We start from the raw sequence: 939,554 nt of genomic DNA, 5'->3' as shown, positions 1-939,554 counted from the left end.
AAAACTCACATTCACATAGCGTGTTAACATTGTTTTTATTTTGGCTTCCGGGGGCCATCTGCAGTATCATTTTAACACGTTCGAAATGAGTGTAAGACTTGCATTTATTACCTATTATGCTGCGCTTTTCTTTTCTAATCTACATCCACAATTTCAGCTTGAAACTTTGCTTAAGGCTTCATCTTGATGTTGACTTCTGTTCATGAGAACTGGCAGCTCACAGAGCCACACACATGCCACAAATTTAAGCACGTAGCTACCATTTAGTTGAATGATCTAAGGCAATTGACATTTTTTTTTAATTTTAAATTCCACAAAAAATGATAAAAAAGACAGTTTTCTGTTATTCGTGGGAAAAACAAAGCTTATATTTTATATCGATTGCCCCAATAGGCTCTTTTATATTCTGGTAAATGTGAAATTCTGAAATAGTCAATATTCTGGTTAATATAAGAAGAGAGTTTCCTATCTTACTAGTGATTTATAGTGATTTAACAAAAAGGCAAATAAATTTCTTTGTAAATACCAATGATTATCATTTCTTAACTATAAATGAAATCCTAAATCATTCTCTATTTTTTTGAAAAAGTATTACAAAACTTTCAAAAAGCTGGAAAAAGAATACTTGATGTTTTTAAATAATTTTCAAGCATACTTTTCTCAAAACAAACCTTGACATCTGAGCTGCATTACAGTTGGTATCTTTTTGAACTTCATTTATTGGCATTGGTGGGGTGACTTTGGGAACCCCATTTAAAGCCGAGTGCAATGACATCCCGCACAGCTGCATTTTTCCTTTTTTTTCTTCTGTATTTTTGCGGCTTTACTTATCGAGTGAGCGCCCAACCGCCAACGCATTTGACAACAACATTTGTTTCCTCATTACGAACCCCAAACGGCACTGCAACTGGCAAACTGGCAGTCGAGTCGAGAGCTGAATGTTAATTACGCGATGCTGCGAGGAAGCATCTCTCGGCGGCATCGCGTTGTGCAAAAGAAAGTGAAATGGAAATGAAAATGGAAATGGAAATGGGAAGCGTGGAAAGTCGACAAGAGGTGAAGATGTCTGCCCGACAACCGCAGAGTTCACGATCGGTCAGCTGGTGCTGAATATTTTTTTTTTTTGGTTTTCCAGCTCTTCGGCTTTTCACGTTTTCAATAGGAGGTGCAAGCGATTCCCCCCAAAGGGGTCATGCGAATAATTTCAATGGTCAACGAGAGTTGAACGATCGTTATGTGATGCTGATGCTGATGCTGATGCTGACGACACTAATGATGAGCAGGAAGAGGCGACAAGTAATGCAGGAAATCAGCGATGACATATGGCTGTGAGAGCAAGGCTTCCTGGACTTAACTTGCTTGTGTGTGTTTTTTTAAAACAAATTATTCAATATTTTTTCCAATTTACATAGTCTATAGAGAGTTCCAATGAGGCTGAGAAGAATCTTCCAGCTACTCTCACCTCTAAAAGCTAATAAAATAGTTCATAAATTGAGGCAAGCTCACATTAGACATCAAAACTAAAAATATAAAGTATAGAAATTAATAATTTATTCAAAATTTAATTTCTTAAAAGACTTTTTGATTTTTAAAATACATTTCAGAGTCAGTTTGTTGCTAAGTGTTCATTAAAATTTTCAACCTCAAAACGAAAGGTGAAAAATTTGGCCCGTGTGTTGTGGTGTGGGTTTCGTGGGTTTTTTCGAATTTAGTGCTAATGCGTACAAGAAAGAGGCGTAACAACCACAGAAAACAAAATAATAAAGTGCTAATAATTTTTGTGCAAAATTATGTTGCCCCAACGACTCGGAATAAACGTTCCCCTGGGCGTAGCGGCATTTGCTAGCTTAAACCCTCCAGACCTCAAACCATAAATAAACAGACAGGAAACCTGATCGCAGGGGATTTGAATCTTAAGTCCTCAGTTTAAATTTTGAATATTTTATACTTTTTATTAAACACTTTGATTCATTACAGTATAATATTTAAAATAGCAAAGCTCTAGTTTCGTATCCTAGAAAAGATACATTAAAAGCCAAATTGCTTGGCATAATTACTTCAATCTTTTCGGTTTTGTCTTTTGTTTTACCAACTTTTTTTGGCCTCAGGTTTTTTCATTGTAAAAAGATTGGCTTGGTCATCTGACAGAAACACGCGCGTAATTAAGTTTTGGATACATTTGGAAACATTAAAAAACAAAAATAAAGTACTCCCACCCAGAGTTTGTGTTGTGGCACGAAGGTTGGCCAAATTCATCGGGCAAACAAGACCGGACCAGCAATTAAATCAAAGCAAAGTTTATGATTTTGTAAATATTTGTGGGCTGTTTGATTTACTGCCAGAGGGGGGATATACGTCCATTTAGCCACCTTCGATAATTACGCATAAATGTTATGCATGTATCTATGGGATTTCTCTTCTCGGTACGAATTTTGTGTCAAGGATGAGCGGAACTACTACTACATACTACTGACATAAATTGGTGTTTTGGGGGATGCGCTTTGATTGACTGATTGATTGATTGATTGATTGATTGATTGATACGACTGCGGGGCCAAAACAAAATATGATAATAAAACTTACCAATTATGTCTTAATCGGTTTAAAGTTTGAATCTGATGATGAGTTTCCAATCTATAGTTAAAATTGAGGAAATCGTCTGTATAAATCGTGTGTATTCTTCTTAAATGTTCTATTTAATCAATCAAAGACTTTTTAATGCAGGAAGCTATAGTTAAGGCCAATTTCGCTTATCCCTTTTGAGTTCTTGCAATTGCAGGGTAATTTGCAAACGCACTAAAGCCCAAGCCCAAGACTAAGCTGCGACCTTAATTATCGGGCAGAAGACGAATCAAAGCCAAGAACTTCAGAACAAGTAATAGGCAAAATCCACTGGAAAGTGCGGGGTGAGGACGGGAAAAGAATGGTTACTGGAAGGGTTAGTGTAGTGCGAACAGGTAAACGAAGCTATCATCGGAGAAGAAGGGTCCACGACGAATTCTACGAAACCAATTAAGGCACCCCAGTGTAGATACATTGGGTTTTGAATCGCAGAAAATCGAATCAACTCAATAACCAGTCAATCAAGACTTTAAAATGTGGTATTTAATTGTTAGGAACAATTACAATCAAGTAAAAATCACATCAAAGTATCCCAACTCAGTGTTAGTTTTTTATTCCCAAAATAAGGGTATAACTGAAGCTTAGCTTAAGCTTTCACCTAGCAGTTTTCAAATATTTTTAGCTTTCTTATAGAACACAAGAAACAATGGTGGCTTTTGGGAGATAATGCACACGCTCCTTGGAAAAGAATATGTACATTTGTACATAAATACATTTACTATCTGTTAATTTTTATCGGTCAATGGCTTTTGTTAGCGTTAGCATCATTTTTTCCCAGTCGTAGCAGCAAGTTTCACTTGTTTTTGTCTTTATTCTTGATTTTTGAACCCTGGCAAGGGTATTATTATTTTAGTCCGAAGTTTGTAACGCTGTGAGGGAGTCATTTCCGACCCCATAAATCATATATATTCTTGATCAGTATCAAAAACAGAGTTTATCTAGCCATGCCAATACTATAATCATTTTTTGGGATTTTTTTTCAAAAATTTTATAAGAGGTTAAATCGTGAAAACTGTCAAAATTTGATTCTAATTTTAATACTTTTTAATTGTGTATGCATACACAATAAAAACTGGCACAGAAAGGCTTTTCGAATTAAATTTAATACGATTCTGGATAAACTGTGAGTTCTTTGAAACTTTGATTTGTAAAAAAATTGGTATCCTTATAAAAATATCGATTTAAATAAAACGAACTTAGTTAAGATCCATTTCCGATACGACCCTGTACTTCGATTGCAAACTGTAAGGGTATATAAACTTCGGCTTTCCGAAATTAGTTGCCTCTCTTGTTTTTTATTTTACTTTTTATAATATTGTATTATTTTGAAACTCATCCAGAGCCAAAAGTTTCTTCACCTTCAATGCGCACGAGTGTCGCATTTGAGATAAGAATTTAAATAATATAGTGACCAATATTATAAAACCATTGTGTTATCTCATTTATTTATTTTCTATGTTTTTATGTTTCTATGTTTAACTTATTTGATGTACAAATTTATTTTTAATTTGAAAAGTATTATTATTTCTAAGTTTATTATTTCTAAGTTTATTATTTCTGCTTTAAATCAATGATGGGATATCGGGATTTAGAATTTTCGCCTCCAATGCCAACATTCTTCTCAGGCTCTGATTTATAGTAATTTTGTTGTACAATTTTTATTGCAGCTTGATAATATTCTTGTAGTACACTTTTTGATTCCTGGAAAACGGCATCGCTAAAACCAAAAATATCTGAACAAAAATAAGGAGTGGTAACTTGAATGCCAATAAAGACAACAATTAGAAATGTCTGCAATTACAAAATGTAAAATAAATAAGGTTATATGTACAATACATAAAGAAAATTAAATGTACTAACCAGCCACTTCATTGTGATTGCGATCTTTAAATGGACGTATTTTCTTGATTTACTCGTATTTATAGATGAAGATGAAGCTTTTTATTAGTGAAAAGAAATAATACACGAATCAAGAATACCCGCAATTATATATGAACAATTAGTTATATTTTCTGTTCATGTATCACACTATGTTCTTTAAAAAAGTAAATAAAAGTCATTTTATTTTTATGGTGTTTGTATATTCATGGAATTAATTAGTATATAGTCAAATATTTCGTGTATTCCTGAATAACATCTGTTTTATTTAAAATTAAAATAAGTTTTTTTTTTATAATTTCAGTCATTATGATTGATAGTTTTAAGAAAATCAAAACATTTAGAACAATATTTCTTTCTTTAAATTGGTTATTAGTGTTTAAAGTTGCATAATTAATATTCTAAAGCAGTTTGAAATGTTATCAAAGTTATTTTCCATTATACTGACGTCTATTATATTGTCCATAATATTGTCGATTATATGGTTGATTATATGGTTGATTATATGGTTGATTATAGCCACTGTATTGTCGGGAATTATATGCTCTGGAATTGTATCGTCGAGCACTCATGTCAATGATGGGGTATTTACCACTTTGGCTGCCCTCATTTTGGCCGCCATTATTTTGTCCTCCGCTATAGGGTCCTTCATTATATGATCCCCCACCATTTGGTCCTCCGCCATAGGGTCCCTCATTATATGATCCCCCACCATTTGGTCCTCCGACATAGGGTCCCTCATTATATGGCCTGCCACCATTTGGTCCTCCATAATATGGTCCTCCATTATACTGTCCATTTTCGTATTGCTGTTGTTGTTTTCTACGTTGCCCAAGCTTAATACTTTCATCAACGATGTTGGCTATAGATCCAAAGAGTCCACCGAAGCCACCACCCTGGCCACCTCCGAAGCCACCTCCTCCTCCTCCGAAGGCTCCACCTTGGCCATATCCACCCCCATTGGGAGTAGGTGTTACCAGATGAAAGCCAGCAAGGGCCAGAACAATCGCAAATACCTGTCAATTAAAAGGAATATAAATATTTTTTCGGTACTCTTGAAATATGTGTGTTCCTCACCAGTCGATTCATGAGATTTGCACTTCTGAAATAAATATATTTTCACAGATGCTTTCTGCTTATATAGATGCTGCAAAATAAAAAATTGTTATCAGCAATTCTTTGGTGTGAGTTAATGAGGAATCGCATTGCTCTATGCTCAAGCAGATGAGGAGAAAAGCCGAAGAGGTTTATTTAGTTGTTATTATTATTTAAAAAATATATTAAAAATTTTAAATAAAACCAAAATTAAATAAGAAAATTGTAACTGGAAAAGCAGAGTTTTAAGTTGCTAGACTTTTAAAATTGATCAAAAAAAGAACATCAAGACTTCTTAATAAAAAAAAATGCAACTTTATTAATTGCACTGATAGCACTGTATCAATGAACACCTACATACAAATAACTTTACTGATAACAATACATATACATTTTCATATTCAGAATTCCAAGAACTCTTTTAAATACGTTTCTAAGAAATACTTAATTATTTTAATAAGGTTCAATTTGCGAAACCAATCAAGTTTCGAATCAACAAGAGTGCAAATGCCGATAAGAGCGTTGACTATTTATTTTTATTTAATCGCAAGACTATATACCATGGCAGAAATACATAAATATAAATTCCAGATAGATCTCTTGTATATTTTCTAATGTCCCATGATTATTCTTTGCCCCACTGTGCCCTGTAGCTCGATGGCGATGGAGCCCTCTCATCAATTGAGATATTATAAAATATCAGCCCGGTTTTCCCCCTCTTTTCCACCTGAAAGTGCGTGCGGTCTGCGTTTGCTAGTTTAGAGCCCATCCACCTAAACATACAAACATCCTTGGGCCATCTCCTTGTGGTCTTTGCCTGAGGAAAGTGAACCAAGAACGCATCCAGAACAGAACGGAGGTAAGGTAAGAAAAAGGCTCTACGGTATGGCATTTGCCTTGTTAATGATGTGCCATGGCGCATTTAAATAAAGTGCCGCCCATTATAATGAGCCAAGAGCACTGGCACATTCTCCGCCTGCCATTACGCTGCGACAAACTATGTTTATAAATACCATTTATTAAATAATTGTGAGGACCTTTAGCCAGTTGATCGCTTACAAGAAATTACAAAGTAAAGTAAAGTTTGAAATTAAGCATCTTCATCTTTATCACATTTTCTCACAGTGTTCTTGTTTCAACCTCACCATTGTTGTCGACATCTTAACGTCATAAAGGCGCGGCAGCGGCTAGGAGTCTTGATGCCAACATCCCAGCAATTGCTGGCATACGCAGCATGTCCGTCTCCTGGCCATGTTCGCGTTCTAATGAGCGGCTCATAAAACGCGCTAAGATTTGCACATAAAAAGGGCTGACTGTGGCCGGGGCTCCATATGAAACGCATAATTAAGGTTGAATTGATCGGGGCAGCTGCGAAACTCGCTCAAAACTGCTGACAGCCATTAAACAGGGGAGTCTGCACTAACTAACGATGGTTAAAAATGCCTTTTAATAGCCAAATTGTTAGCAAACAATCGGTTTCAATGCTTAAAAAAAATACAGCTCGCCCTTAGAAAAGATGGGAACAACAATTTCAAACTTTTCACTTGCCATTTAAGCAGCTAAATTCATTTTTAAGATCTTCTTAGGCTTAAATTTTAATTGGTAAACTAATACCACATTAAATTAAGGAACAAATTAAAATGTTGGTTTCTTCATCTCTTCATTCCATCACAAAAATAGTTAAAAGTAACTGAAAGATTTGTAATCTAGTAACTGTGACAAGTCACCATATGAAAATTCCCATTTGTAATTAGGCGGAAGAAAAATATTATTTGCTGTCGCCAGTCACATCTTTTATACAAAAAAGAAAAGCACAACATTTATCGCGAAGCATTTTTCAAGCAATTTTCAGTCCACAAAAACTGAGAAAAAACGAAGGAAAATTAAATATTTTTTCCCTGTGAAAATGTGCAAATAGAAAGTTTGCCTCTCTCACCCGCTGAAAATGCAATAAAACAATTAAGGCGGCAGGGCATGCAGATGGTAAGGGAAACTGTGGCAAGACTGCAAGCTCAGCGAAAAGAAAGCAAAGTGGCAAAGACGAAGACTGACGACAGACTGAGTTGCAACCTTAATGACGGAGGGCAGTGCACAGTTTGCAAGGCACTGGGCGAGCACCTCCTCCTCCTCACCAGCCTCACCTGGCCGGGAATCTGGGGATCTTGGCTTGTGTGGTCGGCAATTGACATAACATAAACATTTGCCTTTGCCTTTGCATTTGCCCACAAAACGCACACAATCGTACACAATCACAAATCGCCTAATTATAGCCCTGCGCGGTCCTTCTTTTTACCTGCCAGCCCATTCAATCGATTCAAATGCCCGACAATCTTTTCAATTATTTCTTATCACCTATGGGGGACCAAGGCAAATGCAATTACACTTGAAGAAAAATTGTATTTGGAGCTACAGAAGCTTAACGAGGATTTCTCCTTAATTGGTTAGTGCATTTCTTTAAAGCTAACTTTTAATATACATACATCCTCCTGAATTCCTTTAAATATACAGCATAGGATTGAAAATAAATATATAAAATAGAATTGTAATACATTATTATTTATTTATCATTTATTATTTATATTTTTTTAACCACCAGCTATTTTTTTACTAATAGGAACCAGATATGTAAAAAATAAACTTGAATTAATGATTTTTATTCTTTTTAAAATATAATTCACTCAAAAATCTATATGTTTAATAACGTTGATTTGAACATAATTATTTGTTATCTTACACTCTATTTAATAACAAGAACGAAAGCTAACTTTGGAATCCCGACTTATCTATACCCTGGCAGTGAAAATAATTCATAACTCAGTCAAAAACGCATAAATTTCCAATCGGAAAACGTTTCTGTGCTAGTTTTTATAAGATTAACAAATCTGTATACTAAATTTAAACATTTGAAAAAATCCATTCTCTTTTCTAAAATTTTTATAATTTTAACGATGTAACTCCTTATAAAATGTTTTAAATTAAAAAAAATTAAATTTTTGTCGGACATAGCTAGATTGATTTGGCTGTTGATGCTGATTCAGAATATATATGATTTATAGGGTCGGAAACGATTCCTTTCCGAAATATAAGACCTTGTCAAGATATAATAATCAATATATCCCACGTTCATTTCTATTTATATTTTTAATAAACGCTTACAAAATATAAGCAAAACTATATAGGAAGCTAAATTATACTCTGAATATCTTAATAATCTTATATGTTTTCTTTACGCTCCCTTTTAAATTTCTCTAAAAATCAGTTTTCAAGTGTAATTGCCACATCTCGCTGGCAACATTGTTGCAAGTTTCCGAACATGTTGCTAATGGAATCCTATTCTCGCTGGCGAGCTTAGCATATTTGAGGAGGACACCGATCGTTGCGAACCAGTATCTCTCTCTCTACTAGTCCACCCTAACCAAGCTGAGACGATTAATATAAATTTTAGCGAAATTTGCACCTATGCGATACAATTCACTTTGGCTTTTTGATTTGCTCGATTGGGGAGACACCGACTTCGCGTTTATCCCCATCGTTTTACACGATTTGTTTTTTATTTTTCGGCGGATGACAGTTGTTTGATTAATTACCATGGCCAATGCGAAGGAAAATCAAGTTTTGTTTGCCACCGAGACTTGGCCAAATTGTCCACTAGTTCCGGCCAAAAGAAAATTCACAAAAAATGTGGAAAACTATGGAGTTTTCTATTTAATATCATTAGGAAGTACTTCCAAAAATATGATAAAATTATTTGGGATAAAGTTAAAACTCATTTCCTCTGATTTTTTAGTACAATTTTGTATCATTTCTATGTAGAGTGAGATCAAATGCACCTTAGTTAATAGGCTTAAAAAAGTGAGTCCACTCTCGCTACCTGGATTGACACACACACACACATACACACAATGCACCACGATCTTATGGCTTCCATGGCCCGTAACCATCTTACATCGATCGTTCGATATGCCAAGCCACTTGCACTTTCAGCATCGTCATTCTACTCGCGGACAACTTTCATCTTTCATCCGTATCTTGGTTGCCTGCACTTTCGTTCAATCGGTCAACGCAACTTGGCTGGATGGGAGAGTATCTATAGCTGTGTGCATGCACTGAAAGAAACATTTATTTTATTTTAGAAATTAATTTTACAAGTTTCTTTAGCTTACAACTGGTTTAGTAAAAGGGTTAATGTGTATGCCTGAGTGCGCAATATCCTCGTAAGCCGCATCGATCTATCCTATAGGATAAAGCTAAGAATAATAATCTCAGTCAACTTTCAGAATTCTCTATTATCCCGCCAAATTTAAAATAATTTTTTCCTATTAATTATACAATATAGTTTTATAATATCCTTCAGCATTTAAGCACCCATAAAGTAGAGAATTCTTTCTTATTTTTCTTTTCAAAACTATTTTAAAACGAGACGTTTTTCTTATGCGTATATTATATTGTAACTAGAAAATCATTTATTATTTTTTTCGTGTGTGCAACTATGTTGCGTTGCATCGCCCAAGGGGGCACGTCGATGTCGATGGTAATTTGCATATTTTCCGCATGCGCAGACGACTCGCGACGGCCAGTTTATTAAACAAAAATATTGACATGAAAATCGGCTTTCGATTTCCATGGGACAAATTGTGCGGCATCAGTTGCACCACCGGCAGCACCCTCCTGCCATCTCCTGCCTGCCGCCGCTTCCCCCCGGCACCCCGGCGAATCGAGATTAAATGGAAAGTGAAGTTGCGCATGCGTCGCGTCGCCAATCAAGCAAGCTCCTTTACTATAAAGCCTGAAAAGTCTGAAGTCTGAAAACAGAAAACTGAAGCTTAAGCGAACTGTTAGCTGCTCGGTTTGTCGTCTGTGTAATTAGGACAAAATGTCTAATGCTGACGATGGTGACCAATGCCGAAAATAGTAAATACAACTTGGTCTGCCTGTCGGTCGGTCCAGTTTTGGTGTCGCTTTACGCACCTTAATGATCATTTAGCGGACGCTCGGTGTTTGTTAGCCATTTACTTGGAGCGGCTTAAAGCCGATCAATCGGTCTGCAACTTTTACCTCAGCCGGGAAAGTTCTTCCATCACTTTTGACCGAAGATGTCTTTGCTTTTCGCTCTTTGTGGAATGTAAACAAAAATGGAATGCAGTTTTCTTATATGTATTTTTTTTTTTGTGTTTATTTTGCTTTTCTTTTCGGGAAGTTCAATTTCACTTGAAGCGAAACTGAAAGTTTTCTTTTCTATTTGAGGATTACGTGTGGGGATTATTTTCTCCGAACATGATATGGGATTATGTGTGGTCAGAATAGATAGGAAATGAAACGAGATTTAAAAAATGAAATCAAAATCAAAAGTTTCTTTTCTTTAATTTTATATTGAAATTAATTAACAATTGCAAATGTGAGAGATAATTAAGCATAATAATAATGTGTGTGTGTATGTTTGTATTCTCATAATAATATAATATTGTTATGGCAGTGAAGAGCTTACCCTCTCTCTTTCTCTGCTTCTCTCTTTTATACTCAACTCTCTACTCTTAGTATCTCTAGAGATAGCTCTTTCGCTCTAACTCTCTCGCTCACACTTTCTCTGTTCTCTTTGCTCGGGGACTATAAATAGAGGCAGCGACAGCCGCTCCGGGTTTAGTCTGTCCGTGGCCCTACCAGTGTTAACATCTATAGTGATAGTGGGAGTGATAGTGATTACCCTACGACCTACATAATATGACGTGGCCAATGCAATATGACTGGACAAGCAGGACTTAATTTTGATTTAATATATTGTAGATATTGCAAACGTATACTCACAGTAAACTAACTAACTTAATTAATTGATTTGGTTTCCAAGTTAATCCTTGTATTTTAGCTATTGCAAATCTAATGAAATACAAAGCCTCAAACTAGTAATTACCTTTATTCTTTTCTATTTAACTCCTTATCCCTAACTTAACTTAATTACTTAATAGTAATGTATATTTCTGATTCTAAATAAATAAGGAAGTAATGTGTGCTACCTTTGACAGCTCTTGAAATTCGGGTCAACCTTGATTTAATGCCAAATGTGGTAAGCGTAGAATAAAATGCCGTTAACAAAGAGTTTGCGGGTTCATTAGCACAGCCCAAAGCCTCGACAATGTATTTTTCTCTATTGCAATGAGCAAAACTGAATTAAAGCAACAATTATTTATTTAATCATATTTCATTGAGATTGAGCAATCAGCGGGATGAGACGGACGCTCAGAATTCCCGGCTACCTGACACTGTGCAACAACAACAAATGCCACATCAGAAGCATCTTCTGCAATTATTTGTGCATTAGAGGAAGCCCAGCGCTACCTCGGAGCTGTCGGCTAATGTCAGTTTAAGTGTTGCAGCGAATAGAAAACATACCGAGGAAGTGCATCGGGAACGGGGAAAAGCGCAGCCGGTGGGAAAATACTCGAGCAAGTTGCAACTTGCACTGCAACGGCAGTGGCATCTGGCAATTGGCAACCGGTTGGTTGCTGGGCCTAAAATAATAATATTCGCATTAAGAATGCCTGAAATGTGCCCCAAGTCCTTAAATGCATCCGCTATACGGACCGCCGTCGACCGAAAGCCAAATCGGATTAATGCATTTGACTTACCCCAAAAATGGCAGCCCACGCAGTGTTTGCTGTGGCAAGTTGCCTGTTGCCTGTGGCAGGTTGCTCAATGGACTCCAGTGCCCATAATTGCCTCAAAGGGGGAAAACATAAGAACGATTCTTTTTGGCATCCATAATAAAATGCACATTTAAACGTCACCATTTAGTTTTTGGGGCAAGCAGGAGTCGCACTGCTGACCCACATAAGACTTGGCTTTGGTCTTCATTATAAAATTGCATTGCCAAGCAATTTGCTCACATTAAAAGTTGATTTATTGACAAGCAATTAGGTATTACTATATCTATTTAACCCACAAAGGGAACAAATTCCATCCCAAAAAGAAAAACCATTCAAGTTCAAAACGAAACACTTTTAGTTGAATTTAATAATAAATTCGTAAGTACAATATTTGTCATAAAACAATATATGTATGTTGCTTGAAAATAAATATAGTTTAGGGATGAGAGAATATGAAACGTGGTGGGAAGGTGGTTTATAAGGCACACAATGGATCGATCAGTCATCGGTAATCTCTGTTATCTTGGCACTTTCGGCAAACACATCCGGTATCTCTGCTTCATCGGATCTCTCAATGATGCGATACCTCTCCGCCGCCGCCAGACACTGGATGGCCACTTCACGGGCCTTGGCACGCGACTCATCGGGCAGCTGTCCCAGTCCACTCAGAAGCTCCATAATATCCGTCTCGAATAGCTTCTTGGCGATCTCCTCGCCCGAGTTAATCATGTTAAGGATTACAACAATGCCCCGATGCTGCACGGCTGGACTGGGATTGGCAATCAGCGTATGCAAGATATCCAGGCAGCTGGCAATGCCAAGAATCTTTTCGCAGCACTTAACGGACACCGATGTGAGCATGGCCAAAGCTCCGGCACAGGCCATTGCCGTCTCCTCGTCCTCATCCTCGCAGAGCAGGGCCAAGAACTTCACGCGATCGTTGTCGCCTTCGAACATTTTTACGACATCTTCGCTCATCACCAGATTGCACAGACATTGGGCAGCCGCACGAGTGAGATACAGATGATCCTCCATTAGATAAAATTCGATCTTGGACACGCCCTGCTCCTTGATGATCCTCTGGCGGACGCTTTCGTTCATGCTGGCCAGATTGGTGAGCGCCATCAACGCTTCGAAGTTCTCCAGGGCGGTGCAATCCTGCTGCAGGAGGTTCAATAGCGGACGAATCACATCCAAAGAACGCTGGCCGCTGAAAGATACCTCTGGATTGATGGTTATACCAATCCGAGCCAGTGCCTGACAAGCATGACGTTTGCCCTTTTCGGTACCCTCAAGGGCCATGCGAAGAAGTGCTTTAACACCACCATCCTGCACCACTTTGCCCCTCAACTCCCTAAGTCCACAAACGGCATTCAGGACTCGGGCAATCAGCTCTTGAGAATTATGACTCTCCGTTTTGGCCAGGGTACAGAGGGCAGTCGTTATTCCCTCGTTTGCCAGCACTGTGATCCGCTTATTAATGAAATCCACATCATCCAGCTCGTGCTCCTCGGGTATGTGATGCTTGGCAAACTTGGCCAGCTCCACCATCTCGGGCACTAGTTCCTGCTTCTCATACGCATTGCACAGGTTCACAAAAGTGGTGACAACACCATAAATACATGACTGATCTCCAGCTCGAGCCAGATCCATGAGAGCGTGTATCGAAGCCTTATCCTCAATCAGTTTTTCCTTGCATTCGGCATCTAGGGTTAGATAAGCAAGACCATCGGCTGCCCAGCGACGGATGTCCCGATCCTTGCCAGGTTTAATGAGGAAACGACGACATGCCTCCGCCAACTTTAGAGCAGCACCATCGCCAAATGGCCGAATAGCTGCGTCCTGTCCACCGTAACTGCCCAGCTTGCAAAGACCCACCAGGGCGCGCACACGAATCGCATCATTCTTGGAGTGGTACAAACGCTTTAGGATATCCACACCCTGCTCACAGAGAGCCTTGGCCTTATCCTTTTTGGATGAGGCGGATATCAAGCACTCGCAGGCCACCCGCTGCTGCAGCTCATCGTCGGTGGTGGCCATGGCCAAAATCATCTGCAGGATGCCTGAGAAAGTAAAGCAAAGGTTTAGTTAAAGATTCCAGATTTTTCTCTTGATTGTTGCTTACCCTCCCTGGCAATGACTTGATTCCCCACATCCAGGGGCCCACTAAGTAGAGACGAAATTGCCACAGTTACTCGCACCTTCGACTCCATATCAGGCGCCAGCAGCTTATCCTTGATGAACTCATCGATTTGATCCGTGAACTTCTGCTTGGCTTCGTCATAGTACATGTTCTCGTATATGCGGGCCAGACAAACCGAAGCAATCGTTGACGATGAGCCGGTGATATCCATGGCACTCTCGTACTTGTAATCCGGCAGTTCGGAGCACACCTCCAGCAGGCGGCACAGGCCCCGGATCTCCACCAGACGCTCAGCCCACTCCAAAGCCGAGTAGTGAACATTTCTGGTGATCAGCTCCATGACCGCATCTCGAGCAGCTCCAGAAATTGTACGATCCGTTATGCTATACACGAGACATGTGAGCAGTGTGTCAATCTCCCGGTTATTCTTAGCGCACAGCTCTTTGTTTGGCTTGGCGTCCGCCTTGTTCTTCAATCCCGACAAGGCATTAATGATGGTTTGCAGGCAATACTGGGCAGTGGCCACGCAGTCCTCGTGTTTCTGGTCAAAGACTCGCATAAACCAAGGGACTCCCAGCTCCGTGAGTACGCCCTTCGTACGCTCAACGCTATTTTCGCACAGAGCGGCCACCACACGCACCATGTTCACATAGATGTCCTGATCCTTTTCCAGCTTGGCCAGCGTAGCCACCTTCTGGATACAGTGTTCTTTGTACATGAGCTCCGCTCCAGCCTGCTCCTTGGCCAAAACGACCAGGTTATTGGCTGCAGAGCGGCGCTTATCGATCGGGGCGGCAAAGTCAAAGGTTAGATCCATCATCTGCTTCACCTTCGTCGAGGTTTTGGCATTGCGTGCCACTCGTTCCTCCACGATGACATGGAGCCTTTGGAGCATGGGCTGCACGGTTTTGTTACCCGGATCCGCCTTGAACAATGCAGTGGCATCTTTATAGGCCTCCTCAAACCTTTCCAGAGCCTCATACGCCTGCGCCCGCCGGAACAGGGCCTTGGGATCCCCGGGAGCCGTCTTCAACGACTCCGTGCAGTCCTCCAAGGCGTTCTCGTACTGCTCCAGCTTCAGATAGGCGGCAGCACGGTTCTTGTAGAATACGGGCAGCTCCTTGTGTTTGGAACCCATTTTAATGGCATTGCTGTAGTGCTGCACTGCCTCCTCCCAGCGGGAGGCCTTAAAGGCCTCATTTCCCTTATCTTTATAGGTACCGGCATCGGTTACCTCCTCTGTGCTGATCGCGTTCGTCATGGTTACACAATTCTCCTCTTCTGTACGACCAGAAACAGGCTTTAAATGGAACTCCTATGAGTGCGACGAGACAAATGACTCACGATTTTGGTGGCCGATTGGTTTTGTGGCCTAAAATTCGACTGCCAGAAACTTCTCGATCGATCTCGTACAGCAGCACACACACACAGGTTTAGGTCGGCAGATGGCCAGCGGGAAAATCAAGCACGCTGTGTCGGAAAACTCAACAAAACCGAAATCCGTCTGCCCCCTAGAACTAACTATTTTTATTTTTATTTATAGACGGCCGTGCTGCCAGACGTGTGAAAGAACCGGCGCGAGGGCTGCCACCTGGCGCGATGACTTTAAATCTAGCGCTTTCAAATCGATAACAAAATCTACCCCCTTGGTGGGTAGTGAAATCACTAGTCCTCAGTATATAGCAAGCTTTTAAAGAAAGTTAAAATATGAAGTTAAATCATAGTCAGGTACATAGTTTTTCCTCTTTATTTATTTATTAAGTAGCCCAATAAAAATAATAGGAGAAAGAATTAATACAATTTCCTCAAATCAAGCAATATGATATCGCTGTAGTTCCATCTCTAGGCCAGGTGAACAACTTCAAGTTCAAACAGCTGATCCGTTTTGTTTTGGCTTTCATGTGATATAACTTAAAGAAAACAACCCAAACAGCGCCAGGGAAAGCGCCGAAGGAAGGCAATGATGTTCCAGCACGGCTTCCTGGTCTGGCGGCAGCTCGTCCTGTCCCGAAACCTACACCTGAGCGTGGCCCAGCAGATGAGCCACTACGACGCCCTTGGCATTGGAAAGAGGTCCACACAGAACGAAATCAAGGCAGCCTACTATAAACTGTCGATGCTATATCATCCGGATAAGAACAAGGGCAGTGAGAGTGCCGCCAAGAAATTCCGCGAGATCACCCAAGCGTACGAGATCCTGGGAAACTACAGGTTACGTCGCCTGTACGACAAGGGCATCGTCCACACAGCCGGCTCGCAGTATGCGCAGGATATCCACGACATGGCTGAACCCGTGGTGGAGGATGATCCGGAGACCAAGTTCTACAAGTCACGTTTCCAGAAATCCCGAGTCGCCGACTCAGAGGGACGGACGCCCATTTATGACTTTGACGAGTGGTCGCGTAGTCACTATGGCAAGTCCTTTGACCGGAGACAGGCTGCCCAGGCCAAATACGATCGAATTAAAGTGCAAAAGGAGTCAAACAAGATATCCAGCCAGACGGATATGGTTCTACTCTCCCTCCTCTTCGCCGGCGTGGCTATATACCTGATGTTCCTTGCCGAGAGCTCGTACGACACGCCCAAACAGCGGGCGGAGCAGCGGCACCGAAGGGAGCGCGAGGAGCTGGAACGAGAAGAACAACTGACCGCTCGTAAGCAATCATAGGGGTTCTCTAGTCCAATGTGTACATAGAGTTTAGCTTTAAATGTTTAAATGAATGAAAATGGCTATTTTTGTTGATAAAGATTAACTATAATCAGAACTTTCCGCTACGCTTGCGCGCTGTATATTTAGTATCCGGACGTGTTTCTAATCCTTGGCGACGGCGCCGCTCCTTCTTGGCCAGAATCCAATCGCGGGATTTCTTGGGCGCCTTGCCCCGTGCGTCCCGGCATGCATCACGTTTCTTAATGTAGTTGACCCGCCGCTCCTCCTCGGGAGAACCTGCAAAAAGGGAAGGTTATTCGTTGATTCTTTTGATGGGAAAGTCAAAAATCTCTTACCCAAGGCTTTGGGCAACTCCGCCGTTCCACCAGTCATCAGCACTAGGTAGTACTTCTTGGCCTTGGCCGAATTGGGATAGTCCACTACTAATCCACCATAGAATCCCGCCTTCATGGCCTGCGAGGTAACCATTTCGATTTGGTCAGAGTTCTCCGGATAAAATTGGAAGACAGCGCGGGCGGTGCGCGTGAGACATGAGAACAGGGTGGTGAAGAACTTGAGCAGGCGCTTGTGCGGATTGTGATACGACTTGTCGGCATTGCAGAGCCACTGGAGGGCAGAGATCGAGATGGCTCCGTCAAAGGTGCCCGGTTTAAAGGGCATGCCCTCGCCCATATCACCCAAGATGACATCCCCAGCCACCTCGCGCTCCACAGCAATGTCTAGCATGGCCTTAGATATATCAATGCCTATCCACATGTGTTCGCTCTCCTCCAGGACGCTCCCCGACAGCCCGGAACCACAGCCAATGTCCAGAATCAAGCGAGATTCGTCGTCATCTGGAAGGGCGAGCAGTTCCAGAGCCCGTTCTGCCATTTCAATTTGGATGTCAATGATGCGGGTGCTACATATACAAAGATGTTTAATTATAGATAGTGCTTTTTAAGAAATTTACTTACTTTGTGGAGTATTTCTTCGCCTCATCATCGTTGTAGAACTAGAAATGTAATTTGATATACATAGTTTAATTATTAACGTAATTTCTTTGTTTTTCACTCACAATTTCCGGCGGTGCTGAGTGCTCGGGTCTTCTGGCCATTTTTACTGTATTTTATGTAATTTTCAAAGCTCTAAATTCGAAGTTCTGCAATGTTTCCAAATAAACAAAAAAAGAACTCAACTACACGTGCAACAAACAGCTGATTGTCATTCGCCACGAAACATCTAGAGTTTTGCGGCTGATATCAACAATGTTATCGCTTATTTGTCATCACTAACAACCCAACACACACAAGTGTATTTTTAAATCATTCGTTACTTTTTCAACTTGCGTGTAATCTTTGGAAGCTCTTTTAAACATTTTTTTTAATCAATTTCGCAGCATTATTCCGGAAAACTGCGAAAATTATCATATGAAAGAGTAAAGCCGGCTATTTTCGGTGAGCGGTATGGCAATCCTACCGTTAAGTGTTACCGTTTGTTGAAAACGCTAAATTGTCAAATGTTTTCCATTTCCTTCGGTATTTTCAGTCGAGTAAAGTGGCACCTAGCAAGCAGTGAAAAGTCGTGAAAAATGCAATAATTTGATTAAATTAAAAGCAATAAACATGTGAAAAGTGATATTCCAAGTGAAGACGTGTCAGTGCATCAAGTGAATCGGTGAGTGCACCTCAAATAACCCCATAAAACCCCCAACAAAGCAACACTTGCATGGGACCGCTGTAGGTGTGGGTGTGGGGGGAATTGGGGAATTAATAGGCTGTGCATGAGTGTGTGACAGTTCTGACGCGTCAACGTCAACAAATACACAGTCTAGGTGCTAATTAGCATTCGTAAACGGAAATGCAAAAGGCCTGTCTGTTGTGCCAAATGTTTGTGTGTTGTGTTTATGTGGGCGTAAGCGTTCCTAAAAACTAGTGACACAATTCGCGGTGGAAACCTGTTATGCTGACCCGTTTACCTTGCTCCGATTCTCTGAAAAAGCGAAATCTATCCTAGCCTGAAAAAAAAAACAATAACAACAGGTTAAAGTATTGCTCTCTCGCTCTCTCTCTCACTTGCTGCCTGTCCAGCTGTTTTTGCCGGAACCGCCCTCTGTCTCTTTCTTTCCTTGCTGATCTGTAAGTTGCATCAGTGACTGTAAAACTGAAGGCGAGTGCATTTCAAACCGCATTAAAACTTGCATTTCTTTTAACGCAAGCTTACGTTGTTTTTTGTATACTTTTTGATAAATAAATGAAGCTACCGAATTCAGGTTTATAAGCGGCGGCACCTCGGCTGTGTTTGTGTACATTTTGCATATTTATGAGTCGCCATTTGGGGGGACAAAACAGGTTCTTCTTTTTGGCAACGGAACATCTTTCACTCTTTCCAAGAACAAGATTCCCCCTGCTCATCGCTGGTTACAAAATTTACGCAACAAGCCACCGATCTTGCGGTCGCTGGCCTCTCCACTCAACGAGTTTGCCAAAAACCCCAAACAAGAAAGTAGCAGGGGAACACCGACAAGCAAAGGTTTAAATACTCTTAGGAGTCAATAATTCTTTTAATTCTGGGTATTATGTTTAATATATTATTGAATTGAGAGCTTTGGAAATGAGATATTCTTCTATAACATGAAACATTCTATTAGTATTGTAATTATTCTAATGGAGGGAGGCTTAAAGGTAGACTTTGCTTGGCTTATTACGCACTTGGTCAATTTCTTTAGAACCTTGAAGCATTTTTCGCAAGACCCCTTGATAGAGTATAAACTACAAACCGAACCCGACGTTGTCATCCATTTTGGAAACCAGATACCGATACGGGGACAAAGACAAAGACACCAATGCAGAGGCACCCAACTACAGATGCTCGCTGGCTGCTGGGAAGAGTCAGACAGAGCTTCAGTTGAGTGGCTCCAGTTAGCCAGAGCAAACCGTTCCCGCCGGAAGAAAGTAAGAAAAAAATAAACGTGAAATGCGCAGTGGGTTAAGCCTTGGTCCACTGCTAGTGGCGTTGCTAGTGGGTCATCTGGCGGCTCCAGTGGCACCTGCTAACCTGCTGACCAGCTATCTGCCCGCCTCCATGCAGGCCTTGGCCTACTACATCGATCTGCTGCAGTACGAACCTTTATCGAGCACCACCGTGGAGCCCCCCTTCAATGCCGATGATGGAGGGGTCATGGAGTCTACGACAGGGATTCCGCAAAGGTCTACAGCAGCACCAACGAAAATAAGGACTACCACGCGAAAACCTAGTGGGGGAGCAGGAGGATCCGGATGGTGGCAGCCGCCCAGTTGGTGGGAGACACCACAGAGAACCTCAACCACCCGGAAACCCACATCACCACCTACACGGCCACACCGGCCGGCAATTTTCTCTCCAGCTCGTAAAGCGGAAACGGAAAGAGTGCTGGAGGGTTATGCTCTCTTCGAGGAGATTGGAGATGATGTGGACTTTGATAAGCTGCCCTTGTCACTAATCCGTGACATACAAAGCGAACACGATGACTTTACCAACGATGTCGAATCGCTGGATAACTTTCTGCGACTCTACGACGATAACTACGGAAGGGCCGCCTTTGACTTTGAGTCCGCCATGGATCGATGGAGCACTGCTTCTATAGCGGGCAAGAAGAGGGTGCCACCCACCAAGCCCTACGTTGACTTTCTGCTGGTCTATGATCTGCTCAAGCGAGACGCCAAAGCGGCAAATCTCAGCAAGTACGAGGGTTACTCCGAGGATCTACTGGAGCAGCTCCATGAACTGTCGCAGGCTTCTTCGGCCAGACAATTGCACACACTCTTCCAAAGAATGCTGGACCGTGGCGATGTCCAGCGAAGTGATGTGGTGGCTCGTGTCCAGGGTATCGTCAAGGATCTGGGCAATCCCAAAAGCGCAACAGCCAAGGCTTTGGCCTTTATACCCAGCATGCAATTTCTACCCTAAGTGCCTAGAGATACGATCAACATAAACTCGAGGAACCCACCAGTTGACCTCATCTCTGTGTGATTGGATTTAATACTTTCATTTAATAAAAATATTACGACTTTTTGATTCGTTTAGGCTAAATGCATTTAAATTCCAGGCATTTTTCATTCGATTTTAAAAACTAGACTGACTTATTTGCCACTCCTGTATAGAAATATGCCTCATTTTGAAGTTTTTGCACTTACTATTTTCAAATTATAATACCATTTCAGAATATATTTTATATTTAACAATATTAGTCAAAACTTTGAAACGTAGTAAAAGAGCTATTTCCGACCCTTTAAATCATATATATTATTGATCAGCATCAACAGCCGAGTCGATCTAGACTTCTCCGAAAGAAAAACAAAATTTAAAAATTTTTTCAAAAGTTTATAAGGGGTTACGTCGTTAAAGTTTTTAAAATTTTACAAAAAATTGAATTTTTGAATTGAATTTTTACAATTTGAAAACCTAATATGCTGATTTGTAAAGCCTTAATAGGGTTTACCAGCACAGAAAAGTTATCCGCATTAGTTATTAGTTATCATATTTAAAAAACTTTGACTTAACAAAAAATTTAAATATAAATATGCCCTAACACAATTGCAAACTTAAGCTTCCCATAGTTTACTTCTATTCTTGGTTTTAGTACTATAAATTTTCCAACCGGAAGCCCGTTCGCCACCATTTTGTGGCACAATGGCTTAACTGACACATTGGCATAGTTTAGTGGGTGTTAATGTGTTATCGATAACGGGTCAACCGGCTGCTGATGGCCGCTTTTGTTGCTGCACTTTGCATCAGCTGTGTTGATGACGTCGCGACTACATCTCTCACCCTCTCTCTTACACATGGTGGCGCTCTCTTTTACCCTCTTAGCCTTCACCCTCTCCCTCTTGTTTGCCTGCCGCCCACTTGTGCTCTTACGCTCTGGCTGTCTCTTTGGCTGCACTGTGGGTCTTGTAAAGCAAACATCCCAACTAAAATAATGTATTAAATAGGAATTATATGTTATTATGTGTTAAAAAGATTAAATTAAATTAAAACAAAGATGAGAAAATATTTAAATCAAACCAGTCGGAATGAATTTTATTGATATATTTTTTTATTGCACTACTAATATTCCCTTTTATAGAAAACCAGTTTAAATATTTATTTTTCCATATCAAAAACCCTTTTTTCACTAAATAATTTAATCTAATCTTGCCTTTTTCTATTACTTTTAACAAAATACAGCGCTCAAATTAATGCGCTGGTTTGACTCTTTCGTCCCACTGTGCGTTGGCTTTCTGCCACACTTGGTGGCTGGGCTTTTTTGCCAGCGTTGAACGCTCTTTGATTTCATTTTGTTTTTGTATTTGGTGCGCGTAGCAAGCGGCTCTTGCTCTGCTCGTTTTTCAAAGTTCCGCCCGTGTAATCTCATTCAATTCGAATCATGTTTTTTGCTTATTTCCAATTTATTAAGTGATAGTTATTGATATTTAAATGACATAATTTATTTCTAAAGTTGAACTTGAAATAAAAATACAACAACTTACAACTCTTGTTGAGGCAGTGAAAAAATTCGGTTTCTTAGTTGGTGGAAAAGTTATCGATTTGTGTGAAAGTTGCAGGCTGCTGCAGATTGGCGAAAGAAAGTTTTCTGGAAATGTGAAGGAAAGAAAGCAATCATAACAATGGAAAACTTAAACTTTGCACGCACACCGCAATTTCTGCGCAAAGTTATCTACGAAGCGCGCAGGTAAATGCAAAAAGGAAAAACACACACAAAAACAATGCAATGGGGTGGGTGCAGGGCGCACAGGGTGGCAGGGGTGAAAAAAGGGAAAAGTCAACCCTCCAGTGTTGAAGAAGTAACACCACCCGCCGGCGACCGGGTCACCCTGTACCCGCTAAGGTACTCCGTCTAGCCGGGAATCAAGTTGAATTTGTGGCTGGTTCTTAATTCTTAGCCTTCTTCTTGATTCTCGTTTCTTGCACCTCACAGGTTTTACTTGTTTTCCTTTTTCAAGTGGAGGCGGCGAAGTCGAAGTCGGAAAAGAGGCGCTGCAGCAGCCGGGGTTAGCGTCTTATGTAACATAACTCGAACGCCTGCAGACGTCAGTGGTTGAGTGTCCTCCTCATGCCTCCAGATTTCTTGTCCTTCTTCGAGTTTGAACAGCTAAGGGTACAAAAATAGGCATACCCCAGAGAATAAGTTTAATTCAGTATTCAGTATGGTCTTCTTATTAAATCTAAGGCATTACAGCGAATATATTTCTATTAACATCGTTTTAAACCACGAGGCAATTTCAAAGATATGTCTTTTAATGGTAAAAAAATAATATATTTTAACTAAAACGTATACAGTTAGTCTTCCAAAAATGATTTCTGAGACTTGTTTTAAACAAAAAAGATTTTAACCAAAATTTAGCAGTATAAAGATCCGTAAACTATGTTACTTTGATTAGTTTAATGTATAACTGAGACAGGAAGGTGTCAAAATCGGCATGCCTTTTGATTATATCTAAGAAAATTGCTATATATTTCCTTCAATTTCATCACCGGCATGTTCTACTTATACTCACAGATAGTTTTTCCCTAAAAACATTTATAATTTACGACAAAACATCTGGAATTTTGACCACAGCTGTACTTTTGCAAATATGTAAGAGGGGTTTGTGCATGTGCAACACGCGTCACTTGAGGCATAAAACCGCATACAAAGCCAAAAGACAACAAAACAACCGAGAGAAGGAGCTGCAACGATTTGGAAACCCTTTAAGGCCTAGAACCCCCAAGCCGGGGATACCCTTAAAGAGCTCAGCAGTTAGTCATAGGAAAATGCATATATGTATATTTGTATACATTCATATACATGCAATTCTGAAAAAGTCATCACAAAAAAAGTATGAAGTCATCTTGCACGGATTTCGAACCTACAGGAAGTTTAAATACCCTTCTATTTTATCCATTTTATTTTTAAATTGCTTAGGTATTTATTCTTCTTAATGGTTTAGATAAAAAATCTGATAAGATTATCGAAAGTATCTCACTGAATTATCCTCGAAACATTTAGATGTACAATTTGCATTATAGATTTTAAAATTTTAGAGTATTCTCCTTGAGACCAGAAGCGTTGGCTTGCATGCCAATGCCATGCCCCATTGTGCACCTCTTTCCCCATCTCCCCAATCGTCCTTACTCCTCGATGCCTTTGTTTTCGGCCACGCTACCCCATTACCCAAAGCCGGCGGCCATCATTTCGTGTTTCCTATACAAGGGCCTCTTCTTCTTCTCCTCCCTTTGATTCTCACTAGGAACAGCCTTTGTTTCGGATTAATAATTTGGCTCCTCGTCCGCCATCTGTGTCAATGGGTGTTGCTATCGAGCCCAAGGCAACAGCAGCTTTTCTCGCACTTATCAAATCCGAATGTGTGTGTGAGGAAAACAAAAGAAAATGGGGTAGTGGGTGGGTTCTTTTAGAATGGTAAATGATGCAGCTTCCGTTTGAAACAAGTCGAACCTTGATGGGTTCCAAGTGATGTATTTAAATATGTTTTTTCGGCCTGTCATCAGCATTACCATCGTCATAGTCATCTTATATACATATATAAAAAAAGAGTGTGATGCATGCTTTTCCACACAATTCATTCGTCATGATTTCCCCACTTTCCTCTGCCTTTTTTAACTAAAAGTTTTTGTGCTTTGTTCATAGTGTTCTTTACAAAATAGTTGGGTTTTTATCATACATAGTTCCATCCGGGTTTAGAATGCCTTAATAGATGTAACACAAAACCTAATTTTCATTTATTTTTATACATTTTTTGTGATGACCTAATTCCCAATTCGATATCTATATTTAAATAAAAGAAATGTATCTGAAAATATGACGTTAATCGATAATGCAGCTGTAATTTTAGTAAACGGATTCTTTAGTATCAAATGACAAGGTCAAAGCCTCTTCTCAAGCAACCCAACAAAACCGACACATCGTCGTCAGCCATATGTTGATTTTAATTAATGAAACATTCCGCAATTTATTTTGTTATTTATTTCTCACTCTCCCTCTCTCTCGGTGGCACTCTCTTTGCAGATCGTTTATACACAGCGATCCCGCCGCTACCTCAACCGCCGGTTCCCACCCAGACAGAGAGGAGGAGGAGGAGGCGTCATCCGAAATGGAACTCGCCCACACTTTGACCCTCAATGAGGAGGCCCTCAAGCAGCTGCCGGAGCACAAGCGACCGGTATTTGAGTTGGAGTGGCTGCGTTACCTGGAGAAGGCCCTGCCCACTGTGGCCAAGCATGAGATTAAGGCCAGCCAGAAGAAGCTGGTGCAGCAGCTGTCAGAGCGAATCCAGGGTGCCCCTGGTCCGCCCATGCGAAAGCTCATTGCCAGTGCCCTGGCCACTCTGTTCTCCGTCGGCGACACTTTTATGCTCTTCGACACTGTCAATGCCTGCAATGATATTCTTAAGAATAAGGATGACTCGCCCAGCTACCTACCCACCAAGCTGTAAGTAAACTACACTTAGTAAAATATATTCTACCATTTAATTCAATGTTTTATCTTGCAGTGCTGCCATCTGCGTGCTTGGATCGATGTACGAGAAGCTGGGACGGATGATGGGACGAACCTATGAAGACACTGTGCAGATACTCATCCGCACTCTGCGAAATGCCGAATCCCAGGCGAGAATTGAGATTATGCACACCTTGGAGAAGGTGAGCGCTGGCATGGGAACAGCCATAGCCAATGTCCACAAGGATATCTACAAAGCAGCCAAACACTGTCTTCTGGATCGAGTAATGGCCGTTCGAGTGGCCGCCGCCCGTTGCATTCTCAAAATGATCTATAGCGCATCATTTCTTTACCAAACTGAGCTCGAGAGCCTGGGAACTCTTTGTTTCCGTGCCTTCGATGGAAGCAACTACGAGGTTCGGTGTGCTGTGGCTCAGCTTCTGGGCACACTTTTGGCCTACACGCAGCAACTGGCTGAAGCAGCAACGGGAAATAAGAAGCAGGCTCAGGCAGTGGCTATGCAGGCGGCTAAAGGAGCCACTCAGCGTTTGGTCTCCCTGGATGAGGCACTTGGCATCCTGATGTCCGGATTCCTGCGCGGAGGAGCCTCATTTCTTAAAGGAACCGGGGAGATAATCAAAGGAAGTTCGGGAGTCAACAGAGAAGTACGAGTGGGTGTAACGCATGCCTATGTCGTCTTTGTCCAGTTCATGGGCAGCGTTTGGTTAGAGCGACAATTGAGCACGTTCCTGGCACATGTTCTGGATCTGGTGGCGAATCCAAAGGCAGCCTGTTCTCACGTGGATGCGGTGTACTCCCGCAAGTGCATCAACTTCATACTTCGTTCCACAATTGGCAAGATGCTGGGCGAGAAGGCACAAAGTGCCGCCTGCAAGGAACTCGTCCATTTGGTGGCCAAGCAGATGAACTCCATAGACTTTAATCCGGAAAACGCCAAGGACTCCAACCAGGAGACACTCTTTAGCCAGCACCTGCTGGTGTGTGCTCTGCAAGAATTGAGCTCTCTACTGATTGGACTGGGTACCACGGCGCAGAACCTTTTAGGAGATCAATCATTGCAAGCAATCGACGCCACTTGTGCTGTTCTAGTGCATCCTTGTGCCGCAGCCCGCTTGGCAGCCGCCTGGTGCTTGCGGTGCGCCTGTGTTGCGGTTCCGGGTCAGATTACTCCCTTGATTGACCGCTTTGTGGAGGCCATTGAGCAAATGAGATCATCGCCAGAGGCCATCGCGGGCTATAGCTGCGCTTTGGCGGCCATTTTGGGTAGCGTTCGATACTCGCCCCTGGGCATTCCCCACACCAAGGGCAAGGTCGTCTTCAATTGTGCAGAGGAATTGTTGCGATCAGCTTCCCAGAATAGTCGCATGTCGCTGCATCGCACTCAGGCCGGATGGCTGCTGATTGGTGCAATTATGACATTGGGATCACCTGTGGTCAAGGGTCTGTTGCCTCGGATGTTGCTCCTTTGGCGAAACTCATTCCCGAGATCTAATAAGGAATTGGAATCGGAAAAGGCACGCGGAGATGCTTTCACCTGGCAGGTGACGCTGGAGGGACGTGCCGGTGCTCTGTCCGTGATGCACAGCTTCTTGCTGAATTGTCCGGATCTGGTTACGGAGGATATAACCCGAAGGCTGCTTACACCTATTGAGAGTGCTCTGGCTATGCTGGTCAAGTGAGTCTATCAAATCATAAATGTATATATTTTGTATTAATTTTATTTTATTCTTTGCAGCTTGGCATCTGTCCTCAAGAGCTACGGCACCCAGCTAAAGGCTCCGGCGGCTATGGTTCGCTTGCGGCTCTTCGAGACTCTCACCTTGCTGCCAGCGAATGCCCTGGAAGCCTCCTATACACATCTCCTTCGCATGCTAGTCTCGGAGTTTACGCTTTCGGATAATGCGGCAAATACCACGAATTCGTTGCTCCGTACACTTTGTCATGGCGATGATTCTATCATTCTTGGAACATGGTTGCAGGAAACAAATCATCGCACCATTGAAGATCAGGTAAAGTTATATTGGACAGGACATATGGGACTGTATATTCGTCTAAGTGTGTTTGTGTGACCTCTTGATCCCAGGGCGTAGGCTAAATATCTCCAAAAATATCACAATTAAATTAATTCCTAAACCCATCTGATAACTTCTGTGATACACCCTTTCTTACTGTACATTCTCTATCCAATCTCTTTCCTCTCTCTCTTGATATAATTGTGCATTGATCCTAAGATGGAGCCCAATCGCAAAGTCGATGGCGAGCATGTAAGTGGAGTGCAATGCAATGGCTAAACGTGCTTTTTTCCTCTTACTCAAATTTAATATATATTATTCGTATGCATGACTATACTATCTTAAGTATTTCGATGTTAATCTTTTCTTTATGTGCATGCATAGGCTTTTTTCTTTTATTTATTATTTTATATATTTAGAACAATGATTACAAGTTAAAAATGGTTTGACTTCTAGACTCGTTTATTGAGTTGCTTTTTGGGCAGCTTCTTGACGAGAGCCCACCTAAAATCCTTAATTATTTGTTGTAGTTTTTATTATTTTCATTTCTTCAAAGATAAGACAAACTCATATACACTATCTAACTCACTCTTGTATCTTTTGTTTAGCTGCAACCGAATAGCGCCGCTGGATCTGGAGCATTGGAGCATGATCCCTGCTGCTTGTACCGTCCCAGTTGGTCCGCCCAGGGCAATGGATCTACCACTGGTGGTACTGCCTCATCAGCATCAGCATCGTCTGGCGTAGGAAGCCCTGGCAGTGGAATGACAAACAGCATTCAGTTGATTAGCAAAGTGCAACAGTGTCCAGGACCCTTGCCCCTAGGAGTGGCTGTGATCGATATGGCTGTCACTCTCTATGGCACCATCTTCCCCAAAGTGGCCAACAAGCATAGGCTGCAGATGCTGGAACACTTTGCAGAGTGCATCCGACAGGCGAAGAGCAGCAGGCAGGAAGCCATACAAATGAACATATTCACGGCATTGCTGTGTGCTCTGAAGAATCTGACGGATAGCAAGACGAGCCTGGGGCAGGAGGATGTGCGAAAGAGTGCCACGGCATTGGTGGTGGCCTCGCTGACCAGTCCCAATTCCACGATTCGCTGTGCAGCTGGTGAAGCTCTGGGCAGATTGGCCCAGGTGGTGGGAGATTCCCACTTCACCGCCGAGTTGGCACAAAATAGCTTCGATAAGCTGAAGTCAGCGAGGGATGTGGTCACAAGGACAGGGCATTCGCATGCCTTGGGCTGCCTTCATCGCTATGTGGGCGGCATGGGCTCGTCACAGCATCTGAGCACAAGTGTGTCCATCCTCCTCGCCTTGGGTCAGGACAGTGCATCACCGGTGGTCCAAGCTTGGTCACTTTATGCATTGGCGCAAATTGCCGATTCCGGCGGTCCCATGTTCCGCGGTTATGTGGAGGCCACCCTGACGCTATGCCTGAAGCTGCTGCTTACTGTTCCCCATGCCCACGTGGATGTTCATCAGTGTGTGGGTCGAGTGGTGAATGCTTTGATCACCACCGTAGGACCAGAGCTGCAAGGTTCAGGTGGAGGAGTGGCCAACTTAAAGGGATCCTTCCTTTGCTCGGCAGCTCTTCTCCAAGCCCACTCGGATTCCCTGGTGCAAGCAGAGGCCATTGGTTGCCTGCAGCAGCTGCATCTCTTCGCCTGTAAATCCCTGCAGCTGGAGGAGTTGGTGCCCACGCTGGTTGGAATGCTGTCCAGTAACTACTTCATCCTGCGCAAGGCCTCAGTGTCGTGTCTGCGCCAATTGGCTCATCGGGAAGCCAAAGAAGTGTGTGATTTGGCCTTAACCATTAACGCCGAACAGCTTCCGGACTTGGTAATCACGGAGTATGGACTGCCAGGATTGCTCTTTTCGCTGCTGGACACCGAAACGGATGTCGAGATGCTGAAGAATATCCACGACACGCTCACTTCCATGCTGCAAATGCTGGCTGCGGACAATCTTAGCTCGTGGTTGAGTCTCTGCAAGAATGTGCTAACCGTGGCGGTGGAAGGTGGACTCAATGATGATCCCGCTGGCGGAGATCCGAACAAGAGCAAGGATGCAGGCGGAGCAGAGCAGGAGGAGGAGGACGAAGAGGAGGAGTACGCCGATGATGTGACCGAATACCGAGCAGAGGAGAATACTTCCACCCATCCCGCAGTGCAACCGAGGTGGCCAACTCGTGTCTTTGCCGCTCAGTGCGTACGGCGGATCATCTCTAGCTGTGAGGCTGCTAGCTCCGTGCACTTTGACCTTCTGCAGGCTAAGGAGCAGCAACTGATACGATCTCGTGGAGATTATCTCATTCTGCATTTAGCGGAGCTCATTCGTATGTCCTTCATGGCCGCCACATCTGACTCGGATCAGCTTCGATTGGAGGGTTTGCGCACGCTGCAGGAGATCATTGATCGCTTTGCCAACGTTCCCGAGCCCGAGTTTCCCGGTCATTTGCTACTGGAGCAGTTTCAAGCTCAAGTTGGGGCCGCCTTGCGTCCTGCTTTTGCTCCCGATACACCATCTCACGTCACGGCCGCCGCCTGTGAAGTTTGCTCCGCTTGGATTGGCTCCGGAGTCGCTCGCGATATTGGAGATTTGAGGAGAGTCCACCAGCTGCTTGTTAGTTCGCTGAGCAAGCTCTCCACGAAAACCAACAGCACGCAGTTGTACAATGAATCCATGGCCACGCTGGAGAAGTTGAGCATCCTGAAGGCCTGGGCAGAGGTGTACATTGTGGCCATGTTGGGAAATGGCAAGGCTCCCGCTTCGCTACTGAGCCTGCAATCCCAACAGTCGGGCGGAATTCAATCTATAACCAGCGGTGTGGAGACCAACGATCAGGATCTTCCTGCGGAGAGCCGAGGAGAGAGTCTTCTTGGCTTGGTCCAACCAGAGCTTCAGAATCTCTCCGCTCACTGGCTGAGTGCCATGAAGGATCATGCCTTGCTCCTGCTCCCAGCGGAATTCCAATCCCAATTGCCGCACGACGGCGGTGCCTTCTACACCACGGACACCATCAACTCCTCGAAACCCCACTACATGACCAGTTGGCCACCAATCCTCTATGCCTCTGCTCTCTGGCTGCGAGATGAGGGTTTCGCTCGTCACCAGGATACAAGGGAAACAACGGCGGAGTCGAATAATAACCAGATAACTCATGGATCACTCTCGGCTGATCGCTTCCACATGATCTTCGGCATCTGCATGGAGGCGCTGTGCAGCATGAGGAGCTCGGAAAGACCCAGGAATATAGTGAGCTGCCTGCGATCGCTCCACAGCATCTTCGATTCGGATTGGGCCAGAAGGCAGTTGGTTAAAGATCGAGCCTTAACCATTGAGCTCTGCCATGTTCTACACCGACAGATCCTGACCAGAGATGAACTGCTCGTGCAACTGCTCTGCATGGAGATCCTAAAGCAAACAATTCGAGCCGCCAAGGAGGATTTGGATAGAAAACGGGATGATAATGCCAATTCGGAGGAAGGAAACGGATCAGAACGAATTGGGGAAGATGATTCAATGCAGCCCGGAAGCTCCCATGTCTATGCCGTCTTGGAGGTGTGCCTCTGCCTCTTTGTCCGCCAAATACCGAGCATGAATCCGACGAGACAGGGAGTTGGTGGCTCTGGAGGTCTTCAGCTTGACTTTGCCTATGCCAAAATGGCAACCGGGTCCTCCTTCTTCTCGGTATTGGGTGATGATAACGGCTTACTAGTGGCCACCGGACTGCAATGCGTAGAACAATTATTGGATTTGTGTACTCCCAAGGGTGCCCTAGGCATCCTGCCCACCGTCCTCTACATGACCACCAGTATCGTTAAGGAGATAGCCAATAAGTCGGCCATAGATAGCACCATTTTGGCAAATACCAGCGCAGTGAAGGCTGCTCTCCAGTGTCTGCGTTCCGTTTGTGTCCACAAGTGGGCCAAGGTGGAGGAAACATCTGAGGAGTGGCAACAGCTGCTCCAAAGCTCCCTGGCCACAATTGTGGATCTTACGAAGACGGCCGGTGATAATGAGGAGAAGCGAGTTGATGAAGTCACCATGTTGCTGGCCATCGCTGTCTTCATCTTGCACACACCCGCCTCCGTGGTGTCCACGCCATCATTGCAATATCCCTGCATCAATCACTTCAGGCAGTGCCTGCAGTCGGATCACCTCTCTGTGAAGCTGCGATGCATCGAAACCACCCGATCAATCTTCGCCAAAGCGGACCTGAAGACAGCCACTCCATACATCCACGCCCTGGCGCCACGAATCATTGAGTCACTGTATGCCGAATCTAGCAAGGTCCCGGCCAGTGAGCTGGAGTTGCAGGTCACCATCGAGAGCATTGTCACCGTGGAGCAGCTGATTGATTTGGCAGAGCCACAGCACCGTGAGTGTGATTGTTATATATTAAATACTATTTGCACAATATCTTGCTCTTGCCCTCCTCTTGCTCTTCGGGGTACTCCTGTGAAACTGTTACTCCTTTTACAACTAATAGAAACTGTGGGCAAATGGGATAAATGTCTAGAATAGAGAATACTTTATAATTATTTTAAGAGTATGTTTTAAGATGGTATATTTATATTATCTGCGAACCTATAGGTATCAACCTTTTCTTAACTTATACAAATTTGATCAGGAGTACCCTGAGTTTAGAACTTAGGTAGTTTAAAAGCGGAACGCTATTTCTCCTCAAGCTTTTCTAGTTAACACTATCCCTAATCCAATCCAACATTCTTTTAACTTATAGTCTTTTGCATTGGCCATTCGGCTTTTCTGTGTCATCTCATTATTGATTTTAAATATTTGTGGTTTAGGGAAAAAATACATAGTACTTTACATTAAGAGCTGCACACACTTTTGAGACAAAAAAAAAAAATACGTTATTATATATATTTGCTCTTTTCTCTGTCTTCCCCCTTAATCAACTCACGAAAATCATATACAAAAACACTAATATAATTATCAAACAAAAATAAACTGTTAGGAAACATGAACTTGCTACAAGGTAAATAGATATATAGATCGATCCAACAAATGCATATGTTTCATGTTGTCAGTACAGTACATTTCAAAAATATAAGACAGTTTTTAATTTAAAAGTAAAGTATATTTGTATTGAATTAATAATTAATTCTGTTACTTAACGTATTAAGGTCTTATATTTTTAGAAAAGTACTGTTTATTGCACTCTCAATGTTTTGAAATGCACCAACAAGCCATAGAATAATGAATATCAAATAGAGATCTAGATGTAGATCTATAAATCACGCTTTAAATGTTGCATGTGTTCGTGAATGTAATATACACCTGGATTTAGCTAGCGGCGTGTGTAAAGAGATGTTCAAAGACTTTCGGCCTAACAAAACTCAACTATTATTAATTATTATTCCCTTTTCACAGACATACAAATGCTGACACTGCTGGTGCCCGTGCTCATTGGATTTTTAGCGGAGCCAAGCAAACTTCGGACGCTGCCCAAATACCAGAAACAACTGCATGACCAGGCGCTGCAGTGGCTATTGAAGATCGGCCCCAAGCATCCGCAGGAGTTTAAGGCTTTGATGGGCCAAACACCGGAGCTGCGACAGAAGCTGGAAGCGGCCATTCGAAGCCAACAGCAATCTATTAATATTGCCCAAAAGGCAACGGAGGCGCAGAGAAACCTCCTGGCAAAGCCACAAAAGCCCACGATCAAGTTAAAGACGGACTTTAGTAACTTCCAATAAGTAGAAAGCGGAGAAAAGTCGGGAATCAGCCCCCTACACGTAGTCTACAATCCGCGAATGCTAACATAAAAATGCTTAACAATAAAGAATGTTCCCACTTTATACAATAGGATGGATTGATCTTGACAATGAATGTTGTTCGGAAGTAGAATTTAATCTTTGGACAATTTTAAGCAGTTTTGCAGGCTCTAAATGTACAGCAAATTTCTTAATATTTAAAAAAAACACCATGACTTTTGTTGTATAATTAAATGTGATTATAAATATTTAATTCTTTTATTTCTTTTGATCGTATACAAAAACGTTTAGAGTGGAAAGCTTAATTGTTTATAATATTATCTAAAGATTACGTTTGCTTGCATCAACAAACTCGAGCCAACCCCGATGCACTTATTGGTGAGGAACTCATGCTGTCCGGCGTATAATTATGCTAAATATATGTGAAACACAATGAAAGTACCTACAAGTTTATAAATTATTTGTTAGCTATTGTAATGAATTATTATACAATAACGCAATAATATACAGTAAAGAATAATAAAACTTATAAAGCTTATTTTAAGTTATACTTTTAAGGAATTATGTAATCTACCTCCACTTCCTGCTTGACAGTGGTGCTCATTATCTCGTCCTCGCTGAGCGGTTCCGATTTGAGGCAGCTCTTCGACTCGCATTCGGTTAAAATGCTTCCCAATTGAATGTAATTTGTAGCTGGACGTGGACATTTCGTCAAGGCGGAGGGCAGATTTGTGAACAGGGTTGACTCCAGTCGGCTAAGCAGAGTCGTTCGGTAGAAGAGAGCCCGCAACCGCATACGGAAAAGCTGGATAGCTGGTGAGGATTCATCATAATCGTCGTACGCCTGCGATTCTGAGTCCGAGTCCTGCTTGCGTCCTTCGCCAGAGAGAATGCAAATGCTACGGAATCCCATCATTGTGGAGAAGCTAGGAGGCAGGAGGGGGCTCTTCGCATCATTAACACCATCATCCGGCAGATTCTTCATCATGATGTTGTAGCTCTTGATCAGTTCCTTCGGCAAGACGCAACTTTGTATTGTTACAGGAAGCTTCGGTGGCTTATAAGCAAGAGCCCTCGCCACATAGACAAAATTTTTGGAGTCTTGTGGTAGCGAAAAGACAGCCGGTTGTGTAATTGCCAGATTGTAAGCGTATTTAAGAAAGTCGCGGAAGTCCAAGTCGATCTTAGCCATCCTAGCATCAATATCTAACTCGACTCTGGGCCTTTTTGATTTTGGCTTCCGCAAGCGTGACAACTTTCTCTTTTCATCAGCAGCAGCTACTAAGGATGCCGGATCCTTTTGCCATTCCTCCAAACGCTGGGCCCAGTTATCAGACGTGACCACCGATACCTTCTTTGACTTTCGACGAGGTAAATCCTCGACCGTTGCCGAGGGGTTCCGTTCGAGAAATTGCTTGATGACCATGAATCGGGTACGACAGCTGGTACGCGAATGGTTGCCCAGAAATGTGGCGCATTTCACCCACTGCGAGGGTCCATGTTCAGTGACAAAGGCCATCAGGCGGGTATCGTCCCGCACTGACCAGGAATCGGTCTTGTTGCGTTGCGCCAGCACGTTGTGGTAGCGCGTCCGCAGTTGTGCCAAGGATCGGTTCGGGAATAAGGTACGCGGGAAACAGTGGAACTTACCATTGTACTCTTCCACGGCGGCAAACAGCATCATGTCCTCTTTGGTGGTAAAGGGTTCTACAAGATCGGAAATGTACAGAAAAAGAAGTGGAAAAAGACGGAAGGAAACGTACCGTGACTGATGCTAGGATGCAAAACATAAAAGTAACGGCCAATAAGCGTCGACTTGGATCTCCCCGGAAAATACTCAGCCACATTCTGCCAATTAATAATGTTATTCGACGTGTTTCGCTCGACCTGCATTCGGAGTCGCTCGTTTTCCTGATCGGTCCAGCGAAGGACTCCCTTCGACTCAACATTATGACGCAGGGCGCTGTGGAAGCGGACGAAGCATTGGTAGTCCGACCGCCGGTCGAGCATATCGGCTATAAGCGCCCAATTCTGCATTCGATTCGCCGTGACCGCCGATATCAGAGACTCATCCTCTTCCGGCGACCAATCGTCGCGTCTGAGATCCGGCCTTAGATAGACGCTCCACATGGCCTCGCAACTGAAGGGGGAATGCCGATACTCAACGTCCAGTGTGCTAATTTGATTCCAATCGATGCTGAAGCTGCTGTCGGCTTGGGTCAAAAGATTTACCAGTGTTATAACGTGTCGCTCAACAGGCTTCCGCTTCCGACTGCTGCTGGGTTGTTCAGCTATCCTGTTGTTACTGTGATCCAACAACTGTAGGATAAAGATTCTATAGTTGCAGTAATTAGGAGAACACCGAAAGCCTTACTTGTTGTTTAATGCCCATGATCACGTTCTTCTTATCCTTTAATGTCCATACATGCCGGGACCGCATATCAAAGTCGCTGGGAAACATTTCCGTGTGGCAGCGCGTCTCATAGTCATCGTTATTCGGACAGCTACGACCGTCAACGTCTCGGAAGTAGAGGTTTCCCTTGAAAAGGAAGGTACCCTTACGCAGGATCGCTCCGCTAGTGTTGAGTGGCTCCGAGCCAAAATGTGAGCGCGACTTCAGGCGCCGCACCAAGATATCCTCATTCCGGGCATATCGTGCCTTTACAATTTGCAGAAGTTCCAAGATCTTTTTCCGGACTTGCTTCAGGCGGCGCTGCATCTCCTGGTTTAGCAGCAGTGCGTTGGCACCACCTGGCTCGGCGGTGCTCTGCAGTAGGTCTGATATTTCGGCCAGCACCTGGTGGTGATTAAGCCTGAAATCCACGTCCTCCTCATCGCCCATCGTGCCGGAATCGAGTTTGTTTATATTGCTTTGCCAAGAATGCAATTCCGTAATAGTGATGTGTTCAAATAGGCAAGAACTATCGATAGTTTGTCTGACAGAAAAAAAACTCTAAAGTCGGCTTTTAACTACCCTGTAATTTCTTGGAAAATATGTTCAGTATATAATTCACAATAACCTGGTACTACATAAAGTATATTAAATATAATTATGTAAATATATTTATGAACATACAAAACCTTTAGCAAAAACCAGAATAAATTTACTAAATCAAATCCCAAGCCCGATAACAGGCTGAAATTAGCGAATCAGCAGCGAGCGATAACGGTCTATCGTCTATCGCTGCTGCTCGGGGAAACAACAAAAGAGAACAGAGAGAAAAACGCGTAGTAGCAGAGTTGGGCAACTTAATTAACAAAATTCGCGGTGAATGCGCTAGCGTAACATGGACGATGTCCCGGTCAAGATAGTGGAGCGCTATAAACCCCCACCAGCCGTCTACCAGCTGCCACAGGCGACCCTGAACCGCCTGGCGCAGTACCGAGATGATTTCTACACGGATCACCCTGACTACCAGTACGATGGCCAGCTGGAGCGGGCAGTAGTGACTCAGGCGAACCGCTGGCGCCAGCTGCGTAGGCAGCAGCGTGAGGAGCGCTCCAGGCGCCAGGAGCGACGCAAGGAGCAAACCCAACGGGCGCTGGAGGCCAAGCAGAAGGAGATGCTCGGAGCAGTCGATTACCCAAGTACTGACGATTTGTCATCGGACGAGGAGGAGACAGAGGCGGAGGCAGAGCGGGTGGGGAAGACGGAGGAGGAGGTGGAGGAGCAAAAGCAACCTCCGCTAACTGAGTCACGCGACTCGCACGAACCAAAGTCAATAAGTGTGTGCAACAACTTCCACAACATCTTGCAGCCCACCATCTTAAGCACGACCCCGGTGGCCAGTCCACAGACGCTGCACAAGCGGAACAGCTCCCTCAACTATGCAGATTTCGAGTACAACATGAACTCTACGCCTTTCGACAACATCGAGCTGAAGACTATCAACGATCTGGATATACTCGCCCAGGTGCTGCACCAGACCCAGATGGAGGAGCAAAGGGAGCTGGGACAGCAACAGGCGCAGAAGGAGTCAGAGCCGCCCAAGCAGGAGATGCCAGCTCCTGTGGAACTAACGATGACGACGCTGGCGGAGACCAAAGCGACGCTCGACAGCGTCAATTTCCATGTTCACTGTGATGACGATGAGGGCAGGAGCGAGCCCAAAAACATTCCACCCACGCCGCCTCTTTATCCAACGCCCATGTACAGCGCTTCCCCGCAGCAGCAACAGCCGGAGCACTTCCAGGTGGGCCATTACTAAGGGTTGAGGGGCGTTTATCCCTAGGTCGTAAATGATTTATTATGAAACTGGCCTTGCCAGATGTTTACTTTTTATTTAAAAACAAAAAAACTGTTATTGTTTGTCTGACTTTACCAAAAACAAACGATTTCTAGCTAATATATTTCGGTATTTGTTGTGTCGCATTAATTTACGTTAATTATTATAATAAACAAGGAAATAAAAGTGTGTGTGTGTGTTCAATGGCACAGAGTGGAGTTTTTATTTATTATTATTTTTTACTCTCGCCGATTGGAGTTCTAGTGTGCAAGCAGATATTTTTAATTTTTAAATGCTTAAGAGACTTTTACAAAATAAATATAAAAAAATTGTTTCTAATTACAGGCTTACCACATGCAAGGCTATAATAGTCACCCAACATTCTACTCTACGCAGCAGCCTCAATTTTACCACCAGCACCAGAACAACTACTATGTCAATGGATTTGGCACACCACCCAATCACTTGATGTCACCTCCAGCGCCTTCCTCTAGCCTGGCATTGGACCAAGCAGAGAACGAGGTAGCCACCAAGTCGAGGAGTGTTCCGGACATACTGCGCGAGCTAAAGACAGAACTGCAGCAGGCAGAGAAGCGCCGAACCCGTCTGCATAGCCACAATGAGGAGGAGCAGCAGCAACAGCAGCACCCAAAGATAGAGATGGTATCGGTGGCGGCAGCGGACAGAAACTCATTTAGGGAGCTGGCTGGACCGGCGCAAAATCTTGCTCATCGCATCAGCACCATGGGCTTTCCCCTGGAGCGGGTGGCCAAGGTTGTTGGCCTGTGTGGCATCGACGATAAGAAGGTGAGAGTGCTCATTTGTTGTGGTTTAAACAGTTTAAATTAAAGTGTTCCTGCCCGCAGATCATCGAGCACCTTATACCGCTAGGAGAGCTCATGGACCTGGGCTTTGACGAATCAAAAATCTCGGCGGCGCTACTCAAGTTCGACAATAATAAGGACAAGGCGCTAGACTATTTAATTAACTAGTTCAATTCCAAGGCAACCTTTTGATATGGCCATCTTTTACCCCAAGCAGTACACCCACGAATCCCGTTCAAGCAGCTTTCAACCACGGTGGCTCCTCTAAACGTATTTTTTAATTATAATTATAAGTTCTCGTGAGATATTCCTTGCTTATGTTGGGAGTTGAATGCTTCAGAATCCTCAAACGCAGCAGCAGCAGAATAAATATATAAGTCCGTAAAGTAAGCACAGTTCAGTTGGTTAGCTGTTCCCGATCCCAGTCAAGGCTCAGGACCCCTCTTCAGTTCATCCCCAGCATTAGTAGGTTGATGGCGTGCTCAACGTTCCCATCTGCCAAGGTCAGATAGTTGACGTTCTGGGTGTGATTGATGAAGCCCATGGCGGCCATCGTGCGCAGTTGTTCGGTAAAGCGATGGCGGCGATAGCAGCGTGGCAACACATCGCTGTCGTCTCCCCCATCACCATCATCATCGTCATCCACAGCGTCGGAAGGTGTTACTGCAGCGGCGGCTGCTCCTCCACCAGACTCAACCTCCATATTTTCTACCGCTGGTTGCTGTTGCGATAGAGACTGAAACGCACGGGCCAGCTCATTGCGAAACAGCTCCGAGGTGATGGAACTAGTGCCAGTGGCTCCGCTGCTACTTCCGGCCCCGGCTCCTGGAGCAGAACCGACCAGTGGCGCCGAAGAACTGGTCCTTGGTCTCTCATCGCCATGCAGTGCCTCATCAGCATTTCGTTGGGCAATATTAGACAGAGAATTAAACGAGGTCACATTAGCTAAGGCATTCGCCAGCTGTTGGCGGCTAATCTGTCGGATGTTGGCCATCTCATCACGTCGGTTGGCAGCCGCAGCTGCTGCCACAGCGGTACCGCCACTGCCGCCGCTGCTACTGCTTCCGGCCCCGAGCGAGTTTTCCTCCTCCGATGAAGTTGTTGATTCTGAGGCAGCTTGTTCTTGGACTGTTAATCAAAATCAGAGATTATTATTTTAACTATTTCACCCAGGGTCACTTGCGATGGCCTTACACTGCGTGGCTGAGCTGTTCCTGGCCAATTCCTTGCGAATGGTATCTACAATATATGGAGCAGCCTCACAGATGAGCGGATAGTCGCGGACCAGATTCTGGACCACCTCTGGCTCGTGCAGCATATTAAAAAGCACCGAATCCCTGATCAAAGCTTGGGCTCCCAAATTGCGCCTGAATTCCGGATACTCCGCCAGAATCTTCTGTAGGATGTTGAAACGCGAAGTGACGCTAATCTGAAGATGCGACGTCAGCGAGAACAGCTCCTGGATGTGCTTTGTGTTGATTTCGGAACTCACTGGTGGCACATACGGTGTATATCGCTTGGTCTTTCGAAAGCAATGAATCACAGCATTGGGCTGTAGCGAACGGCTGAGGGTGTCCGCATCCTCCAGCACCTTTCCGTGATGAATGATCTCTGCAAGTGCGCAGCAGATGACTTAGCACAATGGGAACAATGGGCGCCGTCGAAGCGGTCGCTTTTGTTGGTTTACTCACCCAATTCATTGGCGTCGAACTGCAATTGCAGCTCCTTGGTCACAAGCTCCTTCAAATACGCCACATCCCTTTCCAGATCGATGTTGTGCAGCGGATGCACATCGCTCAGCTTGTTCTTAAGCAGTGCGTACACGGTATGCATGGTACGATCAAATTGTATATTTTGTTTTGTTTTCCACAAACCCGGGCCACTCTCCAGTATCGTTTTTGTTGCTGTGTGACCAGATCTCGGCAAATTAAAAATCGTTACAAATATACGTCGCTAGGGATGGGTAAAATGTTTATAAACATTTCATGGTGAAAATTGTATTTAAATATTCAGCTTGAAAGCTTATTATTCTGAAAATGAGTCGTATTTTGAAATATTTTATTAGATAGATTTTTCAAATTTTACCGACCGAAGTTTACAGTTGGCCGCTCTACGAAAATCAAAATATTTCGAATATATAAATATAGTTTTATATATCATGTCTTCTGATCGTGCGACTCAGACACCCAAACGAACGATTACAGCATCCCCAACGTCAACATCCAGATCTCGGCCTGAAAACAAGAATATTGCGACTGAGAAATCAAATCACGATGCAACGTCAGCGTTATCCAGCAGTGAATCGGTCTTTAGCTGCCAATTTGAGGTCTTTGGGATAGTGCAAGGTAGGTGAATCCATTCCAAATGGTTTACTTCATTTTAATGGAATACCCCTTTCAGGCGTTTCTTTTCGCATGGTAAGTGATTCCTTATTATATATATGTATCTATAAACCCGATTCATATTTCCGTCTATATACAGTACACCTTGCGAAGAGCTCAGAAGCTTGGAGTTCGCGGCTGGTGCAAAAACTCAAATACGAACACGGTAAAGGGCGAAATTGAGGCACATTATAATCCCTTCGAGGAAATGTTAGTTGCTTCTATAGCTTTCTCGACAAAAATTATAATAATATTTTTATTACAGGCGACTCTGGTTAAAATACACCGGAAGTCCAACCAGCAGAATTGACAAAGTCGTCTTTAGCGATACCATAGAGCGGCCGAACTTTACTTTCCAAACCTTTTCAATTGTAACGGACTAATAGTTAAGCTTTTTATTTATAATTGTCTTTATGTTGTGATAAAATAATATGTGAAATACAGAAGTACCCTAAAGTAAATAATAAAATCTTTGGATTCAAAGGAACATCATACATCGACATATATTAATTAAATAATAATAATAATAATAACATTTTTGAATTTCTAGGTTGATTAGTTTTTCTTTTATAATAAAACAGCCCTTCTGATTTGGTTTTCCTTGTTTGTAGTTATTTTGTAGAATTTTAAAACTAAAAAGTAACCATATATATAATTTAATTAATATAAAAGCTAAGGGCACAGAGCTTTCGACTGAAATGAATATAATATATCGAATAATATGACCGTTTGGTTGTGTTTGAGGGGGCCGGTGAATTGGGTGGAGATTATTTTATTCACAGTCCAGTAGTAGAAGCAACAAGTTCTTTCAAAGTTTCTATATTTAATTTGTGTTTGTGTCTATTTATATAAAACAAATTGTGAGTTAAAATGGCTTGCAACAAGTTCTTAACTTTCAACAATGGCGAGAAGATGCCCGTGATTGGCATCGGCACATGGCAGGTAATTTAATACATATATTTTGTACCTTATATACATATGTATATAACTTGAAATCGTGTAAGCACGATTATTGAAATTCGAAATATAATTTGAATGGTATATCTATCATTATTGTTATAACTAATGACAGACCTCAAAACAAATCTGACACGTCATTTAAGAATCTTGGAGATTCCGTTGCAATCAACAGAATCTGGTTGTTTTTCGGACCACAGACCGGTTTTCAAAAATAAACAATGAACCTTTATTTATTCCTATGTTACATGGCTGGGTTAGTGGGTTGGACTTTCTCTGAGGAGAACATAAAAGTTGCTGGTGTTTAATCCGTTTTGTGCCTGTCTCTCCCAGCAAATACTTGACTAATCTTTAGATTATAGATAATAGAAACCACTAAAACCACATTATTTCATCACATCACTGCAGGCATCGGATGAGGAAATTGAAACCGCCATCGACGCCGCCCTGGAGGCGGGATATCGCCATATAGACACGGCTCCAGTTTACGGCAACGAGCAAGCTATCGGACGTGTCCTCAAGCGGTGGCTGGACGCCGGAAAGGTGAAGCGCGAGGAATTGTTTATTGTGACCAAGGTTCCTCCAGTTTGTAAGTAAAATAAATAAAATTTAAATTTTAAATTTTTTTAGATTTTAAATTGAGTATATTTTATTAACCTAATAGAAATTAACATAAGAAAGCTTTCCGAATTAAAACTCATTCATTTTTGGCTTAGCTATGACATTTTTAAACTTTGATTTGTTGAAAATAATTTCCATATAAAAGTATTAATAAATACCGATTCAAAAATATTTGAACATTAATGATCGATTTCATATACGCAAGGGAATAACAACTTTGGCTTCCAGAAGATAGTTTCCCTTCTGTTCTTTATCTTTGTGTGTTTATTTGCCACAGTGCCGTTTGAAGTGTTATTGGGGGCAATAAAAGAAAATAAATCCCACATTTTATTTATGAGCTGAGTGTTATAATAAAAATCACAGCAGTAATAATACATTTCACACAAAAAATAAATTTCTTTAGGGAAAAAACACATTACCATATACATATATTAGGAAATTTGTATAACAGGACATACTGACACATATTTTCTTTATAGCCAATCGCCCTCATGAGGTGGAGCCCACCATCAGGAAGTCCCTGTCCGATCTGCAGTTGGACTACGTGGATCTGTACTTGGTCCATACCCCATTCACCATCAACATCAATGAGGATGGAAGCTTTAAGCTGGACAAGGATGGTCTCATGGAAGTAGATGTGACCACCAATCATGCCGCCATCTGGGCAGTTATGGAATCACTGGTGGAGAAGGGTCTGACCAAGTCCATTGGTGTGTCGAACTTCAGCAAGGATCAGGTGGCCCGCCTGCTCAAGAACTGCAAGATTAGGCCAGCCAATAATCAGATCGAGCACCATGTCTACCTGCAACAGCGGGACCTGGTGGACTTCTGCAAGTCCGAGAACGTGACAGTCACAGCCTACTCTCCGCTGGGCTCCAAGGGCATTGCCAAGTTCAATGCTGGTGCCGGTATTGTCCGGGATATTCCCGACCTGATGGACATTCCGGAGGTCAAGGAAATAGCCGCCGCTCATAAGAAAACACCAGCCCAAGTGCTGCTCCGCTGGATCATAGATACCGGTGTTTCCGCCATTCCCAAAAGCACGAACCCCGCTCGTCTCAAGCAGAATCTGGATGTCTTTGATTTCGAACTGACCCCAGAGGAGGTGGCCAAGTTGTCCAGCCTGGACAAGAACATACGCGTCTGTGACTTTGCCTTCTTCCACGGGTGAGAAAAGTTGTATATATATCAAATTCTATATTTTAAATGGGTTTTCTTGCAGCGTGGAGAGGCATCCGGAGTTCACCTTTAAGAACCAATATACTAACTAAACAGACAAGACATTAAAATCTTTCACGAATTATACTCCCACAAAAAGAATTTGGAATAACATTTAATCAAATAATAATATTTTATATACTTAAATTATGTTGTTATTTTGCATTTCAATACACATTTCTTTATACTCTTTCAACACGTTATAAAATTATAAAATTCCAATTATTTAATGATTTTCTTTGGCATTCAGCAGGTGAAAGGTTTTTGTTTTTGTCACAATTTTCAACTCAACAGGTTTTCCCCCGGTCATTGACTTTTCTTGGTTCGTTTTTACTGGTTTTTCCTTTGCATCTGTGATGTCGTTAGTTCGTGATTCGTTAACGGGGAGGCTGAAAGAAAACTTGCACATTAAAAAAAGGTTTCAAGACGGCACTATTGACAGTTAGTATTAAAATATATTTGCAACACATTTTTTGTAATCTAATCTTAAACAAATCACAAGGTTTACATTAAGCAATTAGTAGCGAGCGTGAATTTCGGTACTTTACAGCTTCAAAGTGTTTTTTGCAACTACCAACAATTCGAGGTACATATTGAATATAAATATATATTAGAAGATCGATAACTGAGATATTAACGAGACGGAATCTTAAATACCTTGGTAAATTTAGTTCAAAAATAATAAAAATACGAATTAAAAGGCGGTACAAATTAGTAACTGCAAAGCGATCAACACGATAGTCAAACCATTCGCCATCCTAGAACTAGAGTACAATTTTCTGGGCCAATATCAATTTGATTGTCGGGTCTTTTGGCCGCACAGCTTTTGTTAGTTTCTTCGAGTATTAAAAAGGAAATTCGTAGTTGCTGTTCCATGCGAAACTCACGTGGTTCGCGTCTCCTCGTCCGTGCTGTTCCTGAAATGCAGGTAATGTCATCTTAATTATTTTGAGAAGAACAAATTTGGGGAAATCAACATAAAGGAAGCCAACGAAATCGGTTAAACACTCACTTCAATCCTCGGGACGCAAAAGACGGATAGAATACATACTTTGCATGCAAATCAAACAAACTTCGTGGAAATAAACTTCTTAAGACTAAGAGTTACCTAGTTTCTTGATGGCTGCGCATCGCCAAAGTGGCCACCTCAAAGAGACCAATGAAAAAGCAGAGCATCAGTGGTCCGAAAATGGCTCCCTGCCATCCAATCCAGTACATGCCACCGGCGATGGCCAGACCATTCAGGTAGGGATGACCACCACTAATAAAGGTGCGTAATAATTGACAATTTAAAGAAATTAGTTTTCCTCTTTTTCTACTAAACACTCACCCCTTGAGGTCTGCATATATGGCCGTCTCAAAAGATGACGGCACAAAGAATTGCAGCAGGAATAGTATCACTCCGGCATAGAAGCGATCCTGGGCTAACCAGAGCTCCAGGAAAGCAGGAACAGCGCACCAATAGCTTCCCAGGAAAGGAGCCGCTGCCAGCATGGCAGCCACAGCGGACGGCAGGAAAACTATCCGTGCTCCAAAAACCGTATGCACCAGCCAGGTAAATAAGCCCGTAAACGTAGAACACTTAAACATTGAGACTAAGACCACCGTAATGGAGTTCTCTAGGGCATCAGCAATCTTAATGCCCGAACTGGAGTATCCCAGGTATTTGGTAATTTGCAGCGGAGCATACTTCTCCTGACTGCTCGAAAGCAAATAAAAAAGGGCCGTAAAGAAGACAATCTAAGAAGAGAATAAAGATTTACTAGATTTCCTACAGATTAAATAAATAACTTACCATATCCAAGATAAACTCAATGCACGCCTGTCCGCCGGAAAGCAATAGTGACAGAATTTCGCCTGTCACGCCCATGATCATCGACAGATTGGTGCGTATAATGTGCCACAAGGATTCTGCGACCTCGAGGATCGTCTGCGTATTGCTCTGCGCCCATCCAATGATGCCCTGTTTCGCCACTAAAACTAGCTCTTTAAAATGTCCTTGGTTAAATAAACGGCCATTGGTTAGCAGATGCAACACGGAATGAGTTAGATCTTTGACGCAAACGAAGGTTACGGGATGGATGGAAGAAGCGAGCACTAACTCAGGAAAGGCCCAACACCCCTTGCAAACCCCAGAAAACACAACTCAAAATGTTAATAATAAATACGGGACAAATGAAAAAGATAAAAAGAAGACACAGATAGTGAAGGTAAAGCAACATACCTGGATTGTCGACGATCTCGCCAAAGGTGCTCTTCAGTGCGTCCGTTGGAACCCTTGGGCCATAGGAGGTATCTGCCTTGCTGAAATCGATCCAGTACTGAATAAGCCTATCCCAGACATCGAGGATCTGCTCCTTCAGCTTAGTAGCGTGCACTTTGTCCGCGTCCGCCAGCCAGTCGTCGATATATGTCTCGATCTTACGGCGCCCATAATGGTGCGCATTATCTAGCGCATCATCGATGGACGCCTGCATGTTGGCAGGCAAGATATCAATTAGCTCAGGCCGATCTGTGATCGTCTTGTTAATTAGATCCTTGCCCAAGTAGGCCACCTCGATCGTCTCCGAGTATATGTTCACGCAGAAGAACACGCTTAGAAACACTATGATGAGCAGCATGAGAATGATCATGAGAATGGAAGTGACCGACTCCACGGAAGACTTAAGTGAGTCCCGCACGATCGTATTGATCTTATAATTCAGCTCTAGGACACCAGGAAGGCATAGCGGTAAAACGGCGGAATGATGTTCGATCGCCCACGACTGCCACGAAAACAGAGAGCATGAAATACATTAAGAACTTAGACAACGACAAATACTTACCCGCAGTGCCAGGTAAACTTCGTTGATCTTGCTGCAGGCAAACTGGGTGATCCCCGTATAAACGCCTATCGTGTAGATGAGGTGGAGCAAGATGGGAATGGCTGCCAGGATAAACATCCAGACGTTGCGATATAGGAATGTCCCTAGGCAGGCGTAGAACAATAGTTTAAAGAAGGTATCACTCTGGTGGCCCTCAATCTCGGCTCCGTGCTTCGCATCGAAGGTGTCCGTTGAGTCGACTGTGTCACTAAGAGAGATGTCCTCCACCTCCGACTGTGGACTGAGTGGGGGCTCGCTACCTAACCTTCCACAAATGCTAAAATTACTTAAGGAACGTTCGAAATCGTTTCTATCGAACAATTTTTGCAGGCGATCTAGGTAGGATCCAGACTCTTCCCTTGTTTGAAGATGGTATGCCGTAGATGCAGTAACATAGGCCATGACTAGGAGGAAAACAGGCACCTGGAGGGCGCCCAAAAAGCTGCTTAGATATCCAGCTATGGCTATCCACATGGACTGCCCAGCGACAACAAAATGAGCACTATTCTCCGGCTTCCAGAAGAAATGGACGCACGTTAGATAGACCAGTACCAGGGCGATGAGCTATCGGATATTGAAGGTTAATATACAAGATATTCAATTATTAAGGATGCGTCAGAAATCATACCACATAGACGTTGAGGTATCCAATTATCTGGACAAACAGGCCGTGCGAAAAGGTTATCCAGTGCCACAAGGCCAGCAGGAAACCCTTTGGAGCGTATAGTACCAGCAGCTTGATGCATCCAGCCACTCCGCATCCGGCCAGAAGCAGCTGCCAGTGCTCGCAAAGCCATCCTATCAGCAGCCGGCCGCAGTGTTCCGTGGCCTCCAAAGGCGAAAGGCAAATAGAGACCAAAACGTTGCAGTCGCGCTCTTCCAGCCGCTGGAACCAGCTATTTACGCTCTCCGCCAGCCGTCGCTTAAATGGGAAGAGGACCGCGCCCATGAGGAAGGCCCAGAGAAGCGGGCGCACGAAGGGTCCCAGGATGAAGCAGACGGCTACAAACGCTCCCACGCCGGCAGCGATAAGAAAGTTGTACATGGCAGCACGGAAGCTCTCATGGTTCTGGGAACGCATACGCAGCAGCCGGTTGAGCACGCTGTCGAAGGAGCGATCTCGCCGAATGGGAATCGGTTCTGAGCGGTTCATTTTGGGGGCTCAGAAATACGAGGAACTGCCGGCGGAAGCGATAAACTGGATTAGTCCTTTTATGACAACTAGCAGAGCAGCTCCATGCCCATGTGGGGGCACGCCCATATGACGAAACTGCTCCGCTGTAGAGAACTCACTTTTGGTGATTTCGGCCGCGATTTGTGAGATCAGCAACAGATGATTCACATCGGGGCGGAAGGAGGGTATCGGGCTGGCGGCGGAGTTGTCAGTTTCCGGAGCTTGAAGTGGTCATCGGAGGCGCAGCAGTTTCCTTCAGACGAGGGGGCGAAGGGACGGGCACGGGCACACATAAACAAAATATACGTCGTTGCTCGCTAATTACGTCAGGCCAATGTGGGTATTGTGCAACACTACCAGAGAGTCGATAAACAGTATGCATTCAATAAAAGAGATATTTTGGGCGTTCCCTTGGCATTTGAATGGTGTAAACTATTGTCAATTATGACACTTTTCTTTTTTGAAAGTTCAGCTCATAAAAATATTCAACTTTAAAATACTTTAAGCTCCCTTACGGCTGTCGAAGTAAACGGGCTTCCACTGTATTGTTTCAGTACACGCGTTGTTCAACACTACTTCAAAACAAAAAGCGACGCCATGGCAGGTAAGCGGCATAAATTAAAAATTTATTTTATTTACGAAATTAATCAATTAATTTTGATATAAGATTTATCGCTTCAGCAAGTGCTCGAGCTGCGCGACATCCTGCAATCCTTCAACAGTCACAAAGATACCTACATGGACCTGTATCGGAAAATCGTAAAGAAACACTACACAACAGAACTAAACAACTTGGTAGGTTCATCTGACCTACGCTAACAATTAAATATTAAACCAACTTACAATTCTTTTGAAGATCCAAAGCGAATTCAACATTCTAGATGCAGAATTAAACGTTCCCAAAATACCGCCGCTCTCCGTTGACCCAGAAGATTACTCGCCCATGTTTCACGTTAGTTTTGTTTATTCAGCATCAAAAACATCTAGGATTAATTAATACTTTGATCAACAGCTCAGCAAATTGGAGGAAATCTACGAGGCCACCAAGGAAAACTTGTCTTGGTTGTAGGACTGTTCCGATCGATCCTTGGTACTATTCAGCCAGTAACTGTGTAGGACCCGATGAGTGTGCTGGAGGCACTCGAACGAGGGGGATTGGCTCTGGAAGATGAAATATTTATTAGTTTAAATCAAAATATATACGAAAGGAAGGAAATTACATTGAATAATGGAATAACGGGTCGCTTCTTAAACAGACTTCCTTTCGTTCGTAAAATCAACATGTACTTCACATCCAACTGAAAAGAGATGGCACCTTTTTAAAATCCGTATTCATCAAGTTTAGATTATCGTGACTGAACCGTCTACTCACATCTTCTATTACTTCATTCAGCACTATGTCATGGATATGTCCCCGCTGGATGCAGAGCACCGATTGTCTGCCGAATGATCGCACCGTCTCCGTCTGCAACGCCATGTCCCAGCTGTAAAATATCCGCTCGATGTGTACCAGGTTCAGTGTGGAACGGAGCATTAGAATGGCTACCAAAGCCCAGGTAACCAGGGGATAAATAATGCGGGGCTGCCAGAGCCCAATGTTCCGGCTCCAGAAACCGCAAACTCCTACAAAATAGGCGGTGGCCAGGAACACCAGGAGAAGCAACCGGCGCAACTGTCTCCGTAGTTCGGTTCTATGATGCAGGTTCACGAGTTCGATGCGAACCACGTCCCCGCCACAGTGCTTAATGCACAACTCCAAGTCCGCCTGTGCGTAGCCGGCATATTTGGCTTTCCGGCTGTAGTACCTGTGGATCGTCATCTCCTTATGGGCCATGTTATCGTAGGCTTGGTTGTCATTCAAACTACACCAAAATGGTAAAAAAAATTTGGATTAATTGCTTAAAATCGCTATAATTGTCAATGAAGAAGAATCATAACAAACATATTTTAACTCCGATTTATTTAATAAAAATACCAAAGAAAATAAAAAAGGAGGCATTTAAGGGTTTCTCGAAAACGGTCACACCCAATCAATCCCTTTGACTATAGTTGCCAGACTGTGCGTAAGCCATCGATATCGATAGCCACGTATGAGAAATTTACTCGATGTATCTATAAACGTGTAAAATAGTTACCTACACGTGTAAGATGGAAAATTGTATATCAGACAAATGTTTTTAAACATCAATATATCAAAAAATCGATGCTTTGACAACTACATTCAAACATCGGTAGTATCGATAGTGCCAGCACAAGCAAGAAATAGAGGTGCAAAATCATCGATGTATAAAGACATCGATGTTTTTCACCCAAAAACGATGCATCGATGTTTCCATCGAAGTTTTTGCATCACTAGTGGTATTATAGACAAGCGTCGTCCGCGGAAAAAGTGTAAAAATCATAATTATCCGGGAGATTTATTGTTATTAGCGCGTGTCAATAATAAATATGCGCAAGCGTAAATTATACATGAACTAAACGAATGCGAAGCGAATGCTAGCAGCAGCGCCAGAAACTAAACAAGGAATTGCAGCGTGAGTGTATAACTTTTCAGTCAGCATTGCCCCCGCGCTCCCTCTCGCACTCGCCCGCTGTCCCGCTGCTGCTACTGCCGTCCTGCTCTGGCCCTCTTGCGGCTTCTGTGTTGTCTGCGTGCGAGTGTTTGAGTGTGTGTGTGTGTATGGTTCGTCTCACGTACTCCGGCCTTGTGGAATTGGACTATATCCAGCTGAATTAGGTCCTCGATCCGTATCCGGATCATACCCGTATTCCGGAGGGCTCCAACTAGGTGGACACTTTGTTTTTATCGCACTTTATGCAACAACGCAAACGGTCGAAAAGTTGAGTTGAATTTCTCCGCTCTCCGCTGTGTGTAGTGTGTTGGGTTTCTCGCTGCGTGGTGAGTTTGTATTCTGTTTTCCTTTCCCTGCGTTTTGTGTGCGTTTCAATTAAATGCAAAATCGGCTGCGAATATCGAGAAAATGTGGTATACATAAACATTAGTAAGCAAACATCAAAACAAATTCGGATTACAACAACAACACTGGGCCTGTCTCGTATGCTAGTGGGAGTGAGTGTGGGGATACGACGGCATTTTTCTTTACCACACGCCTCGTTCCCGCAATACGATGCAATTTTTGCGATTCTGTTTTGTGCCTGCTATTCGCAATAATTTTATTGAATGAACCGCAAAAGAGACGGCCGAAAAAGCGATGTACTTGCTAGACTGTGAGTGTGAGTGTGTGTGACTGTGCCAGTGTGAGCGTTGTGTGTGTATCGCGTATGAAAATACATCAACTGTTGAAAATCAAACGAACAAAAAAAGGAAATTTGCTGACATTGCAATCGCTGCGGAGAGTGTTTATAATTGTGAAATTGTCGAATTGTCTCCACTCGTCCCGTCACTCCCCAATGCCACCCCAAAACGGTGCATACATGCACACGCACACACGCCTGCCGACTTTTGCGCGTGTATGTATGTCTGTGTATGCGAGCGCGCGTATTCTGCACACATTGTCATGCATGCAAAAACAAGATACGACGCGTTCGTAATCGTCAGACTCCTGCTACTCTCTTCACCCCCTCTTCTCTTCTTTGACCCTTTACTACCAATCGGGAGCGAAGAAAGAAGTCGAAAAGCACAAGAAAAACGGAACAGGAGCAGGCACAGGTCCAATTTAGACTGTTTTCCCCCAACTGAGTCTTGCATCCTTTTTATTTACCCCATCTCACGCCTTTTCGGTCGCTCCTTTTTTCACGGCTTTATTGCCACTTGCAGCGTCCCTGTGGGGAAAAGACAAGAGAGCAGGACTTCAGCATTCACAGTTGGACTCGAGAAGAAGATTAACGAGCAATATTTAGTAATTTGCAATCCAATTTAAAAGTAATATTTTTTATCGCCCTTAAATTGTTTACTTTCTTCTTAAGAAAGCCTTGTTTAAATTTTTAACATTCAAAACCCTATTTTGTATAATTTTTTGAAAAAACTGATTGTAAATATTCGTTACAAAACACTCAAAACATTTCACAATTTAAGAAAATAAAATTCGTACGTCGAATTATAATAATTTAAAAACACTAAGCTTCGTAAAATTCACAGGTGAATAATTATTAGTTGTTGTTCTTAGCGTTTATCAATGCATCGACTCCAGGCGCATTTTAACATTTTAAAATTTGTGGTAATTTTTGGCAACCATTCTGGGCTTGCCTGCCAGCGCTGATATTATTAATAAACATTAATAATAACCAAAATCTGTAGCATTCGCGTGTTTTTTCGCAGCTGATTGCGTAAACCGCTCTCGCCGTTTGTTTTGAATTGCTACTTTTGTTTTGGTATACGATTCTCGGTTCTACAGAGTGTGAAATCTGCAACTCTCTCTCTGTGCCTCTCTGGCTGTCTAGGTTCTCTAGTGGTGTTATCAGTGCGGGATTGGCCTATGGCGCCTCACTGGAACTTGTGTAGTATTTCGTTTCGATTCGTATCTGGGATCGCAATCGCTGTGCAAATAAATCCCAGCGCACACATCATTTCCACACTTGCAGCCTTGGTGGTGCGAGGAAATTGGTTGGTGGTGGGTGGTGGTGGTGCTGGCCTTTCGGGTGGCGATCTGAGGTGGCGTAAATATTTGCGGTGAATACCAAACTTTGACGTTGATGTGGGCGCTCTCTTCAACGATGACGTATTTCATTCGCTTTCCTGCGTTCTGTTTACTCGCGCATTATTTTACGCTTTTCCATTGACTGTCGCCTCGCCAGAATGGATACTGTGAAGCTTTGATAAGTCGAACTCTTTAGGACTTGGTTGTGTTTAGTGGACTTGGCCAGATTCAAATGAATCCTATTGGTTGTCCACCGCATGGTTGGATTTATCTTTTGTGTATTTCCAAAAAGTATAACTATCTATTGCATTTTTTGTCCAAATTTACATGTGTATATCTGTGAAATTTTTCTTTAGGTTTTGTTAAACAAGAATATGCAGTTCCGAGATGGTTTTTGCAATATGTGAACGTTGGTTTAGATTATGATATCCCTAAGCTAAACATTATTTAACCCATTCAAATTCCATGTGCACGCAGGGTTTCTTAAGTTTCCATAAATAACATCAGCTAGTTCGATTTATTTTGTCTTGACTATAACTTGCTGCTTCTCGCTCTCCATGCTCACTCTCAGGTCTCCCATTCTCAGGTCTTCGGCACTCTCTTACCTATTTGTTTTCTACGCGCGCGTGTTTGCACTCTTGGCTATGTAGCTGGCCGTGGGGCGAAAGCGGAGCGATAGTAGTTGCTCATGCAAGCACACACACACACAGGCAGACTGTGGCAGGCCTAGATCTAATGGAAAACGTTTAATGTTTGTAAACAGACCGGTCAAAGCTAAATATTTTTTGGCATTTCGCGTCTTACTACGAATTTGTGGACTCTTCTCTCATTTTCTCTCTGCTGCTATACGTATACATACATATGTATGTATGTGGCTTTCACATCTTCCTTCATTGCAATAAGTCCTCAGCTGCCTATGTAGATGCAGTAAAAGATACAATATCTGTTGATATTTGTACTCTTTCAGATATTAAAGTCGAATGGAATCACAGTATGTCTTGTAATTTTACGAAATCATTAATTTAATGACATGTGCTTGTATTTGCGTAAAATAAATAGTGCTTTCTTGAAGAGAAGATTGGAAAATCGAAAAGGAACGCAAGCGTAATATCAACAAACGTATATCAATAATTTTGTTCACTTTTCAGTGCAGTCTTGTCGTGACCCTACCCGACGCTGGAGTAGCGGCCTAACATGGATGTCAAGCGAGTCAAGCATAGAGAATAGCCGAATCCTTTGAATTCTAAATTCAAGATCCTAATTTAAATTAGCAAAGTAGCATAGCCGTCTAGCTTATAGCACAAAAGCCTAAGGGACCGGTTCCAAGCCGTAAATTCCAAAACTCCAGTCCAGATTCAAACCAAATCGTATCGAAAGGACACTTGGGAGAGCATCCAGAGCGGTAACGTAAGGGCACACAATCATCATGACGACCGACACCCGCCGTCGCGTCAAGTTGTACGCGTTGAATGCGGAGCGTCAATGGGATGATCGTGGCACCGGCCACGTCTCCTCCACCTATGTGGATAGGTTAAAAGGTGAGTTCAAAACTTAGTAAACAAATATAGTAGAGCCTAAAGTCTAAAGTCTGTTCCCCTTCAACTTTGAAGGCATCTCTCTTCTGGTTCGCGCCGAATCTGATGGATCTCTGCTTTTGGAGAGCAAGATTCAACCGGACACTGCCTACCAGAAGCAACAGGATACATTAATCGTATGGTCCGAGGGCGACAACTTCGATCTGGCCTTGAGTTTTCAGGAGAAGGCTGGTTGTGACGAAATATGGGAAAAGATATGCCAGGTAAGTCTTGTTTTCGTGATTGTATGTATTGTATGTATTGGGAGATATATTGAGTTTTGTTACTGTCAATCGTCAAATAATGACCATAAACAGGTTCAAGGCAAGGATCCTTCGGTTGAGATCACACAGGACATTGTGGAGGAGTCGGAGGATGAGCGATTCGAGGACATGTCGGATACGGCGCCACCCATAGAGCTGCCTCCTTGTGAACTCTCCCGGCTGGAGGATATATCCGAGACGATACAGAGTTGTCTCTCTACGCCGCTGCGCAAGGAGAAGCTATCGATGGCCCTAGAATCGGAGAGCTACATCAAGAAGCTGCTGAATCTGTTCCACGTCTGCGAGGATCTGGACAGCACCGAAGGTTTGCATCACCTGTTCGAGATCTTCAAGAACATCTTCTTGCTGAACAAGAATGCTCTGTTCGAGATTATGTTCGCGGATGACACCATCTTCGATGTGGTTGGATGTTTGGAGTACGATCCCAGTGTGGCTCAGCCGAAAAAGCATCGGCAGTATCTGAAGCAGTTGGCCAAGTTCCGGGAGGCGGTACCGATCAAGAACCAGGACCTGCTGGCCAAGATCCACCAGACGTTCCGGGTGCAGTACATCCAGGACATTATCCTGCCCACGCCATCGGTTTTTGTCGAGGACAACATGCTAAACACTTTGTCCAGCTTCATATTCTTCAATAAGGTCGAGATCGTTACAATGATTCAGGACGACGAGCGCTTTTTGGTCGATGTGTTTGCTGTGCTCACGGATCAGGCAACTGGAGATACGAAGCGTCGTGACACAGTTCTCTTCCTTAAGGAGTTCTGTAACTTTGCCCAGAATCTGCAACCCCAAGGCAAGGACTCGTTCTACAAGACGCTCACCTGCCTAGGCATCCTGCAAGCACTTGAACTCACGCTCGTAATGAATGATAAGAAGACTAAGTCCGCCTCCATTGACATTCTCACGGCTATAGTGGAATTCTCGCCTTTGGTGGTGCGCAACTATACGTTGAACCAGGCCAACAGGCCAGAGGGGGTAAGTTTAGTATCCAAATTTAAGAGTTTATAAATTATTGTTCTTATTAATGATGATCCAGGAGGGTATGTTGCTAAACATTGCCATCGAACAAATGCTAAATGACTCGGAACCGGAGCTGGGCATTGCGGTGCAGCTAATGGGCATTGTTAAGATTTTACTGGAGCCGGAAAACATGCTAACCGAGAAGGGCGACTTTCTTAATTTCTTCTATAAATACAGTGTTCAGACGTTAGTGGGTAAGTGTCCTGGCATTTGGGATTTAGAATTTCTCACTGATTATATCTGATGGACATTTGCAGCTCCATTGATGCTTAATACAATGGGTGACCGTCCGCAGAATGAGGACTATCAGACGGCCCAGTTACTGGGTATCGTTCTGGATATTTTGTCGTTTTGCGTTGAGCATCATAGTTACCACATCAAGAACTTTTTGCTGCAAAAGGATCTCCTCAAGCGAATTCTGGTGCTTATGAAGAGCACACATACGTTCCTTGTACTCGGCGCTCTGCGACTGTTGCGCAAGATAATTGCACTGAAGGATGAGTTCTACAATAGGTGAGCACGAGGATCTATAGTAGTAAATCTCGTGACTCTTGCTAACTGGTATTTTTTTTTACTCCCCAGACACATTGTTAAGTGCAATCTGTTTGCGCCAGTGGTAGATGCTTTTATTCGCAACAACGGTCGGTATAATTTGCTAGAGTCGGCCATTTTGGAGCTGTTTGAGTTTATAAAACTCGAGGATATTCGCACACTGTGTGTCTACTTTGTGGAAAACTTCAGCAAGATATTTGATGAAATCGAATATGTGCAGACCTTTAAGTACTTGAAGAACCGTTACGATCAGTATCAGGATCGGCTTAAGGACCGCGACAAGATGGAGAACCGAACGGATGGGTAAGTGAGAGTTTATTTTCCGCCTTGTGCTACTCCAAACACAATGTGAAAATGCCTTGGGTATGTTATTATTATTATTAAAGTGGGCTGCCCATCATCCGTAGCGGTGGCCGGTTTCGTCGGGACCAGCGACAAATGGAGGAAGAGGAGGAGATGTGGTTCAACGAAGAGGACGATTTCACTGAGGAAATCGATACGTACAGCAATGTTATCAAATGTGAGTACATTCAGCTCTCCGCCTCTTGTGAGAATTGGTTTGGATTCTAGTATTGATATCTTACAGCCGTCAGCGAAAAGAATGGCCCGCAATCGCAAAATCAGCAGAAATCGTCTCCGCCGCACAGTACGTCACCGCACAGCGGCGGACTGCTGGGCAACCTGAACACCACCGCGACATCGACTGCCACATCCTCCGCATCGTCGGGCGCCCCGGTGGCCAGCGGCAGCAGTAGCCCCGAGGCGGCCAGCATGGTCGATGAGCAGACCCAGGCTGCGGTTCATTTGGCCGCCGCTGCCAACATCGCACTGCAACACCACCAGCAACAGCAACAACAGCAACAGCACCCATTCCAGCAGCAGACACAGCCCGAAATTGCAGAGCTGCAACAGCAACTAAGTAGCAGCGTGGAGGCGCCGGAGAATCAGGAGTTGGAACTAACGCAGTCAGTTGCCGGCGCCAACAATACTTCACTCTCTTCGGCATCCTCCCCGTTAGAGGCATCCACGTCCTCATCGTCATCGTCATCGGCTTCATCATCGTCCTCGTCATCGTCCTCGCCACCAGGCAGCTCATCGGCTGGCGCATCTCTGTGCGATTCGGCGACGGTGGCCGCCGTGGCAGCCTCACAGTTTCTCACTACAATTGCCACTGCGATGGCGGCATCTGTGACGGCGGCGACATCGGGCACGACCGGCAGCAGTTCACCCAACCTATCGCCAGCTCCGGCTGTTGCCAGTCCGGATATTGAGAGTGGAGATGCCCAGTTGCCTCCCAGCGATGACCTCATTAGTTGCCCGGCCACTGGGGGCGAACAGGAGCAGGATGCGAGCAGCAGCTCAGAAAGCGCCAGTAGTGAAGCTGACAAGGCGACGGCTAAAAAGGTGTGTGAAAGCTTTAAGAAGATTTTGAACTGACAATATTTTATTGATTATTATTTACTATTAACTTCGTTTCAAAACAGGGCCTGGTGGATTACGAAAGCGATTCGGGCGAGGATGACTACGAAGAGGACGAGGACTCTGAGGGGCCACAAGCACAAAAGCGCGCGCGTCTGGCATAGTTGACAGATGTTGTTGAGCATAGCAGCAGCAGCAGCAGCAGCAGCGACGGCATCAATTATAAATTAGTACACACAACATAACAGAACACAACAACCACACACCTATACACATACGGCAAACACAAGACGGACATCAAGAGATCCACACACCAACAAACGTTAGGATTGCATCAGCAACAACATAGACATCGGCAAGAGGCAGGAGATGATAGCACAGCAGTCACAGCGGTACGATGTAAGATCGAACAAGAAAAACAAAAACATACAATTAAATTTTAGCATAAAAATTTATTTAAAAGAGGAGGCAAAAGCAAAAACCTAAAGTAAACAAGAAATTATAAATCTTACTTTACTAAATTAAACAACTACAACATATAAATATATATATACATATATATATATTCGAAAATATATATGCATATGAAAGAAACACAGAGAAAACTACAACCCTGATCGGCAGCATCCACGGCAGAGATGCTGCTTGAGAGAGTTGACAAAAACAAACATTAACGAATCGAAACCAAAACAAAATGTATTTAGTAGTTAAGCCGAAAAACACGTAGACCGCGGAGGAAGATTGGCTTGAGGAGGCCGTGGAGAACCCGTCAGGTGGTGTGTAGGACATTTGTATACAGTCAGAAGCATCATTCAGTTAACAGGTCCTGTCAAGTCGGCTGCTGTGCTGGCCAAGCAAATGTTGCGTGGAAGGGAAGTTAAGAAGAAAACCACATTAGTTGTGCAATATTTCGTTGTAGGTATTTTGAAGACAATTGCAATATTTACCTTATATTAGTTGTAATATCTAGACTTAAATCCTTTATTACTTAATCTCTAAACCATTGAAAACGATTCCCTGCCAAAATCGCACTATCACACACATTTACAGCGTTGTCCTCAAGCACCACGAGGAGTGTGCTGCTTGTAAACAGCGCTGAAATATTTCGCAAACAACGTAAATAATTGTAATTAATATATATAATTTTGAAAATGGCAACCTATTTACACTATTCCCTTTAAGGTTCTATGTACACAATCCTGTTGCAATTGTTTTTTAAATACCAAATAGAGCCACAGGGTGCCGACTTGACAAATTTTGTTAATTCTTTTGATTTAGTCGTGGATATAATTGTATATAATTTAGTCGAGTCTTTATTCTCCCAATAAGTAACTGCCCTAGCACACCCCCCTGGCGATTTTACATTAAGAACATACAATTTGGACAGCCAACAAAGTTAATTTAATGTCAAGGATGTATTGGATTAACTAACTGCGAGTTCCTTAGGGGGAATCTTTTAGGACAGAGCAACGCGTTGTCAGACTGTGTTTTTACAATTATAAACAATTGTTGGCGTTACCTTTGCATTATAAAACACACGCCACATGCCACACAAACATCAATAAATAACTCTAAATATAATGATAACAAATAGAGTATAATGTTAAACTAAAACAGCGGGGCAAACGAACATAAGCAGAAGCAAATAACAAACAATAGAGTAAAGTAATTTAATAGTCTTCATACGGTTTTCCATTGTAAGTTCTTTTTCACACACACACACATAACTAAATATAATGTATAATTTGAATTTAATGAACGAATGTAGTAGGGCTCACTAAGAACCACACACGCACATACACCCACATAAGCTCGCTCAGCCACACACACATACACAACGAGGAGACATCTGCAACAACCACCACAAGTGACGGAGAGTAATAAAGTTATTTGTTAATAATCGTATTTTGCCATGTGCGTATGCGTATCGCTGTACTACATTTATTTATTTTAGTGTTTAAAAGAAATGTGCGAATTAAGCAAGAGCCTGCCTCCTCTCACTGCTAACGGTTTCCCCTTGATCCAATCCTTACTCCCGGCCTCCTACCTTGTCAAGACCACGCCACTTACAATTTAGATGGGGAAAACATACGATATCCTTCCAAGTTGTTGTTTTTGTTTGTTTGATTGAGCAACAATAACGCAGAGTGCATAATAAAAGAGACATAACAAACATGAACGAAAATAAGATGAAAACACAAAAGAAAATGGTAACTAAAGTAAAAGTAAAGGCGACAACACAACACTATATAGTTTATACATAGTATTTATATGAATCGTGTATTGTATATGATAGTATGCTGTCTAATCCCCTAATCCTAACACACAAAAACACACAACATACCCATTACATCTATAATTTGAATATTTTATTTAGTTTAAACATCCGTGCGTAAAATGCGATCTATATATATATAACTCTATATATTATGATTATGAGTAAATTAAATAATAGTTTTTAATAGTTTTTAAACAGAAACAGAATGGCTAAGCTCTCCAAAGTGTTCTTTTATTCCGTATACGTTGTGTCGCGGGTGGTTTTTCAGTGTCATGGCAACCGGCGATTCAAGGACCAAACAAATGATTCCAGCTAAAAGGTTGGACAGAGTTCCTAGTTAGTTACTCACTTGACCAGCAACTGGACGAGAAAATGTCTGTGGAAGACTCTTGGGTGTTTGATTCCTTGGTGTGCTTCCTGCACGGACCCATTTGGAATGCTCCGCTTCAGACATTCATCGAGCAGAAATCCCTAGGTGAGCATGGCCACGTCATCCATCTATCCATCCATGCACCATTTGCAGTGTCTGACTTTTGGTGCTTCTTTAGTCTTCGATCCCAACCAGCAGCTGGATGAGAACAATCCTGATATACTCCAGATCCATGAGGAGTACAAGAATCTAGTTGATTATATGCTGGGCAGCTTCATGGAGGAAATGCATATATCGCCGGAGCAATTCGAAATGGCCTGTCTCGAGGGACGTCAGCAGGGGGTTCAGGGTCAGGGCGAGAATCCCTTTCAGTTCCACCAGGTGCTGTTCCAGCAGGTAAGTGGGGGAAAAAAAAACCTTCATATGCACCAGAGTTTCAGAGATTCATGGGTTTTTTTTTGTAGATATGGGCTGCAAACGATTTAAAGATATTTATTCGCATGATGACGCAACGCAATGTGGAGCTTCAGCTGCAGGCTCTTGATCTAATCGAGAAAAATCAATTGGCCCAAAATGCCAGCGCCGGGGAAGGTGGAGATGATGACCATAGCGCGGAGGTGGGCTCAGATCAGGGGTGGGTTTCCTTGAGTTACATAAAGTTCGGCTTACGCAAGTTTAGTTTGATATTTTTTGAAACATTTAATATTGTTACATAACATCCTTTTAAGCCACTTTTAAATCTAATAGGGATACCGCCTCGGAGGTGGAGCAATTAATAGCCAAGACCGTCGCCGGTGAACTCGAGAGTCCAGAAGCTGCCCTCACTCCCGAACATGATCCCAGCCTGGATTCGGTCAACGATAAGTTCCAGCGCCTGAACTTGTTCTTCGAGCAGGAGGATCAAGTGGATCCCAACGACATGGTGTCGCGGCAGGAGTACCTGCGCCGACAGCGCGACAAGATCGTGGAGATCAAGAAGCAAACTCGTGCTAAACAGTTGCAGGAGACAATGGCCCGGGGTACGTCGCATGCCCCTGAGGGAGCGCGTCCCAGCTCCGCGTTGGTGGCCCAGCAGCTTTTGGAGAACGGAGGACGAACCACGGAACTCTCGATGCCGGCTCCCCTGGAAAGCGAAGAGAACGCTGCCCTCCAATTGAGACGGAATCTGGCCAAGCGCCTGCGCAGCGAAGTTGTGGAGCAGAAGTGAGCTGTTGTCTTAGTACGGTTTATTACAGATTCTCAGCCAGATATATAAAGGGTGTGTCGCTGACTAGTTCAGTTGCTGGATAAGGTACAGGGTGTGTCTTACGTTCAAAGATAACATGCTCGTCGTTCACTCTCGTCCATGTCCAAACCTAGCCGATCCCGTATTCAGGGGTGGGCCAAGTGTGGGCGTGGTCGAGCAAAACTACAACAGATTTCGGCAAGGCTTTCCGACAAAATAAACAAATATTGCTGCTAGTGAAAAGTGTTGCTTAAAAAAAAGGTGTAAAATGTAATTTGCTTTGGCTGCTGGTCTTCTACGTGGGTATGCGATCTCGCAGATATGACATGATGGCGTCGGTGCCCTTCATTAGTATTTGGTGGCGGGGCTGTCGGAACGGATTTCCCACCAGTTCCAAATGACTGAAAGAAGGAAATTGAAGAAAGATATAAACATTTTAGATCTCTGATTTACATAAGTAAATACTAAAGAGCTTACGTTATGTTGGTCAGATTCCCCAGTGTGGGCGGTATTGAATCGATGTCGTTATTGCGTAAATCCAGAGTGCTCAAGCGCGGCATGCTCTTCAATCCGGACACATTCAACATCTTGATGTGATTTTCACTCGCAATAAAAATCTCCAGACCTTGCAGCTCAAACACACTATTGGGAATGAACTGAAAACTGATCCAGAAATTAATTTCGATTTCGTATCATAACCAGTGATCAATACTTACCGATTATTGGCAATGTTTAGTTCACGTAGAGTGTTTAGGACACCGAATTCCATGGGCAGATCACTCAACAGATTATTGGACAGATTCAGGAACGTAATGCGTGTGAACTGCGATATAAACTTTGGCACATAACCGATGAGATTGTGGGATAACACCAGTTCTGTAACCAAATCATGCATATGCTGCAACCTAGAATGAATATATTTACAGATCAATGTACTCCTGAATATCCTGTCCAAAGGAACTTACCCATTGGGCAAAGTGCTCAGCTGATTGCGCGCAAAGTCAACAACATGCACACCTTCATTCCTGGCAATTTGAAAAACCTGTTCGGGAACTTCAGTTAGTTCCTCCAAGTTGACAGCTAACGTACGTGTATGACGTAATTTGTACCTGAAGAAAGAAAGATATTAGGGTATTGAGAAATGAGGCAGGGAGTAAGAAAATAAAAGCAAGAATATGACTATAGATCATGGAACTTGGTGATACACTACACCCAACGTGGATGCACAGCCTGTTCGTAGGTGAACTGCTGCTGGTACTGCTGTTGCTGGTACATAACACCATTTGGATAGCGACACTCTTGACTTTGCTGTTGTTGTAGGTAGGGACCCCTGGCCATGTTAGTGTGATAGCTCTCGGACTTGTACATGTTTCCCTGAGTTTGGCGATTATACTCCTGGCAATGTCTTTGCGGCCCATATAGACAACTGTGAGGCGCTACACGTCCCTGATGTTGCTGGTGGTATATACATGGACATTGATGCTGGTATTGGAACTTCTGTGCCAGCTGCTGATAGCTGCGGCTGCGGCGTTAGGTCTGAAATAGAAGTATGCTCAAGAAAGCTATATAAATACCTATCGGGATAGTTGCTGGGTAGTTCACAATCGTCGGCTTGTCCGCCACTCAGACGAGTTACACTGATTCCTGCTCCTGAATTGGAGACTGCATTATCGGAACCATCTTCCTTTGCCTTGGCCAGGGCTCGCTCGTGGAGCGTCTTTAAAATCCGTGTGGTTCCACACTGTATGATGTCGCGTCGGATCGTCTTTATGGGATTGCCGTCCACCTGAAGACTGATAAGGTGAGCCAGCGAGGACAAGGTGACGGGCAGCATGCTGATCGTATTGTTAGATACATCCAATCGATTCAGGTTGCGCAGCAAGCAAAGCTCATCGGGCAGCTCGGTGATCTTGTTGTCCCGCAGATCGAGGATCTTCAAATGTGGCAAGTTGCTGCACATGGCCTTTGGTACTGTCTGAAAGGGAATTATCTTTAGAAACAGCACAAGTACTAATTATTTTAGTTTTAATCACCATTATAAAATTATTGCTGGCATGCAGCTCGCTCAAGGCCTCATTGCCCTCGAAATTCGGCAGCTCCAATATGTCGTTGTGCTGCAGATATAGACACTCCAGCTTTCTCAACAATCCCATATCCTCTGGTAAGCAGGTCAGATCGTTTTGCATTAAATCCAGCTTTTGCAATGCTAAGGAAATAATAGGTTGAATTGGGATTAGATAGGTTTTATATTAAGGCTTAGCTAACACTTACATCGCATATTAACAAGATCGGGCGGCAGCTCCTTGATGTGGTTATAGGGCAACAGGAGTGCTGTTAGACGTACCAGAAACCCAATGCCACCGGGCAGAGATTGGATATTATTATGACCGGCATCCTTTTATTGTTAAATTTCGGTTAGCAAGCAGTTTGGTTAAGGGGAATTAATAAATTTAAGGACCACATCCAATTATAAATAGGTGACATTGATAAGGTCTGTATACCCCTGCAGTTTGATCCTGATCCAATCGTCATAAATAAGCCATTTTTAAAAGTAATCAGTGTTTTTCAAATATCTTAGTTAAATGAGTTAATTTCAAATCGGAAAGCTTTTCTGTGCTCATTTTTATAGCGCTAACAAATCTGCATACTGCGTTTTAATATTTAAAACATTCAATTTTTTGTCGAATTTTGACAATTTTAATGATGTAACCCCTTATCTTTTTTTCAAATTTTGACAAAAAATGGTCAACTGTATTTTTCCACTTGACATGGCTAGATCGATTAAGGCGTTCATTCTGATCTAGAATATATATGATTTATAGGGTCGGAAATGATTCCTTCATTGTGTTATACGCTTCTGATTAATACTAATACCCCGCAAAAAGGTATAAAAACAGGCAATTTTCTCGAATAATCAAAGTTTTCCAAACCTCATAATTAAGCCAGAAAAGCGTTAATTTCAAATCGGAAAGCTGTTCTGTGTTAGTTCTAATGGCTCTAGCAAATCAGCATACTGCGTTTGTTGATGCTGGTAAAAGATTCTTACTAAAATTATAATAACCTCCAAAAAGGTATAAAAACAGGCCATTTTTTTAACTAATCAGTGTTTTTCAAACATCATAGTTAAGCCAAAAATGGGTTAATTTCAAATCGGAAAGCTTTTCTGTGCTCATTTTTATAGCGCTGACAAATCTGCATACTGCGTTTTAATATTTAAAACATTAAATTTTTTTTCAAATTTTGACAAAAAATGGTCAACTGTATTTTTCCACTTGACATGGATAGATCGATTAAGCCGTTCATTCTGATCTAGAATATATATGATTTATAGGGTCGGAAATGATTCCTTCATTGTGTTATACGCTTCTGATTAATACTAACACCCCGCAAAAAGGTATAAAAACAGGCAATTTTCTCGAATAATCAAAGTTTTCCAAACCTCATAATTAAGCCAGAAATGCGTTAATTTCAAATCGGAAAGCTGTTCTGTGTTAGTTCTAATGGCGCTAACAAATCAGCATACTGCGTTTGTTGATGCTGTTAAAAAATTCTTACTAAAATTATAATAACCTGCAAAAAGGTATAAAAACAGGCAATTTTTTTAACTAATCAGTGTTTTTCAAACATCATAGTTAAGCCAAAAATGGGTTAATTTCAAATCGGAAAGCTTTTCTGTGCTCATTTTTATAGCGCTAACAAATCTGCATACTGCGTTTTAATATTTAAAACATCCAATTTTTTGTCGAATTTTGACAATTTTAATAATGTAACCCCTTATCTTTTTTTCAAATTTTGACAAAAAATGGTCAACTGTATTTTTCCACTTGACATGGATAGATCGATTAAGCCGTTCATTCTGATCTAGAATATATATGATTTATAGGGTCGGAAATGATTCCTTCATTGTGTTATACGCTTCTGATTAATACTAACACCCCGCAAAAAGGTATAAAAACAGGCAATTTTCTCGAATAATCAAAGTTTTCCAAACCTCATAATTAAGCCAGAAATGCGTTAATTTCAAATCGGAAAGCTGTTCTGTGTTAGTTCTAATGGCGCTAACAAATCAGCATACTGCGTTTGTTGATGGTTTTCAAAAGATTCTTACTAAAATTATAATAACCTGCAAAAAGGTATAAAAACAGGCCATTTTTTTAACTAATCAGTGTTTTTCAAACATCATAGTTAAGCCAAAAATGGGTTAATTTCAAATCGGAAAGCTTTTCTGTGCACATTTTTATAGTGCTAACAAATCTGCATACTGCGTTTTAATATTTAAAACATCCAATTTTTTGTCGAATTTTGACAATTTTAATGATGTAACCCCTTATCTTTTTTTCAAATTTTGACAAAAAATGGTCAACTGTATTTTTCCACTTGACATGGCTAGATCGATTAAGCCGTTCATTCTGATCTAGAATATATATGATTTATAGGGTCGGAAATGATTCCTTCATTGTGTTATACGCTTCTGATTAATACTAACACCCCGCAAAAAGGTATAAAAACAGGCAATTTTCTCGAATAATCAAAGTTTTCCAAACCTCATAATTAAGCCAGAAATGCGTTAATTTCAAATCGGAAAGCTGTTCTATGTTAGTTCTAATGGCGCTAACAAATCAGCATACTGCGTTTGTTGATGCTGTTAAAAAATTCTTACTAAAATTATAATAACCTGCAAAAAGGTATAAAAACAGGCCATTTTTTTAACTAATCAGTATTTTTCAAACATCATAGTTAAGCCAAAAATGGGTTAATTTCAAATCGGAAAGCTTTTCTGTGCTTATTTTTATAGTGCTAACAAATCTGCATACTGCGTTTTAATATTTAAAACATTAAATTTTTTTTCAAATTTTGAAAAAATATGGTCAACTGTATTTTTCCACTTGACATGGCTAGATCGATTAAGCCGTTCATTCTGATCTAGAATATATATGATTTATAGGGTCGGAAATGATTCCTTCATTGTGTTATACGCTTCTGATTAATACTAACACCCCGCAAAAAGGTATAAAAACAGGCAATTTTCTCGAATAATCAAAGTTTTCCAAACCTCATAATTAAGCCAAAAATGCGTTAATTTCAAATCGGAAAGCTGTTCTGTGTTAGTTCTAATGGCGCTAACAAATGAGCATACTGCGTTTGTTGATGCTGGTAAAAGATTCTTACTAAAATTATAATAACCTGCAAAAAGGTATAAAAACAGGCCATTTTTTTTAACTAATCAGTGTTTTTCAAACATCATAGTTAAGCCAAAAATGGGTTAATTTCAAATCGGAAAGCTTTTCTGTGCTCATTTTTATAGCGCTAACAAATCTGCATACTGCGTTTTAATATTTAAAACATCCAATTTTTTGTCGAATTTTGACAATTTTAATGATGTAACCCCTTATCTTTTTTTCAAATTTTGACAAAAAATGGTCAACTGTATTTTTCCACTTGACATGGCTAGATCGATTAAGCCGTTCATTCTGATCTAGAATATATATGATTTATAGGGTCGGAAATGATTCCTTCATTGTGTTATACGCTTCTGATTAATACTAACACCCCGCAAAAAGGTATAAAAACAGGCAATTTTCTCGAATAATCAAAGTTTTCCAAACCTCATAATTAAGCCAGAAATCCGTTAATTTCAAATCGGAAAGCTGTTCTGTGTTAGTTCTAATGGCGCTAACAAATCAGCATACTGCGTTTGTTGATGCTTTTAAAAGATTCTTACTAAAATTATAATAACCTCCAAAAAGGTATAAAAACAGGCAATTTTTTTAACTAATCAGTGTTTTTCAAACATCATAGTTAAGCCAAAAATGGGTTAATTTCAAATCGGAAAGCATTTCTGTGCTCATTTTTATAGCGCTAACAAATCTGCATACTGCGTTTTAATATTTAAAACATCCAATTTTTTGTCGAATTTTGACAATTTTAATGATGTAACCCCTTATCTTTTTTTCAAATTTTGACAAAAAATGGTCAACTGTATTTTTCCACTTGACATGGCTAGATCGATTAAGCCGTTCATTCTGATCTAGAATATATATGATTTATAGGGTCGGAAATGATTCCTTCATTGTGTTATACGCTTCTGATTAATACTAACACCCCGCAAAAAGGTATAAAAACAGGCAATTTTCTCGAATAATCAAAGTTTTCCAAACCATATAATTAAGCCAGAAATGCGTTAATTTCAAATCGGAAAGCTGTTCTGTGTTAGTTCTAATGGCGCTAACAAATCAGCATACTGCGTTTGTTGATGGTTTTTAAAAGATTCTTACTAAAATTATAATAACCTCCAAAAAGGTATAAAAACAGGCAATTTTTTTAACTAATCAGTGTTTTTTAAACATCATAGTTAAGCCAAAAATGGGTTAATTTCAAATCGGAAAGCTTTTCTGTGCATATTTTTATAGTGCTAACAAATCTGCATACTGCGTTTTAATATTTAAAACATCCAATTTTTTGTCGAATTTTGACAATTTTAATGATGTAACCCCTTATCTTTTTTTCAAATTTTGACAAAAAATGGTCAACTGTATTTTTCCACTTGACATGGCTAGATCGATTAAGCCGTTCATTCTGATCTAGAATATATATGATTTATAGGGTCGGAAATGATTCCTTCATTGTGTTATACGCTTCTGATTAATACTAACACCCCGCAAAAAGGTATAAAAACAGGCAATTTTCTCGAATAATCAAAGTTTTCCAAACCTCATAATTAAGCCAGAAATGCGTTAATTTCAAATCGGAAAGCTGTTCTGTGTTAGTTCTAATGGCGCTAACAAATCAGCATACTGCGTTTGTTGATGCTGGTAAAAGATTCTTACTAAAATTATAATAACCTGCAAAAAGGTATAAAAACAGGCCATTTTTTTAACTAATCAGTGTTTTTCAAACATCATAGTTAAGCCAAAAATGGGTTAATTTCAAATCGGAAAGCTTTTCTGTGCTCATTTTTATAGCGCTAACAAATCTGCATACTGCGTTTTAATATTTAAAACATCCAATTTTTTGTCGAATTTTGACAATTTTAATGATGTAACCCCTTATCTTTTTTTTTAAAATTTTGACAAAAAATGGTCAACTGTATTTTTCCACTTGACATGGCTAGATCGATTAAGCCGTTCATTCTGATCTAGAATATATATGATTTATAGGGTCGGAAATGATTCCTTCATTGTGTTATACGCTTCTGATTAATACTAACACCCCGCAAAAAGGTATAAAAACAGGCAATTTTCTCGAATAATCAAAGTTTTCCAAACCTCATAATTAAGCCAGAAATGCGTTAATTTCAAATCGGAAAGCTGTTCTATGTTAGTTCTAATGGCGCTAACAAATCAGCATACTGCGTTTGTTGATGCTGTTAAAAAATTCTTACTAAAATTATAATAACCTGCAAAAAGGTATAAAAACAGGCCATTTTTTTAACTAATCAGTATTTTTCAAACATCATAGTTAAGCCAAAAATGGGTTAATTTCAAATCGGAAAGCTTTTCTGTGCTCATTTTTATAGCGCTAACAAATCTGCATACTGCGTTTTAATATTTAAAACATTAAATTTTTTTTCAAATTTTGACAAAAAATGGTCAACTGTATTTTTCCACTTGACATGGCTAGATCGATTAAGCCGTTCATTCTGATCTAGAATATATATGATTTATAGGGTCGGAAATGATTCCTTCATTGTGTTATACGCTTCTGATTAATACTAACACCCCGCAAAAAGGTATAAAAACAGGCAATTTTCTCGAATAATCAAAGTTTTCCAAACCTCATAATTAAGCCAAAAATCGTTAATTTCAAATCGGAAAGCTGTTCTGTGTTAGTTCTAATGGCGCTAACAAATCAGCATACTGCGTTTGTTGATGCTGTTAAAAGATTCTTACTAAAATTATAATAACCTGCAAAAAGGTATAAAAACAGGCCATTTTTTTTAACTAATCAGTGTTTTTCAAACATCATAGTTAAGCCAAAAATGGGTTAATTTCAAATCGGAAAGCTTTTCTGTGCTCATTTTTATAGCGCTAACAAATCTGCATACTGCGTTTTAATATTTAAAACATCCAATTTTTTGTCGAATTTTGACAATTTTAATGATGTAACCCCTTATCTTTTTTTCAAATTTTGACAAAAAATGGTCAACTGTATTTTTCCACTTGACATGGCTAGATCGATTAAGCCGTTCATTCTGATCTAGAATATATATGATTTATAGGGTCGGAAATGATTCCTTCATTGTGTTATACGCTTCTGATTAATACTAACACCCCGCAAAAAGGTATAAAAACAGGCAATTTTCTCGAATAATCAAAGTTTTCCAAACCTCATAATTAAGCCAGAAATCCGTTAATTTCAAATCGGAAAGCTGTTCTGTGTTAGTTCTAATGGCGCTAACAAATCAGCATACTGCGTTTGTTGATGCTTTTAAAAGATTCTTACTAAAATTATAATAACCTCCAAAAAGGTATAAAAACAGGCAATTTTTTTAACTAATCAGTGTTTTTCAAACATCATAGTTAAGCTAAAAATGGGTTAATTTCAAATGGGAAAGCATTTCTGTGCTCATTTTTATAGCGCTAACAAATCTGCATACTGCGTTTTAATATTTAAAACATCCAATTTTTTGTCGAATTTTGACAATTTTAATGATGTAACCCCTTATCTTTTTTTCAAATTTTGACAAAAAATGGTCAACTGTATTTTTCCACTTGACATGGCTAGATCGATTAAGCCGTTCATTCTGATCTAGAATATATATGATTTATAGGGTCGGAAATGATTCCTTCATTGTGTTATACGCTTCTGATTAATACTAACACCCCGCAAAAAGGTATAAAAACAGGCAATTTTCTCGAATAATCAAAGTTTTCCAAACCTCATAATTAAGCCAGAAATCCGTTAATTTCAAATCGGAAAGCTGTTCTGTGTTAGTTCTAATGGCGCTAACAAATCAGCATACTGCGTTTGTTGATGGTTTTTAAAAGATTCTTACTAAAATTATAATAACCTCCAAAAAGGTATAAAAACAGGCAATTTTTTTAACTAATCAGTGTTTTTTAAACATCATAGTTAAGCCAAAAATGGGTTAATTTCAAATCGGAAAGCTTTTCTGTGCATATTTTTATAGTGCTAACAAATCTGAATACTGCGTTTTAATATTTAAAACATCCAATTTTTTGTCGAATTTTGACAATTTTAATGATGTAACCCCTTATCTTTTTTTCAAATTTTGACAAAAAATGGTCAACTGTATTTTTCCACTTGACATGGCTAGATCGATTAAGCCGTTCATTCTGATCTAGAATATATATGATTTATAGGGTCGGAAATGATTCCTTCATTGTGTTATACGCTTCTGATTAATACTAACACCCCGCAAAAAGGTATAAAAACAGGCAATTTTCTCGAATAATCAAAGTTTTCCAAACCTCATAATTAAGCCAGAAATCCGTTAATTTCAAATCGGAAAGCTGTTCTGTGTTAGTTCTAATGGCGCTAACAAATCAGCATACTGCGTTTGTTGATGCTTTTAAAAGATTCTTACTAAAATTATAATAACCTCCAAAAAGGTATAAAAACAGGCAATTTTTTTAACTAATCAGTGTTTTTCAAACATCATAGTTAAGCTAAAAATGGGTTAATTTCAAATGGGAAAGCATTTCTGTGCTCATTTTTATAGCGCTAACAAATCTGCATACTGCGTTTTAATATTTAAAACATCCAATTTTTTGTCGAATTTTGACAATTTTAATGATGTAACCCCTTATCTTTTTTTCAAATTTTGACAAAAAATGGTCAACTGTATTTTTCCACTTGACATGGATAGATCGATTAAGCCGTTCATTCTGATCTAGAATATATATGATTTATAGGGTCGGAAATGATTCCTTCATTGTGTTATACGCTTCTGATTAATACTAACACCCCGCAAAAAGGTATAAAAACAGGCAATTTTCTCGAATAATCAAAGTTTTCCAAACCTCATAATTAAGCCAGAAATGCGTTAATTTCAAATCGGAAAGCTGTTCTGTGTTAGTTCTAATGGCGCTAACAAATCAGCATACTGCGTTTGTTGATGGTTTTTAAAAGATTCTTACTAAAATTATAATAACCTCCAAAAAGGTATAAAAACAGGCAATTTTTTTAACTAATCAGTGTTTTTTAAACATCATAGTTAAGCCAAAAATGGGTTAATTTCAAATGGGAAAGCATTTCTGTGCTCATTTTTATAGCGCTAACAAATCTGCATACTGCGTTTTAATATTTAAAACATCCAATTTTTTGTCGAATTTTGACAATTTTAATGATGTAACCCCTTATCTTTTTTTCAAATTTTGACAAAAAATGGTCAACTGTATTTTTCCACTTGACATGGATAGATCGATTAAGCCGTTCATTCTGATCTAGAATATATATGATTTATAGGGTCGGAAATGATTCCTTCATTGTGTTATACGCTTCTGATTAATACTAACACCCCGCAAAAAGGTATAAAAACAGGCAATTTTCTCGAATAATCAAAGTTTTCCAAACCTCATAATTAAGCCAGAAATGCGTTAATTTCAAATCGGAAAGCTGTTCTGTGTTAGTTCTAATGGCGCTAACAAATCAGCATACTGCGTTTGTTGATGCTGGTAAAAGATTCTTACTAAAATTATAATAACCTGCAAAAAGGTATAAAAACAGGCCCTTTTTTTAACTAATCAGTGTTTTTCAAACATCATAGTTAAGCCAAAAATGGGTTAATTTCAAATCGGAAAGCTTTTCTGTGCTCATTTTTATAGCGCTAACAAATCTGCATACTGCGTTTTAATATTTAAAACATCCAATTTTTTGTCGAATTTTGACAATTTTAATGATGTAACCCCTTATCTTTTTTTCAAATTTTGACAAAAAATGGTCAACTGTATTTTTCCACTTGACATGGCTAGATCGATTAAGCCGTTCATTCTGATCTAGAATATATATGATTTATAGGGTCGGAAATGATTCCTTCATTGTGTTATACGCTTCTGATTAATACTAACACCCCGCAAAAAGGTATAAAAACAGGCAATTTTCTCGAATAATCAACGTTTTCCAAACCTCATAATTAAGCCAGAAATGCGTTAATTTCAAATCGGAAAGCTGTTCTGTGTTAGTTCTAATGGCGCTAACAAATCAGCATACTGCGTTTGTTGATGCTGGTAAAAGATTCTTACTAAAATTATAATAACCTGCAAAAAGGTATAAAAACAGGCCATTTTTTTAACTAATCAGTGTTTTTCAAACATCATAGTTAAGCCAAAAATGGGTTAATTTCAAATCGGAAAGCTTTTCTGTGCTCATTTTTATAGCGCTAACAAATCTGCATACTGCGTTTTAATATTTAAAACATCCAATTTTTTGTCGAATTTTGACAATTTTAATGATGTAACCCCTTATCTTTTTTTCAAATTTTGACAAAAAATGGTCAACTGTATTTTTCCACTTGACATGGCTAGATCGATTAAGCCGTTCATTCTGATCTAGAATATATATGATTTATAGGGTCGGAAATGATTCCTTCATTGTGTTATACGCTTCTGGTTAATACTAACACCCCGCAAAAAGGTATAAAAACAGGCAATTTTCTCGAATAATCAAAGTTTTCCAAACCTCATAATTATGCCAGAAATGCGTTAATTTCAAATCGGAAAGCTGTTCTGTGTTAGTTCTAATGGCGCTAACAAATCAGCATACTGCGTTTGTTGATGCTGGTAAAAGATTCTTACTAAAATTATAATAACCTGCAAAAAGGTATAAAAACAGGCCATTTTTTTAACTAATCAGTATTTTTCAAACATCATAGTTAAGCCAAAAATGGGTTAATTTCAAATCGGAAAGCTTTTCTGTGCTCATTTTTATAGCGCTAACAAATCTGCATACTGCGTTTTAATATTTAAAACATCCAATTTTTTGTCGAATTTTGACAATTTTAATGATGTAACCCCTTATCTTTTTTTCAAATTTTGACAAAAAATGGTCAACTGTATTTTTCCACTTGACATGGCTAGATCGATTAAGCCGTTCATTCTGATCTAGAATATATATGATTTATAGGGTCGGAAATGATTCCTTCATTGTGTTATACGCTTCTGATTAATACTAACACCCCGCAAAAAGGTATAAAAACAGGCAATTTTCTCGAATAATCAAAGTTTTCCAAACCTCATAATTAAGCCAGAAATGCGTTAATTTCAAATCGGAAAGCTGTTCTGTGTTAGTTCTAATGGCGCTAACAAATCAGCATACTGCGTTTGTTGATGCTGGTAAAAGATTCTTACTAAAATTATAATAACCTGCAAAAAGGTATAAAAACAGGCCATTTTTTAAACTAATCAGTGTTTTTCAAACATCATAGTTAAGCCAAAAATGGGTTAGTTTCAAATCGGAAAGCTTTTCTGTGCTCATTTTTATAGCGCTAACAAATCTGCATACTGCGTTTTAATATTTAAAACATCCAATTTTTTGTCGAATTTTGACAATTTTAATGATGTAACCCCTTATCTTTTTTTCAAATTTTGACAAAAAATGGTCAACTGTATTTTTCCACTTGACATGGCTAGATCGATTAAGCCGTTCATTCTGATCTAGAATATATATGATTTATAGGGTCGGAAATGATTCCTTCATTGTGTTATACGCTTCTGATTAATACTAACACCCCGCAAAAAGGTATAAAAACAGGCAATTTTCTCGAATAATCAAAGTTTTCCAAACCTCATAATTAAGCCAGAAATGCGTTAATTTCAAATCGGAAAGCTGTTCTGTGTTAGTTCTAATGGCGCTAACAAATCAGCATACTGCGTTTGTTGATGGTTTTCAAAAGATTCTTACTAAAATTATAATAACCTGCAAAAAGGTATAAAAACAGGCCATTTTTTTAACTAATCAGTGTTTTTCAAACATCATAGTTAAGCCAAAAATGGGTTAATTTCAAATCGGAAAGCTTTTCTGTGCTCATTTTTATAGCGCTAACAAATCTGCATACTGCGTTTTAATATTTAAAACATCCAATTTTTTGTCAGAATTTTAATGATGTAACCCTTATAAATTTTGAAAAAATGGTCAACTGTATTTTTCCACTTGACATGGCTAGATCGATTAAGCCGTTCATTCTGATCTAGAATATATATGATTTATAGGGTCGGAAATGATTCCTTCATTGTGTTATACGCTTCTGATTAATACTAACACCCCGCAAAAAGGTATAAAAACAGGCAATTTTCTCGAATAATCAAAGTTTTCCAAACCTCATAATTAAGCCAGAAAAGCGTTAATTTCAAATCGGAAAGCTGTTCTGTGTTAGTTCTAATGGCGCTAACAAATCAGCATACTGCGTTTGTTGATGCTGGTAAAAGATTCTTACTAAAATTATAATAACCTGCAAAAAGGTATAAAAACAGGCCATTTTTTTAACTAATCAGTGTTTTTCAAACATCATAGTTAAGCCAAAAATGGGTTAATTTCAAATCGGAAAGCTTTTCTGTGCTCATTTTTATAGCGCTAACAAATCTGCATACTGCGTTTTAATATTTAAAACATCCAATTTTTTGTCGAATTTTGACAATTTTAATGATGTAACCCCTTATCTTTTTTTCAAATTTTGACAAAAAATGGTCAACTGTATTTTTCCACTTGACATGGCTAGATCGATTAAGCCGTTCATTCTGATCTAGAATATATATGATTTATAGGGTCGGAAATGATTCCTTCATTGTGTTATACGCTTCTGATTAATACTAACACCCCGCAAAAAGGTATAAAAACAGGCAATTTTCTCGAATAATCAAAGTTTTCCAAACCTCATAATTAAGCCAGAAATGCGTTAATTTCAAATCGGAAAGCTGTTCTGTGTTAGTTCTAATGGCGCTAACAAATCAGCATACTGCGTTTGTTGATGCTGGTAAAAGATTCTTACTAAAATTATAATAACCTGCAAAAAGGTATAAAAACAGGCCATTTTTTTAACTAATCAGTGTTTTTCAAACATCATAGTTAAGCCAAAAATGGGTTAATTTCAAATCGGAAAGCTTTTCTGTGCTCATTTTTATAGCGCTAACAAATCTGCATACTGCGTTTTAATATTTAAAACATCCAATTTTTTGTCGAATTTTGACAATTTTAATGATGTAACCCCTTATCTTTTTTTCAAATTTTGACAAAAAATGGTCAACTGTATTTTTCCACTTGACATGGCTAGATCGATTAAGCCGTTCATTCTGATCTAGAATATATATGATTTATAGGGTCGGAAATGATTCCTTCATTGTGTTATACGCTTCTGATTAATACTAACACCCCGCAAAAAGGTATAAAAACAGGCAATTTTCTCGAATAATCAAAGTTTTCCAAACCTCATAATTATGCCAGAAATGCGTTAATTTCAAATCGGAAAGCTGTTCTGTGTTAGTTCTAATGGCGCTAACAAATCAGCATACTGCGTTTGTTGATGCTGGTAAAAGATTCTTACTAAAATTATAATAACCTGCAAAAAGGTATAAAAACAGGCCATTTTTTTAACTAATCAGTATTTTTCAAACATCATAGTTAAGCCAAAAATGGGTTAATTTCAAATCGGAAAGCTTTTCTGTGCTCATTTTTATAGCGCTAACAAATCTGCATACTGCGTTTTAATATTTAAAACATCCAATTTTTTGTCGAATTTTGACAATTTTAATGATGTAACCCCTTATCTTTTTTTCAAATTTTGACAAAAAATGGTCAACTGTATTTTTCCACTTGACATGGCTAGATCGATTAAGCCGTTCATTCTGATCTAGAATATATATGATTTATAGGGTCGGAAATGATTCCTTCATTGTGTTATACGCTTCTGATTAATACTAACACCCCGCAAAAAGGTATAAAAACAGGCAATTTTCTCGAATAATCAAAGTTTTCCAAACCTCATAATTAAGCCAGAAATGCGTTAATTTCAAATCGGAAAGCTGTTCTGTGTTAGTTCTAATGGCGCTAACAAATCAGCATACTGCGTTTGTTGATGCTGGTAAAAGATTCTTACTAAAATTATAATAACCTGCAAAAAGGTATAAAAACAGGCCATTTTTTTAACTAATCAGTGTTTTTCAAACATCATAGTTAAGCCAAAAATGGGTTAATTTCAAATCGGAAAGCTTTTCTGTGCTCATTTTTATAGCGCTAACAAATCTGCATACTGCGTTTTAATATTTAAAACATCCAATTTTTTGTCGAATTTTGACAATTTTAATGATGTAACCCCTTATCTTTTTTTCAAATTTTGACAAAAAATGGTCAACTGTATTTTTCCACTTGACATGGCTAGATCGATTAAGCCGTTCATTCTGATCTAGAATATATATGATTTATAGGGTCGGAAATGATTCCTTCATTGTGTTATACGCTTCTGATTAATACTAACACCCCGCAAAAAGGTATAAAAACAGGCAATTTTCTCGAATAATCAAAGTTTTCCAAACCTCATAATTAAGCCAGAAATGCGTTAATTTCAAATCGGAAAGCTGTTCTGTGTTAGTTCTAATGGCGCTAACAAATCAGCATACTGCGTTTGTTGATGCTGGTAAAAGATTCTTACTAAAATTATAATAACCTGCAAAAAGGTATAAAAACAGGCCATTTTTTTTAACTAATCAGTGTTTTTCAAACATCATAGTTAAGCCAAAAATGGGTTAATTTCAAATCGGAAAGCTTTTCTGTGCTCATTTTTATAGCGCTAACAAATCTGCATACTGCGTTTTAATATTTAAAACATCCAATTTTTTGTCGAATTTTGACAATTTTAATGATGTAACCCCTTATCTTTTTTTCAAATTTTGAAAAAAAATGGTCAACTGTATTTTTCCACTTGACATGGCTAGATCGATTAAGCCGTTCATTCTGATCTAGAATATATATGATTTATAGGGTCGGAAATGATTCCTTCATTGTGTTATACGCTTCTGATTAATACTAACACCCCGCAAAAAGGTATAAAAACAGGCAATTTTCTCGAATAATCAAAGTTTTCCAAACCTCATAATTAAGCCAGAAATGCGTTAATTTCAAATCGGAAAGCTGTTCTGTGTTAGTTCTAATGGCGCTAACAAATCAGCATACTGCGTTTGTTGATGCTGTTAAAAGATTCTTACTAAAATTATAATAACCTGCAAAAAGGTATAAAAACAGGCCATTTTTTTAACTAATCAGTGTTTTTCAAACATCATAGTTAAGCCAAAAATGGGTTAATTTCAAATCGGAAAGCTTTTCTGTGCTCATTTTTATAGCGCTAACAAATCTGCATACTGCGTTTTAATATTTAAAACATCCAATTTTTTGTCGAATTTTGACAATTTTAATGATGTAACCCCTTATCTTTTTTTCAAATTTTGACAAAAAATGGTCAACTGTATTTTTCCACTTGACATGGCTAGATCGATTAAGCCGTTCATTCTGATCTAGAATATATATGATTTATAGGGTCGGAAATGATTCCTTCATTGTGTTATACGCTTCTGATTAATACTAACACCCCGCAAAAAGGTATAAAAACAGGCAATTTTCTCGAATAATCAAAGTTTTCCAAACCTCATAATTAAGCCAGAAATGCGTTAATTTCAAATCGGAAAGCTGTTCTGTGTTAGTTCTAATGGCGCTAACAAATCAGCATACTGCGTTTGTTGATGCTGGTAAAAGATTCTTACTAAAATTATAATAACCTGCAAAAAGGTATAAAAACAGGCCATTTTTTTAACTAATCAGTGTTTTTCAAACATCATAGTTAAGCCAAAAATGGGTTAATTTCAAATCGGAAAGCTTTTCTGTGCTCATTTTTATAGCGCTAACAAATCTGCATACTGCGTTTTAATATTTAAAACATCAAATTTTTTGTCGAATTTTGACAATTTTAATGATGTAACCCCTTATCTTTTTTTCAAATTTTGACAAAAAATGGTCAACTGTATTTTTCCACTTGACATGGCTAGATCGATTAAGCCGTTCATTCTGATCTAGAATATATATGATTTATAGGGTCGGAAATGATTCCTTCATTGTGTTATACGCTTCTGATTAATACTAACACCCCGCAAAAAGGTATAAAAACAGGCAATTTTCTCGAATAATCAAAGTTTTCCAAACCTCATAATTAAGCCAGAAATGCGTTAATTTCAAATCGGAAAGCTGTTCTGTGTTAGTTCTAATGGCGCTAACAAATCAGCATACTGCGTTTGTTGATGCTGGTAAAAGATTCTTACTAAAATTATAATAACCTGCAAAAAGGTATAAAAACAGGCCATTTTTTTAACTAATCAGTGTTTTTCAAACATCATAGTTAAGCCAAAAATGGGTTAATTTCAAATCGGAAAGCTTTTCTGTGCTCATTTTTATAGCGCTAACAAATCTGCATACTGCGTTTTAATATTTAAAACATCCAATTTTTTGTCGAATTTTGACAATTTTAATGATGTAACCCCTTATCTTTTTTTCAAATTTTGAAAAAAAATGGTCAACTGTATTTTTCCACTTGACATGGCTAGATCGATTAAGCCGTTCATTCTGATCTAGAATATATATGATTTATAGGGTCGGAAATGAATCCTTCATTGTGTTATACGCTTCTGATTAATACTAACACCCCGCAAAAAGGTATAAAAACAGGCAATTTTCTCGAATAATCAAAGTTTTCCAAACCTCATAATTAAGCCAGAAATGCGTTAATTTCAAATCGGAAAGCTGTTCTGTGTTAGTTCTAATGGCGCTAACAAATCAGCATACTGCGTTTGTTGATGCTGGTAAAAGATTCTTACTAAAATTATAATAACCTGCAAAAAGGTATAAAAACAGGCCATTTTTTTAACTAATCAGTGTTTTTCAAACATCATAGTTAAGCCAAAAATGGGTTAATTTCAAATCGGAAAGCTTTTCTGTGCTCATTTTTATAGCGCTAACAAATCTGCATACTGCGTTTTAATATTTAAAACATCCAATTTTTTGTCGAATTTTGACAATTTTAATGATGTAACCCCTTATCTTTTTTTCAAATTTTGAAAAAAAATGGTCAACTGTATTTTTCCACTTGACATGGCTAGATCGATTAAGCCGTTCATTCTGATCTAGAATATATATGATTTATAGGGTCGGAAATGAATCCTTCATTGTGTTATACGCTTCTGATTAATACTAACACCCCGCAAAAAGGTATAAAAACAGGCAATTTTCTCGAATAATCAAAGTTTTCCAAACCTCATAATTAAGCCAGAAATGCGTTAATTTCAAATCGGAAAGCTGTTCTGTGTTAGTTCTAATGGCGCTAACAAATCAGCATACTGCGTTTGTTGATGCTGGTAAAAGATTCTTACTAAAATTATAATAACCTGCAAAAAGGTATAAAAACAGGCCATTTTTTTAACTAATCAGTGTTTTTCAAACATCATAGTTAAGCCAAAAATGGGTTAATTTCAAATCGGAAAGCTTTTCTGTGCTCATTTTTATAGCGCTAACAAATCTGCATACTGCGTTTTAATATTTAAAACATCCAATTTTTTGTCGAATTTTGACAATTTTAATGATGTAACCCCTTATCTTTTTTTCAAATTTTGAAAAAAAATGGTCAACTGTATTTTTCCACTTGACATGGCTAGATCGATTAAGCCGTTCATTCTGATCTAGAATATATATGATTTATAGGGTCGGAAATGAATCCTTCATTGTGTTATACGCTTCTGATTAATACTAACACCCCGCAAAAAGGTATAAAAACAGGCAATTTTCTCGAATAATCAAAGTTTTCCAAACCTCATAATTAAGCCAGAAATGCGTTAATTTCAAATCGGAAAGCTGTTCTGTGTTAGTTCTAATGGCGCTAACAAATCAGCATACTGCGTTTGTTGATGCTGGTAAAAGATTCTTACTAAAATTATAATAACCTGCAAAAAGGTATAAAAACAGGCCATTTTTTTAACTAATCAGTGTTTTTCAAACATCATAGTTAAGCCAAAAATGGGTTAATTTCAAATCGGAAAGCTTTTCTGTGCTCATTTTTATAGCGCTAACAAATCTGCATACTGCGTTTTAATATTTAAAACATCAAATTTTTTGTCGAATTTTGACAATTTTAATGATGTAACCCCTTATCTTTTTTTCAAATTTTGACAAAAAATGGTCAACTGTATTTTTCCACTTGACATGGCTAGATCGATTAAGCCGTTCATTCTGATCTAGAATATATATGATTTATAGGGTCGGAAATGAATCCTTCATTGTGTTATACGCTTCTGATTAATACTAACACCCCGCAAAAAGGTATAAAAACAGGCAATTTTCTCGAATAATCAAAGTTTTCCAAACCTCATAATTAAGCCAGAAATGCGTTAATTTCAAATCGGAAAGCTGTTCTGTGTTAGTTCTAATGGCGCTAACAAATCAGCATACTGCGTTTGTTGATGCTGGTAAAAGATTCTTACTAAAATTATAATAACCTGCAAAAAGGTATAAAAACAGGCCATTTTTTATAACTAATCAGTGTTTTTCAAACATCATAGTTAAGCCAAAAATGGGTTAATTTCAAATCGGAAAGCTTTTCTGTGCTCATTTTTATAGCGCTAACAAATCTGCATACTGCGTTTTAATATTTAAAACATCCAATTTTTTGTCGAATTTTGACAATTTTAATGATGTAACCCCTTATCTTTTTTTCAAATTTTGACAAAAAATGGTCAACTGTATTTTTCCACTTGACATGGCTAGATCGATTAAGCCGTTCATTCTGATCTAGAATATATATGATTTATAGGGTCGGAAATGATTCCTTCATTGTGTTATACGCTTCTGATTAATACTAACACCCCGCAAAAAGGTATAAAAACAGGCAATTTTCTCGAATAATCAAAGTTTTCCAAACCTCATAATTAAGCCAGAAATGCGTTAATTTCAAATCGGAAAGCTGTTCTGTGTTAGTTCTAATGGCGCTAACAAATCAGCATACTGCGTTTGTTGATGCTGGTAAAAGATTCTTACTAAAATTATAATAACCTGCAAAAAGGTATAAAAACAGGCCATTTTTTTAACTAATCAGTGTTTTTCAAACATCATAGTTAAGCCAAAAATGGGTTAATTTCAAATCGGAAAGCTTTTCTGTGCTCATTTTTATAGCGCTAACAAATCTGCATACTGCGTTTTAATATTTAAAACATCCAATTTTTTGTCGAATTTTGACAATTTTAATGATGTAACCCCTTATCTTTTTTTCAAATTTTGACAAAAAATGGTCAACTGTATTTTTCCACTTGACATGGCTAGATCGATTAAGCCGTTCATTCTGATCTAGAATATATATGATTTATAGGGTCGGAAATGATTCCTTCATTGTGTTATACGCTTCTGATTAATACTAACACCCCGCAAAAAGGTATAAAAACAGGCAATTTTCTCGAATAATCAAAGTTTTCCAAACCTCATAATTAAGCCAGAAATGCGTTAATTTCAAATCGGAAAGCTGTTCTGTGTTAGTTCTAATGGCGCTAACAAATCAGCATACTGCGTTTGTTGATGCTGGTAAAAGATTCTTACTAAAATTATAATAACCTGCAAAAAGGTATAAAAACAGGCCATTTTTTTAACTAATCAGTGTTTTTCAAACATCATAGTTAAGCCAAAAATGGGTTAATTTCAAATCGGAAAGCTTTTCTGTGCTCATTTTTATAGCGCTAACAAATCTGCATACTGCGTTTTAATATTTAAAACATCAAATTTTTTGTCGAATTTTGACAATTTTAATGATGTAACCCCTTATCTTTTTTTCAAATTTTGACAAAAAATGGTCAACTGTATTTTTCCACTTGACATGGCTAGATCGATTAAGCCGTTCATTCTGATCTAGAATATATATGATTTATAGGGTCGGAAATGATTCCTTCATTGTGTTATACGCTTCTGATTAATACTAACACCCCGCAAAAAGGTATAAAAACAGGCAATTTTCTCGAATAATCAAAGTTTTCCAAACCTCATAATTAAGCCAGAAATGCGTTAATTTCAAATCGGAAAGCTGTTCTGTGTTAGTTCTAATGGCGCTAACAAATCAGCATACTGCGTTTGTTGATGCTGGTAAAAGATTCTTACTAAAATTATAATAACCTGCAAAAAGGTATAAAAACAGGCCATTTTTTTAACTAATCAGTGTTTTTCAAACATCATAGTTAAGCCAAAAATGGGTTAATTTCAAATCGGAAAGCTTTTCTGTGCTCATTTTTATAGCGCTAACAAATCTGCATACTGCGTTTTAATATTTAAAACATCCAATTTTTTGTCGAATTTTGACAATTTTAATGATGTAACCCCTTATCTTTTTTTCAAATTTTGACAAAAAATGGTCAACTGTATTTTTCCACTTGACATGGCTAGATCGATTAAGCCGTTCATTCTGATCTAGAATATATATGATTTATAGGGTCGGAAATGATTCCTTCATTGTGTTATACGCTTCTGATTAATACTAACACCCCGCAAAAAGGTATAAAAACAGGCAATTTTCTCGAATAATCAAAGTTTTCCAAACCTCATAATTAAGCCAGAAATGCGTTAATTTCAAATCGGAAAGCTGTTCTGTGTTAGTTCTAATGGCGCTAACAAATCAGCATACTGCGTTTGTTGATGCTGGTAAAAGATTCTTACTAAAATTATAATAACCTGCAAAAAGGTATAAAAACAGGCCATTTTTTTAACTAATCAGTGTTTTTCAAACATCATAGTTAAGCCAAAAATGGGTTAATTTCAAATCGGAAAGCTTTTCTGTGCTCATTTTTATAGCGCTAACAAATCTGCATACTGCGTTTTAATATTTAAAACATCCAATTTTTTGTCGAATTTTGACAATTTTAATGATGTAACCCCTTATCTTTTTTTCAAATTTTGACAAAAAATGGTCAACTGTATTTTTCCACTTGACATGGCTAGATCGATTAAGCCGTTCATTCTGATCTAGAATATATATGATTTATAGGGTCGGAAATGATTCCTTCATTGTGTTATACGCTTCTGATTAATACTAACACCCCGCAAAAAGGTATAAAAACAGGCAATTTTCTCGAATAATCAAAGTTTTCCAAACCTCATAATTAAGCCAGAAATGCGTTAATTTCAAATCGGAAAGCTGTTCTGTGTTAGTTCTAATGGCGCTAACAAATCAGCATACTGCGTTTGTTGATGCTGGTAAAAGATTCTTACTAAAATTATAATAACCTGCAAAAAGGTATAAAAACAGGCCATTTTTTTAACTAATCAGTGTTTTTCAAACATCATAGTTAAGCCAAAAATGGGTTAATTTCAAATCGGAAAGCTTTTCTGTGCTCATTTTTATAGCGCTAACAAATCTGCATACTGCGTTTTAATATTTAAAACATCCAATTTTTTGTCGAATTTTGACAATTTTAATGATGTAACCCCTTATCTTTTTTTCAAATTTTGACAAAAAATGGTCAACTGTATTTTTCCACTTGACATGGCTAGATCGATTAAGCCGTTCATTCTGATCTAGAATATATATGATTTATAGGGTCGGAAATGATTCCTTCATTGTGTTATACGCTTCTGATTAATACTAACACCCCGCAAAAAGGTATAAAAACAGGCAATTTTCTCGAATAATCAAAGTTTTCCAAACCTCATAATTAAGCCAGAAATGCGTTAATTTCAAATCGGAAAGCTGTTCTGTGTTAGTTCTAATGGCGCTAACAAATCAGCATACTGCGTTTGTTGATGCTGGTAAAAGATTCTTACTAAAATTATAATAACCTGCAAAAAGGTATAAAAACAGGCCATTTTTTTTAACTAATCAGTGTTTTTCAAACATCATAGTTAAGCCAAAAATGGGTTAATTTCAAATCGGAAAGCTTTTCTGTGCTCATTTTTATAGCGCTAACAAATCTGCATACTGCGTTTTAATATTTAAAACATCAAATTTTTTGTCGAATTTTGACAATTTTAATGATGTAACCCCTTATCTTTTTTTCAAATTTTGACAAAAAATGGTCAACTGTATTTTTCCACTTGACATGGCTAGATCGATTAAGCCGTTCATTCTGATCTAGAATATATATGATTTATAGGGTCGGAAATGATTCCTTCATTGTGTTATACGCTTCTGATTAATACTAACACCCCGCAAAAAGGTATAAAAACAGGCAATTTTCTCGAATAATCAAAGTTTTCCAAACCTCATAATTAAGCCAGAAATGCGTTAATTTCAAATCGGAAAGCTGTTCTGTGTTAGTTCTAATGGCGCTAACAAATCAGCATACTGCGTTTGTTGATGCTGGTAAAAGATTCTTACTAAAATTATAATAACCTGCAAAAAGGTATAAAAACAGGCCATTTTTTTAACTAATCAGTAGTTTTTCAAACATCATAGTTAAGCCAAAAATGGGTTAATTTCAAATCGGAAAGCTTTTCTGTGCTCATTTTTATAGCGCTAACAAATCTGCATACTGCGTTTTAATATTTAAAACATTCAAATTTTTTGTCGAATTTTGACAATTTTAATGATGTAACCCCTTATCTTTTTTTCAAATTTTGACAAAAAATGGTCAACTGTATTTTTCCACTTGACATGGCTAGATCGATTAAGCCGTTCATTCTGATCTAGAATATATATGATTTATAGGGTCGGAAATGATTCCTTCATTGTGTTATACGCTTCTGATTAATACTAACACCCCGCAAAAAGGTATAAAAACAGGCAATTTTCTCGAATAATCAAAGTTTTCCAAACCTCATAATTATGCCAAAATGCGTTAATTTCAAATCGGAAAGCTGTTCTGTGTTAGTTCTTATGGCGCTAACAAATCAGCATACTGCGTTTGTTGATGCTGGTATAAGATTCTTACTTAAATTATAATAACCCGCAAAAAGGTATAAAAACAGGCCAATTTTTTTCAAATAATCAGTAGTTTTTCAAACATCATAATTAAGCCAAAAAATCGGTTAATTTTAATTCGGAAAGCTTTTCTGTGCTCAGTTTTTAGTAGCGCTAACAAAGCTGCATACTGCAGTTTTCAATATTTAAAACATTCAATTTTTTGTCAAATTTTGACAATTTTAATGATGTAACCCCTTATAATATTTTCAAATTTTCGGCAAAAATGGTCAAAAATTTATTTTTTGACCGGACAAGGCTAGAACGATTAAGCTGTTGATGCTGATCAAGAATATATATGGTTTATAGGGTCGGAAATGACTCCTTCATTGTGTTTTAAGCTTCTGACTGATAGCTATAATCTCGCAAAAAGGTATAAAAACAGGCAATTTTCTTGAATAATCAGAGTTTTCCAAACATCATAATTAAGCCAAAATAGCATTAATTTTGAATCGGAAAGCTTTTCTGTGCTAGTTTTTATAGCGCTAACAAATCTGCATACTGCGTTTGTTGATGCTGGTAAAAGATTCTTACTAAAATTATAAAAACCCGCAAAAAGGTATAAAAACAGACAATTTTTCCCAAAAATCAGTAGTTTAAAAAACATCATAACTAAGCCAAAAAATCATTAATTTTAATTCGGAAAGCTGTTCTATGCTCAGTTTTTAGTAGATCTAACAAAGCTGCATACTCAGTTTTCAAATTTAAAAAATTCAATTTGTTGTCAAATTTTGGCAATTTTAATGATGTAACCCCTTATAAAATTTTCAATTTTCGGAAAAATGGTCAAAAATTTATTTTTTGACCGGACAAGGCTAGAACGATTGGGCTGTTGATGCTGATCAAGAATATATATGGTTTATAGGGTCGGAAATGACTCCTTCACTGCGTTTTAATCTTCTGACTGATAGCTATAATCTCGCAAAAAGGTATAAAAACAGGCAATTTTCTTAAATAATCTGAGTTTTCCAAACATCATAATTAAGCCAAAATAGCATTAATTTTGAATCGGAAAGCTTTTCTGTGCCAGTTTTTATAGCACTAACAAATCTGCATACTGCGTTTGTTGATGCTGTTATAAGTTTCTGACTTAAATTATAAAAACCCGCAAAAAGGTATAAAAACAGACAATTTTTCCCAAAAATCATAGTTTAAAAAACTCATAACTAAGCCAAAAAATCATTAATTTTAATTCGGAAAGCTGTTCTATGCTAGTTTTTAGTAGATTAACAAAGCTGCATACTCAGTTTTCAAATTTAAAAAATTCAATTTGTTGTCAAATTTTGGCAATTTTAATGATGTAACCCCTTATAAAATTTTCAATTTTCGGAAAAATGGCAAAAATTTATTTTTTGACCGGACAAGGCTAGAACGATTGGGCTGTTGATGCTGATCAAGAATATATATGGTTTATAGGGTCGGAAATGACTCCTTCACTGCGTTTTAATCTTCTGACTGAAGCTATAATCTGCAAAAAGGTATAAAAACAGGCAATTTTCTTAAATAATCTGAGTTTTCCAAACATCATAATTAAGCCAAAATAGCATTAATTTTGAATCGGAAAGCTTTTCTGTGCCAGTTTTTATAGCACTAACAAATCTGCATACTGCGTTTGTTGATGCTGTTATAAGTTTCTGACTTAAATTATAAAAACCCGCAAAAAGGTATAAAAACAGACAATTTTTCCCAAAAATCATAGTTTAAAAAACTCATAACTAAGCCAAAAAATCATTAATTTTAATTCGGAAAGCTGTTCTATGCTAGTTTTTAGTAGATTAACAAAGCTGCATACTCAGTTTTCAAATTTAAAAAATTCAATTTGTTGTCAAATTTTGGCAATTTTAATGATGTAACCCCTTATAAAATTTTCAATTTTCGGAAAAATGCCAAAAATTTATTTTTTGACCGGACAAGGCTAGAACGATTGGGCTGTTGATGCTGATCAAGAATATATATGGTTTATAGGGTCGGAAATGACTCCTTCACTGCGTTTTAATCTTCTGACTGAAGCTATAATCTGCAAAAAGGTATAAAAACAGGCAATTTTCTTAAATAATCTGAGTTTTCCAAACATCATAATTAAGCCAAAATAGCATTAATTTTGAATCGGAAAGCTTTTCTGTGCCAGTTTTTATAGCACTAACAAATCTGCATACTGCGTTTGTTGATGCTGTTATAAGTTTCTGACTTAAATTATAAAAACCCGCAAAAAGGTATAAAAACAGACAATTTTTCCCAAAAATCATAGTTTAAAAAACTCATAACTAAGCCAAAAAATCATTAATTTTAATTCGGAAAGCTGTTCTATGCTCAGTTTTTAGTAGATTAACAAAGCTGCATACTCAGTTTTCAAATTTAAAAAATTCAATTTGTTGTCAAATTTTGGCAATTTTAATGATGTAACCCCTTATAAAATTTTCAATTTTCGGAAAAATGCCAAAAATTTATTTTTTGACCGGACAAGGCTAGAACGATTGGGCTGTTGATGCTGATCAAGAATATATATGGTTTATAGGGTCGGAAATGACTCCTTCACTGCGTTTTAATCTTCTGACTGAAGCTATAATCTGCAAAAAGGTATAAAAACAGGCAATTTTCTTAAATAATCTGAGTTTTCCAAACATCATAATTAAGCCAAAATAGCATTAATTTTGAATCGGAAAGCTTTTCTGTGCCAGTTTTTATAGCACTAACAAATCTGCATACTGCGTTTGTTGATGCTGTTATAAGTTTCTGACTTAAATTATAAAAACCCGCAAAAAGGTATAAAAACAGACAATTTTTCCCAAAAATCATAGTTTAAAAAACTCATAACTAAGCCAAAAAATCATTAATTTTAATTCGGAAAGCTGTTCTATGCTAGTTTTTAGTAGATTAACAAAGCTGCATACTCAGTTTTCAAATTTAAAAAATTCAATTTGTTGTCAAATTTTGGCAATTTTAATGATGTAACCCCTTATAAAATTTTCAATTTTCGGAAAAATGCCAAAAATTTATTTTTTGACCGGACAAGGCTAGAACGATTGGGCTGTTGATGCTGATCAAGAATATATATGGTTTATAGGGTCGGAAATGACTCCTTCACTGCGTTTTAATCTTCTGACTGAAGCTATAATCTGCAAAAAGGTATAAAAACAGGCAATTTTCTTAAATAATCTGAGTTTTCCAAACATCATAATTAAGCCAAAATAGCATTAATTTTGAATCGGAAAGCTTTTCTGTGCCAGTTTTTATAGCACTAACAAATCTGCATACTGCGTTTGTTGATGCTGTTATAAGTTTCTGACTTAAATTATAAAAACCCGCAAAAAGGTATAAAAACAGACAATTTTTCCCAAAAATCATAGTTTAAAAAACTCATAACTAAGCCAAAAAATCATTAATTTTAATTCGGAAAGCTGTTCTATGCTAGTTTTTAGTAGATTAACAAAGCTGCATACTCAGTTTTCAAATTTAAAAAATTCAATTTGTTGTCAAATTTTGGCAATTTTAATGATGTAACCCCTTATAAAATTTTCAATTTTCGGAAAAATGCCAAAAATTTATTTTTTGACCGGACAAGGCTAGAACGATTGGGCTGTTGATGCTGATCAAGAATATATATGGTTTATAGGGTCGGAAATGACTCCTTCACTGCGTTTTAATCTTCTGACTGAAGCTATAATCTGCAAAAAGGTATAAAAACAGGCAATTTTCTTAAATAATCTGAGTTTTCCAAACATCATAATTAAGCCAAAATAGCATTAATTTTGAATCGGAAAGCTTTTCTGTGCCAGTTTTTATAGCACTAACAAATCTGCATACTGCGTTTGTTGATGCTGTTATAAGTTTCTGACTTAAATTATAAAAACCCGCAAAAAGGTATAAAAACAGACAATTTTTCCCAAAAATCATAGTTTAAAAAACTCATAACTAAGCCAAAAAATCATTAATTTTAATTCGGAAAGCTGTTCTATGCTAGTTTTTAGTAGATTAACAAAGCTGCATACTCAGTTTTCAAATTTAAAAAATTCAATTTGTTGTCAAATTTTGGCAATTTTAATGATGTAACCCCTTATAAAATTTTCAATTTTCGGAAAAATGCCAAAAATTTATTTTTTGACCGGACAAGGCTAGAACGATTGGGCTGTTGATGCTGATCAAGAATATATATGGTTTATAGGGTCGGAAATGACTCCTTCACTGCGTTTTAATCTTCTGACTGAAGCTATAATCTGCAAAAAGGTATAAAAACAGGCAATTTTCTTAAATAATCTGAGTTTTCCAAACATCATAATTAAGCCAAAATAGCATTAATTTTGAATCGGAAAGCTTTTCTGTGCCAGTTTTTATAGCACTAACAAATCTGCATACTGCGTTTGTTGATGCTGTTATAAGTTTCTGACTTAAATTATAAAAACCCGCAAAAAGGTATAAAAACAGACAATTTTTCCCAAAAATCATAGTTTAAAAAACTCATAACTAAGCCAAAAAATCATTAATTTTAATTCGGAAAGCTGTTCTATGCTAGTTTTTAGTAGATTAACAAAGCTGCATACTCAGTTTTCAAATTTAAAAAATTCAATTTGTTGTCAAATTTTGGCAATTTTAATGAAAATTTTCAATTTTCGGAAAAATGGCAAAAATTTATTTTTTGACCGGACAAGGCTAGAACGATTGGGCTGTTGATGCTGATCAAGAATATATATGGTTTATAGGGTCGGAAATGACTCCTTCACTGCGTTTTAATCTTCTGACTGAAGCTATAATCTGAAAAAGGTATAAAAACAGGCAATTTTCTTAAATAATCTGAGTTTTCCAAACATCATAATTAAGCCAAAATAGCATTAATTTTGAATCGGAAAGCTTTTCTGTGCCAGTTTTTATAGCACTAACAAATCTGCATACTGCGTTTGTTGATGCTGTTATAAGTTTCTGACTTAAATTATAAAAACCCGCAAAAAGGTATAAAAACAGACAATTTTTCCCAAAAATCATAGTTTAAAAAACTCATAACTAAGCCAAAAAATCATTAATTTTAATTCGGAAAGCTGTTCTATGCTAGTTTTTAGTAGATTAACAAAGCTGCATACTCAGTTTTCAAATTTAAAAAATTCAATTTGTTGTCAAATTTTGGCAATTTTAATGATGTAACCCCTTATAAAATTTTCAATTTTCGGAAAAATGCCAAAAATTTATTTTTTGACCGGACAAGGCTAGAACGATTGGGCTGTTGATGCTGATCAAGAATATATATGGTTTATAGGGTCGGAAATGACTCCTTCACTGCGTTTTAATCTTCTGACTGAAGCTATAATCTGCAAAAAGGTATAAAAACAGGCAATTTTCTTAAATAATCTGAGTTTTCCAAACATCATAATTAAGCCAAAATAGCATTAATTTTGAATCGGAAAGCTTTTCTGTGCCAGTTTTTATAGCACTAACAAATCTGCATACTGCGTTTGTTGATGCTGTTATAAGTTTCTGACTTAAATTATAAAAACCCGCAAAAAGGTATAAAAACAGACAATTTTTCCCAAAAATCATAGTTTAAAAAACTCATAACTAAGCCAAAAAATCATTAATTTTAATTCGGAAAGCTGTTCTATGCTAGTTTTTAGTAGATTAACAAAGCTGCATACTCAGTTTTCAAATTTAAAAAATTCAATTTGTTGTCAAATTTTGGCAATTTTAATGATGTAACCCCTTATAAAATTTTCAATTTTCGGAAAAATGCCAAAAATTTATTTTTTGACCGGACAAGGCTAGAACGATTGGGCTGTTGATGCTGATCAAGAATATATATGGTTTATAGGGTCGGAAATGACTCCTTCACTGCGTTTTAATCTTCTGACTGAAGCTATAATCTGCAAAAAGGTATAAAAACAGGCAATTTTCTTAAATAATCTGAGTTTTCCAAACATCATAATTAAGCCAAAATAGCATTAATTTTGAATCGGAAAGCTTTTCTGTGCCAGTTTTTATAGCACTAACAAATCTGCATACTGCGTTTGTTGATGCTGTTATAAGTTTCTGACTTAAATTATAAAAACCCGCAAAAAGGTATAAAAACAGACAATTTTTCCCAAAAATCATAGTTTAAAAAACTCATAACTAAGCCAAAAAATCATTAATTTTAATTCGGAAAGCTGTTCTATGCTAGTTTTTAGTAGATTAACAAAGCTGCATACTCAGTTTTCAATATTTAAAAAATTCAATTTGTTGTCAAATTTTGGCAATTTTAATGATGTAACCCCTTATAAAATTTTCAATTTTCGGAAAAATGCCAAAAATTTATTTTTTGACCGGACAAGGCTAGAACGATTGGGCTGTTGATGCTGATCAAGAATATATATGGTTTATAGGGTCGGAAATGACTCCTTCACTGCGTTTTAATCTTCTGACTGAAGCTATAATCTGCAAAAAGGTATAAAAACAGGCAATTTTCTTAAATAATCTGAGTTTTCCAAACATCATAATTAAGCCAAAATAGCATTAATTTTGAATCGGAAAGCTTTTCTGTGCCAGTTTTTATAGCACTAACAAATCTGCATACTGCGTTTGTTGATGCTGTTATAAGTTTCTGACTTAAATTATAAAAACCCGCAAAAAGGTATAAAAACAGACAATTTTTCCCAAAAATCATAGTTTAAAAAACATCATAACTAAGCCAAAAAATCATTAATTTTAATTCGGAAAGCTGTTCTATGCTCAGTTTTTAGTAGATTAACAAAGCTGCATACTCAGTTTTCAAATTTAAAAAATTCAATTTGTTGTCAAATTTTGGCAATTTTAATGATGTAACCCCTTATAAAATTTTCAATTTTCGGAAAAATGCCAAAAATTTATTTTTTGACCGGACAAGGCTAGAACGATTGGGCTGTTGATGCTGATCAAGAATATATATGGTTTATAGGGTCGGAAATGACTCCTTCACTGCGTTTTAATCTTCTGACTGAAGCTATAATCTGCAAAAAGGTATAAAAACAGGCAATTTTCTTAAATAATCTGAGTTTTCCAAACATCATAATTAAGCCAAAATAGCATTAATTTTGAATCGGAAAGCTTTTCTGTGCCAGTTTTTATAGCACTAACAAATCTGCATACTGCGTTTGTTGATGCTGTTATAAGTTTCTGACTTAAATTATAAAAACCCGCAAAAAGGTATAAAAACAGACAATTTTTCCCAAAAATCATAGTTTAAAAAACTCATAACTAAGCCAAAAAATCATTAATTTTAATTCGGAAAGCTGTTCTATGCTAGTTTTTAGTAGATTAACAAAGCTGCATACTCAGTTTTCAAATTTAAAAAATTCAATTTGTTGTCAAATTTTGGCAATTTTAATGATGTAACCCCTTATAAAATTTTCAATTTTCGGAAAAATGCCAAAAATTTATTTTTTGACCGGACAAGGCTAGAACGATTGGGCTGTTGATGCTGATCAAGAATATATATGGTTTATAGGGTCGGAAATGACTCCTTCACTGCGTTTTAATCTTCTGACTGAAGCTATAATCTGCAAAAAGGTATAAAAACAGGCAATTTTCTTAAATAATCTGAGTTTTCCAAACATCATAATTAAGCCAAAATAGCATTAATTTTGAATCGGAAAGCTTTTCTGTGCCAGTTTTTATAGCACTAACAAATCTGCATACTGCGTTTGTTGATGCTGTTATAAGTTTCTGACTTAAATTATAAAAACCCGCAAAAAGGTATAAAAACAGACAATTTTTCCCAAAAATCATAGTTTAAAAAACTCATAACTAAGCCAAAAAATCATTAATTTTAATTCGGAAAGCTGTTCTATGCTAGTTTTTAGTAGATTAACAAAGCTGCATACTCAGTTTTCAAATTTAAAAAATTCAATTTGTTGTCAAATTTTGGCAATTTTAATGATGTAACCCCTTATAAAATTTTCAATTTTCGGAAAAATGCCAAAAATTTATTTTTTGACCGGACAAGGCTAGAACGATTGGGCTGTTGATGCTGATCAAGAATATATATGGTTTATAGGGTCGGAAATGACTCCTTCACTGCGTTTTAATCTTCTGACTGAAGCTATAATCTGCAAAAAGGTATAAAAACAGGCAATTTTCTTAAATAATCTGAGTTTTCCAAACATCATAATTAAGCCAAAATAGCATTAATTTTGAATCGGAAAGCTTTTCTGTGCCAGTTTTTATAGCACTAACAAATCTGCATACTGCGTTTGTTGATGCTGTTATAAGTTTCTGACTTAAATTATAAAAACCCGCAAAAAGGTATAAAAACAGACAATTTTTCCCAAAAATCATAGTTTAAAAAACTCATAACTAAGCCAAAAAATCATTAATTTTAATTCGGAAAGCTGTTCTATGCTAGTTTTTAGTAGATTAACAAAGCTGCATACTCAGTTTTCAAATTTAAAAAATTCAATTTGTTGTCAAATTTTGGCAATTTTAATGATGTAACCCCTTATAAAATTTTCAATTTTCGGAAAAATGCCAAAAATTTATTTTTTGACCGGACAAGGCTAGAACGATTGGGCTGTTGATGCTGATCAAGAATATATATGGTTTATAGGGTCGGAAATGACTCCTTCACTGCGTTTTAATCTTCTGACTGAAGCTATAATCTGCAAAAAGGTATAAAAACAGGCAATTTTCTTAAATAATCTGAGTTTTCCAAACATCATAATTAAGCCAAAATAGCATTAATTTTGAATCGGAAAGCTTTTCTGTGCCAGTTTTTATAGCACTAACAAATCTGCATACTGCGTTTGTTGATGCTGTTATAAGTTTCTGACTTAAATTATAAAAACCCGCAAAAAGGTATAAAAACAGACAATTTTTCCCAAAAATCATAGTTTAAAAAACTCATAACTAAGCCAAAAAATCATTAATTTTAATTCGGAAAGCTGTTCTATGCTAGTTTTTAGTAGTATTAACAAAGCTGCATACTCAGTTTTCAAATTTAAAAAATTCAATTTGTTGTCAAATTTTGGCAATTTTAATGATGTAACCCCTTATAAAATTTTCAATTTTCGGAAAAATGCCAAAAATTTATTTTTTGACCGGACGAGGCTAGAACGATTGGGCTGTTGATGCTGATCAAGAATATATATGGTTTATAGGGTCGGAAATGACTCCTTCACTGCGTTTTAATCTTCTGACTGAAGCTATAATCTGCAAAAAGGAATATAAAAACAGGCAATTTTCTTAAATAATCTGAGTTTTCCAAACATCATAATTAAGCCAAAATAGCATTAATTTTGAATCGGAAAGCTTTTCTGTGCCAGTTTTTATAGCACTAACAAATCTGCATACTGCGTTTGTTGATGCTGTTATAAGTTTCTGACTTAAATTATAAAAACCCGCAAAAAGGTATAAAAACACACAATTTTTCCCAAAAATCATAGTTTAAAAAACTCATAACTAAGCCAAAAAATCATTAATTTTAATTCGGAAAGCTGTTCTATGCTAGTTTTTAGTAGATTAACAAAGCTGCATACTCAGTTTTCAAATTTAAAAAATTCAATTTGTTGTCAAATTTTGGCAATTTTAATGATGTAACCCCTTATAAAATTTTCAATTTTCGGAAAAATGCCAAAAATTTATTTTTTGACCGGACAAGGCTAGAACGATTGGGCTGTTGATGCTGATCAAGAATATATATGGTTTATAGGGTCGGAAATGACTCCTTCACTGCGTTTTAATCTTCTGACTGAAGCTATAATCTGCAAAAAGGTATAAAAACAGGCAATTTTCTTAAATAATCTGAGTTTTCCAAACATCATAATTAAGCCAAAATAGCATTAATTTTGAATCGGAAAGCTTTTCTGTGCCAGTTTTTATAGCACTAACAAATCTGCATACTGCGTTTGTTGATGCTGTTATAAGTTTCTGACTTAAATTATAAAAACCCGCAAAAAGGTATAAAAACAGACAATTTTTCCCAAAAATCATTGTTTTAAAAACTCATAACTAAGCCAAAAAAGCATTAATTTTAATTCGGAAAGCTGTTCTATGCTAGTTTTTATAGATTAACAAAGCTGCATACTGAGTTTTAATATTTAAAAAATTCAATTTTTTGTCAAATTTTGGCAATTTTAATGATGTAACCCCTTATCATTTTTTCAATTTTCGGAAAAATGCTCAAATTTATTTTTCCACTGGACATGGCTAGATCGATTAGGCCGTTGATGCTGATCTAGAATATATATGGTTTATAGGGTCGGAAATGACTCCTTCACTGCGTTTTACGCTTCTGACTAATACTAACACCCCGCAAAAAGGTATAAAAACAGGCAATTTTCTCGAATAATCAAAGTTTTCCAAACCTCATAATTAAGCCAAAATGCGTTAATTTTGAATCGGAAAGCTGTTTCTGTGTTAGTTTTTATAGCGCTAACAAATCAGCATACTGCGTTTGTTGATGCTGGTAAAAGATTCTTACTTAAATTATAATAACCTGCAAAAAGGTATAAAAACAGGCCATTTTTTTAACTAATCAGTGTTTTTCAAACATCATAGTTAAGCCAAAAATGGGTTAATTTCAAATCGGAAAGCTTTTCTGTGCTCATTTTTATAGCGCTAACAAATCTGCATACTGCGTTTTAATATTTAAAACATTAAATTTTTTGTCGAATTTTGACAATTTTAATGATGTAACCCCTTATCTTTTTTTCAAATTTTGGAAAAAATGGTCAACTTTATTTTTTCACTTGACATGGCTAGATCGATTAAGCCGTTCATTCTGATCTAGAATATATATGGTTTATAGGGTCGGAAATGATTCCTTCATTGTGTTATACGCTTCTGACTAATATAACACCCCGCAAAAAGGTATAAAAACAGGCAATTTTCTCGAATAATCAAAGTTTTCCAAACCTCATAATTAAGCCAGAAATAGCGTTAATTTTAAATCGGAAAGCTGTTCTGTGTTAGTTCTAATGGCGCTAACAAATCAGCATACTGCGTTTGTTGATGCTGGTAAAAGATTCTTACTAAAATTATAATAACCTCGCAAAAAGGTATAAAAACAGGCAATTTTTTTAACTAATCAGTGTTTTTCAAACATCATAGTTAAGCCAAAAATGGGTTAATTTCAAATCGGAAAGCTTTTCTGTGCTCATTTTTATAGCGCTAACAAATCTGCATACTGCGTTTTAATATTTAAAACATTCAATTTTTTGTCGAATTTTGACAATTTTAATGATGTAACCCCTTATCTTTTTTTCAATTTTTGAAAAAAATGGTCAAACTGTATTTTTCCACTTGACATGGCTAGATCGATTAAGCCGTTGATTCTGATCTAGAATATATATGATTTATAGGGTCGGAAATGATTCCTTCATTGTGTTATACGCTTCTGATTAATACTAACACCCCGCAAAAAGGTATAAAAACAGGCAATTTTCTCGAATAATCAAAGTTTTCCAAACCTCATAATTATGCCAAAATGCGTTAATTTCAAATCGGAAAGCTGTTCTGTGTTAGTTCTAATCGCGCTAACAAATCAGCATACTGCGTTTGTTGATGCTGGTAAAAGATTCTTACTAAAATTATAATAACCTCGCAAAAAGGTATAAAAACAGACCATTTTTTCCAACTAATCAGTGTTTTTCAAACATCATAGTTAAGCCAAAAATGATTAATTTTAAATCGGAAAGCTTTTCTGTGCTCATTTTTATAGCGCTAACAAATCTGCATACTGCGTTTTAATATTTAAAACATTAAATTTTTTGTCGAATTTTGACAATTTTAATGATGTAACCCCTTATCTTTTTTTCAAATTTTGAAAAAAATGGTCAACTTTATTTTTCCACTTGACATGGCTAGATCGATTAAGCCGTTCATTCTGATCTAGAATATATATGATTTATAGGGTCGGAAATGATTCCTTCATTGTGTTATACGCTTCTGATTAATACTAACACCCCGCAAAAAGGTATAAAAACAGGCAATTTTCTCGAATAATCAAAGTTTTCCAAACTTCATAATTAAGCCAGAAATGCGTTAATTTCAAATCGGAAAGCTGTTCTGTGTTAGTTTTTAATGGCGCTAACAAATCAGCATACTGGGTTTGTTGATGCTGGTAAAAGATTCTTACTAAAATTATAATAACCTGCAAAAAGGTATAAAAACAGGCCATTTTTCTTTAACTAATCAGTGTTTTTCAAACATCATAGTTAAGCCAAAAAATGGGTTAATTTCAAATCGGAAAGCTTTTCTGTGCTCATTTTTAGTAGCGCTAACAAATCTGCATACTCGCGTTTTCAATATTTAAAACATTCAAATTTTGTTGTCGAATTTTGACAATTTTAATGATGTAACCCCTTATCTTTTTTTCAAATTTTCGAAAAAAATGGTCAAACATGTATTTTTCCACTTGACATGGCTAGATCGATTAAGCCGTTCATTCTGATCAAGAATATATATGATTTATAGGGTCGGAAATGATTCCTTCATTGTGTTATACGCTTCTGATTGAATGCTAACACCCCGCAAAAAGGTATAAAAACAGGCAATTTTCTCGAATAATCAAAGTTTTCCAAACCTCATAATTAAGCCAGAAATGCGTTAATTTCAAATCGGAAAGCTGTTCTGTGTTAGTTTCTAATGGCGCTAACAAATCAGCATACTGGGTTTGTTGATGCTGGTAAAAGATTCTTACTAAAATTATAATAACCTGCAAAAAGGTATAAAAACAGGCCATTTTTTTTAACTAATCAGTGTTTTTCAAACATCATAGTTAAGCCAAAAATGGGTTAATTTCAAATCGGAAAGCTTTTCTGTGCTCATTTTTATAGCGCTAACAAATCTGCATACTGCGTTTTAATATTTAAAACATCAAATTTTTTGTCGAATTTTGACAATTTTAATGATGTAACCCCTTATCTTTTTTTCAAATTTTGACAAAAAATGGTCAACTGTATTTTTCCACTTGACATGGCTAGATCGATTAAGCCGTTCATTCTGATCTAGAATATATATGATTTATAGGGTCGGAAATGATTCCTTCATTGTGTTATACGCTTCTGATTAATACTAACACCCCGCAAAAAGGTATAAAAACAGGCAATTTTCTCGAATAATCAAAGTTTTCCAAACTTCATAATTAAGCCAGAAATGCGTTAATTTCAAATCGGAAAGCTGTTCTGTGTTAGTTCTAATGGCGCTAACAAATCAGCATACTGCGTTTGTTGATGCTGGTAAAAGATTCTTACTAAAATTATAATAACCTGCAAAAAGGTATAAAAACAGGCCATTTTTTTTAACTAATCAGTGTTTTTCAAACATCATAGTTAAGCCAAAAATGGGTTAATTTCAAATCGGAAAGCTTTTCTGTGCTCATTTTTATAGCGCTAACAAATCTGCATACTGCGTTTTAATATTTAAAACATCCAATTTTTTGTCGAATTTTGACAATTTTAATGATGTAACCCCTTATCTTTTTTTCAAATTTTGACAAAAAATGGTCAACTGTATTTTTCCACTTGACATGGCTAGATCGATTAAGCCGTTCATTCTGATCTAGAATATATATGATTTATAGGGTCGGAAATGATTCCTTCATTGTGTTATACGCTTCTGATTAATACTAACACCCCGCAAAAAGGTATAAAAACAGGCAATTTTCTCGAATAATCAAAGTTTTCCAAACCTCATAATTAAGCCAGAAATGCGTTAATTTTAAATCGGAAAGCTGTTCTGTGTTAGTTCTAATGGCGCTAACAAATCAGCATACTGGGTTTGTTGATGCTGGTAAAAGATTCTTACTAAAATTATAATAACCTGCAAAAAGGTATAAAAACAGGCCATTTTTTTAACTAATCAGTGTTTTTCAAACATCATAGTTAAGCCAAAAATGGGTTAATTTCAAATCGGAAAGCTTTTCTGTGCTCATTTTTATAGCGCTAACAAATCTGCATACTGCGTTTTAATATTTAAAACATCAAATTTTTTGTCGAATTTTGACAATTTTAATGATGTAACCCCTTATCTTTTTTTCAAATTTTGACAAAAAATGGTCAACTGTATTTTTCCACTTGACATGGCTAGATCGATTAAGCCGTTCATTCTGATCTAGAATATATATGATTTATAGGGTCGGAAATGATTCCTTCATTGTGTTATACGCTTCTGATTAATACTAACACCCCGCAAAAAGGTATAAAAACAGGCAATTTTCTCGAATAATCAAAGTTTTCCAAACTTCATAATTAAGCCAGAAATGCGTTAATTTCAAATCGGAAAGCTGTTCTGTGTTAGTTCTAATGGCGCTAACAAATCAGCATACTGGGTTTGTTGATGCTGGTAAAAGATTCTTACTAAAATTATAATAACCTGCAAAAAGGTATAAAAACAGGCCATTTTTTTTAACTAATCAGTGTTTTTCAAACATCATAGTTAAGCCAAAAATGGGTTAATTTCAAATCGGAAAGCTTTTCTGTGCTCATTTTTATAGCGCTAACAAATCTGCATACCGCGTTTTAATATTTAAAACATCCAATTTTTTGTCGAATTTTGACAATTTTAATGATGTAACCCCTTATCTTTTTTTCAAATTTTGACAAAAAATGGTCAACTGTATTTTTCCACTTGACATGGCTAGATCGATTAAGCCGTTCATTCTGATCTAGAATATATATGATTTATAGGGTCGGAAATGATTCCTTCATTGTGTTATACGCTTCTGATTAATACTAACACCCCGCAAAAAGGTATAAAAACAGGCAATTTTCTCGAATAATCAAAGTTTTCCAAACCTCATAATTAAGCCAGAAATGCGTTAATTTCAAATCGGAAAGCTGTTCTGTGTTAGTTCTAATGGCGCTAACAAATCAGCATACTGGGTTTGTTGATGCTGGTAAAAGATTCTTACTAAAATTATAATAACCTGCAAAAAGGCATAAAAACAGGCCATTTTTTTAACTAATCAGTGTTTTTCAAACATCATAGTTAAGCCAAAAATGGGTTAATTTCAAATCGGAAAGCTTTTCTGTGCTCATTTTTATAGCGCTAACAAATCTGCATACTGCGTTTTAATATTTAAAACATCAAATTTTTTGTCGAATTTTGACAATTTTAATGATGTAACCCCTTATCTTTTTTTCAAATTTTGACAAAAAATGGTCAACTGTATTTTTCCACTTGACATGGCTAGATCGATTAAGCCGTTCATTCTGATCTAGAATATATATGATTTATAGGGTCGGAAATGATTCCTTCATTGTGTTATACGCTTCTGATTAATACTAACACCCCGCAAAAAGGTATAAAAACAGGCAATTTTCTCGAATAATCAAAGTTTTCCAAACCTCATAATTAAGCCAGAAATGCGTTAATTTTAAATCGGAAAGCTGTTCTGTGTTAGTTCTAATGGCGCTAACAAATCAGCATACTGGGTTTGTTGATGCTGGTAAAAGATTCTTACTAAAATTATAATAACCTGCAAAAAGGTATAAAAACAGGCCATTTTTTTAACTAATCAGTGTTTTTCAAACATCATAGTTAAGCCAAAAATGGGTTAATTTCAAATCGGAAAGCTTTTCTGTGCTCATTTTTATAGCGCTAACAAATCTGCATACTGCGTTTTAATATTTAAAACATCAAATTTTTTGTCGAGTTTTGACAATTTTAATGATGTAACCCCTTATCTTTTTTTCAAATTTTGACAAAAAATGGTCAACTGTATTTTTCCACTTGACATGGCTAGATCGATTAAGCCGTTCATTCTGATCTAGAATATATATGATTTATAGGGTCGGAAATGATTCCTTCATTGTGTTATACGCTTCTGATTAATACTAACACCCCGCAAAAAGGTATAAAAACAGGCAATTTTCTCGAATAATCAAAGTTTTCCAAACTTCATAATTAAGCCAGAAATGCGTTAATTTCAAATCGGAAAGCTGTTCTGTGTTAGTTCTAATGGCGCTAACAAATCAGCATACTGCGTTTGTTGATGCTGGTAAAAGAGTCTTACTAAAATTATAATAACCTCCAAAAAGGTATAAAAACAGGCCATTTTTTTTAACTAATCAGTGTTTTTCAAACATCATAGTTAAGCCAAAAATGGGTTAATTTCAAATCGGAAAGCTTTTCTGTGCTCATTTTTATAGCGCTAACAAATCTGCATACTGCGTTTTAATATTTAAAACATCAAATTTTTTGTCGAATTTTGACAATTTTAATGATGTAACCCCTTATCTTTTTTTCAAATTTTGACAAAAAATGGTCAACTGTATTTTTCCACTTGACATGGCTAGATCGATTAAGCCGTTCATTCTGATCTAGAATATATATGATTTATAGGGTCGGAAATGATTCCTCCATTGTGTTATACGCTTCTGATTAATACTAACACCCCGCAAAAAGGTATAAAAATAAAAACAGGCAATTTTCTCGAATAATCAAAGTTTTCCAAACCTCATAATTATGCCAGAAATGCGTTAATTTCAAATCGGAAAGCTGTTCTGTGTTAGTTCTAATGGCGCTAACAAATCAGCATACTGCGTTTGTTGATGCTGGTAAAAGATTCTTACTAAAATTATAATAACCTGCAAAAAGGTATAAAAACAGGCCATTTTTTTTAACTAATCAGTGTTTTTCAAACATCATAGTTAAGCCAAAAATGGGTAAATTTCAAATCGGAAAGCTTTTCTGTGCTCATTTTTATAGCGCTAACAAATCTGCATACTGCGTTTTAATATTTAAAACATCAAATTTTTTGTCGAATTTTGACAATTTTAATGATGTAACCCCTTATCTTTTTTTCAAATTTTGACAAAAAATGGTCAACTGTATTTTTCCATTTGACATGGCTAGATCGATTAAGCCGTTCATTCTGATCTAGAATATATATGATTTATAGGGTCGGAAATGATTCCTTCATTATGTTATACGCTTCTGATTAATACTAACACCCCGCAAAAAGGTATAAAAACAGGCAATTTTCTCGAATAATCAAAGTTTTCCAAACCTCATAATTATGCCAGAAATGCGTTAATTTCAAATCGGAAAGCTGTTCTGTGTTAGTTCTAATGGCGCTAACAAATCAGCATACTGCGTTTGTTGATGCTGGTAAAAGATTCTTACTAAAATTATAATAACCTGCAAAAAGGTATAAAAACAGGCCATTTTTTTAACTAATCAGTGTTTTTCAAACATCATAGTTAAGCCAAAAATGGGTTAATTTCAAATCGGAAAGCTTTTCTGTGCTCATTTTTATAGCGCTAACAAATCTGCATACTGCGTTTTAATATTTAAAACATTAAATTTTTTGTCGAATTTTGACAATTTTAATGATGTAACCCCTTATCTTTTTTTCAAATTTTGACAAAAAATGGTCAACTGTATTTTTCCACTTGACATGGCTAGATCGATTAAGCCGTTCATTCTGATCTAGAATATATATGATTTATAGGGTCGGAAATGATTCCTCCATTGTGTTATACGCTTCTGATTAATACTAACACCCCGCAAATAGGTATAAAAATAAAAACAGGCAATTTTCTCGAATAATCAAAGTTTTCCAAACCTCATAATTATGCCAGAAATGCGTTAATTTCAAATCGGAAAGCTGTTCTGTGTTAGTTCTAATGGCGCTAACAAATCAGCATACTGCGTTTGTTGATGCTGGTAAAAGATTCTTACTAAAATTATAATAACCTGCAAAAAGGTATAAAAACAGGCCATTTTTTTTAACTAATCAGTGTTTTTCAAACATCATAGTTAAGCCAAAAATGGGTAAATTTCAAATCGGAAAGCTTTTCTGTGCTCATTTTTATAGCGCTAACAAATCTGCATACTGCGTTTTAATATTTAAAACATCAAATTTTTTGTCGAATTTTGACAATTTTAATGATGTAACCCCTTATCTTTTTTTCAAATTTTGACAAAAAATGGTCAACTGTATTTTTCCACTTGACATGGCTAGATCGATTAAGCCGTTCATTCTGATCTAGAATATATATGATTTATAGGGTCGGAAATGATTCCTCCATTGTGTTATACGCTTCTGATTAATACTAACACCCCGCAAAAAGGTATAAAAATAAAAACAGGCAATTTTCTCGAATAATCAAAGTTTTCCAAACCTCATAATTATGCCAGAAATGCGTTAATTTCAAATCGGAAAGCTGTTCTGTGTTAGTTCTAATGGCGCTAACAAATCAGCATACTGCGTTTGTTGATGCTGGTAAAAGATTCTTACTAAAATTATAATAACCTGCAAAAAGGTATAAAAACAGGCCATTTTTTTAACTAATCAGTGTTTTTCAAACATCATAGTTAAGCCAAAAATGGGTTAATTTCAAATCGGAAAGCTTTTCTGTGCTCATTTTTATAGCGCTAACAAATCTGCATACTGCGTTTTAATATTTAAAACATTAAATTTTTTGTCGAATTTTGACAATTTTAATGATGTAACCCCTTATCTTTTTTTCAAATTTTGACAAAAAATGGTCAACTGTATTTTTCCACTTGACATGGCTAGATCGATTAAGCCGTTCATTCTGATCTAGAATATATATGATTTATAGGGTCGGAAATGATTCCTTCATTGTGTTATACGCTTCTGATTAATACTAACACCCCGCAAAAAGGTATAAAAACAGGCAATTTTCTCGAATAATCAAAGTCTTCCAAACCTCATAATTAAGCCAGAAATGCGTTAATTTCAAATCGGAAAGCTGTTCTGTGTTAGTTCTAATGGCGCTAACAAATCAGCATACTGCGTTTGTTGATGCTGGTAAAAGATTCTTACTAAAATTATAATAACCTCCAAAAAGGTATAAAAACAGGCAATTTTTTTAACTAATCAGTGTTTTTCAAACATCATAGTTAAGCCAAAAATGGGTTAATTTCAAATCGGAAAGCTTTTCTGTGCTCATTTTTATAGCGCTAACAAATCTGCATACTGCGTTTTAATATTTAAAACATTAAATTTTTTGTCGAATTTTGACAATTTTAATGATGTAACCCCTTATCTTTTTTTCAAATTTTGACAAAAAATGGTCAACTGTATTTTTCCACTTGACATGGCTAGATCGAGTAAGCCGTTCATTCATATCTAGAATATATATGATTTATAGGGTCGGAAATGATTCCATCATTGTGTTATACGCTTCTGATTAATACTAACACCCCGCAAAAAGGTATAAAAACAGGCAATTTTCTCGAATAATCAAAGTTTTCCAAACCTCATAATTATGCCAGAAATGCGTTAATTTCAAATCGGAAAGCTGTTCTGTGTTAGTTCTAATCGCGCTAACAAATCAGCATACTGCGTTTGTTGATGCTGGTAAAAGATTCTTACTAAAATTATAATAACCTCCAAAAAGGTATAAAAACAGGCCATTTTTTTAACTAATCAGTGTTTTTCAAACATCATAGTTAAGCCAAAAATGGGTTAATTTCAAATCGGAAAGCTTTTCTGTGCTCATTTTTATAGCGCTAACAAATCTGCATACTGCGTTTTAATATTTAAAACATTAAATTTTTTGTCGAATTTTGACAATTTTAATGATGTAACCCCTTATCTTTTTTTCAAATTTTGACAAAAAATGGTCAACTGTATTTTTCCACTTGACATGGCTAGATCGATTAAGCCGTTCATTCTGATCTAGAATATATATGATTTATAGGGTCGGAAATGATTCCTTCATTGTGTTATACGCTTCTGATTAATACTAACACCCCGCAAAAAGGTATAAAAACAGGCAATTTTCTCGAATAATCAAAGTTTTCCAAACCTCATAATTAAGCCAGAAATCCGTTAATTTCAAATCGGAAAGCTGTTCTGTGTTAGTTCTAATGGCGCTAACAAATCAGCATACTGCGTTTGTTGATGCTGGTAAAAGATTCTTACTAAAATTATAATAACCTGCAAAAAGGTATAAAAACAGGCCATTTTTTTAACTAATCAGTGTTTTTCAAACATCATAGTTAAGCCAAAAATGGGTTAATTTCAAATCGGAAAGCTTTTCTGTGCTCATTTTTATAGCGCTAACAAATCTGCATACTGCGTTTTAATATTTAGAACATCAAATTTTTTGTCGAATTTTGACAATTTTAATGATGTAACCCCTTATCTTTTTTTCAAATTTTGACAAAAAATGGTCAACTGTATTTTTCCACTTGACATGGCTAGATCGATTAAGCCGTTCATTCTGATCTAGAATATATATGATTTATAGGGTCGGAAATGATTCCTTCATTGTGTTATACGCTTCTGATTAATACTAACACCCCGCAAAAAGGTATAAAAACAGGCAATTTTCTCGAATAATCAAAGTTTTCCAAACCTCATAATTAAGCCAGAAGTGCGTTAATTTCAAATCGGAAAGCTGTTCTGTGTTAGTTCTAATGGCGCTAACAAATCAGCATACTGCGTTTGTTGATGCTGGTAAAAGATTCTTACTAAAATTATAATAACCTGCAAAAAGGTATAAAAACAGGCCATTTTTTTAACTAATCAGTGTTTTTCAAACATCATAGTTAAGCCAAAAATGGGTTAATTTCAAATCGGAAAGCTTTTCTGTGCTCATTTTTATAGCGCTAACAAATCTGCATACTGCGTTTTAATATTTAGAACATCCAATTTTTTGTCGAATTTTGACAATTTTAATGATGTAACCCCTTATCTTTTTTTCAAATTTTGACAAAAAAATGGTGAACTGTGAACTTACTAAAATTATAATAACCTGCAAAAAGGTATAAAAACAGGACATTTTTTTAACTAATCAGTGTTTTTCAAACATCATAGTTAAGCCAAAAATGGGTTAATTTCAAATCGGAAAGCTTTTCTGTGCTCATTTTTATAGCGCTAACAAATCTGCATACTGCGTTTTAATATTTAGAACATCCAATTTTTTGTCGAATTTTGACAATTTTAATGATGTAACCCCTTATCTTTTTTTCAAATTTTGACAAAAAAATGGTGAACTGTGAACTTACTAAAATTATAATAACCTGCAAAAAGGTATAAAAACAGGCAATATTTTTAACTAATCAGCGTTTTTCAAACATCATAGTTAAGCCAAAAATGGGTTAATTTCAAATCGGAAAGCTTTTCTGTGCTCATTTTTATAGCGCTAACAAATCTGCATACTGCGTTTTAATATTTAGAACATCCAATTTTTTGTCGAATTTTGACAATTTTAATGATGTAACCCCTTGTCTTTTTTTCAAATTTTGACAAAAAATGGTCAACTGTATTTTTCCACTTGACATGGCTAGATCGATTAAGCCGTTCATTCTGATCTAGAATATATATGATTTATAGGGTCGGAAATGATTCCTTCATTGTGTTATACGCTTCTGATTAATACTAACACCCCGCAAAAAGGTATAAAAACAGGCAATTTTCTCGAATAATCAAAGTTTTCCAAACCTCATAATTAAGCCAGAAATGCGTTAATTTCAAATCGGAAAGCTGTTCTGTGTTAGTTCTAATGGCGCTAACAATCAGCATACTGCGTTTGTTGATGCTGTTAAAAGATTCTTACTAAAATTATAATAACCTGCAAAAAGGTATAAAAACAGGCCATTCTTTTAACTAATCAGTGTTTTTCAAACATCATAGTTAAGCCAAAAATGGGTTAATTTCAAATCGGAAAGCTTTTCTGTGCTCATTTTTATAGCGCTAACAAATCTGCATACTGCGTTTTAATATTTAACACATTAAATTTTTTGTCGAATTTTGACAATTTTTATGATGTAACCCCTTATCTTTTTTTCAAATTTTGACAAAAAATGGTCAACTGTATTTTTCCACTTGACATGGCTAGATCGATTAAGCCGTTCATTCTGATCTAGAATATATATGATTTATAGGGTCGGAAATGATTCCTTCATTGTGTTATACGCTTCTGATTAATACTAACACCCCGCAAAAAGGTATAAAAACAGGCAATTTTCTCGAATAATCAAAGTTTTCCAAACCTCATAATTAAGCCAGAAATGCGTTAATTTTAAATCGGAAAGCTTTTCTGTGTTAGTTCTAATGGCGCTAACAAATCAGCATACTGCGTTTGTTGATGCTGGTAAAAGATTCTTACTAAAATTATAAAAACCTGCAAAAAGGTATAAAAACAGGCAATTTTTTTAACTAATCAGTGTTTTTCAAACATCATAGTTAAGCCAAAAATGGGTTAATTTCAAATCGGAAAGCTTTTCTGTGCTCATTTTTATAGCGCTAACAAATCTGCATACTGCGTTTTAATATTTAACACATTAAATTTTTTGTCGAATTTTGAAAATTTTTATGATGTAACCCCTTATCTTTTTTTCAAATTTTGACAAAAAAATGGTGAACTGTATTTTTCCACTTGACATGGCTAGATCGACTAAGCCGTTCATTCTGATCTAGAATATATATGATTTATAGGGTCGGAAATGATTCCTTCATTGTGTTATACGCTTCTGATTAATACTAACACCCCGCAAAAAGGTATAAAAACAGGCAATTTTCTCGAATAATCAAAGTTTTCCAAACCTCATAATTAAGCCAGAAATGCGTTAATTTTAAATCGGAAAGCTTTTCTGTGTTAGTTCTAATGGCGCTAACAAATCAGCATACTGCGTTTGTTGATGCTGGTAAAAGATTCTTACTAAAATTATAAAAACCTGCAAAAAGGTATAAAAACAGGCAATTTTTTTAACTAATCAGTGTTTTTCAAACATCATAGTTAAGCCAAAAATGGGTTAATTTCAAATCGGAAAGCTTTTCTGTGCTCATTTTTATAGCGCTAACAAATCTGCATACTGCGTTTTAATATTTAAAACATTAAATTTTTTGTCGAATTTTGACAATTTTTATGATGTAACCCCTTATCTTTTTTTCAAATTTTGACAAAAAATGGTCAACTGTATTTTTCCACTTGACATGGCTAGATCGATTAAGCCGTTCATTCTGATCTAGAATATATATGATTTATAGGGTCGGAAATGATTCCTTCATTGTGTTATACGCTTCTGATTAATACTAACACCCCGCAAAAAGGTATAAAAACAGGCAATTTTCTCGAATAATCAAAGTTTTCCAAACCTCATAATTAAGCCAGAAATGCGTTAATTTCAAATCGGAAAGCTGTTCTGTGTTAGTTCTAATGGCGCTAACAATCAGCATACTGCGTTTGTTGATGCTGTTAAAAGATTCTTACTAAAATTATAATAACCTGCAAAAAGGTATAAAAACAGGCCATTCTTTTAACTAATCAGTGTTTTTCAAACATCATAGTTAAGCCAAAAATGGGTTAATTTCAAATCGGAAAGCTTTTCTGTGCTCATTTTTATAGCGCTAACAAATCTGCATACTGCGTTTTAATATTTAACACATTAAATTTTTTGTCGAATTTTGACAATTTTTATGATGTAACCCCTTATCTTTTTTTCAAATTTTGACAAAAAAATGGTGAACTGTATTTTTCCACTTGACATGGCTAGATCGACTAAGCCGTTCATTCTGATCTAGAATATATATGATTTATAGGGTCGGAAATGATTCCTTCATTGTGTTATACGCTTCTGATTAATACTAACACCCCGCAAAAAGGTATAAAAACAGGCAATTTTCTCGAATAATCAAAGTTTTCCAAACCTCATAATTAAGCCAGAAATGCGTTAATTTCAAATCGGAAAGCTGTTCTGTGTTAGTTCTAATGGCGCTAACAATCAGCATACTGCGTTTGTTGATGCTGTTAAAAGATTCTTACTAAAATTATAATAACCTGCAAAAAGGTATAAAAACAGGCCATTCTTTTAACTAATCAGTGTTTTTCAAACATCATAGTTAAGCCAAAAATGGGTTAATTTCAAATCGGAAAGCTTTTCTGTGCTCATTTTTATAGCGCTAACAAATCTGCATACTGCGTTTTAATATTTAACACATTAAATTTTTTGTCGAATTTTGACAATTTTTATGATGTAACCCCTTATCTTTTTTTCAAATTTTGACAAAAAATGGTCAACTGTATTTTTCCACTTGACATGGCTAGAACGATTAAGCCGTTCATTCTGATCTAGAATATATATGATTTATAGGGTCGGAAATGATTCCTTCATTGTGTTATACGCTTCTGATTAATACTAACACCCCGCAAAAAGGTATAAAAACAGGCAATTTTCTCGAATAATCAAAGTTTTCCAAACCTCATAATTAAGCCAGAAATGCGTTAATTTTAAATCGGAAAGCTTTTCTGTGTTAGTTCTAATGGCGCTAACAAATCAGCATACTGCGTTTGTTGATGCTGTTAAAAGATTCTTACTAAAATTATAATAACCTGCAAAAAGGTATAAAAACAGGCAATATTTTTAACTAATCAGTGTTTTTCAAACATCATAGTTAAGCCAAAAATGGGTTAATTTCAAATCGGAAAGCTTTTCTGTGCTCATTTTTATAGCGCTAACAAATCTGCATACTGCGTTTTAATATTTAAAACATTAAATTTTTTGTCGAATTTTGACAATTTTAATGATGTAACCCCTTATCTTTTTTTCAAATTTTGACAAAAAATGGTCAACTGTATTTTTCCACTTGACATGGCTAGAACGATTAAGCCGTTCATTCTGATCTAGAATATATATGATTTATAGGGTCGGAAATGATTCCTTCATTGTGTTATACGCTTCTGATTAATACTAACACCCCGCAAAAAGGTATAAAAACAGGCAATTTTCTCGAATAATCAAAGTTTTCCAAACCTCATAATTAAGCCAGAAATGCGTTAATTTCAAATCGGAAAGCTGTTCTGTGTTAGTTCTAATGGCGCTAACAATCAGCATACTGCGTTTGTTGATGCTGTTAAAAGATTCTTACTAAAATTATAATAACCTGCAAAAAGGTATAAAAACAGGCCATTCTTTTAACTAATCAGTGTTTTTCAAACATCATAGTTAAGCCAAAAATGGGTTAATTTCAAATCGGAAAGCTTTTCTGTGCTCATTTTTATAGCGCTAACAAATCTGCATACTGCGTTTTAATATTTAACACATTAAATTTTTTGTCGAATTTTGACAATTTTTATGATGTAACCCCTTATCTTTTTTTCAAATTTTGACAAAAAATGGTCAACTGTATTTTTCCACTTGACATGGCTAGAACGATTAAGCCGTTCATTCTGATCTAGAATATATATGATTTATAGGGTCGGAAATGATTCCTTCATTGTGTTATACGCTTCTGATTAATACTAACACCCCGCAAAAAGGTATAAAAACAGGCAATTTTCTCGAATAATCAAAGTTTTCCAAACCTCATAATTAAGCCAGAAATGCGTTAATTTTAAATCGGAAAGCTTTTCTGTGTTAGTTCTAATGGCGCTAACAAATCAGCATACTGCGTTTGTTGATGCTGTTAAAAGATTCTTACTAAAATTATAATAACCTGCAAAAAGGTATAAAAACAGGCAATATTTTTAACTAATCAGTGTTTTTCAAACATCATAGTTAAGCCAAAAATGGGTTAATTTCAAATCGGAAAGCTTTTCTGTGCTCATTTTTATAGCGCTAACAAATCTGCATACTGCGTTTTAATATTTAAAACATTAAATTTTTTGTCGAATTTTGACAATTTTAATGATGTAACCCCTTATCTTTTTTTCAAATTTTGACAAAAAATGGTCAACTGTATTTTTCCACTTGACATGGCTAGAACGATTAAGCCGTTCATTCTGATCTAGAATATATATGATTTATAGGGTCGGAAATGATTCCTTCATTGTGTTATACGCTTCTGATTAATACTAACACCCCGCAAAAAGGTATAAAAACAGGCAATTTTCTCGAATAATCAAAGTTTTCCAAACCTCATAATTAAGCCAGAAATGCGTTAATTTCAAATCGGAAAGCTGTTCTGTGTTAGTTCTAATGGCGCTAACAATCAGCATACTGCGTTTGTTGATGCTGTTAAAAGATTCTTACTAAAATTATAATAACCTGCAAAAAGGTATAAAAACAGGCCATTCTTTTAACTAATCAGTGTTTTTCAAACATCATAGTTAAGCCAAAAATGGGTTAATTTCAAATCGGAAAGCTTTTCTGTGCTCATTTTTATAGCGCTAACAAATCTGCATACTGCGTTTTAATATTTAACACATTAAATTTTTTGTCGAATTTTGACAATTTTTATGATGTAACCCCTTATCTTTTTTTCAAATTTTGACAAAAAATGGTCAACTGTATTTTTCCACTTGACATGGCTAGAACGATTAAGCCGTTCATTCTGATCTAGAATATATATGATTTATAGGGTCGGAAATGATTCCTTCATTGTGTTATACGCTTCTGATTAATACTAACACCCCGCAAAAAGGTATAAAAACAGGCAATTTTCTCGAATAATCAAAGTTTTCCAAACCTCATAATTAAGCCAGAAATGCGTTAATTTTAAATCGGAAAGCTTTTCTGTGTTAGTTCTAATGGCGCTAACAAATCAGCATACTGCGTTTGTTGATGCTGTTAAAAGATTCTTACTAAAATTATAATAACCTGCAAAAAGGTATAAAAACAGGCAATATTTTTAACTAATCAGTGTTTTTCAAACATCATAGTTAAGCCAAAAATGGGTTAATTTCAAATCGGAAAGCTTTTCTGTGCTCATTTTTATAGCGCTAACAAATCTGCATACTGCGTTTTAATATTTAAAACATTAAATTTTTTGTCGAATTTTGACAATTTTAATGATGTAACCCCTTATCTTTTTTTCAAATTTTGACAAAAAATGGTCAACTGTATTTTTCCACTTGACATGGCTAGAACGATTAAGCCGTTCATTCTGATCTAGAATATATATGATTTGTAGGGTCGGAAATGATTCCTTCATTGTGTTATACGCTTCTGATTAATACTAACACCCCGCAAAAAGGTATAAAAACAGGCAATTTTCTCGAATAATCAAAGTTTTCCAAACCTCATAATTAAGCCAGAAATGCGTTAATTTCAAATCGGAAAGCTGTTCTGTGTTAGTTCTAATGGCGCTAACAAATCAGCATACTGCGTTTGTTGATGCTGGTAAAAGATTCTTACTAAAATTATAATAACCTGCAAAAAGGTATAAAAACAGGCCATTCTTTTAACTAATCAGTGTTTTTCAAACATCATAGTTAAGCCAAAAATGGGTTAATTTCAAATCGGAAAGCTTTTCTGTGCTCATTTTTATAGCGCTAACAAATCTGCATACTGCGTTTTAATATTTAAAACATTAAATTTTTTGTCGAATTTTGACAATTTTAATGATGTAACCCCTTATCTTTTTTTCAAATTTTGACAAAAAATGGTCAACTGTATTTTTCCACTTGACATGGCTAGAACGATTAAGCCGTTCATTCTGATCTAGAATATATATGATTTGTAGGGTCGGAAATGATTCCTTCATTGTGTTATACGCTTCTGATTAATACTAACACCCCGCAAAAAGGTATAAAAACAGGCAATTTTCTCGAATAATCAAAGTTTTCCAAACCTCATAATTAAGCCAGAAATGCGTTAATTTCAAATCGGAAAGCTGTTCTGTGTTAGTTCTGATGGCGCTAACAAATCAGCATACTGCGTTTGTTGATGCTGGTAAAAGATTCTTACTAAAATTATAATAACCTGCAAAAAGGTATAAAAACAGGCAATTTTTTTAACTAATCAGTGTTTTTCAAACATCATAGTTAAGCCAAAAATGGGTTAATTTCAAATCGGAAAGCTTTTCTGTGCTCATTTTTATAGCGCTAACAAATCTGCATACTGCGTTTTAATATTTAACACATTAAATTTTTTGTCGAATTTTGACAATTTTAATGATGTAACCCCTTATCTTTTTTTCAAATTTTGACAAAAAATGGTCAACTGTATTTTTCCACTTGACATGGCTAGAACGATTAAGCCGTTCATTCTGATCTAGAATATATATGATTTATAGGGTCGGAAATGATTCCTTCATTGTGTTATACGCTTCTGATTAATACTAACACCCCGCAAAAAGGTATAAAAACAGGCAATTTTTTTGAATAATCAAAGTTTTCCAAACCTCATAATTAAGCCAGAAATGCGTTAATTTTAAATCGGAAAGCTTTTCTGTGTTAGTTCTAATGGCGCTAACAAATCAGCATACTGCGTTTGTTGATGCTGTTAAAAGATTCTTACTAAAATTATAATAACCTGCAAAAAGGTATAAAAACAGGCAATATTTTTAACTAATCAGTGTTTTTCAAACATCATAGTTAAGCCAAAAATGGGTTAATTTCAAATCGGAAAGCTTTTCTGTGCTCATTTTTATAGCGCTAACAAATCTGCATACTGCGTTTTAATATTTAAAACATTAAATTTTTTGTCGAATTTTGACAATTTTAATGATGTAACCCCTTATCTTTTTTTCAAATTTTGACAAAAAATGGTCAACTGTATTTTTCCACTTGACATGGCTAGAACGATTAAGCCGTTCATTCTGATCTAGAATATATATGATTTATAGGGTCGGAAATGATTCCTTCATTGTGTTATACGCTTCTGATTAATACTAACACCCCGCAAAAAGGTATAAAAACAGGCAATTTTCTCGAATAATCAAAGTTTTCCAAACCTCATAATTAAGCCAGAAATGCGTTAATTTCAAATCGGAAAGCTGTTCTGTGTTAGTTCTAATGGCGCTAACAAATCAGCATACTGCGTTTGTTGATGCTGGTAAAAGATTCTTACTAAAATTATAATAACCTGCAAAAAGGTATAAAAACAGGCAATTTTTTTAACTAATCAGTATTTTTCAAACATCATAGTTAAGCCAAAAATGGGTTAATTTCAAATCGGAAAGCTTTTCTGTGCTCATTTTTATAGCGCTAACAAATCTGCATACTGCGTTTTAATATTTAGAACATCCAATTTTTTGTCGAATTTTGACAATTTTAATGATGTAACCCCTTATCTTTTTTTCAAATTTTGACAAAAAATGGTCAACTGTATTTTTCCACTTGACATGGCTAGATCGATTAAGCCGTTCATTCTGATCTAGAATATATATGATTTATAGGGTCGGAAATGATTCCTTCATTGTGTTATACGCTTCTGATTAATACTAACACCCCGCAAAAAGGTATAAAAACAGGCAATTTTCTCGAATAATCAAAGTTTTCCAAACCTCATAATTAAGCCAGAAATGCGTTAATTTCAAATCGGAAAGCTGTTCTGTGTTAGTTCTAATGGCGCTAACAAATCAGCATACTGCGTTTGTTGATGCTGGTAAAAGATTCTTACTAAAATTATAATAACCTGCAAAAAGGTATAAAAACAGGCAATTTTTTTAACTAATCAGTGTTTTTCAAACATCATAGTTAAGCCAAAAATGGGTTAATTTCAAATCGGAAAGCTTTTCTGTGCTCATTTTTATAGCGCTAACAAATCTGCATACTGCGTTTTAATATTTAACACATTAAATTTTTTGTCGAATTTTGACAATTTTAATGATGTAACCCCTTATCTTTTTTTCAAATTTTGACAAAAAATGGTCAACTGTATTTTTCCACTTGACATGGCTAGAACGATTAAGCCGTTCATTCTGATCTAGAATATATATGATTTATAGGGTCGGTAATGATTCCTTCATTGTGTTATACGCTTCTGATTAATACTAACACCCCGCAAAAAGGTATAAAAACAGGCAATTTTCTCGAATAATCAAAGTTTTCCAAACCTCATAATTAAGCCAGAAATGCGTTAATTTCAAATCGGAAAGCTGTTCTGTGTTAGTTCTAATGGCGCTAACAAATCAGCATACTGCGTTTGTTGATGCTGTTAAAAGATTCTTACTAAAATTATAATAACCTGCAAAAAGGTATAAAAACAGGCAATATTTTTAACTAATCAGTGTTTTTCAAACATCATAGTTAAGCCAAAAATGGGTTAATTTCAAATCGGAAAGCTTTTCTGTGCTCATTTTTATAGCGCTAACAAATCTGCATACTGCGTTTTAATATTTAAAACATTAAATTTTTTGTCGAATTTTGACAATTTTAATTATGTAACCCCTTATCTTTTTTTCAAATTTTGACAAAAAATGGTCAACTGTATTTTTCCACTTGACATGGCTAGAACGATTAAGCCGTTCATTCTGATCTAGAATATATATGATTTATAGGGTCGGAAATGATTCCTTCATTGTGTTATACGCTTCTGATTAATACTAACACCCCGCAAAAAGGTATAAAAACAGGCAATTTTCTCGAATAATCAAAGTTTTCCAAACCTCATAATTAAGCCAGAAATGCGTTAATTTCAAATCGGAAAGCTGTTCTGTGTTCGTTCTAATGGCGCTAACAAATCAGCATACTGCGTTTGTTGATGCTGGTAAAAGATTCTTACTAAAATTATAAAAACCTGCAAAAAGGTATAAAAACAGGCAATTTTTTTAACTAATCAGTGTTTTTCAAACATCATAGTTAAGCCAAAAATAGGTTAATTTCAAATCGGAAAGATTTTCTGTGATCATTTTTATAGCGCTAACAAATCTGCATACTGCGTTTTAATATTTAACACATTAATTTTTTTGTCGAATTTTGACAATTTTTATGATGTAACCCCTTATCTTTTTTTCAAATTTTGACAAAAAATGGTCAACTGTATTTTTCCACTTGACATGGCTAGATCGATTAAGCCGTTCATTCTGATCTAGAATATATATGATTTATAGGGTCGCAAATGAATCCTTCATTGTGTTATACGCTTCTGATTAATACTAACACCCCGCAAAAAGGTATAAAAACAGGCAATTTTTTTGAATAATCAAAGTTTTCCAAACCTCATAATTAAGCCAGAAAACCGTTAATTTCAAATCGGAAAGCTGTTCTGTGTTAGTTCTAATGGCGCTAACAAATCAGCATACTGCGTTTGTTGATGCTGGTAAAAGATTCTTACTAAAATTATAATAACCTGCAAAAAGGTATAAAAACAGGCCATTTTTTTAACTAATCAGTGTTTTTCAAACATAATAGTTAAGCCAAAAATGGGTTAATTTCAAATCGGAAAGCTTTTCTGTGCTCATTTTTATAGCGCTAACAAATCTGCATACTGCGTTTTAATATTTAAAACATCCAATTTTTTGTCGAATTTTGACAATTTTAATGATGTAACCCCTTATCATTTTTTCAAATTTTGAAAAAAAAATGGTCAACTGTATTTTTCCACTTGACATGGCTAGAACGATTAAGCCGTTCATTCTGATCTAGAATATATATGATTTATAGGGTCGGAAATGATTCCTTCATTGTGTTATACACTTTTGATTAATACTAACACCCCGCAAAAAGGTATAAAAACTGGCAATTTTCTCGAATAATCAAAGTTTTCCAAACCTCATAATTAAGCCAGAAATGGGTTAATTTCAAATCGGAAAGCTGTTCTGTGTTAGTTCTAATGGCGCTAACAAATCAGCATACTGAGTTTGTTGATGCTGGTAAAAGATTCTTACTAAAATTATAATAACCTGCAAAAAGGTATAAAAACAGGCCATTTTTTAAACTAATCAGTGTTTTTCAAACATCATAGTTAAGCCAAAAATGGGTTAATTTCAAATCGGAAAGCTTTTCTGTGCTCATTTTTATAGCGCTAACAAATCTGCATACTGCGTTTTAATATTTAAAACATTAAATTTTTTGTCGAATTTTGACAATTTTAATGATGTAACCCCTTATCTTTTTTTCAAATTTTGACAAAAAATGGTCAACTGTATTTTTCCACTTGACATGGCTAGAACGATTAAGCCGTTCATTCTGATCTAGAATATATATGATTTGTAGGGTCGGAAATGATTCCTTCATTGTGTTATACGCTTCTGATTAATACTAACACCCCGCAAAAAGGTATAAAAACAGGCAATTTTCTCGAATAATCAAAGTTTTCCAAACCTCATAATTAAGCCAGAAATGCGTTAATTTCAAATCGGAAAGCTGTTCTGTGTTAGTTCTAATGGCGCTAACAAATCAGCATACTGCGTTTGTTGATGCTGGTAAAAGATTCTTACTAAAATTATAATAACCTGCAAAAAGGTATAAAAACAGGCCATTTTTTAAACTAATCAGTGTTTTTCAAACATCATAGTTAAGCCAAAAATGGGCTAATTTCAAATCGGAAAGCTTTTCTGTGCTCATTTTTATAGCGCTAACAAATCTGCATACTGCGTTTTAATATTTAAAACATACAATTTTTTGTCGAATTTTGACAATTTTAATGATGTAACCCCTTATCTTTTTTTCAAATTTTGACAAAAAATGGTCAACTGTATTTTTCCACTTGACATGGCTAGATCGATTAAGCCGTTCATTCTGATCTAGAATATATATGATTTATAGGGTCGGAAATGAATCCTTCATTGTGTTATACGCTTCTGATTAATACTAACACCCCGCAAAAAGGTATAAAAACAGGCAATTTTTTTGAATAATCAAAGTTTTCCAAACCTCATAATTATGCCAGAAATGCGTTAATTTCAAATCGGAAAGCTGTTCTGTGTTAGTTCTAATGGCGCTAACAAATCAGCATACTGCGTTTGTTGATGCTGGTAAAAGATTCTTACTAAAATTATAATAACCTGCAAAAAGGTATAAAAACAGGCCATTTTTTTAACTAATCAGTGTTTTTCAAACATAATAGTTAAGCCAAAAATGGGTTAATTTCAAATCGGAAAGCTTTTCTGTGCTCATTTTTATAGCGCTAACAAATCTGCATACTGCGTTTTAATATTTAAAACATACAATTTTTTGTCGAATTTTGACAATTTTAATGATGTAACCCCTTATCTTTTTTTCAAATTTTGAAAAAAAAATGGTCAACTGTATTTTTCCACTTGACATGGCTAGAACGATTAAGCCGTTCATTCTGATCTAGAATATATATGATTTATAGGGTCGGAAATGATTCCTTCATTGTGTTATACACTTTTGATTAATACTAACACCCCGCAAAAAGGTATAAAAACTGGCAATTTTCTCGAATAATCAAAGTTTTCCAAACCTCATAATTAAGCCAGAAATGGGTTAATTTCAAATCGGAAAGCTGTTCTGTGTTAGTTCTAATGGCGCTAACAAATCAGCATACTGAGTTTGTTGATGCTGGTAAAAGATTCTTACTAAAATTATAATAACCTGCAAAAAGGTATAAAAACAGGCCATTTTTTTAACTAATCAGTGTTTTTCAAACATCATAGTTAAGCCAAAAATGGGTTAATTTCAAATCGGAAAGCTTTTCTGTGCTCATTTTTATAGCGCTAACAAATCTGCATACTGCGTTTTAATATTTAAAACATTAAATTTTTTGTCGAATTTTGACAATTTTAATGATGTAACCCCTTATCTTTTTTTCAAATTTTGACAAAAAATGGTCAACTGTATTTTTCCACTTGACATGGCTAGAACGATTAAGCCGTTCATTCTGATCTAGAATATATATGATTTGTAGGGTCGGAAATGATTCCTTCATTGTGTTATACGCTTCTGATTAATACTAACACCCCGCAAAAAGGTATAAAAACAGGCAATTTTCTCGAATAATCAAAGTTTTCCAAACCTCATAATTAAGCCAGAAATGCGTTAATTTCAAATCGGAAAGCTGTTCTGTGTTAGTTCTAATGGCGCTAACAAATCAGCATACTGCGTTTGTTGATGCTGGTAAAAGATTCTTACTAAAATTATAATAACCTGCAAAAAGGTATAAAAACAGGCAATTTTTTTAACTAATCAGTGTTTTTCAAACATCATAGTTAAGCCAAAAATGGGTTAATTTCAAATCGGAAAGCTTTTCTGTGCTCATTTTTATAGCGCTAACAAATCTGCATACTGCGTTTTAATATTTAAAACATACAATTTTTTGTCGAATTTTGACAATTTTAATGATGTAACCCCTTATCTTTTTTTCAAATTTTGACAAAAAAATGGTCAACTGTATTTTTCCACTTGACATGGCTAGAACGATTAAGCCGTTCATTCTGATCTAGAATATATATGATTTATAGGGTCGGAAATGATTCCTTCATTGTGTTATACGCTTTTGATTAATACTAACACCCCGCAAAAAGGTATAAAAACTGGCAATTTTCTCGAATAATAAAAGTTTTCCAAACCTCATAATTAAGCCAGAAATGGGTTAATTTCAAATCGGAAAGCTGTTCTGTGTTAGTTCTAATGGCGCTAACAAATCAGCATACAGCGTTTGTTGATGCTGGTAAAAGATTCTTACTAAAATTATAATAACCTGCAAAAAGGTATAAAAACAGGCCATTTTTTTAACTAATCAGTGTTTTTCAAACATCATAGTTAAGCCAAAAATGGGTTAATTTCAAATCGGAAAGCTTTTCTGTGCTCATTTTTATAGCGCTAACAAATCTGCATACTGCGTTTTAATATTTAAAACATCCAATTTTTTGTCGAATTTTGACAATTTTAATGATGTAACCCCTTATCTTTTTTTCAAATTTTGACAAAAAAATGGTGAACTGTATTTTTCCACTTGACATGGCTAGATCGACTAAGCCGTTCATTCTGATCTAGAATATATATGATTTATAGGGTCGGAAATGATTCCTTCATTGTGTTATACGCTTCTGATTAATACTAACACCCCGCAAAAAGGTATAAAAACAGGCAATTTTCTCGAATTATCAAAGTTTTCCAAACCTCATAATTAAGCCAGAAATGCGTTAATTTAAAATCGGAAAGCTGTTCTGTGTTAGTTCTAATGGCGCTAACAATCAGCATACTGCGTTTGTTGATGCTGGTAAAAGATTCTTACTAAAATTATAATAACCTGCAAAAAGGTATAAAAACAGGCAATTTTTTTAACTAATCAGTGTTTTTCAAACATAATAGTTAAGCCAAAAATGGGTTAATTTCAAATCGGAAAGCTTTTCTGTGCTCATTTTTATAGCGCTAACAAATCTGCATACTGCGTTTTAATATTTAAAACATTAAATTTTTTGTCGAATTTTGACAATTTTAATGATGTAACCCCTTATCTTTTTTTCAAATTTTGACAAAAAATGGTCAACTGTATTTTTCCACTTGACATGGCTAGAACGATTAAGCCGTTCATTCTGATCTAGAATATATATGATTTGTAGGGTCGGAAATGATTCCTTCATTGTGTTATACGCTTCTGATTAATACTAACACCCCGCAAAAAGGTATAAAAACAGGCAATTTTCTCGAATAATCAAAGTTTTCCAAACCTCATAATTAAGCCAGAAATGCGTTAATTTCAAATCGGAAAGCTGTTCTGTGTTAGTTCTAATGGCGCTAACAAATCAGCATACTGCGTTTGTTGATGCTGGTAAAAGATTCTTACTAAAATTATAATAACCTGCAAAAAGGTATAAAAACAGGCCATTTTTTTAACTAATCAGTGTTTTTCAAACATCATAGTTAAGCCAAAAATGGGTTAATTTCAAATCGGAAAGCTTTTCTGTGCTCATTTTTATAGCGCTAACAAATCTGCATACTGCGTTTTAATATTTAAAACATACAATTTTTTGTCGAATTTTGACAATTTTAATGATGTAACCCCTTATCTTTTTTTCAAATTTTGACAAAAAAATGGTGAACTGTATTTTTCCACTTGACATGGCTAGATCGACTAAGCCGTTCATTCTGATCTAGAATATATATGATTTATAGGGTCGGAAATGATTCCTTCATTGTGTTATACGCTTCTGATTAATACTAACACCCCGCAAAAAGGTATAAAAACAGGCAATTTTCTCGAATTATCAAAGTTTTCCAAACCTCATAATTAAGCCAGAAATGCGTTAATTTCAAATCGGAAAGCTGTTCTGTGTTAGTTCTAATGGCGCTAACAATCAGCATACTGCGTTTGTTGATGCTGGTAAAAGATTCTTACTAAAATTATAATAACCTGCAAAAAGGTATAAAAACAGGCAATTTTTTTAACTAATCAGTGTTTTTCAAACATCATAGTTAAGCCAAAAATGGGTTAATTTCAAATCGGAAAGCTTTTCTGTGCTCATTTTTATAGCGCTAACAAATCTGCATACTGCGTTTTAATATTTAAAACATTAAATTTTTTGTCGAATTTTGGCAATTTTAATGATGTAACCCCTTATCTTTTTTTCAAATTTTGAAAAAAAAATGGTCAACTGTATTTTTCCACTTGACATGGCTAGAACGATTAAGCCGTTCATTCTGATCTAGAATATATATGATTTATAGGGTCGGAAATGATTCCTTCATTGTGTTATACGCTTTTGATTAATACTAACACCTCGCAAAAAGGTATAAAAACAGGCAATTTTCTCGAATAATCAAAGTTTTCCAAACCTCATAATTAAGCCAGAAATGGGTTAATTTCAAATCGGAAAGCTGTTCTGTGTTAGTTCTAATGGCGCTAACAAATCAGCATACTGCGTTTGTTGATGCTGGTAAAAGATTCTTACTAAAATTATAATAACCTGCAAAAAGGTATAAAAACAGGCCATTTTTTAAACTAATCAGTGTTTTTCAAACATCATAGTTAAGCCAAAAATGGGTTGATTTTAAATCGGAAAGCTTTTCTGTGCTCATTTTTATAGCGCTAACAAATCTGCATACTGCGTTTTAATATTTAAAACATACAATTTTTTGTCGAATTTTGACAATTTTAATGATGTAACCCCTTATCTTTTTTTCAAATTTTGACAAAAAAATAGTGAACTGTATTTTTCCACTTGACATGGCTAGATCGACTAAGCCGTTCATTCTGATCTAGAATATATATGATTTATAGGGTCGGAAATGATTCCTTCATTGTGTTATACGCTTCTGATTAATACTAACACCCCGCAAAAAGGTATAAAAACAGGCAATTTTCTCGAATTATCAAAGTTTTCCAAACCTCATAATTAAGCCAAAAATGGGTTAATTTCAAATCGGAAAGCTTTTCTGTGCTCATTTTTATAGCGCTAACAAATCTGCATACTGCGTTTTAATATTTAAAACATACAATTTTTTGTCGAATTTTGACAATTTTAATGATGTAACCCCTTATCTTTTTTTCAAATTTTGACCAAAAATGGTCAACTGTTTTTTTCCACTTGACATGGCTAGATCGATTAAGCCGTTCATTCTGATCTAGAATATATATGATTTATAGGGTCGGAAATGAATCCTTCATTGTGTTATACGCTTCTGATTAATACTAACACCCCGCAAAAAGGTATAAAAACAGGCAATTTTCTCGAATAATCAAAGTTTTCCAAACCTCATAATTAAGCCAGAAATGCGTTAATTTCAAATCGGAAAGCTGTTCTGTGTTAGTTCAAATGGCGCTAACAAATCAGCATACTGCGTTTGTTGATGCTGGTAAAAGATTCTTACTAAAATTATAATAACCTCCAAAAAGGTATAAAAACAGGCCATTTTTTTAACTAATCAGTGTTTTTCAAACATCATAGTTAAGCCAAAAATGGGTTAATTTCAAATCGGAAAGCTTTTCTGTGCTCATTTTTATAGCGCTAACAAATCTGCATACTGCGTTTTAATATTTAAAACATCCAATTTTTTGTCGAATTTTGACAATTTTAATGACCAAATTTTGACCAAAAATGGTCAACTGTATTTTTCCACTTGACATGGCTAGAACGATTAAGCCGTTCATTCTGATCTAGAATATATATGATTTATAGGGTCGGAAATGATTCCTTCATTGTGTTATACGCTTTTGATTAATACTAACACCTCGCAAAAAGGTATAAAAACAGGCAATTTTCTCGAATAATCAAAGTTTTCCAAACCTCATAATTAAGCCAGAAATGGGTTAATTTCAAATCGGAAAGCTGTTCTGTGTTAGTTCTAATGGCGCTAACAAATCAGCATACTGCGTTTGTTGATGCTGGTAAAAGATTCTTACTAAAATTATAATAACCTGCAAAAAGGTATAAAAACAGGCCATTTTTTAAACTAATCAGTGTTTTTCAAACATCATAGTTAAGCCAAAAATGGGTTGATTTTAAATCGGAAAGCTTTTCTGTGCTCATTTTTATAGCGCTAACAAATCTGCATACTGCGTTTTAATATTTAAAACATACAATTTTTTGTCGAATTTTGACAATTTTAATGATGTAACCCCTTATCTTTTTTTCAAATTTTGACAAAAAAATGGTGAACTGTATTTTTCCACTTGACATGGCTAGATCGACTAAGCCGTTCATTCTGATCTAGAATATATATGATTTATAGGGTCGGAAATGATTCCTTCATTGTGTTATACGCTTCTGATTAATACTAACACCCCGCAAAAAGGTATAAAAACAGGCAATTTTCTCGAATTATCAAAGTTTTCCAAACCTCATAATTAAGCCAAAAATGGGTTAATTTCAAATCGGAAAGCTTTTCTGTGCTCATTTTTATAGCGCTAACAAATCTGCATACTGCGTTTTAATATTTAAAACATACAATTTTTTGTCGAATTTTGACAATTTTAATGATGTAACCCCTTATCTTTTTTTCAAATTTTGACCAAAAATGGTCAACTGTTTTTTTCCACTTGACATGGCTAGATCGATTAAGCCGTTCATTCTGATCTAGAATATATATGATTTATAGGGTCGGAAATGAATCCTTCATTGTGTTATACGCTTCTGATTAATACTAACACCCCGCAAAAAGGTATAAAAACAGGCAATTTTCTCGAATAATCAAAGTTTTCCAAACCTCATAATTAAGCCAGAAATGCGTTAATTTCAAATCGGAAAGCTGTTCTGTGTTAGTTCAAATGGCGCTAACAAATCAGCATACTGCGTTTGTTGATGCTGGTAAAAGATTCTTACTAAAATTATAATAACCTCCAAAAAGGTATAAAAACAGGCCATTTTTTTAACTAATCAGTGTTTTTCAAACATCATAGTTAAGCCAAAAATGGGTTAATTTCAAATCGGAAAGCTTTTCTGTGCTCATTTTTATAGCGCTAACAAATCTGCATACTGCGTTTTAATATTTAAAACATCCAATTTTTTGTCGAATTTTGACAATTTTAATGACCAAATTTTGACCAAAAATGGTCAACTGTATTTTTCCACTTGACATGGCTAGAACGATTAAGCCGTTCATTCTGATCTAGAATATATATGATTTATAGGGTCGGAAATGATTCCTTCATTGTGTTATACGCTTTTGATTAATACTAACACCTCGCAAAAAGGTATAAAAACAGGCAATTTTCTCGAATAATCAAAGTTTTCCAAACCTCATAATTAAGCCAGAAATGGGTTAATTTCAAATCGGAAAGCTGTTCTGTGTTAGTTCTAATGGCGCTAACAAATCAGCATACTGCGTTTGTTGATGCTGGTAAAAGATTCTTACTAAAATTATAATAACCTGCAAAAAGGTATAAAAACAGGCCATTTTTTAAACTAATCAGTGTTTTTCAAACATCATAGTTAAGCCAAAAATGGGTTGATTTTAAATCGGAAAGCTTTTCTGTGCTCATTTTTATAGCGCTAACAAATCTGCATACTGCGTTTTAATATTTAAAACATACAATTTTTTGTCGAATTTTGACAATTTTAATGATGTAACCCCTTATCTTTTTTTCAAATTTTGACAAAAAAATGGTGAACTGTATTTTTCCACTTGACATGGCTAGATCGACTAAGCCGTTCATTCTGATCTAGAATATATATGATTTATAGGGTCGGAAATGATTCCTTCATTGTGTTATACGCTTCTGATTAATACTAACACCCCGCAAAAAGGTATAAAAACAGGCAATTTTCTCGAATTATCAAAGTTTTCCAAACCTCATAATTAAGCCAGAAATGGGTTAATTTCAAATCGGAAAGCTTTTCTGTGCTCATTTTTATAGCGCTAACAAATCTGCATACTGCGTTTTAATATTTAAAACATACAATTTTTTGTCGAATTTTGACAATTTTAATGATGTAACCCATTATCTTTTTTTCAAATTTTGACCAAAAATGGTCAACTGTTTTTTTCCACTTGACATGGCTAGATCGATTAAGCCGTTCATTCTGATCTAGAATATATATGATTTATAGGGTCGGAAATGAATCCTTCATTGTGTTATACGCTTCTGATTAATACTAACACCCCGCAAAAAGGTATAAAAACAGGCAATTTTCTCGAATAATCAAAGTTTTCCAAACCTCATAATTAAGCCAGAAATGCGTTAATTTCAAATCGGAAAGCTGTTCTGTGTTAGTTCAAATGGCGCTAACAAATCAGCATACTGCGTTTGTTGATGCTGGTAAAAGATTCTTACTAAAATTATAATAACCTCCAAAAAGGTATAAAAACAGGCCATTTTTTTAACTAATCAGTGTTTTTCAAACATCATAGTTAAGCCAAAAATGGGTTAATTTCAAATCGGAAAGCTTTTCTGTGCTCATTTTTATAGCGCTAACAAATCTGCATACTGCGTTTTAATATTTAAAACATCCAATTTTTTGTCGAATTTTGACAATTTTAATGACCAAATTTTGACCAAAAATGGTTAACTGTTTTTTTCCACTTGACATGGCTAGATCGATTAAGCCATTCTGATCTAGAATATATATGATTTATAGGGTCGGAAATGAATCCTTCATTGTGTTATACGCTTCTGATAAATACTAACACCCCGCAAAAAGGTATAAAAACAGGCAATTTTCTCGAATAATCAAAGTTTTCCAAACCTCATAATTATGCCAGAAATGCGTTAATTTCAAATCGGAAAGCTGTTCTGTGTTAGTTCTAATGGCGCTAACAAATCAGCATACTGCGTTTGTTGATGCTGTTAAAAGATTCTTACTAAAATTATAATAACCTGCAAAAAGGTATAAAAACAGGCCATTTTTTTTAACTAATCAGTATTTTTCAAACATCATAGTTAAGCCAAAAATGGGTTAATTTCAAATCGGAAAGCTTTTCTGTGCTCATTTTTATAGCGCTAACAAATCTGCATACTGCGTTTTAATATTTAAAACATCCAATTTTTTGTCGAATTTTGACAATTTTAATGATAGATATTTTTTATCGAAAGTGTCGATTATCATAAGCTCTGTGTAAAAATTATACAACTCTGTGACCACGTGCTTTTAAGTTACAAATTTTTAAGTAATACAACCTTTGGGTTTTTCTACAATATGAAAAAAAAGAGTTTCGTGTCCTGGATAAGCACTGTTTTTTATAGGAAAAAATACAGGAGAAGCAAAAGCTTGGCTTGATAAACATTATCCAGATTCTTCTTCGGGAAAATCAACCATCAAAGATTGGTACAATGAATTTAAACGTGGTCGTGTGGACACCAAAGACGCTGAACGCAGTGGTCGCCCAAAAACAGCAGTTACGCCAGAAAATGTGGCAAAAATCCGAAAAATGGTATTGGCCGATCGCAAATTGAAATTAAAGGAGATAGCTGATGCCTCAAAGATATCGGAAGGCAGTGTGTTTACGATATTACATGAACATTTGGACATGAGAAAGCTCTGCTCGAAGTGGGTGCCGCGATTGCTAACACCGGAAATGACTCCTTCACTATGTTTCAAGCTTTAGACTAAAATGAAAATACTCTGCAAGGGTATAAAGATAACCTCATGAAGGATCTAGGCTTTGTTTAATATTATATTAAACTTAAATAATAAGTTTACTTATAAAACATATATTCCTAGCATAACTTACCAAAAACTCGAGCATGTGCAGGTCACTAATGTCCGGATCGAGTTCGTTAAACTCATTGTAGGAGATGTTGAGGTGCCGCAGCTCCGGCAAACTATAGGTCTCACGAGGCAGCTGCTTGAGCTTGTTGTGGCTCACATTCAGGCGCATGAGCTTCTCTAGCTTGCCGATCTCTGACGGCAGCTCCACCAGAGCATTATCGTGCAACTAAGAGGGAAAAAATGTTTATATTTTAGGCCTCTAGATTTAAGATCCGAATCATTCTTACCGTAAGCACGGTAAGCGAATGCTGCAGGTTCGCGATCTTGGGCGATAAGTGCGTCAGAGTATTAGAGCTTAGGTCCAAGTTTGTTAATGGCACTTGATTCCACCAGGCATCCTCCTCCTTGATGCTTAGCTGCTCCAGGTTAACTGCTTTGCTATCCGCATCCGCCTCGTTGATGTCATACAGGCGTTCGGGCACTGCAACGAAAAAGGACATGGGATCAATTAGAGAGCGCTGGGGCTGCGGCAATAACTACACTACAGGCTTCCGTCTTGAGCTGTGCCTGCTCGGTATCATCCAGTTCCAGCTCTAGCTCAAGCTCATCGTCCGGATCCTCGCTCTCCAGCTCATCTGCCGAGGAGGCCATCTGGAATTCACGGATCTGGTAGTAGCGTCGCCTTCGCGGATAGGGACCGCACATGCAGAACGAGGTGAGCTGCTTCCTGGAGGACGCAATCTTGACTGGTCGGGACGATGCGACAGCGACCAGCTCACGCGGCGGACTGAACCGAACGATGACTGGGCCTGAGGACGCACCCCGTGTGACGGCACCTTTATGGATCGTCTCAAGCCGCGGATGCTGACCAATCAAGCGGCAAATATGTTCCATGCCTTTTTAGGCTTGGCGACAAGGTCAAGTTTGAGATCGGAATCGCGAGATCGTCGATTGCCGATCGCCTCACATGAACTGGAACCACAAGGCGCTGCTGTCGACAAGGCCGAGCGGGTTCCATAGCTCACACTGACACTTCTGTTGTTGAGACACTTTCGGCTTGGCCATAGACTTCCAGCGACGCAGCTGCTCCTGGGTCACTACTGCTTGCGAGCAAGCTCCTCAATGTAGCTACTGTAAATATCTACATATTTCCCTTTAACTCACCGCTGGCCAATGCCTTGTTGGACAGATTCAGATTGCCCGTCTTTCTTGCGAGCTTCCACAGCTGCTGGGTGAGTATGGAGTCGTCTTCTTCCGTGGTCCTTTCGTGGAACACCGGCCGAAAGGAGGACTTGGGTCTTGGGGAACGGGCCATGGTCGTCGCTGTTTGTCGTTGCCGTTGGGACGGCGCACAGCGGGGAATTCTGCTTGCTGTGCCGCCCTTGGCGCCTGCACGTCCAACACCAGGCAAATCGCTCATCTCGTTGGGACAACCGTAGTGGGTGAAGCAGGGGCTAAGGTCGAAGTCGCCGCCGAAAGCTGAACCACGGTCACATTCCTGGGTGCCAAAGAACGTGCTGAAGTCGGTTTTTGCCTTTTGGCAGGAGCTTGCGGGGATGCCAGGTAAGCGGTGCGTTAGAAGTCACCGGAATTGCAGATAAATTCGGGGTTTGGCAGTTTTTTTGTACGTCGTTGTTTTTTCTGTTTTGTTTACTGTCAGCAATCAGCTGGTCGTTGGTCGTTACCCAACACTAATATCGTTGCTAGTTTATTTGCAACGGTAATTATTTTCAAAAATTTAGAGCAAGTTGGTGATTTAACTTTGTTTTACTAATTACTTTTACATTTAACTTTAATATTTTAAATATGGCTTAGAATTTAAAATGGCTTATAAATTAATAAATTGATCTATACGACACAACACGTTATTGAGGAATAACTAGAATTATATGTATATTATAAATATAATAAAGCCAAACTAATTTGTATTCAAGTTTAATTTTCATTTAAACAAAGACTATGATAAACTAATAAATAAATGGCTTAAAGTTTTTCTATTTCCGTTAAATACCTATTAATAAACCAACGATGTTGTGGAACAATAAATTGATTGCCATAGACCTATTTAATAAATTAATTAAGTACTTCAGTTACAAATAACATATCTATCCACAGCTGCAAGCAGATATAAATTAAAGTAGATTTACAGTCCCTAAATGCGGCAATGTTTGAATATGTTACAATGCACCTGCTCCTCCTTACATAATATATGGAATCTATCTTCTATAGCTATGTATATACTATGTTCATCGGAATAAGCTTAGAACGGCAATTGATTTGGTCGTGAACTTAAGTCTTGGTTGGGTGATGAGCACTGCGTAAGCCTCTATCAGCTTAAAAGGCTTAAGTCGCTACTTACTTCATAATCTCGTGACCAGCTTTCCCCTTCTCCTTCGCCTTCGGGGCTTCTGTGGGGGGTACGGAATACATATACATTAAACATACAAAAGTGTATTACTTTAGAGCAAGGTCAGCCACAAAAGTCAGTCAGTGGGGTGTATTAGATTTCCGCCGACTGACTGACTGCATCCACCAAGCTGGCTGGCTGCTTCCCCACTATATAACTCGTGTGGCTTGGTGGGTGGGTGGAATGGGCGCTTGCCGAAGCGGTAAAAATGCTGAGCCACTTGTCTTCGCGGTGCCCCTTGCAATGGGTCTCCAGTCTGGCAATGGGCCTGGAGCTGGGGCAGTAGTCGTCTACCGGTGTGTAGCTACGTCGGCGACTGTCAATCAAAATTATGAATAACGCTGCCAGCGAACTGCCTAGGGTCAGTTGCCTCCAATTGGCTACCGCCCACCCCAAGACCACCCCCATCCAAATCAGTGGCTCATGGGCCACCCCTCCCAACTAGGCGACGCGGTGAGAGCCCCTCGGAGCATTTGCCAGTTGTCATTTGGTTCCCATTGCAAGCGGACGGGCCACGTGGACTTGGATTTGGTTTGCTTGTCGGAGGAGCCCCCAGTACTCACTTTACTTATTTTCGCAATGGCAGCTGGTGTCTTCAAGAGCTTTATGCGCGATTTCTTTGCGGTGTGTTGCAAGCGTGGTTATTGATTAATAACTAAAAAAATTTACAAATTTTGGCTAATGGCTTCCAAAATAAAATACCCAAAGCTCTGGCTGACAGGATTTGAAATGAAACGTTGAGGTTCATTGTCGGCGGTTAAGTAGAGCTTGAAAAGTGCAGATAAATGTGTTATGTGGTTAACTTAAACTTTAAATTTTTAACTTCCTCAAAAAGTGAACCAATTCTAAGCTTAAGGTTAAGACTGTTCTGATTTCTTATACATTTCCTATATATAAAACTTATTTCATACTGTAACCAAATCGAGACCCATTGAGAGGTCCTTGAAAAAGCGGCTTTCAGCTGATGAAATATTTCGAATGGGTAGAAGCATGGCAGCCGACTGGATAATCCCAGCTAATCCAAACCAAAAATGCAGCCAACTTGGGCGGTCGTTAGTCCAATCGAGGCTACTTCCAACGTTAAAACCTATTCCTCCCCTTTTTGCCAGCAGGTGAAATACGATGACCAACAGAGTGATCCCCAATCGGAGCGTATAGATGGCAATGGCCGCCACTATCCCAACTGCTCCTCGGATGTTTGGTTACGATCCTGCGAGCGTGAGATTGTCGATCCCATTGAAGGCCATGTCAGTGGGCACATACCAAGTTGGATAACCGGCAGTCTTCTCCGGAATGGTCCCGGCAGCTGGAAGGTGGGTGACATGACCTTTGGCCACCTGTTCGATTGCTCGGCGCTGTTGCATCGATTCGCCATTAAGAACGGTCGTGTAACTTACCAGAATCGATTCGTGGACACGGAAACGTTGCGAAAGAATCGCGCTGCCCAGAGGATCGTGGTCACAGAGTTTGGAACGGCGGCCGTACCAGATCCCTGTCACTCCATCTTCGACAGATTTGCAGCCATCTTCCGCCCGGACAGCGGTACTGACAACTCGATGATTTCCATATATCCATTTGGGGACCAGTATTACACGTTCACCGAGACGCCCTTCATGCATCGGTAAGTGGACTCTTTTCTCTTTCAAAAGAGGGAGAGTATCTATAAAGTTCTGTATTACTTAGGATCAATCCTTGTACCCTGGCCACCGAGGCTCGAATCTGCACCACGGACTTTGTGGGGGTGGTGAATCACACCTCGCATCCGCATGTCTTGCCCAGTGGCACCGTCTACAATCTGGGGACTACAATGACAAGATCAGGGCCGGCTTACACGATCCTTTGCTTTCCACATGGACAACATATGTTTGAGGATGCTTATGTGGTGGCCACTCTGCCTTGCCGCTGGAAACTCCATCCTGGTTACATGCACACCTTCGGATTGACGGATCACTACTTTGTGATCGTGGAGCAGCCACTATCCGTATCCCTTACCGAGTATGTCAAGGCCCAGGTCCAAGGACACAATCTCTCCGCTTGTCTTAAATGGTTCGAGGACAGCCCGACACTGTTCCATCTCATAGATAGGAGCTCAGGAAAACTGGTCCAGACCTACGAGTCGGAGGCCTTCTTCTACCTGCACATCATCAACTGCTTTGAGCTGGATGGTCATGTGGTTGTGGATATTTGCAGCTACAGGAATCCCGAGATGATTAACTGCATGTACCTGGAGGCCATTTCCAATATGCAATCGAATCCCAATTATGCCTCACTCTTCCGTGGACGCCCTCTGAGATTTGTGTTGCCTTTGGGTACAGTTCCACCTTCGAGTTCTGGAAAGCGGAAGCTGGTAAGGTCCTTCTCGCTGGCAGGACTAAGTCCTCCCCAGGCTAGCCGGACTATGAGGCACTCGGCTTCTCAGTATGAGGATATCACCTATATGCCCACCAATGGCAGGCAGGAGACTCCGGCAGAGGAAAGCCCAAAAAAATACGAAAAGGCTGACGATAATTCGATAAATCTTGTGACTTTGGAGGGCAGTGAAGCTGAGGCCTACCGGGTCACTAATGGCATATTCCTGCGGCCAGAAATGCTATGCAACTGGGGCTGCGAAACGCCCAGAATATACTACGAGCAATACATGGGAAAGAACTATAGGTACTTTTATGCCATCAGCTCCGATGTGGATGCAGAAAATCCAGGAACTGTAAGTGTTACTCGAATTCCTTCAAATTAAATATTTTAAATTACTTTCTTTGGAAGCTCATCAAGGTGGATGTGTGGAACAAGACCAGCCTGACTTGGTGCGAGGAAAATGTCTATCCCAGTGAACCCATTTTTGTTCCTGCTCCAGAACCGAAATCCGAGGACGATGGCGTTATACTGGCCTCTATGGTGGTAGGTGGCCTCAACGATCGCTATGTGGGTCTGATAGTGCTCTGTGCCAAAACTATGACCGAGCTGGGACGTTGTGACTTCCATACCAACGGACCAGTGCCCAAGTGCCTTCATGGATGGTTTGCACCCAACGCAATTTAGGATCGTGCCTCAGCCCGTCCAGTATTACGCATAGACTAAGACTAGAGTGACCTTTTTATTAACTTAAAACTTTGGATTCAAAATATTTGCAATAAACTCCTGCCACTTGCGCTGGAACACCCTGTTGATCTTCCGTCGCTCGTCTGACGTTAGAATGGCGTACTTGATGGAGTTCAAAGCCAGCTGCTTGAGGAAGCGCAGATCCGCTTCCGCCGGAGCTAGGGCCATGAAGGCGTAGTAGAAGTCGTAGCTAAGTCCCTTGGCACCCCACACGCCTGGATCATCGGATGATATCACAATGGGAAAGTTCTCGGCGATCAGGAAGCTGGCCGGATGATTCCTTAGATCCCACACGAAGCCGAGGACCTGATTTGAGATGGGATTCACTTCGATGGCAATGTTGCGCTTCTTGATGGTGGACCACAGCTGCGGGTGCTTGGGCAGAGCAAAAGCGTGCCCAATACGCTTTGTGTTTAGCAGGATGGCGTCCATCATGTTCCAGTCCGTTCGCCCGTTCCAATCTGAGGGGTTAGTCCAATAATATATGAATAACTTGGGAATCCAAGGAATCCTAGGAATCTTACTTGTCTCGCCGGCGTGGAAGAAGTAGTTGGCTGTGCTGGGAAGATCGGACAACTGATTAATATACTTATTGAGAGGATCGCCGGTGTCCTCCTGGCCAATCATATCGAATCCTATCACAAAGTTTGGCTTGGCATGGCTGCAGAAAAATATTATATGTTATAAGATATAATTTTTATTCATATTCGTAATTAGAAGAAGAAATTCGACCTTATAAGATTGTATCGGAAATCTATCATCCCATGTTAAAATATACTTGATATGACAATTTATTTGGTAAATATAAGTTTTAAAATATCATAACTAAGCCAAAAATACACTAATTTGAATTCGGAAACCATTCACATGCTATATTTTATTAGGTCAAGAAATCTGCATACTCAGATTTAAAATGTAAGAAATTCAAATTTTTGTCAAATTTTGACAATTTTAATGATGACCCCTTATAAAATTTTCAAAATTTAGAAAAATTTTGTAAATATAATTTTTTATTCGGAGATGGCTTAAACGATGCGCTGTTAATGCTGATCAAGAATATATATGATTTATAGGGTCGGAAACGACTCCTTCCCTGATTATAATACCCTTCGAATAGGTATAAAAACTTACTGCAATTGCTTGAATGTAGTTATACGCCTCAACATATCCTCCTCGCTGGCCCGATTCCGCTTGGCATATATCACTTTCAGACCCACAAAGTCATGGTGTTTGGCCTTGAACTCCTCCACAATGCGCTCCAACTCGTTGGCCACCTCCAGGGTACTCAGAGTTCGATTGTTATCGTCGTAAAGCTGCGTTAAGTTAAAGATACTCAAAGGTTTAGATAAAATATAAAGCATAGCATTTTAGGGAATAGCTCTTATAGTTTCTTTAGTTCCAAATAAAGACAATGATCTACCACAAGAAATATATTACCAACCGGCGATAGAGAGGCTCTAATTTCTGCGTAGATAATGTTATCCTCGCACAGCTCCTCCAGCAGACGCTTGTGGTAGGCACAGTATGTGGGTCGATATTTGTAGAGCCGATCAACGGTGGTGAAGACGTTCTCAAAGCGCTCCCATATCTTCTTCCGGTTTGGCAACAGGGCTAGATTAATTTAAGATTTAAAGATAACGTTAGACAGCAGTCAAGTCTTAGTAATTATCATCACCTTCCGGCCTGGGTCCCAGCATATTAATGTGCTTCTCCAGCTGGCGCTCGTACTTGGCCCGATCCTCGGCATTGATCCGCTCCGTGCACACATTCTGGACTTCGCTGTGGCACCCAGCTTGATCGTAGGTAAACACTAGCAGTCCGTCCACGTTGCGGCAGGTGTACAGGTTGTTGGTGGTCGTCAGGTTGCCGATGATCCACCGCGAAGTGACCATACCCGTATTGTGACCGTGCAGGAAGGCGCCCTTTGGCATCTTTTGGATCAGCCGGAAGACCTCGCTCTGGCGCACATATTGCCTGCCCTGGAAGAAGTGCATGGCCGGGGCGTACTTCTCCGGCGTCTTAAGACCTTCAGCTATCTCCGCCCGCTTGGCGTTCATCAGGATGCTGTTGGCCTTCGCTTCGTCGGAGGACAACCAGATGTTTCCTCCCAGCGAGGCTAGACGCTCCGCTTCCATGATCTGCTCTCGTAGGGTTTCATAAGCTGCTAGAAAATAGATTAGAATTTAAAGAAATTCAGAAGTTTTTAACGGTTTCCTTAAAAAGGAAAAATAAACCTAATCAAGCTTATATACAATATTAGCTTTAAAGATATATGCGTATTATTAATGAAACTTTAAGTAATGGTATTTATTGAGCTTTCAAAATTCGTTTTCAAAAATTTATATTGCGATTTTATATGGCGGTAAGTCAGTTTAGTATTTTCTTTAGCTTCCAATGGTAAGCTTTAGCTTTTGAGCAACGGGCACACTATTCGGCAATCAACAAAAACACAAATATAAACAATAAGTTTCTGCATATTTACGCCGTCTAGAAAATATAATCTCAAAGCCCTTGGGCGCACCAAGGAGTTTTAAATCCAATTAAATGGAGGTGTAAGCATGGACTATAAAGAATCCTATCAAAAAACCTTCTTCTGACTTTCCAATTTCAGGAAAAGCTGTCACGATGCGCCAAATGGGTTTGGAATAATTCAATCCTACGATACGCTCTACTATCAGGATGAGGAAGAACTACGAAAAAGGGAAAATCAACTGGAGGGAGATATTTACAACGAAACGGCAACTCAAAGAAGATTCCACCTACTTGAGGAAGTAAAGGCCGAGCCTATTGAAGAGGAGGATCGCCCTCAGCTCTCAAATCTGTCCAGTTATCAAGTGAAAAAAGAGGACCTAACAAATCACATTCAAAGCAGTTATCCTGCCATTTTTAATGTCAAAAATAATAACATGGAGGAGCCACATCCGTTCCAGTGTCCCGATTGCCCAAAGTCCTTTTTACAAAAAACAAAGCTTCAGCGACACGTCAAGACGCACTCAGGGGAAAGACCATACACATGTAGCTACTGCCAGGCGTCCTTTTCACGAAGCGAACACCTTCAGCGACACGTTCGGAAACACACAGGAGAACGACCCTACAGTTGTACCGTATGCCAGTCGGCCTTCACACGAAAGGAGCATCTCCAGCGACATACAAGGACGCACACCGGAGAACGACCGTACAAGTGTACCTATTGCCAGGAGTCTTTTCTCAAAAAGGAACATCTCCAGCGGCATTCCCGGATCCATACAGGAGAACGACCCTACCAGTGTAGCCATTGTCAGGAATCATTTTCGAGGAGCGAGCATCTTCAGCGGCACGTTCAAACCCACAAAGGAGGAGAATGACAGAGTTGGTCCAGAATTGAGTCTGTATCTTTACAATCAGTCGGGGACTGTACAGGATCCTGTCAAATTTGTTGACCAATGTTGTTTTCCTGCCTTTAACATAAGTTTTCGAATAACTAGTTTTAAGGGAAATTGAGCAAAAAACAGTAAAGGAATAAGGTTTATAAGGAAGCGTCTAAAAAACTGAATTATTATTTGAATAATTATTATTAATAATTATTAATCATAGACGATCAAGGCTACAGATTTAAAACTTTTGAAAACACAAACAATATTTAAACAGACTTTATCTGTAAAAAATACTGGAAACTAGCGATACTCATTGTTTTTGTTTTTTTTTTTCATATTCTTCTCAGTCAAAGTGTTGTAGTTCCTTATTATGAATTCAAGAGAACTTTTTACTTATTTGTAATATAATAGTTTACTTCACAGTTTCATTTTGTTCACACACAAAAAAACAATTGGTCAAAAAGATCACAAAACTTCACATAGCCACAATCTGAACAGATAACCCAAAGGAATGTTTCCAAACAATATTAAGGCAATATTTCAAGACTCTTCGGTGTAGTTGAGCATTAAGCATCCTTCGAAACTTACGTATATCCGCTGCCTGCAGGCTGCCTGGCAGCAGGATCACGAATCCCAGCAGCAGCAGCTCCAAGAGTAACATGTCCCCGTGTATTCCCAGTTCCGCTTTAAAATATACGCCGTAATTATTCGATCCGCGTCTCTTGGCGCTCGCCAGCCAACTGATAAAGCCCGCAGTACGTAAAAAACTGACCCGTATACGGCTTGTGCAATTTCCATTCTGATCATGATCTTGGACGCTGTGGAAGCTGCGGCAGGCAGTTGTTGCTGCTGCTGCTGCAGTTCAATGACGGAGATTAGTCCGCTCCCGCATGGGGCGCGCGAAATGTTTGAATGCCCCCGGGTTTGGCACTTTCGTTGACACTGGCCCCTCGGGTAATTTGCAAATAAATTTCATGACGTCGCATGGTCAGTGCCAAAATGCCCTACACAATACCGGTCCTGAGTATGCTTATTTATGGATCTCCAGAGGCAATGATAATCTCACTCGTACTTATAGGTCATCTATGGAATCAACCAGGCCGACGGACACTACGCCTCTATCAGCACAGCTATATTTTTACAAATATGTCAAAACATTGGGTTTGCTGTAAGTATATTTTTGCATATTGTTGACTAACCCAATTTGCTGTGTTTACCCGCCGAAATTATACTTGACATTGAACGTGAAATCGGGGTATCAGGCCATCGATTAGAATAGAAAATATTCTTTTTTAAAGGAAATATTGTTTAAAAAATATTCGCATTCATTGAATCAATAGTTGTATGTGCTAATTTCTGGGTGTATCAAAGCTTTTAAAATATCATTACTAAGCCAAAAATGCATTAATTTCAATTCGGAAAGAACTCTTATGTTAGTTTTTAGTAGTTAATAAACTATCTGTAATTATGAATTTTAAAAAATTAAATTTTTTGGCAAATTTTGCCAAATTTTTTGAACGGGCATAGCTAGTTTGATTCAGCTGTTGATGCTGATCAATAATATAAATGAAAATATAGGGTCGGAATTGACTCCTTCACTGTGTTTCAAGCTTCTGAATAAAATTATAAAACCCTGCAAGTGCATATTGAAAGAACAAGCTTATTACTCTGAATATATGTAACAATTTAATAAATATAATATGTTTTATTTTTTTGATGAAAAACCACCGTGAGTTGAATTAATGTCTCATATTTAAGATAATTCTTATTGAGATTCATTAAAAAAAAAAAACAATAATAAACAAAGAAGCCATAAACAAACATTACTTACATGTCATTCGCTTAACAACAAATTAAGTGCTCACCTTTGCCGGTTTGTAAAGCGAGGATAATTGACAGATCTGCAATTACCTTTAATGTCGGTGGCTTCCAGGCAACTTTTTGGGTATTGGGGGACCCGGAGAACTTGCGATGCCAAAGCCGTACCCGGCGGGCCACTAGAAACCAGCAAGCGTGTCCGCGAACGTCAGTGAAAATTTGCCAAAATAGAAAAATACAAATAGTTAAAAATTAACAAGCAACGGGGAGTGCGCGCGCGCGCGCGCGTTTCGTCATTTTAAATCACTTAATATGCAGGGGATGGCATTCAATCGTAGATACAAAAAACAGATATCCAAACAATCCAATCCAGCCACTAGAATGAAATTATTTCGGAGGAGAGCGTTGTCAACCGTTAAGAGCCGCAGAGGGTGGCGGCTCCCAGCTCCCACCTCTCGTCTAATCTTTTAATGAGCTGGCTTCGCTGAATGATTGTGTCAAAAAAGAAAAAAAATATGATTGCTTCTACTTTTATTTTTGTTTTTCTTGGCTGTCAGAGCTGGGAGCGTACAGCCGGTTTTGGCAATGTGGTATCCACAGTTCTTGTCGGGCTCTTCTAGCGAGCGGTCACAAAAGAGAAAACACTTTCCTCACATTCCCCAACAAATTCTCAGTCAAATAATAACAAGTCAACGTGTCCGGCGTCAAGTCAATATTTGATTAGTGAGCTCATTAGCTGGCCAGGACTAAAACGACAGTTAAGGACCTTTCACACAATGAAACAATTTCTGTTCCTGCTACTTCACCTGATTTCACAGCCGCTGATTCAGTCGCAGACCGCACTAAGTACGTTAAGGAGGATAGGATTTAGAATCATCCTGAGGAGCTTAATATTTTTAAAAAATTTCCTAGGCTATGAGCAAGCACGCCAGGCAGTTCTTACTGCCGAGGAGGAGCTCATGACCGGTGGACACACATACCTGAGCACGCAAGAGGCCAAAGTGGACGATATCTTTATGGAATATAAACTCGGAGAGCTGTCCCAAGGATTCCGGAATGCTGAGCAGAATGCAGCTGCTCTGCATTTCTTTAAGGCCAAGCCGCTGATCGATCGGAGTGGTGTCTTTCGCTTCCTGCAGAAGATGCCCAAGGGAGCGGTCCTGCATCTGCACAATACCGCCTCCGTGAGCTCAAAGTGGGTGGTCCAGGATATATCCTATATGCCCGGTATGCTGCGCTGCACCACGGCCACGGGTCGCAGTGTCCTGTCCTTCCGGCGGACACCCAAGGAGCACCAGTGTCAGTCGCAGTATGTCCGTGTGGCCGACGAGCGACAGAATTCCGTCGACAGGCAGGTCTACGATCAGAATTTCGAGCGCCTAATCAATCTATATACGCCAGTTCCGGAACGTAAGTCTAAGGAGGATCATTTCTAGTCAGTGTCCTTTATAATTACCTTCCATTTCAGTGGAATATCCCACAATCACCCATGTTTGGGATCGCTTTCAGGACATGTTTGATGTTATCGGGGATGCCCTTGCCTACTTGCCTGCCTTTCGAGCCTACCACTGGCAGATGCTCGAGGAGCTCTACAACGACAATGTGATGTATGCGGAGATCCGCACCAGCTGCAAGAAGGTTATTAATTAAGTTTTTGTGGATTTCTAAACCCATTTTCTTTCACTTACCTAGCTTTATCATTTCAGCTTTATGATGCCAGTGGACGCACCTTTCCCCGAGAACGAACTATCCGGGAGCTGTATGCCTTGAACGAGAAGTTCACCAAGTTACATCCGGATTTCCTAGGAATGAAAATCATTTTCGCCGTCTATCGAGGCTACGAAGTGGATCAACTTAAGGAGACCATTGAGGAATTTAAACAAATCCAGTAAGTGAATGAGAATTCCAAACTTCAAGACCTGGATTTCAATTCTCCACAGCGAAATCTTCCCACACTTTGTGGTTGGATTTGATTTGGTGGGTCAGGAGGATAAGGGCAAGCCGCTGTATACTCTGTTGCCTGCCTTGAGGGATTTGCCATCAACAGCTCGCCTATTTCTGCACGGTGGAGAGACAAGTAAGTGGTGTGGTCGTCCTCATATTTAATTCAAAGATATATATGTTTATCCTCTTCAGATTGGTTTGGTGCCTCTACGGACATTAATCTCCTGGACGCTCTACTGCTCAATACTACACGTATTGGTCATGGTTATGCTTTGGCTAAGCATCCCATTCTCATGAATGCCGTCAAGACACGCCATATCGCCGTGGAGGTGAGTCCCATATCGAATCAGGTGCTTCATCTGGTTTGGGACATGCGTAATCATCCGGGTTCCCAGTACTTGGCTTTGGATGTTCCTGTGGTGATTTGCAATGATGATCCTGGATTCTGGAATGCCAAAGGTCTCAGCTATGACTTTTACTATGCCATCATGAGTCTGGCTCCCAACAATGCCGGCCTGCGGGTTCTGAAGACTCTGGTTTGGAACTCTGTGCGCTACTCTACGCTGACGGAGGAGGAGCAGACGCGTGCTTTTAAAATACTGGAGCTAAGCTGGACACATTTCATGGAGAAGGTCCTGCAGGGCAGCGTCTTCTGAATGGGGTTCCTAATAAATAGCTCTGGTGATTACAAATTCAGTAAAGGTTTTATTCATTTAATTTTCTTCATCAGTTTTTAGTTGTCTCAAGAATTTTTCGCAGCTCTCCAGGATTTGTAGGTAGGCCGTATGGAAGCCGCCCATACCTTGACTCTGTAAAATTGAAGATTATTTTAGTTAGTTTTAATACATGGTTATTTTTCGCATTTACAAAATATGGATCCTGGATAATTTCATCTTCCTTGCGTCCTATGTAGCTGCCCAACAGTTGAATCTTACTTTTGGGAGGAGTCGCCAGCCTTGAGGCCATTTGTTGAAGCTCCATCAAGTTGCTGTTGTCCATAGCCAGGATGTAATCAAAGTCCATAAAGTCCTGCGGTGTTATCTAACGAAAAAATTCATAAGATGAGAAGGTGATAAGGGGATTTACTGGAATTTGTTACCAAACGGCCCAAGTGCTTAGTTTTAAGACCATGCTGCTTCAATATATCCAGGGTTCGTGGATTTGGCTCAATGCCCACATTCCAATCCCTGAGACCAGCACTGTCCACAAGCCAGTCCCGATGATTTTGCTTCAAAATCAAATGGCTTAGGATGGCCGCAGCCATAGGAGAGCGACAGGTATTTCCTTTAATTAAAATTATAAACTTTTTAAATATAAGTTAATATTGTTAAACAACTTACCAATGCACACAAAGAGAACCTTCATGTTCAGTGTTAAGAGCTGCAAGTTCCGGATACTGCTGCTGCTGATTCATTTAAGAACATAAAAACAAGTTCACGATTTTGTACCTGACATTTATTAATTTAAATAACAAAGTATAATTCACTACTAGATTTACTTTTGCAACCGCTCTTTCATGAAGGCGGCACAGGCCACCACACACTGCTGATAGGCGGTCTCGAAGCCCTCCGCTCCACGTTCCTGGAATGTCACAGAGAGGTCAAGTTCATATAGATTACATTCTCCTTCAAAAAAAAAGAAGACCCACTTACATAGTAGGGATCCTCTATGATACGGTTCTTCTTGTCCAAACCAAAGTCACCCAGCATAAGGAGTTCCGCCTTGGAGTCCTTGGGCGCCAGGCGTCGCAGCTCGCTCATGTTTTCCTCGTCCATGCCGAAGATGTAGTCGAACTCGTTGAAGTCCTGCTTCCGGATCTGGCGCACTATGTGGGTGCACTTAAGGTCATGTTGCTTCAGAGTGCTGATGGCCCTGGGATCCGCCCGGTTTCCCACATGCCATGAGCCAATGGCGGCGCTGTCCACCTCTACATCCGACATCTTGGCTTTGGCCAGCGTTTCCACCATTACAACTTCCGCAATGGGCGAGCGGCAGATGTTGCCTGAAAAAACAAAAGCCGTTGTGGTTGGTTTTCCAAGGCAAGAGAAGGATTCAATGGACTTTAATTACCCAAACAAATCATAAGTATTTTCTGCACCATCTTTCTAAACGCACTTTACAAGTAATTTTACCGGCTGATAAACGAGGGCTACCTCTACTTCAGCCCTGATTTTGCTGTCAGCTGTTCCGCCTCTTAACCCTTAGGCGGTCGCATGGGATTCGTTTACAAAATCTGCTGCTGGCGCGCTTGCTCCAAGAAATTCTGGCAAGCTATGTGACACTTTTGATAGATATTTTCGAACGGTGCCTCGCCCACAGTCTGTTAAAAATAAAATTAATAATTATTTTATAAGTATGTAAAAAGATTAAATAACCCTGTCATTCTAGACTTCAGGTAAATATTTAAGAGTTTATCCTCTGAATTATTTTATTATTTTTATACATTTGTATAGGAAATACCAAAGCCAGCATAGCATAGCTCATAACCACAGCCCAAGATTATGCTTCTGGAAAAAGCATCTGCCATATTTTATACAAGCTAATAATTAAATATTACAACAAAAATTATTTAGCTAAACTCCTTTAGAAAAATAAAAATAATATAGAAAGTCGATTTTTATATAACCTTGCAGGCAAAAGTTATTAAATTAGAAACAAATTTATATAAATCAGTCTTGAGATAAATTTAATTAAAATTACTTTTAGTAGCTAATTTTCTAGTGATTTTAAGGACTTCCTGAGGAAACTATATATTTATTATTATGTATATTAAGTTGTTTCTTTTAATGACAGGTATATCGGCATATAGAATATCATTCAGATATAGTTATAAACTGACTTGAAAGTACAAATAGAAAGGGCAAACAGACAGATTGTCATTGCCATAACAAATCGGTTATTTATTCCGATTAAGAAGATAAGATATGTAACCAAGTTATATAGAAACTCACATAATATGGATCTTCTATGACACGATCATCTGCCTTGAGGCCAAAATTCCCCAACAATAGTACTTTGGCTGTGGCATTATGCGGTGCCATGCGCTTCAGTGCGGCCAGATTACACCTATCCATGCCGAAGATATAGTCAAACTTCATGAAGTCCTCAGTGGTCAGAACCCTTGCATAGCCAATGTAGCTGATGTTATGCTTGGCCAGGACTCTCAGTGCCCGCTCATCCGGAATGCATCCTGAGTGCCAGCTCTCGATCGCTGCGCTCTCCACGTGCCACTCCTTCTGCAGACCCGCCCTGATGATGACCTCATCCATAACCGCTTCGGCGATGGGGGAGCGGCAAATATTACCTATGGGAGGGGAGCGGCCGGGCCATTTGCATATTAATAAACGAAATTCATGTAGGGATTATCCTAAGTGTATACGCACCCACGCAGACCATCAGCACTCTGGTCTTTTGCGATATCTTTCCCATGGCTCAGCTCAGAGGTTGGGTGTCTTTGGGGTTGATTCTGTAATTCTTGGATGGAACTTTAAAAATTTTGAAGATAATTATAGTATTATACAAATATCTACAAAAAATAATGTGTATATAATAAATATAATGTGAGAAGGAGCGTTTTCTGTGGTAAAATGACTTAAAAACTAAGTTTACTAGGTTCATATATGTAAAATTGGTATTATTTGTTGATTTTATTAAGTATAAGTATATAAATATTAAGAATAACATGACATAATAAGAGAGATTTGATACTATGTCTGGATACATAAAAAATAAAACAATTATATGAAGTGCATGAAAGCAAAACAAGACAGAAATCTAACTTCGGGTATCTAACTTGCAGTTCACAATTAGGCCAAAAATTGGAAACTTAATTTAATCATAACAAAGCCAATAATGCATTTATTTTAATTCGGTAAGCGTTTCTATGCCTGGTTTAATAGGGCTAACAAATCTGCATACTCAGATTTAATATTAAAGAAATTCAATTTATTATCAAATTTTGACAATTTTAATGATGTAACCCCTTATAAAATTTTCAATTTTTCGAAAATTTTGAAAAAATTAAATTTTTACCGGATATAGCTAGATCGACTTGGCAGTTGATGGTGATCAAGAATATATACGATTGATAGGGTCGGAAATAATTCTTTCACTGAGTTTGAAGCTTCTGACTAAAATTATAGTACCCTGCAAGGGTATAAAGGACTTCCTATTAAATAGCCCGGCGAATAGCACAAACTCTGTTTAAATATTCCAATCATATAAACAATTTTAAAATCACACGAAGTCCAAATCATCACTTGAACAGGCAACCTGGAGTTTGGGTTTTTTATAGTTTGTCAAGTGGTTCCTGCCTGCATAGATCACACCTCTGGCACTTCCGGCTGCTGCAGCACCACATCCTGTTTACCCACTATGCGTATTTACCCCGAAACTGACTAAAAACTGCGCTCACAGCAACTTCAACTATTAACATTTAATTAAAGTTCATTTGCCGGGGACAGACGAGGTCACTACCACCGACGCCCAGCCTTGGGATAGGCCACCTGCTGCCTGGTGGAAAAAACTTTTCCGAAGTGGAATGAAGAGGTGATGAGCTCTGGTCTCGGTCTGGGTCGGTACTCCTAGACTACTCCTACTTTTAATTTTTGTTTCGGCTTGTATATGCAAGGATTGCATCTCCAGCAGCTGCTCCATCCACCCAAAGGCAGGACGGGGCGGAAACTAAGAGCAGGTGACCAGCTCTGGCAGAGAAATATAAAGTTGCTTTTAGAATAAATTCGGTTTGTTTTTGAGTTTTATGCAAATTGTATACAACCATCGGAGCAAACGAAAGCCAGACGTTGTATATGTGCATAAGCTTTTGCCGGTTTGCTGTAGTTGTTGTTTTGGGGCGGGGGTGGGCGGCTTTGATGGCATCAAAGTGAGCTTGTCGTTGTGCAGACAAATGTTACGTACTCTCGTCACACTCTTACATATGCAAATGTCCCCAGCCGGCGCTGCTGGTGCTGCTGCTGCTGCAGTGCGTCCTCCACAATTGACAATTGTTGAAAATGCAAATGGAAATGGAAATGGAAATGCCAAGACATGTGCCCAAGAGCAACACCAGCAATTCAGCAATCCAACAATCCATGCATATGCCCCCGCAGAGGAGGGAGTGCAGAGGTGAAGACAAATGCAAAGGCGTTGTCACTGCTATCATCATCCGGCGACGACATCTCCTCAGATAAGATAAACGATGGCAGAGTCAACACTGCAACCACTATGAATCAGGCGATGGCATAAACTCGGAGAAAATGCGTAAATCATCATTAACTGGCCTTAAATCAACTGCCAAAAGGATATCGCATTGAAAAGCAGGTGAAAAGCAGCCCGAAAGTATCTTACGAAAGGCTTTAAATATTGTTATTTTGTTCAGGATTGTAAGAATCCTTTTGATGGTTTCTGTCCGCCTAATAATTTATTAATTTAAAAAGTAAATGTTACCTAGGATATATTTAAAAGAAATTGGCATATCAAAACTTCTTGCAGTGTAGATGGGATAGGTCAGTGTAAATAAGTGAATACCTCATTCGTAGCCGCACCGCAGGCCGAAATAAATGTTCAAGTGCAAATGAGGTAAGTGACAAAAGGGGTTCGTAACAATCATAACCTCTGTGGTACCTCCCTCTGTACCTAGGCCAGGTTCTCCGACCGTCCCTCGGCTGAGCAGTTGTCAGTCGAGAGCAAACATGTCCGAGAAGAACATCCATTTTGCATTTGGCAAATGAAAAGCGGAAAAGCTGACGTACTACTAGCTGGCAGACAGCCTGTCTATGCACTGCGCGCTATCTCTATCCAGCTGTATCCGCCTGTACCTCATTGTATCTTGTATCTGTATCTCTGCCTCTGTCTGCCTTTTGCAGCTTCATCAAATATTTAGCGCCAGGCAGGCGTCGTCTTTCTCTCGGGAGGGAGTGGAGGAGCGGCGGGTCGTACAAATAAGCGCATTCATTGTGCTCGTTCAGTGTAAATACGAAACGGACGTAGCACTGCTTGGAAAATAACAACTTTGAAGACAACTTTGGGGTCTAGTCTAGACTGGGGGATACTGTGAGGGATGTACTTGGTAAAAGATATTTTTACTACGATTTTAAGATCCATTTTATACTGAAAATTACATTTTCAAAAATGTTTAGAATTTCGAACTTAAGCCATAAGCAAGAAAGACACAATATTTGAAATAGATTTTGAATCTATTGTCAAATAATTCAAAAAGTATACAATGTAATATTTTTTAAATAGTTTCTTTGTTTTTAACAATACTTAATTTATTTTACATTAACACAGTTATATAGTAAATATTTCCAAATAGCTTTTTGAAAGCTATAATATCCCGCCATGGATTGTTCACAATATTGCTGAAGCATCCCAGAATTTCCATTGATTTTCTATATTATTATTATTTATGTAAATAATAACCTTTTTATATCTGTACTACATATGCATAATTTCGAAGCTTCGTGTCTAAAGCGTTTCAATTATCGTGCTCAATACTAATAAATAAAACAAACTTTAATGGCATCGCATGGAGTTTTCGTTTATTTGTTAATATTCAACTGTCCTCCCACACACCCGATGCTTGGCGGAATATACCCCTGAAGCAGATGATATTAACTTTATAGAGAGACGGGAAAACTACCCTGCAATATATTGGGCCAACGACCAGAGACAGCAACATCAACAACATCAACAGCCACTGGCACAGCCAAAAAGCCGGCAACAACAAACCGCCGACACACTGGCAACATGTGGCAAACGTGGCAGCGTAAATGTTGCCAGAATGCAGTCGTGTTGGCAATATTTATTGCAGCTACTTGTACACATATGGACAAAATAATAGGTGTGCTAGTTTTTATACACTTGGCTATTTTTTGAATATTTTTATATAAGCTAAAATGTTGGGTAAGTCAGGGTTTTTCAAATATCATAACTAAGCTAAAAAAGCATTAATTTCAATTCGGAAATTAGTTCTATGTTAGTTGTTGTTAGGTTAACAAATCTGCATACCAAGTTTTAAAATTTAAGAAATTCAATTTTTTTTTTTTTTATTTTGACAATTTTAATGATGTAACCCCTTATAAAATTTTCAAAATTTGAAATATTTTGTAAAGTCTGGATATAGCTTGATCGATTCCCCTGTTGATGCTGATCAAGAATATATATGGTTTTTACGGTCGCAAATGACTCCTTCGCTTCGTTTTAGTCTTCTAAATGAAAGTTTATGCTCACCTATTATTTTGTCCATATGTGTATGTGTATACAAGTATAATGTTGCCAGCAACATCGACGCGTTTTGAAAAACTTGTTTTCAACGTAGTTGGGTTTAGTTTATTTTGTGACGGCAACGCAGGTGGACGGGAGCGAAATTGTACCGCAGAGCGCGAATCGAAACGTAAGCGGACCGCGTTATAAAAATATACACCAACAGCAACAAACAGAGGTTCAGTGTTTGTCTTTAGTTTTATGGCGCGCGCGTCGCGTCAGGTAGTTTTCACAGCGATATATATATGTATATATATTTTTTGTATTTCGCCTCACGGGCGATTTTATGGCTGACAAAACCGTCGAGCGTGTAAAGGTTGTTAGCAGCAGCACGCTGTGTACTGTATTCTGCGTGAAAAGTGTCCGTGCCAGTGCCAGAGATTCAGTGTTTACCCGCGCCGGGATTACTCATCGCATCATCCATCTCAATCGAGCGACGAGCAGCGCCAGCAACTCCACTTTGGTGGTTTCTCCGCTGGCATTACAGGCACAACTTTACAAAGTCCCGAAACCAGTATCTCAGCCAATGTATCTGTAAGATACGAGAGAGCCAGGCCACTCCACATATTGGAATTTACTTAACACGTATGCAACGCACCAATACCAGCAGCCAGCACACCGCATCTTGGATCGCCGTCTATTGGATTTTGGACACTACTCACGCACATCCCAGGGTAGGTAGTCTTTCGTAGATCTGTGTCCCTTTCCCAGGAAAACCTTTCGCACACACAGGCAGAGGCACTGGCACTTGTCCAGCTGCATTTGCCTTTCCACCCTCGATGTACGCTGGCTAATGAATCCGACCTGCCTCTCGGCTACCTGTCCCCTCGCACGGACGGTCGGTTTTCCCATTAGCCGCTAGAAGATTTCACTGCACATATCGAAAGCTATGGCTATTTATAAATGCCCTGCTCGGGGAGCCCGGTCCGACCCGGCTTACGCGCCGTGCGTTACGGGCTCCCTGGCCTGGCCCAGGCCCAGGCTCAGAACCGGTTTCAGGAGTATCGTGATACCTTTCCCCGCCTGCCCCATATCCCATATATATGTATAGGTACCATGCCATATCCCATGTCCCATCCGATGTCTGGCGGGGCTCCAACATCAATTCAATTTCTACTGGCTGAGTGAGTTTTTAACTCTCAGCAAATGACACGGTAAAAAATAATGAAGATCACATGGATTCCACTTAAAAGATCAAATATTTAAAGTATAGTGCATTAAACTTAAAATCTGAGTTGATAGGTGTCTATATTATACAAGAAAGGTTTGTAGCCGAAGTTCTTTTTACTAGAAAGCTATCAGCTGGATCCGTGATCATAACTTTGTTTTTGATATAACCCAATATATTATAGAAAGTAGTAGTTTATCAATCAAGTTCTTTATAGTTATTTTTTCTCTGTGCAGAAGAATCTCCAGGTCGAGCATCTTCGCTTCCAACTCTGGAGCTGGTTTCGAGCTGTTTTCTTTTCCCTCGCTTTGTTTTCTTTTCTTGAGCTTCGTTTCGTTTTCGTTTTTTACTATTTGCCAATCGTGTTGATCATGATCATGATCACGTTGCCGCTGAATCTGATGCTGTGGCTTATTGCCGCCAAGATTTTTGTTGTGGAAGAAGGTGCATGGCCTTATTTACCCAGTTTCCAAATCGCTCACCGATTTGTGCTTATTCTTCTCCTACGTCTCCCTCTTGTCCGAGGTATTTGCTGAATCACACACTGCCCCGTGGATCATTTGAATTTGTTAGCCAGGCAGTCACTGGAATTGGAAACGGAATCGGGTTTTTAGTGAAGTCACACCCAGCAGCATGATGGCGGGCTGGGCAAGTATCCCGCTCCGGATTTGACTCACGGCCAAACAATGCGACATGCGGAGAGGGAATTGTTGTGGGTCTGCCGCTGGCACGACAAAAAAAGAGAAAAATCAAAATGCAAAACTTGTTGCTAATAAACAACAATTACAACAACAAAAACAAGTTCAGCTAACCACAAAAATGCTGGCAGCCAGCTCTAGAGAGTGGAGTCGTTGCCCAGGAGCTCCGCGCACCAAAACAAGTCGCAGTAGAAGCCACAGTCGCTGCTGATGTTGCTGCTGCTGCTGCTGCTGCTGTCACACTAGCCAGCAGCAACACCAAGAGCAACAGCACCAATTTGTTGTTGATGCACAGACAAAAACTGTGTACTAACCAGAGTGTTATTTGTCTTATTAACTAGTTAGGATGATAGAACTAATTTCTGCTTTGAAGCTTGAAAGCCCGAATGGACAGCAATGGTTATTGTCAGAGCCCTGCTATGAAATATATTTTAGTTTGTAGTCCGGCTAAAAAAAAGTCCCCAATAACTTTTGCCCCAGTGCATGTATATTTTTTGTGTCCCCATGTAAAGACCATATAGAAAAAGCCACCAAGTGGCCAGCTGCCTTGACTATCTTCTGGTAGAAAGACCAAAGACCAAAGACCAGAGAAAACGATGTAGCTGAGTATCTGCTGCGACAGCCATAACTGTGTCAGTGTGCAACTGGAAGAAGTCCAAGCCTATTAAGCTCACCGGCTTAAGATCGGACCGATGTTAGGAGGTGGTAATGCCTCCCAGGCGATTAAGTGTAATTAATGCCGACAGGTGTCGCAGAATTGGCGCAAGCTCAAAGAGACTGCGCTGTTGCCCTAATTGGCTCCTCCAATTAGGTGAGGAGGCTCTCTGTTCTGACTACACATGCGCCTCAAACAGGCGACATATAAATTAGGCGCTCATTTTATTAACGTGATTAGCATGTAGACCGCTGTCGATCGTTGGCACTGCCATCCCATCCATCTAGAATCCTAGATCTCTTCCTGGCTGCGGCGAACGCAGCGTGTAACCTTACGCTTGAACTCCTTGAAATCCTCGCGCCACTCCTTGGCCGCGTCTACGTTGGCAGCCGACTCATCGTTGGGATCGGTCAGCATCGAGATCACCGAAAGGAGGATCGTCTCTACGGTATGAACCGGCAGCCAGCGCTCCTCTGCCTTCTCGTAGCCCCATTTGTCATCCCCCGGCTCGTGGAGGATCGAGATGCAGACGTCGCCGGATTTGTCAATATTCGGATGCCAGATCTCCGTTATGAACTTCATGCGCGGCGGACGTAACGGGTACTCCTTGGGGAAGATGAGGTGGGCCTTGAAGCACCCGCCCTCGTAGAGGGTGTCGGGTGGGCCGATGATCACCACCTCCCACTTGAAGATGTCAGTGTCGCTGACCAGGCCGGCGGAGAAGCCCTCGACCGGATTGAGTTGCAGCTCGGCGAGCTGTCGATTGAGCAGTAGCGATGCTTGCAGTTCGGACATGTCACTGGGCTGCACAGTCAGATCGATGAAGATTGAGGTGGAGGTTGGATTGGAGGTGGTTCTACTTACTGGAATTTTGTTCACAAATTTTCGAGTCTCTTTCTGGTTTCCTATTACAGCTGCTGAACTACGCCGAATGCTACCTACTACTACTGCCAAAAGGCAGACAGTGAAAGCTCAGGCACTGGATTTCTAATATCGAATCAGGTCCCAATCAAGGGGCTCTAGGTTGGGGGTTTAATATAGAAGTATTTTTTTGAAATTACAATAAATTAACATTACTTATTCAATTTAAAGCTCACACAGAAAGGCTTTCCTTTGAGGAGGAATGTCTGAAGGCCTGAAAAGATCAATCCGCAAATGCCAGATACTGGAATGCAATCTCTTTACAGTAGTGGCAGCATCCCTTTGAACGGCTTTGTATAGAAACTATTCCATAGAAATCCTCTTAAAAGCAACTTGAAAGTTGCCATTATGAGTACTTTTGCTCTTGGTCCGGAATGGGTCCAAGGAAAGTCAGTTTGTCCTCCTGCCTTTCCCTCCATTACGTGCAATTACTTGGCCGTTGCTAATGCCACTGTTACTTCTTTGCCTTTTTCCTATTTTTTTTTGGTTTTTTGCTTTTTGCCAAGCTGAATGGAAATTATGATGGCCGCCACATTGTTGCCGTTGGTTTTGGCTTTCGTAATTGCGCACAAATGTTGGCACAGAGTTTTCTGGCCTGCAACTTCGACCACGACATGTGGCTGCGGTGCCCCTGCTCTTGCATATCTATCGGGTTTTCCCTGGGCTTCTCCGCCCCCTTCGGAAAACTCTGCCAATTGCATTTTGCTGGCATTTTGAAATCCCGCCAGCTCTATAACCCCCCTCGTACTCTCGATGGGGAGATCGGACTATCGCTAACTGAAATTATGTTGCAGCAAATGTGTGAATTGTTAATGTCTCGTTGCCAGCTTGCCTGGGGAATACTGCATATACTGGGCCTCCTATAGTTGACTGACTTTTGATGCACACAAAAAAAAAAAATAATTATGTTCTATATAAGATTTAAAATATAATCCCTTTTAATTTGTATATATATACATAAAGATAACCTGCCAAAATTCTCAGGGAAAAGTATCTATAAACATGTTGAGCAACACCCATGTCATTTCATCTTTATCATCCTCCGATAGAGGGTTCCTTTAAGATATAATCCCTCTTAATTTGTATATATATACATAAAGATAACGTACCAAAATTCTCAGGGAAAAGTATCTAGAAACATGTTGAGCAACACCCATGTCATTTCATCCTTATTATCCTCCGATAGAGGGTTCCTTTCTAAAGAGGTTTAAGTTGTATCTTATGGATTACAGGAATCGAAATTAACCTTTTAGTTTGGGCAGTGTAGTAACGCGCATTTCGGCATTGCCGGTTTTTCAAGTTTTCCGTGCAACGCGTTTTCACGAAAAAAATTCCAAACCGTGTTCACTTGGTTTTTTTATGCATTAGTTGTTGTAATAATATTTACCTAGCATTGCTATTGCTGCAACAGCTAGAGCATGTGTGGAGTTCTTCTAACAGAACCAAGTCGGATTCGAAATTTTGCTAAATTATCCAGCACATGCCGGAGGAAAACATGTTTGGCCAGCAGGCTAGCAGGCACATAAGACTGACAGCTGCTTCTCGGCCGGTTCCCTCATTCTTTCCATATCTCCTCCAACTCCATCGTCATAGTCATCTCTCGGTCTCCGTTGCCCACTCCGCCCTGCCCATTTAAGTGCCACATGTCGGAGACGTTCTGCCAGTTCCCGCAGGGAAAGCGATATGACAGCGGCAGCCGGGAACTCACACGTGCCACAGCGCGGCTTCGTGTTAGAAGCGATTTTACACTGACTTTACAATTGAGTTTCGAAATCACAGCCAGAAGAGTATAATTATTTAAATGATAATGATGAAGTGAGTGTAAATTTTATGATTATGGGTTTAATATACTCTCAGAAAAAAAGTCGATTACAAATTTTGAAATATATAATGAGCATAAAGAGAAAGCAAAATAATATCATTCAATTGTTGTCGTCAACTAGTATTTATCTTGAAATTAATATATTAGTAAATTATGCATAGAAACAGAATAATCTTAAAAAAATGAATAATATTTCAAGATTAAGTTAATGAATTCAAACACAGCCTTGTTCAAATAATTTATTGAGTGTTTATGAAGAAATATATGGCTGTTTAATTAAGATTTAATCAATGCCACATTCTTTTCTTGTTTATTGCTTAATTACGAATATTTTAATGTTGTTCTCCTTGAAATTGTCTATAAATCTGTTGATTTCTTTAAACATTCTTTTGAGAATTGGATTAAGTTTCTTATTGAATTTAAGGAATTATAATAATCAATTTCTTATAAATCCCTATCTATATTTCCCTATTTTCTTTCTATTTTTCTTTGTGTAGGAAAACTGTCGCTTTCGTGCCCATTGCCTGTGATAAAGTGCCGGCATTTCAACTCATTTCGGCTCACTTTGTGGAATTGATTTTCAATATTCATTAAGACGCCCCCACATACATCAGGCATTGCCGCGGGTTCGTTGCCTTGGCAGTGATGTCGATTAATACAGGGGTGGGTGGGCTTGTGGCTGGAGTTCATCTGTTTGTTCGCGGGTTTCCCCTCAGTTTTTGGGTGGGCGTGGCACGGTTGCATGCGACAATTGCACTTCCGGCAACAACACCAGCACTCCACTCTCCACACCCTGACATTGCTCTGCCATTTTCTCTCTTCGCTCAAACGATTCTCTCGGTTTTGGAAAAATTCTCGTTTCATTTATATTTTGTGTTTTTTTTTGGGTTTGGCCTTTGCCTCCAACTGGAGCAGGTGCTCTCTTCCCGGCTGCGTGCCTCAAATTGCTGGCTCATGTTGCGTCCATCAAACAGCTGACGGCGTCGATCAATTGAAATTGTTTTTTTTCGCTTTCCACCATCGATGTTGCATCGCTGCTGCTGCCGTGTTGCTGCGGTTGGTTCTTGTCGCTCTGTGATGACTTCCTGCAACTAATGACTTATGGATCGTCTTGGGAGTCGTTTATAAAATAGAACAATTAATAGCTTCTATTATGAGATGAGGTTCTTTGAAATTTGAGCAGTACAAGAACTTCTTATTGAGCCTATTTCTCAATGAAACTTAAGAGAAGAAAGTGCTTCTTTGCCTTCTATATTTATATCTATGCAGGGTCAGAAGAGAATTCTATGCTTAATTATGATCGATTTACGATTCAATTGCAAACTGTTAGGGTACATAAACAACGACTTCCCAAAGTTAGTTCCTTGTTCTTGTTTATCTCTTTGAAAATGCATAAAAAATTAAACAAATCATGTGAGAAATGGGAGAGCAAGTAGCTCCTCTCCCTCTGCACTTCTCATAAATTCAACTTAAGTGGGTGACCAACTGGATTTTAGTGCTTTATTGGCCCTCTGAGTTATGCTTTGCCCTCCCCCGGGAACACAATTTCCAATTGCATGCAGAAATATGAGCCGGAATCGCTCTGTACTCGGAGCACTGGCCATTATTTCGTTCCGCATAGAGGGAACAAAACAATGCCAAAGAGAGAACTCAATAAATTGCAGAAAAGCGAAAAGTGGAAAGAACTGAAAAATAAACAAGAACGAAACTGCAGTACCGCCAGAAACAAACACCAAACCGAAATAAAAAAAATAGTAGTGAAGAAAAACAAGCTTTCCACTTGCAGTTTTAATGTGTTTTGTGCGTTGCTCCTCGTTTTATAATTGAGTTGGCAGTTGCAGCCAAAGTTGGAGCTGCAGCAATGCACTCTGCCTCCCCTTGCAACCAACCAGCCCGCCCCATTTTCCCGGCCACAGCCCGCTTTTCCCGGGGGAGTCGGAGTTTTGTGCACTCGTGTGCACTGAATGCGAAAAAGTTCCGCACACTTTTCGACTGAAACGCGATATTATTATACGTATATTTCCCATATTTTTTATTATTATTCTCATAACATCTAGCCCCGCCCAGTGCGGCCTTACCTTTACATGCACTCGCCCTAAAATGGAAGCGCAGGCACAAACGCTCGGGGATCTGGTGCACGGTGGCTGCCAGTCAGACAAAAACCACCATCCTTGGTGGGTTCCGTAATGAGCGCTTCCGTCGAAACCCTATTCCCATTTTTTTACACGTTTCTCAAAAATTGGTAGGAAATAAAACATAAATTTAGAAACAATTCAAGCAGCAAATGAGTTTTAAAGTTTTTAAAATAATTTAAGACAATATTATATAGGAAATGTAATAATATATTACATATACTCATCAATCTATCTCTTTTTTGCTTTCAGATTATTCCTGATACTCCGGTAAGTTATCTAAATGTACTTTCTAGAAACATAAAAGAAATCTTGGGTAAAAATAAACCTTTAAAATCACTTCCTTTAGCTTCTAAGCACCCTATTTTTTTGAGTGCACTGGCACTTGTTCCATCTGGGCCGCATTTAAAAGCACATTTTCTTTCTATCACCGCACAGCGGGCTTTTAAAGCTGGATCGACGCTCCATAATCGCTACATTTTTTTGCTTCATTACCGGCCTTTTCCCTGCAATTGGTCTGTAAATTGTCCAAAGCCGATGAAAGATCACCCAGGAAGCCAGAAAGAGCAGCTCTTAATTTGTTCGGGCCATAAACGGCACCACTTTCCTTTCCAATGTGTGTATTTTCCGGCCGAAGTGTTGGGGCATTATGCGTGCGAGTGTATTTCATAACTCACTCTTATGGCTGGGCAAACAAATGAGCAAAAGTGTGCTAGTCTCTTAGTCCAGACTGGGAATGGAGACCAAGTCTGGAGCTGGAGCTGGAGCCCCTTCTGCCAGATGAGCCGTTAGACAGAGCTGATGGCGCCCCCAGAGTTCATTTACTCCGCTTGGCCACCAAGAAAATTCTATGAAAAGAAAAGGCTCAAAAAATGCCCAGCAACATTATTTGTAGTTTTTATTTCGTTTTCTTTTTCTTGGCTCATATTTTGCTAGAATATTTCGGGTTTTTTTTGTGTTCTTTTAAATGCTTGGCTGGGCGAAGAGCTAAGAGGGGTCAGGCGAGGAGGGCTTGAAAAAAAATCCAAGCTTGGCCTGAAAAAAGTGCTTATTAAATTTAATGACAGCACGCTGGCTTACGAAAAGCGATTCGACTTTTTTTACGTCAAGCTTTTTTCCAGCCTTTGGTTATATAGTTTTTTTTAGTAGTTTTTTGTTTTGTTATTTTTTTGTTTTTCGTTTATTGGGGGCTGGGGCTCATTGGGAGCACTGAGGCCATAACAGCACAGTCTTTAAGTTTAATTATGTGGCAGGGCTTTTTGCCCCAACTCTGACTCCATAAAATGGATCGCAATGGACATAATAGTTGTACAGTTTCAATTGAAAAGGTAACAAATTTTATTGTTACGATGGGGAAATGGAAAGTTTACATTTGATTAATTTCACATTTCCTTTTTAACTTGGCAAAGTGGTTTTTCTTAATGCAAGAAATGCGGAAATGTTATTGCTTAAAATATTGGCATTCTATTATAGATATTTTTATAAGAGAAATTTTTTGACAAATCAAGGGATTTTTTTAAATATCATAACTAAGTCAAAAATGCATTAATTTTGCACTTCGAAAAGCGTTCGTATGCTAGTTTTTCTTCGGTTAACAAATCTGCATACTCAGATTTAATAAAATACCCTTCAATGGTATAAAATATGAGTAATTGGTTTTAAGTAAAGAAACACTTTATACCCCTACGAAACTCCTGAAGCTACCTCGAAAGTAAACCTTCTTTTATTATGTTAAGTGAGCCCTGATTGATGCCATTTAATAAGACCAGCAATCAATGTCCACAACCTGGTAGTTTACCAACTTGAAATGCAGTTTCCCTTTCTTCTTCCTCCCGACCTGTCACTGGCTTATACCCCTTTTATCCTTTAGCGATTTCCATCTTGGCCAAGTCTGGCTGCCATGGGATTTCTCACAATTATGAATGACAAACTGGCATAAATTTATGACTAGCATGGACTCTGTTGGAGTTTTTTTTGGCATTTGCAGGCAGCCAGCAGGCGGCAGTGAAAGTATTTTAATTAAATGGGGGGACGGCGCGCTTTAGACCTGCAGGTTATGAGGCGGTAATTTGCAATTTCCCCGCTCAAAGAGACGTGGCTCACTCGGTTGGCTTATTATTCAACTGGTTTCTTGGTATGTTTCCCCCTTGTATGTATCAAAGGGGGGAGCACCATTCGCTGCTCGTTGAACTTCAAATTGTGCGCGAAAAAAGTGAAATTCGCCTGCGACTCTGTTTGCCAAGTTAATGAACTGCGGCGGGAGCAAAATCTGGAAGCAGGGCCAAAAACAGGAAGCAACTTTGTAACATTAGCACAGTTCCCTCTTAGGCAAGACACAAAAACTATGCTAATTTCTTTCTCAGCCCGGGGATTTATGAAATGAATTCATTTTCGTTTTCAAAGAAGACGCAGTCCCAGAAGACTGGGTTGCGTGTCAAGGCATTGGCCACAACCGTTAACTTTTATTCACACAATTACAGGCGGCGAATTTGCATTCACCTCCTCCTCCGCTCACCTGCTCCACCTGTTCGACTCACCTGTCACGCTCGAGTGACTCTTCGGGGGAGACGCTTCCCTTGTTAACAATTAAAGACGAACCCTTGACTTTGACCAGAGAAAGATATATATGAACATGTCTCAATGGAGTAAGTAACTTTACTTGAATTTGGGTAGATATATCTTTATATCTATGTATCTATAAAGTTCACCCACTTGTTCAAGCCTTCTAATTAGCTTTCTTTTGACAGTGCCATGGCTTTATTTCGTGGCCTTTGAATTAGCATTTTTCGAAGCAAACAAAGTGGACACTCACAACTCCTATAAATTATTCAAAACTGACCCCGGAGCGGCTTTCATTTCATTTGAGACGGTTTCGTTTTGTTTTCCTTCGTTTTGCGGGGAAACGATTGTTTTTCATGTGACGCAGCAACAGTTGTCTCTGGTCTCTGGGCCTGTGGGAACGTCTCAAAGAAGTCATAAAACTAACAGTTGAGCGGAAATTAACACAGATACTCTCTGGGCCCGGTTCGAAGAGCCCTTCAGCTTGGTTCGGGCCAAACAACAATCGGGCCTCTATGTTTTGTTATGGCATTGCCTTCCGATTGAGATGTAGATGTAAGATAGCTGGCGGACAGGTGATGAGCCCCTGGAGAGGATTAGGTCTTGGTCTAAATAGCCATTAGATGACGTTGCACAATGCGGGTAATACGAGTATTCATGTATGTTGTGGCCATCATTAGTGGACAGTTAGTCTTTTAGATCGAAGAACTGGGTCTACGGAATGTTTAGCAGCATTAAAGTTGCGGATTGAGCACATACGGTTCATTGTCAAGGCATTCTTGAGGGCTTTCTTTGGAAACGAGATCTTTCAGAGGAAGGGCGATAAAAGAGACCTCTCAATAACAAATTGATACGCTTGAGGCGACTTCCTCCATAGATCTAGGTTGCCCCCAACTGCACTGGCACCAATTAATATAAGACAAATCCCTAGATCTTATCACAGTAACCTGCATTTCCTGTCACACACTGAGGGAAAATTTAAGAAGAGTGTTAATAGAGGGTTATAAATTATGTAGATTATATATGTATTATTATATTGATATGGCTTAAAGCTTCTTTAAGAATATATATTTTGATACATTTCTATAGCTTCTTATCATTTTTCTGCGTGTGCTGCTGCCTCCTTGGTTGCTTGGCATTGTTGGGTGTTGTGCGTTCCATTTCGCTTCTCTGAACTTGTTGAAAGCGAGTAAAATGTGCCAATTTTCTATATATATATATATATATATATATATATATGGTATATATGGTATATAGCATATCTTGATGTGCTTGTAATGCAAGAATCGGAGAGCGAGAGCCACAGGCTCTTCCATACATGGCCACTTCATCACGCAGCGTTGGCCAAGCGTGCTGTTTTTGCCTGCAAAATGCACCAGTAGCTCCTATTGTTCTGGCCGCGCTCGTGCTTGTGCTAGATTTATGCACTGGCTCACCTTTCCTTTCCCTCTAAACGCCGCCGCCAGTCGACAGTCGACAGTCGTCAGCCCCCAGGACAGTTTCGATTTCAATTTAAAGCGGATGCTCTCTCGGTTTAATTGCAGGCCGTGGCCCAGCTATAATTCATAAGTGCATTTTGCAGCTCTGGGACGTTTCGGGTTGCAAATGCGGCCCCCTTGGGTGGCAATGAACTTGCAGATCGAGTCCAGAAATGGGATATGTGCATATATGGGGAGGCAATAAATAGGCAATTGTTTTGAGCTATGAATGAGGTTTGCATGAGTTTTCTTTCCCATTAATTAAAAGTCCCCTGAATACATTTCTTCTTGATTCAGATTCCCTTTGAAAGAGCCAAGTCAAGATGCCATTGGCCAGTCTTGATTTCCACTGCGCGGTTCAGTGGCCTTTGTCCATTCCTCGTTGCACTTGACACAGCTTCTGCTGTCAATGCAACTGAAATGGCAATTGCATTGCTGGCCATTGGCAAATGCAATTGATTGTGGCAGCCAATTGAATGGGGATGAATGGCTTCGGCGACTCACTCACTTTCACTGATCGAAAGCGTGAAGCCAAAGTTTAATTGAATCTGCAGCTGCTGCTATTGCTACTCCGTTGGCATCGGCAATGATTGGTAACATTCAATGGTTTCCCGCTCTTACCAACTTTCAAACTTGGCCATTTGAAAGTTATTGGCCACAAGTGCGCGCACACACATTGCTCCCATTGCAACACACACACACCCGCAGATACATACATACATACGTCAAAGAAACTCGAAGTAAACTTAACGTGTCAGCAAGTCGAGCCGCAGAAAAACTTTTTGGCCTGCCTCTCGGAGTTAAGTTGCGACAAAATCAATAGGAAAACTTTGCTGCCACCGAAAGGGGCAGAGAAGGGCGGGGCGCAGAGACTGCGTTACTTCGAAATGGGGGGCGTGGCCCCAGTGCAGCAATTTGTTATATTCAGGCGGTGTCGCCCCAAAATTGGGTCACCGAAAATGTTCAATTATTCGAGTGAAATGCAGCTCGCAGCCCAATGGAGCAAGTCGTTGCTGGAGAGTTAGGAGGGGGAGGTGTGTGTGTGGGGGGGGGAGAGCCCTGATTTTCGGGCTCACAAAAAACTCGTTTTTTTTGGAGTTGATGTAAGCCAGATTTTGTCTGGCTGCTGCCTCTGATGCTGGCTCGTTTAATACGCTTTATGGGAAAAGTTGATTCCAGAGATTTTGTCACTCACTCAAGGGGGGAAAGTCGAACCACATAAATGACTATATCCTAACTAGAACGTATTATCTTGCAGGCAAACTCATCTTGTTAAGCATCTCCCAGTGGTGTCCTTAAGATTGATAGCTAAGAACAGACCAAAAATAATCAATCAGGGTAGCAGTAGAGTGACGGAAAATGACTTTATTTTAAAGTTCAATTTGGATTTTAATAGTTAAAGCTAACTATGCAAGAATATTTCTTAGTTTTTGCTTGGCTATTCTTTGCCTACTCAAGTTGTATTTGATAAATAATATATATACCTTATTAATAACAATTAAAGGTATTAATACGGATCTCTTAAATCACAGCAAATCTAATTAATAGAGGCTTTACTGCTTACTCGGCCTCTAATTATTTCAATAACCTCCTAAAATATATACCCATTATATCTCTCAACAGATCATATAATATTTAGCATTCAACCAAAGAAAGCCCCTCACTGATCAAAGTGCATTTGGTGTTCGTTGTCATGGCTAATAAATTTTCTTTCATTCCTACACTCTCTCTCCCTTCATATTTTATGAGTTGTACAACAAGTTTATAAGCCCAAAAACCCTTGGACACACATGGGTATGCCATATACTCACTCACACTTTTCCATGTGGGTATGATGCGTGTGTGTTGATGCTGCGACTTTCCATTTGCAGAGATTTCCACATTTCACATTTTCGGATTTGAGAGATTTCAATATGTAAACGCCGTTTATACCAAATGCGCCATGAATAAAATTCGTCTCGTTTCGATGGTCGTTTGGTCAGGGGAGAAAAGTCCAAATGGGATTTTATTTATGAAAGGGGACGCACGGCTGATGATGCAGATGTGCAGCCCGGGGGTTAGGAGGTGAGATGATGGGATGTGAGTTGAGTCAAATTGAGTTGAGGGTGGACCCCATCCCCTTTCAGCCTCTGGCCACTGCGTTGGCCAAACATTGCACAAATCAATGCACTGGCACGAACGCAGCTCAGAAGTTTGATCGATTTAGCACCCGCTGGGTTCATTTACACTGGGAAATATAGTTTGTATTTCTAGCAATTTTATTGCATTATTATTACCCAGAGAATATTCTCAGAGAATGCCCATTATTGATTACAGAAACTCTTAGACATCATTAAGTTAGAGAAGATAGGAGGTTAACTTAGGGAAGCCAAAGTTTATATTTAATTATTCCCTTCTCTGTGCTTGAGGCTTCTGATTGAACTTATAATACATACTCTTGAAGGGTATAGAATAGAGTATTGATGGAGTAATAAATCCGGAATTTAATTTAAACAAAGCTCGCAGATATTGTTTATTGAATGTCATAAAGTAATCTGTAAAAGTGATCTCATAATCTCTACTTATAGTTCTTAAAGTTTTATGGCTTTTCAAAGATGATTAGTGATTGTATTTGATTTTAGTTTGTTAATTTTTGTAGTGCACAACCACACCTCTCCCGGCGGCAACAACAATAGGGAAATCCGGGTGGCTCCAAAGGGGCAACTTTAAGCAAAACTATAACTGTTGTGGTTGTTGGCCACGGAAATGACCGGCCACATATAAGTATATATAGTTTATATAGTATATGGCGTGGCAAAGGGCGCGTCGACTAAATGTTTGCAACACTCTGTGGTTGCTGCCTGTCGTCGTTGTCGTTGTCGTTGGGGCAGGGCTCATTATTAAGTTGTTTGGCCGACATCATTCGGTTGATTTATTTAGTTAAATGGATTCTATTTACTGGCCTATTTGAAATGTATATATTTTTTGGTTCGCTTATCGCGCTTGTCCCACATTTCCCCACTCATTTCGGTTGAACAGCGCCCCCGCCCCCGAAGTGATAAGAGCATCGCACTGTGTTGCACTCTGGAAATGTTGACACAAATGTTGTTGTTCAACCACTAAAGCTGACACGGTCGCAGATGTTGCTGTCGCTGTTGCTGTTGCAGTTGCATTTACCCCGGCAATTCGACGTCAAATTGTCGCAAATTCTTACAAGCGCCGCTCATTAAAATTACCCAAATGCCAGCACCAATTGTAGGAGCAACACAAGATGGGAGACGGAGCCAGAAACGGCATCGCATGACAAATGGCTGCAATGAGAGCTTCAGACAAGTGCCACCTAGGGATGCACTGGCAGAAATTTATCTAAAGTTTACTAAAGTCTGACTTGTACAAATTTAAACTCGGTTTAATATGAGCTATGCTAAAAGAGCAACATAGTTTCGAATAAGACATATACCCTTTCAATGTTTTTAATGCTAGAAAAAGCATTGCATGTTTAGAAATCAATAAGTGAATCTTTGGCAACTCTAGTGATTTTTCTTCGAGTGCATGTCTGCTTTTCTGTACCTTTTTTTCTGCTGCTCAACAAATTTGTCGCTGGCATTTTGCAACGTGATTGTGGTGTCTTGCGGGCAGCCTGATAAGCCGCTGATTTCCGACTGACTGAAGAGCTCTTTTGCTGCTCAGATACATCGCGAAAAGTGCTGATTGTGGGTATTGCTTTTGCTCTGTAATACAAAGCGCAAACAGAAAGTGCTGATCGAGCGGAAAATTGCCAGATGGAGCGTGGCATATAGAAGTAACGGAACTGATTCGCCGACATTAGCCCAGGTGAGGCGCTGAGCTTGGCTGAAACCGAAGATCGAACCCGATGGCCGTCTGCTGAAACGGCACAAAAACTTACAAATAGAAGAAAAAGAGCAGCACGATCACCTCGATTCGATCGATACTTCATTGCAGGTGCCTTGGCAAGTCAGTTGCGCAAGAAGTGAGCCAGCCAGTCGAGGCTTTTGTTCAGATCTCGGCCAGACTGTCAACAGATTGGTCTGGTCCAGTTCTCCTCTGGCCTCGCACCGAGTCTCAATCAGATCATTGAAATGGAAAGCTGGAAAATTAACATTGCATGCGGACACTAAAAAAAACGACAACAAAAAACTACAACAAAAATTCTAAATACGAAAACCAAATTGCAAATGGAAAAACACTGAAGCATGAGATGAAGGTAGACTTTAGTGTTTGGAAGAGTTAAGTACCCCTTTCATTGTTTAGATTTTAGTTTAAATAAACTTTTGAAATTATTTCAAAGGGACTTAAAATATAAATACTTCAATCTTTTAGTTAAGTTTGATTGTCACACAATTCTATTTCAGTAACTTCTTGTGTTTCGAATTTAAAACCCTGCAAATGGAAACGTCTGAAGGAAGGTTTATTTTGTGTATTTTTACTTCCAAATATATTCATTATTTAATTTTATCGATTGCATTACACCCTGTAGTACCCCCTAAATAAGTGATATATACATTTAGATCCATACTAAACGGCTGCTCATTTGGCATTCATTCTATGTACTTGCCCAGTTGCCGGCATTTGGCGAGTGTTACGCGACTTTGAGCGCTCTAATTGTGCGCTTGTTGTTCGGCCAACACACAGCTGAAGTACACACAAAAAGCAGTTGAAATATACACTAAAAGTAGCAGAAAAAATAAAATACAACCAAAAAATACACGGCGACATGCAACGTTGCACAGACATATAACATTTGGCTGCGCTGAAAAGCCAAACAAATATACGAAAAATAAAAGAAACAAACCAGAAACAGACACAAAAACATAAAGAAAAACAATCCAAAATGTACTCAAAGCACGCGACTGCCACTGCAGATAATTTGTTATTAAGTGGAGTGGAAATGCGTAGGAAAATATGATATAATCTGGCAGGGAATGGGCGGGCCTGCTGCATGCATGGCCAGGCATATGGAACCGTTTTGTTTCAAGATCAAGTTCAAGTTTGGAGCGATTATTATGCCTTGTTGAAGTGCACAGATTTTCCGGTAGCCAGTCGCAGTCTTCGTTGATGGGAAACTCGCAATTGGCATTTTCACAAAAACCCAAACACTCCGCGAAACCGCAAAATCTCAGGGAGACACTGCTGGGCAATTTGCCAAACGGCACAAAAAGTGTCTAAGCGCAGCGAAATCACCTTTTGACCCACTTTAAAGATGTCTATGGCTGTGGCTGTTGTGCTGCATAATGATGCAAATGATGTTGCAGCCTCTGATTGATGGGCAAAGGCGAATCACAGCCGTGGCAGCTAGCTGGAAATCAATCCGTAAGCACTTTGTAATGAGGATGCAGTTGGGCACAGAGAAAAACTCTGGTACTCAATGGGCTTATAAATAAAATGAGGTTTTAGTTAAGAGACTTGCATTAGGTACAGATACAACATTAAGAGTGTATCTTTTTAGAGCATAAAAGATAAAACTATACCTAAGTGTACAGAAGAATTCTAGGCCCTGGTTACCCAACGATTTTAGTTCCAGAGATATTCTCACCGTGTAGTTAGTATCTGTTAGATACAAAAACTACAGCTGTAGATACACCCAGCGGCTGTCTTGGGTGAAAACCAACGGAATGAACGGAAGTCGGCAGCAATTTGTGAACGCAAATCAAACCATTTACCGCCGTTGGGCCTGCCTGATGTTGTTATGTCGTTACGTACTGTACATAGTTAGGCTGCCGATGAATGGGTAAAATCGGAAAATGTCAAATGCGAAAAGCAGATGCTAGCGGTCTTTGTTTTTGTTTAGTTGTTGCTGTTTTTTTTTTTTTTTTGTTGCACGAACGTGACTTTTGTATTTACGGTCTTTAAATTAACTGCAGCTGCGGCTGCGACTTAAAGCTGTAGTCTAAGTGTGTCAGTCATTGCACGGAAAAGCCGCCAGCAGCAGCAGCAGCAGCAACAGCAACTGCAACAAGGTGCAGCATTCCACGCACACTTGCACCGCTCTCTCAGGCTCACTTAATTATGCATTAGGCAGCAGCATTGACAGGCACACTTTGCCAGCAAAAGGGAGAAAGTTCAATGAACTTGCCGCCAGCCCGAGGAGTAAAGGAGTAAAGGGTTCTGCGGGGTTAAATGCGATTATGACAGCTGTGAAAGCAGCATGAAAGAGGAGAGAGGGATATCCTCTTAAATAATTAAAAGGCCTAAAAGGTTCCGTGTGCCAAAAGAAGTTTATTATCTGTGGTTTCGTAAAACTAAAGAGTCCTTAGAAATAACTCTAGTGTGAAACAGATGTTTAAGCATTCGGTATGCCCTAACTATTGACACATTGCTTTGCCTAATAGGTAGATAAAGTATTATTGCAGATATTTATCTCTTAATATAGTAATTTACTGCCCAGAAGCTGGCTGGCAGATTGTTATAATTTACTGAGTGCCTGCAACAAACTGCACACAAGGGGAAACGCAAACCAACCGTTTTCCCTAAACCAAACTATTGTAAGGACGGACCCCCTTCCCTCAAGTGCAATAATTTAAATCAGCTTACCGCCTGTCCGAGCAACGCTCTCCATTAAATCAGACCCCATTGTTTACGACAATCAATTGCCACCTTAAGATCCCCAATGCTCCTGGTGCCTGGTTTTGGGCCAACTCATGGCCTAAACTCTTGTCAAAGGTGGTTAGCTGTAATTGGCGAAATACTCGCACGGCGACGCTGCGGCCATTCAATGGACCGTGGAGCGTGGAGCTCCGCTGGTCACAGAGGTAGCTCTGCCACATGGCCACACTCCAGTGCATCCGAATTAGGGGAGAGAACATGGGAAGAGGGAAAGGTGGGTATAAGGGGCAATAGCAATTGACGGCTTAACCCACGCATGTGGCCGTCGTTGTGTAGATTCCAATTGAATCTGCTGGCACGCAGTGGCGCGACCAAATCGATGTTGCTGCCGGTTGTTGCCTCCATGTTGCCCTTGTCCCTTGCTCCTTGTTGTTCTTGCTGCCGCTTTTCCGACCACTGACTAATGGCTTAATGTGTGTGCGTGTGTGCCTGTGTGCGATGCGAGTGTTTTGTGTGGGCGAGATGCATGGCAGCTGTGTGCAAATTTATATTGCCTACTTTTTGGGGCAACAGTGGATGGTCAGAAAAAGGAGAGGACGAGAGATGGGGATTTCCCCGCAAGTGCAATTGATTTTGTTTTGCTTTTAAGCTGCCCGCACATGACCAACAATGTCTCCAACTCCAGGCAGTAACAGCTTAACTACACTTAACAAATAGGGGATAAGGTTATAAAATATAGCTACAATTACCTAACCTTAATTATCGTAGAAATTGTAAGCAGTAAGTAAGTACTTAATTTGGTATAACCAATATAGTGATTTAATAATTAAAACATATGAACAACAAGAAAGAAAACTAAATTAGAAAGGCGGAAGCTATGTACTTTTGCAGAAATCGATCATAACTAGGCTTAAAATTCGCATTCTTTGAATCGATAATTTTATATGCTAATTTTTTGGGTAAATCAAGGTTTTTCAACAATATTGACAATTTTAACGATGTAACCCCAAATAAAATTTTAAAAATTTCGATCAATTTTTAAAAATGTATTTTTGGATCAATTCTGCTATTGATTCTGATCAAGAATATATATGAATTATAGAGTCGGAAATGACTCCTTCACTTAGTTTTAAGCTTCGGACTGAAATTATAAGACCCGGCAAGGGAAACCAAATTTCAAAGAGTCCTTCGATCTTTATACTATTTTGTTTAGTGCATGGAATCCTCACGGCTCGTTGGCCAGGCAATGCGAGTTAGAGAGCGAGGGTTGGCAAGGCGGAAGACACAGTGTGTCCTGGACCGCACGAGCGCCTTGTTTATTGAATTTGGGCGCTTTTGTGTGAGAGTGACAACGACGGAGGTCGGCTCCTGCAATTGAGGATGTAATTTTTGCATGTCTCCGGCATTAAATTCAGCACCACCTCCTCCACCTCCTCCTCCTCCTACCAACTCATGCCGCTGGGACTGTGTGAGCGTGTGTGCTCCTGGGCAATTAGGGCTATGACATTCCGCTCTAAATCTCCTGCACACTTTGCTAATTGTTTCCAATTCCACAAACACTAGTCGTCGCCGGCAGACAGACAGACGGACAGACAGACAGAGAGACACATGCACCCACAGATGGTCGGGGTGAGTCAAGTAACTGCAGCTGAAGTCTGACCCCTAGGGCAAATTGGCTATGAAAGTTCAGAGGGAATATACCTCAATTATAATTGTTAACTGGCATGTCATGGTGGCCAACTGCTTTGATTCCAGCCATTTAATAATTTGCCTTTGACCCAATTTACTTAGCAAAATGCCGATTCAATTGGCCAACTCACTTTCCCACCCGCAATTGATTTACATAACCTTTTGTGACTAAAGACCACATTGTTAGCTCTAAACTCTGCCCATTCAGTTTGATTATTCAGTGCAGTGTCCGAGGCAAACTTCTAAAAAGGTAAATGCATTTTTATAGCCATCGACTCACTGGCTCAATTTTCGTTCAGCACTTTACCGGCCAAACCAATTTGAATATCTACACTGAACAGAATACCTTCGACTAAAATGTCAGACATGAGCTATCGTTAGGTGGTGTTGCTATAACATAATTTCAGTCTCAGTCAGTGATTGGTCCGAGTAACATCTAAATTATAGTAAATTTTCTAGTTCCTGAATTTTTAAATTTTTTGAAGTAAGTAAAACACATTTGAATATCTAAGCAAGAAACCACAGAGTTAAATGTCAGTCATATTATTTAGCTTTGTAGAGCTGCTACAAAATAAATTCAGTTTCAGTCAGTGTTTGGTACAAGTAACACCTAAATTCTAGTAAATTTTTTAATTCCTGAATTTTTCAACTTTTTGATCAAATTTATTTTGGAGTAAGTAATACATTTTTGAATATCTACACTAAACAGAATACCTTTGACTTGAATGTCAGACATGAGCTATCGTTATGTGGTGTTGCTACAAAATCATTTCAGTCTCCGTCAGTGCTCGGTACAAGTAACATCTAAATTCTACTAAATTATTTAGTTCCTGAAATTTTCAACTTTTTGGTCCAGTTTAAATTTGGACCAAGTAATACACTTTTGAATATTTACACTAAATAAGATACCACAGAGTTAAATGTCAAACATAATATTTAACTTTATGGAGCTGCCACAAAATAATTTCAGTATCCGTCAGTGTTCGCTCCGAGAAACATCTAAATTCTAGTAAATTTTTATTTTCGGTCCAGTTTTTTCTTGTGGTGTAAGTAATACAAATCAAACTGAGCTTCGCTTGTTCCCAAGTGCGGCACACTGGGTAGCGCGTGTTTTGTCGTTTTCCGTGCACGTGACCTGTGAGCAAAGCGTCTTTGCCCGGCGGGATTAGGCCCTGTCGACGCCCACTTTTTGCCCACTCGTTACCGCCTGGCCGCTTTTCCCTTTCCCCCACTTTCCTCCTCACGCATCGCTTTGCATTTGCGTGCAGCGATTTGTGTGTTAGTGGGAATCGAACCTGACTTCTGGTGCCTCTCTGGCTCTTGCCAAGGCCCAAAACGAAGCCTCAGCCCTTTGTGATAGGCTTTTAATTGACATACGCGTTTTTTACACGATTTCTCAGTTGTCTGTTGCCGGTACTCCCCTTCGAGCCATATTCCGACTGCATACTAATGACTCCCTCCTGTTTTCGAATTCCATTTGCAGTTCCTCATGATGTCGGTCGCCGCCGGTACACGGAGCAGCGCCTAAATTTATTGGCCAACACACTCGTCTAACCCCCAGAGGTGAGTTATTAGCCAACATGAACGGAAATTACTATGGATCTAGATGTAGTTTAAGCATTGGCTTTAAAGTTCTATATTGGTAATTTGTACACTGATTTAAGGGATTTGGGGTCAAGCTGGTTCTTACTATTTTTTTTTTTCAAATTCATATTCAAGGTCACAAACAAGTAGCCCAAAAATGTACGTCAAATTTGAAACCCATGGACGGGAGGTGTCGGAGAAGAGAGAAGGCCAAGGATTTAGTTGGTCTAGTCTTTAGTCTTTGGCACCAGTGGTGAATGGACAAGCAACGCAGATGAAATCGTCCATTTGCTGCTTTTCCTGGGATTCAAGATAACAAATATCTATCGGCCTGCAGATCCTTCTTCAGCTTAACGGACGACTTGGCTATCAGATCTTCTCGTGTCCAAAAAAAGTTCCTCAATGTAAGAATGAGATCCTGGAGCTCGTTGGCCAACTTGTACGTTCGAGTTCGCTGTACGAATTAACTACGCTTTGAGCCTAAGGAGCAGACTGCCATTGTCTCTGAGGGATTGCGTAGCTCATCCGGAATACGCTTCATTTTTATATCCTCCTCAGGCAGACCCAATCTTTTGCCAGGAACTAAACCATTCTTTGGTAGGTTGGTCTGCCTGGGGATGATATAAAAATGAAGCTTGTCCCAGCTGATCTACGTAATCCTTCAGGGGCCATGGCAGACTACTCACTGGGATCCAAGCGAAGCGAACTGTATCAGTGAACTAAAACGTACCAGTCTACCATCAAGTTTCGCGATCGTAATCAGAAGAGATTCATCTCTGATCTCCTTGGCCATCTGGAAAAGACTCGGCATGAAAATGCTTGGACTTAAATAAATGTTCTGCTTGCTGCTCTTCCTGGAATGCAAGTCCGCCCTCAACAACGTGATCATCACCGATTTCTTTGGGTCCGCCATGCAGCTTCCTCTTCTGCTGGTTGGATGCCTTAGCCAGCAGATCCTCTGATATCCCAAATCGGCGCCTCAATGGATTGGCGGAAGTGTCTTTACAAAGGCCACATGCTAAATGGTAACCTCGTGAGTTGGTTATTCTCCTAAGCAATAAGATCCTGGAGCTCGTTGGCAGACTTGTACGGTCGAGTTCGCTGTACGAATTAACTACGCTTTGAGCCTAAGGAGCAGACTGCCATTGTCTCTGAGGGATTGCGTAGCTCATCCGGAATACGCTTCATTTTTATATCCTCCTCAGGCAGACCCAATCTTTTGCCAGGAACTACACCATTCTTTGGTAGGTTGGTCTGCCTGGGGATGATATAAAAATGAAGCTTGTCCCGGCTGATCTACGTAATCCTTCAGGGGCCATGGCAGACTACTCACTGGAATCCAAGCGAAGCAAACTGTATCAGTGAACTAGAACGTACCAGCTTACCATCCAGTTTCATGATCTTATTCAGAAGAGATTCTGGTCCCTGATCTGCTTGGCCAAACTGAAAAAGTTCCGGAATCTGGTCTTCCTGGCATTCAAGTCTGCCCTCAACTCAAGACAACATTATGGTCCCTCTAGCTTGATAGACGCCTTGGCCAGCAGATCCTGTGATGTCTGAAAGCAGTACCCTCAATAGCTTGGCCGGAGATTATTGAGAGTATCCTCTTTGCCTCTGATCTCCTTGGCCAAACGGAAGAACTACCGGCAGCAGCCCGATGGGAATATCTTGTAAAGCTGCTTCAAATGTCTTATTAAAATATATTTGTAACACTTAATTTCTTCGAGTGCCATGTTGGACTAGGTTCAGTTAATTGGCCTCGCATGCGCTTCGATGATAATTAAAGTCGACAGACCCAGACAAGCACGAGTGTGGCTTGGATTATTGGTATTAACACCGATTTTATGACCTCGCACGCGTTCTCTGACTGAAAAATTGCCCCGTGACTGGCAGATACAGATTCATCAGCAGCTTCCAACTTTGTGTCTGTGGTTCGTAACTCATTTTTATGCTGCCAGAGTTTCTTTTCCGCATTTTTCGACTATAACTGCTTGGGTTAAATTAGAAATAAAAGCTTTACCTTTGCCTTAGCCAAGGCTTTTTGTATAAAAACAAGAAAAATAAGAGGGTTCGGGAATGGTGTGTGGGGGTGCCATGTGAGATTTTATAGAGCTTTCACTCCGAGAGATTTGAGTGGGTTTTCTACATTTTAAATATACAAAGCAGGCTGATTTACTGAAGTCAACTTAGGAACTAAATTAATTTCCTTTAAATTGATTGAAATATAGAAAGCAAAGGCTAGGAAAATTCCCTACTACTAGATTTCAAGTGGATCGTATAGTATCCTAAGTTTAAGGACAACTCTTGGAGCCACCCTCGTAGCTTTCCACAGAGCTTCCACGAGAGCCAGAGCTTTCACTCGCACCTCCTGTCGTCAGCTGTGTGTCCTTTTTTTGCCGAGCACCGAGCGCAAGAGCCGAGCCGAGGCTAGCCTGTGCTTTTCAAGGCGCTTCGTGGCTCGCGCGTCTCAATTCAGTCTCCCGAAGAGCCTTTCCTGGCACAGAACGCGGACGGTGCGCGCTCCTCGCTCCAAGTTGGCAACGCAAAAAACGACAAGCGCGTCGGGAGCGGGCAGGTGGCAGGGGGCGGAGGAGGCGTGGGAGTGGGAGTGGGAGTGCCACGCGCAATCCAAAAAGTAAAATGAATTAGAAAATGTGCGCGCCGTTGTGTTACATAAACGAAGCAATATTTTTCACCCACACACACACACGGCAAGTCGCCACCGAAAATCGCGTCCTGTGAGAGTGAAATTATCCTGGCCAAAGTCGCTGGGCTGTTGTTGTCCCACCGAGTGGTTCACTGTGGTCGTGCTGATGGTGCTCACGTATATTATGTAAATGATTATGTGCCAGAACCGGAGCGCTGCGACTCACGAAGACCAGACCACGTCCTCGTCCACAGTCCTCGTCCTCGTCGTCGTCGTCCTCGTCGTCATTGTGAATGTTTTAGCCGAGATGTGGAGCCGACGAGCCCACAACTGCTAATAGTCCGTAGACCTGAGTTCTGAGTCCTCAGTCCTGAGTCCTGTTTCTGGACTGCTCACTCCAGTGTGGGTGGATTTTTTTGGGGGCTGGCCGCATGTCCACCTTTGCGTTCTTGTTTCCAACACACGTTGTCCACTGGACACCAAAGTTCAGCGAGTGAAAGCCTCTATTTTCATTAGGATCTAGGGCTTTTTGCCATCTGAAACTTCTGCGTCTAAGCCTCTCACTTGGCCTACAAAATACTACGTATTGAAACCCTAAAACTAAGCAAAAGTTGAATTAGAATCTCAACTAGAAACCAGGAACCTGCCTAAAAACTAGCACAAAATATTTGTAGTAATAATTGCAAGTACCTTAAAACCTCTTTACTACCCCTGGAACTCTCTTAACAACATACTTCCCTTGTAATATTTATATTATAAAATCTTATTTGCCTCAGTGTACACCCCCTTTGATTGTATCTGACTGCCTCTGCCTTTGGTAAATCCTTTTTTTTTTTGCGGAGACACATGAGTGGGACTGTTTTCGTGTAGGCACTTGTCGGAAATACAAAGAGTGCCTTGGCACCTGCAGAATGTGGCTACATGGAGGACAAAAGGCAACTAAATTGTTGCCAAGTTGTGCTATCTTTGGCAGCTCGCTTGGCGGCTCCTTTTTAAAGCAATTTATTTTGCCCGACAGCGAATAATATATACAGACATACACACACATGGCCCATCGCTCCACTCCGCGCATATCTAATGAATAAGTTATTCAAAAAATGTATCTACATGTTGGCCGGAGCAGGGAGCAACAACAGAGGCACAAGGACATGGGCTGGGACATGTGAACTGGTGGCCTGGTGGTGGGCAACCGACCGGCTGCTGGTGGTCGAGGGCTTAATACAAATCAAATTTCAGCATTAATTCGACTAATTGGTGCTTGTAAAAGTTGCCGTCGAAAGAGGGGGGCTTCGATGGTAAATTGAATGAAAAGCCCGGCCCGCAATTTGCCAGGGTTTATTCAATTAAACTACGACCCCGTTTCAAGCCCCTTTACAGAGTGCTCCTCCACTCGAGCTGGAACATGTGTGACTCCCCGAATATGGGTACCCTCCTTTTAAATCGGATTTGATCCATGGATGTGGTTGTGTTTTTGGGCTACAGGGAAAACAGTTCAGTGTCCACCTGAGTGGACAAAAATGTTTCCATCTTGGCCTTAACCAAAGGCAACAACACGCAAGTCAAATGCTTCCCAATTACCATAATAGTTAAAGTCAAATGTTCATGTACATTGTTATCGTGCTTTCAGCCAAGGAATTATAATAAAAGGTACCCTTTTTGCGGCCTTTAAATATTTATATTAACAACTTACTTGAGAATCGAGGTTTACTCTAGATTTCATACGAAATAGTCTTTAATTTTCTGTAAATTATGCAAATGTTAATGTAATTGGTAATGAAATTCTAGTTACAATTGCTAAAAATGTAAATAACATTCAGGGTTCAGGGTTACAAGCCTCCGGTCTGTGCAACTTTTGCGGAAAACGAAAGTTCTCTGCGGGTTGCCTCCATCAAAGAATGTTCTACTTTCTGTGTGAGTCTCGGGTATTTCCCGGTAATTCCCAGAAAATTGAATAATATATGAGGGCGAGAGAGTGCGGTTGTGCTTGCGACAGTTTCTGGGAGAAATGAAAAGTTGAATTCTCGCCAGTTAGAGAGTTTGTAGTGTCTGTGTCGCTGCATTTTCACATGGCTTGCCATTTCAATTTTCGTAATTTCATAATTTTCATAATTCCGTAATAGCTTTTGCCTAATTTCCCTGCTGCATTTGGTGTATTTGTCGAAATTGCAATCAGTGGGATGTCTCGGTAGCATCCCTCTTAAAACCAAATTAAGTTGCTGCGTGTTTTGCGAATTTTGCATGCATCAGCAATTAAAACTTGGACAGCCGATTCAGCAGGCAGGTAAATCTTGCCGCGAAAGGGGAGTAATTACAAAAGTCATTATGTTCCTGCGTCACCGGATCCTATTTCCGGAAAAGTGAGGGGGAAAAACTTCTGCTTTTGCTGTTTGGGGCCAAATGTCAGTGGCAAAAAGTTTTCGCTAAACTGTTTGAGTTGTGCAGCCGCAAGCAAACTGTTTGCCAGAAACTCTGTATGCCAGGCCAGGCCCTTAACCATCTCATCCCTACACTGGGAAATCAATAAATCTGCAAGTATTGGAGCCTTAAAGATTATATAATAATAGTGAATATTAAAGCCTAACTAGATGGATATACATGTATTACATTTTTCGCATTTCTATTGCTTATTTTAATAGGGAAAGTCACAAAGATCTATGTATTTATCATTATTACGAACTACTTTCTTAACTTGTAAACTTTACTCCCTGTGTATTATTTTTATAAATCTAGTTGAACTTTCTGCCACGACCTCTTCTTCAAAGCGAAAAGTCAAGCAGTCAAAGTGCATTTCGAAGTGAATTTATGGTCGGCCAACGGGGCGTATGGGTTATATTTCAGTTTACTGCCTAAGTTGGCGTGCAAATGAAAATAGTTTGTCTTGCCCTCACTGGTTTTTCGTTTTTATTGAATTTGCTTTGGAATAAATAACCTCTCCCTCCCCTTGGAAACAAACAAAGGTTCGGCTTGTGGGTCAAAAATTGCAAACGTTCGAATTTATTACGGCTCTGGGAATGTACGTATATATTGCTCATACGCCATGTGGACATCTCTCCCTGCTGCTCGTGACAGAGTGTTCTTCTTATGTCCCTCATAGTTTTATGTGTAGCATAATCAATAACAATTTGCATTTATATACAATGGTCTGAATGGACGACGTTTGGCCGGGGCCATCGGAGGGGTCTCCTCCTCAGACTAAAATAAAAAAATACCCACACTTGAGCGGAGACCCAAAAAATATATATGTGTATTGTGCACAACAACTGAATCGCACAAAAAGGAAAACAAGGAACATTGAAAGCCAAATGGAGGAGAATAAATAAGGAAAAGGAAAGGCTGGCTGCCAGGGTGGCGGTAATAAAAACAAAATTCCACAGTGCAGCGAAGGATATTGCGCGAACTTTTGGGTGGGTTGAAAAATTAAGGATTCTTGCAGAACATTCTTTGAAGTAGTTAAAACGAAGTTTGAATGCTTCTTATTAAATTTATATTTCACCAAATGCATATTACAAAAGGATGCAAAGTTTATTAAGACCAAGAGCTCCTTAAGCTGGCTGGAAAAAACAAAATACAATGCTGGACTCGTTACTTCTATATTATATAGCATTCGATATGTGCCTATGTCCTTATTTTCGGTCAACTTGTGTACTACTCTTCTTTTTATCCCTTTTATTTACTATTTTTTCTCCGACAAGCTGTGCAAGAAAATGCCAAACAAATACACAATAAACAAAGGAGCTCGAACCCAAACACACAGCACAACCAATACACCCACAAGCACAAAGCAAACTTTTGCGACAACTAAAAACGGCAAAATATTTTCGCTTGTCTTTGTTGCCAGCAGGGCAGGGGAAAAGGATATACAGGAGATGGTTATGGATAGAGAAAGGGAGTAGAGCAGGGATTGGGACTTGCCATAAACATGGCATACATCCTGGAGCAAAAAAGGGAGGCTCGAGTGGCTTTTGTGCTGCTGCCGCTGCCGGGAGCGGAAAAGGGGTAACAGCACCACATGTGTGTGTGTTCCTCCTGCACCACTCAACCCAGTGTCTCTCGTTTTTTCACGACTCCTGTGCGTGCCACGTATTTAAATTAGTATGCAACATGAATGACAGCAGAAGCAGCACCCATTGCCATCGCTCATGTACCCTTCCCTACCCCCGCATCGATAAACTCGGAGCCTGCGAGTGTGCGAGCGATATGTCCTTGCCTTGATTTGAATTTTCAACTTGTGCAAGGCGCAAATGAAAGCGAGCATTAGCGAAATGCCAGCGCCGGCTGATGGATGGGAAATTTTCGCTCAATGACTTATTCAGCTTCCCACGCGACATGCTGAACTTTGGCATCGCTTTCGAGGCAGAGACGCAGGATCAGTGTCTAGGCATCCGGCCGTGATAATCACCCTCGGCACTGCCGAGCAGAGAGACTGCTTAATAGTCAGGCCCCATAGCTATGCATAGCTTGTTGCCTAGTTGCCCTCTTGCCATTTTGCCGCCATGGCTCCTCACCTGCTCCGTTCCAAGGACGTGAGTGGGGCCACTGATGATGATACAAAAAGGAAAAAAAAATAGTATTGCACCCACTAGGAGGACAACACGGCAATGACGATGACGATGATGATGATGATGCACGTCTCTTCTGTTGCTTCTGCTCCGTTGCCGCCTGTGCCAATCAAGTCAGGAGGCTCTAAGGACAACAAACACATCCTAGAAAACAACAATGCCGCCCTCTCTGTGACAACGACAAAAGTGAAAGCAACAAAATCTTCATCATCAAGTGTCATTCTGGGCAGAAGTTGATGCATACACAGGGCACACTCAGGGAAAACTACATTAAAAAAACTATTAGGATTCAATTCAGGAGGTTCTTTAAAGACTTGTTTTATAACAAAAATATTTAACATTAATCCCTGGTTTAAATTACATGGAATTGAAGTGACTAAAAAGCCTTATTAAAGGCATGATTTCCTAATTTTTTGTTCAGTGCAAGCTCTATTGGGGCATCTGTCCATGTGCATCTCCATCTATCTCGATGTTGGCCCTCTCGTTCGCTCTTTTTGCACAACTATTGCCATGAATATTTATGCTTTGTTGCAAGGACCTGCCTCCTCGGGCCAGGAATGTTTTCGGGGTTTCCGAGGTGGCGGGTTGGCACAGCTGTTGTTCTTCAAGAGGACACACACACACTCTGTCTGGCAAATCAAGTGTGCAAGTTTGAATTGCTGCTGCTGCTGCTGCTGTTGCTGCTCTCGGGCATAAATGTTGTTTAAACAAAACTTTGGCTTCCTCATAGTTTACCAAGTACGAACTTTGGAACTTTGAACCCGGAATCCAATTTCCGTAAGGCAGGTAAATGCAAATAGAGGCTATGTTAACCCCCCCACAAATCCCTTGGGCCATCCATGGTCCCAGCATCAATTAATAATCCGCATCGATGACCATTGCAGTCCTGATTTATGTTATGCCAGCTAGCAAGCGTTGGCAACAGGATCGTAGCAATTGCAGCTTAATGCATTGCCCGCAAAAACAGATTGCCGTCGAATGCCATTAAGCATTATCCGCTACACATTCACACACACTCGCATCTACACACACTCATGCACACTCAATTTAATGATTGATTTGAGTTTAATTGCTTTCAATTGTTTTGCGGAATGCAAATTTCACAAACGGTTGACTGCCCAGCAGCCGGGGGAGATCAATAAGCAATAAGCAAATAGCACTTTTCATCTTTCCCTTCTCGTACAATGACGTGTGAAGCGGGACGATTTGTTAAATTACCGTCCATTCCAGCCTCGGGCAAATATTATGCAACACTTTTGGCCCAATTTCTCATGCTTCTTATACATACATATCTACCACCACCCCATTGACAAGTCATCAAAGGCGACGACTGACTGGCAAGGTCATGATGTGCCGAATGCCCAGCGGGGCTTTCAAGAAAATGGGAAAAATAAAACTAAAGGAAAGTTGTAGGGAAGTGTGTGCAGAGAGGGAAGAAAAGTCAAGAACTAAACAAGAGAAAAATGCCCTGAATACGGTTCTTTCTTTCCGTGTGTCTCAATACATCAGTGTGTGTATCTATGTATGTGTGGGCCACTTTCCTCGGTTGCTCCCAAGTTTGTCACACTTTCAGCCGAAGCGCCTTCAAATATTTGCCGTCCTCCTCTGTATCTCTCTACTTTTCGCTTTTCTTGTTTATTGATTTTCCCCAAGCTAAAGTTTGGTGTACTTTTCTCGCATTATTTATTGTTCCAGTTTTTTATTTATCAGTCTCTGTAACTACTTGGAATTCTTTTGCTTGATGGGTATTTATAATTGCACTTAGCGTATTACAAGAGTCTGGGGTGGGTGGGTGGTGGGTTGGCCAAGGCAGCCACGGTCTCAATAGTAATTAAGTTGGCCAGTTCGTGGGCCGCTTTGCCGACTATGGCCACTTGAAACTGAACTGGCCCCTGTTAAGTGGGTTTTAGTAGCTGTCTGTCTACCTTTGCACAGCAAAAAAAGGGTAAAGTTGAAAGAACTTCATAGTTCTTCTTGATTTACAAATTATTTTTAGATGTACTACTTTAAAAAATTTAAGATTTTTGCTTACACTTTAAGCTGGTAATTAATATACCCCTTAATTAGGTCCCAGTATCATTTTAATTTTGTATTTCCTTCATTTACCTTTGCCTCACTTTGTGCTCTCTATTGGTTTGAGTGGCACTTATCGTTGCTGGTAATGACGTAATTGCGGACATTTTGCGGGGAGTTGGCCAGCAGGTGTGTCTCCTCCTTTCTTCCCTTCCTCAAATGTGTGTGCGCCAGGCTGTTGCATATGTCACAAACATAAACATTAACAGTCAAGAGACAGGCTAAAAATATACCTAGCCATGGGCCCCAAAAAGTAGGCAATTGTTTTCTTGATTGCCGTCTGACCCACATCAAAATATATTTTCTGACAGCTCTTGGGGAGGGGAGAGGGTGCGGGAGAGGGAGCGGGGGGCGAGGGGTTATCGGCCTGAAATTATAATTATACATATCACGGGTATATCCGTGATAATTGAATTCCAAAGCACAGACCACGGGGCGTATGCGCGATTTTATGGAAATTATTTTCTGTCGGGAAAGAAACTCACATCGCATGCCAATCACATGCCAATCAAGCGAATCGATATTAATAATCGTCAGCGGCATAGTTTCTGTTCCATTATCGTTTCCAAATATTTGAAAGATTCGGAATAAAAAAATGCCATATTCTTTCGGAAGCTTTAGTTAGTTGTAGTTTTGCATTGGTCAAAAGATATATAAACACACATGGCCCGATGACCTCTAATCTGCTCTATTTGCAATTTGTTATATAAATAAGCATAGTTTGCCATGTACCATCATTGTCCTCGTCATCATTTTGGGGCTGGCTTGATGCCAAATTTATATTATCTTTTACCATAATGTTTCACTATATATACTATATAGGTATGGTGCTCGGATGTGGGCCATTTATATGCACATGTAGATATATATGTATGTATTTTTTGGCACATTCTTATGGGTTTCCCTGTGCCCCCGCCCTCATCCATCATCTCGTTGTGTGCATAAAATATTTTTGTGGTAATTTTTCATGCTCACATTAGCGGGGTCTGTCAACCAAAAAATAAAACCGGCAAAACGATAGCTGCGAGCGAGGTTTCGGAAAATTTGTTGCAGCATCAAGGAGCTAGCTGCAAGCCATTTCGCCTCCGCCATCTTCTTTCCAGGGTTTTCCTCTCGCTTTTCCTTGCTCACCACCCACATGAATAAATAAAGCAAAACTCAAAAAGGACCCCACATAGAGCGAAAAGGAGTGGAGAGAGAGAGAGAGAGTCCTGTCTGCTTGTCGTTTAATCGGTATTGATTTTGTATTGTTGTTCCGCTGCCAATATTTTATAGTACGCCTTACTTGGAGCTCCGCCTTTCAGCCATTGCGCTTTTGGCCAACGGTCGGATGGGCGTTGCGTTAATTGAAAGCCATACAAATTGCTGACCGGCTGGCAGGCAATTATAAAATTGTTTGGCCAAAGTTGATTGTGGCGTAAAATGGCAGAGAATTAATGGCTCTAAAGAGGCTTCAGACGAGGACTATAAACATAGTCTGGTTCTCGAATGACCGGTATCAGTTGCTTATTTATGACACCACATTATCACCAGGATAGCGCTTTTCATGCAAAAAGCCTCAAGTTCCAAGTCAAGTTTTATGCACACATATTCTGCTGGACAATGGAAAAAGAACAATTGCAGTGTGAATTTATGAGACTTGCCACAGGCATCGAAGTCGCTACCAACTGCCTCTGCTCTGAATATAATTTATTGATACAATTTTCAAGGATTTCAAATTAATTTCGGACCATGTTTAGTTAGGTTCTCCAAAAGATTCCATTTGTAGCTGTTAGGGATTCCAATAATCCCATACAGACAGGATGGAAAAGAACAGAAGCCCCTCCGGAGACCAAGCATTCACATATTTTTTTGCACTTCCGGGGCAGAATGTGTGTGCCTGGAGCTTCAATAAAGGACAATCCATAATTCATTGGTTGAAATGCATTCAGAATGGACCACATGACCATGTCTCTTGCATCTCACGGTAAATTGCATTAAAATTGTCATTCGATAAAGCATTTATCGAGTGTCCAGTCTTCTCTCTCAAATGTTTGCTGTTTGTGTCATATCAGGAATTTGCTGTTCACTTCACATTAAAACCGAATTCGTGTTTCATATTAATGGAAATATTCGATGCGGAATTATTATTGTTTCCTTGGAGATGATTTATTTTTTGTGTATTGCCTTGAGGGGGGATTCTCCCCTGTTGACTACCTCGTAAATATGCGTTAAATGAATTTATGATGTTTCTGATTCGCATTAAATGAGCAGAACATAAACAAATTCGAATTTAATTCAATTTTCTCCCTTCCCCGAGAACCCTAACCCCCCAAAAATCGATATAGAAAATAAGTTCTCTGCCTGCGCATACTTTCTCTGGGACTTTTGGGTTCTTTCACAATTTTCGCTCTTGCCCCCAGAACGTATAAATCTGCGGTGCTCCTCAATAAAAATAGACACATTCACAGTTTCAATTTCAACTAGACGACGGCTGCAATTTCCTCTATTTTTTGTTCGGATTTTTCTGTTTTTTTTTTTTTGTTGTTTTGTCGGCGAAGAGCAACGCAAAAAAGAGGCCTTGCCACATTTCAATTTGGGGGCACAGCATCAGCAGCGGCAGCTGATTCGCAAAAGTTTTAATTGAGTTTTTGCAACCAATCGAATAATCAAATCAAAACTCATTACAATAAAAGCGAAGCGAAAAGAACGGACCGGCAAAGAAATTAGTGCAATCGAATTAAGGCTGCAATAAGGCCAATCAAGTTATTAATCGAATTAACGCGGCTCACGGCGACAAAGAAAAAGGTGAAAAAATGTTTGGCTGCATTTATCAGCTGTGGGACTGGTGAGTAGCGCAAATCTCGTAGATCCCTCCACGCATATGACCCCTCTATATGACCCATTCCCATTCCCACCCCCACAGTTCCCATTCCCCTTCTCAAACCCGCAAGGTCAGCCTGCGTCTGCGGCCGGGGCGGCAACTGCAGTTAATCAATTACGGTCAATTACGTGCTGAGCCAGTTGCATTCAACGGCCAGTAGGTTCCGTGCCTTCCGCAGCTCGCGAACATGAAAAGTCTGGGAAAATGGAGCTTAACCCTAGGTGTATATAGTGGAATCTTACATGAAATATTTACTATCTTGTTACCTTTAAGTTTTAGTAAGAATTATGAACTTTTAGTGTATAATAATTTAGACAGAAGCATATAACACAGTGAAGAAATCATTTCCGACCCTATAAATCATATATGTACATATATTTATGATCAGCATTAAAAGCAGAGTCGATCTAGCTATGTCAGGTTAAAAAATAAATATTCAAATTTTTTTTTTTGGAAATTTTGAAAATTTTATAATGGGTTACATTTTTAATATTGTCAAAAATTGACAACAAATTTAATTTCTTCAATTTTAAATCTGAGTATGAAGATTTGTAAGCCTTATAAAAAACCAAACTTATTTCCGAATTGAAATTAATGCATTATTGGCCGAGTTATAATATTTGAAAATGTTAGATTTACCCAAAAATTTAACATTTAATAAAAATATTAGTTTTATGACCTTATTTATGCTGCGTTTTCTTGGCAAGGGTAGAAATGCTTTTCCATTTTCTAAAATAATTGAATATTAGTTTAAGCAAAGCTGTGTTCGCTGTGCTTTAGGTTAATACTTTTAGAAAGTGAGAAAGTAAGTTCGTATTTCATTTAAACACTATTATTTTTTATCAGTGCAAAACCTGACATTTCTAGGGTTAATTTTTGTTGTCCACGCAATCAAATTAAATCGAACGACCTCAACTGATTGAATCACAGTTCCGCTTGCCTTGCGAATTTCCACTGATCTTCCGCCATTTGTTCCGTTTTGCAGGTTGGAGGCGCCACCGCTCTTCACCGCCGGCACCATGGATGCCAAGAAGCTGCAGCAACTGCAGGAGGCGGCGATTCTCGCCCAGCAGCAGAAGAAGCTGCCGCTGGCCTACCAGACGAATCTCGTTGACTACCGGACGGCGGCATATAGTCAGGCACTCTACCAGCAGTCACCAACGGCCACGAGTTCCAGTGGCGGAGGAGCACTCTCGCCGATCGAACTGCAGCCGCAGTCCAAGCACCATGGCCTCATGAAGCACGGTCACGGCGGTGGAGGCACTTCGAGCAGTTCGCACAGTTCCCCTTACCATCAGTCTTACTCGAGCAGCGGTGGCGGGACAGCCGCTGGTCAGGAGCAGTTGTATCAATCACCCACAGAGCGCACCTATCTGGCGGCAGCGGGCAGGTTGCAGGCCAGCAATGCCACCGCCGGCCATCATCCCATCTCGGCTCTACAGGCACAGTACCAACAGCTGCAGGCAGCCAAGATGCAGGCTCAGCTTGCCACCCAGAACGAGGCGGCTCAGGCGCAGCAACGGACCTTTGCCATGCGACAGGCCATGAATCCGCCCACCAATCATTATCACATGAGTCAGTCCCCCAGCATGGTGTCCACTCTGACGCAACAGCAGCAGCAGCAGCAACAGCAGCAGGCACAGCAGCAGCAGAGGGCACCTCCCTCATCGCTCAATTTGCAGAATCAGTATCAACCGGCTCAGGGTCCTCTGAAGCTGCAACAGCAGCAGCAGCAACAGCCTGTGATGCCCAAACACTACCAGGAGCAGCTGTATGCCCAGCAGCAACAGATGCAGCAGCAACAACAGCAGTTGCTGCAACAACAGCAGCAACAGCAGCAGCAGCAGCATCGACACAAGACCGACCTTCAAACACCTGGCAGTGAGCACGGTACCGTGTACATTCAACAAAACCATCCCGGACATGTGGTGAACCAGGCCTGCCAGACACAGATATCGGCTGTTAAGCCCAAGGCCACGCCAAGCTCAGAGGAGTCCTCGACCAACTCGGCCAAGAGTCCTTCGCACGCGCCTTTGGACAGAAAGAAGAGCGCGGGATCCATACAGGCTCTTAAGTCACCAATTACCAAGAGACCACCATCCACACCGGTGACCTTATCGGGTTGGTTGCACAAACAGGGTTCCGATGGCCTAAAGGTGTGGCGCAAACGGTGGTTCGTCCTGGCGGAATACTGCCTATACTATTACAAGGGACCCGAGGAGGAGAAGCTTCTGGGATCTGTGCTGCTGCCCTCGTATCGAGTATCCGCCTGCTTGCCGGAGGACAAGATCTACCGCAAGTTTGCCTTCAAGTGCGAGCACCAGAACATGCGAACCTACTGGCTGGCGGCGGACAACTCCGAGGCCATGATGCAGTGGGTCAGAGCCCTGGCGGCGGCCAGCTTAATGCAGGCACCCAGCAGCGGGGAGTCGGAACCCAGTGTGAACTCCTCGTTGAATCACAGCGGTGAGAACTCTGATTCCGGGATTCATACGTTGCAATCGCAACCCAGCAAAGGACAGCCGACGCCATCCTCGGATAATGCGGGAGGAGGAGGTAATGGAGGCAATGGAGGAGGTGGAGCCCAGCCGCTCTACGCCAATGCCCCACCCAAGCCAAGACGTATCAATGATGGAGGCTACTCATCACCCTCACCCGAGCATCACGAGCAGCAGCAGCAGCAACACTCCGGTCGCCGTCTGATGTCGCCCACCCAACAACTCTACCAGCAACAGCAGCAGCAGCAACAGCACCAACGATCTCAACAGCAGCCGCAGCAGCACCATGCCATCTACGACACAAGGACGGGACACGTATCCACCGCCTTGCAGTTGCAACAGGCCCAGCAGCAGTACTCCCTGGACCATCTGGAGGCGCAGTTTCAGCAGCAACAACTGGATATGGAGGCGCAGATAGCCAGGTTGCAGCAGCAGCGGGCCGCTGAGGAGATCTATGGCGAGCGGGAAATGTACATGGCCAAGCTGATGCAGCAGCGGCAGGGAGCAGGCGGTGTCTATCCCACACAACAGCAACTCCTGCAGGCCGAGAGACGCACTCCGGATGCCTATGGGCGATCCAAGCAGCAGCGCCTGTTCGCCGCTGCAGCTGCTGCAGCGGATTACGAGGATATCTACAACATGTCACAACTGGCAGGAGGAGGAGGAGCAGGTGGAGCCATGTCCGCCCAGGAGGCACTGCTTCAAGAGGCTGCTAGCTATCGGCGTCCCCTCAGCCCGCCCAGCTACGATGGCAGCAAACATGTGCCAGCGATGCCGCAACGCTACACACCCAATCACATGGAGGTAAGTTTGGAAGAGAAGGAGAAACTTGACGGAAAGAAGGATGAGGAGGTAACCAAAGTGGAATTTTGAACAAATATCTAGTCGTGTAGCTATTAGCTTTTTAGATTTCAAGAAAAGAGTTCAATTTTAAAAATAATTATAAAGAATAGAAAAGAAATTTCCCTTTAATGCTTAAAAGCTTTGTCAGGATCTTTTCAAAATCCAATAGTTTGGCATTCCAGTAGATGTCTGTGTTAGCCCAAACCAAAAGTGCACTTTACAAAGGCAATCAAAATGACCAACCGCTGCCACAGGCAACAAAGAGCTGCGATTCCAATTGCGATTGCTGATGACCTGCCACTTGACTCGGCATCCATGGCTTTATGGGTACTTGGTAGCTTGAAACTCAGAACTCGGGGGCGTGGCACCCGCGAAGGTCAGCCCAGCAAATCATCTGCGATGCCACTTGATGTTGTCTGATTGCAGCAAACGGAGGAGCTGTGAGCTGTGAGCTCTCAAGAGCTCGGGAGAAAACTCTGGATGGCTGAGAGGTTGCTTTTCAGTTTTTATATGTGTATATTTCCGCACCTCTCCTTTTGACCCAGTTGGCCAAGTCCCCCCGTCTGGTGGTTTCCACCTCAGCACGTATCAGCTTTTCACTTTTATTTGCCCTTGCCGGGCGCCTGTTCTCCGCTGATATAACTCCACAAAAGCCGCGCTGCAACACAAAAGCCGCCTCAGGTGGAGCAGGAGCAGTGAGGGTGTGTGCCGGGCAGAGTGCACCCATTGATGGACGGGTTGGGAGCCAGTCTTTCTCGGAAACTTTCGGTTTCAAGCAGCTGCCTCGAGTCCCGAGTCCGGAGTCCGGAGTCCGCAGCGCACTCTTTAATTGGACTTTAGTGTGTCAGTGGGTTGCTAAATTGCAGACGTTTCTTCAACGAGGGCTCCTCTCCCGTTCCTGGCCGCTGTGCTGCAATTTCCTTCGAATGCAACTTTTTGAGCTCTTCGCCCCTTTGGCCCGGGAGTGGGAGTGGGAGTGGATGAGGGAGTGGCATCCGGAGAGGGCGTCGGGAGCAGCTGCTTAGTGGGTCAGGTCAGGCGCTGCAAGTTAGCCGGGAAATGAGTCGCGTGCATGATTTATGGCCAAAGGCCCTGGGCCCAAGACCAGCTGCGCGCTGAAGTTTGTTCTAGTATCCGCCTGCCAAGTGTCGAACAAGTTACAGGGCACGCCAATCTTCCACACTCAGCAAAGATATTTTTTTTGAGTAATTTGAAATGTAAATCCTAAAATAAGTTTGCTCGCTATGCAAGCTAAACAAAGCGTGACAGAAGTGTTTACGTTATAGTGCAGACAGCTTCTAGCTCTCGAGGTCCTCCAGGTGTAACTGGGAATGTAACTTAAAATCATAATAATAACCGATTTCTTCAAGTGCTAGAACTAGTTAAAAATGGAAAAAACCCTACTCCCCTTGCGGCCATTAAATGCCCCTTACTTATTCTGCTCGTTTTTTTTCCAATCCAATTCCGCAGGCCGGTGCCGCAGATCAACTAATCAATACCATGGACTTGCGTGCCCGCTCCGTGGCGGCCATAGTGCGTCCACACTCCGCGGATTTCCTGGAGTACGAGGCCCGTGCCGAGGCTGCTGCAGCTGCTGCCGCCGCAGCGGTGGCCCAGAGCCAGCAGGAAAGTGGCCGTGCCCCAAGACCCAAGTCCAGCCTGGACATTAACCGTACCCCAGATAGCTTCTACTATTCGGAGGCCAGCTATGCGGACAAGATGCGCAAGAGCGCTTTATATCTACAGAGCGGAGGAGCGGGTGGAGCCCAGCCCCAGCAGGCGGGTAGCTATCGTACCGCCACCGGGGACTTTGGCTCTGGAGTAAACACCATTGGCTATGAGAATCCCTATGAGCGAGCCTACAAGCGGCAGGAGCTACTGGCCGAGGCTCAGGCCCAGGGTGGAGCTGCTAGTAGCATGCCGCGCATGAGCCGCTCTGCGAGCCAAGGCCGTTCGGTCACCTCCCAGCTGCAGTCGCCGCAGCAGGAGGATCTGCCGCCCCTGAACGTGCATCCGGGTTCCATTTTCCCGCCATCGATGTCCACGCAAGAGATCATCAGCAAGAACGAGCAGTTCCTGCGTTCCGCCAGCGCCCGACTGCCCAAGCGGTCGGGTGGCATGGATGACGATTACTCCGCAGGCAACTCGACCACCACCTCGCCCACTGGAGCATCCAATTCGCCGCAGCATAACCAGGATGGAGAGCGGAAGCGAGAGGAGTCCATGAAGCGGCTGCTCGAGTGGAAGCAGCGCATGCTGCAGTCACCATTGACGCGAAAGGGCATCCAGCAGGGCGGCAGCAATATGTCTGCCATGTCCAAGCTGGGCAGCAATCCGAACATCCTGCTGGCATCCACAGCTGTGGCCAGTGGAGCACGCTATGGCCCCCAGGCGGGCAAAACGGGTCTGGTGGGGAATGGCAACGGCAATGGGAATGGTAGCGCCACCGGAGCTGGCAATCCACCAACAGCCACTGGCATCCAGCGATCCCGATCGGAGAGTCAGGCAAATGTGGGTCCTGGCGGAGTGGTGTACAACAGCTACTCCTCGGACGATGAGGGTGAGTGCTAAATCAGCAATGATAGTCCCCAAATACGTATTATCCATATTTTTTGCTTGGCTTCAACTCTGTCCCTATTTAGTACTCTTCTATCTGTATCTGTATCTGTAACTCTCTATTCCGTATCTAAACGTTGATGCGCTACTTTATTTGTAAAACATTTTCATTTACTTTGAAATAATAATGAGAAATTATTTACTGCTTAAAGAGCTTGATTTATAATAATAATCTAGGCTTCTGAATCTCTTCTTGGTTAGATTTCACACCAACCAAAATTAAATCACCTTGATTTCATGCCATAAATATGTTTTTAAATTAATTAATTGTTCAAGCTCATAATATAAAACATTTTTTAACATAAAATATGATCAATTTATGTTTCCTTGACAAATTTGATTTACTTTTTCTAAATGCTCTTTAATTGTTTACTAAATAAATGTAACGTTGACAAATAAGGCGTGCACATAAACGTGACCTATATGTATCTCTGCCTACATCCATAAAGTATTCGTATTCGTATTCGTATTCGTAGATGTATCTATCTGGCTCTGTAGCTGTTGCTAACCGTGATGCATTTTTCCTTGTATTTGCTCTTTGGCCTTGCTTTCAGTTAGTTGCATGTTAGATAACAACAGCTGCATGCCTCTTTGTTTTTGTACTTTCCTGACGGATTGCAAGCTGCTGCAGAGCTGGAAGAAACACTCTTTAAAACAAAAGCACTTTCAGTGGCAGAAGCTTCTGTTTTTGACTGCCATAATCCCCCCATTTAAGCCTTTTCCTACCATTTTAATGCTAATTTATTAGGACCTGGCGGCAGACTAAACAATTAAAAGCTTCATGTAGTTTAATACTTGTGTGTTTTTACCATTTTTTATTGCCTTGTTGCGTTCTTTTATGGCTTAATAAATACGGTTAATTAAATAGAATAGAAAAAAGAGATGTCCATTTTTTGCGAGAGACAAAAGCTAGTTAAGCGAAATCGAAAATAAACAACGAAAACCTTCCTGCCGTGCGCACACCCAAAGACACAACCACACACCATCCATCCATCAACACACGCACCCTTATACACACAGCAATCAGAAGCAAATTTAAATTTCAATGAATCGAGTATTTAAGAGGCGTTGCCGTAAAGTAGGCAACTTCTTAAATTACATTTTAGACTGGTTTGAGTCTAAAATATAAACAAAACAAATAAATACCCTTGCAGTTATTCATAGGATTAGAGGTTTGAATGTGAAATCGATCAAAACTAAGTCAAAGATGTATAAATCTCAGAAATTTCAAGATTTTTTGACAATTTCATTAATGTATGATGGTTTTCAAATGTTTTATTCTTTATTGGTTAGAATTTAGAATGCAAATATAAATATATTTGACTTTTGGCAATCATTGGCTTTTTGGTCTTCGTAGGCCCAGGTAGATATTTCTATATGCCAATTTTTTTTATAAATCCCAGTTTTTCAATTATTATAACTCAGTCAAAATTGCATTAATTTTCATTCGAAAAGCGTTTCTATGCTAGTTTTAATAGGGCTGAATCTGCATACACAGATTTAAAATTTAAGAAATTAAATTTTTTGTCAAATGTTGACAATTTAACTAACAAAATTTTAAAAATTTTGAAAAAATTAAATTTTGTCCGGACTTAGCTAGAAAGATTCTACCGTTAATGCTGATCAAGAATATATATATATAATTTATAGAGTCGGAAATGATCCCTTCACTGTGTTTGAGGCTTCTGACTGAAATGGTATTACCCTGCAAGGGTATAAAAACTATAACTTTTCGATTCTTCGACATATTTTCATCTAATAATCATAATCTGTATTTCAATTTTAATTTTGTGCAAATCGGTTGGATATATCATACATAGAAACGATCGGTAAATGTACAGGAAAATAAAAATATCACAAACTGTTGATATAACATATATAGGTTAGAATAGTATGGCATTGCTTGTCACTTGTGTCACTTTATATTACAATTAAGTTATAAGATTGATGGCAATAGGGGAATGAATCGGGAAATAAGAGGCCAATCCCGCCTATAGCATCTATATAAATAAATATAATTGTCATGCTTAAGACTTACCGCAGTATAGAGACACGTCATCCTTCCGGTGTAGAGTTATATTCTTGGCATCATCGAAGTAAGCTTCGTCATGGTCGTCCAGATGTGTTCCATAGGCCACGTCATATTTTTGAGGCCGTAAGTTTAATCACTATCACTATCACTCCCACTATCACTTTAGGTGTTAACACTGCGAGGACCACGAACAGACTGAAGCCGGAGCGGCGGGCTGAGCCTCTATTTATAGTCCCAGAGCGTCAGAGCAAAGAGAATAACAGAGAGTGTAAGAGCGAGAGCGCGCTAGAGAATGAGTTACCTCTAGAGAAAGTTAGAGAGTGGCAGAGAGTAAGAGTTACCTCTAGAGGTAGCCAGTGGGAGATGGAGAGTTAGGCATACGTTCAACGATCATATTTATGAAAGCTATATGATATAGTCATCCGATTTTGATAAAATTAATACCGAAAATAATAGAAAATACTTTTGCATTTATATAGATGAAAATATTATGAAAACTGGATAAGTTTTAATATGTTTTCTAGACGGACATGGCCAGATCGACTTGACTGCCCATGCTGATCAAGAATATATATATTATATTAATACCCTACAAGGGTATAATGAAACATAAACATTTCGATTTATATAGCATACATATTTTGGTTTGGTTCTATTTGATCGAACAGTGGAGTTGGATATAAACCGAAACCAAAAACAAATAAACATTTCCGTAGTCGATAAATCTATTTATTTCACAAAACCCCTTTCTCTCTCTATCTATCTTTCATGGGTTTAGTAAACATTTTTTTTTTTTTTTTGTTGGCGTAGTCACTCATTCTCGTATACTACATTTTTCCCATCATGAAAACCACCGGGTGCTTGGTATTTCCACTACTAAATGCCGCTGTAAACTTCGCACTAAAACCCAAAACAACCAAAAAAAAAAAAATCAAAATAATAATAAAATACAAAAAAAAAACCAAAACTCAAACTCAATCTGGGATCCATAGCGCAATCGACAACCCACTTTGATTGAATTGAATTTAATTACATGCCAACCAGCTCGATATACAAATATGTTTTATATTTCTTCTTTTCCATACGTACTATATAAAATAATTCGTTGTTGGTTACTTGTAAACCCAATGCCTCATAATTTTGTAAATGCTGTAAATCGATCAAAAAACATACAAAAAAAATACATAAACAAACTCGCTAAAAACATAAACAAAACGCACGATAACGCAGCTGGCACTGTGGATGATGATGATAACTTGTATAAAGCGGCGGCAGGAAGGTCACCATCTAAGGCAGCAGCAACAACAGCAGCAATAGGTACAACAATAGCAGCAACAGCAACCGTAGCAATAGCAACAACATCAGCAATAGAAACCCTTAGAAAAGTAGAGAGTCCCAAGCCCACACCAACCACGACGACAGGCCCAGTCACAGGCACTGCCAAATTCCAACTGAAGCCCATCCTGAAAGTGCACGAGGCCAGCAAGACCCGCATTATTCAGGTGCAGCCCAAACAGCCCGAGGAGGAGAGGCCCAAGCCCAAATTACACCTGCCCCAGACAAAGGAGGTGGCCAAAGGAGCTTTGGAAGCAGAGCTGGGAGAGCATCAGGCGGAGCTGGCAGAGCATCCTCTGCCCATTTTGCCAAAGAAGGCGGCCCCCAAGTCGCCGCAGAATGCCAATTATGTGCCCGTGTACAGCAATAAGCTGGTCAGCAACTACGAGAACATGGAGTTTGGCAAGCCAATCCCCGAAAGCAAGTCCCTAGAGAGCAGTGCAGCGATTACGGATCCCGAGGAGACGCCCATGCTGATGCAGCTCAAGTTGTTCAAAGAGCAGCAGCGGCAGCAGCTCGGGGAGAGTGTGGAGCAACAACAGCTGGAGGAGGACCTGACACCCACGGCGGAAAGTAAGCCAATGCCCGGGGAGGATTTCGATGGAATCAGGGAGAAACATGGTGCAGAGACTGACGGGGAAGAGGAAGAGGAGCAGGACGAGGATGATGATAGCACTGCCTGTGAGGAGTACACAGATGATGATATAGATGAGGCTCTAGCTCAGGATGATGATGACGGAGCTTCAAAAGCAGATGAAATGGAGTTGCAAGAGCAGGAGCAGAAGGAGGAAAAGGAAATTCAACAGATATATGTGAATGAGCCCATCACTCCCACCGAACAGCAGTTCGACGAGAGTCACTATTTGCCCATGACGCCCAAGAAGGCGGAACTGGGCCAGCCAGGAGTCCTTACACTGGTGGCCACACATGAGAGCTATGAGGAGGAGAATCACTATGTGGAGATGACAAAGGGCATCCAGGACGAGGATAACAAGGGCAACTACGAGATCATGTGCCTGGCAAGCACTAGCTCCAGCGCCTTCAAGCCGGCCACCAAATCGGAACCGGTCTATATGGAATTAGCTGGCGTCAAGGGCGGCCCAGCTCTACCGCCAACCGAAGAGGCTCACTGCTCCTCAGGCCGGTCCACCCTCAAAAAGGGCAAAAAGTCGGGAACGGAGTCTATGAAGAAAAAAACGAAAAAACGGCAGGGCAAGGACATGCCCGACATCCTCAAGCCCGCCAAGAGTGCCCTGGCGTTGGCCAGCGATAGCTCTGATGCTGATGACGAGAGCAGCCGGCAGCAACTGGAGGCGAAGAAACTCCGCTCCAGGTCGCGATTCAGTCTTTCGGATACCTTTAGGCCTGCTTCATACTACTTGGGAGCCTCCACGCCCCTCAACAACTATGCAGAGAGCTCGGACAGCGAGATACTGCCACCACCGCCGATTCCAGACTCACCGCCGCCCATGGAGGAGCTCAAAACAGAAGAGATCTTCTCCTCGGAGCACTATGACACAGTAAAGAGACGGGATAGCCAAAGCAAGGTCACGTTGTCATACGAACAGCTGCCCAAGATGCATGCCAGCAATACGTCCCTGAACCTACCAAAGGCAGTCCCTAGTCCCACTCTAAAGAGCAGTCGCCTCTCTTTGCCCGATCACTTTACCAAGGTGAGAGCCACTCCTCCCCAGAGACTACAGGTGGTAGCAACGCCATCGCAGCAGCACCACGCCCGCACCTTGTCGGACTCCAATTACAGCTGTCAGCTGACGGATAACAGTGGATCCCGCACTTCCTCTGACCTGGATTTGTACCGCCGGAGGGGACAGCAGCAACGCTGCACCAGCAACAACTCTCTCCCTCTTAGCAGCGAGAGTGAGTCTGTGGAATTCCGACAGAGATCCGACTCCGAGTTGGATCGCCAACGATCAAGGAGACCACTCTCCCAGGAGTCCATCAGCGAAATAGAGTCACTGAGCGAGCAGTTTGAGGAAACGCTAAGCAGCCACGAACTGGACACCTATCTTAGTCACCTTCACCTGCCCACCGGTCAGGCCACTCCCAACAAGTCACCACCTTCTGAACGATGCCAATGCTGCAGCGGGAGCAGATATCCTGACCAATCTAATCAAGCCACCAAAGACATTCCGCAATGCCGAAGATGAGGAGCAGCACTTTTATGGGAACATACACTTCCTGTCCTCCACGGACTCTATCCAACAGTTGGGCGAGGGAGCAGCAGCCGCTCTGATGGTCATGCATAGTAGAAACAATAGCAACATATCCACGCAATCTGCACCTTACTATTACTCTGAGCTGCCAACAGCGGCAGCCACTTTGAATAATCAGCGGGAGATCCACGCCCATGGGCTGAACATTGCGCACATTCACAATCCCATCAACCGACAGCAACAGTTCGATATGGATGCATTGGTGGACAAGGATCAGGCAATCGATAGCAAGAATCTGTACTGCGTAAAGGACAACAACGAGAAGCTAAGCAACAAGCTGAACAACTTAAAGCTAAAGCTGGATGCGGCAGAGCCACCGGAGAGTGGCGGTAGTGGTGCACTAAACCCATCACATTCATATCTCACAACTACTAAAAACACAAACCTCGCTCGTAAGACGATTGGTGGTAGCATCCCGTTGGATGGTGGAAGTGGCGGAGCCCCTAACAACGATGGTGCTGGTGATGATGCTGGTGCCGAGGCTGGAGGCAAGACCCAGATCCCATCGAATAATGCCAATCAAAACCTTTCAGTTCTAGGTGGCGAGCTGCTCTGGGAGGAGGATGCCCTGTGGCGGGAGAGTTTACGTAGGGTATCCCAGAGGCATGCGCGTTCCCTGGATGACCTGGACAGGATTGCCACAGGTCCGGTGTCCAGCTCCACGCCGAAGGTAAAGCTTACCAGAGAGGTGACCTATGTCAATGACAGCCTGAAGCCACGGCAGCAACAGCAGCAGCAGCAGCAGCAGCTGCAACCACAGTCACAACCTCAAATCAATGACGAGCATGATGTCTATGTTCAGCTCCTGGACAACTCCACCCTCAGCCAGGACCAGACGGATTCGGATGTGTATGAAGTGCTGCGAGAGGAGACTGCCTCTAATTTGTCGCACAAATCCAATGAGCTGGATCGCGAAACCATTCGCCAGTGGGATGCCATGTCCAGTGGACTAATGAAGAGTCACCACAGCAACACAGAGGCCGCAGGGACACCCAGCTCAGGATCAGCCGTTGCCCATCTGCCCCTCACCAGCAATGTGCGCTCCATCATCCAGCAGTTAAATAGCAGCGGTGATGACGCCAATGGCAATCCCATGAACAAGTCAACGAGGAGTAGTAACAACAATCAATGATGCAGTTGGATTCCCGTCTCACCCAAAAATATATGCAATGCTTTGCATGGGTTTTAGTTCAGATTTTAGTTTTCCATTTTCCATTTCCCGTTTCTGTTTGCATTCTGCGAGTTATTTCATTTCATATTGGAGATAGTTCTCTCTATCTATTTGTTTATGTTGATTGATTTGTTACTGTTGCTGTTTGTTGTCGTCATTATTGTTGTGTTGTTTTGTTTAATTAATCAACTGGTAAGCAAACTTATATTTATTTATCAAATACCCACAACTATCCATATATCTCATTAAGTCATTAAAGCGCTTGTATATACGCCACTCATTGCCAACACGACCTCTCTCACACACGATGCACTCTCCCTCCTCCCAGTCACGCCGTAGAGTTGAGAATCCCACAGATAGATAGATAGATACATAGATAGATAGATAGATAAATGGGTACATCTTTTGGGCAGCATCAAGAGATTATGCAACGATTTCCGCTTTATCCCTCACACCCGTAGCCATATCCATGTTTCTTTCCCTCTCGAAATAGATAAAAAATAAACCAAAGAGCCAGCGAAAATAAAAATGAAATTAAATTAAAACTATTTCCGGCATTCGCTAACCGAAAACTGATTGCTTTTCTAAATATTTCGCGCACGCATTGAAACTATTCTAAGCCCGCCGCCTCCCACGACCATCTGACATACCCTAAAGTGCCTAATTTAAATCTCTCCTAACCTTATAGCCTCGATTTCGGTGCGCAATGTGAGCAATCTGCCCATGGGTAATCTGACGGTGAAGCCAGATCCCTCGGATGCCATGCACCAGGAGTCTGCCTTCGCCCCTTACTATGGAGGAGCGGCCGAGACGAAATATGCCAAGAATACAGTGCTCACGGATCGGGGACTCTACGCCGGAAACGGTGTCCAACTGGCCACATCAACGCCGCAGCATCAGCAGCAGCAGTTCCGGATGCGACGCACTGGCAGTCGGGCGGAGATCGATATGCTGGAGCGGGAAACGAGCACTCAGATAAGGGTAAGTCTTTACTTAAAGAGTCTTAAGACTTTAACAGGAAGTCTCAGGGGGAATACGTTTGGGGTACAAGCTGTACCCTTTATTTAGTTAAGTTTTCGAGACCAGGGTTTGTTCCTGCCTCTTGGAAACTGACCCAATCCATACTCACGATTTCACACAACCCACAGAACTTGGATGTGTCGGCAGGGGATTTGCTGAGTCGCACCCACGAGGAGCTGGTCCTGCTCCTGATCCAGCTAAGGCGACAAAGCAGCCAGACTGCCAGGGCCATTGAGCAGTGCTGCAGCGACATACATGATGTTCAGGTGGATAAACAATTGATTAAATCCATGTTTATCGGTGGGGGCTAACCTGGTGCTGGTTCTTTTGCGACTAACTCTTCAAGCTTTTTGTCTGACTAATCCAATTATTTGGTGAGCTTAACTAACTCTTTTTATATTGAATCCCCTAGAATCGCTTGCGCAGTGCCGAGGGATTGACCAGAGCCGAGAGCATCCAGAGATTGGATTACTTGAAGCAGCACCTGCTCGACCTGGAGCGGCACTATGAGAAGAGCAAGCCGCTGGTCAATCTGGTGGATAACATGGTCAAGTTGGGATCCTTGTATCGCAACGATGCCAATGGTCGAGTCCAACCCGTTACCATAGAGCGTTTGGAGTTCAATCAGCGCATGCAGGAGCGGAACATGCTGCAGGAGGAGCAGCAACAGTGGGAGCGTTTGAGTCCCAATCAGGCGGAGTTGCAGGTGAGCTTAAGACAAATTATTGGTCAAACTATGATTAAAATATTTGTAAACTTCCCTCCTGTCATTGACTAACATTTTGTGTCCCATTAGGCCAAGGTACGTGAGCTATACCAACTGGATCAGTTGTTGCAGGAGGAGTCTGGGACTCTGCAGAGTCTCCAGCGGGACAAGGAGGACCTCGAGCGTGCTCTGGGAGGACTCAGAGCTCGTATCCACGATAGCAATGCCACTCCAATGGCCCTGGAGGCCGCCAAGAAGCAGCAGCACATCCTGGAGCGCGAACTGTCGCGGGTCCATCAGCTGCTGGCCGAGAACTCAAAGGTATCCAAGGTGCCTAGTAGAAGTTTTTTGCATTTTTTTACCCACGCGTCCACGTGGGATGCGTGTTATTTGTCTGCTTGAGCTTCGCATGTCGCTTGTGTAACTAACAACTCATTTTTGAATCCCACAAAGCTCTCTTCTTATTGAAGGATTAATCTCCGACCTGTCATAGATGAAACCGGAGTACATGTGTGTGACATTAAGTGTCTTAAAACAATTCAATTACATTAATTAATACATTTTTGTTGAAGAAGATGACATGATTAATGCAAAAGACTTCTCATGTTTGTAGCCTCTGCTGCATGTGCCATAGCAAAAGTCTCAGAATAACCAAAACTAACCAAAATCTTGCCTTACAGAAATTGGAGCAGACAGTGGCGGGAAATGCCCATCTGGAGCAGGAGCTTCTACTCCTTCGCCAGAAGGTGCAGGCCAGCCGTGGAGAGGTCGCCAACGGAATGGTTAATGATGTTGCACACATCAATGGAGATCAGACCGCTGCCGTGTTGCAGTCGGAGTTGGAAAGAGTCCAGTCTCTGGTGGGTGACATGCAGAGGCAGCGTCACGAACTCAGCTCGGCGGTGCGCCAGCTCACAGAAAACTCAACCAGGTTGTACCAGGAGATTGGAAATAAGGAGATGAACGGTGGTGGCTCCACCAATGGCAGTCTGAAGAAGCGCAGCAACTCTACGAGCTGGACAGAAACGGATCTGGATGCCAACATGTTGCGAAGCGGCAGCCGTCAGCAGTTGAATGACTCCTCCTTGAACCTATCCACACCCCTGTATGTGGACACGAACAATGGTTCGACCAAGCTGAGCGACTACAACCGATACAATGGAGGCGGAAGCAGCGATGCCCTGGAGATGAGTGGAGTGGATAGCGATGGCTTCTTGGACAGCAATCCTTTCGCCACCGCCCTGGAGAAGCAGGAGATCAAGACGGTGCGAATTGTAAAGCGGGAATCTGAGCGGAGGCATCGTGATCGCAGCGAAAGGGGACTCAGCAGCTCCACACAGAACCTGGATCAGGTCCTGGAGGAGGAGCAGTATGCCCAGCAACAGCAAATGCAGCATCAGCAACTGTACGCCCAGAGCTTGGAGGAGCAGATGAGCAATGGCCACCACAGCCGCTCCAAGTCCCTGCCCCGGAACTACAGTGAGCCCCCCAAGCCGCGACACAGTCGCCACATGAACGGCAAGCAGAATGGCCACCACTACAATGGTGGCTACGACTACGACCGGAACAGTAACTACGAGCACCAGCCGCCACCACCACCGGCTCCCCAGAGCAATGGACACCATCACTCGCAGCGAGAGCAGCGGGAGCATCTGAATCCACTGGCCAATGCCTACTTTGCCAAGCAACTACAGCAGCAGGCGAATCCCTCCCGGGACAGTGCCCGTGTGGCCCTCAGGACCAAGACCGATTCCCTGCAGAGCCTTAACAAGAGCTTGACGGACATCAGTCCGGAGCCCGTGTTCCAGAGCGTGGCTGCTCGCCAGATTATCAACGAAATGTCCGCTGGTTCGGCATCGGAGGACACCGAGAAGGTGGTGGAGAAGGTGCCCCCTCCGCATAAGCATCGTCGAGCGGTTCCCCGCGAGAAGAGGCGACACTACACGGCTCCCAACAATGTCAACCAAAAGGCCATGGAGAAGGTACAAGCTGAAAACGATATGAATCGAAATGTGAGTGTAAAATAAATTAAATTTATCTTATACTTGATTATTTCATAAATCCTATTTATTTAGAACACAAACTGGCGAGCACGCGATGATCTGGACATGGAAGTGGCTCTGAGGCCAAGGATGAATGCTCCTGATGTGATTCGTTCTGCCCTGGGACAGGGTGAGAAGATCTCGGAGAATACCATTGACAACTTGCTCTTGGCTCCAAACAAAATAGTCATACCCGAGCGTTACATACCAGAAACAGTGAGTAAATACCAAGGCAATCTTTATAATATATATTAAAATATATTAATTATCCAAAACAGACGCCTGAGCTGTCGCCGGAGGAGAAGAAGCGTCGCCAGGAGAAGGTGGAATCCATCAAGAAAATGCTGTCCGAGGCGCCTCTTAGCAGCAATGTGAGTTTTTTATCAATTTACTTAATTAAACATGAGATGTGAAAATGATATGCATTTTCAGGAAAATGAGACCCTGCCGCCGAGCAAAATCAATGCGGAGAAGAAACAGCGCGAACACCTTTTGCAGCTAAATCAAATCCTGGCCCAGCAGGTGATGCAGGTCAGCAAGATTGTGGCCGGTAAGTTCAGAGAACCCAGGATACATTTCCTCAGAGAGAGTTTAGGTTAAGTTCCTATTGAAGCAAGCCCGAAGCAAATTCCCATATCAAACGTATTATGCAATGCCTTGCAAGTTGAGTTTCTGTTCCATGTTCTTCCGTTCTTACTAATATGCTCTTCAATCACCGAATCGAGCCCATAGACCTAAGTGTTATGTGTATATATCCCTAAGCGTTTATTCAGTGTAATCTAACCATGCCAGTGAGCCCCACCATGACCCCACCCATTCATTCTGATCTGTCAACTCTATGCTCTCTTCTAATCTCTATATATGTATCTTCTTTCAACTCTTTCTGATTTCTAGATGATTAATGATAAACCATATCATAAGCATACCATATAATCTAAGCGTTGCTTCCCCTCCGTTCGAATCAAGTTTCTCTCTAAGATCATCATTCCCCCATCACCTTCTCATTGCGAGCGATGTCCCTGATGGCGATGATATTCCTTCATGACCCCTTTTCACACACCCACACACCAGCACCCACAACCACGCCCACTTATACACTTCAGACACTGTCTACAGTCAATCGTACAACTCAAACATGTGTCCTCTCATACAATTCGCATTAGCACCTGGTCAGTTTATGTATAATTAATCATAAATTAAGTAACCAGCGATCAGGGTTCCATGAACTGCATACGTATACATATTACGTATACGCAGCGTTGTCCAAGTTTAAGAAACAAATCAAGCAGAAAGCCATTTCGTATTAATTGCATTTACAAATAAGGGATATTTATTTGAATTAAGTTAAATTAATCGTACCAAAGATCAGGATTCTATAAACTGCATACTCTGCGTATTACGTATACGCAGCGTTGTTCAAAGTCCGCAAACATATCAAAACGAAAAGCTATCTTAGTTAATTAAAAAAAAATCGGGAAATTTTGAAGTCATTTTCATTGACAAAATAAGGGGGATTACATTTATTTGAATAAAATTAAATTCATGGTAAATTAAGAACTGCATACTCTGCATATTACGTATACGCAGGGTTGGCCAGGCCTCAAAACAAATCAAGCCAAAACGCATTTCCTATTTATTTATCAAGATTACTATTATATTCGTTTAAATTAAATTCAATTAATATTAAAGAAAGAAGCCAGAGGACAGGAATCCATTGCCTGCATATTACGTATACGCAGGGTTGGCCAGACCCTAAAACATATCAAGCCGCAAAGCATTTCCTTATTTAGATTTAGGAAATTATTACATCATTTTCATTCGTTTAAATTAAATTGAACTAATCTTAAATAAAGTAACCTGCGAAATGGAATCCATTCCCTGCATATTACGTATACGCAACGTTGGGCGGATCCCGAAACATATCAAGCCGAAAAGGTTTTCTTAGTTATTTCAAAAGATTTTGGAAACCACTTAAACATTTTCATTGACAAAATAAGGGAGATTTCCCTTTATATAAATTAAAATTTAATTGAAGTAAAGGAACTTTAAACTAAGAGGGCTGCATACCAAAGAAAATTGTTAATATTATTTTAAGCCCGGTTAGGGCTATTCCCACTGCGAACTCACATGAAATAAAATTCAGTTACATGTTCGAATAAATTATAATTAATACTAACCCCTTATCAAATTTATTTATATAATTAAATACTTGTTTTTGCATTTGCATTCTGTATAATTTAATAAATGTTTATTTGTTTTGTTTTGTTTTGTTTTCTTTGCATATTTTCTAGGCAACCCCACTAGTCACAACTAATCCGAAAGTAGCTAATCGAGTTGTTTCTGTTCACATTTTGTGTTTTTATTTGCATTGCATTCGATTTTCGTTCACGTTGTGTTTTCTGTTTTTTTTTGCAAATCGATAAGTGAGTGAGAGGGTTCGCGATATATGAATTTGCTGTACTTACACACACACCAAACATATGAGCATACATAGAACAAACATACATATATAGAACGTAACACCTAAGCATACGGTAACTGCAGTTATAACAACAAGAACACACGCGAAGTTTACAGCATGCTAAATTAAAAAAAAAAACTCACTGAAACTCACTTCACAACAAAAAATACTAAAAACAAAAATATATGAAAAACAAACGACAACAAAAGTATAAACAGCAACGCAATAGCAACAAGAACAAGTACAACAACAACAAAATAAGCACAAAGAACAACAACAACAACCAGAACAAGAACAACAACAACAGTAATACGATACCGTAAGTCCAGGTTTGTACACATTACGTTTATACAATAACCATAAATAAACCATAAGCAAATATTGTAGCTTCCATGCCATGCCTATTATAATATATAATTATTATCACTCTGAAATCTCTGCTCTGCTTAGCCTAGAAACTATATTGGCCCAATATCACTTTGCACGCCCTAATTATAACTATAGGTTTTAATAAATATATAAATGAAATTTGCACTCGAAATACTAATCAAACAAATAACACACACACGCAAAGCACACAAAACTTACCAAACATTCTAAAGAACACTAAAACTAGTAACACAATACACTGAGCACAGTATTTACTACAAGCACCAAAAAAGTGCAATTAAATTGGAAATTAATATAGGGAAAACTTTTAAATCAATATTATAAATTTATATTACTTCTTGAGATATATTCAAGAGCTAAGCTCAGTTTTCCGTCAGTGTACTTATCCCGGAGCAACATTCCGTGGAGTTAAGCTTGAGTTAAGTTACTCAGGAACTTGTTATCTCTCGGGATAACTAATTAGCTGCCTAAAAACCTTGTCACTTGAAAGATTATAAAGTCTCGCAAGAAATGTTTGAGAAAGTTTTGAAATTAAATTTCATGCAAATAGCTTAGTTTTCAACTAAATTTCTGCACTGCCTAACCTGCGTGTAAAACTTGTCAAATCGATCCAAGAACCAGAACGAGTAAGTATGAGCTCAAAGCACCAACAACAACAGAAACAGCCAAGACAGGAGTAATAAACAAACAAAACAATACACTCCCCAGAAAAAAAAATACAAACAAATTGTAACCAAAATAATCCACAACAAACAAAACCTACATATATGTATACTTCCGTACGGTTTATATCGGTGTATCTACCTTTTTTATACTCGAAACTTTTTACAGCACGCTTGGGAAGGTTGTGATCAGAAGAAAAGATACTTTTTTTAGATTTTGTCAACTAACTCGATTCCCTTTCTGTTAACCCGCAGAAAAAGCCATGTCCAAGTCGGCCGAAAGAGCAAACCAGGAGGACGAGCATCGATCGGAGTCACCAAGCGACCCACTGCCGATATTCCAGCAACGCGACAATTTTTACAGCTAAATGCGACAACTAAACTGCAACTAAATAACTAACTCCGATTAGCGAATACACTATTTTATTCAGGCACAATATCCGCTGCATTTATCTTGAGAATCAAACTAGGAAATTTGCTAACAATTTTAACCGAAAATCGAATCGAATCAATTCATAGATGTGACGACTGAGTTATATGGAAAGTTATACATGACATACGATATATCCGCGGAAAAGACTATTTGCTAATCGAAATCGAAATCACACAGAGGGGAGGGAATATTAACGAATTTTGTGCGAAAATGATTGTTATTGCGTTAATGATACTATGCATATTATATTATATATACATATATATATACACAACATATACAATATGGAAATCAAAGATTCAACATATCAATGTAAGGGTGTTACAAGTCATTCAAACGATATCAATTAACACACACAATTAGCGATCGTTCTTGAACAGAAGTTGGAAGGATAGAGCAAAAAACAGTGTCAGTAATTAATTCGGAGTTGAGGCGAATCAAATACGTTCCTGAGAGGTGGTAGATCGGTCAAAAAACTCATTCATGGCAACTAAAACAATAACTTTGAAGACTTTTGTAACCGACTTTTCGAGAGTAGCGCATTTTCTCTACAAAGAAGAAAGTAACCAAACCAGCAGGCAGTTACAGCATTTGAACAATTTTTGGAGCCAATATTATTGCATTTGATATGAACCAGTTTTTAAGATCAATCAGTCAGTCAGTCAGTCAGCAAATCAATGGCATCAAATGAACCTACAGCAGACCGCACAGCGCACTCAATGCACTTCTCAGTCCTTTGCAACTTTTCCCCAAAATGTACCTATCGCAATTATTCATAATTAATGGAATAATATATAAATAACTGAGAAAATATAATTAAATTGTATTTAAACAAAGAGAACATATATGAATGGCAACGCTGAACTACAACATGCATATATAAATTTAAAATTATACATATTTAAACGAGCATACTGCTATATACACATATAATTATTTAAATGTAGGTCAATTAGCCGGGCAATTAAGGCGGAACCATGAAGGAAATGATACCGATGATGGATGTTTTTAACAAAAAAAAAAAATAAATAAAAAAATAAATACTATACAATACAAGTCAATGCTATCGCTGGTTGAATTTAATGTCTACATAACTTTAAAAGTTATTGAAATCGCATAGATCTATTCACAATTATACATTAAACAAAAATAATCGTACTAGCCCACAAGAAACAAAAATGGAAACAACGAGACATTGTTAAATAGAGAGCAGAATCTAGATGAAAACGATCCATGCAAAATTGTACAAAAATATATTTTAAGTTGATAGTTTTTAGTTTTGTTATTTACGATTATTATGTTACATCTATTTGCTATGTATGGTTTAAGGTTCATTTAATTACAATTATTATTGCTAAGTTCTTCATAATTCCACAAGTTGTTTGTACATTTCGCGGTGCTATATGGATGTGTATACATATGTAAATTATTTTTGCCCCCGAGTTTTATTCTAAGTTCAAGCACACACTGATCAGAATATATATATATATTGAGACATTGTCGGATATGTCGGCTTAAAATTGCAACTGCACCAAGCTTAGAAGCACGCATATTCCCTAGAGATCGAGAAATCGAGATTAAATACATTAAAAAACACACACACCCACAACAAATATTTATTGCATATATATACATATAAATATACATAAACATATACATACAAACTGTACGTCATAATATGATAAGAGTTGAAGACGATAAACTGCGAACGAGAAATGTTATCAATAAAGATTATAGTTGAAAATTCAAATTCCCCCTTGGTTTTCATTGTAATTGAACGAAGGTTTCACGGAAACAGGAACTTTCTGGACACCTTTATGACGAATCTCAGCCTCAATTGCCGGCAAAATTCAAGATCAATGTTAAGGGGGGACTTTGTCGTCATGAATCACAATGAGTTCGTAAATATTGTGGAATTAATGTTTTGTTTGGAAGACGCTGCCAGCATTTCAAGTAGACCCAGAAATCAACGCAGAAGTTCCCCGTGTAAATGTGTGGGCGTAAAGACTGAATATATCGGGAGAAATGTGGAGCATTCGATAACTTTCTAAACAGACCGAGCCAAGAAGTCTTATCAGAGCTCCGATATCTCATTAACATAATCGTGACTCTCGAGCCTCTCGCCCACAACGAAAGTAAGTGCCAGAGAATGGGTTTGCATATTCATAATACACTTGGAAATATATTTATATGAGTAGAATGGATGTTCTCTTCGTATATTTTTAGTCTTCAAAGAATTCTTTTCAGTATTCTTCTTATGAAATAAAGTTCTTTATTGCAAGGGACATAATCTTTACTTGACCATTTTCCCAAGTGTATTTCCTAACTCATTTTGAGGCAAATACGTTAATCTATAAGGTTTTCGCACTCTCGCACAACCACTGTCAATGGGGTTTCAATACGACAACCACAAAATTAACAACACTTTGTCACATTAACTGGCAATTACAATGCGTTTGTGGCTATTATTCCAGGCCAACAACGACAGACAGGGCCCAATGCAGCAGTCCGGGCTAATTACAATACGCGCTTCGAAAGACAACCAACCGATTTATGGATGGCAGAGTCATGTGTAGATGGGTATGAGTATGAGTATGGGTATGAAAAAAACCTGAATTATCATTAACCAATCAGGTTTGTGGCAACGCGCGGCGATGATGCGAATAAAAACAACTCAAGCCGTGAGTGAGTAGGGGAGCGGGAGATAAAAAAAAACCCCGACATTGTCCAAGTATTAATTGTGCGGAATAAAGTGAGTCGTCGCTTTAGTCGATCTTTCGCGGCTAAACTGTGAGGTTACGAGACCGAGAGGCGTTCACCGAGAATAAAGTGATAACCAGGAACAAGTCCCAGGGATTGGAAGCTGCAGCAGCATCAGTATGTTGGCCTCAGTTCCCGCCCGAGTAAGTCCAGCGGTTGTCTCTGTCGGCAAGCCGTAAATTTCCAGCCTCAAACCCCATTTCAATCGCATATTTCACACAGCTGGCGCTGCTCGCCCTGATAAGCCTCCTGGCTCCTCCCCAGCTTCTGGCTGCTCCGTTTCCCGGTATCGAGAATGCGTTAGTATCCGTGGTGTGCTACACATCCGTAAATTCCATGCTTCACCTGGTTTCTGTTTTTTTTTTTTTGCGCTCTCATTTTAGAGCCATCACCAACCAAGATTTATTGGCCGAGGAATCCTCGCCCGTTTCAAGTTTGAGCCAGGTTCACGTCCAGCACAATCGGCATCGTCGCCATCATGGGGACGGGAATCACGGTTTCGGGCATAGCCACCACAAGCGGCACTGGGATCACCAGTTTCCGGGCCCGGTCCCGGACCGAGCTGCCATCATGGCCATGGCGGATTTGGATATGAGCATCCATACCATGGGCCACCCCACCATAGATTTGAGCCATTTCCATATGGTTTTGAGCCGTTCCCAAACACCTTTGGACCACCGGAACATGGGGAGCACCAGCGGCCATTTAAAGCTGAACTGGCGCCATTTAAAGGTAAGAGTTTATGACACAAAAAGTGCAGTTGGGAAATTAAATTTGGATTTGGGGGTTGGGATAAAGCAGTCTCTTAAGGAAATTCATACATTTTAAAGTCTAAATATTAGGTAGAGAGTTTACTTTTAATTTCCTTGCTTATATATTGCTTATAAACACTGCGGCACTTAGTTAAAAGTGTTGTTATCTTATGATAACAAAGGGTAAATATTGTTAAAAACATAACTATTTGGTTTAAGAGATAATAAACTTTGATATGCAAATATAAATAATGTGATAAAAACATAAAACAAACTTGTATACCCTGATAACAATTACGGTAATAAGATATGATAAATTAATATAAACATGGCAAATATTTACCTATTATAAACTAACTAAGCTTGATAATATATAAATATACATAAAAGTTAGACTGCTTCCGATTTCTAAATCTGCTCAACACTTGGCTAACAATACCTCCTACAATATCTTTTAGATGACAAAGAAAGATCTCCAATGACGCCTCAACAGCCCAGATCAAGCAGCGTGGCTCCTCCCGTAACCTCGCCACCTGCAACCACAACCACCTCATCCTCATCCACTGCAGCACCCACAACTTCCAGCACCACTGAAGATGCCCCCTTGGCCATTGACATACGCATCGGTTTGAGTTAGACTTAGGCCTTGGCTTTGTGTAAATGTGTAACAATAAAGTTGCTCCCCTTTTAACCACAAGTTATCTTTTTCATTACCATTTACCAAGGGCTATCGCCCAGCAAGGCCTGGATGCACACAGCGTAACATTATCCAGGCCATTTGCAGGAATCTGTCTGAAATATGGTAATTCTAGAGCATAAACAACACCAGGGGGTGACAGTGAGACAGATAAAATGCGAATGCAAAACAATCGGAAAGAAAGTGGGCAAAAACAACAAGCTAAACTGATCTGGAAATGAGCACACACTCAGAGTCAGAGCCAGACCCAGAGCCAGAAGAAACACAAAAGCCCGTTCTTCTCCATGCTGCCCCGCAACCCATCCCACACCCATCCCACACCCATTCCCGAGCGGAGAATCGCACACCTCTCACGCACTCTACGCAGGAACAAAGGCGCAATCCAAGAACCGGACTGCAAAAAATAAACTAAGCCGAGGCGACATTTCGCCACCGCCGCCCACTATAAAAGCCAGACTGATCGAGAGTTTGACTGTCATTTGACGCCAAACGAGCGTCGCACGCAGAACGTAGAGATTCCTCGTATCCAAACATAAATATATATATATATTCCCCGATCGCCGTCTCTTGGAGGAGCATTAAGAAATGGGTAAGCCTGGCCGTGCATACAAAGTGCAAGTCGGTGAACGAACTTGAGCGTGCAGCATTATGGACACTCAACCTTAGAGAGCCATAAAGCGGCACTGGATTGTATTCAATTCAATTATATATGCGTGTCGCGTGAATCTGGAAAACAAATCGTAACCAGGAACGAGGGAAACATCTTACGATTACAAAACAATCCAGAGGATTCCTGATAAACAGATAACGTTAGAAAGCTAGTATAACATCTCAAATCTTTAAAGCTAAATGTTTTTAATAGTAATATTAACCTTTTTAGTGCACCGTTTGGCACTTTTGCTGCTGGGCGCGATCTGCTGTGCTCCAGTAGCCATTCTTGGTAGCGATACACCAGCTCGAATTGTGTGCTACTTCAGCAACTGGGCAGTATATCGTCCTGGAATTGGTCGCTATGGTCTAGAGGATGTACCCGCCGATCTGTGCACTCATCTCATCTACTCCTTCATTGGTGTTAACGACAAAAGCTGGGACGTTCTGGTTATCGATCCGGATTTGGATGTGGACCAAGAAGGCTTTAGCAAGTTCACTCAACTGAAGAAAACCCATCCCAATCTGAAGCTGCAGGTGGCTGTTGGTGGTTGGGCCGAAGGTGGCTCCAAGTATTCCCAAATGGTGGCAGTTCGAGAACGACGAACCAGTTTCATACGCAGTGTGGTCCGCTTCATGAGACAGTACAACTTTGATGGCTTCGATCTGGACTGGGAGTACCCGGGAGCCACGGATCGTGGTGGAACCTTCGGGGACAAGGATAGGTTCCTCCACTTTGTGCAAGAGTTGCGACGGGCTTTTGATCGAGAGGGTCGTGGTTGGGAAATCACCATGGCAGTGCCAGTGGCCAAGTTCCGTTTGCAAGAGGGTTACCATGTACCGGAGTTGTGCGAGTAAGTTAAAATCTAGATTTAGTCTCTGGAAAATTTTACTCTAATTCAATCCTTAAAGATTACTGGATGCCATTCATGCCATGACCTACGACCTGCGAGGAAACTGGGCCGGATTTGCTGATGTGCACAGTCCGCTTTACAAACGAAAGCATGACCAATACGCCTACGAACGCCTCAATGTGGTAAGTTAAACTCAAAGGGATTGGGATTTGGTTGCCAAACTCATTTGCATCATCCTTCAAGAACGATGGCCTGGCCCTGTGGGAGGAGATGGGCTGTCCGGCCAACAAGCTAGTGGTGGGCATCCCATTCTATGGCCGCACCTTCACGCTGAGCAACTCGAACAAGAACTACAACATGGGCACTTACATCAACAAGGAGGCGGGTGGCGGAGCTCCAGGTCCCTACACAAATGCCAGCGGTTTCCTGGCCTACTATGAGATCTGTACAGAGGTGATGGACAAGTCCAAGGGTTGGACTGTTGAGTGGGATGATGCTGGAATGGTGCCCTTCACCTACAAGGACACCCAGTGGGTGGGCTACGAGAATGAGGCTTCCGTGCAGATTAAGATGGACTTCATCAAACAGCGTGGCTATGCAGGTGCCATGACCTGGGCCGTGGATATGGACGATTTCCACGGTCTGTGCGGCCGGAAAAACGGTTTGATGCAGATTCTATATGATAATATGCGAAGCTATCGGGTGCCGGAACCAACCAGGGAGACAACACCAAGAGTAAGTATTTCCTGAACTCAGAATAACTGAAAACTTATATTCAATTCCTTAGCCCGAGTGGGCGAAACCACCTGCCACCCCACCAAATCCGGATGAGGGTCCTGTGCTGCAAACTGAAGCCACACCCACCACCACACGGAGACCAAAGCCAAAGCCTCAGCCAACTGTCAGCTCAACATCCGCACCAGTGCCCACCTTGGCCAGCAGCACTCAGAAACCAACCACGAAGGTAAGCTCTGGAAAATGTTTTTAATTTAAGGTGAATGACAACACATTTTCCCTTTTTCCAGAAACCCAAAAAGCCCAAGAAGACAACTACCAGTACGACAACGACAACGACTCCAGCTCCTGAGAAGACAACTGAAGAACCCGAGGAAGTTACAGATCCAGAGCAGCCCAGTGACCCTCAGTTTGATCCCAGTGAAATTGATTGCACCAACCGTGATTTTGTGCCACATCCAAACTGTCGCAAGGTAGAAAACATTCGATAACTTTATAACAATAATTTAAATAATATTTTTCCGATTTTTCCACAGTACTTCCGGTGCGTTCATGGCAAGCCAGTGGAATTCGAGTGTAAAGAGGGCACGGCCTTCCACACTGTCCTCAATGTTTGCGATTGGATTGAGAACAGCGATCGCTACTATTGCACCCACAAGAAGGGGAAACTTCAAGGCAACGAAGCCCACTAAGAGTCCCTCCAAAAGCACTTTTAAATTATTTATGCTAAGAACCCTAGATTAAGTTGGTAAAATCATATGCTGCAAACAGGATTATGCATTTAATTTAATAGTTTCTAAGGGTCATAAACCAGATCGAAGAGATTAACCCCCAGACGAGACGAAAACAATAAAAATAAATATGATTTTCGAAACCAATAAAACACAAGCTAAATGAGCCATTCGATGGAGGTGTGAGCAATCGTTTTTTGAACAAAAAAAGAAAAAAGAAAAGAAAACGATCTGATGAGGCAGAACATGCCTTACATAATGCCACTGGGAATCGCAATTCTGACGGAATTCGCCATTTCTAATTGCGCTAATAAACGCAATGACTTGGGACACATTGGCACTTGTCTGCGGCGAAGTGAGGTGAGCTGAATTTGGGGTACTGAGGAGGGGCAGCGACATTGCCAGCCTTGGAACAACCAGGGAACAGCTGTTCATGCAATCAACCATTGAAACGAGTGAAACAACGATCCTTAACATTTGATTTTCATCATCTCAACCCATCTTCAGAGATGTCCCCAGAGAATGAGAGGGAGGCTGAGAATGAGGGATTGGTGACACCAAACAAATCGGCAAGAGTCTCAAAATCAAGCTGCCTCCCAAAAATTTCAAAACTTTTAAGCTCAAAAAAGTATAAGAAGAAGGTGCTCTGAGTAATTTAGCGGAATGAGCACCGCATTATCTAAAATTAAACATTCCTCCAAATCCAAAACGAAAGTGCCAAGAGAGAGAGAAAGTGATATACGATGGCTAACCAAGTTCCAATCCGTCAAACAATCTATCTTAAGTACATTATTTAAATAACTTACAGAGTACTTTTTTTTAAACACCAAACACCAAAGCCATTTATTATTGGCTCCTTGCCCCCAGACTTCCGCCCCGAAATCCGGGAAAATCCAAATGGAGAGCGCCACCCGGCGAGTGGAAATAGAAAAGAAAATAGGAAAATTAAGAAGAGCGTTTCCCACTCACTCTCTCAACAGTCTCCCAAACGCTTTGTGCTTTTGACAAAATTTCTACGTGCTACGAAAATATCAAAATCGAATAATTTTCGCGGTCACAAGGTAAATTCATGGTATATGCATGTTGAGTTACGAATTGGTTTTGGACCGGGAGAGATCGTCTCGTATACTCGTGTACGCCGCAAAGCAGACAAGTTTCCTCCTTTCAGACCGACTAGAGATAGAAAATAGATGTGTGTTGGGAAAAATTCGAGCTGCCTCTGGTTCAAAAAACGACACGCACACGACGTGCACAGACGACCAAATCGAAGACGACCACGACGGCCAGAAATAAGCAAATTATTTAGCTAACAATCGTCGAAAGGGACACTAAGGATTACCCAGCCGACGATTGTTGGTTAAATTTTGCCCAAAGGCAGCGCGAGAAATACTCGAAACTTTAACTCAATTAATAATAAATAATATTTTAATTAATATAATCGATCTGCAAAGTGAAAGAAGCAAAACGAACAAGTGCAAAATTGGAAAACCCATTAAAACTGTGACAAAATTTGTGCGAGCCTAGTTAAATATATATATATAAACACCAGATTCCCAATACATCTATATCCTTGAAACATATATCCCTATCTTAAAGCAATATATCTAGGCCTAAATAATCGTTGATTTTCAAATTCTTCACTCTTTCATTTAGTGCATTTAAACGAGCGCATATATATAGCGGATGCATATATATGCAGAATACGAGAAAAAGTGTTATTTCTAATTTTCCCTAATTATTTATAATTACGGAAAACTTGCAAGGAGAATTTATGACGTGGCTAAAGTGTTAACCACGCTGGGAACTCGAGGATAATTTCTTTGTTTTGATTATTATGGGGCGGCTAACAATTTGGTTCCTGCTGGGACTAACGTTATTCGCCGTCTCCAATCATGGTGAGTATATCCCTGAAAATGATATCCTTAGTTATTATATAAAGATACAAGATGGTAGCAAAAGGGCTGGCATTTCTTTTTTTTCCACTTAGCCTGGGCAGGCATTATGCAATTTTATAACAAAAAGCCAAGAAAAACAGAAGAAAAACGTCGGGGAAAAAAAGAAATATGTATTAATATACGTTTAAAAATATTTGCCTGAGTTTGTGCGTTCTGTATGTTTTTTTTTTTTAATTTGTTTTTGGGTCGGTGTTGGTGTCTGCAAACGTCAGTGGACGAACATTAGTTCTTGGCCAACCACTAGTAGATACACAGATACAGATACATCTTAGCCTATGCGGATTTTTCTGATTTCTTTTTTCTTTGAGAGAAATTAGATTTCTGCTGCTCCGCGCTTGGTTGCTCTTCGTTGTCATCGTTTGTAATATTTTTAAATTTAGAATTTTTAAGTTATTTTATTTGCGCTCAGCGAGCGCTTTCTGTCCATCTATCTAACATATATTCCCATCCCATTGGTGTGTGCGAAATGCGTCCGTATATATTTTGTTTGGTTTGCTCAAGTTTGCAAAACAGCAAAAGGCTAAAGAAAAATGAGAAATGAGAAATGGCGCAAATGCCATGTACTATAATTCCTTTTTTCTGGGGATGGGCTCGATTGCAGCAACATAAACACAATGTGCAGGCAGCAGGCAGGCCTTCTGAAAACCTGTATAAATAATTCTATCAATGCGGGTGGATAGCAATGTGAAATGCGAAATAGCCCAAATAGCTTCCCACCCACATACGCCCTGAAATAAATCAAATGAATTATCCGTTGACGGATAAACTACACATTGAGTGTCCAATAGACGCACTCATTAATATCTGGCTTAATTAGACCCGGCTTGTTGGCTGATATACGGTCTAATTATCGGAGCTTCCGCCCGATCACACGCTGCGGCATTTGTCCTAATTGTGTGACAACAATAGTAATTAGCTGAGGCGACCTCACTCAGAAGACGACCTTCCATCACCGAAATGCTGAATATCTGAAGATGTAGAATATTCCATTGCAAATGGAAATGGAACGCCCCCGCATTTTTTTATGGGTGCTCTGAGGGGGGTGCAAGCAGGACAGTAAGGTGGCCAAGAGAAACAAAAATATAGAAGTAAAGCCAAAGTGGGCGAGCAGCCAACAAAATGGTACAGCAATTTACTCATCCACAAGCTGGCGAAATGTGTGTTTGAGTTTTCATCTTTTAAAAATAAAATTCATAAATCCGGCGCATATACACATATATTCAAAAGTGTGTATGTTTGTACTGTGCGAGTACCATAAATAATGTCAAGTTTGAACAGATAGAATGACCTCGTCGTTGGCGCTGACATCAAACTGAGAAAGTGCGGCAATTGTTCTTGGTTGACGGACTCTGAAAATAGCATTTAGCATTTAGGGCCCGTCCTTACCTAGGGCTTCCTTGCATTACACTCGGATTACAAATTGATCTGTCATTTTGTTCATTTAACAGTTGGGTTTGTCAATGCCGATGTCGGACCGAGCGAATCAGAATGTCGACCCTACATTGAGAAGGCCATACATAATTTGAAAACTGGTAAGGATCACTTCTAGTATATAAGGAATAGATATCATATATTAATTCCTCTTTTAAACGATTATAGATGGTGTCAAAGATGGCTCTGGAGAACTGCAATCCGATCAGCCACGTGGGGACGACGATGATGATGATGGTGGGATATTCGCAAATGATGAAAAAGAGACGATAGAAATTGAAACTGTCGAATTGGATTCCACAGAGGACGCGAAAAGTGCCAACGATTTAGATGGCGATGGCATACCTGATGACGAGGACGATGATATCGATGGGGATGGCATACCGAACGATAAGGACGATGATATTGATGGAGATGGCATACCAAACGACGAGGATGAGGACATTGATGGCGATGGCATCCCGAATGATGAGGACGACGATATCGATGGTGATGGTGTGCCCAACTCCAAGGACGAGGACATTGATGGCGACGGTGTGCCCAACTCAAGGGATGAAGACATCGATGGCGATGGCAAAGCGAATCACGGTAGGATATAACAAATGCTATATTTAATAGAAGAAACTCTAAGTAAAAATTCATTTGTCTTTCTCATAACAGAGGACGATGATCTAGACGGCGATGGCACTCCGAATCATGGTATTATTCCCTTAAATTAATATTTCTCTTTAAGCTATTTACTTGCTTTCTAGGCTTTTTAACAAAAAGATTTGTTTTCATACGTATTTTATTCCTTATTTTAAAGCTTCTTTAAATTTCAGATAGTTGCCGACTGAAATGATTCTTTTGATTCGCAGCATTTCAATTGCTAAAGACTTATTTAGAATACTCTGAATTTCTCTTAATCACTTTATGCTTTTTCAGAGGACGAAGATTTAGATGGTGATGGTGTTCCAAATGAGGAGGATGATGATCTGGATGGTGATGGCAAAGTCAACCACGGTAAGTTATTCAATTCTGGTATTGAAACGATTTTTAAGAATGATTATTATGTTTCTTATATCTTTAATTTCCTAATTATTGACTCTCTAGAAGATTTCAAAACCTAGAATAAATATCTTTAGTTACCAAAGATTGATTATATATTTTCTTTCACAGAGGATGAGGATCTCGATGGTGATGGAGTGAAGAATGATGAGGATGATGACCTCGACGGTGATGGCACGGTTAATCACGGCAAGTAGAAACATTGAACATCAATTAAAATTATGTTAAACTAATAATCGTTTACAGAGGACGAAGATATTGATGGAGATGGTGTGAAAAACGAAAAGGATGAAGATTTGGATGGTGATGGCACCAACAATTCCCGTAAGCTTATTCAAATTTAACTTTACCGAGCTTACTGATTAATTGTTCCCATCGATGTTACTCCCAAATATTTACAGAGGATGAAGATCTCGATGGCGATGGAGTGCCAAATGAGAAGGATGATGATCTGGATGGAGATGGTATCCTGAACGAGCACGATGGGGATGTGGATGGCGATGGAGTTCCCAACGAACATGATGATGAGGACAGTGCTGAGGATGGAAAGGTCAAGAAGCGCAGCAAACGTGAGGTTGACGCTGCCCCTGTTCCAGACAACGAGGCTCCTCCAAGTCCTGCCGAAGAATTCCCCGTTGAGGAGGAAATCGTAAAGGAAGAATCTGCCGAAATCGAAGAAGAAAAGGAGCAGGAGGAGGAGCAGCAGGCTGAGCCCGAAGTTGAGCAGGTTCAGGAACCGGAAGTAGAGGAAGCCGAACCGGAACCAGTGCAGCAGGAGGAAGAGAAGGCCGAGTCTGAGGAAGAAAAGGAGGAGGAGAAGCCAGCTCCAGTCGAAGAGGCTGAGGAGGAACCTGTAGAGCAGGAAACTGCTCCCGAGGAACCAGAAGTCGTCAAAGAAGACGCCGTTGAATCTGAGGAAACTCAAGATGAACCTCAGGCCGATGCTGCTGATGCTGCCAAGGAAACCGCTGATGATGATGATGACGATGAGGACGACACCAAGCCAGAGGACGAACTCCTTTGGGTAAGTTTCGATTCGTTTGATATAGCCAGAAGGAAATGTTTTAATGTTGTAATTGCATTTGCAGGAGGGACAGATCCCCGAAAACCGTCGCAGTCGTCAGCATATTTCGGAGCTCCTTCAGCTGGATGAGGAATTCAATGCCCGCGAGAAGGCCACCGATAATGTGGCTGAGATCATCCTGCGGGACATTAAGCGCATCTACGAGAATGCCGTCAAGCCCCTGGAGACCCTCTACAAGTACCGCGATTTGAGCAACCGCCACTTCAGCGATCCTGAGATCTTCTCCAAGCCCCTGATCTTGTTCATGGGACCCTGGTCCGGTGGCAAGTCATCCATCTTGAACTACCTCACTGACAATGAGTACACACCCAACTCTCTGCGTACTGGTAAGCATTCATTACTACTTTGAGCTACTTAAAAATAAATAATGCTCTATTATAAGCATTACTAAACTTCAAAATCTATTCCCTAAATATTTCCCCAAATTATTTCCTTAATTTTCAACAGGTGCCGAACCCTCTCCGGCCTACTTCAACATTCTGATGTGGGGCAATGAGACGGAGGTTCTGGATGGCACCCAATTGGCGGCCGACTACACCTTCTCCGGACTGCAAAAGTTCGGCCAGGGACTGGAGGAGCGCCTGCGGGGACTGAAGATGAAGAGCAAGATTCTTGAGAAGGTAAGCAGCCGGCAAATAGCTGCCAGGTCAGACCACATTAACTTGTCGCCCAGGGCAGCAGCTGCCCGTCCGTCGATTGGGAAACTGCACACTGCTGCTGGCCACCTGCCAAAGGGAATTTATAGCTTTTAGCGCACAGCCTGCATTAATTTCGTTATTAATAAATTGATGCGGGATGGCAGAGAGTGGGCCGGCCGACAAGTACAGGCAGTAAAGCAGACAAGGCAAGAGCCAAGAGTTACTAAATTTAAGCACTTGGCGAATTCGAATACATTTTTCAGGTCAACATCGTTGAGATACCCGGCATTCTAGAGGTGCGCAAGCAAGTGTCCCGAGTCTTTCCCTTCAATGACGCCTGCCAGTGGTTCATCGATCGGGCGGACATCATCTTTCTGGTCTACGACCCGGCCAAGTTGGACGTGGGCCCTGAAACGGAGGCAATTCTCGATCAGCTGAAGGGACGCGAGTACCAGACGCGCATCATCCTCAACAAGGCCGACACTGTGAAGCCAGAGGAGCTGTTGCGCGTCCAGGGTGCCCTCATCTGGAACATCTCGCCGCTGATGTCCTCGGCCCAGCCACCGCTTATGTACACCACCTCGCTGTGGACTCATCCCTACCAGGATGGTGCCCCAGCCCGCCTCCTGCTGGCCCAGGAACGCGCCTTCCTGCGGGACCTACGCACGGCCATTGATAAGCGTATCGAGCACAAGATCTCCAGCGCCCGACGCTTTGCGGTAAGTTCTTTTTCGCAAAAAAACCCAAGTCAGTTATCTAAAATATTCTTAGAGTTTCTGTTCAAAACTATTTAACTGCATAATAATAAGTTATAATTCTTTTAATATTTCTTACAGGTGCGCGTGCGCAACCACGCCAAAATGGTGGACTGTTACCTGAACACGTACTACAACCACAAGACGCTGTTTGGTAACAAAAAGCGCATTGCGGACGATATTATTGACCATCCGCAGAATTACCACATCTACGAGGGCCTGTCCACGCTGACGAACATCTCGCGTTATGATCTGCCCGATCCGGAAGTATATCGCGACTTCTTCCGCCTGAATCCATTGTACGAGTTCAAGAAGCTGACGGACACCTGCACTTACTTCCGCGGCTGCCCGATCACCAAACTGGACCTGGCCATTGCCTACGAGCTACCCGAGTTGGCCGGAAAGTACAAGAAGATGTCCGAATCGGCCTTGGCCAGCATCGAGGCGCAACAGGATGAGGCCCAGAACCCGGTTCCGGCCGATCCGAAAAAGACGAGTTGAGATGTTGGCTCCCAATGAGGAGAAAACCTGCCATTTAGTTTGTTTTAATGAGAGATAGAGAGAATGTGACATCGGCACCGGCAACCGTCTATAGAGAATTAATATCGAGGGAGACTTGGAGACGATAAACGGAGGAAGAGAGGGGTTGCACTTACAGGGCATAGGAGAAAGTTATTCTATTCTTCTTATTTTGTTAAAGTACCCCCCAAAATCGGTGGAGAACAACAGCGCAAGACCAAACAGAGCCTATTGTTTGTTTTTTTGAAAGGGAAGAGAGAGAGAGAATGTGAAACCAGAAGGAGATAGAGAGCGATTCAAAGTAGCAACGGTTGCTTTAGCGAAGTTTGAATTTCAACCGCGTTGCAGGATATCTTTATTTTCATTTACCATAATACACATGTAACCGAACTGAGAGCTTTATGAGAGGGAAACTAATGCAATATTGAGAGCAAAATACACACAGAATACACCTGTACTTTTTTCCCCCATTTTAACCGAGTAGAGAGAGGTAGCATTGAGTCCTACTAGGCGAGTAGAACAGCACTTAACCCATTACTGAGAGCAATAACTAATAGACGAACTATCGACGACTTCTAACCCATACACATAGCCCAAACATTCAGAGAACCCCTCTTTGGCAAGCACCCTGTTATAATTCCCAAGTGACATTTATTCTTTCTTTCCTCCAGCAGTAGTAGTGAACAACAGAGGAGCGTTTTTTGATTTTGAGATCTGAGAATTGAGTTTTGAGCAAATGAAATATAGCAAAGTTTTGATTTTTGTTTTTTGGTTTTCAAACCCTGACGATGCCGTAGTTGATAAGACTTTTTGATAAAAGCAAACAGTGAAGACGATAATAAAGAATTTAACTTATGTAATCATGAATGACTTAGACGCATGTGAGATAAAATGAACTTGTTGACGAGAGCGAGAGCAGCTTATACACATAAACTAAACATAATCAATTTTACACACTGAAAGCCTATGTAAAATGAACTGTGAGAGCGGGTGAAATACACAAATAAATAAAAACAACAGAAAACCCCAAGCAATTATGTGTTTTTCTGATTCATATCGATTCAAGGTCTTTTTGAGGCCATAAGTTGTCCAAGAAACCAGCTATTACTTATTCCAATTCGTCACTAAAATCTCAATTAATTAATAATAAATACTGCAAAAGCAAATGTTAAGCATTTTAGGAAATTTTAAAAAATTTCCAAATAAATCTTTACTATTGTTATATCTTAGCTGGGTACCAGATTTAAGTCAAAAGCTTTTTACGGTGTGAAGGAGTAATTTCCACCCTATAAATCATATACATTCTTGATCAGCATCAGCAGGCGAATCTTTCCAGACGTGTCGTAACATAAGAAAATGTTTACTAATTTTTTCGAAATTTTATAATCATTAAATTGTCAAAAATTGTAATTTTTTTAAATTCAAAAATTAAGTATGAATATTTAATAGTATAGTAAAAACTAACATAGACAAGTTAACCAAATTAAAATTAATGCATTTTTGGCTTAGGTATGGTATTCTTAAACTTTGATTTGTCCCAAAACTATAATGTGATAATATTTCTGTAAACATCAATGCATCCCCACCATGCACATACACATGCATTTTTAATTATTTGTCACCACCAGATTCTTATACCTTTTCTATAGAAAATGGGTTTATTTTTTCCCATTAATAAAATATAGGTTTTAAATTTAGTGTCAATTCAAAAATTTAAATTTTTGGTGAATACCGTTGCTATTTATCGAACAGCTGATTTTGGCCGGCACTAGTTATCGTTATCGAAGTCATTACCTAACAGCATTTGACAACACACTTTCGGCACAAAAAATCAGGCATTGGAATAAATAAATAAATACCCGGCGAGAGGAGCAGGAGAAAATGCATACGGATCTGTCCGCCCATTTGCACACACCCGCTTGCAACAAATTAATAGAAGAACTACAGGCCTGCCACGAAAACGTGAGTGTTCTTAATCCACTTACCGGTTTAAAGAGTTGCTAAATGTTGGTATTCCTTTGCAGAACGCGTTCGCCAAGTTCGTGGGCGTGTGTAACTCCATCGACGATAAGGTGGTCAAGTGCCTAAAGGGTGAACGTATCGCCCGATCCGCCGCAAACCGAGCCCGAGCCCGCGAGCGTCAGGCAAAGTATAAGGAAAAGTTGCTGCAAGGAGAAGACAATTAGAGACGACAAGATGACAGCTGCAACGGTGGATCCCCTAGAGCCCTTCTATTTCCAGCACGAGGAACAGATTATCTGCGGACAGGCTGTTAGCCCCATAACCGACGGATTCGATGTGAAATACCCTAGTGTCGTGGACCGCTTCTTCACCAGATACTATTACTTCAAAGGAGATGTGCCCTACCAGGTGCTCTACCACTCTAATCGCATTTGCCTGATTTGCCTGGCTGCCGGTCATCCTGCTCTGGCTCAGGGCATCGCTTCCGTCAGCTTTGATGTCGGAAATGTGGATCGTAGCCAAAATGTGGTCAAGGGCAAGGCCAAAAAGGGCGGAATGATCCTCCAGGCGGAGTCCACTTTAGCCTTAATAAGCACGGAGAAAGGAGAAACCTTCAAGGTTCCGAGCTGTATTCGAGGAAAACTCGTCGAGGTTAACACAGCTTTAGTGGAGGAACCAAAACTTCTGGAACAACTTCCCGAAGGAGCGGCTTACTTTGCCATCCTTCTGCCCAAAATTGAGAACTGCGATTCCATCAAGGCTAGCCTACTGACCCAAGAGCAGTACGAGCAGCGTTTAGAAGCGAAGAAAATGAACCTGGACACGTGACTTCAACTAAAAAAAATTGTATAATAAAGCCTCATTTGTTAAAGAAATGTTAAACGAGATTTTTTTTAAATCCAAATTTTTTTTTAGTTAACAGAGCTTTGCTTTTCGTTTAACAGCTGTTCAGCTTAACAGCTCTGTTAATATACCAAATGGTTGGCAACGCGGCACAACACGTGTGTTTGTCAAAACAGCTGTTGCTGGCGCCGCGTTCTTTTCGTTTGTTTAACAAAAATTGCATTTAAACAAAAATAATGTCAGCAAGCAAGCAAAAGAAGCTGAATAAGATGGAGGTTGATCCAAACGACGAGGATTCCACCTCCAGTGAGGACGACGATGACGAGGTGCACCCAGACGCCTACAGAGGCAACGAGGTAATTGGATGCCGGCCACTAAGTAAATTTGAATGTGTTTAAATACTGAATAACGTTATAGGAGGTACAAATTGACTTCGAGGGCCGTGCCCCGGTGGATCCCGATGCACAGGGAATTTCCCAGCTGCTGCAGCGTTTGTTCTTACGTGCCCACATCAATTGCAATCAAATGGCGGATCTAATCATTGGTGAGTACGGGAAACCAACACGCTCATCTTGTTTACATTTAAAAATTTTTCCCAGCTCAAAACTATGTTGGAAGCGTGATCTGTCAGTGCGATGACGAGGAGCCCGAAAGCGAAACGGACGACGATAATATGGTTGAGGATGGCACCGTGTTTGGCATCACATCCGTGCTGAACTTGACAGCCAAGAAGGATCAGCCAAGCATCGCGCAGTTGAGAACGTACCTACTCGATCGCGCTAAGGCACACGCTTCGGGTGCAGTGCACGAGCAATTAAAGGCAATTCTGGAGAACGACCAGTGCCACACAGGGTTTCTGGTCAACGAGCGGTTCATCAACATACCCGCACAGATCTCTGTGCCACTTCTGCAGAATCTACAACAGGAAATAGAAGCCGCCAAGGCCAAGAAGATGAAGTTTGACTTTGACTCGCTGCTCCTCCTTGTCAAGTTCTACAGAAAGGAGGCAAAGAAGGGAAAGCCAGCCGAGGATAACTACACAAATGCTGAGGATGAGTTACTTTCGGAGCGAGCCAAGTTCTCCTTTGAGTACTCGGTGGCCTCCGAAACGGACTCGGGCATGTCCGGCGACTGGCTAGAAGGCGATGCCGTGATGACACCATACAGAAAACTTCTTGTTCTAGACGCCAAGCAGCTGCCGAAACTGACAAAGGACATTGAAAGCTTTATCAATGGCGAATAAATGTTAACAAATATGTCTATTTTGTTTTTCCTTTTCTGGTTCCGCACAATTAAGGAATTCGAAACAAAAAGTAGCGGTTTCTATGTGCAAAAAAGTTTTAGCCCAATAGCATTTCACCATTAAACCCTTATATATATGTATGTATGTATGTATATATGTATGTCACAGACTTAGACAAGACATAGTACTTACCAAATTTGATTGGCCAGGAAATGCAGCTTCTTGTTCATTGATTGTACTTAAACGGCAATGTAGTCATGATTACACTACTACAGTTAGCACTTAATTGATGTTAATGTCACGTATAACTACCGGAAAATAATTAAATGTTCGAAGACTCCCTGCAACATTGAGGGACACTCGTGCTAATTTTGACTATTAAACATATGATCATTAAGCTTTTAAGATGCAGCCACTCTGAATGCAGCTTATTCCCAAATCTCAAAAAGCACAGAGCTTTTGCTTCCGGCTCCAAAGTTGCTGTGCGGTGCAAAGTAAAAGTCGTGATCCCACATCTTGGCTAAGGTCAGGCGCCTTTTTAATGCTAGACAAAGTGAACGGATGCAATTACTCAACTGCTCTGACTCTAGCTCTGGCTCTGGCCTTTGTTGTAGTTTTATGCTTGCGCCCAAGTCAATCGGTGTTGTTGCCAAACGAGAGCACAGGTGAACGCTCGCGAGTGGGAGCAAAAGGCGGGCCGAAAGCTCGAGAGCGAAAGCTTTAAGAGCGGTTTCTTACCTGCTTAACCTGCTGCTCACGTCTGCCGATAGATGGAGAGAGAGCGGAGCAGCAGCGCGGAGTCCGCGCAAGATACAAGTAAACAGGCGGCAGACCAAACCCGACTCCATCAGTCTGCGAGGCCGCCCCGAGCGATCAACACCTGTGCGGAGCTGGAAACCTGAAAAACCTAAACCCACCGCGCACACCCACCAATTAATCCACCAAAGGCTACGATTGTGCTACCACTTAGCGGCCTCTCCCCATGCAAATGAAGTGAGGGAAAAGCGGCTAAGAAAGTGAAAATTTCGGGCGGAATGCAACTGCAGAAGACGACCCTACCAGATGAGACCAACCCACCGTTCGAATTCAGAGCATACCCATTGAGATTCCAAGCGAAGCACATACCCATGCCGCTGGGACTGTTTTAGCCAAGAGCGAGGAGCAGAGGAGCGGGTAGCAGGTTCGAGAGATCAGTGGAAGCCCAAACAAAACAAACCAACCAAAACAGCAAAGTGAATCCGAAAGCACCAGCCAACATGAATCAAACGCAAGTGAATAATTTTCTCAAGTGCTTCCTGCAAATCGATGAGCCCGCCGGCCGTTGGATATCGCGTCATGACGACGAGGATCACGACCACGACCACGATCATGATCATGATCACGATCATGAGGACGAGGACGATAGCAGCGGTTTGTTGGTGGCCAAGGTCACCGCCATGGTGGTTCTCTTCTGCGCCAGCACCATCTGCGGATCCATTCCCTTTCTGCTGAACCGCTGCTACCGCTGGACAGAGAGCCAGACGAATGCCCGCTCAGCGATTGTGGTCAAGTGTCTGCTCTACTTTGGCGGCGGTGTCCTGCTGGCCACCACCTTCTTGCATCTACTGCCCGAGGTCCAGGAGGTCGTGGAGGAGCTACAGGAATGCGGCATCATTGGAGAACTTACCTTCCCGCTAGCGGAGCTGCTTATGTGCTGCGGCTTCTTCCTTATGTACTTCATAGAGGAGGCCATGCACACATATGTGCATCACCATCAAAAGGACGAGGCGGGAGCAGCCTTTGAGCGTGGCCACAGCATCCGGAACAGTCACCTTCTAAAGCCCACGGAGGCCACAGCGCCGACAGCAAATCAAGTCACGGGTGCCGGCAGTGCCACCTCGGAACTTGGAACGCTATCCGTGCAGAACCTCCTGCAGAATGATCTTGAGCAGCAGAAATTCGCCTCTAAGCCCCAGAGTCAGGCCAATGGTCATGCTCATGGTCACAGCCACGGACACGGACATGGACATAGTCATCTTCCTGTGATAGCAGACGATGCCTCCGCCGGAGACATGCTGGCCTCATCGCTGCGAGGACTCTTTATCGTGTCCGCTTTGTCGCTTCACGAACTCTTCGAGGGTATGGCCATCGGATTGGAGGGCTCCGCCAGCTCCGTGTGGTTCATGTTCGGCGCCGTCTCCGCCCACAAGCTAGTTCTGGCCTTCTGCGTGGGCGTGGAACTGATCGTGGCCCGAACCAGGCTCACGTTGGCTGTGATCTATGTGCTAACCTTTGCCGTGGTCAGCCCCCTCGGCATCGGCATTGGCATCCTTATAAACCATGGCCAGGAGACTACAGGACCCAGTCTAGTTTCGGCCATCTTGCAGGGCTTTGCCTGCGGCACGCTCATCTACGTGGTCTTCTTCGAAATCCTCTCGAAGAACCGGTCGGGTCTGCGCGCCTATCTGGCCCTCTTTGTGGGCTTCCTCGTCATGTTTGGTCTGCAGCAGCTAAGTGAGTACTACTTTTGTTTTAATATTAATTCTGGGAAAATAAAAAATAGAAACAGGGGATATTTTTGGTAGCTAATTATGGGAAAATAAGAAATAAAAGTAAGGGATATTTTCGGTAGCTAATACGAGATATGAATTGGCTTAATAGGAAAAGATTCGAGAACTCTTAGTTAATTAATTCCGAAGGGAAATAAATCGTTTTAGGAGCTTCTCTAATCAATCATATGGATACTTATTATTATTTATATAACTAAATCTTAGAAATTGTTTTCTTCATCTCAAAAACGATAAAATTATTAATTAACTATTTGCATCCAATAATCAAGTTGTTGTTTACTATTTTCCCGTACCATCTATAAGCAGTTTTCTGATTACTAATATTTTTTGTTATTAATTAAAATTTATGACCATGAAAAATGCATGTAAATCAAGCTTATTAAGCTAAGGGCCCATAAACATCCACATATATGAACTTAGAATAATATACTCAATGATGATGTAGGGAATAATAAGGAAAGGCATTAACTGACTAGAATTAGAAAAGTAGTAGGATTAAGTACTCAGCAGTGGGTGTTTGCTTGCCAGATAAAGCAACTATGTATATCTTTCATATTTAGGAGTAATTAGTGCGACCGTCGCCGGGCTGTCGGATGAGATTCTTCAACCGGAATCGATTCGGGTGAATTGGGAACAGGTTCTACAGTGGTTGATCCGCTGGACACTGCGTGGTTGGCCTTGTAACAGACCTTGCTGCGGTTTATTTCGCAAGCGAGTCTGAGTTTTTCTGTCTGTCTGTCTGTCTGTGTACCTAGCAAACAGGTGAAGCAAAAATCCCGTCCCTGCCATGAAGTCATCTCACGTGGAGATCGGGGTAGCCCCCGGTGCGAAAAAGCACCGCCAGATGAGGCATCCAGACCCATCAAAACAGAGGGATGCAACCTCACGAATTTGTGGTTTGTGATTACTCGGAATGTAGAGTTGGAAAAGTGAATATATGGGCTCGATAAGGTGGCACAAAACGATCATAAATCATCGCTTAGATTCGGGGTTATTGAAACACACTCAATGGAAACCATCGAAGGGCTGGGCAATCGAAGCATGAGGAAATTGGGTCTATCAAAGATTACGATTGGCATACTTTTCAGCTTAGGCTCGATTCATTGACAAAGTACCTCCAAGTCTCTAACTAACTCTCATGTCTCCTCTTCTTGTTTACAGCTTCCGGTGGCGGACACGGCCACAGTCACAGTCACAGCAGCTGCTCGGCCCATACCCACGACCACCATGAGACTGAGACCAGGTCTGGCTCGGACCACGTCCACGACCACGAGCATGACCATGATCATGCCCACCCGCCGCCTCATCACAACCATGCTGAAGAGCTGGCCGCCGTCCATAATTACGAGCAGCAGCTGCAGGTCCTGCGGCAGGTGACCCAGAAGCTGTTGGAAGCTCACCCCAAGAAGGACGTCTAGATTTTAAGCTGCTAAGCAGAATATTGATCTAACTTATATTGTAACATATATGTATTTATGTAGAAATAAAGCCTAAGATTAAATAATATAAACAACTTAATTTGTGTCTTTAGGGAATTTTTTGGGTTTTTTTTTATTTTTTACAGGTAATGTTTTCATATCATTGCAGAGCATTACAATTTCAGTCAGAAGCATTAAACACAGTGAAGAACCCATTTCCGACCCTATAATCCATATATATTCTTGATCAGCATCAACAGCCAAGTCAATTAAGCTATGTCCGACAAACATTTAATTTTTTCAAAATTTTTTTATATTTTATAAGGGGTTAAAATTGTCAAAAATTGACAAAAATTTGAATTTTTTACATTTTAAAACTTAATATGCAGATTTATTTACCTTATAAAAACTAGCACAGAACTTCTTTCCAAATGAAAATTAATGAATTTTTAGCTCAGTTGTGATATTTAAAAAAACATTATTTACCCAAAAAATTGATATATATAAAAATATCAATAAAAATCCATTAAAATAATGCAAATATTTAAAGCTTATTTGTGATCGATTTCTGATTCAATCAAATAATTCAATTGCAAACTTTTAGGTTATATAAACTTTAGCCTCCAGAAGTTAATTACCTTTCTTGTTTTCATTGATATTTAAACTATATTTTTACATGTAGTGATATTTCCAAGAACACAGATTCTATGTAAACGAGGTCGAAAAGTTACTTACTGCCAAAACTATTGTATATCCTCGTCCTTGATGAGATCATTGTGTTTTATTCTGCAAGACCTTTGTTTAGTGATATAAAAGCTAATTTTTTTTAGTCAGAGGTAAATATATATGTATATATATGTGAATTATATACGGTTAGCTGCGTAATTGGGGTTTCCCCAGTCGGCACTCGTCTACAAGACTCTTTGTGTGGTTTCTTAACAACCTTACCTTTCGTACACAAAGACGGAAATTGCCCAACGGAGATATCAAATTTGCAGAAAAGCAATATTCTCTAATGAAATTTAACTCTTTTTGGACTGATTTACCTGAATTGACAAAACAATAAACCTATTGTGATAATTTACAATATCTTAGTTATTTTTCTCATTAACATTTCATTATAGCTCTAAATATTTCGTGATTATTAAGAAACAAATAATCGGAAAGACACAAGGTGTCAATATTTTTCTCGAGGGTTCTTTGTGCTAACAAATAAAACAAATAATTCCAAGTAATCCCAATAATAAAATACAATTATGGTTTACGCTTTGATAGCAAATACACATTACTAACTAGGGCATAAAGATGATTGAGGATAGAAACTTAAATTTAATAGAACTTTATTACTTTTAGTTCTTTAGATAAAGTCTAACGTGTTCCCTTTGTGTTTGTCATGATAAAGAAGTAGCAACATTGTATTATATACAATATAGTTTATTATAATAAACAATTTACTAGGTTTTGGTAAAGAATTACATTAATTTATTAACAAATATTATATATGTGTGGAGAACAAAGAAACACGAATTTTCACCTTCGCTTAGAGTTCAACTAAAAATTCTAGAATAAATTAAAATTTATATAGCCTGTAAATAAATACATTACCTTATGGAGCTCTCATTTACCATAAAAGTTAAAATTATTCACAACACTAGAATGATAATTCTGGCTGGTAAATGAAGAAAGTGAAGGGCATTTCAAACTTCGTTTAGTGCCGAAAAAGTAATAATTGTTTTCACGATGTCATGTACATATGCTAGAAATGCCTGCTATAAAGCGAAATACGTGCCTGGGCATAAAGTTCCCCCACATCAGATTATTGCAAGCCAGGCCCCGTTTGCGGCGCAGTGGCGATATTCTCGACATTGTGAAATTTCAGCACGATATCTCTCGTTGGCAGAGTCCGCATCGTAAAGTGGTTGATTGAAATAGATGGTCGAGTAGGCCTTGTTGCCGAGGCTTGTTTAGTGTTCATCATGTGATCGCCTTGTTTTCGATGTCCCAGCCCACAATAAATACAATTTCAAGCTGATAACTTTGTTGCTTGCGTAAATTTTTAACACGATATCTCCGCAAAATGCCCTCAGACCGGTTTTCATATAGACTACTCTTGCTCCGCCGCTCTTGCTCTCCGGACTGCTATCTCTCCGTGTTTTGATAACTGAGATAAGCGCATGTTCTCCACTGGCAGCCATCTGCCCTGGTTCCCGATCCCCAATCCCCAATCCCCATTCCCCGGTCCTCGACTGCACCGGAAATTAGCGCCTTAAGTGCCAAGTGTGAATTGGCAGGCGGCAACCATACCTGACAGCAGATCAAAACAGCTTCGTGGCTTAATTAGCGCACTCCGGTGATCTTATTGACATCTGCTAATGATGATGATGATGCTGCTGAGTGACGACTCTGTTTCCAACGCATGCCGTAGTCGGAACTTCCCTCTTATCGCTGGCACGCTCTCCGAGATGTTATCGCGACTATCTCAGCGAAGTGCACACACCTTAAAATTATTGCAAAATGTATTGCCCAACGAGCTTAACGGCAAGCGGAACAGTTAATCTCTAATATTCTTGCCTGATAGCCATTGCCTATATTATCATTTGAACCCATGCTCTTGAACCAAATACACCCAGAGAGAGTGTTTGCAATAAATCATAAAAAAAAGACTGATTGGTATGCGTTAGTTAAGATCGGGGGTAACAAAGGAATAACTCTGTTATGTTCTAATTGGGTACTCTGATAACCGGTAGTACGTATACGTAATTTCCGAATTTATATTTTTAACTAAATATCAAATAAAACGGGTTGGACTTAGGAGTTTAAAAAACGGAGGGAAGTTTATAAGAAAATGTGTAGTTATCTTAAATGCAATATTCGAATTTTATGGGACACAATTCTTGCAAGATAATAATGAGCCATAAACTGAAAATCTTAATAAATTTGTATGTAAAAAAAGATTTACAAAGAATCAAGAAATAAGCTCAGCCTGAAAGCATGTTATATATTTTTAACAAATGGAATAGATTTTTATTATATTTTTAAATATATGTTTCATTAGAAAAAAAGTAAGTCAAATGAAATAGTAAAGGTAATAATTACTTGCAACTGTCCTAGCTCAGTAGCTCCATAAATCATGTATACTTTTAATTATCTCTCCATTCGTACTCCCTAAAATACATGTAATAAAACGAAACAACTTAATAAATCATGAAGTTGTGATAAAAGTTTATTACTTGCAACAGTTTTTACTTTTTGCTTTTAATACATTTGAGTTTATATATTAATTTTCAGAGTTAATGGTATGACATTATTAACGTGGCCGATACAATATTTTTGTTTATTGCTCGCATAAAAGCAGGTTTGGTACCTAAATGTCTTTGGGAATTTGCGGCATGGGCGGGGCTTAGGGGTCTCTTAACAATTGTTACGTGTCTAGTACGGCATAAATATATATGGTTTAGTTCTCTAATTAATACGCAGTGACAACAAATTTGTTATGTATGCATAGCGTTTTATTCATTTAGCAATGAGAATGGCCAATAAATACAATTTCACTTGGATTCGCTACAATTAATCGAATTCTTTGCTAGGATTTATACTCAACTAATTTAACTTTTAACCAATTTCGCTAAATAATTTATTTAGTTTCTGTAGCATTCGGTACTGGCTGCTTCTGGGTTTTGCTTATCAATTTATGTACAAATTAGGCATCCTACGAGCTAATTAATTAAAATGTGTGGCTGTTACTATAATGTATAAATATTGCAAGCCAAATAGAAGAAACTTCACATACACACACAGTTTGGTTACAAGAGTCTAAACGTAAGTAAGATAATAGATTAAAACACAGTCTTATTTATGTATGAAGAAATCCAATGGGGGGGGGGCCAAACCAAATAGCAGGGATTGGAGCTGGTGCTGGGAGCTGGCAAGCAAGGTACGCATAGGATATGTATGTGGAGTGATCCCATCCTCCGGTCCCATCATCTCTAGGCCACTGCTGCCGGGCTCACTGAGTGTGTGGGCAAGAATCTGGGCGACTGTTGCTGGTGGGGTTGCTGCTTCCACGGACGCCGCTTTAGGTGCGTCTGCTGCGAGCCTGTCAATCTGAAGAAATGTGAAAGCAGTTAGACCCTCGGCTTGGAGTTCAGTTCCAGCTGCACTTACCTGTTGTATTTGGACAGCTTACGTCGCTTCATGGGAGGCAGCCCATCCATGTCCAGTCGTGGTCCCACGAAGGCATAGTTACCCACGGTTCCCGCAAGGGGAGCTGAAACAGTAAAGATAGAACAGGATACAGTTCAAGACACTCTTTAAATGAATGGAGGGTCAGTAGAAGGCCTTACAGTGCTTGCGTTTGTTGTTGCGATGCACCTGATTGATGGCACTGGGCAGCTGTGGGGCACTGGTTCCGCTATCCAACTGGGCTTGATGTCGCCGGATGCTGCAACTGCGGCCCCTACAGCCCTTCAGTTGATCCAGGGCATCATGCATGTGGGCTCTCTCACCGGGTGTCAGGCCTGCAGCACGATTTGTGGTCTCAAAGCGATCTGAGGGCAAGTAAGAATATAAGTTTTCATCATTCTTCAGCTGCTAAACCTCCTCTCTTACCTATGGTCAGGTTGTAGAAGGTTATCAGGCCCGTGGTAAACTCGCAGTAAAGATAGTTGTGGGTAGAGTTAATGGTCCTTAGGCAGGAATAAGTATTATTGTTGGCGTTCATGCAGAAACAGAAGGGACTGTCGTTCCACAGCGGAGCTGTGCGCCAGTGCTGGTTGTCGTGCGAGAAGCAGTTCATCTTCTCCGACAGACACTCCTTCTCCAGCCGGGCCTTCTTGATGCGTTTTCGCTCCTTCTTGCGCTGCCGTTCCTCTTTCAGCTTCCTGCGAGCCTCGCGGGCCATTTCCTTGGAGTCCGCGTAACTGAAACAGAGGAATAGATTTGCCGAATTAGTTATCCAACTCTAAAGGAAGTAGAATCACTCACCTCTCGCCCACATCTGGCTCGCAATAGCACTCTGCTCGAGGAGAAAAGCGAGGTGTCTGTGGCTCCAATGAGTCCAGCAGGCCGGCATTCCCATAGCCCCGGTAAATCTCCTTTTGGCCAACGCTAGCACTCGGCCTAGCCGTGCTGTTACTGATCTCGGTGAAGTAGCTCATGTTGAACTCCGGTCCGGCTCCACCATCCAACACGTTCTCTTCGTTTCGCCGGCGGTTCTCCTGCCTTCGACCAGATGATCCCGCCAACTTGTTGCTCTCCCGCAGCTGCTTCTTCATCTCCTTCAACTTTCCAATCTTATCCTTCAGAACCTTGATCAGCATATCGATCTGCATGCGGGAAGTACGCCACGTCTTCTCATCATCATAGATTACGTTTGAGCAGTTCACCTTGCCCGAGGTTGCATCCACGAAGCAACGATGACCTTCGGTCTTTGGGAACTTCTCGCCCCGACTGTTGGGTTGGGAGCTGGAGTTGGACAGGAGTCCAGGACCGTGCAGCTCGTGCTCATTGAACTTGTGTTCGAGGGTCTCCAGCGTGGTCTGTATCTGCTGGATGACCTGAGCAATCTTTTCGTTGTTGCTCACAGACAATTCCCGCTTGCTGCGATGCGAGTGCTCGGTGAGCATATCAACCGCTTGGTGCAGGTCCAGAAGCTCCTCCATCTCATAGGGCAGCTCTGTGTGGAACAACTCACGCTTGTTCCGCCGCCTGGCATGACCGCCATGATGGGTGCGCTTGTTCACACGATGTGATCCAGCGGATGGGGCTCGAATCTTGGTGTAAACCACGCCATCAGAGGTGAAGCAGGCGCAGTTGCGTTGGTACTGCTTCCGCGGCATCGCAGCCAATTGATGCTCTAACTGGAGCTGAGTTGGATTGGAAATGATTAATGAAGTTCATCAGGGAATAAGTGGTCATGAAACTTACATGGAACTTGCACTTGTGCTTGCGCCAGCGTCCATCCTCATTGACGCACTTCCACTTCTGTCCAGGCAGACAGTTCTTCAACAGAGCTGGATCCGAGCACTCCGAGTTCAAGCGCATCATCTTGGTTATGTAGGGAGCCAGGGGAAGATCATTGTCTTGCGGGTGAGGGAACTCCTGATCGTCCAGCTCTTCGTCACCCTCCTCAATGGCGGCATCCTCGAGATCCTCCTCTTCCAGAGCAGCAGCTGAGCTGTCCATTGCTCCATCCACATCTTCCTCTTCATTGTCGGTGTCCAAATCCTCCTCGCCATCCTCAAATTGCTGAGTGGTAGAGCTCATCAGAGTGGCAGCAGTACTGCTGCTGCTGCTGCTTCTGCTTGAGATGGTGGTTGTGCTCTCCACTCCAGAGTCCAAGAAATCCTCCAGCAGGGAACTGTTGACCAACTTCATATTACGTCTTTCAGCCTGTAATCGTGCCCTTGACTCGGCTATTTGCTCCGAGGTCTCCCTTCTGCCGGAACTCTCGATGAGGAAACTATCGGGCCAGTTATCCCGCACAGCTCGATTTCTGCTCAGCAGCAAGGGCATAATGCTGCGCCCATCCATGTGTTGAGGCGTAGGTACACCACCCATGTCCAGGAAAGTGGGAGCCAGGTCCACGTTCAGCACAATCTCATTGACCCTGAGGGGGATCATTTTATTTAATCAAGAGATTGAGAAAAGCTCAAGCTACTTACACCTTGGAGGCCTGAATGCCGGGACCTCGAATGAGGAACGGCACCCGCACATCGAATTCGAAGGGAAAGCTCTTGCCCTTGATCAGACCGAACTGTCCCAAGTGGTAGCCGTGATCCGAGGTGTACACAATATACGTATTATCCAGCTCCCCTAGTTCCTTTAGCTCATTGTAGACGCGTTCCACGGCCACATCCACGCTCTGGAGTGTCTGCAGACGCTTCGTCATCAGCAGATTGGTGAACCTTTTGTGTACGGGCTGCATGGGTTCGGTGACCCGCAGGATCCACTGCTTGTCTGGATTGGGGGCATGATCATACGATGGAGTGCTGGAGATAAATGTAATAAATTGCAGTTAAAAGTTTCCGATAGAATCCTAGTTATACTCACTGGTGGGTGGTCACATTGAAGAACAAATGACTGTACTGTGGAGCCGAATCCTCTGGACCGTGAGGGGCCGGAAAACTCATGGTGAGCAGGACAGGCTTGCGCTGGTTCTGCTGCTTCGAGGAGCGCAAAAAGGCAATGGAATCATTGGCAATTAGATCCGGATAGTAGTCCTTGGCATAGTCAAAACCATGCTTGATCTTCTGCCCATTGAGGTTGATGCTATAGTTGTAGTACTTGGAGTTCATGATCAGGCCACCCCACTCCCGCCAGCCAGGAGGGATGTAGGAGCCATTGTACTTGTTCAGGTACTTGCCAAAGTAACCGGTACGGTAACCGGCATTCGACAAATACGTGGCATAGGAACGCGTCTCGTGCGTGGCCTGCCACTGGGGACTGGAGCAGTTGTCATTGTTGGTGAACACCTGATGGTTGTGCACATACATCCCGGTGAGCAGTGAGGAGCGCGCGGGACAGCACATGGGCGTGGTGGTGTAGGCATGCCGGAACTCGGCTCCGCCGTCCCTTAGGAGGCGCAGGGTGCGCGGCATAAAGTTTAGAGAGCCCAGCTCCACATCCTGGTCGTCGGTGAGGATCAGGATAATGTTCGGTCTTCGCTCACGGGCTGCGTTGGAGTCCCGGGAAAAGCGCTTAGACGCATGACTACGCTGATGGTGCTGTCGATGGTGTTGTGCTCCTGCTCCGGTTCCCTGTTCCTTGCCGAGTACATGTAGCACAAAGACGAAAAGAATCAGACTGGCAATGGCCAAACGCAAACTGGAGGGCTGCATCATCATCATAGCTTTCGGGGGTAACTAAGGCAGCAAACAGCAAAGTCCAGAGTCACCCTCAAAAATCTCTCGAAACACTCAGAAATTGCATCTTGTTTATTGCTGACCTGAAAACATTGACTTAAAGCGTTAAAGGTGGCTCGTATTTATTTTTAAAGACTGTAAATGATTTCCCCTTAATTTTTACTTGAAACCAACTCAAGCATCTTCTTGGACCTGATTTTAACTGCAGCTGCCTGTTTTGCAGCTGCTGCTTTGCCTGCTACCAAAATTTCATGCACCAGTTGACCTCGACGGTGCCGCGACTCGAGTGCCCTTGCCACCAAATATTTGCCAAGACAGCAGCATGGCCAAAAGCTAAATCAGAGCGATGCATATTTTGTCCACTTATCAGCAAATGCCGGCGACTGTCAGCCCGTCCTCAGACCCCCCGTCAAGTGTATTTGCGTCCTTGCTGAAATTTATGTGCCACTTGCCGTTAAGTGAAAACTGCACAAGCAGTGGCTTTCCCTTATCCTGCGGCGGATCCACGTATATTTCCTTGTGGCATTGAGCTGCCTGCCAGCCAGCCCAATCTGCCACCCACGCAACCTGCATTTCCTGCACCGAGACATACATAGTAATAAAGGTGGCGGAACAAGGAGGTTTACGGTTTACTGCGGCCCGTTTAAGTGTGATTTATGTGGTCGCAGTGCCGCTGTTTGTTGCATTGTAATTGCCAGGTAACAGTCAGTTCTGGCCACTTTTTCGAGAAGTGTGTTCGAGAGTCGAATATAGTGGAAGCTCCACTGGGTGGCGGCGACCTTCTGCTGACGGCAGGGCACTCGACGATTCGACTTGGCCTTGATGTAGTGTGCTCAGCGATTCGGCACGCTGAGAAGAATTATCGCGGCCACCTTGGCTCCACTCACTAATGATGGCTCTTTGCGTAAATCTCACATTTCAAGGCTAAAACTCAAAGATCTCCATGAATTGAGCAGCTCTCTGTGCTTCTCATAAAAACGAACTCCCCAAGTGACCGCTCTCTGCACTTCTCAAAAAGTTTAAGTCTTGTCTAAGCTCTTTTTCAATACAACATGTAACTTTAATCTCTTCAAGTCATTGATTATTTACTCTTAAATCCCGTAGTGGCCCTGGCCATTCTTCATTCCCTCACTTCAGCTGTTGCATAATCAGAAAGAGTACTTACTGCCAAAAGTTTTTTGGAGTGGAGTTGGAGTCCAAATTGTATTTAAATATGCAGCACAAATAATGCAAAAACTGAAAAAATAAAACCGAACCACTGCAGGTTGCAACAACTGAAACATCTGATAGCTGGAGAGGCCCAACATCCGGCGGTGTGCCAAGATGAATAGGTAGGCATCCCACGAGATGGATGGACTGATGGGAGCCAACTCAATGAGCCACTTGAGCTCGGCACAATAGAGAGAATGCCGCCCACCAATGGCAAATGCAATATTTCGCCAGGCATTTTATTTATTTATGCTCAATTATGCTGCATTTCTTTTCCTTTTTCCTCCAATAGCACTCGCAATCGAAATAGAAATGCCAACTTGAGCAGAGCAAAGCCGGCTGAAGTGGCTCCCCTGCTCCATTGGCGGAGCAGCTGGAGGCCCTCAGCCACTTGACTGGCGAAACTTCCTTGTTTCGCCCCAAGGCTGTGTTTTTTTTGTTGCCCGTTTCGATAGATGGACTAACGCAGGGAAAGGCACGGACTGGGAACGGGTTTGGGGCCCAGCATGACCCAACGGCAGCCGAAGGCCCTAAAAGGAAAACATGTTTGTGGCCAAACAAAGCCGGCTAAAAGGAGCCTGGATCCCGGGTGCCTCTTTTTGTTGTGCGGCACCTTCCTGTCGCCTGCTGACAGACGTCACGCATGCGCAGACGGCACTAAGAGCAGAAGGAGCAGGAGGAGGAGGTGGAAGGAGCAGGAGCAGGAACAGGCATCGGCGGCTATCCCGACCTGGACCACAGTGAACGTGTTCCCGACTTGGCAACATCGGGCAAAACTTGTCTCACCAAAACTCAGCTGCGGCAGCCGCACAGAGATTGGCGGCTTGGGGTGAGGATGAAAGCCAACACGATTTCCTGATTCATTCATGAATTTCATGACTTTTGTTTTGTGTCCTTCTCCCTCCTGCATTCCCCAATTCTCTCACCGATTCCCAGGTAATTCCATCTTCTGGCGACCGAAAGTCGTGCTTGTTGCTAGGCGATCGTAAAGTTTTATTACAGAAGTTTTCTTAAAGAATGATGATGCCTTTTGGTTTTTGCAAGGTTTCAAAATTACGTTTTCCCTTTTTGTGAGGGGAAAAGAGATGGGTTTATTTTATATATAAAAATAATTAAGCTTTGATTTGGAATTTACAAATATTTATCCCAAAGAAACCACATCTTTGAGAGAATATTTAAAGATCATTGCTATTTCGATATTTCACAAATCAGTTGGCCATGAAAAATACTTCAAATAAGTGCCAATGGTTAAAGTATTAAACACATTAAGTTGTTAGTTTTTGGGAGTTATTCAGGAACAATTGTCTTATACTTTCACGTAAGAAAAAATTTCATAAAATAGTATAACAACAGTATGAAATTCCTGTATTTCTTTCATTTAGGCGAAAAAAACGTGAAGATGAAAATAAAAAATAATTTTATTGTTCGGAACTTTTTCGTTTTCCATCCCACTAAAAACGAAGAGGAATGCAAGATTTGCCGGAACTCCTTCAAGGGATCCTACACTACAAATATGAAGAGGCATTTGCTGCAGTATCATGAGGCAGCCTATCTTAGCGAAATGGAAAAGAACAAAGTTAATGAACCGGCCGAAGAGAAAAGGAAATTTGAAATAACTATGTCACGACGCGAAATGAAGGAGGTCTTGGAGAAGATCGTCACTAATGTTCCAGCAGAAACTTTGGAATCGGCTCCATTTAAGGCATTGAGTGAGCAAATCTTTGCCGGACTAGAGATGAAACCAGAAGATTTCCTTAATGCACAGGAATAATAAATACAAGATACGATAAAGATTAAAAATCTCCCTATTCGATGGATACTGACTGGGGGCCTTTGTTTAAAAGTATATTTTATATTTTTACTCTGGTATAAAATTATAAAAAATTAAACAAAATATGATGCAATTGGTAAGCTGATCCTCAGTCTTTATTATATGTTATATAGTCAAACTGGGGTTGAATGCACATAGGGTTTATACACTTCTATAGCTTACGACGTGACAATCCAACTGCATATCAAATAAGGCAATCTCCCTTATCCAGTGGACAAAGTGATTACACAGCAAAGAGACATGGACATGGAACAGAAGTCAGGCCAGAAGAAAAACCTGAAAGGGAAAGCTCTGGCCTGACTCTGGGAAAGACTGCTCACCACCAGATAGGACAGATAGAGGCAGACACACTCAATTACATGCAAATATGTATTTCAATTAGTGCAGGCTCCCGAGATTTATGAATATGCAAATAGAGCGATGTCGGCTAATCCGACAGTTGCCAGGCATCCAGATGATAAATTCCGTCTTATCAGCTCTGCATCGCATTGGCAGGAGCAACTCGTTGCTGCAGCGACTCATTAGCGGCCATGTCGACGACTCCAAGTGGATTAGAGCTGCGAAATGTGGAGCTGCTGCAGTCTTGCTTGATCTCTGTGGATCTGGTGCAGCATCTGCGTAGGCCGCCAAGTCCAACTTTGCGCTTAATTATGCAATTAACAAGGCAACCAGCCGGCTAGGGATTGGGTCTGACATGTGACCAGTTGATGGCTTTGCCGAGTCAATTTAACGCTCAACTAACTATTTAAAAGCCATCCCGTGGCGAATGCAACTCCCACTCGCATGAGAGTGCCGCACATCTTCGTTTTGCTGGCTCTGTTGCCTTTCCAGTTCGATTTATGCATATTTAATGGGACCCCAGCTCTAGTCCCAGTTTCAATCCCAAAACCGACACCGAAACCGAAACCGAGACGCGTTCAGTATTTCCAAAACGGGAAAAGCATGTGGCAAGTGTCAAGCGGGCGGGCCTTGACAGGGGTCGACTTGTGGCAAGCCAATTTGCGTTCAGCTCACTCAAACTCACAAAACCCCGAACATGTTGTGACAGCTTGTAATGGACTTGAAATATTTAAGTTCACTTTGGAGCCACAGCCGACACTTGCGAAAGTTTACCAGGTTACCAGAATTATGAAAGATGAATCAACAGGGGGAGAATCGAGGTGTTCTGATTTAACTTCAGCCGCATTAAAGTGCTGCTTAAATCTATCGTAAGCCGACAATTATGAAAAACTCTATAAACACGCAATTGATACATTAAAATCACACTGTCTCGAGGGCGGAATGAGCTATATTTGACAATGTGAACGACTTGACTTGGCGGCACGTTCACGTTCCGAAATCATTCAGACGCGGCGACATGTCCAAAGGAAGCCGCAGAAAATAAACAGAACTCAGGGCAAGGGGAGTGGGTTTTTGGAACAATTTGTTAATGGAAATAAAACGCCAAATGTCGTGAGTGAGTGAATGTGGCATAGCGGAACACATATTCAAAAGTCGCCTCAATAAATTTCAATGGCAACAAATTGTTCGTGAAACGGCTGCCAATAAATCTTGCGGTTTTTTGCGAGTCGCTTGGTTTTTTGTTCTCTTATTTTGTCAGAATTATCACACAGGGGAGAGTGACCAGTGACCAGTGACCATTGGGATTCACGTTTAGCTCAATTTATGACCGATTTCCACGGGGGCCAACGCCCTGGGATCGGTCCGTGACTGTTGGTTTAAAGGCCCCGCGCCGCATTGCCAAATGAATATTTATTCGATTTTAATAAAGCCGAATTCGGTTATGACTGCAGTTATTTTGTAATCACGTCGATGGCAATTTGTTTTACACAGATTTCAGTAATTTATTTTGCAGCTGTTGCTGCTGTTGGCGAACAAGAATTTTTAGCAATTAACTCAATTACAAGTTGTGGCCCGAACAACTCTGTATGGCTTTGGCAAAAGGTTAAAAGTTAGGGTCTAGCGGGTATCCTGCAAATTGCTCTATTAGGTCTGTCACACAAACTGCTATATTATTTATGAAAAAAGCCAGGTCGGAACACAAAGAACTCCCACATTTGCTGTTGTTTGTGGCATAAACAAATCAAATCCAATTGTGACCCACTTAGACAGACGGCAAAAAGTGTCCTCCACTCCTCAGTCGCATAAAAAAAAACCAAAAGGAAAAGGACTTCTGAGTTGTTGCCTGGAATTTGCATATTACATTTGCTGACTATAGAAGTTCTGCTGTTTTACCATAATGTGTATAATTTTTTCTTTCCTGGAAATCGATTCAAATAGCGTTGCTGGGTATATCTGTGCCCAATTGAACTTTCTTATCGTGATATTTATACACTTGAAACACACTTATCAGTTCATAGACCCATGTACAACTAAGACCCCCCCGAAAAAAACTATATCACATTGAGTGCTACTTCTTTGCGATTTCAATTTGGGTGAATTTAACAAGAAATAAAATGTCTTAGGCTTCCCCGTTCCCAGTTCCCATTCAAGGTCTGGCCCCAAGTCGTGCCGCAAAACCAAAATAGAAATTCTATCGAAAATGTTAAACATTCCCTTGACATATCAGAGGAATGCCGTGTTGTCGTCACCGCCACTTTTCGCGATTCTATCTTAAAATCTACAAATCTACAAATCCCCAAATAGTTGCCACAAAGAAATGCCTCCAGGCCAACAATGTGATGACACAGAAATGGCGAATAATTAAAAACAATTCGAGTAATAATAATAGCCAATCCAGAGCAGAGAACAGAGAGACAGAAAAAGCTGATTGCCTTGGACCAAATGTGTGCAGAATTTCGAGGCGATAAATCATAACCATCGGGGGACTGGGACGTGGACATGGAAATGGACATGGGGCGGGGACGTGGGCGTGGACTGGCTCGGATTCGTTTTCAAAGGAATTTCGGTCTGCCACACGATCGCCTTTCGAGAATGTTGAATCATTGAGCACACCGTCCAGGGGATCGGCATTATCATGAGGATGATGATGATGATGAAGAGACTATAAGGCCTGACTCAGTGAAGTTCAACTGCAGGCTCAGCTTTCAGCGCCGGGCGTCAAACGGAAGCCGCATTAGTTGGAAGTTGGAACTGGGAACTGGGAACTGGGAAGGTGCTGTGCTCTAACCCACAATACAGCGTGTATAATGGATCAGATCAGGTTGTCTGGGGCAAGGCAACCGCTTTTCAGGGACACGAGGCATCGGGTAGTGGATTCGATTTCGTCAGAATTCATCAGGTTGCCGAGGAAGGTCTCAACTTGTATATGGGGAAATCAAGTTCTTCTGTATACTCTTCATTGAAACAAACGATCATATTAGTTAATCAAAATAAATTCAGTCCTTAATTAAGACATAAAATTTATGACGTAGGAGAAACATAATAACCTTAATTAGTGTGGGAATAAGAAGAATATTTTTATTCAGTTCCTAAATTCGCAATAAAGTAAGCTTAAAGACATTGACCTTGTCTGATTAGTTTATAGTTTTTAGTTTACTTATACATGTGTAGTAAAACATTTATGATCCTCCCACATTTTTCATTTGAAATTTCGCTAAAGTTCATAGATTTCAAAATGCATTCTGAAAGTTTGCCAAATATGAAAACCAAATTAACGTAACCTTGTCATATGTCAGAGGCAACCCGTTGCCAGGCATTACAGTATAGATTTTATTTATTATTTTACCCGGGCATCGTAAAAATTCATAATTTGTAATTAACCAAATTATTACAAACAATATGGTCAAATTTATTTATTTCTCAGACCTGGCTAGCAAATTTTCTTTTCCTTTATGGCTCTTTTAAATTGCAATTTCCGTCAGCTAAAACGTGCGACTGCAAAGAAGGCGTCTTTGTGAAATTGATGTGGACCTATTAAGACACGCAAATGTCATTAAACATTTTTGCAACTGTCAGGAATTGTGACATACAAAAAGAGGCGAAGCCGAAATGTTTTTATATATAGTAAGCGGTTTAAAAATAGAGGCCACAATTGAACTTTGCGGTGAACTTATATGCGGCTAAGTTTATATATAGACCATCAGTTCGTAATCTCTAATTGGCCGCAAGGAATCCATAAGCCGAAATAGCTCAGTTGGGAGAGCGTTAGACTGAAGATCTAAAGGTCCCCGGTTCAATCCCGGGTTTCGGCAATTATATATTTTGTTTTTTGATTGAAATTCATGTTTAACACATTATTATTTTATTATTTAAGTAGACTTTAATTTTTGGAAGTTTTTGAAGATTGGTTTTCTTCACGAAAGTGTTACTGCAAGCATATAATTTATTTATTATGGGTTTATATTTAAACAAATGTGAAAAGCCTGGTTTTTATCAGCTTCATGCATTTTTGTTTATAATCTATTTATTAATTATTAATATTTTAATAACTTCAACAGCCGAAATAGCTCAGTTGGGAGAGCGTTAGACTGAAGATCTAAAGGTCCCCGGTTCAATCCCGGGTTTCGGCAATTATATATTTTGTTTTTTAATTGAAATTAATTTTTTATAATACATTTTTGAAGTAGACTTAATTTTTTGAAGTTTGAACTGCTCTAGAAAAGATATCATTTTAGTCAGAAGCTTTAAACAATGTGAAGGAGTCATTAACCGACCCTATAAATCATATATGTTCTTGATCATCATCAACAGGCGAGTCAATTTAATTTAATTTTGAAAATTTTAAAAGGGGTTACATTGCCAAAAATTGTCAAAATTAGTCGAAGAAAATTAAATTTTTTTAAATTTAAAATTGAGTATGCAGATTTGTTAACTAAATAAAAACTAACATAGGAAAGCTTTCCGAATTGAATTTAATGAATTTTTGGTCTAGTTATGAGTTTTTTAAACTTTGATTTGTCGAAAGAAGTTTCATATAAAAACATCGATAAATATCGATTCAATGAATGAGAATTTTTTAAGCTTAGTTATGATTAATTTCCAATACTATCCTATAATTAAATTGCAAACTCCAATGGTATATAAACCTCGGCTTCCCAAAATTAATTCCCTTTTTTGTTTATATATAATTTTGCTTTTACTTGAAGAACCCTGAAAGGCTCGTTTTTTATCAGTTTGATGCATTTTTTATTTTATTTAAATAATTAATTAATTAATAATATTTTAATAACTTCAACAGCCGAAATAGCTCAGTTGGGAGAGCGTTAGACTGAAGATCTAAAGGTCCCCGGTTCAATCCCGGGTTTCGGCAGTTATATATTTTCTTTTTTAATTGAAATTAATTTTTTAATAATAATATTTTATTAAGTAGACTTTAATTTTTTGAAGTTTTTGAAATTGGTTTTCTTCACGAAAAACTGAACATATCATTTATTTATTATGATTTAGCTTTAAACAATGTGAAAAGTAGTCTATTACCTTCATGCACCTCTGTTTATAATCTATTTATCAATTATTATATTCTATGACTTCATCATCGACAGGCGAGTCGATCTAACATAGCTATGTTTGGCCAATATTTAATTTTTTTTTTAAATTTACAAAGAAAACTTATTTTTTTTTTTAAATTTTAAATAGAGTATGCAGAGGTATTAACCTGATAAAAAATAACATAGGAAAGCATTCCGAATTTAAATTAATGCATTTTTGGCTTAGCTATGAGTTTTTTAAACTTTGATTTAGCAAAAAAATGTGTAATAAAACATCGATGAATATCGATTAGTTATGATCAATTTTCGATACTATCCTATAATTAAATTGCAAACTGCAATGCTATATAAACCTCGGCTTCCCGAAGTTAGATTCCTTTCATGTTTATATATAATTTGGGTTTTACTTGAAGAAACGTGAAAGGTTCGTTTTTTATCAGTTTAATGCATTTTTTTTTGTATAAAATAATTATTTAATTAATAATATTTTAATAATTTCAACAGCCGAAATAGCTCAGTTGGGAGAGCGTTAGACTGAAGATCTAAAGGTCCCCGGTTCAATCCCGGGTTTCGGCAATTATATATTTTGTTTTTTGATTGAAATTCATGTATTAACACATTATTTAAGTAGACTTTAATTTTTGAAGGTTTTGTAGATTGGTCTGCTTTACGAAAGTGATACTGCAAGCATATAATATAATAATATATATAATGGGGACTTATATTTACTATATTTGGGTTTTATTTAAACAAATGTGAAAAGCCTGGTTTTTATCAGCTTGATGCATTTTTGTTTATAATCTATTTATTAATTATTAATATTTTAATAACTTCAACAGCCGAAATAGCTCAGTTGGGAGAGCGTTAGACTGAAGATCTAAAGGTCCCCGGTTCAATCCCGGGTTTCGGCAATGCATTTTTTAGTGCTCCTTATATTTATTTTGTAGCAATAAAATTTAATTGAAAACATCACTTATATGTAGTTTTCTGCTGCCTTAAGATTTTATCCTCTTTCCCCTTTCTGAAATTATTAAGTGTTTCCGTGGTGTAGTGGTTATCACATCCGCCTAACACGCGGAAGGCCCCCGGTTCAATCCCGGGCGGAAACAAATTGAGTAAAATTAATTATTTATTGTTATTTTTATTTGGTAAAGTATAGGCAAGAAGTGAAGAATTCAAAGTAGTCATATTAAAAACAAGAGAATTAAAGTCTGCTACTTTATGGTATGAACAGAGACCTATAAATATATACAGTCTACTCTCCTCTTTTAGTAGAACATTTTCTATGACTTGCAAGTCTAGTGTCACTTTTCAATTCCCAGTTCTATTAGTTCCCCAAATATTGTGGTATTTCCGAGATTTCACTTAACCAAAAAAGAAGTCGCCAGGATGCCCACTTCCCTGTTGTGGCCACATACCCGGCTCAACTGGAAGCGGGCACTGATGTTCTCGCTGAAGTGCGTCTACCTCCTGATGATGGTGACATTAAGCAGACAGGCCGCTGGGATGGCTGTGAACAGCAGCCTGGCCCAGCAGCATCGAAGGAGTTTCCTGGAGGGGACTGCAGCCGCAGCATACACTTGATTCCTGTATGTCCCATTTGGCGGAAATAAACGACAGTTGGGGAATGTCTCTGCTCTACGCGCGCTGTCTTAATATGCTTTTATTGGCCAAGATATTCGCGCCGGCTGTCGGCCAGAGTAATTAGACTCCATTAGTGGCCTGGCAGACGTCGCCGCATTTCTCCCGAAGGCAGCATCACCACAGAAATCCATGCAAAGTGCCCCATGTACCATGTGCCATGTGCCATTTGCCATTTGCGCCATGTGCCCGTATCCAGATCTATCTCAATCTAGAGTCCATGGCCACATGTTGGCGCTCATAATTTTTACGCCATTAGACAACTTTGTGCATAAACTCATTAAAATGTACTCGAGTCTCTCGAAACGAAATGGAGATGGCATTTGCTGCTGATGTGGCTGGATCTGGAGCTGGAGCAGGGAGCTGGTGCTGGAGCTGGAGTCGTCATGGCACTTGGCTAATTTGTCGAGCGGCGTCAAATGACAAGGAACAGGCAGCAGGCAGAGGCAGTCGCACTCCTCATCCTCCCCAGAATCCATAGACATGTGGCGCGATTTGACAGTTTGAGGCGCAACAAGATAGATTGGCTTGCAAAGATGCTGGGCCTTTGGGATCGGTTGGGATGATGTCGAAGTGGAGTGGTTGGAAATGGCAGTGTCAGTGCAGACATTACGCAATTCGAGACAACTCAAGTAAACACTCGAGTGGTGGCCCGCCGCCGGGATGATTATGATTGCGAGCCCGATGAGTTTGTTGCTGCTGCTAATGCCATACATAATGCAGACGCTAGACAGGCGCTCTGGAGACGTCACACACCACTTGGTTTCATCAAGAGAAGAAGGTTGCTTCATATCCCATTCCCTCAGCCTTTGGCCCTATTCAAGACACTTTCTTTTTGCAGAAAAAGAGGTCGTGGTTAGCCCAAAAGCGTGTCAATACTTAAAGATTTAAATATGCTTTGCTGCCTAGTAAATATAATTAAAGATAACAACAGAAGAAACCTATTTATATGTTGCCCCGCTTGTTTGGTCACCCAAACAAAAAAAGTCCCCAATATGACTGATCATGATTCACAGCCAAGGCCAAGCGGCCAATTGAATCAAATTTATGGGAATCGCGAAGACACTTGTATCTATAAACTGATTAAAGTGTCATTACTTATCAGCTAGATATCACTATCGCCAAATTCGGACCACATTTTTCCAATTTCCTATTTAAATGCGATTGCGGACAATGGCGGAGCCCCAGTAACGAACGAACAACCGAACGAAATTCTAGAAAATGAGTGGATTTCAAGGCACTAACATGAGTGCAGGTCCTCTTCCTGTAAAGGAGACCATCTACATAAGCACTGCACCTCCGCCGGAACCAGCGATACCGCCATCTGTTAATGTGACTGTTACCAACAATGGCTACTGGGCCAGAATGAACAGACAGACGGCAACGTCTAGTGCGGGTGAGAAAATGTCCAATTTTCCCAGGTAGAGATGACTCGTGACTTGACTAATCGATGTATATATATTCTTCACCCTGCAGTTTTCTTTTTCTTTGTCTATGGGGGTATGGACTTTGCCGCCAGCTTGGGCTGGGATCCAACCTTCAGTGTCCTCATGTCCACCGAATTCTCATATAGCTGGTTCATAGGCGTTATAATAGGAGCACTGGCTGCCATGGCCACCATGACATTCATGCCCAAGCAGGTCTACTATGTAAGTGATATGAAGTTATCTCATTTTATAGATTGTTTAAAACTTTTGACTCTCTTTACCCATCCCAGGTCTTTGGAGGCTTAATGCAGCTTACTGGTTCCATTATCTTTACCGCTGCACCCGATGACTACTCTTGCTGCCTGGCCGCTCGCTATGTGGCTGGTGTGGGCATTGGTTTCATCACCGTTCCATTCATCATTCACAATGCCGAGGTGACGGGACCCAATCAGCGGGGCGCAACCGGAGGACTTGAGCAATGTGGCCTGGCCATTGGTGTAGCCGCCCAAGTGGTGTACACTACGGAGTGGCTCACATTTCTTGATGGCAGCCCGAACTTGGTGCACGGCATCCTTGGCATTGTGTTCTCCTTGTTGGGCCTAGGAACTTGCGGTTTGGCCATCGAGTCACCGGTCTTCTTTCTGCAACGCAATCAGGAGCAGAAGGCACGCAGTTGCCAAATGCAACTTGTGGGCAATAACACCGGTGTTGCCAACAAGTACTTCGAGGAGGCACGAATCTATGTGGTGGAGAGCAGCAGCCGCAGTCTTGGCGAGGAGCTGGTCGCCTCCGCGATGCCCTTTGTCAAGCTTCTCCTATTCCGCTGCTGCGTTGCGTTCTCCTTTTCCCTGCCGCTGACCAGCTCCATAATATATAGCAGCCGCTTTGTTGAGGGCTTCTCCCTCACCTGGCAGCTGTATGTGTGGGGATGTCTCCGCCTGATTGGCACCCTGGTGGCCCTTTGCTTTCTGGACACGATTGGTCGCAAGGCGGTGTCCCTCGTTGGTCTACTCTGCATGGCGGGACTGATGCTCGGCATGGCGGGTCTTTGCGAGGACTTGTTGAGCTTCTACACTATGGCACAGGTATGCAACATTGGGATGGCCTTCCAGGCCTTTGCCGGACTCTTCATCTGCAGCTCCTCGGTGTACCTGGGTGAGGCTTTCCCTCTGCGCTTGAAACCCTACCTGGTTGGACTGATTGTGATCGTGGAGCAGGTGATCCATGTCATCGTAATTGCATGCATTGGCCCTGGAGTAGAAGTCAATTTCTTTGCGTACTTCCTGTCCGTGGGGATTATAATGCTCCTGTGTGTGATCTTCTTTGCTGTCTCCATGCCGGAAACGAAGAGAATGACACTGCGGGAGGCTGGCCACCGGTTTCAGAAATGGTACGATGTGACAATATACTAAGCTTGAGAATCTGAATTAGGCACTCACCTACTTGTTAAAATTTATGTTTGCTTTTAATAAATATAATTAGATTTGTAAACAAATGTTTAAAGCTTGAACTGTATTGATTTTTTATTGAAAATTGAACTTGAATAATATGCTATGACTATGTCACCTGTATTGAACTTATGGATGACTAGACCTCCATTAAATAATACGTTTTTATCGAACCTCATTGAGGCTTACTTTCACTGGCGGAACTTCCATAAAGCAAACATTATCTAAAGCTTATTACATACAGCACTAATCCCCCAATAGGTTTATATTACTTAGACCTCAATTGGTTCTTATGGCTCGTACAGTTGTTCCTTGACCATTAAAACGAACGGATCGAACCAAGTTCACTGCAACCATAGAATATGACAATCACTTATGTTACCCGCTGTCCAGAGGACAATCAACAAAATAACTTTAACATTAAGGATTCCGAGGGAGGAAATATTCCTAAAGCTCAGCCAACAATGCAAAATGTGAATGTAACCATGGGAAATACAGGTTCTATGCGTCATTTCAATAAGCAACTCAATGTGGCCTCGGCAGGTGTGTCAAAGAACCTATTTTTACCCAATATCAGGAAAGGATTCCTTATCATTTATCCTTTGTCTCTGTAGTGTTTTTTCTGTTCGTATACGGAGGCATGGATCTGGCTCACAGTACAGGTTGGAATCAAACCCTAAACACAAAGGCCTCCCAACAGTTCAAATGTAGTTGGTTTATCGGAGTTCTTGGAGGATCTGTGCTATCGTCCTTGCTTATGAGCTTTCTGCCCAAGTTGCCTTTCTATGTGAGTCATATGAAATGTATTCAGGAGAGATAAACTAATTTTCTGCATATTCTTCAAAGGTCCTAGGAGGACTCCTGCAGCTGACTGGCGCCATCATCTTCACCTGTGCTCCCTTTAATTACACACTTCTTCTGGCTGCTCGTTACGTCTCAGGCGCTGGAATTGGCCTAATCACTGTCCCATTCCTCATTCACAGTGCCGAAGTATCGACGGATAAATATCGAGGAGTTAGTGGATCCATGGAGCAGTGTGGTCTGGCCCTGGGCATCGCCATTCAAGTGATTTATGACACTCAGTTGGTAGATGACAAGGAGGCATCCGTTAATGAGGTCCACGGAATCATAGGCATTGTTTTGTCCCTGCTGGGTCTGGGCATGACAGCCCTCTCGATCGAGTCACCCGTCTTCCATCTGCGTCGCAACCAGGAGGAGATGGCCCGCGAGTGCCATGAGAAACTCCTGGGAAGCTTCAATCCCTATGTTGACCAGGCTTTTGAGGAGGTCAGTCTATATGTGGCTGAGAGCCAGGAGAGAACCTTCTTCCGGGAACTGCTTGCCTCCGTGTTGCCCTTCATCAAGATGCTTTTCTATCGCGGCTTTGTGGCATTCTCCTTCTCCCTGCCTCTGTCTGCATCCCTAATCTCGAGTGCCAAGCTCACCGAGGGTGAAATTTCCTGCTGGCCAGTCACCGTATGGGGTCTGGTGCGTCTCCTTGGCGCTCTTGTCGCTCAAGGATTCCTGGACAAGGTGGGTCGCAAACTGTTCTCGCTAGTGGGATTGCTATGCATGGCCATCCTGATGCTGTGCATGGCTGTCTCCTACGATGATCCATCCAACATCCTGGTCACCTTTTACATGTATCAGGTGTGGAGGCTGGGCGTTGCCTTTCAGGCTTTTGCCGGAGTCTTTGTCTGCAGTTCCTCGGTGTATCTGGGTGAGGCTTTCCCGCTGCGTGTGAAACCCTTACTTGTGGGTTATATCATAGGATTTGAGCAAACGATTCACATCCTCAATATAGTGGGGTACAACAAGGGTTCCGCTGACTTTTTCTATCGTTACTATCTCACTGTTGGAATTATCCTAATGCTTGGAGTGATATTCTTTGCGGTTTTCATACCAGAGACAAAGAAACTCACACTCCGAGAGGCTGGCAAGAGGTTCCAGCGACTATTAAATATAAGATTTTTCTAAGTAAAATACCTTTTTGGAGGAATAAATTAATTAATTAACTATTTATCTTATGTCATTAATTAAGCTACTTGTGAGTACAGCTACCCTTTAAAGATAACGATTATCTCTAACCTCCAAAATCGTCGTTATCTGTGACATTTGTTAATCGAATTAATTTTTTGGGATTGATAAGCGAGTTCCAGCTATTAGCAGAACGTCATAGGATGGTAGAGAGGCTTTCCCTCAGTCACTGGGGGTATACCCCGATTTAGTGGCAAACGATGGCTCACCCTGAACTTTGTACTCCCGAATTCAATCAATTTCACTAAGTTGGCTAGGACACCTCCTGGGGAGTGAGTGAGTAACTTGGTTGCCCCCATGGCCCTCGAATGTTTCTGTGACTTTATCACGACTTATCGTGGCTTACTCGAAATGAATCACGGCAACAGGCAGCGGGCGTCGGGCCTACTGTAAAACGCGGAACGCGAGTATCTACCAGCTGATAAAACCTATGTGTATATCAATTATCTACTGGCTAGATATCAATTATGTTGATAGCTACCACTTACGCAGCCACATTTTATAAAAGCCCGCCCAGTCCACCCGTAGCTACCAAAACGAACGAATCGGAATTGCACGCGCTCCTTAAAAGTGGAATCGAATTTAGATCGCCTTCAGGTTACATAAGTTGGACAGCGACCATGACAACTACCTATGTGACCACGGGCCAGGTGCCCGTCCAGCAGACCACGTTCATCACAACGGGCCCACAGCAGACTCAAACCACATACATCACCACAGGTCGACCACAGCCACCACCTCCACCGGTAGTGGTGGTCACAGCTCCCACCACTGGACGCTGGGCCACAGCAGCTCAAACCCAATCCGGAACAGCTGGTGAGATTAGCAAAATCTTGAAAGAAATTTGGTTAAATTGCTAATGGGGATCTCCTCTTTCCTAAAATCAATTAAAATACTTTGTTTCAATTGAAATATCTTTAGTAGTAAGAAGGTACTAATATATATATGACACAGAGTCTTTTAAATGTTGACAAACCATTTTCTTGAGAATTCCTAGGCACCTGATAAGAAATAATATCATATTTAAAAGCTTCTTTGTCCAACTATCTATGACAATTGGTATAATATATAAAAGAAGCAATACTACACATGTATTTGGGGAATAAAATAATATATCTTTAAATAACAAAATAAAGGTATATACTGCCAAAGAAGTATATATTACTTCCATTACCTTAAGTACCCAAAAACTCAAAGTCCTCATAGACTTACTGTGAAGTTTTACTTCATTTACTAAATCCTTTATTAACCTAAAAGTAAGAATAACCATTGACATTTAAGTTCTCACTGCCCAAACCTGATCTATTTCTCCTCCAATACTAACTTTTTTTTTATTCCTAACCTAGCTTGTTTCCTCTTTGTTTATGCCGGAATGGACATGGCCCAAAGCCTGGGCTGGAGCTCTCTATTCACCGTCTCAACACTTGAGTTCCAGTATAGTTGGTTCGTTGGTGTCATCATTGGAGCTGTGGTCTCTGCCGTAACATCGTCTTTTCTGCCCAAAATGGTTTTCTATGTGAGTAAACCTATCACACTTCTCTTGCAGATTCCCTTAACTAACTCTATACTCTTTCCCTGCAGGGTCTTGGTGGTGTAATGAATCTGATTGATGCGATTATTTTTGTTAGTGCTCCGTACGAGTATGAATCCATACTGGCTGCTCGCTATGTAGGGGGAGTGGGCATCGGCCTGATCACCGTACCCTTCCTCATCCATAGCGCAGAGATTGCCTCGAGCAGCAATCGTGGTTCCTGCAGTGCCATGGAGCAGTATGGTCTCGCCCTAGGTGTTGCCATCCAGGTGATCTATGACTCCCAGTGGACGCAGAGCTTGGACATGACTGTGAATCGAGTGCACGGCATCTTTGGCATTGTCTTTACGGCTATCGCTCTGGGTAGCTTGGCGGTTTCGACGGAATCACCGATCTTCTACATCCGTCAGAATCAGGAGCAGAAGGCACGAGCCAGTCTGAAGCGACTGATGGGTGGCTATTGGACGCAGGAGAACGGCGAGCGGGCCTACAATGAGGCGAAGCTGTATGTGGTGGAGGGCAGCAGTCAGGGAGTTGGCGAACAGCTGGGCGAATCCCTGATGCCCTTCCTCAAACTGTTGCTTTTCCGTTGCTTTGTGGCCTTCTCCTTCTCGCTGCCACTCTCCTTGTCCATGCTGAGCAGTACCTACGAGGTGGAGAACACCACCATCGCCTGGCCACCGGTTATCTTTGGCATCCTTCGGCTCATTGGAGCTCTGATCACCATTGGCGTGCTGGATCCGGTGGGCAGGAAGTTTGTCTCTCTGCTGGGACTCATGTGCATGGCCGGATTGATGCTGGGCATGGCAGGGGTTTACGGAGACTACTCTAACATCGCCGATCCCTACTTCATGTGGCAAGTGTGCCGCCTGGGCATGGCCTTTCAATTCTTTGCCGGACTCTTCATCTGCAGCAGCTCCGTTTATCTGGGAGAGGCCTTCCCCATGCGTGTTAAACCCTTCTTCATTGGCCTGATTGTGTGTCTGGAGCAGGTTATTCACATAATTGTAATTGTTACATTCAAGCTGGGCGCCAACCACTTCTATAGTTACTTTGTGGCCGTGGGCATTATCCTGGTAGTGGGTCTGGTGGCCTTTGCTGTGGTTATGCCAGAGACCCGAGGCATGACACTGCGCCAGGCGGGTGAGCGATTCCGAAGGGTTCACGATGTGATGGCCTACTAATTGGCTTATATTTAATAATTGTATTCAAAAGAAATACTTGTTTAATAAACTAATGCCCTATACTTATAAATCTGCTATTTTTTAATAAATAAGTATTTAAAATTTAGTCGAAGAAAGTCTGAAAACCCTTCCCGAATATCTAAATCTATATGCAAACTGTCTATTGATTTACGATTCTTATTTTTAAATTTAGCTGCTCTTCTTATGAACCAACTGCGTACATTTACAATTTATCTTCTGGATCAGTTTTATTCTATACAAAAAAATTAAAATAAAATTGCAAAAATCTAAAATACTGTACACAAAGTAGGTAAATGTGGCAAGTGTTTGGTGCATTACTCATTCGCCCCGTTGACTTCCGCGTGAACGAAAAAAGCAGCAGTCAGGCCAGCTGCCTCTACTCGTACGCATATATTTATGTCTTCTCAAAAGAAACTATTTAATGCAGCTAATTCCCCCTCTCTTGGCAAGTCACTGGAGGAGACTATTTTTATAGGGCTGCGGGCTTTGCCCGGTTTATTTTGAACTTTATTACGGACTAATTTATGTCTCCGCTGGCTCTGTTCTACGGTTTCTGAACCTAATCTCTCCCCCGGAACATGTGGATGCAGTGGATAGCTTTATTTTTGACACTTTGATGGCGCTTTTGTGGTGTTTGCATGTTTGTTTAACGTTCCGCCATCGCTTTATGCGTTTTTAATGCACTTTTATGGATCAAATCATTTCCACGACCAATTAAACACATTTTTTCCAAAAAGCAGCAGCTGTTATCTTGTATAGTTTTTAAATGGATCTCTGTCTAATGAAAAGTATACATATCATAGTTAAACTATCATCAATAATTTCATTAACAACCTTATGCCTCGCTAAAATCACTGACTAAGTATAGTTATACACACTGATTTTCCTCCACACTGAAGTGAGGCAACGTGGCATTCTCCAGAAGCGACAACAACAAAGACCCATTGAGGCAACAATAAGGCGAATTATATGAATTACAATTGAAATTATCTTACAAGTGACACATCGACAACAGGGATGCGGGGCTGGTCCATTACAGCGCACAAAAATGCGCATAAAAATTGCATTAAAATGCCATCACAGACACAGGGGCCTAATGAAGGAATGGCAATAAAGGACAATTGCCAGAGGCATCAGCAGCTAAGGAGCTGAGGAGCTGGGGAGCTGGCTGGCAGCAATGCCCTTAAATAGAAATAGAGACGAAGAAGCTGGCCAAGATATGGGAACCCGCCAAATGCGTGCAAAAATGTTTCCACACATCTCTCGAGTGGCTTTTCGCGACTCGGCAATTTCCCAGGCACCAAAGTGAATTAAATGCAGACGCGTGATTTTGCACACTGATTGCGGGGGCACCTGGAACCATCAGGCTCCTCCAGAAAGGGTGAGCGGGTGAGGGTTCAAGCCTCCCAGGGCAGTGCATTTAATTGCCTTGCCACAGGTGAGCGGTGAAGCGACTGCATCCACCAGATCCAATGTGCGAAAATGGGATTTTATGGACCGCAGCTTGGGCTAATTAACAGCTCAAAGGAAAATATTGCAAAGGGCAGGGCACTTGAATGTACGAATTAAGGTACTTTATAGCAATATGTGTATTGTAACTCACCTTTAATTAGAATATATATTAGACTTCCGCTTCGGTCGCAATAAATCTGCAATTCAAACAAGTAGAAATGTGCTATGATTAACATCAGATAAGATAGACAGCTGGAAATCCTTAATCAAGCAGCAAGCATATCATTAATTCATCTCAATTAAAACAGTCCAAGACGGTGACACTTTTCCGTGAACTTTCTGCTCATTTACAACTGACACATTTGCACCTGCCTGAGCGCTGAATGATTGATAGTGGAACACCCGGTGGAGGGAGAGTCCGTCCGTGACCCGGTCCGCACTCCGGAGTTTCCTTTTTAACCCGGGGGTAAAATTTCCATCTGTCAGCTGTCAGTTTTGAATGTTGGCAGGCGCTGAACTTGGCATTTTAATTGAGTGCAAGAAGCAAAAAAAAATATATGTATAAAACTCAGGGAAATGACTGCAGTGCAAATGTGAATTGTGAATGCGAATTAATGGGATTTGCCGGCTGCCACTTGTGAGGCGCTCTTTTCTTCTGGGCACCTGTCAGTTAGGGTATTTCGACTTCGTTAAGACCGTCTTGTTTGGCTTTTATTGAACAAACAGCTGCCGCTTAACTGGCTTTCTGGTAGAGTGAGACGTTGCTTTTATGACTCTGCAGTGCAACGCTGCGTATGCGCAATGTACGATGTGGAAAGTTGCCATTTAACCCAGTTTGGTGTGCAAGTTTGTTACCCTTCGACTTCTGGACTTCTTATCATCACCACCATCACCTCTCGGGAAAGTGTTCACTTGACATGCGAACGTCGGCAACCTTGAACGATTCAACAAACCCGAATTCGAATCGAAACTGCACCCATTGCGTATACGCAGCGTGTGCAAATAGGAAGGCAAACAAGAAGTGAATGGCTGTCGCTGCCCCTCATCCTCCACCTGGTTTGTTTGTCCGCCGATTGTACGGGTGTTCAGTTTATATTTACATACAAGGCAGGCAAACAGAATGAAAAGGAAAAACATAAACTGTTTTGATTGCAGGTAAACAAAACGACTGACTAACTGACTAAGCGACTGGCCGCGAAGGCAGCAGACAACTCTTCGTTATTGATTGCTGTCCATTTATCATGCCGCTTGTTTATCAACAGGCCAGAACTTTTGATAAGCGCCCAGAACCGGTTTCCCGCCTCCCCCCAAACTCCCTTTGTGGAGTCAATGATCTTGGGTCCCCGGCACTCACAACTCTTGGTTACTTGTGACGGACTATTGCGCATTTGCCTATCAAATAGGAGACACTCTAAGAAATCTATAATCATTTTAGGTAATCATATTAATATAATACAGATTACAAGTGAACTAAAGCTTAAACAAACCTAATTAGTTGAAGGTCAATTGGTATAGCTAAAATAATTTACTTTAGTAATCAAGGTATTCTTTTTAAATACAGAATAGTTTTACTATTTGTATATGGTAGCAATATTTTTTCATTGAGTACTCTAGTATACTCTCAGTAATACTATTTTAAAATTATATTAATTTCATTAGATAGTTAGATTATAGATTATTTGGGATCTGCAGGGCTATTTTTTCCAATGTACAGCTACAAATCGAGGGGAAACAGGTAGTTGTTGCCTGGCGATGATTTCATTGGAAACAAAGCCAAACAATTCGAATGGCAATAATGCTTTTGGAAATGCTTCATTGATCACCAGAAGGAAATGTTACGCACCAATTACTGCCAGCTGGGGGGGGGGGAGGAGGAGAGTGTAAAATGGCATTCCACCTGAGCTGGGAAATCTCCCATATACTATCCCATACCCATACTGGTAGTATTAATCTCAAATGAATAGTTATAATCCGCAGTAATTAGTTGGATTTACATGCCGCATTAAAAGTCTGCCCATAAATCTGTCACAAATCGTATAAAAAATCATATTTATGGCATAAATAACTCAAATCGGGCAATAATCAAAGCCACTGACAGGCATTCACATAAAAAAAACCCAAAGAGACAGAAACACACACGCAGAAAATGTAATAAACGCCCTCGGCCAGAGTTGAGATTTTGATTGAGTTGGAAAATGGCGCATGCAAATCACAATTAGGAATGTTATTATTGCCATAGCTATTTTATTTTTATTATTATATGTAGCTGTAATAGCCAGCCATTGGAATCGTAAAACGCTTGTTAATTGATTGCGAACGCGACAGGGCATTGTTGCCGAATTAATTATTCAGCAATTGAACAATTGATTGAACGCTCTGGGCACAGCGATTATTTATGGACATTGTCGCAGGCAGGTCTTGCGAGTGAATTGGTTCGGTTTCCGGTGGTCTCCTTTGTCCTTTTGTCCTGCTCCTGTCAGTTATATTTAATACATTCAATACATGTTCAAGGTGTGAGCCAGGGGCAAGGGCATTCGACCTGTGAAGGCTCATTTCTTACCTCCTTTGACCTGCCACTGACTTTGACAAAATGAAGGCCATATTTACTCAACATTGTCGGAAAACAAAGCGCATTCAGAGTGCGTATGAGATATTTGTGTCGATTTGTCAGTGAGCATGGAATTTGGCTTAAGAATTCGGCCGACTTTGAACGGAAATGCCACAATGGACCAAAATGGATGCCTGGATTCCTTGTATCATCGAACAATTGGTTCAACAGAAATCACTTGCAACGACTTCTACTTCGAAGCAACCCGAAAGGCAGTTGTTTTTTGTAAAAATTAATATCCGTAGCTGGTGTTATGAATGCTCAGAAAACTACCTGATAAATCGCACTCGCATCTGTTGACAGCCAAAACAAATGGCTTTGGCAAGCAAACACACACTTGGGATTCTGGGAAAGATTTTCAATTAGCACTGGGCAAGGCATTATGGGGAATTATTAAACAGCACGCGCTCTCTGAACTCTGCCGTTCAATATGCCAAAGATATTCATAAATGAAATAAACAGCCAATGTATGTGTATGTATACAGAATGCATCATTAATCACAACCTGGCTCTGGCTCTGGCCTTTTCAAGATCATTTAGCACCAGATACTACATTCGGTCCGTCAAAAGTTTTATTGTATTTCGACACCCAACACTGGCGCTAAATTTGCACATTTTTCACTTAATTTTTTCTTCTCTTTTGGCTAGCAACAAAACATTAAAATCATAATTTTAAATGAATTTATAGAATTTGTATTATTGGCTTACGTTTCGATTTTTGAGGGAATTTTCGGTTCAAGTTTTGGGGTTTGAGGGGGGCAAAAAACCACATGATGGTTTTCCATCATTAATTTGTTTTGGCTCATAAACAATCACGAACTTTTATTGATGTTATGAATGTGATTCTGATTGCCCCGTGTTTGTTTATCTGTTTGTAGAGGAAAATGTGCATTGTGGGATAGATTTAGTGCTTAGTTAGCCTTGGGATCAAATATCCAAAATATTTTCTACTTGTTATTGAATGGTTCGAGCGTTTTGAGAATCACATGATCGCATAGATGTTTCTTATTTATTGAAGGTAATTTTAAGACATAAATATATGATTGTTCAGCCGTATATATTGTGTATGTATTGTACTTTAAAAAACTTTGTGAGCACATTTTGATGATTTTGTAAATAAGTTTTATTACGTCTTATATGTATTTCCAAAATCTTATGAAACAATTATTAATATTCAAGAAAGTTTCCAACTCTACATTTGATTTCTATTAGCTTGAGTATTTAGAATTATTTATCTTAGGTACTTATCAAAGATATTAGCACTTATTAAGCCTCATTTAATTATGACATGTAATTAAATATTTACCCCAAGGAATTAAGGGCTTTTGCCTAGCAATATCTAGATATTTTCCTCGTTTTGCTTCCATTTCTTTGTTTGTTTTTCGAATTTTTCATTCTAGCCACACTCGCTTTTCATTTCCCGCTTCATCCTGGCCTGAAACTATGTCTGGAACTGAGACTGGGATTGGGAAGGGGAATGGGAATGGGACTGGGGACTCCGAATGGGACCTGGGAATGGGTAGGTTTGCTCTCATTTTGCCTTTTTTCACGCTTATTATGTTGGTTTGTTGTAGTTGCGGCTGATGTTGGTTTGTTGTGCACATATTTACTATAGGTCTGTGTATATATGTATATATTTTGGTTTAAATGTTGTCAGACAGGATTTTCCACTTTAATGCAGTCGACGTCCCTGCTTTTTGGCGCGTTTTCAGTCGCACAGCTCATCATGGATCAGAACAGCCCAGCTCCCGGGGCGCCTTACCCTCCTCCCATCTCCCATCTCCTGGATTCTCTCCTTCACCCCTTGCTAAACGTTGAGCCTGCGTGTCCGCAATCCTGCAGCTGTGGCAGCAGCATTCAGGTTAATGCAGCCTTTTATTCATACTATTTTTCTAAGCGCATTATGCCTCGAGCTCCGCTCAAAATATTAGCAAAAATTATGTTAATCCTACTTGCCAGCCTGCGCAGCGTATGCCGGCGAGTTGAATTAATTTAATAGCCGCTTACAATAATTACCCAGGGACCAAGCCACCCTTGGACAGGGGGTAATGTTTTTAATGTCTTCAATGTTTGACGCGATTTCAAATTGCGCCTTGCGGCGCAGACACTCCGGACATTAAAATGGGATATTGCCAGTGGTGTGAGGATGCAGTTGCTCCTGCAGGAGAGCAGAGTTAAAAATAAATTCAGTCAAAGACTTTGAGGTGGAGATATAGGGTCCAAGTACAATAAAGAACTTAGGGAATGTAAGAAAAAAAATATATATATAGTATAATTCAAGAGTTTCAAGATTGTATAATTTATATTTTTAAATTTATTGGATCCTTGCTACACTTTGATTTATATTTTTTGTTAAGTATTAATATTAAATCTTTAGTTTATAAGAAAAGTCTGCTGGCGTCTTTGACAAAAATATGAAAAGATCTCGTTCTGAACTTGTAAGACTCTGTTGACTATGATAACCATTATGGTTTATATAAACAAATAAAAAGTAAATAGATTAAAAAAGGCTCTATGACATGGTCATTTAATATTATTTATAAAACAAAACAAGCTATAATTGTTAATAGTTCTTAATATAAGCTAACTTAGAGTTCACTGAATCTGCTTTGAAATCAAATTTACGCAAAACAAAATACAAGCACTGATCGGGTGTCTCTACCAGACGGTGGCTCTATCTGGAATATATGTACATACATATAGTATGTTATATATAAAATAGTTTCCTAAACATTTCAATTAAAAATTCCTTCAATTCCCAATTAACCCGAGATAGTGAGAGGGCGCGGTCCATTGTCCTTATCAATTTCCAGCTTCCAACAGAGACGAGAGACATGTGTTAATTTACACTTGCTGCTAAATGGGGTGCTCCTCCATTGGGCGTTATAGTTCGATCCATTTCCAGATCAGACTTAAGGGGGAGGAAAATGCAAATTGAGGCGTTTAAAAACGCGCACAAATCGCTCGCTGCAATTAAACGGCGCCCCGAAACGCGTGCTTCGGATATAACCCGCCTCCCGGGTGATTTTATGACTGTATTTTATGCGTGCCATGTCTGCCATATAAAAATATATATATTTATACACATACATAGTTTGCGGCTAATGACTCCGCCTGGAGAGCGGGCAGCGGATGCAAATGGAAGTCAGAGACGCCTTGTGTCCACTCATTAAGTGGTGTTAGTTCAACCAGTTCCGAGGACAGCATGATGGATTGCCGGCCAGCTGAATAACTCGAACCCCAATCGCTCATTCAGTTGGCCATTCATTCATTCATTCATTCATTCATTCATCGGACTTTTTGGGCTTCGAGACCGGACCGAAACCTGATTACGGTAAAAGGCCAAAACGGAGTGTGTTCTGGTCGATGCCTTTGGGGCAACAACCAAAGCGTTAGTCATCGTCATTGTCGCCAGCTGCTCCTCCTCCTTTTTGCCCTCTCCTCCAGAGCCCCAACCTGCGGCTGACCGAATTATAGCTCTCGGATTGCGTGGAGCGATCAAACCAGTTTCCAGCTTCAGCTCCTACTCCAACTGCAGCTCCTCGGTAGGCCGAAAAAGGCCAGGAGAAATTGCCACAGTCGAAACAATTAGACAGCCCGACCAGGCGGCTAACGGCTACAACTTGTTGCCGCCGCGGACAGAAGACGCAGAGTCTTGGCGCTGGGAAAAGTAAAAAGTGTCTAATTAAATGCTTGGCCAGTCAGGCCGCGGGACATCTAGAGAGGGAATCCACTAAACGAAGTTGAAATACTCTTTTAGCAAATAAAACTTATTCACAACTAACAGATTCACAAAGTTTTATTTACTATCAAGGTATGTTTGTGTATTAGCAAGGTAAGTAAGTTTATATAAAAGTCATTTGAAAAATTTCCATTCGCATCTCATTTGTCATTTAGCAAATACTAAAAGGTGATTTTATTCAATGTCCATTGACTATTGTTTACTTCCCTTACCCAAGTATTTAATGTACCCGGTTGAGGAGTATAGTGTACATCAGGCAAACAACAATTAACATAAATTGCTTACGCGATGCGGCCCATTGAGTGCGGACAAGGGGTTAAGGGGTCACAGTTGCTGCCCGTCAATCATTCTCGCAAACGAACTGTGACTACTCGGGGAAAGGGTTTTCCATTTCCACGCTTGCCTATTGCCGATTTTCCAGCACCGGTGAAAACTACAAGACAGACAGCCCACCTGTCGCACTCCTGCGATAAGCATCTCATCACAACAAAAGATTAACAACGCCGGTGAGGGACAAAGATCAGAGACCGATGGGCAGATGGACAGGTCTCCGATTAGAGACGAGACCAGGCGGCGGCAGGGTCTCAAAGCAACCTGCACAGAGAAAAATAAGGGAGGATATCGAGGAAATTATACAAATTATAAGGTAAAGGTGTATAAAAAAAGATGATCCTTTTGATTGCTTCAAAACTATACTCTCATGAGCTACATATCGTATCTAAGATATGACAAGACAGGTCTGAGTTATTTGACACTTTCTAGTTACTAGAAATAAATAACAGTGTACCCACAGATCAACCGGAACCACCAGAGGAGACGAAGGCCTTGAAGGCCACCACCAGGTAGGTAGTCAGGTATTGTATGCATTTAGGTAGTAGTTGCCACAAGGGGCAACACCTTTGGGTTGACATATCGAATTACCCGAAGAAGCGGCACCCTAGGAAGCTGCCAAGTGTCGGGACCTCAACGCCAACGATCCAAAGTGGGTCACATTACCAAGAGATCCATCGATCGCCATGCATTCCGTGTTACTTTCCCTGGCGCATGTGGCGGAAGTGCTAATGAATCCGTAGAACCACGATTCAACAGGCATAGTTAATGAGGCTCGTAAACAACACCAATATACCAATGATTCGATTGAATCAGCCTAAAGCAGCCCTCAACAGCTTGTTTCAAGTTATGATCAATAAAAAACCTTTTAAGTTTGGAACGAGAACAATGGCTTCCCCCAGTGGGAGAGATTCGCTGAGATTGCGTTCTATGTTGTTAATTTTTAACGATCACAGCAATTCCGTGGGCATGCAAAAACATCAATAAAAATGCAGTACACTCACCTACCTCTTGTTTTATATTTATTTTTTGTTCCAAGTAATTGTAACTTCAACACATGAGGTTTACTCGAGTAGCTGCCCGCCGGCGTTCAATTTCGACACTTCACCTTCTATTTATAGTTTGTGTCGTGCGAGAAGAGTGCCTCTTGAATTAGATGATAAACCCGGTAATTGGTTGTACAATCGCGATTAACGAGGTGGAGCTGACTAACCGCGGATAGCCCCGGCCGATCCGAGTGAAGTTCGATGGCACTGAAGGGCGGGGGAGCAGCCGCCGCTGATAAGCCGATGGACACCAACGCGCACAGTCTTTAATTAATTTAGGGCCAGCAATCAACTCGTCTGGATCCCACGACCTTAGAAGAGGCGTACTCCGCACTGCCCACGGATTAGCTTGTTGGTTTGTCAATGCACTTCTGTCAAATTATTTATTATTTACGGACACTCCCGACGTGGGCACAGCGATCTCTCCAGCACAGTTTCCCAGACTTTTGGCGCACTTTTCGCCCTCAGGCCCACGGCACATGCGAGTTGTTGTTGGAGCGCGGGAGTCGCCGGCCGGCCACCGATGGGGGAAAATTCACTTTATACACAAGCACAACCGCCTCCGTTGAAAATTTTTTTTCATCTGTTTTGTTTTGAACGTGCGCGCTAGAGATGAATGAAAATCGATGAAAACATCGATGCATCGATAGTTTTCAAATTTTTACAAGTAATCGATGTTTTTGGGCTATCGATGTTGTGGTATTTTTTTGATAGTTTTGCATTTTATTGTTTTGTCCCTCTGAATTCCATAGCTGTTATTAATAGTGGGGTTGTTGTTGAAATATTTCAAAATACCAAGATATCGATATTTTTGTGATTTTTTGATATTTTTCTATTGGTAAGTCGAAATTCCGAAGCTTTTATTTAACATTGTATATTTTACACTCTTACAGATCCGTGTAAAATGCTCAAGTAGAATGTAAAATTAATAACATTCCCACCCTCATGTCATCTAAAATTAGTAATTCACCACGATTAAGAGAGCGGCGAACTAGTTGCTAGTTACTGGTTCAAAACCAAATGAATTGTTGGCGCCAAACCTTTTGCAAAGAATATTAGTTAATTTAATTTAATTTAATTACACCATAAATCACAGGACTCAAAGTTTGTTCTTCGTTACATTTTAAATTTGAAAAGCCAATAGATTTAACATTTACTTAGTGAACAATAATTGATGGTTCCCACCTTCTTAAACAAACACTAAATAGAAACACTCGTTATTTGACTGGTGTATATATATAGATTTATATTTATTGTAAAGGTGGATTATATTTCAAAAATATTTAAGACTATAGATCGATCGATAAGCAATAAGAACTCGTCGTTAATCGGTTCTCAGGTCTAAAATCGTTTCATTTTAATGTTAAATAATTAAATACATTGTATTTGAATAAAAGAAAGATCATGCAAATAATGATGGGAGTATGGGGCTATAGTTTGGGCTTGCGATTTAACGTTTTTTCTAGTCAAAACATGGAAAACCAAAACACACACGACGTATTCGTCACATTTCGGAGGCAACAACACCAATGGAGACGAAAGAGTTGGGTAAAGAGTATCCAGCCGGGTTCCCAATTCCATTTCTTGGACTCTGAATTGATAAATTGTTTACATTTCTTATTTAAAATATGTGCAAATATTGCAAACTTCTGATTCTTTGTTTAATCAATTCAGATTCCATAATGTTTACTTTGATTTGGAATTGGGAACCGGATTGAGATATTATGTAAATAATACAACTTATAAACGCAAATTAAAAGTAAGTTAAAATAGTTGTGGCAATCGAACATACCGCTAAGAGACGAGACAGAGGGAGACCGGACCACACCAGACCAGGGATCACTATCCACTATCCAGCGTTGGGCGCAAGGCAACGTTGGATGATGCACAGCAAATCCGTGAAATGATAACGACTGAAGCGCGAAGGCCTCGAAATTCGCGGTTCCCTGAAGTGTGCGATTACAAGTGTTGGGGGGAGTGCGATCCAAAGATCCAAAAGGCGACAACAATGCGCGTGAGCCTGTTCCAAGTGAATCCTAAATCCCGAGACCGTTAGGGCAGATGCCGAAGAAAAGGCGAGGCTCGAAGAAATGGCGACCGAGTCCGAAACTGTTCGCTATAGTCCTGTCCATGGGCAACTCGACATGGCTTTACCAGCGTCCTCCTCCTCATCCTCCACACATCCGTTACCCATTAAACGACCAAAGGATACAGAAAATCCACGACAGAGCCGAAAATATCCGAAAATCCTGTCTCCTCCTCCTCATCCTCCACTTAATCCTCCGAGGTGCGAGTAAGCCGTGGGGACTCGGCATCCCACGTTGTCCTAGCGAAGGGCTCAGAAAAATCCTACATCCAAATCCAAATCCATTCCTGATCACAATCTCATAAATATACACATATTTATCCAGATCCTGCCTCCACACTAAATTAAATCCAAATTTATCCACTCCATTCCATAACATCCAAAAAATATCCTCATCATCCTCCTCCTCCTCCATTTATCCTCATCCTCCTCATCCACTCTCCAAACATAAACGCGCAAAAGGGGAAGAGAAGAAAATAAAAATGTAAGTATTAATAGTTTGCTGATCATTGTGATTGACATTGCGATTTGTGTTCGGGTATCTTGTTTTTGTATATCATTCATTAAAAACATATTTATTCTGTATCGATGTTTGTTTCTTGCTTCCGTTAAGATAAAAGCTAATAAATTATGCTGCCAAAAGTGAGGTTTCAATTATAATTTGTTGTGTGTGCGGAGCAAAGGCTCAAAATCCAACAAACGCAAGACAGGAAATGCTCAAGCGGTCAATTCCCTGGATTACATTTGTCATTTTCGAACTGTTTTTGTCAAAGGAAAAAAAATAGTATTGTTGAATGATTCCGGTTTCTAGTTTATGGGAACTCTTCTCTGCTTCTCTGAACTTTTGGCTCAGTTGGAAAAGCAAGTGTCTTGAGTTTTGAATTTAGTTTTGCTTCGTTGAGAGCTTGAAAGTTGACTGAACAAACTTGATTGATTGTTTGCCTGGTGTCTTGCTTGGTTAGTCAATTTACAATGTGGCTTGAACAAATATAGAATGTGGTTTCTTAATTTAACTTGCTTTCCCTAAAAATTCCTGCTCGTAAGAAATATTTTATATTAATGGATAATGCTTGGTAGTGTTTAGTAATTAGAGCGAGAGCGAGACCTGGAATAGGATTGACGACGCACTGGCGAGTAGGTGGGTGTTCCACGACGGCGCGGCCTAGACGAGAAAGAGCGCGAGCGCGATCTGTTGAGAGGGAGATACAAACAAACAATAAATCATACTCAATACTCTAAATCTGAAGCCAATGCTTACCTATCGCGGTAGTCACGGCCTCCGCCACCACCACCACCTCCGCCGCCGCCACCGCCTCCTCCACCGCCGCCGCCACTGCGTTCACCATCACCGCTATCTTCGCGCACCCGTATGTAGGCAACTTCGCCCTGCAGAACAAAAGGAAACAAAGTAGGCAGTTAGAAAATAGTTGCTTTAAAATAATGCATGAAATCTATGTTGCCCTGTCTAAATTCCTGTTAAAATTAAAAATATATAAAGATGTATGTCATGCTATAAATATATTCTGCAGCGATAAGCAAGAAGGGAACACGTTGGTCTCAGTTCCAGTGCTAATTGTAGTCATTATTCAAAATGAATAATGTATCTTCCAACAATAAATTAAACATTTGAATTGCCTAGCCAGCGATTGACCCTTTGGAATGAGAAATCAATAATTTGCATACCTCATGCGAACGGAAGCGCGAGTCGTCCAGCTTCTTGATGGCGTACTTCATGTCCTCGTGACGCAGGAACTCTACCACGCCGGAGCCATCCTTGTATGTGTCTGCGAAGCACACATCGCCGGCCTCGCGCATGTGATCCTTAAGATCCTGCCAGGAGCCTGAGGCCGGCAGTCCGGTGACCATGACTCGGTACTGTGAGCGCTTCGCCGGAGGTCCGCGTCCGCCCATGCGTCCGCCGTCACGGCTGCGTCCACCGTCACGGTTGCCGCGATAGCTGCCGGGGCCGCCGCCCCGAGGGAACTCTACGCGCAGGCGGTAGCCATCATAGTCGTAGCCATCGCGAGCCTTAACTGCATCGTCAGCATCGCTGTTTATGGAGCAGCGGCGCAAATGGGGGGCCAAGGTCACAGGGGGAGAGGCCAACAAATTCGGATTAGTTGGGGTTTCTTCGCCCGGCGGACAGCCTGCCGTGCGTGTGTGTATTCCCATTACTCACCGCGCATCTTCGAACTCGACAAAAGCAAATGGCGGCCCACGCCGATTCTTTAGGTCGACGAACGTCACTTTGCCGAACTTGTGGAACAAATCCTGGATGTCCTTGGTGCGAATATCTGGCGGCAGGTTGCCCACGTAGATGCGGCACTCGTTGCGCGAACCCATTTTATCAATTTAATTATTCGTACAATTTGCTTTGCGAGCTGAAATTTGCGAGTTAACTCGTTTGGCTTTTTTTTCTGTCAAGACCAGTGTGACCACTTAATTTTTTCCTGTCAAAAGACCGGTGTGACCAGTTATTGTTTTGGCGTAATATCGTTTGCTTGTGCAATATCGATAGGTAGAGCACAATTGACTGTTTCCCGCGATAGTTTTGAAAATACCAATTTGATTCATGTAAATTTTAACAGAACTGATAAATGAGGTCTAAAAAATAAATTATAATCATTTTTAACTTATAAAATAAACGAAAAGTTTATTTAATTGTTTTGTAATATTTTACAAACCATCGACTTATCGTTTACACTCACCTCTGCGCTTACGTCAATTCAAATATGGGCGACATACCGGGAGTTTTAAGCCTACATCTTTCTAAGAAGTTTCACGAGTTTGTTTCAGTCGAGATGGTTAAGTTCAACATTTACTCAAATATGAAAGATGGTTTAGAGCGCCGCCGCCAAAGATCAGGGCGTGCTCGGAGCGACGTCGTAGCGGCTGCGCGTGCTCGTGCTCTACGTAGGCAAGCTGTAGATAATTTGCTTTGGCGTGATAAAAAGGCAATTCTGCAGGCAGATCAGGGCCAAAATCTAGCGATGCAGGATCAGGAGCAGTCAAGACCAGAGGACCAGCCTATATCAGAGGAGCTGCCAACCCAAGCTCACTCTAGCACTGTCCAGGATTTACATGAGACCATAACGCAGAATCTGCGTGGCTTAATTCTAGATGCAGTTAAGTTGGCTCTGCATCCCGAACAGGGCCAAGACCAGCTGATGGATCAAGAGCAGTCAGGAGAGGAGCCCCCACAGCAGAAGGATTAATCAAAGCAGGCCGAACAGCCAACACCAGAGGAGCAGCCAAATGTATGAAGCGATCCAGAGCTTTCGGCACATACCTTCCTACTTGGGTAAAAGGCATTAACTTATGAGAAATTATAAATATAAATAAAAAAAACAGTTAAATAAACGTACTAACAGCTTGCTTAATTCTGTATATTCGTTCTGTCTGGTGGAGAAATTTAAATTATGTATAATGGGGGTAAAACAGAGAGGACTTGATTTTATTTTTTATTACTATGTATTTCGTTTTAGTATATTATATATTAAAGCTTATATACTCCAGTTATTTTTTTCCAATTAGACGCCATTTACTTGGCGCGCTAAGAGTTAAGTGTGCCCGCTAGGTTTTCCAACTATGATGCGGGCTTATCCCTCCACGTCACCTGGTCACACTGAACCGCCATTGTGAACTGACAATTGACACTTTTCCGCACGAAAGTTTGCATTTGCCAAGGAAATTAAGGTAAAAATAGGATTTATCATGGATTTAAAATACTTCCTGGAGAGTTAATTGACGTCCTGCATGGATTGCTTTTAATATCATCTTCGGGATACTCCAGGAAACACGACAACAACAAATCGTATTACATAACCTTTTTAAGGTTACATATGAAGGAACCCAAAATCCGCAATTCTTATTGTTTTATTCTAAATTCCAGATGCTGTCGCAATCCCTGCTGAATGGCATGCGTGTCCTGCGCACCGAGGCCCGCCGTAACATTGCCCTGATGGCCCCCGCCATGAACAAGGCCTCCGATCCCATCCAGCAGCTGTTCCTGGACAAAGTGCGCGAATACAAGCAGAAGAGCTCGTGAGTTGCCGCCTCCAAGCCATGATTGGTTCCAAGTACTAACCAGTATCTCATCTTCTATAGCGGTGGCAAGCTGGTCGATTCCAATCCCGAGATCGAGCGCGAGATGAAGAACGAGCTGGATCGTGTGGCCAAGCAGTTCGGCAGCGACGGCAAGACCGACATGCTCAAGTTCCCCGAATTCTCGTTCCCCGATGTCAAGGTTGACCCCATCACGCAGGCAGCCTCTTAAATATGTTGCGTATGACTTAGTTTAATTGCTTTAAGTTCTGCTGCTAATTTCCTCTTCGAACGCCCACGAAAATCACGGGATTAACACGTCAAAAATCCAATTAATAAAATCGGAAAACAAGCGAAACGTTTGTGAAACAAGCAAAAGTGTGTGTGTGTGTCGCAGCGAAATCATTATCAAATCATCTCCAATCATCGCGAAAAGAATGTTTTAACGCTTAACATATATATTTAGATAAAACCTACAAACTACGGATTTAACAAGCTCTACCGCGGCGTGTTTAGTGCCTGTTGAACTGTCTGCTGGAGCAACTGCATCTTGTGATTGGTGGCCACCTTGCTAAATGTACTTAGCAGGGTCTGAATATCCTTGCCACTGATGAGTGGCACAAAATTGCCAGCACAGGTGCAAAATTCAGCCAAATTTTCGCGTTTAATCTCACTGCAGCGGGCACAGCGCAAATCCTGCAATACATAGGACATCATCTTGCGCTGCAGGGCATCCAGCATACGCATCTCGATCTCCTCGTTGTCATAGGCCACATAGCACTGGGCACAAAGCCAGACGGGTCTGTAATTAAGGTTTTGGAATATAAATATTTACTTTAAAGTAACTAAAGTCAATGTAGTTGTTACTCACACTCCATCTTTCATGGCTCGATGTTTGTCCTTGCAGAGATCTAGATCCCTGCAATGATTGCAGGCTTTGCAGATGACTTCATTGATGATGTGACTGTCGCAGGGATCTGTCCACTCGGCCATGTCCGAAAATTCGCCAATACCGACCAGCCTCAGCATATTCCGGCGCAATTCGTTAATCTGCTCCGCCAGGGTCTTGTCCACACTGAGCACCTTAATCAGCGTGCGAATGAGCTCCAGGCCAGGACTGGGTTTGCCCTTGCCGTAGTTTTTGTGCAGCTTCAGGATGAAGTCAAAGGCGCAGTGGGATAGGTCACGGATGGACTGCTCGGTGGTCTTTCTCTCAGCCAGAGATTGCATGAAGAGTGTTATGAGCGACTCGAACTTCTCTCGGCACTCGTTTTCATCGGGCAAATGTTCGCCAATGGTCCAGTTGAGCTCCAAGGAGAGCTCCTCCTCCTGATCCTGCTCGGTTTCGATTATCTCCACGGGATCCCTATTTTCCACATCTTCATCATCATCCTCATCCTCATCGTATTCATTTCTTTCCGATTCTGGTCGCATGGTATTGGAAACAATTGAGGAAACTGTCTCGTCGATTCCTTTGGGTAGCTTTCCTCTTATTCCCGAGAAATTGGCCTGATCCATCCAAAGCATAAAGTTCCAGCACTGCTCAAAGCTCAACTGGATGGAGTGGAACATCTCCTTGTTCCTCAGACTCTGTACAATGTAGTCCACATAGCCGAGGGCATCCGACACAGACTTCTTGCCGGAACTAAGGATGATCCTGTTGAAGTCCGCATAAACAATGGTGGCACCCAATCTCTTGAACTCCGCGATGATACGCAGGAACATTTTCCTCATCAGATTGTTGAGGGATCTCCTCAGCGCCGGATCGTACAGCAGGGCGTTGCTGGAGCGCACCCAGCGGTAGAAGTGTACGATCTGGAAGTCGGAGAAGATGTTCCTATTGATGGACACCTCTCTCAGCCAACCATTCACCATGGAGCGCATCACACGAAAGGCGGCGGAGCAGAGGGCCGTTTCATCGTAGCTTGGAAGTGTGGCCGCCGGAACTGTGCCAATCATCTCCTCCAGCGAGACCTGCGGCATCACATCAAAGGTTATTGCCGAGGAGGCGCCCTCCATCTCCTGGATCCTGTTCGATTGGAGGAGTGCACTCACAGCCAGACTGTCCAGGGCCAACTCTACGCAGACATCCGGATAAAATCCTGCCTTGTTCTGCACTACACTGATGCTCTCTTCGAATTCCGCCAGCAACCGACTGTCATCCGCCTCCCGGCCACCCAGATCCGGCCTGGTACTCGCCGACCACCAGAGCACAAAGTTATGACGCTGCAGCAACCGGGCGAAGAAGAGATCCGCTCCAAACAGCACCGTGTCCGGCGGCATGTTCCCAATTGGAACGTGGAAATAACGACACTGATCCAGCATTAAATCCAACACATTATTTAGATTCAGGAAGTGACGGATCACTGCTCTCGAACCCTGTCGCTGCCAATCCAGGCCGGACAGCAAGCTGGCATCATCAGAGATGTGAATCTGGGCCTGGGGGAACTCCAGCAGTATGGGCATGGCCAGGCTTAGCTTTCGGGCCTCCAGTGCAGTTTGCAGGCACAGCATTGTGGGTCCCTGGTGCTCCTGTTTGTAGGTGGTGAGAGCCCTCTGGATGTGCCGGTAAATCTGCTTCACATCCACTTCTATCAGCACCTCAAAGGTGTAATCCTCCACAGGAATCTTCTCCTGCTCAGCGGTGGCTGTCAGATTCTTGAGCAAGGCCAAACGCTCCGCCGTATACATCTGTTTCATGTTGGGCATCTGATTGGCTCGCACCGTGTCCAAGGCGAAGATGTAACCCTTCTTGCTAGGCATCAGGATCAGGGACCAGATCTCCTTCTTGGCCGTGGGTGTGTTGTGTTGGTACAGATAGATCTTCCGCATCCTGTGGTTGGCACTTGCCAGATACTTGACCTGTGACTGAGGACGCTGCTCCAGCTGCTCGATACTGAAGGTTTCCAGATCCTTGGTGGCCAGCTGGGCAAGTCGTCGTGCCTCCTCGCGTTGAACGCCACAAATGCAACCCATGTCCATGAGGGCCCGGAACTCCAGCGTCATCTGTGTCTCATAGATGCCTTCGATATCCGGCGTAGCCAGATCAGCCAGCATTCCCAGTGAGTTGTCCCGGAAGAGCTGCTCGGGAACACTATACCGGTAGAGATTGAAAACAGGTCGGGATCGGGGTAGAACCCTATTGACTTTGCGCCACAATTGACCCTCCTCCGGGGGCGCTGCACTCCGCTGATTCACATAAAAGATCCTGGGCACCGTCAACTTAATCCTGTGCAGCTCTTCGCCTATCAAAGCCCACACGGTAAAGTGGCCAAGATCATCGATGGGCACCAGTTGTAGGATCTGCCAGGGTTGATCCAATAGCGTGCGCTGGGCCCGTCTCAGGAATCCCCCCAAAGTAGCTGTAGATCCCGTGGCTCGCACCACGGGAGCATCCTCGTTGCGAGATCTCTTGCTGACCTGGCGACTTCGCTGGCGCTGATCGTATTGCCATTTCCACTTTTTCTTTTGGAAGCGCACCCATTCCACAATGGTTTTCCTCGTTTCTCCGATTGGAGGCGGTGCTCCTAAAGCTTGTCGCCAAGTCGTAGGCTGCGGTTGCTCTTGTTGCTCCTCTTCTCCATCCTCCAGCTGAACGCGCTTTCTCTTGGTGACAATGGGACGGCCTGAAGCGTCTTCACCTCCATCTCTGCCAGCCAAATCCTCCATATCCGCCAGTTTATCTTCTCCAGTGACCAGGGGCTTTGGCTTGGGTCTACTGGTGAACATCTCGTTGATCCTGCGTTGTTTCAGCACATCGTTCTTCTCCAGCATCTTCTTGTGCAACCAATCTGGATGCTGAACCCTGGGCACCGGATTGGCCAGACCCTGCAGCGCTGCCGGAATGGTGATAATCTTTTGGATGGTGCCACCCAATCTCTCGATGTAGTAGTTCCAATCCAGCACATCCCGTATATCCGCATCACCCATGGTGTTGTCCTTGAGCCAGCGGCGCAAGTGATGTCGCCTTACACTTGGCTCTGATTGGAAAATAGCCAAGGGAATGGCTCTTTCGGTTACAGGTGCTCCTTCCGGTTTCTTGGATATAATGTATTTACAGGCCAAACCGGCATCCTTGACCATCTGCTCGCCCAGAAACTCGGCCAATCGCTTGGCCGTGGATATAGATGTGCTCTTCTGTGCTCCATATTCCTCCAGCTTCTTGGACATGCTCTTGTTCTCGGCAATCAGTTCAAAGAGCTCCGAGTCGGGCAGATTGGATCCTCTGCTATAGAGGACATCTAGCCAATAGTCTGCCACTTTGGCCACGGATGCATAGCATTCTTCCAGGGTGCTGCCAGCCAGGAAGGCCTCGAACACAGAACTCTGGAAATTCTTGATCAACTGCAGCTCGCCACGTCGCTTCACCTCAAATCCCTTGAGTTCAGCCAAGGAACCATCAAAGTTGAAGACAGCATATCGTTTCTTGAGCTTCTTACCCTCCTCCTTGGCAGCTGGCAAGACCATGGCCAGGTAAGGCCCATCCACCTCAAAGAAAATGGAGTTCTCCTCGCGTATATCATACTTGGGTTGATTATCCTCCGGGTCCTTTCTCAACTCATGGTACTGATCGTTGGTGAAATGATCCTTAACCATTGTATTCAGCACGGCGTTCGGATAGGATATATTGATCTTTTTCTTCTTCTCGTGACTGGTCTGGATGGTGAACTCCTGGGGAAATGAGCCGGGTAATATACACCATATACCATCAGTGTCCAACTCCAGAGGACGACCCACTCGCTCGATGATTTCCCTTGCTTTGGTGATGATATTCGAGCCAGTGAGACACACGATGCCCGCCATGGGCATAGAGTGCCAGCGGGCACCTCTTCGCATCACATAGCCGTAGAAGGAGTTGAGGATACACTTGTGGGCCAGCTGCAAAGAATCGTAGAGCACTTCCCTGCCTTTGGCTGCCTTGATCTCAGCCGCATCTCCGGATGCCACAGCCGCATTCACCGATGCCTTGGCCACCTTGGTCAGTCCCTTGTACTCGTAGCGACGATCACGAAAAGCTCGAACGGTGTCCACATAGAAACTGTTCTCCTTCTGGCAGATGGTCGAGTTGCGGGTCTCCAGTTTGGTCAGTTTGGTTTTCTTGTACGCCTTGCGACAGTAATCCGACAGACGCTTCTTCTCATAAGCCGCCTGATCCTCCTTGGAGAGCTCGTGGAAAGCACGCTGCGGTCCACCCGGAAAAAGTGGCGGAAACTTCTCCGTCTCCAGCTGTTGCTGGATGCGCTGAAACTCATTCCGCGAGGCGGGCAACATCTCTCCACGCCACAGCCAATCCATGGAGCGCTTGCAGCGAACTCCCGGCTTATTGAAATCACAAGCGGCGCAATCCAAATCACTGACCATGGCCGAGGGCTGGAGGCGATTGGTGAGGATGATATTGGGGTACATGGCACCCACATCCAAGTGATAGATGACAGGCTGCTCCAACCGATTGGGTATATCATGCAAGCCCTGCAGTCCCTGCACAATCTCCTGCCGCACTTCATCCAGATTCAAGACTTTCTCCAGGGGAATTCCCTCCTCTACTTCAATGGCGTGTCGAAGGACGGCATCTACCTGCTCCTGAAGTTTCTTAATCATTGCAGGATCCAAACGGAATCGGCAGGGTATATCAGCACGAAACACTCCCGATTCCAAGGCCTCCACATGACCACCGACATATGTCTCCGAGTCCAGGACGTGTCCCTCATTCGAAAGCTTATTCAGCTCACTCTGGTGCTTGTTGGGATACACGATATGAGCGTGATAGGCCTCCACCATCAGCAGAGTCTCGCAGAGAGTGCCGGAACCCTTTCGCAGGATCTCATCCGGTTCCATGGGAATAATCGTATTCAAGGCGAAGATAAAAGGATGCACGTACTTCATGTACAGATAGTAAGTGGCCACGGCATCTGACACTGAGTAGTTAGCCAGCACTTGGGGTTGCTCCACAGCCATGCGGCACATGTCCTCTGGATCGAGCTCCACAGGATCGTAGCGTAACTTCGCCTTCGCCACTGCCTTTAAGCCTTGAGATCCGACAGGCAGATAGGAATCACGCTTTACCCAGCAGAGGCAGTCCATGTGGATGGAGGGGCGACTTAGATAGTTTCCATCCCTCACCTTGGAGAAGCCAATCTCCTGCTTCATGTCCAGGTCGTAGACAGCGGCTCGCGTCTCCACAAAGGGCCAATCGAAGAAATCGCCGTTGTAGGTGACCACAATGTGCGGCCGCACCTCCATAATGTGGTCAAAGAAGCGCTGTAGCAGCTGCATCTCATTCTCCTCGTTGAAGACCACAAAGTTTCCCTCGAACTCTGGCTTAGGGGTGTACTCGAAGTCATCCACATTGGAGGAAATGATCTCCCTGTTGGTTATCAGGTAACCCTGTCCATCGATCATGTATGAAATCATCATAATCTGATCAGTCTGGGCATCAGGGAACTTCAATGGCAACTTTGTAGTCTCAATATCAAAGGCCAGCACCACGGGCTCGGGTCTGTCCAGGATGTCCGGCCGACAGGTAATTGTAGGCAACTCCACACCGCTCCTGCAGCGGATGTTGTACCACTGGCCACAGAAGATGCGAAGATCGATGGAGACGCGCACGTGGTAGGGCACATCGTGCTCTCGGATGTCCACTATACAGTCCATGTAGTCTTGCTGCCGCTTGGCCAGCGCAGCATCCTCGGAGCCAGCCGAGGACTGGGCCAGCGAGGTGGCCAGCATCTGCATGTAGTAAGTGTTGGACTTCTGGCGCTCCTGATTTCTGCGCACAGCGGACATCAGTTCTCTGCGCACCTTGGTCATGGCGGTCTGGTTGAGAAAGGACAGCTTGATGTACTGCTGCTGCAGGCCAGACAGGTGATTGGGCAAGTCCAGATCTTCCTTGCTAATGTGCTCCAGGTTGGAGATCTGGCCAGAGTACTTGCGGCCCAGGAAACGGGCCACCTCCAGGTGCATGTTGTCCTCCGGACGGACCAGCAGGTACGGCTGATACGCCACTGTGCATTTGAATCGCGAACCATCCATTTGGATAAAGAACAGATCTAGGGCTGCGATGAGTCGCCTGTCCTCATCGAGCACCTCATTCTACAGAGGGAATCCGTTGATTAAGCGGGGCTTCGTTGGATTTAAATGACAATTCGACTCACCGAATGCATGTTAATGAGGTATCCTGTCCGCTCCTGACTATCCTTGACCCGATCAAAGCCATATTTCGAGTCGATTTTATCATTTTCTCGAGATTGGCGGTAGCCTGCCTCGTTGAAGAAGTCGTCCCTAAAAGATCCGAGAAATGTACTATGACGCTGGAATTTTTAGTAAACTGATAGCTTACCCCTCAGTTCTGTTCTCGCTCACGAATTTCCCTGAGTTTTGAAGCACTTTGGCTTTGCCGAAATCAGCCATTTCGTTGCTGATTTGCGAAAATAAATAAAAATAATGGTAAATAACAATTTGCCGCCAAAAATCAAGTGTGACCAGACGGAAAACATGCAACAAGTACAAATGATATTCTAGCGCACTAACGCGTTGTGGTAAAAACAGGCATTTTGCAGCTGCGCAACACTGAAAGTTATCGATAAGTGGCGGGCTTCTAAATAAAATTATATGCGCATTATTTTTCTTTCGTTATTTTATTCAAAATGCCTTTGTTAATTATATATATAATCACTTTACGTGTATAAATCAGTTATATATAATCATTATAAAGTGTTTGTTAGCAGATACCTATAACTAATACGAATTTGCAATTTTATTTCAGTTTCGAGGTCAAGTTGCCTTTGATTTTCTATTGAATAATAGTGGAGATTTTTGCAAGAGACAACGAAAAAACTTTTCAATTTTAAATATATAATTCCTGAATGATTTTTCTAGGAAAATAATATCATTGCAATGTTTAAAATATAATTATTACGAATATACGTTAAAATAAAGAAATAAAAAATATATATTTCGTGAGTGCTAATGTTTATAATTATGGTTTTATACATTTAAAAATCATTTTTTTTCTTTGTATTATTTACCAATACATATTAATTGGAAAAAATAACTTCGTGTTTTGCATTTATTCTGAGATACCGATGCAAACTTCAATGTTATTATTTCAGAGGTTACCTTCCTATCTCTTTAAGAATAATATTAAGCTTATTATTTTGGTGTACCCGTGCAGGTTTTGTTTTTTCTTTCTTATTTATTTTTTTTTACATTTTTTTTTATGTTGGTCAATTTATTATTGTATTTGTTTGTGTAATGACCCTGTCTATATAATTTCTGTCTGAAGCTTTAAACGTTGTGAAAGAGTAATTTCCTACCCTATAAATAATATACATATATATTTTTTAATTTTAAGTGTAGTATACAGATCTTTTAACCATCTATTAAAAACTAACATAGGAAATCTTAGTTTCCCGTCTCAATATTTTTATAGTAATCCGATTTTTATAACAAATTAAAAGAATACAAAATCTGTTGAAACAAAATGAAACTATATAAATATGTATGTACATACAATATCTTCTGATATTTGCATCAATTTTTTTAATGACAGATATAGGATAAAGTGGTTCGATCAGGGACTACCCAGTATTCCACATGTGGCTTGACCACTTGAGCTGAGTTTTGCCTGTGGAACATGTGTGTGCTGCTCTGCGCTTTTCCAACTTCTGAAATGCTCATTTTCCACCACTTCTCCCTCTCTCTCTCTCTCTCTCTCTCTCTCTCTCTTTTGCTCGTTCGCACACAAGCTCATTCATTCATAAAAATCCGGCTCACCTACACGAGTTGTAAAAATGCAGTGGAATAATCAATGGAGCTGCGCGCATGCGCTCTTTTCGAACTGACTTCCACTTCGCTCTCTAAGCACTTGTCGCCCCCCTCCTTTTATTCTACCTTTGTGGCAGCAATTAAATTGACAATCAGCGGCCATATTTGTTGCACGTGTATCTCTGTGTTTCGTTATGCAAGGCTGCCTCTGGCCAGGAAAATCGGGAATCGCGGTGGTATCCCGAATCTTATTGCCCCTTTTCTGTTATTTTTTTTATTTATTTCTGGGTGCAGCTGGTTGTTGCTGCCGCCCCTGCATAGGCATCCATATGCACATGCACTTATGCTTATGTTATGCCTGTGTGTAATTTATGCGAAATGCGTTGCCAGAATATAAAAACACCATCACTCTCTCCTCTCTCTCTTTTTCTCGCTCGGCACACATAAACCTGTTTTTGTTTTTGGTTTGCAGCAAGGAGAGTCTTTCGAATGCACAGTGGTTGTCATAGTTACCATGGGAAAAGAGCCAATTTTGCATCAAATTAAAAAATTGGAGAATGGTAAATAATGTCAGCTTTTAAAGGGGAAAGATACAAAAGGGTCTACGCGGCATCCCACTTTTTTGTAACAATAAGTACGTTTCAATATTACTTTATTTGTCAACTAGAATGTCATGATAAAAATACAGAGTTTTGCTATGATTTTAATTGTAATATATATTTAAAAAATTTCGTTTATTTATTACCACCACATTTTGTCGTTTTTCGACACTGTGCGAATGCTTGCTAAAACCGATCGCCCGCACTCACACCCACACAACAGCTCATGCACGCACACTATCGCACTGCTACACACTGTTCTGAGCAAGCAAATTTTTTTTTAATTTGTTGCTATTTTTTTGTCGCAGACAACACTTTGTTTTTGCTGCTCAAAATATGTAATTCTGATTTTCTTTTCTTTTTTATCTGTTTATTTTTTGCTCATGATGCACGCTCTTGTGGGTGTGTGTGTGTTTGATGTGGGGAGTTGAGTGGAAAATCGGCACCCACGCTTGCTGCTCTCTCAAGTGGATCGTCAGTGACAAAATAAAATATACATAATAATTATATAGCGCAAAAAAACTCTCGATTTTAATTATTTGCGATATTTTGTATTTGTTATCAGTTGAATTCTCTGCCGCTGCTTCTTCTTCCAGGCACTCTTTTCTCTTTGCGGTGTTCTTCGCTCTCTCGCGCTCTCTGTGCCGCTCACTGGCGACTTTGCGTCGGTCGGTGCTGCCAGTGATGATCGCCCATAATAGCTAGATTCTAAACAACATAAAACTTAAGTTAGATAGAAAATATCATAAAATTACACTAAAAACAAGTTATAACCAAGTAGAGAAAGACATACATTATTTTCTTCTTTAGGTTTTTAATAAAATAAATATTTTATCAATTCATCGATTTCGTAATATGTCTTCATTTCTGGCAAATTACATATAAATCAACAATGGATGTTTGTATACTTTTTACATTGCAATTAAATAAATAATAATTAATATTATATAAATTATAAATATTTGTGTTAAAAATCAACAAAGTAAGTCCTCCTATTACAGTCATCTATACTTAGTTTCCGGTATTCATAATATTAAAACCGAAATTCTAAAATAAGAAAATGTGACTAAAAATGTTATATTTTTTTTCTAAGAACTTTCCGATCATTCCATTATCAGCTATATGATATATCAATTATTAATTTATCGATCGTTCCTATGGCATCTATATAATATAGTACCCTGCTATTCATAAAAATGAATTCAGAAATAATACAAAATGACCGTATATAAAAATTAATGAAAATATGTTGAAAACTGAAAAAGTTATATGTATACATTTTCCGATCATTCCTATGGCAGCTATATACATTTAATCGATGCTGATCCAGAATATAATATAATATATATATTTATATTTATATAGCATTTATAAAATTGGATATGACTCCTTCGCTGCATGGCAAACTTCTGACTTAAATTATAACAACCTGCAGGGGTTTAACAATTATATTTATATAAAAGAAAAAACAATAGGGTTTGTTGAAGTTGTTGCCTTATATTCACAATGCCTTATAATTACATTACCTACGTTTAAGGTTTATATGCTATTGGCATAATTCTAGATATAGCCTGAAATCAACATCACTGACAGCACTGACGTCGTCGTTGGCGTTGCGTCGGCGTCGCTGCCGCCGCCTGTTGCCGCTTCTGTTTTCGGCATTCGTTCGTCAACTCTCTTCCGCAGCGTGCAGACATAACGGCCAGTGTTAGTTTTAATGTTGAATGAAATAATGAATAAATAAATAACAAATACTAAATACTGGCTAGCAAAACAAAAAATATAAAAACCTATTTGCAATAATTGTGCCAGTGTTCGTTCAGTGCCTCTGTGTATTTGTGAATGCAATAGATCGCGTTGTGAGAATTTCATTGCAAAACGGAAAGGAAACCAAATTGCTTGTGCAAAAGTATCATTGAATACGGTTGAAAACCGCCCAAAAACGGAGAGATACTTGTCCAGAAATCATCGTGGAAATGCCTATAAACCCAAACCCTTGAAATCTATATCCAAAATCCATCATAAAACCACAAAAATCTCCTCAAAACATCGCGTGTGTCGGTGCGGTGTTCGTTTTCTGTGCGTGTGTTAGTGTGTGCATGTGATCCGGCCGCCTTTTTTTCGGTCTCTTTCGTTTCGCGTCTTATAAGCCGAGCGGCTAAACCGACATCCCCGTCCCGTTCTGTCGGCGGGAGTTGCTCCTTTCGTTTGCTGCTCTCGTCTTTGTCTCCGGCACGTAATCTCTTCCTCTCTTGCCCTAATCAACCTGCTGATCCCACCGGAGGGTTAAAGCGCACACGCAGAGGAGAGAGTGCGAGGGAGATAGCCATCGCGTTGGACTCCTGGCTCGATCGAGATTGTGCGCCTAATTTGAAGCTGTAATTAATTTGGATACCCTAATAAAAAAAAAAAACCAAGCAACAGAGAACCCGAAAAAGATCAAGACTAAGAAACCTTAAGAATCCCCCGCACCTTCTGTTTCTTTGGAGGGGCGCTACTTTATTGCCCCGCGCACCGGTGAGTAAAACTGAGTTGAAGTGTTGAAAACAGTAGTTCAAGTATCTTTTTTTTTGTTGTTGTTGTTATTTTCCCCCATGTAAACCCTTTTCTCGCGCAAGTGTGTGTGTGTGTGTGTGTTGCCTGTTTTCTTGAATGAATCTAGGAAAAAAAAAACTGGTTTGGCTATCGAGCGATCCAGCGATCCGGCGATCTTGCCTCGATTCAGGATTGTGCTGACTCTATAAACTCGTTGTTGGCCAACACAGAATTTGAATTGGTTTTCTACCTCTTTGCTTAGCCAAGTTAACTAGCTTTCTGTGTGTGTGGACTTCCACAACCCTTGTGGGAACGCATTGGAAATTACTACTGTTCCTTTTACAGCTTCCGGTGCTGCCGCCACAAATGAGCTTGAATGGCCTTTGATCGGGATCCGATGGGAGAATTTGTTGATTCTCTTACCAATTTTGTAATCGAGAATGTGTGAACACCGACCTTTGGGTTCAAATAGAATATAATGTGGACCAACGAACGCATTAGATAATTAAGTATCAATAAAAATGATACGAAACTGCCACTCTTTTTCGTGTTTCGAGCATGGAAAATCGTAGGGGATCAATAGGAGAGATCAAAACCACATAATTGGGGTTTTCCTGCCTAAATCTTAGGTTACCTGACATGGTATTAAAGGATCAACTGAATATCAAATTAAATGCGAGTCTTAATGGGTATATTAAATAATCTTTTGTACGATATTCATAATTTTGAAACTTTAAGAACCTTTTATAAGCAAGTTGGAGGTTCAAAAGTTCAATAGTTTTTGGGAAAATGAAGTAAGATTTGGTCATCTAAGTTAAGGTTCTAAATTTCACTCTATAGTAATAATTGACATTCTTCCAAGTTATTGTAAATTTTCTAATCACTTTTGGTTGCAAGATCAATATCTAAAACTTTTCTCTTTCTCTATAATAATGTTTAATTATATAAATTACATGTTCCCAGCTTTGTTATTAATTCAATAGTTAGCTTAGATCATTTCTGAACAAAGATTGCCCCCATAATTTGTCTAAATCGATAATTTGCTGTGTAACGATCACTGAATTACGATTAAACTCAGGACTTACTGGTTTTTCTTGCCTCGCCAAAGACGTTTAAAATCCTTATGTCCACAACAATCAATTTCAAGCCACAAAAGATACACAAGGGAATGATAAGAAATTATTGCCATAATCGATAATTTGATCTGCGACGATCGTTGGATCATAATTGAGCCGCATACAGCCTCCCTCTGTCCCTTCTCTCTGTATCTTTCTCTGCCTCCCCTGAAAGCAAAGACCAGTTCAAGATCCTTTTCCATAAATACCCACAGACAATTACAGTACAGTGAATATCTTTGGGCTGGTTCGTTGCCCCATGCCACGACGTTAAACTCGGATTCTGCGACGCCGCCGCATCCCCGATGCTAAAAGTATCAACCTGCTGCAGACAGGCTGAGATCGAGATCAAGATCGATCCCATGACAAGACAGATACAGATGCACAAGGGGCACTCACAGACACACACAGATGCAGATAGAGCAGAACACATGTGCGCAGGCAGGCCGAGAGGATCAGAGAAGAAGGTCCCAGGTCCCTTTCTTCGACTTCTCTGCTCTTCTCGCCAAGAAAAAGGGCGACTCTACTAAATGTGTGTATTCTACCGTTACGTACACACCGAAAAATTGCACCCCTATACACGGTTTTGCTGTCTGGTCTGGTCTGGCCAAGAGAGGAGTGTGCACCATATCGAAAGATGATCATATTCGTTTACAATCTGTTCCTCGAGCATCTGCTGTGCCCAGACTCCCGACTAAGACCCTCACGGAGGTGCGCTTGGTCCACTTAGTTACTCCGCCCTCCCAAAAAATTGCTCTTTTTTCCAGGGAAAACATATGCTTCGCTTTTCGATTCGTGTGGTTTTTTGTTGTCGCCTGTATTCTTTTTGTTTTTTTTTTTTTTTTTCGTTTTTGGTTATCTACATGTGTCTGGGCGATAAGGAGGTTCGTTCCAATAGTTTGGCGATTGCGACTTTTTTTTTTTGGCTAACAACCGAATGGTTTTTGGTTCTCTGCCAGCTCTACAAAAGTCGCAATTCGATGGAAAAGTGCTTTTTAAATCACATTTGATCTCAATAATAACTTTCTTCTGGTTCCATTTTTAAATGATTTTCAACTGAACTTTCTTCTCTATCGATCGGTCAATAGGGAATTCGCTTAACGATAACAATGGTTTGTTGAAAAATTCACAATAAATCGTGGAATTCGCCTTATACCGATAAGAACCATTGTTGAGTATGTATATATTGATTTAAAAAGTAAATAAAGGAACACTTAATCGTTGTATATAGTGGCATAAAGGTAATACCCCTGGTTCCAATTCATTCTTAGAGTGTTGATATTAAGAATATATTTTTATACCCTTGCAGGGTATTATAAGTTCAGTCAAAAGATTGTAACGATTTGAAGGAATCATTTCCGACCATTTAAATCATATATATTCTTGATCAGCATCAACAGCCGCGTTGATCTAGCTATCTCAGAAAGAAAAAATAAATGTTTAAATATTTTTTTAAATTCTATAAGCGGTTGCATCTTTAAAATTGTCAAAAAAATGGAGAAACATTTTAATGTTTTAAAATTTTACTACTACTACTACTACTACTACTAAATTTAGATGCTTTTCTGTATATTATAAAATAGTTTCTATTATTTAAAAATGAATGAATGAATCTGCCTGTATGCCATTTTCCTTCCTATTTCCAACTTTCCTATAAGTTTCTGTTCGTAGGTGCAATAACATTTCAAAGACAAATTATGAATATGCCACAGTTTGGCTTCCCTCAGCCACCTAAGAAATCAATTAGACTTGCCAAAAAGTTGCCAATTAGCTTGGCCACTTTTATGCGTCAATAAATTATTTTCGTGTGAAAAGTGCATTTAGTATTTTTTGCCATATTCAAAATCATATGCAGTCTTGCAATCTATATATAACCGTCACCAAAACTACATATAAATATATGTATCTACATATATATTTTGTGCAGATTTAGTAATGTTTATTTTTCTTTGCTGTTATTGCTGTTCTACATTGAATTGATTGCACTGGGGACTTGGGGCGTACGGTGGCCGGGAAAACTAAGAGTAACGAAATAAATCAACTTTTTTGTGGAATTTGTTTGTGGAGCATTTTGGCGGCTGCAGTTGTTGATTTTATTATCCATTTAAATGTTGATTAACTTAAATTCGTTTTTAGTGCACTCACTTGATCCGCACACACCATTTTTGTATGTATATGAATGTATATTGGTTAGTGAGTGTGAATACATAACTGTTCTGGTTGCCTGGGGCGTTTCAATGAACAAAAATCAGCAAATCAAATCGAAATTGATTTCGCAAGAGCAAAAGCTGAAATTTATGCAACGCTTTTTCATTGCTCTGATACCCTCACTTACAGGGTATTTCTCTTTCGATCACAAGCTTAGGTGTTCATTCAGAAGAATTTAATGGAATATTAAGAATGATTTTTAACTAGTTTTTCCAACTAGTTTTAGTATCTTAAACTAACTAATTAAAGAAAAGTAATCAAAGATTCTCTGAAGTACAGAATTTATTTTAGAAAGTAAAACAATATTAAAAGAGTATTCAAATCTTCGTTGTTCCTTCTTTCTTTTCTCTATTTTTTAGTTTATTTTGATTCAGTTAGATCAGCGGGAATAAGGCGGAATTTCTTCAACCCATACTCTTTCTAATACATATATATATATAGGGTGGATTTACATATGTGTCTGTACAAGACTGATAAGGCGGCTAGATAGCTGTTGGCCACACACTCGCCATGTGCCAGAGAGAGAGAGAGAGAGAGAGAGAGAGAGAGAGCAAAACAAAGAGAGAATGAGATAGGAATCGAGCAGAATCGTCACCGATGCGACGACAGTATCCACACATTTGCATAACGTATCTAATTAGGCGGCCAGTGCTTAAAGATACTCCTCAGATTTCTTTCAGATACATATATATAAGATAAAGGTCGAGATGCGGGGGCGTTTACCGCAAGGAATATATGTATATTGATGATAACCCACGACTTAAGTCGAGAATTGCCAATAATATATTTGAGTTTTAACCTTGTCGAATGATAAGGCAGGTAGAAATAATGAATCATAAAAGTAAACTGGTGGTTTTCAATATTAAATGGAAATTTATTGCTTAACAATATAATGTAAAATCTAAATTAAAGACAATCTAACACCCAAATAAGTTAAATTAACTATACAAATTCAAAGAATTTTTTTTAATAACCTCAAACTCTAAGTCTCAGACTATTTCTTAGTGTTCCACTTTTATTTATCAGACTGCTTTTTTTTATCGCTTACACTGAATTTTAAGTAAATATAATATTAAATGCGTAATTTCTGAACTTTATCTCGGGGTTGTGTGTATTTATAGTGGCATCGGGGCAGCTTCAGTAACCGCTTCTTGAACCCTCATGTGTAGGTCTTTAGGATTTCTTAAGCTGCTCTTTTTATTCCTCTCTTTTTAGTTCTCTGGAAAGCCTTATCTTGGCCACTTCCGTTGATAAAATATCCAAAGACCTATTGTTGTAATTGTTATGGATTTGAGGTTGATAGCATTTAAGAGCTTTGAATAAATTGGAATTTAATTGTATGCCAAATCGAGTGCAAGTGTACTGGGAAAATGTATCTTTAAGATACCAACTTTAACTGAAAAGGGTTGTGATATGAAGAATCCTACATGAACTTGCTTAAGTTTCTTTTAAGCTTTACGTTTAATTGTAACTTGTTGCTCTACAAATACTCTAGTTTTCAAAAGACATAATAATATGTTTATTGGATAGTTCGAAAGATACATTTCCTCCCAAACATATCCCCTATTTGGGCAATCTGGGGGAGGCAACCTTACAAAATCCGTGTGATCTTCACATCCGATCTCTTTGTGGCGACACTTCAAAGTAACTTTTCATGTTTCCTTTTTGGAGGCATCGCATAAACCATCGCTGCTTGGCCAGGGCAAATATTTGAGAGCTTGAAAAAGAACGAAACCCATTAGAAATATATATGTACATACATATATTTTTAGAAAATTGAAACCCTTTGACTCGACTCGATCCTCCACATATGATGGAATGGATGCTGAGTAAACAAAATAAAAGCGTGCTCGTGTATGCAAACCGCCTTGTCGGCTCCTTTTGTTGTGGCTGCCTTAAAGGTGGTGGCGGGGACACGTTTGATGTTGCACTGATGGGGAAAAGTGTCATAATTCCCAGAGTCAACAGAGCTGGATTGGGCCAAGAAAGAGGTGCGAAATGTGTGCCCGCTAATGGAGTGGGGGAGGTGCCAACGAGGTCCAATATACCTGGCCCGGAGGTAACAAGCCAATAATTGAGCGATAATTAAAACACACACTTGTAATTGCATTGATTTGTTTATTGAACAGTACGCTAATTATTTCTTTATCTTTCCCCCCGACCAGATGACTGCGCAATATGGAATTGGCGATTTGTAAGACGGATCTGTCTTCTACGAAATTTATGCTGCCTCCTGCTTTACCTGTTGCTGCCGCCATTGGTACCTCATCGGCGGATACCTCGACTGTTGCCCAATTTGATTCCTTCCTCAACGCCATTAACGGGCATCTGTTTAAATCACCACCCAGTCATCATAATCTACATCATCATCATCATCACAATTTGGCCAGCAATTCATCGATCCTGAGCCATCATCACAGCAATAGTAATAACAACAATAGTAATAGCGTTAACAACGCGGGCCAAGTTAGCAACATGAGGATGAAAAAGAATCGGAAAGTCACATTTCTATCCAGTCTAGTTGAGGTGAGTTGAAAGGATTTCAAATTTTAATTAAGATGAGCTTAAGTTATTATTTATATTCATATAAAAATATAAAGAATAAGTATTATAAAAAGATAAGAAGCAAGCTATAAGACTACGAATTTAAAAGGTAATCATTATATGAAACTCTGGAAGTCTTCAAGAAAATATTATAAATTTCTTTTGATTTTATAACTATAAAGATATCTAAAGAAATTAAAAAACGATCTCAGGTCACTTAAGCTTAAATGTAATCTCCTACACTTAGTATATTCAATAATCACCTATAAAAAGTATCTTAAGTTCGTACAAAACCTCTTAGCTACTTCGAAACTAGGTAGCAAAGACTGCACGTCTCTTGATCGACGGCTGCATAAATCTATAATTTCTATATATAACTACATACGAATAAGTGAATTTGCCTGATCAAGTGATCGATAGCCTGTCCATTGGTATCTATGCCAGTTTGACAGCCACTGCAGTTCGATTATTGGTGCCTCAATGACAGGCCGATTGATTTTTTGGTTTGCGAATGCAGGGCACGTAAATCGAATTCTAAATTTGGTAGACGAAACAAAACGCAATTATTATGTATTATGCTTTGTGGCTATAATACTTATTCGCCGTTTTCAACACACTTTATAGGTTGAATTTATAAAAAATATTTATAGAGCTGTCATTTGCAATCTTTGAATTGATTTTGAAAGTGAGGGTGTAGCTCATTCGTTTGCATTCCCTGAGAATCTATTGTATAAACAATCTTTTGTTTATTTTGCTATAAAAGCCATAAGCGTGCCACTTGGCTTTATGACACATCCACTGCTAAGTAGACAAAAGGCATGATCAAAATTTGGAATATATATATAGTTACATCTTGGGAAATGGGTAACCAGTAACAGATCCAAAAAAAAAGACAGGTTGCCCAACAATGGAGGAACCCAATGATCGTAAGGCTTCATCCAAGCCAGTTCCCTTTCTAGCCTTTTCTTTACATTCTTTCATTTAATATCCTTTCTCTTGGGTATAAATACTATTTAATGTTTTTGTAACAGCCTTAAAATGAAAACTTTCTTGACCTTAATATAGATAAAGAAAATTACCTGTTAACTTGGAAATACTTTTATAGTAGAAATCTTTTTATATTAAAAAGAGTTCTATGTCCAAAAGTTAACTAGGTCAGGCCATGATTTTAGAAATCTTTAGCTTTATTTGTAAATATTTTTTGAACTATTTAAATGTATATAATCTCAGATAAAGAGTATTCATTTTTCGTCTTTAAAATCAATTCTTCCTTAATTCCTTCACTCTCTCTTTGTGGATTTTTTTTTGTGTGTGTTCCACCTGAACTTGACCAGATCGGCTGTCAGCGGTCCCCGAGTGATGGCATTTGACACATCGCCTGCGGTAAGCATATCCGCTGGCCCGCCAAGCCGTTGACCACTTTCATCCGGTTGCTTCGGGGCCAACGGCCAACAGGCTGATCCTTTCCCCCCCCCCCTTCCTTGCACAATCCCCAAAAAAGGACATGCGCATGCTCAGTCGCTTGGAAAATGCAGCCAGGTAATCCGATCGTCAGTGTCTGGCCAGGTCTAGAATTTCCACTCCAGTCAAGTAACTGAAGCTCAAGCTGGGAGTGAAAGAGAGTGTGTGTATGTGTGTGTGTGTTGTGCCCAAAATTGGGTTCAAAATTCGAGTCGAATCTTTGCTCTACGAATTGATTACGATATTTACGGAGCATTTCGTTTGACTACAGTGACCTCCATTATCATTAAGCGACAGCCTCCTCTGCTCTGATCTGCTCTGTGTTTGCAAGTCAAACGTACAATTCAATTTATTAGATCGTCTCCAGCACGATGATGGGACACATCGCCATCACATCGCATTGGGGCAGTCCACTGTCACAATTGCCGGCAATCTATGTCACACTCACTCTCTGCTCTCGGCTATGGCTCTGATTATGCCTCAGTTTTACGTTATGCATACATATGAACATATATATATATATCGTATTCTGTAATTGGGTAAAAGTGGCTTGTTTATAAATATGTACAATACAATCATGAAATGCCTTGTTGACTCTGCCGATCATTATAGTAAAGATGGGGAATAGAATCAAACAGAAAGAGGGGATTAACAATAAGATTTATAAGGGGAGCACTAGGTGAAATATAATTAATGTTTATACTAATATGTATTATAAATTTTATATTAGATCAATAATGATTTTCTGGTAAATAAACCTATTTTAAATAAGTTAGTCTTCTAAAGATCGGTACTTCTTTACTCAAGTCACACATTTATTGATGATTCAATTGGTTAAATCAATAAATAAAGAAATTCCAGCGTAGTTTAATTGTAAACAAGAATTTAATCTGATTTTATTATCAAGAATGAGTAATAAAAAATAAATATAATAAGAACTATATATAAAAAACTTACAGCTTTTGATGTCTTATCTTTAAGTATACCTTTTACTCTTACTTTTCAATTGTAATTGCAAATTAATAATATCAGTAACATGGTACAGACTTAGATAAAATCTTTTAATATTTTCTCCATAAATAATTCCAATTACAACTTATATTCCCTTACAGTCCAAAAACATCTTCATCAAGGATGAACCAATAAGTGGCTGCAAGGATTTACCCATCTGCAGTATATCGGATATTTCAGATCATGAGGCGTCATTGGGTGAGTATACCAATAAAAAACTTATCATAATCATGACAAAACATTGTGTGCGGATTGTTTACTTTGGCCAAGTGCCTAACCCATTTGCTATATCGGTTTCATATTCTTTTATACGATTTTTTTCTCCCATCACTTTATTTTTGTTGGTTAAATGGCATTTGGAGGTCTGGCGAGGCTTTTGATAACAATTTTCCAAGAAATGGAAATAATTGAAGAGCAAAATGTTGTTGAAGAGCAAAATGTTCCAACCATTATATAGTTTGCGGCCCTATCTTGACTCATATGTATATACGTGGCTATATATCTAACCAGAATACTGGGAAAGATTACTTTTGTTTATATATGTTTATATCTATATATGTACACCAATGAGGTGTGATTCCCTTTTGGGGTAGATTAGTATTTGGTTATATTTATAGGTATTACTTGGTTTTAATTAAATTATTAGAGTAAGCAGTTTCTTAGAAATCTATCATTTAGATACTTTCTAGAATTCTGTAAATATTTGTAAATATATAAAAGTATATCTACTGAACTTTGGTAAAATGTATTCAGAAGGACATATCCCTGTCGTCGCAACCGAACATAATTTTGCTAGTTGTTTTTGCGACTTTATTATTGTTTTTTTGTGCCTTTTGAACTGAGCGATAAAAAGGCAACAAAAAAATAGCTATAGTCAGAGGCAGGGGGCTGGAGCGAACCAAATAATTTGGCGATAAGATAAGCCAACAAAAAGCGTGTTGCTAAAAAAGAGAACCCACGACGAAAAAAAAGCTAAAGCACAAAAAAAGATACAATGCCAAAGAAAGATATTTTTGCCGCACAGAATGGGTGTGTGTGTTAAAGCAGCATATCGTGTGCATTTATTTATTATAATATAGTCATTGGAATATACATAATTCCCTCGCATAGTTGGGTTCATATTTCAGGGAAAAGTCACGTCGTTTGCTTCCGGTGGGCCCAGCCCCCTCGACATCAAGCCTTTAGGCTCCTCCTCGGCGTAGGCAAAGTGCCAAGCGAACTTACACAGATTCATTCAGTCACTCAGCCACTCACTCATTCATTCATTCATTCATTCATTGGCTTCTTTGGATTCTTCTCAAAAAAAAAAGAGAAGAGAACAGAAGAGAAATGAAAAGAAAAACGAACGAGATCTTTGCTGCTGAATACATTTGCATGGGAAATACACGAAATAAATATATGAAAATGTGCAGTGCTACCTAAAATGTCGCCCCCTTTCAGCTGCTACTGTTGTTGCTGTCAATCAGGCAATACGTCAGTCATTCACTCACTCACTCACTCACTCTGTCAACTGTTCGTATACGTAATGTGACAAACATTGCTGCCGTTTTTGTTGCCTTTTCCCCAACATACATACATATATCTAGTACACTTTAGCTATTATTTACACGCACACTCTGAAACGGCTTCATTTGTACTTTTGTTTTTTGTTTTTTTTTTTTTTTTGAATCGGACAACGTTTTATGGTAATTTGTTATGCATCTTTTGCTCTGTTGTTCACCAACGGAGAACAATGTATGGAAAAATGTGTTAATAATGGGAAATTCTGGTTGTTTGTTTTTGTGTGAATAGCATTTAGGATTTGGGTATGCAGATATCGTAAATACGGGGCTTGATGTCGAAATTAAACCAATAATATGATATCACAAAGGAATTATTTTATGACAAATATGTTTTGCTTTTTTAAGTTATTAAGATTAAAACTCTACAAAGTATATACAACAAAATGTATATAATTTTATATAGCTTAAACTTATTATCAAGAAAGAAATAGGAAATCATTTGGTCCTGACTTTACATAAATATCTTCTTTGCATCTTTGTATCTGTATCTGTCTTTTACATTTGTATCTTTAACCGTGCCACACATCGTACCCAAATGCACTGCCCCAGCTGTCCAAGTCACTGACAGAGAAACAATCTTAAAGCTGTTTAATGTTTATAAAAACAAATAATACAAATCTCGCTGGGGATTCAGTTTTAATACCCTTGAAGGGTATTATAATTTTAGTCAGAAGCTTGTAACAATGTAAGAAGGAAGCATTTCCGACCCCATAAATCATATATAATAATCTTGATCAGCATCAACAGCCGAGTTTATATAGCTATCTTGGAAGGGAATTTTTTTTTTAAATTTAAATTTAATTTAATAATGGGTTACATCGTTAAAATTGATAAAAAAAAACAAGTTAACCAAAATTTTAATTTTTTACAATTTTAAATTGAGTATGCAGATTTATTAATATTGCAAAAACTAACATAGGAGAGCATTCCGACTCGTAATAAATGCTTTCTTGGCTTAGTTAGAAGTTTTTTTAAACTTTGATTTGTCAAAAAAAATTGTCATATAAAAATCTACATAAATAATGATTAAAAGAATGCGATTATTTTTAGCAACGGTATACCATCTTCGGTATGCCTTAGTAGCTTTCATTCTTGTTTTGTTTTTTGTGCTGCGTCCCAAAACGTCGAGGCAGCCGAATGAAAAGGAACCCGAAAAAAACGTAAAAAAGTATTTATGTATTTATGTCTTATCGCTGCGTAGAGATCAACAAAGCGCAAACAATTTCAATGTCAACGCAAACCCAAGACTAAAGTCAGTGCCCAACTAAATATACAAATGGCTAGTGTACACTGGGGTGGACCTGGAAGATTTTACGTAAACGTTTAAAGACACAGAAGTACAATTTTAATTTGCCTTAACGATGCTTCCTAAAATAATCACTCATACGTAGTGTTGTCCCTGTTTTTCTGAATGTGAATGAAGTATGATATACATTATTATTCCTTATTTGTTTATGGTATTAGCTCATAGCCCGTAAATGGTTTTTAATTAAAATATCTTAATTATATAAAAAATTATAGCGTGACAATATTACTCATAATAATTACTCATACGCAGTGTTGCCTGCACATTTGCTTATTTGTAATTTTTGTGATTTGATTATTTCTTTTTTGTGTAGTGCAATAATTTTGTCTAAACAAGCTGAATTTAAGTGCTTAAATTAATTGCTTTATAATTTTAAAGATTTTAAGTCTTGTTAATCCTTACAAACACTTTGTTTACAAGAGGTCCACCCTACTGAGCCTATATAGAGGTATGTACAGTTCTACATACGGTGGTATGTATTAAGGCACATGTACATACACATATGTACATTTATTCGTACATACATATGGGGGACCCTTACGACAAAACTGAAAACGCCTGGCAGCATGAACTTTTCGCTCGTCGCTAGAAGATCGCGGCCATAAAAATGGCAACAAATATATGTATAAGAAAAAGGGAAAAATAAAATAAAATCACGAGAATAAAAACAAAAAGCAGAGAAAACATGCAAAAACGGCGACAACTGCGCAGATGCTGAATGGAAAATGGGGATATTAAAAAAACAACAACAAAATAAATAAAAAGGGGGAACATCCATCTCGGCAGCAAAAAACAAGATCGGAAGGCAACACGTAAATTTAGTTTACATTATGTAGCGAGATATACGCAGGCTGCCCTTATTTTAATTATATGCGCACACAGATGCCTCGTACAGTGAGCACTCTGAAGAGGGAAAAATATCATATATTAATTAATATTAAAAATATATGTATATATATATTTGGAATATTCTTTAGTAATGATTTCTTTTATTTCATTCTAAAAGAAACAGTTGACTATAATAAAAGGGTCAATCAATATTTGTAGTTATTATATATATAATATGACTAATAAAAATATCTAAGCAATTGTTATCGATTCAAACGATATTCCTGTTATTTGTTCACTCTTTCGAATGCTTTCTGTATCCCACACACTCGCAACGCCTTTAATCATCTCTCATTAATCATAAACTTTGGAAATAACAAGAATCAAAATGAAATAAGCGAAACGAAATAATAAATAAAGCAAATTAAATTTTTGCTTATTTAATATGCGCTATGATTTGTACAAAAAATATTAATAAATTGTCCGTGAGAGAGAGAATGGGCTCCACCAGAAATAAGATAGAGAGAGAGAGACAGAGAGCGGTAGAGAGCTCCTGAGAGAGTGGGGCGTCGGCGTTAACGTCAGCAGCAACGTCAGCGTCGTGAGCCCCACAACTTTCATTCATTTTGGCGCTCATTTCATTCATCCTCGCTCAGTCGACGTCGAAGTCGACGTCTCTGCTCCCCAATGCTGCCTCTCTGTCTCGCTCTGTGGCTCTCTTGGGGCTCTCTCCCAAAGAAACACGTTCGTTTTCATTCATACTCGGCCAGGCAACAACAACAACAATAACAAAATTACTAGCTGGTTCTGAAAAAAGCAAAGCAGCTATGAAACTACAACAACAACAAAAAAGTGGAAATAAAAACTGTGGCGGCTTTGAAATGCAGTTGATGAATGGGGGGAATATGGGAATGGGAATATAAGGCAGCGACGAGTGGATCTTGTTTGTTGGTTCTTCTTTTTCTTTTTTTTTTTGTTTTATTAATTCGATAGCTGTCTGCCCATCTCGCTCTTACGTTTGGTTTCTGATGCTGATGCTTCCTCTGTCATTTGGGGCTTGACGTTTGTTTCCTTCCTTTTTTGCGTGTGCGCTGCTGCTGCTGCTGCGCCCCTCTTTCTTCCGATCTGCCCCACTCCTTGTCTCTCTCCTTATCCTTCTCCTAGGCTGGTTCCTGCAAACCGGCTTCGATTTCTTCTTCCTTTTTTCTTCTTCTTTGGCTTTGTCTTTTGGGGTCCCCTCTTTAATCGCTGCTCCAACTTCTTCTCCTTCTTCTTTTGCGTTTTTTTTTCTCCTGTCACTAGCTCTGCTGCTGCCCGTGGGCGCGTCGGTGACTTTGGCTTGAATTTTAAATGCAGTTTTTGTTGCTTTTTAATACCCTTTCCATTTCAAAGACTATTCAAAAGTTTTCGAACTTTGATTAGATAATTGTATTGAGTTTTATTATTTAAAGTTTTAAGTAAATAGACCCTTTATTTCAAGATATTATAAATAAAATATAATCAGTAAAAAACAAACTAAAAGAGTATAGTTCACTTCGTCTTTAAACAGTTTTGCCTCCCCTTTTCATTTGTTTTTATTGCTTGTTTTGTATTTATTTTGATTTTTAGCTGTTTGCTCTGGGAGCAACTTCTTATTTATTCATAATTTGAACTCCCCCCTTTTGGTCCGCTGCCCCTCCTCGTGCAGATTCCCCCCAGCCCCTGACTCCACGCACAATTTGTGGGCAGCTGCTGCAAATGGAAAAGTGGAAGTATGGAAATATGTATGGAAAACTGGAAAACGAGTTGCCAGCAAACAACAAACATACACACATACTGTTGCTCGTGTTTCTGATTCCAAGTTTTTTGTTTTAATTTCAGTTTTTGTTACCTTTCAAATTTCTTGTTCACAGATCTTTTTTCCTCTTTTGCGGTTGTCGTTGGTTTTAGGTTTTTTTTTTGTTAAGTTTTTTGGTTCGTGGAACTGCTGCGTTAACAACTTTTTTTTTGGTTTGTGGTGTTGTTGTTGTTGTTTTGCTGCTTCTACAATTTTTCATTCATTCATGCAGACGCACACACACACACACACACGTGGCTGAGGTGTGTGCTTGAATGTAGATTAGTGTGTGCGTTTTGTTGAATATATCTGCCTGTTTTATATTTCATATGCACGCCACTTTTGTACTCACTTCACTTACTATTTCGGATTTTCGTTTTGTTGTGTTTGCTTTTTATTTTCTCGCCTTGCCTTTTTCGCGGCTTTTCGAGTGTGTGTGTGTGTGTGTGTGTGTGTGTTTCGCCTGATTCTGCTTTATTCATTCATAAATTTTTACAGCCCCAACGTTGGATTTATGTTGTTGTTGTTTCACTCGAAATTAATTGCTTGCAAAGTTTTTGATTGAAATTGCATTTGAGGTTTTTATGAAGGCATAATTCGATGCATTATTGCATTTATTTTGGGATATAGGGAAAATATAATCAGGCCTTGAGATCTTATCTATTTTTTAGGCTTAGTTGTGATCGATTTTCGATAATTAAATTGTTTATAATCTTCGTCTTCCCGAAGTTTGCTTGTTTTTGTAACCTATTAACTTACTATCTTTGTTAATTTATCAATTCATTAATTTTCTATAATATAATATTTTGTAACAATATAAGTATTGAATAATATAATTAATACCCCTTAGTTTTCCCTTTTCTCTCTGTACATTTTCAAATTCAAATGTAAATCGCTTACAAAACTCAAATAGACTTTATCTAATCACGTTCCCCCTCCGTTTCTGCTTCCTATTTCATTTTCATTTACATTTCTATTCATCCATTCATTTATACCCAAAAAAATAAAACAAAAAAACAAAAGCAATGTTATCAAAAGCGTTACCCAAAAGCAAACCGCTTTTCCAACGGATGTGTCTAAATTGAGTGCATCCCATGGACAAATTAGCAGCGTTTATTGTAACAGTTTCTGTTGTTTCTACGGATCTTTCAGTCTTTTAGTTGAATATAGCCCAAATCATGGCTAATCAGCACGCACCGAATGCTGTAATGGAAATTACAAGATCCAATATATATGTATGTATATATTACGTAAAGCCATCAACGTAAACACCTGACTCTGCAGTAAAGTCAGGGTGAAATGCTTACAAGATCGGCAACAAACTCTCGGGGCGACCCTCGTGCGCGTGCGACCTTCACTAAATTTTGAACTTAACCAAATCGAAGAACGCCCCAAAAATATCAAAGAACTTGGGGAGTTGAGTGGTGTTTCAGTTAACACACAGAGAGAGAGAGAGAGAGAGAGAGCGAAAACAAATATTTGTGACTGTCTGATAAGAGGCGCTTCTTATCACCGGGTGGTGTTCGTAGTTATTCGGGGAGGATATGGAGGGGGAACTACCCAAGCACTCCAAATATTATAATGCACTTAGCCTACACCTTGAAATATTGAACCACAGTGGAAGACTATATGAAGATGGGTTTTCAACTGTTGCCAAGGCTAAAATACTGAACATGATTTTGTTTTTAATTTTAACTATTTCTGAACGACATTTTGGTTTTATTTTTAAATATTTTAAAAGAAGATTTTAATTAACTGATTGAATAAAAATGATTCTTTTAACTATTATAAAGTTTTAAAGCTATTTTTGGTTTTATAGAGATAATGATTCTACTTAAATATTATTTTTTTATTCATTTCCTAATACTTGAGGGAAATTTTTATTTTATAATGTTTTAATGCATTTACTTTATTCTTTTTTAACGCCTTAACTTTTTAAGCAGTGTAATTAGTTTGTTATTTAGGTATTTTTAAAAAATTGTTTATTTAATTTTTACATATTTTCTACATGTCCAATAAGCGACATCTGTTGGCGAGCAGTTCGTGGTACAAAGTATTGCCTATACAAAGGGGCAACGGAGAAAATGAAGAATTAAAAAACCATTGCATACCCCGAGGCTGGTAGCAGCCAGTTTATGTTTATTCAGTGAATAAATGAAGTTTTTTATTATTTGATTAAAGTTTATGAAAAATTGCTTTTAAATATAAATAACTATTTAATTCTGTAATTTAAAAAAAGCAAAAGTGTTATTAACTGGCAATAACTTCATAAAAACCTTCACTTTTTTACCAATCATAGAAGAAGTTTTAACTGCGAATATTATTTAACCTTCAAAAATCATAAAATGTACAAAATACGCCTCGAATTTCCTGACCATAAATCTAAAACTTTATATATTTATTTTTTTTCCAAGCCTTAAAAGTAAAACGTATTAAAAAAGAAACTTCAACGCGTGCCACAAACTAATTATTTGATAATTTGGCCAAATGAATAAAAACCGAATTTTTTGAAAGCCACTTATGGCCATTCCGGGATAAATTCAATTAATCATAAATGCCAAATATGGAACGAAAATACATATATTTTGTCAGAGAAAAGGAAACCGAAATGCCATTAGGAAATGTTGCTGCAAGACAAGACGAACAAATATGAATCAATTAATGCAACAAAAGGCAACCTGTTCAAGAGAAAAATAAAATTAATAAAAAAAGAAAAACAGAAAAATTAGATCTCTCTCAGTGTGTGTGTGTGTGTGGATGTTGGGGCAACAAATTGCGGCAGTGGAAACCCGTTCTTGGGACAGCTTCAATTGCATTTTATGATTTACCAACCCGCAGCTAGCGGGCAGCACTCGGACCAATTGATAATGCAATCGATGAAAAATTGAATCGCACAGGATCTTTCCAACCAAACCGATCCATATAAATATATATGTATCTTTTGGGAGCATTGGGAGAGGGAAGAGGGGAAGAGGGGAAGAGGGGTGGTGGAAATATGAGAAGAACACCTGCCATGTCATAATGATTGTGTCTGCACAATTTTCCAGTTGCCTGAAGTCTATCCAATGTGTACCAGGGAGGAGTCCTCGTTCCTGGTTCTATCGATCTTCGATCTTCGCCAATCGTTGGGCAATCGAAGCGTGTCCACCTGGTCTGGTCTGGTCTATTTCTTCGATCTTTTGGCCAATTTAATGCTGCTACCCCTTTTGGCCAATTGATAATTTAACGCTTCAATTGGCCCGAAAAAAGTGGTCTAAAACAAAAAGAGGGCGAACCTAAAAATGTATGCCTCTCTGGCCCATTGCTTTTCGGTTCTTTATTGTTATTATATTTTCTGCCTTGTCATAATTTGTTCAGCATTTTAAATTAAACTTTGCCTAATGGCTTTTGTGTGTGTGTGTCTTAATGTCTTTTCTTGCAATTGTCATTTGAATTAAGAGCCTGTTCGTTGCGCTACTTTTGACTTTTGAATGGTGGTTAAAAACTGACTAAGTCGATCGGCGGATCTAATACCATTAAGTGTAGGAAAAAGTATATCAATTGGAACGGTTTTAAATTAAGTTCTTTTTTCAGAGACGAAAGTCATTTAGAAGTTTATGAAGTGCCTTAAATTCATTTTAATAACTTATTCATTTTGTTTATAGGTTGATCTTTCTCTTCTACTAACAAATTTCAACGAGTCTACTTTATTAACTTTAAATCAAGTTCAAGAGCTTAAATTATTTGGAGCTAAATTTAAGTAAATGCTTTTATGGACAGCCAAATGTTTCTTTTTTTATTTATTACATGATTCATTAAACAAGTGCTCATTTTCCCAGTAAATCAAGTAAATCGCTTGGCATAACTTAAGTTGAATTATATGTAAAATACAGACATAAAATAGTTCAATAACTTCTGCAAATAGAGATCTTTTTCAAACTAATCAAAGTCTGCCCATAAGTAACAACTTAAAGATCATCGAAGATTATTCCAAGAGGAGTCTTCTCCTCCCCCAAATCACTTGATCCCTCTCCTATATCTATAGCTATATCTATATCTATATATCCATGTCGGCACTGGCGCTTTTGTGTCTATTCGAACAGAGAATTCTTTAAACAAAAACAATCGATAAATTTCCATAGAAGATTGCTGCAAGTGGCCCGAGGATAGCGCCATTCGCACAGTGGGTTACCTTTGATGCCGGGCGCAATTTATCAACGAATTTTATTGAGTGTTTTCGTATAGTTCCCCTGCATTTGAAATCCACGCCGCCTGATGCTGACCATAACACCCACAATCGAATTGAATTCGAATCTTTTGTGAATAGTATTCATTGAATACTGGAAGGGGGATTCTGAAGGGGTTTAGAGGGAAGGCTGTGTGTGACTCTCCAAAACTTGGATTGTTTATACAAGGGAAAATATATTTATATAAGTATATTCTTATTTACAGTGCGGGAAATGAGTTTATAGGTAGGAGATAATATAGGAAAAAATAATTCAAAAGATTGTAAAAATGAGATTTGTTGTAGTTGTAATTATTTTTTTCGTGGTTTAATCTATTGATTTAATGTAGGGATTTTTAATATATAAATAAACGGAAATAATACTAACTTTCCTTTGTTTAATTGTAGTTCCATTGAAGTTTTATAAAGGATTTGAAATACTTTTAAAATGATTTCGTCTGCGGATACAATAGGTTTTATAAAATACTTTCATCTTATTATTTATATTATTATTAAAGTAATAAGCTTTAGTAGTCTTTTAAGGTATTATTTCTTTTAACTTCTGTATTATATTTTAAAATGTTGTATAAATAGATGTAGAATAGAATAGATTCAACACTCTATCCATAATCCATAAAACCATCTGTTTTTCCTTGATATTGCTTGTAAATAGATCTTATTTTTGCTTCTCTAACATATTCTTCTAAACATTGCGAGTATTTCTTAAAGATTCCTATAATCTTGTTACCCACTGTACTAGAATTTCGTGTGTGGTGTGTGCCTTAAATCGGAAGTTAATTTATGCTAGGGTTAAGCATTTAGTTTTGTTTATTTGAAACATGCAAGATTTGTGGCTCTCCACATAAATTTGTTTGTCAATGAACCTTTCTCTTCTTGGGCCAATATCCCCCTGCCTTTTCCTACTTTTCCAACTTTTCCAACCAATTCATTCTATTTTGAAGTAATTTCTGGTTGTATTCCTTTTTGGCCTGTTGAAATCCATTTAGTTTTATTTTTTAATTGCGTTCCCAAGATTTGTTTAGGTAGCCGAGAAGGAGTGTGAAAATTTAGAGGAGGCGGGGGGAAATATCAGCCTGTACTTGGACCGCTTTTCTTAGCCATGGCTAATGCCAACAAACACTCCTCGCCTCGATATAGCGCACACGCAAGCTGCATTTGCGAGCAGGTGAAACTTTTTGCCCAGGTGAGGAGTAGGGGGAAAAGACTCTGAGGGGGGACTTTTGGGGGAGTGGACAGGCGGTTGGTTGGTAGCAGTTTTGAACAGCTGACCAAACCACTTTTGTGGTGCGGCATTAAAGCATAAAACTGGTTGACTCTGTGAGATCTTATGGCTCCCCTGCTTTGCCAGTTGGGGTCCAATTCCCTACACTAACCATCCCCCCCCCTTTCCCTTATTCTCCAGGTATCTCTCTATTAAAAATAGTCTAATGATCACTGCCACAGAACTTGGCAAAAATACACTGGAACAAAAGCTTTGAAGTTTGTGAAGATTTCAAGTAATAATTCAATGGAGAAAGTCTGGGTTTTTAAGGAAAGGAAGGAAGGAAGGAGTATAGCCATTAGTGAGAATAAGAATTTGGGAAGTACTAGGATATTTATCAAATGATCATAGGATCATAGTAAAGATCCCAAAGTTTAAGGTACCTTAAGTGTTAGGAACTTAAAACCCCTAAAATAATTTAAATTTATTTTATTTGTCAATTTTCATTATGGGGGTCAAAGTCAAGTCGTCTTCACTTTTAAGCAATTTATTAACTTAAAATGTTTCTAAATCTATTTTTGTATTATTAAAACCTAGTTCAAAGTTAATTTTAGCTAAACAAATAATACTCTTTGTTTTTAAATGTCAGCTAAAAACATTAAATCGTATAAATTAAACCTTATAAATCTATATTAGAACATTAACATCTAGTTCAAAGTCTATTTTAGGTAAAAAATGTCAGCTAAATAGCTTAAATCTGGTAAAATAATCAATATTCATTTAAATAACTGGTACAAAACTATGCACAGAATTAAATACAATCCCCTTCAGTGTAAATATGCAAATCTAGGAGAAGAGGACTAGACTTGGAGCAGCATTGAGGCAAGTCTAGGGTCCAGTTTGTGCATCCTCGCGATTGAGCATTGTGGTTCTTAGGGCCAGTCGAGGCCAGGTGCTAAGACCTGGGCCAGATTCCTCCAAGGGGAATATGCAGAGCGGGAAGTCAATCCAGTTGGTCAACTGGCGTGGGCTTATTACCAACAACAACCAGGCAACATCATCAACTTGCAAGCAACTCAAAGCATAGATCTTCATTTTAAACTTCAAATCAGGAAAAGAAGTTATCACCGTGACCCCTGCCAGTGGGAATTACCTACAAATCCCACTGTTTAGACCAATTATATGGAGAAAAAATTAAGTTAATGCTCCGTGTGGGCTTCTCTAGTGGCGCCAGTTTTTGATATCTTATTTAAAAAACAATTAATATTTTTCCAATTCGGGTTTTTTGTTTGTTTTTATCATCCGCCACTCAGCGGGATGGCTAAAAGTGCCTTCCGTCACACATTTCGGGGGCCATTTTCGAAATTCGGTTATCAATTAATGGCCAAATATATATATATATATATCTTTGTTCAGTTGGAACCGAAAACCGTCTCAGCCCATAAATAAAGCCGAGACAAAATGTTTTTACAGCTTCAGATAAATTTCATTTCAATTAATTTCGTTGTGTGTCTCTTAATTTATTCAAAGCCGTTACCAAAAATTAATACTTTAGGCCACCAAACGATTGAGATAATAATGTTGTATAGAAGTTCTTTTTTGGGATCTCTTTTAAGTTTGAGGTTTTAGTTTGATCTTTTGTGCCCCTGGAGTGTGTGAAAGCTATTAAAAGTGAAGCTAAAGCTATAGAGTTAATGGAGATTTTAATTTAATTGAAAGCCACAAGCATAAGCAAATACATACTTGATTATTAACTAGCATTCAGTAGAGATTCTTTTTGCTGCTTCAATAAAGATACTTCTCTACCCCTCAGATACTTTTTTATCATTCCATAATGAATAATTATTGCTAATTGAAGCTGATAAAAAATGAATTTATGAATGTGTTTGCTGTCGCCATTGCGGTCACTCTTTTCTATCAATTAAATTGGGCTTCTGCTCCCAGACCTGTTCCTCGGACCAGTTATTATCAGCCACGAATGCATAAAAATGACTAACAGATCAAATATAGTTAGAATATAATGGCTACTCATGGTCATGGGAATTTGCGTTGCCAACGGCCAAGAAGTTGGCCATCTTTTTATCAAAGTTAAGCCCGGGGGGGCTAACTCTCTGGCTTTTTTTTATTTAATATACGATATTTGTGTACCGAGATGCGTCACTGAACTGGCAGTAAACCCAGTCCGAGTCCCGAGTCCGATAAAGAGCGAAAACAAAATTTCATTCATGATTCGAGATAGCCCGGCGAAGGCTTCACATATTTGCGAGTGTGTTGTGCGACTCATATAAACTATAATCTATCTGCATGGCAGGCTGGCTGGCACACACAAACAAAAGATACACTCGCACACACATCGAGCATATTTAATTTGAGGCAAACTAGCAATGATTAGGAACATCCGGTTTACTAACCGAAAAACCAACCGAACGGGCGAGTGTACAAAACGAATCAACGGAGCCAACGTATCCAACCCGGGACAGTCCAGTCCATCCCCCATATACCCATTGAACAGTAGCTACACTGAAGGAAAATCTAGGGTTTTCTTTACCTTGGATTCTATAAGAAATAGATAAGGTTCTTGGGTTGTTGAAGGGGAATATGTTGTAATTGAATTACTCAATTTAGAGGATGTCTTAAGGGGATTGTTTACATTTAATTAACATCTTTAAACCTTTCTTACTAAGGTATTTCTTTTATAAGGACTTTCTTTAAGAGGACTTTCTTTATAAGGACTTTCATTATAAGGATTTTCTTTATCATACTTTATATGGACTTTATTTAACAGAACTTCCTTTAAAAAGACTTTCTTGAAAATGCCTTTTTTATAAAAAGACTCTCTTCTATTAAACTGTAAACAGAAAGTATTTAAAAGTATTATAAACTGTATCTTATAATCTCTAATATGATTAAAAAATAAAGTCATTTAGCCTTTGTGTACAAGTTAAAACTTATAAATATTTCCTTGTTCTATTCCCCTAATATTGAAATATACATTCTTCTGACAATTAAAAATGTTATTTGTTTCGAAATGAAGTAAACTTAAACAGGATAATATAGAAGCCATTATAAATACCAGAAAGCCCTACATAGATTTATTATTATTCGTTGTCATTAAACAAATCAGAAAACAATACTATATATATTCAATGAATATTAAGGATAATTTCATTTAAGATATCAAAACGAAGGTCAGCTTTAAGGTTATCACTTATTTTTTTCTTATAAAAAATGTAAGCAAAAGTTAAATTTGAGCTGTAAATTTCTTAAATTATATGATATTTTGACTCTTAAATTGTTTCTGTTTAAATTTAAAGCAAAAGACATTTTCAAATGCTACTATATTTTCCTCAACAACTTAGAGTGTAAGTTAATCGGAAAATTCCTTTAAATTGCATGTTGTTTTAAGTAATTTTCTCTATAACTTCCACTCTAAATTAACATCTTGAAGTGTTGTAAAAAACCCTAAAAATTTCTCTCAGTGCATTGCCAACGACACTCGGTTCCATTCAACTTGATTCGTTCTTACAAGTTTGTGTGTGTCTACGACATGGTCATTATGAACAAAAGACGAAATCATCATCGTCTTTTTCAACCGTTGAAGCCGAGATGTTGAGCACTTGGATCTTAAATCTTGGATCTTGAAGCTCGTACTATGTATGTGTGTGTGTTGAGTGTGTTGAGTGTGTGTGGGGTGCCGCTGCTGGACACTGGAAGCGCCATCCGTCCAAGGCCCCAGCCTCTTGAGGGGCAGCCTCACAGTTCTGGACATAAAGCGGATAATAATGTTGTTCTCGTTGCCAGCATTCTCTTCTTTGGTTCTCGGAGGCTGTGAAATCTTCTGTTTGGAGTTTGAATTGTGTGTAATTTGTTTGCTCGGCTACTGCGTTCGGCTACTGTATTTTCCAATTCCAGCCTCCTCCAAGTAGAGGAGATGAACATCTCCACACGATCCACACGGGTTTGGGGATGGGGGATGCTGGTTGAGGAGGGAGGAACTCCTCTTTGTTTGCGCGACAATCGATGTCTTCTCTGGGAGCCTTCCTCTCCTCCAACTCTCCGATCCGATCGGCATCCCGATGGTTCGTGTTTATCTTGCGCTTTAAAATGTAAAGTCTTTTCTTGATTTTCCTTCTTCCACAACTCTGACTTCCTTTCGGTGCTTCATTAAAAGCTTTTCAATGGGGGGGGGGGTTATTTTTTATGTTTATTATTGATATTCATATTGGTAAATTAAATTAAATTGGAGCTAAACGATTTGGGTTTGCAGGAGATCCTTTAGGAGCTTGAGATATATCTTTTTTTAAGAGCGAAGAATAAGTATTTAGGCTCCATCTAAAGTTGATTGAATTTTGTTTGTTAATTATCTTTGAAATCTTTAAATATTGGTTTAGTTTCTTGGGTTTTCTTTACAGTTTTGAGATCTAAAATAGACTTTTTCGAGAGCTTAAGTAATAATAATTTCCTATGAAAAGATTCATAATTTAAAATATATTAAAAAAAGAGAGGTTTCCCCTTTCAAGAAAAAACCTCTTGCTTACTGTGTCTTAAAGATAAAATGATTTCCCATCCCAAATCTTACTTCCGTTTGCCTTAATTATAATCAGAACTATGAATATATATATTCCCCGTTACGTTTTCTAAATCTAGTTTCATTCACAACTTTTTTCCAAAGTTCCGTTTAAATTCGCACAAAATGTATACAAGACTTTGCTCATTAGAATTTACAACTTGTTAATCAATAGGTATTTCCGATCATCTACTATATCTTTTTTGCTACCCAATTAAATCGGATCGGGTTAGTGACCGCTTCCCCATTGATATCTCCATATCTAATTTATGCGTAAACTAACTGATTTGATAAAGAGGAACTTGTGAAAATATTAAACCGAACTTCCCATAGCAATTAAAAGGCAATTAAGATGATATATGCATACATCAATACATATATAGAATGAACTAGTTTTTGGTGTGTATTATTTTCTCTGTGGGCTTGGTTTTTTTTCTTTTACACATTCATTGATTAAAACAAATTGATAATTAATAACTTGGATGGGTGCAGACAGGTATGAGAAGAAACGCGACAACAAAAAACAAAAGCAACAAAACAAAACTTGTTTGGCCCGGAAACATATCCTGTGTCCATTAACTGTTTTACGTGCTTGACAAACTTCCGCAGTTGGGGAGGGGAATAAAAAAAAAAGAAGTTTGCTTTAGTTTTTCCAACCCGCCTGGCTTCCTTTGCTGCTGCAACTGCAACTTCTGCTGCGGATGCTGCAAATAGGTTGGACCTGGGCCCGGCCCCACTTGACCAGCGCAGTTTTCTAAGCTGATTTGAATGCCAGATACTAGTCGATGTGAGGCAGCAACTTTCGCATTTCATTTGGCACGGAGTTGGAGCTGGAGTTGGAGTAGGAGTAGGAGCTCCCCACCACATCATTCACTTGACTTGGCTTTGCTCTGCTCAATATCTGGTCAGTTGATCAGTTTCCCCCAACTCGGAGCTCTCCAAGCTCCTAGTTCTCCCAGCTCCCAGCTCCAACTCCATCTCCAACTCCAACTGTGCGATTGAGCTCCCTCAAAAAACCCGAAAAGAAAAAGTTGCATGCGTTTCAGCAGTGAATATTTCAGCAATGAATGCTTTGTTCTCTTGAGATACTCTATAAAAATCATCAATTTAATTCATTTTCTAGAAAATATTCCTAGTTAAACTCTACTATTTTAGATCGATACCCTAAAAGATACTTGAAATATGGAAGAATGTAAGAGTTTTAAAAATAGTTTATAATCTTAGTCAATCCTAGTTGCTTTTTTGACCCGAAATACTCCATAAAAATAAGGATTTTAATCGGTTTTCTAGGGAATTATCATAGTTAAACTCTAATATTTCAAATGACAAACATAAAAGATTCTAAAAATGTTAAAACAAGGATGGATTGAAGGGTTTCCAATAGAATAAAGAGATTTAAAATGTAATACTTATAATTATACACATAAAAGATACTTAAAATATGAAAACAAGAGTTATTTAAACTTGTTTAAACTTCTCTTAAAACGTTTTAAGAGTACTTAAAGACAACTTATTAATCCCTGTAAGCACCTCCCTCCTTCATAAAAGGGTATCCACCATTCGTTTGGTATAAAATCCCCCCAAGTTTGTTTTTAGTTTCTTCTCACATTGACCGGATGAGCAGCTGCTGGGGATCAGGTGAGGATGAATATAATAACATAAACCCCAATATCAACAACGGCCAAACCGACCGACCGAACGATCGATCGGCAAGAGCGAATGGATCCAAAAACTGACGAAACCAGTTCCAGTCCCCATTGAGGAAAACGGCACGGAATCGCCCAAGGGGGCGGGAGGATGGAGCACCTGGGAAGCAGGGAGCTGGATGCTGGGGATCGGGGGATCGGGAACGGGGTACACCACTGGCCACTACATGAATTAATCACTTCGTTTGTAGTGGACCCCCAAATGGAGGAGCACCAAGAGCAGGCGGCGGGTGGATGTGGACTTGGACTGTGCGGATGTGGATGTGCGAGTTTTCCAGATCAACGGATCTCCTCACATCTCTCCCTCTCTCTGTGTGAATGGATCTCAATGTGAACACTAGTGTGTGTGTGTGAGCGTGCCAAGATTTTTATGAATGAAAATGATCGACAGCTGAATTGCAAAATCGTTAAACAACAAAACGAAACGAAACAAAAATCTTTCAATCTTGACGGAGGCATTGGCTATTTGTTGATGCTTTTCGGTTTGCCATTGATCCAACAGGTCGTCCATCTCTCCATCGTATTGATCATCAAGACTTGGTGATCTTCCAATGACGATCATCATCATCATCATCACCATTGACTAATCATCATATTCAACGATGTAGCGCCGATGGAAATCTAATTTCTCTTAATTATATTGCCAGCGATCTTTTGCCAACTTAATGAGTGTTGATTAAAAAAAAAAAGAAAAATAATGTTGTTGTTGTTGTTGCCCAATGATCTGGCTAGTAGATTTATGGCCAAGTATATCAAGATTTATATATATTGGCAATGGGATATGCATAGATTTATTTGTAATTTCCTTTGCTGTCAATTGATAGTTTTTTTTGGTTGTTTAGATTCGGTTGAGATTTGATGGGAGTTTGTTATGGAAAGACTCGATCAGTTGGTCAGTCAATTAATCAATCAATCAATCAATCGATCAATAGGTTTACATATTACACCTGTTTGATAGGTAATGTGGGAATTATTATGGGTAATTCTTGGGATATAATATATACATATATAGTACAACAATGAGTAATATTTGCTTTAGGAAGAATTTAGGAATTTCCTAATTAAAATTAGTTACTTTCAGGCATAAATGATATAGTTTAATTCTATAAAAATAACATACTTCTATATTTTCATGAATGAACACATTCAAAACCCAATAGATTTTTAAACTATTTAAGCGTTTACTAAGATTTTACAAATTTGTAATATAAAATATATTCTATTAAAATAAAGTTATTTCAATTATACTTAATAAATAAATAAATAAATAAACAATAAATACATCAATTCAAAATTGAAAAGATTTCCAAACCAATTTAAACCATTAAAACATTTATGATCAGCCTTAAAACTAATTCTTTAATTCTTTTAAAATAGCTTTCTCTTTTCAATAATAATATATTAATTCAAAACCTACAACATTTCTACGCCAATTTATACCATTTAAGCTGCTGTAAACCTTAATGTTTATTAACAAAACAATTTTAAATGGAATTGCCTTAATAAATTATAGTTTTAATAATATTTCTAGAGGAAGTTGAAACTATTTCTACGTCATAGAGACCATTTCCCTCTCCCTTCCTGAAGCATAATTACCCGCTCAGATCTGCAATCACTTGTTTAAACATTTCCTTTCATAAAACACTCACATATGAGAGCTCTCTCCGATATGCTCTATGTATATATATATCTATATATATATATATAGAATTTCGATCGTGAACAAGCTGATTGCACTTCAAACAGTTGCCAAAGTGTCTGTTTGATATCAGACATTCGGCGATGCCTTCCGTTGCATTCAGTGGCACGTTCCCCCTCCAGCTCCTCCCCCTCTTACACTTATTTCACACCTTTGGGGCATTATCCCACACCTCCCTCCGCCCCCCCAAAAAGTCCGAGTGCAATGGCAACAAACACAAGGAGGGTGCAAGTTCTTTGATCTATCGAAGAGCGAAGAAAACACCCCACCAACTCATAATTACTAAAAGAAAGCGCAGGAAGAACAATCGAAGGTATACATATATATAGTAGATAACCCCAGCAGATCATAAACATTGATTTTTGTGGGATATATTTTTTCAAAATTTCATTAGGGTTTTTTCCTTTTCTATCTCATTTTCCTATTTTTGTCGTTTGATGTTTTTCCCCACCAAAAACGGAAAATAAACAATGTTTGCAACTGGAATTTATTGTGCCAAAAAATACCAAATACATATAAATCGGTTTAGATATAGCTTCCAGTATATATATATATATTTTTGTTTTCGGGGGGATTATATTTGTTTGTTTGTAAACATTGACAAGTTCCGCTGAAGTTGCGATTGCAGTTGAAATTGAAAATGGAAATTCGTAATTGGAAAATTGGAAATGCCGCGCTGTCTGCTTGGCACGTATCTGTATCTTTAGCTGTATCTTGATCTGTCTTTGTATTTGTATCTGTATCTATATATCTTGTTTGTGTTCTTTAATGTCTCAACTGGTTGTTTTTCTTGTTGAAACAAAATACCCATAAAATTTTGAAAAAACACCAATGTGTGTGTGTTTTTCCTTTGGCTTTCAGTTTTGACTGCCTTGAATTTTTGGTCTTTCCTTGGAGCATATTAAAAATGAATTTATTTTCTTTTAGCCAGAAGTTTTTTTTTTTTTTTGGGGGGGGGGGGGGAGATGGCCACCACCAATTTTTGGTTATTTGGGACAGACACGATTGATCTCAGTTCCGTTCAGGCCACTGCCTGTGAGAGTTTTCGTTTGATCATCAATTTTATGGCTAGCAATTGTTATTGGGGATTTCCACCGATTGACTTTGGCCTGTCTATATAAATTTTCACGTTCTCCTGTTGATCGTTTGCTAAATAAACATTTTTACTTGCACAATGTTATTGTTGTTGCTGTTGTTGTTGTTGATTCTGTTGGTGTTGTTGTTGAAACAGCGCAAGAAAAACACCAACAAATGCTGAAAAACGTTTCTCACTTTCAAGTCAAATAATTGCCATGATAAAAGTAATGTTGGAAAAGTTTCATGTTCTTGGAAATGCATTTCAAGCTATTGAAATTTCTTAGAATAAATTGTGTAAATTATAATCAGCACATTTCTTCAACTTACATTGTAAGTTTCTCAAACTCGATCGAAATCTGGAAAAATAAAGCAAATAAAAGCTGCCTCGGGTCGCTTAATTTAGTCCGAAGCACACAGTGAACTATGAATGCTGATTTATCATTATGAATAAATGCAATTAGACATAGTGTCCGTCCATGTCCGCCCACCATCAATTAAGCCAGAGATCTCAAAAGATCCCAGCCCTGGTGAATTGGTGAGATTTCCATGGACTAATTGAATGGAATTAAAATTGAAAGAACCAAATTAAGACGTCAGCAGGCACTTGGCGACAGAAGACAAGACCCTTCCTCTAGCAAAGGAAGGGGAACCAAAAGGTTCCTAGAACCGGGCTTTATCTGCACTGAGTCATCGAGTGTGTTTGCCAAACCAAACCAAATTAAACATATCTAAAGTTATACAGTGTATATAGTGTATATCTATTGATCGGTCAAGCTGTCTGGTTTCTTCGAGGGCCGCCAGACAGCGGGTTGCCTTTGTTATCAGCCGCGGAGAGTTCACTACCTGTCGGTGACTCAGTCCTGACCAAAAATCCATATAACCCCCCGGCCCCAGTCACAGTTCCCCATTGCAGTCCCCTTTTTCGAAAGTAAAATCAGCAATGAAATTTTTAAAAGGGGGAGACAAGATCTCCAAGCGGCTTGAGAAACATTTTTTGCACAAAATAAAATAAAATAAAATTAAAAAAAAGAGAAACCAAACACAAGGAGTTCAAGAAGGAGGAGAGATTTTTGGGAATGATTTTTCCCACGCCACAGACGCCAAGCCAGTGGAGTCCTTGATCCGCGAAAGCCTTGGGGAGGGGGGGGAATCGCTGAGGAAGGGGCAGAGAAGCCGCCAAAGGAGTTCACAATTCGGACATGGCTTTAGAGGAGAGGGTATGCAGTCCTTTTTCAAGGATCATTAGCAGGTAAAAGCAGCAGGACGCAGACTCATTGTGTGTTATTAAACATCCAAGAGGTAGTCCCTCCTCTCAGCGTATGTGTCTGTGTAATTTGAGTCTTTTTAATATACCATTTAATACTCGTTTATAATATATATTTATATATATGTTATATTTGAAAGCAAAACCTGTATTGGAATCTGTCAAAATAATACAGCAAACAATTCAAGTTCAAGTGCGTGGGAACTTTATTTTCTGCGAATTTCACAAGCTGCAAGAAAGGGATCGAGAAAAGAGTTGATTATGGTTTTGTTTATTAATTATTAATTAATAATATTAATTAATAATATATATAGTGATATAAAAAGCTTAATTTTACAATTTATGAATTAAAGGAGGATATGAAATGCTTTATTTATATTATATTTGGATATTAATTATCTGTAATAATCTGTGTTAAAATTGAGGAAATGGGATTTAATTACATAAAGCTGAGATGAACTCAAACCATTCTATATAACTTTAAGTATAATAGATAGATATAGAGATACATATAATAGATACAAATAATTGATAAATATAATAGATACAAATAATATTTACATATAATAGATACAAATAATAGATATGCAGATAAATCTAATAGATCCAATTAATAGATACATCTAATAGCTATGTACATATGTACTCACTCCATCTATGAGAATAATGCCTCCTCTAGAGCACTCTCTTTATCTCCCATTCAAGGACTCTCTTCCCCTAATTTACACCCTTAATCCCTCTCATAAATACCATAAATATAATCCCTCTTGATATCCCATTGATCCCCGGACATGATCCTCACGTGCAGTTTGGCTAAATAAATATTCCCATAATTATGGAACACACCTGAGGTGCAACACTTTTCATGTCCATTGATTGTCGAATGGAGGGGCTACCTACGTCCAAAATTGGGCAATTAATTTAGTTTTGGACTGGCCTCCCGTATCCTTCTGGAATTGGGTTCAATCGCTTTGCACCCTGTTTTGCAGCAAGTGGCTGCTACATACGTGCAACGTGCAACGCATCTCGAATCTCAGCTGCAGCATGAAACGCACACAACAACACACACACATGTGAGCGTGGCATTTAAGTGTTGAGTGTGTAATTTTATATTTCCGGTGTAGTAAGTTTCGTACGACAACTCCTCGGTTCTTTTTTTTTTTGGATCCTCTTTTGAAGAGTATTTTGACTTTATTATGAGGTTTGTGGTAAATTGGAAGAAAGGGTGTAACAAAGGAATTAAATGAATTTAAAATTTGGTTATCAATAATTAAATGTATAAAGAGTAATCCTTAGATAAATTTGATTACCACTCTTCTATGGTTATTAAAATAAACAGTTTTATATGATATTTTTTGGGGTAAATTATATTTTTTCAAATATCATAACTAAGCCAAAAATGCCTTTATTTCAATTCGGAAAGCTTTCCTGTGCTAGTTTTTATAAGGCTAACAAATTTGCATATTAAGTTGTAAAATTTAAAAAATGAAATTTTTTGGTTAAAATTTTGTCATTTTTAACGATATTTCCCCTTAAAAAATTTCGAAAATTTTTCAAAAATTTATTTTGCTACCGGAGATACCTAGAATGACTCGGCTGTTGATGCTGATCAAGAATATATATGCTTTATAGAGTCGAAAATGACTCCTTCAAGCGTTACAAGCTTTTGACTAAAATTATTCTATCCTGCAAAGGTTTAAAAGGTGTTGCAGTTGTTTTATTAATAAATATATTATAAGAGTATTTCCATTTCGGTTTTTAAAATAAAACTTCCGTTTTTTGTATATTTTTTGTTGTATTTTTTTTTTCTGTTTTATAGACGCTACCAGGGTCGCATCTGCCCCCCTTCTCTTCTCCTTCAGATTCTTCTTGTTAGCCAGCGCACTTCTCTTTTACACTTGCTTTCGACCTCCCCCCTTCTCTCTCTCTCTCTCTCTCTCTCTCTCTCTCTCTCTCTCTCTCTCTCTCTCTCTCTCTCTCTCTCTCTCTCTCTCTCTCTTTCTACTTTTGCTGTTTCAGCTGCAAATGTGCAACCAGAAGAAGTGATCGTTTTTTTTCTTACCATTTTCCTTTGCTGTTTTTTTCTGCTTCTGTCTTTTCTTTTCTTTTTTTTTTTAACGACGTCAACAGCACACAACTCACACAATTCCTGCAATTATTTTTATATCGAAAACTCCACACACACTCACACATACACCACCTCCCCCTTTTTCCTCCCCGCCCATGCCAAGACCCCTCCCCCAACTCCCGTTTAGCCTCCTGTCATGCATACATATTTATTTATACTCGAATGTGTATTTTGTCGTAATTTGGCTGCACATTATTTGATTTATTTGCTTCCAATATAATTTTCAGTTTTAGTCTGTCTTCCATTCTCTTTTTTTTATATATATTTTTTATTGGGAATTTTAGATTGGTTTCCTGGATTGTTGTTGTTGTTTTTTATATTCACGATATTAAGGAAAGCTAAAGTGCATATACGGATTTCGAGGAAATGTTGTGACGTTCGGAAAAGATTCGATTTGTTTTTATAGTGAAAATGATTTGATTTTAAAATCTCCTGGGAATAAAATCGGTGACTATATATATTTTGGAAAATTATTTAGGGGTTCTAGGGACTTAAATGTACAAAAAAATAGAGTTTATTCATATAACTAAAGAAAGTAACCAAGTCCAAGGCACACAAGGAATCGCTTTTGGTATTAAAATTCCCAACGGGTTCTAACTGCAAACATATGTTATTTTACTGTCATTATGAGAGGAAGGTGGTCTCTTACTGAAAATTCTATATTTCAATATTTGTGCATATCTTCTTTAATTTGCTGTCCTTAACTAATTTTGATTAGTTCTACAACCAGAAAAATAGGTATAATCTTTTAAATTATCTTTCTACCTAGGGTATATAATGGTCTTATACTCCCCCACGGTAATTTTCTTTACTGTCGGCCTTAGTATTTTCCAAGAACTTGTCACATTTTGCCTCTGTTTGAATATGTATTTATTTAATTCCTCTTACGACTCCCCTTTTATTGACTCAATTTACGATTCAAGCACTAAATGAGCTGCGTTTATCAAGTCGATGTTTATAACTGTATAACATATATACACAGATATATATGTATACAGATGTCTGGTCTTCCAACTAGAGTTGAAACTTCAATCAAATTAGCTGCCTTGTCCTGCCCGAGGCGTGAATCGTTTATAGCCCAATGCCCAATGTCAAAGGACTTGTCAGAGATTGGAATTGAAAACCAAAAAAAAATTAAAAACAAAGGAGTCTTTAGAAGAGATTCCAAAGATGTACTTAGAGTAACGTTTTCATTATATGTATGTACGTAGGTACTGCTATTGGTTGCACCTTGTATTTAGACATAATTACCCCAACATCATCGGTTCGGCCTTCCTCCCCATCTGTTGTCGATTGCATATTGTATCTTTTTCTGGTTCCCAACTCCCAACTCCATCAAGAGACCGCCCAGGCAAGGCAGAATATTATACAATTTAATAGAATCCCCAACTGGTCCCCAACTCCCAGCAAACTCAAAGTTGAAGCCGAAGTTGGTAATGAAATATCTAACGACCGGAAGTCAATGGCAAATACTTAATAATGTTGTTCGCTGCCTTTGTGGTTTTGCCAGTTGTTGCCAGAGTTTCAGTGCCAGTGTTTGCCTTTTGGCTTTAAATACACACTAGGAAAAAACTGGAGACCAACACCTGGAAAATACCATTTAAATGGACAAGAAAATGAAGTTAATTAAAAGAGAGGCTTTGAGTTTGAGTTTAACTTACTTTAATAAAGATATATTCTATTCATTGATTAATTATTCTAAAGAAATGTAATCTAAATATTCTTCTTATGATTAAACTCTGGTATTTAGAATGATGTATGTACCTGTAGCTTACATTTTCCTCGGTGCAATTTTCCCTCCCTTGAAAATTGCGTGCAGCTTGTTGCTTTTCCAGGTAAACTTTAAGGGGGGAAAAGGGGATGGGTTAGGTGGCAGTGAAATTGCGCTTCAATTGCCTTTGATTCGATTCGACAATCAGACACTCAGACACTTAGACACTCCATTCAAATTGCAATTTCTCCGGTTATCGCTTGATAACGATCTGAGCACAACAGGAAACGGAAATAGAATTTCATTGTTGTTCACGCTTAGTCGCTGAAATACGTCGATCACCGTGCGAGAGCTTGCTTTATTTTATGTATTTTTTTATGAATGAATATGGAGAACGTACACCATCCAATGTTCACCTATCACCTGTGTATTCCGGGGAGGCAGGTCTCTCCTCGGCCACACCTGATAAGATGTAATTAGTTCAAAAATAACCTGCACTAATAAATTTCAGCGAGTCCTCGGTCGATTTCTTGGAATTGCGATAAGATTTTGCCAGTGCGTCTGATAGCTGATTGCTAATTGCGACAATTACTCATTGAACCGCGATTGCCACAAGTCCAGTTTTCTTTGAGAACTGTATTTCTTACCCAGAGTTTTGCGTACTACTTGCGCAGTACCGGAACTTATTGACGCAGATTCCGATAAAAAGCGAGCTTAATAGAACTCAGATTGCATAGGGTCTTGCTTATTTTCCCATATTGTTTGTGGTCTACGTGACCTCTGGGGAATATGCATTTCCTTCTGAGTTATTTTTGGTCCAGATCGGAAAAGTTTTTTCACTTAAAAAGTAGTTTCAAACCGGCATAACTTGGGATGCTGGATCCCTAAGGATACATCTGTGAATCACTTTGGAAGTTTTCATTTAATTGTTTAATTGTTTCCTTGAAAAATTGCCCAAATGTATTTAGTAAATATTTAGTTTTAACAATTCGAAACGTAATTGAGGAATTCCCGGTATTTAATTGCCTTTGATTAGGAACGAAGAAACTAACATTTAAATGAGTTTGGGTATTTATATATTATTTGTATTTAGTAAATTGTATAATATATATAACTGATCAGTTAATCTCTTACTTATTACTTGCAAAATTTACATTTCAAACAGTGTTTTCTGCATATGAAATTAACTTATCTTCGTAACGCCAAGATAATCGTGTTAGTATTCTTTAATTAAATGCCACCCACTCGGTTAGAATAATAGAAATACCAACTAGAAATGCATTAATCATAACTTACATAAATTAAGAAGCCCTCCCAGTAGTACCAGCCAGAATGACTTGAATCTGAGTGCTTATGGAATCCATCTCGTGAGCTAAGACAGAAGGTAGTGGTGGTAGTAATGATTGACCCATTTCCAAGTGGAGCTGCTGCTGCAAAAAAAAGCAGAGTGACTAGTGACTAGGAGTGAACAATGAACACCTCATATGATTACCAACCGCATCGGAACGCTTAGGCTGGAGTGGCTCCAAATGGAGGATCGACTACTAACCAATGTGTGTGGCCCAGGGAGGTCCGCCAAGGCGCTCCCCAGTTCCAGTACCCAGTACCCAATCCCTAGTACCCAATCCCGATCTCATAATGAATTTCGAACACGCACAGACGTTTTGTAATTTCGAGTTGTAAGTGCTGCGCTTCCAAGTGCTTTACGTCGACTTCTTCTTCTACAACTACAAGTCATAATCATTGTTATAATACCTACATATGTATGCAATGCCAAATATGTATGTACAGAGGTCTTGTATGGGTCTAGTCATAGTCATATAGTCTCATAGTCATGACTATGGGAAGTAATTTCTTTAACACGCAGGCCACCATGGGATCAGAAGCTATACACTAACAGAAATAATTCAGGGAGAATCTTTGGCTTCAGATGTTAAAGATTTATTAATTTGTTGTGTTTATATATAATTGATTAACATTAAAATTCTACATTTTGTTGCACAATATATTCTGTATGCTTAAATTTCTGGTATATGTACAAGTTGATTGAGCTTTAAATTGATTTTAAAATACCAATTAAATCGATTGTTATGTTATCACCAGAGAAAGGTTCCTAGAATTTTTTATATGATTACTTTTATTACTCTTAATGTCTGGGACATTTTATCAGGTCGTTAAAAAAAGCAGGTTACTTAAATTATATAGGAAATGCGTAATTAAAATATTTAAAATACGAGTGAAATTTTTGTTTAAACAATTATTCAGCTTATACACCATTTTGGTAATAGAACTATATAAAAAAAATGTTATATTTGATAAGAACCAGAAACTAGAGAAAGTAACTAAAAGGTTAAGCTATTAAGATACACCAGTAATTAAAACGGAATTATAGTATCAATTAATTATAGATTATTGGTACATTAAACTATTTCCTGTGAATTTGTAATGCTTATTGATTACTCTTTCGAGTTTAGGAAGTGCAATCTAATATTATCTTGATAACAACTAAAGTGCCATGAACTTAATTATAGTTATTAGTTAATAAATTCGGGCACTTGAGTACATGTATCTCGAAAACTGTGAATTAAATTCTTCCGGTTATTTTTTTCCGGTGTGAATGCACAGGTAAAAGAGTTACCCAAAAGTGTTGTTGTGTCGGTGGTAGATAAAGGTGAAGGCCCAAAAGGGTTTCCCCCTGCATTTGTCGCCAATTATGCGGTTTTGTGATAATGGCCAAATGATCTCTCCTCTGCCGGCGTCGCTGTTGACGTCGCACGTAATACCAATTCATTCATAGTTTCGCTTACCATTTCGTTGCGTTTGCGTTACGTTGCGTTTCGTTTCGTTTCGATTTTTTTTTTCATTCATAAATTTACCTGGTCTGTTGTGTAGTCATCATAATAATAGCCTTTATCTTATCCTCTCCTGCTTCCTCTTCTTATTCTTCTGCTGCTGCTTCCTCTTATTCTCTCTACTTTACCTTGTGTCTTCTTTTGCTATCTCTTCACCTCTCTCCCTTTCTCCTTATCGCTTGCACTCGCTGTTCAATACATCGAACGGAAGTAGCGGAAGCAGCCGCTGTCGACGTCGACGTCGCATCGTCTTCACTGATCATTGTTGTTGTTGTTGTCGGTGTTGCCTTGAGGCTATTGTTGTATTCCCTTACTACAAAATATCGGTGTCTTCTTTATCACTCTGCCGCTGCTTTTGTTGTTGTTCTTGTTTGTCAATTTGTCTGGAGTTTCTTTTCAAGCGAATGCGCGTGTGAGGCAACACAAGAAATTCATTCATAAATTGCTTGTCTGCCTGTTTTCAGCTCTTCTTCTTCCTTTCCTTGAGTGTCTGCTGTGTGTGCGAGTGTGTGCGAGTGTGTGTGTGTGTGTGTGAGGGGAAGAAACTTGAGTAGATTTGCCATATGTGCACAACAACACAATCTGGTTAAAAAATTATACAAAACCAAAAGAAGAAAAAAAGAATCAAGAAGTGCAGGAAAAAATTGAAAAAGGAGACAACATTTTATAAATTTAAGAAAAAATTTAAACACAAAAGAAATACTTATAAATTTGTGGTTTATGTAAAAGAAAATTATTAAAAAACGTAAAATATTGTGATATATTTTAGGATCTTAACTAATATTATGTTAAAATTATATTTAAAGACATCATTTTTTTGTAAATGATTAATTAATGAACTTAAAGTTCTGGAATTTTTAATAATATTAATATTTTCTGATAAATAATAACGTAATAATAAGCAACTTATAAATTAATTTTCAAAAAAAATTCCATAACTTAAAATTTATTTTTGGAAATTGTAAAAATTATCTAGATTTTTGAATTTTAAGGAAATTATTGGTAAAATCTACCAAATAAATATATATAATTTAAAACCAAGATGGTTTTTAGTACATCTTTAAAAGAAACAAATTATTTGTAGCTTTTATAGTACAAAAATTGTATTTTTTAATATTCAACCGATTTTAAAGCTTGAAAACCAAAAAAAATCTTTATTTCTATATTAATAATATAATTTTTTGCACCTGTTATACACCCTGTTTGGTACCTGCATTTGGTCACCTGTTGCCAATGTTCCCAAAGCAAAAAAGTAAAAACTGTTTGCTCTTATTTGTGTTTGCTCTTTTTTTTACTTTAATTTTTTCGTGTGTCGTGTGTTTGCTTTTTCGTGTATGCTTTGTTTTTTTTTTTTATTCCTCTGCCTTTTGCCTTCTCTCGGCTAAACAAACAACCTGGGCTGCGTCGTTGTTGTTTTACTAGCTGTAGGCCTTTGTTGTTGTTGCTGCTGCTGCCGACGCCGCCGCTCTGATGATGGCCGTTTCCGTTTCCATTCCAAACACACGGATGCACAAAGAGAGAGAGAGAGAGAGAGGAAGAGAGAGACTCCCGCACACATACACGCGCACAATTTGGTCACGCTCGCGTTTCGTTTTATGAATGAATTCCAGATCGTTCCGCCTGCCTGCCAGAGATTTACGAGTTCCAATTCCCACTTGTTGCGCTCTCGCACTCGCCACGGATACGATCGTTTCGTTTCGTTTCAGTTTGGCTTCACAAATCCAGCAATCCGATAGATACACAGAACGAACGACGAACGAATTTCGAAAATTTACACTCCGTTCCCGCGAACTTTTTGTGTTGCTTTTTCGTTTCAGCGAGGAAACAGGAGAAAAACAAAGAACTACATTTAAATTTTAAAGTGCAAAAGAAGTGCAAAAACCCGTTTAGAAACGCTTAAGTGGCCAAGTGGCGCTGTGATACGTGCAATTAACATTCAATTACCACAATTAAGGCGCGACAATTGCACCCATTTGTGCGGCTGAGATACAAACCGATACACACTTGTGTATCTCGAGACTTTCGCTGACACTTTGGGTCAAGATTGTGCCGCACCAATCAATTAGAATCAATTGATCCCACCCCTTCTGAGTGTGTTTCTGAGTGTGTTGTGAACGACCTCTGACCCGCCGAACAAGTTCGCTGGGAAAACCCCTCAATTATGACCAATGAATGGATCGATTGGAGCGACAGCCGCATGTTGCCACCGCTGCGATCCGCCAACTACAACCACCACCAGAACTATCTGCACAACAGCAACTATCAGTGCTTCACCAGCAAGTTTCATCTGAAGGCCCAGAAGCTACAGCAACTGTCCACCAATCACAGCAAACTTAAAGGTTAAAATGCTGCTTTAAGACTTTTACAAACTAACCAATCCGCCACAAGAATTGTTTACCTTTTCATAGTTCATAATTTTAGCTTGATTTTTAATGTATCTTTTGTGTTTGTTTCAGATGTACCCACCGCCTTGCCACCCCTTACGCCTGGCACCAATCGCAAGGTCAACGAGGTGCTCAAGGCCTCCTTTGCCTCCTGGGAAAAGGAGGTGCAAAAGTACAACATAACCAAAGGTATGCGAAAAGGGAAAACCTTGTATTGTTCTAAAAAATATCTCAAAAAGTAAACCTAACTAAGAACAAATTCTAAACAGTTTACACTCAACCATTTCTTTGATTTCTGATCTATAAATCAATTTACATTAATTGTAAGAACTCTAGGCATGATCTTCGAACTTCTTAGTTCCCAATTTGAAAGCTTTCTTCTCCTAAACAACCTAATCTTGATAATTTAATGTCCTAACTAACCGTGAACTATCAATTGAAGTTCCGGATAGAGACCAATAATGAATATTAATAGTTTCCCACAGCAATAACAAGGCGCACTCGCGCTCCCACGCCTAATTAAGTCGCTGCAAAAGCCAAAAGGCATTAGAAAACGATTAATTTCCATCTCCTATATATATTTATATGTTCTATCGTCACTTAACACACCCTCTAAAAAAAAAACAAACTGATTCCCATGCAGATCCCCGTGAATGGACGGAGGAGCACGTCATCTACTGGTTCAATTGGGCCAAAAATGAGTTCTCACTGGTCTCCATGAATCTGGATCCCTTCTACAAAATGAAGGGTCGTGCCATGGTCGATTTGGGTAAGGAGAAATTCTTGGCCATAACGCCACCCTTCACCGGCGACATACTGTGGGAGCACCTGGACATCCTGCAGAAAGGTGAGTGTTCGTGAGTTGCATAGAGAGAGGTAGAGTGAGGGGAAAATGGAGAGTAAGTACCTTCCAGTGGCGCCAGTAACCAAATTTACCTGTCCCCCAAAACGGAAGCCTGTCTAACAAAGTCAAGGCAGGGAGGTAGTGAGTGGGGTTTTTTTGTTTGCAATGGGAAAGGGTTTTCTGACCTGTTGAGCCTGCTTTTTTTTTTGTCCTGCCTCAGGCCAACGTTTAAATTTGATTTGTTGTGAGGGTGGAAAGTGGTAAATACACTTGAAAAGGTTAAGGAAATATTCGAAATATAAAGTTAAATGTGCTATAAAAATACTAAAGTAAAAGCCCGACGGCTTTTTAGGTACATAAAAGATAAGGAATCTTGAGATACAATCTTATTTATCTTGAAAAACTTGATATCTTCTAAATAAATGTATCTTTTTGGCAAATATCTTAATCTCTGTGTAACGGAAAAGGTGTGGATGAAAAAAGAGCCAATAAAAATAAATAGATTTTGCAGTTTTGTACTTATATTCTTTATAATTTATTGAGTTTGCCAAGCTCTTTGGAAACATGTTTAGTATTTTCAGGTAAATAATTTCATTATTTTGTATTTATCAGAATGCGAAAAACCAAATGAGGACATTGTGCATGGCCATTCCTTTGAGTCGGCCACCACCGCCTCGGTCTGTGGATCGGACCATCAGGTGGCCGCCGCCTTCCCGCCCGAGTCATCCGCCCAAGCAGCGCCGCTTTCCAGCAGCAACAACAACAACAACAGCAGCGTTAACAGCCGCCTTTCCATGGATTATGTGACATCCTCAGCGAGCAGTGATAAGAGCCACTTTCACCCAGCCACGCACAATGGTAAGTCAAGGATACAAGTTCATATATATTTGTTGCATATTTATTGAATTAATTTGGGTACTTGGAGGGTCAAAGGTTGACTGATTGAACCTTATTTTGTATGGGGTTTTCTATTGAATTAGGGAATTTCGAACTTAGGTTCATCTAAAGCAATTTATTGTGTTAAAATTAAAGCTTTAAGCCTTTTTAAGCCTCGACATACCTTTGAATTATTATAATCTTATCAAGAAATTGTAATCTTGAGCTCAGTGAGCTAACTAACTATAGAAATAATTTCCTAAAAGTTTATTTACTTTATTTGTTCGATTGATTATAGTTCTTCATTATCACAACTTATGCGCAGTTTAAAAAAGCTTAAAAGCACATAAAATGTTTATAATTTTCAAATACCTTTTAATTGCTCAAATCTTAATTTGTTAAAATTCTCAGAAATCATTTACTATACTTTGTATAAACTGCAAATCTTATCTTTAAAGCATAGTTCTTGTGCTGAAAAAATAGGGGTTTGCAAACTGATAAGCAACTCTTAAAATGATAAAGACTTTTATAGCCACTCATTAACTATAAGAAAACGACTTAATTCAGGCTCGTTTTGGGGCATAAAAGTCTCAATGAATGTACAAAATCATTCAACATTCCTGAACGTAATCTGCTCAAAAAATTACACCTCGATAATGGAGAGTGATCAATGGCAATTGGATCTGAGATGGATATTGGTAATATTGTAGCTCATTAAGCGATCAGTTTTATTTACGGCACATCCTCCGCAACGATTTTAGTCAAATGATGAACCATTATTTGGCATGTGTTTAGTGCATCCGGCACAAGAAGCTAAATCAAGAGCAGATCGCAGATCGCAGAGCCATAATCAAATTCAAATCCAAATCGAGAGCCAATTTAAACAATTCATTTGCTCACAGATACGGATATAGATACAAATACAGATACATTCGTGGTTTATGGCCACAAATGCATCTCCCCCATTCCCCCCTTGTAGGAGAGCGATCTTATCTGAGTTATATTTTGTGATTTAATTTATTTATGTGAAATTGAAACGGAAATTAAAATTTAAAACAAATAGCAAGACAGCTAGAGGAGCATTCGCCTGGCGCCAGCGTAGGCAGCATATCTAAATATCTATTTAAATTTGTTTACATATAAGGTCGAGGGGACACGGGAATGCGTGCGATTGTGGAGCTCCATAGATACATTTATGCCGTCGCCGTAGTCGCCGGGGCACAGCTTGAGATTGAGATACATTTGTTGTTTAATGCGTCGCCATACAAATTGGAGCCGGAGCAACCGCAGCTTCCCCAGTGTCAAGATGATGTAGTGAACGCTATGCCATTCATATGATTAATCAAAACCTGACCCCCTAGCACGGAGCCGTCTGCACTTGCCCATGCCCACTCCTGTCATTATAATAAATTAATTGGATTTATGGTCTTTGACACATTATGACCATAAATGTTTAAACATTTACATATCCCAGATGCAGAAGACGTGCGCGTGGCTAATGAAACAATCCATTCCTAAGATAAACCTAAAAGGTTTATTTAAAGTATTTTAGAGAGTTTTGAATACTCTTTTTTAGTTAGGAAACTATATAGATTATACATATGTATATATAGTATGTGTATACTTTACAGATATATGGGTAATATAATATATAGATATGAGTAATATATACAATTATATTCTTATACTTTTGAACACTTTTATAAAGTAAATATATTCTGGCTTAAAAGTGTTATATCAAATCTTTAGAGATCAGTTTTTCTTTATGAGTAGAATGATGATAGGATAGGAAAGGGTAGGATAGTATAGGATAGGATAGGATAGGATAAGATAGGAAAGGAAAGGAAAGAAAAGAAAGGATTCCTTAAAGTAAACAAATATGTCCTGTAAAGCCTTGTGTGATTTGATAACCAATTAATTACTTTCTCAATAGATTCTTTATATATTTCAACATTTATTTCCAATTATTAAAACCTTTATTTAAAATATATCTCAAAAATCTCTAAGAAAACCCATATCCCCATCAAAATTAGAGTGTGGTTTGGACACATGTATAAGTAGCTCATAACGATGGCTTCAGTGGCTAGGTTCTGGTCATCAATTTGATTCAATCATTTGTATTTTTTTTTGTTTTGTTTTGTTTGCTGCAGAGGCAGCCCCTGTTGTCATCGTTGTTATTATTATTATTCCAATCTTGTGGATAAAACCAAACAACAACTGGGGGCCCCCACCACCAGGGTCTCGTCTCGGGTCTAGTCTTTGTTCCTGGACATGCCCGCATCTACGCAAATTATGCGACTCGAAACGGATCGTATCGGATAAGTTTTTGGATCAGTTTGTGGTCTGGCTTTCTTAATTCGTTTCGATTGTCTTTTTGTCAGTCATTAATTTGCTGCATTTGCATATTATTGATGATTTTCCCTGCCTTCCCCCAATGACGATCGCATTATTTGCATATGAAAGTTAGGGACAACTGTGTGAAAAATGGATTGACCCGGCGGGAAACCTTTGGGGGGAATGATATTGAGGATTAAAAGGTTTGCCGAGTGCGTGACTTGTTGACACTCTTAAACCCACTCCTGGCTCTTAATTCCTGGCTCCTTCGTTGGGCAGCAATTATGCAGATGAGTGAGTTTCAGTTTATGGCATCCAGGTGTGTGCTAGCTCTAAAAAAAACCTTCATGGATAGGCCTTAAAAGTCACTCATTAAAACTAAGAAAACAAATTATGATTAATTACACACATTAAGAATCGAGTTCATGCCTTTGGCAAACGAGTTTCCAAATCTTCAAACAGCCGAATAATAATAAAAAACAGTGTCATGAACACGCTTCACTTTTAAGCTATGGCCAACGAACTGCGACTTTTTTGAGTTTTCTTCATTTAATTTGACCCTCCCACTAGCCCAGGTAGACCTCCCCCCTCGATTTTACCTCCCCCCCCACCTCTACGCCACTGTGCAACACCTACAAGCAAAATGCAGCGAAGCGCAAAAAAGCTGAAAATGCTTCAAAGTTTCATCATCATCGTCATCATCATCGCAGGGCAAAGATGTGTGTGTTCCTACAGTAGTTGAATGATTTACGGTGCTGCACTTTAACACAGCTGGAATTTATGCATAAAGTATGGGGTGTTTTTATACCGAAAGTGTGTACTATATTCCAATTGACTTTCGGTACGCGCATCTAACGCTTAGTCAGCGGTCGAAACTGAATCACAGATACAATAGCCGCAGATACAGATACAGATATAGATACAAATACTAGCTGGAGAATACATATGTGAGCTGAATGATTGTTCGACTACAGACCCCATCATGACCAGGGTCTTTCAATGTTTTGGTTGAGAGCGTATCTAGGCTAGTGTATCTTAGATATTTGCACGCAAAATTGCCGCTGCCTTTTTTTTCGGTGGTTTTTTGTTTTGTTTTTTTGCAGCTTTTTAATTTTTTATTTAGCTGCTTCTTCTGGCTATTGTTCTGCTCTCTGGCCATATATCTCTTTTTTAAATTTGATTTGTGTTGTGTTTTTTGTTTTATACTCGCAATGATGTCATTATGCCGAGCAAACCCTTAATGAAACCCAAGTCGAAGAAGAGAGAAATCAAGTTTATTTACCTTCCAAACTGCGGTGAAAATCATTTCCAGTCTCTCTCCCTCTCTCTAGCCATTGTTTCACTAAATTTAGATTTGCAAAAATGCTTTAAAGCCCCCTGTATTCCTATTCTATGATTTGCCATTTGCTATTTGCCCCATTCATGAAGTTTTCGGCTTGCTTTTATTCCTCTGACGGCTGCTGATGTTGTATGTATGTTGAATGTTTTTTTATTTCTACATAATAAAGTGCCTGATGCGTGAAATGTTTGTCCAAGCTTGAAGAGTTGTTGCCATTGTTGCCCCTTGCCGGCTGTTGATTCATCATCATCATGATGATCATCATTGGAGTTGAGGCAACTCCAGGTCCCATAGTATAACCTCAGCCCAGGCAACCGACCGATCAACCGACCATAGGAACAGCTCCAACTCTGGCTCCGATCTGCTTAGTTGCTTTGCTGCCTCTCACAGAATGACACATTTAATGCACATTTGACTTGTAGATCCATCTGAGTGAGCACCTCCCAATCCCAATCCTCAAGCTCCAATCCCCATCTCCAATCTCCAATCTTCAGTCACATGTCTTTAGAGGTTCTCATCGCATGTGACAGTTTGTAAATTCTCAGTTTGCTTTGGGTTACTTCTCTACCTCACTTGTTACAGCTACAGTTTGTTGGTTTTGAAAATGACAATGGAATGACAATTTTTCTGTTCTTGCCAAGACAGACATGTGGCAGACAGACAGGGAGGCAGGAGGAGACAGTCATGGTGAGTGGTGGAAAAGTGTGCTCAGCATTTTCACTTTCATTTGTCAGGGCATTGGATTGATTTGCATGGTTAACTTGGGGTTTTGAGGGATAAGAAAGGGGGTTTCCTAGAGAAGAATATGTATCTATTTGTATATTTATTTGTTTATTAAATGTATTTAATAGAATAAGATACTTTTGGAAGGAGGTAGAAAGAAAGGATATACTGTTTATGACATGCTTTATATCTAAGTAATAAACAGTAAAATCATAAATATACACCTTCCTTCTTCTCCTAAGTCATTTATGCATATATATTTTTCAACACTTACACTTTGTTCAACCCATAATTTTCCTCCACTTAGTTTCCGCATAAATATCAAATAAAACAAAAAATGTAGACCACAAAACGAGGCAATTTTACAGTTCCATGGAATAAAGCACATAATTATACAATAGCAGAAAAATATATATGAATAAAACGTATGTAATAATCCCAGCGGAATTATCGGGAATCCACTTGATATGAAATTAAATATCTACCAAGAAAAAGACTACACCCAATCCCTGTACCCATTACCATACAATGTGAGCCCGAAAATATGGGAAATATGATCACAAAACTTCAACTTCTACTTCATTTACTACCTCTGAGTATTAATTACGTTAAGTTCAGCTATTAACGCAAGATAATTTTCACCTCCCACAAATTGTTAAGACCACCGAGCAGAACCATAGAACTTAGCCTCTTTTTATTTGAGGTTTTTTTTAAGTAAGAAAAACAAAAAAAGAAATATTTTTCGATACGCAACATAAAGCCTAAAGAGTCATAACACGGGAAATTATGTTGATTGCAAATTTGTTAAGGTCATAAAGTGGAATTTCATTTTTTTAATTTCAACGCCATTGTTTTGCAGAAATGCAAAAGAATCGTAGAAGAATCAGAAGAGAAGCAGAAGAAGCATATTATTATGGCATTTAGCGGAATTTAAGGCAACCCACTTCAGGCTTGAAGACCGCTTTCCACTGCCAGCAAATTAATCATCCGCCTGCTGGCTTTTGGGCCAGAATTAAGGTGGAGGCGTGGCCATGGGCGGGGGCGTACCAGCAGCAGCAGCAGCAGCAGCGCCTTCAGGGCCAGAAATCACATTGTCACTAATTAACATAGTCGACGCCGTTGGGAGTTTTCGGACTACGCGCCTGCGCGCTTCGCTGATCATAGCAACTGCTACCGAAGCTCTACTTTATTTTTTTTGAGGGGAGTCTTAGTTAGTATATACCTCAAACTAAAGGTTTGACTGGGCTCTTTTATGGGTGTGGTGTGTGCTTAGGTGAGGGAGGGATAAGGAGTAGGAGGAGGAGTAGGACCATGAGGCATTGTGGCTTTCATGGGGTGGGTGCCAGAGCGCAGAGAGCTGTGAAAAGTCAAGTCAACGTTTTCGGTTTTCTGCTATTTTTCACTCACCGAGGGGATTTATGCCGAGTTTTTTTTTTTAGGTTTTTATAGCGATTTAAAAAATTAAGAATCACAATATAAAAATACTCTGTTTTTATTAGAAATATTTATAGAAATCTTACTGATAATTAGATATAATAATACTTAGGAATTTTAGATAAAGGGAAATTACTAAAGTTGCATTATTTCCACTTCAAAAATGTATTAAATGCTTAAAGTATTTGTAAGATTCTTTAGTATTTTGATTTGGTAAGCTTACTATTAAAGCACCTTTTCTATATTTTCTATATTTTTTTTATTTAAATTCTCTTTTATATTTTTTCTATACGATTTCAAAAACAGTTCTTATGTTAATTGAGAAAAGGTTCATGGTTACCTTTAAAGGATATTTTCTATATGTTCTATATTAGTTATATATGTTATATATTTTCCATTATTATTATCTAAATTTTCTATAAGATTTCAAAACTAGTTCTTAACTGAGAAGAGGTATCTTTATAGTTACCTTTAAAGGATCGTTTTGATATTTTCTATGTTGTATATTTTTTTTCCATATTATATATATTTTCTATATAATTTCTAATCTATTACTTAAAGAAGAATGGGCATCTCCTTAGTCGCAAGTCAAATTTCTCCCTGAAATCTGCATTCCTTGGCATTGTTTCCACTCCAACAGTGTGAGTTGGCTGCATTCTGCGGTTGGTCCGTTGAGTGGCTTGCATAACAGCACCCAAAGATATAGTATAGATATAGTATAGCCACCATATCACCTGGGCTACATACACTCATCTATCTCAACGCTCTCGGGGGCAGAGTGTTATGCGGATTTTTGCTTAATTTATTACCATATTCAGTTGAATCCGACGCGCAGCCAACCGACATTGGTTCTAAAATACTACATACATATATACAATCTAAAACTTGCACTGGATGGGGGTTCCCCCCACTGGAAACCAAATGGAATTCCAACAACAACAACAACAACAACAACAACAACAACAGGCTGAGGGATTGGAATTGTGGAACTGATGTTGCTGCCGGCACATCAACAGCCACACTATTGTTATTGTTATAGTTTCTGCCTGTTGACGTCGTCTCCTCGAACTTTTAATTTTTTACGTTTTATTTTTATTTTTTTTACCCTTATTTTTCACTCTCTTGTTTTTGTTTTTCGTTTTATTTCGTTACGTATGTAGATGTAAATTTACGCCATAGAAAAGCGTTACGGTCGAGTTCATTTAAAACAAAGAACGTTGAAAAGAACAACAACATTGGAGGGGGGAGAGAGGGAATAAAAAAAATTAAACATTAAATTTGTATAATGCAAAAGCCGCTAATAGTGGAGGTGGGGGAGGAGGAGGAGGAGGGTTGGAGGTGTGTGTAGAGTGTGTGTGTGAGTGCGATCGGAGGAGGCCCGAAAAGGCAATGAACGAAACGTGAAACTGAAAGAGACGAATTGCATTTGATTTCAGATGCAAATGCAGGCCATATAAAGTGATATATGCCTTTATATATATGTATATATAGTAGTCTATATATCTATAGACTAGGGTACGATCTACCTTGAACTGGAATTCTCGGGGTGGAAGGTAACCCATTTAAATGGGGAGTATAAATTAGCAGAGGTTTGGAGAATAGTAATATTAATAAGATGTGGGGAGGGTGAGATTAGCCATTGAGAGTTTTAGAGGTATAAACTTAAAAAGAATCTTAAATATAGAATGTACATCTAACCTTTAAATTTCTAAATAATAATGTTTATAACTAGATATATAGTAGATATTTAAGGTTCTTGATTTTGTCTTTTAAAGCTCCTAAATTATAGTGCAGTTAGGGAATAATAAAATTAATGAGGTGTGTAGGAAGAAATTAACTATTGAGAGTTATAAAAAATAATCTTAAATAGTATTATTTCAAATAGAGAATGGGAAATATACATATTCTTTAAAATACTAAAATAATAATGTTTACAAAGTCAAATTGTTTAAAGAAATGTTTCTTATTTGGTATTTTAAAACTCTAACATAATATTCAATTATATGTGTAGTTTTTGGAATAATAAAACAATATGATGTTTAGGAAGAGATTAATATACTATATACCATAAAGAAATTAATATACTATATACCATAAAGAGTCCAAAAAAGAATCTTAAAATACTATATTTTAAATGGGGAGAATAATGTTTGCAACTTGACTATAATTTGTAGATTTATAATGTTCTTTATTAAGACTTTTAACTCTTTAAAATCAGAAAATATTTAAGATGTAATCAGGGAATAAAAATATCTATAAGATGCGGAGAGAAAGGATAACTATTAAGAGGGCAAAAAGGCAACTTAAATACTAGTATTTCAAATAGAGAATGGAGAAATCTAATGTTCCTTATTTACCCCTTTTAAATCTCCAAAATCAAATCACAAACAGACAGTTATTAAAACTAATTAAAAGGTAATAATATCCAAGAGAATAAAACGTAGGCCAAGAGAGGCTTGGCGAGTGTTGGCAATTAATTTGCAATCAACTTTCAAAACTCCATGTGCCAAGCAAAGGCAAAGCACTTTATGCATCATTAAGAATTAGGCAAACAAAAAACTTAAAGCGACAAAATGGAGAAATACGTCTTAGAGCCACAACTAACAGATACAGATACAGATACAACAGCCGAGATACAAATGTATCTCGCGGCAATGCTAGTTGCCCAACGAGCAAACGCCAATTTATAATTATTAACTCGCAGCGAAACAGATAAATAAAATCGAATCAGAGATCTCGAAAGAAAAAGAACTGAACCGACATCCGTTGAATGAATGAATAGATATATGTATATATATATAGTGTCTATATAGCTGCATAGATCGAAAGGCAATAGGCTTAAGCCGGTTGGCGATCGAATCGACTCGATTTGACTCGACTCGAACCGAATGAATGGCCGAGTGAATCAATGAATGAAATGAGTGTGTGCCCAGGCTGGGAATGAATGAACTGTAACTCGTTTTGGATTTTGCAGACAAACCGCCAAGACTGGGGTCTTCCTCTGTGTCCCCTTTCCCCCCGTTTGGGGCTGTAATTTGGTTTACCTCTTTTTTTTTGTAGTAACCTTTTTTTTTGCTTTATTTTTATCTGTTGTTTTTTTTCTTATTTATTTTGTTGCCTTTTTGAAAAGAGTTCACATGAGAGAGAGACGGCGGCGACAAAATGTTGACCGGATGTGAGGCTGCGTTTTTTTCTCTCAACTCCCTCCCTGCTCTATCTTGCCTGCCTTTTCGCTCTCAATATTACTGTCTCCCTCTGGCAGACATTAATTATATTATTAAAGCAAATTTCAACGCTAAAATTAATAACACTGATGAAATTATGCCTCAGTCTGCGGTTGCTGCTCTGGTTTTTTACCTTTACAACCTCTTTTTTTCAGAGGAGTTTTTTCGGTCTTCAGTTCTTTTTTCGGGGGGACATTTTGTGGCCACAATTTCCGCTGCATTTGCGTCAAAATATCCGTTGACTAACCTTCGACCCCCAAAGGAGTCTTCTATATTCATCGATTTCTTAGATTCCTTCGACTTTAGACCCGCAACTCGATTAATTTGCTGTCAGCGCCTTTGGCAATTTCCTTGCATATTTCCGCTTTAAGGCGTTTTCCATCAGCTTTTCTTTTCGTATTTTCCTCCTCTCCAAATGCATTTCGTGTTTATTTACTTTTCGTGTCGAAAGTGAGAGAGTGAGAGAGATAGAGGGGTCACTTTTGCAATTTTCATTAACAATTTTGGTTTTTGATTTTTGCGGCCGCGTGTGTTTGTGCGCTAATTGAATTGTGTTGAAAATTTGTTTTCTCTTTGTAAATCTTTTGGAGGGGGATTCACGGGTGATTGATGGGTAAAAGTCAAGGGGATTGAATTGCGAAATTATTAAGGAAGTGTACTTAAAAGATATAAAGAAAATTGAATGTTTTAAAAGCTATAATTTTGCCAGTATTTAGTATGGGAATAAGTTTCATTTTTTCAAAAATCGTATATTTATGGGAACTATTTTTCCAGCCCCTAAAAATGTATCCCACCACTTCTTTTAACTTCCGGTTATATCTCTGTCTCCCCCACTTGAAAAAAACCTCAATATACTATGAAATTACGATGCTAAAATCAACAAACAAACACTTAAACCAAGATAAATCCGATGCAGGAAAACCACCCTCTCTTTGGCAGGCTCTACTGACCCAAAACCTTGGGAACTTGTCAACCTCACCAAAAAAATAAATAAAATAATAATAATAGCCACAACATATATATATATATATATATATGTATATTTAGGTGTAACACCACTTGTCTCTACGCCGGCAAATATTAAAATTATATAGAAATGCAATTGGAATATGGGAAATGCAACAAATGTGGTCAGAGGGGTGTTTTACACGGGAAGAAATTATGTATAGGTGGGTTTTTATATAGTTTTTATCTTAGTATTAATCAAAAGAAGGATTTGAAAAGGGTATATAAGTTCTATTAAGATTAAATAATTCTGTAAAAGAAGAGAAGTATTTATTTAAATCTATTTAAATTAAATTTAAATCAATTTAACTTCATTTTGCTATTTAGGAAATTATCTAAATATTCTAACGAAAATACTTACTCAATCTTTGATTGTTCTGTTTAAAAAAGAATCCTTATGAATCCTAAGTAAAATAAATACTTACTTCCTCTGGATTCTAGATTGTTCTCTTTGCAAAAGATTTCCTTAAGATACATATTACCTAAAGTGCTTAATTAATCCTTCATTATTTTCTATATAAAAGTATGTTTGGGATACATATTGAAATACTAACTTGATCCTAAACTTTTTTCTGTATAATAGATATTCTTTAGATACATATTAACTAAAATATAAACTTATTCCTGCATTATTCTCTGTAGAAAAGTATTCTTCGGATACATACATTTGTCTCTGTATAAAAGATATCCTTTAGATACAGATTAACTAAAATAAAAACTTGATCCTGCATTATTCTCTGTGTAAAGAGTACAAGTTTGAACCTTCAGGAGAGGGTTGATAAGGGCGAAAATTCCGCCAGAGTGCAGGCTAACCTCTCAGATGATTTAGGGGCTGCTGGTGGTGCATTGAGATGGCTATCGTGGATGCAACCACCATGCAAAAGGACCTCTGTGTACGTGTGTGTGCAGGACCTCTGGGTCGGCAAGGGCAGCTCCTTCTGCTGGTTGGTCGGTCCGTTTGTGGCGATAATTTGTCCAACTCAAACACCTGAGCGAACCAAGTCCGGAACGTGGGAAAATTCTCATTTCCCTTGCCTTTTTTCCCTCTCCTCGAGACTAATGCAATTTGGCCTGGCTAAGAGCAGAGTCAAAGACTCGTAAATTCTGTGCAAAACTTGAACATTTCTCAGTCGGCCCCGTTAATGTTTTCTTTCGACTCTTTTAAGTCTGGCCTGCTATTTGCTATTTTTTTTTTTAAGATCTTAATCAGTTTGAGAGCTGCGCCTGCCCTGCTTAGTGGCTCTACTGTCTCCTCCACGTCTCTTCCTATTTTTTATTCATTTTCATTTAATTTTCACATCGTTATAGCCATTGTTTTTGTTGCCTTGCCTTCTGTTTTGTGTCATTTATTTGTCTACATTTTGGCTGTATTCATTCTCTTTCTTTTTCGTTATTTTATGTATGTTTTCTTGTTGTATCCACCGCTCTCTTTGTTTTAAATGCGTCAAAGTGTAAATAAATTTGAATTTTCAGCTTGCTTTAGCTTTAATTTTTTGTTGTATTTTTTGTTGTTCTTTTTTGTGAGCCCCACCTCCATTCCTCCTCTGCTGGCAGTTTTTTTGAAAAGTGTCGAGCCGCCGCCTCATGCCTTCAAATTTTTGTATTTCTGAACCGAACTCAGTCCAGAGCTGTCGGTCTTTTCTCGTTTGATCTGTGCGCTTGCGCAGCTGATTTGTTGATATTTTCCCTGTTTTTTTTTGTTCGTTCTGTTGTTTCTGCTGATGTTGTTTCATTCGCAGCTATTTGCCATCTTTGTCGCCCTTGCTGTAGTCTGTTGTAGCCTTATATTTGCTTAAGAGGTTTTTACGCTGTTTACTTAGTGGCCAGTAAGTATCTGGTAAAGTATCTTTAGTCAATTTCCATAGATAAGAGATGAAAAGTGACAAAGTTTGCTTTAGATTTTAAAGTGCAAAAAGACATATTTCATATTTCTAGGCTGCTCAATATATCATAAATCTAAAACATTAAGAAAATTATATAAAACACTACAAAGAACCTTAGTTATCTTCAGAGGACATGGAAAATATCTTTTTTTATAAAATCATCAACTTAATTACCAAACATTAAACCTTATCAAGGTGCAATCGCTTAAATACTCATTATTTTTTCTAATTTGTTTTGCTGTTTAAAAAGTTATGTTCCATAAAAAGGCAAATATCGCTCCCACGCTCCACCCTCGCAAACTTGTTCGTGTCCTTTAACGAGACATTACCGCGCAATGAGCTGGAACGCGGGTCCTGTCCTGCCTCTCCCTTGGCATTTGTTGGGTAATTTATCAGAAAAGAGATAGAAAAAAATAAGTACAAAGTACAAAAACTATAAACAAGTTAGTGGATTTTACTCTCGACCGACCGACCACCCCTGCAAAGGTCGTGGGAAAGCCTCAACTATCCAGAGTTGGCAATTACAAGCATCTTGCATATGAGGTGAGTAATTAAAGTGCTGCCAGGATACCCTAACAGGGATCTCAGCTCAAAAGGTGTATCTGAGGGATTGGCAAAATGTTTTATTGGCTTGCATTCAGTTTGTTTTTGTTCGCTTTTGGTTTCGGTTTCATGCGAAAAGTGAGCAGCAAGCAAAGGCAAGGTCGTCCCACAAAAGGCAGGAGCCGCAGGACATTTCAATGAATCAAAGCAAAAGGAATACGAAATGAATGGTCTCTGAGTGTATAGGATGGAGAGGGCAAGGAAAAGAACAACAGGCGAATGAGTAGACAACATCCGGTAATTTACTTCCTTTAGTTCCGTACCGATGCACCTTGAGACTCTCAAAGAGCAGCAGCAGTACAGATTTCAGTTTTTCAGTTCTTATTTTGTGAATGAATGCGGCCTAACACACAATGATCCTGGGGCACAAGTAAATTAGGCAAGCCCAAAAGTGGCCCGGCAGGTAGATCCTTCTGAGATCCTTCTCCAATAGATCCTTCTCCGGGCATTCTTATATATCCCGAGTATATCGCTTGACTGCATCTTGTTCGTTCCTGGGGTTAAAACACACTCACACACAAGGAGAGCATTGAACAAGGAACAAGGAAGAAGGAATGGAGGATTGAGAAAGGAGGAAGGAGGAAGTTGGAACTTGCAAGGAGCCAAAAAACACTGGCTGCCTGCAGTTTCTCACACTCGTTTATTGTGTGGGCGATGTGAGTGTGTTGGTGTGTATCTGTGATCTGACAATCTGACCCTGACAGAAATGCACTGGGAGAAAGAATGGATATTTATTTATAGGAAAAGACTTGTAAAAAAAAAGACTTATAAATACAATAATAGAAGAAAACTCAAGGAACTTATAGGAAATTTTACAATATTTTTTTACGGTATATTAAGGATATATTGTAAGAGGGAATACATATTATTTATAGGACATATTACAAGTTATTTGTGCGGATACATATATTGAGTATTATTTAAAAAGAATTTTACAATGTATATGGAAGAATATGTCAAGGATTAATTGTAGCAGAAAAAACAGGTTACTTATTGGAAGTTTTACAAGGTTTTTGGAAGAGTATATTACAAATTAATTTTACTAAAAATATTACTTAAACTATTACTTAAAGGAAGGTTTCTAAGGGAGTAATCTAATAATTGTAGAAAAAATTACCTATTTTTACACATTTTTGGGAGTATTTTGGGGATTAATTGTAAAAGAACCTAAAGTTAATTTTACAAGTTTCAATATTAAAAGAAAATACATATTTTTTATAGAAAGTTGGTTTTTGGAAGACTATTTAGGATTAATTATTATAGAATATTAAGACCCACCTTAGCTTATATAAAACCCTTTAAAAAAGGTATTCAATATACACTTCTTGACATAAATTAAACTTAATTTATAAAAATCTAATATAATATGGAAAATCTCCTTTAAAAACGCCTTCACATATAACAACTTTCCTATAACATACTTTAATATTTTATAACTGCATCGAACCCTATAAAATTCAAAATACAAATTACAAAAAAAAAAAGACCAGCGATGCACAACAGTTGTTGTCCCTCCGAACCCCCTTTGACCCTGACCTCCCTCTGTCTCTGTGTATTTCAGTTTTTATTTTTTTGTTTTTAATCGAGTTTAGTTGGAACACATGTTGTCGCTGTTCGAAATTCTGTCGACGCACGCAGTTTTTTCTTTACTTAATTTTACTATACATACGATATACATATAGCAAAGCATATTTCTCTCCCTTATAGCGCTGGTGCTGATGTTGCTGCTGTTATTCTTGTTGTTGGCATGGTGATAGTCGGACAGGTGCAGGTGAATTCTCTGACATTTAGTCAGCCGCTTGAGTTGCCTCTGCCCCACCCCCGCTGTTTTGCCGTTAAGGTTCTGGATTCGGGTTTTAGGTTGTTTTTTTTTTCGAGTTTTTAGGTTCATTTTCAGGTTCATTCGATTCTGCTTTTGCGGTACTCTTGACCGCATGCCACACAGCCCAGGGTGCGTTTTGTGTTGCCGCACAGTGGGAAATGGCCATAAATGAGCCATTTAGCGAGTCACTCACCATCTCTGTCTCTCTTTGCCTTTGGGCCAACTGTTTCCTTGGTAGAACATCTGACCAGGTTTCTGGCAAACACACACACACACACAACATAAGGAAACAAGTTGTAGAAGATCCTGACTGCAAGGAGTTGTGATTGATTCGATCATGATCATTTCCGGTTTGTGAGAAAGTGTTTGCTGTGTGGGTTAGATAAAGGTAATTAACAAGAAGATTTCCCAGGCTGACAGGATCTTTAAGTTAGGAATAAGCAGTTTGTGTTATAATTCCAAAAGATAAAGAAATAATTAATATCTAAAAAATACCGTTTCCGGTTTATTCAAGATCTAAGTTTAAAGAACTTTAACTAGGAGATCTATTACTTTCAATGTTAGTTCTTTTGAGAACAACGTTTAAATACTTGAAAAATTGGAGATCATCATATAAAGATCTCATATTATTCCCACCAATTTGAATACCCTTACCTAACCCTTACCCCTAAAATCTTAAATCCCCAGAAGATTTCATCAGTTTTGTTAGCAATAATCTCCTTGCCAAATCTCTTTTTACCAAACATGATCAGCCAATTTAGAAACCTCGATCCATAATCAAGATTCACCTGTCCAAGAGCTCCGATTTCCTCAATCATTTCCCAGGCAGCATCGGTTAGTGTCTCATTTCTTTGCACAAAAAGTCACCGAGAGTGGAGAAGTTCTCAGCTTTCTTTTGATAGATAGATGTGCCTCAAGATCTCTAAGATCAGATCAATGACATCTTTGGCATTTAGCAACTGCAGGATCATATCCTACTTCAGCAAATCTGCTAACGTATCAAGAGCACTTGGCAGCATTTTGCTTAATCAAGATCGATAAGTGCATGTGTATCATCTGCAGGTTCACAGATATCTTTAGGAGATCTTTAAGAGATCTCCAGTTCCCAGCTTCCCAGCTCCAGTTCCACACACACACACACACACACATGCGTTGCTATCAAAGTATCTAGTTTCATTTCCGCTCCCCAGACAGCCTCGCCAAGGAGCTGTGAAACGCATGCAGAGCGCTACTATTATGATTATTATTGTTGTTTGTATTTAGTGTGTGTGTGTGTGTTTGTTTACAGCTCCCAACAATCAAGGAAAATCTTGTTGCTGCTCCTCCTGATGTTGCATCTGTTTATTTTGTTGTCAAAATGCAGGTATTTCTAAGGTAGAAACAGCGAGTTTACATAGGAAATTGATATTATTCTTGGCCCCTGGACGGAAGCAGCAGCTTCAACCTGCAAACCCAAGAACAGGTGGGCAGGCGCAGTGGGCCAAGACTTCGATTAAAGAAGAGATTCGGAACAGAGAAGCTGGAAAAGCTGGAAAAGCTGAAAGACTGTGTAATTACGGTAGTATGCGTGTCAAAACATCAACATACTACGTACTTACTACACAGTGCCTGTGTTTACGATTTCCTTCCGTTTCGTTGCAGCCTAACAGTTTTATTTATTTATTTATTTATGTTTTGTAGCATAGCTATAGCTATATGGCCAACAGGTTCTTCCCCGGTCTAGTCTTGCCTCTAATTGATATGCCTCATGCGCAATCCATTGACATCCGATTTACATTAGCGGAACAGAGATGGGAACACAGAGAGAGAGAGAGAGAGAGAGATGGGGGGACCGGAAGTGCCGGCAGCAGCGGTGTGCAATGAGTGCAATTTGCACACGTGCAAGGCAGACAGGGATTCAAGGATTACATTCCCGGATTCCTTTAATTTGATATCAATTGTATATGGACGATCATCTCGAGTGTCAGTCGACAGCTGCTGGGTATAGCTCCGGAGGAGGAGAAGGAGGTATCCAGGACTATTTTATTGCTATCCTTTGTTATCCTCCGTAGGCGCTTCCTGCAACTCCTCCTCCGAGTCTCCTCCTTATTGCATTAAGCATGTGTGTGTAATCCCTTTTGTGCGCGAGAAACGAGTTTTAATTGAAATTCAACTGAAAGTACACTCTCCCTTCGATTTGCTCCTTTTTCGGTTCCTTTTTTTTTGGCACACACCATCCTCATCCTCATCCTCATCGCATCATCTCATTTGGTATTCATTCAAGGCATTGATAATTGTTGTGTTAACCCTTGGCGACTCGAACGTGTACGTTTTGGGCAAGTAGGATCCTACATTTACTCCTCGTCGGGGTTTTGTGTTGTATATATTCTTATTCTTATTTTTTGGGTGGAAGTGTCGCCGGTTTTATGAGATTGTGATTGGTTTTCCGCTTTGGTGGTGGCTTTTCGGCGGGTTAAGCAGCAGCAGGAGGAGGAGGAGGAGCTGAGCTGAGCTGAGTTGCGCTCCTCTTCGAAATGTGCGCACGTGCTTCAACCGGAAATGGTCGTAAGCGAGGCGCATCAGCCATCTCTTCTCCCAGCTCCCTCTCTCTTTCACTCAGGTAGCTCCTCTTTTTTTCATTTTTTAGTTTTTTGTATTTCCGCTTGTTTTTCTATTGTTCTCCGCCACTTTACGCAGCAAATCAAAGACGAAAAAAATACGAACTGAAGAGACATTGAAGCTCACGAAAGACATCATATTTTCAATATTTATTTAACATTATATGATTATTCCTTTAGTGGCGTGTGCTGCCAAGAATTCTTAAGTGCCCCCCAAAAATACAGCTTAAGACAAAACCAACAGTTCTGAAGAGGTTCAACTAAGCGATCCTTTTGTGGTCAGAACCGTATAGGGTCAACAGCTGTTTGGTTTTTTTCGGGGGCTTCCTTATACGAATTTATTATGTATGCCGTTAAATTGGCCACGCGGTTACATGTAAATCCCCTAAATAAACTGAGAAAAATAAAATGTATTAGTATTACCACAAAAACATTGCAGAAAATGCAGAAATTCAATAGAGAAATGTTTGAAATCAAAGGTTGAAAGTAAATCTTTTGTAAAATATATATTATTTATTCCGTATTTTATATTAAATATTGAAAACTAAATTCAAAATATGTATTTTCTTGTCGAATATCGCTATTTAAGTTCAACTAATATTTACATTTTAAAACGCATTTAAATTTCAATGTTTAAAATCCTAAAAATGATGTGATATTTACAATACTAAATGTGAAAATCATTGATTAAGCTGGAATATTAATAGATTGTTTTTAGCAGTGCATCACTTTTGTGCTTTATCAGCTTTGGCGGGTGCACCCGAGTTTTCCAGGAAACGCCAGAACCACCTGAGGCCATTGCAGTTTGGAAAGCTTCTTGCAGCGGCTATCAGTGGGCGCGATAAGAGGGGGTTTGTAGTGGTTGCCCTTTCTGTTTCTGATAAGACAAAATATTCGCCATGGCATATTGTAGCAGGGGAACCCGTTGCAGTTTATCCACTTAGCCGTGGATGTATCTTTTGGCAGGGGGAACGTGCCATTTCGGATTTCACGTTTCGAGTTCGTTTAGCCCGAAAAATCCACAGTAAATTGTCATTGGCTGGCGGATGGTAAGAAAAAATGCCCCAAAACACGTTTTCAGAGCTCCGAGCCACCATTTTTTTTGCTGTATTTATTTATTTGTTTTAGTTTTTTATAAAAAAAAAAACAAACTCAAATTTATATAATACATATACTTATGTATCTGTGGCAAAGACACGTACGCCTACAGTTTGGGGGAATGGTTAACTAATTTTTAATTTCGTTTTTTATGCTTTTCTTGCTCTCGACTTTTTGTTGTTTTTTTTATTTCATTATTTTGGCATGATCTCATGTTTGCTTTTCATGTGTGAGTGACGGCAACCAATCCCACTTTGCCTCCATACGAAAGTATCTGTGAGATACATATATATGCTTTCCGTGTAGCGGTCTCCAATGATGATGTGCTGCTGCCCACTCGATCATCATGGTAATGATGATCGCCAAGATCGCCAGCAATCTCAGCCAACTGGCCAGTGGGCCGAGTAGATACTTTTGTATCTTTTTCTTATTTTTGTATCCACTCCCCACCTCTATTGTCTCTTGTATCTGTTAATGTCTTTCCTCTCTGTCTTTTTCGTTTGGCGAGGGCCATTTTGATGGGTCCCGTGTGAGTCGGCGTTGTTAATGATCTGAAAAGCCAATTTCCATCAGAAACTGTAGAGGAAATTAACAATAGTACTATGTAGCTGTGGTCTTAGATATCTAAAAATATGTTTAAAAATTGTAGAAAAGGGCTTGAAATAGCTTGGAAATGTACAAAATTTATAAAAGATACATGTTTTCCTCATAGTTACTGTATTCCTTAAGCTTAAATCTTGGGTTTTTCAATGGAAATGAACTCTAGAACCAAGAAATACAATATCGTTGAGCTCTCTAGATCTCTAATTACATTTCATACTGTTATACCATATATTTAACATATTAAATAGCAATTTAAATATTTAAATCGTATTTTATTTTGTGGCAAATTATAATTATTCAAAAATCAACAAGTTTTGAGTCTTGCAAGCCTATCTCGATCTCCTTAAACAAACACAACTTTGCCTTAAATGCGCAACATTTTAAGTAGCTTTTTTTTTTAGACGTTGCCACTAACTAACACGAACTGACTAACTTAGCTAAAGAGAGCAGTCAATGTTCGATTGAGCGAGAGCCAAAACACTCATGAGTGTGAGTATGAGTATGCGAGTGCGAGTGTGAGAAACACCCTGTGAAAGTATTCCCGATGATGATTATTATTTGCCATTGGCACACTCGTCGTATCTCGGAATGCGCAACGAAGTTGAACCCGAACGCGACCCGAGCACCGTTTCTCCCACACTCGAGCGACACGAACGCAAGCGAGAGGGAGCTACAACGAGCATACGAGCAACGGGGCCGAGCAGGCAACAACCCGAGTGCAACTTCAGAGCAACTTCATTTCTTCAACGAATGCCGAAGGTGGCGGAGCTAACGTCGCTCGCTAACGGAAAGATCTTTGCTATATAGTACGTGCCAGTGGAAATCGCTCATACGCCGCCTGGTCCAAGTGCCCGTCTATCGTTCGGTTTATCGCACTCGCCCGGAGGCCAATTTTTAAGAAATCGTCAGTTGGAGAACAACATTTAAAAAAACTTACTTACTGATTGTCGCGTGGAATGAAAACAATGTCAACATCCATACTACGATATGCGCATTAGTTTATCGCCAGTGCCGCCCGCGAGTGTTGAAGCAAACGACGAGAGTGTGCTCATAAAATTAATTACCATTAATTCGCAAAAATATGTGCTAAGAATTTGCGACGGTGTGGCAGAATATATTATTTCGCTGGCGAACAAAGTGTGAATTGTGTGATCAGTGGAATTCCCGCGAAAATAAACCACAATTAAGGATCGAAACTGAGGAATATAGTACTTAAAAGTACTTACGCCCCCATAAGTCAGTCCCCCTGATAGTTAGCTAGCTCTTACTTGGCAAACTGGGACTTATCAATCGTCCAATTGATTAGGGCCCGCATAAACCCACAAAAACAGCCCGAAATCTGTGGCTGACAGTGCAAAAATTAAAATATATTTATACATGAGTTTGGTACCCACACCAACAACACAAAAAGTGAAGTGAAATCAATTTTAATACGACTGCAAGTACCACCAGCATAATATCAGATCCCCTGATCCCTTGTCGAGAGTTGACACAAAACACACAGAGGCCCGATCCCGCAGTTTCCATTGAGCAGCGTCAATGACGCGACCTTTGACCAGCGAGGTGGAGTTTCCGTTTTTGAGAATCGATCAACTTGAAGCAAAGAAATGCCGCCCTCTGCGTTTTTAGTGAATGCCACCATAATCAGTGCCGCCAACGCCTTGGACAGCGACAAGGAGCAACTGCAACAGCAGCAGCAACATCAACTACATCAGCAACACTTTACCAGCAGCAGCAGCAGCAACAGCAACTACAATTACAAACAGGGCAACATGGTCCTGCAAAGCTATGAAAATTATCCCAGCTATCATCTGGCGCAACATCATCACCATCATCCGCATCATCACCTGCACTCGCATCCGCATCCGCATCCGCACCAGCAACTGGGACAGCAACAGACACTGCATCACCACCAACTGCAACAGCAGCAGCAGCAACAGCAGCAGGCGACACAGCAGCAGCAACATCTACCGCAGCTGCAGCAGCAACATCATCAGCAGCAGCACCAGCAGTCGCACTATGGATCCGCGGATCATCATCGACTATCCGGCGGCAGTACGGGCAGCACCACAACCACCTCCTCCGGCTCCAGTTCGAGTGGCTCAACGTCCAGTGCCTCATCGCAGGGTTTCGCGGGGAGCAGTGCTAGCAACTTGGTTGGAGCTCTGAGCAGCTCCACGGCTGCATCACTCGGTCTGGGCTACTTCAATGACATGGCACCCTTCGGGGGCGATGGCAGTGCCTACTACACGGACTCGGATGTCAACTTCTTTAGCACAGGTCAGCAAATATTTACCGACATCAAATGGAGGACATTTTAATTACGCCAGGCTGTTGGGGTGTGAAGAGCAGTAAACCAGAAGAAGCGCTAAGGCATAATTAAATTCGTTTGTAATTCGTTTTTAAGTGTTTGAAGCGACAGCAACAGCAACAGCAACAGCACGCAACAAGTTGGGCCAGAAAAAGGGGGTTGGAGATGGGTTGGAGCTGGAGCTGGGGCTTGGGTACGCAGATTGACCTGGTAGTGATAAGTGCCTGGCAATTAAGTGGCTTGTTTGCGCTTGGGGTTGGCGGCGGCATCCAAAGATGCTTTAGCTGCAGATACAAATACACAGATGTATCTGTATCTGAGTTTTGTCTTCTAGCTCTTTCTCTCCTCTCCCTCTCTCTCTCTCTCCTTCTGCCTCTCTGGAGGCGGCACCTAAAGAGGCGCTGCCAACTCTTTGGCCAGCCAATATAGCTGTAGATGTAGCTGTATCTGTATTCGTATCTGTATCTGTATCTGTATCTTTGTATCTGCGCAGTACAGGCGAATGGGAAGCGTAACGAAAGCTTCACATTTCTTTGATGTGCCAGAGCAAGATAGCCTCATTGGGGGGGCAGCTGCATGTGTGTGTGTGTGTGAGCGCCAACAGGTTTTCGTTGTTCGCTTTTTTTGTCGTATCCCACAGAAACTTGTTCGAAATGTGTTAAATTTCGCTGTGTTCGCAATTAATGTGCACTCACACTCTCACACAAAACATTAGATGTGGGCATGTGTGCGTGTGTATCTGTGTGCTGGAATTGCGATTGTGTGCGCTGTGATTTTGATTGGTTTCCGAACTCTCTCTCTCTCTTTTCGTACGCTCGATTGAGGGCCGCCCATTTTCATTTCAATTGCTAAATAATCCGTAATCAATGTGTTTCGGTGGCGTGTGAAATATCGAATTATTAGGAACTTTTGCCCGTGATAATTCCCATGATTATTTCTGTGTCTAATTGTCAATTTTAGGTGCAAATACGAGTATTCGTTAGGTTAAATATTAGCAAATTAAATAACATATTATTTGCGAATATGATCAAGCTAAGAATTACTCACTTATTTCATACTATATTTGAGGATTGGGGAATATAAAATGAGTTAAATATAATTTTTAAGGCTAATTTCAAGTTCAAAATTAATGCCTTAAGGCGTTGTTTGGTTTTATAAGTAGTTGAAAATATCAAAATCATTAAAAGTGACTCTCAAATAATTGTGGAAATGCCAAAGAAAAACCAAAGTCTAGGAAGCAGCTGTTTAATTAAATTTAACCTTCTATTAGTTAGCCTCTAAATAAATTAAAATTTAAAATATTAAATAATGAGAAGGGACAGTAACTTCGGGAAGACTTAGTTTATAAACCCATGCAGTTTGCAATTTAATTATAGGATTGAATCGAAAATCATTCATAACTGAGCTACAAATATTCGAATTCTTTGAACTAACATTTATAGATATTTGTATATGAAAATTTTTTTGGTTTGACAAATCAAAGTTTAAAAATCTCATAAACAAGCAAAAAATTCATTAATTTTTAATCGGAACGCTTTTTTTATTAGGTTAATAAATCTGCATACTCAATTTAAAATGTAAATAAAAATGTAACCTCTTATAAAATCTTTAAAATCTTAAAAAAAATAAATTTTAGTCGGACATGTCTAAATCGACTCGCCTGTTAATGCTGATGCAGAATATATATGACTTATAGGGTCGAAAATGACTCCTTCACAGAGTTTCATGCTTTTTACTGAAACTATAATACCCTCTGCAAGGGTATAACAAGCTATGAATCCTACCTCTTAAATATTCCCATTTAAAATATATCTAATTTATGACCACTACATGTTGTCCCTTATTAAATTGTTTGATTCTAGTTAATATTTAAATACAGATTTCCCATATCCCCCTCAAACCACCATCTCCATTACACCCTTGTTTTGTATGAATATAAAATCTAACCCAAATGTTTTTCTTTTAATTTCAGGCTACAGCAGCAATGCACATGATCGCAGCAACAACAGCCCGCCTCCGCAGCAATCGCAGCAGCAACAGCAGCAGCAGCAACCCACTGTCAATGGCAGTGGCGGTGGCAACAGCAGCAGCAGCGGCAACAATAACTCCATGCTGCCGCCCGCTGTCCAACAGGGCAACAACAATAACAACAACAACAGCAGCAGCAACAGCAATAACAACAACGAAAGCAACACCAGCAGCAACACGAATAGCAGCAACAATGGCAGCAACAATGCCAATGCGGGCAGCAATAATAACAATAATAACAATAACAACAACAACAATATTAACTACATGGCCGCAATGGCGGCCATCTACCAGCAACACCAGCTCAAAGAGGAGCCGGGCACCCAGAGCAGCAATGGTAACGGGAGCAGCGGCTACGGTGGCAGCAACAGCCAGAACGATCCCACGGATCTCAGCAGCTACGGCCTGCCCGCTCACCTGGCCTACAGCACCAGTGGCAGTGGACCAGCAGGTGGCGGTAGCTCCGGCGGCGGCGGCGGCGGTGATGATAGTGATTACCACAGCACACAGGAGCATCATAGCCAGGCCTCCAGTGGAGCGAATGGCAGTGGAGCTGGCAGTGGCAACGGAAGTACGGGCAATAGCAATGGCTACATGGACAGTGGGTCTGAATTTTATGCCTACGGACGAGGACGATTCCACGATGGCTATGGCTCGGATTTTCAGCCCTACGATGCCCAATCCTTTCAAGCGATGAGCGCCCAGTCGTCGGCCATGGATCAGTGGGGAGCAGCGCATGCCCATCAGCATCCGGCGGCGTATATGTCCACCCTGGGACTGGACAAGGGTCTGCTGGGTGGCTATACAACGCAGGGTGGAGTGCCGTGCTTCACGGGCTCCGGACCCATCCAGCTGTGGCAGTTCCTGCTGGAGCTACTGCTGGACAAGACGTGCCAGAGTTTCATCTCATGGACGGGCGATGGCTGGGAGTTTAAGCTGACGGATCCAGATGAGGTGGGTTTTATATTAATATATTTATACGAGGAATAGGAATAACTTACGTTTTGTAATTCTTCTTCCAGGTGGCTCGTCGCTGGGGCATAAGGAAGAACAAGCCCAAGATGAACTATGAGAAGCTAAGCCGAGGTCTGCGTTATTATTACGACAAGAACATTATCCATAAGACGGCCGGCAAGCGATATGTCTACCGCTTTGTCTGTGATCTCCAGAATCTAGTTGGGTAAGTTTACAATTCTCTCAACTCCATTTACAAAATACTAATTAAAGTATTCTTATCCATTTTACAGACACACCCCCGAGGAGCTTGTGGCCAAGTATGATCTTAAGATTGAGAAAAAGGATGTGGACTAGCGACGGGGCAGCAATGAAGCTGCCTGAATCGGGAGACGTTCCAGGAGACCTGCCTCTGACTCCCAGCCACGGATTGTACTCAACCAACCGCAAAATACTTTCGAGCGTTATTTGTTTACCAAGCGTGATGTTAGCCTTTAAGCAGCAGCCCCGATCTGCGATCTTGCTACGAGATTAAAGTGTTCCCGACTCCAAATCCAAGTCCACAAACCCCCTAAATCCCACCCATATGTCACACCAATTTGCTTGTAATTATCGTGTAAAAATTAGACTTTTAAATTAATTTGAAATTAATTTAAAATACTTGAACGTTAGCCCTAAGTTTATTTAGCATTATAAGTCGTAAATCAAATAGGAACACAGCAAGAGAACCAGTTGAAAATCAAAGGAACGAAAGGAAAGGATAAGAATTAAATTTTGGAATTCTGTGTGCAATGTGATGATTCCCTCGTTCTCACATAGTATGTAGAAGAGGAGTCTCTCTGCTCTGCTGCAAGAATCGAACGTTGATAGAGGCCATAAAGCAAGCATTGTGTCCCCAAAGTGATATTAGAGCGCAACATTTTGTTATATGTACGTACATAATCATTTTACCCGCACGGGGCACCACAGAAGCAACATTTTAACATTTCAAGATCATGCGTGTATATAGCAATGACGACGATGATGATGATGATGATGATGCCTGTGGCGTATCAGTAGGTCTCTAGTATTTATACAAAAAATTAATCTGTAATCTGTGCTACAACTAAGTTTTCCCCACTTCCACAAAGCCACCTCCACTATGTACTCCTGTGTACTCACATCTTGTGCGCTTCCGTGCGATCCCAAAAGTTTTAAACATACAAACAGTCGCAACCATATCGATATGGACGACCTTGTGCGACCGATGAACTCTTGTTAGTCTATGTGTACTTGTAGGTTACCTTACCCCCTAGCCCTAGCCGTAGTCTTCTAGTGCGCCGAGAGCGCTAAGTTATTCGACAGTTTGAGAAGTGTTGATTATCCCTGTATGATGTCTGATGAATGATGTATGGTGTACGATGTCTGATGTATGATGTGTGATGTGTGTATAGCTATTAAATATATAAGTCTAGCTGGTAGATGCTTAGCCACGTACAACACGCATAAACGTAAAGTTATATTGATAAATAGAAAACACATACTTACGTTGTAGAGCAATTCTAAAATATTGTATTTATACAGGCGTAAAATGTAATATTAAAGCTACCATTAACATTGCTAATGATAAAACACAATAAAATGAAAAATCTATATGAAAATACAACAGAAATTCGTTTGTATTTTCCAGTTTAATCTTTACAGATTACGTTACCTTTTTTCAGTTTTCGCCTGTTGAAAGATAAATAAAATATACATTTTGGTGTATCGAAATTTTAAATATTAAACAAAATGCGAATATTATTATTTAAAAAAACTGTGACCATGTGAGTGGATGTGAGATGACAAAGAATGGTTCCAAGCTCTCGACCTGGACAGACTAGGTACGCATTTTTCTGACCTTTATAATGCCATTGAATAGATTTTGTTAATTTTTTCTCAACTCTTTATTATCTTCATATAGACAAAACAATTTAAGATAAAAATACCTACTCCAGCATCATTGCTGGGAAATACCTGAGCTCTCTATCGCCTCGAAGACCTTGAGAGACGAATAGACATAGGCGGCACGACGAAGATCATTGCAGAGCTCAAACTTATTGGCCATTTGCTTGATCCCAATGGCCGCCGACTCCATGACCGTCTGGAGAGCTGAGTCCACTATGTCCGCCTCCGTGGTGCACTCGCGTATCCTCGTCAGCTTCTTGTTGGGCTCTATTTGTGGCTGAAACGAAGAGAAGGTAAATGTACACATTAATTATTAAAAGATTCAAGGGATTAACTCACAATGGCGGAGTCCGGGCATCTCTGAAACGACTCGTTGATGGAATTGATCAGCTCGTGGATGAGCTCGGAAGTCTTCTTGGAGTTCATTTTACCGTAGGACACGTGATTGATGTTTTTCAAATACTCAAAATAGGAGACAGTTACTCCACCAGCATTGCAGTACAGATCGGGCACCAGGAGCACACCCTTTTCCAGCAGAATCTTTTCACCAGCGGGGGTTGTGGGTCCATTTGCACCCTCCAGAATCAGTTTGGCCTTGATATTACCGGCATTCTCGTTGGTGATCACCTTTTGGGTGGCGCAGGGCATAAGGATATCTGTGTCAGCTGTCAGCAAATCCTCCGTTGTCTCTTGGGCTTTAGGATATCCTTTGATAGTCTTCTTCTCAGCCACATAATCGAAGAGTTCCTAAATATTCAAATCGACCTCAGAGTTACCTTCAAGGATTCGAATTTAACCCGCTACTTACAGATATATCAATGCCATCTGGGTTCACAATCGATACATCGAACTCCTTGATCCCGATTATTTTCGCCCCTGCCTCGTGTACAAACTTGGAGGCAAAGGAGCCGACATTTCCGAAGCCCTGAACAATGACTCTCTTATCCTCCCAGCCGGTTTTAAATTTAATCAGGTCCATCCATTCCTTGTCCTTTAAAAAGAGATCTCCCGCCTTCCACACACCCCTGCCTGTGGCCGAATTTCGACCATTGATGCCGCCAATGTGAACGGGTTTCCCCGTGGTAATGGCCGCCGAATTGATGTCCTTGTAGCCAAAGGTCTTCTGGTATTGATCCACGATCCAGGCCATCTCCCGTGGACCAGTATTCATATCGGGCGCGGGTACATCTACCCCAGGTCCAATCATATTGCGCTTAAGCAGCTCCATTGTGTATCGTCTCGTAATGGTTTGTAGCTCATCCACAGTATAGTTCTTTGGATCGATACGCACCCCGCCCTTGGAGCCACCATAAGGGAGGTTGACGCAGGCGCACTTGAATGTCATAATCGAGGCAAGTGCCTTGACCTCGTTCTCGTCCACATCCATGGCATACCGGATGCCTAAGAGTAGGAAAAAATGACTCAAGATTCATTCGGATACACTGCATCCCAAAGAAGAGGCAGGAAAATTGATACTCACCTCCCTTAAGGGGCAATTTATGGCGCACATGGTGTGAGCGATAGCCGGTGATGATCTCATAGGTGCCATTCTTACGCACAATGGGAAAGTTAACCTCCACCGAGGTGGAGACACTTCCGATTAGGTTGAGGATTGCACTGACCCGTGCCTGACGCTCCTCCACCTTCATGTGCGGATACTTTTCCATCTCCTTTATCAACTCCGGCTCCAGCGTCTGCGCAGCCCTGTGGTAGTAATAGAGCACCATGGCCGAGAACTCGGGATCCTTGTCTGTCTCAACCTGCTTCAGGCGCTCGGGCATTTGGTGTTGGAAGCGTTTCCACAAACCCATTTGGATCCCGCTTCTACGCCTGCGCAGAACCGCTACCAGGTGGCGAAACATATTTTAGTAAAAAAGAAGTGTGCCAATGGTTAAAAGTTAAATTAAATTTTACTTAAATGAGATAGATACTTTGGTTTTAGTTTAAGGTAGAAGTATTTTGAATAGAGTACTAAGTATTTTTTTTTTATTTGTTTTATACACTTGCAGGGTATTATTATTTAAGTCAGAAGTTTTAAATGCAGTGAAGGAGTCATTTCCGACCATATAAAGTATTAATACATATATATTATTGATCAGCATTAACAGCAGAGTCGATAAAGCCACGTTAGTGGCTTTGTTTTGAGGCAAACTATTTTCTCAGTTTCGAAACTATCTTAATGAAACTAGTTAGTAAATTATCTATATACATTCACAAATATATAAATTGAAACGGGTCGGATCGAGCGACTATATCATATAGCTGGAATAAAAACAATCGAAAAACTATTGAAAAAAATTATAACATTTCCAGTTTTTAACATATTTTCATCTATATGGATGCAAAGCCTTTTTATATTTTTTTCGGTATTAATTTTATCAAAATCGGATGACTATATCATATAGCTTTCATTGATATGATCGTTAAATGTATGCCTAACTCTCCATCTCCCACTGGCTACCTCTAGAGGTAACTCTTACACTCTGCCCCTCTCTAACTTTCTCTAGAGGTAACTCTTTCTCTAGCGCGCTCTCGCTCTTCCACTCTCTGTTATTCTCTTTGCTCTGACGCTCTGGGACTATAAATAGAGGCTCAGCCCGCCGCTCCGGCTTCAGTCTGTTCGTGGTCCTCGCAGTGTTAACACCTATAGTGATAGTGGGAGTGATAGTGATAGTGATTAAACTTCGGCCTCAAAAATATGACGTGGCCTATGGAACACATCTGGACGACCATGACGAAGCTTACTTCGATGATGCCAAGAATATACCTCTACACCGGAAGGATGACGTGTCTCTATACTGCGGTAAGTCTTAAGCATGACAATTATATTATCTTATAAAGATGCTATAGGCGGGATCTGGCCTCTTATTTCCTGATTAATTCCCCTATTGCCATCAATCTTATAATTTTTGTAATATAAAGTGACGCAGCATAATGAAGCAATGCCACACTATATTAACCTATTTATGTTATATCAACAGTTTGTGATATTTTTATTTTCCTGTACATTTACCGATCGTTTCTATGTATGATATATCCAACCGATTTGCACACAATTAAAATTGAATACAGATTATGATTATTAGATGAAAATATGTCGAACAAGAGGAAAGTAATAATATTTACACCCTTGCAGGGTATTACCATTTCAGTCAGAAGCCTCAAACACAGTGAAGGGATCATTTCCGACCCTATAATATATATATATATTCTTGATCAGCATGGGCAGTCAAGTCAATCTAGCCATGTTCGTCTAAAAAAACAAATTAAAACTTATCCAGTTTTCATAATATTTTCATCTATATGGATGCAAAGGTATTTTGTATTATTTTCGGTATTAATTTTATCAAAATCGGATGACTATATCATATAGCTGTCATTAATATGATCGTTGAACGTATGCCTAACTCTCCATCTCCCACTGGCTACCTCTAGAGGTAACTCTTACTCTCTGCCACTCTCTGCCACTCTCTGACATTCTCCAGAGGTAACTCTTTCTCTAGCGCGCGCTCGCTCTTACACTCTCTGTTATTCTCTATTCTCTGACGCTCTGGGACTATAAATAGAGGCTCAGCCCGCCGCTCCGGCTTCAGTCTGTTCGTGGTCCTCGCAGTGTTAACACCTATAGTGAAAGTGGGAGTGATAGTGATAGTGATTAAACTTCGGCCTCAAAAATATGACGTGGCCTATGGAACACATCTGGACGACCATGACGAAGCTTACTTCGATGATGCCAAGAATATACCTCTACACCGGAAGGATGACGTGTCTCTATACTGCGGTAAGTCTTAAGCATGAAAATTATATTATCTTATAAAGATGCTATAGGCGGGATCTGGCCTCTTATTTCCTGATTAATTCCCCTATTGCCATCAATCTTATAACTTAATTGTAATATAAAGTGACGCAGCATAATGAAGCAATGCCACACTATATTAACCTATATATGTTGTATCAACAGTTTGTGATATTTTTATTTTCCTGTACATTTACCGATCGTTTCTATGTATGATATATCCAACCGATTTGCACACAATTAAAATTGAAATACAGATTATGATTATTAGATGAAAATATGTCGAACAAGAGGAAAGTAATAATATTTACACCCTTGCAGGGTATTACCATTTCAGTCAGAAGCCTCAAACACAGTGAAGGGATCATTTCCGACCCTATAATATATATATATATTCTTGATCAGCATGGGCAGTCAAGTCAATCTAGCCATGTTCGTCTAAAAAAACAAATTAAAACTTATCCAGTTTTCATAATATTTTCATCTATATGGATGCAAAGGTATTTTGTATTATTTTCGGTATTAATTTTATCAAAATCGGATGACTATATCATATAGCTGTCATTAATATGATCGTTGAACGTATGCCTAACTCTCCATCTCCCACTGGCTACCTCTAGAGGTAACTCTTACTCTCTGCCACTCTCTGCCTCTCTCTAACTTTCTCCAGAGGAAACTCTTTCTCTAGCGCGCTCTCGCTCTTCCACTCTCTGTTATTCTCTTTGCGATAACGCTCTGGGACTATAAATAGAGGCTCAGCCCGCCGCTCCGGCTTCAGTCTGTTCGTGGTGCTCGCAGTGTTAACACCTATAGTGATAGTGGGAGTGATAGTGATAGTGATTAACCTACGGCCTTAAAAATATGACGTGGCCTATGGAACACATCTGGATAACCTGGATGAAGCTTACTTCGATGATGCCAAGAATATAACTCTACACCGGAAGGATGACGTGTCTCTATACTGCGGTAAGTCTTAACCATGACAATTATATTATGTATGTATATATCTATCTATATATAGATGCTAAGGAGTGATCATGCTTAGGTCTTTAATCAGTTGTGATAGCTATGCATTTATTTCTTAATTAACTCCCTTAATAATATTATATAAAGTCTTCTTGAGATTAGATGAAAATGTGTTGAACAGGAACAAAGTTATAATTTGTATACCCTAGCAGGGTATTATCATTATAGTCTTAAGCTTAAAATATTTAAAGAGTCGTTTCCAACTATATAAAGTATATATATTCTTGATCAGCATAAACAGTCGAATCGATCTAGGCATGTCTGATGGGAAAAAAATTGGAACAATTTTTTCAAAATTTTATAAAGGGTTGAGTTGTTAAAATGTTCAAAATTTTACGAAAAAAAAACATTTTTTTAAATTATAAAACGCAATGCACAGATTTGTTAACCTTTCAAAAACTAGCACAGAAAAGTTTCCCGAATTAAAATCAATGCATTTTTGACTTAGTTGTAATATATTAAAAACTTGGATTCACTCAAAAAATTAGCAATTGAAAAAATAGCGTAATTTTTTTGTTTTTATTATTAAATTTCCCTTGAGAAAATTCACTTTTTTCTTCATCACATGGCCTTGGATTTGAAATCATATTTTAGTGGACATTTCGATTGGACAAAGATTCCGAAATTCATTTAATACAGAGAGCGCAGGACACGCAAATACATAAAAGGTTTCTCGTTCCTTTCCCTTAGAAAAACCATCCACGAATACCTTTTTTTGTTTAATAAATTTAAGATCTATAAAAGAAAACCGAAATGGAGGAAATCCAGCCTTTCGATAAGGTTGGCTTCTTGGAGAGCTATCTGCTGAAACACAAGGAGCTGGGCAAGCGCCAGCGCGAATACAAGAAGATTTTGTCCAGCAAACTCAAGACCCGCAAGGAGACCATCATCGAGGCCAGCTATGAGACGGCCAACGATCAGCTGGAGGAGGAGAAGAACGACCTGAGGGCCCAGATCTGGGTGGCCAGTGGTACCACGCACAAGAAGAACAATGAGCGCTGCCTAGAGCTTATCCGCTGCCATGTCGAGTGCCAGGAGAATCTCTCGCAGGACATCAATTCACTGAAGACCTCCATCCTGAACATGGAACGTGAGACGAGCCGGATGGCCAAGCAAATCTACAACCTGAACCGGCTAACAATTCCCGACCAGCAGCACCAGGCCTATGTGATGAAGGCTCGCAAGCGGTTGAACATCTTGGAGAATTCGTTGGAAGTTGGAATACGACAGGAGTGTGGCTTCACTGCGGCCAATGCCGAGTTGAGGGAACAGCTCATCCGTATCCTTAACCATCGCACCTTCTTCAACGAATCGTACACCAAGATGGTGCAGAAACTCAACAGCGACAAGAAGTACCTTTTAGATCTCATTGAGTACGCTGTGAACACCTTCGATGGCTGCATTGAGGTCTACGAGAAGATCGACATGCTGGCCAAGCGGGAGACCAAGGAGCGAGAGCTGAGACGTGTGGAGATGCAGGGCATCATGCGAAAGGTGGCCGCCGACGGGGACAACAGTGCCTTCCTGCAGTGCAAGTCCAAGGTCAGGGAGCTGGCCGATCTACAGCCCAAGGAATACAAGCGTCGAGATGAGTTCCGGCGCCTCCATAACAAGAAGATCAATCTATACAATTCGGTGCTGCAGAAGATCCTGGCGTATACCGACTCCAACAACGTTGACGAAGTAATCGAGAAGTTCCAGCAGCAGGAGAGCCTCTACTACTCCTTCTTCAACTATGCCAACGAGATGAGCTATCACATCACACTGCTGAATAACTCGGTGAATCGCCTCTTCGAGGACATTGTCGCCTTGAAGAAGGACAACTCGAATACGCTGCAGGACCAGCTGGATGAGATTGCCAACCTGGAGGCCAAGGTGCGTGACAAGGAGGAATCAAACATGGAACTCCACAAGGCCAGGGAAAGCAACGATGCCCGACTTGAGAACCTCTTACAGGGAGTGGAAACTGTCTGTGAAATGTGCTCCATCGATGCCTCCCCGCTGTCCAAATTGCTTGGGGATCACACCCACGTCAACTTGGTCAACGTGAGCCGCTTCCTTAAGATACTCGAGGTGAGGGTCCAGGAGCTGACGGCCAGTGTGTATGTGACCCAGCGCCAGGAGACGGGCAACTTCGATTACGTGGTCAAGCAGATCGAGAAGGTCTGTGAGCTGCCCACTGATCTCAACGATATTGTGCTCACCCAGCAGTGTCCCGAGTGCGCCGAGGGTGAAGCCTTCAATATGGATGAAGGCGGCGACGGCGTTTTGGTCCACACCGTTACCGAGGCCAAGAGGAAGCTATACGAGAAGGTCACACAGCCGGAGATGCAGTATCGCCTGCATAGCATCAGTCAGTGCCGACTGCCACGTTCCCGTCTCCTGGCCGCTAAGCGAAATATGTAGATCCTTGATCAAGGATCAAGGGTGGAGCTTCTATAGAAGCTTTAATCACAAATCTAGCAAGGGATCATGCACTCGTTTTCGGTTTCTATTTCAGACTGATATGATCCCTTTTTATGTCCAGGTATCCATTAAGGATATCTGATGCTTTAAATTCTAAATATTCTCGGTTACAATTATAATAAATTTCAAACTTATGCTGGATAAAGTCAAATTTTAAACTTCAGGAAACGATATTTGAAGAGTAGCCAACACTGCGTATGCGTGATATGTGAACTAACCTACAAATACTGAAGAAAATAGGAAATTCACATGCAATACCTTAAATTATTTGTTATTAAAGGAATTTAAATTACCCTTTCCCGCCCTAATTAATATTAAAAATATATATATTCAATTCATGCTAGTATTTTTATTGATTAAATCTAAAACATATCAACTAAAGATTCATATACTGTTGCTAGATGTTTGGTATGTAGAATGCATTAAATATTTTTGGAGAGATGGTGATCCTACGTAGCTAGTAGTTTCTGTGGCCAAGTTCTATTTTGTTTAGGAGCTGGTCTTGTCCTCCTCTTCACCCAAGCCCAAGCCGCTGATTAGGCCGCCCAGGAAGCTGTCCACAATGGGATTGCCACTGCCAGCAGCAGCACCAGCGCCAGGAGCGACTCCAGGAACAGGAGCCGGAGCGGGAGCAAATGGAGCAGCATTGGCAGTTCCACAATCGTACATGCGGTTGAGTTTCTGGATATCCATTTCCGAGAAGCCATTTCTCTGGCCCATCTTTTCGGCCCCATTGGCTTGCTGCAAGGAAAGCAAATAGTTAAAAAGGATTAGGGAATAAAATACCACCAAAGGACTCACCATGGCCAAAATAGTGGGCTGTCCGTTGATGGAGAAGGCATTCTTGGAGTAGTGCATCACACTGCCGTAATCATAGGGCACTCCAAAGGCCTCAGTGCGGGCAGCCTTCTCGAAATTATTCATCGCCGAGGACTGGACATTGTTATACTGGATGGCCACATAACCATCACGTTCCATGCGATTCTGTTCATGCAGGAAGCCCAGGGCATGCATCAGCTCGTGCATGGCGGTACCGGGACGGCTAAGGCACCCAGGGGACTGCAGATTCACCTCCTGTTTGCCACCCACACGACCCACCGAGGACCAGCAGCCCGAGTTGTCGCCTCGAATGGAGATGTAGTCCCGCTCCGAGCTGCGACGCACAAAGCGAATGCAGGTGCGACGATGGTACTCGGCAATGGCATTCTCAATGGTGGCCATGTCGCGGGCATTGAAGCTGCCACGGATCTCGTAAGGGACAACGCCATTGGGCCACCGGGAGGACTGAGTGGGCAGGCCATTCTTCATGATCAGATCCGTTTGGGGCACCAGCATATCACCCTCCAGGTAGGTGCCCAGCTCCTCGGGATTCATCTCATCCGTGTCGGCACTAAAGTTACCCACCAGAGCGGCTGTCATCTCCTCATCCGGTTTGCCAAAGAGAGCTGTGCCCAGCGGTGTGAGATCAATGATGTCCTGGCCCAGTTTTGGAGGCGCCTCCTCGATTCCTGGCAACTCCACTACTTCCGTGTCATCCGCGTCATCGTAGGACACAAAAGGAAAAGCCTGGCAGGTGCTTAAAGCCAGAGCTAGGACTAGATATACCTTTGGATTCATTGTTGGACTTGGAATTGGTTTGTCGGTTTGCTTTCCTCTTGACTGAATAGCTAGACTTGGACTGTGCTGGTGTTCTGGTCTGGCTGGGATTTATATATTCTCCAGCATAATCTGGCCGACGTCTTTATCGCCCTTCTGCCAACGCCGGCTGGCGGTGGCTTTCATATGCATAAACAAGTTTTCCACGCGGAAACCTTCGACGGATCTGGAGTCGTCATCGCTGCCGGCTTCTTGGTTTGTGGATTGTCACACGCTTTATGGCCAGGAGTAAATATTTGGCCAGCGCTTATTCATGGAGCTGTGGACTGTTGGCTCTGCTCGGCTATTGCCATAAAGTGTATCAGTAGTTTGTTTGCATATCCAAAGTTTAACGACACTTAATTCGTAATTTTTCGCCCCCAAAGCGATAACCGATAAGCACTATCGCGCCGGCGACCTCTTCGCTTTATGGATTTATACCGCTCACTGTGCTGAGATATTCTGGAATAATTGGCCGGGGATTTGGAGTGGAAACAGCACACGCGGAACATTTAAATAATTCATGTGGAAATGTCTGATTTTTAGACATGCGAAACGAAAATGGCATTGAAAAAGTTCACTCACAATTTTTGGGGGAGTACGTGCTTTAAGGAAGCAAACTGGGTTTATGTTCCACGTTTATCTTTTCAGAAACAACTTCAATTCCTTGCACAAACTTCAATTACAGCTAATGACACAATTATTACAAACTAACAGAGTGATAGAGAGAGCTTGGCTAGGACCCTCACAAAATATGATTGAAATGAGACTTTTGCGCATTCTTAAATACTAAATATTTTTCACATGGCGGCGGCGACTTCAATGGATGCTTGGGGAAAACAGAGAGCCGAGAAAAAAATCCCAAAGACTTCGCTCATTAGCCAGAACAGAAACGAACACATCTGTGTTTGCTCTGGCCACGAATTAGGTTCAAGTGCACATGGCACATGTTTGCCCGGCTAACGAACGAAGATAGCATTGATGATAGTAGAACTATGTTAGTTATATTCCTAGGTATCGAAGCTCATTTCCACCACCATATTGGAATCTGAGGCAGCGTGCTCCTCCTCCTCTTCGAACTTGAGCTTCAGCTTCAGTTTGTCCGAGTTGAGTACACGACGACTGTTGGCCGAAATATTCTTGGCCACATCCCGCAATGCAGCACTGCAGATCTCATCAATGGTAGTGGAATCATCCATAAGGTCCTCTATGCAGCTCTTTAGGATCGTTGAGGTCACAATGCAGTCTCTGTTTAGGGCCAAGCTTTTATGGAACGACTCAATGGCGCTGTCCAAGTTGCCCAGCAGGGCATGAATGAATCCAATGGAGGTGTAGGTCGTGGCATTCTGTGGCTTTAGAAGGAGAGCCTGAAAAGGGTATAATTTATTAACTATTTATATATGTATTTGTAGACTTCTCAAGCTCTTACATTTTGAAAGTTATACAGGGCCTCCTCATACTTGTGCACTTTCCGCAGCGAGTGACCCAGGTTGATAAAGAGCGGCTCCCAGCGGGCCGAAATCTCTTCATTATTGGTTTTGGCTCGCTGCTTCACAATGTCAACAGTGCACTGGAAGATAGTAGCTGCGCCGTCAAAGAACTCGTACTCATACTTGATCACACCGAGCTCATGCAGCACATATACGTCCAGGGGAGCAATATTCATCGCCTGCAGGAAGAACTTCTCCGCAAGCTCCAGATTCTTGGTCAGCCCGCACTCTACTCCGATGTAGAGCAAAGGCAGATGGCAACCACGCATCAGCTGGGTGGCCTTAAAGTACGCCGCCATCGCCTGTTCGTGTTCGTTTTCATTGGCAAAGCTATGACCGTAGGCCAGCCAAGCGGGGCCGTACAATCGATCCAAAGCAGTGGCCTTGGATAGATAGCGCCGGGCAGGATCACTTTTCCCAATCATGTCATAATAGCAGCCAACGGCATACCAGGAGATGGCCTTGTCGGGATATCGATCCACTAGCTTGTGGGCCACGTAAAAGAGACGATTGAAGTCTCCGTTCTCCACCAAGCAGGCAATTTGAATTGTCAGTGCGTTGTTATGGAATGGATCCACCTTGAGTAGCCTGTAAGGACACCGAGATTACACCAAATGAGTTCATTTTCTGGCCTCTTTTTACTCACTCATTTAGTATTTTCAGGCACAGCTTGTAGTCGCAGTCGTAGAAACACTTTTCCGCCTCGGCAGCCATGAGATCTGTGCTGCGTTGCACTCGATTTAGGCAATCTGCGAGGGGAATCAGGGTATCTGCATCGTGATCCCGTGATCGTCTGCGACTCGAGGAATCGAACATGGATCGATGAGAGGCATCAATGAGGGAGGAAGCACGCGACAGGCTTGTTTGCAGCGAGAACGTGGGAGCCTTAAGATCCTCAAGGACTCTTAAACAAAATAAATTTTCGAGTTAATTAGTTCAACTACAAGGACTTCCGAAGAGGACTCACTTCTGGGCGGGCGACATAAACTGGCTGGGAGTAAGCGGCACCTTAAGGGCGCTCACCTTGGGCATTTGGGACTCCGAGGAGCATGTCTGCTGCACCCGCGCCGTAAACTCCTTGATGAACTTCAGCACATCAGGATTGACGATGGGTGAGATCTCCTCGGCGTTGCGAGCGGATATTAGCTCGTAGTACTTCTTTAAACGAGATTCGTAGAGCTTCAGGATGAACTTGGCGTCCGTTTCGCTGGATTGCTGGGCGAGCGGCAGATGGTGCATCAGCTCAAATTCTGCGAAAAGTTTGCTTATTATTTGGAACCCAATAAGAAGAAGCTCACTAATTACCTTCCCAAGCCATCAGCATCTCGTGCTGCACCAGCGCCTCCAGAGCCTCGAAACAATAGATGGATTTGTGCAGGGCCTGTACATAAAAGTCCATGGCCGTGCCGCGGTTGTCAAGGGCCTCGTACACCTTGCCCTTCATCAGGTAAATTGAGGCTAGCAGCTCGTTCCGATGGTTCTCCTCGCCGCCAAAGACACTGTTGCTCTCCAGGTAGCAGCCACTGCCTACGTCCACCGGCTGGTTAATCAGAGAAGTGGCCATCATCTCCACCTCCACGTTCTGAATGACGTTGGCCGCCTCCGCGAACTCCTTTGCCGCGTAAAGGCTCTCGAGCAGCAGATTAAAGCACGGCAGGGAGCTCTTTTCCAGCTTGTTGTGCTGAATGGTGTAGGCAGCTCGGTGGAACTCGCCCAGCAGGAACATGCACTGCGCCTGGTAATAGATATCCCTGGGCTCCTGGCCACTCAGCACCGCCACCTTCTCTGCCCAGAAGAGCGCCGTGGAATAGCGACGCTAAAATTGCAATTTGAAAGCACTAATCATTACCGGCTTTTTGGTTTGAGTACTACTTACCATGTCTATAAACTGTTTGACCAGTTTCCTGTATATGCAGAGGTCGATGTGGTCATTGGCGGTGTCGGTACTGGTGTTTTCCGCGTCCCCCGGCATTTTAATTTAATATTAATTTTGATTTTTAGTATTAAACAATTTTATTGGAATATGCAGTCGCTGAGCTAGTAATTTATCTGGCAACGCTAAAGAATCAGCTGTTTTGCCATTCACACAAAAAGTAAAATATTGTTGCACTGGAAGAAATTAGGCAAGCGCAAAGTTTACAAAACTAATACATGTTGAAAATTAATTATTATTATTATTATTATTATTATTATTATTATTATTATTATTATTATTATTTTAATACTAACAAAATATAAGAGAAATAAGCTTTCCTAAGTGGTTAAACTTTTTATTTAAAACCTTATAAAATGCAAACAAAATTATGTAGCTAATAGTAAGAGCTGGCGAGTGGGTTCTCTCATAGCTACCATCACAAAATTTTTGGCTTGTTTTAGCTTTATTTCGTAAGCTTTTTAAGCTTTTTTACGACCCGAAAAGTTGGCAGCACTCGGCTCAAGTCGGTTCATGTTGAAACCTATAAATACAAGTGCAACCTAGCCATTCTCAAAGAATTTTTTTAAAAACAGTTGCGGGTGTAGGTATTTTAATTTTCAAAAATAAAAAAGTTGTAAACAAATAAACACAACTGTATACTAAGCATTCGCCGGCAGCAATAAAGCAAAGCTTTAAATTTTTTAGATTTATTAAATCATTTTTTGTTTTCGCCAATTAGGAAATTAAAAATACCAGATTTCCCGCTTCGAAGAAATTCCCGACAACAAATATCACGAAATTCAGTTTCTTCCAAGAATTAATATGATTTAGTACTAAACATTGCTTGCAAAAAAATTAAATTAAAAAAAAATAAGTTAATGGAAAATTAAAGCGGACGATTCAGAAAAAATACATAGTTTATTAACAAACAAAAAAGCAATGCATCCGTGAGACGGAGTTTTTGCGAAGAAGCAGGGGAAGCAGAGGGAGCGACCGAAGAACGGCGAAAGGCGTGCAAGGCAGAAGTAACAGTTCCTGGCACGGCGGAGTGTTCGAGTGTGTGTGTGAGCAGAAGCAGTAGTAAAAATGTGCTTGGCGGACGACAAACTGAACGGGATGCGATTGCGGATGCAGAATTAAAATTAAATTCACACGAATTTATGAGCGAGGCGCGTGTTTTCGGCAGACTCCTGGGTACGTATAGGTGTCATGGGTGTGTGCTGTCTGTGCATGGATGTGTGCCTCTGTGTGTGTGTATTTGGGGAGCCGGCACAACAATTTGTTGACTGAAAATCGGCGTAGAAGTAGGGCCGCGGCTCATTGTCATTCCATCTCGTTCTAGCAGTGCGTATTTTACAACCTGCCCTACGTACTAGTACTAGTATTTGCCGTTGTTCCCTCCTCACACGCGTTTTTTTTGCTTTTCGGCTCACGTCATCTCTGTGGTAGGAACAACGACAACGTCGACGACGGCAACAACAAGAACAACCAATCGCCGCCTCAACTACACACTTATTCTTACTACCCATTATTATACGCACAGAGAGGGACGGACAGAGTGCGAGCGAGCACCAGAGAGAGGGAGCACGAGACAGGGCTTGGCATCCATCTCGAAAAGCTGCGATGGAGTCATTTTCCAACTCCAACTCATTTCACGCTGATTTATGGCTCTAATAATAGGTTCGCTCAACACACAGCTTCCGCTATCCGGAGAAAGGATTACCACCCGGAGGATAATGCATAGTTGGTGCGCTTGGAGCCGCAAAACGACGGCTCCAAAGTAAACGCCAGTGGATTACAGTTAATTACAATTGGTGAGAGTGAGAGAGGGCTACGCCTTGATCGATTTACGGCACTTAACGCTCAAATGCGTACGCGTGTGTTTTTTGTGCTCCTGGTGCTCGGTCCACTGATTTGGATCAAAAAAGGAAGACAGTTTGGGGGGGAAGGGGAAACTACAAAGGGCCGGCGAGGCGTACTATCATCCATTATCCATTATTTATTCGAGCTTATGCTAATTGTATGTGTCTGCCTTTCAGGTCTTTGGAAATTTGCATCGTTGACGAGGCGGAATAATGAATCGATGACTATTTACTGCTGATACGGCCACATCTGCCAGCTGTCTTTGGGCCTCTCCTCTCACTCACTCACCCACTCGCATATCCTGTGGAGCCAAAAAACAAAAAAAAAGTCAACCGAAATTCCCCAACAACTATAACGGCAACGGTGCCCCAGGCTTAGCACGGAATCCAACTCGAACTCGAACCGCAACGAACTCAAACCTGCGCAGGAGATAAGGGAAGAGCGCGAGTGGGAACTTGTGAGAGAGCCAAGTGCGCGAAAGGACTCCCAGCGGGCGGTGGGAGTGGGCCGGCACGACGCGGAAGTGGTGACATCTGTTTTGGAGCTTTGTCAGTTGCGGATGCTGCCGAACACCAACACGAAGGCGGACGAGCAAACGAACCGAGCACCAACACCAACGAGCAGGAGCGCAACGTGAACAAGTGTGGAAATTGGAATTTTTATTCAAAACAATGCCCCTGCTGCAACAGGTATGTAAATAATAATAAAACCCATTCGCACTCCAGAGCGGTAATTGAAACGCTCACGTACGAGTTCGACTGAAGTCGCACAGCGAGACGAAGCGAGGCATAGGGCGAGCGCGAGAGAGGGCTTACATAGATTACGAAGAGAGCGCATCAGCTGTCCCGGCCTTTGGCTCACCTACCCAATTTGGGAGCCGCTACTCGCGGGTGCCTTGGGGGCTGGCTGGATATGATCCTAATAGGATTAGTGCCCAACTTTACGCCTCACTTCTGAGAGTTTTGCCACCTTGTTCGTCCTGCCGTCTGCTTCACATTATGAGTAGTTAAATTCGATTAAACTTGCGGCGTTTTGTCCGCCAGACACTGCAGCGCCTCTCTGTAGTCCTTGTCGCCGGTCCTTTGTGCCGCGGGGGCGGGTAATTTATGGGGCGTAGCTGTGTAATTGTACTCTTTGTTGCGCAAAATAGTTGCGTGATTTAATTTTGCTCGCCTTTATATGTTTTTAATTCACTTAAATGACATGATTCGATTAGGACTCGCAGAGCGAGTAACAAAATAAATGGAGAAAATGCTGGGAAAGCAGAGCAAAGTGGTTATTACACAGCTACAAATAATTTTGTCCTGCTAAAATAGGGATAGCTAGTGATCTAGATTAAGAAAAATTGCACTTTTCATTATTCAAAATGATTCAAAAATGTGTTTAGCTTTGTAGAATTGGAAATATCCCTTTAGATTATTGGATTTTTAATGTTGTTAGGTTCACAAATTTCTTACAACATTTATGAATGACATATCATATCATTACTTAGTAATATTCGCACTTAGGCCTTATCTCACAATATTCTTAAGCTTACAAATTTAATTTGATTTGGAATCTGTCACTTAAAATATTCTTAAAACTCTCTTATGACTCCACCTTTATCCCAAATGATTACTTGTCCCATCCTGACATCCTCTTGATCCCCTTTAAACTTAATTGCTCTGCCTGACAATATCCTAGATGGATATCAATACACATCAAAATGATGTCAGATGTGGCAATTGCCCTTCACCCCACTCATATGAATATAATGATTACAATGTATTTTATGCTGTGATACGCACATGCTAACCAAGCCATCTCAACTAAGCCCATGTCCCGACCCTCGACTAGATTTAAACGGTCCTGAAGCGACTGTCAATATGTGTGACAGGTTTTTTAAGATGCTTCGCCTTTTGGAGCACTTGGTCCCATTGTTGGATGCGTCTTTGCCTCCCGTTTATATCTTTGCCACGTCTTCCTACTTCTGAAAAAGTTGCTCATTGTCGACTGTGACAGGAGACCCGGGCCCCGTCTATTGCTCATCATTCAGGCATTTGACGACAGACGACGACGCAGAGGGGTTGAGGGAAAGCTGCCTTGACTACGTCAATGGATTGGGGATGGCACAGGCACAGAAGGAGGAGGAGGAGTAGTAGAAGGACCTCGAGGAGGCTGAGGGAGCTGCATCCATGGCCCGAGTTGGCTGACAATGGAGCTGCGCATTTGTTACAATGTTTACACAAATATTTAAGGATAATCCGACGATTTCAAAGGGGTTATTATGCAATTTTTCTTTTCATTTTATTGTGGCTGCTACCAGCAGCAACAAAATGGATGCAAAAAAAAAAAAAAGATCAAAATAGACCCAACTGAATAACTAAATGCAAAATGTCAATTTCGTCGTGTAAGCAGAGTCCATCCCCCCCTTTTGTCGGTAGGGGATCTATGGCTGTATATTCATATTTATTTGCTGGTAATGTCTAAAATGCGTCTACTTCATGGCAACGTGGCGTGTACTTAATGTCCTTCTACCATCTTCATCTCTCACTCTTGCTAGTCTCTCGCATCTACAATATATTTGTAGTATTTATATTTTTGCATTCATTTCCATTGCGCCATTGCCCGCTGTTTAAACTGCCTATAAATAATGTGGGGCGGGTGTGGGGGGTCCACAAACGGAAAATTTGTCGGTCATAAGAAATGCTGAACATTTTATGTGCCATTTTAAGCCGTGGGATGTGTGTGTGATATGTGTGTTTTTGCGCTGTAGCGTCCTGCTCTGCATCCAAAATATATTCATATCCTGCTGTGGCATCATTTTCTTTTATTGTTTGGGAGTCCAAGTGGAGTTCAGCATGAGTTTTGATCTCCAATTGAGTATTTGAGATGTAAGAAGGCTTCAAAACTTTAATTAATTTGGAGTTTCCTTTACAAAAATAAAGGGGAATATAACTATATAAATCATTTACAAATAGTAATACAAATGAGGCTCCCAATTGTACTGTTTGCAGAATTCAAGAACCCATTAAATACACTTCCACCCAGCCTAAACGGCCACAAAATGCCTTCTTGCAATTTCCAGTTATTAGCCGCTTTCAAGTTTGATTTTGAGATGGAAAATCATTGGGATTATTCAAACCGAAACTCGAGGGAAATCCTAGAGGCTGTAAAGTAGAGGAAAAGAAGAATCATTTCAAGCAAATCATTGTGCTGGGCGGCATTAACAGTTGGTTATGTATACTTAAGTATATGCCGCTGGCTGTCTACGCCAACGAGGGATGTCCAACTCGGCCTCTCAGTCCCAGTCCCAGTCCCAGTCCTACCACTGCTCCTGCCCAGACTATTGGAATGTCTCGACATTTCGCGCAAATGCCAAAAGTACAAGGCGACCAAGGCGTCTTCCAACAATGCGGTGGCAGCCGGCAGCCCCAGGGCACATCATTAAAATGTCGATACCAAGCAAATCACACGCCCGCCGCCAGCGAGAAGGATAACAACTGCTGCAGGAGCAGCAGCAGCAACAACAACAATGGGGGAAAATATCAACCAGGGTGCGTTTGTTGCACTGCGGTGAATGGAGTTGGCGGTGGGTGGCGTATTAGGGCGTAGCCCAGTGCAATATGAGCCTCTGGCATTTAACAAAAATGAGAAAAAAATATATATAACAAAAAAAAAAAGAAATAAAGAAGGAGGCGAGGGGGGAAAAACAGCAGCAGCAAATGGGAGAAAAAAGAAAATAACTAAAAAACAGAAAACGAGTGCAAAATTCAATTGAATTTACTTCGCCAGACGTCGCACAATACTCGGCTCAACTAGCATTTAATGCATTGGCAGTGCGGCATGCGTTGTGGTGCACCCGCTCCAGCTCCAGCTCCAGCTCCATTCCCCCCATTTCTCCTGACCCGCTGAACTGGCCGCCTCATCCTCTACTCACCTCTCGGCAACTTTGTGGTTGAGCGGATGACGAAAGGTGGCCGAGGGTATCTGGCTTTCGGCGGGGAGCGGTGGCAGTGCGGCGGCATATAGACAATGCTGTTGCGTTATCATTAAAAGCGAACAAAAATGCGGCAAAAGAAAATAGAAGCAAACAGCAATGAGCAGAGCACCAACATCAACAACAACAACATCACCAACATACAACAACAACAACAGCGGCAACAAAAAAGGCAACCACAAAAGGCCAGCACCCAGCTGGAGTCGCCTCTTGTTTTCCATACTCTCGGAGAGGTTCCTGCAACTCTGTTGTGACTTTTAGAACGCCCACAAGGAGGCAGTTTTGTCCTTATAGGATCCGCACAGCGTTTTCATTACAACTTGTCATAAAATGGACTTTGTTTGCCCCAAGAAGCAATAATTCTAAGCTTCTTTTTTATTTCTAAATTCCAAGAAATATGTATGCACATTGTTCAGTCAAGATTATAAGCTGCGAAAGCTTGGATCTTGGAATTATTAAAGCCATGCTTAATGGTTATGAGAATGCAAGTACATTGTCAAAGGAATGTAATTTGTTTTAAACAAATTTTAAACCTGAAAGTGTATTTCCACTTCGACATGATAAAGTTGGCTTAAATAACTTGTTGTATATTTTATATAAAATCCAGAGCATGATACCTTTAGTGAGAATATAAAATAATGCAGGGGCTATCTGACAGGCCAGCAGAGATCAGCATTTAATTATAAACAAACTATAAACCTTGTGCCAGAAACTGTCATAAACTATAGCATACTTTTTTGGGAACTCTAAACAAGTAGCACCTATGCTTTTTATTATTCTTCTATTATTATGTTTACCCCTAATTTTGGTTAAATTTCATTAAGAAGTATTTAATATTTCATATTCGAACCTTTTCCATAGGCTTTTAAAAGTTGGATGGGTTTCTCTTTTCAACCAGACCCAGCAAAATGGGGAAATGGTGCCTTTTTTGCCTCGTGGGCTGCCTAAAAAATGCGCAGCATGCATCCTGTGGTGGCTGCTCCTGCCACCCGAAAGCGGCATTCCCAGGAGCGGGAGAAGCATCCTCAGGAGCGGGATAGGGACCACCACTGGCAGATAAAAAAAAGGATCCACAGATCCAGCAGCAGCAGATAATACAGTGCGGAAAAAGCGCGTGTTTTATTTCCACTTAGCACTCACTCATACACTCACACATACGTACTAAAACGTGCCTGTATTGAATGCCTGTTGACGGCTGCTTGGCCCCTCCCACCCACTTTTGGAGCCACCGCCCTCCTTTCCCCACGAGAGAAACAATAACAACGGCAACAAAGCGCCGAGAATCGGAAATGTTGCCGTTGAAACTGAAATGTCGCTACGCTTCTCTCGTTTGTTTGTCGTTGTAAAAAGCAGGCTGGGAATGGGTGCGCCTCCACCCCCACCCCCCAAAGGAGGGGTATGGCTACGCCCATGTAAAGGCTGCTGCTGCTGCTGCTGTCAGAGACTTGCCTGAATTACGATATTGTTATTATTAAATGGATGGGCTGCATGCGAAAGGAAGCTGCAACTGCAACTGACTCCGCTATAAGGAGAACAAGAAGGAAACTGACAAGGGAGATGGGGAAGGGATCACACTGAAGGCGCAAAGGAAGGGAAACCTTTTGGCAAGTCGAATTGTCTGTATCCTCACCGAATGGTGTTTTATGATATATGATCTGCATAAATGTAAAGAAACATTGTAGTAGTTTAATAATCTTATTCCTTAGGTAGCAAACCCATAGTTAAGCTTTACAAATATCTAAAATTTACAATGATTTAAGAGCTAAGTATTCTACTGTCAAAGCGCTTAGCTATAACCTTCTACTCTGGTTGTTTTATGTAGGAGTAGACCCTCAGAAGTCGTCAGGGAATATGTCTCTGCTTGCTCTTTGATAGTTGAGTTTTGATCCAGAAAGGCATTTAATGTCTTGTTTTCATATTGCACTCAACACAAAACACAAAACAACAACGCATACAGCAGTTATGTAAATATGAATGCAACACATCGCGTCAAAGCTGAAATCGACTTTTGAGCCTGATGAAATGGCTCTCGACATGCTCAGACTCAATTTAATTTGCCCAGACATTGGCATTTAATGAAATGCACGGCAGCAGCTGCTGCTGGCAAAAAGGAGCAAGGAGAAGCAGGGGTAGGAGGCAGCAGACAGAATGCACGACAGCAGCAGGAGCTGTGACCCAACCGTCGTTGCATTCTCGTAGGCGCAGCAATTACGTGCCACTGCATTAGGAGACAGCGAACTCATCCCAATGTGGGGGGAGGGCAGAAAGGGGCAATGCCTGGTGTCCTGCAGGCATTTGCATCTTATCGAATCCTTTGGCCTGCGGACAAAGTTCTGCCCAAGGTGACTTTGCTTCCGGTGAATGGTTTTTAATTTGCAAACATTAAACGCTTCCCGTCATCGCTAGGTTAGTTGAGCTACGTGTATCGGACTTAACTTATTTCTTAACAGGAATTCCAATAGCACATCTTAAGACATGTTCAAGTTTCGAAATTCGATTAAGACCCTCACAGACTTAACCCTGAAATACCCTAATAGTTTTCTGAAAGCTTTAGTTACTGCCTCAAATGTAGATGCATTTATTTGGTTGCCCCTCTGGCACATCAATAAAATCCCTCAATTTGTAGATCAAAGTTCCATAAATTGTCCGAGCTGAATCTACTCAACGGATGGATGGATGGAAGGGAAGTTGCCTTCGAGGGGGACTTAAACACTCGCCACGTAATATGCAAACACTCTATTACCGCTGGCAAATTCAAATGCATTCGGCCATAACTCTTATCCTTTATGGACTTGCCAGCCCCGCCATTTCTCTCGCCGCTCTCTCCCTCCCTTTATGATTCCCTTTTTCGCCCACAAGTTGGCAACATGTAATCGGCCATAAAAAATTACAACTGTGCATTAACCTCTGGCTGCGGTCATCGGAAGGGAGGAGCGGAGTGGCGGGTCAGAGGGAAATCGAAACGAAACGAATCGAATGAAGTGGCCCCGGGGGTAGCGACAGGATGCCGGGAGCTTGGAGTGGCGGCGACGACAAGGACAACATCGTTATTGAACGCTTATCACTACATGCCATCAAATTTTAATGCCGAAAACCCTTTGGGCCAGAGCACCAGAAGCATTGGAAAAGGATATGGATGTGCATGTGGATGTGGATGTCGATGTCGATGTGAATGCGGATGCGGAACAAGGAGAACAGAATCAGGAGCAGTACTGGTGGGGCAGCAAAACATCTAATAAGTGTTGTAAGCGATGCAAACATAATAATTTGTATGACTTCTGAAAGCAGAAACTTGTAATTTTGCAGAGGCCCTGGCCCCAGAAACGCTCTCCTCACACTCAATCCTCGATCCCCTTGTGCATCTCCATGTGTGAGTGTGTCCGCCGTTAAAATGCAGGCCAGACCCAGGACGAAATCCCAGAGCCAGTGGCCCAGGCAAATCGCTTGCCAAAAATAAAATTCAAGAAAAACCCCGAAGAAAATGGCCAACCAGCTGAGGAGCAGATACATGGAAGGAGTGAAGGAGAATGTACAAAAGCCAAGTCAAATGGACATTGGATAAATAACTACTGAGTTATGGGTGGCCAGGCTCTTTAGCCCCATGGCTGACATCGTCTTTTGGATGGGACGCAAAGAGATGCCGAATATCTCCATGTAGCCATCGGCTGGCAGTGCGGACGAAGGGCAACTCTCGGTCACAGCAGCAGCAGCAGCAGCAACGCCATTGAATCAAATTTTGCAAATCCTCGACGACAAAAGACAAGCAGCAGCAGGAGCAGCAGGAGAGAAGGCTGCTGAAACAGAGGCATCGATATAGTGGATGATGGCCTGCAGAAGGAGCTTGGCCGAGGGTGTCGAGAATAGAGCAGTCAATAGGCCAGAGTGTTTTCTATGCGTCAATGGGGTGGTTAAGATTTTTTCTCGTATTCAATTTCGTTTTTTATGGGCTCCTTTTTTGAGAAGAAAATCGAGTGAGTAGAGTTAAACGGGTATTGAGGCTTGATAGAGCTATTACTATTACTGAAACTAAAACTACGTGTTGCTGTAGTTATGTTAAAGCAGTTTGTAGAATTATAGATTATCTATATCTAATATTTTATAGATTGGAAAGTCAAATCACAAGAACAGATTTCTAGCTACAAGCCCTGTACCCGATAGAGCATTTTCAATTCGTTTTCAAGGCAATGGCCTTTCGTCCTCGTTAGTATCTTTGACGCCTTTTCCATTTCCGACAGCGAAAGCTTTTAGCGTCTTACTGGCATTTTGGACGGCGAATCCTGAGAAGGATGCGGATGCGGATGCGGCCTCGGCATTACAAAATAGCTTGAAGACTATTTGTAATTTGCATTCATTGACGCCGCCTCTTTTTTATCGCCTGCCACAAGTTGTAACTGTGAGTGGGTGGTGGTGTGACGTATGAGCGCTAAAAACAAAGTCTGAAATCCCCACAGAACCCAACACACACACACACCCGTGCTCTTGGTTGTGTGTCAACAGGCCACAATGCCGACGCCTCTCAGTCGAGCGGAGAGTTGTCCGGTAGCCTACACACATCTCACCCACATCTCGCCCACTTCCTGACTCTGCCGGGAGGATGCGGAGGAGTGGAAGAGCGGGAGCGGGAGCGGGCGGATGATTGCCGTGCGTGTGTGGATGCTCTCGTGCCATTTCCGACTTTGCACGTACCTTCATCAAGTTGTCATTCAATTTTTAAATCCATAGCAAGTTTTGTACTTAACATAGTTGTGACAAGTTGACAAAGACTAAGGAAGCCGTCGACTGTCGCTCCATTGCCGGCATTCAAAACTTGCTGCCGCCAACGCCAAGTGGAAGTTCTTTTCATTCCCTTCGACTTGTCAGTCTCTTATGTGGCGGTTAGATCTTTAACTTTGCTCCTCGAACCATTTACCTACCAGATCTCTTTTGTAGGATGGTTCCCGGAAAATCGCATCATTTCCACTCACTGCATGCTCGCACAATGAATGTTTCTGCAAGTTAATTAAAGTTTTACATGAAAACCATTTAGTAGAAGAGATCAAATGATAAGCGATTGTCACTAACGATCTGGTTTACTATTGTTATTACTATTGTCTTTTTATATCTAAAGCCATTAATAACATTTAAACGCTATTAGCAGCTCAATAAAGTTACATTTCCCTTGTTACCTAACCCAGTCAGGCACATAGACAATCAAGGAGCGTCTCCCTTCTGGGTAACTGGAGCAACTCCTTTGCTCGCACCCACTTATCATCATCTGACCATTGACCGTCACCGTCGCCGTCGCCCAACCGACAATGACTTGTTGCCTTGGCTTTGGCACATTTAGCTTTCCCTCATCCCCGTTGTTATCCTTTTCGTCATCCATTCCAGTCACCAAGCTTCATCTCTCTTCGTTCTCCGGACCGAATCGTTGGCTTTCGTTACGTTCCTTTCCATTTCGCGGGCCGCATTAATCCGGCGTAATGAGTTGTACGCCATTTTGCTCTAAATTGTTTGGTGAGTGCCTGATAACAATATTTGCACTAATTTGGCATTTTTAAGTGTGCTCCACTGACACTTGATGCGCTTTTAATTGCGCCCAGGCGCTCGAGAGTGCTTCAGAGGAGTGCGAGGTGAAGGAGGTGGACGAGGAGACGGGCGGATGTGCGGGTGGTGGCACTGCCTGTGCGACAAGGGTGCCGGAAAATGGGGAAAAGCAGATGGTGCGGTAGTGCTGTCTCCTTGTGGCTGTCCTCGTGCGGTTGCATCCGCATCCTCATCCCCTTGCCGTCGCCTGGCATGTGGCAAGAAATGTGAAAGATAAACGATTCATTAGTTGCTGCCTGGAGGAGAGTGGGGAAAACTCCTGTCCTTCCCCACCTGACGCACCGAAAAAAAGGGGGAGACTGAGAGACAATAAAAGTTTCACCAACTGCCGCCTGTTTTTATTGCAACTTGAGTGCAAATCTCTTGCTTGATGTCATCGCGTTTCTACGTTCTGTCTTTATATCTATTTTATGGCATCTTCAGTGCAAATCTCCAGCTTGATGTCATCGTTCTGCGTTCTCCTTTTTAATTTTCAGTACGACACTCTTGATTGCCCCGGAACTGGAGGCAACATGCGAGCTTTGAGCGGTGGATCCACCACGACGGAGCTGCTACAGAAGCACTCGATCAGTTCCTTCCTCGACCACCACCAGCAGCAACCACAGCAACATCATCATCTGCAACTGCAACAGCAACAGCAGCAGCAGCAGCAACAGCAACAACAGCAGCAGCAGCACGATCTTCTGGGTAGATGTAACGACGACGGATTAATATCTTTTATCAACGGTGAGTGATAAAAGGAGTTCTTTGCTAAGTACATTTTCTTTAAGCCTTCTCCTTTAAAACTAGATAGGAAGCTAAGGCCATCCTTTAGGGATTTTATGCAACTGTAGGAAACTTTGTGGTGTTTGTTAATTTGCAAATCGTAAATGTTACTTTTACTTTGCTGCCAAAAAGTCCCATTTGGACTCTAAAATGTCAGTAACACACACAAACATTATTTCAATACTTTTTTACTTTTAGAAGTCGGCACACATACATACACAATTCGTAGTCTAATTTCACATTGTTAGTAAGTTTCATTAGACACGTTGTTTTAAGCTGGCCTCGAGCATCCGCAGACTCGAGTGGTGGGCTTTAAAAAATTTCCCTTAACGTTTGGTCTTCAAATTGTCACCATAAGTACCCGCAATAGCGACGCTGAAATCAAATTTTTAAGTACCACTCAAATTTTAAATACCAAGCTCTAAATTGTTTTTGTCCGCGAACATTGAGGGAAGGCCAGACAGAAATGTGTACCAGCTCGAAGAAACAAAACGCTGAAACCGAAGCGTTCCATTGCGCCAATGGCCTACGATCCGCTGTAGCGCCAATGCTGAGCCTAGAGACAGTTTACATTGGCAAACAGATGTCGCAGAAATCCTTTGAATTCGAGACCAACAGCGAGAGCAGCGACGATGGCAGCAGCAGCAACAACAGTGACACCAAGGACCTTGGCAGTCTGGCGGCAGCCTGCTACGGAGGTCAGAACTTGGCCCAAGACGGCAGTGGTGGCTATGGCAATGGGGAAAGTAACAGCAGCTGCAGCAACCCGAGCAACATGGACAACACAAACACAAACAGCAACTGCAGTACGCCTAATTTATTAGCAGTTTTTCGATTATTTGCAAAGTGCTTGAGGGGCAATAGTTTTGATTTATCGAGGGCTGGGCAAACTTTACGATAATTGTTGACATTGCACTCACCCTCAACCCTCTCTCTTCCTCAGATCCAATCACACTGAACGATCTGCTCGGCCTCTGTGGCACTGGTGGCAATGGGGTCGTCGGAGGTGGCCAAAACCCTTCGACATCTTCGATGGGTGGAGGAGTAGGAGGAGCGGCAGCAGCAGCAGCAGCAGGTAGTGCAGGAGCTACTACAGCAGTCGGTACAGCATCGGGAACAGGAGTAGGATCTGGACTAGGATCGGGCCAGGGAGGAGCCACCTGCCCCGCGAGCCAAACCCCCGGCAGCTTCGGTGGTAACGGCAGCAGCAGCGGCGTCAATAATCTGCTGCTTGCCAGCGCTGCTGCTGCTGTCGCTGTCGCCGCGTCTGCCGGTGATGGCGTCCAGCTTTCCGCCAACGCGGCGGTCTACGCTCCACTCACGCCCAGTTCCACTCAGTCCTCGGCGTCGCCGGGCACCAAGTCGTCCAGTTTCGACTACTTCCAGGTAAGGCTAGGCGCTTTTGTTAACGCCTCCGGCAAATGGCCGTCGTTTGATGCCTGTCCCCACTGGCTGGGACTTCTTCTCCTCTAACTGCACTCAATTTGCACTTAATTCTCCTAACTTTTTGCTTGTACTCGTTATCCGTATCTATCCCCGCCCGTGTGTCTCACTCGTCGGACTATATAACCGTCTTATGATTTCCAAATTATTTCACCTGTCTGTCTCTGTCTCTATGTGTGTTGTGAGTGACTGGGTCAAATTAATGAGAAGTTTGGGATTTTGTATATTTAAAAATTCTGATTATTAAGTTTAGCTTTTAATTGAAAGTAATCAATTTATTTAATTATAATTAAATTAGTCATAGAATAATAATCAATTAAATGAAAGAAAATGGGTTAACTTATTGAAATTACAACCGTATATTTGATGAATTATTAAATAATATTGACCCACTTCACTCGGTGTTTATCCTTTTCAATAAAACCTTGCAGTAACATTCCAAGTTAGCTCAGAGATTCTTATATTCCGATTGTAGCATGTGAGAATATATTCAGAACCAAAAGATACACTTGGAATCAAAAATATGAATAGTGACAATTGCAAGAGTATGTGCAACTTCGTTATGGCGAAGTTATCGGTTGTCTTTACCACCGTTCGTTGTTTCCTTTCCTTGTTTTAATTTATTTGTTGTTGTTTCCATTCTTTCTTTCTTTTTTGGGTGAATTGGCGAACTTAGTTTGAAAATGTTGCACAAAGTAACCCACTTAAGGCTTTCCAAAGAACAAACATCAGCTTCGATTGCTCTGCACCTTTATCGCCAAGTACGCCTACATCTATTTACAATCGCTCCTTTCACAGTTCACCTTTAGTCAGGTAATAACCAATGTGATATGCGGCACCCGCTCCCATTCCCAATTGACCACGTTAACTTATAAAGTGTGTTGTGCCTTAACCCTTCCAGTGACAGCAGCAACTCCTCGAGCGGCAATGGCCTCTCCATGGACTCCATCAACATGCTCTACCACCATCAGCATCAACAGCACCCGCAACAGCACCAGCACAGCACCAGCAACAGCAGCAGCACCAACAGCAGCAGCATCAGGGATACACCAGCTTGGGCCACTCCACGAGCAGTGGCTTGGGACTCAGCCTGGCGAATGCCTCTACGCGATCCAACTCGCCAGAGAGCCAGAACAGCAGCCAGTCGATTAGCGAGCCCAACCTTCTGGACATGATTGTAAGTCTTTTTTATACTCTTACAGGGTATTCTAATATTAGTTAGAAGACTGTAACGCTATGAAGGAATCATTTCTTGATCAGCATCAAAAACTGAATCGATCTAGCCATGTACGGTCGAAATATATATTTTTGAAATTGTTTCAAAATTGGAAAAAGTAATAAGGGGTTACATCATTAAAATTTAAACTTTGGTCCAATACAAATTTCGATAAATATCAATTAAGCGTAGTTATGATCGATTTCCATTTCCCATGTAAGGTTATATGTACACACTTTCTAAAGTTTTTTTGCTATTTGTATTTCTTATTATTATTTCACTACTGTCAGTCAAGCTACTCTTGATTTTTCATTCAAACAAAACAAAATTTTTGGTTACAAGTAATATTCGTTTAAAAAAAAAGAACAAAAAATTAGGTTTTAAATTTTAACGTAAAGACAACAATGGCTAATATTTTAACACTGGTAAGATAATTAGAAGATCAAAAACTTTAAAACGATGTTGCAACAACAAATTATGTGTGTTTTTCCAATCTTTTGCTTGCACATTCTGTCTTGTAGATATCTCATTCCTCTTTAGGCTTCTTAATTATTGCGTATACACATATATTAAGATATTAAATCAAAATGTCTTTCAGAATTTGCTGTCTGTTAATAGCAACAAATTAGCCTCAATGCAGCAGCAGCAGCAGCAGCAACTGCAGCAGCAACAGCAGCAGCAACAGCAGCAGCACCATCACCATCAGCAGCAGCAACAACAGCAACACCAACACCAGCAACACCAACACCAGCTACAGCAGCAATTCGCAAACATGAGCAGGAACTACGAGCAGCAGATGGCCAACAATGGAGGTCAGCAGCAGCACGGGTTCGATCTCAATGGCGTTGGCACTGTCGGCGGGGGCAACGAGAATTGCCTCGGTCAGTGCAGCCTGGACAACTTCGCTAGCGTGGATATGGAACTAGCCAAGTTGCAGAACTTGCAACGTATCAACACGCTGAAGCTGCTGCAGGCACAGACGCAACAGATGCCGTTGCTAAGCCAACTGCTGCAGAGCTATGCTGGCGGCAACGTTACGGGAAATACCTTGAACAACCTTATAGGTATGGGCGGGTCGACCAACGGAATAACCATGTCGGATATGAATGGTGGCGGCACCGGCAACGGAACCAACAATGATGGTCATCTGGATCGCGTGGCAAAGTTCCACAGGACCTCGGCTGCTCTTTGTGACGCCACATGTACCTGGAGTGGACAGCTGCCGCCGCGCTCGCACCGCATGCTCAACTATTCGCCAAAGGTCTTTCTCGGCGGCATTCCCTGGGATATTAGTGAGCAGTCGCTAATCCAGATCTTTAAGCCCTTCGGCTCCATCAAGTGAGAGAGCGCAATGTAGCATTTTACCCGAATTTCTTAGTAACCCCCAAATCTCGATTTCGGCAGAGTGGAGTGGCCCGGAAAGGAACAGCAAGCTGCGCAACCCAAGGGCTATGTGTACATAATCTTTGAGTCCGACAAGCAGGTGAAGGCCCTACTCTCCGCCTGTGTGGTTCAGGTGGATGATTCCCACAGCGGCAGTAACTACTTCTTCAAGATCTCCTCACGTCGCATTAAATCAAAGGATGTAAGTATATCAAGTCAAATTAAGTGATTCAAATAAGACATTTGTTACCGTTTAAAAAGGTCGAGGTCATTCCATGGATAATTGCCGACTCCAACTTTGTGCGCTCAAGTTCCCAGAAATTAGATCCTACGAAGACCGTATTCGTTGGTGCTTTGCATGGCAAGTTAACAGCTGAGGGGCTGGGTAAGATAATGGATGATCTATTTGATGGTGTGCTGTATGCTGGCATTGATACGGACAAGTACAAGTACCCGATTGGATCGGGACGCGTGACCTTTAGTAACTTTCGCTCATACATGAAAGCCGTCTCGGCCGCCTTCATTGAGATTCGAACCACAAAGTTCACCAAAAAGGTGCAGGTGGATCCATATTTAGAGGACGCCCTGTGTTCAATATGCGGAGTGCAACACGGTCCCTACTATTGTCGAGAGTTGTCTTGTTTCCGGTGAGTAAATCGAACTGTAAACATTGAAATCTAATCTAATTATTTACTCTATTTTAGCTACTTCTGTCGCAGTTGCTGGCAATGGCAGCACAGCTGTGACATCGTCAAGAACCACAAGCCCTTGACCCGCAACTCCAAGTCACAGAACCTGGTTGGCATTGGCCCATCCTCGTCGACCGTTTCGCTGGCCTCATCCAGCCACAGTAATAATGGCGAAAACAAGACGCCGCATCACCAGCAACAGCATCAGATCCAGCAGCAGCAACTGAAGCACCATCATCTCCAACAGCAGCAGCAAGCGCAACAGTCTCACAATCTGAACTTGATGAGCAATCCCGGATCTGGCAATGCTGCAACATTGTACAACTTCCAGCAGCAACAACAGCGGCAAAAGCAGCACAATCATCCGGCGATCTAGGCAGCCTAAGCTTTTATCCGCACCGTTTTACGGATTTTTCCGCATATACGTGTAAGGCGCAATTTCGGACTTTTAGTGGCAGAGTTTTTCCAGAAGCCGATGGAGACCCGGGCTCGTCATCAACTTCATCATCATTATCATTGTGAACACAGTTTTATTGATGTGTGTATATTAGATCGGTAGGATATGATGAAGCTTACACTTTGAATTTCCTTTAAGGCAATTAGTGTTGGTCGATGACCGCTCCCCCCCCTCAAAGGACCCCCCAAACACACTCACACTCATTCATACTATTTTTTTGATAATCATGCTTACATATCAGCATTTGGAGCTGGCATTCGAATGTTTAACGAATGGATATACGTGAAATGGTCGCCCCTACACTATACTTGTTAATTTCTTAGCTAAGAAAGCTGTTCATATTTTCTTCTTTGTACAATGTCTAATTTTAAGCGAACGAAGCGGCTCAAGTGCTGGCGTCGGGGAACTGGAAGAGACTCGACCCAGCAACTTTCCGATTAGATAGATGAGACTTTATATATATATTTTTTTTGTTATGTTTTGCGCTATTATTGAGGAATTTTATATGGTTTCTTTTTACATAGCTAAGTCCCCCAAGCCCCGAGTTGAAATGATTATATTATGGATTGTCCGTTAAGCGTTTATCAGGGAATTTCAATTTTTAAAAAGATATTTTAAAAATTGTAAATTCATTTAACTCACCACCAACCAGTCCCACTTTATTTTTTTGTCACTCGAATTGAATTTTGTTACGAACCTGAGTTACTATATATATATTTTGTTTAGTTTTTGTTTTGGATTAGCTTTAAGCTTAATATCGATGTTGAACATCAACGCGATGCCTGATTGATTAATTGTTAAACTTTGTTTTAAGGCTTTATCATTCTTTGGCTTTTTTGGCTGTTCCACACCAGTTTTAGAGCACCGCTCGGCACTAGGCTTATAATTTATGTCCCAACATTCTTTTCCATGTATTTTGAGAACGGATCTCAAGCGCCTATATATTAACCTATATTTAAAATACTCATACATGTATGTAGCCACATAGTATTACATATTGAACTTTACGCAAGGCCTTAACTTTATTTAAACGTTACTCATTTTGTACACCTAACACGCATAGTGAAAAATAACCGAAAAGAACTCTATACTTAAACCAAAACCGAACGAACGCGAACTCTAAATTCATTCATAAAACCAAACACACTATTCTCGAAACAAAACCACAAATATATATAACAACAAATCGCTTTTGACTTAGCCTTTGGTTTCATTTTGGCCACTCTTAATACAAGCTTAACACCTAACACTAACCTTGCGCTTCCCATGCTGATTGTTACTCTTAAGCTAACCAAGTTAAGAAACTAGAACTAGTCTAATATCAACATTTAAATTCAAACGAATTTAAGCATAAAAACAATCAAATTACTTTACCAAAACAACTGAATACTCAGAATGACCGAAAGCAACCAATGTAATCGAGTAATTCAGACTCAACGAGAGACGACGGGTGTGTTATGTGTCATTTTAACGCATATGGCCCCCTAGGCATTAATTGTTTTTAGCATTATCTCGTACATCACACATTTACACACGCATTACGATGAACCTACAGGGATTTTAAGGTAGTCTTCAAAAGAAACAAATATGAGAAACCATGTAATTATAACAATAACGAAACGAGAAACGACGGCTAGGAGGAGGAGGAGGGAGCAGAATAGTTGAATTTGTTTAGTTTTTAATATATAGATTTGCTGCGAGGATAAGCAATTTTTAAAGTACTCGAGGGATTGCGGGTCTAGGCAAATCAAGGATGCCTCTTAGTGTAACGGTTTCTGTTGTAGCGCCTACACCTAGCTTAGTTTCCTTTAGCCAGGACCAGTTCACACTGGCCTGGCCGGTGTATGATTAGCAATAAACATAAGCCCAGGCCCACAAGTGCAGTGCATTGTTACTAACCATTTACCATATACATATATGTACGTTACCTATCTATACACGCAAACACACACATAATTAATGCCTTCGATTAGGAGAGAGGAGAACCGAACCCAAGAAAAAAAAAACAAAAATCACCCACTTAAATCGCTTTAATGCCAACCACAAATCAAAAAGCTTATTGACTACTTTTAATGCAATCGAGAAGTATTGTAAAGTATGCCTACCAAGTGGAATCAGCGTGGCATTGGTTCTAGATAATAGAAACTAAAAGGATATCAGGGGTTCAGAGCATAAGGAATGCCTATGTGGCCCTATATATACCCTGAAGTGGCGAATAGTCTTCCCCCAAAATGAGAGGAATACTAGGTAAACAACATATATATTTTAAAAGCCAAAGTTGATTCCAGTTAAGTCGTGGATATAGATAAAGAGAAGGGAGAATACCTTAACCCTAAGCTAGACAAACTGTAAATATATACGGATAAAATGGTGCTTTAGCTAAATTATTAGTAATCGTAAGACTTACCTTGATAGGAAAACATTAATGCTCCAAAACTGCATCAGCAAAACAAAAAAGACCTTATTTCACTTGCCCTCGATAGTGTTTGAGGGGTGTATCTTTTTAAATTTATTTTTTAGCCTTTATAATGAACTAATTAGGTGGCTGAGACGACATGGCAGTACCATTCTTTTATTGAGAAAATCAGATAAATGTTTCAAATCTATTGGATACATTAACGTTTTTAGCTCGCAGAACATCAAGCTCACATTTCGAATAACTAAATACACTAATATACCTAAACACTAGCACACAAACACACTCGTAAACTTGCAAACATATTCGTAAACAATTTTAAATAACTCTAAAATTTACCATATTTTTACTAACCAAAAGAATAACAAATGAAAGAAGAAGCCAAGCGGGGTGACTTTTAAATGGAACTTTTTAAGGCTATATATTTCGGCAAGAAACAATTGGCGACTCAATCTCGATCGTATATTACACAGTTTTACTTTAAAGTTTTTAATGCTTTTACAAGCTTAAGAACAAACAGAATGTGAATTTTAAATTAACACTTACACACACATACATGTACTATGTGAAACAACAGTTTTAAACTTTTCCACACGGCTTTTCAACTTAATTAACATGAAGTTTTTATTTTCAATCGAAATTAATCTAAAGAAAATGCGAGTCTAGGAGAAGAGATTCACAAATGTATCAAAAATATAATGTTTAAACGAAATGTAAAGGAACCAAAATCGAACGCTTCCCACGCAAAAACCGATAATATTAAATTTTAGCAAAGTAAATCAGAAAATATTAAGAGAAAATATGCAAGGCGTAATTATTAGGCAACAATTCAAAATATTAAACAATCCAAAGTACATATATATTTAAAATAAACACACATATTTTACTGACAACACACACACACCAGTCATCTGATTTATCTTACGTCTCTACTTTTAAGCCAATCTACACACACTATACAGAGTAAATTATTTTTAAACGCATACAAAAAGGGGATACCTGCCCCGTGAATGGAATATCTCTCTGCCTATGCCGATATCTCCAACACACTCATTAACTAACCTCTCTATACTGTACTCTAAACTAAACTGCATACTAAATACTCGTATTCGAAAACCCTATAACAGATATTTTTACTATCGTATTACTGATTGTACTGTCAACTGTATTCAAAGACACACAAGTGAACATGTGAGACACATTTTGGGGGAACATTAGCAAGAACTTTGCAAATTGAATTTTAAACCAACAATATTTGCTCGGCAAATGTGTTACCAGTTAGGCCTAAGCGTAGCGATAAGGGATAAGAGAATGCAATAAGAACGGTTTTTAAAAAGACTATTATACAACCTATATATATACACCAATGAATATATAATAACGATAATTCAGAAAGGAATACTAAGCTTTTAATGCAATAATCAAATACCACATATACTATATATACATACATGCATATATATATTTTAATAATTACTTGCGGGGCAACCCAATGGCGATTGAGTTAAGAGCTGCCCCGCCCAGAATTCGTATACCGTTATTATAGCCAAGGAGCGGAAGGATATTTAGAAGAATATTTAGTAGCGGGCGCCATGCCCTTAACCGGAAATGGCGGCCCAACTAATTGATTTTCCCACCTTATATAGGAATATAAACAAAAAATTACTGCAGTGCCATTTTAAATAGCTTCCGATAAGTAAAAATATATATACAAATAAATACATAAATATTTATAAAATACAAGGCATACATTAGTACGTACATAAATACTTAGTACAATGTTGTTCCTAGTTCTTAGAGGCCTCCGAAAAAGCCCTGAATTGTTTTTTACAAAAACACCTCTTCTTCGCTCCCTCAAAAATGAGAATCGGAAGAATCTGGCAAATAATGTTTCTTATAGAAAGGAAGAGTTGGGTTCAAATTCTTGGATGGCCTCTTCTAATTTCGAACACGACGGTGTACACGCAATATAAATTCATACAAATAAAGATATATACCTATTTATGTAATAATAATTATTATATATTGTTATGAGCAAGAGTTCAAATTGCATTATGGTTATAACAAAAAAAAAAGTAAAACACACTTACACAACAACTACAAAAAGCAAATGGAACAATGTTGAACATATTTTGAGTGCGTGGAAATTTTTTGGGAACTTTTTGAAGCTTTTTTTGTAAATGGAGCGATGATCTTCAATCGAATATGCAAACGGAAGAGAAAATATTAAATGTAATAATAATTAAAGCAGAATACAACTCCTGTAGCTAGGTATATTATCGAAAATTAACAAATCCCAGAACTATATCTCTATATCAAAATAACGAGAATTTTAATAAACGCCGCACCTAATAGACAGCAGATATAATAGGACTATACAATAAAAGGATAACAACTTCATTCATATTTCGTACATCTAAAGAGCTTACCAAAGGAAGCGGCAGTCGGGCAGAGCGAATAACTAGTAACTGTTAATATTTACCCGCTTGCGGCTGACACAGGCAAAGAAATTGTATAAAAAGAACAAAATATATTATATATATTTACTAACGAATGTTATTTTTAACCATTACCACTGGCCAGTGAGCTTGGGATTACCCCGGCTCCTGAGCAGGTCCCTCATGTAATCTATAAATCCAATTATTTAGCCTGGAATAATGCATAACAAGTATAAAATCAGACATATGAGTATTTTAAAAATGCCTAAAGACGAAACATTGTATACAATGACTGCTAAACCGACAAATCGTATGAACGAGGGGAGGAGAGATAATAATAGAAACTCTGGTAATGAACCCTCACCGGGGGGCTGACAATATATAGGAGGAGCCTGTACAATAGGTTAAAAATTCTGCTGGCAAAACCAAAGCATATACTGAACCACATGTATCGGAATCTAACAGAATACAATAAAAGAAGTAACAGATAATAAAGGACACACAGACCAAACATTCCCCAACTTTGTTCTTTTCTTTCACAATTAGCGTGTATATTGTGCTCTTTAAAAGATACAAATCTTACTGGCTAAACACTTGCGAGTGCCGTACAAAAAAACTACATCATTTTCACAATCAAAACATTTTTACCGACTAGCTTAAAATTCTGATCAACAATTACGAGTACACAGATTGAAAACACGAATGACAATGATGACGCCAAAGCTCAACTACTTGTTCAGTCTTCTCTTGGCAAAGATCTGGTAGATGCCGAGGCCAGCCGACAGGGTACCTATTGCTCCCACTTGAAATGTGGACAGCTTGCCGCCCCAAAGATAGCCCTTGGGCAGTGTGCTGACGGCGTGTACGAAATCGAGGGATATGCGAACGATGGACACCATTTCCAGCCGATGCTTAGCCAGGGATTTGGTATCCAACCTGTGGATTCAGAGGGGTTACAAAGCACTCTTGGATAATATGTAATTGTAACTCACTCGTTTAGGTTTGCAGTGCGGTTTAGTTTGTCCTGATTTAGTGAAAAATTCCTCATTGTTCTGCAATAATTTCAATATTTTTTATTATATTTTCTTAAAACGTACATTCATCATCGATTTCGTACTAACCTCATGAGGTTCAGATATACTGACAGTACCCAGAATATAGAGTTGACGTTGTCCCAGCTGTCCGCATGTTTTACATCCAGAATCTTGTGCTCGGCCAGCCAGCAGACCTTCTCGATGGGATAGTAGAGCAAATCCACAATGTTGGCTGTCACGCCTAGGACAGCCATGATGCGATCAGGTTCATTCTCTCCCAGCCCGTACTCCAGGGCGTACTGAATCATAGGTATATCATCGATCAGACGCAGGGTGGCCCTCGCTCCCGAGATCCTTGAGCTGGCTGTGGCATATCTCTTGGCCAGATCAGGATTCCGCCTGGCATGGTATCCGGCCACCAGTTTGGCGCTGTAACACAACGCCTTCATCACCTGCGGAAATGAGAGAAAATCACTGCTAAATATCATTTATGCAATATTATTTTTGCTATATCTTCCACGTATTTTTCCACCATCTCAGTTTACCTTCACTTGACCTGGATTTCCCGCGTCAGCCCTGCAATTTGTGGAATTGCTTGGATGTCACAAACAGATAAAACGCAATCAGCGATAAAAAGAACACAGCGAATGCCACGAACATCTTGTTTGCCGACTGCCAGCGGAGTGCACCTGGGGTTCCTACTCCCAACAGGATGGGTAATGGGTTGTGTGCCACTGTTTACCCATCAATACTACAGTTTATTTGACCAGCCATCAATGAATTATGTAGTTATTCAATACGAAACAAAAAGGTTCATTTAAAACGAAGGTTTGTATACACTATTCCTTTTTAAAACAAGCTTAATTCTATAGATATAATATTCTCAAAGTTTTTTATTATTGGATATTTTTAGTTTTTTTGGAGTCTATAAAAATTACTACCGAATTGAAAACGTTACAAAATAAGAAGGGAACATAACTTTGGGAAGCCGAAATGTGTACAACCAAAAACCATCATAACTAGGCAAAAAATGCATTAATTTTAAATCGGAAAACTTTCCAATGCTTCTTTTTATCAGGTTTATAAATCTGCATTCGTTTTGAATTCTAAAAAATTGAAGTTTTTGCCAATTTTTGACAATTTTAACGGTGTAACCCCTTATCAAATTTTGAATTTTTGAAAGTTTTAAATTTCGTTAGATAAAGCTAGATCGACTCGGCTTTTAATGCTGATCATTAATATATATGATTTATAGGGTAGGAAATGAATCCTTCAGAGTTTCAAGCTTTGGACTAAAATTATTAAGCCCTGCAAGGGTATTATTAAGTCTTACACTTGACAATGAAATATGGTAATTCAGAAATTCTTCTAAATGCAGAAACTATAGTCACGGAAAACACAAATTCAAAAATAATACAACTCTTTGAAAGGGTAAATGTCCCTTGTTTTTTGGTGTGGGTGTTTCCTAATGAATCGCGTGTTCCTCGCCTAAGGTGTGGGTTAGTGGGCTAAACAAACCTTTCGCTCGTAACGTATTATCCGCTTTATTTGGCATCGGGTTAACGGTTTGCCGGCTATAGTATTGAACATTATCTCGACTCGAACGCCGCCAAATAGCGACTGATAAGCCAGAAGCAAAGAAACTCATTGCGAATGCTCTTAAAGAAGTGAGGCAAGGTCCAATCTGCAGCTACTTCCTCGTCCAAGACCCCGGCCCAATGCCAGCAGCAGCAGCTTCCCCGCAAAAAAACCTGTTGGTTGGCTTTGCCTTAACTTCGACCGAGCCCCCCAATGAACCAGTCCAAAAACAAACCGTCAATATGCCACGATGCATTTTTCAAATTGAGCTTTTTTTGGGAAACACGAATGGAAAAATGTAAACAAACAGGTGTGCGGCAGTTTAGATGGGAAATTGATTTTGCAGAGTGGGGTGTTTTTATATGTTACCTTATCGCGCCCTCCATAGGAATCGATTATATCACAGAATTCGTTCACAAACTTTGTTGTGCTGGTCATAATTGCTTTTGTTAAAGGGCCAGGTACCGATTTAAAGCAGGTAAAAACTCCAACTGAAACACAACAGCAAAAACGGAAGAAATTGTCGTGCGCGGGCGGGGAAACAACAACTATCAGCTGAGGTGCGCCAGTGATAACAGCCTAGCTGCACCTTTCACAATGGCGAAGGCTAGAAAATAGCTAGCTCATAAGAATTTATATGTGAACATTTACTGATGATAATTTAATATTTTAATTTAGTGATTTGAAAACTTTAAAGATGAATATGTTACTAATTAAATATTGGAAATGTTATAGGTTATTATGTTCTTAAATGTTTATTTGAATTTGGCTTTTATTTATCGTTAAATATAGCTACTTTCCCAACACTAACCACAACAAATGCTGGTGAACAGCTGTTTACCGCTGCGCACCGATAACCGCCGCACTGTTATCGGACGCTGGACGCACGCAGGACGGGATCAGGATTCGGAGACGAATTTGGCGAGGATAACACACAACCATGAGCTTGCCCAGCGCCAGCAGCAGCAGCCACGCCCATGCCCATGCAGCGTCGCCCGTTTACAACAATAGCAACAGTAACAATAACAACAAGTCGAGTGCGGGCAACAAGAAAACTTCCTCGAAAAACGATTTTCTGCGCTGCGCCGTCGGCCTTCTGCTGAAGCAGAAAAACTACGTGGTAAGTGATGGATTTACTCTCCACATTCTTCTATTCAGCGATCTAATGGCCTCCGCGGTTTTATTAATCCAGGGCAACGAACGCTTCCGCCGCTCGGACTTTCTTTTGCTGCAGAACAAGCAGCAGTTCGCGGTAAACAAAATGTTGGACACAGATCTGCACGGAGGAAACAGCTTCACCTACTCGAATGTACAGGTGATCACTAACAATCAGCACACGGTGGATCAGCAGTTCGGACGCTTCTCGCAATTTGTGGAGGCTCAGGCAGAGCCGCTGAGATTGGAGATGAAGCGGTTTTACGGACCAATGCTCTGTCACTTTTATCTGGATTTGTTAAAGGCGCGCGAACCCAGAGGCGCTGTGGAACTGCTGCGAAAGTACGCCCATTTGGTGGCGCCTGTGGACCTCTATGACGCTCCACCGCCCACCAAGATCAACGGTTGTTCCACCTCTGCCTCCGAGTCCACCTTCCACATACGGTTCGCTAGAGAAGCCCAGGACACTGGGGACACGGAACTCGACTACTTCATGCGTCTAGTGCAGATTCTGAGCGGTTGCACACGGCTGGAAGCGGCCGAGTCGGACGAGACGGTGGCGCACTTTCGCTCCTCTAAGTACGAATTGCACACCTCTGCCCAGGTGGTGGAGAGAATGTGTGCCTATTTGCAAAGGCGAGGTCATGTCTTGATAATGAACCTGCTGTACACTTGGCTGCAAATACATATCGTGGAGAATGAGCAACGTGCTTTCAGCGAGGATCACCTTCTAGGCTTGACGGACGACCTGGACGGTGAAGAGGCTGAGGAGGAGGTGACAGCCAAACCAACAGTTTCCGTCACTCCTCGAGGAGATCACACGCCGACGAAGCCAACAATCGAAAAATCTGCAAAAAAACGACCTGCGGATGAGCCGAACATCAAGCTGGAGACTGATATAAAGCGGGAGATCGAAGCGGAAGAAGCCGCGGAATCTTGCAAACCCCAGCTCAATGTAGACGCCTGCCTGGACAGCGTCAAATCAGCCACCGAACAGATACTCAAGGCCCAAGCAGAGCTACCGCGCATTCTCAGGATTAGCGAGCGCTCCCGGGGCCTCACTTCCGCGCACCTGGATTCCAGTGAGTGCCATCTGCTCGCCGGCTTCGACAACTCCGCCGTGCAGCTGTGGCAGCTCAACCAGCACAGCTGCCGCGGAAAGAGCTTCTACAGACGCTATCCTCAATCGCAGTGTCCTTGGGAGCTAAACAACTGCGTAGACCAGATGGAAATGGAGCAAGATGCGGAGGATGAGGACAGCAGTGAAGAGGATGTTCGTTGTTCTGAGGAAGAGCGAAGAGAACGCAACAGAGCACGGCACAGCAAATACACTGACAATTCCTAGTAAGTTTATTCCCTAACCGTTGAAGCCTCTTAAGTATCTAACTTCCTTAACAGCAACGAATTCGGCGGCTTGCACCTTCGGGGTCACACGAGAGGCGTCACTGACGTGCGTTTTTCAGCCCATTATCCCCTCATGTATAGTGTGTCCAAGGACGCCACTATGCGGTGCTGGCGGGCGCATAATTTGCACTGTGCCGCCATATACAGAAGTCACAACTACCCAATCTGGTGTTTGGACGAGAGTCCAGTTGGCCAGTACGTCGTCACGGGCTCAAAGGATCTCACTGCTCGCTTGTGGTCGCTGGAAAAGGAGCACGCCCTCATCATCTACGCCGGTCACACGCAGGACGTTGAGGTGGGTAATGAACTAAGAACAGGCAACGATGATATAATGAATCTTTTCCACAGTGTGTTGCTTTCCACCCGAATGGCAACTATATAGCGACCGGCTCAGCGGATCACTCGGTGCGCCTTTGGTGCGCAACCAGCGGGAAGCTTATGCGCGTCTTTGCCGACTGTCGTCAGGCTGTTACCCAGTTGGCCTTCAGTCCAGACGGAAAGATGTTGGCCGCCGCCGGCGAGGAGACCAAGGTTCGCATTTTCGATCTGGCGGCCGGAGCGCAGCTGGCTGAGCTTAAGGATCATGCAACGAGCATCAGTTCCCTTTCCTGGAGTTTGCACAATCAGCATCTGGCCACAGCCTGCACCGATGGCAGTCTGCGATTGTGGGACATCAAAAAGCTGTCGCCCATGGGGTACTTTAGCCATTGTACAAACTTCAATGGTTCTTTTATTAATCTATATTATACGATTCCACAGGGACACAGGCGCTGGAAGCTCCTCGTCCGCATCGACTTCATACTCATCAGCTACAACGAATCGTGTGCTAACTCTCAATAGTTCCTGCCAGCGGCTGGTCGACGTTTTTTACGCGCCCAGCAAGACGTTGTATTGCATTGGCACCTGAATCAAATCAACAAGATGAAACACTGCAGACCGAATGGATCCCCACTCGCTGATAGTTTATGTTTCAAAATAATAATTTATTTGTAATAAGTCTGTATAATATTACTGTTACTATTGTGTGAAACAACTCGTTTGCTTGTCTTTACCTTTACATATATATAATATTTGCCCGCTTTTTAACAATTAACAGAGGAGTCTGCTCTTAAATAGCTCCGAGTTTAATTTTTTTTGTTTCCGTTAGCTTACTAGTGGAATAAACGACTTTGATTACAGTGTAATGCCTTTACATGCTTCGCTTCCTTGCCGCATGATGAATATTTTTATGAATATAAATTTCAGTCTAGTAAAATGATATAAAACAAGAAGATAACTAACTTCGGTAAGCCAAAGTTTATATACCCTTGCATTTTGCACTTAAATAATATGAGCGAATCGGAAATCAATATGTAAAAAACTCATAACTTAGCCAAAAAGGCATTAATTTTAATTCGGAAAGCTGTTCTATGCTAGTTGTTAGTAGATTAACAAAGCTGCATACTCAGTTTTCATGGCTTAATCGACTCGGCATCGATGCTGATCAAGAATATATATGATTTATAGGGTCGGAAATGACTCCTTCACAGCGTTATAAGCTTTTGACTAAAATTATAATACCCTGCAAGGGTATAATATATGTATGTATGAAGAAACTTTGGCCAGTCTCCCAGAAGTTCGATAAAAATACAAAAGAACGACATGGTTTTCTATAAAAAAATAACGATTGTGTATGACATTTCGCAGGATTTACAATTGAAATATATTTTGTGTTAAGGGGATTTACATATTTAAAGAGAACCATATCAGAAAAAAAATGTGTAATTTCATTTGATCGACTAAGCAGACTAAGAAGTATACAATATTTGTATATTTACTTCCAGAATATAATCGGTTCGACTAGATGAGCGATGCATCTAAAGGCAATAAAAACTGTACGTTAATAATTTAGGAAGTTCAATTAGGTATATGAATATGTAAGATTTTGCGTTAATTACACGCATTTATATACACTATATTGGATTTTGGACACTCGCACAGCCCTCTAGCACAAATGAACATTGAACGTACATAAGTTTAAAAGTGAAGGTGGAACCGCTCGCCGCTGTTTTCCAGTTGCAGTTCCATAGAAGGATTAACCTGAAAATAATCTAATTTCGTTGAAAATCTGCGCAGAATGCTACAAAAACATAATCTTATTCAATATACAATCGTTATCCGTCTCAGAGTAAACTTAATTTTTGTAAATATGTATAATTAATGTGAGACAAAGACATGAATAAATAATAAATAGCATGCGCGGTATGCTTTAGAGACAGTAGCATTCGGGTTGCTCGGCGCACTGGGTAAGACAAAGTCCAATACAATCTCGCTTTACTAAACCCCAAAGTTTCTGCCAAATCTGGTTGGCTTATCCTTCTGTTGTTGATGAACAAATTGAGTATAAGGATTGTAACTATAACGAATAAACGCATCTTAATATGCTTGCCAGTTTGTCTGCTGCTTTCAATCGTTTATCGCCTCTGCCGTCCGCGCATTAGGTCTTGCAAGGTCTTGGCCATCAGCGGTGCCTTCTTGTTCCGCGGCACGGCAGCTGCGAATTACAAAAGAATTCATTTGTAAAATATGCTATAGCAGTAGCTACTGAATATCTAAAACTAATTTCTTGTAACTTATTTAATTCTTTTAATTGACTCGTTATTGAGAATATTCATTGAACTCACCAACTTGGGCAGTGTCGCGGGTAGCGGCCAAGACACGCAGACGGGCATCGCCCACCTTGGCGGCGTTAGGCGTTACGCTGGACAAAGCGGCTACTCGAGCAGCTGGTGTGGCAATGAGTTTGGATTTGGTGCCATATTGCTCCTGCTTTCGCATCACACTGCGCGGCGGCTTCACCATGGAGTCCACAAAGGCGAGCTGTGTTTTGCGCACGGGTGCCTCGCTGATCTTTTGTGAGGCCTTAATACTCTCGGCCAGGCTACTAAGCTTACGATCTTTCTCCTCTTGGCAGCGCTGCAAGGATAATAAAGATGATATTCTGACTAAGAGAGGAAACTTATCTAAGGGGATTTCCAAGAGACACTTTACCAGGAACATTTCGCGCCACGTTTCCATCTCCTCACGTCGCTGACTACGACAGTGTCGCTGGACATGCTGCTGCCACAAGATATCACTGTCGTCCATCAGATAAGGGTTGTACTCCTCGATGTTCAGCAGCTGCTGTGGCGTGGCGCGTTCCAGAACGGTTCGAAGGATCTCAAAGGGCACGCCACCAGTGTATTCGAGCGCTGCAACAGGATAAGTATAAGTTTTTCTTAGTTGAGTAAATTAATAATTTTAACCTTAAAGAAGCTACAGGACAGACATGAAGTTTCTTTGCTTCCTTTTATGTTTAGTAATGTTCTGCTTTAAGGTATGACTTAGTTGTCAGATGTTAGCTATTAGCAAGCTCTTACCATCAAGGTTCTTTTGGAGAATGCGCGTGCACAGATCAAAAAGTGAGGGCACCTGCAGGAGTTGGCCAGTTCTTACGCCCGAGTAGATCTTGGTGCTAGATGAAAATCAAATATTAAACACCAATGGAATGAAGACGTCTTAAACATACCGCATGGTTTTTGAAGAAATGCCCTGTGCCAAAGCCTCAGACTCATTGAATCGAGAAGTCTGGGACCTTTGGGTACCGCCCTGGTTGAAAACCACGTCCATCACGGTTTGATTCAAGGGCAAAGGCTTGTAGTTGTTGGAAATAGTTGGCAACTCCAAGGCAATGCTCGGATCCAAGGGTTCCAGCTTGGCCGACGATGCTAGTAACTCGGGTTTCTAATGTGATTATATTGATTCAATTCGATTAACTCTAGTAATGTATATTTTCAATTACTTTTGTGGAGGACGGACGACTGCTCATGAAGGCATCTCTAGAGGTTGCCGCCGGAGCGACTGGAGTTGACGAGGATGAGGTTGAGGCTGTTATCTTAGCGACAGACTTGCTCTTGCCGCTGGTGCTTTTCTTGTTGCTCATGGGCATGTTAAGCATGCCGAGAACGTCGTCAAAGTTGGCGCCCATGCTCGAGTCAAAGCCATCGGGGGAGTCCTCTTCGGACTTAGCTTTCGTTTTTGGTATCTTTGCCTTGCTCGAATCCTCGTCGGCACGCTGTGGGCTGTGTGACCGCTTAGATGACTTCGAAGACGACTTGTGGTGTTTGCTTGACTTGTCCTTGTGCAGCTTTTCCTGTTAATTGACGACAGAGGTCTTGGGTAACAGCATCAATTTATTTTCAGTGTACTCACCTTTTCATGCTTGGATTTGCTGTGTTCGCTTTTATGTGCATCAGATTTGCTGCTCCTATTACTGTTTGACTGACTGGAATCCCTGGACTTGTGGTCGCCATTCGACCTCTTTTCCTTGTGGTCCTCCTTGTCTTTGTCCCTTTCCTTGGATTTGTCGTGGCGACTGCTCTTGTGCTTTCTGTTCGAATCCGACGAGCTCTTGGAGTGACTTTTACTGCTCCCGCTTCGCTCCTGCTTGGAGCTCTTATCATTTCGTTCTTCATGCCTTGATCTGTGCTCGCTAGTATGTCGCTCCTCGCCACTGGATGAGTTACTGCCCTTGTTCTCCTGGTCAAGATCCTCGTCGCTGGACCTTCGACCGTTTGACTTTCCGGAGTCCTCTTCCTGACTGCTGGCCGCTAGTGGGACCTCTGACGAGGAGCCCTCTTCGGCGGTCACCATGGCTTTCCATTTTGTGATGAGCGTTTTGGCAGACTGGCCAACTTCCCCGTTGAACTTGCGCAGGGCATTCACGGTCTTGCCAATGCCGGTCTCCTGCAGGTGCTCGAATTTGATGGGCAGGTTGAACAGCTTGTTCATGCAATGCACCAGCTGTGGAGGTGGCCAAAAAGACGGCTGGGTTAGATGGCGATCTCAAGTAGATGGTACAGAACGTGAGTTTGTGAGGTTAATGGAAAGCAGACTATGTTTCATGATTGACCTTGCTGACAGTACTTAATTTTTTTTTGCTTAGTGTTTACTTTGGAAGGGGACAAAAATTTACATAAATAAAGAAGGGAGTTCATGAGAATTATTTTTTTATTTGAAAATTTAATTGAAATGTTTTCACAACTGTATTTTCATGAAATTTCCAAGTGTTACTCGTGGATTAAAGAACTGCATTTGTTGTTGTTTTCTAATTTTGTTAAGATTTGAACGTAGATTATACTGACTCTTCGAAGTTTCATCATAGTTTTTACCAAATTTGATTGTATTAAATCAAATTAAATTATATAAATAGGCTGAGATAATTTTCCTTAAGTATCACATTTCCAAACAAAACAAAATAATCTTGGAAATTAGTTAGATTACATAGTAACTATAGCTCCCTGAGCTCTTTCCGTTGTTTTCTAAATTACAAAACAAATTATAGACATCGCTTTCTCCACATATGTAAGTATTTTGTCTGGGTCTTGACTTAAGGGCGGTTTTTTGTTGTCTCCGTCTCCGACCTTGAAACTTACTTGCACTTAATATTTAATTTGTTTTAAATATTTAATTAACATTTAAGTAGATAAAGAGTGAGGAGGTAAAATAGACTAACAGAATTTATAGAACCCAAATAAGAAAGGTAGAAAGGTAGACAGGTAGAAAGGATGAGGAAACGTAAGAGCATAAGAGGAAACATAGGAGCGGTGGCAGGAAGAAGCAGGCGTCGCATCTCACCCGCTTTTCGTTGTCGCTGTGCTTCTCAATGCTGCGCTGGTAGTGCCGCACCACGTCCGCCAGATTGCTAGTGGAGTTCATGGTTTCGCCCTGCGACCAGCAGTCACTCGCTTTCCAACCGCGAAGAAGAAAGAAAAATGGCACGCAGGCAGCTGAGACAGCTCCGTCGACCTTGCTTACTTTTTTTTCAGTTTACTTTGCACCAGGTAGCCATACACATACACATGCACTTGCACACTCACACACGGACGGCGGTGCCCAGGCACGCACACGTACACGTTGGAGAAGGCTCCTTTCGCGTGGATACCGAGGTTTTAACAAATTACTGCGGCCTATAACAAATAATTAGCATTTTCTTCTAGACGGCAACGGAAGGTGAAATGAGAATTGCTTTTAGCTGCGTGGCGCTTGACAACACTAGGGAAACAGCTGTCAGCTAGAGTTGTTAAGTGTTGCAAATTTATCGACTAAAATAATACATTTTTAAATCTTTTAAATAAAGTAATGTGGAAACCATGTTGTAGTTCTTTGTTGTAAACTTAATATGATCCAATTTGTTTAGTTTCGGTCTATTGATTAGCTTTGGCCTGACAATAATTGATATTGCTTATCGGTTATCGATAGCCGCTGCTCCAGCTGATTGCAGCTCCGCATCTATTTTGTTGTCACTTGGCGCGAGAATTTCTATTTATTGGGCTTTTGCGTTAAATAAAACCAAATTGTTAGCTCCCCAACAATATGTCTGACGATGACTTTGATATATTTAGTGCCGTTTGCAGGCGGCCTCCCAGGGATGGTGAGTTTCAAACGAAATAAATGTCCAAAGATTTATATATTCTTCCGTTTCAGCTGTGCCCATCGCTTCCTACGATAATGCATGCAACGACTCCTTCTCCAAGGAGGTGGACTACGACTTCATAAGTGCCAACACCAACAAAACGAGCAGGGTTAACAAGGCCAAGGGAGTAACGAAGACCCAAAAGAAAGTACAGAAAAGCAAAAAGAAAGAAGAGATCCTAAAGGATGAACTTCTATTTCCGGAACCTGCTAAGAAGCAGCAAGACTCTGCACGAGCCCTATCCCCCGTCTCCCAGTTGATCCTGGAAATGGATGAGAAGCAGACCAAGGTCGATGATCCTCCGTTGATTCCGGAAGACAGCGCACCTGTGGCCAGACGGACGCGCTCTTCGCTGGGCAAGAAGGAAATAGTTCCAAATCCGGTGGAGACCGCCTTTCCAGTCGTGAAACCGAAAAAGCGGAATACTCGGGCCAAAAAAACCCCGGCGGCGGCTGCTGGCAGCAGAGTTGAAGATGTATCTGCAACCGTTGTTTCCTCCTTGAACAGCATTGTTAATGTAAGTTGATCCTCGCTACAAATTCCAAGACCTAGTTCTCACTTTACTTTTATGTCGCAGAGCTTTAGCCACGCCACAAGGCGCTCTCAAATGGCCGAAATAGCAGCTCGATCTCAAGTGTTGGACAGCATTGATTTAGTATCAGCGGTGCCTCCACGCGTAGAAGGATTTGTAAGTCGAAGGGTAAGAGCTCTCCAGGATCGAACTAATTATTGTGTCTCCTAGGTTAACCTCGACTCCGATGACGAAGGCCAAGCCCCTGCAGTCGTTGAAGAGGCCAGTGTCTTTGATACGGACAATCCCACAATAGAAGTAGCCCTGTCCTGGTAAGTCTTAATGTAACTGGCGTCTTAAAGTGTTACCTCTAATATTTTATAATTCCAGGCTTGGAGAGATACAGGTTTACAAGCTGCGCCAGCATCAGAAGTTCAAGCACATGTTCAAGGAGGTGGCTGAACGTAATGGCGTGGATGAGGGTAATGTTTCCATGGACATGTACTATAAGTTCGTTGGTCCCGAAGACACGCCTCACAGCATCGGTCTCAAAAGTTTTCACACACTAAGTGGGTGTACCTATGACTCATTATTGTACGTTGTGGGTTTATAATACTTTGTTGTTTCAGGTGGTCATGTCACAAAGTCGGGCAATAAGATAAATTCCAAAGGTGACAACCATCAAGAAGACCTATCGAAGAAGCCAAGAAAATTCCAACTAAAAGTGCAAGCGGTCAAATGGAAACAACCCCTGGTGGTGGCCTTTAAAAAGAAAGATCCTTTCAAAATACTATACATCAAGTGTGCCGAGGAGCTGAACGTTGAGGCCCGTCATATTAAACTATAGTGAGTAGTATTGACAGCGATTTATTGCAAAGAAGTTTAATTTATCAAATTTGTCCCTAGTTTTGATGGTGATCTGCTGGACCCGGATGATACTCCCAAAAACCAAGAAATGGAGGGCAATGAAATGATTGATCTGGAAATGAAGGCTTAAGTGTTATAACTATCTTATATTTTGATTTCTTTAAATTTTTGAATGCCTTATTTATTTTTTCCTTTTTTCACAAGAGTTAATTAAAGCCTGTTACTTAAGAAATCTTTTGAAATATATATATGTGGTAAGAAGTGTATTAGCAAGTCGTTGAATGGCGGAAATTTTACCATCTAGAACAGCAAGTAGAGCGGCGGACGCAACTTCCAAAAACCCTCAAGCATTCATTATACACCCCTAATATTTTGTTTATCTAGCATATAGCGCACTTACATAGAGTTGGAAACAGATCCCAAATGGTTGTTTATATTGACAGGACGAAAGCGGATGCTGCTGTGGAGTTTTTCCCGTTTGCGGGGGGTGGGTTTGGGGTGGTGCAGTCCGTGCTGCGGGGTGTGTGGAATAGTTACTTTGTGCCACCGGCTTTGGTGTGCGCTCTCCGGAGCTTCTCTCGCAGTTCTCTCCCCTATCCTTGAGCAGTTTCCCTTGGAATTTCACTGCACAAATTCTGACACAGCAGGAGAGTGTCTCGCAGAGAGAAAAGCTGCTAAGGAAAGCTTTTCTGCCTCTCTTGGTCAGCTGAAAGGACTTTTCTTGAGAGTCGCTTACATTTCAATCAGAAAGAGTTTATCCTTCGTGCTTGATGGACGCATTTTGTTCGCGCTTGCTCTGTACACCGAAGAAAAACCAAAAGTCCCTTTCAATCGCATGAAACGCATTGTTATTGAACTCCGCCGTTTGTTTTCCAATTTGTTTTCCCCCGTATCCGAAACCGAGTTCGCTGCTCCTTGTGTGTGTGTTGTGCCGAGTGAAAAGCCAAGTGAAACGGAAACGGAAGTCATTCCATATTTCTGAAACATATATAGTATAGAAGTGCTTGTCTATTTGGCGCCTAAACAGACCGAAGGATACACCCGGTTGGATGCATCTGCTCTAGGTAAAACATGCTCTGACTCCTGTTGTTTGCACTGCAGCATTGTAGACACATCCTGATGCCCTCGGAGCTATTTGTTAATACCCCCATCAGCCACCTCAACCTCCATTCGTCCAACCAGCCAGCCATCCGTTGGCATTGACAGTGACGCTGACGCTGACTCTGACAAATGTGTTTGTCATGTTTACCTTGTGGCTTAAACAAGTTAATTGCCGTGCGCCAGACACAAAAACCAGCAGCAAACACACAGCTCCTGGCTCCAACTCCTTCCGGCTGTACATGTGTCTCCCCATCAATTATTCACTCTGATTGTGGGCATTAAATATTGATGTCCTGGCCCCCGGGATATGTCCTGCTTATGAGCTGGAAGATCGCATAGAACTAGCTCGAATCCCGGTGCTAAAAATAAAACGTGACACCTGCAAAAAGAGGTTGCTCTCTGTGCGTACCTGACCATCGTCCGTCCTTCGTCTAACGTCCACTGAGCCAGTGGCCTTGGCCCAGGAGAGATTGCTGCGAATGGGTCTCGGAGGGCCCTCGATTCAGTTCTGATTGCTTTAGTCAGCAATCGAATGCTATACCGCATCCCCTTCAACCAAATGACCTTCAATTGCCTTGCATATGCTCGTGCGAAATTAATAACGCGTCGAGATATTCTCCAAAAAGCTTTTCACAAAAGCTGCACAAATGCAGCTGCATCCAAGGGCTGCTGGGCCCCCTAGTGGTGGAGTGGGGTTTAGAAAACATAATGCAAAAATCCGCTTGGCCATTTGCCATTTTTATTTATATTTAGCGCCCCGTGCGACAGACCGGAAGTAACGTAAAACGTAACAAACGACACATTGGGGCACAATTTGCACACGTGTCGCATACGCAATACAGACACACATATAGCCGGCTATTTTTGGCTGCATTGTCCTCTTGGCCAGGATACATACATGGCATGTCCGAGTGTGTCCTGTCCCTGGCCGCTCCTTTTCGGCCACTTTGTATGCAGCGGGCGCAACAAGCAAAAAAAAAAAAAGAAATCACAAAACAAACTGACGCCATTTTGCCATTAATCCCGACCACTTTTATGGCCAAGCCAACAAGCAAACTTGCCCCTTTCCGGTATACCCTTTAATATGAGCAGGTTTGATACGTTTATGGTTTTAGTTCAATTAAAATTAGATAATGTTATGAAATATCCTTGAACTATAAAATGTAAGAAATGCCATATAACTAATAATACCATTTATTATTTATAAACTCCTTGTATTGATTATTTGTGAACGAGTGCTTTTATTATTCAGAGGTCCTCTCCGCACATCATTATTCATAATATGTGTTAATTAGGGCAATTTAAAATGCCATAATATTAATATCTGATGTCCTAAAAGTGCTTACACAAATAACCCGTACAAGAGAACCTTTACATTAGCCAGTGGGGTCAAGTTGAGGGTTAATGTTTCCACTACATTAAAGAAAACAAAATAATTAAGGTTCATTCAATATACCCAAGTAAATATTAGCCTGTTTTTGTATTCAACTTCCGGGCGACTTAATGAACCATATAATCAACTATTCGGATAAGTTTGGCGGAAGCAAAACAAAATCGTATAATGTTAATAGCTAAAGTTATCCTATCACGGAAAACCTTGGTTTGTCCTCTATGATCTCGGTACTCTCAGGTTTTCTGTGACATAATTCAGGGTATTACAAAATCGCCACATTACTTAGCCTAGGTTTACATATGTATTTCTGTGTTTGCTCTATTCATTTTGGCTTTTTTGCCTTTTGTTTTTCGTCCTTTGTGCTTTACGTTGTTGCGCCATGTTTATTTTTGAGTTGGCCCAGCCCCTAGCCGAGGAGGATTGCTAATGGTGGAACGCTTTGTGGGCAGTTTGATGGGTGGGAAGTGCTTCAAATGGCTGAAAGGTTTATGGCCCGTCCAGCTCCCAGCTCCCAGCTTTTAGCTACCGGTTACCAGTTACCAGTTACCAGTTCCCAGTTCGCATTTCGCCTTTCCTATAGTTCTTTATTACGCTGTGTGTTTTACCAACAGCAAACACAATTGCCCTGGCCCGCCTCGACTTTTGTTTCAAGTGTTGCCCCATCAAATGGAGTGGCCATCGCTCGACTTCGGATCCGCATTCGCAGCCGCGTTTTCCCTGCTCGATTTAACTGGGTCTAGTGCTGCTACCTAATCCTCATCCTTTTGGTAAAGAAGATACACAGAGGAAAATAGAATGCAGCATGAAATAAAGGTTAAAATGTGTTGTTAAAAAGTAGATATTCCTTAATTAAGGATAAGAAACTGGGCAGAGTATTTATTATATATTATTTCATAATTATTCTCATTATTTTAACAACTTGACTAGTATTTATTGTGCCCAGTGTGCTCGAGCATTGAACTGCCTTGGCGCACCTCTTCGATACTTTGCCTTCTGGGAGGCGGAGACCGATGAAGAGTCCCTGACCAGGAGATGGCTCCTTCGGTTGCTTTGAGCTTTGTGCTTTGGCGGGTGCTGCCTCTCGCAATTACTGTCGACTGAGCTCCCAGAGGACACGGACACAGTTCTCCTGCCATCACCTTACCTCACACATTTGATGTGCATTTGCATTTGTGGCCCTGAGGCTATCGAATGCTTTTTAGCTCACGACACTGTCATTGTTGCAAGTCCCCCATGCTTTCCTCCTTATACTACTCCTTCTTGGGGGCCACAAAGCCCCGCTGGAGTGCAGGAGGAATGGAGTCCGAGTGCTTTTATTAAAGTTTCGTTTTTGTTTGCCGGCAACAATGTCTCTGGCAGCGACAACCGACGCCCACAAGTGGCGACATCAGTGGCAGGCTCCTCTCTCCGAGGCTCCGACACAGGAAGTTGCAGTCTAACAATAACCAGAAGAATGCTGAAACCTGGCAACATTTCAAATATATATGTATCCCATTTCTTATTAATTTTGTACAGTCAAAACGAAGGATGAAGGGGGAAATTCCCTGGGCAAGATTGTTATTACTTCTTTGTCCTTTGTATTATTTATGGAGTGTGATCATATTCCTAGCATGACATAGATACTCAGAGTTCTCAAATGCATTTCACTTCTTGTTTCTTATGACTATTTATCCTACTACTTTAAAAGTTAGTTCTTCAATATCTTAAATTTGCTTCTGATTTCAGCAGAACCACACCAGAAACTGGACCAATTTATGAACAATATCGAAAGGAAACACAACAATCAACTCTACTCACCGACCTTTCTAGTCTTCTAGCAACAATCGAAACGATAAATCTTTTTTAAAACGACCCTTTATTTTTGGGACAAAACATATCTCTAGACAGAGCTCGGAGACAACTCAGGTGGATTAGCCCCCGATAACCCTTAATCCCAAGGATCCAGCACCTAGTGCCCACTTCCCAAAGAATCCCGGAGAGTGCCCCGCGGCAAAGGAATCCAAGACGGCGCCCCTTAAACCGCAAGCCTATAAAATTGGACGAATGTTATGTTGTGGCTTCTGCTGTGGCAATATGTCGAAGCGAGATTACAAAGTGGCCACCACCGATGGCATCGAGCTGGAGCCGTTGGGCGGCGAAAAGAGCGACAAGGATAAGGACAAAGACAAGGAGAAGCAGACGAATGGCGTCACTTTTGGTAAGTCCCCCTGTGACAAGGATAATTCTCTGGGTTGCATTGCAATTTGCATTTAAAAGAAAACCGAAAAAAATATTCCTAATTAACGCTCTTGAAACAAGATCCCATTTATGATCAAAGCACACGGGGAGACAAGTGCATAATTGCACTTGAGCATAATCCGACGCTCCGCGCAATTTAAACTCCTTCAGCCTCCGGCCTCCAGTCTTCTGGCCAATTTTGGGTGCGCCCCTCTGGGATTTATGCATCAAGTTGTTTTCTTAATTAAGCCGAATGCAAAACAAAAGCATTAAAAATGCCACGTCTTGCATTCGTATATACCTCATACGCCCCGTTGGCCAGGCCGCCAGGCAGCAAAAGCAAAGTAAATGAATGTCAGCATCCATCTCATTCCCTTTCCTTTCCCAGTCCACCCATTCACGCTGGGCACAATTTTCGAGATGCCTTCGCATTCGCCTCGCTCTCCTCCATCTGCCTCCAGCCTGCCTGCAGCCAAGTTGGCGGAATTTTCCGCTTTGACAGATGTCCACCGGAACCGGCAACGTGCTCCGGCTGGCAAAGAGGCCACCGCCAGATAGACAGGCCAGCGGGGGAGGCGGACGCTGATGGCGGCGACACAAATATTCCCAAGTGCTCTTTAAGCTGCCACCGATTTTCAAAAAATTTTACGCTTCTCCGGAGTTTGGCGGCGAATGAAAATGGTCCCCGGGGGCCATCGATTGCCGTAATGTGTCTCCGCCAATGAAGGGGTTCTGTCTGGGAAATCAATTGTGAAGCGGAGGGAAGCGGATGGAAGTTATGAAAATATACTTAATCCTGACAACCAGAGTATCGCTTGTCATCTTCTTAAATAATGGATGAATGGAATACTATTTTATGGGTTCTTTAAACCCATTAAATTCTCTAACTTTTAAGTTCTGAATATGAATTTAAGACCGCGCTTCGACCTCTATTATACCTCCCACCCATATCGTTTTGGAGGACGTCATCGATATCAAGCGATGAGCTAAATACAAACATATGCAAATCACTTTATCAAGGCGACAAATCGTGGCCACTTGGGCATGCCGTGGGCCAAAAGTGGGCCACAAGATACGCGCCCAGTTGCCTTCGCCTTCGGAATGGATTCCAACTGCTTCCCTCATCCTCTCATCTCTCACCGTCACTCCTTTCGCTACTTTGGTTAAATCAGTGTCACGGGAACAGGACGTGGACGTGTGCTCGTGTCCCAACCGCCAGGAAGCAATTAAGGATGCATAAAGTGGAGTAACCACTTGACTCACCCGCACCAGTGTTTACCTTTCATGTAAGTCAGCTTAACCGGCATGTGGTGACTAAATAAAGATATTTGAGTTCTTAGGCGAACAGGTGAATTTGTATACTGGGTACAAGGCCAACTGAGAATGTATGAAACAGGCAAAAGAAGGCATCTCCGTGCACATTTTATATATATATTCTTCTTCACCAATCTAGTCGATTTAGCCATGTCAAAGAACAGATTCCAGACACTATATTATTTTATATTTAAGAAGTGAAGTTACAAATTTTTGGTAACAACAAATCGAATTTAAAATTTCGCCACGTAAATACAATTATGACTTTTATACCTTTGTAGGGTATTATTATTACCCCATAAACCATATAAATTCTTGAAATAAATAAATATTAAACATAGGAGCAATTTCCGAATTGAATTTAAAACATTTTTGGCTGAGTTATGAGTTTTTTAAACTTTGATTGGTCGATAAAAATTGTCATATAAAAATATTTATAAATACCGATACAAAGAATGCGAATACTTTTGATAAAAACTTAGGTATATTTAATTTATGATTTCTTAAAGAGAATCCTTCACGGGGTGCCTTCGGAGACAGGCACCCACGAAAGGGTTAACGGCGGAGCCTCGATGGCAACGTTGTCGGCTGATGTTGATAATTGCAGGATGCGTTGGGTTGATTGCAGGCTGAATGGGCTCACACACGACACACACACTCACACACACACATATAGGCCTAGGCGAGCACTCGAGGCGGGGCTTGACTCAAATAAAGAAATCCTGCCTATCCCGGACTGCATCAGCGAGATAAAATGGGTCCACAAGAAACAATTGAAGCGGCAAGAGCCTTGCGCTGCATGCCAAAGTGTGGCATGCAGCTTGGGCCCCTTCTATAATATTTTCCTTCTAGTTTTTTTTTACTGGTGTGCCTGAGCGGATGAGTGAAAGTAAAGGGATACATAGAAATGAAATGTGTTTTTGGGTCAGGCAACTTCAAACTCAGTCAGAAAGTGGGAGCAGCTTGGGAACAGGAACAGGAACAGGACCCCCACCGGACGGTTGGCGGAAGACGGAGCGGATGAGGAGTGCTGGAGGGAGACTGGCAAATGGAAAATGGGAAACTGACAAGCGAGCGAGCCAAGTCAACCCGTCAACCCGTCAGAACGTCGGGCATGCAACAATTTATTGTTGCGAAATGGCGCTGGCGAAACACAATTAAATGCAACTACAAAGGACACAAGGATCCCTCAAGCTTTTTCCCCGCCCCTGCTTCTCACACACACAGCCTCCCACTGGGCGCGTAATTAAATGGAAATGGAAAATATTGCCCACGGGCCCCTTAAAACACAACACTCGTACTTGTTGAGGCACTTGAAGCCTTGCCAAGCCGCATGCATCTGGTTTTTTATTTCAACTGTGCCATGTATCCTACCCCTGGGCGCAGAAGGGGTCGCTGAGGGTTCTATATATATACATACATATATCCTAGTAATGCCTAGATATTTGATGCAGTTCCAGAAGATCTTGGAGAGGATAGAAGCGCAGGCACGGAAGCTTCAACAATAACATTATCTTGTGCAGGGGATTTTCTTAAAAACAAAATAAGCTTTAAACATGATTCAAAAGATAAGTTAATATTAAACCAGAAACTAAACTAATTTGTAATTTTAGTGATTTGACCCCTTAAAAATAGGGAAAAATATCAAAACTAAGCCAAAAATTCATTTATTTCAATTCGGAAAGCTGTTCTATGCTAGTTCTTAGTAGATTAACAAAGCTGCATACTCAGTTTTCAAATTTAAAAAATTCAATTTTGTGTCAAATTTTGACAATTTTAATGATGTAACCCCTTATAAAATTTTCAATTTTCGGAAAAATGTCAAAAATTTATTTTTTTACCGGACATGGCTAGAACGTCTGGGCTGTTGATGCTGATCAAGAATATATATGGTTTATAGGGTCGGAAATGACTCCTTTATTACGTTTCAAGCTTCTGACTTAAATTATATTCTTCAAAAAGGTATAAAAACAGACCATTTTTCTGAAAAATCAAAGTTTTTCGGACATCATAATTAAGCCGAAATCGCATTGATTTTAATTCGGAAAGCTTTTCTGTGCTAGTTTTTATTGCATTAACAAACCTGCATACTGCGTTTGATGATGCTATTCTCAGTTTTTGACTAAAATAATAAAAACCTGCAAAAAGGTATAAAAACAGGCAATTTTTCCCAAAAATCATAGTTTAAAAAACGCATAACTAAGCCAAAAAAATCATTAATTTTAATTCGGAAAGCTGTTCTATGCTAGTTCTTAGTAGATTAACAAAGCTGCATACTCAGTTTTCAAATTTAAAAAATTCAATTTTGTGTCAAATTTTGACAATTTTAATGATGTAACCCCTTATAAAATTTTCAATTTTCGGAAAAATGTCAAAAATTTATTTTTTGACCGGACATGGCTAGAACGACTGGGCTGTTGATGCTGATCAAGAATATATATGGTTTATAGGGTCGGAAATGACTCCTTCATTACGTTTCAAGCTTCTGACTTAAATTATATTCTTCAAAAAGGTATAAAAACAGACCATTTTTCTGAAAAATCAAAGTTTTTCGGACATCATAATTAAGCCGAAATCACATTGATTTTAATTCGGAAAGCTTTTCTGTGCTAGTTTTTATTGCATTAACAAACCTGCATACTGCGTTTGATGATGCTATTCTCAGTTTTTGACTAAAATAATAAAAACCTGCAAAAAGGTATAAAAACAGGCAATTTTTCCCAAAAATCATAGTTTAAAAAACGCATAACTAAGCCAAAAAAATCATTAATTTTAATTCGGAAAGCTGTTCTATGCTAGTTCTTAGTAGATTAACAAAGCTGCATACTCAGTTTTCAAATTTAAAAAATTCAATTTTGTGTCAAATTTTGACAATTTTAATGATGTAACCCCTTATAAAATTTTCAATTTTCGGAAAAATGTCAAAAATGTATTTTTTGACCGGACATGGCTAGAACGACTGGGCTGTTGATGCTGATCAAGAATATATATGGTTTATAGGGTCGGAAATGACTCCTTCATTACGTTTCAAGCTTCTGACTTAAATTATATTCTTCAAAAAGGTATAAAAACAGACCATTTTTCTGAAAAATCAAAGTTTTTCGGACATCATAATTAAGCCGAAATCGCATTGATTTTAATTCGGAAAGCTTTTCTGTGCTAGTTTTTATTGCATTAACAAACCTGCATACTGCGTTTGATGATGCTATTCTCAGTTTTTGACTAAAATAATAAAACCCCGCAAAAAGGTATAAAAACAGGCAATTTTTCCCAAAAATCATAGTTTAAAAAACGCATAACTAAGCCAAAAAAATCATTAATTTTAATTCGGAAAGCTGTTCTATGCTAGTTCTTAGTAGATTAACAAAGCTGCATACTCAGTTTTCAAATTTAAAAAATTCAATTTTGTGTCAAATTTTGACAATTTTAATGATGTAACCCCTTATAAAATTTTCAATTTTCGGAAAAATGTGAAAAATTTATTTTTTGACCGGACATGGCTAGAACGACTGGGCTGTTGATGCTGATCAAGAATATATATGGTTTATAGGGTCGGAAATGACTCCTTCATTACGTTTCAAGCTTCTGACTTAAATTATATTCTTCAAAAAGGTATAAAAACAGACCATTTTTCTGAAAAATCAAAGTTTTTCGGACATCATAATTAAGCCGAAATCGCATTGATTTTAATTCGGAAAGCTTTTCTGTGCTAGTTTTTATTGCATTAACAAACCTGCATACTGCGTTTGATGATGCTATTCTCAGTTTTTGACTAAAATAATAAAAACCTGCAAAAAGGTATAAAAACAGGCAATTTTTCCCAAAAATCATAGTTTAAAAAACGCATAACTAAGCCAAAAAAATCATTAATTTTAATTCGGAAAGCTGTTCTATGCTAGTTCTTAGTAGATTAACAAAGCTGCATACTCAGTTTTCAAATTTAAAAAATTCAATTTTGTGTCAAATTTTGACAATTTTAATGATGTAACCCCTTATAAAATTTTCAATTTTCGGAAAAATGTGAAAAATTTATTTTTTGACCGGACATGGCTAGAACTTTTCGGCTGTTGATGCTGATCATGAATATATATGGTTTATAGGGTCGGAAATGACTCCTTTATTACGTTTCAAGCTTCTGACTTAAATTATATTCTTCAGAAAGGTATAAAAACAGACCATTTTTCTGAAAAATCAAAGTTTTTCGGACATCATAATTAAGCCGAAATCGCATTGATTTTAATTCGGAAAGCTTTTCTGTGCTAGTTTTTATTGCATTAACAAACCTGCATACTGCGTTTGATGATGCTATTCTCAGTTTTTGACTAAAATAATAAAAACCTGCAAAAAGGTATAAAAACAGGCAATTTTTCCCAAAAATCATAGTTTAAAAAACGCATAACTAAGCCAAAAAAATCATTAATTTTAATTCGGAAAGCTGTTCTATGCTAGTTCTTAGTAGATTAACAAAGCTGCATACTCAGTTTTCAAATTTAAAAAATTCAATTTTGTGTCAAATTTTGACAATTTTAATGATGTAACCCCTTATAAAATTTTCAATTTTCGGAAAAATGTCAAAAATGTATTTTTTGACCGGACATGGCTAGAACGTTTCGGCTGTTGATGCTGATCAAGAATATATATGGTTTATAGGGTCGGAAATGACTCCTTCATTACGTTTCAAGCTTCTGACTTAAATTATATTCTTCAAAAAGGTATAAAAACAGACCATTTTTCTGAAAAATCAAAGTTTTTCGGACATCATAATTAAGCCGAAATCGCATTGATTTTAATTCGGAAAGCTTTTCTGTGCTAGTTTTTATTGCATTAACAAACCTGCATACTGCGTTTGATGATGCTATTCTCAGTTTTTGACTAAAATAATAAAAACCCGCAAAAAGGTATAAAAACAGGCAATTTTTCCCAAAAATCATAGTTTAAAAAACGCATAACTAAGCCAACAAAATCATTAATTTTAATTCGGAAAGCTGTTCTATGCTAGTTCTTAGTAGATTAACAAAGCTGCATACTCAGTTTTCAAATTTAAAAAATTCAATTTTGTGTCAAATTTTGACAATTTTAATGATGTAACCCCTTATAAAATTTTCAATTTTCGGAAAAATGTGAAAAATTTATTTTTTGACCGGACATGGCTAGAACGACTGGGCTGTTGATGCTGATCAAGAATATATATGGTTTATAGGGTCGGAAATGACTCCTTCATTACGTTTCAAGCTTCTGACTTAAATTATATTCTTCAGAAAAGTATAAAAACAGACCATTTTTCTGAAAAATCAAAGTTTTTCGGACATCATAATTAAGCCGAAATCGCATTGATTTTAATTCGGAAAGCTTTTCTGTGCCGGTTTTTATTGCACTAACTATTTAGTATGCAGGTTTGTTAATGCAATAAAAACTAGCACAGAAAAGCTTTCCGAATTAAAATCAATGTGATTTCGGCTTAATTATGATGTCCGAAAAACTTTGATTTTTCAGAAAAATGGTCTGTTTTTATACCTTTTTGAAGAATATAATTTAAGTCAGAAGCTTGAAACGTAATGAAGCAGTCATTTCCGACCCTATAAACCATATATATTCTTGATCAGCATCAACAGCCCAGTCGTTCTAGCCATGTCCGGTCAAAAAATAAATTTTTCACATTTTTCCGAAAATTGAAAATTCTATAAGGGGTTACATCATTAAAATTGTCAAAATTTGACACAAAATTGAATTTTTTAAATTTGAAAACTGAGTATGCAGCTTTGTTAATCTACTAAGAACTAGCATAGAACAGCTTTCCGAATTAAAATTAATGATTTTTTTGGCTTAGTTATGCGTTTTTTAAACTATGATTTTTGGGAAAAATTGCCTGTTTTTATACCTTTTTGCAGGTTTTTATTATTTTAGTCAAAAACTGAGAATAGCATCATCAAACGCAGTATGCAGGTTTGTTAAAGCAATAAAAACTAGCACAGAAAAGCTTTCCGAATTAAAATCAATGCGATTTCGGCTTAATTATGATGTCCGAAAAACTTTGATTTTTCAGAAAAATGGTCTGTTTTTATACCTTTTTGAAGAATATAATTTAAGTCAGAAGCTTGAAACGTAATGAAGGAGTCATTTCCGACCCTATAAACCATATATATTCTTGATCAGCATCAACAGCCCAGTCGTTCTAGCCATGTCCGGTCAAAAAATAAATTTTTCACATTTTTCCGAAAATCGAAAATTTTATAAGGGGTTACATCATTAAAATTGTCAAAATTTGACACAAAATTGAATTTTTTAAATTTGAAAACTGAGTATGCAGATTTGTTAATCTACTAAGAACTAGCATAGAACAGCTTTCCGAATTAAAATTAATGATTTTTTTGGCTTAGTTATGCGTTTTTTAAACTATGATTTTTGGGAAAAATTGCCTGTTTTTATACGTTTTTGCGGGTTTTTATTATTTTATTCAAAAATTGACAATAGCATCATCAAACGCAGTATGCAGGTTTGTTAATGCAATAAAAACTAGCACAGAAAAGCTTTCCGAATTAAAATCAATGCGATTTCGGCTTAATTATGATGTCCGAAAAACTTTGGTTTTTCAGAAAAATTGTCTGTTTTTATACCTTTTTGAAGAATATAATTTAAGTCAGAAGCTTGAAACGTAATGAAGGAGTCATTTCCGACCCTATAAGCCATATATATTCACGATCAGCATCAACAGCCGAAACGTTCTAGCCATGTCCGGTCAAAAAATAAATTTTTGACATTTTTCCGAAAATTGAAAATTTTATAAGGGGTTACATCATTAAAATTGTCAAAATTTGACACAAAATTGAATTTTTTAAATTTGAAAACTGAGTATGCAGCTTTGTTAATCTACTAAGAACTAGCATAGAACAGCTTTCCGAATTAAAATTAATGATTTTTTTGGCTTAGTTATGCGTTTTTTAAACTATGATTTTTGGGAAAAATTGCCTGTTTTTATACCTTTTTGCGGGTTTTTATTATTTTAGTCAAAAACTGACAATAGCATCATCAAACGCAGTATGCAGGTTTGTTAATGCAATAAAAACTAGCACAGAAAAGCTTTCCGAATTAAAATCAATGCGATTTCGGCTTAATTATGATGTTCGAAAAACTTTGATTTTTCAGAAAAATGGTCTGTTTTTATACCTTTTTGAAGAATATAATTTAAGTCAGAAGCTTGAAACGTAATGAAGGAGTCATTTCCGACCCTATAAACCATATATATTCTTGATCAGCATCAACAGCCCAGTCGTTCTAGCCATGTCCGGTCAAAAAATAAATTTTTGACATTTTTCCGAAAATTGAAAATTTTATAAGGGGGTTACATCATTAAAATTGTCAAAATTTGACACAAAATTGAATTTTTTAAATTTGAAAACTGAGTATGCAGCTTTGTTAATCTACTAAGAACTAGCATAGAACAGCTTTCCGAATTAAAATTAATGATTTTTTTGGCTTAGTTATGCGTTTTTTAAACTATGATTTTTGGGAAAAATTGCCTGCTTTTATACCTTTTTGCGGGTTTTTATTATTTTAGTCAAAAACTGACAATAGCATCATCAAACGCAGTATGCAGGTTTGTTAATGCAATAAAAACTAGCACAGAAAAGCTTTCCGAATTAAAATCAATGCGATTTCGGCTTAATTATGATGTTCGAAAAACTTTGATTTTTCAGAAAAATGGTCTGTTTTTATACCTTTTTGAAGAATATAATTTAAGTCAGAAGCTTGAAACGTAATGAAGGAGTCATTTCCGACCCTATAAACCATATATATTCTTGATCAGCATCAACAGCCCAGTCGTTCTAGCCATGTCCGGTCAAAAAATAAATTTTTGACATTTTTCCGAAAATTGAAAATTTTATAAGGGGTTACGTCATTAAAATTGTCAAAATTTGACACAAAATTGAATTTTTTAAATTTGAAAACTGAGTATGCAGCTTTGTTAATCTACTAAGAACTAGCATAGAACAGCTTTCCGAATTAAAATTAATGATTTTTTTGGCTTAGTTATGCGTTTTTTAAACTATGATTTTTGGGAAAAATTGCCTGTTTTTATACCTTTTTTGCAGGTTTTTATTATTTTAGTCAAAAACTGACAATAGCATCATCAAACGCAGTATGCAGGTTTGTTAGTGCAATAAAAACTAGCACAGAAAAGCTTTCCGAATTAAAATCAATGCGATTTCGGCTTAATTATGATGTTCGAAAAACTTTGATTTTTCAGAAAAATGGTCTGTTTTTATACCTTTTTGAAGAATATAATTTAAGTCAGAAGCTTGAAACGTAATGAAGGAGTCATTTCCGACCCTATAAACCATATATATTCTTGATCAGCATCAACAGCCCAGTCGTTCTAGCCATGTCCGGTCAAAAAATAAATTTTTGACATTTTTCCGAAAATTGAAAATTTTATAAGGGGTTACATCATTAAAATTGTCAAAATTTGACACAAAATTGAATTTTTTAAATTTGAAAACTGAGTATGCAGCTTTGTTAATCTACTAAGAACTAGCATAGAACAGCTTTCCGAATTAAAATTAATGATTTTTTTGGCTTAGTTATGCGTTTTTTAAACTATGATTTTTGGGAAAAATTGCCTGTTTTTATACCTTTTTGCAGGTTTTTATTATTTTAGTCAAAAACTGACAATAGCATCATCAAACGCAGTATGCAGGTTTGTTAGTGCAATAAAAACTATCACAAAAAAGCTTTCCGAATTCAAATCAATGCCATTTCGGCTTAAATATTATGTCCGAAAAACTTTGATTTTTCAGAAAAATGGTCTGTTTTTATACCTTTTTGAAGAATATAATTTAAGTCAGAAGCTTGTAACGTAATGAAGGAGTCATTTCCGACCCTATAAACCATATATATTCTTGATCAGCATCAACAGCCCAGTCGTTCTAGCCATGTCCGGTCAAAAAATAAATTTTTTACATTTTTCCGAAAATTAATTATTTTACGTTTTTTATTTTTTATTCATTAAAATTGTCAAAATTTGACACAAAATTGAATTTTTTAAATTTAAAAACTGAGTATGCAGCTTTGTTAATCTACTAAGAACTAGCATAGAATAGCTTTCCGAATTAAAATTAATGATTTCTTTGGCTTAGTTATGCGTTTTTTAAACTATGATTTTTGGGAAAAATTGCCTGTTTTTATACCTTTTTGCAGGTTTTTATTATTTTAGTCAAAAACTGAGAATAGCATCATCAAACGCAGTATGCAGGTTTGTTAGTGCAATAAAAACTAGCACAGAAAAGCTTTCCGAATTAAAATCAATGCGATTTCGGCTTAATTATGATGTCCGAAAAACTTTGATTTTTCAGAAAAAAGGTCTGTTTTTATACTTTTTTGAAGAATATAATTTAAGTCAGAAGCTTGAAACGTAATGAAGGAGTCATTTCCTACCCTATAAACCATATATATTCTTGATCAGCATCAACAGCCCAGTCGGTCTAGCCATGTCCGGTCAAAAAATAAATTTTTGACATTTTTCCGAAAATTGAAAATTTTATAAGGGGTTACATCATTAAAATTGTCAAAATTTGACACAAAATTGAATTTTTTAAATTTGAAAACTGAGTATGCAGCTTTGTTAATCTACTAAGAACTAGCATAGAACAGCTTTCCGAATTAAAATTAATGATTTTTTTGGCTTAGTTATGCGTTTTTTAAACTATGATTTTTGGGAAAAATTGCCTGTTTTTATACCTTTTTGCAAGTTTTTATTATTTTAGTCAAAAACTGAGAATAGCATCATCAAACGCAGTATGCAGGTTTGTTAATGCAATAAAAACTAGCACAGAAAAGCTTTCCGAATTAAAATCAATGCGATTTCGGCTTAATTATGATGTCCGAAAAACTTTGATTTTTCAGAAAAATGGTCTGTTTTTATACCTTTTTGAAGAATATAATTTAAGTCAGAAGCTTGAAACGTAATGAAGGAGTCATTTCCGACCCTATAAGCCATATATATTCACGATCAGCATCAACAGCCGAAACGTTCTAGCCATGTCCGGTCAAAAAATAAATTTTTGACATTTTTCCGAAAATTGAAAATTTTATAAGGGGTTACATCATTAAAATTGTCAAAATTTGACACAAAATTGAATTTTTTAAATTTGAAAACTGAGTATGCAGCTTTGTTAATCTACTAAGAACTAGCATAGAACAGCTTTCCGAATTAAAATTAATGATTTTTTTGGCTTAGTTATGCGTTTATTAAACTATGATTTATGGGAAAAATTGCCTGTTTTTATACCTTTTTGCGGGTTTTTAATATTTTAGTCAAAAACTGACAATAGCATCAACAAACGCAGTATGCAGGTTTGTTAATGCAATAAAAACTAGCACAGAAAAGCTTTCCGAATTAAAATCAATGCGATTTCGGCTTAATTATGATGTCCGAAAAACTTTGATTTTTCAGAAAAATGGTCTGTTTTTATACCTTTTTGAAGAATATAATTTAAGTCAGAAGCTTGAAACGTAATGAAGGAGTCATTTCCGACCCTATAAGCCATATATATTCACGATCAGCATCAACAGCCGAAACGTTCTAGCCATGTCCGGTCAAAAAATAAATTTTTGACATTTTTCCGAAAATTGAAAATTTTATAAGGGGTTACATCATTAAAATTGTCAAAATTTGACACAAAATTGAATTTTTTAAATTTGAAAACTGAGTATGCAGCTTTGTTAATCTACTAAGAACTAGCATAGAACAGCTTTCCGAATTAAAATTAATGATTTTTTTGGCTTAGTTATGCGTTTTTTAAACTATGATTTTTGGGAAAAATTGCCTGTTTTTATACCTTTTTGCAGGTTTTTAATATTTTAGTCAAAAACTGACAATAGCATCAACAAACGCAGTATGCAGGTTTGTTATTATTAATTTATATGGTCGGAAATGACTCCTTCACTGGGTTTCAAGCTTGTGACTAAAATAATAGAGCCCAATATTAAAGTAAGGGTGTTCAAGTTTCGCGGGGTTTTCCCCCTAATTGCATTCGCCCCCAAAGGAAAACTGAAAGCTGCTGGGCTCAGCTTAACTCGATTTCTGCACAATTAGTTCGCCACCGTGTTTGATCCGCTTCAATTGATCCCAATGCCATTCACAACCACATCGATTGCATGGCCACTCCAAAGTCCCATTCCCAATCTCAATCCCAAGACTCCTCTCCTCGTCTGGCACTTGAGTTGAACCCATTCGATTTGCATTATTTGCGCCAGCTATATAACCCTGCAAGTGGTCCTCGAACACGGTCTGCCAATTAATTAAATTATGGCGAATGATTCAAATTGAGTATGCAAACAGGAGGACTGGACTTTTGCTCTTCTAATTGCCTGCCAAAGATTCATAGAACCCGCTGTTTTGTGGTGGATTTCCCTTAATTAATAATAGTTATCATTTTATACTGAACCCTCAGAGATTTATGTGTGGATCTGTCTTGATAAGACCTCTAAAAATACTTGTGGTTGTCATTTGTTTGTCCTAAATTAGTAATACTGATAACAAATTGTGTTTGTTTTAATATAAACACAGATAATTCATCATACTATTAGAAAACCAGAATTATATAACCTTAATGAACCGTATTTGTGGGGGAAAAACAAACAAACGATAAGAATATTCAATAATTTTATTTATTTCAATAATTTTGAAGCAGACTTTATGAATTGATTACCAAACATCACACTTGACATACGGATTAAGGGCTGTGGGCAGGGGACAATTGAAGGCCTGTCCAAAGGCTGCCAGGTTGGCCACCGAGTGATGCAGACGCACTTTGTCAGTTTCCTGATTACCAAAGGTTATGAACTCCTCATCACCGATTACGTTCTGGGCCATGTTAATAAAGAACAGCTGCTGCAGGGGAATCTGAGTGAAGCTGGGCTGCACTTGGCTGTATTTGGAACCTACACCAAAGTACACCTCGTAGATTAGCTTAAGAGCCGTCACATCGGCCGATCTCTGTTCCACGTAATCCGTAGCATTGCTCTTTAGACACCTCACAGCTTGGATGTAGTTCTGGTTTTCTTCAAAGTCCATGAACTTGTCGGTTGGGTTTCCCTCACTGTCGTAGATCAGGGACTGCAGTTGGAGGGACTCCATCAACTGCTGGGCAAGGACCCATCCGATAAGGCTCACTTTGAACACATCGTGGCTCTCGAGATCGTAGAACGGCTTTTGCAGAATGTCATAGGGCAGGACAATGGTATTCTCTCTTGGTAAGAAAGTGGCCTCTATATATAACTCTGGGACGCTGTCCTCCTGGAAGTAGTAAGCTTTACCCTTGGCAGCCGGCTTGTCCAGCAGCTCCAGGATACGACGTGTGCGCACCTCCAAGACCTTAAGCTGGGCATCGGCGTAGTCTTCTCCAACAGGAAGCTGGAGATCCCTGTAATAGTTGCTCACAAAGCTGCGATGATCCTGGTTCTGGGGCATATTGCCCACATTGAGTTTTGTGGCCTGCAGCTTGAGTTTTATCAGGCTGCGATGCCGCAGGCTCAGCTTCAAGCGATTCTCGTCGATCTTGGCCAGAAGCTGGGTTCGCAGAGCATTGAATATTTGCTGTATCTCAGTATCGATTTGATTCCGTTGCTCCGGGGGAAAGTAGCTGCTCTCGTAAAGGAAATTGGTACCAAGATTCATGTGGACACGCACATCCTTGATACACTCCATGGCATCGTTCTCGTCATCACTGGCGCTGGTGAACTCCATGAACTTGGCGAACCGAGCCATCATGTAGGTGGCAATTATCTCGGAATCGTAGCGTTGCAGCACCTTCTTAAGCTCCACAAAGTAGTTCACATTCATGATCTGCACCTCGAAGGTGGAGGGGAAAGTGCGACCGAAGACGATCTGCAGGTACTGCCTCCAGGGGAATCCGTTCTGTCGCTCCAGCTCACGTAGTGTCAGATCATCGTTGGGCTCATCCTCGACCTCGGCCAATTGCCTAATATCCGATTCCAGCTTCCGGATATTCCTGGCCAAGGACATGGCTCGTGTCCGGGAAACGCCCAACTTAATCAGCAGCTTCTTGGTGGCCACCACACCCTTTAGCTTTTCGGAAGAGTCAAATGTGGGCCTATCTATTGTCACCATATACTTGCTGCTGTCGACAAAGTCCAGCTTGACATTCACCTTGACCAGCAGGTTATCGAAGCCATAGCGACGCAGTCTTGCGAGGGTCGTCATCCACTGGAACTTGGCCTTGGGCCAGGAGGAAGGTCTGCTGGCAAACTGCGGCCAGGTGAGACCCACATCGGGGGGCACCAGCTCCAGGTAGTGTTTCTCCGAGCGAGACTCCTCCGTGGCCGTGCGACAGGTCTGATAGAAACGAAGCACCTTGGCCTCCACACCGTTTACGTCCATAAGGATGCTGTCGTTGAGCCTCTGGAAAATGGACAGGAAACGCTCGTCGACCTTCTGCCCGACCTCACCCATGATCTCGCTGTACAAGTCCGCCGAATGTTTCTCCTCGTAATTGCCGCCGACATACTCATGGAAATCCTGACATGGATCCGCCCGGTTATCCATGTAGCCTTGCAGAATGTCCACGATCTCCTTGTTGACATTGGATGCGGGAGTGGGAGCAGGAACCACCCATTGGGCATCCACTCCTGCCCAAAGCAGCAGCCCCACGCAGGTAATCCACGGTATTAACTTTGAACGCTCCATCTCCAGCGACCAACTGAAGATCCGCCAGCAGATGAATCCGTATTTAGAGGCATCCCAGTCCACTGATAGCCTGGGATCAGAGTGCCCCAGGTGCTGATCCCAATTCAAACCTTATCGTCACGGCCAAACAAATGAATGCGATAAGAAAAACAATACAAATACTAACTTTTGCAAAGTCTAGTTCAAGGTATTCATCTTATTTCAAGGTGCGTCATGAAGTGTGCCATATTTTAATGATAGAAACTAATCTATTAATATTTATTGTTTGTTTTTTTAGTTACAGCATTCCATTCCAAAATAAAATAATGCTTGATCTAAAATCAATATCAACTCATATGTTAGCCATTGAAATCTTAAAGTCCATTTAATATTTCCTTCTTGAAGCCACAGCGAACGTTACCAACATTCCCTTAATGGCACAATTACAGGCCTCGATTACATCCCTTCCCTTTTCCCGCAGCGGCACCCTCTTCTAACGCTTCTGGCCAAGTGTTTGCTCCGGTGGCATGCCGGCAGTTACAGCTTAAATTTATTGATTGTTTCATAAACAGCGATTATTTAACCGCCGCCTTTCGATCGGCATGTGCATTGCTGGCCCGACCCCCTTTGCCGGCAACCAAGTGTGGCAAACACTTGTGGCCATCTTCTGGGCATGTTCCACCAGTTGAGGCACCCCCCCGCTCCCCAGACGCTCGTCCAATCCCGTACGTATGGGATCAATACGGACGAGGCTGTGGGTGGGTGAGTTGGGTGGTGATTGTGTGGCACATGACAAGTCACAAGTGCGGCCAGTAAATTTGCATGCGACAGCAAATACTCAATGGCCGGACTGGGACAATCTAAGGGGGGAAAATGGTGTTGAGTAACTCAGTTAGCAGGGATGGTGTGCTGTGGTCTTAACCATTCTCCTCGTAGACCTCCTTCTCTTTGGTGCGTTTTGGGGGTCACAGTTGAAAAGGGAAGCTCAGAGAATTGAACTGAACATTCGGGGCACACAGCAGATCTGCCTTACATGCACTTTTTCATTTACAATTGTCTCTTTTCTTGAAGGGTATCTAGATTATAAAGGTGGCTTCTTACATTTACTATACTTTAATCTAATGCTGGAATAATACTTGATAATATTTCTAATAGAGTTTAACCTGCCAGCTCAACTAAAAAGTATTCCCAATACTCTTTAAGAAAACCTATAGTCAGAGCATACAAAATTCGTTTATATATTTGGATTTTTCCAACATTTATTCAGGGCTTTGAAGCCGGCTATATGCGACAAGGAGGCAGTGGCAAGAGGCGTGGCGCCGCCTAATGAACACGATTCAGTCGCGGAAGGGAAAACTTTACACTAACGTGACGGCGAATTTATTGAGCTGAGCTGGTGGCAAGGGCTGTGGGAAATTGGGAAAATGTGAAAATGCAAAAAGGGGGATGGGCGACGGCAAGGAGCATCCCCAATTTTTTCCCCCCCGAGCAAGTCACCGCGAAACCGGTGGTGTGTTTCCTCTTCTATGCCGCAAAATAACAAAAAAGGGAAAAACTTTCGTCGCATTGCCGGAACAAAGGCCAAGCGGCGAGGAAAAATGAGATTTCATTTGCCGGCAAAAGTTGGCAAGAAGCGAATTATACCATTCATGGCTGAGCTTTTTGCGGCTCCATTTGTTGATTGTTTCGTTTCGCTTGGTTTCTGTGGCAACCGGAAAGTAGGCAACCCAAATCAGCATCACAGGGTCGTAAATCCCAAAAGTACTAAACTCCACGGTGATGTACGAGAAGAATATCGTTCGGTTTTATCATAAAAATTGCATCCCCTAAATGGGAGCATTGTAATTATAATGGAAGAATTTTCGTGATAAATTCTCTCACATGTCAGGCCGAATAATTACAAGATATACGAAATGGATTCGGCAGGAAGAAAAAACACAAAAAAAATAAAGGAGAAGCAGGAGTAAATCAAATGTTAAAGCACGAGGCATCCACCATCCCTTAAATGGGAAACTTCTAATGATGAGTCGCAGCCAGATTGAACTATTTGGCCAACACATGATAAACAACAACATCAACAACAACAACAACAACAACGAAAACAAGAACAACAACAACAAACGATTGCATGTGGGTGAAATTAGGGGGTGGAGCGGTATGGCATTGGCGTTAAGGGTTGCTTCGTTATCCGCCCGCTTTCGTTCGCCTGGCAACACTTCACTATACGCTTTTCCTTTTTATGTACCAGGTATTTCAATAAGTTCCAGGGTATGATCGAATCGTATTCAACGCGTTAAGAATGGTTATTACACTAATTTAAAAGAAGACTAAAAGATTTTACATTTTAAAAATTCTTAAATTAGATTTGGGTGAGATTCAATGAGTAATAGGAGTCACATTAAATCATTGCGGATTTTAATTAATTTGAAAATATATTCAAATTTAATCTACAAATGGTTTCCCTTCCGGAAAAGAAACCATTTTGTACCATATATATTTCATAGCATACTTTTGAACGTTCTTCAAAAGGACTTCGCAGTAATATCAACTTCTGGCATCAATTTAAAACTTTTAAAGTAACTTTGGATTATTGAATAAGAAATAATAATATTTTAAATACAAACAATTAAATAAAGAGTACGAAATTTTACAACGATTTTTATATTTCCCATCTAAAGGGTACTAAGCCCAACTATAGCTTTTCCATAGATTTTCATGATTCTGGCGGCTTCAAAACAAAAATCCTGTCAGCGGTACGAGATGGGGGAACGTGAGAGCGGTGGGGGGCAAGCAGGGAGAGGAAATCAAACACAAGGGCTCTCCATAGAAATTTCAATTTCACTTTTGCAGGTGAGCAAAGCTTGCGCTCTCCGAGAGAAAGACTCGAAAAGAGAGCGGCGGTCATGCGCCGGGGAGAGCTTAGGGGTTGCCACCGCATCTGCTCAGGGTTGCTGCACGGCGTTTCGCTGCGGCAGCATCCAGTTGGAGTCCAGTTGGAAAATGTACGCGCACTCAAACGCAACAAAAAGCGCGTGACAACAGGCTGCGAGTCGCACGGAAAGCACACTATAAATTCGGTTTTGACAAAGACTTAACTCACACACTCGCACTTGAACCGACACACACATACACACACACACAAATATACCCATACGAATGCGTCGCGTGCTGTCCCCACAACGCCCCACCTTCCCCCTCCGCTGTGCGTGTCAGTGAAAGAAAGCGAAAAAAGTGGCCAAATTGCCAAAAATATAAAAGTAAAAGAAAATATAAAATATAAAAGGCAGGCAAAAAGTGTTTTGGTGAAGCAAATCAATTAAAAAAGTGAATTAGCAAATTAAAGTATTTGCAATTAATACCTAAAGCAATAAGTAATTAATGTGTACATAGCCTACAATGCACTTTCGTGTATTGATCTGGCGAAATTGACCTTTTGGGCCAGAACCCCCTCTCGGAAAACTTCACCCCCCTTCAAGAGGAAAAGAAACAGCAACAAGCTCTTTATTTCCTTTTCTTTTTTTTGGGATAATTAGCAAAGTGGAATGGAATAATCAACCGTTATGCTCTGTCGCCAAGTGAAATGCAACTGCAGCTGAGAACCGCTATTCAGTCAAGTGGCAACAAAAAAGCAAGCGAAAAAGGGAGCAGCTGAAGGCAAAAAAAAAAGCGAAAAAAAAGGGGCGAAGGGCGAAAAGAGAGAGTAGAGGGGAGTAGGGGGGGGGGGGGAGGACTGGAAAGCGCACTATTGACATATATACGCGCAGTCACAAAGCGAGTGCCGCGATTGGAGCGAAAGAGAAGCAAAGGAAACGCCGCATAAGACAAAACAGGAAATTCACTTATACAGGCGCACACTCATAGACACACTCACCCACACACACACGCAACTGACGCATTCGAAAGGAAAGGAAATTCGCGCTGTTGAGCTTTGCATTCTGACATTTCATTTTCAAAACACAGATTCCAGTGAGAGCGACACTCTGCTCTCCCACACTCTCACTTCCAAGCCTCTCTCTCTCTCTCTCTCTCTCGTACTGCTCTCTCACACTCTCCGGCTCTCAAGCTTTCCACTTTCCAAGCTTAATTCCTTCAGTTTTTTTTTTGTTCTTATTTGTATTTTCCCCGAGCAAATGAGAATGTAAACAAATGCCGAAGGCGGCCGCATTAACCAGAAATGAAATGGAATTGTGATACCACATGCATTAACACGCTTCTTGCGTGCCCAGGAATGCGAAAGTTAAGTTGAAAAGGCTGAGGGAGGGGCAGCGGGGGCCGGTGCGGTGCGGTGCAGTCACGAAGACAAACAAAGGGACCGCCACACAATTGGCACCACAACAAATGCCCTCGTTCCACTTGGACTCCAATTGGGATTACGCCTCGCCTGCTTTGACATTGACATTAATTGGGGGGAGCCAGCAACAGCAGGGCGAAAGGGAATCCCCATTAAAGAGTGATTTAGGAAACAAGAACTTCCCCAATTGGGAACCAAATACTAGTTGTTGACATCCGTAAACAGTTCCTTTTTTACGGCCGACATTTTTTCCCTGTCACATTTCATGATTTCGGATTTTTGGCACGAAAAAACCGTGTTTAAATGGTTTCAGCCTGACATTACTTTTTACGTTCCATTTTACGACCATAATTCCAATTACAAGTTTTACATGAGAATGTTTATGAAGTTGCGAGAGCAATAAAAAGATAAATATACTTCCTACGTGCGTATACGTAATTTTTACCATCGCAAAAAAACTGTAGCATACATCAAGGTTACAATAAATACAGAATCGAATTCTTAATAATATTTATAATCCAAGGAAAATTATTATTCATTTAAAGATAATACTAATGTTAAAAACTTTGTTTCTTTAAAAAGAATTAAAAATTGTTTATACCCCTTGCAGGGTATTATAATTTCAGTCAGAAGCTTGAAACGCAATGAAGGAGTCATTTCCGGCCCTATAAATCATATATATTATTGATCAGCTTAACAGCTGAATCGATCTAGCTATGTCCGGATAAAATTTAATTTTTCAAAAATTTGAAAATTTTATAATTATCATCATTAAAATTGTCAAAAATGAACAAAAAGTTTATTTTTTTGAATTAATTTAGTATGCAGTTTTGTTAACCTAATTAAAACTAGCATTAAGAAGCTTTCCGAATTGAAATTAATGCATTTTTGGCTGAGTTATGATAATTTTTGTGATTAAACTGCAAGGGTATACAAACATTGACTTCCCGAAGTTAGTTTCTTATTCCTTTTTGTTTTAAACTTACATTTTTTTTCATAAATATGTCGATTTCTAAAATAAATAAGTGGCTTAAATCAAGTTAACTACATAGATAATTTTAATAACAAAAACCAATTGATTGGTTTTTTTAGAGTTTGCAAATCAACAAATTAACGAATATTAAATCGCAAAATAAATTTCTAGAGATTTTCAATCTGAGAACCTTCAGTAGTATTTCTTGTGGCCGGCCCCTTTGCCATCGGCTTATCAAAGCCAACTGATAGGGTGCCTAAAATCATTTTAGTCGCAAAGATAACATCCCTGATTAATATATACACCTTTAAGGTGTGTTCATTATAAACCCCTCACCAATTGGCAATGCCTTAAAGTTCCCAAATTCATGTTGCTGGCCGAAAGGTAGACCTTAACCACGAATTATGCCTGAATGATGCTACAGACAAACCAACTTCAGTTTCAAGAGGTCCTCAAAGGCAGACACAGCTGCGGACATTAGGCATTATATACAAATTCCGTACAAAAGCCGGCAACCCGGAGAGAAAGACGGATATACAAATGGATTTCAAGATAGAGAGAGAAAGGAAAACACACACATTTTTGGGGGGTTGATTTTTGGGCGTTGAAAGCGCTTTTCACTAATTCAATGCGACATTGAAAACAGTGAGCTTGAATGCGGAAAATGCAGACTTTCGGGGGCCAACGGACACAGAGTGGCGGACGCAAGGACACGACGCGTACGGACAGGCATAGTCTGACTAGACGGAACCGGAAGGGCGTCAGCGTCTGGCGCTCAGCCAACCCAGAAAACCCCATTGAGGGGGTGGCACCACATACATACATACATGCAAAGATAGATGCAAAACCGGCAAAAGGAAAGCCATAGCCAAAAGGAAAGTGCCAACCTTGGTGGGGGGTAGCATGGAAACGGGGAGTCATGTCTGCATAAATTATGTATGTATATTTTTGGCCAACCGATAATCAACTCGTCAAAAGGCTCCTCTCATTTTTTGGCAGTCGATTTATTGGTTAAAAGGGTGCTAACGTAAAAAAAATCCATGACCGCACAGATATACATATATCCATTACCGGGCATTGGCCATGAATAAGGTATGAAGAGCACGTGGCGGCATCCAAGAAGCATACGGGGTTCTGGCCAAAAGGGTTCGACCTGAATTGGCCATAAAGTGATTGTGATTTTCCCCCCTTCCCTTCTAGAGCAAATAGGTCGTGCAATTATTTGCGGTGTGTGTATGTGATTGCGGTTCAACGGGTCCGCTTTGGTTTCGGTTGCAATACGGATTCCGATCCACATTTCGTTTACGGCCACGGGTTAGCAAGCGTACGTATTGGCCGGAAGACACAGGGACACCGGCCCCGTTAAGATTTCGGTCGTCGGCGGTGGTCAGAGAGGCTCGAAGATTTGGCGTCGCGAGCGCATCGAGATGACAAATGATCCTGACCTCGATGACTGTGCCTTTCTCTCCGGTAAGTTTTAATTGGGGAAATTATTATATTATATTATCGAAATTATCAGTTAATCAAATAATCATAATTATCAACAAATGTGATAGATTTTAATTTGTAATCAGGTAATAAGAGATTGATGAACTCTAAGATAAAAGTGCGCATTGTCTCTTCGAGGAATAAATGTGTTGCTAAAGATATCTAGTTTTACAGTTCAGGTTTATTTACTTTTAATATTAGCATTTAATATATAAAAGTAGGAATACAGCACCAGTAAAAAATTCTGATAGAACAGTATAGAACAGTATGTACTATAAAGTTTTACATATTTTTACAATAGATAAGACCTTATATATACCATATCTATATACTATATTTAATATATAGTATCTTCAGAAAACTGCTACGCTTTCTAGTGAATTAAAAGGTATCAAATACCATGAAATTAAATATATTGGGTTTATAATCATATAAATTAATATTAAAAGGATATCTGCTCTATATTTTAAAGAACTTCCCCTGAAAGAGGTATTGTTATTATGATGAAATCATGTATTAAGATAATTATAATATATTTTAGTGAAGTATAATCGATTATTTACAAAATCTAAGAACCCTATATCTTCTAGGAACCAAAAGAAACAACTATCAGCTCTTAAAGACTTCACTTTACCATATACACCAACATATTTTGTGTTTTATTTTTACCTTCGAAGCCTTTGCACCCATTTCGAGGGGGCAGTGGCAATGCAATTGCAACCCGGCAGATGAAATATTTACACAGCCCACCATGACTTTTATTCGGAGTTTAATTACATTTTCCCACCCCCACCTCTGGGTGGTTTTCTTTCGACAGGTGGCGAATCGAGCGGCGGCCGACAGACGCGGACCGGAGTGGCCGTCTGCTCCCAGCGCCGGGCTCTACTTGTGGCCGGGATCGTGCTCGGCTCGCTGCTGCTGACGGCCATCATCATCGCCTACGCCGGACCGCAGAACGGTAGGTTTGCCCCGTGCCCGTGTCCCCAGGACCCTCTTCTCACGCCGTTTATTTCCATTATTTTTGTTCGAGTTTTTATTTTTCGAGTTCTCTCAAGCATACTCTACTCCCTCTCTCTCGCTCTCTCTCTCTCTTTCTCCACGTTCGTTTTTCATTTCCACCCACCGAAAGGAAAACCTGCAATGGCAGTGGGGCTAGCCCCCCTCTTCTGTTGTTGTTGTTTTACTTGATTACGCTTTTATTGGGGGTGCCAGGATATATGTAGTCGAGGGGCTGAGAGCCTGTTTCCTTTGTGGCCTGGAAAGGGTCGACCATATTTGACAGCTTTAAGGGTCGATGTCATAATAAAAAAGGGGATTTTTCATATAATACAAAGGCTAGTAATGTAATTTCAACAACCTTTCAAGTTTAATTATGTAATTATATGAATTGTGTAACATTAATTAAATTATAAAAGGCTACAGAAATCAATGAAGATAAAATAAAACTAAGAAATATTAAATCTAGATCTATAGGCGCATAAATAATGCAACCATTGGCCTCTGTAATATTGATGTCTGAAGGTTCACAGTTGGAGCCCCATAAATCCATATAAATGGTAATTGAATTCCTGACCGACAGCGTCCAAAGGCCGGGCATAAACCATCTGGCCAGTCAATCCAATTCCGCTCCAACCCTCCAGCTAATATGTATGCTTTTAACCGTATTAAGCGGGGGCCAGCGGCATCCATTACAGTTTGCTTATAAATAGATGCAGCTCGGCCTCACCTGGCTGACATCACCTGTCCTGTGGATCCTTTAGGCCTCCGTTCCTCGGCCATATTCAATTGCAAAATTGCGGAATTATGCAAAGTGCAAACACTTCGCTCGCTGGAAGTTTCTGTTGCATACTTAATGGGGCTAAATGCATTGGGGGATAATTGAATTAACCCAAGGGAAAGAGCAAACAAACAAACCCCACGAGTGTGTGTCTGATGAAAAGTTAATTTCACTTCCCTCTGTGAGCTCAATTACCAGTCAACCTTTAATTTTTGCTTCCTCCAGAGAGCTCTGGGTTTAGAATCAAAGTACAGCCATTGCTTTCTTACATAATTAACTTTACAGTATATATATCCATAAGTCATATATCTATTTGAGTTCCTCACCCAATTTTGTTTCCGTTTTGCGTTCACCCTTCTCGTACACAAATTGTCTATTATATAAATATGAATCTTTGAAAAACATATGAAATATTTCTCTTAAATGCTTGTTTGATTGATTGGTTGAAATGTGAGTAACAATTATGCCAAACCCGAATACTTCTAAACTGGTAAATAGCCATGATATTCCATATAATCCTTTTGGCATGTTGATGTCATTATCCTTTTCCCCTCTCTTATTATTTCCGTAATTTCTATCTCTAGATGTTAGCTCTTGGTTTTTATATACCTCTTTTTTTAGGTGGGAGGAATTGAGTTAATTTATTAGTTTTATGATTGTATATATATTAAAAAACAGTTACATCTTAATCATGAGATATATCATTGACAGGCAAGATATCAATCTTCATGTAGATGGTTGTTACACACGATTTAGAAAAGGAATATGCACTCGAACCTATTAGGGGATCTCTTTCAGAAACAGTCTAGAACAGATCTATCAATCATTATCTATCTATATATACTTATGTTAATATTTATTTTACTCTAAAGATATAGTTTTAATTGTATTAATGTGGTAGCTTTTTCCTATGATGATCTCCTATATAAGATGTATTATTAATTATCATCCACTCTCCCATTCGATTTGACTCAATCGCGCCATTCAGCAAGAATGAATCTTAATTTGTGATCTTTCCCCATTTGAGTTCTGTTTACCCCAAATAGATGTGCTAATGACTTGAACCGAATCCAATTATTCAACCGATTTACTGCTAGCTTTTCTTTATGCAAAAACCCCCCTACAAAAACCCATCTTAGATGATTTTCCCCCAACTCTCTCCCTCTATCTCTCTCTGTTGATTGTGTATAATGCAATTTGCTTTAACGAACTTAGCTACGAATCCCACTCCCCCCGTGAACGAGAAAAGTCTGCGAAAGGAGAAGTGAATTATCCTGAAATACAACCGATACTGATTATGCACCTTGAATATCCTTTGCAGACTGCTCCTGCGGATCCAAAACGGTGTCTGGTTACGATACGGATGAAGAGAACAACACCCAGCCCTTTAATCCAATTGCCACCAATGGGGAGCCCTTTCCCTGGCTGGAGAAGATGCTGCCCACCAGTGCGAGACCCCTGCGCTATATGGTTACCATTCATCCCAATCTAACAACGTTGGATGTGAAAGGTGAGGTCCTTGCTTCATTCTTTTAATTCATTTTAAGCAGGAATTAAAGGTAAAATTCATTTAATATTTAATGGAAATTGTCTGCGAATATTCACCTTTTTATGTGCCCCAAGGCTCAAATCATTGATGGAATTATAATTCGATTGTCTGACTCTTGCAACTTCTGCCTTCCATTTTTTTTTCATATTTCCGTTTGGCCAGGCCAAGTCACCATCGATTTGCATGTGGAAAGGGAGACCAACTTCATTGTCCTGCACATCCAGGACCTCAACGTCACCGAGAAGGTAAGCAGCAGCAGGGGCAAAGCACTCTCAATCCGGGAGTTGGCAAATTAAGCCAATTAGCGTCTAACTCGAGTGCGTCCATTGATTGCATTTCATTTGCCGTTTCGGTTGCAGGCCATAGTGACCCCAGGGCCCAAGGGATACGCCCTTAAGATTGTAAAGGTGCTGGAGTTTCCGCCACGCCAACAACTCTACATTGAGGTGAAGGAGAAGCTGAAGAAGAAGTCCAATTATACCCTCAACCTGCGCTGGTACTCCAAGCTTAATCCGGAGCCGGAGGGTTTCTATGTTGACCAATATGAGAGCTCCAACGGTGTGGAAAGGTAAGGGCCATCCACTATTCTTAAGAGGAAAAATATATATACGTTAATCTTATTCCTTTCCAGATTATTGGCAGCCACAGTTTTCCGACCGAATGGGGCGAGACGAGCCTTTCCCTGCTTCGATGAGCCGCATGTCCGGGCACCCTTCCGCATCTCTGTGTTCCGCGATCGCTTCCACATTGGTTTGTCCAACTCCATAGTGCACACCACCGAGGATGTGGGCTTCTACATGGGCACGGGATTGGTGAGTATATAATATAATTTTATAATATATATCAATTATAATCTTTGATTCCCCGCAGCTCCGCGATGACTTTATAGAAACGCCTCCACTGCCCGCCGATGCTGTGGCTTGGGTGGTTAGCGATTTCCAGCGTGAGTCCTTGCAACCTTCTGCTGCCTATATCCCCACCACAGTAGCGCCACCGGGCTCTGGAGCTGGTGGCAAGAAGTCTGCCCAGTTAAACAACTACACCCAGTTGAAGGGCAAGAACCCTCCGGTGCGGAACATCACTGCCCTGACACATTCGCTGAATGTGAACCTGACGCCCCGCCAGAATCTGAGTACTGTTCAAACGACGACGACGACAGCTTGGCCTGTGCATATCAATGGGAATGGAAAGCCAACGAATCTTACCTCTCTGTCCCAGTCCACGGGCTCCTCGATCAAGAGGGCTCCCTCGTACACTTTCTATGCTCCGCGTGACCTGCTGATTCGCTCATCCTTCATCCTGCACACTTCACGGGATGTTTTGGAGTATCTGCAAACCTGGCTGGATATTAGTTATCCCCTTACAAAGGTGGATTTTGTGGCACTGCCTTCGCTGGACCGCAACATGATCTCATCCCTGGGATTGGTGACCCTGAAGACTTCCTTCTTAACGGATCCCAGTTCGATTACCTCTGAACAATACCAATTCAGTGCTCTGCGGATTGCAGAGGCGATGGTGCGACAGTTCTTCGGAGGTATCACCTCCCGCAAGGTGCTCAAGGATGTGTGGCTGTGGGAGGGATTGATCCAGTATTTGGGCATCCATACCCTGGCTCCACTGCAGGAGAGCTGGCCTTTGAGGGAGATGTACCTGCTGAAGATGGCCACAGCAGCGTTGGATATCGATGCCATCCAAGGATGGGATAGCATCATGAATGGCACCAGCCACGATGGCAACAATGAGGAGTTCTTTGTCCAAAAGACGGCGGCCATCTTCTCCATGCTGCACACAGCCATTGGCGAGGATCGGTTCAGGGGATGCCTGGGCTCGTTCCTCAAGGTGAATCGATTTAGGACCGCAGAACCCACAGATCTTTGGACAATTTGCACCAAGAAGGCCAATGGTTCCAAGAATATCAAGGACATGATGACTCTGTGGACACATCAGCCAGGCTTTCCGCTTCTCACCGTCACCAAAATGGGCAACAGCATTTCCATTTCACAGAGACCCTTCCGGCCTGCCGACTTTCTTGCCATCCATGATGAGTCGTACTATGGTAATAACTATAATAAGACGGCTCTCAATGCCACGGATATGCCCATCACAGTGCCACCCACAACGCAGGGAAGCAAACACAAGGCGGCTCCACACATGAAGTGGATCTTCCCTGTCACCTATGTGACGGATATCAACAATGTCAGCGAGACACTTTGGATGCAGAATGTGGATGGTAAGTCAGGCTTAATCTCTAAATAGCTATAACTCTTAAATCCCTACTCCTTAATCCTTTCCTAGTAACCTTCAATGTGCCGGAGAACGTCAAATGGATCAAAGTGAATGCCATTCAGAATGGTTATTATAGAGTGGTTTACAACGATGACAACTGGGCAAGTCTCATTGAAGAGCTGACCACTAATCCCAAACGCTTCACCAGTGAGGTAAACTCTCTAAGAATTTTATTTTAGAACAAAAATTAAATACCATTTCCCACCAGGATCGATTGGGTATGCTGTCGGATGCCTTTACCCTGTGCCATGCCAATTTGCTGCCCTGTGAGATCACCATGAACATGATTCTGTATCTGCCAAGTGAGACACATTACGGACCCATGGCCTTGGCCTTGAGGCATTTGGAGAAGTGGCGACGCATCCTCAAGTACTCCGAGTGCTTCCTGATGCTCAGCGAGTTCATCAAGATGAAGATCTCAACGGTTATGGAGAAGGTGGGCTGGTCGGATGACGGTGATGTGGCCACCAGGTGAGGAGGATAATTCTTAAACTTGAAGATCTTATTTAAACTTAGTTACCATTTTAAGGTTAATGCGTCCTGAAGTGATTTTGGCCTCGGTTCTGTGGGAGGACATCGATAGCATCGCCAAGGCCAAGAATATGTTAAATCAGTATCTGTACTACAATGGTTCAGCTATACCACCCAATCTTAGAGAGGTAAAGATTGATTTTCCATTTATATTGATTAATATTTGTAATAATTTATTTTGTTACCTTTCCACAGGCGGTTTACACCGGCTCAATTCTCTCCGGCGAGTACATCTATTGGCAGCATTGCTGGGAACGCTTTGTCACCCTTCAGCGGACATCGGAAACCTTTGTGGAGCGTATGCAGCTACTTAGAGCTCTGGGCAGGACCAAGGATGCCTGGCTGCAGAATCGCCTGCTGTCGCATGTGACCATGCTGCCCACCGAGGAGGTGGTGCAGGTGCTCAAGGCCATTGCGGGTACGCCGACAGGTGGTGCCATGGCCTGCCGCTTCCTGCAGGCCAAGTGGTTCGAGCTGGAGAAACGCCTGGGACAGGGCACGATCAGCTTTGCCAAGGTTATATCGGCCATAACCCAGTATGGCGCCACCAAGTTTGACTACGATGAGGTGAGCTAATGTCATACAGCTCCTGCTCCTAGATCTCTTGTACTAATCTACCTATCCTTTCCCTTAGCTCAAGTCACTGGTGCATCGCTTTGGCCGGGGTCACGGCATGTCTGTGCTGAACATGACCTTGAGCAGTGTGGCCTCAAATGTCGAGTGGGTGGCAAGGTCACAGACATCGCTGTACAAGTGGGTGGAGGGCCACCTATACTTACACCGATAGAGGAGGCAGGACTCTGAGGTCCGCGCACATTTCTCTCTTCAAACTCATTTGTAATTATGTTCCTCTCTCAGACACGACTCTCACGTGGACCCTGATTTCGCCGAGTTAACTAACACACACTATGGATCTGTACTCTTTACCATATCATTGCCAGTTCGATCGATCTCCTTGGTTTACTCAGTAGCTCTCCTATAATTTTAGTCCTCAACGAGTGGCCTCACTCACCTGTAAATTACGAATGCTATGATCGCAAGGAGTCTTTGTGTATATCTATTCCCAACAGGAGGGAGCCATTTCTAGCACATATGTATATGTGGATATCTACAACTGAACATAAGGATCTATCTATATATGTATATTGTATATGTATGTATATTTTACAAACCGAAAACCAAAATGAGAAAACCAAACATACTTAGAGCAATCGATAAATGTAGTTTGTAAGCAAAGAATAACAAAGAACAAACATATTTTTTCATAAAATCCAAAAAACAAAAGAGAAAACAAAACAAACAGATGAGGCCACTGAATCGAGATTAACTAAATCGCTAATGAATGCATTCTAGTCACTGTATAGAATATGTATATTAGAATTAGTGGGCGGCCTGCTCGTGTGTGTATCCGTGTATGTGCGCATCGAAATATCACAGAACTCTTCCTTTTGTCCAAAGATAATTTACTTAACCAACATAATCACCCTACCTAAACGTGTCCTGCCTGACCAGAAGAATTAATTCCCAGTTAAGAGCATATTTTATGATCAGTATAAGCTTCCAGAGTCAGTATTTATTGTCTAATTTGTTATTAATTTTAAACTTGAATAGTTGATAACCTAAAAGGTCGGATCAGCATAGGCTAAAAGATCGCCTGTATCAGTTGGGAAACCAGTTTTAATCACAAAAACTTGTTCAGAATTAAGAACAGAACCCAAAGATTTTCTTAACTTTAAAATCAGTAACCGCTTAGGCTAAACTGAATTTAAATATGTTATATGTATATGGCTGCCATAGGTTCTACTAACTTTTGAATAATAGAAGAAATGAAGCATAGAATTTGATTAAAATTTAGGCACAACGTAATCCCCATGTGGTCTAAGGTCAGGCAGGCAGAGATAAGTTAGGAGCTTGCGATACGAATTAATACTATAAAGACATATGTACATACATGGCATACGCGCTGTAGTTTGCTAGAGAACCCCAAAACCCAAAAATAATTATACAAAACTAATTTAACACTGTTTATTTACGCACTCGCATAAGACATCAAAATGAAACTGATTAACAGATTACAACGTTCCATAACTACAATTTACCATGTGTTTTACGATTTAACCATATCGCTGGTTATCATTTGATTAGTGTTGAGGTGTCTGTCCTCTAGATAGCCAGGTCTTCGAATCCAAAGTGTTTGTGTAAACTGAGGGAAGCCGCCGACTTCTGGCACCCAAATCAGGGGGCTTTTGGCATGCCGGTTTGTCATTATAGCCAAATAAACGTGTATCAGTTGGTGTTGCCATTGGCAGCGCCCCGATAAGAAAGAAGATTAGCTTGGGGTGGGTCAGAAGCGTAGTCTAGAGGGTTTCCTAGTGGTTAAAGCACTTTGCTAAATAAAGAAAATTGTATAAGATATGCAGCAAAGTAAACCCCAGAAGTTAACAAAACCTCTTTTAGAGCTACACTTGTGACATGGCCGCTTCTGTCCCATCAACGTGTTTAGCTGATTCAGAGTTAAACCTTCAATCATTTTTAAATATGTTAATTCATACACTAAATTTCCATCAAAGAAGTCAAGATCTTTGATAAGTTTTTACCAGAGAAACAGCAAAATTTCGTAGAAATATTATATTGAAATGGGAACTATTTTCTTGGCTAAAATACACAAACCCCAAGGTACCCTTCATAATTGCAACAAAGTCAATCGCTCAGAAGCCCCAAAAATCTAAATACAAATAAATACAGAAAGAGAGGCAGACAGACAGAGAGAGAGAGAAAGATAAATACAAAAAAACACAACCGAAAACAACTTTATTAGCGACAAAGATAGATCACAAAAAAACAAGTTTTGGAGCGATTTTACGGATTTTCGACAAATGTATAAACCAAACTAAAGCTAAACTATAGATGAAAAATGAAAATAAACCCAAAATAGAAATAATACAAAAGATGGAACACACAGCATAAGAAAGATACTCAAGACCCAGAAGCAAAAAGAGAAGTTAATGGGGAGATTTAGAAAGTTTTTACAGACCAACAAAGACAAAGAAGACTTTATTTTGTTTATTACACTACATTTGAGTTCTTTGTTCACCCATTTCAACGTCTAATTGTATTGTACAATGCATATCCGTCCACAGCTTTGATTGATTTACAACATTTTGGGTTCCATTTAGTTCATCATCAGTCACACAAAAACACCTCACCCAACACCCAATCCTGCCCTTTGGGCTCCGCTTTACCCTGGAGTTGAAGAATGGCCTTTTCTTATTTCAAAAGATTGAAGGATACGAATTCTAGTTAATTTTATTAGACCAAATTTTTGTTGCAATTGGCATCAGTATATTAGAAATTATTAATTATGCATTGGCCATCAGGTTTTATATAAAGAAATTCGTGTAGGGAAAATACAAACAAAGTGTATCTAGGAATGCAATGGAAAGCAGGCAAAGCAACTCTAAAGACGTAAATCTAATTGTATGCTAATGATATATACACATCTATATATAAATATATATATATTTACATAATGTAATTTAAGTCAAATGGGAATATTAATAAATGCGATAACTAATCTGTAACAACAATTGTAATTGAACTTTAACATTTGAATAGTTTTTGGATGTCCTGCTAAATATAACAGGTGGGGCATAAAAGGTAAAGCCTGTGATGATAAAAAACGTTTTACGGTCTGATAAAATCACAATAAATTTGGTATAGTACGAGTTATGATGGAAATGGCTTTGCACCCACAAAGCTATTGTTTGTACTCGTCCAATTTGATGTTTCGATTTGGTATTTAAACCCCCAAAAAACACACGGAAATGCCTGGTGATTGTGGTAATCACCGAATATTGATTCCGGAATTGATATCAGTGATTTACTTAGAAACTTGGGCAATCTATTAATCATAATTGGGTATAAAGGTTCAATGCAATATCGAAAGTTTTTATATCATTGAAAAAGGAAGTAAATTAAATGCATATATTTGGTAAAAGAATATAAAATTTATCTCATATACTAGGTAAGTATTATTAGTATCTTATTGATCAGCAAAAGCTAAATATTTCTTGTTTGTTAATATATTTAAGTACTTATTTTAAATTTAAGATTAAAAAGAAAGAAAGCTTACTTTGAGAAGCCAAAGATTTTACATAAATATGATTTAAAGGGCCGGAAAATAATCCTTCACTTACTTTAACACTTCTGATTAACATTAAATATACAATGTTAGATTATAAAATCTCAGTTAAAATTTTGAATTAATATATTTTATAGGCCAGTGTAATACCCATGTAAGAATTTGGGTTATTTTTCTGCTTTTAAAAGTTTTAATTGTAGTTGCTTATTTAAATTGGCATCTAACGTTTTAATTTAAATATAATTTAAGTCTGGTCACCCTCTCGTGACTCTGAATCGCTCTTGGTCACACTTACTCCACTGATAACTGATCAATGAACAGATTTAAATATAGAAAAGTCGAGATAAAGTCGATGATTCAGGGCCACACAGCACCACAGTAAGCGGAAGATCTCATCCACATATATTCGACTATTGAACTGCGTCTGAATAGCGCTCACAGGTGTGTTAAGCGGCGGCTCCATCAAGAAGCTGTTGTCGCACGCGCTGAGCAAAACACAGGGGGGGGGGAGGGGGAGCCAGAGCGGTCAGCGCAGGCAGAGACAGCGGCAGCGGCAGCGGGAGCACTTGTCTTGCCCTGCGCTATCTGCTCGCTTTTATCAGGCCCCAAGCTTGACGATTGGGGCCTCGGCTATGCGACGGCTATCCCGCACTCGGCTCCGTTTCCCCTCAAACCCCCCTCCCCCTCCCGCTGCCGACGCTGCTCTGGGCTCTTTGGTGCTCGACACGCCGCCGACGCAAACAGCTGAAGCGGCCGAGCGACGACTTTGTGGGCCATCGGCTGGCTTTTCAGTGTTTTTTGAACAGCCGTTCAGTGAATTACAAATCGACTTAGCCACACGCTCGCTCGCCTGCTCGTCGCTCTTACCGCGCTCTGTGCCTCCCTTCTGTCACTCTCTTCTTGTGCATCGCCCAGCTGATGGTTTGCTCTTAAGTGGCGAAAACACGTCGTATACGTAATATCTTAGTGACCAACTCTGCTCTCTTTTTGGCAGCAACAAAACACGCAACAAAAACAGGCTATAAGCTATAAACTAAACCTAAACAAAGGTAAAAAGAAATACAACTAAAATGCGAAGTAAAGTAAAGAATTAAGCGAAATGAAGTAAAAAGAATATAAAGGCGAAATAATTACACTTAATTCCGGGTAACCCAACAATTGCGTCGTTAAACCCCAACTATCACCTCTCCCCTGCGAAAATTACTTCCCCATTATTGTGTTGTGTGTGTGTGTGTGTGCGCGTATGTTCAGAGTGGGTGTGTGTGTGTGTGTGTATTCTAGGCATTTGCCCTAATCAACAAGTTCAATTCAATAGTGAATTTGGACAGGCCAGAGCTGTCTCCCTCTCTCTGTCTCTCTCTCTGACGCTACGCCATATTTTTGCAAATAGTATTTCTATTTATTATATCCATTTCGTTGGAAATTTTTGTGCACAAACAAAAACAGTTTTGTATTTCGCATAAATTTACCGGCATGTGGTCATCATCATCATTCGTGTGCTCTTCGTGGTCTCTCTTTTCGAAAGCTCTCTTTTCAAAGAATGAAACAATAACAAATTGTGTGTTATAAATAAATATTTACATTACATTGTAGTGTGTGTGTGTGTTTGCTAATGATAATGATAATGTTAATGATAATGAAAGTTCCACAAGGCGCACAGCAATTAAATAATATTGAAAACAATCAAAAAATGTTTCGAGTTACGCTCCATGAACTCTGTCTCGAATATAAAAATACAAATCTACTGGAAATATATATGTAACTTTGCGGCTACTTAGTTAGTGTATTATTAAAGGCCCTTTATTTGGCCGACCTCCCCCTTAATGTATTATTAAAGACTTTGTCACGACATTTCCTTAGTTCGTTATTAATATTTAGAGAGCCCCTCCTGCTCCACGCGAATTGAAAAGTCAAACTGCGTGACAATTCCCTAGAAACACGGACGGACTGTTGATTCTCACTCTTTCTACCCCCTCCCAACCCCTCTCACCTTTCACTAACCTGTTGATGCGACGCTGACAGGTAATTGCTAAAATCAATATGTAATGTACGAATTCTCAATATCTGACGGACCCAGGGCTTAGTAAAGTGAACTTTGCTTATTTGTTTTCAATTTACATATACAATATATCCCGCATTTTTTCTCGTATTTATTTCCATGAGGTTTTTTTTTATTTTTAATTATACCCAGACTTGGTTCATTCAAATTATAAACTGCGTCAAGCATCAGACGACAGCCTCACACGGCAACGAATAAAAACAACAACAATAGGGGGGTTTTATTAAAAACAAGACTAACAAATTGGCTTACATATCGAAGTTAACAATACTCTAGCTTTGTTGGGAAATCAATTGGAATTCAGGGAATTAGATTATATAAATTTAATTAAATATTTCTGATGTTTAAATACTAGAAAAACTACAAGTGCAGAGCCTTCACATTGATTAATTCTTTTGAGTTTTTAATGTCTTAAAGTAAATAATAAACTAGTTTATGCTAAATTGATAAAATACTACAAATTCTTTGCTCATCTTAATTATTGCCGCAGAAATTGATCTTGGTTACTTAATAGTGCAATTTAAAGATTATTTAACCTTTCAACAATAATTTATTATAGATACATTCTACCTCAGCTGGTACACTTTAAATTTTAACTAAATATAAAAAACTTTTATATAAAAACAGCTTCCCCTAAAATCTCCCAACCTGTTATCCAAGTTTCCTTAAAGTTACAACAAACCAAAGCTAAAAGCGCATCTTCCCCATCTTCAGAGTATTCCCATTACAAAAAAAAAACCTTAAGAAACTGGTTTTATTTTTTATTATCTCGAGTCGAACAGATTTGCAATGTTGACTTGGTTTCGAGGAAAAAAAAGCCGTTCAATATTAGCCAAGTTAGCATTGTGATTTCACTGTTTTATAAATGTGAATGCCTGGGACCTGGAATGATTTGCATAAATGGGAGCTGCCTTAGATATCAAGATTTTATGGGTAAACTCTAAAGATGATAATAACTAGAGTGTTGTGATAAAATTGAGATATAATAACATAAAGGCAATTGAAATCTAGTGCTATTGATTTGTTATTAAGGTGATCAAGTATGTTATGTCATATTTGACAGACTATTCAATTAAGTTGTTACTACAAAGCATTTAAATTGATCAATGATATATTCCTAGAGATTTGGATTACTTTGAACTATTATTAATTGTTGTGTAACTTGTTGCAAGATGTTACTACAATTAATCTGTTATTAATCAACGGATACCTCACTTCTTAAATGAACTTTGGATCCTGCCACTTGTATTACCAGTTTCTTTATGACCAGATTTTATTGTTACCAATCAGGCAACCTCTCAGTTGTCTCCTCTTTAAAATAAACTCTGTTCTCAGCAACCAAACCCTTTCTGTTCACTTTAGTTACCTTTGTACTTGGCATTGTGCTGTTTTTTATATTTTTTCGCACATTGAGATGAGTCATGGTCAACAAACCAAAGATCTCAGTGAGTTTCCAAACAGTTAAATTTTGTTTATTATAGAAGGCGGCTCTGAGGGAATTCCCAGAAAACCTTAAGCGTGTTATTATCCCCTTCAAGCGTGTATTATCATTTAAACTATTATTAATAAGTGCTATTTGATGTCTTCTCATCTTTCTGGGGGGTCTTAATTAAAAAGATAGTAGAGTGTGAAGAGTAAATAAAACTTTGGAATTTTCCTAGTTTTCCTTGTAAATCAAACTATCTGGATGTTCTAATTTCCATTTATCAAATTATCTGAATGTCAATGATGAATATACCCTTCCAATGCTATAAAAAATAATATTTGATAAGCAAATACAACAGATAAACTATTGCCTGATAGGAGTTCCCTAAATAAATATACCTAAATGAAATACATCAAAGTTGAGAGAGATTTCCTTAACAGATGTTTCCCTTATCGATCACTTGCAGAACTTGAACTCATGACTGGTTCCCCATAATTCAAAAATAAAATCATTTATTTCTCCTTTATGATTCACTTGAAAACGCAATCTAATCGGAAAAACCTAAGACCAAACATTGGCTGATGTAATTTGCATGGCCTAAAGTCGAGGCTCACTGTACAGCGATAATTCGCGCGAGGAAAATGTTTTATGATACTGATATTAAATACTTAGTACCCCCATATCAATTGATAGATAGTGAGAGCTGGTTATCTTTTTTTCTCCCAGTACTCACTGTTGTTGCATCAGGACATTCACTGTACTTATCTACGTACGATTCGGTGCGAATGTGTGTAATCTCTTCCATAAATGGCAGGCGCAATCAAGAAATAAACAAAACCATTTAAGTGTGCTATATCTGTAGTTAGAATTCCAACAATCGAAAATCGCTTATCAGTATTTATAGCCTGGTTACAGTGAAAGATCGATAAGTGGGATGGATTTCGAGGAATACTAATAAAGAAATTAATATTTAAAGTTGATGGTAAATGTGATTTCTTGGTGCTTTTAAAATATAACTTTGTATACCTATAATTAATGTCCTTATGAACGGAAAGGTAATGGAAAATATTATTTTTGTGGGGCCAGAACATTAAAATATATCTTATTTATTTTTAACTCAAATCCTAACTTATTTTACTAAAATATATGTCTTAAACTAAGATCAATCTTGGTATATGAGGGACATGGGAATGAGGGACATCCATTTATAATGCAATATTCAATTAATTCCCTTAAATAGAGGCCATAAAAATCGACCCATCCTTATCCTTATCTAATTGTGTGTGGCGCTCGCTTTCACTTCAGTTAACTTATTGACTCATCACCTTTTGTGCCGAACTAAAGAGTAATCATGATCGACCTAGAGGACCTGCCCCGGCTGCAATCCCTGTCCCCCGCCAAGGACATTGAGGACACGTATCACCAAACCCAATTGCTACTTCCGCCCAATCCCAAAAAGAAGGTCACCGTCCGCGTGCCCATTGGACCACCCTCGAAGTTGGCCAAACTGATCAAGCCCACGGTGGCCTCAACGCCGGCCGTTCTGGAAACGCCTTCACCTCCGGTCTCGCTGGAGACGCCGCCAGATAACAAGAATCCCATCTGGCGAGGTGGCTTCCACTTTACCACCCTGGTAAGTATTTCGAACGGGGGAAGGGAGTATTAAATCCAATTTGCCAGCACAATATAATACCTTTCAGAACGCTCTTTATCTGAATACCCCATCAATCTTAATTAGTTTCTAGGGGTCAGTTCTTTGTGTAAATAAAAGGTATTATTTCAGTTAAATGTGTGATTCACCCAGTTTGATGGACATTATTTATTGTCTAGATATAAAAGTTATTATTCAAAATCGATGATGATTTATAATTAAGTAAAAAATATTGCTGATTTGAGGTATTATTTAATATTTCGTCAAAAATAGGGAATATATTTCAATTAAAATTGAATGAATAAATAAATATATAAATTAGTACTTTGGAATTTAATTTAATTTAGTTAGTTAATCAAAGTGCTTAGGTATGGAAATATTATAATTTAAAAGATATTCTTAATTAATTTCCTAACTGCAGCAAGCGTAAAAACAAAACTCACTAATATATTTCTTATAATTATATGATACTTTATTATATTATATGTTTATATACTTAGGTAGTAATTTAAGTATATTTAAACTGTTTAAAATGCATTTTAAAGCCATCACATATTATGCAAATTTGAAAATTTTATGGACACGTGTCCAAAGCTCTTCAAATTATTTTACATATACATGTAAATACATTAGTGGATCAATTTCTCCACTGAAACACATAGACCCAAGAACCCATTTACCTACAATATAAAAATAGCTGCTAAGAAGTATAATACTACAAACAAATATTTTTTAATTAAGCCCAAAAACAGCGAGAAACATCTAAACAAAAAGGTAAATGTTTAAATTTAATTACTTTACACCGAACGATACTTTCACAATGCAGCCGTGCGAAAAAAAAGCTCTCCGCTAGAGGCGCCAGCACGATAGTACTCGATACTTTCGATAGTGTCATCACCACCAGTGTGGGGAATATCAAATTGTTGTTGCCAAGCGAAGCTTTTTGAGCTGAACAGACGTTTTTGTTTTGCCGTGCCGTCGATTTGGAAATCGGAGAAATTGCCAAAAGTTGACAAACAAACACGTTTTTAGCGAGCCGCAACGCAACGCACCACCACGTAGGTTCGGCGGTAGATGGAAGAGAGTGCCAAAGCGGACGCGGCGATAATTTCGCAAAATAACAGTGAAAGAGACGCGTAAAAGTGCGAAGTACAGGCGGCAGTCTGCTTAACTGTGCGCGTGAGTGTGTGTGTGTGTGCTGCTAGGGCGGCCGTGTGAGTGCTTGTGCCGGAACAACAAATGGAAAAGTTACGAATTTGTTTGCCTATGACGATTACAATCAATTGCAAATAATGTTGCATGCCCCACAAAATAAGTGCAACATCATGCTGCTCTGTGGTAGTGGTGGATGAAGTTACGACCAACAGGCTAGCAACAACAGTTATTCAGCAACCGCGCGCAGTCTCTCTCTCCCGCTCTCTGTGTCTTTCTCCCATTCCACACGCTCAGCTGACAGACTGCAATCAGAGACAGCAGCGAAGAAAAAACGAAGCTCGGCGATTTGATAAATAATTTGTTGATGCAAAGTGTAGAGCGAAGGTTGAAATGCTGCTGTGCCGGCTGCCAATTACTAACAATAAGTTGTTCTCGGCTCATTCTCGAAGTTTCCAAATCGCGCATTTCCACATTTGTTTTGCTCTCTTGCCCGCGTGTGCTTCTGTGTGTGTGTGTGGTGTGTGCTTCTCCATAAAAATTAAATCATTTTGCATTTAATTGAATGCATTAATTGTTGCTACAAAGCAGAATCCGCAAGAAAAACAGCAGTTCTGTGCTTCTAAGCATTTCTGTGTGAGTGTGCGTCTGTGTGTGTGGTGTGTTTGCGTGTGTATTTTTTGTGTGTGAGTCAGACAAAAGCGAAGAAATGAGCGATAAAAGCAAACAAAGGAATAAATCGCGATGTGCAGGCGCAATACACGACAAAATATTAGGCAGCACACAAAAACAACAAGCTTAGCGAAAATATTTTTGTTATTAACAAATGACGATTTCACCACGCACACGCACACACACTGTCACCAAAGTGCGTAGCAGACAAACGAAATGGAATAAGCAGAAGAGGAAGCAGCAGCAGCTGTCAGCCTGGCAGTACAATTTAAATGCAAATTGTTATTAATAATAAATTGCAATTAAATGCTACTGGTTGCCTTAGGGGGAAAGGCAAAGGAGAAATTACCTATAACTTGCCATAAATGTGTGGATAATAAAACAAAATTAAATGCGTGTTTTGCAGCCATTTAAAGAAAAAGAAAGAAAGTGAAATATAAACAAATAAAGCACTGCAGAAAGTGAATACCTCAGTGTGTGTGTAACTGTAAACAATAAAGCATCATTCACCATTGTGTGTGCGGCAAAAGGAAGAAGCAGCAGCAGCAGCAGCAACACCTTCAGCATTTACTGCGCCGCAGCCTTTTACCGTTGTAGTCAGCAGCAGCAGCAGCGGCTGTTAACACCCCAAAAAAAAAAAAAAAAATACAAGGTGAGTGCACTGCAATACATTCATACAACACACCCACATACACGCAAGAACCCTACCTCCGTCACGCTCTCACCTATTGCACATTTAATCATTTCATTTCATTTCATTGAGGAACTGCTCAATAAGTCTTTCGTTGTGTTCGTGTTTGTGAGCTAATCAAAATTTATTTTTTTTACCATTACTTTTTGACTGATTCCATTTGGCCATTTATGTGCATTTGCCAATTGCTTAAAAAACAAAGAAAGTTTATATATCGCGCCTCTAACAAACACACATTTTTGAAGCATTTTGTTGTTGGCCCGTCCTTGAATTGGGTTTTTCACATCGGCCACAGTGCGCACATTTTTTGAGCGAGAGCGTGAAGAGACCTTGAACAAGTTCAAGTTCACGGCGTTTGTCTGGGTCATTCCTTCCTCTATGCCCCTTCCTTTCACCCCTTCCCCCCGCTCCCCCTTTTTTTTGTGTGTGGGCGGTTGTCTGTTAACCCCCCCATTGGTTGGTGGGGTCAGGATGGGCATATTAAATGCGTAGTAGACAACGTCAAACTCTTGTTTGCGGCCCAAATCGGGAGGAATAAATACATAAGTCTCAGTTGGTTAAATAACGTCCAAAAATTCCACAACTGAAGGTCAGTTTCCAGGAATTTGCAATTAAATTAATAATAAATGCTTTCGATGTTGTTAACCTGGTTTATTATTTTAACATTTACATATTATTGATCGAACAAATAATGGTATTTTATTTACCCTTTGCAGGGTATTATTATTTCAATCAGAAGCTTGTAAAGTAATGAAGGAGTCATTTCTGACCCTATAAATCATATATATTTTTGATCAGCATTATCAGCCGAATCGATATAGCCATGTCCGGTCAAAAAATAAATTTTAAAATTTTTTTTCGAAATTTTATAAGGGGTTACATCATTAAAATTATCTAAAACTTGACAAAAAATTGAATTCTTAAAAATTGTAAATTGAGTATTCAGATTTGTTAACCTTATAAAAACTAGCATCAAGATGCTTTTCAAATTGAAATTAATGCACTTTTGGTTTAGTTATGAGTTTTCAAAGTTTTTTATTTGTTAAAAAAATTGTCATATAAAAAAAGTTATAAATATCGATACAAATAATGTGAATATTTAGAGGCTTACTAATGATCGATTTTCGATTGGATCCTATAATTCAATTGCAATCTGCAATGGTATATAATCTTCTGCTTCCCAAAGTTAGTTTCCTTTCTAGTTTTTTGTATGCATTGGTTGCTATTATTTTAGGAACCTCAATATAATTATAACCATTACTTTGAAGTTAAAAGATTCTTATTTAAAATTGTTTATAACATTTGTCTCATAAAAGTTGAAATTGAAGTTAGCAGTTTTCTCCACGATAAATGCTTCAGTACATAATTGGTTTTTATGCTTTCCATAATTATGTTTATTTCCTTGAAAATATATAATAAATGGAAACATAACACTAACCAGATACAATAAAGGTGCTATTAAGAATAAAGTTTTCTAGGTCAAACTTCCTTCCTTTTCATAACACAAACTAGTTTTACTGACAATACTTCAAAGTTCCCAATGTGTGGTATATCTTTTTATCAGTTAACCCATTTATGGTTATGAAGATATGACACTTTGCTAAACAGAAAAATCTGTATTTACTTAAAATCTATTACCCTGTCGCTACAACGGAAACAAGACAACTTTCTTTTGAGCACTTCCTCATTGACAAAGCTTAACAACATCGTATGGCAAACACAACAAAGGCCGAACATTTCAAAACAAAAGCATTTTCATTTAGCATTCAAACTGCAAATGGCCATGCAGTCCCATATATTGAGATAGATATATATACTTTTTAACATATTATAATGCTTACTAATTCCATTCTATTTGTTGACACATCTTGATCTGCTTACAGAACGAGCCCGAGGACAGTCATCAATTAAGAGGAGCATTGGTAGCTCGGACTTTCAGTTTTTGCGCAGAATTCGGAACGCAGCGGAGGCGGAAGGCGGGACAAGGCGACGTCATTGAACGCAGCGATCCCGGACAACGCAGCCGTTGAGCTGTTGTCCGGGACGGAGAGGAGGCGGGCGGAGGACGGAGGACGGACCACGGACCACGGACAACACCCACGCATCCATTCACATAGACTGCAAGATTTAGACGCAACACAATGATCTCAAACAAAAAATCGTATGCGATGAAAATGTTGCAGCTGGCTCTGGCCTTAAGTCTGCTCCATTACAATCCGGATTATCTGCTCCATCGCTGGGATTCGCAGCTGGAGCTGAGCTCCCACGGCGATGGCTGGGAGCTGGAGATGCTGCGGTCGGTTCACCGACTGGATATGGACCAAAATCCCTATGGAAATAGGAAGGGTTTGAGCCCTCGGATCGAGGATTTCCTGAATTTCGATATACCCTCCTTGGGTGGCGTAGGAAACGGAGTGGGCGAGTACAAGCTGCCGCAGCACTTCAATGGCAGCACCTTTGTAATGAATCTACACAACACCACCGGCAACAGCAGTGTCCAGACGGCAGCTCTGCAGGATGTGCAGAGTAGCAGTGCTGCCGGCACGCCCAGTACAGTAGGAGGAGCCAGTGCTCCAACCTCTGGTGGTGGAAGCAGTGCCTCTGGCCTGGGAGAAATCAATATTGACACCTCATCACTAGCCGCTGGAAATGCCAATCACTCGTTGCTGCATCCTGCTCCGGAGCTGGATATCTTTCTGTCGCCACATTTGCTGCAGGATCAGCGCTCCATCTGGGAACAGAATCTTGCGGATCTGCAGGACTACAACGATCTGCCGCTGCAGGCCAGTCCGTATGCGAATCTACCACTCAAGGATGGCCAACAGCAGCCTCCGAATAGCTCTCATCTGGATCTCAGCCTGGCCGCGCTCATTCATGGCTTTACAGGAGCAGGCATGGCCTCACCCTTGAGCAATGCTGCTCTCAACGACAGCACTCCTCATCCCAGAAATCTGGGTAGCCTCACTGTGGAGCACTTGGAAGCAAATAATTCGGCAGGAAGGAACGAAGACTATGTGGAGGAGAGCTTGTATTTGGGTCGCCTGTTTGGAGAGGAGGAAACGGATGAGGATGAGAGTGAAATGGCCAGTGGAGCTGCCAATGCCTGCGAAGTGGAGGGATTGACTACCGACGAACCCTTCGGCAGTGCCACCTTTGCCAACGAGGTGATAATCGGAGATGAAGAGGAGGTAACCTTTTACTATGATATCATTTTATTGTTTATTATTAACCAAAATTGGTTGAAACCGATCTTTGGTGCTATTGCATCAGTTCTATTCCCTATTTATTCTCTATTTATTAGTATTTACCTCAACTAGAGTTGAGTTCTTGAGACCCAGAGTAAATTTAACTAAGAACACAGTTTACATTGTGGGGGAAAACATATCTAAATATTGATTCAATGCTATTTCAAAGTCCCCAGGGACAAAGTCAACATGAATCACTGTACGATTTAATTTAAAATCATTTTTTATACCTTTGCAGGGTATTATTATGTTTGAAAAATCAATTTCCGACCCTATAAATCATATATATTCTTAATCAGCATCGACAGCCGAGTCGATCTAACCATGACCGCTCAAAAATTAAATTTTTCAAAATTTTAAAATTTGATAAGGGGTTACATCATTAAAATTGTCAAATTTTGACAAAAAATTGAATTTCTTAAAATTTCAAATTGAGTATGCAGCTTTCCGAATTGAAATGTATGCCTTTTTGGCATAGTTAGTTTTTTAAAGAGTTTTAAAAATCTATGATTTCTCTATAAATTTTTCATATTTAATCCGAATATTTATGGCTATTTTATGATCTATTTCCTATAATATTATTTAATGCAATTGTAAACTGTAGGGGTATATAAACTTCGGCTTCCCGAAGTTAGTATCATTTCTGGTTTATTATAGGATTTCATACTTCTCGGGTCTTCCCCTTAATTTTTTCCTAGTATTTTTGGCAGATAGGTGATAGGTGAGATAGGTCAAGGTTTCTTATTGAAAACGCCCATTTTTTCCAAGTGTAGTTGTAAACGGCGATGACTTTGATTTGACTGATTAAAAACACTCGAATGGCACCACCTGCAGAGCGGTGTATGTGTGTGTGTGTGTGTGTTTTCGTGTGTATTTTGTTGTGCTCATTATCAAACAGTGTTGCTGAAAAGCTTTTTGCATTGCTAATGAAGAGTCGCGAACCCATCGCTTGACCCATTCTAGTCTGTCGTTTGATTTAAAACACCTCTTCAGAGTTCTCCCCTCGGGTTCCTCTTTTATTTCTTTCGATTTCTGTTAAGCTTTCTTTATAATTATAGTCTGTATATTTCGAGGTTTCACCAAAAGCCAATCGATATTCAAATGCTGCTTTCATTTTGTCTGTGGTTACCCGAGTTTGCGAAATATCAAAATTTTTGAGCTTATCAGTAGATAAGGGCAGCAACTTTGTTTACACATCAGCATGACTGTTGCCACGGTTATCCACTGATACCAACAATCTCCCAATGACTGTACGCTATCTCCTACCAGGCTTATAAGTAGCTTAATACCTCTAATTGAGAAGTTGTGATCGAAATCAATAGATTGGTTTTTAGAGATATACATATATGCTACAATTTAAATGTTCTTAGTATATTTCAATGTTTTTTAAAACATTTTTCTTGGAAAAACTCTTTTGTTTTGTTTTTCTTATGTCTTTCGAGATTCAAGCATAGCTACTTTCACCATCTTTTCGGTCACATAGTTCACAATATTATATACAAAATCACAAATATACCCGGCAATTAGGTCATTAAATGTTTTGACTGCGAAAAAAAAAACCATTTAAAAAGCTGAGAAGGAAAAATTAAAAACCAGACAAGCAAACAAGATAAATTCATTTAATATGGAAAGAGGTTTTTGTCAAAAAATTAAAAATTCAATTTAATATTATTAATTGTAAAGTCAGGGGTAAGAATTGAAATATATACAAAACCCTGCAGTTGCTTGAAAAATATTCTTAAATATTCTATAAGCTGAAAATCCATTTGCTTAAACGTTTTTTAATAGCTTACAAGCAATGTTCAATCGTGTGCGAATCTGATTTTTATAGATATATGTACATATATATCTCTTGGAGCTGATATTGCTTTCGTTTTTTTTTTGTAAATTATTTTTAAAAATCGCATTGAATGTCGGCAACAAATGTGCGACAGTGCAGGCAGCAATTTCATTATATGCCTCCGTGTTATTTTTTGTATACTTGCGAATTGCAATTTAAATATGCATAAATATTTATACTTGGCCTGGTCTGGACAGTCGGGCCAGGAGAGAGAGAGAGAGAGATGACTAACTCGTTGTTATTTTCAATTTGTTCTGTTGTTTTCTGTGTTCTGTGTTGTTGTGTCGTTCCAACATGTCACGAATGTTTTCCATTTTGGCCGATGACGGTTTTATTTTTCTTTTTTTTTTTTCCTCTGTTTCATGTTTTTTTTTCTATGACTGCGCTCTTGAGCGATCACATAAAAGAGGCTTGCACATAAATATGTTTTTTATATGCATGTTCTTTTGATATGATCTAATTAAATGCATTCGGCATTCGAGCATTGCATAATCTTTGAAGTGATTGCTATAATGTCTTAATCATTGATTGCCTTTGTTTTTTAAATGGGCTGCATGCAGTTTCCGTAATAATTATTGTTTATTACTAGAACAAGTATTTATGAAGACTGTATTAGGGGTATTGCTATATTAAAAATGCGATAATTTAGAGTTATTAATTACTGCCTGGTGTAGAGGAAAGTTGGATGATATAAGATCATCTTTATTGTCTTTAAGAATTTTTTAAATATTTAAATATATATTCTATAATTGTCAGAGAAAAACAATTGGTAAACCTAATTTACTTAACTATTTAAAGATATATTCTAAAATTTGATAAGGAAAAAATGTGATTAGGGAAAGAATAATCTTTTTTGTTTATTATCTTCTTTAGGACTTTGTTAAAATTTTCAACTTGAAAAGGTTATCAATAATTGTTATAGAAACAAAATTGTTAAACCAAATTAACTTATAATCGTATCTTGAAATTACCCATTATATCTGTATTATAGGTTCTAAAAGAGTCGTGATAAAAGAAATTGAATTGAAATTACCCATCTTATCTGTATTATCTGTAGGTTCTATAAGAATCTTGGTATAAAATTTACTGGGTATTTTATGGTCGATAGCCTTGATGTCTTGCCATTCTTGTTTTGTAATTGCAATTGCTGTCACCTGGTCATCATTAATCCATAAATGTATATGCAAATGGAGAAGAATGGCAAGCAAGTTAGTTACAGCCACAAAGAACACTAAATGGACAGGTGAATGTGTCACCAATGCTACCATTCTCCCTCCCTCTCTCTCTCTGTGTCTCTTTTAAAGTCAGGTGAGAGAGGTCGCTGTTTATGTATTGGTGTGACCTCATCACACTCACTAGCGTGTAGCTCACGAATTGAGCTCAAAAAACTCAAAAAAACATAACTCTATTTTGTTGAATGTCGTCCACCTCGCTTGCTGAACTCTCTTTCCCCTCTCCCCTCCCCTGCCAGCGCTGCTCACGCTGTCTTCCACTAATTGCAAATCTACAAAGCTTTGCTTTTTGCGCTTCGTTAACTCATTCGCTTATACCACATACATATGTACATAGATACATACATATATACACACAAATACACGCGGTCAGCGCTTTCTGCTGCTGCTGCTGCTGCTGCTGCTGCTGCTCCTCAAGTCTGTCTTATGGGTGTTATTTTTGGGGTCTCGGTCTCGCGTTTTGATTCAGCTTCGGAAGAATAAATATAAAACCTGCCCATAAGCGAGTAAAAAAGTTTCGTTGAACTTCGCTTTTGATACGTTTGGTGTGTTTTTGTTTTTGTCTTTTCAATGCTCTTGAGTCATGAGATCACATCTCTCTTTCTCTTGCTATCAATCTCTTAAAGGGGGTTATATGATTTAGAGTCAATAGTTCTTTACAAAGAATATGCCTTGATAATATTGTTATCAAACTTATTATTATTTTTTATTTCTATTTATGCCTTATAATCTAGTAGGTAAAGGTTCTTTGCCAAAAACTGGTTTTTATTATTGATTAAATTAGTTTAAAAGCTGCTTACTTTCATTGATAATATTTTTAATTGCAGTTCCATTTTAATCCTATCGTGTTCTGTTAATAATTCACCTTTTAAAAAAGTTTAACCGGTTAAAATTTTAAATATTTTTAAAACAAATATTTCGGCTTTCCTAAAAATATTTATCACACACTTTTGATTCAATTTGAGTTTAATTTTCCTAACTACAACTAACAAAAATAATTTTATTTAATAGATAAAACCAAATACCAAATTTTATTAATATATTTAATAAGATAATATTTAGTAAATGACCCAAAGTAATACCAATAGGTGCAGTTATCTATCCCACGTAATAATTTAATCTTTCGATTTGTTAGCCCATTTTGCAATCGCTTAGTTTATTGCTTATTCACTCTGAGGCTGCATCTCCCCACTATATGTGTGTGTGCGTGTGTGTGAAAGTGGGCGGGTGTGTGGAAAACTTGAAAACAAAACCGAGATGAGGAGAAAAACAGCTGATTTGCCGGCATTTCTTATTCACCACATTCAGCGCGCGCTCTCTTCACCGCAGTCAGCAACTCACCGCTAGCAACATTTGAAATACACCTCTAAATCGAACACAGTCTAGACAGCAACCTTCTGCTGGCCGAGTTTCATACCTAACAAGCTTGAGCCCAACGATAACGATATCGATAACTTACGATTTAAGCGGTACGGAATTTTCAAATTTAAATTTTTGTGATAAGGGAATATAATCTATTTTTAAGGTTGTACTTGTTGTCTGCTACTTGGGTTGCCTAGGGCTTATCAGTCGCCTCTCAACTGTTCGAAATTTCGTGCAAAACAAACTTTATCAATTGAATTTAATCAAAAAATGTGTTGTTTTTGTTACTTTATGATCCCCTCGAAACTGCTAATCGCAGCCAGACATTCTCGTTCGCAACCATAACGAAAGTTTCAGTCTGCGTTATGCCGATTGCCAGTGAATACGTTTGCCCGAATTGTGTGAATCGCTATTTTATTAAAAAACAACCCAAACCCATCGAACGGAAGTTGATTTTCAATCATTGAATCTTGAGTCCGAATCGAACAAGATGTGTCTCAACGAGGAGTACAAATATATGCATATTTACCTAGCGGTCTGTTGTTGTCATTGACTTCCTATATATAACTATATGTATTCCCGCCATTAATCTATGTTTACTGCAACATAAACTTTCTATTCACATGGCCAGTGCACAAAGTGTTAGCGCAAAAAAAAGAGAAGGAAAAGCTGAAAAAATGTATTTATATTTATATGTAAAGCCTGGCAAATTGAAAAATAATTTGCCTGTAAATTACGTTGCATTTTCCCAACTTAATTACCTCGGCTAAGCCAAAAGAAGCCATGAAGAAGCATTGGACACATGGGTTTTACTTTGTATATATATATATTTTTTTTTTGTATCTTCTTTGACTAAAAGTTTAGTTTCCCACCAAGCTCTCTTGTTTGGTTTGTTAATTTCCATAATTAAATACCGTTAATTACGGTTCACGAACTTTTGCCAAAGTGCCTTACACGGTTATAAACTAATAATATTTAAGCGAACTGAAAATTTAAGTCCTCTAAGTTATTAAAAGTTCAAAAAGTGAAGAGCAGATTATCGAAACAGAAGTGTTTATGTGTATAAAGAAAACTTAGAGGAAATGGGCATTTAATATTGCTAATTTAAATGATTAAATTTCTTATTTTATACCTATATAATATTACTGATTTCTCTCTCTGCACTTTGAGTGCACACATTCAGTAAGCAAAAAGTTCAAATGTCGAATTGATTATAAGGTGTAACAGTTGCAGGGCGAGAAAACTAAGCTGCAAACTCGAATTTGAAATTGATAATTGTAGGGAAAAACCATTTGGATGACACAAATGAACTGTTATTAAGGCCTAAAAGTTGCTGGATGCATCGTGTGGTGGTTGTTGCTACACTAAAAACCGCAAAACAGGACACTTGAGGCTTGAGCAATCCGTCAGATACAAGTGTGCACACTCACAGATATGCACACACACAAACACACACCAATGAAAGCGGCTTTGTTGGTGGCACAATCCAGGCAAAACTCTTCTGAGGGCTTGACGAGCGCATGATTAATATGCGCCACACTTGCTTGCCGGTCTGCGAGTATCTTGTGTATCCCACAGATACAGATACAGATACAGATACAGATGCTGAAGTGATCTTTGCGCTCTGCGCTTGGGATCCCTCGTTGTGCCGTTCGTGCCGCGCTGTCAGTTCAGGTGTCATCAGAAAGATCTTTTGCCGAGGCTTTATTAATGACTCTTGCTAAAAAAAAAAGAAGCAGAAAAGAAAAACCTGAGCCTTTCCTTTCCCCTGCTTCCTTTGAGGCCCTGTATCTGCCGGTTCTTAACGCTTGCCGCTTACTTTCTTTTGCTTTCACTCGACTTTTATGATGTGCCGCCCCTGCAGGATCAGAAACTCATTTATCTTGCTTGCTTGAACCTAACATTTTTTATGTGTATTGTATTTTGTATCGGGTTCTGGGCTGTGGTCAAGTAAATCACTGGAATCGGCTCAGTTAAAGCGGACTAATTGCTGCCACAAATGGTTACAAGTGTCAATATTTTGATGCATCTTGTGGGGGCATAGCTTTGATTAATTACCAAAAGCGTAGATGGAATTTACAATAAGTAAGCACAGGTGTGTACTCTATGTATGTAATGTGTTTGTGAATTGTTCCCGGCTACTCTTATCTGCCACTTATCAATGCCCGATTTCGTCAGTCGACCAGCGACTGTTTATATTCCAAAAGCTGACTGTCTCGAGAGCGGCCCACGTGTCGCTGACGGAATTGAATAGTTCAGTGAGAATTACAAGGTCACGGAGAGAGTTTCCCAGGCACTAGTGATAAGAACTTGCCCCATAAATATGACCATAAATGTTGCAGCAAGGCAATGAACCAGTTAAGAGGGGAATTCAAGGCATCACTACTCTTCTAAAGTTCATTGAACTTGATCAGATTTTCAGCTTCTCCGGCTTCTGATACATTTTCCCATTCATTTTCTTGGTGAAATTTTGGGCTTTAAATATTTTCTTTATGCTTTTTTGGGACCTGTTAAAGTGTCACGTATTGCTTGAAATTCTATAAGTACAAGATAAGGTCGTATTTTCGACCCTAACCGATAAGAACTGTAATGTGACTACACTGTAAAAAGTTGGAACTTATTGAAAAATTCTTTTTAATTTAGATTTCTGTAAAATGAAAGTATACATTTTAGGAATTTCTTGAATTGTTTTATGACAAACTTTTTTAAACCTTTGTATAATTGCAAAGATTATAAGCATTTCGTTTTCCTAACTCATTACTCCTTCTATATTTTCTTTAATTTTCTATAATATCTTTAAAATCGCTACAGTTCTTAGACCAAAGAAACATTTCATTCAACATCTCTTTGAAGTTTAATTAAAAATCAAGTTTCCAATCAACAGCCTTAAATAGCTATGTATATAGCATCTATATATGCTTGTAACTGATGAACAACCCCCCAAAATGTTGGGAAAAATAATAATAATGAAATGCCAGCAGGGGAGGATTCGGTGTTTGGGCTTATGTTCGCATCGGGGACCTTCTTCTTGCCTCAACTCAATTTAATTGCTTATTTTTACCGAACATGCGCAAGGCACAGCAGTAGCAGCAGCAAACATTTCAAATACAGTAGTGACTCGAATAAGGCGAACTTGAATAACATTAAAGCCGAGTTTGAATGTCATAAACTCAACTTTAAATGGAAGTATTGGAAACGTTTATTTATCTATTTTTTAGGTTTGCTGCTCAACTTTTTCTATGTTCAGTTTCTTCATCATATTACATTTAAATATAACATTAAATTGTTTTTATTCAAAATATTAAATATAAATATTCGTTTGTAAAAGTTCTGGATATGTTTGAAGAAAGTAATATAATGAATTGAAAATAGGAGAAACTCAAAAATATTAAATATTATTAGATAAATTATCTTTATTAACAATAATGAAGTGTAGCAAATATTAAAATTAATTTTCTTTAAACTCAGGGATGTTAGCTACAAATTTCGGTAAATACAAATTCGATATCCTTTATTAAAAAAGGAAGAGCAAGCCTAGAGCTACTTTATTCTTCTAAATCTGACTTTGTTATCAGAAAACAAGTTGTTAATTGAGGTTATATTCCTTTAGAACACTTAATACAATATTTCAAATAGAATATTTCAATACAAGGGAAATGCTTTTAAACCTTCTATAAACTAATATCCTTTCATTAGTAGAAGTCCTACTGTATGTACGGGCACTTGCTCCCTGGGGAATCCGACTTTGCTGCCACTTTGCCAGCTGCTCTGCCGCGTCTCTGTCAGCGGTGGCGCGGCTGCAATTGATTGGGCTCAACACACATACACACACACTCGCACACACATACAGGGGCCCTTAATTTCTCTGCCCTTCTGGCCTTTTACCCGGGATGGATCTGGGGAAGAGAAAGAAAGAAAGAGAGAGAGAGGGAGTGAGGGAGATGGCAGCAGAGACCAATGATGCCGCCGCCATATTCTGCTGAGTAATCCAGGAGATAGGCGTGGCCCGCACACACACACACACACACACACACACACACACACAGAGGCATACAATGATTGATTACTTTTTGTTGCCACTGTTGGAAAACTTCAAGAAAGCCTTACGAAAAACTAGAAGAAAGAAAAAACGTTGGAAAGAAAATGCAGGGTGCCAGAAAATGTCACACGAAACAAAAACCCCAAAAGAGAGAAAAGAAAATAGGGAACTGAAAACATTTTAATTAAAACATCAAAAAGTCCTTTTTGGCCGAATACGGCAATTGTGTCGCTAATGTTAGCCATTATCCTGTGATTATCCCTCTTTCAACCAGGGAAATTGTATTCCCAAAAAGGGAAATGTATGAAAGGCTACCTGTTTCAGAGGAGGAATACGGTTTTGTACCGGCTTAAGAGTGGGCGGAAACGCCCCTTACGGACTCCGACTTGACTTGACCAAAAAAATAAAGAAGACAGAGAAGAGAAAAAGGATTAAAGTGGTCTCGGCCAGCGGCGTTAATAATGCATCATTAACGCTATAATTTGAGCTCAAATTCCTCTTTCTTAGTCACTCTCTTCCTCGGTGAATCGGCAGAATTTGCACAGAAACATCTTCATAAGCGATCTTCGCATTTGCTTCGATTTCAATTTGCCATTTCGTTGATTCTCTTCCCGAACTGAGTTTTGGCAAGTGTAGCATGCTCTTTACCCACAATTTATAGCCACAAAATATTGTTTACAGTGTGTGAGTGCGACGGGTAGCGATAAGAGATCCGGTCTATGGCGTAAACAACTGCCCTCCCGTCCCGTTCCCCTTACCCACGAGAACACTCACGCCATAAGAGAGTGCTCCTCCGAGCCCCCGTGAGGTGCCCTCGCTTAAATCAGCATTATAAATACTACATTACCGCCTGGCACTTGGCACTCTTTGTCCGCTTTAGTTTCCATTGATAAGATTCGCCATTATCGATCATCATGGCTGTCCCATAAGAGCGGCGAACACTCTTCGAGAGGTTTCCATGGGTTAAGGGAGCAGCTGCTCGATGGGCTATGAGTTATAGTTGGGGGCCTGATAAGAATGGTGAAATAAGAGAATCTATATACATACGAGTTTCTATGTAGCACTCCTTTATATAGCACCTGACTTCAGGTATAAGTTTAATATCAAATTTTACAGTAACTAAACTTGTTATCTTTAAGGCAGTATTATTTTATATTTTTGGGAAAAAAAAACTTTAAGAGAGCTGTCGGTAAGGTGGCAAAAAATGTTTGCGAAGAGATTGCTATTGTACGCTTTTAAGGGTATTATAACTTCAGTCAGAAGCTTGTAAAGCAATGAAGGAGACATTTCCGACCCTATGTTTCATATATATTCTTGAACAGAATCTACAGAAGAATCGTTATAGCATGGATCAAAAAATACATTTTTGAAAATTTTTCAAAATTTTATAAGGGGTTACATCATTGAAATTGTCAAAATTTGACAAAAAATTGAATTTTTAAATTTTTTAAAACTAAGTATGCAGATTTGTTAAACTATGAAATACTAGCATAGAACAGTTTTCCGAAATAAAATTAATGATTTTTTGGCTTAGTTATGAGTTTTTAAATCTATGATTTTAAGGAAAAATTGTCTGTTTTTATACCTTTTTGCAGGTTTCTATGACTTTAGTCAGAAACTGACAATAGAATCAAGAAACGCAGTATGCAGATTTGTTAGTGTAATTAAAACTATCACAGAAAAGCTTTCCGAATTAAAATAATGCAATATTGGCTTAATATGATGTCCGAAAAACAATGATTTTTCGGAAAAATTGTCTGTTTATACCTTTTTATAGAATATAGTTAAAGTCAAAAGTTTAACAAGTAATGAAGGAGTCATTTCCGATTCTATAAATCATATATATTCTTGATCAGCATCAACAGCCGACTCGATATAGCCATGGTTGCCACATCCACTTGATCAAAGTCTATCAACCACCAAGCACTAAATTAGTAATTTATATAAAAGAAGAAGAAGAAAACTAAACTTCCTGTAGCTAGAGCCTTGCTTAAGTGTAAGACTTGAGAATCGCGGAGGAGAGCGCTCTATGTATCAAATAGTTAAGCAAAGCCTATCTTTCAGTCGAAAGCTTGAAACTTATGGAAGGAGTCATTTCCGATCCTATAAATCATATATATTCTTGATCAGCATCAACAGCCGACTCGATCTAGCCATAGTTGCCACATCCACTTGATCAAAGTCTATCAACCACCAAGCACTAGATTAGGAATTTATATAAAAACACACAAAAAGAAGAAGAAGAAAACTAAACTTCCCCTAGCTATAGCCTTGCTTAAGTATAAGACTTGAGAATCGCAGAGGAGAGCGCTCTATGTACCAAATAGTTAAGCAAAGCCTATCTTTTAGTCGAAAGCTTGAAACTTAGTGAAGGAGTCATTTCAGATCCTATAAATTATATACATTCTTGATCAGCATCAACAGCCGACTCGATCTAGCCATGGTTGCCACATCCACTTGATCAAAGTCTATCAACCACCAAGCACTAAATTAGTCATTTATTTAAAAGAAGAAAAAGAAAACTAAACTTCCTGTACTAGAGCCTTGCTTAAGTGTAAGACTTGAGAATCGCGGAGGAGAGCGCTCTATGTATCAAATAGTTAAGCAAAGCCTATCTTTCAGTCGAAAGCTTGAAACTTATGGAAGGAGTCATTTCCGATCCTATAAATCATATATATTCTTGATCAGCATCAACAGCCGACTCGATCTAGCCATAGTTGCCACATCCACTTGATCAAAGTCTATCAACCACCAAGCACTAAATTAGGAATTTATATAAAAACACACAAAAAGAAGAAGAAGAAAACTAAACTTCCCCTAGCTATAGCCTTGCTTAAGTATAGGACTTGAGAATCGCAGAGGAGAGCGCTCTATGTACCAAATAGTTAAGCAACGCCTATCTTTCAGTCGAAAGCCTAAAACTTAGTGAAGGAGTCATTTCCGATCCTATAAATTATATATATTCTTGATCAGAATCAACAGCCAAATCGATCTGGCTATGTCGGGCCAAAAAAAAATTTTGAAAATTTTTTATAATTTCAAAATTTTATAAGGGGTTGGTTACATCATTAAAATTGTCAAAATTTGACAAAAAAAATGAATTTCTTTAAATTTTAAATTGAGTATGCAGATTTGTCAACCTAACAAAAACTAGCATTAAGAAGCTTTTCGAATTGAAATTAATCCTTTTTTGGCTTAGTTATAAGTTTTTTAAAGTTTGATTTAAAGAAAAAATTGTCATATAAAACTATTGACAAATATCGTTCAAAAAATGAGCATGTATTTTAAACTTAGGTATCGATTTTTGATTGATTCCTTTATTTTAATTGCCAACTGCAGGGATATGTTTATTTTAGCTTTCCAAAGTTAGTTTTCTTTCTTATTTAGTTTGGCAAAGATAAGGGTTTAAAAAATTTACCTATTGCGGTTCCAAAGTAAAGTTTATCACCATTATATAGCATTTTCCTAATTGTTTATATTTAAAAGTAGCTTTATGTTTAGATTAATAATAAATAAAATAAGTTTCTGTATTATTAACTATTAAGTTAAACTGTTATATATAATTAACATTATTTTGTGCTACTTTTTACAATCTTTTAAAAGAGTACCCTTAGGAATATTTCTAATTAGAAATATAATAAGGATTCAACTTTGCACTTAACCAAGTCTTATGAAGAATATAATAAGTAGAGTATCTGCCATTCTCTGATATCCATTTCACTGTGACGAATTTTTATCTATATGCCACACGACTTATCAGCTGAAAAGCGTAATGTAAATCGACATTATCATATTAAGCAAAGTGAACCGAAGTGAGGAAGAGCAAAGAAGAGTAAACGAGGTCTCCATATGGACTATGAGTCGTCCGACTCTTGGAGCCTTCAGTCTCTCTTCGGAAACTAGCAAATGCGGATGACGTCGCGAGCCATTGAGATCGAAAAGCACACAAATAAACAAAATACGCACAATACGGAATACGGCATAGTGAAACTTAAAGATAAATATAGTTACTATAAACGATTATTCTGAAAAGAAAGGAGTGAAGATGAGGGTGTTCATCCATAGTGATATACTGGTTAGACTTTTGTGCTGGCAGTGGATAAATCTATATTAAACTCTGATTTAATTACCATACTAACTTTATGATACCTTCCTTTGCAGGAGAGTGAGATCGCTGAGGTGTTGTACAAGCAGGATGTGGATCTTGGCTTTAGTCTCGATCAGGAGAAGATCATCAATGCCTCGAATGCCAGTGGCAATACCGGAGCCAACTCTACCAAGTCGAAGCTGGGGGATGAGGCCAAGTCCTCGGATCCCTCAATGTCCGACACGGCCATCAAGGATACCAATGTCAATGGCGAGAAGGAACCCGGTGAAACCTCTGTGGACGATATCGAGAAGCTAAAAGCTCTGGAGGAGCTTCAGCAAGATAAGGTAAAGTGATTTACATATGGAATTTCACAATATGTACATAGCCCATGGAGGTAGGGTGTAGGGGGTAGATGGAGATAATGCCCAAGTCGGTTTTTGATAATTATCTCCAACTATCCAAATGTCGCAGTTTATTTTTTGGTAGTTTCAACTTATACTGATCCTATGATTTATTTGTTAAACAGGAAAAGGACAATGAGAATCCTCTGGAGGATATTACCAATGAATGGAACGGAATACCCTTTACCATCGATAACGAAACTGGTGAGTTTTAGCTCTAACTTTATCTCTCTAAATAATTAGTTACTAGACGATCTTGTTCTGGTTACATGTGGTCAGATCATCATCTTATGGGTCGTATCTTATCTAGGATAATATAATTTCACTTTCAAAAATAACCAAAGATAAGCTCTACAGAAGCAGGAGGCCTTCTGCTGAGAAGGCACGTTTCTTGGCCAGATAAAAGTACTGGGTAAATTTCAGGGATTACGTATTATTAGATTTTATTTTGGAAGTGGTCTGATAGAAGATTTACATTACCGAATTAACGTTAAGATAAAATGAGGACATGTAAGATTAGGATGTATTAAAATATTCAAATAGCAAGAGATTAGATATATATATTTTTGTGGAGAACTCATTCTCCATATATTATATTAATAACATTTATCAAAGCATCTTTTCCATTTATTTCCCAAAGCTAATAACAAAAGGGTGGAAAAAAATAACCGATACAAGTTGAGGGAAAATGGCCTGCCAAAAAGATGGCGGCTCCTCTAATATAAACGAAAATGGATTATCCTGAATTCGTTGGGGGTTTTTCTTACTAACAGAAGAGGGTGTATTTGGTGGGGTTTTCACCATTGTGTATATGTGTGTTCGTTTATTTTCGAGACGTTTATAAATGAATGTAGGCATTCTGAGTTGACAGGCACGAAAATTAAAAGAAAAATGAGCTTTTTTTCTCGTTTCATTTGTGTGTGTGAAACAGCCCAGCGACCCCATCCACTCCACTGAAACCCACCCATCCACATCTCACATCCCCAGCAAATGCCACAAAGGCCAAAGCCGATGGCTGCTGCTGCTAATCTGGTCTGCCTGAAACCGCGCCCCGTTTTCCCATCCAAGCGGCCTGCCTTTCAAACAAACTTTGACACGCACACGAACTTTTATTATTATTAACCGAGGAGGATGAGGAGAAGTCATGAGTTTGAGGCGGCCCCCACGACTCTCCGGTCTTTTAGCAAGCCCGTCTGGTTCCGAGACTGGCACTGGGACTGGGTCGTGCCGCCGCTTCTGGACGGAATGAGTCCACGACAGAGCCAGAGCCAGAGCCAGAGTCGGAGGCATGAGATACGAGACCGAATCCAAATCCAAAAGCGGTGGCGGTGGCAGTGGCAGTAAAAGTAGCTGCCACCGCGCGTCGCATAGCCTCGCATGCAACATTTTTCTTTTGAAAAATGAACGAAACATGATTCGCCAAAATAGCCCAGGCACATACACAACACATACCCACAAATATATATATATATATATATAAATAATATATAAAGAAAGAAGTGCTATATACCATATAGCATGTATTACGGGGAGGTGTGTGTATATGAATGTGCAAGGCCTCAACTTTGGCCTATAAGCTATACTCAGTCCGATTGAAGACCCTTTTTTTTTGCTAAGCTAAAAAATACAGGGACGTTCATAAAAGGGGATGGAATATAGTTTATTTTTGGCCTAAAGAAGTCGCTATATTTAGCAGGGATACATTTTTAAATATACACCACAAGAAGAGTATTTAAAAAAACCTTGAATATGTTTTGGAAAAAGTAAAGGTATAGTTTTGAAGTTAAATGTTCTTATTGAACAAATTTCAACAAATAGGTAATACCTATTTTAAACTTTATCTGGTAACTCTTCTCTGTATCAATAACTTTTATCTGTCAACTAAGACTTATAAAAGTCTGACCAGTTGTTAAAGTTCTTTGTGGTTTCCACTCCTGAAATAAATCACAAAAGGATAACAAGTGCCTAAAAGTATCATAAGAGAGTTGCCAGCTTTCATTGGTATCGATAACTATCTTTTGTATTTTACATTTTATGTGAACAAAATGTGCCACATCATTGTCTGTCATAAATAAGTGAAAACTTAAGTGTTTAAAATTTAATTATAAAGTTTAATTGGAACGTTATTTAAAAAGTAACACAGAACATGTGTATTTCTTAGTTATGGTTGCTTTGCCGCCTAGATTGGTATGAACATTGCCTAGAAATTAGAACCATATTCCTCCTCCTACACATATTTGTGGAACCCAGCCTGTTCTGGCTCATTGAACTGGCAAATCGAGCAGGAGAAGGAGTAAAGTAGTAGCTTCTGTTGAGGTTCTCCCTTCCTTCCATCACACACGAAATCGCTGGCCACCATTTTGTGCTCCATGGAATAAGGGAAGATTACGAGCAGCCACCACCACCATGTTGTATATATATATTTCCTATTCACGAGCATCTATGATGCTGCTGCTGCTGCTGCTGCTGCTCATAATGATTGCTTCGTTTGAGCCATTTATTAAAAATCCATTGATGCTTGCCCCGACTCTAACTCCGGATAGATAGATTCATATCGCATTCGAGGCACGCATTCACACGCACTGCTGTTGCCCTTTGTCTCGTTTTGGGCTTCGATCTCGGATTTGTGCGTATCCAAATTCCCCATGGATCGAACCCAAACGAACGAATCTCTGTAGCCTTTGGCGGCATTATCATCTCCATTGTTCCAAGGTTTGACTAAAATTATAGTCATTTTTTCGGTTGCTATTCCAATGTTTGTGTCTGTAAATGGTATTCCTTAGCCGATTTTCTTTTACTTTTTTGTATTTTAGAATTCATAAAATTCATCTTCCGCACGTTCAGGTGTGTTGTTTAGTTCGTTGTTCTTTCCGCTTTTCACAAGTTTTTCCCTCATTAATTTTTAACTGCCGATGCCAATGATGAAGTTGTAACTATTCTGGGACATTTTCCTGCCCATTGTCCTTGTCAAGGTTGCCTTGTCATGGGGACATGTGTTACTCCCCTACCAGTTTTAAGAGTTCTAGGATGTGACACGGTTGGTAATTAAGTCGCCAGAAGTATCTCGTATCTCTGGGATACAATTTCGCTTCGCTTTTTAACGCCTGTCCTCCAATCAGCTAGCATTTGTCTCTGATTTTCTATATCTATCCATGGGTATATATGTATATATCTTTCAGTGAATCACAAAATCTGATTACATTCGTTGGCTTTCAATTCGATTTGGTTTGTTCTTTTGCTGCCCTCTCTGTTTGTTGTTTATTTTTTTAGCTCTCAGATCGTTGACAACTTTTGGAGCAATGACTTGGCCAGAAGTTTTTAGCTTTTTGGTATCATAGAAAAATGCTCTTATTCTCAATTATGTTATAGATATTTTTGGTTTCTTTTTCGGTGGCTTAAATTCCATTATGCAATCAGTTAGGCCGCTTGCCGGCTGCCAAGCTACGCAAGTTTATTGACCACAAAATAAAGTTTTTGAGGGGAGCAAAAGAAGGCTTATTGGTGGGAACTGAAAGTTGAATTCTATTTTTTCAAGAGTTTGAAAAAGGAAAAAGACACGTTTCAAGAATTTCTCTAAGCTGTAACCTTTTATTTATGTAGTTCTCAATATTAAAGCAAGCATTTTCAAGTACAAGCATATTTCTTGTTCCTCTTTTAATTAGTTTTATTTTACCTTTAATTAATAATGAGTCCAGGAGTTATCATTTAATTTCCTGTCCATCGATGGGTTCCTTTGTGGCTAACATCAAAGAAAACATCACAAAAACGATGAGGGTTACTTTATTATAAAACATCTGGTGCGGATCCAGCAGTGCACCTATTGAGGATCTCTGGTCGCTCCGGTGCCACCTTTTGGTGGCTCCTCCTGTCTGGTCTGTCTGGTGGCCTTCCTCGACCCGCCCCCGCTGCTGTCTGGCAACGCGAAAGAAATTGTTCAAATTCTACGTGGTCAGCATTACGCTACAAATTTACAAATAAAAAAAAGGGAAAATTTACATGCTGACAAAATAACAAACAGACAGGGAAACAGGGAGAGAGAGGGAAGGGGGGCCATAGGTGAGAGCACTGCAGTCCTGACCGGCTTTTATTTTTGGTCTAGTCTGGACTGGTCAGCACTTCGGTGGCGGCTCCAATTTTCTGCTGCATAATCGTATCACTTTCAAGTGTTTTCAAAGTCTTGCGCAACCTCTCTTTGCCTCATTTTCCGTTGCCAAAACTAGCCCAGAATTTCACAATTCTATGAAATATGCAGTTTAATTAGCCAAGCACTTGACCCATTGAGTACTCAATGTACGGCTTAAGGATTACGAAAGTTTTTCAATCTTCAATTTAAGTTGCAATGAGTGTGTATTCAAATGAGCAGCCATTCCATTCATAAGGTTCATTCAAGTTTCTTTTTGGTTTGGAATGTGATGATTTCAATTCCCATTTTGTGGCAACTCATTAACAACAAAGAGTTTGGTTGACTTCTGGCCATATCCAATACACATGGCTGTTAACAATACTCTACCTCCTTCCGACTTGGCCTGGTCTTCTCTTTTAGCAATTTCATTGTTGACAGAGTCATGGATCTGTCCTGTCACAATTGTTGCTTTACTGGGTTTGCTCTGATTTAAGCCAGGCTTCAAGCTAATGGATTTCCTTAATAAGTTAGTCTTTCACCGGATACAAAAAATCTCCATTTGAACGCCACTTTCAATCAGCATCGGCTTCTTTATTATTATTATTTCTCTTCTTTTTTTTGCGTCGGGCAACAATTTAAACTAATTAAGTTGTAATAAAGCACTCAAGAAAACGCTTGAAAAAATGAAGAAGAAAAACATTGGAGGGGAAACAAAAAAGATATGATTAACCAGGCAAAGTTTGGCTTGTTCAAAATATATATGTATCTCTGTGCCCGTTTTCCTACTGTTTTCTAGCCGAGATGAGAAAAAATATATGTATATACAAAAAAATTATACAAGCATCCAATCGAAATGCCTGCCCCCGCCTCACCTCATCAATGATGCTGCTAATTTTTTCAGAGCGAACCGCCGACGAACCCCGGCGAACTCAACTGAAGCGATCCGATCCGATCCGATCCAATCCCCGCGATCCCTCTGACCAATTTCATTTATTTTTTCCCTACTTTTTTGTATCTTTGAAGTTCACCAAAAGCATTTGCTTTGGGGGGGGGGGCTCTTTTGGTGCTTTTTAGCCTGGTCTATTAGTTCAGTGGCCCATTAATGTGCATATTGCCTGCTCTTTTACTCTCTTTTCGGTGATTTTACGATTGCGGTAATTGTGTTAATTATTTGGGTAAATAAGTTTGGTATTTTGATTGGGCTTTTCAGAGGTTGTAACTGGGGGAAGTTACTCTATTGGGGTCACTGGAAAATTGCAGATAAATTGTGCCAAATTATAAGGGAAACCAGAGTTTAATTAGACTGTAAAAATCTGTATTTAAAGAGAGTATGTATTATTATTATCTTAATTAGCCTCTATATATTTGTTTCTACCTGAAACTTCAAATGTTTTCTAAAAAGATTCTTCTATCAAACATTTAAATACAGTTTCTCTATAAGTTAACATCTTTTCCTACTTTAAAACAATAAGAACCATGTTCAGATTAACCCTTTCAGCTTTTCTATAAACAAAGTATCTTTGTGAAACACTTCCCTGGCTTTCTTCAGTCAAACCAGTACTCCCTTTTACATTATCATAAAACCCTTCATAGCTAGCAAGAAACACCTGATAAATATTCACCTTATATTTTTTTTAAAACCTCGTATATATTCTTTAACTAACAAAAAGAAAGTGTAAAATGTGTGATTCGGATTCGGGGGAAAGTACCTCCTCGGCATCATCGCTCAGCTCGTTGAGATCGTCCTCATCCTCGGGCTTGAGTGAGTTTGTTGATGCCAGAATTGAGCTGCAGGACATATACCACGATTTGGATAGATTTATATCTTCTCTCATGACCACTGTGGAGGGGAGTAATCTTATGGATGACTCAGAGGAGCAACAGCAAATGGAGCAGCTCCGTTGTTACTCCAGCAAAGTGCAGGCCATTGAAAAGGTAATGTCCCGGGATCGCATGAAGGTGGCCTTCTTTGGAAGAACTTCGAATGGGAAGAGTGCTGTGATCAATGCCCTTCTGCATGAGAGAATCCTGCCCAGTGCCATGGGTCACACAACCAGTTGCTTTTGTCTGGTTCAAGCCACCACGGACGAAGAGGATCCAGAGCATGTGCGGGTCGAGCAGGAGGATCAACAGCTGGAGTTGGGTGCCCTTAAGGAACTGGCCAGTGCTCACTCGCCAAGAGCCATGAAACCCAGCACACTTTTGCATGTGAATATGCCCAGGAGCCGCTGTCGTTTGCTGGACTATGATGTGGTTCTCCTGGACACACCAGGTGTGGATGTAACAGCTCATTTGGATGACTGCCTGGATCGCTATTGCATGGATGCTGATGTTTTCATCTTGGTTCTCAATGCAGAGTCTACAGTTTCACGCGTGGAGCGGCAGTTTTTCAAGGATGTGGCTTCAAAATTGTCGCGACCAAATCTCTTTATACTAAACAATCGCTGGGATGTGGCCAGCAGCCAGGAACCGGAAATGGAGCTACAGGTGAGGGATCAGCACATGGAACGTTGCCTCAAGCTTCTCATCGAAGACTTGGGTGTATATTCAACGGAGGAGCAAGCCCGGCAGAGGATATATCATGTCTCGGCTCTGGAGGCTTTGCAATTACGAAATGGTTGCAACTCAAATCCCACTGGACAAACTAAAGAGCGTTACCTAGAGTTTCAGCGCTTTGAGACTGATTTCTCCAACTGCCTGGCACATTCTGCCTTAAAGACCAAATTCGAGCAGCATATGCTGAGTGCGCTGGATATCCTGGCCCAGTTAGAGGCCACTTTGATAGGTCCTCTTACCTCCAAACTGGGCCAACTGCTGAAGGAAACTGGTGAGGAAGCAAATAAACTTTATGCGGAAATAAACAGTCAGGAGCTCAAAGTAGTGCAGCGGGGGGAAGAGCTTAAGGATCAAGTGGATGATCTATGCGAGGAAGCCCTGGAGATGGGACAGCAGGTGCTAAGGGATCATATCGCCAGAGTCCTTCCCTCGGCCGTGGAATCCTTCTCGCAACCATTTCATCCCCAGATGGCAAGACAACTCAGTCACTACCAGCGCTCCCTGAGTGCCCACTTGGAGGTTCTACTTGCAAACGAAATCGTGGAACGTATATCTATACCGCTGCAGGTGAAACTAGGCCAGCTGGATCAGGAAGTTCAGGGTCAACCGTCGGAGGAAACTCTAGCTTGGCAGCTCATCTATAGACTGGATTTTCAATCCCTGATGCGTGACTTTCAACCGGATCTGAGATTCCGTTTCTCCTGGGGCCTGGATGCACTTTGTCAGCGCTTCCAAGGAAAGATGTCTCTGTACGCCAGTCCAGTGCAAGAGCGGAAGCTACTCAATGGCCACAAGGAGGTGACACCAGCTCCTCCTCCGATGAATGCAAGTCAACTGGAGGTTATAACATCTCTACTCAAGTCGGATGGCTCCCTTGTAACCTTGTTCCTCGTTGGAGTTGCTATACGTTCTTTGGGTTGGCGTGCAATGCTGATTATTGGTAGCCTTTTGGGATCCATGTACCTCTATGAGCTGCTCCGTTGGACACCAGCTGCTCAGGAGCGAAGCTACAAGTTGCAATACACACAGCACTTGCAACAACATCTGCGGGCGAGAGTGCATCAGACGGCAACCGGATTCGAGTTCCAATTCAAGCAGCAGCTGGTAAAGGTTCAGAACTTATGGATAGACGAGGTGGGACTCATAAGAATGAATTTCAATTCGAAGATTTCAAAATTAAAGGAGCAACTGAAAACGATGCAGGAACTACAGATGAAATTGAAGGAGTTTCGTTCCAAGGGAAATATGCTGGCAATTCGATTACGAGAATTTCAAGAGCTCTATTTGGCTAGCAGGGTTTAAAATTATGAGGGTTTCAATTTAAATTTGAGTTTTGTTTAGTTTCAATTTTTGTTTTGGATTTTAATTAAATTTGCCAATAGTTACATTTTGTGTTTTATATGTTTTACAGATAAGTTTCTGGTTTTGAGTATCAATTTTTGAAGAAGTTTAAATTAAAATGCATAAAAGTGTTCTAAAATGTATATTTTCTTAAATAGTTTGAAGATATTTCAAAATTCGATTCGCATTTTTTCGGTAGAGAAGCTAGCGTAACAAAAATTTCTTCAAACTGGTTATTTTATGGATTTCATAAAAAACTTTAATTTTCCTATAAAATGTAGCATTTTCCAAAGTTTTCTTTCTAATTTCCACAGTTTTGATTATTTCCCTGCCACTTTAATGCCTCTTACTTGACTTTAGAAAATCCTTTTCCATGCAAATTTGAGCGCTTTTTGTTGCTATTGATTGTTGAAATTACTTGATTAGATTGTTTTTTCTTCCTCTTGACGGCTTGTACACACACACACACACACACACTCTTGCACTAAAAACGGGCTGTAGAACATGCACATGCTGGGAATAAGAACAAGAGAACCAGTTTTGGCTTTTTTTTTTTTCGTAGACTTCCCAACAAAGCGTTCATGTTGAAGCGGCCAAAAAGCAAAAGCAAAAGTACAGCTAAATGCACACACACACACACTCACAATTCAGTGCCCAAGCCGAGCTCTTGGCTCCGCCTCTCGCACACACTCACACACACTCACACTGCGCATGAACAAAGGCAGCTCAAACCGGGGAGGAAGTCCATACGGTTGTCTCGCTCGCACGCTAGGCTTGAGAGCGCCATTTCTCTTGCGGCGCTGCCAGCGTCGACAGCGATGGCGGAGCTGAGGCCGCGAGGCAGAGGCAGAGCCAGAGTTTGGCAGCGGCAGCATTTTTAGAATCGTATTTGAATTTTTATAAACGCTCGAGAAACCTTCGACGCTTGACGCGCGCGCAAAGAGAAGCGAATCAAGTGTTAACAAACATTGAGAATTTTTCCGGGGCACTAAAAACGTGGGCGTGGACTAGCAAAAATAAAAAAGGACTCTGTTTCGGGATCAAACTGTCGAGCTCCGCAGAGGTGACGCGGCATTCCGAATCGACCGCTTCAAAACGCTCGTTCTGTTCAAGTCAAGTGTATGTTGCCACGGTTCTTTTTCTGCCAATTAGATGATTTGGGAAATTCTCTATAATATATAAAAATAATAAGAAAAAACCAACACCCAGCATCGACAAACTGTGTCAAATATTAACAAATTACCAAACTATTACGCGTCTGCATTTGTGCAAAAAAAATAAATATACAAAAGTGAAAGTTACCAAATCAAAAAATACATGCCAGGCTCCAACACTCAAGTGACCATTGTGCGATTCTAAAAAAAAGCCCCTACAATAACCGAAGGCATTGCCAAATAGCTTAAACCCATTTTCCACACACTCACACACACGAGCTTAACAATCGAATTGTGCAAAGGAAAAATACAAAAAAAAAAAAAGAAAAATAATAATAATAAAGCCAAGACAATAAAAGGCCTGTCTGCAGCGGAAACGGCAATATCACATTTTGCGATTGGATTGCTATTGCTATTGCTATGTCAGTGTGTTGCCATTGTTGATTCTGCAACATTTTGGCTGTCAAAACGTTACATAATTGTCAAAGTGTTTGGCCAAATATCAACAACAATCAGCGCTTTATTGCAACAATTTGTGTTCAATCTGCTTACAAAAGACAACAACAACAAATCAAAAAAACAAATCCACGAAGAAGAAATAAAACCAAATCAAACCACATTTGAGTTTTTTTTGTGTTTCTTGGATTATAAACACGAATATTTCATAGATATCAACATCGTCATCATTGCAGCATCCCTTGAACTAAAAAAGGTTCGTAAAGATCCATTGTTTGGTACGAAGATGTGACCGAATTTTGAAATTTATCGTATGATTTGAAAATTACACAAAAGTACAGGGTAATATTTGGGCTACAAATTTTTGAGATTAATCATTAAAAGAATTAGAACTTACAAATCAATAAGAAACAATACGTTCTATACTTTCTATTCAACTTTTTTTTAATAGAGTTTTAAGTATTTATTTATGGAGGTTTTACTATGATCATTCTTCAAAGAAATAAAGTAGAATCTTAACTCAAAAGTTATGATTCTTATTACAGCTCAAAGTGGGGTTAACTTTAGATTAGAAACTCTCCAAAGTAATCATTTAGAAAATAAGAACTTTCAATCAATAAGAAGCAATTTTTTCTAGTATTTTTAAGTAATTTTTAATGCTCAATTGAGAGCATTCTTAAAAGAAACTAAATAGAAGCATAGCTAAAAGTTATTATTCTTATCTTATTCGTATATGTTTTTATTCGCTCTTTATAGCTTTAGACTCAAGATATGTTTCTTTATCCAATTCCTAGAAACCTTTTGGTAAATGTAACAAATTTTTTAAAAAATTTTGGGTTTTTTTCTAATTCGATGCCCAATTTTTTGCAATTCTATCACATAAACATTTCCCTCTAAAACAATTCATGGTTGATCATAAAACAATTTGCCCAGTACAAGTACTTGATTGAGCTTAATAACCATTCACTCCTTCGATTAGGCTTACAATCTAAGCAAACAATTCAGATAAGTGCCACCCCGAAAACCCGCCCCATTGTTACCCCTAGAAAAATATCAAGTAGCCGTCGGTGTTTAGTGCTCAATCAACCCCATTAGCGGCTCCATTACGCGACTCTCCCACCATTATCCTGGACTTCCTTCCTTCTCTTCGTTTGAGCAAACTTCCTGAAAGGTAACCAAAAATTTGACCAACAATTGTTGGCCCCCATCAACGCCTCCCTAAAGCCTTGTCCGCCTAATTGCTGGTGACAGTTGACAGTTGCTCCTGGTCAGTCCGGCCAGAAAACAATGCATACTACCAACCCAAAAATCGAATAATATTTTCATTGTCGTTTCGGCCACAAAGAGCGAGTAACCAAAAAAACACAAAGAAACCCACGAAAAAGGGAGACAAACAGCCAGGCAGCCCAACGATAAGTAAACAGCTAACAACAGGCAAACCCACACACGCATTCCAAAATTAACGGACCACGAACTGTTACCAAAAAAATAATAAGAATTAAATAAGGAAGGGAGAACCCTAAAATAACAGGCTATGCCGAACCAAAAAAAAACATGGCCAGAACAGATAGACAGAAGAAAGACCAAGAACCAATTCGGCCCAAAATGGTTGCGTTGGAAATTGGGAAAAAAGGCAGGGGGAATACGTTTTGTAACCAATCGTAAGAATAACAAAGCATTTGGTGGAGAGACCAACTGTTCCATCGGCTGTGTTTATTCTAATTTTTGAACCCGACTCAAGTGCCCCAGCAAAGGTCGTCGTCGTAGTCGTCGTCACACCACTTGAATCTCTCTCTCCGACCTGGACTTTCCTACTCTTTCGACCAGGTTGCGCCCTCTTTTTGGCCCTCAAATTCATTTCGGGTTTTCGTTTTGGCTTTATCTAGATGTTTGCCCACGTTTTGGGACGGGGGTTTTCCTCTTCGTGGAACTCGAGTCGATGTTAAGTAGTAATTTTCTGATAATGTTCAGAGTCCCCCCAACCACTCTTGACTCTGGATTTCCCGAGAATTTCCAATGCAAATATTTGGCCGCCATCAATATTTGAGCAGGAATCAATTGTCTTGTGAGTCAATTCAATTGTAAGCGATATAGTTGAGGGGAACTTTGATTTTAGTCTATGTTTAGTTTGGATATCTCGGAGCTGTCATAACTGATCATCAATTAAGAGGAGTCGGGGGTATTCGTTCATTTATTGCAATATTTTTCAGCTTCAGCTGCTGCTGCTGCTTCCGTCAGGCGATCTTTTCAGAGATCACGTTTTTATGATTATGATTAATGATTTGCACTCAGCTTGACTGACTCTAGTTACTGTCCAGTCTCTGATCTCTCCGCTGATCTCCCGAACTGGGTCTCCCACAGGAAAGTGCTACTGTTTGGCCTGATCCTTGTTTACCTTCTTCGTTTTCTATTTTTGTTCCCCAGGAGATTTTTGGGCAAACCTTTAGTAAGAAAATTGATCACACTCTGGGGAATATAGGGAAATGAGTTAGGGTGGGAGAAGATAAACATAGAGTCAGCGTTCCTATTCAAATAATCAAAATATTTTTGTATATTTTCCACGCTGTAATAGAAAGACAAAGATCAGTACTCTGGGGTAAACTATACTCCAAGGGGAATGCAATTTGTTTATTGGAAGTATTTTGAGCAATCAAAAGTTAGAATCATGGTTTGGGAAATGATAGTACTTAATTCTCCGTAGAGAATAGTGAGGGTTTTAGAAATCCCCATTGATCAGAACATAATTATTTTCAAATCATTCTTGAGATGCAATTCTTTCAACAAAGAAGCAAAGAATGTATTGAGAAAATAATTTATTTTACCTATGAGGAAGAATACAGGTCTAATAATAAGTTCTTTTACCGCATTTCTAAGCTCAGTTTATAGAAAGATCTGATAGAATGTATAAATTAATCACAAAATAAAGTTATTAGGGAACAATTCAAAGTTAACCAAGAACAAAGATCGAATTGTGACTATAAAAAGTATCTCAAAAGTAGCTCTAACTTTATATTAATTCTTTCCTTTCCCCTTTTCAGGTGAATATATTCGCTTGCCCCTGGATGAGTTGTTGAACGACGTACTCAAGCTCTCGGAATTCCCCCTCGAAGACGAGGTAAGTCCAGTGGCCCCCCATTTAGCCAGGTGAAAATACCTAATGTATGCCCCATTCTCCTCTCCAATTCCATAGTTATCCAACGATCCGGTGGCCTCCACTTCGCAGGCAGCCGCTGCCTTGAACGAGAATCAAGCTCAACGGATTGTTTCCGAGACCGGTGAGGATTTCCTCAGTGTCGAAGGAGTTCCAAGCAAGCAGCGACGCATCGGCAACGAGGACAAGGACAGGGATCCAAATAGGGCCGACGGTGATAGCTTCTCGGTGAGCGACTTCGAGGACCTTCAGAATTCCGTGGGCTCGCCCCTGTTCGACTTAGATGAGGACGCCAAGAAGGAGCTAGACGAGATGTTGCAATCCACGGCTCCGCCTTACCACCACCCCCACCCCCACCACGGCCATCCCCATGCGCATCCGCATCCCCATAGCCACCATCATGCTACGATGCATCATGCCCATGCCCATCATGCGGCTGCTGCAGCTGCTGCCCACCAGCGAGCGGTGCAGCAGGCCAACTATGGCGGCGGCGTTGGAGTTGGAGTCGGAGTCGGTGTGGGCGTGGGCAGCGGCACGGGCAGCGCCTTCCAGCGGCAGCCAGCTGCCGGCGGATTCCATCATGGCCATCATCAGGTAAGTCTCTGTGTGTGTGTGTGTGTGTGTGCATTGATCGTAATCCTCCCCACCGAAAGGTATATATTTATTTATAATTTGATGCGGATGCTCGGTTCAAGTGCTGCCATCCGTCGAGCGCTCCACATACTTGCTTACACGTCTGCACATGTACCTGGCCAACGGGTGTGCGAGTGTGTGTGTGTGTGTGTGTGTGTACACAGCTGCGGTCAAAATAATAGCAATTTCAAAAGAAAGAACAAAAATATTAATCTGTTATTGTAATTTATTTCAACTTGAAAGTAATATAATAATGGAAGATTACACTTTACCTAAATGAAGTACTGAAAAATTAATTTTTTATATCAATGAAACCAGAAATATTTCCATTTGTTAAATTTATATTTAAATTTATATTTTTGTATGATCTTTTTGTTAACTAATCAAAGTTTAAAAATCGCATAACTAAGCCAAAAATGAATCAATTTCAATTCGGAAATCTTTCCTGTGTTAGTTTTTTGAAGGTTAATAAATCTTTATATTACATTTTTTATTTTCAATCATTCAAATTTTTCTCAATTTTTGAAAATGTAACCCCTTATAAAATTTTCATAATTTTGAAAAAGAAATAGTAATTTTAGCTAAACATGGTTAGATAGATTCGCCTGTTGATGCTGTTCAAGAATATAGAATAGAATAGAATATAGAATAGAATAGAAATGACTCCTTCCCTGACTAAAATTATAATAACCTCTGCAAGGGTATGAAAATAGTTCTATAACTTACTTAAATTTTTAATTTTATGAAATGTAATTATTTTTAAACCCTTTTATATATTATTTTTAACTTAAAAAGCTATTATTTTGACCTCTCTTGTTAGGTGGCAATGTCTATATACATCTGTAATCATTCAAGGATCGTTTGCTCTTCGCTTTCGGTTATTCTTTAGCTGGTTTCATCTTCTCTGGGCTTTTCGAGTGCCTCTTTTCAGTCTTCGTTTTCTTCTCCTTCTCCCACTCCTTCTTCTGCTCTTTGTGGTGTTTCTTCCATTTTTTTTGGTTCTTCACGTGGCCCGGCTCCTTCCCCCGCTTCCATAGCCACCCCCTTTTGGGGGTTCTCAAGCACTTGATCTTGGGCCACCTCTCCTCAAGAGGCGCTGTTGTTGCTCTTGTTGCCATGTTTGTTGTTTGTACAAAGCTTCAAATCTGGTTGTACACGCTCCTCGCCCCCCTCTCTCCCTGCCCCCCTCGTGTTACCACGAAGCATCCGCTGTTATTCCGCTTCCAACCAGCTCAGAGTTCGTCAATCACAAGCTCCAGTCCCTGAGCCAGTCTTGGCTCTTCACTCGCTTTTTGGCCTTTTCTCGTCGGACGGATTCTTATTCTGTTTTATTTTTTGGCCTTTGTTGTAACTGCTCATCAGAAATGTACGAGAAAAGCAACAAAATTATGATTGCGAGCAGTGTTAAAATAATATAATGTATGGATACACACAGATGGGCTTCGGATTTTGTGGTCTCCCATCTTGGTTTCTGCTCTTCAATGTTTCTCTAAAGGCTTTTCTCAACCCGTTTCTCTCTCAATCTCAGCCTGTTTATTTAGCCGTTGTTTTCGTTATTTCTCAGCCAAGTTCTCGTTATTTTTTGTCTTTGGTATTTCTTGTTTTTTGAGTGAGTCAGAGTTAGGAAAGAATGATGTGGTTCTTTATAGAAACAAAGTCATACAAATAACTTCAATTAAAAGAACAAATTATACGTTTACTATAGATCCCAACTATTTCATATTTATTTTAATATTGCTGGAACTTAAAGGAAGGAAATCTTTAGGTTAATAGACCTAGGATTCATTTTAAGACATGTCTTCCCAAGAACTATAGGTTATTATTACAATATTTTTGTGAAAATAAGCAAATCCCTGATCCTTTGCACCAGCAACTAGTCCAGTCTTTGTGGCCAATAAAATTAAGCCACCGAACAAGTGCTTCCTGAATGAAACCCAGACCGAAGTTTAACCTCTAACCTACCTGCCTGCCTCATCTTACCAAAAAAAAGAGATGGATGTACAGGTGACAAAAGAGAGAAAATACCGGGTCGAGGGTGAAACAGTCACAAAGTCACCGGCAATTACCGTAAAGTCTTTTCCACCGGTAGTCCAAGAGAGAAAGGAAAACCACATCGGCGGTCAACCTGAGTTGCTGGATTAGGCTTAGACCGCGTTTGATGTGGTCCGTCCTCCTTCTGTATTTCGGTTTCCCGGGTCAACCAGCGGGTTGCCGGCTCTCGGCACTCGGCCAAAGCCATTTAATGAGCCAGATGATCGGTTATTCGTTGGTTTTCTCGAGAACTACTGTCGGCTAAGTCCTTTGCCGACTCTCTGGGGGATTTTCCAAACGTCTAACTGTTAACGGTTAAACGGAAAGTGTCATTAGGCGGCTTTAAGCTTTTGTTTTTCCAGCAATCTCTCTCTCTCTCTCTCTCTCTCTCTCTGTTTTCCCTTTGATCCTAGTGCGAATAATCATTATGCAACTTCCTGATCACATTTAATATGCCATTTGCATTCATTGATGATGGCCCTTTGGCTGAAGCTACCTGTACTCAGGTTTCTCTATGTCTTTACACAGAGAGAAAACTTCGGTTAAAATGATTTGATTTAAGAAAATAACAAGATAGGAAGCTAATTTTGAATAGCCGAATGTGTATGTCTGCTTACACATAACTCAAGGGTAGCAATCGCCACATAACTCTAATCCTAAAAATGGGTTAATCTCTGTTAGCTTTTATAAGGATTTAAAAAATAAACAATTTTACACAATTATATACAATATTTTATACAATTAAATACAATATTTTGGGAACATTTTCAAAGCTTTATTCTTTATTGATTTAAAGTTTTAGTGCAAATTGAAATATATATAACTTTTGGTAATAATTATCTTTTTGGCCTTCGCATACCTTAAAGAAAACCTAAAATATGTGTGATAAATGTATATTTTTATATGCAAATTTTTTAGGTAAATCCAAGTTTTTCAAATATCATAAACTAAGCCAAAAATTCACCAATTTCAATTCGGATAACTTTTTTATGCTAGTTTTTTACGGGTTAAGAAATCTGCAAACTAATTTTTACCATTTAAAAAAATCATTTTTTTTTTGTCACATTTTGACAATTTTAACGATGTAACCCCTTATAAAATATTTAAATTTTGAAAAAACTTTTAAAATTTATTTTTTCCGGATATAGCTAGATCGACTAGATTCGGCTTTTGATTCTGATCAATAATATATATGAATGTATAGGGTCGGAAATTACTTCTTGACTGAGTTTTAAGCTTCTGACTGAATTAATAATACCCTGAAAGGGTTACATATATTTTATATTATTAATATCTATATATATATAATTTTTTGTGTGTATCTTTCGCTAATTGCAATCACTAAGCTGAGCTCTCGAGGGAGAGATTGGAAAAGGGGGCTAGAGCGGGGTGTCTGTGGAAGGGAGGCGCCTGTGTTCATTACGGACACTTTATTGTTGATTTTTTTGTTGTATTTTTTTTATACTTTTTGTATTTTTTTGCTTTGGGCTTTTGTTTTGTGTGTGTGTTTTTTTCTCTCTGTCGCTTGCAATGCGCCACTTGACTTTTCCGCATGGGGCCAAAGTGTTTATTGAATTCGGTGGCACTTTGCCGCACTGACCCCCCTCCATCCCCCCTGCCCCTTCGACTTGATTGCATCTTTTGAGCCGCTCGCCGCTCGGCGCTCGGCGGTAGCCCCTGCAATTAAATCCCCATTTAGCGCGCGCGAATTACAAAAAAATTTATCTCTTAATGTCCGTACCCCCGGCCCGCGCCTGCACCTCCTAATCGTCACCCTGCACGGCTTTAATTATGTGAATTTTAAATATTTGCAAAAAGCTTAACGCTAAAAAATCAGCGCAGCGCAGAGCAGAGAGAGAGAAAAAACTTTATTAATTATTTTTACAGCATCTCTGTGTTTTGCTTTCGTTGTTGTTTTTTCTTGGCTATAGTTTTTTTTCCCGCCGGATTTTTTCGCTGTACGATTTTAATTCAATTTATGTAAACAGTTGCGGAGGCTCAAGTTGAGACTCGAGCTGAGAGGAGGAGACTGCTGCTGTCATGGGACTCGATTTGTGCACACACATAAATCAAGTTAATGACAAAAAAAACACTCACAACTATATATATGTACATCTGAGGTGCGATGGTGGTATTAAGCCAAATAATAGACCAAGATCTCTGACGTCTTTGGCTAATATCGGTGATTCCCGATTTGCCATTGATGGATTGAGGATTTCGTGGAAATATGCTTTAACAAATGTAGAAAATAATGAGATTGTTGAACGTGCTTGCAAGCATTAAATTGGGCAAATCAAAATAAATATATTTATATTAATTAAAAGATCTTGTAGGTTGTAATAATATACATTGCTCAAACTTAAATGCCTTTTAAACTACATGAAAATATTGCTATCTTCCTTACCATTTAATCTTTTTAAATGTGTTTGAAAGTCAGCTATATTTTAGGATCCTAACTATAGTTTAATATGAAGCTATGATACAAATATCTATGCAATATAGCAAACATATTTTAGATAAATTTAATAACCAGTAAAGATTAAATACCCAAAAGTATCAATGAGAATCAAAAGCACCTAAGAATTCCTATCAAGTTCTAGCGGAACTCGCATGACCAAAACCCTAAATGGGATTGGTAGTATGAAAGCATTATCAAATGATAGTAATTCCCCGGATCAAAAGTGCAATCTAATGTACTTTTTCTGCTCTACCTCCATCTCCGCCCCTTTTTGTAACGGTTGAGGTTGAATTAAAGATTCCGGAGAATAGATTCAACAGATTCTACACTCACTCCGCTTCAGAGTGATCGAAGGAGATCGGCTACCGTGTCTAAGTTGGCGGTTGGATTTGGATTTGTTTGCGTGTGAAGCGTAGCAAACAATGGCCAACACCAGAAGTTAATGACAAGACAGTGACAATTCAAATTACACATGCGCGGTGCGCGCACTCACAGATACATACTCACAGATACAAAGATACACAGATACACAGATGCCGGGTCTGGGCCACTGCAACTGGCTGAAGTGAACGCCCAATGCTCGTATGCGGCTCCTACCTGCTGCTTACCTGTTTTGCGCTCAGGAGCGTGTTCAAGCATTCATTAGATACACACACACATGCACACACACTCTCGAATACAGGTTGTGTGCATCCCCGGCTACTGTCATTCCGTCCGTCCGTCATTCAGTCAGTCATTAGTCAGTTAGCCAAGTCAGTCAGCAGTTGGTGCTGGTCAAACGACAACTCAACGTCAACGCGCAAAGGAGTTCGATCGCTGGCCAAGAAGATTCAGATATTCGTTTTGTCGGAATTTTGTTTCATTTCATTTCATTTTTGTGGCTCCAACGATCCGTATCTGCAATGTCAGTGTCAAAGTGCATCAGCGTCAACGTCAGGCCGATATATCAGATCTCTGAAAGATCTTAATTGCACGCAGCACCGGCATTTAGCATTAAAAACAAATTTGTTTGCTTTGCCGCCTTCGAAAAGGGAAAGGATCAAAGATCTGAGAAGATTGAGGATACCAGATCGACAGTTCAAGAATATTTTACGAGAGTGAGTGTGCCTTTGAATTGGGGGGAGTAGGAAAATAACTTTGCAATTCGCCCACGCCGAGACTCTGGAATTAGTTGAGTAAATAAATAAAGCCATCGATAATTAACAATAACAAAAGAGGGCCTAATGAAGTCGTAGTCTCACGATCCGGCCGATCAGTCAGGCCCCAAGACGACTTACAGCTCTTTACAGAAGGCATCGTTGGTGGAGTTTGGGAAAACAAAGTCTGGCCAAGACCACTGGCTGGGCTTCAAGACTCCAACTCTGGCAGCCACAATCTCCGGACACTCCAACTCCCCAGCACTTGTCAATTTGAAAGATACGAATTTCATTTCGATTCCAACACACCGCGTTGATCGATCTGGCAGTCAAATCGCCAGACTGATACATTGTGCACGTTTTTTGGCTTACAGAGAGACTCGGCGGTGCTCTGACAGCCAAGGGGGAGATATTGTTACTTGTAGCGCAATTTGAATTCAGTTTATTGTCCGTATGTCTGACTGACTGAATGTGTGGTGTGTGTGTTATTTTAGGATCTCGGCGGTTTCCAGAGAATTCCCTGGCTGCGATGATTGATCGCTTATTGAGTTATAAGTTTCGTAATTCCAGCGACTATCGAGGCGAACCCTTCTCACCTTGTTAATACATCAACAGCTAAGCGACGAGCGCCGAATTAATCAATGTCTTCTCTTATTCCCTTGCAGGGCCGCATGCCGCGCCTGAATCGCAGCGTTTCCATGGAGCGTCTTCAGGACTTTGCCACCTACTTCAGCCCCATTCCCAGCATGGTGGGCGGAGTGTCGGACATGTCGCCGTATCCGCATCACTATCCGGGTTACTCTTACCAGGCGAGTCCCTCCAACGGTGGTAATCCGTCGGCTCCCGGCCAGCATGGTCAGTACGGTGGAGGAGCAGCTGGTGCCGCCCTGCAGCCACCGCCACCGCCACCACCGCCGCATCATGCGGCCATGCTGCATCATCCGAATGCCGCCTTGGGCGACATCTGCCCCACGGGACAGCCCCACTATGGACACAATCTGGGATCGGCGGTGACCTCCAGCATGCATCTGACCAACTCGAGTCATGAGGCCGATGGCGCTGCAGCTGCTGCTGCCGCCTATAAGGTGGAACATGATCTTATGTATTACGGGGTGAGTGTTCTTAGTGGAGAATCCTTTTGTATCAGGATACAACTTATAGTCAATATATCCTTATTTTCTAGAACACCTCCTCGGACATGAACCAGGCGGATGGCTTCATGAACTCCATTTTCACCGATGAAGATTTGCACTTGATGGACATGAATGAGAGTGAGTAATCGAAGAATTATTATTATTAGCATTATTATTAGTATATAAATTATGAAGAAAGTTAAAATGATTTAAACATTTTTTCAAATAAGAAAAGAAAATAACTTCGGATAGCCGAAGTCAATAACCCCTGCAGGATTGAATTATAGAATTTTATCGGAAATTTATCATTATTAAGCATAAAATATTCGCAATATTTAAATATTTATCTATGATTTTTTTGACCAATCAAAGTTTAAAAATCGCATTATCGCAAAAACTGATTAATTTTAATTCGGAAAGCCTTCTTATGTTAGTTTTTATTAGGTTTTTAAATTTGCTTACTCAATATAACATTTAAAAAAATTCAATTTTTTGCCATTTTTTCACAATTTTAAAATTTTGGAAAATTTTGAAAAAATTTAATATGGCTAGATCGATTCACCTGTTGATGCAGATCAAGAATATATATGATTTAAAGGGTGGGAAATGACACCTTCACTGATTTACAAGCTTCTGTCTAAAATTAAAAGACCTTGAAAGGGTATACTTAATTAAAAGAATTTAGAAATTTCGAAATTCAAAGAAAAGAAAACACCTTTATTAAATTTATTTATTTAAACCTTGATCAATATCTACAAGTAAAATTCCGTATATTTAAAGAAGCCCCTTAATTTGTCCAGTGCAAAGCTTTCGGTTTGCCAAAAAGTTTATATTTATTTAGGCAGAAAGCTTTGGTAAGTTAAGCAGATGGCGCATCGTCAGACAGTTCTCCCCCACCCACTCACTCATCCACTCAGCCAGCACAGCAAGCTTTCACTCAAAGCCAACGACTCAGAACAGATAAATCACTCGCGCACACTCACCACCGAGTTGAGCTGCTATAGGGTGAGCTTTTTGTACTGTTGCTTTATCGTTTTGCCCGCGACTCTTGACGTTCTTTCGTGATTAGCATACAGATTTCGTACAATTAGTTCACCGCTCGCTGGGCAAGCTTGGTGCGGCAATGAGGGATGAGGCGGCGGGCTCTAAGCGCTCAGGTTTCGCGCTGCTCGCGCTCACTGCTGAAAAGTAACTCACTCGCTCGCGAGCCAAAGCAAAGCGAAAAGAACGGAGCGCGAGTCGAGGGCAAATCAGTCGAACACGAACAATCGAATACGATAGTAAAGTAAATATTAGAACCGACGCGACTCGAAACGTACATACATACATATATGTGAACATATCGCCAAATAATAACCCACCGAACCGAACCGATCCGATTGATGGCGTAGCGGTACAACGTGTCGTATACTTGATGCAATTAGCATAAACGCCTTAATAAAACTATGACGCATTTGGCATAAGTGAAGAATCCAGCTCTCCCTCTCTGCATGTGTGTGCGTGAATTTAGAATTTAGATAGAGATATGTACATATATTTATAAAGCATCCCAAAAAAGGTGTACGCACTCATACGGAATTCAACAGGTGAGAGTGAGCAAAAATAGATAAAACTGGATCACATAAAAGAGTAGAAGCGGGGTGGTTTTATTTTCGGTTTCCAACCCCCTCGGAAATCACTGAAAATAAGAGAGAATGAGTGAAAGAAAGCCCTGTAGAATTGTGTGCGAACGCGTAACGATTTTTTCATTAGTCATGCCGCACGGCGATCTTTGTTGTTGTTGTTGCTGTTGCTGTTATTGTTGTTTCTGCTGCTGATATCAGCACAATGTTCTGCTCTCTCGAGTGATTCTCTTTGGGCTCCCACTCTGTCTCTCTCTCTACCGCCCTCTGGCTCTATCACTGCCTAATGCCCGTTCAGCAAGTTTTTTTCTTCATTTTATTTTTTTTTTGCCCGCCTGTTTGCTGTTTACTATTTTTAAACTGCTGAGTCATCCTTTTCGAAACAATAACGTTAAGCGAAAAAGAGAGATAAAAAAAACCAAGAAATAGAAAAAGCTCCAAGATCATAACGAATGAAAAGTTTGCCAATTCTAAAATTCCAAAAGGGTTGATAATAGTAACAGATTCATTAGTGTAACGTAACGTAAGTGGGTTACGTGTTTACGTGTCCATATTATTTCAGTTCAGAAACAAAAGACGTTCTCAATACGAAATCTTCTTTCTCATCTTTTAATGTTTTGTTCTGTACTTTTTTTTGGCTCATCATGAAACGTGTCATTCTGGCCTTAACTGTTATCTTTATGGTTTCCGTTATGTCTTGCGTTCAATGTGCCGCTGATAACTCTCGCATTTACGTAGTACCTACTGTACAGTATACAAAGTATCGCATTTTGTCAAGTCATCAATGTTTATGGTTTTAAGCTTTGACCTTGTCGACAGCGGGCACAAATACGAGCGAGAGTATGAAATACACCAGCTTACTTACTTGCTTGCTTGAATTGATTTGACTAATTAAATGCAGGAGCGCATTAATAATAATAATAATGTCTCAGATTGCACAAGCTTAAAGATTGCGCCGTTCTGGACACTCATCTTAGTAGTTGAGATAAGACAAACCCCTTACGGTTGGGTGGGCGTTGGACCTATGTACATATGTAATATATCGTAAGATGTGGCAATGTGACCAGGTATTTGCGAAATAGCGTTTAAACAGTTGAGCGGGAGAGAAGCACACGAGTTATCAGCGCTCGTGGTTGCCGCCTTATCGCCCGATAAGATAAGTCCCTGCTGAAATATGGAAAATGACTGCACACTTTTTTCGCCTGAATTTGTCGAAACAGCAGTCATAAATTTGTGCTGAATAATCGAAGCTGCAAAATGAACGAATGATTCAAGACCACGATAAGCTCAAATCTCTAATAAATTCTGTCTACGTGAACTGGGTCAGTACCCAAAATAACAGAAAAGAACTAGTTGCAATTGTGTTTAGTTAATTAATTATTATGCAACATTTACAGACGAGTGTTAACTTAACAGTGATTCATGAGTTAATAATGCAGCATTATTAAAAATATTTAAAAAGTGATCTTCATCACCGGGGAAGCTTTCATTATATTGACCGCTTCAAATACTTTAAATAGTAGTTGTTGCATTATTATTAGTAAGCTAACTATATATAGATTATCAAAAGTTAAAAACTAACTTGAGTGCTTTTGTGGCATATGCTTTCAATGCAACAAATACGCCATCTTAATTGTGAATGAGCAACATTAATGAATCGACATTTTTTATTTTTTAATCGATATACGATATAATATTTAAATGAATCGATATTGAGCTTTAACATCTGATCTTGCCGATCTACACATACGATCTTAATTATTTCCTTAATTTAGAATGCGAGAAGTTATACTAAACTATATGATTTCTCTTGCAGGCTTCTGTCGCATGGTGGACAATAGCACCAGCAACAACTCCTCGGTCTTGGGTCTGCCCAGTAGCGGACATGTCAGCAACGGATCTGGCAGCTCTGCTCAACTGGCGGCGGGACATCCGCACGGCAACCAAGCCAACGGAGCAGCCGGCGGCGTGGGCCCAATGAGCGGCTCGGTGGGCACCGGAACAGCGGGCATGACCACCGATCTACTGGCCAGCGGCGGTGCAGGTGCGCAGGGCGGCGCAGATCGCTTGGACGCCTCCAGCGACAGTGCTGTCAGTTCGATGGGTTCGGAGCGTGTGCCGTCCCTCTCCGACGGCGAATGGGGCGAGGGCAGTGACTCGGCCCAGGACTATCATCAGGGCAAATACGGCGGCCCCTATGACTTTAGCTACAACAATAACTCGCGGCTTACCGCCGCCACACGTCAGCCGCCGGTGGCGCAAAAGAAGCACCAGTTGTACGGCAAGCGGGACCCACACAAGCAAACGCCGTCCGCTCTGCCGCCATCAGCTCCTCCGGCAACAGCGACCGCTGTCCAGCCGCAGAGCATCAAGTATGAGTACGATGCCGGCTATGCTTCCTCGGGAATGGCCAGTGGCGGCATCAGTGAGCCAGGAGCCATGGGACCGGCTCTGTCCAAGGATTACAATCATCACCAGGCCTACGGCATGGGTGCCAGCAGTAGCGGCTTCCCTGGTGACTACACGGTTCGACCCACGCCAAGAACTTCACAGGATCTAGTGCAGCTGAATCACACCTACTCGCTGCCCCAGGGCAGTGGCTCCCTCCCCAGACCCCAGGCACGCGACAAGAAGACGGTGGTGGCCAACAAGACCGCAACGAAGGGAACGAATGCCTGCAGCTCCAGCAGCAGTGCTGGCGGCAACAGCAGCAGCACCATGGAGGACGAACACCTGACACGCGACGAGAAGCGCGCCCGATCCCTGAACATACCGATTCCGGTGCAGGACATCATCAACCTGCCCATGGACGAGTTCAACGAGCGGCTGTCCAAGTACGACCTTAGCGAGAACCAATTGTCGCTGATCCGCGACATTCGTCGGCGGGGAAAGAACAAGGTTGCCGCTCAGAACTGTCGCAAACGCAAACTGGACCAGATCCTGACTCTTGAGGATGAGGTGAACGCTGTGGTCAAGCGCAAGACGCAGTTGAATGCGGATCGCGATCATTTGGAAAGCGAGCGCAAGCGTATCTCGAACAAGTTTGCATTGTTGCATCGTCATGTGTTCCAGGTGGGTAAAACTCTACAAAGATAAGAGCTTTAAACACTCGTGAGAATCCAAACTAATTGTTTTCATATTTACCTTGCAGTATCTGCGCGATCCTGAGGGAAATCCCTGCTCGCCAACGGAATACAGTCTGCAGCAGGCTTCCGATGGATCGGTTTACCTGTTGCCCCGGGACAAGTCCGAGAGCAATAGCACGGCCACAGCTGCCTCGAGTGCTGTGACGTCTGCCGGCGGCCTTAGCTTGAATGGCCACGGGCCATCCCAGCCGTCCATGCATGGTCACCATGGCCAGCACGGAATGCAGGCGCAACATGTGGGCGGTGGCCTGTCCCATCAGCAGCAGCAGTCGAGGCTGCCACCACACCTGCAGCAGCAGCAGCAGCAGCACCATTTGCAGTCGCAGCAGCAGCAGCCGGGAGGACAGCAGCAGCAGCAGCATCGCAAGGAATGAAAGTATCTGTTGCGAATTGCCGCAACAAAGAGTTGGTTCACTAGCTTCCAGCGCGAGCAGCAGCATCGATCCGAGCAACAGCAGCAGCAGCAACAGTTTGACTACCGCTACGACTTGTTCAACAATAGCTACCTGTACTACTGAGTGGCAACTCAATTCGCTGTTGCAACGTTTTTGCTGGCAACATTCGTTGCAACTGCTGCTGCTTCCGGCCGTTTTGGAGCTGCCTCATTTGTCGTATCATCCCTAGACCCCATCAATGATTTACTTATTTAGTCAGCTTGATTGTTATTTATTTTTTAATTAATTAACTAGTTGGACTCGTCCAGAGTCTGGCATGCGAGTCGCATACAGCCCTTTACTTAATTTCAATTTACTAAAAACATTACTTGTGATAAATCCGCTCTTCAACTAAGAACTCTATAAAGCCTAAAAAACGCAAGCAGACAAACGATAGAACCGAACACAACAGAGGAACGAATGTAATCAAAAATGTTTGAAATGAATTTGTAAATCGGTAAACAACTCTCACACTCACTACACACTCCATTCACAATCAAAGCTCGCCCATTTCTTATCAATGCGTCGTCCAACAATATTTGATGGCGAAGCGGGTTAAAAAATCTATAATACTAGAATGTAAAATATGAAATCACAGAGATAATTGTAAAAAATAGTGAATAGGACACATGTACACACACAAATCAATTGTAAAGGTTGCAGAATATTGCTGGACAGTTCATGAAATACACTCGTAAGACACCTAGCAGTAAGCCTAGCCTAGTATGCTATCATCTAGTGAGAGATCTACCATTAGGCATTTATCACAAAATCACATAAACAAAGCAAACATAACACAAACTAGCGTAGCACGTAGCGTCTGTAAATACATAAATTAAAGTTAGATAACCAGTAACCCCAAGCTCTAGGCTAGAAAGCAACTAAGAGAGAGTGCTAACCACACCTCAAGGAAACTCAAGAAAACACAAAAAAATACAATAAAAGTAAAAAGTAAAAAAAAAAATATGGAAGAAACGGAAACAAAACAAAAACGGAAACAATTGCCCGCGCTAGGGCAGCCCCATTCAGTGTCCTGGAGCGGGTTAGTCGATAAGCTATTAAGAGATATTAATATTTAATATTCTTAAACATGTCCTACAGCATAAAGAGTTTAACACTAGGCTAAGCTACAGCTATGCGAAATGATTATACATGCATATATACGATATCAACTTAAACAGATCCGCTACGAAAACGAAATGAAAATCTATTGTTAATATAGGCATATGTATTTTAATTGTTGTAATGAATTTCACTCCCTTTGAGAGTCGATTGTCATCGCATTCGGAGCTCGCACGAGTCGGAAACGAAAGATATGAAATTCAATAAAAGCGAAATTATTTGTTGTAAATGAAAATTTAAACTAATTACCTATTGTACTATTGTATTGTACCACTACGCCCTTGGACCTAAAATACATTATAAATTCCCTTCGCGTAAATCCCCGTAACATAAATTATGTGAGACGAGTGCCCGCATTCCTTGAATTACTACAACTACTACTAGCTTGCAAGGATCGCCGAGCACTTGTCGACCAATCGACCCTCTACTTGTATGTTGCTATATATATTTATGTATGTTTCATATGAGAAATTTGTATGCTTTAAACGATGATAAACTTTTCCTCAGCTAAAGAAAAAGAAAGCGTCAAAATTAAAGAAAAACCACTAAAAAATAAGTAATATGTGTTTTTAATTTGCAGAAAAATGCCCAATTTCGAGTGGCGGGAACGCATCATTTTAAATTCAAATTTAAATCGACTATCAGTTTCCGCCATATCAGTTAACCGTCAAATTTGAATTTGAATTGTACAAGAAGATCAGTGGCCGCAATCCAAATTAACCGCCAAATTTGAATTTGAATTGCCGCCCAATATGTTAAAATAAAAAAAAAAATTTGTTGTTTTTGTAAATTGTTGTTGTTGTAAAATAATTGTTGTTGTTGTTGTAGACCATGCCGCGGCTTCAGTTTGCCCGATTTCAGTACAAAATCGTTCATTTTTGGGTTTCAGGTACCAGGCGAACAGAAATCAGCAGCAAGCAACTGAATTTTTGACGGACAAGAGCTGCCAGATCGACGGCATATGCGATCGATGTGGCAGCACTTGGCAGACAAGCGTTACCGGACCGATGGTATATGCTATCGATCTGGCAATGCTTAACTGCCTAGTGTTACCGGATCGATCGCATATGCCATCGATCTGGCAGCCCTTGCCCGTCAAAAATTTAGTTGCTTGCTGCTGCTTTCTGTTCGCCTGGTACCTGAAACCCAAAAATGAACGATTTTGTACTGAAATCGGGCAAACTGAAGCCGCGGCATGGTCTACAACAACAACAACAATTATTTTACAACAACAACAACAAAATTTTTACAACAACAACAATTTACAAAAACAACAAAAATTTTTTTTTGTTAACATATTGGGCGGCAAATTCGAATTCAGATTTGGCGGTTAATTTGCATTGCTGCAACTGATCTTCTTCTTCAATTCAAATTCAGATTTGACGGTTAATTGATATGGCGGGAACTGATAGTCTATTTAAATTCAAATTCAAGTTTGGCAGTTAATTTGTATGGCGGCATTTGACCGGCTATTTAAATTCAAGTTTGCGAAAAGTGATTTACCTTAAAAATTAGCAAATAAAAATGATTGCCATTTCCCAGCAACCGGAAAAAAACGCAAACTAAACAAACAATGGATTTAATTCAGTTTTCATCTGTAGGTATATTCTCCGTCTTTCAGTTTCACAATCTTGGTGTCGCTTATAAGTAAAATACATCAATCAAACATTCACATACTCATACAATTTTATTGTCCACTCATTACTAGAATTGAAGCTCGTGTGTTTTTGAAACAGTTTTATTGAATATATAAAATTCCATTATCTAGCTTGTTGGAGTAACAACTATTATCGGGTAAAAGGGAATTTACAATTCCGTGGCGTCCTCGCATAATATTTCAAATATATATTCATATTCACACACATATCGATTCGGTGAGCGTTTTACAAACATTTCTCTAGGAGGTCTAAGCTTACGAGGAAGTTGCAGCATTTTGGTTTCTGTGTCTCTCACATCTTACTTTGCGGTAATATCAATTTGTAACTTAGCTATATAGTAAATTCAATACGAGTAAAGCTAACAACTTGTGTGAATCATTCATTCTTAATTCATCGGCTTAGCCTAGACATATAATAGTTTTACTAAGGGATAGTTTAGGGGGTGGGTAACAATCAGATTGCCTCCACTTCAGCATCGGGGGTTGTGGGAAGGAGGAAGGGACTTTTCACGGGTTTCACAGCTGCAGCAGCTCTATGGCTATGACAGATGAGCTCCATGGAATCTCGCTTAGCTTAGTTTGAGTTAGAATTGTAGTGGGAGCGCCTATGCTTAACTAGAATACAACATCAGTTAACTGATGACGGCCAGGGCAGCGGACAGAGCACCGGCATCCTTGCGCCTCTCAATTAACAATATCAACAAATGGAATCGATGGGCAGCTGATCCTGCTTGATGCTCAGCCGACGGGGATTCGACTGCTTCTGGCGGCCACCTCCGCCTCCGTTGCCAGCGCCAGAGACAATGGTGATACCGCCTCCGGGTCCGCTGGCAGAACTTCCTCCGCCTCCTCCGGTCAGCGTGCTAAGACTGTTGTTGTTGCTGTAGTTGCTGCTGTTTATGGAATTACCGGAGTTGGTCTTCTCGTTAATACTGGACAGGTTGGGTATACTAGGCGCTGTCGTCGTAATGGTCAGTCCGCCCATGGTGAACGAGGCGCCGTGCTTGTTGTTATTCAGCGGCTCCAGCTCGCTGGCCAGCACGCCGTTGGGAATGGAATGGGAGCGTATCTGCAGGCGACCCGAATCCAGCGACTCATCACTGGCCGGATCCAGGTGATCCACCGAGGCGGCTGAAGCGATCCGCTGGAACAAGCTCGCCGAGAGTGTGCGATCCGCGAAGGGAGCATTGACTCCCAGGCCGGAACAGCTCTTGGCGCTCTTCGTGTACTCCGACTTGAGCTCGTCCAGTTGCTTGGCACTGCACAGCGGCGTGTCCACGTCGTAGGTGTTGTTGAAGAGCGTGTAGTCCACCTCGTATTCGCCGGTCTCCTTGCGGAAGGAAACCACATTCACGAAGCGGTGGCCCCACAGCACCTCCGAGGGCAGATAGCTGCTCCTGGCCTGCGTGGTCATGCCGGTGGACTCGATGACACCCTCTGAAATAGAATACCAATTAGTTTACATCATCGGGAACTTTGAGATATCTTAACTCACCCAACATAACCACCACTTCGAAGCGCTCCTTCAGCATATCCGAGGCGGAGAGCATGTACAGCGGACTATTACGATCAATTTTGTGCACTATCGTCGTCGGCCAGATGAACATCAGACGATCCTCGCCTCCATCGGCTCCCACATGCAGCTCCTGCTGATAGAAGGGCAGCACCTCGCCCTCCTTCGTCACCTTCTTGCGGATGATCTGGGCCCGGACATGAGCCTCGATGATGTGGGACTTGCGCATATCTCCCACGCGGAACATCAGACATGGAACTCCATCCCTGTGGCAGATCACCGCATTCCTTGAGAAGAGCAGCGTCTGGGCACGCTTCTTGGGACGCGACAGCTTGGCAAACACAATGCCCACCATGAAGGCCTGGATGAAGACACCCGTGATGCACTGGATGCACATGGTGAAGATGGCCTCCGGACACTCCTCCGTAACGTAACGATTGCCGTAACCTATCGTTGTTTGCGTCTCAATGGAATACAGGAAAGCGGTCATCATGCTCTTCACTTGTGTCACACACACCGTATGCGTCATATTGGCCACCAATTCGGGTGATTTATCCTCCAAAAGGATATACTCCAGATCATTGTGTGCGTAGGCAATGATCCACCAAATAAAAGCAAAGAAGGCCCAAGAGATGACAAAGCTGGCGGCAAAAACGAGCAGCGTCCAGCGCCACTGAGCATCCACCAGGGTCGTAAAGATGTCCTGGAAAATAAATAGAAGATGAAGGTCAGTTATTGTATAGAGAAAATTATAAAGAATTATTATCTATTGCTTTTATCTTTTGCAGACATTTCTACACAACAAGTTCCCAAGCTTAAGGCACAGGATTCTTTACCAAGAAGACAAATCAATTTACATAATTGCAAAACAAAGTATCGCGTTGAGAGTTACGCAAACGAAAGTGCGCGAGTGGGACACCTAAATATAAATCCGTATCCGACGAACCAGATATAGATATATGTACATATGCATATAGCCACGCACTGCCACTCACCTGCAGATAGCGACGACGCCTCTTGGCCACATTGCCCTGCACAACGTTGCACTCGCCATGCTTGAAGACCACACGTTTTCGGACACGCCGCGAACTGAACCGTGTCTGCCGGTACCTGAAAGGTGAAAAAAAGATGCGAAGATTGACACATTAATACACCTGACACGCAAATAGATTCGATTTCTTTTTGATTTGATTAGGGAATTTCGCTTTCAGCTGGGGGAAGTTTCTATTGTCTTGTAAGGATTTTATTTTACACAACGTGTTCATATAATAACTAAGCTAAATTTATGCACCTATTATTAGGAAGCAGTTTCTTACCTGAGTTGTACTTAAAAAAGCAACAAAATCTTTTGTTCTGATACAAATATTCTACCCTAAAACTCGCAGATGATTATTTGTTATATATATGCCAAGGCATGGCCTGTAAATTAATATTTATAATGCTGAATATATTACAGTGAAATCTGTCCATATTTATTTTGTATATATTTATCTCTGTTAAGGAAGACTTCCTTATTATCTACATATTCTGTTGCCGTATGTATTCATTTATAAGCAACAGAACTTTATGCAAAACTACGCCCACTTTTTGAATTTATGCTCTAAACACCTTGCGAAATATAAGTGAAAGAGTGCAATTTAATATAAATACTAAGCACAGTTTATCAAACCATAATTAACTAGACTCGGGAACAGATTCCCTAAAACAATAAGAGGCAACACAATGCAAACGAAAGCGCACAAAGATGCACATGTCAGGCGATTATGACCGGCCTAGTCCATTGTGATAAAAAGATGGCCAATAACAGGAAGTCAGAGACACTGAGACACTGAGACACTGACGTTTTTCTCCACCGATAATACAACTATGGCCAAGTATATCTGATTAATTTACCAAATTATAGCTTGATGCAAAACGCACGAAATGCACACTAGGAACACTAGACCGATAAAAAACTGCATGTGGAGACGGACTATCAATGCGGTGATACTACAAATACCAGGGATTCACATTCGCCGCGATCACTGGAAACTTTGATAGAAATTATCAATGGTTTTAGACCATTAAAAGCTAGGGTGTTAACGGCTCAGGGGTTGGATTAGTACTGAGGAGACAATCGAATGTCTTCGGAAGCTCCGTTCTGGATCGGCAGATGGAGAGAACAACAGCACGAGGCTGACTTTGGTTCACTTTTCCCTCACTTTTATATATGTATTTATAAGTTCATTTATATTTTAAATTCATTTCATTCACTTTACCCAGCTTTATCAGCTCGCCTTGCTTTGTGCACTGAAATTCCGCTAGAGAATGTGCAAAAGTCCCCTCTGGGGAACTGAGAAACTGAGAATTGAGCTTTAAATAAAATCAGCTCCAAGTCGAAGCTTGAGTCGAGTGGAAAAGGTGCTGATAAGAAGGAACTAATGGCAAAACGAAATCAAAATCAGCAATGGGAAAGCACTCGGAACAAATGAATTTGAAATGGCAATTAGGAAAGCATCAATCACTCTTATTTATTAAGCAAGCTCTCTCGATAATGTGCCAAAATATATGCACTTTAAATGAGTTAAATACATAAATGTTTGCTAGAAAGTTGGAACAAACAATGAGGGTCTTAGTTTATATGTTATTCGTTTCTAATTAGTTGATAACAAATCTCATTAACTCAAACAAATAAGTCATATCAATTTGTATAATCTAAAGGTTATTTTCGATGGAAAATTTATTCAAAATTAAAGCAAAACATTTGTTTACGTTTCACAGAAATCTCTTAAAATCAAAATTTTGCTACAATGAATAAGACTGAAAACTAACTTAGGAAAGAGAAATTTTATACATCCTTAAAGTTTGTAATTGATTTATAGGATTATACTGTAAATTGATCTTAACTAAGCTTAAAAAAGTTCGAATTCTTTGAATCTGTATTTATTTGATTTATATGATACAATTTTTTCTACAATCCTAAATTTTAAAATTCGTATAACTCAGCCAAAACCTCATTAATTTTAATTCGGAAATCGTTCCTATGTTACTTTTTATCGTGTTAACAAATCTGCATACTCAATTTACATTTATAAAAAATTAAATTTTTTGCCAATTTTTGACAATTTTAATGATGTAACCCCTTATAAAAATTTGAAATTTTCAAAAATTAAAAAAAAATTAAACTCTTTCCGGACATGGCTAGAACGATTCTGCTGTTGATGCTGATCAAGAATATATATGCTTTATAGGGTCGGAAATGACTTCTTCACTGATTTATAAGCTTCTAACTGAAATTAAAATAACCTCCAAGGGTATAAATATAATACATGGAAAAAGGTATAAGGGTATTAAAAGGTTAATAAAAATTTGTTACCAAAACTAGAGTTTAGCAAATACTTCTCCTCTGACACCATTTAATAATTTCCTTAACTATATTATATAGATTTTCTGAAAGACCCAACCTAGCAACAAACAAAGGGTCTTTCTTTGAATTTTAATAATCATACTTCAAAAGACCTCAAATAAGACAACAGATTTTTATCAATTATCAATTCGTATTTGCTTATAACTTGATGACCAAAACAGAAACGAAATTTTAGTATCTTACAAAAGACACTTGATGAATCATCGAACCTGGAGTAATACCTACATTCACATGAACACTGTACAACCTCATTAAAAAATAAATAATTTCGATAAAACACAAGTGTGGGGGAGAAATTCTGAGAATAATGATATCTCAGAGATACAATTCAATAAAAATTCGTAGAAATCTCCGGGCGACAACCGGAGTGCCATTTTAGAGTTCATTAGTTTAAATCTGATGTTTGGCTCATGCAAATAAACCGGCTTAGCAGAGTGTAACCCATTATTATTGTTATTGTTTATAAACGAATTTTTATTTTATTTTGTTGCTTTGCCAAATGCAATATTGTTACTGTTTTAGGGGGGGAAACAAAACCGGTTGCAGGGGCAAAGTAAAAACAAGTTCAATGGAACGAGCCACACACTGGGAGTATCTATAATGCGTCAACTCCCTCTACATATAACGACATGATATCAGCTGATATTTTAGATTTTTAAAGATAGGAAAGCGATCTAAAAATACACGTAATATTCAGAGGTTATCTAACCAATTGGAGGCCAGATAAGGTGTTCCTTGGGTTATGGCCTGCAATAAAAGCCCACAAAACAAAACTAACCTTCGACAAGACGAACTCGCCCAAAAGTGCAAGGCTGGAGGTGATCCCACCTGCAAATTCTGTGCACTTCAATCACCTGGCTAATGGCCAACTAATGCAATTTGGGCCATCTGTTATTGGCCATGTCGATATTCCGGAGGTGCAAATAAGTTGACCATGGTCATGATCATAGTACCAACGAATCCCAGTTGACGTCATGGATTTTGAATGCTTTTATGGCCGAAAGGAAATTCATGGCGAAAGCTTTTTCCGCAAAAGTACTCTCTGTATATATTTACAAATATATTCAGTACATTAAAGCAGCAATTGCTGTCCATAAATCAAAGTGGAAATTGTGAAAAGAATAAAGCCAGACAGTTACAGCACGTTTCGTAAGTGACAGGCGTTGATATAGTAAAATAATTAAAACTGATATCTATAGGCTAGCCTTCCAATGATTCAATATTTTCCTATGTAATTCCTATTAATTCCACAAATTGCGATACGTTAAATAAATATTTTAGATTTGTGAAACGTAGTGTACTTGCACATTTCCTCATTTCATTAGCTTTTCCTTTGCCAAAATAAAAATGGCAAAAGTGAAAAGTGCAATTATGAATCTGAATATATATACATATATCCGCGATAAGTTGTGAAAAGGCCACTTGGTCACTCATCGAAACCGTGAACAGTTTTGGGCCAAATAACAAAAGATTGGTAGAGAACAAAACATCCTTTCATGGGCCTTATGTAAACTTTGAACCGAATGTTTTACATATATCTGGCATAGATATATATTTATTAACAGCGGTGAATGGAAATTGACTTTTCTGGCAAATATTTATGCCACATTCGATTAAACATTATAAAAATCCAAATGCGCAGATGCATATATATATATATATGTATATATATAATGTACACATTACCTATACTATAGGTATGTCTATACAGTTGTGCACATAATTTTATGTATTTTGAGTTGGGTGTGAGTTCAGCTGTTTAAATAACCTTCAAGGGTGACTAGCTGCTCATTGCAAACAGTTATGAAACGTTGTCAAGTTATGAAAAACTGATCTTTGGACTGCAGAAAAACGATGCAAAAATGTCTGTTGAGAACTGGAATTGTGAATAGATTGGTAAAGAAATACAAAACAAGGAATGCTGTACTTAATATATTTCTTAACTTAAGAGAGATTGTTAAAGGTGTTAACTTGTATAAAGATCTTTAAGTTACATATCCAGGAAATCTACGAATTTCTTCAGTTGATTGACATATTCACCTACTTTTCAGAGTTGGTTCTTCTCCTAATTGATCTCTCATCATTTTAATATCGATAAGAGATTTCACAGTCATTTAGTTCCTACTTATCAAAGATCAGTTAAACATTAAATTGACTCTCCAATTTCACGCTCACTTTGCTTGGCCACGTTTTAAGGCACTCAACCGATCGTCTTCGAATAAAAAGGCTAATCACTGATCGATGATCGATCTCTCTCTCTGTGATTGGGATTTACCTGAGGAGCTCTTCGCGCCACGACTGTTCGCTGGAATGGGTGGCTCTGTAGACGATCATGGACAGCCGGCTTAAACTGCGCCTCAGCTCAGACATGATAAGGCAGGTGATCGATGATCCTATAGATCAACACTGGGATCACAAGAGGAGGAATACTGTTGGTTGCGATCAAGATCTATGCTTTTTTTGTATTTATTATTGAACTGTTTTGCAAAACACACACAAATATAAAAGAGTACGAAAACGTTTTCTCTTGTGGGCTAGTTTGTCATTGTTATAAAAATAAAGCACAGGCAGTGTTTCATCAAAAGGCGACGACGGGCTGAGCAGCCCAATAAATCACTCAACCGAGATCTTAGCATTTCGGGGGAGTTAATGAGAAAAAACTTTCAAATTGAGCCACTTTTCACTATGCCGGACACCCGGTTAATTAACTTGTAAAGCGCGTATTAGAATGTCACGTCTTTTTGTTCTATTTTTCTGTGTTATTTTTTATATACACATATTGTTCGGTTGTGTGAACTGCGCGATCGAACAACTTTGTGCCAACTGTCGGCAAGCAAATTGAAATTCGCCCTCGTTGGCTGCAAACAAAAAAATTCAGCACTCTGCGATCCCCTTCTCCCTATCCGGGCGTCGATATCTGTTGTGTACAATTGAATGTTAAACAATATAATTTGTTGTTATTCTACAGCCCGCCGCCTCCCTCATTTACTCATTTCACCTAATTACACATGCATGTATGGAGGTATGTGGCAGCGATATACGGCAGTTCCTATTTATCAGATACAAACGTGGCTATCTGTATTGGCATTTGCCTCATTAACGCCATTCAGACATGTCGCACCTGAGGATAATGGAAAAAAGTGCTCTAATAGGGAATTGAATCTAAAATTCTGGAGGTGATCTCTAGGTCTTTAGGTTGTTCTGCATCAATGATATATTTTTCTTAGTTAGCCATTTAATTTTGAAACGCAAATAGCGACAGATATATGTATAAGGTATAGTATATCTTTGTATTCCCACTGACTTATCCCCCTGAACCGGTTCGGGCTGCCTGCCACTTTGCTCGTTCAAAAATAGACCGAATTTTCCGCATGGTAAATACCAATAATAGCGATCGTGGCCCAAAAAGTTGAATGAACCAATTTGGGGTTATAGCCAGGAGTCAACTCTATTGACCCTCCCTCAGAGCCAGAAATGGCGCCTTCAGTGAGTTATATTTACCATATCTGAAGTGGTCACTGTAATCTATTCATAAAACCCTCAAAGATTGCTGGCCATAAACCTCAACCAGGGAAGTACCTCTCAGAACCGTCTGAGCCAATAATGCCCATGAGTAATTTCTTACACGGAAAGTTTGCAAACAATTATAGACCCAAACAACAGCCACAGGTTATCAGGTAAAAATCCTGTGACGTCAAGGCTGTGACGCACCTGTCCGGGTAATCATAGCATTTGTAGTCAAGTGTTGATATCGGTGTAAAGATATACAGTCTTATGAAAAGGCAGCGATATGACCATAACTATGACTAAACATGTTTATTATTTAATTTATTTTTGGCTACTAACCAGTAGTAGTCATCAAGAGATTCCACGAAGTTAAGAGAAGATTGTAAAAGGCCAAGTGACTTTGCTACCACTTGGCTTCTGTGTGATGTTAAGTGAATTGAGATAGGCCAAAACCTTGTGGAACTTTCAAAAGGGTCACCGACTTGGCTAACACAAATATTCTTATGTATATAATACCTCAAGAATACTAGCTACTAAAACCTAGAGTTATAAACTAGAAAACTATAAACTTAGCTTGTCTTCTTGGCATACTTTATGGTAATTAGAGAAAGACAAGTAAAGTACCTCAAACTAGTTTATGATTTCTTTAGCAAACACATATGCTCCTAAGTAATTTAATATGAAATTTCAAATTCGTAATATGATATTTGATAATTTAACAGCAAATAACAAGCCTTTCTCCTTCATTCCCAAAATATCTCCTGTTAAATTTGAAATGAAAACATTAACTCCAAAGCCCCCTGAGATATTATTAACTCCCAGGAGTCACGCTGTCATCGTGTGTCTTTTGGTAAACCAGAGCAAATAAATTGAGCAAGCAATTAGCACATCTATTTATCGTCGATATTTTTTGTTAAGATATTTGCCGACTTTGGCGTCTAGTAAGTTTCCACCTTGAATTGCGAACTCAATTAGTGTGTAAATAAAGAAATTAAGCTCTCTTTTCTTTCACCATTCATGGCAAATACCAAACAGATGTATCAGTTTAAATATTAGCGGAATAAATGTGAAACAGCGGATATTTGCAGATGAAGTTATCGGTGAAATGTTCGATATTAACTGGAAAAGTATCTGCCAACAAGCGCGACAGGTTTTTTGGTATCTGTCGTGATCGTGAGTCACCTGGCTTATGGAAAGATATATTCGGGGCTTTGAAGCCAAGCCTCAGCCTCGATTTGAGGTGCTAATGAAGGCAGTAGTATACCTTATCATTTGCAATTCAGTTTATCTGCCGCAATCGTGGCCTGCGACACTTGTAAATAATACCGGCAAGAGGAGGAAGGAGCACACACGCACGAGAGATAAACCTGGCAAATATTATGGCCATGTGACAACGGGCCAACTTGTCAGCAGGTCTTGGCAAAAAGAGGTTGCTCAAGAAATGCCAAAAAGCAGGGGCGGCAGGGAAAGTCATTTACCTAGAAGCGGTGGGCATGCGCCGCTTGTTAAGCTAATGATTACACGCTTTCTGCACCTGAAGACAATGTTCGCGGTACAGTCTCATCAAAGGGTAAGGTGAGGTGAGGAGAGGAGAGAATCCCTCGGTTTATGGCTCTGGAAAGCTGAAAGTCGTTAAATTGCGGCGACACTAATTGGTAAAATTATTTCACGGAATTTCATTTTAGGGCAAACTTTTACTTTTGCTCAGGGTTACTTTAAACTTTAAAATTAAGTAAATAAAAAAAGGAAGGAACCTTGCATTTTGTTATGGAATTATGGGATCGGATCTTAAAAATATCACATTTTTTTAATCAATATTTATCAATATTTCTATATGACAATTTATTCGTAAAATCAAGCTTTAAAAATAGCATAACTTGGCCAAAAAGGCATTAATTTCAATTCGGAAATCATCTTAATGCTAGTTTTGAATGGGTTAATAAATCTGCATACTCAATATAAAATTTAAAAAAATTAAGAATTTTGCCAATTTTTGAAAATTTTAATGAAAAATTTTGGAAATTTTTAAAAATTTGCAAAAATTTATTTTTTGACCAAGCCTAGCTAGTCGATCGACTCCGCTGTTGATGCTGATCAAGAATATATATGATTTATAGGGTCGGAAAAGAGTCCTTTATAGAGTTTTAAGCTTTTAACTATAATATTAAGATACTCGATTTATAAGATACATTTCTTCTTTAATACAGCTGCTCAAAAGCTACTGAATTACTTAATTCCTATTAGCTCATACTCTTGCTCTTGGAAGGTTAACTTCTAATTAAATATTTATTTAAATAGAATTTAAATCACACTTTGAGCCTTGACCTTCTTTGCCATAACACCTGAAAATCCCCAGATAAGCAATATACTGATAACTGGCCTAATGCCACTTATCTATGGCACTAAAGCCCAAATAGTTATATATTTTTGGACAAAGTAAATAGCCAAACAGAGCCTCAAAAACCAAGCAAACAAAGAAGCGTGGAGCGATTGCAGGTATCTTAAGGTGGAAATCCTTACCAAAGCCCAATTGTTAAGAGTGTGTGTGTATGGTAAAAAGGTAAATTGTTAAATTGGTAAACTGGTATCTTTGGTAAATTGGTAAATAAATGCACGTTGAACATTTCTCGACCCGGCCTCCAGTTTATTTATAAAGGTAAAATGCCGGCATTTAAATTCCGCGGGCATTGCGCACCTGAGTGCCAGAGAGGGAGAGAGAGAGAGAGAAAAACAGAGCTTCCTGTGAGAGGGATCGAAATCGAATTGAGGTGATCTGTCATGTGGCCTGCTCTTATACACCGACACTTAGCAGCTGTTGCAGCATGGCGTATACTTATTATAAGAGTTCGGTTGCCATGCCGTGCTTTTTGTTTTGTTTAGCTTTGTTTTTGTTTTTATTTATATTTTTGTATTTTTTTTTTGTTGGACTGTACACTGCAATAACTCAGATGCGTTACCTTGCTCTCTGTCTCTGTCGCTGTCACAAGTTCACTTTGCGTTCGAGTTCAATGCAAGACAAACTAGTTTTCTTTTGTAATTACTGTTGTAATTGCTAATGTTTTTGTTGTTAAATGAAGCACGTGCTGCTTCTTCTTGGCTTTCAAAACAATGCAATTGGAAACCTGTACTTTGCTTAAGAGCTACCAAGTGATAAATGAAATCGTTTAGCCAACACACAGGCACACATTCACATGGCTTAAACACGGAAAGAAATGTGGTTATTAATTAAAAAACAGTCGAAAGGGATTAATTATAGAAAATTTAACTATAAAACGAAATAGCTTGAGCTTAAGCTTATTATTAAAATATGTTCGGTATTAATGTCTCATAAAATGTAACATTTCTAAAGCATTTACAATTAATTTGAGCAATTTTAAATCCATTAAAAATTTATACGTTTATAGTTTTGCCAATTTAAAGAACCATTTCTTAAAAATTTTCATTGTTTATATCTTTAAATAAATAATTCATTAATAAACGATTAATTAGCAACACGAAATTCTACAAATTCGTATGTATTATTTGTTTAAGTTAATTTATGACCTTTTAAATCATATTCATTGAAAAAACAGTCTGAGATTTAGGTTTAATGAATTAATAGCCATCAATCGATCATTTCAAATTTGTTTGTATATTTTTGTGTGTGTGTTTTCTTGTTTTTGCGTAGAGTGTTTGTGTGTGTGTTTGTGTGTACTGCCACTTACTCGTACATGGCATCCACGAGATCGCGCTCCCAGGTCATCAGTCGCTTCATTTTGCACGAACGAAAGGATAAGCTCTCCCAAGGATGTTAACAACAATTAAGGGATGCGGATGGGATTCCGGTTGGATTTTCTATCCGCTGACGGAACGGAGCACGCGCTGCGTTGTATAACTTTGGCTATGTAAATCTGTGCTTCTGCTGCGGCTCTTTGTTGCTCTCTGTTTGGTTTTTATGCGACAATTTTGCGCCGATTTCGATGGCAACTGAAATGTAACGGCAACAGCGGCGTCGACGTTGGCAGCAACAGCGGCTGAGCAGCGATGTTGTGAGGTGACAGCTCCTCCCGCACAACAAAAACGATATAAAAGCGCGGCAACCTTGGCTACAGTTGTTATTGTTTTTGGTTATTATAATTTTCGCAGTTGTTGGATTTATAATTATTATAATTGAAAACAAAAGATTCGAGCACTTTTCAGATTAACTTTAATACTGTCGACGAAAGCGGGTGACGTTATCGCTGGCGATGTGTGTGTGTGTGTGTAGGGTGTTCGTGTACTGTGAGGCAGGTTTCGGTTGTTGTTGTTCTTATTTTGTAAACTTGAAACACCAGCGAAGTTTATTTTTTATGGGTTTTGACTATTTATAATTTATATTCCCCCTTCCACTTTGCTGCGCTTTATCACAAATGCGTTCTTTTCGTGGTGGGAAAGGCAAAAATTGTTTTTATTTTGAAATAAACAAAAGCGCTCATTATATTCACGACAAACGCTCTGCGTAGAGCAGCACACACGATTTGAAGAGTTTTGTTAGTTTGTTGAATTTGCTAGTTGGTAACGGTAAACGCGCTCAGTAACTGATGTTTTAACGGTGTTCCATTGGCCAATGAGCCTCGTGTGTTGCACGAAATGCGTTTAAATAAGCTCTGTCTCTCTGGGCGATCTTGCAACGGGAGAGCAAGCACTCGAGAGGCCGGGGGAGAGCAGGTGTCAGCGAGAGAGAGAGAGAGCGCACGGCAGGTGTATAACTTTCTGCGAAGACGGCTAAACTCAAACTGAAATGCTCGGTTGACAGCTTTGTTGCTTTTTATTATTTTGAGTTTAAAGTGGAAGACGCGATAGCAGCGCAAAAGCAGCGGCAGAGGCAAAAGCAAAGCAAACACAGAGTGACAACAGCGTGTAGCTAAAATCACACACACACACACACACATACCAACTGAGGGGGACAAACAAACACTCTCAAGCATGAAATACAACAGCTGATAAAATTCTCTCGATTCTCTGCTTTTGTGTAGAGATTATAATGAGCGAGAGAGAGAGGGAGAGAGGGAGCCCGACAGGAAGCTCCACTCTCCAGACGGCAGACTTAATTCGCCCTTAAATCAAGGCAATTAACCCGGCCAATACGGCGAGTTCATAAACAGTTACATCCCCTGACAGCCGATCGTTGCCATAAATTGCCATAATGCCGCAGCACACAACAAAACAAAAGACAAAAGTTAAGCATTCAAGTCGTATAACAATCAAGTTTAAAGATTTTCGCCAATTAACTCGCATAAAACTCAATTTATAACTGCAGTTTCATTAGTGTCACATACATATGTGTGTAAATGTTTATGCACAAATATATACATATATAAACATTTAGTGGCATCTTCGCATATATTAGCGTACTAGCCCTGTTGCCATATGCGATAATCAAATCGGGCACGTCTGCTTATTCAATCACGATTCGTTCGTTAGACGATTAGCAACTGGAAATTGGCAAAAATAAAAACTTTAGTATCATCGTAAGCAAAAAATAGATTCCACAATGCATGTGACCATTCCTGACGAACATCCCGTTACGTTCCACCTTCTGCATTTCACAAAAATTTATAGCCACCTTTTCGATCGCTCTTTGATATTTGAGTTATCAGCGTGGAGCCACTTTGCACACGACCAACTTTTAGTGGCTGTACTTATTTCCAGGCGGTACTTTTGTAATCACATGATGGAAACGTGGACACATGGACTCTTTGTCAATGGAATGGCTCAAGTCATCAAGTATATAAGGTTCCTGGTACTAAATAATCCTTGATAGAAGGTCTAGAGACAGGTTTTCTTAAAGGAGAATCAGTATCAAGTATCACATTGTAAAACTATTGATTAGTAGGTATTTTTCCAGGAAGTTTTTGAAGGGATCAATCTATCAATAACTTTTAAATACATTATAATAATCCTAGATTGATAGTATTCTTAACCAGGTGTTGAAATTAACAGGAAAGGTGAGGTAAGGTATAAGTATCTCATGATTTTAGGTAGTTCTAAAACTTTACTTGACAAAGCCTTATAAACAGACTTATTATAACTTTTGTGACTAACCTTAAACCTCATAAAATACCTATTAAAATGCACTTAAATTTGATAAGTGATTGTTCTATTAAAACATTGTTATTGCATTTTGTAAACCGTTCTATTGACCAACTATTTTATATAATTAACTAATCTTTGGCCATATTTAAAAGTTAATTATACATACAAGTGAAAACTATAATTTAATAAACTATAAACAACTGTGTCACTCTTAGCTCAAACACGCGCGCAATATTAGTTAATATTTACAAGGGCTTATAAAGCCATTAAGTTATTCTGGCACTTTCCCTTGATCAATTTACAACATTTAAGCGATAATTGACTGTATAGATCTTTGCCCTGCCTGAGCAAAAGTGGCCATAATCAACAATTGCCGGACGGTGATTCCACGGGGAATTATCAAATGGATCTATCATAATAAAAATAATTAATTTCGCTGAATCGTGAGCAATCGGTCGCAGACATTCGGACAAGATCGAGTGGCGCACGATCGGGCCGAGTAAATATTGGCCAAATCAATTGCCGGCGGAAATGAGGCAAATGGCGGGAAAGCGGCAAACCGGGAGTGTTGTGGTATAAAAATCAATCATACGCACCGTGGGCCAAGCAGCCAGCAAAGAAGAAAGTGTGTCGAATGCGCTACAGGGCATAAATATCACTCAAACACTCAACTTAGCTATTTATAGTTGGCCCGAACAATCGGAACATAACTCGCAGCATCTATATACATAGGAAATCCCCTGTGGTTCTGGCATTTGGCCAACCGAAATGAGTCCGCCGTTCGAGCATTTAACACGCTCTTAATTAACTTATGACCAAATAAAACCAATCGAGTATTGAAATTTGAGGCTCCGGCATTATGCATTATGCAAATTTATGTCAAGGCAGAGAGGCAGGTGCGAGTCGTTGACTCTCGCTGGGAGAATGTTCTCATAAACAGCTTATGCCGAACTATTAGTTCTCGGTAAACACACACGCGTAATGTCAGGGGCGTTCATTTGGTACTCAGACTCACATACTCACACTCACACTCACACTCGCACTCGGACTCGAACCAACTCTACTCCCAATTAAGTCAGCTCGGAATCAGAATCAGTATCTGAATCTGAATCGGAATCATAACCAGAATCTGTATCTGTATCTATAGCGGAGCTTACACGCTGTGCTAGAAGCAACAGGCGGAAATAATATTTAATTGTCCACCCACTGACGGCGCTCAAATCAAAATAATTCAATTTTGTCATTTCAGGCAATCAACTCAAAAGGTTTATCTCGCTCTAGTGACTCGGTTTCTCATACCACAGTTCCAGTGACCAAAACAGACGTCACCTCCAATTTGCATATCAAAACGTATATCGTATGAGCCATAATATAGCTATCAATGGACTGAGACACGTTTCTTGAAGAAGTAGAAAAAAAGAAACAATCCAATGGGAAGTGCACCGAATGCGGTTTGTTTACCAACAACACATTGCCTTGCAAAATGTGTGTGGGTTCTCGGATTAAGTGCTTTTTAGCTTTGCAAATGCAGATTCTTGGAAACTCTTACAGAATGCACAGAGAAACACTTATTGGCTTTGCGATGAGAAATATAGATTTTAGGGGTATTATTATTATACATATTTTAAGGGAAATTGTTTTTGTTGCATGACTGAATACTTCTTGGAAGCTGTGGCACAATTTATTAAGAGAGTGAAGCCGTGGACAATAAAATTCCGAAAAGAAAACACAAAACCCTGAAATAACATTCTGAGGAAATACGTATTTGTTATGAGATAAATTTAGCTCAAATCGTACATTTCAGCATCTCTTTAATATATATAATAAATCGTTTTTGTTCTCGAAACTATTAAGAGTAAGTATCTTAAAAATGTTAATACAGTGAAAAAGTATTTGCTTTTTAAACTGAAATACTGCGGATGTTTACTTTCTGTGCTAATAGCTTTACCAATATAGCAATATGGAATTAATATTGATTTTAAAGTAAATTGCAAAACTATTTGGGATTAAGTAGTAGCTCTTGGAGCTGAATTTTTAGATCAAAAATTATATTTTAAAATGAAATCCCTTCTTTTCCACAAACTATTTGACCAACATTGCGTATGCGTAATATTATCCGTTTATCAATATTAATTTGAAAGTAACTTGCTAAACTATTTAGAAAATAAATACCTGCTCTTATAAATAAATTTTCATCACATATCTGCCAATTTGAAAAGAAATCCCTTGTTTACCAACATCTTCTTTACCAACGGTGCGTATGAGCAATATTATCTGTGTATCAATATTGATTTAAAAGTAACTTGCAAATCTATTCTAAAAACAAATACTAGCTCTCAGAGTTATATTTTTAGCTCATATTTTCACGTTTTAAAGGAAATCCCTTGCTTTTCACAAGCTCTTGACCAAAGTTGCGTATGAGTTATATTGTCAGGGTATTAAAATTGATTTTAAAGTAACTTGCAAAACTATTTAGAAAATAAATACCAGCTCTCAGAGTTATATTTTTAGCTCATATTTTCAAGTTTAAAAGGAAATCCCTTTTTTTCCACAAACTAATTGACAAACGTTGCGTATGAGTAATATTATCAGTGTATCAATATTGATATATATTATATAAGTAACTAGAAAAACTATTCAAATGAACAAACACTAGCTCTTAGAGTTATATTTTAAGCTTAAATATTACATTTTATTTCAACTCCTTGACCAATGGTGCGTATGAGTAATATTTTCCATTTACACATTACTCATACGCAGTGTGGGCCACAAATAATCTTATCTGTTTTTTTTTTTGTCTCACTCACCTGGTCAGTGGTCCCGGTGATTCGCTAACGGCTTTAATGGAGCGACGAATCTGTCGATGGAAGCTGCCCAAAATGGACTCCTTACGGGAGAGCTGAGTACCACTTCCGCTCGATTCCCCACCCGTTGAATTGATATTAGAGGCATAGGTTGATGTTCGCTTGTAGGTTTCCTCCAGACAACCTGCTCCTGGCTCTGATGCCACGGCAGGCGTAGTGGCTGCCACCAGCTGGTCCACATTCAGGGGAGTGGTCTCCTTGGAATCGTTGTTATTACCACCACTGCTCATCTTGACTATGCTCGGGGCATTGGCCTTATCCTTATCCTTCGGCAGGAGTTTGGCCCAGGCATTCTCACCCACCAAATCCAACTTGTCCACTATCATTTTTGGCATTGACTAGTTACTGCTCTAAGTTAATTACTTTATTAATAGCTGACTGCACTTTGAGTGCTCACTTTGGTATATTTCGCAAGGGAAGGGGGAATCTTCGGGGTTTGTGTTATAAGGGAAAGTTTGAGTAGCTATTCAGGGCGCGTTTCTTTTCCAGTCTGGAACCGTGCGAGCCAATCATGGATGGTTCTTTGCTGACGGCCACGTTATTATCTGCAACCAAATTGGAACAGAATAGACACAAATGCGGATTAGAGCTTGGTTTATATATTGGAGAAGTTATCAGTTGGAATATTGTCACACCGCCCACATCTCATTATTAAGTTAACATTGTTTTCATGGCGTTATAATATATTTTTTAACACACTTAACAAAGTCCTAAAGTTCGTCTCGAGTCTGTGGTTAACCAATTCGTGAACTTTAATTCACGGTTTCGCTTTACAATCTGTCTGGAGGTGCTCGTCTCCATTGGGAACGAACTGGTGAAGGGAGAGCATACTGCGGTGATGCTTTAGGAAAAATTTGACACAGCTATGCTTTAATTTCCTCAATTTTCACAGAGAAATGATATAATATTTGCAGTTTTTAGAGGGATATTTTGGGTATCGGTTTATATTAAGTCTTGGTCTTAAGCAGCTTTAATTTTTTCCGAAGTTTATCAATGGTTAAATATAACATTCTCTATTTTTAACTAAATAAAATTAATATAATTTAATTAATATAATTTTTTTTCTATTGTTACTATCTGTAAATTTTCATATTAAACCTTTTCTAGACACACTTTCTAGATGTCTATTATTATAATAAATTTAGCAGTACTTAAAATTGTTCACCACACTATTAAAATTAGTCATTTCGATAAATCAGCAAAATAGTATTATATTATTTCATTCTATTTATGTTTTCTTTATTACTCTGACTCATTAAACTCAGGCACAAGTTTACAAATTTTTCACAATTTCTCTCATTTATGGCACTAAAAATAATTTGATATCCTGTTGTTTTGACCAAAGTTTCCCTACTGCGCTGCAATATTTTTGGAAAGATTTTTGCATTCAATATTTTTGGCAAAATAAACATTTACACTATCTCGCTATAAACTGATGCTATATATTGTTTATAAAGTTCGGTAAAATCGTAGTCTGAGCGGGATGGCGATAGCGGGACATAGCTGGCTGGAGCGAGTGGGAAAACGTTATGCTCATAAAATATATGAACGATAATTTCGTGCATGTTTTTTTTTTGTTGGAATATTTCCATAATTTCATATTTCAGCGCTAAGTTTTTTTTATGCAAATTAAATGCCGTCAACATTTTATTTTCAGGTTCTCGCCGAGGTGCGAGACCATAAACGGGAAGCAAAAAAAATAATAACAAAACCGTTTTCACTCGGAACACTCCACATAATTTCCCCAAAAATATATCTAGTTTATTTTATTCAAACTCTACACACAATTCGTTGCTTAAAAGGTCCCTGGGAATATTTATGAGAAATATTTATAAATTATATTTTTCAGGGGTACGAATTACATTGTTTTCACTTGAAGATGTCTTTATATTTTGACTTTCTTTTAAAAATTATGTTATTATCATTTATAGTACTCTAAAATTTTAATTTAATAAATTGGTTTAGAAACTAAACAATCTCACAAAACATTATCCTTCAAGGCGTTTAGAAATAATATTTATGTTTAAAACATTTATGTCTCGCTTTTATATATTTTATTCAGAAGTCTTCCTACGTTATGGTATTTTTTTTTATGGCTTGCTATTTTACTGCAGATTTTCAACACGAATTGCCAAAAAAATTATAATTTTATGTGAAACTTCACCCACACAATTTGTTCTTTTGTTAATTTCTGATATATATATTTTTTTTTTCGATACAAAAATCCAACAATCCGTTTTTATTTTATGCACATCACTGAGTTTTCCTTGAAAATGTTGTTTTTGCAACAATTTAACTCGAAACTTAACCCACACAATTTTTCTTCCTTTTTTCGGCCGTGTACCGTTTTGTTATCAACGAAATACCCGCGACTTTCGTTCGAAATTTTCGAAAAGCGAACCGAACGCGCGACTTTCAAAGTGGACCTGCTAGGGACGAGACGAGACTGGAGACTGCCGTTGTATTTTGATTTCGGTCTTTTTGCTTTTTTCGCTTGCCTTTCAGCTCGGTCGGCGTACGCACGCGCACAACGTGGGAACAAGTGCGAGCGGGATGGGCGGAGGGATTTTGGGTGGAAGTGGATGTGGGAGGGAGATGAACTGCCAGGCGACAGGTGGAAGAGAAGTGGAGAAGCGGTGGAGAGCTATTACCGTTTGTTTTTATTTGAATTCTTTTGTTTTTTTTGCGCCTCCGTTGTGAACGAGCGGCGTTCGCAAATTGACTTGGCGCTCGAGTGCGCGTTGCCTGTTTTATTATCCAAAAGTGAGCAGCAACAACAGACGCTGCCGCAGCAGCACCAGCACCAGCAGCAGCAGCACGCAGCCGCCGCCGCCGCAACAACTACAACTACAGGCACGACCGGTAGCGTCATCTAGCACACACATTTTTATCGAGTTGTTAGCCAAACGAGGCGTCGCTGTTGCGTCGGCGTTCGCTTCGGACTTCGTCGCCAGCGCTCGGCTCTCTCCTCCGCCCTCTGCCCCCTTCCCCTCCCCCTCCCCCACACAGCTCCCCCGGTCTGTTGTTATTATTATTATTGTTTTTGTGATTTTGCTTTGCTTTACAGAATTGCCAAATCTGTCATAAGGTCGCCGGCAGAGTCTGCTGCTGCGCTGCCGCTGCTGACTAACAGATGTTGGCGCCATGTGATTGCCGGCAGAAGCTTTTGTAGAGAAAGCGGGACAAGGGGGCAGCGGGGGGTGCGGAAGAGAGCGTAATAGGTGGGGAACCCTTTTCAAGAAGTCCACGGAAAGTGCGCAAAAGAAGAAGATCCCTATCAATAACAGGGGCGTTCTATAATTATGATCAAGAGGGTTTGAAATATAAAGATCTATGGCGCAAATTTATTTGTAAGATTTCTTAATGTTGAAATAGATCTCTGGTTTATCCTCCAAAATATGTAAGCGTTGTAAATCGCTAAACGCCAAGAAGTAGGCAATATTTTATATCAAAGTACTGTAGACGACTTTGATTTTAGTCTTCTTATCCTTTTATTTTATTGTTCTTACTATTTTAGTGTACTTTGGCTACAAATCAAGGTTTGGCACTAATCATATAATAAAAACTTATTTTATATACAAAAAACATGAATAATTTTCTTAATACCTTTGAATTTACCTATGTAAGTATTAAGATGTCGAATATGAAATATATCATAACTAAGCCAAAAATTCATTAATTTCAATTCGGAAATCATCTTAATGCTAGTTTTTATTAGGTTAACAAATCTGCATACTCAATTTAAAAATTTAAAAAAATTCAATATTTTGTAAATTTTTCACAATTTTACCCCTTATAAAATATATATAAATTTTCAAAAATTTTGGAAAAAATAAATTTATGCCGGAAATGGCTAGATCGATTCGGCTGTTGATGCTGATCAAGAATATATATGATTTATAGGATCGGAAAAGACTCTTTCACTAAGTTTCAAGCTTTCGACTGAAAGATAGGCTTTGCTTAACTAATTGGTACATAGAGCGCTCTCCTCTGCGATTCTCAAGTCTTATACTTAAGCAAGGCTCTAGCTGGAGGAAGTTTAGTTTTCTTCTTCTTCTTTTATATAAATTACTTATTTAGTGCTTGGTGGTTGATAGACTTTGATCAAGTGGATGTGGCAACCATGGCTAGATCGAGTCGGCTGTTGATGCTGATCAAGAATATACATGATTTATAGGATCGGAAAAGACTCTTTCACTAAGTTTCAAGCTTTCGACTGAAAGATAGGCTTTGCTTAACTAATTGGTACATAGAGCGCTCTCCTCTGCGATTCTCAAGTCTTATACTTAAGCAAGGCTCTAGCTGGAGGAAGTTTAGTTTTCTTCTTCTTCTTTTATATAAATTACTTATTTAGTGCTTGGTGGTTGATAGACTTTCATCAAGTGGATGTGGCAACCATGGCTAGATCGAGTCGGCTGTTGATGCTGATCAAGAATATATATGATTTATAGGATCGGAAAAGACTCTTTCACTAAGTTTTAAGCTTTCGACTGAAAGCTAGGCTTTGCTTAACTATTTGGTACATAGAGCGCTCTCCTCTGCGATTCTCAAGTCTTTTACTTAAGCAAGGCTCTAGCTAGAGGAAGTTCAGTTTTCTTCTTCTTCTTTTTGTGTGTTTTTTATATAAATTACTAATTGTGTGCCTGGTGGTTGATAGGCTTTGATCAAGTGGATGCGGCAACCATAAAAATTATAGTTTTCTTAATTAAGGTAAGTCGTTTATAAAATATCTCTTGATTATTGAAACCAAAACAAGGCCCACAAAAGTCAAGATACATGAAAATATGGTTTATATTAAATTATTGTTTAATTACTATACCCTTGGCCGTGTTGACTAGCTTATTATTGATCTCGAAAAGTCTTTGACGAGCGGGGAAATGGTGTCATTTATTTGTTTATAGTAAAGTATATATATCTCTCGAAAATAGTTTATTCAACACAACTTACTAAACAAAGAACGAAACAATGGTGATGATCGAAACTGCTCAATATAAAATATAAATTTAAATAAGTTGATATATATTTCTAAAGCAAATTTTCAAGAATTGGTATGCTTTTAAATAGAAGAAAGTTAAAATATTTCAAGCAATGGCTTGTATATAATTTTTGCAAAAGTAAGTTTTCAAACAAAAACACGCTCAAAAAATAAGGATTTTAAGTTTGCTAATATAAGCCCATTTAGCATTTTATTTTTCTTATTTGTTACCTTTTCCTTTATCAAAAAATGGGACATTTCTGAAAAATTGTTTTTTTACCCGGAGAAAGCTAGAAACTATAATACCCTGCAAGGGTAGGAAGAATTTTTATTTTAAGTGTTTAAATCCCTCTCCCCTGAACGATGCCAATCAATCAGATGTCACTATCGTAAATTGACAACTATGTATGTATGGTAGCTGGTGTGTTAACCCCCAAGTGAAAAGTTCACATAGATATATGGCCCAGTGATAAAGAAATGTCGGCTGATAGTGTCGCACACAATTTGCACCGTAAATCCTTCACTTTTTTGTCCGTTTCTGCGATGAATCCGTCTTTGTTCCCTGTCTTTTTGTTGTTACTCGGTTAACAAAGTTTTTCTAAGCGCTTTGTAACACGAGCGAAAAATTAAATTACACTATTACTATTTGGTGATTAAAGGCGTCATACAAACGATATAAAAAATATTCATTAATCAGGCTACTAAGGTTAGCAATTATTAAAGCTGATTTCTAATGTCTGAAATCAGGCTTATATGATTTTATGACTTTTTAAAGTTTATTAAAATTTTACTGAAATATTAAATTAATAGCTAATTATAGTTACAATCTTAGTATTTCTCTATTGACTTTGTTGTGAGTCTGTACACCTTTTCGCCGCTTTTTACACCTGTTCGCAATCTTGTTCGCTTGTAGCGAATGCAAACACAATCAGCGGAAAGTGCAAGGTGTCACATGCCCATGGAAATGCTGTGGAAATACTAGCAAGTATGAATACAAATGCAAAATGTAATGATTCATTGTGCATCCGAATAATACGGACATTACAGTAAATGGGTAATTGAATAGGTGTTCGGAGCGGGACAATCACGATTTCAATTTCGGCAGAATGGAAACAAATTAGTTAGGTGTGCTTAATTTAGCCCAGGTCTCTAGTATTTGATTTGTGTCCAATTTTTGATTAATAGTAGCGCTTACAAGGCACGTGTCACAGAGATCATTAATGCTGTGAGGTAAACAAATCACACAGAGTTTCCAAAGCAAAGGCAAAGTTAAGCCAAAAATAAATCAACAAAATTCCATGGAAGTAGTTATTAAATGTAAATGATACATTACACAACATATGATAGTTGTTTTTCCTGCTAAAATATATAGATTTTATAGCTAAATCACTCTCAGAAACTTTGTATTATAAGTTTTTAGTGTTAATTCATGTTATGTTAATAAAATACTTTGTAAATTTGGCTTCCATGCATTCACACAATGCACTGACCACTGGCCACCTCTGACGTCAATGAGTGAAAAACTTAAACCAAATATTCCATGCACATTGGAATGGAAATGAATCTCAGACATGAGATTTATATATATTTGCTGGCATGCCTCTGAAACTGCCCTGTCTAATAGCTGGCACATTGCGGTGAATAAATGCTCAATTGTCTTAGATACAGATCTTATTATATAATTGCGTGGAAAGGGAACGGATTTGGTATGATGTGTTATGTGTGTGTGGGCAGAGCAAAGAACACGAACCAGTTTCGAGTGTGCCAATTAGGCAATCCAGCTTAAGTCTCGACTTCCCCCCAAAGCCCCCAGGAATATCTTTAACATTGTGACATGTGCTGAGAATAATGTTTATACACGGTGGCAAAAAAGGGGGTAATCTATAAATTAATATGGTATATTTATAAACCAATAAATAACAGACAAAACCTCAATTTAAATGTTTATAAAAAGACTTGTTTTCTTTATCATAATACTGATATTTTGAACCCTGAAACACCTTAAACTGGACTTTTCTCCCTCTGCAATTGTTTAGACATAAGCTAATTCTGCGTAACCACAGCTTTATTGAAAATTTGTGCATCCGCTTATTTGTCAAGGTCGTCTTTACAGGATGGATTTTTTTGGGGGGAAGCAGTCCTTGGGGGTATGCCATCAGCTAGATTGAGTTATTTGCATGAGAACACACACACGTGGCCATAACACGGGTGGAGTACATGGTGCACGTGGTGGTGCTTCACGGTAATGTAATCCCACTCAATGGGCCATGCGAGAATCTCCAGCTCCACAATTTAGCTACCAGATTTTAAAGTAATCCTCTGGCACGCGCCAACATTGTTTATTGAATACTAAGGAGGAAAGCAGACTAATTCCAACAGATAAATATGATAAGAAAGTGCTTGATATTTTAATGGGATATAAATTGAGATATAGAAAAGGGGATTAGGGGAGTATGAAATACATGCAAGCATTGATTACAATACTAAACAAGTAATAGTGATGGTAAAGTACTTTGTAAAATATTTTCCTATCAATTAGCAATCCTTACTTATATCCCTTTCCCCCTTTATAATTTCCTGTTGGTGTCCAACTAATGCACACCTTTGGCGACCTAGTTCCGAGTACTATTTGTGACTATTTTTAGCCCATAACTTTGCAGGTGAATTGAGGCCTTGGCTAACAAGTTGCATGAATTGGAGCTGACCAATAACTGAGTGCGGACACGTACAGCTGTTGGGCCAGCAGTTGCATTAAATCGGTTGCATTAGGCATGGGGCATGCGGCATGGGGCAACTCTACAACCTGCAACCTAAGCGCCAGCTTAGCCAATGCATGTCAATGTCATTGTGTGCCGTGCAGTCCAGAGAAATTGAGAGGAAAGGAATGAGGGGTCAGTTCTATGACGTCCTTCGTTGACCTCTCCTGGGCGGGCCATTGAACCCAACGTGTGCCTGGCATCGCATGACATGGCCCTCAAAAGTGGGCTAACCATGGACTGCCATTTGCATGCCATCCTGGCCAGGAGTGACCTAGGACACGGGATGCCCGTGAGATGGAAATCCTTCTGTGGCCAGAACGTGCCTGCAAAGCTGTGGGAACCAAACTTAAATAGATTTTTATATTTATAGAAGACAGCTGAAGATTTACTGGCCAAATAAAAGTCAGCACTCTGAGTTGACACAGCAAATGGAGCCTTCAAAGTTAATTGGCAGTTCGTGATGTTTCCCAAGGAGAGGAAAGGAAATCTGAAGGAAACCGGTGATAAATGCTAAACAATTTGTCACAGGATTAATTTCCTGTGTTCTTTAAGGGATTCTGGCCCTCCTTTTCATGAGTAGAATCTTCAGCAGAGATTAGTTTTCAAGAGCGAAGGAGTACTAAAGTACTTTAAGGGGTATTACCAAACTTAATCATTTATTAGAAATACTCGATTCTCAATAGCAACTGATATGACTTGAGATTAGCGTTACTTTTAAGTGTCCCCGGGAACATTTTCTTATTAATTCAATCCAATGGACGTCATGCAAGATCCCATAATCCAAAGTAATCTGAAGTGCAACTTAGCGGTCACTTTAATGTTAATGAGCCCTCGGTAATGGGAATTAGGGGAATCTTAGACAAGTTTTACGACCAGCCACAGCTGACTTTGGTAAGTCATCTCATTTTCATGGGAGTTCAAACACGAATAGCATTTAATTCCAGGGGTAAACTCAGGAAATGCCCAAACGATTATGACATCGACCATGTTGGGCTTACAGTAAACAATCGTAAGGAGCTGGGCGATATCTGACAGGCTTCCCTGACAAGAGCTCTATCCGTGTCCATAAATTCAGACTTGCGACGGTCCCGGGCTTGTTCACTGTCACAACCGTATCTATATATGTATCTGGCCCAGTATCTGTATCTGTATCTGTATCTGGATATTCGTGCCGTTCACATGTGGCACATGACTACTGTTGACTGAGCACCGCTTTTCGCGCTGACAGATTCGCTGGTAAATATTTGCAACGATTTACGGCACTTGACATGGACTTATCTGTTCCTTGAGGGGAAGAGAACTATGGAGATCCAGGTATGGCATCGGTTTGTGTGTGGTGTGCCTTCATTTGAGAGATGTTTAATTAGGTCCAGACATCAGACTGCGACTGTTTGGCCTGCTGGCTGATTGGTTTATCTAAAAAATGCTCCTATAAGTCAGGATGTATGTTCCACCCAAAGCAAAATGCACAAATATTAAAGCATAAACCAAAATAGATATGAACTACTTCCTGGTCCAAGGCATAGTATTATCTCTTAAGATTAATTTGGCCCAAGCTCCTACTTACTCTTAGAAGTACATCTTTAATATGACTAGCCTAATGACAAGTTATTTTCTCATTACTAAAATGTATTTAATTAAATTTCCTTTTATTTATAGCTCTACTATTTTATGCCCCAGGAAGCTGGTCTCATTAATAGCCTCATCTAAGGAATTATCCTGCTGCTTTACGGCCCACATTGACCCGGACGGAGAACAAAGGCCATCAAAGCCTGGCCAGGCAATCATCCATCACATGTCACCAAAATTTATTTCTAGCTCGTCTGTTGACCTCCATTTCTAGGAGGATGAGGCAAAGGTCAATTGACATAGTTTAGGAGCCGGATTCGGTTCAAAGTTGAGCGCTCCCAGATGGGCAAGAAATTTATGCTGATTGCTTGAAACTGATGTAACCGACCTGCCGCAACACCCAAAGGATACACATGTATTCCTTAAGAGAGCATTAAACTGTTTTGGAGTCCATGACCGCCACTCCTGGCTGATGGATGTGGGCCTCAAGTGGCCTGAGTAAGTGGCTCTTTAAATCCCGAAACAAAACACTTCTGGCAGTGTATGCAAATCGCATAATGGACAGCTGAATTACTATATCAACAACGGCATTCAAGTGATTCCCCGAGAGAGAGGGAGATGCTTCTGGGGAAAATTCCCTCAAAACAGGCGACTTTTAATTGCTCATCGATGGCCACAAAAGAAAAGCGCTCGCCTCGGTTTTCCCCAGCTGCAGCTTGAAGCTTAAGCCCGTCAAGGGGAAAAGTTTCCACTGCACTCGAGGGAAACCAATAAAACTTGGTCAACTCTCAAGTGACGGCCAACGTGCTTGTCAAGGTTAGCGGGACAGAGTCCCAGTCCTGTGGCTTCCCGAGTTTCACAGCGCAGTCAAGGTCAGGCAGGATGATGACCACCCACAGAGTTCCACAGAGAGCAAACAAGCGGATGCCCAGACTGGGCAATTACCATAATTGCCCCCCATTCCGGTGGCACACACACACATATGCGTACGAGTGGCAGCAAACAGTGGCATGAATAACTAACTCGCTGCACTTCGGCTTCAATTGAAGGCCACTGCCACTGTCCGGATACGTATCCGTATCCGGATGCGTTCCAATGATTGCCATCCCTCGGGATAACCCCTTGGAGTGGAATTGCGAAATAGTTTTGCCATTAGCTGTCGTGCAATTTGCATGAGCAGCATCCCGGACTAATGAGCAGCTATCCGAGGAGATCCACATGTCAACCTGTCGAAGCGAAGCTGACCCGATTCATATGTGTGAACTTGGCATAAATCTCATTAATTTCGTATCTTCCCCGCAGCTGTTGGTGGCCATTTGGATGGTGGCCAGTTCTCTGGCAGACCATAAAGCAATGGCTAGACCAAGAGATGTTTCTATTCTGGGACACCTACACCACCTCCCTTGGCAACCGAATGAATTTGAAACCAACTGATTGAAAACCCATAAAAATAACCAAAACACAAATGTGGCGGTTCCTTATCGATTTCAAGTGTATATTATTATAATATTTGATAACAGTGTTATTGTATACAATTTTGAATTGATTTCTAAGACTCCAAGTTTTGTGGATAATCCAAATATATATAGGCCAAGCCCATTCATTATATTCTCTTTCTGATAATAGCTTTATTTTTAGTTACTCTGCCTAAGCGCCAATTCATTTAAATCGATTGACCAACGCTGCGTATGAGTAATATTTTTGCAGAAAAGTAGATAAGAAATATAGACCAAAATTAGCATGATAACTCCACAGAGAATACGATAATCTATGCAATCTTAAAGACTTTAAAGCCTTCAAGTATTTTGTTTATGAGTAACAAGTTTATTTTAAGGTAAATCATATATTTCTTAAGGGACTTTTTCTGATAGTAATTTTGCTCATTTACCAAAATACCTTTTGCTATCAAAAGCCTAATAAATAGACATTATTTTATGAAAATTTGACAGCTGATTTGCACTGTTCTATATTTATGGATTTCCATCAAATTTACTCATTATACTGTGCTGGGGAAACACCCGTGCACCACGAAGTCAGCTGACCAGGATAGGGGCTGGCCAAGAATTAATCTTTAACCATAAATCGAGGGCGCGGTATTTGAGTCAAGTGAGGCCATAAAAATCACGACGTTGATTGGCGAGCTTTATCGGTCAGATAGGCTATGGTCCTATGAAGAAAAAAGTCTCTGACGGATTCCTCGGTCTAGTTAATTGCACCTATCTAATCTGAAGAAGTCTTTTTCTGGCTACTGGTGTGGTTAAGGCTAATTACTATATAGTATATAGTCGTGTCTGGTCACAAGACCAGATATTTCTGCCTCGGGCAGTGACAATCTTTATGCCAAGTTAAAATTGGATGTCTGTTGACTCCTTAAATCCCCTAATGGGTTGCAGCTTAGAGTGGCAATTCTTTTAGTATCAAGTATGCTTTAAATTGAAATGCTGTGGGATAATAAAAACAGTTTAGGAAAGTTATTTTTAAAGGTCTGAAAAAGTTCCTTTTGATTTTTGTGTAAAGCTCAGAATATTACAGAGAAGTATTGTAATTTTATGAATATAACTATAAATAATCTTGGTAAATAAAATAGATTATGCACTTATGGCACTAAATACCTTAAAAAAATATGTCTAACAATGACACCACCAAAGTATGCCTTGCAAGAACTATCTCCGAATTAATTACGACAAATATTTACGTCTGTATAAAAATGTTTGCCAAACTGCGAAGGATTTATCGAGGTGCCGAGGTGGACATCTCCACTCAAGAACCCGGCTGCTCGACTGACTTGTCCAGCTTGGAAACAGGTGCACATGCCAAGGTTAGCACTTTTAATGTAGAAACTTCATAACCAAAACTAAACTCCTCCTTAATTCTACACAGAAAAAAGGGGTTCAGGTCCTCGTAAGTGGCATACAGCAGTTGCTCCTCTTTCTGGCCGTGTTCTTTTTAAGTCCCGTACTCATCTACAGTGGTTTTAAGATCTTCGTTTTGAAGCCACTATATCCTGTGGACCCCGACAACAATGTGACCATTGGTTCAGCCATTGCCACGGTGATCGTGATGCATGTCCTGGTCATTGGCTACATTCTGCGCCTGATCTTTGCAGAGGAAGTGTCTGGTATGGAGCAGCAGAATGTATCGGATTTGGAAATTCTGATGCCGCAGAGGCATGGCTCTGTGCTAAATGTCCTGCTGCTTATGTCCTACTGCGCCCTGATAGTTGGCTTTCCCATTGCCACATTTTGTGCCCTGAAGTTTGTGGTCCTCAAGGGCTTAGCCAACATCAATGCGGATATCATCTCGGCCATCTGTACAGTGGTGGCCGTCCATGGGGCCGTTGGCTTCTTCATCTTTCGGGCCATCTACTCCAAGACTCCGGTCATGGGCAAGAATCTGTGAAACCACAGTTACGTGAAGCAATCCTCATCACAATAATTCTATTTATGGAATAATCAGTTCCTGTATTCATCATTCGTCTGTGAAATGTATTTTATCCTCCTTTTCAGCGGAAATGTTTTTGCAAGGCGAAAAACACACACTTCCCACACAATGAATGACTTGTATTTCGGTTGAAACGTTTATGAGGGGCAAATATATTCGGAATGTCACTTTTCCATTGCCCGATATGGATGGACTTCTTGACGGGCATTTGATGGACACCAGCGATATCTTTTCAGGGCCAAAGAATAGGCTGGAGCCTAAGACTTTCCGCGTGGAAAGTTTAGCAAAGTGACGATCCTCCGACAAGACAAGAAGTGTCAGAATTAAGTTGCACAGTGAAAAGACCATTGTCTTTATTTATTAGCCATAGCGGCTGTCATGTGTCAGGTTCTCCTATTTTTTCCAGACGTTTTGGCCAAAATGTGACGACTTTAAAAAGCAACAGGTGGTACTCGTGACTTAACAGCCGACAGCAGTTCACGCGCTCATTTACCAATGACCCAAAAAAATTTGTTTGAAAATTTCTAAAACCACCAAGATTTTTCAATTATATTTGACCCAAAGCACCATCCCAGAATTCAGTAAATGAATAAATAAGACGGGCGTGTGCCAGTTTAAATTTAGAAATGAACCATTCGAGAAAAATTGAAATCGGAATCACGATTTCATCAATTTGCTCTTGGCTAATGATTTTTAAACTAAATATTTGTTCAGATGATTGGTTGAATTTCTTATTAAAGTCACCTTAATTTAAGGCCTCTTAAATACTACAACTACTAACTATAATATTGCTGTAACATTTCCTACTATTTCTTAATAATGCATTGCAAAATGTATAATTCCAGCTATATTCCATATATCTCTCACCAGCATTATGCAGTCAACGTTTTTAAACTTGAGGCTTCAGCAAATCGGCTACGACAGTTGTATTATTCAGATGCCAGATGGAATTATTCTAGTTTGATGATAATCGAACCGGCGAGGTATTGTCTTTGTCCGCATTGACGCCCCCTAAGGTGATTGTGATGGGTAATTAAACGCTTCGGCGGCAATAACTATTTGATTAGCATGTGTTTGGCATTGTCGCTATATCCTCACTTTTATGAGATGCACACGCGGCGGCACTAACGAACGATGCCGAAGCGGCGTAATTTGTCAAGCGCGTTAAGGCTAAAGATAAAAGCCAGAGCAAGAAGTTGTTTTCATTGGCGAAAGATCGAAAGTATTGCAACTACTTGCAGTAATAGTACTCTTGGCTCGAGTGCATCGCGCTGACTGAGTAAACAAACAGCGGCGAGGCTGGAGCAACAGGTCGCCGTCATCCCGTCCAGCATCTCGTCACATCTCCTCTCCGAGCGCATGTGCAGCAGTGGGGTGAGAGAATGGAAGCAGAGATAGTCTCAGGTATGATCTGAAATGGGAAACTGCTACTTTTTTGTAAATTTCAATATCTGGCAGTCATTAAAACTGTTTTAAAAATTGAATTAAATTTGCACTCTTTACGGAAGTAAATTCAAATTCAAATTTGCAACGGCTGCCACACTGCCGGAAAAAATCAAGTGGCAGCTCCGCGGCAAAAGTGGTGAAATAAGGAAAGGAAATATCGATGTTATGACATATCGATATTTTTTTATTACTTAAGTGATTTAAATGCAAGAATGATAGTTTTTTTTTCTAATATATATTATAACAAATAAATTCATATAAATAAATAAGTCTTAATATTCATTATAGTGACGTTGGAAAAACATCGATAGTCGCCAAAAACATCGATGCTTCCTCACCCCTAATGCGCCAAATAGTACATTTTGTTAGTTGAATCGTTGATGTCACTAATGCAAATTTGCTTGAATATGCTAGATGAATATTGAAATAAATTATTTTTAAGGCTATAAGCTAAATTATTTTTTTTATAATTTCAATTGTGCTAGCCTGAAACTAGCTAGACTACCAATACTGCACTGCAGACTCTTAAAAAAATTTGTCAAAGTGTGACCACACTATTTGGTCTCGAAAAATGCCGAAAAACTACTGAAAAGAGCGGCCACACTTCAAGAGAATAAATCTTTTTCTTCAAAAAAATGGCGAACGATACGAACAAGCTGCTGCTGTCTTCGCAGCAAGAAAAACCCAACCACTACACGTAAATAACAATAAATTGAGTGTCCAGGTGCCCGAATAACGCCCCGTGTTTTCTCCGCCCGCAGCTACCTGAAGGAGTTTCGCGTGGAGCAATGCCAGTCGTTCCTGCAGCACAAATGCAACCAGCATCGGCCATTTGTTTGTTTCAATTGGCACTTCCAGAATCAGCGGCGTCGTCGGCCAGTAAGAAAGCGCGATGGCACCTTCAACTACAGCGCCGACAATTACTGCACCAAATATGACGAGACCACAGGCATCTGTCCGGAGGGAGATGAGTGAGTATTGTAATTCGCGTCCTGGAGTCTCCTGGTGAAATTCTTTGTTGGCCTGGTGCAGTGCGGGTATGAGACGGCGATAGCAACGACGTAGTATTTTTTCGTTTCCTCTTTGCGCCTCGTTCCTTGGCGATGTGTGTGTATCTCTTGTCTTCGTGTTTACAAACAAAAACCTGGGTGCGGGCGTTTCGGGGGTTTGGCGTCGTCGGAAAGCTAAAAGTGAAATTCGCTGTGTGTGTGTGTGTGTATGTGTAGGCGAGGTCGCACAGCTAAAGTGAAAGTGATTCCAGCGATTGAGCTGGCAAATTCTAATCAGCATCCGCCCGACGCCTTGGTGGTGGTTGTTGCTCCCACTCACACAATTACAGACAGAGCGTATACGCACACACACGCACGCTACGCCAACTGCTACAAGTGTGTGCGTCATTGTTTTTATTGCGTTTCGCTTTTGCGTGTTTTCTTCTGCGTTTATTTTGATTTTTCTCCCGGCAGCTTCAAAATGTACAGTTATTGTGGCTGTCGAGCTTTGGAGAAAAGCTCGCCAAAGCGCGAGAGCAGGGTAAAAGTAAAACGCAATTACTTTCTGCACGAAACACAAAACAACAACACAACAGGCAGACTTTATGACCCAGACTTGAGGCCTCCACCCTCCACCCCCTGCCCCTCCCGCGCGTCTATTTTTAGAGCCAGCTACGACGTCACTGAAAAGTCTTCTAATCTCTTTTATTCATTCATCCCACGCCATCCCGCAGATGCCCCTTTCTCCACCGCACCGCCGGGGACACGGAGCGACGATACCATTTGCGCTACTACAAGACATGCATGTGCGTACACGACACCGACAGCCGGGGCTACTGCGTCAAGAATGGACTGCACTGCGCCTTCGCCCACGGCATGCAGGACCAGCGCCCACCGGTTTACGACATCAAAGAGCTGGAGACCCTGCAGAATGCCGAGATCACTCTGGATAGCACCAACGCACTGAACGCTCTGGACAAGGAGCGCAATCTGATGAACGAGGATCCCAAGTGGCAGGACACCAACTACGTGCTGGCCAACTACAAGACGGAGCCTTGCAAGCGCCCACCGCGCCTCTGCCGCCAGGGATACGCCTGTCCACAGTACCACAACAGCAAGGACAAGCGCCGCTCGCCTAGGAAGTACAAGTACAGGTGGGTCCTTCATTCTTAATAACGAATGCAGAACGTAATGAATCGAACTCTAAACTCTGTTCCAGGTCCACGCCTTGTCCCAATGTCAAGCACGGCGAAGAGTGGGGTGAGCCGGGCAACTGCGAGGCCGGCGACAACTGTCAGTACTGTCACACTCGCACCGAGCAACAGTTCCATCCGGAGATTTACAAGTCAACCAAGTGCAACGATGTCCAGCAGGCCGGCTACTGCCCGCGCAGTGTCTTCTGCGCCTTTGCCCACGTAGAACGTAAGTGCCGAGGCAGAGGCCTCTGAAAACCTTGGCTTTCAGCGCTGTTCGCCACAACCAGTTGTAGTAGGGAATTGTTAGGCTTATGTATCTTATGATTTTCCTGTTTTAACTCTATGTTTATCTCTTACTTGCCTCGCATTTCTGCTCATCAATCAACCCGCAAATCTGTCTCAAACTCTGAAAACCCTCGAACCGAATCCTTTGTATAACAATGCATCAATCCATCAATCAATGTTCGCTTTGCCGCTCGGTGTCGCTTGCCCATGTAACCATTCCCAACCCAAAAGCTTGTATTATGGCCGACGAGAAGATGCGGGACCACGAGCTAAGCCTGTGCGAGCTCATATCCAATGCCTTTCCCGATCTACAGGCCCAGGATGTGCTCCACCTGGGCGACAATGTACGTATGACCAAAACAGTAACACTCATCAAGCCTGCGATTTGCATCGCCTAATCCCCACATACAACCAGACATCGTCAGTTGCGCTAATCCAGCTAACCACATCAGCTAACTGTCTAACACCCTCACCGATCCATTGAAATCTGTGGCCTGCTCTCATTGCGATCCTCGATTTTTCTTCTCTTTTCGTTTTGTTCTCTTCGTAGTTATTGAACATTGGTGGTAATAGTACCAATAAAATGTTGGTAGATGCTTTGGAAAACACGACAAATTCCAGCAAATTTTTAAATTTCTCACGACCCCTGGACTGTCGTTGTGAGTATTTTAGTCCTGACACCTGACAAGAACACCTACATAAGTTGCAATCCGGTATTCACTATACATACTCTAAATGTTGGTTGTGGACATGTGTCAGCGTTCAGACAGCAAATGCTTCGGCCTATACCCTTTTCCTAACTGAAACTTTCAATAATTTATCTGTCTTCTTTGCAAGCAGCATGCTCACTGGACGATCCGCGCGAGAACTCATTGTCGGCGAGTCTGGCCAATACTAGCTTATTAACACGTTCCTCGGCGCCAATTAACATTCCTAATACGACTCTAAGTAACTCAATTAATGGTAAGTCATCGGTGGGCTTAGTTGGCCAACTAATCGCTAAATTTTATTCTCTTTGCACAGACTTCAACTCAGGTGGATTCGCCGTCAACATTCCCAGCAGCTCGCTCACCTACAGTCCCACCAATCTCTTCAATGTGGACGCATTCAACTATGGCGGCTCTAACAAGCTTAGCAACTCCCTTTCGGCCACCCAAAATGATAGCAGCCTCTTCTTTCCGTCTCGGATCATTTCGCCCGGCTTTGGCGACGGCTTGTCTATCAGTCCTTCCGTAAGGATTTCGGAGTTGAACACCATACGCGACGACATCAACAGCAGCTCGGTGGGCAACAGCCTCTTCGAAAACACTCTTAATACGGCCAAGAACGCGTTCAGCTTGCAATCGCTGCAGTCACAGAATAACAGTGATATTGGGCGCATCACCAACGAGTTGCTCACGAAGAATGCACAGATTCATAAGCTGAATGGCCGCTATGAGGATATGGCGTGCAAGCTTAAGATCGCCGAACTGCATCGCGACAAGGCCAAGCAGGAGGCCCTAGAGTGGAAGGAGCGGTATGATCTGGCCCAGATACAACTTAACCTGCCGGCGGAGCTGCGGGACTTGTCAATACAGAAACTGAAGCAATTGCAGGTAAGCAGTTGGTTAATTAAATTTACAGTGCGAGGATTCAACCAGCTTTACTTTCAGTCGAAACTGCGCACTGACTTGGAAGAAGTCGACAAAGTATTATATTTAGAGAACGCCAAGAAATGCATGAAGTGTGAGGAGAACAATCGTACAGTCACCCTGGAGCCGTGCAACCATCTGTCCATCTGCAATACATGCGCTGATTCGGTCACCGAGTGCCCCTACTGTCAGGTACCAGTGATCACCACCCATACCTAGAACATGTTTTATCAGCAACAGGACCACAAGTGGCCCTTTGGCTGAAAATCGGATATGAAAGGGGAACGGGGATACGGATACAAATGGGAATCGTCATGACAATGTGTGTGACAGACACACAAAGCAAACTTTAGTCATAAGGAAAAAGTTGAAACTTTTGATCCGATGGTCGGGTAGGAGTAGCAGCCACTTGCAAGTGGGCGTGGCAAAGCATATATTATTTATATTTCCACTGTATGCAAATTATGCAAATTATCGTCATGAATATTAGCAATTTCTAGGCACAAACTATTAATTGAATTAGCTAGCTGCTCTAAAATCTAAGTTAAATATTTTATTTTTGTTTGCGTTTTTAATTTTTTTTTTTCAGAACGACTACAGGAACTCTTGAAAAAGATTTACATTTTATATTTGTATACTTTTATGCAACACAAAACAACTCTTTTTAATTTTGTTTGACATTTTCAGTGTTTTAGGCATACTTATTATTTTTTATTTCTACCAACTCTGCACGAATTTGCAATATCTCATTTATTTTTTACACGCACGTATACTTTGTGTAACTTTATTCGAAATATGCTACACTTTCAGTCATATTGTACTTTTCACTAGTATTACTTAAGGAATTACGAGAAGTAAACAACCGCTGTTACGATATGTAATGGGTTAAAGGTTTATGATAAATATATAAATATATATATTAATTTTTCTAGACACTTTTAGCAATTGACTATTAACAAATTTATAGAAACCAACAAATTGATCAAGTTAATAATCTTTAACAAAGTATTGTCGCTTACAAGAGCAACATGCAACCACAAACAAACAAACAAACAAAAACCACCAGTGATTTTGTATAAGCCGATTTTCAAACTGTATTTTATATGTCTGTGTTTCAATCTTGTGAAAACAACCAATAACTAAAAAGCCAAGACAAGCGTCATAAACTCTATGTAACTGACAGGTCATAACTAATCATAATTTACTCTTAGCTTTCTTTTCTTACATGTTTTTTGTTTTTTAACTGCACAAAAGTAATTATAGGTGTAAAACGGATTTACAACTAATTGCGACAACGCTTTATCTTATTGAAATGTTCAGTTTACTTTATGAAAACCAAGTTAAATGGATTAAGACACTTTGCTTTTATCTTTGGGCTTATTGGTGGTCTGAAAACCAATGCCAACACTCCCAACCCCAAAAAAGATTTACAAACTCACGTATATACTCTCCACTAGGTTACTTTGTGATTTATATAGTGCTTTAAGTACTTACTTTGCAGCTGATTTCAGTTTTCATTTTACTTTCATAGTCTCAAATAGACGCTTCCAATGTAGTAAAAGCAAATAAAAATTGTCAATGTCGGAACGTAGTATTTAAGATACATGAAATCAAGCATTTTGCTTATGCTGATGGTACAAGAACGAATATGAATAGATATATATATATTTATGGAGCATTTGAACGTAGACTCGATGAGTGATGAGTGTAGGAGGCAAAAACAATAAAAGTAACTCGATACAGCGAAATGAACAGAGTTTAATCAGAAAAGTTAGCCAGAGTTAATGTGAAACCGTCTTCAAAAACAAATGTATTTTTTTGCGTGAAACATAAAGTTATAAAAAATTAATAATAATAATAATAGACCGCTATTGGAAGCTGTGGACAATGTTGAATGAGAAGCAGAGACACATATTGTTAGCTAGTTGAGTTGAATTGATTAAAACTGTAATCAAAACTGGACTGTTTTGGAAATGAATTGAAAATGCAACGTAACATGCATAGGCATTTATTGAGAACAAAAGCAAAACTGTAAGGATATACACAAATATATATATATATATACGAACCTATATAAAAAAAAAAAAAGAAACCTTCAAATATTAAAAAAAAAAAAAAAAACTATTGTATTACAAAGCTAACAAGCAAGGCAGCGCAAAGGCTTTTATCTCTGTGTGTGTTTGTACTATGTTTTGTAGAAGCCAAACATCAAGTAATACAAATTAATAAACATAACAATAATCAAATGTGTGTTAAATAATAAATGCTTTAATAGTTTATGATAAAGATGTACACAACAAACAAACAAAATTAATAACAAAAACCAAGTAAAAATCACGAATACCAACAATAATAATGAAAAGAAAGAGATTTTGGTTTTATAATGGAGCTGTTGAGTCGCTAATTCTACGCATACATTTCCCAGAACACCATCAGACCTTCATCGACTGGGCACTAACTTAAAGGATAACTCTTTGGGAACACTTGCACGAGATCTATCAATTTTCGGATTTTCCGACCTCAATCCAAATCCAAAGCAATTTTACAACATGTCAAGAAATCCATTTCACACCCAACTCAGCTAAAAACTAGAATCAGAACCCAGATCGAGAAAATATATGTCAGTATATACATATATATTTATAGATGACACATGTATTTTGTATACGCTACTGTAAGAGTGATTTTTATGTGATTTTGAAACTACTTGAATATGTGATCCAGAAATATATAAAAAAAAAAACAAAAAAATGAAAAAAAAACCAAACAAAAAAGAAAAAAACAAATAAAAAATAAAAGTATTTATATATGAATGCAATCTCGCGACAGCAATAAAACAAATCAAATTGTAAACCAACTTGACTTTATGTACAACAAAAGTGACAAGAAATATAAAAACATATGTTGTAAAGCTCCAGCTCCATTTAGAAAACAAGCGGCGAAGAGAACTCGAATAATCAAAAAGAGTTAAAAGTTAATTGAAGACGGACGACACACATAGAATATATAAATTTTAAAGGAATTGTCATATACGCGTAGACCACAAACAAACCACAAAACAATCGCAATGAAGAGAACAACAAACTAAATGTCTAAATTATCAAATGAATTAGTAGCTAGCTTTAGGGTCTCTTAACGAAAATTCAAATTAAAATTAAAGGACAAAAATGAGGATGATTCACAAAAGAGTAACAAAAGCAATGGCAATTACTTCTCTGTAGTTCTAGAACAATAAACAAATTGTTTCAACTAGCTAATACACAATATATATATTAACAAACAAATTGTAGTAAACGTAACTAAAGGTTTGACACAAATAGTTAACCGAAGGGATAAACAAACAACAAAAACAACAACAACTCTGAACACCGAACAGGAATTTTAATGATGAAATTGTGGAGACCGAGCAAACTTGCAACCGAAAGTACTGTCTTGTATTTTAAAGATATCTACACAAATGATGAAAATAGATTTATGCAAACTTTATGCGAACCAAGCCCACACAGAGAGACACTCACAATAAGGATAGGGGACAGGATATATTAAACTATGTGGAATCAATATGAAATTATTTTTTTCTAGAATACTACAAACAAAATGTGTGTCAAGACCTAAATGAAATAAGAACAGTTTGAAACTTTTACTAGAGATAAACGCTGAACTAGATTCGAAGCAATTCGACAGCTCTACATAAGTTAACTGATACACCTAGCCTAGGCTATATGACAAATATATATATGAATGTACCATTTATGGCTAATAGAATATCTATGAAATTTTTACCAATGTTTTGCGGTTCGTGTCTTGACTTAATCTCCCTTTTGCGTTGCAGTCAGTATAAATATTGTGTTTTCCTTTTGTTTTGTATACCTTGGCTTTTATTTTTATGGCGTCCGCGGAATGATATTAATACGAATGCACCGATGATATTGGTCAGATGTCATAAAGCTCTCTCGACCTATAACGTTTCTTATCGGCGATTAATTGCCGCGGAAATGCGGCCATAGCTGTTTATTTTTATCACTTCACCTTATAATTTGAGAAACACTCCAACCTCCATTTGATATTAAAAAAATGAAATGCCTAAATTAGCAATTTCTAACGATCTTCATTATCTTTCAATTGTAATTTAATTAAATTTTTTTGTTCGCTTTGTTTTCTCGCCTCTTTAACAGGCGAATGTTGTGTGTTATTTGTAATGTTATTAACTAAAGTTAATAAATGTGCTTAGAGAAAGAGAGACAGAACCAGCAAAATTTGTGTTGCCATTCAAGAGCAGCAAACAATAGACTCCGACTTCAAAGATACCCTTCCACATTGTAGACAATGCAACCTTAACAAATCAATTATTTAACTAGTTATGCCCACAGCGGATATGAATACAAAAATATTTGAATATTTATATATACACATATATATAGCATATTACGTATGATAGCATTATCAAATTATTATCAAGCTAATTGTGTAGCAATTTAGTTATGTATTTCCAAATCGAGAATGTTTGTCCAAGGCGACCACAAAAAAGCAACAAAATGCATCTGCCTCAAACCGAATGTACACACCTCAGTATATGTATGTATTGTATGTATTTACGATCGATCCTATATGTTGGCAATAATCGAACCGAGGGCGGGGCAGCCACTGATGGAGTTTGTATATTGGAGTTACTACATTGAAGTACTATGTAAACTATGCAATTAACAAATTAATAAATACAAATTACTATTTAAAATGAAATGAATTAATAAAACCATGTTTAAACCAAGCACTTCCACTTTACTTTGTTGGTTATTATTACATACATATACCTTTTCCTAATTTGTTGATGAGAATGCCGCAATTTTTTCACTTTATTCTCCTTATACTTTATTTTTTTTAGGGGTTTATTTTTTCTTCTTATATATATGTTTTTTATTTTTTTTTGCAGTCTGCAGACAAGACAAAGCCAAGGCGCTTGGTTCCCATGCGTGATTCCAATCTGGCTCCGGCAGCAGGAGAAAAGGGCAATATAAAAGGCAAAGGCAGCAGCAACAACAACAACAACAACAACGTCAGAAACTCGTAAGAATTTTAAAATGCACGATAATCGTTCAGTGATAGCTAAGCAAGCCGACAATGCCCCTGCCCTCAGACCCTCCTGCAACCGAACCTTCGCATCCCATCCCATCCCATCCCATCTCTCTGCTGCCACTTTAACCTGAGCCATCGGGGTCCAGGGAGCCAGTTTGAAACAAGGTAGGATGCTGCTGCTGCTGCTGCTGCTGCGATATCGCCGCGTTCGCGCGTTAAACACAAGCGCAACAATTTTTATTCTGTCAGCGAACGCGTGCCTGTATTTGTGTGGTCCCGTCTTCAAACTGGACTGGGACCTGGACATGGGTCCCTGGGACTTCTCTGACTTTGACTCCTTCTGCCGTCTGCCTTCCGATCTTGCGTGGCGATCTCACGCGCTTGCGCCTGCGCCTGCGCCTGAGCATTTTGTGGGGAAGCACACTGCAGTGGAACGGGCGGGCATATTGGTGTTCCAAGGACCGAGCATATAAATATATAAATAGGTTTTATGAGCGCAAAAGTGTTGCCATTTTTCATGCTGAATGCTGGATGCTAGGTGCTTGTATGTTGGTTTGCTGAATGATGGCCCACTCCATACCTCAACTATTTTTAGACGCTGACCCAAGTGGACATGTTCGAGAGCGTTCAGGGAGGAGATCGGATCTGGCATCAGGCTTTTGCCTCGATTCGTGTCCATGTTCTGCAGTGTTTCGCACGCTGCACGCTACACGCATTTCCACTCGAAACTTGTTCTTGTTCTTGTTGTTGCTGCTGCTGTTGCTGTTGCTGTTGCGGAGGCTGCTGCGGATGCTGCCTGCCATCGTACCGCCCGCACGCCCCGCCGTGATTTGTAACACGATACATTTTGCCGCCACAGCCGCAGCCGGCGACTGGAGTTGGTCCAGAGGGCGAGGGGGAAACGGTATTGGGGTGCAGGATCCAGGGTCCCTGCTGCTTCTAATGCATTTTTCAGCTCTTTTGCATCGGGCCAGCCCCCGATCAGCTCATTAGGCATTTTTAATTTGACAACGCGCGCAATTTATGTGGGAATTTCATGCCGTGTACTTTTGACTCATCCGAATGAATCGAAGCGAAACGAAACGAAACGAAACGAACGAGTCGCAACGAAAGACTTAGGCAGCAAACTTGGCGCGCCAAGCTCTGCTCAAAAATCAATTTTCAATTTGCTGCAGTTCGGCGGGATCGGTTCGAAACGGGACGGAATGGGACTCGTGTGGCTACCTCTGGACCCTGGCTGACTGACTGCCAGCCGTCCTGCCTGCAGCATCCACAGATCAAAGCCAAGCGAAGGAGAGCGCAAGGCGACCCCGAAAAAAAAATGAGAATGACAAGATGGAAAGCTCATTAGCAATAGTCAAGGATTGGATACTCTTTACGGGTACCTAAAATAAAATGTGTACTAAGCAGGGAAGGTCGGTTTTTTGAGGATAAGTAGTCACTGGGATAATGATTGAAAACCCTGTTTCTTTAAAAATAATCTCATATATTAAAAAACATATTGTAAATAATTAACTTTTTATTGTAATGTAAAACTTACATATTTCTGAATAGGAAAAAAAGTATTGAAGTAATAATTCAGTAAGACTACCTTTTTGCATCTATAGATTTATAAAAGAACATCCAAATATATTATTGCATTTCCAATATTTTATTCCAAATAAATATAACTTATGACACTCTATGTCTTCTTGGCCTTTGTATACCGACAATAAAACTTAAATAATCAGTATTTTAGGTATATTAAATCGATATTTTTATATGATATATTTTTGGGTAAGTCCCAGTTTTTCAAAATGTCATAACTAAGCCAAAAATGAATCAATTTCAATTCGGATTGATTTTCTGTGCTTGTTTTTGTAGGGCTAACAAATCTGCAAATCAAGTTTTGTAATAATATCAATTTTTCGTCAAATTTTGAAAATATTAATGATGACCCCTTTAAAATTTTGAAAAAAAATTTGAAAAATTTTTTTTGATAGACATGGTTAGTTTGATGCTGATCAAAAATATATATGATTTATAGGGTCGGAAATGACTTCTTCACTTAGTTTTAAGCTTCTGACTGTAATTATAAGACCCTGCAAGGGTATAATATAATATTTATAGTTTAAATTTTAGGATTCAATAAGTCTTTGACAAATATTCAGAGCCATAAGAAGAGGCTGCCAAACTGTTCAGCTAAATCAATAACCCTTCGGCATAGAGTAACTAAAAATCTATTTAGCCGGGCACAGGCGTTGACGTTGATGTTGGCCGGGACTTAACGAAGTGTTGCCTGGCAGTTGCCGCCCTCCAGCTCCGCCTGCACACCCTCCCCCCGTAAACCCCGCTTAACCCGCCCTAGAACCCCACATGGCCGACGGCTGCATTCCGCGTGCGGTTTTTGTGGCCGAGCGGCATTTGGCCACGAGCGACGCATAACAAAAAGGGAGTATACCGGTGGTATTGGCATCTTTTACCTCTTTTTTTGTTGTAAATGGAAAACCCTCTCTCAGAGAGAAATGTGCAATTTTCTAAGCCCCACCAAAACAAAAAAAAAAAAAAAAACAGCACTTGAAGGCACGGCATTCGGTGTTGCACCTATGTTACCTATGTCTTCCTGAGCTGTTGGTCATCAACTTTCCATAATCGGCGCGCAGACAACAAACAACTTGAGCCTTCGACGCGGCCCGCCCGCTGGGTCCGCCAGTAACAACAACAGCAACAACAGCAACAACAAGAGCAACAAGCGCCACTTTGCTGTCAATTCAAAATGATAAAGCAAACAAATATTAACCCACTCCAAGTGGACGCATGTGGCTGCCGTCTCATGGCACTTTCTGACAGCCCAGCGACACTCGAGCCGATCCGATCCGACCCAGGGATCTGGCACAGGCACAGGCATTGGGACAGGGACTGGGACTGGGACTGGGACTGGGCTTGGGCCTGGGACTCTGGGACTGTGGGAATGTGCCACGATCTCCCCACATTCAGAGACACTCGCACACGGCTTAAATGCTGTTCCAGGCCATAATGACTTTTAATTTTTATGGCACTGGCTGCCGAGGATGCCGATGCGGATGGCATCTCGGGATCTCGGCAGCCGCGTAGCCGGAGCTTAAGTCGCATATAATTCAAGTCCATCAACGCATGCGCTTCACTTGACCACCGCCATGATACACATTTAAATACTCATACTCGACGATGCTCCCATCCCCCCCGATTCGCTGTCGCCTGCACGGCCACTTGAGGGAGCAACCATGTGAGTCGTCTGCGTCTGGATCTAGCTGGGGATCAGGCCAGGTCTCTCTTTGCATGCATCCGAAGATGCTCGAGAGGGCAACAACGGCTCAGCGTTGTTTAATATTTTAAGTAAGTGCTGCCGCTTGGCTTTGTGGTAAAGTAAGCATTGGGTGAAGCATCATGGGATTCCTTCCATGTGGCTGTGCAATTTGTTAGCCGCAAATCAGGAGGATGGGCAGTGTTAGGCATTTGCATACTCTATGTTAACTGAATTGGATTAGATATTACCATATGCCTCTGAGGTAGTTCTTGGAATTCTCCAAGTACATCAAAGGTAAATGTAATTGCCTTTTTCCAGTAATTCAAAGACATATGTTTCCATATCTATCGAAATTTGATTTGTGTACTGATTCGGCTGGAACAGCATTCGACTGCATTTTTGTGGTTTTGTCTCGTGCAAGAACTGTTGGCCAAATAGGCACCGCATGTGGCCATTGGCCAGGTTGGGTTAGGCTCTCCTGCTTACTCACCGGGATCTCTCTGACTGCTGTTTAAACCGCATCGATCGCAGCCAGCTGATAGCACAATGGGCCACACTGCACAATGATAACTGCGCCGCTTACGACTTTTTGACTCTCGTGCCGGCCAGGATCAAAAGGAGGCCAGTTGACAAATGCTTGTACACACACACACAGCAGAGAGGTGAGACCCTTTTTATTCCTGTGTGACTATGACTGGGAATGTTTATGTTACAGGCCCTTGGCCCCTGCAGTCTCTGCACGCCTTCCCCTTTACTCCTGGGTCCATGTCCATGTCCATGTACATGCCCATTCCCATTCCCATTCAGTCCTCTGTTCCTGCCTTTGTTCCTGGCCGTCTGTGGTAGCAAATTCTTTGGAATACCGGAGATACATCCATCCATTTGCCTAATTTCTATCTCGGCAGCAATTCCCCAATGGCATTTCACTTAGATTTATGTGAATTAAACAGCCATCTCCACGCCCCGGTAGGGCCACATCCACATCCACATCCACATCCACATCCACGTCCAAATCCCTGGTAGCCGTAAATGTCAACATCCATTAGAGACCTCAAACCGTTAGTGGCATTTGTCGCACGCTATGTGGCCCGCAGTCACAACAAGAGGGCCACAATGCGCAGCATGATTGAGTGCCTGCTTCTTGGAATCAAACCCAAATCGGCATTTGGCTTGATATGGGAACTCTGGTCGGGATTGGTATTGGTATACGAACGAACCCCTTTGACTCTGTCGTCGTCGTCGAAAGCGGGTCATAAACAATATAAATATTCTCGTAAATATTAGTTAGTAGCTGTTATTAAATTACCGCGTGACCTTCGCTATAAGTTAAGCAAACCGGTGCGACAGGCCAAAGCACGCGTTATGGCCATTATTTGTTAATTATGATTCTCTTTCTAATGCCAGCGACCATACTTGTGCAGGCCAAAACAAAAGACTTTGGCAACAAACTTGCCAGCTAGCTCCAGTGGCCATAAAGCACTTTGAAAAATTCAATGAACCCCAAGCGAGAGCGGCATAGTTGAGGAATCTCAAATGACTATGAACATCAGATGCTCTATATTTTGTTTTAATAAAAATGTTAGTTTAAGGAACTCGAGAATCTCCTTAATAAAATAATTGTTCGATTTATTATTAAATGTTTCAAATGTTAAAGATAACAGATACTGTTAAATAACTCAACTGTAAAGTAAAAAACTTCCCGATTTAATATTAAAATTAACCCTTTTTCTCGTCTCTCCCAACCTTATGGCTTGAGCCACATACCCCAAGCCTCTGTAAGTGTATAAAAAGAAACAAAAATTCAAGTTTCATATCGAAATTTTATGATCGAAACACCAACGAAAAAAGTAAGAGAAACAAAAAGAGCAAATCAGCCGCAACCCATGGCGTTGGTGGGAATGGTGGGATCCAACCTTAAAACTGGACTCAAGGGGAGGAGCGGCTAACTGGAGAGGGAAAAGGGACCGGAGAGGGGAGAGGAGCCGGACGAGGCGGGAGCAGCAGCAGCAGCAGCCATGTTAACAACTTCCATTAAAAGAAATTAAAAGCAGACGGAGACGCCGTTGGATACGGACGCGCCATGGCGCACAGAAAATGGCGTTCCATCTGCTCTTTGGCATCTGTCCATGGATGCTGAGTCGCACATAGCTGAGCTGGCTAAGAGGAGTATTGGATCTGTGGCCAGCGAATGGTTCGAGCATTTCCGGTTCCACTATTTTGGTGGCAAATGGAAGAAGTAAATAATTTATATTATTCGAAGTTTGCAGTAAGCAGTTGAATTATTGGATCGAATCCGAAAATCGATCATAACTTGAATTAACTCATATTCTTTAAATCTATACTTATCGCTATTTTTATATCACAATTTTTTCAACAAATCAAAGTTAAAAAATCACAAAACTAAGTCAAAAAGGCATTAATTTTTGAGCATTTGTTGGCAAATCCAAGTTTTTCAAAAATCATAACTTAGCTAAGTTATGCATATAACTTATAAATGCATTAATTTCAAATCGGAAAAGCTTTCTGTGCTAATTTTGATTAGGTTAATAAATCTGCATACTCAATTTACAATTTAAAGAAAATCAATATATGTTTTCAATTTTCGAAAATTGTAACGATGTAACCCCTTATAAAATTTTCAAGTTTAGAAAAAACATTGAAAATTTATTTTTCAACCGGACATGACTAGATCGTCTCTTCTTTGATGCTGATCAGGACTATATATAATATATAGGGTCGGAAATGACTTCTTCATAGTGTTACAAGCTTCTGACTAAAATTAAAATACCTTGAAAGGGTGAAAGATGGTTTACTAATTTTATCTTCTGAGATGAGTCACCTTAAGGTCTGTTCTAAAAATAATATTAAAGATGGAGATGGTTTTAAAAGGTAAACAGTTGTCTCAGAAACCGCTGTGGATTTAGGATTTATTAAATTTGGAAGTAAGTAGTTTAAAAATTGATTAAATATGATTATTATTCCATTATCAATTATATAAATATATATTTAAAAACTTTTATTGTATACTTTGGTTAAATTATTTTTAGGACTTAAAATCTCTGGAAATTTTTATGAGACTTGACTATAAAATGACCATATTTTTGAAACATTTATATATTGTTAACTTTGTTATTTTTTTATATTAAACAAGCTGCCTTATAGGGTAATGTTTTACACCATTTACTATGAGGTTGTACAAAAAAGTTAGTTTTTTTAAAATAATTAAATCAATCGGTTGTAATTTTTTAAAACCAAAACAGGTTTAAAGGTCTAAAGGTATCTTTAACATAACATATAAACCATAAGTTAAATAACAAAATCAATACCCTAAAATTAGTTTCTGTGCAGCATTTACAGGTTGCCATTAAAATTCAATTTCGGTTTATAACTGTCGTCCCATCAATATTCACATAAATCAATGCTGGACCAAATCTAATTACAGAAACTAATCTGCGGCTCTTTATCTCGAAGGGACTCGCCAGTGTCTGTTGGCTTATTTATTTAGTGGTTTTTTTGTTATACGCTTTTTGTTTCTTCTTTTTTGTTTTTAAGGTTTTTTTTTGTTTTTGTTTTTGGCCAAGAGCGCGATCTATATGATCGTGATTATGATGCCCGCTCGCCGTCTCGTTCCCGCCGCGGCAAAGTCGATGCGATGCGATGCGATGCCATTTATTCATGCTCATTAAGTGCCGGAGCGATTGTTGTCTGGTCTCGGGATGGTCTCTTCGTATCTGCCTTGTTCACGGCGTGTTCATTCACAAATGAGCGCCTTAAGCAGCTCCGCCCCACACAGATACACAGATACGCACAGATACAACCAGAGGCCGAGAGGCAGAGGCAACGTAATGAGTTGCTGCCCCGCACACAATGAAGCCAGGAAATTTATGTGGCAGCCACATAGACTCGCTCGCACACATCTGCAGAGGATGTTGGATGTTGGATGCTGGATATTGGATGCTGGTCTGGCTTGGCTCGGCTTCCCATCCATAGCATCCCACCCCTCCCGAGGCGGCCCCCTCTCCAGCTTCTTCATCTTTAATTTGGTTCCGTGTATCTCGTTGATGGCGTTTTGCCTTCTCTTATATCTTGCCGCCAAAGAGGAGCTATTGGATGTATTTCTTTTTGTATTTCTCCTCTTAATGTTCATTCTTTTCTTAATGTTGTTGTTGTTGAAATTATGCTACGCTTTGCATTCCTGTGCGTTACCAAAAAAAAAGAGCAGGCTATTTTATTGGATGCCGTTATATGTCTGTATATATATATATGAGGCAGCAGGTGCACTATGGGCCAGCAGCCCTTTGTTCTTCCCAATCCACAGGTGACAATTTCTTGGGCACACAAGACGAGCGTGTTCTACAATTCGCACTTGCCAAGTGACAGTGTCAACATCCAGCGAGCCAAGTGCAACCGCAAAAAAATGATCTATTGGCCAAAACAAAAGCCAAGCGGGGGTGGTAGTCCCACCAGCACCACAACAAAACCCGGCCAAAGTCTTCGAGCCAAGTTCAAAAAGTGCGAAAAGCCCAACCGCAGATAGCAATTCTGACGAACTCTGTGTTAGCCAAAGTAAACATAGCCAAGGTTACTTGGGAAAAAATATAATGTAAATACATATACTCGATTTATGGCAAAGTAAGACACTAAAACCTATTCCAAGCTAAGTAAAGTTAAGGCACAGTTAAGTCACTGCCATTGAATCTTCATAGTTTATAAGTGTGTCCAAACAACAAATTAAAAATAGTAATTAATGTCAATAATATATTAGATTTCTGAATTATTAGTCAGTGCATTGACTAAAGCTTCTACTAATTAGGTAGGTAGTTAAGTCATAAGCCATTTCATATTGCAATTAATGCCGACTTTGAGTTTATGTGTATCCAAAAATAAATACAAATAAAAGCGGGGAATTTCTCGGGAGCTGGCCATCAGTCGCAAGTCACTTAGTATTTGCAGGGCCTAAATATAAGATAATTGCAAATTTGTGTTTACCCAAATCGTTATCGACTCGCTGCCCTCATCTGTCAATATAAAAATATATATATTATAAGTATTAAAGGGTATTTACGCAGCGCCAATTGGATCTGATTGCGACGCTGGTTTGATTGCAACAATAATTCGCACATCCTGTGGCGATATCTAATCTTAAGATTGCCAATATTTAGCCGACTTCCGAGTGCGAACTTAATGAGTCATTAAATAATGTGAGTGCAGTCATATAACACTAGCTTTAAAGCTGGAAATACCAGTGGATTCCACTGGGGGGAGTCCCTGACCCACCAGACTCCTCCAGAAACTTCTCAAACGGAAGTTGGCCGCAAAATGTTGTAATACAGGCCGATCTGGAACCTATATACTCCACATACCATGTATATATACATATATCTGTGGTAAAGGTGGCTTATGTACGGCTGCCAAGGAGCCGCACAATACACAAAAAACCGGAACATTATTAATTTACAAGCAATAAAGCGAAACGAACAACAAAACCGAAGAAAGGCAACGGAAAAAAGTGAACAATGAGCGGAGGAAGGCAACGGCAGCAGCAGGAGGAGCAGGGACAGGAGCGGCTAACAAGCCACAAGAGTCGAGTAGTGCAAGTGTTAAGAGAAATTGCAGTCGAGGATGCCTCTTGGCCAACACACACACACACACACACACACACACCAGCGCATCCAATTGGCATCGCAACATCATGGATACATCATCATACAAAACCATCTCAACATCTGGTGGATGCGAGGAGTACATAGCAAACTCAAAGATACCCGAAGACACCCATACAGGTCTCCCAGTGTGCGAGAGTGTGTGTGTGTCTGCTTGGTTGTACGGTTGTCCCGCTCTCTCACACGAGCAGCATAAATGAACATAAAATGAACACCCGAAGCGATCACTGAAATACCAATGAAGCCCGCCACTCACACACACGCAGCGGGAGTGAACTCGGCGCAAACGAGTGTGCGTGAGCAGAGGCCTAGCAGGGCACCCTCTCGTTGCCGCACTCGTTGCCTTCGTGCGCCTTTTCGTATCCGCACTCGTACTCGTACTCACAGATACTCCGCTCGGAAATGTCATTTGTCAATCACTGTGCGAGCGCAACGGTTGTTCCGAGAGCTAGCTGTTGAGACTTGAGTTCAGTTGAGTCTCCGTCTCCGTACCGTGCCGCAGATGAAGAATCGATAATAAAAGCCTCGTGCCGCAGTGTCTCGCAGTGTGCCAAAAGTGAAGTGCTAAATAACCAAATAGAAAATCAAGCGAGAGAAACAGCAAACAGCAAAAGCGAAACCCAATTCAAGCCAATCCCATTAAAATCCAAATCCAAAACACATATCAATCATGGATAACAGCGACTGTGTGCCTTGGGCCAGTGCCGCCAGTGTCACCTGTCTCTCGCTAGACGCCAAATGCCACAGTTCCAGCTCCGACTCCAGTTCCAGCAGCAGCAGCAGCAGCAGCAGTAGCTTCCCGGCTCCCGAATCGCAAAATATGCGCCACATTGCGCATACGCAGCGTTGTGCCAGCAGGCTGACCACTCTGCTGGCCGTCCTGCTCCTCGTTCTGCCGCTGAGCTTCACTCCAGCCCACAGCTGTGGTCCTGGCCGGGGATTGGGACGTCGCCGGGAGCGTAACCTCTACCCGCTGGTGCTGAAACAGACCATTCCCAATCTCTCCGAGTATCAGAATGGTGCCTCTGGGCCTCTCGAGGGTGAGATCCGGCGGGATTCGCCCAAGTTTAAGGATCTGGTGCCAAACTACAACCGGGATATACTGTTCCGCGATGAGGAGGGCACCGGTGCGGATCGCTTGATGAGCAAGGTGAGTTGCAAAGCATTTAATCAGTGTCCCAGCAATTGATCATCAATTCGGCATGTCTTCATTTCAAGTGTTTTCTTTTTTATCGGTGACACAAGTATTTAATATTTTTGCCCATAAATATCAGTTCTTAGTCTGACTTTTAACATGAAAATGACTAAAGTGTTCATGGGCTATGGAATGACCATTATTTTTGCAGTTCAAATTCCAACCATATCTCTTAGTTACTGTTGGAAAAATAATATGCTGTCCAGCACAGTCATGTTGGGAAATAATAAAGATATTAGTGGTGAAATAAGGAATCAATCTTTACATATCAAATGATGGAAACAGTGTAGAACTAGTATAAATAGTTGTCAAGAGAATATAAATACTTTGAATTAATTACATCGATATTAAGCAAGAATGTGGAATTCATATTAGATTCCAAAATAAAAACTTTCAAGTTATATTTTCGTATCGGAACTTAACCAGTAAAGTGAATCATTTTTAGACCAGACTTGCACACATCATAAAGCTCTAAATTTATGTCCCCTTCCCAATCTGATAGATAGACTGCTGGGTTCCGTTCCGGGGCTAGGCTAATTCCCGGCTCATTGGGCACTGCCCTCACCTTTTGGCCACCCCATGAACACAAATTCAATTGTCAAATTAGCGAACGCTTATCACAGGCTGGCAGGCGGCGGCAAATGCTATCAGTGATCGCCCGATGGCCCGAGATTGCGCCACTCGATGCCCACTGATAACAGGTACGTGGCAGAGTGTTCGTTCGGAAATATGCCAATCATCGAATCGCATTGACTATATTCGAATCTTTATGGACTCCGGCAACCGGACTCTCGGTGCGAGCAATAAAACCAGGCATTAAATATCGCATTTGTTTGGCCATCCTGCCATTATATGATTAATTATGCATCTTATCGGCTTTGGCCGACTGCACTTATTTCGCCAGTGCGAAATAACAGGAAGCTTGATACTCAAAAGCCAAGAGTTCTAAAATACAGATAGCAGTGAATTCCATTGAACTAAGCCATAAAGCTGACCGGGACATATAATCCAAAACAAATACGAGTGCGTTCAACCCACTTCGAGCTTGAGCTTCAATCGATCCGGGGATCATCAACGCAAATACATGGCACAAATGCGTTTTCAATTTCGCGTTGAACAACAAACAGAGTATCGAGCTGGAGGGGATTAAGTGCCTCGCCTGTTTACCAGCTCCAGTGGACTCCAATACCACCATCATCCAACCCCTGCGTCCACCTGTCTACGCTCCAAGCGAGGCACGCGAGCATTTTGCGCTTATCGCCGGCGTTTGTCTGATAAGCGGGCCTGCAGCCAAGTTAGTAGTAAGTTCGCCAATACACACCAGCTACATATGTAGAACAAGATACGCCTGGTGTTTGCCAACATTGCGATATGTACATATAATATACAGAGGGAAAAAATGGTTATAAGAGTCAAATTTTGATACCTCTTCATCCTTTTTAATTGCTAATTCAAAATTAAACTTTAACTGCTGACTGGGCTTTAATTTTTACAAATATACCTTGTCTACTTATGAGCTTGATTATATATTTGAACTATATTTTTAGTATATATATTGCCAAGAAAGTTCTCGTAATGATTTTCAGTGTATTGCTCACTACGTGGGGTATATTTGCACCCAAAGAATGTGTGTTAAGACAGCTAATTCGAAGAATAGCAATATCTTATCGCTTTGCATGGGGAGCAACCAGTGAAAGTGAAGAGGGGTGGTACTAAGTGTCGACTTTTTGGGGTGGTTTTAGTTTCCCCAAGTGCAAAAACTGCGGTAAAACAAGTGCTTAATTCCATCGACAGCAGCAGTTTCAATTAGCCAACTGTGTTTGTTAGCCCCGCGCACAGTCAGAACCCCGTAAGAGGTCTGACATTGAGGCACACTTCTTAGCTTATCGCAAACAAATATTGTTATTTTAATGAAATTTTAAGTGCTGACTAGGTGTTAAAAATAACGTTGTTATTGATTAGCCCCCATAAACCATGGGCCATTAAATGTTTATGAAAGACTTCCAGTTTCCTTGGCCACGATTTGGAGCAATAAGAGGTTCGTAATCAGGAACTATCAGATGACTGATTGCGAGAGCCTCTACCAAATAATACAGTTGATTTATGATTATAATATAACACTCGGGGTATATATAATGACTTTCGCTTTATAGATTTATAATCTATTTACTATAGCGTTTTCCAGAAAATAGTTAAAGATCTCAATCTCCACTGTACTTGTGCAAATCATGAAAATGATTCATTTTCAAAAAACAGCTGTAAGCCAGCAGCTAGAGTTTCACTTACAAATTACCTTTTTGCAACTGCCACGCGCCCATCAGGGCTCTAAATGGTCACCTTGAATTTGATATGCAATCAGGGTATCCCGGTATCGCAGCCTTTCCAAAAACTGGCAAAACAATTAACAGTTGCACTACACGGCAGCCGGCCGGCAATTGTCCTGCCCAAGGACGAGAGTCAAAGCCTGGCCCAAGGTCTTACAGGCATTTGACTAAATGACCAAGGACAACCGGGCCCATAAAAATCCTGTTTGTTGTCCGGCAAATATTTACAACGCACTGTTTTCGCTACCGAAGTCCCCGGCCATTCAGCGGTGACATTGAGCATTGAGTAGTAGCGTTCCGTAGAGAATTCACAGGGAGGATCGGGAATCGGAATCTGTAACCAGCAGCGCAACTAAATCGCATTTTATTTGGATATATCTCTGGCCGAGTGACTTACTGTCCGCTGTGCGTGAATTTCTGTTGGTAAACAATTCGTTTTGGCCATTAAAACGCTCGAAAATGGTCAGCTAACTGCATGTCCCTGACTGCAGTTGCAGTTGCAGTTCCAGTTGCTGTTGCATAAACAAATTGCACAAATGTCCCAAAACTATATATATTATATATTTATAACCGAACGAATTGGAAAAATTCCTGAGCTTGCTGATTGCCACCTTTACCAGGTGATTACAGGTAATGTGGCCAAGGGAGCACGCCTTTTGAATACCCGGGAATGCCTTGGGATTAGACAGCCAGGCGGAGGCAGAAACCGCAGCGGACGGACAAAGGAGCGGCGGACAAACGGACAAAAGAATGCGTCAAAAGCCGCAGCATAAGTTCTAAAATTTCATAAATTGTAGCAACAATGGGGCTGAGGGCAAAGCCAATGGGTAATCCGATATGATTATTGACATGCATGCAGTCCCAGTGCCAGTTCCCAGTTCTCAGTTCTCAGTTCTCCGCTCTCAGTTCTCAATCTTTAGGTCCTCAGTCTTTGGTTTTTTCAAGTCCCCACATCCCCAGACATGCACATCGACATCACCATCAAATCAAGTCAAATCAAATCAAAGTAAGCCCACAGCTCAGGCATTTTAATAGAACATTATGACTCAAAAATTGATCCTATTATGACAAAAAGCGGGGGGCAGATGCGACTGGATGGATGATGTCACGGTTCCAGCTTCTCCAATGCCAAAATTCAAATCAAATCACGTCAAATGCTGCGATAAGCAAAAACATCAGGCCCCCTTTTTCGTGGGAACATTCCTTGCGGCCAACAAAGTAATCAAACTTATCAAACAAACATCAGTCAGGCAAAGTGGACAAATCGCACAAATGCCCCAGAGATCTGAGATTCAAGATCCAAGATCCCAGAATCAAGAGACGAGAAGTGTCCCTGCTGGATCCGCAGTCGCAAATGTTTGTTTTGCCTTTTGTGCGCGATGCTTTTATATTATTATTAATCAATTTGATACTTTTACGAGGGCACTCAAGCGCGAATGTTCAAGGATTTGTTGGCCCAAAAATGCCATCGATATTTGCCCAGAGTCTGTCTCTGGCTCTTTGCCTCTGCCTCCTTAGCGTTTGCTTTATTTGCATAAAACTTTTATGAACTTGCGCCGCGGAGGCAGAGGAGATCGCGATCAGAGATCGCGTCGCGGCTATCACATTACTGCTGGGCGAGTGACTCACATTTCACATGGCTCTCGTCTCATCTCATCTCGTCTCTCTCTTGATTCCTGCAAGTCATTGGTGTGTATGTGTGTTGTTTGGATCCCCGAACCCCAAAACCCCAACTCCATACCCTTACCCTTACCCTTACCCTTACCCTCACCCCGGAGTCCATCAGTGCCAATGTGCGGCTCATAACTCATCATCAAAGTTAATCACACATCAGGGATTATGGCGCTTATCATTTAAGACCCGGTCTCCAGCTCCAACTTGAGCTCTCTTACCTGCTGCCTCCTCCAAATGACTTTTGCTGATCGCCGGTGGGACATTAAAATGCGGCAGTGGCAGGCAAGACGACGGGGCAGGTGAGGCAATAGGCCACAGCTGAGATTTAATTTACGATTTCTTTGCAAATTAATAGCATTTAATTAATAACAATAAAATGACGCCTTCCCCTTTTATGGGCATTTATTTGATGCGAGATTTACGAGCAACTGTAATGCGTTGCAAAATGCCAATAAATGCTTAGTTTTTTTGTAACGATTTAGGGGATAATATTTTACCATAAATATGGCAGAAGATAAGAGCTTTCAAATCATATTTATGATGTATTTTAGCTTCAAATCAATTAGCATACTCCAACTCCATCTTCACCTCCATTAATCCAATAAAGGTTTTACCCCGTTTATAATTTATATACGAAACAAAACAAACAGACAGGAGCAGACTTCGGATTCCAATCTTTTCCAGTTTCCGTAAACACAGTCACATTTCCGATTAATTAAAAACTTTGATTTCTGATTTTTGCGTTGTAATAATTGCGCTGCCAGCGCAGCGTAAACAAATCAAAGACCGCCGCTAATTCTAATGAAGAGCTGTGAATAGATTTGCAACCCAAATAAACAGTGATGGAGCGAACGGAGGAGTATTGGCATTGGCCCTGCACTTGAATCCATCAGGGATCAGGGATCCCTGCCCCCTCCCTGGTTTGCCAATTAAGTGAGGAAATCTGTGCACTCGAGTGGGCCACACAGGGCGTACCGCTGACGGATCTCGATCTGTATCTCTTATGTCGGAGGCGTTGCCACCAAAGTGGCTGCCAAAAGAGCCAAAGGCCTCTCAAGTGGTTCACCTCGGCCCCTCATCCTCCGCTCACCCTGGAACCCTGGAGCAACCCCATCCCATCGGGGCTGTTGACACACATATCGTGTGTGTGTGTATATATATACTGGCTATGGCTATATCGGGTGGGTGACGTGATTTCTTCACTGTTTTTTTCTCTTCGACTGCATATATCCTGTGTCGCTTCCTCAGTTGTAAGTTTTCGCTTCCTCTGCGATCGCAATCAGTGCCGGGAATCAAAGGATATGCCATATCTGCTTACACCATAGAGCACGTGCATCTGAAGGAGAGAAGAAGAAAAAAAAAAGGGGTGACTCCCCTGGCAAGTAACTTAATGCGCACTTGAATTATGTCGTTAAATTGTGTCGTTTCCTAATCGTCGGTGTTCCTGAGGGGCACCAGTAATCCGAGATCCTCTCCGAGGTCCCAGGGAGATGGAATGGGGCAATGCCATAAGGAGGGGCCCCAAAAACAAACAAAGCTCGGAACCTGGACTCTGGGTGAGCCGGCTAATAGCCAAGTCCGACTTGGCCTAATGATGATGAGTGCCTAATAATCTTCGTGCCATAATAATTTCGAGCTGACCATTAAAAGCGTCAAATTGGCAGCCAGCCAGACAATTTAAATCAATAAAACTGCAGTCGTGGCAATTAAAAACGCATCAAGCGGAATGGCTGAATAAAAATAATAAAAAATAAAGCCCCGAAATAGCCACGATCCGAGGTGGAAAGCTGTAGGAAATCAAATGCAGCCATTTGGTAAACACACAATGGGGCGTGGCCGCATCTCTGTCTCTGGTTTTTCCCCCCATTTCGGGGTAATGGCTGGGCAAAGTTCACACCTTGTTGAATATCTAATTAATGCAGCTTTTGTGGGCCGACGGGATGGGGCACGGGGCACGGGCATTAGTAGTGGAACTAGTTGGTTTTTTCCAATCCATACACCGGCTTATTTACACTTGACGCTGTTGTCTAACGGCCACTTACAAGGCACACACATTATTTAGCCATCTTTTTGGGCCGCCGACGCCGCTGCATTTGGTATACGTAAATGTTTACCTTACGCACCCGTCGGCAAATGTTGGCGTTCCTCATGGAACTGGGAACTGGGAACTGGGATCTGAGAACTGGGTACCGGGATCTGGGATATGGGATCGGGAATCTGCCTGGGAGATCCGAGATCTGAGCCGGCCGTTGTTTGTTCATTGCGCGTCCAGCGCATCGATTCGAATTCGAGCTCAATGCATTAGCATGTTGGGTAAACATCGTTGGCAGTGCTTAAGACAAAAGCGTTTGTCTTTCCCCAACCAGTTTCATGCCAATGCCTATGCCACATCCCGAGGCAATCTCTGTTTCTGTTTCTGTTTGCCGTTGGCTGTTTGGCGTTACGCTTTTGTGCTCATTAGCACAGGCTCAGCTCTCGACTCTCGACTGGTTAAGCCTTTTAATAAAGCAAAGTTGCAGCGTTCGAGCAAATATCATTGAACTCTTCCCGGAATGCGGCAAGCCGGCTGTTACCACTGCCACCTCGCTACGATCTCGATTTGCCACAGTTGCGGATGCTCGGATGCTGTGTGTGACAAATTTCGAGCGTTTGTTTTTGGCCAAAATAATAGCAAACACAGTCAGTCCCCGATTCCGATACAGATCCACACCTCATCAAAACATAAACCCAAAGAGGCAGAACCTATCGCTGTGGTTACTTAAAAAGGACCTTTTCGGCCGCAAAATTGATTTTACGCCAGCCGAATTCTGTTTGCACACAAAAAGGCAACATCCTGTCAACGTTGCCTTGCCCGTTGATAATTGATTTTGCGGCCGGTGTCGAGCTCAATCCAAGGAAAAAAAAAAGATACTATATGGATCTTGGTCTTGGTTTTCTCTTTCTTTCCTTTTTGGTTATTTTGTATACCAAATATTTGCATAGACTTGTTCGAATCCTTTTGTGCTTGGCTGGCATTTCTCTCGGGCTAGAGCTAAAAAAATCAAATGGAAACGAGCCGACAAGCGAGCAGAGGAGCACCCACCACATCGGCAAACAAAGCGTAAGCATTTTCATATTATCGACAGGAAAAACAAAGAGGGAGAAGAAAATAAAGGGAGAAGAAAATAAAAGGTTCGATCCCGGCATTTATCCATGATCCATGGGTTAGGGTCACCATATAGGTAGGGTCAGTGTTTGAACTGCGCGTAAGCATGGGCAAATAAGCCTTTGGCCAAAAAGGGAACTGGACAAACACGCTCGCACACACTGTTTGTTGAGGTTGTTGCAGCAACAGGTTCAAAGGATGCGGCCTCAGCCAAAAAGCACCTCGACTACATCAAAAAAAAAAAGGCAGACTCACGGGGCTACGGTTGGGGGAAAATGGTTAAGTAAATAGGACAAATACAAGAGAGTGAAAACGATGTTTATACACATTTATAGTTAACATAAAATGAATAAATTTAGTTAAATAATACACCAAGTTTTTTAAACTTATTATTAAATTTCCTTAACTCATTTATCTCAGTTTCTGCTTAAAGTAGTTCAATTTTGATCAAGTTCAAGAGTGCTAAGAACCGGTTTTCCTTAAGTAAGGTATAGAAAATATACAACCTTGCTTAGTTTTCTTCAATAAAAAATTCTCATTTGAATTACTTTTTGTTTGTAAATTAAATGATTTATTTTTTATGATACTGATCAGGAATATCAATCATTACCAACATCTGATCAATGTTTTAAAACACCTTGCTTGGCTTCTTTCTCTCTCGAAGCAAAACCATAACGAAGAACCGAAACGAAATGAACGCGTTTACTTTGGGCCCTTTGGGCCACCGAAATGAACGCCCGCATGCCACGCCCCTTATGCGCACACACATGTACACTCGCACAGCAGTATATCCATCCCGCTCCACCGTGAACGGTGCGTGGTGTTGCGTGAATTAAACATGGCGTCTGGCTATTAACAATACCTAATTGACCCCATCTCCGTTCTGTTCCTCTTTCTTCTTCCAGCGCTGCAAGGAGAAGCTGAATGTGCTGGCCTACTCCGTGATGAACGAGTGGCCGGGCGTCCGTCTCCTGGTCACGGAGAGTTGGGATGAGGATAACCAGCATGGCCAGGAATCGCTGCACTACGAGGGCCGAGCCGTAACCATTGCCACCTCGGATCGGGATCAGGCCAAATACGGCATGTTGGCCCGCCTGGCCGTGGAGGCGGGCTTCGACTGGGTCTCCTATGTCAGCCGGCGACACATCTACTGCTCCGTGAAGTCAGGTAATTGTCCAAATCACTTAAGTAATTGTGGGAAAGGGGTTTATCATTATGATTTCTTAGTGAAAATAAGAATATTTTGGCTTGGGGGAAGCTAAAGAGGTTTAATTAGAAAGGAGGAAAATATCAATTAATTACTAATAAGGTGAATTATAGATTAAACTTTAAAAGTTGCTAGAAAAGTAGCTCTATGTTATGTTATTGTTAAACTAAGAGTACTCAAAGATCTTTAAAAATCTTCTTGAATATTTCTTTACATTTCCCTAAAAACGTATAACTTAAAGCCCTGTACTTTGAACTTTGTTGAACTGCAGATTGTTATAACCAATGGATGATGTGATGCGGATGGGGTGCTAGGTGCTTGGGTGATGGGTGGGCCTGGTCAGTTAGCTGGAAGTGACACTAACAAGCGTAATTTCGCATGTTCCCGTACTGGCCATTGCTAAGCTGACAGGCGTTGGCAAATTTCTACCTCTCTCGCCCGTGCACTTTGCAACCAAACCACCGAATTGGCCACGGCTGCAGTCGAAAGCCTTAAAAAAAGGCCGAGACGCAGGCAACAATGTCGACGAAAACCGGACTCGGATGGGACCCAAAAACCCGGCTCCAGAGGCGGCAACTGGCTGGCTGTGTTTTGACATGTTTAGGTTTGCGCCTGTCAAATTAAACGAATTGATGATACGACACCCAAAGCGTTTCTCAGGCAAACAGGCAGCCAACAGGCAGCAAAACAGGCAACAGGCAAAGATGAATTAAATGCCGGGCTAAGACCCGAGCTCGGGCCTAATTGAAAAAAAAAAAAAACGAACGGCCAGCCAGCAAGTTAGCATCATCAGTTAAGGCCGCTTGCGAGTGTGTATCCGTGAGCTGGCCGCTTGGCTGGCTGCTTGAGCTGCCATTATGGCCAGCAACCAGTTTTCCCCGAAACATAACGAAAACATAACGAAACTGCCCCAAAGACCGAGAAGAAAATGCTTTTTGCCCCTCCACCCGGTACCAGTCAGTCAGCCAACCAAAACGGGCCAATACAATTAAGTTTTTCTTGCCAAGATTTTGCTCTTTCTCTTCCCAATCGGCTATCTCTGCCATTTCTTTGGCATCGTCGGCGGCGGCGCAAAGGGATTTCCCTTTCAAGTTTTAATGCCAGAACAGCGAGCATTTCCCACACAGACACAAGAGTCTCGCACTTTTTTTTTTGAGTGCGACTGCTGTCAGTTGTTCATTTAATTTCCATCTACAATTACATCATGCCACGCCCCTTTCCCACACACGCAGTCGAGTCACAATATTGTGACTTTTTGGTGGCGGGCCCATAAAGATTACGGCAGGACAAAAGGACACGAAGTCGAAACCAAACCGATCCGCACCGAGTGTCCTTGCTCATTGATTCTAATTGCTTATGAAAGGAGCCGCATCCGACTTTGATCCTTCGGGATCCTGCTGTCATCCTGTGCCTCTCCGCTACCCCGAAAGAAATCGAAAAGGTCAGCCGACAAAGCGAACAAGTGGCAGCAGCAAAGGACATGGGCAGCGGTCCATCGGTCCATCGGTCCATCCTGCCATGTGTGTGGTCCTCGGACCATGTGTTTGGTGTTGCGCCCGCCGGGCTATCAATAAATTACCAAGCGATTGATTGCTGATAGGCCGCTGCACATAAACCATGGGCTTATGACAGTTTTGGCACAGCATTCGCTTTGCCCCGCGTTCGTTGCCTAAGTCTTTCGTTTCGGGCCTAAACAGCAGCAGCGGCAGCGGCAGCAACAACAACAACAACCGACGAAGAGTAATGGCTGTAAACCTTTTTGTCGACACTAATTTTTTTTTGTTGTATTTTTTTTTTCTCCTCTCCAATGTTGCTGTTGCTTTTGTGTGTCGCGCGCGCGCGCGCGCATTAAGCCTCCAAGCGTGTGTTGCTGGTTGCTGTTGCATGTTCATGTTAATGCTGTCCAAACGATCAGTCACCAAGACAACAACAGCAAGTGGTCCGCTGCGGCTGTCCTCTGTTTTGTAATAATTTATCAGTTTAGTCTTCACAACAAAGATAAAATAACGATAATTTTAACCACTTTAATGGTTTATTAATTTATGACCCTTCAAGTTCCTCACTTTCCACTTACCGCCGACGACGACGACGACGATGAGGCCTGAGATTTTTCTCGTTTCTCGTGTCCCTCTCGTTTTTTGTGTAGTTTTTTCTTTTTTATTTTACCTTTGTGACTCCGGTTGGTTCTTCTGTGTCCGTCTCTGTTTTTGGGTAGGTAGATTTCACACCAATTTTTCTTGTTACTACCGCGCTTCCTCCTGCCTGCCCGCGCCTATTGTCTCTCACCTGAGTTTTGGACGTTCGTCTACTGTTCTTTCGGGGGCTTCAGTACCGCTTCCCCCCATCGATTATGGGTTTTATAGACCGCACTGGCCATATGTATTTAATCCGATTTTTATTGTTTCTACACTTTTGTATGTGTCCGCCAGTCTGTGTTTACCAAATGCATCAATGGGAATTTCGAGAAGGTGCATTTTCTTTGGAATTTCGGTGCAACAGGGGCAGCGGCAGCGGCAGCAGTCGCCACAACAAGGCCACTTTATGGCCACTCATTATAATAAAGCGCGCGGTTAGTGGTCGCCTTTGGTCTGAAATTTTTAATTTGAATTTTACAAGCAGCGGAGGGCAGGAGGAGAAGCAACAGCGGCGGCGGCGCTTCGGGTGTGAAATATATATGTGTGTGCTAGAGAAAGTTCTAAGATGGTGTCCATGCTCGAGTTTTCCAGAGCCACCATCTGGGTGGCCACGCTAGCTGCTGCTTGTAACCCAATACCAATTAATGATGATTAATAGGACTGCACTTTGATCATTGTTCGATGGTGGGTTGCAGCATGTTCGGTAATTGCGAACAGGTTGCCAAAAAAAAAAAAGGAAAAGGTTGGGAAAACAAACCACACGAACTGCTACCTGGACCATCCCCTTTTGCCAGCTCAACTCCTCGGAACCTTCTTCGGTAAGCCGCTTTGGCTCGAGCTCGAGCTGGAGTTCGGACCGGGACTGATCCCACGGCTAATCTTGCGGGGCAAACAAGATCACAGTTTTTGTGCAAGCCGAAAAACAAAAACACGACTGCCGCATGTTATTGATATGCCAGATTGCTGATCTGCGATCTCGGATCTCCGATCGCATTATGTTCCTGGCTTGTTGGCTATCCGCAAAAGGCAGTCCTTTTGGGCCGCCCATTGTTTCACTTTGGGCTGCAACCGCACAGCCCCGGATCCGTGAAAACCTTTTTGACTTGTTGGGTTTGGCAATTGGATGCTTAACGCCAAATTAGATTAGCAAACTAATGCCATTACCTGGGCGGCCTTTACCAAAGCAAGGATGTAGTATCTGAAATCAGGAAAAACCTATATTATATTGCTTCTACCAGATTGAAAAATGAAACATTTAAGATCTAGAATAAAGATAGAAATCTACTGTAATTTGTAAATATAAATCACACAATCTCTAACCATTTCCTCTTTCTTCTATACCTATAGATTCCTCCATCAGCTCCCATGTTCATGGCTGCTTCACTCCCGAGAGCACGGCGCTGCTGGAGAGCGGTGTCCAGAAGCCGCTCGGCGAGCTCTCCATCGGAGATCGCGTCCTGAGCATGGCTTCCAATGGACAGCCCGTCTTCAGTGAGGTGATTCTCTTCATGGACCGCAACCTGGAGCAGATGCAGAACTTCGTCCAGCTCCACACGGACGGCGGAGCGGTGCTGACGGTAACGCCTGCGCATCTGGTAAGCGTGTGGCAGTCAGAGCACCAGCAGCTGGCCTTTGTCTTTGCGGATCGCGTCGAGGAGCAAAACTATGTCCTGGTTCGGGATGCGGCAACTGGCGAACTGAAGCCCCAGCGCGTTGTCCAAGTGACCAGTGTGCGTAGCAAAGGTGTGGTCGCTCCACTTACCCGCGAGGGAACGATTGTGGTCAACTCGGTGGCCGCCAGCTGCTACGCGGTGATCAACAGCCAGTCGCTGGCCCACTGGGGCCTGGCTCCCATGCGTCTCCTCTCCACACTGGAGGCCTGGCTGCCCGCCAAGGAGCAGCTGCGCAGCTCTCCAGCCAAGACAAAGGCGGAGACGAAGGTCACAGCAAAGAATGTGTCGCAGGCGGAGCGACAGAACGGCATCCATTGGTATGCCAATGCCCTGTACAAGGTCAAGGACTACGTGCTGCCACAGAGCTGGCGCCACGATTGAGGATAGCCACCTAGCGATCCTGCGAGGGGCGCTCTTATTGTATTATATCTTGTAGTTATGTATATGCCTAATGATCGATGTACTTCAATGTTGAATATGGTTTTAACAATTGATACTATTTATTTAACACACACACAAAACACACCCACCCACAAAAAAAAAAAGAAAATCAAGAATGCAGATAGCAAGCGAGCTGAAAATCAAAACGAAACGAAAACTGTTAACTGTCCTTGATGTTTTGGTCTCGCAAACATTTTAGCTGTAAGTAGGCAATCCTCGGCGCAGATCCTTTATTCGAGCAGCAAACTCCGAAGACCACAGACGACTGTTACTGTATATTATAATGGAATTGAATTGCATAATTTATTAAAGTGCGGCGGCGAGTTCGAGCCATTGGATATAAACATATATCGTACTTTGTATATAGAAGAAGCATTATAGTGACTGAATACTTTATTGTAATTGTGTATATAATACTTAAATTAGTTAACTGGTATTTATACTTAATATTTAAATGAAATATAATGAAATTGTTTGATAAGTGTTAGTATCTTTTCTTATTTAAGGGGTTACATAAGTGACAAAAACATTGCTTTTTGAGTTTTAAATATTTGAATTTTAACCGCAATGGCTGAGAGCTCGTCCCAGGGCTACACAGCCGCGCTTAGTACGGCAACGCCAGTGTCATGGACGATTCGCGAGTGCTTCAGTGTGACCAGTCTTCTATAACGCGAAAAACTAGGAGTTATCGAAATATAATCAGATATATTTTCAAAAAAATGTGACGGCCACACTGCCTGAGCCAAACACCAATTAATTTTTCGATTCAAATATTTTAAGCAATGAAGAATAATTCTCTTCTAATTTAATAAAGTTTTAACGATTCTAAACAGACTCCTACTACCAAATCAGCCAAACAAAAGTCTGCTCCCCGAATTATCCGCTAAACAAAGATGCATACGTGTCGACTGTGTCTGGCAAAGGACGCCAACTTTCCAACTGTAAATACCAAGGCTGCAATGAGAATAATGGCATGCCTTTCTATAGAAATCGACCCCGGAGACGGCCTGCCGCAGCACATTTGTACCATATGTCGGCTGCGCCTCGAGGAAATTAACAGTTTCCGGCGACGCTGTCTTGCTGTTGATCGGCGACTGAAGCGGAGAAATTTGCTGCAACACCACGAGCCCAAGGCCCATATGGAGGTGATAGCGGCACAGGAGGAGGCCGAGGAAGAACGCATCCTGCAAGACGTGGTTGGATGCACGGCAACAGCCTGCTCCGAGAACAACGCCCAGTGGCGTCAGCAGGCATCGAAGCTCATCCGTGCAGAGATAGACGCATACAAAAAGGAGCTTCATGCCATCTGTAAGCAGGCGGTGCGCGGTGAGATTGAAAACGAGATTCGCGCCGAGATGATGGGAGTGCTCATGGCTGAGGCCAAGCAGAAGCTGAAACTCAGCGTCCTGGACGAACTCTTCGACGAGCTAGAGGCATTCTTCGTGCGCAAGCGCAACGAGGCGGCCTATGGGTCTGAGAGTTTTTGCACGAATTCCCCCCAAAAGGATGGAGCACACAGCGATGGTTTCTTTGAAGCAGAAGAACAAGAAGAACTAGTGAGCGGAGATGTTGTAGAGCTACTGGGTAATGTATCTAAACTATCCATCCACTCGCTTGGCTATAATGCATTCACCCTTAGATGACGAACCGGAGCCTAGGAATCCAGAACCTAGGCAACCACTGACCACTGCGGAAAAAACACATGCTGCTCCTCCTACCAATTCGTTTAATCCCATGCCTATGGTCGAGATCAATATGAGTGACTCTCAAATGAGCCATCTGCGTGAGGACTTCAACAGGGAAGCCTTCCTAAGAGCTAAGACCACTCCGCGTAAGAATGTGAAGGTTAACTCGCCTCGCGTCAAGAGAAGGCGCATCAGCGTTTTATTATGCCGCAAGCACAACGACAGGACAAAGCGGTACTCCCAGGAGCCAGTCGATTCCAGCGAGTGCGTGTGTTGTCGTCTGCGGGGTGCACACAAGCTAAATCAAACAGCGTCTTAGGCAAACCACCGTTTATTTAGGACTAGTATATATAATATATACATTTTACCAACATCCTGTTCTATTTAAGGCAACGAAAAGCAACAAAAACAAAAAAGAAATCCTTGGTTTTCTGAAAAGACCAGTTTTCTAATGTTTTCCTATATAACAAATATTTGTTGTAAACCTTGTTTTAACTTGGCTTTTATTAAAGTCTTTCTTTTTTTGTGTGCTTATTGTTGTATTAGGATCGTTTTGATTATGCATTTTCTTTATATCGTTTAAACTAAGGTTAAAACATTAACGAAAAACCATTGAAATATTTAATCTAGATATAGAGTTCTACAGATATATGATAAAAAAAAAAACAATTTTTGTATGAAATTATATTAAACTTAAAACATATATTACAGATGGTTTTCGTTTTATTTAAGACATGGAAAATACTTGATTTAGATGTGGTGATACCCTTGCAGAGAATTATAATTTTAGTGAAAAATATATACTCAGTCTCTAAATTTTAAATCTAAACCTCTCATTACCATATATGTAAGTCGAAACGGACTTGTTTAGACGACTATATCATATGGATTTCATAGGAACGTTCGGAAATAAAAAAAAATGTGTTTTTCTGATATTCGGACTACTATATCATATAGCTGCTATAGGAACGATAAAGAAATTATTATTAAATTATTAAATAAAATATATAATTTGATGTTTTTCCAAATACTTTCATCTATTCAGAGATTAGATTTCATTATTTTAGAATTTTGGGTTAAGTTTTACCTCATAAACCTGACATAGAAACGATAGTAAAATTTTTGGAGAAAATATATTACTTGAAAAGTTTTAAAAAAAATGTACATATAATTATTGATATTGCCATTTTGTATTATTCTAGAATGTCGCTATTAAATTTATGAAAATCGGACGACTATATTATATAGCTGCCTTAGAAACGATCGATAAATGTACATGAATTTGAAGAGATTTTCTTGGATTCTCGAAAAACACGAGTCTATCACCATTAATAGATCGTTGAGTGGGGTTAATATTTGAGACCCCCACTGCGGCTAAGAATAGTTCAAAGACCAATATCTGGCGCTACTAAAATTGGAAATTCGATTTAAAATTAAATTAAAATATGTCCGTCAAATTAGCATCGAAATGGAACGGTGGGAAATGGAACATGGAGGGGACCTTTAATTTTTCATTTATTTCGTAATTAAGGCACTAATTCAAATAAAATAAAGTTTCTAAATGCTAAAACATGAATTTACTATTGTTTTTTACTAGGTCTGAAAGGATTTGACATTTGGATATATTACAAAAAAAATGTGAAATTTTGTATTCACAGATTTCCTAATATCTCGGCTAATCATAAATAAAGGATATTTATTGTAGTTTTACCCTACCAAGTTTAAATTTCTTCAAACCGTCAGTTTTTAAGCAAATCGCATAACAGTGTTCTATTCTCGGGGTCGGATCCATACACAACAGGGCATCAAGAATTGTTAGACATGTAACTTCGATTTACGAACGCGTGCACAGATGCACGGTGTATAGGTTTACTAGGGGAAGATTAACGAGTATTTGGTAAAAATTTCAATTTTTTCTAACAGTCAGATTTTGAGAACGTCTAATAACAGTGGGTGGTGTATTTGAGCTGATAGCTAAAGCACGAACTATGAAAATGGAACCAGATGGGAACATGCAGAGAACCACTCGCTGATCCAGACCATTAAACCATGATTAGAAAAATACTAAACTAAATAACAATAGCAAATTGTTGAAAAAAACATTAAGAAAAGTGACTGACAAATAAATTGAAACACAATTGACATTCCAAGCATTTTGGTAGTTGTTTCATCAAAATCCGTTCAGCCGTTCAAGAGAAAACATCACTTTTTCATTTATTTCCATAAATGCTTCTTCGAAAAATAAATATATCTGGCAGCACTGTCTGCCTAAAATTAAGTCAATTTGATTTAAACTTAATTATAAAACTTATGCAAAAGGAAGGCTGTCGCATAGACGGCATCGCAGTTCTAAACATTTTGATCTATGTTTCATCAAAATCCGTTCAGTCGTTAATGAGATATCCCGACTTTTTAATTTATTGCCGTAAATGTATGTATGTATGTATGTGTGTATGTTCGACGAAGAATATTAAATAAAATTTTATTTAAACTTAATGGTAGGACGTATGTATGCAAATGGAATAGACGGCACTGTAGTTCTGAATATTTTAATCCACTGTACAGTAGTTAGAGTATATAGAAGACTAATTGCAAAGTTTTATTTAGATAACTTTAAATATAAGGGTCTAATTTGCTTATAAATGAAGAGACAGACAGATGGACAAGGCTAGATAGACTCGGCTGTTGATGCTGATCAAGAATATATTTACTTTATAGGGTTGGAAATAATTTATTCACTGCGTTGCAAATTTTTGACCTGAAATCATATTACAAAGCAAGGGCATTGAAGCACTAGATTTGAGAAGCAAATTTTCGAAATACGATTTAATAGTCTGCCCAATAAAAGATATCGTTATTCTAAGCAATTTGGTGGGTGTTTCATCGAAATCCGTTCAGTAGTTTGGGAGAAATTAACATTTGAATTACTAATTTATGTACTAAGGAGGCATGACTGTGCACCCCTGGTACCAACTGCAATAAATGAAAAATTCGTTATTTCTCATTAACGACTGAACGGATTTTGATGAAACATACATCAAAATGTCCAGTACTACGATGCCGTCAATGGGACAGTCTTCCTTTTGCATAGGCTTAATAATAAAGTTTATATCAAGTTTTCTAGTTTTTAGGCAGGCAGGGCTGCGGGATATATTTATTCTTCGCTGGCACATAAATGGAAATAAATGAAAAAGTCCGGATTTCTTATGAACGACTGAACGGATTTTGACGAAACGTGGATCAAAATGTTCAGAATTGCGATCCCGTTAATGGTACGATCTTCATTTTGCATAAGTTTTATAATAAAGTTTAAATCAAATTGACTTAATTTTAGGCAGACAGTGCTGCCAGATATATTTATTCTTCGAAGGAGCATTTATGGAAATAAATGAAAAAGTGATGTTTTCTCTTGAACGGCTAAACGGATTTTGATGAAACATCTACCAAAATGCTTGAAATGTCAATTCCATTCAAGGGGCATGCATATTTTATAAAAATATATAAGTGGTCAATAAGAATATTTTCTAGTGGGCTATTTATCGATAGGGAGTTGGAGGTGCCCCTATCGATATGAGCCAGTGCTTGTGAATGAGTTTGGGAAAAGAAAACGTTAATTTTTAAAGATCTGTGGGTTAGATTTAATAGAAATTTAATTCGAAATTATAGAATATTTGGCCCTATCTTTTGTGATACCGTGCAATTCGCACGCGTTCATTTAAGGGCGTAAGATTTTTGTAAAAGTTTGGGTCGATTTTGCTTGTCGGGGAGGGCATAACATTTCGCCGTGGTATATACTAAAATATTCTATCCCTGATTTAGATGAAATTCCCATCAAATTGTTTTGAGTGGCTGTTCCATTTATTGAGCACTCACTTTTCTTAATGTTTTATTCAACAGTTTCTTAGCAAAACTTATTAAGGCTTTTTTGCCATTTAACATCTGAAGTATAAAATTGTTAAATTAATTTGGTAATATAAGTAAAATATAAAACTAAAGATTAACCTTAATATATTGTATTACAATTATCATAAGAAATTTTCAGTACAATTGTAAGATCGGTTTTTTGCACTATCGATGTTTGGAAAACTAGACCCAAACATCGATAGAGTCGATAGTTCTCTGATGTTTTGTCATCACTAAATGCTAGCGACGCCAACTACAACATCCATGTTATTCCGCCGACTATAAGAAATTTAGCAGAAAGAAGCGACCCTATGGACGCTCCGCCTTCGTATCCCGATTTGTCGACCTTGTGCCGCCTGTGCCTGGGGGTGCACCAGGACGCGTACGATATATTCAACGAGGACGAGGCTAATCTGTCGATCCCTGTGCGCCTAATGGCTTGCGTCGCTTTAGACGCAAAACCGACGGACAACCTGCCCAAGAAGATATGCGCCGAGTGTAGATACCAACTGGAGAAGTCCTTCCTCTTTCGGCAGCGATGCCAGGCGGCGGAGAAGAAGCTGCGGAAGCACACCCGTCTGCTGTGCCTGGGCAAGCGAAGCCGTGTCTTCTCAAAGGATCCGGATGGTGACGATTTTGACGACGATGAGCTGGAATTCGAAGACTCGATAGCATTCATAGAGCAACAGGATAAGGTTCGCCAGAAAGCCGACGAGAAGTGGCGCGCAAAGTTCAAAGAGGAGCAAGAGCAGGAGTTAAACAAGCGGTTGGTGGACTCGCGGATAAAGCTGCGGGCCAAACTTGTTCCCGAAGTACGCAAGGAGCTGGCTGAGGAGGTGCGCAGTGAGGTGAAAGAGCAGCTGGAGGCCGAGGTCCGCAGCGATGTTCGTGAAGAGCTGCGCAACGAAGTGTCTGAGGAGATCCGAAAGGAGCAGCTGGCCAAGCTCTTGGGCGAACTTGAGGTGTACCTGGCCGAGAAGAAGGCCGGTCATTGGGAGGCACTGGATGGAGAAGAGGCGGTAGTAAAGCCACCGGCCAAGGTGAAGCTTCAGAATTGTGTCAAGCAGAGCTCCAGTCCAAAAGCGAAGCCACCAGCGTTGCTGAAAATGGAAGCGGAGCAGGCCGAACGGGAGGAGGATTTCGTGCGGTGTGGCACTCCGGAAACCTCTGCCGTTGATGAGGTGGAGGTGGATACACTAGAGCTGGAGGTTGACGTACCCACGGAAAGCGAGCAGGACTTCAGAGACCTTAAAATGATCGGCGCAGGAGAAATGGTGAGGACCGAGGATGGTGAGATTTACATAATCGATGCGGATAGTGCGCAGGCCACCAAGCCTGCCTCATCGCCAGACTTTGACGAGGACAACAATATCACGTCTTACAACAGTGAGTAGGGATCATGGGTTAAAAGATTCACCATTATTGATCTGATGTTTTATAGTTAAGGAAGATGGAGAGATTCAATTCAGTGGAGATAAAACGCAATTAGACGATGTGGTGGTCTTCAATTTGGACGGCGAGATAGCTGAGGAGCAACAGGTCTATAACTTTGACGAGAATATGATCATTGTGGTAACTAAACTACTGACGTGTCAATGTGTTTTTGCTTAACATTGCCCATTTTCAGGAGAAGAACCAAACTACGCGAGACGCAGAGCCCCCTTCCAAACGAAAGCGACAGAGTGAGTTTGTGGTAAAGCAGAGCAGAGCAGAGTTGCGTGAGGGTCAACTAAAGCCTAGGAGGGTCACAGACACGATTAAGACCTTCCAGTGTAAGATCTGTCCGGTGGCCTTTGCCTCAGAGAAGTTACTGCTGAGACACCACAATATCCATATCAAAAGCATAAAGAACGGTAAAGGTGGTACACTCAAGTGTCCCGTCTGCGGATTGCAGCTGTCCTGTGCAAGTTCCCTAAAGCGTCACATGGTCATTCATACTGGGATCAAGCCCTTTAAGTGCGATGAATGCGAGGCTTCCTTCTCTCAGCGAGAGGTGCTTAAACGGCACATGGACACCCACACGGGAGCTAAGCGTCACAAGTGCCCCCACTGCTCGACGTGCTTTGCCCAGAAATCAAATCTGCAGCAGCACATCAGTCGGGTACACATGGGCAACAACAGGACCAATAAGTGTCACCTGTGCCCTCGCAGCTTCAACCACCAGTCGGGTCTGAGTCGCCATTTGGTCACCCATGCGGGCGTCATGTTCAACTGCAAGGAGTGCGAACGACAATTCAACGATCGCAGTGCCCTCCAGCGACATATTACCACCGTGCACAAGGGGCTAAAAAAGTCAGTGGATTATGGCTCCGAGCCCGAGATTAGTGAGATGGAATAAATTATCCTGTCGTGATCTTACCACACTGACAATGACCAAATAAGCTTTGAATATTTTACAACTTTATTTCGCGAACTGGAAGTGCTCACAACAGTTGGCACCATTTATCATCAACATGATAGAGTTAGAACATTTAGAATGCATGCAGCGTTAAACAGTTTAGCGAAATACAAATACAAAGTCGAACATTTGGAACAGCTCTATAACGGGTTACAATATAATATCTAGCTAGACGTACATTTTACAATATATTGTTTGTTTAATAAATACCACATAAGATGATGTACAATATGATAGGCAAATACATGTGTTTTAATAAACTCAACTCCTCTACAAATACTTTAAACTTAAGCTAAGCGCCAACAAACGGGACCTAAAATGCGCCAAGAGAAATCAAATGCAAAATACAAGGATAAAATGCAATTAATAAATCTTTGTTGTATAATCGGAAGCGCCTTTCAAGTGAGATTGCCTTCTCGAGCCTCTGCTGCGAGGACATCGAAATCGAAACCTTTTACCATTCCTGGTTAATGCATTATAAAGCCAATAACAATCCAATGTGCACCCTAGCCTACTAATCGGTACAATGTCCACAATAACGAAAGGGTCCTTTAATTTCTGCGACCCATCACCCGCTGCTAGTCAGAATTGGTGAGCGAGCTGCGCTGCGACTCCAAAGTATTGGAATCATTCCGCTGGCGTAGCATTCGCGGCTGGCTGGCGGTAAAGTTGGAGAAGTCCTTCATTACGTCCTTATACGTCTCATCCTCCCCGTTGAACTCATCGTTCAGACCAATCTCGTCATTAAGCCTTGTCAGCCGGAGTCTAAAACATTAATTCAATTAATATAGATAATAATTAATATTTATGCAATCTTACAGTGTCACAATATCGGCGTTCTTCTGGTCAACTGCAATATCCAATGCCTTCTTGCCATCACTGGAGGCCAGGTCGTAGGCTGCCTTGTGCTTCAGCAGCAAATACACCTGGGCGATGTGGCCCTTGGCCGTGGATATGTGCAGTGCACTGTAGCCCAGCTCGTCTACAGCATCGATGGCGGCTCCATTTAGCAGGAGGTACTCGCAGGCCATCACGGAGCCGGAGATCACGGCCTGGTGAAGGAACGACCGTTGCCTATCCTGGGGGTTCTTCCAGTGCTTGTCGGCGCCCAAGGCGAAGGCCATGCACATCACCGGCAGATTGTGTACTACCGAAGCCATGTAAAGCAATTGGTTGGCGTCTAGCTGAGAGAAGGGCAGCTCCTCCGGCATTTCCGTCTCCGACTCGCCTTCGGTGCTGTCTTGATCACTACCCAGAATGCCAGGCGTCTCAAAGCTGTCCAGGGCCAGGTCATCACCGATGACCAGCAAATCGTCGCGAGATATGCTCAGCGACATTGAAGGAATGTTGATGGATTCATCATCGTCGTCTTCGTCTAGCTCGTCGCCTGTCTTGGCCGTGTTATAAATACTCGGATCGTCACTTAATGTTTTGGGCAATGACCGCTGCTGTCGCCTCCGTCTTAACTTCTTAACCGCCCACTTGCGTGTCCCTCCCAGCGATAGAGTGGCCCGCTTACCGATTCCAAGTCCTGTTCCGCTGCCTCCACTGCCACCGTCCTCCGCCAGCCCTCCACTATCTATGCTTAGCACCTCGGCCGTCTCACTTGCCAGCAGCTCTTGGGGCTTAGGCATGCCGCACACAAACCGCCGCTCTACATATTTTGCCTTGATCCAGGCCTCGCGTACTCCTATCTCGCATTGCTCAGTAGGATGCTGAAGCTCGCAGTCTTCGCCAGTGCGTGCCTCATAGATGCGGTTCACCACCTCGTTGCCGAGCTCCATCATCACCTTCACGTTCTCGGTCTCCCAGGCATCCAAAGTCAGAGAGCGCACTTTGCTGTAGTGGACGCCCAGGCTGCGATGAACTCCAGAGCACTCAATGCACAGCGTTATGCCCAGATTGATAGAAGCCCATCGCGGTTCGGGGCTCCTGCAGTCGCAGCAGTACGCGTTGCCGGGTATCTTAAGGAACTCCTCCCAGTGGCTGAAAGACGGGAAGTCCGATTGGTTATGAGACATAGGATGGAAAATCAAAAGTGAATCAAACTAACATTCTTCGCTTTGCGGGTAAAGCATTGGGTGTGTTCGTCGACTGCGGTCGTGAGTGATGCGTGGTGGAGTCATGCTGGATGGCTGCTCCAATGCTGTGCTGCAGCGCGGAAATCCACAGAGAGAGCATATCGGCGGAGTCCGCCTGCAAAATGTGAGATCTGTGAACATGGAATAGAGCTGTATCAGTAGCTGTCTAAAATAAGGGATAAGAACTACTTACTTTGTCGGCGAGATGACCTCAAAGCAGAAGCGACGGTCGCCCTCGTTTACCGGGCGGACGTGACAGATGCGCAGATCCTCCTCCATGACCGAGAACGAGTCCTCATTGCTGCGTTTTCTGCAATGCGAATCCAAATCACTTCAGCGTACGGCCAACACATCACATCATATTACACCACACAACAAAAACATGACAGAAATCAAAAGTTGCAAAACAATATTAACCAAGCAAGCAGATGGGATGGGTTTTTTCGGGATGGACAAATGAGCAAAAGGAGCAAGCTGCGCGGACCCACCTGTAGACGAGCTGGTTGTCGCTCAAGTAGAACCAGCGCCGGCACCAGGTCTTGAAGCCCTTGGACTTCTTCTTGAACAGGTATCCCTCGATCTTGTTGGAGGTGCTGTTGGTGTTCGAGTCGCAGTAGCGATTGACGCTCATGTGGCGGTTCTGCATTGCCTTTTCCAGCTGCTGATAGTCACCCCGTAGCGCATTCAAGTCTTCACTGATATTCTTGAAAAACTCGTCAAAATCGTTGCACAGATCGAAGCCCTGGTGGTAGTAGGTCACGCACGCCTGATAGTAGTCCAGCAGCTGCCGAAAAAATAGTGGGGGAGATCAGCTTTAAAACGTGCCGAAAAGAAAGAATAGCAGTTATTGTTCTTTAGTTTCTCTGCACCCCCAGCGACGATCCGGCACCGAGTACTCCTGATAGGCAACTGATCGCGTTAGCCAGCGCACAAACTGACTCAACTTGCTGATCAATGCTTTTAGATATGCAACATATACATACATACAAACACGCATTTATATCGCAGTAGTGACGTCATAACAAAAACAAATCCCTTGAAGTTATTTACTCAGCGGTCGCGGGCCACTCCATTCATGGCATTTGAAAGTGATAAGAGCTGATATCTAGCGGCACCTTGGCCTTTTCTTACCGTTGACAGTATGGAGGGGACCTTGCGAGCCTGGGCCAGCGTTATATAGTTCACATAGTCCAGGGCGGTGTGCTGGAAACAGGATTTGGAGGCGGAAAGGATATTGGCAGCTTCCTGCACCTCTTGCGGTCGGTTTTTACTGGCCTAAAGGAATAACGAACATAGATTAGACACTTGTTCTCGATTGCTTATGCTATTGTTTCAGACCTGTGCGTTTTTAATTAGCGCATTGTCGTAGCCCTCGGAAACCTTAAGGAAGTGACCTTTGTAGTCCTTCACCTGGTTGATGTCGTCCTTTACAAACACACTGAGATTCTTTAGCACCGTCCTGCTAGCCTGATCCAAGAGAATCGTATGGAACTTGTTCATCTCCTGAAAAATAGGTGCAAAATGAGCCATCCGTGCCCTATTTATCCTCAGGGCTAGGCCTCACCTGGAAGCAATGTATCAGCTTGCCCAGAGCGTTGTGCGCGTTCTTGTTGTCGAGAAAGTGCTGTTGCAGATCCCACAAGGACATGGCAAAGGCGCTGTAAAATACCGAGAATCGATGACCATGAATATGCATGAGGATGGAAACTGCGCAGTGGTTGTACCTCTGGTTCTTGACATACTCCTTCCCGGAGTCGACGGCCACATTGCACAGCTTGATGATTTTCTCCAGCCGCTGCTCCAAATGTTCGATGTCAGCCTCCTCCTTGGATACAAATTGTCTGGCAAAAACAAACTGAAAACGTTAGCACAATTCTGCTGAGAGATGTAAACAACAGATGGGTCGGGTAATGGGTCTGGGATTGGGTATAGGCTTGAGTCTGCTGATGATTAAAATTGCCCGAGTTGGGTAAACATTATCTGGCAGCTTAATCAAAGAAGTTATCGCGGGGGCAGCGGCACTGCCAGTATGCGGAGCCCTCGCTCTCTCACAGAGACTGTTTATGTTGACACTTTTAATTTATGCCGCTGTATTAAAGCGTATTTGCGCTTCCAATTGTGGAAGCCTCGCCACAAAACAGAGTCTGTCCCTCGGGGGACACGCTGTTGCTTACTTTCTGGCTTTCCCCGCTTCTTCCCTGGTGCTAACCATCAATTAGTCGTGCATTGGTTTTGTTTCAATACTTTATTTGTATTTGAAAATACCTTGGGATAGGGGCTAGGAAAAAGAGAAGATCTCGAAGAGAATAAGAAATAGTTTAAGAAAGAAAATGTATTCTAGAATACAGACTCAAAATCTTGTAGGATTCTATTATTTAATTTTAAAATACATTGCAGGGTATTATAATTTTAGCCAGAAGTTTGCAACCATATAAAGTATATATATTCTTGATCAGCATCAACAGTCGTGTCGATTGAGCCATGTTCATATATCTGTCTCACGATTCTACTCAAACTTGTCTCTGTCACTCTCTCTCGCTTACTCTCTCCTTCTCTCTCTTAATCTCAATATTTTTCAGTGTGTATATCTCAATCTCTGTGTATCTCTAGAGATAGCTCTTTCTCTCGCGCTCTCACTTTCTCTGTTCTCGGGGACTATAAATACAGGGCACTAGCGTCCCGCTTGCCTCAGTCTGTCCGTGGCTTCCGTACTGTTTACATCTATAGTGATAGTGGTTCTGATAGTGATTGCCCTTCGACCGAAAAGTATTACCTGGCCATTGGAATACATCTGGACATCCAGGAAGCTCACTTCGATGATACCTAATTGAAATCAATTCTATACTGGAAGAAGATAAGCTATGACGTGTCTCCTCCACTTCGCTAAGTCTGCAGCTATGTGATTACATTATATCCTAACAGGAATCAGGCCTAGAATTGTTTTTGAAATAGTTTTTAAATACTTTAACTAAGTTCTCTGTATAAACAGCTTTAACAACAACAAGAATTTCTGACCTACTTTTGGTTTAATTTTATCCGCCTAATAGTGTTGACTAATACTTCTGACGCACACTGTAAAGATATTTCTGCGCAGGCGCGGGTTTTTCTTATAGAAAAAACCTGGAAATTGCTTAAAAAAACAATAAATAGTTTTAGATTGAAATCCCCGCCTACAATAGAATACCCGGATATTATCCTAGTTCCATCCTCCACCCAGTTCCTGGCTCATCTCTGCCCCAGTGGCGCTAACTTGGAGCAGGATGGTATATAGCATCTCCCAGTCTGCGGTCACATTGCAAATTCTAGTATTGATTCTCTCAAAACATATGTTTTCAACCAATACTGGAAGAAGATGTCAACGGGAAAATTTTGTGAACAAAATATATTAATCATATTTCTGGTCCTGTGTGCAAATGCAACAATATGTCTTTGCGCCTCGAACGACCCTTACGCCATACTCGGTGTAAGCAACACGGCATCTGCGCAGGAAATAAGGAAAGCGTACAAGGAGCTGGCCAAAGAGTGGCACCCAGACAAACGTTCCGACTCGGATTCTGTGGAGAAATTCGTCCAAATAAAATCAGCTTATGAGCTGCTAAGCGACACCGACAGACGTCGCATCTATGATCGGCATGGAGTCACCAGTGAGGATTCGCACTATTTGCAGGACAAATATGACTACAGTGAATATAATCGATATTCGTACTATCAAACGGAAGACACGTTCGGGAAGCATTTCACCATAGACCAGGACATTGTGCTCTTCCACAAGCTATCCGTCACCGCCAACTACTTTGAGAAGAATATTTTGCCAAACAGCGCCAAGAAGGTTCACGTAGTAATGTTCTATAACGATTGGTGCTTCCGGTGCAACCGAATAGTAAACGCATTTAAAAAGGTGATGGACATCCTGGAACCCCTGGGGGTTAACTTTGCCACCGTCAATGCCATACACGAGGAGTCAATTTTCCGGAAAACTGGCATAGATGAGGTCCCCAAGATGGTAGTTGTCATCGATGGGCATGTCTTTATTTACCGAGAGCATTCAATTACACCCCAAAAGGTGGTTGACTTCATCCGCAAGAAGCTACCGTTTAGAATCATGCAACGTGTGGACAGCGAAAATATTGATGATTTCCTTGGCGGATGGATGGATAACAGGGTTCGCGCCCTTATCTTGGAGCCTCGCAGTTTGATCCGGCTGCGGTACCTGCTAACTGCCTTTGAATTCAACGATCGTGTCGCATTCGGGTTTGTCGATATGAATAGTAAGCGATCAAAGGACATAATTGATCGTTTCAAGGTTAATACCAGCATGGACACACTGCTTATATTCAATGAAGAGTCGACGAGCTACGTGGCCAGTGTATGTATGCCGGACATCCCAACGCAAACACTGATAGATGTGGTTTCTTCCAATCAATATTTGGCTTTACCTAGACTATCCTCACAGGATATCCTGGAGAGTGTGTGTCCAAGGGAGTGGAACCGACCAAGGAAGCGTTTGTGCGTGGTTCTAATCACGGAAAATAACAAAAAGCACGACTTTGCAAGAGTCGCTCTCAGGCGAATTGCTCTAAATAGTGGTTACAGCTTGGAAAGAGTTCGATTCGCGTACATGTTCAAGGAGAGTCAGCCCGATTTTATCAATGCCATTTCAAAGGGATCGTTTGAGAAGAATCCCCTGCAAATTGTCATCATTTGGCGGCGAGATGATAAACATATTAAGTACGAGTGGGTCTGCGGTGCTAAGCAATATGCAAACTTTGTGAACGAAAGTTTAATCAATGCCACAAACTATGAAATTTCTTTCACAGTGAAGAGACTTTTAAAATCGTCAGAGTCGCTAAATTACGAAGCCTTTGTGGAGAAGCTGTTCAATGAGCATTCCGAAGGAATAATTACCAAATGGATGTCGCGAATGCTATATATGCTGGACTATTTATCTGATAATATAGAAGATGAGCACCTCCTGGCTGCATTTTCCCTCTTGGGAACAATTGCATTCATGTTTGCCGTTGGGTATGTGCTGATGTACTTTGTGCGGGCAGAAGAGGAAAATCTTAAGGCCCAAGGACATCTTGTTGATGGCCAAGACCAATATCATAATCAACCCGTCCCAGAACTTAAGCTTTACGAGCTGAGAGCTGAAAAATATAACGGAATGGTTCGTCTACTAAAGCCAGGTTGCCGCACATTACTCCTCATTACAGACTTGCAAAGCCGAAAAAAATTGATACCCTACTTTCACAAGGCCGTTTGGCCTTACAGAAAATCCAAGACCTTATTATTCGGACACATGCTAATTGAAAAGGGATTGCCGTGGTACTCTGAGCTCCTGCGATTGTCGCTGTGCACAAATCAGAAGTTGCAGGTTAATCCCAGGAATTGTGTGGGCACTGTAATAGCATTGAATGGCCACCGAAAATACTTTTGCATGTATCATGCCAAGCATCCAGAATCCGTTCGCGGGGCCAAGAGAATTTTGAAAATTACCAAACCGCTTTTGGACAGAAGAGAGGATCCTGAGATTGGAACTTTCCTGGATAAAGGATACTCCGAAGAGTCAGAGGCAGAGGCAAATGTCCTCCTGGAGGATCATCTACTCAACAGCCTGGATGACTGGTTAGAGAGATTGTTTGACGGGTCAACACACAAGTACTACATAAACTACTGGCCAGACTTCCCTACCAAATAATGCGTTCAAAGTGACTTTTGAATTAATTTATATATATACACCTTAAGGAAAATAAATCAACTCGATAAGTAAATTAAAATAATAAAATTAACAGGCATTGGAACTCGACAGATGGTCGGCTTTAGCCGAAACCTCACAACTAGCTAATATATAGAAAATGCGGCAATTTGCTAAACTTTAAGTTTTTTGAAAAAACTCCTCTAACATTTGTTACGTTTCCTTTGCATTGGAACACTCTCGTGTAATTGCTTAAGAAACTATCCAGTTTAATCAGCACAACCAATACCTAATATATTTATTACAAATAAATGAACCAAAAATTGTGGTTAAAATCCTTTCCTCTTTAAAGATCTATCAAAAATAGTTCATGGGAAGGGTATTCTCAGGTTCGAACTTTAAATCCGGTTGCTGTTTCCGGTTTTTTTTCATTAGGAGCTGCTGCAGGTGCTACAAGAAGTGAGAAGTGGGGATGAGGGTGCCAGTAAACGAGTTATCTCGCCGCTTTTGTGCAGCATTTACGAGGGAAAGCTTTGTCTTTGGGCGCGATTAGCCAAGAAGAGGCAATTTCGGTGAAATCTTATCAATCAGCGGCGAAACATTTGCCAGTCTAGCATCGGCAATTAAACGGTTGGCAAGACGGGGGCAACGGCAGAAAGGGAAGATAAATTCCACAGCGGTGACGGGACGGTTTCCAGTGCAAAGTTTGTTCGATGGATGATTAAGCCGCGTTTTCAGCGCTGGCTGGCAAGGGGGCGGGTGGCGAGGCCAGCTTGATAGCAACCAGTCACGCTACATGGACAGCTCTCCGGAACAATGCAAATCTCGGGCTGCCAAAAGCGGAGGCACCGATGGTGTAAACAAGGAAAGGAATCTATAGGGGCTTGGGTTCTGTGTATGGGTTATATCCACCTGAAGCGCGGCGAATCCTTCAGGCACTCCTCGAACTCGATGGTGGCGCGCATCGTGGCTCCAATCGAAGCTGAGACAGCAGCTCGGACACAATCACACGCACGTAGCACTTGCACTGTTGGCTGTTCGCTAATTGGGGCCTGCGGAATAGCTGGCCTGTTGCTGCTGCCTTCCAGGCGACGCGTTTCGAGAACCTAATTGCAGGCAGCCGGAGGCGGATGGGCTGCTTGCATCCTCGGAGGTCGACGGGCACACACGTAGAGCTCTGGCCCTGATAAGCGGAACTTGCCGATTTACGCGAGTCAATGGGCAAATTAACGAAATTCACAGCGCGGAATCCACAGACAACAAACTAAAAACGTCTCGCTTTCTATTGAACAGTGTGGCCGCGTCCAGACCGCCAAGAAATAACGCAGGGAGGCTGCGCATCTGCAGATGGTCACACCCCTTGGCGGGCTATTTTTAAAGTTGTTTACGTTATTGGTTCTCAGGTCTTGCTACGTCCGGTACAAATTTAATATACTTTCATGAAGCAGATGTGGTTATACAGCTAGTGGAACAAGGATGATTCCTAATAATAATTTCAAAAACATAACATAACAACGATTGTAAAGACTATCGATTTTTTCTATGAAAACATCGATTAATTAGAAAATGGTGTCACGAAGTTTGGATACCCTGTACCGATAATTTATATATACAAAATCAAAATATATATTAATCGATTTAAAGTGAAACATTTATTTTTGAAAACTTAAACGCGAAAACAGAACAACTTTAAATTTGTGTTCAAAACTATAAATATCGGTTACCTTCCGGGTACTTAGGAGGGAATCGATAGTGCCCATAACAATCGCTCTACGTTGTAATCGATAGAGTTATTGCTGAACTTCCACCTCTATTTCATTGTTCTGTTCTCTTTCTGCTGGTGCTGTTTTGGTTTTGGTGCAATTATCTATTTAAGAACGCATAACACTCGATGCACCTGCCTTGTGCCCGTCGCGTGGGTGTGCACAGTGCCAGTTTCATTTATAAAACTATGTCTTTCTCACGTTCACCGGCGCCGATGGCCAAGTGACCGCACATAGTCCCGCACTCCACCTCCACTCCCCCATGTGTTTACCCTTTGTCTTGCGTTCTATTTGCGTTTCGTGTCCGCTCAAAATCGCCTCATTTGCATAAATCCCGTGGCGTAACGTGAGTTTGGCCCACATCCCGCGATCGAGGGAGCTAAAGCGGAGGAGCAGCAAGAGCGCACCCGGAAATTGGGAATTGGGACTCTGGAATCGTTGACCTGTGCAGTTTGGAGTCAACTGGAGAAGAATGTGGAAGTGCCACAAGTGCGGCAAACCCGTTTTCTTTGGTAATACACACACCCACGTCCGCACACACTTGCAGCTGCGAACAGGCCCTGATCCGTAAATAAATCGTATGTAATTATTTTCATTTATTCCAAACACAGCGGAACGTAAACAATCGCTTGGCTACGATTGGCATCCGGAATGTTTGCGCTGCGAGGAGTGCGGTAAGCGGCTGAATCCCGGCCAGCACGCTGAGGTGAGTGTAACAGGTGATGTTTAGCCGCATGATCTCGATGCATCTCTGTTTTGTTGCCTTTTTTAGCACAAAGGTGTGCCTTACTGTCATGTGCCGTGCTATGGAGCGCTGTTCGGACCTCAGCTCTTTGGCCATGGCACCAGGGTGGAGTCGCATAAGAGCTACGGGGTGAAGGGAGCCCAGAAGCCGGCAGGAGCTCAGGCCAATGGCCCCAGCCTTCCGCGTGATCACCTGGAGTCCAAGCTGAAGGTGCGGCATGCATAAGCCAAGGAACCCAGTTCTAGATGACTAATAAAAGTCCCATGTACCGGCAGGTCTACAACCAATTCTACGACAATAAAAGTCTGGAGATACGCAGCCGCGAGGTGAACAACCGCTTGGTGCTGGAAGGAGCCCTGCGCGTCTACTGGGGAGTGCAGGGAGTGATTCACCTGAAGGAGGATGACGACCAGCGGACGTTTGTGGTGCGCAAGAGGAATTCCTGCCGTGTGTCTAAGGCAGCAAATGTAAAAAAATTAACCATTTAAAAAGCAGATAATGTACTAATGTAAAACCACTTGTGTGTCACCCTTAGGAGAGCAGCTCGGATAAGGAAAACGAGGTTAGCGAGTCACTTGCTCCGCCCACAACCACAACCGGCGAAGTGGACCAACTTTCCACGGATGTTTCGTTGTCTGAGAGCATGACCTTCGACTCGTGCAGCCTCAACGAGATATCGGAGCTGCCTACAACCCCCGACGATGCGTCTGCCAACACCACAGGGAACAGCAAGGAAGTGACCAATGGCAAAGTCTCCAACGACGACGAGGATACGACCACCACAGACTCGTCTGGCACGCTAGTGGAGGCACCCACTGCCAGCACAAGCTGTGTGTCCAGCACGCTACCCTCTAAGCTAGGGAATTTGGAGAAGCTGGACTGGGATGATATCGATGATCTTCTACAGGTGGAGAGGCGTCACAATGATAAGGATCGCATTTACGAGACAATGCCTGTTAAACTCCCCTCGTCGCAATCATCCAGCGACAGTTCGCCCAGCAAAACGTCAACGGACAACACCACGACCACCACGGAGTCGAGTTCAACACAATCTGCCACCACGGAAAGCAGCAGCTCGGATAACTTTATGACAGCCACGGACTCGTTAACTGCAAACACAAACACTCAAAATACCACTACCGCGACCACCACTGAGACCACGGTGGATAACTATGAGACCTCCGACGATGCTACCCTGAAACCAATGGACTTTGAGGACTTTAAACGCAGTGTGCATCAGGACTACGTCAATGGGACAAATTCCTTCAAGGAACCCAACGACGACACCCTAAAGCGCAATCAGCCTATTGATCCGTCTCGCATCCACGACTCCCTCAAGCTCTACGGCGAGAACTCGGTGATGAGCAAAAGCTTTAACTGTGAGCATGCGTTGCGCTCAATAGATCCCACACTGATCAACGACACCATGAACTTGCGCAGCAGCGTGGGCTCTCCGCGCTCGTCGCAGCGCCAATATGCCTTGCAGAAGAGTGGTTCGGCCTCAGCAACCACAGCGGCTCACAGAGGGGAGCCCAAGAAGCCATATCAGCAGGGGCGGCAGCTCTTCGAGAAGGGTATAAATCGCTCAAAGTCGGGACCCAGTTGCTTCGTATATTCTGACAGCGATGACGACGATGAGGCCACTCTAAGACCCCAACGTCTGGCCACCATAAGACGCAGCGATATCCCTCCCCGGTACATTCAGATCCAGATGGATTGCTATCCCAAAGAGAATGCTGCTGCTGCCAGCGAAGGTGAATCCAGCCGTGCAGATGCTCCGTCCATAACCAGCGGAGCTGCTGCCGGCGATGAGCTCACCCAAACCGAGGAACTGTACACAGCGAGCGAGGGAGTTGGAGGCCCCGAGGGCGATGGAGCCGGAACGGCGGGGTTGCACGTCACCGAAGATGGCGTAGTGCTACGGAGACCTCCACGTACTGGAGCTGCAGCAATCAAGCGACGTAGCGGAAACCGCCGGTGAGTTGATAAAGCTTGGGTTTCAATATCAGTCTCGTAATCAGAATCTCTTTTTGTGTACAGTTCCCGAACCAAGCTGAAACGTCGGTGCTCTATCAATGGTCACTACTACAATCGAGAGACTTCGTTTTTTACACCGCCCTATGGTTCTCAGATGTCTGTTTGGGTCTCCTCGATGGTGACCACTCCGGAGGTTATTAACTTGGTGCTGGAAAAGTACAAGGTGGACAGTGCGGCGGAGAATTTTTCGCTTTTCATAGTGCGTGACAATGGGGAGCAAAAGCGTTTAAGGGATGACGAGTATCCCCTGATAACGCGCGTTACTTTGGGTCCTCATGAGGATGTGGCACGTATGTTTTTGGTGGACGCCCGGAAAACAGATGAAATCAGGTAATAATACCAGAAATCTATTATGGCCTTTATTTAACAATTTTGCTTTCAGTAATGAAGTTGCTCAATTTTTGAACCTATCGCTGCCCGAGTGCCGTGCCATTCTGGAGCGTTATGATCAGGAAGTGGCCCGCGAAGTGGCCAAGATAAAGGAAAGGTGAGTCTCATTATCAAATTAATTAGTGGAAAAACTTTGAAAAAATGCATTACTCACAGATACGCCGAACTGCGTCGCCGCATTGTGAGCCGTATGGAATCTCTAAAAGTGCATTTGTAAAACTCAAAACGGAATCTCTGGCGGAAGAACAATTTTATATTAGCCATAATCTGTGTGCGGCCAAATGTGTCTGCAGCAGCCCAGCTAAAAGTATTCACGTTTTTATACCAGAAATATATTTTTATGTAGCATTTAGAGAAAATTACGAACTAGCAACATTAGGCGCCCAGTGAACAAAGCAGCTGCTGCACGTCGCAAATATTTACCTTACGATTAGGGGTTCTTATCTTCCCAGCCGAAACTAACAATCATTACCAGGCATTTCCATTTGTTTAGAAAGCGTTTAAGACTTGTAACTAACCAAAAAATAATTATTAATCAACCACATTACCATGCAGCTCTTTGTTTTGTGTTTGTAATCCAAATATGAGTGCTTGCAGTCACGCAAAAAACGGTGTCATGTATCTATTGTACAACGTTTAGCACTTAAGCCGTGACATGAAGCACAGATCCTGCTACTAGTGTGTAGTTTAAAGCCATTTTATCGAGAAATCAGTTCGATTAGCAATTGCAATGACTGCAAAAAACAATAACAATAACTGTACACCCACACATACATTACTATGATACATATTGCATAACATGGACTTGTTGATTGAAAATCATTTGGAAATCCAATAAAATGTAAAGTTTTACAAGAAAGAAGCACCGGCTGTGACTGTGACCAGCAGAGCGAAGTTTAAAGCCCCATGGCGACCGACAAATTTCGGCAAGTTACTATCCCGTAGTGCAAAGGGGCGGACTTCAAGGCAGCAAACAGCAGGAGCAGCAGCAGCAGCAGCAGCAGTAGCAATACCAAGTGTGAGTTGAATATTCAAAAAAGGCAGCTACCGGCGCCAGCCGTCCGTACAGAAATAGGGATCAAGTGGAGGCGGACTGGAGCACACACACACAACACATGGGAGGGGCCGGGCTCCGAAGCCCTGTCCGGGCCAAAGCAGCCATCAAAGCACAAGTCAATGATGCCATTATAATAGAGCAGCGATGGAGGAGCAGAGGAGCGGCGCGGTGGCGACGACAACGATGAGGACGAGGACAAAAGTAGGCAAGCACAGGCTCACTCACATAATAAATGCACACCCCAGAACGGAGAAGTGTGTGTGCGTGGCTATTAATTTGAAACTGACAGAGCCTACGGGTCTGGGTCCAACTACAACGTGGCTGGGACTCTGGCTACACAGGGTCGCCGCGGCTAGAGGACCAGCGGCGTTTGGCCAGCCTCCGAGGCGCGCTCATGCCGATGATGCTGATGCTGACGCTGACGCGTTAAATGGTTTTGGGGTTTCCCGGCCAACAGCAGCCTGGTCCAAGTGTGCCAAGCGCCAATACATAAAAATCAACAGCCAGCGACACTAGCAACAACAGCTCAAGTCCATTTGGGATGCGGAGTCGCATTAGGCGCCAGTGGCAGGTTCACGACCCGCTGCCTTGGCTACAGCAATTATCGCTTAAGAGAGCCCGCATTCCAGAGCTTTGGGGCGCTGGGAAGCCCGAAGAGAGGCCGGAAAATCGATTTTGGATGTACGCTGGTCGTCGTTTGTTTTGTTGGTGGTGGCAGTCTGGAAATTGCCAGGCAGTTGTTGCAGCAACGGAAGGGGAATGGTGGGAATGCCACAGAAGAGAGAGAGAGAGCTAGGACACATTGCGCATACGCAGTGGGGTACACTGTTCGAAAGAATGTTTGAATGATTTGGTTTTTTTTTTGTTATAATTTACAGCCTACGAATTTTAAAATTTTTAAAACACAAATTATAATATTATATATCACCATTTTTTTACTTTGGTAAGTGGTACTTGTTTTGTGTAAATTGTCTAAAATTGTGCATAAATATTAGTTTCTATCTGAAATAATATGACTAAACTTTTATAATTTAAATCTATAAAAATTCTCACGATTCTCCTGACAACTCTAGCCGCATCCAGGATGTTCCAGACTGCCTCTCTTAATGCATCCTGTCGCTCTTTTAGCGCTCGGCGCTTGTGTCGCAAAATTCCAATGCTGACGCGATGGCTGCCACTCAGAATCTCGAGGCGAAGTCGCTCAGTTTACGTTTCGGCCGCGTCGCCTTCAGTTCTCTAGTGTTCCGTGTCCAGGCTACTCTGTATCCGCGGAGACGCCTGCGATTGCAAAAGCAAAAACCAAAAACCAAAACTCATTGTCATTCATAGTTACTTTCCGTGTGTGCGTGTGGATAGCGCCAGTGCGTGTGCGTGAGTGCGTAAACCGAAGGCGTCCGTAGTTTTCCACGGGCTAGCACGGCGATTAAGACACCGAGAGCGGAACCCGTCAACAGGGAATCCCTTAAAGCACTTCCTCAGCCTCAGCCTCAGCGCTCAGTCTCAGTCTCAGTCTCACTCAGCGCCACCGTCGCCATCTCCTTTTCCTGTTCCTGGACGCCATTCATCAGCCATGAAGCACTCGCCGCTGATTGCCAGCGCTTGTCTCGCGCTGGTGTTGATGTCATCCAGCCTGATTGGCAGCTCGGAGGCCAGAAAGAAGAAGTATGTCGGCGAGACGGGTGGCGATTTTGAGTTTATCGATGAGGTAAGTCCCAAATGGCTTCGCGGCAGCCCCATTTACTGTCTCCCATTTCCGCTTCCACCGGAGGTGGATTCTCCGTCTGAGTCTCCGCCTCCCAGTTTGCCGTCTTCCTGTCTGTCTCCCATCCATAATACGCCTTAAGCTGACTGCTGACTGGTGACATTTGCCAGTGCTCCAAAGGGGCAAGTGTGTGAGAGCAAGTGGATGCATGGAGAAAAGCTTGGGCTTCTAACTGTAACTTAGGAGATCCTAATTGCACATATATTTTTGCAGACATTTTTTTAGAGGATATGGGATGTTAATTTTATCATCGGTTTATAATTATATTTTCTCACCTTTAAACCACAATGATTATAGTCATTAAAACTGGACTAGATTATGATGTATTTATTGGTGCATTTATTTAATTGATTTGGAAAGAATTTATATTCATCTTTTCATATTTTTAGTTATTCATTAGCAAAACATGTTTTAATGACAGACAACAGTTTGTGCTTTATACTTAATACTTATGAACTATTTGAAAAGTTACGTTTCTATATAATATATAGCTGTAATTAAGTCCAACTCGTTTTTAATTCTAGAATTTTGTTACTCTTTTCATGTGAGTCTAATTGTTAAAGCTTCTCAACAATTTTTAAAGCATTCCGTTGTTTAAAACTGATTCAAATTAAAATAAAGAAAGAGAACACTTTTTAATTCTTGCAGAAACCCATTTCGCTCGATTTAATTAGCATCAAAAATCATCCATATCCACTATCGTGGTGTACTTTTAAACAGTTTGAAATGTTTTTAATGGGATTACCCAGAGGGAATCCTCAATGCAAAAGTGGGCCTTGTTTTTTTTGCTCTGTGCGTGTGTGCGCTGTGGCATATATAACGCCATTGCGCTTTTATTTGCCCAACTTTTTTGCCATCCCGTCGTTGCTGAGGTTTCACACCAACAACTTCCTGTTGTGCTGTTTTTGTTATTTTTTTGTAGGCCCAAAAAAGAAGGCAAAACAAGAATAGAAGAAAGCGTAAATGCGACGTGCCAATTACTCACACAAATCCGATTTGTAGTAGTCTGTGCGCCCGTCTTCGGAGTTCACAGCGATGACCCGGCTGAGCTGGGGCTATCTATGGCTCCGCTCCTGTTCTGTTCCTTGGCACGCACCTTTCCGGATATCGGCGGATCCGGGTGGGGGAGAACGGGAGCTAGAGCAGGAGGAGGCAGGGAAAGGGAACCTAGTGAAAGATGGCAGTGGATAGCTAGAAAATCAATAGCATTTGGCAGTCTTGTTGTCGTTTGGCTGCGCGTAAACTATGAAGTAAGCGCTAAGCTGCTTTCGCTCTCTCTGAAAGCAGCCGAACCACCCGGTCGATCCACCCGAACTACCCGAGGCACCCCCTCTCATCAATGACCGTTAGTCACAGACGCAACGTCGTCGCTTTGTTTTTTTCTCGCCCATTTGCCTGGCGCTTTGCTTACTCTCTTTCTCCTCTTCCGACTTTCGCCTCTACTCTCTACTCTAGTTCCTATTCTTTTTTTTCTGTAGTATTCCTTTTCCGTTATTTTTTGTTGTATTCCGCTTTGTGTGTTGTGTTGTGTTTGTTTGTTTGCCATTTTGGTTTTCTTTTTTTTTGCGTTTCCTTGCCCTTTTCTCGTCCCCTGTTGTGTGTGTGTGTGTGTCTGCGTGTATGTGCTAATAGTCCGCTGCATAAGTGTGTGTATACACACACGATAGCGGCCTTCAAGCAAAATTATTGCGATTCGCAAAAGTTTCCATGGCAAAAAGTGAAAAAAATGTACGAAAATAAGGCATTTGAAATTTTTGCCAGGCGTCGTCACATACATACGCAGAATTTTAAACAGTTTGCAAAAAAATAAACCGAATCCACGCACATGTGTCCTTGTGTTTTGTATTTTGTGCCTTTCGTGCGTGTCACCCATACAAACAAAGGCTGCCAATTTACAGCTTCGTCTTGACTCCGTCCGGACTCCAGAGTCTTTGTTTCCGCATAAATTTCACTTTGATGTCCTTTAATTCCCTTTTTTCTATTATTTTATACTCGCAGCGTTTATTTTTTATATCGTCTGAGTGCGTATCGCACATTTTCGCCTTCTTGCCGACATTTCGGCCATGAATTTCACTTTTTATTCGCAAAGTTCGGGCGTTAGGCAAGTATTCGCCAAATGGCATAAATTATTTGAAAAGTTTATATAACCAAATTGTTGGCATCTGAGAGGGGAATTTCAATTTGCTGAGATTTTCAGTGACACTGAATTTTGACACATGGCTGGAATCTGGTTCGGTTATTGTGTGACCTCCTCCCTGGTTTCCTTTTTAATTGAAAAGTTTGCCCCGGAAGTGGGAGGTTTTCTTAACGAAAGTTTTGCAAAGTCAAATAAGACTAAACTCCAGTCTGGAAGAAACAATGTTTAGCTTAGGATTTAAGCTTAATGCTTGTGGAAATCATATCTGTGCGTCCCAAGGTAATTTGCCCGGTTATCTGCCGAATAGCGGAAGTAATCCGGGCGAGAAGGAAGTGCCCCCAAAAAGTATGCAGCACAAAATAAATAACCATAAACAGTTGACGTTAATCAAGCACAAAAGGATACGCACACAGACACAGACCCAGGCAGAGCTCCGTTATGATTTATGCATGGCATACATTTCCATTTCCATTTCCATTTCCATCCCACTTCCATTTCCATTTGCCGGTCCAATTTCGATCCGCCTTTGTGTAAGCCCTGCATTAGTCGTAAAAATGATAATAAATTAGCCGGGATCGCAAGGAATTCCCTTGATTTGCAGCCACCGCCTTCGGGCTGTCAACTAAGCAATAATCCGGAGCCATTCATTGCCAGCCGCCCATCTATATACATATGTACATATATGCATAATCAGCTAGACAAACACACAGGACTCTTACTAGGAGTCTACAAGTCGGGGCTCTCGTCCATCGATTACCAACAAATGACGCTATGTTTGTCAGCAGAAAATAAATCTTTGCATTGTGCATTTCGCAATTTGAGCGCTGGGAAATTGTGTTGTTGCAGCACAAAATATATAAAAATGTGAGTAAAATACGAATAAAATAGAAATAGACTCCAGGCTACCAGCACACAATGACAGGCTACACTACGTAATGTATGCAAAACGCTCCCTACTCTACGTTATATGCAGACAGCCGAGCTTTTGAGCTGGTGTGTGTTTTTGTGTGTGAAATGGCTGGCAGCCATAAACTTGATATGTATAATTTTGTATAAGCGCCACTTAGAGCCAGTACCTACATCTAGGTGTCTCCGTCTCCCCTTACCAACAACTCCAACAAATCCTCTAAACTAAATCAAAATGTGGGCACATTACAGTTTTACTTGTGGCTGATATCCTCCTCCTGCCTCCTGGTCAGCGAAGTTGGGGCTGTATTTTTATGGCCATAAGCTTGGCCATGAGATGGATAGTGTCTGGTCCCAGCATCATCCGGGTGACCCCCGCACCAAAACAACATTCGGGCAGTGCAAGTTATGTAATAAACTTTTATGTTGTCAAACTGTTGCATAAATTGCCAACACGCAGCCAAAACTTTGCAGGATGCTAACTAGGATCTGTGATGTGTGGTGCGCGGCAGGGACATCATGGCCCGAGAAGTTATAAAAACGGTTGTAAAAGTTAACGACATAAGTATTCGGCTGTCTGGCCATTTCTCCCGGGCATTAGCACCTATTTAGGGTTCCGATCTGGGAGAGGTGAGAGGAGAAGCCCTCACAGAAGTTCAGGTGCGGAAAGCCAGGCGATGTTGGGGGTTTCATTAGCATTGCAATTTCCAGAGCTGTTCCCACGGTTCCCAGCCAAGTTAGATTTGCATATTGCATGCCAGAACGAATGCCAGAAGCCGGAAAAACCGAACCGAAAATCAGCCAGGGAACTCAAGCAGCTGAAATTTCGGAAACTAGCAATTTTTTCGTTTTGCCTTCGTGCTACGAAAATTTCCCTGGAGTGACACACAGGTCCAAGACCGTAGGAAATATGACCCGAACAAGACAAGAAACGATTTCTCTGTTTCTTCAAAAAAAGAAAAAGAAAAGAAAGATATTGGGGAAAAACTTATGAATCCAGTGCAAACTTTACTCACTTTACTCTCTTATTCACCGGCCCACGCCCACTTATCATCTCCTTGTTGTGCATTCAGCTTTCGTCTGCTTTATGCTCTCCGTTATCGCATTGTGTCCTGCGTCCTTGCGTGCTTGCCAATCCTGGCAACCCTTCGCCGCCAGTCGGTTAATTTCCTTGTGGCAGGAGTCGAGTCCTGCACGTACACATTAGCAAATTGCCTGCATGTGAACGGGAGCTGAGCAACGGCAGGTACACGGTATGCCTGCAAATGGCAAAAGGAGAATGCTTTGCTGCTCGCCGAAGGTTAAAAATTGCTAAGAATCGTTTATGAAATTGCAACACGAAAAGCCACAGGCACTAGCTGTCTTTTCCTTTGATCAGCGATACTAATTAAGAGCTTAACTAGGGATTTTTAGAACTATATAAACTATAACTTTAAGTAACCGAAGTAAGGTATTATAAGAAGTATTCCCCAGTATGTACTCTGCCTGTTTTACATGGCAGCCTTAGGCTGCATGGAGCATCTTTCATAAATCTTACCCTGCGTCCCCACCAATAAGACAAATTGGTTTTGGAGCAACAAAACTTCGTTGTCAGCTAAGGCGAAACTAAAACATTTTTTCTCCGACTTTCCCATAAAGGGGAAAACTTGAGCAAACTCATTTTTCACTTTCATATTGTTGGGTGGCAGGACCCAAAACAGCTGGAGGACTCCGTGTTCATATCCACACAACCAAACTCTTAGCCCGTCTCCATCTATTGAGCCACTCAAACGTATGTGTGCCACTTAACTGATTATGTAAGACGAGCTGCGGGCCGTGTGTGAGTTTGGCTCCAACATCTGTATTTACTGCCGGGCCAATATTAAATTTTCATAGCCATGCATGGCCATGGAGCGAAGCGGGAACCCGGAGAGAAATGTGTGCAATTTTAATTAATAGCCGCAGGATGATGCCTGGACAATTTGGTCTAGTTAGGCGACTCGGTCACATATTGCAACTAATGAGTTTTCAAGGGGTTTCTGGACCGGTAAGGGAGCCCCAACTTGTAGGTAGCTCTTGGCCCTAAATCGAAACTGCGAATCTGTAGGTTGGCCTATCAATTACCCGGACACAATGACCAGATATTCGGGGGAAGCCGGGGCATTAGGCTTTATGGCAGGCAGCTAAGCACATGTCAAATGGGATGTCGCATGGTCTGCTGAAGGATCTGGCTTGGTCTTGGAGTGCCGAACTTGGTGGGCGCGTGGGATGAGTGCCAGCCTGTTAAGCTGTCATTATTTATGGCCTGACTCAAGGAGCGTTTGCTGACAGCATTCTCGCAGTGATTTCGAGACGACGAAAACAGTTACAAATTATGCATATTAATTGTTTTGTCTGCGGTTGACGCAGAGCCTTGGGAAAACAATGCAAAAAAAGGATGAGCTACGAATGAGGGATACTCACTGTCTCCTTGCAATGGAATATTTTCCAAGATAAATAATATTTAGGAACATCTTCCGTTGATGTTAACTTACATTTTCCGGTCTTGAGCAGATGATAAGGAAGCCCTTATCTCAGACCTTTACATAAATTTGCATGTATACAGCATACTCGAAGAAGAGACAAGTACTGGGGTAAAGTGAAAAGGTTGGATTCAACCCAAAATTAAGTCAAGAGAAATTCTCTTGACGTACGCGGCGTATACGTAATGCGTGAGGCGTGAGGCATGAGGCGACGACCTTGCTTTTCAGTCTGTTTGGCAGACAACTTGCCGGCGGCCATTGGCTTCGAGTTGAGCCTGCCTTTATGCTCCTTACATAAATTTCGAAGAAAAACTCATCTTGATATTGACTTTGTCGACGAACATTCTTGACATTACAATTTGCTATATTAAATTTCACTTCATGTTGTGATTGGCATTTGACATGGCTTTGGCTTGGGCTGTGGCCAAAAGGAACCTCATATAGGAAACTCACAGCAGGATTTCTGAAGCCAAGAGAGAGATGATGAAACCAAAAGCGGGGAAAATGTTGTAGGGGAAAAAGTTGATTTAATATTTCAGCTGCAAGGTGCCACGGAAAAATTAAAAGCAAGATAAAGGGATTCGGCATGGACGTTAAACGAAACGACTTTTGGGGGATGGGAGTGAAGGTCTTGAGGTATAGCGCACATAAAACTTTCTGCCAGGACCAAAATGTCCTCGTGCCTCGTGCTTGTCTCTCCCTCTCTCTCTTTGTGTGTGTGTTCGTACGCATTACCATAAATAAATTATAACGTTCGCTACTTCGACTGTGAGTTTATAGCTTGTATGCGATAACTCAGGCACACACAAACTCTCACATACATTCTCGGCGAGTTTTAGGATCCTTTCGAGAGAGAGAGAGAGAGAGAAAGGATAGAACGAGCAGGGAGACAGATAATAACAGTTCGCAAGTCGAAAATGAAGAGGAGGCAGGGTCTCCTCCACAGGATGTAACACTTTGGGCTACAGAGAGAGGGAGCGGGCCCGAAAGCGATAATAATTTACGGCACAAGAGCAAAACACAATGGAGGTCTGCTCTCTGCGAAACGCAACCAAAAGCCAAAAACGAAACGTCGACTAAGGACACAGGCGCATAAAAGTTTTTATTCCATACACACACACAATGCGGGCCACAGAGAAATTGCAGCCAGCCGCAAAATCCTGCATACAAATTATGCAATTAGGCGGGTGAGGAGCATGAACGGCTAAAATTGAGACCAAGATGGATATTATGTTCTTAAAAAACTAAAAGCTCTGGCAAAAGTTTTTCCGCCAGTTATCAAATTCGGAAAATTGTCTTCACATCCACTCCACATCTCTTTCTTCGCAGACAAGTCACTGCCGCCGTGTCCCTGGAAAATAGTCAAAAATCCCTGACAAATTGTCAACGAAAGTTTATTTCTCTGGCGAAAGTTGGAGTTTGGGTTTCTGCCAAACTTTTCGCTGGCTATAACTGCTGACAGTAGTAAAAATAATATTGCGTATACGCAGCGTTTGCCAGCGGCTAAGGGCAATGATGAAATGCCTCTTGGGGGCCAAAAGCAAACACTGTAAGTGAAACGACGGCCAAAAAAATGATGCCGAGCTGAATGGGACAAAAGTGCCAAAAAGTTTTCCATTCAAGTTGCAATTAGCTGGCGGACTTTGAGGGCACCAAAAGCCCAAAGAATCTGGCTTAGATGAACCAAGTGCTGCCGGAACAGACAATGACAAGTGGGAAAAACAGGTCTCAACTCGAGCAGAGAGCATCGCAGTTGATTGACTTTCTGTTTGGCAGGAAGCCGAGCGAGCTATACATGGCACTCTATGCCAATCACTGAGAAAGGGAAAATTACATTTTTTATTTCAGCTTCATTTTGCATTTTCGTGGCAAATTCAATTGCAGCTGCTTTTGCCACTTCCTGTTGCACTTTGTTACGCCACCGTGCCACTCCGCAGCCACTCCACAACCACTCCACACCACTCCTTCTTCCACCACCACATTCTTTTGCTCGGTTTCAATTAGATGCCCTCGCTATCTGGCTCTCTACCCGCCCCACTTCCGGTTCCTCGCCCAGCCCAAAGTTGGCTTCAAAGTTTATGCAAGTATTTCCCCGTATCTGAGCCAGCACCAAAAAAAACAAAAACAGAAACAGAAGCTGTAGCTGCAGCTGAAACAGCAGCCAAAAATACTTATTGCTCGCGAATAAACGGAACGGCGACTGCAAGTACACAGACAGACGGCGAAAAGGGGCTAAAAAATAAAAAGCCAGCGAACGGAAATGAAATTGCAATTGGTGGCCCACACAGACGACGCCAAGTCGCGAAGCGTTGATGCGCAGCAAGAGCTGAAGGAAAATGGCAAGTTTGCTCTGCTTTTGCATGTTTTTCCCTGTTTCACCCTGTTTTTCCCTGTTTTCCTTTTTTAGCTTGGCTCGCAATGCCATTTCCGGTACGGTCTCATATTGCGCCTTGGCGTATGCAATAAAGTTTGCACAGCGACAGTGAAAGAAAGGAGCTACAGGCGAACTTCCAAGATTCGAACCGACATTCAATAGCAAAGAAAACATTAAAACCAAGAATGAAATCTAACTTCGAGAAGCCAAAGGGTGAATACCTATCAGAAAATCGGAAATATGGGTATTCTAAATATATTAAAATGATATTTTGATATGCTAATTTTGTTGGGTAAATCACAGTTTTTCAAATATCATAACTAAGCCAAAAATCCATTAATTTTAATTCGGAAAATGTTTATGTGCTAGTTTTTTCAAGGTTAAAAAAACTGCATACTCAGTTTAAAAAAATAAAAAAATTAAATTTTTTGTGATCAATGAAAAGATTTTGAAAAAAAATCCATTTTGGCCGGACATAGCTTGATCGATTCAGCTTTTGATGCTGATCAAGAATATATATGATTTATAGGGTCGGAAACGACTCCTTCACTAAGTTTCACGCTTTCGACTGAAAGATAGGCTTTGCTTAACTATTTGGTACATAGAGCGCTCTCCTCTGCGATTCTCAAGTCTTATACTTAAGCAAGGCTATAGCTAGAGGAAGATTAGTTTTCTTCTTCTTCTTTTTGTGTGTTTTTTATATAAATTACTAATCTAGTGCTTGGTGGTTGATAGACTTTGATCAAGTGGATGTGGCAACCATGGCTAGATCGAGTCGGCTGTTGATGCTGATCAAGAATATATATGATTTATAGGGTCGGAAACGACTCCTTCACTAAGTTTCACGCTTTCGACTGAAAGATAGGCTTTGCTTAACTATTTGGTACATAGTGCGCTCTCCTCTGCGATTCTCAAGTCTTACACTTAAGCAAGGCTCTAGCTAGAGGAAGTTTAGTTTTCTTCTTCTTTTTGTGAGTTTTTTATATAAATTAAGCTTCTGACTAAAATTATAATACCCTACAAAGATATGTATTTGTAAAAGTTTACGCTACAAACATTTTGCTTACATATATATGTATTTATTTTTCGACAGTATTTAATTTAAATATGCAAAGCAAAAAAAAATATTCTCAAACTAAAGAGTACAGAGCAAAGAGTAAATATTGGTATTGAGAAAAGTAATTTAGTTAGATAGTCTTTACAACATATTCCCACACTAAGGTTATGCCAAGATATTTACTAAAAGCAATTTCAAAGTTATGCAGACAAAATTACATGAAGCTTCGTGGCATTTTGTCCCCAAAATTCAACAGAATTCAGGAATTTCCAACTAACAAAAGTTGAACTCCAAGTGTGGCTAGATTTTAAGCCAGGCAACCCTATGGTAGGGACACGCTTCACCATTTCAGCCATGGCCGCAAGGGCTTAATCAGGCGCAACTTTTTAGAAGAATTTTTCCCCAGAACCGCTCTTAATGTCACACACACACACACAGCCACACCCAAGTGTATAGCGGGTACCCACACAATCACGCACTAGGACTATAAAGGATATGAAGCTATAGCTGCACACAGGAGCTCATTAGTTGGGCGGTAGCGGCGCTTAAGCTTAAGCTGCGAGCGTAGAAATTGTGCAGCTTTGGCGCTAAACAAGTTAATTAGTTTGCCGCTCTCTCTTTTTTTCGCAATTTGCCGGGAGTTGGGCTTAACGACAAAATAAATTATTTGCCACACACACACACATAAGCGCCATGGAGACTTCAATTGACTTTATTAAGCGTGTGGATGCGAGTGCGAGTGCGTGTGGGCGTGCTTGGGCTTTAATGACACTTTTCAGTCAGCTGCCGTTGCCGCAGCTTCAACTTACGTTTATTATCCCGGCGACAGGAAGCTATATCCTTGCACAATGGAGGGCTAAGTGTTTGAGTGTGAAGTGCAGAGGCGTGGCAAATGGGATCTCATCTAGAGCCTGACTTTGATCTACGGCATATTAACCTCCTCCACTTGGTGAACTTTTCTCGCTTTCTTTCTCATTTCTTTCCTAATTCAAAATTAATTTTCATGTCGTCAAGGAAGCCAGGGAGGAGCATCCGCAGCCTGTCCTGGTCACCTGTGCGGCCCACGGTGCAGCTGTGGCAACATTAGGAGACAAGGCAGCGCAATTGCCTCTGTGTCTCATAAAAACACTTTGTTGTCCCCAGCCAAATGTATGGGCCATACTTGGCATGGCGCTACAAAGTACACTTGGCCCAAAGAATATGGGGAAAATTATATTTAGAATCAAGATTCAAACTTATTACAGGAAATCGAACTGGAAATCGATCATAACAAAGCTATAAAAGGTGGTTATTTCATTTTAATAACCTTTTATTTAAAACCCTTTCTGAGGTTTATGAATACTATAATGTTTTCAGTGTACATATGTACTCCAAAGGGGAGGCCATCACAGATACAAGCCAGAGCTCGTTTAATCTTGGATTTTAATTGCACGGCCATAATGTTCATGAGGCTTCCCAGCTCAGGACATCGAGCCGCAGCAGTCACAAGTAAATTGAATTTAATTAGGAACGAGTTTTTTTCATTGTGATTGTTGTTTTGGGTTTTATTCGTCATAAACTTCGGAGGGCAATAAAAAATCGCTGCTGCCGTCAAATGCAAATGAAAGCTGCTTCGAGGAGGAATCCTTAAAGGCATCACCAACTTCTGGAGGCTCTAATTAGTGTGAGTGGGCCATTAAGAATCTGCTCAGGTTCGAGGCATGTGCAGTGGCTTAAAGTTTTTCCACTGAGTGTAGGGCAAAGAAATTAAAATTGAAATGTAAAAGTTGCCAAACTTTTCCCCGCACACACACACACACACACACGGGCACGCTGAAATTTAAAATGCAAAGCAGAACCGAGGAGGAAAAAGGAAATTCTGGTTCCAGCAGCCAACAGCCGGCTCCAAGCACCCAGAACTTGCCTTCAAGAGGGCTCGTGGCAGGTGGGCTGCAAAAACTTGCTGCACATTAAGTGCACTTTTGGGGGGACCAGACAGGAGGCGACGGAGGGCGAAAAACAGCGGGCATGGATGCCCTGCCAACTGCCAGGAGCTCATTAAAAGTAAAAATGATATGCATTAAGTTGCCGGGCGTAACGAGAGCGTTAAAGGGGCTGGACTGCACTCATTATGCCAAACTGACGCCACTAATGGTCAGTGTTAATTGCGTGGAAGGCATTTGGCATGCAGTGCTCAGTGCCCATACCCCAACACCACCTTGCCGCCACCAGCCTGACATTTCGCCTGATAAATTGTCATAATTCCTGGCCGCACAAAGGACAGGTCCCTGGGCACTCTCTTGGTACCCCCCCATCAATACATATTTCATTGCCCTGACACATGCATTAACATGTCTAATCGGCACGCACGGGTCACAGTTGCAGCCAAAACAGAAACTGGCCAAAAGGGAGGGGGGGCTTTTGGGGTAGGCAAAGGGACGCTTTTGAGAGAGCACGTAGCCATTATTCATTCTGCGGCCCCAGCATAATTTATTGCCCTTGGCACCACTCACATGTCAGGCATTCCAAAGTGCTGCCCAACTGACAATTTGCACAGACTGACATGCAGGAGTTTAGCTCCTCCGAACCCCCCCATTGGATGGGGGCCTTAAAATTTATTTCGTTTGACTAACTGACAAAACTCACTCCCACCTGTCTTGCCGCTTGGTAACAGTGTCTCGCAAAACTCGCTGTACGATGCTGTCACATCGATGACAGCCCTTAGTCCAACAAACTGAAAGGGCCAACGGGGCGTATGCGCTATGCGGCAACAAAATCCACCGTGGGTGTGAGTTCCCTGCAGTTCCTGATGGCCTGCCAGGAGGACATTTTCGCCACAGAATACCGGTGTTTTGTTACTAGCTGTGTCTCAGAAGCAACGGGCTCCCGCACCTAAAATCCCCTGTGGATTAGGGATTAAGAGTCGATTACTCAAAGTCCGGTTGAAGTTAATGCTGCCAGCTAAGTGATACCGCCTACTTTAAGTTGCATTTTTAAATTATTTATCACATAATTTATTCAAAGTGAACATTAAGAGATGTGTGTGCCAACGATTCCCAAGTGTCCTTATGGAAATTGGACAGTAGTTAAGTGTTAAACGATTGAAAATGTATTCTTAAGAAAATGGGAAATCCAAGTAGGTTCAATAAACTCAAACAGGAATGTATTTTCTTACAATTATTGCCCGGTATAGACAGGAGGTAGGTTTCACTGACACTGACCACACCTTTGTCTAGACAGAAGCTAGTATTAATTTCCTTAAAGTACATATATAGCTTATAGCAGCACCGGTAAACCCTGACTTTCCTCGATTTCCTCACCCAGCAGTTAGGCAATGTAAACAAATTGCAGGGGTTAACAACCCTTCGATAAACAGCTCTTCTATGACGGATGAGTTTATAACCCTTTCAACCCTCAAAAACTAAATTTTAAACACGGAAATTCTTCCTTTAAAAGAAATTAAGTCATTCTTTATTAGGCTATACTAGACCTCAGAGAGATTGCGAATAATCTTCTTGTATACCTGAATTCCATTCAAGTACATATCAGCCTGCAAAAATTCATCATGATCGTGGATTAGAACAGGAGTATTTATGATAGGAGAGAAGCCAATGGCTGGTGTTCCCTTCTCCCGTATAAAACGACAATCAGTGGCCCCGAAGCATACAATGGGCTTTATCTTAAGTCCACTGAAATATAAAGAAAATAAAATCAATTTCTTATGTCTAAGTCCAAACATACTCACAGTTCATCTGTGGCTTTTTTAAAAGCCAACCAGAAGGGGTTCGAATCGTCCAGCTTAGTGGGTGCCACATAAGATTCCTTTTGCAGGAAGTCCATCTCAATCCCTCCGCCCGCCTCCGCACACCATTCACGGATCTGCTTCTCAAAGGAAGCCAAGTCCAGGTTTATGGACAATCGCATATCGAAGACGGCCTCAAAGAGCGGTGGAACCACATTGCTCTCCGCCACTCAACTGGGTGAGATTCACAGTGGTGACATCACCAATGTCCAAGTTCTGGTCGCCTTTCAGTCGCTGATTCTGTGACTCACGGAATTCCAATAGTTTGTTCAACACATAGTTAAGCTTCACACCGGCGGTGTTGGGCAGCAAAAGAGAACCATGCCCAGAGGTTCCACTAACCTTCAATTTCAAAACTGGAATAATTGGAGTTTGATGAGCTTTCTGTCAGAACTAGAACTCAAGGACTACACTCACCCCATCGAATCCGCTCGGCGTAGAAAAGCAAATGTACATCACTCGGGCTTGTGGCTCCTTCGTCCATGCTAAATCCCACATTCATCTGTTTGTAGTAGTCTGTTTTCACAAACTCTGCGACTCCAAGCACACCACCCGTCTCCTCGTCAGGATTAAAGGCCACATAAACAGTACGCTTCGGCTGAAATCCGCTGGCTTTAAGCAGGCGAATTGCTCCGAGATACTGAGTGCCCACCGATTTCATGTCCTGAGTACCTCGGGCAAAGATCCTGCCCTCCTTATCCAAGTGGGCGCTAAAGGGTTCATGGGTCCACTTGTCCGGAAATACGGGCACAACGTCCATATGGGAGTTCAGGATGATCGAAGGTAGCTCTGGAGAGGTTCCCAGCCATTTGATGATTACCACAGGTTTTGACTCAACTGCTGGATAGACCACATCCACGGGGAGTTCCAGGGAATCCGCCTGACGCTTTATAAATTCCACACAGGCAGCTAATAGGAAACTAATTAGGGACTCTTGGGAAATCAGTTAACTGTAAAGCCTTACTATAATCAATATCAGGATGCACGGAAGGAATCCGCAAGTATTCACGGAATATTTGAATTTCCTCATTATTTTCCCATTTCTCAAGAGTCATGCTGGTGGAATTTCGTTGCTAATAATGTGAACGCAAAGAGGAATAAACGGCGATTAAACGTTTCAAGTTAACTACTGCCTTTATACCCTTGTATCTTATACGATTTAAATGATAATCGGGTTATCTTATCGACTAAAGTACCAGCGTTTATTAACGAAGCCAGAGGAAGGTATGAGAAGAAAGTAATTAGGAGGAGTTTAGTTTAGTTTTCTTTCATGCCAATACCCACACGTTAATAACGACAAATATATATCTTGACTTTAAATTTGTATATTCTTTACTACCAATTGAGATATAGAGAGCGAAGTCCAAGAATCGGTGTACTATGCTGATGCAATGGACCTGTTCGCGTTACAGGTGCATAATTCCATCTTGCCTGGGACGGAACCCTCTGGGAACCTCTGCTGGAGCGCCGAGAAGCAACGCTGCTGCGTCGGGAGTGCGTGGTGCCTTCAGCCCGCATGTTGCCATCCTCGGGTTGGGTTGAGGCTTCCGCGGTCTCCTCGGGTTCCACTCTCCGGCGAGTGCAGAAGATCGGCGGGGCCTGTTTTTTCGCCGGCGGCTGTTTCTTCTGCTCAATGATGCCTTTGGTGCTCTTGGTAATCTTCTTGCGGCGCTTTTTGCGAGTCACCGGATTATTTTTCTCGGTGGTCACCTCTTGGTATGTGTGGCTCAGCTGCCAGAACTCCCTGGCACCGCGGAATCTCCGAAGCCGTTTGTCTTGCTCCAATATATCGGACACCAGTTGGAACAGGCTCACATTCCCTATGAGTGCAAGGAGTCCCTGCAGGTTCACCGGACAGATGCTGCGGCTATTGAGTTGCTGCAGCATGTCCAGAAGTTGGCTTCGCTGTTCGGGTACCAGCACTGTGACCATGAATATCAGGCGTATCAGCTTGTAGGAATTGGTCTTGTCCAGCGGATTGATCGGTTGCCCGCAGCGGTCATGCAAGCTGTCGTAGATGGTCAGGTCGAGGAGCTCCGTGTATGGTGACTTTACGTTCTCCATCACAGACCAGACACGTTCGCGTGGATATTGGCACACCGGTTTGATCTCGTCACAGGCCAGGCGGAATAGCGTGGCCAAAATCTGGAATTGGTTGATTTTGAAGAGGCAACTCAGCGCATCCACTATGTACTTGTTCCGGATATAGTTGCTGCACAACTGTTGCTTTGGATACTGACTGCACAGCTCGCACACGGATGTGGTACTGCAACAGTAGTGTTTTTTTGCCGGAAGCAGGTCATCAGGGGTCTTCTGGCAAGCAGGGCGACAGCATGTCGATGGATTGCAACTCGTACAGCATTCCGGCGGAGCAGAGCACATGGTAGCCTCCAGTCTCCAGTCTCCTGGTACGTATAACTTACAATTTTAAATGGCTCCAGGAAGAGTTGAAAAAAACAAGGATCGACGAAGAATTTTAGCTAGTGATTCAACACAGAGTTTAAGCTATTTACTGATAATAACTCATAATAATAAAAACTAGGCCAACTTCGTTTCAAAATAACATAAATTCGCATAGTTAAGTATGAGCCATGGTTTTTATTAAAGTGCATTAGTTTCTTCGTATCTCTTTTATATCTTAAAGATTAAAAATGTATCTGATAAGATTCGTTGGTACATAAATCTGGCACACGCATGTTTTTTATCGGACCCTCTTTATTATTATACTTCAGCCAGATTGCGAATTATCTTCTTGTAAACTTCAATGCCATTCAAATAGGTGTCTGCCTGCAAGAACTCATCATGATCATGGATCCTCACTGTTGTATTTATGATAGGTGAGAACCCAATGGCGGGGGTTCCCTTTTGCCGAATAAATCGGCTATCGGTGGCACCCGGACACACAATGGGACGGATCTTCAAACCTCTGAAAAATAACAAAGATAATTTCTAATCCTAAATACCAACAAAAGTGTGTACTCACAGTTCGTCGATGGCGGCTTTCAAAGCTACCCAGTAGGGATTCGAGTCGTCCATCTTGGTGGGTGCCACATAGGGTTCCTTTTGGAAAAAGTCGATCTCGATGCCACCACCTGCCTCCTCGCACCAGTCACGAATCTGTTTTTCGAAGGCCACAACATCTACAGTAACGGCAAGTCGCATGTCGAACACTGCCTCGAAGAACGGTGGCACCACATTGCTCTGGACTCCGCCGCTCAACTGGGTGAGATTCACGGCAGTCACATCGCCTATGTTGATGCTGGAATCTCTCTCCAGGTGCTCCACCTGCGAGGTGCGGAACTCTGTCAGCTTATTTACCAAGTAGTTAAGCTTCACGCCAGCAGTGTTGGGCAGCAACAGAGAGCCGTGACCGGAGGTTCCACTGACTTTAAGCTTGAGTCCTTCCGAACAGGGAAACGGCTCAGTGATTAGTCCAACTTGGAGCATATTCCAAACTTACCCCATCGTAGCCGCTCGGCATAGAACAGATGGTGCAAATCGGTTGCGCTGGTGGCTCCTTCGTCCAGGCTGAACCCCACATTCATTTGCTGGTAGTACTCCGTTTTGACAAACTCCGCCATTCCCAAGACTCCGCCAGTCTCCTCATCTGGGACAAAGGTCACGTACACGGTCCTCTTGGGTTGGTAACCACTGGCCTGGAGCAACCGAATAGCCCCGAGATATTGAGTGCCCACCGACTTCATATCCTGAGTGCCCCGGGCATAGATATTGCCCTCCTTGTCGATGTCGGCGGCGAAAGGATCATGGGTCCACTTGTCCGGAAACACGGGCACCACATCCGTGTGAGAGTTGAGAATAATCGAAGGCAGTTCCGGCTGGCTTCCCAGCCACTTAATGATCACTATTGGCTTCGATGGACCTGCTGGACAGACCACATCCACGGGGAGATTCAAGGAGCTAGCCTGACGCTTCAGGAACTCAACACAAGCAGCTAAAAAGATTGGATACTTAGAAGGATTTAAATATATTTAGAATATATCTTACTGTAATCAACATCAGGGTGTACGGTTGGAATCCGCAGGTATTCTCTGAAAATTTTAATTTCCTCGTTGTCTTCCCACTTTGCTGAGCTCATTTTGGTATTAACCTGTTTAGTAATCTTGTCTCTGGCAATGATACTCAACGAATGAGAATGGTTTGAGGTATACTGGTCTTATATATATTAGGTCTATCCTTATTTAAGATTTAAGTTCAAGGCCTTTAAGAGATTGTAAAATGGGTTTTGTGGTTGAGATAATAACAGCTTTATCAACGAAACCGCAGTTCTATTACCGACATAAAAACCACTTGTCTAGGAAGTCCCCAAAAACTGTGTTATCTCCACTACGAAGTAAGAACTGGGTCGTATTTCTGGATAAATAGATTCTGTTTCTACCAAGAATGATCCATCACCTCGGTTCTGATTGATTGTTTTCGCTTTATAATGGGTTTAGTGGGTTTATAGACTCTATAGTGTGTATCTTCTATTATTTGTGTATTCCTTAGATACAAGTTGATATCTCGTAGCGAAAACATATTCGTTTAATAAAACCAAGATTAGATAGGGGAGTTTGGTATTTTCATACCAATTTGTGCACAACTGATCAATCTTTAATGCGATAAGGTTTCCATTCTATATTTCGAATTATTTTCAGACTTCGGCCAGGTTGCCAAGAATTTTCTTGTATATTTGAATACCCTTCAAATAGGTATCAGCTCCCAGAAACTCGTCGTGGTCGTGGATTCGCATGGTGGTGTTCTTGATGGGTGAGAATCCGAGGGCAGGAATGCCCTTAGCACGAATGTTCCGGCTGTCGGTGGCTCCAGGACAGACAATTGGGTAGATTTTCAGGCCACTGAAATACATTTTTGGTTATTAACTGCAAAGGAACAAAAAAGATTCAAGCTTACAGCTCATCTGTGGCAGCTTTGAAGGCGAGCCAGAAGGGATTCGAGTCGTCGATCTTGGTGGGTGCCACATAGGGCTCCTTCTCATCGAAGGAGATCTCAATGCCGCCACCCGCCTCCTCGCACCAGTCATGGATCTGCTTCTCAAAGGCAACCACATCTAGGGTGATGGACAGTCGCATGTCGAAGACAGCCTCAAAGTGCGGGGGCACCACATTGCTCTGGACTCCGCCGCTCAGCTGGGTAAGATTGATGGTGGTCACATCACCGATGTTGATGGTCTGATCCCTGGCCAGTCGCTGGACCTGCGAGTCCCGGAACTCCATGAGTTTGTTCAGCACATAGTTCAGCTTCACGCCGGCGGTGTTAGGGAGTAGCATCGAGCCGTGTCCAGAGGTGCCACTGAAGTTCAGTTTAAGTCCTGCAGAGGATTGGAATCTTTGTTAGTTTTTCCCTCAATTTAGCCAGGGTTGTGTAAGCTTACCCCAACGCATACGCTCGGCATAAAAGACATAGAAAAGATCGATTTCGCTGGTGCCTCCCTCATCCAAACTGAAACCCACATTCATGTTGGCATAGTACTCCGTTTTGACAAACTCCTGCATGCCCAGCTCGCCACCAATCTCCTCGTCCGGCACAAAGGTCACGAATATGGTACGCTTGGGCTGGACACCGCTGGCCTTCAGCAGGCGAATAGCTCCTAGATACTGAGTGCCCACCGACTTCATGTCCTGTGTGCCGCGGGCATAGATGTTGCCCTCCTCATCGATGTCGGCGGCGAAGGGATCATGGGTCCACTTTTCGCGGAACACTGGCACTACGTCCATGTGGGAGTTCAGGATGATCGATGGCAGCTCCGGCTCTGTTCCCAGCCACTTAATGATCACCACTGGCTTGCCCTCCACAGGATGAATGACATCCACGGGCAGATCCAGACTATGGGCCTGTTTCTTAAGGAACTCCACGCACTCGGCTGCAAGTTTTCATCATTTTGAGAAATGTCTTAAGGATCTCCTATGCTTTTCTTACTGTAATCCACATCTGGCTGCACGGTGGCAATGCGCAAGTAGTCCCGGAAAATCTTAATTTCCTCGTTGTCCTCCCATTTTTGTGAGCTCATTTTGGGGCGATGTTGATTCCGTCAGCGATCCAACTCGAATGTGCAGCGCTCGGCGAGCTATGGGCTTATACAGGTATTTTCGTGGTTTGATTTTGCTTTTATGGCCTTGGTTTTTAATTATTATCAAATAATGAGCGCGCTATCAGCAACGTCGCTTACTGTTTCCAAAATGATAACCACATGTATTCTAGGTTAAAAAATACTCCCAAAACAAATGTCTGATAGCAAACGGTGGCCATATTCGATATTGTTCAAATAAATCCAGAACAAGCTTTATTCACCGAAGTTTATGTACCCTTAATTATTTTACAGCACCTCATGTTTTTAAGTTTTTAGAGTTTTACATATATTACATGGTTTTTCGCTTTGTTTTTTTAATATAGAATAATCTGTTTTATTTAAAATCAAATCACCATTAAAATTCCAACACTAATGAATGTGTAAAAAATTTTTGAAAACAAGTAAATCACCTTTATTATCAGCTATTTGTTTTATTTGCATCAATCGATATGATTTGAGGTAATCATAACACTCAAACATTTAATTTCGGTTATAACACTCATCGACTCAAAATATTACTCACAAAACTGATATGAAATTTAATGGTGATAAGGCAGCAAATCAAAGACTACTGGAATTGTATCGAGTTAAAGGTATTTAATTTTTTATTTAATTCATGTTTGATTCACAAGGTGTGTGTTTGTGGTATGAACCAAAGTCCAGTTCCACCGAATATTCTATGCGTCAGCAATGGCCGGGATGAGCTTCCTGTACACCTGAATGCCGTGCAGATAGGTATCGGCCCGCAGGTACTCATTGTGATTGTGCAGCAGCACCGGCGTGTTGTTAATGGGTGAGAAGCCCAGGGCCGGAATTCCGGCCTCCCGGACGTAGCAGCTATCAGTGGCTCCGGGAAAGACGCGAATGCGGGTATTCAGGCCGCTGAAATAACGAAAACATTATTAGCGAGAGCAACTCATTAAACCGTATCCCCTCACAGTTCATCCAGGCTCTGCTTGAAGGCCAGCCAGAAGCGATTCGAGGCGTCTATTTTGGTTGGCTCCACGTAGGGGCACTTTAGGATAAAATCCAATTCTACTCCGCCTCCAGCCTCCTCGCACCATTGGCGAATCTGCAACTCGAGCTCATTCACGTCCTGGGTAATGGCTATGCGAATGTCGAAGACTGCATCCAACTGCGGAGGAACCACATTGCTTTGCACTCCTCCGCTAAGCTGAGTAAGGTTTACAGTGGTCACATCACCAATGTCCAATGATGGGTCATTGGCCAGCCGTTGGACCTGGGAATCTCGAAATTGGAGTAGCTTTTCCGACACATACTGGAATTTCTCGCCCGGGGTATTCTCCAACAACAGCGAGCCGTGGCCGGAAGAGCCACTGAATTTCAGGCGAAGATCTATAGAAGCATAGGGGATTAGCGTCAAATTGGTATTTTCTATTCTCTCAAACTCACGCCACAGAGTGCGTTCCGCATAGAATATGGGATATGACTCGTCCTCGCTGGCAATGCCCTCATCCAAGCTGAAGCCCACATTCATGCGCCTGAAGTAGTCACCTTTCACCAGCGTAGCCATGCCCAAATCCCCGCCGGTCTCCTCATCGGGCACATAAGTCAGGTACACAGTCCTTCTGGGCTGGTAGCCACTGGCTTTTAGTGCCCGAATGGCAGCCAGATACTGACATCCCACTGACTTCATGTCCTGGGCTCCTCGTGCATAAATTCGACCCTCCTCGTCCATGCGGGCACCGAATGGGTCGTGGGTCCACTTTTCGGGAAACACAGGAACCACATCCATGTGCGAGTTCAAAATAATCGATGGCAGCTCGGGACTCTTCCCCAACCACTTCATTATCACCACAGGTTTCGATGGCAGGACAGGAATAACCACATCGACGGGCAGGTTAAGGCTATTGGCCTGTCGCTTTAGGAACTCCACGCAGGCAGCTGGAAATTAATATTAATAACGAATATCTTTGAAGGAACTATGAAACTCTTACTATAATCCACATTTGGATGAACTGTGGGAATACGCAAATACTCCTGGAATATTTTTATCTCCTCATTGTTCTTCCATTGCTCCAGGCACATTTTAAGTCTGAAGACTCTGCTGCAATAATCCAACTGTCTGGCAATGGGCGTTGTTGCTCGTTTTAAGTCCCAGTATGAATTGACTTCTGGACGTTATCATTTGTTGACTCTGAGATCACGGTTGATTATGAAGAGCTTGCATATTCCTTTATTTTCCATCTCCGAGTGCACAGAATCCGCCGTACTCTATTAATCCCGGAAAGTCAGGCGGCAACTTTGTTTACTCTGATACACACATTCGTGTGCTACTGTCTGATAAAATGAAAAATCAAATCCGTCAAACCGAGTGGACACATTTTTCGATAAGGAAATAAGTCTTTAAAATGTACTTTATTGATATGCCATTGGGACTTTGACCCAATACTCTTACAGAGCTTTAAAAACATATAATGAAAACAATATAAAAATGCACAATTTCGTTGTTTAAAATATTGGAATCAGTTCTTTAGGAGTCGGCCACAGCGGGAATAAGCTTCTTGTACACCTCAATGCCATGCAAATAGGTGTCGGCCTTTAGGAACTCATCGTGATCGTGGAGAAGAATGGGGGTGTTGTTAATGGGCGAGAAGCCCAGAGCTGGAATGCCTGCATAGCGCACATAACGACTGTCCGTGGCTCCGGGGAAAACTCGAACCCGCGTCTTAAGGCCACTGCAAAAAAATAGAAATAATTAAAATCAAAGCTAAAGTGTTGTTTCCAGCAGCTGCTCGTCCTTACAGGTCATCGAGAGCCTTCTTGAAGGCGAGCCAGTAGGGATTCGAGGCATCTATTTTGGTTGGCTCCACGAAGGGGTTCTTCATCTCGAATTCCAGCTCAATGCCGCCTCCAGCCTCCTCGCACCAGTCGCGAATCTGCTTCTCGAAAGCAGGAATGTCCACGGTCACAGCAATGCGAATATCAAAGACAGCCTCCAGCAGCGGAGGAACCACATTGCTCTGCACTCCTCCTCTTAGTTGGGTAAGATTCACAGTGGTCACATCGCCAATGTCTATGGAGGAGTCGTCGGCCAGTTTCTTGACCTGCGATTTGCGGAACTCCATCATCTTGCCTACCACATAGTTCAGCTTTTCTCCGGCTGTATTGGGCAGCAAGAGAGATCCGTGTCCGGCAGTGCCACTGAACTTGAACTTCAAGTCTGTTGGTATAAAGGGAAATGATTTATAATATCCAAATTTAAATGAATATGTAAAAAGTAAAACCTACGCCACAATGTGCGCTCGGCGTAGTACAGGGCGTAGGTATCATCCTCGCTGGAGATGCCCTCGTCAAAGCTGAAGCCTACGTTCAGCTTCTTGAAGTAGTCGCTCTTCACCAGTTCCCGCATGCCCAGGTGGCCGCCCACCTCCTCGTCCGGCACGAAGGTAAGGTAGATCGTCCTCTTTGGCTGATAGCCGGATGCCTTAAGGGCTCGCACAGCTCCCAGGTACTGGGTGCCCACACATTTCATATCCTGTGAGCCTCGGGCAAAGATCCTGCCCTCTGCGTCCATATCAGCACTGAAAGGGCCATGGGTCCATTTCTCTGCGAACACGGGCACCACATCGGTGTGCGAGTTGAGGATAATGGAGGGTAGCTCCGGCTGGGATCCCTCCCACTTGAGGATCACCACGGGATTCTGCTCATTCACCGGATAGATGACTTCCACGGGCAGGCCCAGGCTGGCGGCCTGGCGCTTCAAGAATTCCGTGCAGGCGGCTATAAATAGCAGACGTGTTTTATGGCAAGGTCATAAAGATCACGGCTCTTATCGTAGCTCCCATATAAATATGAGGTTTATCTACACATTTCGCAGACTCACTGTAATCCACATTCGGATGAACCGTCGGTATACGGAGATACTCGCGAAAGATTTGAATCTCTTCGTTGCTTTCCCACTTTGCACTCATCTTGAACTTGAACTAAATCGGATCGAAACAAAGAGATAAGAATTTTGCCGGTCAATAATTTCACTTATTTGTTTGTCCAAACAAAAAAAGCTCAGCGCTCAGCTGATTGATCTTCACCACACCTTTCTCAACACTAGATCGCGTACGACTGTGGGGCTGTGGTGAGAAGCGCGCGTTTAAATATCACCGATAAGAGCCGCCATAAAAATAAACCCAAGCAGAAAGTGGAACTTTAGGTCTTATCGTGCGGTTTTCGCTTATAAATCTTTTATCAAAAGCAATTGTTTACATTTTGGTGGCTAATCTAAATAAGTGTGAATATGGCTGGCATAAATATACACACATGAATCTTTAAAATCTTTAAAAAGTGTTACAAGTTTGATTAAAATATTCCATAGAGCATGGTTTTATGGCATTCTTTAAATGAATTATACTATTTGGATGTGCGGCACATAATTCGAAATTAATTTTAAGCTTAAATCAAATCCAATCTGCATCATTAAATATATACAAACATTACCTATTTTAAAAAACTATAATATAGTAAGAAATCTTAACTCAAAAAACATAAGAAAAAGAACCTAGGGCTCAAATTGGTAAACTTTTCATAGCTACCAGCACATGTTAACTCACTTTAAGCCTCATTTACTTGACTTTCCCTGCGGCTGACGGATTTATTTCCCTTGAATTGTGGCGAAAGTGCTTCGCATTGCCTTGGATTGATGATGGTTCTGCTTCTCCCTATTGGCCCGCAGCCAAGATTTCCGATTACCGACTCCGAATCGCATGCAATCACACTCCAATTCCAGTTGATTTGTTAATCAAGATGCAGGGCACACATTGGCACCCGCACTTCGGCCAACATATCGCCCAAAGCGGGGCCCTGTGAACAAGTTGCCAGGAGCCTTGGGGCCTTCACTGAACTCCCAATTTCGCATATTAATGTAGTTGCAATTGCACTTGCAGTGTGTGTGTCAAAAGTTTGTTTTTGATTTAGATTTTACGCTTGTTTCGGGCGTCGCTCCACAAAAACGTGTCAGGAAAAAATAGCTGAGCTCTCGAAATGTAAGCCAAAGCCCTGTGATTTGTTTGCTGTACACGAGAGAGGGAGTCGGGTTTTGGGGGGTGGGCCAAAGTTGATATTGTTTTAGTGTGTGTACTCGCAGAAAGTCATTAAAAGTTCATTAACAATGTTGCTGGGATTTTAATGGCGCACCAGCAGCAATAACAACAATAACAACTGTAAGCTACATATGTCTGCATTTAAAATAACATACAGGCACAACTTATACGCACATAAAGAAATATTGGTATTTCATTTTGAATAATTTATTTTATTCAACAAAAATACATTTTAATAAAAATGTAACAATTAATTAAAGTATTAAATCATTGGGAAACACTTTTATAAACATTGGAAAAATGAGGGAAACCGAAGTTTCTATACCCTTGCATACACAAATCCATCATATCTCAGTCTAAAATGCATTAATCTTATTTCCGAAAGCGTTCCCATGTTAGTTTTTATTAAGGTAATAAATCTGCTTACTAGATTTCAAGTTTAAAATTATTGTGAATTTTTGAAAATTTTAACGATGTAACCCCTTATAAAATTTCGAAAACTTTGTAAAAAAATTAATTCTTGCCGTACATAGCTAGATTGATTCGGTTATCAATGCTGATCAAGAATATATATTATTTATAGGTTCGGAAATAATTCCTTTACTTAGTTTTATGCTTATGAGTGAAATTAGAGAACCCTGAAATGTTATAAAAATGAATAATTATTTGACTAAATAATGAGAAAAAAGGTGTAGTTTTTAAAACATTTATAAAAATGTCCGAAAGTATTATTATAAAATATATTCAGTTCTAGAGTTATTTCTGTAATATTTCTCGCTGTGCACATAAGTCAAATAAATACACAAACTTCCTGCAGCTGGGCGATGTGGGCGTGGCTGTTTGTCAATGTTGCTGCTGCTGCTGCTGTGTCGACATGTTGTCACTGGGCAAATAAACTAAATGAAAATTTTGTATATTGTAACAATTATCCGAACAGCGCGCAGGGAACTGTTTGCGTTAGCTTTGTGTTAGCTTTGCTCCAGGATATGGGGCGCTTTTCCGGGGGAGAGTCCTAATCCGTTATAGGCGCTTTACCTGCTGCCCAAATTCCCGGAATATCCTTAAAAAGGAACAGAGTTTCGGCTTTCGGCATTCCATTACACTCTTTCTCATCCTTTTGCGATAAAATGCGACAGCAGGGAAATGTGTGCGGGCGGCTCAAGGACAATCCGGCGGGCATGCGTTCGCAACTCGCAAAGAGCTTCAATTTGTGTGCCAGGCATTAGGAGCATTCGCTTCATGGACACGGCTACAGCACAAAAAAAAAGCGTTGTGGAGCTCTCTCTCGGCAAGCACTTAAACGCACTGCACTCACTGTCGACATCGATATGCAAAAAAATAGAAAAAGTGCTGGCCAACAGTGCGTATGCGTGCTGCGTGCACAAGGCATAAACTATGAGAACCCACTCGAAAACCCACTTGCAGTCCAAAGTTGTGCAAATGTCATCAAAATATGTATGGTGCACTCGGGCTGAAAATACTGAGCAGGGCCATGCAAATTGGATGCAAGGGACACAAGGGAAAGCCTCTGTAAAAATGTGTGTTTACATAATTAGCAAATATAATTTAATTGATCGGCATTTAACGCTTGATTGACACTAATTGATATACATAATCACACATTTTTAAAATAAAAATCCGCCAGCTTAATCCATAACGCTGCAGTCTCGCATTCCATATTTCCATAATTCAATCCCTCGGACTCCTGTTTGCTTTGGCAATTAATCGCATTCGGTGTTCAATTATGCAGCTACCAATAGCCTGATGCAATAAAGCAAATCAAATATTTATTCAAATTCATGTTTGTGGTAGCACATTACAATTTTGGTATGGATTTCAGGCGGGGCAAATAATCAGTTTTGATGTTGCATAAATTAAATGGATTCGTATTTCGATTCGCATTCGCCAGCACATTCAGTGTGTAATTTAGTTCAGAATCGATTTGAATTTAGAAATTTTACATTTTCCCTTCCTGGGGCTTAACATTCTAAGGAAATCTTTGTGAAAGCTTTCCAGAAATCTCAATTTAAGAGAAGTTTATCTCTTAGTTTAAATGAAATAACTAAAATCCAAGTCGTAAGCTTAATTTAAACAGGAACATTATGAAATGCCATTAGGTTGAAGCTATCTAAAATATTTACAGAAATGATCTTAGAATGAATAGAATAGAGTAAGTAAAAGACGTATACAGAATAAATAACAGTCCTTAGGGACTCCTTACTCCAGCCTCTTGATGGTCTCTAAATACTTACCTTCTTTTGCTAAGCTTAAAGCTGCAGCTTAAGGCTTAAGTACAGCTGAATACGCCGGAATAATAAAGTCGGGTTGGCAAACAGGGCAAAAACTATTGCATACTTAAGAGCTGTCAGCGCCAGGGAACGCGTTCCTGAATGCGAAACCAAACCAAAGCACACAGATAAGGAGGCAACAGGCAACAGGCTCACCACAGCTCACATCCACAGGAATCGTAACGCACTTGGCAATTACCGCGACAGAGATTACAAAACCCGGCAAACACGAACGGCAAAAGCAACAACATCATCGGCCGGGGGCGAGATTTTCCGCAGCGCCATCAAAGCAAATAACACACAGAAGTTATGATAAATGCAGATGGAGCACGGCTAACGGCATTATTGCCTGTCATTTCTCATCAGCGAGCAGAACGGAAAGAGAGAGGCAGCAACAGCCGACTTCCGGGTGCCGCCGCCGCCATTTTTGCCGGTCTGTAATGGCTGTCAGGCGAGGGTGCGCCGTCTGAATGGCTTGTAATGGAAAAAAGGGGAACTACCCCCGCAGGGACTGGGGGGGGGGAGAGACCGACATAAGACATGATTCTTGCCTGCTTTTATTTTCTATTAAGCACAGACCTCTGCTTTTCCCTTTCGCCGCGTGAGCGATGAATTGCAATTTGCTAAGTTTTTGTTTGCTCTGTCTCGGCGACAGAGCTGCTGATGCAACTCGGAAAAACTTCATTTTCCGCTACTTCATCCGACTTCTCTCTTCGCTCCGTGTGTTCTTCCGGCGGTGCGACGATTTCTCGACAGCCACGCCCCCATTTGCACTTTCTCCGCAGCCGGACAGCTGCGCCTGATGTGTTTCAAAGAGTTGCAGAACCATTTCACTGACTGTCCCCTGCCGAAGCTAAGGTATTTTTAATTGTCGCTGTACACGGGAAAATAATAGTGCGGGAATTGAATTTAAAAAACAAAGAAATTTAAGAAAAAGCTTAAACTAATGGAAATTAAGCAACAATAATTTCATTTAATATCTTTTTCTGAGTATTAAATCACCAAGTCTTATATCGTATTGTCTTCATATAAGTTTGTATTTGTTATAGCTATGAAATCTTATTTTTCTCTGTACTTGACCCGTGTGTCAGGCAGTCGACCAGTGTCATTTCCAGCTATCTGGTTTCCTGTGAAACTAACAAAGCTGGCAAACTGGCAGCTGGCAAGAGCTCCTTCCTGGCAATCACATCTCGCCGTCTCACTTCCACTTGAACTACCATGACCGCCACATCCGCAGTCGGACTCACTGGACTCGCAGGACTTGCCTGCTAATGACCGCTGCTAAGTGCCTCGATTTGTGCAGTGCACTCCGCTTGACCATGGCTGCAATTAACTAATTGATTGAACTATTCAATCGGTGAAAATGCACGCCACTTTGAGGGCCGAAAACGACGAGCGAGTAGTGGGGCGGGACGGGGCAGGGTCGGAGAGCGTGACTGGGTGTGGCATGGTTATTAAAGGATTGCCATTTAAGGAGCAAGCAGGTCGGTTCGGTCAGCGCTTTGCCTCCTCTTCGCCTTCAGTCAGTGGCATATCTGTGGCCTTTGTGGCGTGGCCGGGGCACATTGCTCATGGTTGCTGAAAGCTTTGAAATGCCTCCCCATTAGCCGGCACAGAGGGCGTGGCCATCGCCCGCATCCAGGCCAAAGGAGTGAGTCCAGGCCAGTCAAGTTCCTATTTCTGGCTAAGTAATGCCTGACTGATTAATGGCCCCGGATCGAGGGACTGGCACATAATCGATTTTCCGCAATGCATTTAGTGCCGCCGGCTTCCTTCATATCCGGAATCCCGCCGGCATCTGGCCAGGCATAACTTTCCACCTTTATCCGGGCGTTCGCCCCACCTCGGCCAGCAGTGTTTATGCGCCCGGATTTTGTAGTAAACTTGTTTCAATCTCTGTAACCAAGGGCGAACAATTCCATTCCGGTTTCAAAATGCAGGCTGCATGACATAAAAAATGCCAGCAATCAGATGGTAACCACTACCAATCCCCCAGGAGAGCAGTGGCTTTTAGAGTGCCGTCCTCCTTTTTGTTCTTTTTTTGCGAGCGTGTTTATAAATACGAATTGCAAGCTTGTATCTGGCGGATGTCGGTGTGTAGCGAGTATCTCTTCCACATAGGTAAGCACATTTTAGTGGCCTTTGTTCGCCGGGATGTTGCTGCTTGTGTTTTTCCCCAGCCCCTAGCCAGTTGCAATTTGTTGCAATTTTTGCCTGTTTTGTAGTCGCCGCTGTTGCGAATGTTTTATGACTGCAATGCGGTTTCGTTTCAGTCCGGGCAGCTGCAGAATGCATTTATGATGCATAAACATAACGCCCCCAATGCCACACCCCCACACATGCTAGGCCTGGCAAGGATCCCCCCGGAACCTGCTCCTGCTGCTGCTGGTCGTGGCACGTTCCAGGTGCCCCATGTTTATTGTCCTGGCGGCAGGGACACGAAACTCCTGGGACACGCCATGGTTTATTTAATGCACGAATCGCATAATACTTTTTATTGCCTCCGACACAAATATTTGCGCTGCAATTTTGCAATTTTCCGTTTTAACGAATCACTCACGGCCAGGTCACGGCCCCCTTGCCCGCAATCTGATGTCCGTTTTGACAGCTGAACGTTATGGTAATTTAATTAACCATTAAAATGAGATTATTGTGTAATTTATGCATGTGACAGCGCCACTGACAGCTCATTTAATGAGTCTCCAACTGCGCCCACAACTAATGGCGGGTGGTTCTCGCTCCCGTTCGGGGTTGAGTAATAGCAATTAATTTTCCCACTCCCACTAACCGTTCCCATCACCCATCAGACCGGGGATTTGTTTGCCACGACTTCTTGTGACACTTTTGCCCCGAAGAATGCAATTTCCTGGCCCAAAGGCCAGGCCGGGGGCCCTCAGACAGACACTTCACAACTTTCGCAAAGCCCGGGCCCAGAGTCAGAACTAAGCCATATATTGATGGATTCACCCGCTGTGCCTGTGCCAGCCTCCTGCTGACCCGGACCCGGACCAGGAGGATCCGGATGCGGCAACGGATACGGCTCCGGAAATGTGGCAGCCCAGAGAGCCCGGACAGCCGGCTTAGCCGGGCGGTAATAGTAATAGGAATTGATTTACCATTTTGTGTGCACGAAAATGTGCAATTTATGTGCCCGCCAGAGCCTGAATACCATCCCGTCTGACTCAGCATGGATGATGGCCTGCGAGGATTGGGGACACCGACACGGACACGGACACACGTCCTATATATAGAGAGAGAGACACATAAATTCCCAGCTAATGCATTTTTCAAGTGGAGTGCATAATTCAGAGACCGGAGCTTCAGCCAGTCAGTCAGTTGGTCATTTTGCGGGCCTGTATTTAGCATATCAATGGATGGATACCCCTTCGCATTTCACCTCCTCCTCCTGTCTCCTCAATCTCTTGTGCTCTAATTGCGGCAAAACTATGGCACTGCAGACCCCAAACCGCGTTCATATTTTATTGATTGGCCGGAAGGCCAGAGCAAACCCCCATCATTGGCAGTCATTTGATGTCCGCTGAATAATTTACAACAATTTCCAGCGCGAAACGAGCAACGCCCAATTCCAATTTCCCCAAAAATTTCAACTGCAAAATAGATGGCAACTGGGGGGGAAATGCGGATTAAATGCGAATTTTTGCCTCCTCTTTGGTCCTTTTTTCCGCGCTGATTGCTGAATCGCTGAATGCGCCAATGAGTTATGTGCCATGGGGATATATACGCGTATATATTCAGAGACGATCGATTCCACTGAAATCTGCATGAATCAATGCATGAGTGGAAATTAAATGGAGCACAAAGGCTTAGAACATCCCGTGGCAGATATCGATTGCTGGGCTGAAATTTAAAAATTACATTTACATAATGCAGCCGAAATTGACAAGAATGTTTGCTATTCTTGCTGGGGTAAAACAATAAAGAAATTGCAAGAAAATTGCACGGGCAGCGGCGAACAAAGGAAGTATGAAATAAGCCCGCAACGAAAACAAAGTCGTAAATTCAATTTAAAGCTTGACAGATTGCCACACTGCGGCGAAAAAGGGGGTTTGAATGTGGGTCGAAACGTGCTAAGGGCGGTGGGCGGTGGGCTATAGGCGTGGCCAGCTGCAGTGGCGGAAAGAAAAACAAAAAAACAAAAAAAAAAATGGCTTCAGTAACAATGCCGCCCCTTTATCTCTTACCCCAGCAGCAAAACCCGCGGAAAATATTTTCCAAGAAGCCGGAGCTCATTGAGCTCCTCCGGGGCCTCCAAATTAGGGTCAAGTTTCGCTAGAAGACATGCACTTGCCGGGCGCCGCTGGAGGAGACCAATTAAGTGGGCTTTAATAAGCTCAGCCACTTAAACAGCCAGAAATCTTTGCAAAGAGGTTAAACGGCTGGCAAACTTTGGCCAACAAACGCGGGTGGTCTTCCGCCGCCTGGGAAAATTCAACGCGGGTGGCCTGGCTTTATACCTAACTTAACTTCCCTGCTCCTTGTCCTTCCGGCTGCTGTTGCATTATGTTGCTGGGCGGGAAACCCAGCTGCTGTTCTGACCCAGTTTAGTGATGGAGAGAGTTGCATTTCTCTTTTTATTTTTTGTAAATATTATGTTATGCTGGTGGGTCATGTCACCGTTGCAACAGCTGTGCGCAGGTTTATCACGCGACCCCCGCCAAAAAAGCCACAATAAGGTCAATCATATGGCCACCACCGGCACCTCTAGAGCATCCAGAGCAGGAGTAGCCACCAGGGCCACCAATACCACCATCACCGCCACCGCCACCGCAGAAAACGCAGTGCAATTAAAGCCAACAAACGGAGTGCCACAGCATCAGGCCGCACTCCGGATTCCCAACCTGCCCAATCAACGGACCTGGCCGCAGATCCATACACAGGAAAAAACAAGGAAAACCAAACAGGATCACTTACATATGTATATCCCTTGTGGCAGGCATTGACTCTACTCTGCCATAATCCTATTAAGAATAGTTTGATCCGGCTTAACTCTGTGCCCTTTATTTATTTAAAATATGCAACGCAATGCAATGGAAAGGAAAATGTTAGTTGTGTAAGCTAACTAAAACCTAAAGGGAATGGGGTCATGACCTGTATTTATAAGCTATACAAAAACCACTATTTATATATAAACAAATTGCATATAAAAATAAGAACAAATCTTTACAGATTTAATTAAATCGATATTTTTGTTCACTGTGCACTCACGCAATGCAATCAAAGGCGAGCGTGTTAAAGCCGTAAGAGATCCTTTGGCGATGAAGACTCTCCATGGAATCCCCCGAAAAGGCGGGAAAACTGGGCAGGAAAACTGCGCAAAGTGAGGGGATCGGGAAAAAAGGGACGAAAAAGGGTAACGGCATGCTGGAACCGCGACCAGGAAACGCGCACAAATTGCGTTTTAACGCATGCAAATTGCCTGCGTCCACGTCCAGGACGAGTTTATTGCATTACAGTTGGCCGATGGTGGAAATGGGTTGAGGATGGTTTGGCTGAGGTATGGGAACGTGGTCGAGGGTTTTGTGCCATTGGATGTGTGTCCCGCAATTGCCACTTCGCACTTGAGCAATTCCGCGTTGGCTTGGTTCTATATGGGGTGCATCAGTGTGTTACACACTACAGAGTGACCTATTTAAGTCTATTTTTAAATGAGGACTTAAATAGAAACTAGAACAGTAAAGACATGCCTTTAAAGATTTACTTTATTTGTCTATTAAGTTGTGAGTATATTATTTTCTCCTTAAATCCATAAGAGACAAAACGGGGCATCACTGTGTCAAAATTCGTGGGATTCCAAAAGGCTCGAAGCATTCCGTTGCCATTGCTTTTTCCGCTCCTGTCGCTTTCATTAAGCCAACTGACAGCAGCGATGGCAGTATCAGCTGCTGCAACAGCAACTCGAACAACAAACACACACAGCGTACACAGGACACCGGATACGGAATACCAGACAGTGGCCAAGACGCCATTGCAAAACTGTCAAGTCAACGTGGGCGTGGGCAAGGGGAAGGGAATTTATTTTTTGCTATTTTTTGCAGCTTATTTTCCCCATTTAACCGGCGGCAGTCGAGGTGGCAGCAGCTATTTGTGTTGCTGCAGATGCTGTTAGTGCGTCATAAATTTTATAGACAAGTTAAATATTATGCATACGCACCATTGCACTTAATAACATTTCGGTTCGCCTCACAAATACAAGTGCAAAATACAACATTTGTGGTCGTGTGTGTGCGCTTAAGCTGCGTACTAAATTGAATTAAATTAAAATAAATCTGCTCCGCAAAGAGCCGAGTATCGCATAACTAAGCAAGGCGAGTGAGTGTGTTGCCTTCAATCAGATTTGCATATGCTCACTCTCTTCTTTTTCTTTTCGGTGCACAGAATTCTCGTTTATCCAAAAAGCAATTTAGGTATTTGTCGCAAAATGCTCTTCTTTCGTCTGTTGATTCCGAGCACGCTCCATGGATTAATCTCTGAATCTCCATCTGTAGTCACACATCCCATCAGCTCCATTTGTTGCCATAACAGATGAACTATTGATCATCATTAGAAAGGCACACACACACACACAGGCAAATCCTGTGCTGTCCTGAACATATATTTTTTTTCGCCTCTGCCTCGATACTGTTTGCTTTTTAACTTGCCCCTGCCCCCTGCAATGCAAATGACACAATGTCCTGCCATTACGCATACGCCCTGTATACCACCGAGCCCTGTGTGTGTGTGTGTGTGTGTATGCCTCAGTGAGTCTGAATGGGTTGTGTTTGTTGTTCGGTTGCCGTTGCATGTGTGAATTTTGACAGACGTCAGTTTGCCTTTGCATTTTTTATGCATTTAAATAACAAAATTAAACAAGCAACTGTCTCATGTGCAATTTATTGTGCTCTCTCTCTCTCTATTCTCAGATAAACAAAAATACGCAGAGCAACAAGAATCTGGGGGAACACAAGCGCTGGATTCATGATCCGTCGAGTAAGTAAGCTAGGAGAATCACACTCCATTTGCCCGCTGGCAACGTCCAATTAGGTTCACAAAAAAAAGGACCAAGGACCAAGGACGAACGGGTGGCAGTGTGTTATCGCAAAGCTATTAATAAATTAAACTCAAATGCCTGCAGGTGACCTTTGCCGACCGCTGAACTGCAAGAAGCGTGAAATTTGCCTGCTCGAGGACGAGTTCAGCGCCGTGTGCGTGTCGAAGAAGGAGCTGCACAAGAACCGGTAGGTTTTCCGGGAAAATTCCGCCTTGATGGCTGTTGTTAGGCTTGATGAGCCAATTAAATTGAAACTTTTGCGGTCTTTGCCGCCGCCGGCACTCTAAACTAACACCGCTCTTGTGGCGAACCATCACCATTTCAGCGATGAGATAATCAGCAAGGCCAAGTACTTGGAGGAGGAGGCCAAGCGGCGTGTCAACCAGCAGGACAACCAGGACAGCCAGGATGCGGAGGACATCAACAACGACGACGAGGATAACAGCAGCGATAGCAGTCTCAACGGTGGCAGCAGCAGCAATCCCGGCAACAGCCCCGTCCAGGCCAATGTCCAGGGCAATGAGGAGAGCGACGACGAAGATAAGAGCCTCAGTCTGGGCGACGAGGATGAGTCCAAGGAGGATGATGTCTTCTATGAGAACAGCATTGCCGCCAGCGATAAACAGCAGTCGCAGCAACAACAACAACAGCAGCAGCGCAATCCCAGGCACCAGCAGGACCCTCTGCCATCCAGCAGGACGACGACGAGGAGTTGGAGTGAGTACACTGAAACTTGTTTAACATTTCGATATGATTTCTTATCAAAGTTGGACTTATCTGATGGTAAAATCATGAGGGATTTTGCAGAATCAAGCACAGAACTTGAGATGGATCTTGAGATTTACAAAAAAATTAGATATTTTGACAAAAGGCTGGTAAAACTGGCTGTGAAATATATTTTTAGGGTATTTATCCTTGATTTTTAAACCCTTGTATAGTCAGAGGCTTATAACGATGTGAAGGACTCATTTCCGTCTATATAAATCATACATATTCTTGATCAGCATGAACAGAGAAATCGATCTAGCTATGTCAGACAAAAATTTAATTTTTTCAAAATTTTGAAAATTCTATAAGGGGTTACATCGTTAAAATTTTCAATAATTGTCAAAAATTTTAATTTTTGTAAATTTTAAATTTAGTATGCATATTTATTTATCTAATAATAACTAACATAGGAATGTTTTCCGAACGAAAATTAATGCTTTTTTTGTCTTAGTTATGAGATTTTAAAACTCTGATTTGTTAATAAAATTATCATATTAAAATACCTAGAAAAAAATGCAAATATTTTAAACTTAATAATGATAAATTTTCGATTCTATACTATATGTATTTCAATTGAAAATTCAAAGGTATATCAATTTCTTTAGCCCTAAGTTAGTTCCCTTTTTTTATTATGTTATAGCTTAAGAAGCTTCCTCTGTATTTCTCTCAGTGCAGCGTTGAAGTACTTAACTTTTAGGCGGAACTTTTTGCGTTTTCCTTCGAATGGGATTTTACATTTCATTAAGCAAATTCGCGTACACAAAAAGGGTTGATTTGAGTGGGAGTGTAAGTGGGAGTTGGAGTTGGAGTCGGAGTGGGTCACCTTTGACACCAAGGCTCGGCCACGATCCGAATTACCCCTGATTTCCACGGCCGCCATGCTAATAACAAATTGTTTTATCGTGTATAAAAATTCCGCAATAAATTTACAGTGCTACAATTTTTAGCACGCAGCCTGGTCCCTGGCCTGTTTTTTTGCCACTTTTGCCTTTTGGGCCGTTATCGTTGTTGGCTGGCATACTTCTGCCTGAATGGCTGAATGGTTGACTGGTTGACTGCTTGAACGGGCCGCAACGACAGCTTTACGGCCTTTACCCTTTGACGCGTGCCGTCGTCGGATCCTTTGACTTGTTCCGTGTTATCGCTTTGACCCTTACCCAAATTGTGGACTCGCACGCGAGCAGAGCCTCAAAAGAAGGGCCCCCCCAAAAGGAGGGGCCAGGACGCCAGGAGCAGGCCAGGATCAGGTGTGGTAGCTGGAGAGCCCTGGAAATGAAGTCAAAGTCGAGTCAAGTCGATGTCAAGGCTCGATTGGCCTGGCTTCTCCCACAAACAAAAGGGTTGCGATTGTTACCCCGCGGCGAAAAAGGAAATTGTTGGCAACGTCGATTTCCGTTGTTAAATTTATTTTTTGGCTTATGCGAAGTACATAAAATTTCAAGAAGAAGTTCCCAGAAAGTATCGATTACTTAACGCTAAAGCCACTGCCACATCTGGAAAAGTGGTATGGATTCATGTAATTTCAATTTCACTTATTTGATAATTGTTACAAACACAGTAATTGTTACCACACCTTTTTTACCTTTATTTTGGCAAACGTGTTTCCCTTTGACCCACTTCAGAATCCTTTGAAATACAGTTCCCACGCAAATGTGTTTAGGAAGAATAAAAATCAACTCCAATTGCTGTTTATTTCCCCCCTTTGTTATCAGTTGGTCTTTTGTTTGAACAAAGTTTAATTTCATGCTCGCTGCTTGACACCCGCTGGGTGCTGGTGAAAAAATGAGGGGAAAAGCAGCCGAAAAAGTTTTCGTTTTTGATCCTTTGACGTAATTTCTAGAATGAAAAATTAATTTCGGAAAATTCTTGTGCAAATAAATGTCGTAAAAATTTCAACGAATACTGAGAAGAGCTTCGAAGCCTTGTTGTTTTTTGTGTCCTGTATCCCCAGGGCGTTTGTAATTGAATTAAAATCCACTTGGCAAACACCACACACCACACACCTACTCCTGCTGCTCGTCCTTCCGTCCTCCCAAAGTGAGCGACTGTGCGGGTGTTGGAGTGTAAAAATCAATCTATAGGCAAATCACGCGACCCAACCATGACGCCCCCATGAGGGGATTCGTTCTGCTCCCAGCGATGACATTAACAATGGCTTTTGACATATATTTTTTTTTCCACTGCTTTTGTGTTTACGAATTTTCCTTTTCAATTTTCCTTTCACCCGAAAAATCCCCGCGCACCATGCCTGGCATTTGTGTATCTATGTCAATGGCATGAAATATGAATGTGTCACGCCGAGCCTCGGGCAAAATCAATAGTTTGAGCCGGCGGTTGCCACTCATCATGGCATCGTGGCATCATGGCATCATGGCAGCAGGAGCTGCTCCAGTTCTCGTCTTTCCAAGACAAACAAAAGACTCGCCTCGGCGAAGGGGTCACTGGTTGGGGGGCCCTTCTAATAGACCACTTTCCAAAGACCCAAAGAGAAAGCATACCCACACAGCTGGAGAGCGGGATCGAGCCATAACTCATATGTGTGTGGGGCAAGCATTGTTTGTTGCAACAATATGGCAACAGCGCACAGTGGTTGCAAATTGGATTTTCATATTACTCACTGATTGAAATGGGGGAATTTGATGATGTCTGTGCCAAAGGGTTTATATTTTTCACTTAATGATGTTCGATTTCTCTTAAATAAGATCAAATGTATTTAATACTCTTTGAAATTATATTTTTATGGTTAAATAAAAGAGGCCCAGTGTAAGAGATTCCATGGAGGCATTTGCTTGGACGGAGGCACATAGTTCAGATCTCACCTCAACCTGCCACAACTCAGCTTCTGGTGTGTATGCGTTTGAAGGGGGTGTGTGTGCGGTGTGCCATGTGCGATGCCTGTCTCCGGCAGTTATTCGAGACCACTGAGCTGTTTTGTGGTCTATGCACATGAAGCTGTCGGCTTCAGCAGCTCAAGGAGCAGGAGTCGCAGCAGGAGCAGGAGCAGGAGCAGGAGCGGGAGACCCTCCCCGAATCTCGACCGCCTCCCCCGAGGATTGGGTTGCAAAATTGAAAGCAAATATTTGAGTAAAAATTTACACATTTTTTCACAGAGACACTGAGACAGGCATCAAGTTTGATGGGCAATTTGCTCAAAGCAACCGCAGATGTTGCTCAGGCCATGCAAGATTGCTGCCTGTCATTGGCTGTGGCCGAAAATGTCCGTCCCGAATTAACGGGCTCATTCGTCTCACTATTTACTTGGCCCTAAGAATTTCATTAAATTTGTATAAACAATCCGGCGGAGAGAAGCGCAAACAAAAATGGAAGCGCAGGCAGGAAACGGAAGCGGGCAAAAGAACATGCGAGAGAATTTTTAATTAAAAGCGAGAAGTGAAGGAGCGAACGGCTACAAATATCCCTCACACATATATGTTTACATTGGGTTTTGGCCATCGGTACGTTTACATTGGCTCTGCAACGGAATTGGCCAGTTTAAAACGTTGCCATAACCGAATCCCTTTGACAAATCCTCCTAACAATACTTTTTTATTTTTATTCAATTTCTTGCATACCCAAGGTTTATTTAAATTGTATTTAGCAAGAGCAAACATTGCCTGCATTGGAAACAATAAAGGCCAGGAATAAATCGAATGAAGCTTAAATGTGTTAAGTCCCAAAACGAATCCGGGACTAAGCTGAAACTGGCGCTGTACTGGCGGCAAATTTTCAATTAATAATTTCATGAAATTAAAAAAAAAGTTCAATGGAAAGCCTCTAATTAACATATAGCCGCCGAATTGGGGCAATTAGGCAAATTACTTTTCGTTCGAGATACACCCCGAATAAATGTGCAAATTTCATTTGATACCGGTCGAAAGTCGTGCAAAAAAGCCTCCTTTTATACAGATATATATATATATTTGTGAATGCAAATTATGAAATAGGACGAATGGATGCGTGGTGGTGTGAACTCGTGGCCAGCCAATTAAAGCCACACCAAGTGCCATAAAAACGCAGGCCAGTGTAATTTTTTATCTATTGAACGAACAGTAGCAATGGCAGCAGCAATTAATTGAAATAATCTTTGTGTTGGTTTTCAATGTAGAGCAAAAAAGGATGTAACGTGATGATTGAAGGGTGTGATTTTCTTTTAAAATAAATGCCAAGGGCTGAACCATGATTGATTGACAGAGGATAAAGGATAGCCTCCGTTTGAGGGTAATTAAAATGGGCTCACACTTACCCGAGACCTCTATTTCGAGCTCAACATAAAGTCATGAGAATGGCCAAAGGCCTCTTGTTGGCAGTTTAAATATTTGCTCAAATTATTAAATAAGTTTCAGAGTCTCAGTTCCCGAGTCCTCCGTTCCCTGGCCAATCTCATGCCTCGACTGTGTTTGCCCGGGCGTGCGTGCAGCGCATATTAAATAAATATTTAAATAAATGTATAAGCAGAGCTCCGCTCCGCTCACCTGCCAAGAGGAGGCATAGGATAGGGGACATGTGGACAGAGATAAGGAGGAATGGACGCAGACTTCATTTGCATAAAAATTAATTTTGCATGTCATCTATTTGTTGCCGTTGCGCCTCCCCCTGAGTTTACTGCTCCTGATTTCTTCTAACTCCCGACTTTCGCCCTCTTGTAGCAACTGCAAGCCGTGTCCTGTGGCCAAGCCGACGTTCCTCTGCGGCGCCGACAACAGGACCTACTCATCACTATGCAGATTGGATTATCACAATTGCATACATTCGACGTCCATACGGATCGCCTGCAAAGGATTCTGTCCCTGCAAGGGTAAGTCCCAGGAACCCTACTCCTTTCTTTTCATTTCCACAACAAACGAGAAACGAACAAATACAGCCAGGCAATGCTGCTGGCCCCAAACCAGAATCAAATGCTCCGCCAGCATAATGAGCTCCAGCCAGGAGATCCCAACACCAACACCAGTTCCAGCCTGGCAATCTGCCAGGACCATGGAACTCCGGCACACCGGACTCGGGGACTACAAAATAAATTGCATGCATATATTTCGTGACAGGCTCGGTGGCGGGAGTTGGCCGCCCCAGAAAGTATGCTAGAAAAAGCTGGCTAGCTGCGATTTCCTAGACTCGCAGCAATTAAAAATTCCAATTACCAAACAAAGGCTTTGGCTTTAAATATTTTTTCGCCAGGCTTCCGAAACACTTGTTAAATATTTAATAGGCCGGCGAACAAGTAGCCGCCGCCATTGTTCTACCATTGAGCTACCCCACCATTATGGTGGCCCGGCAGCCACGTTAATTTTCAATTTTGCATGGCTGAGAGAGCAGCTAAAAACAAAATAAAGCAGAAAACACACCCGGAAAATGTATGGGGGTATGCCTCACAGAGCCGGGATGCAAAAAGTTGGCCTGGCCAAGCGATTTCACCACCAACATTTTGCCATTTTGGCACTTTTTCTTCCCCTCCACTTGTTATTTTTGCAGAGGCTGTCGATGGCAAGCGACTGCAGCGCATTTCAGGCTATAACAAGTACAACAAGAAGAGCAGCCAGGACCTCCAGCAGCAGCAGCAACAGCAGCAGCAGCAGGCCTACAAGGACAGCAGCAACAACAACATCATGATGAGCAGCGGCAACATTATGGGCGGCAATAACAATGACTTCAATACGATCATGAATGCAAGTTAATAGCCTATACCTTTTGGCGTCAACCTAATATGGATATTCCTTACCCACAGGATAAAGAGGATAACAACCGGCATTATAACCACATCAATGCCCAGTACACATTCACGCCCGAGGAGATCAAGTACGATAACAAGCACTACAAATACCTCAAGTACACGGCATACAAGAAGGTGAGTATATCAATATCCCAGCTTGTTTATAATTTAACCCATTGGTGATTGGCAGGACTCCAAGTACCAGGAGGACAAGCACAAGATGCGCAACTACAATGAGGTGGTGGAGAAGCAGCAGCAAAAGTTTAGTAAGAACAACAACTTGAATGGTAAGATTGATTATAATTACTTTAAAATATAACTAAATATATCCTTTGCTTTGTAGGTTACCCCTCGAAGTCACCGGAGTGCAAGCCCCAGCAGTTGACCGCCATTGGAAACCGCCTCCTGGACTGGTTCTCCGTGATCATGGCCGACAGCAAGAAGCGTCGCCAGCATAGCCAGAAATCGCGAGCCCATTTCCCGCCCGCCTGCAAGACGGAGGCCAAGTGGATGTTCGGCCATCTGGATCTGAACAACGATGGACAGCTGTCGCTGCAGGAGATGTATGACCTGGAGCATGACCAGAACGAGCGCTGCATTAAGCCCTTCATTGACACCTGTGACCTGGACACGGACAGTGCGATCAATACGCGGGAGTGGTGCCGTTGCTTTGAGAAGACGGATCGTCCGTGTGCCGCCGTACGCCGGAGAATCGCCGGCGACTTTGCAGGTGAGATAGGTACAGGTGGAAATTTCTCTGGCTACATAACACTAATACTTCTATGTTCTCTCTATATATATCCGTATGAGTTGTGCGGGCTCCTGGGCCCAATTTATTCCCTATTATTCCCCAACAAACAACAAGACTACAACAGACTAGAACCAAAACCAAAACCAAAAATAATATATATATTTAAAAAAGAATTCAAGGAAAAACCAAACTGAAACAAGAGCTAAAAAATATATACATTTATATGAGAGAGTAGTGTAATTTGGTTTCAGTTGGTTTTTTATTACTTTTCCGTCTCTGTCTCCGCTATGCGCCATATCTTTCGGCCCGCTTAGTTTTTGTTTGTCTGACACTCTTTGCTCCCCACTTTTACACGCGTTGGAACCTTTTTCAAACTATAATTAAGCGCCTGACAGCTAAATAGAAACCCTGACACACTTCCAAGACAGTGCTGCCAATTTGTCCTTTTTTATCCTGAACGAGGAATGTTCTTTTTTATTAGAAGTTTAGTTTAATTTAAAACTTTTGCGTTTGGGAATCTATCCTTTTAATGTCACTAAATGCCTTTAAAAATAGTTAATAAACTGTTGAGAAATCTTATTTAAAAATCTTTTTTAGGTAGTCTATTTAATTTGATTTGCAAAATGAGGCTTATATTTGTTTCAAAGGATATTTTCACTATTTATTTTAATATTTAAAATGCTTATATGGTTGTAATTGTTTTAAATTACATTTGTAAAGAATCAATCTGTGGCATGTCGTGTTTTGTATCCTCTTTAATTGTTTCCTTATTCTCTTCTTTGAATCCTTTTAATCCTTATTGTACTGTTTTTCGAAATCGAAAGTTTGGCAGCACTGTCTCACACACACTCTCATTCACACAAATATAAACACACACACACAAATACCAGCAGTTAACAGAAGTAACCTTTTTTTCGCGCTGCTTTCGTTGTTAATTTTCGTTTTGTGCTCGCTCCCCGTTTTTTTTTGTTTTTTTCCAACATCTCTTAGCCAAACGCAACTTTTAAGCCAGCAAATTAAACACTTCTAACAACAACACAGAACTTTTCCCAAAAAAACCCCCCTTGAAACCCCATTACCCGCTGTAGAAACCGCCACTGTCCGATGCTTTTTGTGTTTTTTGCCTTTTACCCCATCCCCTTTACCTTACCTACAATATAATTCCCCTTCTGCCGCCGCTGCTGTCCCCTTTGTTGCCACAAACAAAATAGATCCAGCAGCAACTTTTGCTTGTGCCGCTTCTCACTGACCCCCATCCGTGCCCCTTATCCGTAAGTAAGTTGCCCCACTAACTGGCCTCCGTCTCTTCTCTCCACAAACGAAAACCAATTAGGCGCCTACGCACCGGACTGCGACATCCAGGGATTCTACAAGCCCACCCAGTGCCACAGCTCGGTGGGCGTCTGCTGGTGCGTGGACAAGCACGGAGTCGAGTTCGCCAACACACGCACACGCGGCAAGCCCAACTGCGGTGAGTACTTGGTCCAGGGAAGCAGTTCCCACTGGGGGAGACCGGGAAGGAGCCGGGTCCAAGTGGGGTTCACCCTAAAGGTGCTCCGAAAGGGGGCATCGCATAAACACTTAACCCAAACATTTGGCGAGGGGACCCTACAAAAGGCCCACAAAACTTTTCTAAATGCCGTAATGAGGGAGGGCCGCAGGACTGCAGCAGGTAAAATGGGTTGAGCTTGGTCACCTGCCACACTTAAGCCTCCTGTAAGCCCAGTTGACGTTTGTATAATGCACCTGAGAAAGGCTAGTTAAACATTTTATAGCTGGCCAAATGAAAAAACCACTTCAGTTGTATAAAAACTATGCTTTTTTCATGCTGACAATTTGGTTGTATTTAAAGCAACATTTTAAAGGCAGTGAAATTGTGGAAAAATAAGTAGAAATATTTTTATATCATTGCAGAATTTTTTAATTATAGCTAGAGAAGAACACATTTCCGACCCCATAAATATTATATATTCTTGATCAGCATCAATAGAGATATCGATTTAGCTGTGTCCGGAAAAAATCACAATTTTTCAAAATGTTTATAAGGGGTTACATCGTAAAAATTAAAAAAAAAGTAAAAAAAAAATTGAATATATATTATATTAAATGGAATTTGTAGAAATATTAACGTAACAAAAGCTAACATAGGAACGGTTTTTGAATTAAAATTATCGCTTTTTTGGCTTAGTTATCAGTGTTTTTTCTTTGATTTTCCCTAAAACTTTACACATAAAATATAGATAAATATTTATATTTATAAATATATAATATAATATAATATAAATATAAATATTTTTAAATATTTCAAAAAATTTGAATATTTTAAGCTTAGTTTTGATGGATTTCCGATGCGATCATAAAATTCAATTGAAACTCTAAGAGTATACCAGTTTCAGCTTCCCAAATGATGTCTCCTTTTTTGATTCAATTGAAAAACGTTACTAACTAAAGAATTCAGCAAATTCAGAATTCAACAAATACGTTGCTTTTATATACAATCACAAATATAACAACAAAATTCTGCTGTTGAATATTTACAATCATTGTTAGTTGCCGCCAATTAATATGGTTTAAATACGGAATATTCTCGTATTTCTTTAACGATTTTCGTGGCAATCGAACTGTGGCAGGCAACGCACCAACGATTTGCCATTTGAGCCATGCCATTTACCTGTATTGAAATATCAGCCCTTAAGCCAGCTTTTATGGCCCAATGCTGAGTTATGCGTTGCCGCAGTGCCGGCCGGTTGGCCAGCCATCCAGGCTATCGGTATCGGAAAACACCTCGCACTCCGTTGCGTATACGTAATCTTCTTATCTCCAGTCCTTGTGTTTGTGTCCAGAATTTAAGTCTGCACTTAAGGTTGTTAAAGTTGTCGGTTTGGGGTTTGGGGACTGGGGACAGGCAGGCCGGGCATTACCAAGGGATCAGTAATTGAGTTTTCCTATTAATATCGCACATACGCCATGCATAACACATGAGAGGACTCTCAACGGGGTTCGAAGGACACGGACAAGAACGTGTATAGGGAACGGGGACGAGGACGAGGTCAGCTCTGTGGCTGACCGCCATTAGACATGCATGCGGCGAATGGGTCAGATTAGCGCATAGTCCCGGGGAGTGCAGAATACCCATGAATTCATAGTACAAACGAAACGTAAAGAAACGAATTTTAATTTCATCCAAATCCAAACAGAGTCCGTGGTTAATAACGCCGCCTCGCTCACATCCGACGACGAGGACGAGGGCGCCGACGATGAGGACAGCGCGGAGGGCAGTGCCGATCAGATGCTGGTCTTCTAAGTGACCCGACCGAAGGACACCGGAGGGACAGGGCTACGGAGATGGATTGCCCCGGGCCCCGGGAAGCCGGCAAATCCAATCAGCGAGCCACCATCGAGGCGGATGCGCTAGCGTTGTAACGGAAAATTAATATTATTATTATTATGATTGCAAACAAACCGAAAGTGGAAGTAAAAGCAAACGCAGCAGCAGCAGCGAAACCCCAAAAAAAAACCCAAAAACCAAAAACCGAAACATAAATGTGCAGTAGCCAAGTAAGCGTTTTTGAATAGAACTACGTATAGCAAACAGCAGAAGCAGCAAAATCACTCACTCACACACACTCTACACACCATACAACCCTCACCCCATGCCGCGAAGGATGTTAGCGAAAAGGATAGCTAAAACAGCAGAGGGAAAACCAAAGAAAAACTGTAGCATAGTTGAAGGCGCAGCGCACGCAAATTGGCATTTCGCTGATGCCAACAGTAGAAAAAAAAAAACAAAGAAAGCAAAGTAAAACTAAAACTAAAAGGAGAGCCAACAACCCTACACACACACACACACATCCTTTTGAAGGAGCCAACCATCCGCAGCTCAAGCAATTTGTTCAGTCAATCAGCACAGCCCAGTCAGCCGGGATATCTCCTTTGTTATCACCGCTGTTGGCCCACGGATGGGTGGCTCCTGGTGGCTATTGCCCGTAATCCACACACACACTCACCCAATTCGCATCCGTCTATTTTAGCCTTTTGCAGCAGAATTATCTCACGATTATCGGCCCCTCATTCTGTACCCTGCTTTCGCGCAAGCAAAACACACGACACACGCTAAGAATTCCGCCCAAAAAAAGCAAAACAAAAAATATATAAAAATTTATGTGATAAGTTTTTTGAAAAAAATGAGAGTGCGATCGAAGACGATGATGGAAACTAGCAACTCCAGGCTTTCGGCACCAGAAGGATCAACATCGGTCTTGGAGGAGTTCAGTTCACAGGAACGTGCGGCCAAAGAGAGCAGTTTGAGCTCATAGTTGTTGCATATGTACGAAACATAATCGCATTCATTTAGAGTTACTTACTCGTATCAGACACATGCCAGTCAGTCAGCCAGACATAAGTTAGTGAGAGAGATCCGGGGGCAAGGCTTTTGTGTTTTGGAAGGCAAGGAGTGGAGTTGAGTCCTTGCCATCACCTGCACCTGCTTCTATGTAAAACCGATTGTCCGTAATTCACCCTCGCGATAACACACACACCACACACCAGGCACACACAACACACACTAAGCAGCATTATCATCAGCACTTTTGGGCGGACGTAAGACGCATCCTTGTGAAGTAACGTAAAAGAAGGACTCTACTCGACTAGAGATTCGATAAATGGCAATTCGCTTATACATGCATATACAAATAAATACATAATATGTTTAACATGTAAGTATATAGGAGGCATAATTAAGTGGCAGCAGCAGCAGCATCGGCAGCAGATCGACAAAACGTAGCTCATCCCTCATTTTTTAATTCCCCCTTTTGATATTTTTCCCCGTCGCGAGTAAAAATAACATCAATTGGAATTTTAACATACTAAATATATTTACGAGCGAAATGGATAAACGTAAAAAATGCTTGCAAACAACAAAACGAAATTATATAGCCAATTGTAGTAAACAAAAACCAATGCGTATAAATAAACCTTTTAATTATAGCTAAAATTTATAACCGACAATGAACATTAACAACAATCATTTGAGATCAATCGAAGTGTGGAGATAATATCTGTTTTCGTCTGCATTTAAAGCCAGTATCGAAGGCAAACGAATGTGTAAACCCTATAACTGACTATGTACTACGATTACGATTGTATTTATGTATGTATTTATGTACTTGTGTATTATTATGCAAATTGCATTAATTCTAGGGAGCCAAAAGGGGTCGCCACCGCAGAAATCGTATATCCAATTAGAACAGACCTATTGGCACCAAAACTCTGGCTAAATCCTTATTACCCTCCATTGTTTCACTCGATTTCCCACAATTAACCATAGCATTTCCCCCTACACGATACGTAATACGTAATGCATTTTGAGAACATTTCCAAGGAACCATTTGATTCGATAGCACAGGTTTTCGTTTCTACCAACTAAAATTCGTTTATGTACGGAATGATGAAATCAATAAATATTATTTAATGCAATTTAAGACTTGAGTCTCGTTGAATCAATCACTTTCAGAGCTAAAGGATCCATTCGGCCAATAAATCCACCCGTGTCCAAGAACGAATATAATTTAACAAATTGTGGCAACTTGTGACATTTAAGCGGACTCCAAACAGCACAAAAGGCGGAATGCTAGAATGCGAATGACTAACAATAAATTTACGGAGCTAATTTTATGCGCACACAAGCAGCAAAAAAGTTAAAGCAAAAGCGAAAAACAAGACCAAGTCAACGAGGGCGACGAGCAGCAACAGGCGCCCCAAAACAATTATGGCACAGATTTAAATAAATTTTAGTTAGCAAATGGCTTTCGACTGTGCCATGGGGGGGGTGGATATGGAGCACGGCAAGTCAACGAGTTCACACGCTAGTTGGTTAGTAGGGGGACTCCCAGCCATATGGCGATGTCAAGGGTGCACAAAACCGGCGGCAGCTTTGGCATGCCGTTCTCAAAACGGAAGTTGCTGGCGACAATTAAGCAACAAAACACACAGACACCTGCCAAGAGGGCGGTGGTAATACACACATACATGTGTGCCCTGCCAAAGTTGCACATTTTAAGCCAAGTCCAGTAGGTTCATATGTCACTCAAAGCTCACAACAGTGTTCTACACTGCAAAGCAGGTTCCTCTTTTAATTCAAAAGATATATAAACTAAGGCTAGATAAAGGTGAGTAAGCGTATAGTTTGATATATCTGTAAGTAATTCAATAACTAAAAAGAACTATATTAAATTTAAGCTTTAATGTTATTCCCATTTCCCTCTCTGTATTTACTGCAGTTGTGTTTGTGGCACAGCCAAGATTTTTGGCTAGCTAGCTTTGGCTAAATATTTGGCCAACACCAGCAAGACCCTGTTTGGAAGTGCGTCGGCTCATTTGCATAATTCTTTGAATCAGACAATGCGACAAGTTGCACATGCAACGCCTGACTGCTTCATACCACATGCGAGTAGACAACATTCAACATTTTGAGTCCAACTGACAGACCGAGTGCTCTGAACCAGGCCGCAGAAGCTTTCATGTCATCCCAGACATGTTCTAGCTTCCGGGGCGCCCCTGACTTTTTGGAATTTTTAATTAGGCCCAACTCTCTGGCCCGTGCTGCGATATGTGTGTTATTATTTAGCCGCTTGCTGTTGGCAACTTGTGTTTTTACGCGTCATTCAGGCGGCACTTGACACCCTCACCAACTCGCCACCTCGCATGCCCACGCAGTCGGATGCCGCTTTATAGTTCAAGGTGAGCGCTGGAAAAGTTTGGTGGAAAGGGCGGGAAATAAACTTACAGCTCTTTTGTTGTTGTTGTTGTGGCAGTCTTTTGTTAAGAATTTAAGCTCATGCCACCTCGTCCTGCTGCTGCCGATTGCCGTGTCACGCCACTGAATGTTTCACATTATTTAAGAACCTTTTTTTTTTGTTTTGTATTGTAGTACTGCAGGGCAGGGTTTTTGCATGGCCAACTGGAGGAGGAGGAGCGGCAATGCTGCAGGGGCGTGGCCTGCAGCTGCATGCAACGGGCAATTATTGCGCAGTTATTGCATGTCGTGTGCAATGCCTATGAATTATTACGTATACGCAGTGTGTCCACGACGAAAACGAAAGTCGGACAGGGATCCGTGCTGCAGATGTTAATAAATTAAACGAAATGGCTAGTGTTTCTCGTTTTTTATGGTTTGTAAAGTAAATGTTTCCTTAATTATTACAATAAAGGGATTATGGGATATAGAGTAGTACAAGAAAAATGCTAGGTCTTAATAGTTTATGAACTTGGAATAGGAAAAAGTATAATTTTCTATGAAAGTATTGTGTAAAATTGTGCCCTGTAAAGCCTTATCGTTTTTACTAATTAAGTAAAGTAGTAAAAGATATTGCCATGTGGTGAAAAGAACTTAGGTTAGGAATGTATAACCTACTTATTGAGGAAAAGCCCTCTCTATCTGTTGAACCTTTCTCAAGTCAGAGGGAACTCATTGAATTAGGTAAGCGCTAGGGCTCCTAATGTCAACCGATGTGGCTGTCATATCGCCGCTCAACCAAGACGCTGAGGCAACGGCTACGCAATCGTGGAGGCAGTGAAGCGACCTTGGCCAACTTGCCAATAGGTTTCCCCGTGTGCTAACCGCCAAAGGTCACGCACAGTGCCAAATACGTACGCACATAGCGTATCTAGGGGAGACCCTTTGATGACACTATAATTAAAGGCTACCTGCTACTAATTAGCGATAAACAATCGGCAAAGAAAGGGGGCCCAGAACAGAGACATTTATCACTCGAAAGCAACTGGCTGCGGCAGTCGTTAACAAAAGGGAAACAAACGTTGTCAACGCCAAAACCACTGAACTGTTAAAAGTGCCATTGAATCCAAACCTGGGCGATGCTGGGCGCAACTGTGTAAACAGACAGAGTAACGGCAGCGGATGCGATGTGTATTTGATGGATACTTGTACAACCTGGACAGATACAGATACAGATACAGTTGTTGATACAACCTAAACCGTGCCCCAGGCCTGCCCAGCCCTTTTCCCCTGCTCCCTTTTTGAGGCAGCCTAGCGCCAAATAGTTTTGTTTATTGCACATTGAAATTGAGCCAACGAACAATTCGGTGGCTGCTCCGCGCGCGACACACTCCAGCGATCTAATCAGCAATCTCGGCGACACGAAATTTCTCATACGCTCGGTTAGCCGCGACGTCGACGCTCGATCGAGCATTTTTCCGCGGGATGCACTGGGAGAAAACTTGAGAATTTCAAAAGATCTTCAAAGTAAGAAGATTCAGAAATGTAAGGAATGAATTGGGCTTGCTTGTTATAAGTTATACTTGTAAATGATGTTATGAAATGATAGCAAACAATGAAGTCTCATAATTCCTCAGTAAAAAATAAAGGTAAAAGGCCTCTAAGATACATTACATTAGAAAAATCTTCTCCTACATCAATTCAATACATTTTAAAGAGATCTTTTTTGCATTTCTCTCTCGTAAATACACATATTTTCTCTCCATGCATAGCTGCTGGTGCGTCAGAGGCACTCATACTCATCGGTATCATTTACATACGCAACGCTCCGGAGTCTAACTGGCGCTGTGAGGGATCTCTCGACCCGGCCGAGAGCTCATGATCTGAGTTTCCACTTGGCTATTTGCAAGTCGAGAGTCGCGCGAGTCAGACGTACTGCCTGCAAGCGATCGCCGGGCTAATTAAACAAATACATACATAACTAAACAGATAAAACAAAGTGCAATCGACTAATGGCCGTGGCAGGAGTCAAAGCCAAAGCCGCAGCCGCAGCCATACGATGTTTTAAAATCGAATAAATAATGCATGGGAATGTATGAACGTGTTTGAAAGTAATTAGCACAACGCTGCTGATGCCGATGCTGATGCTGCTACTGTCAGTGGCCTGTCTGACCCACATCTGCGAATCGCACTAATTTATATTTCATGGCAAGTGAACAGCGACAGGATACGGAGGATACTGGCGGAGTCTGGCTGATGAGGAGCTCCTGATTTGGAGTGGCTCCTACTCCCGGTCCCAGGCTGTTTGCATATGCAAATAGTTACATCCGCAGGCGATTGAGTGTCCAACTGGCCGTGCACGTGCCGAAAGTGTTAAACTGTGCCAAACATAACCCGCAAACAAGCCTGGCCAAACAGGCAAAAAGCCAGTGAATAAATAGTGTCTGTGCCGTGTGTTAGTGTGACGGCAAATGCGAGCCTAGTACACGGGGCCCTAGCCGAAAATCAATTACAATTTATTAGACGAGCATGCCAAACGATTGGCGGTGGCCACCACAGCAACGCATCTGAAACAATGCCCCAATCAGGGCCCAGAACCGCGGCCCCGTGGCAATGCAAATTAGCGATTGCAGCGATTTTGTTAATGCTGCAGCAGAGTGTTTGCGGTGAGTTCGAGTCCCCAGACTCATCTCCATCAGTAGTATATCCCCTACAGATCTGGTCAAGATAATAGCACTGAATATGGGTGCATTAAATTTTTAAAATGATACCTTTGAAAGGGTTTTTTTTACAGCCAATAATTCTTATGTAAAATTAAAACTCACACAGAATATTAAAGCTGTTGGTTTATTTCTTATTTCCCATTGATTAAACTCTAAGAGGAAGTTGGGATATCCTTGTAACTCCTTGACCGACTTTTTAATTGATTATAACTAAGCCAAAAATGCAGAGGAAGTTAGTATATCCTTGTAGTTCCTTGACCGAATTTTTAATCGATCATAATAACTAAGCCAAAAATGCATTAATTTCAATTCAGAAATCGCTTCTATGTTAGTTTTTATTAGGGTTATAAATCTGGATACTCAGTCAGAATTTTAACGATGTAACCCCTTATCTTTTTTTGGAAAAATTTCAAATATTTTTAAAATTTTGTTTTGGTGCCTGAGATAGAAAGAATATATGTATATGATTTATAGGGTCGGAAATGACTCCTTCACTACGTTTTACACTTCTAACCCCAGAGAGTTTTGCATTATTCCCATATTGCAATACTATTACCTTAACTGCAGTTGTACCCTTCGCTAATTGGCCAAAATCAAGTAAAGCGGCTTTAAAGTTTTTGAAGCTTTATTTTTAGCCGCTTCATACATTCCGCGTGCTGTGTAGATGCCTTCGATCGCATCACTTTTGCACTTGCAATTTGCATTCAATAGCAAAGTGGAAAACGAAAACCAAAACTGCATAGATCAATTTACAAGGGGCTGTTATGGTGGGGAGGGAAAAACCCGCCAGCTAGATGTGCATGTCAGCTGTTATTATAGATTTATTAGCAAACACCCTGAGAAACGAGCTTTTATTGGTTTGAATACGCGAATGACCCAGACAAGGAAGTGCCTTGGGCTGAGAGCAAAAACATTTGCAATTAATTAAAGGGTAACATGAGTTCGACAAGGGTTTTGAAAATAATTAGTTACTCTAGAGTCTCTAGTGATTTATTTATTTCCTAAAATAGTAATAAAAATAAGAAAGGAAGCTAACTTCGGCACGCCGAAACAATTATAGATTAATATATTAAGGCTATATATAAAATTTGATGAAATTCTGTTGAAAACTGGAAAAGTTAAAATTTTGTTTCTTAAAATTTTTCTGATTGTTCCTATGGCAGCTATATATATGTATATATATATATATATATATATATATAGTCCACCGATTTGCCATGCTTCGACTTATATACTAGTAAAATTACATAAAGGAATAACTCCATAGTTTCATTCAAATAGCTTGCTCCTAAATTTGTCCAAAACAAGTCTTGCACATATGGCATATGATTCCCAACTGGATCTAACATCCCCGGAACGAAGTGACTTCTGCCGGCCAAGTCTCAGATATGTGTTGTGATACAAAAGTTGCAAGTCATTGTTTATTAGTGTTCAAAGTTAGTAACTGATTATACATACTTACTTGTTATAGATACTTACTGATCTTAGTTACTTACTGGTCATATATACTTACTGTTCAGAGTTATTTACTGGTCATAGATACTTACTGTTCAGAGTTACTTACTGCTCATAGTTACTTTCTGTTCAGAGTTACTTACTGGTCATAGATACTTACTGTTTATAGTTAATCATCATATCATATGATTCCCAACTGGTTCTGACATCCCCGGAACGAAGTGAGTTCTGCCAGCCAAGTCTCAGAAATGTGTTGTGTTACAAAAGTTGCAAGTCATTGTTTATTAGTGTTTGAAGTTAGTAACTGATCATACATACTTACTGGTTACAGGTACTTACTGATCATAGTTACTTACTGGTCATATATACTTAGGGTTCAGAGTAAGTTACTGCTCATAGGTAATTACTGTTCATAAATACTTACTGGTCATAGATACATACTGATCTTAGTTACTTACTGATCATAGATACTCTCTGTTCAGAGTTACTTACTACTCATAGTTTATTACTGGTCATTGTTAATTACTTATCATAGTTCTGGAAATTCGTCCGATTGTTCCTATGTCAGCTATATATATTGTATATATCTAGTCCACCTATTCACCATGCTCCGATTTATATACGAATAAAATTATATAGAAGAATAACTTTATAGGTTCATTCAAATTGCTTGATCTTAAATTTGTTCGAAAACAAATCTGGCACATCTGTGCATATGATTCCCAACTGGATCTAACATCCCCGGAACGAAGTGACTTCTGCCGGCCAAGTCTCAGAAATGTGTTGTGTTACAAAAGTTGCAAGTCATTGTTTATTAGTGTTCAAAGTTAGTAACTGATCATACATACTTACTGGTCCTAGATACTTACTGATCATAGTTACCTACTAGTCATAGATACTTAGGGTTAAGAGTGAATTACTGCTCATAGGTAATTACTGTTCATAAATACTTACTGGTCATAGATACATACTGATCTTAGTTACTTACTGATCATTGATACTCACTGTTCAGAGTTACTTCCTACTCATAGTTAATTACTGGTCATAGTTAACTACTAATCATAGTTCTATAAATCGTCCGATTGTTCCTATGGCAGCTATATATATGATGTATATATATAGTCCACCGATTCGCCATGCTTCGATCTATATATGTACTAGTAAAATTATATAGAAGAATAACTCTATATTTTCGTTCAAATAGCTTGCTCCTAAATTTGTTCCAAAACAAGTCTCGTACATGTGACATATAATTCCCAACTGGTTCAAACATCCCCGGAACGAAGTGACTTCCGCCGGCCAAGTCTCAGAAATGTGTTGTGTTACAAAAGTTGCAAGTCATTGTTTATTAGTGTTCAAAGTTAGTAACTGGTCAAACATACTTGCTGTTCATAGTTCCTAACTTGTCATAAATACTTACTGATCATAGTTCATTACTAATCATAGTACTTACTCTTCATAGTAACTGTTAAAAGATACTTTTACTGATTATATTATTTAGTATTCCGATTTTCTTAGAACTAAAATCGAAATTCTATAATAATATAAGTATCTGTGTTTTATGATCTTTAAGCAAGCATCTTGAATTATTACTTTTTTAAAAAAATAGATCTTTCTAGATTTTAAATCTCTGAAACTAAGGCTTTAAAATATACTTTGAAATACATGCCTATATTATCTATTGAAATATGATATTTGCTTATGTTTCACTATTCTATGTCGAAACAAAGAGATTAGGTATGGTATTTAGCTTATGCATTAAATCATTACTTTTTAGCTAATACCAAAAGCTTTAGCTGAAAGATGCTTGACTGATTTACAGATTGCTTAGTAATGCGTAAACATTTCATATTAATTGATGCCCAGTCACAACAATGTGCACAAGACTAGCTAACCGTCTTCCCCTTAAAGTATTGAAATAGATATTCGATCCCTATTATGGCGACTAAGCAATTTAAAAAATGTTTTGGTTTCCAGTCATGCGAGTCCCATAGAGCCGCATTTATGACATTCCAATAACCATTTTCCCCTCCAGTAGCCCTGCTCCTCCAGTGTCCGTTGCATCAGTTGCAATTACAGAAAATCGTTGGATTCCGACCGCCCCTAGAGTATCTGAATGAGGACAATCTTATCTATGTCCCTCAATCGGGAAGAAACTTTAAGGCTCATGGCCAGGAGCAGGATCTCCCGGTTAGCCAAATCTGCTGGAGGATCTGCAACGAGGATCCGGACTGCATAGCCTACGTTCATCTCTTGGACACAGACGAGTGTCACGGCTACTCGTACTTTGAACGCACCTCGCGTTACCTGTCCATTTCAGGTGAACTGCCCCTGGTGGCCGACACCGAGGCCGTGTTCTACGAAAAGACCTGCCTCCGCGGTGAGTATGCCGACCGCCGGATGGGGCGGATACGACCTTGTCCCGCCTCCAACTCACATATATATTATATATTTCTTGCAGTTCCCGATGCGTGCAAAGGTCGTCTATGGGCGCTGACCAAAATCCCCGGCAGCACGCTGGTGTTCCAGAGCAAGAAGACCATTCCGACGCTGGTCACGCGGCGTGAGTGCGCCGAGCGTTGCTTCTTCGAAAGCCAATTCAGATGCCTCTCCGCCTCCTTTGCGCCCTCGTATCGGAACAATCGTGAGCGGTAATTGACTGTTTTGGTTGTCGGACATATTAGCTCTTTGTGTAGTTGTTGTTGCCGGACATATTAATTGCTTTTGTCGTGCATTTTTAATGCACAGACGAGGCTTTCCACCGGGTTATGACATCACTCCCTGAGCCACTGATGGGATAGGTTAGGAATTTGTTTATTTGTAGTACGCTTAAATGGTTAACTTTGTTCAGGTTCAGTGATAAATTCTGAGTAGAACAAACAGGTAAAATGCATTCGATAATAATACGGAATTACCGGTGATCATAACAATTATAATATTTTACATTTGTTTAATAAAACTATCTTATAAGAAGTGTTTTCATAGGTTTTATAAATAGTAAGCCCGAGCAGTTGCGTAGTCCTCCCATCTTTGTCAGGGAACATGTCATTATTCATCCCTTAGGCAGTCAGGTATATCCGCTTTAACCCCATTCTTTCATCTGCAGGTTCCGCGGCGGGGATGGTCCTGGCCAGAGTCCCTCACCCCGCCTGGGCAGGTGCATGTTGAGCGACAGGGACAAGACGATCCAACCGGATGCTTTCCGAGCCGCACCATACGACGAGGAGTACATGGAGAACCAGTGCCATGAACGGCCGGCGGAGAGCGACAGCTGCTCGTATGAGCTTTATGCCAATAGCAGCTTCATTTACGCGGAGGCCAGGTATTTGGGCCTCACCCAGAAAGAGGTGTGTCCGCCGCGCTTGGGTTGTCGCGGGTTATGATTGTAATCGCAATCGATGGAGTTGGATGATTGATTGATGACCCTTCGTATTGCAGTGTCAGGCGCTGTGTACGCACGAGGCCAAGTTCTACTGCCAGGGAGTCTCCTTCCACTATGTCAACCAGTTGTCCCTATCCGAATGTCTCCTACACTCCGAGGACATCGTCTCGCTGGGTCCGCGAAGCCTCAAACTCCGAGATAACTCTGTCTACATGCGGCGCGTCAAGTGCCTCGATGGTGGGTATTATTTCTCATAAAAAATTAAAAGAATCTAATCTAATCTTCTTTTAAAATTAAAATTCTTTTAATTTTTTATTGTCCTGTAGTCCGGGTCTTCTGTACGCGCGAGGAGATGTCCATAAAATACAACCCCAAGGACTGGTTCGTCGGCAAAATGTATGCCAGCATGCACTCAAAGGACTGCCTGGCACGGGGTTCCGGAAACGGAAGTGTCCTTCTGTCACTACAGATCGGCAGCGAAGTCAAAGAGAACCGCTGCGGCATCCTGCGGGCCTATGAAATGACGCAGGCATACCAAAGGTGGGAATTGGATATTATTATAAATTATAGAGGGACTTATTTGCTCTTTTCTCAATCATATTTCATAAAAACCCCTGTAAAACTGTTTATAGAACTTTCATATCGGCCCTTGTGGTCATTCAGAACAATCCAAATGTGCAAACCCAGGGTGACCGGCTCATCAAGGTTGGCTGCATCCAGAGTAACGCCACCACCTCGCTGGGTGTTTCGGTGCGGGACAGCAGCGTGGATGCCACGGAGCACGTACCAAGTGCCATTGCCTTGGAGTCCTCGCTGGAGTACGCCGAACAGTGAGCATATTCCTAATACCTCTACAAAAAAAATTAACCTCCCTCTTAATCTGCGCAGCATGTTCCCGCATGAAGGTGTGGTACTCTACAACAGCAGCTCTGGGCCCCATCCGCAGCCCACCATCTCCCTTCAGATAGTGGATTTGTCCCATCAGCATGAGACAAATGACGTGCAGATTGGCCAGAATCTGGAGCTTCAGATCGTGGCGGAGTACAGCCAAAACCAGCTGGCCGAGCACCTGGAGCTTCAGCTAGCTCCATTGCCAGATTTCCGGGCTACCTCATTGGTGGCTAAGACAGCAGATAACGAAAACTATGTTCTGCTGATCGATGAACGTGGTTGTCCCACGGATGCCAGCGTGTTTCCGGCTCTGGAAAGAGTTCACTCCGCTACCAAGAGCATGCTGCGTGCACGCTTCCATGCGTTCAAGTTTTCCGGCACATCCAATGTCAGTTTTGATGTGAAGATTCGGTTTTGTGTGGAGCGGTGCTCGCCCAGCAACTGTGCAAGTGGATCCTGGCAGAGGAAAAGGCGACAAGTGACCACCAATCAGTCAGAGCGACGTCCTGAGGAGCTGCGAGTGCAGAACCCTGTCTACATTTCCACCGTGATGGACGTGGTACCGCAGGCGCCTGGCAAAGTCAATGGCACTGGTGTCCAGGAGGAGCTTCCCCTCAACTACAATATCCGGGTGCATGGTCCGGACCAGAGCAACGCCAACAGCTACATGTATGGCGAGCGAGGAGTTTTGCTAATCGCAGGAATCGACGACCAATTGCATCTGGACAACGTGTGCATTAACCAGAGTCTGCTGATCGCTCTGTTCATCTTCTGGCTGATCTGCCAGGTAGCCCTGCTCTTCGGCTGCGGCATGGTGCTGCAGCGCTACCGGAGACTGGCTAAGCTCGAGGACGAGCGACGGCGCCTGCACGAGGAGTACCTGGAGGCCAGGCGCGTCCACTGGGCCGACCAGGGCGGATACACACTCTAATATTAGGCTGGGACACATTGCGTACAAAATGCATCTTAATTTAATAAACCTAAGCGAATCTTACAAACGAGTGCAATCGAAATGAGAAAATCTCCCGCGGAAGTTCAGGAGTTCTTCTTGGGATGGTAGTGCTCCCACTTACGGTGGTTCAATGAGTTGAAATCCTGGCAGTTGTGGGCAATCTTTCGCAAGTAGTCGGACAGCTTGAGCAGCTCTTGGTCCGTGCCTCGGTTGAGGTGCGCCTGTCGGAAGGGACGGATCTTCAGGCCGGACTTGGGGTTCATTAAAAAGTTACGTCGAATGTCGTCGAACATGATGGTATTGCTGGAGCTATACTGCTTATACAGGGCCCAGATCACGCCCAGCGGCTTGACATCCACCACGCCGCGCTCCGGCACGTGCACCGAGATCATGGCATTCGAGTCGAGGTAGAACATCACCTTGTAGTTCTCGTTGGTGGTTACACCCAGGAGACGCATTTTTTCCTCAATCCAGCGCATGCTGGTGGCGGACCAGATCACGATGTCGTAGTCCTCGTAGGCAGAGGCCAAAAATTCGTGCAGATACGGTCGCATTAGTTCGGTGCCCGTTTCTGCCGGTGACCGGTGGTCGAACAAGGTGTAGTCTATGTCCAGGACCAGCAGCTTTTTGCCTTCGCGCGGCGGAGCCAGCTCCTTGATCTTGTAGTCACGCACGCGGCGCTGAACCTTGGCCAGGTACACAGCGGAGTTCTCCACAGACTCCTCGCGCTCTTCCGCGTCGTCGAAGTCGTCCACCACCTCGCCAATGTCATCGGGCAGGCTCTGGACATCCTCGATGTCCGCCTCCGTAGACCCTACCATCATCAGCTTGAAGTTGGGCTTTAGCTCCAAGGCGCTGATCTTCACATTGTCGGGGGCTGTCTTGCCTGCAATGTCGGGGCTTCAGTACAGTCCTCCAAATCTCACGGATCCTCGTGACAAGGACTTACCTTTGTATTTCAGATTAAGCAGCTTCTGGCGCTCCGGGCGCACCTGGGTCTTGCGGAAGATCTCATGGCGCAACACCTCCACAGTGTCCTGGTCGGTGAGGTCCACCGGGTACTCCTTGCCGCTCCATTTTACAATTACGACCACTTCCTTGACCTCCATCGCTGCTGATGAGAAATCTAAGCTATTGTTCGTCATTCCGGCATCAACAAATTTTGAGAGGCACTCTGTTGTCACATGAACGAATTTTCAACTTTGGGTAAACATTAGAGTTGTTATTTATATCAATTATTAATAATAAACAAACTATGCATCATTACAAGACATTTAAATAATAAAATAGAGAGATTTACTTACTTGGCGAGCAGTGTTGTCTAGCTACACCCTGCGAAACCTGGCCACACTGACCTCGGAGTAGTGTTAGAAAGTCTGAAATCAGGTGGGGCTTACCAACACTAGCTCGCAGAATAACAAAAACTTGGCCAAAAGCATAATTTTAGCCCAACAATGGTCTAAAACAAAGACGGCAAACCGAGATCAGAGTCTGCATGAACTATTTAACGATTCTGCTGTGCAACCGAAAACCGACGATGCTCTCGCGCCGGAGCAAGGAGAAGTCCCAGGCACACAAGGAGGGCGTGGTGGGGAAGTACGTGAAGAAGGACACTCCGCCAGAGATCCCGGTGATCAATGTGTGGACCAGCGACCAGAGGGCCAAGAAAAAGTCGCTCCAGCGCTGTGCTAGCACCTCGCCTAGCTGCGAGTTTCATCCGCGCAGCTCGAGCACCAGTCGGAACACGTACTCCTGCACGGACTCGCAGCCGGATTACTACCATGCCAGGCGCGCTCAGAGCCAGCTCCCGCTGCAGCCGCACACCCCGCACCAGCTCCCGCACTCCCTGCCCCACAAGCATCCGCATGTGCACACGCATCCGCCGTTGCCGCCGCACCAGTTCCGGGCAAGCAGCAACCAGTTGAGCCAGGGCAGCAGCAGCAGCAACTACGTGAACATCGAACAGATCGAGCGGATGCGGCGCCAGCAGTCCTCGCCGCTGCTTCAGACCACATCCTCTGCGGTAGGCCCAGGCGGCGGTGCCTTCCAACGCAGCTACTCCACCACCCAACGGCAGCAGCATCCGCATCCGCACATGGCAGCCGCCAGCTATGATGCGGACCAGGGCTTGCTCAGCGCCAGCTATGCCAACATGCTGCAGTTGCCGCAGCGTCCGCATTCGCCCGCCCACTACGCCCTACCGCCGCCGCAGCAGCAGCAACATCCGCAGCTCCACCAACAGCACGCCTCGACGCCCTTTGGGTCCACGCTGCGCTTCGATCCGGCTGCCATGTCGATCAGAGAGCGACAGCCGCGGTACCAGTCCACTAGGTAAGTCATACATAATTTAAAGAAAAATCAAGAAATTTAGGAGAAATTGTTTAGCTTTAACGGAGAGGTAATTGCTTTTACAAATTAAGTTAAAGCCTTTAAAATGTTTTACAAATCGCTAACTTTTCATAACCATTTTTGCGATACAGGTGTCAATAAACAATGCTTTTATACCTTAAGTAGAAGGAGAAGGTAATAATTCGACTTAAATACGTTCTTACGAAAATCCGCCTTCTGTTTCCACAGGTCTCCGATGCAACAACAACAGCAGCTCCAGCACCAGCAACTGGCGGCGCACCTGAGCGGCAGCTACTCAAGCGACTCATATCCAATATACGAAAACCCGTACCGCGTCTCCTCGATGCGCGCCACCCAGTCGCAGCGCTCGGAGTCGCCGATCTATAGCAACACGACGGCATCGTCGGCCACGCTGGCCGTGGTTCCACAGCCGCACCACCAAGGTCACTTGGCGGTGCCTACAGCAGGCGGTGGAGGATCTCTGAGCGGAAGCGGTCGTGGTGGCAGCTCGGGCAGCATTCGTGGCGCCTCTACCTCAGTGCAATCGCTCTACGCTCCACCCAGGACACCACCTAGCGCAGCAGGCGGGACTGGTGGCAGTGCCAATGGATCGCTGCAGAAGGTGCCCTCGCAGCAGTCGCTCACGGAGCCCGAGGAGCTACCCCTTCCGCCAGGATGGGCCACCCAGTATACGCTGCATGGAAGAAAGTACTACATTGACCACAACGCGCACACTACGCACTGGAACCATCCGCTTGAGCGCGAGGGCTTGCCAGTCGGCTGGCGGCGGGTAGTGTCCAAGCTGCACGGCACTTATTACGAGAATCAGTATACCGGGCAGTGTCAGCGGCAACACCCTTGCCTGACGTCCTACTACGTCTACACCACGTCGGCGGAGCCGCCAAAGGCCATTCGACCGGAGGCGTCATTGTACGCTCCTCCTGCTCACACGCACAATGCTCTGGTGCCCGCCAATCCGTATCTACTCGAGGAGATCCCCAAGTGGTTGGCCGTGTACTCGGAGGCGGACTCCTCAAAGGACCACCTGTTGCAGTTTAACATGTTCAGCTTGCCGGAACTGGAGGGCTTTGACAGCATGCTTGTGCGTCTCTTCAAGCAGGAGCTGGGCACCATCGTGGGATTCTATGAGCGCTATCGGTGAGCGAACGCCTATCTTTGGTTTCTCCTATTTATATACTTACATTCTCTCTTGTCGCATTCAGTCGCGCTTTGATACTCGAAAAGAACCGACGCGCCGGCCAGAACCAGAATCAGAATCAAAACCAGTGACCAAGTGACGACTGAATCAGACCGCATACTCGCCAGCAGCTATATAGTATATAGTGTCCTGCAATCGACCATTAACTTATTTAACCATCGACTCATCACGAAATCAGTGCCTTAGACAAGACTATAAACGGAGGGAGCCAAGCCAATCCAGATGGCAGTCTGAGTGCCTGCCTAGTTTTAGCAAAGAAAGTGTATTGTTCGATTTACCCTTTTTACTATCGTAAATTGAGCCAAGTGTTTGTTATTTGTGCAAATTAAACTGGTTTACAGCTCAACTTACCCCGACTGCAGTTTGGTATGTAATCAGTCTGAAACATGAACCCCCAGTTCGTTGGGGTATTCCAATTCTCTGTGTGGGATCTCTTGGAAGACCGAGAGCTGAAGCGTCGATAAGGGCCTCATATTGCTGGCCAAGTTTTGCTTGGCTTGGCAAATTTCCAATTTCCGTGCCAAATTTTCGATTTGCTTGCAAAGTATATGCATTGGGCACAAGTGGAACAAATTTACAATAGAAAGTGAACCGCGTGTGTGTATAGTTGTTGTTGATTAGTTTAAGCTTATTTTTAGTCGGCAATGGGGGAGGCTCGTATAACATTTAGTCGAGCTTGATAATTCTTCGTCATGGACCTTATCAAATGCCTGTTTCTGCAAGACCCTCAAAATGTTTATACTGCTGATAAGAAGTTTCAGAGGTAGCACTTTACAACAAATGCCCTACAAATTTGAGATTAATGAACTTGAAAAATGTGTATTCTTTAATAAAGTTTTTTAAATATGCTTTTACGTTGGATTATCCAATCAGTTGGAAGAATGAAACAATCTGAAATGGGATTGATCTCAAATAGTCGACTAGAGTTTATTTTTAGTGCACTTGTAGAAAACTAATCAAGTCTGTAAAGTTACATTTATTGAGCACCAACTGTTGCTGACAGTTGTAAACCTTTTTTTTTAAATTTCTTAAAGTGTCTCAAAGAGAATATTTTGAAGTTTGGAAACCAGCTTTAAAATGTGTTGTCCAAATATTTGCTCGATTCCCTGCTGTTTATAGAAAATGAAGTACCCTTTCAAGTGATGAGGGGTTCCTTCTCAAGTGCAAAATATAAAGTATAATAAAGTTAACAAAAAAAGTGTAAAGACCGCTCGCCGGTTGCCTGCTGATTTTTGTTGTTGTTATTGGCTGTCTCTGCTGCCTGCGTCGACTGAGGCAGCGACTGCACGGCTCCAATATTTCTACTTATACGGCTCCATTCATCAGCGCTGCGCTCAGTCTCTGGAGAGCCGCCAGCGGATCGCGCCGCTACCTGCCTACCAGTTTAATTACCAGTTAAATAAGCATTGTTTAACTTTAGTTTTAACGTCGGTGAGTGACGGAGTGAGTGCTGGGAGTACTCCCCATCGTATGTACAAAAATTATCTCTGCACAAACAGTCTGTGTTCTAAGCACATTAATATTTGTTAAAACGTTACCTGTCCGGGAATCTTAATCAAAACGACGTCAGAGCAAAAAATCTCAAACTCCACTCCGCAGTGCTTTCTCAGTCAATCGCCAGTGAAAGTTCTAATCCGGCTGTAACAGACGCATTTCAGTGCCGCATCTCGTGTGTTGAATAATGTATAGATGGATGTCATTCAAGCAATTGGTTTTCCCAGCGATGCATTACAAATGATTATATTTCTTAGAAAAAATAAATTCTTAGATGTCTGGTTCGTTCACGCATAATCTTTATGTCAAGATCATAATTTGAAATATGTTTTTAATACTTTCCGTATTATGTTATACCCTCATAATTTTAATCAAAAGCTTGAAACGTAGTGAAGGAGTCATTTCCGACCCTATAAATGATATCCATTCTTGATCAGGATAAACTGCTGAAACGATCTAGCTATGACCGGCAGAAATTTAATTTTTTCAAAATTTTCGAGAATTTCTAAATTTTGAAAAATTGCCAAAAATTTAAATTTTGTTAAATTTTAAATTCAATATGCAGATTTGTTAACCTAATAAAATCCAACACAGGGAAGCTTTCCGAATTGAATTTAATGGATTTTTTGGTTAGTTATGAACGATTTAAAAAACGACCTCCTGATCCAATTTCAAACTTTTGGCTTTCTTATATTTAAAACTTTACCAACTTCTTAGGTATCGAGTTAAAGTCGTATAAAGTTTATGAAAATATTAATTTTAGAATGTAGTTTTTTATACACTACAATAGCTATAAAAATTAATCAAAATACTTTATATATGTCATCTAAGTTCGCCTCTGATCATGATTTGTCATAGGTATTTTGACAGACTGATCCCGGCATAGCTTATCTCTGTCCGATCGCAGTGCATTGGCCAATCTATGGGCTATCTGTAGATTCCGGCACACTGCCGCAATTTTAGCGTCAGCGCAATAATTCGAATAAAGCGATTGACACTATCTGGAGGTTCATTGATTAAGATAAGCCCAGCCCGTTCTCACGCGGTATTTACACTTCTATACAAATGCCCAGTCACGGCCCTGACCATAAAGATCTCGCAATATAAATAGTCTGGAATCTTTGCCTTTACGACTGACCGACAAAGCCCTGTATTTCCTGCTTATAAAGTGAAGTGAGTGCTTGATCGAATCGTGTGCCGTGCCAAAGTTTTGCTCTAATTGCAAAGTTGTAACATTGAGCATTGAAGGTTGCCTGGCTGCCTCTACCTGTTGCTCACTCAACGCTTTTATCTCGACGCAAAAATTCTAGGGGAGCGATACACACGCAGATCGAGAATTTTGATAAATGTGGTTCAGCCTTTTTGGTAAAAATAGCACATACTTTCAACCTGATATCAGAGGCTCAGAATAGTGAATTTATTTTACTTTAAGAACCTAGCTCTTACCGATGAAAACCGGTTTCTTGTTTTTGTTTAATCCTTTTTGGTTAAAATATATATATAATTTTCTTTTTCTGTAAGGCATTATTCGTGACAATATGTATACAAAAGCCAAAATATCAATTTCTTTAACTGTGATTCATGAATAAGAGCCATTGGGAGTCAATAAGTGATCAAGTTAAATTGCCTTGGCGATCGAGCCAGAGGAGGAGTCGCCTGGAGGAGTTTTCAAGATTCCCTGGAATCGATTCCCCTTTAATTGTCGCCAATTGACTTCATTCCCTATACAATTTACAGAGCTCCATTGAAGAAAATGCAATCAAGTCTGGAGACGAAGACTCACGCATGAATGAAGAATAATCAAACTCAAACGAGAATGCATCGACTTCTGAGCTCTCTACGCCTGGCACTGCTGCTCCTGGCCACAGGTAAGGTGATCGCTAAACCAACCTTATAAGGGTATTGTTAACGGGGGAAATTCTAATCTTCTTTTCCAACAGTTTCCCTGGGAAATGCTCAGACAACCAGTCGACTGACCGTCGACTCACATGACATCACCGTTCTTCTGCACTCAAACGAGACGTTTGTGGTCTTTGCCAAGTGAGTTGCAACAAAAACATGAAATAAAAAACTGCAGTAACATGGAATCTATAATTACAGCCAACTGTTGGACAATGATGTACAGGTAAAGCTGAAGACGGACTCTGATAACCACTTGGGTTTGGATCCTACCACATTCTGGTACCCGGCCGGCAGCACCCAAAACCAGACCGTTGTGATAACAGGCCAGAACGCAGGCTTCGCTCAAGTTACTGCTGAAGCCAATGCTGAAAGTGCGCAAATGTGAGTGAGTCAGAGATTACTGAAGGCCACTTATTTATTTACTAATTAATTAATTAATTAATCTCATTCACTAAATATAGTCTAGAAGACGTTTTTGTACGGGTGACAGTGGCCAAGTCGCGGGGACTCATCTACACCTCAATCGTTTTCGGATGGGTGTACTTTGTGGCTTGGTCTGTCTCCTTCTATCCGCAGATTTGGGTTAACTACCGCCGGAAGTCAGTGGAGGGGCTCAACTTTGATTTCCTCACCCTGAACATTGTGGGCTTCACCCTGTATAGCTTGTTCAACTGTGGTCTCTACTTTATCGAGAGTCTGCAGGACGAGTACGAGGCACGACATCCACATGGCCTGAATCCGGTGATGCTAAATGATGTGTTCTTCTCGCTGCATGCCATGTTCGCCACCAGCATTACGATAATTCAGTGCTTTATTTACGAGGTAAATATCCTTAAATCGAATTATTAAAGTAGAATGAAGTTGATCCATTTTGAAACATCATTAATCACTATTAGACAACCAACGACAAAGGTAATTAAAGTACAAACATTAATAGGCACCAATCAACAATAACAATTAAGCATTAATCACTTCGGATATTTCCTTAAAGTAAAAGTAAGATAAGAACTAACCAATTTGTTCGCTTTTATATATTGTGTTCTAAAGTGATAAACCATTTCATTTTTTCTTATTTTTTGTAGAGGGGCCAGCAGAAGGTGTCATTTGTGGCCTACGGAATCCTGGGAATCTTTGCAGTGGTCGTGATAGTGTCCGCCGGCTTGGCTGGAGGTGCCGTCATCCACTGGCTGGACTTCCTTTACTACTGCAGCTACGTGAAGCTGACGATCACCATCATCAAGTATGTGCCACAGGCACTGATGAACTACCGCAGGAAGAGCACCGTCGGTTGGAGCATTGGCAACATCCTGCTGGACTTTACAGGCGGCACGTTGAGTATGCTACAGATGATCCTGAATGGCCACAACTATGGTAGGCATGGAAATACTTGATTATTCAAGAAATATAGTTAAATTGTGATTTCTATCCAGATGACTGGGCGTCCATATTCGGGGATCCCACCAAATTTGGACTGGGTCTTTTCTCGGTGCTCTTCGATATATTCTTTATGCTGCAGCACTATGTGTTTTACAGGTAACATTTTATAATATTCTAAATTTCAAATATAAAATAAACTACTAAATAATTTAATAAGTATTTAGTAAGAGACATCTTCACTGTACACTTTCTCATCCTTGTGCTGTTCCTTTTCTCCACAGACATGCGAAAGAGCAATCGAGCTCTGACCTTACCATTGTGACAGAGGCGGCCCAGAATCAGGGAAAAGATGAGTCGTCGAACGATGACGTGACGAATGGAAAATATTAGAGCTTTAATCTGTGTGTGCTTTATAAGACTTTTGTGCCAGTAGCGCGTTTCTGTATATTTTAGAGTTGTAAATATATTTGTACGTTGTAAGCTTTATATAACTTGATGGCTTTTACTTAAAACGCTTCGGGACAAATTTGAGAATTTATAATTTTTTAATACCAAGAAATTTATAATTTAAGGAGTCGCCATTCTTACGGAAGAGTAAACAACCCCTGGACAGGATATGTGATTAAACCGTTTGCATTCCTTGGGCACGCATTCGTCAAACCTCTAAAGAGATTTCAATATTTATAAAAGCTTAAGCACAAGTTTCAAAGTTGGCGCTCTGATGTGTCGCTGTGCAACTTAATAAAAAAAAGAAAGCCACACTGGCACTTCCGTAATTTAGTCTTTGAGTCCCCTAGATGCTTTTTAAACGCTAAAATAACGCTAATTTTGGTTAGTAAAATACCCGCTAGCCGCCAGATATAGCGGGGAAATAGCTAAAATACCAACGCTGCTGGTTATTTGTAACAAAAAAGAACGCGGGATTATAAACATTATCCTGCGCTCTACTTTTATTTATTCTGCGATCCACTTGTCGCAGATTTGTCTTCCGGAATGTATATATCACAAGCGATGTCGTGGCACAAAGTCAGGTAATTCCGCTACATGTTGATGTGGAACTGTGCATGTAGCAACACGCTTGTACTTGCACTGTTCACGCACGCAGCACACATGATTGTGTTTGTTTGATTATCTAAATCGCAGTCTTTGGTGCTTGATTATTTTAAACACTTATTTTTAATTTCTCTGCTTCAGCACTGATTCGGACGGAGACATGCAGGCGACCGTTACAAATGAAGCCTCCTTGGATTCCGTCGAGTCAAGGCCGGAGGTCGCGGATTCGCTGAGCATCGAACAGGTGGTGGACGGAGCGGGTGACTTGTGAGTAGCTGGGCAAAGCTGGTTCTTACTTTTTTTAACTAGTCCTTTTCATTAATAGAAACGCAGAACCGATGGCCTTCCTGCAAGGACTAAATGTAAGCAGATCCTTAATCGACATAAATATTCTTACTAACTTGAAATCTTCTTTCTTGCAGTCTGGAAATCTGATGCAGTTCAGCCAGGTGAGTTAAAAAGGAATTAGTGCATCCTGAATCGCTGCGACAGATCTGCCTGCACCAGGACGATGAGGAAGCTGGCTACCGCCGAGAAAACGTTGCTAATCAGCTGCATATCGAGCTCGTATAGGCCGAGTGGTTTGATCTTGTACTTGGTGACAGTCACCAAGAGGGTGAAGGCATGAACAGATTGCCGGTAGCGACAGTCCGCATGCTTAAGGTTCATCTCTTGCAGGATGAGCACTGAACGCTTGGTGGCCACCAACAGATTGTTGCACAAGTGCGTAAGCATGGTGATTTCCGACAGGGAGATAGTCAGGAACACTGAGCTGATGAGCGCTCCTAGGCCGTCGAAGGCCTTGCCGGCGATCAAGGCATCTGCTATTGAGTAGTAAATACTGTAAAAGCCAACTGTTATGCCGAGTAGGTGGCAGATGAGCGACAAGATCATGGAGAGAGACATGGGGGTCAAGTACTTTCCGGCATGGAAATATATCACCTTGTAGCGGCCCGCCAGCTTGTCCAGTTCGTCTGCCAGCGAGCAGAAGCGCTGCATGCGGTAGTAGGCTGTAGTCATCTCCAGTTGATCCTCCCTCTGCAGCAGATTCACTTCCTGCTGCTGCGCTTCCAGTTGCCGGTTCAGTGCCTTCAGCATCTCCTTCACCACGACCATGGCTCCGTAGTAGCAGTTGTTTAGCAGATTTGAAATGACCAAAGGAAACAGTCTGTAGAGGGTCCAGATCAAACCTATCTCTGGGTGTGTTCGTCTCTGCTGTAGGATGAAGGCCACCTCCAGGATTAGTGGAAAGCCAATGGTTTTAATCATGGCCAGGGAAATCGATGTATACAAGGACCGGCTGTCGAGACGTAGGGTTTTGAGGGTCTGAAAGAAGGGCACCCGACTCATCATCTTGGCCACGTGGTGACTTATCATCATTTGTGTAACGTAGTTTATAACTGCCACAGTGATGTTCATGTAGCTGTAGAGTGTAATGGCATCCTTCAGATTGATCTGCCCCTGGCTGTACTCCTTGTAGATCTGACGACCGTAGACAGTGCTGAATCCAATGGTCCACAGCATTGCGTATGCCAAGTAAAACTTGTTAAACCTGAATCTCTCACGGCTCCGGGGGTGATAGCTATTGGCCAGGAGTCCAAAGAGTGTCATAAAGGCCACCAGTGTAATCGTCAGCATTTTCACCATGCTCCGGTGTGTTCTATCGCTGGTGAGGTTCATCTTGGCCGAACAATAGATAACGACTGAAAGACCACTGCTTTCACGGAGTATCAATTACAGCCAGCTTAATTGTTTTTCCTTTAACCAACTGATGGTATCGAAAGGACTTGTCAAAGTGCCGGACACTATCTGGACACATCGCGGAATGCATGCTACTCGCTAGCCGGCCAAAAACCAACTGAGAATGCTTTGCGTTGGCCAACGATAGTGAAAATCGGGGTGAGTTGGAAGCAACAACGAGAGCGGCAGCGACATTCCCCTTATGACTCAACCACTTTGGATGGCCGGTCTGCTGCAATTTCATAAGAGCTACATGACGTCACAGTCCCACAGGGGTTCAGTTTGAGCGCGAGAGTTAAGCAGAGCGTACTTATCTCGTTGATTAGGAGGAGGCCAAGGAACGTTCCCTTGTGTCGTTAAAATCAGCCCAAAATTGCAATCACTTGTGAAAGACTTAAACAAAAGTATAGGGGAAAACCGTCCATTCAGTCAATAGCGAACAAGACACGACATGAAGCTCTATCAGCTTTATGAGCGCAAAGTGGGAAACTCGCCATCGGAACTAGTGATATTTACGTACTAATATCAATTCCCTCTTTTTTTGCAGCAATCCGTGCTGCGTGAGATGATGCTGCAGGATCTGCAGTCTCAGGTGAATACATTGCCCAAGCTGGAGAACCACAACCTTGGCGGCTACAACTTCAGCATGGTACTGGATGAACCACCAAAATCTCACTGGATGTTCTCGGTGGCCTTAAACAAACTCTATATCCGGATGAACAAGACCTTTAACGTGGACGTTCAGTTCAAGGCGAAGATGCCCATTCAACCGTTAAATCTCCGTGTCTTCCTCTGTTTTGTCAAGGATGTCAGCGGTCCGGTGCTGCGATGTCAGAATCACCTAAGTGTAGAGTCAAGTAAGCTTAATCTTTGTTGGAAGACAAGAAGTTCTCCATTTAATATGTCAATCCTATCTTGCAGCGACCATCCAGAACATAAAAGTGCGCGAAAGCTTGCTACGCTGTGAGAATCCCAACACCGTCTATTGTGGATCTGCCCAGGGAAAGGGCATTTCTGAGCGCTACTCTGTTCTGATTCCTCTAAATATGTGCCGTTCTGGCAGCCGCAGTCCCGGATACGTTCGTCAGACGCTGGCCTTTAAGTTTGTCTGCCAAAATTCGTGTTTTGGCCGAAAGGAAACATGCTTGGTGTTTTGTCTGGAGAACGCTAGGTATGTAGGTTTTTCGATTACGTTTTTTTTTGTAGAAATCAAGACTTTATATTGATTTTCATTGCAGTGGGGATATTGTGGGACAGCAGGTTTTGAATGTTAAAATCTGCACGTGCCCGAAACGAGACCGCAACCAAGACGAGCGACAAATTATTGGAAAGAAGCGTAAATCCGAACCGGCCTGCTCCGATGAGGAGGAGGAGCCGGACGTAAAGCCGCCAAAGTCTCGTAAACGCACCCCTTCTTATCGGCGTAATGTAAAGGAGGAGACTGAAAGCAATGAAAGCCACGACGACGAGATGCCCGTCTCCGATTGGCAGGTGTCGCGTACATCGGATGGCGAGTATCGTTTGTCCATTACCTGCCCGAAAAAGGATTGGCTTCTCCAGAGCATAGATGGTATGATTAAGGAGGCCGCTGCTGGAGTGCTCCAAAATCCAAACCAGGCGAATCTTCGCCACCACGCTCACAAGTTGGTCAACTTGAAGAGTAAGCATACGACCGGTTGATCCTCTAGCAAATTAATAATAAACTGGCTTTATTTACAGAACGTGCCTGTGACCTTCCATGACTGGAATTTTGGCTAGAGCCATTTTTAACTACTTCAGGAAGCAACCATAAGAACCAAGTGATTTCCAAGAGACACCTTTAAACTGTCGTGGGCCACGATGGACACGAATGGAAAATGTACAATTTCTTAAGTTCGTATTAATTTTTAATTGTTAGGTGTTTCCAAGTGATACTTAATTGGCTTGTACGAAAGCCAGGATAGGAAAGTTTTATATTTTTGATATTATTATACACCTGTTACCTACAATTTGATAGAGTTACCAAAAAGTAAAAGTAATGTCTAACAGATTAGCTATTTCCTTGTTTTTCAAGGATATCTGCTTGGTGTACGCCAATGCCCAGATCCTACTGTACTCGGGCAGAGCGCATGCTAATGGCCCAACGATGTGACATGTGTGGTGGCTTGTGTGCGCGGTCAATGCTCTCGGGATCCATCTCAGCTAGTCTGCAAATATGTCAAAATCGCTGTGCTGCATTTACATATTTTATTTATACCCGGTATCTGTGCGTCTCTGGTTTTAGTTCTATGCTTAAAAAAACAACCTCAAGCAGGGCGCATGCGTTCGCCAGCGTTGCACATGTGCAGAGATGTGCGAAAAATAAAGAAAAACCAGATGTTGACACTGCGCCGCAGCTGCAGGCGACTGACTCTACTCTTTAGCTTTTGCCACATGCGGCATCCACAGCTAAATGCTAGAGTGTTGCACTAGTGTTTACTCTAGCACACCGAGTGCTGTTCATTGACCTAGGCCGGGGCGTTTAATATGCGCCCATGCCTTAATTGTAACGGAATGGGAACTGCCGTGGCCATAATAATGCAGCCAGCCAAAGCGGATGTATCGGCTTCCATTTGAGGCCTTTCCTTTTTCACCTTACCAGTTTGGCAACGCGAAAATGGGTCGAAGCCAAGAGAGAGAGAAGCGTTCATCGATCGAGTAACTCACTCAATTCTCGTTCGGCGAGTGCCAAGCAAAGCGGTTTGGAATTGAGTAGAGCTTACTTGAGGTGCGCTTCTCAGATGCACAGAGAAAAAATATAAGATAAGATATTGGGGAACTTAATTGGCAGCAAATTGAATAATTAAATAATTTGATGGAAATAAGAACTCTGTGGTGCTAAAAGAAGGTTCTTAACACCTGGTTTTATTGAGTTTATTATTTTAAGTAAAGCTTTAGAAAATTGATGTAATATATCCAATGCACAGTCACCCAAAAAATCTCAATTAAATATTTGAGTTTTTCGTTAATTGAGTAGTGGCAAAAGGTTGACATTTCCCAGTGGGTGACAGTAGCAAAAATTCATGAATTACTCACAATGGGGACCTTCAACAAACAGATCCCAGATCCAGTTTCCAGAAACTTCATACCTTTATCTTTATGGGGGCTAGATAAAGGGAAAGCAAACACCGGAGAGCTCTTATCGGCACCCATCTTCCGTCGTCCGCAGTGCCCACTGTGCACGCGTGGGGAAAACAATAAAGCCAAACAAAAAAAGCAGAAAGCCAGGCCAAGACGAGACGTCAGGTGAAACCGCGCCTGCAACTCCACTCGTTCGAATCCACTCAAAGAGGCCCGTGGCGCTGTGCTGCCCACTCGGATCTGCAGTCGTAGATTCAGAAACCAGATAACGACGAGCACCCGGCGATCTCCACTCAGTCGATGGGGAAGAGTTGAAAGCTTGTACACGTAGTTTGGCATTCGCATTCGGTTGTTGGCACTGGCGTTGGCGGTATCGTCGTGGTTTCGTGCTTGGTCTCTGTTGCCTGATCAGCGTCGCGTTGCAGTTGTGTAAAGTTGTGCCATATTCGTTTTGACCGCGAAATTTTCTGGGCTAAGAAAATCTACCTTATTGCCCCTTGTTTTCTGTGTGAGTGAGTGAGTGGCAGAAATGGTGGAAACGGCAACCACTACGACCATAACGCGATCCACCACAACGGCACCAGCGGGATCGGTGACGGTGACAGTGCCCGGCTCCTCGGCCACGCCCACAGCGGCTCAGGCAGCCGCACGGGCGCAACGCAATGATGAGACCACCCGGGCCATATTCAACCTGAAAGTGATCTTGTTCTTGATCCTGCTGCCACTGATTCTGTTTGCTGTCTTCCTGAAGCATCTGCTGGATTATCTATTTGCATTGGGACTCAAGGAGAAGGATGTCAGCGGCAAGGTGGCACTGGTAAGAAGTCTTTTTGGGTTAACTGCTTAGCCATGTAATTTAAAGTCTTCTCTGGGAAAAGATAGTAAGAGATTACTACTTAAGTTTGTTTGCTTTATGCAAATGCTTTTATATACATATGTTTCTCAGGCTTTTCTTTTCAAAGGGGAAATCATGAAAGCTGTAGGTTCTTTTTAGAAAACCTTAAGGTAGTTAAAGCTAGTTAATACACCTTCGTAGAAGTCACCTAAAAACAATGTTATTTGGCTATTAAATAATAACCAAGAGATCACATAGCTCTCAGTGTATTTAGATACACATCTGACAAGAGTATCTGTCAGATAAACGATCTGGCATAAAGCCAGCTAGCTAGAAGCCAAGCGAAACGCAACGTCACGCACTTTCCTTTTCCAGTGGCTGCACTTCCACTCCCACCTTTGGCCCACTCCAAGCTCCCACCCATAGACGCTTTCCCGCTTTTCTTTTATTCAGTTTTTTTTTTTTTTTTATTCAGTTTTTTATGCGATGTCTCCAACTAGCTATTGGGTGCGGTCGCCGATCGCTGGGGTCTGAGTTATTAAAGTAAATATTTATGGTACTTTGGTGCCCAGCTGTGTTAGTTGGCCAACTGTTTGTGTTTATGCTTGCAATGCTTTCCTCGGTCAGCTAATGTGACATCATTTTCATGTAAGCCAAGGGAAATCTTCGATTGAATTTCGAAAACGCTCACAAACGGTGTTCTGTATCGCGGTCCATTAATCGCATATGTATTACACATTGACTTGTGGCGTCTTATAAATGGAAAAGTCAATTGGGGCCGGACGCCACTTTGCTGGTCAAGGTCAAGTGTGTAGGTGATGCTCTGGATGGTAAAGAGCCCGATCGGGTTCGGATACCATTAGCATTCCATTCTGGTCTCAGAATGTAGGCGTGTGCCGGCCATAAGCGTCTCACGTATCGCCATTATGAATCATTGTAGCCCGATTTTTGTTTTAGTCTCAACTTTTTGATCGTTCCCTCAGATACAAATACAACAACGACTACAGATACAGATACATTTTGCGGTTTTGGGCCTGACAGGGGCGAGCTGGTTGGAAAAGGGGGGCCATCAGTCCCGTGCCACCTGTGAGAAGCAAAGTAATTAGTAGATTGACTTTTGAGATATATTTGTAAATAAATTTGGGTAATGTCAGCTTGAAAGCCCCCCTTTTCCTGCGCCTCTGGCCGGCTATAAACTGGTTTTCTGTGTGTGTCGCCGCATTTTTAACAAGATGAGACGAAAGAGAGAGCTCAAAAGTGCAAACCTCAGGAACTTCACTTCACTTTTGTTTTCAGCTTCGAGCACAACCGATGACGTTGGCCGACTTGCGAGTAAACAAAAACAGAGAGAGAGAGAGAGATCTCCGAGGCAAAAGATAGAACTTATATCTGGTATCTCACGGATGCGTAGATAGAATTCATCGCTTCTATTAGTAACTGTTGCCGCTGTTAATTTGCATATGATATTGAAATTCTTCAGCAATGGTATAACCACAACAACAACTGCGCACGCCATGTGCTGAAAACTTGTTATTGTTATTGTTATTAGCTTTTCCATTGTTTTTTTGTTGTGCATGAACGTGCCAAACTTTGGGGCTACGACACAGTGACCCACCCTCAGTGGAGAAGCCAGCTGAGGTCACACAGTCGTCAGTTCGCTTTAATTACGGTCAAAAGTCACTCAATTGTGCCCGAGAGGGTCGGCCCACCGAGCGTATGCGTAATGCCATTCATAAGTCGCTGCTCTCTCAAATAATTGGCGGTAAATGGGGTTTTTGTTCAATGCAAAAGTCGCATTAGCTCGACTTGATTGTTTGCAAATTAAGCTAATTAATTTGTTCAAGTATAATGAGAGTGAATCGCGCAATTCCATCTTTCTTTCGCACACACAGGTGACCGGCGGTGGCAGTGGCCTGGGACGTGAGATCTGCCTGGAGTTGGCTCGGCGTGGATGCAAGCTGGCTGTGGTGGATGTCAACTCCAAGGGTTGCTATGAGACGGTGGAACTGCTCTCCAAGATCCCGCGATGTGTGGCCAAGGCTTACAAGGTGAGATCATTCCACCATCGAGGTAGCCCAATAACGTGTTGTATCCGTTCCAGAATGACGTCTCCTCGCCGCGGGAGCTTCAGCTGATGGCCGCCAAGGTGGAGAAGGAACTGGGTCCCGTGGACATATTGGTCAACAATGCCTCCCTTATGCCCATGACCTCAACGCCCTCGCTAAAGAGCGATGAAATCGACACGATTCTGCAGCTGAATCTGGGCTCTTACATAATGGTGAGTACTCTGATTTGTTCTCTATGAATCTTAACATTACATTGTTCCTATATTCCTGGCCAGACCACTAAGGAGTTTCTGCCCAAGATGATAACCCGCAAGTCTGGTCACCTGGTGGCAGTGAATGCCCTGGCTGGTAAGGAGAAGACCTTAGTTAAGTAGATCTCCTGAATTAACTCTAGTATCTTTCATGAAGGCCTGGTTCCTTTGCCCGGAGCTGGCATCTACACGGCCACTAAATATGGTATCGAAGGATTCATGGAGTCACTGCGAGCTGAGCTCCGTCTGTCGGACTGCGACTATGTGCGTACCACAGTGGCCAATGCCTACCTGATGCGTACCAGCGGAGATCTGCCGCTGCTCAGCGATGCAGGGTGAGATTTCCTGGATTCCCATTACCCGATTGCCTGATTCGAATTCTTTCCTTTAGCATAGCACAAAGCTACCCCGGGTTGTCCACTCCCTACGTGGCGGAGAAGATTGTCAAGGGCGTGCTCTTGAACGAGCGCATGGTGTACGTGCCAAAAATATTCGCACTCAGTGTGTGGCTCCTCAGGTGGGAATGAAATTAGCCCGTCGTGCGCTAACTATTTTTAACGATTATTGTCTCCGCTTCCTTCCCAGACTGCTGCCCACCAAGTGGCAGGACTACATGCTGTTGCGCTTCTACCACTTCGACGTGCGAAGTGCTCACCTGTTCTACTGGAAGTGAGGAGTGAGAACCATACCATACCATCCCAAAAGCATTTACGAGGAGAGCTCGAAGCTTTTTGGTTTCCCATTCGCAGTTCTTAATTCAACTGTTGCTTACGCTAGGTTTAAATGTTTAGCTATTTATACGAAACCTTAACTTAACTTAAATATATCTTCCTAACAGTAACGCGAGCGTTACACCTTGGGCTTTGCCGGCCTCGTTGGCCTCCGTCTTCGCAGTCGCACGGCCTCGGAGAAGCACTTCTTCTCGGATTGCTGCACACAGGAGCTGCGTTCATAGTGCCAGGTGTAGTTGACCGGACAACGATGGAGGAGCTTGTGGCCACTGGAGCAGTAGTAGAAGTAGGCGCAGTTCAGGGGATGGGGCATAAAACCATAAACGCCCACCTGGCAGCTAGTAATAATGCCCGGCGACTGGCGGCGATTACAGGAAACCAGATGGGCGGGAGTACAGGATCTGGCCAGGCCAGCTCCTTCGTAGCACACCATATAGGGATAGCAGGGTCCGGCGTTGGGCAACTCCTCCAGGGTGATGGTCAGAGGTTCCGTCTTTGGGGCCACTGTAGGTGCTACTTGCTTTACCGGTGGCTCAGTGGTGGTAGCCAGCGGCTGACATCTCTTAACCAGATCCTTATCCAGGCAGCGTTCTTGCTTCTCGTTGTAGTAGTGACCGTCCAGGCATTCCGCCTCAAACGATCCAGGTCCGGCGCAGTAAATGTACTTTGAACAGTTACTGAAGCTGGCCACGTAAACTCCCATTTGTGGGGCACTCTCGCACTCTGCAAACTCCAGAGCCAGGGAGCGGTGACCCAGCAAGTTCACCAAAACTATTGTTAACCAGTTTACAACTCTCATTTCACTATGACCGAAATGCGGCAAGCACATCTATCGACTGACTGACTTCAGATACCCGAAATACCCAAAAAGGAAATATTTTTGCATGTGCCCTCCAACTGATAAGGATGACAAGCATCCAGCATCGATTATTACGTGGTTATCTCCATGTTCCCGATAGTGCTAATGAGTTTGGGAGTTACTGCGCATCCGCCTCCGGCCTTTCGTTCCCGCCCAGGTGGATCGATTGCCATTTGTAGCCTACTTTCCAGCATAGCCAGCCACAGATTTAATGACCACGCCAGGCCGCAGCACAATGCATATGACTCTCGGGGCTGAGCTCAATAAAAATTGAAAACGCACTCAATAAGCAATTAAGTGTCGCCACTTCCGACGGGACATCCCACAGACCACTGCCATTCATCGCCTTCGTCGACATCAACAACATCCTCATCATCATCATCATCATCAGGGCCGACATGGACGTGGTCGCGGCTTGTCGGAGTTAAGCGATTGCCATCGATTTAATATTCGATGAGATATTCATAACTTGCAATTAGGTTTGGCGGCTCTCATTTTCCCGGCTTTTGCAGCTTGCGATTTACGTAAATGATTGCGTTGCTGATTAATGAAGAATTACCAGGGCAAGTGCCCCATCCAGGCACTGCCATTAACATAATATCCCCGGTCTGTTCTCGCCGGAGGGTTGTGCAAATTGCAATTTCATTAATTGTTAATTAAACGCAGTCGAGTGCCAGTTGTACCGATAGCTTTGTGGCATATTTTCGGGCTCAATGCCGCGGCGGGTTAACAGGTTATAACACCACCTATATACAACCTGCCAGATGACGGCACTCGGAAAAGGACCCCATATGGTGAGGACGCGACTCAAGTGATTAAGTGCACGCTGAAATCTTCAAATGCCGAGCAACATGTGCACAAACACAAACAAACGAGACTCAGTCCCTCCAGCTTCTGCCATCCAGAATGTAAATTCTAATTACAATTATGTGAGGAGACCCCCAGCACCTGATGCTCCTCAGTTCCCCAGCTCCCAACTCCAGTGCCCCAGCACTCGATGAACTTGGTGCTGGGTGCGCAGGCGCAGCGGCATTGTCGATCCATAAAAATAGCTCACTAATTATTTGTGCGCTAGGGTTACAGTTCTCATAAAAAAACAAACAAACTGTCGAGCGTTTTATGGATCTTCTGCTTGCCTTAATGCCCCCGCAAAGTTTTTTTCAATTTCGATTCCATTCGATTCAACCCAGAGAAAGATTGATGATGTGCATTCTCGAATTTATTTAACATCTAAATTATCTACTAAGCATTCGTTATGCTTTAATTACATATAGTATATATCGTGAAAGACTTAAATGATGAATTATATTAGCCTATTCATCGGCACCTGGATCTCCACAGCCTTCGTGACCTTTGCGCTGATTCTCTGTGCCAACCAATTGCCGCAGCTCCACAAGAATTCGATCAGTCCGCTCCTCCAGACGATCGAGCGCCGTGTTCAGGGCATCCAGTCTGCAGGTGACACTCTCCATCAGCTGCTCCGAGCCTCTGGTTATCTCCGCCAAGTCTGCCCACCGATTGCCAGCCGGAAGGGTTTCCAGCACAGGCTGCAGCTGATTCTCATCGTTATCCATTCAGGCAAAATTGATTCCAAATTTACTTAAATTTGTCTCAATCTAAACTCTGACCTTTTATGCTGAATACTTGTATATAATTAAAGCTCGAATTTCTGGAGTGTAAAGCAAATGTTCCTATGCTTTGATACATTATTCCACATCATTTTAATTGTTTGCCAAAAACTTATTTAATGAAATTTTAGTTAATTGACTTTAGGCACTTTTGCTTTTAATAAATGAAATAGTCATAATAAACAGGGTATATAATACAACAGAGGGAGATGTTAATTTTACGACAGGGTTGTATATTATAGCAGCATAATCCTAACCAAGATATATTTGTGTTTATTAAGTAATATTTCAAGTGAAAAGGAACAAATTAAAAGAATATTTACTTCTATTATTGCAGGATACTATATATTTAGTCAGAAGGAGTCATTTCGACCTTATAAATCATATATATTCTTGATCAGCATCAACTGGAGAATGTTTCTAGCGGTTGAAAAATAAATTTTGAACATTTTTTCGAAATTTGAAAATTTTTTAAGGGGTTGCATCGTTAAAATTTTCAAAAATTGGGAAACAATTTAATTTCTTTATATTGTATATTGAGTATGCAGATTTATTAACCTTTTAAAAAATATAATTTTTCTTTTGAAAATTAATGAATTTTTGACTTAGTTATGACCGATTTTCTATGCAAGATTTTAAAAAGTTGGTTCCTTTTTTTTATTTATGACTAGTTACAGGGTATTTCTAATAAGAGTTAACGATTTAGACACTTATTTTACTTTGCACAATTTTTTTGCTGGCGGCATATTACAAAAGCCTCGCTCGTTCATTTCATTAAACCCATTTACAAAATGGCTTTGTCCATTATTTATACATATCAATTATAAATTGTACTCAGCGCCTGCAATATTCATATTCACTTGTCAAAATGTCAACTCAAAATAGAATATTTATGCATTTTTATGTGTGCGTATCGGAGCATGATTTGTTTGTTTTATGCTCTCTTTTCAAGAACTCTATAGAGCAGCGGAAAGTGACAATACGGGCTATAAATACAAAGGCTCGACGGCAACCGAAGTTGAAATCAATTTTTTGTTTTGGCCCCATACTGCGGAGGTCGCGTTTCTCGCCTTCGAAAGCGAGTTGCATGAATGTGGATCGGAGTGGTTGGGGAGTGCAACCATTTAGTTTGCGGCAGAACAAGGTGCCTCAATTTATTTTTAATTGGAGGCAAATTGAGCCAATCATCGTCGGTGGAAAGGAAATGGTTTGCTGCGGTTGTGGTCTCCTCTCGTTATTAACAGGATAAAGCTCCTGTGTCCACGTCCAGAACCAGGCTCTGGCTTATGCATTGTCGCTTAATGAATTTTCTTTCAAAGTGGCAGCAGCAAGGATATGTGGAACACCCCAGAAGTGGACTTCCTGCCATGCACAGACCATTAACCGACCTGCAACTGGAACAGACAGCATGCTTCTCCTGAAGTCTTCTTTTTGGTTGGCAAATCTGTTATTATTGTCATTAAGCAGGCTTTTGTTGTCATCAACCGGAAAATGTACAATACATGCGCTCGTATGCAGATGCATTTTTCTTGCAAAATGTCCTTCGGTGGCTTGTTGTTTGCCTGGGTTATTCAGAGATTTTCGGGGATCTGTTCTTGAGTCTGTTCTCGCTTGGTTATTGAATTTTCAGCATAGTTTACGAGCTGATGTTCTTGGACCCCCCAGCCCGAGGCTCAACTGGTTGCTTCTAACACAAATTTCAATGCATTTCGGTTTGTGTTTGTCGTCATTAGTTGAAGGCGCTTAGTTTGGCTCGATTGTTTGCTAAAAGTTTCATTGTTGTTCCTGGTCCTCGGAACTTGTTTCTGTTTCTGCTCATGTTTCTGGCCGTTGTTTTCGCCATCAAGTTGATGCTGGTCAACAACATTGTTTCGCCTAAATAAAGGCATATAATTTATGTGTATGGCCTTCTTACAGACCCCTGCAGGAGGCAACGAGTATGTGGCCATCGAGTATACGCCACGTTGACCGCTGACCAGCTGACCGAGTCAAGTTGAGCTGAATACTGAGTGAACTTTGTCACGGTACCAAGCTTAGTGGCATCCTGGGGCGGGGACATCCTGCCTGGAGCAGCATCGGAGGCGATTGTTTCCCAACTTTTCACTTTGGTTATGAAACGTCCAAGCGGCACAGTCAGTTGCACGCGCGTCTCCATCAGTGGCGTCTCCATTCCGCTGACCGCAGTGGACAACGGGTAGTTTTTAGACGGCCGGGTCATGTTTCTATCCCATCCCTGCGTGACCATACAGATCCAGAAAAAGATTTAGATTTATTTCACTCTTACTAAGGAAATATCAAAGGACATTATTTATGCCTTGAATTTATAACATGATTTATTGTATTAATCTGGGACTTGAAAGAATATATAATTCCCCTCTTTTATGTTATTATTTCCGACATTTAAATCAACTAAATTTGTTCAGTGCAAGGACGTGTGTTTTTGTGCAAGCCTTGTTATGCTTATGTCCTGCGGCTTAGGCATTTGTTGTTTTACAACGTTTCAGTCTGTTTGCCAAGTAAATAAAAGCTGTTAACTAGTTTTCACACACCAAGACGAAAAGGTGGATGGGGTCTGGTTGGGGCTTGGCCATGGTTCTCCGAGCTGCAACACGTGCTTGGAAATTTTTTGCTCCGCTTGGTCTCGTCCTGTTCCTCTGTCCGTCCAGCTCCTCTGGCTGCTTTTGTGCGTAGACACTTGTGTATGAGCAATTATTTAATGCCGTCCGTTCATCCGTCCGTTTGTCATTGTTGTCTTCGGGCCGTGGTGTTATACATAGTTGTACTTGTTTTAGGTATATGTACTCGTTGTTGCCGGTGTTGCTAGTAAACTAGCCTTTGTCTTGGGCCCCCATCATCCAAGTCAGCTGCAGCCATCTTGTCTGCCCCTTTTGTGTCGCTCATTTATTTGTGTTTATCCTTTCGCTTTTAATTGCGGCTCCGTCCTGCTTCCATTCCCCTCCCCTTTGTGTAATTACAAGTGTTTGTTGTGTAAATAATAGCGTTTGCCGCCTGGGCCGAGGACCATCGTTGACGCATCGTTTGCATGCTCAGTTAATGCCGTGCATCAGGACATCCTCCATTGTCCCGGTCTCTTTCTGTGTCTGTGCCTGTGCTCCTGTCTGTGGCACGGAAAATTAATTACGAGCATTAAGCAGAAGCCCAACGCCCGATCTGTCGCATTGACACAGGTGTTGGCTGCTCAATGTAACGTATTTTCCTTAGATAATTCCCATAGAACTCGACAGCCATGTGCGCTGCGCCTTGAACTCGAACTCAAATGGAAAGTGCCACTGCTACTGCAGAGAACGAAAATTTTTAATAATTCTTGCAGTCCTTTTATTTATTTTTGTATTTAAATGTACATTGTATTTACATAAAATACACCCTTTCTAAACTGAATATTCATATCGAAATTTAAATGCAGAATTTTCTCTATTTTCACATTTTTGATTATATTAAACCTGGAATCAATTGTTTAGAATATAAACATGAAAACGACAACCCTTTTTGGCTGCTTCCTAAATAAAAGAGGGAGCATGAATTCGTTAAAAACAATTCGATTTATACCCTTTAGAGGGTATTATGCTTTCAGAACGAAGCTTTAAATGAAGTAAAGGAAACATTTTCGACCCTATAAATCATATATATTCTTGATCAGCATCAACAGACGAATCGATTTGGCCTTATCCGGCAAGAATTTAATTTTTTCAAAATTTTTGAAAAATTCAAATTTTTATTAGGGGTTACATCATTAAAATTGTCAAAATTTGACAAAAAATTGAATTTCTTTAAATTTGAATCTGAGCGTGCAGATTTATTAACTTAATAAAAACTAACATTAGAACGCTTTTCGAATTGAAATTAAAGCTTTTTTGGCTTAGTTATGCTTTTTTTAAGCTTTGATTTGTCGAAAAAAATTGCATGTAAAAATATTAAATAATATTTTAAGCCAAGTTATGATCGATTTAAGATTCGATCCTATTATTCAAATTTGCCAGGCTACATATTAACTTTGTCTTCCCAAAGTTGGTCTTTCTTCTTATCTCTAGTTAGTTTAATAAATCATATTAATAACCTGAAATATGTAAAAATCGTATGAAACTATTCCTCTCTGTGTGAAACTCAACTGCAGTGTGGAGGCGGAACCTTAATTCATTCACCTAGAGACATTTACATGTGGTGCCCATTAGCCCAGGGCCACGCCCACTCACGAGAGGCAAATGCCAGCGAACCATGCGACGCCAAAAATTTCCATTTCGTTGCTTGAACCGTGCATAAATATGTCAATAAGGATTATCCCATCGCAGGCGGCAATAAAATCTCTGGGAGCTATAAAAAAGAGGAATGTGGAGCGACCGTAGGCATGTGGGGAAACCTCAGCTAAACAATAACAGCAAAAGGGATCAGGATCGGGATCAGAAACAGGAGCAGGAGCAGGAGCGGGAGCTGCAACTTGATTATCCTGCAGGATGGCAACCTGCCGCGCATTTTCCGACTGTTAAATTATGACATGCAACTGTCAGAGCGGGTTCAAGTGGATTTCGACTGCGGATGCTCCTGGCAGGCGTGAGAAACTGTTATCCTTGCACCTAAACAAACACATTGAAGCGATGCCTGGATGCAGTAGCTGGCAGTGCCAGTGTCCTGGCTGGTGTCATATTGCAGAATGTGTTCGGTCCTCGAGAGGCTTGTGCATTACACGACCAGCTAATTTATTTACATTTACTGGCCGTGTACTTGTTGCATTGTAATAAACTGAAACACATGTGCAGGGATCGCAATCGAAAATGGCATGTTATCCGTGGCTGTCTCATTAGGTCCTGTTGCTGCTGCAGTAGCACTTCAGATTGGTGTTGACAGTTGCGCTGAGAAATTGCCTCGCCCTTTCCCTATTTCTTTTTCTTTTTTTTTTTGCGTTAGCTCTGGTCTCTTACAAGACTCCTGAGCTCCACTCTGAGTGCCCTCCGCCCGGCATGCTAATATGAAATATTAGAAAAGTAATGGAAAAAATGGAAAAGCAATCGAGATTAACGCGTTTGAGCACTCAAACTTCGCTCCACACTTTTCCGTTTTTCAGTTTTTCCCTTCTTTCCCTGCCAGCTGCGGCATGCCAACCCTTGCTTCCAATTCGTTGGGTCCTTTGCCGTGGGAAACCTTGGGGAATAGGATTAACCACCTCTAATCCGTTACCTCAAGTACTCCTCTGCATTTTTCTGACACTGCCGGATAATATTCTACATCAGCGGTGTCCTTTCAGCTATTGTGGGTTAACTTTTCGCTATTTAAAAAAGTATAAGAAAGGATTTGAGGTGCCAGTTCTTTAAATTTTAAAATGGCTAAGATTATTATTATCACTAATATAATAAATCATGTGAAAATATTATAAATATTTACTTATAGATACTATACCAATTGATAGTGTGTATTAGGTTCAAAAGGTTATATCACTTGACTTCAAAATAGTACTTTTTATTGATAACATACTGTATGTTAGATATTACCTTTTATATATAGTTTGAATTGTTTTTCTTTCTTAATTATTTATTTTCAGTGCCTAATTTAGCTAGCTTCCGTGGTTCAAGGCTGACAGCACTTCTCTTCACTCTTCACCAGTGCCCATGTACTTTGAGTGCCCTTTAAGCTGAAGTGTTTTTTGTCGGGCGAGCACCGCTGAGTGGCGCAGAGTTTTGACAATCAAGGGGCACATGGCGGGATGTAAAGAGTATCTGGATTAAGGATGTCCATGTGCCATGTGCTCCTGTTGCCCGCAAAATACGCAGACGCCGCCGAGTCCATAAATCATCGAAGGCACATATCAATAGCCACAAAAAAAAGCGTCGCATGCAAAGAGACACCACGTGCAGAAAGTGTGACCCGATTTTGGCAACATCCAAAATAAAATCAAGTATTTGCTTAAATAAATAAAAAATTGCATCACGTGTGTCCTCCTCAGTAAAGAAGTAGGACTCGTAATTGTGCCAAAATGCAAGGAGATACAAAGGGAGGAGCATTCCAGGCCTCATATGGTTGCCTAAAGGGCTTGAGTTTCCAATTTTGGCATCGTTTTTATTTGCAGTGATCGAAGAATTGAGATATCGCAGAGTGTTGAGCTTGAGATCGAGGGGAGATCTTTAAGTAGCAATCGACCAAAGATCAAGTGATTCAAGTGCAAAAAATTGATATCAAACTGACTGGTTTTGGGGGAGAAATGTAGTCGCCAGTAGCAGGTGTGGAGAACCTGCTCTAGTTGCACCTTGACCAAGCTAAAGCCCTATTAAAATGCCATTGCCAAAGTGGGAAAGAGCTAAGAGAGTGCTTTTTTATAAAGTTAACTTTCAAATACACTTTTGTAATTATATAAACAGCCAAATAGTAGTAAATTATTATACTTATAGGCTAAGGGATACTTTAAGAACTTTTCACATCACCCAATTATCAAATCTATATATATAAAAATGCTCTGTTCGTGTCTACATCCTTCATAGACTCGAAAAGTTCTAAACCGTTTAAGCCCAAATTTTTACACAACATGCGTTGAGGTTCCAGCTCGGTTATTGACTACTTTTGATGTTGATAGCTTATCTGCGGTTGCGAATATATCTATTTTTTTAGCGTTTCCAAGTGCCCCTACTGCTGCGCCATCTACAGGCAGCCAGCTGAATCAAAGCATTTCCTGTCAAACATTCAAAACATATTGAAAGAAGAAAGTTGAAAAGTTCTGAACCGTTTAAGCCCAAATTTTTAGAGAACATGCGTTGAGGTTCCAGCTCGGTTATTGACTACTTTTGATGTTGATAGCTTATCTGCGGTTGCGAATATATCTATTTTTTTAGCGTTTCCCCGTGCCCCTACTACTGCGCCCTCTACAAATCAAAGCATTTCCTGTCAAACATTAAAAACATATTGAAAGAAGAAATTGGAGATAAAAATTTTATTTTTTGTTCAGGTTCAGTAAGAAACGAAGTCATGCCACCAAAAAAGTCGAGATTGGGTCGTTGTATTCGCAATACAGAAGCAAAAAGACGTAAGATTACGAATATGACTGACGAAAAACGGGCCTCCTTCCGAGAGACTGAGCGGCTGAGAGCAATGCATGGGAACGCGTTAATATTGCTCGCAGGGGATTTCAGACAAACGTTGCCTGTGATTTCCCGATCGACACCAGCTGACGAGATAAATGCTTGCCTGAAATATTCTATATTGTGGAAACATGTACGTACATTACAGTTGAAGACGAATATGCGTGTCCAGTTATAGAACGATGACTCAGCCGACGTATTCTCACGACAGCTACTGGACATTGGGAACGGAAAGCTGCCAGTCAATGAGACGTCGAGAAAAATAGTATTGCCCGGGAATTTCTGTAATTTAGTTACATCGAAGGAAGAACTTATCCAAAAAGTGTTCCCCAATATCCGAATAAATTATAGGAATCACGATTGGCTCAGTGGACGAGCGATTCTCGCTGCCAAGAACAAAGATGTCTACCAGCTCAATCATGTAATCCAAAAAAGCATAGAAACTGACGAAATTACATATAAGTCGATAGATACCGTTGTGGAGGCAGAGGAAGCAGTTAATTACCCTAACGAATTTCTAAACTCACTTGATCTGCCTGGAATGCCACCACACATATTGAAATTAAAAATAGGTGTGCCGATTATCATGCTCCGGAATATAAATCCGCCGAAACTCTGCAACGGTACGCGACTCGCAGTCAAGAAATTGATGAACAGAAATTGCGGTTTCCCATTCGTTTGGCGTTTGCAATGACCATAAATAAAGCTCAAGGTCAATCTCTGGAGTTGTGTGGTCTGGATTTGGATGAAGATTGTTTTTCACACGGACAATTATATGTTGCGTGTTCACGAGTCGGAAAACCAAAAAATCTTTATATTTACGCGGCGAATGGAGAAACAAAGAATATTGTATACAACAAGTATTACAGAATTAAATTAATTTGAAAATTATTATTTTTTGTTTGACTTATTTCTTATGCGTTCAACCACAATATGCCACAGAGAAACGTGGCAGTCCATTTGGAGAATGGTCAACGTGTCTATTTCACAGAAAAAATGTGCAAGAAAGAGTCCTGAATCGGCCAGCGACAACTCTGACTGCCTTCTTCACCTTATGCCAGGAAGATGATTTTGCCAGAACCTTGATGTATTCAGAAGTGCCCTCTTAACCATAATATGCCACAGAGAAACGTGGCAGGGTACAGCTAGTATGGCATAAAAATGAATGGCAAAGTTAATTGGATAGCTAAGGCACCCTGGAATAATATCCAAATGAAATATACATATTTCACGATTCTCGTTTTTGTCGCTCGCTTTTGTTATTTTTAACTAAAAACCACAGCCGGCAAGTGCTCCCTCCCGCTCTATACTCATCTGGCCAACCATTCTACTTCAATATAAAATTATCCTTTGTCTGTCTTTATTTTCCATTTGTCTATTTATACATATATGTGAGCTGGTGCTCCGATTTTTTTTCTGTTCGTTTTCGTTTATGGATATCCACTTTATTGTCAGAAAATCATTTTTTCGTTGGCATCTCTCGATGTTATTTTCCTTCTTGTTTTTTATTGAGCTGGAGCTCAGAGTGTTTGTGTTTATATGTATATGAGGGGTTGGATGCTCATGTGTGCCCCTGTTGTACATTTGTAGTCTCTCCACTGTTTTTTGTAGTTCACAAAAAAATTGCTTTTATTTATTACTAATGGGCATGCTCGGCTCTTTTTTTTGTACCCATTAATGGTACAGTAGAAGGGTATACTAAGCAGGGGATGTACAGGGAAACGGGTTGTTTCTTTGACTTTGGATATCTCTGAGGCATTCGGAGCAGACACGAAATGTTTAGATATTATTCTTAAAGATACCAAAGAAAGTCTTCTATCAAATAATCGGTATCTCGTTGTCGAGTAGAACTCTCTCTTGGTATTAAAACCAATGTTGCCTTTCCTGGTGTGTTCATATATATCGAACATTACTTACCGCATCGCGGCTGTCCCATCTGTGCAGGAGGTGATTTTTCTATTTATTTGCCGACAATGCTAGCCCAGACTATTATTATTTTTTTGGGGAGCCTGTGGTAAATGGGTCTCTCATTTGCAAACACTTGCCCTGCATTAGTATTGAATAAATCGCAGTCACTGCTAATTGACGAGCTCCGTTGGCGCAGGGTCACTGCGGAATGGGGTGACTTTAATGCAAACTCTTGATGTCGAAAAGCCAGTTTCTCAGTTTCGCGAGTGGCATGTGCGATCAGCGACCTGCGATTCGGGTTTCGAATTCACAATCAAAGCGGTTTTGCGTCTCTCGCGACTCGGACGTGGCTCTTATATATCACGGAAAATGTCGGTGTGGAATACTCTGGTCAAGGCGCAGGCGCACATATCACTGATCGGTTTGGTGGCGATCACTCCACTGATCATCGTTGCCGCCGTGTTGAGCAACTTGTTCGCCAAGCTCTGCCGCTGCTGCTCATCCCCGAAGAGTATCGCCGGTCAAGTGGCAGTGGTGAGTTTTTGGCCACCAAAATCTTGACACACTTAATTACCAAAATTGGCAATAGAGCGGGTCTGAATCAAATAAAATTGCACTGTAGCTTCAAAGTTATTACATTTTGATTGTCATTTCTTTAAAGTTTTGAAATATGAAAGTAGATTCAAATAGAATAGAATATATAGAGTTTAAGTATTAAAAAAGAAAACTTTATAAGTTACACTTATTGGAACTTGAGCAAATTATTTGCAAATACAAAGTTTAGGGTTCCCTAAATCTAAATGATTTTAATAATAGTTAAAAAAGCCAATAAATCAAAGTTTAAAAATAACTAACTCATAACTTAGGCAAAAACCGAATTCATTTTAATTGGGAAAGCGTTTCTATGCTAGTTTTTGTAAGGTCTATAAATTTTGTTGTTTACCGGACATGGTCAGATTGATTTGCCTGTTGATTCTGATCAAGAATAAATGTGGTTTAAAGGGATGGAAATGACTCCTTACTACTTTAAAAGCATTTTACTCAAATTATAATAGCCTTGAAGGGGTACAAAAGTACATCATGTTTTAATATGAATATTATTAATTTTTTAATTTGTAACAATTAGCAGCAAGTCAAATTACAGGCTAAAACTGTTGTAAAACTTTGTATGAATAAAGTATCTTTAAAATGGTTTTAATAGACTTGATAATAATAATAATAAAAACGCATGACTTAGACCTTTGTCCTGTGGTAAAATCATTGAAGTTGAATAATGATTTTCCCTTATGTTGTCCAGGTAACAGGTGGAGGACATGGTCTGGGTCGCGCCATTTCCCTGGAGCTGGCCAAAAATGGATGCCACATTGCTGTGGTCGATATCAACTTGACCGGCGCCGAGAGCACAGTGAAGGAAATTGAACAATGCTATGATGTTCAGGCTAAGGCTTATAAGGTAAGTAAAGTCAAATGACAGTCAAACTGGTTTTGAATCACTCTCGTTTCGCACAAAGTATAAAAACATTTAATTACATACTTGTAATTACCCTTGAACCGGTATAATTTTATAGGTAGACGTCACAAGTATTGAGCAACTCGTTGAGCTGAATAAGACAGTGGTTGTTGATCTGGGACCGGTAACTGTTTTGGTTAACAATGCAGGAGTTTTGTTACATCGTAATTGCATTAACCCTGATCCCGCAGAAGTGCAGCTTATGATAGATGTGAACCTAACGTCACACTTCTGGGTGCGTTGTAGTATACTGATTATAATTACTATTCAATTCCGGTTTATTTCAAGTATATTTAACACACATCTACTTTCCAGACCAAGTCCGTTTTCCTGCCCAAAATGAAGGAGTTGCGGAGGGGCCATATCCTCAGCATCAGTTCTCTGGGAGGTAAGTTAATCTTCTACTTTCGATATCTTATAACTCAAGTTCTCTTATCTTTCGAACAGGTATTTTTCCATTGCCATATAGTTCGACTTATTCGGCCACCAAGGCAGGAGTGGCGTACCACATGAGGTCCCTTCGCATGGAGCTGTTTATGGAGAAGCAGAAGGACATCCATGTGACCACCGTATTCCCTACATTCCTGACCACCAATGACGAGGTGACGGATATGTCGGGACAAGTGGGAATTGGCCAATTGTATCCGCTGATCAGTGGCCAGGAAATGGCAAAACGCAGTGTGGAAGGAATGATGCGCGGGGAACAGGAGGTCCTGCTGCCAGGATTCTCGGCTCTGATGTACCGATTGGTGAATCTCATGCCCTCTAGCTGGCAAATGTTGGGACTTGTACTGATCACTGGCTCCAGATTCAGAAAGTTCCGAGACATGCGTTCCTGAGCGTGGGATGAAGTGACGTGGTGAATAAAAGTATTCCTGGTTTCGGGGGGCAGAAAAATAACAACTTGTTCGCATTTCCCCGGGGATTCACAGGTGGGGCATTGCTGCTGCTTAAAAGCGTTCCATTTAAATCCGATTAAAGATACTTTTTGCGGCTGTCCGGTCACGGACAACTGCCCACAGACCATGGTCTCCAGCACCGGCTACGACTCCGATGCCGGCTCCAGCTCTGTCTGCTCGTCGTGTGTTTCATGTGTTTTTCCTTTTTCATTTAATTTCAGTCAGCAGGAACTGCTTTAATTTTGCAGCTCCAACAGTCTCGGGGTTGTGTCCATGTCTGGACCACACTGCCGTGCATTGCCTCGATGTTTGCATTTGTCAGATGGCGGGACGGGTTGCAATCAACTTGTCAGCAGCCCAGACTTCTCCCTCCTTGGGCCGAATCTCATTATGCAACTTTCATGAGGTCATTGAGGCTGCCAGATTTATATATTTTGCCGAATTAAGTAAGCAATGGGGTCAGCGGTGAGTGTATCGAACACGAAATACCTTGGTTAAATGTTTAAAAATAGTACTTTCATCCTTGAAAACTACCAGGGGTGCCGCTGAAGGTGTTGTGGCTTCTAAATGGCTTCTACTTGTTCAGAAAATTACTTTTTATGAACTGATGCATTTATTTTAAAAGTAAATGTAATCTATAATGATTGTATTATCTCCCAAAGTAATATACCTCACAAGATTTAGGTATAGACAGCTTAACAAAGTGTTTTAAAATCATATAGTTGGGCTTGGAATTTTTTGCTGCATACCTGCAGGCGCTGTGGCATTAGGAGACCCGAAGTCCTAAGGCCTCGCCAGGATCTGTCCCCATTCGCTGGGTTATATTCAGGGTTTCGAGAGCAATTTGGCGAAAGTGCATGTTTTTGCAGCTTCAAACGAAATAGACTCGTAATAGGGTCGAGAGAGAGTGGCTTGACAGAAACTATTTTGGTTAAAGTGATCTCGCGCACACAAAAAACCGAGGAGGAAATAAAAACAACACATACACACAGTTCTTTTTGTTCGCCATCATTGTGGAAGTGAAACTGCCTGACAGTTTTTCTTTGTTCCTTTATCTTTATGCTGGTAAAATTAATGCAACACATTAAGAGAAATATTGCAGCAGCAGCAGCGGGGTTTGGCGGCGGTGGCAATGGAGGAGGTATTTTCTCCATTTTCCTCATTTTTTCACAGCGCAAGCTTTTCTCAGACATGCACAGAATTTCTTGCATATTTTCACGTTCTGCTCCGCACGCGCTTTTCCCATCGCCTTCGTCCTTTTATTTTATTTATGCTATCACTGCAACCTGAAATGCTTTAGCCACACACACATACACTTATCCACTCACTCACTGCAGGATACTGCCTTTATGTGAAATTTCTTTCCTGCTGCATCTGCTTTTTCCTACAGAGTTCAGCCGGGCCATAGGACGTATGGCTGAAGACTTTAGTGAAATTAAGAAAAATATAAAAAAGACATTCCGGCAAAAGAGTGGAGTGCGGCTTTCTACGAAAATGAAAAAATAATGCTACCAAATGCAAAAATAATATCGGGGAAATGAGTTAAGGTCCTCTGTCACATGGCTTTTTCGTTGGTAAAAACCCCTGAGAAAATATTATGTCAGCAAATCAAATCGATTGTGTGGGAAAGCATTAGCCAAACAGCCAAGGGATCCATCCATCCGCTCCAGAGCCAAGTCAAGTTGCTCCAGCTCCAGAGTAATTCCCAATTAAAAAGCCGTTAATGATGCGTGGCCCCAACACGACCATCGCAACCCCAAAGCCCCGGAAAACGTGGCTCCCGTGACGCCTCAATGGCAGCCTGATTGAAAACTCAAATGTGCGTCCCGGTTCCGCCCTCGTCGACTGCCTGCCTGCTGGGCTCGGCGTTTATTGTTTGTCTTTGACACTGACGTACTCTTTTTAATTTCGACGGGTTGGTTGTCCGCAGACAAACGAGGCATTTCCGTGCCTGATTATCGCTTCTGCTTGGAGAATCCATTGGGATCGAGGTTATCTGGGAAACTCTGCCGACTTGGGGCTTAATTATGAGCTGCTAGGAAAATGCGTGGGAAATCGAACGGAGTCCCCAGAGCAGCAGCTGGGGGCAACAGGAGCACTCACCTGTGGTTTCCTTCTGCCGATTTGCATTTATCCGTTTTCACCGACCGACAGACACTCACAACTCACTCCCGACGAGCAGTCAGTCACGTCATCATTGGGGGCATTTCCATCAACTGCAAATCCGCGAAATGAATTTAATGAAGAGTTGTATCCCGGGGTCAGGACGCTCACAAAATATCATTTGCCATTGCAATTGCGTTGCCATTTTCACATTTTCACAGTTTCCATTTCCATTGGCCTTGGCCCCGCACAAATAGAGTTGAGCTGACCGCGGAAAGCACGAAAATAAAGTGCCAAATAATGAACATAATCTATAAATAAAAATAAATACATTTAAACATAAAAAAACCCAGACTAACATAGTTAAAAATTACTAATGGTGTCTAGAAATAATAAATTTCATTTCATAATTAATAGGAAACTCTTGTTAGCTCATCTTGAACAATACATATTTTTATTATTTAATTAAAAGAATCCTATAAACTCGTTTAAAGGATCCTTAAAAACCATTTTAATCTGTCTGAAAAATCTAAAAATGGCCAGCACAGTCGCCAACTGTCGACTGCTGACTGTTGGCCGTTGAAAACTAATTAAGAATCTGACTGGTCCATGGCCATTGCCATGGCTAATGTGAACGTAACTAATTTTGATGGCCCATTGATTTGTTATGCAGATCACAAACTGTCAGCCGAAGCGAGTGAGGTGGCTCTGAATATCCTAGTCCTGCCGGGCAATTCGACTCCGTTCGAGTGCATAAATCACATGTTTAACTAATTAAACGAAACGGCATGTAACGGTGTAGGGTCGGTCGGTCAGCTCTTTTTTAATGAGTAGACAAAATGCCACCGTAAATGCGGAGCCGGAACGCCCACGAAAGGCGATCATAAAATCTCCTCTGCTCTCCGGTTCCACAGATGGAGATGCAGTCCCCCCGGGGCAATAATCATAAAAATTGCATATTAAAATTCATTCGGGGGGCGTGAACTGCTTCAGTTTTCCTTGCCTTTATTTCCTTTTTTCTTTTTTTTTATTGTGCGACGCCTTTAAAATGTTTATAAATACAGTCAATTTGCCGTCAACTTTTGAACTTGCCACATGTGTTCGGCTTCGGCTTTCGAGCTGTAAAATGTCATGGGGTCAACGGCAACGGGTACGGGAACGGCTCATTATAATACCGAATAGAGTGAGTGACACTTTTTCCAGAGAGCCCGAAAGATTTGTTCGAATTGAAATTATGTTTTAGCATATTTTGCTGCACCAGCACTATCGCTGTACGACATGCATGTCAACGCAATCATTTGACATTTTGACAGGAAATCGGGAAAAATTGTATGGGGACAGGGAGCAGGGATACAGGGATATAGCGAGTGTGAGTGCCGGAGGCTAGTTCAAGTTGAATGTCGCGCCTGCGTGGCTCAAATTACAAATTAAACAGCGACAAGGTCGAGGTTTTCCATTTCTCTTGGCTAAACAAAATCAAATTACCGTCTGACAAATTTACTTGTTGACTGCGATGAATGTGAGCGGAGGCCTCAGCCTCTCAAATTTTCCTCTTTTTTGCTGCTTTTCAGTGGCAAATGCAAAGAACTTTTGACTTATTGCCAAGTTGGCATAACAGAGGACAAGGCATGAATTCATTTGTAAAGAAAATGTTTTATTTGGCTGTCCCTTTGTTTTCCTTTCAGTCAATTGAAAATCTTCATACCTTCAGGCGCAAAATAATGCTTAATTAATTTTAAATAGTTTGAATGGAAAAACAAATACAAGCATATAGCTTACCAATAATCCTATTTTGACAGATAATCAACCCCTTCGAACTCAGTTTTATTTATTTATTTAAAGACAGTCCCAAATCACATTCGATGTCTATGATTGGAAATAAACAAAAGCAATAACCATTTCTTTGCCGCTTGTTAAAACAGCGAGATAGATCCCTAGCCCCACAACCCATCAGCAACTCACTTGATGGAAAATGTGGAGTAAATAAACGCGACCATTTGCAGCATTGTCAAGTGGAAAATCATTGACAAATTTATGAACATACCCGACTGCGACACACACTCCATGCCGATGTTTACATATATCTCCTGACACGCGGAGAGCGGAAAGCATAAAGTTAAAAATTTCATTAACAAATCGACACCGCACCGTCCTTTTCATTTTTCCGCAACAAATAAATTTTATTGAGTACGCATTTCCCCCATGCCGCCCGGTTTATTTACGATTTTTCATTAAAGTCATTTGGTCGGCCGCACATAATCCCACCCTTCGAGCCACAGAACTTATGAAGTTGACCAAACATTCGGCTCTCGAGTATGTCCATTAATGTTGCGGCTTATTTGTTGCAATAAAAACAAAAACAATATTACGATTTTCCCTTTAGTATAGTAATTAATTGAATGCGCTTTAAATAGGCAAACTCAATCGTTGGAATGGTGATACTGAGTCCCGCGGAAAGTGAATCACTTGGGGATTTAATTGAAATTGAAACTTGTCCCAGACAAATCAAAATTCGGCGACAGCAGCGCTGCCCACGCACATGAGAAATTACCTTAAATCTTGGGAAAATTAATAATCACCGGGGGAGGAAAGCGTTCGACAGCGGAAACGGCCGAGTGTTTTCCCAAGAAACGTCGCCGCGCGTCATCGCCACTCTCATAAACATCAACTCGCTTTGGCATCAGGCTGCTACCAGGTCTTTAGGTCTTGGCCAGGAATCACTTTTTCTGCACTTCGCAAAATTTGAGATCATTTCAAGAAAAAGTTTTAATAATATAGAAGCATCTCAAGGAAATTGAGAATTGAGAAGACTCTGTATTAAAAATCTGTTTTTAAGATACCTTTATTTTATAGATATAACAATATTCAACATTATTAAGAACTAGCAATTTATTGTCTTATAATGCCATACAAAATTCTTGATAATTATTAATGTAAAATATATTATTCTCTTCTCTTCTCTTTTGCCAATACAGAAAATGTTCAGATATTTCCCAATTAAAATCAAATGAATTTAGAATCATATTATATCGCTTAGTTGCCACTTTTTCTCCGAGTGCACTGACGCCAAAAAGTATGGCCAAAATCGACTAATTTTAACAATGATGTAACTTGTCGCAATCGGGGCGACAACAAAGGCAGCGGCCACACAGTTTTGGCCACGAGCCCAATCTTTTGGCCAGCCCTACGACCGATTCGCAAATGACAAGCGCGCAAGTGGCAGAAATTGTGTGTTAAACGTTTCTGAATTGACGTGACGCGACCGGGCCGAGACCAGAACCTCCTCCTCGACCAGGCAAGCCACCCATCAGACTCATCCATCCCGAACCGATGCCGAACCGATGCCATCCCATCCGGGCGAACGTGCGCCAAAGTGCGACGCTTGCCAAAAATCATAAAAAATATATGGCGATTATAGGGGAGAGATGGCATCATTTAATGATAAAGTGCCGACTGTGGCTGGAAAGGGAAAATGCTCTGTAGATGGAGATGGAAATGGAAAAACTGCCACTGACTCATGCTCCGGAAATGTCACTATGGCCAGTGGCAAGGACCTAGGACAATGCTCGCTTGGAGGAGGGAAGCAAATAGTTTCGCAATTGCACTTCTGTGGCGTAAATTAAAAACATATTGTCAGGCATTAGCGGACGCAGAACAGAGTCCTAAAAATAGCTCAAGAGAGAGCGATATGTGCACATCAAGATGCATTCTGGATGCTGGAGCAAGTGCGCCTGCCTATTTGTCGCAAATGGTAAATGAGTTGCCTTAATAAATTTAGCCCATGCTCTCAGTACTCTCGTTTAGAGTACAGTACTTACGCCCGCCTGGCAAGGAAACTGAAAAAAAAGAAATACAACACAACACAAAAAAAGGCTAAAAACGATGAAAATTATGTGGCAATAAAAAATAGTGCTAAAACATTCGACAGGCCTAGCGGCAGCAAAAACGCAGCATCATTGCATTGCATCGCACACTTGCACACCATGTGTGCACCGCCAAGATCACTGGAAATGTGAGGGGGGAAATGTAACTGGGAGGAGGATGGAGGATCCGAGATCAGATCGGATCTGGGAGGAGCACCGAGCAGCGACACTGCCACGGTCAAGTGCACTGTGGAAAATGCAAGGGATGATGGTCTACAAGATACTGAAACACGATAATTGAATAAATCCAATTAAATATGGAGAAGATATTTAATTACTTTTATGTTCTTATTGTTGCGGTACAAGATATAAAAAAATATACACAATTATAATTATTATTATATCTGCTAAGTTATACCCCTGAATTTCGATCATGAAAATCATCAAAACTTAACGAAAAATCCTTTAATTTCCAATCGGAAAGCGTTCCGATGTTAATTTTTATTAGGTTAACAAATCTGCATACTCAATTTAAAGTTTTAGAAATTTCAATTTTTTGCCATTTTTTTACAATTTTAATGATGTAACCCCTTTCCTTTTTTTTTGCAAAAATTGAAAATGTTTGAAAATTTTGTTTTGTTGCCGGAGATAGCTAAAAAGATTCTCCTATTGATGCTGATCAAGAATATATATGATGTATAGGATCGGAAACGATTCCTTTACTACGTTCTAAGCTTCTGACTGAAATTATAACACCCTGCAAAGGGTATCACAAATATTATTAAATCAAAGCAAAATCCCTAGGTAACATTTTCCGATTTCACACAATTTTTCAACTCGATTTCGTTGTTAGGATCGTCGGATTTTCCACATGGCACTCGCGGCACAGCTCACGCATAATTTCTATACACAAACATAAACCTATAATAACAGTATTAACAAGAACAACAACAACCACAACAGCAGTACTGAGACAAAAAAAAAAAGAAAAGGAAAAGTACAACTAAAATATAGAGGGACGATCGGGAAATCGGAGGTGGGGTTGAGGAGGAACGACACCAACTGAGGCAGCAGCAGAAGCGACAGCACATGTGCGTGCCAAACGCAGGAAAATCGAGCAGCAGCCACGAGTGCTGATAGTTTGTCCTTTTTATAGTGGGATCTATGTTTTGTTTTTAGGAAATTATATTTGGGAACCCCTGTTTTTATTCTCTAAGAATTAAATCCATGGGAAATTAAGGGAATTTGTCCTATAAAAATTGAAATAATTAAATAGTTAGAATCGGAAATAAACTACTTTTATTTAGCATTCATATTAATTTCAAATATATGAAAATGTAAACTAAAATTAAATATTTTAAGGGTTGTTTCTTCTTCCTTATTTCATTATAAAAATGCAGGAAAATCTATATATTTCAGACAGGCATAAATTATATGAAAATAGTACTTAAAAGTATATCTTTTTGTTAAAGAGTATTTTAAGAAGAGCTTCTTTATGTTCTTGGTAAATGTGATTCTAGTTATAGTTTTCTAGTTTTTATAAATTTCAGAAAGGCATAAATTATATGAAAATAGTCATTAAAAGTATATTATTTTGTTAAAGAGTAATTTTAAGAAGAGGTTCTTTTGATTTCTTGGTAAATGTGATTCTTGTTCCAATGAGTTCTAGGTATATATCTAATTATTTAATATTTCTTGTAGTCAGCTCTGTCAGCTCCAACGACAGCAGCAGAGACACCATCGATCGCTACAGCGACGCTGGCAGAGTGTCGCAGCAGCAGAGACAGCATCAGCATCACCCTCAGCATCACCCTCAGCATCGGCAGCAGGATCCAACGCTCCACTCTGCTCCCGTTGCCGTGGAATATCCGACGATCCCGTTCCGGACATTTAAATATCGTGCGGCGGCAGTGCTCCGGCTTATTGTCAGCTCGATCGCGGTGGCGTGAACATCGCAAGTGCCAGCCACTAATGAGAACTGAATCACGTCGCCCGAGTTTTCAACTAGAATAATATAGAAAACTCTTCAAGTTACGTGTGTGTGTTTTTGCGGTTCCCTGTGTGTGTTCCCTGGGATTTCCCGCGTTCAGTGGCCGTAAAAAAATAAATTGGCAACTTTCCCAAAGAACAAAAAAAAATATAAAAAACCAGCGCTAGACAACTGCCGGAAATGCGAAAGTGAAAGCGACCGGCCAAGAAGAACAGACAGCAAATCACCAGAGACCCATAACATGTCATCCACGCTGAAGAGCCTCGCCAGCCAGGGCGGCGGCGGTGGCGGCATGTACGTCAAGACGCCGGATCTCGGCGGAATCTCGGGCAAGGAGCTCCCGAGCAGCTGCTACGGCGGTGGCTTCATGTCGCCCCCGCTTAGTGGGAAGATTGGAACCGGCGACGCAGATCGGGACATCTTTCGTGTCCCAGCCAAGGTGGAATCCGGAGGACACAATAACTTCACCACCGGAGAGCTTCAGTTTCCGGATTTCTCGCATCTCTGTTTCGACGCCGAGACACCCAACTCGGTGTTTAGTGACTGCCACGCTTACTTGGGTCAGGATCAGCAGCAGGACTCGGACCAGGATCACGATCAGGACGACATAGTCTGCGCCGCTGCGGGCAACACGAGCATGCCATACCAACAGGGTCAGTACACGCAGCTTAACCGCGAGGATATCTTCCGCTTCGAGCCGGAGGATATAGCTCGGCTCACGGGAGAATCCGACCTGCCGAGTCTGCTGCAGCAACCACAGACTCCGTACACACCGTACACCCCGTACACTCCGTACACACCCTGCAGCGCTCAGAACAGCCAGCCGACGGCAAGCGACTCCGTCAATCTGGATATTGATTACTTTAATTATGACGAGATTAATTGCCAATCGAAAAACCAATCTCCGTGCTCATCACCGCCGCTGGATGCCTGGCTGAACTTCAATCTCGGCGAGATATCGGCGGCCACGTCGAGTGCCTCGCCCAAGTTGGGCAACGTGTTTGAGGAGTACGTCAAGGAGGAGCAGGAGCCCTCGCCCACCAAGCTGCCTTCGATGAATTCCACGTTTGGTACCCCCAAATGCATTCCCATGTGTGCCAGCAACTACGAGGACTACTCCAATCTGTACCAAGGAGCGGCCTACGCAGCCGAGAACTATCAGCATAATCTGGCGCAGTCCGTGGAGAAGCCCAACCGGGAGCACAAGGTAATTTGGACCATTGATGAGCTGGATGAACTGGTGTTGGGCGAACAGCAGCAATTCCATCAACATCAACTGCAGCAGCAACAGCAGCAACAACAGCAGCAACAGCAGCAGCAACAGCAGCAGCAACAACACCAGCAACATGAGCTGCAGCAACAACAGCAGCAGCAACATCAGCATTTGCAATGCCAAAAGAACATAAACCAGGATCTGACTAATTACATGGCGGATGATTTAATCAAGGAGGAAGATTACCGCAACTTGGACAGCGAAGATGAGGAAAACTATCCGGAAGAGGACGAGGATTTGGATAATGAGGTGTTTGCTCTTCCGGCGAAAAGTGATCCCAAGCCGGATTTAGTTTGTTGCGATCCCGAGGCGGAGACGGAGGCTGAGCCTGTTCCGCTGATCTGCCGCTGGACGGGATGTGACGAGGAGTTCCCGCATCAGCAGGCCTTTGTGGAGCACATCGAGAAGTGCCACGTGGATGTGAGGAAGGGCGAGGACTTTTCCTGCTTCTGGCTGGACTGTCCCAGGCGCTACAAGCCGTTTAATGCCCGCTATAAGCTGCTAATTCACATGCGAGTCCACAGCGGCGAGAAGCCCAATAAATGTCCGGTAAGGAAACAATACAATCCCATTTCCATGTTTTGAATTCAGGTATAAATTTCCAAAAGTCAAGTAGCTTACACTACAAATATTGAACCTTTTTTAATTTAAGAGAGTAAAGCTGCTCAAGTTTTTTCCATTAAAATGTACTTAAAGCCTTGCCTAAACACATAGCAACTTGTTTTCGGCTCACTTTTCTCTCTCTGTGGGCCAACCTTTCAATTCCCTGATAGAATATCATTTTTCAAAATCAAACAATAGATTTCGATTTGCCTTGCTTTGGCCAACAGCTGCTACATTTGTTTATGTGGAGGGATTGTGCGTCCAAACAAGACTTTTGGAGCCCATTTGGTGTTTTAGTTTTCCCTTTTTTCTGTTTGTATCATGCACGTGTTGACATTTGATGCGGCAGCGCTCTCAGATGATGAATTGTACGGCGCAGGGCAATCACAGAAATCGACAGGACGAGGGCTGCGAGATGAGAGTGAGGAAAGTCCACTTGAAATAGAGTTGCTGGTAATGTTATTAGGGCACAACACACTATATCTTCTACATCCGACGCCGGCCATCCCGCATGCTCTTTCATTTTGATTTTTGAGTAATTGATGGATCCTTGCTTGTTTTTCCAATGGCAAAGACTCTGCCACTCCTCCGGCAAGAGCCGTGTCATCAGTTTGGCCCACTGACTCTGCCATTACACTTGTTTCGCTTCTGTCGCAAAAGTGTAATTTGCCCTTTCAGGTGTCCGAGTGGGGGCACGGGTCCTGTGTGACACCTGCGGGCAGCGGCAATGGCAGCATCTGCAACATCTGTTGCGAGGTCACAATTTTATGCGTCCTTCCAGCACTTCCTTTCGCAATTTCTCAGTCCCATCAGCAGGCCCCCCTCCCCCATCAACCCCATGGTAATTGCAATTTTCGATGACACCCCATCTTTTTTGTTTTTCCCTTACAGTTTCCCGGCTGCAATAAAGCATTTTCGCGTTTGGAAAATTTGAAAATTCATCAGCGCTCGCACACGGGAGAGCGGCCTTATGGCTGTCAGTATAAAGGCTGCCTCAAAGCGTTCAGCAATAGTTCGGATCGGGCGAAACATCAAAGGACGCACTACGACACGGTGAGTACCTGTCCTTATATTGGTCTTTGCCTGAGTGTGTGTGGGTGTGTGGGTTGTGCGAGGTGTGTGCGTGGGGCAAGCAATTTGCAATGCGTGTCAAAAGGAAATTGAAGAGCTCGCGGCGGCAGCGACAGCAGCGAAGGATGCCCAGCTGAGTCCTGGAGAGAGCGTAGAACGTAGAGCGGCTTTAAGATTTAATGGCTGCCAAGGCGCTTAGGGGCCCAGCTTGCAGTCGGTCGGAAAGACCAGGGATTTCTGGTGCTCCTGCAGCTCCGGCCACTGTTGCTGCTGCTGCTACGGCTGCCAGGATGACATGTGCACATTTCGCATTTCGCTGCCTGAGTGATTTATAGTTTTGCCTGTGTGCTGTATCTGTGAGAGCGGTGGGGCCCGATGGAACAAGTAACAGCAGTAGCAGCAGCTAAAACAGCAGCAGCAGCAACTGCAACAGCAGCCGCGTCAGTGCGTACAACGACGGAAAAAAGGTCAAAGCAGCTGGAAAGGCCAGCAATTCAGCCAGCAGCAATGGCAACAGCAGCAGCAGCAACACACCAGCAACACAACCGCAGCACAACCAGCAGCAGGCAAATCGAATAAACTAAACGAGTTACTTTCCTGGCCTCGCGGAAAGAGCAGTTGACAGAGGCAGGGAAATGGGGCGGGAGAGGGTAGCCAATCAGGATCACAAAGGATGCAATGTGTGCTGGCTTGGTGGTCCATCCACACTGCCATTGATGCACTCGAAAAAAATTGTTAACTTTACTTAGGTATGAACGTCTTTATACACCCTTCGCAAGGTGTTATAATTTTAGTCAGAAGCTTCAAAATATGAGAACGAGTCATTTCCGACCCTATAAATCGTATTAATTCTTGATCAGCATCAACAGGAGAATCTTTCTATATACGTCCGCAAAGAATTTAATTTTTTCAAAATTTTCAAAAAAAATCAAATTTTTATTAAGGGTTACATCGTTAAAATTTTCATAAATGGGCAAAAATTTGAAAGTTTTAAATTTCTTAATTGAGTATGTAGATTTATTAACCTAACAAAAACTAACTTAGGAACGATTTCTGAAATGAAATTAATTGGTTTTTGGTTTAGTTATGAGATTTTAAAGTTTTGATTTTCAAACAAAATTGTCATATAAAGTGCCTTTAAAGAATGCGAATATTTGAGCTTAGCTATGATTGCTTTCCGATTTGATCCTTCAAATTAACTAAGTTATTGCAAGGAAATATATTATGACACAATAAAAGTGAAATATTTGTGGCAGTGCATGGCTTTTGCTGTTGTCGCTTTCGGCTCGCGGCTGCTGGCTGGCCAGAATAAACAAAATGCAGCATGACATTTCAAAACGATTTGACTTGGCAAATACTCTGGCCCTCTGTTCCAGCTGTTGTGTGGGTGTGCGTATGTGTATATGTGTATATGTGTGTGTGTGTGTGTATTTGAGTGAGTTAGGACGAGCCTTTGGGGCGTGGGCGAAATCAATTGCATAGTTTTAGGCGACGGCACTGAGCCGCTGCGGTTTCCATCGAAGCTGTGTCAATACTAACGCATAGCTTTCCCCATTCTCTCCGCTCCATTGAAACAGAAACCGTATGCCTGCCAGCTGCCCGGCTGCACCAAGCGCTACACGGATCCCTCCAGCCTACGCAAACATGTCAAGAACCACGCGCTGCGCAACGCCAACGGACAGCTGCGACGCAAGTCAGCCGGAGGAGCCACGGTTGCCACCGCAGGCGCCAGCGGAAGGAGGACGGCCAAAACCCGTCGCCACTCGGAATCGGCCCTGGCCCAGGTGCAGGTTCAGGTACAGGTGCAGCAGTCAGGACCTCAAGCTCCAGGGATGGCCGGTGCAATGGGGGAACAGCGGCAGCAGCGCAGCAATAGCTGTAGTGAGGCTTTGCTGCAGACAGACCGCAATGGCTGCACCACTGGTGTGCCAGCTAATAACAATTCAATGAACTTTAATGAGTTGTCAAATTGCATTGTCATCATTGAGCACAATCGGAATGGGGCAACAACAACAACAACAACAACATCAACGGCAACCGCAGCGACAGCGACAGAGACAGCAACAGCAGGAGCATATGGCATCTACGACGGCAGCAACAACATGGCATCCGTACCGGAAACGGATGCGCTGAGCGTTTGCAGCAGCGGCAGCCACAACAATTACAATGGCTACGACGGCCATGGAAATATTAATCAATTAAGCGAGCTCGAACAATTGCTGACGACGCCAAATGGCGTCTGCAAGCAGATTCCGGCTGCTAATGGGATTAGCTCCATTGCCGCCACCACCGCCGGCAACTGCAACTCCAGCAACAGCAACAGCAATGGCAATGACAATGGCAATGGCAACAGCAAATGCCAATTGAGCGAGTTTGTGTCGTTCGAGTACGTGACGAAATATCTCGCGGATGTGTACGAGCCGCCATCCGGCGCACAGCGACCCAAGAGTCCCAGTCCTGCGGCTAATTTCCATTTGCAACCCGAGTTCGATAACAACTTCGACATGCTGGACTTCCAGCAGTTCATATGAGTTGATCTATTTTAATTTATACAGTTTAAGCGATAGAAAGCCCACCAAGAAGAGTCAGCGAATTCAGCAAGTCCAAAGATCTCAGTGCCTGAGCCCTTATTAGAATGCCTACCATTAAGTAAGACATTGCCTGTAAATAGCCATTTACTTTGTAGAAATCCTAGATTAAGTGTATGAAAGAAACGTTCCTGAATTTCATTTTGATCCAGTGATTAGCCGTGTCTTCCACCTGCCCTTCAACCCTTCCTGCCACGAAAAGTGAATCATAAAGTTAATTAGAATAGATTCGGTTAAGTGCTATCTGTAATTGCTTTGTTAAAGTTTGTCAACATTGCACATTGACCATAATAAATAATTGTATTTGCATAATTTCTTTTTACAAAGCAGCATTTGAATATTTCATTTGATTTAAATATTAAATATTAAATACTTGCCGTGCAGAGTGCAGAAAAAAGGTAATGAAAAGATTGCCGGCAAAGTTAATGAATTGGATTAAAAACTATTTAATGTAACGTCATGAAAATGGAAAGTACACATGTGTTAATAATTTTCAAAAGCAACCCGATTCTGGAGAAGATAAGCTTAATGGTTTTTTTTTTGAAATTTGTATTCAAATGGTGGATGGATTTCAATGCCCAGATTTATCCCCTTAAGACGAATTGAGTATGAAAATCAGATATAATTCCCCCGCTGAATACATAATGCCCGGTAATGCATTCTTTTTCGATTTAATACCTCACACCTGGCCCTGTCCGCAGGACTCGATGCCGAAGGGACGTGCACAACATGTTGGGATTTCCGTTTCATGTTTGGTCATCTGACTTCACTTAATTGCTGTGCATTCAAAAAATAATTTACAGCGCTTACAACGGGCGCAATGGCCACGCACATTTATATAGTTAATTTATTATTTGCATTTAACACATTCTCATTTCTCCCCATTTATTTGTTTACATATATCGAATTAATTTGCGTCGCATATAAAATTCATAAAAATCGGCTTATGTCTTTAATTAATTTAAGTTGAGGTCGCGCACTGATTTCGCTGTGAATCGATGGAGACAGGACAGGAGTGTTGCATCCAAGCTGACTATCGACTAATTTGATTTAATGGAACACAGGGTCAGGTCTGTCTGCTCAATAATGGCCAAATTAAGCGTTAAACCTTGACAAACCTGGCTGGCCTGCTGCACTGCCGATGCAATTTTAGTGACTTAATAAGGCCCGAATGGCCTCTTTCGTTAACTGGCTGGAATTGGCTATGGCCATGGCACACAGCGGGCTGTTAATGTGTAAACAACTGCCAACATATCAATGGGCAGAGGCAGAGTCCAGAGTCCAGAGTGTGGCGGAGGCGGAGGCGGAGGCAGTCAGGCAAAAATAAAGTGGCCAGAAGCATAACCCCGTTAAATGAGCAGTTAACATTGCCCGTTATGAACTTTAATATTAATAACCATTTATGCTTATGACAGACAATGAAACCCAGCCCCTCTGTTTCCCTTCCGCCTTTTCTGTTTTCGCTGTTAAACTACAGCCCTAAAATGCTTAGGGCGGGTTTGGGGCTTTTGGGGTGGCTGCTCTGGCCCGGCCCGGGGTCTGCACATGCATTTAAAAATGCTGCAAGTGCGCCAGTTAATATGCAGCCCGACATGGTCTTCATTACAGCCCGCAAACACAGACAGAGGAGCACACACACACAAACACACACACCATATACGCGGCACAACAGGGACAGCAGCAGGACAACAAAATAAACAATAAAAATGTAAAGCAATTAAAAGCAGCCTGGCAGAACACAACGGAATATACCACATAAAACATGAGCAAAGGCATGATTTTGACTTTTTTGCTTGCTCACTTCCTATAGGATTCCTCCCCTGACTTCCAAATAATTTGGGATATCCTAGAGGAATCGCCAGGAAAATACCCCTTTTCAAGGGTCATTTCATGGAACTACTTATTCCATATAATTTGTATTGCATATAAGTATCTTAAGTTTTATTAATTCACTTATTTTTAAGGGTTAGGATATTACGTATAATCTTAAAATCCATATATCCCTTTGTATCCCCCTTTTACTGGGCATCTGAATAAGTGCACAGACTGCCTGCTGAGGGCTACAAGTGGCCATTGGCTCTCCTCTCGTTCCGGTTTTCAGTTGAACCCAAAAATGCATTTTTTTTTTGCTTTTAGGATTAAAGGGCAGGGCAGAAATTGTGCGGCCAGTACACGCTAAATATTTACAAGCTCAACGAAAACATTGGGAAAACAAAAAGCACAGACAGAGGATCGGTGGTGGCGTTGGAGTTTTATGAAAATGGCCATTGCCAAGCCCGCATGTGGTGGAGTAATTGTTATCCCAAAGTCGGGGGGCTCACAATTTATTTTTGTTAATCAGCAAACGCCCCATTCCGAGCGGCAGCCACGCCTCCAAATGCAGCAGCAACGCGTGGCAAGTGGCAACAATTCGACAATTATGTGGCATTGCCATTGCAGCCTTTGCGCTGCCGTTCGTTTTTATTTTAATTAAAAACACCCCCTAGCGTTGGGAGGGATGCAAAAAGCGAACAGGTTCGCAGGTTCTCACACCTGCAGGCAGGCTAGGAGCAGGACTAGGACTAGGACCAGGACCCGGACCAGTAGCCCCAACCATGTGTTAGAATTTTTGATATTTATGGGCCGCCACACTGCGTTGGTTTTGGTGGCGGAGTGGTGGGCAGGAGAGCATGGCCAAGGGGCAGTGCAAAGTTACAGCCCGATAAGCATCTGCATCCCTCCCAGATTTTCGGTGCGTTGCGACGGTTTTTAGCTCGGTTCGGTTTGGTCCGCAATTATGCAAATCGAAAGATTGCCACACAGCGATATCCTAAAATCCCATGCATTTACAATTTTCTAATCAATGGAATTTTAATTTTTAATTTCCAAGGCTGCTGCCTGTGGTGGTGATGGTGTGGCAATGTATCTTTGCGGCCTGCAAATTATAGGGGTCGTCGTGGCTATCAGACCACAAATTCAAGGGTAAATCCTTTTACCGGTTTTTCGATTAAGGCCTTTTCTTGCTGTCTTTTCGATGTTTCAATTAAATCAATCCCAGTGTGAAATGTGTCACTCTCCTGTCGCTTTGTTGCCTATTTACAGGCGCTGGCCATGCGACTGCGAGTGCGAGTGCGAATGCAATTCATATTCATTTTAATTTAATCAAGCTCTTGCGACGTCGCTCAAACCATAATTAAGTTTCTTTCCAGGGACCAGAAGCACTGCGTGCGCTCGCGAGTAAAATCAAAAATGCATACATATATACACATATTTATAATGGGGAAAAAATTGAATAAATCAGACGGATATGCAGCATATTTTACAGTGCGCCTCCGTAGTGCGACTAATGCAATAAACAACGGATACAGCACGTTTTTAAATATTCAATTAAATAAATAATTTTCATTTTTAAAATCCCCGCGTTCTCCGCTGGTTGCGAATGCGATTTTAAATATGGAAATACTTTGCACGCAGAGTGGCTGCATATTGCAGGCGGCATTTAACGCCGGGGCCAGCTCCGGGGCTCGGCTCGTCAAAGTTTTCAGTCATCTGGTGCGGCGCACACACACACACACACACATGAATCATGGCCGAAAGTTTTCCCTCGGAGTAATTAGAGGACTTAGTCCTCTGCCAGGGGGACTCTGTCTGACTGCTTAAAATGCTCTTTGGCGTTAAATTTATGACAACCGCACATGTTGTTTGCAGCTAGAAACAATAACAATAACAGCCACCAAGGGCGTGCAGCAACAAAGGACTGGGGCTCCTCCGAGTCCTCGAGGCTCTCTCTGCCTTGCCTTGCAAAATGCTCGTTAGAAAGTTTCTAAGGTTGTGGCCGCACACGGAACAGCTGCGCCGCCAAAAAGGGAAGGATTCTCCAAATTGTTGCACGCTTTCCTTCGCTTTGGGGCGGTCACATTGTTGCTAAGCTATATACACACACACATAGACACGTGTACAGACTGCTCCTGCGGTCGACTGATAAGCTGCACTGCGAGAAACCCTTTGGCAAAGTGAGGAAATAATATTATTTCATTTCCTTACCAATAAATATCTAGATGATCAGTTGCTATGAAGAAAACGAATTGAATGTACAATTGTAGATCTATATTTTACGAAACTGTCTTTCTTTTCCTATGTCTTAAGAGATCTTAAATATCCAAATCGATAATTATTAAATATCTTATACTAATTATGCCTGCAATATATATTTTCTTGCACTGCCTTCGCGCGCATACTCATACGCCGTGTGGTACACTGACGTGACCTCCGGTGGTGCGGCAACTGCTCCACTGGCAAGTGGGCGTGGCAGCGAAATTTGGTCCAAAGTGAATTTATTGTTTTGGCCATTACCACTTAGCCGGGACCAAAAACTTGCCCCAAAGTGCCGTTTATTCTGATGCAAGCCGAGAACTTAAGCTGGCTCTGCCCTGCCCCCTGGATGCAAATTGAAAGCCCGCAATGTTAAGGAGCGATGGATGCTTTAACGTTTTCAAGTCCCGTGTTTATCCAAGGTAAATTGCACTCGATAATGAGTGCTTCACATTAATTAAACAACCAATGGATGGGGGTCCTCCTGGTTCTGGTTTCCCCGCCCAGAGAATTATGCAGGCAACACTACACTTGTCGCAACGATTTCTTTTTTGCCAGCGAATTGCGAAATTAATTGCAATGCGCCATGGTGCGTTTCACGTGGAGGAGCACTTGTTACGGCTGCCATTAGCGGTGCCATCATCGACCCTCGAAATCGCTGTAATTTCCAATAGATAATGAAATTCAATTAGAAAGTGTGTGGCCCACACAAGGCACCATCGGCAAGACGGGCGCAAAGTGCAACAATAACAGCAATTTAAACTGGTTTCCCAGCAGCAGCCGCCGACTGCATAATGGCGCATAGAAGTTTGTAATTAAAGTTTGCCGAGGCAGGCAGGTGACGGCGCCACGGGACACCGAGCACAATGCAGCAGGAGCAGCACCAGGAGCTGGAGCAGCAGTGGCAGCAGCAAATCAATTTCCGCATCGGACTCGCAACCGGACCTAGTCCGGATACGGACTTGGTCTTCGCCTGGACTCTAGCTCTTTGTCCGGACGATCAACAATGCAGAAAATAAAATTCAATTAACGCGCTTAAATTAAACTGCCACTTCCTGTTTTGATGACATTTTCCTAGCAGTCAGCCGGAGCAGCGGGAGGCATCTGCCCGGATAAGAATGGCCTGCGGTTGGTCGTCCAAAGGAGAAGGAGGACAAGGATGAGGAGCAGGAGGCTAAAGGAGCAGGAGGAGCTACACCTAACGCCTGTTGCTGGCGTTGTTTGCTTCCAGCTTGCATCAATATTAAATGGTAAATGGCTGCCATAATGGACGTCCAACTGCGGCTGTCATTATGGTTGCCGTAGGTTGCCAGGTTTTCCGACCCCGTTCTGGCTCCCTTAGTTGTTCCTTATCCGGCCTCTGGTCCCAGGCCCGCCAGGATGACAAATAAAGCTCATTACGCACTTGTCCAGCAGCCTTCACTTTGCTCCTGATTGACCCACAGCTGCGGTTGGCGGCTGCGACTGCACTCATAACTGGCAATGATGCACTGGAAAACCAGCCAAGCAACTGCTTTAAATTACTTTTCATAGCTATCAATATAAATATTTAAACAGACTGGAACCAATTTATTTTTATGCTTAAACTCTTACTACTTCGTTCGTTAAAGTAAATAGTTTCGCAAAACATCCTTTTCCAATGTAAAGATGCACATTATTTCTGTCTGTGGGAGTCTAAAACATGCATCAAATAGCTCTGACATTCCGGACTGCCCGGGTTCATTATCGAGCTGCTCAAGTCTGACGCCAAATGACACAAAGTCATTGAAGCGTTCAGGAGTGATTAAATTAAAACTTAACTCGGCTTCCCCGGAGCAACTCTTGGCTGCAGTTCACTCTGAGTGACAGAGTGCTCCAGCTCCGGACCAACTTCTTTGCATCTCCATCACGGCCTTTGTCCGGGGCGGAAAGCCATTCAATTCTTTTGCGCAGTTCGTTTCTTCTCGCGATAAGGAACTTTGGCAAAGCAACTGGCATTTAATTTAATTAGTAAGAGTCCGCCGGCACCAGTAGGAGTATGGGTGGGAGACAGGGGCTTCCTCTGATAAGAGGATGCCGCTGATTGAGATGCTGGGACTCAAAGCAAACGGAAAGCGGATTTGTAGCAGCAGTTCTGGTGCATCGCCTGCCCCTCACCCTGTGGCTCCATGCCACAGGGACAGCGGCAGAGAGCGGTCACGGAGACCGGCTTAGCCTGGACAGCATCAACATGCTCCGGCTGTCCTTGGCAAGGAGTGGCAGGCGGCGGGTCGGCCTGTTCGCTGACAGGCGGTGGCAGCTGCTCCTCCAGAGAGGAGCTGTGACTGCTGTCCGATTCCGATTGCGAGACTTCGTCAACGCCCTCGGCGCTGGGCTCAACTCCTTCGCACCGTAAATCATTCGCAGGCTCCGGATTCCCATCAGGCGGGGCGTCCATAGTTGTCGCTTGGATTCCGCCGGAGTGCCTGCGGCTATCCCTGGAACTGGTCCGCAGCAGGGTGGCCGCGTTCGTGGGCGAAAGATTGTCCTTGGAATAGGCGTAGCCCTCGAGCAGCTTGGTCAGGAACCTGTTCGTTGGCAAAACGGGCTTGCGTTTCCGCCAAGAGTCCTTCCCCATTAGCTGGGCTGTCCTTTCGGCCAGCGTGGGGCTGGGGACAGGTCGCGTGATCCCGGCAAAGAGCTTCTGTCGGAGCTTGTTCTCCTGGCGGCACATCTCGAACGCATTGACAATGGTCAGGTAAATCTGCTCCGCCAATAGAGCCCGGCTTGGCGTATAAAAGTCCCGGCAGACGGGACAACGTTCGGAGCGGATGCGACAGTCCACGCAGACCAGGTGCCCGTTCTGGCACTGCATTGCAGGTGGAGCGATGGTGATGCTGCATACAGGACACTCAATCAGCCGGAGGATGCTCTCCAGGACGAGGGAGAGGCGACGCAGGCTGGTGGGCATGGGGGCGCAGCAGATGCTCTGGAGGAAATTGAAACAACATAAGAGACACAAGGTCAGTTTAACAAGGAGTTTATGTTAGGATAGGTTCCTTTCCTTACATTCTTATCGCACTCCTTTTCACAAACACTGCTCCAACAAAGCATAGTAACGCAATCCTCCTGGCTCTTCACTATTTGGGCCACTTCAGATACTCTCAAGCCCAGTACGTCGTTGCCATTGACCTGTAATTAAAGTTTTAGTGATTTTTATGTCCACTATAACTTGGTTCATTCAACAGTTACTCAATAAGGTGAACTCTGTTTACCCACAGTAACCTTGACATACTTATTTAAACCATAAAAACAATGAGGAAAACGCACTTAAAAGATTAAGATACTTAGATAGATTTTTAAACTCCAAGCAGTGCTTGGCTTTAACTGCTTGCCGGCACACGAACTGCTTTCGGATGTTAGCCAACTTTTCACTCTGTTAGCCAATAAAGCTGTTAACCGGCTGCAAGTCGTTAGCTTTTGTTTATTTTTTTTGTATTGTTTACTAAGAGCTAATTAATCTTTTTCTCGACTACTAATAATACCCGAGTATTGCGGCTCTTGTAGGTCTGTTTCTAATTCCACAACATGTGTTCCTTCCTCACTCATCGCCCTCGAAAAGCACTGAGTAAAGATGATTAAATGCAATTAAGTTTACCGCATTGCTATTTTAAGCAGGCAATATATCCACTAAGAACAAAATGTCCGGGAGCCGATCTACAGTCCAACTTCCATTGTTCATCCCCAAAGCAACTTTATTCGTAACTTGAACTTAACGAATTTTGGATTTCCATAAAACTCGTTTTTCTATAGTTCACAAGACAATCCACTTTGAGCTTGACTATTTGTGGTTTACCAAAAGAACATAGTCTTGAAATTCGAAATATCAAAATTTAGAGCTTTGGGATAAGAGTCTTAAAATATATTTTGATAAGTTGACATTCACTCAATTAAAGTTTTTGCTGTACTTTAATCCCCCATATTATTATGCATGGGATTGTCTTGGAGTTATGGCCAACAGAGTGCATTGTGCAGCGTTCTTTTTCCACATGTGGCAAATAGGTAATCGAACCCATGTGCAGCAAATACTCAGTACGGTGTACTCACCTCCAGAACACAGTCGCCAGGCCTGAGGCCGGAGAGTGCGGCAGGTGTGCCAGCTGCCACCTCGCATACCTGTGAGTGGTGTGGGATATTAGCTGGGCGGGGGGCAACAAGGTGGCTACTTTGTTACCCAGGGATAGGGGTCCCATTTGCTGCGGGTCAGATGGAATCCATAGTGGTCGATGCCGGGCGCTGCCCGGGGAATCCTCAGCAGGCGCACCGCGGAGGAGGTGGCTCCATCTCCGGCTGGAGCTTCTTCCGATTCGCATTCGTTGGGACGCACTGCCTGAAATCCTCTCGATGATTTTCTCATTGTGTGTTGTTGGAAAACCTCGGGGATAGGAACCGTCAAAAAATTAAATACCGCTGGCGAGAAACGTGCTCCACGGACGCTCTCGCTTGGCAAACTGTTTTCATGTGTGTTTTATTTTTTTTCAGCTGGCTCCCAGCGCCGTCTCTCTGTGTGTGAAAAGTTGCCGAGCGCCGATAGCGAAGCTCAGCGCTTTGGGCCGACGCAATAGGCAACGACAAACATTTTGGCCTCAGCTTTTGGCCGCGTTTACAGCTCGGAGCTCTGCAGCCTCACCTATCGACCCCTCGCCCCTCGGCCACATTGGGCCATCCGCTGTCCGCTATCCGCGATCTGTCTTGATCTCAGCTGTGTTGTAAGTTGTCGGTGCCAAAATGTGGCTACGACCAGGGCCAGATTCGGAGCTGTGCTGACAGCCAGTTGTGGGCATGGAACTCTGGCAAGAGCGCTTGCTAAGTAAATATTTGAACTCTGCCTTGGAGTGGGTTCAGTCACTGCCTCTTTTGGGTGCGCTACAAAGTCACAGGTCTACGTCAGTAGAGGAAACATATTAAGCAATTTATTAAAAACTTTGGTAGTTTAATAACAAATTGGAGTATATATGATTTTGGCATTCATCTTATGCCCCCAAGAAGACCTGCAGTATTTATTTATATAAATCGATTTTTATAGAAATTATGACAAACCAATTTTAAAAATCGTCATAACTAAGCCAAAAAAGCATTAATTTAAATTCGAAAAGCGTTCCTATCTTAGTTTTTGTTAGGTTAATAAATAATAAATAATAAAATACTCAGATTCAAATTTAAATATATCCATTTTTTTTTGTAAATTTTTAAGAATTTTAATGATGTAACCCCCCTTTCCTTTTTTTAAAAAAATTGAAAATGTTTTTAAATTCTGTTTTGCTGTTTGAGATAGCTAGAACGATTCTCCCGTTAATGCTGATCAAGAATATATATGATTTATAGGGTCGGAAACGATTTCTTCACTGAGTTTCATGCTTCTAAAATCTAAACTAAAATTATAATATCCAGCAAGGGTATAATAAGTATAAAGTAAATATTTCAGAAATAAATCAATCGTTAGAAAGGTAATCGGAAAATAAACGTGCTTATAGTTATATATAATAATAATATAGTATTCTAGAATCGCTGTTCCACGTAGTTTTTTGTAATTAAACGTTTCTGTTAAATATTTATATTGATTTATTCACAAGTTTGTTATTGGTAACAATAGTTTTTATCAAATCAAGTACTCGTAGTAAAGCAAAACATTGGAGAGTATGTTAAAGTGGTTTATTTTATTAGTCAAAAGTTTGAAAAGCTTAAATATATCAGACCGGATCTCAATTTCGTAACCGCAAGTGTTCTCTGAAAGAAAAAAAGAGTTTACAATAAGTAACCTGGTAGGTGTATTTAATACTCACTTAACATATCTTAAATTACACAAAAATCATATAAAATATACATTTTACCGGAATTGCTATACAACTTTACTCTTGTACATCTTTACTGTATATATTTAAGCTATTACGCCCTAAATAGTTTTTAATCAGATAAAACCGCACAATTTAGCTTTCGATGTACATTAATGGAACTTAATCAGTTTAATTCCGCTTTATTTATTTTAAAAGTTTTCGCGACTCTGTAATTAAATTTCAAAATAAACAGCATTATTTTTCAGCTTAATTGCGTGTGGCCAGTGCCAAATGGCACTGCATTGTCAATGGCCAGCAAACGCCAGTGGAGCAAAATATTATTATTTGAAATACCGAAGAAATTAAACCAACAAACGTGGCACTGCATGAAGGTGTCGGACCGCGATAAACACAAACAATGGGGCCCTAAATAAATACCGGGCCTAAACCTGCTCGTCCATTAACCCTAACAATGATAACTGATGGAAATTGGCAGCTGACAAATGGATTTGGCATTTGCTAGCTCCCAAAAGCCTCGTTGGCCCATTTGACTTTCGCTTTTTTGTTGTGTTCCGCCTACCGGGGCTAACTGCCATTGAAGAGGTAATTTCTGTTTCCAGCGCCGAAATAGCATTGAAATTGGTAATTTCATTAAATTTGTGAGCCCAGCTAACTGACCCTGGGCAGCACTGCTGTGTGTGTGATTTCGTTTTGGCTTTTCAATTTGCGAGTTCAATTAGATTTGGTTGAATTTATTTGTGCAATTGGTTGCGAGTGCGGCCGGCGGTTGGCATAAAGTGGCCCACAGAAGCGGACGGCAGCCGACAGCCGTCAGCGGTGTCAAAATTACCAAATACTTACGCAGCCAATAACATCAAATTTCATGTTTCCTAAAGCGCCCACGCCCCCTTGAACCGCCGAGGCAATTGACTTTTATTAATCGGTCAGCAATTAGGCCTGGCCCAAAGGCAAATGGCCAAATTCAAGTGCAATCACGCAACCGATTCCGCTTGCTCTTCATAATGGCTTAAGTACTGTGTAAACGCTCTGCCGGGAGCTTTTAAATTCCCATTCCATACATGCAATTTGAACATAGAAATTAGGTATTTGGTAGACTTATTTTGGGATTATTCTACATATATACCTCGTATATAATTATTTCATAGATTTGTTAAATCCTTAAAAAGTCATACAAATGTAATGCTTAGACAGATATCATAAGAATTTATGTGCAGTTCCAACAAGATGTGTCAGTGGTGTCCGGCTTAAACAGTGCTTAAGTGATCCCACAATTGTTTATAACCAACTGGTTTGAAAAAAAAAAAAAACAGTTCAAAAGCTCTCTTCCACTCAGTTCCAAGCTTCGTCAAAAGGTGGCGCTCTGCTTAGCCAGTTTAAGCCAAGTTTAGGTCTGTTGGTCAGCTGTGCAGACGCCGCGCGGCAGTTTCTTACCAACTCGCAGACAGTGCGCAAGCGCCGCAAGTTCCGCAGTCAATCGCGAAGTGCGTTGCGCCGGCGCCTAGGAAAAGCCATTGGATTGAGTTAAGAGCCGCCAAGCGGAGCGGAGAGTTGTGAAAATTGATTTCCCAGCGAGCCAAAGCCCAAACCAACACAAAAATAAAAACAAAACGGTGTGTAATTGTTAACAAACCGTGCGAGGCCTAATGGCTATAATGGCCCAAACGACCTTACGCTCACCCAGAGCCCTAAGTTGGCTTAATGTTGTCCAAGCCAAGTTGGTTAACGTTGGCTTAGGTCAAGGTGGCTGCCACCGCACATTAGCCCCACTCAAAATAGAAAAATCTACAACAAAAAAGCAACAGTTAAATGAAATACCGAAAAACGCGGAAGTGTAACGCACAATTATTAACGCATTTACTGGTTATTCGCGTAATTAAGACCGCAAAACGAGTTTGTTTCTAGCTGAATTGTCGTTTCCTATGCTGTCAGACAAAATTCAATTAGAAACGCGCCAAGAGCAGTGCATATACTACATATACGGCCCGTAAATCATACGCATGCGCAATGCTTGCGAAATGAAAACAGAGGCAAAATAAAAACTGGAGACTCACGTTCGACTTGGAATTTACACGGCAGCGTCAGCTCTCAGGCTGCTAATTGTATGGTACTACATAGTGCCCAGAGAGTGTGGAATGGGGGACAGGCTGCAGCGGGACGAGCGCTTCAATGGCGCATGCGCAACAGTTTGCCCGCTTTGGGGTTTCTGGGTCTCTGTCTCTGTCCCCGTTGGCGTCTCCGTCTCCATGCGATTCGCTTGCGGTTTCTTTCGTGTGTAATTGTGACGCAATTCCGTGTGAGTTTGTTTTAGCCAAGCTTCGTTTTTAGCCACCTCTCCTGCGTACACTGAAAACGAAAGCGGGCCAATGGCAGGTTTCTGGTTGCTGCACCCGCTCGAATGCAGTCAGTTGCAATTCACACGCGCCGAAGCTCAGTTGGCTTCCGATCGAGAAAACTGTTTCAGATAAAGTTAAAACAATTACGGTATAAATATTGCAGCAAGGCCTTAAAGAGCCGGACCTTAATTGGAGCGTTACCAGGGGCAGCCCTCTGTTGGTTTTTCGTTTCGTAATTGTTTGCCAAGTGCCGCGCTTCATTGACTTTGGCCAAAACAATGGTCCGCAAATTGTTCCTGTGCGCCGCCGCCGCCGCTGCTGCGGTTGGTGGTTTTCCGTCTCTTCTGCTGTTTTTTCTTTATTTTATTAGTGGGTGCAGCAGCTTTAACTAATTTGTGCGGCTTTGAAAAATAATTAAATCGGGCTCTTAATTGCCCTTACAGGGGAGATGCTTGAAAAAAAAAGTTTTAAGCCATAATTCAATGATGGCCAGCCGAGTATCAATCGCTTTTAATTGCCGACGCAGCCCTAGTTCGAATTATTGTTCAATAACTTATTTACTTTCCGCTATGCCCACTTCACTTGGTCGACGTCATAGCAAATTCATGGCCAATGTCAGCCAGAAGTGAAGTGAATTGAAGTGATTTGAACAAGTTTGCCGTACTCGCACTCGCACTTGTAGTCGTACTCGTACTCGTATCTGTATCCGCGTGCGTAGACAGCAAATGGGTTCTCCATCTACTCGAGGCTTGGCGCGTAAGCAACATAATCAATTTCCCGGCTGAGAAGAATCTTCTAAGCTGACAGCCCCTAAGAATCTGACGCAATCCATTGGCATCAACATCGACTTCGATTGGGAATGACAATGCCAGTGACTAAGCGAAAGAATCCAGTTGGCAGAACAGCTGGGTTCTCTGAAGCTGGTTTATATATGGTACTCGATACCCGATGCCGAGTTCCGGCTGGTGGTGCTTAATTGATTTTCGCTAGTGCTCAAAACTTTTCAACAAACCCTTTTCTTTCTTTCTTTCTAAGAGGCTGAGTGAGGTGCTCAAACTTTTGATTTATGTGAGCGAATTTTACGCCCGGCGAACGTGGCGTATGCGTAATTACGACCACTTGGCGCAAAACTTTCTGGGCCTCGAAAACCTAGCTAATTAATTGGGCTTCGAGGCAACTCGGCAGGCACCTGCCGAAAGGTAAAAGAATAGCCCTTAGAAAGGTGCAAATGAGTCAAGTGCCGAAATCTGGGGACAGCGGTTGCCCCAATCACATACTCACGCATAATAGATGCGAGTGGCTACGTGATGGGCATGCCAAGTCAAGTCTGCAGAGTAGGCCAAGTAAAACAGTTTGCCACCATTTTTCACAGTCACCTTCCGTCGGGGAGTGTGTGTATGGGTGTGTGTGCGTTAGGCCAGGTAATTAGATGTGTCTGGCAGACGCCTCAAGTGTTGAAAATTGGCCAAATTTATGTTGGCCAAAACAGGGTGCTTGTGTGTGTGACATAAATTGCATGAAATGCCGGCGACGTGCGGCCTTGAAGAAATGCCTGATTTAATCTGTATCCCTTGCCCCCTCTTGCAGCCACCATGCTACAGCTGTGCACCATCTACGCCTGCGCCAACGGTACCCTCGGCCTGAATCTGAGTCGTGCCCCCTGGGATCCATATCCATGGGTCAGCGGGGTGCAAGCGAAATCGAATGCGGAGCTTGGCGGAGTCCGGCTGGGCGATACACTGCTAGAGCTCAATGGAGCCGATGTCCTGGGATTAAGGATCAGTGAGCTGGCAGGACGGCTGCAGGAGCATTGGCAGAGCGGAGCCGAGCATGTGACCCTGATGATGTGGCGCCAACAGGCGAGCATTTCTCCAAATGAGGATCCCGCTGAGGCAGCCCACGCTGTGGTAAGTCATTGCCATTGTGTTTAAGATAAAATGAATATATGGAATTGATATTTATATGTTTATATATCTTTCCTCAAAATTGTACAAATCGATCTTATTGCCACCTTTTCCTCCAATATGTGATCCACTTCTGGCTTTCTGACTTTAGCCAGGCGGCTAATTGGTTTGCAGTGCTCGGAATGATGGCTAAATGGGCCAGTGTCACACATGAATGTGCGGCACCACACCGTTGTTCGTGTGCCGCTGAGCGTTACATAATGCTGATTGGCTTAATGGCTGTTGTTGCTGCCAGTAATTAGACGCTTCAGCTTGGTCTACTGGCTTTGTGGGCTCACCACCACTGCATCGACTATATAGTTTCTCAGCGCCAAGGTTTCTCTCAAGAAAATCGCAAAATTAGTCTTTAGCTACTAATTCATCCATAACCACACGTAATCCATTGAATGGCCATCAAATGCTATTTACGTAAGCTAAAATGCGAACATATGAGAGTTGCTGTGCGATTTCAGTCCGAGTGGACCTCAATTAGTTTCTAGTGAAACAGATTTTGATTTTATTTTGGTAGTTCTGCTTGTCATTTTAAGAAATATAAATATTATATTATTCTATGCAACAATATTGCTAGGTAACTTAGGGAACAGTAACCCCTGAATTTCGATTTTTCGTCTTCAATTTTATGATCCAACAACACAAGTAATTTTAATTCAAACAAAAACTATATGCTGGCCATGAATTAATCTAAACCTAATGTCCATCCCAATGCCCCAGTTGAGGTAAATTAAGCCCCAAAGCTTAGCCCGAGGTGTTCTTCCGTGCATATGTCAATATCGAGCGTCGTGGTAAATTGTTTATCTGACGACCTACGAACTGTTTATTTTATTAAATTCAATTGAATCGAACTAACGTAATTCCGTTCTTGACACATTATGTGTACTTTATTACAATTCAATTGACCTAAATGTCCTTGCCGTGGCAGAGTCGAAAATTTAAGCCGGACACACACGCGGACAGACGGACAGATGGACTGACAGGCTCAGGGACACTCGGACACCTGGCACAGGTGGTTGGCATGGAAAGTCCATTTCAATCAATGCCGAAGGCTGTGCATCACAGAGTGTGTTGTGCCACTCGGTTTGTGTGTGTGTGAGTGTGCTCGGATCTGACCCGTTAAACAGATTAAACTTGCAACCGCAATCAGGCATAGGACGTAATGTGTCTTCCAAATGCAGGCGGTCCTTTCGATGGCATTTCCAACATGTTATATGGCTCGCCGCTCGCTTGGTTCGTTTTGATGATCGAATGCAAATTAAATGGAAATCAGCTTAAGTCCGGTACCTTTCATGGGCACTCTTGTGTGAATTATTTACGACGCAGCATCGAAAGTGCGGCTCGCCGAAAATTTAAATACAATTAAGTGCAGGCGTCAGATTTAATTGATTGAATCCCAGAGAAGTGTTTAACCGTTTAACCTTGAACAGAAACCAGAAGCCCTCAAATTAACCAGCGCTTTCCCCGCTTTCTCTCTTTGTATTTGCAGCAGCATGGAATTAATCAACAATCGCTGCAAAAGTTTGCAACATGCCTGCAACATATTTCCCAATTACTGGAGTGTCCTGTGTGCCTCGAGGTAAGTGGACGATGCGGGACGGACTGCGGTGGTCCTTGGAGTGATGGGATGCGGGAGATTGGGATGGGATTGGGATGCATGTGCATTGCATATCGATGAGGCTGGCCGGGTCGGCCTTAGTTTTAGTTCGTCATTATCTAACTCGGCTGGGCCCGAACTCGGCCAAAAACTTAGTTGGCCAGTTGGTCGTTTGTTTGCCTTCCAGCCAGCCGCTGCCATCAATCTTACATTGAGAGAAAATAAACAGTAACATTCATTACTCTTGCAACATTCATTACTCTTCGAATTTTGAAAATTTAATAAGGGGTTAAATTTTAATTGCCAAAAATTGGGGAAAATTTGAATTTCTTTAAATTTGAAACTGAGTATGCAGATTTTTTAACCTAACAAAAACTAACAAAGGATCGATTTCCGAATTGAAATTAATGCATTTTTGACTTAGTTATGAGATATTTAAATCTTGATTTGCCGTAAAAGTTGTCATATAAAAACATCAATAAGAAACGATTCGAGAAAACGGGAATATTTTAAGCTGAGCTATTATCGATTTCCGATTCTATCATTAAATTTCAACAGCAAAGTGCAGGAGTATATAAACTTCGACTCCTTAAAGTTAGTTTTCTTTCTTATTTCTTGTTGCGGAATTGTAGATATTAAATACCTTTCATAGTCATCATAAGCATTTGTTCTAAATCTATGTATAGGAAACTTTGGCTAAGCATTTTGTGGAATCAGTATAAAAGTTTATTTACTATATAATCAGTTGCAAGTTACAATGGTTTCGAAGTTAAGGGATATATTAGAAATGGAAACTAGATCCTAGATATTTAAGATCCTTTTCGATGCTCAGTTTCTCCCTGTGCAGTGGTATTTAAAGTCCCAATCGCAGCGCCATCCTCTTCCCGGCCTGCGTTGATTTTGCTGCGCAAGTTTGTTGCTAATCACTTGACTGTACTTCTACTATGAGTATATATTTATATGTATATATATATTATATATATATATATATATATATATATATATATATATGTATATATATATTCTGGATATATAGAAAGTTTGGAGCACCGGGCTGCCAGTGATTGCGTGCCCTCGTCAGGATATCATCCCCTGACTGCCCCTCGCCTCCATGGAGGCAGGTATGCCTTGTTGACTCAATTACTCAAACGACGCACATGTCCCGATCCAGCCAGCTTTCCATGCAGCCAGTTAATAGCCGTCGGTTATGTTCCTTTTTGGTCCTTCTTTTTATTTTTTTTTCGGCCTGATGCCAGTTTTATTTTGTCCTATATTTCGAGTAGGTTTTTGATAAATGTTTGCTCTGGCATGTGATTTGATTAGTTTTGCAAAATATATATATATATATATGTACACATAGCACGGGCAGTGTGATTGATTATGTCGTTTAAAAATCAAATATTGACGATTAGAGTGAGCGGCAGCGGAAGTCAGTGTGAATAATCGTGTCAATCGCCTGCGGGCAGCTTCTGTTTTTGCTGATGCGATGCTCTCCGTGGCAGCCCCCTAGCTCGTTGTGCATTTAAATTGAAGTCGGTGACGAGGGCCGGGCTTTAAATTTATTTATGCCCGGCTTGTCAGCAAAAACATAAATTTAATTAATTAGACAAGATAAAGAAGAGTGAGCGGACGACTGGTCCGAGCCGGTGAGCGGGGAGTCGACCTCCATTCACAATGCAGAACTACGAGTATTTTCAAATGAAATTCTCGCCTGGAGCTGCCATAGCAGCAGCAGCAGCAGCAGCAGATCTCTTTGGAGTGTTGGTGTGTAACCATAAATTAAGCATGTGCAGGCGGCAGCAGCAGCAGCAGCAGCAGAGCAAGGACATGGCAGATTCCGGAGATATCCTAGATATGGCCACGGTGCAACGCCTTCGGAGCTTGGAGCTGGGAGCAGGCAGCTGGCCACAGAGCAGCTTGAAACTCCTTTTGCAGCTGCACTGAATAATTTGTTTATTAACCCGAAATCAGTTTATGCCGGATACTACTCCTTCTCGTTCTCACTCTCCTCGCCCTACGGCTTAGTTGCCGGAGAGTCCTTCTGATTTTGCCATTATTACTGTGGCACGGAGATGGCATTATATTGTATTATGAACGTATTTCTAGTGTGTTGTTCATGTCCTTTTCTCATACATACATACAAAAGTGTGCATGCAAACACACGAACACACACAAGTCCATTAAGTTATTAAGGGATTTTGTTTTGCTGGAGTTTTAATAGTTGCGCATCCCGATTCCCTTGAATGCTAATCGCCTGCATTAGGCTCCGTCCGTTCGGATAAAGATTTGCCAGTGCTTTTCCTTGTTTGACATTAAATCGGGCATGAGATTGTTTTTGTTTCATTTAAATATGCATAAATTGGGAAGCCATTTAATTTTCATAAATTCGGCAAACAAATGGCTTACTAAGGCAGGCATGGCCAATGTTAGCACAATATGATTAATTCATTTTGGTTGCACTCGATCGGCCTTGGCCCGGCGGGCTTTTCGTTAATATAAACTGGCAGGCGAAGTTTGGCAATCGAATTAATTCGGTATGGTTGCCATCGGACGAAATGATATTTTACAATATGCCTAAAAGCATGCAACGCCGCCTTCGACAGCTGCCGCTGTCGGAAGTGGGGCATCCACATTCGTCTTTGGCCATTTCCGCTTCCTCTGACAGTTCCTGTTCCGCCTTCAGCCAACCCCACATTGTTTTCGCTCAGCTGCATTTAATTGATTTCTATCACTAATTGGAGTCTTTGTTTATGCATGCAAGGGTATTAAAATTAAAAGCATTTGCTCATACCATTTAAGCCAATTAAAAACAATAAAAGACGAATAACATTTAGAACGTTTGCCACACGTGCAACGTCACTTAAATCCCTGCCTTATTTCCCACGTAATTCTCTTACACATATATGCACATACATATATATGGTGGAAAGTGAGTTCATATGTATTTTCGATTTTCAATGGTGGCCAGAGTCCTTTATCTTGGTGTTTCTTTTTGTATCGTTTGGTCAGATTGCCATCGAATGGTTTTACATTTGTAATACTTCGATTGCAGTTCTGCCAAATCGTTGCAAAAAGTATGAAATCTGCCGACCAGAAATTGTTTCTTTATTCTGAACGTAGCAAATTTATGTTTGTCTGCACATCGATTGAGGAGAGACAAAAAGAATCAGCCAAATTTCGGTGTACATATGTATTATTTATATTCCCCCCAGTCCATCAGTCTATCCGATTGAGAACGATTTTCGTGTTCGCATTTTTATATTTCTGTATTTCTGTATTTCTGCATTTCCGTATTTCAGCATTTTGTATTTGTGTTTTTGCCCCAGTTTTTGAGCTTTTGTAAGGGCCAGCTTCAAATGCGCAAAAGTATTTGGGCGCGCATCAAACACAGTTGTATTATTTTAAATCCGCTTGCAATATTTTCAATTTGATTTTCAATTTAAATGGAAAGCTTGCTGCGCACAATGCTTCCCAATACAATACATTTTTTATATGCATCCATGTACATACATTCGAGAGGAGCAATAGAAGCAGATGCAAGTAAGGACCTGGCTCTCCCCGAGGAAAAGCCAAAGGAGATTCAAATGTGAGAAGTAATCAAATTTACTTGCCATTTGTGCATTACTTACGACAAGGACTCGGAATTGGTTTTTGTTTAAATCCAATTCGAAATATCATAATGAAGCAATCAGGGGCGAGGCACTGCCTCCTGTGGCTGTGTGGGTTCGATGGTCACGATATGTATAATTAATTGAAATGATTCCCTCTCTGAATAATTACACGTACTCTTTGCCCCCTCCCGTGGATCCTCTCAACTGGAAACCAGGTCATCAAGCCACCTGGCTGGCAGTGCTGCAACGGACACGTTCTCTGCAATAATTGCCGCAGTCGCTCCGTGAAGTGTCCTGTGTGCCGGGTTCCCCTAGGACCGCGAGGACGCTGTCTGCTGTCGGACAAATTATTCACCCTGCTGGCGGAGAGTTTTCCCTGCGACGGCGGTAAGTGCACCCAATCTGCAAGTATATTTAGTGGCTTTTATCTATTCAATCCAGGCGAAACGAATCCCAAATTAGTGGTTTCATTAGGCGGTACTAGCAGATTCTGGCAGTTGTCTACATAGGTTCTTCTAAACTCAAGTTTAAAGTTAATATAGGAATATATTTAATGTAACATAATTCAGGATATTTGAATTGGTATTCAATACATGAGAAATATTGAAATTTGAAACATTTTCATGCAAATAGAGCTCAAAACATCAGCGTTCCCTGTATGTAATCAATACTACAATGATGAGAAAACATTTTCCTGAATCTCTAGTTATGAAGTGGAAATTTAAATTATTCAACTTTGTCGACAAAATATAGAACCATATTTAATTACAAGCCTCCCCCTGATATATGCTTTCGCCTCTGTACTTCTCTGTACTTCTTATACTCACCATTGGCAACATCTTGGGCCTGGTCTCAAGACTCTGAGACATCATTTACTTGGGCCAAAAAAGTTTTCTGCAACGGCAAGTGTCAATGTTTCACTTAAATCTCAATCGAGAGCGGCGCAAATGAAAGAAAAATGCGAACAGAAAGCGGAGCCGAGTCAAGAGTGCTTGAAATTGAGCGCAATGGCTCATCTTCCCTTGTTGTTCTTTTTATAGCATAATTATGTAACATAAATTGCTAAAGTTTTTCGCGCTTTATGCCGTTGCCATCTTGCCGGCATTGCGTTACAAGGCCCTCTGCTCGGAGCCTCGTTTAAAGTTTAGCCGCCTCGTTGCCATTTTCAATCTGTGTCCGCCAACTTAACTTGGAGTGAAGTTTACAGCGAAGGTAACAAGCACAAGAATTTCCTCGTTGTCTGCATTTGTTTTGTTTTTACTTGTTGGTCTTCATTTTTTGCCACTTTTCCCGCACTTGGGGGGATTCATCTTGCCTTGTTTTTCCTAGCTTATTCCCTGCTTAGTAGGTTTTTATTGCTTCCACATTAAGTGTGCATTCTTTATGTTTTTGCTGAGATTTTCTTAGCTCATATTTATATGTAGCTGTGTACTTGAGGAATTATGTACTTTCTTCCATTTTCATTTGCCACTTGAACTTCTGTGCAGTTGCTGTCAAGGGGGCTCTAACGAGCGAAAATGGACAATGCCAGCGACAGGAAAAACTTGCAAAACTAAAGACCATCAAGAATACTGCGTACTGCACTTGAATAACAAATAAATAGATTTTCTAAAATAAATATATAAAATATGATATATAATCATATAGTTTTTCATATTTCTTAGGTCATACCTTCTATAAATTCTTGAAAAAATAAAGGAAGAACATTTTGTACTCTAAAATTTTGCAATTAGAATACATTTTTGAATTATTCTTTTTGATTTGTCAATAAGAAAACTTTCTTAACTTTTTCTAAGTGTAGCAAGCCAGAAAAATCCAAAGCTATAGATGCCCTGCCTGCATTTATTATATTTACATTTCGGAATTCATTCCTGCGGGATTCTCATCGTTCTTGTTTCGTTTTCAGGTAAAACCAGCCAAGTAACTGCGGCCCAGGGCTATGCAAAACTGAGCAGCGTCAACAAGTGCACAAATGAATATCATAATCAACCGAAAATGGCGTTGGCCAAGTCGAATTCCGGCAAGAAGCTGGGCAAGTCGGTCCTGCAGGCTCCGGAGGAGTCAATGCCAAAGGGACCTGCATCGGGACCTCCGAGTAATGTCGCCCACGAATCCGGTGGCAGCCGGCAGGGCAAGGAGCACTGTTCGCTGATAAAAGTGCAGCAGCCCCAGCCCGAGACTTTCGCGGAAGGTCACAACAATATGCTCGTTAAACCAAAGTTAAAGTTTGGCAAGAAAAGTTGGCGGATTGGGGGGCCAGATGAAGACGGATTGCGGTGCGATGGAGACGCCACCACGAATAATGGACAGCGCATTGCCGGCGAGCAGGTGAAGAGCGAGTTTCAGAATTATCATTGCCCCACTGGGAAATCATGCAGCCACCAGCAGCAGCAGCCGTTGGCCAACAAATTGTCAACAGTCCCGTTGCAGTTGGGACACTCTGTTGCAGGATCAAGTCCAGGACCAGGAGTGGTAGCGGATACCGGCGCCTTATCAGCGGGGAGCCATAAACAGGCGGCGGCGGCGGCGACATCCGGCGTAAATCAGGCGCTAGATGCAGTGCACCGGGAGTGGCAGCTGCTGCGCCATCTCAGCGGAGAGCATCGCCTGGCCGTGGTCCAGTTCTGCGGCACGTTCGGCCAGCGGCTGTACGTGCATCCCCCGCCGCCCCAAGAGGGCTTGGTCTGCCTGAAGATGAGCGAGGACCTGGACTCGAACCTGGTGCACCCATTTTTCTTGGCTGTCATACCGATCTCCAGCGACACGGAGTACGCCGTCTTCCTGTGGCACCTGGACCAGGCACCACTGGGAGGACGGTCCAACTTTGAGGCTGTTATCGAGGCTCAGGGCGAGGGCATCAAGTGGTTCGGCCCAGTTCAGTCACTCCAGCGCAGTTGGCCCGAGATTAGGGCATCCGGCGAGTTCCTCAGCTGCCGCAACTTGGGTGTCAACTTTGAGGTGACCATTAAGAGCAGATGAAACTGTGCCCATCCCGCCGCAAGACTGGCCCCCAAATAGTATTGTTTAGTTTTAGTGCTAGTTATCCTTAAAGGCTTTAAGCAAAATTAAGACTACTTCTAGTTTCTAGTGATTGCCTGGCTCTGCAGGAGTGGCGATAGAGCAAACCAAAATGTAGCGAAAATAAAAAAGAAATTATTAAAGTGAAAGGAACTGCTGAATGCCTTGAAAATTACATTTGCACATTTTTCACAGGTGCCGTATTTATCGGGAAAATGCGAAATGCAATATTGCAATATTTTTAATTAATAAAAACATTTAGAAATGTGCTTACCAGTCAGTTTTGAAAGGCCTCCGGTCTAATGAGTCATTCAATACCCTATTCAGTAGGATGAATATGAATATTTCGGTTCGATTGTTACTGACGTTTGATGATTGAAAACTGTCTAGCATTTGGGCTATTTGTTTTCAGTTTCAGAAATACAATGAAAATGAGTAACAGGGAATGTAAATGGGAATAATATTTCATTGAATGATGGCAAAATCAAATATCAAATTCGATTTTGAAATTACCAAAGGACTAACAGATCGTAGCTGATGGGCTTTTCCCCTTTACCCATTTTCCGCTTCTCTGTTTACTTGGTTTCAAGAGTATGTTCTTTGTGGTGCAAAAATAACTCGAAACGAGTAACCACTGGAGCCTGACTGCTGGCTGCCTCCTGATAATTGACTTGCATGCAAATTAATGTTTTTTGTGCACCACACTCTCCAGAGTACGCGTGGGGGCGTACAATACTGTTCAGCAAACAGTAAACACGACCAATGCAGCGAGTCATTTTCATCAGCGCCATGCTATACATAAATCCCTGCACCATCCATGTTTACTATATTTAAGGAAAAAAACTCCAATTTGATACAACAAAAATCACGGTGCAATGGCAAATAAAGAAACATTTGTGTCAGCTTTCCAATGTTTTTATTATTCCTGTTTATTTTTTTCGCATTCAGTTTGCTTTTGTGGCCTTTCCACACTATCGTCTGTTTGTTTTTGATGAGCCATCATCATCATCATCATCATCATCGCATCTTATGCACTGGCACTGCACTGCACTGCACTGTATTGCAGTGCACTCAACACTGCAAACAATTGAAAAAGTGTGCGTAGTTAAAATAAATTAAATATTTTCGCACAGGACACTTTTTGCGCCTCGTGCGGCTGATGAGGAGATGATCTGACTGCGACAAGGATAATGGCGGTGACGTTGCAGCGATTGGTCATGTTTCGCGCTGTCCATCAGGTAAATTAAAAACGTTGCTACGCCGGAGCAATTAAATTAAGGCCGGGCTGGCTGGCGGTGAAAGCCAACCAAAATTTGATGAGCCAGTCAAAATGCAAATTTTGTGAAAAAACAATTTACAAGACAAACGCATCGCTTTTAATGAACGTACGGGGGAGTTTTAAATATCAGGTGAAATAATGGATTTCCGTTAAAGATACAAAGTGTTTGGAATTTATTTATTTTTAACCTATTAGACAAAGTAATCTATTGACATTTTTATAGCCATTGCAGGGTAGTCAGAAGCTTGAAACGCAGAGAAGGAGTCATTTCCGACCCTATAAATTCTTGATCAGAATCAACAGGAGAATCGATCTGGTCAAGTCCGGTACGAAAACCAAATTTTGAAATTTGAAAAATTGAAAATTTTATTAGGGGTTATCATTAAAATTGCGAAAATTTGACAAAAAATTAGATTTTTTTAAATTTGAAAACTGAGTATGCAGCTGTGTTATTCTACTAAAAACTTGCATAGATCAGTTTTCCGAATTATAATCATCTGACCCAAACAGTCTCTTATTTTCAAAGCTATCTAAATGAGATTATATTGTATGTACTCTCATTAGTTTATAAGTCGGAACTGGCTAGATCGAACGACTATATCATATAGCTGCAGGAGAAATAATCATTAAATGGATGTCCCTCTCCCTCTCTCTCTCTTGCTCTGTGTATTTCTATAGATCTCTTACCCTCTCTGCCTATGCAGGTGCCTCTTTCTCTGTTGTGCTCTCGCCTCACTTTCTCTGTTATTCTCTTCACTCGGAGAGTATAAATACAGGCACAAGCCGGCGCTCGCGCCTTAGTCTGTCCGCGGCCTCCCAAGTGTTAACATCTCCAGTGATAGTGGAAGTGGTAGTGATGCCCCTTGACCCAAAAATGTCTCCTGATCAACGCAATATATCTGGATAACCAGGAAGCAGCCCACGTCGATCATGCCATGAAAAGTGGAGGAACCAATGAGCAATGAGGGAAAGGGATAATCGGATATTCTCTACTGCGGTAAGTCATTTCCATTTCAATTATATCATGTTTATATATGCTCTTGGAGGGATCAGCCCTGCATTTAATAATTAAAGTTGAAGAATTTGTATTTATGATACCTACAAAAGTGGACTCAAAGTGAAAAGCCTTACTTAAGTATACATTATTGATTTCAAATATCAGTTTCAAAACTGACCCTGACTTTTGGTATTATAATTTTAGTCAGAAGCTTAAAATGAAGTGAAGGAGTCGTTTCCGACCACATATATTATATTATATATTCTTGGTAAGAATCAAGAGGAGAATCGATCTGGGCAAGTCCGGTTGAAAAAAAAAATTGTCAAAATTTGATCAAAAATTTAATTTTTTTATATTTCGAAAATAGGTATGCAGATTTGTTAACCCTCTAAAAACTAGCATCGAAACCCAATTGAAATTTATGCATTTTTGGCTTAGTTATGCTATTTCAAAAACTGTGATTTACCCCAAAAATTACCATGTCAAAATATATAGATTTAATATTGATTTAATATATGATTCTATGGCTTATTGCAACGGAATACCCACTTTGGCTTTCCGAAGTTAGTTACTCTTCTTGTTTCAAACACAAAAAATATGTAGGTTTTAGTGAAATTAATTTAATAACATTAAAACATATATAATATCATTAAACAACTAAACATTATTAATTTATCCTACAAGCACTCGACATTCCCTCGTACATTACACAGAAATTAATGTAGGTCGTGGATCGAGAAGTAAAAACACATAGCCTTCCGTCCTTCCCTTCTCCTCTTTGCACACAAACAATGAGCTATGAATAGATGGCTAATAATAATCGAACCATTCATTCACTTCCTTATCACATTCTGATAAATTACGAGCATATTTCATATATATTTATCAGCTAATTGGCCTGCTTCAGTGAAGTGTGGGAATATTGAATCGAAGTTAAATCGACTTTTGCGACGCCAAGTTCCCATACATATATATATACAATGCTCTCTCTGGGCTCTCTTCCCCGATTCGCATAAGTATATATAATCTCTCTTGTTGTTAAGTTTTCTGCTGCGAAGGGAGAGGCACCGCATTCGGTTTGCTTTGCGCCACTTGTTTGTTTGCCAATTAGTTTTAATCGAAGAGCGCTCGCTGGCTCTCCGATGGCCGGCGATTGTTTAAATTGCTTTTCTAATTAATGCTTGGGGTAAATATTTGTCAGTGCATGCATTGCGATAAAAAGAAGCACCGTCCAAGTTCTGGGACAAGACTGGGAGCCACTAGAACTCTGATTCCTTGTCTTTCCGGCGGCCACGACGCGTGTTTTCCATTCGCTATAGTTCCTCGATTCGTGTGGTCGATAGCCAAGTATATTTTTCTCTTTTGTTTTGAACTGTGGCGTTTCTCTTCTTTGTCCATCAATTTGACTCAAGAACGGGCAGCTACGTCATCGTCACAAGTTGCGTCACCAATCGCTCTTTGTCGCCGCTCTTTATCACCGTCTATTGGCAGTCAGAATTGTTTTGCTTCGCTCTTTCGACATGAGCGCCGACTTGGGTAAGCTTAATTTTTTGGGGGGGCTCTAATAGTCACGGTATTAGCAGTTTTCAATTCACACATTAGCCGCTAATTTACGAGTTTATGGTTAATCAATTAAATGCCACTTTCTGCTGAAGTGCCAATAAATAAAAATCGTGTGCGCATACCAGCAAATACGGAAAGATTCCACAAAAAATATGATTTATATACATATTGGGTTGCAAAATGAAATGAATTTTTCCAACGAAATGAAAATAATAAAACAAATATAAACTGCAATATGGCTATTTTATGGCATTTAGTGAGTTGATTGACATTCTCAAGTTTTTCCTTATTTCGAGACTGAAATATAAGCATTAAAATATTTAAAGCAAAGTCGTTTATCTATAAAAGTAATCTTAACGTTTGCTGACTGCTTTCCTTTTGAGTTTCTACTTAAGCTCTGAATCACAATATTGCATCTCGGATGAATTTAAATATTTCATTTGCTGTTTGCTAATAAATAATAAAATTATATCAATCACTTCTTTAAATCTTAAAGGAACATAGCAGAAGAAAATAAAATAAATAAAGTATAATCACAGATTGTTTTTGGTCTCTTTACTCTCTCATAATTTTCCTAGTTAGCAATTCAAAGTTACTAAGTTACTTCAAAGATAAGAAAGAGAATTTGTGTAAAGAAAACTTAAAGTTAATTCACGCTGTGCAAAGTGAAGAACTTGGAGTTCAGCAAATTAGCGCCAAGGCTGATTGGATAACTAACGAGCATCCCTTTCCACAGATATCCTGGACGTGGTGGCCGGCAGCGAGGGCCCTCCCTTACAGGCCTTTCGCAGCAGCAATCCCTTCGACGAGTCCTTCCAGAATCCAGATCAGGCCGACCTGGACCTAAACCTGGAGCGGGCACGGGACCGGGATGCCAATCACACACCGCTGCAGCTACTGCGGCGAGCCAGCGAAACGGTGACCGCCAGCATCCTGGAGCCCGAGAAGGAGCACCTGCTGGGCGGGCGGCCCCAGCCCCCACCTCGCTCCCACCCTGGAACCACCCCGATCCCAATGTCAGGAGCCTCGGAAGGTAAGTGGAAAGTCTAATTGTCCGTTGTCGTCATGGTGAAGCGCAGAGATTTGTTCCGGAAATTCTTTCTATTTTCCTCCTCCATCCTGTGACGCACACATCCTGCAAACAGGCACGGGGACACAGAAGGATGAGGAGAAATGTGAATGTGAAAGCCTGGAGAGAGACATCCGGTGGCACAGACAGTCAGCAGCGCTTTGTGGGTCGGCCAAAGCGAAGTGGCTGTGAAGTGCATACTTAATATATGTATTCGAGGATATATTCATAGTTATTATATTCAAAGCTTTGTTTCCCTGTTGTCTGTCTCTCGTCTGAGCTGGTATGATCTGATTGAGGCATTTGGCTTTTGAGTGAGCAGCACAACGAAGGACAGATAACAGGGCGTATACGTAATATTTTCTCATATTTCAATATTACGTATACGCCATGAAGACGGGGACTGGTGGGTCTGAGATTGGCGTGGCCGTATTTCCAGTTGCTGCTAAAATTATTCAACTTTGGATCAAGTTTGAGTACAGATCCTTTCTATCAGGCTTATTAGTTACGCTTGAATCGAGTTCGTGAGTCTGTTTTGCCAGGTGGTCCATGGAGAGCTCTTTTTTTCCGCGGTTATTATTGTTGAACTCACCGAAGTTGCAAATGTTTAGCATGTGTTTAAATATGGATTTCTGCGTTGCATTCATGAAGTTTTGACTGCCTAGTAGGATTCGCCTCTGGGCTATGGCCGCCATGGAATTTTCACACGAATAATGAGCCGTTTTTAGTTGCAACCAAATGCCCACAATCAGACAACTAACATAAATGCCAAATGCCCGGAGCTTTCGGCAAAGTATGTTTCCATGAATATGCATTAGCCCCGGGCTCATTTCCTCTGCATTCATTTCGCTTTGCACTCGAGTTTTGCCCTCAGTGATTCCCAACTCCGACTGCAACTCCTATTTTTGCTTTCTGGAAGTCATATTTAAATATTTGTGCACTCCCGCTGCAGGCTGCAGCGGCTCGTTTATATTAAATAAATTCCATTTAAATGCAGCATCTCGGGCGATTTCTCAAGCTCAACCTTGAATGGATGCTCACCCTTCACTCCACTGCCACCGACCACTTTTCATGTGTCGCTTCTGCTACGTAGGAGAGGCAGCGACATTTCTGTTAACTAAAGCCAACATGATATACGTTTGGCACACAAGCATTCTCGTCTATTGAAAAAATGCAGGGCGTGTGTGCCATAGAAGCAGTAGCACCATCAGCAATGGTTGCATTCGCATTGCGCATTCGCCCCATGTGCCCATAGAGCCGTGCTCAAGTCAGTTCATTACGTATACGCAGCGGGTGACATTTATAAATGCCAGCGCCGCCGTGAGTCAGCATAATGATTGCCAAATGAATGGGAAAATTTAAACTTGCACTTGCACACACACACAGACACTCTCCAACGCCATTTGCATTGACGCTGATGCGTTTTGCCCAACAGCATTTCGCAGAACGACGACGACAGGTCCTTTGACTGCTGCCAAACTCAACTCTGAAGGATGTCGCACTTGCACTTGCTCTGCAGCTAATTACTAAAACTGCGCTTAATCGGAGCACTGCACTCCGCCTTTGACCGTCGTTTGTTTATATGGCTTTTCATGTTCTTTGCCATTTTCAATTTGTCGTTTTATTTGCCAAGCGATGAATGCACGCTGACCTGCTTTCGTCTTTTTCCATCTGCACGGCCCCCGGAGATAGGAGACAGGAGCCTGGAGCCCGGGGGCCCAAAGAGATTGCCAGTTTTCCCTGATTTGCGATGTATGAGCACTAAATTAGACGTGAATCGTTGGGGCGTGAGTTCGTCTCTGAGCAGGAAGTGCGTGACAACGGAATGCAATCTTAGACAGCCAGCCAGCGAGCAGTTTACCCACTTTGCGCGGAAAGAAATTATTTTTTTGAATTCAGTGATACGCACTGGTTAACAGGAAAGTTGCAACTTGCAGCACAATCCTGGCGAGCACACACGAGAAGGATGCGAAAAGCGGGGCACGCTTAAGTAAACATAAATAAAATAAATGTATGTTAGGTATGGGAAAAGTGAATTGATATTCGCTGCAGACACAGACAGAGACTCAGCTCTCAGACCCAGACAGGCACAGAGAGAGCTTCAAACTCTTTGGTAGCAATAAAAAAATATATTCATACGTATTTAAAAAATAAGTAAATAAAAGGAGGGAGCACAGCAAGTCATCACCGTGTGCAATTTAGCGTTTAAACATATTGAAAAAGCAACTGACGTTCGCCCTGTAAATAATGAATAGTTGAAGAACAGATATAAATCACTGAAAATACACACACGAGCCGACAGTACACACCTCCTTGGAAGTGCATTCAAATAAAACCAATTTATGGCACTTTTTGCAGTAGTTCAACGCTGTAATAACAATCTAAATGTTAAGTGACAGGGAAAAACTTTTTCAACTTTGAGAAGTACAATAAATTCTCCATTGGAGAACCCTAAAGAAGTTTCCCATGAAAATGGCAAATGTCTTGGCTGTCTCTCAGACTGCCAGAGCCTCGAAGTTGTTTAGTTTTTGCGACGGCCTCGTCCGGAGCAGTCTTTGCCTCGATTCCAATTAACACCTCGGATTCGCACCCGTACGCAACTCATTGCCCGGCTCCTTCTCCTCACATGACAACCGAGTGACAAAAACTTTTGTCCAGCTGCAGCCAGGATCTTTACTCGGGTATCCATGTTACTTATTTTTTATCGCACTGCGTGGGAGATCCTCCGTTTTTTGTGCCCAGTACCAGTCCTATAATTTGTGTGGAAACTTCTGCAGCAATTGAAAAGCGAGTCTCTGGCCATCCAAGGAGCTGAAGGAGCAAGGCTTGCTGGCTGGGAAAAAACTTTTGCATTATTTTCGTGCCTGGTCACTTGAAAGTTGCAGAAAATATGACAAGATAAAATGCCAAAAAGTGCCAGCAGCGATAGGGGGCGGAGCCAAGGCCAAAGGAGAGGCAGGAGGAGCAGGAGGAGCAGGAACAGCAGCTGGAACAGGAGGAGGAAGGGGACAACTGCCAAAGGTAATAATCAATGGGGCGAGCTGCAGGTCGCAATGGCGGCAGCAGCACCAAAGAAGCCTTAATGACCTGGCCAACTTGCAGTTCAAGTTGGCTCAACGCTGTTCCGCTGAGTGCAGCGCATGAATATGAAATATGAAATATCACAGAGAACAGGAGTGGAGTGGAGTGAAGTGGAATGGAGTGTGGAGTGGAGGACACCGGAGAAGCCACCTCCGTGAAAGCGCCTTCTTACAATACTCGCTGTGGAGCGCTATCTCTGCCGACACCTTTGCACAATTTATGCACATTTTTTTCATTGCAGCGGCGGGAGCTGACAAAAAAAAAAATAATAAAATAAAAAGTGAGTGCCGCAAAAACTTTTAAATGAGGCACATAATTCAAAAATGTGGAGATGCAGCCGAAGAAATCTCACTTCGCTTATCATTCCAGCCCACCCATTTTCCCATCCCCATTCTGAGCCCCCCATTTTCCTAGCAAGTTTCCTACGGCGGGGAGATATTTTAAATTAATTAGCAAAACTTAAATATTTGTTGTAGTTCAAACGCGAACTTCGCATTGAACTTGTAAATATTCAATAAGCTGGGAGCCATAATGAATTCATCTCAACTGAACCGCATCGAACCGAGGCGAACCGAGAGTTTGGCCCCCGCTGAAATGGCAAATATTTGCCGGGCGTACATAAGTTTCTTGTTGGTTATGGCTAATTAATTGATAAGCAAATGCTCGTAATCATAATTGCGCCGCGGGCCAAAACAAGTGTTTATGTTGGAGAGCCCCGAGGTCTGCGTTACTCCAACTATTGCTGGAACCCAGGGATTCTTTGAAAAACATCTAATTACACAAATGCCCATATTCCGAAGAAATAAAGGAATCAATATACAAGCTTTTCTAAATTCTTTTAGCCAAAAAATGATGATTATATTAAATGATTATATGCAATAAAACAAACGGCCTTTGGAAATTCCCATACTTCTCTGAGTATCTAATATTAAAACACCAACAGTTAGCTCTTAGAAGTAGATATTTATTGCTAATATCTTGATCGGTCTCTGACAGCTCTTTGGATTAACACCTCGAACGCGTATGATTTTCAGTGCCAATTGTTGCTAATAATCCAATCATTTCCCAACGCCTCATATTAGCTCTCACTTGGCTCTCGCCTCTCCAATGTGCCTGCTAATTTTAAATTATTAAACAAATATTTTATGTGTTTCGCTCGCGTGCCCACGAGAGATTCTCCGGCCGTCTGCTAGATGTATGTTTTTTATTAGCATAAGATAAAATATATATAGAGATGGGAGCTTTCCGTGGAAAGTACCGGGAGCGTTGGGATCTCAGTAGGCAGCGGCCAGCGAATGCGATTAGTTCGGTATTAAATTTGTGCGGTTCGGTGTGGTAGGTCGCAAATGGAACGATTCCTACAGAATATAATCTCTGAATGGAATATGTAACTCCAGTGAATATTGTTGAGATTTACAAGTGCTGTGACTGTCACAAAACAATTTATTCATCACTTATCCAAGTAAGCATCACTAGCTCCGGTTGACGCATTAAACTTCCCCAACTTTAGTTGTTAGGAAATGCAATTTCATTAGTGCTTTAGAACTTACAAATTAAGTTACTGTTTTAAAAAGTTATACGTTCAACATTTCACATTCACTTACCTTTAACAGAGTTGATTATTTTTTATTTTCATTGCAATTAAAATGTAAATAAATGTGTACTTTTGGGAGAGACACAGCTTTTCTGTGTATGTAAATATTTTGATTGCCGGCTTTTTCAATAGCTTTTTTTGCCTTATCTCTCTCAGACGGAGAATACGTATACACAAATCAGCTGTAGTTTTATTATTTTTATATTTTAATGTCTGAGAAGGTCACATATAATAATCAATCAATGTGCGAATGTGTTTGTTAATAGAAACTTTTAATTAAAGATTACCCTTGAAGGAACAAGAATTTCATTCTGAAGCTTAAAACGCAGTGAAGGAGTCATTTCCGATCCTATAAAACATATATACTCTTGATCAGAATTAACAGCGGAATCGATCTGGAAATGTTTGGTACAAAAAAAAAAATGTTGACATTTATCCGAAAATCGAACATTTTATAAGGGGTTACATCATTAAAATTGTCAAAAATGGGCAAAAAATTGAATTTTCTAAAATGTTAAACTGGGTACGCAGATTTATTAACCTAACAAAAATTAACATAGGAGCGATTTCCGAAATGAAATTAATGCGTTTTTGACTTAGTTATGATCAATTGCACATTCGGACCTATGAATCTTTGGCTAACTACAATGGTATAATAAGTTTTCGAAGCTTTCTTAATTTCTTCTTAACATTCTTACTTCCGGAATATTTCAGAAACAGGATAATTGAGCCTTGATATCCTTCGGATATGTACAGAAATTAAAGCTTATAAATATAATTAATTTGTTATTTAAAACGACTATTCATAGTGCTATATTTCGCTCCTGCTTTATTTTGATAGAATTTATAACATTATCTGAACCAAACCAGATTAATTGATTGAGTAAAATTGTTTAACAAATAACATCATAAAAATAATTTAATAAATTGTTACCACCCAAGTCAAAAACGAATCTATTTGCAGTAACAATAAGTGCACCATGATAAGTAAAGTTGCATTTTTTGTATCAATTACCTATAACAAAATCGTATAATTAGAAGGGAAATATAATTTGTTTCACAATCTAATAACAACATTTATAAGAATGTAATCTAGATATTTTTAGACTAGATTACGCACTCGGTGCGAGAGCTCCTTGGGTTGTGACAAAGCCAAACAATTAGCATCGCCAATCAATTTGGGCGTGTGTGTGTCAAAGAGTCGCATGACGCTCTGAATCGCAATCACAATCGACACGTGATCGATGGACAGATACGCAAACAGGCAGCAACCTGGGACCAGAGTTCGAGCCGCAGCGGCGAGAATTGGTGCTAAATATTTGCGCACAATTAACACGTAGCTGGAGCAGCGGATTGGTGACAAATGACAAGCAGATAGTCGTCTTCTAAAATCAAATACAAACACGACTGGCAGCTGGGAAAATAAAAAAAGGGCCTAAGACCATACCACCAGATTCCAAAACCCAATCCAATCGAATCAAAATCAAGTGTTGATTGCACGGGCCACTCTGCATAATAATCGTCAGGTTGCGAGGAGAATTGTGGATTGTCGTTATTAGAACGGCGCTTCATATGCAAATCGCAGTCTTCCCCTCCAATTAGCCCCTCCAGGTGGAGGCGTCAATTGCCCGGAATGGCATGGTTCGCAACAAACCGGCATTAAGTGCGCTAATTATAAATGGAAATATTTATGTATTTCCTACTGCCTAGCATCTAGCACTTTTCCACCGCCCCGCCTCGTTCCACTGACAAAAGTGTGAAGTTGTCGCGGCAACAATGAAGCCAATTATGGAGGCGACTGCCGGAGCACGAGCACGAGCACCTGTCGTCTGGAGGACCTCGTCCTGGGCCAGGCGAAAACATCTTCCTGCCGGCAGGCATCGGTGTCCTCGCCACGTCCTCTTCGACCTCTCGGAGCCCGTTCTGTGCAATCAACGGTTGTCAATCTTTGTTGCAATCTTCATTTCGCCAGCGTCGACAGTGCCTCGAGTTCAGGGTGTGCAAGAGTGTCTGCTGCACTTAGCCATTTAAACGATCCAACTGCTGTGCTGTGCCGGGCCTTCGTTTTATGCATGAGCTGCAAAAGTGGCAGAGGAATGGGTTAAATGCAACCGGGATATAAGCCATCTCAGCCCCGGGAAGACGCTGCTCATTTTGTTTCCATTTTTGCTGCACAGCAAAAAAGGCAGAACAGAGTTCTTTCGTTCTGTATCTGTAATATAATCTTGAAAACTGCAGTGTCTTCTAGCTTTCATTGAATATTTTGGCTAAAGGTCTTAGATTTGTTATTTTGACTTTTAAGAATCTAAACCCCAAATCTACTCCTCTCTTAGTATAACAACATCTCTTGACTTACTTTCTCTCTAAAAGTATGCATTATTCGAATACCTTTTCCTCAGTGAACTTGACTCTGACATATCTATTAAGACATTTAAATCTGTTCGCCACTTACAGCTAAGCGCGGCAGACAGCAGCCAAATCAGAGGCAGCTGCAACAGCAGCAGCAGCAGCAGCAGCAATACAACAGCAGAGTACTGGCGCCAGGTGACAGGATGACGCAAGGAACTGGCAACGGGAACGGGAGCACGGGCACTGTGCCGCAGGGAGTTGCACAGTTGCAAGGCGACAACCTACCCACTACTCCGCTGCATACCAAATTAGATATACAGAGGATACCGGAGGATGCAGGCGGCGGAGATGCCACACAAAACGCTGCAACAATAATTTTAACGCCGACATCATTAAATTTAACAAATACAACACAAAATGTTGCCGCCAACAATGCGGGCTCCGGCTCTGGCTCCGGCTCCGGCTCCGGCTTGCCAACTCCGGGCGGAGTTCATGGCGACGAGTACAAAGGACCCAAGTGGTAAGTGAAAAGCTCATGTGGCCAGAACTCCGGCTCGGTGGCATTGTGCGGATTTGTGCTTAACCCTTTGAATGCACTTCCGGCGGGACAGCAGCAGCGCCGCCATTCACACTTGCATTGCACGCGTTTTTCGCATATCCGTTTGCCGCCTTTCGTTTTGTATTTGTTGTATTTTGTATTTCGTATTTTGTATTTTGTATTTCTTTTGTGCGCCAACAATGTCCTTGTGGAAGTTGCTGCTGCACTAGGCAGCCGCGCATGCTTCCGTTAGCGACGGTCCTGCTCCCAGCCAAATCCCATGTCCTTATGTCCCCTAGCCCCCGACGTCTAGTCAGTAGTCGAGCCTGATTTCCCCTTTTTTTATTTCGCTCTTCTCTTTTTTTTGGCTGCGACACTTACTTTAATAGCTGGCGAAATGCCTTGCTGGCTGCAGGCGTTTATTCTCGTTGTTTACAACCACACGGCGTATGAGTTACAGCGTTACGTATCCGACCCGTGGGTGTTTCCATTGTGCTGCTTCAGCGGGTAGATCCTTTTCTTTACTTGGATATCTTCAGCAGCAGGGCGAAGAAACTGTAGGCATTGTTGATAGTCTGCCAAAAATATGTACATAAGTAAGTGAGGCAGCATTTCAAGTGCTTGCATTTAAGTTTTATAGTGCTTTCTGCCATCTCGTTAAATTTTAACCCAAGAATAACCTTTACCTTTACGAAAATGGGTAATCCGATTTCAAAGAAGACTCCAGCTCGCACCTTAACCGGTCGCTTAAGGAACTCCATGTAGCAATTTAGTAACTTTCGAGTGCCCACGGAGTACTCCAGCCAGTTGGTGCCAAAGACGCTATTGGTCAGGGCGTTGGCGTGGAAAGTTAGTTCATTGCCGTAATAGCAGGGCAGGAATATCTGAACGATCATCACGGCTACAAACTGAACGGTGGTAAGGAAGAGTCCTGGCCGCTGCTTGAAGCCCATGTGCACCAGCCGATAGGCACTGAAGCAGATAATAAAGGCACTAAACACTACCTGGGACAGGACATACGGGGACACCAGCAACTCGCACTGCCTCGTCAGTCGACGAACCCTGGCATGCAGCCGAAAGAGTCGACGCAGCTCCGGCTTGGCCTGCTCCTCGGGGGCATCTTGCAGGTCCTGCAGCCGGAGGCTCATCAGGCGGAAGAGGGAGGCGATCTGGAACATGAAGTAGCAGCCGAGGGTATCGAGCAGAATGTTGGACAGGCAGCAGAGTGTCATAGCCACCACGTTGTAACCCCAGGCGTACATGTAGCGCTCCTGATTGCGCCACTCGAAGGGCACATAATAGGCAAAGGGCAGTTCGTATTCCTCCTGGAGGAAAACGCTGACATATCCCATTACCGCCACAAAGAGACTGCCTCCGATGTACCAGTAAAATATGCGTTGGAAATCCTTCTGGTTTCGCTGCCAGAACTGGATCTCCTTAGGATTTCGCAGACTATAGGCTGGATCATTTTGGAGTTCCTCTAAAAAGTGAGCAGCCTCATTGCGACGATACCAAATGTTCAAGAGTTTGGCTAACCAGAGCTAGCTCCGTTATGGACATGTACAGAACCTGGCCGGCCTCCTCGAAGTCCACGGAGGTTATGGCCTCGTACCACATCAGGGCTATATAGGTGAAAGTCAGCGGCAGATGCAATACAAAGGGATAAATGCGCTTAATCAAGGATAAAAGTCCGCCTTCGGTATCGGTTTTCCACTTAATGAGTCCTGTCCAACGCTGGACCGCAATCAGGAATCGGATAGCAGATAGACGATCTGTGAACTCCATTTCAGTAGCTCAAATTTAATTCACTTTACAAAGGAAATACCTAGAGTTTTCCTGTTTATATAACCTCTGGTGATTCCAATGTATTCGTAGGTCACTTTGGGGACTTTCCTCTCATTGAGGCTGAACTAGGGCGGTGTTGTTTAACCTCTTCCCCGTGGAACTCATATTTTTCGTTCTAGTTCGTATATTTTATAAGAAATATGACTGGCAACGGGAGAGTAAAGAATAAATTTAAATAATTCCCTTAAGTTTTCTGGAACCGGTTCTTTTTGTGAGCTTAGTTCTTGCGCTTTTCCGTCCCTGATTGGTTTCGGTAATCAGTCAAAATATTTATACAATTAATTTGTGGGAACAATTACAATAATTAGCTTGCTGACGTAAGTATCCTGTTAATTGCTGGCCCTCTTTAAATGTGTAAGTCACGCAATATAAAAATGAGATGTCAGGGGAAGTAACCCCATACCAAAGTTAAACTTACAGATTTTCATGTCAGTGCATCGAAACCTGTGCAGCAGTGAACAGGTTTTTATTTGAGATTTCCCTGAAAAGGTGTTTTCATTTTTATTCTGTAGTACCTTTTAAGAGTATAGTTTGAGCTCAATTTGGCAACTAAATTTTAGTAGAAAATCATTAGAGTTGAGACATTGGATACATACAATTTTTCTGGAAAAAAACTCTACTGTGCGTTTTGTTTTATGAGAAATGGTTTTTGTTTTTGTATATAAAAAATAAGTATGCAAATTTGTTAACCCAATAAAAACTTGCATAGAAACGTAATCCAAATTGTTGGCTTAGTTATGACATTTGTAAAATTTTAAATTTTACCAACAATTTAGCATGTGAAAACATTGATTAAATATATCTAGAATAAACATATTTTAGGTCTTCTTGTAGTTATGCGAAGGCGAAAAGCCAATGATTGTCAAATGTCATATATATTTCTATTTATAATGCAAATCTTAATAAAACATTGCATAAAAATATAATCGACACTCAATATATAACTGAATCTTTCAAAGTTTATTAGTATCCTAATAAAATCAAACACAGAAAAGTTTTCCAAATTGAGATTATTTGGTTATTTGGTTAACAAGCCAAATAAACGCTATACATATACAAATATTCCAAATATTATTCGAGATATTCAAGCTATTTTGTTTAGTTTATTAATTTATTAAAATAACTCGCTTGGTCTCACTTTGACACATTCAGTAGCAGGGCAAAGAAGCTGTAGGCATTGTTGATGGTCTGTCGATAAAAAAAGATACTTTGAAATAAAAAATCTTAGTAAGAATTAAAGAACAGAAACCTTGACAAAAATGGGTAATCCCACGGCAAAGAAGTTACCGGCTCGAATGGTTACCGGTCTCTTTAGGTGTTCCATGTAGGCATTCAGCAGTTTGCGAATCGGAGTCCCACATTGCAGCCAATTGGTGTGATAGACCTCGTTGGTCAACTGGTTTGCATGGACGGTTACTTCATTCCCATAATAGCATGGCAGATAGATCTGCAGGATCATCACGCTGAGGAACTGCAGCATGGCCACGAATTGGCCAGGATTGTCCCGGATTCCCACATGCTGCAGACGATATCCGCTGAAGCAGATGATCAAGGCACTCAGGATGATCTGCGAAAGAATGTAGGGCGAGACGATTTTCTGGCAGGTCAGAGTTAGCCTATAAAGATTGAAAGAGGTTATCATAAGCAAAAAATTCTTCATAGTTATTAAGAGACCTTCGGACACTTTGATGCAACCTGAAGATGGTTCGCAATTCGCAGCCAAACGAAGCATCATCTTCAATATTCTTGAGAGCTCTCAACCGCAGTCCCAGCAGACGGTACAAAAGGGATAGGTGGAACAGGAAATAGCAGCCAAGGGTGTCCAGGGTTATGTTGGAGATACAGGTAAGGGTCATCCCCGCCATGTCGTAACCATAGGCGAACCAATAACCCTTTTCACTGCGCCACTCAAAGGGCACATAGTAAGCAAAAGGCAGCTCGTAGTCCTCGAGGAAGAGCACTCCAGTGCAGCCACTGTAGACCACTCCCAGGCTGATCAGTATGTAGATGTAGAAGAACCACTTAAAGTAGCGCTGCTCCCTACGCCAGAAGTTCAACTCTTCCTCCCCTCGAAGATCATAGTCCTTCGCATGTTTGAGCTCTTGCATCAGCTGCCAAGCCTCTGTGCGGTGGTACCATATGCTCAAGATCTTCACTACCAGCGCCATTTCCGTGATGGACATGTAGAGCACCTGGCCGGCCTGCTCCAGGTTGCTGGAGATGAAGGCCTCCAGCCACATGAGTCCAATGAAGGTGAAGGTTATGGGCAGGTGTAGCAGGAATCGATAATTGCGCTTCACGAAACCCGAGATGGTCCACTGTTCTCCTTCTCTCAGAGACCATGGCCAGAGGCCGAATAGCTGCATGACCCGTAGAATGAGGTGCATCGATTCAGTCCGATCCTTGTGGTTGTCCATTGGCCCAGTTCCTGGTTGAGTTTCTTCTGTTCAAGTTTCTTTTATACCTTCAAGTGGGCTCGGTAATTAGCGGCAATTATGTGTGCATAACTTAGACACACGAAAGTCTTGATATAATCGTTCTGGCCATAATAATTTTCAGTTTATTTACAATCTCCTAGTCGGTTGGTCAACTCTTTTCTGCTTATTTTAGGTGGCGCTATTTGGTTCAACATTGGGTAAACACTTCCGAGCATGTGGCTCTGCTGGCCATATTCCTCGGACTGTGGGCCATGGCCTGGGTCCTGCTGCCGGACTTCTCGGAGCCGCAGACAGTCATCATGCGCATTGCATTCCTCTTCGTGGGCGCCCAGGTCTCCGGCATCCTGGTGACCTTCATCCACCTGCCCGACATGCTGGGCATGCTCTTCTTCGGTGTGCTCTACACCAATCTGGGCCTCGCCAATTTCGAAGGCTATCAGCGATTCGAATTGTTTTTGAGGTAAGTAGAAGGAATGTTTTATGGAAACGCATGGTAATTTTATGGTAAGGTAATTCTCTTACATTAACAGGGAAATGGCTCTGATCAACATTATGCTGCTGGCTGGTCTGGGACTCGACGGGGACGCCTTCAAGCGACTGTGGTTCATGATTCTCCGCCTGACGCTGCTGCCCACAATTGCCGAAGTGGCAGTCATTGCCGGACTGGCCTACCTCACCCTATCCATGCCCTGGCTGTGGGGCATCGCATTGGGGTGAGTAAGGATAACATATTCCCGTAAGGACTTGGTGCAATGTTAACATTACAGTCTGGTCATCACCGCCGTCTCCCCGAATGTGGTTGTCACCGTGATGCTTAAGCTGAAGGAGGATCGACTGGGCCTCAATAGCGGCATCCACACGCTCATCTATGCCATGACCACATGCAACGATGTGGTGGCCATCTTCATGTTCGGCGTGATAATCAGCGTAATATTCTCCACGAGTGCGTGCCACCCGTCGTGCCTTGAAAGCAGACTCGACTAAACCCCAAACCCAATCCCTTTGATTTCTCACTGTCTTGCAGCCTCGCTCACCCAACAAGTGCTGCAGGGACCCATTGGCATCGGGATTGGACTCGTTTTTGGCTATCTCTATGGCACTATGCTCCAGAACTTGCCGTCCCGCAACGCGGTAAGCATTCCGGCTAGACAAAGGCGCGGACCCAGACGCAGCTCGTCCTCGTTCTCGTTCTTGTTCTCGTCGTGAAGCTGGAGCTCTGGAGCTGCACTTAAAATGCACATTCAGTGAACACTTAGACACTCAATCAGCGCATTTAATGATGCAAAACGCGCGCAAGTCCCAAGTGGCAGGAGGGTAGAGGCGGGGCGGTTGCTCTGTGCCATATGTACAGGCCGATGTAGACGACTGCACAGTGCAAAAATGTCCCCTAAAATTGAGAATACATTAAGGATTCATTTATAAAATGGTTCGAAAGAGATTTTGAAATATTCTAATGAATTAGTTTAGTGAGAAGAATACCCAATTTCATATTTACTTTTATAGCAACATAGATTGCAAAATAATATTGTTGGATCCAAGTTACCAGATGTAGATGTCATTTTTTCGCCAAGTGTCAGAATCCCCTTCCCTCTATGCCGCCCAAGCGATTGTTTGTGTGGGTGCATTTTGCATAAAAAGACACTTACATGCAGAACGACTACAACGACGACGGAGCTGGCGACATTTGCGACGACAGTTACTGCCAGCATCTATGTGAAGTTATGCCGGGACGCCGGGATGCCAGGATGCCAGGATGCCAGGATGCCAGGATGCTGGGATGCTAGGATGCCGGGGACATTGAGGCAGTGCAGCCGCAGCGAGAGCCACAAAACTCATTGCCGCAACTTACACCGCTAATGGCGCGCATAATCAAACGCCATGGGTGGTGCACTGAATGCGCTGCTGTGCCACCCACCATACCATCTACCACCCACCATATATACCAGGCATTACTCCCGCCTCACACACATCGGCTTCTCATAACTTTTGTTTTCTGCAAGTCGCGCTCGCCTTTGCCATCGTCAAGTGGCATCCACATCCGCATCCACGCAGTGCTGCAGTTTGTACAAAAATTTCACGCTGAGCGTCGTTGAAGTTGCGCCACTTGCATCCACCACCCTTGGCCTCCCCAAAGCCACCCCCTTGTAGCATCCACACACATAGCCACAGCTTGGGGCTATTCACAGTTCCCTGTCTGCATCAAGAGAGTAGGAGGAGGGAGGTGCTGTCATCAGGCCTCGGCTTCTTTTCGCATGTCATTGCAACCGCCTTTATTTTATTATTATTACGCGTCTCTTGTAATTTGGCATTCACCGTCACCTTCGCCACTTATTTCACTGGGGCTCGCTGACAGTATTTTTCAATAAGATATTCGAGCGAAAACTTTGTAACGAGGCGCCGGAAAAAGAGAACTTATCGCTAGAAAAGTGGAAAATTAAAAGTCCTACCGAGACGAAGAAGTTTACTATTCCCATTTAATAACGACGACCGGTGGTGAACTAACGAGGCAGAATCGAAACCAATTTAATGCAATTTTATGGTGAACTTCAGCTTAAACTAAACTCAAAAAACCCCATCGACAGACGGCAGAGCGTAAATTGAATTACAACAATGAATTGCGGTTCAGCCAGGTAACTAAGGAAAATTAAAAGATCTCAATCAGAAACTCAACACCAGCCACAAGAACTGACAGGTTGTCAGGCTTGCAGGCCTGCAGTTAGTTAAAAAATCTCAAAATATTACCCCGGTAGAAAAAACATTGTCGCAAGCCAGATTTACCAGATCTAAATCGGTGTAGATAGAAGTCATTTTGGAAACATTTTTGAGCTGGGGAAAAAATTTGTTGGTAGGCAAACAAAAGCAGTCCGAGCAGGACCGACAACTTCTCTATTTTTTGAACAAACTGCAGCCCACGTTGCGTATACGCAACCTGACCACACCAAACACAAACAATGGACGGATACGGGATAAAAAAGCGAACCAGTTTCCATCACAGTTTTGTAAAGTGATTTTGCCCTTTTTGCGATGTTGATGTTGTTTTTTTTTCTTCGTTTTCGTTTCCCTACACCTGTTATGGCATTCAGTCTCTTCATATCTGTCTTGTGCTCATCCTTGCAGACCTACGCAAATGGGCTGCGCTTCGTCCTGACCATCTTGGGAGGCACCATCGCCGTGATGGGCAGCCGCGTCATTGGCTATACGTCAGCCGGCGCCCTGGGTTGCGTAACGACAGCCTTTATTGCAAGGATTGGATGGCGGCGGGAGGAGAACAAGCTGACACCGCAGCAGTTGCAGGCCCAGCAAATTGTAAGTATTCAAACACTGTTACAAATAACTTGATTAAATTCACATTTCAGGAATCAATTCCGAGAATATATTATAAGTCTTTGTAACAATTCGTGCTCTTCTCCATACTGTTTATACCTTGATTTGACTTAATCAAATTCAAAGGGATCACAATTATTTCTTTCGGTGAACAGCATCTGGATCTGGTTCAGTCGGCCGGCACTTTGTGCCTGCCGGGAGTGCGTTGGATTTTCCTTCACCTTGGCGCTTCTGAGTGTTTTTGGGGCACTAAGCCCACCCGCTCCCTTTTACCGAGTTTTTCTGGCTTTGAGTTTGGGCCAAGAAAAATGCTCCTCACTAGCAATAGTACCATTTTTTATGTCTGTTCCTTCGAAGCGGCTGCAGCTATAAAAAGCGCCTGTATGCCCGGGATTTTTGCTAGGTAATTTGTGACATCACGTCCTTGTCCCATGTCAGAGTCGACTGCTGCTGGTCCTCGATTTGTTTCGACCAAGTGTTTTTCTTTGGCTCTCTCCATTTACCGTTTACCTTTTACCTTAAACTTTTAACCCAGATGCTAGACGAGCGCACTTGATTTCCAAGGCAACGCTTCGCTCCGGTCCGCACCGAAAGCCGATTGGCGAATTGGCTTTCTGAGCAGCATTTGCGCTGTGTCCTGGCCAGTTGATTTAAATGGTCCTTTGGGGCGGGGGGGGGTAAACCCTGAACCCTGAGGAATACATGACGAGAACGCACGGATCTAATAACAAACCATTGATTTCTCTTTGCAGGCAAGTGTGCCCAAGCGCCTGGACCTCCTGTGGAAGTTCCTCAAGCCCGTCTCCTTCGCCCTCATTGGCAAGGAAATTAATTTCAACGTGCTGGAGGGCCATGTAATCGGTTATGGGGCCTTGTTGGTCCTCGTCGGAAGTTTGGTAATTAAAATGGCCGCCGGGGGCGGGGCCTGCAGCCGGAGGTGGTGCAGCGCTCGCCCGGGCACTTATTTAATTTCTTTCGGTTCCCATTCAGTTTTGTGTCGGGAATACTCCGCCAAGCCACGGGTCCCCAAGGCTCGGATCCCCACCCAGTCCCGCTCTATGGTAACAAAGAACGAATACGAAATCCGGGAGTGGATGAGGCTGGGATGGGGCAAAACCGAAATGAAAATGTTCTGGCACCGCAATGCAAATGTTACCTGCACACACAACTGAATACGGAAAAACCGAGGGGCAGGAAAAAAAAACAGCAGCCCGAGATGACCACTTTCTTGTTCTTATTTTCAGTTTCGCTTGGCTTTTGCATATTTATCCACATATGGCGGAAATCTGTCGAGAAAGGAACGTGCCTACATTACAATTTCCGGTTTTCCCAAAGCAACTGTCCAAGTAAGTTTCCCGTTCCGCGTGTCATGTTGTTGCGGTTGTCCCGTCTGCTCTCTCCCTCAATTTTCCCTTGCTATTTCCCATTTCCCATCCTTTGTCTCCTGGCCTGGTTGCATTTTTTTTCTCTTTATTTCATTGCCGGCCATTTCACTTCACTCTCTTGCCACTGGCAGCCGGGCTTGGCTGTCGTCCTGGCTACCGTCCTGGTGCTGGTGCTGGTGTTTCCCCATGCTTAAGTTATACACGTATTTGCAGGTCATGTTCTCCTGGCCAGAGTCATCGCCGCCGAAGCTGGCACTGCTGCAGTTGGCATGCCATCCCTTTTGTTTGCAGTTTAACCGCAAACGGACATTTTGTTTATGTCGCCTGGCCAGGAGTGTGCGAGCGGCTGGCGAGTGTGCCGGTGTGCGTCTGTGGTTGCCAGAAATTTAAATGTTCCGCTGGCTTACTTATTCGCCATCCTGTCTTACTGCCCTGGGAGAAAAAAAGTACAGAGCACTGTGGCCAAGGGTCACATGTGTGGCTGCTAAACTTTTCTCTAATATGCGGCGCATATTTCACTGTCCCCCGTCTATGTTTTTTGTACTGATTTAATTAAAATTGTACAGCACGAACCGTACTTAAGCTGGTCTTTGCCCATATCACTCATACGCAGCGGTGGCCGTCGCTTTACATGAGCCATCTTACCATAGCGACTTTCTCTCTCTTCGCTTCAGGCTGCTCTCGGACCGGTGGCTTTGGACCTGGCCCGAGCTGCTACCACGGCCAATGCCGATCAGCTGGCCCTGGCCAGCAATGTGCTCATCATCTCGGTTCTGGCGATTATCTTCACAGCTCCATTGGGCGCCATACTCATGCTGCGCCTGGCGCCGCACTGGCTCAAGCACGGCGATGCCGTGGAGGCAGTGGACTCCCCGACCACGCCCACGCCCACCGGTCAGGTAAACGCATTCAAGAGGACATAGCAGCTGGAGGAGTGACCCCATGGATCTGGGGTTGACCCTTCGCCGAAAGTTGTAATCCAAATGTGCCGAAGCCGCACTTAGCCAGCAATCCTCTCAGTACTTATACTTATGTGTACTTAGGTAAAACTCATTGCAAATAAAAGTAACTGCTTAAAGTTACCGGCGGTTGTATTGTTTTACTTACAGGCAGACACACCATAAGGTAATTTGTGCTGCAAAAATATATCTAACTATAAAGGTCTAAAAATTCTAAAGAGTTTTTACCATTATGACAATATTTTCAATCAAAAGATTTGTTAGTTTTTTACACTTAAGAAATATAAATTGGATATTATAGCTGATACCTACTGTATTTTAGAAATGGGGTGAGTTCTTAAATTTCTTTTCAATTCTAGCCATACCCAAGGTACCTTTTTTATTGGGCTAATTTCCCAGTTATTTGCTTACTTGTTCCCAAATTTCAGCGAATTAACAAAGTTTAGTCCTAATCCTGAAGGACTAGCACCCCAAAAGGCCAACTTGAAAAAGTGTCCCGCAATCTCGAGCGAGGGATTTTATTGTTTTTCTCTGACACTTTGGAAGAAAAGCTTTTTCGGCACCTAATTATGACGGGATCTGTGTTAATCCTGGGCTGGAGCCTTTCCTAATTGATTTTATAATTAATTTTGGGGGCTTTAAATGGCGGAGTCGGGTCCTTGCGTCATGTCAAATCAATCCGAATTAATGATTGACAATTGAACAAGCTGTTACTGCGAGTTAGGGCCACTCAAAAAGGCTTTCATTCTCCATTCGATGAGTTGGTCAAGTATATAAATGAACCCGAAATTATTGTGTTATTTTCAAAGAACACCGTAGAGTCGTCCTTTTACCAATTCCAAACTCCCTCTCTTTCTATCTCTTTGCCGCATTTTTACGCCTGCTGCTTTTGTGGCAGGACGGGGAGGAGAGCTTCGCTCGGAGCTGGAAAAAAACAGGACCAAAGGCAAAAACACAAAATAATGGCTGAGAGAAGAATGCCATTTAATTGAAAAGTGATTGTGGGGCCAACCAAGGAGTTTTCCATCCTGCCACTACACCCAGAACGATGACGCCGAGCAACTGCAGCATTTGCAATGCAAAAGGCTTAGAATGAACTTAATGTTCTGGCCGCCTTTGATGTCCTCGTTGCCTTGGTTGTTCCTCGCATGACAGTCGATGTCGCTGCAGTCAAAAACTTGATATATTACTTTTTGGTCAGAGAGTGTTCCTATTAACAAATAAGTAACCTTAAATGGTACAAATTGGTAAAAAGAAAGAGAACACTGCAGGGAATTCTGTGTCTTAAACTGTCTTTAAGGCTTAAATAATATAAAAAGATTTTGATCACTTTAAGCTTATTTCTTTTTACTCTTGAAAAAGTAGTATATTGGAATTGATATGAAATCTAAATTAAAAACCATGTTATTCAACCTGTCAGTTCAGAAAATAATATTCATAATCTTTATTTAATTCAAAACTACTAAAGATTTTCGCCCTGTGTAATAGCTAAGCTTCATTTCTGACCCGGTTGAATGAATGCTGAAAGGAATGAAATTAATAGACGGCAAAAACGGACTGAGAGCTGAGTGAAAAACTTATCATTTTTATTATGTGGCAGCTGCGCATATTTATACTCTGCATTTCTCTGTTTCCCAATCTCTGATCTCGTCTCTGTGGCCTTTGTGCCACACGGAAAAAGAGTTGAAAATTGAAGGTAAATTAGTGTTATTAAAATGGCTGCGCAAAAATAATTGCGCAACTAAATGAAAATTTTAATGAAAATTCTTTGGTTTATTTTCTATTTGCCCTTTCCCCGCTCCCTATTCCTTTTTTTGTCTCTTTTTTTATATTTGTACCTTTGCCCTTTCATTCGCATTTTCAGTCTCTCTGTTATTAGTTGCATTGTTTTCCCAGTTGATGTCCGTGCAATTAGCATAATGTAAAATGCATCTGCGCTGCCAGAGAAGGGAACAAGGAAAATGGGAACGGATTTTAACTTGACCTGGAAGCCGCAAAAGAATTATAATGAAGTGTGTACCCGGATTTCCATTCCGAAAATTACCGACGATTGAGTTATGTTCGCATAGCATGCGGCCTGGCGCATCAATTATGCTCCCATCGGCATAATCCTTCAAAACTCATTGCTCTTATCGGGGCCATTGAAATGCCAGCGGCCATAGATCAACCTTATCAGCGCAGCCAAAGCATTTTCCTGTGCCAAATAAATTCCAGCAGTTTATTATTCTAATTCGCATGCCGAATTCCGGCAGAAAAAGAACGCCAGGCACGTCACCACCTGGCCACCCTGCCACCCAGCCACCCACCTTGCTGCCTGGAAAATACAGAGAAAATACACCACCCACAGTCAGCCAAACCGATACGGCGAGAAAGGAGTTGTGCGAGTGGGAAATGAAACGAAAATCAAATCAAAAAGTTCACAAAAATGCCAAACCAACAGAAATTAAGTTATAAAATTTTAAGGACTATGCGCAGTTTAATTTCCAAATGCCATGCCACCACCCGTTGCCCCACTGCTCAAAGACACACACACACAGGTGGGTGACTCTCCCCGGACTTGGAGCTCGAGGACTCGAGAGCGTATTGTGGTTTTTGTTATGCGCCGATTACCATAAAAACAAGCTAAAGAAAGTTGCGTCCTCTCCTCGCCAGCCAACGCAGTGGCTTTCCCTTGACGTCGCGTCGTCGGAAACGGAAATCAAGAAAACAAAAAGAATGAACCCAAATGAAGTCAAACCTGGCGCCCGCTCCTTCAGTTAATAAAGTTAGTTGCGTTTGCCTTGACGGCGAAAGTTTTGAGTTATAAGCGCGCAAATTATGGCTTACAACAAAGCCAGTCAGCCATCCAGGCAGTCAGCCGGCAAAAAACAGGCAACAATGCCGAACAAAGGAAAACAATTAACATGACGAAGACACATAAAATTTCCACTTCCAGTCCTCCTCACTCAGTTGTAGTTGTTGGGTGCGTCGAATTAGCAGTTGTATTTGCTGGCTCGAAATGTGCGTCAATCACGTGATGGGACCCGCCCTCAGCCCACGGAAAATCCCCGAAAATTTCCACCTTCCCCACAAGCGACTCTTGTCTGCGTCTTGTTGTTTTGTTAATTTTAATACATGTACTTTTTATCGCTCGGCATTCCGCGGCAAGCTGCTGGCTGAATTAAGCCATTTGTTAGCTGTATCTGTGGCTAAGCTCTCCACCTCCTGGAGGAGAAGGAGGCGGAGCAGGGTGGCTATCAATGCCAGTGCCGGATTTCGGGCCACAGGTCACAGCACATCACAGTTATTTTCGTGTAAATGGCATATTTTTTATGGCTTGTCGCTGGCGTCTTGTTGCTCGCGCTGTAATTAGACAAAATTGTTGGCTGCCACGACTCCGCCCAAACTCCACGCCCACCAAAAAGTAACCCCAGCTCCCATTTCACCAGTTTCAGAATTGTTCATTCAGTCCTCAATTCCGCGGAGTCTCTCTGCCTCAGTTGTCCTGCCGCTGGAGGTGTGTTTGACACTTGGCGTGTCGGGATAGCGAAAATATTATTCCTGACCAGCGACCACTCTTCGGGGACTGCACGGTAAAAAAATATAGTGTTTTCAAAATGATTTTGATGATGAAAAGTCGTATATTGTTAAGGAATTCATTCGTTCTTATCAGTTTGCATTACAATCCACAACATTCGAATTCTTCAGAATACCTTCCTTCCCTTATAGAAATTAGTTCTTGAAATATTTTACTGTGTCGAACTTGGGGATGATCGTTGCGCAACGTTTGCTCGTCGGGTTTTATTGAGATTATTTAGAGTATGCATGTTTATAAAGGGAAATTCCACGAGTATATAATTATGCAGTAAACACGTATCACGAAGCTCGGCCTTTGGGTAGAACTGCTGGCAACCCCTACCAGATTTCACGGCAACGTCCTCGATGGTCGGGCAGATAGCCCGGCTGGCAGGGGAAGTCGATCATGGCCACCTCCATGATTTTCTCGGTGACGGGTTGACCGGCTACTGGCGTCACCCGGGATGCCTCGTAGGCCTCCCGCACTTGCTGCTCATCCAGCTCTACGCACTGATTTGGCTGGCCACGGGTCTTCTGGTTGCCAGGACACTCGACCAGCTTCAGGCAGTACTTGAGGCAGGGACGTGGAGCCGGCACCTGGGTGAGCTTCTTGCTGCAGGTGAAGTGAGCCTGGCAACCATCCGCGATAGTGGGCACATTGTTGTTGATGAAGAAGGGACGGCGTGGCTCCTCCGTGGTTGTTGTAGTTGTGGACGAGGTTGTGGATTCTCGATGGAATAGTTTACCGAGAAGTCCACCCTGAACGACGGTGACTAGGAGTGCCACCAAGAGGAGGAGCTGTTTCATCGCCAATGTGTTTACGCCTTGACTGTAGTTTAAATACAGAGCGTGGCCATCTTCCAAGAGCAGAGATCCGAGGCAGTGCCTCGATAACCTGTGACCCCGATGGGAGAGCACCCGTGATAAGCCCAGACACTCTCTCACATATTAGTTTATAATACGAGACCGTTTTTATTTCATTTTCGGTCGGCTTTAAATTGGTTTATCACAAAATTCAACTGCATTTGAGGTGTGTGCGGTGGGCTGAACAAGCGGCGGTGGCAGCGGCAGACGCACATTTTGGCAAATTCGACACAGGAATTGAATTATCTGCTTTCTGTGAACCGCAAAATTGTATAAATAAATATTAGTCGATTTCGTATTTCATACATGCGTACGCATAATTTCGGGCTGCCAGGGGAGAAGCCGAGGGCGAACCGAAAACTGACAGTTTACTATAATAGAATATAAAGTCGGGCAGGAAACGGGCTCGAAAATCCGAAGCGCTTGTTCGATGATAATGTCGATTATTTGTGAATTGCGCTTTAAGTGGCTTTAATTGATAAGAGATTGTTTGGGCGAGAGCAGATGAGCTAGGTGAGCAGATCCCGTGGGGATTTCATTCTCTCAGCTGGAAATTGATAAGTGTTTTATTAGAATTGATATATTATACTTTATGCGATCTGTTGTATACCCTGTAAGTTTTATTAAGCGAATTAGAATGCTCACTATTTCGCACTATTTCTATAAACCCATGAACTAATTAACGCTAATGGGCAGTTGGGTAATTTACGCATGTTTCCCTGGCAGTGCCTCAGATTTGGTTCATTAGATTATGGCAGGGCTGCCATTATGCGTTGCACTCAGGGCTCATTGGATACCATCAATGGACGACCACGAGGCATCCGAACAAAGCAGACCGCTAAGCTCCTGTCCTGCTGGTGACTTTACAGATGGGGCCTAATGAAGCATCTCATCGCCGTTGTCCGCCACTCCTTTGAACGGGATCCGAGGAGACTTGGGTCCCATCTAGGCGCTGGCAGCAAACTATTTGAATAATTGATATTAATTGATGCCAAGAGCTGTCAAAATTAATTTGTGATGTGTTTTCAAAGCGAGATTATTGATGATGATTACGGCCGTGGCCCTAATGAAAGCAGCGGCTAATGGAAGTGGAGGCGCTATGGCAATTGAGACGTTCGACAGATTCGGGCATCGAGTAGTTGGTCGCAACTATGTAGTTTGGTCTTATCCCAGTGCGGCATTAATTAGGCTCGGACTCGGGAAATTGATTCGCCTTGGACGTGGCCAAGTTGGACCACCCATTGTCTGGATGGGAAATCGCTTAATATGTATTAGCATTTATTGACTCGCAAAGTTTCGCAGCGAGGAGGGAAAAAGAATACTAAGACAAGAGCAGGCCGGAAATTGCCAAATACTGATACTTCCGCCGGAAATAAGTTCAATTCTCGTTGTTCACGCCGCTCCGAAAGGGCCACCGCCCCCATCCCTGTGTGGGTCGGTCGCCTGCCTCCGAGTAAATTAAGTTAAGGTCGGAAAATGAAGGACAACGCCGACCGGGCGCCGCTTCTTCGGTTATCGCCTGGAACACATTTCACATTCGTCGTAAAGGCGACTTAATTGCCGCCCACTCCCCCCCTGGTTCACAGCACTCTGCACAATAAACAGATCATAATCTGGCTAAAACTATCAATTTCAGGCCAAACAGAAGGGAATATCTCAATCGGCGGGAGTGGAGCGAGCTTAAAAGCGGCCTGCAGAGCCAAAAGGACCGAAGGGCGACAAAAAACAAATGAAAATGCTTTACAACATAAAAACAAGTGGAGGATGGGACGCCATCGGGATGCCGGAGCGACGGCAACGATGTGTTAACACTTAGGAGGACGACCGAGCAATGGCCGGGTGACAATGGAGGAGACAGCCGAAATCCTTCGATAGGTTCTGCTGTGCGTCCTCATAGATTTACGCACACTTAAGCAGTGTTTACTCAGTCCTCAGTCCTCAGTCCTCGCCGGCTTCAAATAGTCGTATAAATTGTTCAGCAGGCGCAACTGTAGCCCCGACATTTTGTTTCAGCTTCTCTTTGTCTTTGGCTTTCGGTTGAACTGCTGTCCGGAGTCCACATGGAGTTCCATGAGAAGGCCAAGGAGGAGAAGCCGAAGGAGAAGTAGGAGCACTTCCTGGGCGTGAATGAAGTGCCATGTTCTCACGCTCACGCATCTGCCAAGTGCCTCCCGGCCCACATGTCGTATGAGTTTTATGTCCCTCTGTTTATATGACTGTCTCTGTGCGCTCAATCGTTTCTTAGACACATTTATTTGCTCTGCCGCTGCCGCTGCTGCTTGCCGTTTTCATCGTCGTCCTTGCTGTTGCTATTCCGTTTGTTAGTTTAACAAATAAAATTAGTGCTATAAACATTCGTTTGCCAATGTCTCTATACGTGCCAGCTTCTTCTTTTCGCAGCGGCAGCCGGAAGGAGGCAACGCCATTAAAGTGATGTTTTTTAAAATGTGTTAATAAATATATGTATACCCATGTCTGGGAAATATTTAAGTAGTATAAATCATTTAGCTTCCATGATCTTAATCTTGGAACCCCCTCCCAGGGACTACGCCACTGACGTCTTCTTTATATTTGTTTACACAATCGCAACTCTTTGCCACTTCATAAGTTTTTTTTTTCATTCTGTTGTTGCTGCTGCCGCTGTTTGTGTCCCATCCAGTTTCCTGGGGGATTTATTGCCACAGTGAATCTGTTGGTATCACAAGGGGCTAGAGGCCAGCGGAGTGGGTCCTCTCGAAGGGAACTAGAGATGGAAGCCAGAGAAGGACCGAGCTTGTATCCCATTTCCGGCAGATGACTCGGATGTTTGTTTTAGCGGCGGCATTCCGCTGCGCCGCAGCTCTCCCCTTCCCCAGCAGTCCCACATCGGGGCGATATTTACTGTTGCGATTCTATTCTAGCTGTTGGAAATATCTATTAAATTTCTTTTATATGGGCGGCATATCGAAACAAATGCATTTTGCGCACAAATAGCCAGCGGGCGACATAAAATATAACAAAAGATGCTTAAAGGTAAACACATTGATAAACAGACAATACGTGGGCGAAAAAAAATGAGTTCGTGGACTAGCTGATATCCTTTAAATGGTACTAATACTAGGAATCAGTCAGATAATAGTAAAAGAGTAATTATTTAAAAGGTTACCATTAAGGAAAGGACTACTTTTGGAGCACAGAGTTATAAATTGTTTTCTGATAGATTTCAAGTGCGCTTTTCAAGAGTCTAAGTTAAATAAGCTACTTCATTGCTCATTTGTCCCTCCACTTTTCATGGCATCATCGGCGTGAGCTGCTTCCTGGTTATCCTGCATATATTGCGTTGATTATGAGATATTTTTGGGTCGAGGGGCGAGGGACATCCATTCAATTATCATTTCTTCTGCAGCTATATGATATAGTCGTTGGATCTAGCCAGTTCCGACTTATAAACTAATGAGAGTACATACAATATCATCTCATTTAGATAGCTTTGAACTCGATGAAGAATTGATATATGCTTCATATAGCTGGAAATGAGTTCTTCACTTCTGATTATAATACCCTGAAAGGGTATAAAGTATACTAGATATTCAGCATACTCAACACTGCTTAAGGTACTTGGCAATTTATTTTTCTGACAGCAGGGCACGCTTTTCTCGGTAAGGAGGTAATCATGTCGTTGAACTCATCTATCGTACCTTTAATGGGCTATTTTTGGGTGCAGGAGCTGCTCACCCCAAGGGCAAGCCTGTTCTTATTTGTATTTTTTTGTCCAAGTGCCCCATTGTCAGCCATTAAAAGGGCCTCCTGCAGGCAACCAAATTTATACAGGGACCTGGAGCTTAAATGCCACCCACATACTACCTATATGGCCACTGGTGAATGCGATTATATATTTTCAATTTCAGTCACACACAGCCATCGGAGCAGTCAGGCACATAATTATAATTCGCTGTGCAACAGCCACTAAATTGCAGAGTTCTCACATAGAAAAACACAGAAACGAATTGCTGCAAATAAATTCTATTATTATCGCAATTGAATTGAATTTGCGATAAAACGTAAAAATAATTCGCATGTTGCACATGACCGCAATGGCTGTAGGGAATCGATACAGTTTTCAATGGTCCAGCCTGGCTGGGAAAATCTCAGCGAGGAGGTCCTAGTCCCAGTCCCAGTCCCAGTCCCGTCTATGGCAGGATCCGTAGCATGTTCCTGTGTGTTGTAATCCCTGCCAAAGCGATTATAGTTTTTGTTTGAATTTTGAATGCGCACACGGGAGCGGGATCTGCAGTATTTACATTGATGCACTTTAGCCGCATTTTAATTGGATGCTAACTGCGCCGGCACATGGCCAGGACCAGCACACAGTTGGCCGATTACCGCCCAGTTGAGTTCGGGAGTTACTCTATTTCCAATTCGAATGCAAATGCAGGAGAGCGATAACAAAGGGTTAGGTTAGCCTAATTTTGCCGGCCGTGCGGTAAATTTCCCGGAGTCCTGGACCCCAGTTTCGATAGCTGATTTGTTTCCCATAATTGTTATTTATTTTAGTTATTTTTTCGCAGCAGCCATTGCCGTATAATTTGTCACGGCCGCCCAGTCGGAAAATCCGTTTTAGATATGGATTCTGAAAGGCAAACAAATTGCTGTGCTTTATGGGGCCGCGCTGGGAGAGCGGGATATGTTCGGTGGCTTAAAAGCTAATTACGTTTTATTTGAGCCGCCATTTCTGGGTAAATATTTGAGCGCTCATTAGAGTTTGTACGCTCGGCCTAAAGGCCCCTCGGAGAGCCCCTACTCTCACCTTTTCATCTCACTTGGTTTCACACTTGCCCGCATTGAGGGAAAAATCGAGCCGCCATTCAGCGCTCAGCCTCACTTGAGTTCAATTAAAACCGCACTCGTAGTTGTTTGCACAACAAACACACTCGACACACACTCGACCAACTGGCCAAGCAACCGAGCCGCATGGACTGACCACGCCCACGCCCACGCCCACCTCCAACTGGACCACCACCCAGTGCCGCCCATAATGCAGAGGGAGCTTTGCGCCCGAGAGTCAAAGGCTCCTCGTTCAACGCATCGCAACGCAGTCATTGTTGGCCATTGTTTAACAATTAACCGCAAATTGAATGCAATTAAATAAATAACGGTGTTGAACCTTTGTGCAAACGTTGTAGGCACGTGTACGCGTCGCCGAAGTCGCTCCAGCTCTTAACCCTCATACTATATATATGTATATATGTATTTATAGGCGACTTTGTAGGGGTATGTGTGCTCCATCGCAGTGCAAACACACGCACAACTCCACAACCACACACTCACCCCAGTGGCGCGCGCGTATGTGCGTTGTACAAACGAAATTAAATATTACGTATACGTCACGTCGGCCCATTGGCCAGCAGGCAAACACACTGGCACAATGGCCGAGCCGAGTCGCCGAGCTAAAGTTGCCCGCTGGCCGCGTATTTGCCAAAGTTATTGTTGTATTCGATCCGCAGCGCACCATTACCTGCAACACTTTTGCAGTATAGTGTAATGAATAGCAAAAAAAAACGAAACGAACGTGCCCCACCATCACCTTCGATTACACTTACCTACATAGAAATGATGGGAGCTGGATGGAAGCGTTAAATATGTGATATTTACTTTATTGAGAGCTCAATAAATATCTAATGCATTAATACTTTTAACTATGAAAATCAACCTACATAAAAGTAAACAAAGTCATTTACCAAAAACCAATTACTAGCTAACATTTAAACACACAGAAAAAACACTTAGGCCAGTTGGGACAACTGCAATCGTTAGCCCTTAGAATCCAGCACACTTCCAATTGCAGTATAAAAAAGTACTCGTTTTTTTTACCCAACTGAGATTGCTGGGACTCTATTAACCCAACTGCAGTCTGCAAGTGCCCAGTGCCAGTCGAAGTGCAGAACAATTTATTGTAACGGCAGGCGGGCCAACGGGAGAAGGCCAACAAGCGAAATGCAGGCAGCGGGAACGCGGCCAATTAATCGCAGCAGCACCCTTTGCAGACCGAGCGATAAAACACCCCAGTACCCCGGCACTTTGGCCCCTCTAGTCCACAAGAGCCCGGGTCGAGCGCACTTAAAGCGCATAAATGAGTAGTTAAAAGATTGCCACACACTTTGCATTGATTGATGGATTTGCTTTGTTCCCATTGAAGCCATTCGAGGCCAAGAGCCAATTGCAAGGGTTTGACTCGTGGATATGCAAGGGCGGGGGCTAGGGCATTGGCAGAGAGGGAGGGAGAGGTTTACCGGCCAATTTGACACTTTTTATGGAGCTGTTTTGTTTTGTCATCGGTGGAAAAAATTTCAATTTGCTCAACGGATGGGTTGCCAGGACATGTGCACGCAATCTAAAACTTGTATGACGACGACACTGCACCCGTTGCTGCTTGTGTTTCAATTTCGCTTATTGTCTATTTGCCAGGACCACATTCACGTTCCACATCCAGTCGAAAAAATAGAGAAGAGCCAGCTACATTTTCGCGTATTGGCAATGGCAAACAGGGCTCACCGCGGAGCGAGTATGAAACACGAAACGCAAATGTTAAATGTCAGTAAGACATGCAAAGTTATTGTCACACATTGCGGCATGTTCGATGGCGGTGGCGGTGACGGTGACGGTGACGGCAAGGATAATGTCCGGGTTCTATTATATATTTGGCCAACCCAGCAGCGGCAGCAGCAACAGCAGCATTGATTGACTTTCATTTGGCGGGGTCCTTTGAATCTCGAACTGTTGGCAAAAAGGACCACCTCGACGGCATCACCTCGTGTGTTATGACAATTTATTGCCTGGTGTTTGACGAAATTGAATAGCCAGGCGTTGGATATTGTTGGCTGCGATGTGCGACGTGCGATGGCGGTTGGAAATTGGAAATTGAAAATTGTTTGCAGCAAATGGAGTGGCAACAAAAAGGCTCCAATTCGACAGAACTGAAAGGCAACTGTGAGGTAATTGAATTGCCTGCCATTAAGGGACAGAGTGGCTGGCACCTTTTGCCTGCCCCAAATATGAACTGCTGCTCACTTGCCTAATCATTTCAGAGCCTGGACCAAGCTGCACCCTGATTTTGGTGAAGCCGAGTGCTGAGAGGGGGTAGAATTCAAATCGACCCACACTGAGAATTCCTTTGAACTGTCAACATGACCATTTCACGTCTTTTGTTCGCCTGCCAGCTCCTTTCTTATTCATGCGAAACTTTCACATTTTGGCAAACAAGAAGTCAAATTGAAAAGTTTTTATTTTGTCAACAGCACAACAGAAACAGAGAAAAAGTGAAATTAGAAGCCGCGGCTGGTCGGAAAGTGAAACAAAGTTGGCAACGCAGGCCAATTGTGAGCTCGCAACTCGAGCAAAACAAATAGCGGCCAAGTCGCGGGGATATGTATATAAAACGGCAAGTTAAAGCCAAGATTTTTCAAATTCCAATTTAAATTTTTAGATTTTCTCTTGAGCGTAGAGTAACCTCCTAATTGTGACAACTAGGCTTGCATCGATGGCAATTAGTTGTTGCTCTTCTGCATTATTTGCATTATTTGCATTATTTGCATTACGTGCAGACTCAAGATGTCAGTGAAGGCAACGGCAGAAAAATGATGGCCAAGACAGAGGCAGATAAACTGCAGCTTGGGAGGCAATTATTATTCCTAATTATCCATCCAGGAAGGGGCTACAGGACCAGTGCCAGCGACAAAGCGTTCTTCCCTGTCAGTTTTCCCAGCTCCTTGGCCAAGGACGAGGCCAAGGCAATTATGCAAACTCGCGGGAGGGGCCGAGCAGTCACAACAAGGCCGAGATAAGGAGAGAGAGCAGGCCATATCTTTTCCCCATTGCTTTCTTTATTTTTTTGGCTTAGCTCTGGCGCTCGTTAATTGTAATTGAAGTTTGTAATTAAAAAGTTTATACGAAGCGTGGAGTCATTAAAAGGAAATGATGCCAGGCCAATACAACTACAAAAACGGGGAGACTCTGCAAAACTGGACGGAGGGTTCAGGTAGCAGTCGCAGTCGGCATTAATTTTGATTTAAATGGTGTGTAAACGCTTTTAAATTTCCGAGATTTGTGCGGCAGTCCTTCTGGCACTTTATTTAGCCGCAATTGAGTTATTGGCCTCATTATCGTTGGCTTTTTGCTCCGGGATGCAGCCCAAAAGCGTATCCGGTTCGACTAATTACCGTCCTGATGAACGGTTAGGCTGGGGCATGGCTTCACTCAACCAGGACCACTGCCACCACCCCCCTTGTCAGCCAATCAAAGTGGGTAAACACCTAGAACATACACACACATCGCACCACACACCGCATACACACACACACGCACTCGTAGGCACACACAAAAACGACGAGCAAACGACCTCAACCTAATCATGAATAATGTGCCACATATTCACACAATAAAATCAAGAAAAAGGCAACACAAATATCATAACAAGCAGACGGGCGGGCGTTGGCAGCCCCTCCTCACCTTTCAAGCGATCCTATCAGCCAAAATGTGACAGGGGCCACGCGCGTAGAAGCCATTGAAGTGGGTAACTACACTGGACGAAAAAACATCCCATAAGTGCTTCACAATCTAGAAAATATTTGGTTCAAGTCAAACTTTGATATTCGTAATGCTCCTGAAAAGGAATCTTTTTAATTCTAATTTGGTAATCTGGAATTTTCAGTGCAATTCGACCAATTGAAATATTTTTTTCCCACTGTAAGTGGTATGGGTCGCGTATTAAATATGCGTGTCATGTCCATTTATTTGGCTTTGTTGTCACCTTCGGCCATGTTGACTTTTCAATCTCGGCGAATGCTCTACGCTGGGGAAATCGCACAAACAAGAACAGAACCAAGGACCAAGGACCAGGGACCAGGACCAGCAAAAGGCGGCAGCACGGACAATCTGGATAATGTTGAAAACATATTTCGAACATCTCCATGAGAGGCCTGTGGCCCGTGAAGTTGATTGAATGGGCCTAGACCACGACCAGACATCTAAAGTGCACACACACGACTTGCTCGGGCGCATCCAATTCCCCCATCAGAAGCAGAAATATATTTTCCAGCCTCCGTCGGCCGCTTAATCAGCATTTGTCAAATGAAAAACCTTTCAGCAGCACCACCTCCTTCACCTCCTCCTCCTCCTGCTCCTGGCCAAAATGACACTGACATTGCGGGGCCTGGCAAATGGCGTTGACTCCTTTTGGCTTTCTCTTTGTGTATATTAGTCTGGGAGGCGGTGTGCGTGTGTGAGAGTGTGGCTGCTTCTTAACAATGACACCAAAATGCCTGGCATTATGCGGGCTGGCTGCTGGCTGCATTGAGTCTAACGTCAACTGTTTCAGTTGACAAATTTGAGCAAAAAGTAAAAATGTCCCAGATCGCAGACAAAGTCATCCCACAAACGACTTTGTGTGCGAGTCAGGGGAGTTTTGGGGGGCTTCCAGGGTTTTCCGGGGGTAGCTTCAGGCGGTTGGCAGGTGATTCGGAAATGCGAATAGCTTGGGCTGCCACCTGGAAAAGCAAACACACAAAGGCAGCACCAGGCGCCAGGTCGAGTGCTTTTACCAATGCGAAGCTGGCAAATTTCCATAAATCATATTAACCCACATTTGACATTACCGCCCCGCCTCGCCTCCCACTCGCCCGCTTTGTTTGCCTAAAAGTTTTCATTTTGCACATTTGGCATAGTTTTTCCTTTTCCTCAACTTTGTGTGCAGCTTCCTTTCTTGTGCAGCCTGCACTTAAAAATTTCCCCCAAAGTAGGTTGTTCCAGGGCCTTCGTTCTTAATGAATATCGTCGAGGCTTTCAAGTTCCTCGCAAAACACAAAGTAAATAATTTAGGCTGAGTGAATATTGATGTACTTTACTTGGGGAGTCGAACACGGAATATCTTTCAAGCTGAGGAGTATTTTAAAATGTTCTACAAACCGAAGACCAAAATTAACTAAATAAATAAATAATTTACTAATTTCGGGGATCGAACTTGTGAGTCTTGTAGAGAAATGAAGGAAACTTTAATTTAAAGTGATACAGTAATTCGTATTTAGGATATCTATAAACGTATACAAACATTTAAATAAATTAGACACGAGTTTTGATTTCAAATGTAAGTTTCAAAACTGACTAAATTATTATACCCTTTTGCAGGCTATTACAATTTCAATCAGAATCTTAAAATTAAATGAAGGAGTCGTTTCCGATCCTATAAACTATGTATATTCTTGATCAGCATCAGAAATAAATTTTTGACATTTTTCCAAAAATTGAAAATTTTATAATTTTATAATTTTATACATCATTAAAATTGCCAAAATTTGACAAAAAATTTAGTCTTTTAAATTTGAAAACTGAGTATGCAGCTTTGTTAATCTACTAAAAATTATCTTAGAACTGCTTTCCGAATTAAAATGAATGAATTTTTGGCTTAGTTATGAGTTTTTTTTAACTATGATTTTTCCTTTTTGCAGTTTCTTATAATTTTAGTCAGAAATTAAAAACAGCATCAACAAACGCAGTATGCAGATTTGTTAGTGCTATAAAAACTTGCACAGAAAAGCTTTCTGAATCAAAATTAATGCTATTTTGGCTTAATTATGATGTTCGGAAAACTCTGATTATTTAAGAAAATTGTCTGCTTTTATACCTTTTTGCAGAGTATAGCTTCAGTCAGAAGATTAAAACGCAGTGAAAGAGTCATTTCCGACCCTATAAACTATATATATTCTTGATCAGAATCAACAGCCCTGTCGTTCTAGCCATGTCCGGTCAAGAAATAAATTTTTGACATTTTTCCGAAAATTGAAAATTTTATAAGGGGTTACATCATTAAAATTGCCAAAATTTAACAAAAAATTGAATCTTTTAAATTTGAAAACTGAGTATGCAGCTTTGTTAATCTACTAAAAATTAGCATAGAACAGCATTCCGAATTAAAATGAATGAATTTTTGGCTTAGTTATGAGTTTTTTTTAACTATGATTTTTGGGAAAAATTGCCTGTTTTTATACCTTTTTGCGGGTTCTTATAATTTTAGTCAGAAACTAAGAACAGCATCAACAAACGCAGTGTGCAGATTTGTTAGTGCTATAAAAACTTGCACAGAAAAGCTTTCCGAATCAAAATTAATGCTATTTTGGCTTAATTATGATGTTCGGAAAACTTTTTTGCAGAGTATAGCTTCAGTCAGAAGATTAAAACGCAGTGAAGGAGTCTTTTGCGACCCTATAAACTATATATATTATTGATCAGCATCAACAGCCCTGTCGTTCTAGCCATGTCCGGTCAAAAAATAAATTTTTGACATTTTTCCGAAAATTGAAAATTTTATAAGGGGTTACATCATTAAAATTGCCAAAATTTGACAAAAAATTGAATCTTTTAAATTTGAAAACTGAGTATGCAGCTTTGTTAATCTACTAAAAATTAGCATAGAACAGCATTCCGAATTAAAATGAATGAATTTTTGGCTTAGTTATGAGTTTTTTTTAGCTATGATTTTTGGGAAAAATTGCCTGTTTTTATACCTTTTTGCAGGTTCTTATAATTTTAGTCAGAAACTAAAAACAGCATCAACAAACGCAGTATGCAGATTTGTTAGTGCTATAAAAACTTGCACAGAAAAGCTTTCCGAATCAAAATTAATTAATGCTATTTTGGCTTAATTATGATGTTCGGAAAACTCAGATTATTTAAGAAAATTGTCTGTTTTTATACCTTTTTGCAGAGTATAGCGTCAGTCAGAAGATTAAAACGCAGTGAAGGAGTCATTTCCGACCCTATAAACTATATATATTCTTGATCAGCATCAACAGCCCTGTCGTTCTAGCCATGTCCGGTCAAGAAATAAATTTTTGACATTTTTCCGAAAATTGAAAATTTTATAAGGGGTTACATCATTAAAATTGCCAAAATTTGACAAAAAATTGAATCTTTTAAATTTGAAAACTGAGTATGCAGCTTTGTTAATCTACTAAAAATTATCTTAGAACTGCTTTCCGAATTAAAATGAATGAATTTTTGGCTTAGTTATGAGTTTTTTTTAACTATGATTTTTGGGAAAAATTGCCTGTTTTTATACCTTTTTGCAGGTTCTTATAATTTTAGTCAGAAACTAAAAACAGCATCAACAAACGCAGTATGCAGATTTGTTAGTGCTATAAAAACTTGCACAGAAAAGCTTTCCGAATCAAAATTAATGCTATTTTGGCTTAATTATGATGTTCGGAAAACTCTGATTATTAAGGAAAATTGTCTGTTTTTATACCTTTTTGCAGAGTATAGCTTCAGTCAGAAGATTAAAACGCAGTGAAGGAGTCATTTCCGACCCTATAAACTATATATATTCTTGATCAGCATCAACAGCCCTGTCGTTCTAGCCATGTCCGGTCAAGAAATAGATTTATGACATTTTTCCGAAAATTGAAAATTTTTTAAAATTGCCAAAATTTGACAAAAAATTGAATCTTTTAAATTTGAAAACTGAGTATGCAGCTTTGTTAATCTACTAAAAATTAGCATAGAACAGCATTCCGAATTAAAATGAATGAATTTTTGGCTTAGTTATGAGTTTTTTTTAGCTATGATTTTTGGGAAAAATTGCCTGTTTTTATACCTTTTTGCAGGTTCTTATAATTTTAGTCAGAAACTAAAAACAGCATCAACAAACGCAGTATGCAGATTTGTTAGTGCTATAAAAACTTGCACAGAAAAGCTTTCCGAATCAAAATTAATTAATGCTATTTTGGCTTAATTATGATGTTCGGAAAACTCTGATTATTTAAGAAAATTGTCTGTTTTTATACCTTTTTGCAGAGTATAGCTTCAGTCAGAAGATTAAAACGCAGTGAAGGAGTCATTTCCGACCCTATAAACTATATATATTCTTGATCAGCATCAACAGCCCTGTCGTTCTAGCCATGTCCGGTCAAGAAATAAATTTTTGACATTTTTCCGAAAATTGAAAATTTTATAAGGGGTTACATCATTAAAATTGCCAAAATTTAACAAAAAATTGAATCTTTTAAATTTGAAAACTGAGTATGCAGCTTTGTTAATCTACTAAAAATTAGCATAGAACAGCATTCCGAATTAAAATGAATGAATTTTTGGCTTAGTTATGAGTTTTTTTTAGCTATGATTTTTGGGAAAAATTGCCTGTTTTTATACCTTTTTGCAGGTTCTTATAATTTTAGTCAGAAACTAAAAACAGCATCAACAAACGCAGTATGCAGATTTGTTAGTGCTATAAAAACTTGCACAGAAAAGCCTTCCGAATCAAAATTAATGCTATTTTGGCTTAATCATGATGTTCGGAAAACTCTGATTATTAAGGAAAATTGTCTGTTTTTATACCTTTTTGCAGAGTATAGCTTCAGTCAGAAGATTAAAACGCAGTGAAGGAGTCATTTCCGACCCTATAAACTATATATATTCTTGATCAGCATCAACAGCCCTGTCGTTCTAGCCATGTCCGGTCAAGAAATAAATTTTTGACATTTTTCCGAAAATTGAAAATTTTATAAGGGGTTACATCATTAAAATTGCCAAAATTTGACAAAAAATTGAATCTTTTAAATTTGAAAACTGAGTATGCAGCTTTGTTAATCTACTAAAAATTAGCATAGAACAGCTTTCCGAATTAAAATTAATGAATTTTTGGCTTAGTTATGAGTTTTTTTTAACTATGATTTTTGGGAAAAATTGCCTGTTTTTATACCTTTTTGCAGGTTCTTATAATTTTAGTCAGAAACTAAAAACAGCATCAACAAACGCAGTATGCAGATTTGTTAGTGCTATAAAAACTTGCACAGAAAAGCTTTCCGAATCAAAATTAATGCTATTTTGGCTTAATTATGATGTTCGGAAAACTCTGATTATTTAAGAAAATTGTCTGTTTTTATACCTTTTTGCAGAGTATAGCTTCAGTCAGAAGATTAAAACGCAGTGAAGGAGTCATTTCCGACCCTATAAACTATATATATTCTTGATCAGCATCAACAGCCCTGTCGTTCTAGCCATGTCCGGTCAAGAAATAAATTTTTGACATTTTTCCGAAAATTGAAAATTTTATAAGGGGTTACATCATTAAAATTGCCAAAATTTGACAAAAAATTGAATCTTTTAAATTTGAAAACTGAGTATGCAGCTTTGTTAATCTACTAAAAATTAGCATAGAACAGCTTTCCGAATTAAAATTAATGAATTTTTGGCTTAGTTATGAGTTTTTTTTAACTATGATTTTTGGGAAAAATTGCCTGTTTTTATACCTTTTTGCAGGTTCTTATAATTTTAGTCAGAAACTAAAAACAGCATCAACAAACGCAGTATGCAGATTTGTTAGTGCTATAAAAACTTGCACAGAAAAGCTTTCCGAATCAAAATTAATTAATGCTATTTTGGCTTAATTATGATGTTCGGAAAACTCTGATTATTTAAGAAAATTGTCTGTTTTTATACCTTTTTGCAGAGTATAGCTTCAGTCAGAAGATTAAAACGCAGTGAAGGAGTCATTTCCGACCCTATAAACTATATATATTCTTGATCAGCATCAACAGCCCTGTCGTTCTAGCCATGTCCGGTCAAGAAATAAATTTTTGACATTTTTCCGAAAATTGAAAATTTTATAAGGGGTTACATCATTAAAATTGCCAAAATTTGACAAAAAATTGAATCTTTTAAATTTGAAAACTGAGTATGCAGCTTTGTTAATCTACTAAAAATTAGCATAGAACAGCTTTCCGAATTAAAATGAATGATTTTTTGGCTTAGTTATGAGTTTTTTTTAACTATGATTTTTGGGAAAAATTGCCTGTTTTTATACCTTTTTGCAGGTTCTTATAATTTTAGTCAGAAACTAAAAACAGCATCAACAAACGCAGTATGCAGATTTGTTAGTGCTATAAAAACTTGCACAGAAAAGCTTTCCGAATCAAAATTAATGCTATTTTGGCTTAATTATGATGTTCGGAAAACTCTGATTATTTAAGGAAAATTGTCTGTTTTTATACCTTTTTGCAGAGTATAGCTTCAGTCAGAAGATTAAAACGCAGTGAAGGAGTCATTTCCGACCCTATAAACTATATATATTCTTGATCAGCATCAACAGCCCTGTCGTTCTAGCCATGTCCGGTCAAGAAATAAATTTTTGACATTTTTCCGAAAATTGAAAATTTTATAAGGGGTTACATCATTAAAATTGCCAAAATTTGACAAAAAATTGAATCTTTTAAATTTGAAAACTGAGTATGCAGCTTTGTTAATCTACTAAAAATTAGCATAGAACAGCTTTCCGAATTAAAATGAATGATTTTTTGGCTTAGTTATGAGTTTTTTTTAACTATGATTTTTGGGAAAAATTGCCTGTTTTTATACCTTTTTGCAGGTTCTTATAATTTTAGTCAGAAACTAAAAACAGCATCAACAAACGCAGTATGCAGATTTGTTAGTGCTATAAAAACTTGCACAGAAAAGCTTTCCGAATCAAAATTAATGCTATTTTGGCTTAATTATGATGTTCGGAAAACTCTGATTATTTAAGAAAATTGTCTGTTTTTATACCTTTTTGCAGAGTATAGCTTCAGTCAGAAGATTAAAACGCAGTGAAGGAGTCATTTCCGACCCTATAAACTATATATATTCTTGATCAGCATCAACAGCCCTGTCGTTCTAGCCATGTCCGGTCAAGAAATAAATTTTTGACATTTTTCCGAAAATTGAAAATTTTATAAGGGGTTACATCATTAAAATTGCCAAAATTTGACAAAAAATTGAATCTTTTAAATTTGAAAACTGAGTATGCAGCTTTGTTAATCTACTAAAAATTAGCATAGAACAGCTTTCCGAATTAAAATTAATGATTTTTTGGGTTAGTTATGAGTTTTTTTTAACTATGATTTTTGGGAAAAATTGCCTGTTTTTATACCTTTTTGCAGGTTCTTATAATTTTAGTCAGAAACTAAAAACAGCATCAACAAACGCAGTATGCAGATTTGTTAGTGCTATAAAAACTTGCACAGAAAAGCTTTCCGAATCAAAATTAATGCTATTTTGGCTTAATTATGATGTTCGGAAAACTCTGATTATTTAAGAAAATTGTCTGTTTTTATACCTTTTTGCAGAGTATAGCTTCAGTCAGAAGATTAAAACGCAGTGAAGGAGTCATTTCCGACCCTATAAACTATATATATTCTTGATCAGCATCAACAGCCCTGTCGTTCTAGCCATGTCCGGTCAAGAAATAAATTTTTGACATTTTTCCGAAAATTGAAAATTTTATAAGGGGTTACATCATTAAAATTGCCAAAATTTGACAAAAAATTGAATCTTTTAAATTTGAAAACTGAGTATGCAGCTTTGTTAATCTACTAAAAATTAGCATAGAACAGCTTTCCGAATTAAAATTAATGAATTTTTGGCTTAGTTATGAGTTTTTTTTTAACTATGATTTTTGGGAAAAATTGCCTGTTTTTATACCTTTTTGCAGGTTCTTATAATTTTAGTCAGAAACTAAAAACAGCATCAACAAACGCAGTATGCAGATTTGTTAGTGCTATAAAAACTTGCACAGAAAAGCTTTCCGAATCAAAATTAATGCTATTTTGGCTTAATTATGATGTTCGGAAAACTCTGATTATTTAAGAAAATTGTCTGTTTTTATACCTTTTTGCAGAGTATAGCTTCAGTCAGAAGATTAAAACGCAGTGAAGGAGTCATTTCCGACCCTATAAACTATATATATTCTTGATCAGCATCAACAGCCCTGTCGTTCTAGCCATGTCCGGTCAAGAAATAAATTTTTGACATTTTTCCGAAAATTGAAAATTTTATAAGGGGTTACATCATTAAAATTGCCAAAATTTGACAAAAAATTGAATCTTTTAAATTTGAAAACTGAGTATGCAGCTTTGTTAATCTACTAAAAATTAGCATAGAACAGCTTTCCGAATTAAAATTAATGAATTTTTGGCTTAGTTATGAGTTTTTTTTAACTATGATTTTTGGGAAAAATTGCCTGTTTTTATACCTTTTTGCAGGTTCTTATAATTTTAGTCCGAAACTAAAAACAGCATCAACAAACGCAGTATGCAGATTTGTTAGTGCTATAAAAACTTGCACAGAAAAGCTTTCCGAATCAAAATTAATGCTATTTTGGCTTAATTATGATGTTCGGAAAACTCTGATTATTTAAGAAAATTGTCTGTTTTTATACCTTTTTGCAGAGTATAGCTTCAGTCAGAAGATTAAAACGCAGTGAAGGAGTCATTTCCGACCCTATAAACTATATATATTCTTGATCAGCATCAACAGCCCTGTCGTTCTAGCCATGTCCGGTCAAGAAATAAATTTTTGACATTTTTCCGAAAATTGAAAATTTTATAAGGGGTTACATCATTAAAATTGCCAAAATTTGACAAAAAATTGAATCTTTTAAATTTGAAAACTGAGTATGCAGCTTTGTTAATCTACTAAAAATTAGCATAGAACAGCTTTCCGAATTAAAATTAATGAATTTTTGGCTTAGTTATGAGTTTTTTTTAACTATGATTTTTGGGAAAAATTGCCTGTTTTTATACCTTTTTGCAGGTTCTTATAATTTTAGTCAGAAACTAAAAACAGCATCAACAAACGCAGTATGCAGATTTGTTAGTGCTATAAAAACTTGCACAGAAAAGCTTTCCGAATCAAAATTAATGCTATTTTGGCTTAATTATGATGTTCGGAAAACTCTGATTATTTAAGAAAATTGTCTGTTTTTATACCTTTTTGCAGAGTATAGCTTCAGTCAGAAGATTAAAACGCAGTGAAGGAGTCATTTCCGACCCTATAAACTATATATATTCTTGATCAGCATCAACAGCCCTGTCGTTCTAGCCATGTCCGGTCAAGAAATAAATTTTTGACATTTTTCCGAAAATTGAAAATTTTATAAGGGGTTACATCATTAAAATTGCCAAAATTTGACAAAAAATTGAATCTTTTAAATTTGAAAACTGAGTATGCAGCTTTGTTAATCTACTAAAAATTAGCATAGAACAGCTTTCCGAATTAAAATTAATGAATTTTTGGCTTAGTTATGAGTTTTTTTTAACTATGATTTTTGGGAAAAATTGCCTGTTTTTATACCTTTTTGCAGGTTCTTATAATTTTAGTCAGAAACTAAAAACAGCATCAACAAACGCAGTATGCAGATTTGTTAGTGCTATAAAAACTTGCACAGAAAAGCTTTCCGAATCAAAATTAATGCTATTTTGGCTTAATTATGATGTTCGGAAAACTCTGATTATTTAAGAAAATTGTCTGTTTTTATACCTTTTTGCAGAGTATAGCTTCAGTTAGAAGATTAAAACGCAGTGAAGGAGTCATTTCCGACCCTATAAACTATATATATTCTTGATCAGCATCAACAGCCCTGTCGTTCTAGCCATGTCCGGTCAAGAAATAAATTTTTGACATTTTTCCGAAAATTGAAAATTTTATAAGGGGTTACATCATTAAAATTGCCAAAATTTGACAAAAAATTGAATCTTTTAAATTTGAAAACTGAGTATGCAGCTTTGTTAATCTACTAAAAATTAGCATAGAACAGCTTTCCGAATTAAAATTAATGAATTTTTGGCTTAGTTATGAGTTTTTTTTAACTATGATTTTTGGGAAAAATTGCCTGTTTTTATACCTTTTTGCAGGTTCTTATAATTTTAGTCAGAAACTAAAAACAGCATCAACAAACGCAGTATGCAGATTTGTTAGTGCTATAAAAACTTGCACAGAAAAGCTTTCCGAATCAAAATTAATGCTATTTTGGCTTAATTATGATGTTCGGAAAACTCTGATTATTTAAGAAAATTGTCTGTTTTTATACCTTTTTGCAGAGTATAGCTTCAGTCAGAAGATTAAAACGCAGTGAAGGAGTCATTTCCGACCCTATAAACTATATATATTCTTGATCAGCATCAACAGCCCTGTCGTTCTAGCCATGTCCGGTCAAGAAATAAATTTTTGACATTTTTCCGAAAATTGAAAATTTTATAAGGGGTTACATCATTAAAATTGCCAAAATTTGACAAAAAATTGAATCTTTTAAATTTGAAAACTGAGTATGCAGCTTTGTTAATCTACTAAAAATTAGCATAGAACAGCTTTCCGAATTAAAATTAATGAATTTTTGGCTTAGTTATGAGTTTTTTTTAACTATGATTTTTGGGAAAAATTGCCTGTTTTTATACCTTTTTGCAGGTTCTTATAATTTTAGTCAGAAACTAAAAACAGCATCAACAAACGCAGTATGCAGATTTGTTAGTGCTATAAAAACTTGCACAGAAAAGCTTTCCGAATCAAAATTAATGCTATTTTGGCTTAATTATGATGTTCGGAAAACTCTGATTATTTAAGAAAATTGTCTGTTTTTATACCTTTTTGCAGAGTATAGCTTCAGTCAGAAGATTAAAACGCAGTGAAGGAGTCATTTCCGACCCTATAAACTATATATATTCTTGATCAGCATCAACAGCCCTGTCGTTCTAGCCATGTCCGGTCAAGAAATAAATTTTTGACATTTTTCCGAAAATTGAAAATTTTATAAGGGGTTACATCATTAAAATTGCCAAAATTTGACAAAAAATTGAATCTTTTAAATTTGAAAACTGAGTATGCAGCTTTGTTAATCTACTAAAAATTAGCATAGAACAGCTTTCCGAATTAAAATTAATGAATTTTTGGCTTAGTTATGAGTTTTTTTTAACTATGATTTTTGGGAAAAATTGCCTGTTTTTATACCTTTTTGCAGGTTCTTATAATTTTAGTCAGAAACTAAAAACAGCATCAACAAACGCAGTATGCAGATTTGTTAGTGCTATAAAAACTTGCACAGAAAAGCTTTCCGAACCAAAATTAATGATATTTTGGCTTAATTATGATGTTCGGAAAACTCTGATTATTTAAGAAAATTGTCTGTTTTTATACCTTTTTGCAGAGTATAGCTTCAGTTAGAAGATTAAAACGCAGTGAAGGAGTCATTTCCGACCCTATAAACTATATATATTCTTGATCAGCATCAACAGCCCTGTCGTTCTAGCCATGTCCGGTCAAGAAATAAATTTTTGACATTTTTCCGAAAATTGAAAATTTTATAAGGGGTTACATCATTAAAATTGCCAAAATTTGACAAAAAATTGAATCTTTTAAATTTGAAAACTGAGTATGCAGCTTTGTTAATCTACTAAAAATTAGCATAGAACAGCTTTCCGAATTAAAATTAATGAATTTTTGGCTTAGTTATGAGTTTTTTTTAACTATGATTTTTGGGAAAAATTGCCTGTTTTTATACCTTTTTGCAGGTTCTTATAATTTTAGTCAGAAACTAAAAACAGCATCAACAAACGCAGTATGCAGATTTGTTAGTGCTATAAAAACTTGCACAGAAAAGCTTTCCGAATCAAAATTAATGCTATTTTGGCTTAATTATGATGTTCGGAAAACTCTGATTATTTAAGAAAATTGTCTGTTTTTATACCTTTTTGCAGAGTATAGCTTCAGTCAGAAGATTAAAACGCAGTGAAGGAGTCATTTCCGACCCTATAAACTATATATATTCTTGATCAGCATCAACAGCCCTGTCGTTCTAGCCATGTCCGGTCAAGAAATAAATTTTTGACATTTTTCCGAAAATTGAAAATTTTATAAGGGGTTACATCATTAAAATTGCCAAAATTTGACAAAAAATTGAATCTTTTAAATTTGAAAACTGAGTATGCAGCTTTGTTAATCTACTAAAAATTAGCATAGAACAGCTTTCCGAATTAAAATTAATGAATTTTTGGCTTAGTTATGAGTTTTTTTTAACTATGATTTTTGGGAAAAATTGCCTGTTTTTATACCTTTTTGCAGGTTCTTATAATTTTAGTCAGAAACTAAAAACAGCATCAACAAACGCAGTATGCAGATTTGTTAGTGCTATAAAAACTTGCACAGAAAAGCTTTCCGAATCAAAATTAATGCTATTTTGGCTTAATTATGATGTTCGGAAAACTCTGATTATTTAAGAAAATTGTCTGTTTTTATACCTTTTTGCAGAGTATAGCTTCAGTCAGAAGATTAAAACGCAGTGAAGGAGTCATTTCCGACCCTATAAACTATATATATTCTTGATCAGCATCAACAGCCCTGTCGTTCTAGCCATGTCCGGTCAAGAAATAAATTTTTGACATTTTTCCGAAAATTGAAAATTTTATAAGGGGTTACATCATTAAAATTGCCAAAATTTGACAAAAAATTGAATCTTTTAAATTTGAAAACTGAGTATGCAGCTTTGTTAATCTACTAAAAATTAGCATAGAACAGCTTTCCGAATTAAAATTAATGAATTTTTGGCTTAGTTATGAGTTTTTTTTAACTATGATTTTTGGGAAAAATTGCCTGTTTTTATACCTTTTTGCAGGTTCTTATAATTTTAGTCAGAAACTAAAAACAGCATCAACAAACGCAGTATGCAGATTTGTTAGTGCTATAAAAACTTGCACAGAAAAGCTTTCCGAACCAAAATTAATGATATTTTTGCTTAATTATGATGTTCGGAAAACTCTGATTATTTAAGAAAATTGTCTGTTTTTATACCTTTTTGCAGAGTATAGCTTCAGTTAGAAGATTAAAACGCAGTGAAGGAGTCATTTCCGACCCTATAAACTATATATATTCTTGATCAGCATCAACAGCCCTGTCGTTCTAGCCATGTCCGGTCAAGAAATAAATTTTTGACATTTTTCCGAAAATTGAAAATTTTATAAGGGGTTACATCATTAAAATTGCCAAAATTTGACAAAAAATTGAATCTTTTAAATTTGAAAACTGAGTATGCAGCTTTGTTAATCTACTAAAAATTAGCATAGAACAGCTTTCCGAATTAAAATTAATGAATTTTTGGCTTAGTTATGAGTTTTTTTTAACTATGATTTTTGGGAAAAATTGCCTGTTTTTATACCTTTTTGCAGGTTCTTATAATTTTAGTCAGAAACTAAAAACAGCATCAACAAACGCAGTATGCAGATTTGTTAGTGCTATAAAAACTTGCACAGAAAAGCTTTCCGAATCAAAATTAATGCTATTTTGGCTTAATTATGATGTTCGGAAAACTCTGATTATTTAAGAAAATTGTCTGTTTTTATACCTTTTTGCAGAGTATAGCTTCAGTCAGAAGATTAAAACGCAGTGAAGGAGTCATTTCCGACCCTATAAACTATATATATTCTTGATCAGCATCAACAGCCCTGTCGTTCTAGCCATGTCCGGTCAAGAAATAAATTTTTGACATTTTTCCGAAAATTGAAAATTTTATAAGGGGTTACATCATTAAAATTGCCAAAATTTGACAAAAAATTGAATCTTTTAAATTTGAAAACTGAGTATGCAGCTTTGTTAATCTACTAAAAATTAGCATAGAACAGCTTTCCGAATTAAAATTAATGAATTTTTGGCTTAGTTATGAGTTTTTTTTAACTATGATTTTTGGGAAAAATTGCCTGTTTTTATACCTTTTTGCAGGTTCTTATAATTTTAGTCAGAAACTAAAAACAGCATCAACAAACGCAGTATGCAGATTTGTTAGTGCTATAAAAACTTGCACAGAAAAGCTTTCCGAATCAAAATTAATGCTATTTTGGCTTAATTATGATGTTCGGAAAACTCTGATTATTTAAGAAAATTGTCTGTTTTTATACCTTTTTGCAGAGTATAGCTTCAGTCAGAAGATTAAAACGCAGTGAAGGAGTCATTTCCGACCCTATAAACTATATATATTCTTGATCAGCATCAACAGCCCTGTCGTTCTAGCCATGTCCGGTCAAGAAATAAATTTTTGACATTTTTCCGAAAATTGAAAATTTTATAAGGGGTTACATCATTAAAATTGCCAAAATTTGACAAAAAATTGAATCTTTTAAATTTGAAAACTGAGTATGCAGCTTTGTTAATCTACTAAAAATTAGCATAGAACAGCTTTCCGAATTAAAATTAATGAATTTTTGGCTTAGTTATGAGTTTTTTTTAACTATGATTTTTGGGAAAAATTGCCTGTTTTTATACCTTTTTGCAGGTTCTTATAATTTTAGTCAGAAACTAAAAACAGCATCAACAAACGCAGTATGCAGATTTGTTAGTGCTATAAAAACTTGCACAGAAAAGCTTTCCGAATCAAAATTAATGCTATTTTGGCTTAATTATGATGTTCGGAAAACTCTGATTATTTAAGAAAATTGTCTGTTTTTATACCTTTTTGCAGAGTATAGCTTCAGTCAGAAGATTAAAACGCAGTGAAGGAGTCATTTCCGACCCTATAAACTATATATATTCTTGATCAGCATCAACAGCCCTGTCGTTCTAGCCATGTCCGGTCAAGAAATAAATTTTTGACATTTTTCCGAAAATTGAAAATTTTATAAGGGGTTACATCATTAAAATTGCCAAAATTTGACAAAAAATTGAATCTTTTAAATTTGAAAACTGAGTATGCAGCTTTGTTAATCTACTAAAAATTAGCATAGAACAGCTTTCCGAATTAAAATTAATGAATTTTTGGCTTAGTTATGAGTTTTTTTTAACTATGATTTTTGGGAAAAATTGCCTGTTTTTATACCTTTTTGCAGGTTCTTATAATTTTAGTCAGAAACTAAAAACAGCATCAACAAACGCAGTATGCAGATTTGTTAGTGCTATAAAAACTTGCACAGAAAAGCTTTCCGAATCAAAATTAATGCTATTTTGGCTTAATTATGATGTTCGGAAAACTCTGATTATTTAAGAAAATTGTCTGTTTTTATACCTTTTTGCAGAGTATAGCTTCAGTCAGAAGATTAAAACGCAGTGAAGGAGTCATTTCCGACCCTATAAACTATATATATTCTTGATCAGCATCAACAGCCCTGTCGTTCTAGCCATGTCCGGTCAAGAAATAAATTTTTGACATTTTTCCGAAAATTGAAAATTTTATAAGGGGTTACATCATTAAAATTGCCAAAATTTGACAAAAAATTGAATCTTTTAAATTTGAAAACTGAGTATGCAGCTTTGTTAATCTACTAAAAATTAGCATAGAACAGCTTTCCGAATTAAAATTAATGAATTTTTGGCTTAGTTATGAGTTTTTTTTAACTATGATTTTTGGGAAAAATTGCCTGTTTTTATACCTTTTTGCAGGTTCTTATAATTTTAGTCAGAAACTAAAAACAGCATCAACAAACGCAGTATGCAGATTTGTTAGTGCTATAAAAACTTGCACAGAAAAGCTTTCCGAATCAAAATTAATGCTATTTTGGCTTAATTATGATGTTCGGAAAACTCTGATTATTTAAGAAAATTGTCTGTTTTTATACCTTTTTGCAGAGTATAGCTTCAGTCAGAAGATTAAAACGCAGTGAAGGAGTCATTTCCGACCCTATAAACTATATATATTCTTGATCAGCATCAACAGCCCTGTCGTTCTAGCCATGTCCGGTCAAGAAATAAATTTTTGACATTTTTCCGAAAATTGAAAATTTTATAAGGGGTTACATCATTAAAATTGCCAAAATTTGACAAAAAATTGAATCTTTTAAATTTGAAAACTGAGTATGCAGCTTTGTTAATCTACTAAAAATTAGCATAGAACAGCTTTCCGAATTAAAATGAATGATTTTTTGGCTTAGTTATGAGTTTTTTTTAACTATGATTTTTGGGAAAAATTGCCTGTTTTTATACCTTTTTGCAGGTTCTTATAATTTTAGTCCGAAACTAAAAACAGCATCAACAAACGCAGTATGCAGATTTGTTAGTGCTATAAAAACTTGCACAGAAAAGCTTTCCGAATCAAAATTAATGCTATTTTGGCTTAATTATGATGTTCGGAAAACTCTGATTATTTAAGAAAATTGTCTGTTTTTATACCTTTTTGCAGAGTATAGCTTCAGTCAGAAGATTAAAACGCAGTGAAGGAGTCATTTCCGACCCTATAAACTATATATATTCTTGATCAGCATCAACAGCCCTGTCGTTCTAGCCATGTCCGGTCAAGAAATAAATTTTTGACATTTTTCCGAAAATTGAAAATTTTATAAGGGGTTACATCATTAAAATTGCCAAAATTTGACAAAAAATTGAATCTTTTAAATTTGAAAACTGAGTATGCAGCTTTGTTAATCTACTAAAAATTAGCATAGAACAGCTTTCCGAATTAAAATTAATGAATTTTTGGCTTAGTTATGAGTTTTTTTTAACTATGATTTTTGGGAAAAATTGCCTGTTTTTATACCTTTTTGCAGGTTCTTATAATTTTAGTCAGAAACTAAAAACAGCATCAACAAACGCAGTATGCAGATTTGTTAGTGCTATAAAAACTTGCACAGAAAAGCTTTCCGAATCAAAATTAATGCTATTTTGGCTTAATTATGATGTTCGGAAAACTCTGATTATTTAAGAAAATTGTCTGTTTTTATACCTTTTTGCAGAGTATAGCTTCAGTCAGAAGATTAAAACGCAGTGAAGGAGTCATTTCCGACCCTATAAACTATATATATTCTTGATCAGCATCAACAGCCCTGTCGTTCTAGCCATGTCCGGTCAAGAAATAAATTTTTGACATTTTTCCGAAAATTGAAAATTTTATAAGGGGTTACATCATTAAAATTGCCAAAATTTGACAAAAAATTGAATCTTTTAAATTTGAAAACTGAGTATGCAGCTTTGTTAATCTACTAAAAATTAGCATAGAACAGCTTTCCGAATTAAAATTAATGAATTTTTGGCTTAGTTATGAGTTTTTTTTAACTATGATTTTTGGGAAAAATTGCCTGTTTTTATACCTTTTTGCAGGTTCTTATAATTTTAGTCAGAAACTAAAAACAGCATCAACAAACGCAGTATGCAGATTTGTTAGTGCTATAAAAACTTGCACAGAAAAGCTTTCCGAATCAAAATTAATGCTATTTTGGCTTAATTATGATGTTCGGAAAACTCTGATTATTTAAGAAAATTGTCTGTTTTTATACCTTTTTGCAGAGTATAGCTTCAGTCAGAAGATTAAAACGCAGTGAAGGAGTCATTTCCGACCCTATAAACTATATATATTCTTGATCAGCATCAACAGCCCTGTCGTTCTAGCCATGTCCGGTCAAGAAATAAATTTTTGACATTTTTCCGAAAATTGAAAATTTTATAAGGGGTTACATCATTAAAATTGCCAAAATTTGACAAAAAATTGAATCTTTTAAATTTGAAAACTGAGTATGCAGCTTTGTTAATCTACTAAAAATTAGCATAGAACAGCTTTCCGAATTAAAATTAATGAATTTTTGGCTTAGTTATGAGTTTTTTTTAACTATGATTTTTGGGAAAAATTGCCTGTTTTTATACCTTTTTGCAGGTTCTTATAATTTTAGTCAGAAACTAAAAACAGCATCAACAAACGCAGTATGCAGATTTGTTAGTGCTATAAAAACTTGCACAGAAAAGCTTTCCGAATCAAAATTAATGCTATTTTGGCTTAATTATGATGTTCGGAAAACTCTGATTATTTAAGAAAATTGTCTGTTTTTATACCTTTTTGCAGAGTATAGCTTCAGTCAGAAGATTAAAACGCAGTGAAGGAGTCATTTCCGACCCTATAAACTATATATATTCTTGATCAGCATGAACAGCCCTGTCGTTCTAGCCATGTCCGGTCAAGAAATAAATTTTTGTAATTTTTCCGAAAATTAAAAATTTTATAAGGGGCTACATCATTAAAATTGCCAAAATTTGACAAAATATTGAATCTTTTAAATTTAAAAACTGAGTATGCAGCTTTGTTAATCTACTAAAAATTAGCATAGAACAGCTTTCCGAATTAAAATGAATGATTTTTTGGCTTAGTTATGAGTTTTTTTTAACTATGATTTTTGGGAAAAATTGCCTGTTTTTATACCTTTTTGCAGGTTCTTATAATTTTAGTCAGAAACTAAAAACAGCATCAACAAACGCAGTATGCAGATTTGTTAGTGCTATAAAAACTTGCACAGAAAAGCTTTCCGAATCAAAATTAATGCTATTTTGGCTTAATTATGATGTTCGGAAAACTCTGATTATTTAAGAAAATTGTCTGTTTTTATACCTTTTTGCAGAGTATAGCTTCAGTCAGAAGATTAAAACGCAGTGAAGGAGTCATTTCCGACCCTATAAACTATATATATTCTTGATCAGCATCAACAGCCCTGTCGTTCTAGCCATGTCCGGTCAAGAAATAAATTTTTGACATTTTTCCGAAAATTGAAAATTTTATAAGGGGTTACATCATTAAAATTGCCAAAATTTGACAAAAAATTGAATCTTTTAAATTTGAAAACTGAGTATGCAGCTTTGTTAATCTACTAAAAATTAGCATAGAACAGCTTTCCGAATTAAAATGAATGATTTTTTGGCTTAGTTATGAGTTTTTTTTAACTATGATTTTTGGGAAAAATTGCCTGTTTTTATACCTTTTTGCAGGTTCTTATAATTTTAGTCAGAAACTAAAAACAGCATCAACAAACGCAGTATGCAGATTTGTTAGTGCTATAAAAACTTGCACAGAAAAGCTTTCCGAATCAAAATTAATGCTATTTTGGCTTAATTATGATGTTCGGAAAACTCTGATTATTTAAGAAAATTGTCTGTTTTTATACCTTTTTGCAGAGTATAGCTTCAGTCAGAAGATTAAAACGCAGTGAAGGAGTCATTTCCGACCCTATAAACTATATATATTCTTGATCAGCATCAACAGCCCTGTCGTTCAAGCCATGTCCGGTCAAGAAATAAATTTTTGACATTTTTCCGAAAATTGAAAATTTTATAAGGGGTTACATCATTAAAATTGCCAAAATTTGACAAAAAATTGAATCTTTTAAATTTGAAAACTGAGTATGCAGCTTTGTTAATCTACTAAAAATTAGCATAGAACAGCTTTCCGAATTAAAATGAATGATTTTTTGGCTTAGTTATGAGTTTTTTTTAACTATGATTTTTGGGAAAAATTGCCTGTTTTTATACCTTTTTGCAGGTTCTTATAATTTTAGTCAGAAACTAAAAACAGCATCAACAAACGCAGTATGCAGATTTGTTAGTGCTATAAAAACTTGCACAGAAAAGCTTTCCGAATCAAAATTAATGCTATTTTGGCTTAATTATGATGTTCGGAAAACTCTGATTATTTAAGAAAATTGTCTGTTTTTATACCTTTTTGCAGAGTATAGCTTCAGTCAGAAGATTAAAACGCAGTGAAGGAGTCATTTCCGACCCTATAAACTATATATATTCTTGATCAGCATCAACAGCCCTGTCGTTCTAGCCATGTCCGGTCAAGAAATAGATTTTTGACATTTTTCCGAAAATTGAAAATTTTATAAGGGGTTACATCATTAAAATTGCCAAAATTTGACAAAAAATTGAATCTTTTAAATTTGAAAACTGAGTATGCAGCTTTGTTAATCTACTAAAAATTATCTTAGAACTGCTTTCCGAATTAAAATGAATGAATTTTTGGCTTAGTTATGAGTTTTTTTTAACTATGATTTTTGGGAAAAATTGCCTGTTTTTATACCTTTTTGCAGGTTCTTATAATTTTAGTCAGAATTTAAAAACAGCATCAACAAACGCAGTATGCAGATTTGTTAGTGCTATAAAAACTTGCACAGAAAAGCTTTCCGAATCAAAATTAATGCTATTTTGGCTTAATTATGATGTTCGGAAAACTCTGATTATTTAAGAAAATTGTCTGTTTTTATACCTTTTTGCAGAGTATAGCTTCAGTCAGAAGATTAAAACGCAGTGAAGGAGTCATTTCCGACCCTATAAACTATATATATTCTTGATCAGCATCAACAGCCCTGTCGTTCTAGCCATGTCCGGTCAAGAAATAAATTTTTGACATTTTTCCGAAAATTGAAAATTTTATAAGGGGTTACATCATTAAAATTGCCAAAATTTGACAAAAAATTGAATCTTTTAAATTTGAAAACTGAGTATGCAGCTTTGTTAATCTACTAAAAATTAGCATAGAACAGCTTTCCGAATTAAAATTAATGAATTTTTGGCTTAGTTATGAGTTTTTTTTAACTATGATTTTTGGGAAAAATTGCCTGTTTTTATACCTTTTTGCAGGTTCTTATAATTTTAGTCAGAAACTAAAAACAGCATCAACAAACGCAGTATGCAGATTTGTTAGTGCTATAAAAACTTGCACAGAAAAGCTTTCCGAATCAAAATTAATGCTATTTTGGCTTAATTATGATGTTCGGAAAACTCTGATTATTTAAGAAAATTGTCTGTTTTTATACCTTTTTGCAGAGTATAGCTTCAGTCAGAAGATTAAAACGCAGTGAAGGAGTCATTTCCGACCCTATAAACTATATATATTCTTGATCAGCATCAACAGCCCTGTCGTTCTAGCCATGTCCGGTCAAGAAATAAATTTTTGACATTTTTCCGAAAATTGAAAATTTTATAAGGGGTTACATCATTAAAATTGCCAAAATTTGACAAAAAATTGAATCTTTTAAATTTGAAAACTGAGTATGCAGCTTTGTTAATCTACTAAAAATTATCATAGAACTGCTTTCCGAATTAAAATTAATGAATTTTTGGCTTAGTTATGAGTTTTTTTTAACTATGATTTTTGGGAAAAATTGCCTGTTTTTATACCTTTTTGCAGGTTCTTATAATTTTAGTCAGAAACTAAAAACAGCATCAACAAACGCAGTATGCAGATTTGTTAGTGCTATAAAAACTTGCACAGAAAAGCTTTCCGAATCAAAATTAATGCTATTTTGGCTTAATTATGATGTTCGGAAAACTCTGATTATTTAAGAAAATTGTCTGTTTTTATACCTTTTTGCAGAGTATAGCTTCAGTCAGAAGATTAAAACGCAGTGAAGGAGTCATTTCCGACCCTATAAACTATATATATTCTTGATCAGCATCAACAGCCCTGTCGTTCTAGCCATGTCCGGTCAAGAAATAAATTTTTGACATTTTTCCGAAAATTGAAAATTTTATAAGGGGTTACATCATTAAAATTGCCAAAATTTGACAAAAAATTGAATCTTTTAAATTTGAAAACTGAGTATGCAGCTTTGTTAATCTACTAAAAATTAGCATAGAACAGCTTTCCGAATTAAAATTAATGAATTTTTGGCTTAGTTATGAGTTTTTTTTAACTATGATTTTTGGGAAAAATTGCCTGTTTTTATACCTTTTTGCAGGTTCTTATAATTTTAGTCAGAAACTAAAAACAGCATCAACAAACGCAGTATGCAGATTTGTTAGTGCTATAAAAACTTGCACAGAAAAGCTTTCCGAATCAAAATTAATGCTATTTTGGCTTAATTATGATGTTCGGAAAACTCTGATTATTTAAGAAAATTGTCTGTTTTTATACCTTTTTGCAGAGTATAGCTTCAGTCAGAAGATTAAAACGCAGTGAAGGAGTCATTTCCGACCCTATAAACTATATATATTCTTGATCAGCATCAACAGCCCTGTCGTTCTAGCCATGTCCGGTCAAGAAATAAATTTTTGACATTTTTCCGAAAATTGAAAATTTTATAAGGGGTTACATCATTAAAATTGCCAAAATTTGACAAAAAATTGAATCTTTTAAATTTGAAAACTGAGTATGCAGCTTTGTTAATCTACTAAAAATTAGCATAGAACAGCTTTCCGAATTAAAATTAATGAATTTTTGGCTTAGTTATGAGTTTTTTTTAACTATGATTTTTGGGAAAAATTGCCTGTTTTTATACCTTTTTGCAGGTTCTTATAATTTTAGTCAGAAACTAAAAACAGCATCAACAAACGCAGTATGCAGATTTGTTAGTGCTATAAAAACTTGCACAGAAAAGCTTTCCGAATCAAAATTAATGCTATTTTGGCTTAATTATGATGTTCGGAAAACTCTGATTATTTAAGAAAATTGTCTGTTTTTATACCTTTTTGCAGAGTATAGCTTCAGTCAGAAGATTAAAACGCAGTGAAGGAGTCATTTCCGACCCTATAAACTATATATATTCTTGATCAGCATCAACAGCCCTGTCGTTCTAGCCATGTCCGGTCAAGAAATAAATTTTTGACATTTTTCCGAAAATTGAAAATTTTATAAGGGGTTACATCATTAAAATTGCCAAAATTTGACAAAAAATTGAATCTTTTAAATTTGAAAACTGAGTATGCAGCTTTGTTAATCTACTAAAAATTAGCATAGAACAGCTTTCCGAATTAAAATTAATGAATTTTTGGCTTAGTTATGAGTTTTTTTTAACTATGATTTTTGGGAAAAATTGCCTGTTTTTATACCTTTTTGCAGGTTCTTATAATTTTAGTCAGAAACTAAAAACAGCATCAACAAACGCAGTATGCAGATTTGTTAGTGCTATAAAAACTTGCACAGAAAAGCTTTCCGAATCAAAATTAATGCTATTTTGGCTTAATTATGATGTTCGGAAAACTCTGATTATTTAAGAAAATTGTCTGTTTTTATACCTTTTTGCAGAGTATAGCTTCAGTCAGAAGATTAAAACGCAGTGAAGGAGTCATTTCCGACCCTATAAACTATATATATTCTTGATCAGCATCAACAGCCCTGTCGTTCTAGCCATGTCCGGTCAAGAAATAAATTTTTGACATTTTTCCGAAAATTGAAAATTTTATAAGGGGTTACATCATTAAAATTGCCAAAATTTGACAAAAAATTGAATCTTTTAAATTTGAAAACTGAGTATGCAGCTTTGTTAATCTACTAAAAATTAGCATAGAACAGCTTTCCGAATTAAAATTAATGAATTTTTGGCTTAGTTATGAGTTTTTTTTAACTATGATTTTTGGGAAAAATTGCCTGTTTTTATACCTTTTTGCAGGTTCTTATAATTTTAGTCAGAAACTAAAAACAGCATCAACAAACGCAGTATGCAGATTTGTTAGTGCTATAAAAACTTGCACAGAAAAGCTTTCCGAATCAAAATTAATGCTATTTTGGCTTAATTATGATGTTCGGAAAACTCTGATTATTTAAGAAAATTGTCTGTTTTTATACCTTTTTGCAGAGTATAGCTTCAGTCAGAAGATTAAAACGCAGTGAAGGAGTCATTTCCGACCCTATAAACTATATATATTCTTGATCAGCATCAACAGCCCTGTCGTTCTAGCCATGTCCGGTCAAGAAATAAATTTTTGACATTTTTCCGAAAATTGAAAATTTTATAAGGGGTTACATCATTAAAATTGCCAAAATTTGACAAAAAATTGAATCTTTTAAATTTGAAAACTGAGTATGCAGCTTTGTTAATCTACTAAAAATTAGCATAGAACAGCTTTCCGAATTAAAATTAATGAATTTTTGGCTTAGTTATGAGTTTTTTTTAACTATGATTTTTGGGAAAAATTGCCTGTTTTTATACCTTTTTGCAGGTTCTTATAATTTTAGTCAGAAACTAAAAACAGCATCAACAAACGCAGTATGCAGATTTGTTAGTGCTATAAAAACTTGCACAGAAAAGCTTTCCGAATCAAAATTAATGCTATTTTGGCTTAATTATGATTTTCGGAAAAATCTGATTATTTAAGAAAATTGTCTGTTTTTATACCTTTTTGCAGAGTATAGCTTCAGTCAGAAGATTAAAACGCAGTGAAGGAGTCATTTCCGACCCTATAAACTATATATATTCTTGATCAGCATCAACAGCCCTGTCGTTCTAGCCATGTCCGGTCAAGAAATAAATTTTTGACATTTTTCCGAAAATTGAAAATTTTATAAGGGGTTACATCATTAAAATTGCCAAAATTTGACAAAAAATTGAATCTTTTAAATTTGAAAACTGAGTATGCAGCTTTGTTAATCTACTAAAAATTAGCATAGAACAGCTTTCCGAATTAAAATTAATGAATTTTTGGCTTAGTTATGAGTTTTTTTTAACTATGATTTTTGGGAGAAATTGCCTGTTTTTATACCTTTTTGCAGGTTCTTATAATTTTAGTCAGAAACTAAAAACAGCATCAACAAACGCAGTATGCAGATTTGTTAGTGCTATAAAAACTTGCACAGAAAAGCTTTCCGAATCAAAATTAATGCTATTTTGGCTTAATTATGATGTTCGGAAAACTCTGATTATTTAAGAAAATTGTCTGTTTTTATACCTTTTTGCAGAGTATAGCTTCAGTCAGAAGATTAAAACGCAGTGAAGGAGTCATTTCCGACCCTATAAACTATATATATTCTTGATCAGCATCAACAGCCCTGTCGTTCTAGCCATGTCCGGTCAAGAAATAAATTTTTGACATTTTTCCGAAAATTGAAAATTTTATAAGGGGTTACATCATTAAAATTGCCAAAATTTGACAAAAAATTGAATCTTTTAAATTTGAAAACTGAGTATGCAGCTTTGTTAATCTACTAAAAATTAGCATAGAACAGCTTTCCGAATTAAAATTAATGAATTTTTGGCTTAGTTATGAGTTTTTTTTAACTATGATTTTTGGGAAAAATTGCCTGTTTTTATACCTTTTTGCAGGTTCTTATAATTTTAGTCAGAAACTAAAAACAGCATCAACAAACGCAGTATGCAGATTTGTTAGTGCTATAAAAACTTGCACAGAAAAGCTTTCCGAATCAAAATTAATGCTATTTTGGCTTAATTATGATGTTCGGAAAACTCTGATTATTTAAGAAAATTGTCTGTTTTTATACCTTTTTGCAGAGTATAGCTTCAGTCAGAAGATTAAATCGCAGTGAAGGAGTCATTTCCGACCCTATAAACTATATATATTCTTGATCAGCATCAACAGCCCTGTCGTTCTAGCCATGTCCGGTCAAGAAATAAATTTTTGACATTTTTCCGAAAATTTAAAATTTTATAAGGGGTTACATCATTAAAATTGCCAAAATTTGACAAAAAATTGAATCTTTTAAATTTGAAAACTGAGTATGCAGCTTTGTTAATCTACTAAAAATTAGCATAGAACAGCTTTCCGAATTAAAATTAATGAATTTTTGGCTTAGTTATGAGTTTTTTTTTAACTATGATTTTTGGGATAAATTGCCTCTTTTTATACCCTTTTGCAGGTTCTTATAATTTTAGTCAGAAACTAAAAACAGCATCAACAAACGCAGTATGCAGATTTGTTAGTGCTATAAAAACTTGCACAGAAAAGCTTTCCGAATCAAAATTAATGCTATTTTGGCTTAATTATGATGTTCGGAAAACTCTGATTATTTAAGAAAATTGTCTGTTTTTATACCTTTTTGCAGAGTATAGCTTCAGTCAGAAGATTAAAACGCAGTGAAGGAGTCATTTCCGACCCTATAAACTATATATATTCTTGATCAGCATCAACAGCCCTGTCGTTCTAGCCATGTCCGGTCAAGAAATAAATTTTTGACATTTTTCCGAAAATTGAAAATTTTATAAGGGGTTACATCATTAAAATTGCCAAAATTTGACAAAAAATTGAATCTTTTAAATTTGAAAACTGAGTATGCAGCTTTGTTAATCTACTAAAAATTAGCATAGAACAGCTTTCCGAATTAAAATTAATGAATTTTTGGCTTAGTTATGAGTTTTTTTTAACTATGATTTTTGGGAAAAATTGCCTGTTTTTATACCTTTTTGCAGGTTCTTATAATTTTAGTCAGAAACTAAAAACAGCATCAACAAACGCAGTATGCAGATTTGTTAGTGCTATAAAAACTTGCACAGAAAAGCTTTCCGAATCAAAATTAATGCTATTTTGGCTTAATTATGATGTTCGGAAAACTCTGATTATTTAAGAAAATTGTCTGTTTTTATACCTTTTTGCAGAGTATAGCTTCAGTCAGAAGATTAAAACGCAGTGAAGGAGTCATTTCCGACCCTATAAACTATATATATTCTTGATCAGCATCAACAGCCCTGTCGTTCTAGCCATGTCCGGTCAAGAAATAAATTTTTGACATTTTTCCGAAAATTTAAAATTTTTTAAGGGGTTACATCGTTAAAATTGCCAAAATTTGACAAAAAATTGAATCTTTTAAATTTGAAAACTGAGTATGCAGCTTTGTTAATCTACTAAAAATTATCTTAGAACTGCTTTCCGAATTAAAATGAATGAATTTTTGGCTTAGTTATGAGTTTTTTTTAACTATGATTTTTGGGAAAAATTGCCTGTTTTTATACCCTTTTGCAGTTTCTTATAATTTTAGTCAGAAATTAAAAACAGCATCAACAAACGCAGTATGCAGATTTGTCAGTGCTATAAAAACTAGCACAGAAAAGCTTTCCGAATCAAAATTAATGCTATTTTGGCTTAATTATGATGTTCGGAAAACTCTGATTATTTAAGAAAATTGTCTGTTTTTATACCTTTTTGCAGAGTATAGCTTCAGTTAGAAGATTAAAACGCAGTGAAGGAGTCATTTCCGACCCTATAAACTATATATATTCTTGATCAGCATCAACAGCCCTGTCGTTCTAGCCATGTCCGGTCAAGAAATAAATTTTTGACATTTTTCCGAAAATTGAAAATTTTATAAGGGGTTACATCATTAAAATTGCCAAAATTTGACAGAAAATTGAATCTTTTAAATTTGAAAACTGAGTATGCAGCTTTGTTAATCTACTAAAAATTAGCATAGAACAGCTTTCCGAATTAAAATTAATGAATTTTTGGCTTAGTTATGAGTTTTTTTTAACTATGATTTTTGGGAAAAATTGCCTGTTTTTATACCTTTTTGCAGGTTCTTATAATTTTAGTCAGAAACTAAAAACAGCATCAACAAACGCAGTATGCAGATTTGTTAGTGCTATAAAAACTTGCACAGAAAAGCTTTCCGAATCAAAATTAATGCTATTTTGGCTTAATTATGATGTTCGGAAAACTCTGATTATTTAAGAAAATTGTCTGTTTTTATACCTTTTTGCAGAGTATAGCTTCAGTCAGAAGATTAAAACGCAGTGAAGGAGTCATTTCCGACCCTATAAACTATATATATTCTTGATCAGCATCAACAGCCCTGTCGTTCTAGCCATGTCCGGTCAAGAAATAAATTTTTGACATTTTTCCGAAAATTGAAAATTTTATAAGGGGTTACATCATTAAAATTGCCAAAATTTGACAAAAAATTGAATCTTTTAAATTTGAAAACTGAGTATGCAGCTTTGTTAATCTACTAAAAATTATCATAGAACTGCTTTCCGAATTAAAATGAATGAATTTTTGGCTTAGTTATGAGTTTTTTTTAACTATGATTTTTGGGAAAAATTGCCTGTTTTTATACCCTTTTGCAGTTTCTTATAATTTTAGTCAGAAATTAAAAACAGCATCAACAAACGCAGTATGCAGATTTGTCAGTGCTATAAAAACTAGCACAGAAAAGCTTTCCGAATCAAAATTAATGCTATTTTGGCTTAATTATGATTTTCGGAAAAATCTGATTATTTAAGAAAATTGTCTGTTTTTATACCTTTTTGCAGAGTATAGCTTCAGTCAGAAGATTAAAACGCAGTGAAGGAGTCATTTCCGACCCTATAAACTATATATATTCTTGATCAGCATCAACAGCCCTGTCGTTCTAGCCATGTCCGGTCAAGAAATAAATTTTTGACATTTTTCCGAAAATTGAAAATTTTATAAGGGGTTACATCATTAAAATTGCCAAAATTTGACAGAAAATTGAATCTTTTAAATTTGAAAACTGAGTATGCAGCTTTGTTAATCTACTAAAAATTAGCATAGAACAGCTTTCCGAATTAAAATTAATGAATTTTTGGCTTAGTTATGAGTTTTTTTTAACTATGATTTTTGGGAAAAATTGCCTGTTTTTATACCTTTTTGCAGGTTCTTATAATTTTAGTCAGAAACTAAAAACAGCATCAACAAACGCAGTATGCAGATTTGTTAGTGCTATAAAAACTTGCACAGAAAAGCTTTCCGAATCAAAATTAATGCTATTTTGGCTTAATTATGATGTTCGGAAAACTCTGATTATTTAAGAAAATTGTCTGTTTTTATACCTTTTTGCAGAGTATAGCTTCAGTCAGAAGATTAAAACGCAGTGAAGGAGTCATTTCCGACCCTATAAACTATATATATTCTTGATCAGCATCAACAGCCCTGTCGTTCTAGCCATGTCCGGTCAAGAAATAAATTTTTGACAGTTTTCCGAAAATTGAAAATTTTATAAGGGGTTACATCATTAAAATTGCCAAAATTTGACAAAAAATTGAATCTTTTAAATTTGAAAACTGAGTATGCAGCTTTGTTAATCTACTAAAAATTATCTTAGAACTGCTTTCCGAATTAAAATGAATGAATTTTTGGCTTAGTTATGAGTTTTTTTTAACTATGATTTTTGGGAAAAATTGCCTGTTTTTATACCTTTTTGCAGGTTCTTATAATTTTAGTCAGAAACTAAAAACAGCATCAACAAACGCAGTATGCAGATTTGTTAGTGCTATAAAAACTTGCACAGAAAAGCTTTCCGAATCAAAATTAATGCTATTTTGGCTTAATCATGATGTTCGGAAAACTCTGATTATTTAAGAAAATTGTCTGTTTTTATACCTTTTTGCAGAGTATAGCTTCAGTCAGAAGATTAAAACGCAGTGAAGGAGTCATTTCCGACCCTATAAACTATATATATTCTTGATCAGCATCAACAGCCCTGTCGTTCTAGCCATGTCCGGTCAAGAAATAAATTTTTGACATTTTTCCGAAAATTGAAAATTTTATAAGGGGTTACATCATTAAAATTGCCAAAATTTGACAGAAAATTGAATCTTTTAAATTTGAAAACTGAGTATGCAGCTTTGTTAATCTACTAAAAATTAGCATAGAACAGCTTTCCGAATTAAAATGAATGAATTTTTGGCTTAGTTATGAGTTTTTTTTAACTATGATTTTTGGGAAAAATTGCCTGTTTTTATACCTTTTTGCAGGTTCTTATAATTTTAGTCAGAAACTAAAAACAGCATCAACAAACGCAGTATGCAGATTTGTTAGTGCTATAAAAACTTGCACAGAAAAGCTTTCCGAATCAAAATTAATGCTATTTTGGCTTAATTATGATGTTCGGAAAACTCTGATTATTTAAGAAAATTGTCTGTTTTTATACCTTTTTGCAGAGTATAGCTTCAGTCAGAAGATTAAAACGCAGTGAAGGAGTCATTTCCGACCCTATAAACTATATATATTCTTGATCAGCATCAACAGCCCTGTCGTTCTAGCCATGTCCGGTCAAGAAAAAAATTTTTGACATTTTTCCGAAAATTGAAAATTGTATAAGGGGTTACATCATTAAAATTGCCAAAATTTGACAGAAAATTGAATCTTTTAAATTTGAAAACTGAGTATGCAGCTTTGTTAATCTACTAAAAATTAGCATAGAACAGCTTTCCGAATTAAAATGAATGAATTTGTGGCTTAGTTATGAGTTTTTTTTAACTATGATTTTTGGGAAAAATTGCCTGTTTTTATACCTTTTTGCAGGTTCTTATAATTTTAGTCAGAAACTAAAAACAGCATCAACAAACGCAGTATGCAGATTTGTTAGTGCTATAAAAACTTGCACAGAAAAGCTTTCCGAATCAAAATTAATGCTATTTTGGCTTAATTATGATGTTCGGAAAACTCTGATTATTTAAGAAAATTGTCTGTTTTTATACCTTTTTGCAGAGTATAGCTTCAGTCAGAAGATTAAAACGCAGTGAAGGAGTCATTTCCGACCCTATAAACTATATATATTCTTGATCAGCATCAACAGCCCTGTCGTTCTAGCCATGTCCGGTCAAGAAATAAATTTTTGACATTTTTCCGAAAATTTAAAATTTTATAAGGGGTTACATCATTAAAATTGCCAAAATTTGACAGAAAATTGAATCTTTTAAATTTGAAAACTGAGTATGCAGCTTTGTTAATCTACTAAAAATTAACATAGAACAGCTTTCCGAATTAAAATGAATGAATTTTTGGCTTAGTTATGAGTTTTTTTAACTATGATTTTTGGGAAAAATTGCCTGTTTTTATACCCTTTTGCAGTTTCTTATAATTTTAGTCAGAAATTAAAAACAGCATCAACAAACGCAGTATGCAGATTTGTCAGTGCTATAAAAACTAGCACAGAAAAGCTTTCCGAATCAAAATTAATGCTATTTTGGCTTAATTATGATGTTCGGAAAACTCTGATTATTAAGAAAAATTGTCTGTTTTTATACCTTTTTGCAGAGTATAGCTTCAGTCAGAAGATTAAAACGCAGTGAAGGAGTCATTTCCGACCCTATAAACTATATATATTCTTGATCAGCATCAACAGCCCTGTCGTTCTAGCCATGTCCGGTCAAGAAATAAATTTTTGACATTTTTCCGAAAATTGAAAATTTTATAAGGGGTTACATCATTAAAATTGCCAAAATTTGACAGAAAATTGAATCTTTTAAATTTGAAAACTGAGTATGCAGCTTTGTTAATCTACTAAAAATTAGCATAGAACAGCTTTCCGAATTAAAATGAATGAATTTTTTGCTTAGTTATGAGTTTTTTTTAACTATGATTTTTGGGAAAAATTGCCTGTTTTTATACCCTTTTGCAGTTTCTTATAATTTTAGTCAGAAATTAAAAACAGCATCAACAAACGCAGTATGCAGATTTGTCAGTGCTATAAAAACTAGCACAGAAAAGCTTTCCGAATCAAAATTAATGCTATTTTGGCTTAATTATGATGTTCGGAAAACTCTGATTATTTAAGAAAATTGTCTGTTTTTATACCTTTTTGCAGAGTATAGCTTCAGTCAGAAGATTAAAACGCAGTGAAGGAGTCATTTCCGACCCTATAAACTATATATATTCTTGATCAGCATCAACAGCCCTGTCGTTCTAGCCATGTCCGGTCAAGAAATACATTTTTGACATTTTTCCGAAAATTGAAAATTTTATAAGGGGTTACATCATTAAAATTGCCAAAATTTGACAGAAAATTGAATCTTTTAAATTTGAAAACTGAGTATGCAGCTTTGTTAATCTACTAAAAATTAGCATAGAACAGCTTTCCGAATTAAAATGAATGAATTTGTGGCTTAGTTATGAGTTTTTTTTAACTATGATTTTTGGGAAAAATTGCCTGTTTTTATACCTTTTTGCAGGTTCTTATAATTTTAGTCAGAAACTAAAAACAGCATCAACAAACGCAGTATGCAGATTTGTTAGTGCTATAAAAACTTGCACAGAAAAGCTTTCCGAATCAAAATTAATGCTATTTTGGCTTAATTATGATGTTCGGAAAACTCTGATTATTTAAGAAAATTGTCTGTTTTTATACCTTTTTGCAGAGTATAGCTTCAGTCAGAAGATTAAAACGCAGTGAAGGAGTCATTTCCGACCCTATAAACTATATATATTCTTGATCAGCATCAACAGCCCTGTCGTTCTAGCCATGTCCGGTCAAGAAATAAATTTTTGACATTTTTCCGAAAATTGAAAATTTTATAAGGGGTTACATCATTAAAATTGCCAAAATTTGACAGAAAATTGAATCTTTTAAATTTGAAAACTGAGCTTTGTTAATCTACTAAAAATTATCATAGAACTGCTTTCCGAATTAAAATTAATGAATTTTTGGCTTACTTATGAGTTTTTTTTAACTATGATTTTTGGGAAAAATTGCCTGTTTTTATACCTTTTTGCAGGTTCTTATAATTTTAGTCAGAAACTAAAAACAGCATCAACAAACGCAGTATGCAGATTTGTCAGTGCTATAAAAACTAGCACAGAATAGCTTTCCGAATCAAAATTAATGCTATTTTGGCTTAATTATGATGTTCGGAAAACTCTGATTATTTAAGAAAATTGTCTGTTTTTATACCTTTTTGCAGAGTATAGCTTCAGTCAGAGGATTAAAACGCAGTGAAGGAGTCATTTCCGACCATATAAACCTATTTGAACGCATTGGAAAATCTTCGCTTTAACACAAAATTTGGTATATCTAGAGGTATATTTGAGGTACTCGAGATTAATGCATTTTTTGCTTATTTGTAATCGATTCGCATTCAAACCCACGATCCTAACTAACTGTTAAATAACTCTTCAATTCAAATTCAACAATGAATTTGTTTTGGAATTTACCTCCTTTACCTACCATAAACATAAGCAAATACAAGCAAGGGTATTTCGAGTTGAAGAACTTTCCATCTTAAGGAATTGCTACAGATACCTAGTAAATATAGATAAATCTTCACATATGCACTTATATGCTACGTAAAGACCCAAAATAAAATGTTCTTTATACCACCGTAAGCCGCCGTGCATATTGTGGTTAAGGCATTCGACCCCTGACCCATTCTAATTAAGGCCCCAAACGAAATGGTAAAATTTTACATGCCCCAGGCTTCGGCTGTTCTCTATCCGAATAAATCATTTTTATAGCTTGCACTTAAAATACCATTTTGTTGCAATAAAGTCGCAATAGTAAAACACGAACCTCTGGGAGAGTATGGCCCATACTGACCTCGAGTCTTGACCAAAAAAAAGGACTTGGAGCCGCAGGCGGGGGCCTCCTAATTGAGTCGGGATGTCTTCCAGCCGTACTAGTCGTTAGTTTTAATTTTCGTTTCGGGATGATCTGATCCTGAGAGAAATCTAGCTGCAGCCACTTGGCAGAGCTGTAATTATGCAATCACTTTTTGGCGTGGCCCCCGCCGAAACGAACTGCTCGCATGTCCGCCTTGCCGCTCACAGAATTTGCAGACCTCCTTCCGGCCTTGCGGCATTACAAATTGCCGCCATACGCGAGGTAATGCCTTGCTATTTGTACGAAATGCTAATAAGATTAATTTCCATTTTATTTTTATGAGGCCTCGCTTGCTTTGCGTCGCATTAAATCCATTTTTCAACAGACTCGCGTGCCGTCGCCCAAGTGAATGCGCCTGAGTAATGTTGACGACGAACCACGAGCTCCGAGTACCGAGAATGCTCCACATCTGTGACCAGGACGAGTAGCAACGACTAGGCTAAGGCCAGCTCCCAATTAGGATAATCGGTGGCGGGAAATGTTAATTTAAATGTGAATGATTGTGGCTCTGTTTTTGGCTTCGTTTGTTTTTCCGCCGCCGATTGTTGCTCCGAACTCGCAGCACTTCCGTGCTGCCCCTTTGCGTGCCGGAGTACATGTGTTCGGGGGCGCGGAACTGGCGGCGATTGTGTAACCGCTTGGCTAAGCTTGATTCCAAAGTGGATTCTCTCGTGACAAGAGGCCGTGCCCGGAGGAGCATTGATTGAGTGGCGTCCGAGCCGGCAGCCGGGGCGAGAGATGAGAGAAGCTACATGATCTGGCGGGACTCCACTCATTTGAGGAAGATTTCTCGCTCTCGCTGGTTCATCTTGCACCAGGCTCTGGCGGCTTTCTTGACTATTTCTGACTCTGTGATTCCCCTGTGCCGGTTTCTGAGTCGCCTAAAGAACTCACGGAACCCTGATGAGGGGGGTTCCTGATGCGGTTTTGCCTTCGGCTTGACTGCTTTTCTTCGCTTATTGGTTTTGCTCACTTGGTTTCTCTTCACCGCTGTTGGAGTGGATTTTGTTTTGGTTCGACACTTGTTGGCAGGCGCCTTGACCTTGAGCTTGGCCATAGGTGGTTCGACATATTGGGAGCGCATTTTATACCCAAAAGAGTTGGGGTGGCGAGGGTACTGTAAATGGAGGTTACAAGATACAAGATACAAGAGTGATTTGATTTCTCACTCACCATTTGGGCGTAGCTCATTTGCTGCTCCGGCGTGAAGCTGCACCACATCCGGGTGGCACATTGGATGGCATCGTTGGGAAGCATCTCGGTGTGGAGCAAGCCATAGGTACAAAGGAAGTTATTGTACGCGGCGATGGCCTCCATGGAGTTTGCTTGCTCTCCAAAAACGTTACCCATCATTCTGCCTTACGCGTAATACGTTTATAAAATTACTAAAATTTAATTATGGTTTTTTTTATACTTGGAATTTTGTGAACGCTTCATAAAACGTGTAAAAGTAACTGAAATTTGTGACAAGTAATGTGGCAGTTAATGCTCTGAAAAAATTATAGTATGACTCTGATACTGTGCCTTAAGCACACTTAATTTATAATGCCTTGCTCCAGACTTTTAGCAGATATTCCAGGAAAACTATGTACATTGTTGGCCTTTTCATAATTAAAGAGCTTCCTGCAACAAACACCGTTGATTGGAAGCGGGCTTCCCCGACCCCCCGTCCTAGCCCAAATCTTATCGCTTGGCTAACGAACTAACGCCATTAGCCAACGCGGCCAGGGCGACAACCAGCGGCTACGTAATAAAAAAAGAAAAGGCCAACAACCCACCATTAGGACTCGCATTGGGGGAGAATGGGAAGAAGGTGAAGCCTAATGAAATTCCATGGAAACATGTTCTCGCCTGATAAGGAACCATTGGTCAATTGGCCCACTGCTGGCTGGGTCCCTGGCCACCGGACGGCATGCAAGCCACCTCGAAATGTGCACCCCACAGGCAACATCGCGGAAGCGAGCGTGACGCGGTACGCAAAACGCGAACGCGAACGCCACACGAAATATGAAAAACTGCAGAGGCGAAAAGTCAATGTCATTTGCAATGCAGCGCAGTAAATTATTTTACATGGCCGACTTAAGGCCCATCCGAGTCCGGGAGAGAGTCGGTGAGGCTTTAAAACAAAAGTCGGAGGCAGGATGAGCCTCACTTTCAGCAAGCTGCAAGCCACCGGAGCGACACCAGATTGCAATGGAATAGCACACTGGAGAAAACTAAGACGATAAGATACTACATCTAATATCTAATCGTTTAATTGAATATGTTCCCTAAAACATTTGCAATAGTCTTATTATTCATTTGTTCGGTCGTAGAATTTCCTACAATTTCCTTCTAATAAGCTGTGCGTTTTGATAGTACATTTTTCTGATAGTGTACATCAACGCGCTTAAGAACATTGCCGCTGCGCCTGTCCCAACTTTCTGGCATTTATCTCTGTGAAAAGAAATCGCTCAACGCCCGGCGCACGACACCAGGCGCAGGGATGCTGGGGGACTCTTTGTTTTATCCAAGTTTTGGTGGCTGGAGGAGATCTGGAGGAGGGACTGGCAGCCACCACAGAGGAGCGTTTCCGTCGCGGATTCCTGCTCCTCATGCCTTGCAACGCCTCATCTTTTGGCTTTGTGTATGCAAACAAAGTACGAGATAAACTTTTGTTCTGCCTGAACTTTGTCGCGGCCGGCTGTTCGAGGCTTCTGCTCCTGCTCCTGGTCCTCGTCCTGCTCCTCCTCCAGGTCCTGCAGCTGCCGTTGTCGCATTATAATTCCCGGTTTTGTCCGCGCTTTATGAAAATGAGTTAAACATAATACAAATCTCTGGGGCAAGTTTAGAAAAATTGTTTTTAAATTTGTGCCAGCACCGGTTCTTGGTTTCATTTTCATTTTCCTTGTCGGCATTGGCTTGGGCTCTGCCTGTGGCTCTGCTTTATGTCACACGCGCGGCGACGGAATTGAAAATGGCAGGAACAATATGTCATTAGAATATAAATTGAAATTGACGGTCCAACTTGTTTGCCTTTCTTTCTTTTTTGGCACGCAGACAGGGGAACTGTCATTGGTTTTGCATGTTGCAGGTTGATTAAAAAACTATATAGGAGGAGCACTGAGTACTCACGTGCCGCACGCAGGCCGAGGCGAAAATTATACGCCTTGGATGTCGGGACTTTGGGGGAATTCTGGAGGAGCCGGAGCCGGAGCAGGAGCAGGAGCAGGAGCTGAAGGACGGAGGGGTGGCGAGTGGTAGCCATAGACATACTTTTCCAATTTACCATCAACATCGCTGGAGCGGGCTGTGCAAAATGAGCCACTCAAAGCAATCAGGCAGACACATCTCCGCCGCCCCACCCAATCACTCAGCAACAGCCCCGGACTCACCGCCGGTTCCCGATCCGGATCCGGATCCAAGACGGGCCGGGCAGATTTCGTCCCGTTCCGCAATCCTCACCAGCCATCAGCGCCATGAATTATGCAAATCTCTTGTGGCCAACTCAACGCAAAAGTGAGGGCACCGGCCGAGCTGGGAAAAAATCAAACAAAATCGATTGATGTACAAATTTTTCTTAGCATCCGCAAACAATTTTCTCCGAAGGAGCCGCCTGCCTTTTGATTTGTGCGTCAATGACAGGCGGAGATGGGGATGTGGATGTGGATCTGGAGGGAGATGAGAGTGGGAGTGGGATGTTGTCCTGCCGTCTACTCTTGGCGGCCTACTCCTAAATTATGTAGATTTGTTTTAGCATAATGCCTGTGCAGGGGTGTTGTGTGCTTTATGTGTGTGTGTATTCGGGAGGAGCCGAGCCGGGATCCTACAGAGATTTCTCTCGGCTGCAACGTTTTAAACCGCCATTAAGTTTCCTCCATAAATATCAGGCTGCCCCGCCCGGAAGAATTATGTAAATTTGTTTGGTCACAACACAGCCGCTCCCGCAGCTTCACTGCTCCACTCCGTACGCATTTCATTGAATTATTGTGCGTTGCCCGGGCAACTGAAGATGGGAACAGGACACGGAGAGCTGGCAAGGACTCACAAGACTGGCCTTTTCGACACATCGCTTCCGGTTGCCATAGTTGGCGCCGTGCGGTTGCCTTTGTTCCGGACAATATATGGAATTCTTAAGTTTCCTCTGTTTGCCCCAGCTAATTTAATTTATTTGCATTCTCTGCACAATTTGGCTTGATTCGACGGACATTCCTTTTCATTGGGCAGCATCAACTTTTGTCGAAACTCTTGCATTTTTAGCAATAACTGTTGGAGAAATCAAATCAGCTGAAAATTAATTTAATTCGCACTTGAACGGCAAACTTTTTACCGCCATGTAGCTTTATGATTTGCTAGCGTTTTATTCTTTTGCCGAATGTTGGTTGGGGAAAAAAAAGAAAGAGTCGAGAAAATGCTGCCGCTGCCGTCGAGCTGCAAAATTTTAATTATAAAAGTTTGGATTCCGCTCGCCATGACGCCTTGACTGAATGGCTGACTGGCTGACTGGCTCGGTCCTCCTCCTGTCTGCGGAATCGCAACTGTTGGGGTATTAGTACCGCTCGGTAGCTCCGTAGCTTCGCAGCACTGCACTTTGCCAATTTCACCAATATTAATTATGATTTCATTTTCGTTAGTTAACAGTTTCTCCCAGCGATTCTTTATTGCTTCTGCGAGTTGTGAGTCCTTTTGAAATGAATACCAATGGCAGCCGGCGAGCGAGGAGGATGCGCAGAGCAGGGACGCGGAGTTTCCTTGTGGGGCAACTTAATTAATTTTACATTGCTTCGAGTGCACTGCTCGCTCGCTGGCTGTCAGAAAAGTGTTCAAATGATAAACGAGCTAATTAATATGCGCCAAAAGTTGTCCCGGGGGCCAACTGGCCAAAGCCAATGCAAATAGCTGGAAATGGTCGCTTGTGGCTTTCCAATTATGCGATATGATTTGCGAAAAAATCCCTAGCATATTTCGCTTTTCCCCTTCGAATCTCCATTTTTCCTTTACCATTTACCATTTACTTTTCAGCATTTTCCCTTTTCCGCACACCCAGACAGGCAGGCTCGGTTCAACGACACAATTTTCATTAAAATTCATGTGCAATATATTGAGACTTGCATGCATAATGGTCACTAAGTTTGCAGTTACTGTTGGTAACTGCAAAACTTGAAGGGGGCGTCAAGTGAGCTCCGCCCAGGGCTCCGACCCAATCCCCGACGCACTGCGACATGCAAATGGCGACGTGGGCAGCGACAACTGGCAAACCAGTAACTGGCATCCGGACATCCTCTTCGCCCCCATCCAAATGAAACTCCTGGCATTCAGCCCTCGGCCCTCGGCCCTCGGCCCTCGGCTCAAGTAGTTTGTGCGTCCTGTGAAATTTCATGCATAAACTTTTGCGAAATGCAAAACTTTTAATAATTTAAACCGTGCACGTATGTCCCCACGTCCGATGTCCTTCTCCGTTGGTCATCGCTGGAAGTGGGCTTAGAAGGACTCCGGGCTCCGGGCTCCAAAAAGAAGTCAAAAAATCGACAAAAGACCTGGTCCATCGATGATTATGTATTTTTTGTTGCTGAAAGTTTGCTCTGGTCGTCGTCACAAAGGAAGTGACACATTTACCATAAATTGCAAACTCAAGGCTTGAGCTCAAGGAGGAGCTCTCCAGGATGTAATGAGAGCCCTTCGGGGGGGAAATGAAAATACATTTGCATAGTTTAGTTTACATCTAATGCTTTATTTTATTTTTGAATAGTTTAGGGTTTCTTATGCGCATTAATCATACAATTAGCATCGTACTATGTGTAGTTAGTAATTAATGAATTCACTTTTAATGACGCTATTTCTGGTTTATCTGAATTATACTCATGTGTGTGTAGGTTCCGCGTCTGTCTGTGTCTGTATAATCTGCATAATGCATACGACTCCTCCTTCCGCATTCAACTGGCTATGTAAGGTACACACATACACATTTATGTAGATAAATTGTAACGCTTTTGCTTGAGATTTATTTCTGTTTTTGGTTTCAGTTTCGGTTTCGGTTTTTGGCTTCGTTCGACATGCTAAGTACAGGATTTGTAGACGAGTTCGAGGGGCCGCGGCCTATAAAATATACAAGTGAGAGCGCTGACCTCTATTGTTTGTGTGCCCTAAATGAAACAGTACGGACTCGACTCGGGTCGTACGTACAATTGGAAAGGTGCAAAAGCTGATAAAATGCCTGCTCTGGGTTTCTGTAACACTCAATAAGTACCGTATTTATCATGTATTTACAGGTGACACTCGTGCCGCTAAATATGTATGCAAAATTCAGATTCAGATTCAAATACTCCGACTCATATTCCGAATGACTGGGGACTAGCTGAGATCCGATCGCTCCCCCGCTCTTGGTGGTACAACATGTTTGCTTACGTCCTAGTTTACATCGAAAAACATTACATTGAATTGCTGTTACGTTATGTTATGCTTTACTGGTTACTGGTGCGCTTATTAACTAAAATATAACTACACCTGCAAGGAATGGCAGTGGAACGAAATATGGAATCGAAATGGACATCAAATCTGAACGCAAAAGTGGCAAATACTTTACATACTAACATCCTGCGGTGTGTGTGTGGTTTTCGTGTTTTTTTTTTTTTCTTTCTGCCTCAATATTTTGTTATTTATGGTTTCGTTTGCAACTAAATAATATCACTATATAATGTTTGCTTAATTTACATACACATCCTGCGTCGGGCACGGAGCCCCCGACCTTTTATGAAGTAAAATGCAGTTCACATTCAGATATCTAATGCTTATTTACATGACCTAGTTCGAGTGGCTTATTCTACCGTGGGTATGGGGGTATGGAGATGGTTGGGTTTGGGTTTGGATTTGGATTTCGATAGTGGATTTGCATTCTCAAATTGCAATTTCCATTAACCATCTTCCGGTCTGATGTTGGTTTCTGCGTGTGTGCTAATTTATTCGTGGACAAACACTTAAAAAATTATGTACATGGGTTTAATTTTCATTTTATTTCCCTCACTCCACTCCATCATCGTGCTTTTTCAATTAACTCGCTTCTAATGTGATGCATTCGCTCTGCTCTTTGGTTATTTCTCCGACTGACCGGAAAAAGGAACACAATTTAAGGTAAAATGATCAAAAATCCTCTTGAAATAGCCAAACTAGCTGTGAACTTTGTTTCTCTTGACTTCTTCTGTATCTTACAGCTCATATCGTTGGTTTTTGTGCTTCCCCGCCAGTCTGCTGGTGTGTTTGTGAGCGTCTCCGGAGGAGTGTCCAGTGCTGTGACTGCTCGTCCTCCTCGTGCCGATCCTCTCCTGCCGAGTTAACCGCTTATCCCAGGCCCAGGCGGCGTCTGTCGAACTGACAATTACTCAAGGCCAGGACGAGCAGCAGGGCAGAGTGCAGGAGCAGGCTCTGGGGCAAGGACCCTGGCGGACTGGCGACGGCACCACTGTTGCTACGCGACTTGGAGCTGGCCACGACCTCTGCGTCCTCGGGGCCAATGTCCACGTTGTTGCTGGCGACGATAAATTGAAATATATCGCTGACCTGCGGGGGTGAGATTGGAGAAGGGAAGGCGGGTAAGGCGGCAAGGTTGAGTACGGAAAAGTGGCACAAAATCAAGATTAAGTAGCCGCCCTGTCGCACCGAGCGCAACTAGATTTATGCCGGCTTTTCGGCATCATCAGTCCCAGTTTCAGATCCCAAACTCACCTCGTTCCAACCGTAGCGATTCTTGGCCTGCACAATCGCCTCGTAGTAAGCGCCAGGATGCAGATTCTTAATGGTGTAGGACATGATGTGTGTCAGGGGTTCCGAGGCCGGCCGATGCTCCGGGGTGAGGATAAAGTCGTGCCACCTGCCCGGCTGCTGGAACGAATCGTTCATCTGGACGGGACGGGAGGCGTACATGAAAGGAAGAGATAAGGGAGAAGGCGAAGAAGAGCCAAATTAAGTGCCGGCTTCCACCATTGACAGTATTCCTTTGGTTGCTTAATTAATTTCATGTCCTGTGGGCGGAAACCAAATGATTTCCGCTGCGAGCGCCCGATCAAGTTATGACAGCTATCACATCAATTAAGCCTCCACCGCGCGTCGGAGGCCACTCGTTCGCCAGCCCCGGCGGAAAGTCCTCCTCCAATAATTGCACTTCAATGGCGTAGGATAAAAACACAGAAATTATCCTCCGCACAGGACCAGGCCACTGCAGTTTGACATTCATCGTCAAGTGTGCGTGAGTTGAAATCTCATTAAATTTACCGCACCCCGCCTCATCTGATCCGATTGCGAGCCGCCTGAAGTCGCAATTAAGCGACATTTTCATGTGTCTACCTGTCTACCTGGATATTAAAAATCACTTTTGTCTATCTATCTACTATGTATACTCTCTATCCCCCAACCTCGATCCGCCTACTTTCCTTTATTTCCCTTCATAATTGCTTCGTTTTCAGTTTTTTGTGATCTTCTTTTTGTGCGAAATTTTTCGGTGCTCGATTTTTTAGACCTCTCGCTGAATGTAATTTTAATCACGTGCTTCATTAGTGAGCACCGTGTTCCCGAAGACAAGGCGCATCGTCAAGGTATCGGATTGCCTTTCATGGCATCCATGGGGCGTGGAGCAGTGCTCGTTCCATTGTCTAGATGCCAGTCTGGCGGGATCCGGCTTTGTGCATATTTTACAATTAATTAATTGAATGTACTCCTTTCATATCGGATTCCCAGTGGCTTCCCGCCCCTCTTCCCTCTTGTTCCCTCTGTTCCTCTCTCTCTCGTAAACTTACCAGCACTCGACGGTAGAGCAGACGCACCTCCTCCAGCGGCGGGTAGCTATCGATTTTCCAGGTCAGATTGTAACTGTCCGGCGAGCGACCCCACTTGGGTGAGTAGAACTCGGCAGGTCCCGGGCGTCCAGAGAGCTCCATATACTTGCGGGATCGTCCCAGTGAATTGTCTGCCACGCAGCTGAAAGTGATTTCTCATTAGCATAAAAATATATATAGCAAATGTATATTATGCCTAAAGAACTCGCGACTTAAATGGTTAATTGGCTTAATTGGCTCTTGGTTTTTGGGTTTTGGCATTTATTTATGCTTGTTAATTTCTGGTCGCGTCATGTTTTCCCGGCAATCACTTTGCATGGCCAGAAACGTAATTTCCTTTTAATTTTGCATTACACTCTGTCGACATTACTCATACGCCATGCCTCCATCCATCCGCCCCGTTGGCCCGCATCGACCTGGCAGCCGGCAAGTGGCTGGCTGGCTGGCTGGTTGGTGGCAAGCCAACTGAACTCGACTCAACTAATCCAAACACGTCGACACGTCGTGTGCACAAAAGCCACTCACTGTGGGTGGCTGCCAGGTGGTTGGGAGCTCCCACTGGACTCCACCACCCCCTCCATGGAAGACGGCTAAAACTTTGTGCATGAAATGTTGTGTCAACATGGCGAAACTTCCGCTTCTTTAATATGTTTCAGACAGATTGACATTGATGTGGAAAACTTGTTTGTCCGCAAAATGGGTGGGACACGCCCCGCACAGACAATTCCCCAAAGCCGGACGTGGAGCCCTTCTAAGGACCCGCACTATATATATATAGGAAATATATAGCAAATAAAGCAGCGGACCCGGGACTGAGACAAGTGGGAACTTTGAACTGCTAACTGGCTGGCAAAAAAGTGAAATAAGTTGTAGCAAAAGTTGCCAAATTGACTAAATCAACGCTGGCCGACAAAGTTCATTGTGCGCCACAAGTTGGCTCCATCTCCTGGCGAATCGAAGTTCACCTGGATTTCCCCAGGACTCTTACCTGTAGTTGCCAAAGTCCTCCTGCTGGATGTGGCGTATGGTGAGCGTGTGCCGGTTGGCCCTGGTGTTCATGATGCGTCTGTCGGTCGATTGGATCGGAAATGAGTTCTGGTACCAGGACACCTGCAGCGTGAAGATGGCAAAACGGGGGCAAGTGCCCGGGATTAGCTTGGATACATGTCAATGTCGGTGTGACGTCGATGATGATGATGGTGATGATGATGATGGTGATGATGATGAAGAGCATGCCGGAGGAGTGCAGCCGGGACTGCAACTAATAAATTCAACTCAAAATTTGACCCACTTGCACAGCAAGTTCTTCCTGCCTCATTTCAAACCGAAACGGAACGAAAGTTGGCCAAATAAAAATGGCATTAATTTGCCCCGGCAAGAAATCGGTAAAAGAAATTGCAAGCAATACTACAAAACATGAACGAACAACGACGCAGGACACAACACAACGAAACAGAAAGGACTGCAACTGAACAGAATAGAACAGGGCGGAATAAACGAAAAGCTGAATAACTGAAAAACAGGAAAAAGTGACCTGAAAACAAAGTTCTCTTGCATAAAGCAGGCCAGCAGGCAGGATAGCTCCTGGAGCTCCTCCTTCTCCTCTGCCGCCCGTAATCTTAATAATCTAAAAATCCACCAAAAAATAACAAAAACTATCCGGACACAATGGAACGAATGGAACGGTGCATTCAAAGAGCCAACAAACCGTTGCGACTGGATCAGCGTAAACAATGCAAACGAGTTTCGCCTCGAATCCTTCGCCCGAGTGTATCCACGACTTCTCCACTTGTATATCCGGGGGATCTGCAGCGCCAGCCAGGACGTGGATACAGAGATACCCGGGCATCCGTCACGATGTTGAGTTGCATGATGGAGAGTTGGCCAAGACAAAGACACGGCCGGCCAGAATGAAAGCGAAAACGGGAACGAGAACGAGAACGAGAAGAGGGTAAGAGGATGGAATTTAGCACATGAAAGCAATCTGATTACAGTCAAAAATCAATTTATATACAGTTGCTAAGACTTCCGCTTGGTCTCGGCTTACGGCTCTTTTCTCTCTTTGCATTTCAACGATTCCCGCCCCAAATTGTTTCTACTTCTTTTTTTTCTTGTACCTCCGGCATTTGTCTATATCGAATCGGTGGCACCGCATTGTTGCATGCACCTAGTTCGCGTATCTGGCATCTGCACAGCAGTTCCTGGAATCCTGCTGCCGTCAATAGCTTCAGAGCACTGATTTACGAGTCCTGTGAGAGGAGAATGACTTAAAACACTTTGCGCCGTCTTTGGAATTTTGTTAGGTTTTTTTAATCAGTTTTTCAGTTGCTCAATAGATGCTCTATTCTTTTCTTAGAGATTAATGAAGGACTCAAAGGACTCGCATTTAAAATATAAATCTATATTATTACTACCCATCATTTTGGTGTATTATTAAGCCATTTGGACACATTTCTTAGTATAAGTTATATATTTTTTGCATATACTTACACAGGACATCCAGCCTCATGTCGACTGTCACAGGATCGCCCACACCATTGTCGGCGGTACACTGATAGACGCCCGCCTGCTGACGCTCCAGCTTCTCCAGGGTCAATATGGGTCCATCGCCGATCCTTGCCGTTGACTTGTTAGCGCCGCTCTGCAAGGACAAGGGAATACATGGGGCTGGAGTAGTCTGTGACGCTTTGTAAATAAAGTGGCAACAAATTGAATCAATCGGAGATAGCTTCTGGCTTGGGAAAAAATGATGTCGGCGAGAGTGCAAGTAGCAAATGTCAAAAGACAAATGCTGTTGGCAAAGCGAAAAAGTATGGAGACGAAATGAAACGAAACAAAACCCAAATGAAGACATCTTTCCGACGAAAAACTCGCTCCGCCTTCACTGGGGTCCGGGGCAGAGGGCAGAGGACACGGGCCAAAAGCCAAGTTGCACAAATATTGGATGTGGAGCATGCAAAACTGGATGTAAACACAGACATCGAAGCGAGTCTCAAAGGGCCAAAAGAGGCGTTGTAGCAAGGCATCTTTCTGGCTGCGAGCGTCTTTTCTTTGGCAACCGGCTTGGCTTGGTGGGGTTTTCCAGGATCTCTGGCTCTGGCCTGGGCCAAGTAACGCCCAGGGGGAACACGTGTCAACGTGAGCTCCAAAGACAGCCCAAAACACGACGGAAACGCTGGGCCAGATTGAAATGGAATGGGGTGACATGGCACTCCTCTTTTGGTGAGCAGGTGCAGAAACAGTAGGAATCTCCTGGATGGAGGCGGTTCTAACTCATCGTACCTGCCTAGGAGCAAACAAATCGAACGGAAATGTCAAATGCGCCAAAGTGCAGTAATGCAAACGAGACTTTTACCCAAAATGTGGAAGCCCTGACATGGACATATAAGGTGCACAGACATTCGTGGAGTCCCCTGCAACGACACTTGCTTTATTGCAAGTTTGTTTGCCGATGGAAGTAAAAGTCACACTGGAAATAAAATGGGTGTATTACCATTTAAACTTATGAATTAATGCAACTCAAAAAAGATAAAGAGAAGTTAGTCTACCTTTGCAGTTTGTTAGTCCTAAAAATTTCTAAAATTAAATCTTTCTTCAGCTCCTTATATTATCTAATAAATAAAAATCAAGATAATAATCCCAGTATGTACTAAATTTCTCCATGTTTAGCCCCTTTGTGTGTGTGCCTGTGTGCTCTCTGTGCGAGTGACACTGACAGTGTCTGGGTCACCTTCCGGTTGCCAGCTGGCATGCCTGCTCCCCCGGAGCAAAGCTATCTGTTGGGTAGCATACTTTTGTGGGTCTATGAATCGCATTAATTACGCCTTGACTACACACAGCAAAGGCCTGGCTCCCTTCGCTACCGAACGGCAACCTGCAATCTCTGCCACCTTTGGAAGTTGCTGTCGCTGACAGTGATTTAGTGTAAATTCTCTGGCCTCGAATCAATGCCAGATTCAGAGTCAGAACCTATGTAGATCCTCTGCCGAATATATATGTTAGTCGTCGTGCTCTACACAAAGCGTAATGGGAAACTGATGTATTGGGGGACCGCTCGCTGTGTTTCTGCTGTGCTGCTCCAGTTGGCAAGTGGATGAAGTTCTCGAAATTAGCAGCGAGAACTAATTGCCACCGACTCGCATCGCATCCACATTTGCAAGTCATATAAGTCGGCATGAATTCCCGAGCTGCCTTCTCCTGCCTCCTCGTCTGCTCCTGCTCCTTCTCCTGCTCTCAGTTTTGGGCCCACTTTGGCCCACTTTGAATAGCTGGGAAATATGTTATCCCTTTGTTGCCTCATGCGTAAAATTATGTGTTTGTTGAATTCATAATTGCCTCCCATTACAGCCACATGCCGCAATCGTAGATGCTGCCGCCTTGCGATTTATCATTTCACTTTTTGTTTGCTCGCCTGTTTGTCGAGGCGAGGGGAGAATGTGTTGAAAACTTTGAGTGATGGGATATTTTGTTGATTTATAATACAAACAAACGAACACACGCATTCGTCGTATCTACGACTTTAATGTAAGCGCATCAGTTTTAATTAATAAGCAACTTGGGCAGAGCCTTAAAAGGGGCCCATGAAAAAAGCCGAGACGAAACTTTTCCCGTAGGATACCAAATTCTGAGAAGTGGCCAAGCTAAAGAGCTTAAAAGCGAGCGAACTCTGGCCAAGCGAAACTGAAACTGAAGCTGAAGTGAAAGTGAAATCTGAAGGGGAAAGTGCTTAACAACTGACCCCACGCAGCTTACTGGTAAGCACGGACAGCCCGCTGGGAGGGAACGCGATTTAAATTTACATAACGATGCGAAACAGTTGCGAGAATTAAATTCAATTAAACTAAATGAAATTCACTTAAATGGCATTGGAAAGAGAGCGGAAAAGCGGAGTGAAACAAACCTTCTTGGTCCAGTAAATGGATGGCACTGGATTACCGGATCCCTTGCACTCCAGCGTAATGGGTCCTCCTTTCCTCGCCTGCAACTGGCCGGATGTGGGTATGGCCCGGACGCTAGGTGGCACTGTGGAAAGAGAGGAATTTCGATTCAAATCGGTGGCTAATTGATGCACTGCGGCACACTTGTCAAATGTAAATCCGTGCCAGTCATACTGTGCCAACATGTCGACGCTTACTCACCCAATATCTCAACTGTGTGCACTTGATCACGATTTATTTTGTCACTGATTTGACAAACATAATCCCCGGCGTCTTGGGGCTCCAAATCGGATATCTCTAAATTATAACCATCTATCAGTCTTACGCGCTCATCCCGTGTAACCATAATGTTGGAGGCAGTGAGCACATTTGGTCCCCGTCGCCACAGAAGGACGAAATTGCCTGAAAGATACAGATACATATACAGATACAGATAGAGATAGAGATGGAGATAGGGAGAGGTCCTATGTATAAGCAGATGAAAAATATAGAGTGAAATGTGTCTTCTCGTTGCCTGCAAAATTTATTGTAAAATGCCGCAATATAAACATGAAGCATTTTGCTACCAGCGTAGACATATACTTTCAGCTGTCACTGCGGGGCCAGGCAAAGTTCCAGGCAAGCAGAAATAGTTTTCGTCCTGTGGATACACATATCTGTATCCTGCCATCTCGGGTCCGGCGTCTCGCCCTCGTTCTGCAGATTCAGTTCTGTTTGTCTATCCGGAGGAGGTTCTGCTGCTGGTGCTGTTGTTTTCATCTATTTTTTAGTATGTTTGCTCATATAAATGACATAATTTCGCAGATGTTGCTGGCATAATTCTTTTGCTTTTTTATTCTTTGCATATTTTATACCGCTTTAGTTTTTGTCCCTGTATTGCCTTCGGTCTGGCCGCCTTTGTTGTTGTCGTCGCCGCCGCAAAAAGGCAAACGAGAATTTGCTAAATGAGATTAAGTGGCGTATAATATGTTTATTTATTTTGTGTGCTTAAGTTCTGAATGAGCCGGAGAGCATCGGTCCGCAGCTCCTCCGCTCCGCCGGCCTCGAACAATTTATGAACTTGTATTTATTATGGAAATATTAAAAAAATAAACGTGGAAAAGCGCCGCACGGACATATTATACGTTATATGTACGTGCTATAAAACCGAAATCAGAGTTATGTAAACACGACGTCGACGACGTTTACCCAGTGTAAGGGGGTGTGTGGAAAGGGGGCGTGGCAACCCCGCCCCTGCCTCTGCCCCATTCGTCCTTCCGTGCGCCTGGCTGGTCTGGGCAGCGCTTGTTGGAATATGATTTTCAGCATTCGAAATATGAAATTTTAATGAAATGTTTTTATTTTTCCTGACCTCCGCTGCTCCGCATCACTGACCCCCGCAGTGTGAAGTTGTGTGTGCTTTTAAATGTGTGATATAGTCGCCAGCTGACATTTTCCTGACCTTAAGCTGCCATTAAATAATCACGGCTTAAAATAATGCATTATTAATGGCGCTTTTTAAAATGCATACGTGTATCCATAATGAGAGTGTTCAGTCAGCTTCCGGTTATTAATGGAATGCAAGGGAAATGCTTCCAGCTTCAAATGTAAATAACAAGCCTAAAAGTTGTAACAAAGACAAGGCTCCTCCTTCTCCAATCAACTCCAGGAAAAAAAGACCCCAATTCCGGAAGCTTAAACTCGAGCAATCATCGTTTTATTGCGCTCGATTATTATTGAATCGAGTCGAGTCGAGTCGAGAGTCGAGTCCTGCGGAGCAATTGCCCGGCACTTTTGTGGGATGATTGTGCGGACGGGTGGGCAGGTGGTGGCGGTGGAGGATTTTATTTTGATTTCATATTAGTCCTTGCCAGACCGGGTCCTGCATTTTATTAGAGTCTAATGGCTGTATATTGATATTGCGGAGAGCGGGAATGAGAATGCTATAAAAATTTCATTTTATTGCGCCGTCAATTTCGACATATGAATTTTTGTACGGAAGTTAAAAGAGCCCTCGCATAATTTTTTGGGTCGACTCTATCTTACATAAGCCGTCCCCTGCAGATGGGTTTCAATTGCCAAATGAGTGGCCACCCGAGCTAGCCCCCCACTTTGACCCTTTTCAATAGACCTTAGGTGAAAGCAATTTGGTAAGTCAATAGGTTGCGGGAGGGCCAGCACAATCTACAGGCCAATGGAAATCCAATTTATAACTGCGCTCAATATATGTATATATTGACCGCCGTTTTTGTCTGCCATTCACCGGGCGCCAACATGACGTATACGTATTGGATTCGCACATATGTGTCGCTTGTAGCATGCAGCATGTAGCATGTAGCATGTCGCGAAAGGCAATCAATGAACGGCTTCATAGACCATTTGATACTTAATTTCTTTTATTGGATTAAGGGCTTGGTCCCGCCAAGCGCTCTCTGCTGTTTCAGCTTGACCTCGCCAGCGGCTCTCGGTGCATGAAAGCTGCAATCAAACCCTCGCCATGTCAGCCGTCGTTAAAAGCTGAACCGGATTGATGACAGTGCTGCAAAAAAGTACTCGTCCACCCCCAGACAGAGGGGCAGCGAGTGGAAAGTGCATCGGGGAGAATGTCGCGGAAGCCTTGTAAATCACTTCCTACTCCTCTGTTTGATTATTTAGCACACAAAACTTTAAGAGTACTTTGAATTTAATTGCCACAAAGATGAAACTATTTGAAATAGCACAGAAGTAAAGGGAATTATACATCTCAAAAGAACTTTAAATCCGAGCTTAAGGCGCAGATTGAAAATCCGTGTTGAGCTGTGGCTGAGTCAGCCTCAGAAAAAGTCGAAACATCAGGCGTTAATGGGAAATCATTGCACTTTAATGTGTCGGCAAGTGAATCGAATTAAATGAAAATATTTTCCGAAAAAAGGAATTCCATTTAAACCAAACATACACAAATGGAAACACACACGGGGCACTGATAAAAAAGAAGTTACATTCACATCTAAACTATACTATAAATAAGTAAAAGAGAATATAATATTAAGTCTTTAACTTTCATATATTTAACTAAATTGAGTGAAGAAAAGAATACAAAATCCCAATCAAATCTATCCCCTTGTTATAAATATTACTCCCATTTTGTGACCTTGTTTCAATGTATATATGTACCCTTAGGGTCCTTGTTTATATTCGATTGTTTTAATAAAAAAATAAAAAAGAATTTAATAATTTTTGTATCGTGTAGCATCCATTTGAGCTGCATTGGCTTTCCCCTGCCCCGGAAAGCGGGGAAAACTTTGACTGATGTCAATCCAGGCGATTTCGTGCATTCTGCGCAGACTGTCGTCGTTGCCATCAATGTGCAATTTATTTTCATTTGCTGCGAACGGTTAATTGCATTTTATTTATTGGCTTGTCAACAGCAGTTGCAATTTAAACTTTTCTCCTTGTGCCCCGCTCAACTGGGTCAAAATTAAAGCAGTCGCAGCGATAATGACGCGTCGCGCTCGGGAAAGCCATCAGCTCGGTCAATATTAGTTGAAATTGTTTAGTCCGGGTAAATATTCAGCTGGCCTTTAATTGATTAAAATTCGATTTTCCCCCCTGTCCTGTTCTGCTCCACATTATCCGCGATGTTTCTTCCTGCTGCCACAGGACACGTCCACGACCTGCTACCAGCTAGCTCCACCCAGGATATTGATGGAAGTTCTGGCGGCACTTAGCGAAATAATGAACTTAGTTGGCCGGCAAACACGATTTTACCGAGGCTGCTAAGTGCTTGCCTCAAAGTGTCCTTTAACCTGAAGTTCAACGACTTTCAGTGAACTGCTAGAGTGGAATTCTTTTTAATTAAAATATGCACATGCTAGGCAATCAAATTCCATGACATTGTTTGATATTTTTCGTATCTACTTCAAACGCAGAGCTAATTGAAGTGGATGCAAGACATTTATGCCATTTCTGCTGCATATTTTAATGCGAATCTAAATCCCATCTCAAACAGCAACCGTTCATGCATCCATGGGCAATCAAATGTCATTTTATTTGCAGTCCAGCCGAGCTGCATTCACGCATGGATTGCATTTAGTTTGCCATTTGATTGCCAGACCGGATCGAAAGTCGAAATCTATAAACTGGTGGCGAATCGAGTACGGAGAACCGAGCGCCGGGAATAGGATCCGGACACTAAACTCCATTTGGCCGTGACAAGCGGCTGCCGACGTTAATCAGCCAAATTTATTTGCTACCAATATGTGTGAGGTTGCATATTTGCCCAGCCGATTTATAAATGCGAAGGGAAAAATGTGTCGATGCGTATGGTTTATGCTGGCCAGGGCCAAAACGACAATCTGCTGACAGCTGTTGGTTGGCCAAATGTTGTCGCCATTGCCGTTTGTTGTTGCTGTTGTCGCACTCGAATATTAAATTTATGTGAAGTGACATTTTGCCTAAACACATTTGCATATATTTTGCATAATTTGAGCCGCCGTCTCTCATCGAAAATATTATTATTATTGTTCGGCCAGCGCGTGTATTTTTATGATCGCATTTTCACATCGAAGCACCAATAACGCCGGATTAATTATACCCCCAACATCGAACTCACCTAGATTCTCCACCTGGCAGGGCAGGACGAGTGTGTCCCCGACGACGGCGCGATAGGTGTGTCCGCGGGACAGGAAACGTGGCTGGGGGGCGATCAACGATGAGGGGGCGGCCTGTTGCGATTGCTGAACGTTGCTCATCGAACGGCTGTTGCCACCTGTAAATGAAACAAAGCGGGAAAGGTGGAAAAATGATTAGTTTGAGCTTGTTAACAGGAACAAATACATATCAGTTTCTGGCGTGTGGCAGATCCATTCAAAGCTTTAACGATATTAAAGCAAAATAATAATTTAAACATAAAATTGGGCTATCACAGAAATATCTCTAGCATTGTTGCTTATTCGAGAAGGTCAATTTTTAAGATATTATAATATTCATATCGGTATCCAGTGTGCACTCCTGCTTAGAGAGCTCACCCATCGATGGTAATTTGTTTCCAACTGAATGGCTTTCAATTAGCATAAAAATGTAGCAGCGCGTCCTTACCGTTTGCGTTGAGACCCTCCCAGGACTCCCAGGATGCCAATAAACGCGTACAGCGATGCGCTGCTGCTCATGCTCCCGAACGGCCACAGGACATGGCCATGGTCGGATAGAAGTCACTCGTCCCGGCTGCTGCTTCACGGTGTGTGTGTGTGTGTGTGTGTGTGACCCCGTCCCGGCCAGAGTGTGTGTTAACGCACTCGCTCGGCCTCGGGGGCATCGTTTCGCCCGCACCAAACATGGCCGGCGTGAAATTTGCTGTCACCCGCCATCCACCGAAGGTCCTTTCTATGGCGACCGGGGTACAGGTCCATGGCAGTCTGATCCAGGCACGCTGCCTTGCCCGGCTATCGGCGACAAATGAGCGCAGCGAGGTGTAACAAATGCCCGGGCAGAGAGCTAGAGCTAAATGCAGTTCAAGAGCAGGTCCTGCGGGGCGGCAACAGGACACCAACGCAGCGTAACAAATTTGATTACAACAACTGCCAAGGAAATGCAGCCGAGGAGCAAGGCGTCTCCTCTGGCCAAAGGACGCCCCAAGGAGCCAAAAAAAGAAAAAAAAAAACGGCAACATCAGCAAACAGGCCAAAAGTTGCCTCAGCTCTCTGCCGACTGCACTTTTCCGTTTTCTGTGGGCTCCTCTCCTCCTTTTATCTTTTACGAGACTCCCGGACACGGACATGGCTATGGACACGGACACGGATACTCCTCCCCATTGACCCACCTGGCGGGAGTCTTTGCTTTTAGCCGCCCCCCGTTTCTTAAGAGACACTTTTACAGGTCCTTAGCGCCCAACGGACATAAAAGGACATTTTCGCAGATCATCATTTCATGGTGCGGGCTGGTCGCAGTCGAAGGCGGAGGCGGAAACAAAAGGAAGCGGGTGGGAATTGGTCAGGCTTTAATGCTGGACCTGGACCTGGACCATGGCCCGGGCGAATTTGTCGACCCTCAGATTTTATATTGTCTCGAGACAAAAGCGCACGCTTGTGTGAAATTGCAAAAATTTTGCAGCCAAATGAACTTTAAGACGCACGGCACATCGCCAGCCCCAAACTTACAGACGTAATAAAAGAAAGTAACTTTTAACTGGGCCACAACTGTGGATAAATGTGGTACCTCAAGGCGGTTTTCAATTAGTATTTCTGCCTTCTACACAGACACTAGCCATATTAGTTTTCAGAGATGTCAATTAAACACAAGAAAGGAAATTAACTTCAAGAAGTTGAAGGGTTTATCCACTTGCAAATACCTAAAGGATATGTTCGAGCATTCAATGTATTATAACTAAAACAAAAATTTATCTATATCAATTTGAAAATCTTTTCTGGGTTGGCTTTTTTTAGGATTGAAGCATTCGTATACCTATAACAAAATCTTTAAAATGTGCATTCTAGGTATACAAATCAATAAACAATAAGTAACTATTTTCAGTAAGTAACTATGATCAGTAATTAAGAATGAGTTAATTTAGCAGTGAGTAACTCTGAACAATAAGTATCAGTAGCACCAGTAAATAGATATGATCGGTAAGTATCTATGACCAGTAAGTAACTAAGATCAGTAAGTAAATGTGAACAGTAAGTATCTATGAGCAGTAAGTACATATGATCATAGTACATATGATCAGTTACTAACTTTGAACACTAATAAACAATGACTTGCAACTTTTGTAACACAACACATTTTAGAGGCTTGGCCGGCAGCAGTCACTTCGTTCCGGGGATGTTAGAACCAGTTGGGAATCATATCCACAGATGTGCGAGACTTTTTTTGAAACAAATTTAAGAGTTAGCTATGAAACTATGGAGTTATTGTTCTATATAGTTTTACTAGTATATGATTCGGAGCATGGCGAATCGGTGAACTATATATATACATATATTATAGCTACCATAGGAACAATCGGACGATTTATGAGAACTATGGTCAGTAATTACCTATGACCAGTAATTAACTCTGAACAGTGAGTAACCATTATCATTAAGTAACTCATGAACAGTAAGTATCTATGACCAGTAAGTAACTATGATCAAGTAGTAACTATGAACCAGTAAGTAACTATGACTACTAAGAATCTATAACCAGTAAGTATGTATGACCAGCTACTAACTTTGAACACTAATAAACAATGACTTGCAACTTTTGTAACACAACACATTTCTGAGACTTGGCCGGCAGCAGTCACTTCGTTCCGGGGATGTTAGAACCAGTTGGGAATCATGTCCACAGATGTGCGAGACATTTTTTGAAACAAATTTAAGAGCAAGCTATGAATCTATGGAGTTATTGTTCTATATAGTTTTACTAGTATATGATTCGGAGCATGGCGAATCGGTGAACTATAATATATACATACATATAGCTGCCATAGGAACAATCGGACGATTTATAGAACTTTGGTCAGTAATTACCTATGACCAGTAAGTAACTCTGAACAGTGAGTAACCATTATCATTAAGTAACTATGACCAGTAAGTATCTATGACCAGTAAGTAACTAAGGTCAATAAGTGAGTATGACAAGTAAGTAACTATGACTAGTATGTATCTATGACCAGTATGTATTTATGACCAGTTACTAATTTGAACACTAATAAACAATGACTTGCAACTTTTGTAACACAACACATTTCTGAGACTTGGCCGGCAGCAGTCACTTCGTTCCGGGGATGTTAGAACCAGTTGGGAATCATATCCACAGATGTGCGAGACTTGTTTTGAAACAAATTTAAGAGCAAGCAATGAAACTATGGAGTTATTCTTTTATATAATTTTACTAGTATATGAGTCGAAGAATGGCGAGTCGGTGGACTATATATACACATATATATAGCTACCATAGGAACAATCGGACGATTTATAAAACTATTATCAGTAATTAACTATGTCGAGTAATTAACTATGAGCTGTACGTAACTCCGAACAGTAAGTATCTATGACCAGTGAGTAACTATGATCAGTATTTAAGTATAACCAGTAAGTATCTATGATCACTAAGTATCTATGAACAGTAAGTATCATATGATATGATATGTTTAATCAGTTAATAACTTTGAACACTAATAAACAATGACTTGCAACTTATGTAACACAACACATATCTGAGACTTGGCCGGCAGCAGTCACTTCGTTCCGGGGATGTTAGAACCAGTTGGGAATCATATCACTGTATATGAGAGACTTGTTTTGGAACGAATTTAAAAGCAAGCTATGAAACTATGGAGTTATTGTTCTATATAATTTTACTAAGATATGATTCGGAGCATGGCGAATCGGTGGACTATATATATGTATATAGATAAAGCTGTCATAGGAACAATCGGACGAAGCTAGCTTCCTTTCTTGGGAAGGACTTTCTTTATCTTTATTTTGTATGCCTAATAAGTCACCTATTCGGGGGAGAACAATATACCCTGACACTTTGCAAGTGTCGGTGTACAAAAAGATTTAGACAGGAGGAGAGCCTTAAATCTCCTTTATGCCCAGGACACTCTCGTGTTGCTCGACTGCCTGTCGAAATACGAGCTGGCCTCTGCGTTAATATCTCGGCATGCATAAATATGTCTGAGCCTTGCAGGCGACGCGATATGCACTTGGTCCCTTTGAAGCGCCTTCCGAAATTAGAGTTTGCATATGAATTTCATGCAAAACTCTCGGCCAGGACAGGCAAGTCGTAGTCGTAATCGTAGACGTGGTCGCCTCCTTTTTTTGCTGCCGGTCATTCGGGCCAAAAGGACCCAAGTGGCACATGTCGAGGCTCCTGCACATATTTTTCAAATGACCAAAAATGCAGTTGGCCTTAAATTGCATGCATGAAATGCATTAAACATGCAAACCACTTCGCACCGAGTCGACGAGGAGGAAGGTGATTTGTGTGGGTTTTTGTTGGGTGTGCGTAAGCCTCTTCCGAGGACATGGATGGATAGAATGGGGCACCAAAGGATGGGCGGTATTCATAGGCGCATTAAACTATTTTAAAGTGGTTTCCAACTATGCACAAAATTGCATTAAAACTGGAGAGAGGCAAAGAGCCACTATGGAACGACAAGCTCAACTTGTTGTCTCTCGAATATGCACAGAGAGAAATGCATTTCCAGCTCAAATACTAAACTTAAATGGAGAGGAATACTTCTTATTTGAAGTGGGCTTTGAATAAATTAATTTAAGTACTTTGAGACTTTGAGCTCTTCAGAATAAGATCGATACATGTATATCTGGCTGTCTGACTGTTTAAAGTCCTGCTCGACTTTAAGAGTCCTTTATACACAATTTACACCGCACATTTGCCACGTAACATAGCTGCACAGTAGCGTGCTCAGCACGTAACGCACAACTTTCGCCACTTCCGCACCGAACACTTTCTCCCCGTCCGCGTTGAAAAATGAGCGCCATTCGGTTTTGTTTTGTCCTCGCTGCCGCGAAAGTGTGTCACATGAGTATAAGTCCGCCGTACAGTGCGCACTCGCACGCAGAGCACTTACATCAAAAATGCATACAACACACTGCAGCTGCTGTCGCCGTTCGGTGAATGCGAGTGAGTCTGCTCACCGCACAATAAACTCGATTTGGTTGAGGGATAGTTTAGTCAGCTCGCCTAGTCGATACCCATTGTTTTCTTGGTATATCTATTTGCAGTGCTTTCTGTTCTGATTGATTTTCCCTCACAGATATACCCCGCTTGTTTGCTGGAAAAGCGTTGTGAAAAGCGCAGTTTGTTGCTTAAATAATTTATCTCCTGCACAAACACACTCTTAACGCGGCAAGGGTTTTTAGCGGCAAACAGAGGAGGGAATACAGAATGGTTCCCATCAACATGGTTGCATATATGTATATGGAGTGAGGCTATCATCAAGTGCACCACAAAAAACGCAAGATATTTTTGAGCTAGTTTATAATATAAACAGGTACTCGATAGTTTCTTAAACTGAATATGGTTTTTGTTGAGATTTGTATTTCTTTCAAACCAGTTGCTGGAGTAAGTTTTATAAATTTCTTACAGGTTGCTCTTAAGATGGCCCTTCCCCTACCATTCCTAACTCAACTAGACGCTTTACCTTTAAAGTTATAAACAAAAACATGAACAAATTTGCTTTTGCTGTATGGGGCACATATCTCGGCTTTCTGACTGCTTTTGGAATGCAGCTGCCACCTGACAAGGTAGTAGTGGTTGAGCCTCGCGAGGCAGCGGAGACTGTGGCATTTGCAACTGCTTTGTAAGCGATGCCAGAGCATTGGCATACCTTGGCCTAAAGGCCTCGGATCCATCGAGCTCAGCTCAGATTCTGTTCAGTTTCTGTGGCCGCGAGCCGGCTGCAATCTGAATAGCTTGCCACACGGCTTTTGTAGTATCGATGCGAGGCACTGCGGACTCTTTTTCCAAAATCAGCTGGAGCTGCAACACATCTCTCTGCTGCTCATTTGCGTTCTGCGGCCGCTGCAATTCGCATTGCGATTGTTTTGCGAAAGCGACATTGCGGTCGGCAATGAGAGAAGCAGCTGGAAACGCCGCTGTCACCGGCGACTGATATATGTATGCATGCTCTCCATTTCCATTTCCATTTCCATTTCAGACATTTTCCCAGGCAGCGCACTAAATTTGTTGCATTATTTTCGGCGGACAGGGAAGCCCGCACATGCAGCAGCGTTTTCTCATTTCCGGTGCGTGGTCGCCGCTTCTATCTTTTGCTCTGCTTTCGGCTCTGCGGTTCAGTTTACACGCCAGAACATTTTTCCCACGGTACTCCTGCCACTGCCACTGCCACTTCTGATGCTGCTGGCAGGAATTCTCGGGTTACGGGAAGAGTAGCAGCAATAGCAACGACATCAGCCAGAGGCGGTATCAGGTGGGGTTTCTTTCTATTTCGTGGCTATATTGAGACTGTCACAAAAATAGCTCTTTAACCTTTAACCACCGAAACCATGCAGTATAAGATTCCCGAACTTGAAGCTAATATAGTCTGAAATAACTCTGAAACTGAAGACATTCAAGACAAGAATTGATTTTTGGCAATTTAAGTACAACTAAATATAAAAAGAATATGAGACATATGCCATGAATTTTAATCAAAATTACTATACACCTCAAGGTGTATTTGTTTTTTTAAATAAATAAAAATAACCCTGCAGGAAATTGCCTGATTCCGACCCTGGAAAAAGGGCAATAGTTGCAAGAGCAACATCAGAGCAGCGGCAATACCTGCAACACGGCAGCCACACTTTGTTTCATTAAAACTTTTGCCACGTGTCGTAAGTGCATGTGTGTGTGTGTGTGTGCTTTTGCAGGGGTGTTGGTGTGTTTGTATATGATCAGCATCTTTGCTTGTTTTGCCATTTGTTTAGTGCTTACCACCCACCCTCCCCCTCCTGCCACACCTCACCTGGCGCGCTATCTGCATTTCAATGCATTTTAAAATATGCATGCCGGCGACGTAAGGAGGAAAACCAAGAAAAACTAACCGAAAAGCGAAGGTGAGGAACAAATATTTTAGTTAACCGGTAGAGAGAGAGAGAGAGAGAGGAGAGGTGGGAAGAAAATGTTCATTACACCTTTGTGTTTCTGTTTTCGCTGCGCATTTTCGCCGTTCGGCAGCTCCTTGGCTGAGATTTCCATGCATATGGAGCGGAGAGCCGCGGGACATGTTGCCACACCTGCCAGGGATTTTCCAGCCACCCACATCCCACCCCCTTCCCTCCCGCATCCCACATACTCTCAGCATATTGCATTTTCTGTTATTCTCCCTTGTTGCATATTTAATGCATGCAAATTATTTACGGTGTCGACTTTTAGCCCGCGGCCATGCTGCAGTATTTGTGTGTTTCTTTCTTTTCTTTTTTCTTTTTACTTTTTTTTATTTTTAAGCGCAACTAGCTGCGGCCAATTCATTTTTATTGCCTGCAATTTCCCAGCCCCACCTCAGGTAGCAGCCCCAGCTCCAGCCCATTAGGATGGATGCTGCTGCAACCTCTGGCTTCACTAGGAAAGCCCACCTGAATGGCATCTGGTAAGCCCCAGTGACTTGGCTGACTTGGGAGTCGTAAGTGCATTTATCAAAATCCTCTTTCCCACCCAAAAGAAGGGGAGCAGGGAGCAGGGAGCAGGGAAAAGGAAAAGTGCACGTCAACGACAGAGGCGTGGAGAAACGTGCGACGGACCTGTGCAACGTCGGCACAGCAATTTCCCAGCAATTTCGCAGAAAAAATGACAAAAAGCGTACGAGTGAAATGTCATTCAAGCAGCGAATGCCATTTACCCGAAACTCAAACTCAAACCCACCATCGGAGCCCATCGGTTTCCATCAGTCAGGTGGAGAGCTGAGCAGAACGGAGCAGAGGAGTCCTGCCATTTGACACCCGAAATATGCAAATGTTGTCAGCTCCTGCCACCTTTTTTCCTTTTTTTTTTTTGTGCTCTTCCCCAGCTCACTTCCGCTTTCCCATTTTCTCGCTTTCCCGCCTTACCGTCGCTTCTGCTGCAACAGTGGGCGTGAACTCGTCAAGCTTTCGCGCTTGTCGATAGTCAATCTATTCATCTTTCTAACTGGTTTCACATGTGCTGCCAAAGCTGCCAAGCTGCCACACTTCTCATCCCGCCCCACGCCCATTTGCATGCGGGGGGCGTGGCCGCTGTCAGAATCGAGCTTGACTTTTATGCACATATCATTTGCATAACATTATTTGCGAAGCATTCACTCCCACCTCGCAGCCCGGCGCATTAAATTTTGAAATGCCAAATAAATCCGCAAGCGAAATGCTATTTTTTCGAGCTATTTTCGTTTACGTTTGCACTTAGCATGCACTGCACTTTGCACCCGGCATCAAGTCCTTACCGGATCTCAGATCCTGGCTCTGCCGAGCCCCCTCAGATCCACCGCTGCTGGTGCTGACAGTTTTCTCAATTTGCATTTGCATTTCCAGTAGCAGTTCGAGTTTTGAGCCACGTTTGATTTACGCTTGTTGACGCTGCACTTGGCGTATGCGTAATAAGCGTGTGAGCACAGGACTCTCGCCTTGAAATACCGAAAAAAGGGGTTGCTCACAGACTCGTAAATTGTTTTATTGCCTTGTCATGACTGAGCATCCACGGAGCTCCTTAAGGGTTGGGTGGGGTGCCCCAGACCATAAACTTATTATGGATTCGTGTTATTTATTTGGCCATTTATATTTCATGCACACTGGCAAAAACCCTTTAAATTAAATAATAAAAACAATGCGCGCGCTTGGAGAAACGGAAAGAAACCCCTTAGTTCGCTGAGCCAGCAAAGTGGGAAAAGTCTGAAAAAAGGAAAACCCAAGCTGCAGACACCCCCTGTCAGTATATAGCGATATATATGTTATGTACGGGTGTTAAGCGTATAAGGCAGATAAGGGAGCCGGGAAAAATAAAAAATATTAAAGAGGAAAACGTGTGGACCTGACTTTGGAATTGCCCTAGAAACTCACGCACATGTACGCCTAATAAGCGAGGGAAGTGCGAGGTGAAAAAGAACCTATATATCTGCCGGAAGGACATATCCACATCCACTTCAACGTTCCCATTCCCCATCCATATCCTGCGCCGTAAATCAAACTTCTCAATAGACAGAAATGTTTGCGGTTATATATTGACAGGCATTTTCACTAATATTTTACACACAGACACAGACACAGACACAGACGAGCACACACACACTTGCTGGAGAAAGGAAAGCGGAAGGCATTTTCCGCAGAAAACCCACGCTCTCACATGGCGTATGAGTAATGACGATGGCTTATGGCACTCGTGCAGCAAGCTAATTTGAATTTTAAGGCCATTTGCAAGAACCACTCCGATTTCAATTGCTCGGAAGCCTGTGACCGACCGGCTTCGGCTGTAGTGGTGGCCATTAATTTGCAACGCCTCAAAATTGTTTACGAAACATTAAGCAATTGCAGTGGCAGCGAAAAAAAGAAAACAGCATTAAATATACAACATAGTTGCTCTGCAGTCGCACCAGAACGGTCCCCAGAGTTAGAGGCGCAAATGGAGGAGGCGGTGGCGGTGGCGGTGGCGGTGGCGTTGTTGGTCCTTGGTATCACATTAAGAATTTAAATTAATTAAATTAAAATGCGTGTAGTTGTTGCTGCTGCGGCTTTTGGCCAACCAAGCGACCAAAGCCCCGTCTGCTGCCACAGTTCCCTTCGTCCTGTTCCCGTTCCCATTCCTGTTCCTGTGCGGCTCCACAGGAGACTGGGTCGGAGGTTTGTTAAAGCTGCCGCAAGATTTGCATAAAGTATAATGGCCATCTTCCTGGTCCGGGTCCTAGCAAAGGACGACGCCGGCATAAAGGGAAAGGAAGCTGCACAGCAGGAGGAGGAGAGGGAGGAGCAGGAGGTGGCCCCAGTCCACAGGATAAAAAAACCAACCGAGCGTGGCCATTCAATTTTCATTTTTTCTCCGGCCACCGTCTTTGAACTTTTCACATTTCTCGTTGGCCTTTTTTTCGGCTGTCGCGGAGTATTTGTACTCGTACTTTTTGCAGAAGACATTTCCGCGCCGCATGTCCAGTTCCTGTCCAGGCTTTTGGTAGTTGAATGTTGGCTCCGCTCCTGCCTGCTGCTGGCTGACGTTTTATAGCTCGCTCGATTTCTCTTTGGCTTGATTTTCCCAGCCATCGCCTTTTCCTTTTGCTTCCTGCCCGTTTTGTCTGCACCGAGAGGAGAAATTTCAATTTGATTTTGCTCCTACGATCGTTTTGTTTTATTTCCTGTAGATATCTGCAATTTCGTGTATCAGATTTTGCTCCTTTTTACAAGCAGCGCCCAATAAAAATTGACTTCGCTCGCTTCCGCCGCCGTCGCCGCCATCGAAAGTTGAGCATTTAAGCTGCCGCTTCTGACTGTTAAACGAACTGATAAATTTAATGCTGCGTTATGACCGGCCCGTGGATCCTTCTCGTAGTCTAAACAGCCGCAGGGCTCCACTGATTATTATGCGCTTAAACCCTGCCCCCTCAGGCGAATTGGTTTGGTTGGGGAAATCCGAAACGTGAGTGTGCGGCAGCTTATTGTGCGCCGGCTTAACTTACAAATTGCTTTTAATTACTGCCTCAGACTACCGGAGGCAGGAAGCTTAGCTAAGCGGCTCTACTCCCTAACTCGGCTCCTCCAAGGTGAGAGTGGCTATAGCCAGAGGGATCAAATCGAAGTTCCCCTACAAGCGAAGAGAAATTCTGTCTGCAGTTTTATTTCCAGTCAGCTGGCAGCATAAACTTTTACAGCAAATATCCTGAAGGGCAAAAGATTGGGCCAAAAAAACCCCAGAACAACCAACACAGAAATAAACCCACATACTACGTATATGCTAAGGATTTAATGTATTCTTAAATCGTTGAAATTATTACCAAAATGTTATGAAGTATGACTATCAAAAGATGGATGTACTAATAATGAATAAAACATGTTGTGAAGAGCAGTCTAAACAATTGTGTTTAGTTAGACAACCGCGTGCAAAGATTTTAAGTAGTTAAAGTTTCCAGTAACTTATTCTCCTGAAAAGTGTTTAATGAAATATACGTTTTGGTAAGCTTAAATGCCTTAAAGATATACCATATTCTTCCATCATTCTCCCCTTGTAAACTGCATTTATGAATTGCTATTTCTGTCAGCCGTCTGACCGCTACTCATGATATTTATTTTCGAAAAAATGGCCTCCGCATAAACCAAGTCATGGTTGAGAGGGCAGCCATGCTGGCGAACGACCTTTGTCTTTCGGCCCGCCTCATATTTGTGCTAACTGTTTGCGTATGTGTGTGTTCTTTGAGGCCAAAATGCAAATGTTTGGCCGCCTCGCAAATCCTATTATTTTATTATGAGGGTCAGCCGAGCAATATTGTTAATATGAAGAGCAAACAAAAGGCCTTCGCCGTCGCCACTGAGCCCTTTCCAACGAATTGGGCTCATAGCGGCCTATAAACATTCGGATATCTTTTGATAACTTTCGCCGGTCATATAATAAATATATTCACCAAAAGCACGATACCGAAAACTTGGCATAATTTAAGGGGATATAATCGGATTCGACTTGATAAGCCGACAGCATCCATTTAAAGAGCTTTGGCTTGGCCAAATTTTCACTATTAGCCCGATTACCACCGTTCGGATAATTACGTGTATTTAATCACAACGGGAATGTGGTTTAGAAAAACCAAATCCCGCCATCTCTACCGTGTGTGTGTGTGTTTGCTGTTGGCCAATTTTCAGCTAACTAATGTTTGTCTGTTACTTCGCATTGCGCTTATTTCTGCTCATTTATTTAACAGCATTTTCCCTCCTCGGTGACTGTGACTGTGATTGCTGCTTCCCGTCCCTTATTTTCCTAGTGGTTGACGGTTTTCCTGAATTCTTTCATGAGTTACAGGACGAGCGGAGCGGAGAGTTTGAAAATAAATTAAACGGGATAATTTGTGGTGCGTTTGTTAGCAAAATGTTAATGAGGTCGGTTGTGGGTCTGTCTCTGGGGCCTTGCATAGGTGACTTTTCCTCCTCCCCCCATTCAGATGACAAAGGCTGAGATAGGGCTCTGGGACAGAGCAAACATTTAGCAATGTCAAGCAAAAGGGGCAGTAAATTTCAATTTGCAGCCAAGGACCGAGAGCATCATTCAGATTGTTTAAATACCAGCAACACAAAGGGGGTCGGAGGCGACTGCCACTGGAGTCGGGCATCAAAGCCAAATGGAAATGCATCCGCACGCAGCCAGACAAATTGGGCAACAGTTTTTCAGATGCCAAGCCAGGGCTTTGGCCCTGTTGCTTGTGGTTTCATTTGCTGGGCATAAATCAAGCAGAAAGTGCAGCAGGACCCGGCTCCAGACAATCTGTCACCCCCGCAGAGCGCTTAGGTTGCTACAATTTTAAAGATAAACACTCGCCAGCCAGCCTGACATCCAGCCAGGCAGGCAGTCTCTTCTGTGTCTCTGGCTCAAAGTTATTTCATATTTAAGCCAAATTTAATGGCCATGTCCAAGTCCAGTGGACAGGGCCCAGACGAAGGCAAGTCAAAGTCAAGTCCCCTGCTTATGTATGCATGAATATCTACTAGCCCTATGCCTTTTGCTGTGCTCCTCCGATCTCTTCGTTATTCCTTTTCTTTTTTTCCTGGCACTGCCTGCATATTTGCCAATCAATTATGTATGTATGAACCCCATTGGATTCTGAGATATGTCCATGTATTGGCAGCGTCTGAGCGCCCTAAGTGACAGCGCAAAGAGGGTCGTCTTCGTCTAATTACTTTAATTTAGAACCACAAAAGCAGCGGGTGCAATCGGATGGGAGGGAATTCCGAATCAAAGTCAGTGCAACTGGGTCGAACAGCTGCGAGTTTGCCAAGTCGAAAGTTATTGGCGGCCAAGTGAGGGCCAAGCAAATGTTGTCTGCGCCGGAAACGGAAACAAGCTGTGCACACGAGTGGAGGCGGCCAAAAGGAAGTCAGCCAGCCATCGTGGAGAGCCAGAGAGATTGTCGTTGCCGGCGCAGTTAGTCAGCAAGTCGGTGCAGTAAATGGGGCGAACAGAAGCGGCAAGAAGTAAAAAAATATATAAAAAAAATCCCAAAAGTAAAGAGCCAGCAAGGAATAATCCTGCGGCAGCAGACGGAATGCTGCTTAGTTGACTCGATACTCGCTGGAGGAGGCATGAAGGCAGGCAGGCAGCCAGGAAGGAGCACTGAAGCTATCCTTGCACTCCACTCCTGTCCCACATGCGGCATGCATTCGAGTGTAGTTTGCTTTTAATTCAGCATGGAAAATGAAATTGAAAACTGTGCCAAATGTGAGCACCACACAGACACAAGCCACCGCAGTGGCGCGCTCAGATAGACAAACTTGGTAGGATGCACTGGGGGAAAACTCATCGCACAACACAAAAAAACAACTTGAAGAATACTCTAAGGCATAATATAACTTGGCTTTTATAGATCAAGTTTCTACGAGAAATAGATTAAGACTTATAAGAACTCTTATGATAAAAAGAAAGTTAGAACTAAACTTGAACTATTAAGGCCATTATAATGAGCCAATAGTTCTATTAAATTAGAATTGTAAGTACTATAAATGCCAATTAATCCGCTTATTAAACACCTTTCCCCTGAAGATTTATATTAAAACATGGGGTAATAATTTTCCCTCAGTGTAGAACTCATGCTGAAGCTGAAAGGATGAGCGCAGGATGCCTTCCTGCAAAAGTGACATGTAATAAATTTTATTGATTTTCGCTTTAGCCAGCAGGCGGGCAGGCAGCGGCTTTAATGTATTTTTAAGACTTTAATATTGCGGCTTTGCCGGGTGTTTTCAGGAGCGGGAAGTGGGGCGACGAGCTGGCAATTATAATTGAATTAGAAATGCCAATCTCGGTGCGGGTTTGTGCCGCTGCATTGAGTGGATTTGGATTGGAATCTGTGTGCTCATGCTGGGGTTGGTTGCATTTGCGATTAGTTGGCCGAGATATTTCTCAGCGATTTGCTTGGAAATTGTTGGAAAACCATTTTGCATTTTGCAAGTCCCCTGCAGTTTTCCAACTCGGGGGCGTTGCATTTTTCATGCATTGCCTGTCACAAGCACTGATCTCAGCCAGACATGCCAGTGTATCTCTCTTTCTCTCTGTTTGAATTTATTGCATTTTTAATCAATGGTTCGGGCGCGTGAGGGCGTGTCCCCAGATGTGACAGTGCATATAGCATATAGCATTTTCATTTCATTATATTATATGTCTTTTTTCAATGCAGAATTTTGCTCACCGAACAGAACAGGGTTAAACAATAAACGCCCCATTAATAAATAACAGCAACTGGCATTGTTTATTTTGCTCTTTTTGTGTAATTTATATTTACCCATTGTTTTTCATCACACCAGAACTCACCTGCAAATAAACAAAATACGAGAATGAATCAGAAAAGGTTTGTTTTTCGTAAAAATATATTCAATTAATTAAATGTTGTGTATGTTGTCGACAAGTAAACGTTGTGCTGCTAACAAGATAAGTAGAGCGAACAAGATTGCCATAGTTTTTACTCTTCCCTATATAAATATACGAATATGCTTATGTACGAGTGTTTTCATTTGGAAAATTTTTCATTTCTGGAAGGCTAAACCGTGCCAGTAAGCTTGTAATTTTAGTGCGGGGCCTTATCTGATAAAATATGAGTAGTAAACATGCACATCTAATTTGGAGAAAGGAGAAATTATAATATATTGTTGTCGTAGACGCTTTCGTTGATTCCTCTATGTGATTGTTGCTGCTGCTGCTGCTGTTCTTTTTTGCCAACTGCGGCCAGTTTAATGTGTGTGTGTACCTCATTTATCAAAGCGCAAAACTGCTCTTGTTTGCTGCCAAAGGGTTGACTCACCCACCCAACCATCCACCTGCTAGCCTTGCCACCCGTCCCCCAACCCCCCGATCTCCTCCCGTCCGTGTGCGTGTACGGCATATGAAAAATCCTGCGGCTAATAAGTGACACGCGTCGATTAATAAAACTGTACGAGGCGTACAAGGCTGCCAGCCATTTAAGGGTGTGGCCGAAATGCCACTGCGTGTGTCGTACATTAAAGGGCCATGTCACAGCCGACGATTATGCAAAGCAGCCGCCCGATCTCGGATAAGACCAAGACCCTGCCAAGGACTTCCCCTGCGAAGGACTCTCCTGCGAAGGACTCCCCTGCAATTGCGTAGGTCCCTCGGGGACGTTTGAGTCGCTCTGCAGTTTCGTTAATAGCTCGGCAAGATTTTAAATGACCGAAGAAAAAGGACTATAGATTTACCATTCAGAATAATCATTGTGTTGGTCTATATTAATAAATAACTCTATTTCCTTGGTTGCTATTCAACTGCTAAAAAGGAATTAATTGTGATTTGATTGCCAATTTGGTTTTATATTGTTATAAATATACAAATAAGAAATTGAGACAATTTTTAAATTAATCAGTAAAATTAAAGCTTTCTGAGTTATGAAAAATATAGCCCTTTAAAATAAACAAATAAATTTCAGATTTCTTAAAGTAAGCCATTTTCGTTAAAGAATATGTCAAGTAAATCAAATTTTACAAGAAAGAAAGTTAACTTCCATCAGTTATTCATATTCAAAAATGCATTTATATTAATTTGCAAAGCTATTCGGTGTTAACATAATAATATTAAAAAACAAAATTTGATATACGAATTTGTGAAAATATTACAATATGTTAATTTTGTGGGTAAATCAAGGATTTTCAAATGTCATAACTAAGACAAAAAGGCAGTAATTTCAATTCGGATTGCGTTTCTATACTAGTTTTCGCACGGTTAACACATGTGCATATATATATTTTAAAATTTTAAAAATTAAATTTCTTTTGTAAAATTTTGAGAATTTTAACGAACCCCTTATAATATTCGTAAATTTTCAAAAATGTCGAAAAAATTACATTTCTGCCGGATATACTTAGATCGATTCCCCTGTTGATTCTGATTAAGCATATATATGATTTATAGAGTCGGAAACGGTTCCTTCACTGCGTTTCAAGCTTTTGATTGAAATTATATTACCCTGAAAAAGGGTATAAAAATATGCCAAATGCAAAAATATGAAATCAAAATCCATTCAATTTCCATTTGACGGGAGAGTTAGTGTCCTGTTGCTTCTTGGTTCTATGTTATTTTTTTTTTCTTCTGTGGCCCGTATGGAAATGAGCATGCAGGATTCCAGCTCCTCTCAGTTATTGCTCTTCGTTATTTTGTAAGCGAAACAAAAACAGATGCATATCAACAAGCTGCCAGTTAGATAAGGCAAAAACAAGTGTCTCCTTTCTGTCCTGCGTGTCCTGGATATCCATCTATCCGTCTGACTGCCCCGCACCCCTGTGCTGGTACTCTCCTCTGCTTTCTGGCATATCGTCCGTATTTACAATCCGTATGCAGAGATGAATGATGCTGCCAATGAGTGTGTGTCTCGGATGTGTTTTGACAGCATTTTGCTATTAACTTGCTATTCCTCGGCAGATATTTGTTTTTCTTTTCACTTCATCTCGGTGACATCTTGGTCCCTTTCCCTGGGAAAAGGGGCAACAAGGACATGGAATCGCCATGGACTTTGGCTGGCATTTGATAAGCCATCGGCTGGACTAAATGACTGCCCGGGGTCGAGGAGATCTACGGATAAGTGATTTATGCATTATGTGTCTATCGTTATGGACATAAATCGTATTAAGATGGCCCTCCCCGATCCGTTTGTCTCATTACCATCCCTGTATTCCGCTTCCTCCACCACCCGAGCTTCTTTTGAAGTTTACACCTGCGGCGGCATCTCTGCTGAAAACAAAAGCTTCTTTGTTTGTCAACCTTCGGCACAGGCATTCTCTTCCCTTTTTTTTTTCTTTTTTTTGCTATTTGGGTGGCATTTTTTTCCCAGTTCCTATCGAGAAACTTCAATATTGTCCCTTCTGCCCAGCACCAAACAGGGCAGAAATGGCAGATGACAACAAAAAGCGAAGCTAGAAAGAAGGCAAGGCAAATATTAACCCGAGGCTATTCATTAAACAGTCCTTTGCTCATATGTTTTGCTTTTGCCTGCTACTCTGTGTCCTTTCATTAAACAAGCCTCTCGACTCGACTCGACTCCGGCACCCAAGTCCTTCTCCTTCTTCGCTCTGCCCCCGCAGGTTGCCCTCTCCGGCGGCCACTTGAAGCGCTCATTGTTTGCACTTGATGATGCCGGGGTGACAGCCACACCCACACCCAAGCGTACGCCCACACCCAGGATGAGGACACCGCCCCCATGGCTGCTCCAACGAGTTGCAAACATTTATGGCCACATTGCCGGGCATCTTCGACAGCACCTGCTGCTGGGTGGAGTCACTGCACTGAGGAAAATGCCTCTTTTATTTTCTAGTTTAATTAAAAAGTCGCAGCCACAAATAAATTGTGAAATTTAATATGATTTGAAATCTAAATCTTGAATGATAAGCTATCAGAGACGTGGTATATGTTTCTAAGAGATACATTTTCAATTTGCTTCTTTGACAGCTTGGCCTTGGCTAGGGGATAATGTTGAGCGCCATCTTGGCAAAAGGACTCGATTTCTCATTTCAATTTCGGCGCTTGACGATTGCCGGCTTTAATATATATATCTCTTTCTCCTCGATTCTCTGGGGCTTGGCAACTTTTCTCATTGCCTTCGCATTGTCTCCGCTGACAGCAGCTGGTGTCGTCGTCCTGCCAGGAATTGTACATTAAAAAGCTTAACGATGGCGCGCTCGGTTGTCCTTGTCATTAGGTCCTTCGCCGCCTTCCGCTATCACGCAGCCGTTTGACCGTCTGAGTGGCATAAAACGCACCTGATGTGCAAAAACTGCTTAATTGAAAACATAAGCTTCTATAATTTCGCCCGCCCGGCCGCGCCATGTCAAAGAACTCAATTTAAATATTCTAATTTATGCGCCTGCATATTAAACGGCACGATCACGTAGCCAGGACCTCTCCACTGTCTGCTTAGTTTTGGGGAGTGGCTGCCGCTTTTTACTTACCCCTCCCCCCATGTTGTCTGCAATTAAAAGCGCTTAAATCAATAAGCCCACAACACAGTTGACGTTCCATTTCTCATTTGGCCAGAACGTGTTGGCTTTTAGTATGCAAAGCACAGACAGAGGAGCGCTAACAGGCCATTGGCATGGGGAACGAGTGACTCCGCTCCTCTCCTCTGACTTTGGGTAGACTTATCGCCTTGAGTTTTCCACAACCGATTGCCGGCAGGCTCGGCACTGTCCCAGCGGCCTTGTTGGCGATATTGTGATTGGCATCCCGAGACTCTTGCCATCATATCACAATGGCAACTTTGGTGCTCTCTCACTCCCATCGCGTTCCCAGGCTTATCAATGTCGCTGTTTCAAATCTGCCAGCGCGACAAATTCGCGTGTTATCTCCATCTTGGCAGCAGGAGCAGCAATCTCACCTGACACTTCCTTGCTTCCAGAAAGAAAGATGGTTACAGCTCAGTGATGGCAAGGTACCAACTGGTTATAGCTTGTAACCGAGGTAGGTACTGTAAAATCTTCTTAATTTTCACTTGAAGTAAAGATAGCTCTTTATATTCACCTCTTAAAAATAAATCTTTGTTAAGTTCTAGAACAAATATAATATTTATAGATAACCAACTCAGTCCTTAAGTTTGTGAATATTATTCTTTTAATATTAATCTTGTACATCTGTACCTTCGAGACCTTACTTGTAACGAATCTTGCATCACTGTTGGTGTGGTGGTTCGGTGATTTGTAGGTGATGGGGTGGCTTCATTACTTCTTTTCACGCAACCGATTCTCGGTTTTGCGGTGGAGGGTGGCAAATGGAAATGGAACGATGCCGGCGAAACTTCATCCTCCTGCAGTCATTCATTCCCTTGCCAAGAAATGAGGGAGGTCGGTCCACCATTGTTGCTGCTCGTAATTTATCTGCCGCCTTTGTCTACCTCCAAAGTCTCAGTGTCACCCGTTTTGGGTCCTGCGGTTCTCAGTCCTGAATCCTCAATCCCCAATCCTTGGTCTTCGGCGACATTCCAAAAGGAAAATCTCAGCGCAGTGCTTAGCATCTCAATTCGGGTTTCTCGGTTGGCTGTTGCTATCTGGGGCCGATAATAAAAATACCACTGCCAGGTCCCAGGGGTGTGACAACTTCCAGCTTTGATTTTTCCTTGTTTCGCTTTTCCCGCTCTGTGCCACTGAGTGTCTTATCAGCCGAGCGAGTGCCGCCCCAGAAGTATGCAGGGCTAAATTATGTCAATAAGTAAATGAATTTCGGCTAAATTCGGATTTTAATATCCAGCCAGTCTTCTGCGGCCTCCTCACTTATTCATATGGCTCACAACAAAAAAATAATGTACTCGTGCACATGTGGGTTGTTTATTTGTCGTTTTGATGACGACATCTCCGGCAACAAGAGGCAGCACACACAGACTCACATATGTGACATGCCTCGCCCACCACTTTGTACTTGATTTTAACAAAACTGTCTGTTTAAAGGAAACAAAGTGAAATTGTCTCCATGGGGGGGCCAAAAAAACAAAAAAGAAAAGAAATGTGCCGGCGCTGGGAAATGTATTTAATATGCAAATCCTGTGTGTCCTTTGAGATGATTATGGCGCACATTATGTCCCAAACAGCACACGTAGAAAAGCTGCTCGGGAGGCAGGCACTCACTTTACGCCAACGCACACATAATTTTTGATTCAAAAAGCCGCCTTCCCATCCGCTTTTCCCTCCGCCAACACCGCAAATTGTTTGCTCTGACAAATTGACGACTAATTTAAGCGAAATTAAAGAAGCTTTCAGCCAGTTTCGGAGTTCGAATGCGAGAGAATCGAGCTGAAAATTAATATAGATGGGAAATGGGGAAAATGGCATTTCGTTTTTTTCTCTCTCCTCGCTATGTGGGATTTGTTTTGTGAGCGGCGCGCGGAACTTTTCCAATTTGTGCACCAAAAAGGAAAGATAAACAGAGACGCAGACACGGGCATTAACTCTAACTCGAGCACCGGCCCAGGACTCAGACATGGGCAAATAGTAGAAAATAGAGGAGCCGGAGAACAGGCAATGCACCTGGTCAGACATCCGCATCCACACCTGACCTCTCTGCTTTGCTAAACCCCTCCTAAGAGCACGGGATGGCCGGAAAAAACTAATCGAACCGAAATACTCGAAACGTTTGCCTGATTTCTCGAGAGTACGCGCAGCTTGAAATTGCAATTGTTGAACAGAATTATCCCTTCTTTCTCTATTCCCTGTCCTCCAGTCCAAAAAGAAAATAAAATAAAATAAAAAACTTCATCCAACTTGTGGGCGGACAAAAAACACAGCTCCTCCTAGCTTCTATAAATTAGCTCTTTAGAGTCCTGTGAGTCCTGAGCCCAGAGTCCTCAGGCCCCATCGATAATTGTGTGGGGGCGGTCGGCTTGTCTCTGCCTTGATTGCATTTAATTCGATTTAATGCGGCAGGTCGAAATACTTTTCTATCTGTATATATTTATTTATATATATAAAATTTAAAATGGAAAGTTCTGTAATACTCTCTATTTGCCATGGCCAGCGTTTAATTAAAATACAAGCTGCGATTCTACTCACAATTATCCCTTTTTTCTCTCTGTCAGATTTCTGCGCATCTTTTGCCTCGCGCCCTGATAATCTTCTTCTAAATGATGGAAAAAAATTATGCTCGAAGCCGGGAAATGACCGGATTTTCTCCTCGATTTTCCCTGTCTCCCTAATTAAATGTGTGGCATTAGGTGCCACATTTTGGCACCGAGCCCGGCTTCTGGTGGTCACAGATTTGTGGCCAGCGATAAGACCAACATGAACATGTTCCCGCCGAACAGATGATGTCAATGCCATTAGGTTAGGGTTGGGTGGCATCCAGATCCTAGAGGTTATATAGGGGTGAGATGAGGTCCTTCTGGCTGCCAATTTTCGCCGCCATTATTGAGGTTTTTTCATACACTTTAGCGACCACTTCCGGCCACTGCAGCATCTTGTCTTTCTCGCGTCCTGCTCCTCCGGACCTTCTCCTACTCCTTCTCCTACTCCTTTTCCATTTTTAATTTTTATTTCAATTTTTTTGCCAGTCTGTTTGTTTTGGCCTGGCCCACCGAAATAATGTTGCACGCTCCGGTCGGACCGTCATTACGCCGTGCCGTCCTCCCTTACTCCGCGGCATGCCGGAGTCGTAAAGTAAATTTTTTAATTAGAGTCACGAGTAAAACAAACCAATTAGTAAAGCTGTCAGAGCAATCCTTTCGGCGCTCTCCTTCGTTCGCCGGGCCGCGTTTGTATTTTTAATTTCTTGGCCATGTTTTGGCCGCAATTTACGCGTACTGCCGCGTTGGCGGCGTGTGAATTATTGAAAAAGTAAATTATGTGAAAAGGCCAAAAATTAAGGAGGTTCGTAGCGGGTCATTTCCCTGATTTTTACGACTCCTGCGGCGCATCAAGTGTCCAATCCTAGCCAGAATTCTGCTCTGGTCTGCTCTCGCAGGACCCGAAATGTAGTTTTAATTAAATAGCACAATTGCAATCGCCGTCGGCCACCTTTCATCCTTCGAGGAAAACTTCTTGGCCGCCTTGTTTTTTGTTGCTCCGCTGGGCTGTGTTATGTTGTGTTGTGTTGTGTTTTTAGTTTTAGTTTTTGGTTTCGGTTTTGGTTTATATCCGTGGCTACGTGAGCTGCATGACCGATGTCCGGGGGGTTGTGCAGGCAAATAAACAGAAAAATGCAGACCGGAGCGGAGCGAAATGAAACGAAAAGTGCGACGGACTTGGGTTCACAAAGTTTTGAACTTGGCCCCCGTTGCTAACAGGCCAGGGCAGGGTTAAAATGGAAAATGGGAAAAACCGAGGAGAAAACTAAGTTATTAGCACCAACTGTGCTTGGGCGTCCTGGTTCTAGTTCTGGTTGTTGTGGGTGTGGTCGCTCGGTCGCCCTCTGCACTCGTAGTTTATGTTTACTGCATTCTGTGTGCAGACGTGCGGCAACGATTTTTGGGCCACCATCCTTGCCATTGTCGTCATCCTGTCTCCGATCCTTGGTCCGTTGACACTGACAGTTCATAGTTTGTCCAGGACCTCGATATTTTATCGGAGCTTTAAAGTATAATTTAATTCGTACTAACCAGACAAGCAGGTAAGGACTTTAAATCTAAATTGCATAGTATTATTAATAGTTTTATCTTAGAAACCATATTTCTCTTTGATTTATATTCCGATATATTCTCCTATATATCCTGCAATTTGTACATCTCTAGCATCATATATATGTATATATATACAAATGTCCCCTAAAAAAACTTGTTTTCTGGCTAAAAGCTTCGCCGCCTTCCGCGTGCGTAAAATTTATTATTGTTGCACTCTGTGGCACAATATTTGCGGCTGCTGGTATTAGCATTTTATTTTATTTGTACAAATGTTTTTCCGTATTTATTTTGGCCAAGTTTACCCAATTGTGTATCTGTTGTTTGTCCACAACTCGTTTCAGGCAATTTCCAATGTTAGTCGGCCGAAGTCCTGTCGGTGCGGAGTCCATGGATATGGCCTTTGTTGGCGCCTCTGTAAACACACTCGACTTGGCTGCCCGATGAGGTGAGGACACAGGGATGAGGATGAGAATGGGATGGCATTTTGGCAGCTTGGTGTCTTGGCACACCAGCACCTGTTCATGTGCCTGTGTTCCCGGCCTAATAAAAATAAATAGCCATATAAAAGCGAAACAAAATTCATGGCAACGCCTGGCAATACAATAAAGCATATTATTTCAACATTTATTTCCCTGGCCCCCATCTTGGCAGCCATTTGGCAGTCCTAAAGTGTTTTTCCCAGTCGGAATGTTGGCACTACTCCGCCGGCTAATGAGTGCAAGAGCTACGTGATTTACTCGAAGTGTAGAAGACTCTCTCTCTTCACAGGATGCATCCGAAAGGGCGTTCGCTTCCAGCTCATTAGAGACGCTGCCGCCTGTGGAATCTCCATTATATCCCATCCACTCCTGGCTGCTGTTCGGATAATTCCCGTGGCAGGAGTGCGAGTGACGGAACAGCAATGCTTATTTATGCCTGATATTGCTCAAGTCCTTGGCAAAGTCCTTGTCGGTTATTTACTCTGCAGGGCACTCGACTGGCAGGGCACTCGCCTCGCCGCATCTCTCGAATGCATCCGAACGAGATGGAATTGAAATGTATTGATTTATGGCTGCATCTGACTGAGTGGCTGAGCGAGTGGCCATCCAAGGTGGAGACACTGCCAGAAAGTTTGTCCTGACGCCACACCGCACTCGCAGTCGCAGTCTCGCACCATCCGAAAGTTCAATCAAGCGAACCAGAGCTCGGTCATTGATAAGTCATAAGTTGGTCGCTGGCACACAAGTGCGCACAAGTTGCGTCGCAAAGTTTGTCAAAGTCAAACACAAAGTTTCACGCTGGCCGGGAAATGCCATTGGCTTAGATATTAGCAGTGCATTAGTGGCCAGTGCATTATTAATGACCAGCTGTGCATTGATTTTTTTACACTTGTTCCTTTGACAGGTCTCGGTCTCAGTCTCGGTCCCGGTCTCTTTTCCCGTCTTCTTAGTTTTGTTTTCCTGCTTCAGTATTAATTGAGTTGATTATGTTGGATGAACACGAAAAGGCTTTCTGGTTGGAAATCGAAAACAATCTCAGGCACTTGGAGAAAAATTACCTTGCTTTTAGAGTACTAATTTAAACAATATTTACTTTATTATACCCTTAAAGGATATTTTAATTTGAGTCAGAAACACATAGTAAAAAAGTCATTTCCGACCCCATAAATCATATATATTCTTGATCAGCATCAAAAGCCGAGTCGATCTAGGCATCTCCGATAAAAATCTCCGATAAAAATTGCCACATAATGTGTGATTTACTTGCCAGTGTATTCACTTCCCCCGACCCTTGGTTAACCCAGATATTGATAACTTTGCACTGCGGCCGTAATTGTGCCGCGTGACCCCGTGACCTGTTGCATGTCAGACCCTTGCAGTTAATTACTTTGATTTATTCGAGAGTTATACACATGCGTGGCCCGCCTGTCACATATTTCAAATCTCGCTTAATTACGCCGCCGTGTACTTTTATATTAACGAAATTGCCTCGCCCTCAGATAAGACCACCCACCGCCCACTCGACCGTAAATTTATTAGGGATTTCAACTTAGTTCCCGTTCCAGTTCCCGCCAAAGCAGTTCACCTGCCACTCCAAGTGAGCGCTCGGATGGAGTGAATTTATTGTTTTGTTAGACCAAAAATTACAGCGATAAAAACATACAAAGTGCTTAAGTGTGACATTGCCAGGGCTCAGCGCCAAGACCGGAAAAAGGGAGACATGGGACAAGTCGCAGGCAGGCTGGGGCATCGATAAAAATCGATAAGCATCGGCAATAAATTGCCAAGCCTAGGCACAGAATTCAAATAAAACCAAATGCCAGCTAATCTCCATTAGGCAAATACGTTGAGCTTACCAAAATGTTGTGACCCATTTTTGGACGCCCCCCGTCTCCCGCTACCGTGTTTGTTATTTGGCTTTATCTGGGGGATGTGGAAAAAGCGGTATGAGATCGGGAGCAACCGAGAAAAGGTCACTCTCTAAGTGCTTTTCATTGAGCACTGAACTGCGAACGGAAGCGAGCATAAACTTAATGGAATTTAGATTTCTTCATTACGCATCCGCCGCCGCCGTGTGGGCAGCAACAGGTGAAAGGAGCAGCTTTTGGGGGCAACTTGATTACCTGCACACATGAAAGAGATTCCAGATTTGGGTCGCTTAATATTCGGGTTCATTTTCATTGGATTATAAAGAGCTTTTTGGCCCCGGGGGCTAAATGTGCGAGCACAACATCAATGGCAAATTGATTTGCTCTTGATAATTTGAAAAGGTAAACAGGATTAGCCTACATTTCTAGATAATTGCCCGAGGTCCTAGTCTCGCTCCTTCTCTGTATCTCTTTTTTTGGGGTAGAACATACTCTACCAGGTTGTTTGACCCCGCGGGGAATTGATTGGAATGCACTGGAGCACGTGTCGTAAAAGCTGCGCAGGGACCTGCTGGAGTGCCACTGTGTGTGTTACATGAATAAATGGAGGGAATGAGAACTGTACGAGCCGTTCTTAATATTTACATTCGGCAACAAACATTGTCGCAGGCTTTCGTTCGTGACCTCCTCGATACATTCGCGTACATGGGCGCAATCAAGGAGTTTCGTCCTTTCCTTCTGGCCAACTTTTATGCTGAGTAATGGCCGGCCATGGCCATTGCAATGCTGTGCGAGTGAGTGGCCGTAAAGAATCGCATTCGCAATCGTAGTTTACATAACAGTTTTACGGCCAGCACTTAAATGCCATGCGAGTCATAAATGGCGGGAGATATCGAGCATACGCCATGTAAGCCATGTGCTCCACGCTCGGCCACCAATCTTTTTTCCCCTGATTGATATCCCTTCTTCCATCTGCGAGTTCATTGAACCCTTTTTGGCAACGATCATTGCCCGAACGGATGTTAATGATGCTGGGCTACATTGTATCTCATACATGTATGTAATGTATGTATGTTACATACAGATGCATGACCCCGGATATAAGTTCCGGGCAGAACATGCACAACATCCGCCGAGCAGCTTCCGCCTCGAATGTTTACGCTCGGCTTCAGTCGTAGAAGTTCGTTATTAGAAAAGTTTTAATGTCCCTGGCAAACGCACAACAACTCAGCCTACACTGGGGGAAAATATGACTAAGTCTTAAAGAATATATGTAGTTATTGTTAAGTAAAATTTTTAGGAGATAAGGTAAAGGAAAATCATGTCAGGTGACTCATTCAGAGTATACATTTGTCTTTCGATGATAATTTAATAATAATTTTGAGTACTTTACAGAGGAATTATTATGGTTTATTTAAGTAAACTAATAATAAACTTTAGCAAGGAAGAATCTCTTCTATTCTTGTGAGATATCTTTCATTTGAGTTACTCAAATGCCGGAACTTTGACAACTTTCAACTTTATTTTTGAGTGCAGACATGCAGATACTTTGGCATTTCGGATTGGAGACTGACGACTTCTGGAGCTGGACGGAATCCGTCGTTCGCCTTCCCGGAGGCTGGCCACAATATGAGCCTGACAAGCGACTGGCAATGATCTGCTGTTGCCACTTAATAAGCTCCATTTGCGCCAGCCGCAAAAATAAAGGAAGGCTGGCAAGCAGGCGACCTTCGGTTTGTTGGCTTTTAATTTGCCATCGAAGGATCTCGCTTGACTGCGCACAAACTTTGATGCCGACTGGGCCGAAATTTACATAACTGAAAAAATATTGTGCGGGCGCCTAAACGAGGCACAAACGCTGCCCTGCGGCTTACAAGCATTTTTAAAGCGGTTTCCCTCATTTTTTTTCCTCCCCCGGCTCGCTTTTAGGGAGCAAAAGCAGATGTAAAACTTCGGTAAAGGAAAAATGCCAAAGCAAAAAATATATACAAAAAAAAATACATCTATATGAATAAGCCGTGTATGAGGTCTGGCTGCCTTCTAGGCAACTGTGTTTAACATGGGGTAGCAGCCGTTTTGGCTGCCGGGTTCTTTCCTCTTTGGCTTTGGCTTTGAGTCGGACCGAGAAAAAAATAACATTGGCCAGAAAGTTAAAAGGTGGCCCTGGGCCACATACGACGACACATGGCACTGGCACACGTGGCGACCATTAATGGTTGCCCTACTTCATCGATATTTCATTTAACCCTTTAATAAAAGATATGGCAGGCAGCAAACTTACTTCATAACTTGTCGCTGCCGTTTTCCCAGGCGGCCGGGAGAGAACTTTTTTCCTTCCGAGTTTAGAAGAGAGAGTCTTCGGACTGGGCCGGCGGCAAATTGAAATTGATTACCAAAGCAAAACAATTGATGAGTGGCGATGAAGCGGAGGGGTGGGACACAATCCGAATGTTTATTTATAGGGCAGGCAGCTTGGGTTCGATCGGAGCCCATTTGCATAAGCGACCGACCGCTTATTACACAATTTTAAATGGAAATGGCGCGATGTGAACTTGAACTTTATACTTTCAGCCCCCGGCTCAGTTGGCTTTCAGCTGGGACTCTGGGGTAACTTTCCGCTGCCTGCGCACATAGGTCTTGTAGTAGAAGTCGAAGAACATGGAGAACATGAAGATGTTCTGGATGAACCCGATGAAGGCGATGAGGGCGGGGAACTGACACGGATTCCGCACAATCACCAGCAGGAAGTGGAAGGTGAGGTATCCGAACTGCAGCAGTTGCAGCTGCGTGATCCGTTGCTTCCACCAAAGTATCTGCTTCAGAGCGCCCAGCGAGGCCACGTAGTAGTACGCGTACATGACGGTGTGCACCAGCAGGTTGATCACACCCAGCATGGTGCAGTGGGATCCGCCCAGGAAGGTCATAAAGATGGACACACCGAAGATCATGCCGCCGTGATGGTAAACATGCAGGAAGCTCACCTGCGCATTCTTTTTGCGCAGCACAATGAACACCTATGGGAGTGAGTACACACATTCGATTACTTTGCCATTTTAGATAGCGATTTAAAGGCCGAACAAACCGTATCCAGGAGATCCAGATACTTCAGCATGTAGTATCCGTACGAGGCATACAACGTTGTCATCATCTGTGGCGAGGTGTCCGTGTGATCCACTCCCTGGCATGTCCAGCTAAAGGTCGGATACAGGTACGTGTAGCGCAGGCCAATGACGAACAACACCGCATTGGCCACCACCTGTACCAAGTTATACACTTGCATCACACGCTTGAGCTCGAAGGGATCGCGGTGCTCCATCCAGCGGGGTCCGTAGTGAAGCACAAAGGCCAGGTACAGTCCGATTAGGGCCAACACAATCCACAAGTTGCCCACCAGTGGGAGGTGGGCCACGCGGGGATCCCCATGCTCGGCATACATGTCCCGAGTCAGACAGTACAGGTGGGCCACCAGATTGTGCCTCATTCCGATCTCTCTTTTCAGTCCTCCTATTGGTTATCTATAATACTCCTGTCGTCTACGTCGCCACAATTCTTGTCGAAACACTGCGCACTGCAGTCTGATCCCCACGAAGGTCTTCAGTCTTCTGAACGATATCGCTCACCGAGCTCACATTCCAGCGAAAGTTGGGTTTCGCTAGGTTAATGACCTCCAAATGAAAAACAGCACGCACGCCGGATTAACCCAAGTCAGGCGTTGCACTTGCTAATCCATTCGGTGACGGGCACTCCATGGAGATACAATGTCGCCAATTTGATGACTTTGAATAGCATAAGTTTTGAACTTAAAATGCACCTGAAGAACAGAGCTTCGGGGCTTCCTGATTTAAATTTGAAATAGATTGAAAGTTTTCTTTAACATTCATTAGGTGTTAATGAAATTCTACACATGCTTCACATTGGTCTTGAATTTCTTTGAATATTCCCATTAAAGAGAATGTAATGGGCTCTATGTACCTTAAACCAAGACAGACTTCTTATGTTCACTTACTTAGTAGTGTAGGATTTAATCACAGTTAAATCAATGCTTTTTTGCAGTCATTCGTTTTTTCTTTCTGTGTTGAAAGATTATGAAACCTATTTTGCTTCTACGAAGTATGTTTTTATCTTGTTGAACTTTTGCCTGTCGGGGGGTAAACAGGGTTTAGCTATTACTTGACAATGTATGAGAATTTATGGACTATCAGCAGCCGCCACGGAAACTTAGCTGAGTGCAAAAATATGATGTTCCATGGGAGGAGGGCGATGGCGGTTTGTGGGTAGCGACATCAATTTGGGTTACTCAACGTTAATCGTTTGGCTCGCAGCTTGCGGCTGTGAGATATATGTGCATGCAACTAACCCAGTTTACAAAGCATGCCAATAAATTTGCAGCATAACTGCCAATATAAGCGCAACTGTTTTGAAATTAAGCCAAGAGACAGAGCAACAGAGAGAAAGAGAGAGCTGGGAAAAAACTGGGAGTGGCAGTGAGCGGAAACGCCAGCTGCAGCTTCCGCTTTTCCTTGTCCCGGTCCAGCGTCTAGTATCCGGCATTCAACATCCACTTGCTCCAACCAGTGACCCAGTGAGCGACTCCGCCATGCTTGATAAATTCGCCAAGTCTGTACAATGGCTGTAAATAGCCGCAGGCATCGGACAAATGGCTCTTAAAAACAACAACAGCAGGAGCAGCAGATGGAGGAGCAGGAACTCAACGAGGAGCATCCAGTGAAGCCAACTCAGCGAAAATAGGCAAAAGTGTTTTACGACCTGGCTTGCAAAGCAGGCGAAACTGCAGGTGGCCAATCAAAGCGTAGCAGGTGCAATTTGTTTGCGCAACGTGCTAACTTGGCCAGCATTTTGTGGTCGAAAGTTTTCGCAGTACCCCAGTTTTATTTCGATAAGTAAATGTGCCAATTTATAGCCGCAAATCAATCAGGGATCTGCTTGAGAAAATTACGCTTTATTCTCCCACTCAGGTGGCCCTTGCACTGGCAAACAATGGCATGTGGGCCAAGTCGAGCGAGGCCATCACTTACTTTCACTTGAGACAGAGGCGGGGTCCCTTTGGTCGCAATTGATGCGTTCATGTGTGGCCGCGGCAGAGTGTCCTTGGGGGTCCTTCGGTGACCTTGTTGTGTGTGAGTGTGTGCGTGTGAGTGGCAGACATTGAGCCAGTCAACGCCAAAACAATCATTTGCATTTCGCCTCCCCATGGACAATGTAATGGACGTCAGCTCATTTGCACAAATAAGCCATAACCACCGACGGGCTCCCCTTCATCGGCATCGACATCGGCGGCCATTTTCGGAGCTCCAGGACATCCCCGTCCAAGGAGCGTTGCAATAACGGTAATGGCCGCGGTAACGACAACAGCAAACACAACACAAATAATAATGATAATCATTTCGCGCGCACCGGAAGTATGCAAATATACGACACGAAATGACGAAGGACGACCGGACCATCGGTTGTCGGTCGTCGCCGAGACGAAGGCGAGCTCAAGGATGCGGATATACATATATCCGGATACAAGGATATGCGAATGTGCGGATATACGGATATACTGTTCGGATGTGGCAAGTTGCCCGAAAAGGAGAAAAGAAAGGAAAGCAAACGCGAAAAGCTGAAAAACCCTGGCCTTAACAGCTCGCCCTGAAAATTAAAAGTCCGCCGCGAATGAAGCGTTAATGAAGGCGATACACGGCTGGTAAGTAAACAGTTTTCGGGGCGACAGCATAAATATGAAAATGAGACCGCGACCCCCCTCTCGCACACACACACACACACACACTTTAGGAACATTTTATATACACCTCCGCCCTATGCCTCCGCTTTCTGTGTCGTTGGCCATGCCGTGAAATGAAAATAATAATCTCTTTGGCCAGGAAATGAAGGGAAATTCAACAGGAAACTTTTGTGACGTGCTGCAAACAGTCCGTGCAAACACTTACACACACACACACACTTTGGGCAATGGGTGCTTTGTGGGTGTGTGTGTGTGTTTAAATTGAAAGGTCCAATAGAAACACACGCCGACCAACACTCGTGTGCAGGTGTTAAACTGCGCCGCGTCTCTTTGTTGGAGTTGCCAATGCAAATTACAGTCATTTGGCTTGATATTTTTTTCCTCTGGCATTTTATTTAAAAATGCTGCAAAAAAATATGCATTCGAAGGGTGAAGGGAGATGGAATTCTCGTCCTTCATTTTTTTGTTTTTTGCAGGTTCCTGGCCACTGTCAATGGCATTGTTGCTTGGCACGCACTCATGCACCGAAAGAAAATGCAATTACTTGAAAACTGATATGACTTATGTAAAATATAAACATATTTTGAAGCTCAAGGAATGTTATTTATAATTTTAGTAAACTTAAAGATAAGCATACTCTTCAAGTCAATTTGTATTGTGTTTTCCTCTGATTTCTCCACGTGCACCTGTCGATGGCTCACCTGTTTGGTCCCCCAGGATGGGGGCCATAAAACTTTATGCGCACTCATTATGCGCCCCACATTGCACCTCCGAGAGGACTGTCATTAGTATATAGTGCATAATTTTCGGGAGAGCCAACAATCTGTGCATGGGCGGCCGTAATTATCACTCTGGCAAGTGGATGGGGGCGATAATGGCTTGATTTTCAGGCCGGCCAGGCAAAATAAGGTAAATGGGTATTAATTATTATGATTATGGCCGAAGTCCGAAGACACTCGGAAGTCGAGGGGCTCGTTTCGTTACGTCTCGAATTGGCATTGCCATGGCACATGAAATTTTTTTGGGGGACGCCTCCCCCACGTCCTTGGCGGCGGTCGTTCAAGCGGAATTTGGCAAATGCCGAAAACTTCAAGGGTATTATATAAACGTTTTCGACGGTGGCCATGTCTTCTAAGCATATTTTGAATGCCAAGCGCCATACCCCTCCTACTTCCTTATGCCTTAGCCATGAAAGTCACTTCCAAAGTTCAAGTCAATGTCGCAAAATGTTAACGGCGCGTTAATAATGCGATTAGTGGATGCTACAGACCCATTCCGATCCACCGACCCGGCGGTTCCCTTACCCACACTCCCCCACAAAAAGCCTGCTTTTCGAACCCAAAACCAACCCAGCATGTATCCCCGGCGGAGTTGGGAAAACACATTTGAATAAGGCGAAACATGGCAAAATTGCCTTTAATTGGTAAGAGGGGGAGAGAGAGCGGAATCGGAGTGGAGTCCGGAGGCACAGAACATGAGTGCGGTGCTGGTACCGCCTCCAGTCCCAGTCCCGGTCCCAGCTCCAGTCCCTGTGTCCTCCCACGCTGGTGCTAATTAATAAATTTTCTTGGGGATTTCTCGCTTCGTCTTTTTCGGGTTGCCAGCGCCATAATTATCGCATGGCAAATCGCCCCAGGGACGCACTGCGTGCAAATGTCTATGATAATATTCGAACAAAATATATGCATGTATATAGAGAATGTTTAGAACATAGCAGCCTACTCCTACATGATCCTGGCGAAATCCCCGCTAAGTGAAGCCTTCAATTACAGGCAGCATCGGTGGTGTTGCTGTCGACGTCAATCCCCTGGTAATAGGATATTTTCAATTTCCATTTGCCCGCTCGTATATTTTGCAGTTTCGTATTTGTTTTAAGTTATGCGCCGCCGACCCTCAGGGGAAATCGTTCATATTCCCAGCATTTTTCCCGCCTTGCCCAGATCCCTTGGAACATATTTCATTGATACAACGATGCTCCACCGAAGCGGAGGCGCAGCCAGGCAAACATGACAGCGTATATGAATGTATCCGTAGTCGGTTACATCTGGCTGGGGAGCCCGGAGTCCGTGTAAGCCCGGAATATTGTCATCCCTGGAAGAGTGGTGTGAAAGAAAGAGAGATGGCGAAGAGCTGTCCCGGGTCGCTCTGGTCACGTAATTGAGCCTTACACCACGGGGGCCGGTGAGCCGCTTCCGCTTTCTGGGCAATAGAAAATGAATTGTATGCACGGAAATATGACAAACAATCAAAACGAATTCGGAAAAACCGCAACACAAACCAGCTGAGCCAGAGATTTGTTTCCCCAGTAACCAGAAGCCAGCAGCAGGAAGGGATTGGCATTTGGGGCCCCGGCACTCGCAGAAGCAATCGCGTTCCCAGTTAATGGAAATGGAGGCGCGGTCGGCGAGAGGCTGGAAAAATCGCCTGGCACAAACGACAACGACGACTACGCGACGGCGTCTGATGGAAATTTATTGCCGGCAACATACCCAAAGGGATTCGCAAATATAATACTACAGTCGGTTTGGATAGAGCAGAAACTGTTACCCACTGAGAAAATCATTGGAGGGATTATACTATTTGTATACATTTTTCTTTTAAAGAAACTAGTTTTAGGGATAAGCTAATGTTTACTGTTCTTAGAGTAATTTTTGTCATATTTATTTGACAAAAGAAAAACAAAGTCATGGACTAGACTAAGGATCAATTTATAAAACTAAAGTTTAGGTGAGTTGGTTCCTAAGATATGTCTTAAGATTGGTTCTAGAAACTAAGCAGGGTTTTTGGAGAAACATATATCAGAATAATTAACAAATACAATACACTATAAAATTATTAATCACTTCTTTCAATAGTTGTAATAGCTTCTTGTAGCTCCATTTCATACGAACCAGTATAGAAATGTTCTTGGAAAAGGGGGATCAATAAATAATGTAATAAACAGTCTATCATTATTCCTTAATGTTTTGAATTGCAAATCCTTTTTCTATGTAGTTTTTTGCCCAGTGTGGGATCAGTAAATGGAGGCGAGGTCTGCATACAAACACGTACTCCGTGTCAGGCCGTTTGCCAGCCCGGAGCGTCGATCCCTTTCCCTACTCTGAGCTCTGAAGCCCGCCCGCTGGCGCGCTAACATGGCTCAGAGTTTGAGGAGAAGAAGGACCAATTGGCGGGTGAAAAAACTAACCCTATGAACAATTTCCCAGAAGCATCTGAAAAACATACAAAATGCGGTTTTAGCCGCTGAGAGAACGGGGAGGGGCTGGCAAAAAAATAAAAAATAAAAATCTGTTGAAAAAATATATGACAGCCAGAACATGTTGCCCCGCTGTTCCGCCTGCTCTGAGCCAAAACTGAGCTGCAAGCACGCACTGTGCATATTTTGTTATGAAAATTTAAGTGAAATCACTAAAAATGCCAAACAAAACAGCCAGATATGCAAAAATGCAGTGTTAGTTGTGCGAGGGGGCCTGGTTGGATGGCTGGGAAAAGCTGGCGCTGGCAACCCTCGAGGCGGAAAACAGCTGTTGTTTGTGTTTGCTGCTGTCTGCTGATGATGCTGATGCAGCTCCAGCTTTTGCTGCTGCTTCTGCTTATGAAAAATTGTTGTCAGTTTATAAAATGGGTTGCTAGTTGTGAGCCACTGCGCATCCTTCAAGTGCATCACGTGCACCAGATTTTCAAACAGGCAACTGATGCGAGAAAATTGCAGAGGGGATGAGCTTGGTGGAGCTCTGGATCTGCCCACGAAAGTGGGTCAAAAGCGGAAAGTTTGGCCACCGGAGCGGGCGGGCGTTAGTAGAGCCAAGCGGAGCTCTTGCAGTTTATGGCTCGTGTTACTCAATAAACATTTGTCAAGGCGATGCAACCTTCGCACCCATTCTTCCCCCATTCTTCCCACCCCCGACGAATGTCCCGCCAATTTGCTGCTATCAGAGCCAGCAGCATCCCTTTTCCACTCGTCCTTTTTGCGAGCTCGAACTGGGATCCCTTTTCAGTGCGTTCCAATGTCAATTGTTACGTTTTATTGCCTGGTTCTTTGCACTGATGACACTGGGAGAAAAATATGTATTTACTGATAACAGTAAAGGAAGAAGTTTAAGATTTAATTTACTTCAGGTAAGATATATGTATTTTTTATACAAGTTATCTTTATCACATCCATTGTAATCAGGGATTAATGATTTCTATTTAAATATTAATTCTTACATTTAGTTCCAACAGTTTAAGTGTTCTTATTTTTTCTTCGTGCACAGACCCAAAGCGAAAGCAAACGTTAAAGGTAGATGGTGAAGTAAGAAATTTATGATCAGTGACAAAAGCACATTCTCACCTTTGATATAGCTTTACTGCCTTTGCCCCTTTTTCCACTCTCTATATTGCAGATGTAGCTGGGGATAAGAACAGGTCTGTCTTTGGTTTGTTCTGTTTTATTGTGCCCGCCCCTTTTGTGGCTCTGTCGATGGGTGGCTGTTGTTATGGGAGGTGGCCTTGGGTAAGGGGTGTGTGTGTGTGTGTGGGATGTCGGTAGCCCACTCTAAGCCCCGCCCACCTTGGAAAAGTCCGAAACCAGGAGCCGGGAGCGCCCGGTGCCACGCATCGATGGGTCTTTTATGCGCTCCGCAGTTTTTCGTTTATTTTTTCAGATTTTTCTTTTTCATTTTCATTTTTTTTTCTTTTTGTATTTTGTGCTGTGGCCCTTTGCCGCATTTTTTGCACAGTGTTTGCCTTCGGATTTTTGCGATAATGGAGACAAATGTTGTGCTCTTAAATTTATCGATTGGTTGGCAAAAGTTACCAAAGGAAAATATAGCCCTGGATGGTGAATTTGTTTTTATGGGTGCGCTGCTGGCTGGTTGCGTATACGCCCCGTGTACTCAATTTCCTTTGGCTTTAAGCCTGCTGGCGGCGCACCTGAGTTTTCAATTTATTTAATGTTTTCATGGCCTAATAGAAGGAAAGCAAAAATGCAAGACAATGGACTCCAGGTACCGCGAAAGGTCAACTATATTTTCAGCATTTTCGCCAACTTATAACCGAGGACTCTATTTCTGGTCCTGTGACTGTAAGAAAAAACTTTGCAATTGAAAGTTTGACGCTTAAATGCAGCGCCGGCAACTGCTTAAGTTCCCGCGGCCATAACGAGTTATTAATTTTGCGGCTTAGTGCGGCGGTCCACCACGCTCCCGGCTTAGAGTAATGGCTCAGCTGACCGCCAACCAGATGACCTAGCTGCGTCCGGATTTTCCCCGCTTGGTTTTCCCTATCTCTGGTTGAGCTTTTACTCAACTTTATTCTTTTTTTTTTTTGTTGTTTAAGAGCTCTGCGCTGGCGGCTCTGGCATTAAACACCACAACGTGCTCGAGGACCCCGGCGCCTGGATTTATGCAGCGTTACATCGGCATTAAAATAGCAAAAAGGGATTACGGGGGAAAGTGTGCCCGTTCTAGAGTATTTTATTATATATATTTTTTACATTCATTTTTTTTGTGCCCCGCCAGCGCTCTAACTATATTGCCCCTGCTACACCCTTCGTCATTTCTATTATGTAAAAACATAAATGCAACTTGCGTTGAGTGCTGAGCGAAATAAAAAGCGTTGATGATGGTGAAGCGATGTAGAAATAAATACACAGAGAAAAGGGAAGATGTACTCTATATTCTAAAGTATAATATCATGTTCATTCTCCTCAACAACCGATTACTTGAAAGAGTATATATATATTTTTTGCTACGTGTATGGAATTGCTATTGTTCGGGATCAGTTGTGACTGGGTGCTACGCAATACCTGGTGGGGCATGGGGCATGGGGCATGGGTCTGCGAATCACTTACCTCGATTTGAAATGGCGGCCTCGACGGCGCCCCCGTTGCTTCCGCCGTGAGCGTGCAGCAGCCAGCCGAGGCTAATTACAATCAGAATGGGGCAATTCATTTTGAACGTTACGCGGTTGCCTTTCCTAGAGAGTACAGAGGAGTCTCCAGAACGTATGCTGTGCGAAATGATTCTCATTGTTCCGCGCCCGGCGGAGTTTGGAGTTTGCTTCGTTTTTTTTTTTGTTAAATTCAGTGGAGTTGGAGTCCTGCTTCTTGTTCCTTTTTTTTGGGGGAGTGGAGCGCTTTAAGTTTTCATATGGTTAAGCCGCAGCATACTTTGCATAGTCGCTTTTGCTGCTTTTGTTTAATTTCCAGCTCTTCAGTTAATTTTTGAGGGTTTTTTTTGCTGTGAGCAGGCGAGCAGCTCTCTCTTTCTCTATCTCTCTCTAATTAGAAATTGAGCGCGAGACCGCAAGCATACTTTTCTGCGCTTTTCCCCTTGACAAATTGCGGCTGTGTGATGTGAAATATTTTCTAATTAATTTTTATTGCACAGCTCCCTTTTGTTGTTGTTGTTGTGCCAGACAGGCAACTAATTATCACTGTATGTTTTCCACACGCGCCAAGTAAATGGTTGTTTGTGTGTTGTCCTGGTATCTGCAAACGGAAATGTGAAAAACAAATAAATAATTATTATTATTTTTCAGTTGCAGTTGCACGATAAAAGTTAGTTCGCTCCCCCAATCAGTCCCCTTTTGGCCAAAAAAAAAAAACTAAAGGGAAAATCGTATCAAAAAACTAAAACTCCTCGGGGTTTATGCGATCTTTAAACTGAACTCCGCACAAGTTTCAAGTGCAGCCCTCACAAAATGTTTTTTTGGTGCTCAAAGCCATGGCATTAAAGCGTTCACTGGCACACACACACACACATGCGTCTGCGAAACTTCACTGACACGCAAAATTACCCCACAAAGTGCAATTAGCACACAAGTTAAATTATAAAAGTTCCGTTTTTTAACCTTTTCCCTCAGTGCCTGAAACACTCCGCCCCGCATACACTTGAGCACACACACACACACACACACACACATGTGCGATGAAAATTTCGACAATGGACGGAAAGGGAAAGAGAAGCGCAGGGAAAAGCAGGGGAACAGCGTGGGGAAAGCTGAGAATAGAGTGGAGCAGGCGAGCCGGGTAAACAACACTTGAAGAGCAAAGTCCAAAGCCAAATAACAAATAGTTCCTAGGCAGGCAGGCTCTCCGCCCCCTTTTGTGCCATATTTAATGACAAAGTTTTGCATAATTTTATGAGTTTGCTGCGTTATCCACACACACACATGCTAGAGTGTGCCAGAGCCGGGTAAGCCGAAGAAAAATCAGCAAAACGGAAAGTTCAAATTATTTCATTATCGCCTTCGTGCAGAGAAAACTACACGAGGAAAAAAAAAAAAAATGGGAAGGAGTCCTCAAAAGCCATAAAAACAAACTGCGGCCCGGCAGCAGGATGCTGCTCAGTGGTCAGTGGCATGGGACGCGACTCATGTACTGATGAAAAAATTAAGTTATAAATTTAGATTAACCCTTGCAGCCGCCGACGCCAACGGCGAGTCACTTTCACTTCAGGCCGCATCCTGAAAAGTCCATTAAAAATCACAGCCACAAAAGGCACAGGCACACAAAGAGAGAGAGAGAGCGGAACCTGGTCCATAATTATCTATCGTTTTCATTATTACCCTGGGCATCCAGTAACCCCGCATCAAGTATACGCTACGTGGTACGCTTATGTGCGGCTCATGTCCTGAAGGGGCAATAAAATATTTGTATCTATCCCAGACCGGACCCAAGTCGTGGCGAAGTAGGTCGCTACAAATCTGCGCCGGCCATATAATTACTCAAAAAGTTACCTACTCCCGGAGATCTCGGGGTTTGGATAGCGCAACGGATAGGATAGCACAGCTTTTATGCGCGATGCCAGCAAAAGGCTTTTATCATGTAGGCGGTAAATAGCCGTAAATAAACAGGGCGGCGCATAAAACAGGCAACAAAAGACGCGCCAGGACTGGGCCAGGTGGCCGCTGTTGTCATCGCCATCGCTGAATGGGCATTTACCGGAGAAGATGGGCACCGAAAAAAATATATATTAATAACAAAGTAAAGTAAGTCTAAACTCCCTCTTCTCCATGTTATTATTCCATATTAACATTGTCTTAAAATATGTCAACAGTTTATTAATAATTTGCATAAAGAGTAATATATTCATATCCTTAAAAGTAATTTCATTTCGTAGATACTTTATTTATTTCAGTGCAGCGTCTGCTGTTAGCCACTGTTGTCGAGGACCAAGGTTATCGGTTTTATGGGGCTTTGGCCTACAGATTTTTATATGTGTGCCACATGCTGTGCGCTGCTCCCTTTATTTATGACACCGACACCGACCCAGCTTCGCAGGGCGGCTACAAATTTCTGAAGACCTGCAATTTGATCTCGCTCGGTGCTCGGTCGCCTGGTCAGAGAGCTCTGGCTAAATGTTTTAACATTTTATCGAGGCTCTTGTAGCGTGGCTGCGGTCGCTCTGGTGGCCGCCGTAAAAGTTTAATATTCTAATAAAGCGGATTTAATTATTTAAAAACAACATTTCCACGTCCGAACGTCGACGTTTTTAATTTTAACGCGCTCTGTTTCGCCGCCGCGCGTCGCAACTTGAGTCGACTTTAGCATTTCGCATTTCGCGCTCTGCCTCCCGCTGAGGCAGCTGTGTGATGCTGATGCCTCGACTTTCGTCTAAATTGCACTTTGCGGTACAATTTCAAGCTGCAAGTTTGCCAGAGCAAGTCATAATTAGTTTTTGCTGGTTTGCTGTGAAACTGATTTTCGCCTGATGTTCGGGAAAAGGGAATTGGCGGCACAGCGGAGAAACTAAATCCGAGGAAAAGAAATAGCTACGTCTTTTGTCAGCCAGAAGGGGGGATGGGGGTTTTAGCCGCTGCCTTCGTTTCCGCCCCTTTGCGGTTGACTGGCAGAACTTTAAAATGGGTTAATTGCATTGTAAACTAAACGAACAAATGGCAAACAAGTGGCACAAGAGTTGCAACAAGAGGGCAACAAGACAGTTGAGCAGCGGCTACAAACGAACCCAGCTACATACATATAGCTGCTGCAATTCGATTTGAGCTTTGGCTTATTTATAAATCTGCAATTTCACCCTCTCGCTGTGTGTGCCTCAAGTTTCCATCACAAGTTTCCCCTGGCAACCCACGAGTGCATAATTAAAGCCAGTAGAGAAGACACTTTCGACTGAGGGGTGCCGTATACTTGATTTTTGACTGAGGTTAATAACTGTTGCCTACTTATATGGGCTGGGTTTCCGGTTGAATATCTCTGGGTAAGTTAAGCAAGATTAATTGGAACCATCACTTATATAATTACAATTCTTTATAAATATCACTATAAATAAACAATTTAACCAATATTTCAATATTTCTTATATTATTTAAATTAAGAATTTCTATAGTGCAAGGTATTTTGATTTCACTCCGAAGCCTAAAAAGCAGTGAAGAAGTCATTTCCGACCCTATAAATTATATATATTCTTGATTAGAATCAACAGACCCATGTTTGGTAGATAAAAAAAATTCAAAAATTTTTTCAAATTTTTATCGTTAATTTTACATTGTTAAAATTGTCAAAAATTTGAATTTCTTAAAAAAATTTAAACAAAGTAGGCAGATTTACCTAACAAAAACTAACAAAGAGCAGCTTTACGAATTAAAATTAATGCATTTTTGGTTTAGTTATGATAATTTGCACATTAGAAACCATAATCCCATGGTTAACTACAAAGGTATCATATTCATATTCAAATGATGCAAAAAAAAATACCAAAAATGTATTACTAATTGAAATATTAATTATATAATTATATATATATATATTATTAAAATAAAATATTATTAAAGAAAACATATAATTGAGCAAGGTATACCACAACTCTTTTCATATAACAACAGCGGCCACATGGAAACTCTCGAAGCGTAAAATCAAAGCATAGCTCACAGCCAACATAGAGTATCTAATAGAAACACACACACACACCCCCTTCCCCCCCCCCCCCTTGGGAATTTTCATCCGGCGACCAGGCGTTGGCAGTGAATTATTTGCAATTCTGATGTTGGAGGGCCGCCACATTGTCACCGAAATGATTAACAAGGCGGGGTACAATGTTGCCGACTTGGAGCACAAAGGCAAAGGCGGCTGCGAAGAAAAAAAAAAGAAGAAAAATATCCATAAAACCCCCAAATACATGCACACGAAAGCCGCTGCGTGCAAAGTTCAAGCCGAGCACTTGCCACAAACTCCGAGAAGGATTGACACGGCAACAATGTGGCAAGACGTCGGCCATGGCCATCCTCCAAAACCCATCTCAAGCTCACACACGCACCAGCATCAGCATCCCCTCCACCTAATATGCAGTTGACAAGTTTTAATGAAAAAGAAAGACGAAAAATGGAACCAAGATGAACGAGGCTGGGGATAGAAAGTAGTAGTACAAGAAGATCTGGATACCGACCGCTCGATAAAAGATTATTAAAATTTTCCAAACGAATGGCGAAAGTTCGCTGCAGCAGTTTGTCAAAGGTTCAAAGGTTATCTGCAGCCCACACATACAGAGCCAGGCTTGCACTCACTCACTGGGACTCACTTGACGACCCTCGGTTCACGTGTGCGCGGTCTACAAAGTTGACAGACATTTTGCACAAGCAAAAGTCAAGCACCCATCTAGCACTCGACTTGAATGAATACTCCTGCTGGCAAACACCAGGAGAGGATGGGATATGATACGATAGGACAGGATAGGTCAGGATACGAGTATGGGGCCTTAAGTTCTGCCTTATCTGTCCGCAGGCAGTGAAAATTAAATTCCGGCCCCACTGGACGGGCACACTGAATGCCCGTACATGAAATATGAAAGTAATCTCCGCATATATTAAGGCATTTGACGGCTGCTTTAATATGCAGCCAGGCATCGCAGCTCCTGGGTCCTTGATACTTTGCATTTTTGCTGAGGCAAACATAATTCGTCTATTATGCAGGCTGCCACAGGAACGGCAATGGGACGGGACAGGACGGAGCACACATGGGGGACTTGTGGGGACATGCAGCTGAGCTGGGCCAGAGTTCATAGATCCTGGCTGGTATTCACTTGGCAATTACTGCTTTATTTATTATGCCGAAATGGATTATCCCGTTCGGGGCTCGGGGATGCAATTTCTGCTTGTGCTGCTATTTTGTGCCGTCAACACTTTTCCATCCCCATTCGAAGCCCCTCACCCTTTGCTTCCGATGCAAATTCTGTGGCAACAAGGCCTACGGCGGCTGTCGCCTCATCCACTCCACTCCACATCCACTCTGTGCCAGAGTGCTTGTCAGTCGACTGTGTGTCTAATCCGTAGGATAACGCAAAAGCTGCATCGCTTAAATGCAAAATACTCTGGACAAATATTTTTAGAGCCACAATTAAATTAAACAAAAATATAAGGCTTCGAAATGGAATTAAATGCGGGGCTTTGAAAGCATTTTTTGGTGCCGTTTAAATGCAAATTCCAGGAGTCGCATTGTTCGATCGCCGGACTTTTGGTGGCCTCTGGCTCTGGTGCACGGCCACATTTGTAACAAATTCGATGCACACGAAATCCATAAATCAAATCAATAAAATGACAGCATGAAAAATTGCAAACACAAAAAACCGCAGGCCAAACCATTATTTTGGAGTCAAAAAATCGACAGCGAGAGGCAAAATGTCGCCATTTTTGCACATTTTTTGGGGAAGTCAAGGGAAAAAGCCAGAGCCAGAGCTGAATAAAAATCCGCAACCGCATTTTGAATGGCAATCAGCAGTTAGAACAAAACTAAGGCAATAATAATAATAATAATAGAACAATACAATGCGATATGCAATGGAAGTTAACCTTTCGACACCTACAAATAAATAAATGGACGAGTAAATACTGTAAACAAGGCAGGAGCAAACAAAGAGCTCGCAAAGGAACAAAAAGAAAAAACGATGGGAGTGAACAGAGCAAACACAGAAAGGCCGTAACGCAACATGGAAAAGGTTTTGGGAGGCTGGATCCGCAATCCTGGCAACGGGTCGTATGTGTAACGAATAAAATTGTTGACTATGCCATAAAGCGACAGCAGCAGCTACGACTACAACTACGGCATCAGCAGGGGAAACAGAAGCAGTAATGTACAAGACAAGGAGATTGAATGAAAATCCTCGTATGACATAAAAAATAATACGCAACATGCGAAAACAGACAAAAATGCACACACAACAAATGGGAAAACATAGCAGCGAAAGGATTCCGGGCCGTATTAGTTATATTTCCCTTCGCCAGTCCCAGTTCCTGTCTATGTGTCAGTTCTCTCAGATTCCAGGGCGCTGGCGTCAGCTGGCCAGGATGAAGCCAAGACCAAAGTCATAGCCGGAATCCGGAGCTAAAGCCGGTAGAGGAACGAGAATGAGAGCCAAAGCCGGAATGCCTCTGGCTGAAATGGCAATAATAATACGTTATTGGGAATATTGATTGCCTGTATTAGGGGGAGATCCCATCCGCAGCCAGGCGCGTGCTAGGATTTCCTTCTTGGCCAGGAAATTCGCATGACGGCTTATGACGGGCACGCAAGCAGCCAGCAGCAGCAGGTGTTCTTTGTTTAACGCCCAAATGACTTTCCAACTATCGGCTTTAGCCCCAAAACAAAAAAAAAAGAAACACAACACTGAAGGAAGAGCCACTCGAGACGCAGGTTTACCCCGGTTGACATGCAACGATTCTGTCAACAGAAAAAGCCAAGACAAAACCAAGTGAAACCATAACCGAGCCCAGCTGTGATTAATAAACAAATTGAAATACCTTTTGGCTAAATAAAGACCCAAAGGAAAGGCGAGTCGAAGACGCGACTCAATAAATCACTGGCTTATCCACTCCCTCGACCGGGCCAAATCAATTATAGCCGAGCATACAAAAACATGGCCTTTACACAGCACCGAACACGGCTCGCAGCAGGGCCACGGAGGCACGGTAGATAATTTATTGATTACCATTAACAAACAGCATGTCAAGTAAGTGTCATTAGAATGTCAACGCATGTTGACGGAGACGATGGGAAGACCGACCGCCCCCTCTCCGGTCACCGACTGGATGACCATCTGGCTGATGGACGGGACGGAGACCGCCGCTGACCCCCCTCTGACATCCACGGCCATTGTCACGCTCATTAATTTGCGCGGTGTGTGCGAACAAGTTCATTTCGTTTGCAATTTCCTGCAGAAGGCGTTGGGTTACTGACCGCCGACGACTCTGCCGCCTCCATCACAGTTGACAACGCAAATTGACCAAGTTGGTGGACGGACATGGACACGGACACGGACACGGAGCGACCAAGAGGCCAGCCAGCCTGTCTTTGGCGACAGGTCGAGACAAAAAGCACACAAAATACTGACAGTTTGACAAATTGTTTATGTAAATGGAAGTGCAAGTGGCTGAACAGAGGGACACTGAACTGGGGAAAAAATTGCCAAAGGAAAAGCTTAGGCATATTGGCTTAGTGACACGTTTCCGTTCGATGTTCTCCAGTTCTTCAGTTTCCAAGTTTTCCAGTTTCCAAGTTTCTCCCAGTTCTCAAAGTCTGCCTGCCGGGATCCATTTCACGCTGCTCGGAGTAAACATCTAATTTACTGTTTGTGCTCTTTAATTGTTTGCCGTGCCCAACGGAGACGACAGAGTAGCCCAAGATATGCCGACAGGCTGTGCTGTGAATGGTTTTGTCGGCCCCATAAATGACAACGACCTTCGCGGGGTTGGGTTGCCAAGCTAAGGCACACCGCCCAGGCAATTAAAAATTGCTGTCTTGAAATTTCAACAGCGGCCGGCGTCTAGCCTGGAGCGGATTCTATAGTTTAGCTGCTCAGCTCCTTCGTGGGCAGGATACACAGGGAAAAATACTAAGTTAAGAAATAAGTTTAACCATAAATAACTCTTTAAGATTTGGTTTCACCTAAAGTATACATGATTTTATAAATTTAAATAAAATTAATTATTAAAGACACATATAGTTTCCTGCCAGTGTAGACCTGGAAAACTGGCTTAACTTGGCTGCCTTTGGGCGGTTAGGCCGACTTCCTGGGCGTCGTCAGCAAAACGCTTTCCCAGCTCTCTTTTTCCCGGCTAGTTTCCATTTGCTTTATGAATATGCGTGCAGTTTGGATGTGAGTTTGAGTGTGAGTGTGAGTCCTGAGTGCGAGCGGACACAAAAGCTGTTGCTTGCTTTTCTGCTTAGACGCTAGCTGAATGCCTTTCCGCCAGACTTGCCGAAGGCCAGAAAGTTTTCCTTTTGAAAATACTTTGCTGTCCCCGCACTTTCTTTGGGCCCTTTTGTGGGACGACTTAGTGATACATTTTTTCTGTCTGCCTCTTCCAAGCCGTTGGCCTGCTTTGGCGTTATTAACTCTAATTACCACATTAAACGCCAAAGTGTCTTAATATTCAATTATAAGTTTTTTTTTTCTCCTCTTTCTTTGCTGGCGTGTCCTGTGCTGTTTGCGGTTGAGTATTGGAAAAGTTTTCCCGATATTTGGGCCATCTTCCTGCGAGGATATGTGCGGGCGCCTTTTGTGACCTGCCTGCCGGTGGCTTTAATGAAGTCTGAGTGCTTACAAATTATTTCACCAAATGTGTTTAGTGTTTAGATTGCTTTTGATTTTGTTTGGTAAAAGTTAGACGACGTTAGTAGCCCTAATGTATGACATTCAGGTGACGGGTTCCCCCTCGGCCACGAAACGAATCGAATTGAATCGATGAAATAAATTGCACATATTGACTTTTTTTCTGAACTCCTCCAATGGCAATTAACTCTGGCTAATGGCATGAGCCGTTTGTCAGTTGGATAAAAGGGGTGCACAGAGAAAAATATCAAAGGATTTCAATCTTTTACTATTATTAGAATAGGATTATTTTACTTCATGATTAAGTATGTCAACAGATTAGATTTTAAGGCTTTTAAATTCATTTGAAAATAATTTAAGTAGTTGTAAAGTATTTTGAATTATTATCTTTATTATTCACATTTCCCCCTGTGTAAACACGAGTGTAATTTGAGACCGACGATGGCTTCATCAGGGAAATGCCTTTTGCCGCATACAAAAAGCCACACTCACATGACAGCAACTCAATAAACTATTGAATGCTTATAAAGTCAGCACCGTTGACAGAATTTTAATTAAAGAATCGTGAAGCGCTAATTTAGCATATTAATAACGTAGACGGGACTGCGAGTACATGACACGCCATAGAGGAAATGTCACAAAGGATAGCTGGAGCTGGAAGTAGGATCTGGAAATAGGAGCTGGAGGCTAGGGAGCTAAAAACTGAAACAGAAACTCGGGCGGAATGTGGGTTCTGCAGCTGGCACACACAAAGGCAATAAATAAAACAGTAGCAAGAGTCGTCGCCTCCGCTGCCATTTAAGTAGTTGAAATTAATTTCAATTCAACCCGCACATGTCCCGCCGGCACACATCCTGGCGAAGGAGGATGAAAGCTCTCGTATCCCGTCTCTCTTTGGAGTATTTTATTCCGACGACGGCACACGTTGCAGACATAAAAGTCGCCGCGCTGCTAAATTATAATATCAATTATTTCGCAGCACAAAACACAGAGGGAGACTGAGGAGAGGAGCATCACACTGCTCACTCTTCACGTGCAGGCATCTGGCGACAGAAAATGGTTAACTGTTTGCCGAGTACTACAGGTACTACAGGTACTACAGGTAGAGTGTCTATAAAGGCCAACCAGCCGGAGGCTGCAGTAATTACCGCTCCGGCATGCAAATGGCAGCTAACTAGCGATGGCAAACAGGGTGACAGCATCGCGCCCACTCGTCGCCTGTCACTTGTCTCCCATCTCCACGCTCTTGACTTACGCCTCATTTTGTTTCGTTGTGATGGCTTTTCAATTATGCGCTATCAATTAGCCAGACCACAAACCACTTACTGGCGGCCCATTAGCTCTGCCTTGAGTCCACAAATCAAGTTTTGGTTGACATTATTGCAGAGATGCTGCACTGGAAAATATAGTATCTATTTTCTCTTTAATTTCATTGAGATTTGTGGCTATCTTACTTTAAAGCTAGAGGCGACTTCTTGTATCTATTACTATCTTAATTAAATAAGGAACATTTCCTCGAAAATGTTGATATTCAAAGAGCATTTCAAAGTCATACTTGCCCAGGGGCATACTCTGTCCGGTCTTTGGATTCATTGCGCTCTAACGCCTCAGAAGGCAGAGGAGCTTTGCAACTTTAATTTAAGCATAACACAACATTTTCCTGGCCATGGGGAAACTCATTAAATCAATTTCACACCAGACTGGAAAGCCAGACCAGTTAGCACTTTTCAGGGCCGATAAAAAATGCCCAGCTTCTGCAGGACCCATTCCCGATCCCAGCTCAAAATGCGCGTCAAAAGCCGCTTCAGATGAGTAGGCCCAGAGGAGTGGAGCAGAGCTCTACCAAAAAAAAAGTAAAAAGAAAACCCGACCGCTGGTGGCCTGCCATTGTTTGGGGAAAATGCTTTTCACAGCCTTTGTTTTCATTTGCTTCCCTCGTTCGGGGTGCCCTGGCCCGGGTCCTTTTTCTTTATTTCTACGCCCGGCCAGAGAAATTGTTTCTGCGTGATTGAGGTTTTCCGGCAGACCTTTTCTTCATTTCGCAGCTGCTTAGCTTCGTAAGAGCAGCTCCCCCTCTCTCTCAATTTTTGGGAGAAAAAGGAGGTCAGCGTTTAAAGGGACAGTGGCAATGCAGTCCGGTCTGAGCTGGGGAAAATGTCTTTGTGGCCACAATTCATGAAATTTGCAACTGCCCCGTGTGCCCCACTGGCTATTTTTAATATTTTGATTAATTTGGGCTTCCCTTTGTGTCCGACAAAGAAAGATGTTTTTGCCACAAAGTGAAAACTGTTATCGGCGCTTGATCTTTTTCAAATACACAATGGCCAACCCTTTTTTCGCCAGCCAAAATAACGTTATTCTTGTTCAGGAGAAATAAAAAAAAAAGAAACAACTTGGTCTTGGTGAAAATCCAACAAAAGAATGGAACCTTCTTCACCTGGCGAACGGGCGGCGGACGACGGAGGCACCCTCAAAAGTGCTAATGGTGAAATTCGGAGATCAGGGCCGAAAAATAAAGGAAATAATCTAAATGCAAATAAAACTATTTTCATGTCACAACAATGGTTTAAACAAAGGCAAACGAACCGAGCGAAGGGCTCAGAGTAAATTCAGGACGCTGAAAAGTATGCAACAGAATGGAAGGCAAAATAAACACCGGGAAGCAATGGTACACATTTTGAATACATTTATTTGCGCATTTAGAAATGCAAACAGCGGCAAAACACCGAACGAACAGCCGGGTAAGAAATGCCAGGGAACGGACCCTTTTTTGCGGAGCCAAAGACGGCGAAAAGGATTCCTTTCGAGGGACTTTTCCCCTTGGCAGCAGCAGCCGGCGAACCGGGAACCGGCTTCAAAGTGAGTGAAATGTGTAACCCTTGCAATGATTTGTTAAATTACAAGCAAAGTTTTCAGCGAGGGGAGCAACGCTGCCTGCGAGTAATTAGTAAAAGCCTTGGCTATGGCAATGAAAAATTGCCCGAAATTGGGCGTGAAAATGGCGCACAATCCCATCAAGGGGCTACCTCTTCCACGTTTTGTTTAAAACGGAGCCCATTCCTTTTGCCCAAAAGTCACATTAACTTGGCGAATGCGCTCCTGGTTCCATTAGCGTTGCGCTCTATCAAGATCATGTTCTCCGTTTCTTGTTTTTTTTTTCCTCCATAGCACTCGTAAGCCATTACTAATGCAGATAATTAGAGTTTTAATGTGTGCCATGCATTCCTTTGAATAAAGTATATAGAACCAGCGGGGAAAGCAGGCCAAAGGGGTGGAGCGGAGGAGCTCTAAGGAAAATTAATGAAAGTTATCGGCGAGCGAGTATTCTGGCAATCAGAGCCCTGGGAACTTTTTAATGGATCCCAAATTGAGCCCAAAGTTTCAGTCTCCGGCCTGAAGACACCAAAACTTAATCCGTCGGAGCTGGGATTTTGGACAAACATTTCAGGCATCCATAGACGTCCTCAATGTCCTAGAAGCCGGCGCTTTCAATAAACAAATTTGTACGCAAATATTTTGGTACACAAATTTCTACCAGGCTACTAAATATTTTGTGTAAAGCCGTTGAACATTTACAAAGATTGCAATAATGACAGCTGAGGCTCGGCACAAGGAGCTCCTCGAGGAGGCGCATCCAGGGCGCAGAATGTGTGTGTGTAAACTGGAGCAAGAGGCGGCATACATTACAGAAACGAGGCGCTCGAACCTACAGAAAGGAGCGGAACCGAACAGAGCGGAGCGGGACAGACACACAAAAGTCAACATAAAATTTAATTAAAAACTTTGCAACAACTACAACGATGGGGCGTGCGCCGCCTTCGAAAATGAAACAACATAATGCAGCGCAGGCGGAAAACGTGAGGAGAAGACCCGGTTTTCCAGCAAATTTTGTATCTGTACGCAGTGGCAATCGGAGTTACTAGTCACAAGTCGAGGCCGCCCCAAAGATGTGCACAGGGAAAAATTGCATTGTATTCTTAAGAAATAATATTAAATCCAAACTTGTGAATCAAAATAAAATCACAGGAAACCAAGACATAATCTATGAAATCCTTAATAATTGCAAGAGAACATACCAATATTTAATAATAAATAACCTGCTAAGAACAGAGTTGGCTCAGCTTGAATATATTCCTATTTGATTTCAAGATTTTACAGTACCTTATCTCCAATTTCTCCCAGTGCCCTCAGACTCTTTGCTTGATTTCTATGCCCACGAACGAACTATGAACTTGGAGTTAGTTAAATTCGCCTAGAGTATTGGGCTAAAAAACTCGCTTAGAACTCGAAGTCAGCCTGAAATGGGGCCGAAATAAAAAGCCGGCAACGGCGCAAATTTAAATAAATAAAATGGCTGAAAATAGCGATGCCAAGGCAGCATCTTCCCGATTCCGATGCGGCAAACTGGCTGTGCCGAAGGAAAACCAATTACGAATTCAAATGAAATTCATGAAATTCCTGCCACTTTGTGCCGAACTTAAACCACGTCTTTGTAATATATATCACTTTGAATGCCTCACAGGAAAAAAAGTAGAAGAAGGAACCAAATAATATATATATATATACGGAAGAAGGCATAGTTTCGTGGGGAAAGCGGAGCTTAGGCGTGGGTTGGCCCGGTGTATTCTCTGCCCTTCGAGACGCTCTCGAGGCATTTAAATTGCCGGCATGATTTGAAATACAAATTGAGCAAATTGGCAGGAAAAACTGTGCAAAGTGAGAGCAGCAAGTGCTCCGATCCGACCGCACTGCCGGCGAAGTTGGGGTAGGATGTTGGGGGCGGTGATGCTATCAGGAATTCGAATATTCTCCAAAGGCGCTCTTAAAGTTCCCGAATCTTTGTCAGCAAAATTCTTGGGCACTGCGCAGCGACCCGGCCTGGGCTATTGATTTTTCCCCCATCTTTTTCTTTGGACCCCGCGGAATATGAGTACACACAGATATCGCGTTACGTCGGGCCATAATTAAAATGTTAAAAATGTGGTCACGGAATCTCTGGGAAGCCCTGTTTCCTGGCTTTTAATGGGCGATGTCGTAAATGATATCGCGACCGCATTGAATTTCCAATGAATTTCCCTTTGTCCCTCTGGGCAACTGAGGTATGGGGCAGGCGGCTGGCGGCTGGCTTTGGTATATTGTCACCTTGACAACGTCTGGAAGCTCGTTAGCCTCGGTTTAGATACAACATTTTATCTTTGTGCAATTGGCAAGACACCACCAAGCTCTCTGCCGGCCGCCTAATCGCATTCAATTAACACACAACACTAGACAAACCAAGGAAAACTAAGCTCAACTACAAGAAAAAGGCAACTTGGCGCAAAGTGCATGGCGGAGAAAGCAAATCCAATAAACTTGTTATTGCTTTTGTTTCGGCTGGTCGAAAGGCGTTTATAAATTACTTAAAGCGCTTAAGGCCGGGCCAAAGGAAAAGAAAACGAAGGGAAAAAAACCGGAGGAAAAACCCAAGGAGCTGGGCCAACAACTTGTGGCGTGACCAGTCTTTTGGTCGCTCTGTGTGTGTGTCGAAGCCAATCCGGCAATATGTTCGACGATTCAGCTATTGCCACCTCCTGCTCTGGTTTTTGGGCTGCTGAGCAGATTAAAGCGTATCGTGTAGCAGCAAATCCAAACCGCAAGCGGGCAACAAAAGGAGGCAGGAACACGAGACGACGGGGGCATTCTCCAGCCGGCAAAGCCTACCAATTGAATATCAATCAACTTTTTGGGGCGTGTGTGCGTGAGTGCGAGTGCGAGTGCGGCACCAGTCGAAATCCTCTTGCCAAAGCAACAGAAACAATGGAGGAGCCAAGCCAAAGGAGGAGCCGAAAGGAACAGAATGGTTAGGAGTCGAGTGAGAAGTAAAGTGGCCCCATCCCCATCTCCAATAATGGAATTAAAACTGGCAATTTCGAGGCCAAATTGCTTGATAGGCTGTCTTGTCTTGTCTTCCAAGTGTTATGCCTGATGCACAGGAAAAAGTGAGAGATCACTTGATTAATGAAGTACAAAATGTATATATATATTTAAAATAATAAAAGTTAATCCCAATCAAGCAACAAAATAGAGAAAAGAATAGAGAAAAGGTAGGGAAATGAAGAACCTTTTGGTTCAATTTATTATTTATTTTAAACATGTAATATATTAATTCATTATTAAGTGCAAAAATGAACAAGAATTATTTATATTTTACATATATGTTAACTAATTATAAGTATTCAAATTAAACACCTTCTTCATGGAATAAAAACTCTAATTAATATTGTTGTGATTCAAGGGTAGGTTCCTTGTAGTATTACTATTATGAATACTATATCATATTCTAAAATAAATTGTACTGAAACTCTACATTCTCATTCAATTAAAATGTGATTGAAAATTTTAAAATTTAACCCATTTAAGACTATTTTTTCCGTGTACTCTATCGCCTGCCCCCATTGAAATTGTACAAGCGCGTCTAACCGAATTAGGGAACACAAATCAATTGCATTAAATGGCAGCTAGCGCGTGTCTTCGCCCCTTTTTGGCCGTCGAATCGTGTGTGGTTAGGATTCCGGCTCCGCCACACCACTTCCTCTTCAGATTTTAGCATACAAAATTGGCGTACACGTCGTATACGTAATACTTGCAGCCGCATGCCAAAAACAATTGTGCTGGCAAAAACAGGCAGCCAAATAAATGCCGACGAACAGCTGCAAACGACTTATTTATGCCTCGCATTGAGTCGAAAAAGAATTCAGGCCCCAATTCCTTTCCATTCCTTTTGTGGGTGGAATGATATCCCTATTATGGCCGCATCTATCGGATTATGTGAGTCTGAATCCTAATTTACACAGCTTCTCGGAGTTTACCTCTTCCAAAGGACGAACTTTTCCCCCAAAATGAGAAGTCGAAAGGAATGCCGAACGCATTCTCTCTCTCTCTCTCTGAAGTATTTAAATTTAGCGGATTTTTTTGTACCTTTAGCGTTGCCTTACTTTTTCCCATTGCATGTGTTTATTTCATTTCTCATTTTCACAAACATTCCTCCACACACAAACCCAAACATACACACACCACACACAACTAAAGACGCCACATGCCAAGTTCTACTTCATTTCATGTTGGCATTTTGCACAATTTTTATTTTGTTTTTCCTCAGTGGGTGAGGGGACTCTGTGTGTGTGTGTGTGTGTGTTTATATGTTGATGGAAATTTTGTTATACTTTTTGGTTTCTTATTCGGTATGTGGAGCCCACGGAAAAGTGCGACTTGGAAGCCACCGCAAAACAATGAAAATTGGTTTTGTTACTTTGCTGACTTCCGCAGACTCTCTTCTGTGGCTGAGCCCTTGGCGGTGGCTTTTTATTGCCCGCCCTGTTATTGTTGCTGTATTTATTTGGCAGCTGGCGCGGAGTAGGAGCCTCCAGCTGGAGTGGGAGTGAGTTTGGAAGTGGGAGCCACCCGGCAACCACACACACACTTCCACCTTCCGCCACCCACTTGAGGCCAGGTCAGACCAGCAGCTTCTGCTGCTGTTGATGGCGTCAAGTATTATCGCATAAAATCCAAAACGTAAACACTGGCACAAGTCTGGTCCCTGCAGCACGTACAAGTTTATATTCTAAGCGAAAAGTCGCTGCCAATTTGAATATTTTCTGGGGCGAACAGCCCCCAAAAGAATTCACTAATATGCTGCAAATTATTACCTGAGCTCAGGTGATGAACGATCGCAATTGTATTTTCCTTTACTATCCGCAATAACTTCACTCGTATCTCCCTTGGCTGGTGTTAATAGATGTTAATTCACTTAGTTTTTTCTTAATAATTCACTTGCTTCAGTTAGCCACAGAGCGAGATGTGCTTAGTTTGGTTTAAGCACTTTGCACACAAATAACTATAATCCTTCTGCTGGTGTCCTGCTGCTGAGTGTCTCTGACTTTGGAAGGCTCTGCGAGTCGCGCGCGATTCGTGTCACTTGCGTCGAAGGGTTCACTTTCAACTGAACCGTTATTCGCCATCGACAGTCGTTACTCTGCGCCCCGCACTCGGCTTCGGGTCAGCGCTTCGGGTGCCCTCGGGTCTGCTCGGCCGCAGAGACGAGGACACACGAGTGCCGAAGAGAGGTCGCTGCTCGCCGAGAGAGCAGGTCCTGGCGCTCTCTCCCAGCTCGCCGCAGGACAAGTGTGCCACGGCGAATTGGGAACTAGCAACTCGTCAGATTTTGTACTTTAATTAAAGTCCATATAGCAAAGGCTAGCAAGAGGTATAGTTGATAATTCAGTGATATTAAATACAAATGTTAGACAAGTCCTTTAGATTTTATGTATCCTTGCAGGGTTCTTTTAGTCAAAACACATTGAAGGAGTCATTTCCAACCCTATAAATCATATATATTCTTGATCAGCATCAACAGCAGAATCGATCTAGCCATGTCTGGTAGTTTTCGAAATTTTTTCAAAAAAAAGATTAGGGGTTACATAGTTAAAATTAAAAAAAAATTTATAAAAATTGACAATTTTTTAAAGTATTAATCTGAGTATGCAGATTCATTAATCTAAGGAAAACTAGCATAAAAAAGTTATACCAATAGAAATTAGTCGATTTATGGCTGGGTTATGATATTTTAAAGTTTTGGTTTTCCTGAAATACTTTCATATAAAAATATCAATTTAATATTTATTTTAGTCTTCCCTTAATTATATTCTCTGCTGTCTAGGATATTTTCCTATGTATTGATTAGTAATTTTAATTTTTTCGATAAATTTGATTCAATCTCAAAGGATATTTACATTATAAAGTTATTTATTTTTCTTCAAGGTAAGCAATTGGAAGATGTTACATTCAAAGAAATACAATTTTAAATAAATGATGAATATAATATTTAAAATTATACAGCTTTCTTATAAATATATTTATAAATTATTTTCCAAATTGCCATTTCTTTAATTAATAATTTGGAAAGTGGCACTTTAAAGTCTATAAATATTATTCCTGGTTTACTGAAAACAAGATTTACTTTAACCCACGGCAAATCCGTAGCAAGCAGTTTTATGAATGCGATCCTTCGTCACTCTCTGGAGTTCATTCAGAGTTCAGAGACTCACTTGAATATTACCCCTACAATATTTAAAATCAATTCGCCCCACATTCCGAATTTCACTCCGAAAACGAAGGGGTGACTTTGACTCTGGCGACTTCGCAAAGTGTTGCTCTCGCCGCATTGGAAATGTCCTGGCAACATTCGAATTTTTGAGCATTTTGTATAGCAACATTTCGAGCTGGAAGATAAATTGCGGCATGTCCTGCTAATTTCGGTGAGTGAAAGTTACGTGGCAAAGTCCCCAGGTGGAACGCTGTCACTTTTCACATATCTCGCACTAGGGCCAAGAAAGAGCTACCAAGTTGAAAAATCAAGTTATCGAGGCGTGACAACCGAGGGCAGACCCGCGTGTAATTAAAACTAAACACAGGAGCAACATCAACAGCAAGAGGAACAGTCACCCGCTGGCCATGGTCATCCTGCTAACCGTGAAAAGCGAGTCAGCACTTTGACTGGGGTGGGGGAGGGAAAAACAATGGGAAAACCAACGGAGTGCATGGATACGTATTACGCTGATGACGAAACGGAATATGAAGTCCATAAGTCAGGATTAAAAACGGCGGCGGCCAGCGGACACGCAAAATATGGCGACAACAACCTGGTCAAAGGAACTTACACCATCCGTCTGGGAGGGGGTAGCGATGTCCTGAAATTAATTTGAATATTTCCAACCTTTTTCCGCGCCGCGTTCTCCCTGTCCTTTGTCGTTTGCTTTATTTCTGTTTTTTGTTTCTGTTTCCGCCGTTGTAGCAATGGGACTTTTGACTTCATTAGAAGTAATGGTAGAATCTGGCTGAAAAGTGAAAAACAGGAATCTGTCCGCGCCGCGGTCCATTTCCCCCCAACCTCGCGAACTGTCAGCAACGCAACGGTTATAAAATTCCAAAAATATGCACATAAAGACATAATCCTCCCCCTACCATTTTCCGGGGAAAATGGAAATAGAAACAACTGCGGAGTCAACGGTCAACAGGCGGCGGGTCAGTCAGTTTCAATTTATTGGGCGCGCTTGAAAATAAATTTGTTTTTCGAAAATGCGAACATCAAGCACACAGCATGCCGTGGGCAGTGGCCAGGTGGGACAGGTGGAACAGGTGGGACAGGTGGGATAGGTGGGCAGGAGGTCAGATAGGCAAGCGGGCGGGAAAGTGGGTGGTGGACTAAAATTCTCAGGGGTTCTCGGAGATGAAAAACGATTACGCAATCTGGTCCCCTGTCTAGTGGAACAAGCTGGGGCGGTCAGCATGAAATGAGCTGAGCTTGTGTACATCTATGTTTTATATATATATACATATTTTTCCCCCATCAAGGCTTTCGTCCTTGGGGCACTTTAAAGACTCTATTAAATTACGCAAAACTGATTGCACGTCGATTTACTTAAATTGATGCGATTTAATTACTTAATCTTTTGTTTTCCCTCGCCTGTCAACATTTCCAAATAACCTTATTAAGAGGTCAAAGCATTTACGTTTAAATTATGCCAAATTTCCATAATAAGTAAATGCATAATCCGATTAGAAATTAATATGTCGCAAAAACACACAGGAAATCGTAGTTACTTTGTTATGAGAACATATTAAAGAAGCATTTAATTCGTATTTTAATATAGATAGAAGATTGTAATTAACTTGAGATTGCCATAAAGAAACTCTTTCGAATTCACTCAATAATATGTGAGTAATTTCAAGGATTACAATTTATGTTTATATTTCCTTTTATTAATCTGTATTTGAAATGAAAATTTCCTATTGATAAATACAATACAGAGTGTTTGCAATTGTAAAGGATTAATTAATTGTAAATTGCCAGTTTGCTCTTTGATTGTACATTTAATATAAGTTATTGATCTATGGCATTGAGGGTAGGATTTATCACGCAGCTGCTGCAAGTGCATCCTTGCGGTTATTACAAAATTCCACAATTAGTTGCAGACCCATAATTCGCTTCAGGCTTTTGTTGTGAAAACTCAATATTGAACATTAAGATTGGTCACCTGGGAACACGGATTGGTTGCATATACGGAGGAGGCGTAATATGTGGACGGCGGACGGTGCACGATGCACTCAGCTGTTCAACCGGCGGCGGAAGCGGATTACGATTCGGATTCTATTTACTTTGCCGTCGCCAGGAAGTCACCATGCGGGTGCGTTACAAACCGGCAACAGTTAAGGGAAAATCGCGGTGGTAGGAGGAAGGGTGGTTCAAAGGACTTGCAGTGGCTGCGGCAGACCTACAAACAAACAAACAAATAAACAAGCGGCTGGCAAACAGGCCGCGCCGTGATTGCAGGACATTTGCGCAAAAAGGCAAAACAATTGAATTGAATTGACAACAACGAGAACCACCAGGATCGGGATGCTTGCTCCTGGATCCTGGGGTTGGGGTTTCGGATTGGCGGAGTGGTGGCCCTGCTGCTCGAGGGCCGCTCACTCGACCGGTAATGGTGTTGATAGCATTAAGCATGCCTGGACGAAGTCCGCCCAGGATATGCGTGCAGGCAGGGTGCCTGAAAAGGCCAATCTGTTCCAGGGAGGAGGAGGAGTAGCTCCCAGTACTGGAAAAAATCCCGGATTCTTTACAAAAACCCGATTCTTAGTAACTGCATATTAATTAGCTTTTAATCTATAGCTTTAATTTGTAATAATGATAATTAAATACTTCAAAATTGTAAATTTTATCACCTCTACTAACTCTAGTTTCTTTTTCAGTGCATGGTAGTTGTTTTGTGTGTTGTTTTCACTGCACTCCAATGCTTTTTGCAATGTAAACAGCCGCCACAGACGCCGCCCTTGGCTTTTCACCGACACTCGCACATATTTTCACATTTTCTTTTTTCCCTATTTTGGGTTTGCTCTTGTCCATTGTTTATTTGCTTTACTGTGGTTACTTTTGCTGTTTTTCCCATTTTTTTTTTTTGTCTCATTTTCCTTTTTTTTTTTGTTGCTACCAGCAGCTGGTGTTTGTTGTTGTTTGTGTGCTGGCAAATTAGTTGAATTTGGGAAAGAGCCTGGCCAAAAAAGGGTGTGTGGAGGCTGTTGAAAGTTTTTGTTTGACACTTTCTGCCATAAGCCTCGACCACATGCGACATGCAACAGCAACAGCAACAGCAATGGCAACATCGACAAGGACAACGACAGCCTGGAGCTCCTGCTCGCACTTAAATGTCCTTCGTTGAGCCTGCTTCTGCAGCACTTAATCCGCTTAAACGTTAAAAGTGCTAATAGTTTTTCATGTTGCAACCCTGACTTCTTTTGCAGGATCGGTGAAGGGGAAGGTAGAAACCCACCACCATCAGCAGCAAAAAACAACAGCATCAAAACATTTTTAGGAGGGGGGTTGAAAGAAAGGTGTTAAAAGGCAATAATTTATATGCTTAGAATTGTCATTTGTAGCTGTTTTGTATGTGCAGCAGGACCCGTCGTCAGTTCCCGTATTTGCTTTGCCTCTCTCACCCTCTCAATGCGATAATTGCAATTTTGTTTTGAGGTTTTCCCTTCATTTAATGGCCAATGATTACACCCTGCATTTTTTATGCTCCCTCAACGACTACAATGCTTGACTAATTCGCAGATCAATTAAAGATTCGCCCTCGCAAGCTCATCAATCAACTGTAGATCCAATAAAATCGCATATGTGTGCCACACCCATAGAAATTCGCTTCGAATTTCCCCTCGCCACCAAAATCCTTCTTCGTCCGGCGGAAATGTCCTGCATCAATTAAAAGCATCGAACCGTTGCGATTGGAATGTTATTGCCCTGCCACTGAATTATTGAGAAAACTGATTGCATTCGGAACTATGAATTAATATTTAATAAGGCAAGGTCGGGGAATTTCTCCAAGGAGCCAAGGAGCACATGCAAAAATGCATTAGCATCGATTAATGACATCTGTGTGTGTGCGTCCTGAATCTCATTTCCGCTGGGCGTGGCCGGATCATTTTGGCAATATTGCCACATTATACTATTCATATTTTAGCACTAGACCTCCTTTCAGAGAAAGGACCAACCATCAACATTTGACCAAACCAGGAAAGGACACAAATTTCGACTCCGCCCCCGGAGAAAGAGAGGGAAAGGCGGATGTCCTGCCGCGCGCATTGAGCCATGGCAAGCTGCCTTATTATTTATGATAATGTTTGGCCATTCGTTTGGTTTATTGTGCTAATGTGCCGCAATTAAGATTAAGAAGACGACTTTCCCCGCTTTTCCACCAGCAAGTACGTGCCTGTCCTGGTCCTGTGCGAATGTGTGGGTGCCTCAAGTCACCTATGGCAAATGGAATTGTGAGCTGTTGACCCAAACCACAAATGGAATCTACAATTTCCTTTCATGTTTAGACATTTATAGTTGCCGAAATTTATGAAATTAAATCAAATTCTTATCAATAATCGATTTATAATAAATGTACTTAAATTACTCATCATTTCTGTAAGAAAAACCTATAATCAAAGCTTAAATCTCCATCCTGCGAGTCTGGAATTTCTACAATTAAAACTTTAATCCTCCGAGGGGCCAAGACAAGTCGAAGCCCGGACTGCCACAAGGGAATAGTACAAATGGCATTCGTTTTTTGGCTTTTCGCTGTGCCGATTTGTGATTAATGACATGGACAGAGGCAGCTGGAAAGGCAGAAACCGAGGCCGAGGCAGTTGTCCCAATCTAAATGGTGGAAGAAGGAGTCCTACAAAATCGTGCGATAAAAATTCTTAAGCATCAATATCCATCGGTTTTTCGGGACTCCACCGTTTGGCATTGACCGCTTTGAGCTTTTATTTATGACAATCATTTATCACCGCCGCGGTACAAGGCAAATTTTACGCGATTACGCTTTTCCATTATCCTGCCGCTGCCATTTCCGTCTTTTGGCTGCCGGCCCCCGCAGTTGTTCTCCGCATCCGAATATCGAATCCCAACCCGAGGTCCTTGTACTGCACAATGGCACTTTGATCTCTGGCAGGAGATTTCCCCAATGCCTTCCTCGTCCTCCTCCTCCTCAGTCCTGTTGCCGCCTTTGTGCATTGATTTTCCCGTCATTCTCCTCTGCATCGAAAGGAGCTTTTTTGCGGTCGGCATGACAGCTGACACATGTCAGGCCGATAAGTTCGAGTGAATAAAGATGAACAATTGCCGTAAGAGATTATTAAATGTTGCTTAAAAATAATTAAGCCGCACTCCAGGCAGGGTTTGAGGAAATTTGGTATGCAGACAGCGGTTGGTCAGACAGCTCCATAAAAGGAAATATCAGCCATCAACTTGGCACTTGATGTTGTCGTGGATGTGCTAACTTTTTTCCCGAATATTAAACGCTTTTTTTTTTAGTCCTCGGCTGCACTTCTTTCCCATCGAGACGAGATGGGGACAATTTCCGCTGGCGACTGGGGGTCGACATTGATGTCTGGTACCCTCAATTTTATGCAATTCACGTCCCGGACATTAGGCGATGTCAAGTCCTGCCAACGTGCAGGCATCGTCCATTTCAAGAGAAGGACTCCATCTCCATTCCCAGTCTTTTGCATATGGCACCGTTACGACTTGAATGCTTTCTTAGAGCAAATCCCTTTGCTTATTCAGAAATCTAATTAGAAACCTCTCAAATGCAATTCAACGTTGCCTCAATCTTCGACCTGTCTTCGATTTGTTTTCGTTTCATTTTGGCAATTTGTTTGCGGCCGGATTTCAGGCAAAGTATTTAATTGATGCTCACATCTTCCGGGAATCGAAACGATGGAGAGCACCGGCAAGGATTAGCATAAACATTTGTAATAAATATACGATGGAGCAAAATTCCGGTTGAGTCTGTTCCTACACCGTCCGGCTAATATGAAATTATTTAAACATGAATATCCTTCAAGTCACAAAATACTCTAGTAATATGCCATTTAAATGCAACATGGAGGGGATAAAGGGATAATAATAATAGGAATTGAAAGTATCTTCCTATTGGAAGTTGATTTTTCAGTGTACCCATGGAAATTCGTTGCCTAATTGTTTGTTTGCTTGCCTCCGAGAGTTTCCCCCCTTTTCCATCTCTCTCTCTGTGCGCTCGTCTCGGAATGAAACATAAATATTACGCATACGCAACGGTAGACAGAGAACCCATGTGGGAAATGCAAGAGTTCATGCTGAAATACACTCACACACATATGTAGATATCCATATGATAAGTTTAATTGATCCGAGAACCACCCGGCCATCCAGCCCCCTGGATAAATACAAATCGAATCGTTGGCTCTCGGCTCCGGCGCTAGGGGAAAATCATTAAGTTTTTGCTGCTAAGTTGTCGGGGCGATGCCAGAGCAATCACAAAGGAAATTGGAAAATTAAAACGTGCGGAAATGTGCCGCTGAGAGCTAATTAGCTTTGTGGTTTCATCGGGCGCAAAAGTGCACAAGAGCCCATCCTCCTCGGGCGCAACTTTATATCTCAGCGAGTAGCAGCTGCTTCTAGTTCTAGTTTCGGAGCTGGTCCACTCAATCAAAGCCGTCCAAGACCCGGATTGATGGCCATATACTACTCCACCGCTGCTGCTAATTGTGTGTCATTCTGCCCGCTCATCGGCTTAAATCCAAGCTCTGCCAGGACCATCGAGATTTAAACGCATCCCTCAGCGGCAAATGCGCAACTCATGGCGTCCAATCGTCAAATGTTCCGCACGTACGCGCCCCCCATATGCGGGCCAGACGTCTATCCACCATATTTCGATTGTCACACTCAGGACAAGGCACAAGGCACTTGAAGAAAACCGAGAGTCCTATTAAAATTCATTCATAACACAATTTACATTACTTTGCACAAGTAAAGTTATAAAGCTGAGGCAAGAATTCCAATTAAAAATCACAAAGAAATAAAAGTTTGTGACAACTATAGATTATTTTAATAAAGTAAACAATAAACATAAATTTTCTAAGTGATAGACCCTCTGTCCATATCCGTCTCCGTCTGTTCCGCTGTCGGTCCTTCAGTAACGACAGTCATTCCCCGGGAAAAGTGAGCGAGGGACATGGCCCAGACACGTGGGCCACACTTTTTGGCCGCTGTTAAATAGCATTGACGAATTAAAAGCTGAATTGGCAAAAGGGAAACCGGGGAAAAAAACCCAAACTGGAATCCTCTGACGGGGCGTTAAGGGAGGCGTACGTACGTACATTTTCTGCAATATCATCAACTATAAATTACGAATATTGAGGCACAACAACTTCGAGTACGTGGCGTGATAATGGATATTTGTCAGATATGTGAACATTTTAAACTTCCGCCCCCGGCAAAAAAAAAGAGAAAAATAAAAATAAATAAAGGGAGACGAGGTTGTTTTGCCGCTCGAATCGGATTCGGCACTTTTTGCCACATAAACATAAAAAAAGGTAATACGGCACCGGGGACTGAAAGTAGCCCGAAATGTGGCACTCGGATCAGAGGCGTGTCCGGGGGAAACTCGAGCAGGATAGCGAGTATCCTGACCCTTTTGCCGGCGCCCCTGCGATTGCAACAGTAAGGTGGAAAACAAACGAGATCCCCGGGAAAAAACACTTGCGGTGGGGTGGTTGGTATTAAAGGGAAATGCGAAATGGCAGCAAGAAATGTTTTGCAATGATGCGGCAGGTTTTCCCTTTGCCATCCGATCTCGTTATGATTAGCCCAAGGAGGGTGACGCCGGACTGCCCAATGCCATGTTAGCCGCATATAAGAGAAAATCGAGAAGCAAATCCAGGCCGGGAAGGAAGAAGTCAATTTCTGTGCCGAGAAAAGTGTTGGCCCAAAAAGACATAAAAGTGAATTCGAAAATTATGCACAACACTCGCAACAGTACGGAACAGACAGAAAGTTGTCCTGCCAAAGAGTTTGAGTTGTTTCGCCTTTTATGTGCGAAGAAAGTGCGGGGAAAAAAACACCAGAAACTTTCATTACGAACGGAAGTTTGAGGGGGATAAATAAAAATAACAACAAAGTGGGCAACACAAACAATATACACTTGGACCTGGCGTTGTTTTGTGACATTGAACTTTTTGCATTAAACTTGAAATGTTTTTAATGAATCCTGGAATTCTCCTCCGCTCCTTGCCGGGCAGACTTGCGCCGTTCAATCTGCCATCCACGGATTCGGCTTCAACTGTTTTTTGTTGTTCTAGGGCTAAGACATCCACCGAAAATTCAGGCAAAATTTTTTGGATGCAAAACTTTGCATTTCCTGCATATTCTTCTCCATATTTTACAGCAGCAACTTCCGGCTTCCGCTCGAGAAGCATAAAAATAAAGCGAAACTCCTGCCTGGCCCGGCAGGACCAGTTTCCTGGGCCTGCTCCGCCGCCGCCTAATGGCAGACAGAACTTTCCTCAGACATTTGCCATTCATTGGAGCCCGCTCCAGCTTCAGGTCCCCCGCCCTACTTGTCTCCTGCGTCTGCATGATAATTGCAAGAAAATAAACTTGAGACAATTGGGAATCAAACTTCGCAGACGCGAGCGGGCGTCCCGCGCATAGCTAGGGATTAAAATTTCATAACAACGCAACCGGAAGCGGATACCAGGAACTCCATATTACCCCATTCTGCCCCCCCCCCCCAACAGAAATATAACAGAAAAGTCGCCTTGTGTACAAATGTCTATCACTTACGGCAAATGTTACGCCACATTCATCACATCCCAAGCACGCGAGTTCTGGGAAAGCCGAAAATAGAGCCCTTTCCCCCAACGAATGTAAACGATCCACAAACAATATTAATTGAAACGTACCGCTTATATGACATTTATGAAGCGGCCGAACAAGTCGAAGAGCTGAAAATGTTGAAATGCGGAAAGGATGAAAAGTGTTGGTTATTTAGCTTTATTTATACCCTTACAGGGTATTATAATTATAGTCAGAGGCTTGTAAAAGTGTGAAGGAGTCATTTCTGACCCTATAAATCATATATATTCTTGATCAGCATTGAGAGGCGAGTCGATCTAGCTAAGTCCGGTTAAAAAATAAATTTTCGAAATTTTTTAAAAAATTTTTCATGAAAAAAAGAGGGCTTAAAATTGTTTAAAATTTTAATTTTCTTACATTTTAAATTGCATATGCAGATTTATTAACCTAAAAAAACCTAACCTAGGAAAGGTTTCCGAATAGAAATTAATGCATTTTTGGCCTAGTTGTGAATTTTTTTAACTTTGATGTGTTAAAAAAATGATCATATTAAAATATCGATAAATATTGATTTACAGAATGTAAAAAAGTTAAGTTTCGCTATGGTTGATTTCTGTTTTTATCCTAAAATTGAGTTGCAAACTGCAATTACATAAAAATATGCACTCAGGTGTCTAATAATTCCAAGGAGAAACAGGTTTCGAAGAGATGGTGGCATGGATTGTGAGGTTTGTAATTTAAAAAACAATTTTAATACTAAAATCAGATAAATTTATGAAAAAAAACCTCTTTAGAAATGAAAAACCTATTCTATAATTCCCAATGTAATATTTCCAACTACTTTTTAATCGTTTTTTAGCTACTTTCCATAATCCAATGTTGGCATCTCCAATGCTGGCGCAACCCTTGTGGCCCGTGCGCCGTGTGCATGTCCAACTGCCAAATACAAGCGTTAAGCTAAATGAAAACAAATTACCGTTGCATGTGAGACACCGTCCAAGGCAGGGCAAGGCGCCGGCAGTCATCCAGTCATCAGTTCCACCCCCAAAAGTGAAAAGCCACCCCCTCATTTACCCTGGGCGACGACTGCTGCAATATGGTGCCGTCATACCGAGACCGACCTGCATTCTCCGCGCTCGCATTTAGCATTTAAACACGCACCGCCGAAGCCGAACCAAAACCCAGAAAATACAAAAATATATAAAAAGGGGGAAACCCGAAATGGGAGACAAATTAATGAAGGCCGTAATGAAATGAGCTGTGTGTTGGGAGCAAATGATTGCTGGACTAATGACAGGCCAGTTGAAAGTCAAATCAAGTCGCGACTGGAATCCGATATTACACACCGGCAGGACCCAACCCGATCGAGTTCGTTAAAGCCTGAAATGAAATTAATTAGAGACTACCCAGACCAGTTCTCGAGCTATGATTTAATTTCGTATGCTTAAAGGTGGAGGAGCTTCACGACTCATCCTTGTCCCCGGAGGAGGAATTCTCATAAATCTCTCCGCACGGTGGCTGCCATGCTGCGCACATGTTCGATAAACCAGAGATTATACACAAACATAGACAAAGTGAATATAGAATTTGAAAAAAAAGCAACACTGAAGCTTGAATACCCTTTTGATGGCGGTGTGAAATCTAATCAGAAGCAAAGTCAGGCTTAATGAATATTTGATCCACACCATAACTATCTATGTGAAAACTTACCGCCTTCTTTTTATTAAATTCCTTGGTTCCCTTAAAAGAGTATTTGCAAAAAATGAAAGCTGATGAGAAATACCTGCTCCACGGGGGTCGCTGGCTGCATGTCGCCTCCCAATGAACTGCAATAAATCTCAATAAAAGTCGCACAACAAAGCGAACCCAGAACCAGCACCAGCAATCCAATGCAAGCGTCGCAAAACAAACAGCCAGCAAGTGGTCCTGGAAAAGTACATACGCGGGAGGATACAAAAAATCCATCGCCCCCTCTAAAAACCACCCCCACAGAGAGTTTTATTCCGCGGAAAAGTGAAAAATGTGTAGAAGGAATATTTTAAATTTGATTATTGAAAGTCGAGCGGCGGCAGCGATTATGTTATTTGTAGGGCGACAAACGTATTTGCCAAACTAAAGGACACTGCAGGAAAATAGTAGCCAAGAGGATAACTTATTCTCAAAGGAAATTCAAAAAGAAAACTTGATAGAAAATTTAGTTAAAGAGATTTTCCTATAAGAACAATTTACAGCTTAATCTTGGAAATGTTTAGTAAAACATTTACCATAATGCAACCTATCCCTTAAAATTCAATGATTATAATATATATTGACTACAAAGTACAAAGGCTCAAATGTCATAATATTTTCTCCCTGTGGAGTTTCAACTTTCCACGCGAAAAATATGACTTAAGGTGTGGGGTTTTTTAAGGGGTTTGTGGGTGTGTACGTGCGTGTGTTTTGTGCGGGGGTTGTGCGCACATAAACTTTGTTTATTTTATTAACAAGTTGTGTGTATGGAGTGGAGTGGAGTGTGTGAACACAGAGGTTTGAGGAGGTGCAGGGGCAACCCTTTTGTTACTTTCACTGTGGAAAGCCTCGAGACCGCGATCAACGCAGGTCGCAACCCTCGTTTTGCTCGGCTTTTCCTTTCAGACCGGCTCTTTTGCGTGCGGCGCGCAATTCAATTTTCATTGTTTATCAATTTTCTGCCTATTTTGGGCGCTTCAATGCGACGCTTTGTAATTAAATTTGGAAAGCCGCCAGTGGCGCATAAATCAGAGCTCAACAATGAGAAGGATGAGGATGAGGCAGAGGCTGACGATGCCTCATGATTATGATTGCATGTGAATGTGAGGAGTTCGGGGGGAAGTCTCGTCTGCTGGCAAGGACTTCTCAGTCTGGCTGGCAAGCCAGCGCCTTCATTGAATTCCGGCATTTGGAAGCAAAAAGTGCGTGGTCTTTTGTCTTTGTGGCAACTTTCTTGCCAAAAGTGCAATCGCAGCAATGGAGGAAAAATCCAAATTATTACGTAAACGAGTGTGTGCTTCATATTTCAGTCTCCTCCAACCCAGACACATAAATCTTGCAAAACAATAGAGACTCTCGCTGGCGCGCACACAAACTGATTTGAATTTATGGGAAACTGATTATTTTCCACACAGCCGCCGAGAGGCGACAACGAGACAATGCTGCAGTGCCAAGAGCTCTGGTATCCGCCTGAGCATCTGCCGGAGATAGTTGATCCGTTGCTTTCCCTATATACACATATATATAGCATATAGCATATAGCATGGACATAACCATGAGAGTATCTTGTATATTGTGCGTGCCACGTGACCGCGCAACGGGCACCACCAAAGATAACAGAGGCAAGCGGCCAAACAGCCGCTGCATCCGCTCGCCTGGCGGCACTTGGCCAAATCCCATTGAAAGGTCAAACAAATTATGGCAAAACAAGGCGGCCTCCTGCTGATGCAGCAGCTCCTCACTACACTGTAAAATAAATTTTGCAGAAAGTCTATTCTATCCTATGATATAAAATAATACTATTTAAAGACTAAACAGACTGATGGGATATACCAAATCTGGGATCTTCTTTCTTCTATTTATAATTAATGTAGCAATAAAAGTATTGAATTAAAAGCTATAAAATATAAAGAAGACTACTTATTTTTCCTGCTTTTTATTGGAAACATTTTTCGGATCAGTGTCCTGGCTGCATTCGGAGTTGTTCAAGGGTCCTTGACAAGCTGCAAGCTCTCGGCACACGCTCGGCACTTCATTAGACGCGTGCGAGGGTCGGGGCTAAGCGAACCCTTTGCCACCTCGTCGCAGGATATCTACAGGGACTGTCTGGCCCGGGATTCCGCCCCTTTATTGTGTTGTGTTTTTGTTCGGACTGCGTTTGTGGGCTTGGCAAATTTGAAATTGATATTCGCACGGCGTGAAATCAGTTTCAGTTTCAGCTTTCGTTTCCCCAGTCCGTTTCCCCTTTTTTTTATTTGCGGATGTAGTTCCTTCGATTCCTACGGCTTTGCCTTTGTTTCGTTTCACTGACTGGGGCTGGAAGGTCCTGCGGAGCACTTAGCCGTCGGATGGGGCCATGATTTATTGAGTTGCATAAACACAAACGGCAGCGCAATCATGTCGCAACTGTAGCCCAAAACTCGCCAGTGAGCTCAGCTTTCAACTCGATTGCTTCACAAGTCGTTAGGCGTCATCGAAATGGGGGAGCTCCTGCCCAGGGATTCCTGGGGGTTGACCTGCACTTCGTGGTGGCCCTTGGTTCACAGTTGGTTCTCCATCGTGTGGCTGCAGCGCCGTCTTGCGGTCCCTTTTTCCTCTCCCTTCACCCCTCGAATGGCAGCCACAATTTCGGTTATGGGAGTCGTGCAACAAAAGGGGAAGCAAGATGGGGCTCCTTCCCCACTGCCAAGTATAAATCACAAATAGATTTCCTTGCGAGAGACTTTTGGACGAAACTCCCTGGCTGCCGACTCCATTTCCCAAATGGGGAAACTGGCGCCTGCCACGCCTCCATTTTCTGCTCCCTTTTTTCCTTACTTCAGAGTGGCAAACTTGGCTATTTGTGAGTTCTTTTAAAGACAAAGGTGAGCTGAAGGTTCCTAGTGTTGTCTGTCTAAGTTTTTGGGTTTCTTTAGTTAAAAGTTGAGTTTATGATTGGTTACTTAACAATTTAAACAGTTTTTCAAAGCTGAAGCTTTTAGAGAAAATAGAATAGAGTGGAGAAATTATAGTTTAATGTAAGTCAAATATTTCTCTTCATTTCAGTGCTTAAAAGACCATTGATTCGTATTTAAACTTGGCCGGATTTAGCTTTCTTTTGTAACCTGAATCTGACAACACTGACTAGCTAACGCTGAAGTTTATGTTGGCTTTTCATGTGCGGCATTGGTGGCACTTTGTGCTGCTTTGTGTTGCGCTTCAATGAGGTCGAAATGGCTCAAAAATAATGTGAAAAGTTCCCTTTAACCATTTTTCCAGAGTCGCGGCACTGGTGACGCACAAAAAGCTGTGGCAGAGCCGAAGAGTAGAAAGGATTCGCGCCACATTTCCTACTTTCCTTTTGGTTAGAATTTACTCCTTCGGCAGACGTCCTGCTCCTCGTCCTCCATCAGCTTCACCCCTTTATTTTTCTTTTGCAACTGCTGCCTGGTTGGAGTTATGCGACTTTGGGGAATTTCTGACGGCCCTCGACTCCATCTCTCTACACTTGGTCGTCTTTTTATCCCTGTGCCTCAGTCTCAGCCCGTTTGCCACTTTGGCTTCCTTTGACTTTTCGAGAACTTTGTTAGCAGCATCTTCCCCACTTTGCCACTCCTCCTTCCGCATCTCCGCATCTCTGCCACCGAACTGCCTTTGAAGATATTGCGGCTAGTGCAACGCCAGCCGATGTCGCCTTTGATGTATATATCGATAGTGAAAACTTGAGAAACTCGCTGTGGCTAATGTTGCGAAAGACATGTCGCCTTGGCATCAGCACAATCGTATATCTCCCCAGATTTGGGCGGTGATTAACCCAGTTCAGCAGGATTAACCCATTTTCAGAAGCTCTGATAAAAGCATTTTATCTACTTTAGGAAGCTGAAAACGGATTTCTTCACTCTTTAGGAAAATTGGTTTGTTTATTTGTTAATGAGCTAAAAGTCAGAGATAAACAAGAAGGGAAACTTACTTAAAGAAGCTGGAACTTATATATTCTTGCAGTTAGGAAATGACTTAAAAGATTGAATAAAAAATCAACCTTAACTAAGCTTCAAATATTCGCATTCTTTGAATCAATATTTTTATATGACTATTTTGTTCCACATATCAAAGTTTAAAAAACTGCATAACTCAGTCAAAAAAACCTTAATTTTAATTCGGAAATCGCTTCTATGTTAGTTTTTGTTATGTTAATAAATCAGCATACTCAATTTGCATATAAAATTTATATCAATTTTTGACACTTTTCATCTTTTATCTTTTTTTGGAAAAAAAAAGCGAAAAAAATTTCGAAATTTTTTTTTTCAACCGAACATAACTAGATCGACTCGCCTGTTGATGTTGATCAAGAATATATATGATTTATAGGGTCGGAAATGACTCTTTCACATTATTACAAGCTTTTGATGTAAAATTGAAATACTATTTCATACAAAATTGAATTACTTCATTATTTTTTAAGATTATATTTTATTTTTCTAATTTTCCAGCTTTAATTCTCATTCAAATTGTCATAATTTTTATGTTGATTGTTTAAAATCTGACCTTAAAACAAATCACGGTCACAAAAAGCTGTCCCAAATGAATGCAATTAGCTGGGAGTGACTGAAAAGGAACAATCAGATCAGGATGAGGTCCTGCGATGAGCAGGCAGCACTTGGACTGATTTGTTCCCCAAACGACTTAAGTAATGCAGCAGCAGATTGTCAAATGCCACTCTCCCAGAAAGGCAACGAAGAAAATAGAAATGGGGCAAGCAGGAGCGGCAGCAGGAGCGGCAGCAGGAGCGGCAATAAAACAAAGACCTGCCGGAGAGGCAAAGCAAAATGGCTGCAAATCTGTGAGCGGGATCAGGGGGATCCTGGGGTGGCAAGGACTTCGAGCGCCTGGAAGATGCTGGGCCAAAGCCCAGCTCCTGACTGCTGACTGTGTCCTTGTGCCTGGCACGCAACAACTCAATTAAGCCGCTTTAATTGGTCTAATTAATTTGCGCTCAAACGCACTTCAAGTCTAAACGTGTTTTTCCACAGGACCAAGATGGGCGTCCCCGAGAAGGGTTGCCTCGTCCTGAAATATGCATTAAGCCGCAGATTTGCGACGCGCCGGTAATTAAGCCGAGCGGCCCGGGACCCTGCAACGTGCGACGATTGAGTTCCCCAGTTGTTGACAACCGGGAATCGTTTCCCAGCTATGTATTCCTGCCACCAAACGGGTGGCAGCTGATTTTTCAGACTTCAAGTGATGCGTTTAATGAGCGGCACGTGACTCCGCTTCAACAGCGCTTCTACAGCTTCCATCACACAATATCATTTCGAATTCTATGCCAGTCAAAATGCTGACATTTAATTTGCAACAAATTTGAATACGATTTTAGTATGCACCAAAAGAAATTAGAACATTAAAAAGTAATCAAATTCAAGTCCTATTTTTTTACAAGGCAAAACAAACATTTGTTTCCAGAAAACTTAAACCAACGATATAGAAAATCCCAGAGATTCTTTGTCAGTGTACTTCGCTTTCAGCAATTTCGTGATTTTTTAATTTCGTGTTCAATAAATTTTTATTTTTGTGTGCTTTTTACACCTTTTCGGTGTTTAGGCATCATTAATTTTAATTCAATGGATAGGATAGAAAAATTGGGAAATTAAACCCGAATGGGATTGGAATAAAGCAAAAAGGAGTACATAAGCCCTGGACAGTTGGTCTGCACTTTGGGGAAGCCAAAGATTATTGCTCTAATGCCGTCATGTACTTGGCATAAATATTTATTTGCACTGCCGCCCCCCAAAACCGGAAACACACCTCGTCTCTCGACTCTACCACTCGGCCAGTGTAAGTGTGCCTAATGGAGAAATATGCCGCAGCATAAAGCAAGGAATTGCTTTTAAGGGCAGCCTTCGCCTTAAGTACTTGCAAGCCGATTCCGTTTGCCTATTTAACAATTACGGAAGCGAAAGGAAAACCCGCCCGGAATGTGCGACATATGGAAGCGAAGACGGAATACACTTGGCCAGCAAATCCTGGCCATGGGAGGGTTGGTTGGAGGGGTCGAAAGTTGGCCAAAAATGAGTGATGTTTATTTGTGCGCGAGGCAGGGCCATTAAAATGAAAAGCAGCAGCCAAGATAGAGATCATGAATATGCAACAGCAGCAGTCGAGGGATAAAACGCAATCGACTTGAGGACGGGGGAACGAGGAAGCCAGGAAGTGAAGCCAAACGCGCCATCACAATAAAAATTCATTACGGAAAGCGACGGGAACGCTGAGAGGGAGATCCTGCCAAAAGACCGGAAAAGAAATCGCTATAAATTTTCGACGCAAGCAAAACAAGAAAAGCAAATGAAGGAAAGCAACGCAAAGGGAAAGCAAACCAAACCAAAATAACAGCAGCGCCAGTTACATGAAGAATTATTGCGGCGGCAAAATGCTGTCCACCTACTTAAAATTAATTTCGGCAAAGGAATCGTCCTCGTCCAAAAACAACAACAACAACAACAACATCAGCCATCAGGCTATGGCTATATCCATATAGCCACTGCCGGAGCAGCGATATCAGGCACCACCAGCGGCAGCCGTCAGCAGTCGCCGGTTATATCCCGCGGCGTCTCCGGGAAACCATAATGAGAGGGTTCAGGTGCACTGCAAGAAATATATATAAATCCCCAATAATATATAGAGGAAATCGAACATAGGAAATAACTACAAAAATTGTAGAATATTTATTAACAAGTTACAAAGCCCACAAAGGCCTATTTCTTCTTTCAAAATCTAAAATAAACAAGATTCTTAAGGTTTTTTAAGGTGTTAAGTTTAAAAGTTCCTTTTTCTAATCCTGAATTTAGTTTTATGAATATTTCCAAGTTGATTAGCTTATTTTCTCAGTGTCCAGGACTTCCAATGGAGCGCAAGGGTGCGGTCTTCCAGGAGACTTGTTTTGGGGGGGCAAGGCGGGTCATGACTTTCGACGGCGCGTATGTCAAAATATTGAAATATTGAAACAAACGTCGGCAGCAACAATAAAGACGGGACATTGGCAGTGGCCGTTGGGTTTCTCACCCCTCACCCTCGATTTTTGGCCAAGTTTAATGAATGTGCGATGTACACGACATCCTCATAAAGCCGCCCCGCTGCTGCTGCTGCTGCTGCTGTTGCCACCAAAAACCAAATTAGTCGCAGTTTATAATGGGGCACAGTGTCGATTGCAGTTGCCTGATAACAAAACGCTGGGGTGAACACAAGGAGGAGTCGAGGGAGTTGCAGTTGCAGTTGAATCGATAAGAGAGACAGGACAGGACAGAATAGGACTATGTGGCAGTCAGTATCCCGAAACCCGAGAGCACTGCATAGACAACCCCCGGCGGCTGGCGAGCTCATTAGACAGGGCGGCGCTAATGACGGCCAGATCCAGTTGCTCCCTGGGCTTCATCCAACAATGGAACACTCTGTGTGGCGGTTGGTGGTAAATAGTCATGCGAGCTGCTGCTGCTGCTACTCTCTCGTAAACATAATAATAATGCCTCGTTTGCCGTTTGGCCCCGGGGCGCTCATAAAGCCATTAAGGCGCTGAACCCTTTGGCGCGTAATTCACACAAGGATCCCGAGCCGAGCTTGGATAGTACTATGTAGTTGCCCCGTGCCCCTGCGACCCTCATAAATAATGTTACCAATAAAAACGGTTGCATTTGAATCTAGCGGCAACCTGTGAAATCGACGCCATATTAGCCCTCTTCTAATAGCCCATATATATCCCATAGCAACGCCACCAACGCTCATTCGTAAATATTTCATTCGGTAATTTTCCAATTTTGCGTTCGAATTTTCACTCAGTCTGAAAGTGTAGCAAATATGCTAACTGCAACGATTGAAAGCGAACAAAAAGGCGGATGAAAAATAATAACAAACCTAGTGGGATTGGACTGTAAAATACCCTGGAGTTATGGAAATAGTATATCAAATTTAGTTGATTACTTTAAAGATAGTTATAGTTATTGCTTATTTACAATAAGAAAAGTATACCTCGCTTTTAACACCTATAAATATAAGTTACATAAGATTTCTTATAACTAAACTATGTCTAAAGTTCTATAAAATTCAACCAGATTCGAAAAAATTACCTTCTGGACACTGTTCATTTTCTGGACACACTCGCGGGAATGCATATACCCTGGCACTCTGGGAAAAATCACACACGCAACGCAAATTTGAGTGCAGGCTCGTCGCTGGAGGGAAAAAATCGAAGCCACCATCCCAGGGTTTTGCTAAAAAATGCCCACAAAAAAAAAAAATAAATCAAAAGAGAGCACCACTCAAAAAAGGACCAACAAACTCCTGTTGGTGTGTGCCAGGGATTCGATTCAACCGTCCACCATCGACCGATTCCCATATGGGGGTACCAAGGCAATTCAATTATATTTTTCCAATAATTTTCAATACACTTAAGTGCAGATACCGCAGCAAACGTCCCCATCCCCTGGCTGTCCCTGGTTTTGGCGGCAGTTTAGAAAACAAATAACATCCCAGAGAAGACTCCCACACCCATACCATCGTCCACCTGTCTGGCGCATTTGCTTACTAGTAACAAGTCTACTCTATGTGTGGTTGCCATTTCTTGTGCTACCTGTGGTACCTGTACTGCTGTTGGATATTTTCTTTATTTTATTGGTCCGTTCGACCCGTAGATGTTAATGGAAATTGAACGAGCAGTTGGCTTTTGCTGTGGCCCGAACTCAACTTTTGCAGCATTTGATTCGCAGAGCGGTGCTTGAATTATGAAAGTTGCTGAAATTGTTTTTGAGGCTTAAGAGGTTAAGGAGGATGTCTGCCCTATAAATCCCTCTCCCTCTGTGGGCAATAAATTCCATACAATCGCTTACAAATCGCTCGAAAATTGCCTCAACTCGAGCACGGTTTGCATTAAGAGTGCACAGAGCAAGTACATACTTTGCTCACATCATCAGTTAAGGAAAACTTCACCCTGCCGCTGCTTTTGGCAGAGCTCAACTGACATTGACATTCGATATTATCGGCGACAAACGATCGGCAATTGAAAAATGCGCACGAAAAGAGTTTATAAAAATACACAATTTCGATGACTGCGGGGGCAGACTTTGGCCCACAGCTTATCAACATCTCGGGAGGGATGCGAAGATAAATCCCAAGCACACGCTCACTTCAAAGATTAAAGCAATTTACAGATTGAAGGCGGGCCCGAGAGCAACTTTGCTGCGCATCGAGAGATACCAATAACTTTAAACTGCAACCCCATTGGCCGGGGGAAGGGGAGCACACAATACAGGCTCTTATGAAATGCAACCGCTTGGAAAATCCAGTCGATACTTTTACTGTTATTGTTTCATGACGGCAGGGGTTGGATCACATCAAAGATACACTTGGCAAAAAATTCTGTGCTAAAGACAAAGATATATGAACAAGGAAAACACTTAAACATTTGGGAGATAGGTTTAAACTTGAGAAAACTTCCGTAAAGTCTTGTTACTAAGACCCGAATTTCTTTTAAATATATTTTCTAAACAAATCTGTATATTTTTCCTAAAAATTTTCCTTGTGTAGCTACATATGCTGTGGCACTTTTATCATAGGGCTTGCCAGCAATTTTCAGTTTCGATTTCCCGCGCTGGGCTGCTTTTTGGCCACCCCTCCTCGAGCTCGAAGTCGGAGTTGGGCTATTGCCGGGCATTTCTTAAATAATTCAAGTGAATCGCAAAAGTGCAGTAAATCGTGGAGCTGGCGTTAATGTTATGGCCCTATTAACTGCGCAGCAGCAGCAACAACAATGACAATGACAATAAAAGTCAATCAGCATTTATTTCAGTTAACCCCAACAAGATCAAGAACACAAAGCAAACTCCGCACAAAGAAAAGGGGGAACGCTGGCAGTTCAGAGGGCAAAGTTGAATTGTTTAGACTCATTTGCCATTCGAAATGAATTTGAGAATGTCTCTTAGCGATTTGCTGCATGCACACGCTGTGGAAGGAAGGAAGGAAGTCGGGGGTCATTTGGGTATTTATCTCAATTAGCTCGAATCAGCCCTCCAGCTGCAGTCCGTCTATGGAAATTACCGAGAGTGTTTCCTTTGATTGATGCGAAAATCCAGCTTAGGGTCAGGCCCCTGATTGAGGCCCAAATCCCAATGGCAGTTCAATCATAAATGTCGTCTTAAGTGATTAATTCCCGACGCCGCATAGCCAATGATTTAGATGCTCAAAACTTGAGTAACCACAACAAACGAATGCAACAAATATTGGCCAAAACCCTAAATGAATTCTGCAGCTAAAAATTTACATATTCGGAATTGCAAATTTATGTGAAATAAGCCGGCAGAAGCGCATAAATCACAGTCAAATGGAATTATTATATATATTTTTGACTCGTTTTTGCCGAACATCAAAAAGCGCTTCTATGCTGACAAAATGCCAATGAAGCAACGATTTCACTTGAATGATGGCCAACAAAAACAACTAGGGCAGCCTTGTTTGTGTGCTTAGCTATAAGTCAACTAAATTATTAAAGCATAAATATGTTTGTACGTACACACACCCCTAAGAGTGGTGATTGCCCAAAGGGGGGGAATCCCCCAATCGAAAAAATGCCCATGATTTTTGGCAACATATGGCCAAATTAAAATGCAAATTAAATGCAAATAAACAATTAAAATTTCCAACTGCGTGTCGCTGATTGTGGCGGAAGCCATATCGAGTGGGCGTTGCCAATCAAACGGAAATGTTGACACCAAATGTTAGACACAGCAGCCCTTTAAGTTCGGGGGGGCGCAAAAATGCATAATTAATAGACAAACAAGCCATACACACACACACCACACTTGTCGGCAAAACGCTGCCACTCAAATTGCCTTTTGGGCAAACAAACTACGCAAAACGCACAACAAACATAACAACAATGCCAACTACCAGTAAAAGCAACATGAACATTACTTACTTGACAGTGAATAAAAATGATCGAATAGTGGAGTACCATGTACTAGGATCTTGGAGTTAATAATCTAGAAAGTATAAGGGTTGTTTATTGATTATTAAAACTATTGTTTCTGATTACCTAGCAGTACCTAAAATTAATATAAACTAGAAGTGCATCGTTTTAAACATAATAACATATAATATTCCAAGACAGCACTCTAAGATAAACAACAATTTTACATCATAATTTCGAATATACCTTCATCTTCCTTTTTTCCTCTGACATTTCAACAATTTCCATTCACCCTTTTGGGACCCCTTGAAAGTGCCGGGTATTACCAAGCGCGGCAATAGCAATTCAAACAGAAGCCGCATTCAAATTCAGAACAAATGAAACGAAACGAAATTGTGAAGCGATGTCGGGAAAACCCCTCAAGACATTTAGTGTTTGACATGGCAAAATCAACAAACAACATTGCGCAACAACAGCCACGGAGCAAAAGGTGCGAACTGTCTGCCTTTGAAGTGCGGAAAGGACCAAAAAAGGGAAAACACTCAGTTGGTTAACTGACAGGACAGGCTGGCTCACCACTCCAACACCCCGCAATTATAAGGCGAGCAATTGGTGCAACAAACCACTCTTTATTTTATATATATATATACTGATTGAGCTGCATTAGCGAACCGGGGTGGATTGACAGCTTGGAATAGCACTCAGGAGGGGCTGATAAACAGCGATTGATAAGATACTATATATACTACTATGTGGGATTTTGCAGAATATAATACTTTTACTTTATATAATTATCCCAAGGGGAAGCTATTCTAAAGGTTTTATGTACAAAAAAATATGAGTTTTAAACGCCGTTCCTATTATTTTACCCATTATTGTAAGTACTGTGACATCTGCAAGGGTTGCACTTAAAAAAGAGCGAAAAAGTTTTCATCATCCCAGCGTGAAATCCAATTGTCGTATTTGTATCAATTCCCAGTGCCAAACAAGTGCCACGAAAATCTGTGCAAAAAGCACCCGGCAAAGACTCATTAGCCATGCAGGAATCTCGGCCCTGGACTGGGCCCCGAGGGCCTGGTAATTATTCCGAAAGCGAAAGGACGACGATGGAAATTGTCATTTGCTGATATGGCTAATCTATTGCATCAGTCGGTGGATAGTGGGTCGTGTTTTCCCTGCCGCAGTTAACTGGCTAACAGCTAGTGACGAGCACGCTAATGATACATTGACAACTGTTGTTATTCTTCGTCCTGGCAACTGCTCCTGCTCCTGCTCCGGCTCCTGCTCTGGTTCCTGATCCAGTCGAGGCCTTGGCATACCCACAGTATCAGCTAATAGTAGGTGACCAGCCTGGCGCAGCAATCTGTTTGCTTTCGCATCGGGTTTGTACGGCCTGCGGACTCATTAGGCCATTAGAGGAATCGCAGCAAGGTCCGTTGGCTAATGGGGCTGGGGGAGATCGGCGGTTCCGTGCGCTTCATTAACGCATTATGTGCCACGGTGGCATCCATCTTTTGCCAGACCAAAAAGTCTACACTGCAAAAAATGTACAATTCTAAAGGGATCAAAATGGGGAAACTCATAAAATATGTTTTTGAAACTAATATTGTTATGTAACAAAAATATTCATATTTTTAAACATTTCTAAAGCATTAAGCATAGCATAAAACGCAAAAATACTTTAGGAAAAATATGATATAAATTTGTATTTTTATTGGAAAAAAACTTGAGGATAGATATCCCTTATATCCTTTAAAATAGTTAATTTAATATAAGCTCCACCTTTACGTATTAATTATACTTACACATTGATTACTATTACGTATTAATTATAATCACTTATCAATTGACACCTGAAGGACTCTGTTGAAGGAGCACTCAATGAAAACAAGTGAGTTAAGCTTTTCAAAGCCTTTTTTTGTGCCAGTGTATTGTTGTTCCCAGCGAATAACTGACCGCACAAACACACTGGCACACATTTTGAGCGTACATGCGTGCCCACACGCATACATAAACAGTTGGCGGACAACATGAAAATGCAATTAACGCATTAATGTCCCGTCGAAATGGCTCTTGACCGCTCTCCGTTGTTGGTGGTTGTTGTTGTTGTTGTGTTGTGCGTTGTGTGTTGTTTGTTTCTGGGTTGTTTTCGCCGGCGGCAACATCAATTTTTCGGTTCCGCGGTCAACGCGCCAAAACATTTTTTGTTGCCTAACGCAGGGCGCACGCTGGGAGCAACATGGCGGCGGCGGCGGCCATTGTCGCTGCTTAATGTTTAACAAATATGGCGGAAGTTCTTTTTTTTCGTGTCCTGTCTTTGTTGTGGCCACACGGGCAAACATATTTATTTCATTAACAGCAAATGGCAGCGGGAAAGCGTGCAAGTACCGCATTATGCACTAATTGCATTGCAACCTGTGGAGTGTAAGCAAGGCAAAACATAGTTGCAACACGGCCACGCCCCATGCCAAATTGGTCGCCAAAAGCCGCAGGTTGGTCTTGCCCGTTCTACCCATTAACCTGTTACCCTGTTAGCCCTGTTAGCACTTGCCAGTCAGGGCCACAGAGCGTAGCCAACGCAGTGGAATTATGCCGTAAACCTGGGGTTTGCGGAAAAAACCTACAGATATAGAAGAATAACGAGAGGAGAGAGGGAAAAGTGGAAAAAGTGGAATACTGGAAAGTGTGCAGTCTGCTGCCAAAGCTTCAGTCTGCTCCTGGTCGCTGTGATTTTCTAATTAGGCAAGTTTCCCCAACACATTTTGCGGTCGCTAACGCTGCGGCAATTTACGCATAATACACGACGCCCTGGGAAAACTATAGCACGAACGCGGAGGCACCTGCACTTCTATTTCTGTAAATTAACATAGAAATATGTAATTTCCGTTATGGTATAAAAGAACAAAAACAAAAAAAAAGAAATAAATGAAAAAAGAAAACCAGAGAAATACGAAAAGTATAAGCGGAAAAGACGAGTTACTTTATGACTCGGCAAGATCCTGCAATACATTCAAGGAGTGCGCCAACCGCAAAGACCCTCGCCTACTTATAAAAATATTACGCCGCAGCCGCCGCCCAGCCAGGGAATTGGGTGGAATGGGGGCGTGGCAGGAGTTGGGGGCAGGTGGAGGTAACCTGCCATCCAACTATAATAAATTTCACAGGCTCAGTGAGGCGGCGTCCGCGGATCCTCGGGAAGAGCGAAGTCCGGGTCACAGATATCCCTGCATGCACAGCGGAAAAATCTAATGGAATTCAATATTTTTAAATAGAGAACCAGAAATGATTATGTTTTTATCCCAATCAAAGTTAAAGAGTTTCCAGTGACACCTATTTTTCTCTTTAATAAGCCGGAGGCTTGCAGAGTCTAATAATAATAGTAAAAACGTTGCCTTAACTTTGTGAAGAAGTTATTTCCGACCCTATAAATCATATATATTCTTGATCGCCATTAACAGGAGAGTCGAACTAGCTATGTTCGACAAGAATTTAATTTTATCAAAATTTTCAACATTTTATAATTGTTAAAATTGACAAAAATTTGCAAAAAAATTTAATATCTTTTAAATTTGAATCGGAGTATGCATAATTATTAGCCATCAAAAAACTAACATTGGAACGCTTTTTGAATTAAAATTTGTTACATTTTGGCTAAGTTATGAGTATTTTAAACATTGATTTTTCCGAAAAAATCGTCTTATAAAAAGCTTGATAAATGTAGATTCAAAGAATGCAAATATTTTAAGCTAAATATTTTATGATCAGTTTCCGATTTGATTCTACAATTACAAACTGCTAAGGTATATAAACATTGGCTTCCTGAAGTTAAATATAAAGTATAAATATTCCGAATATGAGATTCTTCATTTCAATTTAAAGATTTCATTTATATAAGCTCTTTTACCATTTTATTTGTTATTTCTTTCTCAATTGAATGCAATTATTTTTTCATTGTGTTTCATGATGCGTGCGTATGTATATATACCGCAAAAGCCGGAGCCCAAGACCAAGAACTGGGACCAGGTCCGCGTCCGCGTCCGTGTCCGTGTCCTGGGTCTCGGGTCTGGAGCCTCAGTTAAGCTCAGCCGGCGGGCGATGCGTTGGCCGGCCCAAAAGAAATTGCGTTGAGTTGTGAATGCCGCGCAGGGATTTACGTTTTCATTACGTTTGTAACCTCACAAGTAAAGACAGCAGCGGGGTCCTGGGAAAAGGAGGTGTGAGTATGTCTTTTGCCGTGCGTGTGAGGGTCGTAATGTGGTATGTGTGTGACAGAGGGAAGGCCATGGCCCTCAACCTTTCACCTTTCGCCCTGCACATTTCGGGCGTAATTTATGCGCTTATTGTCTTTTACACGGCCAGCCTCCTGCCAGCAGTCGGAAAAGACTTGCACAGTGAAAAAATATTAAATATACTCGACAAATAATCTTTATGTTTATAGAAAACATACTTTAAATACAATCTTTTCTATAATTTCGAAGAGAAAGAGTGTCTTTTATTATACCAAGTAATACTTGTAAAAACAAGTTCCCCCTCTCCTATTTTATAATAGGAACCCTAAAACCATATAAATTATAATAAGACAATTATTTATTGATCATTCTATTAAATCAAGAAATGTATAATCCTATTAAATTACCAAATTTAATGTCTATTAAAAGCCTTTTCAAGAGGCAACTGCCATCTTCACTATAACTTTTCTTTTCATCTCAAATTGTTGATTGTTGTCTAGTGTACTCGCCCCATTTCGTGCCCATGATCTGCAAGGGTCCTTTGCCCCCTCCCTCTCCTACACCAGCTCTACCGTCTCCTTCACCACCAGGACTCCTCCTCCTCTTCAACACCGCGTCGAGGACTCATTTCGACCATGCTTATTTGCTCACTCGCGCGTTCGCACGCCCTTCAGCCCAACTCGACTCGACTCGACTCACTTGTCGCAGTGTCTCGGCTCCTTGAGTCCTTTCATGCTGGTAATTTTTCATAACCGTCGACGAGTTGTCCGCCGCTGCCAGGTCGCTTTGATCCATGGCGACACGTTGACTGCCAGTACACCTGCACAGTACCAAGTACAGTGGTTCCATTTTCCAATGTTTTTGGGATTCAATCAAACTAAAGAGGCTTTCAAAATACGTTGTTTGCTTAAAAAGCAAAAAATTCCTATTTTAAATTATTGATAGGGAAATTCATTTCATTGTAAACATTGCTGCAGCCCAATAAGATTTTAGTTTAACTTTACAAGATCTTCTAAGGTGAAAGTCTATTGTTTCTTTTTACACCTAAAAATAGTTTTATACTCATTACACATTCATTATCTTATAGAAACATGATTAGGCACTGAATATTTCCCCTGACATTCAGCTAAAAACCGATTTAGTCAGTGTGCAAATGTTGTTGTGGTGTGACGTGGGTGGTGAAAACCCCACATATTTGAGCCTCCCGCGCAAGAAATTAAATATAAACTTGCTGCAGCACTTTGCCCTTTGGGAGCGGAGCTAACGGAGCCAGAGTGTTCGTCGTTCTGCCGCCTGCTCAGGCAATAAAAAGTCCCTAGATTATGTTGCTGTTGCTGTTGCTGCTGCTGCCTTGTTAATGTGGCACTTGTGTTGCTGTTATTGTTGCTGCTGTTACTAGCTAAGTGGCAACTTCATCATCTCGAGGGGAAGGCGGGACTTGGAGCGGCCTCAATCTCCGCCGGCGCTGCCATAATTGTATTCAACAAGCTGGTGTCGCTCCGGATCCAAGAAGAATCTAAATGCGGGCGCGTGTATATTTCATTCTGTACTTTTGATTACAAAATTCTCCGAGTGGGCGTTTTTTTTTCTTTTTTCTTTATGCAGATTATGAGATTTATTAGACCGCCCCTAACTCCGCATTTGCAGAGCCTGAGAGATATTGCCCTAATGCGCTTGAGTTTTAATTCGCCAGCTCGTGATTTACAGCCCTCGGGTATCAGTATCATGCAATCAGTCAAAGCACTGCAAAACTCACATTTTATGGGCCCTAAAACGGGCTGAGGAGCATTAAGTACCTACCGAAAAGCGATATACAAGCCTGCCAAATTGTTGATGAGTTCCCCCATTCCGCAAACAATGAACCTTAAGCGGAATACTCTGGAAACTCTCTGCCATCGCTTATCGGGTGGTGCTCCCAATTAGTTAAGCATTTCCACAAATTCCAGCTGAAACTCAGCCTCAACCTCATCCTGTTGCCGGTTGTCTCAGATGTCTCGGCAGTTGTCGGCTGTGGCCATAATGATTATTATTGTGCTAGTTTGCCATAACAACTGCACTGTGGAAAATAGTTTGAATCTAAACTGTTTAAATCATATGTAAATAGAAACTTGTTAAATGTTCTAATGACTTAATCCACTTAATTAGGATTTAATAAAGTCAATACAGTATTGTTTAATTTCATTCAATTCAAAGATTCTCTTTAGATTTCGTAATAGTTTCGAGTGCACGACTACCACTTTCAGGGGAAGTGTATTGATTTGGTTTGCAATGCAATAATTACATGGTTACATGAGCACAATTTCCGTAGCATAACTCACGTAGGTCGTATGCCACCGCCATGTACGCATGCAACATGTTGTCTGCCACATTCGATGCCAATTTCGACCCACTGCCACTTCCCCCTCTTTTCTTAACCCAACTCGGCCTGAACACACTCACATGGGCGGTGGTGCCCTGGCAAGAGTTCGGCTTGTTGAGGAGTTGATGAGATGTTAAGATTATGTTAATGAGTTCATTAAATCACAAGGAACAAGCAACCGCATAAAGTTACAGACAACTGGGCGGGCAGACCAACCAACCATCTTGGCAACTTGACAGTTAGCCTGGCCGAATTGTTATTGGCCAGGTTTGCAATTACCATTTAATTATCAGCTAGCAAGAGCTGTTTAAAGATAAAAATAACTTTAGTATCGATTTTCAAACATTAACAAATCTCTTTAATTGGTTTAAAGTGTAGTAATAGTAACCCTTTCATCGCCATCTCAAATCTTGTTGCTCACTCGCGAATAATTTCAATCTGATCGATTTGTGTATTTGTCAAACTGATTTATCGAGTGTCCCGGATTGATGGCGTGGAAATGACGACCCCCAGACACCCACGCAAATGCACACATAAGTTGATGCGGGAACCTGGCGCACACGTGGACCCATAGCCGGAGCCGGAGCCGTAATGATATGCAAATAGCGTGCCCTTTTCAGCTGCACCAGCATCAGAGGACCACGGACGAAGGACTACGGACTAAGGACTCAGTTCGAACCAGCATTGGCACACGCATTCCATCGGGGCTCCCACAGAAAACCTCATTTCAATCTCGGCTCAGCCGCACTGAGCTGCAGCAGCCAAACACAGCCGTTCACATGGCATCGAGGCGGACAGAGAGGACCGAAGTCATTTGGCAAACTTCCGTCACACACAACAACTGCTGGAGCTCCTGCCCCGGGAACACTGAGAAAATTAAGCGTCAAGTGTAATAAATCCAAGTTTAAATGGTATAAGTTGTACTTTACTTAAATATCCCTAGACTCCAATTAAATTTCTCCGCTTCTCTTGTATTTATTTATCATATTTTAAGACATATTTAGAAAATATAGCATTCTTGTTGCATTTTCAAGTGTATATCCGTCAGTGTAAGTATGCCAAAGTTGATGGGTAACTTTCGCCCTGGGAGTGGAGCTCGTTCGAATGCATTTAGCCAAAAGCCGTCGACTGCTTCGAATTGGCACAGCCAGTCGTGGTGCCGTGGCTAATCTAGTGAAATTCCAGTCAGCTAAAGGCAACCCATTTAAGCCAAATCGTAGCTTATTTAAGCGCGACGACCATTCATTGCCGAAAAAAAAGAAAAGGGAAATGCTGGACGAGATGCCAGTGCTTATCATATTTGCACCTTTTTAACCATTTGCACAGATTTCCCACCTCCCCCCAGGTACACCCCACATTGGGGTCAATTTTAAATTATACACTTCCGCTTCCGTGCTCCGACATTCGCTCGATTGACGACGACGACGACGATGTCTTGCCTTTGGCCTGGCTCCTGTGTAAATATTGAAATCGATTCAGTTTTCATAAGCCGCCCGCAGTCCTCCCTCGTTTTTATCCGTAATGTCAGGTAAGCGGCTGGCTGGCTGGCGGCATCCTGCACCTCCAAGGAGTCTCCGGCTCACGGCCGGGGGAATTCTGGTGTGGTCTGGGCCTGCCTGGTGGTCTGTGGTTTCGCCTGCTTGTTATGCTTCATGTTTTTGCCAAGTTGTTGTCGACGCCACGGACGAATCCCCCTTTTTTCCCGCTCGCCACTGCCTGTTTATGCAAGTGGATTACGGTGTTTGGATCTGATTATAAATCATCTTTATAATCCGTAAATCGTGTTTGGTTAACATAATGGAATAAATTTATTTTATTTATTGCAGCCGTAAGTTTTAATAAGATTTCTACGACTGGTCGTCATTTATGCCAGGCATTTTCCAGCTTCGTGTCCGGTCCCTTCTTCGTATTTTCTTTATGTATTCCACTTGGTACCAATCTGGTCACTGGGTTCCCAGGTTCCCAGGAGGGGCCTTGCCACGCCAACTGCTTAAGGTTCAAGTGCACTTTAAGGCATCTGGAGACAAGGTTGTGCCGTCTGCCGGCGACGCGGCCAGCAATTATTGTAAATTGCTCGGTGTCATTTACACATTTTCCACGCATTTTCGCCATCGCAGTTTGTCGCTGGGGCCGGAAGTTGTTTGCCCTTCGTTTTGTGCCATTTGCCTTATTTTTTTTTCCATCCTCCTCCTCCTTCTTTTTTTGGCTCTTCTGGCTGTTGGCGTCGTTAGCGTTGTTGTCTCCTTGCTTATCTGTGCATTGTTGACCTCCTCCTGCTCCTGCTGCTGCTCCTTCGCCTCTTCAAGGACCTGTCGCGGTTGTCGTTGCCTGCTCCAAATAGTGGCTGCTCCACGGCGAGTATTTAACCAAACTGCCCACAAAATGGCATCCGAGCTGCATCGCGGCAGCTCATTAAACGCATGCACTGAAAAGTTATCCAGGCACAACAGGGATGGGAACTTAACCAGGCTTTAAGGAAGATCTAGGACTAAAGGATATCAAATACTTATTATTTAGACTATATTGAAAGTTTTCCAGGGATTACTGATTACTCTTTATAGCTTCAAAAGCTAAATAAAATATGTTGTATCTAATATGAATAATTCCTAAGTTGGCACCTATTTTACACCTTATTTAATTATTCTGTATATTTATTTATTTAATATTATGGATATTTTCATTAAAATACCCTGTCATCTCTGTTGTTTCCATCCAAGCAAGTCAAGTGCTGCCCTCAGCTGCAAGAGTGGCGGCATGCGAAGACCTCGAAAAGCCGCTCATCGGCGCCTACTTGAATATTTTCTTTCGGTAGGGTTTTCCACGGGTTTCCCTGGGTTGGCCAAGGCCAAAGTGCTTCTGTTGCACACTCCTTGCGTGGCTACAGCGCCCACCCTCCAGTTGTCTGCGCCTATGAAATATCGCCCTTTAACGTCGTTCCTGAGCATTTTTAAAACGATAATGCGAAATTTTTCGCAGATAAATAATGCAAGTGGACTCGTGAAACACCAGTCTGTATTCCCCCCGCGAAGAACATTTCTGTCGAAATTTTATGAATATGGGGATTTATGGTTACGCGAAGGATTTGCTACGTGGAAAGCTCGAAGCCGATGAAATATATGAAGGGATCTCACTTTGTGGATTTGCTAAAAAGTTTTGCCTTTGCCAGTTTTTTGTTCTTGACAGAGAAATGCGCTTTAAATGCACTTCCAGTATTTACAATTTATTATTTACATTTCACAGTTAATTAAATTAACAACGCATAATTAACGTAATTTGATTTGATTGAATCTCGCGCTTTTTATGCAGTTTTTGTTCACAACGAACAGGTGAATGCTATCTGGATTTGGATATTCAGCTGCTTTTTGTTTGGTTGGAAAAACATCCTGAATTTGAATTTTCAACTGTTTTTGTTTGCATTTCGAAAACTTTTTGAACTTCTCAACCAATTAACATGTAAATATGCAAATGCTGCCTCGCATTCCGTAGGGGAAATGCTGATGGGAGCCCGAGTCCTGCCCTGTTGACTTCTTTTCCCTGGCGCTACTTGAACTAATTTTCTCACAGACAATTACGGCTGTGCATGCACAAATTGTTGCCAAAGTGCACATTTAGCCACTCGAAAGAACACTTGCAGCGGGAAAAGCTAAAGGCAGCGATTCCAATGAGGAACTAGATGGGGCTAGCTATGAATTTTTAGCGCAATTTAACAGGAAATTAAACCGCACTCACTAGGGAGAGCCTGCTCTGCCCCATTGCACACACCCTAATGCCACATGATTGGTGGGTGTGTGTGTAAATTGAAAAAGTTTCTGGCCAAGTTCGCTTGTGTTTCTACCCAAAAAATTTATTGCGAGTCGATGCCGAAATTGATGGCTCACACACCAAAAGTGCTTGCCTGCAAAGTATTGACCAATTTATGCAGCGATTCAATCGCCGCCGGAGCGTGTAAGCGGCCCTTGAATTTATGGCCAACTAATTTAATATGTTCGCTCACTGTCAGTGAGTGTGTGCCAAACTAATTAAAAAGTATTTAATATCTGTAAACATGCCGAAAAATAAACTCCTTCGGCTGGCCAGCCCTAGACCTATGCTAAAAGAAAAACAAGGAAATAGTGCAAACTATGCCCCCCGAAAAAGTTTGTCGTCAAAAGGCAGAATCTCCTCGCATACATCATACTCTACCCTCCAGGTCCTTTCATTTTGGTTGGACTTTATGGACTGCCGAGGGGCCGCCGGAAAACTCTACTCCACCGCCTGCAAAGGCACCACTGTCGACGTCCTCATTTAAAGCGTGTGTTGCCTTTTGTCGTTGTCGCCTCGAACCTAGAGCCAAGTGTTGCCAAAAAGTTGCAAAAAACAAGCCAAAGAATTTGACTTCGACTAGAGAATACCTCGACTATAGTTTTGTATAAAAAATACCTCGCAAGATTCTCCTTTCATGAGTAGAGTTCCTGTAAGATGCCAAGGCTTCAATTGTTATCTGGAAACTTGTCCATAGCATGTTGTCTTATTCTAGTATCCTTTCGCACCTATATACCCTTTTCCTGAGCAGTTTGATAGTAAAGAGAAGCATCCTCGCTGTCGTTGTCGCGTCCTCATTATGAGCTCTGGGTTTTGGGATTTTGCTAGCCAGCTGCATGTTGCATGGACCTCCACTCCCGGCCGGCCCTCGCATCCGTGTCTAGAGCCATCCATCCCCCTTGGCCATGTTGTGTGTCCCACTTTGGGCTCATTTCTCATCGGCGGGGCTTTGTTTTTAGCAAGCCAACTTTTGGCAGCCAAACATTTTTAGCAAACTTTATGCTGCTCGTTGGCCAGTTAACGGCTTTTCGCATCAGCGAAGGGAAGGTCCTTGTTTTGGGTCGTCAGGCCGTTTGCGTGCCGGTCCCAGGGTTTGCAGCAGCAGCAACAACTTTATTATTAGGAAAGTTGAAATATTGCCTCCCACACACACACACACTCCGAGAGAGAGAGAGTAATCAGCTAATTGGCGGTGGAACTGGGAGGCAGGACCTTCGCGTCCGGTGAAAGCCAGTTAATAAGTGAGGAGTTCAGTTCATGCAGCTGCACCTTGCGGCCAAATAACCAAAGATAGTCGGACGAGAACAAATTGCACAGAAAGTGAAAGGCTAGGAAGGCCACGGAGCACAAACTTTTTAATTGTTTAATGTTTCGCAAAGTTTCCCTTCGTGTTCTTAATTTCGCTTGTTTGCAGTTTCGTTAGTTTCTTTTTTTTCGCCGCTCTTTGGAGCACTTAAGCTGGCTTCATCTGTCAGGTCGGATGACTGTTTGCCTTCGGTTTCCGGCACTGAACTGAGTCGGGCCTGAGCTGCGTTTCTGCATTGTGACTTTCCCCTCAGCCAATGTGGCGTATGATGAATTTCAAGCAACCAAACCAGCCAGCGAGCAGCACTAACTGCCATGACAATCAAAATGCAGAAAAGAGAGAGAGCGGAATTTTCTGGGGAATGCACCGAAAGTTAGCCGAGTTAGACCGCAAATTCAAAAGTCAAATAGCCACAACAGCAGGCCAAGTTTCCCATTTTCCAGGACGGCAAAACAATGCCAAACAATGGGGGTTTTGTCTGCGAGTGCAGTTGATGAATTAAACATATTCAGTTGGTTGTACTTTCGACAGTTTCCTTCCGTCCCAACTGCCAATCGATTGCTATTCAAAAGTCTGATATAGCAGTCACTTGAAAAAGCAAATCATGCTAGGTCTCTTGGGAACTGTTGTTAACTTTACCTATTATATATTAGGATCTGTATGCTGTTGATATTGACATATTATTTACCATAAAGAACATATAATTAAACACAATAGAAGACATAATATGTGGTTTTAAATTGCAAAAAAAGACTTCACTTTATTGCAAACTTCTGACTAATGTTATTATACCCCTTTAAGGTTATAATAAAAAAATAAAGTGTATAGATATGTAGTATTTTCGTTTAGTGCCGTAAATAGCCAGGTTCTTTGTCGCCTGCTGGGTTTTGCGGTTCGTTTGCCACCTTGGAGATATTTCAATGTCAATGTAAACGCGAATACTAATATACCAACACGCCCACGCCGAACGAAACAAAAGTTTGTAAACTTTTGCTTTCAACCGTTCTCGGCGGAAGTCAGCGCCATAAAGTGGGCAAATGCTTAAAGCGGAAATAACAAAAATTCTCGAAATAACAACAATGGTATATCGGGCCACATATTTCTATATGTTTAGTGCCGTTATCTGGCTGTCTGCGTAAAGTGCCAAGCGGAAGTGCAAGCTGCACGGGAAAAAGAAAATGAATGCGAATGCGAATGGAAAACCGTATTCGAATTGGAAAAACAGAGTCAAAGTCAAACAGACAGACATCGAAAGTAGTTGGTGGGGTTTGGTGGGAGGAGTGGGTTGGAAAAACTTTTCCCTCTTAACCCGGGTACGATAATTGTGAAATGTTTTTGCTGCCGGGGCCAAGTTTATTATTTTCTTATCAGCCCGAACAGTGCAGAGCGCATTATTCACTGCCGCCACCATCCTTTCAAATCCGTTCAGCTCAGCTCCTTTCAGCCCCTTTTGGCCCATTGCCACTTGACGACGCATAAAAATCTTCGCACGAACTTTTCAGCAATAAAAATTGCAATAAATTGAAATGTGCGTTTCAGGGTTCTTTTTCCCCAAAAAAAAAGAAAAGAACATTACCAAGTCTATGCGGTTGGCATCGACTATCCTGAGGGTCAGTCCCCAGTTTCAACAAACCATCATCCCGTTGTCCATTCCCCAGCCGTTTCATAAGCTTTTCTGTCAATGGGAGAATATCTATACACCGAAAGAAATATTTGTTATAAGTAAAATGAGAAACACATGAAATATATAATGATTTTGAATAATTATTTCATGGTATACAACTTGAAATAAATATTTATATTTACTGAATGAATCTTCCTGATTTAAAGTTGATCTACTTTAGCAAGTCCATTACAGAGGTCTTCATTTTCAATTTTTCTACAAAAATAGTTTTACACATTTTCAGTATTGTGCCTTAAGGACCCCTCCATTTTTCCAGTGTAAACCATACCCTGGGGGTTGGCCAGAAAACGATGTTCGAATGGGTTTGTTTATGCGACCGTGCGGGTGAGCCAGTGTCTGTTTGATTTGATATAGACTCGAGAAGCATGTCCTCATGTCCAGAGCTTAACTGGGAAAACAATAAAATATCGAGTTTCCGATAGACTAATGTTTCAGTGACTATCGAAGAGAGAGAGAGAGAGAGAGAGAGGGCACTTTTACGAGTTCGCCGTGGAGCAAATTATCATGGCTGTGGTGGGGTCATGTCATGTGTGTGTGTGCCTGGTGTGTGTGGGTTGTGCCCCCCTCTCAGACACCCGGGGAACTTGACCAATTTGTGCAGTGGTTCAATTAGAGAGCGAACATAGCGCTTATCGACAGCAAATCATCGAGACTTTCCAATTATTTGTGTACATATGTAAATGTTGTAGTTTTCAAATTAATTTATGTAAATTCCCATTTCGCATTATGAGCAACAACAATGCTGGGCCCTAAACACGAAATGAATCTCTAATTGGCAAGCATCTCATTAATCCAATTTAGCAAAATTAATTAAATCGTAAATCGACTAATGAGCACGCAGCATCGCTCTGATTTCAGTTGCACGCGATTTTGAAGGCCAAAGTTGCAATTTCTCGGAGAGTGGGAGCATTCCATTTGAGCAGCTATGAAGTCTATTCAATATATATTCAACCAGATAACACGCCAGATAACGCAACACAACACGCATACGACGTGTAGTGCATTGATGAGGACTGTCAGATAAACAGGATGCGAAAGACCGAGGAGATGGTAGGCAGGCGGGGCACAGGACTTAAAGGGGGGGAGGATGTGCCTTGACGGGAATCCAATTTCACTCATCGTGTAAACCGACATTGATTACTATTGTAAAGAGGTCCTGTGAATGTGTTCATGTATATATAATCAACCGAGTACAGTGGTGATGGTCCATTGGCTATTTACCAACATAAATATGAAAGTGTTTTCAAATAGTTATAGCAAAATCTTAACCTATATTGAACTAAATACAGAACATTCTTAATATTACTAGAATTATAAATATTATATTGTTATAATATTTCCAAATAGTAAAACAAGTATCCAATTTCACTGACAACCTTGCAAGTGTATATATTTTCTACTTGACAACACCATTCATGAAAAACAGTTCAAGGCAGAGTGAGGCTTTCCATCAATATGTTCACGTGTGCCAGATTTAGATTAAAATAAGCCATTGAATGGGACAAGTCCTCTCGAGGAACATGCATCGAATGCATTAAATTCAAGGCGATTATCAATCAATTTGCATGGCATAAGGACCCCTTGTTTGAAACATAACAGCATACATGTACATGTATGTACTTGTACCTCCCTTGCTGCCTCTCCATAAATCCCATTGAGCCCGGTTGCACGGAGAGATTACGTAAAACTACCTGCCAATGGAGCCGAGAGGTCATCAACTTCATAATCAACAGCGACATAAATAATCACATGTCCCACTTGGGGCTCGTGCATAAATGCGTTCCAAAAACGAGCACAGCTTGGACTCTTGGAACCAGGGAACCAGGTCCAAGTTGGAGTTCGAGTCCGAGTCCGAGTCCATTGAGTGGCTACGATTCCACGTACGCTCGCTCGGCCTGCGGCTGGCCGCACTTTTCTATGGGCCATCAGGCAGGAGGCTCACGTGCGTACAGCACCTCTAATACCGTCGGCATTCGCCCTTCCTTCCCCTCGGCCAGGGAACTGGGTTAGGTTAGCCCGACAGATGGCCAACCGACTTGGTCAGGCGTACGTGCGCCTACGCAGAAGGACCCGTGGTCAGAATGGGGGTTTTCATTTGGGGGTGGTGGCTATTAGTTGTGACACTGGGAAAAAATGAGAAGATAGTATTCTAAAATGAAGAAATCTTTCATTTTCCAATGTGTTTTTGCAATTGTAAACCCAAGACAAAGTCTATAAGGTATTGATCTCTAAGCAAACCTAAATCCTAGCCAGCATTTAATACCTTTCAGTATACAAAATCAATTTCGCAAGTGTATGGCTTGTGCTTAATTTCGGAGCGTGTGCATGTATTTCCACGTCTGCAGCTATTCATAACAAACACACATGGTCCGTGCCAGGGCCAGGACTCAATCGGACTGTGACCCGGTCTTGTCTGCTGTTTATGGCACTTTGACGATGGAAGCCGCACCACCATCGCCACACCACCGCACCACCTACACTTTCACCGAGTGTCGAGCTTCCGAGCTCCGGCGGATGGGCCAGGCTTTGGCATTTGTGCACGTTTTATTAATGGCGCATGGTTTAATATGCATTAAGTCCATGATGGCAGCACTCGCATTGTTCTGGCAGATGAAATTTGCATTGAATTGCTGGCTAAATATTTGTCAAAGCCATTGCTGGGCATTTAATAATCAATTTTAAGCACTTCCCTTGCACTTTGTTTGCGACACAAATTGTATTTGTCTTTGGCAGTCTTAAAATTTGCTTATCAAAACATGTTTGGTGTGCCGCTCTAATTGAATTTCCTTGGATTCGATGGACCCGAAGCAAAAGACGCTGGGATCCTGGGGCTTCGAAGCTCCAGAGCTCCAAAGCACTGGCCGTAATTATTGCAAAGGGATGCGAACAAAGGTGGGAACGAAGGGTTTTGGTTCTATTAACAATTTGAAATTTATTTTTGGTGATTTTTCAGGCCACGAGGACTGCCTTTTGTTGGTCCGAGCAAGAGAAATATTGGGGCCATTGTTTGAGCATTGTCCTTTTACCTTTACCACCTGCTTTACTGCCTTTACCTTTACCTTTGGCCATCTTCCTTTTGACCGCAGACAGGAGGACCACCTCCGTTTCCAGTTAGCGAGTGCTGTGGTTTATGTTCGCTCATCTATTTCATTTGGGGCCTCTACGGCAACCACGGCGAACTGTGTCAAAGGCGCCTTCCTAAATGATTTAATGAGTTTTCTTTATGTCCAACCATTTGCAGGGGTCAAGATTTCGGTTTCGGGCGATTCGTTTACCAAGAAATCCTTGTCATTTTTTATGCAGCGCATGGCATAATGATCAAAGGCATTTAGCAACAGCTGCCAGCAACTCCCACACACATACACACATGTCCGGATTAAACCAAGTGGAACAGAAGCGACGACTCTGCAGTTGAGTACTCCGACGAAGGGATACTTATTAGTCACTGCCTTACTCTTAGGTAAATCAAAAAGAATTGAGAAGCTTCCTTAAGAGCGACACACGTGTATTGCAAATAATGATAATGAAATCCAAGACACAGTACTAACATCCAGGACCCTGTACAAGCTGACTTACTTTGGCTCTAGGCCCTACCGGATACAGTGCGTGCCCGCGATAAATACACATCGCAGATGTTGTTTCGGGTAAATCTAACAGAGATTTATCTGCCAAGTGTCACCTCGAGGGGAAATTTATATGCTGCTATGTTCCAGAGTCGCAGTGATCGGCGAGGCAGCTTCCTGCCAGCCGAGTCCGCGTCCGCATCCATATCCGTATCCGCAGATATTCCAAGATGGCGACGTGCGACGCTGCGTCTTCATTTGCATGTGGCATGTGGCTGCGTGCGGGGGCTGGAATTAGCTGCATGTGCTTGAGATTCCGATTCCCATGGCTGCCAAGCAACCAGAATGCGAGGAGAGAGGATATACACAGAGATAGATGCATAGATTCCATCCCGGGCACAGCCTGCTTCTTGCCTGCTGTCTGTTTCCGGCTTAAACGCCGCTCTGTCGCTTCAAATTTCATAGTCGCTTGAGCGCGAGTGTGTGACTGTGTGTATCTGTGTGTGCATATAAATTAACATAATGCTTAAGTACGTGTGACAAGCGACTTCCGGGTTCCATTCGTCGAAAATTTATGTTGCTTTCAAATTGTCGCACTCGGCCATACCCATTCCCATTCCCAAATCCCATTCCCATTTCCCCCCAAACCTTGTTGGCAATTAAATTCATTGAAGCAATAAAATCGCAAAGCGAAATATAAAAGAAATATAATTACACGGCACAAGTAATCTCTGCAGGCAATCGATAAATCGCTGCACAGTTCAAAAGAATGTTGTCTGTATCATTAACATTTATCAACTTTACACTGACATACAATTCAATAAGGCAATCTTTTACTTTGTCTTGTTGGCCGATAAACTAAATAACAGTGCATCTCCCAGAGATATTCCCAGCTCTAATTCTAATTCAGATTCCCATTCCCAATCCCAATCCATTTCAATTCCCATGGCATTTCAAGTGGCAAACAAAACTTCACTCATTACGTATGCGCTCTGGTCGGAATGTTGATAAAATTTATTACGCATGCGGCACGCGTATTTCATCTTGTTTGCTTGTTTGCCGCGTTATTATCGCCCAACGTGGCGTATGATTAACATAAAACGACAGCTACCACCTGCACTTGGAAAAGTAACCAAAAAAATTAAAGAGAATTCATGGAAAATCAATATAAATATCGGAAATAAGTTCATTGAAATTGTAATGATCTAAAAAAGGGTTTTTAGAGTTTCAAAATTGGAGTTTGTTGTGAAGCAACTTAAAGTTTCTCGCAGTGCCTCATCTTCCAACCACCTGCACTGCACTGCCGCCTGATGATGCTGATGACGGCGCCTCTCCTGGGTTCGTAGTATCGAAATTCGGCATATCAACTGATTAACATACTTTTCTGGCACTTTACCAGCAGCCGTGGAGTAGAGTGGTGCAGACAGGTGACTGCGGTTATGTAACGCGCCAGCTTCCTGTCGCCCCCGCCTCCCGACTCCAACACGCACTTTATCTGAGTTCGTTCGAGTTCGCGCTACGTGGCAGGGATGTAATCGCTTCGTGGGCGGTCCGCACCTGAAAGTGATCAAGCCCCTGTACAGTACTTTTGCACAATATTTAACATTTAAAGACTTGGACCGAGGAGTGCGGACGAGCGACTTGAGCGGTCGGCCATTGTTCTCGATGGGTCACAGGTTCACGCTCTCAGGTCGCAAAAGAATGGATAGCGAGGATAGGACGGCACGAATGGAATGGCTGGAATGGACACAAAAGCGAGCACCGCTGCCCGGTGTCCTGCCGGCCAATCAAGGGCACATTGTGTGCGTAGCTGCTTCTCCTTCTCCCGATTCTTCCCCCCATAGAATGTGAAATGACAAAAATCGTTTGTGCCAGCCAGGAAAATAGAAAAGTAAAAAATACAATAAAAAAAAAGCAAAAGGAAAACGCTTCAATATCAAATTGCAGTCCCTCCTCCTTGCTACCCACAAAAAGGGGTTTCAGCATTGAGGAGCAATAAATATTTAATTGAACCCACTTTGGTCCGGGCATTTGCCGGTGCAGCAACTGAAAATTGCCGCATTAGAAGCAATTTTCATTTTAGTTTAATGCCAGCAATTACGACCATCGAACCCAGGGAACAGATATTTGAATTCCCTTGCAAATGCATAGAATTTCGAAAGAAAAACATTTGAGTTACTTAATTGCCTACAAAATGTAACAGTCTACACATACTTTACACACAAATTTGCACATGTCAGGGTACAGAGAGTTAGTACGAGGACTTGTGGATTAATTAAAGGCGATTCGGTTGCTGCTGCTCCGTTGGTAAACAAATTTGCCTTCGATAAAAGTGAAATGCGCCACACCAGTGTGTCAGTCGGTGGCAATCAATTTACTCCCAGACAGCAGGCTCAAGAATTTTGCGTCACCGATGAGCAAACAAGAGGGTCACCAGGACGGAAGACAAAAGCCTGGGCGGCAGACATAGACACCGACTCCGAGCATCATCACATCGAACATGGAAGCCGACTACTACGAGGGATGAGCTCAATGATGGGGTCGTTACTGTGGTGGCTCTTGGCCTGCTGGCAGACAACAGGCTAGCCAGGAGGTATTATTACACCATTACGCATGCACTCAAGGCCTTCATTAGCTCGTAGTTTGGCGCTATTTGAAAGGCAATTACTGCTGGACAATATGATGATGATGATGATGCCGGGACTGAGACGCAGCTCGATGACCGGAAACGGGGCACAAAGACCCACGGTGCATTGAGCTAAGCTTCAGCATCACCACAGCAACTTACTCGGCCAGGTTCCTGGCAGGCAGTGATGTTGTCCACCAGAGATTTCTTAAAGTGTTCGATGGGGTTGTAGAGAAAAGCTAGTGAACTCTAAACAGGTATAAATTTTTATTTCTAATTAATTAATTAAGTATAAGTTCAGTTGTCAATAAATTTGCCTACTTAAAATTTGTTTTAGTTTAGAAATAGGTTTGTTGTTTATATAATGTATTGTATTGAGCTCAAGGTAATCAAGTTTAGAGTTAATATAAAGTGAAATATAACATTTCTTTAGAAAGGTACAAGTATTACTCAATGAGATATACAAGCTAAACTCGAAACCTTAAATATATCTTAAATTCAAACCTTATCTGCATATTTTCTCTCTAATTAATTTAATGTTTTAAGTAGTGTTATATACTCCTAAGTAAGCATTAATATTTCTCAGTCTAAAATTAAAATATCACAGTTTTTAGAATCAAAAAGATGGCTTTAACTAAGCTAAAGCTCCATCTCTCCTGGAGACAATGATGGGACGAAAGTAAATGAGCCTTCTCGTTGACAGACAAACTCATGTGTCTGCGGCTCAGTTCGAGTGAGGTTGTGTCTGGTGTGTGTGTGGAATGGGTTGTGTCTGGTGTGTGTGTGGAATGGGTTTGTGTGTAAGCGGAAGTCACTTTAACCAGAGTCTGTGTCCCCGCTGACTCCGAACTGGCATTTACAACGTTGTTTGCTGCCAGCAGAGGCAAGTTGCAGGGGTCGCAGAGTGACCAACGGACGGAGCCCAATAACAAAACCCTTTCGCAGGCCAAAGTCTGCAACACGCAAATGCAATTAACACGCCGGCAGACTGAACGGAAATGGAATGCTGCTGCTGCCATCGCAGCCAAAATGCTGACCCTTTCTGGTGGGGAGTCTTTGCTTTTTTGTTTTTGCAGGCAGGACAATCTCGAATGATCCTGCATGGCCGTAAATTAGACATCTGACTGCCCGAAAGTCAATTAGTTGCAAATTAATTTTTCAATCGCTCTCCCAGGCGAAATCAACAAATCGAAGCGCCCGATTAAGGGAAGGAAGGGAAGGAGGAAAAGGACACGAGACGGATAGCAGGTAGGAAGACTCCTTCAGGACACTCAGAGCCTGCATGATTGCACTCAAAAAGCACGCGCCGTGCAATCGAGAGGATTCTCATCTGCATTTTTTCTTAAACGTTTTGCTGCTGCTCCTGCTGCTGCTGCTTTAGCTTCAATTTTTTGCTCCTTCCCACTGCCAAATGGCCAAAAAATAATCGCCCAGCCAAGTGTCCTTGCTGGCCGTGTCTACCATTTTCCTTTTTGCACTTCTTTCGGCTTCATCGGCGAAATCGTTTATTTGCAGTTTAATGTGCACTTCACTGCTCGTTTGCATAGCAATACATATAATGCTAAGGGGGGATAGTGGAAGATTTACCTCCCGCTCGAGTGGAATTTAAGAAATTTCAATATTTGCTAGCGGCCTAAAAGTATCAGCACTTTGCATCGGTCTCTTGCCTTGCGTAATTCATGATGACTGGAAAATGTGAAACATTTCAGCTATAAATCAGCATCCAATGGAAGAGTAAAGAGATTAAGCTAAAGGCTTGCAACAGGCACTGGGAAAACTTAAAGCATATTCTCTATGAAATTCACGGAATTATTTCAAGGCTGCACTTCAGCACATCAATAGGAATTACATGTGTTCCGTAATACCGAAAAGCTGGCAAATATTCCAATTAAAATCCAATCAATAAAAGAACAATTGCAAATTTTCCATAACAAATATATGTGTGAAGATTTTCTCTGTCCATTTCCGATGCCCAAACATAAAATTTGTTTCGCTCCAAAAAGGAAAAGGTGGCAGAGGTACATAAGTGGCTGAGTAGGAGTTTTAGGATGAGGAGCAGCAGCAGCAACAGTCTCGACACCACAAACATATATTATTCATTCATTTAATATTTAAGCTGCATAGCTGTAAATCATACCGTGCAGGGTGCAGGGACCGAGAGCACATGGCCTTCCATGTACTGTACCCTCATTGAGTGCAAAAAGCATTGTCCGGCACATAAACCATGTTGCAAATGACCAGAGACGTAGGCCCTCCATTAGCCTTCCATGGCCACCAGACCAGACCAACCTACAGCCCGATGGAGCCACTCCACCCTTCTCTTTTCCAGTAGGACTCCAGACCAGCCTGCTTACAGGGCATTTTTGCAGGGCCTCCTGCTGATGATGACTGTGCCTGTGCCTCTGCTGGTGCTGTTCCTGGTCTGGATCCTGTTGTTTGTTCCACTTGACCACTAAAGCATAGTTTTAGGCGCTAAAAGCTAAACACCAAAATTCAAAAAGCAGCTGCTACCGGGGCCCAAAACTCAGGGGCACTTTAGTTTATTTCGTTTGCCCTGTGCGTGGGTGTGAGTGCATACACGTATTTGATCGCATTCCGGTCAGAATATGCACTCAGAAAAACAAGAACTAAGTTCAAAATGTGGTAAATACAATGCCAATTAAATGGGATCAAAATAAATATCTAAATCTATCTTGTTACGGCCTTTAAAGTGGTCTTAATTAATATCCTACTCTTCAGTAATACAAAATTATAAAGCAAATGTTCAATAAGATAAACTGAAGTTTCCCATATTTAAGTAATTTTAAATTTAATAATTTGAAATTATAAATTGTTCTCTGTGCACACTCACCAATGTGGTTCTTGGCCAGTGGCCATCTTCTTGCTTCAGTTAGCTTTGGCACTAATTGCACCTACACTCACCTGCTGCTTTTGCTGCTGCTGACGCACTGCCCGTGGCTGTGAAGGAAAAAAAAACAGGTAAAATAATTAAGGCGGCTGCAGCAAATGCAAGTGCTTTCCAGCAGAGACGCAGTTGGAGTGGAAAAAAAAAATTGGAAACAATTTGTTGGAAATTAACCGATGTGGGATGCCTTTATGATTGATCGACAAGCCAAAAAAATCCCTCTTTTATTAAAAATTGCGGTCGTGTCATAATGATTATATGTACATTCGTACAAAACTACCAGTCTGGGGCCTGTGACAGAAGTTTATACCATTTTACAGCTGACCGCAGCGAAATAAACCACTAAATAAATTATGCATGGTCGGGGCAATTGTGTATTGAATTGGCAATGCCAGGGACAAATAGCCCAATCGACCCCGCCCGATAAGCCGGGCGAATGCAAACAATGCCGTAAAGGTAAACTTGCAAAATTAATTAAAATAATATTTAAATGTTCAATCAAATATTTAAGTGCCTGCCATCACAGCGCCCAGCCAGCGGGACAAATGAAATTAATAAATAATTGCAAACATTTCTTTCCCATTCGGTCGGTTTACCAGCAAATTCAGGCCCTGAATGCAAACCCCGAATGCAAATGCAAATGCCAAGCCCCAATCCTGGGCCCAATCCCAATCCCCAAGCCCCAGAGAAACCAAACACCCACAGATGGGCCATAATGATGGCCTGGTCAAAACACGCCCAGAGGACCAGATCCTGGTAATCCTTGGCCTCCATCTGCCAGCTGTCTGTTGGCTTAGCCATTTTAGCAGCAACACCAGCCCAGGCAATCCAGAGTCAACAAGAGAGCCCCCTTTCACCCTCGTACTGTGTTATTGGTAGGGCCAATTTCTGTTTGTGCCGCAAAGTGCCAAGTGCAATTTTGGGAGGAGCTCAGCCTAGGATCCTTCGGAGCGAAAGCCGCATGTGCATCTTGGATGTTGAATGTAACTAATGGCAACTGATAGACGGCACCACTAATGGCCGCCCTCTGAAATTTATCTGAGCTGCGACCATGTCACCTTGCAGGAGGCGCCTCGCAAATTAGTGGTAAGCCCCTCCCCTAATTTATTCCGTTTAATAATCGCTACTCTAGAGGTTACCAAAGTCTATATTGTGCACTGGAAAGAAAATACTCTTCAAAAGTTGGCATAAACTTAATTTATTTATATTTTAAAAATTGTAAAAAATCAAATAACTGCTGAATAGATAGCTCTCATGACAAAACTGATTATAAACAGCATTTTAAATATCATTTTAAACGTCATACTCGGAATATTAAATATCAAAATAAAGCCTTTTCTATTTCAAACCAAATTCAATGTGATAAGTATCTAAATTCTGTTATTCTATAGCGATAATGTGTTTTCTTTTTACCAGCAAAATTTTGTTATATAAATTTTTAGTAAGCTTGTGGGTGTTTTTTTTTTTTGTTTTTCTTTTTTGGTAAGAAAGCAAATTTTTCAGCGAACAAAGTTACCGGAGAATGTTCATCCGTGGCGCACAGCAACTTTGCACGTCTCAACTGTTTAAATTTAATTTGCCAGACGACTTTGCTGTTGCTCCTCCTGCTCCTGCTCCTGTTCCTGCTCCTGTTGCCTGTGTTTTCAGGTCGCCAGAAATCAACATTTTCTGGGGCGACGTGAGCAATCGAAGGTAATGCACTGGCTTCAGGAGGAGCCACAGCAAGGTCGATAGGGGAGGGGAGGACACACAACACACGGAAGTAGTTACCATCATGCCAAATATGACAAATGCTGTTGCACATACAGGAAAAAAAGGACCTTGGTCCTGGCAAAGAACTATCCCCGACCGACTGACACGTAAACTGCATAAATATAAACGCAGCCGGCGAACGTGCGAGACATGAAGGCGAACTACTACAACTACCACCCAGGGCAGATGGCAATCCAATGCAAAATTTAACAAGATGAACCCACCCTCAGACCTCCCAGAAAGTGAGACACAGGCGATTAGGTGTCCTTCGGAGAGTAGTGCAAGTGCACTGAGGAATCAAATATCCTTAAAATTATCAAAATCATTTAGTCATCGAAGATTTTACATTCCCTAAATGTTTTGCATTAAATTAACTGAGGAAAACTTTTTCATAGAGTTAACTAACTAATAATTATACTAGGTTTTCGTTCAGTGATCTCAGTGAGACAACATGCAGTCATGCTGGTTGGTGGGGAATCCCCCAAAAAAAAGGACCGCAGGGGCAGCAGCTGCCGCTTGCAGCACGGCACCACCACTCAACCCAACTGCCACCAAAAGAAGAAGCTGCAACAACCTTCTGCGGTTTGCCAGCAGACAATGAAAGTAACCGGCAACAGCAGCAGAAGCACCACCAGAAACTGTAGCTGGGGTAGAAAATTTTAGCTGATTTGCAAACGCGAAATCCGCTTAAGGTTAAAATATGCAAAGTGTTTGTTCGCCTCTTGGCCTGGCAGAGTGAGAATGTGAAATGACATTTTCGTAGCTAGCCGGAGGCAACAAACAAACTCCGTTTGTATACTGCAATATTGTGCATTTCCAGGCGAAACGAACAAAAAAAAATTTTAAAAACAAGAAAGGCAGAACGAACAGGGGCTCAAAGTAAGAATGACCGACGGAAAACAAACGGCCAAGTCAAAAGCCCCCTCTAAGAGCGGGAATGGTCAACAGTCAATGGGATTGGGATTGGGATTGGCAAGGCAGCTTCCAAAGGAAGAGGTGCCGCCAAGTCAACTGCTGGCGCTGGCCACGCCGAAAGGATATTGCGAATTTACCAACGGAAGCGGAAGTGCAAAACTAGCAGGAAACGCACACATACACACACACAAAAACAGAATCGATATCTGTTTGTCTCCAGCCACACTTGCACAAGAAACGGAGCAGCTAAAGGATAGAAAGGGGCGGAGCAGGAACTCCAGTCGCCGGATCCTTGGATGCTTCGATGTATGCAAATGCCACTCGTTACATTTGCATTTGCCCAGGCAATGGACTTACTTCTGCCTCGTACTTCTGCTGTAAAAGTGGATTTCGATAAATTCACTTTCACAATTGACACTATAAACAGATTGCGGTCCAAATTGCTGGCCACAGGGAGGGAGGGAATTAGACGGAGTTTGAGCAAAAACCCAATGCAGCTACTGGTAATTGTTTAACCCGATGGAAAGTCAAATTCAAACCAGAAATCTGGCCAGGAAAATCAGAACCAGACTGCCGTAATTACCAACCGCACGCCTTGCATAATTATCAATTTACATTTGATTGCGTTTGTTTATTTGCACATATAATTATTTGCATGCAAAAATAATTGCACCAACTGCAGGCACTGTCATTGCGTAGTAAACCAGAACCAGGTAAAAGCACCTTTGTCCAGGCAGGTGGGTTAATTATTAATTAGCGACCAGGCCAGAGATTTCACTTGCAGAAACGAGGAGCTCAAAGGGCCCATCCACATACACTTTGTGTAATGGGCTTAGGTTCTGGTACATTTGCTACATTTATCAATGGAGGATTTGCTAAGCCAAACTCTCATTACCACGCACTTTCTCCTAACTGCACACGCCCCATAAAACCCAGTTACGTATGCAGCAATTTTCGAGGCCGCCTTCCCCAAAACTCCTGCAAGATTTATGAGAATGTCAGGCGGTCGGCGGGTGTGCTGGTGGAAATTTAATCAAACGCCAAACAACCCTTTCATGGGTTACAGAAATCAAATTTCGAAATTTGCAAACTGCGTCTGGGCGAAAACTTTCATATAAGAAGTTTGGAATGGAGGTGGAACCTTAATGGAAATGGTCGAAAATTGCGGGGATCACATTCCACGGCCAGGAATGTCGACCGCTCACTCCAAGAGCAAGTCCTTCAAATACAATATACTCTACCAACAATAACAACAGCAGTTGAAATAATAGGAATTATTAAAGTCAAATTGTTATTTAAAAAATTTAGTTTACTAAATATTTTTATACATTACTACTTTTTTTATACATTAATTAAATTTCTTTGAAATTTACAAAATTATAGATGTATCTTTGGACCTATCTTTGCGAGCTCTGCTGTAGTCTTCCTGGAATGAAACAAATTCTATGCAGAGTATGTGTGCTTGTGCATTCGGGTAAATTTCATCTTGGAGCAGCAACATAAAAACGTCGAAAACATGGCAAACATTAACGGAAAAACAATTTTCATAAATCTAGAATTATTACCCGGCAAGCAAGCACAAAACAACAACAACAACAACAAAAAAGAGGAGAAAAAAACGCTTCAGAAAAGAAAAGAAACTCAGGGTAAAAGCGGAAGTACGCTGTGTGTCCATTGAGGCAACAAATTTGCCCAAAAATAAAATTCCAAACAGCATATGGAAGATGGAGGCTGCCGAATACCCTGCCATTTTTTTTGGGGCCGGAGAGAAGGCACCACACGTATAGGAAAATGACCCCAAAAAAGGGGAGAACCCTCGCGAAAAGTTTCTTGGCAAACATATTTGCAAAAAGCATTTATTATTTCATATTTTAGGAATATTTCGGGGGGTGTTTTTTTATACATATATAGTATATATAGCGAAAACAGAAGGCCGGTCTGGGTGGGTGTAGAAAAGTGCTTATGTAATTGCGAAGCGTTTGGCAAACAAGCCGCCGCCATAAATCACATAATTCACGCTGAACGCACAAGAGCCCTTAGCATTGTCTCTTTTTTTTCATTTTTGTGCTGCCTTCCATCTACGTTCTAATTCGATTTTTGCAATCGCTTTGAAGTCCACTCAAATTTCAATAATTCTCCTCTTTCATCGACATGCAAACGCAAACAAATTATAGTAAGGGGAGTGCAAAAAAAAAATTGGTTATAAAAAAACTGATGGAGAAAACGACGAACTGAAGACATCAACTGTCGCTGTGAAATCTGTTATTAAGCCATTTATAGTTAAGGCAAACAAAAGCGGACCGAAAGCCGAACGGAGTGAGCGACACTTGAATGCCCGAGTGCTTATAGACACACTTTTCAATGGCTTATCAAAATCTTAAGCTGACGACAATGGCTGTCTCGTTGACAAAGGAAAACCCTCTCGCACACATGCGAGACAATTTATAAAATTAAAAGTCTTGGGAGTCAGGCAAGTGAAAGAAATGCAATGCACCGAGCCAAGCCGAGGTAAGGCAACAAAGGGGCAAGGAAATAAAACTCGGCAAGAGACAGCTCCTCGACCGATTTCCCGGCTTTTCCGCTCAGTCGCCTGGAAAGCCGTTACTGTGCACCAGTTCGATAAAAATGAGTGGGTGAAAGTAAAAAGGGAAAGCGAGTGTGTGAGTGTGAAAGTTCCCTTCACTGCACTTGGCATATGCCGCAAATATTAGTTCGCCAAATGCCTCCGAATCGTGAAAGGAAAAGCTGCGAGAAGTGGTCATGACAAATCCGCTAAACACGACAAGAATTTTCACAATTTTTGCATATTGCAAATCGGTGGGAGTACACTGCAATAAAATTGTGTGATTATACATTAATTCATTTTAAAATATTCTGTTTCATATTTGAGATATATTTCATGGAAACAAGAAAGATAATTAAAGTCAATAAGCAGCAGTTTACAATTTAATTTATTTTTAACTTTAAGCCATAATTGTGGTTATAAATTAAAACATATAACATTTTTCCTCACATTTTCATATTAAAAATGAACAATCTTCAGAGAATATATATTATTTTTCAGTGTCTATGCAAATTACCTGACAAACATAGTAGATTAATTTGGTGCCCATATAAGTAGGCTATAGCAAACGCTTCATTTTCCTACGTTCCATCGTCTATACATTCCACTTTTACCAATTTCATTTTCAGGTTGTGACACATGACAAATCACAAACGCAAGCAGTTTACAATTGATGTTAAATCAAAGCTATAAAGACGAGGAGGTGGCGTGTGGGTGGTGTGGATGAGTGCCTTATTTGTCACACACACATTCAAAGAGCGGGCTACGTGACAATTTCTGTCATTCCGCCCCGGGGGCGTATCCGTTTCCGTTTGACTTTCACTGCACTGCGGCTGCTACTGTTTTTTGTTTAACTTAATTTTCGGCAGCGCCCAAAATGCTCCACTGGCTTTGGCTCTGGCGCCACCTTTGTTTATGCTCTGATTGTTGTTTATGCCACCGTACACACACACAACACACATAATATGCAAATGCTTGGATGCCAGGATGCCAGGCCAACGAAACGGACAAAAGGATTGGGCTCCGGGTTGACAGCCGTTTGACAAAAGGGAAGCCTAAACTTTTGGCCTTAGCTTAAGTGCCACGGCGACCATTATTCACCTGGTTGGCCACGTTTTCCCTCACCACTTGGGAATTTCCCTGAATGCACGTGGGGTAAGCATAGCATAGGCATTTTCGACAAAAAGTGTCAGACTTTAATCAAGTGTCAAACACCATGTCTAAATTAACATTCGAAACGTTGACTCGAAATCAATCCGCTTGTCAATCAGCGTTTGCGGAAAAAAACAATTTAAACGAGGAAAACAATAACAATTTTAACAGCTATTTTTGTAAATATTCATGTAGCTTAAATGGGAAGTTTCAGTAATAATAAAATGTTCTATTAAACACTCTTTATGAATTATTTAAAGACAATTTCAAATGTATTAAATCCTTTACAATTTTAAGCTATTCAGATTTTCTAAAACAAAAACACAATAAAAACCATAGGGAAATTGTATAAATGAAGGTAATAATGCTTTTCCAAACCTTTTGTCAAATGTTTTTCGAATAAAATACTTTGAATAAATGCGGATTACATAAGAGACCATTTCGAAATTAAAACATTTACAATATATATACTTTCAATCTGAATATATGCATCCATATAGATTCCCAGCCTACTTTTATTAGCCAAATGCAAGTCTTAAAGACCCATCGAAAGTTTGCTGAACAAACGAGAGCCCTCGAATACGAAACTTACTGTCGAGAGTGCTCGACGGACGCTGGAAAAGAAGTTGGGGGACAACTTTGTGCAAAAATTCTGAGCACCTCAGCACAATGGCTGGCGAAATTGCCGGCTGACCACCCATAAATGCATAGAAATCCAGTGCAGAAATTAGAAGGAAATCCACAAATCGAAGCAAAGTTTTTCCACATTTCCTCTCTGCCCTGCCGACGCTTTATTGTTTGCAAATTTCCCTGGGGCCTTATAAACTCCAAGCACCATGCACCACCACCACTAGTATTTCTGTAGTGCAAACATTTGCGCTGCTGATTACTTTTAATGCTTTCCATCGAGTGGGGAAAAGCGGAAAATCAGCTAGAGGCCTGGCCACATCAATCAGTTTGAAGAAAACGAAGAGAAAAAAAAATTGACCCAAATTCTGAGCAAACCGAAATCGTTTTAGCCCCACCCCAAGCAAAATTCTGAAGTCCATCATTCGTGAAGAGAATTTTTCTCGATATTTGAAATTTGTAAAGAGACAAACATGTCCCGCTTTTGGCCACCAATTTTCCACTGTGCACGCTCCTCTGCAGGCTTTATCTCTCTTGTTCTTGATAGCCGGGAAGAGGCCAAGGTTTCCTTCTGGCCAGATTCTTTAATTCTTAACGCGTTGACCAAAAAGGATTTTACCAAACCGAAGGGGAGCAAAAAACATAGTGCGCACAGGGCCTCCTTTCGAGAGAACACTATTTTGGCGTATGAGAATCGGTTGCGACGCCACTCTGACCCCATAAAGGTGTTCAGATACTTTGCCACCATCAAAATGAAGAGCAAATCGGGCAGGTATGATGTGTTCATGACCCCCGAGGATTTCCTGCGATCGATCTTGCCGGGAATGAAGCAACCAGAGCACCTGACCTTGGCCCGTTACCGCCTGCTTGACGAGGATGGAGCCGAAAAGTGGCGGGCTAGCGCCCAAGAGGATAGCATCTTCCTTATGCTCGGCGGCTCAGGATTGCTTGACTTTAGCGACTATGTGCTGTTGGCCATTTTGTTGTCAATTCCTGAACGTCATGTTAGGAATTTCTTGAAATTATTGGATCATGATGAGGATGGCACCGTGAGCATGGAGGATCTGGACAATGTGATACGAGTCATTACCATGGGCGAGGCCTCCATTGTGAACTCGCGACTGAAGGGCACCCTGTTCGGACCGCGACTCAAGAAAAAGCTAAGTATCAATGAGTTCCTTGCGTTTTTGCAGAAGCTGAACGAGGAGATTCTTGTCAAGGAGCACGAGATGCTGCGGAGGAACTCCAGGTAAGTGAGGCCAGAGTAAAGCATCTTCCCATCCTACCTCTTACATCCTGTATCCATTTCTGTAGTTCCCTGATCACAGAACTGGACTTTGCCAAAGTGTTGCTGTCCTACACCAAGTCTTCTATAACGCGACAAGCAGCCCTGGAGCGAGTTAAGGCGAAGTTCGGACAGAAAAAGAAAGGGATTAGCCTGGACGAGTTCATGTCCTTTTCCCGACTGGTCCAGGATGTGGAAACTGTGGACATGGCGCTAACCTTTCACTTTCTAGCCGGCGCAGATATCCGCCCCCATACCCTGCAGCACATTGCCGAGTTGGTCTCTGGTGTTAGGCTTTCGCCACACCTCATGTGTGTGATCTACACCATCTTCGACCATGACGGGGATGGGATTATTCGGCGGGAGGAATTTATAAAGACACTGCGCTATAGGTTGCGTCGCGTGCAATATAAAAAGAAGCTGAGACTCAGATCCGGGATATGCATTCTGGGTAAATGCTGTTGGAAAACGTTGCCATTTTGGAGGAGTAGGAGTTTAGGAGTGTAAAACCGCAAGAGTCGAGTGCGAGGCTCTGGTTATGCACTTCTTGTGGTGTCCTTTAGTCAACTCTTTAGAGGGTAGATGCTTTTAGTCTTTTGACAATTGTGCACTAAGGAAAAATAAGATATTCTAGTGAAACAATAAATCGGACTTGTTTTTCAATATATTTCTTATTTATAAATGATTAGTATAAACATTATTATACTAGCAGTGATTAAAAGTGATACAAACATCACTCTATTTTTTATAGCCGTGTAAAAGAAAAGCCTTCATTTGACTTAACCTACGTTCAACTCAGAAAAGCGCAGTCTGTTTGCCTTTGTCTTGAAACATTTCAACTTTGCAAGCCGCCAAGTTGAACGAGTTGAAAAATGAAGCTTCAAAGTCTATGGGATGAAATCCATTTTGTTTTCCCGACACACTCCAGTTGCGTGCGAGCGGTGGGAAAATTCAAATATAAAGCAGATACCCCGACCACGTGGCTTACATGACTTTGAACTTTTATCACCTGCTGCCAAATGGTTCCAGGTCCCCCAAAAAGGGCAGACTGCCCCTGGGTGTGGACGGGGTGTAACACAGCACTTACCAAAACAATTTAAAATACTTGCGGTAGCACGCACTCGAGGGGGGTCGGTGTGTCAAGTTCCTCAACTGTCGAGACAATAGTTTGCCACACACACACTTTATCTGGACATTGGCAGGCAGCCGCAAGTTGATGACTGTCGGACAATTAAGGTCCCGAAAGTATTCCGGATATTTGTGTAATTCACTCCCTCGAAATGACCGTCGACATAATTAAATGAAACGAATTCGTTGACACTCCTAACTGGTAAGGGCACTATAGTAAATAATAATTACTATTCACATCCGAAAAGAGCTGTTGATGGCATGTCATTCATTGATAGCAAAAAGTAAGGGTTGTCGAAAATCTTTTATGCACTCGATTATTGATTTTATGTAAGAGTAGCTTGACACTTGTCTTTGTTAAGGAATATTAAATAATAAAGGGTTAATATCTTTGATACAGATCCATAATAATAATTAAAATTTACCTTCTAAAAGGTGTTCTTCCCTTCCTGCTAGTGAAAAATCATTTATGCACGCGGCAAGGACTGAAAGTTTTATCAATTTACTACTGGCTGAGGCACAGTCCATGAACCCCATAGTTTAGGCGTCCATAAACATGTCGAGGTTACCGCCACCGAATGGTAACTTTCACACAGCACTTTAGAAAAATCAAACTCGTGTGTTTACACGTGTGCTACAACGAGACTCCCTCGCAGTTGCCTGTTCGCAAAACTTTGGAAAACTCGACGCGTCAAGGAAGTGCGATAAAAATAAACATGGAAGTTGCGGTGTGGCCGCAAAAGTTAGTTCTGTGTATGCCGTGCCACGCCCCCGAAAGTGCAGCGCCGCAAATGTTGAAATTATTCGAAAGAAATGCCACAAGCTGCAGGCCAGAAATCAATTAAATTGGCAAACAGATGAGCCGAGTAAAAATGGTAAGCCATAAATCAAAAATTATTATTTTATTCTCCAAAGCCTGAAGGGGGGGATAGTAAAAACTATGTGGCGTGTAATCAAGAAATCAGTATCAACTGTCAATGGGATTTCCCTTTGAATAAGTCAGAGGTATTTCTCAATTTCTAATAACTATTGGCCAGACTCTTTATTGTCCTGGCCAAATGCAGAGAGGCATTTACAACATTTTAAATTTTGTTCTCAAATTACAATTGCTTGGTCTATTGCGAGACCACAAATTCTGATGACTGCTCTGGAGCAAAAATTGTTTTTTGGCCACCTCTTTTAGCTTGAGCTGGCCAAATTTGGTTTCATGCAATAACGTTTGACTCTGTGGCACACACATGCCTATTTTCCTATTTTCTTTTCTCTCCTGTCTCTCCCTCTGACCCACAGGAAAATTCATGCCTGCTGACCCCACTTTTATGTGTGAGATATTCAAATTTATAAATTATGCAATTTTATGGTTTTAAGGCGTAGGATGTGCAAAAATATTGTTTTACACACGCTTATGTCTGAGCATGAAAACACAGTTTCCAGTGCGCCCAGAGTTTTACCTCTTGAGCACCTGCACTTTAACATAATTTGCATGCATTTTGCCTGCTCTAATGTTCCGCTGGGCGGATGCGAAGGTTGTCCGGCCGGCGACACTTATCTGAATTATGAATATGCAGGTGCTTATCGGCCGGAATATATGTACATATATATACGAATTTGCAGGTGTGTGCGTCTCGTGTTGAAGATTTAAGCAGCTGCAAATTTTATTTATCATCAAAGATTCGCACAAGCACTAAATCTTCAAGGTAAAGTCAAATGTCTGCCATAAATGCACCAGCAGTGATGGTAGAGGTACAAATTGTAATGTAATTAGAAGCTCCCTGAGTACAATATTCCCTTTTATTATATTAATAAACTAACTTGAAACAAGAGCTAAATTTGCACCGCTTTATAGCATAACTTGATTTTAAAATAAAGGATCTAAGGTAATTTGATTTAATTCACAAATTCATTAAATCTGTTTTGAAAACTCGATTGGTTATTAGATAAATTAATTATAGGAAATTAATAGAATAAAGTCAGGTAGGCTTAAGGTACTTTAAACTATTTGCAGGGTATTACCTTTTGTTATGTACCTAGGTACCTACCTCCCTACACTGGCTTTAAGGCACATTTAAATTAACTACAGCTCACACCTGTGCGTGGGTGGACGGGAGGCAAGTGGATAATTAAGTTTCACGACTTTTCGCTCGCTTTAAGCCCCTACCCAAGGACTCGGCCCTGCCTGATGTGCGATGGTATTGAAAAGTTGGCATTTAAAGGGATTAAAAACTTTTTCACATCATTTCCTGCCGATTAAAATGTTCAGCGAAAGCCAGCGACACACTGTGCTGGGGCTAAGCCCTAACTATTGCCATGGCATCGCATCGCATCGGATAGGATAGGATCGGCTAGGAGTGGGGACACAAAGGATTCACATGTCGCCGAGCAAAGTTTTGCATCAGTCTGCGCTCTGGTAAAGCTATTCTTACTTACAAGCTGTAACTTACGGCAAGTATTAGCTCAAGTGCTCTCAAGGGGTCTCCACTAGCGGGGATCCCTTTAAATTCATGCGACATTCTGGCAGAAAAATCATGGAAAAAATGTTAAAAATGCTATGCAGCTTGCTTTTGATTACGTTTCATCAAACGTGCCCAAAATGCTAAAAGCACACATGTCAAACTAATAAAGTTTAAGCGAGAGCGTTTTGATAACAGGGCCCACATAACAACAGGCCGTAAGTAAGTTGGCAGACAGACTTTTCCCCCACTTCCTCAGCAATTTCCATACATACACACACAACACACAATGTTTGTTCATTTTAAATGCTGCGACATGAAGCCGGGCAAAAGTTATTTAAACTTTTTCTCTCCCAAGTCAGCCTGACTTGGTGGGGCTTGTATTGAAATCACTTCTTCTGGCTGCGAGCTGATGAGCTCCTCTCATAAACTCTACTCACGAGGTGTGTCTGTGTTTGGCTGCTTGGCAAACGAGCTTCCCCAGCAAACAGCCAGCCAGCCATCCAGCCATCCAGTTGGCATCAGCATAATGATGATGAATGGCCCGTCCTGACATATGAAGCGCATTAATACAGTCTGTGCCATCGGATTGGAGGTGGGCAGTGCGTGAGATTCCCAGAGGAAGCACCCTTCTATGACAGTTTGCCCATGAGATCCATATAGATGAGCGATGCCATCACTCCTGTCAACGAACTTGCCTTGGTGTTGTCTATTAGTTTACCACAAAAAAAAGGAGGAAAATAATGACTGCAGTAAGCCTAGAAACTTTAATGATATTTATGGATTTTTTAATGATAGTATATAATGAGCAACTACACTTAAAAACAAGAAATGAAGCTAACTTCGAGTAGCAGAAATAAATCCATAAATCCAAATTTATACCTGGGCCTGATCTCTCCTAAAGCATCTATAAACCTGATATTATTATCATGATTAAGGCTTACCAAAGAAGAGGTCACACGGTTATCGTTATCAGGCGATAATTTTTGGGGTCGAAGGGCAATCACAATCACTTCCAAGATCACTGTAGATGTAGACGGTGGGAAGGCCGCGGACAGAATGAGGCCGGTGGGCCGGCCAGTGCCTCTATTTATACTCCCCGAGTAAAGAGAAGAGCAGAGAAAGTGAGAGCAAGAGCGCTATAGAGAAAGAGAAACTTAGAGATAGGCAAAGAGAGATAGAGAGAAGGAGTTATCTCTAGAGTTACCCAGGCAGGGAGAGATAGAAAGAGATCTCTAGAGATACATAGAGAGAGGTAGACATACATTGAACGATCGTTTCTGTTGCAACTATATAATATAGTCGTTCGATCCAGTCTGTTCCAATTAAGACTATAAAATGATATAACTAAAACTTAATACATTTCAAAAATTAAATTGCAATGTTTAAGACAAAAATATACATTTAGATGACACAATTTAATTTGTAATTTTTTTATAAAATGTTTAACTTACCATGGATAATAATATTACATACAAATGTTGATTAAAAACTTTTAAATCCTTGTTTGTTTGATTTCCCCCACTCGGTTCTTATTAATCAGTCGGCCCGGCCCATCCAATACATTTTCGTTAGTTTGCGTGCATTATTAATTAAAACGTATTCAAAGTTAATTATTTAAGCACGTAAAGCTGATTACGTAAAATAAACAAAGCGGAATCCGTTATAATTTATAATTACTCATCGCTTATTGACTTACTTATGCAAATGACCTTGTTTTTGCAGTTAATTATCTCATAAGTTCATAATTGTTTGCATTCACTTATAATACAACTTAATGAAATAGACAACTGACGCAGCATCACTGATAATTTATTTATTTTCCATATTCTCACCGCTAAATTGGAAAATTATCCAGAAGCTTTTCCAACTGTTAATTTCGATGCGGCGATTAAATATGGCATCTATTAAGCCACGAATCAGTGTACTGTTTGGCGAGTACAAAAGTGCACAAATAACAATTAAATAAGTAGTCAATGGCCTGTAAAATGTTGTATTAATATTAATGAAACAACAATAAGTATTCTCGTAAATTATTTGCAGCTTGAAACTAACGCAATTTAAATTCTGATTACGCTGAAACCAATTTCCCAGCTTCGCAAGTATTGCAAAAACAAAAAACGTAATTGTAATTACCTCATCCTTAACCCGCAACGCATAAAATACAATTAAACTCCGTCTACGTTTTTTCGCCCTCAACATTGCAACATTTACTCCGAAAGAAACTTTTCCCTGGCAACATGTAGCTAGCCGCTCCATTTCCCCTTTTTAGAAACCAATCCAATGGGCAGGAAAACTACCCCTAAAGAGGAAAAGGAGAAAGCCACCCAATTTCCCACCCTTTCCCTGTACATTTAAATCAAAATTAACCGCAATAAATACATGCAAGCCACAATCAGGGCGAAATTGCATAAAATATTAATGTGGAAAACGCATTAATTGAACAACAAGCCAAATGCATTAGATTTAATATGCATTCATATCCGTTGTTCGGATGCATAATTAATGTCAGAACTTGCCAAAAGTTTGTCAATACACCCAAGGTCCTTGGGCTGAAAACTTTTTTAATAAGTTAAAAGAAACCAAATGTGGAAAGGGATCAGTAGTGCCCCAAAAAATATGAAATATATATAAAGGTAAAAAGGTAAAAGGGAAAGCGAAAATCACAACGAATGATTAATGTAAAAGAAATATAAAATGTGCCAAGCGATTAAAAGGCGGCCTTGCCAGTAACGCATTTATTTATGACAATCATTTATCATTTGGCGGCTGGACAGGACCTCTCCGCCCACGCCCACTTCCGCCTCCTCCTCCTCCCCGGCTAGACAGGATGTGTGATAATGCACCAAAGGCATGCGCAACGCACGGCACCGCTGCCATTCCATTTTCACAGGCCGATGTCCGATGGCCGACATGCCAAACAATTATTTATTTGATGCTCTCTCTCTACCGACTACCTTTTGAATAAAAAATTTGCCATCGCCGTGATACACAACCTGACCCTGTGACAGCACAGGAACACAGTATCCAAGGGGAGGCGAATCCGTATCCAAAAGAGGACAACAAATGGGAGCAGAGTGCCCAGAGTCCATTCGGCCCACTGACATGTGTCAATCAGAGGCACCGGAACACAGAAATAATCTCCGCTCGGCATGGACTTAAATGTATTATGACAAATATTTTGCAATCTCTGCTTCAGACAGTCAAGGTGTGTGCCTGCTTCGCATTAAAATACCCTTTCTTGTCTTTCATTTAAAGGGTTATATAGGTCAGGGGTTCATTTTTGATTAAGAATTAAATATGTATAAATTCAAGATAAATAAGCAATCAGTCTAGAAGAAAAATATAGCTCATTATAGAATACAGAATACTGAATAGTGAATTTTTGAACTAATAAATATACATTAATATGTATCTATTTTAAATGAAGTATATTTATACCTTAGTATACATTTTTTAAATATTTTATGTATGCTAAACTAACAATCAATCGGGGATGTCATCGAAATTTATAGGATATTATCTATTCATTAATACAGACATTAAATACGAAAACATTGTATAGCAACTTCTCTGTAAAACATTAACTTTTAAGGAACCTCTGGCTTTGGAAATATTAATATTTTTCGTTTTGTTTCTAGTTCCCCAAAATGTGAAGAGGAATCTCAAGTACCAGGTATCTTTGTAGCCACTTTCAGCAATTCCTTGCACCTGTTCTTGTGTTGTCAAGCCACGCAACATTCCGCTTAAATAAAAATCATTTCGCTGCGAATTCATGGCGGCCATGTGACTGCTCTTGACATTAACTTTTTGTGTATATGTGCAACTTTCCTCCTGGTCCGCAGACTACAGACTTGCCTTTTGTTGTGCTGCATGCATCATGAAGGGGCATGGCTCACTCTCACTTGTTTGTCGGACGGCAGAAGAAAATCCATTGTGGATCCATGGTGCATTTTCGCTTTCCAGCGAGTGGAGGCAATCACCTTGCTGTATGGCAGACATGGCACGTAAATCAATTTTATATTTATTATTTTATGAATTGCAATTGCTTTTATTTTCAATTTGAAGCGCTTGGCTTGTTGGCGGCGGTGTTGGCGAGCGGCGCTTAAGTACGCATCGTTTGCATGCACGGCAATCGCGCAATTTAATTTACCGTATGGTGCACGACCGACCTTAATTGGAAATATTCGCATGTGTCCGCATCCGTACTCGGATCCGCCTCAGACACTGGGTCCACGTCCACATCCATGTCTGCATCCATGTCCCGTATCTGCCACTTGTGTCCGTGCCTGGGTTTGTGGCAATGATATCGCGCAGCACGTAATTTTGTGGTCAAGGCGCTTTCCCTCACCTGCCAGGTGCGTTGCGAGAGCGCTTTAAGACAGGCTACATAAAAACGAAATTAATTTCACAGAAATAACATGGAAATTATGATTGCAATTTACCGGAAATTGCTATGTTTAATTTGCTGGATAAACGCCGAGAGTTGACCATTTTCATTAACTGTGCGACAAGCGGATTATTACATTTTATTTGTACTGAAATGCATGAATATTTGGAATACTAAAAATCACAATTGCAATAAGAATACTTAAATGAAGACCTCTTCTCTGCAATTGAAATTCAGTTAATTTAATAACAGTTTAATGCACAATGCCTTCAAAGTGTTAAATCTTACTTTACTTATATTTTACTAACTTTGTTTTTGCATCAAAAATGATTCAATAAAATAAACATTTTTAGGCTCATAAATTTTAAAAGGCAAATCAATAAATCCCTACAAATTACAAATGTTGAACAATACCATAAACATTAACACCAAAACTCGTTGAAAAGCTCCATGTGCGACCCTCTGACTAATTGAAATACTTTACACTAATGACGGTCTCCAATGCTAATGACACAGCCAAACTGCTTATTAAATTGCCAATGCATCGCACCACCGCGAATGGATCTTGTTTGCCCGCCATTTGGAATGTTTGTGAAAATGTTTGTCGGGGAAAAATCTCTCTTTTAGAGGCCGCGACAAATTGAGGTCGCTGTCACATATCGCATGCAAATTTCCACAAAATTCATTCCAAACCGAAAGCAGCCTCTTGACATTCGGACCGGATCCTTGAGCGGCACAGGACCGGGTTTTGTAATGTGTACGCATTAACGAAATTTGCATATTAATTAAAAGTTAACGACACTGTGTTGTGTTCGTATTGGCTGCCAGCTGGCTTGTCAAGAACAAAGTGCCGGCAAAAATCATTCACAGCCAGAAAATGGGCATTGGTTTGTCGCAAATGATTTAATATTTCGTTATTTCACAGGATATCCTGGCCATCAACAGCTGGCTAATTATGTAAGTTCACACAATTCCAGCAGCAAAGCTTCCTGCAAGCACACAAGGCAAAGTTATAATTGCTGCAAAAGTTTCGGCTGAATACTTTTGCCAAACATCGTCGATTTGATTGCAGTTGTTGCATTTCGAGTTAGGCAAATCCAATTTTCAATTTGCCAATCGCAAATCGCATCAAAAGCAAACGGAAGGAGGGCGGTTATAGTTTCGGATTAGTAATTGGCATAAGGAAAGCACAGTCGGTTCCCAGGACTCAGCTCAAGTGGACGAGGGGCCAAAGAGGCAATATCGACTTAGTCGGCAGAAAAATGCTTGAATCAAGCAGAAATTTCAAATTCTAAATTTGTTATGAGCCTCAAAAAGGAAATGCAAACGGTTTCAATGTCAATTTGCACATGTGGTGCATATTCGAAAGAAATTTAATAAAGCTTGAGAACAAATTGCTAAGTAATTTGCGGGGTGTGTTTGCTTAGAAAGGGGGCATGGGAGTGGGCGTATTCTATTTCCGAAATCGGAATCGATGCAGTTTTTGGGCAAACCAAACTTGAAATGACAATAGACAATAGGCCAAACCGCACACCGAGCGACATACAAGCCATCTACAATCCACAATCCGTTTGGAAAAGTTGCCTCCAGAGACGGAGCATCACCACCACAGCCCATTGAGCTGGCACTGGTCAAGTCAGCTGGAGCAGAACAATTGAAATAATTGCCCAAAATGTAGTCAGAGGTGGTGTAGGAGCTGGAGCAGGTACATAGGTAGAAAAGCTAACCGATGTCTAATGGGAAAGAATAACACACACATTCACTCGCTTTCGACTGTTGAGTTGGCCAGAAAAGGAGAAAGCTGAAACCTGCAGGCACAGCAAGTCCATTTCCCAATGCCAACGCACAGGTAAATGAAAGGAGCTCAGGTTTTTGGGGGAAAAATGCTTTTGGGCCAAGGGTTCGACTTGTTAAATGCTCAGCAATTTCCCTTGAAGTGCTTGCCCCGTGGACCTTCAAAGACGCCTCCTTTGGAGCTCGAACAACTAATTACCAAAATAATATTTTGCCCCGTACTCAAGTGCCAGCTGCCACACATAAATCTCAGACTCCCAGCAAGGATCACTCATTAGACGTGGGGCCCAGGCATTGATAAACACATGAAATATGCCCGATGAGCTCCGTTTCGGCACATTAACAGGGCACTCAGATGGAGATGGCCCCGATGGAGAGAAATCAAATTGATTGATGGTCGGGCAGCGCGTCAAAGCAAATAAGTTCCAGCCAATGGATGGGGCCTATTCACTGACTATCGAGCACTTTAAATCGGAACTGTGACCCAAAACTAGCCAGAAAAGATGCCTCATCATGGCTACTAAGCCCGCCAGACAATAGTCGTAATAAAATTTTTCAATACCATTTTTAGCAAATCATTTCAGTGACCTCCGAAGCGAGAGAATAAATATTAATAACTCGGCCAAGCCGCAAAAAGGTGAAGGCTAAGCCCAGTCCGTAGTCAGTCCCACAAACAGAATCCAACTGGGAGATGGAGCTCCTCAAATAATAATAATAATAATAAAGCAGCGGACGCAGCACTGCGAGGCACGTAAAGGAAGGGCAGTGAATAGACAAATAGTTTTGTTGCTGATGACAATACAGAAACATTTCAGACAGGACAAAGCGACCGAGCGGTAAATAAAAATAAAAAACCAGCCAGCTTGCCGACGCATAATAAAGAACGAGCAGGAAAGGGTGTTCCAGGGAAGGATTCTTGGTAAGGGTTTGGGCCTACTGGCACTAAGGGTCTGTGTTACTATCTACAATATTTACACCTAAAGATAAAAATTAGAATTCTAAACAATATATTAGTATTTAAAAATATTAAGACATTATATTATTAGATGTATTTTCTGAAATTTTTATTATGTATCAAATGTTATTGTTTAATTTAAAGCTAAGGAAGAAGGTATTCCAACTTTGGAAAACCGAAAACCACTGCTGAGAAAATCCATCATAGCTCATAGCTCAGCCAAAAATGCATTTATTTCCAATCGGAAAACATTTTTGTGCTGGTTTTTAAAGTGTTAAAAAATCTGCATATTAAGTTTTCAACTTAAAAAAATTTTGAAAACAAATTTTTTTCTCTGACATGTCAATGTTGATTCGCCTGTTGATTCTGATCAAGAATATATATAATTTATGGGGTCGGGAGTCGTTTCCTATCCCTGATTTTAAGCTTCTGTCTAAAATTATAATACTGTAGAAATAGTAGTGCTTATTGATTATACCAAATATTATAAATTTACCTTAGTTTCTTTCGATTAACAGGAATTTCAACATAAAAGTTGTTGACAACTTAAATTTACCTGTACATATATTAGTTTTCCTTGAATCCTCAAGTGCTTGTTTGGCACAAAATTCATAGTAAACATTTAGCTTTGTAGTACTTTTCCTTCTTATATTATAAATATGTTCAGCATTGCAGTGTAACCAAAAAGGGAAATATTTTTATAAACTCCCTGGCACATGAATAGACGAGAGAGCATAAGAATGCAAATCCATCTACCTATGAGCTTGCCACTCTGGCTTAGCCACATGCCCCTGTTCCTGGTCCTTGTCCTGCTCCTGCTTGGTTCTAGTCCTGCCCCTGCTCCTGCTCCTGGTTCTGGTCCTGGGCTAAATATTAAAATTCATACGCCATGTCGTACAGCCAAATCAGAAGAGCTGGTGCTACTACTACTGATGCTACTGCTACTGCTGCGACAACAATCACAACGATTTTCATTAGGCAAACAGCAGGGGCACAGCATATTTGCCGTGAAGCGGGATTGGGGTGCTGCGCACAGTTCTCGTCCAACAATTGCACAATTTATGTGGCATATATTTGCAGCGCAGACGGTTCTACTGGCCAGGCCATAACAGGTCGGGTCAACTGGCCCAAACGACGGAGACGAGGTGATGGTATGTCTGTGGCTCCGGCAACAGAACTCTGTCAATCCGGCAGCAAACCTTTTGCACGCCTCCACAATGTGTCCGTCCGTCCGACGATGCCATGAAACGAGCCGTTGAGCTAACACAAAAAAAAAGGAAAGAAAATGCTCGTAAAAGCTAAAGCGATATACGGGAGAGGTGCCCGTGCCCGGGAAACGTGTACACTCGACAACTAAACTGCAGAAATATTACAAATTCAAAATGCTAAATGTGCATTTAACTTGTGTATTTATGTAAATCCCTCGGAAATTATTTCCCGGCACTGAAGGTGGGGGGAGGGAAGGCTGACATGAACTACGACTTTGCTGGGTTTCGGGGGATTGCAAATCATTTGAATATACTCGTATTTTTCCCCCATTTCTGATGTCACTCCCGCCACATGTTCATTCCAATTCCGCTCGTCTTGTCTGCCAATTGTCACCATTTCGGATTGATGGCCAAGTGAACGAGGGAATGCAATGCTCCTCATTCATCCTTCACCGCTCTCCGGTCTCCGGTCTCGGTCCCATTCCTGGATTTCGTTTATGTTCCAGTTACTGGGCTGTGGTTAGCTTCGTACCATGGTAAGGGACCACATTGCTCCGGTTTTTGGTATTCTTTTGCCTTTATTCACAGTTCATAACTGAGTACCAGTATTTTATGGGCTGGTGGTGTAGCTGAATATGTTTTTCTTCTCTTTTTTTATTTAAGATGCCAATAAATCTGCACAACTTTTGGGAAGGCCAACATTCTTACTACGTTTATGCGGGTGCTTATGAGGTAAGAAAATAATATTTTAAGAACATATTTTATTTCAGAGAGGTTTCTTAAAGATGTTAATTAATAAGTTCTTTAATTTATAAATTATCTAATGTATTCAGTTTCCTAAAGTTCATTTTAAATGCTTTAAATGTTAGTAATACACCTTCATAACTTTTCCTTACAATACCTAAACATTTTCACAATCCCCATGAACATATAAACCGTATAAGTTAGACATTATCTGATACCTGTATTTGTAGTTGTGGCAATGGGGCAAAAGTACAGTCATGAATTTACCTTGACGTGGCTTCATTTGCGTCACGTTATTGCATATTTATGGCGACTGGGTTGCACCAAAACTAAACTAAACTACATATGAAATTATTCAAGGTAATGTGTGGGTCGACTCGGGTGCATTACGAATTCTGGTTAGCCAACAAAGTGCTAAATCCGATTTAAGCCCAAGCAAAAGCCATTTCTAGGCGCCACTCGGGGGTTTGGGTTTGGTGTCTTGTCTGCAAGGGAATATGTAATGAGAGTTGCTCGACCTTTTGCAATTAAGTTTTCAGAAATCAACCACCGGACGGGCCAGCATTAAAGTCTTTCGTACATTTCTGATGAGCAACTCCCGCACCTTGGCCACATCCATATTGTCTGCTAGCTCTGGTTATTTCACAGCCAGACAGATATTCTACACCGGAGTCCCTAGTCGTCCTGCAGTCCAGGACCTGGTGCGTCATTCAATTTGCTTTCGACGCTCCTGCTTGAATGAGTTAATCCCTTGCAAATCGCCAGCATATTATCAGTCTGGCGGGAGCCATCGAAACAATGAAACGAGACGCCGTTGTCAGCTATTGTTTATCAATTTTATGCAAATCAGAGTCGCTTCTTTTTATACCCTTCCAGGGGTGTGTTTTACATATTGGAGAAACATTTCTGAAGTGGTAGATACGAAGCTAAAGAATAATATATGTTATGTATACTTAAAAAATATATTATACTTAAATTGCATTGTAGTTTGTTTAAAGTTAATCACACTTAATGATCGAGTGTTAAATAACTATTTTGAAAGTCTTCATTTAACTATTTAAATGAATACAAATTATTTTAAAAAGAATCTTTGACCTTTCTTAAGTATGCATTTTAAAAGACTTATGAACACCGAAGGAGTACAAATCGTTAACAAATTTTTGAACATATTTTCAATAAACTACAAACATCCTTGTAAACTTTTTTGGTAATGTTAAAACAAACTTGTTTCCAAAAAAAAACTCCAAGGGTATCTCTCTTTCGGTTTCATTAAAGAACCCTCCTTTTTTGTTGTTTTTGTTCTGTTATCAGGTGGACGGCATATTTTCGAAATTGAATTAAGTTGGCTTTTCGGCATTGAATACATTTTAATAATTTAATTTTATATGCAGACGGCACGCAGCGAATAGCGAACAGCGAGGACTCAACGTTTTAATCAAATAATTAAGATCTCTCAACTATTGGGAGTGGGCGTCGAAAGCGTATTAGCCACTTGAAGAGTTTATCTTTCGCTGGAAATGCTTTTTGAGTGATGGCGCTGGTTGGGCGGCTATATTTCGTAGATTTTGGGCCAGTTCTAGATGAAATTGCAAATGTGTTCATGGGCCGCAGGGCAATTGCGTTTGCTGCTGCCGTTGATTTCCGTTTAGCCGAAAATTCGTTTTAATCCCACACGCACTCTCGGGGTTAGGCCGAACTTTCACTTTTTGCCCCGCGGGTGAGGCAACTGAAATTGAAACTGTTTAGCCAGAGGGAGTTGTAAGCTCCCCCACGGTCTCTCCAAAACTTCTGGTCGTGGCAAGCATGGGCTTCAAAACAAATCCACGGCCCCGGGACACATACGACTTTCGGCGGACGAGATTTTAATTCAATTACATCTGTAGCTGCAAGTCGTGTGCAAATATTTTCATAGGACAAATTAAAACATCACCCACCCACCGAGAGCGAGAGAAGAGAGTGCGATCCACCACCGCCGACCAGGACCACCACCAGGACGAACTTTGAGCCGCTTTGGAAAGATGAAACCCACATGCGTGAGTCCTTTGTTTGCCTTCGAGACTGAACTTGCGCCCTCTTACTGCTTAATGGTAAACAAGCCTGCTGGCCAAGATTTAAAAATTGCTAAAAAGCTACACGGAAGCATAAAGAGAAACAAGTTACAACAGTCATTTGGTCTGAAGTCGTATTCAAGTAAAGGTATTATCTACTAATTAAAAGATAATAATAAATTTCATAATCAGACTCAATTTACTATTATTCAAATTTTAAAGATTAATACGTTCTAAGTAGGTTTGTAATAAAGAAAACCTTTAAAGCATTAATCAAATTAGTAAGATTAGTAAGTTATATGTAGGTTTGTAATTAAGAAAACCTTTAAAGGATTCTTTCTTCATAAACAAAACCTCAAAGAAAACAATTTCTTATATCTAGCTGGTGAATATTTATTGAAGAACTTGTCTTTATCAAACTATTATTTTGTGTTGATAAATTAATACTCAAATAAACAAGAATATAAAAGGTATTGCTATTCTGTTATTTATACAGTAGTAATACTGTTATTCCATAATAATATTTCGTTGAAAATATATTTAAAGATACGTTTCTACATTTATTAAAGATATGATCTATACCATATGCATTTCACAAATTAATTTACTTTCCCTTTTTATAATAAGCTATATATTTATATGAATATATAGATTAGATATAATACAGGTAGCATTGGGATCTCGATCTTGTAATTCTGCATTGTTTCTCAAAGTGTTGTCCCAGTTTTACTTTTGATGAGCAACTTGGCAAGACACACACTCATACACATGTCTGGGAAGAGAATGAGCTGGTGATTGCGTGCATTCGTGTCTGAGGATTGGCACTGCCCACCGGGGGTATAATTGTGGACTTGCGTGAGTTTCTCCACACACTTTCCGGCCAGAACGGAACCCAGAGGGTTCTGCAATTGTCTTCTCGTCGGTCCCCGTTGCTGCTTGCATAATAATGATGGCAGTGAGGAGTACCAAAACCAGTTGGCACCAGTTGGTTCTCGTCCAACCACTGACCCGGCAACTATTTATCTGTGTTTTTGTCAGGATTGTGGCTTCTTTTTGGTGCCGGCTGTCTGTAATTATGTGAGCATAAGCAAGATTCTAAGGGTAACAGGCCTGTAACATCCATTTGGTGCAATCTCGTTGGCAAATTGTGCAGATAAACGAGTAAGGTTTAAGTTACCCTGTCTACAAGAATATTCCTTTAAAAGATACAGATGAAACTATCCATGAAATGCAAGAGAAAAGGCTACATTTCCTATCATTAATAAATTCTCTGTAAATACCCCTTTAAGGATCATAGAAATCACACAATAAACAAACTCAGAGAGTAACTAAAGCCTTTTATTAATAACTTCATTCAGGACTAAGCACCACTTTAATAAACCTCCATTGAACTTCGACTGTTCCATCAAGTGAAGAGGGGAAAAAAGTATAAAAATCAAACACCTCTTAGCTAATCCCGGTGAATCAGAGGGCCTTAAATTCAATTTACCCTTAATATAGTTATCGAATCGCTAAAGCCACTCGAATATCGATGGCTTTCCACACGCGATGAATGCTTCGGGGCATTCAAATTACAGGAATTTCAATAATTAAAAAATGCAGCGTTAAAGCGAAAGCAGAAGCAGCAATATACAAGCAGCAGCAATATATCAGGATAATATATATATATATATATATTCCCTTCGTCAATAAAGCCGCAAGTTGGTCTAGGAGAAGCGATAAAAACCGAGGGTAAAACTTCGCACAGGAAGTCGCTAAGGGGCGAAAATCTGATGCGGAAATCGAAATTTGTTAAATGGAGCAATCGATGGATGGTGCTGACTGACTGTGCCACGCCCCCGCCTTTTTCCCCATGGAAAGAATCCCGGGAAAGTCGGGACTTGCGTTTGGTTTTACATTTTATCGCTTGTACGTTTGCACCATTTCAATTACAAACAATAACAATAAAAAGTGGGTGAAAGTGGGGCGTGGTACTTGAGGAAAGCGCAAATGTTGAGTGGAGAAATTAAGACAGAGTTATATGGTATGAATATAACTATATATACATACCAAAGTCTTTTAAAACATACTTAAGAATATCATTTTCAGAAAGAATTCTTTTAACTAGGCAACTTTTGATTACATTTTTAAACTATTTGTTGAACCTATACAACATGATCTTAAATAATTTAATATTAAAATAAACTCTTAAAAGTATTTACTATCATTTAATCTATAAAGAAAAGTGATATTCTTTTGACCGCTGCTGTTTCTATAGATGAAACGAAAGCGGAAACAGAAGTGCAAGGGAATTAGTTCACACGGAAGTGGCTCCACCTCCCCCCGAGGACTGTTCCACCATCGCCACCCAGCATCGTAGCGTTCGTGCGGAAGTTAGGTGTCGAAGCGGGAATTGTAGGTAAATATTATTGTAAAAGAAATTTAAATACGGATTTTTTCACTATCTCTTCGCTATTCGCAGTGCCATCCCCTCACTCTACATTACCATCTACCCAACTGGCCCCTTGGCCTGACCCATTATCTTGCCTCCTCGGGAAAACCCCACCTCCTTTCGTTCGTCGTTCTGCACTGACGTTAATGGAATTTCTGAGCTCTTTTTTCCTGTCCACATCGCCTGGCTGTGGAGCGGCATTTGGTTCTTAAAGCCGACCCCTCGAAAGTTTTGCCAAGAGCCGAACGCAATTGGAATAAACTAAAACTCGTCAACTCTCAAGGCTCTCAAGGAATCAATTTGAATCGCACATAACAACTGCAACTGAAATTACTAAGAAGTGCAGTTAACCGCAGCGAGGAAATGGGAATCTCGTTGCGGCATTGCTTCCATATTCAAATGCATTTGCATATATTTTCCTGGTCAAGGCTAAGCGACCGCATTCACTCGAAACGAAGAAAAGTACCAAATTTTCATTGCCAAACAATTTAATATAAATATATACTGGCAAAGGTCTTTTAAAACTTTCAGACAAATTTGGAATTAAATTACAATTTATAATGTTTAAAATGTGTGACCTTCAGATATAATTTCAATAATTTCACAGCCTCGTCTCTTTACGACCTTGCGCACACACATTCTGCACACCCTGGGGACATCTCTGGAAGGGATCAGGCTGGAGATGATCCTTCGATTTCTTTGCTTTCGATGTGGCGACGGAAGAACCCACGGCGGCATGATAAATCCATCTAATGCGGTTTCTTGAGATCTACTGAAAAACACAGACGTGGCCTTCTGCAGGAATTTAATTAATTCCCGTTCAACCGATTGGTTTTGATATATAAATTTTGTATTTTTGGGGATATCTTTCGACTTTTCGGATGTTTCTGTTTCCAAAATCTGCGGCATTTCCTTTGGATTATTTAATTTTGCACCTGTCGTGATAGTAGCTTCAATTATTGAAATACTAAAATACTGCGTGAATAAATTTTTCTTTTGGCTATTAGCAATTTCAGTTTAAGTGAGATTTTTTTACAGGGGTTCAGACTTATGTATATTATGTCAAGGCCGACTATGTTATAAATTATATGTTTTAAGACCTTATATCTATATTTTTTTAAATTTTTTAACTTGATTATCTCTTTGGTACAAATTGTTCTTTATTTGTTATTGAAATTTCGTTAATGATGTAAATTTTAAAGTTCCACTTCATAATTATCGATCTATTTGGGAATCGATCAAAGCTAAGCTTTAAAATTCAAATTCTTTAAACCGATATTCATCGATATTTTAAATGAGATATTTGACGAAAAATCAAAGTTAAGAAACCTTATAACTAAACCAAAAAAGCATTAAAATGAATTCGGAAAGCTGTTCGGTCTTTGTTTTTATTAGAATAATAAATCTGCATACTCAATTTATAATTTAAATATATTAATAATTTTAGTAAAAATTTTGACAATTTTAACCCCTTTAAAAAATTTCAAAATTTTGAAAATATTTAATTTTTGTCGGACATAGCTAGATCGATGACTATGACTCCTTCATAGCGTTTCAATTAAAAATATCCCTGCAAGGGTAAAAAAAGTGCTCTTCTGATGAATAAACTGCTAATTGGCTCACCGTAGCCTGCAAAAGTTTGAACAGCTATTATACTTATAGAAATTATCGGTTCTTCGTGTGGCCTTCGCATTATCTTTTGCCCCGACTTAAACTTTTCTTATAATCATCCTTGTCGGCCGACAAACTTGAGATGGGGCGTGGCTGGCCCAGGGCGATGGCATAGTTTCTGAGCACTTTGCATTTGCCACAGACATGGCCTTGCCGCTGTTCGAAGTTGTTCAAAGTAATTGAACATGGCTCACCTTGCAGCAAGCAGCCTTCCACTTTGTGGTTGGAATTAGTAGTAGAAGCCTGCCAGCCCCAGAAGTACTTATAATCTATCAAAGCAAATGCTGTAGATGCAAAAGCAAGCAAAAGCAATATTAGCAGAGAGAAAAAAGCTATATCTTGATAAACTTTGATTTTGATTAAATAAAGTAATTATATTTCAATTTGCACATTAATTTTACTAATATGTATAAAATAAATTATAGTATTTCTGCTGTGTTTATTTACAGAGCTTCTAAAATTTTCTCGCTGTGGAAAAATGAGGAAAAATACGTAAAATCTCTTTTACTCAGTGCAGGTCATTGATGCTGCGCTTCTCTATGGCAGACTTTACCAACTCAACAGATCATTGGGTCATTCGTGGTGGCTGTGGCATCTACCTTCCCCCACTTTCAGAGGCTGAGTGCGCCACGTGGCCATGTGGTCAGCATTTGATTCCAGCTAAATGCCCGATGCCCGATGCTCAGTGCACCGCTCTTAGCGCTTTCATTCAATTAGCCATGTCCACTGATTTACGAACGGGGCTCCCAGGAGCAGCGGTGGCAAGGAGATATGGCCATTCAGCCGGGTCTTGGTGACAGTAATTAATGGAGCAAGTTTCAAGCCGGATCTGGATAGCGTTCAAGAGCTTCGTCATAGTCAGAACCGTCACACCTCACTGGCTGAATGGAAACGTTGGTCGAGAGTCAAATAAATAAACAGAGCAGAGGGCCAGCAAAGCTAACGAAATAAAATCGCACAACTAAAAACTTATTTCATTAGCAATTTCCATCAAAGGCAGCCACAAGGAAAAGGAAAAGGAAGCTGAGCTGCGACATTAGGAGCCACTCGATGCGTCGCTCAATTTAATTCAACGCTAATAAAAAGCCATATAAAGCGGAATTTTGTAGCGAATCGTGTGGCCATCGGACGGGCACTACCAATGGCCATCATTGACAGTCGCCTGGACGACACCTTCGCCGGCAGCCGAGTGTTAATCCCGCTCCGGTCCTGTCCGGTCACAGAGCCGTAAGTGAGCAATCCCTGAAAAGGACACACACAACGAAGGAAAGGAAAACTTGGACATAAATAAGAAAAATAAAACAGCAACGGAAAAGTTTATGGCCAACATTTTTAGTTGCGGTCGAATGAATACAAAAGTGTATTCCATGAACAACACACATTAATACAAACACACCCAGGAATTTGAGAGGAGACTGCCAGAGGGACAGCAGCAGGAACAGGGATAGAAGTAGAAGTAGAAGTAAAAGTAGACGAGGACGAGGACGAGGACCTGGCAACATTTATTATATATCACAAGTGGCCAACAGGATCCCAGCCCATTGTGGGTCCAAGCTCGGCTGTCGCACTTTTATTATTATTGATGACAATTTTGAGCAAACAATAAAGAGAATTGCCAGCCGACAGCATCGACATCAGCAACATCAGGCCTCAGCATCACAACATCTGCCAGCTTTCTGTTCTTCTGACCATCGAAGTGACTTCTGTCGGGGTCACTTGCCAGCCAACAACATTAAACTAAACATAATCAAAGTAGGCGAAAAGCGATTCAAGCCACGATTCTTACACGTCTAAAAAAAACAACAGAAATGATAAACAAAAAATCCAGTAATTTTTCGGAAACTTAAAGTGACTTCATATTAATTTTAACCTGATATTTACATGGATTAACTCAAAAATCCTTCTTCATTTCATAATAATTCCTACTCCAATGCTGTATTTTATTCGTTTTAAATTAGGACTATACTCTAACATATAATATATTCAATATCATAATAGAATTACCTTTAAATTCTTTATTGTTTAACTGCATTCAAAGATCATTCAAAGAGATTTACTAATGGGTTTTCAATCTTGCAAGTTTCTTATTCTAAAACTAACAACTTGTTACCTAAAAATAAGGAATGCAATTGGTTTTAAACATTCAATTCATTTTCTTACAGTGTAGCCACTGAATTGGACTAGGTCGAATGGTAAAATGTGATCAAGAAGTTTGAGACAATTTATGGGCGCGAAAACTTTTGGCGTTTCCTTAACAAACGACAATGCAGCTGCCAATTGCCAAAAGCCGCGCCACAACTAGTAAGTGAGTATAAAAATGTCAATAACAAAATAAATTAACGTAAGTCCTGGTGCTCACTTAAAAAAAAAAACAGCGAAAACAAGAAACGAAAAAACCGCGCACTCAGAAATAAGTTACTCAAGGCAAAGAAAATATGAAGGAAAATTTCATTAAGCTGGCACCAGCCGCCAAGTCAAGTTTATAAAAGTTAATCTGGCAAAGTTTTTGGACAGCCAAATTTTTTAGTTTCCCAAACGAAAGAGATGTGTGGGCCACAGGTAACAGTGGTCTATAGTTGATTTGTACGAATCTAAGCCTGATTGAATATGTTTGAATTTCCGCAAAGATGATATGCTCTGATGGTCACAAACTTTATCTGCCTTGGAATACAGAAAAAAAAAAGTTATGAACATTTTTCCAAGGATGTGCTCCATCAATTTGGCCCTTCTTACAGCGATCCGCTCTCTCCATGGTCATACCCATGGAGCTCATGTGGTACTGACACATTCAATTGATTAACCCAAGCCACAGCGCCGCCAAGGAAACTTTTCGGCCAGATCCCCGGCAGAGGAGCAGGCTGCAGCGGAAGCTCATTGCCAGGCAAAGTTAATTTTGAATCGTTTATCAAACAGCGTGGAGCTGGAAAGGAAACTTGAAGTGCATGTGCATGTGCAGGCGCTGGCAGGCTGCCATATTCGAGTACCTGACTCTAGAATTTGACTAGCAAAAACTATTAGCATGTGTGTCTGGCGGTGAATCAAGCGAGGATTTTCCAGCGAAGGTGGATTCAGCTATTTGTCAAATTTTGACTTTACTCCGGCTGCTCTGGTCCCGGCGCAAATTGATGAAATGAGTTGTGAAAATTCGCACAGAGCACACATTCATGCATAAGTTGATGGAATCAATGCGGCAGATAGAAAAATAAGCATTGAATATATACATATATATAGTAATTCAGTGTTTGCCAATGGAAAACCAAGGCCAGAACTTTGAAATGATAAAGTGCCAGTTGACAGGGAAACTATTTTGCCTGATTCTCACCATACTCAGTCAATTTTGAAGTCACTTAACACGCTCCACATCCTCTGTATTCGAGGCTCGCGAGAGCTGATTTCCACCTATATGAATTATCCTTGACACGTGTGGGCCGCAGCCAATAACTGAGGCTGAGGTGTAATCGTTTGACGCTCGAATGGAGTGCCAAATGAGGCATCTCACAGCTGCACTGGGAGAAAAAATGTGGGAATAATAAGGAACTAGGAAGAATTGGAGAATTTCTGAGCAAGAGGGAAACTCTAAAATGAATCTATTCTCATTTCAAGGCTAAGAAATGCACTTTAAATTCAAAGATATGAAGTTAAAGACCTTTATTTTAAATATTTCTGCAAGTGTACATCCCATATACCTTGCGATTAACCCTAAAGCCCGACAAACAAAGGCACGAGTCCTGTAGAACTCCTAGGCGAAAACCAGACCATGGCTCTGGAGTGCTGCTGCTGTGGCTTTCTGGTCAGGTGTCTCAAGAAGCACAGCTCCATAGGGCAACTCCTCTTGGCAGGGCATTGTAATGAGCTGCTGCTGCACTCATATCCAAGCTGCACAAAGGACCCGCAAAGGACCAAAAGCAGCACAACAAAGGCGTCGAGCAGGGCGGTAAACAAGGACTCCTGCTGCTAACTACGCGCATTTTCCGATCCATTTATCACAGCAACGGCCTCCGATGAAACGAGAGATTTTAAGCGATATCCTGCACAGACGACGATCCTCGGCAGCGGGCATTGTGCTCCTTTTGCTGCTCCTGCCGCCTCTGTGTGCCAGTGTGTATGTGTGGAAGCAAGTTAACGGGAAATCGCAATAAATGCGGCAAATGTGTTGCTTTGTGTGCTGTTAAACGCATTTTTATAGAAATTGCTTTCATGCCAGCCAGCCACCAACAGCCAACAGGGAACCAGAAAAAGCCAGAGGAAAGCAGCGCCCATTTGTATGCAATGCCTTTTTTCAGCGCTCATACTTTTTTGCACTGATTGCACTTTATGCGCATCACTTGTGCTAGTGTGTGTGTCTGTGTGTGTGTGTGAAAGAGGGGCACATTTCCATGACAAAAGCACACCAATTAGCGAGCGTTTAATGCAAATGTTTTCGATTGCCACATAATCGCTGGCATAGAAGGCCTTTTAATAAGTTAAACGCTCTGTACAATGAAACAGGATGCTCCATGCTACAGTACTGTACTTTATTTTACTTTGCTGATTGCCATAGCTATACAGCTTGGGTCATGAAATTAACCAGAGTGTGACAAGGAAGAGAGCTCCTAGCTCCTACCTGCTGTCATAAAACTTGTATTATGCATGCAGGGAAAGCATCAGAGAGGAGGCACAGGACATTGCCCGCACTAAGCCAGGCTGAAAGCAAACACAGACGCACCTCGGGGAGCGGCAGACAGGTCCCAAATGTTTGGTCAAAATGGGTCAGTGCCACCATTAGCTCAGGAAACTGGAACGCAGGCGAGATTAGCACACACACACACACACACTCTAAGGCACAAACACAGCTGGAGAACACACCTGCCCAGAGCTGATTTACATACATACCTGTGTACTCGAAAGGGGTGTGAGAATATATACCTTTAAGCTTAAATTAGAAAACTTAGTCATTATTTTTGGTAAATAACTAATGAATAATATAATATAATGGGATGTCACTGTCATTAAATAAACATTTCAAGTATTATGACACCTAAAATAAACAATATTGCAATACTTATAATCAAACTAATAATAATTGAAATTTAGCTTTCCAAATTATTAATTCATTCAAATTTATACAGTAAATATTGAACAGATTATGCACCTGTTTATTTAAACTATCATGTAATACAAATGAAATTACTTTTAATAGAAATAAATGAATGAGCAGAAGTCGCTGAAAGCTACTTCAAAAATGAATAAGTAATGTTTAGAATCAATACACATAGATACAAGAAAATCATTTAATCAAACCATACCTCAAGTTATTTCCAGGTTTCTATGAAATATACATCTCCTCAGAGCTCTCTCAATCTCCAAACTTGCATTATTAAGTCCCATCCGAGTTCTTTTATAATTCACCATTCAATCCCACTTCCCTGCCAACTGGTAAGCTCATTAAATTTTTAAATTTCAACCAGATAGGGAGCATAAGAAGGCGAAATCATCAACTCTCAATGAATTGCAAACGGCGAGACCACAAAGCAATTTACACAAGCGAATGCAGTGGAGGCCATAAATTAAAGGCAAGTGGTCGGTGTGGGTGGAAAAGGCTGGGGACGGCGTGGTGCCGTTTTTCACATTCAAATTTCCCGCATCCAAACAAATCCGGGCTGAATGGTGGTTGCTGGTCCATGAAAGCAGGGCCAAAAATATAAAAAGCAGTTAAGAGAAAGAAACCCGGCGAAAATAAGAATTACCAAAAAAGCAAATAAGACCAACTGGCTACAAGGGTTAACATGAATGACCGGCTGCCGGCGAGGCAACCGCAACAATTTCTACAGCCAAGCGCAACTTAATTTCAATATAAATAAATAAAAAACGCAAAGGAACTCTTCGCATTTTATGAAACCCTTCCAAATCCGGAGTTTCCATATATCAGAAGCAGGCGTGCTGCAGCGGTCAGGCGGCGATTTCGAAGTAACTGGAAAATATCATTAGATGACGATATAACTACAACTGGCCCGGTTACTTGGCTCACACAAATAATCCCATTTATGTACTTATTGCCGCCACACATCCGGTCAACAAGTTGTTGTGTCTGCTCCAGGATTCCGATGGCAGTCGTGTTCTGCCCTGTTTGGAGCTGGCTTTTGTCATTGCCACACAACTACTACAGGCGTGGGCGAGAGCATACGGAAAGGACATGGCATCCCAGCTATGTGTCATTGAAATTCAATAAGGACAATTCCCGCACGCAGCAGGAAGCGGTCCGGGGGGCGTTGGGGGCAGAATCGGGGACAACAACATTGTGGGGCCAAGACAACATCGTCTTTTGCTGGCCAATAACTTCTGCTTCATTTTCCCAATGCAGACACGCAAAGAAAATGCTTCACAAACATGAAATTTATATTCCATATAACATAGACCTTTGCCAGACAAATAAGCAATAGCAATTTACATTTTCCTAATTAAGAAAATGAATTTGGTTATTTAAATCTTAAGAGTTGTGCTTAGCTTCCTTTATTTTTGCAAGTGCACAAATGTCGTGAACAGCTTTCCGAGTCCTGCTTTCATCCAAGGACCAAAGCCAGATGACTTTCGTTTCTGAGAAATTGATTTCCGCTTATGGCACTTTGCCTTTGCTTACATGTTGCTCGAGACCCACAAAGACTCACAATGAATATTTATGTGTGTCGCCCCTCTGTCCCTGTCATCGACATGTAAAACTCAGATTATGTTAATGACTTCATTAAATCATCCAGGGACCCTGGACTTATGAACACACATATAGACTCTCTTCCAATTAATTATGTTTACTTAATTAAATTCCATCCCTGACTTTAGCTATCTTATCGCTCGGTCGAGCCATTTCGTAAAATAGTTTGCAGTGCCACGCAAAGGTGCATAAATGTTTCCTTTTTCGCCGTCAGTTTTCTCAAGTTGTTAATTGCTCATAATTAGACACGGCGTACGCAGTGGCCTGAAAGCAGAAATGCTTTCAGCCGAGCCGCAACTTCCTGCCAAGCTAATTAAAGGACTCGCATAGCAGTTAATGCGCTTTTAAAGGCATTTCGCGCGCCGCAGCTACAATGAAACTAATTGAAAGGAAAGTTGCTGAAAACCTAATTGCAGTGCCAACTGCTCGACAAAAAAAATAGCGAAGAAAAAATGGGTGAAATATCTCAATCTTAATTGCAGGCACCAAATGTGGCAGTAGTTTCTTTTTATTCTTTATAACAAATTATCTTCATAAGTAACATGGAGTTAGTAGTAGATTTTGCTTAAATGAAACAATTCTACTTGTTGAAATAATAATTTGTAGCATTTGATATCAGTGAAAGGAATATAAAGTCTAAATGAGCAAAGACAAATAACAAGTAACTCAAATGCGATGTCATAACCTCATAACCAACCTGCAAATTTATCGATTACATTGATAGTATATTATCGAGGCTTTTCCCTCTCCAATACACCACTATATTTATGAGTGCCAATCACATTAACGTTTAATTGTCCTACAAAGGCTGACCACAACAAGCCACAGGCCGAAGGCATGGAAATTAACTGCAAAATGTGGTATCGAAGAGGAGGGAGATTTCGAATTATGATCGAATTATTGTGTACTTGCCTTGGCGAACCGCAAGTTGGGCGATTCTTAATGAACAGTTTTGAGAAAGGATTGACAGGCATCCATCAATATACACATACGTCCGGCCTGTCAGTGCATAATTGGGCATCGTTGGCCCACTGTGCATCCCCCATGTACACATGCGGTCTGTGATTGAGTTGTTCACTGTTGCAACTGATTTATTGGCCACCGCAGAAAACGCGCTCAATATTATATTGAAACGTGCCAAATTGAATGCAATAGCCGGGTTCCCCCCGAAACCCGAAACCCGAATCCAGCAACCCAAAAGGATACCTTGCAGTGCGAGGGACGGACTGCATTTTGGAAAAGCATGCCTAATTTTATATGGCAATCACTCAGCCGCATGTATTTTCCCGCCATATATCCAGTTTTCCATTTGCCCACACCCACGCACCCACACCGTTGCTGAATAAATCGTGGCGTTGAGTGTGCGAAAACTGAAATTGCACTTCATTAAATAACCATCAAAACAACTCAATAAAATACTAAATTCTCGCAGCGAGCAGGAAACGAACTGCGGCAGGAATGTGTGCGCGATGGGAGGGACGTTGTGTGTGTTGTATGTATGCTGTGAGATATTCATGCACAAACTACTATAAAAATAAAACAAATGGTCTAAACTTTTTCAATTTAACTACGATTACATTGCGCGGTCCTGGCCACACATACATTTGGTTAAATCCACTGACAAACTCTCTGAGCGGAGGCTGAACAAGTGAATTCCGACTGCCTCCGAGTATTTGCCATTTGCCGTTTGAGTGATGTGCAGGCCATTAAGGATGAAGCGTTTCCAACTCAAATGCACACTAATTTAATCAAATGCAGTCCATCAATGCCTTTTGCATTCGATGTCCTGGCCAGGATGACCAGGCTAAAAGCTCTGACAGTATCAGTTACAGTTGCAGATGCCAGAGCCCATTCCAGTTCTGGACTCAAACAGGATCAGATCGCTCCAAAAATGTCCGTTTTCGTTTGGGCTTACGTCATTGCAAATGCCTGAAATGTGAGAGGGGGATGCCACAACTATTTACGGAATTTATATTGCCAACTATGCTCGATTGTTTGCCAAACAAAAGCCATAACCATATGAACGGACAATCGATTAAAGTCACAACTTTACTTTGATGCTTAATTCTATTTGCACAAGCGGACAAAATCCTGTCGAACCTCAGACTCGGGATTCAGAATTCATTAATAATTCGGCAAAAGTTAAAGACACAAAGTGAGTGTCTCGCGTCAGAACTGACAAAGGACAAGAAAATGGCGCACAAAGTTGGCCTCTCATCTGCCGGTTTTGGACTGTGAAAGGACATTCCGAGAGGACACAAGTCCGAGTCCGATTTGCGGCTTTTGTTTCGCCAACTTTCTCGCATTCTTTCGGGCAATATGCAGCAATTATTAAGATTAATACTCCTAATATGATGAGCGTCGACCACAAGAGCGTGACCAAGATGTGTGAGGCCACGCCGAGAGCTGATGTGTTTTTAATGAGTTGTAGGAGCAACGGAAGCCAGCAGCAATTAAGGAACATTAATTAATATTAAATATTTCAATGGCAATTAAATGAAATAATTTCCTAGATGCCATCAAACCAGCCGCAGCCCTCTTTCCCGATCTCTCTCCCACTTTCTGGTTCCCCGCAAACACAAAGGCGAAGATGCGAAACTTTGGCCAGCCCAGCAAATGAAAATTTCATTAACCGCAGAAGCCAAATGGATTTTACCCCAGTATCCTTCGCTCCTCCGCTTGTCCATTCGTCCTGCAATCCACCCGCCGCCTTCCATTTGCCATTCAAATTTCGAGTGAAAAGTTTTCAACTTACCCCAAACAGGACACATGTTACAAAATTAGCAAATAAATTTCAAGTAAGACCGAACTTGCGCGCATTCCAAATGCAAATGAAATGCACGCGATTGTTGATCGGGGTAGCAGAGGAATGAATGAGTTATATAGTCCAGAGTTTCGACCACAAAATACCTGTCTATTACTTTGTAAAATGCGTAGCATACTTTTCAGGGTTTAGATATTGTATCCTTCTAGACCTCCATGTAACAACACATTTAATAATGAATTAAACTGATTAAGAATATCCTTGTTATTAAACCAAAGACAAATCTATAAAGACATACAGAAAAGAACAAAAGGACTATAATATTTTAAAATATCGACAAAATATTTCCGTAATATTGTAGTATTTCCACCAACCGGAAAGTCACAAAACAATTCATAATGCCAAGACTATAAATTATCTTTTTCTGTAGGTATATAGTAGTACAATATACCCTCATATTCGACATCTACTGGGTGGAAATAGGGAACTGAAACCAACAGAGTTGAAGCCCGCGCTGCATTTCTTATGAGTGAGGGCCTGGAAAATATTTTCCAAGGCATTTCAATTTGGCCCCGCATTACGCGTAATTGAAATTTGCATTTGTGTGGGACGCTGGCGAAAAACAAAAACGAAAAGAAAATCAAATGAAATGAAAGGAAAGGACGCAGGCCAGGAGGTGGCGTCCAAGACAAGCAAAATGGAAATAAAAGAAAGAGGAAACTCTGTCGGTTGTCCTGAAGAAAGACCAATTAAGAGCCGCGGCGTGGAATTTTGATTGCGGTTTGCAAAATTCCAAAAGGCCAGGCCAGACCAGGCCAGGCCAGGCCAGGAATCTGGCCCCAACATACGCGGAAGGTAATGAAAATTTTTATTTTTTTCCACCATTTCCGCTGACTTCCTTCTGCCTTTCCTTGGTCATTTTCACAGCACATTAGAATTGTTTGATATTTACTTAAAAGAAACAAGAGAGAGGATCAACGACCTGCCAGCGTTGACATTTAAGTCAATCGAAAAGTTTCCACAAAACGCGAGGCTGTGTGTCCTCGGTCACCTGAGTCAGCAACTCTGCATGTCCAGCGGTTGCAAGGAGGCCCTAAAATGCCGCCAGTTACTTTTGGCAAAGAATTCCCAAGAATTCTGACTGGTGGAAGCAGCAAACAAGCAAAACTCAATGCACTGTGTGCAGGTTATGGTAAAATGTAAATGAAAATCATAAAGATAAGTCTTAAAATTGAAATACAGTCGAGTCCCGATAATTTGTACCCCGCTAAATCGAAAATCGCGATAATTCGTAAAAAATTCTGTCCCCTTGAAAAAAACTCGTTAATTCGTAAAAATTCCATACATTTTGGTCCCCTCGTTAATTCGTAGTATTTGGCGCAACGCAAAGAATATTGAACCTCTTATAAATCGTAATTTTGTTTCGAAACCTCTTATAAATCGTAATGCGATGCGAAATATTTTGACGACGTTAGATTTTGCAGACATCAGAACGGAGAAGAAATTTTATTTTTTAAAAATTCAGTCTTCGGATATTTTATTAAATAATTTTACATACAATTTCAGGAATTGTAAAAACCCAACAGATTTCTAAAGCATTAAGAACTTGCAGTGATATCCATATCTATTAAATTTCGCTTTAATATTTCCAGTATTTTTGAGTGAAACATCTCTTATTCAGATATCTAATCAGGTTTCAAAAAATTCTTGCCAATGTGCTTCTGCAATGTCTGCAAAGAAAACTTTTTGAACCGCGACCCTAGGACCGCAAAATTGCTTTAAAGCAAATATTGAAGAAAAACCCAAGTAAAACAGCGCACATTTCCAGGAATAAAGGCAGTGCCTTGAGGGGTGGCAGCGCTGGAGACAGTTGGCATTAGGCCCTCTCAACTATATAGCCAAGGCCAAGTTTGGGCCAAATCTGTGGACCAGCAATGGAACCGTAAATTCTATTGCATGACTTGATTAAATTCGCATGCAACGCTGACTGGCCTCCCCTTCGACCCACAACCCCCAGCAGCAGCAGCCGGAAAAAACCTTCTCGAGTAAAAGGCCAAACAAAGGCCGGCAACGTTGCCAACTATGGCATAGCTGGAATTTCTTGGCTATTTGCTGCTAGATGCCTTGCCTTGCCTGGCTCAAGGCTCATGGCTTCTGTTTCTGGCCGGGAACCGTTGACTTGGCCTTTTCCTTCGACCGTTGCCCACATTTTAACGTTTTAACGTGACTTAATGAAGTTTCAGTGTCACAGCAAGCGCTCCTCCTGCTTCGCCTGTTAATTTTATGATGGATTTTATGCAGAACGCAAAAAAAAGAAACTTTGAACTTTAATAAGTATGTGTATGCAAGCGTTTAACTTTGCCAGCGTTTCGTAGATTTTTTCACCATTTTTTTTTTTTTTCAGTTCCATTTTGTTTATTTTCTGACCACCCCCCCGGGGACCTCCAGCATCCCCAGCACCACCATCATTCGGGCCATATTAAGCTGGCCCGGCTAGCTGGCTGGCTTCTTTTCTATGGGAACTTTGCTAAAATATGCTTCACGAGACTTGAAAGCATTCGAAGTAATGAAAAAGGGGCGAAAGAAAAAAATGCATCCAACAAGTAACCACGACACGACGCACACACACTTCTATGGTGAAAAGTGGTTACCACGGGAGGAGAGAAGGTCGGAAAAACGGTGGGGTGTAACTATACAGAAACGCTGCGCAAAATTTAACGAAGCTTAACCTCATTCAATGTGAAAATACACTTTACGTGTACTTTGCGCTGTCATTTCGGGCGCAACTCGAGCAGCAATTGTGCAAATACTTTGTGCCGAAAGTGTGGTGATGGGCGGTCTACGGGGGCGATGCCAAAAACCTGGTGAACTTTTCAAACTTAAATGCAGAGCAGAATGATGAATGATCCAAAGAAGCTCGCCCAGCAACCAGAAGAACTCACTTTATCTCCACACTCCACAGCGGGTGAGGAACTATTTGATTTCCCAGTTTCAATAGATGCACAGAGAGAAAGTTCCTATAGGTCATTATCATTTCATAATTAATAAACAATGATAAGATTTTGAGACATACTAAAGTCAAACAATATAAGTGCCAACTTTGTTTTTAAATGAGTATCTTAAGGTTATTGGTTTGGATTCATTTATCCCCATTTGAACTGGTTTATATGTGTTCTATACTTAAGTTTATTCTTTTACTCAAGAAATATCATAATAGAATCAAATAACTCCAAGTGTTTCTTGAACTTTCTCATAAAAGATGCTCTCATAAAAGCATTTTCCCTCTAATATAGAATCGTTTCTGCTGCAAAGTGTCTGTTACAATTTATGGAGGGCGTGGTTCATAAATTATGCAAGAACATCGATACCAAAATGTCGTCGACTGCATCCAATTGAAAACTGAAAGTGCAGCAATCGGAGATCTGAACTGGGTCTCATATGGCCGCGGTACCCCCGGCAATTGCACTTGGCAGAAGACGATTGCTTCACCGCAAACACATGAAACGCACGTCACCGAGCGTCACCATTTGTGCAATCAAACATCGAAATGGCCGCGACATTGACCGCAGGCTTCCACAGTGTGAAATCGGATGCGGCTGCCAACTATCAGGTGAGGAAAACACTGACTAGAAAGCAATTGGAAAATGAGTGAAAAGCTAATAAGCCAAGAAGAGTTTCAAATAAACTTGAAAAAAGATAAAGAAATGGTAAATAGATACTAATTTACTTCAGATTTATGTACAAATTATTCCACTGTAATGATTTACAATAAAATATGTAAGCAAAATATGTAAGCTATATATTTTAATATATTTAATGATCTTTAAACCCATTGAAACTCTTGACTTGTACCATTATTTTATCAACTTTTTCAGATGTTATAGTAAACTCTCCCCACTCTGGAACCACTGTCCCAGAGGTCGTTGTTCATGATGGCTTTACAATTGCGGTGACTGTGGATTTCATATGGTGAACTGTGGACACTGGATCACCTCACTTGCATCTGAAAGGGACAATCTGGACCGCTGGGCCGCCAAGTGAAAGTGATGGCCTCCACTTACACAATCCGGAGCCAAGCCAATGAACTTGAAGTGCCGACACGCCTATATCCAATTTCAGTTAGTGGTCCCATTCAGCGTTATAAAAACACCAACGAGAGAGGCAAAAATTTGCATTTCAAAGCAGACCACCAACACCCACGCCAGCTGACTGCGCTCCAGGATTAGCACTGTGCCAGGATTGGAAATAGGAGCAACTCGTAGCCGCAGATATGAGGTTGCCGTATACTGACCAAGGCAGCGGCCCGCCAGCCAACAGTTCATTAATGATCTATGCATTAATGTTGCTCTCGTTGGTCCTCACAATGGGGGAAGTGGATGCCATCGATGCCCCACTGCCATTGTCTCTGGCAGAGATCCCGCTGCTGTCACTGGAGCAGGGCAAGCACCATTACCATGAAGCGGGTGTGGAATCGTTGCCGGGATTAACGGGATATACGCGAAATTATTATGACCCCGCTGACACTGCACCGACCGATGACTTGGCAACATATGGAAATTATGCTCACAAGCTCCTGGCCGCACACCACCATCCGAATACGGACTCACATCCACATCCACATCCACTATCATCATCACCATATCCCGCCACCGCCAATGGCTTTGTGCCCTTCTACTACACCAACCAACTGCACTCGCACTCGTCTCTCCCACTCTCAGTTTGCTGGCGAGGAAGAGGAGCCACGACGCGACCCATCGGCCAATATCGATTTTGTCATTAATGCGGCAAATTATGAGCCAAATTCCGCGGGCTACGAGGAGACCTACGAAGGCTATGCATATCGGCCGCGGGTGTCGCTGCCGACGCCTCCCAATCATTACCATTTCGAGCAAATTTCCAATTACCGGAACCAGGACCATCGAACGGAGGAGGAACTGGATAATTCCGGTGTCTATGCGCGCCACAAAGAGCTGCAAACATTGGCAAACCCGGTTAAGCGGGAACAGCGGGAGGAATCGTTATCCACTCACAACCAGCAACTGGCAGGGCGACACGAGTCCCAGGAACAGAGACTGGAAGGGAGGCAGCAGCAGCAACATAATCATCAGCAATGGCAGCAGCAACAGCAGCAGCAACAGCAGCAAAAGCAACAGCAACAGCAACAGCAGCAAAAGCAACAGCCACTGCCTTACCAGCAACATGTATTGCAGAAGCCTTTAGGATATATCCAAGATCAACGGCAGCAACAGCGTTTGGGTTTGGCTCAGGATCAGCAATTGCTATACTCCCACACAGACTCTCGGGTGGCCGATCTTCCCGCCATAACAACCAGTGTTCGTCACACTCCGGCGAGTAGTAAGGCCGTGGCCGGATTGCCGCTCTCCAAGCACATTGAAGTGACCAAGAATGTACCAGTCACTCACTACCAAAAGCAACATGTTCCCTACAAACAATCGGTCCAGGTGCAGGTGCCTCGAACCGTCATCGCAGCCATTCCCAAGCCAATGCCCATCAAGATACCCGTGGCTAAAACCGTAGCCATTCCGCAGCTGCAAGAGGTAAAGATACCCATCGAGCGGGTAAAGCCAGTTCCCGTTGAGCGTCCCATTCCGTTTGTGGTGGAGCGAAGAGTGCCCTACCGAGTGGAGAAGCCGGTGGCCACGCCAGTCTACTATCCGTATCCGGTCAAAGTGCCCGTGGTGCGGACGGTGGTGCACAAGCAGCGAACCCACTATGTGGCACCGGGTTGGAGTGCCACCGGCAATCATTTGCTTGGCTGAGAAAAGGTTAGGAGTTCCCTTTTAAAATTCTAATACGTATGCATATGCTGTCGAGTCGTAAATAATACATTTTTAGTCCTTTTTTTCATACACTTTTAAAGGGTAAAGATGGTTTCTTTAATAAGAAACTGTGTATAAATATTTATTTTGTTTTTTTCTGATTAAAAATTAAGAATGTAGTTTTCACTCTGTAAATGTGTTTGAATAATGGCAATAAAGTAAATAAAAACTGAAATCCTAAACTTTTATTTTCAGAAAATAAAAGAAACTTCATTAGCTCACCTCAGTCTTTAAGAAATATTTTAAAACATTCTATGCAAGTCAACTTCTGGGTTCAAGAATTTTATAAATATTCATATGATATATATTTTTTACCCCTCGTGGTGTCCTGTCAGTGTATTTAAAACTTTAACTGGTCACCATTTTTTTTGACTGCTGACCCTTGGGCTGCCAGGCAAAGTAATTGCAATTAGTGCTGTTGCTCAAAAAAAAGGAACAGACAACCACTGCAGTGCAGCTTCCTAGCTCCCAAAATCCCAGCTTCCAGCTTGCTTCCAGCTCCCAGTTCCCAGCTTCAGCCAAAACAAAACAAGATGTCCCGAGTCGAAGTTGAGGTCGGAGTCAGAAGGCAGGTCCCAAATGAAGAAAAGTAGCCGAGTAAAACTTTTTAATTGAGCTAAATCCAACAAATGCGGCTAATAAATATGTATTGAAGTGCGAGAGGATGGAGTGCAGCAAAATGCCACCAATGCAAAAGTAGCGAAAGTGCAAGAAAATTCAGCGGCTAATTGCCAAATGTAACTCCGGCAGCAAGCAGTAGCAACAACAGCAACAGCAGCAACAGCAGCAACAACAGCAGCAGCAGCAACAGCAACAACAGGAACAACTTTTAACGGCGGCAGCAGAAGGAGCAACAATGACGCACAAATAAACGCGACTTTCAACTTCGGCGGGGCGTTAACGAACAACAGCAACAAAATTAGCCAAAAAGTAAAGTTCCGCGGACCAGTTGCAGCAACGATGAGAGAGTGGCAAGGGTCGAGAAAATTCGAGTCGGGCTTGTAGTTTCTTGTGGAAAGTGCTGCAAGTTATTGCCGGCTAATGAAATTAACACTAATTGACGTGGGAGCCATTCGCGGAGGGGGTGAAAGGATCAACTTTATACCACACACACTTTATGTGATGTCAAAAGCTATACAAGAATTTAAGTCATATGGGGAGGGGAAATCAGAAAGCTTAAAGGTTGCTTAAGAACTCCGAAAGTGATAATATATTGAGCGAACTAGGCTGAAATCAATAATCAATATTCTGTACCTATGAATCGAATTCATTTCTAACCACATTATTAGCATTTATGTAGACCACAAAGTGCCGGAAACTGACTAAAAATCAAATATAATAATCAACGCTTGTCTGCAATCGCATACACTCACTGGCACATACGCTTGCTGCGGATAAATGTGCATAAATTCATAATTGCAATGCCCACATTAACCGCTTCGTTAGGAATTTTGCTCCTCTGACCACTGGCCACCGCTGCGGCGATGGTTCAAATCCGGCGCAAATCCACGCAGACCCACAACGCGCGCACGCTCCGGCCAATGAAGGAAGCCACAAAACGCAATGAACATGACTATGGTCACAATGCTGACCGCGAATCTGCTGATGAGACTCCCAACTGTGTGCCCCTTTGACCTATTCCGACTGTGTATGGCCCTGCCACTGACACTGACCCCCCGAGCGGAATACGTTTTGTGCCAAGTCATGAAATAGTAACAAATGAGGAACTGCTTACAGTATCCCTTTCAGGTTAAAAATATTCTATATGAAAAGGTATTTAATATTAGAAAATATATTTAAAATATATTATTAGCTCATAGAATTGAGGAAAAAGGGAAAAAGATGTTAAAATCGTAAAAAGCCAAAGCTCTTAAATCGCCACCTGGTTTCAATCCTATTCATCCATTACAAAAATCCGACTCGAAGAATGCGCAAAAATGACTTTATAATTCCCGAAATGACTGTGCAATTTCCGGCAGGTAGCCAAGAAAAGCACGGCGACAAAGATAAACATTAAAAATTAATCAGCACTTTTGGCTCAAACTTTGATAATTGCTGGTCGGCCAAAAATGAAGCCAAAAGCGCAAATAGCAACAAAAAATGGACGGGTATTTAATGGTCAGAAAGGCGAAGGGGGACGCCGTGCGGAGTCCTGTGAAAAATGACAGCCAAACAGCCATCACTTAGCTGCGAAAGCTACAAAGTTTTAACCCTTTTTCGGGTAGCCCCTTTTTGCCCAAAGTTATGCAGAGAGGAGTTTAGCTGCCATTTTGGTTTCCTGTAAAATTGATGTGCAGCATAAAAATTTGCGACTCAGGTGGCAAGTTGTTATTTTTGATGCGCGACTCGCGCCTTTTCTGATTCTTTTAATTGCGGAATGGCAAAGTTATGCGTTGATGGCCCAACGCACTTTGGTCACAATTTTGTGTAAGTACATAGATACAAAAGAGTTGACAGACGCCCGGGCGTATGAGTGATATTTCATGTTTACCCCTTGATGGGTGGAGAATGGGGAAAGGACACCTTATTCTTGGCCCTACTCGTAAAGTAGAAATGCTTGGTATATCTTTTATGATTACCATAAACTATTTACACAGAACTTTAATAATCTGGTGCGTGCAGAGGCAAAATGTTTGCAAGTATTTTATAAGCTCACACAGAGCCACACGCCAACGGATTTATGTCGAGTCACAACATCCTGCAGGATCGGCTGGTGTGTTGTAAGTACGAGAGTATCTGAGCATCCCAGTATCCCAGCAACCGAGCATCTCAGTATCCGAGTATGTGGCTTGTTTGTTTTGCTTTGCCGGCTTGCCTGCCAGTCAGCCAGTGTGTCTGGCTGTTGACGCTTTTTACTCACCCACAGCTTTACCCTGCACCCTTACTCCTCCACTTTTACCCTTGCCCTCGAGGCAAAAGTTTGTGAACGCAAACAGCTACTCAGGCGTATAATTGCCATTAAAGTGCGCTTAAAATGAGCTGAGAGACCCTCGAAACGAGCTGGTTTTATCGGTCTCAATACGTGGCAATGGAGTGCTGGGATGGCCCGACCTTTATGCATAAGTACGAGTATCAATATTTCACAACTTGGCCCTTTTTTGGGGGAGAGTGCCCCCTCTGGCAATTAAGTGCTGCAACTTTCGGTCGTTGGAATTTTTCATGCCACATTATTCTTGAAGCTCATCTGGCCAGGCCAGGTAAATTAACGAACGAAAGAACGAACAAAACGCTACGGCAAGGCTTTTAGCATGTGTCCGACTTCGGCTCTGAGATGCCCGTAATTGAAGCACACTGACGTCTACTCGAATATCAGATTGCAATCTATTTTGGCCCAGTTGAATAGCTTTTCAGTTACCTGGCGAGGGGAGGGAGATAGCGGCTTTCGCTTTGATTGACAACTTGTGCTGGAAAATGCAGAGATATGATTACCATCAGTTTGCCCAGAGAATTGTCATCTCGGCGTTGGGAAGGGCAAAGCTGTAGATGCAGATGCAACTTTTGCTACAGGCACACGGAGCGAACATACTGCAGCCTAACAATAAGGAAATTCACTGGGAAATTCCTGATTTATACTGATTTATACCACTTTCCTTCCAGTGTAGAGCAACAGATTCAGCCCCCAGCTGCAGATGACAGCAGTCAGTTGAGAAATGAAACTAAATGGCTGAAAAGCAAATATCTCCAGCTCCGGGATCATATTTCAAATTCAAACTGTGACCAGTCAGTAGTCGTCAGTCGTTGAGCTGAGTTGGTAATGCTACCACTACCGTTTCATTGCAGAGACAAACACATAATGAGCAAAAATGTTTAAATTCAACAGCAAAAAGTCTCTCTCTCTCTCTCTCTCTGCACAATGAACAATAAACAAATGGGCACAAAACAGAGTGTTTAAGCCCAAAGGGGAATGGAGCTGAGCTTGGCGAAGCCGTTGACATGCTGACAGCACATTATTTACCGCCCGCCAGCCAGAGAGGCAGAGAGGCAGCCAAGCAGGGCAGGAATTATGAACTCTGGCAATATTGCAGCGCAATGAGCTGAACCCCGGGCACAATATATATAAATTCTGCTCATATATCCGTTTTTAATAAATTAGTTTGCAATTTGCCACGCCTGACTGGGTCGAAAGCCAGCCGGCACAAGTTGCAACTGCAACAAGAGCAACTGGAGTGGCAACAAACGATGCACCTGACCCGAGAGAACATTCTCTAAGACACTGGGGGGGGGGCACCACCTTTTGCCGCACGCAGACACCCGTTTTTGAGTGCCATAAAAGCCAACAGCAAGGCAAAAACTACATAAAGTCTGTATGTGGCGGTATGTATCTTATAGATACGCTTCTGCACTTCCGTTTGCGCAACGCCCTCCGCAGTCATTCTGGCGAAACAAATGCCTGTCTGCACATACGAGTTTGTTTCAGAAGGACTTTCAACTGCCCGTCGTTTGTATCTCAGTGTAATATGCAACTGCAAAACATGGTAAACTTAACGCAATACAGAGTTCAACTTGATTGCAGATATACAAGTTATGTACGTCTGTTATTTCCAGTTTAGCACCTGCCTTAAGGTACGGTAATCAATACCTGCCATCAAAGCACATCAACTTTAATATATTCTTCGCTCAAGAAAAGTATATACATCACATTCTTAAATTCAACTACAAGTTTTTTCAGGTTTCAAATGGAAATCCATCCTCGCATCAGGCTTTTATTTTCCGTTTAGTTAATCTCATTCGAGGCTTTATATCCCATGATATTTTAAGCCCGCATTAACGGGCTGTATGGCAAATAATATTTACATCTCGGCGGCCAGCTTTAAGAGCTATTGCCATAAGCCAGTGCCGCGCTAATGCCGTCATTCAATGTCAGCCAATTTCCGGTGGGCTCGTGCTTGAGCTCCCAACCTGAACCTGGACCAGGACGTGGACGCAGATTCGAAAATTCCGCGAGAAGCAATGGCAAATTGGTAATTGGTATACCGTTAACGGGCTCAGATCTCCGCCAGGACATATTGCGGACAGGAGCGAACCCAATGTGGACCCAAAAAAGATGGCAAAAGGCAAGGACGACTCGCAGACGATGTGTAAATCATTTGAGCAAAACGCAGACATAATCTCGGCGCACGGGTATTGCGACTGTGCACGTGCCAGAGGCTTTTATTATTGTCTGCCCGCCCCCGCCTGCTGCCGCCATTCGCTGCCTGCCAGAGGACCCTAAAAAATTCATAACATGTAGCGCCGCATATCCCGAAAATCCACACCCAAAGACGGCGACAATGTGAGCGCCCATCAGCAGCCATCAGCCACCATCAGCGGCGGCCTGAGGATGCGACTGAGCCAGCAGCAGCCATCGCGCTGAGTGGCGGTCTTACGTGGCAATGACATGGGGGGATAAAAGTATCATTGCTTTTAGAGAGAGTCCTCATCGCGGGCCTCCTTAGTGCTCCTAATATCACACCACTCTGGGCCACCGCCAGAGCTCAGGCCAGAACTCCAGGCAGACAGCCAAGACCCGGCCAGTCATTGTGGCCACAATAAAAATTCGTATTCCCATTATATAGCCATCATTGTTGTTACTGCCTGTGTCCGCACACCGAAGCAAATACTCCTAACACCTAAATGGCACAAGAAAACCAATGTGGGAGTGTGCACAGAAAGAAATGTAAGTCCAGGAACTCAAATAGTTATAGAAAGTAACATAACGAAAGCTTTTTAAATGATAAATTGGAATATGAATAGATAATTTTGTACCTAAACTTATATTTACATCACCTAATATATTACTCAATTCATTTATTTCTTTAAGTGCATCTCACAAAGCAAGAGAGCAATCAATAAAAAGTTCCTCAAATGATATGAATGCCATTCAAGGAGGGAGTGTGAGTTTTGCAAGAGACAAAAGCCAAAGGAGTTGTGTATCGTAAACACTTCAAAAAATAATTTTTGGCCAAAAGTTGTGCGAAAATATTTATATAAATAGCTAAACCGAACCGAACTTTACGGGAGTTGTATATTGCGCGTGCAATTTGGAGAGCGAGCTCCAAACTTTCATTATGCAAAAGTTTTTTAATAAAAGTGCAAACATAGTGGCAGACCCCCCTCTCTCTTTCTCTCTGTTTTAGCCACATGGCACACATGCACTTCGCCGTTATTAAAACCAACTGTTTTGTTTACTGCTACCCAAAAAGTTGGGGTGTGTGAGTGAGCCCATATCTAACATATACCCAAAGTTTGCGCCCATCCAAGTAATGTCTATAATATTTTTAGACTGTTTAACTGGCGTCAGCAGAGATACCGATCAAAATTCAATTAATTAAACATTTGTGCATATAAATGCTGCAAATTGGAAATACAGATTTTATGTGCAGCCAATATAATTATCCCGACCAATGGTTTTCTGTCAGCTGCACACAAAAGCCAACGACGACAAATAAACATATTCTCATATTCACATTTCAGTCCCAATGTCCATTGGATGTGCGCAGACCCACTGCCATTTGCATTCTCTTTCTGGCTCTAATTTCAATTAATTAATTTTGTGTGTGTCGACCACAAGGCAAACTCTGCGGAAACTAATAATGCATATGCATAGGATGGTTCCGGCCATTGAAGAGGCGAGAAAACTGCAAAGTTAATTAAATACCAAATACCTTTTTATGCTCGCAAAGTGAAAACAGTATTTGCGGTTAGAATGACACTTCTAAAAAATCATAATAACATTTTAAATGTTTAATTTAACATAAAAAGTGTGTAAAAATAATAATAATAAAGAGAACAGCAGCCTCATAATCATCAACAAAGAATGAAAACGGAAGCCAGTCCAACTTACACACAGTGAGTTTTCCAGCAATATTACGTATACGCACGCATGCACATGACGGCAAGGCAAGGCAACGCAAATATTTTGTATGCAAAATAAAGTACTTCAAAAGTCACTTAAAGTGTGTCGCTGGGTGGGGCGGCTTCCTCTTCCTGGTGGGGCATAAAGAGCGTAAAAAATGTTAAATGATAAATAAAATTTACAACCGCAACAACAAAAAAGCCAGCAACAACGACATGTGACGGCCGAAGACCGAAGAGCCACGGCGACGAACGTTCCCCTCGAACATATGTGGCAAGGATAGAAGGTGCTCCTCCTTTTCTCTTTTTTTTTTTTTTGTTGCCTTCCAACCGAACGAGCGACATAATAAAATGCAATTTAGACATCAAAAATACACAGTAAATGGAGCAAGAGTAGCGGCAGCTCGCAAGTGGCAAAACGGGTTGAAGGACTCAGGGTCCTGCGGCAGGAGGCGGCCCGCGAAAAAGTCACAGACGGCCGCCGGGTGACTGACAAGTGAGGACCGAGGAACCGCATCCGCGGCGAACGGCAAACAGTCGAGTGACACACACACAGGACAAAGAATATACATTCCAGCAGGAAGACACACAAAAAAAAGTAGTCATCGATTGATAAATAAACTAAAGATATAACTTTTAATAACAAAAAAGAAAATAGATGGAATAAGGCAGAATATTCTACAAACAAGCTTGACAAATAGTAATTAAAAATCCCCTTTGCGAAATTAAAAATATTGAAAGTATTTGTTAAGTTGCTTAGCAAAGTTTCAGTCACTGAGAAACATATTAAATAAAAACCCGTTTAAAATATAGAAAAAGTCAAAGGTATAAATACATTTTATGAGAGATTTACAGTCTCCCAATTTTATTTTTACTTTTTAAAAACACTTTACAAAAACAGAGTACAATATTCATTTCTATATTTAACTTAAACTACCCATCAAAAAGACTAATTTTAAGTATTCACTTTTTTTTTTTAGTCTGTAAAAGTATGCTCGCAGTGGAAAGAGGCTGTGCGTGCTGGGAAAAAGGACTGCTGGCAAGAAAATTTACTGAAAACGATATGTTACCCTTGCCGCATGTAGTGTCACCTCCTCTGCCCAGTGTACATTTTAAAAGCTGAACACAAATCTGATGCAGCATACTTCCAAAGCACTTTTTTTCCCCCTTCCCATTTTTTTTATTTGAGGTTGAGGAAAGTGAGAAAAATGGTTCTGGAAAAGGGGAATCCCTCGGCCAATTCAATCGGACTGCAAATCAAAAGGAAAGAGAACTGCAAAAGTGATGGCGAAGGAAGGCCGGAATGCCACGAACAACATGGGGCGGCATGCCAGCGCGTAGTAGCGGGACAACAAAGGTGTGCACTTAATTTAATTAGGCCCGGCGACTCGAGGGATCTCGGGAAACTGCTCCTGGTAATGGTGCAGTGCAGCCCACTGGCAGGGCCGAACTGGCGATGTAATGGTCTGGAAATGGCATTTGGCAGCCTGAGAACAACGGTGGAGCGCGTTGCGTTGCGTTGCCGAGCCTTTTGTGAAGATGAATTTCATTTCATTAAACACAAATTTCATTGTGTGCGCTTAAAGTGAAATTAAATAAATGAGAGTAGACTGGGGGCAGGGGAAAATTGGGGCACGGGAAAGGGGTTATGTCCGTGACAAATGCACCGTGAAATCGCTGCTAAAAACCTCGGTCTTGCAACGTGTGTGAGTGTGTCTGCCTCTTTTGGGATTCTGTTTCTGTTTCTGGTTCGGTTTCCGTTCGTGTTTGTATTTTAATGCAAATCGTTGTAATGTTAAATGAGTCACAAAAATGTTGTACATCACGGGGATTAAATGAATTTTAAAACTCGGCATTAAAAATGGAATACGAAATGTGTGCAAAACTGCATAACGATGTTCGCTTTGGCTTGACATATGGGGCGTATGCGTAATGTGCTTATAATTATAACGAAATACTTGTGTGCTGCAAATGCAAATTAGGAATGCTGAGAAAGTTAAGGCCGAAATATACGGCTATGAATATATGTGTGTATATATTCTTACTTGCTTCCTACCACCAACTCTTGACCTTGTGCAGCACCGTCTTGAAGACGGGCACCTTTACGGGAAACGGTTTGGGCACTTTTATGGGCACATACTTGACCACATGATACGGCACGTGCTTCTCCACCGGCACCGGAATATGTTTCTCCACGGGCACAGGCACTAGCCGCTCCACGGGCACCTTTAGTTCCTTTTCCACGGCCACCTGGATGTTCTTGGTGATCGGTATGTGGATGGGAACAGGCTTACGAACGGGTATGATCACCGCATGGGAGACGGGAATCTTCACCTCTTTCTCCACCGGAACATGTTGCTTCTTCACATGCTTCACCGGCACGTAGTTGATAATGTCCACGTGATGCGAGTGGTGGGTGTGGGCCTGGCCATGACCACTTGCCTCGGACAAGTAGTTGGAGCTCTGCTCCTGGCCAGCATCGGAATGCTCTTCGTAGTCGTCACCGCCAGATCCGCTCGAGGCGGATGAGGCCGATGCCGAACCGGAACCAGACGGAGAGTGGTCGTGTTGGCCAAAGTATGAGGAGGAGGAGGAGGAGGATGGGTGATGCTCTTGCTCCTGCTGGAGCTGTTGCTGCTGCTGCTGTTGGTGCTGGTGGAAGAGCTGCTCCTGTTGCTGCTGGAGTTGCGACTGCTGCTGATGGTGGTAGAGTTGCGCCTGCTGGTCATTGTATGCAGCACCGTGGTCATACGTTGGCAGGAAATTCCCCATTGAGATTTTATCGTATGCATACGGATGCAGTGCCTGCTGTTCCGCCTGCTCCTCCGGTCCCGATGATGCTGACCAGGATCCGTAGCCCTGGTCAATACCAGACGCAGAGGCTGTTGCTCCACCGTAAGCTGGCTGGAATCCTCCTCCTCCTCCTCCTCCATCGGGATAATTGTAAATCGGCGAATGCTGCTGATGGTCCTCCAGGCCACCACCAGCTTGTCCACTTCCCGATCCAAAATCATGGGCTCCAGCTGCTGCAACGGCCGCCACGGCAGCTTCTTCATTGTTCTCCTCGTAAATAGGAATCTCCTGCTTTGTGGACCCAAGGGCCAGGGCCTCCGTGTGGGTGGGTGCCACGGAGCCGTACCCATTACTAATGTGACCCAGGCCCGAGAGATTTGTGAGGCCATTGAGCACCGTGGATAATCCTTGGACGGAATGGCTTCTGCTATAGGCACGCCGTTCACCCGCAATGCCGTACCTATGATTCGGATGATGATGCTGATGTGCCTGATCCATGGGCAGCCATCGATTTCCACCGAACAAAGACCCCACATTGTGATACGATAGAGGCGGATTCTTGGCCGTCTCTGCTGAGGTTGATGCACTGCCACTGACAATGGTCAGAATGGTGGTGGCGGCTGCAATGAGCGGCATCTGCTGCAAGGGATAATGCAAGGCATAATGCAAAGTGATTTAAAATGCAAAACACTGGGGTCTTTCAAGGGAAATTGAATGCAAAGGATCTTGAGATACCCTATTATTTATAGGAATCACTACTTTACTTGAGACTGATAGTCAAGCTTTTAGAGCTTGAAATTTCTCTCTGTCGTAAATACATCATACTCTAGTATCCAATGAGTAATGGGTATAGAAATATTCTGAATGTCAAGCCCTTTTGCATAATGCATTTTTAATATCCTCCCGGAAAACTCACCAAATTAACGCTCGCCATTGGACTTGGTGGCTGACTTCGAACTCTGGCTGGGATGGGATTCAGACCTTGACTACTGCGGCCCGACTGCTGCAATGGGAATGTGGCCGAATTGTGCCTGGGACAGCGTTTTTATATGCCACCGACTAGGACAGATCCAAGTATTTTTCCTCTTACACAATTTGCAGCTTCAACTTCAACTTCCAGCAACAGCCACAGCTCCAGACTCAGCTCCAGCTTCAGCTGTGTTGATAGAAGGCGGTCGGCCAAAAGTGAGTGTTTGCCATTTGTTGACCTGCTGCCAGCCTGTCTCCTACCATTTGCCATTTCTCTCGCTCTCTTGCCGCATTTATGAATTAAGTTACGCGATCAATTCAAATCGCACACCAAAAAAAAAGAAAATGTACAAGTAATAACAAAATCATGGAAACCGGCTCCTCGGCCAAACAACACTTGGAAAAACAATAAAGTTCAAAGTCATTTTTGCATGACAACCAACGACAAGGAATTAGAGTCCGCCTGTTTGGCACGCGCCTCCATTGCGGTCGCAGTGCAGCTTCATTATAATCTGGCCACGATCACGATCCACGGCGGCCTTCACGAGCGGCGCACAAAAACCTGCACTCCTTCAGTCGAGTGCAGTGGATTTGAGTGGATTTGTGTGGATTTTCAGTTCAAGCTGGCAGTTGGACGGCTGCAAAGTGGTTGAACCGCTTTTTTTGGGCGAAAGACTGGACAAAAGCTGATTGCTGTGATTCCATTTCTTTTGGGCATGGTTACAACATTAAACATTTCCATTTGCCATTGTGTTTCGGTTCGCCTTCACCTTTTTACCAAAAAGGTTAGTTTTAATTGTTTCAACAACTTTGATTTTTTTGTATGCCCATTGTTCCGTTTTCTGGCTTTTTTATATATCCTACAGAGAACACTCTTAAAAGTGAACTGTCTTTATAATGTTACTACCTTATTGTACTTGGTAAAATCGGAATATTATTCTTATTTATTTAGATTTAAATAATATACTCTTCATTTATTTCAGTGAGTTGGAAAATTCTTCCTGGTGTTGCACCTGCTCCACATTAACAGGTTAATGAAAAAGGTTGAGCTGGTGGACTTCAAATATATATAATAATTCATTTGATATAGTAATAAAAGAAAAACCCTAGGATTTACTTAGCGTGCCCTGTATTTTAGCTTAGTTTTTGGACTCTCTCTAGCCAGCCATGGGGCGTGGCGGGGTAAAAGTGAACGCTTTTTAAGTGCACCTGCAGACATGATGCTGCTGATTATATTTTTCTTGCCAAGCGTAACAGCTCGTTAGTATTTTCAAGTGATTTTCATTTATTTTCCTTGGCCTCCCGTGCACTTTCTGTGGAGCGGCGTGGAAAGGCCAGGCCGAAAGGAAGTGTACTGATTTGAAAGGAAACAAACAGAGCTCGGAGCTGGGGCTCTCTTATCGCTGCCACGACTGCCCTGGCAGTCACTTTTCATGCTGCTGCTGGATGGTATTTTCTTTTATTTTCCTTTTTATTTTAAGCGAAATTCACGCTTACTTCATTTCAATTACAATTACATGATTCCATTTCTCTCGCTCGCTGCCCGCAAATGCAAAAATGATGTAACTTAGTTGGGGGCCAACGCGATTACCTGGAACTCTGTCTCCCGTCCCATGCCGCCAAGTTGCGCCAAAGCCCAAATTTAAATCCGCTCTCTAAGGGACTAAAGAACTGGCCGAACCAATCATCGATAGCTTTCAGTTCGCACAAATATAAACAACATGAAATCGCTTTTTAAATACTATATTTTTGCTTTCCATTTGTGTTTTTTCTTTACTCGTTTCGTTTTTTGTTTTTTGGGCCAGGCAAGCTCAAACAAATGCCACAGACGCAACACAGATGCAGGCGTAGATCCATATTCAGAGATACAGATACGGATGCAGATACATATGCAGTACACGGGTATTCGAGTTCAGATACACGGATGCGAATGCAAACGGTGCTGAGCGGGCTATAAAATAAATAAAACTGTTTCGCATTTTTGTGCTGTGCTGAGTCGGGTTTAAAACTCTTTCAAATGTTGTGTAATATTTTGCAAGCCCGTATTTTCATTCGTTTTTTTTTTTTATTTTGTTATTTGTGAACAAAAACAAAAAATGAAAAGCAAAATATGCATTTGAAATGCCATTTTCGGGGTGCAAAAGCGGATACGCCTGTCGGTCGAATATCCTTGTGCAACGTGGCTCATATTTGCATTGTATTTATGCACAATTTTATTGTTGTTTATTGAAACTGAGTGTGTGTGTGTGTGTGTGTGTGTGTGTGTGTGTTTGCATGTGGGGCACGGGTTAGGTGGGAGGAGGGGGGCCCTCAACAAAGGTTATTGGAATTCGTGTGCCTAAATACAAGATGCAACAAAACTAAGCACACACTTACATTCTGTCAACTGGCCCATTTTCGATACCACAGGCCTGGCCATGTCAACCGGCAAATAATAGCTGGAATGTTGTTGTTGGGTTACTGCAATTGGATAGTTTCAATGAAATGAAATGCAAGAATTTGGCACTCACAAAACCATAACTCTACACAATTTACAGGACAATTTCTCGACTAAAGATAAATCTTGCCTCATATTAATTTAAATGCGAAAGATGATTTTAATAATACATTTAATTACGCGTTCAAATTCGGTTTATTTCATCGTATTTTCAACTGTAGTAGTTATGCTGAGCAATTTCTCTTATTATTTATGCATGTAAGTCATTTGTTGTATTAAATATTCATCTTGGATAAGTATTTTTTGAAAGAACTATTAATATTCTTTGAAGTTAAAGCTACTTATCATGAATTTCCCTGAATTTAAACATAATAAAATAACTAATATGAATTTATTTACCTTAAACTTCCCCATCTCGATGTATCCATCTTTATTAAACTATTATTTTCCCAATATTGACCTGTTTTTTTTTTCGAAATAAGTCCCAGAGATTTCAGTTTCTTTGCGAACTTTGAGGTTTGCGTGTTGAGATGACTTTGGATGGATGTGCAGGAGTACACCCCGGCGTATACTTAATTGCGAGCGTGTTTATTATCTGGCTGTGCTGAACGTCATGGTCGTAAATTAAAATGACACGCTTTGCATATCCTCCAACACGCCCCACGCCCAACGCCCCCTCACGAACACAACAAACAGCCAAACATACAGCAAACACACACGGCGGCAATAAAAATTTTAATTATTCAATTAAATTACACTCGAAGGCGTTGCTCCGAGTTTGGCGAAATGCGAAATGACTGACGGCTCATAAAATTGACACCAACACCACTGTGGCACGAATGGTGGGGCAGGCGGGGCAGGCAGGCTCAAGGACAATGCATTCGTACCGCACGACAAGCTACACCGAAATCATATAAAAATCATGTTTATTTAATTTGCATTACAAAGGACCGTTGTCCCAGCTGCCGCTCGTTAAATTTACTCCTCCTCCGATGGATGGACGGACCACGCCCACGTTTTAAAAAACAATAAACCCTGTACAGAGGGGGGGAGACGGCACGTAAAATGATTAGCAAATATGCCCCCGAAATAGGCGCACACACAGAGATACGCTCGTAAGGGGGCGTAACCCCGCCATAAACTGGGGGGGAAGACATTAAAGCTGGCCAAGGTGGGTCAGAGCGGGATCTGGAGCAGGAGCAGGAGACCAGGAGCAGGAGCAACGGTTGAAGCCAACGGGCACGCACTCCCCCGAGCGTCCGGGGCATTGAGGCAAGACACGCATATTTAATTAGCTCCCTGCACTGTCGTTTGCCAGAACTGAGACGGCGCCCATGGAGGAGTTAGTGACCGCACTCGAGCCAACCGGGGGCCACAGTGAAGATCCTCTCAAGGGAATTGCAACGTTTCCAGATTTGATTAGGTTTCAGAAATGATAATGAATGGGTGGGGTCGAAAAAATGCTAACAGGTTATTTAAAGGAAATAAAAATATAGATACAAGCATGTATAATAACTTCAATATTTGATTTCAAGTGCAATACTACACTGGATACAGAAGCTCAGTGAAAAATAAATTAAAATTTGGTAATGTTGCGGATTGAAAACGGAAATGAATTTTCCATTTATTTTCACAAAATTTTATTTTGGCGCATTTGGTATTATAATTATGTTCTTATTGATTCATGAAGTGGCCAAGATAATATTTATGGCTTTAAATTGGTTTTTCTACCAAAACGAACTCGTTTTAAAGTTTAATTTTAAGCCCAAACGGGAGAGTAAAAATTCCTAAAATTATATCTAGACTAATTTCCATTGTTTCTGCTTGTGTGTGTGAGTTGGGTCAAGTGGTAAACTAATATTGGCGGAAGGGCTTCACCGTAGCCCTTTATTCGTGCGCCATGTAAGCGAATGTAAGCTAAAGGACCAACGGGGCGAATTTTATATGCGTGTCCATGTCGTTCTCTCTGCTGATTTTGCTTCTGTTCCTGGACTTGTTCTCATTGCTGTTGCCGCTTCTGTAGTGGCAGTGGTAGTTGTAGCTGTGTGATTAATTCGCGCAAAGAGTTGTGCGCTTCCGCTTCCGGTTGCCGTTGTTGCTGCGTTGGCTGCCACCGCGCGCTTTTGTGTTTCACATTTCACAGGAGGCTGATTTGTGCTTAGCTGTGGGCGGGCACAATATTAATTGTTTTGTGCCCAACGAGGCTTAAAAACACATGCTCATGTAAGCCACGTCCGCTGCAGTGCCCCTCCTCGGCCTGGCCTTTCACATTGCTCCTCCTGTTCCTGTTCCTGTTTCTGTTTCTGTTCCTGAAAAATCTGAAAACGCACAAGGATTCCGGTGGTGTGGAAAGGGGAACGAAAGGGAGCACAACATTTGACGCTTTAGCTTGGCCCCCAAACATTTAAGATAAGAGCGCCCCACACAATGGTTTCGTTTGTATGCCATTAATATGAAAATCAGACACACTTATCTTAATTAGTTAGTCGCTCATAAAAGGGCCAACTAAAAAGTCAACTAGCAGCAGCAACTCCTGGGACAGAGTTACCGGTCTCAACTACAACTACAACACGCAACGAGGTTTGTATTTTTTCCATTTCCACCTTTTTTTTAATCATACGATATGTCCTGGGTTATGTGTGCATGTGTGTGTGCCTCCTAATGTGCCAGCATATACAAATTATGGTACTTAACATGTAATAGTTAATTTTGTAGAACAAGCAACGCGTTTAGTTTGGAGCTCACTTCCTGTTTTTTCCACTCGAACCTCTTTCCCTGGCGCATTTTCCCGGAGTTAATTCGCGTTAAGTATACGCCATGGGGAACGGGTTGATGATGAGAAAGGATTGCGTACAGTCCACAAAATCAATAAAAAAGGTGGTTGTAATTTATGACTGATTCATAAAGTTTCTTTAAAAGAGGAAAAACCAACCGTATTGAAATAGTATTTAATTCCAAACAAATTAATAATTAACAATTACAACCCATCCTTTTATAGCCAGAAATTATTGTTTTTTTTAGTTATGTTAGTACTTAAACAACATGTATATAAATAAAACAAAGCAATTATAATTGTAAAACACATGCATAACATGCATTTTGTCATAAAACTTTCGTTAAATAAAATACATTCACTGAAAATTTAAATTTAATAACAGGAATATTTGCCACGTAAATTAAAAAAAAAAGGTAAATACCATTTAAATCAAACCTACGCACAACCAATTTTTTAATACTTGATAAAAATAGGAATCTCTTATTTAATTTATTTTGTAACAAGTCTTTAAGCCATATAAAAGGCATTTTTTGCACGTTACGTTGCATTTGTTATACGTTATTCAACTAATTTTTTTTTATATTTTCAATTATATAACGACGACAATTCGTTTGAGTGTCATTTTGTGCGCCAGGTTAACAACCAAAACGCCCACAAAACATCATAGGAGCCCAGGGGCTTTTAAAGACACCGAGACTCCCCCGCTTCTCGTGATCCGTGTCCCGCAATTGAATGAACCCGATGACGACGAGGACGATGACGAGGACTCCTTTCTGGGCGGAGGAAGCACCCCGTTGAAGTTGAGCTGATTATTGCTGCTGCTTCTGGTGTCCTTCTTTATGAGTTGGGTCTCCATGCGCTGGTGCTTCTCGGAAACGAGCAGCTAATTTAAAATGTATACGACTGTCGAGGACATGGCGAGGGTGGACAACTGGTGGGAGTTGCTATTTATGGCCATTACCATGAAGCATTCAACTCTGTCGTTAACTGCCTGAATGCATAAATTAGCAATTGATTTTTGCTGCATTAAATATTTAAGATGCGTAGCCAGAGTCCAGCCCGCAAAACTGGTCGTTTCAAAGGGGTTGACTTTAAGTTTGCTTGCGTTTTAAGCGCAAGATGATCGGGCAAATGGCTGTGAGCTCTCTCCTAGTCGCTAGTCGCAACTTTTTAAGACCCCTGACAATTTGAGCTAACAGAAAGTTCAAATGTTTCGCTGGCCGTGCACTTAGCAACACTTTAGCTGCCACCTAACCCAGCCAGCCAGTCAGCCATCCCGCCCCTATGTAGTTTCAGCCAACTTTACTTTAGGTTTGTACGGACGTACCACTTTTTTATGGCTACATTGTGCGTATTTTCTTTTCTTTTTTCCCCGCTCAATTTTCGTAATATCTATAAACGTAATTGGATATGTGGCCAAGCTCTCTGACTGCCGAAACTTTGAGCTTCTCACTCCCAGGATGGACTCACCGAAAACCGGGGAAACGGGAATCTTAAACGCATGCCACACGTCGACTGCGTACGGGAAATTGGCAACAATTGTGTGGCATATACCACACAGAGAATGGCGGGCATAAAAAGTTTTTATGAAAATTTCTAAGCGCGATCTCTGGCCGTTGCCCAGTCCTCTGACATATCTTTTCCCTCAATTGCCGGATAGGCAATCAATTCGCCAATTACGCAACTTGACGCCGAGCGGAACGCCTGTAATGCGATAAGTGGAAGCGGTAGACCCTTTACACCCCTTTGGACTCCTTGGACCCCCTTGAGTTTTATCTTTTTGCTTAAATAAGACTACAGTGAAGGAAAAAATGTATAAAAAAAATCATCTTTAAATTGAATAAAGTAAAGTAAATCAAAGACAAACACTACTTAAGGATGGAAGAGAAATTATGGCACCTGCAACTACAACATGTCTAATATTAAACTTGGTGAATATTATATAGAGTCTATTTCAAGTCTATTTAAGGTGAATTTCGCCCATATTTTGAGTATGTTTTGAGTGTATTTTACCTGCATTTTGAGTGTATTTTTGGAATACTTAGGGTGTATTATGGATGTACTTTAAGTGTGCTTTGGGTGCATTTTGTGCTTATTTACCCTTTGAGTATTTTCGGATATTTTGTATTATTTTAAAGTATACAATTATAATATTAAATTTTCAATGTATTTAAGTAAAGGAAACAATACTTTCTCTCTCTGTATTACTAAACCCCCTTCTTGCATCACATCGGTGGAAACATTGGCCGTCACTTGCTGGTTTTCCGCTTCAACTTTGGCAGCATGTCAGGCTCGTCAGATGGCTTCCGCCAACAGCTGGCATTACTCTTAACCCTGACCGCCACTTGGGCTCACTCTCCTCGTCGAAAGCTTTTGCTAAAAACTTTATGGTAAAATTTTGTACGTTAAGCCTTTTGACAGCTGCACCAATTTCAAGTATTTTTCTTAATTTTTCCAATAAATTTTCTCTACTTTTGTGGTTTGCAAGTTGCAAGTGGCCACAGACCATAATAGCCGGTGCTTGGTTGGAAAACTTTGGTTTAATGTTTGCGCATTTTATGAACCTGCTAGAGACGACGACGACGACGACTCTTACGAATATCAGCAACTATTTTGCACTTAGTCGCAGTTGAAGCATAAAATTGATTTTTAATTGGAAATTGTTTGCATATTTTGTGCACGGCCAACGAACCAGCCAGCCTGGAAACCTCACCTGGGTGAAAGTGAGCCAGAGTGCATGTGAGAATTTCGCCAGGCAACCAACGAGCAACAAAAATGTTATAAAAGTCCTTTTGGGACCCCAAGTAAAAGCAGCCAGAAAAATTTAATAGAAGACCGTTGATAGTGCATTTTTAGAATACAAATTTATATAAAATGGAAAATAATTAAGGCCTCGATCGCACAGCACTTTCGATCTGCCCAGACGGCAGGCAGGAAATTGAATTCCCCCTAACCCCATCCATTTCCAATGTGTTTTTTGGGGTTTATTAAAATTGTAAATCAAATATCCGACGAGCAAACAAAACGGCGGCAAACAACTAGGGGAGGGGAGATGCATGGCATTCGAAATGCAGGTTGGAAAGTGGGTGGCATCCGATGGCCAGCACCTGCCAGCACATTCAACTAGGTCAGACCCGCCGGCCAAATCGCGGTCGACAATTTCGCTGCGGTTGCAATAGCAGCACCGAAACCCACACACCCACCGAGTGGCACAACCACCCACTTGCGCCTAACATTGCACCACTCCACTGCCGTAGGGGTGCCAACTGTCGAGCATGCGCCAGACTCCCAGGGATTCCCCTGCGGCGAATTTGCCCTCCGGCGGCCCTCCGCTGTCGCACTCTGACACAAAACAAAACACGGAACACAATTGCGCCGTGTTGCCTACAATTTCCCTTTTGTATTACAATTGCATTTCTTTTTATGACCTTTCATTGCTTCATTTCGGAATTTTTGGTCTGTGTGTTTGTGTGTTTACCAAGCGGAGTTCCCATGCATCGCGTGCATCCGCGGACTACAGACTATGGACTCCCGACGATAGACTACGGGTTACGGACTAATGATGCCACTTGCCAGCACCAGAACTAGGAGCAGGAGCAGGAGCAGGAGCAGGAACAGGCAGCGGCAAACAAATGCCAGCGACAAAGGCGATGGCAAAGTTTTGGCTTGCCCGCTTCTGGCATTCAGAATGGCGTGTCCTGGCACTGCCAAAAACCACAGAGGATAGCAAATAATAGCAGGAGGAATATATTGAAACTTTAAATACTCTTTAAAAAAAAACTGGGTAAACAAATAATAAGAATATATTAAATGATCTGTAAACTGTTAAGAGGAAATAGTTCCTTTAAATGTTCTCTAACATGTTAAATGATTAAATTTAACAGAAAGAAGCCAACTTTAGGAGAAACAATGCATATGTATTTAATTACATACATATTTTAAATGATATTAAAACACCAATATCTAAATTGATTAAAGTGTTTGTATAACTTCAAGAAGAGAACACTTTAGAGATGTCTATCCTATGAATAAAGCTTCCAATAATCCATAGAATGGCAAATATCATAGGAAAATAGGTTCATTTTGTTTTCTATATTATTATTAAGAAATTGTTTGACCTACAAAACCAAAAATTAAGGTATAGGAAAGTCCGATTTATATAGGAAACAACACAAACTTATTTAGAGATCAGTTTCCTACTGGTAATATCTTGTACTATTTCTAAATTGTGGTTGTTAAATACAAGATATTATAGTTACTCTTGCTTTTAGAATAATTTTAAAAATTCTATTTAAGTTCTTATAAATCTAAATTTTCACTTAGAAAGAATCTGAAACAAATTCAATGTAACAATCAGCATACCCCCATCGAATGGGTCTCCTCAAAAAAAGGACATCTCATACTGCGACCGCCTATCTCGTGTCCTTTGTCGAGGCATGTCTTTAGTCATAACTTGCTCTTGTTCTTGTAGCTGTTGTTATTGCTGTGGCTCGTGGTGCTGGTGGTGGGTCATGTGCATGTAATTATTTTAGTAAAAATATGTGAATGCAAATACTGTAGGCCTCATTCACAGTGCAATGTGCATATTTTATGCACTTTTGCTTTTCGCTTGACAGCAAAATTTATTTGACCGACTTATTTTTTGTGTTCCATATTTTTTGGGCCATTTTTTGAGGGACAGGAAACAGGGACAGGGCCTGTGTGTGCTCACACACACAACGAACAGGACAGCGACAACAAAAGCGTTGACAACAGGCAGCGGCGTCGCTCTTGAGAGTTACAGTTATATTTCCGCAGTTTAAACAAAAAAAAAGAAACTTTTAATTACATTTTGAGCCACGCACAAAGGCGAAAAATAATCAAATTTCATATGCAAATTGTTGGCAGCACTCGTGGCCCAAAACGGGGCAACTTAATGGCCAACAAATTTCAATCGAAGAAGCTGCAAAGTCTGGCACAAGGAAAGTGAAAATATTTGCTTAACAATACATTTGTATTTTCTTCTTCTCCTTTTTTATTTGTTGGATTTTCCGCATCGCTTTTCTTTTACCATGGCACAATTCTTAAAGGACACTACGAAAAAAATATTGTCAAAGGAAACATTCTTTTGGACTTTGAAAAATATTTTAATCAGAGATTGATCATTATTTCAGCAGTATTTTTTACTGAATTTTCACATAATAAATACGAAAGATCATGTTACTTATATCCAAGTTGAATATAAGGTTTTTAAATAAAATTTTAAATAATTATAGAAGATTTATTATAATGACGATCCTCAAACATAACTGACTTAAGGAGTAAATTTTATGAATTTTATAAAATGTAGATCCCTTTTATTGGTGAAGAAGGAATACTTTTAAAATACTAAATAGGAAATCTTTTACAATATTTATTACTTATTTATTTAGTAATTTATTTAATTTATATATTATATCAGCCGCATCAACTATAAAAATATTTTGTAATATTTTTAAAAGTGCAAAGGAGCACAGCTGCAAAAACGTCAAGACTGCCACATGGCTAATGATAATTATCAAGCTAACACACTCGCACACACTCTCCCACGATAATAAATATTTGAAAATATTTCTGCGTAATTTTATTTTCCAATTTCAAGGCAAATGTGTGAACAGTTGCGTTTTGTGTGCCGCATTTTCGGTGGGTCGAAGTCCTTATGTAACTTTCCCAGCCGTACTTTCGCGCCTTTTGCAACTTTTGCGTTTTCATTATTTTATTTAATTAGGTAAATGTATGCAAAGGCACCCATCCCCTGCATGTGTGTGTGTGAGCACACACCCGCAAGGAGCACACACACACAGCGCAACATGTGCTTCGGTAATTACAATTACTTTTAATAATGTTGCCAGCCCCTAAATGGGCTAAAGGATTTAGCTTTAGGTTCAGCATTAGATTTTAGCCGAGCTCCTTTTCTCAAGAAGCTAAGCACGCAAATTAACTTGGCGGGCTTATGAAAATTTAAATGGATTAAACTTGGGGGAATCAGGAAATCACATGAATAGCCAAGAATAGAGTCGCTTTTCATATTAAACATGGAAAAAAGCCTTTTTTAATTCCTTTTGCAGGGTATTATAATTTCAGTCAGAAGCTTAAAACCCAGTGAAGGAATCATTTCCGACCCTATAAATCATATATGCATTCTTGATCAGTATCAACAGAGAAATTTTTCTGGGCATATAAGAAAAAACAATTTTTTTTTGAAAATTTATTTGAAATTTTTTAATGGTGGTTTTTGCATTGTTACATTTCGAAAAATTGACAAAAATTTTCCTTTTTTTAAATTTAAAATTAGATATGCAGATTTGTTTAGCTATTAAAAACTGACACAGAACAGTTTTCCGAATCGAAATTAATGCATTTTTTGCTTAGTTATTAGTATTTTACCCTTTGGTTTCTACAACAAATTGTCTTTAAAAATATAGATAAATATTGACAAAAAATGCGGATACACGAAGTATTATAATTTCAGTCAAAAGCTTGTATCGGAGTGAAGGAGTCATTTCCGACCCTATTAATCATATATATTCTTGATCAGCATCAACAGGGGAATCTTTCTAAGCATGTGGGAACAAAAAAAATGTTTGATCAACTTTTTTCACAATTTTATAAGGTGTTTTTAAATTGTTAACATATTCAAAAACTGAGAAAAATTTAACTTTTTTTAAATTTTAATTTAGAAATGCAGATTGGTTAACCTATTAAAAACTAACACAGAACAGCTTTCCGAATCAAAATTAATGCATTTTTGGCTTAGTTATGAGTTTTCGAAGTTTGTGGGTAGTACAAAAATCGTCATATAAATATATGGATAATTATCGATCCAAAGAATGAGAATATTTATACCCTTGCATGGTTTTATACATTTTAATATATATTAATACTAGTAATAGAAATATATAGTTAAATAGGGCTTAAGGTATGTATATCATAATATAATTAAAGTTTCATAAAGTCCTGCTTGCATTTCGTTATTTTTTTCTATTCAGAAATCCCAACAAGAAATGTAAACAAACGCCCCATTTCCCCATTTCTCAAATATCAAAATGCACAACCACAAGAGAAGATCGTATCTCTTAAGTTTCTCTCTCGCTCTTAAGTTCAACTTTGTTGGGGCGCGCAAAAACAAAGTTCAACCGCCAAACCCGCGCAAATCAAGGGTTTAAGCAAAAAGGTAAAAATATTGTTGTTTCACTCACCCCTTCACATTGCATACTGCTGCAGATCCCCAACGGCGAATTATTAGGCGCAAACGCACACACACACGCGCACAAAAAGAAGCAAACAAACCTTCTCATTTTGAGAGGTATTGGTACAAAGTTACAGAGTTTATTTAACCACTTCGAAACGGCAGTGTCTTTTTACATTACTTGCACTTGCACATACAAAAAAACCAAAAAAATAAGCCAAGAAAAACGCAAAAATCTGTGCTACGCACATACATAAACGCTCACGCACACGAAAAAA

The 939,554-nt window shown here is 41.0% G+C and overlaps 92 protein-coding genes, 6 long non-coding RNA genes, 6 other non-coding genes and 2 pseudogenes across 216 annotated transcripts; 64 read left to right on the top strand and 42 right to left on the bottom strand.

Moving 5' to 3' along the window:
* Positions 1 to 4,681: 4,681 nt before the first annotated feature.
* On the bottom strand, positions 4,682 to 5,662 carry LOC147643059 (uncharacterized). The gene is made up of 2 exons (XM_086836892.1): positions 5,578 to 5,662; positions 4,682 to 5,516 (listed from the first exon to the last, which is right to left on the bottom strand). Exons 1-2 carry the CDS (start codon positions 5,587 to 5,589, stop codon positions 4,929 to 4,931), a joined length of 600 nt encoding a protein of 199 aa, XP_086693018.1. The 5' UTR covers positions 5,590 to 5,662; the 3' UTR covers positions 4,682 to 4,928.
* A 6,908-nt stretch (positions 5,663 to 12,570) lies between these two features.
* Positions 12,571 to 15,961, bottom strand: unc-45 (unc-45 myosin chaperone). 2 transcript variants are annotated; one of them, XM_020961830.2, is made up of 3 exons: positions 15,721 to 15,961; positions 14,359 to 15,657; positions 12,571 to 14,296 (listed from the first exon to the last, which is right to left on the bottom strand). In XM_020961830.2, exons 2-3 carry the CDS (start codon positions 15,635 to 15,637, stop codon positions 12,732 to 12,734), a joined length of 2,844 nt encoding a protein of 947 aa, XP_020817489.1. In that variant the 5' UTR covers positions 15,638 to 15,657; positions 15,721 to 15,961; the 3' UTR covers positions 12,571 to 12,731. The 2 variants fall into 2 exon arrangements, with proteins under 2 accessions (XP_020817489.1, XP_086693221.1); XM_086837095.1 differs by having other exon boundaries at positions 14,359 to 15,945.
* A 375-nt stretch (positions 15,962 to 16,336) lies between these two features.
* Positions 16,337 to 17,141, top strand: LOC110191089 (dnaJ homolog subfamily C member 30, mitochondrial). Its single transcript, XM_020961834.2, has one exon. The coding sequence runs from the start codon at positions 16,337 to 16,339 to the stop codon at positions 17,042 to 17,044; it is 708 nt and encodes a 235-aa protein (XP_020817493.2). The 3' UTR covers positions 17,045 to 17,141.
* On the bottom strand, positions 17,110 to 18,319 carry LOC110191088 (18S rRNA (guanine-N(7))-methyltransferase). The gene is made up of 4 exons (XM_020961833.2): positions 18,105 to 18,319; positions 18,004 to 18,041; positions 17,383 to 17,948; positions 17,110 to 17,323 (listed from the first exon to the last, which is right to left on the bottom strand). Exons 1-4 carry the CDS (start codon positions 18,141 to 18,143, stop codon positions 17,136 to 17,138), a joined length of 831 nt encoding a protein of 276 aa, XP_020817492.1. The 5' UTR covers positions 18,144 to 18,319; the 3' UTR covers positions 17,110 to 17,135.
* Positions 18,320 to 18,543: 224 nt separating this feature from the next.
* LOC110191084 (HEAT repeat-containing protein 5B) lies at positions 18,544 to 33,819 on the top strand. Of its 8 annotated transcripts, none has more exons than XM_086837091.1 (8): positions 18,549 to 18,703; positions 25,074 to 25,496; positions 25,558 to 27,198; positions 27,259 to 27,532; positions 27,755 to 27,787; positions 28,144 to 31,921; positions 32,522 to 32,542; positions 32,938 to 33,819. In XM_086837091.1, the coding sequence occupies exons 2-8, from the start codon at positions 25,159 to 25,161 to the stop codon at positions 33,261 to 33,263; spliced, it is 6,411 nt and encodes a 2,136-aa protein (XP_086693217.1). In that variant the 5' UTR covers positions 18,549 to 18,703; positions 25,074 to 25,158; the 3' UTR covers positions 33,264 to 33,819. The 8 variants fall into 8 exon arrangements, with proteins under 8 accessions (XP_086693218.1, XP_086693217.1, XP_086693219.1 ...); XM_020961823.2 differs by lacking the exon at positions 18,549 to 18,703 and adding an exon at positions 22,328 to 22,739; XM_086837092.1 differs by lacking the exon at positions 32,522 to 32,542 and having other exon boundaries at positions 18,544 to 18,703.
* Positions 18,796 to 21,107, top strand: ImpE3 (Ecdysone-inducible gene E3). The gene has a single exon (XM_020961832.2). It carries the CDS (start codon positions 20,003 to 20,005, stop codon positions 20,972 to 20,974), a length of 972 nt encoding a protein of 323 aa, XP_020817491.2. The 5' UTR covers positions 18,796 to 20,002; the 3' UTR covers positions 20,975 to 21,107.
* Pbp95 (proximal sequence element A Pbp95) lies at positions 32,947 to 36,233 on the bottom strand. Its single transcript, XM_020961831.2, has 3 exons — positions 35,656 to 36,233; positions 35,045 to 35,600; positions 32,947 to 34,988 (listed from the first exon to the last, which is right to left on the bottom strand). Exons 1-3 carry the CDS (start codon positions 36,121 to 36,123, stop codon positions 33,835 to 33,837), a joined length of 2,178 nt encoding a protein of 725 aa, XP_020817490.2. The 5' UTR covers positions 36,124 to 36,233; the 3' UTR covers positions 32,947 to 33,834.
* A 191-nt stretch (positions 36,234 to 36,424) lies between these two features.
* On the top strand, positions 36,425 to 38,721 carry LOC110191062 (uncharacterized). The gene is made up of 3 exons (XM_020961792.2): positions 36,425 to 37,474; positions 37,853 to 38,314; positions 38,374 to 38,721. Exons 1-3 carry the CDS (start codon positions 36,569 to 36,571, stop codon positions 38,497 to 38,499), a joined length of 1,494 nt encoding a protein of 497 aa, XP_020817451.2. The 5' UTR covers positions 36,425 to 36,568; the 3' UTR covers positions 38,500 to 38,721.
* On the bottom strand, positions 38,470 to 40,334 carry LOC110191063 (uncharacterized). The gene is made up of 3 exons (XM_020961793.2): positions 40,023 to 40,334; positions 39,526 to 39,942; positions 38,470 to 39,459 (listed from the first exon to the last, which is right to left on the bottom strand). Exons 1-3 carry the CDS (start codon positions 40,162 to 40,164, stop codon positions 38,777 to 38,779), a joined length of 1,242 nt encoding a protein of 413 aa, XP_020817452.2. The 5' UTR covers positions 40,165 to 40,334; the 3' UTR covers positions 38,470 to 38,776.
* Positions 40,335 to 40,349: 15 nt separating this feature from the next.
* LOC110191065 (acylphosphatase-2) lies at positions 40,350 to 41,181 on the top strand. The gene is made up of 4 exons (XM_020961794.2): positions 40,350 to 40,676; positions 40,732 to 40,748; positions 40,813 to 40,922; positions 40,978 to 41,181. The coding sequence occupies exons 1-4, from the start codon at positions 40,490 to 40,492 to the stop codon at positions 41,093 to 41,095; spliced, it is 432 nt and encodes a 143-aa protein (XP_020817453.1). The 5' UTR covers positions 40,350 to 40,489; the 3' UTR covers positions 41,096 to 41,181.
* A 233-nt stretch (positions 41,182 to 41,414) lies between these two features.
* Positions 41,415 to 43,738, top strand: LOC110188410 (aldo-keto reductase family 1 member A1). Its single transcript, XM_020958138.2, has 4 exons — positions 41,415 to 41,654; positions 42,078 to 42,258; positions 42,770 to 43,457; positions 43,513 to 43,738. Exons 1-4 carry the CDS (start codon positions 41,583 to 41,585, stop codon positions 43,559 to 43,561), a joined length of 990 nt encoding a protein of 329 aa, XP_020813797.2. The 5' UTR covers positions 41,415 to 41,582; the 3' UTR covers positions 43,562 to 43,738.
* Positions 43,606 to 47,904, bottom strand: LOC110188364 (transmembrane protein 245). Of its 11 annotated transcripts, XM_086837078.1 has the most exons (10): positions 47,666 to 47,904; positions 47,001 to 47,550; positions 46,334 to 46,936; positions 45,733 to 46,273; positions 45,304 to 45,506; positions 44,839 to 45,248; positions 44,617 to 44,769; positions 44,521 to 44,558; positions 44,396 to 44,425; positions 43,606 to 43,897 (listed from the first exon to the last, which is right to left on the bottom strand). In XM_086837078.1, exons 2-8 carry the CDS (start codon positions 47,523 to 47,525, stop codon positions 44,522 to 44,524), a joined length of 2,472 nt encoding a protein of 823 aa, XP_086693204.1. In that variant the 5' UTR covers positions 47,526 to 47,550; positions 47,666 to 47,904; the 3' UTR covers positions 43,606 to 43,897; positions 44,396 to 44,425; position 44,521. The 11 variants fall into 11 exon arrangements, 10 of the variants coding, with proteins under 10 accessions (XP_086693204.1, XP_020813737.2, XP_020813753.2 ...); XM_020958078.2 differs by lacking the exon at positions 44,521 to 44,558 and having other exon boundaries at positions 47,666 to 47,901; XM_020958094.2 differs by lacking the exon at positions 44,521 to 44,558 and having other exon boundaries at positions 45,304 to 45,482; positions 47,666 to 47,901.
* Positions 47,905 to 48,008: 104 nt separating this feature from the next.
* On the top strand, positions 48,009 to 48,762 carry Kmn2 (kinetochore Mis12-Ndc80 network component 2). The gene is made up of 4 exons (XM_020958159.2): positions 48,009 to 48,150; positions 48,214 to 48,341; positions 48,403 to 48,498; positions 48,559 to 48,762. The coding sequence occupies exons 1-4, from the start codon at positions 48,144 to 48,146 to the stop codon at positions 48,613 to 48,615; spliced, it is 288 nt and encodes a 95-aa protein (XP_020813818.1). The 5' UTR covers positions 48,009 to 48,143; the 3' UTR covers positions 48,616 to 48,762.
* Positions 48,493 to 49,818, bottom strand: PIG-H (Phosphatidylinositol glycan anchor biosynthesis class H). The gene is made up of 3 exons (XM_020958148.2): positions 48,919 to 49,818; positions 48,767 to 48,844; positions 48,493 to 48,707 (listed from the first exon to the last, which is right to left on the bottom strand). The coding sequence occupies exons 1-3, from the start codon at positions 49,378 to 49,380 to the stop codon at positions 48,579 to 48,581; spliced, it is 669 nt and encodes a 222-aa protein (XP_020813807.1). The 5' UTR covers positions 49,381 to 49,818; the 3' UTR covers positions 48,493 to 48,578.
* A 39-nt stretch (positions 49,819 to 49,857) lies between these two features.
* flfl (serine/threonine-protein phosphatase 4 regulatory subunit 3 flfl) lies at positions 49,858 to 59,469 on the top strand. Of its 11 annotated transcripts, none has more exons than XM_020961821.2 (10): positions 49,858 to 50,080; positions 53,293 to 53,682; positions 53,755 to 53,942; positions 54,036 to 54,974; positions 55,036 to 55,213; positions 55,277 to 55,532; positions 55,602 to 55,874; positions 55,979 to 56,091; positions 56,158 to 56,975; positions 57,056 to 59,469. In XM_020961821.2, the coding sequence occupies exons 2-10, from the start codon at positions 53,571 to 53,573 to the stop codon at positions 57,152 to 57,154; spliced, it is 2,976 nt and encodes a 991-aa protein (XP_020817480.1). In that variant the 5' UTR covers positions 49,858 to 50,080; positions 53,293 to 53,570; the 3' UTR covers positions 57,155 to 59,469. The 11 variants fall into 11 exon arrangements, with proteins under 11 accessions (XP_020817480.1, XP_020817479.1, XP_020817478.1 ...); XM_020961820.2 differs by having other exon boundaries at positions 49,867 to 50,080; positions 53,298 to 53,682; positions 55,958 to 56,091; XM_020961819.2 differs by having other exon boundaries at positions 49,875 to 50,080; positions 55,958 to 56,091.
* Positions 59,470 to 59,484: 15 nt separating this feature from the next.
* On the top strand, positions 59,485 to 61,264 carry LOC110191328 (uncharacterized). The gene is made up of 4 exons (XM_020962162.2): positions 59,485 to 59,743; positions 59,817 to 60,034; positions 60,103 to 60,272; positions 60,386 to 61,264. Exons 1-4 carry the CDS (start codon positions 59,641 to 59,643, stop codon positions 60,843 to 60,845), a joined length of 951 nt encoding a protein of 316 aa, XP_020817821.2. The 5' UTR covers positions 59,485 to 59,640; the 3' UTR covers positions 60,846 to 61,264.
* f-cup (leucine rich repeat containing flyers-cup) lies at positions 60,848 to 129,464 on the bottom strand. 9 transcript variants are annotated; one of them, XR_015272644.1, is made up of 13 exons: positions 129,323 to 129,464; positions 128,712 to 128,760; positions 127,517 to 127,899; positions 126,640 to 126,833; positions 126,375 to 126,578; positions 63,135 to 63,258; positions 62,897 to 63,069; positions 62,438 to 62,838; positions 62,071 to 62,385; positions 61,829 to 61,972; positions 61,580 to 61,768; positions 61,341 to 61,526; positions 60,848 to 61,264 (listed from the first exon to the last, which is right to left on the bottom strand). XR_015272644.1 is itself a non-coding variant. In XM_020962151.2 (13 exons), the coding sequence occupies exons 2-13, from the start codon at positions 128,714 to 128,716 to the stop codon at positions 61,159 to 61,161; spliced, it is 2,421 nt and encodes an 806-aa protein (XP_020817810.2). In that variant the 5' UTR covers positions 128,717 to 128,760; positions 129,323 to 129,464; the 3' UTR covers positions 60,848 to 61,158. The 9 variants fall into 9 exon arrangements, 8 of the variants coding, with proteins under 8 accessions (XP_020817810.2, XP_020817811.2, XP_020817814.2 ...); XM_020962151.2 differs by having other exon boundaries at positions 62,074 to 62,385; XM_020962152.2 differs by having other exon boundaries at positions 62,074 to 62,379.
* Positions 129,324 to 131,921, top strand: ninaB (neither inactivation nor afterpotential B). Of its 2 annotated transcripts, XM_020962159.2 has the most exons (4): positions 129,324 to 129,383; positions 129,872 to 130,380; positions 130,443 to 131,463; positions 131,520 to 131,921. In XM_020962159.2, exons 1-4 carry the CDS (start codon positions 129,339 to 129,341, stop codon positions 131,793 to 131,795), a joined length of 1,851 nt encoding a protein of 616 aa, XP_020817818.2. In that variant the 5' UTR covers positions 129,324 to 129,338; the 3' UTR covers positions 131,796 to 131,921. The 2 variants fall into 2 exon arrangements, with proteins under 2 accessions (XP_020817818.2, XP_086693210.1); XM_086837084.1 differs by lacking the exon at positions 129,324 to 129,383 and having other exon boundaries at positions 129,482 to 130,380.
* Adgf-D (Adenosine deaminase-related growth factor D) lies at positions 131,832 to 136,128 on the bottom strand. 2 transcript variants are annotated; one of them, XM_020962161.2, is made up of 6 exons: positions 135,797 to 136,128; positions 133,531 to 134,016; positions 133,297 to 133,466; positions 132,987 to 133,168; positions 132,380 to 132,516; positions 131,832 to 132,316 (listed from the first exon to the last, which is right to left on the bottom strand). In XM_020962161.2, the coding sequence occupies exons 1-6, from the start codon at positions 135,867 to 135,869 to the stop codon at positions 131,859 to 131,861; spliced, it is 1,506 nt and encodes a 501-aa protein (XP_020817820.2). In that variant the 5' UTR covers positions 135,870 to 136,128; the 3' UTR covers positions 131,832 to 131,858. The 2 variants fall into 2 exon arrangements, with proteins under 2 accessions (XP_020817820.2, XP_020817819.2); XM_020962160.2 differs by having other exon boundaries at positions 133,531 to 134,019; positions 135,797 to 136,122.
* On the top strand, positions 134,225 to 135,757 carry LOC110191329 (uncharacterized). The gene is made up of 2 exons (XM_020962163.2): positions 134,225 to 134,407; positions 134,467 to 135,757. The coding sequence occupies exons 1-2, from the start codon at positions 134,400 to 134,402 to the stop codon at positions 135,197 to 135,199; spliced, it is 741 nt and encodes a 246-aa protein (XP_020817822.2). The 5' UTR covers positions 134,225 to 134,399; the 3' UTR covers positions 135,200 to 135,757.
* On the top strand, positions 135,988 to 139,662 carry Adgf-C (Adenosine deaminase-related growth factor C). 3 transcript variants are annotated; one of them, XM_086837086.1, is made up of 7 exons: positions 135,988 to 136,232; positions 136,287 to 136,376; positions 137,939 to 138,436; positions 138,495 to 138,664; positions 138,733 to 138,914; positions 138,967 to 139,103; positions 139,163 to 139,662. In XM_086837086.1, exons 1-7 carry the CDS (start codon positions 136,193 to 136,195, stop codon positions 139,624 to 139,626), a joined length of 1,581 nt encoding a protein of 526 aa, XP_086693212.1. In that variant the 5' UTR covers positions 135,988 to 136,192; the 3' UTR covers positions 139,627 to 139,662. The 3 variants fall into 3 exon arrangements, with proteins under 3 accessions (XP_086693212.1, XP_086693211.1, XP_020817751.2); XM_086837085.1 differs by having other exon boundaries at positions 136,132 to 136,376; XM_020962092.2 differs by lacking the exons at positions 135,988 to 136,232; positions 136,287 to 136,376 and adding an exon at positions 137,182 to 137,872.
* Positions 136,258 to 136,499, bottom strand: LOC147643058 (uncharacterized). Its single transcript, XR_015272647.1, has 2 exons — positions 136,408 to 136,499; positions 136,258 to 136,338 (listed from the first exon to the last, which is right to left on the bottom strand). It is a non-coding gene; the product is annotated as an uncharacterized LOC147643058 (long non-coding RNA).
* On the bottom strand, positions 139,656 to 140,551 carry Argp (Arginine phosphatase). The gene is made up of 4 exons (XM_020962099.2): positions 140,311 to 140,551; positions 140,070 to 140,254; positions 139,838 to 140,011; positions 139,656 to 139,779 (listed from the first exon to the last, which is right to left on the bottom strand). Exons 1-4 carry the CDS (start codon positions 140,333 to 140,335, stop codon positions 139,684 to 139,686), a joined length of 480 nt encoding a protein of 159 aa, XP_020817758.1. The 5' UTR covers positions 140,336 to 140,551; the 3' UTR covers positions 139,656 to 139,683.
* On the bottom strand, positions 140,411 to 141,290 carry primo-1 (low molecular weight phosphotyrosine protein phosphatase primo-1). Its single transcript, XM_020962100.2, has 3 exons — positions 141,041 to 141,290; positions 140,623 to 140,972; positions 140,411 to 140,551 (listed from the first exon to the last, which is right to left on the bottom strand). Exons 1-3 carry the CDS (start codon positions 141,069 to 141,071, stop codon positions 140,465 to 140,467), a joined length of 468 nt encoding a protein of 155 aa, XP_020817759.1. The 5' UTR covers positions 141,072 to 141,290; the 3' UTR covers positions 140,411 to 140,464.
* On the bottom strand, positions 140,997 to 216,797 carry primo-2 (low molecular weight phosphotyrosine protein phosphatase primo-2). 3 transcript variants are annotated; one of them, XM_020962098.2, is made up of 5 exons: positions 216,659 to 216,797; positions 187,620 to 187,835; positions 142,354 to 142,455; positions 141,922 to 142,274; positions 140,997 to 141,290 (listed from the first exon to the last, which is right to left on the bottom strand). In XM_020962098.2, exons 3-5 carry the CDS (start codon positions 142,397 to 142,399, stop codon positions 141,195 to 141,197), a joined length of 495 nt encoding a protein of 164 aa, XP_020817757.2. In that variant the 5' UTR covers positions 142,400 to 142,455; positions 187,620 to 187,835; positions 216,659 to 216,797; the 3' UTR covers positions 140,997 to 141,194. The 3 variants fall into 3 exon arrangements, with proteins under 3 accessions (XP_020817757.2, XP_086693214.1, XP_020817755.2); XM_086837088.1 differs by lacking the exon at positions 187,620 to 187,835; XM_020962096.2 differs by lacking the exons at positions 187,620 to 187,835; positions 216,659 to 216,797 and having other exon boundaries at positions 142,354 to 142,532.
* Ubc87F (Ubiquitin conjugating enzyme 87F) lies at positions 148,962 to 149,757 on the bottom strand. The gene is made up of 2 exons (XM_020962095.2): positions 149,619 to 149,757; positions 148,962 to 149,558 (listed from the first exon to the last, which is right to left on the bottom strand). Exon 2 carries the CDS (start codon positions 149,547 to 149,549, stop codon positions 149,046 to 149,048), a length of 504 nt encoding a protein of 167 aa, XP_020817754.1. The 5' UTR covers positions 149,550 to 149,558; positions 149,619 to 149,757; the 3' UTR covers positions 148,962 to 149,045.
* On the top strand, positions 166,304 to 168,359 carry LOC147643057 (uncharacterized). Of its 2 annotated transcripts, none has more exons than XR_015272646.1 (3): positions 166,304 to 166,571; positions 167,382 to 167,461; positions 167,618 to 168,359. It is a non-coding gene; the product is annotated as an uncharacterized LOC147643057 (long non-coding RNA). The 2 variants fall into 2 exon arrangements; XR_015272645.1 differs by lacking the exon at positions 166,304 to 166,571 and adding an exon at positions 166,807 to 166,944.
* On the top strand, positions 176,762 to 201,811 carry kmr (pleckstrin homology domain-containing family A member kramer). Its single transcript, XM_086837089.1, is given in 14 exon segments — positions 176,762 to 179,588; positions 180,610 to 182,926; positions 184,436 to 185,525; positions 188,844 to 191,017; positions 191,019 to 192,297; positions 193,042 to 193,334; positions 193,786 to 194,079; positions 194,170 to 194,400; positions 194,760 to 196,091; positions 196,155 to 196,337; positions 196,400 to 196,492; positions 196,554 to 196,671; positions 198,413 to 198,911; positions 199,890 to 201,811. Coding segments are annotated over 13 exon segments (9,459 nt in total). The 5' UTR covers positions 176,762 to 179,556; the 3' UTR covers positions 198,436 to 198,911; positions 199,890 to 201,811.
* On the top strand, positions 202,542 to 204,276 carry LOC110191286 (uncharacterized). The gene is given in 6 exon segments (XM_020962093.2): positions 202,542 to 202,647; positions 202,702 to 202,970; positions 203,050 to 203,126; positions 203,211 to 203,365; positions 203,368 to 203,559; positions 204,038 to 204,276. Coding segments are annotated over 5 exon segments (627 nt in total). The 5' UTR covers positions 202,542 to 202,647; positions 202,702 to 202,946; the 3' UTR covers positions 204,217 to 204,276.
* Positions 204,355 to 207,396, top strand: Cht5 (Chitinase 5). The gene is made up of 6 exons (XM_086837090.1): positions 204,355 to 205,778; positions 205,837 to 205,960; positions 206,022 to 206,513; positions 206,566 to 206,742; positions 206,804 to 206,986; positions 207,050 to 207,396. The coding sequence occupies exons 1-6, from the start codon at positions 205,126 to 205,128 to the stop codon at positions 207,203 to 207,205; spliced, it is 1,785 nt and encodes a 594-aa protein (XP_086693216.1). The 5' UTR covers positions 204,355 to 205,125; the 3' UTR covers positions 207,206 to 207,396.
* Positions 208,301 to 215,703, top strand: LOC110191284 (uncharacterized). Of its 10 annotated transcripts, none has more exons than XM_020962091.2 (14): positions 208,301 to 208,377; positions 208,898 to 209,139; positions 210,648 to 210,731; positions 210,799 to 210,867; positions 210,934 to 211,218; positions 211,291 to 211,329; positions 211,555 to 211,632; positions 211,789 to 211,866; positions 211,924 to 212,001; positions 212,079 to 212,701; positions 212,766 to 213,087; positions 213,209 to 213,381; positions 213,663 to 214,118; positions 214,236 to 215,703. In XM_020962091.2, exons 2-14 carry the CDS (start codon positions 209,079 to 209,081, stop codon positions 214,653 to 214,655), a joined length of 2,766 nt encoding a protein of 921 aa, XP_020817750.2. In that variant the 5' UTR covers positions 208,301 to 208,377; positions 208,898 to 209,078; the 3' UTR covers positions 214,656 to 215,703. The 10 variants fall into 10 exon arrangements, with proteins under 10 accessions (XP_020817750.2, XP_086693194.1, XP_086693200.1 ...); XM_086837074.1 differs by having other exon boundaries at positions 208,329 to 208,436; XM_086837073.1 differs by having other exon boundaries at positions 208,330 to 208,756.
* Positions 216,500 to 217,510, top strand: LOC110191292 (COX assembly mitochondrial protein 2 homolog). Its single transcript, XM_020962101.2, has 2 exons — positions 216,500 to 216,635; positions 216,698 to 217,510. The coding sequence occupies exons 1-2, from the start codon at positions 216,555 to 216,557 to the stop codon at positions 216,857 to 216,859; spliced, it is 243 nt and encodes an 80-aa protein (XP_020817760.1). The 5' UTR covers positions 216,500 to 216,554; the 3' UTR covers positions 216,860 to 217,510.
* Positions 216,870 to 217,510, top strand: LOC110191287 (protein Abitram). Its single transcript, XM_020962094.2, has one exon. The coding sequence runs from the start codon at positions 216,870 to 216,872 to the stop codon at positions 217,461 to 217,463; it is 594 nt and encodes a 197-aa protein (XP_020817753.2). The 3' UTR covers positions 217,464 to 217,510.
* Positions 217,511 to 217,602: 92 nt separating this feature from the next.
* Positions 217,603 to 218,734, top strand: LOC110191100 (protein BCCIP homolog). The gene is made up of 3 exons (XM_020961846.2): positions 217,603 to 217,834; positions 217,896 to 218,022; positions 218,078 to 218,734. Exons 1-3 carry the CDS (start codon positions 217,715 to 217,717, stop codon positions 218,719 to 218,721), a joined length of 891 nt encoding a protein of 296 aa, XP_020817505.2. The 5' UTR covers positions 217,603 to 217,714; the 3' UTR covers positions 218,722 to 218,734.
* A 745-nt stretch (positions 218,735 to 219,479) lies between these two features.
* Zip89B (Zinc/iron regulated transporter-related protein 89B) lies at positions 219,480 to 222,780 on the top strand. Its single transcript, XM_020961567.2, has 2 exons — positions 219,480 to 221,214; positions 222,432 to 222,780. Exons 1-2 carry the CDS (start codon positions 219,978 to 219,980, stop codon positions 222,686 to 222,688), a joined length of 1,494 nt encoding a protein of 497 aa, XP_020817226.2. The 5' UTR covers positions 219,480 to 219,977; the 3' UTR covers positions 222,689 to 222,780.
* Positions 222,781 to 225,882: 3,102 nt separating this feature from the next.
* Sulf1 (Extracellular sulfatase Sulf1) lies at positions 225,883 to 258,034 on the bottom strand. 2 transcript variants are annotated; one of them, XM_086837058.1, is made up of 9 exons: positions 257,406 to 258,034; positions 229,739 to 230,633; positions 229,351 to 229,677; positions 228,614 to 229,295; positions 227,672 to 228,552; positions 227,297 to 227,607; positions 227,032 to 227,235; positions 226,853 to 226,955; positions 225,883 to 226,792 (listed from the first exon to the last, which is right to left on the bottom strand). In XM_086837058.1, the coding sequence occupies exons 2-9, from the start codon at positions 230,533 to 230,535 to the stop codon at positions 226,675 to 226,677; spliced, it is 3,423 nt and encodes a 1,140-aa protein (XP_086693184.1). In that variant the 5' UTR covers positions 230,536 to 230,633; positions 257,406 to 258,034; the 3' UTR covers positions 225,883 to 226,674. The 2 variants fall into 2 exon arrangements, with proteins under 2 accessions (XP_086693184.1, XP_086693183.1); XM_086837057.1 differs by having other exon boundaries at positions 257,410 to 258,034.
* Positions 232,944 to 233,675, top strand: LOC110188057 (uncharacterized). The gene is made up of 2 exons (XR_015272643.1): positions 232,944 to 233,077; positions 233,142 to 233,675. It is a non-coding gene; the product is annotated as an uncharacterized LOC110188057 (long non-coding RNA).
* On the top strand, positions 237,672 to 237,744 carry TRNAF-GAA (transfer RNA phenylalanine (anticodon GAA)). The gene has a single exon. It is a non-coding gene; the product is annotated as a tRNA-Phe (tRNA).
* TRNAF-GAA (transfer RNA phenylalanine (anticodon GAA)) lies at positions 237,990 to 238,062 on the top strand. The gene has a single exon. It is a non-coding gene; the product is annotated as a tRNA-Phe (tRNA).
* Positions 238,730 to 238,802, top strand: TRNAF-GAA (transfer RNA phenylalanine (anticodon GAA)). Its single transcript has one exon. It is a non-coding gene; the product is annotated as a tRNA-Phe (tRNA).
* TRNAF-GAA (transfer RNA phenylalanine (anticodon GAA)) lies at positions 239,484 to 239,556 on the top strand. The gene has a single exon. It is a non-coding gene; the product is annotated as a tRNA-Phe (tRNA).
* On the top strand, positions 239,819 to 239,891 carry TRNAF-GAA (transfer RNA phenylalanine (anticodon GAA)). Its single transcript has one exon. It is a non-coding gene; the product is annotated as a tRNA-Phe (tRNA).
* On the top strand, positions 240,017 to 240,089 carry TRNAV-AAC (transfer RNA valine (anticodon AAC)). Its single transcript has one exon. It is a non-coding gene; the product is annotated as a tRNA-Val (tRNA).
* On the top strand, positions 240,252 to 240,611 carry LOC110188067 (uncharacterized). Its single transcript, XM_020957621.2, has one exon. The coding sequence runs from the start codon at positions 240,370 to 240,372 to the stop codon at positions 240,562 to 240,564; it is 195 nt and encodes a 64-aa protein (XP_020813280.2). The 5' UTR covers positions 240,252 to 240,369; the 3' UTR covers positions 240,565 to 240,611.
* Positions 241,717 to 243,543, top strand: LOC110188046 (uncharacterized). The gene is made up of 3 exons (XM_020957599.2): positions 241,717 to 242,017; positions 242,098 to 242,270; positions 242,339 to 243,543. Exons 1-3 carry the CDS (start codon positions 241,843 to 241,845, stop codon positions 243,458 to 243,460), a joined length of 1,470 nt encoding a protein of 489 aa, XP_020813258.2. The 5' UTR covers positions 241,717 to 241,842; the 3' UTR covers positions 243,461 to 243,543.
* On the top strand, positions 243,775 to 245,512 carry LOC110188078 (uncharacterized). The gene is made up of 3 exons (XM_020957632.2): positions 243,775 to 244,039; positions 244,111 to 244,283; positions 244,343 to 245,512. The coding sequence occupies exons 1-3, from the start codon at positions 243,859 to 243,861 to the stop codon at positions 245,471 to 245,473; spliced, it is 1,485 nt and encodes a 494-aa protein (XP_020813291.2). The 5' UTR covers positions 243,775 to 243,858; the 3' UTR covers positions 245,474 to 245,512.
* LOC110188039 (uncharacterized) lies at positions 245,967 to 248,318 on the top strand. The gene is made up of 3 exons (XM_020957587.2): positions 245,967 to 246,349; positions 246,880 to 247,049; positions 247,115 to 248,318. The coding sequence occupies exons 1-3, from the start codon at positions 246,001 to 246,003 to the stop codon at positions 248,246 to 248,248; spliced, it is 1,653 nt and encodes a 550-aa protein (XP_020813246.2). The 5' UTR covers positions 245,967 to 246,000; the 3' UTR covers positions 248,249 to 248,318.
* A 2,042-nt stretch (positions 258,035 to 260,076) lies between the features above and the next one.
* SF2 (splicing factor 2) lies at positions 260,077 to 262,006 on the bottom strand. 2 transcript variants are annotated; one of them, XM_086837056.1, is made up of 5 exons: positions 261,713 to 262,006; positions 261,217 to 261,583; positions 260,792 to 260,919; positions 260,639 to 260,722; positions 260,077 to 260,566 (listed from the first exon to the last, which is right to left on the bottom strand). In XM_086837056.1, the coding sequence occupies exons 1-5, from the start codon at positions 261,874 to 261,876 to the stop codon at positions 260,557 to 260,559; spliced, it is 753 nt and encodes a 250-aa protein (XP_086693182.1). In that variant the 5' UTR covers positions 261,877 to 262,006; the 3' UTR covers positions 260,077 to 260,556. The 2 variants fall into 2 exon arrangements, with proteins under 2 accessions (XP_086693182.1, XP_020817603.2); XM_020961944.2 differs by having other exon boundaries at positions 260,421 to 260,722; positions 261,713 to 262,005.
* A 1,163-nt stretch (positions 262,007 to 263,169) lies between these two features.
* On the top strand, positions 263,170 to 263,955 carry ATPsynCF6 (ATP synthase, coupling factor 6). Its single transcript, XM_020961537.2, has 3 exons — positions 263,170 to 263,229; positions 263,426 to 263,577; positions 263,641 to 263,955. Exons 2-3 carry the CDS (start codon positions 263,426 to 263,428, stop codon positions 263,807 to 263,809), a joined length of 321 nt encoding a protein of 106 aa, XP_020817196.1. The 5' UTR covers positions 263,170 to 263,229; the 3' UTR covers positions 263,810 to 263,955.
* Positions 263,641 to 271,085, bottom strand: PolE1 (DNA polymerase epsilon catalytic subunit 1). The gene is made up of 4 exons (XM_020961536.2): positions 270,914 to 271,085; positions 270,729 to 270,855; positions 264,449 to 270,666; positions 263,641 to 264,379 (listed from the first exon to the last, which is right to left on the bottom strand). The coding sequence occupies exons 1-4, from the start codon at positions 270,982 to 270,984 to the stop codon at positions 264,076 to 264,078; spliced, it is 6,720 nt and encodes a 2,239-aa protein (XP_020817195.2). The 5' UTR covers positions 270,985 to 271,085; the 3' UTR covers positions 263,641 to 264,075.
* Positions 271,086 to 271,404: 319 nt separating this feature from the next.
* On the top strand, positions 271,405 to 341,462 carry pnt (ETS transcription factor pointed). 5 transcript variants are annotated; one of them, XM_086837053.1, is made up of 9 exons: positions 271,405 to 271,532; positions 280,963 to 281,323; positions 283,915 to 284,011; positions 314,212 to 314,328; positions 314,783 to 314,986; positions 315,596 to 315,841; positions 338,808 to 339,817; positions 339,886 to 340,043; positions 340,111 to 341,462. In XM_086837053.1, exons 2-9 carry the CDS (start codon positions 280,976 to 280,978, stop codon positions 340,172 to 340,174), a joined length of 2,244 nt encoding a protein of 747 aa, XP_086693179.1. In that variant the 5' UTR covers positions 271,405 to 271,532; positions 280,963 to 280,975; the 3' UTR covers positions 340,175 to 341,462. The 5 variants fall into 5 exon arrangements, with proteins under 5 accessions (XP_086693179.1, XP_086693178.1, XP_086693180.1 ...); XM_086837052.1 differs by lacking the exon at positions 271,405 to 271,532 and adding an exon at positions 274,577 to 275,456; XM_086837054.1 differs by lacking the exon at positions 271,405 to 271,532 and adding an exon at positions 274,577 to 275,456 and having other exon boundaries at positions 339,886 to 340,151.
* Positions 341,463 to 341,718: 256 nt separating this feature from the next.
* On the bottom strand, positions 341,719 to 343,727 carry bb8 (big bubble 8). The gene is made up of 4 exons (XM_020961731.2): positions 343,224 to 343,727; positions 342,552 to 343,144; positions 342,083 to 342,490; positions 341,719 to 342,020 (listed from the first exon to the last, which is right to left on the bottom strand). The coding sequence occupies exons 1-4, from the start codon at positions 343,603 to 343,605 to the stop codon at positions 341,796 to 341,798; spliced, it is 1,608 nt and encodes a 535-aa protein (XP_020817390.2). The 5' UTR covers positions 343,606 to 343,727; the 3' UTR covers positions 341,719 to 341,795.
* Positions 343,728 to 347,081: 3,354 nt separating this feature from the next.
* Positions 347,082 to 349,365, top strand: wam (wampa). The gene is made up of 2 exons (XM_020961644.2): positions 347,082 to 347,233; positions 347,299 to 349,365. Exon 2 carries the CDS (start codon positions 347,319 to 347,321, stop codon positions 348,969 to 348,971), a length of 1,653 nt encoding a protein of 550 aa, XP_020817303.1. The 5' UTR covers positions 347,082 to 347,233; positions 347,299 to 347,318; the 3' UTR covers positions 348,972 to 349,365.
* On the bottom strand, positions 349,361 to 350,648 carry LOC110191250 (hatching enzyme 1.2). Its single transcript, XM_086837051.1, has one exon. The coding sequence runs from the start codon at positions 350,646 to 350,648 to the stop codon at positions 349,521 to 349,523; it is 1,128 nt and encodes a 375-aa protein (XP_086693177.1). The 3' UTR covers positions 349,361 to 349,520.
* A 605-nt stretch (positions 350,649 to 351,253) lies between these two features.
* Cdc16 (cell division cycle protein 16) lies at positions 351,254 to 354,260 on the bottom strand. The gene is made up of 6 exons (XM_020960869.2): positions 354,033 to 354,260; positions 353,462 to 353,972; positions 353,124 to 353,406; positions 352,803 to 353,060; positions 352,096 to 352,744; positions 351,254 to 352,033 (listed from the first exon to the last, which is right to left on the bottom strand). The coding sequence occupies exons 1-6, from the start codon at positions 354,126 to 354,128 to the stop codon at positions 351,677 to 351,679; spliced, it is 2,154 nt and encodes a 717-aa protein (XP_020816528.2). The 5' UTR covers positions 354,129 to 354,260; the 3' UTR covers positions 351,254 to 351,676.
* A 12,115-nt stretch (positions 354,261 to 366,375) lies between these two features.
* On the top strand, positions 366,376 to 376,817 carry orb (polyadenylation element binding protein orb). Its single transcript, XM_020962146.2, is given in 9 exon segments — positions 366,376 to 367,070; positions 367,208 to 367,650; positions 368,384 to 368,520; positions 368,609 to 368,705; positions 368,708 to 368,884; positions 369,522 to 370,261; positions 370,328 to 370,508; positions 370,568 to 370,953; positions 371,011 to 376,817. Coding segments are annotated over 9 exon segments (2,862 nt in total). The 5' UTR covers positions 366,376 to 366,730; the 3' UTR covers positions 371,372 to 376,817.
* An 11-nt stretch (positions 376,818 to 376,828) lies between these two features.
* On the bottom strand, positions 376,829 to 379,508 carry Pex11c (peroxisomal biogenesis factor 11c). Of its 3 annotated transcripts, none has more exons than XM_020961849.2 (4): positions 379,288 to 379,508; positions 377,428 to 377,792; positions 377,299 to 377,358; positions 376,829 to 377,242 (listed from the first exon to the last, which is right to left on the bottom strand). In XM_020961849.2, exons 1-4 carry the CDS (start codon positions 379,354 to 379,356, stop codon positions 377,035 to 377,037), a joined length of 702 nt encoding a protein of 233 aa, XP_020817508.1. In that variant the 5' UTR covers positions 379,357 to 379,508; the 3' UTR covers positions 376,829 to 377,034. The 3 variants fall into 3 exon arrangements, with proteins under 3 accessions (XP_020817508.1, XP_020817509.1, XP_086693175.1); XM_020961850.2 differs by lacking the exon at positions 379,288 to 379,508 and adding an exon at positions 378,859 to 379,058; XM_086837049.1 differs by lacking the exon at positions 379,288 to 379,508 and adding an exon at positions 377,886 to 378,091.
* A 218-nt stretch (positions 379,509 to 379,726) lies between these two features.
* Positions 379,727 to 382,661, top strand: wda (will decrease acetylation). Its single transcript, XM_020961848.2, has 5 exons — positions 379,727 to 380,038; positions 380,111 to 381,417; positions 381,472 to 381,772; positions 381,826 to 382,172; positions 382,237 to 382,661. The coding sequence occupies exons 1-5, from the start codon at positions 379,859 to 379,861 to the stop codon at positions 382,382 to 382,384; spliced, it is 2,283 nt and encodes a 760-aa protein (XP_020817507.2). The 5' UTR covers positions 379,727 to 379,858; the 3' UTR covers positions 382,385 to 382,661.
* On the bottom strand, positions 382,440 to 387,566 carry EloA (transcription elongation factor elongin A). Of its 2 annotated transcripts, XM_086837048.1 has the most exons (9): positions 387,133 to 387,566; positions 385,708 to 386,298; positions 385,298 to 385,648; positions 385,025 to 385,239; positions 384,876 to 384,970; positions 384,508 to 384,707; positions 384,141 to 384,432; positions 383,906 to 384,010; positions 382,440 to 383,835 (listed from the first exon to the last, which is right to left on the bottom strand). In XM_086837048.1, exons 1-8 carry the CDS (start codon positions 387,211 to 387,213, stop codon positions 383,931 to 383,933), a joined length of 1,905 nt encoding a protein of 634 aa, XP_086693174.1. In that variant the 5' UTR covers positions 387,214 to 387,566; the 3' UTR covers positions 382,440 to 383,835; positions 383,906 to 383,930. The 2 variants fall into 2 exon arrangements, with proteins under 2 accessions (XP_086693174.1, XP_020817263.2); XM_020961604.2 differs by having other exon boundaries at positions 382,440 to 384,010.
* A 167-nt stretch (positions 387,567 to 387,733) lies between these two features.
* Positions 387,734 to 389,614, top strand: Rad60 (DNA repair protein Rad60). Its single transcript, XM_020961605.2, has 7 exons — positions 387,734 to 387,928; positions 387,982 to 388,487; positions 388,548 to 388,658; positions 388,713 to 388,813; positions 388,872 to 389,050; positions 389,111 to 389,327; positions 389,388 to 389,614. Exons 1-7 carry the CDS (start codon positions 387,871 to 387,873, stop codon positions 389,476 to 389,478), a joined length of 1,263 nt encoding a protein of 420 aa, XP_020817264.2. The 5' UTR covers positions 387,734 to 387,870; the 3' UTR covers positions 389,479 to 389,614.
* Positions 389,615 to 390,085: 471 nt separating this feature from the next.
* On the top strand, positions 390,086 to 425,533 carry LOC110189888 (endoplasmic reticulum aminopeptidase 2). 15 transcript variants are annotated; one of them, XM_086837040.1, is made up of 14 exons: positions 390,086 to 390,412; positions 393,571 to 394,039; positions 416,627 to 416,767; positions 418,956 to 419,096; positions 419,298 to 419,380; positions 419,495 to 419,703; positions 419,767 to 419,947; positions 420,006 to 421,365; positions 421,431 to 421,573; positions 421,630 to 421,892; positions 421,951 to 422,080; positions 422,148 to 422,519; positions 422,587 to 422,757; positions 422,811 to 425,533. In XM_086837040.1, the coding sequence occupies exons 2-13, from the start codon at positions 393,886 to 393,888 to the stop codon at positions 422,737 to 422,739; spliced, it is 3,330 nt and encodes a 1,109-aa protein (XP_086693166.1). In that variant the 5' UTR covers positions 390,086 to 390,412; positions 393,571 to 393,885; the 3' UTR covers positions 422,740 to 422,757; positions 422,811 to 425,533. The 15 variants fall into 15 exon arrangements, with proteins under 15 accessions (XP_086693166.1, XP_086693164.1, XP_086693165.1 ...); XM_086837038.1 differs by having other exon boundaries at positions 418,908 to 419,096; XM_020960160.2 differs by having other exon boundaries at positions 390,093 to 390,412; positions 393,568 to 394,039; positions 418,908 to 419,096.
* A 1,167-nt stretch (positions 425,534 to 426,700) lies between these two features.
* cnc (NFE2 like bZIP transcription factor cap-n-collar) lies at positions 426,701 to 477,005 on the top strand. 7 transcript variants are annotated; one of them, XM_020962080.2, is made up of 10 exons: positions 426,701 to 427,142; positions 430,884 to 431,211; positions 449,624 to 449,896; positions 450,079 to 450,157; positions 462,622 to 462,698; positions 462,774 to 463,328; positions 469,658 to 470,104; positions 470,176 to 470,263; positions 473,564 to 474,819; positions 474,899 to 477,005. In XM_020962080.2, exons 2-10 carry the CDS (start codon positions 430,930 to 430,932, stop codon positions 475,265 to 475,267), a joined length of 3,426 nt encoding a protein of 1,141 aa, XP_020817739.2. In that variant the 5' UTR covers positions 426,701 to 427,142; positions 430,884 to 430,929; the 3' UTR covers positions 475,268 to 477,005. The 7 variants fall into 7 exon arrangements, with proteins under 7 accessions (XP_020817739.2, XP_020817737.2, XP_020817740.2 ...); XM_020962078.2 differs by lacking the exons at positions 426,701 to 427,142; positions 430,884 to 431,211 and adding an exon at positions 435,628 to 436,932; XM_020962081.2 differs by lacking the exons at positions 426,701 to 427,142; positions 430,884 to 431,211 and adding an exon at positions 441,594 to 441,958.
* LOC147643055 (uncharacterized) lies at positions 432,111 to 433,582 on the top strand. Its single transcript, XR_015272642.1, has 2 exons — positions 432,111 to 432,287; positions 433,460 to 433,582. It is a non-coding gene; the product is annotated as an uncharacterized LOC147643055 (long non-coding RNA).
* fzo (fuzzy onions) lies at positions 455,303 to 458,017 on the top strand. The gene has a single exon (XM_020962084.2). It carries the CDS (start codon positions 455,757 to 455,759, stop codon positions 457,932 to 457,934), a length of 2,178 nt encoding a protein of 725 aa, XP_020817743.2. The 5' UTR covers positions 455,303 to 455,756; the 3' UTR covers positions 457,935 to 458,017.
* Positions 477,006 to 478,032: 1,027 nt separating the features above from the next.
* Irk1 (Inwardly rectifying potassium channel 1) lies at positions 478,033 to 509,471 on the bottom strand. Of its 9 annotated transcripts, none has more exons than XM_086837034.1 (5): positions 509,062 to 509,471; positions 495,394 to 495,995; positions 480,615 to 480,729; positions 479,602 to 480,322; positions 478,033 to 479,543 (listed from the first exon to the last, which is right to left on the bottom strand). In XM_086837034.1, the coding sequence occupies exons 2-5, from the start codon at positions 495,783 to 495,785 to the stop codon at positions 478,804 to 478,806; spliced, it is 1,968 nt and encodes a 655-aa protein (XP_086693160.1). In that variant the 5' UTR covers positions 495,786 to 495,995; positions 509,062 to 509,471; the 3' UTR covers positions 478,033 to 478,803. The 9 variants fall into 9 exon arrangements, with proteins under 9 accessions (XP_086693160.1, XP_020817328.2, XP_086693159.1 ...); XM_020961669.2 differs by lacking the exon at positions 509,062 to 509,471 and adding an exon at positions 498,102 to 498,339; XM_086837033.1 differs by lacking the exon at positions 509,062 to 509,471 and adding an exon at positions 497,764 to 498,301.
* LOC110190979 (uncharacterized) lies at positions 507,362 to 508,224 on the top strand. The gene is made up of 2 exons (XM_020961687.2): positions 507,362 to 507,571; positions 507,634 to 508,224. The coding sequence occupies exons 1-2, from the start codon at positions 507,377 to 507,379 to the stop codon at positions 508,150 to 508,152; spliced, it is 714 nt and encodes a 237-aa protein (XP_020817346.2). The 5' UTR covers positions 507,362 to 507,376; the 3' UTR covers positions 508,153 to 508,224.
* Positions 509,472 to 509,982: 511 nt separating the features above from the next.
* On the top strand, positions 509,983 to 518,509 carry unk (RING finger protein unk). 3 transcript variants are annotated; one of them, XM_020961682.2, is made up of 9 exons: positions 510,166 to 510,337; positions 510,402 to 510,611; positions 511,364 to 511,783; positions 511,849 to 512,051; positions 512,342 to 512,454; positions 512,661 to 512,769; positions 512,951 to 513,073; positions 513,134 to 513,705; positions 513,763 to 517,222. In XM_020961682.2, exons 1-9 carry the CDS (start codon positions 510,276 to 510,278, stop codon positions 513,958 to 513,960), a joined length of 2,010 nt encoding a protein of 669 aa, XP_020817341.1. In that variant the 5' UTR covers positions 510,166 to 510,275; the 3' UTR covers positions 513,961 to 517,222. The 3 variants fall into 3 exon arrangements, 2 of the variants coding, with proteins under 2 accessions (XP_020817342.1, XP_020817341.1); XR_015272637.1 differs by lacking the exon at positions 512,661 to 512,769 and having other exon boundaries at positions 510,164 to 510,337; positions 513,763 to 516,107; XM_020961683.2 differs by lacking the exons at positions 512,342 to 512,454; positions 512,661 to 512,769 and having other exon boundaries at positions 509,983 to 510,337; positions 513,763 to 518,509.
* Positions 518,510 to 528,119: 9,610 nt separating this feature from the next.
* On the top strand, positions 528,120 to 542,017 carry hh (hedgehog signaling protein). Its single transcript, XM_020961723.2, has 3 exons — positions 528,120 to 528,892; positions 536,986 to 537,247; positions 540,770 to 542,017. The coding sequence occupies exons 1-3, from the start codon at positions 528,413 to 528,415 to the stop codon at positions 541,474 to 541,476; spliced, it is 1,449 nt and encodes a 482-aa protein (XP_020817382.2). The 5' UTR covers positions 528,120 to 528,412; the 3' UTR covers positions 541,477 to 542,017.
* A 202-nt stretch (positions 542,018 to 542,219) lies between these two features.
* Positions 542,220 to 543,931, top strand: LOC110191045 (uncharacterized). The gene is made up of 2 exons (XM_020961769.2): positions 542,220 to 543,120; positions 543,176 to 543,931. Exons 1-2 carry the CDS (start codon positions 542,430 to 542,432, stop codon positions 543,538 to 543,540), a joined length of 1,056 nt encoding a protein of 351 aa, XP_020817428.2. The 5' UTR covers positions 542,220 to 542,429; the 3' UTR covers positions 543,541 to 543,931.
* Positions 543,932 to 547,333: 3,402 nt separating this feature from the next.
* On the top strand, positions 547,334 to 549,787 carry LOC110191444 (uncharacterized). The gene is made up of 3 exons (XM_020962308.2): positions 547,334 to 548,510; positions 548,566 to 548,696; positions 548,752 to 549,787. Exons 1-3 carry the CDS (start codon positions 547,436 to 547,438, stop codon positions 549,460 to 549,462), a joined length of 1,917 nt encoding a protein of 638 aa, XP_020817967.2. The 5' UTR covers positions 547,334 to 547,435; the 3' UTR covers positions 549,463 to 549,787.
* CenB1A (Centaurin beta 1A) lies at positions 549,508 to 558,628 on the bottom strand. 2 transcript variants are annotated; one of them, XM_020962305.2, is made up of 10 exons: positions 558,211 to 558,628; positions 553,328 to 553,444; positions 553,168 to 553,261; positions 552,942 to 553,106; positions 552,735 to 552,878; positions 552,092 to 552,387; positions 551,797 to 551,913; positions 551,576 to 551,734; positions 550,342 to 551,508; positions 549,508 to 550,287 (listed from the first exon to the last, which is right to left on the bottom strand). In XM_020962305.2, the coding sequence occupies exons 1-10, from the start codon at positions 558,261 to 558,263 to the stop codon at positions 550,101 to 550,103; spliced, it is 2,499 nt and encodes an 832-aa protein (XP_020817964.1). In that variant the 5' UTR covers positions 558,264 to 558,628; the 3' UTR covers positions 549,508 to 550,100. The 2 variants fall into 2 exon arrangements, with proteins under 2 accessions (XP_020817964.1, XP_020817963.1); XM_020962304.2 differs by having other exon boundaries at positions 551,797 to 551,934; positions 558,211 to 558,604.
* On the top strand, positions 554,000 to 557,633 carry l(3)80Fg (dnaJ homolog subfamily C member 16 l(3)80Fg). The gene has a single exon (XM_020962307.2). It carries the CDS (start codon positions 554,956 to 554,958, stop codon positions 557,299 to 557,301), a length of 2,346 nt encoding a protein of 781 aa, XP_020817966.2. The 5' UTR covers positions 554,000 to 554,955; the 3' UTR covers positions 557,302 to 557,633.
* Positions 558,629 to 559,084: 456 nt separating the features above from the next.
* Rassf (Ras association family member) lies at positions 559,085 to 563,092 on the top strand. Its single transcript, XM_020958722.2, has 8 exons — positions 559,085 to 559,573; positions 559,673 to 559,767; positions 559,834 to 560,016; positions 560,082 to 560,273; positions 560,342 to 561,783; positions 561,847 to 562,173; positions 562,226 to 562,330; positions 562,390 to 563,092. The coding sequence occupies exons 1-8, from the start codon at positions 559,534 to 559,536 to the stop codon at positions 562,448 to 562,450; spliced, it is 2,445 nt and encodes an 814-aa protein (XP_020814381.2). The 5' UTR covers positions 559,085 to 559,533; the 3' UTR covers positions 562,451 to 563,092.
* A 1,040-nt stretch (positions 563,093 to 564,132) lies between these two features.
* Positions 564,133 to 610,992, top strand: Cow (Proteoglycan Cow). Its single transcript, XM_020962020.2, is given in 12 exon segments — positions 564,133 to 564,995; positions 598,162 to 598,228; positions 598,374 to 598,476; positions 598,615 to 598,945; positions 598,948 to 599,006; positions 603,704 to 603,852; positions 604,524 to 604,717; positions 604,777 to 604,896; positions 604,952 to 605,048; positions 605,105 to 605,491; positions 606,846 to 606,983; positions 608,710 to 610,992. Coding segments are annotated over 12 exon segments (1,887 nt in total). The 5' UTR covers positions 564,133 to 564,860; the 3' UTR covers positions 608,817 to 610,992.
* LOC110191243 (aminoacylase-1-like) lies at positions 575,839 to 578,911 on the bottom strand (annotated as a pseudogene). The gene is made up of 4 exons (XR_015272632.1): positions 578,773 to 578,911; positions 578,226 to 578,717; positions 577,752 to 578,164; positions 575,839 to 577,695 (listed from the first exon to the last, which is right to left on the bottom strand). The product of XR_015272632.1 is annotated as an aminoacylase-1-like (transcript).
* On the bottom strand, positions 579,118 to 580,190 carry LOC147643054 (uncharacterized). Its single transcript, XM_086837032.1, has one exon. It carries the CDS (start codon positions 580,188 to 580,190, stop codon positions 579,144 to 579,146), a length of 1,047 nt encoding a protein of 348 aa, XP_086693158.1. The 3' UTR covers positions 579,118 to 579,143.
* Positions 580,286 to 581,994, bottom strand: LOC110191244 (aminoacylase-1A-like). Its single transcript, XM_020962023.2, has 4 exons — positions 581,814 to 581,994; positions 581,269 to 581,760; positions 580,792 to 581,209; positions 580,286 to 580,734 (listed from the first exon to the last, which is right to left on the bottom strand). The coding sequence occupies exons 1-4, from the start codon at positions 581,902 to 581,904 to the stop codon at positions 580,530 to 580,532; spliced, it is 1,206 nt and encodes a 401-aa protein (XP_020817682.2). The 5' UTR covers positions 581,905 to 581,994; the 3' UTR covers positions 580,286 to 580,529.
* On the bottom strand, positions 582,379 to 583,907 carry LOC110191246 (aminoacylase-1). Its single transcript, XM_020962026.2, has 4 exons — positions 583,746 to 583,907; positions 583,201 to 583,689; positions 582,720 to 583,137; positions 582,379 to 582,664 (listed from the first exon to the last, which is right to left on the bottom strand). Exons 1-4 carry the CDS (start codon positions 583,834 to 583,836, stop codon positions 582,460 to 582,462), a joined length of 1,203 nt encoding a protein of 400 aa, XP_020817685.1. The 5' UTR covers positions 583,837 to 583,907; the 3' UTR covers positions 582,379 to 582,459.
* Positions 584,509 to 586,027, bottom strand: LOC110191242 (aminoacylase-1-like). Its single transcript, XM_020962021.2, has 4 exons — positions 585,855 to 586,027; positions 585,310 to 585,801; positions 584,835 to 585,252; positions 584,509 to 584,778 (listed from the first exon to the last, which is right to left on the bottom strand). The coding sequence occupies exons 1-4, from the start codon at positions 585,943 to 585,945 to the stop codon at positions 584,574 to 584,576; spliced, it is 1,206 nt and encodes a 401-aa protein (XP_020817680.2). The 5' UTR covers positions 585,946 to 586,027; the 3' UTR covers positions 584,509 to 584,573.
* LOC110191245 (aminoacylase-1-like) lies at positions 586,259 to 588,614 on the bottom strand. Of its 2 annotated transcripts, XM_086837028.1 has the most exons (6): positions 588,465 to 588,482; positions 587,954 to 587,987; positions 587,744 to 587,843; positions 587,149 to 587,640; positions 586,663 to 587,080; positions 586,259 to 586,595 (listed from the first exon to the last, which is right to left on the bottom strand). In XM_086837028.1, the coding sequence occupies exons 3-6, from the start codon at positions 587,829 to 587,831 to the stop codon at positions 586,391 to 586,393; spliced, it is 1,203 nt and encodes a 400-aa protein (XP_086693154.1). In that variant the 5' UTR covers positions 587,832 to 587,843; positions 587,954 to 587,987; positions 588,465 to 588,482; the 3' UTR covers positions 586,259 to 586,390. The 2 variants fall into 2 exon arrangements, with proteins under 2 accessions (XP_086693154.1, XP_086693153.1); XM_086837027.1 differs by lacking the exon at positions 587,954 to 587,987 and having other exon boundaries at positions 588,465 to 588,614.
* A 2,264-nt stretch (positions 610,993 to 613,256) lies between the features above and the next one.
* LOC110191318 (uncharacterized) lies at positions 613,257 to 621,694 on the top strand. 2 transcript variants are annotated; one of them, XM_020962139.2, is made up of 8 exons: positions 613,257 to 614,911; positions 618,459 to 618,803; positions 618,885 to 619,074; positions 619,530 to 619,770; positions 619,862 to 620,042; positions 620,132 to 620,345; positions 620,438 to 620,635; positions 620,694 to 621,694. In XM_020962139.2, the coding sequence occupies exons 1-8, from the start codon at positions 614,821 to 614,823 to the stop codon at positions 621,625 to 621,627; spliced, it is 2,394 nt and encodes a 797-aa protein (XP_020817798.2). In that variant the 5' UTR covers positions 613,257 to 614,820; the 3' UTR covers positions 621,628 to 621,694. The 2 variants fall into 2 exon arrangements, with proteins under 2 accessions (XP_020817798.2, XP_020817799.2); XM_020962140.2 differs by having other exon boundaries at positions 614,053 to 614,911; positions 618,462 to 618,803.
* On the bottom strand, positions 621,630 to 623,090 carry Ublcp1 (Ubiquitin-like domain-containing C-terminal domain phosphatase 1). 2 transcript variants are annotated; one of them, XM_020962144.2, is made up of 3 exons: positions 622,953 to 623,090; positions 622,598 to 622,848; positions 621,630 to 622,534 (listed from the first exon to the last, which is right to left on the bottom strand). In XM_020962144.2, exons 2-3 carry the CDS (start codon positions 622,791 to 622,793, stop codon positions 621,732 to 621,734), a joined length of 999 nt encoding a protein of 332 aa, XP_020817803.1. In that variant the 5' UTR covers positions 622,794 to 622,848; positions 622,953 to 623,090; the 3' UTR covers positions 621,630 to 621,731. The 2 variants fall into 2 exon arrangements, with proteins under 2 accessions (XP_020817803.1, XP_020817804.1); XM_020962145.2 differs by having other exon boundaries at positions 622,598 to 622,822; positions 622,953 to 622,995.
* sav (scaffold protein salvador) lies at positions 622,962 to 625,566 on the top strand. The gene is made up of 3 exons (XM_020962141.2): positions 622,962 to 623,979; positions 624,226 to 625,155; positions 625,221 to 625,566. Exons 1-3 carry the CDS (start codon positions 623,144 to 623,146, stop codon positions 625,285 to 625,287), a joined length of 1,833 nt encoding a protein of 610 aa, XP_020817800.1. The 5' UTR covers positions 622,962 to 623,143; the 3' UTR covers positions 625,288 to 625,566.
* On the top strand, positions 625,221 to 630,480 carry Ctns (lysosomal cystine transporter cystinosin). 4 transcript variants are annotated; one of them, XM_086837029.1, is made up of 8 exons: positions 625,221 to 625,582; positions 628,448 to 628,578; positions 628,651 to 628,750; positions 628,811 to 628,993; positions 629,074 to 629,434; positions 629,695 to 629,983; positions 630,043 to 630,145; positions 630,271 to 630,480. In XM_086837029.1, exons 2-8 carry the CDS (start codon positions 628,500 to 628,502, stop codon positions 630,377 to 630,379), a joined length of 1,224 nt encoding a protein of 407 aa, XP_086693155.1. In that variant the 5' UTR covers positions 625,221 to 625,582; positions 628,448 to 628,499; the 3' UTR covers positions 630,380 to 630,480. The 4 variants fall into 4 exon arrangements, with proteins under 4 accessions (XP_086693155.1, XP_020817802.2, XP_020817801.2 ...); XM_020962143.2 differs by having other exon boundaries at positions 625,576 to 626,684; XM_020962142.2 differs by lacking the exon at positions 625,221 to 625,582 and adding an exon at positions 626,516 to 626,647.
* A 365-nt stretch (positions 630,481 to 630,845) lies between these two features.
* p53 (transcription factor p53) lies at positions 630,846 to 634,814 on the top strand. 2 transcript variants are annotated; one of them, XM_020961555.2, is made up of 8 exons: positions 630,846 to 631,020; positions 631,184 to 631,309; positions 631,368 to 631,404; positions 631,465 to 631,491; positions 633,330 to 633,639; positions 633,704 to 633,953; positions 634,021 to 634,442; positions 634,502 to 634,814. In XM_020961555.2, the coding sequence occupies exons 1-8, from the start codon at positions 630,983 to 630,985 to the stop codon at positions 634,522 to 634,524; spliced, it is 1,233 nt and encodes a 410-aa protein (XP_020817214.1). In that variant the 5' UTR covers positions 630,846 to 630,982; the 3' UTR covers positions 634,525 to 634,814. The 2 variants fall into 2 exon arrangements, with proteins under 2 accessions (XP_020817214.1, XP_086693157.1); XM_086837031.1 differs by lacking the exons at positions 630,846 to 631,020; positions 631,184 to 631,309; positions 631,368 to 631,404; positions 631,465 to 631,491 and adding an exon at positions 633,158 to 633,263.
* Gr94a (Gustatory receptor 94a) lies at positions 631,474 to 632,867 on the bottom strand. Its single transcript, XM_020961964.2, has one exon. The coding sequence runs from the start codon at positions 632,720 to 632,722 to the stop codon at positions 631,508 to 631,510; it is 1,215 nt and encodes a 404-aa protein (XP_020817623.2). The 5' UTR covers positions 632,723 to 632,867; the 3' UTR covers positions 631,474 to 631,507.
* Positions 634,815 to 636,123: 1,309 nt separating the features above from the next.
* On the top strand, positions 636,124 to 640,912 carry LOC110190864 (short-chain dehydrogenase/reductase family 16C member 6). 2 transcript variants are annotated; one of them, XR_015272634.1, is made up of 8 exons: positions 636,126 to 636,698; positions 638,609 to 638,764; positions 638,818 to 638,994; positions 639,058 to 639,130; positions 639,191 to 639,368; positions 639,425 to 639,550; positions 639,619 to 639,810; positions 639,872 to 640,912. XR_015272634.1 is itself a non-coding variant. In XM_020961513.2 (7 exons), the coding sequence occupies exons 1-7, from the start codon at positions 636,411 to 636,413 to the stop codon at positions 639,704 to 639,706; spliced, it is 1,086 nt and encodes a 361-aa protein (XP_020817172.1). In that variant the 5' UTR covers positions 636,124 to 636,410; the 3' UTR covers positions 639,707 to 639,874. The 2 variants fall into 2 exon arrangements, 1 of the variants encoding a protein (XP_020817172.1); XM_020961513.2 differs by having other exon boundaries at positions 636,124 to 636,698; positions 639,619 to 639,874.
* LOC110191405 (uncharacterized) lies at positions 639,883 to 640,593 on the bottom strand. Its single transcript, XM_020962263.2, has one exon. The coding sequence runs from the start codon at positions 640,591 to 640,593 to the stop codon at positions 639,883 to 639,885; it is 711 nt and encodes a 236-aa protein (XP_020817922.2).
* Positions 640,913 to 641,829: 917 nt separating the features above from the next.
* Positions 641,830 to 648,272, bottom strand: LOC110191239 (uncharacterized). Its single transcript, XM_086837026.1, has one exon. The coding sequence runs from the start codon at positions 642,195 to 642,197 to the stop codon at positions 641,937 to 641,939; it is 261 nt and encodes an 86-aa protein (XP_086693152.1). The 5' UTR covers positions 642,198 to 648,272; the 3' UTR covers positions 641,830 to 641,936.
* A 2,410-nt stretch (positions 648,273 to 650,682) lies between these two features.
* LOC110191125 (estradiol 17-beta-dehydrogenase 11) lies at positions 650,683 to 653,645 on the top strand. Its single transcript, XM_020961878.2, has 5 exons — positions 650,683 to 651,772; positions 652,536 to 652,691; positions 652,807 to 652,983; positions 653,064 to 653,136; positions 653,196 to 653,645. The coding sequence occupies exons 1-5, from the start codon at positions 651,461 to 651,463 to the stop codon at positions 653,585 to 653,587; spliced, it is 1,110 nt and encodes a 369-aa protein (XP_020817537.2). The 5' UTR covers positions 650,683 to 651,460; the 3' UTR covers positions 653,588 to 653,645.
* Positions 653,646 to 661,558: 7,913 nt separating this feature from the next.
* On the top strand, positions 661,559 to 667,464 carry lmd (lame duck). Its single transcript, XM_020962035.2, has 3 exons — positions 661,559 to 663,425; positions 664,371 to 664,532; positions 666,128 to 667,464. Exons 1-3 carry the CDS (start codon positions 661,845 to 661,847, stop codon positions 667,079 to 667,081), a joined length of 2,697 nt encoding a protein of 898 aa, XP_020817694.2. The 5' UTR covers positions 661,559 to 661,844; the 3' UTR covers positions 667,082 to 667,464.
* Positions 667,465 to 672,751: 5,287 nt separating this feature from the next.
* Positions 672,752 to 675,773, bottom strand: LOC110191123 (uncharacterized). Its single transcript, XM_020961875.2, has 4 exons — positions 675,402 to 675,773; positions 675,275 to 675,343; positions 674,237 to 674,359; positions 672,752 to 674,156 (listed from the first exon to the last, which is right to left on the bottom strand). The coding sequence occupies exons 1-4, from the start codon at positions 675,582 to 675,584 to the stop codon at positions 673,287 to 673,289; spliced, it is 1,245 nt and encodes a 414-aa protein (XP_020817534.2). The 5' UTR covers positions 675,585 to 675,773; the 3' UTR covers positions 672,752 to 673,286.
* A 2,620-nt stretch (positions 675,774 to 678,393) lies between these two features.
* On the top strand, positions 678,394 to 689,685 carry LOC110191141 (uncharacterized). Of its 6 annotated transcripts, none has more exons than XM_086837023.1 (5): positions 678,394 to 678,632; positions 680,943 to 681,262; positions 682,800 to 682,889; positions 686,734 to 686,905; positions 688,425 to 689,685. In XM_086837023.1, exons 2-5 carry the CDS (start codon positions 680,948 to 680,950, stop codon positions 689,495 to 689,497), a joined length of 1,650 nt encoding a protein of 549 aa, XP_086693149.1. In that variant the 5' UTR covers positions 678,394 to 678,632; positions 680,943 to 680,947; the 3' UTR covers positions 689,498 to 689,685. The 6 variants fall into 6 exon arrangements, with proteins under 6 accessions (XP_086693149.1, XP_020817556.2, XP_086693151.1 ...); XM_020961897.2 differs by lacking the exon at positions 678,394 to 678,632 and adding an exon at positions 679,337 to 679,503; XM_086837025.1 differs by lacking the exon at positions 678,394 to 678,632 and adding an exon at positions 679,541 to 679,636.
* Positions 689,686 to 691,612: 1,927 nt separating this feature from the next.
* Positions 691,613 to 712,080, top strand: Nha2 (Na[+]/H[+] hydrogen antiporter 2). Of its 6 annotated transcripts, XM_086837016.1 has the most exons (12): positions 692,860 to 692,998; positions 693,225 to 693,348; positions 694,112 to 694,408; positions 701,574 to 701,988; positions 706,462 to 706,749; positions 706,820 to 707,002; positions 707,057 to 707,232; positions 707,314 to 707,420; positions 709,407 to 709,595; positions 710,366 to 710,509; positions 710,858 to 710,959; positions 711,673 to 712,080. In XM_086837016.1, exons 1-12 carry the CDS (start codon positions 692,990 to 692,992, stop codon positions 711,919 to 711,921), a joined length of 2,283 nt encoding a protein of 760 aa, XP_086693142.1. In that variant the 5' UTR covers positions 692,860 to 692,989; the 3' UTR covers positions 711,922 to 712,080. The 6 variants fall into 6 exon arrangements, with proteins under 6 accessions (XP_086693144.1, XP_086693142.1, XP_020816384.2 ...); XM_086837018.1 differs by lacking the exons at positions 692,860 to 692,998; positions 693,225 to 693,348 and adding an exon at positions 691,613 to 691,812; XM_020960725.2 differs by lacking the exon at positions 692,860 to 692,998 and having other exon boundaries at positions 693,026 to 693,348.
* On the top strand, positions 696,788 to 697,849 carry LOC147643053 (uncharacterized). The gene is made up of 2 exons (XR_015272628.1): positions 696,788 to 697,465; positions 697,547 to 697,849. It is a non-coding gene; the product is annotated as an uncharacterized LOC147643053 (long non-coding RNA).
* Positions 702,365 to 703,805, bottom strand: Or94b (Odorant receptor 94b). Its single transcript, XM_086837021.1, is given in 2 exon segments — positions 702,365 to 703,535; positions 703,537 to 703,805. Coding segments are annotated over 2 exon segments (1,263 nt in total). The 5' UTR covers positions 703,792 to 703,805; the 3' UTR covers positions 702,365 to 702,527.
* On the bottom strand, positions 704,902 to 706,278 carry Or94a (Odorant receptor 94a). The gene is made up of 3 exons (XM_020960753.2): positions 705,526 to 706,278; positions 705,101 to 705,467; positions 704,902 to 705,039 (listed from the first exon to the last, which is right to left on the bottom strand). Exons 1-3 carry the CDS (start codon positions 706,266 to 706,268, stop codon positions 704,986 to 704,988), a joined length of 1,164 nt encoding a protein of 387 aa, XP_020816412.2. The 5' UTR covers positions 706,269 to 706,278; the 3' UTR covers positions 704,902 to 704,985.
* On the top strand, positions 707,577 to 707,827 carry LOC147643052 (uncharacterized). The gene is made up of 2 exons (XR_015272627.1): positions 707,577 to 707,715; positions 707,793 to 707,827. It is a non-coding gene; the product is annotated as an uncharacterized LOC147643052 (long non-coding RNA).
* Positions 712,081 to 715,683: 3,603 nt separating the features above from the next.
* Gbp3 (Growth-blocking peptide 3) lies at positions 715,684 to 716,837 on the bottom strand. Its single transcript, XM_020961904.2, has one exon. It carries the CDS (start codon positions 716,317 to 716,319, stop codon positions 715,852 to 715,854), a length of 468 nt encoding a protein of 155 aa, XP_020817563.1. The 5' UTR covers positions 716,320 to 716,837; the 3' UTR covers positions 715,684 to 715,851.
* Positions 716,838 to 758,195: 41,358 nt separating this feature from the next.
* On the bottom strand, positions 758,196 to 759,450 carry Tpl94D (Transition protein-like 94D). The gene is made up of 2 exons (XM_020944058.2): positions 759,116 to 759,450; positions 758,196 to 759,059 (listed from the first exon to the last, which is right to left on the bottom strand). The coding sequence occupies exons 1-2, from the start codon at positions 759,293 to 759,295 to the stop codon at positions 758,715 to 758,717; spliced, it is 525 nt and encodes a 174-aa protein (XP_020799717.2). The 5' UTR covers positions 759,296 to 759,450; the 3' UTR covers positions 758,196 to 758,714.
* A 1,462-nt stretch (positions 759,451 to 760,912) lies between these two features.
* Positions 760,913 to 761,658, top strand: LOC147643051 (uncharacterized; annotated as a pseudogene).
* Positions 761,659 to 763,631: 1,973 nt separating this feature from the next.
* klg (klingon) lies at positions 763,632 to 829,030 on the bottom strand. The gene is made up of 11 exons (XM_020944043.2): positions 828,715 to 829,030; positions 812,320 to 812,958; positions 776,254 to 776,409; positions 771,885 to 772,085; positions 771,647 to 771,768; positions 769,237 to 769,387; positions 768,455 to 768,552; positions 767,735 to 767,856; positions 766,708 to 766,888; positions 765,641 to 765,814; positions 763,632 to 765,475 (listed from the first exon to the last, which is right to left on the bottom strand). The coding sequence occupies exons 2-11, from the start codon at positions 812,495 to 812,497 to the stop codon at positions 765,257 to 765,259; spliced, it is 1,602 nt and encodes a 533-aa protein (XP_020799702.2). The 5' UTR covers positions 812,498 to 812,958; positions 828,715 to 829,030; the 3' UTR covers positions 763,632 to 765,256.
* On the bottom strand, positions 803,155 to 804,563 carry LOC110177352 (very long chain fatty acid elongase F). Its single transcript, XM_020944044.2, has 2 exons — positions 803,823 to 804,563; positions 803,155 to 803,754 (listed from the first exon to the last, which is right to left on the bottom strand). The coding sequence occupies exons 1-2, from the start codon at positions 804,219 to 804,221 to the stop codon at positions 803,320 to 803,322; spliced, it is 834 nt and encodes a 277-aa protein (XP_020799703.1). The 5' UTR covers positions 804,222 to 804,563; the 3' UTR covers positions 803,155 to 803,319.
* Positions 829,031 to 881,156: 52,126 nt separating the features above from the next.
* On the top strand, positions 881,157 to 882,815 carry LOC110177378 (calcium uptake protein 1 homolog, mitochondrial). Its single transcript, XM_020944076.2, has 2 exons — positions 881,157 to 882,116; positions 882,182 to 882,815. The coding sequence occupies exons 1-2, from the start codon at positions 881,341 to 881,343 to the stop codon at positions 882,657 to 882,659; spliced, it is 1,254 nt and encodes a 417-aa protein (XP_020799735.1). The 5' UTR covers positions 881,157 to 881,340; the 3' UTR covers positions 882,660 to 882,815.
* A 31,914-nt stretch (positions 882,816 to 914,729) lies between these two features.
* Positions 914,730 to 916,340, top strand: LOC110177412 (uncharacterized). Its single transcript, XM_020944129.2, is given in 2 exon segments — positions 914,730 to 915,149; positions 915,151 to 916,340. Coding segments are annotated over 2 exon segments (1,455 nt in total). The 5' UTR covers positions 914,730 to 914,744; the 3' UTR covers positions 916,201 to 916,340.
* Positions 916,341 to 923,928: 7,588 nt separating this feature from the next.
* LOC110177413 (uncharacterized) lies at positions 923,929 to 926,821 on the bottom strand. Of its 2 annotated transcripts, none has more exons than XM_020944130.2 (2): positions 926,804 to 926,821; positions 923,929 to 926,526 (listed from the first exon to the last, which is right to left on the bottom strand). In XM_020944130.2, exons 1-2 carry the CDS (start codon positions 926,819 to 926,821, stop codon positions 925,147 to 925,149), a joined length of 1,398 nt encoding a protein of 465 aa, XP_020799789.2. In that variant the 3' UTR covers positions 923,929 to 925,146. The 2 variants fall into 2 exon arrangements, with proteins under 2 accessions (XP_020799789.2, XP_020799790.2); XM_020944131.2 differs by having other exon boundaries at positions 923,929 to 926,523.
* Between the last annotated feature and the right edge of the window lie 12,733 nt (positions 926,822 to 939,554).

The sequence above is a fragment of the Drosophila serrata genome, unplaced genomic scaffold, assembly GCF_035046125.1.
Source record: "Drosophila serrata isolate PLE 108 unplaced genomic scaffold, ASM3504612v1 contig_295, whole genome shotgun sequence".
In the NCBI taxonomy this organism is placed as follows: Eukaryota; Metazoa; Arthropoda; class Insecta; order Diptera; family Drosophilidae; genus Drosophila; species Drosophila serrata.
This window is presented reverse-complemented; position numbering and strand designations above follow the sequence as displayed.

Excerpts from the sequence above, each read along its gene's own strand:
- unc-45 (XM_020961830.2), bottom strand. The coding sequence starts at position 15,637 with ATGACGAACGCGATCAGCACAGAGGAGGTAACCGATGCCGGTACCTAT. Across the intron at positions 14,297-14,358 it reads TCAAGTCATTGCCAGGGAGG|GCATCCTGCAGATGATTTTG; the intron begins GTAAGCAACAAT and ends TTACTTTCTCAG.
- LOC110191089 (XM_020961834.2), top strand. The coding sequence starts at position 16,337 with ATGATGTTCCAGCACGGCTTCCTGGTCTGGCGGCAGCTCGTCCTGTCC.
- LOC110191088 (XM_020961833.2), bottom strand. The coding sequence starts at position 18,143 with ATGGCCAGAAGACCCGAGCACTCAGCACCGCCGGAAATT. Across the intron at positions 17,949-18,003 it reads GCGAAGAAATACTCCACAAA|CACCCGCATCATTGACATCC; the intron begins GTAAGTAAATTT and ends TTGTATATGTAG. Across the intron at positions 17,324-17,382 it reads GGAGTTGCCCAAAGCCTTGG|GTTCTCCCGAGGAGGAGCGG; the intron begins GTAAGAGATTTT and ends CCCTTTTTGCAG.
- ImpE3 (XM_020961832.2), top strand. The coding sequence starts at position 20,003 with ATGCGCAGTGGGTTAAGCCTTGGTCCACTGCTAGTGGCGTTGCTAGTG.
- LOC110191084 (XM_020961823.2), top strand. The coding sequence starts at position 22,675 with ATGGAAAACTTAAACTTTGCACGCACACCGCAATTTCTGCGCAAAGTT. Across the intron at positions 22,740-25,073 it reads GTTATCTACGAAGCGCGCAG|ATCGTTTATACACAGCGATC; the intron begins GTAAATGCAAAA and ends CTCTCTTTGCAG. Across the intron at positions 27,788-28,143 it reads GCAAAGTCGATGGCGAGCAT|CTGCAACCGAATAGCGCCGC; the intron begins GTAAGTGGAGTG and ends TCTTTTGTTTAG.
- Pbp95 (XM_020961831.2), bottom strand. The coding sequence starts at position 36,123 with ATGGGCGATGAGGAGGACGTGGATTTCAGGCTTAATCACCACCAGGTG. Across the intron at positions 35,601-35,655 it reads TCATGGGCATTAAACAACAA|TTGTTGGATCACAGTAACAA; the intron begins GTAAGGCTTTCG and ends TTTATCCTACAG. Across the intron at positions 34,989-35,044 it reads GCATCCTAGCATCAGTCACG|AACCCTTTACCACCAAAGAG; the intron begins GTACGTTTCCTT and ends CCGATCTTGTAG.
- LOC110191062 (XM_020961792.2), top strand. The coding sequence starts at position 36,569 with ATGGACGATGTCCCGGTCAAGATAGTGGAGCGCTATAAACCCCCACCA. Across the intron at positions 37,475-37,852 it reads AACAGCCGGAGCACTTCCAG|GCTTACCACATGCAAGGCTA; the intron begins GTGGGCCATTAC and ends TTCTAATTACAG. Across the intron at positions 38,315-38,373 it reads GTGGCATCGACGATAAGAAG|ATCATCGAGCACCTTATACC; the intron begins GTGAGAGTGCTC and ends TCCTGCCCGCAG.
- LOC110191063 (XM_020961793.2), bottom strand. The coding sequence starts at position 40,164 with ATGCATACCGTGTACGCACTGCTTAAGAACAAGCTGAGCGATGTGCAT. Across the intron at positions 39,943-40,022 it reads GTTCGACGCCAATGAATTGG|AGATCATTCATCACGGAAAG; the intron begins GTGAGTAAACCA and ends GCGCACTTGCAG. Across the intron at positions 39,460-39,525 it reads GAACAGCTCAGCCACGCAGT|TCCAAGAACAAGCTGCCTCA; the intron begins GTAAGGCCATCG and ends TTTGATTAACAG.
- LOC110191065 (XM_020961794.2), top strand. The coding sequence starts at position 40,490 with ATGTCTTCTGATCGTGCGACTCAGACACCCAAACGAACGATTACAGCA. Across the intron at positions 40,923-40,977 it reads TATAATCCCTTCGAGGAAAT|GCGACTCTGGTTAAAATACA; the intron begins GTTAGTTGCTTC and ends TTTTTATTACAG.
- LOC110188410 (XM_020958138.2), top strand. The coding sequence starts at position 41,583 with ATGGCTTGCAACAAGTTCTTAACTTTCAACAATGGCGAGAAGATGCCC. Across the intron at positions 41,655-42,077 it reads TTGGCATCGGCACATGGCAG|GCATCGGATGAGGAAATTGA; the intron begins GTAATTTAATAC and ends ACATCACTGCAG. Across the intron at positions 43,458-43,512 it reads GACTTTGCCTTCTTCCACGG|CGTGGAGAGGCATCCGGAGT; the intron begins GTGAGAAAAGTT and ends GTTTTCTTGCAG.
- LOC110188364 (XM_020958078.2), bottom strand. The coding sequence starts at position 47,525 with ATGAACCGCTCAGAACCGATTCCCATTCGGCGAGATCGCTCCTTCGAC. Across the intron at positions 45,249-45,303 it reads TTGAGTTTATCTTGGATATG|ATTGTCTTCTTTACGGCCCT; the intron begins GTAAGTTATTTA and ends TTCTCTTCTTAG. Across the intron at positions 43,898-44,395 it reads GACGAGGAGACGCGAACCAC|CCTCCCCGTTAACGAATCAC; the intron begins GTGAGTTTCGCA and ends GTTTTCTTTCAG.
- Kmn2 (XM_020958159.2), top strand. Across the intron at positions 48,342-48,402 it reads CAACAGAACTAAACAACTTG|ATCCAAAGCGAATTCAACAT; the intron begins GTAGGTTCATCT and ends ATTCTTTTGAAG. Across the intron at positions 48,499-48,558 it reads ATTACTCGCCCATGTTTCAC|CTCAGCAAATTGGAGGAAAT; the intron begins GTTAGTTTTGTT and ends TTTGATCAACAG.
- PIG-H (XM_020958148.2), bottom strand. The coding sequence starts at position 49,380 with ATGGCCCATAAGGAGATGACGATCCACAGGTACTACAGCCGGAAAGCC. Across the intron at positions 48,845-48,918 it reads TGAATGAAGTAATAGAAGAT|TTGGATGTGAAGTACATGTT; the intron begins GTGAGTAGACGG and ends ATCTCTTTTCAG. Across the intron at positions 48,708-48,766 it reads CCGTTATTCCATTATTCAAT|AGCCAATCCCCCTCGTTCGA; the intron begins GTAATTTCCTTC and ends TTCATCTTCCAG.
- flfl (XM_020961820.2), top strand. The coding sequence starts at position 53,571 with ATGACGACCGACACCCGCCGTCGCGTCAAGTTGTACGCGTTGAATGCG. Across the intron at positions 55,214-55,276 it reads CAGTGTTCAGACGTTAGTGG|CTCCATTGATGCTTAATACA; the intron begins GTAAGTGTCCTG and ends GGACATTTGCAG. Across the intron at positions 56,976-57,055 it reads ACAAGGCGACGGCTAAAAAG|GGCCTGGTGGATTACGAAAG; the intron begins GTGTGTGAAAGC and ends GTTTCAAAACAG.
- LOC110191328 (XM_020962162.2), top strand. The coding sequence starts at position 59,641 with ATGTCTGTGGAAGACTCTTGGGTGTTTGATTCCTTGGTGTGCTTCCTG. Across the intron at positions 59,744-59,816 it reads CATCGAGCAGAAATCCCTAG|TCTTCGATCCCAACCAGCAG; the intron begins GTGAGCATGGCC and ends GTGCTTCTTTAG. Across the intron at positions 60,035-60,102 it reads ACCAGGTGCTGTTCCAGCAG|ATATGGGCTGCAAACGATTT; the intron begins GTAAGTGGGGGA and ends TTTTTTTTGTAG.
- f-cup (XM_020962151.2), bottom strand. Across the intron at positions 63,259-126,374 it reads TGCACATGCTCGAGTTTTTG|GATGCCGGTCATAATAATAT; the intron begins GTAAGTTATGCT and ends TAACAATAAAAG. Across the intron at positions 63,070-63,134 it reads CGATCTTGTTAATATGCGAT|CATTGCAAAAGCTGGATTTA; the intron begins GTAAGTGTTAGC and ends TTATTTCCTTAG.
- ninaB (XM_086837084.1), top strand. The coding sequence starts at position 129,791 with ATGCAGCCAACTTGGGCGGTCGTTAGTCCAATCGAGGCTACTTCCAAC. Across the intron at positions 130,381-130,442 it reads GAGACGCCCTTCATGCATCG|GATCAATCCTTGTACCCTGG; the intron begins GTAAGTGGACTC and ends TGTATTACTTAG. Across the intron at positions 131,464-131,519 it reads ATGCAGAAAATCCAGGAACT|CTCATCAAGGTGGATGTGTG; the intron begins GTAAGTGTTACT and ends TTTCTTTGGAAG.
- Adgf-D (XM_020962160.2), bottom strand. The coding sequence starts at position 135,869 with ATGTTACTCTTGGAGCTGCTGCTGCTGGGATTCGTGATCCTGCTGCCA. Across the intron at positions 133,467-133,530 it reads GCTGGGACCCAGGCCGGAAG|CCCTGTTGCCAAACCGGAAG; the intron begins GTGATGATAATT and ends AAATTAATCTAG. Across the intron at positions 132,317-132,379 it reads CTTCCACGCCGGCGAGACAA|ATTGGAACGGGCGAACGGAC; the intron begins GTAAGATTCCTA and ends CTAACCCCTCAG.
- Adgf-C (XM_086837085.1), top strand. The coding sequence starts at position 136,193 with ATGGTCAGTGCCAAAATGCCCTACACAATACCGGTCCTGAGTATGCTT. Across the intron at positions 136,377-137,938 it reads GTCAAAACATTGGGTTTGCT|GCTATGAGCAAGCACGCCAG; the intron begins GTAAGTATATTT and ends AAAATTTCCTAG. Across the intron at positions 138,915-138,966 it reads GAGGAATTTAAACAAATCCA|CGAAATCTTCCCACACTTTG; the intron begins GTAAGTGAATGA and ends AATTCTCCACAG.
- Argp (XM_020962099.2), bottom strand. The coding sequence starts at position 140,335 with ATGAAGGTTCTCTTTGTGTGCATTG. Across the intron at positions 140,012-140,069 it reads CTAAGCACTTGGGCCGTTTG|ATAACACCGCAGGACTTTAT; the intron begins GTAACAAATTCC and ends TTTTTTCGTTAG. Across the intron at positions 139,780-139,837 it reads TTATCCAGGATCCATATTTT|AGTCAAGGTATGGGCGGCTT; the intron begins GTAAATGCGAAA and ends TCAATTTTACAG.
- primo-1 (XM_020962100.2), bottom strand. The coding sequence starts at position 141,071 with ATGGTGCAGAAAATACTTATGATTTGTTTGG. Across the intron at positions 140,973-141,040 it reads AATACTTATGATTTGTTTGG|GCAACATCTGCCGCTCGCCC; the intron begins GTAATTAAAGTC and ends TTGTTTTTTCAG. Across the intron at positions 140,552-140,622 it reads TCATAGAGGATCCCTACTAT|GAACGTGGAGCGGAGGGCTT; the intron begins GTAAGTGGGTCT and ends GTGACATTCCAG.
- primo-2 (XM_020962098.2), bottom strand. The coding sequence starts at position 142,399 with ATGGGAAAGATATCGCAAAAGACCAGAGTGCTGATGGTCTGCGTGG. Across the intron at positions 142,275-142,353 it reads AGTGCTGATGGTCTGCGTGG|GTAATATTTGCCGCTCCCCC; the intron begins GTGCGTATACAC and ends CCCCTCCCATAG. Across the intron at positions 141,291-141,921 it reads TCATAGAAGATCCATATTAT|ACTGTGGGCGAGGCACCGTT; the intron begins GTGAGTTTCTAT and ends TATTTTTAACAG.
- Ubc87F (XM_020962095.2), bottom strand. The coding sequence starts at position 149,549 with ATGTCCGAACTGCAAGCATCGCTACTGCTCAATCGACAGCTCGCCGAG.
- Cht5 (XM_086837090.1), top strand. The coding sequence starts at position 205,126 with ATGTTTTTAATAGTAATATTAACCTTTTTAGTGCACCGTTTGGCACTT. Across the intron at positions 206,514-206,565 it reads CCAGGGAGACAACACCAAGA|CCCGAGTGGGCGAAACCACC; the intron begins GTAAGTATTTCC and ends TCAATTCCTTAG. Across the intron at positions 206,987-207,049 it reads CACATCCAAACTGTCGCAAG|TACTTCCGGTGCGTTCATGG; the intron begins GTAGAAAACATT and ends ATTTTTCCACAG.
- LOC110191284 (XM_086837068.1), top strand. The coding sequence starts at position 209,079 with ATGGGGCGGCTAACAATTTGGTTCCTGCTGGGACTAACGTTATTCGCC. Across the intron at positions 209,140-210,647 it reads ATTCGCCGTCTCCAATCATG|TTGGGTTTGTCAATGCCGAT; the intron begins GTGAGTATATCC and ends TTCATTTAACAG. Across the intron at positions 212,702-212,765 it reads CAGAGGACGAACTCCTTTGG|GAGGGACAGATCCCCGAAAA; the intron begins GTAAGTTTCGAT and ends TTGCATTTGCAG.
- LOC110191292 (XM_020962101.2), top strand. The coding sequence starts at position 216,555 with ATGCATACGGATCTGTCCGCCCATTTGCACACACCCGCTTGCAACAAA. Across the intron at positions 216,636-216,697 it reads TACAGGCCTGCCACGAAAAC|AACGCGTTCGCCAAGTTCGT; the intron begins GTGAGTGTTCTT and ends ATTCCTTTGCAG.
- LOC110191287 (XM_020962094.2), top strand. The coding sequence starts at position 216,870 with ATGACAGCTGCAACGGTGGATCCCCTAGAGCCCTTCTATTTCCAGCAC.
- LOC110191100 (XM_020961846.2), top strand. The coding sequence starts at position 217,715 with ATGTCAGCAAGCAAGCAAAAGAAGCTGAATAAGATGGAGGTTGATCCA. Across the intron at positions 217,835-217,895 it reads ACGCCTACAGAGGCAACGAG|GAGGTACAAATTGACTTCGA; the intron begins GTAATTGGATGC and ends ATAACGTTATAG. Across the intron at positions 218,023-218,077 it reads AATGGCGGATCTAATCATTG|CTCAAAACTATGTTGGAAGC; the intron begins GTGAGTACGGGA and ends AATTTTTCCCAG.
- Zip89B (XM_020961567.2), top strand. The coding sequence starts at position 219,978 with ATGAATCAAACGCAAGTGAATAATTTTCTCAAGTGCTTCCTGCAAATC. Across the intron at positions 221,215-222,431 it reads GTTTGGTCTGCAGCAGCTAA|CTTCCGGTGGCGGACACGGC; the intron begins GTGAGTACTACT and ends TCTTGTTTACAG.
- Sulf1 (XM_086837058.1), bottom strand. The coding sequence starts at position 230,535 with ATGATGATGATGCAGCCCTCCAGTTTGCGTTTGGCCATTGCCAGTCTG. Across the intron at positions 229,296-229,350 it reads GGCATTCAGGCCTCCAAGGT|GGTCAATGAGATTGTGCTGA; the intron begins GTAAGTAGCTTG and ends GATCCCCCTCAG. Across the intron at positions 228,553-228,613 it reads AGCACAAGTGCAAGTTCCAT|CTCCAGTTAGAGCATCAATT; the intron begins GTAAGTTTCATG and ends AATCCAACTCAG.
- LOC110188067 (XM_020957621.2), top strand. The coding sequence starts at position 240,370 with ATGCCCACTTCCCTGTTGTGGCCACATACCCGGCTCAACTGGAAGCGG.
- LOC110188046 (XM_020957599.2), top strand. The coding sequence starts at position 241,843 with ATGAGTGGATTTCAAGGCACTAACATGAGTGCAGGTCCTCTTCCTGTA. Across the intron at positions 242,018-242,097 it reads GACGGCAACGTCTAGTGCGG|TTTTCTTTTTCTTTGTCTAT; the intron begins GTGAGAAAATGT and ends TTCACCCTGCAG. Across the intron at positions 242,271-242,338 it reads TGCCCAAGCAGGTCTACTAT|GTCTTTGGAGGCTTAATGCA; the intron begins GTAAGTGATATG and ends TACCCATCCCAG.
- LOC110188078 (XM_020957632.2), top strand. The coding sequence starts at position 243,859 with ATGACAATCACTTATGTTACCCGCTGTCCAGAGGACAATCAACAAAAT. Across the intron at positions 244,040-244,110 it reads ACTCAATGTGGCCTCGGCAG|TGTTTTTTCTGTTCGTATAC; the intron begins GTGTGTCAAAGA and ends TTGTCTCTGTAG. Across the intron at positions 244,284-244,342 it reads TGCCCAAGTTGCCTTTCTAT|GTCCTAGGAGGACTCCTGCA; the intron begins GTGAGTCATATG and ends TATTCTTCAAAG.
- LOC110188039 (XM_020957587.2), top strand. The coding sequence starts at position 246,001 with ATGTTGATAGCTACCACTTACGCAGCCACATTTTATAAAAGCCCGCCC. Across the intron at positions 246,350-246,879 it reads AACCCAATCCGGAACAGCTG|CTTGTTTCCTCTTTGTTTAT; the intron begins GTGAGATTAGCA and ends TTCCTAACCTAG. Across the intron at positions 247,050-247,114 it reads TGCCCAAAATGGTTTTCTAT|GGTCTTGGTGGTGTAATGAA; the intron begins GTGAGTAAACCT and ends CTTTCCCTGCAG.
- SF2 (XM_020961944.2), bottom strand. The coding sequence starts at position 261,876 with ATGGGTTCGCGCAACGAGTGCCGCATCTACGTGGGCAACCTGCCGCCA. Across the intron at positions 260,920-261,216 it reads CGCGCTTCCGTTCGCATGAG|GGCGAAGTTGCCTACATACG; the intron begins GTATGCAAATTA and ends TTTGTTCTGCAG. Across the intron at positions 260,723-260,791 it reads GGCCGTGACTACCGCGATAG|ATCGCGCTCGCGCTCTTTCT; the intron begins GTAAGCATTGGC and ends CCCTCTCAACAG.
- ATPsynCF6 (XM_020961537.2), top strand. The coding sequence starts at position 263,426 with ATGCTGTCGCAATCCCTGCTGAATGGCATGCGTGTCCTGCGCACCGAG. Across the intron at positions 263,578-263,640 it reads GAATACAAGCAGAAGAGCTC|CGGTGGCAAGCTGGTCGATT; the intron begins GTGAGTTGCCGC and ends CATCTTCTATAG.
- PolE1 (XM_020961536.2), bottom strand. The coding sequence starts at position 270,984 with ATGGCTGATTTCGGCAAAGCCAAAGTGCTTCAAAACTCAGGGAAATTC. Across the intron at positions 270,856-270,913 it reads AGCGAGAACAGAACTGAGGG|GGACGACTTCTTCAACGAGG; the intron begins GTAAGCTATCAG and ends CGGATCTTTTAG. Across the intron at positions 264,380-264,448 it reads CGAGCCATGAAAGATGGAGT|ACCCGTCTGGCTTTGTGCCC; the intron begins GTGAGTAACAAC and ends CCTTAATTACAG.
- pnt (XM_086837053.1), top strand. The coding sequence starts at position 280,976 with ATGGAATTGGCGATTTGTAAGACGGATCTGTCTTCTACGAAATTTATG. Across the intron at positions 314,987-315,595 it reads CCTGGACATCCTGCAGAAAG|AATGCGAAAAACCAAATGAG; the intron begins GTGAGTGTTCGT and ends TGTATTTATCAG. Across the intron at positions 315,842-338,807 it reads TCACCCAGCCACGCACAATG|GCTACAGCAGCAATGCACAT; the intron begins GTAAGTCAAGGA and ends TTTTAATTTCAG.
- bb8 (XM_020961731.2), bottom strand. The coding sequence starts at position 343,605 with ATGTTTCGCCACCTGGTAGCGGTTCTGCGCAGGCGTAGAAGCGGGATC. Across the intron at positions 342,491-342,551 it reads CAGATGGCATTGATATATCT|GAACTCTTCGATTATGTGGC; the intron begins GTAAGTAGCGGG and ends TTGAATATTTAG. Across the intron at positions 342,021-342,082 it reads GATGCCCGGACTCCGCCATT|CCACAAATAGAGCCCAACAA; the intron begins GTGAGTTAATCC and ends TCTTCGTTTCAG.
- wam (XM_020961644.2), top strand. The coding sequence starts at position 347,319 with ATGGAGGAAATCCAGCCTTTCGATAAGGTTGGCTTCTTGGAGAGCTAT.
- LOC110191250 (XM_086837051.1), bottom strand. The coding sequence starts at position 350,648 with ATGAATCCAAAGGTATATCTAGTCCTAGCTCTGGCTTTAAGCACCTGC.
- Cdc16 (XM_020960869.2), bottom strand. The coding sequence starts at position 354,128 with ATGCCGGGGGACGCGGAAAACACCAGTACCGACACCGCCAATGACCAC. Across the intron at positions 353,061-353,123 it reads TTTATGTCGCCCGCCCAGAA|AGTCCTTGAGGATCTTAAGG; the intron begins GTGAGTCCTCTT and ends ATTTTGTTTAAG. Across the intron at positions 352,745-352,802 it reads TGCCTGAAAATACTAAATGA|GCTACTCAAGGTGGATCCAT; the intron begins GTGAGTAAAAAG and ends GTGTCCTTACAG.
- Pex11c (XM_020961850.2), bottom strand. The coding sequence starts at position 378,930 with ATGTTCAATACTATAGCCGGCAAACCGTTAACCCGATGCCAAATAAAG. Across the intron at positions 377,793-378,858 it reads TAATACGTTACGAGCGAAAG|GTGATGAAGGCGTTGTGTTA; the intron begins GTTTGTTTAGCC and ends TCATTTCCGCAG. Across the intron at positions 377,243-377,298 it reads CGCACTGCAAACCTAAACGA|GTTGGATACCAAATCCCTGG; the intron begins GTGAGTTACAAT and ends CTGAATCCACAG.
- wda (XM_020961848.2), top strand. The coding sequence starts at position 379,859 with ATGAGCTTGCCCAGCGCCAGCAGCAGCAGCCACGCCCATGCCCATGCA. Across the intron at positions 380,039-380,110 it reads TGAAGCAGAAAAACTACGTG|GGCAACGAACGCTTCCGCCG; the intron begins GTAAGTGATGGA and ends TTATTAATCCAG. Across the intron at positions 381,773-381,825 it reads GTCACACGCAGGACGTTGAG|TGTGTTGCTTTCCACCCGAA; the intron begins GTGGGTAATGAA and ends TCTTTTCCACAG.
- EloA (XM_020961604.2), bottom strand. The coding sequence starts at position 387,213 with ATGAACTCCACTAGCAATCTGGCGGACGTGGTGCGGCACTACCAGCGC. Across the intron at positions 384,971-385,024 it reads ATTTCTTCAAAAACCATGCG|CACCAAGATCTACTCGGGCG; the intron begins GTATGTTTAAGA and ends ATTTTCATCTAG. Across the intron at positions 384,708-384,875 it reads TCTCCAAAAGAACCTTGATG|CGCTCGAATACACTGGTGGC; the intron begins GTAAGAGCTTGC and ends ATCCTGTTGCAG.
- Rad60 (XM_020961605.2), top strand. The coding sequence starts at position 387,871 with ATGTCTGACGATGACTTTGATATATTTAGTGCCGTTTGCAGGCGGCCT. Across the intron at positions 388,488-388,547 it reads CCTTGAACAGCATTGTTAAT|AGCTTTAGCCACGCCACAAG; the intron begins GTAAGTTGATCC and ends TTTATGTCGCAG. Across the intron at positions 389,051-389,110 it reads CAAAAGTTTTCACACACTAA|GTGGTCATGTCACAAAGTCG; the intron begins GTGGGTGTACCT and ends TTGTTGTTTCAG.
- LOC110189888 (XM_086837038.1), top strand. The coding sequence starts at position 393,886 with ATGTTATGTTGTGGCTTCTGCTGTGGCAATATGTCGAAGCGAGATTAC. Across the intron at positions 419,704-419,766 it reads AGCTCCAACGGTGTGGAAAG|ATTATTGGCAGCCACAGTTT; the intron begins GTAAGGGCCATC and ends ATTCCTTTCCAG. Across the intron at positions 421,574-421,629 it reads CCAAACGCTTCACCAGTGAG|GATCGATTGGGTATGCTGTC; the intron begins GTAAACTCTCTA and ends ATTTCCCACCAG.
- cnc (XM_020962078.2), top strand. The coding sequence starts at position 435,886 with ATGATCTCAAACAAAAAATCGTATGCGATGAAAATGTTGCAGCTGGCT. Across the intron at positions 449,897-450,078 it reads AGGAGCTTCAGCAAGATAAG|GAAAAGGACAATGAGAATCC; the intron begins GTAAAGTGATTT and ends TTTGTTAAACAG. Across the intron at positions 474,820-474,898 it reads TGCATCGTCATGTGTTCCAG|TATCTGCGCGATCCTGAGGG; the intron begins GTGGGTAAAACT and ends TTTACCTTGCAG.
- fzo (XM_020962084.2), top strand. The coding sequence starts at position 455,757 with ATGTGTGATTCGGATTCGGGGGAAAGTACCTCCTCGGCATCATCGCTC.
- Irk1 (XM_086837034.1), bottom strand. The coding sequence starts at position 495,785 with ATGCCAAAAATGATAGTGGACAAGTTGGATTTGGTGGGTGAGAATGCC. Across the intron at positions 480,323-480,614 it reads GGCGTCGTCGCTATCTGCAG|GACATCTTTACGACCCTGGT; the intron begins GTGAGTGGCAGT and ends TTTATTTTCCAG. Across the intron at positions 479,544-479,601 it reads CGAAGTGGTGGTTATGTTGG|AGGGTGTCATCGAGTCCACC; the intron begins GTGAGTTAAGAT and ends ATTCTATTTCAG.
- LOC110190979 (XM_020961687.2), top strand. The coding sequence starts at position 507,377 with ATGTCTAACAATGACACCACCAAAGTATGCCTTGCAAGAACTATCTCC. Across the intron at positions 507,572-507,633 it reads AAACAGGTGCACATGCCAAG|AAAAAAGGGGTTCAGGTCCT; the intron begins GTTAGCACTTTT and ends AATTCTACACAG.
- unk (XM_020961682.2), top strand. The coding sequence starts at position 510,276 with ATGGCGAACGATACGAACAAGCTGCTGCTGTCTTCGCAGCAAGAAAAA. Across the intron at positions 510,338-510,401 it reads GAAAAACCCAACCACTACAC|CTACCTGAAGGAGTTTCGCG; the intron begins GTAAATAACAAT and ends CTCCGCCCGCAG. Across the intron at positions 510,612-511,363 it reads ATCTGTCCGGAGGGAGATGA|ATGCCCCTTTCTCCACCGCA; the intron begins GTGAGTATTGTA and ends GCCATCCCGCAG.
- hh (XM_020961723.2), top strand. The coding sequence starts at position 528,413 with ATGGATAACAGCGACTGTGTGCCTTGGGCCAGTGCCGCCAGTGTCACC. Across the intron at positions 528,893-536,985 it reads CGGATCGCTTGATGAGCAAG|CGCTGCAAGGAGAAGCTGAA; the intron begins GTGAGTTGCAAA and ends TTCTTCTTCCAG. Across the intron at positions 537,248-540,769 it reads CTACTGCTCCGTGAAGTCAG|ATTCCTCCATCAGCTCCCAT; the intron begins GTAATTGTCCAA and ends CTATACCTATAG.
- LOC110191045 (XM_020961769.2), top strand. The coding sequence starts at position 542,430 with ATGCATACGTGTCGACTGTGTCTGGCAAAGGACGCCAACTTTCCAACT. Across the intron at positions 543,121-543,175 it reads AGATGTTGTAGAGCTACTGG|ATGACGAACCGGAGCCTAGG; the intron begins GTAATGTATCTA and ends ATTCACCCTTAG.
- LOC110191444 (XM_020962308.2), top strand. The coding sequence starts at position 547,436 with ATGGACGCTCCGCCTTCGTATCCCGATTTGTCGACCTTGTGCCGCCTG. Across the intron at positions 548,511-548,565 it reads CAATATCACGTCTTACAACA|TTAAGGAAGATGGAGAGATT; the intron begins GTGAGTAGGGAT and ends GATGTTTTATAG. Across the intron at positions 548,697-548,751 it reads ACGAGAATATGATCATTGTG|GAGAAGAACCAAACTACGCG; the intron begins GTAACTAAACTA and ends GCCCATTTTCAG.
- CenB1A (XM_020962304.2), bottom strand. The coding sequence starts at position 558,263 with ATGCGCGCCACCATCGAGTTCGAGGAGTGCCTGAAGGATTCGCCGCGC. Across the intron at positions 553,107-553,167 it reads AGCTGATACATTGCTTCCAG|GAGATGAACAAGTTCCATAC; the intron begins GTGAGGCCTAGC and ends CCTATTTTTCAG. Across the intron at positions 551,935-552,091 it reads GACAACCAGCTCGTCTACAG|TGATTTGGATTCGCATTGCA; the intron begins GTGGGTCCGCGC and ends CGTACGCTGAAG.
- Rassf (XM_020958722.2), top strand. The coding sequence starts at position 559,534 with ATGTGGAAGTGCCACAAGTGCGGCAAACCCGTTTTCTTTG. Across the intron at positions 559,768-559,833 it reads ATCCCGGCCAGCACGCTGAG|CACAAAGGTGTGCCTTACTG; the intron begins GTGAGTGTAACA and ends TGCCTTTTTTAG. Across the intron at positions 560,017-560,081 it reads ACCTGGAGTCCAAGCTGAAG|GTCTACAACCAATTCTACGA; the intron begins GTGCGGCATGCA and ends ATGTACCGGCAG.
- LOC147643054 (XM_086837032.1), bottom strand. The coding sequence starts at position 580,190 with ATGTGCTCTGCTCCGCCGGAATGCTGTACGAGTTGCAATCCATCGACA.
- LOC110191244 (XM_020962023.2), bottom strand. The coding sequence starts at position 581,904 with ATGAGCTCAGCAAAGTGGGAAGACAACGAGGAAATTAAAATTTTCAGA. Across the intron at positions 581,210-581,268 it reads TGCCGAGCGGCTACGATGGG|GACTCAAGCTTAAAGTCAGT; the intron begins GTAAGTTTGGAA and ends CCTGTTCGGAAG. Across the intron at positions 580,735-580,791 it reads AAAGCCGCCATCGACGAACT|AGGTTTGAAGATCCGTCCCA; the intron begins GTGAGTACACAC and ends GTTATTTTTCAG.
- LOC110191246 (XM_020962026.2), bottom strand. The coding sequence starts at position 583,836 with ATGAGCTCACAAAAATGGGAGGACAACGAGGAAATTAAGATTTTCCGG. Across the intron at positions 583,690-583,745 it reads GCAGCCAGATGTGGATTACA|CCGAGTGCGTGGAGTTCCTT; the intron begins GTAAGAAAAGCA and ends GAAAACTTGCAG. Across the intron at positions 582,665-582,719 it reads AAAGCTGCCACAGATGAGCT|TGGCCTGAAAATCTACCCAA; the intron begins GTAAGCTTGAAT and ends AATGTATTTCAG.
- LOC110191242 (XM_020962021.2), bottom strand. The coding sequence starts at position 585,945 with ATGTGCCTGGAGCAATGGAAGAACAATGAGGAGATAAAAATATTCCAG. Across the intron at positions 585,253-585,309 it reads TGCGGAACGCACTCTGTGGC|ATCTTCGCCTGAAATTCAGT; the intron begins GTGAGTTTGAGA and ends ATGCTTCTATAG. Across the intron at positions 584,779-584,834 it reads AAGCAGAGCCTGGATGAACT|CGGCCTGAATACCCGCATTC; the intron begins GTGAGGGGATAC and ends TCGTTATTTCAG.
- LOC110191245 (XM_086837027.1), bottom strand. Across the intron at positions 587,641-587,743 it reads TCATCCGAATGTGGATTACA|CCGCCTGCACGGAATTCTTG; the intron begins GTGAGTCTGCGA and ends TGCTATTTATAG. Across the intron at positions 587,081-587,148 it reads CGCCGAGCGCACATTGTGGC|ACTTGAAGTTCAAGTTCAGT; the intron begins GTAGGTTTTACT and ends TTATACCAACAG.
- LOC110191318 (XM_020962139.2), top strand. The coding sequence starts at position 614,821 with ATGCCCCAATCAGGGCCCAGAACCGCGGCCCCGTGGCAATGCAAATTA. Across the intron at positions 614,912-618,458 it reads GCTGCAGCAGAGTGTTTGCG|TAGCCCTGCTCCTCCAGTGT; the intron begins GTGAGTTCGAGT and ends TTTCCCCTCCAG. Across the intron at positions 618,804-618,884 it reads CGAAAAGACCTGCCTCCGCG|TTCCCGATGCGTGCAAAGGT; the intron begins GTGAGTATGCCG and ends TATTTCTTGCAG.
- Ublcp1 (XM_020962144.2), bottom strand. The coding sequence starts at position 622,793 with ATGACGAACAATAGCTTAGATTTCTCATCAGCAGCGATGGAGGTCAAG. Across the intron at positions 622,535-622,597 it reads GCTTAATCTGAAATACAAAG|GCAAGACAGCCCCCGACAAT; the intron begins GTAAGTCCTTGT and ends CCGACATTGCAG.
- sav (XM_020962141.2), top strand. The coding sequence starts at position 623,144 with ATGAACTATTTAACGATTCTGCTGTGCAACCGAAAACCGACGATGCTC. Across the intron at positions 623,980-624,225 it reads CCGCGGTACCAGTCCACTAG|GTCTCCGATGCAACAACAAC; the intron begins GTAAGTCATACA and ends CTGTTTCCACAG. Across the intron at positions 625,156-625,220 it reads GGATTCTATGAGCGCTATCG|TCGCGCTTTGATACTCGAAA; the intron begins GTGAGCGAACGC and ends TGTCGCATTCAG.
- Ctns (XM_086837029.1), top strand. The coding sequence starts at position 628,500 with ATGAAGAATAATCAAACTCAAACGAGAATGCATCGACTTCTGAGCTCT. Across the intron at positions 628,579-628,650 it reads ACTGCTGCTCCTGGCCACAG|TTTCCCTGGGAAATGCTCAG; the intron begins GTAAGGTGATCG and ends CTTTTCCAACAG. Across the intron at positions 629,984-630,042 it reads CCTGAATGGCCACAACTATG|ATGACTGGGCGTCCATATTC; the intron begins GTAGGCATGGAA and ends ATTTCTATCCAG.
- p53 (XM_020961555.2), top strand. The coding sequence starts at position 630,983 with ATGTATATATCACAAGCGATGTCGTGGCACAAAGTCAG. Across the intron at positions 631,310-631,367 it reads GTGGACGGAGCGGGTGACTT|AAACGCAGAACCGATGGCCT; the intron begins GTGAGTAGCTGG and ends TTTCATTAATAG. Across the intron at positions 633,640-633,703 it reads TCACCTAAGTGTAGAGTCAA|CGACCATCCAGAACATAAAA; the intron begins GTAAGCTTAATC and ends CCTATCTTGCAG.
- Gr94a (XM_020961964.2), bottom strand. The coding sequence starts at position 632,722 with ATGAACCTCACCAGCGATAGAACACACCGGAGCATGGTGAAAATGCTG.
- LOC110190864 (XM_020961513.2), top strand. The coding sequence starts at position 636,411 with ATGGTGGAAACGGCAACCACTACGACCATAACGCGATCCACCACAACG. Across the intron at positions 639,369-639,424 it reads CCGCTGCTCAGCGATGCAGG|CATAGCACAAAGCTACCCCG; the intron begins GTGAGATTTCCT and ends TCTTTCCTTTAG. Across the intron at positions 639,551-639,618 it reads CTCAGTGTGTGGCTCCTCAG|ACTGCTGCCCACCAAGTGGC; the intron begins GTGGGAATGAAA and ends CTTCCTTCCCAG.
- LOC110191405 (XM_020962263.2), bottom strand. The coding sequence starts at position 640,593 with ATGTGCTTGCCGCATTTCGGTCATAGTGAAATGAGAGTTGTAAACTGG.
- LOC110191239 (XM_086837026.1), bottom strand. The coding sequence starts at position 642,197 with ATGGATAACGATGAGAATCAGCTGCAGCCTGTGCTGGAAACCCTTCCG.
- LOC110191125 (XM_020961878.2), top strand. The coding sequence starts at position 651,461 with ATGCAAACTCTTGATGTCGAAAAGCCAGTTTCTCAGTTTCGCGAGTGG. Across the intron at positions 651,773-652,535 it reads TCGCCGGTCAAGTGGCAGTG|GTAACAGGTGGAGGACATGG; the intron begins GTGAGTTTTTGG and ends TATGTTGTCCAG. Across the intron at positions 652,984-653,063 it reads ACCTAACGTCACACTTCTGG|ACCAAGTCCGTTTTCCTGCC; the intron begins GTGCGTTGTAGT and ends TCTACTTTCCAG.
- lmd (XM_020962035.2), top strand. The coding sequence starts at position 661,845 with ATGTCATCCACGCTGAAGAGCCTCGCCAGCCAGGGCGGCGGCGGTGGC. Across the intron at positions 663,426-664,370 it reads AGAAGCCCAATAAATGTCCG|TTTCCCGGCTGCAATAAAGC; the intron begins GTAAGGAAACAA and ends TTTCCCTTACAG. Across the intron at positions 664,533-666,127 it reads AAAGGACGCACTACGACACG|AAACCGTATGCCTGCCAGCT; the intron begins GTGAGTACCTGT and ends CCATTGAAACAG.
- LOC110191123 (XM_020961875.2), bottom strand. The coding sequence starts at position 675,584 with ATGAGAAAATCATCGAGAGGATTTCAGGCAGTGCGTCCCAACGAATGC. Across the intron at positions 674,360-675,274 it reads CTGGCGACTGTGTTCTGGAG|GTCAATGGCAACGACGTACT; the intron begins GTGAGTACACCG and ends CTTTAATTACAG. Across the intron at positions 674,157-674,236 it reads AAAAGGAGTGCGATAAGAAT|AGCATCTGCTGCGCCCCCAT; the intron begins GTAAGGAAAGGA and ends AATTTCCTCCAG.
- LOC110191141 (XM_086837022.1), top strand. The coding sequence starts at position 680,584 with ATGAGTCAAGTGCCGAAATCTGGGGACAGCGGTTGCCCCAATCACATA. Across the intron at positions 681,263-682,799 it reads CTGAGGCAGCCCACGCTGTG|CAGCATGGAATTAATCAACA; the intron begins GTAAGTCATTGC and ends TTGTATTTGCAG. Across the intron at positions 686,906-688,424 it reads GAGTTTTCCCTGCGACGGCG|GTAAAACCAGCCAAGTAACT; the intron begins GTAAGTGCACCC and ends TTTCGTTTTCAG.
- Nha2 (XM_086837016.1), top strand. Across the intron at positions 707,003-707,056 it reads CTGTGGGGCATCGCATTGGG|TCTGGTCATCACCGCCGTCT; the intron begins GTGAGTAAGGAT and ends TTAACATTACAG. Across the intron at positions 709,596-710,365 it reads AGTTGCAGGCCCAGCAAATT|GCAAGTGTGCCCAAGCGCCT; the intron begins GTAAGTATTCAA and ends TTCTCTTTGCAG.
- Or94a (XM_020960753.2), bottom strand. The coding sequence starts at position 706,268 with ATGGACAACCACAAGGATCGGACTGAATCGATGCACCTCATTCTACGG. Across the intron at positions 705,468-705,525 it reads TTGCATCAAAGTGTCCGAAG|GCTAACTCTGACCTGCCAGA; the intron begins GTCTCTTAATAA and ends CAATCTTTATAG. Across the intron at positions 705,040-705,100 it reads GATTACCCATTTTTGTCAAG|ACCATCAACAATGCCTACAG; the intron begins GTTTCTGTTCTT and ends TTTTATCGACAG.
- Gbp3 (XM_020961904.2), bottom strand. The coding sequence starts at position 716,319 with ATGAAACAGCTCCTCCTCTTGGTGGCACTCCTAGTCACCGTCGTTCAG.
- Tpl94D (XM_020944058.2), bottom strand. The coding sequence starts at position 759,295 with ATGATGGGTAACGTTTTTGGAGAGCAAGCAAACTCCATGGAGGCCATC. Across the intron at positions 759,060-759,115 it reads AAATGAGCTACGCCCAAATG|TACCCTCGCCACCCCAACTC; the intron begins GTGAGTGAGAAA and ends CTCCATTTACAG.
- LOC110177352 (XM_020944044.2), bottom strand. The coding sequence starts at position 804,221 with ATGAGGCACAATCTGGTGGCCCACCTGTACTGTCTGACTCGGGACATG. Across the intron at positions 803,755-803,822 it reads ATCTGGATCTCCTGGATACG|GTGTTCATTGTGCTGCGCAA; the intron begins GTTTGTTCGGCC and ends TCACTCCCATAG.
- klg (XM_020944043.2), bottom strand. The coding sequence starts at position 812,497 with ATGAGAATCATTTCGCACAGCATACGTTCTGGAGACTCCTCTGTACTC. Across the intron at positions 776,410-812,319 it reads GGCCGCCATTTCAAATCGAG|GTGGCAACAGCCGTTCGATG; the intron begins GTAAGTGATTCG and ends TTTCATTTACAG. Across the intron at positions 772,086-776,253 it reads CTGCCAGGTGGAGAATCTAG|GCAATTTCGTCCTTCTGTGG; the intron begins GTGAGTTCGATG and ends TGTATCTTTCAG.
- LOC110177378 (XM_020944076.2), top strand. The coding sequence starts at position 881,341 with ATGTCCCGCTTTTGGCCACCAATTTTCCACTGTGCACGCTCCTCTGCA. Across the intron at positions 882,117-882,181 it reads ATGCTGCGGAGGAACTCCAG|TTCCCTGATCACAGAACTGG; the intron begins GTAAGTGAGGCC and ends CCATTTCTGTAG.